Below are 1,153,433 nucleotides of genomic sequence, written 5' to 3' on the forward strand. Positions count from 1 at the left end.
GACATGAATACACAGCAAACAAATTTAACGCAGTAGCATGCATAGGAAATATGTGCCAAGCAGAGACAGGAAATCAACACACAGCCTAGACCTGCCGAGACCTAACAAACCTCTCCCTGTTCCTATAACCTATAACTGACAGCTTCTCTCGTGAACTATAAATTAAGAAGTCTCTCCTTTGGGACGTCTTTGATGTGACAATCAAGGCGTTGGATTGTAGAGAACTTGCCAATAAAAAACACACTACAAAAGAAGGACGTGTTTGCAAGGATAGATATTAAATTTGGTGACATGTTTTACACTTATCAATTATCTCTGGTAAGTCTTAACTTGAGTAATTAACTTTGAAAACAAAAATGTAGAGAATACAAGCAGGATGGCTGCAGGTAATACGTCAGGTATAAGAAAGGGCAAAAAAAGACTAAATGTAAAGAGTAGGATAAGAAAATAAAAAGGGAAAGGAGTATACCAGGGAGGGGCTTCCAAATATATTAAATTACATTTAAAAAAACATTGGGAAGGGTACATTAATTACAAAAGGGGGGGAATGCATTGGGTAATGGGAAAGGTTCAACAGAAGAGGGTCAAACTGGAACGTCTATCAGACAAATTATTTTTTTTATTTTATTTAATAAAAAGGCTATTCTCAAAATTAAATGTGGAATTCCCTTAAAATAAGGTCCTTTGTTTTGCTTAAACAAAATAAATAAAGTGGGATTCAAACATTAATGATTATGAGTTAGTTCACCCACGATTAATCTCAAAGTGATTAGGGAACTTGAAAAAAAACAATGACACCTTTAGTCCACCTTAGACCGCACTGGTCAGCATCTACTGGGCCTTCTGAGAAAAGCAGCGCTAGATTATCCCAAAAAGTTTCCTTCTGAACGTTTGAGCTCTACAGGTATATTGGGAGATGGTAAAAACAAATAATATACAATACAAGCATTTCTCAAAGGAAGGTATGTTTTGCTGTAGCTTGCATAAGTGGTTTGAGTAATTTTGCTACAGATAATTTGAATCCGGTCTTAGAGTGACCGGGAGGCAGGGATGCAATGCTTCTGACCATCTTGGCACGTACAATAGAGGTTCGTTGAGGGTCTTTTCAAACACATCGATTTCGTAATCGCAAAGGTTTTTGGGAGAGAATTCCACAGTTGTCACCGCAAGAATTAGAGGCATTGGAGGCGTCTGCTTGAGGAATGGAGAAAGCTGAAGGGCTCAGATTTGGGAGAGAGCGTCAGTGCTTGGAGGTGTAGGGACATGTCGGTCTAGCTGCTGTTAGGGGATGGATGTTCGCCTTCTGATATCAGTCGGAGCTTCCAGTAGTGTTTGCCACACACCCAGCCAGGCCTTCCATGTGCAGCAGGTTTTGTGGCTTCATTGATCCCTGGATCATATTGTGCTTTCTGTTGTGTGCCTTCAGGATTTCCCTCAAGAACGTTTCACGTGGTTTCCTCATGTGATAGGTCATCAGTGGAAAGAGGCTTCCCAGTTCCCTAGCGGGGCCTTCTCTCCTGTACAGTTCTTTGGTGCTCATAATAAGCCATCGAGGTCTTGTCTTATCAGAAAGGGATCTTCTTTTGTACTGTTCTCCGTCGCGAGGGGTCGCGCATACAGGTGTCTCTTTGGATGTTTTGTTCAGTCATGATGTCACTGGAACTAGGACTTTCGTTTGGTGCATGTCTCAGGAACATCAATTTTCCAGTGTGATGAACTGTGATTTCCCTTGCCTTTGTGTTCTCCGATGCTATCCACTTCTGTCCTGTTAGACGCTCTTTGCTGTCTGCCAGTTAAATGGACTCTTTGGTGAAGTGCAAAGATTACTTAATGGATTAGGTTTTCGTGTAATTCTATGCACTCCGACACTGTTTCCTCTTTGTGCACTTTTTGATGTTTGTTGAGTGTTTCCTTGCGGTTAAAGCTTTCTCCACATTCCGTGCATGTAAACGGTCTCTCTCCCGTGTGAGTTCTTTGGTGACCTATAAAGTGCTGCTTTTGAGTGAAAGTTTTGCCGCAATACAAACATGGGTACGGCCTTTCACCGGTGTGTGTTCTGTGGTGTTTTATGAGACTGGAGCTTTGACTGAAGCATTTCTCACAGACTGTGCAGATGTACGGCTTCTCTCCGGTATGTATCCTCCTGTGGAGGCTCAGACTCGAGCTACGGGCAAAGCTTTTTCCACAATGGGCACATGTATACGGTTTTTCACCAGTGTGATTCCTCTGGTGCTTGAGAAGACCAGAGTTCTGTCTGAAGCTCTTTTCACATTCATTGCATTTATAGGGTTTGTCTTCGATGCTGTCACCTGATTGTCTTGAACGATTTTCATGATCGTCAGCATTTTCCGAGTGCAATGTCTGATGAAGAAGAAACATGGAGAGATCGCTGTATAATACTCCACACTCAGGACACATGTATGACCTCTCTCTTGGGGACGTGCCATGCTGAACTGTAGGAATGATTACTGTGCTCACATTGTTCGTGCCTGGGCTGGGTTTAATAATAATGGTGTCAGCTGGGCTGCCTGGGTCCACAGACGCCATCGCGAGGTTGTAGAAGATCCCATCGTCGTAGCAAGTGAGAACCTCCGCACCGGCGCCTTCAGACCAGGCCTCCCGAGGGTGCGCTGGCTCCGACACATCTTCAACCCGCTCCTCGGTTATAGATTCATTTGTTCCTACAAGAGTAAAAATATTATCTTTAATGCACAGAGTATTAAAGAAATGTGGTGATTAATTCAAGGAATGTGAAGAACTGACGCAAGACTAAATGTAACACTGTGCTGGAGCAGAGTAAAGAAATGAAACAAGGCAGAAACTAACAGTGTGCTGAGGAGAGTAAAGGAACTAAACAAGGGGGAAAGTAATACTGTGCTGGGGTAGATTAAAGAAATGATACGAGCCTGAAAGGAACAGTGTGCTGGGAAGAGTAAAGAAACTGTTCAGCCTTCTACCTCTGACCCCTCATCCCTCTGAAGAACAAAGCCAAGACAGTTCACATCCTATACCCCAACCAATCACTTTTCTAAAAAGCTAGAACACATCTCTTTAGGTCTGCTGCCTCCGACTACTCATCTTTCTAAAGAACTCAGCCCTGATTTTTCAGCCCCTACCTCTGGCCACTCATCCCTCTGAAGAACGAAGCCAAGACTGTTCAACCCGAGACCTCCGACTCCTCACCCCTCTAAAGAACTCAGCCCCGAATGCCCAGTACCACTACTCTTGATCATTCACCTCTCTAAAAATCTTGCCCTAATCATTCAGCCTACTCCTCCAGAACACTCAACTCTCTAAAGATCTAGTCTCTTACTGTTCAGCCCTGCTATCCCAGACTACTCCCTGGTCTAAAGAGCCATGACCTGGAAGCTCAGCCTCTACCCCAGGCTATTCACTGTTCTAAAGAGCTAGACCCTGTGTATGGCTCCGCTACCCCTAAACATGCACTCCTCAAAATATCTAGATCCTGACACTCTGCCTGCTACACTGACCATTCACCACTTCTAAAGAACTAGCTGCTGACAGGTCAACCTTGCTACCCTTAACCATTCACTACTCCAAATAACCAACCACTCAGCTTGCTACCCCTGATTGCTTACCCCTGCACAGAGCGAGGCCCTCGCTGTTCAGCCCTACTTTCCCCAACCACACGCCCCTCAAAAGAACTGGGCCCTGCCTCGTCAGACCTACTACACCTGACCTTTCACTCGTCTAAAGAGCAGACGTATGTGCGGCCCCTCTACCCCCAACTGCTCCTCCCTATAAACAGCTGGGCCCTGACTCTTCTGCCTACTACCCCAACCACTCACCCTTCTGAAGACCTGGACTCCAACTGGTCAGTCCCGCTTCTCCTGACCATGGACTCTACTAAAAAACTAGACTTGGCTGGTCAGCCCGGCACTACGGGCCACTCACCCCTCCAAGTGACGAGGCCCCTTCAGCCCGCCACTCCTGACCAATCTCAAATCTAAAGCAAAGAGAACTTGTCAGCTCCACTGCCGTTAACCACTCTTCCGCCTGCTCCACCGCCCGGCAATAAAACCAAGGTCTGGTCGCCCAGCAGGTGGCCTAATGACATTATTATCCACAAAATTAGTGAAGAATGTACTTCAACTTACTGTAACATGTAAATGGTTACTTGGCTGTAGGATAGCCCTAATGGTTGCTGGTCAAAATTATGAAAATATGTTGCTTTTAAACGTATACATGCAATGGGGTACCCAGGAGGAATATGGTATACAAATTGGACATTTTAAGAATGATATGGATTCATTATGTGAAAAGTATGGTTCGGATATATTTTTGCTGGTGGGAGATTTTAATCACAAATTAAACCAAAGCAGCTAGATATCTGGTATATGGAAATTTTGGAGTCTCGTGATATAAATCAAGCAAAGTTGCCAGAAAGCCTCTGTGCAATCCATGATGTGAAGTTGAGAAATTACCTAGCGACAAAAGGCCTCTTTTCCTTAAACGGTAGGTCAGCCCAACATTGCCCGGCAAAGAAAACTTTTAACCTGGGGACACAAAATTGCCCTATAGATTATGTTTTTATGTTAGGATGGAATTTTGTACTAGTAAAGGGCTTTGAGATCAGCCACATAGAAGGCAGCGACCACAATATAATGGAAATAGAGCTGGTAAATCTCCATCAGACTACCTGCGATAAAGTAATCAACAACAGATGGATTATCCTAGGCGTATAACAACACGGTTAACAGAAGAATATATAGAAAGGTTTACCAGGTTGCAACAAGATATTGATCGAGGATGTGTGAGTGGCTGAATTTGGCTTGGTACGTTGAGAAAATAAACCAAGTGGTACAAAGCCTTCGTGTAGAACTTGGAACAGATGCAAGGGTTATCAAGAGTAAACAAACCACTCCGGCTAGACGAGGAAAGTGGTTCAACACAGACTGCCTACATAAGAAAAGAGAATTAAGGAGAGAAGAGCGTAGCCTGCGTCAAAATTTTGACCAGACCAGGGCAGAAATCCTCGTCAAGCTAAAGAGAGATTACACCATGCTAATTTGTAGCACTAAAAGAGCCCACAAGGAAATCTGTTGGAGGCAATCAAGTCCAAGAACATACGACAGTTCTGGAAACTGATACAATCAGCAACAGGACCCTCGGCTGCCTCAATGAACTGCGTGGTGGAAGAGGGTGCTTGGGAGGAATATTTGCAGGAATTGTATACCCCGGGGAGAGAAATTGAAGAGGAGGTATCATGGGACTGGAGCGGCCTCGTAGAAGGTCTAAAACTGGATTTTTCAGTAGCAAATGTGCTTAACACGATAAGGACCTTGAAACTAACAAGAGCAGCAGGTCCAGATAACTTACCAGCCCTGATAATAAAATCAAAGCCGTCCTGGTGGGCAGAATTCTTCTCGCTTATGTTTTTAGTAATCCTAGAATCTAGGACGATACCAATAAACTGGAAGGGAGCGATAATCAGGCCGATTCATAAGAAAGGAGATGTCTATGCCCCAAAGAATTATAGACTAATTAACTTACTTGATATTGGTGAAAAGATCTGTGCCAAAATAATATTAGGTAAGGTGAAAGTTTGGGCAGTTCAGGGATCAATTGTTCCAGTTGAACAGGGGGGATTTAAAGAAGGACATTCCACCATAGATCACGGCTTTGCCCTATCGGCTTTGGCCCAGAAATCGATAGAGCAAAATGGAAAGCTGTATTGTTGCTTTGTCGACTTTCGGGCAGCTTTTAACTCTGTGGATCGCAATTGCCTCTGGGAAGATTTGAAAAATATGGAATCCCGGATGACATACTGATGATTCTAAAAGAGTTACATGGAGGGAATTGGGCCCAGGTAACTGGAGACACACAAGGGTCATTGACTCATAAGATAACTGTAGGGAATGACCTTAGACAGGGGTGCGTCTTGGCCCCTTTGTTATTTGCAATCTTCTTAGCAGACCTCCCTGCAGTATTAGAAGTAGAAAGAAGTGCAAGCCCTAGAATGAGTGGAAACAAAGTGCCTTGCCTTCTATACGCAGATGATCTTGTGATCCTTGACCAAACAGAGATAGGACTCCAAAGGAAATTAAATGTTTTTAAGAGTTATTGTGATAAAACGTTTTTAACTGTAAATATGGAAAAAACAAAGGTTTTATGCTTTGGGAAGAGAGGTAAGAATTTTAACTGGTTTTTAGGTCAAGATAAATTGGAGGTAGTTAAAGAATATAGATACTTGGGCCTCTGGTTTGATAGCGCGCTAAAATGGAGCACTCACCCGGAGGCTCAAAAAGCGAAAGCCTTCTCGACAGTCTGTGGACTGAAAAAATGTAATAAAGAATTTGGTGATATGTCACATAAACCTCTGTTAAAGGCATTTGAAGCAATGATCGTTCCGCAAGTATTGTACGGGGCAGAAGTTCTTTACCTGAGTGGTAAATGCGGGTAGGATCGTGAAGAAGGAAAGATCTTAAAAATGCAATTGTCATTACCAAGCTGCACAATGATCCAAGCTATCAGAATGGAGTTAGGATTAACAGCATGGAGAGTTCAAATCCAAATGTCTTTGGTAAGATTCTGGAAACGCCAGGACCCAGGTGGTGTGCAAAAGGTCTCACAATGGTGCAGAGAGGAGATTCAATCTAGTAGCCTTAAATGGGCAAAGGATGTATGAGGAAATCTCCAGAAAATAGCAGTGCGCCTTAAGGTGAGACTTTCACAGCAAGCCCTGGAAGTAGATTTCACAAAGAGAATGCTGAGAGAGCAAGGGCAGATATATTCAAAATCATTGGACCTAGAATATATGAAAGTGAAAAAATCAGTCCAGTGGCTAAAAAGCTCATGGGCAAATGAAGCTTGGTTCCCGTACTTGGATATCTTGCCCAATCAAGGGTTAAGATATGAAATTCTAAGGGTCCGAGTTGATATTAATCCTTGGAAGACGGAGGAATAAATAAAGGCAGCATTGATTCAAACAGATGGTATTTGTAAATGTGGGTTAGGAATAAGAAATGACATTTTGCACATATTGCTTGATTGTACTTTGGTTTTAGCTATACGGAAATTGTTTTTACGTCGCTTACTTTTGAAACACGAGGTAAGCTCTCGTGCCCAAGCTGCCTGCCTACTTACGGAAATGCCATCTCTAGACAATGCAATCGCAATGGGAACATCTTTGAAAGCAACAAAAGATCTCGTGAGGGAGGAATGAAAGGAGGGGCCCCGCCCGCGCTCGAACCCTTCAGCACCGCGGGGGAATCCGCGCAGCGCTGAAGGGGTTAAAGGAGGGGCGTTGATTTCAAATGTATTTTAGTGTTCTCCCATTGAAGAGAGTTCCATGGATTTAGATGTTCTTATAAATTTCGTTTAATGAATTATGATTGTATGAGGGTGCCACCTTTCTTCTAAATGTATTTTAATGGTAACTTATTTTGCTATAGAATTTTTATTGTCGCCATTATTTGGATCCCTATTGTGTTTTGTGTATTGTTTAAAGACTATGGTCTAAATAAACAAAGATTTCTCTCTATCACTTGCCCTTGACTGGTTAACCCACTTCCCCTGGTGAACTCCAGAAGTTTAAGAGTTAATATGTCCCAACAGTATCGAACTGTTCTCGATAATAGGGCGAGAAGCAGCTCAGCCTTGAGCATGAGTGTATCATAGGGTCACACAAAGAAACCACAGGACATTGATAATATGTAGCTACCAATGTAGGTGAAGCACGCTTACAAGGAATGACAGTCTGGGCATGATCCATGTAACAAATATCGAATAAGATCGAACTCACCTGCCTCACTCCCTTGGCCATCAGAGTCTAGCTGATCATGGACAACCACTTCTCCCACATCGGAAACTCGGAATAAAATGTCCGGACCAGAAGGACAACCTGCAATGCGTACACAACAAAGGAACTCATTGATAAGGACACGCGCCGGAACAATGACAGATTGGTAGGCACACAGCATCGTCCGAACAGTGATCAGAGTCTGCAGAATGTAAGATCTTACAAAGGCTCTGAGCTCAGGATTACAGATATGCAAACACGCCCTGATGCAAGGCACATACCAGAGACTGATATGTAAAGACTCCCTGATGCAAGGCAAATATCAGACACTAATAAGCAAACACACCCTGATGCAAGGCACATACCGGAGACTGATATACAAACACACGCTGATGAAAGGCACATATGGGAGACTGATATACAAACACATGCTTATGAAAGGCACATATGGGAGACTGATATGCGAACACACCCTGATGCAAGGTACATATGAGAGACTGATATGCAAACACACCCTGATACAAGGCACATACCGGAGACTGATATGTAAAGACACCCTGATGCAAGGCAAATATCGGACACTTTTAAGCAAACACACACTGATGCAAGGTACATATGAGAGACTGATATTCAAACACACCCTGATGCAAGGCACATACCGGGGACTGATATACAAACACACGCTGATGAAAGGCACATATGGGAGACTGATATACAAACACATGCTTATGAAAGGCACATATGGGAGACTGATATGCGAACACACCCTGATGCAAGGTACATATGAGAGACTGATATGCAAACACACCCTGATACAAGGCACATACCGGAGACTGATATGTAAAGACACCCTGATGCAAGGCAAATATCGGACACTTTTAAGCAAACACACACTGATGCAAGGTACATATGAGAGACTGATATTCAAACACACCCTGATGCAAGGCACATTCCGGGGACTGATATACAAACACACGCTGATGAAAGGCACATATGGGAGACTGATATATAAACACACGCTGATGAAAGGCACATATGGGAGACTGATATACAAACACACGCTGATGAAAGGCACATATGGGAGACTGAGATACAAACACACGCTGATGAAAGGCACATATGAGAGACTGATTTACAAACACACGCTGTTGAAAGGCACATATGGGGGACTGATATACAAACACATCCTGATGAAAGGCACATATGAGAGACTGATATGCGAACACACCCTGATGCAAAGTACATATGAGAGACTGATATGCAAACACACCCTGATACAAGGCACATATGGGAGACTGATATGTAAAGACATGCCCTGATGCAAGGCAAATATCGGACACTGATATACAAACACACGCTGATGAAAGGCACATATGGGAGACTGATATGCAAACACACCCTGATTCAAGGCACATATGGGAGACTGATATGTAAAGACACCCTGATGCAAGGCAAATATCGGACAATGATATGCAAACACGCTGATGCAAGGCACATATGGGAGACTGATATGCAAACACATGCTGATGAAAGGCACATATGGGAGACTGATATACAAACACACCCTGATGCAAGGCAAATATGGGAGACTGATATTCAAACGCACCCTGGATGCAAGGCACATATGGGAGACTGATATGCGAACACACCCTGATGCAAGGCACATATGAGAGACTGATATGCAAACACACCCTGATGCAAGGCACATATGGGAGACTGATATGCGAACACACCCTGATGCAAGGCACATATGGGAGACTGATATGCGAACACACCCTGATGCAAGGCACATATGGGAGACTGATATGCGAACACAACCTAATGCAAGGCACATATAGGAGACTGATATGCGAACACACCCTGATGCAAGTTACATATGAGAGACTGATATGCAAACACAACCTGATGCAAGGCACATATAGGAGACTGATATGCGAACACACCCTGAAGCAAGGCACATATGCAATATGGGAGATCGTAAAACACAATGAGCAGTGGCATATGGATACGTGACCAACAAATATGCTACGCATCATACAATGAAATGAGTGAGATCATGAAGACACTGTAAGAAACTGAACACTGAAATGTCAACACGCCCTCAAGTAGAGTACAGTCATGCAATGTGTGGCAATGTAAAAATACACTAAGAAATAAGCTACTGACGCATACCCAACAACACTTGCTATGATGTACATAATATGTTGTGTGAAGTCATAAAGATACACAACGTAATGTGTGAAGTCAATGCAACAGGCTTGCAAACAAACTTCTTGTGTTAAGATAAAAATGTTCCCTGTGTGATGTTACAGATGTGCCGTAAGTAGATTAACCATAGTTGTCACTGGTATCTGATTGAGCACATCAAGCAAGCCTTCCTCAGACACACGATTACTGTATGCATTTTTAAAAAGACAAGCACTGGACTGGGCAAACACTTGCATGCTGTTTGGTATCTGTTGACCTCTGAGTCTTGGTCCCCCACGGACACCTTACCTGCTCGCCGCGCTATTCAGAGTCAAGTACTGAAAGGGTGAACTTAAGCCCCGATTAGGAGTCAGGTGTAGGGAATTTCACTCTACTTGACCACGAGTGGGTCGTTTCTTTCTGGAAGTTGGAACAGCAGATCTGATGATACCTGGTCATTTCACACAGTAAAAAGCACATGAGGCTTTGGCCTCGTCCCCAATATCTATCTGCCCCTCCCTTCCCTACACCCACCTCCTTCCATCTCCAATCGACACAGAAGCCCCAGCACAAAAGAGGTCGGACCCCGTTCAAACAAGGGAATTGTGTCAGGCAGCTTCGCAGAGAGTAGGCAATGGTCTGAGGATGACTGCCTGCCCCAATCCCTCCATGTGCTCCCTACAAGGAAATATTTTTAAAACTGTCACAGTTCCTTTAAAGAATAGGCTGCTTAAAAAGATGAATACATATAGTTTTTAAATGTTTTCTGTTTGGGAAGGCAAAAACAGGGATGGTGCTCCGCTGCCCCTTGCAGGCAATCATGCCAGAGTTTGAACCCAATCACAGAGGGTCGCAAACAACAACCTCTATGATTAAAAGACTTTTGACAGGCCGCTCTGAACTCTCTGCCACAGGCAATTTTGCAATGGGACGTATTAGAGCATAGGTTATATCTCAAAATTACAGACTGATTGCAAAAATGTCAGAGCTCCGTTGGCAGCCACTACTTACAACGTCCATTTATATATCAGGCCGTAAATGAGGAGCTACGGAATAACCTGAAATGAACCTAAGCACCGGAGGCCACAATGACGCACTTCATAAGAATGTGTGTGCCTCTGCTCAGAGCTCGTGGGACTCCCCGAAAGCCACACAGAGGCGGAACCATCAGCATCATAAGAATACGTGTAACTCTACTCAGAGCTCGTGAGACTCCCCGAAAGCCACACTGAGAGGCAGAGCCATCAGCATCATAAGAATGTGTGTGCCTCTGCTCAGAGCACTTGGGACTCCCTGAAAGCCACACTGAGAGGAGGAGCCATCAGCAACGTAATAATATGTGTAACTCTACTCAGAGCTCGTGGGACTCCCCGAAAGCCACACTGAGAGGAGGAGCCATCAGCAACGTAATAATACGAGTAACTCTACTCAGAGCTCGTGGGACTCCCTGAAAGCCACACTGAGAGGAGGAGCCATCAGCAACGTAATAATACGTGTAACTCTACTCCGAGCTCATGGGACTCCCCGAAAGCCACATTGAGAGGCAGAGCCATCAGCAACGTAATAATACGTGTACCTCTGCTCAGAGTTTGTGGGACTCCCTTAAAGCTACATTGAGAGGAGGAGCCATCAGTAAAGTAATAATACGTGAAACTCTACTCAGAGCTCGTGGGACTCCCCGAAAGCCACACAGAGGCGGAACCATCAGCATCATAAGAATACGTGTGCCTCTGCTCAGAGCACGTGGGACTCCCTGAAAGCCACACTGAGAGGCGGAACCATCAGCATCGTAATAATATGTGTACCTCTGCTCAGAGTTTGTGGAACTCGACTCCCCGAAAGCCACACTGAGAAGCGGAACCATCAGCATCATGGCCTACACATATAAACGTGAATAGAAAATGTTGAATCTGAAATCAAACTCCTGGAGACCTAACATAATCAATCCAAAAATGTATTGACAGTCATTAGGTTACCGCGCTGCAAGACAAATACAACAGTATTTTAATACGAACAGCAGGAGTTTGATTCAACACATAAAAATCTAAACGTTATGAGAATTGAACAAGGAGCGTAATGTTCTTGCAAACCTTCGGAAATACAAAAAGGATCCTGTGTGAGAGCCACTAAATGTAAAGAAGCCACACAAATGGCAGTGAGTCAACTTCAGATTTCAAGTATCTTTCATTTTCAATAACTATTAGACAAACATTAATCAATGTGTTTGCGATAAATAATTAAACAGTAAACTCCTGCCAAAATAAGACAAAGATAGATACCTATTAGATAAGCCCATTGCTTTCTCAGACAAAACAAAAGCCATTTTGACCTTGCCCAAGTGGAAAGGCCGCAGCACTAGAGGGGTTTCCTTTTCTGTCCTATAAGTCCTGAAGAGACAACTTGACCACGGTGGTGCTAAACCTATTTCACCAGGCTGGGGAAAGTTATGGGTTCAGTGGCAGATTCTGCAATACAGAAACAAAAGGAAACACCCCTATTTACCAAACAGCAAGCAGGATGGAAAGGTCATAAATAATCTTCTACACACGCCTCATATAGTTTTGCTGACCGAGAGATACAACAGTGACATTTGCATAACGCTTCGCTAAACCCGTCAATGTATCCAATGGTACCCGGATCTGCGGCCATCGCTTCCTGGAATACCTTAGGATGTGATTTCAATGATGATGAGCAGGATTCTGCCACATATAATCAACAAAATAATGATTAAGACACTTCTTGATTCTGAGTCACCTACATTTTGGCACTGGTGGGAAAAACTGGAAGCGACAGATATGATGGTAATCCGAGGATAAACCACCTCCTTGTCTTTGGAAACCCACGCAGGAAAATATCCCCATTAATGCCCGGCCCACCACTGGCACAGTCGTTGTCCTGAGAGGGATTGCCTTCGGGTACCGGGTGGCATGGTCTACCATGATAAGGATGTACCTGTTGCCCATGGCTGTCTTAGCATCCAGTGGCCCCACAAGGTCAATCAGGACCCTTTCAAAAGGGGTCCAACAACTGGAAAAGGTTGGAGAGGAGCTTTGACCTTCCTCCCACTCTTACCGCTTGCCTGGCAAGTTTGGCAAAACCTGCAATGTCCATCTGACGGCCTTCGCATTTGGGGCCAGAAGAAGTGGGTGACAAGCCTGTCAAAGGTCTTGTCCTGCCCCAAATGTACTGCCAATGGCACGTCATAAGCCAGACCCAGTAGGAAGGCTCTGAAGCGCTGGGGTACCACCAGCACACGGGCTGACCCAGTCTCAGCGACCTTAGGCTCTCTGTACAGGAGACCATTCTCCCAGTAGATTCAGTGTGATCCAGACTGATCACCAGCTTCCTGGTTTGCAGCCGCCGCTGCAAACCTTCCAGAGAAGGGCACTCCTTCTGCTCCCTGCAGAATTCTTCCCTGGTGCGACAACCTTTTTGCTGCCAATGGGTCAGCTCAGACAAGTCGTCCAGTTCAGCCACTTTCTCCGAGTAGGTGCTGGGCATCCCTCTCAAGGTCAGTCTCCTCCTGGACTGTGGGAACCTCAGGGCCGGGTTTCCCACGCCCCCTGCCCTTTCTCTTGACAGGAACCTGGGCCACTGTTTCAAGTTCCAGGTCCTTCTGATCACCCTTTCTGGCCACTATTTGACAAGTGGACACGCATGCCCACTCTTGCTATCCAAGTATCTCCAGCTGAGACCTGAGCTCAACATCTTTTCACAAGGACTGCTCCAGGTCATTACCTAGACAATCTACAGGCATGGAAGGGGTCACAACCACCCTCAAGGGACCTGAGGCCCCCCCCCACTCGAAGGGAACCTGCGCCACCATACACTGGCGCTCTGAATTGTCTACATTAATGACTTGGTGGAATGCCCCTGAGACTACCTGCTCCTTAGAGACCAGGTGACACCGGACTGAGCTCACACTGGCTCTAGTATCTCTGAGATCCTCTACCCTTTTCCTATTGATGGTGACCCAGGTGCTATATTTCTTTGTGTTAGGGGGCACCTGGTTTCCTGGGACCATCTCACGGTCCCCTAGTGAGACAAGGGTCATTTCTGTGGGATCCCCACCCTCCTGTGGGTACTCCTCCGCATAAAGCGCTACACTAGCCAACACCTTGGACTGCCCACCGGTGGGTAGCTGTGCCCTTTTGGGACACTTGGGTCCCCCTTCAAGTGAACCGCTTGCTCACAGGCATAGCACTTGCGGGGGTCGGTCTCTGCAAGCTTTCCTGAAGAGACCCCTTGTTTCTTATTTTCAGGGGGGATGGGAACCTTTACCCTGGGTATTAGTTTGGGGCCCTTTAGAGAACTCCGGTGCTTTACCCTTATCTACCCACTTTTCTAATAGGGACCCTGCCCGCCTTTGGCTGAGTCTCCCCCAAAATCTTTCTTGTGGACCCTGGTACTCCCCTAGCGATTCGCCTTCATAGCAAGCTTCCTGTGATCAGTTAGATTACTATCAACCAAGTGCTGGCGCAGCTCTGCAAAACATAGACTAGACAAGTGCTCCCATGCAATAAAATTGTAAAGGCCCTGAAAATCTGTTACCTTCACCCAGCCATCCAGTGACCTGAAAAAGGAATCCACACATTCAACCAAGTGTTTTCCTACTGGACCTAGACGGATCCCTGTACTTCTCAGGAGTGAGACAATACCTGGTGAGAAGGACCTCCTTCATGTCAGTGTAGGCGAGGTTACACCCCTTACCCAAAGCCACTAAAGTGTCATTTGCTTTTTGTGGGAACAGAGTCCACAATCCTGCCCCCAATTCTTCTCATGGACCCCATGGATAGATGCCCCATAACCCTGAAACCACCTTTGTATGTCGTCCCCCTTCTTGAATTCCTTGCCAACATTTTTAGGGATGTGCAAAATCCTGTCTGCCATCCTGATGGGTTGCTACCACCATCTGTGCGGGACCTGTTCCTCTGATCCAGCTCCTTTATCCTGATCTCATGGTCTAACATCATCCTCTTCTCCATTGCCAACTTGAGCTTCATCAGCTCCACTGCAACTCTCCTTGCTTCCCGCCTGTCCTCCGGCTCCTCTGGGGACAAGTCACTGCTGCCTAGTCTGGAGGTTCCCCCTCCCAAAAGCACCTCAACCATCGGAATAGGCTCCTCCGCCTCGACACCAAGATCTCCAGATTGCCCACTGGCGTGTCTGACTGCTACCCAGGCCCTCAGCGACTTTTGTAGCTCCTCTTTCCTGGTGAGGCCCCTGATTTGGACATTGAGGTTCTTGCAGATAGCCTTCAAATCGTTCACGTTGTAGGATTCTAATCTCTCCTCCTCAAAGGCCACTTCCAAGGATGCAACAGATGATGTTCTTAACTCAGGCATGATGCAATAGAAAGTTCAAAACAAGATGGAAAGACAAAAATAGACCAAAAAAGAAAACAATGTGTGGTACGTAACGGTCTGCAATATGGTAGTAGTGTACACCAACCAATCAGTGCAGGTCAAGTGCAAACACAAGTCCTATCCTCACCGCTGCCACCAATGTTAGAAATGGGGGTCTCTAGTGGGCAGGGGTATGCACCTTGACCAAGTAGGGACCCTTCTTCCTAGTCAGGGTAAGGGAGTTACACTACTGAAATAACTCCTTCTCACCCCCTTGGTAGCTTGGCACGATCAGTCAGGCTTATCAAACTGGCAGTGTGTAAAGCATTTGCACATAACCAACAGTAACACAGTGGAAACACTACAAAACGACACCACACTAGATTATAAAAATATCCAATACTTAATATTTTTTAAAACAAGACCTTAACAATAAAAATCCAATATACAGTTACTTAAAAATATGCACTTTGCAAGAATACTTTAAAGGTGCAGTTCCCTGAAGTCTGCAGCTCCGTCTGGTGCCATCGCACTACTGAAACCAATAGAATCCAACTGTTCCATCTGACCGTGTTGGTCGGGGTGTCAGCAGACTCCTACACAGTACATTTTGTGTTGCGTTCGACACACAGGTGCAGGCCGGTCATGGCAACAATCGTGTTTGCGGTATAAAGTGGAGCGGTACAGCGTGTGGTGCCCTCAAGTCGCGTTGGAGGCAGCAGCTCGGTGGCGGTTGTCCAGCGGTGTCAGTGAGACAAGGGCTGCGGTGTGAAGGCGGTGCACGACGTGGTGTTGATAGATCATGGTCCAGGCGACAGAGCCGGTTGTGGGGAGCTGGCGTTGGTTGGTCCAGACGGTGTGTGGGGGGGCATTGCGTCATGAGACATATGAGCCACGATGCGGTCACGGAAGTCGCGGTCAGCATGTAGCCTGCTGAGACTTCAGAACAGGAGGCAAGCTCTATTTCAAGCCCTTGGGGATACTCAGCACAAGTAAAGAAAGTTCAGTCCAGTCCTTTCACTGTCCAAGGCAGAAGCAGCAACTGCAGGCCAGCCCGACACAGCAGCAACGCAGCAAAGGGGCAGCACTCCTCCTGGCATCTCTTTCAGCACTCCTCCTGGCATCTCTTTCAGCACTCCTCCTGGCATCTCTTTCAGCACTTCTTCTTGGCAGGTTCTTGATTTCAGCGAGTTCTAAAGTTCTGGGTTTTGGGCCCCGATATTTGTGCTCAGTTTCTCTTTGTTCCCTCAAGCAGAGAGTGTCTGTGCTCAGTCCAAACCAGTTTGGTTCTTTCTGGCCCAGCTTCCCAGCAGGAGGTGGTGACAGCATTGTCGAAGGCAGGCCAGGCCCATTCAGGAGCAAGGAAATCTCCTCCCACTACTCTAAATGCTGCCTAGGTCTATTCAGCCCAGCCCTGACTCATCCAGGAAAGGCAGGACACACCTCGATCCCCAGTGGCTGTCTGAAGAGAATGCACATCCCCAGCCCTTATCACTCCAAAGCCAGTCAATCCACAAACCCAGCAGAGGCACACAGAATGGCTAAGCAAGAAAATACCTACTTTCTAAAAGTGGTATTTTCAAACACAGAACATAGAAATCATCTTTACTAAAAGGTGCATTTTTTCATTCTGAGTCCAGGCATACTTAACTCCATTTCTCTATCTTATCCCAATGGGACGATATACTCATAAGATGTTATAAATAAACTCCCATTCTACCCTAAGGCACAGATAGCCTTTCCATAGTGAAAGACTAAATACACTGTATTTCACTACCAGGACATGCCACACACCAGTACATGTCCTACCTCTAACATACACAGCACCCTGCCCACAGGGGTACCTTGGGCCTACCTTAGGAGTGACTTATATGTAAGAAAAGGGAATATTAGGGCATGGCAAGTGGGTGCACTTGCCAGGTCGACATGGCAGTTACAAACTGCGTGCAGACCCTGCAGTGGCAGGTCTGAGTTACCTCCTTAGGGCTACTCACGTGGGTGGCACAATCATTGCTGCAGGCCCTCTAGCAGCATTTGATTTACAGGCCCTGGCACACTCAGTGCACTTTACTATGGACTTATTAGTAAATCAAATATGCCAAACATGGAAACACCAATCCATAACACAATTTACAACAGGAGCACTTGCACTTTAACACTGACCAGCAGTGAGCAAGCGGGCAGGGACATTAGACCAGCAAAAACAGAGGCAAACCGTGAGGTCAGAAAGCAAAAAGACAGGGGAAACACGCCAAAAGTTGCCAGGTCTAACAAATACTGTTTAATTAGCTAAAAGATCGGGAAAATCCCTCTTCGTCCCTAGAGGGCCCGGTTATACTCCAGACACAGAGCTGACAATACAGCTGTGAGCCTCTCGGACAGAATGAACCACGATGAACCATCACACATCTGTTTGCTTTGATCCGCTCTTCTGCTTGTACCCTTGTGAACCACACTAGCGTGTTTTACAGTGGTAAGATTGTCTTCTGCGTTACCATCAAACCCAGCTTCCGGGTGATATATCTGTTGCTCTCCTGCAGCCTATTACAAAAGGAACCTCGCACACCTGAATCTATTTATTCCACTTTGTTGTGTACTTGAGATTATCCATTCAGTTTTAACCACCTTTCTCATAGCAACAACCGGAGATGCTATGCCTTGCTTAGCAGCATAGAAGACATGCTCAGTCACCACAATAAATTGTGTAATGTTTGTATGTTAGGCTATAAAAACATACCTACAATATGCAGTGAAAGGTCTCAGCCGTACCTGCACAGGGATTGGCCAAGCTCTCTCTCATCTTTGAGTAGGGATGATCGCGGAAGCAGAGCTCTTCGTCGTTTCTGATTCTAAACAGGACGTGCGGATTCTGGATTCCATGGCCTGCGATTCCAAATGGACAAAACAACGTTAGATTCCATTGTGCCTGATCAAGGAGCCACTGCTGGGGGGGCGGGACCAGAAGATGACGGATGCTTGCGTCGCGGTTATGCTCCTCACCTTCCTCATCTGGATCTCTCTCTTTAATAACCACAATGCTATAAATGGCTATTTTTGAGATGATCACATCAGGCTTTATTTGAAGAGCCGTAAATGTTTTATTGTTTTTTGAGACTCCATGTACTGGAGAATTTTAATGGGTTGACAAAGTATGCAAATGAACTTATTTGAAGGTATAAATCCTGAACTGGATGAAACTAGACTTTGCACCAGTTTTAGGACATATTCCCAGCGGGAGCGGAGCGTACATTGCATGCGCTCCAATCTTTGAACAGGCAGTTGGCTCCACCTTGTAACAGGAGGTGACTGCTCGTGCAAAACTGTGGGGAGGATAATACCACGGGCAGAACCGGTGATATTTCCCATTATGCACACTTAGGGCCAGATGTAGGTAAATGCACTTTTGAGATTCCTTAATAGCGATTTTTAGGGAATCGCTATTAAGGACTTGCAAAATGCTTTGTAGGTAGGAAACGCAATATTTTTTGCGATTCCTTAATTACGAATCGCAAATTGCGATTCGCAATCAAGGAATACCTTCCCATTCATTCCTATGGGCCTAAAGGCCCATAGGAATGAATGGGAATTGCGCACGCAATTTGCGAGTACCCAATAGGTACTCGCAAATTGCGTGCGCAATTTCAAGGGTTCCAGAGGGACACCCTGTTGCACCCCTGAAATGTGCATGTGTGCACATGTGGCGCACATACATGTCCTAAGGTCATGAATGTATGCCACATGGCTCTTTTAAAAAAGAAAAAAAGGGCTTTTTTAAAGGAAATCGCTAATTACCACCAACTTGAAGATGGTGGTAATTAGCGATTCCTTAAGGCTAAATTGCACTTTCATTTGTGCTACTTACATTGCATTTAAGGAATCGCAATTTGCAATTCCTTGAATGCAATCGCTAAATAGGGAATCGCAAATTATGCGATTCCTTATTTTGCGAGGGGCTCATTGTGTGCTACATAGCACACTGCTAATTTGCAATACCAAACGATGAAATTCTGCAAATTTCAGCATTCCCGAGCGCAAATTAGCTTCCTACATCTGGCTATTAGTGCCTAATTTCACCTCCGACGTCTAAATGGCTCTATATACATAATACCTCGCAGCGCGTGCTGGCACGGGGCCGATATCACCCGCACCTCACCACATCTACCAAGATAAAGAGCAACCCACCACTCCTTTGGGAGAGACCCCCTCATCTGGATGCCAGCAACAGCCCAGAGCAGAGGGATCAAACAGGCATCCGGGGCCATCCTTTCTGCTCTGTGCACTTCCACACAAGCCCAAAACTGGACTGTGTGCTTCCCTGTGCATACAGGCCATCCAATACAACGCCCATCTCCCCCTGCCAGTCACACCTGTGATGTTCCTCCAGCGCTGACCACTGGACACACATGCAGCACTCCTGACCCAGGCTTGGCAGATGTGCCCCAGTCTTCATGTCGCCTCTCTAGTGCGGATCAAAAGGTTGGTCAGGCTTTAATTTGTTCTGAGTTTAATTTTGGAGTTAGACATTTTGACCTTTACATTTCAAATGTGTAGCGGTGGAACTCTTCCCGAGGATGCATTCGAATAACAACTTCCAGTCCCTAATGTTATATTAGGCTGAGATGCAGCAGGAGGTGACAATGAAGCCTCCACTCCAAGCAGGTGATTCAGAAATGAAGTCACTTCTTACCCAGGGACACCAAGGCTCGGTGTATCTCCTTCATCACAGCCTCGTACTGCTCCCGCTTCCATCCTTGCAGCTGCTCCCACTCCTTCTCTGATAAATAGATGGCTACATCAGTGAATATCACCGACATCTACAAAATAAAAATATATTCTCAGTACGCACACAGATTTATGAATGCGGTGGTTTAGTTCTGTTCTACCAGGTCAAAATATGTTGAACCAGCCTGACAGCCACAATTTCATCACGCACCAAACTGCAACATAACATGACACAGCACACAATACGGTTCACCTTGAAGGACTCAGCCATCCAACTAAGATGTGTTACAACAAACAAATGATGGACGGAATGCTGACAATGCAGACATTCTCCCCCAGTCAAGAGATCTGGGTTAAATCCATCGTTCTTTTGCCCACTACACCACCCCAGTTTAGACATGGACATATGCAAATCAGTCTTGACCCTGTGCCTCATGGGAACAGTCCAGTCCGAACTGCCAAGCCATGTCTTCCCTGGACCGGAATCAAGCATCCGGTCCAGGGAAAATGATGGATTTAGGCCCAGATCTCTGTACTGGGGTGAATGTATGACATTGTTATGCATTCTGTCCATCAACTGTTTTTTTGCATTTGTCACCCCGAGTGGGAAGGGTATGCCCAGACGTGGGTCCCTTGCTCTCCATGCTACTGGAATGAAGCTATCCTGGCTGAAGAGGGGTGAGACCCCGAAACCGGTCCTAGGATGCTTGTTTCCAGTCCAGTGAGAACCTGGCTTGGCAGTTCGGTCTGGACTGTTCCCATGAGGCACAGGGTCAAGACTGATTTGCAAATGGCTGGGTTCAAACTGGAACAGCATGGTGAGTAAAAAAACGATGGATTTAGGCCCAGATCTCTGTACTGGGGTAAATGTATGACATTGTTCTGCATTCTGTCCATCAACTTTTTTTTGCATCCAACTAGGATGTGGCATTCAGGGTATACCACTCCATTCCTTCATATCACTCTGAGTTCTTTGGTAAAGACTGCAGTGGTGGTACCACTCTGCTGTCATACTAAGGTAAGGAGTACAGAGGTAACATCTCTCTGGTCCCCTGCTATGATGTGGCGTAGAGTGGTAGCACCGCTCTGCCGTCATACTAAGGTACGGAGTGCAGAGGTAACATCTCTCTGGTCATCTACTATGATGTGGTGTAGAGTGGTAGCACCGCTCTGCCTTCTTACTAAGGTAAGGAGTGCAGAGATAAAATCTCTCTGGGAACCTACTATGATGTGTCGTAGAGTGGTAGCACCGCTCTGCCTTCATACTAAGGTACGGAGTGCAGAGGTAACATCTCTGGTCTCTTACTATGGTGTGGCATAGAGTGGTAGCACCGCTCTGCCGTCATACTAAGGTAAGGAGTGCAGAGATAACATCTCTCTGGTCACCTACTATGATGTGTCGTAGAGTGGTAGCACCGCTCTGCCTTCATACTAAGGTAAGGAGTACAGAGGTAACATCTCTCGGGTCTCTTACTATGATGTGGCGTAGAGTGGTAGCACCACTAAACCTTCATACTAAGGTACGGAGTGCAGAGGTAACATCTCTCTGGTCTCTTACTATGATGGGGCGTACAGTGGTAGCACCGCTCTGCCTTCATACTAAGGTAAGGAGGGCAGAGGTAACATCTCTCTGGTCTCTTACTACGATGTGGTGTAGAGTGGTAGCACCGCTCTGACGTCATACTAAGGTATGGAGTGCAGAGGTAACATCACTGCTTTCCTACTATGATGTGGCGTACAGTGGTAGCACCGCTCTGACGTCATACTAAGGTACGGAGTGCAGAGGTAACATCTCTCTGGTCATCTACTATGATGGGGCGTAGAGTGGTAGCACCGCTCTGCCTTCATACTAAGGTAAGGAGAGCAGCGGTAACAACTCTCTGGTCTCTTACTATGATGTGGCGTAGAGTGGTAGCACCGCTATGCCTTCATACTAAGGTAAGGAGTGCAGAGGTAACAACTCTCTGGTCTCTTACTATGATGTGGCGTAGAGTGGTAGCACCGCTCTGCCGTCAAACTAAGGTACGGAGTGCAGAGTTAACATCACTGCTTTTCTACTACTGCTGGCACGAGGCGGATATCACCCACAACTCACCACATCTCCCAGGATAAAGAGCAACCCACCACTCCTTTGGGAGAGACCCCCTCATCTGGATGCCAGCAACAGCCCAGAGCAGAGGGTTCAAACAGGCATCCGGGGCCATCCTTTCTGCTCTGTGCACTTCCACACACGCTCAAAACTGGACTGCGTGCTTCCCTGTGCATACGGGGCCTTCCAATACAACGCCCATCTCCCCCTGCCGTCATACTAAGGTAAGGAGTGCAGAGGTAACATCTCTGTGGTCACCTACTATGATGTGTCGTAGAGTGGTAGCACCGCTCTGCCTTCAAACTAAGGTAAGGAGTGCAGACGTAACATCACTGCTTTCCTACTATTATGTGGCGTAGAGTGGTAGCACCGCTCTGCCGTCATACTAAGGTACGGAGTGCAGAGGTAACATCACTGCTTTCCTACTATGATGTGGCATAGAGTGAGCACCGCTCTGCCGACATACTAAGGTACGGAGTGCAGAGGTAACATCACTGCTTTCCTACTATGATGTGGCATAGAGCGGTAGCACCGCTCTGCCGACATACTAAGGTAAGGAGTGCAGAGGTAACATCTCTCTGGTCTCTTACTATGATGTGGCGTAGAGTGGTAGCACCGCTCTGCCTTCATACTAAGGTACGGAGTGCAGAGGTAACATCTCTCTGGTCATCTACTATGATGTGGCGTAGAGCGGTAGCACTGCTCTGCTATGGTATTATGGAATGATGTTCAGCAGTAATATCAATAACTTTATGTCGCCTTCCTGTTATGCCAGTGAAACAGCCACAGATTTGCAGACCTACATTGATTCTCATGTCTTCCATGTCTGTCTTTTAGTAAAGTTATGGATGAAAACGTGCAGTTCTTGTAATGAGTCGCGGGTTGGTTCATTTTTCTTTGGTAATCATTGAAATCCTGCAGCATGAAGGCTCTTCCTTCTAAAGATTGAACTGACTGGTGAGAGTTGGCTCCTCTTGCCACAATGTGGTGCAGGGCTCCGCTCGAAGGCTGTGAATCTATGCTCAACATCACGCAGTTATATGCGGAGTGCCTCCAGGGAAGTCTTCAAGGTTCTCTCCCACTGGGACACGTCCAGCGTCTGACCATTGTAGTGATCCAGAGAAGAAGGCAAAAGCCTCACTGATGCTGCAGTAAACTTACATAAAGAAGCAGAGGCACAATGGGCCACTGGCCAGAAGCCAGCCCAGAAAAGAGCCCCAACGGATTCACGCAACATAACAACCTTCCTACAGATAACCCACGGAGAGAAACAAGCATTGGCATAGCCAATAGGTCTCGCCTTTGGGACCTTATAAGTGTTTAATTATCCAGTCAAATATCCTTGGTGCAACAACATCAACTGTTGCATGGCTAAACACTTATAAGATCCAAAAGGCGAGACCTATTGGCTATGCCAATGCTTGTTTGTTTTAGGTGGTGTCAGCAGGATCAATTGTTGTTAGGGGGCTTAGGCGATGGAGGAGCAGAGCCTGTGAGGTGGGCTATTGTCAGGGAGCAGGTGGATGGACTAGACGAGGGTAACAGTAGAGCGAGTGGTGATGTCAGTGGCCAGGCGTGGGTATGTGAAGAGAAGGTTATAAGGAGGGGACACTTGGAGTTTTATCAGGGGGATGGGCACTGCCTGCCCTCTCCAATGGTCCCAGGCACCTGCCATGGGTTCTCGGATGCCTCTTGTCCCTGAACAGATTTAGATTTTGTTCCTCTGTGCATCTTTCTGAATAAATAGGGAGCTCAATCTCATCTATACTCTGATAGTAGGAAGGGAAAACTTTTGCTTATACAGAGCTATCAAATGAAGTTGGGTAACCATCTCTTCGTGGGGGCGTTGGCCCCTGCCTGTTAACGACTAAACGTCTGTCTCACAAACGCTGCAACACTTAGCTCACTGCTTCACTTCATCTGTCCCTTCACTAATGTTGACAGAATGATCAGATTCGAAAAGACATATTTTATGATGCTGCATAGAAACTTTTAGGAGTAATGGATCAGTTTTACTTTTCCTTCAAGACCCCTGAATTACAAGGGGCTCCATTCTAAAACGCACTCCCCTGCATAAACATGAATGCTTATCATACTGCCGATAGAGTGTTACACATAAAGCGCTGAAAGCCTCACGTAGAAGCGTTTCAAAACTGTAGGCAAACTCCAGAAAATGACTACGCCCACTGCTGCCAGTAGGAACATGTATTTAGAGCAAAACAACCCCGCACTGTGCAGCTCTGTGCACCCAACCCCCACGCACTTTATCTTACCGCATATCGCACCACCCCCCATGTGATTGAATATAAGCCTAAAGCCCGGATCACATTATGTCAGGAAAGCAGGGCATTGTGAAACATAAGTGAACGCACGCAGAAAATAAAATCGAAAAGCGGCTGCCGTTGCTCAAGGGCAACGTCCCGAGAGTGGTGTGTGCGGCGGCCGCCATTGCGAATCAAATGAAAGTGAAAGTGCACACGGCATGCAGAAAGTGTTGTGTGTCAGCATGTGGTGAAAAGCAATCCCTGTTTAGGTTGGGGCTCCTGCTCCACGATTAACAAAAGATGGCGACACAGATAGCGATCAAAGTCCTTCCTGACGGACTGTTAAACGGATTGCTTGAGGGAATGTTTCCCACAAGGAAACAAATCATGGCAGCTGTCTGCGGTTTCCCACTCCCGGGATTAAGCAAACTACTTTGAAACGCACTATTTTTTATATATAGAACTTTCGTTGTAGTTGTGCGCTTTTGAGCACTTGTGTAACTTTTCATTCCTGTGTCACTAGTGCACACATATCATTTAATTAAGTAACAGTGCTTAGACACATTAGGAATGTGGTATAAAGTGTTATATAAAAGACAAGTTATTGATATTATAAATTGAAACTCAGCCTTTGCTCTCACGTTGTAAGGACTCGGCTGTATCAAATCAGAGCCACATTTCAAATCTATTCTTCGCATTTCCCCAAAAAACACAGAATGAACCGCGAGGCTATATATATAACCCCTGTACAGATCTTGGCCCTCAAAAATTCATTAAACTGTTCATCATTCCACTGTACAATTTCATACCTTTCGTCTTCATAGTAATAGTATTAATGGAATATTTTTACAAATTCTAGAATACTGCAGACCTTGGGATGGTAATGCGCTGTAATTACCTAACAATGGCCCACATGCATCAAAGCAAAAACCGGTCGCAAACGGGCAGATTCTCAGAATCTGCCCCTTTGCGACCGGTATTTTTGCATTTGGAATGCATCATCCCAAATGCAAAAATCGCATTTTAAGTAATATCTAAATTGCGATTACTTAAATTGCCATTGCATTTAAGGAATCACAAATTGAGATTCCTTAAATGCAATGCATTAAAGTAAAAAAACTAGTGATTTCGCTAATAGGGGGAGCAAATTACCATGAAGTTGAACTTCATGGTAATTTGCAAAAACTTTGAAAAATGCACTAAAGCGGATTTTTCAACGTTCCATTTTAAACACACACACGCCCTTGTACTCATATGCAGATTTCAGGGATGCAACAGGGTGTCCTTTTGACACCCTGGCACCCTTAAAATTGCATTCTCAATTTGCGATTCTCAAATTGAGAATCGCAAATTGAGAATGTCTTCCCATTCATTCCTATGGGCCTCTAGGCTCATAGGAATGAATGGGGAGGTATTCCTTAATTGCGACTAGCAATTTGCGAGTCACAATTAAGGAATGTTTAGAAATCGCTATTTTTTTAAGCGATTTCTACATGCATAGCCTTTTGCTATTCCTTATTAGCGAATCCTTATTTTTCGCTAATAAGGAATCGCAAATGGCATTGTTGATGCATGTGCCAGATTGTCAATTTATCAACCTCAGAAGTCGGCGCTCATGCGATTCAACCCGTCCACACCAGATATCAGCAACTAGTGTTGAAGCCACTAAGCAAACTACTTTGAAACGCACATTTTTTTTTATATATATAACTTTCGTTGTGCGCTTTTGAGCACTCGTGTGACTTTTCATTCCTGTGTCACTAGTGCACACGACTCTGCCCTCTGCAGATTTTCTGAAAGAGCACCTGGTGGGTGAGTGGGCGTTAGGAGTGTCAAAGGGCCCATGCGGGAGTGAGGTGGGAGGGCACTCTGGGCATCACTGGAGGTGAGAGAGAGGTGGCAGGGTAATGCGGACGTCAGGAGTGCCAAAGGGCCCGTGCGGGAGTGAGGTGGAAGGGCACTCTGGGCATCACTGGAGGTGAGAGAGAGGTGGCAGGGTAATGCGGACGTCAGGAGTGCCAAAGGGCCCGTGCAGGAGTGAGGTGGGAGGGCACTGTGGACATGACTGGAGGTGGGAGAGAGGTGGCAGGGTAATGCGGGTGTTAGGAGTGCCAAAGGGCCTCTGCAGGAGTGAGGTGGGAGGGCACTGTGGGCATCAGTAGAGGTGGGAATGAGGTGGCAGGGCAATGCGGGTATCAGGAGTGCCAAAGGGCCTGTTTGCGTGCAGGAGGTGGGGTGGCACTGCAGGCATCGCTGGAGGTGGGAGGGCATTGCGGGCATCACTGGAGGTGGGAGGGCACTGCGGGCATTGCTGGAGGTGGGAGGGCATCGCTGGAGGTGGGAGGGCATCGCTGGAGGTGGGAGGGCATCGCTGGAGGTGGGAGGGCACTGCGGGCATCGCTGGAGGTGGGAGGGAGGTAGGGGAGCACTGCGGACATCGGTGGAGGTGGGAGGGAGGTGGGGGGAACTGCAGGCATTGCTGGACGTGGGAAGGAGGTGAGTGGGAGGGCATCGCTGCGCTTTGAGGGTCGCGCTTCTGTGAGCCAGGCAGGGCTCCCAGGCCAGGAAGGCACAAAGGCCTGCGCAGAAGGCAGGCCTGGATCGGGATGAAGCCATCCTATGCCAGGCAGAGCCAGCAGGTTTAATTAGCGTGGGGGCTACCACAGTGCCATCACCGCGAGCCCCGCGCAGAGAACTTGCTCAGTTGCTCATCTCTTTCCTAAGTCCTTGGAAGAGCGGGAGCATGTTCCCCTCGGCACGGTTAGTCATGAGAACGCCAAAGACGCTAAGCTGCCGATGCAAGCTGCTGCCAAGGAAAAAGCTGTTCCTTCATGTCATGGGGGGGGGGGGGGGGACTGTTGGTTCGGCAGACGAGGGGGTCCCAAGTGCCCCTTAAATCCTTTTTCAAGAAGGCTCCACAAACTCCTAATGGGCCAGGAAGAGGCTTCCTTCTCCCGGCGGCAGCACTGTCTGTGACTGACAAATAGGTGAAAGAATGAAGCGGGAGCAGTGGCGCGCAGCCCATGTGCGAGCCCTGTTAGGGAGCCCGCGAGCGATGCGCTTAATGACCTATGACGACGGAGCATCCCGCCAATGGTGCGCGCGCAAGAGCGAGCACCAAGCCATATGTTTTGAATTATCGCGCCCGTGTTTGGGCACGATAATTCAAAACGTATGGCGCCCGTGCAGGTAACCCCAAGCAAAAGGCCACACACGCACAAGTGTGTGGTGAGCTTTTGAAAGCTCCTTACTATAAGTCTTGCCAGAGCAGCACATGCGCTGCTATGAGCTCAACCTAAAAACTGCCTCCCACTCAACATTCTAGTCCCCACAAGAAAAGAAGCTCAAAGACACTCCTTAATATAAAATAACAAGCATTGGCATAGCCAATAGGTCTCACCTTTGGGACCGTGAAAGTGGTTCGTCATGCTGCACATTATCCTGGGTGCTCTGCCGCTGTGCAGAAATAGCGATCAGAGTCACAGTGTGGGACGGCAAAGGAAATGTATACAATGGGAGGGGGCGGGAGCATGGTGAACACGGCGGGAAGGGGGGCAGGAGCAAAGTGGAACACTGGAACCGAAAGTACAGCGGGAGGGAGGCGGGAGCAAGTGCAGACAACGGGAGCAGATGCATAGAATGATTTCCTTTAAAATGCAAGACTAACCCCAATTACCAAAGTCTGACCATGAATCCTGGGGCTAGTGTAGCGTGCTAATCGCCGTAAAGCACTTTAAAGTCTTATCAGGGGTAGTAAGCGCTTTAAACGCAATTTCAAAACAATATGTAAAAGATTTTACTAAACTTCTCACTCAAATAACCTAAGCCTTTCAAAAGCATGTTTTTAACATCACAGAGATTAAAAAACTGCATAAAAGTCTTAAATAAAAAAAAAATAAAAAAAAAAAAAAGATTAAAAAACTGCAAATGCTCCTAGGACTCTTTGCGCACTAATTAGTTCATAAAAGTGAACCACACCTGAGTATAAGTGAGGCCGCTTCTGCTCACCCCCGGCCCTTGCTCGGTCTGTATACATTAGTGGGTCGGCCTAGCTAGAGACCGGGAATGACATCTCCACATCCACCCCATTGGTAAAAGGGAGGCAACCGAGCCCCATCTGCCTACAGAAAGGCTGCTCAGGCCCCCACTGGGCCACTGGTGACCTCTGAACAACACAGACAGCCCAAAAGACTGCCCACAGCTGCAACTCAGATACCGGCCCATCACCCATTGTCCAAGTGCCCACCTCATCAATCCAACCTTGCATTGGTGGCACTGGCAGGGACACCGAGAGGCTCAACCTAGGTGAACAATAAGAAACAGCAAACACGGTAAGATGATGGATGGATCGCTGACATTTTTCAGACACACCCCTAATCATTATTAGACCTCGGTTAAATCCATCAGAGTTCTTTTGTTCACTTCACCAATCCAGTTCAGGCCCAGCCATATGTAAATCAGTCTTGACCCTGTGCCTCATGGGAACAGTCCAGCCCAAACTGCCAAGCCAGGTCCTCTCTGGACCAGAAACAAGCATCGTAGGACTGGGGGTGAGTGTCTGAAGAGTTTCAGTGCTCCCGTCCATCATCTCCTTGTGTTTGCTTTGTTCACCCTAAGTTGGCAGTGTGAGAAGTTGGCCTGGTATATGCTGTTCACTAGTTAAAGTGACCACCTTGTACCATGCCAAGCAACCCTTATGGTGTGGTTGTAAGTCAACCTTTTCGGACTAGCTGACCTAGTGGTAGCGTAGGCTAAGCAGTCTTTGAGGCTAAACTCGTTAAAGCGTGTTAGGCAAGCTGTTTTACCATATGTAACCCCCCTTTATACCAATGAAACGACACCACACAGATATATATTCAAAATATATATGTATTTATTACTCAAAGTATCCCCTAGACTCTTTATGAGCACAGGAGCACAAATCGTTAAACAAGACAGTGTTATAATATACAGAAGTTGCACTTTATATGGATAGGCCCTGGTGGCCGATCAAACCATATACTAAAATAGTGGTATAAGTACCACGAACAGGAAAGGGAAAAGGCCTAGGGCCTCTAGAATCGCTGGGCCTACAAGGAGCTAACTTCAGTTAGTGACCAGGAGGTCCACGGGTCGCGTGTGCAGTGAGGAAAGTTACACGCGTGCTCCCATAGGTTTTCAATGTGTGCGTAAAAGTTCAAAAGTTACTGCTAGAAGGGTCTTCTGGATGGACTACGAATTTAAGATTAAAAAACACAGACACTAGAGATGTTTCTCTACACTTGGGCACCGGAGTGCCAGCTTTACCTCACCCACAGGAAGCGGGTGCATAGGTCTCGAAGTGCGTCGGGTTTCGTCTATCGATTCAATGGAGCCTGATGACAAAGATGCTGCAGGCGGTCGGTCCAGAAGAGATGCGGTGGATCCAAGAGTGGATCGGAGTTGTAGAAGACCTGAAAGCAGAGGGGACAGTGTTCACAGTCACTAGCCAGTGACCGGCGTGGCACCAGGTAGGTACCAGGCGATGTCGGGTGCAAACAGGTGATGAGGTGTAGCTTGTCTCTGCAGCCACGTGGTCCCTGAAGGTCGACGACGTCCAGGAGTCGGTTCACGAGCTGTCCCACGCAGGCTCTCGCTGTCGGCGACTCGAAAGAAGCAAACAAGCCTTGGCAAAGGCAGGAGTCGTGGAAAGAGAAGAAAGCTGATTGTTCTGACCAGCAAGGTCAGAGGGGCTGCTCCTTTGGAGAGCAGCTGGGGCCAGTCTGGAGCAACCAGACCAGCGTCGTTGATTTCAAGTTAGGTCGCCAAAATGGCCCCTAGCCAACGGGCCAGGGACCGGGCAGGCGCGTCGAGAGCAGAGGGGCCCCGCGCAGATCGTGGAGATGCTGGAGGGCTCACCTTTGGTGCAGATGCTGCTCGGGTGTTGGGCTTCTCAGGACCCAAAGCACAACTTGGAGGGAGCCTCTGTTGTCGCGCTTGCAGCTTGTCATCGGTCTTTCAAGATGGCTGGCTCCACGTGTCTCGGTGCCTCCACGAGTTCCTTCCTTTCAGAGAATGTGGATCGGGCGGTGAGAGGTCTGGAGGTCCAGGTCCTGTCGGGCTCTGGGCTCGGGCGGCAGCAAAGCAGACGTCGAATAGCTGGTTGGTGCTTGCGTTAGCAAGATGGTCACTCCCTGACCATAGGGGAGATTTCCTTCTGTTCTCTGTGCAGCAGAGCGTCGAAGTTCCCGTCTTCTTCTTGTGGTTAAGTTGATTCCAGGATGTCTGAGGTCTTAGGACACAGCTCCTACCTTTAAGCGGATTCTAGGGGCCGGACTACCTGCTAGGTCCCTCCCTAAGGGTGGGACCAGGAAGGGGGGTGGTTACACCCCCAATCCTTTGTCCAGCTCACCCCAGGTCCTGGGCTGGTGTGCCCCAGGACCAGTTTGAACTGGCATATGCACCGAGGCTCCTTGTGAGCCTCAGGCATGTCTCATTCCATTCAAGCCCTACCTGACCAATACACAAAATCCTGTCTGGGGTGGTGCACGCACCTCCCCTGGCAGGAAACCCTTTGTCCACGTCTCCCAAGCTGGAAGGACTCCCAGCAGCAGGAGGGCAGACTTGTGTCTGTGGTGGCAGCATCCATTTTGTGGAGCTGAGGCTATGTCTGATTTTACCCGGGTTTCAGGTATTGTACATGTCGTGTCCCTCTAGAAGGGTGGAATACTAACCCCGTCGCCAGAATTGGCGATGGGTTAGTATTCCAATTCGTATGACACCTTACTCGACATGTTTTGATAAAGCCAACCCAAAGATAGCATTTAACCGCGAGGTTCATAATGCACTTAAGAGTATATGGTATGACGATATCTGGAAACGATAGAAGGAAGTTGTTCCGACTACTGCAGACAGGCTCAGCTCATGCCAGAGCACCATCTCGCATGGAACCAAGCACTCTGCCTTCAGGATTGTTAAGGCCTGCCATAGGAGTGACTTATAGGTTAACATGTGTCCCATTTAAGGTTAGGTATAGGTATACTACACCTAAGTAAGAGGTGGTTACACCAACTTACCCCAGCTGAGTGATCAGCCAGTTGTGTCAAATTGCTAGGCCAGGCCTGGGGTGGCATAATACATGCTTCAGCCCCTGGCAGGCCTTAGATACACCAATGCCCTGGGTACCTAGTGTACACTGGTACAGGGGCTCACAGGGTGATCCAATTCCAATTGGTTATGCACCTATAGTGCATAGTGTCAATTTAGTAGAGAGAACAGCAGGCTGGGGGTCTGATTAGCAGGCCCACAGCCTCAATATGTCAAAAACCAGTGAAGCAAAAAGCAAAAATTTGGGGTGACCATAGGATAGCAGACCCTACTCTCCTACAGGCAGGGTATGCCCAGAATGCTTGTTTCCTGTCCACCGGGTCACCCAGCAGAAGCTTATAACACAGTGTGGCAGGGAAAACACTGATGTCCATTTAGGGGTGAACAAACACCCCAAGACATTGTTACCAGACTCAATAACCATTATTTTTTGGGGGGAAGGGGGTCTGGGTGCAAAATAACACCTGGGGTGTTGTAGCAATACATTTCCTTCAGAGCAGTGTGGCCCTGTCCAAGGGTGCTTTTTGATTCCCGGCGGCGGTGTAAGTAAAAGCGCAGCATTTGCCCATCTGTCTCCAATTAACGCGAATGTGAGACGCGGAGCGATAATTGGAAACAGATGGTGGTCGCGCTCGCTCCCGAGGACCCTAGGCCATGGCACAGAGAAGGCGGGACATGCAACCCCACTTTGGGACAATTGCGCACTGTCTTTCTTAGAAAGACGCAAGCAAAGGCCAATAGGGGGAGATAAGTAAAAAAAAGCACACGCACGAGCATGTGTTCAAAGTTTTAAAGCCCTTACTAAAGCCTCGCAGAGCAGCTCATGCGCACTGGCTCAGGCGAGACCTAAAAAACAAAACTTAAACAATAATGAAAAGTACAGGTCAGAAATAATTCTGTAATAAACACACATATTTGTATCTCAAGTGAATAGGAAGTTTTCAAGAACGAGCGCTCCTTCGGACAGAAGCAGTGTCTGCTATCACAAGCGACGCAGACCTCTCTCCCAAACCTGAGAACACATCCATATCAGCCTGGTCTCCCTGCTTGTCACCAGGGCCGGACTGTCCATAGCGGGCACTGGACGTTTCCCCAGTGGGCTGACAGGGTGGAGGCCGGTTTAAGACCCCTGGGGTGCCATTTTTGTTACCAGGGGCCAGTTTTGCAGCATGCTGCAATATCGGCTCACAGCAACAAAAGCGGCACAAAGCTTTAAGCTTTCTGATTGCCCGTCCCCCCCCCCCCCCCCCCCCCCACCACCACCCCCTTTGGGGCCAGCCAAGCTCTTTGCCGGAACCAGTTTCGGTTTCCAGTCCGGCCCTACTTGTCACCCACTCTGACCATTCTTTCCATTGTCCACCACTGTCAGTCCCTGACCCTAACAGCACTGCCACAAACATTGTAGACAAGAACAGGGTAAATAAACTCTGGACTGTCTTTGGAGACATGACCAGTTTTCTTTTTATTTGTACCACATCCCCTCAACCTAAAACTGCACTGCCTCAGACCTTCTCCTTTTACCAAAATCATATTTGAGCTTCTTCTGAACCCCTCCGACCTTAGACTTACAACAGAGGCTGCAACATGGGCAGTCTGCCAGTCACTCAATAACTGCTTCATTCAGGAGGGACTCAGGTCCAAGAGATATTTCCTGCCACTCAATAGCTCAAAATCTTATGGGCAAGCTATTTTTAGGTCTCAGCTCTAGGCGTCACTGTCTCGAAGAGAGGCCTGCTATATGTACTTTGTGGGCTTCAGCCCGCCCATGTGCTTGCTATTTGCTGGCTCCCAGATCGCTCCATTATTCCATATCCCCATTGGTCCATAGCATGCACGTGTCATGCCTCTTCCAGTCTCCCCGAGAGCAGCGGCCAAGTACTTCTATTCATACACAGAAGCCATTTCAGAAAATGTTTTCATTTTTTTTGTTTATTTGGTTTAACAGCACTCTAGACGCTGCTTGTGCTTTTCGCAGCTGCTCACTTTTCACTTTTATGAGCACTTAAACAATTCCAACAAGCTGGCACAATGTTGATGCTCTTATGCCGCATTGATAGCAGTCCGCTGTTTATCTTTCCCCATATTTATATATACAAGGTTTTTGGCGTCTTGAGTTATACTCGCACCACGCCGGCCTTGCCGCACTATGGGAAATGCTGCACAGGTTAGCTTGAGAGACCTTCTGTCTGTTACACTTTTGATGAGTACTACATATATATATGATCACAGTTTGTTACTTAATCTTGTTATAAATGCCGGCAGTCCCTGTCCAGTCACTTTACCTCACACCTCAACGTCTGCGATTCATGCTCCCAGTTCCATCTGCCCCTGCTATGTAACCACTTCTCCAGATGCTGCAGGCGATGCCAACGCTCCCGCTTTACACTTGCAAACAGCTAAAAAGCATTAACATTAACAAAGACAAGAATTGGCATAGCCAATAGGTCTCGTCTTTGGGACCTTATAAGTGTTTAGCAATGCAACAGTTGCATAACTAAATACTTATAAGGTCCCAAAAGCGAGACCTATTGGCTATACCAAGCGGCCGTGCGGCCACGAAAGTGATCGCGATCAAACATCAAAGCGGCGAAAGTGAAAGTAATCGCGGTAAAGCGCGGCGCGCGCGTCCGCGTACATGCACTGTAGCTCTAGGCTGGCCTGGTAGCACTTTTTGGAGCCTTCTCAATAAGTCTCGCCAGACCAGCGCATGCGCTGGGTCAGGCGAGACCTAACAATAGTTCTAGTGTTGCCGAGTCTTACTGGTGTTGCCAAGGCTTGTTTTAAATATTAGCTGCCCCACCATCCCAAAAAACTGTTGATCAACACCATATTACTAGCAAAAAGAAAACACAAATTGGTCACTGATGTACTCCCCTTATAAATGAACCATGTGTTCCTGAGGACAGTCACCACTGACCTGCCGTATTCATAGGAAATTCTTCCTTGGCTTTCCCGCCCGGCAGCCTTAGCCCAGCTCAAATCTATCAGTTGATACAGCTCCATTGGAAGAGTCGTGTATTAACCACAGCATGTTCTTCTGTGCGGTGTTTCACAGCAGGTGAAAGACAGACAAATAAGTCTCTCTATTTCTGAAAAAAGCATTATAATTGACAAAGAATTTCACTCAAACGCTTTACATCGAGGAAAGACAGTGAACACACAGGCCATTTGCAAAGTGTAGATCCTACAAATAAACCTAACTTTACACACCCCTAACCTGTCCTCTTAGAGAACTGACCGATGCTGAGCAAGGCATACGGATCATCTGAGAGGGTGTATATCATGCATCTAGTAAGCAGGTTGACATCCCTGTGGGATATTTGGAATACAGCTGGTGTTCTGCAGACTGCCCATCATTCCCGGTCCCCGAATCAAACCGGTTATCTATCCCAGCTCAGCTTATGCCTCTTGCACAGCTCAGATCAGCTTCCTTGCAGCTTGCAACTGTCACAACATATGCAGCCTACAGACCTAATGCCATGAATGCAAAGCGCAAACAATGTGCAACTCAAGTCTTGCCTAGCCCGAGATGCACAACTCATTCACACTGCACACCTCAAATCTGGGACTGGTGTCCCACACCACACGAGATACACAACTCATTCACACTGCACACCTCACATCTGGGACTGGTGTCCCACACCACAGCTCATATTCTGCTTAACTGAATTATGCAGATTTTACCACCTTCGAATACATGATAACCAGCACAGCAGATTTTACCTAGTTGATATTTGCTGCTTGCTCTCATACTGCACGTCACTGGACAGCACACCCTACTGGCTTTAGAGGTAAGCAAGCAAAGCACGCCCTACCTGGCTTTAGGGGTAAGCAAGCCAAACACACCCTATCTAGCTTAATGGGTAATCAAGCCAATCACACCCTACCTGGCTTTGGAAGTAAGCAAGCCAAGAACACCCTGCCTGGCTTTAGGGGTAAGCAAGCCAAGCACACCCTGCCTGGCTTTAGGGGTAAGCAAGCCAAGCACACCCTGCCTGGCTTTAGGGGTAAGCAAGCCAAGCACACCCTACATGGCTTTATGGGTAAGCAGGCCAAGCACACCCTACCTGGCTTTATAGGTAAGCAGGCCAAGCACACCCTACCACGCTTTAGGGGTAAGCAAGCCAAGCACAACCGACCTGGCTTTAGGGTTAAGCAAGCCAAGCACACCCTGTCTGGCTTTAGGGGTAACCAAGACAGGCAGACCCTGCCTGGATTTAGGGGTAAGCAAGCCAGCAAATGAGTGAGGAGAGCTGAGCCAGGGCTCTGGAATGGACATGAGAACAAAAGCACAAGCCGAACCTTAACTATCATTTATTTTTAAAGTTTTGCATAGCGCGAACATGACCCAAGCGGGTATCAGAGCGCATTACATACGAGATGAGGACAGCATAGGTAAATAGCTGTGGGAGAAAAAGCATAAAAATATATATCAGGAAAACAGTAGTATATTGGCAGGCACACTGAGATCAAGCATATGCCGCGTAGCGTGTTAAGCAGCAAAACAAGATGGAAGACAAGAGGAGTAGTACTGCCTTTCTTTATGTTGCATTAGCTTTGCCTTTGTTAAGGATGCGCTGGCGCATTGAGTGCAGTGATACGCATTCTCCATCGTCATGACTTTCTCCTCTCGCTTGACTTACTCTTATTGTATTATCTATGTGCAGCTAGGTAAACAAACTGAGGTTCAATTGTTGGGCAAAAAAAAATACGATCAATACTTTAAAATTCCTCAAACGCTGTTCGAACACTTGGAAATGTTTCAGTTTAGTAAATCTAGTAAAAGTGAAAGCTTCTCATCATGAACTTGAAAGCGTTCATGAAACCAAGAGACAGTGATGTGAAGGTGGGCCAAGAAACAAGTATCTGCCCTTACATAAGGCCTATATTGTCATTCTAAATAGAGCATTTTGCTCTATGAATCTTTATTCAAAAAAGTTATTTGTTAAGAGCACACCTGGAAGTAAGTGGCCTGAGAGTGCTCTGAAATGTGACCTTGAAGTGATGGGATTCGCCTAATATCACATCATTGTTCAATTGGAACCCGGGCCTTCTGGTTGCACATTGTGCAGTTTAGCTGCTGGATTGACATCTTCTCGGTCCCGCCTACGAATAAAGGGCAGTGCTCTTTATTCCGGTTGATCAGAAGCTAAAGCGGACACCGTTAAACAAATTCACTGATCACACGTTAAATCAAGAGTGTCAAAGTAGATACCTGAGGGCCAGATACATGCTACGTTTTCAGGAAAATAACTATGTAAATGTGTTCCAGTAATATTTATTTACGCACTTTTATCTTACTTAGATATTCTGAAAATATGGACTGGATCTGGAATCCATCGGCTTAATCTGGGCAATCGGATATAAAGTCTTTCTAAAAAAACAAAAACAAAAAAAGCGAAGGGGAGGCCAGGACACTCTTAGTATTTTAACATCACTGGTCTCCTCTAACTTAAAGACCGATTTCAGGAGGTGCTCAGAGTCTGAGTGAAGGCAAATACATACAAAAGAAAAAGAAAAAGGGGTGGCGATCCCATGAACTGCGCTCAACAACTATTGCAGGTCTTCAGTGAGACTCAACGTAAGGTGAAGGGCAGAGCTGGACATTCGGCCTGATGTGGGCGTGTGCTGGGCTTGCTCTCTCAGCTGTACATACCGATATAACATTTACCTTTTTAGGACACCCGCACTAACCCTGATAGGGAACAAAGACACGTTCAAGACATTTCAAGCTATAGCAGTTTTTCCTTGCAGAGCACGGATCTTAGCCATTAGTGTGGTAGTCTTCTCAATCAAGAGGATTATTAAGTCCACTAAAGTTCCCGCCCTGCCAAAAATTGTCTTATCACAGGCGCAGGTCAGCAGAATTTTTGAGGCAGACTAATCCATTTCTAAGGGCCTCCTAGAGTAAATTTTCCACATGCTTCACTCTTACAGATTTCAGAAACCTTTCCATCACCATGCTCACGAAGTATACCACATTGCCCAACACCAAGTACTCTGGGAAACCCTCTCTAGAAATAATATTTTTCAGGAACTTCATCACATTCCTGGATTTACGATCAGACAAATACATGACTTCTGGCCTCTTTGTATTGGTGTCATAATCTACCACAACTACAGCAAAATGCTGGCGTGAAGCTAACAGATTCAAAAGCTCCAACAAAGCAAAACCCACTTACACTCAAATACCCGGCATCAACTCTACAGGCTGTAAAGGGGATGTGCATACCCTCAACATTTTCTCACAGCCAGTAAACAACACACAATCCTTCGCCACCATCTCCACATCCTTGTCCATGCTTGGCCACCAGAAAGAACTGTTGACCCTGCGCATAGTCAATAGTGCACACGTGTCCCTCATGAGCACTGCAAACAGTGACAGACCTCAACTCTCCCAGGGGAACGAACTTGTGAGCTGGCATCAACAAACCATCTTCTACAGACAGCTCAAGTGATAGCTTGACAAAAGCTCCACAGAAACGTACATATGCCTACCACCCTCCTGGGGTATAGGCCATCAACCAGGACTCTCCAACCATCTCCATCCTGGGCTTTTCTTTCAATCTGACTCCAGGTGTAACCCATCTCCTTTCAATCAGCCCCTGAGGGATCGAAACCAGGTGTTTCTTGGCCTTCCTCTTCCTTTTACCTGCAGGGTTTCAGATCGGAGCTTGTCTGGCGGTGTTTGATGTGGGCTTGGGGAAGAGGTGATCTATCCAGCCCCAGCATCTTTACATGATTTCTCCATGAGCAGGGAGCTGTTAAGTCTACTTCCATAGGTCTTTGCTGATGGTGTTTGTCCAGCGGATTTGGAGGATTTTCCACAGAGAGGTATTGATGCTACACACCAAGCTGAAGATTCTTCTCCCTGTCATCCATCCATAATAAACTGCAACAAAACTTCACTCTACCCGCTCTGTTTTGAGTCATGCAGACCGCCATGGTTATGACGGAGGAACCCCTGCTGGCTCGGAGAGAGGGGGGCCTACAGTGTAGGTGCATCAGAACATCCGCTCTATTTCAAGTGGACAGTCTGATGTTTTATTTTCCAATCTGGGGTCACCAACTGAAACACATAGAACAATGACCCTGCACTCTGGGCGAAAACTATTATGGGCGATAGGGTCATACAAGATTTTTTTCAAAAACAATCTCACTTCGCCGTTTATTTATGGAAAAGAAAAAGATTGGATGAGCAGTCAACTGAAATATGGCAGCCACTTATCAAACTTTCAGCGCCTTCAGAGATGCTGCTGTAACGGAGATCTCCACAGAGATGGTAAAGATCTAAAAATACGCTGGGCAGCAGGCCAGTTAGGGTGACAGAGGAAAGGACATCCACCACTCTGACGAACGGCAGTCGACAGCCATAGAATAAACGAGGCCCCAGGGTACTCCCTTTACACACTTGGCTCTTCAACAATAGAGGGGGAAATGACAAGCAGATTTAGACACTCTGGAGATCATAGAATACATGACTCAAATAATTAAACCAAATAAACTCTATGTCCATATATACGGAGGCCTTATATGCATAGTTATGAAACTAGGGCAGTTAAACTAAGAACATAAAAAAAAGGTTATTACACCTCACATGGAGAGAGCAGCTGAAAGAAAGTGATGGCATCTGTGTGCTAACATAATATAATATGGGGTCCTGAAGCAATATTATTCCATTGGTATATGTTGCGAGTCTTCTTTATTGCAGGTTTTATGAAGTGCAAACTCGACCTGAAGGTGCAGAAGTACTTAACATGACACCGGCCACATTACACAAAGACACATTCGTTTTAGTTTTTTCTGGCACAGGGAGATCATGTGATTTGTCCAGAATCACGGGCTGTTGAGACGACACCGAGACTCAAACCTCGTTCCTCAGCTTCCAACTTGGCAGCTTTGGTAGATGCTCAGACGTTGGCAAATCCTGGGTTCACTGAGATCTTCTGGGCAAAGAGTCAAACAGGAAGATCAATATATCAAGCTCTGATCAAACTCCACTGCCTCCTCTTGCTGGCTGCATTATCTTCAGAACCAGCCGCATGCATCAATTACAAAGCCACCAGTCCTCCCCCCGGCTTGTATTGCAGATGAGCTCCCCATCTCTGGGGGTTAAGACATCGCACGCAGCCCCCCTGCCCATGCTTGTCTCATAGACAGGCTCCCCATCTCTGGGGGTTTAGCAATCATCCCCAGCCCCCCTGGTTTGTCTCATAGACAGGCTCCCCATCTCTGGGGGTTTAGCAATCAACCCCAGCCCCCCTGGTTTGTCTCATAGACAGGCTCCCCATCTCTGGGGGCTCAGCCATCACTCCCAGCACCCTGGCTTGCCTCAAAGCCGAGCTACCCATTTCTGGGGTTTAAGCTATCATCACAGCCTCCTTGGCTCATGTTGCACATGAGCTCCCCATCTCCGGGGGCTAAACGATCACCCCAGCTCCCTGGCTTGTGTCCCAGATGAGCTCCACATCTCTGGGGGTTAAGCCATCACAATCAGCCCACCTCGCTTGTCTCGTAGAAGAGCTCTCCATCTGTGGGGGTTAAGCTATCACCCCCAACCCCCTGGCTCGTCTGGCAGATGAGCTCCCCATCTCTGGGGGTTAAACCATCACCCTCAGCCCCCGGGCTTATGTCACAATCGAGCTCCCTATCTCTGGGGGTTTAAGCCATCAACAAATCCCCCCTCGCTTGTCTTGCAGACAAGCTCCCTATCTGTGGGAGTTAAGCCACCACCCCCAATCCCCCTGGCTCGTGTTGTAGATGAGCTCTCCATCTCGCGGGGGGGGGGGGTTAAACCATCACCCCCTGGCTTGTGTCACATATGAGCTCCCTATCTCTGGGGGTTAAGCCATCACATGCTGCCCCTCCTTGCTTGTATCGCTCCGCATTTCAGGGGGATTTAGACCTCACCCCCAGCCACCTGACTTGTTCCCATCAGTAAAGGCAGGATCTGGAGCCACATCCCTGCATCCACCTGGCCCGCCCCAACGCTGCTCCAGTTTAGGAAAGAGTTCCCTCTTTAGAGACACTACTTCACACTACATGAAGTGGCAGTCTACAGCCCTCATGAGGCGTCCGCCCACAGCCCACATGAACCCTCCGTCCACAGCCCACGAAGCGTCCGTCCACAGCCCACGTGAATCGTCCGTCCACAGCCCACATGAACCGTCCGTTCACAGCCCACATGAACCGTCCGTCCGCAGCCCACAGGAACCGTCCGTCCACAGCCCACAGGAACCGTCCGTCCACAGCCCACAGGAACCGTCCGTCCACATTCCACATGAAGCGTCCGTCCACATTCCACATGAAGCGTCCGTCCACATTCCACATGAAGCGTCCGTCCACATTCCACATGAAGCGTCCGTCCACAGCCCATATGAAGCGTCCGTCCACAGCCCACATGAAGCGTCCGTCCAGAGCCCACATGAAGCGTCCGTGAAGCGTCCGTCCACATCCACATGAAGCGTCCGTCCACAGCCCACATGAAGCGTCCGTCCACAGCCCACATGAAGCGTCCGTCCACAGCCCACATGAAGCGTCCGTCCACAGCCCACATGAAGCGTCCGTCCACAGCCCACATGAAGCGTCCGTCCACAGCCCACATGAAGCGTCCGTCCACAGCCCACATGAAGCGTCCGTCCACAGCCCATATGAGGCGTCCGTCCACAGCCCACATGAACCGTCCGTCCACAGCCCACATGAACCCTCCGTCCACAGCTCATATGAGGCGTCCGTCCACAGCCCACATGAACCGTCCGTCCACAGCCACATGAGGCGTCCGTCCACAGCCCACATGAGGCATCCGTCCACAGCCCACATGAAGCGTCCGTCCACAGCCCACATGAAGCATCCGTCCACAGCCCACATGAAGCGTCCGTCCACAGCCCACATAAAGCGTCCGTCCACAGCACACATGAACCATCCGTCCCCAGCCCACATGAACCGTCCGTCCCCAGCCCACATGAACCGTCCGTCCCCAGCCCACATGAACCGTCCGTCCCCAGCCCACATGAACCGTCCGTCCCCAGCCCACATGAACCGTCCGTCCCCAGCCCACATGACTAGTCCGTCCCCAGCCCACATGAACCGTCCGTCCCCAGCCCACATGAAGCGTCCGTCCCCAGCCCACATGAAGCGTCCGTCCACAGCCCACATGAACTGTCCGTCCACAGATCATATGAGGCGTCTGTCCATCCACAGACCACATGAGGCGTCTGTCCACAGCCCACATGAACCGTCCGTCCACAGCCCACATGAACCGTACGTCCACAGCCCCCATGAACCGTCCGTCCACAGCCCCCATGAACCGTCCGTCCACAGCTCATATGAGGCGTCCGTCCACAGCCCACATGAACCGTCCGTCCACAGCCTCATGAACCGTCCGTCCCCAGCCCACATGACTAGTCCGTCCCCAGCCCACATGAACCGTCCGTCCCCAGCCCACATGAAGCGTCCGTCCCCAGCCCACATGAAGCGTCCGTCCCCAGCCCACATGAACTGTCCGTCCACAGATCATATGAGGCGTCTGTCCATCCACAGACCACATGAGGCGTCTGTCCACAGCCCACATGAACCGTCCGTCCACAGCCCACATGAACCGTCCGTCCACAGCCCCCATGAACCGTCCGTCCACAGCCCCCATGAACCGTCCGTCCACAGCTCATATGAGGCGTCCGTCCACAGCCCACATGAACCGTCCGTCCACAGCCTCATGAGGCGTCCGTCCACAGCCCACATGAGGCGTCCGTCCACAGCCCACATGAAGCGTCCGTCCACAGCCCACATGAAGCGTCCGTCCACAGCCCACATGAAGCGTCCGTCTACAGCCCACATGAACCGTCCGTCCCCAGCCCACATGAACCGTCCGCCCCCAGCCCACATGAACCGTCCGCCCCCAGCCCACATGAACCGTCCGTCCCCAGCCCACATGAACCGTTCGTCCCCAGCCCACATGAACCGTCCGTCCACAGATCATATGAGGCGTGTGTCCATCCACAGACCACATGAGGAGTCCGTCAACAGACCACATGAGGAGTCCGTCAACAGACCACATGAGGCGTCCGTCCACAGACCTCATGAGGCGTCCGTCCACAGCCCACATGAGGCGTCGCCCACATGAGGCGTCCATCAACAGCCCACATGAGGCGTTCGTCCACAGCCCACATGAGGCATCCGTCCCCAGCTCCACAGCCCACATGAGATGTCCGTCCCCAGCCCACATGATACGTCCGTCCCCAGCCCACATGAACCCTCCGTCCACAGCCCACATGAGGCGTCTGTCCCCAGCCCACAGGAGGTGTCCGTCCACTGCCCTCATGAGGCATCCGTCCACAGCCCACATGAGGCGTCCGTCCACAGCCCACGAGGCGTCCATCCACAGCCCACATGAACCCTCCGTCCACAGCCCACATGAGGCGTATGTCCCCAGCCCACATGAGGCATCCGTCCACAGCCCAAATGAACCCTCCGTCCACAGCCCACATGAGGCGTCCGTCCCCAGCCCACATGAACTGTCCGTCCACTGCCCACATGAGGCGTCCGTCCACAGCCCACATGAGGCGTCCGTCCACAGCCCACATGAGGCGTCCGTCCACAGCCCACATGAGGCGTCTGTCCACAGCCCACATGAGGCGTCCGTTCACAGCCCACATAAAGCGCGTGCCCCCAGCCCACATGAGGCGTCCGTCCCCAGCCCACATGAGGCGTCCGTCCCCAGCCCACATGAGGCGTCCGTCCCCAGCCCACATGATGCGTCCATCCCCAGCCCACATGAACTGTCCGTCCACAGCCCACATGAGGCGTCCGTCCACAGCCCACATGAGGCGTCCGTCCACAGCCCACGAGGCGTCCGTCCACAGCCCACGAGGCGTCCGTCCACAGCCCACATGAACCCTCCGTCCACATGAACCCTCCGTCCACAGCCCACATGAGGAGTCTGTCCCCAGCCCACATGAGGAGTCCGTCCACAGACCAAATGAACCCTCCGTCCACAGCCCACATGAGGCGTCTGTCCCCAGCCCATATGAGGCGTCCGTCCACAGCCCACATGAGGCGTCCGTCCACAGCTCCACAGCCCACATGAGGCGTCCGCCCCCAGCCCACATGAGGTGTCCGTCCCCAGCCCACATGAACTGTCCGTCCACAGTCCAAATGAACCCTCCGTCCACAGCCCACATGAGGCGTCTGTCCCCAGCCCACATGAGGCATCCGTCGACAGCCCACATGAGGCGTCCGTCCCCAGCTCCACAGCCCATATGAGGTGTCCGTCCCCAGCTCCACAGTCCACATGAGGTGTCCGTCCCCAGCCCACATGAGGTGTCCGTCCCCAGCCCACATGAACTGTCTGTCCACAGCCCACGAGGCGTCTGTCCACAGCCCACAGGAGGCGTCTGTCCACAGCCCACATGAGGCGTCTGTCCACAGCCCACATGAGGCGTCTGTCCACAGCCCACATGAGGCGTCTGTCCACAGCCCACATGAGGCGTCTGTCCACAGCCCACATGAGGCGTCTGTCCACAGCCCACATGAGGCGTCCGTCCACAGCCCACATGAAGCGTCCCTCTACAGCCCACATGAACCGTCCGTCCCCAGCCCACATGAACCGTCCGTCCACAGCCCCCATGAACCGTCCGTCCACAGCTCATATGAGGCGTCCGTCCACAGCCCACATGAACTGTCCGTCCACAGATCATATGAGGCGTGTGTCCATCCACAGACCACATGAGGAGTCCGTCAACAGACCACATGAGGCGTCCGTCCACAGACCACATGAAGCGTCCGTCCACAGCCCACATGAGGCGTCGCCCACATGAGGCGTCCATCCACAGCCCACATGAGGCGTTCGTCGACAGCCCACATGAGGCATCCGTCCCCAGCTCCACAGCCCACATGAGATGTCCGTCCCCAGCCCACATGATACGTCCGTCCCCAGCCCACATGAACCCTCCGTCCACAGCCCACATGAGGCGTCTGTCCCCAGCCCACAGGAGGTGTCCGTCCACAGCCCACATGAGGCATCCGTCCACAGCTCCACAGCCCACATGAGGCGTCCGTCCACAGCCCACATGAGGTGTCCGTCCCCAGCCCACATGAACTGTCCGTCCACTGCCCTCATGAGGCATCCGTCCACAGCCCACATGAGGCGTCCGTCCACAGCCCACGAGGCGTCCATCCACAGCCCACATGAACCCTCCGTCCACAGCCCACATGAGGCGTCTGTCCCCAGCCCACATGAGGCATCCGTCCACAGCCCAAATGAACCCTCCGTCCACAGCCCACATGAGGCGTGCGTCCCCAGCCCACATGAACTGTCCGTCCACTGCCCTCATGAGGCATCCGTCCACAGCCCACATGAGGCGTCCGTCCACAGCCCACATGAGGCGTCCGTCCACAGCCCACATGAGGCGTCCGTCCAAGGCCCACATGAGGCGTCCGTCCAAGGCCCACATGAGGCGTCCGTCCACAGCCCACATGAGGCGTCTGTCCACAGCCCACATGAGGCGTCTGTCCACAGCCCACATGAGGCGTCCGTCCACAGCCCACATAAAGCGCGTGCCCCCAGCCCACATGAGGCGTCCGTCCCCAGCCCACATGAGGCGTCCGTCCCCAGCCCACATGATGCATCCGTCCCCAGCCCACATGAACTGTCCGTCCACAGCCCACATGAGGCGTCCGTCCACAGCCCACATGAGGCGTCCGTCCACAGCCCACATGAGGCGTCCGTCCACAGCCCACATGAGGCGTCCGTCCACAGCCCACATGAACCCTCCGTCCACAGCCCACATGAGGAGTGTAGGAGAGTAGGGTCTGCTATCCTATGGTCACCCCAAATTTTTGCTTTTTGCTTCACTGGTTTTTGACATATTGAGGCTGTGGGCCTGCCAATCAGACCCCCAGCCTGCTGTTCTCTCTAACTAAATTGACACTGTGCACCCTAGGTGCATAACCAATTGGAATTGGATCACCCTGTGAGCCCCTGTACCAGTGTACACTAGGTACCCAGGGCATTGGTGTATCTAAGGCCTACCAGGGGCTGAAGCATGTATTATGCCACCCCTGGACTGGCCTAACAAATTTGACACAACTGACTGATCACTCAGCTGGGGTAAGTTGGTGTAACCACCTCTTACTTAGGTGTAGTATACCTATACCTAACCTTAAATGGAACACATGGTAACCTATCAGCCACTCCTATAGCAGGCCTTGACAATCCTGAAGGCAGAGTGCTTGGTTCAATGTGAGATGGTGCTCTGGCATGAGCTGAGCCTGTCTGCAGTGGTTGGAACCACTTCCTTCTACTGTTTCCAGATATCGTCATACCATATACTCTTAAGTGCATTATGAACCTCGCGGTTAAATGCTATCTTTGGTTTGGCTTTATCAAAACATGTCGAGTAAGGCGTCATACGAATTGGAATACTAACCCCTCGCCAATTCTGGCGACGGGGTTAGCATTCCACCCTTCTAGAGGGACACGACATGTACAGTACCTGAAACCCGGGTAAAATCAGACATAGCCTCAGCTCCACAAAATGGATGCTGCCACCACAGACACAAGTCTGCCCTCTGCTGCTGGGAGTCCTCCCAGCTTGGGAGGTGTGGACAAAGGGTTTCCTGCCAGGGGAGGTGCGTGCACCACCCCAGACAGGATTTTGTGTATTGGTCAGGTAGGGCTTGAAAGAAACCAGACATGCCTGAGGCTCACAAGGAGCCTCGGTGCATATGCCAGTTCAAACCGGTCCTGGGGCACACCAGTCCCGGGCCTGGGGCGAGCTGGACAAAGGATTGGGGGTGTAACCACCCCCCTTCCTGGTCCCACCCTTAGGGAGGGACCTAGCAGGTAGTCCGGCCCCTAGAATCCGCTTAAAGGTAGGAGCTGTGTCCTAAGACTTCAGACATCCTGGAATCAACTTAACTACAAGAAGAAGACGGGAACTTTGACGCTCTGCTGCACAGAGGACTGAAGGAAATCTCCCCTGTGGTCAGGGAGTGACCACCTTGCTAACGCAAGCACCATCCAGCGAATCAACGTCTGCTTTGCCGCCGCCTCCCGCCGGAGCCCGAGCCCAGAGACTGACAAGACCTGGACCTCCAGACCTCTCACCGCCCGATCCACAGTCCCTGAAAAGAAGGAACCCGTGGAGGCACCGAGACACGTGGAGCCAGCCATCTTGAAAAGACAACGACAAGCTGCAAGCGCGACAACCGAGGCTCCCTCCGAGTTGTGCTTTGGGTCCTGAGAAACCCAACACCCGAGCAGCATTTGCACCAAACGTGAGCCCTCCAGCATCTCCACGATCTGCGTGGGGCCCTTCTGCATTTTGCCACTCGACGCGCCTAACCGGTTGCTGGCCCGCTGGCTAGTGGCCATCTTGGCGACGAACTTCAAGAACTACACCGCTAGTCTGGTTGCTCCAGACTGGCCCTTGCTCCCCTCCAAAGGAGCAATCCCTCTGACCTTGCTGGTCAGAACCATCAGCTTATTTCGTTTTCCACAATTGCTTTTGCCAAGGCTTGTTTGCTTCGATCAAGTCGCCGACACCGCCGACAGCGAGAGCCTGCGTGGGACAGCTCGTGAACCGACTCCTGGACGTCGTCGGCCTTCAGGGACCACGTGGCTGCAGAGACAAGCTGCACCTTTCTTCCTGTTTGCACCAGACATCGCCTGGTACCCACCTGGTGCCACGCTGGTCACTGGCTAGTGACTGTGAACACTGTCCCCTCTGCTTACAGGTCTTCTACAACTCCGATCCACTCTTGGATCCACCGCATCTCTTCCGGAGCGACCGCCTGCAGCATCTTTTTCTTCAGGCTCCATTGAACAGATAGAAGAAACCCGACGCACTTCGAGACCTATGCACCCGCTTCCTGTGGGTGAGGTAAAGCTGGCACTCCGGTGCCCAAGTGTAGAGTATCATCTCTAGTGTCTGTGTTTCCAATCTTGAGTTCATAGTCCATCCGGAAGATCCTTTTTGCAGTAACTTTGTAACTTTTACGCACCCATTGAAAACCTATGGGAGCCCGCGTGTGACTATTTGCTCTGCACACGCAACCCGTGGACCTCCTGGTCACTAACTAAAGTTAGCTCCTTGTAGGCCCAGCGATTCTAGAGGCCCTAGGCCCTTTCCCTTTTCTGTTCGTGGTACTTATACCACTATTTTAGTATATGGTTCGAGTGGCCACCAGAGCCTATCCATATAAAGTGCAACTTCTGTGTATTCTAACGTATTCTTGTTTAACGATTTGTACTCCGGTGCTCATAAAGAGTCTAGGGGTTACTTTGAGAAATAAATACATATATATTTTCAATATATATCTGTGTGGTGTCGTTTCATTGGTATAAAAGGGGGTTACATTTGGTAAAACAGCCTGCTTAACACGCTTTAACGAGTTTAGCCTCAAAGACTGCTTAGCCTACGCTACCACTAGGGCAGCTGGTCCGAAAAGGTTGACTTACAACCACACCATAAGGGGTTGCTTGGCATGGTACAAGGTGGTCACTTTAACTAGTGAACATCATATACCAGGCCAACTTCTCACAAGGAGTCTGTCCCCAGCCCACATGAGGAGTCCGACCACAGCCCAAATGAACCCTCCGTCCACAGCCCACATGAGGCATCTGTCCCCAGCCCACATGAGGCGTCCGTCCACAGCCCACATGAGGCGTCCGTCCACAGCCCACATGAGGCGTCCGTCCACAGCTCCACAGCCCACATGAGGCGTCTGTCCACAGCCCACATGAGGCGTCCGTCCCCAGCTCCACAGCCCACATGAGGCGTCCGTCCCCAGCTCCACAGCCCACATGAGGTGTCCGTCCCCAGCTCCACAGCCCACATGAGGTGTCCGTCCCCAGCCCACATGAGGTGTCCGTCCCCAGCCCACATGAGGTGTCCGTCCCCAGCCCACATGAGGTGTCCGTCCCCAGCCCATATGAGGCGTCCGTCCCCAGCCCATATGAGGCGTCCGTCTACAGCCCACATGAGGCGTCTGTCCACAGCCCACATGAGGCGTCTGTCCACAGCCCACATGAGGCGTCTGTCCACAGCCCACATGAGGCGTCCGTCCACAGCCCACATGAGGCGTCTGTCCACAGCCCACATGAGGCGTCTGTCCACAGCCCACATGAGGCGTCTGTCCACAGCCCACATGAGGCGTCTGTCCACAGCCCACATGAGGCGTCTGTCCACAGCCCACATGAGGCGTCCGTCCACAGCCCACATGAGGCGTCCGTCCACAGCTCCACAGCCCACATGAGGCGTCTGTCCACAGCCCACATGAGGCGTCCGTCCCCAGCTCCACAGCCCACATGAGGCGTCCGTCCCCAGCTCCACAGCCCACATGAGGCGTCCGTCCCCAGCTCCACAGCCCACATGAGGTGTCCGTCCCCAGCTCCACAGCCCACATGAGGTGTCCGTCCCCAGCCCACATGAGGTGTCCGTCCCCAGCCCACATGAGGTGTCCGTCCACAGCCCACATGAGGCGTCTGTCCACAGCCCACATGAGGCGTCTGTCCACAGCCCACATGAGGCGTCTGTCCACAGCCCACATGAGGCGTCTGTCCACAGCCCACATGAGGCGTCTGTCCACAGCCCACATGAGGCGTCCGTCCCCAGCTCCACAGCCCACGAGGCGTCTGTCCACTGCCCACATGAGGCGTCCGTCCACAGCCCACATGAGGCGTCCGTCCACTGCCCACATGAGGCCTCCGTCCACTGCCCACATGAGGCATCCGTCCACTGCCCACATGAGGCGTCTGTCCACAGCCCACATGAGGCGTCTGTCCACAGCCCACATGAGGCGTCCGTCCACAGCCCACATGAGGCGTCCGTCCACAGCCCACATGAAGCATCTGTCCCCAGCTCCACAGCCCACATGAGGTGTCCGTCCCCAGCTCCACAGCCCACATGAACTGTCTGTCCACAGCCCACGAGGCGTCTGTCCACAGCCCACATGAGGCGTCTGTCCACAGCCCACATGAGGCGTCTGTCCACAGCCCACATGAGGCGTCTGTCCACAGCCCACATGAGGCGTCTGTCCACAGCCCACATGAGGCGTCTGTCCACAGCCCACATGAGGCGTCTGTCCACAGCCCACATGAGGCGTCTGTCCACAGCCCACATGAGGCGTCTGTCCACAGCCCACATGAGGCGTCTGTCCACAGCCCACATGAGGCGTCTGTCCACAGCCCACATGAGGCGTCCGTCCCCAGCTCCACAGCCCACGAGGCGTCTGTCCACTGCCCATATGAGGCGTCCGTCCACAGCCCACATGAGGCGTCCGTCCACAGCCCACATGAGGCGTTCGTCCACAGCCCACATGAGGAGTCCGTCCACAGCCCACATGAGGAGTCCGTCCACAGCCCACATGAGGAGTCCGTCCACAGCCCACATGAGGCGTCCGTCCACAGCCCACATGAGGCGTCCGTCCACAGCCCACATGAGGCGTCCGTCCACAGCCCACATGAGGCGTCCGTCCACAGCCCACATGAGGTGTCCGTCCACAGCCCACATGAGGCATCTGCCCACATGCGGCGTCCGTCCACTGCCCACATGCGGCGTCCGTCCACTGCCCACATGAGGCCTCCGTCCACTGCCCACATGAGGCATCTGCCCACATGCGGCGTCCATCCACTGCCCACATGAGGCGTCCGTCCACTGCCCACATGCGGCGTCCGTCCACTGCCCACATGCGGCGTCCGTCCACTGCCCACATGCGGCGTCCGTCCACTGCCCACATGAGGCGTCCGTCCACTGCCCACATGAGGCGTCCGTCAACTGCCCACATGAGGCGTCCGTCAACTGCCCACATGAGGCGTCCGTCAACTGCCCACATGAGGCGTCCGTCCACAGTCCACATGTTATGTTATGTTATGTTATCTCATCTTCTATAGCGCACAGCTGCCCCAGCAAAGGGGCGTCCCGGCGCTTTGACTGGCAGAAGGAAAATACATACAGAACAAAGAAAAAACCAGAAAAAAGTAGCATCAGGGCAGTGTATTAAGGTACATGCAGTTTATTAAGGTGCAGGGGGGAAAAGATAGGTTTTAATAGCCCGCCTGAACGTAAGCAAATCATCTAGGGCGCGAATGTGAGCTGGTAATGAGTTCCAAAGCCTAGCCGCTAGATAGCGGAAGGAACGCCCTCCCGCTCTGCAGCGTTTAAACCGTGGAACTGTAGCCAGATTTTGAACCAATGACCTCAAAGAACGAGAGGGGACATAGGGGGTGAGAAGATGCTCTAGGATCAGGGGAGAGGACAGTTTAAGAATCTTTTAGGAAAGACATAGAGTCTTAAACTCAATCCTTTGAGCCATGGGCAGCCAATGGAGTTTCCGGATGATTTCCTTCGCAGAGCAGAACCTAGGTAGGCCCACCAGGGCTCTGGCCGCTGCATTCTGTACGCGCTGCATCCGGATAACTTCCGCCTGATTGGCCCCCCAACAGGAGCGAGCTCGCATAATCAAGCCGCAAGAGTATGGTGGCCTGAATTATCAACTGTCTAGTGGGGGCGTCCAAAAATTTCAGGATTGGCCTGAGCCCACGCAAAATACCAAAACAAGTAGCAGCCACTTTTTTAGTGTGTCCGCAGAAACTGAGGGCGGGGTCTAACCAGACACCCAAGTTTTTAACCTCGGGTACCGGGATGGGAGCTGAACCCAGCTCTGGAGGCCACCACTGAGCACCCCAGAGGTTGCTATGCTTACCAACAATAAGAACCTCCGTTTTCTTGGCATTAAGCTGTAAGCAGTTAGCAGTCATCCAGCCAGCCACTGCTGTCAAACCCTCCCTGAACCTAGGGGCCTCAGAGTCGGAGTCCCCACTGAGTGCAACCGCCAGCTGCGTATCGTCAGCATAAGAAACCATAGTTAGGCCCCACAGCTTGGCGACCGCAGCCAGCGGCTGCACATACAGATTGAACAACGTGGGGCTAAGTGCCGACCCCTGAGGAACTCCCTGCTCGATGAAATAGGGTTTAGACTCAAATGGAGGTGTAGCGACCCGAAATGAGCGACCTGATAGAAATGACCGAAACCATTCAAGTGCTAAATCAGAGACACCTGCTTCTCCCAGACGCTGCAGCAGTATCGCGTGTGAGACCGTGTCAAACGCGGCATTGAGGTCGAGTAACACCAGCACCGCAGTTTGACCGGAGTCGAGCACGGAGCGTAGATGTTCCGTCATAGCAAGGAGAGCAGTCTCTGTGCTATGACCTGCCCGAAATCCATTCTGGCATGAATCCAGGATATTGGCAGTCTGAAGGTGTTTAGTCAGGATTCCATTGGCATGAGCCTCCGCAACCTTCGCGGCCCATGGGAGAAGAGAAATCGGACGATAATTCTCCAATTTGAGAGGGTCCAAGGCGGGTTTCTTCAAGATAGGAGTCACATAGGCTTGTTTCCACTTAGTTGGTACTGTCCCTGAAGAGAACGAAAGATTGATGAGTTGGCGCACGCGGGGACGACATAGAGCAGCCGACTCTCTGAGCTGCGCGGGTCTGAGCGGGTCAGCAGGAGACCCGGATTTTACTGTGGCCGCCAGCCTATCGAACTCTACCTCTGAAATTACAGGAAATGTGGATAGAACCACATTAGTAGTAGAATTAGGCCTCTGGTCCTCACTCTGAGGGATGATACTAGGAAAGGAGCGATAGATAGTATGCACCTTTTCCAGAAAAAAGGTAGCAAGCTCTTCACAGTGGGACACTGAGTATTTCTCAGCTGCAGTGGCTCTTTTAGCAGTCAGGTCTTTGAGAACTTTCAAGATCAGCTTCGTAGGATTAGGACTGCGTTTGAACTCCTGGGAATAGTAGGCCGCACGAGCCCTACATATGGCTCTATGGTAAATTTTGGTTTTAGCCAGGTACTGCGTTTTTTTCTCGGCATCATAGGTTTTATGCCAGTCTCTTTCCGCTTGTTTGCATGATTTTTTCCGGAGCAATAAGGCGCTATCATACCATGGACTGGGTTCTAAAGAACGATATTTACTCCACGTAGCAGGGATCAGAGAGTCAAGTGCCCGGGAGACCCATTCACAAAAGAGATCATAGCCAGACTCAACATCGTTAAAAGGGCCAAGCGGGTGTCCACAGCCCACATGAAACGTCCATCTACAGCCCACATGAGGCGTCTGCCCACATGCGGCGTCTATCCACAGCCCACATGAACCGTCCGTCCACAGCTCACATGAACCGGCCGTCCACAGCCCACATGAACTGTCCGTCCACAGCCCACATGAACCGTCCGTCCACAGCCCACATGAACCGTCCGTCCACAGCCCACATGAACCGTCCGTCCACAGCCCACATGAACCGTCCGTCCACAGCCCACATGAACCGTTCATCCACAGCCCACATGAACCGTCAGTCCACAGCCCACATGAACCGTCCGTCCACAGCCCACATGAACCGTCAGTCCACAGCCCACATGAACCGTCCGTCCTCAGCCCACATGAACCGTCCGTCCACAGCCCACATGAGGCGTCCGTCCACAGCCCACATGAGGCGTCCGTCCACAGCCCACATGAGGCGTCCGTCCACAGCCCACATGAGGCGTCCGTCAACAGCCCACATGAGGCGTCCGTCAACAGCCCACATGAGGCGTCCGTCCACAGCCCACATGAGGCGTCCGTCCACAGCTCCAGAGCCCACATGAGGCGTCCGTCCACAGCCCACATGAGGCATCCGTCCACAGCCCACATGAGGCGCGCGCCCCCAGCCCACGAGGCGTCCGTCCACAGCCCACATGAACCATCCGCCCCCAGCCCACATGAGGCGTCCGTCCACAGCTCCAGAGCCCACATGAGGCGTCTATCCCCAGCCCACATGAGGCGTCTGTCCACAGCCCACATGAGGCGTCCGTCCACCGCCCACATGAGGCGTCCGTCCACCGCCCACATGAGGCGTCCGTCCACCGCCCACATGAGGCGTCCGTCCACAGCATGAGTGTCAAGAACACGAGTATTCGAGCCGACAATCCTAAGTCCCTTCCGTTCTACCGCGTTCTTCGCTGTAGAGACTACAGGTCCCATGAGCCTTTACGCTTCCGGCATGCGCGCGCAGACGCGGAAGGCTTGATAGAGCACTTCCACGCTGGCGTCTTGGCCGATTATTCTTGGGAGTTCGAGAGAGCAGCGCGTTTTGGTTGCAGTCCTCCTTTCTGGTTGGCGAAAGGTCGTTTCGTCTGGAGACGGAACGGCATTGAGAATCCCATTCTGCTTGTTTGTTGAACCTTGCTACTCTGAAGCGGTAGCGGGGGGTAGACGCTCACGAAGTATCCAAAGTCCATTCTCGTGCTTGGTGAGACGCGTGGCTGTTGTGGTAAGGGCGCAGTGCACCACTCTGAATTCTTCCCCCACTACTGCCTGAAATATACCCGATAGACTTCCTAAGTGCTTTAGAAGGTGAACTTTGCCTTTCACGAGCTAATTGGATATAACACGCCTGGTGTTCCTCCTCGTTGGAGAGCCACACGTTTGTAGGCTTGTGCGAGTGGCAGGAATACCGGTGTACGAACACTAAGTGGATATACCACGCCTGGTGTTCCTCCTCGTTGGAGAGCCACACGTTTGTAGACTCGTGCGAGTGGCAGGAATACCGGTGTATGAACGTTGTATAGTTCTTGGGCACTGTAGCCCATATTTGGATTGCTGTGATACCGTGTGGAGTATAACACGGAACACTTGTACCACCTGCATTCCTCTCACGAGGGTGGATTTCATTTTTGCTTCCGTTATTCCTGGTTTTCACGCAAAAGAACTTGAAGTGCACATAAACTGTTCTATTTCTGTTTCTCTATCTGTGGATTGTGGTTGAGTCATGGCGCACTCATACGTCCTCTGAGATTCTGGTATCAAGGTCACTTTTTGGTACGTGTGGAAGAAGCGGGATGTCTGCCTAGTGAGAATAACCAGAGAGTAGGATTGGTGTATGTCTAATAATATCTGTCATCTTTCCCATAGTGAAACACATGTGTTCTTGACCCTAATCCGCCTCGTCCTAGGACCCTCGAGGTTGGGGGTGAACGTCCAAGGTCACAAGCGATGAGATTGTACCTCGTTATTTTCTTTACAGGTAGATAGAGTCCGTAGCAAACACCTCACATACAGCCTAGGAGGGAGAAGTGGTGGGAGGAGGCAGAGTAATCTAACGAGTTGTTATTGTCTCATTTCAGGTCTCCTTCCCTGCTGTCCCCACCCTCTCCTTCCCTCGCTCGATCACTTCAATGTTCTGCGCTATAATAGCTATCAGACTTGGAGCTGTCGAGAGGTGGACCATAACGAGCATCGGTCCGATCCTGAGGAGCCGAGGAACCCGACAGAATAATCGGCCCACGGATTTAGCTCCTCCTGATCGGGTCCTTTACTTTAGTATGGCTACCCTTGAGGATGTGGTGGCCGCCTTACATGTAGTACAACAGGAATTGGCGGCCTCCAGACTAGAGACAGCCTCTTTACAAGCCAAGGTAGAACGTTTACAGAGAAACCCGTTTGATGCAGGGGGGTTTTCAGGATCGCAATCACACCCTATTATGGTAGAAGTTCCCACGCCTATACCCCTAGCACCCCCAGAAAGATATTACGGGGACGCAAATAAGATCCAGGTGTTCCTGACACAAGTTATGCTACATTTTAACTGTAAGGCTAAAGCTTTCGCTACAAACCAAGCTAGGGTAGCGTTCCTCATATCCTACTTAGCAGGAGACGCAGCGTTGTGGGCCGTTCCCTTAGTACAGAGAGACGACCCACTCCTTTATGATTGGGATGGCTTCAGAACGGAGTTTGAGATCTTTGACCGTCGGTCACATACCCTATCGGCCGACCGAGAACTATTAGAATTAAGGCAGGGTAGTAAGGAGTTGGTGGTATACCTTACTACATTTAGGCGTTTAGTTGCAGAAACCAACTGGCCCGAGGAGAAACAGTTTGCCATTTATTATCAAGGGTTGAGAGACGAACTGAAGGACATTATTGCTCAGATCGATCCCCAACCAACCTCCTGTAACGAACTGATCAACCTCACCCTACGACTAGAGCACCGGTTAGGTGATAGGAAAAGCGACACCCGGAGAAAAGAAAGAGTTCCCCTGCGTTATGACAGGGTCCATACAAGAGAGGCACCATCGACTCTCGTCGAACCTATGGAGATAGGAGCAGTAAGAGCTCCATTGACCAGTGAAGAACGAAATATGAGAAGGAAGAACGGGCTGTGCCTCTATTGTGGTAAAAAAGGGCATTTTGTTAGAGATTGCCTCCAACGCCCTCAGACCACCCGGGGCACTGGAGGAAAAGAGGCCAACACCTTCACCAAAAAGGAGTCGAAAACTAGATCGCTCGAGAAAGCAAGGAGGGGAACCCTCGAGCGCTACCTATGTGCCCTCTTTAAATGCGGCAGACATAAAACGATTCTTTTACGTCACCATAGAAATTCAGAGCGGTGAAGAGTGGAAAGAGGCCCAAGCACTAGTGGATTCCGGTGCCACAGGAACCTTCATGGATGAGACAGTGGCCTCACAATTGGGAGTAAGCCTCATGAAAAAGGCCATACCAGAAGCTGTGGTAGCAGTGGACGGACGTGTGCTAGACTCTGGTCCAATATGCTTTGTAGCTAATAAGGTGGAGGTCCGATGCAATCCCAGACACGAAGAAACCCTAGACTTTAACATCATCCGGTCCCCCCAGCATGGTATTATCTTAGGACTTCCATGGCTCCAAAAGCATGATCATCTTATCAGTTGGAAAACAAAAACTATCCACTTCAACTCGGAGTAATGTAACCAACATTGCTTCAGGCCGTTGGCTACACCCTCACAAGCCCTCTCTTCACAGCAGTGGATCGCGACGGCGGCAGAAAAAGACATCATCTTACCAGCTCGTTATGAAGGATTCCGCAATGTCTTTAACGAACTTCAGGCAGAAACCCTGCCGCCTCACAGACAGTATGACTGTCAGATAGATTTGGTAGCAGGGGCCGTGGTACCTTGCGGTCGGATTTACGCACTCACGGAAAGGGAGAATGAGCATCTGCGGCATTACTTGGACAAATACTTGGAGTTGGGTTTTATCCGTCCGTCCAAGTCACCCGCTGCATCGCCCCTGTTTTTCATTCCGAAAGCCAACGGAGAGCTACGCTCCTGCATAGATTATAGGGCATTGAATGACATCACAGTTAAGAATCGCTACCCACTTCCTTTAATCCCAGTGCTATTGGAACAAGTGAAGACAGCAACGATCTACACCAAATTAGACCTCAAAGGAGCATACCACCTTGTAAGGATGCGAGCTGGAGATGAATGGAAGACCGCCTTCAAAACCAGATATGGCCTATACGAATATCTGGTGATGCCCTTCGGCCTTTGTAACGCCCCGGCGGCATTTCCGTTTTTTCTGAATGAGGTGTTGCGGGAATTCATGGACAGATTCGTAGTCGTCTACATAGACAATATTCCGGTGTATTCATCGTCTGAAAAACAACACATCCAACACGTGAGCTCGGTGTTACAGGCTCTACGCCTCAACAACTTATATTGCAAACTCAGCAAATGCGAGTTTCATGTAGATGTTGTGGAATTCTTGGGAGTAATGCTTACTCCTAAAGGGCAGGTGATGGCTGAAAGAAAGGTGCAAGCGGTCAAGGAATGGCCCGAACCACAGAATGTTCGCGACGTGCAATGTTTTTTGGGCTTCGCCAATTTCTACAGGCGCTTCATCCATCATTTTTCCAAAACCGTGACTCCCATTACCAAGTTACTCAGAGAAGGATCTACCTTTCAATGGTCCACAGAAGCCCAACGGGCTTTTGATGACTTAAAAACCGCCTTTGTTACGGCCCCCATTTTGGCACACCCCAACCCAGAAAGACCTTACATCGTGGAAGCCGATTCTTCGGAGGTGGCCATAGGAGCCGTTTTGTCACAAAGGAACGATACTACGGGACAAATACATCCTATTGCATTTATGTCCCAAAAGTTAAACGAGGCAGAAAGAAACTACACTATTGCCGAGAAAGAGCTGCTGGCAATCAAAACAGCGTTTACTGAATGGAGACACTTCTTGCTAGGAGCAAAAGAAAAAGTCACAGTCTATACCGACCATAGGAACTTACAGTTCATGCGCTCAGTTAGGCCTTTAACCCCCAGACAGCTAAGGTGGATGCTTTTTTTTGAAGAATTCGACTTTGTAGTGACATTCCGACCCGGGAAGGACAATAAAAAAGCAGATGCGCTTACCAGGCAAGAATCCATCAGAGAAGAAGATGAGCCCATAGAACATGCTATCATACCCCCTCATAAAGTGGTCTGTGCTATTCAAACGGATGATTTCCTGCAGAAAGTAGCAAAAGGAAGCCAAACATGTAAATGGAGATCGTGGTTCCGGAACCACCCCGAGTGGAAAGAAAAACATGGCCTGTTCACGTATAACCGAGTAATATTGATACCATCAAAAACCTTACAGAAACAAGTATTCCAATGGTGCCATGACATACCTAGTGCAGGGCACAACGGCGTGGTCAAAACTCTGGATCGCATTAGGAGACAGTTTTGGTGGCCTAGTATGCGCAAAGATGTGGCTCTTTGGATAAGAGAATGTGAGACATGTGCTCGCACGAAGACGGATCACTCGAAGCAGCAGGGGTTGCTTCAACCCTTACCTACACCCACAGTGCCGTGGAAATACATTTCTATTGACTTCATTACGGGATTACCCAAAGACCAGGGTTGCGACACTATCATGGTCGTAGTTGATTATCTCACCAAACTGGGGCATTTTGTTGCCTGCAAACAGATCCCCACAGCCGGGCAACTAGCCAAACTATTACTAACACATGTTGTTCGACTACACGGACTGCCCCATCGCATCGTGTCCGACAGGGGGACGCAATTCACTGCCAGATTCTGGAAAGTATGGTGTGCTGCCTTACATATACAAGTAGCCTTGTCCACAAGTTTCCACCCCCAGACAGATGGGCAGACAGAACGGGTTAATCAAACCCTCAAACAGTACCTGAGGGGTTATGTAGATTCCACAACAGAGGCTTGGGTGGATCAATTATGGGTAGCAGAAATAGCCTATAATAGCGCCCTACACAGCTCCACAAAAACAACCCCTTTCTACAACACGTACGGCTTTCACCCTAGGTTCCTTCCCTTTCTTCACCCAGAAGTAGGCAACGACCTTCCCGAGGTACAAGAGAGAGTTAAACACATACAGAAAACCTTAAAAAGATCTCAATCCCACTTGCAAAAGGCGAAAGAACGATGCAAAAGAGAAGCCGACAAGCATCGTCGAGTAGGTCCCCAATGTAAACGAGGTGATATGGTATGGTTGTCCAACAAAGAATATTCACTTCAAAAAACGATCCCTAAATATATTGGGCCATATAAGATCATAAAAGTCCTGAGTCCCGTAACCGTAAAACTTGCTTTACCCTTGTCCTTACACATCCATCCAGTGTTCCATGTATCTCTTCTCAAGCCGTCAGTTACCCCCATAAAAAAGAAGCCAATTCCCATATGGGTAGACAGTGAACAAGAATACGAGATAGCAAAGATCTTGGACACTAAGACAAGAGGAAGGAAGAGATGGTATCTTGTAGCATGGAAGGGGTATGGACCAGAAGACAATTCTTGGGAACCCGCTGCGGCCATACACGCGCCCCGTTTGCTCCTCGCCTTCCACAAACAAAACCCCTGTTAGGAAGCGGCTTAAGAGGGGTGTACTGTCAAGAACACGAGTATTCGAGCCGACAATCCTAAGTCCCTTCCGTTCTACCGCGTTCTTCGCTCTGGAGACTACAGGTCCCATGAGCCTTTACGCTTCCGGCATGCGCGCGCAGACGCGGAAGGCTTGATAGAGCACTTCCGCGCTGGCGTCTTGGCCGATTATTCTTGGGAGTTCGAGAGAGCAGCGCGTTTTGGTTGCAGTCCTCCTTTCTGGTTGGCGAAAGGTCGTTTCGTCTGGAGACGGAACGGCATTGAGAATACCATTCTGCTTGTTTGTTGAACCTTGCTACTCTGAAGCGGTAGCGGGGGGTAGACGCTCACGGAGTATCCAAAGTCCATTCTCGTGCTTGGTGAGCCGTGTGGCTGTTGTGGTAAGGGTGCAGTGCACCACTCTGAATTCTTCCCCCACTACTGCCTGAAATATACCCGATAGACTTCCTAAGTGCTTTAGAAGGTGAACTTTGCCTTTCACGAGCTAATTGGATATAACACGCCTGGTGTTCCTCCTCGCTGGAGAGTCACACGTTTGTAGGCTCGTGCGAGTGGCAGGAATAGATAGAGTCCGTAGCAAACACCTCACATACAGCCTAGGAGGGAGAAGTGGTGGGGGGAGGCAGAGTGTTCTAACGAGTTGTTATTGTCTCATTTCAGGTCTCCTTCCCTGCTGTCCCCACCCTTTCCTTCCCTCGCTCGATCACTTCAATGTTCTGCGCTATAATAGCTATCAGACTTGGAGCTGTCGAGAGGTGGACCATAACGAGCATCGGTCCGATCCTGAGGAGCTGAGGAATCCGACAATAAGGCATCCGTCCACAGCCCACATGAGGCGCGCGCCCCCAGCCCACGAGGCGTCCGTCCACAGCCCACATGAACCATCCGCCCCCAGCCCACATGAGGCGTCCATCCACAGCTCACATGAGGCGTCCATCCACAGCCCACATGAAGCACACGCCCCAGCCCACGAGGCGTCCGTCCACAGCCCACATGAACCGTCCGTCCCCAGCCCACATGAGGCATCCGTCCACAGCTCACAAGAGGCGTCCGTACACAGCCCACATGAGGCGTCCGTACACAGCCCACATGAGGCGTCCGTACACAGCCCACATGAGGCGTCCGTACACAGCCCACATGAGGCGTCCGTACACAGCCCACATGAGGCGTCCGTACACAGCCCACATGAGGCGTCCGTACACAGCCCACATGAGGCGTCCGTACACAGCCCACATGAGGCGTCCGTACACAGCCCACATGAGGCGTCCGTACACAGCCCACATGAGGCGTCCGTCCAATGCCCACGAGGCGCGCCCCCAGCCCAGGCACCGCTTCCATCACCACTGACTCCATGCTGCCCAGCGCCAGAACCCCTGCCCCCCGCACCAGCCAGGAAGTCCGCTTCGACGCCAACACCCTTGTCGCTCTCAACCCAGGAAGGACACACACCTGCTGCAAGGCCGTCTCGAAGCGCACCCACGGTCCCTTCACCTGCCTGAACTGCAGCTTCTCATGCCTCGCAGGAACCATGACACCCGCCACGACGGAACCCAACCAGCTCAGATGCATCCTGATCAACACTCGCTCCGCACGCAAACACGCCGTCGAGCTCTGGGACCTACTCGACACCGCATCCCTGGACGTCGCCTTCCTGACCGAGACCTGAATGAACGAAGCCTCCTCACCAGACATCCCCGACGGCTACAAGATCACCCGCAGAGACCGCACCAACGGGGCCGGAGGAGGAATCGCCATCGTCCACAAAAACACCATCAGGGTCTCAACAAACACCAACGACACCCTCAGCACCACCTAACACATGCACTTCCAAATCCACACGGACCCCAAGACCACCCTAAGAGGCACCCTCGTCTACAGACCGCCAGGACCCCGGCCTCAATTCTGCGACTCCATCGCCGACCTCATCAGCACACAAGCGCTGACCTCCACCGACTACATCCTCCTCGGAGACCTGAACTATCATCTGGAGAACAACAACGACAACAACTCATCCACCCTGATCGACAACCTCGGACTACAACAGCTCGTCACGACGCCGACCCACATCGCTGGTCACACACTTGATGCCATCTTCTCCTCAAGACCCCACGTCACCTTCAGCCACGCCTCCAAACTCACCTGGACAGACCACCACTGCATCCACTTGTCCTTCCGAAAACCCCCCACACACCACCGCACCCTACCGATCCCCCGCCGCTGCTGGGGCAAAGTCACCGAAGAACAACTAAAGACAAGCCTTGCACTCAACCCTCCGACCAACCCCACCAACCCCGATGATGGTGCACTCACCCTCGAACGCTGGATGAACGACTGCGCCAACACCGTAGCCCCGCTGAAATAAACCACCAACAGAGACACCAGCAAAAGAGCCAGCTGGTTCACCCCGGAACTCCTCGCCTCAAAGCGCACCTGCCAGAAAATGGAGAACATATGGCATAGCAACAAGATGCTGGACAGCCGCGCTGCCCACAAAGACACCATCCACAACCACCACCACCTCATCAGGACCGCCAAAAGGACCTCCTTCACAGACCGCCTTGACAACAACGCTCACAACAGCAAGGAGCTCTTCAACATCGTGAAGGAACTCTCCAACCCAAGCTCCTGCACCAACGACATCCCGCCATCGCAAGCCCTATGCGACTCCCTCGCCACCTTCTTTCACCGAAAAATCACCGACATCCATGACAGTTTCAAACCCCAGACAACCCCTGCGGGCCTCGTCGCACCGGACCCACCGCACCCCACCGTCCACGACTCCCTGACAACCTGGGCCAACGTGAGTATCGAGGACACAATCAAGACCATGGGCACAATCCACTCCGGATCCCCGTCTGACCCTCTCCCACACCACATCTTCAACAAAGCCGGCAATTCCATTGCACCCCATCTGCGCAGCATCAACCTCCCCTTCGAGACAGCTACCTTCCCTGAGAACTGGAAGCACGCAGAGATCAACGCCCTACTGAAGAAACCCAAGGCGGATCCGAGCGACCTCAAGAACTTCTGGCCCATCTCCCTGCTTCCGTGCCCAGCAAAGGTCATCGAGAAGATAGTTAACATCCAGCTCACCCGTCACCTCGAAGACAACAACATCCTGGACCCCTCCCAATCAGGATTCCGCAGCAACCACAGCACCGAAACTGCCCTCATCGCCGCCACAGACGACATCAGGATCCTTCTAGACAACGGCGAGACGGCGGCCCTCATCCTCCTGGATCTCTCCGCCGCCTTCGACACCGTCTGCCACCACACACTACGCACGCGCCTCCAAGACGCAGGGATCCGGGAGAAGGCCCTGGACTGGACCACCTCCTTCCTCTCCGGCAGAACTCAGAGAGTCCGCCTCCCCCGTTCCAATCCGAGGCCTCCAAGATCATCTGCGGCGTCCCACAGGGATCCTCCCTCAGCCCGACGCTATTCAACGTCTACATGGCACCACTAGCACGCACCGCCCGACCTCAACATAATCTCCTACGCTGACACGCAGCTGATACTCTCCCTCACCAAGGACCCTCTCACCGCCAAACCCAACCTCCACCAGGGAATGAAGGCCGTCGCCGACTGGATGAAGGAAAGCCGACTTAAGCTGAACTCAGACTAGAAGGAGATCCTCATCCTCGGGTCCAACCCCTCAGCATGGGACGACTCCTGGTGGCCCGCATCACTGGAGACCCCCCCGACCACGCACGCAACCTGGGAGTCATCCTCGACTCGAAACTCACCATGACCAAACAAGTTAACGCAGTATCCTCCACCTGCTTCAACACCCTCCGCAAAATCTACAGATGGATCCCGACAAACACGAGTAAAACAGTCACCCAGGCCCTAGTCAGCAGCAGACTCGACTACGGAAACGCCCTCTACGCCGGAACCCCGTCCAAGCTCATCAGCTAACTACAAAGAATCCAGAACGCCTCTGCACGCCTGATCCTCGACGTCCCGCGCCGCGACCACTTCACCCCCCACCTGAGGAACCTGCACTGGCTCCCTGTCGACAGAGAGATCTCCTTCAAGCTCCTGATCCACGCACACAAGTGTTGTATCTCAATTCCTCAGGTGCATCTTCTCCGTAGCTGCTCAGCCAAGTTAAATGTGATGTGTGCGTGGAATGTTGGAATGCTTGACGACAGAGAGACTGGAATGTTGGTGTGCCTGTTTGTGTGGTGAGAGTGGCAGTTGGAGAGAGTGGGCTGAGCGGCAAAGATGCTGCTCCTGGTGGGTCCTGTAACATACTTCTACTAAACCAACCAATAAACCTTCTACTTCTGTTATACCTACTGGCTACCTCTGATCATCATTGGATTTAACTTATTTACATTACAACAATGGCGACGATCTGGAAGAAACCCTGCGTGCTTTGGCCACAAGACTACAGCAAGTGAGGAAAATTACACATTTTACAGAACTTTATTTTACAAGAAACTACTCAAAGCTAAGCAACTTTAAAAGGAAAGGAAAAGAACGCCCCAAGGTCCCACCAGTGTCCTTCACCATCTGGACAGCCTACCCAGGGCGCTTCACATTCCTCATACTTATGGATTTATACTTCAAAAGAAATTAGATACAGCGTTAATTAATATATGTTTAAGACTGGTTTACTTTCAGAATCCTGCTTTCCGAACCGTGAACTTTAAAAAAAAAGAAAGAAAATGTTCCACGATTTTTAAACTACTGGCTTCAGCAGTGCCTAGCTACGTGTCAAACATGTTGAGAAACTTGATGTTATTTATCTGATGTCAGAAGACACCGTTTATTTTTGCTCTGGCAAGGCTGCGGATATCACCATGGACATTAGTGTGGCATTAGATAATTATTTTACGGTGTTGGAGACAGGCGCTCATTAACTGACTGACGCGATGGGCTACTGGACAAGTGTTACGTGACCAAGTATGGTGCTCTACCTATGTCTTGGGTGAGTTTTTGTCCGTGTTGACTTTCATACTTTGAGCCTGGTCAAGGGTGGACTGTTTAGCAGTGCGCGTTGATGTTCACGATTTGAAAATGTGGCGCGTGGTTTCCTCAGCGCGCTCGAACTCACCTGTGTTCTCCGTGAGGCGAGTCTGCTTCCATGCCTGTCAGAGCTGTTCCTTGACGCCTGTGTGCACAGACGTACTGTGAGCCATCCGGCTTGGCGTCATCAAGCGTGCCGCCATATTGAGTTTCCACAAGAGCCACCTAAGCCATGCTGTTTCCCGGTGTTCATTCAGCGTTGCTCTTTCTGCCAGTTAAGTTTTGTTTTCAAAATACACCAGGACATCGGATTCTGCTGTTTCTTCAAATGCCTGCCTGTTCAGATGCTCGGTGATAATCGAGTAGTGTAGCTTGATGAACTGACGCATTTAAAAAAAAAACTATCTTGCAACGAATGAAGAGAAGAATACTTAAAAAGGGATCTACGGTGACAACGTTATTTATTTTAGTTTATTGTGTTATAATGGACATCGTATGCTATATTACAATGTTAGTGACATCTTACAGTTGTGTGTTGCTCACCCTTCATAATTTTTACATGATTATTACTGTTGATATTTACGACTTTCCTTATTTGTTTTTACTGACTTAGATACTTTCAGGGTATTAGGCATTATCTTCAGGGTATTTGATGTTGGGAGCTGGTCTCCTTACTCTAGTTACATTCTTCAGTGGGGGTAGTGCGCACACCCTTCACACTGATTTCACCCTACATAGTCACGCTTGCATTACTCTCTACATTGTTATCTTTCAGTGATTACTTGCGCAGTGGGCTGTGTACCCATCTTTTGTTAAAAGGCGCAGTGGGCAGTGTACCCACATTTTTCTTTAGAAACTGGTAACGGGCAGTGTACCCACTTTTAGTTTTAATGCGCGATGGGCTGTGTACCCATCTTTTGTTTTAATGCGCAATGGGCAGTGTACCCATCTTAAGTTTAAGGCGCAATGGGCTGTGTACCCATCTTTTGTTTTAATGCGCAATGGGCAGTGTACCCATCTTAAGTTTAAGGCGCAATGGGCAGTGTACCCATCTTTTGTTTTAATGCGCAATGGGCAGTGTACCCATCTTAAGTTTAAGGCGCAATGGGCAGTGTACCCATCTTAAGTTTAAGGCGCAATGGGCAGTGTACCCATACTTTATTTAAAAATGTGTAATGGGCAGTGTACCCATCTTGAGTTTTAATGCGCAATGGGCAGTGTTCCCATCTTTAGTTACAATGCGCAATGGACAGTTTATCCATATTTTTTTTTTTTTTTGAGATCCATAAGGGGCAGTATACCCATCTTTAGTTTTTACGCACAAGGGCACTGCACAATACGCAGTGAAACCTATATGTTCAATATTTTGTGACGCTTTTTCTATCGCCTTGCACCTTTCTCTTACATCAATTTTTCTGCTTTCTCTTACTTCTATATCACACTTTTAATTCCTTTATTTTTCTATTTCTCTTCTCTCTTTACTTTTATGATGCTATAATCGAGTGTTTAACACGCAGGTTTTACATGCAACGTTTTACATGCAATTGTTGAATTATTTCTATTATTTGTTTTCCCAAGGGAAGGGGATGTGCTATATCTTGAAGCTTTTCACACTGTTTCACCCTCCTTTCATTCTAGTCACTTTCTACTACTTATTCACATCTTTCTAACCTGTCACTAGACTTTCATTCTTCCTCTAATGTTTATTGTGCGCAACGATGCAAGTACCATCATTCATACTTTCATGCTACAAGGTTGCAAATTATTGTTGTTTATTCTTGTCCAAAGAAAGGGGATGTGTTGTATCTCAATTCCTCAGGTGCATCTTCTCCGTAGCTGCTCAGCCAAGTTAAATGTGATGTCTGCGTGGAATGTTGGAATGCTTGACGACAGAGAGACTGGAATGTTGGTGTGCCTGTTTGTGTGGTGAGAGTGGCAGTTGGAGAGAGTGGGCTGAGCGGCAAAGATGCTGCTCCTGGTGGGTCCTGTAACATACTTCTACTAAACCAACCAATAAACCTTCTACTTCTGTTATACCTACTGGCTACCTCTGATCATCATTGGATTTAACTTATTTACATTACAACAACAAGGCACTCCACAAAACCGGCCCAGCCTACCTCAACCGCCGACTCTCCTTCTAGGTACCCAACAGGATACTCCGCTCTGCTGACCACGCCCTGGCCACGGTCCCGCGCATTCGTAGAACCACAGCCGGAGGCAGGTCCTTCTCCCACCGCGCCGCCAAGACCTGGAACACCCTCCCCCTCTACCTACGAAAAAACCGAAGACCTAATGACCTTCAGGAGACAACTCAAGACCTGGCTTTTCGACCAGTAGCAGTGGCACCCCCCCCCCCCCCCCAGCACCTTGAAACCCTTATGGGTAAGTAGCGCGCTTTAAAAATTAACTGATTGATTGATTGGGAGCCTGTGCAGGGCTCTGCTGCCTTTGGTTTGGGTTTGTGCTCTAGAAATACCATATACAGACACACAAACACATGGATACAGGAGTGCCTACTTACAATAGTGCATAGATGTTCATGCACACACGTGCATCCACACATAAATGCATACATACATAGGTATGCATAGAAGCTTATAGGATTCCTCCCCGTGGCTTATCCCCCCTCCTCTCTCTCCTTCCAGAATGTACGCTCCTGATTCCTTGAACTCTACACCCCTCGCGCCCGTGCACAGCCGCCCCCTCCCGCTGCCCATGTTCTGACCTTTGACCTCTGACCCTGACAGCCACCGTGCACAGAGCTAGGCCTCCCCCCCCCCACGGCACCTCCCACTGTGGCACAGGACGAGGGAAGGACCCACCTCCAGCGCCGTCTCCAATCCGAAGCACCGCGGCCCGGCCCCGGCTCGTGCGGATGGCTCCAAGCTGCCCAGGGTCACACCGTGTCGCTGTCTGCGCATGCGCGGTAGGGCTGTACAGAATGTACGCACACTGACCACACGCCTATCAGGAAACACTGGTCCGCGCCTGCGCAGTATGCTCGCCATGTCATCAGTGTTACATCTCTGCACGTGCGCAGTGATGCCGGCAAATCTGTGGTGTTATCGGAGTGCGGACGAGCAGTGAGTTTACATTAGTCCCTATCACTGCTCTGCGTCTGCGCAGTGAGCGCACTTTATGAGCGTATCACCTCTCTGTGCATGCGTAGTGCGCTCATCTGATCAGCCGCGTCACCCGTTTGCACATGCGTGGTTAGGCCAGCTGTCTGTCCTGCGCAGTGTGCCCATTTCATCAACCGTGTCTCCCCTCTGCGCCCAGGGCGATGTCCGTCATTCATGCGCATGCGTACTGACCAGTACACTGCCTCCATCTGGTCTGAGGTCCGCAGCAAGTGTGAAGCTCCTGGGGCCGATCGGAGCACTACCGGGAAATGGAAGGAGCAGCAGCGCCACCTGGTGGACACTTCTTGCTACCACACTGGGAGGAATAAAAGCGATGTAGGCAGAACAGACCTGCAACAAGGGGATACATACTGACACCTGCCTGAGACTAGTGCCGCAGCTAGCCATGGGCGTCCGCAGACATTTTTCCAGGGGGGGGGCGAACCTGGCAAATGAAGGGGCGTGGCTAATGTTAATCAATAGGGGCGGGGCTAAAATGGCAGACAATCAGGATCGGGTAATGTTCAGGCCAACCTGAGAAAAACAAGCATTGGCATAGCCAATAGGTCTCGCCTTTGGGACCTTATGACTGACTCACTGACTGAAGAACTTATATAGCGCACTTTTGCCAAGGCGTCTTGGCGCTGGGTAAGTATGATGCCGGCAGTATAAGTATTTAGTTCTGCAGCAGGTACCAAAGGCGAGACCAATTGGCTATGCCAAAGCTTGTTGTCATATCTGGGCATGTTGAGAGGCTAGGGGACTGGGTCTCGATGTCGGGTTGGGAGCACAGCAATGACCTACTCAATTTGAATGTGTAGGTAATACAACCGGAGGGGTGAAACGAAAGGTTCACTACCAGGAATAACAGGAAGGTAGAAAGTTAGGCTGGTTAGAAAGGTAAGGCGGGGTAGAGGCAGGCATGGTGGTGAGGGGAGAAACAGATGCATGCTAAGAGAGCGCTGTGAGGGAGTGAGGCGAAATGGGAAGAGGCACTGAAGGTGGGTCGGGTAAAGACCGTAGTGAGGCAAACAGAAGGGTAGCGAGGGGTGAAGGGTAGACAAAGAAGTGGGGTGTAGAAGAAAAAGATTCAGGAGCAGAGACAGGTAAATCAAAGCTGGAGAGGGGAGAATAACGCAGTCGTAGAATGTGAGGGGGCCAGGTAGAGAGAGGGAGAGGTGTGTCATAGAAAGGTAGATGCAAAAACAACAATTGATGGACAGAATGCAGAACAATGTCATACATTCACTCCAGTACAGAGATCTGGGCCTAAATCCATCGTTTTTTTGCTCACCATGCCATTCCAGTTTGAACCCAGCCATATGCAAATCAGTCTTGACCCTGTGCCCCATGGGAACAGTCCAGCCCGAACTGCCAAGCCAGGTCCTCCCTGGACTGGAAACAAGCATCCTAGGACCGGTTTCGGGCTTTCAGCACTCGTCAGCCAGGATAGCTTGATTCCAGTGGCATGGAGAGCACGGGACTCACGTCTGAGCATACCCTTCCCACTCGGGGTGACAAATGCAAAAACAACAATTGATGGACAGAATGCAGAACAATGTCATACATTCACCCCAGTACAGAGATCTGGGCCTAAATCCATCGTTTTTTTGCTCACCATGCCATTCCAGTTTGAACCCAGCCATATGCAAATCAGTCTTGACCCTGTGCCCCATGGGAACAGTCCAGCCCGAACTGCCAAGCCAGGTCCTCCCTGGACTGGAAACAAGCATCCTAGGACCGGTTTCGGGCTTTCAGCCCTCGTCAGCCAGGATAGCTTGATTCCAGTGGCATGGAGAGCACGGGACTCACGTCTGAGCATACCCTTCCCACTCGGGGTGACAAATGCAAAAACAACAATTGATGGACAGAATGCAGAACAATGTCATACATTCACCCCAGTACAGAGATCTGGGCCTAAATCCATCGTTTTTTTGCTCACCATGCCATTCCAGTTTGAACCCAGCCATATGCAAATCAGTCTTGACCCTGTGCCCCATGGGAACAGTCCAGCCCGAACTGCCAAGCCAGGTCCTCCCTGGACTGGAAACAAGCATCCTAGGACCGGTTTCGGGCTTTCAGCCCTCATCAGCCAGGATAGCTTCATTCCAGTGGCATGGAGAGCACGGGACTCACGTCTGAGCATACCCTTCCCACTCGGGGTGACAAATGCAAAAACAACAATTGATGGACAGAATGCAGAACAATGTCATACATTCACCCCAGTACAGAGATCTGGGCCTAAATCCATCGTTTTTTTGCTCACCATGCCATTCCAGTTTGAACCCAGCCATATGCAAATCAGTCTTGACCCTGTGCCCCATGGGAACAGTCCAGCCCGAACTGCCAAGCCAGGTCCTCCCTGGACTGGAAACAAGCATCCTAGGACCGGTTTCGGGCTTTCAGCCCTCGTCAGCCAGGATAGCTTGATTCCAGTGGCATGGAGAGCACGGGACTCACGTCTGAGCATACCCTTCCCACTCGGGGTGACAAATGCAAAAACAACAATTGATGGACAGAATGCAGAACAATGTCATACATTCACCCCAGTACAGAGATCTGGGCCTAAATCCATCGTTTTTTTGCTCACCATGCCATTCCAGTTTGAACCCAGCCATATGCAAATCAGTCTTGACCCTGTGCCCCATGGGAACAGTCCAGCCCGAACTGCCAAGCCAGGTCCTCCCTGGACTGAAAACAAGCATCCTAGGACCGGTTTCGGGCTTTCAGCCCTCGTCAGCCAGGATAGCTTCATTCCAGTGGCATGGAGAGCACAGGACTCACGTCTGAGCATACCCTTCCCACTCGGGGTGACAAATGCAAAAACAACAATTGATGGACAGAATGCAGAACAATGTCATACATTCACCCCAGTACAGAGATCTGGGCCTAAATCCATCGTTTTTTTGCTCACCATGCCATTCCAGTTTGAACCCAGCCATATGCAAATCAGTCTTGACCCTGTGCCCCATGGGAACAGTCCAGCCCGAACTGCCAAGCCAGGTCCTCCCTGGACTGGAAACAAGCATCCTAGGACCGGTTTCGGGCTTTCAGCCCTCGTCAGCCAGGATAGCTTGATTCCAGTGGCATGGAGAGCACGGGACTCACGTCTGAGCATACCCTTCCCACTCGGGGTGACAAATGCAAAAACAACAATTGATGGACTGGGGGAGAATGTCTGCATTGTCAGCATTCCGTCCATCATTTGTTTGTTGTAACGCTTTTCGCCCCAAGTGGGATGGGTATGCCCAGACGTGGGTCCCGTGCTCACTACGCCACTGGAGTCAAGCTATCCTGGCTGATGACGGCTGATAGCCAGAAACCGGTCCTAGGATGCTTGATTCCGGTCCAGGGAAGACATGGCTTGGCAGTTCGGGCTGGACTGTTCCCATGAGGCACAGGGTCAAGACTGATTTGCATATGGCCATGTCTGAACTGGGGTGGTGTAGTGGGCAAAAGAACGATGGATTTAACCCAGATCTCTTGACTGGGGGAGAATGTCTGCATTGTCAGCATTCCGTCCATCATTTGTTTGTTGTAACGCTTTTCGCCCCAAGTGGGATGGGTATGCCCAGACGTGGGTCCCGTGCTCACTACTAGGCCTGGGCGAAGCACTACGCTACGCTCGCGTAGTTTGCGAAGTTCGCGCTACTTCGCACTACGCGAACTGCACGTAGCACAGTGCGAACACGCGTAGCGTAGTGTTGCGTAGTGCTGCGGTCATTTTTTGCTTGCTCGCGGTCCTCAACGTCAAGTTGGCGACCGCGAGCAAGCAAAATGACATCCTGGCGAGACTTTTTCCTTGTTCGCGATCGCGAGCATGGAAAATAAACCTCCCGGCGAGATTCCTAACGCAAGGAGGTCAGGTTTCTCATTGCGAGGGGTCGCGTATGCTCGCGACCGCTCGCGATGAGAAACTACCAGTTCGCGTTGAGAAAGCTGCAGCTCGAGTAAAAATCTACTCGAGCAGCAGAAAACTACAGCTCGCACTGTGCAAGATGCCATTTTCAATGATTGCACAGTGCCGGTTGCTTGTCCGCACTGTGCAATCATTGAAAACAACATCTTGCACAGTGCGAACATGTTACTACGCAGTTCGCGAAGTGCTACGCGTAGCTCGCGAAGTGCGAACTTCACTTTGCGTAGCTTCGCGAAGCGCTACTTCGCGAACTACGCCCACCCTTACTCACTACGCCACTGGAGTCAAGCTATCCTGGCTGATGACGGCTGATAGCCAGAAACCGGTCCTAGGATGCTTGATTCCGGTCCAGGGAAGACATGGCTTGGCAGTTCGGGCTGGACTGTTCCCATGAGGCACAGGGTCAAGACTGATTTGCATATGGCCATGTCTGAACTGGGGTGGTGTAGTGGGCAAAAGAACGATGGATTTAACCCAGATCTCTTGACTGGGGGAGAATGTCTGCATTGTCAGCATTCCGTCCATCATTTGTTTGTTGTAACGATAGAAAGGTAGAGACAGCTGAGGAAGAGGGAATAATAAAGACTGAGGTAGACAGGTGAGGTAGAGGGGTGCGTTGATATAAAGGAAGTGCAGAGATGTGTCACAGATGTTTCTGAAGAGGAAAAGAAGTCGAGATATTGAGAAAGAAGTAAGGTACAAAAAGAAGTAAAGGGGTGAACAGAGGTAGAAAGAGTGGAAGGGGAGAGAACACGTAGAAGATGAATGGCAGGGTAAAATGAGCGATCAGGCAGTGAGTGTGAGGAGTGGGATACAGAGGCATATGTGGCAGTGAGCATGATGTGCGGGGTACAGAGGGATATGTTGTGGCAGTGCCAACAAGGTGCGGGGTACAGAGGGATATGTTGTGGCAGTTAGCGCAAGGTGTGGGGTACAGAGGGATATGTCATGGCAGTTAGCGCGAGGTGTGGGTTACAGAGGGATATAAGGCAGTGAGCGCAGGCAGGGCCGGCTTTAGTGCTCGTGGCGCCAAGTGCGACAATGCTTTTTGGCACCCCCAATGACCACCTCCACTACAGGTTCTTCATAACCATCCTTTGACAGCGCCCCTCAAGCCTCCGTAACCATTCAGTCTCAGGTGCATTTAATTCATTTTATAGCGCCGCTCCTATCAGTGTAAGGTGTCAGAACACTTTACATCACACAGATTACATAGAGACAATCAATCATAAGTGTGTAAATCAGTGCATAGGAAATGTTACATAAGAGAGAGGACAAGAAGGTGTAGGAGTCACATGTCATCCATACAGGTAGGCAGGATAGTTTAAGAGTGCTTGGTCAGGAGAATCAGAAACCTAGAATTTAAAACCTAGCACCATGGATGGGGGGTTCTCTTTATTAATAAGAATTGATTTCTACCCAAATTAACCCATTTTGCCACATTAGGATAATGAAAAACTGGGGGGAAATCATAACGCCCTAGCCCAGTTTGCATGCATCTTTGATAACAGTTTTTTGCTCACTGTTCCACATTAGGATTTTAACTCATAAAGAGTTATCAACAATATGGTCTCTCTGACAAAAGTGTGACCCACTGACCTATTTACATTACATTATACGCACTTTGTGAGCTGCACGTTCTTTGCAGCAAGCATAGTAACCCTCTGCGCTACCTTAGGATGAGTAGAAACTTCCATTACACAAAACTTTGATCTCTCCCTCCCTCTCTCTCTCTAAGGAAGTGCATTAATCACTGCAGTCATTTAGACATTTTTTATTGGTGGCTGAAAATTTCTAGGAGTCCAGGAAAGAAGCAGGTGCTTTTAAAATCATCATATTAGGGCCCCCTACACGAAGTCAGCAGCCGGTGCGGTGGCACCGGTTGCACCGCCCTCGAGCCGGCCCTGAGCACGAGGAGTGGGGTACAGGGGGATATGAGGCAGTGAGTGTGGGGAGTGGGGTGCAGAGGGATATGAGGTAGTGAAACACAGGGACGTCCTGCCAGACATGATAGGGTGCATACTGGCAGATAGATATGTTATTGACACGAGTCTGTGTACGTTTTAGTGGGATCTGAAATCCGGGCTATGCTGCAACCTCAATTTTAGACTTGGGACAATAATGCATCGACTCCCGGTAGACCTTCATTCAGAAGACCCCTTGCTCTCAAGCTACAGAGTGTTAAAATGAGGTCTTTGTGTCCAGACCTAACCACTCGTGCTTGTGGCGCGCAGCTCAAACTGGCCATTGTCATTCTGTTTGTGATAATCAGCCACAGACAGAATGACAATGGGCGGGAGGGGCTGCGAGGAGGAGTGCGAGGTGCCCATCAAGGAGCTGAGGCCTCTGGCAGGGAACACCTCTGCTCCCTGCAGGGCCCGTAATTACTGACAAAAGGCGTCCGTAAAAGCATGGGTGGCCGCAGGGGGGGCAAGGAGGAGCACTCCAGGGGGGGGAAAGCGCCCCTACTTGCCCCCCCCTGCGGACGCCCATGCAGCTAGCTAAGGAAGGCAGCCACGTCCCATCCAGAAGGGAAAACAGAAGGTGGATAGTCATTTCAGTGTGGGAAGGACGCAAGCGAGCCCCATTCGGCAAAGGCGACTAGAGACGCCTGGGGGTTCCAAGCAGGAGAGAAAATAGAGCAACGGCATGCACTGAGGTGGCAGCAAGGTATGCACCGCAGGGACTGCTATTGCGACACGCAACCGGTGGTGAGGTCAGTGCACGTTGCTCTGAGTACTGGCACAAGCAAATCCAGAAGGTGAGCAAGAAGAAGATGCGCAGAAGGTAGAGCACGAGGGGCAAGCCCATGGTGCCACGAAAACCTTGAGTGCGTCTATGGTGAAAGACAGCGCCGGAACAGGAGCTGCAGAACCCACCGACAGCGATTAGGGTATCGGCAAGAAGGGAACACTGAACACAGCAAGAACGAAGCGCAGCGGCACCTGGTGGCCACAGGTTGTCACAGCAGCAGGAAAAGACAGTAAGACCACCAGAAAGACAAAGGGTGGTTCAGGGACCCAGCACCAAGCAAGCGAGCAACAGCACAGAGACAGCGGCTACTGCTCCAGAAATGCAAGCACTGAAGAGAGTTAGCAGTAAGCGAGTGCATCCAACGAAGCAACCAAAGGGCGCAGTCAGAAGCGCGCTGAAGCACTGACACAGCGAGAGAATGAAAGGAGTGGTTGCACGACCACCAGAAGCCGACCGGCCGATGGTCGCAAGGAGGAAGAAGCCGACCAGCAAGATGGTCGCAAGGAGGAAGAAGCCGACCAGCAAGTGGTCGCAAGGAGGAGGAAGCCGACCACCCAGAGGGTGGCACGGAAGACGCCGACCGGCCGATGGTCGCACGGAGGAAGCCGACCACCCAGATGGTGGCACGGAAGAAGCCGACGACCCAGATGGTCGCACGGAAGAAGCCGACCACCCCGCTGGTGGCACGGAGGAAGCCGACCACCCAGATGGTCGCACAGAAGAAGCCGACCACCCAGATGGTCGCAAGGAGGACGACGCTGACCACCAGTTGGTCGCAAGGAGGATGCAGGCCTACAAGAGGTCGGAGAGCACACTGACCTGCCAAGGGTCAGAGCCAGAGAGAAGAGGAAGTCCGAGGGGATGTCACTGAAGAGGACCCCATGAGAGGTCCACAAAGAGGACCAGGAGGAGAAGGACAAGAGGTCCAGCAACATCAACATCACTCGAAATCAGAAGCAACTACGAGACAGACGGTCGCGACGACCGGTCCAGTCATAGAGTAGAAGGAAGACAGTGTCCTAGTGGCGGGACAAGACCAGAGGGAAACGCGTAGAGTGCACGCTACACGAAGAAGCCTGGTAAGGACGAGCAAGAAGGCAGGAAGACTGGATCACGTCGCAATGAAAGGAAAAGGAAGACAGATCCTGAGTGGCACGACGCCACGACGAAGGAGGAAGAGAAGAGGAAAGGAGAAGAGCACAGATGTGTGCGTGACAGATCAACACAACACACACCGGAAAGGGAGTACCCGAAGAGGGAAGTAAGAAGGTGCATGGACACCCAGACCCAGTACCTGGAAAACAACATCAGCCCCACTGGGAGTATACGTCGATGCGTAAACCCGAAGGTCACCCGGGGACGACAGACACGAGCAGGCCGGTCCGTTGGTAACAACCACCTCTGGGACGTCACGGAAACAAGACCGTGGACATCCAAGGGGCAGAGGCCTCAGGGACACCGGTGGCAGCGGATCCCCAAGACGAGAGATGGACTGTTGAAGCTGGCTCTGGAGCTCCTGGGAGAACAAAGGCAGAGCGCGAAGGACCAAGTGCCAACAGCACCCTTTCAGGCGGAACTTCGGACACGGAAAGAGGACCCGTAGCGACTCCCCCAACGCGAGTGGAGCGACAAGGCGGCGGTCCACCGGTCCAGTGGAAACCTGGCAACAAAGGGCCTCCGGGTCGTCCAGTGAGAGGGGACACCCACGAGAGAGGGGTATCCGTGAGAGGGATATCCTGCAACAGTGAGTCCGGTAAGAAGACAACTACTCAACTACTAGTTGGAGGAAACACCTCTACCAGGGCATACAGCGGAAAGCTGAATAACGATGGTCCACCATCATTCCACCCACACTTCCACCGACGGCGGTACAGGAAAGAGACTGTAAAGCGCACTTCCACGATGTAAGTCCAAAAGAACACATCCGTAGAGCACTCAGACATCGTGCCAAGGAGGCCGAGTGGTCCCGGTTGTCAGAACACCCTCGCCGGCAGTTGACCATCAGCAAAGAGACTACGTGGAAGTCCTGATCACCAATTTATGGTTTATTTGTAACTTGTGTTTACTCCCACAGGTTCGGACTTTCATTTGGTTGAACTTTCATTAAAGTTTGGGAGGGATGTAGTATCCGGCTGGATACAGTCTAGTGTTCCATTGTGCCTGTAACCCACACTGAACACCCACCCACCACAGGCGTCACCAGTCAGGTGACCCTGACAATAAAAGGGGCCGAGCGCACGTGCTCGTGGCCAGTTTACAGTACCAGCCATCCTGTGTCTGCGTCCCTCACTTATCCACATGCGGGCCTGAGGGCCCAATCACCACAGTGGTTAATTTATTACAAAGCCAAGAACAGTTGGACATAAAACCACCTCAAGATGAGGGCGTAGAAATAGATTTGGACTCATACAAAGCCAAACCTGCGGGCGAACTTCCCAGGTCAAACAGGATGACTGGAGAAGCCGCCCCAGGGTCACTGGATGATCATCCAACCACTGTAGGAGTCATTTTTACATCATCAAGCTCTTGAAGCCAGCAGCAGAATGTAGAAACTCGGCCTGATGATTTGAGGATGATGTGCAAATGACTTCCTGATTACTTCACAAGGTGGGTTTGTTCCTGAGGACTAGAAGATGATTTGAAAATGACTTTCTGATGACTTCACAAAACAAGATTGTTCCTAATGATTTGAGGATGAGTACCTGATTACACAAGTTTTCTAATGCGTTCAAATAGGAATGGCAGGACTTATTCCGCAGTGCACTGCTGGGGCCATTAGAGTGAGGTACGTACATTGGGAGTAACTTCTCATAGCAGTTTGTTACATTCAAAGTGCTTTTATTTTCCATCCCTAAAGTAAGTGTGTTTTTTAATTATTTCTATAATTGTAAATTAATATTTTTCATAGTAATTCCACCTACAACCTAGCGCGTGTAAATATATATATATATATATATATATATTTTGTACTTAGATGGTAGACTTGCTTGATTCTACAAAGTATCAACGGCTGTTATTTACATTTCCATTACAGTTAGACTATGCAAGTGGTTCACATTGGATTCACTCACCCACGATAAGGTTATGTGCACCAAGGGTAGATGGACGACCATGGTATTCCCCGTACTCTTTGATACTATATCTTTGGTCGAACTATCTGAACACTGACCCTAGCACTAGATGAATTGGTGAGTTGGACATCTGTTACTATAACGTCAGTGCCTCACACCTGCATAGAGAGTAATACGTACAAAGATACCAGGGACACGTAAACCGGTACTATACCTTGACCCGCATGCACTCCCCCCCACAGGGATGATGCACCTAAGTACTTCACCTATGACACCGCACACGTCGTAGACGAACACATCATGCACTTAAACTCTAGGGCGGGGAAGCATATCTAACATACCCTAAAACCACACTGTAAGAAGAAGAGAAGCATAACACTGAATGAAATACAGTCCATTAAATGCGCACTTTGTTGCTATTCGCACAACAATTTTATGTATATTTTACTGTCTTTCACTGTGTCACGTGGTATGTTTGACCAGAACGACAATATTTAAATGGGATATGACCCAGGATAGGGTCAGGTGATCAAGACCATGGACGTGGCCAAAACGCATCTTGTTTGTCAAGGAAAATAAATTTCTAACCTAATCAAGTGGGCTTCTGGATCTGTTGTTTGCTGTATCCAGTTCGTTACATGTGGAATATTATATATATATATATATTCACAGAAAAAACCATAGGTTTCAGGCACGTTATAGTTAGGAATTAGCATTTAAAAAACCTCAGAAATTCACTGAAAAAACCATAGGTTTCAGGGGTGTTATAGTTAGCTGGACTTTTCACTTGTACAAAACCATTGAAATTCCCCCGTTATAGTTAGTTCAGCTAACTATAACTCGCGCGCCCGCAATGCACTGCTGATGACGTCACATATTACATCACTCATGACATGGTCAGTGACATCACTCATGACATCACTGATGACATCTCAAATGACATCACTGATGACATCACTGATGACATCATCCAGTGAATGTGTGTTTTTCTGAAAATTAAATATGTTTTATATATGTATATTTCAAGGTCGATGGAAGAATAAATGGGTATATAAGTGTCTAAATGGATGATTTGTTTTTGAAAAATTGATTCTGTAACTGACTGATTAAGTGTATCATAGTGAATACATGGCTTAGTGAGTAATGTTTAAATATGTAAATATCTGTATCAGTCTCTCACTTTGTGTATAAGTGGCTGCATGGGTTGGTGAGTAGCTACATGGGTGTCTATATAGGTTATTAATTGTTTTTTTGAGTATCAGTCTGAGTGTCTGCATGGTTCGGTGGGGGGTATTACGTAGTGCATAGGTGCATGAATGAGTGACTCACTGTTTGTATGTGTTGAACACAGCATGTGTGCAGGACTGTATGGGTGGATGAGTGTGTGTATGGGTGTGTTAGTGAGTGAATGACTGTCTCAATAGTGTCTTTATGAGTAACTACATATGTTTTAAACTAGTATATGTGACTATTGGTGTATATATGTGAGTATATGCGAGAGTGAGAGATTGAAAGAGTTCCTGTATGAATAAGTATGTGTTTCTATAAGTGATTGTTTAAAAGACTAAGTATGTGTAAGTTTCCGTAGAAGTAAGTATGGTGGTGTGTGTATAACTGTATATGCAAGTAAATGTATGTTTGATTCTTTATTAGCATGAGTGACTATGTGTGTGAGTAACTCTATGGATGAGTGGCATTGTGTAACAGGATGTATAGGTGTATGAGTACATATGATGAGTGAGTACATGTATGAGTGACTGTATAGGACTGTTGGTGAATGAGTGGATGTGTATGTGGATCTTAGAATTACTGAAGAGGTTGTTGTAACTGGTATTGGTATGTCCATTGTTTTGAAAATTTTAGTCTCTATTTTTGAATGTGTGTATCAAAGGTTATATTAGGGTGAGAGAAGGTCTGCCACTCTATCACAAGGATGATGTCATCAGTGATGTCATCAGTGATGTCATTTGAGATGTCATCAGTGATGTCATGAGTGATGTCACTGACCATGTCATGAGTGATGTAATATGTGACGTCATCAGCAGTGCATTGCGGGCGCGCGAGTTATAGTTAGCTGAACTAACTATAACGGGGGAATTTCAATGGTTTTGTACAAGTGAAAAGTCCAGCTAACTATAACACCCCTGAAACCTATGGTTTTTTCAGTGAATTTCTGAGGTTTTTTAAATGCTAATTCCTAACTATAACGTGCCTGAAACCTATGGTTTTTTCTGTGAATTTCAAAGGTTTTTTAAATGCTAATTTCTAACTATGCCTACAGAGATAGGACATGTGAAGAAAGAAGAAAAAATGCACAGAAAGAAACAAAAGAAGTGCAGAAAGAAGCAACAGAAGTCCTCAAATACGAAGATAAGTGCAGGAAGAAGGATAACGTGCAGAAAGAACAAAAAGAAGAGCAGAAAGAAGCCTTGTTGCAAAATCATCCTGTACCCTCAACTTTTTCAGACGGATACTGGTGGTAACTGAGTCTGACTAACCAGTCCTAGAGCCAGTGCTATGTTAAAAGACACTTAGAATACAGTGAAAACACCTACATACACTAGGGAACATTATGCGTTGGGGTCCCCCTGTGATGAGCATGACCTCCTCTGTAAGCCCCTAGTATATAATAGGGCATGGGGATTAAAACTACCTCTTAAAACAGGCCACAGGGCGTTTTTGCACACGTTAACTCAGGCCCCGTCCCCTCCATTCACCACTGTGTAAACACGCCCTGTGTCCATTTTTAGTTGGGAGATTAAGTTCATTTGAATCCTGAGGGTCCCTAGGGTCCAACTAGCCCACTAGGTACCTCCAGTAAGTGCCACAGAGCTGCGTTGCAGAGAGGTGTAAAAAGTGGCACGGCCTGGACCACCTCTCTGCAATGCAGCTCAGTGGCGCTTACTGGAAGCACTTGGTGGGCTAGTTAGCCCCCAGGGGCCCTCAGTATTGAAGGGAAATTATATCCCCAATTTAAAACGTGCCATAATGCGTGTTTGCACACGTCACCTCAGGCCCCGTCCCCTCCATTCACCACTGTGTAAACGCGCCCTGTGGCTGTTCTAAGTTGAGAGATTAAGTCCCCTTGAATCCTAAGGGTCCCTAGGGTCAAACTAGACCACTAGGTACCTCCAGTAAGCGCCACAGAGCTGCGTTGCAGAGAGGTGTAAAAAGGGGCTTGGCCTCAGAACACCTGGCTGCAGCGCAGCTCCCTGGCGCATACTGGAGATGCCTGTTGGGGGCGCGTTTGCAGAGTGCTGCACGGAGGGGGCATGGCCTCCGGCACGATGCCAGTCTTTTATTTATTTTAGTTTTTTAAGAAGGGGGGCTGTTTGGTTCCCCTTCTTATTCTAATTTATTGGCCCTGATGACCCCATCCCCCAGGGCCGGCCACTGTTTTTTAATTTTTTTAAAAAATATATATTTATAGACACACCTAGGACATGCTGGACAAACCGTACGTACCTATCACCATGACGATTTGCGTGATATTCATTAAAAGGCGACTATGCATGCAATGAATCCACGTGGAATGTATTTACACCACTAGTGAAGCTCTGACATGTCTGATGCCCTACCGTGCCTAATCCTGGTAGACACCCTTGTCGTTTATTTATACAAACATGGGTAGCTATTGACGGGCACATTTAATACACATGCACACCAAGCCATTCAAAGGGGATTCGACAAAAATTTGACCAAAACTATGCAAGAAACCCCCCTCACGGTTAATAAAACACACATCCACTGCCGGATGTGTAATACTTTTTATTTTACTCTCTGGAAAGGGGACGAACATCACTTGAGAGTCACAGCGTGCTCCTGACAGAGCCCAATGCTGTGTTACACCCACCATTGCCTGCCGAGTGCCACACACCTCTGTGTTGTATTCCACTAGCTAGTGCATATGCTATGACACTCTCTAGCCCATGTGCACTGTAACACCACCCCGTGAATATGTCATGCCACACTTGTCTTCGCACGGGTTATATTGCCCCATCTAACGTGCCTTTCTCGATGCCTATGTTATAACGCACAGTGCTATGCCATACATATTACAATCTGGGATCCATATCTTTGTCACAGTGCATATGCAACGTTACACTCCCCAGCACATATTTTATATTACAACTTTAGAGACTAGTTAGGTTACACAACACTGCCCTGTGCATATTACACTCCAAGGCGCATATCGCATAGCACGCGCTAGTGCCTGTGCTATCTCGCGCTCTCCAATGAATTTGTCATTGCGCACAATGTATTGCATATTATATTTCACGCCCAGTTCATCTTATATCACACTTTTTGGTGCATAGTTTATACCATACACTATATCTAGTTTTCATTTTCAATCGTGCTCTCAGGACTATGTTCTATATAACACTGTGTTCACCTACCCTTTTCACGGGCATTACATTTTGCGATAGGGGGTGGAGGGTCAGGGGGTGTTTCTGCCAAGTGAGCCCGGAGTCACAGTCACAAACGTCCTCTTCTTCCTGAATAAAAGTGAGATTATGCTGCATACTTGTTCATATTTTAAGTAGTTCGCACAGACACAATGTTTTAAAAACAATAAAGTTCCTAATACCCGCCTTCTCTGAACAGTTAGCTTGCTGCCCCATCCCCTTCCTCCCTATCCTCTGTTGTGTGAATCCATGGACTAGCCTCCTCCCTCCTGCCATGCATGGTCTGATGTGCTGCCACTGCCCTCAATTTAGTATGATGTACCAGTCCACTCCTCCTGCCCTCCATTGCCCAATTCTATGCCCCATCATTGACCTCCTGCTTAAACTCTGTGCTTAGCTTGCTGCCCCTATTCTCCTTCCCCCTGCCCTCCGATGTCTTTGTGCATGCCCCTGCTCCATCCTTTTTGCCCACCATGTCCCATGGACCTGCCACTCCTATCTACTCTGAGTGTTCTGTTGAGCTGCCACTCCCCTCCCACCTGCCTAGCATTGTCAGATGACTGTAACCTGTCCCTGCCACCTCCACCCTGCCTGTCCACATGCCATGCCCCTATCCTCTTCCTCCTGTCCTACATGGTCCATTGTACTGCCACACCCTTCTGCCCTCCCTGGTCTGTTGTGCTGCAACTGCTCCTCCTGCCTGCCCCGTGTGGTCTGTTGTGAGGTCCCTTCCCCTGAACTTTCTTGTCTGTGCACAGGTCCTGACCCTCCCTTCTATCCTCCATCGTCCTTTGTGCATGCCCCTCCACCCTCCTTCTTGCCGATCATAGCCATTGTGCTGCCACTAACCCTCCCACTTGCCATGCATGGTCTTCTGTGCTGCCATGGCCCCGCCCACCTTCCCTGTGTGGTCAGTTAGCTGCCCCTGACCCCCTCCCACCTTCCCTCCATGGTCTGTGTGTATGCCATCACAGTCTCACTGTTGCTCTTCATGGTGTCTTGCTTCTAGTGCCCATCCTGCCTGACCTCCATGGCTATCTTGCTGCTCCTGCCCTGCCCCCTTGCCCCCAGCCCTACTCCCTCCCTCCTGGCTTGTCTGTTCCATTGTAATGCCCCTGATCCGTCCCTCCTGCCCTTTATGGTCTGTTATGCTGCAGCTTTCTCCCCTGTCTGTCCATTATGGTCAGCTAGCTACCATTGCCTCTTGCCCCTCTGTTCTCTGTTGTCCATGTGCATGGTCCTGTCCCCTCCCTCTTGCTTTCTATGGATTGTTGTGCTGCACTCCCGTCCTGCATGCCCTGTGTGGTGTATTGTGCTGCTGCAAACCCTGATGCCTGCCCTGCAGGGTCAGTTTGGTGCACCTCTCCATGTCCCTCCTGTTCTCTGTTATCCAAGTCCATGTCCCTATCCCATTTCCTTCCATGATCCAATGTACCATACTTGCGAACATTTTGAACTTGGTAAGAGGGAGATTTTGAAAAAAAACTGGGGTATTGATTTTCCCCTTTGAGTTACATTGAAAAAGAGGATATTGTAGACAGGAGACAGATCAAATAAAGCCCATTTGAGCTTAAAAACATTGGACGTTTCCTGGCTGAATCGGGTCTGTTGGCATGTATGGTTGTACTACCATTGCCTCTTCCTTCTGCCCACAATGGTCTATTACATTGCCACAGCCTTGAAGGAGGGTAGATTTTGTATCACAGGGGGCCCCTGGCCCGTTCTGTCCACACCTGAAGCATAAGACCCTTGTCCTTGCCCTGCCAGCTGCATTTGTAGGCCGTATTAAATTGACCAGCGGGTCCTGTGTTGCTATATAATTATCCTGAGACATCCTTACCACTCAGCCAGCATAAAACCCCTGTGTAGGCCCTTCTGTTCAATATGTAGGCCTCTTTGTTAAATTGACCATAGCTCTGCAATTTTAGTGTATAGCAGTCTGAAGGCAGGTCTGCGAGGCCTTCTGATCCAAACTAGTAGCCCCCACCCTACCCGAGTGCTCCGTGCTCGGTATCAAAGTTCAACATCCCCCTGAAGCTGTCGACATACAGTAGGCTGCATCCTGGACTGGTACTTGCTTCCTGGGCAGGTTTCCCGCTTTTAAGGAAGTGGCAACCGCAGAGCGTCAAGTTAGGAGAACTGAGGAGATTTTATACATGAATATATTGAATTCCCGTACAATACCCATTATTTTCTACTTGCTCTATGGAACTTACGATAAGCGATTGGCCTGAGAGACTGACCTTTTCACCCAGTCCATTGTCAGCATTAAGTGGGTAAATGACGAAATGTCTGGTAAAATCTGCAGACGAAGCTTTTGGGTAGCATACGTAGGTAGATGTAGCGTGCAAAGGAGCCCACAAAATGATATAAAAAGGGAGCACCCACAGATATCGACGGACTACCTCGCCGTCTGTATGTAGGTTAACAGGCAGTGCAGGTTTTCCCCAAGAGCTGGGAGCTCTTGTCTTCCTTTGCTTAAAATGTCTTGCTCTGCTTTGCTTGAAGTATCTTATTCTATTTTACCTATATGAAATGTCATGTTATGTTTAACCATTGTTCTCTTTACTTTTGCATTCAAAAGATTTTGTATTGTAATTGCAGGAATGCTTGCTCTAAGAGTAAACGTGAGTGTTCCTAGGTAACATTTTCCTTGGTGTAACTTGTTTCTCATGATGCATTTATAGATGTGTTTTCTCTCTCTCTCTGTCAGTACATTAATTGAGATACAGAGAATATTATGACAGCTGTATGATTATCTGGATTCTGTATTTTGTACTTTATGTCTCTATTCTGCGGTTTCTTTGAAGTTGCATCTTCTCATTAAACTGCCATTGTATTCTGCCTCCAATTCCATGTCTCATATGTCTGTTTTCTTCATTTTTGGAGCAAGCGTTCCTAGGCACCCCGGCTCAAATTAAGGTGCCCCTTTTGTCCCTGACTCACTCTCCTGCTCAGTTCTGTGGTGGCTCCCGGGGATCTGGGGACCGCCCCTAGCTTCCTTGACCCGTAATAGATCTTCCCTCCAACAGCCTCTCTTGCAAGTCCTGTATTGTTGGTTTGTTGCCCCTGCCCCCCTTTCCACTGCCCTCCATAGTCTGTTGTGCTTCCACGGCCCTTCCTGCCTGCTCAGTGTGGTTAAATTGTTGCCTTTGCACCCTCCTACCTGCCTTCAATTTTCAGAGTCCGTGCCCCTGGCCTCTGCCTCTCAACAGTATCCTAATGAACAACTAGATTGCTAACATTCTATATTTATTACAAAAGTGTGGAACGCCTGACATCATCTTGATGTAATCAAAACTGTAATACCTAGAGCATTTCCTTTAGAAATTACATATATGAGAGGGTCTTATTGGCATCAAAATTATGGTTAGTGCTCTAAAAGACTAAAATAAGGACATATTTTCTGAGTTTTCAAATAGCGACAAAGCACTTTTAAATTATTTGTTATCTTTATGTTTTTTTATCCAGTTGACCACTTGATTAAATGTTGCACTTAGGGGAGAGGATGTGGTGTTACTTCCAGAACTGCAGACTTTGCAACTGGGGAACCAGGTTGAAGTTTCTGCTTCAGCTCGACATTCTGTGATTCTGGTCAAATCACTTAGTCTCCCCATGTCTACAACCAAAATGAATTTGTTCTTGTGTGATGTAACCAATGCTCAGGTAAAGCACTCCAATACCTGACAAGTCTGCACTATATAACACTGCAAAAACACAAAATAATAAGTGTTTTGCACACTTCTGTCATTGGGCTATATTTGGGCTACATCTGGGTGATTTTGGGCTACATTTGGGCTCTTTTGTCTCCGGTGGCCATCTTGGGAGATTTATTTGTTATGAAGTTTCCTAATTTCCTCATGTACTGCAGTCTCCTCAGTAGGAAATGCTTTCAGTTTTTTACTTTGATTCCATCATGAAGGTATTCAGATATGTCACACATTTGCCATAAATTCTGAATGTTAGCACTCTAGTTGCTCATTAGATCACTGTAGTAAAACTACTGCACCATGGAAGTCTGCTCCTGGTATTAAAAGTGCATGTTTCAGTCTGCATGTCAGAATTTTTTAATGAAATAGAAGAGGATTTGAGAAGTCACTCAAAATGTGCCCTCATTTTCTTTCTTCAGCATTAATCATAATTTCTATGGCAAAATGAACCTCCTCATTGTGTTCCTTTTTAAATTAAATGTTTTAAGTGTTACCAGTTTATTCCAATCAAGATGGCTTCAGGTGTGCCATACTTTTGTCATAATGAAGACAGTAAGCGCTCTAGTTGTTTTTAAGAACATTCTGGGACATTCTGTCATTGGGCTATACTTGGGCTACATCTGGGTGATATTTGGGCTACATTTGGGCTCTTTTGTCTCTGGTGGCCATCTTGGGAGACTTATTTGTTATGAAGTTTCCTAATTTCCTCATTTACTGCAGTCTCCTCAGTAGGAAATACTTTCAGTTTTTTACTTTGATTCCATCAAGAAGGCATTCAGATGTGTCACACATTTGCCATTAATTCAGAATGTTAGCACTCTTTTTGCTCATTAGATCACTGTAGTAAAGCTACTGCTCACCAGGGAAAACTGCTGCTGGTATTGAAAGTGCATGTTTCAGTCTGCATGTCAGAATTTTTTAATGAAATAGAAGAGGATTTGAGAAGTCACTCAAAATGTGCCCTAATTTTTCATTCTGCAGCACTAATCATACTTTTTATGGAAAAATGAACCCCCTCATTTTGTTCCTTTTTAAATTAAATGTTTTAAGAGTTACCACTTTAATCCAAGCAAGATGGCTTCAGGTGTGCCATACGTTTATCATAAGTAGGACTGTTAGCGCTCTAGTAGTTCTTTGGAACACTCTGGGAAGCTGCAGTAGAACACAAAGGAATCAACTGACAGTCTCTGCCCTTGTTGGATGTACATGTTTTACTGAGAATGTCAGACTTCATTCTCACATGACTGAGAAAGATAATGTGAATTTACAGAAAATAAGCTCTCAGTTTAGCCTATAGATCACCTTCCAAACCTCTGTGGTAAAAGCATGAGAAAATATTTTTCTCTCAATCATGATATCCCAGCAGAAGGCTTTTTCACATGGTGAAATCACCTTAGAACATACCACAATTCCTAAAATGAGTATGGTACCATCAACAAATGATTTACTATGTAACTAAAGTCTTAAAACCTTCTATTAACTGCAATGCTTTTTAATGAGGTGCTATCATGTATATTGGTCCCAAGATGGCTGCCAACACTTCTTGGATGAAGTGCTGACAGCCAATCAGATCTCAGGATGAGATGTGTGGTTAGGCTCCGCCCACATATATATATGCTTTTAAATGCTATTTTCTCAGGAAATACTGAACAGATTTACACCAGACCTGCAAAAGGCACTTCCTTGACCTTATGGCTACCTCTCTGCCAAATTTCAAGTAATTCTGTTCAGCCGTTCGGGCTGTAGCTGTGTCTAAAGGTCCTATGGAAAAATGCATGGGGAAAACGCGTTTTGGGACCCCCCTTTTTTCTCGGCCCCTGCTTGACGAATCCCCCCGAGACTTTCAGGGTAGGAGCGGAGCGTAGCGCCCCACCTATTTTGAAAATTTCGCGAGGATTCGTCGACCGGCGCCAAAGTTATTCCAAATAGAATGTTGCGGATTTCCTATGGAAACAGGGTCCTAACTATATCTACCTACTGGCGACCGCCAGTAGGTAATATATATATATATATATATATATATATATATATATAAATATATTCACTGAAAAAAAACATAGGTTTCAGAGACGTTATAGTTAGAAATTAGCATTTAAAAAACCTTAGAAATTCACAGAAAAAACCATAGGTTTCAGGGGTGTTATAGTTAGCTGTCCATTTCACTAATACAAACCATAGAAATTCCTCCGTTATAGTTAGTTCTGCTAACTGTAACTCACGCGCCCGCAATGCACTGCTGATGATGTCACATATTGCATCCTTCATGACATGGTCAGTGACATCACTGATGACATCTCAAATGACATCACTGATGACATCATCCACTGAATGTGGTTTAGTTTGAAATTTAAATATGTATTATATATGTACCAATCTGTTTTGAAGATTGAGTGGATATATAACTGTCTGGATGGAGGATTTAGTAGCTGTCTGACTGTCATTTTAAATGAGTAATTAAAAGTGTCTCACTTAATACATGGATTAGTAACTAAACTATGTGAATGTGTGCAGCACTGTCTCTGTTGTTGTATAACATGCTGCATCAGTTGGTCACTAACTACATGAGTGTGTATATTAGTTATTGATTAGTTGGGTGAGTATTTGTATGGGGCACTGAGTTTGTGTGTGGTTGGATGGGGTGTGTGTCACTCTATACATAGATGTGTGAATGGTTAATTGACTAGGTGTATGGGTTTAAGAGTGCATGTGGAAACAGTTGTTTGGGTGATTGAGTGTATTTATGTATGTGTTGGTGAGCGAATATATGTTTTAGTTGTACATCTTCAACAAAGTAAAAAAATAAAAGGCATTGTATGTGAGAGTTGGTGTATATAAATAAGTATGTGTAAGAGTCAGTGATTGTGAGAGTAACTATATGAATGAGTGTATAATTGTAATGGTGTTTTTTTAACATATCAACGATGAGTTACTATGTGTTTGAATAAATGAAGTGTTGTTGGATAATTGTGTAAGTGAGTAAATTTAAGTGCGATACATTTTTTTCATGAGTGAGTAGGATGACTGCATAACCGACTAAGATGACTGCTGATGTGTCAATGTCTATATATGTGTATAAGTGCATTTGATAGTGTTCTATTAATTAATGACTGCATGTATAGATGATTCTGTTGTTGAATGGGTAGTTGTGTGTGTAGACTTAGGAATCAGTGAGTGGGTATGTAGTAACTGGTATTGTTGTGTCAATGGTTTCAAATATGGTACTCTGTATTTTACAGTGAGTGATGACAGGTTATACTAGTGTATGAGGAGGTGTATCAGATTGTCAAGTGGATGATGTCATCAGTGATGTCATTTGAGATGTCATCAAATTTATTCTTTTAACCTTTTTATTTTTCCTGAATTAAGTGTGCTGAAAGTTGAGGGTTTTTTACACTGTGTTAGTTTTAAAATTGATTCCGCTTACCAGCACCTGCACTGCAGCCCACACTAGTTCGTGGCACTCGTCCTGCTCAGCCGCCATCCTGGGTCTGGCGCATGAGCATCTGCACCTGGGGACATTAGGAAACACACTATAAGAGCATGCGTGCTGCGCGGACGCGCAGCGGACGCGCGCAGCAGACGCGTGCGGCGGTGCGCGCCGCTGGCACGCCAAAGGTGCGCCTAAGCCAAGCCCATCTGCGCCCGTCCGCGGCCCGGCCGCGGTTAGGACGCGTGGTGCGGCTCTGGAGCCTGCTATGCACAGGGTGTGGAATAGAGAAGAATTATGTTCTATTGGTGAGTCCCTGACTAAATGCCATCATGTGTGGTTGGTAATGGATAACATTGATAAGATCTGTACTTGTTGCAAGTTTGGTTTTAGCTTATTCGGGGACTACCTTAAATCGCCCTTGTGTATCTCTCCTCCCCCTGCGACTTCTCATGTAATTAATGCTGCCCTGATTAATACTCGCTCTATGGTTAAGCATGCTTTGGATATTTTTGAGCTTGTGGTGGACAATCGGTTAGATCTTTTATTTATTACCGAAACGTGGCTTAATGAGTTTTCTGCACCGACTATCTCCCTAGCTATCCCAACGGGCTTTAAAATTGCTAGGATGGACCGTAAAATAGGAAGGGGGGGGGGGGCGGTTGTTTATAGGGAATGTTGGGTTTTTACACAGCTGAATTACCAGGAAGTGGTGGAAAGTAAAGCTCTTGATTTTTCTATCTCTATTTCCCCTGATTTTCTGTTGGGAGGCACACTAATTTATCGGCCCCCTGGGGCGCCCAGTTCATTTCTTAAGATGTTGGATGAAACGGTGGCACAGAGATCTCTAAAATATTCTTACTACATTTTGCTTGGTGATTTTAATATTCACCTTGAAAGTAAGGATTCTCCGGAGACACTTTCCTTCTCAGATTCATTGGACTTCGCCCATCTTACTCAGTGGATCAAATCTCCTACTCACAGTGGAGGGCACACTATAGATGGGATCTGTTCCAATTTCCCTCTACTTGTGTCTGATCCTCTTCCTGTTTTGTGGACAGATCATTTTTTAATTCCTTTTTCCTGGTCCACTCTTTCGTCCCCTGTTCCTCCTAGTGTATTAGCAGGTAGACCGCTTCCCCGTATTGAACCTGAGATATTTCGGTCTATTTTAGATGACACTCGGTCGGGTCTGCCAGGCAACCTTTCCATATCTGTAAATGGATTTACACTATGGCTGTCAGCTGCAGCTGAGAAATTTGTCATCCCTTCCGATCGCAAAAGAGCGAGAAATTCTCCCTCTCAACCCTGGTTTTCTAACGAACTTAAACTACAAAAATCTGTCTGTAAAAAGTTCGAACGGTTGTGGAGACAGGCGTACAGTTCCCTAGCTAAATCAGCTCTTAGAAGGGCTCAGAAAGTTTACTACGCCATGGTAAAGACTGCCAAGGGGGTATATTATGTGGAGCGTATCGCACAATCAAAAAACAACTCCAATCGTGCAGAGTTTCCTGGATCCTAGAGCCGAACATAGGCCCCTTTTAGGCTCAAATGACTGGTGTGAAAAACTCTCAGTTTATTTTGACAATAAAATTAAATCCATTCAGGATGGCTTGATGACCACCAGCCAGCCTCTGGAGTTACAATTATCTCCCATGATGGCTACGGCAATTTCGGTTGGTCCTTCCCTGACCACCTTTTCGGCTGTATCCCTCTCCGACACTCTGGCGATACTTAAGCCGCTGAAGTCAGGTTCCCCCATCGACCCCTGCCGTGCTAGGTTGCTAGCAGCAGTGGCAGAGACAGTGAACCCTGAAATTAATAACATAGTGAATCTGTCGCTTCAGACTGCTTCGGTTCCACCGGAGTGGAAGCAAGCTAAGCTCCTTCCGTTATTAAAAAAAGTCCTCCCTGGATCCAGAATGTCCTGCCAGTTACCGCCCCATTTCCCTCCTTCCGGCTGTGGCTAAGATCTGTGAGAAAGCTGCCCATAAACAACTCTCTGAGTATGCTGAGACTTCTGGGGCCCTCCACCATGCCCAATCAGGTTTTAGAGCTGCTCATAGCACCGAGACAGCTCTGGTTGAGGTAACTGAGGCAATCAGACATTGCCTGGATGCGGGCGGTAAAGCAGCGCTTGTGCTTTTAGATCTTTCGGCTGCATTTGACACCGTGCCACACCAACAACTTTTGGCACGGTTGTCTCAGATTGGTATCTCTGGGCAGGTATGGAAATGGATCGAGTCGTTTCTTGCCAATAGATCACAACAAGTGTGGTTGCCACCTTTTTCTTCGACCCCGCGCTCTTTGGATACAGGGGTCCCGCAGGGCTCCACACTTAGCCCTCTGCTTTTTAATGTTTTTATGACTCCTTTGGTGTATTTAGCTGAGGAGCTGGGTGCGAAAGCTATAGTCTACGCAGATGATACCCAGCTCCTCTTTACTTGGAGTAAAACGGATTTCTCCCCCTCGACTGCCAGGACATGCCTTGCGGAGGTTTTTAGGTGGCTAGCCAGGGCCCAATTAAAGTGTAATGAGGAGAAATCTGAAGTGCTTCTCTATGGGACCTTTCCTCCCAATTTTAGGGAGGAGATTTGGCCTACTGGCTTTCCTCTTCCGAATGCCTCTGGCTGTCCTGCTAAAAATCTCGGGATCTGGTTTGTCCAGGATCTGAGATTTAATACGCAGATCAGCAAGCTTGCAGGGGCATGTTTCGGGATGCTCAAAAAACTTAAGAAGTTTCTGCCATTGCTGCCTAAGGAGGCCAAAGAAATGGTTACACGGGCACTTATTCTGTCTAGGCTGGATTATGCCAATTCATTGCATTTTGGACTTCCGGCCTACCAATTGAAAAAATTGCAGATTGTTCAGAACGCGACGGCTAGAACCTTACTCGGCTTGTCAGTTAGATCTAGTGCTAGCCAGAACCTTCGTACACTCCATTGGCTTCCGGTTGAACAGCGAGTTCGGTTTAAGGCCTTGGTGCTGGTCATGGGGCTCTTTATCAGACTGAGCCTTTCTATCTCAGAAGGCGTTTTATGTTCTATGAACCTCCTCGGCAGCTTCGCTCGAAGGGTCAATGCCTCGCAGCGGTCCCTAGGTTCCGCCTGGTGAGGCTAGGCGGCTGCTCTCTCTCGGTGAAAGCAGCTAGAGATTGGAACACCCTGCCCTTTGAGCTACGAAGCTTGAATAACTCTAGGTTATTTAAAAAACAATTAAAAACCTTACTCTTTTGTTAAATACCATTGGGTAGGATCTTTCGGAGGTTCACAAGCATTCTTTCCTCTCTTGCTATTAGGCATTCGCGCCGGGACACTTTTTTTAGTATCTGTGCGCGTTACAAAATGAGGCTAACATAACATAACATCAGTGATGTCATCAGTGTTGTCACTGACCATGTCATGAATGATGCAATATGTGACATCATCAGCAGTGCATTGCGGGCGCGTGAGTTATAGTTAGCAGAACTAACTATAACGGAGGAATTTCTATGGTTTTGTACGAGTGAAATGGGCAGCTAACTATAACACCCCTGAAACCTATGGTTTTTTCTGTGAATTTCTAAGTTTTTTTAAATGCTAATTTCTAACTATAACATCTCTGAAACCTATGTTTTTTTTCAGTGAATTTCAAAGGTTTTTGTAAATGCTAACTTTTAAGTGTGATAGTAGTTATATCTATTTTTTGTACTGATTTTCTACAGTTTTTTAACTGTTTATTTATAAATATTTTATTCATTAAATAACATATATTTTTCTGAAAATTGCACAAAATTTTTTTTTTTAATTTAAACTGAAATATTGATTAATTTTCTTGTTTTAATTTTTTATTTTAATATATTTATATTATTTTCTTTAAAAAAAAAATCAAATTTTTTCGGAGTCGCGCACTCAAAGTGTAGACATCACGGTGGGTGCACGCATTCTAGCTGCCATTTTAGAAAAGTCATGAAGGATCCGTGTATGGTGTGCGACGGCTGCGTGTTTTTCAATTACATCATATACATTTAATATCACGTGATATGCGCGATTGGTATGTGACCAGTCTGCGACTCCTGCTCCCGCGCATTCGCAACACATGCGCATTGCGGTACAAGATGTTTGCGCGGTTGCGGGTCCCGCGTGACATCATATACGTGCTGGGGCGCGCTGGGTGCGCGACTCCTGCTAAAAAAAAAAATTTTCCAAAATGATATGTATGTGTCTTTAATATACATATTAAGGCAAGAGATTATGTAAGATATTCATCAAAATAATATATTTGTACTTATAATAAACTTATATTATTTTTTAATATATTTTCGCGAAGTCGGGTGCCTGCATCGTGAGTGCAGAAAACCAGGTCAGCAGAGCTGCTGTGGAGCCAGAGAACCAGGTCAGCAGAGCTGCTCTAGAGCCTAAGAACTAGGTCAGCAGAGCTGCTCTAGAGCCAGAGAACCAGGTCAGCAGAGCTGCTGTAGAGCCAGAGAAAAAAAGGTCAGCAGAGCTGCTTTAGAGGGAGAGAACCAGGCCAGCAGAGCTTCTTTAGAGACAGAGAACCAGGTTAGCAGAGCTGCTTTAGAGCCAGAGAACCAGGTCAGCAGAGCTACTCTAGAGCCAGAGAACCAAATCAGCAGAGCTGCTTTAGAGTCGTAGAACCAGGTCAGCAGAGCTGCTTTAGAGCCAGAGAACCTGGTCAGTAGAGCTGCTCTAGAGCCTAAGAACCAGGTCAACAGAGCTGCTTTAGAGCCAGAGAACCAGGTCAGCAGAGCTGCTGTAGAGCCAGAGAAACCAGGTCAGCAGAGCTGCTTTAGAGAGAGAGAACCAGGTCAGAGAACCATGTCAGCAGAACTGCTTCAGAGCCATAGAACTGGGTCAGTGGAGCTGCTTTAGAGCCAGAGAACCAGGTCAGCAGAGCTGTTGTAGAGCCAGAGAACTAGATCAGTAGAGCTGCTCTGTAGCATAAGAACTAGGTCAGCAGAGCTGCTCTAGAGCCAGAGAACCAGGTCAGCAGAGCTGCTTTAGAGAGAGAGAACTAGGTCAGCAGAGCTGCTTTAGAGCCAGAGAACCAGGTCAGCAGAGCTCCTCTAGCTGACACTGACTGACTGTCACTGACTGACTGACACTGACTGATTGACACTGACTGACACAGATTGACTGAGACTGACACTAACTGACACTGATTGACTGACACTGACTGACTGACTGACACTGACTGACACTGATTGACACTGACTGACACTGATTGACTGACACTGACTGACTGACACTGATTGACCGACACTGACTGACACTGATTGACTGACACTAACTGACTGACTGACACTGACTGACTGACACTGACTGACACTGACTGACACTGACTGACTACTCTCTACTCTACTACTGACTCTCTACTACTCTCTACTACTCTCTCTCTACTACTCACTCTCTACTACTCACTCTCTACTACTCTCTACTACTCACTCTCTACTACTCTACTACTCTCTACTACTCACTCTCTACAACTCACTCTCAACTACTCACTCTCTACTACTCTACTACTCACTCTCTACTACTCACTTGCTACTACTCTCTACTACTCACTCTCTACTACTCACGCTCTACTACTCTCTACTACTCACTGTCTACTACTACTCTCTCTACTACTCACTCTCTACTACTTTTTACTATTCACTCTCTACTACTCACTCTCTACTACTGACTCTACTACTTTCTACTACTCTCTACCACTCACTCTCTACTACTCTACAACTCACTCTCTACTACTCACTCGCTACTACTCTCTACTACTCACTACTACACTCTCTACTACTCTCTACTACTACTCTCTACTATTCACTCTCTACTACTCACTCTCTACGACTCTCTACTACTCACTCTACTACTCTCTGCTGCTCTCTACCACTCACTCTCTACTACTCTACTACTCTCTCTCTACTACTCACTCTCTACTACTCTCTCTCTACTACTCTCTACTACTCACTCTCTACTACTCTCTCTCTACTACTCGCTCTCTACTACTCGCTCTCTACTACTCGCTCTCCACTACTCACTCTCTACTACTCGCTCTCTACTACTCACTCTCTACTACTCACTCTCTACTACTCTCTACTACTCTCTTTGCTACTCACTCTCTACTACTCACTCTCTACTACTCTACTACTCTCTACTACTCGCTCTACCACTCACTCTACTACTCTCTCCTACTCTCTACCACTCACTCTCTACTACTCTGCTTCTCACTCTCTACTACTCTCTCTGTACTACTCACTCTCTACTACTCACTCTACTACTCTCTACTACTCCCTCTCTACTACTCACTCTCTACTACTCTCTACTGCTCACTCTCCACTACTCATTCTCTACTACTCGCTCTCAACTACTCTCTACTACTCACTCTACTACTCACTCTCTACTACTCTACTATTCTCTCTACTTCTCACTCTCTACTAGTCTCTCTCTACAACTCACTCTCTACTACACACTCTCTACTACTTGCTCCCTGCTACTCGCTCTCTACTACTATCTAGTACTCTACTACTCACTCTCTACTACTCTACTACTCACTCTCTACTACTCCACTACTCTCTACTACTCCCTCTCTACTACTCACTCTCTACTACTCTACTACTCTTTCTCTACTACTCACTCTCTACTACTCACTCTCTACTACTCTCTACTACTCTCTACTACTCACTCTCTACTACTCTCTCTCTACTACTCTCTACTACTCACTCTCTACTACTCCCTACTACTCACTCTCTACTACTCTCTCTCTACTACTCACTCTGCTACTCACTCTTTACTACTCTCTATTACTTTCTCTCTGCTACTCACTCTCTACTACTCTCTACTACTCACTCTCTACTACTTTCTACTACTCACTCTACTACTCACTCTACTACTCTCTACTACTCACTCTCTGATACTTTCTCTACTACTCTCTACTACTCACTCTCTACTCTCTATTACTCGCTCTCTACTCTCTACCTCTCTACCTCTCTCTACCTCTCTCTCTACTACTCTCTACCTCTCTACCTCTACCTCTCTACCTCTACACCTCTACCTATACACCTCTACCTCTCTACCTCTCTGTACATGCACACATATGCACATATTTATATGCATATATATGCATATGCATTTATATATATGTATGTGTATATTATCTACTGGCGGTCGCCAGTAGATAGTTATAGTTAGGACCGTGTTTCCATAGGAAATCTCAAAATTCTATTTTGAATAACTTTGGCGCCGGTTGACGAATCCTCGCGAAATTTTCAAAACCAATGGGGCGCTCCGCTCAGCTCCTACCCTGAAAGTCTCGGGGGGATTCGTCAAGCTGGGGCCGAGAAAAAAGGGGGGTCCCAAAACGCGTTTTCCCCATGCATTTTCCCATAGGACCTTTAATCAAAGGTACAGCCCGAACAGCTGAACAGAATTACCTGACATTTGGCAAAGAGGTAGTCCTCAGGTCAGGGATGTGCCTTTTGCATATATTGAGTCAATCTGTTCAGTAGTTCCTGAGAAAATTGCAGTTAAAGTACATAAATATCTATAGCCGCGCACCGTGCGTGCCCCGTGCGCGCACGATGTGTGCACCCTAACGTGCGCGAGCGTAATTCTGATTGGTGGTTACATGTCAGTCAACGTTCGAATCAGTCGAAATCAGGAAGTGTCGGCCGCCATTTTGTTTGTTTTGAGTGCGAGAGTGAAAAAGGAAGGTGGCGAACGTGAAAAGGGGGCAGGGTAGAGAGTTCCTGACCCCCTAGCCTTTGTCAGGGGGTCCCTGAAGGACCCAGAAGGCAAAAAAAAAACATTTACATTTTTTTTTTAAAAATCGCGGGGTGCGCGCACAGTGCGCGCACGGTGAACAACCATAAAAAAAGAAAGAAAAAAAAAATTTAATACGTAGTTTATTTTAAAAGAAATATATAAAAAATATAATAATAAATCCATAACTTAGCATTTAAAAAACCGTACAAATTCACTGAAAAAACCATAGGTTTCACATAAGTTATAGTTAGGAATTAGCATTTAAAAAACCTTGCAAATTCACTTAAAAAACCATAGGTTCCACACATGTTATAGTTAGGTGGACATTTCACTCGTAAAAAACCAATGAAATTCCCCCGTTATAGTTAGTTGAGATAACTATAACTCGCACGACCGCCACTCTATCACAAGGATGATGTCAACAGTGATGTCATGAGTGATGCCACTGAACATGTCATGAGTGATGTAATATGTGACATCATGAGCAGAGGATTGCGGGCGCGCGAGTTATAGTTATCTCAACTAACTATAACGGGGGAATTTCATTGTTTTTTTACGAGTGAAATGTCCACCTAACTATAACATGTGTGAAACCTATGGTTTTTTAAGTGATTTATATATATATATTCATTGAAAAAACCATAGGTTTCACACACGTTATAGTTAGGAATTAGCATTTAAAAAACCTTGCAAATTCACTGAAAAAACCATAGGTTTCACACACGTTATAGTTAGCTGGACATTTCTCTCGTAAAAAACCAATGAAATTCCCCCGTTATAGTTAGTACAGCTAACTATAACTTGCGCGACCGCAATCCACTGCTGATGACGTCACATATTACATCACTCATGACATGGTCAGTGACATCACTCATGACATCACTGATGACATCTCAAATGACATCACTGATGATGTCACTGATGATGTCATCCAGTGAACGTTTAATTTGCAAAAATTTTTATAAATATAGAGAAAGGCCTGTTAAAGAATGAGTGGGTGTACAAGTGTGTAAAGGGATGATTTTCTGTGTTGTGTAACTGACTCGACAAGTGAGTCCTTTAACTACATCTTACTTCAGACTAGTGCATAAACTGTATAAATGTTTTGTATGTGTCTGTGTGTTGGTGTATAAGTGGTGGCATGGTTTTGTGAATAGCTATATAAGTGTCTATATGGGTTATTGATTGCTTGTCTCAGTATCTGTATGAGTTCCTACGTGTTTGTGTGGGTAAAGTGTGTGTGAGTGTGCATAGATGAGTGAGTGTGTGATTCTATGACTGGATGTTATTAAAAGTGCATCTCTGAAGGACTGTATGGTTGAGTGAGTGTATGTATGGATGTGTTATGGTTTGAATGTATATCTCAGTGGTACATTTGTGACTAACTAAATATGTAAAAGGCATTATATATGTGTGTAAGAGTATATAAGTGATTAGATGTGAGAGTGTGTGATTGTGACAGTGACTGTATGGATGAATGTGTGCTTGTGTCAATGATTCTAATTGAGCATAAGAATATGATACTATTTTTGTGAGTGAGTGAACTTGAGTGTGTATAAGTGCATAAATGAGTAAATGGCAGTGTGATTATTTGTATGAATGACTAGGTGTGAGAGTACCTCTATGGATGATTGTTAGTGTGTGTGTCTATATAGATATATGTATACATTCATATGATACTTTTTTATGGACTGAATGTAACTATGAGTGACTGTACAGGTGAGTGTGTGGAGGTGAATGAAGACCTAAAAGTTATTTTTTGGGTATGCAGTTATTCGTATTGCATTATTTATGGATTTGAGAATGGAACTGTGTAATTTTCAGTTGGTATATCAAAGGTTTTATAAGGGTGTGAGAAGATGTGGTAATTTATCACATTGATGTCTTCAACAGTGACATCATCAGTGATGTCATTTGAGATGTCATCAGTGATGTCATGAGTGATGTCACTGACCATGTCATGAGTGATGTAATATGTGACGTCATCAGCAGTGGATTGCGGTCGCGCAAGCTATAGTTAGCTGTACTAACTATAACAGGGGAATTTCATTGGTTTTTTACGAGAGAAATGTTCAGCTAACTATAACGTGTGTGAAACCTATGTTTTTTTCGGTGAATTTGCAAGGTTTTTTAAATGCTAATTCCTAACTATAACGTGTGTGAAACCTATGGTTTTTCAGTGAATTTGTATGGTTTTTTAAATGCTAATTTTTGAATTATTAAATTATATATATATTTTTTTTTACTAAAAAAAAAATTCCTATGTATTCATTTATATATTATCTGTATCCTTTTATTTGTTTTTGCTCTTTTTTTTTAACTTTCAATTAGGATAAAGTTAAACAGTTTATTTAATGTTTGCAATGAATTTTTGTCCACTTTTTTTTTTTAATATAAATTCTTGGGGTGCGCGCTCAGAGCGCGCACCTATTACCTTTTCGTACGTTTTTTATGAATACCGTCGTACGTTATTTACGTACGCATACATACGTTTTAGTGCGCGCTGGGAGCCTGCACCCAGTACGCATGCGTACGTACGTATGCGTACGTACTCATGCGTGCGTGCGTCGTACGCGCTCTACGCGGTTCACTTCCGCATACGCTTAAATTACGCGCGTTTACGTTCGCGTATACGCGTGTGCAACGTATGCGCGTTACTTACGCGCATATGACGTATGCATATGCGCTCCTACGCGTTCGCGCATGCGTAATCACAAGGTGCGCGCTCGGAGCTTGCTCAGTGCGCGCACCTCGGGTTATATGCATAATAAAACAACACTTCTAATTGGTTAACATTACTTTCAGTTTCAGATTGTTTCTACACCACACCCAATCCCCTCATGGCAAGTTATGTGATCAAGAATCATCACTTTTGATTGGTTTGAAGTACTTTCAGTTCCAGATTCTTCCCAAACCACACCTACTCCCCTCATTATTAGTTCTGATTCCCTTGGAGAAGGAGCTATTCTGTTGTTGAGAGACAATGGCTGAACAGCAACTATCTTCAGACACTGACCAGGACACTCTTGAGAGACAGAGGAACAGGAAGCAGAAAGACAGCTTTATATGGCAGTTTTTTACTTTCCCAGAGGGACAAAAAAAGGTGAATGCACCGAAAGTTACTTGTACATTGTGTCAAAAAGTCTTATCACGTGGGAATGCTAACAAGAAGTATTCTTTTAGCATACACACAATGACGAGGCATGTTGAGGCAATGCATCCAGTATCTTTTCGTCGAGCTTCTGGAGCAAACCCTCCACCTGCTCAGCCGACGACATCTGCAGCAGCTCAGCCGAGCACATCTTCGGCAGCTCAGGCGAGCACTTCTTCTGCAGTGGTGCCTTCGCCTTCTTCCACACCTCTTGTTGGACCACCTTGTTTGGCGAGGTTGTCCACATGCTGCACTGATTGCGGTCGACTTATTTCTGTGGGTGAGACCAGTCTTGATCTCATTCAGAGAAAATTTGATGCGCATGAGTGCAGTAGGCCATAGATGTTTTTTCTTTTTTTTACATTTTTCTCTTCCTGTTTCCCTACATTAACTCAAGGGCTCTTTTAAGAGCCACTTAAAAACTAAACCCCCAAAAAGTTTTTGGGGATTTATTTATTTCTTTTTTTTTTGGGGGGGTGCGCGCACCCTAGGATGTTTTTAAAAAAATGTTTTTTTTATATTTAATGTACAAAGAGAGGTGAAGAAATGGAAGCATGAAAAGGGGGGATTGAGAAATACAAATATTTTTCACTTATTTTGTAAAAAAAATAATTTATTTTGAAAAAAAAAATTTTTTGTAATTTGCAAGGGAACAGAATTTCGTTTTTTAATTTTACTTTCTAGTTCTGCAAAAAAAGAAAAAAAGTATTAATATTCAATCATACATTTTAAAAAGCATGACATGTTTTTACATATTTTACAAAGCAATTTTTTTAATTTTCACTTAAAATAGTGAAAACAATTGTATTCATCATTTAACAGCGGGCAAAAAAAAAAACAATCTGAAAGATTGTTTAAAAAAAGCCCAAAAACTATCCTCACTAAAATATACCTTGTTAGAAATATTACATATATATTACAAATACTTTTCTAGATGAATAAAAATGTTCTAGATAAACTGTCTTTAAACCTTGTCGCAAAAGCACACATGCCAAAATAATTTCTGTCAAAGGAGTCCACAATTGTTTTTATTACTTTTCCTTTAGGCCAAATAGTAATTTCAAAATCCTTTTTAAGTGATATCTTCAATTATAATCCTTTAAAATTACAAAAAATGCTTTCTTCAGATGCAGTTTTTAGTTTTCAAAATTTAGGTTTCAGAAAAATTAAGTAAGAATTGGGTAAATCATAAGGCAAACGTTGCTTGAAAATCAATTGGGAATCATTACACAGTGTCCAGCCTTTTTCACATTTAAGATAAACTGTGTAATGTCCAAAAGTTACAGTAGGTCCTTCATGAAAAATTATTGCAACTGTAACAAAAGTTTTTCCAGAAATTGATAATTGTTGTCCTATAAACTTCTTTATTAAAGTATCCAATTTTGAACCATCAGCTCTACAACGTTGCATCATTAAAATTACATACTGACCATATTTCTGTAAAAATAACGTGGAAAACATGTCAGATTTACATTCAGAACATTCCATGTTGTGATTGGCATCTTTAACTAATTTACTAAAAGTCACTGATTTACTTTGTGGTAATGGTAAAAATATGAACCTTTCTGAATCAACATTACTACTGCATGTGTTCATACAGTTTTCACAGCAATGTTCCCATTTGTAAGAGACACCAAATAAGTTTTCTACTTCTACTCCTTCATCTTCAAGTACGCTCAGTATATATATTAAGAATTCCTGTGCATCTTGCTGGACATTTTCTTTAAACTGTGTAGATCCAGAACATACATCTAAAAGATTTCTAACATCAGAAGCACTTTCTATTTTAGTTTTATCATTACTTAGCTTCTCATAAAGGAGACTCAGTAGAGAACACAATCTTTTTCCAGGATTTACTATTATCTGTTCTTGCAACTTTTCAAGATAAAATACAACATTCAACACTACATTTGCATAGCAGTTGACACCAGAGCTATTTTCAAAATGGCAACCAACAACCTCTTCAACACTGTCCTTTTTCTTTTTCCTTGCTATCACATCACTGTCCTTTTTTTTTTGTTCTTTTCATCCACATTACAGATATTTTCAATTCTCCTTTTCCGAGAAACAACATGTTTTTCAATCACAGGATACTGACCTAAATGAGGAGCATAGGTTCTTCTTAATCTATTATACTCCTTTACACAGTTTGTATCAGCACTAACTTTTGAGTCATCAAAGTCTATCATAAATAAACCAGATAATGTTTTTACTCGTTACAGAGCAACATATGCCATACCTTCTTTGAACACAGTAGAACCAATGTTTACAAAAGCACTATCTACAGTCAATCCTTGAGACTTGTGAATAGTTACAGCATATGCTAGAGAAAATGGAAACTGCTTTTTACGCACATATAAGTCTTTCACAAGCATGAAACGAACTGAACAACGACAAGTGTCTTTAACTTCTTCTATCTGATCAAATTTTATTTTTAAACATTCAATTCCATCTTTTTTCTGGTAATTAATAAAACCCACAACTCTTCCCATAGCTCCATTCACTAAACCTTTTTCTACATCCAAATTTCTCCTTAAAATCACTCGACAATTCATGCAAACATATAGATTTTTTTCTAATCCAGCTGTTTTGGAAATGTTCTTCTCTAGTGAATCCAATTTATTTTTCAGTTTGCCTGTTAATGTAATTGTAATTCTTTCATGCTGAATTTTGTCCTCTGCTTCCATTTTCTTAATCTCTTCCTTTTCCAATTTCAAAAGTTCCTCATTGAATATTGAGCACTCACGTAGTGTTGGCATGAAGCAGATTACAGTATTTTTTTCAGCAATGTTCTTGTATATTTTTTCTGCAACTATTTCTTCATTTGGAAATAAATTATGTAGCATCCTACTCTGTAATGCTTTTTTGCCAACTTCTGTGAGTAGTCCAATTCTGATATCTTTCAGAATACTTGCATAATCTTCATCGTTTGCTTGTCTCATATTGGTAGTGAGTTCTTTGTACTCAAAGAACTACCAAATATTCGCATTACCAATGCTTCCTAATGACTTCTTCGTGTCTTCATGTGTGACAGTATTAAACACGGGTTGTCCTTTAACTGGAGTGAGCTGTAAAAGATCTCCAAAAACTATGACGTGTTTACCTCCAAATAACACGTCATAGTCTCTCTTAAGAATTTGTTGCATTCTTAAATGCACAAAGGCAAGCATTAAGTTTGATACCATGCTCACCTCATCAATAATGAGAACTTGCATCTTCTTCAACACTCTTGAAACTTCGAAGCATGCTTCTCCAGTTAGCTTGTGGTATTCTATTTTGTTCTCATGCTCCACTGGTAACATTAGCAAGCGATGTAAGGTAATTCCTTTTATGTTATAGGCTGCTAACCCAGTTGGATCAGTTACCACACAAGACAAATTTGAAGCTGTTTTTTTGCTGTAGGTAGCTTCTGATGACTGTTATTAAGAAACTTTTACCAGTTCCAGCTTGTCCACTCACATACATCCTGATTGGTTCAAATGATGTGCATGAGCACTGTTTTTTTCATGTAGTAATCCATGATCAATTTTTTTGGTGACTTCTTCATAAATTTGTTTTTGTTCTTCATTCAGTTGTTGTTCCAGATTTAGTAAGTCTATTGAATCTTCCTTTGCTTGATTCATAGCCGTTTCTACTTCAGTCATGGCTACTGCAGCTTTCATTTTCTACGATTGGTTGTCCTAGGGGATCTTGACTAAGTGTTCCAGAACTTTGGCTGTCTTGAGAACTGTCTCTAGCTACTTCAGCTGCAATTTTTGCTTCCCGTTTCATTTTCTTCATTTAACATTTGGACATAAGTTGTGAAAGTACTGCATTCTATGCTGTCTTTGCTAGCATTAAAAGAATCTTCATAGCTTTGAAATTCTCCCAGTAGTTCGTCCTCTGAACGCCATGGTTTAAACAGCTGTAAAAGAGCCAAGTAGTAAAATTCCTTTTTGTCAGTAGTGTCGCAACTCAGCTTCCTGTGATTTATCAAACTTCCTTTTGTTTGCTTCACCAAACATCCTTCCTCACCAATGACTTTATATTTTCCATTGTTGATATCTTCTGTGGCTTTCAGTGAAAAAATGTAGTTCTGCAGCACTTCATAGAGACACATGTTCTCAAGATGATGACTTCTTTTTGGGTAATATGTGTCCAACATGTTTGTTTTCAAAATATCTGTACTTTCTGGGTCATTCTCGGCCAAATATTCAATTTCTCCAACAGATTTCAGTACCCGATTTCGCATTCCTGCAAGGCCTAAACTGACCCAAATTATTCTTCTGGATTTCGAGTAAAGACTTGCAGATGATAACCTATCTGAGCATTCGTAGGATCCAATTTCTTGATGCAATAACATCTTTAAACTGAAACTGTACAGCTTCTTACTGACAGTCTTCTCGTGAGAAATCTCTTCCCACATTTTCTTCAATTCTGTTTTCTCAGATTTAGTGATGTATGATGTGACATACCGAGCAACAGCAATAAAATTGTCTGCCACATACTGAATATCCATGTTAGCATTCCACATGGTCAAAATGACTGGGTTGTAGTCATTTATAAATTTTGACTCTTCTTTTCTTCTTAGGTTGTATGTATTTTTGGGAGATTTTCTTGTTATAGTATGTCGCACAGCTGACATAAAACTGTTGACTCTTCCTTTTGAAAGAACAGGTCTAGGAAATCCAAATCGACACTTTGTGTAGAATTTATCTTTGGTCTTGTACTTCCGTCGACAGTATTTTCCACACCGATGACTTTGGAAACGTAAAACTTGCTCTTTTAACTTTTTCTCTTCTGTGCTTTTAGGTATAGCACATGTTGCATATTCTTCAATGAAAGATAACACTGCTTCATCAGCATCTGTTCCAAATTTTGGGGCATCCTTGATCCACAACAGCATATGAATATGAGGAGCACCTCTTGCTTGGTACTCTTTTCTCCAAAAGAAATCCACTACTTCTCCTAGAGGTGGATTTTTTTTATTGCAGATGAAGGACATCATAGCCTCAAATCTATGATTGAAATATCTGCAAACATTAACCGGATCCAATGAGCACAGTTCTCCTGCTGTCTTGTATTCAATGTTTTTAATGTTTGAATTTGCCTCTCGTAGAAAATCCAATAAATCATCCCAAGCGTACTCAGCACAGCTTAGGGTTACAAACCATGTAGGAGTTCCTAAATTCCGTAACATGCATTTTAATTCTCCATGGCGTCGGTACCAATATTCATTTGTCCCACGCTGACAAGCCATCAGATTGATCAATTGTGTTTCCAAATGATCATCTCGGTGCTGCACTTTCTCCATAAAATCCTTAGCAGACACATTATGTAGATGTACTCCACTTTTTAAAATTTGATTTACTGCATAAGATAATGCAGACAAGTCGCTTTCAAATAAAAGATTAAACAAATTAGGAATACTTTGACGAAATCTTGAATCTTCAGCATATAGTCTTGTAGTCCGATACTCAGAAGCTGGAATCTGTTCTGGGCGTTCATCGTATCGTCCACCTTTTCCTGTAGGAAACAGCTGAGGAAAACATCGAGCTTCCAAGCTCTTCTCCCATACACTCACGGGAGTTCCTTTTGCTTTCTTCATCTGAAACAGATCAATAGTGTCTCCCATAACTTCTTTTGAATTAAGAGGATGTATGCTAAAATGTTCATAAATTTCTTCTTCTTTTGACTTGTCCACTTTTTCAATTTGTCCAGTTGGTGTTTCTGTGTCTTCTTGTAAATCTTCTTCTTCTTCATCTATATAAATTGATTTATACCATTTATTATTCCTTTTCAAATATAAATTTGCTCTTTGTACTTTCCGTACATCTACCAGCTCCTGCCAAATCTTCTTATTCTTTGTAGGTACACCATTAACCAGAATAACTAATGGTTCGGTTTCCAAAGTATCTGCATCAATAGTTTCCATATTTTTTTTCAAATCCAATGGCAAATACACCACTCTTCCTTTTAAACTTCTCAGTATATCTGAAGGAGGTAATTTACCAGTTTTGGGCTCCATACGTACTATGGTCTGGAACGGATAAACACATTGAATGAGTATAGACTCATATGTATTTAAATCAGAAAGTTTGGCAGGAATAGCATCCAATTCCAAATTATTATGTACAGCTCTGGTCGGCATTCTATTTTCTTCTAACTTATTATAACAGTATTTACAAATACGCTGATCTTCACCCAATTCAAAACAATTTTCCAGAAATATATATGTTGCAAAATCCTTCCACTTATAATTATCTTCATTTTCACTTTTTTTATACAGATCAACATTCCTTGTTTGAATTTTATAATGGCTTCTGCGGCAACAAATACAAGTAATATGTGGTCTTTCATTAGAGATGATAGTAAATTTTGTCATTTCATCCTCAAAATTTTTAGTAATAATGAGTTCTACATTCTGTTCCTCATTTTCCTCATTAACTGTGTCCTTTTCTGCACTTTCTTGTTCTGGACCGAAGTAACAAAACTGAATCTCATCGGTAACCTTCACTACATCTGATACAGATCCACGGAACAGAGCATTATTTAACTCATTTAACTTTACTGCTGGACTTTTAGCAAAATACAATGTTCTCACAAACTTTCTCATTTCAGTATGATGAACAGCCAGCATCCTAAAATGATGAAAAACACTTTTACACACTTTTCTAGATAGACAAGCCAGAGAATGTCCTTGCAAACCAGTATTCTCTCTCACTCTGCATGGATCTAGTGTTTGAAGCACCTTCATCTTCTGTTTTACACTCTTTTTACTATATTCTCTTAGAAAGTCACATAATTTATCAATAGATTCCTGACGCACAGTACAAATACTACTACAGTTCCAAGTGTACACTGGCGCTTTTGGACGTCTCCCCATAGCCTCAGCAGCCATTACTTCTTCCTCATTTCTTGGGACCATTTTCTCTTTTTCCATCTCACAACCATCCTTAACTTCATATGCTCTACCATTGGTGTCAACTGCATGCAACAAACTATTACTTTGAAGATAAATCTCTTCATTAAAAAATGGTTCAGTACTTGAACTGTGCTTCCATTCTCCCAAGAACACTTTACAAAAGTTACTTTTTTCACTTCTCTTTTCCTTTTGCTTTGTGACTTCATTGCATTGACTAATTTATCTAATCTACGCATCCTATTCAAAATTAGAATAAAAAGTTTTCTTTTTATTTCCAAAGCCTTACTTACAATATTTTCTATAAAAAAAAATTTCTTAATAAATTTTGATTTTTTCTTATATTTTTTCACATCCTTTAGCAAATTTAACATCACTCTTCTCTGAAACATTTTTCGACGAATGTTTTTAAAATCTAATTTTCGTGTTAAATCAGTTTTACTTACTTCTGATTGTACATTAGCTTTTGTTTTTTGCTGTTGACTCTGTTGTTGCTTTGTACATAAACCACTGTTTGTTTTACATTTATTTTTGCCATTTTCTGTTTTTTTGAAGATATTTTTAAAGAAAACTTTAGTTTTCTTACCAGTAGAGTTTTTCTTTTTTCCATCACAAGCTTTTCCTCCTATTTTTTTCTCCCAGTTTTGTCCAGATATACTTGTTGTTGCTTTTCTTTCCTCTTTCTTGTCCTTAAAGGCATTTTTTTTTATTTTTTCACTGTTGCTCAGCAATACCTGCAAGAAACTTAAAAAAAATCCTTTTTGTAATTATAATTCATTAAAATATTTTTTAAGCTTTTTATTAATTTCAAATGTTTTACCATTTGCCTCTCATTTGTGATTTACTGATTTGTGCAGAGTGCTAACCACCACAGTTGAAAAAAACAAGCTGCCCCTTTCCTGCAAGTGCAAGTCTTTCAGAACAACTGCAACACACTTTAAATCTCTGCCCACAATTCCTGTGCGCACACAGCCTCATGGTGTGATTCTAGGCAGAAAACAATATTTGATTGGCAATTTAAATGCACATTTACTACTGTGGTAGAGCAAGTGATAATTGCTGTTACAGCCTGACACATTTTCCTTATAGTTTACAGAGACAGAAAAGAGCACATTTCCTAACAGCTACTTCATACCATGAGCATGTGCAACCTGGGTGAGTGATTAGACTAGAGCAAAGAAAATAAGGCCTTGATGATGTTTTTATGTGTTTGCGTTACACACTGCTATCTGAAACATCACACAGAGCTGAGTACTACGCATGGGAGTGTTGGAGAAGCTGCTGCATGTGTGCCAACAGTGTGTTTCTGGAGACTGTGTATTCTCTGGTGCAAGAGAGATGAGCAAGGAGACTGCAGGGATGTATGTAACAGTGCATGTGTGCTAAGGGATAATTTGAGTTTAGAAAACAGGCTGCCCCTTTCCTGGGACTGCAATTCTTTCAGAACAACAACTTCACAAATTAAATCTCTGCCCACAATTCCTGTGCGCACACAGACTCATGCCGTCATTTTAGGCACATAACACAGGCTGCCCCTTTCCTGGGACTGCAATTCTTTCAGAACAACAACTTCACAAATTAAATCTCTGCCCACAATTCCTGTATGCACACAGACTCATGCTGTGTTTTTAGGCACAAAACAGTGTTCCTGGATAGTACCAAATTACTGTTACAGCCTGACACATTTTCCTTATCATTTAGAGAGGCAGAAAACAGCACATGTCCTAACAGCTCCTTGAAACCATGACCATGTGTTACAGGGTGAGTGATTAGACTAGAGCAAAGAAAATGAGGCCTTGATGATGTTTTTATGTGTTTGCGTTACACACTGCTATCTGAAACATCACACAGAGCTGAGTACTACGCATGGGAGTGTTGGAGAAGCTGCTGCGTGTGTGCCAAGAGTGTGTTTCTGGAGACTGTGTATTGTCTGGTGCAAGACAGATGAGCAAAGAGACTTCCAAAACTGCATGAAGACTGCTGGGATGTATGTAACATTGCATGTATGCTAAGGGTTATTTTCAGTTTTGAACATATGGCAACTACCTGTGCCTTTGATATTTTGAAAGGAAAATCTACCCTGTTGGTTTCAAATGTTTTAGCTTTTGCCTCTCATTTGCGATTTAGTGATTTCTGCTGACTGCTAACCACCACATTTGAAGAAAACAAGCTGTCCCTTTCCTACAAGTGCATGTTTTACAGAACAACTGCAACACAAATTACATCTCTGGCCACAATTCCTGTGCGCACACAGCCTCATGGTGTACTTCTAAGCAGAAAACAGAATTTGATTGGCAATTTCAAAGCACATTTACTACTGTGGTAGAGCAAGTGATAATTACTGTTACAGCCTGACACATTTTCCTTGTAGATCACAGAGGCAGAAAAGAGCACATGTCCTAACAGCTACTTCATACCATGAGCATGTGCAATCTGGGTGAGTGACTACACTAGAGCAAAGGAAATGAGCCTTGGTGACGTTGAATGTGTTTGCATTACACAGTGCTATCTGAAACAGCACACAGAGCTGAGTACTACACATGGGAGTGCTGGAGAAGCTGCTGCGTGTGTGCCAAGAGTGTGTTTCTGGAGACTGTGTATTGTCTGGTGCAAGACAGATGAGCAAAGAGACTTCCAAAACTGCATGAAGACTGCTGCGATCTATGTAACAGTGCATGTGTGCTAAGGGTTATTTTCAGTTTTGAACATATGGCAACTACCTGTGCCTTTGCTATTTTGAAAGGAAAATCTACCCTGTTGGTTTCAAATGTTTTAGCTTTTGCCTCTCATTTGCGATTTAGTGATTTCTGCTGACTTCTAACCACCACATTTGAAGAAAACAAGCTGTCCTTTCCTACAAGTGCATGTTTTACAGAACAACTGCAACACAAATTACATCTCTGGCCACAATTCCTGTGCGCACACAGCCTCATGGTGTGCTTCTAAGCAGAAAACAGAATTTGATTGGCAATTTCAAAGCACATTTACTACTGTGGTAGAGCAAGTGATAATTACTGTTACAGCCTGACACATTTTCCTTGTAGATCACAGAGGCAGAAAAGAGCACATGTCCTAACAGCTACTTCATACCATGAGCATGTGCAATCTGGGTGAGTGACTACACTAGAGCAAAGGAAATGAGCCTTGGTGACGTTGAATGTGTTTGCGTTACACAGTGCTATCTGAAACAGCACACAGAGCTGAGTACTACACATGGGAGTGCTGGAGAAGCTGCTGCGTGTGCGCCAAGAGTGTGTTTCTGGAGACTGTGTATTGTCTGGTGCAAGACAGATGAGCAAAGAGACTTCCAAAACTGCATGAAGACTGCTGGGATGTATGTAACAGTGCATGTGTGCTAAGGGTTATTTTCAGTTTTGAACATATGGCAACTACCTGTGCCTTTGCTATTTTGAAAGGAAAATCTACCCTGTTGGTTTCAAATGTTTTAGCTTTTGCCTCTTATTTGCGATTTAGTGATTTCTGCTGACTGCTAACCACCACATTTGAAGAAAACAAGCTGTCCCTTTCCTGCAAGTGCATGTTTTACAGAACAACTGCAACACAAATTACATCTCTGGCCACAATTCCTGTGCGCACACAGCCTCATGGTGTGCTTCTAAGCAGAAAACAGAATTTGATTGGCAATTTCAAAGCACATTTACTACTGTGGTAGAGCAAGTGATAATTACTGTTACAGCCTGACACATTTTCCTTGTAGATCACAGAGGCAGAAAAGAGCACATGTCCTAACAGCTACTTCATACCATGAGCATGTGCAATCTGGAAGAGTGACTACACTAGAGCAAAGGAAATGAGCCTTGGTGATGTTGAATGTGTTTGCGTTACACAGTGCTATCTGAAACAGCACACAGAGCTGAGTACTACACATGGGAGTGTTGGAGAAGCTGCTGCGTGTGTGCCAAGAGTGTGTTTCTGGAGACTGTGTATTGTCTGGTGCAAGACAGATGAGCAAAGAGACTTCCAAAACTTCCAAAACTGCATGAAGACTGCTGGAGGAAGAAATTTGATGCGGCCAGGCGTAAGGACTACTGGACAGCGATGAGAGCCTATAAAGCGGCCCTCCGCCTGGCAAAAGCACAATTTTTTGAGGAGCGAATACAACTTGCCTCAAACTCCTCCAGGGAGACCTTTAAGGTGGTGCAAGAACTGCTAAAAGTTCCTGAGCCAGCAGTCACCCATGACCCTGAGAGGTGTAAGGAGTTGGCCAATTTTTTCCACACTAAAATAGTAAAAATACTAGACTCTTTACCCCAGGTTGCTATATTTCATGGGATTCAAGAAGAACCCCTCCCTGTGGGGATAAAAGAGTGTCCTTTCTCCCTTGACATGTTCGGCCCAGTTTCAGAAAGTGAAACATTAAAAGCTATAGTTTCCATAAAAAGCGGTTCCCCCATGGACCCTGTCCCTTTTAAAATCCTAAAACAAGCGGCAATCGCTGTGGTTGGGCCCATTACGAACTTGATCAACGCCTCTTTCTCTTGTGGTTTGGTGCCACCCACCTGGAAAAAAGCCGTGGTCAAGGCTCTTCTAAAAAAATCTAACCTTGACGCGGCTGAGCTGGCCAATTTTAGGCCCATTTCTCTGTTGCCAGGTCTCAGCAAAATTGCTGAGAAACTTGCTAACCATCGACTGTCCAACTTTCTTGAGTCAAATGGTCTGCTCCGAGACTCGCAGACCGGCTTCCGTCCCGGCCATGGCACCGACACGGCCCTCCTGGCGGTCGTTGAGGAATCGAGGCGCATCTTAGATTCGGGAGGATCAGTGGCAGTGATCCTCCTGGATCTGAGTGCGGCATTCGACACCGTTGACCATCAGGTGTTGACCCAACGGCTGTCAAAGGTGGGTGTGGCAGGTGTCGCCCTGAAATGGCTCTGCTCATTTCTGGAAGACCGTTCCTATCAGGTCTGGGAAGGAAGCAACAAGTCTCCATCTATTTCTCTCCAGTGGGGGGTGCCGCAGGGCTCGTCCCTTAGCCCGACATTATTTAATGTCTATATGGCCCCCCTGGAGGATGTGGTGACCCCTTATAACATCAAAATCATCAGCTATGCTGATGATACTCAGCTGGTGGTCGCCCTTCCTCAACTGGTGGAGAACCCTGACTTGTTGCACTCATGTCTGGCGGACGTCCACACCTGGATGAGCAGTTCAGCCCTGAAGCTGAACGGCTCTAAAACAGAGATCATGCTGCTTGGAAACAAAGCGCCACCACTGTCACCTTCATGTTGGCCAAGCTGTATGGGTGACTTTCCAACCATGAAAGAGGAGATCAAGAGCTTAGGAGTCTGGCTGGAGCAAGATCTTTCCCTTAGAACTCACGCTAAAAGAACTGCGGGAGTCTGTTTTGCCCTGCTGCGGGCTGCGCGGAAAATTTTTCCGCTTCTTCCTTTTCCATCAAGGAAGTTGTTGATTCAGGGTTTGATAACATCTCGCCTTGATTACAGCAACAGTCTGTTTCTGGGCGCCCCTGAATCGACTTTTAACAAGCTTCAGCAGGTGCAAAACGCGGCAGCTAGACTCCTTATGGGTATCCCCCGAACAGAATCCGCCAGACCCGCTCTCAAGGCACTGCACTGGTTACCGGTGCGGGAGAGAGTACAGTTCAAGGCACTGTCCATCGCCCATAAAACATTCCAGGGCGGCGGGCCCCCTCTTTTAGGGAGCTTGGTAGTACCTTATAAAGCGAATAGAGCCCTGAGGTCTGACCAGAGGTGTCTGCTCCAGGTCCCGAGAGTAAAAAGATCACGCACGGGAGGGAGGCGATTCTCTGTGCATACAGCAATGCTCTGGAACTCCCTCCCATTAAAACTCTGCGCTGAGACCTGTACCCTGCGTTTTCGCAGAGGCTTGAAAACACATCTGTTTCCCCTGTGAGTCGCTATCTTTATTCCATGGTCCCACGGTTGATGCACTGTTCATAGCGCCGGGATGCCCCAGGGTAGCTGTGCGCTATATAAGTTTTAATAATAATAATAATAATAATAATGTATGTAACATTGCATGTGGAGAAGTGTGGCTCACTGGTTAGAGTAAGCAGACCTGGAAGCAGAGATCAGCCCCGGACCAGGGTTCAATTCCCGGCTCGGCTGGGTCTTGAGTCCATAAATTGTCCATGGACTCGATAATTCTCGCTCCAGTGCATACTCGATTCATGGGTTCACACTCTGCGACTCTGGGCAATAGCTTGCTTAATCTCCACAATGGCCCCTCGCGGCGGGATGCCTGGCTTTCACCTTGTGGATGCCCTGCTGGGGTATCTCACAGGGGAATACCAGGACGGGTTCCCTAAGCAAGCGCTTAGAGACCGGTTGGTGATTTGCGCTATATAAATATCTGTACATTTACATTTACATGTATGCTAAGGGTTATTTTCAGTTTTGAACATATGGCAACTACCTGTGCCTTTGCTATTTTGAAAGGAAAATCTACCCTGTTGGTTTCAAATGTTTTAGCTTTTGCCTCTCATTTGCGATTTAGTGATTTCTGCTGACTGCTAACCACCACATTTGAAGAAAACAAGCTGTCCCTTTCCTACAAGTGCGTGTTTTACAGAACAACTGCAACACAAATTACATCTCTGGCCACAATTCCTGTGCGCACACAGCCTCATGGTGTACTTCTAAGCAGAAAACAGAATTTGATTGGCAATTTCAAAGCACATTTACTACTGTGGTAGAGCAAGTGATAATTACTGTTACAGCCTGACACATTTTCCTTGTAGATCACAGAGGCAGAAAAGAGCACATGTCCTAACAGCTACTTCATACCATGAGCATGTGCAATCTGGGTGAGTGACTACACTAGAGCAAAGGAAATGAGCCTTGGTGACGTTGAATGTGTTTGCGTTACACAGTGCTATCTGAAACAGCACACAGAGCTGAGTACTACACATGGGAGTGCTGGAGAAGCTGCTGCGTGTGTGCCAAGAGTGTGTTTCTGGAGACTGTGTATTGTCTGGTGCAAGACAGATGAGCAAAGAGACTTCCAAAACTGCATGAAGACTGCTGCGATCTATGTAACAGTGCATGTGTGCTAAGGGTTATTTTCAGTTTTGAACATATGGCAACTACCTGTGCCTTTGCTATTTTGAAAGGAAAATCTACCCTGTTGGTTTCAAATGTTTTAGCTTTAGCCTCTCATTTGCGATTTAGTGATTTCTGCTGACTTCTAACCACCACATTTGAAGAAAACAAGCTGTCCTTTCCTACAAGTGCATGTTTTACAGAACAACTGCAACACAAATTACATCTCTGGCCACAATTCCTGTGCGCACACAGCCTCATGGTGTACTTCTAAGCAGAAAACAGAATTTGATTGGCAATTTCAAAGCACATTTACTACTGTGGTAGAGCAAGTGATAATTACTGTTACAGCCTGACACATTTTCCTTGTAGATCACAGAGGCAGAAAAGAGCACATGTCCTAACAGCTACTTCATACCATGAGCATGTGCAATCTGGGTGAGTGACTACACTAGAGCAAAGGAAATGAGCCTTGGTGACGTTGAATGTGTTTGCATTACACAGTGCTATCTGAAACAGCACACAGAGCTGAGTACTACACATGGGAGTGCTGGAGAAGCTGCTGCGTGTGTGCCAAGAGTGTGTTTCTGGAGACTGTGTATTGTCTGGTGCAAGACAGATGAGCAAAGAGACTTCCAAAACTGCATGAAGACTGCTGGGATGTATGTAACAGTGCATGTGTGCTAAGGGTTATTTTCAGTTTTGAACATATGGCAACTACCTGTGCCTTTGCTATTTTGAAAGGAAAATCTACCCTGTTGGTTTCAAATGTTTTAGCTTTTGCCTCTCATTTGTGATTTAGTGATTTCTGCTGACTTCTAACCACCACATTTGAAGAAAACAAGCTGTCCTTTCCTACAAGTGCATGTTTTACAGAACAACTGCAACACAAATTACATCTCTGGCCACAATTCCTGTGCGCACACAGCCTCATGGTGTACTTCTAAGCAGAAAACAGAATTCGATTGGCAATTTCAAAGCACATTTACTACTGTGGTAGAGCAAGTGATAATTACTGTTACAGCCTGACACATTTTCCTTGTAGATCACAGAGGCAGAAAAGAGCACATGTCCTAACAGCTACTTCATACCATGAGCATGTGCAATCTGGGTGAGTGACTACACTAGAGCAAAGGAAATGAGCCTTGGTGACGTTGAATGTGTTTGCGTTACACAGTGCTATCTGAAACAGCACACAGAGCTGAGTACTACACATGGGAGTGCTGCAGAAGCTGCTGCGTGTGTGCCAAGAGTGTGTTTCTGGAGACTGTGTATTGTCAGGTGCAAGACAGATGAGCAAAGAGACTTCCAAAACTGCATGAAGACTGCTGCGATCTATGTAACAGTGCATGTGTGCTAAGGGTTATTTTCAGTTTTGAACATATGGCAACTACCTGTGCCTTTGCTATTTTGAAAGGAAAATCTACCCTGTTGGTTTCAAATGTTTTAGCTTTTGCCTCTCATTTGTGATTTAGTGATTTCTGCTGACTTCTAACCACCACATTTATGTTTAAAACGTTTTTTATTGAGACAAAACAAACCATGGGGGAGGGGGATAGGAGGCAGGATACATGGAATACAGTCAAGGAAGAAGGGATGCATCTCCAGAGGGTTGGCAATAGGTGGCGCGGTGGCTCAGAGGGAAGAACACAGTAAATGAACGCTAGAATTACAAGCTGTGGAATCCCACGCGCGTACCGGCACCCCAAAGCTGAGCAATAAAATCCCCCCCCATCAACACCTCAACAGAACACAATCCCCCCCCTCCCATCCCCCATCCTCCCAGTAACAAAACAACAACACTCCCCCCTCCCCCCCGTCCTATGGTCCCGCATCAAGGTAGCCCTAACCAGGAAGCCCCGCACCCCCCCCCTCCCCGGGGGTCCCCATCTCACATGTAAGCTAGTCCGCCGGGGTCACCGGCGGCCTCAGCCTGAGAAGCCTAAGATACCTCGGGCAGGTGAGCTCCCGGAATTCAGTGGACAGCAGCGCTAGAAAGGGTTGCCACAGCTCTTCAAATTGGTCTATCTCCCCCGCAACCGTAAGCGACAGCTTCTCCATCCCCAGCACATGCCAGAGCCTATGCAACCAACCGGTGATGGAGGGGACGGTGGATGTGCGCCAGTGAATCAGAATGTTCTGAACCGCAGACCCCAGCGCTATTGCAATCTGCCTACCCCTGCGGGACTTCAGTGGGTACATTAGGTCATTGGGGAGGCCCAGCAGGACATACGCCGGGAGGCGCGGCAGCTCTATCCCAAAGTGCTCATCCACCTCGTCCAGGACTTCCTTCCAATAGGCGGTCAGCACTGGGAAATCCCATAGGATGTGTGTAAGGGTACCTTCCTGCCCGCAGCTCCGCCAGCACCCCTTGTCAGTGTGTCTATGCATTTCATACAGTCTCTCCGGGGTGTAGTACCAGTATGTGGACACCTTAGTGAATGTCTCCGTAAGGCCCGTGTGATATGCAGAGTGCCGCGCCCGATACGCAATTTTGTCCCATTCCTTGTGGCTGAGTGTCCTACCCAATTCCCTGTGCCAACGCTCCCTCCCCGGATTGTAGTAGTGAAACGGCGGGGGTTGTAGGTGTTTGTACAGATCAGTGATCAGTTTAGCGTCGGAGGTCCGAGTAGCTAACCACCGCTCGTACGGTGTAATTGGACGGGCAGCGGTGGCACGCACCTGAGGCTGGAGGACCCAATGCCGAACTTGCATGTAGCGCAATCTGTCCAGCTCCGTCAGGCCGAACTCCTGGCGGAGTTGCTGAAAAGGAACCACGCCTTCCGGGCCATAAATCTGGAAGAGTGCCCTGCAGCCCGCCCGTACCCAGTGGGAGAAAACCCCCGGCTCCATCCCTGGGGAGAAGTCCGGGTTGCCCGTAATGGGCGTGAGCGGCGAAGGGAAGGTGGTGAGGCCCCGGGTCTCGCAGACCGCGTCCCACACACGCAGGGGGACCCGCGTAACAAAGGAAGCGTAAAGATTAGGGGGGCGATGCGTGCGGCGCAAGAATGGAACCTCTTGTAAGGTGCGGCCCGCCACTGCCTGGTCTTGGAAGAGCCAATGTTTGTCGGACTCCCACCTGCTCCACTCCACCAGATAGCGAAGCTGTGCCGCCTGAAAGTACTTACGGAGGTCCGGAATGCCGAGACCCCCCGCTTCCGGAGCGAGCGTGGAGAGGACCCTCTTCATGCGTGGCCTGCGGCCCTGCCAGACAAAACGGGAGATGTCAGCCTGCATTTGTCGGATCCAGCCCACCGGGGGTTGGAGCGGAAGGGCTCGGAAAAGATATAGTATCTGGGGCAGCACCGTCATTTTGACCGCCGCGATTCGCCCCAGCCAGGACAGCAGGCCTTTGTTCCATCGGCCAAGCTCGTCCTTGATCTTCCTGCTGAGGGAGGCATAATTGGCCGTAACCATCTCCGATAATGTAGGCGCCAGCAGAATCCCCAGATACGGCACCGTGGACGAGGACCACTGCATGGGGAAGAGCCGTTGAAGATCCCTCCTGGTTTCCGCAGCCAGGGACACGTCTAATGCCATCGACTTGATCATATTCATTTTGAAGCCGGCCACCCCCGCAAAGGCGTCCATCTCTCGGAGGCAAGCAGGCAGCGACCTCCTAGGGTCGTCCAAAGTCAGCAGGACATCATCCGCGTAGAGACTGACGGTGTGGACGTACTGGCCCATCCGGACCCCGACAGCATCCGGGTTATTACGAATCCTCTGAGCAAACGGCTCCATGTAGAGGGCAAACAGGAGCGGCGAGAGAGGGCAGCCCTGCCGCGTGCCGCGCTCGATGGCAAAGCCACCAGAGCTACACCCGTTTACCCGCACCGACGCTGAAGGATGCTTATAGCAATTAAATACCATGGTGCGGAACTTATCGCCGATTCCCAGTTTTTTGAGGACCCGCTCAAGATACGGCCAGTGAACTCTGTCGAAGGCCTTCTCCGCATCAACGGACAACAACATCCGCTCCCCCGAGATCCTTGAGGCTTTCTCCAGAACATGCGTCACCCTCTTGGTGTTGTCAACCGTCTGTCTACCGGGCACAAAACCAGCCTGGTCCGCCTCCACCAGGTCGGGGAGGTGTGGACCCAGCCTGGATGCGAGAATCCCCGTGTACAACTTGAGGTCGACATTTAGGAGCGAAATGGGCCGGTACGAGCCGCAGAGGGCCCGGTCCTTCCCAGGCTTCGGGATTACCGCGACCGTCGCCCTCAGGAGATCCGGAGGGATGGCTCCCGGTTCGGAGAAAGAGTTAAACAGCCGCGTAAGGACAGGGGCCACGGCCGTGCAAAAAGTCTTGTAGAATAGCGACGTGTACCCGTCCGGGCCCGGGGCCTTGCCATGTTTCAGCCGCGCGATGGCTGAAATCACTTCCTCCACATGGATGTCCCGCTCCAGGTGGTCAGCCTGAGCCGGGTCCAGTACCGGGAGGGTCACCGACTCCAAATAGCTATCGGCATCCCGTGGCGAGGAGGGCTCCTCAGCATACAGCGCCTCGTAGAAGCCGCGGAAAGACTCCGCTACCTCCGCGTCCCCGGAGACAACCCCCCCGTCCGCACCCACCAATTCTTTCACAACGCTGCGCTGTTGCGCGACCCGGAGCCGGTGTGCTAGGAGCTTGCCACATCTGTCCCCCCCAGTGTAATAGGCATGTTTCAAGCGTAAGGCGGCATACTCCGCCCTATCAAGATCCAGAGCCGAGAGGAGCTTCCTCGCTGCCTTCAACTGCCTCCACACCCTCGGCGCTCCCGTACGGCGGTGGACCTGCTCAAGCTCCCGGACTTGAGCTGTCAACTCATCCCTCTTCAGTTGCCGCTCCTTATTCTCGGCTGCAGAGATAGAGATGAATTCCCCCCGTAGGACGGCCTTCAGTGCCGCCCACTGTGTCGCCTGCGAGGTGTCAGTGTTGCTGTTGTGAGTGAGATAGTCCTGTATGACCTCCCCGACGCGTTGTACCACCGATTTTTTGTGTAGAAGTGTGTCCCGGAGGCGCCACACCCCCCGAGAGGGGGAGGCCGCCGGCCACTGGAAAACGCCGGTGACTGGAGAGTGGTCAGACAGGGTCAGGACCCCGATGTCCGCCGCCGTGGCAGCGGCACGCATCGGTCCACTCACCAGGAGGTAGTCCAGCCGTGAGTAGGTGCGGTGTGCGTGCGAGAAGAAAGAGTAGTCCCTATCCGTGGGGTGCAGGGAGCGCCAGAGATCGTGCAAGTCCATGTCCGCAATCCGGGCCTTCCCAGCCTGGGACAGTTCCCCCGTCTGCGGAAAGCGCTGCGCCGATCTGTCCATCCCAGAGTCAAAGACAATGTTGAGGTCTCCGCCCAAGATAATGTGTCGGTCTGGGGAAGCAGTGACATCCACCAGCGCGGAATCTAGGAAGCGCTCTTGGTGCTCGTTTGGGCTATAAACGGAGCCAAGCGTAAATGCTATGCCTCCCAGGCGCATGCGATACGCAAGGAGCCTCCCCTTCTGTTCAGCACACTTATGCAACACCTCCCCCCGAAAGGAGCTCGCTAGGAGAATGGCTACCCCCGCCGTCTTGTTCGCTGCCGAGGAAAAGAACTGGGTGGGGAACTTAGCAGAGCGCATCCTATGGCAGTCTCGGGGCAATAAGTGTGTCTCCTGCAAAAGGCAAATGTCCGCCTGCGTCCCCTCCAGCAACGACAGGATCGCTCTGCGCTTCACCGGGTTATTCAGACCCTGAACATTAAGGGTCACTACCTTTAGGCCCGGCATTCCTCGCAGGGATCGGGAGCGCCATGCAATGGGTAGGGAATCAGCGGGTGGGGCGCGCGGGGCCGCAGCGCGGGGCAAGCCAATACAAAGCGGGCATAGACAACATCGGACGGGACCTTCCCAACCCCAAAACAACCCCCTCCCCCACCCAAAACACAACCTTGGCAACTAGCCATCCCCAAACTCAAACACCCCATAGTCTCAGTCAAGCCCCAAAACGGGCAAGTCCGTAGAAAAGAGCAAAGTGGACGTCCAGCCACTCACCTCCACCCGCTCCCCCCCAACCCCCCCGCCCCGTGCCAAGCATGTTAAGAAGCTAAAGACATCTCCCCCCGGAGTGTGTGTTAGGCCGTCAAGGCCACGCTAGAGGAGCCGGTCGAGTCCCCGGCCGCCGCCCTCAGGGCGTCGGCCCTGTCTGCCCTAATGGTAGGGGAGTCCGGGCGCCCCGCACTGGTCGCCGAGCGCCGCCTCGATGACCTCCGCCGGTTCCGTCCTTCCGAGGACCTCCACGACGGCGTAGCTCCTTCCTCCTCCGCCGCCGTGAGCCCCAGGACACCACAAATGTCTTGCAAGGAGCATAGCTTGTGTAATACTCCGTTCCACCGAAAAATCAAGCGGAAGGGGTGACCCCAAGAGTACGGCGTCTCATGCTCGCGCAAAAAGTCAGTGGCAATCCTAAAGGACCTGCGTTTCTGCAGAGTGATGGCGGAGAGGTCCTGGTAAAGCGCCACCGGCCGATCCCGAAAGGTCAGGGGCTGTTTCTTGCGGGCTTCAGCCATGATACGCTCCTTTAGTGGAAAGTCGGGCAGGAAGGCCAGAATGTCCGGTGGGGGTGCCGATGGCTGGCGCTGACGGCCAACCCTATGCGCCCTGTCGATGCTGATGGGAAAGTCCGCGGCCTCCCCCAGGATCTCTCGGAACAGGGCCCGCAGGTAGCCCCCCAGATCGGACCCCTCATCCGCAGTCGGCACGCCACGCACTCGGATGTTGTTCCTCCGAGATCTGTTCTCAAGGTCCTCAGAGTGGGCCTGGAGCTCCACACACTGTTCCCGGAGGCGAAGAACGTCCTGCTGGAGGTGGACTATCTCCTCCGCTCGCTGTTGGCCCTCCGTCTCCACCGCTTCCACCCGCTCACCTAGGCCCTCCACCTCTCTGCGCACTTCCCGGACCTCGCTGGCCACCTCCCGCTTCAGTGTCTGGAAGTCCTCCCTGAGGGAGCTAAACAATTCCTCCATAAAGGCCCTCGTGACGGGTGGCTCCCCTCCAGTCACATCCGCCGGAGCCCGGGAGGGCCCCGGTGAGGGCTGCGTCCTGTCCCGCAAGTGTTGGGCCCTGCCAAGCATGTCCGGTAGGGTACGGTCCCCTTTCTTCGGGCCACCTCTTCCAGACATCGCTAGCTCCGCAGTCGGGCACCGATCCAGGCGCCCCAGGGATGCTCAGCCGCCGGCAAGCACTCGGCCCGGGTATCCCCCACAAGTGAGGTCGCTGCGTCACAGGTGACAAAATGGCGGCCTAGTCCGGTCACCGTCAGCCGCAAGAGCTAGCGTGAGACAACCAAGGGGGCCGCAGCGGAGGGGTCCCAACAGCTCATCCCTCCGGTAGTCAATCCAGCAATAGCGGGAGGTCGCCTGCAGCCAGCAGCCAGGACTCCAGCGGAGGCCGCCACCACTGCTCCTTCGGGGACAAAATGGCGGCCGGGCGGAGCAGGCCAAAACGACTAGGCCCGGCGACACCCCCGGGGCCTCCGAGGCACCCCGCAGTAAAATAAGTTCCACCACCGGCCCCCGATTGTCACGCACAGGGGGCCAGGTGATCCGACCCCATCAGAGAGTCCGCCGTACCTCGGCTAGGGGTCAGGGCCTCCGCAGTGCAAGGTGTCGCCGTCACCAGTCCGAGTGCCGGGGCACCCGTCCCAAGCCTTCCACACCGTCGGGCCCCTTCCCGCCAGGCTCCATCAGTCACCGTCGAGCGGCGGGCCAGATCCCCTCCAGACCGCAACTTTCAGCACCAGGCCCAGCCGAGGCGCCCGGACAGCTCTCCAATACGCTCCGCCCCTCGGGCTCGCCGCCGTCGTCCCTTGATCTCGGGCGAACTTTTGGGGGGGTTCCCCCGGGGCGATCCGGACCAAAACAGCACCGATGTGTGCCCCTGATGTTCCGCCACGCTCCTCTCCCGCGCTGAGCCTCAGCGGGGGGAGAGAAGCATAAGAAAAGGGCTTTAGCTTGGCCGGGCCGGAGGAGCTACGGGAGGAAGCGTCCGCTCACCCCGCCATCTTGGCCACGCCCCCCTAACCACCACATTTGAAGAAAAAAAGCTGTCCTTTCCTACAAGTGCATGTTTTACAGAACAACTGCAACACAAATTACATCTCTGGCCACAATTCCTGTGCGCACACAGCCTCATGGTGTACTTCTAAGCAGAAAACAGAATTTGATTGGCAATTTCAAAGCACATTTACTACTGTGGTAGAGCAAGTGATAATTACTGTTACAGCCTGACACATTTTCCTTGTAGATCACAGAGGCAGAAAAGAGCACATGTCCTAACAGCTACTTCATACCATGAGCATGTGCAATCTGGGTGAGTGACTACACTAGAGCAAAGGAAATGAGCCTTGGTGACGTTGAATGTGTTTGCATTACACAGTGCTATCTGAAACAGCACACAGAGCTGAGTACTACACATGGGAGTGCTGGAGAAGCTGCTGCGTGTGTGCCAAGAGTGTGTTTCTGGAGACTGTGTATTGTCTGGTGCAAGACAGATGAGCAAAGAGACTTCCAAAACTGCATGAAGACTGCTGGGATGTATGTAACAGTGCATGTGTGCTAAGGGTTATTTTCAGTTTTGAACATATGGCAACTACCTGTGCCTTTGCTATTTTGAAAGGAAAATCTACCCTGTTGGTTTCAAATGTTTTAGCTTTTGCCTCTCATTTGTGATTTAGTGATTTCTGCTGACTTCTAACCACCACATTTGAAGAAAACAAGCTGTCCTTTCCTACAAGTGCATGTTTTACAGAACAACTGCAACACAAATTACATCTCTGGCCACAATTCCTGTGCGCACACAGCCTCATGGTGTACTTCTAAGCAGAAAACAGAATTTGATTGGCAATTTCAAAGCACATTTACTACTGTGGTAGAGCAAGTGATAATTACTGTTACAGCCTGACACATTTTCCTTGTAGATCACAGAGGCAGAAAAGAGCACATGTCCTAACAGCTACTTCATACCATGAGCATGTGCAATCTGGGTGAGTGACTACACTAGAGCAAAGGAAATGAGCCTTGGTGACGTTGAATGTGTTTGCGTTACACAGTGCTATCTGAAACAGCACACAGAGCTGAGTACCACACATGGGAGTGCTGGAGAAGCTGCTGCGTGTGTGCCAAGAGTGTGTTTCTGGAGACTGTGTATTGTCTGGTGCAAGACAGATGAGCAAAGAGACTTCCAAAACTGCATGAAGACTGCTGCGATCTATGTAACAGTGCATGTGTGCTAAGGGTTATTTTCAGTTTTGAACATATGGCAACTACCTGTGCCTTTGCTATTTTGAAAGGAAAATCTACCCTGTTGGTTTCAAATGTTTTAGCTTTTGCCTCTCATTTGTGATTTAGTGATTTCTGCTGACTTCTAACCACCACATTTGAAGAAAACAAGCTGTCCTTTCCTACAAGTGCATGTTTTACAGAACAACTGCAACACAAATTACATCTCTGGCCACAATTCCTGTGCGCACACAGCCTCATGGTGTACTTCTAAGCAGAAAACAGAATTTGATTGGCAATTTCAAAGCACATTTACTACTGTGGTAGAGCAAGTGATAATTACTGTTACAGCCTGACACATTTTCCTTGTAGATCACAGAGGCAGAAAAGAGCACATGTCCTAACAGCTACTTCATACCATGAGCATGTGCAATCTGGGTGAGTGACTACACTAGAGCAAAGGAAATGAGACTTGGTGACGTTGAATGTGTTTGCGTTACACAGTGCTATCTGAAACAGCACACAGAGCTGAGTACTACACATGGGAGTGCTGGAGAAGCTGCTGCGTGTGTGCCAAGAGTGTGTTTCTGGAGACTGTGTATTGTCTGGTGCAAGACAGATGAGCAAAGAGACTTCCAAAACTGCATGAAGACTGCTGGGATGTATGTAACAGTGCATGTGTGCTAAGGGTTATTTTCAGTTTTGAACATATGGCAACTACCTGTGCCTTTGCTATTTTGAAAGGAAAATCTACCCTGTTGGTTTCAAATGTTTTAGCTTTTGCCTCTCATTTGTGATTTAGTGATTTCTGCTGACTTCTAACCACCACATTTGAAGAAAACAAGCTGTCCTTTCCTACAAGTGCATGTTTTACAGAACAACTGCAACACAAATTACATCTCTGGCCACAATTCCTGTGCGCACACAGCCTCATGGTGTACTTCTAAGCAGAAAACAGAATTTGATTGGCAATTTCAAAGCACATTTACTACTGTGGTAGAGCAAGTGATAATTACTGTTACAGCCTGACACATTTTCCTTGTAGATCACAGAGGCAGAAAAGAGCACATGTCCTAACAGCTACTTCATACCATGAGCATGTGCAATCTGGGTGAGTGACTACACTAGAGCAAAGGAAATGAGCCTTGGTGACGTTGAATGTGTTTGCGTTACACAGTGCTATCTGAAACAGCACACAGAGCTGAGTACTACACATGGGAGTGCTGGAGAAGCTGCTGCGTGTGTGCCAAGAGTGTGTTTCTGGAGACTGTGTATTGTCTGGTGCAAGACAGATGAGCAAAGAGACTTCCAAAACTGCATGAAGACTGCTGGGATGTATGTAACAGTGCATGTGTGCTAAGGGTTATTTTCAGTTTTGAACATATGGCAACTACCTGTGCCTTTGCTATTTTGAAAGGAAAATCTACCCTGTTGGTTTCAAATGTTTTAGCTTTTGCCTCTCATTTGTGATTTAGTGATTTCTGCTGACTTCTAACCACCACATTTGAAGAAAAAAAGCTGTCCTTTCCTACAAGTGCATGTTTTACAGAACAACTGCAACACAAATTACATCTCTGGCCACAATTCCTGTGCGCACACAGCCTCATGGTGTACTTCTAAGCAGAAAACAGAATTTGATTGGCAATTTCAAAGCACATTTACTACTGTGGTAGAGCAAGTGATAATTACTGTTACAGCCTGACACATTTTCCTTGTAGATCACAGAGGCAGAAAAGAGCACATGTCCTAACAGCTACTTCATACCATGAGCATGTGCAATCTGGGTGAGTGACTACACTAGAGCAAAGGAAATGAGCCTTGGTGACGTTGAATGTGTTTGCATTACACAGTGCTATCTGAAACAGCACACAGAGCTGAGTACTACACATGGGAGTGCTGGAGAAGCTGCTGCGTGTGTGCCAAGAGTGTGTTTCTGGAGACTGTGTATTGTCTGGTGCAAGACAGATGAGCAAAGAGACTTCCAAAACTGCATGAAGACTGCTGGGATGTATGTAACAGTGCATGTGTGCTAAGGGTTATTTTCAGTTTTGAACATATGGCAACTACCTGTGCCTTTGCTATTTTGAAAGGAAAATCTACCCTGTTGGTTTCAAATGTTTTAGCTTTTGCCTCTCATTTGTGATTTAGTGATTTCTGCTGACTTCTAACCACCACATTTGAAGAAAACAAGCTGTCCTTTCCTACAAGTGCATGTTTTACAGAACAACTGCAACACAAATTACATCTCTGGCCACAATTCCTGTGCGCACACAGCCTCATGGTGTACTTCTAAGCAGAAAACAGAATTTGATTGGCAATTTCAAAGCACATTTACTACTGTGGTAGAGCAAGTGATAATTACTGTTACAGCCTGACACATTTTCCTTGTAGATCACAGAGGCAGAAAAGAGCACATGTCCTAACAGCTACTTCATACCATGAGCATGTGCAATCTGGGTGAGTGACTACACTAGAGCAAAGGAAATGAGCCTTGGTGACGTTGAATGTGTTTGCGTTACACAGTGCTATCTGAAACAGCACACAGAGCTGAGTACCACACATGGGAGTGCTGGAGAAGCTGCTGCGTGTGTGCCAAGAGTGTGTTTCTGGAGACTGTGTATTGTCTGGTGCAAGACAGATGAGCAAAGAGACTTCCAAAACTGCATGAAGACTGCTGCGATCTATGTAACAGTGCATGTGTGCTAAGGGTTATTTTCAGTTTTGAACATATGGCAACTACCTGTGCCTTTGCTATTTTGAAAGGAAAATCTACCCTGTTGGTTTCAAATGTTTTAGCTTTTGCCTCTCATTTGTGATTTAGTGATTTCTGCTGACTTCTAACCACCACATTTGAAGAAAAAAAGCTGTCCTTTCCTACAAGTGCATGTTTTACAGAACAACTGCAACACAAATTACATCTCTGGCCACAATTCCTGTGCGCACACAGCCTCATGGTGTACTCCTAAGCAGAAAACAGAATTTGATTGGCAATTTCAAAGCACATTTACTACTGTGGTAGAGCAAGTGATAATTACTGTTACAGCCTGACACATTTTCCTTGTAGATCACAGAGGCAGAAAAGAGCACATGTCCTAACAGCTACTTCATACCATGAGCATGTGCAATCTGGGTGAGTGACTACACTAGAGCAAAGGAAATGAGCCTTGGTGACGTTGAATGTGTTTGCGTTACACAGTGCTATCTGAAACAGCACACAGAGACTGTGTATTGTCTGGTGCAAGAGAAATGCATGAAGGCTGCGGGGGTGTATGTAACAGTGCATAGTTTCAGCACACCTTTGATTCTGGGGAAGACATACTCCAAAATATCTAACATGTTCAAGACATATACATATCTTCCACAACATAAAATGTCATTCACAACTTTTAATGTAGAACGAAAATCTACCATGCTAATTTCAAATGTGTTGGCATTTGCCTCTCATTTCTTTCAAAGTGATTTCTGCTAAATCCTAACCATCACAGTTAAAAAGAAGCTTTCCTTTTCTTTCAGGTGCAAGTCTTACTTTTCAACAGCAACACAAATTAAATCTCTGTCAACAATTCCTCTCTGCACACAAACTCATGGTTTGATAGTAGGCACAAAATATTATTCCTCATTGTTACCAGTACACCTTAACTTATGGTGAAAACATACTCCATAATATTTTACATATTCAATACAGTTAAATATCTCCCAAAACAGAAAATGTAAATCACAACTTTAAACAAATAATCACAATTCTTTTTTTTATATCTAATTTAACCACAAACACCCCCTCTAAAACTCATAACTCACCTTTAAAATTCGTTAGTTGTGAAAGAAATGTGGCAGTCACACAGCAGTTTATCAGACCAGAATCTCTGAGCTGAACACCTCTCTCCTCTCAGCAGAACCAGTTAATGGCACAGTTTCCCTCTCTTTTTTCACACATATACATGTTAACTCCAAATAACATTCCTTCCCACATTTTTTCAAATGGAATCTCATTTTTTTATTGGTTGTCATTTTCAACCCTTTTCCAACTGAACCCTTCCCCCAACATGACTTCTGCCTGCTGCCATAGCAACAGGTCATGGAACACTGGTGTGTGCAGAGAGGTCAAAAGTTCAGCACACAATGTTTCAAATCCAAAGAGCAAGAGCGCTTGACCTGTCAAACCTCTCAGCAAATCCAAAGTAATGTTCAGTTGCAACACATTTTTCATAACCAATACAAAACATGCTTCTAAAAATGTATACAGACAGCCTAGTTTTAACTTTAAAATAGTTTGAATCAGCCAATCAGTTCTTTTTGTTAAAAAAAAAATGTATGCCTCCTTTTTTCAACTGTCTTTCTTTTCATATTGCCATTCTGCTGAAAGACACATCCTGACTGCATCCAGATCTCCTTGGAAGATGTTCACAGTGTGGATTGTAGGTCACAGCTATGTCTTCTGGAGTGAAAAGTATGCAGTAAAAAGAGGTATGCTGAGAGACCTTGCTTTGCCAAATGTAGACATTAAATGGATTGGTCAGAGAGGGTTAAAGTGGCACCAATTAATGCCTTTGGTGAAAACCTTTCTACATCTCCCACAGCCTAACCTTATTATTGTGCACTGTGGTGGAAATGACCTAGGCACTTTAACTGGGGTAGGTCTGGAAATGCTTGTTAAGGACACCTTTGTGCAATTGATGTCACTTTTTCCACAAACTGCCTTTGTATATTCTAATATATGCCAAAGGCAAAAGTGGAACTGGTGCAACCAACATTGTCCGCAGATTGACAAAGCAAGGAAGCACGTCAACAAATCTATTTCTGCTTTCATCAGAGACTATGGTATGGGTTCTATATACCACAACAACTTGCGTTACAACATGCAAGACATTTATAGAGGAGATGGTGTACACTTCACTGATGAAGGCAACAGAGTCTTCCTCTTGAACTTAAGACTCTGCATCGGTACTTACTTGTAGGTACTACCAAAAAAATTACTCAAAGAACACAAGGGCTCTTTTTAGAGCCACCTAATATCTAAACACTTTACTGTGATTTTTTGTTCTTTTTTTTGTTAAAAGTTTTTTTCGGGTGCGCGCTGGGTGCGCGCACTCGGCGATATTTTTAAAAAAAATATAATTCTTTTTTTTTGCCCTACAAGGTCCTACTGTGACCCCCTGCCAATGCCTAGTGGGTCAATATCTCCCCACTCTGTCCCCTTTACACGTTCTCCCCCTTTGTTTTTTACTACCTCAGACTGCGAGAGACAAAATGGCGTCTGCCGCTTCCTGATTCCCACCGATTCGAATGTTTACTGACATCTAACAACCAATCAGATGTGCGCTCGCGCACGGCAGGGTGCGCGCACAGGGCTTGCTCAGTGCGCGCACGCTGCACGCGTATAGATATATATATTGATTTAAATGCTATTTTCTCAGGAAATACTGAACAGATTTACACCAAACCTGCAAAAGGCACTTCATGGACCTTATGGCTACCTCTTTGCCAAATTTCACATAATTCTGTTCAGCCGTTCGGGCTGTAGCTGCGACTAAATTCCCTATGGAAAAATCCATGGGGAAAACGTGTTTTGGGACTCCCCCTTTTTCTCAGCCCCCGCTTGACGAATCACCCAGAGACTTTCAGGGTAGGAGCTGAGCGCAGCGCTCCATTAGTTTTGAAAATTTTGCGAGGATTCGTCAACCGGTGCCAAAGTTATTCAAAATAGAATTTTGAGATTTCCTATGGATGATTGTGAAATTACTAAGAAATACATTTCAAAACGATGCGCATAATATGTCCCCCATGTGCGCACGGTGTGCGAATCGCATCGTGCGTACATGGCCCATCCCGCGTAACGTGGGCACGCGGTGCGCGCAGCGCACCGCGTGACCACCGTGCGTGCACGGCACTAACTGCGTAAAGTGGGCGCGCGGTGCGCGAAGCGCACCGCGTGCTCACTGTGCACGCACGGTGCGCGAAGCGCACCGTGCGCGCACGGAACGAACTGTGTTAACTGGGCGCGCACGCCACGAACGGCGTAAAGTAACTTAGCATTTAAAAAAATGTACAAATTCACTGAAAAAACCATAGGTTTCACACACGTTATAGTTAGGAATTAGCATTTAAAAAACCTTGCAAATTCACTGAAAAAACCATAGGTTTCACACATGTTATAGTTAGCTGTACATTTCACTCGTGAAAAACCAATGAAATTCCCCCGTTATAGTTAGTGCAGGCAACTATAACTCACGCGACCGCAATCCTCTGCTGATGACATATGTGTCTTTATGAAAAAAAAATATTTGTAATATATGTATAGCTAAAATTTTATGGAAGAAGACATGGGCAAATAAGTGTCTAAATACAGTATTAGCATCAGCAGAGGATTGAGGTCGCGTGAGTTATAGTTGCCTGCACTAACTATAACGGGGGAATTTCATTGGTTTTTTACGAGTGAAATGTACAGCTAACTATAACATGTGTGAAACCTATGGTTTTTTCAGTGAATACATATATGCATACATATGCATGGTATGTACATGAAAGTTTGAAAAACTCTAATACAAGCAAAGCTAAAAAGCCACCTAATTACAAACAGAATTGCTTTAACTTAAACGAGGGCGAGACCTATTGCATTTTCAATGCTTGTTTACTTTGATTCCATCAAGAAGGCATTCAGATGTGTCACGCATTTTCCATAAATTCTAAATGGTAGCACTCTAGCTGCTCATTAGATCACTGTAGTAAAGCTACTGCTCACCAGGGAAGTCTGCTGCTGGTATTCAAAGTGCATGTTTCAGTCTGCATGTCAGAATTTTTAATGAAATGGAAGAGGATTTGAGAAGTCAAAATGTGCCCTAATCTTTCTTTCTGCAGCACTAATCATAATTTCTATGGCAAAATGAAACCCCTCATTTTGTTCCTTTGCAAATTAAATGTTTTAAGTGTTACCACTTTATTCCAATCAAGATGGCATCAGGTGTGCCATACTTTTGTCATAAGTAAGACTGTTAGCGCTCTAGTTGTTCTTTAAAACACTCTGGGACATTCTGTCACTGGGCTATACTTGGGCTACATCTCGGTGATATTTGTGCTACATTTGGGCTCTTTTGTCTCTGGTGGCCATCTTGGGAGATTTATTTGTTATGAAGTTTCCTAATTTCCTCATTTACAACAGTCTCTTCAGTAGGAAATACTTTCAGGTTTTTTACTTTCATTCCATCAAGAAGGCATTCAGATGTGTCACACATCTGCCATAAATTCGGAATGTTAGCACTCTAGTTGCTTATTAGATCACTGTAGTAAAGCTACTGCTCACCGGGGAAGTCTGCTGCTGGTATTGAAAGTGCATGATTCAGTCTGCATGTCAGAATTTTTTAATGAAATAGAAGAGGATTTGAGAAGTCACTCAAAATGTGCCCTAAGAGTACCCACACTTCTTGGAGAAGTGTGGCTCAATGGTTAGAGCGGCAGACCCTGATGCAGAGGTCTGGCCCGGGACCAGGGTTCAATTCCCCGCCTCGGCGGGTCTTGGGCTCAAAATTCCACGGACCTGATAATTCTCGCCTCGGTGCCTATTCTCATCATGGAGTCCCACTCTGCAACTCTGGGCAATAGCTTGCTTAATCTCCACAACGGCCCCCACAACGCTAAAGGATGCCTGGCCTCCACCTTGGGGGTGTGCAGGAGTGAAAGCCTCACAGGGAAAGCCACGATGGGTTCCACAGCGGTATTCGTACAAGCGCCTTGAGACCCTTGCGGGTGTGTAGTGCGCTATACAAGTATCAATTTACAATTTATTTTACACTAATCATAATTTCTATGGCAAAATGAACCTCCTCATTGTGTTCCTTTTAAATTAAACTACTCACTCTCTACTACTCACTCGCTAATACTTTATACTACTCACTCTCTACTACTCTCTTTCTACTACTCTCTACTACTCTCTACTACTACTCTCTACTACTCACTCTCTACTACTCACTCTCTACTACTCTCTACTACTCACTCTACTGCTCTCTACTACTCTCTACCACTCACTCTCTACTACTCTACTACTCACTCTCTACTACTCTCTACTACTCTCTCTCTACTACTCCCTCTCTACTACTCACTCTACTACTCTCTACTACTCACTCTCTACTACTCACTCTCTACTACTCTACTACTCTCTACTACTCTCTACTACTCACTCTCTACTACTCACTCTCAACTACTCACTCTCTACTACTCTCTCTACTACTCACTCTCTACTACTCTCTACTACTCACTCTACTACTCTCTACTACTCTCTATCACTCACTCTCTACTACTCTACTACTCACTCTCTACTATTCTCTCTACTACTCACTCTACTACTCTCTTCTACTCTCTCTCTACTACTCACTGTCTACTACTCTACTACTCTCTCTGCTACTCACTCTCTACTACTCTCTACTACTCACTCTCTACTACTCTACTACGCTCTACTACTCTCTCTACTACTCACTCTCTACTACTCACTCTCTACTACTCTCAACTACTCTCTCTCTACTACACACTCTGTACTACTTGCTCTCTACTACTCACTCTACTACTCACTCTACTACTCACTCTCTACTACTCCCTACTACTCACTCTACTACTCACTCTCTACTACTCTCTACTACTCACTCTCTACTACTCTCTACTAATCACTCTCTACTACTCACTCTGTACTACTCTCTATTGTATTGTATTATATTTGTATCTATACAGCGCAGCTGCGACCCTACGGGTATCCAGGCGCTCTGACAGGACAGGATCACTTGTACTGAGGGGGGGGGGAGGGGGGGGGAATGTCAGGGGTCATCAGGCTGCTGGAAAGAGCCAGGTCTTAAGACTCTTTCTGAATTCCATAAACAAGTTCGTCTGTCTAAGCCCCTGTGGGAGCTCGTTCCACATCTGAGCTCCCACCACACTGAAAGCCCTCCCACCCAACCTTGAGCGTTTAAACCTGGGTTGTGCCAGTAAGCTGGCATTAGAAGATCGCAGCTGCCTTGTGGGGAAATAGCGTGTAAATCTTTCTTGGAGTGGGACCAGGCCCCTCTCATGAAATGCTTTATGAACTAAGCAGAGGGACTTAAAGAGAACCCTTTCTCTGACTGGCAGCCAATGGAGTTCGCGCAGCGCCTGAGAAGAGGAAGAGTCGTACTTGCGATTTAACGCCAGCTTTGCTGCAGCTGACTGAACTCTCTGTAGCCCCTGCAGAAAACTACTCACTCTCTACTACTCTCTACTACTCACTCTCTACTACTCTCTCTCTCTACTACTCACTCTCTACTACTCACTCTCTACTACTCTCTACTACTCACTCTCTACTACTCTCTCTCTACTACTCTCTACTACTCACTCTCTACTACTCTCTACTACTCACTCTCTACTACTCTCTCTCTACTACTCTCTACTACTCGCTCTACTACTCATTCTCTACTACTCATTATCTACTACTCTCTCTCTGCTACTCAGTCTCCACTACTCACTCTCTTCTACTCTCTACTACTCACTCTCTAATACTCACTCTCTACTACTCACTCTCTACTACTCTCTACTACTCACTCTACTACTCACTTTGTACTACTCTCTACTACTCTCTACTTCTCACTCTCTACTACTCTCTACTACTCACTCTCTACTACTCCACTACTCTCTACTAATCACTCTCTACTACTCACTCTGTACTACTCTCTACTACTCACTCTCTACTACTCACTCTACTACTCTCTCCTACTCACTCTCTGCTACTCTCTCTACTACTCTCTACTCTCTATTACTCATCCTCTACTCTCTACCTCTCTACCTCTCTCTACCTCTCTCTCTACTACTCTCTACCTCTCTACCTTTATGTCTCTACCTCTACACCTCTACCTCTCTACCTCTCTCTACACGCACACATATGCACATACATGCATATGCATTTATATATATGTATGTGTATATATATGTACATACATATATAAACATATATATAATCTGCATATCTATATAAATACAAATATAAATGCATGCATACATATACATATATGCATGTTATGTACATGAAAGTTTGAAAAACACTAATAAAAGCAAAGCTAAAAAGCCACCTAATTACAAACAGAATTGCTTTAACTTATACGAGGGCGAGACCTATTGCATTTTCAATGCTTGTTTACTTTGGTTCCATCAAGAAGGCATTCAGATGTGACACATTTTCCATAAATTTTGAATGTTAGCACTCTAGTTCCTCATTAGATCACTGTAGTAAAGCTACTGCTCACCAGGGAAGTCTGCTGCTGGAATTCAAAGTGCATGTTTCAGTCTGGATGTCAGAACTTTTTAATGAAATAGAAGAGGATTTGAGAAGTCAAAATGTGCCCTAATTTTACTTTCTGCAGCACTAATCATAATTTCTATGGCAAAATGAACCCCCTCGTTTTGTTCCTTTGCAAATTAAATGTTTTAAGTGTTACCACTTTATTCCAATCAAAATGGCTTCAGGTGTGCCATACTTTTATCATAAGTAAGACTGTTAGCGCTCTAGTTGTTCTTTAAAACACTCTGGGATTTCTGTCATTGGGCTATACTTGGGCTACATCTCGGTGATATTTGTGCTACATTTGGGCTCTTTTGTCTCTGGTGGCCATCTTGGGAGACTTGTTATGAAGTTTCCTAATTTCCTCATTTACTACAGTCTCCTCAGTAGGCATACTGTCAGGTTTTTACATTGATTCAATGAAGAAGGCATTCAAATGTGTCACACATTTGCCATAAATTCAGAATGTTAGCACTCTAGTTGCTCATTAGACCACTGTAGTAAAGCTACTGCTCACCAGGGAAGTCTGCTGCTGGTATTGAAAGTGCATGTTTCAGTCTGCATGTCAGAATTCTTTAATGAAATAGAAGAGGATTTGAGAAGTCACTCAAAATGTGCCCTAATTGTTCTTTCTGCAGCACTAATCATACATTCTATGGCAAAATGAACCCCCTCATTTTGTTCCTTTTTAAATTAAATGTTTTAAGAGTTACCACTTTATTCCAATCAAGATGGCTTCAGGTGTGCAATACGTTTATCATAAGTAGGAGTGTTAGCGCTCTAGTTGTTCTTTGGAACACTCTGGGAAGCTGCAGTAGAACACAAAGGAATCAACTGACAGTCTCTGCCCTTGTTAGATGTTTTACTGAGAATGTCAGACCTCATTCTCACATGACTAAGAAAGATAATGTGAATTTACAGAAAATATGCTCTCAGTTTACCTTATAGATCACATTCCAAGCCTCTGTGGGAAAAGCATGTGAAAATAGTTTTCTCTCAAACATGATTCATGATATCGCAGCAGAAGGCTTTTTCACATGGTAAAATCACCTTAGAACACACCACAATACCTAAAATGAGTATGGTACCATCAACAAATGATTTATAATGTAACTAAAGTCTTAAAACCTTCTATTAACTGCAATGATTTTTAATGAGGTGCTATCATGTATATTGGTCCCAAGATGGCTGACAACACTTCTTGGATGAAGTGCTGACAGCCAATCAGATCTCACGATGAGATGTGTGGTTAGGCTTCGCCCAGATATATATGTGATTTTACTTTTGATTTTCTCAGGAACTACTGAACGGATTTACACCATTTAAGCAAAAGGCATGACTCTGAACCAAGGTCTTCCTTTCTGCCAACTTTGGTGTAATTTCGTTCAGCATTTCGGGCTGTAGCTGTGTCAACAGGTCCTGGGAAATTTCATGGGGAAAATGTGTTTTGGGACACCCCTTTTTTCTCAGCCCCCGCTTGACGAATCACCACGAAACTTTCAGGATAGGATCGGACCGGAGCTGGCCAAAAGTTTGGAAAATTTCGCGAAGATTCGTCAACCGGCGCCAGACTTATTGGGGATAGAATGTTGCAGATTTCCTATGGAAAATAGGTCCTAACTATAACTACCTACTGGCGACCGCCAGTAGGTAATATATATATATAATTTATATAATAATATATATATAATTTCATTGGTTTTTTACGAGTAAAATGTCCAGCTAACTATAACATGTGTGAAACCTATGGTTTTTTCACTGAATTTCTAAGGTTTTTTAAATGCTAATTCCTAACTATAACGTGTATGAAACCCATGGTTTTTTCACTGAATATATATATATATATATATATATATATATATATATATATATATATATATATATATATATATATATATATATATATATATATATATTCAGTGAAAAAACAATGGGTTATATTTAAATATTTAAACATTACTCACTAAGCCATGTTTTCACTATGATACACTTAATCAGTCAGTTACACAATCAATTTTTCAAAAAAAATCATCCATTTAGACACTTATATACCCATTTATTCTTCCATCGACCTTGAGATGTACATATATAAAACATATTTAATTTTCAGAAAAACACACATTCACTGGATGATGTCATCAGTGATATCATCAGTGATGTCATTTGAGATGTCATCAGTGATGTCATGAGTGATGTCACTGACCATGTCATGAGTGATGTAATATGTGACGTCATCAGCAGTGCATTGCGGGCGCGCGAGTTATAGTTAGCTGAACTAACTATAACGGGGGAATTTCATTGGTTTTTTACGAGTAAAATGTCCAGCTAACTATAACATGTGTGAAACCTATGGTTTTTTTACTGAATTTCTAAGGTTTTTTAAATGCTAATTCCTAACTATAACGTGTATGAAACCCATGGTTTTTTCACTGAATTTCTAAGGTTTTTTAAATGCTAATTCCTAACTATAACGTGTGTGAAACCTATGGTTTTTTCAGTGAATTTGCAAGGTTTTTTAAATGCTAATCCCTAACTATAATGTTTTTAAAACCTTTGGTTTTTTCAGAGAATTTGTATGGTTTTTTATATGCTAAGTTATGTATTTTTAATTAAAGATATATTTTTTTTTAAATAAAATTACTATATATTCATTTATATATTATCTGTATTTTTTTATAAATTATTGTTTTAAAAAATTCAATTTGGATATTTTTTTTTTATTTAATTTTTTAAAATATTTTATGTCCACTTTTTTTTTTTTAATAAATTCTTGGGGTGCGCGCTCTGAGCGCGCACCTAGTACTATTTCGTAAGTTTTTTATGAATTCCGGCGTACGTTATTTACGTACGCAAATATACTTAATGGTGCGCGCTGGGAGCGCGCACCCAGTACGTATGCGTACGTACGTACGCATGCGTCCTACGCCCTCGACGCTGTTTACTTCCGCATACGCTAAAAATATGCGCAATAACGGTCGCGTATACGCGTGTTCAACGTATGCGCGCTAGGTACGCGTATATGACGTATGCACCTGCGCGTTTACGCGTTCGTGCATACGTCATCACGGGGTGCGCGCTCGGAGCTTGCGCAGTGCGCGCACCTCGGGTTTATACATAATAAAACAATATTTCTTATTGGTTATCATTACTTTCAGTTTCTAATTGTTTCAATACCACACCCAATCCCCTCATGGCAAGTCATGTGATCAAGAATCATCACTTTTGATTGGTTTGTAGTACTTTCTGTTCCAGATTCTTCCCAAACCACACCTACTCCCCTCATTATTAGTTCTGATTCCTTTGGAGAAGGAGCTATTCTGTTGTTGAGAGACAATGGCTGAACAGCAACCTACTTCAGACAGTGAACAGGACACTCTTGAGAGGCAGAGGAACAGGAAGCAGAAAGACAGCTTTATATGGCAGTTTTTCACTTTTCCAGAGAATGAGAAAAAGGTAAATGCACCGAAAGTTACATGTGTACTTTGTAAAAAAGTCTTATCTCGTGGGAATCCTAACAAGAAATATTCTTTTAGCATTCACACTATGTTGAGACATGTTTACAAAATGCATCCAGTTTCTTATCGTCGAGCTTCTGGAGAAAACCCTCCACCTGCTCAGCCGACGACATCAGCAGCAGCTCAGCCGAGCACATCTTCGGCAGCTCAGGGGAGCACTTCAGCTGCGATGGTGCCTTCACCTGTTTCTTTACCTCTTGTTGGTCCACCTTGTTTGGCGAGGTTGTCTACACGGTGCACTGATTGCGGTTCTCTTATTTCTGTGGGGGAGATCAGTCTTTATCTCCTTCAGAGAAAATTTGATGCGCATCCGTGCACTAGGCCATAGATGTTTTTTCTTTTTTTGCGTTTTTCTCTTCCTGTTTCCCTCCATTAACTCAAGGGCTCTTTTAAGAGCCACTTATAAACTTAACCAAACAAATTTTTTTTTTAGAAAATTTTTTTGAAATTTTTTTGAGGTGCGCGCACCCTGCGCGCACCCAAGGTTTTTTTTTTTTTTTTTTTTGAGAGACTGCAATTAAAAATTGAAAATGTGATTGTAGAGAAGTAGAAAAAAAGGAACCATGATATTGGTGACTTACCATACCCACTCAAAAAAATATTTTTTCATTTATTTTTCTAAAAAATTGCTTTAAAAATGGTTCTAGTTTTCGTAAATTTTCTATATCAATCTGAAAAAAAAGAAAAAAGTATTAATATTTTTTAAAACATTTTATAATACAGTACACATATTTACATATTTATCAAAAAATATTTTTGCCTTATTTTTGCTGTTTTCAGAATATATTGCATTTCACTATAAATTGTGAAAGCAATTGCATTCATCATTTAACAGCGGGCAAAAAAAAAATAACAATCTCAAAGATTGTATTAAAAAAGCCCAGAATCTCTTCTCACTTAAACTTATCATTACAGAAATGCATAATATTCTAAAAAAATATCATCTAAAAACAATACTTATTTCTTTAAAATACCGTCTGATATTTTTGTTTCAGAAGTATAATCACTCAGCAGAACCAGATAATGGCAAACTTTCCCTCTCTTTTTCCACACATATACATGTAAGTTTCAAATCTCACTGCTTCCCCCTTTTTTTCAAATGTAATCACACATTTCTATTGGTTGAAAACCAACCCTTTTCCAAAAGTACCCTTCCCCCTACTTGACTTCTGCCTAGTTCCCTTCCCCCAACTTGACTTCTGCCTGCTACCATAGCAACAGCTCATGGAACACTGCTGTGTGGAGTTAGGTCAGAAGTTCGCCACACAATGTTTCAATTCCACAGAGCAAGAGTGCTTGACTTTTCAAACCTTACAGCAAATCCATAGTACTGTTCTTTGGTAACACATTTTTCTGTACCAATACAAAACATGCTTCTATTATTTTACACATTTAGCCTAGTTTTTAGTGTAGAATGGTATGAAACAGCCAATCAGTTCTTTTTTTCTATAAAAAAAATATGTATGCCTCCATTTCCAAACTGTCTTTCATTTCTTTTTACCATTCTACTGAATTACACCTCCTGAGTGCATCCAGATCTCCTTTGAAGATGTTCACAGTGTGGGTTGTAGGTCACAGCTATGTCTTCTGGAGTGAAAAGTATGCAGTAAAAAGAGGTAAGCTGAGAGACCTTGCTTTGCCAAATGTAGACATCAAATGGATTGGTCAGAGAGGGTTAAAGTGGCACCAATTAATGCCTTTGGTGAAAACCTTTCTACATCTCCCACAGCCTAACCTTATTATTGTGCACTGTGGTGGTAATGACCTAGGCACTTTAACTGGGGTAGGTTTGGAAATGCTTATTAAGGACACCTTTGTGCAATTGATGTCGCTTTTTCCACAACCTGCCTTTGTATATTCTAACATATGCCAAAGGCAAAAGTGGAACTGGTCCAACCAATTTTGTCCGCAGATTGACAAAGCAAGGAAGCACGTCAACAAATCTATTTCTGCTTTCCTCAGAGACTATGGTATGGGTTCCATTTACCACAACAACTTGCGTTACGACATGCAAGACATTTATAGAAGAGATGGTGTGCACTTCACTGATGAAGGCAACAGAGTCTTCCTCTTGAACCTCAGACTCTGCATCGGTACTTACTTGTAGGTACCAAAAAACAAACAATAAACACAAGGGCTCTTTTTAGAGCCACCTTATATCTAAACACTTAAATGCGATTTTTTTTTAATTTGTTTTATTAAGTTTTTTTTCGGGTGCGCGCTGGGTGCGCGCACTCGGCGATATTTTTTAACAAAATATTAATCTTTTTTTTTGCCCTACAAGGTCCTACTTTGACCCCCTTACAATGCCTACTGGGTCTATTTCTACCCACTCTGCCCCCTTTTCAAGTTCTCCCCCTTTGTTTATCACCCCCTCTTTATGCGATAGACAAAATGGCGGCCGCCGCTTCCTGATTTCCACCGATTCGAATGTTTACTAAGATCTAACAACCAATCAGAATTGCGCTCGCGCACGGCGAGGTGCGCGCACCCAGCGCGCACGGAGCGCGCTTAGATATATATATATTGATTTAAAGGCTATTTTCTCATAATCTACTGAACAGATTTACACCAAACCTACAAAAGGCACTTCCTTGACCTGGGGACTACCTCTCTGCCAAATTTCTAGTAATTCTGTTCAGCCGTTCGGGCTGTAGCCCTGTCTAAAGGTCCTATGGAAAAATGCATGGGAAAAACACGTTTTGGGATCCCCCTTTTATCTCAGCCCCCGCTTGACGAATCCCCCCGAGACTTTCAGGGTAGGAGCGGAGCGTAGCGCCCCACCTATTTTGAGAAATTCGCGAGGATTCGTCGACCGGCGCCAAAGTTATTCAAAATAGAATGTTGCGGATTTCCTATGGAAAAGGGGTCCTAACTATAACTACCTACTGGCGACCGCCAGTAGGTAATATATATATATATAAAATATATGTATATATTATCTACTGGCGGTCGCCAGTAGATAGTTACAGTTAAGACCTTGTTTCCATAGGAAATCCGCAACATTCTATTTGGAATAACTTTGGCGCCGGTTGACGAATCCTCGCAAAATTTTCAAAATAGGTGGGGCGCTCCGCTCCGCTCCTACCCTGAAAGTCTCGGGGTGATTCGTCAAGTGGGGGCCGAGAAAAAATGGGGGTCCCAAAACGCGTTTTCCCCATGCATTTTTCCATAGGACATTTAGTCGAAGGTACAGCCCGAACGGCTGAACAGAATTACTTGAAATTTGGCAGAGAGGTAGTCCTCAGGTCCGGGAAGTGCCTTTTGCAGGTCTGGTGTCAATCTGTTCAGTAGTTCCTGAGAAAATCAAAAGTAAAATCATATACATATGTGGGCGGAGCCTAACCACACATCTCATCCTGAGATCTGATTGGCTGTCAGCACTTCATCCAAGAAGTGTTGTCAGCCATCTTGGGACCAATATACATGATAGCACCTCATTAAAAAGCATTGCATTTAATAGAAGGTTTTAAGACTTTAGTTACATTATAAATCATTTGTTGATGGTACCATACTCATTTTAGGAATTGTGGTATGTTCTAAGGTGATTTCACCATGTGAAAAAGCCTTCTGCTGGGATATCATGATTGAGAGAAAAATATTTTCTCATGCTTTTCCTACAGAGGTTTGGAAGGTGATCTATAAGCTAAACTGAGAGCTTATTTTCTGTAAATTCACATTATCTTTCTCAGTCATGTGAGAATGAAGTCTGAAATTCTCAGTAAAACATGTACATCCAACAAGGGCAGAGACTGTCAGTTGATTCCTTTGTGTTCTACTGCAGCTTCCCAGAGTGTTCCAAAGAACAACTAGAGCGCTAACAGTCCTACTTATGGTAAACGTATGGCACACCTGAAGCCATCTTGCTTGGATTAAAGTGGTAACTCTTAAAACATTTAATTTAAAAAGGAACAAAATGAGGGGGTTCATTTTTCCATAAAAAGTATGATTAGTGCTGCAGAAAGAAAAATTAGGGCACATTTTGAGTGACTTCTCAAATCCTCTTCTATTTCATTAAAAAATTCTGACATGCAGACTGAAACATGCACTTTCAATACCAGCACCAGTTTTCCATGGTGAGCAGTAGCTTTACTACAGTGATCTAATGAGCAAAAAGAGTGCTAACATTCTGAATTTATGGCAAATGTGCGACACATCTGAATGCCTTCTTGATGGAATCAAAGTAAAAAACTGAAAGTATTTCCTACTGAGGAGACTGCAGTAAATGAGGAAATTAGGAAACTTCATAACAAATAAGTCTTCCAAGATGGCCACCAGAGACAAAAGAGCCCAAATGTAGCCCAAATATCACCCAGATGTAGCCCAAGTATAGCCCAATGACAGAATGTCCCAGAGTGTTCTTAAAAACAACTAGAGCGCTTACTGTCTTCATTATGACAAAAGTATGGCACGCGATAAAAAAAGTTATCGCCGCTTTTGCGGCCGTTTTTGGCCGAAAAGCGGCGATAATTTTATCGCCTAATTAGCAAGGCCACGCCAGTAGCTTTACTACAGTGATCTAATGAGCAAAAAGAGTGCTAAAATTCTGAATTTATGGCAAATGTGTGACACATCTGAATACCTTCATGATGCTATCAAAGTAAAAAACTGAAAGCATTTCCTACTGAGGAGACTGCAGTGCATGAGGAAATTAGGAAACTTCATAACAAATAAATCTCCCAAGATGGCCACCGGAGACAAAAGAGCCCAAATGTAGCCCAAAATCACCCAGATGTAGCCCAAATATAGCCCAATGACAGAAGTGTGCAAAACACTTATTATTTTGTGTATTTGCAGTGTTATATAGTGCAGACTTGTCAGGTATTGGAGTGCTTTACATGAGCATTGGTTACATCACTGTGAGAAGTTGGCCTGGTATATGATGTTCACTAGTTAAAGTGACCACCTTGTACCATGCCAAGCAACCCTTATGGTGTGGTTGTAAGTCAACCTTTTCGGACTAGCTGCCCAAGTGGTAGCGTAGGCTAAGCAGTCTTTGAGGCTAAACTCGTTAAAGCGTGTTAAGCAGGCTGTTTTACCAAATGTAACCCCCCTTTATACCAATGAAAGGACACCACACAGATATATATTGAAAATATATATGTATTTATTTCTCAAAGTATCCCCTAGACTCTTTATGAGCACAGGAGCACAAATCGTTAAACAAGACAACGTTATAATATACAGAAGTTGCACTTTATATGGATGGGCCCTGGTGGCCACTCACACCATATTCTAAAATAGTGGTATAAGTACCACGAACAGGAAAGGGAAAAGGCCTAGGGCCTCTAGAATCGCTGGGTCTACAAGGAGCTAACTTCAGTTAGTGACCAGGAGGTCCACGGGTCGCGTGTGCAGTGAGGAAAGTTACACGCGTGCTCCCATAGTTTTTCAATGGGTGCGTAAAAGTTTAAAAGTTACTGCAGAAAGGGTCTTCTGGGTGGACTACGATCTTTAGATTCAAAACACAGACACTAGAGATATTTCTCTACACTTGGGCACCGGAGTGCCAGCTTTACCTCACCCACAGGAAGCAGGTGCATAGGTCTCGAAGTGCGTCGGGTTTCTTCTATCGATTTAATGGAGCCTGATGACAAAGATGCTGCAGGCGGTCGGTCCAGAAGAGCTGCGTTGGATCCAAGGGTGGATTGGAGTTGGAGAAGACCTGAAAGCAGAGGGGACAGTGTTCACAGTCACTAGCCAGTGACCGGCGTGGCACCAGGTAGGTACCAGGCGATGTCGGGTGCAAACAGGTGGTGAAGGGTAGCTTGTCTCCGCAGCCACGTGGTCCCTGAAGGTCGATGACGTCCAGGAGTCGAGTCACAAGCTGTCCCATGCAGGATCTCGCTGTCGGCGACTCGGAAGAAGCAAACAAGCCTTGGCAAAGGCAGGAGTCGTGGAAAGAGAGGAAAGCTGATTGTTCTGACCAGCAAGGTCAGAGGGGCTGCTCTATTGGAGAGCAGCTAGGGCCAGTCTGGAGCAACCAGACTAGCATCTTTGATTTCAAAATAGGTCACCAAAATGGCCACTAGCCAACGGGCCAGGGAAGGGCAGGCGCGTCGAGATGCAAAGTGCAGAGGGGCCCCACGCAGATTGGGCTCACCTTTGGTGCAGATGCTGCTCGGTGGTTGGGCTTCTCGGGACCCAAAGCACAACTTGGAGGGAGCCTCTGTCGCTGGGCTTGCAGCTTGTCGTCGGTCTTTCAAGATGGCTGGCTCCACGTGTCTCGGTGCCTCCACGGGTTCCTTCTTTTCAGGGACTGTGGATCGGGCGGTGAGAGGTCTGGAGGTCCAGGTCTTGTCGGGCTCTGGGCTCGGGCTCCAGCAGGAGGCGGCGGCAAAGCAGACGTTCAATAGCTGGTTGGTGCTTGTGTAAGCAAGATGGTCACTCCCTGACCATAGGGGAGATTTCCTTCAGTCCTCTGTGCAGCAGAGCGTCGAAGTTCCCGTCTTCTTCTTTTGGTTAAGTTGATTCCATGATGTCTGAGGTCTTAGGACACAGCTCCTACCTTTAAGCGGATTCTAGGGGCCGGACTACCTGCTAGGTCCCTCCCTAAGGGTGGGACCAGTAAGGGGGGTGGTTACACCCCCAATTCCTTTGTCCAGCTCGCCCCAGGTCCGGGGCTGGTGTGCCCCAGGACCGGTTTGAACTGGCATATGCACCGAGGCTCCTTGTGAGCCTCAGGCATGTCTAGTTTCTTTCAAGCCCTACCTGACCAATACACAAAATATTGTCTGGGGTGGTGCTCGCACCTCCCCTGGCAGGAAACCCTTTGTCCACGTCTCCCAAGCTGGAAGGACTCCCAGCAGCAGGGGGGCAGACTTGTGTCTGTGGTGGCAGCATCCATTTTGTGGAGATGAGGCTATGTCTGATTTTACCCGGGTTTCAGGTACTGTACATGTTGTGTCCCTCTAGAAGGGTGGAATGCTAACCCCGTCGCCAGAATTGGCGAGGGGTTAGTATTCCAATTCGTATGACACCTTACTCGACATGTTTTGATAAAGCCAAACCAAAGATAGCATTTAACCGCGAGGTTCATAATGCACTTAAGAGTATATGGTATGACGATATCTGGAAACGGTAGAAGGAAGTTGTTCCGACCACTGCAGACAGGCTCAGCTCATTCCAGAGCACCATCTCACAGGGAACCAAGCACTCTGCCTTCAGGATTGTCAAGGCCTGCCATAGGAGTGACTTATAGGTTAACATGTGTCCCATTTGAGGTTAGGTATAGGTATACTACACCTAAGTAAGAGGTGGTTACACCAACTTACCCCAGCTGAGTGATCAGCCAGTTGTGTCAAATTGCTAGGCCAGGACAGGGGTGGCATAATACATGCTTCAGCCCCAGGTAGGCCTTAGATACACCAATGCCCTGGGTACCTAGTGTACACTGGTACAGGGGCTCACAGGGTGATCCAATTCCAATTGGTTATGCACCTAGGGTGCATAGTGTCAATTTAGTTAGAGAGAACAGCAGGCTGGGGGTCTGATTAGCAGGCCCACAGCCTCAATATGTCAAAAACCAGTGAAGCAAAAAGCAAAAATTTGGGTTGACCATAGGATAGCAGACCCTACTCTCCTACACAACCCCCCCACCCCCAACGCAGGGACATTAAACTAGCCTTGACCAGTCTCGTCTTCATGTCCTAAGTGGAAGTACCTGGGAGACCATCTGCATTCCCATGGACTGTACCTGGCCGGTGCTCCACTGTAAAGTCCATCCCCTGTAGGGAAATGGACCACCTAAGCAGTTTGGGGTTTTCACCCTTCATCTGATTTAGCCACAAGAGGGGCTTATGTTCGGTCTGAATCTTGAAGTGAGTGCCAAACAAGTATGGCCTCAGCTTCTTCAGGGCCCACACCACAGCAAAGGCCTCCCTCTCAATAGCTGACCAATTCTTCTCTCTGGGTGTCAACCTTCTGCTAATAAAAGCAATGGGTTGGTTTTGACCATCTACATTAAGTTGTGACAGCACAGCTCCCACACCCAACTCAGAAGCATCTGTTTGGACAATAAACTCTTTGGAGTAGTCAGGACTTTTCAGGATAGGTGCAGAGCACATGGCCTTCTTCAGGTCATCAAATGCCTTTTGACAGCTTACTGTCCACTGAACCTTTTTGGGCATCTTCTTGGATGTCAGATCATTAAGCGGAGTCACAATGGACCCATAGTTCTTAACAAACTTCCTGTAGTACCCAGTCAAGCCCAAGAAAGCTCGAACTTGAGTCTGGGTGGTTGGAGGGGACCAGTCCTTGATGGATTGTATCTTACTCTCCAGTGGTTCAACTTGGCCTCCACCTACAAGGTGGCCCAAATACACAACCTTACTCTGCCCTATCTGGCACTTAGTAGCCTTGATAGTGAGGCCTGCCTTTTGCAGAGCCTCCAGTACCTTCTTCAGGTGGATCAGGTGATCCTCCCAGGTGGAGCTAAAGACAGCAATGTCATCAAGATATGCTGCACAAAAGTCATCCAACCCAGTAAGGACTTGATTCACCAACCTTTGGAAGGTGGCAGGTGCATTCTTCAGACCAAAGGGCATCAACAAAAATTGATAATGCCCACCTGGGGTTGAGAATGCTGTTTTGGCCTTAGACTCCTCAGCTAATCTGATTTGCCAATAGCCAGCTGTCAAGTCAAATGTGCTCAAAAACTTAGCAGAAGCCAGTTTGTCTATGTGCTCATCTGCCCTTGGAATAGGATGTGCATCTGTCCTAGTGACAGCATTGAGTCCTCTGTAATCCACACAGAACCTCATCTCTCTCTTGCCGTCTTTGGTGTGAGGTTTGGGGACCAGAACCACTGGGCTAGCCCAGGGGCTCTCTGAGGGTTCAATGACGCCCAATTCCAGCATTTTGTGTACCTCAGCTTTTATACAGTCCCTGACGTGGTCAGGTTGTCTGTAAAGTTTGTTCTTTACAGGCAGACTGTCACCAGTGTCCACCACATGGGTACACCAGTCAGTTTGACTAGGTATCAGTGAGAACATATGTTGAAATGATTGTAGAACCTGTCTACATTCAATCTGCTGATGATCAGTGAGGTTGCCTCCAATGGTCACTCCTTCAACTGAGCCATCTTCAGGGTTCTGAGACAACAGGTCTGGGAGAGGGTCACTCTCTTCCTCCTGTCCCTCATCTGTAGCCATGAGCAAGTCCATGTCTGCCCTGTCAACATATGCCTTTAACCTGTTAACATGGAGTACCCTGTGGGGACTCCTGGGAGTTCCTAGGTCCACCAAGTAGGTAACCTCTATCTTCTTTTCCAGGATTGTATGGGGTCCAGACCATTTGTCTTGGAGTGCTGCTGGGGCCACTGGCTCCAACGCCCATACCTTCTGTCCTGGCTGAAACTCAACCAAGACAGCCTTTTGGTCATGCCAAGCTTTCTGTAAGGCCTGGCTTGCCTCAAGGTTTTTGGATGCCTTCTCCATATACTCAGCCATCCTGGAGTGGAGACCAAGAACATAGTCCACTATGTCTTGTTTAGGCTTTTTGAGAGGTAACTCCCATCCTTCCTTCACTAAACACAGTGGGCCTCCTACAGGGTGCCCAAACAACAATTCAAAGGGGCTGTAGCCAACCCCCTTTTGTGGGACCTCTCTGTAAGCAAACAGAAGGCAGGGTAGAAGGATGTCCCATCTTCGCCTGAGCATTTCAGGTAAACCTTTGATCATACCCTTTAGGGTCTTGTTGAATCTCTCAACAAGCTCATTGCATTGTGGGTGATAAGGAGTGGTGAACTTGTAGTTGGCACCACATTCCTTCCACATAGCTGTCAAGTATCCTGACATGAAGTTGGTACCTCTGTCAGAAACCACCTCCTTAGGAAACCCCACTCTGGAGAATACTCCTAGCAGGGCCCTGGCCACAACAGGAGCTGTAGTGGTCCTAAGGGGAATTGCCTCTGGATACCTGGTGGCATGATCCACTACCACCAGTATAAATCTGTGCCTAGATGCAGTGGGAGGATCCATGGGACCCACTATATCTATTCCCACTCTTTCAAAGGGGACCCCCACCACAGGTAGTGGTATTAGGGGGGCCTTTGTTGTGCCACCTGATTTGCCACTGGCTTGGCAGGTCACACAGGAGCGACAAAACTCCTTGGTATCTTCATTCATGTGAGGCCAGTGAAAGTGAGGGACAAGTCTGTCCCAAGTCTTGTTCTGGCCTAAGTGTCCTGCTAGAGGAATATCATGGGCCAAGGTAAAAAGGAAGCCCCTAAATTGCAGAGGTATAACCAACCTCCTGGTTGCACCAGGTTTTGGGTCTCTAGCCTCTGAATAAAGGAGCCCATCATCCCAATACACTTTATGGGTACCTTGAGCATTCCCAGCAGCCTCAGCAGCAGCCAGCTGTCTGAGGGGTTCAAGAGAGGGACAGGATAACTGAGCCTGCCCCAAGTCAGCCGTGGAAGGTCCCCCTGTCCCCAGAAACTCAACCTGATCAGGTTCAAGCTCTTCAGGGACAGTTCCTTCAGGGTCCTCTAGATCATCTTCCTGGGAAGGCTGACCTTCACTTGTTGGCAGGGGGGAAGGCACAGCCTTAACCCTCCTGTTCTTCTTGGTAGGTGCTTGGTCCATTGTTCCAGGATCCAAGACCTGAGGTTCAGTGAGGCACTTTTAGGCCTGTGACCTGGTCACAGCAAGTACATGTGGTGATATACCTAACATCTCTGCATGTGTCCTGTACTCCACTTCTGACCATAGAGAACTCTCTAGGTCATTGCCCAACACACATTCTACTGGGAGGTCTGCACTAACCACAACCCTTTTGAGGCCAGTTACCCCTCCCCATGAGAAGTTAACAACTGCCACACTATGTGAAGTAGTGGCATTGCTGGCATTGGTAACCAGGTAGTTCTCACCTGGTATGTACTGTCCAGGGTCCACAAAGCCTGGTGTCACCATAGTGACACTGGCACATGTGTCCCTGTAGGCTTGAGCCACTTTTTCATTAATTAAAGGAGTCTGTCTGTACTTGCCCAGGTTACTGGGGCTCACAGTCAGGGACAAATCCATGTCCCCATCACAGATCAAGACTGCCTGTGTCAGGGTTCTGTCTAAGTCAGAATCTCCTTCAGTTCCCATAGTGATTCCCACTACACCCTTTGTCTGGGGACCAACACTGCTAACAGTAGTACTGGTAGCAGGTGCCTTAGGGGCAACAGTGTTGGGGGCTCCACCCTTCTTACAATCACTAGTCCAGTGAGTTGTATTCTTGCAAGATTTGCACCAGGGTTTCTTTGGACCTTCTTTCTTCTTCCCTTCAGGCTGGGACCCACCCTCGTTAGTACTAGTTTGGGGCCCTGTTGAAGACTTCTGGTCTTTAGGTTTCTGATCTCCACCCTTTTGGTCTGTTTTCTTCTGATCACCCCCTTGGCCCTGGTTCTGGTTCTTTTGCTTAACCCTGGTTCTGACCCATTTGTCTGCCTTCTTTCCCAATTCTTGGGGAGAGGTCAGATCTGAGTCAACCAAGTGTTGATGCAGTTGCTGGTTCTGACAGTTATTTAAAATCTGTTCTCTCATCATCAAATTGTACAATCCTGTATAATCAGATACCTTACTTCCCAGCAACCAACCCTCCAAAGCCTTAGTGGCACATTCAATGTATTCAGACCAGTCCTGAGTCTGTGTCTTCTGGGTGTCTCTGAACATTAACCTGTACTGTTCAGTGGTTAAGCCTAACCCATCAACTAGGACACTCTTCAGGGCTCTGTAGTTTCTGACATCCTCCTCCCTAACAGTGAGGAGTCTATCTCTGCCTCTTCCTTCAAAGGAGAGCCATAAGATTGCTGCCCACTGGTCTTCAGGAACCTGCTGCACTTTGCAGGCTCTCTCAAGAGCAGTCATCCATTTATGGATGTCATCCCCACTTTTGTAGGGGGGCACAACCTTGGACAGGTTCCTATTGTCAAAGACCCTATCTTTGTCCTAAGGGACAATGCTGCCACCCGTGGGTATAGACCCACTCTCTCTAGGTTGCCTAGCCTTACTCAGTTTCTCTTCCATCAGAGCTATTTCTAGCTCCTGTCTCCTGATTCTCCTGCTGAGCTTCCTTCATTCTGGCCTCATGCTCCCTCCTCTGAGGGGTGGTCATCCTTCTCCTGGAGTGACCTTGAGAGCCTCTAGAGGCATGAGAAGCATTAGACTCACCTGAGTGATTCCTTTGCCTCCCAAGCCCTGTGTTAAGTCCACTGGGGAGATCCAATGGGATGATCCCATTGTCAGTCCCCAATAGCCTTAGGTTAGCTGGGCCACATATAACACTTGGCACTGGGCTAGTTCTCCCTTCATCCTCACTACCTTCTGTCTCAGTACCCTTATCACTTTCATCCTCTGTAGTATGCTTCTCATCTAAGGGGTGACTATTGGAAAGGGGTACCTCAGTAGCATCTTCAGAAGGGGGGCCTCCTGTTCCAGTCCCTAAGGGGCCTAACTGGGAGGCTTTCTTGAGAGCTCTCTGATCTTCATCAGCCTGTAAGAGTTCTCTGAGCTCAGCAGAAGTAGGGTTCTTGGGCTGTTTAAGGCCCCTGATATGTGCCAACTGCCTGAGCTCATTTTGATTTAGGGTAGCAAAGAGAGTTGGTGCCCTCTGGGGGTCACTCTCGACCGAGATGGGTACCTTGGACCCCTCTGCCCCCTCCATTGCTCTTAAGTGTGGGTGGATGTGTTGCAATCTACCTACACTTGGGTTTACCTACTAAACCTATCTAGTAGTTGTAGTCAGGGTGTGCTACTCCCTTTGCTCTACAACAACTAAGTTCAGTAGAACTTAAGTATATCTATCTTGTTTTATATGTACCTAAAGGTACCTATGTGATCTTTCAATTGGTAACCAAGAGATTACAATGGTAAAACACAGCAAGCTCAAATCCAACCGCTGCTCACCAATGTGAGAAGTTGGCCTGGTATATGATGCTCACTAGTTAAAGTGATCACCTTGTACCATGCCAAGCAACCCTTATGGTGTGGTTGTAAGTCAACCTTTTCGGACTCGCTGCCCTAGTGGTAGCGTAGGCTAAGCAGTCTTTGAGGCTAAACTCGTTAAAGCGTGTTAAGCAGGCTGTTTTACCAAATGTAACCCCCCTTTATACCAATGAAAAGACACCACACAGATATATATTGAAAATATATATGTATTTATTTCTCAAAGTATCCCCTAGACTCTTTATGAGCACAGGAGCACAAATCGTTAAACAAGACAACGTTATAATATACAGAAGTTGCACTTTATATGGATGGGCCCTGGTGGCCACTCACACCATATACTAAAATAGTGGTATAAGTACCACGAACAGGAGAGGGAAAAGGCCCAGGGCCTCTAGAATCGCTGGGCCTACAAAGAGCTAACTTCAGTTAGTGACCAGGAGGTCCACTGGTCGCGTGTGCAGTGAGGAAAGTTACACGCGTGCTCCCATAAGTTTTCAATGGGTGCGTAAAAGTTTAAAAGTTACCGCAGAAAGGGTCTTCTGGGTGGACTACGATCTTTAGATTCAATACACAGACACTAGAGATATTTCTCTACACTTGGGCACCGGAGTGCCAGCTTTACCTCACCCACAGGAAGTGGGTGCATAGGTCTCGAAGTGTGTCGGGTTTCTTCTATCGATTCAATGGAGCCTGATGACAAAGATGCTGCAGGCGGTCGGTCCAGAAGAGCTGCGTTGGATCCAAGGGTGGATCAGAGTTGGAGAAGACCTGAAAGCAGAGGGGACAGTGTTCACAGTCACTAGCCAGTGACCGGCGTGGCACCAGGTAGGTACCAGGCGATGTCGGGTGCAAACAGGTGGTGAAGGGTAGCTTGTCTCCGCAGCCACGTGGTCCCTGAAGGTCGATGACGTCCAGGAGTCAAGTCACGAGCTGTCCCACGCAGGCTCTCGCTGTCGGCGGTGTCGGCGACTCGAAAGAAGCAAACAAGCATTGGCAAAGGCAGGAGTCGTGGAAAGAGAGGAAAGCTGATTGTTCTGACCAGCAAGGTCAGAGGGGCTGCTCTTTTGGAGAGCAGCTAGGGCCAGTCTGGAGCAACCAGACCAGTGTCGTTGATTTCAAAATAGGTCGCCAAAATGGCCACTAGCCAACGGGCCAGGGACCGGGCAGGCGCGTCGAGATGCAAAGTGCAGAGGGGCCCCACGCAGATCGTGGAGATGCTGGAGGGCTCACCTTTGGTGCAGATGCTGCTCGGTGGTTGGGCTTCTCGGGACCCAAAGCACAACTTGGAGGGAGCCTCTGTCGCTGCGCTTGCAGCTTGTCGTCGGTCTTTCAAGATGGCTGGCTCCACGTGTCTCGGTGCCTCCACGGGTTCCTTCTTTTCAGGGACTGTGGATCGGGCGGTGAGAGGTCTGGAGGTCCAGGTCTTGTCGGGCTTTGGGCTCGGGCTCCGGCAGGAGGCGGCGGCAAAGCAGACGTTCAATAGCTGGTTGGTGCTTGCGTAAGCAAGATGGTCACTCCCTGACCATAGGGGAGATTTCCTTCAGTCCTCTGTGCAGCAGAGCGTCGAAGTTCCCGTCTTCTTCTTTTGGTTAAGTTGATTCCAGGATGTCTGAGGTCTTAGGACACAGCTCCTACCTTTAAGCGGATTTTAGGGGCCGGACTACCTGCTAGGTCCCTCCCTAAGGGTGGGACCAAGAAGGGGGGTGGTTACACCCCCAATTCCTTTGTCCAGCTCGCCCCAGGTCCGGGGCTGGTGTGCCCCAGGACCGGTTTGAACTGGCATATGCACCGAGGCTCCTTGTGAGCCTCAGGCATGTCTGGTTTCTTTCAAGCCCTACCTGACCAATACACAAAATCCTGTCTGGGGTGGTGCTCGCACCTCCCCTGGCAGGAAACCCTTTGTCCACGTCTCCCAAGCTGGAAAGACTCCCAGCAGCAGGAGGGCAGACTTGTGTCTGTGGTGGCAGCATCCATTTTGTGGAGCTGAGGCTATGTCTGATTTTACCCGGGTTTCAGGTACTGTACATGTCGTGTCCCTCTAGAAGGGTGGAATGCTAACCCCGTCACCAGAATTGGCGAGGGGTTAGTATTCCAATTCGTATGACACCTTACTCGACATGTTTTGATAAAGCCAAACCAAAGATAGCATTTAACCGCGAGGTTCATAATGCACTTAAGAGTATATGGTATGACGATATCTGGAAACGGTAGAAGGAAGTTGTTCCGACGACTGCAGACAGGCTCAGCTCATGCCAGAGCACCATCCCACAGGGAACCAAGCACTCTGCCTTCAGGATTGTCAAGGCCTGCCATAGGAGTGACTTATAGGTTAACATGTGTCCCATTTAAGGTTAGGTATAGGTATACTACACCTAAGTAAGAGGTGGTTACACCAGCTTACCCCAGCTGAGTGATCAGCCAGTTGTGTCAAATTGCTAGGCCAGGCCAGGGGTGGCAAAATACATGCTTCAGCCCCAGGTAGGCCTTAGATACACCAATGCCCTGGGTACCTAGTGTACACTGGTACAGGGGCTCACAGGGTGATCCAATTCCAATTGGTTATGCACCTAGGGTGCATAGTGTCAATTTAGTTAGAGAGAACAGCAGGCTGGGGGTCTGATTAGCAGGCCCACAGCCTCAATATGTCAAAAACCAGTGAAGCAAAAAGCAAAAATTTGGGGTGACCATAGGATAGCAGACCCTACTCTCCTACAATCACACAAGAACACATTCATTTTGGTTGTAGACATGGGGAGACTAAGTGATTTGACCAGAATCACAGAATGTCGAGCTGAAGCAGAAACTCCAACCTGGTTCCCCAGTTGGAAAGTCAGCAGTTCTGGAAGTAACACCACATCCTCTCCCCTAAGTGCAACATTTAATCAAGTGGTCAACTGGATAAAAAAACATAAAGATAACAAATAATTTAAAAGTGCTTTGTCGCTATTTGAAAACTCAGAAAATATGTCCTTATTATAGTCTTTTAGAGCACTAACTATAATTTTGATGCCAATAAGACACTCTCATATATGTAATTTCTAAAGGAAATGCTCTAGGTATTACAGTTTTGATTACATCAAGATGACGTCAGGCGTTCCACACTTTTATAATAAATATAGAATGTTAGCAATCTAGTTGTTCATTAGGATACTGTTGAGTGGCAGAGGCCAGGGGCACAGACTCTGAAAATTGAAGGCAGGTAGGAGGGTGCAAAGGCAACAATTTAACCACACTGAGCAGGCAGGAAGGTCCGTGGCAGCACGACAGACTATGGAGGGCAGTGGAAAGGGGGGCAGGGGCAACAAACCAACAATACAGGACTTGCCAGAGAGGCTGTGGCAATGTAATAGACCATTGTGGGCAGAAGGAAGAGGCAATGGTAGTACAACCATACATGCCAACAGACCCGATTCAGCCAGGAAACGTCCAATGTTTTTAAGCTCAAATGGGCTTTATTTCATCTGTCCCCTGTCTACAATGTCCTCTTTTTCAATATAACTCAAAGGGGAAAATCAATACCCCAGTTTTTTTTCAAAATCTCCCTCTTACCAAGTTCAAAATGTTCGCAAGTATGGTACATTGGATCATGGAAGGAAATGGGTTAGGGACATGGACTTGGATAACAGAGGACAGGAGGGACATGGAGAGGTGAACCAAACTGACCCTGCAGGGCAGGCATCAGGGTTTGCAGCAGCACAATACACCACACAGGGCATGTGGGACGGGAGTGCAGCACAACAATCCATAGAAAGCAAGAGGGAGGGGACAGGACCATGCACATGGACAACAGAGAACAGAGGGGCAAGAGGCAATGGTAGCTAGCTGACCATAATGGACAGACAGGAGAGAAAGCTGCAGCATAACAGACCATAAAGGGCAGGAGGGACGGATCAGGGGCATTACAATGGAACAGACAAGCCAGGAGGGAGGGAGTAGGGGTCTGCACATGTTAACAGAGGGCTGGGGGCAAGGGGGCAGGGCAGGAGCAGAAAGATAGCCATGGAGGTCAGGCAGGATGGGCACTAGAATCAAGACACACCATGAAGAGCAACAGTGAGACTGTGATGGCATACACACAGACCATGGAGGGAAGGTGGGAGGGGGTCAGGGGCAGCTAACTGACCACACAGGGAAGGTGGGAGGGGCCATGGCAGCACAGAAGACCATGCATGGCAAGTGGGAGGGTTAGTGGCAGCACAATGGCTATGATGGGCAAGAAGGAGGGTGCAGGGGCATGCACAAAGAACGATGGAGGATAGAAGGGAGGGTCAGGACCTGTGCACAGACAAGAAAGTTCAGGGGAAGGGGCCTCACAACAGACCGCACGGGGCAGGCAGGAGGAGCAGTTGCAGCACAACAGACCAGGGAGGGCAGAAGAGTGTGGCAGTACAATGGAGCATGTGGACAGGAGGAAGAGGATAGGGGCATGGCATGTGGACAGGCAGGGTGGAGGTGGCAGGGACAGGTTACAGTCATCTGACAATGCTAGGCAGGTGGGAGGGGAGTGGCAGCTCAACAGAACACTCAGAGTAGATAGGAGTGGCAGGTCCATGGAACATGGTGGGCAAAAAGGATGGAGCAGGGGCATGCACAAAGACATCGGAGGGCAGGGGTAAGGAGAATAGGGGCAGCAAGCTAAGCACAGAGTTTAAGCAGGAGGTCAATGATGGGACATAGAATTGGGCAATGGAGGGCAGGAGGAGTGGACTGGTACATCATACTAAATTGAGGGCAGCGGCAGCACATCAGACCATGCATGGCAGGAGGGAGGAGGCTAGTCCATGGATTCACACAACAGAGGATAGGGAGGAGGGGTATGGGGCAGCAAGCTAACTGTTCAGAGAAGGCGGGTATTAGGAACTTTATTGTTTTTAAAACGTGTGTCTGTGTGAACTTCTTAAAATATGAACAAGTATGCAGCATAATCTCACTTTTATTCATGAAGAAGAGGACGTTTGTGACTGTGACTCCAGGCTCACTTGGCAGAAACACCCCCTGACCCTCCACCCCCTATCGCAAAATGTAATGCGTGTGAAAAGGGTAGGTGAACACAGTGTTATATAGAACATAGTCCTGAGAGCACGATTGAAAATGAAAACTAGATATAGTGTATGGTATAAACTATGCACCAAAAAGTGTGATATAAGATGAACCGGGCGTGAAATATAATATGCAATACATTGTGCGCAATGACAGATTCATTGCAGAGCGCGAGATAGCACAGGCACTAGCGCGTGCTATGCGATATGCACCTTGGAGTGTAATATGCACAGGGCAGTGTTGTGTAACCTAACTAGTCTCTAAAGTTGTAATATAAAATATGTGCTGGGGAGTGTAACGTTGCATATGCACTGTGACAAAGATATGGATCCCAGATTGTAATATGTATGGCATAGCACTGTGCGTTATAGCATAGGCATCGAGGAAGGCACGTTAGATGGGGCAATATAACCCGTGCGAAGACAAGTGTGGCATGACATATTCACGGGGTGGTGTTACAGTGCACATGGGCTAGAGAGTGTCATAGCATATGCACTAGCTAGTGGAATACAACACAGAGGTGTGTGGCACTCAGCAGGCAATGGTGGGTGTAACACAGCATTGGGCTCTGCCAGGAGCGCGCTGTGACTCTCAAGTGATGTTCGTCCCCTTTCCAGAGAGTAAAATAAAAAGTATTACACATGCGGCAGTGGATGTGTGTTTTATTAATCGCGAGGGGGGTTTCTTGCATAGTTTTGGTCGAATTTTTGTCGAATCCCCTTTGAATGGCTTGGTGTGCTTGTGTATTAAATGTGCCCGTCAATAGCTACCCATGTTTGTATAAATAAACGACAAGGGTGTCTACCGGGATTAGGCACGGTAGGGTATCAGACATGTCAGAGCTTCACTAGTGGTGTAAATACATTCCACGTGGATTCATTGTATGCATAGTCGCCTTTTAATGAATATCACGCAAATCGTCATGGTGATAGGTACGTACGGTTTGTCCAGCATGTCCTAGGTGTGTCTATAAATATATATTTTTTTAAAATAATAAAAAACAGTGGCCGGCCCTGGGGATTGGGGTCAAAAAAATATAATTAGGAGACAGGCCCTGGGGGATGGGGTCATCAGGGCCAATAAATTAGAATAAGAAGGGGAACCACACAGCCCCCCTTCTTAAAAATTTAAATAAATAAAAGACTGGCATCGTGCCGGAGGCGACGCCCCCTCCTTGCAGCACTCTGCAAACGCGCCCCCTGGCGAGTTGTAAGTTGGGGAATTAATTCCTCTTCAATACTGAGGGTCCCTGAGGGCCAACTAGCCCAACAGGCATCTCCAGTATGCCCCAGGGAGCTGCGCTGCAGACAGGTGTTCTGAGGCCAAGCACCTTTTTACACCTCTCTGCAACGCAGCTATGTGGCTTACTGGAGGTACCTAGTGGTCTAGTTTGACCCTAGGGACCCTTAGGATTCAAGGGGACTTAATCTCTCAACTTAGAACAGCCACAGTGCGCGTTTACACAGTGGTGAAGGGAGGGGACGGGGCCTGAGGTGACGTGTGCAAACACGCACTATGGCACGTTTTAAATTGGGGATATAATTTCCCTTCAATACTGAGGGCCCCTGGGGGCTAACTAGCCCACCAAGTGCTTCCAGTAAGCGCCACTGAGCTGCATTGCAGAGAGGTGGTCCAGGCCGTGCCACTTTTTACACCACTCTGCAACGCAGCTCTGTGGCACTTACTGGAGGTACCTAGTGGGCTAGTTGGACCCTAGGGACCGTCAGGATTCAAATGAACTTAATCTCCCAACTAAAAACGGACACAGGGCGTGTTTACACAGTGGTGAAGGGAGGGGACGGGGCCTGAGTTAACGTGTGCAAAAACGCCCTGTGGCCTGTTTTAGAAGGTAGTTTTAATCCCCCTGCCCTATTATATACTAGGGGCTTACAGAGGAGGTCATGCTAATCACAGGGGGAACCCAAAGCATAATGTTCCCTAGTGTATGTAGGTGTTTTCACTGTATTCTAAGTGTCTTTTAACATAGCACTGGCTCTAGGACTGGTTAGTCAGACTCAGTTACCACCAGTATCCGTCTGAAAAAGTTGAGGGTACAGGATGATTTTGCAACAAGGCTTCTTTCTGCTCTTCTTTTTGTTCTTTCTGCACTTTACCCTTCTTCCTGCACTTTTCTTCGTCTTTGAGGACTTCTGTTGCTTCTTTCTGCACTTCTTTTTTTTCTTTCTGTGCATTTTTTCTTCTTTCTTCACATGTCCTATCTCTGTAGGCATAGTTAGAAATTAGCATCTAAAAAACCTCAGAAATTCACTGAAAAAACCATAGGTTTCAGGGGTGTTATAGTTAGCTGGACTTTTCACTTGTACAAAACCATTGAAATTCCCCCGTTATAGTTAGTTCAGCTAACTATAACTCGCGCGCCCGCAATGCACTGCTGATGACGTCACATATTACATCACTCATGACATGGTCAGTGACATCACTGATGACATCTCAAATGACATCACTGATGACATCACTGATGACATCATCCTTGTGATAGAGTGGCAGACCTCCTCTCACCCTAATATAACCTTTGATACACACATTCAAAAATAGAGACTCCAATTTTCAAAACAATGGACATACCAATACCAGTTACAACAACCTCTTCAGTAATTCTAAGATCCACATACACATCCACTCATTCACCAACAGTCCTATACAGTCACTCATACATGTACTCACTCATCATATGTACTCATACACCTATACATCCTGTTACACAATGCCACTCATCCATAGAGTTACTCACACACATAGTCACTCATGCTAATAAAGAATCAAACATACATTTACTTGCATATACAGTTATACACACACCACCACACTTACTTCTACGGAAACTTACACATACTTAGTCTTTTAAACAATCACTTATAGAAACACATACTTATTCATACAGGAACTCTTTCAATCTCTCACTCTCACATATACTCACTTATATACACCAATAGTCACATATACTAGTTTAAAACATATGTAGTTACTCATAAAGACACTATTTAGACAGTCATTCACTCACTAACATACCCATACACACACTCATCCACCCATACAGTCCTGCACACATGCTGTCTTCAACACATACAAACAGTGAGTCACTCATTCATACAACTATGCACTACGTAATACCCCCACCGAACCATGCAGACACTCAGACTGATACTCAAAAAACCAACTAATAACCTATATAGACACCCATGTAGCTACTCACCCACCCATGCAGCCACTTATACACAAAGTGAGAGACTGATACAGATATTTACATATTTAAACATTACTCACTAAGCCATGTATTCACTATGATACACTTAATCAGTCAGTTACACAATCAATTTTTCAAAAACAAATCATCCATTTAGACACTTATATACCCATTTATTCTTCCATCGACCTTGAGATATACATATATAAAACATATTTAATTTTCAGAAAAACACACATTCACTGGATGATGTCATCAGTGATGTCATCAGTGATGTCATGAGTGATGTCACTGACCATGTCATGAGTGATGTAATATGTGACGTCATCAGTAGTGCATTGCGGGCGCGCGAGTTATAGTTAGCTGAACTAACTATAACGGGGGAATTTCAATGGTTTTGTACAAGTGAAAAGTCCAGCTAACTATAATACCCCTGAAACCTATGGTTTTTTCAGTGAATATATATATATATATTCACTGAAAAAACCATAGGTTTCACACACGTTATAGTTAGGAATTAGCATTTAAAAAACCTTGCTAATTCACTGAAAAAACCATAGGTTTCACACATGTTATAGTTAGCTGGAAATTTTACTGATAAAAAACCAATGAAATTCCCCCGTTATAGTTACTGTAAGCAACTATAACTCACGCGACCGTAATCCTCTGCTGATGCTAATACTGTATTTAGACACTTATTTGCCCATGTCTTCTTCCATTAAATTTTAGCTATACATATATTACAAAATTTTTTTTTCCATAAAGACACATATGTTATCAGCAGAGGATTACGGTCGCGTGAGTTATAGTTGCTTACAGTAACTATAACGGGGGAATTTCATTGGTTTTTTATCAGTAAAATTTCCAGCTAACTATAACATGTGTGAAACCTATGTTTTTTTCAGTGAATTAGCAAGGTTTTTTAAATGCTAATTCCTAACTATAACCTGTGTGAAACCTATGGTTTTTTCAGTGAATTTGTACGGTTTTTTAAATGCTAAGTTACTTTACGCCATTCGTGGCGTGCGCGCCCACTTAACACAGTTCGTTCCGTGCGTGCACGGTGCGCTTCGCGCACCGTGCGCGCACAGTGAGCACGCGGTGCGCTTCGCGCACCGCGCGCCCACTTTACGCAGTTAGTGCCCTACACGCAAGGTGGGCACGCAGTGCGCTACGCGCACCGCGTGCCCACGTAACGCACCGTGCGCACATGGAGGACATATTATGCGCTTCCTTGTGATAGGTAATCTGTTACATTTAATTTGTAAGTGATGACAATAATATGCCATGCACAGAGAGTGTGTTTTTTTTTTTATATATTTTTTAGCGTAAGCGCACGGTACGCGTACGGTAAGCCTAATCGGCGAAATTTTCAAAAAAAAAAAATTTACCGTTTTTGGCCTTGGGGGATCTTTGAGGACTCAACTAACATGGCTATGTGCATGGGCGCTGTCTAAACAGCCCCTTTATATGTTTTTTCCCTTTGTTTACAGCCCCTCCCTCACAGTGCGAGAGAGAAAATGGCAGCCGCCGCTTCCTGGTTTCGACCGATTCGAATGTTTACTTAGATGTAACAGCCAATCAGAATCGCGCTCGCGCACGCCACCGTACGCGTACGGTAAGCTTACGGTAAGCGTACCGTAAGCTGGCTCAGATATATATATTGATTTAAAGGCTATTTTCTCAGAATCTACTGAACAGATTTACACCAAACCTACAAAAGGCACTTCCTTGACCTGAGGACTACCTCTCTGCCAAATTTCTAGTAATTCTGTTCAGCCGTTCGGGCTGTAGCCCTGTCTAAAGGTCCTATGGAAAAATGCATGGGAAAAACGCGTTTTGGGACCCCCCTTTTATCTCAGCCCCCGATTGACGAATCCCCCCGAGACTTTCAGGGTAGGAGCGGAGCGTAGCGCCCAACCTATTTTGAGAACATCGCGAGGATTCGTCGACCGGCGCCAAAGTTATTCAAAATAGAATGTTGCGGATTTCCTATGGAAACAGGGTCCTAACTATAACTACCTACTGGCGACCGCCAGTAGGTAATATATATATATATATATATATATATATATATATCTTTCGCTCCAAGTTCCACCTCGGCGTACTCAGCACTCTTGTTGACGGGTGCTGACAAGAATGGAGGTGGATCCATTCATAAAACATCAAGGCTCCAGTGTCAAGACACCCACAGCACTCACGGGGTTCCTTTATCCTTTTATTTAAGCGAGGACGCGTTTCGGCGTTCTGCCTTCATCTGCTCGCATTTAGAAAATAAACAGCATATCTGTGATTGCACTTTAAACTGACAGATGGCTTCCCATTGGACACAGCGGGTAGAAGGAAGGAGGGGATTGGCTGGTCTCAATACCAATAACCTTTCTCCATTCTCGTTGTTTTTTGCAGGACACGTGACTCTGAGGAGTTTGATAACGTTGTTACAGTCAATTTTGCAGTGTCCTGTTACACATTTTTCCTCCCTCACCACTGTCAATCAGTTCAAAGAGTACCTCACTCGTTGTTATGTTGACCCATGTTGGGGAGCCCCTCGTCAAACCTTAGGCTCTATGGCACCCAGCGCAGGGGTTGGTATATATGCAAAAAACAACGAGAATGGAGAAAGGTTATTGGTATTGAGACCAGCCAATCCCCTCCTTCCTTCTACCCGCTGTGTCCAATGGGAAGCCATCTGTCAGTTTAAAGTGCAATCACAGATATGCTGTTTATTTTCTAAATGCGAGCAGATGAAGGCAGAACGCCGAAACGCGTCCTCGCTTAAATAAAAGGATAAAGGAACCCCGTGAGTGCTGTGGGTGTCTTGACACTGGAGCCTTGATGTTTTATGAATGGATCCACCTCCATTCTTGTCAGCACCCGTCAACAAGAGTGCTGGGTACGCCGAGGTGGAACTTGGAGCGAAAGATATTATTGGCGTTTTGCACCACCACATGGGAATCTGAGGCATCAGCGTCGACGGAGTCGCCAGTTATACAAACAGGTGGGGACTTGGATATATACCAACCCCTGCGCTGGGTGCCATAGAGCCTAAGGTTTGACGAGGGGCTCCCCAACATGGGTCAACATAACAACGAGTGAGGTACTCTTTGAACTGATTGACAGTGGTGAGGGAGGAAAAATGTGTAACAGGACACTGCAAAATTGACTGTAACAACGTTATCAAACTCCTCAGAGTCACGTGTCCTGCAAAAAACAACGAGAATGGAGAAAGGTTATTGGTATTGAGACCAGCCAATCCCCTCCTTCCTTCTACCCGCTGTGTCCAATGGGAAGCCATCTGTCAGTTTAAAGTGCAATCACAGATATGCTGTTTATTTTCTAAATGCGAGCAGATGAAGGCAGAACGCCGAAACGCGTCCTCGCTTAAATAAAAGGATAAAGGAACCCCGTGAGTGCTGTGGGTGTCTTGACACTGGAGCCTTGATATATACATATATATATATCTTAATTACCTACTTGCGGTCGCCAGTAGGTAGTTATAGTTAGGACCTATTTTCCATAGGAAATTTGCAACATTCTATTCCCAATAACTTTGGCACCGGTTGACGAATCTTCGGGAAATTTTCAAAACTCGTGGGGCGCTCCGGTCCGCTCCGATCTTAAAAGTTTCGGGGTGATTCGTCAAGTGGGGGCCGAGAAAAAAGGATGGGTCCCAAAACGTGTTTTCCCCATGCAATTTCCCATAGGAAACTTTAGACACAGCTACAGCCCGAACAGCTGAACGGAATTACACCAAATTTGGCAAAAAGGTAGCCCTTGGTTCAGAAAGATCCCTTTTTGTTAAATGGTGTAAATCCATTCAGTAGTTGCTGAGAAAATTAAGATTAAAAAAGTTTCGATATCTATGGCCGCGGAGGATCCGCGCACCCTCCCAATCACGAGCTTCATGCTAATTGGCTGTCAACACTCCAAACCAGGAAGTGTTGGCAGCCATCTTGTTCCTCAGTAGAACCGAGACACAAGAAATCAGTGAAACAAACGCGAAAAAAGAGAAAAGGGGGCAGGGTAGAAACACCCTGACCCCCTAGGCCTGCTTAAGGGGTTCGACAAGGACACCCAGGGCCAAAAAAAACCACCTTTTTAAAAAAAATCAGCAAAATCTTCAGAGGATCCGTGGATCCGGCCGAAAAAAAAACCCGAAGCCCAGGCTTCCGCGCTTTGTTACTATTTAGCCCCCTGGTGGGCCAAGTCCCGGGGGCAATATTTTTATTGTAATGGGGGCCAAGAGGGGGGGAGAAATATGTGCGAGGGTCTCACAGCCCTCCTAGCCCCGGGGACCTCCACCCCCGGGGCTTCTAAAATACATGGGTGGGGGGCTCAAAGGCCCCCCCGAGCCCCGGGGACCGCCACCCCCAGGGCTTGTGTTTTGTTAAAAAATAAAAAAAAAAATAACCTGTGTGAGGGAGCCCCCCACATGCCCCGGGGACCGCCACCACCCCGGGGCTCTAAATATTAAAATTGAGGGGTCCTTTACGGACCCCCCAGCCCCGGGGACCACCACCTCCCTGGGGCTTTGTAATTTTGGGAGGGGGGCCGCGCAGCCCCCCTCCTGGAGCCCTGTCATGGCCCTGGGGACCGCCACCCCCCAGGGCCTGCTCCTGAAGTGTTCTGGGGTGCCCACCCCCGGGACACTGCAGTTTGCTATGGCAGGGCAAGCTCTGCTTTAGTATTTGGAAGAGAGAGCAAGAAATTTGCTCTCTCTTCCAAATACCAAAGCAGATTGCTTTTCCACACAGGGAGCTGCATCTTAGCATCTTAGCAGCTCCCTGTGTGAAAAACCACTGGAGGATCCCCCAGGATGGGGGACCCCCCCACGGTCCCCAACGGAGAGGGCCAGCCCCAGGGGATGGGCTCCATGGGGCTATTAGTGGCCCAGGAGGGGGGCCACGCGCCCCCCTCCCCAATTATAAATTAGTGTAAAAAAAGAAAAGGAAAGGCCGGCCCCGGTGGATGGGGTCCCCGGGGCCAAAAATGGCCTGAGGAGGGGGGCCACGCAGCCCCCTTCCAACAATTTATTACAAATTTAAAAAATGGCCATTCCCCGGGGGATGGGTTCCCCAGGACCAATTATGGCCTTGGGAGGGGGGCCACGTGGCCCCCTTCCAAATTAAAAAAAAAATTATAATAAATTAGAGGTCGGGCCCTGGGGGATGGGGTCCCCAGGGCCAATAAATTAGAAAAAGAAGGGGGCCCACACAACCCCCCTTCTTTAAAAAAAATAAACGGAAAAATGACCAGTATCGCGCTGGAGGCCCCGCCCCCTCCCTGCAGCACTCTGCAAACGCGCCCCCTGGTGCGTTTGGAGATGGGGACCTATTTTCCCTTGAATACTGGGGTCCCTGGAAGCCAACTAGCCCACCAGGAACATCCAGTATGCGCCAGGGAGCTGCGTTGCAGAGAGGTGTTCTGAGGCCATGTCCCTTTTTACACCTTTCTGCAACGCAGCTCTGTGGTGCTTAATGGAGGTACCTGGTGGGCTAGTTGCACCCCAGGGAGACTCAGGATTCAAGGGGAGTTAATCCCCCTACTTAAAACGCGCCACGGGGCACTTCAGGCCCCATCCCCTCTCTTCCCCACTGTGTAAACATGCCCTGTGGCCGTTTTAAGTTGGGAGATTAAGTCCCCTTGAATCCTGAGAGTCCCTAGGGTCAAACTAACCCACTAGGTACCTCCAGTAAGCGCCGTTGCAGAGAGGTGTAGAAAGTGGCACGGCCTGGACCACCTCTCTGCAACGCAGCATCGTTGTGCTTACTGGAAGCACGTGGTGGGCTAGTTAGCCCACAGGGACCCTCAGGATTGAAGAGGAATTATTTCCCCAAATTAAAACACACCACAGGGCGGGTTTGCACACATGTCACCTCAAGCCCCGCCCCCTCCCTTCACTGCCACACACAAAATGGCATCCGACACTTCCTGATTTCGACCGTGTGCATACACGCCCTGTGGCGCATTTTAAGTTAGGGAAATAATTCCCCTTCAATCCTGAGGCCCCCTGGGGGCCAACCAGCCCGCCAGGTGCTTCCAGTAAGCGATATTGCGCTGCGTTGCAGAGAAGTGGTCCAGGCCGTGCCCATTTTTACACCTCTCTGCAACGGCGCTTACTGGAGGTACCTAGTGGGCTAGTTTGACCCTAGGGCAGAGGTCTTCAAACTTTTGTTGGCCGAGCCCCCCCATCTAAACCTTTTTACACGTCGAGCCCCCCCACCACCACCTGATAAAAAAGTTCTGGAAGCTGGTACTCTGCATCATTGATGGCCCTTCCCTTCTGCAGAGCCCAGTTTGTATAGGGCAAATAATATTAAATAAAGTAAGAGTGTTTAGTAAACTGAAGTTTTTGTAGTACATGTGCTTATTATAAAGTTCAAATAAAAAGAAAACAATTAGCACAAAACATTTCATTGCTGATTTATTTTTCACATAAAACACAACATTTAGGATAGATTAGCAAAAACACTCCCAAAACTCAGGTGTGGGAGGGCATGTTTTTCTCCACAGAGACAATGTGTGGATGGATTCTTGCTTCTGCCATCCTTAGGTTGTGCTCCACTTCCCGTCTTGAGCCGTGCCTGGAAACGGGAGTGCTCACAAAGTGTTGTGATTTATTTTTTTCAGTTTTATATAGCGTGAACATGACCCAAAGGTATTGGAGCGCTTTGCAGGAGCATCTTTTACTTTACACAAGCACACATTCATTTTTTGTAAGCACAGGGAGATTTAGTGATTTGCCCAGAATCACAGGATGTTGAGCAGACATCAAGAATTGAACCTGGCTCCCCAACTCCACAGTCTTCAGCTCTGGCTGTTGCGCCACATCCTTGCCCCTATACAAGATATCAGAAAAAGAAGTTCCACAAAACATGCTTTCTGACACAATTAAAAAATCCATGATTATGTGGAGTATGGCCAGGTGTTACCATGTCAGTAGGAGGCTAGCCACAGTTTTCCAAGAAGGCCTAGGGGACATTTACATCATACACATGTGATATAAGTGATTCAAAAGGATATATACATCTTTATTCTCTAGCAGTATCAAGAGTCAATTTGTTCGCATAGTTGGCTTATAAAGAAGATCGCCTTACAAAGCTTCAGAAATAACTGCACAAGAAAACATTTAAATTTGGTTTATGAAAGAAGCGAGGACACATGGTAGGCATACTTGACAATATTTGTTATATTCGGCTTGTGGACTCCGCTCTAGGGATTGGAACATGTTAAACAAGCACCAATGACTTTAATCAAGTCAAATTCATTTTCATAAGTCACTGGTAAATTAAGTGATTTTACCCAGGATCACAAGATGTTGAGCCTATACCAGGACTCGAACCCAGGTCCCCAGAACCAAAGTCAGCAACTATGGCATTAATGCCAAATCCGCTCCTCCTTGAAACATCCAACGTTCCCACTAGTATTGGGACGAAGGGGAACGGAGCGAGGCTTTAAAAAAATAATACAAAAAGCTCTTCACTCTTACCTGCCAGCGAATGGAATCTTCAGGAAGGTTACAGCCGTTGTAAACTCCTTGCAGTGAAACGTACTTTCGACATGGGAAGAAACATGGGACGCAACTAGACCTGAACTTCGAGGGGGTGGGGGGGCAAAGACACCCAGCCAGGGCTGACCCTAACACTGATCGCTTCAGCACATGTTGCAGCAGAAAGCCACGCTTCCGGATTTAGATGTCACATGGATCGAGGAGAGCTCCAGTGGGCAGTCTCCCCTGTGAGTTGTCTCATTTCAATCTCTGCCCTCCCTGCAATGTTTCAACACTCACCTCCACACAGACATAGCTGAAGAGCATGGGTACGTGAGGCAGGACACCACAGTAAGATACTAATAAGGCAACATCTTTCCAAAGACTGTTAGCATGTGTACACATGTCAAAATAATAAAGTGTCAGAAAATATACTGCATTATGCGGCAGACTTTTTTAAAATGCATAATTTAGTCAACACTGCGGCATAATATTGTCCTCCTTTGCTGCATAATTAATTCCAGTGGCCCCACAGCAAGCAGTACATGTTAAAAGTGCTTGTGAATGAAGCAGAGAGACTGTGAAGTTTGTGAACTTAGTTTGGGGTGCGTGCAAATCCTGCATTGCCAATCCCTGGTGAGTTGCAGCTACTACTGCTGAAACAAGGCCAATGGAGGTACCTATGGGTGAGGCAGACTGGACTCAAGGGCAGGGCCGGCCTTTGCACTGGCGGTGCCCTGTGCATTAATGTTTTTAATTGCCCCCTTAATGACCACATCTGCCATGGATTCCCTCACTACCACCCTTTAACAGTGCCCCTCAAGTCTCCATAACCACACTCTCTCTGATGCATTTAATTTGATTTACAGCGCCGCTCATACCAGTGTAGGGTGTCAGAGCACTTTACATCCCACACATTACTCAGAGACAATCAATATATGTGTAAATCACTGTATAGAAAATGTTACATAAGACTAAGGACTACAAGTTGTAGGAGTCACATGACAACCATACTAGTAGGCCATATAGGTTAATAGTGATTGGTCTGGAGAAATACAAGCTAAGAATTTAAAACGTAATACCGTGGTTGGGGGTTCTCTTTAATAATCAGAATTGATTTCTGTCCAAAAGAACACTTTTTGCAACATTGGGATAACCAAAGACTGGGGGGAAAAAACACACAGCCTCATGCATCAACCCAAAATCCAGTCGGTAAAATACCGATTCGGTAATAGCTCCCGGTATTAAGTAAAAAATACCCAATCCCAATGCATCAACCCAAAAGCAGAAATCGCTATTTAAGGAATCCTTAAATAGCGATTCTTTAAATAGGGATTCCTTAAATACCGATTCCTTAAATAGCGATTGCATTTAAGGAATCCCAAAGTGAGATTCCTTAAATGCAATGCATCAAAGTTAAAATATTAGCGATTTCGCTAATAGGGGGAGCAAATTACCATGAAGATGAACTGCATGGTAATTTGCAAAAACTTTGAAAAATGCACTTTTGTGCATTTTTCAAAGTTTCATGTTGCGCACACACATGCCCTTAGAGCATGTGTGTGTGCAACATATGTGCACATATCATTTTCAGGGGTGCAACAGGGTGTCCTTTTGACACCCTGGCACCCTTGAAAGTGCTCCCGCTATTAGCGATTCGGTAATACCGAATCGCTAATACAGACTGGCTTTACATTCATTCCTATGGGCCTCCAAGCCCATAGGAGTGAATGGGTAGGTATTCCTTATTACCGATTCGGTATTACCGATTCGGTAATAAGGAATGTTAAGGAATCGCTATTTGAATAGCGATTCCTACATGCATAGCCTTTTGCTATTCCTTATTAGCGATTCCTTATTTTTCGCTAATAAGGAATCGCAAATGGCATTGTTGATGCATAGGCCCCACAATGCTCTAATTTATATCTTGCAGTTTGTATGCAGCTCTTAGATGACAGTTAATAGCGCACTGTTCTATGTTAGGATTTTAACTTATAAACTGCAAGCAACAAAAGGATTTCTCTGACAAAAGCAGTAGCCCACTGACCTATTTACATTATGTGCACTTTGTGATCTGCATGGTACATGTTCTTTGCAGCAGGCACATTAACCCTCTGTGCTACCTATCCATGAGTCAAAACTTCCACTAGACAAAACTCTGATCTCTCTCTAGGAAGAACATTAAACACCAGAGTCATCATGACATTTTTATTGTTGCCGAAAATTGCTGGAGGCCAGGAAGGAAGCAGCAAGCACTTTTAAAACCTTAATATACTTGCAAACATAATGCCTCCACCCAAAGTCAGCGCCCGGTCACACCGTTTGCACTGCCCTAGAGCTGGCCCTTCTCAAGGGTCCTGTGACCTCAGTGACAGAGTCACTGTTGTTCTTGGCTTTGCTGCTTCATAGGCCTGCCCGCAAGACTGGAGGTGAACTTCAGTATGGATTGTGGTGGACAAACCTTGAAGGTTAACCCAGACTTGCCATTGCTAGGGTCCACCTGCTGGTGCTAAGACACCAGCTCTTCTAAGCAGCCTTCTAAGGCCTAGCATGGGATTGTGCTCTCTCAGGAGAGTCGTCTGGTGGACTGGTTATTAAGGCTGAATCTGGTTCCCCAGTTCCAAATTCAGCATCTCTGGCCATAGTGCCACATCCTTTCCCCCACTGAACACCATACTGCCCCACTGAGAAAAACTCACACTGCCTTCAACTACAACCCAATTGCTGCCGGCTATAAACACCTGGATGAGGCTCAATTTAAATGACGCAATAGACAAGAGCAATATGCGTCCTACAAAAAAAGTAACAACATCCTGGAAAAAGCAAACACTCATAGGGAATGCAAAATTTAGCAAGGCATGTGAAATTTAAGCAGGAACAGCATGGTTACCTTAACGCTTTTACACTCACTATTCAGAAATCAGTGAGTTCTTTTGCCTCAAAAGTTAAAGACAAGACTACAGGGCCCTGAATGAACCCATTTCAATGTCCATTGCTTATATTCTTACGATTCGATACAATAAACTTTATTTCGAATCATAAGTAGAATCATAAAAGTATACACAGATTTAAAAAGATTACATAAAATTGTTTTTAAAAAAACACGTAATATATCTGTAGGACCGGGGGTCACCAGGCCATCTGGGGGGTAACGTGACTTGAGCAGGTAGGCACCCAAAGGCTTACGTGTAAAGTGACCATACAGCACACTCATCCACCGAAACGGGAAACGCACGCAATAACTGACGCCACACAGTATGTTCAATAAAAATCAATCAGTTTTATCTAAATCACATTAGGTCCAAAAGCATTTCATTATGACTCGATTGGCAGTACCTGAATACATTTAAACCTGGTGTGGAACCAAAGCGCGCCACCTGGTGATCCTGGGGAGCGTCAAACACAGCGGTTAAACATAGCGCTGCACATAGCAAATTAATAGCGCTTCAGAGCAGGGCACTTACACATAGCACAGCACATAGCAGATTAATAGCGCTTCTGACCAAGGCATCTAACATAGCGCTGCACATAGCAAATTAATAGCGCTGCTGCACAATTCATTAAGTGTAACTCTGGCATGTAATTAGCGTCCTAACCCTGGCCCAGCTAACCAGGGTGATTCACTGGAGCGCTTAACGTTACATATGATCAGGGCCTTTCAGTGGGCCTTAAACGTGTTCACCCCTCACAGCATCCATCTAGGCCGCGTAGGCTACTATCCGCAACACAGTCGGTATGGTGGGGGGTTAGTCAAATTCTCCTTAGGCCCCGTTCACTCCTTTCATGAGGCACTCACTTCGCCCGGCACCGGGCGGGGAGCTGAGGGGGCCATCGTCGATGTAATTCTCCCTTCTCGGGGTCAATAGAACCCACCGGCTGGTATACGAAACGTCCCCGGGGAGGTGAAGGACTGGGTTATTCTTAAGACCCAGCGGTGCCAGGGAACAACACCTGAAACCTTCGTGGGTTACCTGTTCTGGCGTACTAAACACAGAGACACGGGACACTTCCAGCGACGTCAGAGATCAGCGTTTATTTACTGCAGGGATACAGAGGTCACAAGAAGTACACAACGTGTAGGTTCTCGGAGACGGCTTCAAATTCGTAGAAGTGGATCGGTCCTTTTATACAAGTTTTTGCCATAGCACAGTATGGCGAACAAAGGTTACAACTCAGTTCCCACAATAAACTTCAAAAGGGTCGCGTTCATGTTTCAGGAAGCCGGAACATAAATACAACAGTCTTGCCGGTTCCCAACTGTAAAAACATATTTCCTCCGCAATAAACACATTTCATCCCAACCGTAAACACATTAAGAGGAAGGACGAAAAACAGATGCAAGGAAAGGACAAGGATGCACAACAGGTTAGAAAAGAGTGTTAGGGGCAATAAAGGAAACTTGATAGAGGGGTCAAAGACCTCGTGTCTAATGTATGCATGGCTGAAACAATAGACCGGCGCGGCAAGATGAGCCTTGAGCAGGGCCATCTGCCTCAGTCGTGTCATTTCCCTCATCGGAAAAGTCACCTCAAAGGAACACGTGTCCCTCGTACAAGCTTGAGAGTCCCAGGGTCACGAAGCGGACAAAGCCCGTTCGCTGACTACCTGAGGGCAAGAAACAAAATGGATGCTGTATCTAAAATGGAACCCAAGGGTTCGGATGAACAAAACCAAAAAATGCGACGAACCATACGTGGCTGCATAGCGAAACTGCGTACACCCACTATACTCGTCATTTGCGGTTCGTAGATACCAAACTCATCCATATTCGTCACTACTCAAAAGTGCCGTCCCGTCTCACACGGAACCTCAGACGCTCCTTTTGCCCTCATGTAGGCAAGCACTAGTCAAGATCGGAGTCTATGTCAATATTCATCAGATCGTTCAGCTGCTGCTGGAACATCATTCTATTCATCAACGTCTCCTTGGCCTTATACACGTCGTAGCACATAGGCCACATAGGGCAGGACCACACTGTACACAAAGACAACACGTGAACAGAAACGCTACAACAGCCCCTACGATCATTAGAATCTCCCAACCCCAGGTTGACATCAGGCCCCAAAACCATCCTAGGAGCGTCCAATTACCTTCGTCCACGTGTATGGACTCGGAAATCTTGTGCAACTTCGAGATGGCTTGGTATACAGTTGGAGCATTGTCAGGAATAAAAATGCAACAACTCGAATGGATAATTTTACACACACCCCCTCTATCTGCAAGAACAACGTCTAGAACCATACGGTTCTGCAACGTCATGAGTCTATCCGCCTGTAGTTCAGCTGTTAGATTACCAAGGGCATTTGCAGTAATATTAGCAGTCGACTCAACCACACGGGTCAACTGTCTTAGGTTCCTACTATTAACCATAGGTCCCCAAAACGGCAAGAAACCCTTAAAGAAGTCTCCTGCTTCTTGACCAGCAGTATCCTCTTTGCTAATAACGCCTCTCACAACTCTGGTTTTGTGGTAGTCTGAAGCAACTGTGAAAGTCGGAGGTAAAAGATTCGCAATATAACAGGTACCCGAAAAGTCGCGGGGTAACCATGTATATGCGCGTTCATAACATACAAAATAGGTGCCCTTAGCAGTCAGAAAAACAGGGGAGGAGAGCATCGGTAGAACATACGTATCAGTGCAAGCACTGTTCCCAAGTTGTGCTCTCGGATTTCGACCCAAGCCTTTCAAGCAGAAATTACCAAGGTGCGGTACAATCCATATCGGGGACGAGCTCTTAAGCTGTCTATCACCCACTGACGTACTATACTCAGCCTCGCTCAGATCTTTATAGGCCTGCACTTCTTCATCCGGAATGAGTGATGCATCAAAAACATCTCTATCCAGATCCGCTATTGCTATCGCCAAAGGCTTGTGGTACGGCCCAGGACCAAAATTGACAGATCGTGGCTCTCGACTGGGGTAGGAATCTAGTGCACTACGGAACATAGTTTGGAATGCTCGAGCTGAACCCTGGGAGCTGTAAGGAAGGACCAAGTACGGAATACCCCTATCCATGGTGTGTGGCATTAACCCACATACCCAACAATTGGTAGTATTCACCACCAACTGATGCTGATGTAGGAGTTGAACAAAGGAATTATTCATGAATTCCGCACGTCTAACCTGCTCATGTTGAGGCAAAGGATGAAAGGAATGTGGGGAGACAGTGGTGAGGGAACTTAGGTTAGGAGAAAAGGTAGGTGAAACAGAAGGCAAAAACAACGGTACTCCAAAATACACTCCACCCACCAATAACATAGATACGGTTAGGAACAGTAGAAACACCTGAAACAAAAAACATTTTGTTCGTACAACCCTCCATAGCTCTAATCTCTGTGCCGACACCCTTTCTTCTTCCAACAGCTTAGAGAATGCCATCCTCTACAAACCGTCCGTGACGTACTTGACGCACTTCGTTCTGAGTAGCGATTATCAATCCCCAGGAGTTCCCAGGAATCGACAAAAGTAACCGACCTAACGTCAGAAACCTGCTAAGCAGAAAGGAGTACCCACACGGCCCTACGGTAACCCGGATGGAGAGGTTTCCTCGAAACGTTCAGTTTTATTACAAATCTCTTAGCAGTGGAAAAGCACATACGAACTCAAAAAGAAAGGATGTAATTGTCCATAGTATTCGTAACGTCAAAAAAACAAAAACAAATATACTACTAATTTTTATTAGTCCTTGAACGAAGAAAGTATCGACTTCTTCCAGGTCGAGTTTGCTCTACAAACAATTGTTCAGCTGGCGCAACAGTGTTCGATGAAGTGGACAACGAGTCAGACCTTGGGTTCTCTGCTACTGATGACTCCACATGTGGGTTTGGCAGTGACGAATCCTCCTCCACAAGTTGAGCGTCACTAAACGGCACAAAGTGCAAAGGAGTCTCAGTTTCTGTGGCCGAAATCCCAGTCCTCACCCAACCGTCAGTTGGTAAGGGGATCGGTACCTTCTTTGTGTGGCTGGCATGGACCCAGTTTTTCCGACCCTCCAGTCGAACCGCTGTCCTCGTCGTCAACAAAACTTGAAAGGGTCCGATGAATCTTGGCTCCAAGTTACGCTTCCGACCGAAATTTCGGGTAACAACCCAGTCCCCTGGCCGGAGCTGGTGCCCAGGACCCTCTGTCTGCGCCGGTAGAGCTTCAAGGACCTGTTGATGGATTAACTGTAGTTTAGTGGTCAAATCATGCAGATAATCAATCAACATTGGATACTCAAGACTATCAAAAGCCCTCGGCCTCGGGACACCCCAAATATTTGCAGGGCGACCGAACACAATCTCATATGGGCTAAGCCCTACTCGAGAGTGTACGGTCGCTCTGGTCGATAGGAGAGCCAGAGGCAAGGCATCAGGCCATGACAGTCCAGTCGTAGCTTGGATCTTAGCGAGTTTCAGCTTCAGGGTACCATTGTACCCTTCAACCAAACCCGCTGCCTGAGGATGGTTAGCACTGTGGAATTTCTGTCGAATTCCAAGGCCCTTACACACACTCTGCATCACACTTCCCACAAACTCGCTTCCATTATCCGACCACACAATCCGTGGCATTCCGTACCTAGGAAAGTACTCCTTCAGCAGGATTTTTGCTGTGGACAGGGCAGTATTATCCTTAAGAGGATAGGCCTCAATCCATCTGGAGAACGCGCAAACCACAACCAAAACATACTTCAGGTTATTGCATCTCTCCATATGGATAAAGTCCAACTGGATAACCTCAAAGGGACAATCAGGAGGGGCGAAATGACCAGGCGGAGTGGGGGTGCCCCTTCCGGGATTGTGCATCAAACACACCATACAATTCTTAACCACTCTCTCGGCACACTTAGCAATACCCTCATTCCTCCATACAGGAGACAAGAACTTACATATTCCTTTCGCACTAATATGTGACAACCCATGAGCCATTGTCACAACAGCTAATACATACGCATCTGGTAACATCCACCTCTGACATTCCGTCAGGTCAACCCAACATCCATGCGTATCCAATCTTGCTGTGTTTTCTTTCCACTTGGTCTTTTCAGCTTCAGTGGCCTCGTTCTGAATTGCTTTCACACTCTCAACAGTATTTTCACACATACCAGTCTCCATCGGCCACCTTGCTGAACTCGTGACATACATTCGAGTCGCAAGATTCTTAGCCGTTTCCTTAGCAATCTCATCCGCAAACGCATTACCACGACCAACATCATCCGTCACTTTCCGATGTGCACTACATTTCACGATCGCCACTTGTTTAGGCAATGTAAGTGCATCCAAAAGATCATTCACGAGCTGCCCGTGTTGGATCTTCGTACCATGTGATGTCATAAATCCTCTTTCTCTCCACAATCTTCCAAAATTATGCGCAACACCAAATGCGTACTGACTGTCAGTAAACACATTCACTCGCTTTCCCTTAGACAAAACACACGCTCTTGTCAATGCAATTAATTCTGCCGCTTGTGCTGAATTCTGGTTCAATCTCGCAGTTTCCACAACCGTGCTCAACGTCACCACAGCGTACGCAGTCGTCACATCGCCATTCGACAATTTGAAACACGAGCCATCCACATACAAGGTACCATCGGGATCTGCCAAAGGAGTGTTTTTCAGGTCCACACGACCTTTTGTTTCTTCCTCAGTCCGTAAATAACAATCATGTGGCAGCACATCATCTGATTCCATATTAATCGGCAACAATGTCGCCGGATTCAGTACATTACAACGTTTGATCTGTATATGACTTGCCAAAAGGGTCAGCTCGTACCCAGACAACCTTGCACTTGTCAGATGTTGAGTCTTTGTCCGGTTCAAGAGCGTATCAACTGCATGTGGAACCATCACTATGAGCATATTATCCATGACCAGACCTGCGGATTGTCGAATAGACGCCGCCGCTGCCGCTGTCGCCCTCAAGCAACTCGGCAACGCTCTAGCTACCGGGTCTAAGGTCGAGGAAAAATATGCACACGGACGCTGCTTATCACCAAATTGTTGCGTTAAAACACTCAACGCACAGCCGTCCCTCTCATGGACGTATAATGTGAAAGGCTTACTGTAATCAGGAGTACCTAACACAGGAGCCGAACACAGTGCATCGCGTAGTTCAGAAAAACTTTTCTGACATTCCTCCGTCCAAGGAAAAGGAGTTGAAACGTCCTTGCACGTGAGAGCTACCAATGGCTTCGCTAACAGTGAAAAGTTCGGAATCCACTGTCTGCAGTATGACGTGATACCTAGAAAGGCACGCACATCTCTCTGAGTTGTTGGCACAGGCATTCGAACAATTGCTGCAATTCTTTCAGGGGTCAACCTTCTTCCCGCCTTTGACAATAAGTGACCTAGATAGGTTACTTCTTGACAACAATACTGCAGTTTGGAAGGTGACACCTTATGGTGTAAGGCACAAAGATGCTGTAACAGAGACACTGTAGCGGCTCTACAAAGCTGTTCAGTGTCAGCAGCTACCAACAGATCATCAACGTACTGAATTAAGGCCGCCCCAGCCGGTAACACAAACGTATCAAGTTGACTCTTAAGAGCTTGGCTGTAGATTGATGGACTCTCACAGTAGCCCTGAGGTGCGCGTTTGAACCTGAAGCTGCGACCACCTAATGAGAAACCGAACAAGTCTCTGCTTTCCTCAGCAATCGGAATGCTAAAGAACGCATTCTTCAAATCGATTACCGAGAACCATGATGCAGTGGCTGGAATCAAAGTCAGTAAAGCTGTAATGTCTGGCACCACAGGAAACTGCGGAACAACAATTTTATTCACCTCCCGTAAGTCGATAACTAGACGATACACGGGAGGCTTGGAGGGATCCGTTCGTTTCAGAATAGGCAACACGGGACTATTGCACACATTACCCCGTGTCTCCTCAATAACATCTTTACCGATCAAATCGTAAATGATCGCTAATAGTGCCCGTTCACCATCAAGGGAAATACGATACTGGGGTATGCGCGGCAAGCGCGCACCAACTTTCAATTGAACAACATAAGGTGGTATATCCAGCAGGCCCACGTCGTTGGGACCTGTCGCCCACAAGGAGTCCGGAAGAGATCTCAATTCCGATGGGAGCTTATCGACCGATAAATACATAGGGGAAATCACGCTCTTACCCAACGTAAGCTCCACACCCGTAGGAGAACAGTACAAAGTCGCATGTAACCTTGTCAACAAATCTAAGCCCAAAAGATTCTCACCACAACCAGTAGTCAAAATCAAAGGAGCCTCTAGCTCATGAGACCCAATTGTAAGGGGCAAAGGGCTAGAAACTGGATTGCTAACGGGGGCGCCAGAAAATCCAACGGAAACATTCGTTAAGCCAGACAAAGGTGCGCCAGGGAGTTTCGAATGCATGATGGAACTTTTTGCTGCACCAGTGTCCAACAGAAAAGGCTCAACGACACCCAAAGTGGCTACTGCAACATAAGGCCCTCTCTGATCAACCGGAACTGATACTTCTCCCTTCCTTTGTCTATGGCTGTCCTAGTAGATATCATCCGTATCAACATCACACCCAACATAACAGTCATCCACATGATACTGTGCAGACCGAACGGACGACGGGTCGCGCCTATCGAAACAATTTTGCGAGTCCGCAGACGTTGCAAAGCGTTCAGCCTGATTCTGGGTAACTCCACGACCTCTACCACGGGAAGCCTGTTGAGGGCCACTACGTCCTCCTCGAACCGACACACCATTGTTCCTATCACGGAGAACCGGACAATCAAACTTCAGATGGCCCTCCCCACGACAATATGCGCATTGATTATATCCCAACACAAAGCGAGGTGCGGGAGGGGCATTTCGCGTCTGTGATCTGGAGAACTGTGATTGGGATCGATTTAGCTGCTGTGTATCACTGAAATTCGAACGCGGAGGATAGGCTTGCTGCAATAAGACCTTTGTTTTAAGATCCTTCGATTTCTTATCTGCACGCTCACTTTCCTCCTTTTCTCTATTTTCGTAATATTGGGCCGTAGCCAATATTTGAGCGGTGGTAGAAACAGCCCACGAACTCTCAGAATTCTTCAACTTGTTGCTAAGGTCGGGCAACAAGTTCGATACAAACTTATCGACAAACAGCCGCTGACCACCCTCGGAACCCATGTCCTGACCACTATGAGCAACAAACGCTTCCTCAAATCTCGTAAAGAAATCAGAAACGCTTTCATCCCTCTTTTGCTTGCATGCTGATAATTTGTCCCAATTGACGCGCATCGCTGGCATAAGCGTTTTCATGAGAGTAATTATCCTCTGAGGCAAAGCCACAATAAGCTGTTCAGGCTTAGCCCCACCGACCTGCTGGGCGTCTGCCACCGTAAGGGCAGCCCAGTCACCACCTAACTCGGCTACATGATTCTCGTGACGAATTTTCGCCCAAATCGGCTGAGGCACCACATTGCCAAACAACATGTCGATATCAGCAAGGTTCATAACGGTAGCATCCACCAATTGGGACAGCTCCTTATAATAACCTGCAGGATTCTTACGGGGATCAGGCAAAGATTGCTTCACTTGTAAAACTTCCGATCGTTTCCAAGGGAGGTGTATCCACACTCGCTGGAAACGGCCTGGGACAACAGGGTTAGCATTAGGATCACCTGGCATCCACACTGGGGGAACTTCTCGCATAGGATATTGACCAGGTTGTGCCATCCATTCTGCAGTCTCGTCCTTAAACAACGCACGAGGTTGCACTGTGCATCGAAAGGATAACAAACGTTCTAGAGCCTCTCGAACCTTATCACCTACGATTACACCCGTGGCAAACCGATGCTGTAGCTCGGAAACCTCAGATGGTACATTATCAGCCACATCATCGTCCCACTCCTCCTTCAACGATTTACACAGTTCCTCAAACACAAATCGTTGCGTGGGCACATTAAACTGAGAAAACGTTTCAAACACTATACGTGAGGTGTATTTAACAGGATTACGAATCCATCTACGTGCCGTTTTCACCAACGATTCACGTTCCCTACCATCAGGAAGCTGACTGGGCCTTTGAGCGACATCTGAAAGAGTCGAGCCAAGTATCGGCCCAAAAAGCGGAGAATAAAGAGAAGCAACAGCAGTCAGGAGACGACTACGAACAGAAGGAGAAGAGGAAGAAGATGCAGGCGCAACAACAATAGGGGTGGAAACAGTAGAAGTAGACGCAGCAGCAGGAGCAGCGGGAACGACAGGCTGAGGAGGGACTTGGAAAGGCGCAGTAGGGAGAGAAGCCGGAACAAGAGGATGCACGGTCTGTGGCCCAAGGGGATTCGGGAGAGCGGGAGGAACGGCGGGCTGACCAGAAGCCGCCAAAACAGCGGGTTGAGGAAGAGGTGGACGCACGGGACCCATAACATCGGGAGCATAGGGAGGTGGCGATTTCATCAGATAAGACAAGAGCGAATCCTCCACCGCTTCTTCTCCTGTCTTATCGATATTAGAAGGTAGCACCGGATAACACTTATCCACTGCCATATGGTGAAGCCGAGCACTAACTTCCTGCTCTTTCTCATCTTTGTCTAACTGATACTGTTCTGCATTTCGCATCACCGTAATAACACCTTCTCTCTTATTTTTCTTATTCTGTTTGATTTCTTTCTGCTTGGCCTCTTTCCGCCATAACCGGAAGGAATCAAACATGGCCGGCCTAGCTTTCTTTTTAAACAATTTAGCTTCCAAATTATCTAGAACGGCAGTCTCGAAACTACCATGAGATGGCCAACTAAGGACGCCATCATTTTTAGTGTAGCGGACCCAATATTCATTATATATGATAGGACCCACGCCATGACGACTATAGAGCTCGTAAATCGGAGTTCCAACCGGAGGTATCGGACATGAATCCTCCAGCCGGGAATCCATGCTACAACATTTGAGAAACCCAAACAAAGTACTACGGCCAGGCATCGTGCACACTAACCGAGTATACAAACTTCAAGGGCTATCGAATTACGATGTCCTCGCAAAAATACAAGACCCTCGGTTTTTGGCAATTGCAATCGTCAAATAAAACCCAACAACTAAGAACCACGAATGCTATGGAACCATGCAAACAACAAAGCAACACTGGGAGCGACCCACAAATACTTAACTGAGAGAACAATGGCGTCACCAGGAAGGCCCGTTGATCGTCTCGCCGTACAAAGGACTACGCCAGGCGCCAAAACAGGTCGACAGTCAGGGCATCGGTCCGTCGCAGCCGTCAGGAGGCGGGGATCTTCGTGGGAAAAGACGTCGGGCCACTTTTTTCGACAACTGGATCGATGAAGCGGGGTGCACCTTCCCTCGGAGATTTCACACGAAGTTCCTCACGATCGTCGGGCTTTGGACCGGTACCGTTGAAGTCGCCCCATGTTGGGCGCCAACTGAAGGACTGGGTTATTCTTAAGACCCAGCGGTGCCAGGGAACAACACCTGAAACCTTCGTGGGTTACCTGTTCTGGCGTACTAAACACAGAGACACGGGACACTTCCAGCGACGTCAGAGATCAGCCTTTATTTACTGCAGGGATACAGAGGTCACAAGAAGTACACAACGTGTAGGTTCTCGGAGACTGCTTCAAATTCGTAGAAGTGGATCGGTCCTTTTATACAAGTTTTTGCCATAGCACAGTATGGCGAACAAAGGTTACAACTCAGTTCCCACAATAAACTTCAAAAGGGTCGCGTTCATGTTTCAGGAAGCCGGAACATAATTACAACAGTCTTGCCGGTTCCCAACTGTAAAAACATATTTCCTCCGCAATAAACACATTTCATCCCAACCGTAAACACATTAAGAGGAAGGACGAAAAACAGATGCAAGGAAAGGACAAGGATGCACAACAGGTTAGAAAAGAGTGTTAGGGGCAATAAAGGAAACTTGATAGAGGGGTCAAAGACCTCGTGTCTAATGTATGCATGGCTGAAACAATAGACCGGCGCGGCAAGATGAGCCTTGAGCAGGGCCATCTGCCTCAGTCGTGTCATTTCCCTCATCGGAAAAGTCACCTCAAAGGAACACGTGTCCCTCGTACAAGCTTGAGAGTCCCAGGGTCACGAAGCGGACAAAGCCCGTTCGCTGACTACCTGAGGGCAAGAAACAAAATGGATGCTGTATCTAAAATGGAACCCAAGGGTTCGGATGAACAAAACCAAAAAATGCGACGAACCATACGTGGCTGCATAGCGAAACTGCGTACACCCACTATACTCGTCATTTGCGGTTCGTAGATACCAAACTCATCCATATTCGTCACCACTCAAAAGTGCCGTCCCGTCTCACACGGAACCTCAGAGGGGCGAGTCCCGGGCCTCTCTCCGGCCTTCCGCCCTCCTCCCCAGGGGTTACCTTGGTCTTGGGTGTCGTCGGCTTCCCTGGTCGAGCTGCGGCCAGGCTGGGCTCACTCTCCTTCAGGCCCCTTCTGTCCGCCGCGTGGGTCTCCCGGCGATGTCCGGGTCGATTGGGTCTCACAGGAGCTTGCGGAGAAGCAACGCGGGCCTCGCGGGGGCGCGCCCACAGCCGCCAATGGCAGCGCGGCCTGTGGGGGGCGCGATCGCTGGGACCAATCAGAGTGGCGGGGGCGGCGTCCAGGAGACCGCCCCCGTCATGTGATGTGAGTCTTCGGCCTCCTCGGGAGTTCCTCCGGCCTAACGAGGCCTGTATGGGGTTGCTTGGGCCCAGCAAGGCCTCCACGGGAGTTCGGCGGCCCCCTCCTCGCGGAGGGCCGCCCCAGAAGCGGTGATCGGTGGATCCCCACCGGGGGAGCGGGTTCCGTGCGTGTTGGTGCCAACGGGGCCCCGGACCTGGCAGAGGGCTCCAGGAGGTGAGCTTCGGGGCAGTGCCCCGGCGGAGGGGGGGACCTCGAGGCCCCGGGCTAATTTGGGGGTGCCGCTTTGGTGCCCAGGCTTCCCTCATGTCCCGCGCGGGCAGCGTGCCAGTTACAGGCCGGCCAGGCCAGAGGGGCAGGCCACACGATAGTGGGGCTCCGGTGGAGGATGGGGGGGATCCCAGATGGGGCCAGGAAGCGCGGGAGGGTGTCACAGCGCGGTTACCTGGCTGATCCCCCAGCAGTTCTGTATTGAGTTCTAAAGGTTCTGTTGCAAGTTTCTTTGGTAAGGTTTTATCGTCCTCCTGGCGCTTGATGGATCTGGCACCCTTCGCAGTTCTGTTCCTAGGGGGACGGGGTAGGTTGAGTTGGTGACTAGATCGCTCCTAGTCAGGCTTGGTAGTTTGCCCCTGGGTTCCCCTCCCGCTGGGCCAGATCAGTGGGATAGTTCAGGATCCCTCACTCACTTAAAAGGCAGCACCTAAGCCCTGTCACTTTCAGAGGCATAGGTCTCTGACTAGGCCCTACCGCCTAAACTCCTGCGTAGGTTCCCCCAGGTCTGCGTCGCCCCAACTGACTAAAAAAATGTTCCCTCCCTCTCTTAAGTAGCCCTAGGTCAGGTGACCACCCTCTAAGGCGGCAAAAGTAAAACCCCACCCTTCTTCTAGAAGGTTCCAGCACATTCCAGGAGCTTCCCCACTCTAGGTATAGGACAAAAAAGGCGGGCTGGTGTCGCAACAATGTTGTAGGGTCCCAGCCAGCTCCTGGCAGCTAGGGTGCTACTAGAAAGGCCACTCCGCAGTAGCAGGGGCCTGTGGCAGCCATCTTAGGGGAAGAGAGCACCTGCACCTTAACACTGGTTGGCAATGAAAAGGCGCCCGGAGACCTAAGTCCAACGCAAAAAGAGGGTGGAAAAATGAGGCAAGGGCAAAAATACAGGGAAAGACCACCCTAGGGCTGACAGGTCTAACACGCGTCCCCCCCAGCCGAAAGAGGGGAGAGCTACCCAACCTCTAGGGAGTTCTCATCGCTAAGGCGGAAAAACCGGGAGAGACCGTCAGCATTGGCGTGGTCAACTCCGGGCCGATGTTCCACCCGAAAGTCCATCCCCTGTAGGGAAATGGACCACCTTAACAACTTGGGGTTTTCGCCTCTCATCTGCATGAGCCAGCGAAGGGGGCGGTCGTCCGTCTGAATTAGGAAGTGAGAGCCAAAGAGGTATGGCCTCAGCTTCTTCAGAGCCCAGACCACCGCGAAGGCTTCTCGCTCGATGGTGCTCCATCGTTGTTCCCGAGGGAGGAGTCTTCGGAGATGAAGGCCACAGGTTGGTCTTGGCCTTCGGTGTTGAGTTGCGAGATCACCGCACCTATGCCGTGCTCTGAGGCGTCCGTCTGTACTATAAACTCTTTTCCGAAGTCCGGTGTCGCAAGCACTAGAGCGGTACACATAGCAAGTTTCAGAGTGTCGAATGCCTCCTGGCAAGCAGCCGTCCAGATTACTTTACGTGGCTGCTTATTGGATGTCAATTCTGTCAAGGGGGCTACGATCGTGCCATATCCCTTGACAAACCGGCGGTAATACCCAGTGAGGCCGAGGAAAGCTCGGACCGCAGTTTGGGTCTTGGGGGGCTCCAAGGCCATGATGGTCTCTATTTTGGCCTGGAGGGGTTGCACCTTACATCCGCCCTCCAGGTGTCCCAGGTAAACGACAGATCCCTGACTAATCTGGCACTTGCTGGCCTTGATAGTTAGGCCAGCACGTTGCAGAGCCTGCAGTACCTCCTGGAGGTGCTGCAGATGGTCCTCCCAGGTGCTACTGAAGACAGCTATGTCATCCAGATATGCCGCTGAGAAGGACTCCAGGCTAGATAGCACCTGATTCACCAACCGCTGGAAGTTGGCCGGAGCATTCTTGAGCCCGAAGGGCATCACTCGGAATTGGAAGTGGCCCTCGGGGGTGGAGAACGCTGTTTTCTCCCTCGCTCCATCGGCCATGGCGATTTGCCAGTACCCTGACGTCAAGTCAATGGTGCTGAGGTACTGGGCTGCTCCCAGCCGGTCCACCAGCTCGTCGGCTCGTGGGATGGGGTGAGCATCTGTCTTCGTGACAGAGTTCAACCCCCGGTAGTCCACACAGAACCGAAGTTCTGGTGTGGTGCCCGGTGGAGCCGCTTTCGGCACTAACACCACCGGACTAGCCCACGGGCTGCTGGAAGGTTCGATCACCCCCAGCTCCAGTATTTTCGCTACCTCACTCTGGATGCTGTTTTTCACTCGGTCAGATAGCCGGTAAGACTTGTTCTTCACCGGTGGGCTGTACCCTGTGTCCACATCATGGGTACACAGATGAGTGATTCCAGGCGTGAGGGAGAACAACGAGGCGTACTGCCCCAACACCTAGCGGCAGTCCCTCTGTTGCTCGGGGTCAAGGATGGGGAGAGTATCACGCCCTTCACCGATCCATCCTTCTCCTGGGCCGCCAGAAGGTCAGGAAGAGCCCCATTCTCTTCCTCCTCGCTCCCATCCGTCACCATGAGGAGAGCAAGCTCAGATCACTCATGGTGCGGCTTCAGGTGGTTGACGTGGACCACCCGATGGGGCTGACAGGGGGTCTTCAAGTCAACGACATATGTGGTCTGGCCTCGTCGCTCCACCATTTCGTACGGACCAGTCCACCGGTCCTGGAGGGCACTAAGCTCCTCAGGCTCCATGACCCACACCTTCTCTCCAGCGTCCAACTCTACCGTCCGAGCGTTGCAGTCATACCACTCCTTCATGACGGCCTGGCTAGCCTCTAGATTCTCTGAGGCCGCCTTCCACAGCTTGGCTATCTGGCTGCGGAATGCCAGCATGTAGCTGACAATATCACGGGGAAGCTTCTGCGGAGTCTTCTCCAACCCCTCCTTCACTAGGCTAAGGGGCCCCCTAACGGGATGGCCATAGAGCAGCTCAAAAGGGCTGAACCCGACTCCCTTCTGCGGCACCTCACGGTAGGAGAACAGCAGGCAAGGGAGGAGGACGTCCCACTTACGCCTCAAGTCCTCTGGTAGGCTCCAGATCATTCCTTTCAAGGTTTTGTTGAAGCGCTCTACGAGTCCGTTAGTCTGGGGGTAGTAAGGAGTGGAGAACCGGTAGGTCACCCCACACTCCTTCCACATGGCCTGCATATAGGCCGACATAAAATTCGTGCCCCTGTCTGACACCACGACCTTGGGGAATCCCACTCTGGGAAAAATCCCCAACAGGGCCCACGCCACCACTGGTGCAGTGATGGTCCTCAGAGGAATAGCCTCCGGGTACCGAGTGGCGTGGTCAACTAATACCAGAATGAACCGGTGTCCCGCAGAGGTCGGAGGGTCCAATGGCCCAACAATATCTATTCCGACCCGCTCAAAAGGGGTCCCGACCACCGGGAGCGGTTCCAAAGGGACCTTCAGTTTAGTCCCAGTCTTGCCACTTGCCTGGCAAGACTTACAGGTCTTACAATAGGTGTCAGAGGCAACTCTCATCCTGGGCCAATAAAAATGTCGGACCAACCGCGCAAAGGTTTTGTCCTGGCCCAGGTGTCCGGCTAAGGGAATTTCATGTGCCAACTTCAACAGGAAGGCCCGGTAGCATTGGGGGACCACTAAGGCCCTCGAAGATCCATGCACCGACACCTTAGGCTCACTGTAAAGGAGGCCATCCTCCCAATACACGTGATAGCCGCCCGTCTCCTGATTGGCCGCTTGGGCTTCGGCCTGCCGCCGCATGCCATCAAGCGTGGGGCACTCCCTTTGCGCCTGACAAAATTCTTCCCGGGTAGGCCCTCCTTCCACATGCCAGTCAGCAAGGGTCGGCAAGTCCCCCACGGGAACGACATCTACCTCCACGGACTCCTGGGGTACCTCCGCGGGCTCCCGATCCATCACACGGGGCGTGTCCTCCACCACACTCTCCTCTCCAAACTCGGCTTTGGGTTGGGCCATTATCCCAGGCTCCAACCCGGGTTGAGTTCCATGCCGGGCAGCCATGGACCGCGTGACTACGCAAGTCCACCCTGGTAACCCCAGCATCTCAGTATGGGCTCGAAATTCCACATCTTTCCAGTTGGTATGCTCCAGATCTTTCCCTAGCAAGCACCCCACAGGCAAGGCAGGGCTCACCGCAACTCTCAGCAGGCCTTTGACTCCTCCCCACTCAAAGGGAACTTGAGCCACTGGATAGTGACTCACGCTGCCATCAGCCAATACAGCCGGATGGAACTCCTCAGGGACTACCTGCTCTGGGGACACCAGCCGCCTCACTACGGTGGTCATGCTGGCACCTGTGTCCCTCAGAGCCTCCACCTCCTCCCTGTTAACTCTCACCTTCTGCTGGTATTTAGCAGTGTTCGGGGGTAGGGACACTACTGGGACCATCTCTCTATCCCCGAGTGAAACCAGGGTCAGGCCTCTCCACTCCCCTTCCCTATCTAGGGGCAGCTCCACCCCAAGCGCTACACTAGCCACCACGGGACTTTTCCCGCCCATTGGGGCTGGGGGTCTCTTGCGACACTTAGGATCGCCTTTGTAGTGTCCAATCTCCCCACATTCGTAGCACCTCACAATCCTTGGCTGCTGACTCTTGTCAGGGTAGGTGGGCTTTGGGGAATTGGAATGAGGTGGGGTCCCTACTCCTTTCCCAAACTGCTTAGTTTGTGGGCCTCGCGAGAACTCCACCTTTTTATCTCCCCCCTCTTTCTTCTGGGGAAACCCTGTCCGCCTTTCGAGCCATCTCCCCCGGGGCCCTTGTGGGACACCCGGGTGCTAACCCAAATGTCCGCCTCTTCCGCAAGCTCACAGGGATCAGTTAACTTGCGGTCCACCAGTTGTTGGCGCAGCTCCGGGAAGCACTTATCCAAGAGTTGCTCCCTCAAAAACAGATTATACAAACCTTCGTAATCCTGCACCTCGCTGCCACGCACCCAACCATCTAGTGCCTTACGGGCATAATCAAAAAAATCCACCCAATTCTTTGTGGACAGCTTATGGCTGCCACGGAACTTCTGCCGATACCTTTCAGGGTTGAGGCCACATTTCTTAAGTAACGCCTCTTTCATGGGGGCATACCTGACCTGATCCGCCTTGGCTAAGTACAAAAGGGTGTCCCTGACATTGGGAGGTATGTAGCAATACAGGCAACCCCCCCCATGTTGCTCTCAGGTACCCCATGGGCTGTCACGGCCACCTAGTACGCCTCCAGCCACTTGGCGATGTCATCCCCCACCGTGTAACTGGCAATTACATCCTTTGGCCAATAGAATTTTGGCTCCTGTTGAGCCTTTGGTACGCTGCCACCATTGTCCTTATTGGACGCATTCAACTGGAGAGCACGCAGATCCAACTCTTTCAGCTGCAACTCGTGCGCCAGCTTCTTTTCTTCCATTGCCAATCTCTTGTTTTCCCTTTCTTGTTCTAACTTGGCCAGCTCCCACTTCAACTGCCTCTCCTCCCTCCTGTCCTCATACTCCTCTGGTGATGCGCTCCTCCTAGACCCTGTCCTACTGCTTGCCCCGGACCGTCTCCCTGGTGGCAAATTTTTAGACACATCAACATTGAGCAGGTCTAGCTTCTCCTGCGCGCTCTCCTCCTGAGGTGCACCCTGCCCCTCCTGTCCCCCATCCCTTCTCCCCTCTGGGTGGGCCTCTACCCATGCCCTCAAGGCTGTACGGAGTTCCGGTCCTTTGGCTCTCCGCACCCCAGGCACCACCATCCCCTGCCCGAATTCTCTCAGCTGCCTTACAGTATACCCCTCAAGGTCGGCTAACTGGAACTCCATTGTGACAGGTGGGGACCTAGACATCAAGGAAAAATACTAGGATGCAGGTAACAGTGTTAGGCTAACCAGGATTCTAGACACTCAGTCTAGACAGTGGGAGTCAATTAATGCAGTAATAAAAAAAATCCAGAGCTAAACACAATAGGCGTCTAATTGCGGCGCCCTCCGTCTCACTGGAGGGTGCTGTATAGTCACAGGTCCTTATCCCACCGCTCGCCAACAATGTAGGACCGGGGGTCGCCAGGCCCTCTGGGGGGTAACATGACTCGAGCAGGTAGGCACCCAAAGGCTTACGTGTAAAGTGACCATACAGCACACTCATCCACCGTAACGGGAAACGCACGCAATAACTGACGCCACACAGTATGTTCAATAAAAATCAATCAGTTTCATCTAAATCACATTAGGTCCAAAATCAATTCATTATGACTCGATTGGCAGTACCTGAATACATTTAAACCTGGTGTGGAACCAAAGCGCGCCACCGGGTGATCCTGGGGAGCGTCAAACACAGCAGTTAAACATAGCGCTGCACATAGCAAATTAATAGCGCTTCAGAGCAGGGCACTTACACATAGCACAGCACATAGCAGATTAATAGCGCTTCTGACCATGGCATCTAACATAGCGCTGCACATAGCAAATTAATAGCGCTGCTGCACAAATCATTGTTAGAAATGGCGATTTCCGGTTGGCTGAGGCTTGCGCCAAAGCCAGGCAGAAACCACCAGTCTAGTCAGGGCTGGGGAGTTACACGCCAAAGATAACCCCTGCTCACCCCCTTGGTAGCTTGGCACGAGCAGTCAGGCTTATCTCTGAGGCGATGTGTAAAGCGTTTGCGCGCGCACCCAGCAACAACACCCAAGGCCCACCACAAAGGAAACTCCACACAAGGTATTCTATAAAAATAGCCTTTGTATTATACCCAACACATTAGATAAAAACACACACTCTACAATGTGCCAACAGGCACGGGCAGAATTTACAAGGGATTATATATACAGGGGACAGGGCCACCTGGACCACTGTCCGGAATTAGCACTCTTAGAACATAGGAAATAAAATTACTGTTGCACAAAATTACACCTAGCACACAACCAGTCACTACTGGTATCAGGTAAGTACCACCTACGCAACCCTAACCACCTTTAGGAATACCACGCAGGGAACTAGGACCTTACTAGTACCACCTGTACTAAGGAGAAAACAACCACCTAAGTATCACTCTACCTGTAGGGGTCTAAGCACATAAACACATGATGCATAACATTCAGAGGTGTAAAGCAAAGCACATGACGCATAACCACATTCAGAGGTGCAGGAAAGGTACAATGGCGCAAAAACTCACATTAGCCACTATCTGTGGCAGTCCCTGGGCCAACTGGCCCTGAAGGGGCAAGGACGCCCTGCGTCCAGAAAAGTCAGGGGCAAGGCTGCGCAGGAGGCGCAGTCCAAAGCTCCGAGGGCCCCAACCTAAACGATGCAGCTGCCCACTAAGTGCTGGGCAGCTGGAGAAAGCAAACGTGGGCACCACTGTGCCTGGGAAACAACTCTTGTCGCTCCCGTGGAGCCTCGGGGCTCAAAACAACAACAAAAGCCCCCTAGAGCCTCTGTGGCTCTGTAAACTAATGTGGGGCAGGGTGGGAGTGGCCCGCTGCCATCTGGGGCCACTCAAACGCTGAAGAAATGCCCCGGTAACGTTGGAGCGCTCTGGGCGCTCTGAGCAATCACTGCTTCGTTGGAGCCTCGTGGGCTCGAGTACACGTTGGGGCGGCCCGCTGCCTTCCGGGGCCGCCCGACACCTGCACTGCCCCGGTACCTGCCGGTGGAGCCCTCTCGGGGCTCAAGAAACTACTGAACTGCCCCCTACAGCATTGGAGCCTCGCAGGCTCTCGCTCACACAGGCCCCCCCCCTCAGCCCCACGGGGACTCTTACATCCACGGACGCCTCACCTGGCTTCCAGGATGCTCCCGCGGCCGCGTCGGGCTTCTTGGCAGCGGCCGGCACGGGACGGACACGGAGCCTGCACGGCTCCGTCGGCTCAGCTCTCGCGGTCTCCTCTCGCTCGCCGGAGCACGGGGTGGGCTCCCGTAGACTTCCGGCCTCCGGCCGAGGCCCCGCCCACGTCACCACGAACTCTGCCTGACTTCCTGTCGTCCGGAGCCGGGCTGCAGCGGTGACTTTTGGATCGCGGTAATGTGGGGTGGGCACCCGCTAGGGGGGCAAGAATCCAAACGCGGCAAAGTCCCTGGCGGGGTGGGCACCCGCTAGGGATATTAATTTTCAATAAAGCGGGGTGGGCACCCGCTAACACGCTCGGCAATGTCCCTGGCAGGGTGGGCACCTGCCAGTGGGCGTCGGAATCGGCAAAGACAGGGCAAACGCCGGGTGGGCACCGGCTTCCAAAAATAAAGCGCTCCTAGCGCTATGAAGCCAATGAAAGCGCTCCCAGCGCTACCAGTCGAATAAAAGCGCTCCCAGGCGCTTAGGGCTGCAAAAAGCGCTCCCAGCGCTTTAAGAATGATAATAAAGTTCAGCAACAAATGGTCCTTCAAGAGCAGGGGGGCAAGGCTGGACCCAGAGCCAGCTCACTGGGCCTCCAGGCAGGGAGGTAGTCCAAGTGGCGGTCCTCTGGTCCAGCAGCAGCAGCAGCCCCCCTCAGGTAAGATCCTGGCAGAGAACAGTTTCTGTGGGGACACAGCCCCATTTTTATACATGCAAACCCTTTGTTCTGGGGTCAGGGTGAGGGGGAAAACCAGTCGCAGCTGGTTGGGGAGCACCCTTGATGTGCTCAGCCCCTCACTCTATTCACTGGAAGGGCTAGGGTCGTCAGTCGCACCACAGGGGGCGGGGCCAGCATTGTGTTTGGAAAACCCTGTCCTATTCAGGACCCAGGTGGACTCCTCCCACCCATCTAGCTGCTGATCTCCCCATTCACCACTGGGTGACTCATCCTGACACTGGGGAATCCCTAGCCCGTCACATGACACGACCAGCCAATCACGCGACAGACACACTGCACACAGAAGTGCCCACTTCTAGAAGTGGCACTTCCACACTAGGTACATGCACGCCGCACACATCATCGCGCAGCATTCACTCCCACGAGTCCGCACATACCAAACTCGGGCCTGCACACCCCACGCATCAGGAACTACTAGGGACACATACATTCCCCATGCATTCCTATGGGAGGGCAGGCCTATCTCACCACATGCACTCAGAGCACGCACGCACTTTACCCTGGGACACAGGGAAAGTGCGCAGAGACCAAACAATCACCATACCAAGTCACCAATAAAAAGCCAAAAAGTCCAGGGGTGAACCTGCCAGAAGGGCCAAGTCCAACACAACCCCCTTCCAGCCAAAACGCAGGGCAGACCAATCACCACCGTGATGGACTTCCCTGCTTGGGGCGATAGAACACGGACGCGGGCCCGCAACTGCATGGACACCCTCCGGTTCTACGCCACGGTGAACCCATGGAATTCTTTTTAACACCACTGTCCGGACCAACTGGGCTACCCCACTGGTACTCCCAAGCTGTCCGCGGCCAAGACCAGGCCCTAGGCCACCCAGGTGCCACTGGTCTTTGCCTAACCACAGAGTGGGGGGTAGTAACCCCTGGCACATAGCGGCCATTCTCCACTCTTCCTCTCTGAAAGACAGGACTAGACTGCCACTGGTTCTCCAGCCTAGGGTCTACACCCTCAGGCGGACCAGGAGTCTCAGGGAAAGCTCTCCTCCCCCTACCTCTTCTCCTAGGGTTCCTCCTCCTCTGGCGAGGGGTACACCTAGAACGCCATCCCAACCCAGGGTTTAACCCCTCAGGTTGTACCGGGGGCAGAGGTGGGCTCTCCCACCCTCTGCACCCCCTTCCAGAGCCCTGCTCCCTACCAACTGGGGCGGTACCTCTGGAAGAAGAACTGGTCGGGACGCTGGTTACAGACGTCCCACCCCTCAGGTCAGGCTGATCCCGAACCTGGCCTTCCAACCTCCGGCCTAGAACCTTTGGTGGAATAATTGCCTGGCACTCCAGGACTTCTGGGGATTTCCACTCCATCCCCCTGAGGCTATCAAAGGATACATATGTCGAGCGACTGTCTGTCTGGTGCTGATCTCCCGTCCCCTGTCCACCTGACAGTGCGCGGAGATCCCCCAGAACAGAAGTGGTGCCACCCTGGTCACTACACGGGATCCTAGCCCAACTGGGTAGTCCCTGACCCACAGGCTCTTCCACTGGGGAACTCATCCCCCAATCACTCCTCACACTGGACTCCTGTACCCTCCCTACCGGAGCGGTACTGCCAGACTCTAGAACCACAGGAGCCCTGGTTACAGGTGCTCCAGGTCCTCTACTCACCAGGAGATCTCCCTCAAATGGGCTAACAGGACAGCCTAGGTCCCCGACTTGGTGTTCCCTCATGGAACCATCCAAGTCCTGAGGCAGGGTTTCGTACGTCAGGGGACCCTCGGTCACCCTCTCACTCCTGCTCCACTGAGCCAGGCAGTGAGCCCCTACACCCTCCTCGCTATCCTGGGACCTAGCTGGGCTACACTGAGCCTCTTCCACCACGCTGGGCTGGAAGATACCTGACCCACTACTTTTGGAGTCACTCCCTAATGACTCTAGAGAACCTCTAGCCCTTTCCCAGCGCTCTGCTTCCTCCGCAAGCTCAAGGGGCTCAGACAATCCACACCCCAACAGGTGTTGGCGCAACCCTGGCACACAACAACTGAGCAGGTGTTCTTTGAGAACCAGATTACACAGTATATCAAAATCACTTGCTGTGGAAATCCAATCAAACATTGCATCCTCACATCCATCCACAAACTCCTCCCAAGTCTGGTGAGACAGTTTCCTACTGCCCCTGAATTTCAACCTTAACTCCTCCTCCTGGGGAACAGGTACCAGACTGGGGGAACTGGGACTGGGATTTCCTACACTGGAATCTACATCGCTACTACCACTGGACTCAACCCTCCCTGGGGAGCCCAGAAAATTAAAACTGCGCGCAGGGGATAGTCTACCCTCCAGAGCTACTTTGCCTCTGGTGGAGGCCCTCTCAGCCTCCTCTACCCTCTCCCGCGCCAAGACCCACTCAGTCTCTCGCTGTTGCTTCCTGGCCTCCAGCTGCGCCATAGCCTGAGCATGCTCTAACCTGAGCTTCTCTAACGCCAGCTGGTGCTCCCTTTCTTTCCTCCTATCTTCCCACTCCTCTGGGGACAGGGAAAGGGATGAGGCGCTGCCTCCTACGCTGGACCCAGCACGGGACGCCCTACCTATGGGGTCCTCACTCTCTACTGGCGTCCAGGTATTGTCATCCTCTACCTCCTCTTCTGACTCTTCCTCTGTACAGTACCTTTCTAACTCCTGCCTCTGGCGCCAAGCTAGCTCATAGGGATCACAAGCAGGCTCCATTCTGGCGGACGTTATGGTAACAATTATACAGGGAACCTAGGGGTCTGAGTTTCACACAGGAGCACACAATTCACAAAAAGATTCAGCAAGCTCTCTAACCCAGAGAACTCACACTCACTTGCCTAGTGCCACACACCATTCATCCACACACACAACCCTCCCCTCGGACTGGTAAGGCAGTTTCTACCACCCCTGATTCCTCAACCTGACCACCACGTGACACAGGTACCAACTCTGGGCGCAGGGCGGGGGACAAATGTACAGGACACTATTACGCTGCCACCACTGGATCCCACCCTCTGGTGAATCCAGAAACACAATGCACTAAGGGGGATGATCTACCCTCCCGAGCTAGGGACACCTAACTCACAGTGCACAAAAACACATTTCCAAAGAAATGACAAGTAAAAACAATTTTAAAACAATAATCCCTATACCATGTGATTTATCTAAATGCAGAGTTTTGTAGTGCGGCCAGTTGCTGCTGCGGTACAGCGCAAACGCAAGTCCAAATCCCACCGCTGATCACCAATGTTAGAAATGGCGATTTCCGGTTGGCTGAGGCTTGCGCCAAAGCCAGGCAGAAACCACCAGTCTAGTCAGGGCTGGGGAGTTACACGCCAAAGATAACCCCTGCTCACCCCCTTGGTAGCTTGGCACGAGCAGTCAGGCTTATCTCTGAGGCGATGTGTAAAGCGTTTGCGCGCGCACCCAGCAACAACACCCAAGGCCCACCACAAAGGAAACTCCACACAAGGTATTCTATAAAAATAGCCTTTGTATTATACCCAACACATTAGATAAAAACACACACTCTACAATGTGCCAACAGGCACGGGCAGAATTTACAAGGGATTATATATACAGGGGACAGGGCCACCTGGACCACTGTCCGGAATTAGCACTCTTAGAACATAGGAAATAAAATTACTGTTGCACAAAATTACACCTAGCACACAACCAGTCACTACTGGTATCAGGTAAGTACCACCTACGCAACCCTAACCACCTTTAGGAATACCACGCAGGGAACTAGGACCTTACTAGTACCACCTGTACTAAGGAGAAAACAACCACCTAAGTATCACTCTACCTGTAGGGGTCTAAGCACATAAACACATGATGCATAACATTCAGAGGTGTAAAGCAAAGCACATGACGCATAACCACATTCAGAGGTGCAGGAAAGGTACAATGGCGCAAAAACTCACATTAGCCACTATCTGTGGCAGTCCCTGGGCCAACTGGCCCTGAAGGGGCAAGGACGCCCTGCGTCCAGAAAAGTCAGGGGCAAGGCTGCGCAGGAGGCGCAGTCCAAAGCTCCGAGGGCCCCAACCTAAACGATGCAGCTGCCCACTAAGTGCTGGGCAGCTGGAGAAAGCAAACGTGGGCACCACTGTGCCTGGGAAACAACTCTTGTCGCTCCCGTGGAGCCTCGGGGCTCAAAACAACAACAAAAGCCCCCTAGAGCCTCTGTGGCTCTGTAAACTAATGTGGGGCAGGGTGGGAGTGGCCCGCTGCCATCTGGGGCCACTCAAACGCTGAAGAAATGCCCCGGTAACGTTGGAGCGCTCTGGGCGCTCTGAGCAATCACTGCTTCGTTGGAGCCTCGTGGGCTCGAGTACACGTTGGGGCGGCCCGCTGCCTTCCGGGGCCGCCCGACACCTGCACTGCCCCGGTACCTGCCGGTGGAGCCCTCTCGGGGCTCAAGAAACTACTGAACTGCCCCCTACAGCATTGGAGCCTCGCAGGCTCTCGCTCACACAGGCCCCCCCCCTCAGCCCCACGGGGACTCTTACATCCACGGACGCCTCACCTGGCTTCCAGGATGCTCCCGCGGCCGCGTCGGGCTTCTGGGCAGCGGCCGGCACGGGACGGACACGGAGCCTGCACGGCTCCGTCGGCTCAGCTCTCGCGGTCTCCTCTCGCTCGCCGGAGCACGGGGTGGGCTCCCGTAGACTTCCGGCCTCCGGCCGAGGCCCCGCCCACGTCACCACGAACTCTGCCTGACTTCCTGTCGTCCGGAGCCGGGCTGCAGCGGTGACTTTTGGATCGCGGTAATGTGGGGTGGGCACCCGCTAGGGGGGCAAGAATCCAAACGCGGCAAAGTCCCTGGCGGGGTGGGCACCCGCTAGGGATATTAATTTTCAATAAAGCGGGGTGGGCACCCGCTAACACGCTCGGCAATGTCCCTGGCAGGGTGGGCACCTGCCAGTGGGCGTCGGAATCGGCAAAGACAGGGCAAACGCCGGGTGGGCACCGGCTTCCAAAAATAAAGCGCTCCTAGCGCTATGAAGCCAATGAAAGCGCTCCCAGCGCTACCAGTCGAATAAAAGCGCTCCCAGGCGCTTAGGGCTGCAAAAAGCGCTCCCAGCGCTTTAAGAATGATAATAAAGTTCAGCAACAAATGGTCCTTCAAGAGCAGGGGGGCAAGGCTGGACCCAGAGCCAGCTCACTGGGCCTCCAGGCAGGGAGGTAGTCCAAGTGGCGGTCCTCTGGTCCAGCAGCAGCAGCAGCCCCCCTCAGGTAAGATCCTGGCAGAGAACAGTTTCTGTGGGGACACAGCCCCATTTTTATACATGCAAACCCTTTGTTCTGGGGTCAGGGTGAGGGGGAAAACCAGTCGCAGCTGGTTGGGGAGCACCCTTGATGTGCTCAGCCCCTCACTCTATTCACTGGAAGGGCTAGGGTCGTCAGTCGCACCACAGGGGGCGGGGCCAGCATTGTGTTTGGAAAACCCTGTCCTATTCAGGACCCAGGTGGACTCCTCCCACCCATCTAGCTGCTGATCTCCCCATTCACCACTGGGTGACTCATCCTGACACTGGGGAATCCCTAGCCCGTCACATGACACGACCAGCCAATCACGCGACAGACACACTGCACACAGAAGTGCCCACTTCTAGAAGTGGCACTTCCACACTAGGTACATGCACGCCGCACACATCATCGCGCAGCATTCACTCCCACGAGTCCGCACATACCAAACTCGGGCCTGCACACCCCACGCATCAGGAACTACTAGGGACACATACATTCCCCATGCATTCCTATGGGAGGGCAGGCCTATCTCACCACATGCACTCAGAGCACGCACGCACTTTACCCTGGGACACAGGGAAAGTGCGCAGAGACCAAACAATCACCATACCAAGTCACCAATAAAAAGCCAAAAAGTCCAGGGGTGAACCTGCCAGAAGGGCCAAGTCCAACAATCATTAAGTGTAACTCTGGCATGTAATTAGCGTCCTAACCCTGGCCTATCAAGACCCAGCTAACCAGGGTGATTCACTGGAGCGCTTAACGTTACATATGATCAGGGCCTTTCAGTGGGCCTTAAACGTGTCCACCCCTCACAGCATCCATCTAGGCCGCGTAGGCCACTATCCGCAACACAGTCGGTATGGTGGGGGGGTTAGTCCGATTCTCCTTAGGCCCCGTTCACTCCTTTCATGAGACACTCACTTCGCCCGGCACCGGGCGGGGAGCTGAGGGGGCCATCACCGATTTAATTCTCCCTTCTGGGGGTCAATAGAGCCCACCGGCTGGTATACGAAACGTCCCCGGGGGAGGGGCGAGTCCCGGGCCTCTCTCCGGCCTTCCGCCCTCCTCCCCAGGGGTTACCTTGGTTTTGGGTGTCGTCAGCTTCCCTGGTCGAGCTGCGGCCAGGCTGGTCTCACTCTCCTTCAGGCCCCTTCCGTCCGCCGCGTGGGTCTCCCGGCGATGTCCGGGTCGATCGGGTCTCACAGGAGCTTGCGGAGAAGCAACGCGGGCCTCGCGGGGGCGCGCCCACAGCCGCCAATGGCTGGGACCAATCAGAGCGGCGGGGGCGGCGTCCAGGAGACCGCCCCCGTCATGTGATGTGAGTCTTCGGCCTCCTCGGGAGTTCCTCCGGCCTAACGAGGCCTGTACGGGGTTGCTTGGACCCAGCAAGGCCTCCACGGGAGTTCAGCGGCCCCCTCCTCACGGAGGGCCGCCCCAGAAGCGGTGATCGGTGGATCCCCACCGGGGGAGCGGGTTCAGTGCGTGTTGGTGCCAACGGGGCCCCGGACCTTTCAGAGGGCCCCGGCAGGTGAGCTTCGGTGCAGTGCCCCGGCGGAGGGGGGGGACCTCGAGGCCCCGGGCTAATTTGGGGGTGCCGCTTTGGTGCCCAGGCTTCCCTCGTGTCCCGCGCGGGCAGCGTGCCAGTTACAGGCCGGCCAGGCCAGAGGGGCAGGCCTCACGATAGTGGGGCTCCGGTGGAGGATGGGGGGGATCCCAGATGGGGCCAGGAAGCGCGGGAGGGTGTCACAGCGCGGTTACCTGGCTGATCCCCCAGCAGTTCTGTATTGAGTTCTAAAGGTTCCGTTGCAAGTTTCTTTGGTAAGGTTTTATCGTCCTCCTGGCGCTTGATGGATCTGGCGCCCTTCGCAGTTCTGTTCCTAGGGGGACGGGGGTAGGTTGAGTTGGTGACTAGATCGCTCCTAGTCAGGCTTGGTAGTTTGCCCCTGGGTTCCCCTCCCGCTGGGCCAGATCAGTGGGCTAGTGTAGGATCCCTCACTCACTTAAAAGGCAGCACCTAAGCCCTGTCACTTTCAGAGGCATAGGTCCCTGACTAGGCCCTACCGCCTAAACTCCTGCGTAGGTTCCCCCAGGTCTGCGTCGCCCAAACTGACTAAAACAATGTTCCCTCCCTCTCTTAAGTAGCCCTAGGTCAGGTGACCACCCTCTAAGGCGGCAAAAGTAAAACCCCACCCTTCTTCTAGAAGGTTCCAGCACATTCCAGGAGCTTCCCCACTCTAGGTATAGGACAAAAAAGGCGGGCTGGTGTCGCAACAATGTTGTAGGGTCCCAGCCAGCTCCTGGCAGCTAGGGTGCTAGGCCATTCCTTAAGTATATGACTAATAACTGGAGTAATTTCAGTGCTGCAAAGAGAGTGCATGCTAAATTGATTAGTGCTTAGGTATAGGCAGAGTGATAGGATACGTAGATAGTGCTGGATGGTTGAATGGAGAAGTGCATGGGACAGACAGAAGGATTCCTAGACTACATAGATACTAACTGAGTATTTAAAAGACTGCATCAAAGCTATGTATATGATTAGAGGTCTGCATGCATAGTGCACAGAATATTGTAGCTGTACTAGTATTGGTGTGTCTATGGTTTCGAGAATGTTTGTCTGTATTTTAGGGTGTGAGGAGGTGCATCAGATGATCACATAGATGATGTCATCAGTGATGTCATTTGAGATATCATCAGTGATGTCATCAGTGATGTCAATGACCATGTCATGAGTGATGTAATATGTGACGTTATCAGCAGTGCATTACTTTAATCCAAAAAGCTGGTGGCCATATTGGCCTGGTCACGACGTGAAAATTCAGGAATTGACTGTTTTTTGCCCCCTGCGTCCTCCCTCCCCGCTCCCCGCTTCCCGCCACCGCCGCTAACCCCGCCCCTTTTTGCCTTCTGTACCCTCCCCGCTCCCGCCTCCCAGCTGCTCCGCCCCCCCGCGCACTTGGCCATATATGGCGACCGTGCGACGCAGGTGAGTGTGACCTAGTTCTAGGACACACCCGCGCCGCACCGCCACCAGCTGCTGCGTGTGTCTTACCCGCCTTACTGCCCGCTGCCCAAGCTGCCGCCGCGTGACCACGCCCCCTGCCTTCTAGCAGCGTGGTCCGTGACCGCCTGACCTGCAGTTAAGGGAGAGGATGTGGTGTTACTTCCAGAGCTGCAGACTTTGCAACTGGGGAACCAGGTTGGAGTTTCTGCTTCAGCTCGACATTCTGTGATTCTGGTCAAATCACTTAATCTCCCCATGTCTACAACCAAAATTAATTTGTTCTTGTGTGATGTAACCAATGCTCATGTAAAGCACTCCAATACCTGACAAGTTTGCACTATATAAAACTGCAAAAACACAAAAAATAAAAAAGTGTTTTGCACACTTCTGTCATTGGGCTACATATGGGCTACATCTGGGTGATATTCGTGCTGCATTTGGGCTCTTTTGTCTCTGGTGGCCAACTTGGGAGACTTATTTGTTATGAAGTTTCCTAATTTCCTCATTTACATTAGGAAATAGAAGAGGATTTGAGAAGTCACTCAAAATGTGCCCTACTTTTTCTTTCTTTCAGCACTAATCATAATTTCCATGGCAAAATGACCCCCTCATTGTGTTCCTTTTTAAATTAAATGTTTTGAGTGTTACCAGTTTATTCCAATCAAGATGGCTTCCGGTGTGCCATACTTTTGTCATAAGTAAGACAGTAAGCGCTCTAGTTGTTCTTAAGAACACACAGGGACATTCTGTCATGGGCTATACTTGGGCTAAATCTGGATGATATTTGTGCTACATTTGGGCTCTTTTGTCTCTGGTGGCCATCTTGGGAGACTTATTTGTTATAAAGTTTCCTAATTTCCTCATTTACTGCAGTCTCCTCAGTAGGAAATACTTACAGTTTTTTACTTTGGTTCCATCAAGAAGGCATTCAGATGTGTCACACATTTTCCATAAATTCTGAATGTAGCACTCTAGTTGCTCATTAGATCACTGTAGTAAAGCTTCTGCTCACCAGGGAAGTATGCTGCTGGTATTCAAAGGGCATGTTTCAGTCTGCATGTCAGAATGTTTTTGTCGTGACGTTAGTGGCTATGTGCTCAATAATTCCACTAACCTCGGAAGGAAGCCGTCGGGAGCGATGGAGCGTGGCTTATCCCCCCTCGACCCTGAGGCGCAGACCCCCGCAGAGCGATGGAAACGCTACTGCGTGGAAAAGCCCCTCTGGGAAAAGGGAAGTGGAGAAAATAAGAAAAGGCTGCTGAGTGGTAAGGTCTCTCTGGTCCTGCGTCTGAATTAGGATTCTGCGGAACGGCAGAGGAACCTCTCAGGGAACTATAGAGGGGAGACAAATAACAGAGCGGTAAGGTAGCGCTTCCCACCCCCTCTCTATTCTGGCTCTCCAGGTTATGTACCCGACCTCCACAGCACCAGATACTCACAAGGAACAGTAGCACCACACGCAATGAAGTTCAGGATTACGATTGCAAGGGTTCTATGATGGTGGCTCAAGGGTTGCGCGAGGCAATTGCTCTTCGAGAATGTAGGTGAGAAGACTACCCCACACTGTTGCGTCACAGTCCGGGAATATTCCCTGCTACTGGGTACTTGGAGTTGGTATGGTTCACAAAGGACTGGAATACAGAGGTGAGAATGTCCAGAACTAGGCGTCCTTGAGGAAGGGTACAAACGAGGATGAAAATAGATAAGCGCTGGTCCGAGCACCAACAAGTGTCTCTAGCGCTGGGAATCTGCATGGTACCAAGGTGAACGGGATACAAACAGGGAAACGATTGTCGTGCTCTACTCACGACTCTGGATCCGGAGGGGAGTTCTTGGCGGGACACGTTGGCAGTAATCTCTTTCGGGGTCCGTTGCGGTTAAGAGGCATCCCGCACTGTGCAGTCGGCGTGCTGGTGTTGCCGCTGGAGGTCCTTCGGCTCAAGGCTTCTTCGTAACGTGAGCGTCTCCAGCGGGGAATACCATCCGCTTCAGGTGCAGTGAAGTGATTGTCAAGCCCTGTTCCCTTGAAGAGGAAAGGGCTTTATTACGGTGACAGCGGAACAGCTAGCAACTACTTCCGTGTTGCTGTCCCTGTGCCTACTGGGAAATGTAGTTTATGGCGGTAGCGAACACCCCGGCCTCCCCGTATGCGCCACGCATAACCAACAGCGTGTGGTATCCGCGAGGCACCGGTGGGGGGGTGACGGAGTGTGCGCGCCGGGCCCTGGTCTAAGACTGCGCTAATCGCGACAGAGCCCCCTCGCAAGGACTGCCGTCCCGGCGGTCGCCCTGGCTTTCCGGGATTTCGGGCATGAAATCGTGCAACTAGAAGAGGGCAGTGGAGGTTATTAGCGGGCTCCCAGGTACGGTCTTGCACCCCGTATCCTACCCTATCTATCAAGTATTGCACACGCCCTCTGACTAACCGGGAGTCTAGCACTTCTCGTACTTCATATTCCTCCTGTCCGTCTATTTCAATAGGGACTGGTTGAGAGGGAAGTCTTATGGAACCAGGACAACTTTTAAGTAAAGACACATGAAATACGAGATGTATCTGCCAGGCTTGGGGAAGTGATAGTTTTAGAGCGACTGGGTTAATGACTTCTACCACTTTGTATGGTCCTATGTACTTGGGTGAGAGCTTTCCCCCTCCCTTCAACCGCAGGTTTTTCGAGGACAGCCATACCCAGTCACCCACTTGATACAGATGTTCGGGACTTTTCTTCTTGTCTGCGAAGCTTTTGTGGGCGTCTTGAGCAGTCTGCAACTGTTTCCTTGCTTCTTTTAACACGGTCCGGAGATGCGCATGATGTTCTTGAATCGTAGGATGTTTGGAAACCACAGGCCAGTCAAAGGGAAGCATATTTGGATGAAACCCTGAAAGACAGAAGAAGGGCGAACATCCCAGAGTGGTGTGTTCCGCATTGTTATACGTGAATTCTGCTGTCCAAAGTAAAGGGTACCATTCGGACGAGTTTTGCAGGGTAAAACATCGAAGGTATTGCTTTAAGGATTGATTTAGGCGTTCCGTTTTGCCGTCTGTTTGCGGGTGGTAACTGGTGGATAAACGGGCATCTATCCTCATGGTGGAGCAAAGTGCCTTCCAAAAGCGTGAGGTGAACTGAGTACCCCTGTCCGTGATGAGAACCCTGGGGATTCCATGGGCTCGTACCACATGCTGTAGGAACGTAACTGCTAGCTCTGAGGATGTTGGAAGTCTTTTCAAAGGGACGAAGTGGCCCATTTTTGTTAGGTGGTCTACGATTACTAGTATGGTGGTATAGCCTTCACAGGGGGGCATTTCCACAATAAAGTCCATGGAGACTGTATGCCAGGGGAGAGGAGGAATAGGAATGGGACGTAAGAGTCCTTAGGGTTTTAAATGACTTGCCTTACTTTGAGCACACACTGAACAAGTTCGTAGGTATTCTCGAGTGTCTTTGCACAGCGTGGGCCACCAGAAGAATCTCTCAATGGCAGTGATGGTTTTCTGTTCTCCCAGGTGTCCTCCGAGGGTAGAATCATGAATCCAAGCCAACACTTGTTTTTGGAGGGTAATCAAGGGGACGTACAAGGCATGGTGGTGATATGCTAGGTGTTCGTTGTTTACTCGGTGTTCGGGGTCTTCATCGATCCACTGTTGAATAGTTAAGTCGGTTAGGGCTGACTTGACTTCCTCAAGAAAGTTCTGAGACATGAGTGTGGCTATGGTGTTCTCCGGGAAGGCATTGCTGGGTAAAATGGAGGGGGTCTCCATTGTTTCTTCCGCCAGATGTTCAGTTGTTTCGTCCTTTCTTGACAGGGCGTCTGCCTTACCATTCTGAAGACCTGGCTTAAATTTAATGACAAAGTCATAGTCTGAAAAGAAAAGAGACCATCGGAGTTGTCGTCGTTTTTCTCTCTCTTCTGGGGTCAGCGGACCTCGGAGTCCTCCGATTTGCATGGGTTCTGACCCGTCTGTTCCCTTGGAGCGTTCGTCAACCAACGGTCGGAGTCGAGGTAAGGCAAAACGGGGCTCTCCTCTGCTTTTATCCCCTTTTCTCTCCTGCAACCTGTGGTCTAGTTGCACGGTCAGCTAAATTAGTTCTTCACAAGTTGAGAGAAGCTGGACGACTTGAGAAAGGACGTCCTTCAGTTCTCCCCGAAGTCCCTGATAGAATAAGGAGGTACGCTTTTCTTGGGGCCAAGTTGTTTCCACCAGGAGTCGATTAAAGGTTGTTATATATGTAAGGAGGTCTTGTGATCCTTGCCGGAGTGTCATGAGTTCTCGATCCAGAGAGAGCATGTGGGTTTTTCTATCGAAAAGTTTTCTCAATTCCCCACAGAAGTCTTGGAAACTGTGAAGCACAGGATCATTTTGTTCCATTAAGGGGATGGTCCAGTTTGACGCGTTGCCTCCCATGTAGGACATCATAAACGATGTCTTGGAAGTGTCGTCTTGGAATACTGCTGGTTTGCAGAGAAAATGGAGTCGGCATTGGTGCAAGAAGGTTTCAAATTTTTTCGGATCCCCATAGAAACGTTCTGGGGGGGCTAGAGGAATCTCGGGATTCTGTATCACATGGACGATAGGGATGAGGCCAGGAGCTGGCGCTGTGGCTCCTGGGGTTGAAAAGATACCGGTTCCCGTGGACCCCTCACCTTGGGAGGAAATGGGTGGTGGTAACGTCCAGTCTTTAATATAGGAGCCTCTCCCTGTGGTCATAGGTGTACTGGTTCTTGAGAGCCCTGCTATTTCTCTTCGTAGGGTTCCCATTTCATTCCTGAGCTCTTCGGTCTCTCTACGGGAGGTTTGCACTTCCTGCTGGAGAGCATTAATGCTCTCCAGCAGTGTGGACAAAACCACTGTGGTGTCCATCGCTCTGGCTGGCTCGTTCCGTGGGCTTGACAATCTGTTGTGACATTAGTGGCTATGTGCTCAATAATTCCACTAACCTCGGAAGGAAGCCGTCGGGAGCGATGGAGCGTTGCTTATCCCCCCTCGACCCTGAGGCGCAGACCCCCACAGAGCGATGGAAACGCTACTGCGTGGAAAAGCCCCTCTGGGAAAAGGGAAGTGGAGAAAATAAGAAAAGGCTGCTGAGTGGTAAGGTCTCTCTGGTCCTGCGTCTGAATTAGGATTCTGCGGAACGGCAGAGGAACCTCTCAGGGAACTATAGAGGGGAGACAAATAACAGAGCGATAAGTTAGCGCTTCCCACCCCCTCTCTATTCTGGCTCTCCAGGTTATGTTCCCGACCCCCACAGCACCAGATACTCACAAGGAACAGTAGCAGCACACGCACTGAAGTTCAGGATTACGAATGCAAGGGTTCTATGATGGGGGCTCAAGGGTTGCGCGTGGCAATTGCTCTTCGGGAATGTAGGTGAGAAGACTACCCCACACTGTTGCGTCACAGTCCGGGAATATTCCCTGCTACTGGGTACTTGGAGTTGGTATGGTTCACAAAGGACTGGAATACAGAGGCGAGAATGTCCAGAACTAGGCGTCCTTGAGGAAGGGTACAAACGAGGATGAAAATAGATAAGCGCTGGTCCGAGCACCAACAAGTGTCTCTAGCGCTGGGAATCTGCACGGTAGCAAGGTGAACGGGATACAAACAGGGAAACGATTGTCGTGCTCTACTCACGACTCTGGATCCGGTGGGGAGTTCTTGGCGGGACACGTTGGCAGTAATCTCTTTCGGGGTCCGTTGCGGTAAAGAGACATCCCGCACTGTGCAGTCGGCGTGCTGGTGTTGCCGCTGCAGGTCCTTCGGCTCAAGGCTTCTTCGTAACGTGTGCGTCTCCAGCGGGGAATACCATCCGCTTCAGGTGCAGTGAAGTGATTGTCAAGCCCTGTTCCCTTGAAGAGGGAAGGGCTTTATTACGGTGACAGCGGAACAGCTAGCAACTACTTCCGTGTTGCTGTCCCTGTGCCTACTGGGAAATGTAGTTTATGGCGGTAGCGAACACCCCGGCCTCCCCGTATGCGCCACGCATAACCAACAGCGTGTGGTATCCGCGAGGCACCGGGGGGTGACGGAGTGTGCGCGCCGCGCCCTGGTCTAAGACTGCGCTAATCGCGACAGAGCCCCCTCGCAAGGACTGCCGTCCCGGCGGTTGCCCTGGCTTTCCGGGATTTCGGGCATGAAATCATGCAACTAGAAGAGGGCAGTGGAGGTTATTAGCGGGTTCCCAGGTACGGTCTTCCACCCCGTATCCTACCCTAGACCTAGTTCTAGGACCCCCCCGCGCCGCACGGCCACCAGCTGCTGCGTGTGTCTTCCCCGCCTTACTGCCCGCTGCCCAAGCTGCCACCGCGTGACCACGCCCCCTGCCTTCTAGCGGCGTGGTCCGTGACCGCCTGACCTGCCCCCGTCGTCATTTGTGTTTAGAACTGTATTTAGTGTTGCCTGTTTCCCTGTAATTTGTTTTTGCCTTCTGTATTGACTGTTTTTTGCCCCCTGCGTCCTCCCTCCCCGCTCCCCGCTTCCCGCCACCGCCGCTAACCCCGCCCCTTTTTGCCTTCTGTACCCTCCCCGCTCCCGCCTCCCAGCTGCTCCGCCCCCCCGCGCACTTGGCCATATATGGCGACCGTGCGACGCAGGTGAATGTGACCTAGTTCTAGGACACCCCCACGCCGCACGGCCACCAGCTGCTGCGTGTGTCTTCCCCGCCTTACTGCCCGCTGCCCAAGCTGCCGCCGCGTGACCACGCCCCCTGCCTTCTAGCGGCGTGGTCCGTGACCGCCTGACCTGCCCCCGTCGTCATTTGTGTTTAGAACTGTATTTAGTGTTGCCTGTTTCCCTGTAATTAGTTTTTGCCTTCTTTATTGACTGTTTTTTGCCCCCTGCGTCCTCCCTCCCCGCTCCCCGCTTCCCGCCACCGCCGCTAACCCCGCCCCTTTTTGCCTTCTGTACCCTCCCCGCTCCCGCCTCCCAGCTGCTCCGCCCCCCCGCGCACTTGGCCATATATGGCGACCGTGCGACGCAGGTGAGTGTGACCTAGTTCTAGGACACACCCGCGCCGCACCGCCACCAGCTGCTGCGTGTGTCTTACCCGCCTTACTGCCCGCTGCCCAAGCTGCCGCCACGTGACCACGCCCCCTGCCTTCTAGCGGCGTGGTCCGTGACCGCCTGACCTGCCCCCGTCGTCATTTGTGTTTAGAACTGTATTTAGTGTTGCCTGTTTCCCTGTAATTTGTTTTTGCCTTCTGTATTGACTGTTTTTTGCCCCCTGCGTCCTCCCTCCCCGCTTCCCGCCACCGCCGCTAACCCCGCCCCTTTTTGCCTTCTGTACCCTCCCCGCTCCCGCCTCCCAGCTGCTCCGCCCCCCGCACACTTGGCCATATATGGCGACCGTGCGACGCAGGTGAGTGTGACCTAGTTCTAGGACACCCCCGCGCCGCACGGCCACCAGCTGCTGCGTGTGTCTTCCCCGCCTTACTGCCCGCTGCCCAAGCTGCCGCCGCGTGACCACGCCCCCTGCCTTCTAGCGGCGTGGTCCGTGACCGCCTGACCTGCCCCCGTCGTCATTTGTGTTTAGAACTGTATTTAGTGTTGCCTGTTTCCCTGTAATTTGTTTTTGCCTTCTGTATTGACTGTTTTTTGCCCCCTGCGTCCTCCCTCCCCGCTCCCCGCTTCCCGCCACCGCCGCTAACCCCGCCCCTTTTTGCCTTCTGTACCCTCCCCGCTCCCGCCTCCCAGCTGCTCCGACCCCCGCGCACTTGGCCATATATGGCGACCGTGCGACGCAGGTGAATGTGACCTAGTTCTAGGACACCCCCACGCCACACGGCCACCAGCTGCTGCGTGTGTCTTCCCCGCCTTACTGCCCGCTGCCCAAGCTGCCGCCGCGTGACCACGCCCCCTGCCTTCTAGCGGCGTGGTCCGTGACCGCCTGACCTGCCCCGTCATCATTTGTGTTTAGAACTGTATTTAGTGTTGCCTGTTTCCCTGTAATTAGTTTTTGCCTTCTGTATTGACTGTTTTTTGCCCCCTGCGTCCTCCCTCCCCGCTCCCCGCTTCCCGCCACCGCCGGTAACCCCGCCCCTTTTTGCCTTCTGTACCCTCCCCGCTCCCGCCTCCCAGCTGCTCCGCCCCCCCGCGCACTTGGCCATATATGGCGACCGTGCGACGCAGGTGAGTGTGACCTAGTTCTAGGACACACCCGCGCCGCACCGCCACCAGCTGCTGCGTGTGTCTTACCCGCCTTACTGCCCGCTGCCCAAGCTGCCGCCGCGTGACCACGCCCCCTGCCTTCTAGCGGCGTGGTCCGTGACCGCCTGACCTGCCCCCGTCGTCATTTGTGTTTAGAACTGTATTTAGTGTTGCCTGTTTCCCTGTAATTTGTTTTTGCCTTCTGTATTGACTGTTTTTTGCCCCCTGCGTCCTCCCTCCCCGCTTCCCGCCACCGCCGCTAACCCCGCCCCTTTTTGCCTTCTGTACCCTCCCCGCTCCCGCCTCCCAGCTGCTCCGCCCCCCGCGCACTTGGCCATATATGGCGACCGTGCGACGCAGGTGAGTGTGACCTAGTTCTAGGACACCCCCGCGCCGCACGGCCACCAGCTGCTGCGTGTGTCTTCCCCGCCTTACTGCCCGCTGCCCAAGCTGCCGCCGCGTGACCACGCCCCCTGCCTTCTAGCGGCGTGGTCCGTGACCGCCTGACCTGCCCCCGTCGTCATTTGTGTTTAGAACTGTATTTAGTGTTGCCTGTTTCCCTGTAATTTGTTTTTGCCTTCTGTATTGACTGTTTTTTGCCCCCTGCGTCCTCCCTCCCCGCTCCCCGCTTCCCGCCACCACCGCTAACCCCGCCCCTTTTTGCCTTCTGTACCCTCCCCGCTCCCGCCTCCCAGCTGCTCTGCCCCCCCGCGCACTTCACCATATATGGCGACCGTGCGAACGCGCAGCGGTCACGCGCAGCGGGCGCGCCGATTGTGCGCCGAAGGCGCGCCAAAGGTAAGCCTGTCTGCGCCCGTCCGCGCCTGGACCGCGCCCAGTGCCAGGACCCCGGCCAACCCGCCTGACATACACCGCTGCCACCCTCATCGCACTCAACACCGGCCGAACCCCGGGATGCCACCAAGCCACCCCGAGACGCACCCACGGACCCTTCAGCTGCCTCGCCTGCAAGTTCACCTGCATCCGGACCTGCCCGGCACCAGCACCTGCCAAGCCGAACACCAGCAGCTACCACCTCAAGTGCATCCTGCTCAACACCCGCTCTGTCCGCAGACACGCCATCGAACTCTGGAACCTCCTAGACACCACAGCCCCTGACGTCGCCTTCCTCACGGAGACCTGGATGAATGCCTCTTCAGCGCCCGACATCGCCATCGCCATCCCAGAGGGCCACAAGATCACCCGGAGGGACCGCACCGCCAACCAGATGGGAGGAGGCATCGCCATCATCCACAGGAACACCATCCGTTTCACGACTAGCACCGACAACACCCTAACCACCGCCGAACACCTGCATATCCAGATCCACACCGACCCGAAGACCACCCTCAGAGGCACCCTGATCTACCGACCCCCGGGACCACGCACTCAATTCAGCGAGGACATCGCCGACTTCGTCAGCCCGCATGCCCTCCCCTCCGCTGACTACATCCTCCTGGGGGACCTCCACTTCCACCTGGAGAACAACAACGACCGCAACACCAGCACCCTGCTCGACAACCTCGACAACCTTGGACTCAAGCAACTGGTGAGCACCCCCACCCACCTCGCCGGACACACACTCGACGCCGTCTTCTCATCCAGCAAAGACATCGCCTTCAGCCACGCCACAGAACTCCACTGGACGGACCACAGCTGCGTCCACTTCACCTTCGAAAGAACGACGATCCACCACCACCAGCAACAGGTTGCCCGTAGAAGCTGGAACAAGATCACCGTCGACCAGCTCGCCGCCTCCCTGAGCCAGCACCCTCCTGCCAGCTCAGCGAACCCCAGCCAGGCCGCCGACAACCTCACGAAGTGGATCAGCAACTGCACGGACGAACTCGCCCCTCTGAGGACCCCGCCCAGCAGACCCGGCAGCAAGAAAGCCCCATGGTTCACCGACGAACTCAAGAGCTCCAAGAAGAACTGCCGAGCCCTCGAGAAAGTCTGGAGAAAGGAACCTACACCGGACAACATGACCACCCTCAAGCTCGCCACCCGGAAGCACCACCAACTGATCCGCGCCGCCAAGAAAACTGCATTCAAGGACCGGCTGGACAACAACGCACACAACTGCAAGGAACTCTTCAACATCGTGAAAGAGCTCTCCAACCCCAACGCCGGAAACAACGACATCACCCCATCGCAAGACCTCTGCAACTCCCTCGCCTCCTACTTCCACAACAAGATCGCGGACATACACAACAGCTTCAGCACTCAACCGACGCACGCCACGACCACAGCAACGCCACCCACCACCACCCTCCGAACCTGGACTCCGATCAGCACCGAAGACACCGTCCGCATGATGAACTCCGTCCACTCCGGATCTCCGACCGACCCCTGCCCTCACCACGTCTTCAACAAAGCCGACGCTGTCATCGCACCCCACCTGCGGGACATTATCAACACCTCCTTCAACACCGCCACCTTCCCCGAGAGCTGGAAGCACGCCGAACTCAGCGCTCTACTCAAGAAACCTACAGCAGACCCCACCGAACTCAAGAATTACCACCCCATCTCGCTACTCCCGTTTCCAGCCAAAGTCATCGAGAAGACCGTCAACAAACAGCTGGCCGCCTTCCTCGAGACGAACGAATCCCTCGACCCCTCACAGTCCGGCTTCCGAGCCAACCACAGCACCGAGACCGCCCTCATCGCCGCCACTGACGACATCCGAGCCCTGATGGACAACGGAGAAACAGCGGCCCTCATCCTCTTAGACCTCTCCGCGGCCTTCGACACTGTCTGCCACCGCACCCTAGTGCAGCGCCTCAGCAATGTCGGAATCCAGGAGAAGGCACTGGAATGGATCGTCTCCTTCCTCGACGGAAGAACACAGAGAGTCCCCCTACCACCGTACAAGTCAGAGGCCACCGAAGTCATCTGCGGCGTCCCTCAAGGATCCTCGCTGAGCCCTACCCTCTTCAACGTCTACATGAGCCCCCTCGCGGCCATCGCACGCCAACACAACCTCAACATAATCTCCTACGCCGACGACACCCAGCTGATCCTTTCCCTGACCAACGACCCCGCCACCGCCAGAGCCAACCTGCACGAAGGGATGAAGGATGTAGCCGAGTGGATGACGACCAGCCGCCTGAAACTGAACTCAGACAAGACGGAGGTCCTCATCCTGGGCTCCTCGCCCACCGCCTGGGACGACTCCTGGTGGCCCCCCGCCCTGGGCACCGCACCCAAACCGACGAACCACGCACGCAACCTGGGCTTCATCCTGGACTCCTCCCTCTCCATGACCAGACAAGTCAAAGCCATCTCCTCGTCGTGCTTCAACATCCTGCGCATGCTACGGAAGATCTTCTGGTGGATCCCCACGGAGACCAGGAAGACCGTCACCCAGGCCCTCGTCACCAGCCGACTGGACTACGGCAACGCCCTCTACGCCGGAACCACCGCCAAGCTCCAGAAGAGACTCCAGCGGATCCAGAACACCTCAGCCAGACTCATCCTCGACATCCCACGAAACAGCCACATCTCCGGACACCTGAGAGACCTGCATTGGCTCCCCGTCAACAAAAGAATCACCTTCCGTCTCCTCACCCACGCACACAAAGCCCTACACGATCAAGGCCCGAGCTACCTCAACAACCGAATCAACTTCTACGCTCCCAAACGCCACCTCCGATCAGCCAGCCACGCCCTCGCCGCCGTCCCACGCATCCGTAGAGCGACAACAGGAGGAAGCTCCTTCTCCTACCTGGCCGCCAAGACCTGGAACTCCCTCCCGGCCGACCTGCGCCTGACCCAAGACCACCTCTCCTTCAGGAAGAAGCTCAAGACCTGGCTGTTCGAGCAGTAACGGCACCCCCCCCCTTAGCGCCTTGAGACCCTACGGGTGAGTAGTGCGCTCTATAAATGTCTTTGATTGATTGATTGATTGATCTATCAAGTATTGCACATGCCCTCTGACTAACCGGGAGTCTAGCACTTCTCGTACTTCATATTCCTCCTGTTCGTCTATTTCAATAGGGACTGGTTGAGAGGGAAGTCTCATGGAACCAGGACAACGTTTAAGTAAAGACACATGAATTACGGGATGTATCTGCCAGGCTTGGGGAAGTGATAGTTTTAGAGCGACTGGGTTAATGACTTCTACCACTTTGTATGGTCCTAGGTACTTGAGTGAGAGATTTCCCCCTCCCTTCAACCGCAGGTTTTTCGAGGACAGCCATACCCAGTCACCCACTTGATACAGAGGTTCGGGAATTCTCTTCTTGTCTGCGAAGCGTTTGTGGGCGTCTTGAGCAGTCTGCAACTGTTTCCTTGCTTCTTTTAACACGGTCCGGAGATGGGCATGATGTTCTTGAATCGTAGGATGTTTGGAAACCACAGGCCAGTCAAAGGGAAGCATATTTGGATGAAACCCTGAAAGACAGAAGAAGGGCGAACATCCCAGAGTGGTGTGTTCCGTATTGTTATACGTGAATTCTGCTGTCCAAAGTTTGCCTTCTGTACCCTCCCCGCTCCCGCCTCCCAGCTGCTCCGCCCCCCGCGCACTTGGCCATATATGGCGACCGTGCGACGCAGGTGAGTGTGACCTAGTTCTAGGACACCCCCGCGCCGCACGGCCACCAGCTGCTGCGTGTGTCTTCCCCGCCTTACTGCCCGCTGCCCAAGCTGCCGCCGCATGACCACGCCCCCTGCCTTCTAGCGGCATGGTCCGTGACCGCCTGACCTGCCCCCGTCGTCATTTGTGTTTAGAACTGTATTTAGTGTTGCCTGTTTCCCTGTAATTTGTTTTTGCCTTCTGTATTGACTGTTTTTTGCCCCCTGCGTCCTCCCTCCCCGCTCCCCGCTTCCCGCCACCGCCGCTAACCCCGCCCCTTTTTGCCTTCTGTACCCTCCCCGCTCCCGCCTCCCAGCTGCTCCGCCCCCCCGCGCACTTGGCCATATATGGCGACCGTGCGACGCAGGTGAATGTGACCTAGTTCTAGGACACCCCCACGCCGCACGGCCACCAGCTGCTGCGTGTGTCTTCCCCGCCTTACTGCCCGCTGCCCAAGCTGCCGCCGCATGACCACGCCCCCTGCCTTCTAGCGGCGTGATCCGTGACCGCCTGACCTGCCCCCGTCGTCATTTGTGTTTAGAACTGTATTTAGTGTTGCCTGTTTCCCTGTAATTAGTTTTTGCCTTCTGTATTGACTGTTTTTTGCCCCCTGCGTCCTCCCTCCCCGCTCCCCGCTTCCCGCCACCGCCGCTAACCCCGCCCCTTTTTGCCTTCTGTACCCTCCCCGCTCCCGCCTCCCAGCTGCTCCACCCCAACGCGCACTTGGCCATATATGGCGACCGTGCGACGCAGGTGAGTGTGACCTAGTTCTAGGACACACCCGCGCCGCACCGCCACCAGCTGCTGCTTGTGTCTTACCCGCCTTACTGCCCGCTGCCCAAGCTGCCGCCGCGTGACCACGCCCCCTGCCTTCTAGCGGCGTGGTCCGTGACCGCCTGACCTGCCCCCGTCGTCATTTGTGTTTAGAACTGTATTTAGTGTTGCCTGTTTCCCTGTAATTTGTTTTTGCCTTCTGTATTGACTGTTTTTTGCCCCCTGCGTCCTCCCTCCCCGCTTCCCGCCACCGCCGCTAACCCCGCCCCTTTTTGCCTTCTGTACCCTCCCCGCTCCCGCCTCCCAGCTGCTCCGCCCCCCGCGCACTTGGCCATATATGGCGACCGTGCGACGCAGGTGAGTGTGACCTAGTTCTAGGACACCCCCGTGCCGCACGGCCACCAGCTGCTGCGTGTGTCTTCCCCGCCTTACTGCCCGCTGCCCAAGCTGCCGCCGCGTGACCACGCCCCCTGCCTTCTAGCGGCGTGGTCCGTGACCGCCTGACCTGCCCCCGTCGTCATTTGTGTTTAGAACTGTATTTAGTGTTGCCTGTTTCCCTGTAATTTGTTTTTGCCTTCTGTATTGACTGTTTTTTGCCCCCTGCGTCCTCCCTCCCCGCTCCCCGCTTCCCGCCACCACCGCTAACCCCGCCCCTTTTTGCCTTCTGTACCCTCCCCGCTCCCGCCTCCCAGCTGCTCTGCCCCCCCGCGCACTTCACCATATATGGCGACCGTGCGAACGCGCAGCGGTCACGCGCAGCGGGCGCGCCGATTGTGCGCCGAAGGCGCACCAAAGGTAAGCCTGTCTGCGCCCGTCCGCGCCTGGACCGCGCCCAGTGCCAGGACCCCGGCCAACCCGCCTGACATACACCGCTGCCACCCTCATCGCACTCAACACCGGCCGAACCCCGGGATGCCACCAAGCCACCCCGAGACGCACCCACGGACCCTTCAGCTGCCTCGCCTGCAAGTTCACCTGCATCCGGACCTGCCCGGCACCAGCACCTGCCAAGCCGAACACCAGCAGCTACCACCTCAAGTGCATCCTGCTCAACACCCGCTCCGTCTGCAGACACGCCATCGAACTCTGGAACCTCCTAGACACCACAGCCCCTGACGTCGCCTTCCTCACGGAGACCTGGATGAATGCCTCTTCAGCGCCCGACATCGCCATCGCCATCCCAGAGGGCCACAAGATCACCCGGAGGGACCGCACCGCCAACCAGATGGGAGGAGGCATCGCCATCATCCACAGGAACACCATCCGTTTCACGACTAGCACCGACAACACCCTAACCACCGCCGAACACCTGCATTTCCAGATCCACACCGACCCGAAGACCACCCTCAGAGGCACCCTGATCTACCGACCCCCGGGACCACGCACTCAATTCAGCGAGGACATCGCCGACTTCGTCAGCCCGCATGCCCTCCCCTCCGCTGACTACATCCTCCTGGGGGACCTCCACTTCCACCTGGAGAACAACAACGACCGCAACACCAGCACCCTGCTCGACAACCTCGACAACCTTGGACTCAAGCAACTGGTGAGCACCCCCACCCACCTCGCCGGACACACACTCGACGCCGTCTTCTCATCCAGCAAAGACATCGCCTTCAGCCACGCCACAGAACTCCACTGGATGGACCACAGCTGCGTCCACTTCACCTTCGAAAGAACGACGATCCACCACCACCAGCAACAGGTTGCCCGTAGAAGCTGGAACAAGATCACCGTCGACCAGCTCGCCGCCTCCCTGAGCCAGCACCCTCCTGCCAGCTCAGCGAACCCCAGCCAGGCCGCCGACAACCTCACGAAGTGGATCAGCAACTGCACAGACGAACTCGCCCCTCTGAGGACCCCGCCCAGCAGACCCGGCAGCAAGAAAGCCCCATGGTTCACCGACGAACTCAAGAGCTCCAAGAAGAACTGCCGAGCCCTCGAGAAAGTCTGGAGAAAGGAACCTACACCGGACAACATGACCACCCTCAAGCTCGCCACCCGGAAGCACCACCAACTGATCCGCGCCGCCAAGAAAACTGCATTCAAGGACCGGCTGGACAACAACGCACACAACTGCAAGGAACTCTTCAACATTGTGAAAGAGCTCTCCAACCCCAACGCCGGAAACAACGACATCACCCCATCGCAAGACCTCTGCAACTCCCTCGCCTCCTACTTCCACAACAAGATCGCGGACATACACAACAGCTTCAGCACTCAACCGACGCACGCCACGACCACAGCAACGCCACCCACCACCACCCTCCGAACCTGGACTCCGATCAGCACCGAAGACACCGTCCGCATGATGAACTCCGTCCACTCCGGATCTCCGACCGACCCCTGCCCTCACCACGTCTTCAACAAAGCCGACGCTGTCATCGCACCCCACCTGCGGGACATTATCAACACCTCCTTCAACACCGCCACCTTCCCCGAGAGCTGGAAGCACGCCGAACTCAGCGCTCTACTCAAGAAACCTACAGCAGACCCCACCGAACTCAAGAATTACCACCCCATCTCGCTACTCCCGTTTCCAGCCAAAGTCATCGAGAAGACCGTCAACAAACAGCTGGCCGCCTTCCTCGAGACGAACGAATCCCTCGACCCCTCACAGTCCGGCTTCCGAGCCAACCACAGCACCGAGACCGCCCTCATCGCCGCCACTGACGACATCCGAGCCCTGATGGACAACGGAGAAACAGCGGCCCTCATCCTCTTAGACCTCTCCGCGGCCTTCGACACTGTCTGCCACCGCACCCTAGTGCAGCGCCTCAGCAATGTCAGAATCCAGGAGAAGGCACTGGAATGGATCGTCTCCTTCCTCGACGGAAGAACACAGAGAGTCCCCCTACCACCGTACAAGTCAGAGGCCACCGAAGTCATCTGCGGCGTCCCTCAAGGATCCTCGCTGAGCCCTACCCTCTTCAACGTCTACATGAGCCCCCTCGCGGCCATCGCACGCCAACACAACCTCAACATAATCTCCTACGCCGACGACACCCAGCTGATCCTTTCCCTGACCAACGACCCCGCCACCGCCAGAGCCAACCTGCACGAAGGGATGAAGGATGTAGCCGAGTGGATGACGACCAGCCGCCTGAAACTGAACTCAGACAAGACGGAGGTCCTCATCCTGGGCTCCTCGCCCACCGCCTGGGACGACACCTGGTGGCCCCCCGCCCTGGGCACCGCACCCAAACCGACGAACCACGCACGCAACCTGGGCTTCATCCTGGACTCCTCCCTCTCCATGACCAGACAAGTCAAAGCCGTCTCCTCGTCGTGCTTCAACATCCTGCGCATGCTACGGAAGATCTTCTGGTGGATCCCCACGGAGACCAGGAAGACCGTCACCCAGGCCCTCGTCACCAGCCGACTGGACTACGGCAACGCCCTCTACGCCGGAACCACCGCCAAGCTCCAGAAGAGACTCCAGCGGATCCAGAACACCTCAGCCAGACTCATCCTCGACATCCCACGAAACAGCCACATCTCCGGACACCTGAGAGACCTGCATTGGCTCCCCGTCAACAAAAGAATCACCTTCTGTCTCCTCACCCACGCACACAAAGCCCTACACGATCAAGGCCCGAGCTACCTCAACAACCGAATCAACTTCTACGCTCCCAAACGCCACCTCCGATCAGCCAGCCACGCCCTCGCCGCCGTCCCACGCATCCGTAGAGCGACAACAGGAGGAAGCTCCTTCTCCTACCTGGCCGCCAAGACCTGGAACTCCCTCCCGGCCGACCTGCGCCTGACCCAAGACCACCTCTCCTTCAGGAAGAAGCTCAAGACCTGGCTGTTCGAGCAGTAACGGCACTCCCCCCTTAGCGCCTTGAGACCCTACGGGTGAGTAGTGCGCTCTATAAATGTCTTTGATTGATTGATTGATTGATTGATCTATCAAGTATTGCACATGCCCTCTGACTAACCGGGAGTCTAGCACTTCTCGTACTTCATATTCCTCCTGTTCGTCTATTTCAATAGGGACTGGTTGAGAGGGAAGTCTCATGGAACCAGGACAACGTTTAAGTAAAGACACATGAATTACGGGATGTATCTGCCAGGCTTGGGGAAGTGATAGTTTTAGAGCGACTGGGTTAATGACTTCTACCACTTTGTATGGTCCTAGGTACTTGAGTGAGAGATTTCCCCCTCCCTTCAACCGCAGGTTTTTCGAGGACAGCCATACCCAGTCACCCACTTGATACAGAGGTTCGGGAATTCTCTTCTTGTCTGCGAAGCGTTTGTGGGCGTCTTGAGCAGTCTGCAACTGTTTCCTTGCTTCTTTTAACACGGTCCGGAGATGGGCATGATGTTCTTGAATCGTAGGATGTTTGGAAACCACAGCCCAGTCAAAGGGAAGCATATTTGGATGAAACCCTGAAAGACAGAAGAAGGGCGAACATCCCAGAGTGGTGTGTTCCGCATTGTTATACGTGAATTCTGCTGTCCAAAGTAAAGGGTACCATTCGGACGAGTTTTGCAGGGTAAAACATCGAAGGTATTGCTCTAAGGATTGATTTAGGCATTCCGTTTTGCCGTCTGTTTGCGGGTGGTAACTGGTGGATAAACGGGCATCTATCCTCATGGTGGAGCAAAGTGCCTTCCAAAAGCGTGAGGTGAACTGAGTACCCCTGTCCGTGATGAGAACCCTGGGGATTCCATGGGCTCGTACCACATGCTGTAGGAACGTAACTGCTAGCTCTGAGGATGTTGGAAGTCTTTTCAAAGGGACGAAGTGGCCCATTTTTGTTAGGTGGTCTACGATTACTAGTATGGTGGTATAGCCTTCACAGGGGGGCATTTCCACAATAAAGTCCATGGAGACTGTATGCCAGGGGAGAGGAGGAATAGGAATGGGACGTAAGAGTCCTGCGGGTTTTAAATGACTTGCCTTACTTTGAGCACACACTGAACAAGTTCGTAGGTATTCTCGAGTGTCTTTGCACAGCGTGGGCCACCAGAAGAATCTCTCAATGGCAGTGATGGTTTTCTGTTCTCCCAGGTGTCCTCCGAAGGTGGAATCATGAACCTAAGCCAACACTTGTTTTTGGAGGGTAATCAAGGGGACGTACAAGGCATGAGTGTGGCTATGGTGTTCTCCGGGAAGGCATTGCTGGGTAAAATGGAGGGGGTCTCCATTGTTTCTTCCGCCAGATGTTCAGTTGTTTCGTCCTTTCGTGACAGGGCGTCTGCCTTACCATTCTGAAGACCTGGCTTAAATTTAATGACAAAGTCATAGTCTGAAAAGAAAAGGGACCATCGGAGTTGTCGTCGTTTTTCTCTCTCTTCTGGGGTCAGCGGACCTCGGAGTCCTCCGATTTGCATGGGTTCTGACCCGTCTGTTCCCTTGGAGCGTTCGTCAACCGACGGTCGGAGTCGAGGTAAGGCAAAACGGGGCTCTCCTCTGCTTTTATCCCCTTTTCTCTCCTGCAACCTGTGGTCTAGTTGCACGGTCAGCTAAATTAGTTCTTCACAAGTTGAGGGAAGCTGGACGACTTGAGAAAGGACGTCCTTCAGTTCTCCCCGAAGTCCCTGATAGAATAAGGAGGTACGCTTTTCTTGGGGCCAAGTTGTTTCCACCAGGAGTCGATTAAAGGTTGTTATATATGTAAGGAGGTCTTGTGATCCTTGCCGGAGTGTCATGAGTTCTCGATCCAGAGAGAGCATGTGGGTTTTTCTATGGAAATGTTTTCTCAATTCCCCACAGAAGTCTTGGAAACTGTGAAGCACAGGATCATTTTGTTCTATTAAGGGGATGGTCCAGTTTGACGCGTTGCCTCCCATGTAGGACATCATAAACGACGTCTTGGAAGTGTCGTCTTGGAATACTGCTGGTTTGCAGAGAAAATGGAGTCGGCATTGGTGCAAGAAGGTTTCAAATTTTTTCGGATCCCCATAGAAACGTTCTGGGGGGGCTAGAGGAATCTCAGGATTCTGTATCACATGGACGGTAGGGATGAGGCCAGGAGCTGGCGCTGTGGCTCCTGGGGTTGAAAAGATACCGGTTCCCGTGGGCCCCTCACCTTGGGAGGAAATGGGTGGTGGTAACGTCCAGTCTTTAATATAGGAGCCTCTCCCTGTGGTAATAGGTGTACTGGTTCTTGAGAGCCCTGCTATTTCTCTTCGTAGGGTTCCCATTTCATTCCTGAGCTCTTGGGTCTCTCTACGGGAGGTTTGCACTTCCTGCTGGAGAGCATTAATGCTCTCCAGCAGTGTGGACAAAACCACTGTGGTGTCCATCGCTCAGGCCGGCTCGTTCCGTGGGCTTGACAATCTGTTGTGACGTTAGTGGCTATGTGCTCAATAATTCCACTAACCTCGGAAGGAAGCCGTCGGGAGCGATGGAGCGTGGCTTATCCCCCCTCGACCCTGAGGCGCAGACCCCCACAGAGCGATGGAAACGCTACTGCGTGGAAAAGCCCCTCTGGGAAAAGGGAAGTGGAGAAAATAAGAAAAGGCTGCTGAGTTGTAAGGTCTCGCTGGTCCTGTGTCTGAATTAGGATTCTGCGGAACGGCAGAGGAACCTCTCAGGGAACTATAGAGGGGAGACAAATAACAGAGCGGTAAGTTAGCGCTTCCCACCCCCTCTCTATTCTGGCTCTCCAGGTTATGTTCCCGACCCCCACAGCACCAGATACTCACAAGGAACAGTAGCAGCACACGCAATGAAGTTCAGGATTACGAATGCAAGGGTTCTATGATGGTGGCTCAAGGGTTGCGCGTGGCAATTGCTCTTCGGGAATGTAGGTGAGAAGACTACCCCACACTGTTGCGTCACACTCCGGGAATTTTCCCTGCTACTGGGTACTTGGAGTTGGTATGGTTCACAAAGGACTGGAATACAGAGGCGAGAATGTCCAGAACTAGGCGTCCTTGAGGAAGGGTACAAACGAGAATGAAAATAGATAAGCGCTGGTCCAAGCACCAACAAGTGTCTCTAGCGCTGGGAATCTGCGCAGTAGCAAGGTGAACGGGATACAAACAGGGAATCGATTGTCGTGCTCTACTCACGACTCTGGATCCGGAGGGGAGTTCTTGGGGGGACACGTTGGCAGTAATCTCTTTCGGGGTCCGTTGCGGTAAAGAGACATCCCGCACTGTGCAGTCGGCGTGCTGGTGTTGCCACTGCAGGTCCTTCGGCTCAAGGCTTCTTCATAACGTGTGCGTCTCCAGCGGGGAATACCATCCGCTTCAGGTGCAGTGAAGTGATTGTCAAGCCCTGTTCCCTTGAAGAGGGAAGGGCTTTATTACGGTGACAGCGGAACAGCTAGCAACTACTTCCGGGTTGCTGTCCCTGTGCCTACTGGGAAATGTAGTTTATGGCGGTAGCGAACACCCCGGCCTCCCCGTATGCACCACGCATAACCAACAGCGTGTGGTATCCGCGAGGCACCGGGGGGGTGACGGAGTGTGCGCGCCGCACCCTGGTCTAAGACTGCGCTAATCGCGACAGTTTTAATGAAATAGAAGAGGATTTGAGAAGTCAAAATGTGCCCTAATTTTTCTTTCTGCAGCACTAATCATCATTTCTATGGCAAAATGAACCCCCTCATTTTGTTCCTTTGCAAATTAAATGTTTTAAGTGTTACCACTTTATTCCAATTAAGATGGCTTCAGGTGTGCCATACGTTTGTCATAAGTAAGACTGTTAGTGCTCTAGTTGTTCTTTAGAACACTCTGGGGCATTCTGTCATTGGGCTATACTTGGGCTAGATCTGGGTGATATTTGTGCTACATTTGGGCTCTTTTGTCTCTGGTGGCCATCTTGGGAGAGTTATTTGTTATGAAGTTTCCTCATTTCCTCATTTACTACAGTCTCCTCAGTAGGAAATACTTTCAGTTTTTTACTTTGATTCCATCAAGAAGGCATTCAGATGTGTCACACATTTGCCATCAATTCAGAATGTTAGCACTCTAGTTGCTCATTAGATCACTGTAGTAAAGCTACTGCTCACCAGGGAAGTCTGCTGCTGGTATTGAAAGTGCATGTTTCAGTCTGCATGTCAGAATTTTTTAATGAAATAAAAGAGGATTTGAAAAGTCACTCAAAATGTGCCCTCATTTTTGTTTCTTCAGCACTAATCATACTTTCTATGGCAAAATGAACCCCCTCATTTTGTTTCTTTTTAAATTAAATGTTTTAAGAGTTACCACTTTATTCCAATCAAGATGGCTTCAGGTGTGCAATACGTTTGTCATAAGTAGGACTGTTAGCGCTCTAGTTGTTCTTTAGAACACTATGAGAAGCTGCAGTAGAACACAAAGGAATCAACTGACAGTAAAATAATATTCTTGACTTGGTCCCTTACACAGAGATATATATATTTTCCACAGTTATGGTGGTCAAGAAATGATTGGCGCTGAATTATAATAAAGTGCTTCCAGTTAATTCCTTCATTTTTTCCACAAACATGTAAGTATCTTGGTTTGTGTTTCACCGAGTGGATAATTATTCATCATGTATGAGTAGCAGACCTATAGATTTCCTTCCCGTTTTTTCCTTTTTTCCTTTTTAGAATTTTCTCTATACAAGCATTGATTACTACCATGCTTGCTCCCCTTCCTCTGATCAAAAGTAAGTGTGACGCATAATTAAAACATCTTATGCCCCGGAAGTCTTTAAAAGATTGGCTTATTTCTTTGCTTCTCTTTGGGCTTGCACGTTTTTTATTTTTCTTTGTTCATGTTTTAAACACTAAGCCAATTTCTGGTGTTACTATTAGGTAGTGAGGTAGTCTCTATGGGCCTTATGTAGGTAAATTACATTTACCGATTCTTAAATACCGAATTTTACCGATTCGTTATTTATGAATCGGTAAATGTAATGTAGGTAAAAAAAATACCGATTCGGTAAGTGTCGGTATTTTACAATCGGTATTTACCGATTCGGTAATGGTAACCTGTATCTCATTGATTCCTATGGGCCAGGAGGCCCATAGGAATCAATGGGAAGCCAGTTACCATTACCGAATCGGTAAATACCGAATCGGTAATGGGGGGAGCTCAATCAAGGGTGGCAGGGTGTCACATTGACACCCTGTTGCACCCCTGATTCCTGCATGTGTGCACATGTGGCACACATACATGCCCTGAGGGCATGTGTGTCTGCCACATTGCACACATATAAGGGCCAAATAATGCATTACCAGGGACATTCGTCATTTACCACCAACTTTCAGTTGGTGGTAAATAACGAATCCCCACACCCACCACACACTCCCCCTACATCTCATTTCTGTATTCGGTATTTACCGAATCGGTAAAATTACCGATTCGGTAATTTTACCGATTCGGTAAATTACCGAATACAGAAAAGAACCCCCTACATCTCAAAAGCCTAAATACCGGTCGATAACGGTATATTTACCGAAAATCGGCCGTTACCGACCGATATTGGCCTACCTACATATGGCCCCCAATCTTTATTTGTATACACCTATTTATTTTTTCCTCAATTTTTTCCTTATTTTTCGCAACACCCACTACCCACCCCTTTCACGCTAAGCATAGCATGAAAGAGGGCTTATTTATGAGGCAGCGCCAAGCCACGTTAAGTGGCTTAACTCTGCCTTGTAAATAAGGCAAAGCCCTTATCGCCACCACAACGTCACTAAATGTGATGTTGTGGTGGCAATAGGGGCTTGTACATATGCCCCTATATTCTTTGTCTGTTTGGCAACAAATTGGTGTGATATATGTTGGAATGTGGTTTATTAGTAGGTGTAGGTAAGTATCTATCACTAGTTATTATGCCACAATCATAATATAATATCAATTCAAGTCTCAATAAAATATTACCATGCTCAAACCTTGGTAACTGGCTGCGAGTAGGCCGGATTTACTTATGAGATAGGTGTAGAAAGCATTTAAAAACACCAATACAATAATCAAGTAAGACACAACACACAATAAAAATGCAACACCAATTTATAAAAACAGGAAGTATTTTTATGATTAAGTTGTCACCAAAACAACAAAAAACCAATGTAGGGAAGCGCAGGTGTGAATTTTTAAGGAATGAACACTTTCTAGTGCCTAAAAACAGAAAGTGGAAATTTTGGACATCTGGTTGCGCTAGACCGGGAGAAAGTCCAAGATTCGGGCAGATCGCTATGGCGCGCCATTCGGATACAATGAGCGGTTACGTTTTCACCTTCTGACTTAGTCACTATTTTGGAGCTTTTTCTCTCGATCTTCAGGCCAGGGTTCAACATCGGCAGCTTGACTCAGCACAAGGCTTTTGTGAAATCCTGGAAGTCTTGAGCTATGCAGCTTTCAGCCGGACAAACCTGAAGTACAGGCTGGGTCATGGTTCGACGTCCATGGCTTGACTCTCGACGATGAGTCGATCAACTTACGGAACTTTTTACCAAACTTCTGGATCTTCTTCCAAAGGGTCATTTTGGATTCCAAAGTGTCCACATACCAATCCAAGGGTCTAGAAGCTCTGAGATGGACCAGGGGATGGTGGGACTACATCTTCCTGAATAGATCTGGCCAAATCCTTAAAATCCCCCTTGACACCTTCCAGATGGTTTCTTCTTGCTGGAGCCGATGCAGGTGGAGCTCTTTTAACCTGTTGCTTTCAGGAAGTCCACTCCTTCTCTTCTTGAAGCAAGGCAAAGTTCTTAGGGCTGTACTTCCAAAGTGTTTAGCAGATGCAGTCCCTCAGAGTGCAATCCTCTTGGTGCAGGCCAGGCTTCTGGCTGGGCCGTCCTTCTTCTTGTTATTTCAGGCAGGGATCTGAGTTGCTGGGCAGCTCTCCCATATTTGTCCAATGCTCCTGGGTGACGAGCAGGGGTGTCACCCTGACCAATGGGGTGCAGGGTGACACCCAGAAGTACGACAACTTCCTCCAAAGTGGGGCATATTATTGTCCCAGAAAGCACTGTTTGACAAAATTCAGAATGGAAAAACTCTCCTTGAGGTTAAGATCTGGCTAACCTTACGAGCACTCCCCTTCCAGCCGCTCTGCGAATCTGATTACTGTGGCTCCGGTCTGGCGGGGGGGCAGGATGTGGTGGTGAGCCTGTGTCCTGTCCTAACTGGTATTCCCTCTTTGAAGACCAGTTTGGCTACTCCACCCCACCTTGCCTTTTGCTCTGCATCTGCAGTCATCTTCCCACCGAATATGCTTAGTCTCTATGCTGGCCACTCCACACCTCATCAGAGCAGCCGGACGCAGCCTGTCAAGGGCCGGCCAATCAGGAGAGGCAGCTGGAAGGCTGAATATGAGCAAAGCAGAAAAACAAGTTCTATAACTTATTTTCTGTGATAGTTATAGCAAATCCACACTTGGAAAGTTATTGGATTTATTCTAGCTAGCATTTACATACTTTGAAGTATATTTTTAACTCACTTCTATCAATAGTATTACTTGATTACAGTATTCCCATGTTACCCTATTCAGGCAATGTGCTACAACGGGGAAAACAAAATTGGCAGTTTTTCCCTCACCAGGGCTTATAGAACATATGTTATAATGTCCCTGCTAATAGTTACAAGGCACCCTACCCCTGGGGCACCCGCGGGTGACCTTTGGGGTGACATATCTACAAATGAGGTAGATCACTACTTTAGATGTACATTTAATTCCAAAGCCAAATTTGCTTATAATTTACTTTTAAAAGCAGCCTGCAAAGCAGGGCTGCCTTCAGAATGACAGCAGGCACCACAGCAGTGCACACATAAGTGCCTTAAATATATTGAACCTCTGTACCTGCATACCTTACCATATACTATGTACTTACAGTTAGATTGTCAGTACTAAACATAATTACACCTTATTACCGTGAACTTTTAATCAGAGCACAGGCCCTGGTCTGGATAGCAGAGCCTAGGACACAGTCCGGGCCAGAAAATCAGCGTCTAGCAGTCAAAATGAGGGCAAAAAGTGGAGGGGACCCTGCAAACATGTCCTGGTTTCTCACAGTATAAAACAACTAAATGATTGAATGATAAATGATCAACCTTCCTGTTCTCCTGTTCACTCTCTGACATCTTGTCCCAGAAAGGCACAAGAAGCTGCAACTGAAAAAATCTCTACAGAATTAAGCCTTTTATGAGGCCCCTTGCGGCACTGGAACGTCCCTTTTTTGACGTTTCAGCGCCGCAATGTACCCCGGCATAAATACAAGGCCACATAAAGCTCCTTATGCGGCTGTTCATGGCCTTGTGAATATGCGCCCCTTTCGTGCAGAACACAGCATGAAAGGGACATTCCAGGGGCGCTGCTGTGGGTCTTCCACGCAACACCCCTGGAACCTGAAGTATCCCCAGATTTGAGAGAAATCATAAACCTGTGAATGCGTCAGAATCTAACGCCTCACCAGGGGTGGCATTAGGGGGGCTCAACGATGAGAACTTTTTTAATTTCTCCTCATTTTTTCCTATTTCTATGTGTGCTTCATTCTACAGCACCTATAGAAAGAGGAAAGCACGGAATTGATTGATTTTGTGCAGAAAGGTTTACCTTCCTGCACAAAGTCAATCAGCCCCGCAATGCAGGCACTCTTGCACCATGGTGCAAGGGTGCCTGCATTGGCGCATGGCAGCCCATTGTGCGCCGGGTCTGGGGTAAAGGACAAGAATGCACCGTATCACATAGAAATGGTGCATTCCTGCCCTTTTGTTTGGGCAGCGCAGAAAGATTCCTTGCGGTGCTTCCCTACTCCAAAACCTTATAAATGAGGCCCAAAATATTTTCTCCAAGGAAGGTATGGGCTCTACACTCTAGCTGTATCCCCAGCGGTCTAAGACAATGGCCCAAGGGCCATGGCCCGAAGCTGATGTACATCCTGAGGGTAGGGTGATCTTGGTGTGACTGGAGAGAAGCTGCTTCTTCAAATAGCTCCAGTCTTTTTCTCTGTTAGACACTGCTGATATGTTGAATCTGCACATTGAGAAATCACTTCCTAAAACATGAAATGAAATTGTGAGACTAAGCGCTTGATTATGCCAGGTAAACATACACTTTTGTGTTCGTTTATGATTGTTTGCTATTCACAAAGAGTTTACGAGTAGTGTCTATATGAGTGCGGAGTTTCCGCACACAAATTGATAGGTGTTTTTATGTGCAGAGAATCCGCACTCATAAAGATACTACTTGTAAACCCTTTGTGAATAGCAAACAATCATTAACTTACACGGAAGGGTATTTTACCTTTGTTGATCCGGCCCTCAGTTTATGAGTGCTAGTCAGTACATCTAAGAATGTATTTATTTTCTCAGCCACAGGAGCACAGCCTGCTTGTTCTTTGCAGGCGAGAGATACAGAAGGTCTGATTCTCTTTGCATTACCTCAGAGTACAGGTACTTTACCTGGAGACTCAGAGAGGAGACAAGAAAGGAAAGAGGAATTCAAGCTGGGCACGCTCCTCCTGCTAAATCATCAATGATGCAAGAATGAGGAGATTTATGTTTTTAGCCTGTTTTCCATCAGAGCCTGAGATCAGAGGTTACAAATCTAGTTTAGGTGAGACCAGCCTTGGTGTTCCATGGGAGGGAATCAATGTAAGGGAAGCCCAGCGTTTGAACATTACTGCTCTAACCTTCTAAAAGCTTTGTACTTCCCACTCAATTAGCAGGGTCTTTGCCATAGAGAAGAGACTGTTGTAGATTGTGGGAGTGGAATTAGAAGAAGGGAATTCATTACCCCTCTGCGAGGTGTTACATCTGATGATGAAAGAAGTGTTATATTTGGACCTGTTATGCTTCTGCTGCCTGTTGCAAGCAGGTCTGGGACATAGTTTCTCTGCTCAGAGGAAGCAGTGGAGCTTATGTGTGGCCTGTCAGCCACCAGAGCCCAGACTTGTAAAACCCCAATGGGCAAAGTACCGTTCGAAGTCTGAGAATACAGATAGACAGACCCATGCAGGTTTGTGTGGTGCAGGGCTCTGAAAAGGACAGAGACAGCTGAACTGTGGGTGGGAGGGTGACCTATCCCCACCAAATCTTGGGTGGCTTGTTCTACAAGAGATCAGTGATGGCTGGCCCGTGTTATTTCATCCACCCATGCAAGAGCACCAAAGGACTCTCTTTAAGATGCAGACCAGTTGGCCAGTTGTAAACAGTCTGGCACTGGACTTGCTGCAGATCAGTTTTGGAACTGGAAAGTGACTGACAAAGATGACTTATAGTTACTTTGAAATGGTACCTGGAAAGCGGACTCTGCAGAGGGAGGTGAGGCAGCTGAGTACTTTGGAGAGGAGGGCGGCATGTACTGGCTTAGGTAGACTTGGAAAGACCGGAGAGACTTTGTCTGCTGTAGAGACGCAAGTAAGAGACATCCCCACATGAACTCTGTGAACATTGGAAACTGTGAACTGCTTACAAAAGGCAAGTGACTCTCATCCAGTCCCTCTGGCCCTACTGAAGTCAAGAGGCAGTGCAGAGCTGGGAGTCCTGCTGTGTGCCTAGAAGGAGAAGAAATCTACAGGTGTCACTTATGAGTATAGCGCAGGAACTTTCATTGATTGTGCATGCAGGATCTGGGTAGACCGGAACTGTAACTTTAAAAAGCTACAACTTTGCAGTGGCTGATCCAGTTTTTGTTGTTTTGGTGTTATTTTAATCATAAAACACTTATTCATTTAACTAAAGTGGTTTGGGAAATTTACCAAGAGGCTTCTTGATACAGGTATTGTGCTGGTACTGTGAACACTTAACACACGATCACTGAAACTGCCTTCCCTCTTGTCCTATGCTATTAGCAGGTAGACGAGGCTGTCTTAGAGAAATAGTTTTCGGAGTTATACCATCATTCATATAATCCATCCTAGGAAGCGTTTTTGGAGGCCTTCCGCTTGTCCTGGTACTTGTGGCGGGGATTCTTATTTTAATTTCCCTGCTCTGCAATGGACCTCCCAGTTTAAACTGGAACGGAGATAGCACCGACTGTGCTGCAATGCCGTGAGTGCACGATACACTGCTTCAGCACACCTCGGCTTCGAGAACTGAATTAGCACTGGTTCTTATCATTCAGGCCTGTGTGGCCTCGTGGCGTACAACCTGTATTCAGCTGCCTGCTTTGCAGTCATGAATACGTACTGGATTTCTGTCTTCCATCACAATTGATTGCTCCATTATTCATTGAAGTACTACTGGACCCATTAAAGTCCCATGGGTATAGTTGTCTCCAGCGTATTCCTATGTGGATGAATGCATTCTTCGATCCACCGTGGGATGCTTTTGCTCCTAGTGAACTGGATATCGGCTCTGCGGAAGGCTTACAGGATTTATTCCCTCCCTTGGAGGCTGCTGTGGGAACTGGATGGAACCACTTTTGCTCCATAAACCTGCTTCAAGGTGCACCTCTGGGAACATCATCTGCGGTTGCAAGCAACAGCGATATTGTGACTACTACTCAGAACATATAAACTTTTGGCTTTTCCGTGTGGTAGGAACTATTTGGCCTGTGTTTTAAACAAAATGAATCAAAACTGTGTTTTTCTGCTTTTATTCCAGGCACCATGGCTTCCTGAGTGCTTGGAGTTTCAAAGTATATGATGTAATTTATAAGTATTTTTATTATATTAAAAAAACAACAACTATTTATAAAAACATAGAAATTCACTGAGAAAAACATAGGTTACAGGGATGTTATAGTTAGGCTCAGATTTCACTCATCCAAAAACATAGACATGTAGTAGTTATAGTTACCTGAGCTAAGTATGACTTATGCACCCGCAATGCACTACTTATGACTTCACATATTACATCGCTCATCATCGTCTAAAAAAATGTTTTTTTACCCACTGCGGGCCCTTCTGGGACACCACCACCAGACCTAGGGAATCAGGGTATTCCTACCCTGCCCCCTTTTCTTTATTTTTAACATTATTTTGGGGATTTGACTGAGTTCATCTCCCAGAATGGTTACTAAGGGTGGGCGTAGTTCGCGAAGTAGCACTTCGCGAAGCTACGCAAAGTGAAGTTCGCACTACGCGAGCTACGCGTAGCACTTCGCGAACTGCGTAGTAACATGTTCGCACTGTGCCAGATGTCGTTTTCAATGATTGCACAGTGCGGACAAGCAACCGGCACTGTGCAATCATTGAAAATGGCATCTTGCACAGTGCGAGCTGTAGTTTTCTGCTGCTCGAGTAGATTTTTACTCGAGCGGCAGCTTTCTCAACGCGAACTGGTAGTTTCTCATCGCGAGCGGTCGCGAGAATACGCGACCCCTCGCAATGAGAAACCTGACCTCCTCGCGTTGGGAATCTCGCCGGGAGGTTTATTTTCCATGCTCGCGATCGCGAACAAGGAAAAAGTCTCGCCGGGATGTCATTTTGCTTGCTCGCAGTCGCCAACTTGACGTTGAGGACCGCGAGCAAGCAAAAAATGACCGCAGCACTACGCAACACTACGCTACGCGTGTTCGCACTGTGCTACGTGCAGTTCGCGTAGTGCGAAGTAGCGCGAACTTCGCAAACTACGCGAGCGTAGCGTAGTGCTTCGCCCAGGCCTAATGGTTACCAACACTTCCTGGTTGAAGTATTGGCAGTCAATCAGATTTCAGCACATGGATTGTTGGATCAGCGAAGAATTTGCGTCCCTTGATATACACATTTGGTTTTCAGTTAATATCTCTAAAATTACTGAACGGATTTACACCAAATCTCAAAAAGCGTACCTTTTGGACCAACAGCTAGCTTTCTGTCAAATTTGGTGTCATTCTGTCCAGAGGTTTGGGCTATAGCCGCGTCTATTAACATGGGGAAAAAACTTTTTTCACCCTCCCTTTTCCTCAGCCACCGCTTGATGGATCACCCTTAAATCTTCAGTGCGCACAGAGAATCCCTCGGGCTAATGTTTGTTGTGTAGATTCGTCATACGGTGCCGAAGATATAGGAAAGTCAAAAAACTATTTTTCTATGGTTACATGGTCCTAACTATAACTACCTACTGCCGACTGCCAGTAGTTGTGAAGATTCGTCATACGGTGCCAAAGATATAGGAAAGTCAAAAAACTTTTTTTCTATGGTTACATGGTCCTAACTATAACTACCTACTGGCGACTGCCAGTAGTTGTGAAGATTCATCATACGGTGCCAAAGATATAGAAAAGTCAAAAACCTTTTTTTCTATGATAGCATGGGCCGAACTATAACTACCTACTGGCGACCGCCAGTAGGTAAAACTTATATATATTCACTGAAAAACCAAAGGTTAAAGGGACATTATAGTTAGGTTCAGATTTCACCAGTACAAACCATAGAAATTCAGCAGATATAGTTAGCTGAGCCAACTATAACTTATGCCCACACAAAGCACTGGTTATGATCACACATATTGCATCACTCATTACATGCTCAATGAAGACACTGATGACATCACTGATGACATCTCAAATAACAGCCACTCACATACTTACTCCCTCACCCATACAGCCACTCACACAGCCAATCTGTCACCCATATAGCCAATCACACATTTATGCAGCTGCTTACACAGCCGCTAACTCACCCACACAGCCACTCACATACCCACTCACTCTCCAATGCAGCCACTCAATCACCCATACAGCTTCTCACATACCCACTAAAACATCCATATAACCACTCACACACCCATAGAGCCCTTCAGACATACACTCACACAGATACAACTGCTCAGATGAGACATGTTAGAAATAGTATGATTATTAACTGATACTGAAAGAATAACAATTTAACCTGTTAATATTGGTGAATGCAATGTCAATGTTCGCTATAACATATGTACATATAAAAATGTACACATTATAATGAGAAAGCCGGTAAACGCAATACCAATGACAGCCATGTTATATGTACACACAATAACGAACTCGTACCATTGCTTTTGAATCCATCCAAGATGACCTCCCCATCAACCTGAGTCAGAGATAAGTGGTCTGACAGGCCCTGCAGCCCCATCCCAAGCTTACCAATTGATATGTCACAGGGGGGGTTACACTTAGCCGGAAGACAACTGCGTATACTGGGAAAACCCAGATCAATCCCACAGATAGGCAGCTAAACCATGAAGGTCCAGGAGATTGGCCCCAATAAAACACGTTTGGCCAAGAGCGCGCATTCCCAAAATACCACAAAGTCAGATGCGACATGTAGTTAGGAATACTCAGCCAATCAGAACACAACATGCACACTACATGCAGTGATCACACGCTACCAATGCCGGACATCTGGCCACATACATACTGGCCCACATTGGGTTTCCCCGAAATCAAGAGCCACCTGTGCCATTCTTATCATATGGTTACATTTATGGTTCATGACTAGGCCTGGAGCTACGTGCTCTACAAGAATGTGTTATTGGTTTATTGTACTTCAAGAACTGTATATAATGCTGGCCAAAATCTCAATACATCGAAACAGTATTCAGACATGACTCTGTTGCAGCTCTCCTGGACGCTACATTTAATTAAACCAACTTGTTCCTGTTTTGCCAAACCCCTCTTGTCTTTTCATTTTTTCAAAGTAAAATCATGTCTGAGCAACATTTTAGTGAGCCAGATAGGAGAGATTGGTGTATCGAGCCTGACTGCTGCCGAAAGATGAGGACCCCTGCCTGAATGGATTGCCATCTGCGCAACAAGACCAGCGAGCAGACACCATAACTGATTAAAAGTTCTGCTGAATCTGCGCTGTGGCGGTCTGTCTGGAGGCCGCTGTCATAAGGGTAGGAGACTACATCTGATCCTTAGTCCCAGCATGCATATGGCAAACTGTGACAAGAGGGTAGATTTCTTTTTTACCTAGTCAGCACGCTGGGGAAGGTGAAGGTTGTTTATAGTTTAGTTTTCTTGGATCACTGGGCGTGACAGATGGTACGCATAAGCCGTGGGTGTGATATAGGGTCACTTTTTTATTTTCTCTGCTTGAACCGCTAGGCATGACACAGATGGTATGCATAGGACCTAGGCGTGATTCTGACTTGACTCACTTTTTAATTTTTTTGCTTGGACTGCTGGACATGACACAGATGGTATGCATAGGCCCTGGATGTCATACAGAGACACTTATTTATATTCTCCGCTTAGACCACTAGGCTTTACACAGATGGTACAAATAGGCCCTGGGTGTGATGCAGGGTCACCAACCTGATCCTATTTTTTAATAGAAATGATTTTTCTTTGAGACTATCGGTTTCCTAACACTGACAGTGTCTGAAAGAAGTAAAGAGGTATTTTTTTTTTGCTTGGACAGCTGGGCATCACACAGATGGTACGCATGATCCCTGGGTGTGATATAGGGTGTAATTTAGATGTTAGGGAATAATTCAGACCTTGGTGAATAAGGTGTAGGTTTTGTCTGGCCAGGGAGGACCTAAACTGTCAAGTTGTTCTTTCTTCTTTGTCCCCGAGCCAATACTGACAGACTATCGGGCTCACTTACTTCCGTGTACAGAGCAGAGTACTCCCTGTTTGTCAGACTGTAGGCGCTAGGAGCAGGCTAAGATTTTTGGAACAAAATAATCATTTTTTCTGTCAATCTTTTCTCTTCTATTTTAATGAAGGTTTTCAATGTATACATTGTTGATGTTGTGGTGCTGTTGCATTTTGCAATTGTATTTTATGCTAAAATGTTGTCTCCTGTTAGTAAGTTTACACATCTATGAAATAGTAACCATTTTATCCAACAGGTTAGTATTCCATATTTGCTGTTCTGTTGCTGAAAAGCAATTCATTGTTCTGAACTAACCACTGCACTTTCTTAAAAGTTGTTATTATTTCATTGCATTGTGTTTGTCTACTGTTAAGTCTTTTTATGTGATGCATCTTTTTCCTTAATAGAGCACATAACGAGTAGTTGTTGCCTGCATAACCCCATGTACACAGTTTCCCCATGATCAGAGTAGAATTTGGAATTATTTAAAATGCAAGAAAATCAGAAGTATATAAACTCCTTTAATGGTATCCTAAACTCATCATGGAGTCACTGCTAGACCAAATGCAAACTAGATTCACCCACAGTTCAGGAAGCTAGAAAAACACTGCTGCAAGTGGCACGGATATACCAACATACAAAGTGTACGCATTCCCCTGACCTGAGGGGGAACCTTCGATATCAATCAATCAGGCGTTTATTAAGCGTGACTACTCACCCGTGAGGATCTCAAGGCGCTGGGGGTGGGGGTAGCAGGCTCCAGTGCCTCAGGGGGTGGTCATCGAAAAGTCACGTTTTGAGGTTTCTTATGAAGGTGGGGAGCGCTGCTGTCTGTCTGAGGTGGAGCCTTGGCTGTGAGGAAGGAGAAGGAGCAGCCTCTCGATCTGTTTTTTCTGATGCGTGGGACCACGGCGTAGTGGAGCTGGGCTGATCGCAGGGCTCTTTGGGGTGCTTGGAATTTGAGTCTGCTGTTCATGTATGCTGGTCCGGTGTCATGGAGGGCACTGTGTGCGTGGGTGAGCATTTTGAAGGTGACCCTTGCTTCGACAGGGAGCCAGTGCAGTGTGTGAAGGTGCTGGGAGATATGGCTGTGTTTTGGCAGGTTGAGGACCAGTCTTGCGGCGGCGTTCTGGATGTTCTGTAGCTTGCGGGTGAGGTTTTTGTTTATTCCAGCATAGAGTACGTTGCCGTAATCTAGTCTGCTAGTGACCAAGGCGTGCGTGACAGTTTTCCTGTGTTTAGGGGGGATCCATTTGAACGTCTTACGTAGTACGCGGAGGGTGTGGAAGCAGGAGGACGTGACTGGGTTGATCTGGCGGTCCATTTTGAGCTCGGAGTCCAGGATGATTCCCAGGTTGCGTGCGTGGTCCATGAGGGTGGGAGGGTTTCCGAGGGTGGGAGGCCACCAGGCATTGGGGTTTGGTCCCATGATGAGTACTTCCGTCTTGTTGGTGTTGAGCTGGAGGCAGTTGTTTTTCATCCATTTGGCGACGGCTTCCATGCCTTCTCGGAAGTTGTGTCTGGCAGTGTCGGGTACGTTGGTTAGGGAGAAGATGAGTTGGGTGTTGTCAGGGTATGACACGATGTTGGGTCCGTAGAATCTGATGATAGTGGCGAGCGGTGCCATGTAGACGTTGAAGAGGGTCTGGCTGAGGGAGGATCCCTGCGGGACTCCTCAGGTGATTGACGTAGGGTGAGAAGTGAAAGGGGGGAGTCTGACTCGCTGAGTTCTGCCAGAGAGGAAGGAGTTGATCCAGTCAAGGGCGTCGCCCTGGATCCCTGCGTCGTGAAGTCTGCATATTAGGGTGCAGTGGGAGACTGTGTCGAAGGCCGCTGAGAGGTCGAGGAGGATGAGGGCTGCTGTTTACCCTTTGTCCAGTAGGGTGCGGATGTTATCTGTTGCAGCGAGCACCATCCATCCTTCCAGAACACCACCGAGCACCATTCATTCTTCCAGAACGCCACCGAGCACCATTCATAGTTCCAGAACGCCAACGAGCACCATTCATTCTTCCAGAACACCATCGAGCACCATTCATCCTTCCACAAGGCCACCGAGCACCATTCATCCTTCCACAACGCCACCGAGCACCTTTCATCCTTCCAGAACGCCACCGAGCACCGTCCATCCTTCCAGAACGCCATCGAGCACCATTCATCCTTCCAGAATGCCAACGAGCACCATTCATCCTTCCAGAACATCACTGAGCACCGTTCATCCTTCCAGAACGCCACAGAGCACCATCCATCCTTCCAGAACGCCACCGAGCACCATTCATCCTTCCAGAACGCCATCGAGCACCATTCATCCTTCCAGAAAGCCACCAAACACCATTCATCCTTCCAGAACACCACCAAGCACTATTCATCCTTCCAGAACGCCACCGAGCACCATCCATCCTTCCAGAACACCACCGAGCACCATTCATCCTTCCAGAACACCACCCAGCACCACCGAGCACCATCCATCCTTCCAGAACACCACCGAGCACCGTCCATCCTTCCAGAATGCCACCGAGCACCATTCATACTTCCAGAACGCCACCGCGCACCATTCGTCCTTCCAGAACGCCACCGAGCACCATTCATCCTTCCAGAATGCCACTGAGCACCATTCATCCTTCCAGAACGCCACTGAGCACCATTCATCCTTCCAGAACGCCACTGAGCACCATCCATTCTACCAGAATGCCACCGAGCACCATCCATCCTTCCAGAACGCCACCGAACACCATCCATCCTTCCAGAGCGCCACTGAGCACCATCCATCCTCCCAGAACGCCATCCAGAACGCCACCGAGCACCATTCATCCTTCCAGAACGCCACTGAGCACCATTCATCTTTCCAGAACGCCACCGAGCACCATTCATCCTTCCAGAACGCCACAGAGCACCATCCATCCTTCCAGAACACCACGAGCACCATTCATCCTTCCAGAACGCCACTTAGCACCATTCATCCTTCCAGAACGCCACCCAGCACCATTCATCCTCGAGGCCAGTCAAGAAGAGATGAAGCGCTGGTATGACCAGAATGCTACGCTGGTCGAGTTTCAGCCGGGCCAACAAATCTGGGTCATGGCCCCGGTGAGACCCTGCGCTCTCCAAGATAAATGGACTGGGCCCTTCAAGGTGGTCGAGCGGAAGAGCCAAGTCACCTATCTCATCGATGTGCAGTCCCCGCGGAACCCCCTCCGGGTTCTCCATGTGAACCGCCTCAAGCCCCACTTTGTGCGGACCGAATTGAGTCTACTCCTGGCCACCGACGATGGGGCCGAAGAAGACACCGAGCCCCTCCCAGACCTCCTGGGGGCGAAGGAAGCCGATGGATCCGTGGAGGGGGTGAAACTGTCAACCGCCCTCACAGCCCAACAGACCAACGACTGCCGCCAGCTACTTGGGCAGTTCGCGGATCTCTTCTCCCTGACCCCCGGGGTCACCAGCTGGTGTGTCCATGACGTGGACACCGGAGACAGCCCGCCAGTGAGACATCGGGCCTACCGGGTCCCTGATCGGGTCCGGACCTGCATCCAGACCGAGGTGACAAAGATGCTGGACCTTGGGGTGATTGAACCCTCCGACAGCCCCTGGGCTAGCCCGGTAGTCCTGGTTCCGAAGGCGACTACCCCGGGTGTGGCCCCCGAGTTGAGATTCTGCGTGGACTACCGAGGCCTCAATGCGGTCACCCGAGCAAACGCTCACCCTATCCCCGTGCCGACGAACTCATTGACCGCCTTGGGGCCGCCTGCTACCTCAGCACCTTCGACCTGACCAGTGGGTACTGGCAGATTGCCCTCACCGAGGGAGCCAAGGAGCGCTCCGCCTTCTCCATCCCGGATGGGCACTACCGCTTTAGGGTGATGCCGTTCGGAATGAAAAATGCCCCGGCCACCTTCCAGCGGCTGGTGAACAGGGTCCTGGCCGGACTGGAGGGGTTCAGCGCAGCATACCTTGACGACATAGCGGTCTTCAGCTCCCAGTGGACCGAGCACCTCCAGCACCTCCGTCAAGTCCTGCTGGCTCTACGCCGGGCCGGCCTCACCATCAAAGCTGGCAAATGTCAAATTGGGCACGGCTCCGTGACTTATCTGGGGCACCAAGTGGGGAGTGGGCAGGTCGCCCCCCTCCAGCCGAAGATCGACGCCATCTTGTCCTGGGATCCCCCTACCACCCAAACGGAAGTCCGAGCTTTCCTGGGCCTCACCGGCTACTACTGAAGGTTCAATAAAAACTATGGCAGCATTGCAGGCCCTCTCACAAAGCTAACCTCCAAAAAACACCCCAAGAAAATACACTGGACTCCCGCCTGCCAGAAGGCATTCGACACCCTAAAGGCCGCAATGTGCGCGGCTCCAGTACTCAAAGCACCCGACTACGCCCAGGAGTTTGTGGTCCAGACGGACGCCTCGGAACACGGCATCGGGGCAGTCCTCTCACAATACGACGACAAGGGCATCGATCAGCCCATAGCCTTCATCAGCGGAAGGTTACTGCCCCGAGAACAGCGGTGTAGCACGATTGAACGTGAGACGTTCGCCGTAGTCTGGGCCCTCAAAAAGCTATGGCCCTACCTGTTCGGAACACACTTCCGAGTGCAAACGGACCATCGACCCCTGCGGTGGTTGATGCAGATGCGAGGGGAAAACCCCAAGCTGCTACGCTGGTCCATCTCTCTCCAGGGAATGGATTTCACTGTGGAACATCGCCCCGGGACTGACCACGCCAACGCGGACGGCCTGTCCCGATTCTTCTGCTTCAGCGAGGAGAACTCCCAAGTGGATGGGTAGTTCTCCCCGCCTTTCAGCTGGGGGGGGCACGTGTGAGACCGGCCTCGTGGCGTGGGCCCTCCCGACCAGCAAGTTACACGACAACCACGCCGAACCTCGGGGACACGGCCTCCCGGCCTCCGTGGACCAACATCCCGAGGGCCGACCAGATCCCCAACACGCATGCCCGGCCGAGGGAGAACGAAACCCCCCCAAACCCAGACCAAGAGGCGCCGACTCTGTCACACCTCTGGACTCTTCCCGGGGGAGGTTTCGATCGGCCACCCGGCCCCCGGCGAGCGGGCGCCTCTCCTGCTGGGCGTCTGGGGTCCCTCCCGGACACATCTGAACAGAACAAGGGGCTGAGCGACAGGAAACGCCGACACCTCGCCCCCAGGCACGAGACCCCTCTCCGCGAGGACTCCGGACTTCAAAGAGGAGGGGGAGTATAACAAGGGGTGCTGAAGGGACGAGAGGCAGAAAAGACCTGGACTGACAAGAGCCTGCGGACCTGGTCGCGGCTCGATCGCTCCCCGAACAGAAGAAACGCTATCCGAACTCCGAACCACCTGAGCCCTGCGGACGCTGTCGCGGCTCCCCGAACTCTGAACCATCTGAGCCCTGCTGACGCTGTCGCGGCTCCCCGAACCCTGAACCATCTGAGCCCTGCTGACGCTGTCGCGGCTCCCCGAACTCTGAACCATCTGAGCCCTGCTGACGCTGTCGCGGCTCCCCGAACTCTGAACCATCTGAGCCCTGCTGACGCTGTCGCGGCTCCCCGAACTCTGAACCATCTGAGCCCTGCTGACGCCGTCGCAGCTCCCTGAACTAAGAACCTCCGGTGCCTGCTGAGTGACTTGCGGCCCGCTCCTCCAAGAGAATCGGCCGAGATCGCCGAGAGAAGCAACATCCCCTCAGCTCGAGGATTGAGAGCTGTGCGCCGGACACCTCGCAGAGACACTAATTGAAAGACTGTCCCGCTACCCCTTTTCCCTCATTACAAGATCGCTGCCGCTTGTGGCATTAATTCTGCACCTGCCTGCCGGATCATAAAGATCCCTGACAACTACCGATAAAAGCCTAATACCGACTACTGTATGGTGTCCCTCTATCCGAAGAGAAAGTAGCGCAGCGCGTGCGATCCTAGGTGCGAGACCCTTCCAGGAAGGGCCTCCCTGCTCTTGCTCGGCCTATATCTGGGAAGGGTGGGCCTCAGGGTGGTCAGGAACCCATTCCGCAGCCTCCCCGGGGAACCCCTTCTAACAGCATTACATCCATCAATTGATCCCTTCGCCCTCCCATCCTCTCAGATTTCGATTTACTCTACCATTCTTTCACCCATAGTTTCATCCAGCCATCCTCCTATCCACTCATCTTCACCCACTCATCCATCCCCATCACCCACTCATCCATTCTTTCATCCAGCCATCCTCCTATCCACTCATCTCCACCCACTCATCCATCCCCATCACCCACTCATCCATTCCCATCACCCACTCATCCATTCTTTCATCCAGCCATCCTCCTATCCACTCATCTCCACCCACTCATCCATTCCCATCACCCACTCATCCATCCCCATCACCCACTCACCCATTCTTTCATCCAGCCATCCTCCTATCCACTCATCTCCACCCACTCATCCATCCCCATCACCCACTCATCCATTCTTTCATCCAGCCATCCTCCTATCCACTCATCTCCACCCACTCATCCATCCCCATCACCCACTCATCCATTCTTTCATCCAGCCATCCTCCTATCCACTCATCTCCACCCACTCATCCATCCCCATCACCCACTCATCCATTCTTTCATCCAGCCATCCTCCTGTCCACTCATCTCCACCCACTCATCCATCCCCATCACCCACTCATCCATTCTTTCATCCAGCCATTCTCCTGTCCACTCATCTCCACCCACTCATCCATCCCCATCACCCACTCACCCATTCTTTCATCCAGCCATTCTCCTGTCCACTCATCTCCACCCACTCATCCATCCCCATCACCCACTCATCCATTCTTTCATCCAGCCATCCTCCTATCCACTCATCTCCACCCACTCATCCATCCCCATCACCCACTCATCCATTCTTTCATCCAGCCATCCTCCTATCCACTCATGTCCACCCACTCATCCATCCCCATCACCCACTCATCCATTCTTTCATCCAGCCATCCTCCTATCCACTCATGTCCACCCACTCATCCATCCCCATCACCCACTCATCCATTCTTTCATCCAGCCATCCTCCTATCCATTCATCTCCACCCACTCATCCATCCCCATCACCCACTCATCCATTCCCATCACCCACTCATCCATTCTTTCATCCAGCCATCCTCCTATCCACTCATCTCCACCCACTCATCCATCCCCATCACCCACTCATCCATTCCCATCACCCACTCATCCATTCTTTCATCCAGCCATCCTCCTATCCACTCATGTCCACCCACTCATCCATCCCCATCACCCACTCATCCATTCTTTCATCCAGCCATCCTCCTATCCACTCATGTCCACTGTTAGACGGCGACCTCAGAGGAGCCCGGAAGGGGGTCCTGACTACCCTGAGACCCACCCTCGTAGTATCGTAGCCGGGCACTGGCGGGAGATTCCCCAGGGGGAGGAATCTCGCGGCTAGGATCGTACTTCTGGCACCACACGACACAGAGTAACCACACTGGGTATTCTCAGAAACAATCTTTTATCAATTAGGTTATCACGGCAAAATATGTACAATGTGAGCGCGGGCTCAAGAGTCTCGGAAAGGTAGGGGGTAGCGGGATAGTCTTTGGCAAAAGTTCCGGCAGGGACGTATCCGGCGCACAGCTCACAATCCTCGAGCTGGGGGATACGGGGTCGTAGTCGGGATCCGGCGGGACCGTGAGAGTCTGAGGGAACCGCGAGTCACTCAGCGGGCTCAGGTGCCAGTTCGGAGGAGGGCGATCTTCAAGGAGCCGCGAGTCACTCAGCGGGCTCAGGTACAAGTTCGGAGGTGTTACGGTTTTCCAGGAGCCGCGAGTCACTCAGCAGGCTTAGGCACAAGTTCGGAGGTGTTACGATCTTCCAGGAGCCGCGAGTCACTCAGCAGGCTTAGGCACAAGTTCGGGGGAGTTACGATCTTCCAGGAGCCGCGAGTCACTCAGCAGGCTTAGGCATAAGTTCGGAGGGGTTACGATCTTCCAGGAGCCGCGAGTCACTCAGCAGGCTTTCGCACAGGTTCGGAGGGGTTACGATCTTCCAGGAGCCGCGAGTCACTCAGCAGGCTTTCGTTGTTCCAGCGTCGAATCTGCCGGACAGTCTGCGAGCACCCCTTGTTATAGGTCGACCCCTTCTTTGATGTCCGGACTCTGTGCAGGCAGGGGTCTTGTCACCTGGGGGTCGCTTGTCGGGGTTTCCTGCCATTGTCTTTTGATCCTTTCAGGGCCGGGTCGGGAGGAGTCCCAGACACCCAGCAGGCGTGGAGCCAGCCCTTAGGGAGGCCGGAGGGCCGATCGAAACCCATCGTCCCAGGGGAGTCCAGAGGTGCGATGGAAACTGCTCCTCCCTCTCTCATCCCCGGGAAGCGTGATGTCCTCCAGCCGGAGTGGCGCCTCTAGGCCCGGGTCGCGCTGGGGCCGGGCGGCCATCTTGGTGCATGAAGTGGGCACGCGGGCCCGGGGTGGCCGAAAGGAGAGAGGCCATGGACGAGGATGTCCGGGTCGGGTGCGTGTGTTCTGGGGGGAGGGATCGGCTAGGCCGTGTGCTTGGGGCTGCAGGTACCAGGTTAGGTGGTGCGGGGACAAGTAGAGCCACGCTACGAGGCCGGGTCCAACACGCGTCCCCCCCAGCTGAAAGCCGGAGAGAACTGCCCATCAACTTGGGGGGTTCTCTTCGCTGAGGCGGAAGAACCGGGAGAGGCCGTCAGCGTTGGCGTGGTCCGTACCAGGGCGGTGTTCTACGGTGAAATCCATCCCCTGGAGGGAGATTGACCACCGCAGTAGCTTGGGATTTTCTCCTCGCATCTGCATGAGCCATCGCAAGGGCCGATGGTCAGTTTGGACTCTGAAGTGCGTGCCGAACAGGTAGGGTCGTAGTTTTTTGAGTGCCCAGACCACGGCAAAGGCTTCGCGCTCTATGGTGCTCCACCTCTGCTCTCGGGGCAGCAGCCGCCGGCTGAGGAAGGCGACGGGCTGGTCTAGGCCTTGGTCATTCACTTGGGACAGGACGGCCCCAATGCCATGTTCGGATGCATCGGTCTGGACTATGAACTCCTTGGCATAGTCGGGAGCTTGGAGGACGGGAGCAGTGCACATGGCCTGTTTTAGAGCATCGAAAGCCTCCTGGCAGGCAGCCGTCCACTGCACCTTCTTTGGCTGTCTCTTAGATGTGAGTTCGGTGAGAGGGCCGACAATGCTGCCATACCCCTTGATGAATCTTCGGTAGTAGCCAGTGAGGCCCAGAAAGGCACGGACCTCCGTCTGGGTGATGGGTGGGTCCCAGGCCAGGATGGCGTCGATCTTTGGCTGTAGAGGGGCTACCTGGCCGCTCCCGACCTGGTGCCCCAGGTAGACTACGGAGCCTTGCCCGATCTGGCACTTGCTGGCTTTTACTGTGAGGCCTGCCTGGCGCAGGGCGGTTAGCACCCTCCGGAGGTGCTGGAGGTGCTCACTCCACTCTGAACTGAAGACGGCGATATCGTCTAGATATGCCGCGCTGAACTGTTCCAACCCGGCCAGGACCCTATTCACCAGTCGCTGGAAAGTGGCCGGGGCATTTTTCATCCCGAAGGGCATCACGCGGAAGCGGTAGTGCCCGTCGGGGGTGGAGAAAGCGGACCGCTCCTTGGCCCCTTCGGTGAGCGCAATCTGCCAGTATCCGCAGGTGAGGTCGAAGGTGCTGAGGAACCGGGCTGCCCCTAGTCGGTCAATGAGTTCGTCGGCTCGTGGAATGGGGTGGGCATCGGCCCGGGTAACGTCATTGAGCCCCCGGTAATCCACGCAGAATCGGAGCTCGGGGGCGACACCGGGGGCCGCTGCCTTCGGGACCAGGACCACGGGGCTGGCCCAGGGGCTGTCAGAGGGTTCAATCACCCCCAGGGTCAGCATCTTTGAGACTTCACCTTGAATGCAGGACCGGACCCGGTCAGGAACCCGGTAGGCTCGGTGTCTCACCGGCGGGCTGTCCCCGGTGTCCACGTCATGAACACACCAGTTGGTGACCCGGGGGGTCAGAGAGAAGAGGTCGGCAAATTGTCTGAGGAGCTGGCGGCAGTCCGCTTGTTGCTGGGCAGTGAGGGCTGGGGAGAGGTTCACTCCCTCCACGGAGCCATCCTGCTCCTTGACACACAGGAGGTCCGGGAGGGGATCCGACTCATCTTCGGCCCCGTCATCGGTGGCCAGCAGGAGGCTTAGTTCTGTCCGCACGAAGTGAGGCTTGAGGCGGTTCACGTGCAGGACCCGGAGGGGATCCCGAGGCGACTGGACGTCCACCAAGTATGTAACTGGACTCTTCCGCTCAACCACCTTGTAAGGCCCAGTCCATCGGTCCTGGAGGGCGCCAGGCTTCACGGGGGCCATGACCCACACTTGCTGGCCCGGCTGGAACTCGACCAGAGTGGCATTCTGGTCGTACCAGCGTTTCATCTCTTCTTGACTCGCCTCCAGGTTGGCCTCGGCCAGTTCTCGGAACTTCCTGGTCTGGTTCCGGAGGGCCAGGACGTATTGGAACACATCTCGGGGGGTGGTCTGGGGTGCTGTCTCCCACTCTTCTTTAACCAAACTGAGGGGACCTCGGACGGGGTGCCCATAGAGTAACTCAAACGGGCGGAATCCTAGGGACTTCTGGGGGACCTCTCGATATGCGAACAATAGGCAAGGGAGAAGGACGTCCCACTTACGCCGGAGGGGTTCTTCTAGGCCAGCGATCATCCCTTTCAAAGTCCTATTAAACCTTTCTACTAGGCCGTTTCCTTGGGGGTGATACGGGGTGGTGAACTTATAGGCCACCCCACATTGTTGCCACAGGGACGTCATATACTTTGAGATTGTTGGACCCGGCCTCGTAGCGGGACTCTACTTGTCCCCGCACCACCTAACCTGGCACCTGCAGCCCCAAGCACACGGCCCAGCCGATCCTTCCCCCCAGAACACACGCACCCGACCCGGACATCCTCGTCCATGGCCGCTCTCCTTTCGGCCACCCCGGGCCCGCGTGCCCACTTCATGCACCAAGATGGCCGCCCGGCCCCAGCGCGACCCGGGCCTAGAGGCGCCACTCCGGCTGGAGGACATCACGCTTCCAAGGGATGAGAGAGGGAGGAGCAGTTTCCATCGCACCTCTGGACTCCCCTGGGACGATGGGTTTCGATCGGCCCTCCGGCCTCCCTAAGGGCTGGCTCCACGCCTGCTGGGTGTCTGGGACTCCTCCCGACCCGGCCCTGAAAGGATCAAAAGACAATGGCAGGAAACCCCGACAAGCGACCCCCAGGTGACAAGACCCCTGCCTGCACAGAGACCGGACATCAAAGAGGGGTCGACCTATAACAAGGGGTGCTCGGAGACTGTCCGGCAGATTCGACGCTGGAACAACGAAAGCCTGCTGAGTGACTCGCGGCTCCTGGAAGATCGTAACCCCTCCGAACTTGTGCCTAAGCCTGCTGAGTGACTCGCGGCTCCTGGAAGATCGTAACCCCTCCGAACTTGTGCCTAAGCCTGCTGAGTGACTCGCGGCTCCTGGAAGATCGTAACCCCTCCGAACTTGTGCCTAAGCCTGCTGAGTGACTCGCGGCTCCTGGAAGATCGTAACACCTCCGAACTTGTGCCTAAGCCTGCTGAGTGACTCGCGGCTCCTGGAAGATCGTAACACCTCCGAACTGTGCCTAAGCCTGCTGAGTGACTCGCGGCTCCTGGAAGATCGTAACACCTCCGAACTTGTACCTGAGCCCGCTGAGTGACTCGCGGCTCCTTGAAGATCGCACACCTCCGAACTGGCACCTGAGCCCGCTGAGTGACTCGCGGCTCCATCAGACTCTCACGGTCACGCCGGACCCCGACTACGACCACGTATCCCCCAGCTCGAGGATTGTGAGCTGTGCGCCGGATACCTCCCTGCCTGAACTTTTGCCAAAGACTGTCCCGCTACCCCCTACCTTTCCGAGACTCTTGAGCCCGTGCTCACATTGTACATATTTTGCCGTGATAACCTAATTGATAAAAGATTGTTTTCTGAGAATACCCAGTGTGGTTACTCTGTGTCGTGTGGTGCCAGAAGTACGATCCTAGCCGCGAGATTCCTCCCCCTGGGGAATCTCCCGCCAGTGCCCGGCTACGATACTACGAGGGTGGGTCTCAGGGTAGTCAGGACCCCCTTCCGGGCTCCTCTGAGGTCGCCGTCTAACATTGGTGGCAAGCGACGGGATTCGGGCCCATCACCTAGAGATCGTACCGTGAACAACGGACGCACTACCGACAAGGATGGCAGAAGGAAGCGCCATGAGCCCCGCAGAAACCAACGCCAACAGGGTGTTCCAGGTGGAGCATCTAGAAGAATATACACACAAGGAGCTGAGGCAATTTTGCAAAGAACTTAAAATCGCTACCACTGGTCTCAACACGAAGGAAGATTTGCAGAAAGCACTGAAAACTTGGGTGGAGACCGGGGCCTCCCGCCTGGAAGGCACGGGGGAGCGCCCCGACGAAACTGAGCCTCCCCAAAGTGAAAGCGGCAGCAATCAGGTGCGAGGCGGCATACCAGACGGGGGCTTATCCCCAGAAGAACTCGCGGACAGAGAGAGAAGCCGCAATCATGAACTAGAGCTGGCCAAACTCAAAATTGAGGGCGAATTGAAGCTAGCGGAAAAAAAGCTAGCAGTAGAACAAATGCGTGTACAAGGCGAACTGGAGGAGAAAAAGCTCCAACGGGAGCACGAAGGAAGGAAGCTCCAACTGGAGCATGAACGCAGCTTAAAGGAACTCGAGATCAAGGCCCGAAACGAGGAAGGGAGGCCCCCAGGAAACCGAGATACGGCCTCCCCAGCGGAACAGAAGGTCCACATCCCGAAGGATGTGGTCAAGGAATATTATAAAAACGATGACATTCAGCAATGGTTTCGGGCCTACGAGGTCGCCATGACCTCCCATCGGATCCCGGAGAAGGACTGGGGGGCGGGGTTGTGGGGGCGGTTTCTGAGCGAAGGAAGGGACACCCTGCTCGACCTACCCCTCTCCCTGCAGACCTCCTACAGCCACATGAAAGAGGCTCTACTCACAAGATACGGCCTCACCCCAGAAATGTACCGTCAACGGTTCCGGGACTGCAGGAAGATCCCGGGCACCACATGGGTGGAATATGTAAACTTTTTCAGTCGGGCCTTCGATGGGTGGGTCAAGGGCAGCAAAGTCACCACCCTCGCCGAACTTACTGATCTCATGTTGTGGGAACATCTGGCTGCGAACTGCTTCATAGAACTACGTCAGCATCTGCTGGACAGCAAGCTCACAGATCCCCGGAAGCTGGCTGTGGAGGCCGATCGCTGGACCAACACCCGGGTCTCCCGGGGCATGGTAGGAGAGCACCCCCGAACCAGTCAGGGACCACCCCGCCAGAGAGGAGGAGGGAACCAGGGAGGGCCGAGAGAGTCCCAGCCTAGCCCCCCGAAGACACAACCTCCACCTTTCCCGGCGCCCCCCCCACCAGTGACCGGGCTCCCTGGGAAACGGGGGCACCGGGTGACCGTCACATGTTTCCGTTGCCAGAAACCAGGGCACTACGCCAATGACCCAGAATGCCCCATGGCCGCCCAAGTCCCCCCGACGAGACAGATAGCCAACGTAGCCCTGGGGGAGGAGGTTGAGGAAGCCGAAGAGTGGGAACCCGCAGCGATGGCCCTAGTATCCCTGGGAGATAGGGAGATGGTCCCTGGTAGCCTCCTCCCCTCCAACACCCAGAAGTATGGGCAGCTTGTCAGAATCAATGGCCACCAGGTAGAGGCCCTGCGGGACACCGGGGCCAGTATCACCGGTGTCCTCAAGCACCTAGTCCCCGAAGAGCAGATCCTCCCCAACGTCTTTTGCCCTGTAATATCGGCAGACAATAGAGAGAGTATGTGCCAGGTAGCCCTGGTGCCATTTGAGTGGGGAGGGGTGATAGGCAAACTCAAGGTGGCCGTAAGAACCTCCCAGCCGGTCGACTGCCTTTTAGGGAACGACCTAGAGAGTTCCCCATGGAAGCACGTAGAGCGTAAGGCCCACCTGGGAATGATGGGACTCCCCGAGTGGGTGTGCGCCACCACCCGATCTATGTCCGCCCGACTCACTCCCCAGAGGGAAGTCGCGAGCACCCCGATCGAAGAGACCAGAACAGTCCCCGCCGAGGGTCCTTCCGTTCCCCCATCAGAAGGGTCCGTCGCTAGCGATGAACCCGCACCATCCGACCCCGCCCCGGTCCCTGAGTTAGGGGATCTCCCAGAGTTGGCCCAATGGCGCCACGAGGGCGGACCCACCCGGGAAGAGTTTTGCAGGGAGCAAGCCACTTGTCCTTCCCTGGTCGGGCTGCGGCGCCAAGCCGAGAGCCAAGCCGCAGGCGACCAGACCGGGACGCACCGAATTTATTGGGAGAATAGCATCCTGTACAGTGAGCAGAAGTCGGTGGAGCTGGGGTCCGGGCGGGTACTAGTGGTACCCCTCCGCTTCCGAGACTTCCTCCTGGGTTTAGCCCACGACGTCCCCCTCGCCGGCCACCTGGGACAGGACAAGACGTACAACCGTCTTGTGACCCATTTTTATTGGCCTAAGATGAGAGCAGCGGTAGAGGCCCATTGCAAGTCCTGCCCCACGTGCCAGGCTAGTGGAAAGAGTGGAGGGAAACTCAAGGCTCCCCTCCAACCATTCCCGGTCGTCAGTACCCCCTTCGAACGAGTCGGAATCGACATCGTGGGGCCACTGGACCCCCCCACCTCCCAAGGTCACCGTTTTATCTTGGTCCTAGTGGACCACGCCACCCGCTATCCGGAGGCTATCCCCCTGCGCACCATTACGGCCCCTGTGGTGGGCCGGGCCCTGATGGGGATCTTTTCCAGGGTGGGGTTCCCCCGCGAGGTCGTGAGCGATCGCGGCACTAATTTCATCTCAAAGTATATGACGTCCCTGTGGCAACAATGTGGGGTGGCCTATAAGTTCACCACCCCGTATCACCCCCAAGGGAACGGCCTAGTAGAAAGGTTTAATAGGACTTTGAAAGGGATGATCGCTGGCCTAGAAGAACCCCTCCGGCGTAAGTGGGACGTCCTTCTCCCTTGCCTATTGTTCGCCTATCGAGAGGTCCCCCAGAAGTCCCTAGGATTCAGCCCGTTCGAGTTACTCTATGGGCACCCCGTCCGAGGTCCCCTCAGTTTGGTTAAAGAAGAGTGGGAGACAGCACCCCAGACCACCCCCCGAGATGTGTTCCAATACGTCCTGGCCCTCCGGAACCAGACCAGGAAGTTCCGAGAACTGGCCGAGGCCAACCTGGAGGCGAGTCAAGAAGAGATGAAACGCTGGTACGACCAGAATGCCACTCTGGTCGAGTTCCAGCCGGGCCAGCAAGTGTGGGTCATGGCCCCCGTGAAGCCTGGCGCCCTCCAGGACCGATGGACTGGGCCTTACAAGGTGGTTGAGCGGAAGAGTCCAGTTACATACTTGGTGGACGTCCAGTCGCCTCGGGATCCCCTCCGGGTCCTGCACGTGAACCGCCTCAAGCCTCACTTCGTGCGGACAGAACTAAGCCTCCTGCTGGCCACCGATGACGGGGCCGAAGATGAGTCGGATCCCCTCCCGGACCTCCTGTGTGTCAAGGAGCAGGATGGCTCCGTGGAGGGAGTGAACCTCTCCCCAGCCCTCACTGCCCAGCAACAAGCGGACTGCCGCCAGCTCCTCAGACAATTTGCCGACCTCTTCTCTCTGACCCCCCGGGTCACCAACTGGTGTGTTCATGACGTGGACACCGGGGACAGCCCGCCGGTGAGACACCGAGCCTACCGGGTTCCTGACCGGGTCCGGTCCTGCATTCAAGATGAAGTCTCAAAGATGCTGACCCTGGGGGTGATTGAACCCTCTGACAGCCCCTGGGCCAGCCCCGTGGTCCTGGTCCCGAAGGCAGCGGCCCCCGGTGTCGCCCCCGAGCTCCGATTCTGCGTGGATTACCGGGGGCTCAATGACGTTACCCGGGCCGATGCCCACCCCATTCCACGAGCCGACGAACTCATTGACCGACTAGGGGCCGCCCGGTTCCTCAGCACCTTCGACCTCACCTGTGGATACTGGCAGATTGCGCTCACCGAAGGGGCCAAGGAGCGGTCCGCTTTCTCCACCCCCGACGGGCACTACCGCTTCCGCGTGATGCCCTTCGGGATGAAAAATGCCCCGGCCACTTTCCAGCGACTGGTGAATAGGGTCCTGGCCGGGTTGGAACAGTTCAGCGCGGCATATCTAGACGATATCGCCGTCTTCAGTTCAGAGTGGAGTGAGCACCTCCAGCACCTCCGGAGGGTGCTAACCGCCCTGCGCCAGGCAGGCCTCACAGTAAAAGCCAGCAAGTGCCAGATCGGGCAAGGCTCCGTAGTCTACCTGGGGCACCAGGTCGGGAGCGGCCAGGTAGCCCCCCTACAGCCAAAGATCGACGCCATCCTGGCATGGGACCCACCCATCACCCAGACGGAGGTCCGTGCCTTTCTGGGCCTCACTGGCTACTACCGAAGATTCATCAAGGGGTATGGCAGCATTGTCGGCCCTCTCACCGAACTCACATCTAAAAGACAGCCAAAGAAGGTGCAGTGGACGGCTGCCTGCCAGGAGGCTTTCGATGCTCTAAAAAAGGCCATGTGCACTGCTCCCGTCCTCCAAGCTCCCGACTATGCCAAGGAGTTCATAGTCCAGACCGACGCCTCCGAACATGGCATTGGGACCGTCCTGTCCCAAGTGAATGACCAAGGCCTAGACCAGCCCGTCGCCTTCCTCAGTCGGCGGCTGCTGCCCCGAGAGCAGAGGTGGAGCACCATAGAGCGCGAAGCCTTTGCCGTGGTCTGGGCCCTCAAAAAACTACGACCCTACCTGTTCGGCACGCACTTCCGAGTCCAAACTGACCATCGGCCCTTGCGATGGCTCATGCAGATGCGAGGAGAAAATCCCAAGCTACTGCGGTGGTCAATCTCCCTCCAGGGGATGGATTTCACCGTAGAACACCGCCCTGGTACGGACCACGCCAACGCTGACGGCCTCTCCCGGTTCTTCCGCCTCAGCGAAGAGAACCCCCCAAGTTGATGGGCAGTTCTCTCCGGCTTTCAGCTGGGGGGGACGCGTGTTGGACCCGGCCTCGTAGCGGGACTCTACTTGTCCCCGCACCACCTAACCTGGCACCTGCAGCCCCAAGCACACGGCCCAGCCGATCCTTCCCCCCAGAACACACGCACCCGACCCGGACATCCTCGTCCATGGCCGCTCTCCTTTCGGCCACCCCGGGCCCGCGTGCCCACTTCATGCACCAAGATGGCCGCCCGGCCCCAGCGCGACCCGGGCCTAGAGGCGCCACTCCGGCTGGAGGACATCACGCTTCCAAGGGATGAGAGAGGGAGGAGCAGTTTCCATCGCACCTCTGGACTCCCCTGGGACGATGGGTTTCGATCGGCCCTCCGGCCTCCCTAAGGGCTGGCTCCATGCCTGCTGGGTGTCTGGGACTCCTCCCGACCCGGCCCTGAAAGGATCAAAAGACAATGGCAGGAAACCCCGACAAGCGACCCCCAGGTGACAAAACCCCTGCCTGCACAGAGACCGGACATCAAAGAGGGGTCGACCTAAAACAAGGGGTGCTCGGAGACTGTCCGGCAGATTCGACGCTGGAACAACGAAAGCCTGCTGAGTGACTCGCGGCTCCTGGAAGATCGTAACCCCTCCGAACTTGTGCCTAAGCCTGCTGAGTGACTCGCGGCTCCTGGAAGATCGTAACCCCTCCGAACTTGTGCCTAAGCCTGCTGAGTGACTCGCGGCTCCTGGAAGATCGTAACCCCTCCGAACTTGTGCCTAAGCCTGCTGAGTGACTCGCGGCTCCTGGAAGATCGTAACACCTCCGAACTTGTGCCTAAGTCTGCTGAGTGACTCGCGGCTCCTGGAAGATCGTAACACCTCCGAACTGTGCCTAAGCCTGCTGAGTGACTCGCGGCTCCTGGAAGATCGTAACACCTCCGAACTTGTACCTGAGCCCGCTGAGTGACTCGCGGCTCCTTGAAGATCGCACACCTCCGAACTGGCACCTGAGCCCGCTGAGTGACTCGCGGCTCCATCAGACTCTCACGGTCCCGCCGGACCCCGACTACGACCACGTATCCCCCAGCTCGAGGATTGTGAGCTGTGCGCCGGATACCTCCCTGCCTGAACTTTTGCCAAAGACTGTCCCGCTACCCCCTACCTTTCCGAGACTCTTGAGCCCGTGCTCACATTGTACATATTTTGCCGTGATAACCTAATTGATAAAAGATTGTTTTCTGAGAATACCCAGTGTGGTTACTCTGTGTCGTGTGGTGCCAGAAGTACGATCCTAGCCGCGAGATTCCTCCCCCTGGGGAATCTCCCGCCAGTGCCCGGCTACGATACTACGAGGGTGGGTCTCAGGGTAGTCAGGACCCCCTTCCGGGCTCCTCTGAGGTCGCCGTCTAACAGAGATGAAATTAGTGCCGCGATCGCTTACGACCTCGCGGGGGAACCCCACCCTGGAAAAGATCCCCATCAGGGCCCGGCCCACCACAGGGGCCGTAATGGTGCGCAGGGGGATAGCCTCCGGATAGCGGGTGGCGTGGTCCACTAGGACCAAGATAAAACGGTGGCCTTGGGAGGTGGGGGGGTCCAGTGGCCCCACGATGTCGATCCCGACTCGTTCGAAGGGGGTACTGACGACCGGGAATGGTTGGAGGGGAGCCTTGAGTTTCCCTCCACTCTTTTCACTAGCCTGGCACGTGGGGCAGGACTTGCAATGGGCCTCTACCGCTGCTCTCATCTTAGGCCAATAAAAATGGGTCACAAGACGGTTGTACGTCTTGTCCTGTCCCAGGTGGCCGGCGAGGGGGACGTCGTGGGCTAAACCCAGGAGGAAGTCTCGGAAGCGGAGGGGTACCACTAGTACCCGCCCGGACCCCAGCTCCACCGACTTCTGCTCACTGTACAGGATGCTATTCTCCCAATAAATTCGGTGCGTCCCGGTCTGGTCGCCTGCGGCTTGGCTCTCGGCTTGGCGCCGCAGCCCGACCAGGGAAGGACAAGTGGCTTGCTCCCTGCAAAACTCTTCCCGGGTGGGTCCGCCCTCGTGGCGCCATTGGGCCAACTCGGGTAGATCCCCTAACTCAGGGACCGGGGCGGGGTCGGATGGTGCGGGTTCATCGCTAGCGACGGACCCTTCTGATGGGGGGACGGAAGGACCCTCGGCGGGGACTGTTCTGGTCTCTTCGATCGGGGTGCTCTCGACTTCCCTCGGGGGAGTGAGTCGGGCGGACATAGATCGGGTGGTGGCGCACACCCACTCGGGGAGTCCCATCATTCCCAGGTGGGCCTTACGCTCTACGTGCTTCCATGGGGAACTCTCTAGGTCGTTCCCTAAAAGGCAGTCGACCGGCTGGGAGGTTCTTACGGCCACCCTGAGTTTGCCTATCACCCCTCCCCACTCAAATGGCACCAGGGCTACCTGGCACATACTCTCTCTATTGTCTGCCGATATTACAGGGCAAAAGACGTTGGGGAGGATCTGCTCTTCGGGGACTAGGTGCTTGAGGACACCGGTGATACTGGCCCCGGTGTCTCGCAGGGCCTCTACCTGGTGGCCATTGATTCTGACAAGCTGCCCATACTTCTGGGTGTTGGAGGGGAGGAGGCTACCAGGGACCATCTCCCTATCCCCCAGGGATACTAGGGCCATCGCTGCGGGTTCCCACTCTTCGGCTTCCTCAACCTCCTCCCCCAGGGCTACGTTGGCTATCTGTCTCGTCGGGGGGACTTGGGCGGCCATGGGGCATTCTGGGTCATTGGCGTAGTGCCCTGGTTTCTGGCAACGGAAACATGTGACGGTCACCCGGTGCCCCCGTTTCCCAGGGAGCCCGGTCACTGGTGGGGGGGGCGCCGGGAAAGGTGGAGGTTGTGTCTTCGGGGGGCTAGGCTGGGACTCTCTCGGCCCTCCCTGGTTCCCTCCTCCTCTCTGGCGGGGTGGTCCCTGACTGGTTCGGGGGTACTCTCCTACCATGCCCCGGGAGACCCGGGTGTTGGTCCAGCGATCGGCCTCCACAGCCAGCTTCCGGGGATCTGTGAGCTTGCTGTCCAGCAGATGCTGACGTAGTTCTACGAAGCAGTTCGCAGCTAGATGTTCCCACAACATGAGATCAGTGAGTTCGGCGAGGGTGGTGACTTTGCTGCCTTTGACCCACCCATCGAAGGCCCGACTGAAAAAGTTTACATATTCCACCCAGGTGGTGCCCGGGATCTTCCTGCAGTCCCGGAACCGTTGACGGTACATTTCTGGGGTGAGGCCGTATCTTGTGAGTAGAGCCTCTTTCATGTGGCTGTAGGAGGTCTGCAGGGAGAGGGGTAGGTCGAGCAGGGTGTCCCTTCCTTCGCTCAGAAACCGCCCCCACAACCCCGCCCCCCAGTCCTTCTCCGGGATCCGATGGGAGGTCATGGCGACCTCGTAGGCCCGAAACCATTGCTGAATGTCATCGTTTTTATAATATTCCTTGACCACATCCTTCGGGATGTGGACCTTCTGTTCCGCTGGGGAGGCCGTCTCTCGGTTTCCTGGGGGCCTCCCTTCCTCGTTTCGGGCCTTGAGCTCGAGTTCCTTTAAGCTGCGTTCATGCTCCAGTTGGAGCTTCCTTCCTTCGTGCTCCCGTTGGAGCTTTTTCTCCTCCAGTTCGCCTTGTACACGCATTTGTTCTACTGCTAGCTTTTTTTCCGCTAGCTTCAATTCGCCCTCAATTTTGAGTTTGGCCAGCTCTAGTTCATGATTGCGGCTTCTCTCTCTGTCCGCGAGTTCTTCTGGGGATAAGCCCCCGTCTGGTATGCCGCCTCGCACCTGATTGCTGCCGCTTTCACTTTGGGGAGGCTCAGTTTCGTCGGGGCGCTCCCCCGTGCCTTCCAGGCGGGAGGCCCCGGTCTCCACCCAAGTTTTCAGTGCTTTCTGCAAATCTTCCTTCGTGTTGAGACCAGTGGTAGCGATTTTAAGTTCTTTGCAAAATTGCTTCAGCTCCTTGTGTGTATATTCTTCTAGATGCTCCACCTGGAACACCCTGTTGGCGTTGGTTTCTGCGGGGCTCATGGCGCTTCCTTCTGCCATCCTTGTCGGTAGTGCGTCCGTTGTTCACGGTACGATCTCTAGGTGATGGGCCCGAATCCCGTCGCTTGCCACCAATGTTAGACGGCGACCTCAGAGGAGCCCGGAAGGGGGTCCTGACTACCCTGAGACCCACCCTCGTAGTATCGTAGCCGGGCACTGGCGGGAGATTCCCCAGGGGGAGGAATCTCGCGGCTAGGATCGTACTTCTGGCACCACACGACACAGAGTAACCACACTGGGTATTCTCAGAAACAATCTTTTATCAATTAGGTTATCACGGCAAAATATGTACAATGTGAGCGCGGGCTCAAGAGTCTCGGAAAGGTAGGGGGTAGCGGGATAGTCTTTGGCAAAAGTTCCGGCAGGGACGTATCCGGCGCACAGCTCACAATCCTCGAGCTGGGGGATACGGGGTCGTAGTCGGGATCCGGCGGGACCGTGAGAGTCTGAGGGAACCGCGAGTCACTCAGCCGGCTCAGGTGCCAGTTCGGAGGAGGGCGATCTTCAAGGAGCCGCGAGTCACTCAGCGGGCTCAGGTACAAGTTCGGAGGTGTTACGGTTTTCCAGGAGCCGCGAGTCACTCAGCAGGCTTAGGCACAAGTTCGGAGGTGTTACGATCTTCCAGGAGCCGCGAGTCACTCAGCAGGCTTAGGCACAAGTTCGGGGGAGTTACGATCTTCCAGGAGCCGCGAGTCACTCAGCAGGCTTAGGCATAAGTTCGGAGGGGTTACGATCTTCCAGGAGCCGCGAGTCACTCAGCAGGCTTTCGCACAGGTTCGGAGGGGTTACGATCTTCCAGGAGCCGCGAGTCACTCAGCAGGCTTTCGTTGTTCCAGCGTCGAATCTGCCGGACAGTCTCCGAGCACCCCTTGTTATAGGTCGACCCCTTCTTTGATGTCCGGACTCTGTGCAGGCAGGGGTCTTGTCACCTGGGGGTCGCTTGTCGGGGTTTCCTGCCATTGTCTTTTGATCCTTTCAGGGCCGGGTCGGGAGGAGTCCCAGACACCCAGCAGGCGTGGAGCCAGCCCTTAGGGAGGCCGGAGGGCCGATCGAAACCCATCGTCCCAGGGGAGTCCAGAGGTGCGATGGAAACTGCTCCTCCCTCTCTCATCCCCGGGAAGCGTGATGTCCTCCAGCCGGAGTGGCGCCTCTAGGCCCGGGTCGCGCTGGGGCCGGGCGGCCATCTTGGTGCATGAAGTGGGCACGCGGGCCCGGGGTGGCCGAAAGGAGAGAGGCCATGGACGAGGATGTCCGGGTCGGGTGCGTGTGTTCTGGGGGGAGGGATCGGCTAGGCCGTGTGCTTGGGGCTGCAGGTACCAGGTTAGGTGGTGCGGGGACAAGTAGAGCCACGCTACGAGGCCGGGTCCAACATCCACCCACTCATCCATCCCCATCACCCACTCATCCATTCTTTCATCCAGCCATCCTCCTATCCACTCATGTCCACCCACTCATCCATCCCCATCACCCACTCATCCATTCTTTCATCCAGCCATCCTCCTATCCACTCATGTCCACCCACTCATCCATCCCCATCACCCACTCATCCATTCTTTCATCCAGCCATCCTCCTATCCACTCATCTCCACCCACTCATCCATCCCCATCACCCACTCATCCATTCCCATCACCCACTCATCCATTCTTTCATCCAGCCATCCTCCTATCCACTCATCTCCACCCACTCATCCATCCCCATCACCCACTCATCCATTCCCATCACCCACTCATCCATTCTTTCATCCAGCCATCCTCCTATCCACTCATGTCCACCCACTCATCCATCCCCATCACCCACTCATCCATTCTTTCATCCAGCCATCCTCCTATCCACTCATGTCCACCCACTCATCCATCCCCATCACCCACTCATCCATCCCCATCACCCACTCATCCATTCTTTCATCCAGCCATTCTCCTGTCCACTCATCTCCACCCACTCATCCATCCCCATCACCCACTCACCCATTCTTTCATCCAGCCATCCTCCTATCCACTCATCTCCACCCACTCATCCATCCCCATCACCCACTCATCCATTCTTTCATCCAGCCATCCTCCTATCCATTCATCTCCACCCACTCATCCATCCCCATCACCCACTCATCCATTCTTTCATCCAGCCATCCTCCTATCCACTCATCTCCACCCACTCATCCATCCCCATCACCCACTCATCCATTCTTTCATCCAGCCATCCTCCTGTCCACTCATCTCCACCCACTCATCCATCCCCATCACCCACTCATCCATTCTTTCATCCAGCCATTCTCCTGTCCACTCATCTCCACCCACTCATCCATCCCCATCACCCACTCACCCATTCTTTCATCCAGCCATTCTCCTGTCCACTCATCTCCACCCACTCATCCATCCCCATCACCCACTCATCCATTCTTTCATCCAGCCATCCTCCTATCCACTCATCTCCACCCACTCATCCATCCCCATCACCCACTCATCCATTCTTTCATCCAGCCATCCTCCTATCCACTCATGTCCACCCACTCATCCATCCCCATCACCCACTCATCCATTCTTTCATCCAGCCATCCTCCTATCCACTCATGTCCACCCACTCATCCATCCCCATCACCCACTCATCCATTCTTTCATCCAGCCATCCTCCTATCCACTCATCTCCACCCACTCATCCATCCCCATCACCCACTCATCCATTCCCATCACCCACTCATCCATTCTTTCATCCAGCCATCCTCCTATCCACTCATGTCCACCCACTCATCCATCCCCATCACCCACTCATCCATTCTTTCATCCAGCCATCCTCCTATCCACTCATGTCCACCCACTCATCCATCCCCATCACCCACTCATCCATTCTTCCATCCAGCCATCCTCCTATCCACTCATGTCCACCCACTCATCCATCCCCATCACCCACTCATCCATTCTTTCATCCAGCCATCCTCCTATCCACTCATGTCCACCCACTCATCCATCCCCATCACCCACTCATCCATTCTTTCATCCAGCCATCCTCCTATCCACTCATGTCCACCCACTCATCCATCCCCATCACCCACTCATCCATTCTTTCATCCAGCCATCCTCCTATCCACTCATCTCCACCCACTCATCCATCCCCATCACCCACTCATCCATTCCCATCACCCACTCATCCATTCTTTCATCCAGCCATCCTCCTATCCACTCATCTCCACCCACTCATCCATCCCCATCACCCACTCATCCATTCCCATCACCCACTCATCCATTCTTTCATCCAGCCATCCTCCTATCCACTCATGTCCACCCACTCATCCATCCCCATCACCCACTCATCCATTCTTTCATCCAGCCATCCTCCTATCCACTCATGTCCACCCACTCATCCATCCCCATCACCCACTCATCCATTCTTTCATCCAGCCATCCTCCTATCCACTCATGTCCACCCACTCATCCATCCCCATCACCCACTCATCCATTCTTTCATCCAGCCATCCTCCTATCCACTCATCTCCACCCACTCATCCATCCCCATCACCCACTCATCCATTCCCATCACCCACTCATCCATTCTTTCATCCAGCCATCCTCCTATCCACTCATCTCCACCCACTCATCCATCCCCATCACCCACTCATCCATTCCCATCACCCACTCATCCATTCTTTCATCCAGCCATCCTCCTATCCACTCATGTCCACCCACTCATCCATCCCCATCACCCACTCATCCATCCCCATCACCCACTCATCCATTCTTTCATCCAGCCATTCTCCTGTCCACTCATCTCCACCCACTCATCCATCCCCATCACCCACTGACCCATTCTTTCATCCAGCCATCCTCCTATCCACTCATCTCCACCCACTCATCCATCCCCATCACCCACTCATCCATTCTTTCATCCAGCCATTCTCCTGTCCACTCATCTCCACCCACTCATCCATCCCCATCACCCACTCACCCATTCTTTCATCCAGCCATCCTCCTGTCCTCACCCACCTACCCATCCTTTCACCCATCTAGTCTGTCACCCACCTATGCTTTCACCCACTTGCCCATTCTTCCTCCAACCCACCCATCCACCCACCCTTTTACCCACTCACCCATTATCCTTTTACCCACTCACCCACCGATCCTTTAGCCGCCCATCCATACACACACTCATCCTTCAACCCACCTATTCACTCTTTCAGCAATCCATGCCTCATTCATCAGTATTCCCCTGTTCTATCAACCCCTCGTTCTTCCTCAGAGCGTCAAACTGCAGACAGGAGAGGCCCCTCAAAACTCCAGCACTGTAGCTCCTAAAGCAAGGGTTTCGCGACGCCCGTCTTCGTGAAGTGGTGGAAATCAATGTCAGGGTTGGACAAGATCTCAACTAAGGGCTAGACCTACTCGCCGATAAGTACATGGGGAGGGGGAGGGAGGTTAGGTTGGGTGTGGCGTGAAGATTCTAGTCTTCAAGCATCTCGTGGCGTTGGACAGTCTTTTGACAGACAGTTGAGTAGCATGCGTCTGTGCCTCCTCTGATGCCAAGGAGCTCTGCCAACTATTGATAACAATATATATCTAAAACAAAATAAAACAGTTTTAGTGGTCGATAGTTTTGAAGGTACCTGACACGTCATGCAGTATTAGCATGTAATCTTTGCCCTAAAAACAAGCATTTGCAAAGCAACAGGTCTCGCATTTACGCGAGTTTGGGCTATTGGCATTGTAAATGACAGAGCCTTTTATGTATGTTTCGGTTTTTGGAACATAAATAGAAAGCATTGTCAAGCGCGATGCAGTAATGTGCAATAATGTGGTGCATCGCTAAATACTTATAAGGTCCCAACGGCGAGACCGATTGCACTGCAAATACTTGTTAGTATGGGCACCGGCTCAAGTTAAGCTGCCCACAAAACCTCCCTGCAACATTTGGTGACCCCGAGGTGATTCTGCAGTTCCAGCTGGCAGCACCCCACTGTGCCACGGACGCGGATTGACATTCGTGCCACGGACGCGGATTGACATTCGTGCCCCTTCCTGACGAAGGCAGAGGCAGGCAAGGGTAAGTCTTTTGCCGTGCGTCCTGTGTCTGCCTGAGGCGGGTTGAGGCGCGTGCGGTTTGTCTGTCCGGGGTTTTCAGTTCCTGTCTTAACCGGACTCGCGTTTATAAAAGAACAAACCCCAAAGTTAAGAAAACCCCAAAGTTAAGAAGATCCCAAAGTTAAGAAAATGTGCGCACAGACATTGAGTCAAAGGTTGACGTTAGAAAAGTCGTATGAATTGTGGATTTTGTATATAAATATAAGTGGTTATTTGTGCCTCGACTTGGTTGGTGCCAAGAGAAAGGGAACAAGTTGGTATTTTTACATTTGTTGGTTGATGCCAACATTTTGTGCCCCGTTGGTTGGTGCCAACAATAGAAAGGAAGAAACTGCGTTTGGCATTTCTTCCAAGTATGAGTTGTGCATTTCTGTCCGCTTGGTGCCAACAGAGAAAATAGGCGACTTCCCCGCCCCCCCCCCCTTGATCTGCCAAGCACACGGAAGCCTGTCCTCAAGAGATAAGTTGAGTTAAGTTTCGATGATTTCCTGCTTCTGACCCGGGATGAACAGGAGCAAATAGTATAAGATTTTCGAGCATCGTTTAATTGAGCCTTGAGATAGGAAAGTGTTCTACTGCCCTCAAGTGGTCAGAGTATGCACTTACTGTTTTAAGATTTAAGCACTTAGAGCTGTGAATTGTTTTTTCTTCACTTTAAAGCACATTTATAAAATGTATGAAAATTGCTTTGCATTTTCGGGATTTTGTGTTGCTTGTTAGTGTATACATGTGTGTGCACGGGCTTTTGCATTTTTTATCTGATACAGTCAAACTTTTTGTGATTATTGTTTTGGAAGCCGCTGCCTGGGGCGCCGGCCAACAAAGGCTGATCTATCAGTGAGTCCATCATATCTAGGTGCATATTGAATGTCCCGTTGATTCTTTTGGTTATATCTGCATATACTCATTGTATGAGCGCATTTTGTCATTTTTAAGCTGACTGGCCTTACACCAACTCAGCCACTAAAGGTAAAGGCCCGCTAGGTAGAGCGTTGCTGTGGTCTGTATTACACCAGTCACTAGCCTTACAGACCCCCGCTAGTTATTGATGCTGTGGTCTGTAGTAGTACACCAGCCCCCTCATTAGCACTACAGACGCCACTAGGAAGACGTAAGTGAAAATTTTTTGAGCCACTTAAAAACAACTGGGTGTCAGTCAGTTTTTCAAAACATTGTGTGCGATACAGCGCTGTCACACAAATGAATAGAATACTCAGTTACACAACTAACAAAACTACAGACACCATATATGTACACGTTTCTATGATAACCCCAGGACTAGAGATTCCTGTCGTTCCTGACCCCGAAATCCTCTGCGTAGCAAAGTCCTCTTTGCTTGTTTAGGCAATCACCCCAGTTCCCCCCAGCTCCCCCCAGCTCCCCCAGCTCCCCCCCCAGCTCCCCCAGCTCCCCCCAGCTCCCTCCAGCTCCCCCCAGCTCCCCCCAGCTCCCTCCAGCTCCCCCAGCTCCCTCCAGCTCCCCCCAGATCCCTCCAGCTCCCCCAGCTCCCCCCAGCTCCCCAGCTCCCCAGCTCCCCCCAGCTCCCTCCAGCTCCCTCCAGCTCCCCCCAGCTCCCCCAGCTCCCTCCAGCTCCCCCCAGCTCCCTCCAGCTCCCCCAGCTCCCTCCAGCTCCCCCCAGCTCCCTCCAGCTCCCTCCAGCTCCCCCCAGCTCCCCCCAGCTCCCTCCAGCTCCCTCCAGCTCCCTCCAGCTCCCCCAGCCCCCTCCAGCTCCCCCCAGCTCCCTCCAGCTCCCCCCAGCTCCCTCCAGCTCCCTCCAGCTCCCCCCAGCTCCCTCCAGCTCCCCCAGCTCCCCCAGCTCCCTCCAGCTCCCTCCAGCTCCCCCCAGCTCCCTCCAGCTCCCCCCAGCTCCCCCCAGCTCCCCTCAGCTCACCCCAGCTCACCCCAGCTCTCCCCAGCTCCCTCCAATTCCCTGCCCTTTCTCCAGAAGGTGTTTTCTCCGGCCCAGACAAGCAGGAAATTAAGGAGGCATTCTATCTTGTCATTAAGGAAGCACTAGGAGACGAGCTTGTGCTTGACCACCCCACCTCCTTGACCACTGATGCATAGTGGCGCAGCACAATATATATCTTTTTTATGACCCGACATATATATCATCACTAGCATAAATAGATGAGTCGTAACGAACAGCAAACAGTTGAGATAATTCTACACTTGATAAACAACAGAATAGCAGCAGTACACAACACTGGCACACGGACAGTAACCCCACTACAGCCTCACCAAAGCAATTTGATATCACTAGCGTGGGAAATGCTAAGAGTCACCTTCAGACCAACACCTGAAGTGAGGCTATCTGCAGCCGCACTCATAGAACTGCGTTCCCTAGGGACGGTAAACCCCGTCAGCCCCCAGAGCCAACACCCTCCAGACAATACACAGCCTGGACTTGTGTGGCCACAATATGAATATTTACCCAGCCCCCACTCTGTGGAAGACACACAGGACACACCACTGCAGAACCCTCCAGTGCCCCCGCCCACGATACACACCATTGAAGACTGCTCTACAGAATCCATTCAGGCACTAGAACCAGCACCAAACACCCAGAGCCCGACCTCATCCACCAGCACTCGCCAATAGCACAGTACAGCGGGAAGGGTCCCAAGAAACCATACCATTAGGCTGCGAGCATCACACGTTATTGCCACAAGCACTCCGCGATGCCAACTTGCCTCTGGTTTGTGAGCATCACGCATCACAGCTGCGAGCACATTTCCAACAACACCCCTCCCCAGCAACACACTATCCATTTTTGTGGGCATAGTGACAGACTCACCCAGTAACAGGAGAGCAGCATTGTTACCCCACTGCCCCTAGCACCGACCACCTTCCATAAAGTGGCGATAGGAAATGAGCGCAACGCCACCGCAGCACCTGATACCACAAAACATAGTGTATTTAGTAAACGGACACGTTGTTGGCCTTTCTGAAGCCCCCAACCTCCTTTGTTCAGGTCTCACCCCTGGTTAGTTCTGTCCTTCTGACAGTGTTCTCAGCCCTAGGGATTGACGTGACACACTTACAGCAGGTGAGGCTGACTATAATACCCAGAACTGTTTCCCAGTTAACCCCTTCTAAAGCGACTCTGTGAAATCATAGCTACACCATTACAACACATCATAAATAACTGCACAGCTCAAGAACAACGCATCATGAAGCACTGTAGAGAGCTACACAAGTTCACGCAAAATATGCAGCACCCTTGGGCAAGAGAAGGGACATTCAATAGGGCCATATTAGACCACGCTGCAACATGTCTAGAGGCAAAGCACTCTGGCAGCAAGCTCAAGAAGCACAAAGATGTGCTGGCTCTGTGGAATGTCTTCATGGAAGACGACAAGCCAGCCCCAATACCGACAACACCCCCACCAGCTTACCACACAGGTGGCATGTATACCGAACGAACTATCAAGGTTGACTTAGAGCCCATAACAAATGACAGGGCAGCCGTAGGCCATGCCGATATATCTGTCCCAGGTCCCTAACGTGACCCACGGGACGACAGAGTAGAGCATACCCCAGACCCGTTATCTTTGAGTACCCAAGGCCCAGTGCTGCAGGATGCAGCATCAGGAATGCCAGGTCAGATTGACGCGCTATTCACGATAAAACTCACTCCCGCATCACACTCCCCAGCTCGGCAGTCAGAAGAGGCCCAAGACAGCGATGGGGCCTCTAGTGTATCCCAGCACAGCTCCCATCTGTTGTTTCCCAGGCCTAGCGCTACGGCCCCCACATACTTCGCGGAGGATCATGAACCCCTAAACACAGCACCCAGACACTACGGCCCGTTCCTCACCCCCGAGCAGCAGCAATTCCCTTCAAATCCATGGAGCCAGTATAATGGGCGGCTGCCCCTTAACACTAGTCCCAAGTGAGAGGAAGACCACTCCCCTATGCACCTGCTAACATTCAACGAAGGAAATAGGGATAGCGAACTGCGTCCCTCTGCAGCAGTTACTGAAGCAGATATTGACAGGTGGAGAACAGAGCACGACTTATCTAAAAGAACAGGTAGAATAGCAGAGGACTTGTTATACAAACAGCGCTCACCCAGCCCCGCTGGCACTACAGCGAACATTCGGCGGTTGTCATTAGGAGAAAACCAGCTAAGGGATAAACTCACTGAACCTCTGGGTGGCATGGGTCAACGAACACTCAAGGAATTGGCTGATGCTGTAGGCGCAGCGGCTCAACACCATAGTGGGGTCCCAACCATCCCGGCACCGCAGGTACCATTGATAGACTTACACGAGGAAGCACAAAGTGTAGCCAGACCACAGACCAACATGGCAGCCATCTTACGTGTACCCCAAGATCAGCCAACAGTTGTTCAGAACAGCTCCCAAATGACACCACCCTTGCTCACACCTCAGATATCACCACCAGTAACTGCACCATCCAAGCCTACAACACCACAGCTAGGACGGAATACATTAGACCCCCAAAATGCAGTAGAGTTCAGGTTCAGCACTTCTGCGTAACATTAGACCAAGAAACATGCACAACATTGCTCTCAGCAGGCCATCCCCATCACTGGCTAACAGCCTGACACCAAATGAAATAGTAATACTTGGGGAAGGCTCAGACTTCTATGTCAATCCTTTCTCAGATAATTTGGCAGGTTGGACAGAAGCCAATGCACCTCAAATGAATGTCTGACCTCGCGAGGGGTCATTTGAGCCACAAGACATGGCGACAGCTGAGGAATGTATCCTCTATGGGGCAGGAGATGATGATTGGGACTATGATTATATGGGTCTGGCAGAAATATGCTCATAGACATGACCACACAAGACCCACAGGGGTAACACGCCAGATGCCCCTACTGATTAAAACGTCAATGACCGCCCCATCTATGTCCCCTGGACACAAATGGACAAAGACAATTTGAAGAAACGACTCCTGCCCCTCACAGAGGGCGCTGGGAAGTGGATACAGGCCTTTGAAAAACACACTGCAGGGGCACCATTGGCCATTGGGGATGTAAAGACCTCCCTGATCGGAGAGGATGCTGAAGAGATGTTCACACGCATTGACAAAAGACTTTCCACCACTGATACACTATGTGATGGTAATTCATTGAATAAAATCAGAGCAGCCATCTGGAACCAACTGCCGCCCGAAAGTTTCCCGATGTCCCTGACATTGGGTCTCTGATGTCGCAAACAATGCAACCCAATGAAGACCCAGAGCGGCGCATTTCAAGAATGAAGGAAAAATGGCATCAGGAATTGGGGGAGAGATGCAGTACCACAACGAGGCATACACCGGTTAAGACAGCCCACAGATAACTCTTGTGTGTCCGGTGTTATCGTGCCTAGCAGGTGTTAGAGAGGTCCTGTTGTGCTTGTCGCGATTAACAACAAAACATATAGTTTTATGATTGACACAGGTGCTACCTATTCCTGTATTAAGGAAGGTGCACTGCCGATCTCCAATCACATTGCGGACACACAGGGTTTCTCTGAGGCAATAACAAGGGTTCCCTTTACCAAGCCAATACCAATAGAAATAGGAGGAAAACGTGTGGAGCAGCGTCTGCTATACTCAACACAGTCCCCAGTACATCTCTTGGGCCGTGACCTCATGGCAAAGCTAAACATGACGATCCACTTTGATGAAACTGGCACAATGATTTGTTCAATTCCAGGTACCCCTTTAGCCAGAATGATGGCAGTCACTGTGGACTCCTCCTTCAGAGATCAAACGAGAGCCCGCCCAGTGGATGAGCAAGCATTCTCCACTGCGGTACACATCGTTGTTGCCAACACACCAGAAATGCATGGCCGCACTGTCCAGCTCCCACAAGAGTTTCTCTTTTGTCGTCAATCACAGAACATCCAAAGGCCCGACAAACACATGATCTTAGCTATACATGCTCTTGAAAATACATCCACATATGGAGCATTCCTAGCAATTGAAAACTACGCCCACACGTGGGCCTGTGTTATTTTCATTGAGCCACACCAATTGCTGAGACACATTTCAGATCACCAGCTCTTTGGTGATCCTGAAGATTATGGGAAAACCAAGATTGTCTATCAAAATCCAGTCTCCTTATCAGTGACAATTGAAATTAGAACGCCAACTCCACCCACACCTCTCGACCCCACATGTGATTCAGACTTAGCTCAAGTACCGAGCATCCTTTGGATGACCAGACCAAATGATGTAGGGCTCATTAGATCAGCGGCACCATTCAGAGTGACACTGAAACAGGGCGCCATACTCCCCAGAGTGCGCCAGTACCCCCTGTCCAAGGAAGCAGAAGAGGGAATTGCCCCCACCATACAAGCATTACTTGATCAGGGTGTGATATACCCCTGTGTCTCGCCTTGCCACACCTGTCTATTTCCAGTGCGGAAAGGTAAGACTAATCAATGGAGGCTGATTCATGACCTGCGTCCACTTAATAACATTGTTATACCAGAATTCCCAATCGCCCCTGACCCTTCAGTGATCCTTACCAACATCCCACCTGATACAGAATATTTTTCCGTCATTGACCTGACAAATGCCTTTTTCAGTGTCCCGTTGCACCCAGACAGTCAGTACCTCTTTGCGTTCTCATTCAGAAATGTCCAATTCTCATACCGAAGGTTAGCTCAGGGCTGCGGCGAGTCCCCCAGTGTCTTTAACAGAGATGTCAGGGATGATTTGGCAACCTTCCAGTGTGACAGCACACTGTTACAGTATCTTGATGACATATTGCTCTGCAGCACCACTGAACAGCAGTGCAGGAAGGACACCATAGCATTGCTCACACCGCTAGCACTTAGAGGCTACAAAGTAGACAAAAAGAAGCTTCAATACTGCCAGAAAGAAGTGCAATACCTTGGACAGGTGCTCTCAGCGCCAGGGAGAAGAGTCACCCCAGACAGAATGCAAGCTATACAGGGTGCACCCGAGCCACAGTCAGAGACCTGCAGACATTCCTAGGCTTAGTGAATTATGTCTGACAATGGGTCTTTGATTTTTCCACCATTACTGCCCCCCAGTTAAAAGCTGTTAAAATGGCCATGGACAGACATAATAAAATAGATTGGACACCTGAAATGACCACAGCCTTTGCGCAGTTGAAAAATTAGTTTACAAATGCACCAGTGGTAGGATCGCCCAACTACACCAAAGAGTTCTACTTGTTCACTCACTGTAATGGACAGGTTATGCCAGCAGTGCTCACTCAAGAGTACCCCCTGGGCCACAGACCAATTGCTTACTTCAGTGGCATGTTAGACTCTGTAATGAGGGGTCATTACCCCTGCGAACAAGCACTAGCGGCCGCAGCATTTGCTGTCGGAAAGAGCACCCCCATAGTCATGGGTTCCCCATTGACACAGTCCACAGATCATGCTGTTTTTGCAATAATACAGAAAGCTAAAACTACCCTCACCGCGCAGAGCGTCAGGCTATGAAGTTATATTGTCATTGCCATTTCTGAAGATTGTTAAGTGCCACACAGTGAATCCCACCATGGTCTTTGCCCACCTCATTGCCAGCACAGATGATGATCCCCATGACTGTGCCATGTACTGCCCAGACGAGCCAGGGGCAGCGAAAGAGGACCCGTTGCCGGATAGTACCGTATACCATTGACCAGGACACCGGAGTCAGGTACACAGGCGCTGCAGTGGTTCAAGCTCAACAAAATGACTCCTCTGACTCACTAGACATTGTACAGCAAATAACATTGCTCTCACATTTCTCAGCACAAGCAGCAGAGCTAGTGGCACTGATTGCTGCCTTAAAACTTGGAGCAGATAAACGCATCACTGTATATTCAGGCTCTGCATATGTCACAACAACAACACGCTCTAGCATCTTGCGATGGAAAAGACGTGGGTTTCTCAAATCAGATGGCACACCTGTTATGCACAGACAATTGTTAGAAGAACTCATAGATGCACTCACGCTGCCAGCTGAGGTAGCTGTAGTAAAATGCACAGCGCACACCAATGGCCAAGATTTTGTCTCTAGAGGCAGCGATCTGGCAGATTGGTCAGCTTAAATGGCCGCCAGAGGACCCCAGTCAACGTCACCGCCCACCACAGTACCACCTACGGCTCAGTGTGCTCCCATCTTACTTGCCCAACACGCCCCTTCAGCAGTACAACCAGACACCTTAGTGCAGGTAATAATGCCCCTCATCCACCGCCTTTGGATACCCCTGATTCAGTCCTTCCCTACACCCTTGATAGTACACAGCAATATGATCACATAGCACAGTTGCACCTTAGAGAGATGCAGGAGAGCGCTCCACTTGAAGAAAAAGAGCTATGGAAAAAGGGAGGAGTACAACAGGATGCCTCAGATTTCAATTATATGCTGACAATCACAGGAAAGCCTGTCATGCCACAGGCCTCGTTGCAAGTGGCACTCACTCAGTTACACCTTCCCACACATATCTCTCGTGATAACACGTCCACCACCTTACAGGCTGATTGGTTCATTCCCAATGCTTATGCAACTTTTTGTTCATCAGTGCCTCATTTGTCAGCAATACTCACCCAACCCCAGCATGAAAACAGCTGCATCAACTATACCAAAGCCCCAAGGTCTTTTCAAAGAACTCCACATTGATTATGTAGACATGATTGACAGGTGCCAAAATGATTGATACCTCATTGTGGTGGTTTGCCCATTCTCATGATGGATTGAGGCTGGACCTTGTGTCCACTGTGATGCCAAAGCCGCAGCCACCTTTCTACTCCGCGAGGTTGTTTCACAATGGGGTTTGCCAGACGCCATTCGCTCCGACAACGGAAGCCATTTTTCAAACGCCATTTTTGCCCTGCTCACCACCATGTTAGGAATTAAACACAAACTAACATCAGTCTATCACCCACAAAGAAATGGCGTTTGTCAACGCCTTAACGGCCTACTGAAGGGTACAATAAGTAAGATAAGCGCCACCATTGGAAAGAAATGGCTTTATTGCCTACCCATTGCTCTGTTTTCACTTAGAAACACTCCCAGTTCTGATCACCACCTCACACCTCACCAACTTGTCACTGGCAGATCAGTGAATGTAACAGTTCCTCCCACCAGATCCAAACGAGACTCTGAAAGTTCCACTGAAATTGTTAAAAGTAAATTGTATGACTATTCATGTGCACTAACCCGTGCCTCACAGTTCCTTTCTACTCAGATATCAAAAACGAAGAACAAGAGTCCCCTTTCTGATGAACTTCCACCTATCTGTCCTGGGACACAGATCTTTGTCCGAAAAGCTATTAGGAAGTGGAAGTTTGACGAACCCTTTACAGTCATCAACTCTTCACCCACAGCTGTCCGCATCACTGAGACAAAAGCATGGATACACCGGAGTCACCTCAGGATCGATCCGGCGCCAATCCACAACTAAGTGATGAACAAGAGGAGGGCGTCATCTTTCCATTAACTATCCTAGAACAGGAGGATGGAGCCCGCATGGTGGTCTATGGATTCCGACACAGCCGAGGCACCCCTCGCCCTGGCATTTCATATAGAAAGTTATGCACTTATCTTGTGATATTTTATACAATCTTTAGCATAGCAATTGCAATGTTTGTATGGTTTACAGTCATTTCCATCTGTGTAGATGAGAAGGCTCATGCTATCAATCAGGTCGCGATTGCCAGCACCACTATGCACCCCTGGTTATCTCCTCATTTTTCTGAGAGTTCACACATTAAGAAAAGCACCCTCAAGGGTACAAGAAGAGTAAAATCTTTTGTTCGCACTGCTACCACCCCAGAAATAAAGAGAGCTCAACATCCACAGTCAATCTAGTTAGCAGCTCCCACTCCTATGGGCCCCCCACCCTGACCTTGTCTGCACTCCCTGTTAATTATACAGAATGGGACCAAGTAGTGGATCTCACAGTGATCCCCCGTAGACAGTCCCGCAGAGTTAGACGGGGTAGGCCAAGGTTTGGAGGACCCGTAGACCCAGCCAACGTAAACAGGCCGCATCAGATTTGATCAACGCTCTTCAGGACACGATTGTTTACACATCTGACCAGCATTCCATGCCCGCCTTCCATTCCCCACGTCCTGACCACTCAGCAGGTGATCATGGGTCCCATAACGCTTTGTTAGATAACATGTGGTACAGGCATATGACAGCTGTACCGAAAAAGGTGACGAAGGAGTCGTGTTTTGTGTGCTCACACATTCCCCATGCAGTAGGCGCAGACAAATTGATTTTTCCCAGAGAAATACCACCACCGACTGCCAATTGTCTCCTCCACCTGTTTCTTTGCTGTATACACGGACAGATCCAGCTTCGGTCAGCAGAAATTGACCCCGTGTTTGTAAACACCACAGAATGGGACTATAAAAAACTCCCGCACAGGGTTGTGACTGACGTGTCAGAGTATGAAAGGGGGATGGAGAATATATATATGGGGGTAATACCAACTGACATGATTCCAGTAATACGGCAGTATGAGCGCATTTTTGAGGAATTTGGGTACTCAACCTTTTCCACCCCCCCGCAGTATGCGACAAAAAGGGCACGACCATACCTCCATAATTTCAGAGGATGGAGCACAGATTGGCCAATGCCCTTGCATGTTCAGAACTGTGCTGCTTGTACAGGCCCATATTTATTTCAACAACAAATGGCACAGTCCACACAACCTGACATGTGAGGCAGCTTCCTTAGGAAGACCCTGTATAGTGACAGAGTATGAACAATATGTTGATCTGTACATTGAGACAGAGTGCGAAGAGATTTGGGCACAAGAAACTAGAAGGTATACCTTTGACAAGGGCACAACTTATAAATGGAAAAGAGCGTACAAGCTAAAATCTCCTCTCCTTTGCTTCCTAGGCAATGGTACAATTCCTGTGGGCCGCAAAACCGGATGCAATAACACCATCATTAATTTGGACCTCCAAGACGGCAGCTCTAGCCTCATGGACATCTATTGGGCCTGCGGAGAACGCCTTTATCTCCGGTTGCCTTCCCAGTGGAATGGCCTGTGTACCATGGTCACTATGCATGAACTGCATCCGGTAGTCCCAGCATCCAATATTTCCCACATTCATACCCACCCGATGACAGGTGATGTCACTCCTCTCCACCGGCACCGACGGAGTGCCCAGTATTTTGCCAACTACGCTTTTCCTCAGGAATTTTGCCTCTTCAACGATGCCCAGCTGTTCTTCGGAGACGTGGTCCCCCTGTTTCAGGCGTCAGACAAATCCCAATGGCTGCAGGTGACCGCTACAAACTTATGAAGCTCATTAACAACACCCGAGAGGGGTTCAACGCAATAAAGTAACAAATACGTCCCTTGAGACTTACGGTTCTAGAGCACAGATATGTTCTAGATCAGATGACTGCAATGGAGGGTGGAGTCTGTGCCAAAATTGGGAAATCCTGCTGCACGTTCATACCATTGAACGATGTGGATAATGGGACTCTCTCAAAGGCAATTGAGGAATTGGACAATCTGGGGAAAAAGATGCAAGAGGAGGGAGGTGCCGAAGCAGACGTTTTTCATAACTGGTTTAACTTTAACTGGATGCCTTCAAGGCTGACTGCTATCTTGAAAATTGTTCTACCTATTTGCTGCGTGTTGATGCTTGTGTGTTGCGGTGCACGGATCTTAATAAAGTGTGTCCAAAGATTCAGTACTAAAGTGGTAGGGATGAACAACGCACAGAGAGAAATATACTCAGAAACATACAAGAGAGCAGGGAGTGGGGAGGGACAAGCACTGTTAAAAAATAGTGGAGCTCACCATCCCTGACTCCAACACATCGCAGGTTCCCATTGATGCCCATTACCAGGTGCCTAATGCTCCCCCACTTCCCCCGGGGAGAGACCGAGTACATCCATATGAGACATTGACTACCAGATCTGAGGGAGACTATGTAGAATTGAGAGCCAACCTAGAAAAGGAGTACAAACAGCCCTATTGCAATGATACGCCCTGGGTACCGCAACAAGAAATACAGCCATTCAAATATGCTGTAAGATTGTTGTTCAAAAATGAACAAGAGGAGGGAAATGAGACAGGGTCCTGTGTTACCATATAAAATGCCCTGGGCCATCCTTGCCACGCCAGCCAGCATGAAGCCCTTATATAGGCCCTGCCTGCCTGATCTACAGACCCTTGTTAAATTGACCAGACTTCTGTACCCATTTTTCTGAACACAGCAGGCTCTAAGCCTCTGTGACTGGAAACTCAAGCAGCTTCTCTCTGCGAAGCACCCTGGCCCCCCACCCCACTGTCTTCGTGTGGTTAACTTTCTCTGTGAGACCAACAGTAGTTCCTCTCTCTCACACCTTTCTCACACCACAAGAACACAGAAGTTTTGACCGCAAGACAACAACTGATCATGAGAATACAGAACTTCTCATGAAGTAGGGAAAAGGGAAGTAGGTACTGTGGCAAGTTGGGAGTTGTTTTATTTATCTGTTGTTTATATTATCGCCATCTTCTCGCTTGCCCTATGGAACTTAAGACCTGCACTTAGCTGGGACACTGACCCCTGACCAGGTGAAGTTCCGACTTTTTGTAAATATTGACTTTACTTCTCAAAAACTGTACGCCTGCGGGTATTATTGACGTCAGCATAACTGACCAGTTCCGCATTTAATTTCTGCTTTTAGGGGTATAAGAATGAACCCCCCCGCCAATCTTTGCACTACCACTCTGTCTGATGCCACAGGTCACAGACCGTATGTGTGTGTGTACTCCCCAAGAGCTCTTGATTTTTGTGGGTTTTTCTTTTAAGATACAATTTAGCTTGTCATAGATTATATTTGCCTGTTTGTCATTAAATTGATGTTTTTTTGTTTGAACTTTAAAACTTATATTGCAATTGCTAAGCAGTTTCTCTTATATTAATTGTGTCTTTTTAGCATCACAGCCAAAACCTGGTTTGTATGTAGAGAGAATTCTGTCAGATCAGATCAGAAAAACTTTATTCGATTGTAAGAAAAACAATCATAAAAGTGTACATAAATAAAATACAGCAAATACATGTAAGTCATAAAAACTTGGGTAAGAAAAGCATGATGCCCAAAGGTATACAAGAAAATACATTATAAAATCATCCTTTTTCTAGTAAAATCCACTTTTTTCAAATAAGAAGTGACTGTTGCAACGCAAAGGTAGTTATCCAAACGTTGGATCTCATACAGTGCACGGCGACATTGACGATGTCCAATCATCTTTAGGAAGGGCAAAAATATAATTCGCCTATCATGGATATAAAAACGACAAAATAATACAACATGCATGGTACTTTGAGGAGAGGTTTCATCACAGGGGCATGGGGACAAATCATGAGACCAGTCGTTGATTGTGGGAAAGCTAACCAATCTGTGAAAGATATTAAATCTAAAACGACAGAGTAAAAATCGGTCAAAGTTATTCGGTACATAAGTCAAGTAGGGTTGAATATTAAAAGTAGTTAAAACTAATTCATGTTGAAGGACAGTTGGTTTTAAAACCTCCACAGCACATCTTAAGGATTCTAGGTGTGTCAGGCATTCTTTTTTAAGATCCTTTCTGGAAATAGCTGAGATAGTAAGCGGATTTAAAAAATACTCTAATTTGCCTATATCAGATAGAAAATTACGTACATATCTGAGCCATGGTATCCTCATGTATCCATCTAACTTAATAACATCTGACAAAATATCTCTATTAAGCTTAGGTTCTTCTTTTGACCATACCCTGTGCCATAACAGTACGGGTTCTAGCTTAATAAGGTCAGATATAAAAGAGAGACCCAGTTCTGTGTGACAATTATAACTAGAGGAACTATTAGGAACCGCGAGGATAAATTTCAAAAAGGTATTCTCAACAACCTGGAGCGGGATCGGGTCCACTATCCCCCATATTCCGCTACCATACATAGCGCCAGATAAATATTTAGCTTTATAAATTTTAATTAGCTCTGCGGGGGGTCGAGTACCTAGTTTCCCCGAGAAGGACCTAAGAGCAGCTGTCGAATGTATCATCGCCTGTTTTTTTACAACCAATGCCTCGCCCCAAGAATCCTTCTGCGTAAATAAGATACCAAGGTAGGAAAATTGTTGAGTAAAAACCAGCCGTTGTCCTTCAATAAAAATAGGCTTTTTTGATTTTACATTTCTGCCACAGTGCATGATAAATGTTTTTGCTATGTTTACTTTTAGGCCCAATTCTGACATGAAGAGGGCAAAACTAGCAACCACGCGCTGTAGTCCCAGTTGAGTGCGGGACATCAATACAGCGTCATCCGCATACATTAGTAACGGGATTGGACGGCCAACAACATAGGGGGGATCAAATTTGTTGTTGCACAAGGCTTTCTCCAAACCATTTATATACAAATTAAAAAGGAAAGGGGCCAGGACACAACCTTGCCTGACCCCACTCCTGATTGGAATTTTACCAGTGCATTCCCCTTTTTGGCCATAACGTACAGATGCAGAATCTTCACTATAAAAACATTTAAGAAAATAAATAATATTGTCTTCAACCCCAAGTTGTTCCAATAATATCCACAGTTTGGAATGAATCACACAATCAAAGGCGGCTGAAAGATCAACAAAGGCTACAAACAGATTCTCCCTCCTGGCTCTGGTATATTTCCCCGTTAACATCAGAAAGTTTAAGCCTTGTTCCACAGTTCCTAATCCAGTGCGGAAACCGTATTGTAGGTCATAGAGGATAGAATTGTCATCAGCCCATCGAAGTAGTCGGTCCAGAATTATTCGTCCTGCTATTTTTGTGAATGAATCTAAAAGAGAAATAGGTCTATAACAGGCCGGTTTGTGACGATCCCCTTATTTGTAGATAGGGACAATTATGGACTCCACCCAAGTGGGTAAAAAGCTAGATGCACAGCAGGCATTTAACACCTGAACCAGTAGGGGTGCCCACAATGACATAACTGCCTTAAATACGTCTATGGGCACACCGTCTGGGCCAGGGGCCTTCCCCCCCTTACTTGCTTGAATCGCTTTTTCAACCTCGGGGAGAGAAAACTGCATATCTCTCAAAGATGGATAATCAGAGGGTTTACAGGAGGTGGAATACGTACCGTCCCCCTCGTATACTTTTGAAAAGTGGCCAATCCACTCAACCTCAGAGATTGCGACTTCTAAGGTGGGACATGACTCTTCTCTGAATAGGGGGTTTCTGATGATCTTCCAAAAGCTTGCACTATCATTGCATAGCGACGCCTGGTGCAATGCTTCCCACGTATCCTTTCTTATCTCCTTTTTCCTGTCTTTAATAGCGAGTTTATACTGCAGCCTCAGTTTGCGCACATCTTCTAAACACCTGGGTTGTTTATGAAGTGCCTTCTTTAAGAGAGAGTACGCTTTGGTGCATCTGGAATTAAACCAGCTATTCCTCTGTACTTTGTTATGTCTATGTTGTCGTGCTAAGGAGGATCTAATCTCATTAGATATTGACAGAAAAGATGCCAATATATTATCTGGGGAAGCATCCTCTGTTAGGCATGTAATAAAGTCAGAGGCGCAGATGGTAAACACCTTTTTTAGCGTATGGGATTGATCCACCTTATCCCATTTGAGCGTAAAGCCATTGGTGGAACCAATGGCAAGGTTTTCCCATAATATATCTTTATCAGAGACAATTTTTGGGGCAGACCTCTTTGGGATAAAAATGGAAAAACAAAGTGGGAAGTGGTCGCTTAATGCAATATCGGACACCTCAAAGGTAACAATCGCACGAGCATGCCTATTAGTAATAAGTGCGAAATCTATCGTGGAGGTACAGCTTCGCCCATTAAAAGTTGGTGGAAGGGGAAATGGTGTTGAACACACCTCGTTTATGAAGGCAAATTGACCAATGAATTCATTCAATTGATCACCCAGGCTAGAATGATTAAAATGGGACAAGCTCAAACCATCATCCTCGCTACCTATGCCACATCTATTATCTGCCGTCATATTGCATAAAGTACAATTGAAGTCTCCCACAAGCAGTATAATCAAATTGAAACCAGACAGTATTGATTTCCCTGGGGGGGATATTATTGTATAAATTGGGCAATACTATCGGAGTGTATAAATCCAAAACTATTATTAGAGCCTGGAAATAACAATCTATAACTGGTTCCATAATCTTTAATGTATGTAGCTTATTGGATATATAGGTCGTCAAACCCCCCTTGGCCCTACCATGCTGGGTACCCACCACTGGGGTATGAAATGTTTTGAACCCATTTAGGTGTACCGGGTCCTTGCTCCATGTTTCTTGCAAGCAAATAATATCTTGCAATTTAATGAAGTCTTGCCAAAGTGGGTTGCCAATTTTAGATTTAACACCAGCAATGTTCCAAGAACAAATGCTGCAAGGAAGGGATCCTAGGGGGGGACAAACAGGCCGAGTCATGGTGGAATCTGGCAAGGAAAGTATAAGTCCACTCTCATTTCCCTCCCCAAGTCCTACATCCAAATCTGCCGACCCACCTACATTGTGCTCAGAGTCTGGTGAGCTACATGGTGCCCCCAAATTTCCCTTATTATTATCCATAGGATCACAGCTATCTTCTGCCACAATAGTTAGAATGTTTTGGGAATAATGGGGTTGCTGTCAATCATTACTATCTAGGCCACTTAGAATATCAAAGTGATTAAATGTTGATATATTATATCTTTCCCCTTGGGGGTACCCCAGATTATGCAAATGAGGGCCATAACCCCTCAGTCTTTCCCGTTGTAAAGGGGAATAGAAAAAGTCAAGGGGGACGATATTGACATAATCAGCCACTAAGTGGCCAGTGTAACATTTTTCGAGTATATGGTTGACCAGCAAAGGGGACCGGAAAGATATGATCACACAGTCTCCTCTCAGGGATTTGGCTGACGGACCAAGCCAGCGAACTCTTCTTATCATTTTAAAATTTGAGAAGAGAGCTGTATTCGACCCAAATTTAATACATAAATAATGAAGGGCCTTGTTCCTCAATGTTGACCAATGTTCGAGGGCATTTGGAGGTAGAGATGGAACATTTACTAGTACCACAGTATAGGGACAAGCCTCAGGAGGAAGGTTCAACGTAGGTAAGCTAGATGTAGAAGATGTCTCATTGATGTCTGTAACAGGTCTTACAATAGTGGGACCTACATTATGAGCTGGAATTGGGGGTCCAACGATGTTTATACCATCTGGAGTAGTGTCACTTATACCAGTGGCCTCCTTCTGTGTAGAACCATCAAACCTCTTTGATATTATTGCTGAATTGCCATGGACGGTTAGAGAGGATATTTGGGGTGCCACGGTCGGTAAAGTAGAAGGTGCGTTAACCACTGGGGTATTTGAAGTTCCCACTGCATGAATTTCCATATCATTGACCCTAGATTCAATGTTTGTTAATTTTGTCATGAGCGGTGCAATTAGAGTAGTTAACATGCCCTCCATTTCCCCCCAAAAGTTCTCCTCTAATATCAGATTATTCTTACAGCTATTGGAAGGGGGAGCTAAAGTATTGTTATTACCCATTTTTCTTTTTCCTTGTACCACCTTAGTTTCGCCAACAACTTTACAGGATTTAATAGGTCGCTTCCTTGTGACATTAGTTATTTGCGGCCCTTCCTTGTTACAATGATTTTGCTTGCTCTTCGCCTTCTGGCCTCTAGTTGTCATTTGTGGCACGTCACCACTAATACTAAGCACTGAACTAGTAGTGGAAATTGGACCTAAGGGTGAATCCAGTCCCGTCTGTACTATAGGGTCCTCGTGCAAAGGTGGGGACGTAGGCGGATCATTTGTGGAAAATATGGCCGGAGACAAGGAAAGCCTAGATTGGGTAGACAAGAGGTCTCCAGCAGGCTGCTGCTGGGATGTTAAGCTATCCCTTAATTCTTGTCGTGGTCTTGTTACTGGGAGACCAATAAATTATGGTACTATTAAGGAATCCTGGGACAAAGTAGTATAAATAGATGCATTATTGACAGACAGGGGCGGAGGCAGGCCTGCAGGGAGTGACAGGCGCCTTTCGGTGCTCTCAATGGCGGATGCAACTACCCCAATTGTCTTTTGAAGCATAAGGTCAATAGCTGTCAAAGTTGGTAAAGTAATATTATTTTGCCTTATATCCGGTTGGACAAGTAGAGCCTTGCGTTTCCCCGTGATGACTATCGTCCCAATGCAACAATGACCAACTCAATGCAAACCGACCTTATACGGTGAGTGTATGTAATGCCATCAAAATACACATAACCATTACAACGGTCAAAATCCAAGGGAAATATTAAAAATGAAAGTGTTGGTTAACTGAACCAAGAGATGTGGCCCGGTCCGGCCTCCTACGGCCCCGGACGGCCACAGACGGTCCCGCCCTTGTCCCGGGCTTCTCCCGGCGCCGCCCGCGCGCGGTCCCGCGATGCGGAGGGCGGAGTTGTTTTTAAGGCGCCTTCAGGCGCGAAATGCCCCTTCCGGGATCACAGGCAGAGGGCAAAGGAGCCTGGGAGATGTAGTCTTGGTGTACCCATCTCGGTACTAGCGCCACACACACCACCACCGCGGCGAGAGGGAAAAGAGTCACACAGCCGCCTGCCCTCGCAAACAGCCAGCAGGTAAGGACAGCGCCTCCAACAAGTGTCTGCAAATGTTTCAGGAAACCCCTGTCTTGATCAAAGCTGGGCATTTCATATTGTATTTAGAAATATGTCTTTGAGGGTTTAAACTGTTCACTTCAAATTGCTTTCTGAAGTGTTTTCCTTTTAGTAAGTTCAAATGCTTTCTGAAATTCCATTGAAAGTCATGTAAAATAATGCCTTCTGATAATGTGATTATCTGTGAGAACAAACCGGCTTCCATCTGTTTTCAGTTATCATTTCTTTGAAGCTGTGTCTTCTAATAAATTGGTTGAACCTTTTTGACTTGGTTTCTGTGACTCACGTTTGCTTTCCTCATCTTTAGTATGGGCACCGGCTCAAGTTAAGCTGCCCACAAAACCCTCCCTGCAACAGAATGCGGCCGCCTGTTTTTTTAAACTATTTATTCACTTTATTTTGTTGTTGTTTACAAGCGCCCCATGCCACGCTTTCACCTTTAATGAAGGCCGCGGATGCCATTGAACTGAAAGCGTGGTATGGGGTGCTGTAACAAAAAAAAGCATTTGTTTATCAACATGACAAACAAATGCATTTTTTTGTAAAAGCGGCCCATACCACGCTTTCACTTTAGTGGCGGCCGTGGCCCTTTCCATAGATGCGGCGTGTCTAAAGAAAGGGGCGTGGCCTCTATTAACATGAAAGCGCCGCATGCGGAGCTTGTAAACAAAAAATATTTGCAATGCAATAGTTCTCACATTCGCAAGAATTTAAGCTAGGCTTTTACTACGCCAATAGCTCAAAATCTCGTAAATGTGAGACCTATTGAATTGCATAAGCTTGTTCTCTTTGTGGTGGCCCCAGGATGGTGGGGTCTCCGCCAACGATGCCCAAAGTTCCAGGGAAGCTGCAGGAGTGCACACCTTCCCTCTGGCAGCCTAAGAAACGTTTTTAAAATATAGTGGCCCTGAGACAGCAGGGTCTGGAAATAGATGAGTATCACAGGCCTTGTAAGGATTTGTAACCACTTCCTAGGCTGGAGCATGTGCTTCTCAGCTGGGAGTGCAGCACCCTCTAGGGGCCCAGTCTTTGGCTGCAATTACTGTGGCTAAAGGTGGTGAAGGAAAGGTACATGTGGTACAGCTTCCTCTAGGGGAGAGGTCTATGGCTACATGTGTTTGAGATCACAATCTAATGCTCTCAAGGGGCATTAGATGTACATGTGGTACAACGCCATCTAGGGGTGAAGTGCACGTTTGCATGTGTTTGAGATCACAATGTGATGCTCTCGAGGGGCATTAAATGTACATGTGGTACAACGCCATCTAGGGGTGAAGTGCACGTTTGCATGTGTTTGAGATCACAATGTGATGCTCTCGAGGGGCATTAAATGTACATGTGGTACAACGCCATCTAGGGGCGAAGTGTGTGTTTGCATGTGTTTGAGATCACAATGTGATGCTCTCGAGGGGCATTAAATGTGCATGTGGTACAACGCCATCTAGGGGCGAAGTGTGTGTTTGCATGTGTTTGAGATCACAATGTGATGCTCTCGAGGGGCATTAAATGTGCATGTGGTACAACGCCATCTAGGGGCGAAGTGTGCGTTTGCATGTGTTTGAGATCACAATGTGATGCTCTCGAGGGGTATTTTCTACCATTGCATTTTCAATGCTGCAATTATTTAAAAACACACAGGCACATGAAGTTCATTTTAGTAAATGGTTTATTGGTTGAAATTACGATGTTGACAGCCACTCGTCATCAAAGTACACATGCTTTTGTACATATGCTTTTGTTACCAGTAATAAGTAGGACTGGGTGGAGCTCACCGAGTTAACTCCACCAAATTCCACCGAGTACCGCGAGCGGAGGGATTACAGCTCGGCCATATGGCCGCTGCTAAATTATTCACTCACTGAGTTTTTTATTACAAGTCAGTGGTTACTCTGGAGAGGTCTGTAACAGTAACTGCCCTGTGCCTGTGACAATAGCAGGCCTGTACCCGTGTAACAGTAACTGCCCTGTGTCTGAATAGTAGTAGCGGGCCTGACCCGTGTAACAGTAACTGCCCTGTGCCTGTGAATAGTAGTAGAGGGCCTGTCCCCATGTAACAGTAACTGCCCTGTGCCTGTGAATTGTAGTAGAGGGCCTGCACCCGTGTAACAGTAACTATCCTGTGCTTGTGAATAGTAGTAGAGGGCCTGTACCCATGTAACAGTACCTGCCCCGTTCCCATGAATAGTAGTAGCGGGCCTGTACCCGTGTAACAGTAACTGCTCTGTGCCCTTGAATAGTTGTAGCGTGCCTGTACCTGTGTAACAGTAACGGTCCTGTTCCTATGAATAGTAGTGGCGAGCCTGTAACAGTGTAGCAGTAACTGTCCTGTGCCTGTGAATAGTAGTAGAGGGCCTGTACCCATGTAAAAGTAACTGCCCTGTGCCTGTGAATAGTAGTAGAGGGCATGTACCCGTGTAAAAGTAACTGCCCTGTGCCTGTGAATAGTAGTGGAGGGCCTGTACCCATGTAACAGTAACTGTCCTCTACCCATGAATAGTAGTGGTGGGCCTGTACCCGTGTAACAGTAACTGTACTGTGCCTGTGAATAGTAGTAGCGGGCCTGTACCCGTGTAACAGTAACTGTCCTGTTCCCATGAATAGTAGTAGAGGGCCTGTACCCATGTAACAGCAACTGTCCTGTTCCCATGAATAGTTGTAGAGGGCCTGTACCCATGTAACAGTAACTGTCCTCTTCCCATGAATAGTAGTGGTGGGCCTGTACCCGTGTAACAGTAACTGCCCTGTGCCTGTGAATAATAGTAGCGGGCTAGTACCTGTGTAACAGTAACTGTCCTCTTCCCATGAATAGTAGTAGAGGGCCTGTACCCATATAACAGTAACTGTCCTGTTCCCATGAATAGTTGTAGCGGGCCTGTACCCATGTAACAGTAACTGTCCTGTGCCTGTGAATAGTAGTGGCGGGCCTGTACCTGTGTAACAGTAACTGTCCTGTTCTTATGAATAGTAGTGGCGGGCCTGTACCTGTGTAACAGTAACTGTCCTGTGCCTGTGAATAGAAGTAGCAGGCCTGTACCCGTGTAACAGTAACTGCCCTGTGCCTGTGAATAGTAGTAGCGGGCATGTACCCGTGTAAAAGTAACTGCCCTGTGCCTGTGAATAGTAGTAGAGGGCCTGTACCCGTGTAACAGTAACTGCCCATTGCCTGTGAATAGTAGTGGAGGGCCTGTACCCGTGTAACAGTAACTGCCCTGTGCCCCTGAATAGTAGTAGAGGGCCTGTACCCATGTAACAGCAACTGTCCTGTTCCCATGAATAGTTGTAGAGGGCCTGTACCCATGTAACAGCAACTGTCCTGTTCCCATGAAGAGTTGTAGAGGGCCTGTACCCATGTAACAGTAACAGTCCTCTTCCCATGAATAGTAGTGGTGGGCCTGTACCCGTGTAACAGTAACTGCCCTGTACCTGTGAATAGTAGTAGCGGGCTTGTATCCGTGTAACAGTAACTGTCATGTTCCCATGAATAGTAGTAGAGGGCCTGTACCCATATAACAGTAACTGTCCTGTTCCCATGAATAGTTGTAGCCGGCCTGTACCCGTGTAACAGTAACTGTCCTGTGCCTGTGAATAGTAGTGGCGGGCCTGTACCCGTGTAACAGTAACTGTCCGGTTCCTATGAATAGTAGTGGCAGGCCTGTACCCGTGTAACAGTAACTGTCCTGTGCCTGTGAATAGAAGTAGCAGGCCTGTACCCGTGTAACAGTAACTGCCCTGTGAATAGTAGTAGAGGGCCTGTACCCGTGTAACAGTAACTGCCCTGTGCCCGTGAATAGTAGTAAAGGGCCTGTACCTGTGTAACAGTAACTGCCATGTGCCTGTGAATAGTAGGAGCGGGCCTGTACCCGTGTAACAGTAACTGTCCTGTTCCCATGAATAGTAGTAGAGAGCCTGTATCCATGTAACAGTAACCGTCCTGTTCCCATGAATAGTAGTGGTGGGCCTGTACCCGTGTAACAGTAACTGCCCTGTGCCTGTGAATAGTAGTAGCGTGCCTGTACCTGTGTAACAGTAACTGTCCTGTGCCTGTGAATAGAAATAGCAGGCCTGTACCCGTGTAACAGTAACTGCCCTGTGCCTGTGAATAGTAGTAGAGGGCCTGTACCTGTGTAACAGTAACTGCCCTGTGCCTGTGAATAGTAGTAGAGGGCCTGTACCCGTGTAACAGTAACTGCCCTGTGCCCGTGAATAGTAGTAGAGGGCCTGTACCTGTGTAACAGTAACTGTCCTGTGCCTGTGAATAGTAGTAGAGGGCCTGTACCCATGTAACAGTAACTGCCCTGTGCCTGTGAATAGCAGTAGCGGGCCTGTACCCGTGTAACAGTAACTGCCCTGTGCCTGTGTATAGTAGTAGCGGGCCTGTACCCGTCTAACAGTAACTGCCCTGTGCCTGTAAATAGTAGTAGAGGGCCTGTACCCATGTAACAGTAACTGCCCTAAGCCTGTGAATAGTAGTAGTGGGTCTGTACCCGTGTAACAGTAACTGGCCTGTGCCTGTGAATAGTTGTAGAGGGCATGTACCCGTGTAAAAGTAACTGCCCTGTGCCTGTGAATAGTAGTGGAGGGCATGTACCCATGTAACAGTAACTGTCCTCTACCCATGAATAGTAGTGGTGGGCCTGTACCCGTGTAACAGTAACTGCCCTGTGCCTGTGAATAGTAGTAGCGGGCCTGTACCCGTGTAACAGTAACTGTCCTGTTCCCATGAATAGTAGTAGAGGGCCTGTACCCATGTAACAGCAACTGTCCTGTTCCCATGAATAGTTGTAGAGGGCATGTACCCATGTAACAGTAACTGTCCTCTTCCCATGAATAGTAGTGGTGGGCCTGTACCTGTGTAACAGTAACTGCCCTGTGCCTATGAATAGTAGTAACGGGCTTGTACCCGTGTAACAGTAACTGTCCTCTTCCCATGAATAGTAGTAGAGGGCCTGTACCCATATAACAGTAACTGTCCTGTTCCCATGAATAGTTGTAGTGGGCCTGTACCCATGTAACAGTAACTGTCCTGTGCCTGTGAATAGTAGTGGCGGGCCTGTACCTGTGTAACAGTAACTGTCCGGTTCCTATGAACAGTAGTGGCGGGCCTGTACCTGTGTAACAGTAACTGTCCTGTGCCTGTGAATAGAAGTAGCAGGCCTGTACCCGTGTAACAGTAACTGCCCTGTGCCTGTGAATAGGAGTAGAGGACCTGTACCCGTGTAACAGTAACTGCCCTGTGAATAGTAGTAGAGGGCCTGTACCCGTGTAAGAGTAACTGCCCTGTGCCCGTGAATAGTAGTGGAGGACCTGTACCCGTGTAACAGTAGCTGCCCTGTGCCTGTGAATAGTAATAGCGGGCCTGTACCCGTGTAACAGTAACTGTCCTGTTCCCATGAATAGTAGTAGAGGGCCTGTACCCATGTAATAGTAACTGTCCTGTTACCATGAATGGTAGTGGTGGGCCTGTACCTGTGTAACAGTAACTGCCCTGTGCCTGTGAATAGTAGAAGCGTGCCTGTACCTGTGTAACAGTAACTGTCCTGTGCCTGTGAATAGAAGTAGCGAGCCTGTACCTGTGTAACAGTAACTGCCCTGTGCCTGTGAATAGTAGTAGAGGGCCTATACCTGTGTAACAGTAACTGCCCTGTGCCTGTGAATAGTAGTAGAGGGCCTGTACCCGTGTAACAGTAACTGCCCTGTGCCCCTGAATAGTAGTAGAGGGCCTGTACCTGTGTAACAGTAACTGTCCTGTGCCCGTGAATAGTAGTAGTGGGCCTGTACCCGTATAACAGTAACTGCCCTGTGCCCGTGAATAGTAGTAGCGGGCCTGTACCCGTGTAAAAGAAACTGCCCTGTTCCCATGAATAGTAGTGGCGGGCCTGTACCCGTGTAACAGTAACTGCCCTGTGCCTGTGAATAGTAGTAGAGGGCCTGTACCCGTGTAACAGTAACTGCCCTGTGCCTATGACAGTAGCAGGCCTGTACCCGTGTAACAGTAACTGTCCGGTGCCCGTGAATAGTAGTAAAGGGCATGTACCCATATAACAGTAACTGCCCTGTGCCTGTGAATAGTAGTGGAGGGCCTGTACCCATGTAACAGTCACTGCCCTGTGCCTGTGAATTGTAGTAGAGGGCCTGTACCCGTGTAACAGTAACTATCCTGTGCCTGTGAATAGTAGTAGAGGGCCTCTACCCATGTAACAGTAACTTCCCCGTTCCCAGGAATAGTAGTAGCGAGGCTGTACCCGTGTAACAGTAACTGCTCTGTGCCCCTGAATAGTTGTAGCGGGCCTGTACCTGTGTAACAGTAACTGTCCTGTTCCTATTAATAGTAATGGCGGGCCTGTACCAGTGTAACAGTAACTGGCCTGTGCCTGTGAATAGTAGTAGAGGGCATGTACCCATGTAAAAGTAACTGCCCTGTGCCTGTGAATAGTAGTAGAGGGCCTGTACCCGTGTAACAGTAACTGCCCATTGCCTGTGAATAGTAGTGGAGGGCCTGTACCCGTGTAACAGTAACTGCCCTGTGCCCCTGAGTAGTAGTAGAGGGCCTGTACCCATGGAACAGCAACTGTCCTGTTCCCATGAATAGTTGTAGAGGGCCTGTACCCATGTAACAGCAACTGTCCTGTTCCCATGAAGAGTTGTAGAGGGCCTGTACCCATGTAACAGTAACTGTCCTCTTCCGATGAATAGTAGTGGTGGGCCTGTACCCGTGTAACAGTAACTGCCCTGTACCTGTGAATAGTAGTAGCGGGCTTGTATCCGTGTAACAGTAACTGTCCTGTTCCCATGAATAGTAGTAGAGGGCCTGTACCCATATAACAGTAACTGTACTGTTCCCATGAATAGTTGTAGCGGGCCTGTACCTGTGTAACAGTAACTGTCCTGTGCCTGTGAATAGTAGTGGCGGGCCTGTACCGTGTAACAGTAACTGTCCGGTTCCTATGAATAGTAGTGGCGGGCCTGTACCCGTGTAACAGTAACTGTCCTGTGCCTGTGAATAGAAGTAGCAGGCCTGTAGCCGTGTAACAGTAACTGCCCTGTGAATAGTAGTAGAGGGCCTGTACCCGTGTAACAGTAAATGCCCTGTGCCCGTGAATAGTAGTAGAGGGCCTGTACCTGTGTAACAGTAACTGCCCTGTGCCTGTGAATAGTAGTGGAGGGCCTGTACCCGTGTAACAGTAACTGCCATGTGCCTGTGAATAGTAGGAGCGGGCCTGTACCCGTGTAACTGTAACTGTCCTGTTCCCATGAATAGTAGTAGAGAGCCTGTACCCATGTAACAGTAACCGTCCTGTTCCCATAATTAGTAGTGGTGGGCCTTTACCCGTGTAACAGTAACTGCCCTGTGCCTGTGAATAGTAGTAGCGTGCCTGTACCTGTGTAACAGTAACTGTCCTGTGCCTGTGAAAAGAAGTAGCAGGCCTGTACCCGTGTAACAGTAACTTCCCTGTGCCTGTGAATAGTAGTAGAGGGCCTGTACCCGTGTAACAGTAACTGCCCTGTGCCTGTGAATAGTAGTAGAGGGCCTGTACCCGTGTAACAGTAACTGCCCTGTGCCCGTGAATAGTGGTAGAGGGCCTGTACCTAGGTAACAGTAACTGTCCTGTGCCTGTGAATAGTAGTAGAGGGCCTGTACCCATGTAACAGTAACTGCCCTGTGCCTGTGAATAGCAGTAGCGGGCCTTTACCCGTGTAACGGTAACTGCCCTGTGCCTGTGTATAGTAGTAGCGGGCCTGTACCCGTCTAACAGTAACTGCCCTGTGCCAGTGAATAGTAGTAGAGGGCCTGTACCCATGTAACAGTAACTGCCCTATGCCTGTGAATAGTAGTAGTGGGTCTATACCGTGTAACAGTAACTGCCCTGTGCCTATGACAGTAGCAGGCCTGTACCTGTGGAACAGTAACTGCCCTGTGCCTGTGAATAGTAGTAGAGGGCCTGTACCCGTGTAACAGTAACTGCCCTGTGCCTGTGAATAGTAGTAGGGGGCTTGTACCCATGTAACAGTAACTGCCCTTTGCCTGTCACAGTAGCAGGCCTGTACCCGTGTAACAGTAACTGCCCTGTGCCCGTGAATAGTAGTAGCGGGCCTGTACCCATGTAACAGTAACTGCCCTGTGCCCGTGAATAGTAGTAGAGGGCCTGTACCCCTGTAACAGTAACTGCCCTGTGCCTGTGAATAGTAGTAGAGGGCCTGTACCCGTGTAACAGTAACTGCCCTGTGCCTGTGAATAGTAGTAGCGGGCCTGTACCCGTGTAACAGTAACTGCCCTGTGCCTGTGTATAGTAGTAGCGGGCCTGTACCCGTGTAACAGTAACTGCCCTGTGCCTGTGAATAGTAGTGGAGGGCCTGTAGCCATGTAAAAGTAACTGCCCTGTCCCCGTGACAGTAGCAGGCCTGTACCCTTGTAACAGTAACTGCCCTGTGCCTGTGAATAGTAGTAGAGGGCCTGTACCCGTGTAACAGTAACTGCCCTGTGCCCGTGAATAGTAGTAGAGGGCCTGTACTTGTGTAACAGTAACTGCCCTGTGCCTATGACAGTAGCAGGCCTGTACCCATGTAACAGTAACTGCCCTGTGCCTGTGAATAGCAGTAGAGGGCCTGTACCCGTGTAACAGTAACTGCCCTGTGCCTGTGAATAGTAGTAGAGGGCCTGTACCCGTGTAACAGTAGCTGCCCTGTACCCATGAATAGTAGTAGAGGGCCTGTACCCGTGTAACAGTAACTGCCCTGATCCCATGAATAGTAGTGGCAGGCCTGTACCCGTGTAACAGTAACTGCCCTGTTCCCATGAATAGTAGTGGTGGCCCTGTACCCGTGTAACAGTAACTGCCCTGTGCCTGTGAATAGTTGTAGCGTGTCTGTACCCGTGTAACAGTAACTGCTCTGTGCCTGTGAATAGTAGTAGCGGGCCTGTACCCGTGTAACATTAACTGTCCTGTGCCGATGAATAGTAGTAGCAAGCCTGTACCCATGTAACAGTAACTGCCCTGTGCCTGTGAATAGTAGTAGCGTGCCTGTACCCGTGTAACAGTAACTGCCCTGTGCCTATGAATAGTAGTAGAGGGCCTGTACCTGTGTAACAGTAACTTCTCTGTGCCTGTGAATAGTAGTAGCGTGCCTGTACCCGTGTAACAGTAATTGCTCTGTGCCTGTGAATAGCAGTAGCGGGCCTGTACCCGTGTAATAGTAACTGTCCTGTGCCCATGAATATTAGTTGCGAGCCTGTACCCATGTAACAGTAACTGCCCTGTGCCTGTGAATAGTAGTAGCGTGCCTTTACCCATGTAACAGTAACTGCCCTGTGCCTGTGCATAGTAGTAGAGGGCCTGTACCCGTGTAACAGTAACTGCCCTGTGCCTGTGAATAGTAGTAGAGGGCCTGTACCCATGTAACAGTAACTGCCCTGTGCTTAGTAGTAGTGGGCCTGTACCCGTATAACAGTAACTGCCCTGTGCACGTGAATAGTAGTAGCGGGCCTGTACCCGTGTAAAAGAAACTGCCCTGTTCCCATGAATAGTAGTAGTGTGCCTATACCTGTGTAACAGTAACTGCCCTGTGCCTGTGAATGTTATTAGAGGGCCTGTGCCCGTTTAACAGTAACTGCCCTGTGCCTATGACAGTAGCAGGCCTGTACCGTGTAACAGTAACTTCCCTGTGCCCTTGAATAGTAGTAGAGGGCCTGTACCCGTGTAAAAGTAACTGCCCTGTGCCCGTGAATAGTAGTAGTGGGCCTGTACCCGTGTAACGGTAACTGCCCTGTGCCTATGACAGTAGCATGCCTGTACCCGTGTAACAGTAACTGTCCTGTGCCCGTGAATAGTAGTAGAGGGCCTGTACCCATGTAACAGTAACTGCCCTGTGCCTGTAAATAGTAGTAGAGGGCCTGTACCCATGTAACAGTAACTGCCCTGTGCCTATGACAGTAGCAGGCCTGTACCCGTGGAACAGTAACTGCCCTGTGCCTGTGAATAGTAGTAGAGGGCCTGTACCCGTGTAACAGTAACTGCCCTGTGCCTGTGAATAGTAGTAAGGGGCCTGTACCCATGTAACAGTAACTGCCCTTTGCCTGTCACAGTAGCAGGCCTGTACCCGTGAAACAGTAACTGCCCTGTGCCCGTGAATAGTAGTAGCGGGCCTGTACCCATGTAACAGTAACTGCCCAGTGCCCGTGAATAGTAGTAGAGGGCCTGTACCCCTGTAACAGTAACTGCCCTGTGCTTGTGAATAGTAGTAGAGGGCCTGTACCCGTGTAACAGTAACTGCCCTGTGCCTGTGAATAGTAGTAGCGGGCCTGTACCCGTGTAACAGTAACTGCCCTGTGCCTGTGTATAGTAGTAGCGGGCCTGTACCCGTGTAACAGTAACTGCCCTGTGCCTGTGAATAGTAGTGGAGGGCCTGTAGCCATGTAAAAGTAACTGCCCTGTCCCCGTGACAGTAGCAGGCCTGTACCCTTGTAACAGTAACTGCCCTGTGCCTGTGAATAGTAGTAGAGGGCCTGTACCCGTGTAACAGTAACTGCCCTGTGCCCGTGAATAGTAGTAGAGGGCCTGTACTCGTGTAACAGTAACTGCCCTGTGCCTATGACAGTAGCAGGCCTGTACCCATGTAACAGTAACTGCCCTGTGCCTGTGAATAGCAGTAGAGGGCCTGTACCCGTGTAACAGTAACTGCCCTGTGCCTGTGAATAGTAGTAGAGGGCCTGTACTCGTGTAACAGTAACTGCCCTGTGCCTGTAAATAGTAGTAGAGGGCCTGTACCCATGTAACAGTAACTGCCCTGTGCCTATGACAGTAGCAGGCCTGTACCCGTGGAACAGTAACTGCCCTGTGCCTGTGAATAGTAGTAGAGGGCCTGTACCCGTGTAACAGTAACTGCCCTGTGCCTGTGAATAGTAGTAAGGGGCCTGTACCCATGTAACAGTAACTGCCCTTTGCCTGTCACAGTAGCAGGCCTGTACCCGTGTAACAGTAACTGCCCTGTGCCCGTGAATAGTAGTAGCGGGCCTGTACCCATGTAACAGTAACTGCCCAGTGCCCGTGAATAGTAGTAGAGGGCCTGTACCCCTGTAACAGTAACTGCCCTGTGCTTGTGAATAGTAGTAGAGGGCCTGTACCCGTGTAACAGTAACTGCCCTGTGCCTGTGAATAGTAGTAGCGGGCCTGTACCCGTGTAACAGTAACTGCCCTGTGCCTGTGTATAGTAGTAGCGGGCCTGTACCCGTGTAACAGTAACTGCCCTGTGCCTGTGAATAGTAGTGGAGGGCCTGTAGCCATGTAAAAGTAACTGCCCTGTCCCCGTGACAGTAGCAGGCCTGTACCCTTGTAACAGTAACTGCCCTGTGCCTGTGAATAGTAGTAGAGGGCCTGTACCCGTGTAACAGTAACTGCCCTGTGCCCGTGAATAGTAGTAGAGGGCCTGTACTCGTGTAACAGTAACTGCCCTGTGCCTATGACAGTAGCAGGCCTGTACCCATGTAACAGTAACTGCCCTGTGCCTGTGAATAGCAGTAGAGGGCCTGTACCCGTGTAACAGTAACTGCCCTGTGCCTGTGAATAGTAGTAGAGGGCCTGTACTCGTGTAACAGTAGCTGCCCTGTGCCCGTGAATAGTAGTAGAGGGCCTGTACCCGTGTAACAGTAACTGCCCTGATCCCATGAATAGTAGTGGCAGGCCTGTACCCGTGTAACAGTAACTGCTCTGTTCCCATGAATAGTAGTGGTGGCCCTGTACCCGTGTAACAGTAACTGCCCTGTGCCTGTGAATAGTTGTAGCGTGCCTGTACCCGTGTAACAGTAACTGCTCTGTGCCTGTGAATAGTAGTAGCGGGCCTGTACCCGTGTAACATTAACTGTCCTGTGCCCATGAATAGTAGTAGCGAGCCTGTACCCATGTAACAGTAACTGCCCTGTGCCTGTGAATAGTAGTAGCGTGCCTGTACCCGTGTAACAGTAACTGCCCTGTGCCTATGAATAGTAGTAGAGGGCCTGTACCCGTGTAACAGTAACTGCTCTGTGCCTGTGAATAGTAGTAGCGTGCCTGTACTCGTGTAACAGTAATTGCTCTGTGCCTGTGAATAGTAGTAGCAGGCCTGTACCCGTGTAATAGTAACTGTCCTGTGCCCATGAATAGTAGTAGCGTGCCTGTACCCGTGTAACAGTAACTGCTCTGTGCCTGTGAATAGTAGTAGCGTGCCTGTACTCGTGTAACAGTAATTGCTCTGTGCCTGTGAATAGTAGTAGCAGGCCTGTACCCGTGTAACATTAACTGTCCTGTGCCCATGAATAGTAGTAGCAGGCCTGTACCCATGTAACAGTAACTGCCCTGTGCCTGTGAATAGTAGTAGCGTGCCTGTACCCGTGTAACAGTAACTGCCCTGTGCCTGTGAATAGTAGTAGAGGGCCTGTACCCGTGTAACAGTAACTGCTCTGTGCCTGTGAATAGTAGTAGCGTGCCTGTACTCGTGTAACAGTAATTGCTCTGTGCCTGTGAATAGTAGTAGCAGGCCTGTACCCGTGTAATAGTAACTGTCCTGTGCCCATGAATAGTAGTAGCGTGCCTGTACCCGTGTAACAGTAACTGCTCTGTGCCTGTGAATAGTAGTAGCGTGCCTGTACTCGTGTAACAGTAATTGCTCTGTGCCTGTGAATAGTAGTAGCAGGCCTGTACCCGTGTAACATTAACTGTCCTGTGCCCATGAATAGTAGTAGCAGGCCTGTACCCATGTAACAGTAACTGCCCTGTGCCTGTGAATAGTAGTAGCGTGCCTGTACCCGTGTAACAGTAACTGCCCTGTGCCTGTGAATAGTAGTAGAGGGCCTGTACCCGTGTAACAGTAACTGCTCTGTGCTTGTGAATAGTAGTAGCGTGCCTGTACCCGTGTAACAGTAACTGTCTTGTTTCCATGAATAGTAGTGGCGGGCCTGTACCCCTCTGGTGAGCCTTTGATGCTTTTCTGACTCTGATTGTGAGCAGGGACTCCTTCCTGCATACAGAGAATGCTCCTTTGCTTGTTTGTTCAACACCTGCTCTTTTCCCCATTGCTCCTTCCCTACCACAGTGGAATACTTTCTTTTTTTCTACTACCCAACTGCACCCCGACCTCCACCAAATGTGCGGGCTACCCGGTGATAATTCCACAGAGCACCAGCGTCAGATGGTGTTAGATCAGACACAGAGCCCAGGGCTGCTGTGTCCCACCTTTGGGGTCAGGATGCGGTGTCCAGACAGTTTAATAACATGTGGTGGCAGGATTGGCAGCCCCTGGTGACTGTCTCAGTTTGGGAACATTAAGACACACCCCACGTGTGGCTTCGAAAGACTTGGGGTGTGGGGTAGAGGTGTTTTTATCAGTACACACAGTGAGAGAATGAGCGTTTGTCCTCCATTGATTTATTGAACCTTTACAGCTCTTATAGCGCCTAGGAGACCTAAGAATGGTCACAGAGAGAGTTTCCTAGAGTTTGTTAATGGCGTTGCTGTAATGAAAGGGGGTAAGGCATGGCTATAGAAGAACATGCAAATCATGAGAGTTGGGCCCTAATGACGGTCTGCGCAAACCTCGGGTGCAAATTGCGCATTGCGTCACTACCACTTCTGCAGAGTGTGCAGTTAGCGCTCAGTACAGATGTCCGAGGCTTGGAATGGAGGATTAGGATAACACACTAATCGTGCATGTTTTCCCCATTAACGAGGTGCAAAAATGGCACAAGTGTGACGTGGATAAAATAACGTGTAATTAGGAAACATATTGTAGGAGGCGTCAATAACACTTCACTGGTTGAGACGTGTTGGCCTATTCGTTTACTTTAGAGTTCTGGAAGAACACATTCCCCTCAGCCCCGTGGGGGTGGACCGCCAGTGCAGCATGGCACCATCATCAGAATAGCACTTTTTATAGGGGATGTGATCCCCGTGACAGAAGGTTCATGCATCATTGTACGCGGAGTGAGCTTACATTAGATGCCGGCGTGTGCAACGCCCCGGACCGGGCAAATTTCCACAACTGTTGCACTTGCCCCTTTTTGGCAGGTTCACCCCTAAACTTTTTGCCTTTCCTGTGACCTGGTATTGGTGGACCAATGTAAAGTGCGTGCGCTCTCTGAGTGCGTGTGGTGAGATTGGCCTGCCCTCTCATAGGAATGCATGGGGGATATGTGTGTCCATGGTAATTCCTGGTATGAGAGGAGTGCAGGGTCGAGTTTAGTATGTGCGAACTCGTGAGAATACAAGCTGCGCATGGTGTGCGCAGATTTATGGTGACTGGTGGAGAAGTGCCACTTCTAGAAGTTGGCACTTCTGTGTGCTGTGTGTCTGCCTGCCTGATGTGGAGTGCATGTCTGGCTTGTGATTGACAGGTGCTGGATGGTGTGGGGAATCCCAGGAGCCAGGGTGAGTCTGCCCAGAGCACCTAGCCCCCACCTGACAAAGGAGAGAGGAGCTGAGCAAAACACAGTGCTCTAAAGCTCCCCTATGCCAGTTCTGACTGGTATCCCTAAACCCTGTGCTGTCACACAAAGGGAGTTGCTAATATAAATATAGGGGCTGTGCCCCCATAAAATTGTTCAGTGTTCCTGACGGAGGTGGGGCTTGCTGCTGCTGGGGCCCAGCTCTGCCCCTGAAACCTCTCCTGGACTTTTCCTGAAGGAGCTCTGGCTCCTAGCGCCTGGTGAGCGCTTTATTTCTTTGTCTACAGAGCAGAGCGCTTTCTTTTTTCTGTGGAGGAGTGCTTCTGTTATTCCCTGGCAGCGCTGGGCAGCGATCATCCTCGAGGGAATTCCGACGTAGGGATTCCCCCACTTTTGCTAATTTCATAGTGGGTGCCCACCCCGCGTCATGGCCGCCTTGGATTTGTTGTATTCAGCGGGTGCCCACCCCGTTCATTGGCCGTCACGGCGGGTGCCCACCCCGCCGGTATCTTTATGCAAGGGGGGGCCCACCCCGCGTTTCACTGCCGCGGCCCGAGCAAATAATGGCCGCTGACCCGGAAGCCAGGCAAAGTTTTCCTGCTTCTGGGCGGGACCGGTGGCAGGATCGGAAGAAGTGCAGGCGGAAGAGAGGACGGGAGCCTACCCCACCTCCCCCAACATCACGGCAAAGTCCCGGGTCCCAGGAGGGGGCCCGGGTGAAGAGAGAAGGCGGCCGAGGCCGCCGACCACAGCGCGGGGCTCCCAGGAGTGAAGGGAAGCCCAGCGCCGCGAGAGAAGTGCTGCCGGTCCCATCGAAGCCAAGAGGAGACCGGAGCAGAACAGCATGGAGAGCCCAGTGAGTAGGGGCTCCTACGTTTCGGACGCCGCTCCAGCGAGGCACATTTATTCCTACAAGGGGGCAGATTTGTTTTAAAAGAGCCCCCAGATGTCCAACGCTTGAGTTAAAGTCTCTTTGGGGCAGTTTCTGCAATGGCCAAGGGAGCCCCAAAGGGCCACAGTTCATTGGGGGCAAGTTCTTTTTGGCACATAGCTGTGAAGGAGAGCCCGTCCGCTCCCACGTCGGCCATCTTTGTTTAAAGGCCCGGGGGGGGGGCAGGGGGGGTCCTGAGGGCAAGTGGGGCCCATACTTTTGCTTAGTTGTGGCCATGAATATTTTTAGAGCCCCGTGTGGTGGCTCCAATGTTGGCACATTGCATTAAAGGGCACAGTGGTGCCAGGCCTCATTTTGAGATATACAGCTGCCCAGCCAGTAGTGGGCAGCTGCAACGTTTAGGTTATTCAGTGCTTTGGGGGCATGTACTTTTCAAGTTAGGAGTGAGATGCACTCCTTTTGCCCCCCTTTCCTTCACAGCTGCGCAGCACTTAGTGCCAGCTGCACTGTTTAGGTTTGCGCAATGGCGCAGTTGGATTCAGCTGCTAGGCAGCAACCCTGACATTCTGGACACAGAGCGGTTGAGCCCCTTTGAGATTGCCAGTTGGCCAGGAGGACGGGGAGGTTTGTAGGGTGCCAGGCCCTAATGTAATGAATGCCTCTACTATCGTCTTTTAGGAGACCCTGTGCTAATCTGATTATGTGGTGCTGTTAGACCTGGCACTTTGGTGTGAGTCTCCCTTCCACTTTTTGTCGCTGTGCCTCATGTGTTTTAATGGTTTTGGCCGCTCAGAGCACTGTGCCACTGCCAACCAGTGCCACAGTGCAGGTGCTCCCTATGTAAATTGTATATGTTGGTTGGATTCCATGATTGGCTTATTTGGTTTACTATCAGACCCCAGTGAAGTGCACCAGGAGTGCCAGGGCGTGTAAATACAAATGCCGCTGGTGGGCTTGCAGCACTGGTTGTGCCACCCACAAAAGCGGCCTGGTAAAATGTGTCTAGGTCTGCCACTGCAGAACCTGCATGCAGTCTGGTACTGACATGCTGACTGGGCAAGTGCACACACTTGCCAGTCCCTAAACCTTCCCGTAACTTCATATTAGTCACCCCTCTGGTAGGCCCAAGGGCAGGGTGCATTGTAGGCATAATGTAGGACATGCCCTGATGTGTGTGGCATGTCCTAATAGTGAATTACAACCATGTTCGTTTTTCACTATTGTAAGGCTACCCGGTTCTCATAGGCCAGAATGGGCTGTTAAGATTGTTACATCCTATGATCCTAACAGACCCAGGGAACATGGTAGAAAATCAAGTTTAGTATGCCTGAACTCAGAATAATAAAGTACATCTGTTAACAAGGTTTATTTTAATGTTCTGTGTTCGCAAACACCACTTTTAGTAAGATGGCCTTTGCTTGCTTAACCATTTCAGCCCGCCTCTGCGTGATGTTTATCTGCTGTCTGGCTTCCGTGAGTGACAGGGCCGGGGAAACCCAGATGGGCAGGGCTAGGTAGCCTGGTAGTGAACAGGACGATTGACAGGTAGATGGGTGGGAGGAGTGCACCTGGACTCTGAATAGGACAGTGCTCTGTCACCACAATGCCGGCTCCGCCCCCTGTGTAGCGGCTGATGACTCTGCCCTGCACCCTGAATGAAGAAGCCTGCATCGCGTAAACAAAGTGCTCCAGAACTGGACTGAACTAGGCAAGGGACCCCCTGGCCTGGCCTGGGAGAACAAAAGAAATGTAGTATAAGTGTAGGAGCCCTGCTCCTAAGAAATCAGATCCAGACGAACCTCTGCCTGAGGGGAAGGAACCGGGAAAGCTGTAGGAGGAGTACTGTCCCTGACCTGGGGGATTGGCCTGCAGTGGTTGCCTTGCTGCTGAAGGAGAGTAGAAAGATTGCTGAGAAACTTTGCTTCAACTTGTGCTGTTTAAGGTCTCCAAGGGCTTGTGCTGAGCTTGCCCCCTGAACGAAGTCCCAGGACCAGTGGACTTCACCCCCCTTGAGAACCGCCGTTCTCCCCGTGAAGCTGACGCCGAGAAAAATGTGCGCCTCTCAACTTGGCGTGTACTTGGGCAAGCCTGTGCCCCCCTGCCCGGCCCGAGCAACGCGACTAAAGCCCCTCGAGCTGTAGCTCGCAACGCAAAGGAAGGACTTCGTGACACTTGCTGGTTGCCCCTCTCCGCATCGTACCCCTTTTGCATGCCCCCTACTCGTGCTGAGGGCAGGCTGTGGTGCGTCGAGTGCTTGGCACGCGGCTCCCCACGGAAGTACTGCGTGCTTTGCATAGCGCTGAGAAGAAGTGCGCCGCTCTCAAGGTACGGCTCGAACGCCGCAACGAAGAGCCAACGCACCGTACACCCGCATTGTCCCCCTGAGCAACGCGACTGAGGCCCCCTTTGCGCCGTAGCTCGCACCTCAATTGAAAGGACATCGCGCCGTACACCCGCGCTGGAATTCACCGCATCGTCCATGACGAACTCCTGAAAGATAAAGGTACTGTGCCCCCTTCGCACCGAAAGGTGTACGCATCGCCCGGAGCGTCTGCAAATGCTTGTGAGCCCCGCTCGTGAGCCTCTTACAGTCACACAAACCGCCCGATGCGCACGAAGCACACAGAACTTCTGAAATACGCTTGAACTCAAGAATAGGGGTGGGCGGAATTTGCGAAACCCACTTTCGCAAATTATCGCGAAAATGTTAAAAATTATTGCAAACACGCGGAAATATTGCGAAGATGCAGAAGTTTTTTTCCCGCATGTTCGCGAGATTTTCTGCATGGTTGCGGTTCGCCAACTTACCCATGTGGTTGCTCGCGGGTGCGGCCATCTTGTTTTCAGTTGTCTCGCGGTGCATGATCGCGAGAAGAAAGACGTGATCGCGCGACGCATGACGTCACTGCGGGCGCGAACTGTCGCGAGACAGCGCAAATGGGTAAAAAAAATACAACATCTCATGGAGAACGCGACCGGATCAAGAAAACTTGTTGTGGGCCCGTTTTAACGTTATTGGGTCTTGTGCTAAGTCTGCTTATATATAAAATACTTATTATTGATAAACCCAGTGTGGAGTCCATTTGTGGGGGTATCATTGAATTGTTGTATGTGGTCCCAAATGCTTAACCATTACGCCTAAGAAAACGCCTTGTTTGCTCGCGCAAAGCTACCTAGAGGGTGAGCAGGGGTTATTGTTAGAGTGTAACCCCTTACCCTGACTAGAGGAGAGGATCCCTGCTTGACACAAGTCCCTACCTGTGTCAACCAGAGAACCCGGATTCTAACAGGTGCTAGGAAATGTGATTCATGTAGTATGATTTACGCACCCTGTTTTATACCTCTAAATGTGTTTTTTAGGATTATGAGGTTGTTTTGCATATCATGGTTTATGTTAGTGAGATTATGTTCCACTCTGTGATTTATGCCCCTAATGTGAGTTATACTTAGGAGGTTAGGTTCTAATGCATTTAGACTTGTGAGGTGATTGCATAATGTGTTTATGCTGGTGAGGTGTGCGCAGAATGTAATTAGCACCTAATGTGATACTGTGCATAATGTGGTTTATGTTACAGGCTGATGCCGAGTACAGTGGTTACCAGTAGTTACTGATGGTGTTCTATGGCTATGATAAGTTCTACATCTACTGAGTTCACTATGTGATGATTCTGACAGTGGTCCAGTTTGCCCTGTCAGGTGTAAATAATCCCATGTAAATATAATCTAGTGCCAGGTGGCACCGTGTATAATATGTGTTTACTATTCTAATGTGTTATTAATAATACAAAGGCTATTTTTATATATAACCTTGTGTGGAGTTCCTTTTGTGGTGGGCCTGGGATGTTGTTGCTGGGTGCGGGTGCAAACGCTTTACACATTGCCTCCGGGATAAGCCTGACTGCTCGTGCCAAGCTACCAAGGGGGTGAGCAGGGGTTATCTTTGGCGTTTAACTCCCTCTCCCTGACTAGAACGGTGGTCTCTGCCTGGCTTTGGCGCAAGCCTTAGCCAACCAGAGATCCCAGTTCTAACAACTACCTTTACTGGGACCAGGTGTTGCAAAATGCAACCAGGGATATCTAAGGACATGTGAACCACCCTGCCAAGAAAAGGAATAAAGTAGTCTGAAGTCAACAACAGTTGGGAGTTTTCCAAAGAGTCAACTGAATCTTTCTGAAAACGCAACACAGTGAAAAGATATTGTGCACTTGCATTTTAGCTGCTTAGGCTTCAGACCTCACAGGAACACATCTCACATTCGCTTTGTAGGTACCTACCCCACAGTACGGTTTGGTGTAATGCCTGTAGGATTTTCAGGGTCTTGCCTGCAAAGAAACACCCTCACGTTTTAAACCGAACATGTATTTCTGCCTGGTGGTGTAACGCAAAATGATGCCCCTGGCAGAATGCAATGAGGGGCCCCAGTGTCTCAAAGTTCAACCAGTTAATAAATGGCCTTGGGCCGAACGGGGCCCCCCTAAAGGGGTATCATTCTCCTCTCTTGCGCCCCAAAAGCCTATGTTATGCCCCGGTTAATAATATGTGTTTTAGTATAGCACTCTCTGAAATACTATGCCTTCTCGTTGTGTTGTAGTGATGAAGTGATGTTATTCTCCAATTCAGTGGCACCCGATTTATTCCTCCGCTTGAACGCCTGTGTCTTATTCTTACACTTTTTGCATCACTGCCTGCATAAGCACAGCAACAAACGCCACATCACGTTTGGAGTATTTCTATTGTTTTTAAGACACCCTGCTATACGAAAAGTCATAAGTTTAAACGAAGGAGCTTTCAGCACACAAGCCAATTGTGAAGGAAATTTAGGTGTGAGGGCCAGTAAACTCCACCACGTGGCATAGACAGAATTTGTGCCAAACTCCGCACTCCAAGAAGAGCGCAGAGTGACAAAAACCCTGTGAACTCTACCCACGGAGCGTAATTTGCTGCACAGGTCTAGTAATAAGTGCCTTCAATCCTAGTTTTATTAGATCATTGCATTTGCTCCTAAGATGGTGATTTTTGGCATGTAGTTTGGTGAACCTAACCCCTTTAGGGGGGGTCAGAAATTATTACACAATGTCATCAAAAGTTATTTCCACCAGCCTTATGTTTGATTGTAAATTGATCCATATTATTGAGTAGTGTGTGTGTAAATAATCTACTTTTTCCTTTTTGCAAAAAAAAGCACAGACTGGACAATCCTTTATTGAGCTTTATTATTGTGTATCTGTGAAGGGTGATTTTTATTTTTAGCCCACACCACCTCCCTTGAGTAGGCCTTGTAAATGTAAATTGATACTTGTATAGCACACTACTCACCCGCAAGGGTCTCAAGGCACTTGTACGAATTCCGCTGTGGAACCCATCCTGGCTTTCCCTGTGTGGCGTCCACTCCTGGGCAACCCCAAGGTGGAGGCCAGGCATCCTTAGTGTTGTGGGGGCCGTTGTGGAGATTAAGCAAGCTATTGCCCAGAGTTGCAGAGTGGGATTCCATGATTGGAATGGCACCGAGGCGAGAATTATCAGGTCTGTGGAATTTTTTAGCCCAAGACCCGCCGAGGCGGGGAATTGAACCCTGGTCCCGGGCTAGACCTCTGCATCAGGGTCTGCCGCTCTAATCATTGAGCCACACTTCTCCTTGGACTACTCCGATTCGCTACCCTATGAGAGTCAAGCGCTACAAGGAGGTGTTTGGTTCCCAGTGGTGGACAAATGTGAACCCATTACTAGTGCAGCCCACATAACTGATGACCCGCTTCTTTACAGGTTATAATTGGTTTTAATTGAAAAACGGAATCTGTATACATAAGGATACATTTCAATACAGGATCTCTGTCAACATAGAGATGAGAAGTAAATACATATTAGCTACAACGGTGAACGGGAAGGTCGTCTTTGTTAGAGAAAGGAACATGGTTACCCTCACCTCACAGAAGAATGTAATACTGAGTGTAACTTGAAGATGTAATGCTGAGTTTACCTACACCTGAATCATACCCGTGGTCTTCAGATGATCGCACTTGCATGCAGCGATGATATAACAAAGAGTGCATGGACTGAAGGGTGATGAAAACAAGATTGAAGTCAGTTTTTCCACAGTTTTGTTTATGCCTAGTGCACTGTGACCTTTGGGTAGATCCTAGTGTATTCTGGTGGATGGGAAAACAAAAGATTTCTTTTCTTCTGCTGAAATGCACACTTATCATACATTGGCAACAATTCAAACATTAAACGTTCACCTTCTGAGGCATGTTTACCCCTCGTGGATGCCTGGACCGTGTGGTCCATATGTTTGCACTTAAAGATGGTGAGTCTGTGAGCAAACAGTTCTAAAAGCAAATGGAACTCCAGGGGCTCCACCAGGCCAGCCCTGTGTGCCATGGGTGGGGGCAGAGAGAGCTGCTTGTTTTCACATTGCTTTGTCAGTCGTCCACTTGAACTACATTCCCATAAAATACAGTAACCCACTCTAAGATTAGTACATTTTATTGGTCCTGCTGCTTCCCTGAGGTGTTGCGCATCCTGTCTTAGTGCAGAGGAGGTTACTGGACTCTGGGCCATATGTATAAGAAGCTTGTGTTTCGTTTGCACCACACAAAGTCTACGTGCATGACGCAAGCCTCTGAGTCAAATTCATGAAGCTACGCAAAGCCACTTTGCTCGGCTTTCAATGGCTTAAAAAAACTGGAGTAAGACGACTCAGTGCAAATCGCTGCATTGCCTTACTTTGCGCAAGAGAGGCGTTCCATGGGCGGTGTGGTGGGTGTCCCCACGCAACACCCATGGATTGTGACGCATTCCCAGTTTTACAGGGACTTGTAAATCTGGGAATGCTCCAAAGTCTTGCACCTCCTGAGGTGAGGACTTAACACGGAGAAATATCTTTATTTCTCCTCATTATTTCCTCTTTCTACGTGTGCACACGTAGAAAGAGGAACACACCTCTCAGGATTGTTCCACTTCCTACACAAAAACAATCCTGCATACAACGGAGGCACCCTTGCATGGTGCCAGGGGGCCTGTGTTGGCGCGAGGGTGCCAAAACGGCGCAAGCGCAAGGGGAAAGGACAGGAATGTGCCGCAATGGAGAAATATGGTGCACTCCTGCTGTTTCCCAGTGACGCAGGGCAGCGCAGCACGGTGATCTGCTGCGCTGCTCCACTGTTTCATAAATATGCAACTATGGTGCATATGTTCAAGGAAATGGCGGAGTGAGGCGTTAGCCGTCATGGCTTAATGCCTCACTCCTCCACTTCAGAAACGCAAGGCTGCACCATTTTTACAACGATATGGTGCAGCCTTGCATTTCCCTCTGCGCTGGCGCTACACTTAGCAGTGTAGCGCCAACGCAGGCACCCTTGCACCACAGAGCAATTAAAAACTGAAAAAAACAAATGTAAAACTCTGGAAAGGAGCTGGAGGAGGAATTACTTACAGGACTCTAAATCTATCTATAAGCTATCCTTAAAACATTATCAAGCTCTTTAGGAGCTGGAGGAGGAATTACTCACAGGACTCTAAATCTAACCATAAGCTAGCCTTAAAACATTATCAAGCTCTTTCTAAATTAGCTAGAAAGGAATATGTCTCCTCCACCATCTCCAATGCCCAGAACTGTTTGCGTACCTTGTTGAACATGGTGAAAAAACTTGCCGGCTCTGACACACCGTCAATGCCACCTATCCTTAATGAACAACAGTGCGACAACCTCACTACCTCCTTTGTGGATAAAGTAGAGCAGATATACGCTGCATTACAAACTACTCAGACAGTGGCATCTGTTATGCCACCTCCTATGATTGAGTCTGACTACAGGGCGAAGAGCTCCATTAGACTTGAAACCTGGACACTGTTTGATATGAATTCTTTTAAAAAGATTTTAAATAGCATTGAATCTGGCTCTCCTTGTGACCTCGTCCCTGTATCTGTGCTGCAGCAGCTGGACTCCTCCTCGCTGATGCTCATGATGCGGCTGCATGATGCCTCTATTCGAGAAGCCGTTGTCCCCTCAGACTGGAGCCTGCGATGGTTCTTCCTCTCTTAAAAAAGGTCAGTGCTGATCCAGCTCTGTTATCTAATTTTAGGTCTATTTCTTTGCTTTCTACCTATTCAAAAATTTTGGAAAAACACATTAATCAGCAACTCACTCGTTTTGTTGAATCAACTAACCTTCTACACTCCTCACAGACCGGCTTTAGGGCCGGCTATTCTACTGAGACAACTCTGCTTGGAGTATCAGAGATGCTACGACAGCGACTGGATGCTGGGGACACCGTAGCTCTTATATTGCTCGATTTGAGCGCTGCATTTGATACGGTGTCCCATACCATGTTAATTAAATCTTTGCAATCCTTTGGCATTATTGGCTCAGCACTTGGTTGGCTTTCGTCTTTTCTTGCCAAGTGGACATTTCAAGTCTTCTCATCCAGAGCCACTTCTAAAATGTACCCCTCTTCCTATGGGGTACCCCAGGGCTCTATTTTGAGTCCTCTTTTATTTAATCTGTATATTAAACCGTTGGCAACAATAGCAGAGGAGGCAGGGCTGTGCCTGTTTTCTTATGCTGACGACACCCAGATCATCTTTTCCCTTTCTACGGAAAAGATGTGTGGACCCTCAGTTCTTCAGACTGGTTTAACCGCTTCGGTGCTCATGACGAGCCCAGCTCGTCATGAGGCAAAGTGGAGCTGTGCTCATGACGAGCTGGGCTCGTCATAACCGTCACGGTCCGCCCACGCAAGGTTGATTCCCCGCCTGTGCGGGAGAATCAATCAGTGGGCGGGGTAGTGACGAGCTCAGCTCGTCATGAGCACAGCTCCACTGTGCCTCATGACGAACTGGGCTCGTCACGAGCACAGCGCCACCGCCGCCAACCCCCCCCTCCCACGTCGCGGGAGAATTACCCGCGCGTGGAAGGGGTTAAGAAATATTGCATCGTGGATGTAAGCTAATCTTCTTAAGCTTAACGGCGAAAAAACCGAGGTCCTAATTTTGGGAAAAAATAAAAATCTTTGGGGCCCCCAGCATTGGCCATGCGAAAGGGGTGATCTTCCTCAGCCCTCTGCCTATGTCCGTAATTTGGGAGTCCTTATTGATGATAAATTATCTATGAAGCAGCAGGCTGTAAAGGTGGTTGCCACCTGTTTTACCATCTTAAAATGGTTGAAAAAAAATATTTGGATGCTTCCGGTTTCCACCCAGAAAACCGTAGTCCAGGCGCTTGTGACCTCGAGAATGGACTATGGAAACATTCTTTATCTGGGATCAAATAAGGACGTTACACGGAAACTACAGGTGGTCCAAAATTCTGCTGCCAGGCTGCTATGTCAGCTCTCTAAAAACTCTTCAACTTCCAGTGCCCTGCGTAATCCTCATTGGTTTAAGGTTGAAAACCGTGTGAAGTTTAAGGCCATGAGTTATATGTATAAAATTAAAACTGGTTTCTCTCCGAAATATTTACAAACCCTGGTTCACCCTTACCAGCCTTCTCGTGTGCTTCTCTCGGCCACTCAGGGTAAATTTGTGGTGCTTAGTGTTAAACCTAAAAGAATGGGTGGTTGGTCATTTGCCTGTCTTGGTCCATTGTTTTGGAATTCCCTTCCCATTGCAATTCGTAATGAAACCTCATATTTGATTTTTCATAAACTTTTAAAAACATGGCTATTTAATCAATAATTTTAAACTGCATTTCTGACTTCATTTACCGCTTTTGGTCCCTTGTCAGGTTTAGCGCTGGGAAACCCTTGTTGGGCAGCCGTGCGCTGTATAAAATTAATCTAACGTAACATAACAGAACAGTGTAAGGGTGTCTGCGTGCAGGGGAGGATTGTTTATGTGTACAATGGTGTCCCTTCCTGCACATAAACAATCTTTAAATGCCATTTTGTCACTTCTATGTGTGCTGCTTAATGCAGCACAAATCAAAGTCACAAAATGAATTTTGTTTTAAAAGATTGTTTATGTACAGGAAGGGGTACCTTCCTGTACATAAACAATCCAAGACTTTGGCATTTTCCATGTGTGCTGCACAGGGCAGCACACATGGAAAAAGCAAAAACAAGGAGGAATAATGCATTTCTCCTCCTTCCGCCAACTTAAGAGCAGGTTTTCCCTGGTTTAATTTTGGCGTTGCCTCCTAATTACGCCACCCTTGCAAATAGGGGGCAGCATCAAAATCAATGGATGTTGCGGTGGAAAGCCCACCGCAACACCCATTGCCCACCCCTTTCACACTAACCATAGCATGAAAGGGGGCCTTATTTACAAGGCAGTGTTAAGTCACGTTAAGTGGCTTAACGTTCCCTTGTAAATAAGGCTAAGCTCCTATCGCCACCACAACGTCGATAAAAGTGATGTTGTGGTGGCGATAGGGGCTTGTGAATATGCCCCAGAGTGTCTTTTGCAGGGGTCAACAGAGGAAAGTGAGAAGGAGGTTAATTTCATTCTCAATGACGTTCGGCGGTGGGTGCACATTGTTGGAGGCCATGGCCGTGCTCATGTCCCAGGCGTCCACCGTGCCGATGTTCAGGCCCTGCAGCATCCTGTTCATGATCAGGTACTGAACGTAGCCATTAAAGTCACTGATCTTCTCAAAGTTTTGATCTTGGAAACTGGTGTTCTCAGTCTTGAGGATGATCTTGGTGTCGGGGCTCCTCAGGAGCAGCTCCTGGATGGCTTTGCGGATGTTGATGACGCGGCGGATGAAGATGTGCAAGGGGAAGGGTTTGAAGTGTGTGGCAGCAGTGAAGATGATCACAGTGTGTTTATTTCCGCCCACCTGTGCGATCACTTCCGGGATCGTCGGGTTCTCCAGCACCGAGTAGAAGGCCATGCTGACAAACGGGTCCCCGTGTTTCTGGAACCGGATTTGGATGTTCCGGTCGGGATCGACCTTCAGAAGTTGCTTTTGCCATCCCTCGTCGTACAGGTCAAGATCCTTCAAGGCTGAAATAAAGCAACACATGGGTTAGCAGCATGAACCACATGACAAACTAAGATAGCTGAGGAGTGACAAGCTTTCAACTTAACACAATTCTTTCCAATTATTACGATATGCAAGTGTTCCACTAGGAGCTACCAAATTACTTTTAAGGTTTTGAAGGTGGGTTTTAGTACCAGCTGATTGTCAGAAGTGGGTGGTATCAGCACCCAAGTGTGGTAAACAGGAAGCTATAACTCTGGTACTGCAATCAATCAATCAATCAATCAATCAGATCATTTGTAAAGCGCACTACTTACCCGTGAGGGTCTCAAGGCGCTGGGGGAGGGGGCGGGGTGCTGCTACTGCTCGAAAAGCCAGGTCTTGAGGAGTCACCCGAAGGCCAGCAGGTCCTGGGTCTGTCGTAGGCGGATGGGGAGAGTGTTCCAGGTTTTTGTGTCGAGGTGGGAGAACGATCTGCTGGCGGCGGTCGCTCGACGGATGCGGGGGACGGTGTCGAGGGCACGGTCAGCAGAGCGAAGCTGGCGGTTAGGGGTGTAGAAGGTGAGTCGTTCGTTGAGGTACGCTGGTCTGGTGTTGTGGAGTGCTTTGTGAGCGTGGGTGAGGAGCTTGAAGGTGATTCTCTTGTTGATGGGCAGCCAGTGCATGTCTTTCAGGTGGGATGTGATGTGGCTGTGGCGGGGGATGTCGAGGATGCAGAGGTGTTCTGCATGCGTTGTAGTCGTTTCTGGAGTTTGGCTGAGGTTCCTGCATAGAGAACGTTGCTATAGTCCAGTCTGCTGCTGACGAGGGCCTGGGTGATGGTCCTTCTGGTTCCGGTGGGAATCCATCTGTAGATCTTGCGGAGCATGCGGAGGGTGTTGAAGCAGGAGGAGGAGACGGCGTTTACTTGCTGAGTCATTGATAACGAGGAGTCCAGGATGACTCCCAGGTTGCGTGCGTGGTCAGTGGGCATCGGTGCAGCTCCCAGTGTGGCGGGCCACCGTGAGTCATCCCAGGCGGAGGGGGTGGATCCGATGATGAGGACCTCCATCTTGTCCAAGTTCAGTTTCAGGCGGCTGTTCATCATCCATTCGGCGATGGCCTTCAACCCTTCGTAGAGGTTGGTTTTGGCGGTGGTTGGGGCCTTGGTGAAAGAGAGGATCAGCTGGGTGTCGTCGGCGTAAAAGATGATGTTGAGGTCTTGCGATCGAACGATGCTGGCGAGCGGTGCCATGTAGACGTTGAAGAGTGTCGGGCTGAGGGAAGATCCTTGGGATATGCTGCAGATGATATTGGTGTATTTAGAATAGGGGGAGGCCGGTGAGGAAGGAGGTGGTCCAGTCCAGTGCTTTGTCGCAGATCCCTGCGTTGTGGAGGCGTGTGCGGAGGGTGTGGTGGCAGATGGTGTTGAAGGTGGCCGAGAGGTCCAGGAGGATGAGAGCCACAGCTTCTCCATTGTCCAGCATGGCCCTGATGTCATATGTGGTGGAGATGAGGGCTGTTTTGGTGTAGTGGTTGCTGCGGAATCCAGATTGGGACGGGTCCAGGATGTTGTTCTTTTCGAGGAATGAGGTCAGTTGCCTATTGACAATCTTCTCAATGACTTTCGCTGGGAACGAGAGGGGGGAGATGGGCAGAAAGTTTTTGAGGTCACTTGGATCCACCTTGTGTTTCTTGAGTAGGGCGTTGATCTTGGCGTGCTTCCAGCTCTCCGGGAAGGTGGCGGTCTCGAAGGAGCTGTTGATGATCTTGCGTAGATGGGGTGCGATGGTGGAGATTGCTTTGTTGAAGATGTGGTGCGGGCAGGGGTCTGATGGTGAGCCGGAGTGGATGGTGTTCATGATTTTGATGGTGTCTTTGTCGTTAATGTGGGTCCAGGAGAGCAGGGGGTCGATGTGGCTGGGGGGCGGAGAGTCTGAGGTGTCTGTGTCTGTCAAGGGGGCCTGGTTGCTTAAGCTGTCATGGATGTCTGCGATCGTGCGGTGGACGAAGGTGGCTAGGGAATCGCAGAGGTCTTGTGATGGCTGGATGTCATTGGAGTTGGAGCTGGGGTTGGAGAGTTCCTTGACGATGTTGAAGAGCTCTTTGCTGTTGTGTGCGTTGTTGTCAATGTGCTCTTTGAAGGAGGTCATTTTGGCGGTTCGGATAAGTTGGTGTGGTCTGCGGATGGCGCTCTTGTAGGCTGTGTTGCTGTCCGGTGTCTGTCCATGGTGCCACTTCTTTTCGAGTCTACGGCAGGCCTGCTTGGATGCCTGGAGGTCGGCGGTGAACCAGATGGCTTTTCTGTCGGTGCCTCTGTTTGAGTGTTTCTTGATCGGGGTGAGAGTGTTGGTGCAGTCATTGATCCATTGCCTGAGGTTGAGGGGGCGGAGTCGGTGTCGGTAGTGTCCGCTGGTGGATTTCGGGCGAGGGTGGTGAGGTGACTAGCTGGTCTTCAGTGACTTTGCTCCAGCTGCGGTGGCGGGGGCGTTGTGGGCAGTGGTGGGTGGTAGGCTTCTCGAAGGTGAAGTGGACACAGTGATGGTCGGTCCAGTGGAGTTCGGTGGTGTGGCTGAAGGTGACGTGGTCGATGGCGGAGAAGATGGGGTCGAGTGTGTGTCTGGCAGAGTGGGTGGGAGTCGTGATGAGCTGTTTGAGTCCAAGGTTGGCGAGGATGTCAAGCAGGGTGGTGGAGTTGCTGTTGTTGGTGTTCTCGAGGTGGAAGTTCAGGTCTCCAAGGAGGATATAGTCCGTGGATGCAAGAGCGTGCATGCTGATGAAGTCGGCAATGGAGTCGCTGAACTGCAGCCAGGGGCCGGGTGGTCTGTAGATGAGGGTTCCTCTGAGGGTAGTGTTGGGGTCGGTGTGGATCTGGAAGTGCAGGTGTTCGGCAGCGATAAGTGTGTCATCGGGTGTTTCTGTGAATGATGGCGATTCCTCCTCCTGTTCCGTTGGTGCGGTCCCTGCGGGTGATCTTGTAGCCATCAGGGATGGTTATGTTGATGTCGGGTGCCGAGGAGGGGTTCATCCAGGTCTCCGTCAGGAAGGCAACGTCTGGGGAGGAGGAGTCGAGTAGGTCCCAGAGTTCGATGGCGTGTTTGCGGGCAGAGCGGGTGTTGAGTAGAATGCATCGGAGGCTGTTGCGTCCTACACCGGTGGACGTGGTGGTGGTTTGGAGGCTGGTGTAGCTGCAGTTCCAGCAGGAGAAGGGTCCAAGGGTGTGCTTCGGGGTGGCCCGGAAGCAGGTGTGTGATTGGCCGGTGTTGAGTGCGTGGAGGGTGCTGCCGTTGTCGCAGCGCCGGGTGTCGTGGTGTTTGTGAGGTCCAGAGAGTCTGGCGCTGGGCACGGTCCAGGTGCGGTTGGGCGCTGACGGGCTTGCCTTTCGGCACGCCCGCTGTGCGCGTCCACACAGCGGCCGCCATAAGAAGGGGAGGTGGGAGGGAGGAGCAGCTGGGAGGCGGGAGCGGGACAAATGGGCGTGTGGGGGGTGTGGCCGCAGGGGACGCAGCGGCAGGAAATGGAGAGCGGAAACAGGCAGGAAATGAGAGGCACAATACAATGCTACAACAGAAGAATTACACCAGAAAACCGAAATACAGAAAATAAAAATAGAGGCAGACAGGCAACAACAGAGGCAGACAGGCGGAAGAGGGGACAGGGGGTACAGAAAATGATTACACTAAATAACTGAAATACAGACAATAAAACAGAAGTCAGACAGGCAATAACAGAGGAAGACAGGCAAAGGGGGCACAGGGGGCACACAGATACTTATGGGTCCCCACTGGGCCACCAGGGTTGAGGCGCAGGTGGAAGCCTGCGGATGGAGGACGGCCTCGAACTCACGGCAGCAGCAGCGAGCGGGACACGGGCACCCAGGTGGTGCTGTGCGGCGTGGAGAGCGACCTGCCTGACAACAGGGTCAAGGGTCGCACAACCACTGACCCTCACAAGCCAAGACAGCTACCTCTCTAAGCAAATGAAAAGGAATGCATTCGAAATATTATCTATACTTGTTTTACTCTACTGTTTTTCAAGTCGTTCTGTCCAAATAGCAGCGATTGGTGGGGTGGGATGTGTAGAATTCTATGTGCCTAACCCTAAGATGGCGACAGAGATTGACAATGCCTGGACCTTCCAATGCATCTGCGGAAGGGCCTGAAATCTGGTGTACTGTGCTTGTAGAGCAGCAACTGCTAACTTGCAGCCTTCTGCTGCCTGGGTGTTTCCTGCTCCAGCATTGGTGATGGCAGAGACACCGATGAAGAAGCCTCAGCGGCCCGGCCGAGGCACCGAGACATTGATTCGCCATGTTGTTACTACTGCTATCCGTTTGAGTCCTGGGAACGAAGTGATGGCTTTAGAACCTACACAACATGCCTACATTTTACCAGTGGCTCATCACCTATAATTATTCAGCCCTTGTAGATCTGCTGGATGCTACTAATTGGTTAATATGAAAAAAAAGTATTTTATTGAAGTCTGAAAGTCAACCTCAGATTCTAGGCGAATCATCCTTTGCAGAAGACAGCTAGTTTTAGTTTTTCAAACTTGTCTTCATACACTGAAATAGTTATCAGGTGCCCAACTTTTAAGAATGACTCATCGATGGGGACACCAGGGCGCCGGCGGGTGACTCTGGTGTTGGGTGGCTGGCATCAGTGCAGGGGGCTCATTGGACCCATGGATGAGGCCTCAGGGGTGCCAGACGGACCCATCTTCCATGGTGCTGTGCGCTCCACCCAAGGCATCTACTCCTGGTGCAGGCTGGGTAAACGGAGCCTGTGAATGGAGGAGGGGGAAGCACCTAGAGGCCGAAGGGTGAGGCTCCGACTGGCCGAAAGGGTGATGGGGCCGCGAGGCAAGGGGTGTGGGTGCCAAGAGGCAAGAGGGTCATGAGGCGAAGGGTAAGGGGGCCAGAAGGCCAAAGGGTGGGGGGCAATGAGGCCAGGGGTGAGGGGCCAAGAGGCAAAGGGGTCATGAGGCGAGGGGTGAGTGTGAGAAGGTGGCCTGATATATGCTGTCCACTAGTTCTAGTGGGCACCTTGTATCAGTCCAAACAACCGCTTATGGTGAATTGGTCAAAGACAACCTTTATTGAAAGCTATCCTAGTGGTAGCTATGAAGAGCAGCCTTCAGGCTAAGTCTTGAAGGAATGTAAAGCAGCTTGTTTTACCAGTCTATAATCTCTTGAATGATCAAATGAAAGGACAACCACACCAGGAATATATTTAAAATATATGTATTTAGGTTAACACACACCCCTCTAGTCTCTTTATGAGACTGGAGTTCGAAGTACTTAGTTTACAAGTGAGCAATCATCAGTAATAGCACAAATACACGTTTGGGCCCTAGGGGCGTACCAAACCATATACCAAAATAGTGGTATAAGAACCTCGACTGGGATAGACACAAGGCCTAGAGCATGTAGAATCGCTGGGATCCCAAGGAACCACCCAAGGTAGCGACACAGGGGACCCACGTGGACTGTATGCAGTGTGTAAACACAACAGCGGGTTCCCGTTAGCTTCTATGGGCAATGTCACGGTTGGAAATTTAAAGATTAGGGACACTTCTAATCGAGTCAGGACCAAACCCTTTTTGACTTAAGAAGTTCTAGGGCTAGCACCCATGGGAGCACCATAGTACTAGAGTTATCTCACCCAGGGAAGCCGGGTGCATAGGTGTCTTTTAGTGTCGGGTCGCGTCGTCGATTGCAATGGAAGCCTGCAAAGAACTGCTGCTGCCGTGACGAGGAGAAGTGTCCGAAGAGATCCAAGCCTGGATCTAGGATGTAAGGAACCTGAAAGCAGAGGGGACAGAGTCTGGGTCACTAGCCAGTGACCGAGGGCAGGATGGACCAATGCCCACAGATGTCGGGTGCTTCAGGTGAAATGATGGGTGTCTTGACTCTTCAGCCACGAGGTCCAGGAGGCATCGATGAAGTCCACGAGCAGAATTCGAGCTGTCCCACAAAGTCTATCGAGTGCTGCGGTGTCAGCGACCAGGATGGACCCAACAAGCCTTGGCAACGGCAAGACACAGGAATTCAGGGAAAGGACAGCGGTGCAGACCAGCAAGGTCTGAGGGACTCACCCAGCAAGGGTAAGTCAGGGCACATCCGGAGCAACCAGGAAAGCCAAAGCAGAAAAGAAGTTGAATTTGTGGGGACCTGCTAGCTAACGGGCTAGTGATCGCGAAGGAGCCTCAAGCAATCACACTTGAATCTGGCCCACGGGTCACTCGTGGAGTGGAGGCCAGCAATCCTCGGTGCAGGAGGTGCTCAAGGCTGGGGCTACTAGGAGCCCAAAGCACAACTTCGAGGAGGACCAGGAAGATGCTGATGCTGCAAAAGATCACGGTGTCCAGGGGTCGCGGTTCTACGTCACCCACGATAGCTACGGGCCTCAGCTTTGCTGTGGACTCGGGGTAGCCTCGCGGTATTCTGGAAATCCACCTCTGGTGATGCAAAGACTTCGGTGTCCGGCAGGAGCTTCAGCGATGCAGATCGGTCAGTTGCTTCTTTGGTGCCTGCCAAGCAGGGGAGTCACTCCTTGACCCCAAGGGAGATTTCTTCCATCTTCTAGTCGTGAGAGAAAGTCGAATGTCCAGGATACATGTTGCAGAGTTTCATCCAGGGTAATCTAAAGTCCTAGGGACAAGATTCCTATACTTATACTAAATTTAGGGGATGGACTAACTCTAAGGCCCCACCTATGGGTGGGCTTGGAAAGAGGGGTGGTTACACCCATTTCCTTTATCCAGTTTCACGCCAGAGCAGGGGCAGGTAGCCCCTGCAACCGGTTTGAACTGGACTATGCACAGGGACACCAAGTGTGCCCCCAGTGCATGACTTCAAAGCACCAGAGAGGGCTCCCGCCCAGCCCCAATACACATCTACCTGTCTGGGGAGGTGGTTACACTTCCCTTCAACAGGAAACCTATTGTCCAGGACTCCCCTGCTGGAGTTTCGGTCAGCAGCAGGAGGCCAGACCCGTGTCTGTGGCAGAGGCATCCATTTTGTGATGCCAGGGCTCAGGAAAGTCCTACCGGGTTTAACCAGTGTGAACATGTCTCTTCCTCTAGAAGGGTGGAATGCTACCCCCGCCGCCAGAATTGGCGGGGGGTAGTATTCCAAAGCGTTTAACACCAAACACAACATGTTGTGATGTAGCCATTCCAAAGTTAGCATTTACCGCGAGGTTATAATGCATTTAAGACTATATGGTATGGCTTTATCACAGAACAGCCATAAGGAAGGATTTCCGAAACCTGCAGAGGAGCTCAGCTCATGCTTGGGCACCCTCTCACACAAAACCAAGCACTCTGCCTTTAGGATTGTTAAGGCCTGCCATAGGAGTGACTTATAAGTTTATATGTGTCTGTATATGTATGTGGATATAGGTAGCCTATACCACGGTAGGGGGTGCAAGCACACCCTTACCCAGGCTGCAGTAGCAGACCTGTGGTGCCATTTTGGAGTGCTTCCCAGGGGTGGCATAATACATTCTTCAGCCCTTGGTAGGCCTCTGAGGTACCTATGCCCAAGGTACATAGTATACCATATACTAGGGGCTTATAAGGCACTCCAGAATCCAATTAGATATGTACCTAATGTACGTGCAAACCATTTTAGAGAGGAAGCAGCTAGGCGGTGGTCCTGATTAGCAGGGCCACAGCCAGACTAAGGTCGAAAAACAGTGAAACACCAGCAAAAAGTGGGGGTACCCATGTGAAGCAGATTCTACTCTCATACACAACCCCCCAAACATAGGGACATTAAACTAACCATGACCAGTTGAGTCTTCATGTTCTAAGTGGAAATACCTAGAGAGTGCATCTGCATTGGCATGGTTACTCCCAGGTCTATGTTCCACTGTAAAGTCCATCCCCTGTAGGGAAATGGACTACCTAAGCAGTTTGGGTTTTCACCCTTCATTTGTTTTAGTCATAAGAGGGGCTTATGGTCTGTCTGAACAAGGAAGTGAGTACCAAACAAGTATGGACTTAACTTCTTCAGAGCCCAAACCACAGCAAAGGCCTCCCTCTCAATGGCTGACCAACGTTTCTCTCTAGGGGTCAGCCTTCTGCTTATGAAAGCTACGGGCTGATCATGACCTTCATCATTCAATTGTGACAGTACAACCCCTACCCCCAATTCAGATGCATCTTCTTGGAGTAGTCAGGACTCAGCAGAATGGGAGCAGTGCACATGGCCTGCTTCAGGTCATCAAATACCTTTTGACAGCTAGCTGTCCACTGAACCTTTTTGGGCATCTTTTTAGAAGTTAATTCATTCAAGGGTGTCATTATTGACCCATACCATTTGACATTTGACAAATCTCCTATAGTACCCAGTCAGGCCTAAGAAGGCTCTCACCTGAGTCTGGGTAGTTGGAGCAATCCATTCCATTATGGTCTGGATTTTGCTCTGCAATGGTTGAACCTGGCCTCCTCCTACAAGGTGGCCCAGGTACACAACCTGACTCTAACCTACCTGGCACTTAGTAGCCTTGATAGTGAGGCCTGCCCTTTGCAGGGCCTCCAAAACATTCCTCAGGTGGACCAGGTGATCCTCCCAGGTGGAGTTAAAGACAGCAATATCATCTAGATATGCCGCACTAAAGTCTTCCAGGCCTGTAAGGACTTGATTCACCAACCTTTGGAAAGTGGCAGGTGCATTCTACAAACCAAAGGGCATTACCACAAATTGATAGTGCCCACTAGGGGTAGAAAATGCTGTCTTTGGCTTTGCATCATCAGCTAGTTTGATATGCCAGTAGCCAGCTGTTAGGTCAAATGTGCTTAGAAACTTGGCTGAGGCAAAGTATCTATCAGCTCATCTGCCCTAGGGATGGGATGGGCGTCAGTCCTAGTGACTGCATTGAGACCCCTGTAGTCTTTACAAAACCTCATCTCTCTTTTTCCACCACTGGTCTGAGGTTTTGATACCAGGACTACTGGGCTAGTCCAAGGGCTAACTGAGGGTTCAATCACACCCAGATCCAACATCTTTTGGACTTCTGTCCTTATCCAGTCCCTGACATGGTCAGGTTGCCTGTAGATCTCATTCTTCACAGGCAGATTATCCCCAGTGTCCACATAATGAGTGCACCAGGTGGTCTGACTTGGAGTCAGAGAAAACATATGTCTAAACTGGCAGAGAAGGTTTCTGCAGTCAATTTGCTGCTGGGTATTGAGGCTGCCTGCCAAGGCTACACCATCAACTGACCCATCATCAGGGTTCTGAGAAAGCAGGTCAGGGAGTGGGCCAATCTCTTCCTCCTGTCCTTCATCAGTAGCCATGAGCAAGCCCATGTCTGCCCTTTCAACATATGGTTTTAGTCTGTTGACATGAAGTACCCTGTGGGGACTCCTAGGGGTTCCAAGGTCCACCAAGTAGGTAACCTCCTTTTTCTGCTCCACGATTGTATGGGGGCCACTCCATTTGTCCTGAAGGGCTGCTGGTGCCACAGGCTCCAACACCCACACTTTCTGTCCTGGCTGGTAAACAGCCAGTACAGCCTTTTGGTCATGCCAGGCTTTTTGCAGTTCCTGGCTAGTCTCAAGGTTTTTGTTTGCCTTTTTCATGTACTCAGCCATCCTGGAGCAGAGACCAAGTACATAGCCCACTAGGTCTTGCTTTGGGGGCTTGAGAGGTAACTCCCATCCTTCCTTCACCAAAAACAATGGACCCCTGACAGGGTGACGAAACAAAAGTTCAAATGAGCTGTAGCCAACCCCCTTTTAAAGCACCTCCCTCTATGCAAATAAAAGGCAGGGCAAGAGCAGGTCCCATTTTCACCTAAGCTTCTCTGGGAGTCCTTTGATCATGCCCTTTAAGGTTTGTTGAATCTCTCAACTAAACCATTGCATTGTGGGTGATAGGGTGTGGTGAACTTGTAGTTCACTCCACACTCCTTTCACATTGCAGTTAAGTAACTAGACATGAAGTTTGCACCCCTGTCAGAAACTACCTCCTTAGGAAAGCCTGCTCTTGAGAACACACTTTTTATTGATTTTTATTTTTCTTCGCAGCATATACACACAGAAAATAGCAAGACTGTGTGTTGTACATTATATGACAGTCCAGATAACATATTCTAACAGTTCTCATGCTATACCTTACAAAAGTCCAACGTCTTACGTTATAAGTAATATTATTAACTTCTACTTGCACGATGATGTAACCTTTACTAAGCCAATTTTAGGATATTGTGGTAACATATCAACACGCCTATAACAGTACAGGACTTTGCGCACTCATATATTACTGTCTTACCTGGACATAGTATACTTAAAAACCCCAAAACTGTAGTACACCCAACCCCCACCCTCTGATCTTGCATATGTACATACACCAAAAATGAAGAATTCTCTCCAGAGTCGCTCGCCAGCACTGGCGCAATCATTTTCTGCATTTTCATCACTCTGATTCAGATACCCAGGGTCAGGCCATTCTAATCTATAGGTGTAGTCGTCACCTTAGGCATTCTTGAGATTATTGTCTAAGGGTATGTCCAAAGATCTACATGCCTCCATCATGATGTCCCAGTCCATCGAAATCGGGGTCTTGCGCAATCTCCTGGCCTCTTCCCGCTTCAATGCAGCGCTCTCTGCAACACCCCACCGCGTCAGTTCGCTGTGCCAAGCATGAATAGAAGGTGGCGTCTTCGACTTCCACCGCATGGTGATCGCTCGCACCGCCAAGAAGAGCGCCAAGTTTTCAAATCTATATTGCACTTTATACTTAGAAGTTCCTTTCCGTAATCCAAGGATACAGCTCCCCACCGTAGCACCTATTTCCCTCTTTGTGATTTCCGCTGTGTGTCCACAAATCAAGGCCCAATATCTACCGTTCCGTGGAAAGGACCATATCATGTGTGCTAGGTCTGCTCCCTCTGACTGGCATCGAGGGCAGTGGTGACGTGCCATCGGGTACATCCTGTCGAGCCTATGTGGTGTAAGGTACGCCCTGTGCAGTATCATAATTTGAATATATTTAAATTGCGCGTTCCGTGATACCCTTTTAGGGTGTTCCAACACCTTCTCCCATTCCTTATCCTCAAGCGCCCTGTCCATGTCCCCCTCCCAGGCGGTGCAAAGTGGTGTCAGATCTACTTGTGCATGGGAGCGTAGGCCTACGTATAACCACCTAATGAGATGCCACCTCCTACCCATGTAGTACAATGTTTTGACTATGTCATTAGTGGGGGGCTCTTGTCTCTGCGGGGCCCAGTACTTTCGGACATATTGTAGCAGTGTGGCATGTAAGAGGTATAAATGATCAGGTGCTCCCGTTTCCCGAACAAAATTATTGTGGTCTAGTAACATCCCCTCACCGAAGAGGTCTGCAACTGTAGTGACCGCTACGTCCACCCAGGATGTAAGCCTGCGCATGGACAGCCGTCCGCCCTGTATGGGAATACCAAGCAAAGGAATGTTACCGGCATAGGCCGGGGAGACCCCTGTATACTGCAGCGCCGCCCTCCAACATCGCAACGCCATGTGCAGAAGTGGGGGGAGGCCCCGGGGCATCTTGCTATGCAGCAATAAAAGGGTGTGTAGCGTCCCCTTACTTATATCGCACTCAGTCATCCCTATCTCCTGCAAGTTACGTCCTGCTATCCAAAAGGATAACCACTGCAGTTGACAGGCATAAAAATACACCCTAAAATCAGGTACCCCTAGACCCCCTCCAGCCGTGCTGCGCTGCAGATTCTTTAGGCTAATCCTCTGCCTGCCCGTCCCCCAAATAAGGTCAACCAGCAAGGTGTTCATCAATTTAAAAGTGCTGTTCGGAAGCATAAGTGGAATGATCGTAAAATATAGAGTAGTCACGGAAGGACCAACATTTTGGCAATCGCTGCCCTGCCTGCCACTGGCAACGGAAGGGATGTCCAGAAGTTAATGCTAGGTCGCGCAGGTATAGTATAATATCGTCGGCATATGCCGATAACAGGTGCGTGGTGTCGCCTATTGTGATCCCCAAGTCAGACAGTTCCGCCCTGATCCTTAATGCCAAGGGTTCAAGTGCCAGTATAAAAATAAGCGATGAGAGCGGGCACCCCTGTCTCGTACCCCTATATATTTTATATTCTGCTGAGATATGCCCTCCTGTCCGTGCCCTGGCTGTGGGAGCATTGTATAGGAGTCAGATCAAAGCAATGTACTCTTCCGGAAGCCCAAATCTTGCCAGGGCCCTAAATATGTATTCCCATTTGATGGTGTCGAACGCCTGACGCATGTCTAACGAGATACAGCCCGCATAGTCTGCTCGTATCGGGGCCTCTGCAAGAAGATGGTGCAGTTTTCTAGTGTTCAGGGATGTACTGCGCGCTGGTAAAAATCCCGTCTGGTCTATATGAATCAGTTTGTGTTGTGTTTGCAGGAGTCTGTTGGCCAAAGTATTTTGTACTCCGTCGACAATAATGATAGGGCCAGGGTCCCTGCCCGGTTTCGGGAGTGATATCACTAGCGCCTGCGCTGTAGTGAGGGGCAAAGCTCTCTCCTTCAATGCCTCTTTATATAGGATTTCCATTGGGGTACAAGGAGATCCGCATAAGAGGTATAAAATTCAGCCGGTAGGCCGTCCAACCCAGGGGTTTTGTTGCGGGGGAGGCCCTTAATGGCAGCCCTGATTTAGGACTAAGTTATTGGACCCAGCAATTCTTTCTGAGCCTCCGCCGACAGTTGGGGTCATTGCATTGCGGATAAAAAGTCGTCCATGACCGTACCTACTTCCTCCTCAGGCGCACTGTAAAGTCTAGCGTAATATTGCCTGAAGGCTTCATTAATTTCTCCTTGGGTAGCCGCTATACCTCCCGTGATGTTAGTAACCTCATTAATCACAACATTGGGGGGGTCATCCCGCAGTAGTTTCGCCAGCAACGTCCCCGCGTTGTCTGCTTCTGTGTGGGTCAATTGAGTGTATCTTTGATGGTCAATGACTCGGAGGGACTCCAAGACTTCAGCATGTTTGATTCTAGCTTCCTGCAAGGGGGCACGTTGGGCCTCGTCCTGCACAGCTTCCTGCTATAATCTACTGAGTTTCTCCTCAATGTCTATCAAAGACTTATTTATTTCTTGTCTTGCCCCTACTGTTGCCCCTATGGCCTTCCCACGAACCACTGTTTTAAAGGTGTCCCACTCGATCAGTCTGGAGGACGCTGTATTACTGTTGTCAGCAAAATACTGCCGGATGGTGTCCGACATGGTAGCGTGGAACACTGAATCCTCTAGCATTTGAGGACATAACCGCCATGTTGGCACTGGGGTGGGCACCCTGCCCCATCCAAGCACCACCTCTAATGGACTGTGGTCGGAGAAGGTCTTCGCTAGGTATGTAGTATGCAGAACCTGCATTGCAATAGTAGAGGAACAGTACATCCTATCAATTTGCGTGTGTAATATGTGTACTGGGGAGTAGAAGGAATATTCCCTGTGTGATGGGTGCCTCAACCTCCACACATCGCATAACCCCCAGCCCTCCGCCCATTCACACAATGCATTTGCTTGTTTACAGACCCCCGCCCCATGCAGAGGGGGGTGCGACCTATCCAGCAACACATTCATCACAGCGTTACAACCCCCCCGATGATCCATGGATAGCTTTCCCACCCCACTAGGGCAGTTGACAATCTACATAGGAACTTGTCCTGGTCCGAGTTTGGTGCATATATGGAGCCCAGTACTACCGACTGGCCATCTAAGGTGCCCCTGGCCAGGACGTACCGCCCTTGCTGATCTGTTCTCTGCGCTGCTAGTACGAATGGCACTCCATGCCTGACCCAGATCGTAGCGCCCCGTGCATACCCCGAACATGTGGTTGAGAACACCTGCCCTCTCCATTTCTTATGCAGCTTCCCTACTTCCAACTTAATCAAATGGGACTCTTGCAGGTACACTATCTGCGCCTTGAGCCTTAATAACTGTGCATGCACTCTATGTCGTTTCTGAACTGACCCCAGACCCCTAACATTCCACGTTATAATGGTAAACTTATTCTGTATCTACATCACGTGTCTGGATGTGGCCACCGTATAGGCTGCAGATCTGGTGTAGTGCCGTGCTGTGGTAAATAAAATATTACGCTCTCAGACTTTTTCATATTATCAATAGGATCATGCATAAAGCAAGAGGCTGAGTCTGTGGTATCAGATTCATAAAGGGCTTTATTCCAATAACTCGAGTCAAAGGGAGAATATCACCATCACCAAAAAAGGATCTGGACGGGACTGAAAAGTATTCTCAATATTCTCAAAACATTATTCACAGAGTACAGTATATATACATTTCTCAATTGTACGTAAGCAAAAGAGCAAGAGAGAATGAGATAAGAGCATGTGGGCGTGTAAGTAGGCGTGAAGGTGGGCGTCCATGTGGGCGTCCACTTGATGATAATGGGTAATTTGTCATGTGTGGGTGGATACCTGGAGATGATTTCGCAATGTCAGCAGAAATACTTGGCAGAGATGCGCGCGCAGCAGCATGACGTGTGATTGACGCGCAACTAGAGGGTGGAGGGGACTTGACATTTAGCTCTACATGTGGAGACAAAAAGTCTGGGGGGTCAAGTCAACCTAATCCCAAATCATATCTAACATCCTATGTTTAAAGAACTATGTTATCCACAAGGGAAGGGCTCTCGGACAGAATCTATTCTATACTGACTGTGTGTGCGTGTACAAGCGTCTAAGTGTCTATATGAGATGCAAGAAGCAGAAAACTTTCCATGGCAACTGGGCTATGAATTACTTGCATGAGGACAGGGAGGCAAAGCCCTTTGCTCGAGAGCTAAAGGAAATGTTTACCTAAATCACTAGACAGGAATGCATCGGCTGAAGAGCAAAGTAGATAATTCGAAGGTGAAATACAGCTTCTTGGCAGACAGGCAAAACTGGCCGAGGCAGGCACCGTTAGCTGCACAAGAAATAGGACAAAGTTCATGGATACAGATGCGAGCTCAAGCTGACGCTTGTCAGAGACAGAGAGCAGGGAAAGGCTTTGAGGACAGAATCGGGCCTACTTCGCCTGAACTGTAAAAATGGAGTAACTGAGCCATATAAAGTCGGTGGCCTTTCATACTTAGGAAGCGAATATCCAGCCCATTCATGGCGGATCTGACAGAGGACATGTTGACGGTGGACGCACATGTATTTGCGTCTTCATAACTGGAACTGGAGAGAACATACATGTGTTTGTAACATGCACATAGAACCGTTGGGGTCCAAGATAGGGGACATAACTGATCAGGGAAATCCACATTTCCACATTCCCTCCTTGTCCCCTACTTGCCCGTCAAGAAACATCAATCTTCATTAATCCATCGATTTGCTCATGGAGCATCATTTCTTCTTCTTTCTTCTTCCGTGATCTTGAGCGAAAACCTTGATGTGGAATACACGATGTGGCACACAAACCACAAATCGCTGGTCCACATTGCAGACATAAACAGCAACTGAATAGTATGAGAAGGCCAATACCTAGGAAGGGTAGGACCCTCCATCCAAAGGTAGATAATACACTCCAAAACCAACCGGACCAAGTCCAGGTGCCTGGATTCTGGTGTATCTGGCTTACAATCTTATGAAGGCGAGTTATGGCTTTATATACAGATGGCGAATTTTCTGGTATGAAAAATGCAACAGCTTGATTTGATGACCCTACAAGCTCCGCCCCTATCGGCCAGGATAACGTCAAGGACAAGACTATTTTGAAGCACAACAATCCGCATAGCAGACTGCTCTTCTGTTAAATTGCCTAAGGCGGAAATAGTTTCGTTCACTACTGCTTCAAGGGTTCTGGTTAATCTACGTATCAACTTACTATTGGTAACTGTACCTATATAGGGAAAGAAACCTTTATTGAAATCTACATACTTGTCCCATGCCGTCTCAGTATAATCGACAACTGGGAGATCTCTTCGCTCTCTATTGTGTACTAAATGAACATTTCGATAATAATCAGGAGGAGCTAGGAAAACAGGTGGCAAAAGGAATGCTATGTAACAGGTACCATCCCAGTCTGGTGGTAGACCCATATAGGCAGTCTGACCACATATGAAGTAGGAGTGGCGTGAAGCTCTAAATGAAGATTTGCCTTCATCACTAAATTCTACTGTAATAGTGCATTTGCTATGGCCCATATGTATGGAGCCAACTTTTCTTACACATAATTCACCCTTAACTGGAAATACTGACATGGTGGGCAAAATTGGTGTAGCTTCACATTCAACGTTCAGGATCATGAGGTTAAGTGTAAAATTACCTAATCCATATACTTCATTTCTTAGATCAGTTCCTGTTCTTTTGGGAAGTCCCTCCTTGTTAGGGTAGCAGACTTTAAGCAAAACTAAGTTCAGGTCTCCCCATACCCAGTTATCTTGATAAACTGCGGAATTCGAATCTAGGGAATTAATCAAACTAAACCATGCTCCACAGGAGCCATTGTGTGTGAACGGATAGAGAAAGAGGGGCAAAACTCCCTTATAGTTCTGATAGGGGGGGGGAGTCGGCCACAGACCCAGCAGTCTGTAGCATTGCTAGTCTGATGTGAATGGTGCAACATCTGAATAAAGGTATTGTTGCGTAAGGCAAGTCGATATGATAGCTCATAGGATGGCAGATCACTAAATGTGTGCTTTATGGTATCATTAGTGGAGGAGTGTAAAAGTGAGGCAATAGGAGGAAAAATAGCATGTAGTATTAAGCTGATACATATTATTGTGATGCACATAAGAGATTGAAAAATTACAGTCACTATACATCTATTTGCTTCTTATCTAGCTCTCTTATTTTTGCTTTATGTTATTGTCCAAGATCTTATGCGAGCCAGAACACATGTTCAACCGCTTCACCACCTAGTGGACTTAATTGATCAAACGAGTTCTGACTGAAAATTTAGCTTTGTGGATACTTCTGGGGAGTCTCCTCTAGAAAATGGTGTTCAAAAATCCAAGTTCAAAGTCTTTTTCCTTTGTAAAAGAGTGGTGAAGGTGCAATCATCCTTTCCGCCTTTTGACTTTAACGGCCGTCCCCGTGGTCCAGAGCACTGACTTTGGCGCCTTGCATCCAGGAGCGATGGAGTATTCTTTGACCTGGGTGTTGTCAGGGAAGGCGGCAGCAACCTGCGAACAACAAGAGAGTAGTGCAGACATCAAGGAAGCCAGGTAATCTGTCAGCATGTTACTGTCAACATAAGTAATCTTTTAGGCATTGTAGTGCCCCACATATTTGGTGGTCTACCAAAGACCACTTCATAGGGAGATAAGCCTGTTCTAGAATGAGCTACCATCCAATCTACACCTTTGTCTGCGCAAATTTTTAATGTCCGATTATGTCTTCCTACAAGGCCTGCTGCTTCAGGATGTCGCACACAATGGAATTTCCAGGTATACCCTAACAGAAGGGACACCTGCTTCATTAGTACCAGGACATATTTGTAACCTCTACATCTGTTTATTTGGATATAATCCATTTGGAGCACTTCAAAAGGGTGGTCAGGTGGATGGAATCCACCTTGTTCCATCGGAATGCCTTTACCTGCATTGAATTGGCAACAGATCATACATGTTCTGACCTTTTGTTTCGCTGCTGCACGCAGGTGCTTGTTGAACCATATATTCTGTAAGCTATCTATCATTGCTTTCTCTCCTAAGTGTGCAGGACTATGTGCGGTATTTATAATCACTTGTGGATTTGCCCTTATTCATCCAACCCTGATCAGTCAGCACCCCTCCTTGTTCCGACCATTTCTTTAATTCGTCTAGAGTAGCATGTGTCTGAATGTCTTGTACATCCCTGGAAGGATCCCTAACTGTCATGGCTTTGGACAGTGATAGTATCTGTAACTTTGTCATGTCTAGTGGGGTCTGAGCTGTCTGTTTAGCAGTTCGGTCTGCCAGATCATTGCCTTGGGAAATGGGATCTGTGGCTCTAGTATGTGCTTTACATTTTAGGATAGCTATGGCTGTTAGTAAATGTATCGCTTCCAGAAGGGCTTGAATATGGGGGCCATGCTGTATCTTGGCCCCATGAGAGGTCAAGAAACCTCTTTCTCTCCACAGAATCGGTGTAAATGTTTACTCTCAGGTGCTTAGCTCTTATGCACGCTTGTGTCAGGGCGATGAGCTCTGCTGCTTGTGCTGACAATATGTCTATTCTTTTAGTCTCTATTATTACAGTATCAGTAGTCACTGCATATGCTGCCACTAATTCTCCCGCCCCTGTCCTCATGCATGAGCCGTCAACATATAGTGTTAGGTCGGGGTCTGGGAGTGCAACATCTGTCAAGTCTTGTCTGGGTTTAGTCACGGTATGTATTACTTCAACACAGTCGTGTGGTGAAACGCTTTCTGTACTGGAGGGCAAAAGGGTAGCGGGATTCAGTATGTTGCATCGTCTGATCTCTATGTGTGGTTGAAATAACGTCAGCTCATAATCTGTCAGTCTAGCTACAGTCAGGTGTTGTGTTTGTGTCCGGTTCAAGAGAACCTCTACTGCGTGTGGTACTTGTACTGTCAGAGGGTGGCCCAGCACTATCGAGTCACTTTGTCTTATGGCTAAGGCCATTGCTGCAACTGATTTTTGGCACGCAGGCACAGCCTGTGCTACTGGGTCTAATGTACTAGAAAAATAAGCACAGGGCTCGTGTTTTCCTGCATGATCTTGTGTTAGGACAGATAGTGCTGTTCCATCCCGCTCTGTCACAAAAAGTATAAACGATTTGTTGTAATCAGGGTTTGCTAAAACTGGTGCTTGACATAAAGCTCTCTTTAATTCTTCAAATGCCACAGTGTGTTCTTGAGGACTTTAGTCTTTTTGTGTCTTGGGCTGTGAAAAACCAGAAATCAATTGAATACGTTCCGGTGCCCACAACTAATTCCCCTGAAAGATCACAATAAAACATGAGAAAAAAGGGGAAAGCACCATACCTATTTCCTCGGCTTAATTTCTAAGGGGGCTAATTTCTAAGGGGCTTAATTTCTTAAGGGGCTAGCGGGAAGCGAACCTCCTCAGGGGCCAGCAGAAAGCCAATATTCTCCTCCTCCCCCCCCTTTTTGACAGGAGGAAATCTGAAACAGATTTCACTGCTGTCAAACACTATCAAACCCTGTGTCTATTCAACACTATTAATCCCCGTGTGTAGCTACTGGGCATAAGCAAAATTATAGGAGATACACAGCGTATGTGAAACGGCGAGAAATCCTTCAAATTAATGTACAAACCTCATTGTGTTAGCTCATAAGCTAGCCGAATGACATCTCATATGCAAATGTCCCTAGTACATGAACCTACACCAACCTGAAGTCAATATTAATGCCAGGAGGCCCTAATAGGAATGCTAAATCACCTAAATATTCGGAAAACCAAGTTTAGGAACAGTTGTTAATGTTGATAATTAATAATTTGTCTGCTAAAGAAATCAGTCATTGTGCAATAATTTCCACCTACACAATAAATAGCCTAATTCAAAAACAAGTCAACTTTTGGGGCCACCACTCACAAGAATGAGCTTACTAAAGCAAACTTTAAAAAGGAAATCCTGTCAGATATTTTCTCATTACCCTAAATACCGGGCCTCATATGTCACTCTGTGGTGGCAGTCCTTATTTAAAAAAAAAAACCTTTCAAGAGTTAAAATGCTAGTGCACAGATCATAATTGTTCCTTAATGTCCAATCTGGAAACATATGACCGAGGCTGCCTGTCTATAAGAGAAAGGCAGTCATGTGAAAAATATTTTAGTCTTGCATAGCCTTTTTCTTTTGTTTCATTCATCTCCAATACCAATTAGACACTAACATATATAAATGAGCAGCGATGCGCAATTACAGTACCTTCAGCTCAGAAGCGAACATTCTGGCCTGCTTAATTTGTCAGGTTTATAATCAATAACTGATTTACCTGCCCTATACCCCTCCATCTGACAGTGGGTCATCCCAATGATGACCGTGTCAAGTCTGACACACAGGATCAGCAACAATAATCAAAAAATGAAGAACACACGAACCTGTCACTTTTTTTTTTTTTTTTTTTTTTTATAAAAATGAGCTATGCATCTTTGTACACAATGTACCCTCATGTCCTAGTCGTAGATGCATCTCACATCTTTCCTCACAGACCCATAACCACTGGATCATTTATCCAAAGCAACTGGTGGCAGCTTGTGGCCACAATTCAAAAATGTCTGAATTTGAAAATCGTTTTTATATAGGCACATAGCCCTTAAAATTCCAAGCAAGAGCAACATTTTACTTTCCGGCCAGAAGCAATATAACAATTGCTAAAAAATAAAACAAATATTCTCCATAGACATTTCCTCGGGGCACTTGTTTTGCACGGAATAGAACAAGGGAATCTGTCTCGACTTACATTTCTCAGCTGCCCTGTCTTATCAGAGAAGTTAAAAATAGCCCCTCAGCGCGGCCTGAGCCTGGGCTGCCAGCCATCTTTTATTTGTTTTTCCTACTCCTGGCCCCAAGGCTCTCCAGCTGCAGGCATTACACAGATGCGATGTCAGAGAAGCCTTCTAAGCAGTGACTCTGTCCTGCTCCTCTCACCGGCCCCCACCCACACTGGCTACAAGGTCAGAATCTGACTCAGATTTCTGTATCACAATCTGCTCTTCACGGCCCCCACCTTCTCCTCACTCTGAAGCTGTCAAAGACAAAAAGACTACTCAATTCCATAAAAACTGCAATAATTCGCCGAATTGAAAAATTATTTTTATATACAATTTGCTCTCAGGGGGTCATAATCTTACCGTCTTGACCCAGCACATTGGCTCACTGGACCATCAAGAACACAAACCTGTATTCATGAACAATTTGCAAATTCGAAATACCCACAATTCTTTTTCCAAGCTAAACTTTTCACTAATTATTTTTCGTTAACACTTTGTACATTAGGGTGTCATCAAATCACAGGAGATGCTCCTTCTCTAGCTGCACCCCTCTCAATTTCCTATTGACAACGTAGTCAAATGTTGGACCATGTAAACACCAGCTATGCGCTGTTCATTTGGTGGGTGGCTCAAGAACCTTTGGGCTACTATATCATTATTATATGTATTATAACTGGTCTTTCTACTGGGGCCACTCTTGCTAGGTCATCTGAAAGGACGTGATAAATACCAGCAACGTCAGTATTTCTTTTTCTGTCAGCCTGCGCTCATTTTACCAGCTCAAATTCCTCCTGTAACATCTCATCCTTGGCTTTTCCAGACTCCAGTCCACTCCTCTCTGCTTCGTGAAACACTTACTCTGACCTTCTATGTCACTCCTAGCGCCAAAAACTCAATGGCATCCTTCCAAGCTGGTCTACATTTTCTCTTTCATAAGAGTGTTTCGTTGTCCATCTACTTGTCCTGCTTTTACTCGTACACCTTCCTCAACTAACACGTTTTCTCGGGCTTTGTCTGAATCCTCACTACTTTTCTCTTCTTTTCTGAGCGCTTTCTCTGTGCGTCTACGCAATTCTTTATGCCATAATTCAATGACATATTTTTGTTACTGTCTAGCTGTCCTTTTCCATAACTCTTCTTCTACTTTCATAATGCATTCTGACTTTCTGGTAATTCTTTGGTGTAGTCCACCCATAAATCAAGAAATAGTATGGCGTCTAAGCCATGTTTGTGATACATGAAGTGCCCTGGAGTGTCCCTAGGAGGAATAGGGACTGCTTCCCCAAGCACCCCGTTTCTTGTAGTGATCTGTCTTAATTTTGAAAAGGGCGGCATATTGACAACTGATCTGATACTTAATCTTGAACATACTTAATACAAAAAGCACAACAATGAACAATCATTCATACCACAATATGCAGGACATTTTAACACATTAAACATTAAACATTAAACATTTTAACCTTTAAAAATGACCAACAATGATGACAGTCTGCATAACTAATCACCACGCAGAATTCTTAACAATAACTAGATACTTCGGAATACTTGATATACTGCTAAACAGTACATATACACTGCTAAACAGTGCAGACCGGATTTGTGTACCCAAATCCGTCTTGACCGGCACAACCTATGTGCGCGTCAGCACGCCTCCCCGGCGATGGTACTCACCGAGTAGCTCAAAACGGAAGGCCTCGGAGAATGGACTGGACTCAACGACTGCGGACATCGGACCCTCTGGACATCGGGACTTCGAAAACCTGGTGGGCCTCTGTATACCTCGGACACAGCTCTCTCGCAGGTGGGCTCTGGGTAGGACAATCTGCGTTCCTCACCGCCTCGTATGGATGCCTGGTCGCAGTCTGTCCCCTTTATTGGCCTGAGGGAGTTGGCGGAAAGACCCGCGACGTGCGCGCTTGAAGTCCATCACGGCCATGGAAGGGGGCAAAACTGGACCTTCATCTCCGGCGTGTGGGGAAAGAGACTAAACTATTCGGGCGCCATTATGTGGTAAATAAAATATTACGCTCTCAGACTTTTTCATATTATCAATAGGATCATGCATAAAGCAAGAGGCTGAGTCTGTGGTATCAGATTCATAAAGGGCTTTATTCCAATAACTCGAGTCAAAGGGAGAATATCACCATCACCAAAAAAGGATCTGGACGGGACTGAAAAGTATTCTCAATATTCTCAAAACATTATTCACAGAGTACAGTATATATACATTTCTCAATTGTACGTAAGCAAAAGAGCAAGAGAGAATGAGATAAGAGCATGTGGGCGTGTAAGTAGGCGTGAAGGTGGGCGTCCATGTGGGCGTCCACTTGATGATAATGGGTAATTTGTCATGTGTGGGTGGATACCTGGAGATGATTTCGCAATGTCAGCAGAAATACTTGGCAGAGATGCGCGCGCAGCAGCATGACGTGTGATTGACGCGCAACTAGAGGGTGGAGGGGACTTGACATTTAGCTCTACATGTGGAGACAAAAAGTCTGGGGGGTCAAGTCAACCTAATCCCAAATCATATCTAACATCCTATGTTTAAAGAACTATGTTATCCACAAGGGAAGGGCTCTCGGACAGAATCTATTCTATACTGACTGTGTGTGCGTGTACAAGCGTCTAAGTGTCTATATGAGATGCAAGAAGCAGAAAACTTTCCATGGCAACTGGGCTATGAATTACTTGCATGAGGACAGAGAGGCAAAGCCCTTTGCTCGAGAGCTAAAGGAAATGTTTACCTAAATCACTAGACAGGAATGCATCGGCTGAAGAGCAAAGTAGATAATTCGAAGGTGAAATACAGCTTCTTGGCAGACAGGCAAAACTGGCCGAGGCAGGCACCGTTAGCTGCACAAGAAATAGGACAAAGTTCATGGATACAGATGCGAGCTCAAGCTGACGCTTGTCAGAGACAGAGAGCAGGGAAAGGCTTTGAGGACAGAATCGGGCCTACTTCGCCTGAACTGTAAAAATGGAGTAACTGAGCCATATAAAGTCGGTGGCCTTTCATACTTAGGAAGCGAATATCCAGCCCATTCATGGCGGATCTGACAGAGGACATGTTGACGGTGGACGCACATGTATTTGCGTCTTCATAACTGGAACTGGAGAGAACATACATGTGTTTGTAACATGCACATAGAACCGTTGGGGTCCAAGATAGGGGACATAACTGATCAGGGAAATCCACATTTCCACAGTGCCAACACAATAGAGTGCACTTCGCAGGACCATTACCCTCCCCAACTATTGCCAATACTCGGTCTGGTCGTAAAACTATACTGGACCACCCAACTAAACAGGAAACACAGAAACTCGTATAACATCTATGCAAAGCGTTCGCATATTGGGGTATGTGGCCAAACCTACCCATGCAGCACTTTCTCCTGCTCCGATTTGCCCTGGAATACAAACGGCCCCGGGCCATAATTACAAGTAATACAATGCCTTTATACCACATATATTGGTGAAAAATAAAGGATAACGCAGTCATATACATTACTGTCCAGTTGCAAGATCGGAATACTGTTCACCCAGTTCCAGGAATCAGTCCATCCGCAGTCTGTGGGCTTACTGAGGGGAACAGGGCCACACTCCCATCCGAGTCCGATTTCTGGGTGTCTATTTCAGATGTAGTCTGGTTGCCGATCTGCGCCGTATTCCGGAAGGAGGAAACCGCAAAAAGTGCCGTCGCCTTGTCGCACTGTATCTGTTGAGTCGTCGGCCGGAGATGTGTGTTCCGGTTGCGTAATCGTTTTGAAGCGCGGCATTCCACCACGCGACCACTTTGCATAGTGGATGTCGAGGTCTGAGAGTTAGCCATCGATTGTCTCCCCAGCTCCATCACTTCCAACCATTCCTCCACGTCACCTGGACTCTCAAAAAAATACGTTTTCCGTTCATAAATGATCCTCAACCACACCGGGAAGAGAAGGGCGTAGTGCAGGTTCAGTTCTCGTAGCTTCCTCTTGACCAACAAAAAGGAGGAGCGCTGTTTCTGCACAAGAAGCGTGTAATCTGGGTGCAATGAGACCTTGGTATTCTCAAAATTAATTTGGGGTATCTCTCTTGACTTCTGCAGACAGTGGCGGCTCTCCCATTGGGGCGTGGGGGCGTGGCCCCACTGTTTTCTCACGGTGCGAGAAGGCAGAAACATTAACGGTAAAAACTACCATTTATGTTTCTGCCTTCTAGCATTGCCAGAAAGCAGAAGTGCCTCTGTGCCTGGTTGGGGGCGGGCGGGTGGGCGGTCCTGCTCGAGTCCAGGGGGGAGTGGCTTACCCACTGTTGTGGGTACTGACTGCTTGGTCGGCTCCAGGGCCACAACAGTGTGGGTAAGCCACTCCCCCACTGCCCTCGCGCAGGACCGCCCACGCTCACATTTTCTCTATGCAGAGAATGCCGCAGACCGCGGCCCCCGCAGGGGGCCACTTGGCGGTCGGCGCCTTAGTGGCCCCGGGGCCCCGGTCACCCCTCCCCACTCCCTCCTTCGGGGGGGGGCAGGGACACAGACTGGTGCCCCCCTCCGTGTCAGGGCCGGAAGTGACGCGCAATGCGCGTCACTTCCGGGCCCAGGTGTGAGGGGGAGGCTATTTAGCCTTCCCCCACCCTCATTGGCGACCTCTTTGTCGCCCACCTCGCCTTTTGGTCGGTCGCCTCACCGTCTCGCGTGGATCGTTGTCGCCGTCGCCTTCTCTGCAGAACTACGATATTTGTGGTGAGTTTGCCGGCTTGCCCCCTCGCCCCGGCCCTGTCCCTGGGCAGTACCAGGAGACGGGGCCCTGTGGTCGGAGTACCACGGGCGGGGGGGGGACCGTGCACAGAGCAAGGCTCGTGGGTTAAGATTTTACGGGAACTTGCGATAGTTGGGGGAGGCTGTGTTTGCCGCGTGTTTTCCGCTGCCACGGAAGGCTATCGTGTGAAGGCGGTGGGCGCGAGGAGACGGTGTCGCGATGGCGGGACCCGCAACCCGCCGACCTCCCTCTCCCTAGCTGGCTTCCATCTTAGGGTTTGGACATATGCATGTTTTCACCTCGGCGCAGGGAAGTAATTCATTATAGTTTGTGCCTAGGTTCATGGGTTCTATACTCCCGTAGGCGGCTGGTATGGGACTAACTTACATTGTACGGGGGGTGCTCCCCGTGATATGCCCGCGTCAAGTGCCATATGTGTCGGGGTGCTTGTTCGACTACGGCTACCGACCACTGGGCTGTGCGTCTGGTTCCGGGCGATGCTAACCGTGTCCCGCTGTGCTCTATAGGGCTTTGTCGGACGAGCAGCGTGATATAGGCAGTCTCCCCATGTTGGTCAGTGGAAGTACCTGACCGGGCATGTGTGGATGAGGAAGGCGGACTTAGTGCGCTGAACCGGGGGCTGTGCAGGGTCCGAGAACGCGCACGAATTGGCGGGACGAACGCCCATCACGGCTGTACCTCTGGCGGGGACTGGCAAATCGAAAGTCACGGCAGTTGGGCGGTATTTCGGGCAAATCCCTTAACAGCCCTTGCCAGTGTGGGTAATGTAAAGCGCTATAATATCTGCGAGTGCGCGTTGTACAAGTACGCAAAAATGGTAATTTGGGAAGTACGTTTCCCGCGTTTGGCTACTTCTTGGGGGCACGCAATGTGTAGCGCTCTCGGAGCACCGGGACATCGTGTCCACATCCGTTTCCTGAGCTCCGGCTCCCCGTGCCTGAATGCGTAATGAAAAGCGCGCCAATAATTTACTAGTGCGCGCTATATAAATACGGAGTGAATGAAGAATTACCGCGTTCGCTTCCCGTGAGACAGCAACTTCGGGGCATACTATGTGTAGCGCTCTCGGAGATGTGTACATGGAATAAATAATATTGGAGGGAGGGGGAGATAGGCACTCCTGCCCCCCCCCCTCCCAATTACAACAGCGTTTTAACCAGCAAAGTAATTGAGCACGCGCTTAGGAATCAAACGGGTGGAACGCTATTACGGCCTATTTAAAGTGTTCTGATACCGTCGGGCCTAGCTCGCGCGCGATGCAGCACTACATAGGGGGCGATGGCTAAAATGGGCACCAGAAAAGTACAGTGGTGTGGCGCAGGCGCGCACCTTGTTGCCTGCCAGGTTCAAGGTGGGGGTAGGGGTAGAGGCGAGCAGGGTGTGCATTGTAAAAGTGATATGTATGAACACCTGTTTCTATCCCCACCCCCCCCCCTTTTTTGTTCTTCGCTTCAGTTGCGATATTTATGGTTTGGCTAGTTCTTGTGCTTATGCTGGTTTCTTTTTCAGTACATTCGTCCGTATTCGGTGACTGGAGGATTATTAGGTGGCAACGGAGAAACGCGAGCCAAGCATCCTCCGTATTCGGGTCTTGGACGGGAGTAAGTACGGGCGGGTGGGGGAAGGGGGTACCGTTCGGAGTAGCACTCTGGAGCAACGAATCTGCCTCAAAGGGGGCGACCAGGAGGTTAATTGTCTCTCTTTCCCATTTTGCAGATAAGAGAGAGCAACTGTAAAGAGATGGACAGCCAAGGATTATCCCCCCCCCCTTTTCACAACAGGGACACAGGTTGAGGAGTCTGTGCCGGGCACTTCGGAGGAAGCCCGGATTGCCGCCTTCTTGGAGCTGACAAGGGCCAAGGGTTTAGCTTGGGCAACTGAACTATTGAAAGCCAGTACCCCCCCAGACTCTGGGATATCGATTGACGTTCCGTCTACAGATAAGGATGTGGGGGAGGTTGCGGGCCCGTCGCGGTCGAAAAGAATTTGCCGCCCCACGAGCAAGGACTTTCCGGTTGAACAACCGCCGGCACGAAATAGAGCTGCTCCCCTTCACAGGGCCTCAATGACCCCCCAGGCGGCGGTTGGTTTGGGGACGGGGACGCACAACGTACTGCCTTGCCCTCCCCAGGCGACATTTGCATCAGCAGAGGATCTGGGTAAGCTTTCAGACACTTTAAAAGACTTCATGGCTGAGGTCAGATCCGGTCTGTTGCTTGCCAGGTTACCCCTAGGGGTCGGCCCGTCCGCCCCACCGCCACCGAGTGTGACCCCGGTGCCGGGGGGCTTCACGCAGGTCTGGGGTCAGCAGCCGGCTGCGGTGGAACCTCCTCCGCGGCCCCCCCCCCAGCTGCTGCTGTGGCTGAGAACGCGGCAAGTGCGGTCAATCCCGCAGTAGTGGTTCCCCCGGTGGTACCCATGCCGGCACCAACGCTAGCCGTAGCGCCTAAGCCTCTAGTTACTACGGCCCCGCTAGTGTCGGACCGCTGCTCACTCGCTTGGATGGTCCCTTTAGTGGCCAAAGAGGGGATTTGGCGCAGGGAATTTATCGATATCTTCACCCTTCTCATGCATGGGGCGGAGGGGGTAGATACCAGGAGGATGGGCAACAAGGAAGAGGACAAGAGGGTGCGGTATCATTTATATCCCGCAAAGAATATTGGGACCTGGGGTCAGGCCTTTGCCATCTTTGCGGCAGTAATAGTGGAGAAATTCCCAGACGAAGGGCCAGGTCTCTTCCACTATGCAAGCGTGATTACAGAAGAGGCTGCTAAGGGTGGGGGCATGGGATGGTACCACTACGACTGTGACTTCCGCAGACAGAGAGCAATCTGCCCAGATCTTGAGTGGGACCAGTTGGAGGTCCGTTTATGGGTAAAACACATGGGCAAGCATACTGAGGGGTCAACGACAAAGTCAGGTACAGAGAGTGGTGTAAAGAGCAAGGAGGATAAACAGGAAGGGAAATGGCAGAACAGGAAGTCCTTTCGGGGCGGTCGTGGGGGGGGGTCGCAGGCCTGGCTTTCAGGCACGGTCTTCTGGAACTTGCAGGCTCTTCAATGCAGGGTTCTGCTCCTGGGACAAAACATGCCGCTTCTCACACAATTGCAGTGTGTGCGGGGCACACCATGCCGCCACCGTATGCTCCAAGCGCGACACTCCCGACAAGCCTTCCTCGAGCAAGTAGCCCAGGGGGGGTTCCCCCACCTGCGCTTTGGCCCCCTGCGAACACATCTGCCAGCGTGCATGACCTTGCCCCACATGACCACGTGAAAGGCCCCTCTCCCATCAGCGTAAAGAACCTCCTTAGCGCCCTTCGCGGATACACTAGCAGGGAAGGGTCCCTCATTTCTGAGGGTTTCATAGACGGTTTCCGCATTCCTTATCAAGGCCCCTTAGTGAGCAGGGATGCGGAGAATCAGAAATCAGCTAGGGAACACCCGGAGGTAGTGCGGGATAAAATAGCGAAGGAGGTGTCTTTGGGCAGGGTGGCGGGCCCATTTTCCTCCCCCCACTATGCCCCACTTTGTGATTTCTCCCCTGGGGGTGGTACCAAAAAAGGAGCCAGGGGCTTTCCGACTTATTCACAACCTATCACACCCAGAAGGGGACTCCGTGAATTCCTGGCATGACGAAGGTAGATGCTCAGTGTCTTACTGCTCCCTAGACCTGGCAGTCGACATGATCAGGAGGGCAGGGAAGGGAGCCTGGTTGGCCAAGTCTGATATCGAATCGGCTTTCAGGCTGCTGCCAGTACACCCTGACAGCCAACACCTTCTGGGCTTCAAGTGGGGGGACCAGGTCTTTTACGATAGGTGTATGCCCATGGGTTGCTCGGTGTCTTGTGCGTACTTTGAGGCGTTCAGCTCCTTCCTACAGTGGGCCTTAACAAACAGGTATGGGATTGAGGGAGTGACCCACTACCTGGATGATTTCCTGTTCATCGGGGGAGCTGACTCGCAAGATTGCGCAAGGGCGCTGCAATGTTTCAAGGAATTGGCAGGACACTTGGGCGTACCTTTAGCTCCTGGTAAGACCGAGGGTCCGGCGCAGGTTTTGGTATTCTTGGGCATCGAGTTGGACACGGTGAAGGGCGTGTCCCGACTCCCTGCGGATAAGGTACAGGCCTTGCGTCAGGAGATCTGCGATCTACTGGGTAGGGACAAGGCTACTCTGGGTGAAATCCAATGCCTGCTAGGGACTCTGAATTTTGCGGTAAAGGTCATACCCATGGGGAGGGTCTTTGCCCGCAGGTTAGCAAGGGCGACCGCTGGCATAAAAAAGAAACATCACTGGGTCAAGCTGGGGACAGGTTTGAAACAGGATCTGGTTGTGTGGAGCGAATTCCTAGCCCGCTTTAATGGGACGGTAATTTGGAAGCAGCCCTGGATTGACAGTCAGGAACTTTGTCTTTTCACAGATGCCTCAGGCAGGGAAGGTTTCGGGGCTATCTTGGGTGAGGCATGGTGCGCTCAGGGATGGCCCAATGTTTGGCGCAGGCGTAGGATCACCAAAAATGTTACTGTTCTGGAGCTCTTCCCGATTGTTGTTGCACTACACCTATGGCCGGCGGCGTTGTCGGACAGAAAGGTGGTATTCTGGTCTGACAACATGGCGGTCGTCCAGGCAATCAACAACCAGTCCACCAGGTGCCGGATGGTGCTGTGCTTACTAAGGGAGTTGGTCCGGGCTTGCCTGCGCATCAATGTAGAGTTTAAAGCCAGGCACATTGAGGGTATTCAAAATGTGGCAGCTGACGCTCTTTCTCGTTTTCAGTGGCTCCGATTCAGGGAGGCCTGGCCGCGGGCGAGAGCGCAGATGACCCCATTCCCGGACCATCTATGGAGGATCCTGCAGTGGGACTGAGCCTGAAGGCGATGGGAGAAAGAGCTCTGGCCCCAGGTACCAGGAAGCGTTACAGCGCCCACATGGCAACATTCAGAGCAACTTCTGTAGCGCTGGGCACTTCAGGGGCTGCATTGGTGTCCCAGGTCCGAGCATTTCTGGTGTGGGCTAGGGGACAGGGGAAAAGCCGTTCATGGGTAGGCAGTCACTTGGCGGCCGTAAGCCACGACACCAGGTTGTCTGGCGGGGCGGATCCCACTAACTCCTATCCCATCCGGGCCGCCTTGAAGGGTTGGGCTAGGGAGGAGCCCAGGGCCCCTGATAATCGAGCCCCCATTGATTTCCAAATTCTGAAAGGCATGCTAGGGGCCCTCGAGCTAGTTACCTACTCTCATTACGAGGCCACGCTGTTTTCAGCCACATTCTGCTTAGCATTTTTCGGGGCCTTCAGAGTCAGCGAGTTAGTGGCTAGGTCCAAGGTCGACTGTTCAGGGGATGCGCTGGCAATTTCAGATGTGTCTATCGCCGGATCACTGACCATTCATTTACGCAAGTCCAAAATTGATCAGGCGGGGCGGGGGATCAGGGTGGTTCTTCAGCCCCTAGGTGACCCCAGGTTCTGCCCAGTACAATGGGTAAAGGCGCTTCTGGAGTACAGACCCCCCGGCCCTGGTTATCTTCTGATGCATTCGAATGGTACCCCCGTAACTAGATACCAGTTCGAGCAGGTAATCAGGGCCAGTCTGGCCAGGGCGGGGCTCGCCCGGCCGGACAGAAAGTACTCCAGCCACTCCTTCCGCATTGGCGCAGCCACCGCCGCTCACCTGGCGGGATTAGAGGCCGCACAGGTGAAGAAATTAGGGAGTTGGGAATCTGATTGTTATAATAGATATGTTCGCCCGTGAGGCAGGCTTTAGTTAATGTGTTTGGCAATGTTTATAGTGTGTATCGTTGGAATCACCCTTTCTGATTAAAATAACTTGTGTGTACACCATGTCTCCTCTTTATTAGGACGAGTGGTGTGGGTGATCGGGCATTCATTTGTCGCCCGGGCTGCCCAATGGGCGTCGCACCGGAATTGGATGCGGCACTTCTCTCAGACCCAAGTGGAATGGATGGGGGTGCCGGGGATGAGATGGTTCGAACTCAGGAATATGATCGAGCAGAGACTAAGAGCACACGGATCCTCCTTGCCCCACCTGTTGGTGATCCACCTGGGTGGGAACGACCTTGTTACCCTAGGGAGACGATTGCTGCTATTAGCCATGAAAAGAGACTTAGGGGAAATCTGCAAGCCTCTGGGCGAGTGTGAGATCGTGTGGTCTGAGATCATCCCCCGCAGGTCCTGGTGGGGGGCTAAATCCTTAGAAGCGGTAGAGCACTCCAGGAGGCGCATTAATGGAGCAATGCGTAAGTTCACGTCCCAAAGGGGTTTGGGCTTTCTTCGCCATGAGATGATTCGGGGGAATGTAAAGGGGTACTTCGACTTAGATGGAGTACACCTCTCCCAAATAAAAATGGACCTGTTTTTATTAGATTTAAGCGAAGCATTGGTGAACAGAGGGTGCAGGTAAGAGCTAGGTTGGTGGGGGGCCCTGGCTGCGACGGTTAGCCGTCCTCCAGGGCTGTGGCGGAGTTACAGGGCGATCTGGAAGCAGGCCGGTACAAAGGGTACCTCTGCGCGGCACCACGTGGTGTCTGAGCCAAAACGAGGAGCCTCCAGAGAGGTCCCGGAAGCCGGTCGGCGCCCCGCTAGGCCTGCGGGCGGTTGTGGGCCTGAACAACCGGGGGCTTGCTATGCGACGCTCCGCCCCGAGAGGGGGGGTGTGAGTAGAATTTCAACGGCACGTGATCGTAAAAAGAATCACTTGGGGGGCAGCACTTGCGGGTCGTTCCCGTGCTGCCCGGCTCATCAGGCGGGCAGGTGAAGTAGATGGCCGCCTGCCCTTGGATCGCCCGTAAGATAACCCACCTATTACATATCCTGGAATTATGTAATAAACCTGCAGCATTTGTTACCCACTTACAACTGTTTCTTGTGTTTTCATTGGGTAACCTAATTTTGGGGAGGGGGGAAAGCGGGGTGCCCCTGGGGGTACTATGCCGCTGACCGCGGCCCCCGCAGGGGGCCACTCGGCGGTCGGCGCCTTAGTGGCCCCGGGGCCCCGGTCACCCCTCCCCACTCCCTCCTTCGGGGGGGGGGGCAGGGACACAGACTGGTGCCCCCCTCCGTGTCAGGGCCGGAAGTGACGCGCAATGCGCGTCACTTCCGGGCCCAGGTGTGAGGGGGAGGCTATTTAGCCTTCCCCCACCCTCATTGGCGACCTCTTTGTCGCCCACCTCGCCTTTTCCCTCCCTACCGCTTACCCGGCGTAGGCGTGGTTGGGTGGGGTTTTTCTGAGCGTTGTAATGTTTTTCTTTTCGTTGCAGGCGGAGTTACAGGGCGATCTGGAAGCAGGCCGGTACAAAGGGTACCTCTGCGCGGCACCACGTGGTGCCTGAGCCAAAACGAGGAGCCTCCAGAGAGGTCCCGGAAGCCGGTCGGCGCCCCGCTAGGCCTGCGGGCGGTTGTGGGCCTGAACAACCGGGGGCTTGCTATGCGACGCTCCGCCCCGAGAGGGGGGGTGTGAGTAGAATTTCAACGGCACGTGATCGTAAAAAGAATCACTTGGGGGGCAGCACTTGCGGGTCGTTCCCGTGCTGCCCGGCTCATCAGGCGGGCAGGTGAAGTAGATGGCCGCCTGCCCTTGGATCGCCCGTAAGATAACCAACCTATTACATATCCTGGAATTATGTAATAAACCTGCAGCATTTGTTACCCACTTACAACTGTTTCTTGTGTTTTCATTGGGTAACCTAATTTTGGGGAGGGGGGAAAGCGGGGTGCCCCTGGGGGTACTAAATGTCCCGGCTGGGGCGCTCTCCTGCTGCGCCTGTCAATCACAACGCTGCCATTGCAGCGTTGTGATTGACTTGCGATGGGGAGGGAAGCTGCCTGCTGGCTACTTTCTGTTCCTGCAGCAGGAACACGTGGACCCAGCTGCCGCTGCACCAGTACAGCGTGACCGGCCAGGAGCTGAGGCGTGAGGTACCCAACACTCAGGCACGCATGTATTATTTGAATTGTTATCATTATTCCCCACCCGCGACCCCCCACCCCCTCCCTCGAGCATGCCGGCCCCGCTGTGGACACCGGAAGTCCCCGTGAGGGCTCTGCAGCTTTGCCTCTACCAGGGGCTGCAGAGCAGGAGTTAGTCAGTTGGGCAGACACTGGGGAGGGAGCGGCGGCGAGGAGCATTCTCGACCGGCCGGGAACTTTGGGAACTTGCGTGAGAAAGTGTTTTATTGACGTGATTTATTGATTGACTGTAAAGGCCAAATATACGGACTATGTTGGCAGGTCACTGGGGTCTGGCTGGGCGTGCATTACTGGGCAGTTGATTGTCAGTCAAACCCCATTCACACACGTCACTGTGCTCTCCTTAGCGCGACAGACTCTTCTCTTCTTGTTTAGTAAGTTTGGTAGAATGTTTAGGGGTTTTTTTTGTATTAAGACGACAACTCAGTACAAAAATTATTTTTTTTACCGTACGAGTTACAAACTAAAATTTGAAAAGCAGACATGAAAGTCCAGCTATTCCTCCCCGGTTGACCCTCTGCGTCACATACTGAGGGCTCCGTTGGCAGCACGGTGTTCATGCGAGTTAGAATGATCCAGCGAACCTCTCCACCCCCCCCCCCAATTATTGAATTGGCTAGAAACAACGTGGAGTTTTGTTTGTCCCATTGTACACTTCTAGTCGGAATTCAGTAACGGCCCAGCGCATGCGTCCTTCGTGAATTTTGACAAATCGATTATTTATTATTTCAAAATATATAACTACTTGAAATCTAGCCATTTCAATACATATATGCTAGTGCGCAATATCAATAAATGCTCGACTCTTGATCCATATGATAGGAAACACATCTGGATATTTTTCTGTGATGTGCTCTAGAAGTTACGCTGCCCACCTCAGAATCTATAAACATGTGTTTAATAGTTCAGGAGCATCCGTACCACAGCCACATCTTGCTTTCAGTACCTCGGTCGCAACTGGACCCACACACCATACTGCTCTATCTGCAGGCTTAGACGCCCTGCTACAATAACAATCCTCTCTGTAAAGTGCGTCGCTGCTCTTAGGTGCGAGGAACATGTTGCGCTCAACATGAAGTAGTTACTCAGGGGCAGATTTATAATAACTGGCGCATCCCTGCATATCAGCAGGGATGCGCCAGTTATTGTGCGCCACAGCTCCGCCACCATGGATGCGCCGCATTTACAATGCGGCGCACCATGGGGCAAAAACGGCACAGATGCGTGACGCATCTGTGCCGTAAAAGTGGCGCATTGCTGGAGTTGCGTCGCTAGCGCGACGCAGCTCCAGCAATGCTTTGGGGGGACCTATCTTCACAATGCTGCGTCAATCCTTATGCCTGCTTCAAGCAGGCGCATGGCCTTAAAAGTGACTGAGTGAAATCTTGTAGATTTCACTCAGCCACTTTTAGGAGACGTTCCTGCGCCGGAACGACCCCCCCCTTGCTCCAGAACGCCTACATGTGGCGCAGGGCCTTACAACGTGACGCATCTGCCAGATGCGTCACGTTGTAAATACCCAGCAGCATGGCGCAGGATTTGCGCCGCCGCTGCGTCACAAAAGTGACGCAACGGCGGCGTAAATGAGGCGCAAGAGGCTCATCAATCTGCCGCTTTGTCTTTTGGGTTCTCGGTAGAGGATAGGCAGCTGTTGATCTGCTTTCTGCAAATGTGTATGTTTGTGTGTGTTTTGGCAGTGTATGTGTGTGTGTGTGTTAGTATATATATGTATATATATATATTGAGTATTATATGAATGATCGAATCCCACGTCTGGTTAACTTTTCCACATGTAAAAAAAACGTTATTGATGTAAATGCTACACTTTCCCAATTGCTTTATTAACATTCTTGCTTTGGGAAATATCCTTGAAAATGCACGATTTGCCCGCTCTTTTTTCAAAATTTTCTCCAGCCCTCTTGATACATTATGCTCGGCCGCCACAGTGTGCCGCCCGCTACTTTTACGCCACTACTTACAGATGTCACCAGCCGCCACTGTCTGCAGCAGCGTGTCCCGGTCTCTGTAGTTTAACAGATTAATTATAAGTGGCCTCGGTGGGGCTCCCGGTTTTGGACGGCCCTTGGGGATCCTGTTTACCCGTTCAATGCAGAAATGGTCAGAAAGGCCCTCCGAAGTTACATGCTCCTTGAGCCACCCCTCCATATAGCGGGCCGCGTCGGCCCCCTCACTTCTCTCCGGCAGACCTATGACACGGATGTTGTTCCTCCACGCTCTTCCTTCCTCATCCTCCATGCGGTCCATGAGGGTGGCTACCTGGGACTGGAGTTGTTTGATATCAGCTGTGTTTTGGATTTGCTGGGGGGACAAGGCCTGTAGTTCCACTGCATGATCTTTTACCTTGTCTGCAAGTTTGGCGTGATCCGACCAGAGCAACGACAGACCAGACGTTAGATCGCCGATTTGCACCTCTATGGCCTTCCTAGAGTCCCGCACATCTTGTAAAATCAAATCCAGCTTGTCCGACAGCTCCTCTGCGTTGGTAGGTGGGATGCAGCTGGCTTGCTGGTAGCCGCCCGACGATAACGCGGTCTCCGGGACATGGTCGGTTCCAGCCACATCTTCAAATTGTTTGCCCTTCACTCGCCCCATCACAGCGCGTGAAGCCACCCTGCTCTCTGTGGTCGAGGCGGAGCGACAGTGTGGCACTCCCCAACTCCATGGGGGAAGCAACCATACTTTTTGGCAGGCCCCACTGCACCGTGATCCCAGCTGACTGCACTAAGCACAGTCCGTTGCGCCCTCCACCAAGTACCGGTCTGTAGGCCACCAGTCCGTACCACCGTATGCAGTGCCCCAAATGATAGCCTTCTGCCACAGCCGCAATGTGCCGTCTAGACATGCAGGTCCGATTCCACAGCAGGGGGACAGGGAAGTGGGGGCGCTCCAGGTGACACACATTGTAGCAGCACTCCAGGATCTGCACCAATGTTCGTTATGCCCACGCCACCAGTAGTGCGCAGCGCCAAGTAGCCAGGTACACCGTCGACCACAGGCTCGTCTTAATGCACTGACACAGGCGGGCACACGAGCAGACAGCTGCAGCACTGGTCGGGGGGAAGGAGCCCGCAGCTCTCCGTAGGATTCTCCCCCTCCGGGTGCGCTGGTGGTGGCACTCACCTACGTCCTCCCAGTGTCTCTTGGGCTCGCCCCCTTGGTTTCGCGGTCTCGTGTGGGCCGCGCTAAATCCCCAGCGCTAGCGTAACTGCGCCCCGGGACTTGCGCTCCAGGCCAGCCCACCAAAGCCACGCCGCTGGAGTATTTTCTTTGGCCTTGGTGCAGTCACTAGTCCAGTGAGTTTTCTGTTTACAGATTTTGCACCAAGGTTTCTTTTGGCCTTTACCCTTTCCTGACCATGAATCCCCACCTGAAGAAGATTTTTGGGGATCTTGAGAAGACTTCTGGTCTTTACCTTTGTCCCCACCCTTGTCAGAGTTTTTGGAATCTTTCTTCTTTGGGTCACCACCTTGGTTCTGTACCTTCTGCCTCACGCTGGTTCTGACCAATTTGTCTGCCTTTTTCCCAATTCTTGGGGAGAGGTCAGATCAGAGTCTACCAGGAACTGGTGCAACAGCTGATTTTGACAGTTATTAAGAATCTGCTCCCTCATTATCAGATTGTACAATCCTTTGAAGTCACACACTTTACTGCCCAATAACCAACCTTCCTGAGCCTTAGCAGCACAGTCAACAAAGTCAACCCAGTCTTGATGTTGTGCTTTTTGGGTGTCTCTGAACTTTAACCTGTATTGTTCAGTGGTTAAGCCAAACCCATCTATCAGAGCACTTTTCAAGACTTTGTAATCATCAGCATCCTCTTCTCTTACAGTGAGGAGCTTATCTCTACCTTTGTCTGCAAAGGAGAGCCATAAGATCGCTGCCCACTGACCTTGAGGGACCTTCTGTACATTACAGGCCCTCTCCAAGGCAGTTATCCATTTGTGGATGTCATCCCCACTCTGGTAGGGAGGGACAATCTTACTTAGGTTTCTGTGGTCATAAGACCTCTCCCTATCTCTAGGGAAATTGCTGCCACCAAGGGACTCTAGTACCTCCATTTTACTAGCTCTGTAGAGCTCTAGGGCTTCCCTATCTCAGGCCATCTGCTGCTTTCTGAGGTTGGACTTGTCTTGCTCATACTTCAGCAGTCTCTCTCTCCTCTCCTGAGAGGTTTCCCTCCCTCTGTGAGAAGAGAAAGAGGTCCCTATAGAGGAGTTAGACTGGATAGATCCCCTTGACAGAGATCTATCCCTTCGAGCCCTGTTGTCAGGTCTATCTGGAGGAATAAAGGAAGGAGCATTATTGTCATCCTCCTCATCTTCATCCAGGAGATCTGGGTTCAGCAGAGTCTGGTCATTGTCACCAGTCTGGTCAGCATCAGAGGTAGGGTCAGGGGAGTTTCCCCTCCTAGGCCCACCCTCAGGTGCTGCCCCACCCACACTATCTATCCCATCAGGCCCACTAGGCCCTGTGATATCATACAGCTTAAGTATCTTTATGAGATGCTAGGTGGATGGACTTTTGCCTATCTTCAGCTTCCTAATGGAACATAAGGCCCTAAGCTGAGCAAAGGAGAGATCCTCATATTTATAGGGAAGGAGCTCACTGGTTCCTGGTAGGGACCCACTGGTTCCTGGCTGGTTAGACATTACTAATGTGGTGTGGTGTATTGCACTACCTACACCAGTGTGGCCTACTAATCTCTCTTGAGTTGTAGAAAGGGTGTGGTATCCCTAGACACACAACTCTAAGCTCAGTAGAACTTACAGTAGCTAAACTTGATATTATATGTACCTCAGGTACCTTTAGTGGTTTTCAGTTGATCAATTCAATTGAGATTATCTGGTAAAACAATAGCAAGCTGGAATCCCACACGCTGCACACCAATGTGAGAAGGTGACCTGATAAATGCTGTCCACTAGTTCTAGTGGGCACCTTGTATCAGTCCAAACAACCCCTTATGGTGAATTGGTCAAAGACAATCTTTATTGAAAGCTATCCTAGTGGTAGCTATGGAGAGCAGCCTTCAGGCTAAGTCTTGAAGGAATGTAAAGCAGCTTGTTTTACCAGTCTATAATATCTTGAATGATCAAATGAAAGGACAACCACACCAGGTATATATTTAAAATACATGTATTTAGGTTAACACACACCCCTCTAGTCTCTTTATGAGACTGGAGTTCGAAGTACTTAGTTGACAAGTGAGCAATCATCAGTAATAGTACAAATACACGTTTGGGCCCTAGGGTCGTACCAAACCATATACCAAAAAAGTGATATAAGAACCATGACTGGGATAGACACAAGGCCTAGAGCCTGTAGAATCGCTGGGACCCCAAGGAACCACTCAAGGTAGTGACTCAGGGGACCCACGGGGACTGTATGCAGTGTGTAAACACAACCACGGGTTCCCGTTAGCTTCTATGGGCAATGTCCTGTTTGGAAATTTAAAGATTAGGGACACTTCTAATCGAGTCAGGACCAAACACTTTTGGACTTAAGAAGTTCTAGGGCTAGCACCCACGGGAGCACCAGAGTGCTTGAGTTACCTCACCCAGGGAAGCCGCGTGCATACGTGTCTTTTGGTGTCGGGTCGCGTCGTCGATTGTAATGGAGGCCTGCAAAGAACTGCTGCTGCCGTGAAGAGGAAAAGTGTTCGAAGAGATCCAAGCCTGGATCTAGGATGTTAGGAACCTGAAAGCAGAGGGGACAGAGTCTGGGTCACTAGCCAGTGACTGAGGGCAGGATGGACCAATGCCCTCAGATGTCGGGTGCTTCAGGTGAGTTGATGGGTGTCTTGACTCTTCAGCCACGAGGTCCAGGAGGCATCGACGAAGTCCACGAGCCGTATTCGAGCTGTCCCACAAAGTCTGTCGAGTGCTGCGGTGTCGGGGACCAGGATGGACCCAACAAGCCTTGGCAACGGCAAGTCACAATAATTCAGAGAAAGGACTGCGGTGCACACCAGCAAGGTCTGAGGGACTCACCCAACGAGGGTAAGTCAGGGGACGTCTGTGTGAGAAGGTGGCCTGATATATGCTGTCCACTAGTTCTAGTGGGCACCTTGTATCAGTCCAAACAACCCCTTATGGTGATAGGTTAAAGATAACCTTTATTGAAAGCTATCCTAGTGGTAGCTATGGAGAGCAGCCTTCAGGCTAAGTCTTGAAGGAATGTAAAGCCGCTTGTTTTACCAGTCTATAATGTCTTGAATGATCAAATGAAAGGACAACCACACCAGGTATATATTCAAAATATATGTATTTAAGATAAAACACACCCCTCTAGTCTCTTTATGAGACTAGAGTTCTAAGTACTTAGTTTACAAGTAAGCAAGCATCTAAAAGCACAAATACACGTTTGGACCCTAGGGGCGTACCAAACCATATACCAAAAAAGTGGTATAAGAACCACGACTGGAATAGGCACTAGGCCTATTGCCTCTAGAATCGCTGGGACCCCAAGGAAGCACCCAAGGTAGTGACACAGGGGACCCACGGGGACTGTATGCAGTGTGAAAACACAACCGCGGTTTCCTATTATCTTCTATGGGCAATGTCGCGGATGGAATGTTAAAGATTATGGACACTTCTAATCCAGTCAGGGCTAAACCCTTTTGAAGTTCTAGGGCTAGCACCCACGAGAGCACCGGAGTACTCGAGTTACCTCACTTAGGGAAGCCGGGTGCATAGGTGTCTTTTGATGTTGGGTCGGGCCTTCGATTCCAATGGGAGCCTGCAAAGAACTGCTGCTGCCGTGAAGAAGAGAAGTGTCCGAAGAGATCCAAGCCTGAATCGGGGATGTAAGGAACCTGAAAGCAGAGGGGACAGAGTCTGGGTCACTTGCCAGTGACCTAGGGCAGGATGGACCAATGCCCGCAGATGTCGGGTGCTTCAGGTGAGTTGATGGGTGTCTTGACTCTTCAGCCACGAGGTCCAGGAGGTGTTGACGAAGTCCACGAGCCGGATTCGAGCTGTCCCACGAAGTTTGTCGAGTGCTGCAGTGTCGGCGACAAGAATGGACCCAACCAGCCTTGGCAACGGCAAGTCACTGGAATTCAGAGAAAGTACTGCGGTGTAGACCAGCAAGGTCTGAGGGACTCACCCAGCGAAGGTAAGTGAAGGCACGTCTGGAGCAACCAGGTAAGCCCAATCAGAAAAGGAGTCGCCTTCGTGGGGACCTGCTAGCCAACGAGCTAGTGATTGTGAAGGAGCCTCGAGCGGTCGCAATTGAAGCTGGCCCACGGGTCACTCGTGGAGTGGAGGCTAACAATCTTCGGTGCAGGAGATGCTCAAGGCTGGGGCTACTCAGAGCCCAAAGCACAACTTCAAGGAGGACCAGGAAGATAGTGCTGCTGCAAACGTTTACGGTGTCCAGGGGCACGGTTTCACGTCACCCACGATAGCCACGGTAATCAGGGTAGCCTCGGGGAAGTCTGGTAATCTATCTCTGTGGATGCAGAGACTCCAGCGTCCGGCGGGAGCTTCAGAATTGTAGACCGGTCAGTTGCTTCTTTGGTACCTGCCAAGCAGGGGAGTCACTCCTTGACCCCAAGGGAGATTTCTTCAGTCTTCTAGTCAGGTTAGAACGTTGAAGGTCCAGGATGTACGTTGCAGAGTTTCGTCCAGGGTAATCTAAAGTCCTAGGGACTGGATTCCTATACTTATAGTAAGTTTAGGGGATGGACTAACTCTAAAGCTTCACCTATGGGTGGGCCAGGAAAGAGGGGTGGCTACACCCATTTCCTTTGTCCAGTTTCGCGCCAGAGCAGGGGCAGGTAGCCCCTGCCGCCGGTTTGAACTGGACTATGCACAGGGACACCAAGTGTGCCCCCAGTGCAGGACTTCAAAGCACCAGAGAGTGCTCCCGCCCAGCCCCAATACATATCAGCCTGTCTGGGGAGGTGGTTACACCTCCCCCCAACAGGAAACCTGTTGTCCAGGCCTCCCCTGCCAGAGTTTCGGTCAGCAGCAGGAGGCCAGACCCGTGTCTGTGGCAGAGGCATCCATTTTGTGATGCCAGGGCTCAGGAAAGTCCTACCGGGGTTAGCCAGTGTGAACATGTCTCTCCCTCTAGAAGGGTGGAATGCTACCCCCGCCGCCAGAATTGGCGGGGGGTAGTATTCCAAAGCGTTTGACACCAAACAGGACATGTTTTGATGCAGCCATCCCAAAGTTAGCATTTACCACAAGGTTATAATGCACTTAAGAGTATATGGTATGGTTGTATCACAGAACAGCCATAAGGAAGTATTTCCGAAAGCTGCAGAAGGGCTCAGCTCATGCTTGGGCACCCTCTCACATAAAACCAAGCACTCTGCCTTCAGGATTGTCAAGGCCTGCCATAGGAGTAGCTTATAGGTTTATATGTGTCTATATAGGGTAGTGATATAGGTAGCCTATACCACAGTAAGGGGTGCAAGCACACCCTTACCCAGGCTGCAGTGGCAGACCTGTGGTGCCATTTTGGAGTCCTTCCCAGGTGTGGCATAATACATGCTTCAGCCCCTGGTAGGCCTCTGAGGTACCTATGCCCTAGGTACATAGTATACCATCTACTAGGGGCTTATAAGGCACTCCAGAATCCAATTAGATATGTACCTTATGTACATGCAAACCATTTTAGAGAGGAAGCAGCTAGGCTAGGGTCCGGATTAGCAGGGCCACAGCCAGACTAAGGTAAAAAACACAGTGAAACACCAGCAAAATGTGGGGGTACCCATGTGAAGCAGATCCTACTCTCCTACAGTGAGGACCCGCGAGGGGTGAGGGGGCCAAGTGCCGAGGGGTGAGAGAGCCAAGAGGACAAAGGGTGGGGAGCCATAGGGCCCAAGGGTGAGGGGGCCAAGAGGCGAGTGTGAGGGGGCCAAGAGGTGAGGGGACCAGGAGGCAAGGAGTGAGCAGGTCATGAGGCGAGGGGGCCAAGAGGCCAAAGGGTGAGGGGACCAAGGAGACAAAGGGTGAGGGGTGAGGGGGTCATGAGGTGAGAGGGCCAAGGTCTGAGGGGGCCAAGAGGCCAAAGGGTGAGGGGACCAAGAGGACGAAGGGTGGGTGGCCTGGAGGGCGAAGGGTGGGGAGCCATTAGGCCGAAGGGTGAGGGGGTCTGGAGGCTGAAATGTGAGGGGGCCTGGAGGCCGAAGGGTGAGGGGGCCTGGAGGACAAAGGGTGGGGAGCCATGAGGCTAAACGGTGAGGGGACCAAGAGGACGAAGAGTGAGGGGGCCTGGAGGCCGAAGGGTGAGGGGGCCTGGAGCCTGAAGGGTGGGGAGCCTTGAGGCCGAAGGGTGAGGGGAGAAAGAGGACGAAGGGTGAGGGGGCCTGGAGGACGAAGGGTGGGGAGCCATGAGGCCGAAGGGTGAGGGGACCAAGAGGGCAAAGGGTGAGGGGGCCTGGAGGCCAAAGGGTGGGGAGCCATGAGGCCGAAGGGTGAGGTGGCCTGGATGCCAAAGGGTGGGGGGCCAAGAGGATGAAGCGTGGGGAGCCAAGAGGACGAAGGGTGAGGGGGCCAAGAGGACAAAGGATGAGGGGGCCTGGAGGCTGAAGGGTGAGGGGGCCCGGAGGCCGAAGGGTGGAGAGCCATGAGGCCAAAGGGTGGGAGGACCAAGGGGACGAAGGGTGAGGGGGCCAAGAGACCAAAGGTTGAGGGGTCCATGAGGTGAGGGTCCAAGGGATGAGGAGGCCAGGAGGCGAGGAGTGAGGGGGCCAAGAGGTGAGGGGACCAAGGGTTGAGGGGTCTAAGGGGTGAGGGGCCAAGAGGCGAGGGGTGAGGAGGCCAAGAGGTGAGGGAGCCAAGAGGTGAGTGGTGAAGGGGCCATGAGGCGAGGGGGCCAAGAGGTTAGGGGTGAGGGAACCAAGAAGTGACCAGTGAGGGGGCCAAGTTGTGAGGGGGCCAGAGATGAGGGGGCCAATGGGTGAGGGGGCCAAGAGGTGAGGGGGTGAGGGGCTCAAGAGGCCTAAGGATGAGGGGTCCATGAGGTGAGGGTCCAAGGGATGAGGAGGCCAGGAGGCGAGGAGTGAGGGGGCCAAGAGGTGAGGGGCAAGGGCGCCAAGAGATGAGGGGTGAGGATCCCCTACAACTAGTCCTTGAAAGCAGCAAGGGAAGGGCACAGAAGCCAACTCTCCAGAAAGGAAGTGAGGTACTGAGGTAAGTGAACCAGAAACAGTTCCAAACCTCTGTTGGCTACGTGGCCTCCTACATATATGGGGTTGATGTAGGAGAGTAGGATCTGCTTCACATGGGTACCCCCACTTTTTGCTGTTGCTTTTCTGTTTTTCGACCTTAGTCTGGCTGTGGCCCTGCTAATCAGGAGGACCACAGCCTAGCTGCTTCCTCTCTAAAATGGTTTCCATGTACATTAGGTACACATCTAATTGGATTCTGGAGTGCCTTATAAGCCCCTAGTATATGGTATGCTATGTACCTAGGGCATAGGTACCTCAGAGGCCTACCAGGGGCTGAAGCATGTATTATACCACCCTTGGGAGGCACTCCGAAATGGCACCACAGGTCTGCTACTGCAGCCTGGGTAAGGGTGTGCTTGCACTCCTTACAGTGGTATAGGCTACCTATATCCACATATATATACAGACACATGTAAACCTATAAGTCACTCCTATGGAAGGCCTTAACAATCCTGAAGGCAGAGTGCTTGGTTTTGTGTGAGAGGGTACCCAAGCATGAGCTGAGCCCCTCTGCAGCTTTCGGAAATACTTCCTTAAAGCTGTTCTGTGATACAGCCATACCATATACTCTTAAGTGCATTATAACCTTGCGGTAAATGCTAACTTTGGAATGGCTGCATCAAAAGATGTTGTGTTTGGTGTCAAATGCTTTGGAACACTACCCCCCCACGCCAATTCTGGCGGCGGGATAGCATTCCACACTTCTAGAGGGAGAGACATGTTCACACTGGTCAAACCCGGTAGGACTTTCCTGAGCCCTGGCATCACAAAATGGATGCCTCTGCCACAGACACGGGTCTGGCCTCCTGCTGCTGACCGAAACTCTGGCAGGGGAGGCCTGGAAAATAGGTTTCCTGTCCCAGGGAGGTGTGACCACCTCCCCAGACAGGCAGATGTGTATGGGGCTGGGCGGGAGCACTCTCTGGTGCTTTGAAGTCCTGCACTGGGGGCACACTTGGAGTCCCTGTGCATAGTCCAGTTCAAACCGGTTGCAGGGACTCCCTGACCATGCTCTGGCGCAAAACTGGACAAAGGAAATGGGTGTAACCACCCCTCTTTCCAAGCCCACCTATAGGTGGGGTGTGAGAGGGGACCGATCCCAAGTTGTCGCTTACCCGGAGTGGTCCGCCATGTACACGGGACTACGGGACCTGTGGGAGCCTCTGCACGACCTCGGAGGTCCATCGCGACATCCGCGGAAAGGATAACATTCCCCCCTTGTCCTCTGCCTCCACAGGAACGTGACATTGGCGCCGAGGGCGCGGAGGAAGGAGGGATTAACCCCGGAAGCAATGCAGTCCCGGAAGTAAAAAGGGCCGGAACCCGCATGTTAGACGGACCGGGAGGGTCGGCCGAGGACAAGGGGAGAGGTCTCCGGGGAGAGCCGTCCCCAGCAATCGTACAGACGAGTAACTTCCCCCCCACAGATGTACACCACAAAAGATTAGGCTTTAACGTTCTTTATAAGCAGATTCTTAAGGTACGATGGAATGGTACAAGGAGGTCTGGACTCAGGGGTCCCCTCGATTCTTAGTCTCTGGGTTTGGGAAAGGGGGTAGCGGGACAGTCTGGTTACCAATCTGGTAGATGCGATGGTGGATAGCTCACAATCCTCGAGCTCGGTGTTCTAGCTTGGACGGGCCGCGGCAGCGCCAGCAGGTCCCGGTGAAGGTGGTCGTTACACGGTCCGCGGCAGCGCCAGCAGGTCCCGATGAAGGTGGTCGTTACACGGTCCGCGGCAGCGCCAGCAGGTCCCGATGAAGGTGGTCGTTACACGGTCCGCGGCAGCGCCAGCAGGTCCCGATGAAGGTGGTCGTTACACGGTCCGCGGCAGCGCCAGCAGGTCCCGATGAAGGTGGTCATTACACGGTCCGCGGCAGCGCCAGCAGGTCCCGATGAAGATGGTGGTTACAAGGGACCGCGGCAGCGCCAGCAGGTCCCGACGAGGATGGAGGATGCAGAAGGCCGCGGCAGCGCCAGCAGGCAGGACGATAGTTCACAAGGCAGGGCTACGGCAGCGCCGGTAGTCCGTCAAGGATGAGTTCTTCTCGGTGTCTCTCGACTCCAGGATACAACTGCCTCCCTGCTCTGGAGCTGCCCTAGTTATAGGTCTGGCGCCCTTTGATGTCCGGACCCTCGCACTTGGAGGTCGGGGGGTCCGGGATGAGGGAGTCCAGACACCCAGCAGGAGGTGGAGCCAGCGCCCGGGGGAGCTGGAGGGCGATCGGCACCTGGCGGGGGAGAGCCATTGACACTCCTTTCTCTCACCGACCTGCCAAGTGGTCCGTTCACCTCCGGGGTGGATGGTGGTGCCAGGATGGCGGGGCCTGGCCAGGCCCAGGGTTAGGGTCGAGCTGAGTCCACGCGGCCTCGTGGTGTAGTGTCCAAGATGGCGGCTGGTCTGGACGGGGGAGCCGGTAGTGTGTCGGCCCCATGATTCATAGATGTTCGAGGGCAGGAGTTCCGTCTGGGGACGGGTTGCGGGTTGGTCCTGTGGGTCACACCTGGAGGGCCGGGGCTTGGGCCGTGTCATGCGGGGAGGGAGCAAGCCCTTCATGTGGCCTGTCCAACATGCGTCCCCCCCAGCTGAAGGCGGGGAGAGTCACCCATCCTCTTGGGGACTTTCCTCGTCGAGGCGGAAAAAGCGTGACAGGCCATCTGCGTTGGCGTGGTCTTGGCCCGGCCTATGTTCCACAGTGAAGTCCATCCCCTGCAGGGAGATGGACCAGCGCAATAGTTTGGGGTTTTCCCCCCGCATCTGCATTAGCCACTGCAGGGGTCGATGATCTGTCTGCACCCGGAAGTGGGTACCGAAGAGATAGGGCCCGAGCTTTTTGAGGGCCCACACCACTGCGAAGGCCTCCCTCTCGATTGTGCTCCAGCGCTGTTCTCGGGCCAGGAGGCGTCTGCTAAGGAAAGCCACCGGGTGGTCCAGTCCCTCGGGGTTCAGCTGGGAGAGGACTGCCCCGATGCCATGGTCGGAGGCATCCGTTTGCACAATAAACTCTCGACTGTAATCGGGGGCCTGGAGCACAGGGGCAGTGCACAGGGCGGCTTTCAGCTTTTCGAAGGCCGCTTGACAGTCGGGGGTCCAGTTAACCTTCTTCGGTTGATTTTTGGAGGTGAGTCCCGTGAGGGGCCCCACAATGCTGCCATAGTCCCTCACGAACCGCCGGTAGTAGCCGGTGAGCCCCAGGAAGGCTCGGACCTCGGTCTGCGTGACTGGGGGCTGCCAGGACTGGATGGCAGCGATTTTGAGTTGCAGAGGGGCCACCAGACCGCTTCCCACCTGGTGCCCGAGGTAGGTCACGGATCCCTGACCAATTTGGCACTTGCCGGCCTTGATTGTGAGGCCGGCCCGCTGGAGGGCCTGCAGGACCTCTCGGAGGTGGTGGAGGTGGTCGGACCAGTGGCGGCTGTACACAGCGATATTGTCCAGGTAGGCGGCGCTGAACTCCTCGAGCCCCGCCAAGACCTGGTTCACTAGTCGCTGAAAAGTAGCTGGGGCGTTCTTCATGCCGAAGGGCATGACCTTGAAGTGGTAGTGGCCATCGGGGGTAGAAAAGGCGGAACGTTCTTGGGCCCGGGGTGTGAGGCCGATCTGCCAGTAGCCCGCTGTCAGGTCGAAGATGCTGAGGTAGCGGGCAGCCCCCAGGCGGTCGATCAACTCATCCGCTCGGGGGATGGGATGGGCGTCGGTCCTGGTGACAGCATTCAAGCCCCGATAGTCGACGCAGAATCGGAGTTCAGGAGTGGTGCCGGGGGCAGCAGCTTTGGGGACTAGCACGACCGGGCTGGCCCAGGGGCTATCCGAGGGCTCGATGACCCCGAGCGCGAGCATCTTGGATACTTCTTCTTGGATGCAGGCCCGTACCCGATCTGGTACGCGGTAGGCCCGGTGCCTGACAGGGGGACTGTCCCCAGTGTCTACGTCGTGCAAGCACCAGGGGGTGACCCCTGGGGTAAGGGAGAACAAGGTAGAAAACTGTAGCAGGAGGTCCCGGCAGCCTTGGCGCTGCTCTGGGGTAAGGGCATCGGAAAGCCGGACCCCGTCCACGGAACCATCTTTCTCCTGAGTCGTCAGGAGATCCGGGAGAGGCTCGGAGTCTTCTTCTGCCCCACTGTCTGTAGCCATCAGGAGGCTGAGCTCTGAGCGCACAAAGTGGGGCTTGAGTCTGTTGGTGTGGAGGACCCGGAGGGGGTTCCGGGGAGATTCCATATCGATGAGATAGGTGACGGGGCTCTTGCGTTCAACCACTTTGAAGGGCCCCGTCCACTTGTCCTGCAAGGCACATGGTTCGGTAGGGGACATCACCCACACTTGCTGGCCAGGTTCAAATTCGATGGAGGAGGCATTTTGGTCGTACCATTTTTTCATGTCCTCCTGACTGGCCTCAAGGTTTGCCTTGGCCATTTCCCTGAACCTCCGGGTCTGGTTGCGTAGTGTCAGGAGGTACTTGAAGACGTCTGGAGGGGTCTTTAGGGGGGCCATCTCCCAACCTTCTTTGACTAGGCTGAGGGGCCCCCGCACAGGGTGCCCGTACAAGAGTTCGAACGGGCTAAAGCCGAGGGACTTCTGGGGAACTTCCCGATAGGCGAAGTGGAGGCACGGAAGTAGTACATCCCACTGGCGACGGAGGGGCTCTTCCAACCCCCCAATCATTCCTTTGAGCGTGCGGTTGAACCGCTCGACTAGTCCGTTTCCTTGAGGGTGATAGGGGGTCGTGAATCGGTAGGTGACCCCGCACTGTTGCCAGAGGGACTTCATATATTTCGAGATAAAGTTTGTGCCTCTGTCGCTGACGACTTCGCGGGGGAAGCCCACCCGGGAGAAGATCCCCATTAAGGCCCGGCCGACCACCGGGGCTGTTACAGTTCGCAGGGGCACAGCCTCGGGGTAGCGGGTGGCGTGGTCCACCAGTACCAGGATGAACCGATGTCCTTGTGTTGTACGGGGGTCCAGGGGCCCCACAATGTCTATTCCCACCCTCTCGAACGGGGTGGTGACAACTGGGAAGGGCTGCAGAGGTGCTTTGAGTTTGCGGCCGCTCTTCCCGCTGGCCTGGCACGTGGGGCAGGACCGGCAGTGGTTGAGGACGTCGTTTCTCATCTTCGGCCAGAAAAAGTGTGTCACCAGGCGACTGTAGGTTTTGTCCTGGCCCAGGTGTCCAGCCAGAGGGACATCGTGGGCCAAACTTAGCAGGAAGTCTCTAAAACGGAGGGGCACGACCAACACTCGACTGGCCCCTAACTCCGCGATTCTCTGTTCACTGTAGAGTAGGTCGTTGTCCCAATAGATCCAATGGGCTCCGGTGGTGTCCCCTGCGCTTTGGGCGAGGGCTTGCTGGCGGAGTCCCTCGAGGGAGGGACAGGTCTTTTGCTCTTGCCGGAACTGTTCCTGGGTGGGCCCCCCTTCTTGACGCCACTGAGCCAGGTCGGGAAGGTCCTGGGGCTGGGCGACCCCTTCGGGGGTTGGCTCTGGGGGGTCGGTATAGTCGGTGTCCTCTACTGGAGCGATCGGGGGAGGAGGTGCTGGCCATTCTGGTTCTTCTGGTCGGGGGATGGTACGGGCGGCCATGGACCGGGTGGTTACGCACGCCCAGTCCGGGAGGCCCAACATCCCCAAATGCTCTCTTCTTTCGACGGCGGCCCACGGGGAACTCTCAAGATCATTCCCCAGGAGACAGTCCACGGGGGCATCATCCCGGACCGTCACCTTCAACATGCCGGAGACTCCTCCCCATTCGAAGGGGACGCAGGCCATCCGACATAGACTTTCGGAATTGTCGGCCGAACGGACGGGGCAGAGAATGTTCGGCAGGATCTGTTCTGGTTTTACCAGGTGACAGCGGACGGCCGTCACACTGGCCCCTGTGTCACGTAGTGCTTCGGCCCGGCGCCCATTAATGTTCACCCACTGGCCATATTTTCTGGTGTTGGCGGGTAGGGGAGCCCGCGGGACCATGTCTCTTCCCCCTAGGCACGCTAGAACCATGGCGGCCGGTTCCCACTCTTGCTGTGCCTGCTCATATTCTTCTTGTTCTTCGGAGATTTGTTCTCCCCCCAGGGCGGCGGCAGCTACCTGGCGGGGTTTTGGCGTTTAGTTCTGCGGGCAGTTCGGGTCATTGGCGTAGTGGCCGACTCGCTGGCATCGGTGACACGTGACGTTGGCTCGGAACCCCGGGCGCATCGGGGGGTTGCCCCGGCCGGACGGTGGCGGGGTGCTGGCCGCGGGAGTGGCCGGGATGGGGTCTCTCCCTCGCCCCTGGCCTCCTCCTCCTCCTCGGGGACGGTGCTGACCTTGGTGGTTCCGGTTCTGCTCGTGGGGCCCTCTCCGGCCCACTCGGGTGCTTTCCCACCGGTCAGCTTCGGCGGCGAGTTGCCGTGGGTCAGTTAATTTACTGTCGAGGAGGTGCTGCCTGAGCTCGACGAAGCAGTTGTTAGAGAGGTGCTCCCACACCATGAGATTAAAAAGTTGCTCGTAAGTCGTTACGTGGCTTCCCTTGATCCAACCCTCGAAGGCTCGGCTGAAATAGTTGACGTATTCCACCCAAGTTGTACCCGGGATCCGGGTGCAGTCTCGAAACCTCTGGCGGTACATTTCGGGCGTGAGCCCATATCGGGTGAGGAGGGCAGCCTTCATGTGGTCATAGGATGACATCTGATGGTCTGGGAGCTGTAGCAGGGCATCACGGCCTTCGTTGACGAACCTCCCCCATAGGCCGGCTCCCCAGTCACTTCGATCGATCCGGTGGGAGGTCATGGCGATCTCGTAGGCCTTGAACCACTGTTGTATGTCGTCCTCTCGGACATACTCTCGAACGACATCCTTGGGGATGTGGACTTTGTTTTCTGTCGCTCCCGGAGTGCGTGGTCGCTCGGGCACCTCCGGTTCTTTGTTCTGCTTCCTTAGGTCTATTTCTGCCAGTTTGCGCTCGTGTTCGTACGCTAGTCTTTTTTCTTCGAGCTCTCTCTGCCTCTGTTTTTCTTCCCGTTCTTCTCGGAGCCGCAGATGCTCTAGGTTCAGTTTTTGCTCGGCTAATTTTAATTCACCGTCCATTTTGAGTCGTGCCATTTCTAACTCATGTAGTCTGTTTTTTTCTCTTTCTTGGATCTCTTCCTGTGAGAGGCCCGTTCCTCGCTCCTCGGGAGCCGTGGCGATCCTCTCTGATGCTGCACTGTTTTGGTCTGGGGATCTGGTGACCCCGGTTTCTGCCCACGACTCAATGGCGTGCTTGAAATCGTCTTTGGTACTCAGGCCGGTGGTAGCAATGCCTAGTTCCATGCAGAATTGTTTTAATTCACGATGGCTGTACTCTTCCAATTTTTCCATCTGGAATTTCTCGGTGGATCCGCTCTCTTTGGTTGGCATTGTGGTTTTGTTGTGGGGTGAGCTACTCTCTGTACGATTACGCGTTGATTCGGATCGCGCCGCTGGCCACCAATGTTAGACGGACCGGGAGGGTCGGCCGAGGACAAGGGGAGAGGTCTCCGGGGAGAGCCGTCCCCAGCGATCGTACAGACGAGTAACTTCCCCCCCACAGATGTACACCACACAAGATTAGGCTTTAACGTTCTTTATAAGCAGATTCTTAAGGTACGATGGAATGGTACAAGGAGGTCTGGACTCAGGGGTCCCCTCGATTCTTAGTCTCTGGGTTTGGGAAAGGGGGTAGCGGGACAGTCTGGTTACCAATCTGGTAGATGCGATGGTGGATAGCTCACAATCCTCGAGCTCGGTGTTCTAGCTTGGACGGGCCGCGGCAGCGCCAGCAGGTCCCGGTGAAGGTGGTCGTTACACGGTCCGCGGCAGCGCCAGCAGGTCCCGATGAAGGTGGTCGTTACACAGTCCGCGGCAGCACCAGCAGGTCCCGATGAAGGTGGTCGTTACACGGTCCGCGGCAGCGCCAGCAGGTCCCGATGAAGGTGGTCGTTACACGGTCCGCGGCAGCGCCAGCAGGTCCCGATGAAGGTGGTCGTTACACGGTCCGCGGCAGCGCCAGCAGGTCCCGATGAAGATGGTGGTTACAAGGGACCGCGGCAGCGCCAGCAGGTCCCGACGAGGATGGAGGATGCAGAAGGCCGCGGCAGCGCCAGCAGGCAGGACGATAGTTCACAAGGCAGGGCTACGGCAGCGCCGGTAGTCCGTCAAGGATGAGTTCTTCTCGGTGTCTCTCGACTCCAGGATACAACTGCCTCCCTGCTCTAGAGCTGCCCTAGTTATAGGGCTGGCGCCCTTTGATGTCCGGACCCTCGCACTTGGAGGTCGGGGGGCCCGGGATGAGGGAGTCCAGACACCCAGCAGGAGGTGGAGCCAGCGCCCGGGGGAGCTGGAGGGCGATCGGCACCTGGCGGGGGAGAGCCATTGACACTCCTTTCTCTCACCGACCTGCCAAGTGGTCCGTTCACCTCCGGGGTGGATGGTGGTGCCAGGATGGCGGGGCCTGGCCAGGCCCAGGGTTAGGGTCGAGCTGAGTCCACGCGGCCTCGTGGTGTAGTGTCCAAGATGGCGGCTGGTCCAGACGGGGGAGCCGGTAGTGTGTCGGCCCCATGATTCATAGATGTTCGAGGGCAGGAGTTCCGTCTGGGGACGGGTTGCGGGTTGGTCCTGTGGGTCACATCTGGAGGGCCGGGGCTTGGGCCGTGTCATGCGGGGAGGGAGCAAGCCCTTCATGTGGCCTGTCCAACACCGCAGAGAGGGGTGTGAAGCAGACGGAGTGCGGGGAGAGCCGGGAAGCGGAGAAGAAGCAGCAAAAGAAGACGGTGGCGTAGAAGACGACGGAAAGAAGACGGAAGGCGAGGAATACAGAGAAGAGGACGAGAAGTGGTACGAAGATTGGTGGTCCCCACCGGAGGAGGCTGGAGAGCGGCCGCAACTCAGGATAGTTGCGGCGGAGCCGGTGAGTAACCACGAACAGGGGAAAGAGGGTATTGGGAGGCAGGAGGTGACCTACCGGGAGTGAAGGGAGGGGCTTGAATTCAGACACGGGGATTTTCTTTCTGCATGTGCCCCTTTCCGCCCGCCTTTTGTTTCGGTTGGGATCTTTTTGGATGGGGAGGAGGGGAGGAGGAACAGCGGGGGCTTAAGACTGACTGGATCGTACAGTCGACCTCGAGAAACAAAAACACCCTACCCTGACCCCCTCTCCATTACCCGGTACCCCACTATTGACACCTCCCTAGAAATAGGGTTTCACACATTCAACCACAGGTGGTGCCGTGACGGTTATATAAGCCCTAGGGCTTATTAGTACGAAGGTGACTGACGGCTCCTTATTTTCCCCTCTCTTATGAGCCTCCGTGGGAAACCCTTCGGCCCAGGAGAAAAACAGCCGGAAGAGAATTCCGAAGATGAACTCCGGAAAGCAGAGGAGCCCGGGGAGAAAGCCGACAGCCCTACAAAGACTTCAACCGGTCCACACCCTATCATCTCAAATAACACACATCGAGTATCACACTACATACAGCCTCCTCGTCTGATTATCCGGCCTGCGCTCCCACAGGGGGCCTTAGAGTTAGTCCATCCGCTAAACTTACTATAAGTATAGCAATACAGTCCATAGGACTTTAGATTACCCTGGACGAAACTCTGCAACATATATCCTGGACCTTCGACTTTCTATCACGACTAGAAGACGGAAGAAATCTCCCTTGGGGTCAAGGAGTGACTCCCCTGCTTGGCAGACACCAAAGAAGCAACTGACTGGTTTGCATCGCTGAAGATCCCGCCAGATGCCGAAGTCTTTGCATCACCTGAGGAAAATTTCCAGACTTCTCCGAGGCTACCCTGACTCCACAGCAAAGCTGAGGCCCGTGGCTATCGTGGGTGACGTGGAACCGTGACCCCTGGACACCGTGATCTTTTGCAGCAACAGCATCTTCCTGGGATTCTTCGAAGTTGTGCTTTGGGCTCCTAGTAGCCCCAGCCTTGTGCACCTCCTGCACCGAAGATTGCTGGACTCAACTCCATGAGTGACACGTGATCCAGTTTCAAGTGCGACCGCTTGAGGCTCCTTCGTGATCACTAGCCCATTGGCTAGCAGGTCCCCACGAAGGGAACTCCTTTTCTGTTTGGGCTTTTCTGGTTGCCCCAGATGTGCCCTGACTTACCCTTGATGGATGAGTCCCTCAGACCTTGCTGGTCTGCACCTCAGTCCTTTCTCTGAATTCCTGTGACTTGCCATTGCCAAGGCTTGTTGGGTCCATTCTGGTCGCCGACATCGCAGCACTTGACAGACTTCGTGGCACAGCTCGAATGCAGCTCATGGACTTTGTTGATGCTTCCTTGACTTTGTGGCTGAAGAGTCAAGACACCCATCAACTCACCTGAAGCACCCGAAATCTGTTGGTATTGGTCCATCCTGCCCTCGGTCACTGGCTAGTGACCCAGACTTTGTCCCCTCTGCTTCCAGGTTCCTTTCATCCCAGATCCTGGCTTGCATCTCTTCAGACACTTCTCCTCTTCACGGCAGCAGCAGTTCTTTGCAGGCTTCCATTGAAATCGACGACGCGACCTGACACCAAAAGACACCTATGCACCCGGCTTCCCTGGGTGAGGTAACTTGAGTACTCTGGTGCTCCTGTGGGTGTTGGCCCTAGAACTTCTTAAGTCCAAAAGGGTTTGGTCCTGACTCAATTAGAAGTGTCCCTAATCTTTAAATGTCCAACTGCGACATTGCCCATAGAAGATAACGGGAACCAGCGGTTGTGTTTACACACGGCATACAGTACCCGTGGGTCCCCTGTGTCACTACCTTGGGTGGGTCCTTGGGGTCCCAGCGATTCTACAGGCTCTAGGCCTTGTGTCTAGTTCAGTCGTGGTTCTTATACCACTTTGTTGGTATATGGTTTGGTACGACCCTAGGGCCCAAACGTGTATTTGTGCTATTACTGTTGATTGCTCACTTGTAACTTCAGTACTTTGAACTCCAGTCTCATAAAGAGAGTAGAGTAGTGTGTTTTATCTTAATACGTATATTTTAAATATATACCTGTTGTGGTTGTCCTTTCGTTTGATCATTCAAGAGATTATAGACTGGTAAAACAAGCTGCTTTACATTCCTTCAAGACTTAGCCTGAAGGCTGCTCTCCATAGCTACCACTAGGATAGCTTTCAATAAAGGTTGTCTTTAACCTATCACCATAAGGGATTGTTTGGACTGATACAAGGTGCCCACTTGAACTAGTGGACAGCATATATCAGGCCACCTTCTCACAGTTGATAAGAGGGGTGTCTTGTGAAATGCGAAACAAAGTAATTGTCAGCCGGGGAGGGAGGGTGGTTGCCACTCCTATGTTTATGTTTTTCCAACAATGGGTGCCGCTATAACCACCCCGGCCCACAGGCCCAAGATTACAAAGTCTTCACAGGTAGGGGAGTCTCTGTGGGCATCATGTATTTGTACTGACCAGTCTGGTCCCAGCACAGCCTTCCCTGACCTCCCATCATCTTCCTGGGAGAAGGCAAAATCAGCATTCAGTAAAAGAAATACATACATTTCTGAGAGAGAAAACACTGCCTGGACAAAAGCATCTAGTTATCGTAGTGTGCCATCAGCTCTACCTCACCCCACCCTCCAAGAATGGACCTTCCTGACCACAGAGAGTCCGAGCCTGGGAAGGAAGGGCTTGCAGGTCAGGGAGCTTGCAGCAGTGCCTGGTTCCTGTGTTTCCAAGGACAAAGACAATCACTGTATCAAGGACGGCCTGGAGGCACCTGAGAAGTGATGTGGCGCTGGCACTAATGAACTATGGTGCACACCTACTTTTGAGAGTATCGGTGAAGTACTTCATCCACTGGATCAGGGTGGAGTCTCCAATGAGGCGCAGGGACTTCCCCCGCAGGCAGCCATTGATCTCGTCCTGTGAGGTGAACCTCCTCATGCTGCAGGAGACGGGGTACCATACATTCTGGTGGAAGTAACCTCCGGGGAACTGCAGCGGTGCCCCAGTCTTACACTGATCCTTCACAGGGGCGCTGTCATCTGCAAAGTGAAGAGACAGTTCTGGGTAACTGAGAACTGGTCAGGAGACTGTACAGAAACCTAGGCAGAGACAGGGATTAGTAGATGTAACTCACAAAAAGTACGTCTCGAGGAACTAGGAATGAAGGGTGGCTGTTCGCAAGCTTATTGCAGTCTGTGTGTCGAACCGAGTTTTCCAAATAATATGCAGGGAAGAACATCTTTTAGGACAAGAACGCTCACTCAGAGGTGACATGCTTCAGCATTGAGTTCCTGCCTCACACCAAGGCTGCAAGGTCATTGGTGTGGGCTACAACTCTCCGAGACTGAAGAGGAGCTGAGGTGTTTTGAAAGGAACTCCTCTGAAAAGTATAAACAAGAGGGCAAGTGTAGAGCAGAGTGCAATTAAGTGTAGGTTTCAAAATAAATCTGTATATACAGTATATAGATGACCGATGGACCCACAACAAACCAGGGCCATGCCATATCTAACAGACTACTGAAACTTGATGGCCAGTATATTTTTATATATATTTTTCTTTCCTGTGCAGAGTGACTACTTAATTGGTCCTGAAGAATGCCCCTGAACTACGAGTGAGGTCACTAAAGGGAAGAAACATGTTGACCTACTGTAGGGGTGTATTTGTTGATAACCCCTAGTTCTTTCGGTTTTTAATCCTGTCCCAGGAGACCGTTGTAACGCCCTGAACGTCTCAGGATCATTTAACAGACACGATAATGAGGACGCAACCACTTGTGAAGGGTTAGTTATTTTAATGAAGGCAAATATATAATACAAAGAATAAACAAAAGTTATAGTCACTGGAATCCTCCAGGCTAAGTACGTTACCAGCCTACCGCACGGATGGTCCTAACCGTCCTCTGCATATACGCCGATCCCGGCGTATGCCAACAGAGGGCAGAAATGAAATGGCCGACAATGCCAATCGGTAGGCTGTGAGGGGCACAAAGAGTGTTGGGGAGAATCGAGGAGTCAGGGAAACACCCAGCCGGGGTCTCTACCTGAAGGGAGCAGCCGCTCAACCTCTTCCTCAGACTGCACCGGGACGCGGAGTCACCTCCTGGTGATGCGTCACCGATACCCCAATCAAAAGCAAGAAGACTGAACCGAGAGCAGCCGCTCGATCGATCCTGTGGACTTCCGAGTCTGTAACGCGGCAAACACCTCCTGGTGTGCGTTACAGCTGGCAGTCCCTGTATCTCTGGTCGGGCTGGGAGTTACGACTCCAACCAGCAAAAGCGCCACTGCGCTTTGACTCAGCCGAGTCAAAAAGCGAAGCTCAATGGTTGACCGGTAGAGCTTCCGGGTCCTTCACAGGTGACGATGGGGCAAGACACGGCCCAGGGAGTAACGACTCGACCTACCTCCGTTCTTGCCTTACTGGAGCACCACTCCGGAACACTGCTCTTCACGAAGCAGGTACGTCGGTGTAAACACAATATCCGACAGCGTTGTACCTCCCGGTTCCTCCCTTTATAGGGCGTCTTTTCCTTGAGTTATGTAACAGCTCTCCTGTTTACATAAGGGCGTGTTTTCCTTGAGGTATGTAACAGCTCTCCTGTTTACATAACCTCTCAACCGCTAAGCATCCTGGGAGATGTAGTCCGTTTTCGCTGGTTACCGTTTTCTTCCCCTCGCATGACAGGAATTCTTGACAACCGCTGAATAAAGGTCCTTAGGCCTTCTGTAGACAGTTTTATTTTTCAACTCACACCTAATTGGACTCTGCCCCTCACTAGCGCCCTCGTTTACCCTTTTAACATGAGTTCCCTTCAAAACTCCTCAACTCGTCTTCAGTCTCGGAGATTTGTAGCCCACAGCAATGACCTTGTGGCCTTGGTGTGAGGAGGGAGCCCAATGATGAAGCATGTCACCTCCGGGTGAGTGAGGGTTCCTTTTTATCAAAGAGGTTCTTCACTACATATTAGTTGGAACACTCGGTTCACCACCCAGACTGCAATAAGCTTGCGAACAGTCGCCCTTCATTCCTAGTTCCTCGAGACGTACTGTTTGTGAGTTACATATATAGATGGGACATAGTACGTCCTCTGACTCAGAGCCTCTCCCACTGGTGTGTTTATGATACAAGGAAAAGTAGACGCAGGGAACGAATGGAAACCTGTACAGACAGCCACGGAGAAACACGGGTCAGAGTACAGAGAGCACAGACACGGGTCTGTACAGAACCAGAAGAGATACAGCACAATGCAGACACAGCACAGACACAGGTCTGTACAGAACGAGAAGAGACACAGAACAATGTAGACACAGCAGAGGCACAGGTCTGTATAGAGCAGGAAGAGACACAGAACAATGTAGACACAGCACAGACACAGGTCTGTACAGAGCAGGAAGAGACATGGAACTGAGTGGAGAGAGCACAGACACGGGTGTGTACAGAACCAGAAGAGACACAGAACAATGTAGACACAGCAGAGGCACAGGTCTGTATAGAGCAGGAAGAGACACAGAACAATGTAGACACAGCACAGACACAGGTCTGTACAGAACCAGAAGAGACACAGAACAATGTAGACACAGCAGAGGCACAGGTCTGTATAGAGCAGGAAGAGACACAGAACAATGTAGACACAGCACAGACACAGGTCTGTACAGATCAGGAAGAGACATGGAACCGAGTGGACAGGGCACAGATATGGATCTGTACAGAGCAAGAAGAGACAAAGAACAGTTTAGACACAGCACAGACACAGGTCTATACAGAGCAAGAGGAGACATGGAGCCGAGTGGACAGGGCACAGACATGGATCTGTACAGAGCAAGAAGAGACAAAGAACAGTTTAGACACAGCAAGGGCACGGGTCTATACAGAGCAAGAGGAGACATGGAGCCGAGTGGACAGGGCACAGACATGGATCTGTACAGAGCAAGAAGAGACAAAGAACAGTTTAGACACAGCAAGGGCACGGGTCTATACAGAGCAAGAGGAGACATGGAGCCGAGTGGACAGGGCACAGACATGGATCTGTACAGAGCAAGAAGAGACAAAGAACAGTTTAGACACAGCAAGGGCACGGGTCTATACAGAGCAAGAGGAGACATGGAGCCGAGTGGACAGGGCACAGACATGGATCTGTACAGAGCAAGAAGAGACAAAGAACAGTTTAGACACAGCACAGACACAGGTCTATACAGAGCAAGAGGAGACATGGAGCAGAGTAGGCACAGCACAGACTCAGACCTCTACAGAGCAAGAAGAGACATAGAACAGTGTAGACAGGGCACAGACACAGGTCTGTACAGAACCAGAAGAGACACGGAACAGAGTAGACACAGCACAGACTCAGATCGTTTCAGAGCAAGAAGAGACATGGAACAATGCATGTAGGGCACAGAAACGTTTCTGTACAGAGCCAGAAGAGACACTAACAGTAAGTATCAACTCTATTGTTCACTCATTGACTTCTGTAATCCCCCTCTGTGTCCCTCACTCCTGTCTCACATTAAAGCTATGTATCATTCCTTCATGTTCACTCATTTACTACAGTAATCCCCTATGTCCCTCACTCCCTCCTCACACTAACAGTAAATATCACCCCCCTCCTGAAACGCCCACCAGCAAGTGTAGAGCTCTTAGACTCACTTGTGCACCTCAGAACATCCAGGTCCTGCAGGCCATGGGGGATCTCGTCTCGGATGTGAGAGCTGGAAGAGAAGCAGAGAGAGGTGATAGGCTGAGAGTCAGGCATGAATAGGAACACGGGCAGATACACGGATGCTCGTGACAGATACATGGATGCTGAAGTCAGGAAAGTCCAGCCTGGCCTTCCCCTGTCACTGTTCCCCATCCCCAGCTCTGACTCTGCACACGACTCCAATCCTGCTCATTAGTTACTCAAATAATGTATCTCATCACACGTCTAGAGAATCACTGATTTGTTTAAAAAAACACCAGAGTTAGCTGAACTGACATCCTATGCACTTGGCACTCACTGTCCTATAGTGTTGTGTTGTTGCAGGGATTCAGCCCAAGACAGAACTATGCGTAGGATTATGGGACTTTAGTAAGTAGGGGCTGAGCCATCCGCCACCTTAGTACCCACGAGCCCACGACCGACTAGCTATAGTGTCTCACTTGCTCTCCTACTCACTCACCGAGGCACAAGTGATTAGACACCCCAGAACACAGCACTCTCAGAGCGCCCAGGAATCACGGTAACAAGACACACCCTTTCGCTCACACTCTTGTACTTGTACACAATACGATCTGACAAAGACACGGAACAGTTTAAAATATTTATTTTAACTAACGTGCCCTAACATGCACTATACGTGCTACAACAAGCAAGAAAATGCATAATACAAATACAGTCAGCATAGCAGCGAGTCCACAAATCATGAAGGGAGATGTCATCATGAAAAGACCATAGAGAAAAGACTGTAGAGCCTGACCTCCCTCCCTTTGCTACGGAGCAGTATTATTATATGTTAGAATATCTCTCGGCTTTGTCAGCAGACCCCCTACCTTCCCCTATAGATGGTAGATCTACATCATAGATGCTCTCGCTCTTCTTCCTGGGAAGGTGCCTCTCCAACTGTGTGCTCCCTCTGCATACATCCCCATAATTTCAAAGTACGAGTTTCTAACAAGTGCATTGGTATGTTTTGTGTAGGTGCTAGGGCCTGACCAGAACAGAATAACAAGGGGCATTGTTTATCGACCTTGCACACTGTGTTCAGACTAAACTTGAGGAACAGGGAGAGAATGAACACAGCAGACAGTTCTCATGTGAAAGGCACTAACAAAGTCGCTTGCAGAAATAAAGCCATGTAGTAACATGCGCAAAGCTGCATAATGGCTGCAGGGCTCATGCTAACTTAGTGATGTCGACAATGTCCCCAAAGGCCACGTGACAGTGTGAGTCTGTGATGACGGAACCCTTGTGGATCCTGACGGACTCCATAGAACTGTGATGTAAGTTTTAGAACGATGTGACTGTTGGACTTGGCCCTTCTGGCAGGTTCACCCCTGAACTTTTTGCTTTTTATTGGTGACTTGGTGTGGTGATTTGTTTGGTTTCTGCGCACTTTCCCTGTGTCCCAGGGTAAAGTGCGTGCACACTCTGAGTGCATGTGGTGAGATAGGCCTGCCCTCCCATAGGAATGCATGGGGAATGTATGTGTCCCTAGTAGTTCCTGATGCGTGGGGTGTGCAGGCCCGAGTTTGGTATGTGCGGACTCGTGGGAGTGAATGCTGCGCGATGATGTGTGCGGCGTGCATGTACCTAGTGTGGAAGTGCCACTTCTAGAGGTGGGCACTTCGGTGTGCAGTGTGTCTGTCGCGGGATTGGCTGGTCATGTCATGTGACGGGCTAGGGATTCCCCAGAGTCAGGATGAGTCACCCAGTGGTGAATGGGGAGATCAGCAGCTAGATGGGTGGGAGGAGTACACCTGGGTCCTGAATAGGACAGGGTTTTCCACACACAATGCTGGCCCCGCCCCCTGTGGTGCGACTGACGACCCTAGCCCTGCCAGTGAATAGAGTGAGGGGCTGAGCACATCAAGGGTGCTCCCCAACCAGCTGCGACTGGTTTTCCCCCTCACCCTGAACCCAGAACAAAGGGGTTTGCTGTATAAAAATGGGGCTGTGTCCCCACAGAAACTGTTCTCTGCCAGGATCTTACCTGAGGGGGGCTGCTGCTGCTGCTGGACCAGAGGACCGCCACCTGGACTACCTCCCTGCCTGGAGGCCCAGTGAGCTGGCTCTGGGTCCAGCCTTGCCCCCCACCACTGCCCTGCTGCATGCAGGGAAGAACTTGCTGGACTTTGTGGTGCTTTTTATGCTTTAGCGCTGAGAGCGCTTTCACTTTTGATCCCTAGCGCTAGGAGCGCTTTATTTCTCAAAGCCGGTGCCCACCCGGCGTTTGCCCCGTCTGTACAGATTCGGATGTCCCCTGGCAGGTGCCCACCCTGCCTGGGACATTGCCGCCCATATCGAGTGCCCACCTCGATTGATTGCATTTTTTATTGGCTAGCAGGTGCCCACCCTGCATCTGTGCCGTTTTGTTTGGCAGATTTATAATTCGAGGGAGCCCACCCCTCATCGCCGCTTTGGGGACGAAGAAAATCACCACCGCAGGCCCGGAGTCTCCTCGGCGTCATCTCTCTGCCGCGCTGGGATTGGCCCAGCGGGAGAGAGTGCTTCCCCGTATCAGGAGGCTCGACCGAGGGAGCTGCACGGTGATTGGAGGGAGCTCACGCCCCCTCGTGCTCTTCCCCGAGGCCACTGCAGAAGTGGAAGTTCGGCAGCGGCAGCCTCAGCGCGATCCGGGGCGAGGGTGGGTAGCGTGGCGGAGCCCTCCCCGCGACACGGCCTGGAGCCTCGCCAGTTCACGGTAAGTGAATCCGGCTGGGGGGATAACGAAATCGAAGCACCACTCCGGCGCCTCCCTCCCGAGCAGCCCCGCCTGACAGGGCCTGCTCCAACACCCGAGACGTACCGGAGCAACCCTGTTGGTACAGGTCACCCCCAAACCAAGGCCCGAGTTTTCTCCTTGGGGTCCCGGCCACATTCCTTCCAGAGCGGCCCCACTTGGCAGCGGGCCGCTCCAACGAGGCCCGCCTCCCCGTGACAAAAGAGGCATTATTACTGCTGAGTCCCCTGAGTGGGACTCCAACGACGAGGCACGTTGTTCTCGAGCCACGGAGGCTCTAGGGGGCATTTCGCATTCTTTCTCGAGCCTAGAGGGCTCCAACGTTACGGGGCATTATTGTTTTAGAGCCCAGAGAGGCTCCAAGAGCGACAGATTTGTGTTGAAGGGCACAGTGGTGCCCATGCCCCTTTCTACAGCTGCCCAGCACTTAGTGGGCAGCTGCACCGTTTAGGTTGTGGCCCTCTGCCTTGGTTTGCGCAGCCTGCGCCGGCGCGCCCTGACTCTGCGGGACACAGGGCGTCCCTGCCCCTGCAAGGCCAGTTGGCCTAGGGACTGCCACAGTGGTGGCTAATGTGAGTTTTTGCGCTGTTGTTCCTAAACTGCACCGCTGAATGTATTTTTATGCGTCATGTGCCTTGTTTTACACCTCTGAATGTTATGCATCATGTGTTTATGTGTTTAGACCCCTCCAGGTATTGTGATACTTAGGTGGTTGTTTTTCTCCTAGTACAGGTGGTGCTAGTGAGGTCCTGATTCCCTGCGCAATATTTTCCTAAGGTGGTTAGGGTTGCATAGGTGGTACTTACCTGATACCAGTAGTTACTGGTTGTGTGCTACATATGTTATTTTTTACTACAGTATTATTCCTATGTTCTAAAAAGTGCTAATTCCTGACAGTGGTCCAGGTGGCCCTGTCCCCTGTATATATAATCCCTTGTAAATTCTGCCCGTGCCTGTTGGCACATTGTAGAGTGTGTGTTTTTATCTAATGTGTTGTGTATAATACAAAGGCTATTTTTATAGAATACCTTGTGTGGAGTTTCCTTTGTGGTGGGCCTTGGGTGTTGTTGCTGGGTGCGCGCGCAAACGCTTTACACATCGCCTCAGGGATAAGCCTGTCTGCTCGTGCCAAGCTACCAAGGGGTTGAGCAGGGGTTATCTTTGGCGTGTAACTTCCTTGCCCTGACTAGAGTGGTGGTTTCTGCCTGACTTTGGCGCAAGCCTTAGCCAACCAGAAATCGCCATTTCTAACAGTGACGTGAATGCAGGGTTAGAATGCTGAGTTTGCGGTTACATGCAGAAGAATATATGTTGGAAGGCGGACCCCGAGGAGTCGGCGAGACCACCAAGGGGGGGGGGCCCTCACACTGCACGAAGTAGCCGAGCGCTGCCGAGAAGTCTCCTGAGAGATCCTTCTCCTATCACGTACTAGCACAGTAACACCACCACACAGGACTCATGGAGGTTGTCTTTACGACAAGCAATTCTTTATCAGCAATAAAAGGTTTACGAGTTCAATATTTACACGAAGGGATCGAGGGATCCACCAAAAGTCTCAATGTCTCTTTGGAAGGGTAGGGGTAGCGGGACAGTTTTTGGCGGGAATGCGGTACGAGGGTACCTGGGGCCCAGTTCTTATCCTCAAGCTGGAGGACCTCCGATCTCGGAGGGGTCGAGCCGCGACGGCGTCAGCAGGGCTCTGGCGTACAGTTCGTGGAGAGCCGCGATTCAATCAGCAGGGCTCTCAAGATGGTCTTCTGCTCAGCTCGAGCCGCGACGTCGTCAGCAGGGCTCCGAGGAAGGTTTCAGCGAGGTTGGGCCGCGACGGCGTCAGCAGGGCTCCGATGTTCCAGGTGGTTCAGATTGTTCACAAGAGGGAGCCGCGACGCAGTCAGCAGTGCTCGTGATGGTTCCGACAAGAGTTCTTCTCCGTAGGGTCAGCCGCGATTCAATCAGCAGGGCTCTCGATTCCGGGATACAACTGCCGATCTGTGGTGGGGTCGCCCCAGATATAGGTCTGGAGCCCTTTGATGTCCGGACCTATGCGCCCGGGAGGGCGGAGTGGCCGGGTGGGGGTGGCCAGACGCCCAGCAGGAGAGGCGCCAGGCCCAAGGGAGTTGCCGGGCGATCACACCTCGAGAGGGGAGGACAGTTGGGGGTCCCATCGATACCGTCCTCCGCCGGGGGCGATGAATGGTTCCTGCGGCACCCCCTGGCCAGTTCGTGGTGCCTCGATGTCGGGGCTTCGCTGGGGTCGAGGCCGGGTTGAGCGGGGTCGCGCTGGCTGGTGCACAGTGTGACGTAGATGCCAACAAGATGGCGGAGCCACGAGGAGTGGCCCGTGACGGCCGGGGCGGGGAACGGGCACAATCCAGGGGGTTAAGGACCACGCCACGAGGCCGGGTCCAACAATATAGACATGTTATACTAAGCTCCATGTGTGGCATAGTGATTGGTGAGTACCCAGACTGGGTAGGACGCTACAACTGGCGATGAGATAGGCGATAAGTAACCCCAAGATCGACAGTGCTCTCCCAGAAAGTTTGCCGTGGTCCAGTAAACTGCTCGTGTGTGCCACGTGTGCCTCCGTCGAAGTGCGGAATTGACATTTGGCATATGTGAAGTCAAAGTGCAGACCCAGTCTGTGTAAAGCATTTGACAATAACAAAAAGCTTTGTTGAGAAGTTTACATATCTTTGACTGAAAAAGTGCTGGAAAGGTCACAAAGAGAGGTACTGCGCTACTACGCAACTTAAAGATATACATCATGCGGAGTGATAACGCTATCGGTGGATGCAACCAGGTATTGAAAGAGCAGCATATTGCAAGATAACACTGTGAACAGAAGTGCTGCAAGGCAGATGTCAACCAATTATCAGACAGCACAAAGAGACGTCTAAAGACAAAGTGATACAGATACAAGAAGCAGTCATCTGCTGACCAGTGCTGATTAAAGAGAGTCATCATGTCACAGCACTAGAGGGAGTGACCCCAGGGCAAGAACCTGGGGCTGTGCATGCAGAGATGCCCATACCTGGAGCGGCACACCAACAAAGCTGCCGGATGGCGGCTCAGAACAACTCCAAAAGTCTCCTGTATGCAAAGGACTCCAAGGGATTCCAAGCTGGAGGTTCAGGTTCCACAGACTGTCCAGGATGGCCCTGTGGCCAGCAGGTCACAGGGCATTAAAGTAGGTATGGATGAAGCAGGCCTAGAGGACAGCAGACAGTGTCTGAGAGAACTCCCCCTTCAGTGCCAGCCAATCTCGTAAAGGGTTTCAATGCTGCTGCCTTCTTGAAACCACCATTTGATACCACCAGAAAAGCAGAATATTTGCTACAGATGGACTGCCAGGATAGAGACATTTGATGATTTATTTGATGCCGTAGAAGGAGCGGATAACAGAAAGATTATTAAGCACCTTAAGAATGTTACTGGTGAAGGTGTAAAAGAAGTCCTAAAGAAAATGCTGCGACATGACGAAATTACATACAGTCAAATCAAACAAACCTTGAAACTCAAGTTCAATCCAATGCCAAATGTAGATACGAAAGGTACACCTTCAGTCAAGAATGACAGAAAGCTGGGGAGACTATTGACGAATTTATTAAAAGACTGGATATGCTCAACAAACACTAAGTTCAGTCAGTTTAATGATGAGGAAGCTATACTCCTCAGAGTGATTGACGGATGCTTGTCAGATTCATTCAGACGACAAATGCTGAGAGAAACTCTTAGGGTCTCATTTATGAGAAGTGACGCATCGCTGCGTGAAAGCAGCGATGCGTCACTTCTCAGTGCGCCCTCCTTGCAAAATGATGGATGCGTCATATTTACTGTATGACGCATCATGTCGCAAGGAGTTACAGATACGTCAGTATTTCTGACGTATCTGTAGATGCAAAAGGGACGCATTGCTGGAGTGTGTCACAGAAGTGATGCAACTCCAGCAATGTGTCCTTTCACATAGGGCAAGCCCCATGTGAAAGGGCCTGCGTCAGTCGTATGCCTGCCAAGAGGCAGGAGTAAGATATTGATGCACTTGCGTCCTAGAAGTGGCGCAGTGAAATCTCATAGATTTCACTGTGTCACTTCTACGAGGCATACTTGCATGGGAAAGCCCACCCTGCATACATTATACCTGGTGCAGGTATAATGTAGTGTAGCGGTTTACAAAGTGACGTCATCTTGCTTAGATGCATCACTTTGTAAATAGGGCGCAACAGGGGGCATCTTTTACGCCGCTGATGCGTCACAAAACGTGACGCAACGGAAGCGCAAAACTGTTGCAAGGCCTCATGAATAAGGCCCTTAGTCAGGAGCGAGTTGTTATGGCTACCAGAGTTAAAGCGTGTGCTGATCAACATGCTGCAGACATGGAGGCCGGAGGTGTCCAGAGTGAGTCAGTCAAGAACGTGAAAAGTAAGCCAAAACACAAGACAGAGGGACGCAAAGTGATTACTTCTCCGAACAAAAAGTTGTGCTTCATATGTGGATTTTCGTTTCAACACAAAGTTAAATATCCCGTCACTGGGCAGATCTGCAAAGACTGTGTAGAAGAGAACCATTTTGTAAGAGTCTGCAAGCTGAAGGTAAAAGCAAGTGCGTCGCGGCACAAAGACAAAATGGCCGCCCAAAAGTTCCAGAAGTGACGTTTGATTTATGCCCACAAGGCCCAAGCAACCCCATCAGCTGAGGCAAATCAACATCAAACGAAGTAGATCGGCGTCTAAATCTTCATCAAACAGTTTTTCATTATCAATGCCACGTGAAAGTGAAGAAGATGGTTGTGCCATGTCGATGTTTACCTCATAGATACGTGTGCATTTTGACTGGCCGCATGTCAGAAAAAATACTGCTGGTTCAAGAAAAGTCAACACGACCAAGCACCAAAGTCATTCAAACATTGTCAGAAAATCACACAAAAATTAAACGGTTGTACAATACCTTTTATTATTGACAGTGGTGTGTTGATAAACATTATGCCTGAGGAGCAATATAATGAACTAGCTGCGTTGCCCCTACTTACTCCATTGAAAACTAAAGTGTATACATGGGCTGCATTGACGCCACTGAAAGTCAAGGTTCATTTGCAGCAATGATAAAATACAAGAAAACAAAAGTTCAAGCACCTATTCATGTACATCAAGGTACAGCATCTAGTATCTGTTTACTCAGCTTCAGCACAGCTGCTGATATGGGACTGATATCAGTGAATTATAACTGGAATGCTCATCACGAAAACAGTCAATTCCCTTCATTGTTTCATGGGTTGGAAAACTCAAGACTGTGAAAGTCCAATTACACATTAATGAGGACGTCCGTACTATTGCTCAAAGACACAGACGAATTGACTTTCACTTACAGGAAGCTGTTGAAAAGAACTTGACTCCTTACTAAAACATTATATCATTGAGCGTTCCACTGGTTGAGCTCCATGGGTTTCTCCTATAGTGATAGTACCAATAAAGGACAGTGAAGGAGCTGTACGCATCTGCATGGATATGCGTGAAGTGAACAAGAAAATCGAAACAGAACAATATTCAGGTCTGCACAATGCCAACATAGCACAATTGAATGGTGCGGTGGTCTTCTCTCGTCTTGATCTGAATAAAGGATATCATCAGTTGGAACTCGAGGTGAACTGCAGGTATGTTACTACTTTTTGTACACATATTGGTCCATTCCAGTATAAAAGACTGAGTTTTGGTGTGTCATCAGCTTCCGAGCTGTTTTAAGATGTCATTCGACGTATCATACAGCCTGTAATGAATGTTTTTAATTATAGTTAGAACATATTGGTTTTTGGAGGTACACAGCGAGAGCGCAATACATGTATGTTATTTCATCGCTGATGCAGGTTTATATTTGAATGCTGAGAAACGTAAGTTCCATTAGACAAAATTAAAATTCTTTGTCCGTATCTTTTCTGATGTAGGTAGGACACCCGATCCTTCTAAAGTGCAAGTGCTGTCAACTACCAGTCCCCTACAAGATGTTTCCATGTTATGTTAATTTTTTGTCATGGCCAGCTATTGCTCTAGATACATACAAGACTTTGCCACTGTCAGGGCGCCATTAGGAGACGTGACAAAAATAATGTTTCTTTTCTGTGGTCACATGAATGGGAGCAAAGCTTCCAGAAAATCAAATAAGCTATTGAAAACACCACTGACATGGTATACTGAGATCCGAAGCTTCACATTGAGATGGTTGTTGACGCTAGCCCTGTCGGGTTAGGCTCCATCCTTGCACAGCACAGTAGACACCCAAGTGCTCAAAGACATATTGTGGCATATACGAGCCGAAGTTTGTCCCAAACTGAACACGCCTATTCACAACCTGAGAGCCAAAGCTTGGCAGTGGTGCGGGCTTGAGGACATTTCCACGTATTCTTGTGTGGGAATCCCTTCACGCTTGTGACAGATCATCAAGCATTGTACACCATTTTTGGAAATCCAAAGGCAAAGATGCCTCCTCACATTGAACTCTGGGGTCTTAGACTGAAAGAATACAACTACACCGTCGTGTATCGTCCAGGGAAATATCAAAACCCGGCCTACTATGTCTCCAGAGTGCCTCCACAGTGTCCTGGCAATCCTTCCAAGACAGCTGAAGCATACCTCAGTTTTATTATGAAATCAAGCACTCCAGCTGCTATTTCGTTGTATCAAATTGTCACAGCCACGAGTCAAGATAGTGACATGCTAAAACTGTAAAGGCATTATTACAAATCAGGCATGGTACCAGCACTCTCGACCTCTTACCAGTGACAGCAAGTGCCAGAAGTTTAAAAATGTCAAAGATGAACTGTCCATTACTCAGAAAGGCACAATTCTAAGAGGTTTGAGAATTATCATTCAGGAGAGTTTGCAACAACACATAATCAAAGTAGCCCCTGAAGAACATCGTGGAATTATTACCACCAAATGAGCTCCCCATTTCTTTTCCTCTTTTTTCATTTATTAGTTGAGTGTGAAATTGAAAAAAATTAAATACATGAGAATGAATTAAATCTTTTTGAATGGCAAGTATAGGATCTCTCCTCCGCCAGGGGTAAATCAGGGCAAAGTTGCGCACTAAAGTACGCAGAAACCTGATTCATTTTGTCTCGTTCTGTGGTTTGCTAAAACGAGAAGAACCTAACGATGTTTTTGGAAAAAAATAAAAATCCCCCTGATTAATAGAGGTATCGACTTTTCTTTTGCAAAGTTATATAAGGATTCCAGGATCTGAGGCAAATCCTCAAAAGGGCCATTAAATCTTACAATATTATATGCCTGACATAAAATCCTGCTTCTTAGCCAAACCCACCTATCATTCGGATCTCTATGTACCTTGAGGATCTCGAATTGCACTTCTTTGCCCACCTGAACGGCCAACCCCCTAATTTCTGCATTAGAAGACGTGTAGAAAGTTTGATGCACAAAACCTGGAACTTTTAGAGGGGGGCTCCATTCTTTAAGTGCGTCTCCTAAGGAGTATTATATTTGCTTGAACAAATTTGTAGCAGGTGAGCATAGCCCAAGATTTCACCCTGTTGCTAAAACCATCCACATTTCATGAAATCCTTCCTAACTACCTAGGGAGCATAGTATGTGTTAGACCTGGCATAGCTTGGCGTGATTACCCCTGACTTTTTGCCTTTGCCTCCTGTGAAGTTAGATGCTGTAGGTACTTCCCACTGCTAATCAGTGTGCATGTACAGATGTTCCCTGTATAAATTGTAGTGGTGATTGGTTGTCTCTGATTGGCATGTTTGCCTTACTAGCAAGATCCCTAAGTGATGTGCACTGTGTGGGCCAGAGCTAGTACGAAATAAATGCGCAGAGAGGGAACACAGGTCTTCAGTGTAGGGCCTGCGTGCATTATGCTAAATTAGCAAGTCCTGACAAGTGCTACCACTTGTCAGGACGTACTTTCCCTTTTGCATACACATGGGGCACCCCTAGGCCGGGTGCACTGTAGGTAAAAGGCAGGACCTGTGCCAGTGTGAGTGCTAGGCCCAGACAGTAGGAAATACTCCACTTTATTTTCCCTGGTGAAAGGCCATCCTGCCCATAGGACAGAATGGGGAGGCTGGGGGTAGTATTGTTAGCCTAGTTTCCCGAGAATTGTAAATGGAACAGTGAAGTTTTGTGTGTCTGAACCCACAGCGTCATAACGCATCTTTTTGGGTAGATGGTTTTGTCGCTGTGTGTCCAGAAGCCGCTGTTTGAGAAAATGGCTGAGTTTGTGCTTTAGACCTTTTTGTGCGTCTCAGCAGAATGTGAATTGCCTGCCTGGATCTGAGGGAGGTCGTGCCCCAGGGGGAGGGGTGGAAACGGCGCCAGCCTTCCCTGCACCTGGAGCGGGGAGAAGGAGAGGCTTTGCGAGGTGAAGAGGCCTGGTTTAGAGCCATAAAACAATAGATCCATCTCCCTCTGAGTGATTAAAGATCCAGGCCCCCAGTATCAAAGGGAGGACGTGACACTGGGGGAGGGAGATACGCAAGACTGATCTAGGGAGGGGTCGGGGACCCCTGAGCACATGGAAACTTCAAAGACAATAAGGGGTATAACTAGAAGAACTGTAACCCCAAGACCTTGGTTATGTTGATGATGTTGTCGAGAACGGTCTCTGTATCATTCAGAGAAGAGCTGGGAGCGCTTTGAAGACGCCGTGGACTGGCCGAGTCTCTGGCGGCTTTGACCTGTCTACGATTGGGAAGAAAATCTCTGCCTCAGGAAGAGTTGCTGAATAGGCTGCGGGAGACACTTGACCCTTGCTTCATGATTTGGGGCTTGTGGGAAGTTTGCAGCTCTTGACCGAGGGAAGACTGAAGGGGCGCTGCAGTGGGTCGTGCCCCCCCTTCTTCCTGAGCAGAACTTTGCTGTGTGCTGTGTCCTGTACCCCAAGGGCCCGAGCTGGCTCCGTGTTCAGAAACACAGGAACATAAAAGTTTCCAGGAAGTCTCAAGTGGCGCGGTGGTGAGACCGTGTCGTGGCAGCCTGAGACCTCCGAAGGGGTGCCTAAGGTGATCGTGGGCACCCCGCTTGGTGCAGCTTCAGGTGTTGGAGCGCCTGTGGATTGTGGGCATCGTGAAAGAGAGCCAATATTCAGGACGCACAGGGGGTGCGTGTCACAGTGCACTCAAGGAGCTAGTGAAGAGTGCCGGGACATCGTGGGCAATAAGAAGGAGTGAGTCTCTGACACGCGGGTCGGAGAGTGGTGGTGCAGTCAGGGCGTTAGTGGAGAGCGCCTGGTACTTCGTGTGCACCCGGAGGAGAGGTGAGACTCAGACGCGCAGTGTGCATGCCATGATGCGACCAGGGCGTTAGTGGAGAGCGCCTGGGTCATTGTGTGCACCAAGAAACAAGGTTGGTCTCTGGCACGCAGGGTGCGTGTGGGGGTGCAGTTGCGGCACTAGAAGAGAGTGCCTGAAGATCGTGTGCACCAGGACATGGAGCGAGACTCGGACGCGCAGGGTGTGTGTCAAGGTGCCAGCCGAGGCATAGTGAGGTGCGCCTGGTCATCGGAGGCCGGAGGAGGAGTGAGTCTCAGACGCACCGGGGGTGCGTGTCGAAGGTACCATCGGAGGTGTTGGTGAGGAGTACCGGGGAGCGAAGAAGTCCTAACAGTGCTGGAGAGGAGGGCCAAGTGATCGGGCCCTCGAAGGCAATGTGGGGTGGCACCAGCGCGGTTTGGAAGGCTTAGTGGAAGGAGTCGGACGTGGCAGTATAGGGGCCATGGCCCAGAGTGTAACTTGGGTGACAGCTTCTGAAAACAGTCGTATACACTTTGCAGATTTGCTGCTAACGAAGGATTGAACTATTGGACAACATCTGACACTAGTGGTGCTTAACGAACTCAGGGGTTAGTGCACCACACACTACGTTATTGTTATAATCCTATATGTATTTGGTAGTTGGTATATCCCTACACCCCTTCCCCAAACCAGTAAGTGGTATGTTCCGTGGGAGCTCACCTTAGAATGTTCAGGTGAGCTCCAGTCAGTCTGAGAGCGGATGGTCATTAATAAAGACGCTTAACTTCAACTGGCGTGTATTATTTGAAACTACAACACTGGCGACGGACTGCGAAGGGGGCAGGTGGCCATCTCCCCTCTGGTTACACTCTCAAGGAAGACTGAATTTACAAGAAGTACCATCGCAGGAAGCGGTCGAATCGGTCGAGGGCAAGCACTGTGAGGGTCAGCGCGCCACCTTCCAACTTGCTGTACATCCACAAGCTCGTGGAGTTGGAGTATCTACTGCCCTGTGGCTTGACCTTTGTGAGGAACCGGCCGCTCCGTGGACAACGTGACGTGGATGACACATTCCTCGGTGCCTTAGAATCCCCGATGTACAAAGGACTAATACTGTGAGTGCACTTACCTGATCCCGATGATCTGGTCTGATCCAGGGTGTCAGTGAGGAGGCAGTCTCTTTCCTCCTGGAGTGTGTCAGTGAAGTGCTACATGACCAGCGGTTCCAGCTGACTGGCATGTGAAGTGTGCTGCGGGTTGCTGAAGTGATTCCCCAATCGGACGGATCGGCGCGACGCGCTGCCAGAGAGCCTTGGACGGCGGTGTTGCCCAGGATCCAGTTGGCATCGTCCGTTGAGGTGATTGGAGGAAGAATGGCTGTCTGTCTACTCTTCGTGAGGTGATTCCCCAATCGGACGGATCGGCGACGCGCTGCCAGAGAGCCTTGGAAGGCGGTGTTGCCCAGGACCTGGTTTGCATCGTCCGTGAGGTGATTTTAGGGATATTGGCTGCCTGTCTACTCTTCGGTGACGGCGGGAGGAGCGCCTTGCAGGCAGCCTCGTCCTCGGATTTCCAGCGAGCGGACGTCCTGTGAAGAGGATCCTCCCTCAGGCGCCGGCGCGCCAGCCGCGAAGGACCGGTTCCTGTCAGTTCCTGTCAGCGCTGCCGGGATCCTGCCGCGTCAGCTGTTCTTCCCGTTTTCAGCGGTTTCTTGTATTTGGTGGTGTTAGAGGCAGTGGCAACGGCGCATTTTAAATCCTGTTCGTCTTGGAGACTGGGTGAGTGCACAAAGTCGCTGTGGCAAAGAGTTGTACTCTGCTAGTGCATAATTGATCTTTTAACCAGAGCAGTAAGCTAGCAGGCTTCCAGGCAGGTGAGCTCCCACAGGCATTTTTAGTAGAGAGCCTCTCCTGAAATTGTCCGAACTCGATTTTTGCATCTGGGGCTCAGTCAGCTTGGCCAATATGGGAACACCGGGCATGAGTCAACCCCCATCCTTTTTGAATGACTGTGGGGACCCAGATATCCACTGGAAGGACTGGGCCAAACTGTTTGAGTCGTATCTCATTGCCATGGGAGGTGAGAGGTTTTCAGCCCTGAGAAAACAGCATTTATTACTGCACAATCTGGGTGTACATGGTCGCAAGGTTTACGAGACTCTTCCGGAACCTGAGCTGGAGGATGATGAGGGCATTGATGTTTTTGAGGTGACACTGATGAAACTGGAGTCACATTTTGGGGATAAGGTCAACGTTGTGTTGGAAAGACACAAATTTTTCACCAGAGTTCAAGGGAAGTGTGAGTCGATTAGTAATTACATTGCAGCGCTAAGGGGTCTAACGCAGTTGTGTGAATTTGGAGATTTGAATGATTCCCTCATACGCGACCAACTCGTCAGGTGCACAAACAATAGCAGGATTCAGGAAAAACTGTTAGCTAAAAATCCCACTTTGAAAGATGCGGTGGCCATTGCGCAATCTGTTGAACATACGGCGAAGTGCGTAAAGGAAATAAGAGTTAAAGAAGATGTAGTGGCACAAGTACAGGTGGAAGAGCAAAGTGAAGGTGTATGTAAGGTGTCTGACAAGTGGAACACGAAGGAAACTCATGCCACAAAATTTAGTAGAGAGGGGCATACTGCAAAATGTTATAGATGTGGTAGCAGTAACCATCTTGCTAATAACCCTGTGTGCACTGCCAGAGGTGTCATGTGTAAGAAATGCAACAGGAGGGGACACCTAGCTAGAGTGTGCAGAGAGGGGTTTAATAACACGGTGAATACGGTTAGTGGTGGTGAGGAATCTCATGCAAAATATGTATTCCAAGTGAGGAGTATGGCGGTGGGGGGAAAACATGATTACCCTAAATGTATTGTGATGTTCAATAACAAACCCCTGGAAGTGTATGCAGATTCCTGTTCCTCTTTCACGTTAGTGAATGTGCGTGATTTTGAAGAGTCATTGGGGGGGTCAAGAGAGATTTTAGAGACTCCCGACATTAAACCTGAAGGGTACACGAGAGATCCCATACCCCTGGTGGGCATGATGTATAGCAACATTGATTTCAAAGGAAGATCCACGAAGGGGAGTGTGTACATTGTTGAGCATGGGGCTAATCTTCTGGGGTGGCAGCACCAAAGAGAATTGGGGATCAGGTTAGATCCTAATGGTGAGAATCAAGTGAGTATGGTTGAGAGAGGTAGCAATGGAAGAAGTCTACAGACGAGGTTTCCCAAACTTTTTACCGAGAAATTGGGTAAACTACGTGAGTTCCAGCATAAAATAAAAATCAGACTTGGGGCCAAACCCGTGGTACACAAGACCAGGTCAGTACCTTTTCATTTGAGAGAAACACTTAAGGAAGAGCTAGATAAACTCTGTGACATTGGGGTCATACAACCTGTTGAGGCCACCGAATGGCTTGCGCCCCTAGTTTTAGCTTCCAAGGGTGATGGGAAAGGCATTCGCCTATGTGTGGATTTACGCTCCTTAAATGAAAATATTTGGGTGGAGAGATTTCCTCTCCCCAACATAAATGAGATGATAAGCACCATGGGCAAGGCATGTTATTTTTCTCTTATCGATCTGTCTAGGGCTTATCACCAAGTAGAGCTGCATCCCGAGTCAAGACCGTTGACGGCATTCACGTCACCGTTTGGGGCGTTTATGTTTGTGAGAATGCCTTTTGGTCTCGCCTCTGCAGCCTCAGTATTTCAGAAAATAATGCAGCAGGTACTGAGAGGGGTAGAGAACACACTGTGTTTCCAAGACGACATCCTGATGTATGGGGACACAGAGGATGCACATGACGCCACCCTTCATGCAGTGTGTCAAAGACTAAGTGAGGCAGGGTTAACTGTACAGCTGGACAAGTGCAGGATAAAGGTGACATCTGTAGACTACCTGGGGCACACCATCACCAAAGAGGGGTTCAGGCCCAAGCATAGTTTAATGCAGGCAGTCAGTGAAGCCCCACACCCAACCAATAAGGAGGAGCTTAAATCCTTTTTGGGTTTAGTGGAGTACATGTCCAAATTTGTCAGGAATTTTGCTGATTTATGTGTGGGCCTTCGTGGGCTACTGAAGAAAAATACAGCTTTTGTGTGGGAAGAAGAACATAGTAGGATGTTTGAAGAGATAAAGAGGTGCATATTGGAATCTCCGGCATTGGGGTCTTTTGATCCCAAAAAGAGAACCATATTGACCACTGATGCCTCCAGCAAAGGGTTGGGTGCCATGTTGTCCCAAAAAGGTGACGGGGAGGAAAGAGTGATAGCGTTTGCCTCCCGAACCTTGTGTGAAGCAGAACGTAATTACTCGGTCATTGAGAGGGAGGCATTAGCATGTTTTTGGGCGGTAATTCACTTCAAGTTCTTTTTGTGGGGTAACAAGTTTACCATTCACACAGACCACAAACCACTTACATTCATGTTTTCCCCCAAACAAGCACAAAATATGTCCCCTAGGATAAGCAAGTGGGTGCTAGGGCTGGAAAATTTTAGTTTCAAAATGGAGTACTTACCGGGACCAGAGAATGTGATTGCAGATTGCTTGTCAAGGTTACCGGTCAAAGGCAATCACAATGAGGAAGTGTTAGATGTACCCATTTGCGCGGTGCATCTCCCCTCGCTGACTGATACAGAATGGAATAAGTGCATGGAGGAAGACAAGGCCATGGGTATGTTAAAAGAACTCATTATCAAGGGTTGGCCTGACAAGTTATCGGAGGTCCCTGACATGATTAAAGATTTCTGGGAAGTCAGATTTGAACTGTCCATCATAGCTGGCCGCTTACAGAGGGGGGAGAAAATTGTCCCACCGGAAGGGCTGAGAAAAAGGGTCATAGATCTGGCCCATGAAGGGCATCTGGGCAGGAGCCTTACCAAGAACAAAGTGAGGAGTTGCTTTTGGTTCCCCAGAATGGATTCGGAGGTGGAGAGAGCAGTAAAGGAGTGTGTCAGTTGTGCGAGAAGTGACAAGAGCAAAATTATCCACTGTGCTCCTTTGGCCCCTATCAATGCACCTATGACTCCATGGACTAAACTAGCTATGGACATTGTGGGTCCTATGGACATACTGGGGACACAGAAAAGATTTATGTTTGTGTTAGTGGACTACACTTCCCATTGGGTGAATTTTAAATTCACGGCGTCCACCACAACTTCCAATCTCATTGCATTCCTGAAAAACATCTTTGTGTATGAAGGCATACCTGCTACCCTGGTAACGGACAATGGAGTGCAGTTCGTCTCTGATAACATGAGAGAGTTTTTGGAAGAACTAAATATAAAGCATGAAAGAACTGCTCTCTATTGTCCAAAAGCCAATGGGCTAGTGGAGAGGGTAAACCGGATGATCAAGGAGCAAATACAACTGGCCACCACCAATGGGTTGAATGTTGAAGAAGAGTTGAGAGAAGCCTTATGGGCATATCACACCACGCCCAATGGGGCAACAGGAATATCCCCGTTTGTGTTTCTCAGAGGAAGGGAACCCAGCACCAAGATGAACCCAAGGTGGTTGGGGGGAGGAAAAAGAGTTGTACCAGACCTAGGTCGTGTGGAGAGACGTCTAGAGTCTCATCAACAGAAGTACAAAGCTTGGTACGATGGGAAACATGGAGCTAAAGAGGTAGAGATAAAACCCAACTCCCAAGTGTGGGTCAAGAAACCGGGTAGGGTGCAACCGGGAACGAGCAAGTTTGGAGCACCACAAACAGTGGTAAGCACAAGTAACAGTGTTGTTCGCCTGGACAATGGACAGACATGGAGCAAAGACAGAGTTGTAAACACTGAATGATCTACGTGTTTCCAAATGTTTTATCCCTTCAAAGGGAGATGTGTTATAATCTTATATGTATTTGGTAGTTGGTATATCCCTACACCCCTTCCCCAAACCAGTAAGTTGTATGTTCCGTGGGAGCTCACCTTAGAATGTTCAGGTGAGCTCCAGTCAGTCTGAGAGCGGATGGTCATTAATAAAGACGCTTAACTTCAACTGGCGTGTATTATTTGAAACTACAACAGTTATGTTTCTCTTGCGGGATACAGGATCATAGCGTAGCGCACTGCATTGGTTATTTACTGCACTGTACTGAATTGCACTGCGACGCATTGCATTATTCCTTCCTTGCACAGGGCATGCTGGTGGTGATACGCATTGCATTGTATTCCTATCGCACTGTACGTAATTGCAGCGGGAAGCATTGCTGTACTCCTTCCTTGCGCAGGGCATGCTGGTGGTGATACGCATTGCATTGTATTCCTATCGCACTGTACGTAATTGCAGCGGGAAGCATTGCTGTATTCCTTCCTTGCCCAGGGCATGCTGGTGGTGATACGCATTGCATTGTATTCCTATCGCACTGCAAGTAATTGCAGCGGGAAGCATTGCTGTATTTCTTCCTTGAACAGGGCATGCTGGTGGCGATCTGGGTTGCATTATCTTGTGTTGACTCAGTACATGATCGTGACGCTACACATTGCATTGTTTCACTGTGGCATGGTACAGGAACCCATCGTTAAGTAGGGCAGTATTCCTTTTATTTTGCAACGTGTTTGATTCTAGTGATATGACATACCTAACCTGATGAGAACGGTTAAAAGTCAGCGTAACTATTGGTTAGAAGCGGTGGCTGGGGATTAGGACAGCCCAACCCACCGGAAACAATATTATCCATTCTGTATATGTTGGATTTGTATTGTGTGGTCGTTTCATATATCTTTCTATATAAAGTATACTCGTTTTATAAAAACTCGTGTGGAGTCCATTTGTGGTGACATCATTGAGATTTCTGTGGGCGTGGTTGCACATACTGAACAATCGTGCTTTGGAGATAAGCCTGGCTGCTCGTGTCAAGCTACTAAGAGGGTGAGCAGGGCTCTCTCGGACTGTGTCCTTTCTTGGCCTAACGTGGAAGGGGGTGGTCGAGTCGCGCACTTGACAACAACGGTGCGTTCAGTATCTCTGGCTTCTAACAGTATGTTTTGTATTTTCCACCCCATTTTGGATCTCCAATTGAATCTAATTATTGTGCTGCCATTCTTTTTTTTAGCACACACACTACCCCATCCCACTTCACCCCACCCTCTACCCCTACACCTAACCATCCCACCTTCTCCTCCACTAGTGCAGTTCACCCCTGATAGCCTCACTCACCGTAGAACTCAAACAGAGGCTGCCTTTGTTCTCCCCTCCCCCCTCTCCCCTTTAGCAAGTGCCCTGAAACAGCAGCCAAAAACCATCTTCCTTGGCTAGCGGCTGCTTTGTAAAGAATCCTTGACGATGGGACAGATTTTCCTGTTAACTAATAAGTGTTTGTTACTTTAGGCACATCTTTTCAGGGGCTCCTGGCACGGCTCACAGGTGGCAGGGCAGACACACGGAGGAAGACGGGGGGCGTGGGCTACAATAAAAAAAAAAAATAACACTTACCTTGCCGACGCCGCGTCCTGCATCTCTGCTCCTGCATCTGGAGCTGGGGTAGAGGTTGAGATATGAGTGGCATATTTTGGTCCTGATGTACAATCTGCTCCAGAGGGGATCATTTCCTCTAATCGTGCTTCGTCTTGGATCAATAGAAGTTTCTCAAAAATAGCCAAAATTTGGGGGACCTCTTGCTGATTGGGTGACGAGCCCTGTTTGTCATTTTGAAGACATACCGAGTCAGATGAAATCTCAGTCGAACTGCTGCTGAGTGTTTGGGCTGCTGAGGTTCTTTGAGCCCAGTTGGCACTTTGACGGATTATAGCTGTTCTCTGGGTCTGTAGCCTTGGAGCTTCCCCCATTGATAGGTTCTAACAAACTATAGCAATTTTTGACAACTTTAATTTGGCTGTGGTGTGCCTTCTCCCTGCTATCTCCAGCAGCGTACGCCTCTTCATTGACCCAAATATGCCCAGGAGGGGGCCTAAACGATTGCTTCATCACCAACTCAATTTACTGCTTCCTAATGCCTTCGTCACGCAGTACTTCACAAGCTCCTCTTTCCGCTAGGTTCCAATTCAAGTTGCACTTCTACAGCCCACAACATCCACCATATTAATAGTAACTGGTCTTGCTGGATTGGAGATATGATTTTGTTACATTTTTAAATAGCGCCAGATACTGGAATCAATTTGAAAATTTCAAGGAATCTAGGGAATCCCTGGGCAGCCTATATAGCTCATGGGATTGCTAAACAGCCGCAAGCTGCACCTGCACATAGTCAGGCCACCTCCGCAGCAGCTCAGACAGTCACTGTGCTCCGGAGGGTACCTAAAGCAGCCCTCTCGAGCTGCCGATTCTGAGGTGATGCCCTACTGTCATGGTTCCAGCCGGGGGTGTTCCAGGGCAGGAATCCTACTTCTGATTTTCGGAGCACACACCGCTTTCAGGTCAGTGGTCTAGTGCTCACGAGAACCATGGAAGCACTTGACCTGAGGACGTGTATCGACTATAGAGCTATAAATACTATAACCATCAAGAATCGCTACCCTCTGCCTCTCATCTCCAACCTTCTAGCTCAAGTAAAGAACGCCTCCATTTATACCAAACTCGATCTACGAGGAGCGTACCATCTCGTCAGGGTCCGGGAAGGCGATGAATGGAAGACCGCCTTTCAGATGAAATACGGTTTATTCGAATACCGGGTCATGCCCTTTGAGCTCTGCAACGCTCCAGCTGCCTTTCAATACTTCATAGACGAGGTCTTACGGGACTACTTGGATCTGTTCTGCGTCGTCTACATCGACAACATCCTGATTTTCTCTGACACTGTCCCCGAACACGTCAACCACGTCCGTGTGGTTCTAACACAACTACAACGGCACGGCCTGTACGTAAAACTGGAGAAGAGCGTGTTCCACACCACTATGGTAGAGTTTCTCGGGCACATCATAACCCCTGAAGTGGTCAAAATGGATGCCCAAAAGGTCAAAGCAGTCCTTCAATGGCCTTTGCCTTGTTCCGCTAAACAGGTCCAGAGATTCCTGGGGTTTGCCAACTACTACAGGCGCTTCATTACTGGGTTCTCTGGTATCGTTACCCCCATCACCAGCTTACTACGTAAAGGAGTAACGTTCTCCTGGAACCCTGAAGCCGAAAAAGCATTCCAAGACCTGAAGGAAAGATTCTCCAGCGACCCCGTCCTTCGGCATCCCGACCCAGGACAGCCCTTCATCGTGGAGGCGGATGCATCACAGAACGCACTAGGAGGGGTCTTGTCACAACACAGCGCCGAAACAGCACTTCTGCATCCCGTGGCCTTCTTTTCCCAAAAACTCCTGCCGGTGGAGCGTAACTATCAGACCGCGAACTCCTCACCATTAAGGCTGCCTTTGACGAATGGCGCCATTACCTCAAGGACGCACGATACCCGGTGACCATATACACCGACCACAGGAACCTACAATTCCTTCGCTCAGCTAGAGCCCTCACTTCCAAACAACTAAGGTGGACCCTGTTCTTCAATGAATACAACTTCCACATCACCTATCGCCCTGGGAGAGAAAACGCCAAGGCAGACGCCTTATCCAGGTTGGACGAAGCCGAAGACAACGTACCAAAGGCCGAACCCCCGACCATCCTCCCTGGACAATGCTTCCAAGGGGTGGTCTTCTCCTCCACCTTCTTCACCCAGCTGCGCGACGATCTATGACAACAAAAAGCAGAAGAATGGATCGGGGACCTAGACGGAATCACCGTACGGGATGGCTTCCTGTTCAAGGGAGACCTGTATTTCCTTCCGCTCGACAGTCACCAACAACAAGCCTTATTCATGTGCCATGATCATCCGTTGTCCATCCATCCAGGATTCCACAGAACCATGGACCTCTTGCACAGAAATTTCTGGTGGCCTTCCATGGATACCACAGTCCGCTCCTACCTACAACGTTGTACAATCTGTAATCAAGGGAAAACCCGTTCTAGTCCCCCAATTGGACTCTTGAATCCGATTCCTGTCCCTCCTTGCCCCTGGCATACGGTGTCCATGAACTACGTAGTTGAGCTACCAAGGACAAAAACCGGCCATTCCACTGTCCTCACCATCGTGGATCACCGCACGAAAATGGCACACTTTGTTCCCCTGAAAAAGTTACCATCAGCACTCGAACTAGCCTTGATCTTCGCACAACATGTGATCCGGTTACACGGCATGCCCTCCATTCTAATCACGGAAAGGGGCTCCCAATTCATATCCAGGTTCTGGGGTGAGGTATGCAGAAACATGGGCATGGAAACCCGTCTCTCCACAGCATACCACCCACAAATGGACGGACAGGCGGAACGAACAAACAAAACCATGGAACAATACCTCCGTTGTTTGCTGTTATCCATAGAGCAAGAATGGTCAGAAGCCTTCTGGATGGTGGAATACGCATACAATAACAGTAAACATGCATCAACTGGTATGTCGCCTTTCTTCTGTCTACAAGGACTGCACCCACGATCAGAACCATGGGAAAAGACTCCGTCCCGTCACATCCCTACCGTCCAAGAGTACCATACCCTGTTACATACCATATGGCAAGAAGCATGGTTCGAGCTCGCCAAGGCCAAAGAAAACCAAAAACACTACGCCAATGCTCACAGACAAAAAGAACCCGAGTACAAAGTAGGGGACAAGGTATGGGTATCCATAAAGAACCTCAATGTGCATGGTCCTAAGAAGTTACTGCCACGGTACGTAGGCCCATTTCCCATCGAGAAGGTCATCAACCGAGTGGCAATGAAACTCACTCTACCCCAACAGATGAAGATACACCCAGTATTCCATGTCTCCCTCCTACGTCCCGTCGATTCAGGCACTCGCATTACCGGCCCTCCTCCTCCTATCCTCACAGACGAACATGAGGAACATGAGGTGAGGGCCATGCTTGATTCCCGAAGAACTAGAGGGCGGCTCTATTATTTAGTAGACTGGAAAGGGTATGGACCTGAGGAACGTTCCTGGGAACCACTGTCCCATGTTCGTCGTGCCCCTCTGTGCGTATGTGCCTTTCATGCCCAATACCCGCGCAAAACCTCGCCCTGCTACCCCAGTGTAGGGTGGGGGAGGGGAGGTCTTGGGAGGGGGTACTGTCATAGTTCCAGCCGGGGGTGTTCCAGGGCAGGAGTCCTACTTCCGGTTTTCGGAGCACACACCGCTTTCAGGTCAGCGGTCTAGTGCTCACGAGAACCATGGAAGCACTTCTGGGTGAGGCCGCATTTAACCACGGCAGCCGCTCCCGTCAGTGCTTCCAGTACTGACGTGTTGCTGCTTGGCTGCCTGCTTCCTCAGATTGCCTCTCCACCTCCGGACCCCTTGGGAAGAAGAACCACGAACCTCCTACGACCTACAAACATCCTACGCTCCCGTCGCAGATATTTGCCATGTCACGCAGGAAGCGTGGACACGGGTTAACTTTGCTCCTTCACCGTGCCGGTACCTCCTCCCAAGACCTCCCCTCCAAGACCGGACCTATTGGAGAAACTTGGAAAAATAGGATATGTGGTCTCCCATATCAATAAAATTCTAGAACCCTAAGGAGTACATATCACCAAAAAACAAATGGCTGAGGCAAATCCCTGCAACCCTGTCATCACACTTTTCAGAACCCAACTGGCATAGAATCTGGCAATCCCCTTTTCAATCACAAACTACCCGCTCGATTGGCCAATCAAGACTTTGGACTATTGGGGGTGTGGCTAGGCGCCCGACGAGTATGGCAGCGCCTCGGTGAGGCTCCCGTAACCGGCTCGGCAAATCGCGTCTGGTCATCATCTACCGCTAAGACGCTCAGCAAAATGTAAGTCGGAAGAGCTGCTCATCTTAAAAGGATTACACAGGATGTTTTTTTCGCTACAGTTCCGGCATATTTTGGCAGGTAATTGCTCGGCTGCTAGGCAGTTTAGTAGCGGCCGCCATTTCGCTGCTTTCTAATGCGATGCAGACGTCTGCCTTCCTTCACAAGCGGCTGCTTGTTCTCTACATGTGTTTTCTCTCACTCATGAAATTCATAATTAATTAAAGACTGCTCCTGACAACCAGTACTGCGGGGAAGCACTAGTTTCTTCAGGTCATACGCCTTGCATCCTGAGGAGTTCTTAGTGCGACCGCCATTTTGTTAGTTTAGGGCATACAGGAAAACGATCTTTTGAACTTTATTATGGTGTACATTTGTTTTCATTATTCATCACCAGCATGCTCCTCTACATAATGTCACACCATCAACATTACCTCTATGCTTCGTGTGACTAAAAGAACAGGAATATTCTGGAATTTGCCTGCTTTCACTGACTTTAATAACTGTAAGGACACCTAATGTTAAGTTAATTGCCCAGCTGTGAAGCCTCTTTCACAGCGGTCGTCGATTTGTCAGCGCATAGCGAGTTGCAACCATTTCTCTCCTTACCACAGAGGCAAATAACATATGAAATGTACTTTTTGGTGTATGTGTCTTACAACAAGATTTGTGCATGCTCCTTTAAGACTTGTAATAATAAAACTGAAAAGCGGTGAAACTCCCTCATTTTACCTCATCTTGATGAACAGTGTGGCACTAAGGGTGTAGCCGCTATTTTGTGGAGCAATCTTGATAACTAAGAGTGCGGATTCCTTTACATATAAAGCGGTTGCCATTTCATCATTATTCCCTCTATGCTTTCTCTCTCTGCGGCTAGAGAACAGGAGCATTCCGAAGTTTGCTTGCTTTTGCCATAATTGTTGTCATTGCAGTCCTGGACATCAAAGAATTTTTAACTTTCTGTGGAGTGTAACTTAATATAATAGTTTCGCGGGCTGCATAACCTTATTTCAAGTGTTGCTTCTCACAATTTACTGATTCTTGGTCTGATGACTCGGCTGCCACATATTCCCTCTCTGCGGTGTAATGGGAAGGACGAAAGGTACTTTTTGCAACATTTCTAAGTCAAAACGTTCTTTTGTCAAAAACTCAAAGATTTTCTCAGAATTTTCTAGACTTGAAGACTCAGGCCTGCTTATGTCAGATAGTAATAACGCAATAATGGATCCTACACCAGCATTGCCAAAAAAGCCTTACGTTAAACGCCTGAAACAAGATCCACCGTCACAGCCCAAATTGTCTTCTACAGTATCAATGGAACTCTTACTACAGAAGATAAGAGCTCTTAGACCCTTTGTCGAAGAAACAAATTCCAAACTTAAAATTCTTTCAGACAACTGGTCACAACTTGACACTAGACTCACAGCTGTTGAACATAATGTTTCCTCCCTCATTGATAGCACCAAGTGTGTTACGTCCTTGCAATCCCAGGTATCGTCTCTCCAAAAGCAACAACATGCGTATTTATGGCTTGAAGGAGGGGTCAGAGGGCGCAGACCCTATTGGCTTTTTTAAATCTTTCCTTCCTAAAATTCTTCACCTACCAGAAGATACCATGATGAATATAAAACGCGCTCATAGGCTAAGTCGAGCTCCTTCTGACACTTCTTCCACACAACGTCCAAGAGGAGTCATCCTATACTTTGTTGAATATACTGACTTATTGAGGGTACTGTCAGCCGCTAAAACCATCCAGCGAATTTCTTGGTCCGGCTCCACATTGTTCTTTGCACAGGACTTTTCCAGGGCCACAGCAGCCAGACGTTAAGCTTTCCTTAATATGAGACCTGACCTCCGCTCCATGGGGGCAACATATGGTTTGTATCATCCATGTCTATTTTAAGTTACGTATAATAATAAAACACCATCATATGAGGATCCTGTACGTCTACAAAGATTCAACAATTCCCACGCTACGGCTCATATTGATTCCTCAGGACCTTCCTCTTCTCGCATTACTTGACTTTCACGTCCTTCTTATATGGGGGATCATTGTTGCTGCAATTAATAGTTTACTGTTGTTATTCTTATGTATGCATTGTTAGCTTACTTATACTAGCTCACTAGGTTATTGCTGTTTATAATAATTTATCTCTAGTTTATCTCACTGTAGGAAATGGGACCCCCGGCCGGCCAGGGCTTGCGCCACAGCCAGTCAGAGACCACCACTCCTATGAAAGGTCGACCCCTGCTCGCCCTCTAGGTAACGCGGCGCGGGCAGCCAGGCCTATCTCGGAGGACATGTGAAGCATTTGCGCACGCACCCACCAACAACAACCTCTCGGGCCTCCCACAAAAGGAACTCCACACCAAGTATATATACGAAAAATAATATCTGTATTAAGCAGAACACATAGGAACACACATCGTACAAGGTGCCAGAGGCACAGGTAGGGGCTGCGGGGAAGAAGGTACAGCACAGGGCCAAGGGACCACGGCCAGGAATCGCACAGGGGACATCTGGTATTCAGGGGGGGGAAATACGACAAGGTATACAACAACAGGAGCACCCGTAGCGGTGCAACACAGACTACTAGTAGGGATCACATTAGACTCAGTCCATAGTAGTCCACAGGCCAGCGGGCCTTTCTGGGGCAAGGTGCCCAAGTGTCTCGAGGTTCATGGCAGAAAGCCCGGGGCAAAGCTAAACGTCGCGGTGGCCCACTAAGTGCTGGGCCACTGAGGGACCTCGTGGGGCCTTGTCGGCCCTGGGAAAAAGGGGGCCAACGGGTGGAGCCCCTCGGCTCTGGGGGTAATGGCACGGTGGAGCCTCTCGGGGCTCTGGGGGCACTGGTCATAGGTGGAGCCTCGCCGGGCTCTGGGGGCAATGGCCACGGGTGGAGCCTCGCAGGGCTCAGAACATTGGGGGGGGGGCACGCGGAGTCCCTCTCGGGGGACTCGGTTTCGTGAGAGGCCTCCCGGGCCTCGGGGCACAACCGGAGATTCACTCGAGGGGGGGCGGACGCCGACAACGCGTCCCGACGCCCCTCCTCCCTGTGGCTCGCCGCAGCACTCACCGGTTTTGGTGCGCCGGTCTCCCTTGCTGCGCCAGCCTTTTCCTCGTGCTCCGGGGCTCTCTCTCTCTCTCGGGAGCCCCGGGGGAGGTCAGCAGCTTCACGGGGGTATTGCAGGGGCGCGGAGTGAGCTCCCGCCGCTCCTGCTACGTCGTTTTCCTTCGGCCGGCCTCTCCTCCTTCTCCCGGGCCGGCAGCCAATCACGGCGCGGCCTGGGGGATGACGCCAGTGGGGAATCCCGGGCCGGCAGCCAATACCAGCGCGGCCCGGGGATGACGTCACTAGGGTCCCGGGCGGCGGCGGTGAACTCGGTGAGAAATCGACGAGGAGTGGGCTCCCTCGTAAGGCACACGGGCAGGGAATAAAGCGAGGTAGGCACTCGCTGGGGGGTATCGAACACTGGGAGCACGGGGCAGACGCCGGGTGAGCACCGGCTTGTTGGATGTAGCGCTACCAGCGCTTGTGCAGGAGGGAAGGACCCCAAAGTGGTAGGGAGCAGCGCTTCCAGGTGCTGGGCAGGAGGGACAGCGCTCCCCCAGCGCTAGATGCAGATTACAAAAGTCCGTCGGTAGTCCAGGACCTCAGGGGGGGCCCAGCAGCGCCAAAGAGGGGAAAGGGCCACCTCAGTCCAGGAGTAGGGCAGGGCCCAGGGAGGCACGCCACCCCTGAGCCCCAGCAGCAGCAGCTCCAGGTAGATTCAAGTTGGAGAACAAGAACAAGTCCAGAGTGTCACAGCACCCTTTTTATACACACATTCTTGGCCTGAAGGGGCAGGCAGGGGGAGAACCAGCTGGAACTGGTTATGGGGAAGTCTTTACACTGGCCAGGCTAGGAACATCAGCCGCACCCCAGGGGGTGGAGCCAGCAGTGTCTGGGGAAAACCCAGCCTCATTCATGACACTCAAACCAGACGGTCAATCCACAAGCAGACCCAGGCTCACTCCTCCCCTCACATCAGTATGCTAAACACTCCATTCACCACCGGGCAGACCCTCCCAGATCCTGGGAGTCAGGCTCACCAGCCAGCCCCGGCCAATCATACGCCAGGCACATATTCCACAATTATGCCATTTTCCAAAAGGGGGACTTCTACACTAGACACACTCATACCTCATATACCGTTGCGCAGCGTTCAACCTCCCGAGTTCATCCATACCAGACTTGACCCTGCACACCCTACGCATCGGGAACTACTGAGGACTCATCCATTCCCCATGTATTCCTATGGAAGGGGAGGTCGCTCTCTCCTCACACTCACTCAGAGGGGGAATCACCATCCCCAGGTTACATATAGCATAAAAACTTCAGGGGCGGACCTGCCAGATGGGCCAGGTCCAACACATGCCCCTCCCAGCCCAAAGGCAGGGTAGACCAATCACTACCGTGATGGACTTCCCTGCTTGCAGGGCGATAGAACATGGACGTGGCCCGCGCTACCGAGCCACCCTCCAGTTCAACGCCTACCTGGACCGATAGACACACACAGGCTAAAAATGTAAAAAAAATGAAAAACAATAAAGACATAGGCCCAACCAGGCTACCCTACTGGTACGCCTTAGTTATCTGTGACTAGGACCAGGCCCTGGGCTACCCAGATACCACTGGTCCCTGCTAATCCGGAGGGGGGGGTGGTAACCCCGGGCCCACAATGGCCCTTCTCCACTCCCTTTCTCAGGGTAGCCACGCCTACCACTGTTCCTTCCACCTAGGGTCCGCACCCTCAGGCTTGCCAGAGATCACGGGCAAGAATGCCCCACCCTACCTCTACTTCTGAGGTTCCGCGTCCCCCCAGGAGAAACACCCTCAGAACACACCTTCCTATCAGTTTTGGAACTTCCTCCCTCCACTGGTCTTCCACCTGGGAACTAAGCGTTCAGCTCTCCCCAAGGCAAGCCGCGGCAGCGCCAGCGGTCTTCCTTGTCCAGGATACAACTTAACATAAATTCAATAAAACGAGCCGCGGCAGCACTAGCCGGTCTCAAGGTTCAGTTCTCCCCAAGGCAAGCCGCGGCCGAGCCAGCAGGTCTTCCTTGTCCGGGATACAACTACCATAACTTTCACAAAACGAGCCGCGGCAGCGCCAGCAGGTCTCAAGGTTCAGCTCTCCCCAAGGCAAGCCGCGGCCGAGCCAGCAGGTCTTCCTTGTCCAGGATACAACTAAACATAAATTCAATAAAACGAGCCGCGGCAGCGCCAGCAGGTCTCAAGGTTCAGCTCTCCCCAAGGCAAGCCGCGGCCGAGCCAGCAGGTCTTCCTTGTCCAGGATACAACTAAACATAAATTCAGCCAGGGCGACACCTGACGCCTAAACCATATTCAGCGGGGTACGGGGGGACACCTGACGCATCAGACACATTCAGCGGTGCACGGAACACATGATGCCTCCAACACATTCAGCGGGGTAAGGAAGGACCCTGACGCATCAGACACATTCAGCGGTGCACGGAACACATGATGCCTCCAATACATTCAGCGGGGTAACGTAAATTCAGCCAGGGCGACACCTGACACCTAAACCATATTCAGCGGGGTACGGGGGGGACACCTGACGCATCAGACACATTCAGCGGTGCACGGAACACATGATGCCTCCAACACATTCAGCGGGGTAAGGAAGGACCCTGACGCATCAGACACATTCAGCGGTGCACGGAACACATGATGCCTCCAATACATTCAGCGGGGTAACGTAAATTCAGCCAGGGCGACACCTGACGCCTAAACCATGTTCAGCGGGGTACGGGGGGGACACCTGACTCGAACACATCTTTCACAGAGCGGACATTGACGTAAACTCCTAAAGCAATAATCTCCTCTCCTTGCGACCATGTACAGTCCGGAGTTTTGCAGGGAGGCCAGTTATCGTTGAGGTACTGCGCAAACACAAGTCCGGATCCCACCGCTGCCACCAGTGTAGGAAATGGGACCCCCGGCCGGCCAGGGCTTGCGCCACAGCCAGTCAGAGACCACCACTCCTATGAAAGGTCGACCCCTGCTCGCCCTCTAGGTAACGCGGCGCGGGCAGCCAGGCCTATCTCGGAGGACATGTGAAGCATTTGCGCACGCACCCACCAACAACAACCTCTCGGGCCTCCCACAAAAGGAACTCCACACCAAGTATATATACGAAAAATAATATCTGTATTAAGCAGAACACATAGGAACACACATCGTACAAGGTGCCAGAGGCACAGGTAGGGGCTGCGGGGAAGAAGGTACAGCACAGGGCCAAGGGACCACGGCCAGGAATCGCACAGGGGACATCTGGTATTCAGGGGGGGGAAATAGGACAAGGTATACAACAACAGGAGCACCCGTAGCGGTGCAACACAGACTACTAGTAGGGATCACATTAGACTCAGTCCATAGTAGTCCACAGGCCAGCGGGCCTTTCTGGGGCAAGGTGCCCAAGTGTCTCGAGGTTCATGGCAGAAAGCCCGGGGCAAAGCTAAACGTCGCGGTGGCCCACTAAGTGCTGGGCCACTGAGGGACCTCGTGGGGCCTTGTCGGCCCTGGGAAAAAGGGGGCCAACGGGTGGAGCCCCTCGGCTCTGGGGGTAATGGCACGGTGGAGCCTCTCGGGGCTCTGGGGGCACTGGTCATAGGTGGAGCCTCGCCGGGCTCTGGGGGCAATGGCCACGGGTGGAGCCTCGCAGGGCTCAGAACATTGGGGGGGGGCACGCGGAGTCCCTCTCGGGGGACTCGGTTTCGTGAGAGGCCTCCCGGGCCTCGGGGCACAACCGGAGATTCACTCGAGGGGGGGCGGACGCCGACAACGCGTCCCGACGCCCCTCCTCCCTGTGGCTCGCCGCAGCACTCACCGGTTTTGGTGCGCCGGTCTCCCTTGCTGCGCCAGCCTTTTCCTCGTGCTCCGGGGCTCTCTCTCTCTCTCGGGAGCCCCGGGGGAGGTCAGCAGCTTCACGGGGGTATTGCAGGGGCGCGGAGTGAGCTCCCGCCGCTCCTGCTACGTCGTTTTCCTTCGGCCGGCCTCTCCTCCTTCTCCCGGGCCGGCAGCCAATCACGGCGCGGCCTGGGGGATGACGCCAGTGGGGAATCCCGGGCCGGCAGCCAATACCAGCGCGGCCCGGGGATGACGTCACTAGGGTCCCGGGCGGCGGCGGTGAACTCGGTGAGAAATCGACGAGGAGTGGGCTCCCTCGTAAGGCACACGGGCAGGGAATAAAGCGAGGTAGGCACTCGCTGGGGGGTATCGAACACTGGGAGCACGGGGCAGACGCCGGGTGAGCACCGGCTTGTTGGATGTAGCGCTACCAGCGCTTGTGCAGGAGGGAAGGACCCCAAAGTGGTAGGGAGCAGGGAGCAGCGCTTCCAGGTGCTGGGCAGGAGGGACAGCGCTCCCCCAGCGCTAGATGCAGATTACAAAATTCCGTCGGTAGTCCAGGACCTCAGGGGGGGCCCAGCAGCGCCAAAGAGGGGAAAGGGCCACCTCAGTCCAGGAGTAGGGCAGGGCCCAGGGAGGCACGCCACCCCTGAGCCCCAGCAGCAGCAGCTCCAGGTAGATTCAAGTTGGAGAACAAGAACAAGTCCAGAGTGTCACAGCACCCTTTTTATACACACATTCTTGGCCTGAAGGGGCAGGCAGGGGGAGAACCAGCTGGAACTGGTTATGGGGAAGTCTTTACACTGGCCAGGCTAGGAACATCAGCCGCACCCCAGGGGGTGGAGCCAGCAGTGTCTGGGGAAAACCCAGCCTCATTCATGACACTCAAACCAGACGGTCAATCCACAAGCAGACCCAGGCTCACTCCTCCCCTCACATCAGTATGCTAAACACTCCATTCACCACCGGGCAGACCCTCCCAGATCCTGGGAGTCAGGCTCACCAGCCAGCCCCGGCCAATCATACGCCAGGCACATATTCCACAATTATGCCATTTTCCAAAAGGGGGACTTCTACACTAGACACACTCATACCTCATATACCGTTGCGCAGCGTTCAACCTCCCGAGTTCATCCATACCAGACTTGACCCTGCACTAGGCCTGGGCGAAGCACTACGCTACGCTCGCGTAGTTTGCGAAGTTCGCGCTACTTCGCGCTACGCGAACTGCACGTAGCACAGTGCGAACACGCGTAGCGTAGTGTTGCGTAGTGCTGCGGTCATTTTTTGCTTGCTCGCGGTCCTCAACGTCAAGTTGGCGACCGCGAGCAAGCAAAATGACATCCTGGCGAGACTTTTTCCTTGTTCGCGATCGCGAGCATGGAAAATAAACCTCCCGGCGAGATTCCCAACGCGAGAAGGTCAGGTTTCTCATTGCGAGGGGTCGCGTATGCTCGCGACCGCTCGCGATGAGAAACTACCAGTTCGCGTTGAGAAAGCTGCAGCTCGAGGAAAAATCTACTCGAGCAGCAGAAAACTACAGCTCGCACTGTGCAAGATGCCATTTTCAATGATTGCACAGTGCCGGTTGCTTGTCCGCACTGTGCAATCATTGAAAACAACATCTTGCACAGTGCGAACATGTTACTTCGCAGTTCGCGAAGTGCTACGCGTAGCTCGCGTAGTGCGAACTTCACTTTGCGTAGCTTCGCGAAGTGCTACTTCGCGAACTACGCCCACCCTTACCCTGCACACCCTACGCATCGGGAACTACTGAGGACTCATCCATTCCCCATGTATTCCTATGGAAGGGGAGGTCGCTCTCTCCTCACACTCACTCAGAGGGGGAATCACCATCCCCAGGTTACATATAGCATAAAAACTTCAGGGGCGGACCTGCCAGATGGGCCAGGTCCAACACTCACCTATTCATCATTCACTTCATGTTCATTTTATATTTTGTTGGTAGTTATATCATTCTTTGCTTTTTTCAGTTATGTTACTTTATGGCGTGATGTCATCCCGGTCCGGTTCAGCCATCCCTAGACGGTCCGTCTACTTCATGTGGTTCTTCCCACCCTCACATCCTTGTTTCGTTTTTGTAGGTATGTTATGTGTATTGTTTTTTGTTCTGTGTTTGGTTTTTTTATTCCTTTTTTCTGTCTTCTTCTCATGGGGTCTTCAATACTCTTACTTCTTTTTTCATCTCTAAATTGTTCTTTTTTTCTCACAGATTGCATCTAATTCTTTCTCTCTTTCGATCCTTCTGTTACCTATGCCCCTTATCTATCTCTCTTGGTTCTGCTCTACCTATGTTTCTTCTATGGAATCTCTCATCTTCAGTTTTTACACTCCTTTGGCTCAGGATTATTTGGCACGCTTATTTTCTTCTTCTCGTTTCTCTTACTCTTACCGTGCCGCTTTCTGAATTGGACTGTCATTTTCTCTCGTTATCCCTATTCCTTTTTGATATTTTATGTCATTGAAATTAGTTTCATGGAACATTAGGGGATTAAATTCTCCCATAAAGAGGCAGAGGGTTTTAACTTATTTGGCCAGGTTAGGTGCTGATATAGTCTTTCTACAAGAGACTCACCTCACGGAAACAGAATCCCTGAAATTAAAAAGAGGATGGGTGGGGGAAGTTTATTTTTCTCAAGGCGATGGTAAACGTAATGGAGTTGCAATATTGTGCTGTAAGTCTCTCCCAGTTACACTTATATCACAAGAATCAGATGTAGATGGTAGATGGCTCCATGTTAAATTATTATTAAGAGATGTTCCAGTTTCTTTCCTTAATGTCTACGCTCCTACTGGAGGTGATGCCTCTGTTTGGCCCGCACTGGCTAAACAATTGTCTACCTGTATGGCAGACAATTTTATACTGGCCGGAGACTGTAATCAAGTGTTGGACCCCTTCATTCACAGAAACTCTAAAGTATCTTTTGTCCCCAATAAACCACATAAATCCTTTATTCATACCATTACTCAGCACAAACTCCTTGATGCTTGGCGCCTTTGCAATCCGACTACTAACGAATATACCTTTTATTCCCCAGCTCATCAAACTCAATCTAGAATTGATTAAAAATGTGTCTCCAATAACATTTTACAGTCCCTTACATATGCCGAAATTGGCCCTATCCTTTTATTTGACCATGCACCTGTTTCAATTGGCTTCGATATACTGCCTAAAATTAATGCCCCAAAGAGATGGCGTTTTAACAACACGCTTCTCTTAGATCTGAAGTTCACTACTTCTTTCACTTAATTTTTTAATGATTATTTCGAGATGAATCAAACCGAGTCCTTGTCACCCTTGACTATTTGGGATGCTTTTAAAGCCTCAGCAAGAGACTTCATTATTAATTTTGTTGCAAATAAACAAAAATGGCACGTAAGAGTACCAGGGATCTCCTCCAAGACATTAAGAAACTGGAAGACTCATATTATGTTTCTAATTCGAAAGAATGTTTAACGTCTCTTCTAAATGCCAAATTGCAATTTAATAAGAAGTCAAACAGAGGATGCCTAACTTTATTTGTTGAAATCCAGCGCAAAATTCTATGGTGGTAAAAATAAAGCAGGGAAAATACTAGCTAACTATTTAAAAATTAGGCACAACAAATTAAACATTGAATCTGTTTATAATGACCATAATGTCTTAAAACTCAAAGATGACGAAATTACAAATCTTGTTATGCATCGGAAACTCAACCTAAGGACCACACTTTATCACAGTTTTTCTCAGACATTCAAAAATCCCAACACAACCCTCCGGATATGCCTCCCTTAAAATCAGACCTCACTCAACAAGAACTTTTAAAACCTCTTCAAAACCTGAAAAAAGACAAAGCACCTGGTCCGGACGGTTTTGCCGTCGCATTTTATCTCAATTTTTCCAATCTTTTAATACCCAAGTTGCACTCTCTGATACACTTATTTTGTTCCTCAAATAACTCCTCTGGTTCCCTTTCAGAAGCTCACATATGTCTTATCCCCAAAGAGGGTAAAGACTCTAGGGGGCATATCAGCAACAACCGGCGATAATTATCGCTAAGCGCAATTAGCGCTAGGATAATTATCGCCGGCTAACGTGGATCTTTATCGCTGAGATAGAGTGCTATTAGCAACGCTTATCTCAAAAGCGATAAAAATCCTAGCGCTAACTGCCTAACGTAAGATTATCGCTGGAAACCCAGGGATAATCTCAGGAAATGTGGCGTTGGCTTGTTGATAGGGCCTCACAAACTTAGCCATGCTATCCACCTTCCATAGGATATCATGGCTAAGTCAGTCCTGAAGCAGGCGTAAGGAAAGTAGCGATAACAGGGGTTATCGCTACTCTTCTTGCCGCTATGCTTCATAGCGTGGGGCTTGATGATAGGAGAAATGTCGCTTAGCGACATTTCTCCTGTCATGTTAGGTCAGGAACGCCCACTTTGCATCTCATTAGAGATGCAAAGCTGGGCGTTAAGATTTTGTGCGCTAAAGCAAGGTTTCAGGCGTTAGCGTGACCTTGCTAATTAGGCAATAAAATTATTGCAAAGGCGGCGATAATTTTCCATCGCCGCCTTGTAGATATGCCCCTAAATACTGTAAAAATTACAGACCCATTTCCCTGGTCAACATTGATTACAAGATTTTTTCTAAAGCTCTAGCCATATGCTTGGATTCGTACTTACCGCTTCTGTTAAGGAAAGAACAATATGGTTTGTCAAGAGGCGATTTATAACAGATAACACTATGCTTTTCTTTAATGTTCTATCCAAATCATCTCACTTAAATCACTCTTTGGCAGCCATCACGTTGGATACCGAAAAGGCTTTTGATAGAGTTGAATGGAAGTACTTATTTTATACTCTTAAATGGTTTGGCTTTGGCCCTAATTTTTTTAACTCAATATCTCTTCTTTACTCCAACCTCCAAGCTGCTGTAAGCGCCAATGGTTTGATCTCCCCATTTTTCAACTTAGGTAGAGGAGTACGTCAAGGATGTCCTCTTTCTCCCTTTTTGTTCAATTAGGCCCTGGAACCATTTTATCTAAATTCCGTCAAAATCCAAACATACATGGATTTCAAACGTCAAATGCCCATATTAAACTGGCAGCCTATGCCGATGATATCTTGCTTTTCTTGTCAAAACCGGACAACTCAATTCCGGCTTTTTTAGCAGAAGTAAAGTCTTACTCTCTCATTTCCGGATACAAATTGAATAATGATAAGTGTGAAATACTGCCCTTGACAAAATATAATTTTAGTTCAGATTTTTTAGCCTTTAAATTCTCCTGGAGCCCAAATCATATTAAATATTTAGATTTACACTTTACGCCCTCAATTTCTGGCACGGTGGTATTATGTATGAATAAGTGTACCCAAAAGATTTCGGAATTAACCTATTAGTGGCACCCCTTTTATTTGTCCTGGTGGGGCCGCTTAGACACTATAAAAATGATGTTGTCGCCCATAGTCTTATACACTATCTCTAACATCCCTGTCCCAATTTCTACTAAGTTATTTAAGAAAACTAACTCCATTTTATCCTCCTTTTTGTGGAGTAACAAGAAACCTCGAATGTCCATATCTAAATTAATACGCCCTAAAACAGAAGGTGGAGTCAATTTTCCAGATTTCCAGGCCTATCAAAAAGCTTTCCTTCTACGTCAAGTTTCCTTTTGGTTACTTGACTCTACGGATAATTGCCCTCTATGGACCTCTTAGAGTCTCTTTTTTTTTCTTGCTACTCATTTCGAGAATACCTTTCATTTTCACGTAAGCCACAATCTGTCTCCACTCCAATAATAAAACATACTTCTAAACTTCTTGTTTTACCTTCTCCTACTCACATTACCATGGATTCCTTCCTAAATTCAATAATCTGGCACAATGTCAACCTGACGATCCGCAATAAACCTTTCTACTGGAAAACTTGACGACAAAGAGGTTTAATATGGATCCATCAATTATTTTTGTCTTTTGCTACACTTAGCCGTTTATTTCACTTACCAGCTTCCTTTATCCACAAATACAACAAACTTAAAACCACTGTATTGGAAACATATACTCACCTCCTCAAGGCACAAGACACTCCTACCAACCCAGAACCTTCTCCAATTCTTCATATATTATTACGAACCACACCCAAAGCTTCTACTATTTATAGCCATTTGCAAGGCAATGACTTGGTTAGACAAAAGACTAAAACGGAGGAAGCATGGGTACGCGACTTTACTACATGCTGGCCATTATCACTTTGGAAAGTCATATCGACCGAGATTCGTAAATCCTCCAGAGCAGCAAATACCACACAAACACTATTTTTTGTTTATAACAGACTCCATTTTACGCCAGCCACCTTACACAAAAGATTCCCAACTACACCTGACACTTGTTGAACCTGTTCATTTCCTAATGCGGATCTATTTCAAATGTTATTTTCATGTTCGCATGTACACACTTTTTGGAAACAAGTATGGTCTCAAATCAACTTAATTTTTGCAACTGAATTTTCTTTTTCTTTCCTTCGTGTTTTCTTGTGCAGCCTCTCTTCTATCTGGGACGATGTATGGCTCAATGTCAATATCATTAACTTACTAATAGCGATTGCCTTTCAGCAAATTACTATTAACTGGAAATTTCTTATAAGGCCTGGCGGTTCGCTGTTTGTCATAACCACAGGTTAGATACTGTCTTTGTTTATCCTATTAATTTGGCAACGAAACGTCTTGCTTTGTGGTCACCTGTCACAACATATATTGATGCTAGTGCCAAACGATATTCTATGTTACAACCCTCTCAGCAGGAAGTTCTTAAACCTCCCTGATTCTCCTAAGGTTCCAAAAGTTTCTTTTGTGTATCCCAGTGATATTTATGTCTCCATTATTCTGTTTTCTCTCCTTTTCAAATTGATATTTACAGTCTGATGCATATACTTTCATTATTAGCGCAGGCGATGTTTACTTGTACTGTATTTTACTGCTATTAACTTGTTTTTAAAGTTTGTGCAGGTCTCTTACCTTATTGCGGTTTCAGAGGTGGGCTGCCAGGGCGGGTTGGTGTATTTGCGGGCTCTTAGCAGCAGCGGGCGCCATCTTTGATCGGGCTGCCTTCCTTCCCAGCCCTGCCCCTCCTCCACCGCCCCGCCCCTACTTAATCGTGCAGCATGTGTCAGCGCAGCGGACGAGCGCAGCGGGCGCGACGTAGGTGCGCCGGAGTTGCGCCAGAGTTAAGCCCGTCTGCGGCCGACCGGGGCTAGGGGCACGAAAGGCTACCTGTCTACTTACGTACTCGACAGCACTACTACTCTCTTATTGGGTCCCTGGAGCGGTTGACCCTCTGATCAGTACCCACCTGAGACAGCTTGATTTATACTCTTCCCCACCTCACTGTCCTCCCATTATCAGTCCACTCTTAGTTCCTTTATCCAATACACCATCCTGTACCATCTTGCCCCCATCAGCCCCCCCAGCACCAACTTGCAATACCTCAGCAATACTCCTAAACACCAGGTCCGCGGTTAGTCATCAATACGAGCTATTTGACTATATTGACACCCATAACCCAGACCTCATATTCTTAACTGAGACCTGGTTCAAGGCTGACTCCCTACCCAATGTATTAGCCGCGTTGCCTCCATCATACTCTGCCATTCGAGCAGATCGGCCTGAGGGCAAGCGGGGTGGCGGAGTAGCCTTAATAGCCCGGACCGACTTCTGCTTCCAGATTCTCCCCTCCCTACCCATTCCTGAGGTAGATTACCTTGTAGCTCGTTCAACCTTCCATCAGGTACCATTCACTTTTGTCTTAATTTACCGTCCTCCCCAGCCTACCCCATCCTTTCTTCCTAGCATCCAGGCTCTCTTAGCCACCCTGGTGGTTAACAATTCATCGGTACTAGTGCTAGGGGACCTAAACTTTTGGCCCAATGAACCTGCTGAGAGCCCTCAATCCAAAGAATTTACAGACTTTATGATTTCTTTAAACTTCTCACTGCTCACTCATGGCTCCACACATACCCACGGTCACATGTTGGATCAAATCTGGGCATTAAACATTCCATCCACATCCCCCATAATTTCCCCGTGTTCTTGGTCCGACCATTCTATCATTTCCTTTTCCCTTGCACTGACCGCGTTGGTCAAACCTCCACTTCCTAAAAACATTTGGGTCAGGAAATGGGGAAAAACGGACATGCCCTCCTTTTGTTCAACCCTGGCCAAAACCGCTCCCGACCTTATAGACCTCACTGCTACCTCGCAACTGGCCGCCATTGACAATTGGCTGACTTTGGCGGGCGACGAATTCGCCCCCATGAGGCGACTCACTGTTAAGCGGGCCCATGCAGCCAATCGATGGTTCACTTTAGAGCTAAAAGAACAGAAACTAGCAGCTAGAAGAGCCGAGCGAGCCTGGAGGAAAAACTATAGCCCAGAGCTAAAGACAATATATTTGTCTGTTTTAAAAACTTATAAAACGGGCATTCTGGCGGCTAAAACTGAATTCTATACCAGCAGGATTATGGCAGCTGAGTCTCGCTCAAAGGAAATCTTTACCGCGGTCCATGAACTAGCATTATCCAGTAGAACCACGGCTACCATTCCCCCCTCTCAGTCCCTCTGTAACTCGCTCAATGAGTTTTTTATTGACAAAGTAGTCAAAATTAAACTTAACATTCCCCCACCCTCCCTCACATTTGTCAATCCTTCCCCTCCGCCCACTGTCCCCAAACTCAATCTCATTCCACCACTAACTGAGGACACTTTCTTTCCATTACTTCACCGAGTCAAATCTGGTTCTCCCTTAGATTTTGCCCCCGCCCATATCCTTAGGGAAATCTACTTAACCTCCCCCACTCCCCCTCTGACCCTCCTCAATGACTCGTTAAAGAAAGGAAATGTTCCTGGCATACACAAATCAGCGGTTGTAATACCTATTATTAAAAAATCTGACGCTGATCCTTCCTCCCCCTCCAACTACCGTCCCATATCCCTACTGCCTTACCTAGCAAAAATTCTGGAAACTCACGTCACAACCACCCTAAGCACTCACGTCGAAATCAATCATTGTCTTTCCCCTCGTCAAGCCGGCTTTCGCCCATTGCACTCCACCGAGAAAGTGGTGATCTCGGTAATGGACGCGCTACGTGAAGGCATTGACACCAACCTTCCGCAAGCCTTGATTTTATTAGATCTGTCCGCCGCCTTTGACACGGTGGATCATTCCATTCTCCTCAATCGTGTCAGGGCGGCGGGCATAGAAGGTCCTGCCTTCTCGTGGATTGAGTCCTTCCTCACAGGGAGGGCCCAAGCCGTCCATCTGGCCAATTTCACCGCGGACTTTCGTAAGGTGGAATGCGGAGTCCCTCAAGGCTCATCACTTTCCCCACTTCTATTTAATTTATACATCCACCCCCTCATTTTTTCGTTACAGCAGATGGAGGTCACGGTGTTTAACTACGCCGATGATCTCCAGCTAATCTTTAATCTTTCTAATTCCCCTTCATCTGCCTCCAATGTTCAGACTGTAATGACATTCATTCAGGACTGGATGAACTGCAACCACCTCAAACTCAATCCGGACAAGACTGAGCTAGTCCTGACCGGAGGTGGTTGCAGTCCATGGACCTCTGCCCACTGGCCCTTGTCACTTGGTGTTCCCCCTCTTCCTGTCCCTAAGGTCAAAACTCTTGGGATTTTTCTTAACACACAACTCTCTATCCACTCACATGTTGGTTCAGTGGTTTCTGCTTGTTTCTTTTCACTAAGACTAATTAGGAAAGTATCCCGCTTTTTCTCCCTTACTGCTTTAAAAATTATTGTGCTGGCCATGGTACTGTCGCGAGTTGATTATGGTAACATCATTTACAATGGAGCTCCAGCATATGCGTTCCATCGCTTGCAGCTCATTCAGAATCAAGCGGCTCGTTTGATTTATTGCTTACCCAAATACCATCGTGCCACTCCCCTGCTTAAAGCCTTGCATTGGCTCCCGGTGAATGAGCGTGCCCTTTTTAAACTCGGTTGCCTCACTTTTCAGGCCAGATCGGGTACAGCCCCCGAGTTTATTTGCGCCGCCATAAAACCGTACCTCCCAGGTCGCGAACTCCGCTCTGCCCACATGGCTCTTCTGACCACTCCTCGCTTCAAGAAAAAGAAATCTGGCGGAGCGAAATTTGCTGTTCTCGCCCCGCTTTTCTGGAACTCTCTCCCTGCTGCTCTCCGAACTTCTCCTTCATATATACAGTTTCGGAAAGATCTTAAAACCCTGTTATTTGAGCAAGCTTACACTGTCTAGCCCTACTGCCGACCGCTACTGCATCACTTAAAGCGCCATGAAACCGCATGGTATACGTGCGCTCAATAAATGTTTTTAAATTCAAATTTAAATTCAAATAATATGCTTCAAATGTATTGATGTTAATTTATTATTGAATATTCTACGCAGACACCTTACTATCTTTCAATAAAACAGTTTTTTTGAACTTAAAAAGACTGGACTGTTCACACATCCCATTGGTCCCCCTCCAGACTACATAAACTAGGGATAAGAGAGACCAACATATGCTGGTGATGCAAAGAGGCTCCCGGTTCTTTACCTGTAAGATGGTCCAACCATAGCTCAAGATTCAACAGCCAATTGACAACATATTCAACGTCCACTTCACGCCATCTTTGCTCACCGCAGCTATCGGCAAAACAGCGCATTACCCACACATTGCTCTATCACAGCAAGATTACCTCCTTCTCGACCTCGTGCTTGCCCCTCGGCACCAAAGCGATTCTAACAGAATCAACCACAGAACACTCTTATGGGAATTGGTGGAACACTCTTTACGCCACCAGAGGGGTCGACAATATCATATACAGAAAATAACACAAGACCAATGCCTGGAGAGGCCTCAGGACCTTGTTGATCTTGTTCTCCAGAAACTTGACCCCCCCATAAATACAACTATCTTAATCACCAATGCTGTGCCTTCGAGACCTGCTCCTTCTGTATCACACACAGTGTTAACGACAACACAAGGGATGACACTGGCCTCCCCCGCCCTCCCCCCTGCCCTCTACCCCTCTCTCATATTTCTTCTATTCATGCTCCTGCACAAATGACCTTCTCTCTTTACAATTACAACTACTTTCCGATTTATAATCTAGAATCTACTTTACAATAACTACCTTGATAACATTCTTGCAAGTACAATAGCCTCAATGTAGTACAGGGCTGACTTGTCATTAGGCCTGTTTCTACCTGCGCAAAACTCTACGAATGCATGCCGACTGTCCTGATCATCAGGCCTCCATGGAAGGGTGTGAGAGGCTGGCTCCCTATATGATTTACACCTATGTAAGTTGACACCTTTCACTGATCCCTACAACCCTTTTGGTGATTTGGGAGGTCTTAGACAACCGTAGGAAGCTCTCTATGTGGTATCTGTGGAGTGAAGTCTTCAGGCTTAGTCCAGAAGGAGTGTAAAGCAGCTTGTTTCACCAGAGCATAATCTTTTAGGTATAGAATAAATGAAAAAGAACCACACAGTGTATTTAAAAGAATATGTATTTATTATAAGACACTCATTAACTCATACAAATATCTCCTAGCCGGAGATATACACAGTGCACACAGTACTTTGTAATAGAAACAGGTAAGTAGCACAGAATACACAGTGGTCCCCAGGGGGAGACCAAACCATATACTAAAATAGTGGTATGCGAACCACGACTCGAGTCAAGACAATACTCGAAGGACGTAGAAGTGCCGGGGACCCAAGGAACCACCCAAGGTGAGGAGCCCCACGGAGGTCATGGGCAGTGTAGGAAGACGACCTCGTTCTCCAAACAAACCAACGTGTAAGTCGTGGTTGTAATTTTAAAGAAGAAGAACCCTTCTCAATGGACCCTGAAGAAACCCTGTGGAAGACAGCAGATGTAAACCCATTTCCATCCTGCAGTACTCAAACAATACCTGGAAACTCACACAAGCTCTCAACACAGTCAAAGAAAACCTCAAGAAAAAATATACTACACAAAAGGCTTGAGAACAGATGCAAAAAATCGGAATAAACAGGCCAAGGCAGGTAAAACTTAATTAGCTAAATCAGGTGAAAAACGGCGATGGAGTACGTTCACTGCCAAGGATGCAGTCCGCCTGCCGCATTTGGGAGGATGGACTTATGGGTTAATCATGGTGGAGACTACTTTGTCTCTGCTGTGATTAACCCTTTCTGATGGCCCTGGGGACCAAGGGCTATTGGAGAAATTACTACATGTCTGACCACCCAATTTGGATGAGCGGACATGTAGTCACTTTTTTTGCTGTTCTTTACCGCCAGGTAAAAGTTGGCAGTAGGGAACAGTAACATTATTTTAACGCCCCCCTGCCATGGGAGAAGCCTCTGATGGAGAGGGAAGCATTACTTTCTTCTTTTTGAAAAGAAAAAAAGATTCCTGTTTGTTACAGGTCTGTCCATCTGACGCAACCCTCCAGCACACAGGAAAATATATTGACAGTAATGGCTGTGACCGCGATTCCTGCAACTGCCTTCATGAATGACCACCTTCTAGGTGGTCATTTATAAAGTTGGTGGGCAGTGTAGTCTCGGCCGGGTGGACATTAAGTCGTCTGCCAGGCCAATGGTGACTGCTCTGTCTGCCAATAATTGTATCGGGACCTAAAACTCTAAGGAAAGTCAATATAAAAATAATCTGGGCCACGCAACAAAGTAAAGAAAACGAGAACTGGCTAGAACTCCACAAGGCACGTCCTAGCAACAAGACTTCTGGTGTTTGATCAAACGATTTCAAAGAAGCCCAGAGGAATCACAGGCAATATTGTGGAGCATCATTCGTGGATATTACACATCCCATTTTTGGACTCGAGAGACACACTAGATCCACCTCTAGTGCTCCTTTCCTTGTCTCTGCAGTCCGGAGACACACTAGACCCACCTCTAGAGCTCCTTTCCTCATCTTTGTACTCTGGAGACACACTAGACCCAAGTCTAGAGCTCCATTCCTCGTCTCTGCACTCTGGAAACACACTAGATCCACCTCTAGAGCTCTTTCCTCGTCTTTGCACTCCGGAGACACACTTGATCAAACTCTAGAGGTCCTTTCATCATCTTTCCACTCCGGAGACACTCTAGATCCACCTCTAGAGCTCCTTCTCTCGTCTCTACACTCTGGAGACAAACTGAATCCGCCTCTAGAGCTCCTTTCCTCGTCTCTGCACTCCGGAGAAACACTAGATTCACCTCTAGAGTGGATGACACCTGCCACTGGCAAGGTGGAGGGACACCTGCCACTGGCGGGGTGGAGGGATACCTGCCACTGGCGAGGTGAAGGGACACGCGAGGTGGATGACACCTGCCACTGGCAAAGTGGAGGGACACCTGTCACTGGCGGGGTGGATGACACCTGCCACTGGCTGTGTGAATGACACCTGCCACTGGTGAGGGGGACGGACATCTGCCACTGATGAGGTGGATGACACCTGCCACTGGCAAGGTGGATGACACCTGCCACTGATGAGGTGGATGACATCTGCCACTGGCTAGGTGGATGACACCTGTCACTGATGGGGTGGATGACACCTGCCACTAGCAAGGTGGATGACACCTGCCACTGGCAGGGTCAAGGGACACACAAGGTGAATGACAGCTGCCACTGGCGAGGTGGAGGGATACCTGCCACTGGCAGGGTCAAGGGACACACAAGGTGGATGACACTTGCCACTGGCGAGGTGGAGGGACACCTGTCACTGGCGGGGTGGAGGGACACCTACCGCTGGCAGGGTCAAGGGACACACAAGTTGAATGACAGCTGCCACTGGCGAGGCAGATGACACCTGCCACTGGCGAGGTGGAGGGACACCTGCCACTGGTGGGGTGGAGGGACACGTGAGGTGGATGACAACTGCCACTGGCGAGGTGGATGACACCTGCCACTGGCGAGGTGGATGACACCTGCCACTGGCAGGGTCAAGGGACACACAAGGTGAATGACAGCTGCCACTGATGAGGTGGATGACACCTGCCACTGGTGAGCTGGAGGGACACCTGTCACTGTCGAGGTGGAGGGACACCTGCCACTGGCAAGGTGAATGACAGCTGCCACTGATGCGGTGGATGACACCGGCCACTGGTGAGGTGGACGGACACCTGCCACTGGCGGGGTGGAGAGACACGCGAGGCGGATATCACCTGCCACTGGCGAGGCAGAGGGACACCTGTCACTGGCGGGCTGGATGACCCGAAGTTTGAGAAAAAAGTCTCATTTTCTGGCAGGTATATACTGGTTCCTCTGTACTTTGTCTGCGAGTCACCGACGATTTGAACGCTTTATGGCCGTTATAATCCTTTATCTAAGATAGTAAGCATGGTCAGTATTGCTCAAAATTACTCGTGAGCATCTTCCATGCCAAAGACTTAATTGGAGTCTTAGAAACCAGACGGATCTAAGAACAGAAGTCCTGCAAGGCATGAAACTTAAGTCTGAGCTAGAGGGATGGAGGGTGGGGGGTGTTAAAGAAGGCACGGACAACGGAGGGAGGGCGAGGTTGTACAGAAGGCACCAAAGCACGTCATGCCTGCAGTAAGAGAAACTCAATAGAGAAAATAGTGCTTAAAGACTAAATGACAGGTACCGTGTAATAACCGAAGTAAAAGGGCCAGTTGCCATGGGAGGTGACAAATGAAGAGGAGGCGATATTAAGGAGGGACTAACAAGCCTATTTACGAATCAGAAGTCAGCATTTAGGAAGGACAATGACACAAGCCAATGGCAAATATGAGCAGAGAGTGGGTGGGGCTTCTGTTCTCTCCTCCACTACAACAAGCCTCGCAGAGCAGCGCTCGACCACAAAAGGGCTCACGGCACATGGGAGGCACACAGGGAAAAAGAAAAAGCCCCTAGAAATACTAGGGCGTTTGGCTCCAGGCACGCACTGTCCATCTTCAGCATTTGAAGGCCCTGCAGCCGCAGCTTCTCTCGCTCATCTTTGCCTTTGGGAACAGCTGGCCGACACTGCAAATCCAACCCTGAGCCTGATGTTCCACCCTGGCCTAAGGGGCTGAAGCATTCCCAAACAAAGTGACATAATTTTAAACATTGCCCAAATCCAAGTTCTCCTCATCCTCTTGGACTGCCTGGCGACGCCTCAAAGTCCTAAATAAGGCTTGAGTCTGGGGGACCAAACAAGGCCTCGCTCTGAAGCCCGAGCTCCTCAAATACTTCTTTTCACTGGGAAGAGCAGACACTGAGACTTTCAAGAGGTTAATTTGGAAAGAAATCCCTGCAACTCGTATAACAATGCCTGAGCAACTGCACAAAAAGACCCACTTTCAACGCTCGCAGCAGAATCCCTCTGGGTCCAGCCTACAACAAAAAGGCAGCTTAAACTGCTGGATAAACAGGTAAGGCGCCTCCCATTCTCCAATGACAAGGAATCATTCTGCGGCAGGAGTCATTCTCAGACGTCCATTAACATGTGCAAGCATTTGAGGCACCAGGCTTATATGACAGAGAACCACAGGTGGGAATATAAAACCAGGCTGCTGCAACGACCAAAGTGGCTCCCCAAACCATTGACAAGATTGCGTCGCCTCTGCAGCAACCAGGAGGAATCACTAGCCACATTCTATGCACGTGCACTTTTCTGCTACGTGAATGCCACTTCTGCCTGGGCAACATCTTTAATCAATTTGGAGCCATTTCGTAATGTTCTGTTTGCAGGGTCTTTGCCCAGCCGCCACTGTGACGCGCATAAAGGTTATGAAGACAACTCTCTGGCTTCTAGACTCTACGTGACAGCTCGATGGTAAACCCGGGCATGACCCTGACAACACCCTTTCAAGAACTAATCAAAGCCTGCGATTCCCTGAAGGTGAACTCATGGTGTACATTTTGATCTTTTATTATTAATGTTTTTCTTCAATCTGATAATTGATCACCCAACCCCGCACAAATGCACTTTCTCATCTCATACAACAGGTACTTGAATTCTCTTGGTTTTTATTGATCTTTTATGTAGGTTTTAGTAACTGAAGTAAACATATGCTCATACAGTGAGGTTGCACAACTACCCCATATGACACACCCCATGTCCTCACATTGATGACTAGCGGTGGGGTCCAGAACTTGTGTCTAGCAGTACCATACAGGTGTTGAACCCTGAGATCACTGAGAATCCACCAAGTGGACACCTACCAAATAGGCTCTTGGGCCTCCCAAGCAGTTGCTGAGTAGTTGTTGACATCAAAAGGATTGTTCCACAGGATTGCAATAACTTTTCAAAAAGTTGAGAAACGTTTAGAAAAAGTTCTGGCAAAGTTCCTAAAAATGTCAAAAGTTTGAAAAAGTTTCAAGAAGTCTTGACAGTTTCACAAGCCACTTTTTCAGCTAGGAAACATGGAGATCAACATGGCCAGCCTGTCCTCACTCTAGAGAGATGAGCTGAGGACCTTTTGTGAGGACATGAAGATCAACATGGGAGCTAAGGCCATGACAAATGAGTTGATCAGGGCCCTCAAAGCTTGGGAAGAGGCCCACAGACTAACTCCACTGCCGGAGAAGGAATTCCGTAAGGTAGCAGAAAAAAGATAATGTGGAGGATAATACCAGCAGTATCATGGAGGGGGAATGTGGGAACTGGCCACCCTACACCGGACCAACGGTGGCTTCCTGCTCTGGTCCATCACTAGCCAGCAGTCCCTGCAAGACAGCATGGCAGCATTGGACCTGGAAGATAGAGCCATAGCCCTGGCTGAGGGAAGACTGGTCCTGGAAGAGAGAAAGCCAGACTGGGCCTAGAGCCCACAGATGATGGTATGAGCAGAGGAGCAACTAGAGGTGCTGATTGGGGGGCCCCTGATGTCAGACTGTCCACAGCGATTGTCCATAGTTATGTCTAGGGGATGACCTAGACAAGTGGCTGGCCTCTTGAGAGGGCTCTTAGGATGAGAAGGGTTGGTACACAACACGGGGAACACTTATATGTGAGTTAGTACTGGTAGTTAGTAGGGACAGACAGCTCACACTCGATCATGAGATAGCAGAGTCCTGACCACACATGAAGGCACCTACCTGTGAGCAGTCCAAAGGGGTTGGGCAGTGTAGTGATGGGAGATTGCCCCTACAGATACCAACGAGTACACAAAGGCAACCTTAGTGCCCACAGGTGGGGAGAGAATTGAACCTTAGGCTCACTGGCCTCCAAATATGGAGAAATACCAAAAGTGGCCTGTAATCAGTGAGGTGAAGGCTTTGAGGGATACAGGTGCCAGTGTAACCATGGTGATGACCAGACCAGATCCTACTAGAGGAAGTGCATGAGATTTTCAATGCTAACAATGTCACAAAGTCACGACCAGTTGCTGTTGTTGACTTTGAGTGGGGAAGAGTTACTGGCCCAAAGAAAGTTGCTGTGTCCCCTGCCATCCCAGTAGAGTGTCTATTAAGCAATGATCTGGAAATCTCTGCTTGGGTAGCGGATTAAAGAAGAACCCATGCAGCTTGGTTTGTGTATCTACCTGAGCATAAGAGGCCCAGGGGGAGAGCCGAGGGTCCTGGAGCCTGAAACACTGGCCCAGGCCTCGAGAGCCAGGTAAAGCGGGAGGAAGGATCGCAACTGACTTTCTAAAAGTCCACAGGGCAAGAAGGTGACCAACCCTCAGACGGAAGGCCTGGCACCTCAAGAGGGCACTGCTGCCCTAGCAGACTTCCCAGACTTAGCAAAGCTCCAGGAGCAGGAGGTCCCTTCAGAGAGGACCTCGGCCAAGGACAAAAGGACATGCCCCACTCTAGAAGACCTGCAACAGTTATCTGGCAGGAGGACCTTGTGTACAGCGAGGCAAGGGAGCCCAAACCAGGGCACCAGAAGAATGGTGGTCCCTCAACAGTACATGGGATTCCTCCTTAATTTGGCCCATGATATCCCCTACCTGGGGCAGACAAAGACCTGGGAGAGCCTGGCCTATCACTTTTACTGGCCCCAGATGTTGGAGAAAGTCAAGTAGTTTTGTCGCCACTGTGCCACCTGCCAGGCCAGTGGCAAGACAGGGAGCACGCAAAAGGCTCCCCTGATACCTATTCCAGTGGTGGGGGTCTCCCTTTGAGAGGGTCGGGATTGTCATTGGTGGCCCAGGAACAGGAACAGGTTTATCTTGGTGGTAGTGGACTATGCCACCAAATATTCCCTGCACGGCAGCCACTGCGCCTGTAGTGGCTAGAGCCCTTCTGGGTATCTTCACCAGGGTTGATTTCCGTAAGGAGGTAATGTCAGATAGAAGCCCAAGTTTAATGTTTGTCAATCTGAAGGCAATGCGGGAAAAGTGTGGTGTTACTTACAGGTACACCAACCCCTATTCTACTCAAGTAGTTGAAACATTCAACAAGACCAAGAAAACATCTGAAATTCTAGAAAGCACATGAAGAAATTACCCGTGGAAGAGTGGCTTCTCCAAGTTGGTGAGATAGGAATCATGGTAACATCAAAGGAATAACTCTAGATGACGGACAGTGCTTACCTGTCGAAGAGCGGTTTCTCCAGGTCGGTGAGGTAGGAGTGTCTCGTGAAAGAGCTGGCCACATGGGTCATAGAGCTGCAAGACATCTGTGGAGGTTTGATGCAGTAGAAGGGATACTCATCCTTCTTCTCCATGTATTCACACACTTCCTCTGTGGTCTGTAGGTCATACCCACACGTAGTATCAATGCTCTGCGTTGGACTGCTGAACTTCGCCCTGTGACTCACATACTCAAATCCAGCATTTCTTCCCCTCCACAGAGCGGCCACAGCTTCGCTGGGGTGGATGAGAAGCAGGGAGATCTTCACCTTCCCCACCCAAAATAAAGTAAAGTGCACCTGGTATGATCCATTGCGGAAGTCTGTGATCCTCCCAGAAGCTGCAGCCCCGAGATCTGGTGAGTAGATTCTGGCTCGAAGGAAGTCACCTCCATATTTCTTCCGGGTGCCCAAGTAGTCAAACATGTCGAGCTGCACTGTTAGGCTGTCCCCAACGCAGTGTCTGTCTTTGGGGTTCAAGATGGACACCCGGCTCTTCCCAACACACGTCGTGTTGTCCATGTGCGTGAAGGATACCTTGGGCACCATTTGGTCTATCTCTCTGATGATGTGCTGTATCAGTTCTTCTGTTTCATTAGATGGTCCCTTCCTCTGTGAGGGCTCCTTCAGCGACACAAAGTGTTTGAGGAAGTCCATTGTCACAACCTTTGACCTTTCTTCCTTGGCATCTACTGAGCTCTCTACCAGAGAAGCAGGAGCTGCAGCTTTTGGGCAAAAGTATCCAAATATGTGAAGCTGTCAAAAAAACAAAAAATAAGGCACATTATCAGAGAGCATCTTGGGAGTGAGCCTCGCCACCAACACAGAAACACGCCATACCCACTTGTATGTAGAAAAGATTAGCTTACATGTATCTTTATGGGCAGGGTTATCACACATGAAGAGAGACAGGTTTAGGGCGCGTGTATATTTGCAAACATGGTTAGGGCACTTGTATATACCGAGGCAGGGCTAGGGAACATGTGTTTAGAGATAGGATTACAGCACACGTATGTTTAGAAACAGAGTTAGGAAACATGTATGTTTAGAGAAAGGTTTTGGACACTTCTTCATGTAGATGCCATTTTATGACACGTGCATTTAGAAAGAAGGTGAGGGCACATATATGGAGTGAGATAAGATTAGGGCACCTGTAAGTGTAAAGGCTTGGGTAGAGTCAGGACTAGGATTCATATGCAGTGGCAGACAGTCTTAGGACATGTGCTTTAGAGAAAGGCCTAGGGGCACATGTGTATTTAGAAAGATTGGGACACAAGTGTGTTTAGAGACAGCTTGTGGCAGATGTATGTTTACAAACAAGGTGAGGGCACTTTTAAATACCAGTTTAGGGCACATATACATTCATAAACAGAGTTAGGAAACATATGTTTAGAGACAAAAATACAATGCATATAACATGAGAGATAGGGTTAGGGCACATGTGTTTGGAAACATGATTAGGGCACATGTGTATTTATTGAAGGGATTAGGGCACATTTAGCTTTGAAAACTGTGTTAAAAAACATGTTTTTCTACAGACAGGGGTATGCTCACAGACAGGGTTAGATGACGTATTTTGAGTCATGTATGTTTAGGACTGGATTGAAGTGTGTGTGTGTTGACAGACATGATTTGTGCACAGGTATGTATAGAGGAAGCCTCAGCTGTTTAGATTGGACACTTTTCTATCACCCCAAGCAGCTCAAAGCATGTTCAATGCTCTTGAGTCATGGGACTGCAGAGAGTTCGTCCAGACTTGCGGCTTCGGAATGAGCATGCGTGTAACGGTCTAGAGCTCCCGTGGTCCATATCCAGAACCATATATTAGGGTCTCAGATTATTCTACTCCTCAGGCCTTTACAAGATGGACTGCAGTCGAGGGAGTGCTTTGCTGTACTTTCAGTAAATATTTTCACAATTTAGTCCTGGTTCTTACAAGTTGGTCCACAGTACTACAAGACTAGAGTTCGGAACCACATAATGCAACGCCAGCTGCCTTCTGGGCAAAATAAACACTATATTCAGCAGGCTGATTTAAAACATCACACTGAAACCAACATTTTAACAACCTGGACAACGATGCACTTTCAATTAAAGTAGTACATATTGACTAAATGAACACATATAATGCAAAAAAGGGATACCTAAAAGAAAAAGATTTGAAGTCTGCATCCCTATACCTATTTTTAAAGAAAGAAAATTGTTAGTAAAGGGCCTATAGTTATATGCAGCATAAGGTTACTGTGCATGCACATTGGGTGGGTAGACGGCAAAGAGTGCGTGCTCTGTAGGCTAGTGTGGTCATACATGTGGAAAGTTTGGGGTGCAAGCAATACTCTGTTAAACAAGGTAAAGGCTGAGCCCTCCCGATGTGCGTTGCAGAGGCATGTTTGAAAGTAGGTTGTGGCATAAAGCCAAAGTCTGTGAAAACAAATGTATGAGAAAAGCCAACGCTTCTGTTCACAATAGATGACCCCCCGATGCATGTCAGGGCATGTGTCTATGCTCACTGAATATATACAGCGCTATAGACTATGTAACGAGGCCACTTAGATAACAATAGGCTGCAGCTGAGAGCTGGTCACATCCCACAGGTAGCAGGAAGACTTTTTCACCACTGTGAACTGCTTTAAAAACCCTGTTTTAAACCATTTAATTTTCTTTTAAACTAAGCCTCACATAGCGCTTTGAATCACTTTTAAACAAGCCTCATTCTCACCTGCTCTCCCGCCTTGGTCCAGCGCGGCTGTGTGCCGATTGTTTGGAGGGTGTGGCAAAGCAGAGGGCAGTTACCCACACCTGGTTTTCTAAGAGGAGGGGGTGGAGCGGAGGGGGAGTTTCACCGAGCAACACCCTACTTAACTCTGATGTGCCAGCGGACGCGCAGCGGACGCGCTGCAGATAACGATAAGCTGCAGCTGGGAGCTGGTCACATCCCACAGGTAGCTGGAAGAGTTTTTCACCACTGTGATCTGCTTTAAAAATCCTGTTTTAAACTATTGCATTTTATTTTAAACTAAGTCTCACATAGCGCTTTGAATCGCTTTTAAACAAGCCTCATTCTTACCTGCCCTCCCGCCTTGGTCCAGCGCGGCTGTGTGCCGATTGTTTGGAGGGTGTGGCAAAGCAGAGGGCAATTACCCACACCTGGTTTTCTAAGAGGAGGGGGTGGAGCGGAGGAGGAGTTTCACCGAGCAACACCCTACTTAACTCCGATGTGCCAGTTGACACGACGCTGGCACGCCAAAGGCAAGCCATCTGCTCCCGTCCGCGCCCGTCCGCGCCCGACCGGACTCAGGGGCCAGGACCCCTGGCTGTGGGTTACCCCATCATGATGTTAAATACACAGCGAATGTGCTAAAGAGCCTGATGCCACCCATTATGGAGGCTTCTAAACACAACGTACACGGAGAAAGGAGGAACTCTCCTGCGACAATTGCAGCAAGGACTTCACCTCAATAATAATGAATGCTCAACAGAGAGGAGGACTGCCCTTCCTCCTGCTGAACGGTAGATCCCTAACTGAACATAAACGTGAAATCCACGATGTACTGGAGGAAAAAAAACAGACGCCATGTTTTTGACTGAAACCTGGCTCAATGACAGCTCTACCCCAGATATCCTAGATGCCCTACCGGAAGGCTACGGGATAGCAAAACAGGACCGGGTGTGACAAAGGGGGGAGGGTGGGGATTGCTATACTCTATAAATCAACGATAAAATGCGACATTAAAGAAACAGACCGTGACGAATGTGAGGGGATCTTTTTCACGCTTTCAATTGCAGGTAACAATACCATAGCTGGTTTCCTGATTTACCTTCCTCCAGGGCCAGAAACACAATTAATAACCAGCCTAGGTGAAAAAATCATACACACAGCCATACGTCACAGCAAACTCCTCGTTGTACAGGACCTTAATATACACTTTGATGAAACTACTAGACCAGAGGCACAGACTTTGTGTAAAGACCTCATGATCTTCAAACTTGTCCAAAAAGTTAACGCACCTACACATCAAGCAGGACACATTTTAGATCCTATTTTCACTGACATAACTGACATGGAAGTGGGAGTATCTTGGCCAACCCCATGGTCCGATCACCACATAATCCCGTTTCAGATCCCACACACAAACCCACGAGTCAGCTTACCCAAAAAGTCAGTAACCCGTAGGAAGGGGGAGAAGTTTAATCGTGACTCGTTCACTCAGGCACTACGAAAAAATGATCTGGAGCTGGACAAGGATATTAACCTAGCCAACGGCAAGTGGGATCATGGATAACCGGAGCGCTGAATGAAATAGCGCCCTGGACGACCGAAAATACAAGAAGGGGGAGCATCTCAGCTCCACGGTTCAATGACACCTTAATGAAGGCCAAGCAAAAGTGCAAACAGTTGGATCGCAGGTGGCGGAAGAACTACTGCGCAAACATTAAAGGAGAATATAAACAACAACAAAAAACATACTACGCACCGACAAAGAAAACTCATTGTGAGGTCTATACCAGGAAAATTGAAATGGCCAAAAACTCCTCAAAAGAGATGTTTGCCGTTTTAAAATGCAGCAGATAGGTTAACAGAGCCCCCCTCCACATCGGAGGAATCCTGCAATAGAATTGCCGACTTCTTTGCAGAGAAAGTGACAAAGATCTATGATACTTTCCCTAGAGAAGCACGTCAGGCCACTAGCTCCAAAGACACTACATCTACAGTAGTCCAAGTTGCAAACCTAGAGGAATTTATAATGCCAGAGCCAGATGTAATAAGGAAACTAGCAAACGGAATCAAATCAGGTTCACCTAGGTACCCAGCCCGTCCCAAAATCTTATTACAAGGAGCAAAGTGTAATGTACCTTTCATATCAGAACTAATCTGCTCTTTCCAATCGGGAGAAGTGCCCTATGAATGGAAGCACGCTATGGTCCGCTCATTAAGGAAAAAACTTCAAATAGATTATGAGGTACTAGATAATCTACGCCCCATCTCGCTCCTACCTTTCTTTGCTAAAATCGCAGAAAAAATAGTTAACACTCAGGTCGCAAAACGCAGCGATAGTAATGACCTACTACACTGCTCACAGTCAGGTTTCCGTGCTGCACATTCCACTGAAACCGCTCTGCTCCTGGCCACAGAATCTCTAAGACAACGGGCCGACGAAGGACACACAGCTGCACTGATCCTGCTGGACCTCAGTGCGGCATTTGATTCAGTCTCCCATGGCCGCCTCCTACAGAGATTAGAATCTTGTGGAATCAGGGGTATGCCTCTGAGCCGGATGAAATGCTTCCTGGCGGAAAGGGGTTTCCAGGTTACCCAAGACACATTCACTTCCAAGAGATCTCCCTATTACAAGGAGTTCCCCAGGGGTCAATACTGAGCCTCACTTTGTTCAACCTAAATATGGGACCCCTCGCCAGTATAGTGGAAGGGCACAAAGTGTCCATTGTATCCTACGCTGACGAGACTCCGCTTATCGTCACACTATCGCAAAACCCAGAACATAATGCACATCAATTTTCCCAATGTATGGAGGAAGTAACAGCATGGATGGCAGACCACTGCTTAAAACGTAATGGCAGTAAGACAGAAGTGATGGTAATGGGAAGAGCGCCTTCTATCCGGACATCAGCTTGGTGGCCGGAAGCACGTGGCCAGCTCCCAACCCCTAAAACCGAAGTCAAGAACCTTGGAGTATGGCTTGACCCCAACCTGACATATGAAAATCAAATCCGAAAAATAACAGGCAAATGTTTCGGAATGCTGAAAACCCTACAGAAAGTCATTGACCTGCTACCGGTTCAAGCCAGAAAAACTATAATACATGCAGTGGTCACCTCTCAGATTGACTACAGCAATGTTCTATACCTATGTGTAGCTAAAAAAAGGCTAATGAAGCTGCAATCAGTCCAAAACGCCACTGCCCGGCTAGTGCTGAATCTACCTAGAAGATCGTCTAACACATAGGCCCTGGCCAAATTGCGTTGGTTGCCAGTGGGCAAGAGGATCCTGTTCAAGGCAATGTGCTTCTGCCATAGTATCCTAGACAATAAAGGCCCAAGTTATCTACAAGACATGAGTACACCTTACACCCACAACAGAAGCCTAAGATCTGAAGGAAAATCACTGGTAATAGTACCCAGATTTAGGAAGGCCAGGCTAGGAGGCTGCTCTTTCAAATACCTGGCAGCAAAACATTGGAATTCACTACCAACGGATCTGAGGAAAGAGCCGTGTGAAGCTGCCTTTAGGAAAAGGCAGAAAACTTGGCTTTTTCCCAACTATAAACCAGAATAAACCTTGAAACATGAGAGCTAGGGCTCACCTACCTATCTCGTGTCATTTCTGAGATTCTGCTCAGCGCGGGGACACACCGTTGGTGTACCCAGGCGCTCTACAAATGCTGCTGCGGAAGATGGCGATGATGACTTATAAGGTGTGGGTGGGTATTCTAGACATAACTGTAGAGTTTCAGGCATTGTAGATTGTTGGATAATGTAGACTGTAGGCGTGATCCACTTGGAGATGGGTTAAACGGCACTGGGGTCAGCAGTGATAACACAAATCAGGGCGAAGGTTAAATATGCCCCAATCATAGTCTCTCATTCACCAGTTTAGTTCATGCTAGTTACGCCAAGCTGTCTGACAAATGGTAAGTTTGACCTAAAATGCCAAGTCATGTAATGCCTCCGACGCAGCTTATTTTGTCTTCAGGCCTGACGTCAAAACTCATTATTTCACCGTCCCCTCTATTAAACGGTCCTCGTGTCTCGCTACACCACTGAACATGCACCTTACGTACATGTCTTTAGTGTTGTGTTCTGTGGAGCATGGAGTGGTCAATTCTTTCTCGGCTGCTGCATCATCACCACAAGGTTTTCAAGCAGCGCTTCTTTAACATACACCAGGAGGCGCACTGCTGTTTGTTCCTTCTTTCCTTGGAGAAGGAACACTCTCGGTCATCTTCTTCTGTTGCTATCTTCCAGCTGATCAGAGAGTGGACACCAATGTGAGCAGAATGTTTCTTTCTGACCAAGGAATTGCTGCGATTTGTAATGCAGAGTTTCGGCCAACTTCCACCAATCGTCACGTGGCATAATGTTTTTCATGTGATGCTCCCAAAATGTGTACTGGCGAGCGCGAGCAAGATTTGGTGCCCCTAATGTGATTTTCAAACACGGGCGGTATGAGTGGGTACAAGCGGTCGCAGTCAGAGGGATGCTTTGTGAGTGGTGGGCCGTGGCTCAAGTATATTTCCTGCTTGAGCGGCAGCAAAATTAACTCGAATGGCCGCATGTGCTTGCGCACCCCAAGGTGTCATTCGTATTGATTTTGCAGCGCTGCTTGTGCTACCAGCACTAAATTGCAGTGCAAGAAGTGCTCCTGCCTCATAATGTTTGCCTCAGCAGAAAAACAGCTTCGATTGTTTCTCTTAAGTGTTATCCAAGGTTGAGTTCCACTGCCTTAATGAATAGATCGTTCTGTCTTTTGCACATCTTTCCTCTGAGTAAGCCCTGCTCCCACCCTAGAGAGATGAGCACGGGCAAAGTAACCTTGAAACCAAGATAACATGTATCCTTTTTCAGTATGGTAGCTGGCTTTTCTGTACTCCCTTTGTTTGTTAGTGCCCAGGATGGAAAATTCAATTCTGGGTGGAGTTTTAGAGGTGTTTGGAAATGCATATTTTGTGTTACTGTGTGGACAGGGGTCAGTCCCTCAGCAGCTGTCTAAGGAGGCTGGTCAGACTGGACTCCGCTCGAGCGAATACTAATACATTAAATTGGTTTGTGTTCTCTACTGTCTGACCGACTCTTCATTTGTGTGGAAGGCTGAGAAGTGGTCGCGAGTTACCTGGGGGGCCCCAATCGTGTCACTTCCTTCAGTTGGTGCCCAAACAGGGTGAGTGACCCTTCTTTACCTGTGAACGGGTGAGGAGGACGGGCTGCGTCTGGCCGGATGGGCGGATCGGGGATCCTTGTATGATAGAGCTTAGTACTTGCATCTGCCCCATCTGTCTGATCGGACAGTGTCTCGACCAGTGGTCATCCCGGCTGGGGTCCTGAAAGGTGAAACCCTTGGATCTGACCGTTTGGTCCGAAGAGTCGGCAGTGGAGAATAACTTTGTTTTACCTGTGTGCATTAGGTGAGTTTTTTTGGTTTTCTTTGTGGCTATGATACCACTTTGATTTGAGTTTGGTACGGTCTGAGAACATCTTTGGACAAGCGCTTGAATTTCTTTGGGTCCTTTGTGAACATGGTGTTGTTCTGATTTAGATTTGGTGAGGTCTGTGGACCAATTTTGGGAAGGTATTTGGAAATATCTGCTTGGCATAGGTAGAGAAAGCTTTTTGTTTCAAGATGCCAAGTGTCAGTGAATTATTTTGTGTGAGCTGTTGTTGCTGTTCTAGGGATGCTCGATTGGAAGAGAGTCAGCCTGCATCTCCAGAAGGCACTCCAAACTGCGACATGTACGTTAAGCATGGCCTTGGCCCTATTATGTTTAGTAGGTTATGGCACAAATATACGAGGGACAACGCTGAGCTGCAGTGGCCATTGACGGGCACTTTTGATGAACAAACGCATAATTTCCTGCAGGATAAATTGTTTGCGAAGAGATTTAGACAGTCCATGTTTGAATCCCTTAGAACATGGCAAAAGGAAGCTAAACAGAGACAAATGAAAGCAGAAAAGGAGGCTAGGAAAAGAAGGATGCAGACGGTGACTCTGAAAGCTGTTGCACATGATAAGGAAAAAACTGATAAGGAGATAGAGTGTGCAGACAGGAGATTTTTATTGCAATGTGAAAAGTCTGATGTGGCTCGAGAGGACAATGATGCGTTTGTGGAGGAGTTGTTGGACGCCCAACCTCCGCCTCCATATGCCCCGCAGAGGACATACCCTGCGGTGCCACAGCCCCAGTTGTCTGTTTCTTCTGCTGCTCTTTCTGTCTCTTCTGTTACTGACCCTGCTGCGTTGGCTGCCGTGCTTCCTGCAGTTTCCGTGGCTTCGCCTTCTGCGCCTGCGATGATTGATGGTCTCCCTGCTACTCCCATTGTGTAAGGGCCACTTTTCTCCCTAGCCCTCACCCCCACGACACGACTATTGGTGACCTTAGTGCCTATCCCTTCCGTCACCACTCCCTCCCTTGTTGTCAGACCTCCACAAGGTGCCTTGACAATAATGAGCACATTGCAAGACAAAAGTCATGGCCCAAGAGAAAGAATAATGACAAGGACCAACAGTTGGACTAAGCTGAACCAAAAAAGGCACTCTAAGATGGCCGCCGCCTTCGAATAGGTGGCGGTCTAGTTTATTTCCCCACAGGTGTTCTGAGGCTTTGTGAAGCGCGTGCGCTGAGTCAAACGCGCACTTCACTGAAGATTCAACCGAGTATGCACGTTCAGGAAAGGCTCCACAGAACTTTAGTACCAGAGAAATAATTTGTCGGGAATTCGTCCGGATATCGTCCGCTAGTCCCGTCGGGAGTAGTTTAGGTCAGCGCAAAAGATTTTCCAGCTTCGTACCTGGTGTTTCTTCCTCATTATTCTCATCAAAGGAAGAAGGAGACCTGGCGGCTAGAAGTTCACTCGAAGTTATCCAGAGGAAAGAAAAGCAGAGAACAAATAGGCTAAGTGAAAATACAGTTGAATAAAGATAGAATATTTCGTAAGCATAATGTAAATAGAAAGACTTGCACTAAGTTAAGAGGCTTAGCCAGATACTTACCCATAAGACGTATTCGACCGTTTCCTCTGCTAATAAGAGGAAAGTTTATCGAACCTGAGACAAAATGTTAGACGATGTATAAGATCAAAGATTTATCACAGATACTTTCCAGTACAGAGTTGCACAGCAATACCCTACAAGAAAGTAAGAGGAGAGTTACATTTTAAAACACCTGACAGTTAGAACAAGATTACTTAGAAGAATAGAAGCACCACTCAATAAGTAAGTGAAGTAAAGGCCATTCAAATTTACTTACCCAAGGTGAGGTAGGAGGTAGAAGGGGCTAAAAGTATTATTTGTTTGATAGGTGAATCGGTCTGGTGTTTAAACAAGAAAACAAGAGCAAGCAACACAACGAAGATAGAGGAGAGGCACAGTACTTGAAAACTTGGGTAGGCATAGACTCTAGGAGAGAAAGGAAAGAGCAAATAAAAGTAGAATAAGTGATTAATTAATCTTGTTTGCTATTTAGATTCTCTCAGACAATATTCAGTCTGCAGTTCGGAAGAAGAAGCAGGCGAAGGAGAGAAGACGAGTTTCAGGACCAGTCTCTTCTTGGTATATTATTTTATCCACTCCCCCTTCCCTCCAGAGGGTAGTCTTGGAATCTAGATATCTTACTGGATCTCCGGAGTGCCTTTGAGGGGGAGTTGGGAACCAGCATCTCTGTTCCTGTGTAAGACTCAAGTAAGAATTTCTCTGCATCTTGACAGAGTAAAGTGCCCGTGTTTTAAACAACTTGCACCCGGACAGAGATGGCTGAAGGAATAAACTTGCAGACCTTAGGAACGGTTTTAGAGACTATACAGAAGGAGTTGGTGGCAGTAAGAGAGGAAAATCAGAGTCTTAGAGAAGAGGTAGTAAACTCAAGGAAAGAAACTGTGGAATTGGCTCAGAGATTAAGGCAACCATTTAGTACAAGACAAGAAACATTAGATCCCCCTGTTGAAGGCCCAAGCAGAATAGCAACACAAGTAATTCATTCTTTGTCCCAAGTTATACCGTTAACCCCCCAGAGCGATTTAGTGGGGACCCACAAAAGGCGCAGATATTCATCACTCAGTGCTCTTTACACTTCATGTGTCGCCCTTCAATTTTCCCAGATGCGCAGTCAAGGGTGGCCTTTGTGTTGTCATATTTGAGTGGAGATGCGGCGTCTTGGTCCATGCCTCTGGTTTCCCGTGATGACCCTCTATTGCAAAATTACGAAGCATTCAAGCAAGAATTTCTTCGGATTTTTGACAGGCGAAGAATCTCTCAAGCAGTTGATAATGAATTACTTAATTTAAGGCAGGGAAACCGAGACCTTGTGGCATATTTAGCACAGTTTAACAAATTGGTAGTGGAAACTGACTGGCCCGAGAGTAAAAGAGCTGCAGTTTTTTACAGAGGGCTGAGAGACGAACTCAAAGACGTGCTGGCACAGATACCAAATTGACCCACGGAAATCTCAGAGTTGGTAGATCTGGTCTTAGAGATAGACTTCCGTCAAGGTGAAAGAAAAGGAGAAAAAAAGAAGAGATTTTAAACCAACGATTCCCAGATTTGATAGGGTTCGGTCAGAAGGCACCAGAATTACAGATGGGCAGATGGGTTCGGAACCCATGCAAATAGGAACGATAAGAGGTCCTTTAACAAGAGAGGAAAAGGAGAAGAGGAGATCAGGCAATTTATGTATGTACTGTGGCTCCAGTGGCCATTTCGTGAGAGGATGTCCAAAGAAACCAAAGACTTCCTTTAAGCCGAAGGAAAACTTGCAGCACCACCTGTAGCGGGAGTTGGACCGGTGGATGCTAATCAAAAATCAACTCCACAGGAACATCAAGTAGCGAATACCCTGCAGTCATTGGCCCCGCACTTGGTTTTATCCATGGTAATTAAGTTTCGACAAATAACCTTGACAGAGGTTTCAGTAATGATAGATTCTGGAGCCACCGGAAACTTTTGCGATTTAAAATTTGCAGCCAAGGTGGTTTTGCGAGCAATACTGAAACCTAAGAGTGAACCAGTCCGGGCAGTAGACGGAACAAACCTCTCCTCCGGACCCATAGTGAGCCACACAGAGCAGGTGCAACTCGTGTCTAGTGATGGCCACGAAGAAGTAATTCAATTCAACTTAATTGACGCACCCCAGTTTCAGCTCATCTTAGGTCTGCCCTGGCTTACTGAACACAACCCAACCATTAATTGGAGCTCCAGGACAATAGTAATGGATTCGGAGTATTGCAAGAAGAACTGTTTTGAAGCGAAGGAAAAATCTAATGAATGTAATCCTGCTCATTCGTTGTGTACGACTGGAGTATCAGAGTCCGTCGTCAATTCCCAAGAAATTCCACACGAATATCGAGATTTTGAAGATGTTTTCAATGAAACAGAGGTAGAACAATTGCCACCCCATCGAGTGTATGATTGTAAGATAGATCTTGAACCGGGCTCTAGTCTGCCTTGCAGTCGAGTGTATGCCCTAACAGAAAAGGAACATCATCATTTAAAGGAATACTTGGACAAATACCTAGCAAATGGTTTTATCCGGCCATCACAGTCTCCAGTATCTTCCCCTCTATTTTTTGTGCCGAAGAAGGAAGGCGATTTGAGGACCTGTATTGATTATCGTGCGATCAATAAGATTACCAAGAAAAATCGTTACCCGCTTCCACTCATTTCGATTCTTTTGGATCAGGTGAAAGGAGCACAGATATATACCAAACTCGATCTTAGAGGAGCTTACCACCTTGTTCGAATGCGCGAAGGAGATGAGTGGAAGACAGCTTTCAGAACGAAATTTGGACTATTCGAATATAAAGTCATGCCGTATGGTCTATGCAATGCTTCAGCTGCCTTCCAACATTTTATAAATGACATACTCCATGAATATATAGATCAATGCGCGATTGTGTACATTGATGATATTCTGATTTATTCTTCCAACAAAAATAAGCATCGAGGGGAAGTCAGAGGAGTCTTACAGAAGCTCAGAGAAAACAAGCTGTTTGTGAAACTTGAAAAATGTGCATTCAATGTCTCACAGGTGGAGTTCTTAGGTTTTGTCCTTTCTCCAACTGGGATAAACATGGATGAACTAAAAATAAAGGCTGTGGTTGAGTGGAAGTCCCCTGAAAATGTTAAGGAGGTCCAGAGTTTTATAGGGTTCGCAAATTTCTACAGAAGGTTTATCAGCGAATTCTCACGGAAAATACTTCCCCTTACACGATTACTCAGGAAAGGAATCCACTTTGAATGGACTGAGGAAACTGAAGATGCCTTTAAATCTCTGAAGAAAGACTTCACCACTGCTCCAATACTCTTACATGCAGATCCTTCGGAACCATTTTACGTTGAAACCGATGCCTCTGATCTAGCAGTCGGAGGAGTGTTACTCCAGCGGCACAAAGTAACTGGTCAGTTGCATCCAGTCGCCTATAGGTCAAGAAAACTGACACCTGCTGAAGTGAATTACACTATTACGGAGAAGGAGTTATTGGCCATTAAAGACACCTTCAAAGAATGGCGACACTATCTCATGGGAGCTCAACATCTAGTAACAGTTTTCACTGATCACTGGAATTTAAAATTACTGAAATCAGCTAGAACGCTGTCTCCCAGACAACTTCGATGGTCGTTGTACTTTGCTGATTATGACTTTAGAATCACTTACAGGCCTGGGGCTCAAAATGGGAAGGCTGATGCCCTCTCCTGATTAGGAACTAGCAATCAGAAGAGTCAAACAGAAAATCAAACTATAATTCCAAGTGCGAAAATCATCGGTGCCACCACCTCAGTAGACCTGAAGGAACAAATAACCAAAATCATGAGTCCAGAAGAGATGCAAGATTGGGTCAAAGGAGAAGCTGGGAGGGAAATTCAACATCAGCTACCTTACTATAAGGGGGCCTTGTACTTGCCCACCGAAGAATTACAAAATCAAGCTTTGTACGAGTGTCACGATGCTCCTTTGGCAGGACACAAGGGAGAAGCCAAGACAGAAGAATTGATTAAAAGACATTATTGGTGGCCTCACATGACCAGAGACATTGAAAAGTACGTTAAGACCTGTGAAATCTGCGCTCAGGGAAAATCTGAACGGCAGGCTCCTAAGGGATTGTTACAACCTCTGCCTACACCACCCTTCCCATGGCACACGGTCACGCTAGACCTAATAGTAGATTTACCTCTTAGTCAAGGTTTTAACACAATTCTAGTGGTAGTAGACGCATTTTCCAAAATGGCACATTTCATGGCTCTAAAAGGGGTTCCCACTGCTAAGCAGCTAGCTAGACACTTCAGTACACAGATAGTGAAGATTCACAGAATCCCAAAGGTTGTCATTTCAGACAGGGGTACACAATTTGTGTCTCGTTTTTTGAAGGCCTTCCTGGAAGGTCTGGGGATAGAAGCCAGATATTCAACCAGCTACCACCCCGAGACAGATGGACAAATGGAGAGGGTGAACCAAGAGTTAGAGCAGTATCTAAGGTTGTTCCTTTTAAAAGAAGATGGTGAGTGGTCAGATTATTTATGGGCAGCCGAGTTTGCACACAATAACGCCAAAAATGTCTCCACAGGCTATTCCCCATTTTACCTGAACTATGGCCGACACCCAAATTCCACAATAAGACAAACTGATCTATCTGTCCCAGCAGCAAAAGATTTAGGGCCTCATGTAGGTAGCCAAATACCGGTCGGTAACGGCCGATTTTCGGTAAATATGCCGTTACCGACCGGTATTCAGACAAGTGAGATGTAGGAGTCCAAAAACCACTTTTCGGTAAATATGAGGCGGTAAATACCGATTCATATTTACCGAATTCCAAAATACCGAATCAGATTTACCGAATACATAATTAACGATTCGGTAAACATGAAGTGGTAAATATGAAGTGGTAAAAATTAAAATGACATGTAGGAGCACTCGGGAATTAAGAAATCCAGGAAAATCGGTAAATAAGAGTCGGTAATTAACACGGATTGAAAGCAGGTGGTAACCATCAACAATGCATATAAGCAATCCCAAAATGCAACAGCGTGGACAACATGGCCGCTATGTACGTCATTGCAAGGCGCCTACGTCTACAGGCAGCAGGACTGAGGGTGTGGCGACGGGAGGAACAAATCTACAGACAGCGCATCACACTATTCCAGCTGACTGATGCAGAGATACATGAGAGGTACAGGCTAGACCCCGAAACCATCATGGACTTAATCAGGGACCTACACCCACTCCTGGACCATCCAATAAGAAGGGCGCACGCCATACCCCCACATGTGCAGGTGCTCTGCAGCCTACATCTGTTGGCATCCGGCAGTTATCAGGTGGTGATAGCTGCGGTGGGTGGGGTATCCCAGAGTTGCCTGTCCCGTTTCTTCAGGAAGTTCCTGGATGCCATGATGCAGAGAATGCACCACTACATAAGCTTCCCAAACACACAGGCTGCACTGCAGAAAACAAAAACTGACTTTTATCACATGGCACAGTTCCCCCATGTCATCGGCTGTATTGATGGTACACACATCCCAATCTGTCCACCAGCTGATACAGAGCACATCTACAGGAACAGGAAGTCCACCCACTCCATCAATGTGCAGGTGATCTGTGATGCAGGGAACATCATCACAGATATTGTTGCAAAGTTTCCTGGGAGCACCCACGACTCTTACATCTTCCAGAATAGTGGGATCTACACACGACTGAGTGCCGGAGAATTCGGAGAGGGATACCTGCTAGGTAAGTAACAGTGACGCCCCTTGAAACCTGCAAATCATAGTGTATAGAGGCATGTTACTGATGTCACCCTTTTACTCATCTAGGCGACAGTGCATATGCATGCCGGTCATTCATCCTCACTCCCTACCTACACCCAGCAACCCAGAGTGAGAGACGATACAACGTGGCACACAAAACAACACGCAATGTGGTGGAGCGCACGTTTGGACTACTGAAGAGCAGGTTCCGCTGCCTGCACAAGAGCGGAGGCGCACGCCAGTACAAACCCATCACCTGCTGCAAGATTATTGCCACTTGTGCAATGCTGCACAACCTTGCCACGAAAAAAGGTACAGATGTGGAACTAACATATTTTGAGGACAACGAGGATGAGTCAGGCCAGCCAGAGGGCAACGCAGCTAGAGTGCCAACTGCAATCGATGCGAGAGAAAGACGGGCAGAGATCACATGCAACTATTTCTGAGTAAGTAAGGGGACACAGCGAGTTGTGAGAAGTCCTGACGTAGTTTTAATGTGGCACCACGCCATGAACACATGAACAGGCCAATCTGGCAATATACCATCTATACAAGGAGTATGTCCAGGGTTACGTCACCCAATGGGAAGTGGCTAAGCAGGGCTACATCAATGTTTGCGCATACGCGCTGCAGTGGTGGATTGCACGGCCTGTGCATCCTCACTAGAGCCAACCCCAAGCCGCCTGCTGCTCCTGCGTGCTTCTGGGACGGGGGGTGTGATGCTGCTGCTGGTGTCGATGCTCTCCGCAGCATCCCCTGCAGCAGTTGTCGACGCCTGACTAGTCAATAGCACCCCTAGTGCACTTGTCACCTGCACCATCCCCCGAGACAGGTCGCTGCAGCACTGTGTTAGGCCCTCCTGCATCGTCACAGAGCGCCGGCACAGTAGAGAAGTGGCCGTTGCCAGACGGTTGAGTGCCCTGCTGGTAGTGTCCCTTCTCTGGCGTTCCCGGCGCCGTGCTTCGATGTCAGCATCTAATTTGCTGCACAACTGCTGGATTGACTGGGACATGTCCCGAATGCCCGCAGCCATGCCGCTAATGTTATTGTCCATGTTGACTAATGTTGTCTTCATCACCCGCATGTGCCTCTGGAATGACATGACTGCCTTTGATTGCAGGCGCTGTTGTTTCAACATTTGGCCCTCGAGCCCCAAGAAGACACCATGGCCGTCAGTGGGTGCTGGTGGACTCTGGACACGCGACCTGCGGCGCCCTCTTGCTTCCGTCTGTGCTGCCTGTGAGGTGTGGGGCACAGTGGCATGGCTCCCTTCCTGGGGCCTGGTGCGGTCTTCTGGGCCCATGCTGTCGTCTGACGAGGTGTCTAAGGCTCGTAGCCTGGCTGCTGGACGCCTCCTCATTCTCACACCTGCAAGCGGAGATGTGGCCGGTGATTCGAACATGAGTGGCGATGCTGGCTCTGGTGGTGGTGATGCTGGCTCTCGGTGAGGTGATGCTGGCTCTGTGTGCGGCGAGGCTGGCTGTGTTGGTGGTGCGGCTGCCAGTGGGCCTGCTCCCTGGTCTGAACTTGTGCTGGCTAGAGGTGATATTTGTGGCCGGTGTGCCGTCTCTCCTGCAGCATGCCCTGTCCTGCATGATGTCACATTTGTGGACAGAAATACAACATTGGCTCAGTGTCCCCGAAGGGCTGCATTGCAAGCGTCACAATAAATCATTTCACATTCCAATATGTCCTCTGTCTCCTTGTGCCTCGAGTGCGTGACATGCCTTGTTGCCCTGTAACATTTCCGTCATGGTTAGTGTTGCCCTGACTACATCTCCCGGAATGCATTGCCTGTCTGCACTGACACGTGTGGACTGCAGTGTGATTCTCGTTTCACAATGGGGGATGTGGGATAGGGGTAGGGGGGGCTACATTGCTGTGCTTTCGTCTTACCTTGGTGTGTTGCGGCTCTGGCAGAGCTGTCGGCGTCCCCAAGACCCACGACGCTCTCTTGCTCGATTGTGGCCGCCACCAGCTCCTCCAGTTCGGTGAGGGCAGGTGCCCTGTTGGTTCCACCTCCGGTCTGGCTGGCCTCCTTCTGGATGTCGCCCATCTTCCTCTTGGTTACAATCCTCAGGTCATACCAGCGCTTTTTGAGGACCTCAATGTCCCTGTGGGTCACTCCCACAGCATTGACCTGCGCCTGGATGGCCAGCCATATGTTGCGCTTTTCAGCCTCAGGCACTTGCAGGGATTGCCTTCCAAACAGCTTCTGGTGCTGCTTCACCACCTCCTCCACCAGCACCTGGAGTTCCTTGGGGCTAAATTTCAGCTTCCTCCTCCTTTCCCCTCCGTCTTTCTGTGTTCTCTGGCTGGACATGCTGTTCGTTTACCCGCTCGCACATGCAACGGCTCCCTGCCTCTCCTCTGCACTCCAAGCCTCTCCAGGGTCGGCTAATTATGTACACCTGCCTGGGTGTGGCCACTTCGGCTAATTATGTACACCTGCCTGGGTGTGGGCACTTCCTGGTTGGGTGGGCTGTCGTTGCACTGGATTAGCTGTTTCGTCAAGTCATGTGATTTTATTTACCGAATCCGTACATACCGATTCGGTATTTTCCGATTCGGTAAATACCACCTCGGTATTTTCCGATTCGGTAAATACCACCTCGGTATTTTCCGATTCGGTAAATACCACCTCGGTATTTACCGATTCGGTGAATTCCGATTCGTGATTACCGAATGTTACCGAATCGGTAACTGTTACCGAATTTTTACCTACATATAACTTACCGATTCTAATTTACCGATTCGGTACGGCTCGGTATTTAAGAACCGGTAAAATTTATTTACCTACATGAGGCCCTTAGTATCTTACATAAAACTAGTCCACCAAACAGCTATTCAAAACTTAGAACAGGCCAAAAACAAATATAAGACTTATGCAGATAAAAGGAGATGAGAGGGCCCTCTCTTAGAGAAAGGGGACAGTGTTTGGTTAAGCACAAAGAACCTTAGGTTAAAAGGTAACAGAAAATTTCAACCCAGATTTATTGGGCCCTATCTGATAGAAGAAAAGATGTCTCAAGTTACTTATCGGTTAAGGCTACCAACCAAGCTGAAAATTCATCCAGTCTTTCATGTTTCCTTGTTGAAAAAAACACCACCAGAACTGCGGAAAAACCTGGCTCCAAAACCCATCCATTTAGAATCTGGAGTTGAGTTTGAAGTAAAAGAAATTCTCGATTCAAAGGAGACTAACGGAAGGTTGTACTACTTGGTGGATTGGAAGGGCTATGGACCAGAGGAGCGATCTTGGGAATTGGAATCAGATGTTCATGCTCCAAGATTGGTGAAATCTTTTCACCAAAAATTCCCTATGAAGCCAAGATTGAGAGGACCTCCTTTGTTGGAGGGTACTGTCAGACCTCCACAAGGTGCCTTGACAATAATGAGCACACTGCAATACAAAAGTCATGGCCCAAGAGAAAGAATAATGACAAGGACCAATAGTTGGACTAAGCTGAACCGAAAAAGGCACTCTAAGATGGCCGCCGCCTTCGAATCGGCGGCGGTCTAGTTTATTTCCCCACAGGTGTTCTGAGGCTATGTGAAGCGCGCGCGCTGAGTCAAACGCGCACTTCACTGAAGATTTAACCGAGTATGCACGTTCAGGAAAGGCTCCACAGAACTTTAGTACCAGTGAAATAATTTGTCGGGAATTCGTCCGGATATCGTCCGCTAGTCCCGTCGGGAGTAGTTTAGGTCAGCGCAAAAGATTTTCCAGCTTCGTACCTGGTGTTTCTTCCTCATTATTCTCATCAAAGGAAGAAGGAGACCTGGCGGCTAGAAGTTCACTCGAAGTTATCCAAAGGAAAGAAAAGCAGAGAACAAATAAGCTAAGTGAAAATACAGTTGAATAAAGATAGAATATTTCGTAAGCATAATGTAAATAGAAAGACTTGCACTAAGTTAAGAGGCTCAGACAGATACTTACTCACAAGACGTATTCGACCGTTTCCTCTGCTAATAAGAGGAAAGTTTATCGAACCTGAGACAAAATGTTAGACGATGTATAAGGTCAAAGATTTATAACAGATACTTTCCAGTACAGAGTTGCACAGCAATACCCTACAAGAAAGTAAGAGGAGAGTTACATTTTAAAACACCTGACAGTTAGAACAAGATTACTTAGACGAATAGAAGCACCACTCAAGAAGTAAGTGAAGTAAAGGCCATTCAAATTTACTTACCCAAGGTGAGGTAGGAGGTAGAAGGGGCTAAAAGTATTATTTGTTTGATAGGTGAATCAGTCTGGTGTTTAAACAAGAAAACAAGAGCAAGCAACACAACGAAGATAGAGGAGAGGCACAGTACTTGAAAACTTGGGTAGGCATAGACTCTAGGAGAGAAAGGAAAGAGTGAATAAAAGTAGAATAAGTAATTAATTAATCTTGTTTGCTATTTAGATTCTCTCAGACAATATTCAGTCTGCAGTTTGAAAGAAGAAGCAGGCGAAGGAGAGAAGACGAGTTTCAGGACCAGTCTCTTCTTGGTTTATTATTTTATCCACTCCCCCTTCCCCCCAGAGGGTAGTCTTGGAATCTAGATATCTTACTGGATCTCCGGAGTGCCTTTGAGGGGGAGTTGGGAACCAGTATCTCTGTTTCTGTGTAAGACTCAAGTAAGAATTTCTCTGCATCTTGACACTTGTCCTTCATTCCCCATCGGCACACCTGTACGGGGAGCGGGGGACAGGGGCTGGGTGGCTGCTAGCGAGCGACTGGGGCAGGCGTTGATAAGATCAGATGTGGGAGAGGAAGAGAAAAAGGCAGTGGCCAATCAGGTGGCCCAGTGGACTTGTAACCTCATTAACAGTGTGTAGGATGTGTGAGAAGTAATGAAAGACTATGAGCCTTTTGTCCAGCAGCATGCCCTTCCGCATATATCGGCTACTTTGATTGGGCTTTGGGAACAATGTTTTAATGAGGCACCATGTCTATGTAGCTGACATGGCGCCGAGTCAGGTGTTTAGTAATGTTGCGGCGATGGTTGCCTACTTGATAAGAGTCCGAAGATAGTGCCTCAGGTTCCGATGAGGGAGGTGCATCACACATATCATCTCAAAATACAAGAGCAACAAGATCAGCATGATATCGTTATCAGAACAAAGCTGATGCCGCTGTGAGCCCACCACGGAGCTGCACGACAAGAGTCATCGCCCCCACCAGCCCGGGCCGCCGTAGCCGCGTGCTGCTTCCGCTGAGAGCCCGCCTGTCCCCAAGTGCCCGAATCATTGTGAGTGTACGTTGCAGACCACTGCAGTCAAGAGTTGTGGTCGTTGGGAGTCCACCTGTCACCGTCTCCGCTTCTTCGAGAAGCTGCGTGCTGTGTCCCAGTGTAACGGCAGGTATCTGGTGCACAACGGGTCACGTAGACCCATGCCTTGAACTCAGTCAGTGCCACATTCTGGTGAATACGTTATTGCCTTTTTAAGTCCATACTGATTTACGTGCATTGTGACTTGTTAAAACGCTTTCAGAGTCTTGTGTTACACCTCAGATAAAGATACTATTTTTCTATACCTACTTGAGTTGTGTCCTTTTGTGGTGTCGTTACTGCCTTATTGTGCATGGTCATAAATGCTTCACACACTGCCTCTGAGATAGGCCTAACTGCTTGTGCTACGTTACCACCGGGTTGAGCAGGGGTTATAAAAAGGGGGGTAGCCCACTTGCCCTGACTTAGGAAGAAGGGTCCCTATTTGGACATTGGCGCCAGCCATTGCCAACTAGAGACCCCCATTTATAACAGGTATTGTTTCTTTCACCTGTTCAAAATGTCGGGGGTCACTGGTGATTGAATGTATCACATAGGGCAAGCTGAAAGTGTGCGTGAGAGAGCTTTAGCGAGAGCCGGTGTCTGTGAGGGTGAAACTGTGTGTGAGAGAGGGAGGGGTGTCTGAAAGTATGAGCAACAGAAATGTGTGTGTGAGTATAAATTGGGAGCGTGCATTTGAGAGAAAATGTGTGCATGAGAATGTATTTGATAAACAACTTAAGAAGCCTCATATTTCAGTCCCTTTAAAAGCTCAGTTTGCTCTAAGAGAGACCTGAAGGTTTCTGAAATGTGTCAGCCCGTTTCTCAGTTATTCCACACCCAAGGTTAGAAGCCCCCACTATCAATCTAGGACAAGGATAGAAGCCCCCACTATCAATCTAGGAGAAGGTTAGAAGCCCCCACTATCAATCTAGGAGAAGGTTAGAAGCCCCCACTATCAATCTAGGAGACCCCAAATAAATCTTCTATGAATTTTCCAATATAAAGTTGGCAAGTGATGGGAAGAGATCGATTGCAGCGGCACAGGAGGGGGCCGAGGACTCCATTTTAAAGAAATTGGGGGCATATTATCAAGACAGGCGATAATGGGCTTGATAATATGCTCTATGGAATTCCCATTGAAGCCCATGTTAGATGTGAAGGGGGATTTACTAAGCTCTTGCGCCGTATTTGCGTCACAAAAGTGATGCAAAATGACGCAAAATCTTTTTTTTGTAATTTACTTCCCAGCACTGGAAATAATGTTACTTTGCGCCATGGGGGCGTGTCAAGAGGGGCGCAGGGGCGTTCCCGTGCAACCACCGAAGGTTTCTCACCCTAAACCCAATATACTTAAAACAGTTTACGGGCACAATCACCCTTGATGCAAAGTAAATACAGTAAAAAGTATCCAGGGAAACAAATTTCATTTATATTCAAAATCATATTTATGTGCAAAATCATTTTCAACTGAAAACAACACCAATAGTGTAAAGTAACCCCAGTTGTGGAGGTATTATTCCTGACAGCTGGAGGTGCTCAATACGCCATCCCATTTAAAACAGACTCGGCATGCTCACCCAGTTTTCTCGCGCTAAACCCACTCTACTGCGCTGATGGATGCTGAGTTAAAATATTTCTCACCGTTGTTATTGCATGATTTGGAATCCTGGTTGCACGACAATGGAAGACTCCCTCAATCCGGCTTATTAAGGGGCCAAGGCACTTTAACCCATCGAATGACCCTGAACATAATTAGGAATAGAGCAAAAGCGACTGGGACACCTCTCTTCTTGATATGTGCTTTGTTGATTTTAAGGCAGCTTTTAATTGTGTCCCTGGGGACAAACTATGGATCAAGCTTCAGTGACGGGCCGTCCCACCGAACATTTTATGAATAATTCTCAGTGACTCAAATACTTGGGTCAAGATTAAAATTGGAGATGGCTCGTGCGTATCGGAAGGTGCAAACAGCAACTGGCGTAAAACAGGGCTGTGTCCTTGCCCCAATCTTTTTCATTTATGTGAGAAGTTGGCCTGGCATATGCTGGTCACTAGTTATAGTGGCCACCTTGCACCAGTCCAATTCGACTCTTATGGTAGATAGGTTTAAGACAACCTTTTATGGTTTAAATGTTTTTATTGAATATCAGCCAAAAGGACTTGCATCGGGACGCAAGTACACATTGCTATGATATAACTACCATCCGAGTCATTGTCATGCTTCATATAATCCAAGTGTGCTTAGCTGAATAATCATTTAATCAAACACAACTTTCAAATGTAAAAACCCCCCCCAAAAAACCAGACTCCAAACCCCCCCCCCAATCCAACGAACTCCATCCCCCCCGCCCCCCTCCCTGGCTCCGTGTCTTCCCTGGGGCCCCGCCAAATTTTAATGCCCATCTCCCTCCAGGATCTCCGCGATACGTAACAGTCTCAGATACCGGGGACTCGTGACTTCCCTAAATTCAGAGGCTAAGAGCGACAAGAAGGGCTTCCATAACTCCCCGTATCTGTCCCCTTCCCCTGCCATGGTTAGTGCTAACTTTTCCATTCCCAGGACATACCACAAACGGTGCTGCCATCCCGTGAAGGTCGGTAATTGGGGTGTACGCCAGTGCGTATGTTTTGTATAGCAGATCCTAGCGCGATGGCCATCAGCCTGCCTCTACGTGAACGCAATGGATAGGTCAGAGGGTTGGGCAGTCCTAAAATTACATAAGCTGGGAAACGCGGTATCTCCGTCTCAAAGTGGTTGTCCACTTCATCAAGCACCAGCTTCCAGTAAGATTGGAGATATGTGCAGTCCCACAGTACATGCGTTAGACTGCCCACTTGGCCACAACCCCTCCAGCATGTCGCCTCCCGAGAGTGGTCCATCGCATGTAAGCGTTCCGGGGTGTAATACCAGTATGTCACAATCTTCGTGAGAGTCTCCGTGAGCCCCATGTGGTATGCCGAGTGTCGCGCTCTGTAATAGTTGCCCTCCCATTCTTTATGACTCAGTGTTCTTCCCAATTCTCTTTCCCACCGGTTTCTGCTAGAATTATATGTGTGTTTGTATTTGACCTGCAATTGTTTATAGAGATCGTAAACAAGATGTTTGTCTGATGTGCGTGTGATAAGCCATCGCTCGTAGGGGAAGAGGCGCCTCTCTGCCCCGGAGCGAACCTGTGCTTGGAGCGCCCAGTGTCTCACTTGCATATACCGCAACCTCTCTGTATCCGGCAGCCCAAAATCTCTCTGCATCTAAACGAACGAGTGTACCCCCTCCCCCTCTCCGTAAACATGACACAGGGACCGGCAACCCGCTGTCCTCCAGCTCGCAAAGGCGGCGTCCTCTAGTCCAGGGGTGAAGTCGGGGTTGCCTATCAGCGGGGTAAGCGGAGACGGGAACGATGTGAGTTCATGTGTGAGATTAGTGGCGTCCCAAACTTCAAGAGGGACCCGGGTAATATAGGAGGCATACAGGTTAGGAGGCCGGTGTACTTTACGTAAGAAAGGAATGTCCTGCAAAGGTCGCGCAGCTACCACCTGATCTTGAAATAGCCAATGTTTCTCGGATTCCCATCTGCTCCACTCCACTAGATATCTCAGTTGGGCTGCTTGAAAGTAGAACCCTAGATCTGGGACTCCAAGTCCACCCGCTTCCGGTGCTAATACCACCAGCGTCCGCCGCATTCGCGGCTTCCTCCCGTTCCAGATAAACCGGGACAGATCCGACTGCATCGTTTGAATCCAACCCACTGGCGGACGGAGATGTATAGTGCGAAAGAGGTAGAGAATCTGTGGAAGAATGGTCATTTTAACCGCTGCGACCCTACACAACCACGAGAGGGGATAGTGCCGCCATCTGTCGAGTTCCCGGTGGATCCTGTCACGTAACAGCGTATTGTTCTTTGAACCACTTTAGAGAGCTATGGGGCCAATTGAATCCCTAGATACGGTATCGTGTCTGCCGTCCAACGGATGGGGAGCCGGGTTTGCAAATGATCTTGGGTGGGCTGCGATAGCGATAAGTCTAGGGCTAAGGATTTCCCTGCATTCACCTTAAACCTGGCAGCTTGCGCGAAAACCTCCAATTCTGCACAGCACGCTGGGAGAGCGGACCTCGGATCAGATAATGATTTTAATACGTCATCCGCGTATTGACTGATTGTGTGGACGAAGCCCCCAAACCGTATTCCCGTGATCTCTGGGTTTTGTTGCAACCTCTGAGCCAGTGGTTCCAAATAAAGGGCAAAGAGGAGGGGGGATAACGGACACCCCTGCCTCGTGCCCCTCTCAATGTGGAATCGAGAAGATGTGTAACCGTTCACTCTGACAGTGGCTGTGGGGAATCTATAACAGTTAAAGATATGTGTGCGGAATCGGTCGCCTATTCCTGCCTTCTCCAGTACCTGTTCCAGAAATGGCCAATGTACTCGGTCGAACGCCTTTTCGGCGTCAATGGCCAGCATCATAAATTCCCCCGAGACCCGAGTAGCCTTTTCAATAAGATGCAAAATCTGCTTCGTATTGTCTTTCGTTTGCCGCTCAAGGATGAAGCCCGCCTGGTCCGGGTCCATGAGGCCTGGCATAAGGGGGTCAAGGCGGGCGGCCAGTATCCCTGTATATAGTTTAAGGTCTATGTTAAGGAGTGATATCGGGCGGTAAGATCCACATTGCGATCCATCTTTTCCTGGTTTGGGAATTACTGCTATCGAAGCCTCCAAGTAGCAAAGGAATTGAACAGCCTGGTAAGAATCGGGGCCAACAGGGAACAAAATTTCTTATAAAAAATAGCGGGAAAGCTGTCTGGACCAGGGGCTTTTCCCAGTTTGAGCCGAGAAATGGCAGACGCTACCTCCTCCATTTGAATGCTTCTTTCTAGATGTTCGGCCTGCGCCGGGGACAGAGCCGGCAGTGTGACAGAGTCTAGGAGAGCCATCCCCTCAGAGCGGGCCAGCGGGGCCTCCATGTACAAAGTCGCATACAAATCTCGGAATGCCTCTGCGATATCCCTATCCTCCGTTGCTTCCGTGCCATCTTCCCGAGAGATCAATTTAACCCCCTGTCTCTGACGAACCTCTCTGAGCTTATGGGCCAAAAGACACCCACACCTGTCCCCACCCGCATAGTAGGCATAGTAGGCATGTCACAGCCTCAATGCCGCAAACTCTGCCCTGTCTTGGTCGAGTGCCGCTAACTGTTGGCGAACCACTTTGAGTTGCCGCCATAATCTCGGGGCTCCCGTCTGCTGGTTCCAATTCCCGTACCTGTTGTGTAAGCTCTTCCCGTTTGCATCCGCGCTCCCTATTGTCCGCCACCGAGTGTAGTCGTGGCCTCTGTGAGTGCAGAATGTAAAAATCGCTCAGGTCCCTCATTCGGGGCATATATGGAGCTAATAGTAAACGGCACCCCTCCGAGGGCAAAGCGATAAGTTAATAAGCGCCCCCTGATCTCGGCAACCTTAGGCAGGACCTCCCCCCGAAACCGTTGTGCCACTAGAATCGCCACCCCTGCTGTTTTAGTAGACCAGGAGGAGAAGAACTGGGTGGGAAATCTCCTAGACCTAAGGCGATGGCAATCGCGCGCTAATAAGTGGGTTTCCTGCAGGAGGCAAAGATCTGCGTGGGAATTTTCTAAGTATGATAGGACATCCCTACGTTGACATCCCTACGTTTAACTGGGTTGTTAAGACCCCGGACATTCAGGGTCAGTACCTTAAGCGTGGTGGGTGGCATGATGTGTGTCACATGGGGGACGCTGCAACTGTAAAGCATCGTGTATTGCGGCTCCGAAATTTCCGGTTTGTTAACGAATCATGGACACGGGGGCGCAAGGGGTCGCCCTAGCCCTAAAGGAAAGACGGACGTGGAGCCCTAACTCCCCTCCCTCACCCACCTCAACAGGCCCCATCAAAAAAACCAAAATACCATAAGAACTGGAAACATATAGTCCATCACTCATCTGTGACTGGTGAAGAGTCCTTGGGGTGTGTCCACCAACAGTGGAAAGAAGCCCCCTCCCGCCAAAGGTCTGGATGTAAGAAAAAAAGTCTCTCAGGTACCTTGCGTGTCCGGGTCAGCCACTATTAGAACCCGAAAGATCCGTTGACACAGCTTCCAACGCCGATAGTCGGCCTTTTGTAATCTCCGCAGCTGGTGGTTTCTTGAGACGGCGTCTGCACCCCTGTTGACGCCATCGAGGCCCAGCGTTCTCCGCACCTGACGCGGAGGCCCCCTCACCTCCTTCTTCCTCCGGGAGGGTCCCCCCAGCAGCCTGCTGGCCTCAGACAGAGAACGCAATTGGTACAGCTTGTCATCTTTACGAAACACCAAGCGGAAGGGGTGACCCCAGCTGTAGGGAATGTTATTGTGCTGGAGGTGCGTCGTGATGGGTTTGAATAGGCGCCTTTTTTGTAGAGTGAGAGCGGACAGGTCCTGGTACAGCACCGGTTTGTGATCACGAAATTGTAAGGGGTGCAGACGACGTGCTTTTTGCATTTTCAACTCCTTAGTGCAGTAGTCCTGCACGCACACTAGAATGTCTGACAGAGGGCCCGACGGCGCTCTAGGGAGACCCACTCTATGCGCCCGATCTATCTCCAAGTTCGTGTCCAGAGGTGGTTCTAGGATGTGGTTGAATAGCTCCCTCACATAGGTGAAAAGATCCTTCGAATTGTCGTCCGCTTTCACGACCCTGATTCGGATGTCATGGCGACGGGAGCGATTCTCGAGGTCCTCAAGGTGGACCTGAAGATCCACCTGTTGATCGTGCAGTCTAATGATCTCCTGCTGTAGATTTGCTATTTCCTCATCCCTTCCATCGCTCTTGCCCTCGGGCGCGCCGCTCTCCAAGCCAGGCCGGTGGTGCCTCCTCCGGCGCCCTCCACAGGTCGTCCGCCGTGCAGCAGGGGGATCTGGCAAGCACCGTGTAGCGTCTGATTCAGAGGCGCCGCTCCCGCACCCGGTTCCCAATGTTCACAGGGGTCTTCCTCACCTTAGCGCGTTCACTGGCCCGCGAGCTCCCCCTACGGGCCACAGTCTCAGGCGAGTCCCCGGTCTCGGCGGTTTGGGACCTTTTGGTCCCAGGTTAGTCTTTGCCCAACAGAGTCTTTCTGGGGGAGGTCCCTACTCACTGGTAATGGGGATCCCTTAGTGTGTTGATGAATTCTCACTTGGCTAGGGCTACTAGACTGGGTGCCCCTAATCTCCTGATGGGGGGGTTCTTCTGGACAGGGGGCCCTGTGGGGCCCACTGACCTTCCTGACCTCTGCAGCCCTGGGCTGACTGAGGCAGTGTAGAGAGGGGCAGACTGGGTACCACCTTGGAAGGGTCACCTGCCATCAGAGGTGTTGCCAGGCCAGGCCTGACTACCTCTGGGGCAGTTCCTTCACTAGGGGTAGGATCAATTCCCTGAGGAGGCTGACTGTCAGAGGCTGTAGTCCACTTGCACGGGAGCAGAAGGACGTTAGCTCCCAATGCCCCTTCTAGGTGTTCCCACAAAGCGCTATTTCATTGTTCGCGCAATGCCTGAAACCCCACAGGGGGAAAGGGGAATGGGACAGAGAAGAGACTGCTCACACCGTCTGCTTCTTGCTTCAGCGTCAGGCGTCTGCTGTTGGTTCTTCTTGTAATTGGTATTGCTGTAAAAACTGCGTGAATTACTTTACTGCTTGAACTCCTCCAAAACCCCTCCCCCTACTTGCCCTCTGTAACTCTACCTACCCTGAAGTGGTGTGAACTTAGCTCCTCTTCTTATTTTGGGTGGTGTGATTCTTGACCCTGGTTTCTCTGTAACGATATTATTTTGATTAATACTAATTCTCGAACTATTGCCCCTAGTCCCTTTGGTATGTGTATAACTACCGGTTCTATTCCTCACCTCCTTAGGCCAAGTTGATTTTTATACAGCTGTTTAATTTCTAAGGTTGTTGGAATCTTCTTATTAGTCTTTGTCCTGACTTAGCATCTCCTTCTCTTATTTAAGGTTGGCTCTCTGCTAGTGTTTAGCCCTTAGATGTCCTAAATTGGTAACGTGTCAAAACACTCCTTCTTGCTGGTATTGCTCTTGCCCAATACTCTTTTGTCTCTTCACACTATGGTACTTGAACTTCCTTTAAGATTGAATAAGCAAACATTTAAGCTCAAGAGTCTTCTTAAAAAATTGGTCTGTGCACTCGCTAGTACATTGCTGGAGAATGAATACGGAACAGTCTTACTGTAGTCTGGTGCTTCTCTGCTAGAAGCCGAAGTATCACTGAAACTGCGTAGGTCTTCGTAGTTACAATTGCTGAGGAAAATTCTAGTGCGTACAGTCCTCACAGGTCAGGTGAAGTGCGCCTCAGAACGCGCTTGACACCTGCTCGACAATGATTGCGCCGCAGAACTAGAACGCGCCACGTAGTTTCCTACCGCGGTCAATTGGACCGCCATCTTGGAAACTGCCTGTGACTCTTTTCTCGGTTCTGTGTCTCAGCTTACGCTTTAAAGCTAATACACTCACAGAGAGTCTTGACTTGGGCATCTTGTTGGTAATCCTGACAGTACCCTCCCTCAAAGTAGCTCCTCTCGGCTTGGGTTTGTCTGGAAATTTCTTATGAAACTCGTCTATTAATCTTGGAGCATGAACATCTGTGGACAACTCCCACGATCTCTCTTCGGGTCCAAAACCCTTCCAGTCCAGAAGGTAATACAAGTGTCCCCTCCGAATCTTGGCATCTAACACTTGCTTCACTTCAAACTCCTCTCCTTGTTCGGTCTGAATTGGCCTTGGTGGTTGATTTATGCGCACCTCATTTGATGCCTTCTTTAATAAGGAAATATGAAACACTGGATGAACAGATAACCCTGTTGGTAGCTTCAATCGATAAGTCAAGGCACTCTGCTTTTCCTCAATGGGATATGGGCCGATAAACCTAGGTTGAAACTTCCGATTTCCTTTTAATCTTAGATTCTTAGTGTTCAACCAAACCTTATCACCCTCTCGTAACTCTGGTTCCTTTCTCCTCTTCTTGTCTGCATAATGCTTGTAATTCTCCTTAGCTATGGTTACATTTTTAATGGCCGAACTATGTACCCTAGTCATGTGTTCCACTAAGTCTGTAACTGCTGGGACATTTGCTTCTTGAAAATTTAAAGATTGGTTGGGATGTCTACCTGTGTTCAAATAAAAAGGTGAATAGCCTGTGGATACATTTTTTGCATTATTATGTGCGAACTCAGCCGCCCACAAATATTCTGGCCATTCCCCTTCTTGATCTAACAGACATAATCTAAGGTATTGTTCCAGTTCTTGATTTGCTCTCTCAGTTTGGCCATCTGTTTCTGGGTGATAACTAGTTGTGTACCTAGATTCGATGTTCAACCTCTCAGTAAATGATCTCCAAAAATGGGAAAGAAATTGGGAGCCCCTGTCAGAGATTAAAACTTTGGGTATCCCATGAGCTCGAACTATATTCTGACTGAATACTTGAGCTAATGTCTTGGCAGTGGGTATTCCCTTCAAGGGTTTAAAATGTGCAATTTTAGAAAAAGAATCTACACAAACTAGTATTGTATCAAAACCTTGCTTAGATGGTAATTCTACAATTAGGTCTAAGGTGACTGTGTGCCATGGGTAAGGTGGAGTAGGCAAAGGCTGCAAATACCCCTGTGGAGCTCGTCTCTCCGGTTTTCCCCTTGCGCAAGTCTAACATGTGGCTACATAATGATGTATATCCTTGATCATATTTGGCCACCAGAATCTTCTTCGGATCAGATCTTCTGTTTTCGATATTCCTTTATGACCTGCTAATACATTATCATGACATTCCTGTAAGGCCTTTTGTTGCATCTCCAGGGTGGGCAGATATAGGGCTCCTTTGTGATACAGTAACCCCTCTTTTACTTCTCGATTGGAATCTTCTTTTAACCAATCTGCTACTTCTTCTGGGGTCATTACATTCTGATTTTCTTCTTCAGAGAATTCTTTTAAAACTGCACCAATCACTCGCTCTGCAGGTATTATTTCTTGACTCATGATCTCCTCTGGATTTTCTTCTGAACCCAATCTTCATAAGGCATCTGCCTTACCATTTTGTGATCCAGGCCGATAAGTGATGATGAAATCATAGTCTGCGAAATATAAGGACCATCGCAATTGCCTGGGTGTTAAAGTTCTAGCAGATTTTTAAAACTTCAAATTTCGATGATCTGTATAGACAGTGACTACATGTCTGGCGCCCATCAAGTAGTGCCTCCAATCCTTAAAGGCGTCTTTTATTGCCAATAATTCCTTTTCCGTTATGGTATAATTGACCTCAGCCGAGGTCAACTTTCGTGATCGAAAGGCCACTGGATGCAATTGCCTGTTTCTTGTGTCTTTGTGATAGTACCCCATCTAAGGCAAAGTTAGAGGCGTCTGTTTCCACATAGAATGGTTCAGAGGGATCTGGATGAAGCAAAATTGGTGCAGATGTGAAGTCTTTTTTCAATAGCATGAAGGCCTCCTCTGCCTCCTTTGACCACTCAAAACTCACCCCCTTCTTTAACATCTTGGTTATTGGAATCAGTTTCTTAGAGAAGTCTTGAATGAATCTTCGATAGAAGTTGGCAAAACCGATAAAACTTTGTATTTCCTTCACCGATTTCGGGGATTCCCAATCCATTACTGCTCTTATCCTGTTTTCATCCATGGTGATTCCTTCAGGGGAGAGCACAAAGCCTAGGAATTCCACAGAGGAAACCTTGAAGGCGCATTTCTCCAATTTAGCATATAGTTTGTTCTCCCGTAACTTTTGTAGCACCTTCTTCACCTGCTCTTCATGCTCCTCCACCGTGTTTGAATAAACCAATATATCATCTAAGTACACTATGACTGTTTGATCTATGAACTCTTTTAACACATCATTTATGAAGTGTTGGAATGCTGCAGGAGCATTACACAGTCCATAGGGCATCACTTGGTATTCATATAGCCCATGTTTTGTTCGGAAGGCGGTTTTCCATTCATCACCTTTTCGTATGCGCACTAGTTGATAAGCCCCCCTTAAATCCAATTTGGTATAGACTTGTGCTCCCTTTACTTGATCCAATAGGACAGAGATTAAGGGTAAGGGGTACCTGTTCTTAACTGTGATCCGATTGATGGCTCGATAGTCAATACAAGTTCTCAATTCCCCATTCTTTTTGGGGATGAAAAAAAATGGCGAAGAGACTGGGGACTGAGATGGTCGTATGAAACCATTTTTGAGATATTTTTCCAAGTATTCCTTCAGGTGAGCGTCCTCTCGCTCTGTTAGAGCATAAATTCTACTGCACGGAAGGTTTGTGCCAGGCTCCAATTCAATTTTACAATCGTAGTCCCTATGTGGAGGGAGTCTGTCGGCTTCTACCTCACTAAAGACATCTTGGAATTCAGAATACTCCTCAGGCAATTTGGTAGTTGTTATAACACAGATCGTTGCCTCTTTCTCGCTTAGAAAGGACGCAGGGGAATTCGTGGATTCCCCCGAACATTTCTTATAACAATTCTCCTCACAATATTTTGATCTCCGTTACAACAAACAAATGATGGACGGAATGCTGACAATGCATACATTCTCCCCCAGTCAAGAGATCTGGGTTAAATCCATCGTTCTTTTGCCCACTACACCACCCCAGTTCAGACATGGCCATATGCAAATCAGTCTTGACCCTGTGCCTCATGGGAACAGTCCAGCCCGAACTGCCAAGCCATGTCTTCCCTGGACAAGAATCAAGCATCCTAGGACCGGTTTCTGGCTATCAGCCGTCATCAGCCAGGATAGCTTGACTCCAGTGGCGTAGTGAGCACGGGTCCCACGTCTGGGAATACCCATCCCACTTAGGGCGAAAAGCGTTACAACAAACAAATGATGGACGGAATGCTGACAATGCATACATTCTCCCCCAGTCAAGAGATCTGGGTTAAATCCATCGTTCTTTTGCCCACTACACCACCCCAGTTCAGACATGGCCATATGCAAATCAGTCTTGACCCTGTGCCTCATGGGAACAGTCCAGCCCGAACTGCCAAGCCATGTCTTCCCTGGACAAGAATCAAGCATCCTAGGACCGGTTTCTGGCTATCAGCCGTCATCAGCCAGGATAGCTTGACTCCAATGGCGTAGTGAGCACGGGTCCCACGTCTGGGAATACCCATCCCACTTAGGGCAAAAAGCGTTACAACAAACAAATGATGGACGGAATGCTGACAATGCATACATTCTCCCCCAGTCAAGAGATCTGGGTTAAATCCATCGTTCTTTTGCCCACTACACCACCCCAGTTCAGACATGGCCATATGCAAATCAGTCTTGACCCTGTGCCTCATGGGAACAGTCCAGCCCGAACTGCCAAGCCATGTCTTCCCTGGACAAGAATCAAGCATCCTAGGACCGGTTTCTGGCTATCAGCCGTCATCAGCCAGGATAGCTTGACTCCAGTGGCGTAGTGAGCACGGGTCCCACGTCTGGGAATACCCATCCCACTTAGGGCGAAAAGCGTTACAACAAACAAATGATGGACGGAATGCTGACAATGCATACATTCTCCCCCAGTCAAGAGATCTGGGTTAAATCCATCGTTCTTTTGCCCACTACACCACCCCAGTTCAGACATGGCCATATGCAAATCAGTCTTGACCCTGTGCCTCATGGGAACAGTCCAGCCCGAACTGCCAAGCCATATCTTGCCTGGACAAGAATCAAGCATCCTAGGACCGGTTTCTGGCTATCAGCCGTCATCAGCCAGGATAGCTTGACTCCATGGGGCACAGGGTCAAGACTGATTTGCATATGGCTGGGTTCAAACTGGAATGGCATGGTGAGCAAAAAAACGATGGATTTAGGCCCAGATCTCTGTACTGGGGTGAATGTATGACATTGTTCTGCATTCTGTCCATCTATTGTTGTTTTTAATATTTTGATCTCAGCACTATGGTTCGGGCCCCCCAGTCTATTGCCGGATTATGCTCGGTGAGCCATGGCAAGCCCAAGATTAACTGAAACTGTGGAGCATCAATCAAATTAAACTGCAATGTTTCCAGGTGACCTTCGTCTGACTCCAACTCAACGGGTTCTGTATGACTCACAATGGGGCCAGACGAAAGGTTGGTACCATCTACCGCGCGAACTGCTTCACTGCGCTCCTTCTTGATGGCTCTCAACCCGATCCCTTCGGCAAACTTCAAATCGCTAAAATTGCCAGTAGCTCCTGAGTCCACCATCACGGCTACTTGAGTTAAAGTCTTCTCTTGGAATCGCATGGTCATCATTATAACTAAATGTGGGGATGCAGACTGTAAGGTATTAGCCAAAGTATGTGACTCTGGAGTTGTTTCTTCTTTTGCAGCCACCCGTCCAACTCCATTTACTGGTGGTGCAAGGCGTTTTCCGCCGGTGATTGCTTAGGTTTCTTAGGACAGTTTCGAACAAAGTGCCCGCTGCCTCCACAATAAAGATACAGTTTATTTGTTCTTCTTCGTTCCTTTTCCTACTTTGTGAGGGGACCTCGAATTGTTCCAATTTGCATTGGTTCTCCTCCCCGACCCGAATCTTGGAACACTGGAGCGAAATTCCTTCCTTTTCTCACCTCTTCTCTCATTTTGACGAAAGTCTATTTCCAGCACTAAATCTATTAGTGCCGAAATGTCCGAGGGTCTATTTGGTACTTGAGCCAATGCGTCTTTTAACTCATCTTTTAAACCTCGGTAGAACACTGCTGCCCTCTTGTTTTCTGGCCACTCCGTCTCCACCACCAGTTTATTGAACTGCGCCAAATAGGAAATTAGATCACGATTCCCCTGCTTCATTTCCAGCAACTCGTTGTCTGTTGCCTGCGTGGCTTTTCGTCTGTCAAAAATTCTTAGGAACTCTTTTTTGAATTCATCTAGATTATACAAAATGGAGTCATTTCTGGACACCATGGGCATTGACCAAGAAGCTGCATCACCACTTAGGTATGAAAGTATAAATGCCACTTGAGACTGCGCATCTGGGAAAAGTGCTAGGCGACACATAAAATGAAGGGTACACTGAGTCAAGAAAACTTGAGCTTTCTGGGGATCCCCATTAAAACGTTCTGGAGGGGCTAAGGGAATCACAGGTGATAATGAATGAATTACTTGAGTTGTAATTTTAGGCTGAGAGGTTGAAGCTTCACTTGAATATCCTTCTTGAGAAGTGGGAAATTTTACACTAGGAGCTGACAGGAAATTATTCATTTTAAAAGTCAAGTCAACGGTTTCCTTTCTAAGCTCACTATTCTCCTCTCTCACTGATATTAATTCCCTCTGAATTCCTTCTAGAACCTCCCCCAACTTTTTGAGGTCAAGTCCCTCAGCCATTCTGCTCAGGTGCGATTAAAAAACGTGGGCACTTCACTCTGTCAGAGGCTGTGTTCCACTTGCACGGGAGCAGAAGGACGCTAGCTCCCAATGCCCCTTCTAGGTGTTCCCACAAAGCGCTATTTCATTGTTCGCGCAATGCCTGAAACCCCAGAGGGGGAAAGGGGAATGGGACAGAGAAGAGACTGCTCACACCGTCTGCTTCTTGCTTCAGCGTCAGGCGTCTGCTGTTGGTTCTTCTTGTAATTGGTATTGCTGTAAAAAATGTGTTAATTACTTTACTGCTTGAACTCCTCCAAAACCCCTCCCCCTACTTGCCCTCTGTAACTCTACCTACCCTGAAGTGGTGTGAACTTAGCTCCTCTTCTTATTTTGGGTGGTGTGATTCTTGACCCTGGTTTCTCTGTAACGATATTATTTTGATTAATACTAATTCTCAAACTATTGTCCCTAGTCCCTTTGGTATGTGTATAACTACCGGTTCTATTCCTCACCTCCTTAGGCCAAGTTGATTTTTATACAGCTGTTTAATTTCTAAGGTTGTTGGAATCTTCTTATTAGTCTTTGTCCTGACTTAGCATCTCCTTCTCTTATTTAAGGTTAGTGCTAGTGTTTAGCCCTTAGCTGTCCTAAATTGGTAACGTGTCAAAATACTCCTTCTTGCTGGTATTGCTCAATACTTTTTTGTCTCTTCACCCTATGGTACTTGAACTTCCTTTAAGATTGAATAAGCAAACATTTAAGCTCAAGCGTCTTCTTGAAAAATTGGTCTGTGCACTCGCTAGTACATTGCTGGAGAATGAATACGGAACAGTCTTACTGTAGTCTGGTGCTTCTCTGCTAGAAGCCGAAGTATCACTGAAACTGCGTAGGTCTTCGTAGTTACCATTGCTGAGGAAAATTCTAGTGCGTACTGTCCTCCTCACAGGTCAGGTGAAGTGCGCCTCAGAACGCGCTTGACACCTGCTCGACAATGATTGCACCGCAGAACTAGAACGCGCCACGTAGTTTCCTACCGCGGTCAATTGGACCGCCATCTTGGAAACTGCCTGTGACTCTTTTCTCGGTTCTGTGTCTCAGCTTGCGCTTTAAAGCTAATACACTCACAGAGAGTCTTGACTTGGGCATCTTGTTGGTAATCCTGACACTGACCCTTACCTAAAGTGTGGGGGGATGAAGACTATTCTTCAACCCCTGTGCTCTCCTTTGGAGGAAAGTGGGCCATTCTTTCAGGCTCCATCACTCCAAACATTTTCTGGGTGATGGCTGTATCCATCACAGCCCCACTAGCCTTTTCAGGTATGCCCAGCATTCTCATATGGGCTTGGTGTTCAACTTCAGGCCAGGCTGAAATTTCCAGATCATTGCCCATTAGGCAATCTGCAGGCAAGTTTGGGGACACTGCCCCTCTCTTTGGGCCTGTGACCCCTCCCCAGCTAGGATTGACTATGGCCATGGGTTGATCTGTGCTGACACCATCTATGTTGGTCACCTGATAACTAAAGTCAGGTAAAAGCTGCTGAGGGGGAACTAGTTTCCCTGTCACCGTGGTGACACTAGCCCCAGTGTCCCTATAGGCCACAGCTTTCTGACCATTGATTATGGGCGCCAGTCTGTACCTGCCCAAAAAATTGGGACCTATGGTAAAAGTGGCAAATCCCATGCCACCATCAAAGACTAAGGAGGCCTGTGAGGGGACCTGTCTAAACTAGGACCCACCTCTGTTCCCCATGAGAATGCACCTACCTTTTTGGGAACATTACTACCACCTGGGGGATTACTACTAGTAGTACCAGGGGGAATGGTAGTGTTTGTGGGAGGAACATTTTCTTTATTGCCAATCCTGGGGCAACTGGGATCAGTTTTCCAGTGCCCAGGTTTTTTACCGACATGGCAATATGGTTTCTTTTCAGGAGAGGAAGGAGTTTGGGACCCACCCCCAGAAGAGGACTTTTGGGGCCCTGTAGCGGATTTATCTTTAGATTTATCCCCACCTTTCTCTTGGGGCTTGGTAGAATTTTTCTTCTGGTCACCCCCCTGATTCTTAGGCCTTATCCTGGTTCTGACCCATTTGTCTGCCTTCTTTTCCAATTCTTGGGGAGAGGTCAGATCAGAGTCCACCAGGTACTGGTGTAAAAGCTGGTTTTGACAATTATTAAGGATCTGCTTCCTCATAATCAAATAGTACAATCCTTGAAAGTCATGCACTTTGCTGCCATGTATCCAACCTTCCAGAGCCTTAGCAGAACAATGAACAAAGTCTACCCAGTCTTGAGTCTGAGCTTTTTGGGTGTCTCTGAACTTCAACCTATACTGTTCAGTGGTTAGGCCAAACCCATCAATCAGAGCACTCTTCGAGACCTTGTAATTGTCAGCATCCTATTCTCTAACAGTGAGGAGCTTGTCTCTACCTTTGTCTGCAAAGGAGAGCAACAAGATTGCTGCCCACTGCTCCTGGGGGACCCTCTGTACTTTACAGGCCTTTTCCAAGGCAGTTATCCATTTGTGGATGTCATCCCCACTCTGGTAGGGAGGGACAATCTTACTTAGGTTTCTATGGTCATAAGACCTCTCCCTATCTCTAGGGATGTTGCTGCCACCAATGGACTCTAGTCCCTCCTTTTTACTAGCTCTGTAGAGCTCCAGGGCTTCCCTATCTAGGGCCATCTGCTGCTTTCTGAGGTTGAATTTATCTTGCTCATACTTCAGCAGTCTCTCTTTCCTCTCCTGGGAGGTTTTCCTCCCTCTGTGAGAAGAAATAGAGGTCCCTGTAGATGTGGTAGAATGGACAGACTCCCTTGAGAGAGATCTATTCCTTCCAACCCTACTTTCAACTATTCCTGGAGGGACAAAGAGGAGAGCATTGTGCTCTTCCTCATCATCCTCATCCAGGGGAGCTGGGTTGTCCAGATCCTGATCATTGTCATCAGTCTGGTCAGCAGCAGAGGTTGGTCCAGGGGGAGTTCCACCCCTAGGTCCACCCTCAACTGCTGCCCCACCCACTCTGCCTACCCCTTCAGGCCCACTAGTCCCTGAGAGATCATCCAGCCTGAGTATCTGCAAGAGATGCTGGGTGGTTGGGCTTTTGCCTGTCTTCAGCTTCCTAATGGAACATAAGGCCCTAAGCTGAGCAAAGGAGAGATCCTCATACTTATAGGGAAGAAGCCCACTTGCTTCTGTCAGGAACCTACTGGTTCCTGGCTGATTAGACATTACTAGTGTGATGTGGTGTATTGCACTACCTACACTCGAGTAGCCTGCTAAACTCTCTTGAGTGGTAGAAAGGGTGTGCTATCCCTTAACACACAACTCTAAGTTCAGTAGAACTTACTGTAGCTAAACTTGATATTATATGTACCGTAGGTACCTTTAGTGGTTTTCAGTTGATCAATTCAATTGAGATTATCTGGTAAAACAATAGCACGCTGGAATCCCACACGCTGCACACCAATGTGAGAAGTTGGCCTGATATATGCTGTCCACTAGTTAAAGTGGGCACCCTGTATCAGTCCAAACAGCCCCTTATGGTGATAGGTTAAAGACAACCTTTATTGAAAGCTATCCTAGTGGTAGCTATGGAGAGCAGCCTTCAGGCTAAGTCTTGAAGGAATGTAAAGCAGCTTGTTTTACCAGTCTATAATCTCTTGAATGACCAAATGAAAGGACAACCACACCAGGTATATATTCAAAATATATATATTTAAGATAAAGCACAAAGCTCTAGTCTCTTTATGAGGCAGGAGTTCGAAGTACTTAAGTTACAAGTCAGTATTCAACAGTAAAAGAACAAACACATGTTTGGGCCCTAGGGGCGTACCAAACCATATACCAATAAAGTGGTATAAGAACCATGACTGAACTAGACACAAGGCCTAGAGCCTGTAGAAGTGCTTGGACCACAAGAAACCAATCAAGGTAGTGACACAAAGAACCCACGGGGGACGCGTGCAGTGTGAGAACACAGCCGCGAATCGCCGTTAACTTCTATGGGGAAAGTCGCGGTTGGAAATTAAGAGTTTAAGGACACTTAGAGGATGACTACAAGCAAACCCTTTTGGACATAGAGGTGTCTAAGGCCAACATCCACGGGAGCACCGGAGTACTCGAGTTACCTCACCCAGGGAAGCCGGGTGCATAGGTGTCTTTTGGTGTCGGGTCGCGGCGCTGTTTTCAATGGCAGGTGGCAAAGAAGTGCTGCTGCCGTGAAGAGGAGAAGTGTCCAAAGAGATCAAAGCCTGGATAGAGAATGGAAGGAACCTGAAAGCAGAGGGGACAGAGTCTGGGTCACTTACCAGTGACCATGGGCACGATAGTCCAATGCCCACAGACGTCGGGAGCTTCAGGTGAGTTAACGGGTGTCTTGACTCTTCAGCCACGAGGTCCAGGAGGCGTTGACGACAACCAGGAGCTGGATTCGAGCTGTCCCACAACGTCTGTCGAGTGCTGCGGTATCGGCGACCAGAATGGACCCAACAAGCCTTGGCAACAGCAAGTCAAGTGAAAATAGAAGAAAGACGTCAGTGCAGACCAGCAAGGTCTGGGGGACTCACCCAGCAAGGGTAAGTCAGGGCACGTCTGGAGCAACCAGGAAAGCCCAAGCAGAAAAGGAGTTACCTTTGTGGGGACCCACTAGCCAACGGGCTAGCGATCGCGAAGAAGCCTCGAGCGGTCGCACTGGAAACTGGCCCACGGGTCACTCATGGAGAGGAGGCCAGAGATCTTCAGTGTAGTCAGTGCCCAAAGCACAACTTCGAGGAGGACCAGGAAGATGATATACCTGCAAAAGTTCACGGTTTCCAGGGGTCATGGTTCCACATCACCCACGATAGCCACGGGCCTCAGCTTTGTTATGGACTCAGGGTAGCCTTGGGGAAGTCTGGAAATCCACCTCTGGGGATGCAAAGACTTCGGCGTCCGGCGGGAGCTTCAGTGATGCAGACTGGTTTGTTGCTTCTTTGGAGCCTGCCAAGCAGGGGAGTCACTCCTTGACCTAGTCGAAATAGAAAGTCGAAGGTCTAGGATGTATGTTGCAGAGTTTCGTCCAGGGTAATCTAAAGTCTCAAGGACTGGGTTCCCATACTTATACTAAGTTTGGGGGTTGGACATACTCTAGGGACCCACCTATGGGAGGGTTTGGAAAGAGGGGTGGTTACACCCATTTCCTTCGCCCCTGCAACTTGTTTGAACTGGACTATGCACAGGGACACCAAGTGTGCCCCCAGTGCAGGACTTCAAAGCACCATAGAGTGCTCCTGCCCAGCCCCAATACACATCTGACTGTCTGGGGAGGTGGTTACACCACCCTGGGACAGGAAACCTATTGTCCAGGCCTCCCCTGCTGGAGTTTCGGTCAGCAGCAGGAGGCCAGACCCGTGTCTGTGGCAGAGGCATCCATTTTGTAATGCTAGGACTGTAGAAAGTCCTACCGGGTTAGACCAGTGTGAACATGTCTCTCCCTCTAGAAGGGTAGAATGGCGGGGGGTAGTATTCCAAATCGTTTGACACCAAACACGACATGTTTCCGTGCAGCCATCCCAAAGTTAGAATTTACCGTGAGGTTATAATCGACTTAAGAGTTTATGGTCAGGCTGCACCACAAACAGCATCAGAGGAGGTACTCCGAACGCTGCAGAGGTGCTCTGCTCATGCAGGGGCACCCTCTCACATAAAAACCAAGCACTCTGCCTTCAGGATTGTTAAGGCCTGCCATAGGAGTGATTTATAGGGTTTATATGTGTGTGCAATGCTAGTCATATAGGTAGCCTATACCAAAGTAAGGGGTGCAAGCACCACCTTACCCAGGCTGCCGTAGCAGACCTGTGGTGCCATAATACATGCTTCAGCCCCTGGGTAACCTATGCCCTAGGTACACAGTATACCATATACTGGGGGCTTATAAGGCACTCCAGAATCCACTTAGATATGTACCTAATGTACATGGAAACCATTTTGGAGAGTTAGCAGCTAGGCTGTGGTTCTGATTAGCAGGGCCACAGCCAGACTAAAGTCGAAAAACAGTGACACACCAGCAAAAAGTGGGGGTACCCATGTAAAGCAGATCCTACTCTCCTACAGCTATTACTTTCAGAATTTTGTCAATTTGCGCCATCTGTTTTTGCATTTGGGCCGCAGCATCTTCTGAGTCAGAAATACGCCGTTCCGCTTCCTTGATTTGTTCATCGTGCTTGTCCACTTTCAACACCAGGACATCCAGGCGACTATTCATATTGTCCATTTTGCCTGACAGTGAGGAGAGACTCTGTTGCATCGCCAGGAATAATGTTTTGACCTCGTCATCTTGAGTAGGAGATTGTGACTGAGATGGGCCTTCCAGACTCTGCACTGGCTTTTTTTGTACTTGAGCGAGTGACTGTCCTTTTTGAATCAAACACAAGATTAGACGGCCGCCCCTCTAGCTTCCCCATCGTAGAGCTCCGAGATGAAAGGTGCACTACGTCTGGAAACGTTGTTTAGATTTTGCCCGGGGTGTGAGGTGCAATGGCTGGTAGCAGGTACAGCCAGGGTGCGGGCTAGCAAAAGCACCTCCATAGTTCAGCAGTCCGCCCAAGTAATGAGAGATAGTCTAACTGGCGCCTTGGGTCACCACAAGAGAAATTTACATTTGCAGCAACTCAGCACGGCACCGTGAACTGGGGCAGAGTTCCAGCAACACAAAGAATGGTTAATAGGGGCCTTGTCAAGAATGGAGGGCAGTTTGGAAACCTGGCGGATGAGCCCTCTGTCAGTTTGTGCAGCCTTCCCTTTTGTCGTGGCAGTGCACAATGTCGTGCCGCATATAGTATGTACCGTCTCCGTGGTGTACTGTCTTCAGGAACCCAGTGCGTGACTAAGTGGGATGATGGTAAGTATCTAGCGCTGCATTTCCACTTCGGCCTATGCAAGACCCCCTTCTAATCCTGCTGGCGCTGCAATGGAGGCTTTAGCACGTTCTTGGGGCTGAGGTGCAGTCACTGCATCTATCAGCAGCGTGCAGCAGTGTCCCTCCAAGCGACATCCCCCATGCCACCAGCCGTGTCCGAGAGACAGAGAGCTCCCCGCAGCACCCCATCTGCAAAATGGCAGCGTGCGGGCTATGTGGTGCTGCAGCAGCTATGGTAAATGTCGGCAAGCTCATGCAGTGCTCTATCAGCTCCGAGCTGGAGACGTGTCTGCAACTGTTTATTCCGAGGCTTAAGGGTGGGAGTCCTGCGCTTTAATACTTGCCACATGTGCGTCTGTGTCGGCTCTCGTCTCCTAATGCCTGTGCGCTCACCCACCTTCGGTAGCCGTGCTCTTCAGACCGGTATAACTGACTCCGTGGTGTGAAAGTAGAGGTGCAAGATGGCTCCCGGTGATCCCAGACTTCACGGGGACTCGCAGCGTTTTTGGCGCCAAGCCGCCTCCCAAGTCGCGGCCTAGAACCTCGTGTGGAGCCGGGAGCTCGTGTAGTGGCACCCGCTTCACTCAGCACCACCCCACTCTCCACCAGTCTTCCGCTGCAGCATTTACTGTGCCCCATGAGAGGTTACCAGGGTTCGACAGAGCTGGAATTCGCACCGGAGGCAGCGGGCACCTTAATTCATCAGTGTCAGGCTTTGTGGTCACTTTCCTCTGTGATAACTAGGATAATTGCAATATGTTGAAGCCGAGCTACCGGAGCCTCACTGAGGAGCGGCCATAGGGGTGACTGGTAGGTTTATATGTGCAGTGTTAGGGTGAGATATAGTGAACCTATATCTCAGTAAGCGGTGCATGCACCACCTCACTCAGGCTGCAGTAGCAGGCCTGTGGTGTCATTTTGGAAGGCTGCCCTGGGTACAAAGTATACCATATACCAGGGACTTATAAGGGTATCCCAGAATCCAATCTGGAGTGTACCTAAGGTACATGTAATCAATTTAGAGAGGAAGCAGCTAGGCTGGGGTCTTGGATAGCAGGGCCCCAGACAGACTAAAGTAAAAAAACTGAAACATCAGCAAAAGGTGGGGGCACCCATGTGAAGCAGATCCTACTCTCCTACAGTGGAGATCTGTCCAGAAGCAAAATCACACATATTCAAAAGCACGTTTGGGTGCAAAACCGCAGTGAGTGCAGCATCCACAGGAGCACAGGCGTGCAGCATCCACAGGAGCACAGGCGTGCAGCATCCACAGGAGCACAGGCGTGCCTTTACTTCAGCACCAGCACCAGGTGCTTGCTTATCCTCCATACTCTGCAACGGGATGCTGCCGTACCTTCATAAGTGCAGTACCTACAGGAGCGCAGGCATGCAGCATCTACAGGAGCGCAGGCGTGTCCCTCCACCATGAGTGTGGCATCTACAGGAGCGCAGGCGTTCAGCATTTCAGCAGGAGCGCAGGCATGCAGCTTCTACAGGAGCGCAGGCGTGTCCCTCCGACAGCGCTCCAGCTGTTTGCTTCATCCTCCACACTCTGCGATGGGATACTGTTGTACCACTATTAGTGCAGCTTCTACAGGACAGCAACCGTGCAGCATCTATAGGACACAGGTGTGCAGCGTCTACTGGAGCACAGGCATAACTCTACTACACCACCAGCTGCCTGCTTCACCGTATTCCCCTCAATTTAAGGGGTCACACCCGGTAGATCTCTTTAACCCTTAAAGGAAATAATATGTATCTCACCTGTAAGATAACGCCTCTTTTTGTGCGGTCACTCCCACATTTTTTGACTGGTCGTACTGGTTTTTCTGCTATCAGAGATCCCTGAGGCCCGCTAATCAGACCGTGGTGCCAGCGAGCTCACCCTAAAATGTGTATGTTACCTTGATTATACCCAATTTGCATGGGGTAACCTACCTGCTAGCTCCTAATATATGGTACCCAAGGCAAGTAAACTAGAGAGAGTCATCCCAGGAATTTCAGCCCTGGTTGACCATCTCTGGATGGGCACAGGTTAAACGAGTTTCCCTGCCGCCATTGCAGACTGGAAGAGCAGTTTTATTCTGCTGGCCTGACTTTTCCATTAAAGCAATCGCAACAAGCATTTGCAATGCAATAGGTCTCGCATTTACGCGGGTTTAAGCTATTGGCATTGTATATGACAATGCTTTTTATTTATGTTTTGAAAACCAAAACATAAATAAAGGGCATTGTCATGTACAATGCCAATAGCTCAAACTGCATAAATGCGAGACCTATTGCATTGCAAATGCTTGTTTTTAACGCACCTGAATCTCTGTCGTAGTACACCACGTGGCGACCCCTATTGTTGTGTCCTTGTTCTATATAAAGAATTGCAAGCTTTACAGTAATAAACGGAGACCGTTCCCAGAGACTTCTCCCAGCGCAGTATCTATTCAAGGACATCACAACTGTCTCAGGCTAGTGTGTACAATGCATCTACTAGAATGCTCGTATAAACTGTCAGAGTGACTAAGTCCAATGTAATACTACTATGAGAGGATCCTCAAATGTATTCTGTAGTAAAATATTCCTTCTTGCATCTCCCTCATTGGTGGATATTCTGAGAAGCATGCACTTGTGTAGAAATGTACGAAGACAATTGTCCAAAGTCCTATATAAGGATGTGCTTTTCACTGCATTCCGAACCCCTATTTCCCACCTTCAGAGGGCGGATCTATGCTGTATTTCATATAGACTTTTACCGAGTTCTTTGTACTTACGATTTGTAAGCTGTGCCTCTAAAGTTTTTGATGGCATATTTCCATTAGTTTGCCTATTATTTCTTATACAAACCTTAAAAACTTCAACTTTTGTCTGTCATTCTTACTGAGCATGTTTCAGTACTGAACACTGAACTTGTTTTAAATGTGTTAGAGACGGGTCCAATTGGTGAGCACCAAAGTCTGTATTGGAACTACAATGCTCCCAGGCCTAACCATTGGCGTGCAATTGACATTATCCTTTAAGAGGGGGCTGTAGGTTGACACAAGCCAGGACCGCACTGAACCTGCATTTGTAGCTGATGCAGCATTGAATTTATAGCCCAATACCATGGTTCTGCCTTTTCATAGCAGGGTGATCCGAAGTCTAACATTGAGACATTTGTAAAGGTCCCATGTGCATCTTGCCTCAGTCTGCGCTAGTATCTTAAGTTTGCTGCTTTCTGTACTAAGGATTGGTCTGGTAGCTGGAATTCTGGACAGATTTTCTTGGCTGGATGAGCAAGGCAATGGAAACAATGTTCGGAGGAGATCACTTTGCATTTTATTCACCTGGGTAGTAAATTGACCTGGGTGTGCTTCCAGTCCTCAATTAGGGTTGGCCGGAACTTTGCCACCGTGATTTCTAACAATAGTTGTATAGAGGTGCTGGCTAACTTCTTTGGTGGCTTACGGAATAATAACCTTAACGGCGCTGTTTTATTTTCCAGAGAAGCAAGATGTGCGTTGATAGAACCTTGTGTGGAAATTGGATCCCAATGTGTTTATTTATTCTAAGATTTTCCTGTCAAGTTTCCACACATAAGATACATTTGTAGTGCTTGCAAGTGTGACCCCTTTCGCCTTGTCCTGGTTGATCACTAACTAGTCCATGCTACAGTGTCCCCCAAGGTGATCAATGTGTTTTTGGAAACTAAACCTGGTTTGATCTAACATAACTCTGTCTGCTGCATATTGCATAATATGTAGAGATTCATTGTTTAGCGTGGGTGGCCAAGCTCACAGATTATTTAGGGATGCACCGATGTCTGCTACATATGAACAATAAAGGCGCCAAGAAGAAGACTTGTTTTAGGCCCTTGTTGATATAGATTTTAGCCGGTAACGTAACGTTGTCTTCCAATTTTACCCAAATCCAGCCCCTTTCCCAATAGAAACCCTCTGTCTTTGCTATCAAACACCTCCTTAAAGTCAATGAAGCATGCAAAGAATCTCCATTGGTTTTCATGCTTGTGTGGATTTGTAGGGCTCGGTCCACTTTATTGTCAGTTGTTGTGCAGGCTGCTATAAAACTAGTCTGGAACCCTGGAATCATGCTTTTAGTCGTAATCCTGGTCCACGGCTCTTTTGTCAATACGGCAGCGTAGTATTGAGAATCAACGTCTGTTTGTTTTCAGGCTCACACATTGGGCCTTTCTTCTAAAAATGTGTACATGTCCTGGACAGGGGGATCTCACAGACTCCTCCCACCAGGGGTGACAGCTGCTCTCAGAACCCCTCTACTCCACCAAAAGGCAGATCTCAGTTAGGTGGAGAGTCACTGTCCTTCCCGTCGGGGGAGGCAGAGTGTGATGACGCACGTGAAGCGTGTTTGGAAGCGACTGGTCCATGTTACTCACTATGGATCTGAAGTGCTACAGACTGGCTGGCATTTGCCACACCCCCACTTCCATTGGGGGGAAGTTTCAGCACAATGTTGGTGGCCACCCATCATCATCACCAGCAGGATGCCTGCCACCCTGTATGGATTAGGCACCTTGGACTTCAGGTCAGCCACTTCCCTTCTTCATCACCCTATCTCTTCATTTCTTGACTCTACAATACAGGGCAGAGTGGAAATATGCCAACTACTTTCTATTGTCTCCGTAACAAATCTACTTCCATTTAGTACTCCTGCAATAGTAGCTTTAGCTCAAAGAAAATAAAATATTGATACAGTAGCAGAAGATTCAAGACTGCTGCAAATCATTTTGGAAGCGAAGACATTTGGGTGTATTTTAGATTTTACAACTTCAATCAAATCGATGCGTTGTGATGGAAGCTGAATGTGAAGTGCTGATGTCATAAGACGTGTTGGTCAGGGCTCTGCCTCCACCAGACCATCGGAGCAAAGATGGGCGCGACCTTAAACTCCCCTTGACCCTGAAGAAGAGAATGCATTGAACGAGGGCGGAAGTGACAGTGACCGTGTCCTATAGGCAGTGCCACTGGAATTAGGCGAGTGTGTGGCCACGGTGATGTTCTCATACTTAAAGATTTGCCGCATTTGCCACATAATTCATCACCTGCGGCATAACCTGCAGAGTTTAACAAAAAAATGCTTTTAGCTGGAGAGGTTCACAAGTTACTAATAATTCAGAGAAAAGTGTTGCCTCGCAGTGGAAGGCCCTTTGCAAATCTGGACCGGTCACCTTTCTGTTGCTTATTGTAATTGTATTGTATTTATATACCTGCTATATTTGGATGTTCAGTTGGTACTAACGAGGTGCAAACAATGCCCAAACAGTGTTAGAAAGTTTAAAAAATGACAGAATTCTGAAGTAATACTATTGCACAATGTGCCACATTATGCCGCATACTTTGCCTTTTCTTGTTGCATAATTTACTCAACCCTGCCGCATGGTTTAGCCCTCGCCTGTTGCATAATTCAAACAGCCCTGGCTAGAGGCTCTGCTTTCGTTGAAGTGGGACCTTTTGCGCCTGGATCATGTCTCAGTCTAAAATGGCTTCGTTCTCTCCACGGAAATGCCAGATCTCGAGATCCGCGGAACATGCCTCTCTCGAGCTGCATTCATTAGGCACTGTCCCTTTTTTGTTCTTGCAGTTTTATATAGCGAGGTAATTGTATGCACAATGGGGCACTTTGGGTATTCCCAGTGAAATACGTAGCAAAATGGACTGCTGTGGTTTCCGCGGCAGAACACGGCTGTATACATGTATTTTTTCGCATTCCTTGAAGATCACGGAACAATTCCGCCGCCGTTCAATCTCATTTAAACCTGTCTACTCCCAAGAGAGAGCCCCGGATTGCAAGGGAGCGTCGCAGCCTGGCGGTTATTTGCTGTCGAGAAGTCTCCGCCAAGGCCCCCGAAACCAGTCAACAAGCAGCGCCCGAGCCGGGAGATATCTTGCTGCAGGGCAGCCGGGTTTAAGTGCCTTTGCCAGCATGTATTTTGTAGTTTCTTCGCGGCGACGGCCCCTCTCCCTGACGAGAGTAATATATATGCCATACGGAGCGGGGTCATTCCAATCGCATCCTGTCTTGCATCCGATGTGAAGGCCGATAAAAAAAATAAAACAACACTGAAGGCTGGCAATTTCCTTCAGAGCTCTCCTGCAGCTGAATTCATAATATATATATATATATAGGCAGTGATGGTGGTTTTGATGGCAAGAAAATAAACAAGCCATAAGCATGGTTAAACATATCCGAAAAAGTGTATCGTTTAATTTCTTTTGTTTTTCGTAACATGGTGTTGTTGTTCATTTCACATCAGTCTTGTTTTAGGCTGTAGTTAAAGTGATCGGAGACGCGATCAAGCAAGCAGAAAGGAAACTGATTAGAAGGGAGGGGGTAGTGTGAAAACAGCGGGGAGAGAAGGGAGGGTGTAATAAAAAACAAAGGAGCCAAAGCTATAGAGAAGGGAGGGGGGAGTGGGAGCAGCTGTGCACGTGCATGTGACACATGCACTCAAGGTTTAGGCCAGCCAAAACCGTGGGTAGCACTTTGAAAAACCCACATATAATATGTCTCTTCGAGCCTTTGGCTCGCGAGACCTAAAAACCAGACCTCCACCTGCAACATGTGCAAGTCAACCCTACGGCAGGCCTACCTAGCCCAAAGGCAAATTGCATCATATTTTATGGGCAGAATATGTATTTTGCATGTTCTGACAGTAAAAAATCTGTTGTTTTTACTGTGGAAAGACTTGGCTTCCCCGTTAGCGAGTACGGGGTTAAACGCTGCCCCCCCCCCCTCATCTCTGGAGCACAACCGAAGCAGGAGACTCCAAGGGTCAGTCGGCTGACCCCCTGTTCGCAGCCCGGGGCCACAACAGTGGAAGAAGCCTGCTGGAGAAAATTGGTAGCCCCAAGTCTTCACATGGCGGCCAATGGCGGCTGTTTAGCATCAGAGGCCAGGACCTGATTGTGGCAAAGTGGAAATATTATGCGGTATGCCTGGGAGGCCTTTCCATGTAATATTAAAACAGTACCCAAACGTGGACCGCACATTCACACTAGCGACCCTTCGCTCAGTCCTGGTAGAGTGGCAAAGAGCAGACGGGCTCACTAAGAGGAACAGGTGTAAAGCATTTTACTGTACCAACATCGACGATAAGTAAGTGATACGACTCATAAGAAATCCGACACCAATTTGAAAAATTAGAGCTTATTTTATGTATGAATGAAGTATGTACAGTTCCTATAACGGGAGATGTGGAATTTACAGCAGCAATAAAATTGATATTTTGCAGAGCTGTCAAACTTAAGTCAATGGGAGAAATACAAGGTGACGCTCGGTCACTTGCGGGGTGATTGAAACTGGACCCACTTGGAGATAAGGTCTTGCGGGTCCCTAGACCAAGCTTCAACAGTCAGAACAATTTTACCTCGCCCAGTGAGTCTTGGCTGACCTTGGTACTGAACGGGAGCCGCTGGAGTCGTCAAAAAGCAGGACTTACCAAAACAATACTTTCAGGCTGAGTTGATAGGAGCCCCTTGGAGGTGAAGCTTGGGGGGGGCCCTGGGCCAGGAAGCACCATACAGAACAGCTCTGCCTAGCTCAGGCGTCTCGGGTGCAGAGGTGCGCCTGGCTATCCATGGTGCTGAATGGGACTCCGGGACCTGGGTTTAACAAGCGTGCCAATGAAGCCATCTTTGAGGTGCAAGAGTCCAACAATTGCGCCACAGAAGTAGGGGGGTCGATGCCAGATGATCCCTCTGCGTGGGGCATCGCGTGAAGCAAGTAATACTCAGCAAGACCGCCAAGAAGCCTTGTTCCTGGCAAGGGTCATGATGAGGTCACTCTTCTTCCAGAGGTCCAGAGAATGCTGTAGGCTGAGATTCGCTCAGGCTCAGAACTACACTTCCCAGGAGGCACCTGGCTGCTTACTTTTGGGCTAGTCCAGGACAGAGCCCAGTGGTCGGTCCTTTTTTGGATCATGGAAGTGTGGTTTTTGCCTGCCGACTGCAGGGGACTAATACCTCCAGCCCTGTGTAGTCCTGATGAGTTCTTTGGCTTGCAGAGAGGTTCGACCGGCCTTCTGGCTCTTGACCAGTCATAGTCAGGCAGGTGAAGGGGGGCTGCCACGGGTGCAGACTTTGCATCTTCTCTTTGTGGGGTCCTGCCTTCTGCTGACACGGGTCTCTTCTTTGTCGTTTTTAAGAGCAGATCTGGGGTTCTGGTGTAAGGGGTGCCTCTTCAATCCTAGACTTAGGGGATGTTTAGTGGTCAGAGGGCTAGGAACCAATGGGCTACTAGTTTTGCAGCTAATCCGCCCCTGAGGTGACAGCATCCAGCGGGTTTATGTCAACAAACTACCCAGAACCCACTATTTTTGGGACTATTCGAGATGGCACTCGCCATCCTGGACTGTACCGACTCATTAGCCCACCCTAGAATTGTAAGTAGCCTTTGGGGGCAGTACACAACCTGCAAACCTAATTTCCCGTCTGCTTGCAGACATGAATACCTGGGGGTACGGGGGTGGGTCTTTGTCTCTACTGGGAGACAATTCACTTATATCAGATGCGGCAGTCTATTTTTATAAATTGGTGTAGAATTTCTTGAGTGTCTTGTCGACTTCTGCAATTGTTTTGGTGTTGTTTAAAGGCCTTACAGAAGTTCTTCTGCGTAAACCTGGCTGCTCAGGCCCACAGTTACCCTGGGTCGAGCTGAGGGTTTAACAAATGAAACCTGCTGCCCTAAAGGGGCGGGTGAGTGTATCCCACTCGGAGGACGCACAGCCACACAGGATACACCCCGCTTCCCTACAGCGCCCTCTTCGGGGAGCAGCCATGTGTCTCGGGATCTGTTCTCTAGGGAGTTATGTTACATTAGAAGGAGAGTGTGGGGAGACTGACAACCCCTGTCAGAGGCTCTGTCGACTGCAGGGGTCATAGGTGGAGGTTCAAAGTGGATGGCTTTTTACAATACCTGGTTCTTTGTTGTGCATTATTTGTCTTTAAAGCATATGGGTCCGAAGAACAGTAATTGTTATGAAGATCTGAGCAGTAAGAGTCGCGCCTGAGAGAGGCCTGAACGTGGCTCCTCGCCCCTCCCTGCTCTGGTAATCCCATATCCCTCCTCGTGTGGAGAGCCTGCTGCCACCGATCCAGCTGCCTGGTGGTTTCCCAAACTCAGCTGTATCGCTCCAAACCATGAAGGTTCCCCGCAGACCTGATGTGGGAGCTGGGTCTGGTCACTCGCCAGGTCTCGTCAGCACCCAGCGCAGCTGTCACTCCCTTACCTGTTTGTGGCCTCTCCTTGCACCCCATGGAGAGGGGAGGGGCACTCTGGATCAGCTCACAGTTTGCTAACAATGCTTCCTTGCAAGCCAGATCTGCGCCAGGCAAGATGGCCTCGCAGCTGAGATCACAGCGGGCAGACCAGAGGAAAGGGGATCTTATTTATGTGAAGAATGTCACCATGGAGTTTGAAGGTCAAACACAGCAATGGAGCCTTTTCTGGCCTGACCATGTTACCGCTTCGCTCATTTCCTTCTCACTTCGCCTCGTACATGCATCCGCCAGTGCATTAATGGGCTGACGTTGGCCAGATTTAGAAGGAGCCGATTTTGTAGCCGGAGGGCGACCCAATGCCCCGCTCGGTGCTTGTTTTTGTGGTTCTTGGCCTGAGGGTTTGGTGACAACCAGTGCTGTCTGTTGCAGACATAAAATTGGCAAATTAAACACAATTCAGGACGTCACATTACTGGGAAGAGAGATGCCATTCAGCTGCATGTTAAGGGTACAAGACCACCCAGGGTAATGGTTCAGTTTACAAAAGTGGCCGGTGTATGTGGCCCTCGCAGGAGGGGCAGCGAGAGGCGCTGCATGAGTGGCAGGTGGCCGCGACATTCTGACCATCACATTTGACACTTCGGTGGCCACCACTTGGAGAACCGTATCAGTTTCAGCAGATGAAGGACAGAATGAGAAGGCGGAAGGGACAGAGTGAGAGACCCCCGTTCCTATCACCTCTCATGAATGTGTCAGATGAAAGTTGCCTCCTCACATCTCAACTGGTCGGACACGCGGAGCTGCCGCGGGCCCACCCATGCCTGTCCCGTCTAGGGCAAGTGTGCACCAGAAATGTTAGCATGCGTCCACCGCGGGGGCACACGTATGTGACCACACTGCAAGCAGTGTCCTGGAAGGCTCTGACCACCAGCCCCTACCTGAAGGACTCTTTGATGGACACCAAAACTCATCAGAATAATTCCGCCGGCGACCAGGACCAGGACCATCTTATACCGCATCTTCGTTGTTGTTAACATCTTCATGTCCCTGTGGAGGAGAAGAGGAGACAGAAAAGAAGACATTACCTACAGGCCTCGCCTGGTAAGCAGCGAACCCATCCACACAATAGTTGCATTCATTGTGTTACTGAAATGTGATGATCAAGGGTTGCATTTCCAGAGAAGGCTTCCAGCAGGCGCCTGAGCAAGGGCCGGTCCAGGCATGTGCAGATGAGGGGCATTGAGAAGGAGGAAAGTGCCCTGCATGGCTCTGGGGAGTGTTCGCCCCCACCATAGGGCACATAGTGTGAGTGTGTGTGTGGGAGGGTGTGTGGGGGGAGGTGTGTATATGTGCGTGTGTGTCTCTGTCTATCCTTGTGGGGACTTGAGTGCACAGTGGGAACATGAACCCAGGTCCCCACCAGGTAATGTCTTCTAAAGATGTTCCAATTGGTATTACTTGTTTTTAAATGGCCTAGTGGGGACCTGTGTTTCATTAAGTGTGTTCATATTTTGCTCAGGTCTGCCCCTGCAGACAGGAGGCGGTACTGCAGTCTTAAACACACTTTGCACACTTGGCTTATCGGAAACACACACTAGCAGCAGAAAGGACAGACATTTAAATGGAAAGATCCATCATTTGTGTTTATCTAAATACTTTTCATGCAAATTAACCTTTCTCTATTTATTGAATAAAACGTTATCTATATGAAGTTATTGGCGCTTTTGTTATGCATGAAGTGCATTGCGTATCTGTGGCAGCCCATCCTCAGCTCTTACAACAAGTTTCTTTTCAAGACACATAGTACTGGCATTTCTACTGGGAAGGGTTTTATTTAACAGGCAGCAGTAGAAACCTTAAGTACTTAAATGCGATTACAACCAGGCCAAAAATACATACCTTCTTTGTAATTACATTATTTTGTTTCCTTTTGATGCAAATTTGTGTTCATGGTCTAAACTATCAAAAGAACTTCAGATATTTCACAAAAAACATTTTCAAAACATTATTTATTTAATAGTCACCATTCTCACAGCAGCAAAGAAATCAACAGGACACTCAGAAATCTGAAGAATCCCAAACACATTGTCTCTTTTTAGGTTTCGCCTGTATAAAACCTTTTTAGGTCGAGTCTAGCAGTGCGCATGCCCTGCTCTGCGAGGCATGGTGTATTCACTACATGGGCTTCAAGCCGGCCCATCCATGGTCATTGGTTGTTCCGGGTGCTTTTATAAATTCCCTACTTTTGAATGATAAGTCGTGCCCATTTGCCCCTCATTTTGGTCTGTCGTTCCTTCTAGAACGACTGGCCCTGTTACAGGACTCTTTCGCTTCTGTCCATATCAGTTTTTTTCCTGCACTATTTTTTCCAATTGCCTGCCTCGTGTCCTAGAAATGTTGCAATCGCAGGCAGCTGACCAGTGTTACTGCTTTCCCCTCCCACCCACCGTTTCTCCATGTGTTCTCTCCTTCGCACCTTCGTTTTCAGTTAGGATCTACAGAGTCTGGGTCACTGGCGATCGAGTTGAGCAGTCACAAAGCTAGAATGTTACAAATGTGACTTTACTCGCCAGCTCCCTTTCACCCAAACTTTCTGTTAGACGGACCGACGGACCGGGAGGGTCGGCCGAGGTCAGGGGGAGAGGTCTCCGGGGAGAGCCGTCTCCAGCGATCGTACAGACAAATAACTTCCCCCCCACAGACAGATACCACACAAGGATAAGATTTAGCGTTCTTTATATGCACTTCTTAAGGTACGATGAAATAGTACAAGGAGGTCTGGACTCAGGGGTCCCCTCGATTTAGGTCTCTCAGGATAGGGAAAGGGGTAGCGGGACAGTCTGTTTACCAGTCAGGTAGTTCGGATGATAAGATGATTAGCTCACAATCCTCGAGCTTGGTGGTTTAGCTGGTACGGGCCGCGGCAGCGCCAGCAGGTCCCGGTAGAGATGGTCGGTACACGGTCCGCGGCAGCGCCAGCAGGTCCCGGTGAAGATGGTCGATGTACGGTCCGCGGCAGCGCCAGCAGGTCCCGGTGAGGATGGTCGTTACAACGGGCCGCGGCAGCGCCAGCAGGTCCCGACGAGGATGGATGTTGCAGAAGGCCGCGGCAGCGCCAGCAGGCAGGACGATAGTTCGCAAGATAGGGCTATGGCAGCGCCAGTAGTCCGTCAAGGCTGAGTTCTCTCGGTGTTTCTCGACTCCAGGATACAACTGCCTTCCTGCTCCGGAGCTGCTCCAGTTATAGGGCAGGCTCCCTTTGATGTCCGGACCCTCGCACTTGGAGGTCGGAGGGTCCGGGATGAAGGTGTCCAGACACCCAGCAGGGGGTGGAGCCAGCGCCTGGGGGAGCTGGAGGCGATCGGCACCTGGCGGGGGAAGAGCTCTTGACGCTTCGTTCTCCCATTGACCTGCCAAGTGGTCCGCTCACCTCCTGGGTGGATGGTGGTGCCGGGATGTCGGGGCCGGCCAGGCCCAGGGTTAGGGTCGGGGGGAGGCCACGCGGCCTCGTGGTGCAGGGCCCAATATGGCGGCTTGACCCGGCCGGGGAAGCCGGTGGGGCTGGGGCCCGTGATGCATGGAGGTCCGAGGGCAGAAGTTCCGTCGGGAGACGGGGTGCGGGTGCTTTTCGTGGGTCACGCCTGGCGGGCCGGAGCTTGGGCCCTGTCATGCGGGGAGGGAGCAAGCCCTTCGTGTGGCCTGTCTAACACTTTCATTTTTAGCATTAAATATGTTTCACTCGCTTGGAAATCTGTTTCTGTAAACAGGGCTGTAATTCTTGTTTTTTATCCGGTCACAAATGTGGCAGCTGCGTCTCTGGTCCCGTCGGTAATTCCTAATTCTTAGTCCTCTAAACAGTGTTGCAGGTGCTTCTGTGGTCCTGTTGGTAATTCCTAATTCTTAGTCCTCTAAACAGTGTTGCAGGTGCTTCTGTGGTCCTGTTGGTAATTCCTCATTCTTAGTCCTCTAGACAGTGCTGCAGGTGCATCTTTGTCCCCAGTGGTAATTCCTCATTCTAAACCCTTTACACAGCGCTGCAGCTGCGTCTCTGGTCCCAGTGGTAATTCCTCATTCTAAGTCCCCTAGACAGTGTTGCAGCTGCTTCTGTGGTCCTGTTGGTAATTCCTCATTCTAAGTCCTCCAGACGGTGCTGCAGCTGCGTCTCTCTTCATACATCCACTAAACTCCAAACCAAAGCTCATAGATCAATGGCCAATGTCTCTAACTCCGCGAGACCTGTGGCTTGGTAAATGCTTGTTTAAGGAAGTTTTGAATTTGAAATAGTACCTTAGTAAGACAAGTACATAATAACTATACAATGTGAAATATTCTTCTCGAGGCCTGTTTTGCTAATAACACAACATGGTTAATAACACAAAAACATGTTTGCAATGTTTCTCTGCGTTGCACCAATTAGCAAAAAGTAGGTGGTAAAAGCCTGCTGAAATGTGAGGGGGGGCTAGTTTAAAAGAGGGCGGGGCACAAATGGGCCCCCATTCTTTGTGTCCATTTGTGTACTTAAGTTGAAAAGACACTGAGCGCTGTTGACTCATAAATAGTAGTGAAAGGAGTTCCATCTTAATAACTTGTGCTTCGACGCACAAGTCTGCCGTTTTAGGCACTGTAAAACAAACAGCTGATCTGTTATCCAATGTCATGAATAAAAACCTTAGAACAATGGAAGACTAAATCCGTCTCGCTGGACCTCAAACACACGGCCTCGGACTGCCGCATATCTCAGCAGCGACCATTTAACTCACTGAGCTATCCTGCCAAAAATGTGTGGTTTCATCTTTTCTTCCTAAAAGATCTGGCAAACCTTGCAATTGTACTGCAGTCAGAGAGGCGCAGGGCAGAAGCACCTGACGCCACGGTCTCATAATATGGACCCCTGAGGGGGAAACAGCATCCTTAAAGGGGGAGTTACCGCCAGAATCGGTGTCAACGCATCCGATGAAAACACAGACTCGTCCAGTCTGGGCTGCTTGCTGTGGGTTGAGATTGTTCCTGGACATAGTACATTATTAGCAACACACCCCACCCACACAACCACAGTGCATGCATGCTAAGTACATGTTTTTTTTTTTTTACAGAGGTTTATATAGCACAAACTTGACCCGGTTTCGGGTATAAGAGCTCTTTACATGAGCACCAGTTTCGTTACATTAGGACACATTCATTAGGTCTCGCTGAGCCCCAGCGCTTGCGCTGGCTCGGAGAGACATTTTGTATTTGGGATTTTTAAAGTGCTGCCTGTAGCCTAAAGCTTGAGTGCACGCGAGCGTGCACGCGCGCATCCGCCAATCACTGCTGCGCACGCACCACTCGCGTGCTTGCCACACAGCGCGCCCCGTCCTAGCGATCGCAATCACTTTGATCGCGATCGCTATTACTTTCGCTTTCACGGCTGCGCGGCCGTTACTTTCACGGCCGCGCGGCCATTGCTTGTGTTTTTTACGTTGTACTCCACTGCTTAGTGTCTCCACCTACAACGGGCTGCGACGGGTTAAACTCCACATGTACAGAAAATAAAACATAGGTTAGGGAAGGCGACTTTGAAAGCCAGCTTAAAAGAGCCAGCTTGAAATCTCAGCTGATTTGTGCATCTGAAAATAAGACTTGAGATGTTTAAAGCACCTGTAGCCCACGCAAGACACTCACCTGTCCGTGTGCAGCGGGTCTCTGCTCAGCACCTGCACGTACCCCCAAGCCAGCCAGTTCATCACACCTAACTGGGGGTCGCAGAGCTACACGCACACCAGTTACACACCCACAGGGACAGGAGATCTACACCCGCACAGCATAGCTGTGTGTACCCACTGCATCAGACACAGAGCAAACACACAGGGGCAAGAGATCTGCACCTCACACATCCACAGGGGCAACAATTACGCACCCATTTACATCAATGCAAAAGCACACTTGTACTCAACACACACAGCAAACGTGTCCTCTCCACAAACACATTCTCACGTTCGGCGGATGTTTGCTCCTCTTCATCGGAGTCACGTGGTGGGCCAGTAAATGTGTACCCTCCAACAGTACACCCTCACCGCAGCAGACCACCGCCAGCATACACACACCAATGGCAGATCAGGCCATACTCTGCCATCACACACCCACGGACAGAGAATCCCTGCTGGCCGTCAGCACAAGAACCACAGACAGGACAGTGGTGCTCACCACAAACACATACCAACGGGCCGCAAATCAGTCAATACTCACTGCCGTCCCACATCCATGGGGCAACATACATGTGTTAACCAGCGTATGCACACAGGTAGGAGACATTTGCTCCCCTGAAACGCATAACAATAGCCAGCAGATTAGCCAATACCCACCGCCATCCATCCACGGGAAAACATAACTGTGTTCACCACCAGCACAGAAACACAGGCAAAGGTCCGCTGCTGACCACCAACAGTGAGCAACGGCATAGTATATTGTGCTTATTGCTACAATACCCACGGGAATCATGTCTGAACTCCCCACCAACACACACACGGGCAAGATGACCTGTGCTCACCAGTAAATCACACAACCAAGGCTAAAAACTTGGTCTCACCACAACATAGACAGGGAGCAGACAATCCGTGCTCACCTCAAAAATACACTTAGAACGAGAATATCGTAACAAATAAAACACAACCGCGGGGTGACGCTTCCTCCTGGCAATTACATTTACGATTAAATGTACAGCTGTTCATCTGATAGGGTGATTTTATCTCCTGCATAAAATTATAATGCACCCCCACTTGAGCCAGGGGGCGCTGCCTTCCAGACGGCTGTTGTGAATCGGACTCTCATCATATATACTTTCTGCCGCCTGTATTTTCAGGTTCGTGCATTCAGAGTAGGAGATCTGTGGATTCCAAAGCTCGCTTCGCTCAACAACGCAAATTTGTCTGGAGTAAATTAAACTCAACTACATATACGGAAGGCCCATTTTTTATTATAACTAATGTTGTTAAATGTATACGTAGATGTAAATAAGAAAGTGAGTAAACAGCGGTGTTTTGAAGACGAAATGAGTGAGAAACTCAAAGAATTTGTAGACAAAAAATGATATTCAGTTTGGCTAACTCTGTGCATGCAGCTTAATCTCTTATCAGGGTGTGAGTAGGAAAAAAACGACGCAGACAGATTGCTAGAAAGTTTATGATTTCTAATTTTTATATTCATTGTAATGTCCACTAGTGTAATTTTGTTTATCTTTTTGGTGCTTTGTTGGTTTCTGTCGAAGTCTAAAGTAACAAAGAATGGGATTTACTAAATTTGGTGATTTTATGGATTACCAAGTTTTATATAAATATTAGAAACATCAGTGGTTAAAAGTAGGTGGCCAAAGAACGCCTGCTTTGTAAATGTCACAAGTACTCCAAGATGGCACTGGGGAACAATAAGATACACGTAACGTATTGCATTTTTATCCCATAGCTGAGTTTAGAAAGGCTTGAAAAATGTGGTTTTTTTCCAGCCAAGAATGAATATGTTCACTGAAAGCAGGTCTCTGTATACTGTAGCATTTTTGATTATCTGTACTCTGTGATAAAATAGGAAAATGTGTTAATTTGTTTAACCAGGGGTGCAGTTCTAGGGAAGATCGTTTTGTATTTAAATTTTTATTCGGTGTACACTCTCTGGAGGAGGGCAGGGGTGTGGTACCCCTTGTGTGAATTGCTGAATGACTTAATTGGTCCCCTCAAATTAAACAGTATTTTGCTCATTAAAGGGGCATACAGTGTAAAGAAAACAAGCATTTGCAATGCAATAGGTCTTGCATTTACGCTAGTTTGAGCTATTAACATTGTAAATGAAAATACCTTTTTTTTGTTTGTTTTCGTTTTTTAAAACGTAAGTAAAAGGCATTGTCATTTATAATGCCAATAGCTCAAACTCGCGTAAATGCAAGACCTATTGCATTGCAAATGCTTGTTTTTGTTAGTCATGGGGAGATTAAGTGATTTGGCCAGAATCCCAGGATGTTCAGCATCATTGCCGAGATTCGAGCCCAGTTCCCCAGATTCGAGTTTGACCGCCCTAGCCATTAGGCCAACTCCTCTCCCCTAAATAAATACACAACACAACTTTTGTTTGGGAAAATATTGCTGCAGGTTTATTCCGTACAAAAGTATGCAATATGGTGGGTTAGCTTACGGGCGACCCAAGGGTTGGCAGCTGTACCAACCTATGCTGCCGTGCCCGCCTGATGAGCCACGCACTGTGGAGAACCCAATCAGCGCTACACCTTATGGGGTGATCCTCTTTCCGGATCACGTGACACATTGGTCCCTTATTACTCACGCCCCTTTCAGGGCGGAGCGTAGCAAGGCAAGCCCACCGTTGTTCAGGCCCACAACCGTCCGTAGGACTAACGGGACTACGATGCAGTTTTCCAGGAACCTGCTATGAGGTTCCTGGGATTTGGCTCTGGCACCCCTATTGTGCCGCGCAGAGGTACCCTTAATGTACCCGTCTGCTTTCACAAAAGAAAACATTACAACATTCTATGCCTCCTGCCTGTCACCGCCACGCCGGGTAAGCGGTAGGGTGGGAGACGGCGTGTCTGGCGCAACAGAGGAAGCCCTGATGGCGGGGTAAGCATATATACCCCCATTCCTCGGCGCGCCGGAAGTGACGCGCCTAGTGCGCCACAGGCAAGGATGGGGGACTCCTCCCTGAGTCCCGTAATTCAATTGGGGTGGGTTAGTGCCCAAATGGCACTAAAGGGCCACCCTTTTAGGGTGGCCCCCTGTGTGGGCCGCGGGCAGCTGCAAACCTGTGGATAAAATCAACTGTGCAGTTTTACCACAACGGTTGGAATTCGGATTCGGGTTTTCAGTGCAGTGCCATGTCGGAATGTAAATTAAATCTGAGGTTGGCAGGGCCTCTGAACACACTTTATAAGGGCAGGAAGCAATCCTTTTAAAGTCCCTCGCGCAGCCTGGCCCCCATTTCTAAGGTGGTGTTAAACATTCTGTACGTCTATTTTCAGTAGGTTATGTAAACACACATGGATCGTGGATGTATCATCACTCGCTGCGGGGTGCACAGATACCCGACTCACCGCCGTGAAAAGATGCCGCCAGAAATGCATCGTTTACATTATTTTACACCTGCCGGGTGTTTCCTGCAGGAGGCTGTTTTTGCCGTTTTCCCATTTTAATCCCTTTGGTTTCAATCAATCAATGAAATGATCTTTATTCGGATATGTTAAAAACATCCATAAAAGTACATAAAAGTTATTTCATACATTCTCATACAAAAGTGCAAAGTCAATGTGCAAATATGCAAAGGATACTTCTAAAGGCTAACAGGCCAAATCCATTTTGTTCACATCAGAAGCTCAATAAAATACATCTTTAAAATATATAAAAAGATCATCCCAATGAATAGTAAAAAAAAAATAAAACATATATTCGACACATATTGTCATACACCTAATGGGCAGAAATGCAACATACAAATAATAAACAAGCTATCAGGCCACATTCATTACAATATGTAAACAGCCGTTATACAAGTATGTAAGATAATAGACATAATTCAAATCGTATTCATTGAGGCACGGGAGCGGACAGCAGTTTAGAGAAAGTGACTGACTCTATAAATTACATCCTCATTGCTTAGTGTCCGCAAAATTCAAAAGGCCTCTTTGAAATCTGTCAGGGCATTGACTTTAAAATAGGGAATGAGAAAATATTTAGTATATTTTTTATAAAAGCCGCAAAACAATGTAAAATGCATCAAACTTTGCTTACCGCCTTGGTTACATGGGCAGGGTAAGTTTCTTAAATTATAGGAGTAACCTAGGGGGAAACAGAGTAAGTTTACCACGCTCCCGTCCCTAAATCTAAACAACAGGCTCCTGTTCCATCTGCCCAGTACCTTACACAAATAACCTTGGGGTTTGTTAGGTGGCCTAGTACAATGTTCTTGTATGTGTAGGTACCCAAGGATGGCTGGCTTTCTAAATTCAATATTTTCTCTATTCGTTCGATACAAATCAAATAAGGCCCTTTTCACTATGAGCTTATGTGATGGGTTTATTGTGTCAGGTGCTGAGAAAAGATGCCCCATTTCTACACTTACTAGGCTCGTCTGTACCGCTTTAAGCCAAGGAATGTAATTTACCCGCTCACATTTTAAGCAGTCTAAGATTATGTCGCGGGTCAATGAGGCAGCTTGGTTACGCCAGATTTTTAACCAAAATAAAGCGGGTCTTGATTTTATGAAATCCTCTATGTAGGGGAGGTTCAGTTCTCTGTGGCATACGTATGACGGAGCCGAAAGGACCCCCCCAGTACCTTCCTACAGAATTTATTTTCTTCTACCTGAATATTGGTGCAGCTCAAGTATCCCCACACCTCGGCGCCATAAGTTCCTGTAGGGACGCACTGGGTTTTATAAATTTGTAGTAGTGATGAGGTGACCTCGGCGTGCCTTGGTTGGCGTAAGGTGATTAAAGAATTAATGGCTTTACCCAGTTTGTTCCTCCCTCTGGCAACATGTGGTTGCCAGGATCCAAAATCAGGGAACAGCAAGCCCAAATAAGGGAAAGTGCAAGTGCTGTCTAGGATATTATTCCCTGCCATTATATGTCGAATTTTATGTTTCTTTGGCCCACAAGACATTATATAAGATTTTTTAAAATTTGTACATAAGTCAAGGTCGGCCATAAAAGAAACAAAGCCTGAAATTAAGGTGCGGAGTGCATTAGGTGTACGGCCTATGAGTACCGCATCGTCGGCATAAAGAAGTACGGGTAAAGAATTGCCATTGACGAGCGGGACATCAGTAGTTAGTTTGTCTAGTGATGAACTTAATTCATTTATATATAAAATAAAAAGTAGGGGAGCCAGGACACAACCCTGTCTTACACCCCTACCAATTAAAATCTCGTCCGAAACCTCACCATCATTATAAATACAAACACGAGCCTTTAAATCTCTGTGTAGGTAAGCCAAAAATTGGACCAGAGATTCATCTAAACCATAGCTCAGCAAAGCTGTCCATAGACGAGATCGGTTGACAAAGTCAAAAGCAGAGCTTAAATCCATGAAACCTAGGTAAAGTGGGGATTTTTTTGCTATAATATATTTATCTAAAACTAGGTTTAGGTTCAAGCACTGCTCAACCGTCCCTACGTTATTTCTAAAGCCTAGCTGGCAAGGGTGTAAGATTTTGTTTTCCTCGGCCCAAGTGCTAATCTTATTGAAAATGACCCTGCCCAAAATCTTCAGTGTATTATCAATCAGTGATATTGGGCGTGATATTTGGTTTCCTCCTAGAGCCGCAGCCACAGGTGACAAACGCGCCGAGGGTCACGTTTCTTCACCTGCAGGGCCCGCCCTACATTCATCATAACACAAAGCAGGTGAGACACGATCACATTCCTCCTGCACCCCCAGGCATTGGTAGACTCTTAGAAGCAGCGGGTCTCTGCCCTCTGTGCCAAAGGTCACAGGGCACAGTGCGTCATGGACACTTTTGGCCTGGGCTGCAGGGCTCGCCCTACCTTCGGCATAGCGCAAAGCAGGTGAGAAACGATCACATTACATATGCATTCCACCCCCCCCCCCTCCCCCGTACCTCTCCTGAGACCCCAGGCATCGGCAGGCTCTCGTGTCCTCTGTGCCACAGGGCACGGGGCACAGTGCGTCATGGACACTTTTGGCCTGGGCTGCAGGGCTCGCCCTACCTTCGGCATAGCGCAAAGCAGGTGAGAAACGATCACATTACATATGCATTCCACCCCCCCCCCCTCCCCCGTACCTCTCCTGAGACCCCAGGCATCGGCAGGCTCTCGTGTCCTCTGTGCCACAGGGCACGGGGCACAGTGTGCGTCATGGACACCTCTGGCCTGGGCTGCAGGGCCCGCCCTACCTTCATTATAGCGCAAAGCAGGTGAGACACGATCACATTACATATGCATGCCCCCCCTCCCCCCAGACCTCTCCGGAGCACCCAAGCATTGGTAGACTCTTAGAAGCAGCGGGTCTCTGTCCTCTGTGCCACAGGGCACAGTGCGCGTCATGGACACCTCTGACCTGGGCTGCAGGGCTCGCCCTCCCTTCATCATAACACATGCATGCCCCCCCCTCCCCCCCGGACCTCTCAAGCGTCCCCAGGCATCGGCAGGCTCTCCTGTCCTCTGTGCCACAGGGCACGGGGCACAGTGTGCGTCATGGACACGTCTCCCTTCTGCCATTTGCATCGGCGGGAGCGGGAGCCGCAAACTTTGCATGAATTTTCCAGAAACGCTGAGAGGAGAAAGGAAGCTGAACTCCCTTCAGAGCATGTCTCTCAAGCAACCACCAGGCGCTCACCTTTTATTTAACATTAAGTCTCTGGTGCATGACATATGGACATAAGACAAGGCCTTGTGATTAACAATCCGAATGAGAAAAAATACTTTAGCCACATAAAGCAAACCTGCGGGAGCACCGCGCGCCCCTGTCTCAACAGCATCTTCTCTGCAAAAGTCGATCTTTGTGCTGTTTTTTCCACGTGCAGAACACCGAGGATGGGGCGGGGGTGTTAGAAAGCGCTGCACCGTGTTTTAGTGGAACTCCGCATTACACAGACTCTGATGCAAGGTTTCCAGCGAGAGACACAGATATAAAAATGAACATTTCCTCTGATAAAACCCAGGGTTGTGTCCGGGCCTGGTGTGTGCGGCGGGTTAGAAGGTTTTTGTTTAAGAAGAGAATATAGTGTGATGTGGGTATTAATGTAAGTTCCTTCCCCTGACGGAGAGAGAGGCGCTCTGCATCCGAGGGCTGCTGCTCTGTGAATGGCTGACATTAGAGATGTGCTCACGCGTGAGGCGTGACAGATTTGCAAGCAGAGAGATCACACAGCTGCCATTTCATTTAAATGTGAATATAGTGTGATGTGGGTATGAATTTAAGCTCCTTCCCCTGATAGGGTGACCAACTGGCATTGGTGCAAATTCAGGACGGTGAGTGTAAAAATTCAGGACAAAGGGTCAAAATTCATAACACACATTCAGGACAGGAGGTCAAAATTCAGGACAAAACTTCAGGACAATAGGTAAGACAGACACATCAGAAGAGGTCGCGCAATAGTATATAAGTAAGCCCAGCCATATCCAAACATATTCAACCATTTGCAAACCTACCCATCATGAATCCTTCCATCTATCATTTCACTCATCCATCCCTTCATCCATCCTTTCACTCATCTATCCATTATCCATCCATCCATCCACCCTTTCACCCTATCCATCTGTACACTCATCCATCCACTCTTCTACGCATCCATCCATTCACTCATCCATCCAGCCATTTACCCTTTCACCCTCTCAGCCATCCATCCATCCTTTCACTTACTGATCCATCCATCCACCCAGTCACTCATCCTTCCACCCATCCACCCTTTCAGTCATCCATCCATACATCCTCCCTTTCTCTCTCCATCGACCCTTTCACTTAGCCATCCTTCCTTCCATAGACCCACCCATCCATCCATCCATCTACTAATCCACTCATGAATCCATCCATTGACCCTATCACTCATCCATCCTTTCTCTCATCCATTTATCCTTTCACTCCTTCACTCATCTATTCATCCTTTTGTCCATCTACCCTCCCTTTCACTCACTCGTCCAGCCTTACATCCACCCTTTCACTCATCCATTCACCCTTGCACTTATCAATTCATCAATCCATCCATCATTTCACTCATCCATCCACCCACTCACTCAAAATCCACCTTTTCACTCATCCATCCTTTCACACATCCATCCTTTCACTCATCCATCCACCCTTTTACCCATCCAGCTACCCTTCCACCCATACATCCAGCTATTTATCTTTTCTCTCATCCATCCTTCCACTCACTCATCAATCCATCCACCCTCTCTCATTATCCATCTCTTCAATCTTTCATTCATCCATTCACCCTTTCACTAATTCATCCACCCATCAGCTATTACTGGGGGGGGGGGGTGGTAGGAGCCATCACAGGACTGGGACAGAAGCCACCCAGGGCGGAGACAGGATCCACCACAGGGGGGACAGAAGCCATCACAGGGGGGGGGGGGGGCAGGAGCCACCACACGGGGGGGACAGGAGCCATCACATGGGGGGGGGGGCAGGAGCCACAACATGGGGGGGACAGGAGCCATCACATGGGGGGGCAGGAGCCACCACATGGGGGGGCAGTAGCCATCACTGGGGGAGAGGGGGCAGGAGCCATCACAGGAGGGGGAACAGGATCCACCAGGGTGGGCACAGGGGTGGGCATGCAATATTCTAGTATCATCTTGGTCTCTTCCATGGTGGGGTAGGGCTCCTCACCCCCTCCTGGACAAGACCAGGAGACGACAGGCTCTCTTTCTAAAATGTTAGTTTTGCCACCCCCCACTGTGATGTACAGTACTTAAAGGAGATACTTCAGGAGAACTGATTTAACTGATTGTCCTCCATACTTTGTTAATCAGTGTGGGTGCGATTGTGCCATTTCTTTATTTTATTACATTATAGACTGCATGTTTGAAGAATTGAGGTTTGCTTACAATTTAGTGACAGTAATTAAGCTCTGTGAAGAGAACCACGTGCTGTCTGGTGTAATCAGGGCCGGTTCTAGGATGTTTGGGGCCTTGGGCAGGAAGGGAATGTGTGAGGCCCCTCTAAATTGCAGACACATGACGCATTCAGGGCTGTTTGCATCTGAATAGATGCCCCTGCTCCTGAAGCTGCAGCCCCTCCCTCAGTCACGTTCAAGCACCTCTTAGCAGCTCAAGGGCGGAAGGTGTGAGGGTTGCCATCCCGCGGTGCCTCTCCAATGCTGCTGGGATCTGAGCTTTCAAGCACCTCTTAGCAGCTCATCAAGGGCGGAAGGTGTGAGGGTGGCCATCCCGCTGTGCCTCTCCAATGCTGCTGGGATCTGAGCTTTCAAGCACCTCTTAGCAGCTCATCAAGGGCGGAAGGTGTGAGGGTGGCCATCCCGCTGCGCCTCTCCAATGCTGCTGGGATCTGAGCTTTCAAGCACCTCTTAGCAGCTCATCAAGGGCGGAAGGTGTGAGGGTGGCCATCCCGCTGTGCCTCTCCAATGCTGCTGGGATCTGAGCTTTGGTGCTGCATCGGAGTCCATACATGCCAACATTTCAACTTCGATAAGAGGGATAAATATGCATGGGTGGAAAGACCTGAATAACGCGTAACACTAAACGGGTCAGGCGTAACCCAAAATGGATTGCAGGCAGTGGTGGCTGGTGACATTTGAAAGTAGTGGGATGTAAACATCTGTGAGAGTGCACCGCGGCGAGCGAGCGCAGCGAGCGAGCCCTGAACAACTTAAGAGGGGTTCGGGGGGGGGGGGGGGTTTCCCCTCGAGATTTTTTTTAAAAAAAAGAGTGGGTAAATGGTGCATTTTAAAGCAAATTTGAGAAGCGAGAAGGTTAATAAAGCAATTGTGAAAGTGCAGTTATTACATTAATAAAGGGATGTCATATAACAAAAATGTAGATAGAAATATTTCTGAAGCTAGGCCCTGTCAGTGCCACGCACCTCTGAGCAATATACACGCCGTATGCCAGCAGGGCCTAGCGTCAGAAACATTTCTATCGTTATGTGTTTGAAGCCCCCAGCACAGTACGGAATCCACCCTGTTAGCGGTGTCCGAAGAACTTAAATTGACCCTTGATCAAGGTGGAGCAGCTGCAATGCTGCTCCTAGACCTAAGCGCAGCCTTTGACACTGTCGACTATGGCCTGCTGGCTAACAGACTCCGAGAAGTCGATATTCAGGGATATGCCCTGTACTGGTTGGGGTCCTTCCTGGAGGGGAGGTTCTTCCAGGTTATGGAAGCTGGCCTCTTTTGTGACATTAAGCCCCTCAGGTGCGGTGTGCCAGAGGGCTCATTACTTAGCCCCACGTTGTTTAATATCTATATGCGCCCGCTGGCGGACATAGTTCAAGGATGTGGCATCTCAGTGATGTCATACGCTGACGACACCCAAATGGTGTTGTCTATTGACTCCGGGACCAATGGCGAGTCAAGCCAGCTGGAGCCCTGTCTTGAACAGGTGGTTAAATGGATCACAGGGAGCAGTCTAAAAGTAAACGGGGACAAAACCGAACTGATGGTCCTTGGCAACGCAGGGGTACGCTGCCTAGGGAGCGCTCCAGTCCCGAGTACGGCTATTAAACATCTCGGCTTCTGGATGGATAAGGAGCGCACCATGGAGACCCCGGCAAGGGAGGTGGCAGGTACTTGCTTTGGGCTGTTAAGAATGCTATGGAAAATCCTTGACCTAAAACGGTCATACACTCCCTGGTTACGTCCCGCCTGGACTATGGTAACGCGCTCCTTTTAGGCGCTCCCAAGTATGTCATCAATAGGATACAGCTAGTCCAAGATGCAGGGGCCAGACTGCTGTGTCAGATCCCAATGAAGGTTATCAGTGAAGAAGCATCGCAGAAAGCTACATTGGCTCCTGATTGAGGCGAGAATCAAGTTTAAAGCACTTTGCCTGACCCATAGAGCCATAAACAACACAGGGCCAGGCAAGATGAGAAATCTGGTAGGCCTGTACCTCCCTAAGAGAAGCCTGAGGTCAGGCTCTTAGCGACTGTTAAAAACCACTAGAATAAAATGGGCCAGATGGGGGGGAGGAGCTTTTTCCTCCTTGCTCCCCAACTATGGAACTCTCTTCCTAGAGAGATAAGATTCACAGCATCAGAATCCACCTTCAGGAAAAGACTAAAAACCTGGTTGTTCAATGAGTCCGATTAACCTCCTTTTCTCTCGCTTCTCCGTGTTCATGCTTACCGTTGGGAGGCCTTTGGGTAGCCATGCGCTCTACAAATCCTAAAAACATAAAAACAAGAGCTTTCAGGACCGCTCCCACAAAGACTTTGGATTCATGGCCCGGCAGTCGGAGCACGACTTCGGGTCATGGTCGCGCTCCAGACACTAAAGGCATACGAGGTAGAGGTCCATGTCCAACATCAGGCGGTTACAGGCCTCGCACGGTTTAAACCCGGTCCGACGATGGGACATCCCTCGTACACCAGGAGTCGAAGACTCAAAATGTAGACAAAAAGTCGAGAAAAAGTTAGTCAAAAAGTAACTAAGGGGTAGCTCTCTCCAGACCTGTGCTAGGCTGGTGCAGAAAAAAAAATAACTGACGTCAGCGCACAGGGGCGGCGTCAATGTAGACACCGCAACGTCATCCCGGTAAACACGATACCGACGACGGACGCGGAGTCGACAGACGCCACCTACCGACGCGCAGGGATACTGCTAAGAGAAAAAATCTCTGGATCCAGTCTGACGCCTGGGGGTAATTCTAAGGTAAGGAATCTATATCTAATGGTCTCTTTCAGATATATACGCCAATACATCTAAAAGAAAAGATAGTGACAAAAACAAGGAGGTAATGAAGATGGCATCACATTCCAAAGAGGTGCTCTTCCCCACATGATACACTAGTTGTGTTCTTATTGTAATTGGCTCAATATTTGTGACCGTCTGTAGCAGAAAAGTACAAATCTGCACACCTGGAAGATAAGTTGGTGATAAAGATGTGGTTGGCGAGCACATTAGATCAGATACACATTTTCACACAGTGCAGTAATATATTTGCGTTCACCAGTTCTGAACATCTGGTGGCACAAAATGTACTAGACTGTGTGCACCCCTGGGAGGGGAGCTGGTAAAGATGAGAGGGTGGTAAAGGTGAGAGGGTGGTAAAGGTGAGAGGGTGGTAAAGGTGAGAGGGTGGTAAAGGTGAGAGGGTGGTAAAGATGAGAGGGTGGTAAAGGTGAGAGGGTGGTAAAGATGAGAGGGTGGTAAAGATGAGAGGGTGGTAAAGGTGAGAGGGTGGTAAAGGTGAGAGGGTGGTAAAGGTGAGAGGGTGGTAAAGATGAGAGGGTGGTAAAGGTGAGAGGGTGGTAAAGGTGAGAGGGTGGTAAAGATGAGAGGGTGGTAAAGGTGAGAGGGTGGTAAAGATGAGAGGGTGGTAAAGATGAGAGGGTGGTAAAGGTGAGAGGGTGGTAAAGATGAGAGGGTGGTAAAGATGAGAGGGTGGTAAAGATGAGAGGGTGGTAAAGGTGAGAGGGTGGTAAAGATGAGAGGGTGGTAAAGATGAGAAGGTGGTAAAGATGAGAGGGTGGTAAAGATGAGAGGGTGGTAAAGGTGAGAGGGTGGTAAAGGTGAGAGGGTGGTAAAGGTGAGAGGGTGGTAAAGGTGAGAGGGTGGTAAAGATGAGAGGGTGGTAAAGGTGAGAGGGTGGTAACGGTGAGAGGGTGGTAAAGATGAGAGGGTGGTAAAGGTGAGAGGGTGGTAAAGGTGAGAGGGTGGTAAAGATGAGAGGTTGGTAAAGCTGAGAGGGTGGTAAAGCTGCGAGGGTGGTAGCAAATTGCTGCAGAGACAAAATGGTTCTTACAAAGCAGATGTGTTATTTGTCAACAGTTTCAACCTTAGTGACATTAAGGAATCTGAACGGACAGGTGTCATGGTTCAGGGCCAGAACAATGGACACGACAGACAGCATGGATAGCAAAGGGAATCCTGTTACAGGACAGACAGAGGACAGCAAGGGTGGAGACAAGCTCCCCCAGATGTAGAAGAACAAATGTGATGGAGAGGGATCTAAATCATAAAGGGCAGGTGTAATACACATCTAGCTCTGTCATAAAGGGCAGGTGTAATGGACATCTAGCTCTGTCATAAAGGGCAGGTGTAATGCACATCTAGCTCTGTCATAAAGGGCAGGTGTAATGCACATCTAGCTCTGTCATAAAGGGCAGGTGTAATGCACATCTAGCTCTGTCATAAAGGGCAGGTGTAATGCACATCTAGCTCTGTCATAAAGGGCAGGTGTAATACACATCTAGCTCTGTCATAAAGGGCAGGTGTAATGCACATCTAGCTCTGTCATAAAGGGCAGGTGTAATACACATCTAGCTCTGTCATAAAGGGCAGGTGTAATACACATCTAGCTCTGTCATAAAGGGCAGGTGTAATGCACATCTAGCTCTGTCATAAAGGGCAGGTGTAATGCACATCTAGCTCTGTCATAAAGGGCAGGTGTAATGCACATCTAGCTCTGTCATAAAGGGCAGGTGTAATACACATCTAGCTCTGTCATAAAGGGCAGGTGTAATACACATCTAGCTCTGTCATAAAGGGCAGGTGTAATGCACATCTAGCTCTGTCATAAAGGGCAGGTGTAATACACATCTAGCTCTGTCATAAAGGGCAGGTGTAATACACATCTAGCTCTGTCATAAAGGGCAGGTGTAATGCACATCTAGCTCTGTCATAAAGGGCAGGTGTAATACACATCTAGCTCTGTCATAAAGGGCAGGTGTAATGCACATCTAGCTCTGTCATAAAGGGCAGGTGTAATACACATCTAGCTCTGTCATAAAGGGCAGGTGTAATGCACATCTAGCTCTGTCATAAAGGGCAGGTGTAATACACATCTAGCTCTGTCATAAAGGGCAGGTGTAATACACATCTAGCTCTGTCATAAAGGGCAGGTGTAATACACATCTAGCTCTGTCATAAAGGGCAGGTGTAATGCACATCTAGCTCTGTCATAAAGGGCAGGTGTAATACACATCTAGCTCTGTCATAAAGGGCAGGTGTAATACACATCTAGCTCTGTCATAAAGGGCAGGTGTAATACACATCTAGCTCTGTGTCTTCTGTCATCAACATTAGTGAATGTTCATAACCCCACACAGCGATACCCGACGAAGAAGGGTGCATATGGAATGGCTACAGAATCACATTACTGGATGCTGTTAAGCATAGTGCCAATATCGGCAACCGTTATCATATCATACATCAGTACATAATCATAATAAAACACACGACACTGAATGTAAGTGGAGAAATATTGCTGCAGGTTTATTAGCATAATAAATATGCAAAACGGTGGGTTATCTTACGGGCGATCCCAGGGCAGGCCAGCCCCATGGCGCCTGCCCGTCTGATAAGCCTAGGGTCACCATGGCAGCGCCAATTGGTGACCACCAAATGTTGGGAGGGTCCACCCCTCCCATCCGTGGACCTCCAGTCCACATGCTTCACCACGCCCCCCCGTGATGGGTGGGCGGAGCATACATGGCAGCCCCCGGTTGCTCAGACCCACAACCGCCTGTCGGTAGCGGGGCGCCGTAGGTCTTCCAGTGGACACGCTAAAAGATCCCTGGGTATCCTGGCTTAGCACCACACGGTGCTGCTGCATGCTATACCCCTTGGTATGTGCAGACCCTGGATCGCCCTGTAACTCCTCCTGCAACACAAAAGTGAAAGTTGTTAGAAAAACCTTCCCCCCCCTTCTTGTCCCTCCTGATGCCGGGTAAGCGGATGGGCGGGTAAGGCAAAACGAGCGGACAAGAGGGCGAGGAGGGGGCGGGGACCGAATATGTACCCCCCTCATGGCTCCTCCCCGCCGGAAGCAGCTACCTGACTGGGGTCTCCCTAGGTCAAGCCCAGGGACAAGACCTCCCACCCCTGTGCCTTCCTGTGGCACTAAGGCGGCCGCCCTCAAGGGGGCGGGCCGCTGCGCAACCCCCACCCCGGGCAGCCTTACATAGTGCCAATATCGGCAACCGTTATCATATCATACATCAGTACATAATCATAATAAAACACACGACACTGAATGTAAGTGGAGAAATATTGCTGCAGGTTTATTAGCATAATAAATATGCAAAAACGGTGGGTTATCTTACGGGCGATCCCAGGGCAGGCCAGCCCCATGGCGCCTGCCCGTCTGATAAGCCTAGGGTCACCATGGCAGCGCCAATTGGTGACCACCAAATGTTGGGAGGGTCCACCCCTCCCATCCGTGGACCTCCAGTCCACATGCTTCACCACGCCCCCCCGTGATGGGTGGGCGGAGCATACATGGCAGCCCCCGGTTGCTCAGACCCACAACCGCCTGTCGGTAGCGGGGCGCCGTAGGTCTTCCAGTGGACACGCTAAAAGATCCCTGGGTATCCTGGCTTAGCACCACACGGTGCTGCTGCATGCTATACCCCTTGGTATGTGCAGACCCTGGATCGCCCTGTAACTCCTCCACAGCCCTGGGAGTGGCCACCGTCACTACCAGGGCCCCCCACCAAGGTAGACCTATTTCCTTACAACCTGCTGCAGCCAAAGCTTCCCCTAGGCCCGGTAGGACCAGTCTATTCGCAACCCGCAGCTGCCAAGGCTTCACCAAGGTCAAGTAAAATTAAATTCATGCCTAGCGTAGGTAGCCTATTACTAACAGCCTGCTGCAGCCAAAGCTTCCCCTAGGTCCTGTAGGAAAAGACCGTGCCTAAACTAGGGAGGTGCACCCCATCTCCCTCCCGGCACCCTGTGGACTTGGCGTGTATACGACCATGCCTGATGAAGCCAAGACCTCTTTGCTCTGCGCAACCGCGCATGGCTCCTGGTAGGCCATCATACCTACAGCATACTGATACCGGGCATCTCCCAGGTCCAGTCAAAACAAGTCTACGCCCAACCGGGCCGGCGGCCAGCGTGCACCAACAGGACAGGTTCCCCCAACCTTTCTAAACAGTCCTTTTAAACTTTCCCATGGATTTGACTGAAATGACCTACACCAAACTAAACGATGGTCCAAGGTTGCCTTTGCATGGCTATAGAGCAAACCCTTTGACAAGACACTCCTGCCTGGCAGTGCCCATGCGGGAGGTGGTAGGAGATGACAAGCCCGCCTTGCTTCCTCTTTCACTCCGTTGTAGTACGCCCATCGCATTCCATCAGTCCCCATCAACTGAAAGCCTTGCCCTCCCAAAATTTGCTAGTATACCAGGGAGGGACAGGTCAGGGTGACCACAGAGGAGAGAAACTTGTGAAATGCTTCTCTAATTGAATACTGAGAAAGCCAAATGTTCTCCTGCGGAATAGAGCCCAAAAGTGTTACCCCGGTGTTTCCCTCGATCATATGGACCATACGCCCCTGTTGGAAGGCCACTTCCACAACCTGCATAGCTACCAGCCAGTGCTGAAGGGCGGGAGAAGTTACCCGGTACTAATACTTGCATCAAAGGTTCCTGTTTCATCGAAATCAAGGGAGGGCTACCAAGTGAGCAACCAAGCTCCGCCCTAGTATCCAGAGGTCCAACCCAAGCCCCTCCACGTTCTGCCGCTTCACCTGCCTGTTAACCGGCCTATAACCCCTGCATGGCCATGCCTGAGCTAAAATACCTCTGAACAGCATGACAACAGGCTAACCACCAGCCTTGCGTTCTGAATGTTTCTGACACTGCCAAGCAACATGCGCATAACTAGAGCAACTGGCACCGTGCCATAAAAGTATCACTTCAGCCTTCTATGACACAAACGTGCCCTTGTGGCGATCCGAGTAGTGCTCCCTTCAAGCCAGCAGCCCTACCCAGGCAACCCGCACCCTCTTGGCACTGGCACACCCCCGCCCCAGCTGCCCTAGAGTGCCTGGTCGTGTGTAGCCACAACCTGTGTTACCTCACTACCGTTAAATCGGGGTATGAAGACACATCTAACTCTACTGTTGAGTGCCCGTTGCACCATCACAAGTATGCCTTTGCCTGCTCAGAGTCTGGCTGTAAAGTTGGAAGATATTGACACCCCAGCCCAGCGCGAAAAAGGCAGCTCTACAGTAACTGGTGGTATAGACTGTCCCCGTACCCAGATGGAACAGGACGCAATTCCCTTGCTCCTGTTGCGCACGAACCCAAAACCAATTGCTCACCATGATGGTTCAATGCCTTCCTGCTGCTAAACATTCCCTAGCCGGATGTAGACAAATCTAAGTTCTGCAAAGGCTCTACTTCGCAGCCTGTACCATTCTGCCCGTGCCGAGAAGACCTTTGTCATGCTGCCTGGCCTAACCAATCTTGCCCTGTTCTAGAAGCGCCCGCTTCGGCCTTAGAGCAAAAAATTCGCCAGTAACCCCAACTGGCCCTGATGCGAGACAAACCGAGCCAAGGCACAACAGTGAGTGTACTAACTAATAGCAGGTCTAACAGCGTCAACAGGCATCCTCCGCTTACAATGGGTGTGATGGAGTAAGGGTGTCCATCGAGCATCAAGATGACAGCTCCCCTTCTGCCCGACCGTGGTGGGAACCACTCCTGATATTCTAGTACACATGGTCCCTGTTCACCTGTCACTGCCTGATGTACGTGACCTAGGTACATGGTCCCCTTGCATGGCGGCATGCCGTTGAGACCACCATTCCTTCCCTGATAAGTGCCACTATCTGCCTACACTGGTTGCGGTAGCATGCAAGTCTACCACATGTAGTATGGTGATCCAAGACTGTTGTCTACTTCCCCAACTGCGATATTAACATTTAGTTAATTTCCCTGATTTCGGAATTTACGTCAGGTGAACCCTTGATATCACACACAGAAAAAGTACCCAACCCGCCAGCCTTTTGCTGATAAATTTCAGACAAAAGCAGCATACCGGTGTGTGTCAAAACCCACTTACTGGGACTCATTTATCGACCACAGCGAGGGAATTAACTGCGTGTGCCTGCTGAGCTCTGACCTTGTGACTGAGGTCAAACAACCTCCTGCCCGTGCATGCCAATTGGATATAGCCCGTAAATTGCTGTTGTGCTGTGCGAGATGACGGGCTGTCGCTAGGAGCTCCCTCTCTTGATACCTGTGGTAACTCACCCTAATACCCCGGAGCTGTGGCCAGCCAGGACTGTGGCTATGTCGCTGACAGCGTTACGCTGTTGTAACAGATACTGATCTGTCGATAAATGCTTACCTAAACATCCATGTATCTCCGACTGTAGGCCCCTTACAGGGGAGACGTTAAAACCTTTCCTTTCCTATAACTTGCTGTCAACTTAGAGTTTACTTCACTATGCATTCATCAATGAGGCTAACAGGCATGTCCTCTTGAAAGTGCCTCCGTTCAGGCATGGTACGGCCCGGTCAACCACACTACTAGCCAAACTTCCTAAAGTTTTACACTCCCATGCCCTTTCAGTGTAAATATTATTTGAATCAAAATGCCCCTGGTGCCTACGGGCCCCGTGCCCATCCCGATGAAGTATGTGCAGTACCAACAGTGAGAGCCGAAGTCAAAACTGGTGAGCCCAGGCAGAGTCAGGCAAATCATTGCTTCCCCAGGTCTATTTAAAACATCTTGAGCTACCAAATCGGTAAGTCACCGCCATTGCGTGACAGTTGCCAATTCCAACCAATAAAAGGTGCTACATGTGACGGCGAAGTGAAAATGAAGGCAACTGATACATTAGTACAGGATATATACAGTGTGCAATACATCAGATAGTCGTAACCATCAGCACAATAATTTAGAATAGAGGCACCGGAGACTAAACAGTTCCTTCATAATGAAAGTGGTTAAGACATAATGGTAGACGTCTAAATCCCAAGAGCATCCGGCCAGCTTCCACGTGCAAGTAGAAAAGGCTGTGCATCAAGTTTGCCAGGAGGTCAATTGATTCACTAAAGGCCCTAAAGGGGACAGTACGAGGCCATGTTTTGCATTTAATTAAGTTCCACTTTCAGCTCTATGCAGCTCTTGCTGCGTATTGACAGAGTTCCTTCCCTACTTCTTTCTTCACTGTCCCAGTAGTAAGGATTTTATGGGAGTTTGTACAAATTCTTACTCTCCCGCAATGAGCTATGTAAACGAATGCCTTCCAACTCAAAGCCCCTGCATATAGCTGCAGTTCGCCGTTTCCCTCCCCTGGAAGGGAAGCAATGAGTCATGGACACTTAACTGTAGACATTTGAGGGGCATAGTCATGTTCACGAATCCCCAATCGTCTACCCCTTCATATATTTTGGCAAGCTACCCTCTCATGAACTTCTAACTATGTCTAATCATATACCACACCGCGTTTCATAATGTGTTGAGCTGTGACGCAAGGGTACAATTGACCAATGAGCGTTCCACTATTCAATCATGCACGACCTGCAGTGCTCCTCAATACTACAATTGTTAGGGAGAGCTTCCTAAAGTCCTGGCCCCGTGGCCATCCGCGCCACAGGGGCCCTGTCGGCCTGGTACTGCCCAGGGACAGGGCCGGGGCGGAGTGGGTGCGCAAGACTCACCAAAATCTGGAGACCCGACGACGACCAATTCGAAAAGACGGGAGCTGCACCTCTTTGAAAGGTTGAGAAGATTGTTGTCTGTTTACATAGTGCGAAATCAACCTGATGTATTGGAGCGCTTTATACGAGCACCGTATTTTCCTTACGCATTCAGGCATGGGGAGCTTAAATGATTGGCCGGAATAACAGGATGTGGACGCGACCCGAGATGATTGAGCACTGGTACCAGCCCGTCGGGTTCACAAATAGCGTATATTTTTTCAAAGGGGCACTTCTTCCTCCTGGCAGAGGGTAGCTGGTCCCAGGCAGCATAGGGCCCGGGTGAGCTATGGTGCCCCAAGGGGCCCCAGTGCTAGACACACACTCCTGTCACTGGCCTCAGACTTTCCACCGAGGGAGGTGATATCTCCAAAGCCAGACATGGAACCGCTTGAATACGAAAGCGTCCCGCGGTATGGAGCACCTTACAAGAGCGTCGTATTCCCTCACAATGGGCACTGGGAGAGCGCCTTCATGTGCATTGCATCCCCATTGCCCCAGGCCTTGGGAGCTCCGTACCGCGTGCGAACGCGAAATCGACACACAGGGCACCGGTGCTCGATCTCATATTACCCGAGATCTGACCCGCGAATGCGAACGCGGCCCCGCGGCTCGATACCACCGACTCGCGACCGCTCACGGCCGCTAGTTCCGCGCAAAACACCTAATCATGCAGCCGCATGTGTCACCGTTGCCTCGATGGCGCTAACTCGGCCCGTGATGGCAATAACATCTTCGTTATTGGAGATTGAGGTTAAGGTATTGATGGCCTTCACATGAGTGCCGCATTTTCTCTCCCGTGTAGGCACTGAAAGCTTCGCCCCAAGGCAATCTTGTGAACTGGAGTTTCTTGGAGCAACAACCCGCGAGCAATGCCCGCACTGGCATCGTGAGACGCATATATGGGGGCAGCCACGATTACCTATTGGCATATGGATGTAGCGCGCCATCGGCCCACAGGTATTGGAGCGCTATACCTGAGTGCCCTATTTTCCTACCCCATGCAGGCACTAAGCGCGTCATTCGGAATACAATAGAATGAGAGCACATACATATTGTTCGGCACCAATTAAGTGATTTGCACAGAATCAAAGGCTGTTCCAACGTCATTGCCGAGACTCGAACGCCGGTTAGGCTAACTCTCCTCCCCTGGGAACCGGACGCGATCCCGCGGGCCGGAACGGATTACCCTAGATCCGCCCCCAACTATCAGGTAGCCACGGCTACCCCTTGGCCCCGCCCACCTCAGCCCCCACACAACAACGTACGGGGGGTGCGCCCACTACACGCGCCCCCCTCCCGACCTCGTAGCCGTTGGGAAGTGGGCCCTGTCGCATGAAGCTGGGAGGTGTCGCGTATGACAGTAGTCGAGAATTCCTGGTACCGGGCCTGTTCCCGCTCATCTCGTGAACTCGACCCGAGGGTATTGGAGGCTTTACACGAGCCCCGTATTTACATTGCACATTCCGGCTTTACACGAGCCCCGTATTTACATTGCACAATCAGGCACAGTCCATATGCAAATAGCGTGAACTCGACCCGCGGGCATTGGAGGCTTTACATGACCCCCGTATTTACATTGCAACCTTCTCCAAGGCCAGCACCCCCAAGGCCCGCTCTGGGCCTGGGTAGCCCGCAGGGAAGCCCGTGAACAAATGGGAGCTAACCGAAACCCCCCAAGGTGGCCCACCACAGCCAAGCCACACCGCCCTGATGCAACTCCCCGAAGGTGAGGAACGGGCGAGAGGAGGGTGGATGCACTCACCGTGCAAACAAAGCTCGGCAGCTCCCCCCCACAACAACGCAACACAGCCAGCCCTCCGCGCACGGCCATCACCCCCGCCCGTGGTACGCCGACCACAGGGCCCCGTCTCCTGGTACTGCCCAGGGACAGGGCCGGGGCGAGAGTAAGGATACCGGCAAGACTCACCACTGAGGCTGGACGGAGAGGGAGGAAGCGTGCACACGAAAACGAAACAATCATTATAAGCGCCGAGGGGGGTCGAAAGGCGACACTGCAGGCCTCCGATTGGTGCTGAGCATTGCCCTCTGACACAAACGCTGCCCCCCACAACGTAGAAGGGGGTTGATGCACCACGCAGCCAACACGCTCCGCTGCGCACCCTGCCTGAAGATAGACATGATATGCGAAGCGGAGAGGCCAGGAAACGAAATTGAGGCCGCCAGCCTGCACCGCATGCATTATCACGCCCAAGTTGACCCAAAGAGTGGGGGTAGCCTGATGGAGCTCGGGCTCCCTGCCTCGGGACTACAATACCCAGAGATCGCCACCCGTGGCACCCGAGGAGGCGGTCCTACATGGCAGCAAGCCCGGTCGGCATGGCTGGCCCGCAAGATGGAGACTATGAGGAGTGGGGATGGACTGGAGCGCGCCTCAACACAAGGTGGTGGCGCGCGGCGAGGGGGGGGGCGCTCACCTCTGTGCGCGACTGACTAACGAGAAAGGCGAGGGGGGGGGGATGTTTGAGGCTGCATCCTAGATTCGACTCTTGGTGCACCGGTATAGTCCACTGCTAGCGCGACTCGACCCCCGGGAGGCACGCAATCCAAGCCGGGTAGGAAGTCATGGCCTCCCCCGACAACCTGCTCATGCGGTCCCCACAATACATGCCACGCCAGGAGATGGCTGCACCGGTTGCTCACACAATATTTCAGGAGTCCCCCCACATCCCCCCGGCTGGCCACCAGTACTGCCCACAGGACGGATGGGACTCGCCTACTAGCATAGCATAGAGGACCCCGCTGACCCTCCCCGCAACTGCGATCGCGGTTGTGCCCCCCACCCCTGAGATCCTCGACAATCGCCGTGGAAGCGGGTGGCGGGAAGGCATGCTGGGGGGGTAAAGTACCCCGGGGACGACATTGCGACCTCGGCAGCTGCCGCAGGCCTGGCTGCCCACTCCCCCTCCTAACGTGACAGACTTGTTAGACCTGGGCCCCCAGAGCCCGCGAGGCAGGGGACCCCGCAAGCCAAACCTCCGGAAAAGCGGGAGAGGCCCCGTTCCCTCCGGAGCTGCCTCTGCCGGTGGGCGAAGGAGAGAAGGGGGGCACACGAACCCAGCTGCCCCCCACCTTCCCCAAGGCCAGCACCCCCAAGGCCCGCTCTGGGCCTGGGTAGCCCGCAGGGATGCCCGTAAACAAATGGGAGCTGACCGAACCCCCCCAAGGTGGCCCACCACAGCAAAGCCACACCGCCCTGATGCAACTCCCCGAAGGTGAGGAACGGGCGAGAGGAGGGTGGATGCACTCACCGTGCAAACAAAGATCGGCAGCTCCCCCCCACAACAACGCAACACAGCCAGCCCCCCGCGCACGGCCCTCACCCCCGCCCGTGGTACACCGACCACAGGGCCCCGTCTCCTGGTACTGCCCAGGGACAGGGCCGGGGCGAGAGTAAGGTAACCGGCAAGACTCACCACTGAGGCTGGAAGGAGGTTGAGCGCGCACTACGACGAGACCACGACGGCGGGCTGCGGCCTCAACCCAAGGCAAAACGAGCGGACAAGAGGGCGAGGAGGGGGCGGGGACCGAATATGTACCCCCCTCATGGCTCCTCCCCGCCGGAAGCAGCTACCTGACTGGGGTCTCCCTAGGTCAAGCCCAGGGACAAGACCTCCCACCCCTGTGCCTTCCTGTGGCACTAAGGCGGCCGCCCTCAAGGGGGCGGGCCGCTGCGCAACCCCCACCCCGGGCAGCCTTACAGAAGGTGGAAGCTATCAAAGTACCGATGAATCACTGACGCTATACAGGAAGATGGCTGGGCCACGCACTAGCGATGGCGCAGACATTTTGGTCGAGGAGAGAAGTTGGGATTAATCTACAATTTTCCAGGTTCGCTCTGTGCAATTCAGCTACCAGATGGGTACTATCTTTAGCATCAAAGATTAATGCTTTGTCCTTAATTCTTGGAAGGGGAGATTAGAGCCTGTGCAACAGGCAATCAGCATTTTATTTTCAGCAGCTGCACAATAGATTGTGCTAGTGCAACAAAATCAGCCCCTAACTCCTATTTGTGGTTCGTGCCGTGTAAAACTGCCAAAAATAACATGTTGATATATGTCACAGACCATAATCTCCCCCTCCAAGAATTAAGGACAAAGCAATGATCCCGATTGTCTAGTTGCACGCGGTGCAGTTCAGCCAGTAGATAGGTACTTACCTCAGATATTAAAGAACGTTGCTTTCTTAGAGGGGAGAGCTGAGCCAGGACTGTGGCTTGGCTTTTAGGGCTCGTGCACGAGCTGAGCAGTGAGAATGTTTGCTATGCACATCAGACAACAAACATCACGTAAAATATGACAACATCTCTTCACAATTCAAAAAAGTGAATTTCTCTAACATGTTTATCATTAAAACGTCACATTACAGCCCTGTACTAAGAAATACTTACAAGCGATAGTTTTGAGGCACAAACAATTAGTGAACTAAGAGGCAAGTCACGTGTCATGTAAAACCTGTAAACTGCTCAAATTATTATGGTCTATTAAACCAAGCACAATCGGTTTTTTTTCATAACTGATATTCTGAACTCACATATTTGAAAGTTATTTCATATGCGATCTTGAAGAAAAATGAGTTTTGGTGAAATAAAGTATTTGCCTAAGATCACACAATTTAAACGGCAAAGCCACATTTTACAAATCAGCCCTAAATATGTATCTATTTGTCTTTACTTATGTTAATGCTTTGGTTTTACCTTTTTGTTCATTTTTCATGTAGCATGAACTGACCCAAAGGTACTGGAGCGCCTTCCATAAGCATCAGTTATATTACACAATGTCACCATTCATTGTTTATAGGCATGAGGAAATTAAGTGATTTGCCCAGAATCACAGGGTGTTGCGCCAATGCTGGGACTTGAAACTGGTTCCCCAGTTCCAGAGTCAGCAACTCTGGCCCTAACACCACATCTGGAGTATAGGGAGAATCAGCAGTTCATTGTTGGCGCCAACAAAAACAGAGTTCTAAACTCTGATTTCGTAAGCACTATGTGAAACGGCCCAAAAAAAAAGTTGATTCCTGTCACATGCTCTAATTCCCCCTCCAAAAATTGAGGACAAAGAGTCAAGCTTTAATGTCAGAGGTAATTCTTGAAGAGGGAGATTAGAGTGTGAATGAGATTGGCATCAACATTTTTATTTTCATACTTTTACAAAGTTAAAAAAAACACAGAGTTAGAAACCTTGGTTGAAACACATTTTTTCTCCTAGGGGCTGTTGATGGGTTTCACTTGTTTTTCTTTTTTTCTTACCTTAACTGTGTCAGGAGCACAGAAAAACGCTATGGCAGGCAGAGTGCGACAATATTGCAGGAGCAGGTTTCTGGCAGTGCCTACTTCGAGTCACAGGAAACCAATCCCTAGTGCCTGCTGCAGCCCACCAAGGAATACATTTACACAGGACGTAGGCAGGCAAAGGTTCTTTCCGGAGTCCTCGGTCCTGGGCCTGCCCAACTCACATTTAAGCCAATAGCTTTAGGGAGGCTCAGGTTATAATGTATTGGCAACTACAGGAGGCGAGGGAGGAAGGGCAGAGAGCAGAGGTCATTTCTGATCTCAATTTAGCTCTAAATTATCTCAAACTGATCGTTCGGCAATCCGCATGGAATCGGGCTTATCGATCCAAGAATCGGGAGGCGGGAGACTAGCTATCAAATCGGTAGTCTCCCACCTGAATCGGGAGGGTTGGCATGTATGGGAGTCTGTTACACCCGACCTCAACAGCATCGGAGTCTGTTACACCCGACCTCAACAGCATCAGAGTCTGTTACACCCGACCTCAACAGCATCGGAGTCTGTTACACCCGACCTCAACAGCATCGGAGTCTGTTACACCCGACCTCAACAGCATCGGAGTCTGTTACACCGGACCTCAACAGCATCGGAGTCTGTTACACCCGACCTCAACTGCATCGGAGTCTGTTACACCCGACCTCAGCAGCATCGCAGTCTGTTACACCCGACCTCAGCAGCATCGGAGTCTGTTACACCGGACCTCAACAGCATCGGAGTCTGTTACACAGGAACTCAACAGCATCAGAGTCTGTTACACCCGACCTCAGCAGCATCGGAGTCTGTTACACCCGACCTCAACAGTAGGCCTGGGCTAAAATTCCGTTCCGCTCGCGGAAAATGCAATAATTTGACATTTTCGCGTTCCGCAGCGAGCGCGAAAATGTCAAAATTTCCGCAATCCGCATTTTACCAGAAATATTTTGCTTGCTCGCGCTGTAAAATAATACATTCTCGCGTGCGCGTGATCGCCTTACCCGAATCCCCGCGTTCGCTGACAAGTTTTCCCAATCCGGTCGCGTTCTCCACGAGATGTTGGATTGTTGGTAGCCATTTGCGCTGTCTCGCGACAGTTCGCGCCCGCAGTAACGTCATTCGTCACGCGATCACGTCTTTCTTCTCGCGATCATGCACCGCGAAACAAGTGAAAACAAGATGGCTGCGCCCGCGAGCAACCGCATGGGTAAGTTGGCGAGCTGCGACCACGCAGAAAATATCGCGAACGGGCGGGAAAAAAACGTCCGCATCTTCGCAATATTTCCGCGTGTTTGCGGAGATTTTTAACATTTTCGTGATAGTTTGCGAAAGTGAATTTCGCAAATTCCGCCCACCCCTACTCAACAGCATCGGAGTTTGTTACACCGGACCTCAACAGCATCGGAGTCTGTTACACCCGACCTCAGCAGCATCGGAGTCTGTTACACCCGACCTCAGCAGCATCGGAGTCTGTTACACCCCACCTCAGCAGCATCGGAGTCTGTTACACCGGACCTCAACAGCATCGGAGTCTGTTACACCCGACCTCAACAGCATCGTAGTCTGTTACACCGGACCTCAACAGCATCGGAGTCTGTTACACCCGTCCTCAGCAGCATCGGAGTCTGTTACACCCCACCTCAGCAGCATCGGAGTCTGTTACAGCGACCTCAACAGCACCGGAGTCTGTTACACCCGACCTCAGCAGCATCGGAGTCTGTTACACCCGACCTCAGGGAGAAGCCTGCAGAGTGGTACAAGATTGTTGAGCGTTTCGTTAAGATTTCGAAGGTGTTGTGGATAGATTTGAACACCTTATTCGATATCGTGGTTCCGGGAGATCTGTGGAGCGCATGTAAAATTGCTGTTGATTGGCCGGACTATGAGCCTGATAGGAACATGGTTACGAATGGTCCGTCGCCAGCTGTGATGAGGCTGTACGATGAAGTTATTACCTGGTTGAAATCGAAGGTTTCACCCCAAGACATCGATTGGGTGAAGATAGACAGGACAGTGCAGGAGCCAAAGGAGACAGTACATGAATTCTATGAGAGACTTTTGAAGGCTTTTAAGCAGTACAGTGGGTTAGATGAGCTGGAAACGAAGGACATGGGACAGTTTGTGTCTAAGTTCGTGCTGGGTTTGAAGCCCGAGGTCAGTCTTATGATACAGCAGCATTTGATCTGTTGGCAGAATAAGCCCGTAGACGAGATCTTGCGGTACGCCAGGTACTGCACGGATGAGATTGAGTCAAAGCACAAGAAGATGAAGGATAACCTATTGCTCATTCAGATGCAAGCTGCTCAGGGACCGCCGAATGGGGGTCCAGTGGGGCGAAGACAGGGAAATTATCAGACAGGGAATCAGAATATGCAGGGTCAGGGAAGGCCGAGACCCGTAGACCCTAGGACAGGCATAGATGTAGCGATCTTGAAGAAGACGACTGCTTGTCACCAGTGTCACCAGGTGGGACACTGGAGGCGCGAGTGTCCCTTGAACCCCTATAATCAGCCGCAGATGGAGGGAGGAATGGGTCAGGTCCCTGGGGCGGAACAGGTACAGACGGTGACTGTACCGAGAACGATGCAAGGGGGGACAGGCGTCTCGCAGGTGGGGGTTCCCCAGCCACCCAGGATGCAGAACATACAGCAGGGAGCTCGGACTTATTTGCAGATGCCCATGTTCGAAGTGGAAGAGGAGAGGGATGCAGATTTGCTGGCGCAGTTAAGTTTGGGTCAGGACGATGATTGCCTACTCAGGGCCATACTAGAAGTAGATCAGAAGGGACCCTTTGTGGAAGCAGAACTCGATGGACGCCCTACTACCTTTTTGGTAGATACGGGGGCTACCAGGTCAACCATAAGATCAGCGGTAGTTCCGGGGGTAGCCCTTTCTGGAGAAAGCATACAAGTGGTTGGAGTGGCGAATAAGAGACTAGTTAGCCCCTTGACAGAACCGATTCCCGTCAGGATAGGAAACTTTAGGGATCGACATCAGTTCGTGGTGTGCGATTCTAGTCCTGTTTGTCTGTTGGGAAGAGATTTATTGTGTAAGCTCAATTGCACAATTTACTGTACCCCGAGGGGAGTAGAGGTACAGACAAGAGATGACGACGCGACCTTTAAGGTTGCAAATCAGCAGGTGTGCGTGGAAGTGTACCCGGCTCTGACAGTGGAGGAGCTTCCACAGGACTTGAGGGAGTCAGTAGCGACCGATGTATGGGATCTAAGCGGAGAGGAGATCGGCTTAGTTAGGGGAGTGGAACCAGTGAAGATACAGGTTAAGCCAAATGCGGAATTCCCGAGAACCCCTCAGTATAAACTGTCGCCTGAGACGATTGCTGGGATCAAACCTGTGATTGAGTCTATGATTAGGCAGGGAATACTGGTGGAGATCATGGGTAGTCCATGTAATTCACCCATTATGGGACTGCAGAAACCGAGTGGGAAGTTCAGGATAGTGCAAGACCTGCGGAAAATAAACGACATAGTTGTTCCATGTTGTCCAGTGGTACCGAATCCATCTGTGATACTGTTCCAGATTCCATGCGAAGCTGGATGGTTCACAGTGATTGACTTGTGTCAGGCATTCTTTTCGATTCCTCTACATGAAGAGAGTAGATTTCTTTTTGCATTTAGGCTAGAGAATCGTATATTAACGTGGTGTCGTATCCCACAGGGGTATACGGAGAGCCCATCGATTTTCAATCAGCTCTTAAAGAAGAATCTGGAAGGTCTTGTGTTGCCGAAAAACTCTGTTTTAGTGCAATACATTGACGACCTGCTTGTCGCGTCAGAGACAGAAGACGCTTGCAGGATCGATACCATTGCGTTGTTGAATTTCCTGGGAGAGAACGGTCACAAGGTGTCTCCAAATAAACTGCAATACTGTTTACCTGAGGTACAGTATTTGGGGCACAGAATTGAGAAGGGTAAAAGGAAGGTGTCTCCCGATCGCATTGATGCGATTCTGAGAATGCCAGTTCCCTCGACGCAGAGGGAAGTTAGAATGTTTTTGGGAATGGTGGGCTATTGCCGCCAGTGGATCCCAAACTTTTCCTTTGAAGCGAAGCCTTTACAGCGGCTGACGCGAAAGGATGTAAATGATCCAGTACCATGGGACGACGACTGTTTGAAATCATTTCTGAGGCTGAGAGAAGCCTTATGTAGCGCTCCTGCGTTGGGAATGCCGGATTATAACAAGGCATTTGCATTGTTCTGCTGCGAAAGAGAAGGTTGCGCATTAGCAGTGTTAACCCAGAATCATGGAGGTGTCCGTAGACCAGTTGCTTATTTCTCAGCTACTCTAGATCCAGTAGCTTCTGCGTTGCCCGGATGTCTCAGATCCGTTGCGGCAACAGGTGTCAGCATCGAGAGATGTGAGAGCATTGTGATGGGTCATCCACTTATTGTACATGTGCCACATTCTGTTGAATTGTTGATGACCAGGACTAAAACACAGCACCTCACGAATAATAGGCTGACTCGTTATGAGCAAGTTATTCTTGCAGCCGATAATGTGACATTGAAGAGGTGTGCTGTTTTAAATCCTGCTACATTGTTACCTGTTCTAAAAATAGATGATAATGAAGATTGTGAGGACCATGATTGTCTCGACGTTACGGAACTATGCACCAAACCGAGACCTGACATTGTCGATGAACCGCTCCCAGTGTCAGATGAGATTTTCTTTGTGGACGGCTCATGTTTAAGAGACAGTGTCGGTCGATTGAGAGCAGCGTTTGCTGTATGCACCATCACGGGTGTGGTTGAAGCCGCTTGTTTAGAAGGAGTACACTCCGCGCAGGTGGCTGAGCTCATTGCTCTGACTCGTGCCTGTTTGGCAGCTGAGAAGATCCGTGTAACGATTTACACAGACAGCCAGTACGGGTTTGGTGTGGTTCACGATTTCGGACAACTATGGTCTCAGAGAGGGTTTATGACGTCTTCAGGTTCTCCCATAAGAAATGGTGATCATGTGCGGAAACTGTTAAAGGCATTGCAAGGTCCTGATGAAATAGCCGTTGTTAAATGTGCAGCACACACGAAGGGAAGCGACTTTGTCTCGCTGGGAAATAACTATGCAGATGAAGTAGCTCGATTTTGCGCAGAGCAGGGATGCAACTTTACTGAGACCCACATTGAGGAAACTGGGGAAGAGGTGGTGTACGGTCAGATGTTAGCAATGGCTGACACATGGGAGGAACTGAAGCAGCTTCAGGAAGGGGTCTCGGATCAGGAACGGGACAGCTGGATACGAGCAGGATGTGAGAAGGGAGATGTGGATATATGGGTTTCGAATGATGGACGAGCAGTGTTGCCGGAAAGTTTGTTGAATCCCATGGCGAGGTTGATACATGGTGCTGTACATCTGGGTAGAGATGCCATGATGAGAGTGTTTCAGCAGACTTGGTACAATCCGAAGTTTCGTGCTGTGGCTGAAACTGTGTGTCAGAGATGTGTCACTTGTCAACAGATGAATGTAGGGAAAAGAACTGCTGTGACATTGAGCCACATAGGGAGGTCAGGGGGACCTTTCAATAGGATGCAGTTGGATTTTGTCGAAATGCCGAAGTGTAATGGGTTGAGGTACATATTAGTGATAGTATGTGTCTTTTCCAGGTGGGTGGAGGCATATCCTACACGCAGATGCGACACACTCACCGTAGCGAAACTATTATTGAGAGAACTCATTCCTAGGTACGGGTTCCCGACGTCCTTTGAATCGGACAGAGGAACTCATTTCCACAGCGAAGTTATGAAATTGCTTTGTGCTGCTTTGAATATAGATCAGAAGTTACACTGTAGCTATAGACCAGAAGCTTCAGGGATAGTGGAGCAGGTGAATGGAACTCTGAAGGCTCGGATGGCGAAAGTGTGTTCGTCTACGTCTCTGAAATGGCCTGATGCATTACCTTTGGTCCTTATGAGCCTTCGAAGTGTGCCTGATAGAAGAACTGGGTTGTCACCCCATGAAATCCTCATGGGAAGAGCGATGCGTTTGCCTGCAATACCTGCTACTGCTCTGATAAATATCACTGATGATATGATCCTGGACTATTGTAAAGGCCTTGCTGACGTGGTCCGTTCTGTGTCTCAGCAGGTGCAGACAGCAACGGTTCCAGCTGCGAGTGACAGGTGCCACGACTTGGACCCAGGCGATTGGGTCCTAGTCCGAAAGCACGTGAGGAAGAGTTGTTTGGATGCTAGGTGGCGTGGCCCTTTCCAAGTAATCCTTGTTACGAACACTGCTGTCAAGTGCGGAGGTTTACCGAACTGGGTGCATGCTTCTCATACCCGCAGAGTTCCAGCACCCTTGGAAGATACAGCCCCTCTCGAGAACCAAGATCCCAGTGAGCCGACAGAGCCACCTGAGAGGGCCAGTCAAGCTGTAAGGGTTGCTGAAGCGGCTGATGGTGCACTGAATCGAGTTGGGAAAGGACGTGAAGAAAGTACTGACCCAGAAACCGGCGAAGGAGCAAGAGGTGCAGTGGGTAGTACAGAATCAAGTTCTGCCGAAGAAGAGGAAGTCAGTGCACAGGGTATCGGAGAGAAGACCGGAGGTGCCACCGAAGCAGAAAGGGTTTGGCCCGCAAAGCAGAACCGGGTAAACCTGAGGTTGGCCCCAGACACAGACCTTGCACCAGTATCGGAAGAACCGGAGGAAGAATCAGGAGACGAGGAAAATCCTCAAGGTGGTGTGAGGAGGTCCAAGAGAACTCGAGTGCCAAGTCGGAAGTACGCTTCACCAGAGTGGGCATACCAAGTGACTGATGCCAGGGTTACCGAGCACGGGAAGATTGAGGTCGATGACATTGGTCAACAGTGTCCCGCTCCAGAGGGTGGAAGTGTTGCTGAAAGTTCCGGGATTGGAGATCGAAGGGATTCTGACGATTCATATCCCAAGTCCGCCATTCCTGAGTGCCATACGAGGTATGATCTTGGACAATTTAGAGTTCCCGACGTTCACAGCATTGCCAGATCCACAAGAACTGATTATCCTTAAGCTCGAAATATTGCAGGGAGTCCTGGAGCTGTTGGGACCGGCGCTTATGTTAGATTGATTTGAGAAAGGTTGCAAGCAGAGAAGAAGATTACCTAGAGCCGAGTGGAAGAAGAACAAAATTAGGGATTTTTCCGTTGTAGAACGAAGAAAAGTTAGGGAGGTTTGCCTAAGTTCACGAAAGAGACATTAATGAGAAAGAGACTTATCCTTTCAGAGACTGTACTGGACATTGAGCATATTCCGAAGATGGCAGATCCTGTAAACCCACATCGTAGGGCTAAGCTGATAATAGGCACATTGATAGGAGTTGTAGTAGTCACCATATTTGCGGTAGTGATCAGTTCATACATGGTGGCTCACAGGCAAGAGGGGAAGGTTCAGGGAGCACCCACACCTATTACCCCAGGGCAGAGTGGTGTCAGTATTAGAGAACAGGAATTATCGGAGTTGAGAGATGTTCGCAGACTTCACATGGATTTGTCAAAGGGTGATTTTAAGCTTAACGCGTATGCAAGGTTGCTGTATGAGTATGTTGATGCGATGGATGTGAAGGATTGTTATGTGTGCATGCAGTTGCCTGCTTCAGTGGATGAGGGTATCAAGTATCATCATCTCCCATTGACTTATGGGATTTCTTGTAGTATATTGCTCAGTTTATTTTATGACAGGAGACAGTTCGAGTATTTTTTCTCAAATTTTGACACGGTACTTCCCGAGGTGCCAGCAATCAAGCATTTGAATAGATATGATCTGGATAAGAAAGAGGACAGACTCCTGAAATATTTTAAACCGACTGTGAAACTGGATACGGCGCATGCTCACAGGAATAACCTGACATGTGCGTTATCTGAGATAGAGAAGAAATTCATAGACCAAGTAGAGGACAGGTATAGAAAGTTGACCGAGACACGACACACCGGAGATAGCCCAGTAGATTGGACGGACGAGGAAAGAGCTCACAGATCCAAGGGAAGTTATGGACCAATAGCGTTAGATGAGGCACAGAGAGGGAATTTGTGTATTGCACGGCCTCAATCCAAGACGGAGAAGGTCGCAGTAGGACATAGCATTTGTTCTCAGACTTTTACAATGGAAGCTTATGCTAAGAATTTTATGCAAGGTCCAGTAGAAGTAATCCCGACAGTGTATTATGTTTGTGGGACGAATGCTTATGTCAGACTACCCGACAATTGGTATGGAGTATGTTATTTGGCTATCATATTCCCGAAGATTTATCACACAAGGGACTTGGAGTTGTTAGAGACGAAGCGACCACCTAGGAGACGTAGGGCTACAAATGCCGGTGCAGTGATTGGGGACATATACGGAGCAATGATACCTAGTATGGGTGTGGTGTTGAATGACGTGAAGATCCGAAGGTTGGCGACTGTAGTTGATGAGTTGTCTATGAATACGGCGAGATCTTTGTTGTTGGTGGCTGGAGAGATGTTGTCGATCCGGAATATGGTTTTGCAGAATCGCCTTGCTTTAGACGTATTATTAGCAAAAGAAGGCGGAGTCTGCAAATTATTGAAGGTTCAGGAATGCTGCACATATATTCCAGACAACTCGAAGGAGATAGGGAAGTACATAGACAACATCACGACTATTCACAAGGAGATTATGGATCTGACGGAGGTGAATGTGTGGGAGAAGATTGGATTAGGAGTTGGAAGAGTGGGAACTTGGTTTGCGAATCTGGGAAGGGGATTTCTGGGTTCAGTGTTGAAGCCAATTATTATTGCTGTGGTTTGCGTGATTTGTTTGTGGGGATGCGTGAAGGCATGGAAGTGGTATCAAGGAGGCAAGGTTGAAAGAGCTCTAAAGGCAAACGAGAAGAGGATGGCGAAGCTCCAGGAGCAGCAATACGAGAGTCTTAAAAGAATGGAGGGAGTTCGGCATGGCAATGTTATGACTAGCGCGGTTTAAATCAGTTCTGAAGAAGGAAATGTAATGGTGTGATGACGGATGTCATCAAAGGGGGGAACTGATGTAGCGTTTAAAAGTTTGAAAATTGTAGGGGTGCGTTATATTCACTGTTAGTCGGCACCCGCATATAACCAAATGTGTACTCAGGGATTTCGTGTGCAATGTATTACAACTGTATAACCTATATCGATTTTAAGTAGAAGTGCTAGCTATGTACAAGCACATGGTAAACGTATTAGAGAAATGTATAGTGTTTAGCTACGGGAAATGCAATGTGGTGTTAGAAATGTGTACCCCAGACTTCGTGTCTGTAGTTTGTTTAGTTTGACCACACATGAAAGAAAGACGTAAATGTCAATACTGTGATTTAAAACTGCTTGTGTAACCGAAGTAGTGGCCAGAATTCGCATATATCGTTGAGGCGAAAGGCCTGGTATTTTCTTATGTTGGCCAGGGCAATAGGCCAAAAGGGATTTGTCTCAGTAGAGGTTTTCAGGCTGTAGTAAATTGCAACTTAAAAGATGTGAAGAATGTCTGCTTTGCATGATCTCACCCCAGGTGCAAGGACAGTTGCTCGTTAGTAGAGAAGCTCTTTGTTCGTAATTTGAATTATGTAGAGAAAGCCAGACATGGGAGTGTATTGGAATGTGCCAATCGTAACTCCTAGTGCGGATGGCGTCTGGGACTCAAGGCCAAGCGATGGACGATGGAACTGGACAGCGCTCTGTGGAAAAGTACTGAAAGACGACCCCGGAAGAAGAGGAGGCGCAAAGGGCGTGTTCTGAGACTTGGGGTACTGTATTAGGGACAGCGCCCCGAGGGTGGAGGCAGAGCAGAGGGGGGTAGCCCAAAGCAGAGGACGGCTAGGCGAAGGGTAGAGGGGGCAACTTAGACCAAGCTCTCTAAGTGAAGACTTCTTAGGAAGTTTCGCTCTGACACCTTTTATCTGATGAGGGTCTCAAGGGATTGCTATGTAGGGATGTCACCTAGTGCAGAGTAGGGACAGAGATGGTATGGTTCAGTGTCCCTAGTATCGACATTTGCTTGGTAGTGTTCTACCTCATGCTTTTAGAGATTGTACTTTTAGTTATTTTTAGCCGTATGCGGATTCTTCGTAGAGTAGCATTCGTTCTAGTGCCTATGTACTTGTTGTGCCTCGTGTTGAGGACTTTGTATCTTCAAATCTTTATGTTGATAATAAAAACCAGAGAGCCAAGAGATTAAGTCTCGGGTCCTTGATTATGGCAAATTGCAGACTGTAATTGTGATAACGGTAATTTTCCCTCCATGCTATTAGGCAAGTAAAAAGTTCCATTTGACCAGAGTGGGTTCCAGTAGATAATTGCGAGATACTGAAAATAGGCCGGAGCAGCAGCATTGGAGTCTGTTACACCGGACCTCACCAGCATTGGAGTCTGTTACACCCAACCTCAGCAGCATCGGAGTCAAGAAGGGAGGTGGGTGGAAGCTGTGCCGGCTTTAGGGTGGTGCGATCGGTGCCCGGTTAAAATTACGGACAAATGGCGTCCGTTAAAGAATCCTTCACGGACAATGGACAGACGGCCGAAATTACGGACTGTCCGTGAAATTTACGTACGGTTGGTCACCCTATCCCCTAATGGGGAGAGAGGCGCTTTGCATCCGAGGGCAGCTGCTCTGTGAATGGCTGACACTAGAGATGTGCTCACGCGTGAGGCGTGACAGATATGCTCAGAGGGATCACGGATCTATCATGCAGTGTGAATATAGGATGATGTGTCTATGAATATAAGCTCCTTCCCCTGACGGGGAGAGAGGCGCTTTGCATCCGAGGGCAGCTGCTCTGTGAATGGCTGACACTAGAGATGTGCTCACGCGTGAGGCGTGACAGATATGCTCAGAGGGATCACGGATCGTAGTGATGGCTGTGACAATCTATCACGCAGTGTTTCTAGTGCACCTTATGAATATGTCGACGTTACATTGGTGTTGAGTCCACTGGCCAGAGTGCTGTCCTGAGGGGGTCCTTTGGCGCTTGGGGGCCCCCCGCACTGCGAGGGCTGCGGGGCCTGTGTTACACCCCTGGTTTAGTCTGAACTAAAGGGACGCTCGCCCCTGCCCCGCACAGGGAGCCACAGCGGACAGGCTGTTTGTCACACAGCTGCCATTTCATTTCCATGTGAATGTTGGTGCATTGAGCCCCTGAGGCCACTCGTTACGGCCCCTTTTATGGGAAAAACCTCAGAATAAGTGTTAATTATTCCAATAGACACATTCTGCAGCCTCAGGGTCAGGTTTTTGGGGTGGTCTTTCTTCATTCTTTCACTTTACCTTATGGCATGAATTGTTAAAGCCCTTGCAGTGTCATGATTGGTGAAAGAGACCTTGCAATTCTATTAAACAGACATGAGTCATTATGACGTAAAACATAGTTGCGATGCACTGACAATTAAAAAAGAAACCAGCAGTCTCCAATAGGCAGTGTGGTTCAAGTCCTAGGCCAACCCGCCGGTCGGCATCTCACATCCTCTAACTTTTTTTGAGAAGCGATCCGTAAACCTGACCAAGGCACAGTTGAGGGCACTGTTCGGAGGGTCGAAGCCGGCCAGCGCTGCTCTTCTGCAGGATCCAACGTCCTTTGCAATCCAACCCCTTCGCCATAAGGTTCTTCGATCTTCTACAAGATTAGGGCGCAAGCATAGGACATGAATGATGTCTTCCCTATGATGGCCACAGAGCCGACACATTTCCTCAACCCCCTGTCTTTTCCATTTCGGGAGATGGCAGGTCATAGAAAAGACCCCCATTCTCAGCCTCAGGAACTGGAGCTTAATAAGTGAATTGAAAGTGGTCGTTAAATAGCTCCGAGGTTTCAGCTGTAAGTAGGTTCGTAGGGTCATCCATCCGTGGCTCCGTGCCGAGAGGCTGGCCCTGTCTTCTACTGAAGAGAGTCGTTGCGCGCTGAGTTTTGCTAGCCTCTTGAATTCGTTTTGCTTACATTTAGGATCCAGAGGTTGCTCAGGCCAAGAGAGCTAAGGCCGCGGGACAGGTAGTGGTGCCCCGCCGGTCATCGACTTGTGTTCAGCTGGGTCCATAGACAGTGGGCCAGACTGCCTTCCTTAGCCACCCTGAGCTTAAGGCAGCTTATTAAGAAAGTCCCAATACGGCCCAATGACTGCCTGCAGATGCCACATTCCAACCTGATTTGTGCCGATGACGTGTAGAAGGGTAGCTTGAAGATTGTTCTATAGATTTTCAGAACCTCGCACCCATAACTGAGGGTACGGATGACCTTCGCCTGGGCCGCCTGGAGGGTTGGGGCAAATGTTGGCCCATTTAATTTTTTGTGTATGGAGCTAGGTGTGAAAGACAACGCAATTCCTTCTTTTTTAGCTCTCCCAGCTGGTTTGAGTATCTGTTGTTATTAAAGAAAACACCCAGATACTTCCAGCCTCTGGTTGCTTCAATTCTTTACTGATTTAGGAACCATGCCCGATTTTTGGGTCCAGATGAGCGGACCGCAAGGATTTTGGTTTTCTTGTTATTTATCTGTGGCCCATTCCTGTTAGAATCTATGGCAGTCGCATCCAGGAGGCGTTGTAAGACTATCTTAGTATGACCAAGAAGGACCAAGTCATCGGCATACAGTAGATTGAATAGGCGGAGGCTGCCCAGTTTGGGTGGATGCGAGTCGACTAGATCGAGGGCTGCTGAAAGGTCAGAGAGGAATAGATGAAAACGCGTAGGAGCAAGGACACAATCCTGCTAAGGCCATGCGTTGTTGGAAGTGGTCGCTATAGTCGTGATGTGTCCCCGATTTTAATCCTGACCCATGTATCATAGTGCAGGAGCTGCAGAGCCCCAAGTAGGCTATTTAGAATGACAGCTTCTTCCTTTTGACCCTGTCAAAGGCCGATTTATAGTCGATGAACCCCATATATATGGGGCTATGACTTGATTCCGCCTGGTCAATCAAGAAAGAGAGTGTGATAAGATTGACCGTTGTGCCGGTGTTGCTTATCAATCCAGTTTAATTTGGTGGAATAATTGAACTTGCATCGGCCCATGATTGTAAGGAGTTCAGCAGCATACCAGCGGAATACTTTGCTTCATCGTCGATTAAGGCGACCAAGCGATAACACCCTGGAGATGTTTTATCGGCGCCTTTGAAAATCGGAGCGAGGATCGATCCTCGCCATGAAGCCGGGATGGTGCATTTTTCTAAGATGGAAAGGTAAAACAGGGCTAGCCGAGTGGCCCAAAAGGCTGGATCCTCCTTGAAGAGGGCTGGTGGAATGCTGCCTGGGCCGGTGGCCCCGTCCTTGCGCCCCTTTTCAATCTGCTTTTGTATCGTTGTCGCTGTGAAGGAGTGCCTGAGATCTGACTTGTCGTAGAACGTAAATTGAGCCTCCAGGACCATGCTGCCCTCAATGTCCTTGGTCTGGCTACAATTCTGATCAGACTTTGGGGGATGGTTAAAATGATTATGTAAACAGAGGTACCACTCTGACTCTAGGATATTAAACAAAGCAAGTTTGGGGTCCTGCCCCCAAGGCTATTTATTGTGCTCCAGAACCTCGCGGAATTACTGCACTTTAAATCGAATTGTAATTTCACCCAGAAGATGTTCTAGGAGTTCCTTCGATCTCCTCGTTTGGCCACCTTCAGATGTCTATGTGCCTCTCTTAGTTTAGTTCTAATAGTTGGATACATTGGCACCGTTTTCAATTTCCTCCACCGCCGATTCATGCTTCGTTTAGCGACCCGTATTGCAGGAGTCAGTTGAAGTTTTTCTGGGATGCAATAATTGTCTCACCCAACACCAGGAGCTCATAATCATGTTGTTTGTGAAAAGTTATCAGTTTTGTGTGTCACTTGGTATATTTATGGAGGCTACAGATTGGTAGGGACTCTCGCAGTATTATGAATTTTATTATGAGTAAGAAAATTAGAATTTGATATTCTCTTTGTCAAAAAAATGCAAACTGCTAACAGTTCATCATGCAATTGTGTCTTTTAGTTGGGCATATACGGTAATAATAAGCACTGGCATAGCCATCATATTGGGGGTGGCCAGGCAAGATGGCCAACAGCAGCGTCAGTTGCAGGCTCCACAGAACCCTATGCCATCCTCTGGCATCCTATGTTCCCGCCACATAATCCAGCGTGGGCTCCACGAGAAAACCCTCAGTGGAAGCCTGGGCGACCACTGGGCTACCAGCCACTGCACCAAAGTGACCAATGACCCAAGGTGAGCAGAGAGGCCTGGGGCGAGTGGCCACAACAGGATGGCGGCTGCTCTTGGTTGGTGAGACTGACCCGACGAGAGTCTGTGGTGGATTTAGAGTTACAGAGCGCAGATCCTGCTGCGATGAGGGGGAGGGTGGATCCCCTGTGTGGTGGCGGCTGCAGCGCACCATGTCAAGGTGGACTGGCAATGCAGGTAGTGGTGGTGACCAGGAAATGGCCTGGCACGGACTGTGAGCGATGGCAGCTGGAACCAAGGAGCTGTCCCGTAGCAAAGATGGGTGCCATGCTTGAATGGGTGGAGCAGAGCCGCGAGGTAGGCTTGGACCATCTGATGTTGGGAGAAGAGGCTGGGAAGCCCATAAGCAGAGGTCTGGGGGCCAGCCTCCTCTGCTGGCTGCACGCCTGCTAGGAGAGGCCTCAGCGCTGACTGTGGGAGGCAGTGGCAGGCCGAAGAAGCTGTCCCCTCATATAGACTGCCCTTAATTTGAGCAGGTGCAGAGCGACGAGAAGGGCTTGCTCCTTCTGAAGAGGTGATTGGGAACGGGGAAGCCAGTCAGCTGAAGGACTGTCTGGTGAGTCCGCCTCCTCACATGGCCAGTTGGCTGAGTCGCTCAGAACTGAACTGGGAAAGGCCTTCTATCTAGGAGGCAATTGCCATTGAGGATGTGCGGACACAGCAGAAGGGGAGCAGAACTGCACACACATCATGGTGTGCAACAACAAAGCCAAAAGCATGCAACAGGCGTAGATAGACAAGTTTACCAGGGCCATTATGTTGGCCACATGATGGGTGGACGATAGGGAAATTCTGCCCTCAGAGACACCCGAGCCCATGGGGACACACATTCTCGTCACCATAGAAAGTCCAGGCAAAAGTTTGAACCAAAATAGACTCCATCTCCATGGAAGTCAACCTGTTGCGAACAGAGTTACAAGGGGTCAATCAAGGGGCCCAAGATTTTGAGAAGAAAGTGCTGCACCTGACGACGGAAGAGCAGGAGCTGAGCGACGCGGTCCAGGTATTGCCGTACGAGGTGAAACAATTTGATGACCGACTGGAGGATGCAGTGGACCGGTCCCAGAGATGCAATCTGTGGCTTCTGGGTTTCTAGAAAGGCAGGATGGTGAGAACCTCGAGACATTCCTGAGAAGTGGCTTGGGAGTACTCTCGGTCTCTGGCTGCGATCGATGCCGTGCAGCGCGAAGAGCTCACAAAGCTTAACAGGCAGGCACTGGGACTTACTCTCGCAGACTGCAGGGAGATCAGGCAGAGGCCCTAGAAGCGGAATTGACCAGAGAGGCGACAGAGAGCCATTCAAGATATGCCCAGGGATGAGTCACCGTGAGCGGATGGTCTACCACCAGAGTTCTACCAGTCATCTGGTGATTCGCTTTAGGATCACCTGCTGAGGGTCTTCCAGGAGGTGAATACCCCGCGCTTACAAGAGAACCAGGGTGATCTTTATACCTCCAGGAGCACCGCTATGAACATCCGAAGACTCACGCATGTCATGCATGGGCGCAGGGTTCGGATGTCGAGCGTGTACTGATCGCCTTGAATGCTCATGGCAGCCCATTATGCGGCGGCCCATGGGAAAAGGGCAGGAATGTGGCGTACCTTATAGATATGGTTCATTCCTGCCCTGTTCTTTTGATGCAGGGCAGCGCAGCAAGACTCCTTGCGGCGGTGCTCTGCGCCAAACTTCCTAAACCCGATCCTGTTTAATGTCTATGTTCAGCCGCGGGCTGTGCTGGCCAAAGCTTGTAATATCTCTCTGGTGTCATACCAAGGACTGTGGCGTCCCTCAGGGATCGGCATTGAGTCCGACCCTGTTTAATGTCTATGTTCGGCCTCTGGCTGTGCTGGCCAAAGCTCGTAATATCTCTCTGGTGTCATACCAAGGACTGTGGCGTCCCTCAGGGATCGGCATTGAGTCCGACCCTGTTTAATGTCTATGTTTGGCCGCTGGCTGTGCGAGCCAAAGCTCGTAATATCTCTCTGGTAACATATGCAGAAGGAGCTTCTGCTCCTAGGCCCTCCCTCTCCCGTATCCCTCTCCTCTCTGTGGCCCAGTGTTCTGGGTTCCCCTCCCACCCCCAAGGACAGTGTCAAAAGCCTGGGGGTGTGGCTGGATAATAAACTCTCCTTCTCTACTCAGGCCAAAAAACTGTCTTCCACCTGTTTTGGCCTACTTAGGATCTTGAGGAAGGTTCTCCCGCTACTCCCCCTCGAGGCTAAAAAGGTGGCGATGCAAGGCCTCATCCAGTCTCGCCTGGACTCGAACAATGCCTTATATATAGGGGCACCGGAGATAACCCTCCGAAAACTGCAGGTCGTTCAAAACTGTGCAGCCCGCACATTGCTGGAAATCTCGCGCACTCAGTCAGCCAGACCTGCTCTGAAAACTCTCCATTGGTTGCCAGTGAGGCAGAGAGTCACCTTTAAGGCACTGTGCTTGGCGCACCACGCCTTTTGGAAAACAGCTCCAGCCATCAACTCCGACCTTATCATTCCTTACCAACCTAACAGGAACCTTCGGTCGACGGATGCGTTCCTTGTTGTTGTTCCCAGAGTGAAGCGAGCCAGGTCGGGGGGCAGGCTGTTCTCCTTGAACACCGCTAAACTCTGGAATGCCCTCCCCATCTCACTCCGATCCAATCCTGACCTCCTCTCATTTCGCAAAAATGTAAAGACCCATTTGTTTGCCAAATCCGACTCCTCCTAGACTGCCTCTAGATCACTCCCTACTTCTACTCAGCGCTTGGACGCTTTCGGGCAGCAATCGCGCTTAACAAGTACTTTTACAATTACAATTACAATTTACACTCAGTTCGTATTATCCTTTACAGAGAACACTAGCTCGGACGCCGCCAAATTCCAGGAGGACCTGAACACCACAGAAGTCTGGATGGAGGAGAATTGCCTCCAGCTGAATTCTTCAAAATCTGAGATCCTCCTACTAGGTAGAGACTTTCATCTCTGGGGCGACAAGTGGTGGCCGCCAAAGCTGGGCACCCCTCCTGTGCCAAAAACCGTTGTGAAAAATCTCGGCTTTCGGTTCGACAACGCTCTTTCCTTTGAGGACCTCGCTAAGTTCATGGCAGGGACCTGCTTCGGCTTACTGCATGGCCTCAAACCCACACTTGGTCTGTTTGACTCCCACACCCGCCAGCTGGTCACCCAAAGCTACAGTGGTGGCCAAGCTGCACTGCTACAATAGTCTAATGCTCGGCTCAAACAAATCTATGATCAATAGGTTACAGCGCACCATGAACGCAGCAGCCCGTACACTGTTCACCATGCCTAAGTATAGTTCAGCCTATGCTCTGTTGCAATGCCTTCAATGGCTGCCCGTAGAGCAAAGAATCCAGTTCAAAGCACTATGCATCACACAAAAAATCCTTGCAGACATAGGCCTGGTGATTCTGCGCAATATTTGTCACCCCTACATCCCAGCCCACGCTCTTCGCTCTTCGCTCTGCCGACCTACATCTGGCGAGCTTGCCACGGTTCTGAAGATTCCGAGCTTGCACCAACTCTCTGGAATTCTCTGCCACTCTTTATCAGAAACACGCCTAATCTCCTGCCCTTTCGAAGGGCAGTGAAGACCTGACTTTTCAAAAGATCTGCTTCTCCTCGTCAGCCTCTTCTCCAGCATTTTAGCGCTGGAACATCCCGTTGCCAGGACAGCCATGCGCTCTACAAATTATATAACACATCATAACATAAATGAGGCCCAGAGTGGGGAACTAGGCAGGTTTACCCCGTCTCCCCACCCTTGTTTTCTCTGGCAATAGAAACGCTAGCCAGACACCTAGGAAATGTGCTGAGGTTGTGGGGTATCCACGTGGGAGACGTAGAGCATGTAATCTCATTGTATGCGGATAATGTGCTGTTGTATCTACGACAACCGGGGGTATCAGTGCCCCACTTGGGACTATGTTAACTAGGGTAAGTCTCTTGTATTCCCCCTTGCTGGGCTACGAAACAGACCACACAAGTACCTCCTTGCTATAATGGGTTGAGATGTGAGTCTGAGAGATTCTGCAACCTGAGGATACAAGTGGCTCACGAGTAGGGTCCTGGTAGGCCTGTAGGTCTCCTTAGTCTGTTGGTGGCAGGAAGAGTCATTGTAGCAAAGATGGTGTTAGAAAGGTTAGACGGACCGGGAGGGTCGGCCGAGGTCAGGGGGAGAGGTCTCCGGGGAGAGCCGTCTCCAGCGATCGTACAGACAAGTAACTTCCCCCCCACAGACAGATACCACACAAGGATAAGATTCAGCGTTCTTTATAAGCACTTCTTAAGGTACGGTTGAATGGTACAAGGAGGTCTGGACTCAGGGGTCCCCTCGATTCAAGTCTCTCAAAGTAGGGAAGGGGGTAGCGGGACAGTCTGTTTACCAGTCAGGTAGTTCGGATGAGATGATGATTAGCTCACAATCCTCGAGCTTGGTGGTTTAGCTGGTACGGGCCACGGCAGCGCCAGCAGGTCCCGGTCGAGATGGTCGGTACACGGTCCGCGGCAGCGCCAGCAGGTCCCGGAAAGATGGTCGATGTACGGTCCGCGGCAGCGCCAGCAGGTCCCGGTGAGGATGGTCGTTACAACGGGCCGCGGCAGCGCCAGCAGGTCCCGACGAGGATAGATGTTGCAGAAGGCCGCGGCAGCGCCAGCAGGCAGGACGAGGGTTCGCAGGATAGGGCTACGGCAGCGCCAGTAGTCCGTCAAGGCTGAGTTCTCTCGGTGTCTCTCGACTCCAGGATACAACTGCCTTCCTGCTCCGGAGTTGCCCAGTTATAGGGCAGGCGCCCTTTGATGTCCGGACCCTCGCACTTGGAGGTCGGAGGGCCCGGGATGAAGGTGTCCAGACACCCAGCAGGGGGTGGAGCCAGCGCCTGGGGGAGCAGGAGGCGATCGGCACCTGGCGGGGGAAGAGCTCTTGACGCTTCGTTCTCCCATTGACCTGCCAAGTGGTCCGCTCACCTCCTGGGTGGATGGTGGTGCCGGGATGTCGGGGCCGGCCAGGCCCGGGGTTAGGGTCGGGGCGAGGCCACGCGGCCTCGTGGTGCAGGGCCCAAGATGGCGGCTTGACCCGGCCTGGGAAGCCGGTGGGGCTGGGGCCCGTGATGAGTAGAGGTTCGAGGGCAGAAGATCCGTCGGGAGACGGGGTGCAGGTGCTTTTCGTGGGTTATGCCTGGCGGGCCGGAGCTCGGGCCCTGTCGTGCGGGGAGGGAGCAAGCCCTTTGTGTGGCCTGTCCAACATGCGCCCCCCCCAGCTGAAGGCGGGGAGAGTCACCCATCTCCTTGGGGACTCTCTTCGTCGAGGCGGAAAAAGCGGTACAGGCCATCCGCGTTGGCGTGGTCTTGGCCTGGTCGGTGCTCCACGGTGAAGTCCATTCCCTGCAGGGAAATGGACCAGCGCAAGAGTTTTGGGTTCTCCCCCCGCATCTGCATCAGCCACTGCAGGGGTCGATGGTCGGTTTGTACCCGGAAGTGGGTACCGAAGAGATAGGGCCGGAGCTTTTTGAGGGCCCACACCACTGCGAAGGCCTCCCTCTCGATGGTGCTCCAGCGCTGTTCTCGGGCCAGGAGATGTCGACTGATGAAGGCCACCGGCTGGTCATGACCTTCGGGGTTTAACTGAGAAAGAACGGCTCCGATGCCGTGGTCGGAGGCGTCGGTCTGTACCACGAATTCCCGACTGTAATCGGGGGCCTGGAGCACAGGGGCGGTGCACAGGGCGGCCTTCAGCTTCTCGAAGGCCGCTTGACAATCGGGGGTCCAGTTAATCCGCTTCGGTTGGTTCTTGGACGTGAGACCCGTGAGGGGCCCCACGATGCTGTCGTAGTCCTTCACGAACCGCCGGTAGTAGCCGGTGAGCCCCAAGAAGGCTCGGACCTCGGTCTGGGTGACGGGGGGCTGCCAGGACTGGATGGCAGCAATCTTAAGTTGCAGCGGGGACACCAGCCCGCTTCCCACTTGGTGCCCAAGGTAGGTCACGGACCCTTGGCCAATTTGGCACTTGCCGGCCTTAATTGTGAGGCCGGCCCGCTGGAGGGCCGGTAGGACCTCTTGGAGGTGACGGAGGTGGTCGGACCAGTGGCGGCTGTATACAGCGATATCGTCCAGGTAGGCAGCGCTGAACTCTTCGAGCCCTGCCAAGACCTGGTTCACGAGGCGTTGAAACGTGGCGGGGGCATTCTTCATGCCGAAGGGCATGACCTTGAATTGGTAGTGGCCATCGGGGGTAGAGAAGGCTGACCGTTCCTGAGCCCTGGGTGTGAGGCCGATCTGCCAGTAGCCCGCTGTTAGGTCGAAGATACTAAGGTAGCGGGCGGCCCCCAGCCGGTCGATCAGCTCGTCTGCTCGGGGAATCGGATGAGCGTCGGTCCGGGTGACAGCGTTCAAGCCCCGGTAGTCGACGCAGAATCTCAGTTCAGGTGCGGTGCCGGGGGCAGCGGCTTTGGGAACCAATACAACCGGGCTGGCCCAGGGACTGTCCGAGGGCTCGATGACCCCGATTGTGAGCATCTTGGCCACTTCCTCCTGTATGCAGGCCCGTACCCGATCTGGTACGCGGTAGGCCCGGTGTCGGACAGGGGGACTGTCCCCGGTGTCCACGTCGTGCAAACACCAAGGGGTGACCCCGGGGGTGAGGGAGAACAGGGCAGCGAACTGCAGCAGGAGGTTCCGGCAGCCCTGGCGTTGCTCCGAAGTGAGGGCGTCAGAGAGCCGGACCCCGTCCACGGAGCCGTCATTCTCCTGAGTCTTCAGGAGATCCGGGAGGGGTTCGGAGTCTTCCTCTGCACCACTGTCCGTAGCCATCAGGAGGCTGAGTTCTGAGCGCACAAAGTGTGGTTTGAGTCGGTTGGTGTGGAGGACCCGAAGGGGGTTCCGGGAGGTCCCCATGTCGATGAGGTAAGTGACGGGGCTTTTGCGCTCGACCACTTTGAAGGGCCCCGTCCACTTATCTTGCAAGGCACATGGTTCGGTGGGGGACATCACCCATACTTGTTGACCAGGCTCGAACTCAACGGAGGAGGCATTGTGATCATACCACCTCTTCATGTCCTCCTGGCTGGCCTCGAGGTTCGCCTTGGCCATCTCCCTGAAGCGCCGGGTCTGATTGCGTAGGGCCAGGATGTATTTGAAGACGTCTGGAGGGGTCTTTAGGGGGGCCATCTCCCAACCTTCCTTGACTAGGCTGAGGGGCCCTCGCACAGGGTGCCCGTACAGGAGTTCGAAAGGGCTAAAGCCGAGGGACTTCTGGGGGACTTCTCGGTAGGCGAAGAGGAGGCACGGGAGTAGTACATCCCACTGGCGACGGAGGGGCTCTTCCAATCCCCCAATCATCCCCTTGAGAGTGCGGTTAAAACGCTCCACTAGTCCGTTCCCTTGGGGGTGATAAGGGGTCGTGAATCTGTAGGTGACCCCGCATTGTTGCCAGAGGGACTTCATGTGTTTGGAGATAAAGTTCGTGCCTCGGTCGCTGACGACTTCTCGGGGGAAGCCTACCCGGGAGAAGATCCCCATTAGGGCCCGGCCAACCACCGGAGCTGTCACGGTCCGTAGGGGCACCGCCTCGGGGTAGCGGGTGGCATGGTCCACCAGTACTAAGATGAACCTGTGTCCTTGTGCCGTGCGGGGGTCCAGAGGCCCCACAATGTCTATCCCCACCCTCTCGAACGGGGTGGTGACCACCGGGAAGGGTTGCAGAGGGGCTTTCAGCTTCCGACCACTCTTCCCGCTGGCTTGGCATGTGGGGCAAGATCGGCAGTGGTTCAGGACGTCGTTCCTCATTTTCGGCCAGAAAAAGTGGGTCACTAGGCGGCTGTACGTTTTGTCCTGGCCCAGGTGTCCAGCCAGGGGGACATCGTGGGCCAGGTCGAGCAGAAAGTCTCTGAAGCGGAGAGGTACCACCAGTACTCGACCGGCCCCCAGCTCGGCGATTCTTTGCTCGCTGTAGAGCAGGTCGTTATCCCAGTAGACCCAGTGAGTTCCGGTGGAGTCCCCTGCGTTCTGGGCGCTGGCTTGTTGGCGGAGTCCCTCGAGGGAGGGACAGGTCTTTTGTTCCTGGCGGAACTGTTCTTGGGTGGGCCCCCCTTCTTGACACCACTGAGCCAGGTCAGGAAGGTCCTGGGGTTGCGCGTCCCCTTCGGTCGTCGGGTCTGGGAGGCTGGCCTCATCGTTGTCTTCTACTGGGGCGACCGGGGGCGGAGGTGCTGGCCATTCCGGTTCTTCTGATCGGGGGACGGCACGGGCGGCCATGGACCGGGTGGTTATGCAGGCCCAGTCCGGGAGGCCCAGCATTCCTAGGTGCTCTCTTCTCTCAACGGTGGCCCACGGGGAACTCTCGAGGTCATTCCCCAGGAGGCAGTCCACGGGGGCATCGTCCCGGACCGTCACCTTCAACAGGCCGGAGACCCCTCCCCATTCGAATGGGACGCAGGCCATTTGACACATACTCTCAGAGTTGTCTGCCGAGCGGACGGGGCAGAGAATGTTCGGCAGGATCTGTTCGGGCTTCACCAGGTGACAGCGGACGGCCGTCACACTGGCGCCTGTGTCACGCAAGGCCTCGGCTCGCTGTCCATTAATGGTCACCCACTGACCGTATTTCCTGGTGTTAGCGGGTAGGGGAGCCCGCGGGACCATGTCTCTTCCCCCTAAGCACGCCAGGACCATGGCGGCCGGTTCCCACTCTTGCTGGGCCGGCTCATACTCTTCTGGTTCCTCCGATAATTGCTCTTCCCCCAGGGCGGCGGCAGCTACCTGGCGGGGCTTGGGTGTTTGGTTCTGCGGGCAGCTCGGGTCATTGGCGGAGTGGCCGACTCGCTGGCATCGGTGGCACGTGACGTTGGCTCGGAACCCAGGACGCAACGGGGGGTTGCCCCGGCCGGCCGGAGGCGGGGTGCTGGCCACGGGTGTTGCTGGCAAGGCGTCTCTCCCTCGCCCCTGGCCCCCTCCTCCTCCCCGAGGACGGTGCTGGCCTTGGTTGCTTCTGTTCTGCTCGTGTGGCCCTTTCCGGCCCACTCGGGTGCTTTCCCATCGGTCAGCTTCGGCGGCGAGCTGCCGGGGGTCAGTCAGCTTACTGTCGAGGAGGTGCTGCCTGAGCTCGACGAAACAGTTGTTCGACAGGTGCTCCCATACCATAAGGTTAAAGAGTTGTTCGTAGGTGGTGACATGGCTCCCCTTGATCCAACCCTCGAAGGCACGGCTGAAATAGTTCACGTATTCTACCCAAGTTGTACCTGGGATCCGGGTGCAATCTCTGAACCTCTGGCGGTACATCTCGGGTGTGAGGCCGTAGCGGGTGAGGAGGGCAGCCTTCATGTGGTCGTAGGACGACATTTGGTGATCTGGGAGCTGCAGCAGGGCATCGCGACCCTCGTTGACGAACCTCCCCCATAGTCCGGCTCCCCAATCGCTCCGGTCGATCCGGTGGGAGGTCATGGCGATCTCGTAGGCTTTAAACCACTGTTGTATGTCGTCTTCTCGGACATACTCGCGGACAACATCCTTGGGGATGTGGACTTTTTTCTCGGTTGGCCCCGGGGTGTGCGGTCGCTCAGGCACCCCCAGTTCTTTACTCTGTTTCCGAAGTTCTATTTCCGCCAGTTGGCGCTCGTGTTCGAGTGTTATTCTCTTTTCCTCCAGCTCTCTCTGTCTCTGCTTTTCTTCTCGTTCTTCTCGGAGCCGCATGTGCTCTAGGTTGAGTTTCTGTTCGGCTAACTTGAGTTCCCCATCCATCTTGAGTCGTGCCATTTCCAACTCGTGCAATCTGGTTCTTTCTCTCTCTCGGATCTCCTCCTGCGAGAGGCCCGTTCCCCGCTCCTCGGGAGCCGTGGCGTTCCCCTCTGGTGCGACACTGTTTTGGTCGGAGGGTCCGGCGATCCCAGTTTCCGTCCACGACTCAAGGGCGTGCTTTAGATCCTCTTTGGTACTCAGGCCGGTGGTAGCAATGCCAAGTTCTATGCAGAATTGTTTCAGTTCGCGGTGGCTGTATTCTTCTAACTTATCCATTTGGAATTTCTCAGTGGAACCGCTATCTTTGGCTGACATCGTGGTTTTGTCGTGGGGTGAGCTACTCTCTGTACGATTACGCGTTGATTCGGATCGCGCCGCTGGCCACCAATGTTAGAAAGGTTAGACGGACCGGGAGGGTCGGCCGAGGTCAGGGGGAGAGGTCTCCGGGGAGAGCCGTCTCCAGCGATCGTACAGACAAGTAACTTCCCCCCCACAGACAGATACCACACAAGGATAAGATTCAGCGTTCTTTATAAGCACTTCTTAAGGTACGGTTGAATGGTACAAGGAGGTCTGGACTCAGGGGTCCCCTCGATTCAAGTCTCTCAAAGTAGGGAAGGGGGTAGCGGGACAGTCTGTTTACCAGTCAGGTAGTTCGGATGAGATGATGATTAGCTCACAATCCTCGAGCTTGGTGGTTTAGCTGGTACGGGCCGCGGCAGCGCCAGCAGGTCCCGGTCGAGATGGTCGGTACACGGTCCGCGGCAGCGCCAGCAGGTCCCGGAAAGATGGTCGATGTACGGTCCGCGGCAGCGCCAGCAGGTCCCGGTGAGGATGGTCGTTACAACGGGCCGCGGCAGCGCCAGCAGGTCCCGACGAGGATAGATGTTGCAGAAGGCCGCGGCAGCGCCAGCAGGCAGGACGAGGGTTCGCAGGATAGGGCTACGGCAGCGCCAGTAGTCCGTCAAGGCTGAGTTCTCTCGGTGTCTCTCGACTCCAGGATACAACTGCCTTCCTGCTCCGGAGTTGCCCAGTTATAGGGCAGGCGCCCTTTGATGTCCGGACCCTCGCACTTGGAGGTCGGAGGGCCCGGGATGAAGGTGTCCAGACACCCAGCAGGGGGTGGAGCCAGCGCCTGGGGGAGCTGGAGGCGATCGGCACCTGGCGGGGGAAGAGCTCTTGACGCTTCGTTCTCCCATTGACCTGCCAAGTGGTCCGCTCACCTCCTGGGTGGATGGTGGTGCCGGGATGTCGGGGCCGGCCAGGCCCGGGGTTAGGGTCGGGGCGAGGCCACGCGGCCTCGTGGTGCAGGGCCCAAGATGGTGGCTTGACCCGGCCGGGGAAGCCGGTGGGGCTGGGGCCCGTGATGAGTAGAGGTCCGAGGGCAGAAGATCCGTCGGGAGACGGGGTGCAGGTGCTTTTCGTGGGTTATGCCTGGCGGGCCGGAGCTCGGGCCCTGTCGTGCGGGGAGGGAGCAAGCCCTTCGTGTGGCCTGTCCAACAGATGGTATTGTTACCATAATGCTTAGATGTACCGCAAAGCGCACGGTGTCCTAAACCCAGAGCCACATTAAAAAAACTGGACAGTTAGTCGGTCTCCTTCATGTGGACTTGAACAAGAAGCTGAATCGGCTTGGGCATTTTAAAAATTTGATGTGGCAGAGGAGGGAATGTGACTCCCCAACCCGGAGCTGTATCATTTGGTGGTTAGGACTCCTAACTTTAGTACTACTAAACTGAGAAAAATCCTAACTTTAAGACTTTCGGTATTCACAGAAGGCATTTAGGAGTCCTAAAGTTAGGACTCCTAACTTCTGTGAATACCGAAATGAGTAAGTGCCTTCTGTGAATACCAAAATGGTAGTAAGTTTAGGAGTTTGTCTTAAGTTAGTTCTGTGAATCGGGCCCAGAGTGAGGTGCAGTGCAGAGTGAGGTGCAGAGTGAGGTGCAGAGTGAGGTGCAGAGTGAGGTGCAGTGCAGAGTGAGGTGCAGTGCAGAGTGAGGTGCAGAGTGAGGTGCAGTGAAGAGGGAGGTGCATAGTGAGGTGCAGAGTGAGGTGCAGAGTGAGGTGCAGTGAAGAGTGAGGTGCAGAGTGAGGTGCAGAGTGAGGTGCAGAGTGAGGTGTAGTGCAGAGTGAGGTGCAATAAAGAGTGAGGTGCAGAGTGAGGTGCAGTGAAGAGTGAAGAGCAGTAAAGGGTGAGGTGCAGTGAAGAGTGAGGTGCAGAGTGAGGTCCAGAGTGAGGTGCAGTGAAGAGTGAGGTGCAGAGTGAGGTGCAGAGTGAGGTGCAGTGCAGATTGAGGTCCAGTGAAGAGTGAGGTGCAGAGTGAGGTGCAGAGTGAGGTGCAGTGAAGAGTGAGGTGCAGAGTGAGGTGCAGTGAAGAGTGAAGAGCAGCGAAGAGTGGGGTGCAGTGAAGAGTGAGGTGCAGAGTGAGGTGCAGAGTGAGATGTAGTGCAGATTGAGGTCCAGTGAAGAGTGAGGTGCAGAGTGAGGTGCAGAGTGAGGTGCGTTGAAGAGTGAGGTGCAGAGTGAGGTGCGGTGAAGAGTGAGGTGCAGAGTGAGGTGCAGAGTGAGGTGCAGTGCAGAGTGAGGTCCAGTGAAGAGTGGGGTGCAGAGTGAGGTGCAGAGTGAGGTGCGGTGAAGAGTGAGGTGCAGAGTGAAGTGCAGAGTGAGGTGCGCTGAAGAGTGAGGTGCAAAGTGAGGTGCAGAGAGGTGCAGAGTGAGGTGCAGTGCAGAGTGAGGTGCAGAGTGAGGTGCAGAGTGAGGTGCGGTGAAGAGTGAGGTGCATAGTGAGGTGCAGAGTGAGGTGCAGAGTGAGGTGCGGTGAAGAGTGAGGTGCAGAGTGAGGTGCAGAGTGAGGTGCAGAGTGAGGTGCAGTGCAGAGTGAGGTCTAGTGAAGAGTGAGGTGCAGAGTGAGGTGCGGTGAAGAGTGAGGTGCAGAGTGAGGTGCGATGAAGAGTGAGGTGCAGAGTGAGGTGCAGAGTGAGGTGCAGGGTGAGGTCCAGTGAAGAGTGAGGTGCAGAGTGAGGTGCAGAGTGAGGTGCAGTGAAGAGTGAGGTGCAGAATGAGGTGCAGAGGGAGGTGCGGTGAAGAGTGAGGTGCAAAGTGAGGTGCAGAGTGAGGTGCAGAGTGAGGTGCAGTGCAGAGTGAGGTGCAGAGTGAGGTGCAGTGCAGAGTGAGGTACAGTGAAGAGTGAGGTGCAGAGTGAGGTGCAGAGTGACGTGCAGAGTGAGGTGTAGAGTGAGGTGCAGAGTGAGGTGCAGTGCAGAGTGAGGTGCAGTGAAGAGTGAGGTGCAGTGCAGAGTGAGGTGCAGTGTGAGGTGCAGTGAAGAGTGAAGTGCAGTGAAGAGTGAGGTGCAGAGTGAGGTGCAGTGAAGAGTGAGGTGCAGAGTGAGGTGCAGAGTGAGGTGCAGTGAAGAGTGAGGTGCAGTGAAGAGTGAGGTGCAGAGTGAGGTGCAGTGAAGAGTGAGGTGCAGTGAAGAGTGAGGTGCAGAGTGAGGTGCAGTGAAGAGTGAGGTGCAGAGTGAGGTGCAGAGTGAGGTGCAGTGCAGAGTGAGGTGCAGTGAAGAGTGAGGTGCAGAGTGAGGTGCAGTGAAGAGTGAGGTGCAAAGTGAGGTGCAGTGAAGAGTGAGGTGCAGAGTGAGGTGCAGTGAAGAGTGAGGTGCAGTGATGCAGTCTGAGTACTGCAGACTGAACCATTACAGAAGGTCCTGGGGAGAGACATTCTTCAGAGACTTCTGAATGGTAGGAAACAGAGAAAGAGGACAATGTGCTCCGCAGTTTTGGAGTTGTCATCTATCATGATCTTTCTCTGTTGTGACATGTGGACTCAGCGGCCAGGGTAGGATCAGGGCCAAGGAGTGATGACCAGAGACTGAGGGACAGATGTACAAGCCCTTAGAACACTTTTGCGCCACCGTTGCATCACTTTCGCGATGCAGCGGCAGCGTAAAAATGCGGCCCATTAACACAGTGATGCGTCTCGGGAGATGTGTCACCTTGTAAAGCCCTGCGTGACATTATACCTGTGTCAGGTGTAATGTATGCGGGGTGGGCGTTCCTACGTAAGAAAACCTCGTAAAAGTGACACCGTGATATCTATGAGATTTCACTGCACCACTTCTAGGACGCCACTGCGTCAAAACATGGTGCCTGCTTGGAGCACGCGTAGGGAGTGACGCAGCACAATGAGGATGGTCCTCCCCATGCATTGCTGGAATTGCGTCGTGCTTGCGACACAACTCCAGCAATGCGTGACTTTTGCCCAACAGATGCATCAGAATTTCTGACGCATCTGTCGATCCTTGAGCCATGGTGTTCCGTATTATAAATACGGCGCTCCATAGTGGCGCAAGGGTTTCTCAGGGTGGTGCAGGGAAACTGACGCATCTCTACAGATGTGTTGCTTCCTTATTAATCTGCCCCTGAGTGCGAGACGATCCTTTGTAGAAACCAGCATGACCCCGCTGTGTCTTTGCGGATTTTGATGGCGCTGCAGGACGTCCATTCAGTTATTAGCAACACGCAATCTTTAACTTTGACAAATCCTTTGATGACTGCGTCATCAGGGGAAAACAAATGTGGGTATACTCAACATATCCTAAGGAACAAAGTCTAAGGGAAGGGAAGAGCCGAGCACGTGGATGGACCATTATGTTGAAAGGTGTGGGGCCCTTGGACTATCTTTGATGGACTCCATCACTCCCACGACTGATATGCATATGGCTCGGTCCATTCTGAGGTGCATGCTGGGTTAAAGAAGGATGGTATGGGGTGCTACCCCGAGGGGTCACCAGTGGGTGGACAAATGGCAAACATCCCTCCCTGACCTTGAGCGCCTGATTTCTGAGCATACATTAGAGAGGCATTATATACATTAAGTGCCTTGGTGAGGGGGCAGGGGCAGAGCAGAACACTCTGGGGGCACTGGGTCAAGACGGGGGCTGCATTGATTAATGATCAAAGGGAAGGAAAGGTCTCCCACAGAATGAAAAAGAGTTTGTTGAGTTTAGGATGTATAGAAGGAGGTATAGAAGGATGTATAGAAGGAGGTATAGAAGGAGGTATAGAAGGATGTATAGAAGGAGGTATATAAGGATGTATAGAAGGTTGTATAGAAGGAGGTATAGAAGGAGGTATAGAAGGAGGTATAGAAGAATGTATAGAAGAATGTATAGAAGGAGGTATAGAAGGATGTATAGAAGGAGGTATAGAAAGAGGTATAGAAGGATGTATAGAAGGAGGTATAGAAGGGGGTATAGAAGGATGTATAGAAGGAGGTATAGAAGGATGTATAGAAGGATGTATAGAAGGAGGTATAGAAGGAGGTATAGAAGGATGTATAGAAGGAGGTATAGAAGGATGTATAGAAGGAGGTATAGAAGGATGTATAGAAGGAGGTATAGAAGGGGGTATAGAAGGGGGTATAGAAGGATGTATAGAAGGAGGTATAGAAGGATGTATAGAAGGAGGTATAGAAAGAGGTATAGAAGGATGTATAGAAGGAGGTATAGAAGGGGGTATAGAAGGATGTATAGAAGGAGGTATAGAAGGATGTATAGAAGGATGTATAGAAGGAGGTATAGAAGGAGGTATAGAAGGATGTATAGAAGGAGGTATAGAAGGATGTATAGAAGAATGTATAGAAGAATGTATAGAAGGAGGTATAGAAGGATGTATAGAAGGAGCTATAGAAAGAGGTATAGAAGGATGTATAGAAGGAGGTATAGAAGGGGGTATAGAAGGATGTATAGAAGTAGGTATAGAAGGATGTATAGAAGGATGTATAGAAGGAGGTATAGAAGGAGGTATAGAGGGAGGTATAGAAGGAGGTATAGAAGGAGGTATAGAAGGAGGTATAGAAGGATGTATAGAAGAATGTATAGAAGGAGGTATAGAAGGAGGTATAGAAGGAGGTATAGAAGGAGGTATAGAAGAAATAGCTGAAGGAGTTCTTGGTTGTTTAGGTGATGAATAGACTTGGAATTGTTTTTTGATTTTCCTCACGATGCATTGAAGGAGAGCACTAATGAGGGTTTGGGAGGGCTGTTGAAATGTATGGATCAAGTCCCGGGGGGGGGGGGGCATGCTTTGGAGATTCTACTGGAGAAATAGGCTGCCTTGGCTTCTCATGACTTCTTCTTGTAAGTTTCTGTTGTAATCTACACTTGGTACGCCCTGCCCACCCCCCTGCCCTCCTCCCCCTTGGTTGGTGCCAGGCAAGAATGCATGAACATCTCACAGCTGCCTCCAGCTGACTGGAACCTGTGATGGTGTGAAGATGGAATAAAGAAGAGTCTTCTGATTACTACGTGCACCTCGTCTTTGTAACAGTTTCCTTCCCTAAGTTTTAGTTTGGTGGAGTCAGTTTAATTATCTCTCCTTAAATCTCTAACTTCTCAGAATGAACTTTCTTTCTAAGTGTGGTCCTACCAGGGGGCAGAGGGGTTAATTGCATTAGTTAGAGACATTAGGTACCTGCATTAGTTGCAGATAGGGACAATACCGCCCCCTCCTGGTCATACCTCCAAACAACAATGTTGGAGAACATAACAGTAAATGTGAACATAACGGTCACTGTGGGGAATGTAGCGGTAAATGTGGAGAACCTAATGGTATGTGTGGAGAACATGAGGGTCAATGTGAATATGACTGTAAATGTGGAGAACATAACATTAAATGTGTAGAATATCACTGTGAATAGATAGGGGTGAGAGCTGCACAGAATAGAAAGGAAGCCAGTGAGGGATAGGTAGTTTGTGTATGAAGTGGTAAACTCTATGTAGAGGAGCAGAAGGAGTGTGAGAGAAAGAAGGGGAGAGCAGGCCACAGACGCATAAAGAGGGAGCACCTGTGTACGCAGAAGACACCCCAAGAAGAGAAGCTGAGCATGGGTTTGAGGTACGGCAACCTGGAAAAGGCACAGGAAAGAAACTGCTGGAACACTTGAAGTGAACCACATGAGAGAGACAGGAAGAGTGAGTGAGAGAGCGAGAGAGAGGGGTGGGAGAGAGTAAGAGAGAGAGAGAGAAAGAGAAAGAGAGAGGGAGGGAGGGAGAGTAAGAGAATGTAAAGAAGGAAGCATGTGTGAGCAGGCGGTATAGAGAGGAGAGGGGGTGTGAGGGAGGGATGAGAGAGGCCAGTGGGATTGTAAGATGAGAGGGGGTAGTGGCAGTGAGAGGGGCAGTGGTTGTGTGGGAGAGAGATAATAGGGTTGGTGAAAGTGAGTGGGAAAGATGGGTTGTATTGGAATTGTTGGTTGTGGAATTGTGTGGCGTGGAATTGTGTGGTATGGTGTGGAGTTGAAATATGTGGCGTGGTGTGTTGAGGCATTATGTGGATAGCAATTAAATGGTATTAAGTGTACTAGATCTATGTAGAGTCAAAATGTGTATTAAGGAGTTTATTATGTGGAATGGTATTGTGTCTTGTGGAGTGGCATCTCGTAGAGTTGAATTATGTGGTGTGCTGTTGAATGTCGTGGCCTGATGTGAAAATCTGTGGTGTGGATTGTGGGTATGTGGTGTGTTGTGGAATTGTGTTGTGCATTTGAAATATATTGTTTTAAGTGGAATTATGTGGTGTGTATTGGAAATGTTTGGAGTTCAATCGTGTTGCCTGGAACTATGAGGGGATGAGTGAAAGTATGCTTATTGGAAGTATGTGTCATGGTGTGGAGAGCATTTATGCGGATTGCTGGAATGTGACATGCAGTGCATTTATGTGGGGTGGATTTATGTTGTATTGAGTAGGGTGCAATTATGTGGAGTTTGAATTTGCTGCACTGAGTGGTATTATGTGGAATGTAGTTATGTTGTGTGGTGTAGAATTTTGTGGCATTGAATTGTTAGGTGTTGTATGGAGTTATGTGGGATGGTTTGGAGTGGTATTATGTGGCATGGTGTGGAGTAGTATTATATATGGTTTGGAATTATGTGGCTTGTTGGGAAGTTTATTGTTGTGCAATCCCAATAGGTCTTGCTTTTTTTAGAGAGATAGAGCTATTGGCATTGTAAATGAAAATGTCTTTTACCAATGTTCTATGGATTAGAGTGGATGTATGTCGTGTGAAGTGGAATTATGTGGGTTGGTATTGTTAGTTGTGGGATTGTGTAGTGTGGAGTGGATGTGTACAGTGGAATTATGTGGCATGGTGTGCAGTGGAATTATGTGGATAGTAATTATGTAGTTTTGAGTGTACTGAAATTATGTGAGCTGGGATTTTGTGTTGGAAAGACTGGAAGGGCTGGGGCAGTGTTAGTAGAATGGCAAAGCTTGCTTGACGTGCAACTCACTCCCACTGTAAAAGCTGAAAACTGTTGTGCCTTTTATTAAAAGTAAAAGATCCATGTTACTGCGTTGGATGTACTGGATGGGCTGGGACAGTGTCAGTGGCACGCTTAAAGTGCAGTTTACTGGAAAGTGCAAAAAATATGGTGGCTTTTAGAACTAAGGGGCATATTATCAAGCACGGTGTTGAAATTATCGCCGCTTTAGCGGCAGAAAACTGCCGCTAAAACGGCGATAATCGGCTTGATAATATGCTCTATGAAATTCCAATTGAAGCCCATGTTAGATGTGAAGGGCGTCTAACATGTGCTTCAATTGGAATTGCATGGAGCATATTATCAAGCCCATTATCGCCGTTTTAGCGGCAGATTTCTGGCGCTAAAGCGGCGATAATGTTATCGCCTGGCTTGATAATATGCCCCAACATATGCTAAAGTTTGTGCCTGCACACAGAGCACACATAAGGAGGGCTGCACAGTTTGTAATCAGTAGTTGCACATAATCTAGCTCTTAATGCAAACAGTAAGGTCTAAACACAGCTGTTTGCTGCCATTCACAAACCATAAAGTGCCACAAGGCCACGTGACACTCGTAAGGTGCATTGTTGAAGGCAAACGATCGGGCTTTAATGGAATAACACTTTGAAAGTACTCGATGTGTTTGTGTGAGCTCCACACCACAAAACATGATCTCCGGCACGTGTCAAAAGTACATTCTAATCATCAGCAAGTGATGCTGTGGCGAAGTTGTGAAAGTGCCGCCCTTTGTAATCACACCTTCCTGTCTGGCACAGGCCCTCTTGCAAAGGAATTCCCAAAGATGCTGTTATCCTTGACGAATGACTTAAATTGACATTTATTTCATTGATGTATCTCCTGCTTTTTAGGAACAGACCTAGGGGCATATCAGCAACGAGGCGATAGAAAATTATCGCCGCTTTTGCGTCCGTTTTCGGACGAAAAGCGGCGATAATTTTAGCGCCTAATCAGCAAGGTCACGCTAGCGCGTGAAACCTTGCATTAGCGCCTGTTTTTTGAACGCCCATCTTTGCATCTCTAATGAGATGCAAAGTGGGCGTTCCTGCCCAGAATAATGGGAGAAATGTCGCTAAGCGACATTTCTCCTATTATCAAGCCTCACACAAAGCAGCAGAGCGACAAGAAAAGTAGCGATAATCCCTGTTATCGCCACTTTCCTTATGCCTGCTTTGAAACTGACTTAGCCATGAAATCCTATGGAAAGAGGATATCATGGCTAAGTATGGGGCATATCAACAAGGGCTTTATCTCTGCTTTTTTGGCTTTAAAAGTCAAAAAAGCAGAGATAAAACTAGCACCCTATCAACAACAGGGTGCTAACATGCAAATTTGCATGTTAGCACCCTTTTACTCTACGCTTCCCCTTGCATCTCTAATGAGATGCAAAGGGGGCGTTCCAGAGTAAAATAATAGGAGAAATGTCGCTAAGCGACATTTCTCCTATTATCAAGAATGTCGCTAACCCTGTTAGAGACAAAAAAAGCAGAGCTAACCACGGTTAACGCTGCTTTTTTACGTCTGGTATTTTTCAGACTTAGCCATGATATCCTATGGAAGGAAGATATCATGGCTAAGTTTGCCTGTCCCTATCAACAAGGTAACGTGAGATTATCGCTGGGTTTCCAGCGATAATCTCACGTTAGCCTGTTAGCGTGAGGATTTTTATCACTATTGAGATAAGCGTTGCTAATAGCACGCTATCTCAGCGATAAAAATTCACGCTAGCCGGCGATAATTATCCTAGCGCTAAGAGCGCTGAGCGATAATTATCGCCGGTTGTTGTTGATATGCCCCGTAGTGAGGCCCTATCAGCAAGTTTTCGCCAAAAGTTGTGCGATTATCGCTGGATTTCCAGCAAAAATCGCACATTTGGCAGCTTGCGATCTGAATTTTATCGCTTTGGAGATAAGCGTCGCTGATAGCACGCTATCTCTGCTATAAAATTCAGCGCTAGCCGGCGATAATTATCCTCACGCTAAGAGCGCTTAGCGATAATTATCGCCGGCCCTTGCTGATATGCCCCCTATTTCGTTTGTTTGCACACACACAATATTATTGTAGGAAAGCGCATGATAAGATCTGAGCAGACGAGGGAGCGCCACGGCTGACCCTCTGCACATCTCACTGTGATGAGCACAGGCTGAGGCCTTCAACCCGTGTGCCAAGGGCTATTCTTGGCTCACTTCCTTGTAGGGCTGGGCGTGTGAAAGGGGCGTGGCTTCCCCTTCTTATCTATACTATCATTGCAAGCGTTACCCTGAAGCTACCGATCACAACTGGAAAGAAAAGAGAGGAAAGAAACAGCGCCGGGATTCCTGCTCACTGGGGCTGCAGCGTGAGTCAGGAACACAAGCCTCCTCCTCACGGAATGGAAGGTGTTTCCGCCCAAGTGCACCGTGTGAAACACTGTGCACAGGACGCCCTCTGCGCGACTCTGGCTGGAGGGCCTTTGGTGGCGGCTAGCAGTCATGTTTTATCGTGAGCACACAGGCACGCCTCTGCCTTCAATGATGTCATTCGCTTCTGCCTTCAATGACGTCAGTCGTCTCTGCCTTCAATGCCATCAGTCGCCTCTGCCTTCAATGACGTCAGTCGCCTCTGCCTTCAATGACGTCAGTCGCCTCTGTCTCCTCTCCCTTCAATGACGTCAGTCGCCTCTGCCTTCAATGACGTCAGGCCTCTGCCTTCAATGATGTCAGTCGCCTCTGCCTCCTTCAATGACGTCAGGCCTCTGCCTTCAATGACGTCAGGCCTCTGCCTTCAATGAGGTCAGTCGCCTCCGCCTTCAATGACGTCCGGCCTCTGCCTTCAATGACATCAGTCGCCTCCGTCTTGTCTCTGCCTTCAATGACGTCAGTCAGTTAGCGGGGACCCAGCAACCCCCTAGTCGCACCACGGCACGGGATCCAAGCTTCCCGCAAGTTTAATTTATGGTTATGATATAGAATGTCTTATTCGGAGGGGCCCAGTGCGGTCATGCCATTGTCTATTATTCGATGACTGGAATTTGGGCCACGTCCAGTGCAAGCAGGGTGGGACTAGTGCATAACAGGTACATGTAACATGTAAGTCTCTGTGGTGGGGCGAATAAGGGATGCTTGGTCTGCACGCAGGGGCAGGCGATTTCTTTGTGGGCTTAGCTCTGCAGGCTACCTTGCGCCCTGGTTTTAACAGACTAGGATATGCAGTGAAATGTGTGGCAGGCATGCGCCTAGAGATGGGTCTTCCGAGACATCTATACCTGGTTTAGTTCCTGGCTATGGAGTGGCGGCGTGACACTCTGGTGTTGGAGGTGGTCATCCGGCTGGCAGGCCTTCTAGATGTAGGTTTCTAGCTCGGGCATGTCCAAGTAAGTGTTCAGGTGCCAGAAGTCAGCCCTGGGATACAATTTCAGGCCTGTGGAGCGGCAGAAATGTAAGGGGCTTGTGTTGGACCTCTTGTTTAGAGCGGGTAGGCGGCACCCACCAGTTCCTTGTTTTGGCTGCCAGGGTTTGCCCTTCCAGTGAGAAGTGGTTTAGGGCCATGGAAGAGATCTTGTGGGTCCGCAACCAAGCCAGCGCAACATGGGTTAGGTTCAGAGACAGAGATGGCCACTGATTATCAGAAAGTGGCAGTGTTAGACGGACCGGGAGGGTCGGCCGAGGACAAGGGGAGAGGTCTCCGGGGAGAGCCGTCTCCAGCGATCGTACAGATAAATAACTTCCCCCCCACAGACAGACACCACACCAGGAGAAGATTTAGCGTTCTTTATAGGCAATTTCTTAAGGTACGATGAAAAGGTACAGGGAGGTCTGGACTCAGGGGTCCCCTCGATTCAAGTTTCTCAGGATGGGGAAAAGGGGGTAGCGGGACAGTCTGGTTACCAGTCTGGTAGTTGAGGTGATATGGTGGATAGCTCACAATCCTCGAGCTCAGGGTTTTCGCTTGGACGGGCCGCGGCAGCGCCAGCAGGTCCCGGTGAAGAGGGTCGAAACACGGTCCGCGGCAGCGCCAGCAGGTCCCGGTGAAGATGGTCGAAACACGGTCCGCGGCAGCGCCAGCAGGTCCCGGTGAAGATGGTCGAAACACGGTCCGCGGCAGCGCCAGCAGGTCCCGGTGAAGATGGTCCATACACGGTCCGCGGCAGCGCCAGCAGGTCCCGGTGAAGATGGTTGTTACAACGGACCGCGGCAGCGCCAGCAGGTCCCGATGAGGATGGATGTTGCAGAAGGCCGCGGCAGCGCCAGCAGGCAGGTCGATAGTTCCCAAGGCAGGGCTACGGCAGCGCCAGTAGTCCGTCAAGGCTGAGTTCTCTCGGTGTCTCTCGACTCCAGGATACAACTGCCTTCCTGCCCCGGAGCTGCCCTAGTTATAGGACTGGCGCCCTTTGATGTCCGGACCCTCGCACTTGGAGGTCGGAGGGTCCGGGATGAAGGTGTCCAGACGCCCAGCAGGGGGTGGAGCCAGCGCCTGGGGGAGCTGGAGGCGATCGGCACCTGGCGGGGGAGAGCCCTTGACGCTTCGTTCTCCTATTGACCTGCCAAGTGGTCCGTTCACCTCCTGGGTGGATGGTGGTGCCGGGATGTCGGGGCCGGCCAGGCCCAGGGTTAGGGTCGGGTGGAGGCCACGCGGCCTCGTGGCGCAGGGCCCAAGATGGCGGCTTGATCCGGCCAGGGGAGCCGGTGGTGGTTCGGTCCCGTGATACATGGAGGTCCGGGGGCAGGAGTTCCGTCGGGAGACGGGGTGCGGGTGATTCTTGTGGGTAACACCTGGCGGGCCGGGGCTTGGGCCCTGTCATGCGGGGAGGGAGCAAGCCCTTCGTGTGGCCTGTCCAACATGCGTCCCCCCCAGCTGAAGGCGGGGAGAGTCACCCATCTTCCTGGGGACTCTCCTCGTCGAGGCGGAAAAAGCGTGACAGGCCATCTGCGTTGCCGTGGTCTTGGCCCGGTCGATGTTCCACGGTGAAGTCCATTCCCTGCAGGGAGATGGACCAGCGCAATAGTTTTGGGTTCTCCCCCCGCATCTGCATCAGCCACTGCAGGGGTCGATGGTCGGTTTGTACCCGGAAGTGGGTACCGAAGAGATAGGGCCGGAGCTTTTTGAGGGCCCACACCACTGCGAAGGCCTCCCTCTCGATCGTGCTCCAGCGCTGTTCTCGGGCCAGGAGACGTCTGCTGATGAAGGCCACCGGCTGGTCATGACCCTCGGGGTTCAGCTGGGAAAGAACCGCTCCGATGCCGTGGTCGGAGGCGTCTGTCTGTACAATGAATTCCCGACTGTAATCGGGGGCCTGGAGCACAGGGGCGGTGCACAGGACGGCCTTCAGCTTTTCAAAGGCCGCTTGACAGTCGGGGATCCAGTTAATCCGCTTCGGCTGGTTTTTGGACGTGAGACCCGTGAGGGGCCCCACAATGCTGCCGTAGTCCCTCACGAACCGCCGGTAGTAGCCGGTGAGCCCCAAGAAGGCTCGGACGTCGGTCTGGGTGACGGGGGGCTGCCAGGACTGGATGGCAGCAATTTTAAGTTGCAGCGGGGCCACCAGCCCGCTTCCCACCTGGTGCCCGAGGTAGGTCACGGACCCTTGACCAATTTGGCATTTGCCGGCCTTAATCCTGAGGCCGGCCCGCTGGAGGGCCTGCAGGACCTCTTGGAGGTGGAGGAGGTGGTCGGACCAGTGGCGGCTGTACACAGCGATATCGTCCAGGTAGGCGGCGCTGAACTCTTCGAGCCCCGCCAAGACCTGGTTCACTAGACGTTGAAACGTAGCGGGGGCATTCTTCATGCCGAAGGGCATGACCTTGAAGTGGTAGTGGCCATCGGGGGTAGAGAAGGCGGACCGTTCCTGGGCCCGGGGTGTGAGACCGATCTGCCAGTAGCCCGCTGTTAGGTCGAAGATGCTGAGGTAGCGGGCGGCCCCCAGCCGGTCGATCAATTCATCCGCTCGGGGGATAGGATGAGCGTCGGTCCGGGTGACAGCGTTCAAGCCCCGGTAGTCGACGCAGAATCTCAGTTCAGGAGTGGTGCCGGGGGCAGCGGCTTTGGGGACCAGTACAACCGGGCTGGCCCAGGGGCTGTCCGAGGGCTCGATGACCCCGATCGTGAGCATTTTGGCTACTTCCTCTTGGATGCAGGCCCGTACCCGATCTGGCACGCGGTAGGCCCGGTGTCGGATAGGGGGACTGTCCCCGGTATCCACGTCGTGCAAGCACCAAGGGGTGATCCCGGGGGTGAGGGAGAACAGTGTAGCGAACCGCAGCAGGAGGTCCCGGCAGCCCTGGCGTTGCTCTGGGGTGAGGGCATCGGAGAGCCGGACCCCGTCCACGGAACCGTCGTTCTCCTGAGTCTTCAGGAGATCCGGGAGGGGCTCGGAGTCTTCCTCCGCCCCACTGTCCGTAGCCATCAGGAGGCTGAGTTCTGAGCGCACAAAGTGCGGTTTGAGTCTGTTGGTGTGGAGGACCCGAAGGGGTTCCGGGGGGTCCCCATGTCGATGAGGTAAGTGGCGGGGCTTTTGCGCTCGACCACTTTGAAGGGCCCCGTCCACTTATCTTGCAAGGCACATGGTTCGGTGGGGGACATCACCCACACTTGTTGACCAGGTTCGAACTCGACGGAGGAGGCATTTTGATCGTACCATTTTTTCATGTCCTCCTGACTGGCCTCGAGGTTCGCCTTGGCCATCTCCCTGAAGCGCCGGGTCTAATTGCGTAGGGCCAGGAGGTACTTGAAGACGTCTGGAGGGGTCTTTAGGGGGGCCATCTCCCAACCTTCTTTGACTAGGCTGAGGGGCCCTTGCACAGGGTGCCCGTACAGGAGTTCGAAAGGGCTAAAGCCGAGGGACTTCTGGGGAACTTCTCGATAGGCGAAGAGGAGGCACGGGAGTAGTACATCCCACTGGCGACGGAGGGGCTCTTCCAATCCCCCAATCATCCCCTTGAGGGTGCGGTTGAATCGCTCCACTAGTCCGTTCCCTTGGGGGTGATAGGGGGTCGTGAATCGGTAGGTGACCCCGCACTGTTGCCAGAGGGACTTCATATATTTTGAGATAAAGTTTGTGCCTCGGTCGCTGACGACTTCTCGGGGGAAGCCCACCCGGGAGAAGATCCCTATTAGGGCCCGGCCAACCACCGGAGCTGTTACAGTTCGTAGGGGCACCGCCTCGGGGTAGCGGGTGGCGTGGTCCACCAGTACTAGGATGAACCTATGTCCTTGTGCCGTGCGGGGGTCCAGGGGCCCCACAATGTCTATCCCTACCCTCTCGAACGGGGTGGTGACCACTGGGAAGGGTTGCAGAGGGGCTTTTAGCTTACGGCCGCTCTTCCCACTGGCCTGGCACGTGGGGCAGGACCGGCAGTGGTTAAGGACGTCGTTCCGCATCTTCGGCCAGAAAAAGTGGGTCACTAGGCGACTGTAGGTTTTGTCCTGGCCCAGGTGTCCAGCCAGGGGGACATCGTGGGCCAGAGTTAGTAGGAAGTCTCTGAAGCGGAGAGGTACCACCAGCACTCGACTGGCCCCTATCTCCACGATTCTTTGTTCGCTGTATAGCAGGTCGTTATCCCAATAGACCCAATGAGTTCCGGTGGAGTCCCCTGCGCTCTGGGCGCTGGCTTGCTGGCGGAGTCCCTCGAGGGAAGGGCAGGTCTTTTGCTCCTGGCGGAATTGTTCTTGGGTGGGCCCCCCTTCTTGACACCACTGAGCCAGGCCGGGAAGGTCCGGGGGTTGAGCGACCCCTTCGGCCGTTGGTTCTGGGGGGTCGGCACCGTCGTTGTCCTCTACTGGTGCGACCGGGGGCGGAGGTGCTGGCCATTCTGGTTCTTCTGGTCGGGGGACGGCACGGGCGGCCATGGACCGGGTGGTTATGCAGGCCTAGTCCGGGAGGCCCAGCGTCCCCAGTTGCTCTCTTCTTTCGACGGCGGCCCACGGGGAACTCTCAAGGTCATTCCCCAGGAGGCAGTCCACGGGGGCATCATCCCGGACCGTCACCTTCAACAGGCCGGAGACCCCTCCCCATTCGAAGGGGACGCAGGCCATTTGACACAGACTTTCGGAATTGTCGGCTGAGCGGACAGGGCAGAGAATGTTCGGCAGGATCTGTTCGGGCTTCACCAGGTGACAGCGGACAGCCGTCACACTGGCGCCTGTGTCACGTAAGGCTTCGGCCCGACTCCCATTAATGGTCACCCACTGGCCATATTTCCGGGTGTTGGCGGGTAGGGGAGCCCGCGGGACCATGTCTTTTACCCCTAGGCACGCTAGAACCATGGCGGCCGGTTCCCACTCTTGCTGGGCCGGCTCATATTCTTCCTGTTCCTCGGATATTCGTTCTTCCCCCAGGGCGGCGGCAGCTACCTGGCGGGGCTTTGGTGTTTGGTTCTGCGGGCAGCTCGGGTCATTGGCATAGTGGCCGACTCGCTGGCATCGGTGGCACGTGACGTTGGCTCGGAACCCGGGTCGCATCGGAGGGTTGCCCCGGCCGGCCGGGGGCAGGGTGCTGGCCGCGGGTGTGGCCGGGATGGTGTCTCTCCCTCGCCCCTGGCCTCCTCCTCCTCCCCGAGGACGGTGCTGACCTTGGTTGTTTCGGTTTTGCTCGTGTGGTCCTCTCCGGCCCACTCGGGTGCTTTCCCATCGGTCAGCTTCGGCGGCGAGTTGCCGTGGGTCCGTCAATTTACTGTCGAGGAGGTGCTGCCTGAGCTCGAAGAAGCAGTTGTTCGACAGGTGCTCCCATACCATAAGATTAAAGAGTTGCTCGTAGGTCGTTACGTGGCTTCCCTTGATCCAACCCTCGAAGGCTCGGCTGAAATAGTTGACGTATTCCACCCAAGTTGTACCCGGGATCCGGGTGCAGTCTCTGAACCTCTGGCGGTACATCTCGGGTGTGAGTCCGTAGCGGGTGAGGAGGGCAGCCTTCATGTGGTCGTAGGATGACATCTGGTGATCTGGGAGCTGCAGTAGGGCATCGCGGCCTTCGTTGACGAACCTCCCCCATAGGCCGGCTCCCCAATCACTCCGGTCGATCCGGTGGGAGGTCATGGCGATCTCGTAGGCTTTGAACCACTGTTGTATGTCGTCCTCTCGGACATACTCTCGGACAACATCCTTGGGGATGTGGACTTTTTTCTCGGTTGCTCCCGGGGTGTGCGGTCGCTCAGGCACCCCCGGTTCTTTATTCTGTTTCCGAAGTTCTATTTCCGCCAGTTTGCGCTCGTGTTCGAGTGTCATTCTTTTTTCCTCGAGCTCTCTCTGTCTCTGTTTTTCTTCCCGTTCTTCTCGGAGCCGCAGATGTTCTAGGTTTAGTTTTTGCTCGGCTAACTTTAGTTCCCCGTCCATCTTGAGTCGTGCCATTTCCAACTCATGTAATCGGGTTCTTTCCCTTTCTTGGATCTCCTCCTGCGAGAGGCCCGTTCCCCGCTCCTCAGGAGCCATGGCGTTCCCCTCTGGTGCGACACTGTTTTGGTCGGAGGATCCGGCGACCCCGGTTTCTGCCCACGACTCAAGGGCGCGCTTCAAATCGTCTTTGGTACTCAGGCCGGTGGTAGCAATGCCTAGTTCCATGCAGAATTGTTTAAGTTCGCGGTGGCTATATTCTTCCAACTTATCCATTTGGAACTTTTCAGTGGAACCGCTATCTTTGGCTGACATCGTGGTTTTGTCGTGGGGTGAGCTACTCTCTGTACGATTACGCGTTGATTCGGATCGCGCCGCTGGCCACCAATGTTAGACGGACCGGGAGGGTCGGCCGAGGACAAGGGGAGAGGTCTCCGGGGAGAGCCGTCTCCAGCGATCGTACAGATAAATAACTTCCCCCCCACAGACAGACACCACACCAGGAGAAGATTTAGCGTTCTTTATAGGCAATTTCTTAAGGTACGATGAAAAGGTACAGGGAGGTCTGGACTCAGGGGTCCCCTCGATTCAAGTTTCTCAGGATGGGGAAAAGGGGGTAGCGGGACAGTCTGGTTACCAGTCTGGTAGTTGAGGTGATATGGTGGATAGCTCACAATCCTCGAGCTCGGTGTTCTCGCTTGGACGGGCCGCGGCAGCGCCAGCAGGTCCCGGTGAAGATGGTCGAAACACGGTCCGCGGCAGCGCCAGCAGGTCCCGGTGAAGATGGTCGAAACACGGTCCGCGGCAGCGCCAGCAGGTCCCGGTGAAGATGGTCGAAACACGGTCCGCGGCAGCGCCAGCAGGTCGCGGTGAAGATGGTCGATACACGGTCCGCGGCAGCGCCAGCAGGTCCCGGTGAAGATGGTTGTTACAACGGACCGCGGCAGCGCCAGCAGGTCCCGATGAGGATGGATGTTGCAGAAGGCCGCGGCAGCGCCAGCAGGCAGGTCGATAGTTCCCAAGGCAGGGCTACGGCAGCGCCAGTAGTCCGTCAAGGCTGAGTTCTCTCGGTGTCTCTCGACTCCAGGATACAACTGCCTTCCTGCCCCGGAGCTGCCCTAGTTATAGGACTGGCGCCCTTTGATGTCCGGACCCTCGCACTTGGAGGTCGGAGGGTCCGGGATGAAGGTGTCCAGACGCCCAGCAGGGGGTGGAGCCAGCGCCTGGGGGAGCTGGAGGCGATCGGCACCTGGCGGGGGAGAGCCCTTGACGCTTCGTTCTCCCATTGACCTGCCAAGTGGTCCGTTCGCCTCCTGGGTGGATGGTGGTGCCGGGATGTCGGGGCCGGCAAGGCCCAGGGTTAGGGTCGGGTGGAGGCCACGCGGCCTCGTGGCGCAGGGCCCAAGATGGCGGCTTGATCCGGCCGGGGGAGCCGGTGGTGGTTCGGTCCCGTGATACATGGAGGTCCGGGGGCAGGAGTTCCGTCGGGAGACGGGGTGCGGGTGATTCTTGTGGGTAACACCTGGCGGGCCGGGGCTTGGGCCCTGTCATGCGGGGAGGGAGCAAGCCCTTCGTGTGGCCTGTCCAACAGGCAGGGCTATTCGGAACCAATGTAAAGGGACACAGATAGAGTTCTTGCAGGACTATCTTGTCTGGGTTATGCAGGAGTGTTGGACAGGCCACATGAAGGGCTTGCTCCCTCCCCGCATGACAGGGCCCAAGCCCCGGTCCTCCAGGTGTTACCCACAGAAACAACCCGCACCCCGTCTCCAGACGGAACTCCTGCCCCCGGACATCTCTGTATCATGGGGCCGAACTACTACCGGCTCCCTCGCCCGGACCGGCCGCCATCTTGGACACTGCACCACGAGGCCGCGTGGCCTCAGCTCGACCCTAACCCTGGGCCTGGCCAGGCCCCGACATCCCGGCACCACCATCCACCCAGGAGGTGAACGGACCACTTGGCAGGTCGATGGGAGAAAGAAGTGTCAATGGCTCTCCCCCGCCAGGTGCCGATCGCCCTCCAGCTTCCCCGGGCGCTGGCTCCACCCCCCTGCTGGGTGTCTGGACTCCCTCATCCCGGACCTCCCGACCTCCAAGTGCGAGGGTCCGGACATCAAAGGGCGCCAGACCTATAACTAGGACAGCTCCAGAGCAGGAAGGCAGTTGTATCCTGGAGTCGAGAGACACCGAGAAGAACTCATCCTTGACGGACTACCGGCGCTGCCGTAGCCCTGCCTTGTGAACTATCGTCCTGCCTGCTGGCGCTGCCGCGGCCTTCTACATCCTCCATCCTCGTCGGGACCTGCTGGCGCTGCCGCGGACCGTTGCAACTACCACCTTTGTCGGGACCTGCTGGCGCTGCCGCGGACCGTTGTAACCACCACCTTTTTCGTGACCTGCTGGCGCTGCCGCGGACCGTTGTAACCACCACCTTTGTCGGGACCTGCTGGCGCTGCCGCGGACCGTTGTAACCACCACCTTCTTCGGGACCTGCTGGCGCTGCCGCGGACCGTGTAACGACCACCTTTACCGGGACCTGCTGGCGCTGCCGCGGCCCGTCCAGCTAGAACACCGAGCTCGAGGATTGTGAGCTATCCATCATCGCATCTACCAGATTGGTAACCAGACTGTCCCGCTACCCCCTTTCCCAACCAAGAGACTAGAATCGAGGGGACCCCTGAGTCCAGACCTCCTTGTACCATTCTATCGTACCTAAGAGACCGCTTATAAAGAACGTTAAACCTTATCCTTGTGTGGTGTACATCTGTGGGGGGGAAGTTTCTCGTCTGTACGATCGCTGGAGACGGCTCTCCCCGGAGACCTCTCCCCTTGTCCTCGGCCGACCCTCCCGGTCCGTCTAACATTGGTGGCCAGCGGCGCGATCCGAATCAACGCGTAATCGTACAGAGAGTAGCTCACCCCACGACAAAACCACAATGTCAACCAAAGAGAGCGGATCCACCGAGAAATTCCAGATGGAAAAATTGGAAGAGTACAGCCATCGTGAATTGAAACAATTCTGCATGGAACTAGGCATTGCTACCACCGGCCTGAGTACCAAAGACGATTTCAAGCACGCCATTGAGTCGTGGGCAGAAACCGGGGCCGCCAGATCCCCGGACCAAAACATTGCAGCATCAGAGAGGAACACCACGGCTCCCGGGGAGCGAGGAACGGGCCTCTCGCAGGAAGAGATCCAAGAGAGAGAAAAAAACAGACTACATGAGTTAGAAATGGCACGGCTCAAAATGGACGGTGAACTAAAATTAGCCGAGCAAAAACTGAACCTAGAACATCTGCGGCTCCGAGAAGAACGGGAAGAAAAACAGAGGCAGAGAGAGCTCGAAGAAAAGAGATTAGCATACGAACACGAGCGCAAACTGGCAGAAATAGACCTACGGAAGCAGAACAAAGAACCGGAGGTGCCCGAGCGACCGCGCACCCCGGGAGCGACAGAAAAGAAAGTCCACATCCCCAAGGATGTCGTTCGAGAGTATGTCCGAGAGGACGACATACAACAGTGGTTCAAGGCCTACGAGATCGCCATGACCTCCCACCGGATCGATCGAAGTGACTGGGGAGCCGGTCTATGGGGGAGGTTCATCAACGAAGGCCGCGATGCCCTGCTACAGCTCCCAGACCATCAGATGTCATCCTATGACCACATGAAGGCGGCCCTCCTCACCCGATATGGGCTCACACCCGAAATGTACCGCCAGAGGTTTCGAGACTGCACCCGGATCCCGGGTACAACTTGGGTGGAATATGTCAACTATTTCAGCCGAGCCTTCGAGGGTTGGATCAAGGGAAGCCACGTAACGACCTACGAGCAACTTTTTAATCTCATGGTGTGGGAGCACCTCTCTAACAACTGCTTCGTCGAGCTCAGGCAGCACCTCCTCGAAAGTAAATTGACTGACACAAGGCAACTCGCCGCCGAAGCTGACCGGTGGAAAAGCACCCGAGTGGGCCAGAGAGGGCCACACGAACAGAACCGGAACAACCAAGGTCAACACCGTCCCCGAGGATGAGGAGGAGGCCAGGGACGAGGAAGAGACACCATCCCGGCCGCTCCCGCTGCCAGCACCCCGCCCCCGGCCAGCCGGGGCAACCCCCCGATGCGCCCGGGGTTCCGAGCCAACGTCACGTGTCACCGATGCCAGCGAGTCGGCCACTACCCCAATGACCCGAACTGTCCACAGAACCAAACTCCGAGACCCCGCCAGGTAGCTGCCGCCGCCCTGGGGGGAGAACAAATCTCCGAAGAACAGGAAGAATACGAGCAGGCACAACAAGAGTGGGAACCGGCCGCCATGGTTCTAGCGTGCCTAGGGGGAAGAGACATGGTCCCGCGGGCTCCCCTACCCGCCAACACCAGAAAATATAGCCAGTGGGTGAACATTAATGGGCGCCGGGCCGAAGCACTACGTGACACGGGGGCCAGTGTGACGGCCGTCCGCTGTCACCTGGTAAAACCAGAGCAGATCCTGCCGAACATTCTCTGCCCCGTCCGTTCAGCCGCCAATTGAGAGAGTCTATGTCGGATGGCCTGCGTCCCCTTCGAATGGGGAGGAGTCTCCGGCATGTTGAAGGTGACGGTCCGGGATGATGCCCCCGTGGACTGTCTCCTGGGGAATGATCTTGAGAGTTCCCCGTGGGCCGCCGTAGAAAGAAGAGAACACCTGGGGATGTTGGGCCTCCCGGACTGGGCGTGCGTAACCACCCGGTCCATGGCCGCCCGTGCCATCCCCCGACCAGAAGAACCAGAATGGCCTGCACCTCCTCCCCCGATCGCTCCGGTAGAGGACACCGACTATACCGACCCCCCAGAGCAAACCCCCGAAGGGGTCGCTCAGCCCCAGGACCTTCCCGACCTGGCTCAGTGGCGTCAAGAAGGGGGGCCCACCCAGGAACAGTTCCGTCAAGAACAGAAGACCTGTCCCTCCCTCGAGGGACTCCGCCAGCAAGCCCTCGCCCAAAGCGCAGGGGACACCACCGGAGCCCATTGGATCTATTGGGACAACGACCTATTGTACTGCGAACAGAGAATCGCGGAGTTAGGGGCCAGTCGAGTGCTGGTGGTGCCCCTCCGTTTTAGAGACTTCCTGTTAAAGTTGGCCCACGATGTCCCTCTGGCTGGACACCTGGGCCAGGACAAAACCTACAGTCACCTGGTGACCCACTTTTTCTAGCCAAAGATGAGAAACGACGTCCTCAACCACTGCCGGTCCTGCCCCACGTGCCAGGCCAGCGGGAAGAGCGGCCGCAAACTCAAAGCACCTCTGCAACCCTTCCCAGTTGTCACCACCCCGTTCGAGAGGGTGGGAATAGACATTGTGGGGCCCCTGGACATCCGTACAGCACAAGGACATCGGTTCATACTGGTACTGGTGGACCACGCCACCCGCTACCCCGAGGCTGTGCCCCTGCGAACTGTAACAGCCCCGGTGGTCGGCCGGGCCTTAATGGGGATCTTCTCCCGGGTGGGCTTCCCCCGAGAAGTCGTCAGCGACAGGGGCACAAACTTTATTTTGAAGTATATGAAGTCCCTCTGGCAACAGTGCGGGGTCACCTACCGATTCACGACCCCCTATCACCCTCAAGGAAACGGACTAGTCGAGCGATTCAACCGCACGCTCAAGGGAATGATTGGGGGATTGGAAGAGCCCCTCCGTCGCCAGTGGGATGTACTACTTCCGTGCCTCCTCTTCGCCTATCGAGAAGTTCCCCAGAAGTCCCTCGGCTTTAGCCCTTTCGAACTCTTGTACGGGCACCCTGTGCGAGGGCCCCTCAGCCTAGTCAAAGAAGGTTGGGAGATGGCCCCCCTAAAGACCCCTCCAGACGTCTTCAAGTACCTCCTGACCCTACGCAATCAGACCAGGCGATTCAGAGAAATGGCAAAAGCGATTCTTGAGGCCAGTCAGGAGGACATGAAAAAATGGTACGATCAAAATGCCTCCTCCATCGAATTCGAACCTGGCCAACAAGTGTGGGTGATGTCCCCCACCGAACCATGTGCCTTGCAGGACAAGTGGACGGGGCCCTTCAAAGTGGTCGAACGCAAGAGCCCCGTCACCTATCTCATCGATATGGAATCTCCCCGGAACCCCCTACGGGTCCTCCACACCAACAGACTCAAACCCCACTTTGTGCGCTCGGAGCTCAGCCTCCTGATGGCTACAGACAGTGGAGCGGAAGAAGACTCCGAGCCTCTCCCTGATCTCCTGAAGACTCGGGAGAAAGATGGTTCCGTGGACGGGGTCCGGCTCTCCGATGCCCTCACCCCGGAACAGCGCCAAGGCTGCCGGGACCTCCTGCTGCAGTTTGCTACCTTGTTTTCCCTCACCCCAGGGGTCACCCCCTGGTGCTTGCACGACGTGGACACTGGGGACAGTCCCCCTATCAGACACAGGGCCTACCGCGTACCAGATCGGGTGCGGGCCTGCATCCAAGAGGAGGTATCAAAGATGCTCACGCTCGGGGTCATCGAGCCCTCGGACGGCCCCTGGGCCCCAAAGCTGCTACCCCCGGCACTACTCCTGAGCTCCGATTCTGCGTCGACTATCGGGGCTTGAATGCTGTCACCAGAACCGACGCTCATCCCATCCCCCGAGCGGATGAATTGATCGACCGCATGGGGGCTGCCCGCTACCTCAGCATCTTCGACCTGACAGCGGGCTACTGGCAGATCGGTCTCACACCCCGGGCCCAAGAACGGTCCGCCTTTTCTACCCCCGATGGCCACTACCACTTCAAAGTCATGCCCTTCGGCATGAAGAATGCCCCAGCTACTTTTCAGCGACTAGTGAACCAGGTCTTGGCGGGGCTCGAGGAGTTCAGCGCCGCCTACCTGGACGATATCGCTGTGTACAGCCGCCACTGGTCCGACCACCTCCACCACCTCCGAGAGGTCCTGCAGGCCCTCCAGCGGGCCGGCCTCACAATCAAGGCCGGCAAGTGCCAAATTGGTCAGGGATCCGTGACCTACCTTGGACACCAGGTGGGAAGCGGTCTGGTGGCCCCTCTGCAACTCAAAATCGCTGCCATCCAGTCCTGGCAGCCCCCAGTCACACAGACCGAGGTCCGAGCCTTCTTGGGGCTCACCGGCTACTACCGGCGGTTGTGAGGGACTATGGCAGCATTGTGGGGCCCCTCACGGGACTCACATCCAAAAACCACCCGAAGAAGATCAACTGGACCCCAGACTGTCAAGCGGCCTTCGAGAAGCTGAAAGCCGCCATGTGCACTGCCCCTGTGCTCCAGGCCCCCGACTACAGTCGGGAATTCATTGTGCAAACAGATGCCTCCGACCATGGCATCGGGGCGGTCCTCCCCCAGCTGAACTCCGAGGGACTTGACCAACCGGTGGCCTTCATCAGCAGACGCCTCCTGGCTAGGGGTGGGCGGAATTTGCGGAATTAACCTCCGCAAATTATCGCGAGATTGCAGAAAATCTCCGCAAACACGCCGGAAATATCGCGAAGATGCGGAAGTTTTTTGCCGCCTGTTCGCGGTATTTTTTGCGTGTTCGCGGGTCGCCAACTTACCCATGCGGTCGCTCATGGGCGCGGCCATCTTGTTTTCACTTGTCCCGCCCTCTGGCGTTGTTTACTTCCTGTTCCGGGTCGCGCAATGCATGTTCGCGGTCGATATTTCCTGTTCGCGATCGCTTTTACTTGATCGCGTTGCTTTTTGCTTGCTCAGGGAGAAAATATCGCGCGAACTTGCCCACGTGGTCGCAACGGGCGCGGCCATCTTGTTTTCCACTCTATTGCATGGTTCTGGGGCCTGATTTTCAATCCTCCCTAAATCTTTTCAATCCTTTGTTTATAGCCACTTTTTTCGGATCTTTATTACTTATTATTTCTCTAACTATTTTCCTGCCTCTATATTTTTGGTTTTTGTGTACCTTTTTTTTTGTTTTTTAGCTACTTTTTCTCTTTGTATTGCCTGCTATTTATTTCCTTTACTCCTTTATTTATTTTACCTTTTCTTTCCCGCCCCGTCCCCAGAACCATGTCCAAGGGCAGGGCTGTTCGCCGGCGCAGCCAGAGCCGCGACCGCCTTCCTTGCGGAAGGCGGCGCCCACAAGGGGTGCATGCACGGGCCTTATTTGGGGAGGCGGAGTTGGCTGCACTAATTTTCTTTGTGCAGCGCCACCTCCCCTCAACCCTGGCAGCAGGTGGCAGGCCTGGGTCCGGGTACGGCCTCCGGGAGCGTCGGCAGCGGTGGGGGAAGGTGCGCCGGGCAGTGTCTCGCATCTCTGGGGTCCGGCGCACCCAGGCACAGCTGACGCACCGGTGGTCCGACATCCTGGACCGTGAGCAGGACCTGCTGGACCTGCTAGGAGTGGAGGTCCCGGGGCTTGGTGAGTACCTATTTAATTATTACAACTTTGTGTCTGTTCTTCTGCTCTATGTTATATATTGCGAATATCTTTTTTTCCTTCCAACCAGATAGAATGTTGCTGCTTGCAATACATTCCAGGTTAATAATGTTTAAAAGTCTTCTGTGATTATGACACAGGTGCTCTTCTGCGCTACTACTAATCTTACTTGTTTGCAGCTTTGCGTTTGCGCTTGCTTAGCGTGATTCTTTACGAGTTTATTTTAGAGAAATTAAGTTACGTAATGCTACAGTGACTCATGTCCACTCCTTACTTTGTCCTGTCACTAATAGATAGGGGCGGATTGATACATAGGTTTAGGTACTTTGTATGAGCTTCTAATTGGTTAGTGGTATGCGTGATGCCCCCTCACTCAGTTACGTGACGTGCTGCTAGTACGCCAGTCTTTAGAACCTTTCTAGTTTGTTCAATGAGTGGAGGTAGGCTTTGCAGTTACTTAGCAGTAGCAGATGAGCATCAATCAAACCAAAATTGTGTATATACAAAAAATGTAGTCATGTTAATGTGTCCTCCATGATTGGATCATACACATTGTTGAGGAATACAGTCGAAATGCATACTTAATGTACAATTGGCATGCCTGGAATAGGTGGGCTAGGTTGGGTGGTAGGTTGTACTAATACTTAGGCTTACTTGTAACTTAGTTTTCTGGAATCAGAATGGAAGAATGGATTACTGTTGATAAATAGTAACTTAAGTAGTCGAACTGCGAATCCCCCGATATTACATGTTGACCAGATGAGATCGGTCAATGTAGTTATTGCAATTGTTTAGATAAGTGTTTTTTGACCGTTGTTGAAAAAAATTGTATTTGCTTAAGTTGACACCATCCATCAATGTTTGTCTTTCTTATATCTTTCCTGTTCATCAGCACCCAGGGGCAGACGGGCAGGGACTGGGCAGTCGGCGGGACAGGAACACCACGAGGAGGACACCGCTGAGGGCTCCTCTGCTGGCCCCAGTAAGTCTTCTTGTTTTTAATAATATTTCTTATTCCATAACTTTTACTGCCCCATTTCTCCCGAACTATAGTGTGTTTCCAAATGCTATTTTTTTACCACCAATTATCCTTCGATCTGTACGGTTTCAAAAAGCTTATCCCTGCCTCCGCTACGATGACTGAGTACTACTACATACTATCAGTCTGTCTGTCTGTACTGTAGTAGCTAGTCTTGCCCAGTGGCACTCTTTGTGAAAGGTTGTAATATAAAACTCATATTCACCAGTAGCTCGTACAATCCGTTGGGTCGTTGTCTTGTACTACTTTTTACTCTTGTTGATGTTTAGGCTTTGAAAATTCACAGCAACAGCCCTACCAGATTTCTTAATATTTTGATATGATACCCTATAGGACATACAACTGTTGTAGGGATCTTGCACATACATTTGCACCAGAAAATAGGATGTTGGTGATGGTAGGTTGGACCTTCCTTGCACACCTCAATCAGAAATTCCGCACCCACCACAATTCCACTGCTTGACTATAGTACTGTCTTGTCATACCTATTAGGTCTCGGAACCCTCCCCCCAAGACAACCAACAAGTAGACAACCCAGAACATTAACACACCCAACCTCTGTCGTGGAAGCAATTCACATGCACACCCTTACTTTAATTTGCTCAATCGTGTAAGTTAGTCCACTCCACACCAAATACCACGAAGTCTATGTAAGTTTAAAATTTTTATTTCAATTTGAGAAGGTCTGTACACTGTTATCTTAGCAGCACCAACCGGCAAATCAATAACATTAAAACAAAATACATTGTTACACTAATACAGTTGGGAATTAAATCATGATAACTGAAGTGGTGGAAGGCAGCACCACCATCCCATAGCAATTTAGTTTATATACATTTATAAATGAAGATGTGAGTGAAGGGACCCCTCACCTCAGAAGAACCTAGTACTGGTAGTTGGTGCATCGTTCAGAAGCTCTGGTTCGTAGAAGCGAATCTTGCGTCTGTAATGCGAAAAAAGAAATGGTGTGCGTTAGTATATTGCAACTTGCAAGCATTTCTCAGCCGTGCCAAAAAGTGTAGCATCTATGGATAAGCAATATGGACTAACAGTAACAGTAGTACACCAGTTCTTCCTAAAAAAGTGGCTGGTTAATGTTTGTTGACCGCCTGTACGCAGCGCGTAGACTAGACAGTAGCAGTGTGAGGCAGGTCATGTGGGCTCAAAGGTGTCTTAAGAAGCTGCAAGGTAAAGGTAACGTCACATGTGCATGGCTAGGGCTAATCAAGCAAATGCTACAATGATCATATAACTTAGTGTCTACTCTACTACTACCTGATTTGTACTAGTGATTTATGTTAGTATTAACTCATTTTTCAACCTTGCTACTGATCAATAGGGGGGAGGTGTATATGTTGCCTAATAAATGTGTAATGTTTTCTAGGCGCACTACCGACCACCATTGCTGGGGCCAGCGAAGGCGACGCCGAGGGCGAGGATGCGGCAGTTGCAGATAGCAACGGAGGGGGAGTGGCAGCACCAGTGGCAGGCGGTGGTAAGTTAGATTCATAATCTTTAACTATTGTTGAACTTGACAGCACACTCACTGCAAAGGTGTACTGTATGTCTATGTATACTGTAAAGTTGTGAATTAGGGCCCCATTAGGATGGTGGGCGTATTGCCCCCGCCGGGCTGGCTGGAATTCACTGCCGTCACAGCAGGGGCAAACCTCCCGCCATCCCTGTAGAAAATATTCAGACATGTCTAGGCGGAAAAGGGTTCAATATGGCGGTGGTGTCTCTCTCACCACACCGGCAGCCATATAATCTGCATTTTGGAATGCCTTTGCGTGGCGGCATTACCGTCCGCCACGGAAAGGCATGCACACATTGCAGAGTATGCTTGGGGGCCCCCATGGAGGGTACCTACCGATGCTATGGTACCCCCCGACTTTCAAAGCAAAACGTGACAGGCTCCGTGCGAGGCCCGTCATGTTGTGCTTGGAAAAGCAGCACAACATTTTAGCATTGCTTTCAGCAAAGCCAACCAGAATTTAAAATTAAAATAACAGGGTGCGCCCGCCACTGTGCCGGGCGCATCATCCTAATTAATTGTCCCCACGGGACCCCCACCCTTTTTAGCAGTCGGATGGCGGGCGGACAAAGTCCGCCCGCTATCCGATGTCGTAAGTAAGTATGAGTTCTTGGGGACGTTTGAAGAGTGAACTAGAAGACTAGAATTCCCTTTAATTGGTATAGGACTAGGAGCCAGAGTATTGAGTAACCAATGGCCTCATCTATCTGATTTCAACTCCGCTTTGAAAGTTTTATAGAGAAGAGCACCTGGTGCACTGTTCAACTAAAAAGTGTAAGACAGGTGGAAGGAAGAAGGACGGGCGACATTTAAAATGTTATGTACTACTGTGCTTTATTTTATAGTGCTACTCTACCATGCCACTATGTGTATAAATAATTACCTTGTCCTACTGTTTTATTAAGACTATATTTTACAATTGTCGTGTTTTTTTCTTTTTGATACACAGCTACTCCGAAAATCAACCGCAAGGAGTTGGCCGCCAAGGCACGGCGCCGGAAGCTGGAGGCAATCCAGCAGGAATACCGGCGGCTGGTGGTCCTAGCCGAGGAGGAGGAGGAGAGTGCAGCAGCAATTGAAGCCTCCTCCAGTGCCCCGGGCCCCAGCCACCGCCCTCCAGCGGTACGGCGCCACCGTCTGGCGGCTGCCCGCCGCCACCGTGCCATCTCCGGTGCCCCCCCCCACTGTGGTTGCAACTGCCGCGGCCTTAGACGCCGCGTCGCCCATTTAGAGGACCAGATTCGTGTCCTCCTCCAGTCCCGCCCCACCAGTTAGTCCCTGTCACTGCCCCTTTTTTAATTCCTGTTTGTTTCCTCACTCGTTTGGGCGTTCTCTATTTCTATGGACAGTCGTTGGGGTTAGGGAGGGGGGTGGGTCAGCTTTTGTGGGTTTAGTTTATTTGTTAGGGTCAATTAAATATATTTTTCTATGTTACATGCAATGTTGTTAATGTTTTGTAGGTGGGGTAACTGTTTTACATCACACTGTTTCTTTGCTGGTGCATGGCCGCCCATAGCGTGTGTTTGATTTCAATAATTTGCTGACTGTATAAGACACAAACAGATAGATGCGACACACCTCACTCATTGACTGGTCCTACTATGCATTCTTTGGAGTGGTGTTTGAAACTGACATCATTGACATGTCCATTATTGATTCTGCCTCCCCCAAACTTCTCTCTTACCGGTGCTTGATGTTTATGTCCAACTGTGGCACAGCACTGGCTGCATGGTGAAGATGGTTTCCTTTTTCATACATGCCATGATTGGGGTGGTGGTGGTAGTATAGTAGTAGTATACACTGGCAGGGTAGCAGCATTTCCAAAAAAAGAAAAGGAGATAGTCAATCGCCTTTGAGAGACTGTTAGAGGAGTAGTTGAATGAAGTACATCACAGAATTTACCGAGCAACAATTATATGTTCAAATATTTGACAAAAAAAATGAATGCTGGATATTATGAGGATAGCCTACTAGACAGAGTTACAAACTATAGTTTTGTCGACTTGGCTATGCCTACAGTCTAACAGTTAGTGCTGTATATGAGGAATGACAACAAACAAATCAAATCAATGCCGGCAATTCATGCTGAGGTATATGTTCCTTTGTTAAATAAAATAACCTGTGAAATATCCTACTCATGGGTGGGCAAGCAGAAGAAGATCATCGCTCTGCATTGAAATTGAAGTAGTGTTGCTTTCACCACATCCGCCCCAGCAAGTGTGTGATTAAGTATTGGTGTACTTTTAATTTAGTTACACCTCGACAATAAGTCACACAGCCCGGGGGAAGAGGGTTAGGGTCCGTTGATTGGATGGGAAGGGGGATTTTGGGAAAGGTTTGACATAGAAAAACAGTATGCATACATAGACAAACAAACGACAATCATTGAAGACTACCATACCATATCCATTCCATATGTTAAGGTATAAAAAAGGAAATGCATGCATGATGAGACCCGGATTACATACACTTCTATTTCTTGTTCTGTTCCGGCCTTAAAACTTTAACAGATAGCAAATAGAAATTTTAAATATTGGTAGTGAAGAATCGTAAACACAGAGAAAACGTAATGATGATTGATAATAACAACTCCAAGAACACACTGTTGTAAAGAATGTATACAAGATATTAATCAAATTTTTTAAAAGAAGTGAAAAGTGGATACTGTTACTGTCTTATCCTGGTCAAAAATGTGGACTGGTTTTTTGCATCTCGGCATTCCTCTTGCTCCTCTCGTCCATCAATCTAGGGTGTGTCGCCTCACCACTCGCCACTGCCCGGCTGGAATAAAAAGGTGATTGATTGGTAAGGTAATTAATATGCATTGTAATGTTTTACAAAGTTTTGGACAAGGCCCGGCCTGTAATTTTAGATTGAAAACCAAAGGGGATATTCAGAAAGAAAGTGAAAACAAATGCACAAGTGATGGTGTAGTGCAACAAGAACACTTTCCGAGGTGGCATGTATGCATATGCATCATCTCTACTGTAGTCTGTTTCCAGCATAGACCTTCAACAGTAACAGGAGAGATCAGGCCCACAGTGCTTACCATTAGCACATCCTACGTTACCACTTTAGAGTCCTTTTTTTTTTCTCTCAAAGAGTTGGACAAACGCAAAGCACATTATCCATTCCAGACATAGCATTTTACAGTTAAAGTTAGTAAAATCAATGCACTGCAGTCATCCCACCGCTACACTCTATTCAACTTCTACACAGACATTTGGGTGTGCTGTGGTTGTGGTTCACGTGTTTACCTTTAGGCTTTTCCGTTTTATGCCACTCATGAAACATCCTCCTGACTTCATCATCAGCTCTGATACTTCTACTGACTGAAGATCGGCCTGCAGTACAAGTGTAATTTTTAGAACACAACAAGAGTAGAAATATAAATATTACTGACTTGAGTCATTCTTTATTGTGTACAGAAAGATAGATTAACACTAGTACACTTTGACATCATTCACTTTGTGCACAACAAACAACGCCAACACAAAGATCAATAGCTCAGAGTCAGGTGTCCAATGCATGCCATTAATTATCATCATTTATTACCTGTTACTTCTCATCTTAAGTTAACGGGCCGTCTCTTTCGCCATCATCATGACGGACGGTGCTGTTTAAGTCACAGTCATTTGCATTGCGCAGCAGATTGAGTGAGTGCCCTTCCTGTATTGAATTAAAAGCAATGTATCACCAAGATGCAGGAGAGAAGTACACATTTCTTGTTTGCCAGAAGAGGAAAATTAGTAATTACTAGTGTGTTCTGTAGAAAGTTGATTAGTGGCAGTGCACAATTACATCAATTCATGCGAAACACACCACAAAATCTACATCATTCAGTCTGCTATTCTGCGGCCAATGCATGGCATCAATCATTACCTGTTGCATCTCATCTCGTTAACGCTGCAGGCCGTCTCTTTCGCCATCATCATGATGGACGGTGCTGTTAAGTCACAGTCATTTGCATTGCGCAGCAGATTGAGTGAGTGCCCTTCCTGTATTGAATTAAAAGCAATGTATCACCAAGATGCAGGAGAGAAGTACACATTTCTTGTTTGCCAGAAGAGGAAAATTAGTAATTACTAGTGTGTTCTGTAGAAAGTTGATTAGTGGCAGTGCACAATTACATCAATTCATGCGAAACACACCACAAAATCTACATCATTCAGTCTGCTATTCTGCGGCCAATGCATGGCATCAATCATTACCTGTTGCATCTCATCTCGTTAACGCTGCAGGCCGTCTCTTTCGCCATCATCATGATGGACGGTGCTGTTAAGTCACAGTCATTTGCATTGCGCAGCAGATTGAGTGAGTGCCCTTCCTGTATTGAATTAAAAGCAATGTATCACCAAGATGCAGGAGAGAAGTACACATTTCTTGTTTGCCAGAAGAGGAAAATTAGTAATTACTAGTGTGTTCTGTAGAAAGTTGATTAGTGGCAGTGCACAATTACATCAATTCATTCATGCGCAACACACACAACAAAATCTACATCACTCAGTCTGCTTTTCTGCGGACAATGCATGGCATCAATCATTACCTGTTGCATCTTATTTTCAGTTAATGGCCAGTCTCTCTCGGCTCTGAAGGAGGATAGCTATAGAAGTCATCAGATTCATGGTCCACTTGTTTTGGAAGGACGAGGAAAGTTTGAATTTGTTGTTACCATCATCCAATCATCATTCATGAGGGAAATGGAATTGACCAGGAGATGCAGTATGATCGAGCGGAGGAGCTGGATTCTGAGGACTGTAGTGTCAAATGGCAGACACCTGAAACTTGTATCTTAAATTAGAAGATTAGAAGACGGTGATAATGCATTGGTTGCGATTCACAAGTTTATAACCGGAACAACAGACACAAACAAAGGGGGAAAAAAGGGAGGAAGACAGTAAGTGCGAGCCTAATTGTCAGGGAAGTATAGCTCGTCCTCAAACTCTGGGGGATCTTCCAGTAGTAGGTAATCATCTGACACAATACTACCGTCACCTGAGCCGCTGTCCTCATCTTCCTCTGTTGATTCATGCATTGTGTAATTCGGTGGTATGAAGTGCTGATTCATTTTGATCATTGTTAACCTCTCCACGTTTTTGGGAGATAGACTGGTCCTTCTCAAGGTTACAATGGAACCAGCAGCACTGAAAACACGTTCGGAAGAGACACTTGCGACAGGGCAAGCCAGATAGCTTATCGCCAGCCTGCTGAGCTGTGGCCATTCAGACCTTTTCCTATACCAATACTGCACTGGGTTTTGATCAACGTACACCTCTGTTGGATCGTCCAGATAGGCCTGGACCATCCGCTCAATGTTCAGGGTTGCTGCTGGTAAGCTTTTGTGCTGTTTTTTCTGTGCATCAGCACTGTGCTTACGGCCCATCTTTACATACCAATCTGATAATGATTGTACTCGGCCGAATGATCCAGTTATTGTTTTTGTAGTCGATGGTGATGGTGAGTGTTGCGATTGTGAGCCAACCGCACTGCCCTCAGCCGACGAAGTTGCACTTGATTCTGCATGGCCTGCTTCAGTATCAGTACTTGTTGTGGGTTGATGTGGCGGGCTTTTAATTAGCAGCCCTTCGTTTTCAAACTTGATGGCTGCTTCAGCTATACAACTTTTGTAGCGGGCAACATCAGTGTCGGAAAAAGAACGGAATAGTCCTAATTTTGCACGTGGATCCAGAATTGTGGCACAAATGTAATGGTCTTGTGACAAAATTTTATTTTGTATCCTTACATTTTCTGATAAGCGCCTGGATAAGCTCTCCACCAAGTCATGGGCTTGCCTTCTGTCCTCTACACCTTTGTAGGATTCAGACACATTATTCAGCTCATGCTCTAGCATTTGCAACAATGGGATCGCTTGGCCCATTGTACAGTCCTCCTTGCTGACTTCACGTGTGAAGACCTCAAAAGGAGACAGCATCTCAGTCAGGCATTGAATTAGGGTCCATTGCTCCCTCTGAAGGGTCATGCCTTTAACACTAGCATCACTGCCTTTGTACCAGACATAATCATTGAGTGACCTGTGCTGTTCGTACAGACGATCAAGCATGTAATACGTTGAGTTCCAACGTGTTGCCACCTCCTGGATGAGTGCCTTGACTGGCACCCTACGCTCACGTTGGAAGATCCTCAGCTGCTTCCGAGCTTTAAAAGAATGGCTGAAATGAGTGCATATTCTTCGGCAGATGGACAGTAAATTGCTTACTATGGGTTCTTTTTTCAGAAAGTCTTGCACTATAATGTTTATGCAGTGTGCCAAACACGGAACCCTGAAATAGGAACCAAGTTCCATGGCCTTAAGTACATTACTGCCATTGTCTGTGGCAACAAAACCAATACCAAGCCCTCTGGGCTGCAGCCATTCCAAAACCTTGGTGCGAAACTCTTCTAAAATGTTTTCAGCCGTATGAGATTTCTCCATGGCGAACATGGCTACAGTTGCATGTTTCCGAGTACCTTCAAAAATCGCAGCTGTGTCAACAACACCTCGTGCAGATAGTAGATCTTTAACCCCCACAAAAGAGATCCAGTGTGCAGTGATACACATGTAATCTGTGGCTTGGCAACTGGTCCACATGTCTGTTGTCAGGTGGATATTGTGCACAGCACTCTTCTGCAAAGCTTGTCCAACCAATTCCAGCACATCATGATGTAGTGCCGGAACAGCAATTCTTGCGAAATAGGACCGGCTTGGAACTTTCCATTTCGGGCAGATGGCAGACACAAATTCAAGGAAACCCACCCCTTCCACAAATGAAAAAGGAAGAAGGTCCAGCGCTAACATTTTAGCCAGCTTCGCATTGTACAATCGTGCCGTTGGGTGGTTGCGTTGGAACTGCCCCTCCAACCTAAACATGCTGTCAATGGTAGGCTGGCTTACTTTCCTTAGTGGTGCCATTAACCCACTAAGGCTCAACGACACAGATTGTCTCATTGAGGTACTCGCCGCCGGTCGCCTTGGTGTCTCACCCACACTCTGAGTATGGCTCTTACTGCGGTGCCACTCTGATGTTACTGAGGAGGATGTGGGCGTTACCACTGCAGTGACTGCACTACTGGAGACAGGGCTAGAAATGCCTCCCTGTTCTTCACCTGCCACCACAATAATATCGCTCCCTGATTCCTGACCAACTTCAAAGGGTTTAGTTTTCCTACTTTCTTTTAACTTAAGTAGGTGATCCTCCCACACAATAGTGTGGTGTGTTCTGAGATGACTTGCTTGTCCTCCGGTACCATAGTTTGTACCAAGCTTACCACGCCGAACACCTTGCCGACAAATTGCGCATATAGCAACGTTCTCCTCCTTGGCGCTAACAGAAAAGAAGTCCCAAACTGGGGAGGAGAACTTTCTGGCACTGCTGGATGTGCCACTTTCAACACCAGATGAACTTGAGGGGGTCCTTGAAAATATGTGACCCTGTCCACCTACACTGTGACTTTTACTACCACTTCCTACTGAGGTGGTTGAGCTGGATGTAGGTCCCTGCCGGGCCTTGGAAAATATGGCAGCTGGAGGTAGTGGTGGTGTAACCTGTGTTGGTGAGATCCGTGCTGCATCCCGCTCAGTAGCAGCCTTTCTGGATAGGGTTAGAATGTCGGTCTCCAATCCCTTTGGGGCGGGAGTAATGTGCGTGATGACTGGCTCGTCTTCATCAACATCATCACCCCCCTCTTCTACATCTACCTCCATAACTCTAAGTTTTTCTGGGACCTTCCTTTTCAGAAGCAATGTCTTGTGGCGTACTTCACTCTCAGACTGAGCTGGTGGGACCCAAGTGTCATCACGATCATCAGAAGCGGGGCTTGAAGAAGAAGATGATGGACTAAGCCTCCTTTTCCTTGCTGGTGGTCTGGAAGACAATAGATGTTCTGGAACAGTGGTTTGACTTCGCTCCGCTTTGTCTGCAGGAAGCTCGATTTCCTGAAATGCCCCTACGTCAGGAGCAACAACTACTATGGTGGGCTGTTGTGGCGGCTGCTGCTGTTCTGGTTGCGGCGGCTGCTGCTGCTGGTCTGGTTGCGGCGGCTGCTGCTGCTGGTCTGGTTGCGGCGGCTGCTGCTGCTGGTCTGGTTGCGGCGGCTGCTGCTGCTGTTCTGGTTGCGGCGGCTGCTGCTGCTGTTCTGGTTGCGCCGGCTGCTGCTGCTGTTCTGGTTGCGCCGGCTGCTGCTGCTGTTCTGGTTGCGCCGGCTGCTGCTGCTGTTCTGGTTGCGCCGGCTGCTGCTGCTGTTCTGGTTGCGCCGGCTGCTGCTGCTGTTCTGGTTGCGCCGGCTGCACACTGATCTGCTGAGTTTGCGCCTGCGTTGAACTTGATTGTGTACTACTTTGCGGTAATGACATTTCTTCAACACCGCTGCCCGTTAGTAGACTGGCTACCTCTGCGACAGTAAAGCCCTTGGGCCTAGGTTGGTGGGGTTGCTGGACCGCTGTGCTGCTCCCAGCTTGGTTCCCGGACAACGCTTTGGTGCCAAAAAAAACCTTGGCCGGCACACCACCAGTCGTGGTTAATGGCACTTCCTTTTTCTGTTCCTTCTTCTCACCAGCAACTTTCTTGGTACTGGACCTGGTACCTTTCTTTGGGGCCATCTTATTCCGACGTCAGGCAGGAGGCAGATGCACAACAAGTTCTGGTCACACGTGGGCGTGATGCGCAGCAGGACTTCTGTCTGGCTGGCAGTACAACGGGTAGCCAGGTGATGCCGATGACACCTCCTACTCTGTCTTTTGTGCACCTAAAAGCAAAGAAGACAGGAGAAGAACATCAGTGAAATGTTGCATTTGTTTTTGTGGTTCAGTTACTTAGTACTGTACTAGTGCAAACAAAAGATAGTCTAGCCATTTATGAATTTTTTTTAACTAGAGCTATGTTATACTACTAGTACTGTGTACAGCCACACTACACTCTCAGGAAGGTGATGTCTAAAAATTCAACAGATCACATAGAAAACACTTGATCAATAAAGCTGTGGCTACCTGCTCTGGTAGCAGTGGATGAAAGCAGGCCTGCTGGCAGACAAGGCCAGGCAAGCTTGCAGGCCTAGGCCTCAAAATGGCCACCAGCCACATGTCCAGGCCCAACAACATCAGCAAGGCCACCCCAAAAAACACACTTCCCCAACTCAATCCAATGCCATCCATGCCCAAAATGATGTCTAAAATCAACAGAACACACAGAAAACAGTAGATTACTAAAGCTGTGGCTACCTGCTCTGGTAGCAGTGGATGAAAGCAGGCCTGTTGGCAGACAAGGCCAGGCAAGCTTGCAGGCCTAGGCCTCAAAATGGCCACCAGCCACATGGCGAGCCCCAACAGCATCAGCAAGGCCACCCCAAAAAACACACTTCCCCAACTCAATCCAATGCCATCCATGCCCAAAATGATGTCTAAAATCAACAGAACACACAGAAAACAGTAGATTACTAAAGCTGTGGCTACCTGCTCTGGTAGCAGTGGATGAAAGCAGGCCTGTTGGCAGACAAGGCCAGGCAAGCTTGCAGGCCTAGGCCTCAAAATGGCCACCAGCCACATGGAGAGCCCCAACAGCATCAGCAAGGCCACCCCAAAATACACACTTCCCCAACTCAATCCAATGCCATCCATGCCCAAAATGATGTCTAAAATCAACAGAACACACAGAAAACAGTAGATTACTAAAGCTGTGGCTACCTGCTCTGGTAGTAGTGGATGAAAGCAGGCCTGCTGGCAGACAAGGCCAGGCAAGCTTGCAGGCCTAGGCCTCAAAATGGCCACCAGCCACATGGCGAGCCCCAACAGCATCAGCAAGGCCACCCCAAAATACACACTTCCCCAACTCAATCCAATGGCATCCATGCCCAAAATGATGTCTAAAATCAACAGAACACACAGAAAACAGTAGATTACTAAAGCTGTGGCTACCTGCTCTGGTAGCAGTGGATGAAAGCAGGCCTGCTGGCAGACAAGGGCAGGCAAGCTTGCAGGCCTAGGCCTCAAAATGGCCACCAGCCACATGGAGAGCCCCAACAACATCAGCAAGGCCACCCCAAAATACACACTTCCCCAACTCAATCCAATGGCATCCATGCCCAAAATGATGTCTAAAATCAACAGAACACACAGAAAACAGTAGATTACTAAAGCTGTGGCTACCTGCTCTGGTAGCAGTGGATGAAAGCAGGCCTGCTGGCAGACAAGGCCAGGCAAGCTTGCAGGCCTAGGCCTCAAAATGGCCACCAGCCACATGGCGAGCCCCAACAACATCAGCAAGGCCACCCCAAAATACACACTTCCCCAACTCAATCCAATGCCATCCATGCCCAAAATGATGTCTAAAATCAACAGAACACACAGAAAACAGTAGATTACTAAAGCTGTGGCTACCTGCTCTGGTAGCAGTGGATGAAAGCAGGCCTGCTGGCAGACAAGGCCAGGCAAGCTTGCAGGCCTAGGCCTCAAAATGGCCACCAGCCACATGGCGAGCCCCAACAACATCAGCAAGGCCACCCCAAAATACACACTTCCCCAACTCAATCCAATGGCATCCATGCCCAAAATGATGTCTAAAATCAACAGAACACACAGAAAACAGTAGATTACTAAAGCTGTGGCTACCTGCTCTGGTAGCAGTGGATGAAAGCAGGCCTGCTGGCAGACAAGGCCAGGCAAGCTTGCAGGCCTAGGCCTCAAAATGGCCACCAGCCACATGGCGAGCCCCAACAACATCAGCAAGGCCACCCCAAAATACACACTTCCCCAACTCAATCCAATGCCATCCATGCCCAAAATGATGTCTAAAATCAACAGAACACACAGAAAACAGTAGATTACTAAAGCTGTGGCTACCTGCTCTGGTAGCAGTGGATGAAAGCAGGCCTGCTGGCAGACAAGGCCAGGCAAGCTTGCAGGCCTAGGCCTCAAAATGGCCACCAGCCACATGGAGAGCCCCAACAACATCAGCAAGGCCACCCCAAAATACACACTTCCCCAACTCAATCCAATGCCATCCATGCCCTAAATGTGATTGAAAATGAAATATATTCAAAAAACAAAAGGAACAGTTGCTTCATCATGCACACACACACCCATGAGGCCATGCCCATGGCTAGCTCGGGCCTACTACTACAACCCACAAAATTAAAATAAATTAAAAAAAAAAAAAAGGAATGATGATAATTAATTATCAAAAATAAATTGTAGTTACACAACAACTGCAATGCCCACAATCAAACACAACAACCACTTACTTGTAAAATATCCTATTCCAAAAATCCTGAAATCCAATTGCAATGATGCAGCAGACAAAAAGAGAGATCTTTCCAGCTCCAAATCCAAAGGCAGAATGAGCAGGAGATGGACAAAGCACTGGGAGGAGCCTGCTGGACAGGAACAGGAAGTTGGAGAATCTGTGTCACTTCCTCCCTCTCTCCACTTTGTAAAAAAAAAATGAATCCTGGAGTCCTTGCACAAAAAAGGAAAGCCAAATGTGAATGTAAGGAGTTCTTTTCATCCAAAATCAGTATTTGCAGATGGTTTCATGCTGCTAGAGCCGATATTCCTCTCCAAATTGTAAATTTTACATTGTTGAGTTCTCCAGCTTCACATTACTTCCGCCGGCGTGTCGAAAACGATATGATCGCGTTCTCTTCTTTGTCCCTGTCGCGTTGGATATGACGTGTTCGCGGTCTATTTCTCCTGTTCGCGTTCGATTTCATGTGCCCGCGTCCTCATTCTCTGGCTCGCGATGTAGAATGACATGTTCGAGATCTCAATCTTCTCATACTCGCGCGGTGCATGATCGCGAGAAGAAATACCTGATCGCGCGACAAATGACGTGATCGCGTGAAAAATGACTTGAATGCGGCCGCGAACTCTCGCGAGACAGCGCAAAATGGCTACCAAAATCCAACATCTCGTGGAGAACGCGACCGGGTCAAGAAAACTTGTCGGAGAACGCAGGGATTCAGGTAAGGCGATCGCGCGCGCGCGAGAATGTATTGTTTTACAGCGCGAGCAAGAAAAAAATTATCGCTAAGCTGCGGAATGCGGAAATTTTGACATTTTCGCGCTTTCCGCGGAACGCGAGAATGCCAAAATATCGCAACTTCCGCGAACGGAACGGAATTTTGGCCCAGGCCTACTCCTGGCCCGAGAACAGCGCTGGAGCACCATCGAGAGGGAGGCCTTCGCAGTGGTGTGGGCCCTCAAAAAGCTCCGGCCCTACCTCTTCGGTACCCACTTCCGGGTGCAAACAGATCATCGACCCCTGCAGTGGCTATTGCAGATGCGGGGGGAAAACCCCAAACTATTGCGTTGGTCCATCTCCCTGCAGGGGATGGACTTCACTGTGGAACATCGACCGGGCCAAGACCACGCCAACGCAGATGGCCTGTCACGCTTTTTCCGCCTCGACGAGGAGAGTCCCCTAGAGGATGGGTGACTCTCCCCGCCTTCAGCTGGGGGGGACGCATATTGGACAGGCCACATGAAGGGCTTGCTCCCTCCCCGCATGACAGGGCCCAAGCCCCGGCCCTCCAGGTGTTACCCACAGAAACAACCCGCACCCCGTCTCCAGACGGAACTCCTGCCCCCGGACATCTCTGTATCATGGGGCCGAACTACTACCGGCTCCCTCGCCCGGACCGGCCGCCATCTTGGACACTGCACCACGAGGCCGCGTGGCCTCAGCTCGACCCTAACCCTGGGCCTGGCCAGGCCCCGACATCCCGGCACCACCATCCACCCAGGAGGTGAACGGACCACTTGGCAGGTCGATGGGAGAAAGAAGTGTCAATGGCTCTCCCCCGCCAGGTGCCGATCGCCCTCCAGCTTCCCCGGGCGCTGGCTCCACCCCCCTGCTGGGTGTCTGGACTCCCTCATCCCGGACCTCCCGACCTCCAAGTGCGAGGGTCCGGACATCAAAGGGCGCCAGACCTATAACTAGGACAGCTCCAGAGCAGGAAGGCAGTTGTATCCTGGAGTCGAGAGACACCGAGAAGAACTCATCCTTGACGGACTACCGGCGCTGCCGTAGCCCTGCCTTGTGAACTATCGTCCTGCCTGCTGGCGCTGCCGCGGCCTTCTACATCCTCCATCCTCGTCGGGACCTGCTGGCGCTGCCGCGGACCGTTGCAACTACCACCTTTGTCGGGACCTGCGGGCGCTGCCGCGGACCGTTGTAACCACCACCTTTGTCGGGACCTGCTGGCGCTGCCGCGGACCGTTGTAACCACCACCTTTGTCGGGACCTGCTGGCGCTGCCACGGACCGTTGTAACCCCCACCTTCTTCGGGACCTGCTGGCGCTGCCGCGGACCGTGTAACGACCACCTTCACCGGGACCTGCTGGCGCTGCCACGGCCCGTCCAGCTAGAACACCGAGCTCGAGGATTGTGAGCTATCCATCATCGCATCTACCAGATTGGTAACCAGACTGTCCCGCTACCCCCTTTCCCAACCAAGAGACTAGAATCGAGGGGACCCCTGAGTCCAGACCTCCTTGTACCATTCTATCGTACCTAAGAGACCGCTTATAAAGAACGTTAAACCTTATCCTTGTGTGGTGTACATCTGTGGGGGGGAAGTTACTCGTCTGTATGATCGCTGGAGACGGCTCTCCCCGGAGACCTCTCCCCTTGTCCTCGGCCGACCCTCCCGGTCCGTCTAACAAGGAGGAACTGCTAAAACAGCCTGGGTTTTTCATGTTCCAGGCATTGTGCCCGTGCACACTCATAATTTTTCCAGCTAGGGGGCGCAGCACACATTTGCAGATAATAGGAGCAGTTAGTACCGGTGCATCTAAGCTCAAGTTAATTAAAGGGGCTTTTAACTCTGCATTTCACTTGCTGCGCTTCTAAGACAGGGGTTTGAATGTGAGGCGAGGTCCCCGGATAAGTTCTGCTTGCATTTTAGTTTTAACAATGGGACTGGTGCTTCCAATCTCTGGAGAAAGAGAAGAAAATGTAAATGTAAAGAAGTAGCAGTGTATGAACGGGGCGCACTTAGAGTAAAGTCGCAAATATGAAGCACATACATCGCAATCCTGAAGGGGATGCAGACGTGTCAGGTCAGGACCAGGTGGAAGCAGATTTTGGGGTCAGCTTGGTTTGCCTCTAAGGTGCGGTTTTCGGAGCTGACGGCCCTTTTTAAACTCTGCTTGTGGCAGCCGATGTCTCGGGCATCTTGCCGCTCCGGGATCATCCAATGGCTTCAACTCAGAGACATTTAGGTAGGTCTAGGGTTCATTGCGGGTCGTATGATGTTTCCATGACCACTCCTGGCCACTAGCGCTGATCCTAGTGGGGACGGTCACTATGTATATATGGTCTTTTGGTTTTCGAGAGACACGTACGCCCTCTGTATTCTAACTGGAGCGTTAACAGAGGTGTGGAATGATGGGGTTCCTTAAGTTGGCGAGTGGGTGCAGGTTAGCAGGCCTCCTCTTGTCAGGGTTTGAGGTGTCGGTTAGATCGAGGATGAATAGACTCTATCCTGTCGGCTGGGGTGTGAGATTGCCATTCCCAATAGGGTGCGGGTGCCCTAATATTGTTGGAATAGAGGATCAGTTGTATAGAATGGTGTGCAGTGCTCAAAAAAGGGGGTTTGCAACCTAGCATTTCTTCAAGTTTCCAGGACCAACGGTCTGGGGGGAGGGCCTTCCGGGCATCCTGTGAGTAGGGGTCTCAGGCATGCGCTGGAACAGCTGGCCTTAGAGGCTGCGACACAGACTAGGGGGGGTGTCTCCCCTCCCAAAAATGTCGGCCATACACCTGGGAGGCATTGACTTCACTTTCCTGGGTAGGAGAGCAATCAGGGCAAGCCATGGAGACCTCGCCCAAGAGGGTTAACAGCGCCATGTGCAAATTCACCAAGCAAAGGGGGCTTGGCTTCATCCAACAAGGGTTACTGCACGCTAAGTCCATAGGGTGTTTGATGAAGATGGGATACACCTGTCCATAGTGGGAATGGACCTGTTCTTGCTTGATCTGGGGAAGGCCTTGGAATAAGCAGGGTGTAGGTAACTAGACCTATTGTGGTGGGGGGCCCTGGGGTGACTGAGGCCACACCCAGTGCTGTGGCGGAGTTACATGGCGATCCAGAGGCTGTAAGGTACAGAGGGGTACCCTCTGCATGAGCACCACAAGAGTGCAAAGACCAAATATCCCCAGGGAGGTCCTCGCGTTGGACCCTGGAGGAGCGACGGTGCCCTGTTAGTCCTACGTGCGGTTGTGGACCTGAGGAACTGGGGGTTGCCAGCAACGCTCTGCCCCCTTTCTGGGGGGCGTGAGTAAGGGGGTGGACTGGCGGTCCACCGGAGGGAGGGGCTATCCCCTCCCCCAAATCTGGCAAACACCGGTTGGCTAGGGCCACAGTGTAATTCAGCTCATCAGGTAGGCAGGCAGCGAGGGGCTGCCTGCCCTGGGATTGCCCATAAGATAACCCACCATGTTGGCATATTTGTTATGCAAATGAACCTGCAGAAATTTTCTCCACACAGAAGGTGTCTTGTCTGTTTATTTCTCCAGTATATTGCTGTTGGAGGGATGGGAGTGTTGCCGATATTGGCACTATGCAGGGCTACCCCGGGCCTTCGAAGGGGGCCCTCCTAAGAGGGCGGCCCCCCTTAGTGCCACACGATGGCACACAAGTCAGCCGCACAGTGTTTTGGGACCCTCAAGGGTCCACATGCCTGCGTCACTTCCGGGCAAGAGGGGGGCGGAGGGTGAGGTAATTATACCTCGCCCGCCCACTGGTCACCCTCGTTGTTCTGCTGCCCTGACGCCGTTTCCCTCCCCACCCCTTACCCGGTGTTCAGGCGGGAGAGGTGTGCTTATCTAACTTATTATTTTTTGTTACAGGGCGATCCAAAGTCTTCAAGGTACAGAGGGGTACCCTCTGCACGAGTACAACAAGAGTGCAAAGGCCAAATATCCCCAGGGAGGTCCTCGTGTTGGACCCTGGAGGAGCGACGGCGCCCCGTTAGTCCTATGGGCAGTTGTGCACCTGAGCAACCGGGGGTTACCTGCAATGCTCTGCCCCCTTTCTGGGGGGTGTGAGTAAGGGGGTGGACTGGTGGTCCACTAGAGGGAGGGGCTATCCCTTCCCTCAAAGCTGGTAAACACCGGTTGGCTAGGGCCACAGTGTAATTCGGCTCATCAGGCAGGCAGGTGGCGAGGGGCTGCCTGCCCTGGGATTGCCCATAAGATAACCCACCATGTTGGCATATTTGTTATGCAAATAAACCTGCAGCAATTTTCTCCACAAAGAAGGTGTCGTGTCTGTTTATTTCTCCAGGATATTGCTGTGGGAGGAGTGGGGAGTGTTGCCGATATTGGCACTAAGCAGTTAAACCTAAGAGCAGCTGAGAGAGGAAAAGGCTGATGTCTTTACATATCCACACCTGTCACCAAGCACCAGGGTGAGGGCGTGCTGCCAAGCCTCACAGACCAGTGGAGGATGGTATTTAATTGTTTATTAAGGAGTTTTGCACTGGACTGCATTCACCCTGCAAGGGAAGTTCACACCCCAACAGAAGTATTTATTGTTATGTTAGCATTTGTATGCGCCACCAATATTACCAATATTATAAAAATACTGAGAGAACTACTGAAAAAACCAAGCTGCCAACTTGTGAACTGCGGCAGTGGGCTTGAGTCTTGGCGCCGGCTTTCCCCGTGAGTCCGTTGTTGTTGTTATTTCCATTGTTATAGGTATCATCATCATCATCGTCGTCATCGTCGCCATCATCATCGTCATCATTATCGCCGTCATCGTCGTCATCATCATCATCATCATCATCATTATCGGCGTCGTCATCGTCGCAATCATCATCGTCGTCGTCGTCATCATCATCATCATCAATATCGTCGTCGTCATCATCGTCGTCGTCATCATCATCTTCATCATCGTCATCGTCATCATCATTGTCATCATCGTCATCATCTATGCAGCAAGTCACGAACATAGGTGACCCCGGTGCCTTCTTTAGCGTTGTCCCTACTTATACCTCCCTTGGTATCTGCTGTACAACAGGCTCGTCTGCGAGGAGCGCAGAGAGGGGGATGGACGTCTATGAAGCCTTTATTGTGGGCAGCCGACGGGCTGGGTGTTCTGACGTCATACCGTCACTGTGTCAAATTCAGACCACATCTGTGTGCTATACAAATACCTGTAAGACTACATCTGTGCGCTATAGAATACATGCAAGACTACATCTGTGCGCTATACGAATACCTGTAAGACCACATCTGTGCGCTATATGAATACGTGTAAGACCACATCTGTGCACTACACGAATATGTGTAAGACCACATCTGTGCGCTATAGAATACGTGTAAGACCGTATCTGTGTGCTAAACGAATACGTGTAAGACCACATCTGTGCGCTACACGAATATGTGTAAGACCACATCTGTGCGCTACACGAATACCTGTAAGACTACATCTGTGTGCTATTGAATACATGCACGACTACATCTGTGCGCTATACAAATACGTGTAAGACCACATCTGTGCGCCCTACGAATACATGTAAGACCACATATGTGCGCTACACGAATACGTGTAAGACCACATCAGTGCGCTACACAAATACGTGTAAGACCACATCTGTCTCTACACGAATACGTGTTAGACCACATCTGTGTGCTACACGAATACATGTAACACCAAATCTGTGCACTATAGAATACGAGTAAGACCACATCCGTGCGCTACACGAATACATGTAAGACAACATCTGTGCGCTATACGAATACGTTAAGACCACATCTGTGTGCTACACGAATACGTGTTAGACCACATTTGCGCACTACATGAATACGTGTAAGACCACATCTGTGCGCTATAGAATAGGTGTAAGAACACATCTGTATGCTACACGAATATGTGTAAGACCACATCTGTGCGCTACACAAATATGGGTAGGATCACATGTGTGCGCTATAGAATATGTGCAAAACCACATCTGTGCGCTATAAGAATACGTGTAAGACCACATCAGTGCGTGACATGAATACATGTGAGACCACATCTGTGTGCTACACGAATACGTGTAAGACCACATCTGTGCGCTATAGAATACGTACGAAACCACATCTGTGCGCTATACAAATACATGTAAGACCACATCTGTGCGCTATACGAATACATGTTAGACCACATCTGTGTGTTACACGAATACGTGTAAGACCACATCTGTGCGCTATAGAATACGTGCAAGACTACATCTGTGCACTATACGAATGCGTGTAAGACCACATCTGTGTGCTACACAAATACGTATAAGACCACATCTGTGTGCTACAGGAATACGTGTAAGACTAAATCTGTGCACTATATGAATACGTGTCCTAAGAGACACCTCTGCATGCTGAGATGCAAGCAGCACTATTGTGTCCGGCTGCCTTCAAGCCATGGCCATCACCGCTTATGTCCATCTGCTTATTCTGTGTGTTGGAGCCACAATGTTTGTAAACAGATGAAATCCGGTAAAAGGACGGCAGCCCTTGAGTCTACACTGGTGCTTTTCTTCGACCTGTCAGCCAGTGCCACAGGTCCTGGGAGGCTGCACTTGACCCCACTGTTTCAAATCTGACAGGGCTACAGTGGGCACCAGTACCAGCCCCATGATGCCCCTAACATGTGGTAAACAGCCTTCTGCAAAATAGTTCGGACATGATGCAGTAAAAAATGCATCTTCTATAGCGAGTAACCCTCTCAGCTGAGTGCACAGAGTCTGCCTTTCATTCCAAGTCAGAAAGAGAGAAAATAGATTGAAGAACTCTAAGTCAGGGCCGCTTCCTGACTGAGAGCACTGTGCAATAAGTGTGAGAGCACCGGCACCCACATCCCGTCTTTCGTAATCAGGGCCCAAAACAAGTCAAACAATGGTACATGCGAACATGAATGAAAGTCACCATGTAGTCATGAATTCCATTGTCTGTCTCTTTCTAAAATATGCCTTAATGCCCCAGACCAACTCATGTAACAACAACAGCGGAGATATACACCGGGGAAGGAACTTTCAGTTGAAACAGCAAGGGGAGGAGGAACAGCTGGCAGACAAGGAACTGAATGCTAGAAGAACAGAACAGACACGAAGCACAGCAGTGTGTAACAGAAAGTGGGTGTAACTAAAGAACAAAACAGAATGACAAGCAGCGAAGTGGGGTGGCTTGGGGGCTTCGGGGTGGCAAGTGGCGACCTGGCTGAGGTGGTGGAGGCAGGGAAGCAATGTTGAGGGAGGGGGTTGGAGAGACGGGTGAAGGTGCTGCTCAGGGGCAGGAACAACTTACTGCACAGAACAGAGCTTGAAACAGCACGACTGAAAGAACTAAAAGAGTCCCTGAAAAACAGCCCATAAAGGAGAAAGCGTACATATACAGGACGTTATGCACTGGTGCCTGGAAGGATACAAATGCCAAGAAGGCGGGAGAAAAAATAAGAGTTGCCCAGTAGCAATGAAGCATTTTTGAAGGACAGACAAAGGAAGGACTGACAGTGCATAGGCGGTATGTAAAGTCTCAGAAGAGATTACAGCATGTCTTGTAGAGACAGCGCATGTGCTGCCTAGGCTTGACCTAAAAATTGAGTTCAAGAGCTATAGCCTCCCCCCACTGGCTCCCACTTGCTGAGAGGATTCAGTTCAAGTCCCTATGTATGGTCCACAAGATTATTTCTTCCAAGGGCCCACCAATCTCACATTCCATCATTTCCCCCTACTGTCCCAGTAGAGCCCTGCGCTCTGGAAATAAGCGCATGGTAGTAGTCCCTTAGGTCTAAGAGTGGTGGAAGACGTTTCTCCTTCATCGCCTCCAAGCACTGGAATTCTCTTCCAAACTACATTAATCTGGAGGGCGACTATATGTCCTTCCATAGACAGCTTAAAACTTTCTTGTTCCCGACCTCTTAATGCTTGTCATTTGTGTAGGTTCTGTTCCTAAGCGCTAGGAGGCTTTATGGTAGCCATGCGCTCTACAAGTGCCAATTCATTCATTCATGCATTGATTTAAGTTTACATAAACATAAAAATATTTAGGTGGAACCTGCGGCAGCAGTGGTGCCTCTTAGGGATGCTAGGGACCAGTAAAAGTTGATGATATGTCAGGGATAAGCAGTAGAACCAGAGAGGCACGTATAGATGCAGCAAGGCAAGTCACAGATTAGGTCAATTGCTACTAGTTTCCCTCTGAGGCGGAAGCCGGAGGTTTCATTGTGCTCCCTTGCACCTCGCATGTATATTTGTATGGCAAAAACGATTGTGACAAATTATTGTTTTTAAGGACTGTGAATATTTTAAACTGCTTCGTTTTTATGAAATTGTCTCTTTGAGACCAGATCACCTTGCCTAGTATCGAACTGCCCTCACTTAGCGCCGCTGTAGGCAGGCGCAGGGAAGCTGGGAATAGAACTTGGCCGCCATCTTGCTTTGGGAAGGCTGGCCGAGAGCTCGGCGCCCCTCCCGCCCTCCCAGTGTATTTAAACCTCGTTCTTGCAGAAACGCAGGTAATTGCTACTAGTTTCCCTCTGAGGCGGAAGCCGGAGGTTTCATTGTGCTCCCTTGCACCTCGCATGTATATTTGTATGGCAAAAACGATTGTGACAAATTATTGTTTTTAAGGACTGTGAATATTTTAAACTGCTTCGTTTTTATGAAATTGTCTCTTTGAGACCAGATCACCTTGCCTAGTATCGAACTGCCCTCACTTAGCGCCGCTGTAGGCAGGCGCAGGGAAGCTGGGAATCGAACTTGGCCGCCATCTTGCTTTGGGAAGGCTGGCCGAGAGCTCGGCGCCCCTCCCACCCTCCTCACGCCCCGCCCAAATTATGTACATAAGCAAAACCATCGCCCGTCCGCGCAGCGGGCGGGCGCAGCGGGCGCGCTGGCGGCGCGCCGAAGGCGCGCCAAAGGCGGGCCCGTCTGCGCCCGTCCGCGCCGGGACCGGGCCCAGGGCCACGACCCCTGTTTCTCGCATTTCTTACTCTCGCAGCGAGCTTAGGGAGCTGTGCCCCTCATACGCTCCACTATGCACCAAATTTGTTGTCATGCCCACATTATCGGCATCTCATGCACGGTGCCCTCACTGCAATTCTTCGCCCTTGCTCGTTACCCCCCCGCCGCATAGCAAAAGTCGAGCTACGGAGGTAGACACACATATTTCCATGGCTCTTGTTAATGCGCGATCACTGAGCAAGCACTGCCAGGACATAGCCGATCTGATTAGCGATTTTAATTTAGATGTACTTTATATTACAGAAACATGGTCTGACGAAGCTTCTGCGCCTGACTATGTTACGGCAGTTCCTCCAGGCTACAGTGCCTATCGGCACGATAGGCCCAAGGGAAAAGGTGGTGGAATAGCCATTATTGTAAGAGACCAATACCAAACCCGTTGTGTACCTATACCCATTAAAGCATGCGAAGCCATGCATTTTGACATCAAAATGGCCCCCACGTTCAATTTTAAGGGAACTTTGGTATACAGACCCCCTGGCACCAGATCTGCGTTTCTCACAAATCTTACCAATATCACTGAATCTATAGCAACAGAAGTATCCACCACATTACTAGGTGATTTTAATTTTCACCTAGAGCTTCTCAGTGACAGGGACACCACAACCCTCATATCTGATCTTGACTTGATGGGCCTTAAACAGCTGGTGACTACCCCTACCCACCAGGCAGGCCACACGCTGGATGGAATTTTCACAAATGTGGAAGGACTGTCCGTCACCTCTGTTCTCCCTATGACCTGGACAGATCATTCTGTCATTTTTAGTGAACTTACCATCAAAGGCCCGCAGAGGAAAACAGTGAACCCTGCAACAGAAGGCACATTTAGAGTTTGGAAGGATATTGACCCTAACGATTTAATGTCGCTTCTCAATGCGTCAACCCCGGAACTATCCACCGATCCAGCGACCGCTACCAATCAATTCCAAAAATGGCTGGGTGAAGCTTCTACTCAGTTGGCACCTACCAAATCAATTTCTAAAAACAGAAACACCCCTAAAGCTCAGTGGTACACGAAAGAATTAAAAGACCAAAAACAACTCACCAGGAACAAGGAACGACAATGGCGTAGAAGTTATGACACTGAAAGCAAGGACATTTATTAGAAAGCCCTTGCTACTTATAAATTAATGATTATAACTGCCAAAAAGGATTATTACACTCGCCATATAGAAGCTGCTAAAAATTCTAGCAAACAGCTTTATAATGTTGCAAAAACCCTTGCGGGAAATGCTCCAGATCTCAATCCACCCCCTTCACAAACATTATGTGATGCCTTGTCAGACTTTTTCTTCACTAAAGTCAATGATATCTATCAAGCATTTAATCTGGATCAGGCTCATGGTAGTGCTTCCACCTCTTTGATCACCTCTTTGATTAATCCAACTAGTACTACCATGACCTCTTTTAATGCCCTCACCACTGATCAAGTTATGAGCATTTTTAACACGATTAAAGCAGGATCAGCCTTGGATCCTTGCCCCTCTGCTGTATTAGCCACAGTACCAGATACAGTCGTCCCTATCATAACCTCCCTCTGTAACATTATTCTAGCATCCGGTACCTACCCTGACTCCCTGAAAAACACACTCATTAAACCTCTGCTTAAAAAACCTGGGCTAGATAAAAGTGAACTTAAGAACTACCGTCCCATTGCTAGTCTCCCTTTTCTAGCAAAGGTCATAGAAAAGGCTATGAACCAGCAGTTATCAGCCTATATCGAGAACAACCACCTGCTGGATGATACCCAGTTCGGCTTCCGCAAATACCACGGCACGGAAACCGCCCTCATCAAAGCAGCTGACGACATAAGAATCATTCGTGACCAAGGAGGTACTGCTGTATTAGTCCTCCTTGACTTGTCGGCTGCTTTCGACACGGTTGACCACAAGATCTTGGTCGACCGTGTCGAGAGGATGGGCATTCAGTCCACCGCCAGAGACCTTCTGGCCTCGTTCCTGACCAACAGAACTCAGGCGGTTACAATGGGTTCCTTCCAGTCGGCCGACCTGTCGTTACCGTGTGGGGTCCCACAAGGCTCATCCCTGAGCCCGACACTATTTAATATATATGTGTCGGACCTTGCTAGTGTCATCAAAGCATACGGGATGGGCCTGACCTCATACGCAGACGACACTCAGTTGGTTCTGGCCATAAAGGGAGACGGACAGGAAATGGCGGAGAGATTTCAAGATGGGATGATTGCCATAGGTGAGTGGATGGCAAGAAATTGCCTGAAACTCAATTCCGAGAAAACGGAGGTGGTTATCTTCGGCAATCTCTCCCCAGCCTGGTCGGCAACTTGGTGGCCAGCGGCCATGGGCACTCCTCCCTGCCCCACGGCCAAGGTTAGAAACTTGGGTGTCACTTTTGACAACCAGCTCAACTTTATGGCCCATGCGAATAAGGTGGCTGCCAATGCTCACTTTAAGTTGAGAATGGTAGGAAAAATCACTCCTTACTTGCCAGAATCAGCAGCAAAAACACTGGTTTCCTCACTAGTGTTGTCATCTTTGGATTACTGTAACGGTCTGCTGCTCAATGCCCAGAACAGAGTCATAAAAAAACTACAGACAGTGCAGAATGCCGCCGCCCGAGTGCTCTCAAAAAAACCCAGATTTGCTCCCATCTCGGACACGCTTAAACAATACCACTGGTTGTCCATTCACAACCGGGTCAAATTTAAAGCGCTGTGTATTGTCTTTAAATCGCTCCAGGAACTAGGACCCAGATTCCTTAGAGAGCAACTGATCCTCTACAACCCCCCGAGAATGCTCAGATCCACCTCTCTTAAGCAACTGGTGATACAACGCAGTCGAACAACCTCCTGGGGCGATCGCCGCTTTTCAACTGCGGCCCCTAAACTCTGGAACACTCTGCCTATCCACATAAGAACTAGTCCCACTCTCCTTCAGTTCAGAAAAAACCTGAAAACTTGGCTGTTCAATCAGTGATTTCCATCTCCGCATTTCTGTTCCAGGGCGAAACCTCTATGCAATTTCAGCGCCGAGACGCCTAAGGGTAATTGTACGCGCTCTATAAATGGCATTAAATAAATAAATAAATAAATAAATAAATGCTGCTGGGGTTCGGCCAGGCCAGTAGGGTTGCAGAAGAGTTATTCGCCTGTGATAATGGAAATGTCTTCTGTTCTCAAAGTTCTAATAAAAGTCCACTGGCATTGAGATGCTGACGCAACCCGAGATCTCTTTTGAAATTCACTGGCATGTACAATTAGTTTGAAGAGCCCTGGCAAGGCAAACATAGCTGTATATGTACTTAAAATGAACGTACACTGCAAATCGAGCTCTCCCAATACAGATCTTTTTGTTTGAAACAGGAGGGGTTGGTGTAGAGTCAGTCTCGTACCAAGTAACAGTCCATTGTTGAGCTCATTTACAGGCTGGTAGGGCTAGGGTGGAGTCAGCCACACGTAAATCTGGCCACAAGGTGGACAGAAACATGGCGCCTAGTATTTTCCCAATATTTTACACCATTTTCCCCTGGCTGCCCCCAGTGTATGGACGCGGAGGAAACCACCGTAAAGTGCCCTAGAGACCCGAAGACCCCAAGAGAGGGAGAGACATGAATCAGCTTACTTAAAGCATTCGATGGCTTCTTCACGATTATTAACACCGTCTCGTTTTTAGGTTGAGCTTCAGCGCGCATGCGCTGTCTGCATGACCTGCTGCAATTGCTCTATAGGGAGTGTAATTCTGCCTTCTGGTTCAATTGGTTCACTCCTGCATCACTTGTATTTCTTGGCTTCTTTTTGCTTCTTATTGGTGAAACTCTCAGTACTTCACTTCTGTTTTTATAATTTGGGAGCACCAGCCAACTACAGGTTCCTTATGCTGGAGTTGTTTATGTGTTTCTTTTCGGACTATTTGTTTTGTTTGGCAGCTGCTCTTCACGTAATGGCAGAGCCGAGTCACGAGCTATGGCTTCACTGCACAGATGGGCACCTTCCTACCGCAAAGTTATAGCCGAGCGCCGCTGAGAAGCCCCCCTCGGGGAGGTCTTTCTCCTATGATCGTACTAGGCCCAGTAACACCACCACACAGGACTCAATATCAGTTGCGTAACTTGGTTCTTTATCAGTAGTAATACGTTCAATATTTACAGTGGGATCGAGGGATCCTATAAGAGTCTCAATGTCCTTGGAGGGATAGGGTAGCGGGACAGTCTTAGTACCAGCCAGGTACGGGAGGGCTCTGCGCCAGACCTTGAGTGCTGGTCTCAGAGCGGCTCGGACGTGGAGAGCCGCGACGGCGTCAGTAGGGCTCGGGTGGTAGTTCCGCTTGGGTCGAGCCGCGACACAGTCAGCAGGGCTCACGTGGTAGGTCCGCTTCGGTCGAGCCGCGACGAGGTCAGCTGGGCTCTGATGGTAATGTTCAACAAGGTCGGGCCGCGACAGTGCCAGCAGGGCCCCAAAGGTTCGTGAAGGTCTTTAAGCACGGGGGAGCCGCGACGTCGTCAGCAGGGCTCAAATGGTGGGTTCAGGGTGATTCTTCTTCCGTAGGGTCAGCCGCGATCCGATCAGCAGGGCTCTTGACTCCAGGATACAACTGCTGTCCTGTTGTCGGGTCGCCCCAGATATAGGACGGGAGCCCTTTGATGTCCGGACCCTTGCGCCCGGAGGGGGCGGAGAGGCCGAGTAGGGAGCGGCCAGACGCCCAGCAGGAGAGGTGCCAGGCCCCAGAGAGCTGTGGGGCGATCGCACCTAGGTGTGGAAGGACGGTTGGGGGTCCCATCGATACTGCCCTCCGCCGGGAGTGGGAAGGGCTCACGTGGTATCCCCCGGCCAGGGGTTGGCGTCTCGATGTCGGGCCTCGCTGGGACCGAGGCCGGGTAGAGCAGGGTCACGCAGGTGGTCACGTGGAGTGACGTATAATCCAAAATGGAGGAGCCCCGATGTGCGGCTTAGCGCGGGGAAACAGGACCACGCCACGAGGCCGGCTCCCACATGCGTCCCCCCCAGCTGAAGGCAGGGAGAGTCACACATCTCCTTGGGGGTTCTCCTCGCCGAGGCGGAAGAATCGGGACAGGCCGTCAGCATTGGCGTGGTCGTTGCCGGGCCGGTGTTCTACAGTGAAGTCCATCCCTTGCAGCGAGATGGACCAGCGTAACAGCTTGGGGTTCTCGCCCCGCATTTGCATGAGCCACCGCAAGGGCCGGTGGTCAGTCTGGACCCTGAAGTGGCTGCCGAAAAGGTAGGGCCGGAGCTTCTTGAGAGCCCATACCACAGCGAAGGCCTCCCGCTCGATGGTGCTCCACCTCTGTTCTCGCTGCAGTAGTCGGCGGCTGATAAAGGCCACTGGTCGGTCGAGGCCCTTGGCGTCCAGCTGGGAGAGGACCGCTCCGACCCCGTACTCCGATGCATCGGTCTGGACTACAAATTCCTTGCTGTAGTCGGGGGCCTGTAGCACAGGGGCAGCGCACATGGCCGCCTTGAGAGCATCAAACGCGGTCTGACAGCGGGGCGTCCAGTGCACCGCCTTGGGCTGTTTCTTTGAAGTGAGTTCCGTAAGGGGGCCCACAATGCTGCCATAATCCTTGATGAATCGTCGGTAGTAGCCTGTGAGGCCTAGGAAGGCCCGGACAGCGGTTTGGGTTGCGGGGGGCTCCCACGCCTGGATGGCGTCGACTTTTAACTGGAGGGGCGCCACCTGGCCACTCCCCACCTGGTGGCCCAGATAGGTCACAGATCCTTGACCGATCTGGCATTTACTGGCCTTAATGGTGAGCCCGGCTCTTTGGAGAGCGGCCAGGACTTCCCCAAGGTGTCCTAGGTGCGCGGCCCAGTGGTCGCTGAAGACAGCAATGTCATCGAGGTAGGCCGCGCTGAAGGCTTCTAGTCCGGCCAGGACCTTGTTTACTAGCCTCTGAAAGGTCGCTGGGGCGTTCTTCATACCGAAGGGCATTACCCGAAAGTGGTAGTGCCCATCGGGGGTGGAGAAGGCTGATCGTTCTTGGGCGCCGGGAGTGAGCTTGATCTGCCAGTACCCAGCGGTGAGATCAAAGGTGCTTAGGTAGCGGGCGGCCCCTAAGCGATCGATCAGCTCGTCGGCTCGTGGCAAGGGGTGGGCATCGGTCTTGGTGACGGAGTTCAGGCCCCGGTAGTCGACACAAAATCTGAGTTCAGGGGCCGTGCCGGGGGCGGCGGCCTTCGGCACCAAGACTACCGGGCTGGCCCACGGACTGTCGGAAGGCTCGATGACTCCGAGGGCGAGCATCTTGGCGACCTCGGTCTTTATGCAGGCTCGGACTCGGTCAGGTACTCTATAAGCACGGTGTCGTACAGGGGGGCTGTCCCACGTGTCCACGTCGTGGACGCACCAGGGGGTCACCCCGGGCGTGAGAGAGAAGAGGGCAGCGAAGGGTTGCAGCAGCTTCTGGCAATCATGGCGCTGTTCTGGTGTCAGGGTGGCGGAGAGGCAGACGCCCTCCAAGGAGCCGTCTTGGCCCGAGGACCCCAGGAGGTCTGGTAGGGGCTCGGAGTCACTTTCGCCCCCATCGTCGGTAGCCAGCAGTAGGCTTAGTTCAGTTCGGGCAAAGTGGGGCTTGAGCCGGTTGGCGTGCAGGACCCGGAGGGGGTTCCTCGGGGACTCCATGTCGACCAGGTAGGTGACGGGGCTCTTCCTCTCAACTACCTTGAAGGTCCCGTTCCACTTGTCCTGCAGGGCGCAGGGGTCCACGGGTGACATGACCCAGACTTGCTGGCCCGGCTCGAACTCGATGGCTGAGGCATTTTCGTCATACCAGCGTTTCATGTCTTCTTGGCTAGCTTCGAGGTTGGCTTCTGCCAGGGCCCGGAACTTCGGAGTTTGGTTCCGCAGGGTCAGAAGGTACCGGTAGACGTCGGGGGGGCATCTTGGACGTTCGCCTCCCAGCCCTCCTTGACCAGGCTGAGGGGCCCTCGGACGGGGTGCCCATACAACAGTTCGAAGGGGCTGAAGCCCAGGGATTTCTGTGGTACCTCCCGATAGGCGAACAGGAGGCAGGGCAGCAGGACATCCCATCTCCTCCTTAGGGGCTCTTCCAGGCCCTTGATCATCCCCTTCAGGGTTCGGTTGAACCGCTCGACCAGTCCGTTCCCCTGGGGGTGGTAAGGGGTGGTGAATTTATATGTGACCCCACATTGTTGCCAGAGGGATCTCATGTACTTCAAAATAAAGTTCGTACCCCTGTCGCTCACCACTTCTCGGGGGAACCCCACCCTGGAGAAGATGCCCATCAGGGCCCGGCCCACCACTGGAGCTGTCACAGTTCGGAGGGGGACGGCCTCTGGATACCGGGTGGCGTGGTCGACCAGTACCAGGATGAAGCGGTGCCCCAGGGCGGTTCAGGGGTCGAGAGGCCCCACGATGTGGATTCCCACTCGTTCAAACGGGGTGTGGACGGATGGAAATGGTTGGAGGGGGGCTTTCACTCGTCCCCCAGTCTTCCCGCTAGCTTGGCTGGTCGGGCAGGACCGGCAGTGCTGGTCCACGTCTCTTCTCATTCGGGGCCAATAGAAATGGGTCACGAGGCGGCTGTAAGTCTTGTCCCGCCCGAGATGTCCTGCGAGGGGCACGTCATGTGCCAGGTTCAGGAGGAACTCTCGAAATCGGACGTGGACCACCAGCACCCGGCCGGCCCCTAGTTCGGCGACTTTCTGCTCGCTATACAATAAGTCATTGTCCCAACTGACCCAGTGGGTTCCCGTGGGGTCCCCCGCAGCCTGAGCGGCCGCTTGCTGTCGGGCCCCCTCGAGGGACGGGCAGACCTTCTGCTCTTGCTGGAATTGTTCGCGGGTGGGGCCCCCGTCGTGGCGCCACTGGGCCAGCTCGGGGATCTCGCTGAGGGGGGCGGCCTCGTTGGGAGAAAGTTCGGATGGCCCGGCCTCCTCATCAGGTTCCTCCATGCCGGAGGAGGTGGATAGTTCGGGCCCGTCGGCTTGTCGGGGGCCGTGGCAGCGGCTGGTTGGGCGGTCATGGACCGAGTGGTGGCGCAAGCCCACTCGGGTAGTCCTAGCATCCCCAGATGCTCTCGGCGTTCCACCTGTGCCCAGGGTGAGCTCTCTAGGTCGTTCCCCAGGAGGCAGTCCACCGGGGCGTCGTCGCGGACAGTTACTTTTAGGGTGCCGGACACTCCTCCCCACTCGAAGGGGATCCTGGCCATCCGGCACATGCTCTCGGTGTTGTCCGCGGTCCGGACAGGGCATAAGACATGCGGCAGGATTTGCTCAGGGGTCACCAGATGGCAGCGGACAGCGGTCACACTGGCCCCAGTGTCCCGGAGGGCCTTGGCCCGTCGCCCGTTGATGGTGACCCACTGTTGGTACTTCTGGGTGTTGCTGGGGATGGCGGCTCGGGGCACCATTTCTCGGGAGCCCAGGCATACAAGCGACATGGCAGCTGGTTCCCACTCGGGGGACCCGTCGTCGTGGTTTTCCTCCTCGTCTTCTCCCTCCCCCAAGGCTGCGGCGGCTATTTGTCGGGGAGGGGGCCCAGCGGTCCCGTTCCGTCGGTTCACGGGGCATGCCGGGTCACTTGCATAGTGGCCGGTCTGCTGACAGCCGAAGCAGGTCACTGTCGGTCGTGGTCCAGGCCGTGCGATAGGGGTTCCCCTTCGGCCCTGGGTCGGGGAAGTGTGGTTGGTTGCTTGACCTCGTGGCGGGCTTCTGGGTGGCCCGGCTGGGTTTTCTCGACTGCGGTGGGACCCCCCTCCTCCGCCTCGCTGGCGGGGAGGTCCCGTGGTACTCCGTGTGTAGTCCCCCACGGGGTTCCGGGGGACCCGGGTGTTGACCCATCGGTCCACTTCGGCGGCGAGTTTCCGGGGCTCGGTCAGTTTACTGTCCAGGAGGTGTTGCCTTAGTTCCACAAAGCAGTTGTTGGCGAGGTGCTCCTAGACAATGAGGTCGAACAGTTCATTTTATGAGGTGACCTTGCTTCCTTTTATCCATCCTTCCAACGCTCGGCTGAAGAAGTCCACGTATTCGACCCATGTGGTACCGGGGAGCTTCTTGCAGTCCCGGAAGCGTTGCCGGTACACCTCGGCTGATAGTCCGTAGCGTGTGAGTAGGGCTTCTTTCATGTGGTCGTATGAGGTCATCACCGCATCGGGGAGTTGCAGCAGGGTATCCCGGCCCTCGCTGAGGAACCTCCCCCATAGGCCGGCACCCCAATCCTTCCGGGGTACCCGATGGGAGGTCATGGCTACTTCATACGCTCGGAACCATTGCTTGATGTCGTCATTTTTATAGTACTCCTTGACGACATCCTTGGGGATGTGAACCTTTGGCTCGGTCAGGGGCAGAGCGTCCCGGGCTCCGGGGTTGCTGGTCTCCCCTGTTTTAGCATTTAGTTCAAGTTCTTTAAGGCTCCTCTCGTGCTCGAGGGTTAGCCGTCTCTCCTCTAGTTCCCGATGCCTTTTCTTTTCCTCGATTTCCTCTTGCAGCCGTAGTTGCTCCAAGGCTATCTTCTTCTCCGCCAGTAGGAGCTCACCGTCCAGCCGGAGTCGGGCGAGGTCCATTTCGTGTGTCCGGACCCTTTCCCGTTCTCGTATTTCTTCGTGGGAAAGGCTGGTGTCTGGGACGGTTCGCTCCCCATCTGTCGGGGTCGTGGTCGGCAGGTTTCCGTCCCGGGCCGAGGTCCCTTCGGCTCGGGGTGGAGGGGTCTCGGGTTCTGCCCAGGCTTTCAGGGCTTTCTGCATTTCCTCCTTGGTGCCCAATCCTGTGGTTGGGATCCCTTTGTCCTTGCAGAATTGTTTGAGTTCTTTGTGGGTGTATTCTTCCAGTTTTTCCAACTGGAAGGTTGCGGCCACGGTTGCTTCTTGGCCATCCATGGTTCCCTTTTTCTTTTCCCGTCTGGTCAGGTAGTGGGTGCGTTACTTGCCTGTACGATTGCGTCTGGCTCGGATCCCGTCACTGGCCACCAAATGTTGGAGGGAGGTCCACCGGGTAGTCGGGGAGACTATTCCGGGGCACCTTCCTACCGCAAAGTTATAGCCGAGCGCCGCTGAGAAGCCCCCCTCGGGGAGGTCTTTCTCCTATGATCGTACTAGGCCCAGTAACACCACCACACAGGACTCAATATCAGTTGCGTGACTTGGTTCTTTATCAGTAGTAATACGTTCAATATTTACAGTGGGATCGAGGGATCCTATAAGAGTCTCAATGTCCTTGGAGGGATAGGGTAGCGGGACAGTCTTAGTACCAGCCAGGTACGGGAGGGCTCTGCGCCAGACCTTGAGTGCTGGTCTCAGAGCGGCTCGGACGTGGAGAGCCGCGACGGCGTCAGTAGGGCTCGGGTGGTAGTTCCGCTTGGGTCGAGCCGCGACACAGTCAGCAGGGCTCCGGTGGTAGGTCCGCTTCGGTCGAGCCGCGACGAGGTCAGCTGGGCTCTGATGGTAATGTTCAACAAGGTCGGGCCGCGACAGTGCCAGCAGGGCCCCAAAGGTTCGTGAAGGTCTTTAAGCACGGGGGAGCCGCGACGTCGTCAGCAGGGCTCAAATGGTGGGTTCAGGGTGATTCTTCTTCCGTAGGGTCAGCCGCGATCCGATCAGCAGGGCTCTTGACTCCAGGATACAACTGCTGTCCTGTTGTCGGGTCGCCCCAGATATAGGACGGGAGCCCTTTGATGTCCGGACCCTTGCGCCCGGAGGGGGAGGAGAGGCCGAGTAGGGAGCGGCCAGACGCCCAGCAGGAGAGGTGCCAGGCCCCAGAGAGCTGTGGGGCGATCGCACCTAGGTGTGGAAGGACGGTTGGGGGTCCCATCGATACTGCCCTCCGCCGGGAGTGGGAAGGGCTCACGTGGTATCCCCCGGCCAGGGGTTGGCGTCTCGATGTCGGGCCTCGCTGGGACCGAGGCCGGGTAGAGCAGGGTCACGCAGGTGGTCACGTGGAGTGACGTATAATCCAAAATGGAGGAGCCCCGATGTGCATGGGACCTCGTGCGGCTTAGCGCGGGGAAACAGGACCACGCCACGAGGCCGGCTCCCACATCCGGCATCTGCAATGGGAATTGACATAGGGAAGTCAAAGGTGTTGCAGAAACCATATAGAATTTTTTGATAAGTGTTGGACCCGGCCTCGTAGAATGGCCCTACGTGCCCCCGCACCACCGAAACCTGGTACCTGCAGCCCAAGCACACGGCCCAGCCGACCCTCCCCACCAGGACACACGCACCGACCCGGACATCCCCGTCCATGGCCTCTCTCCTTTCGGCCAACCCGGGCCCGCGTGCCCACTTCATGCACCAAGATGGCCGCCCGGCCCCAGCGCGACCCGGGCCTAGAGGCGCCACTCCGGCTGGAGGACATCACGCTTCCAGGGGATGAGAGAGGGAGGAGCAGTTTCTATCGCACCTCTGAACTCCCCTGGGACGATGGGTTTCGATCGGCCCTCCGGCCTCCCTGAGGGCTGGCTCCGTGCCTGCTGGGTGTCTGGGACTCCTCCCGACCCGGCCCTGAAAGGATCAAAAGACAATAGCAGGAAATCCCGACAAGCGACCCCCAGGTGACAAGACCCCTGCCTGCACAGACTCCGGACATCAAAGAGGGGTCGACCTATAACAAGGGGTGCTCTGGGTCTGTCCGGCAGATTCGACGCTGGAACAACGAGAGCCTGCCGACGTGGTCGCGGCTCCTGGAACTTGGACCCTCCTGAGCCCTGCTGAGTGACTCGCGGCTCCCTGAAGATCGCAAGACCTCCGAACTTGTACCTGAGCCTGCTGAGTGACTCGCGGCTCCCTGAAGATCGTAAGACCTCCGAACTTGTACCTGAGCCTGCTGAGTGACTTGCGGCTCCCTGAAGATCGTAAGACCTCCGAACTTGTGCCTGAGCCTGCTGAGTGACTCGCGGCTCCTTGAAACTCGTAAGACCTCCGAACCTGCACCTGAGCCCGCTGAGTGACTCGCGGCTCCAACAGACTCTCACGGTCCCGCCGGACCCCGACTACAACAACGTATCCCCCAGCTCGAGGATTGTGAGCTGTGCGCCGGATACGTCCCTGCCTTGAACCTTTACCAGAGACTGTCCCGCTACCCCCTACCCCTTCCGAGACTCATTGAGCCCGTGCTCACCTTGTACCTATTTGCAGTGATAACCTACTTGATAAAGATTGATTTCTAAGAATACCCGGTGTGGTCACTCTGTGTCGTGTGGTGCCAGAAGTACGATCCTAGATACGAGATTCCTCCCCCTGGGGAGTCTCCCGCCAGTGCCCGGCTACGATACTTCGAGGGTGGGTCTCAGGGTAATCAGGACCCATTCCAGGCTCCTCTGGGGTCGCCGTCTAACATTGGTGGCAAACGACGGGATTCGGGCCCATCACCTAGAGATCGTACCGTGAACGACGGAAGCACTACCGACAAAGATGGCAGAAGGAAGCACCGTGAGCCCCGCAGAAACCAACGCCAACAGGGTTGTTAGACGGACCGGGAGGGTCGGCCGAGGACAAGGGGAGAGGTCTCCGGGGAGAGCCGTCTCCAGCGATCGTACAGACGAATAACTTCCCCCCCACAGACGTACACCACGCAAGGATAGGCTTTAACGTTCTTTATAAGCAGTTTAAGGTACGATGAAGTGATACAAGGAGGTCAGGACTCAGGGGTCCCCTCGATTCTAGTCTCTGGGTTTGGGAAAGGGGGTAGCGGGACAGTCTGGTTACCAATCTGGTAGATGCGATGATGGATAGCGCACAATCCTCGAGCTCGGTGTTCTAGCTTGGACGGGCCGCGGCAGCGCCAGCAGGTCCCGGTGAAGGTGGTCGTTACACGGTCCGCGGCAGCGCCAGCAGGTCCCAATGAAGGTGGTCGTTACACGGTCCGCGGCAGCGCCAGCAGGTCCCAATGAAGGTGGTCGTTACACGGTCCGCGGCAGCGCCAGCAGGTCCCAATGAAGATGGTGGTTACTGTGGAAATGTGGATTTTTCTGACCAGTTGTGTCCCCTATCTTAGACCCCAACGGTTCCATGTATATGTTACAAGTACATGTATGTTCCCTCCAGTTCTAGTTATGAAGACGCAAACACATGTGCGTCCACCGTCAACATGTCCTCTTTCAGATCCGCCATGAATGGGCCGGATATTCGATTCCTAAGTACAAAAGGCCACCGACTTTATATGGCTCAGTTACTCCATTTTGCAGTTCAGGCGAGTAGGCCCTGAATGCTACCATCAAGCCTTTCCCTGCTTTCTACCTCTGATAGCTCCAGTCTGAGCTCGCATCTGTATCCATGAACTTTGTCCCACTCCCTGCGCGGCTAACGGTGCCTGACTCGGCCTGTCTGCTTGCCTGCCAAAAACTGTATTTCACCTTCAAGATTATCTGCTCCGCTCCTCATCCGATGCATTCCTGTCTAGTAGTTTAAGTAAACATTTCTTCCAGCTACTGAGCAAAGGGCCCGGCTTCTCTGTCTTCATGCAAGTAATTCATGGCCCTGTTACCATGGAAGATTTCTGCCCCTCGCATCTCATGTAGACACTTAGACGCTTGTGCACGCACTCACAGTCAGTATAGAATAGATTTTGTCCGAGAGCCCTTCCCTTGTGGATAACATAGTTCTTTAAACATAGGATGTTAGATATGATTTGGGATTAGGTTGACTTGACCCCCCAGACTTTTTGTCTCCACATGTAGAGCTAAATGTCAAGTCCCCTTCACCCCCTAGTTGCACGTCAATCACATGTCATGCTGCTGCGCGCGCATCTCTGCCAAGTATTTCTGCTGACATTGTGAAATTCTTTTATGGAACCACCCATTGTGACATCATACTTAATGATGTTTTTTTGTTACGCCCAGTTACGCCTCTTTTAGTTACGCATGTATGGTTTTATCTCTGTTATCAATTGTTACGCCTCCTGCATCTGTTTCACTGTAATGCCTTTTCTATAAAAACGATTACTTGTCAATAATGTATTGCTCTTCACTTCCTGAACCCCCGTGGTGATGGAATCTGAAGTCCACAATTCGAATTGTTCATTGGAATAAAGCCCATTCCGAACCTCTAATACCACGGATTCTGCCTCTTATTTTACTGAGCTATTTTTAATAACTTTTCGCATCAAATTAAGTACCGGTAATTAAATTATTTACCACATGATTGGTGCCCGAATAGGGACACTTTCTCATCTCACGCGCCGGAGGTGCGTTGCAGGCCCGGTCTCCTGCCACAGCTGGACGGACAACAACGCGTACCAGCAGGATTTCCTGTATCTCCCTCCGGTCAAGCGGGGGCGACTGAGGCTGCGATCAACACCCAGACGAGGCGGTGAGAAGTGCGAAGTATCCCGACCAGAGCATAGCTGAGAGAGCAAGATCCGAGGTATACAGAGTCCCACCAGGTTCCGAAGTCCCGAAGTTCCGAAGTTCCGAGTCGAGTCCAGTCCGGTCCAGTTCAGTTCAGTTCCGTTCCGAGGCCTTCTGTTCCGAGCTACCCGGTGAGTACCATTGCCGGGGAGGCGTTCTGACGTGCACATAGGTTGTGCCGGTCAAGACGGGTTTGGGTACACAAATCCGGTCTGCACTGTTTCAGCAGTGTATCTGTACTGTTTAGCAGTATATCTAGTATGTCAAGTATGCTAAGTAACTAGTTCCCTAATGGCCATCGTTATTGTTCGTTAACTGTTAAACGCTAAATGTTAAATGTTTAAATGTTTTAGATACGTTCTGCATATTGTGGTGTGAATGACTGTTCATTATTGTGTTTTATTGTATTAAGTGTGTTAAAAAATCAGGTATCAGATCAGTTCTCAATATGCCGCTCTTTTCGAAATTAAGACAGATCAAAACTAGAAAAGGGGTACTCGAAGAAGCTGTTCCCATTCCTCCTAGGGACACTCCAGGGTACTTCATGTATCACAAACATGGCTTAGACGCCATATTATTTCTTGATTTATGGGTAGACTACACCAAGGAATTACCAGAAAATCAGAGGTGGCCCGCAGCTGGGACCTGGGATGCAGAGTGCATCATGAAAGTAGAGGAAGGGTTATGGAAAAGGAAAGCTAGACAGTCACAGAAAGACGCCGTTGAGTTATGGCGTAAAGAATCCCATAGACGTACAGAAAAAGCACTCAGACAGGAAGTGAAAAGTAAGGAGAATTCAAATAAAGTCCGAGAAAATCTCTTTAATTGAAGAAGGAACACGAGTAAAATCAGAACAAGTAGACAGACAAAGAAATGCCCTTATGAATGGTATGTATCCCCTTCTGGCCGAAGGGTTACCTAAGGCTACTCCGGAAATACCAAAAGACTTGCCACCCCCATTGTTTCCAATAAAAGTACACCCAAAAGGGCATCCCAGAACCGCAGAAGATGTTTTCCTTTCCTCATATTTAGACGACGCAGCTCCCGAGTATGCTAACCCCGCACCACATAGACCGTCTGCCGGGGGGGTTCAACGCCAAGACCCTGTGTCTGTACCTCTGCAACAACAAATTCCGACACAAGTTCCGGCAAGCACATCTGTTTCTACATCTGTTCCTACAGCCGTTTCTACAGCTGTACCCCCACCTATGGTTGCTATATCACGTTCAACGAATCCTTTCGCGCCCAGAACCCCAGACGGTGCTACCGGGGGTGCAACAAACATCTTTTCCACGCCACCCAGAACAAATAAACTTACCTTTCAAGAATTAGCACATCAACGTACGCCCAAACTCGTAACTCCCCACATACTTAAGGAACTTCTTGTAGATTGTAGATATGACCCTGTGCCCGGCAAAGAAGACGAAATGCTCCTGGCATCATTACGTCTCCGACGAGCTGCAATATATTTAGGGAAGCTACCAGGAATGACTACACATTTAGATAATATATATCATTTTGTCCAGTCAGGGCGAGATTCTGAAAGTATTAACAGAGCCATGGAGTATCAGAAAGTGGAAATACAGGGGGAACTGTTACGTTTCCTCATAAATTGTGTGATCAGAAATCAAGACCGGCCTGGGGTAAACCCGGAAGCAATGCAAATTCTTACCAAATGGAGCCAGAATATATCAGAGGGGAGACATGATAGACTATTAAGTATAGTAGCCATGTGCCGAAAGATCCGCAAAGAAATAGAACGAATACACGAAGAAAGATTAGCGGTAGACCAGCCTGAACAAAACGAGGAGGAGGAAGAATTAGAATTACCCGCAGGGCAGTCAGAAACCATAGCCTATGTAGGTAGAGGAAGATCTTGTAATAATACTAGGTGCTTTACTGATTCGATACGTCCGATACGTCCAGATAATAACAGGAATTTCCAAACACCTATAATACATATAAGGTCCCCCGAACATTCGTTCCAAGCCGCTGACAAATTACTCCGAGAACGAAGGGGTTATCATATACTCGATTCTATGGATGAACAAGAATTAGCCAGGTCAGCCGTTCACTGGGTTGACAGTCCCGGAAAATATGGTGATGATACACTAGCACACACGTTTTTGAACCTCACCCCAGATGAACAGCGCTTAGCTGGGATCTACATGATTCAACAACTCCTTATATTATATAAAAGCCAACACTCCGATCCTGGTCCCTTACCTGATATATTGACTGAATTACTCACGAATAGATGGAGAGGTTCAGGTACTGAGTTAATTAGAGAAATACTAGAATCCAGAAAGCAGTACATTCTTTTTGTATGCCCAGAACATGTCTCACTGCCCATCAAGGAAAGAACGACGTATTATATGGATAGACAGAATCCTTTACGAGAAGTACACCCAATAAAAGGTGATGACAATGAGTTTAAACGTGTATTTGTATACACACCCATATCTAAAATGGAACTATTAGAAATGAAGAAAGTGGTACCCAGTCATGACAAAGATCCAGCGGGTTTCCACCGAGAAATTAAAGACATGTTGCTCATGGGAGAGTATACCTATCCCGACATTATGAAAATATTAAAGGTATTAATGCCTGCTGGCATTTATGAAAAACTCAAGGAAAAAGATTGGGAGGTGGGAGACCAAAAGATAGATTGGACAGCATTAGAAACTGAAGAAAGAGCCCGAGGTCCAGGTTTAGGGCTTGGGGAAAAGACTAAAATATTACCAGGTTTACTAGTACAGGTACTGCCACGTTTATTAACTACGAAAAAGGAAGACTGGGGTGCAATCTCAGCCTGTAAACAAAAGCAAGATGAAGACACTAGTGATTTCTATGCCCGATTCGAAAAATGTTTTGGTATAAATAGTGGAATAAAAGCAAGTAGCGAATCGTATCCACATCTGTTTGTGACAAAATTAGTTGAAAATTCCCTGCCCCAAGTTAAGAATAGAGTATTGAAATTCGAGAGTACCTGGCAAGGTAACACTCCGTCACAAATGTTACAAATGCTACAGTACCACCACAATAGAATTAGAGAGGAACAAGAACATGAACAAAGACGAATGAAAGACACGAAAATGAAAATGCTTGTCTCCCAGACAGTTCCAGCAGACGGTCATAAAAAGGGTATGACACAGTCCAGTGATTCAGCAGGTTCTGTAAAAAGGACATGCAACTATTGTAAACAGCCAGGTCATTACATACACGATTGTCCAGTCTTGAAACATAATATCGCCACAGGTATTACAAAAGAAAGACCACGGCCACTTAGACAGGATCAGAACCAACAAGGAGACCCGCAGCATGCACAGTCCATGCCAGCTCCGCAACAGTCCATGCAGTCCATGCCAGCTCCACCACCGCAGCCTATTGCTGCCACACAAACAACGACACGACAAATGTACCAGACCGCACAGTATGACTATCCTGATTATCAACGATACGCATGAAACAGCCTAGAGAGGGAAGTTGACTTACCCCTTATCGAGGTCCCTGTAGATCAAGAAGGACCTTATGTGCACAGTGAATTATTAGGCCAAGATAGAAAATTTTTACTTGATACAGGGGCAAGCCGAACAACCATAAAACGTAGTGAAGTTCCAGGGGCACCCCTCTCAGGCTCACAGAATATTTCCCTTGGTTTTTCAGGAAAACCTATTGTTAATGAAGTATCACAGCCTCTTCCACTTACGATTGGACCCTTGACACGAACTACAGATTTATTGCTTACTAAATCATGTCCGGAAAACCTGTTAGGTATAAAAACATTGAAAGCTCTAGGAGCTATAATATGCTGTTCTCCGGAAGGAGTAAGATTGTTTTTACGTGATTTCAAAGGGCACTATGTGTCTCGAGACATGGATCACCGATTGCAGAATTTACCTATACATTTATGGGCACAAGGCCCTACAGATGTTGGTTGCATGAACATTACACCATATCGAGTCACACTAAAGGTAGGAGTGGTACTACCACGAATACGACAATACAAGTTACCACCAGATGCTGTAGTGGCCTTACTGCAAATCATTGACGAGCTTATTGCCCAAGGAGTGGTTGTGGAAACCGACTCCAATGTATGTAATTCCCCGATAATTCCGATTCTTAAACGAACTGATCCAAAGGCCCCGCCAGTATATCGATTAGTTATTGATCTGCGCGAGCTAAACAAATGCATTGTGCCACAATTCCCTGTGGTTCCAGACATCTCGTCATTACTGACAGCCATTGATTCCAAAGCAACGTTCTTTACTGTAATAGATCTCAAGAATGCCTTTTTCAGCGTCCCAATAGATCCGGAAAGCCAATACTTGTTCGGATTTAGTTTAAATGGACGAAGTTTTAAATTCACACGCGCACCTCAAGGATTTACAGAAAGCCCCAGCATCTATAGCCAAGCATTGAAACGAGAACTTGACAGTATACACATGCCAGTCAACACTGCCCTGCTTCAATATGTCGATGATCTGCTGATCACCGCCCGAAGCGAACCTGAATGTGAAAAAGCATCACTGATGGTTTTACAATTTCTAGCCGAAAAGGGGCACAAGGTATCCCCTTCTAAGCTGCAATTCTGTGTCCAGCGAGTTGTTTACCTCGGACACTCGCTGTCCAAGGAGGGAAGGCAGCTTACACCTGATCGCATTCAGTTAATTGCTAACATGCCAATACCCAAGACACAAAAGGAGGTGCGGGCTTTTATAGGCCTCACTTCATATTGTAGGCAGTGGATCCCTCAATATGCATTTTTAGCAAAACCACTCATTCAGTTGACAACACAGGAGGCGGCCACATCGACTGTCCTCCCTTGGACTCAGGAACCCACACAAGCTTTTGAAAGCTTAAAGACAGCTCTATGTCAAGCACCTGTTTTAGCGACACCATGTTACAATAAACATTTTACACTCTTTGTTACAGAACGCGAAGGTACTGCCTTGTCAGTACTCACTCAGGAACAAGCAGGATCACGCAAACCATGTGCCTATTTCTCTAGTACATTAGATCCCGTAGCCCAGGCTTTGCCTGCGTGCCTGAAATCAGTGGCAGCGACAGCTTTAGCAATCAGACAAAGCGATGCCATAGTGTTAGGACATCCATTGACAGTACAAGTACCACATGCAGTAGAGGTTCTTGTGAATCGAACGCAAACACAACACTTGACCATAGCAAGACTTACAGGTTATGAATTAACATTGTTTCAGCCACATATAGAAATCAGACGCTGTAATACATTGAATCCTGCCACACTTTTACCCGTAAGCGGAACAGACCCACTAGCCCATGATTGTATTGAAGTTATTACTATCACGACGAAACCCAGACAAGACTTGACAGATGTCCCATTGTCAGATCCAGACCTGACGTTGTATGTAGATGGTTCATGTATGAGAACAAGTACAGGAGAGTTAGTGGCCGCGTATGCAGTCACAACAGACACTGAAGTCATCGAAACAAACTGTATAAACACCTTGTCAGCTCAAGCAGCAGAACTCACTGCTCTGACACAAGCCTGTATTCAAGCCACAAATAAGAAAGTCAACATATACACTGACTCACGTTATGCATTCGGAGTTGTACATGACTTCGGCGTGCTGTGGCGAGAGAGAGGTTATTTAACTTCTCACGGTGCCCACATTCAGCACGGATCCCTCATTCATGCTCTGTTAGACGCAATTCATTTACCCACTGCTATATCGATTATGAAATGCAAAGCTCATACGAAAGTTACTGATATCATTTCTCAAGGCAATGATCTAGCTGACAGAACAGCTAAACAGACTGCTCAAACTCACACATCTGACATGACAAAGACAATAGTTCCGACACCAACACATTGCATGACGGTTAAGGATCCCGCTCTTGACGTAGTTGACATACAGACACATGCTACACCAGATGAAATAAAGAAATGGACTGAATTAGGAGGGATTCAAACAGACCAAGGATGGATGACGAAGGAAAAATCTGTATGGTTTCTTCCTGACTCTATGGTCCAAGTTATCATTAACACGATACATAGTCCAGCGCATCTAGGAGAGAAAGCTATGCTAGACAGCATTCAACACATTTGGTTCAACAAACATTTACGAGCAGCTGCTAAACAAAAAGTTCGTACCTGTATGATATGTTGTCAGTTTAACCCAGGTAAAAGCATTCCCGTAGAACAGGGTGGATTTCAGCCTCCTGATCACCCTTTTGAAGTCCTCCAGATGGATTACATCCAGATGGAACGATGTCGAGGATTCAAATATGTTCTTGTAGTTGTCTGTGCTCTTTCCCGTTGGACCGAAGCCTACCCAGTTTCAGATTACACTGCCCCGACTACTGCCAAACAGTTAGTTCGAGAATTCTTCCCACGGTACGGTTTACCACGTGTTATCTACTCAGATAACGGCCAGCCGTTCTCATCCGAACGGATGAAACACGTTTCACTTTTGTTAGGCTATCAGTGGAAGTTTCACTGTGTCCGACACCCCGAGGCAGCAGGTCTCGTGGAACGACATAATCAAACTCTGAAAATTAGATTGTCAAAAATATGTAGAGAAAAAGGTGTTGATTGGGTAGTAGCCTTACCAGTTGCACTCTTTTACATGAGAATGGTAGCGCATTCTCGAACAGGGCTATCCCCTTATGAGGTGATCTTTGGAAGACCACCAAATATGTGGGGGACGCCTATACCCCGTAAAATAACTGATGTTGACTGTAATATGCTGACAGATTACCTGGCTTCCTTGATGTCTGCACTACAATCTTGTCGTTCACAGGTAGCTGCAGCCTTTCCTGACAACACCGAGGTGAAACCCCATGACGTAGTTCCCGGGGACCTGGTGTTAGTGAGAAATTTTGACCGGAAGACTCAGCTGGATCCTAGGTGGAAATCGCCTCAACTAGTACTGCTTACCACGAGGACAGCCGTGAAGATCGAAGGTCGCAAGGGCTGGTTGCATTCAAGTCATATCAAGAAATTTCATGGACTACCGTCAGATGTAAACGTCACACCTTGTGTGTCTTCACCTATTGACTCAAAGCTCCCTTTGGTTGAACCAAGTAGTAAGGAACTATACAAATTAAAATTACGGTCTAGTAAGTCAGACAATTTGATTGTTTAAGTCCTCTCCAAGGTGAATCGGTTGAATTTGTCTCTGACATGTATCCCTTAGACCTGAATAGAGAAAGAAACCGAAAATTGCAGTTGAAAAAACATGCGTACTGTAAATCACTGCGTAGTCATTGCACAGTGACGTTATTAATTTTGTTTTTCTTAAGTCTTATAATAATCGCTACAAGTATATTGTTGCACATATATTGTCCTATTCCTAAACATGTTTACAATGTTACTGCTGAACATTCTTTTAGTGAATTACCCCCGCATGAGTTGTCGTATAGATTTGCGCTGCGCAATAACACTTTTATTAGTATGTTACATCATTCCCATCAGACTAGTAATGCTACAAATTGTTGGATATGTGGCCGACTCCCCCCCTATCAGAACTATAAGGGAATTCTGCCCCTCTTTCCATATCCGTTTACACACAATGGCTCCTGTGGAGCATGGTTTAGTTTAATCAATTCCTTAGATTCAAACTCAGCAGTTTATCATGACAATTGGGTATGGGGAAACCTGAATCTAGTTTTACTCAAAGTCTGCTACCCTGATAAGGAGGGTCATCCCAAAAGAACAGGAACTGATCTAGAAAATGAAGTGTATGGATTAGGTAATTTTACGCTTAATCTCATGATCCTGAATGTTGAATCCGAAGCTGCACCAAGCTTGCCCGCTATGTCAGTATTTTCAGTTAAAGGTGAATTATGTGTAAGAAAGAATGGTTCAATACATATGGGCCATAGTAAATGCACCACTGTGATAGAATTTAGTGATCAAGGCAAATCTACATTTAGAGCTTCTCGCCATTCCTACTTCGTATGTGGTCAGACTGCATATATACGTCTGCCTCTAGATTGGGATGGTACCTGTTACATTGCATTCCTCTTGCCACCTGTTTTTCTAGCCCCTCCTGATTATCACAGAAATACTTATTTAGTACACAGTAGAGAACGGAGAGATCTCCCAATTGTCGATTACACTGAGACGGCATGGGAAAAGTATACAGATTTTAATAAAGGCCTCTTTCCCTATATAGGTACTGTTACCAATAGTAAGCTGATACGTAGATTAACTAGGACTCTTGAAGCCGTAGTGAATGAAACTATTTCCGCCTTAGGCAACTTGACAGAGGAGCAGTCTGCGATGAGGATTGTTGTTCTTCAAAATCGTCTTGTCCTTGACGTCATCCTGGCCGATAGGGGCGGAGCTTGTAGGGTCATCGGATCAAGCTGCTGCGTATTTATCCCAGAAAATTCGCCATCTGTATATAAAGCTATCACTCGCCTTCATAAGATCGTAAACCAGATACACCAGAATCCAGGCACTTGATCTTGGTCCGGGTGGATTTGGAGCGTATTGTCAGCCTGGGGATGGAGGGTTCTATCCTTCCTAGGTATTGGCTTACTCATACTATTCAGTTGCTGCTTATGCCTGCAATGTGGACCAGCGATTTGTGGTCTGTGTGCCACATCGTGTATTCCACATCAAGGTTTTCACTCAAGATCCCGAAAGAAGAAAGAAGAACAAATGATGCTATATGAACAGATCAATGGATTAATGAAGATTGATATCTCCTAAGGGTTAGTAGGGGACAAGGAGGGAATGTGGAAATGTGGATTTTTCTGACCAGTTGTGTCCCCTATCTTAGACCCCAACGGTTCCATGTATATGTTACAAGTACATGTATGTTCCCTCCAGTTCTAGTTATGAAGACGCAAACACATGTGCGTCCACCGTCAACATGTCCCCTTTCAGATCCGCCATGAATGGGCCGGATATTCGATTCCTAAGTACAAAAGGCCACCGACTTTATATGGCTCAGTTACTCCATTTTGCAGTTCACGCGAGTAGGCCCTGAATGCTACCATCAAGCCTTTCCCTGCTTTCTACCTCTGATAGCTCCAGTCTGAGCTCGCATCTGTATCCATGAACTTTGTCCCACTCCCTGCGCGGCTAACGGTGCCTGACTCGGCCTGTCTGCTTGCCTGCCAAAAACTGTATTTCACCTTCAAGATTATCTGCTCCGCTCCTCATCCGATGCATTCCTGTCTAGTAGTTTAAGTAAACATTTCTTCCAGCTACTGAGCAAAGGGCCCGGCTTCTCTGTCTTCATGCAAGTAATTCATGGCCCTGTTACCATGGAAGATTTCTGCCCCTCGCATCTCATGTAGACACTTAGACGCTTGTGCACGCACTCACAGTCAGTATAGAATAGATTTTGTCCGAGAGCCCTTCCCTTGTGGATAACATAGTTCTTTAAACATAGGATGTTAGATATGATTTGGGATTAGGTTGACTTGACCCCCCAGACTTTTTGTCTCCACATGTAGAGCTAAATGTCAAGTCCCCTTCACCCCCTAGTTGCACGTCAATCACACGTCATGCTGCTGCGCGCGCATCTCTGCCAAGTATTTCTGCTGACATTGTGAAATTCTTTTATGGAACCACCCATTGTGACATCATACTTAATGACGTTTTTTTGTTACGCCCAGTTACGCCTCTTTTAGTTACGCATGTATGGTTTTATCTCTGTTATCAATTGTTACGCCTCCTGCATCTGTTTCACTGTAATGCCTTTTCTATAAAAACGATTACTTGTCAATAATGTATTGCTCTTCACTTCCTGAACCCCCGTGGTGATGGAATCTGAAGTCCACAATTCGAATTGTTCATTGGAATAAAGCCCATTCCGAACCTCTAATACCACGGATTCTGCCTCTTATTTTACTGAGCTATTTTTAATAACTTTTCGCATCAAATTAAGTACCGGTAATTAAATTATTTACCACAGCGCCAGCAGGTCCCGACGAGGATGAAGGATGCAGAAGGCCGCGGCAGCGCCAGCAGGCAGGACGACAGTTCACAAGGCAGGGCTACGGCAGCGCCGGTAGTCCGTCAAGGATGAGTTCTTCTCGGTGTCTCTCGACTCCAGGATACAACTGCCTTCCTGTTCTGGAGCTGCCCTAGTTATAGGTCTGGCGCCCTTTGATGTCCGGACCCTCTCACTTGGAGGTCGGGAGGTCCGGGATGAGGGAGTCCAGACACCCAGCAGGGGGTGGATCCAGCGCCTGGGGGAGCTGGAGGGCGAGCGGCACCTGGCGGGGGAGAGCCATCGATACTTCCTTTCTCCCATCGACCTGCCAAGTGGTCCGTTCACCTCCTGGGTGGATGATGGTGCCGGGATGGCGGGGCCTGGCCAGGCCTAGGGTTAGGGTCGAGCTGAGGCCACGCGGCCTCGTGGTGCAGTGTCCAAGATGGCGGCTGGTCCGGCCGGGGGAGCCGGGAGTGGGTCGGCCCCATGATACATAGATGTCCGGGGGCAGGAGTACCGTCTGGAGACGGGGTGCGGGTGGTTTCGGCGGGTCACACCTGGAGGGCCGGGGCTTGGGCCTTGTCATGCGGGGAGGGAGCAAGCCCCTCATGTGGCCTGTCCAACATGCGTCCCCCCCAGCTGAAGGCGGGGAGAGTCACCCATCCTCTTGGGGACTTTCCTCGTCGAGGCGGAAAAAGCGTGACAGGCCATCTGCGTTGGCGTGGTCTTGGCCCGGTCGATGTTCCACAGTGAAGTCCATCCCCTGCAGGGAGATGGACCAGCACAATAGTTTGGGGTTTTCCCCCCGCATCTGCATTAGCCACTGCAGGGGTCGATGATCTGTCTGCACCCGGAAGTGGGTACCGAAGAGATAGGGCCGGAGCTATTTGAGGGCCCACACCACTGCGAAGGCCTCCCTCTCGATTGTGCTCCAGCGCTGTTCTCGGGCCAGGAGGCGTCGGCTGATGAAGGCCACCGGGTGGTCCAGTCCCTCGGGGTTCAGTTGGGAGAGGACCGCCCCGATGCCATGGTCGGAGGCATCCGTTTGCACAATGAATTCCCGACTGTAATCGGGGGCCTGGAGCACAGGGGCAGTGCACAGGGCGGCTTTCAGCTTCTCGAAGGCCGCTTGACAGTCGGGGGTCCAGTTAACCTTCTTCGGTTGGTTCTTGGAGGTGAGTCCCGTGAGGGGCCCCACAATGCTGCCATAGTCCTTCACGAACCGCCGGTAGTAGCCGGTGAGCTCCAAGAAGGCTCGGACCTCGGTCTGCGTGACGGGTGGCTGCCAGGACTGGATGGCAGCGATTTTGAGTTGCAGAGGGGCCACCAGCCCGCTTCCCACCTGGTGTCCGAGGTAGGTCACGGATCCCTGACCAATTTGGCACTTGCCGGCCTTGATTGTGAGGCCGGCCCGCTGGAGGGCCTGCAGGACCTCTCGGAGGTGTTGGATGTGGTCGGACCAGTGGCGGCTGTACACAGCGATATCGTCCAGGTAGGCGGCGCTGAACTCCTCGAGCCCCGCCAGGACCTGGTTCACTAGTCGCTGAAAAGTAGCTGGGGCATTCTTCATGCCGAAGGGCATGACCTTGAAGTGGTAGTGGCCATCGGGGGTAGAAAAGGCGGAACGTTCTTGGGCCCGGGGTGTGAGACCGATCTGCCAGTAGCCCGCTGTCAGGTCGAAGATGCTGAGGTAGCGGGCAGCCCCCATGCGGTCGATTAGTTCATCCGCTCGGGGGATGGGATGAGCGTCGGTTCTGGTGACAGCATTCAAGCCCCGATAGTCGACGCAGAATCGGAGCTCAGGAGTGGTGCCAGGGGCAGCAGCTGTCACGAAGGTTAGTGATGACGGACAGAGTTAGACACCACTAACCGTTTTAACCGCAGCCAGCAGGAACGATGATGTGTTGAGAATCCTCCCAGCTCTCCGAAATGATAAGCCCCACAGTGCTATTAATGCAGCTATGGAACCCAGCACCCCGGGGAAGAAGGGAAGGGGATAAAATAAGAAAGGTCACTGCCTGGGGAACGTCTGGCTTGAGGCTGCTCTGTGCTTGGGTCCGGGTAATGGGAGCACCCTACAGAAGGGAAGAGAAGAATGAACACAAGCATAAAACCACTATACTGTCTTTCATTCACCCTTCATGCTCTTCCCCCTCCCTCGGTTGTCACCACGGCACTTACAAACTCCAGACAGTAACAGCTTGTAATCCTCTCTCCGAAATCCCACAAAGGAAAAGGAAAGCAGTCCACTCTCCACTGGGAACTCCTATTCCCTGGCAAAAGTCAGTGTCCTCGAAGAAAGCTGTTAGTTGCACAGCAGGGTCAATGAGGACGAGGGGGAAACCGCCCCAGCTCTGGGCACGAAAGTCTGTACCAACTGGGCAGGGGAAGCAGGAGAACGAGGGAAAAGAGAGGAGGAGCAAGAAGCGGAGGAGAATGGGTGTTTCTGGAAGCCTCCGCTAAACGAGTCTCTGTCTGAGGGAATACGGGCTTTCCGGGACCTCAGAGCGGGAAATGACAACTATCGCTGGATATCACGAAGAAAACAGTTGTCTACGAGGACGTCATTGCACACTCTCAGAGAGCAAGTACTTGCGTGTGCGCGGTAAAGGATTCTCCGCAGCCCTCGGTGATCGGCGAGTCAGGAGCGATGTCTCAGGCACGTCGCGTCGGAGTACCGAGAGGTAACTCGAGGAAATTGCAGTGGCGGTGATTCTGGATTCCTCCGCGGGAAGGAAAGCGTCCGCCACGTCTCAGGAAAGCAAAACGATTGTCAAGCACCTTCTTCCTGTATAGGAGGTGCTTATGAGGTCGTTTGAATCTGTGGCTGCCAATCAACTGGGAGAAGTCCCGTCCCTTGGCATTCTGGGAGTTGTAGTGCCGCGGCCCCTTTCTCCATTCATTCTCGTGCATTCGTACCTGAAAGGGAGTGCGGGGGTGGTTACTCACTAGGCTGATGATAGGGATGTGTGGAATCGTGACAGAACCCCTCCTGAAGGAACGCCGTCTCGGCGGTCGTCCAGGTTTTCCTGGATTGTTTTCGTGGAATTGTTCTATTAACTCGGGGCAATGGAGATTCTGCTCTGGTTCCCATGTTCTGTCCTCCACCCCAAATCCTTTCCAATCTACTAGATATTGTACCCGTCCCCGAATCAATCGGGAATCCAATAACCTGTTTACTTCATATTCCTCCTGCCCATCTACAACAATTGGAGGGGGTTGATCTAGAACTCGGATGTTGGGTGCACAGGGTTGGAGAAGGGAGACATGGAAAACTGGGTGTATTCGCCAAGAAGGGGGCAATGCCAATCTTACTGCTACAGGGTTGATGACTTCTTCAATACTGTATGGGCCTATGTATTTGGGTTTTAATTTGTCGATGCCTTTCAAATGTATGTGTTTTGTAGCTAGCCAGACCTTATCCCCAATTTTATATTCAGGTTCTTTGGTTCTTTTCCTGTCTGCAAATCGTTTGTGAGCTGCTTGGGCCTTCCTTAGGTTGTTCTTTGCCTCTATGAGGATTGCCCGGAGATGAGCATGGTGTTCTTGGATGCTTGGAAGGGGCGATTCTATGGGCCACTCGAAAGGGAGCATGTTTGGATGGTGTCCAAATAAGCAAAAGAACGGAGAGCATCCCAATGTAGAGTGATCGGTATTATTATATGAGAATTCCGCTGTCCATAAGAGCTCTACCCACTCCGTGGCATTCTGCATGGTAAAACAGCGAAAATACTGCTCTAAAGTTTGGTTTAAGCGCTCAGTCTTGCCGTCTGTTTGGGGGTGGTAACTGGTCGAAAGTTTGGCTTCTACATTCATCGACGCGCAGATCGCTTTCCAGAAGCGGGAGGTGAACTGTGTTCCTCGGTCTGTTATGATCGCACTGGGAAGTCCATGGGCTCGTACTACATTTTGGAGCATCAATTTAGCCACTTCGGAAGACGTAGGGAGCTTTTCCAGGGGGATAAAGTGTCCCATTTTGGTCAGGTGGTCCACAATCACTAGTATCGTCGTATATCCCTGACAAGGGGGCATTTCCACGATAAAATCCATAGATATGGTATGCCATGGGCGTGGAGGAATCGGGATGGGTCGTAACTGTCCTGTGGGTTTCGCATGCACTGCCTTGCCCTGAGCACATACTGCACAGGTTTTTACGTAGTCTTGAGTATCCGCTTTTAACGTTGGCCACCAGAAGGAACGTTCTATCCCTTTTATTGTTTTCTGTATTCCCATATGACCTCCCAAGACCGTATCATGAGCCCATGACATCACTTGTTCTTGTAATTCTGTCGTGGGGATATACAGAGCGTGTTGAACAAACAGCAGACCGTCATTTTCCGACCTCGTCTCTGGGGCATCCGCTAACCAGGCTTGAGCGTCTATCTTGGTCAGGGATGCCTGAATTTCGTGCAGGAATCGGTCTGCTGTGATTACTGCAATGGTGGATGTCTCCACTACTCCATCTCCCAAAATAAACGGTGTTTCCGTGATTGCTTCCTCTAAGTCCACCTCCTCGATAGGAAGACGGGAGAGGACGTCCGCTTTTCCGTTTTGGGGTCCAGGCCGGTATTTTATAATGAAATCATAGTCTGAGAAGAAAAGAGTCCATCTTAATTGGCGAGGGGTTAGGGCTTTCGCTGTCTTTAAAAAGAGCAGGTTTCGATGGTCTGTATAGATTTTCGAACGTATGGTGAGCCCCCAATAGATAGTGTCGCCACTCTTCACAGGCCCTTTTTATTGCCAATAGTTCTTTATCCGATATGGAAAAGTTGATTTCGCTAGGATTCAGTTTCTTTGAATAGTAGGGCACCGGGTGTAGTTGCCCTGTCTTGGGATGTCTTTGGGACAAAACGCCTCCAATAGCGTATTGTGATGCATCTGTTTCCACTATAAAGGGAATTTGAGGGTCTGGATGGCGCAAGATGGGAGCTTGGGTGAATTTCTCTTTCAGACATCGGAATGAGCGTTCTGCCGCCTCATCCCAGACAAAAGGAGCGTTCTTTTTCAGGAGATGTGAGATGGGTTGGATAATCTTTGAAAAGTCTTGAATAAAACGCCGATAATAATTTGCAAAGCCTAGGAAGCTTTGTACTGCCTTGATGTTTTGTGGTGTTTTCCACTGTATGATAGCGTTGACCTTGCTCGTATCCATTTTGAATCCCTGAGCATTGATTACATAGCCCAAGAAGGCGACCTCTTGTACGTGGAAGAGACATTTTTCCAATTTTGCATACAAGGAATGCTGACGGAGCCGATCCAGAACTGCCGTAACGTGGGTAATGTGTTCTTGGAGTGTGGTGGAATACACGAGAAGATCGTCTATATAGACCATACAGAAAATGTCCAGATATCCTCTCAATACTTCGTCCATGAAGTATTGGAACGCCGCTGGGGCGTTACAGAGCCCGAAGGGCATCACCCTGTATTCAAACAGGCCGAACTTTGTTCGGAAAGCGGTCTTCCACTCGTCTCCGCTTTTTACCCTCACTAGGTGGTACGCTCCACGAAGGTCGAGTTTGGTAAAATAACGTGCCCCTTTTATTTGGTCTAGGAGTACCGGTATCAAGGGTAATGGATAACGGTTTTTCACCGTAACGCGGTTTAGCGCACGATAATCTATACACGTGCGAAGTTCGTCGCAATCCTTCTTAGGTATAAAGAAGAGGGGAGACGATGCAGGAGAGGATGAATGTGTAATGAAACCAGAGGCTAGATTCTCTTCCAAGTACTTCTGTAAATAGTGGGTTTCATCCTCCGTCAATGCGTACACCCTACTGCATGGAATATCCGCTCCCGGAATCAGCTCAATGCGGCAGTCGTAGACTCGATGTGGAGGGAGTCGTGTCGCAGATTGTTTATCAAAGAGGGATTTGTAGTCCGCGTATTCTTCTGGTAGCAGGGTTGCGTTAACACAGGTTTCTGGGGTGCTTGCGCTCCACACTAGCCTTGCCTTGGTGGTCTCGACTGAGCCGACGGGGAATTTGTCAAGCGTGCAATGTTCTTTACAATATTGTGAGTTCATAGTAACTGTGCGGGCTGCCCACCGGACTTCAGGATCATGCAGAGTTAGCCAGGGCATGCCCAAAATGAGACAGAATTGCGGTGCATCAATGAGGTCGAACTGGATGCATTCTAGATGGTTCTCCCCGAATTGCATTAGTAAGGGTGGTGTATGTGAGGTAACTGGTCCTGAGGTTAACACGGAGCCATCGACAGCCTTTACACATTCAGGTTTCTCTTTTCTCACGCTGGTTATTCCTATTTTCTGAGCGTGGCGATATCCATATAGTTCCCGGTGGCCCCGGAATCCAATAAGGCGTCGGTGTTCAGGGGTGAACCACTGATTATCCATATGGATACAGATACATTTATGTGAGCCACAGCAGGTTGTAGGGTATTGGCTATGAGGGAGGAGATCTGGGTTCTTCTTCCGCCCGGTCCAGCGATCTCAATCTGGGTCGAGCTCTTTAGTTTTCCGCCGTCTCTTTTGTGCCCCCCACTGCAGGGCTTCTTGGAGGTAGGCTCTTTTCGGGAAGCTGTGCTCGAGCTCTACATTCTCGAATGAAGTGGCCTCCCTTCCCACAGTATAAACATAATTTCATCCTTCTCCGTTTCTCTCTCTCTTCAACGGAGAGAGGTCCTCGTATTCCTCCGATCTGCATTGGTTCCACTCCTTCCGAAGTCTTGGGTCTTGTGTCGGTAGCCTCTTTTGGTTTGGAGTACCAGAGGCGAGAATCCCCCCGTGTCTTATCTCCTTTGCGTTCTTGTAACCGGTGGTCTAATTGCACGGCTAATTCTATCATCTCCTCACACGTCGGAGGTAATTGAACTACTTGAGACAGTACATCTTTCAATTCCCCTCTCAGGCCCTGGTAGAACAAGGAGGTGCGTTTTTCAGGCGGCCAGTCGGTTTCTACCACCAGACGGTTGAATGAGGTGATGTAGGTAAGCAAATCTTGTGTTCCTTGCTTTAACGTGATTAGCTCACGGTCCAAGGTTAACATGTGTGTCTTGCGATCAAAGAGTTTCCGTAATTCAAGGCAGAATTCAGGGAACCGATGCAATACTGGATCGTTTCTCTCCATCAATGGGATGGTCCAGCTAGCGGCGTTTCCTCCCATATAGGACATCATGAATGCCGTTTTTGCAGTATCGTCCTGAAAGACAGCGGGTTTACACAAGAAGTGCAGCCTGCACTGATTTAAAAAAGTCTCAAACTTCTTTGGTTCGCCATAGAACCTTTCAGGGGGTGCCAAAGGGATACTGGGATTCTGAATCACATGAACTGTAGGTCTTGAATCACTCGACTGTAAGGGGCTCGAAGACATGGTGAAAAACCCCCCACCTGCCTGTTCCTCTCTGGCTGGAGGATGTGCGGTAGCCCCTGGAGGGGGGAGGGTTGCCTCTCTAATGTAAGGACCTCTCCTTGTTATACCTGCCACCTCTCTACGCAAGGTCCCCATTTCTTTTCTGATGTCTTGATTTTCTAAACGCGTAGTGTGCACCTCTACCTGTAGCGCATTTAGGCTCTCAAGTAAAGAGGACAACACTACGTTTGTGTCCATCGTTCAGGCTGGTCGTATTTCGTGGGCTTGACAATCTGTCACAAAGGTTAGTGATGACGGACAGAGTTAGACACCACTAACCGTTTTAACCGCAGCCAGCAGGAACGATGATGTGTTGAGAATCCTCCCAGCTCTCCGAAATGATAAGCCCCACAGTGCTATTAACGCAGCTATGGAACCCAGCACCCCGGGGAAGAAGGGAAGGGGATAAAATAAGAAAGGTCCCTGCCTGGGGAACGTCTGGCTTGAGGCTGCTCTGTGCTTGGGTCCGGGTAATGGGAGCACCCTACAGAAGGGAAGAGAAGAATGAACACAAGCATAAAACCACTATACTGTCTTTCATTCACCCTTCATGCTCTTCCCCCTCCCTCGGTTGTCACCACGGCACTTACAAACTCCAGACAGTAACAGCTTGTAATCCTCTCTCCGAAATCCCACAAAGGAAAAGGAAAGCAGTCCACTCTCCACTGGGAACTCCTATTCCCTGGCAAAAGTCAGTGTCCTCGAAGAAAGCTGTTAGTTGCACAGCAGGGTCAATGAGGACGAGGGGGAAACCGCCCCAGCTCTGGGCACGAAAGTCTGTACCAACTGGGCAGGGGAAGCAGGAGAACGAGGGAAAAGAGAGGAGGAGCAAGAAGCGGAGGAGAATGGGTGTTTCTGGAAGCCTCCGCTAAACGAGTCTCTGTCTGAGGGAATACGGGCTTTCCGGGACCTCAGAGCGGGAAATGACAACTATCGCTGGATATCACGAAGAAAACAGTTGTCTACGAGGACGTCATTGCACACTCTCAGAGAGCAAGTACTTGCGTGTGCGCGGTAAAGGATTCTCCGCAGCCCTCGGTGATCGGCGAGTCAGGAGCGATGTCTCAGGCACGTCGCGTCGGAGTACCGAGAGGTAACTCGAGGAAATTGCAGTGGCGGTGATTCTGGATTCCTCCGCGGGAAGGAAAGCGTCCGCCACGTCTCAGGAAAGCAAAACGATTGTCAAGCACCTTCTTCCTGTATAGGAGGTGCTTATGAGGTCGTTTGAATCTGTGGCTGCCAATCAACTGGGAGAAGTCCCGTCCCTTGGCATTCTGGGAGTTGTAGTGCCGCGGCCCCTTTCTCCATTCATTCTCGTGCATTCGTACCTGAAAGGGAGTGCGGGGGTGGTTACTCACTAGGCTGATGATAGGGATGTGTGGAATCGTGACAGCAGCTTTGGGGACCAGCACGACCGGGCTGGCCCAGGGGCTATCCGAGGGCTCGATGACCCCGAGCGTGAGCATCTTGGCTACTTCTTCTTGGATGCAGGCCCGCACTCGATCCGGTACGCGGTAGGCCCGGTGTCTGACAGGGGGACTGTCCCCAGTGTCCACGTCGTGCAAGCACCAGGGGGTGATCCCTGGGGTAAGGGAAAATAAGGTAGAAAACTGCAGCAGGAGGTCCCGGCAGCCTTGGCGCTGCTCTGGGGTGAGGGCATCGGAGAGCCGGACCCCGTCCACGGAACCATCTTTCTCCTGAGTCGTCAGGAGATCCGGGAGAGGCTCGGAGTCTTCTTCTGCTCCACTGTCTGTAGCCATCAAGAGGCTGAGCTCTGAGCGCACAAAGTGGGGCTTGAGTCTGTTGGTGTGGAGGACCCGGAGGGGGTTCCGGGGAGATTCCATATCGATGAGATAGGTGACGGGACTCTTGCGTTTGACCACTTTGAAGGGTCCCGTCCATTTGTCCTGCAAGGCACATGGTTCGGTGGGGGACATCACCCACACTTGCTGGCCAGGTTCGAATTCGATGGAGGAGGCATTTCGGTCGTACCATTTTTTCATGTCCTCCTGACTGGCCTCAAGGTTCGTTTTGGCCATTTCCCTGAACCGCCGGGTCTGGTTACGTAGTGCCAGGAGGTACTTGAAGACGTCTGGAGGGGTCTTTAGGGGGGCCATCTCCCAACCTTCTTTGACTAGGCTGAGGGGCCCTCGCACAGGGTGCCCGTACAAGAGTTTGAACGGGCTAAAGCCGAGGGACTTCTGGGGAACTTCCCGATAGGCGAAGAGGAGGCACGGAAGTAGTACATCCCACTGGCGACAGAGGGGCTCTTCCAACCCCCCAATCATTCCCTTGAGCGTGCGGTTGAACCGCTCGACTAGTCCGTTTCCTTGGGGGTGATAGGGGGTCGTGAATCGGTAGGTGACCCCGCACTGTTGCCAGAGGGACTTCATGTATTTCGAGATAAAGTTTGTGCCTCGGTCGCTGACGACTTCTCGGGGGAAGCCCACCCGGGAGAAGATCCCCATTAAGGCCCGGCCGACCACCGGGGCTGTTACAGTTCGCAGGGGCACAGCCTCGGGGTAGCGGGTGGCGTGGTCCACTAGTACCAGGATGAACCGATGTCCTTGTGCTGTACGGGGGTCCAGGGGCCCCACAATGTCTATTCCCACCCTCTCGAACGGGGTGGTAACAACTGGGAAGGGCTGCAGAGGTGCTTTAAGTTTGCGGCTGCTCTTCCCGCTGGCCTGGCACGTGGGGCAGGACCGGCAGTGGTTGAGGACGTCGTTTCTCATCTTCGGCTAGAAAAAGTGTGTCACCAGGCGACTGTAGGTTTTGTCCTGGCCCAGGTGTCCAGCCAGAGGGACATCGTGGGCCAAATTTAGCAAGAAGTCTCTAAAACGGAGGGGCACGACCAACACTCGACTGGCCCCTAACTCCGCGATTCTCTGTTCACTGTATAGTAGGTCGTTGCGTGGCTCCCCTTAATCCAACCCTCAAAGGCTCGGCTGAAATAGTTGACATATTCCACCCAAGTTGTACCCGGGATCCGGGTGCAGTCTCGAAACCTCTGGCGGTACATTTCGGGCGTGAGCCCATATCGGGTGAGGAGGGCAGCCTTCATGTGGTCATAGGATGACATCTGATGGTCTGGGAGCTGTAGCAGGGCATCACGGCCTTCGTTGACGAACCTCCCCCATAGGCCGGCTCCCCAGTCACTTCGATCGATCCGGTGGGAGGTCATGGCGATCTCGTAGGCCTTGAACCACTGTTGTATGTCGTCCTCTCGGACATACTCTCGAACGACATCCTTGGGGATGTGGACTTTCTTTTCTGTCGCTCCCGGGGTGCGCGGTCGCTCGGGCACCTCCGGTTTTTTGTTCTGCTTCCGTAGGTCTATTTCTGCCAGTTTGCGCTCGTGTTCATACGCTAGTCTCTTTTCTTCGAGCTCTCTCTGCCTCTGTTTTTCTTCCCGTTCTTCTCGGAGCCGCAGATGTTCTAGGTTCAGTTTTTGCTCGGCTAATTTTAGTTCACCGTCCATTTTGAGCCGTGCCATTTCTAACTCGTGCAGTCGGTTTTTCTCTCTCTCTTGGATCTCTTCCTGCGAGAGGCCCGTTCCTCGCTCCTCAAGAGCCGTGGCGATCCTCTCTGCTGCTGTACTGTTTCGGTCTGGGGATCTGGTGACCCCGGTTTCTGCCCACGACTCAATGGCGTGCTTGAAATCGTCTTTGGTACTCAGGCCGGTGGTAGCAATGCCTAGTTCCATGCAGAATTGTTTCAACTCACGATGGCTGTACTCTTCCAATTTATCCATCTGGAATTTCTCGGTGGATCCGCTCTCTTTGGTTGACATTGTGGTTTTGTCGTGGGGTGAGCTACTCTCTGTACGATTACGCGTTGATTCGGATCGCGCCGCTGGCCACCAATGTTAGACGGACCGGGAGGGTCGGCCGAGGACAAGGGGAGAGGTCTCCGGGGAGAGCCGTCTCCAGCGATCGTACAGACGAATAACTTCCCCCCCACAGACGTACACCATGCAAGGATAGGCTTTAACGTTCTTTATAAGCAGTTTAAGGTACGATGGAGTGATACAAGGAGGTCTGGACTCAGGGGTCCCCTCGATTCTAGTCTCTGGGTTTGGGAAAGGGGGTAGCCGGACAGTCTGGTTACCAATCTGGTAGATGCGATGATGGATAGCTCACAATCCTCGAGCTCGGTGTTCTAGCTTGGACGGGCCGCGGCAGCGCCAGCAGGTCCCGGTGAAGGTGGTCGTTACACGGTCCGCGGCAGCGCCAGCAGGTCCCAATGAAGGTGGTCAATACACGGTCCGCGGCAGCGCCAGCAGGTCCCGATGAAGATGGTGGTTACAACGGTCCGCGGCAGCGCCAGCAGGTCCCGACGAGGATGAAGGATGCAGAAGGCCGCGGCAGCGCCAGCAGGCAGGACGACAGTTCACAAGGCAGGGCTACGGCAGCGCCGGTAGTCCGTCAAGGATGAGTTCTTCTCGGTGTCTCTCGACTCCAGGATACAACTGCCTTCCTGTTCTGGAGCTGCCCTAGTTATAGGTCTGGCGCCCTTTGATGTCCGGACCCTCGCACTTGGAGGTCGGGAGGTCCGGGATGAGGGAGTCCAGACACCCAGCAGGGGGTGGAGCCAGCGCCTGGGGGAGCTGGAGGGTGAGCGGCACCTGGCGGGGGAGAGCCATCGATACTTCCTTTCTCCCATCGACCTGCCAAGTGGTCCGTTCACCTCCTGGGTGGATGGTGGTGCCGGGATGGCGGGGCCTGGCCAGGCCTAGGGTTAGGGTCGAGCTGAGGCCACGCGGCCTCGTGGTGCAGTGTCCAAGATGGCGGCTGGTCCGGCCGGGGGAGCCGGGAGTGGGTCGGCCCCATGATACATAGATGTCCGGGGGCAGGAGTACCATCTGGAGACGGGGTGCGGGTGGTTTCGGCGGGTCACACCTGGAGGGCCGGGGCTTGGGCCTTGTCATGCGGGGAGGGAGCAAGCCCCTCATGTGGCCTGTCCAACAAGGGTGTTCCAGGTGGAGCATCTAGAAGAATATACACACAAAGAGCTAAAGCAATTTTGCAAAGAACTTAAAATCGCTACCACTGGTCTCAACATTAAAGAAGATTTGCAGAAAGCACTGAAAACTTGGGTGGAGACCGGGGCCTCCCGCCCGGAAGGCACGAGGGAGCGCCCCGACGAAGCCGAACCCCCCCAGAGTGAAAGCAGCAGCAATCAGGTGCGAGGCATCGTACCAGACGGGGGCCTATCCCCGGAAGAGCTCGCGGACAGAGAGAGAAGTCGCAATCATGAACTCGAGTTAGCCAAACTCAAAATCGAGGGCGAATTAAAGTTAGCGGAAAAAAAGCTAGCAGTAGAGCAAATGCGTGTACAAGGCGAACTACAAGAAAAGAAGCTCCAACGGGAGCACGAAGGAAGGAAGCTCCAACTGGAGCACGAACGCAGCTTGAAGGAACTCGAGCACAAGGCCAGAAACGAGGAAGGGAGGCCCCCGGGAAACCGAGAGACGGCCTCCCCAGCGGAACAGAAGGTCCACATCCCCAAGGATGTGGTCAAGGAATATTATAAAAACGATGACATTCAGCAATGGTTCAGGGCCTACGAGGTCGCCATGACCTCCCATCGGATCCCACAGAAGGACTGGGGGGCGGGGTTGTGGGGGCGGTTCCTGAGCGAAGGAAGGGACACCCTGCTCGACCTACCCCTCTCCCTGCAGACCTCCTACAGCCACATGAAAGAGGCTCTACTCACAAGATACGGCCTCACCCCAGAAATGTACCGTCAGCGATTCCGGGACTGCAGGAAGATCCCGGGCACCACCTGGGTGGAGTATGTAAACTTTTTCAGTCGGGCCTTCGATGGGTGGATCAAGGGCAGCAAAGTCACCACCCTTGCCGAACTCACTGACCTCATGTGGGAACACCTGGCTGCGAACTGCTTCATAGAACTACGTCAGCATCTGCTTGACAGCAAGCTCACAGATCCCCGTAAGCTGGCTGTGGAGGCCGACCGCTGGACCAACACCCGGGTCTCCCGGGGCATGGTAGGAGAGTACCCCCGAGCCAGTCAGGGACCACCCCGCCAGAGAGGGGGAGGGAACCAGGGAGGGCCGAGAGAGTCCCAGCCTAGCCCCCCGAAGACACAACCTCCACCTTTCCCGGCGCCCCCCCCACCAGTGACAGGGCCCCCTGGGAGACGGGGACACCGGGTGACCGTCACATGTTTCCGTTGCCAGAAACCCGGGCACTACGCCAATGACCCAGAGTGCCCCATGGCCACCCAAGTCTCCCCTACCACCCCTGCGAGACAGATAGCCAACGTAGCCCTGAGGTTGAGGAAGCCGAGGAGTGGGAACCCGCAGCAATGGCCCTAGTATCCCTGGGAGATAGGGAGATGATCCCTGGTAGCCTCCTACCCTCCAACACACAGAAATACGGGCAGCTCGTCAAGATCAATGGCCACCAAGTAGAGGCCCTGCGGGACACCGGGGCCAGTATCACCGGTGTCCTCAGGCACCTAGTCCCCGAGGAGCAAATCCTCCCCAACGTCTTTTGCCCCGTAATATCCGCAGACAATAGAGAAAGTATGTGTCAGGTAGCTCTGGTGCCGTTTGAGTGGGGAGGGGTGATAGGTAAACTCAAGGTGGCCGTAAGAACCTCCCAGCCGGTCGACTGCCTCTTAGGGAACGACCTGGACAGTTCTCCCTGGAAGCACGTCGAGCGCAAGGCCCACCTAGGAATGATGGGACTACCCGAGTGGGTGTGCGCCACCACCCGATCTATGTCAGCCCGACTCACTCCCCGGAGAGAAGTCGAAAGCACCCCGATCGAAGAGACCAGAACAGTCCCCGCCGAGGGTCTTCCCGTCCCCCCATCAGAAGGGTCCGTCGCCCGCGACGAACCCGCACCATCCGACCCCGCCCCGGTCCCCGAGTTGGGAGATCTACCCGAGTTGGCCCAGTGGCACCCGGGAAGAATTTTGCCGGGAGCAAGCCACTTGTCCTTCCCTGGTCGGGCTGCGGCGCCAGGCCGAGGGCCAAGCCGCAGGTGACCAGACCGGGACGCACCGAATCTATTGGGAAAACAACATCTTGTACAGTGAGCAGAAGTCGGTGGAGCTGGGATCCGGACGGGTATTGGTGGTACCCCTCCGCTTCCGAGACTTCCTCCTGGGCTTAGCCCACGACGTCCCCCTCGCCGGCCACCTGGGTCAGGACAAGACCTACAGCCGTCTCGTGACCCATTTTTACTGGCCTAGAATGAGAGCAGCGGTAGAAGCCCACTGCAAGTCCTGCGCCACGTGCCAGGCTAGTGGGAAGAGTGGGGGGAAGCGCAAGGCTCCCCTCCAACCCTTCCCGGTCGTCAGTACCCCTTTTGAACGAGTCGGAATCGACGTCGTGGGACCACTGGACCCCCCCACCTCCCAAGGTCACCGTTTCATCTTGGTCCTAGTGGACCACGCCACCCGCTATCCTGAGGCTATTCCCCTACGCACCATTACGGCCCCCGTGGTGGGCCAGGCCCTGATGGGGATCTTTTCCAGGGTGGGTTTTCCCCGCGAGGTCGTGAGCGATCGCGGCACTAATTTTATCTCAAAATATATGACGTCCCTTTGGCAACAATGTGGGGTGTCCTATAAGTTCACCACCCCGTACCATCCCCAAGGGAACGGCCTAGTAGAAAGGTTTAATAGGACTTTGAAAGGGATGATCGCTGGCCTAGAAGAGCCCCTCCGGCGTAAGTGGGACGTCCTGCTCCCCTGCTTCTTGTTCGCTTACCGGGAGGTCCCCCAGAAGTCCTTAGGGTTCAGCCCGTTTGAATTACTCTATGGACACCCCGTCCGAGGTCCCCTCAGTCTAGTTAAGGAAGGGTGGGAGGCAGCACCCCAGACCACCCCCCGAGATGTGTTCCAATACGTCCTGGCCCTCCGGAACCAGACCAGGAAGTTCCGAGAACTGGCCGAGGCCAACCTGGAGGCAAGTCAAGAAGAGATGAAGCGCTGGTACGACCAGAATGCCACTCTGGTCGAGTTCCAGCCGGGCCAGCAGGTGTGGGTCATGGCCCCCGTGAAGCCTGGCGCCCTCCAGGACCGATGGACTGGGCCCTACAAAGTGGTTGAGAGGAAGAGTCAAGTCACATACTTGGTGGACGTCCAGTCGCCTCGGGATCCCCTCCGGGTCCTGCACGTGAACCGCCTCAAGCCTCACTTCGTGCGGACAGAACTGAGCCTCCTGCTGGCCACCGATGACGGGGCCGAAGATGAGTCGGATCCCCTCCCGGACTTCCTGTGTGTCAAGGAGCAGGATGGCTCCGTGGAAGGAGTGAACCTCTCCCCAGCCCTCACTGCCCAGCAACAAAGGGACTGCCGCCAGCTCCTAAGAAAATTTTCCGACCTCTTCTCCCTGACCCCCCGGGTCACCAACTGGTGTGTTCACGATGTGGACACCGGGGACAGCCCGCCGGTGAGACACCGAGCCTACCGGGTTCCTGACCGGGTCCGGTCCTGCATTCAAGCTGAAGTCTCGAAGATGTTGACCCTGGGGGTGATCGAGCCCTCTGACAGTCCCTGGGCCAGCCCCGTGGTCCTGGTCCCGAAGGCAGCGGCCCCCGGTGTCGCCCCCGAGCTCCGATTCTGCGTGGACTACCGGGGGCTCAATGACGTTACCCGAGCCGATGCCCACCCCATTCCACGAGCCGACGAACTCATTGACCGACTAGGGGCAGCCCGGTTCCTCAGCACCTTCGACCTCACCTGCGGATACTGGCAGATTGCGCTCACCGAAGGGGCCAAGGAGCGGTCTGCTTTCTCCACCCCCGATGGGCACTACCGCTTCCGCGTAATGCCCTTCGGGATGAAAAATGCCCCGGCCACTTTCCAGCAACTGGTGAATAGGGTCCTGGCCGGGCTAGAGCAGTTCAGCGCGGCATATCTGGACGACATCGCTGTTTTCAGTTCAGAATGGAGTGAGCACCTCCAGCACCTCCGGAGGGTGCTAACCGCCCTGCGCCAGGCAGGCCTCACAGTAAAAGCCAGCAAGTGCCAGATCGGGCAAGGATCCGTAGTCTACCTGGGGCACCAGGTCAGGAGCGGCCAGGTCGCCCCTCTACAGCCAAAGATCGACGCCATCCTGGCCTGGGAACCACCCATCACCCAAACGGAGGTCCGAGCCTTTCTGGGACTCACTGGCTACTACCGAAGATTCATTCGGGGGTATGGCAGCCTTGTCGGCCCTCTCACAGAACTCACGTCTAAAAGACAGCCAAAGAAAGTGCAGTGGATGGCTGCCTGCCAGGAAGCTTTCGATGCCCTAAAAAAGGCCATGTGTACTGCCCCCGTCCTCCAGGCTCCCGACTACGCCAAGGAGTTCATAGTCCAGACCGATGCCTCCGAGCATGGCATTGGGGCCGTCCTGTCCCAAGTGAATGACCAAGGCCTAGACCAGCCCGTCGCCTTCCTCAGTCGGCGACTGTTGCCCTGAGAACAGAGATGGAGCACCATAGAGCGCAAAGCCTTTGCCGTGGTCTGGGCACTCAAAAAGCTACGACCCTACCTGTTCGGCACCCATTTCAGGGTCCAAACTGACCATCAGCCCTTGCGATGGCTCATGCAGATGCGAGGAGAAAACCCCAAGCTACTGCGGTGGTCAATCTCCCTCCAGGGGATGGATTTCACCGTAGAACACCGCCCTGGTACGGACCACGCCAACGCTGACGGCCTCTCCCGGTTCTTCCGCCTCAGTGAAGAGAACCCCCCAAGATGATGGGCAGTTCTCTCCGGCTTTCAGCTGGGGGGGACGCGTGTTGGACCCGGCCTCGTAGAATGGCCCTACGTGCCCCCGCACCACCGAAACCTGGTACCTGCAGCCCAAGCACACGGCCCAGCCGACCCTCCCCACCAGGACACACGCACCGACCCGGACATCCCCGTCCATGGCCTCTCTCCTTTCGGCCACCCCGGGCCCGCGTGCCCACTTCATGCACCAAGATGGCCGCCCGGCCCCAGCGCGACCCGGGCCTAGAGGCGCCACTCCGGCTGGAGGACATCACGCTTCCAGGGGATGAGAGAGGGAGGAGCAGTTTCTATCGCACCTCTGAACTCCCCTGGGACGATGGGTTTCGATCGGCCCTCCGGCCTCCCTGAGGGCTGGCTCCGTGCCTGCTGGGTGTCTGGGACTCCTCCCGACCCGGCCCTGAAAGGATCAAAAGACAATAGCAGGAAATCCCGACAAGCGACCCCCAGGTGACAAGACCCCTGCCTGCACAGACTCCGGACATCAAAGAGGGGTCGACCTATAACAAGGGGTGCTCTGGGTCTGTCCGGCAGATTCGACGCTGGAACAACGAGAGCCTGCCGACGTGGTCGCGGCTCCTGGAACTTGGACCCTCCTGAGCCCTGCTAAGTGACTCGCGGCTCCCTGAAGATCGTAAGACCTCCGAACTTGTACCTGAGCCTGCTGAGTGACTCGCGGCTCCCTGAAGATCGTAAGACCTCCGAACTTGTACCTGAGCCTGCTGAGTGACTCGCGGCTCCCTGAAACTCGTAAGACCTCCGAACCTGCACCTGAGCCCGCTGAGGGACTCGCGGCTCCAACAGACTCTCACGGTCCCGCCGGACCCCGACTACAACAACGTATCCCCCAGCTCGAGGATTGTGAGCTGTGCGCCGGATACGTCCCTGCCTTGAACCTTTACCAGAGACTGTCCCGCTACCCCCTACCCCTTCCGAGACTCATTGAGCCCGTGCTCACCTTGTACCTATTTGCAGTGATAACCTACTTGATAAAGATTGATTTCTAAGAATACCCGGTGTGGTCACTCTGTGTCGTGTGGTGCCAGAAGTACGATCCTAGATACGAGATTCCTCCCCCTGGGGAGTCTCCCGCCAGTGCCCGGCTACGATACTTCGAGGGTGGGTCTCAGGGTAATCAGGACCCCTTCCGGGCTCCTCTGAGGTCGCCGTCTAACAATAAGGATTTGGAAAATATGAATGTGTCTGGAAGAAAATTACAGATCAGGGAGTTGTTACAAAAATGGGGAGATTTTGAAAGATGGAAAGTTAGGTGAACAAAGAAAAAGAAAGATGCACAGGTAAATCGAACGACATCTGAATATGCCATGAGGGAAACAGAAAAGGCTGAAAGGTTGTATCCGATGAGGGAAGTACCCGGAGGGGGTTACGTACATGTATCATGGAGTAGACAGGATATTTTGTCATTTACAAATGATTTCCCAAAATTGAGAGAGAAACCAGTGGAGTGGTACAGACAAGTTGAGAGGTTTGTGAAAGTTTCAAAGGTTTTATTAAAAGATCTGGATTGTCTGTTTGACATAGTAGTACCTGCGGATTTGTGGACAGGGTGTAAAACTACTATAGATTGGCCTAGTTAGGAATATCCAAGAGATTCAAAGACAGGAGATGTAATGAAAAAATGTCATCAAGTGATCACTTTCCTGAAAAGTGAAATTCCCCCGAAAGAAACTGATTGGGTAAAAATAGACAGAACAAACCAAGAGAAAAATGAGTCTGTGCATGCCTACTACGAACGTCTTTTACAGGTATTCAAACAGTATAGTGGGGTTGAAAGTTTAGAAAAAAAGGACATGATTCATCTTGTGTATCGATTTGTGTCTGGGCTGAAATTGGATATATCTCAAATGATTAAACAGCACATGCTGTGAGAAGTTGGCCTGATATGTAGTGCTCACTATTCTAGTGATCACTGTGTATCATTCCAAACGAACCTTATTGATGATTGGTTGTAAGTCAACCTTGTATACCAGCTATCCTAGTAGCGTGGATACGAGCAGTCTTAGGCTAAACTCTAGAGGGCGTGTTAAGCCAGCTGTTTACCATCACATATACCCCTTGAACACCAAGTGAAAGGACACCACACAAGTTGTTATGAAAATAAAGGATATTTATTTATAACAAGACTACCCTGGCTCTTTATGAGTCAGGGAGCTAAGCACAATACAAAACTCTTAGGAAAATACTTCTGGTTGCACAATTTACACAAATGCCCGAGGGCACGAAACCATTACACTGCAAGTGGAAGTGAAGAGGTTAGAAAGTCTAATGTAACTGATTCCGGAGTGATCCGATCAGTGGGACTAAACGAAAAAGGAACTGGACACTTGTAAAGCGAACCTGCGATGGAGCACCGAAATGCTCGAGTTACCTAGCCCAGAGGCTGCGGCTGTGGAAGGTTCGGCAAGATGTCGGAAGTCCTCGTTGTAGTCTCAGGAGCCTGAAAGAAGAGTTGCTGGCAGGCGACCAGTGTCGATGTTCAGCGAGATCCAAGCCTGGATCGGTGATGAAGGAAACCTGAAAGCAGAGGGGACTCAGTTCTCAACCGCTAGCCAGCGATCGTGTGGGTACCAGGAGGGTTCCGGCTGAAGTCACCTCGACCAGGTGAGTGGATGACGTCGGACTCGGCTGTTCCTCGGCCCAGGAGGCGCGGCGGCGACCAGGATGGAGGGCGAGCTGTCCCACGAAGGTGTCTGCTGTCGATGATGCTGGGCCCAGGAATGGGGCAGCGGATCTTGGCAGTGGCAAACCCACGTGGTGGAGTCAAGATGGCGTCTGGAGTGGACCAGGAGGGTCCGTGGTACTCCTCTGTTGAAGGGGAGCAAGAGCCAGTCTGGAGCAACCAGACTAGTGATGAAACAATCGTGGTGCGTCGTGAAGAGGGCCACAAGCCGGTCGGCAAGTGGTCGAACAACGCGGTGAACAGCAAGGAGCGGAAGGGCCCCCACGCAGATCTCGTGGATGCTGGGGAGGCAGACTTCGGTGCTGGAGCTGCTCAGGGTTAAGGCTTCTCAAACCCTAGGTGCACTCACTCGAGGGTCCCTCGGTGGGCGTGCTAGATAAGCGTCGTGCAGGTTCTGAAGATGGCCGGTCCCGCAAGTCTCGTCACACCTACGGCTCTCAGCTGGGCTGATGAGGTAGGTAAAAGGTCAGAGATGGCAGGGAACTCGGGTCTCGTCGAGCTGGGCAGTCTTGATCCGTGGGAGAGACTTACAGCAAACCGCAAGCGCTTAGGTGGTGCCTGCTGGTGCAGGGTGGCTAATCCTTAGCCACAAGGGAGAGTCTTCAGAAATAGTCAAGAGTTCCTTTCGTGGAAAGTAGTTCAAGATTCAGAATTATCCGATTATCCAATTTGGGAAGGGGACTCGCTCCTACCTTTATTCTAAGAAAAGGGGCTGGCCCGTGACTAGGTTCTACCTATGGGTGGAGCCAGGAGGGGGGTGGTTACACCCCTATCCTTTGTCCGGCTTCGCCCCAGCTCAGGGGCTGGCGTGCCCCCGAAACTGGTTTGAGCCGGGCTATGCACAGTGAGCACCGGGGTGCCACTTGCAGTCACCTTCCTTTCAGCCCTGCCTACCTGGGATACACAAACCCTGTCTGGGATGGTGCTAACACCGCCCTCGACAGGAAACCCTTTGTCCAAGCTCCCTTCGCTGGAAGGTCTCCCAGCAGCAGGAGGTCAGACTTGTGTCTGGTGGCAGCATCCATTTTGTGATGCTGAGGCTTGAGTCAACTTTAACCGGGGTTCAAGGTTACTTCCATGTCGTGCCCCTCTAAAAGGGGGGAATGCTAACCCCGTCGCCAGAACTGGCGAGGGGTTCGTATTCCAATTCGTATGACACCTTACTCGACATGTGTAGGTGATGCGATGCCAAAGTTAGCAGATAACCGCGAGGATTATAATGCATTTAAAAGTAGTTGGCCCGTGTCACCATGGAACGGCTATTAGGACTTGGTTCCGCAAGCCGTCGACGGGCTCAGCTCACGCCAGAGCACCGTCCCACATGATTCCCTGCACTCTGCCTTCAGGACTGATAAGGCCTGCCATAGGAGTGACTGATAGGAATCCATGTGTCCATCTTAGGGTTAGGTGTAGGAATACTACACCTATAGCAACGGGTGATTACACCACGTTGCCCCAGCTGTCGTGCAGCCAGTTGTGTCAGATTTGGGCGGCCATTCCAGGGGTGGCATAATACATGCTGCAGCCCCTGGTAGGCCCTGGGTACACCGATGCCCTGTATACCTGGGGTATGCTGAGACAGGGACTGACAGGGCGGCCCAGTTCCAATTGGTGGATGCACCTAATGTACATGTGTGTTCATTTCGAGAGAGAACAGCTAGGCTGTGGGTCTGATTGGCAGGCCCACAGCCGGGGAAAGTCGTAAACCAATGAAGCAAAAGCAAAAATCTGGGTGATCATAGGATTGCAGACCCTACTCTCCTACATGACCCCTCCCCAAACTTTGGGACGATAAGCTAACCTTGACCAGGTGAGTCTTCTTGCTCTAAGTGGAAATACCTGGAGAGCCCATCTGCATTGCCATGATCAGTGCCAGGTCTATGCTCCACTGTGAAGTCCATCCCCTGTAGGGAAATGGACCACCTAAGTAGTTTGGGGTTTTCACCCTTTATTTGATTTAGCCACAAGAGGGGCTTATGGTCGGTCTGAATCTTGAAGTGAGTGCCAAACAAGTATGGCCTCAACTTCTTCAGGGCCCAAACCACAGCAAAGGCCTCCCTCTCAATAGCTGACCAATTCTTCTCTCTGGGGGTCAGCCTCCTGCTAATAAAAGCTATGGGCTGGTCATGACCATCAAAATTCAGTTGAGATAGAACAGCTCCCACACCCAGCTCCGAAGCGTCTGTTTGGACAATGAATGGTCTGGAGTAGTCTGGACTCTTTAGGATAGGTGCTGTGCACATGGCCTGCTTTAGGTCATCGAATGCCTTCTGACAGCTTGCTGTCCACTGAACTTTTTTTGGCATCTTTTTACTTGTCAGGTCGTTTAGCGGGGTCACAATGGATCCATAATTTCTGACAAATTTCCGGTAATAACCAGTCAGGCCCAAGAAAGCTCGAACCTGAGTCTGGGTGGTTGGAGGAGCCCAGTCCTGGATGGCCTGTATTTTGCTCTCCAATGGTTGAACCTGGCCTCCACCTACAAGGTGGCCCAGGTATACAACCTGTGTCTGCCCTATCTGGCACTTAGTGGCCTTGATAGTGAGGCCTGCCTTTTGCAGGGCCTCTAACACTTTCCTCAGGTGGACCAGGTGATCCTCCCAGGTGGAGCTAAAGACAGCGATATCGTCCAGATACGCCGCGCCGAAGTCGTCCAACCCAGTGAGAACTCGATTCACCAGCCTTTGGAAGGTGGCAGGTGCATTTTTCAAACCAAAGGGCATTACCACGAACTGATAATGCCCACCCGGGGTAGAAAATGCTGTTTTGGGCTTGGCCTCCTCAGCTAACCTGATTTGCCAATACCCAGCTGTCAGGTCAAACGTACTTAAGTAGCTGGCCGAAGCCAACCGGTCGATAAGTTCGTCTGCTCTTGGTATTGGGTGGGCGTCAGTCTTAGTGACTGCATTGAGACCTCTGTAGTCCACGCAAAACCTCATCTCTTTCTTACCGCCCTGGGTGTGAGGTTTCAGCACGAGAACTACGGGACTAGCCCAGGGGCTGTCCGAGGGTTCAATGACTCCCAGCTCCAACATTTTCTGCACCTCCGTCTTGATGCAGTCTCTGACATGATCAGGTTAGTTTAGTTTAGTTTTTAAATTTATATTGCGCAACAGCTACCCAAAAAGGGTTTCCCGGCGCAACGGATCACATTTGGACACTGGAATGGGAGAGTGGTAAAACGATTATCTGTTAAAAAGCCAGGTTTTTAAAGACTTTCGGAATTTAGAATAATTCGTCTCATTCCGGAGTGATGTGGGTAAAGAGTTCCAGGATAAAGGGCCGAGGTAAGAAAAGGATCTGCCTCCCCTCCGAGCTAATTTGAACTTTGGGATGACGAACCTTGCTTGGGTGGCAGAGCGGAGATTACGGGCGGGAAAATAGGGGCTGACCAAGGATTGAAGATAACTAGGTGCGCAACAAGATTTTATTTTATGCATGTAGCTCAGCGCCTTGAACTTTATGCGATTTTCGATTTTAAGCCAATGCAACTTGCGTCGATAAGATGTAATGGAGGCGGTTTTCGGGACTCCACACAGGAGTCTGACTGCCGCGTTTTGTACCGTCTGTAGTCTTTGGACTATGGATTTGTTGGCGCCAAAATAAAGAATGTTTCCATAGTCAAGCCTGGATGTGATAAGAGCATTGACTACGGTCTTCCTTGTAGATTCTGGTAGCATCCAACAGATTTTTTTTAACCATTTAAGAATGGTGAAGCAAGTCGCTGCGACTTTGACGGATTGGGGGTGCATACTGAGTGAGTCGTCAATCGTGATACCCAGGTTTCGGACTTGGGGAGAGGGAGAAGGAAGGATACCCATTTCACAAGGCCAGTGTTGGGGGTTCCAGAGATCCTTGTTTTTTCCTAGTACCAATATTTCCGTTTTCTCACCGTTTAGTTTGAGAAAATTTGCTTGCATCCAGGAAGCTATTTTACTCAGTCCAATTCTGAGGGTAGAAGGCACATTAGTTTTGTGTGAGGAGAGGGAAAAAATGATTTGTGAATCGTCTGCATAAGAAAAAAGAGACAGCCCAGAACTCTCAGCTACCTCGGCCAGTGGTTTTACGTAGAGATTGAATAACAAGGGGCTGAGAATAGACCCCTGTGGCACCCCATGAGCAAACGAGTGGACTTCTGAGCAAGCTGAGTGTGAGAAAACTTGGAAGGTGCGATTTGATAGGAAAGCAGTCAGCCAATTTAAGGCGGGTCCGATTATACCCAGTGATTTGAGTGTCTTTATTAACACAGTGTGAGACACCGTGTCAAAGGCGGCGCTCAGATCAAGTAGGATGAGCGCGACTGTGTCCCCGTTGTCCAGATGGTGACGTAAGTTTTCAGTGACCCCAAGTAGAGTGGTTTCGGTGGAAAAACCTGTTCTGAAGCCTGACTGAGAGGGGTGAAGTAGTCCGTGAGTAGTCACATACTGGGTGAGATGCGAATGGATGTGTCTCTCCAGAATCTTGGAAAAGATCGGGAGCAGGGATATAGGACGGTAATTACTTGATACATCTGGGTCAACATTAGTTTTTTTAAGAAGGGGGTGGATCATAGCATGTTTCCATGTAGATGGAATAGATGCTTCTTGTAGTGAAGCATTTAGGAGGTCCATTATCACAAGTAGAGGGGAAGCACTTAGTTGTTTTAAGACTGAGACAGGCAATGGGTCATGTGGAGATCCTGATTTAATGTTGTTCATGAGTCTAGTTAAACTTTCCAAGGTAAGTAAAGGCCAGGTTTCCAGTGAATGGTCAGGGGGATCCGGTATCTCAGATGTAATTAAGAGTGAATTCGAAGAGACGAGAGGAGGCTGGGATGTTATGACAGTGGAAGGATTTTTGGCCTGTTTCAGCACAATGTCTTGATATATTGTGTCAACTTTCTGAATAAAAAAGGTGGCCAAAGCATCACATTTAGGTTTAGTTAGTGCAGGAGGTTGTGCTAGAGTTTGGGAGCCTGCGAGTTCCTTAACGGTGTTAAAAAGAGTCTTGGAACAATTCGTTGCATTCGCGATGGTGATGTAAACAAAGTCTGCTCGAGCAAGTTTGCAGAGTTTGTGATAGTTTTTTAAGGCACTTTTGTAGTCAGATTTAGATGAGGAAGTGTAGTTCTTTCTCCATTTTCTCTCCAATATTTTACAGTTTGTTTTTTCCGTTTTCAATGATTCAGTGAACCATGGGGCTGGCGGTCGGTGATTTGCAATAGGTTGCCGATAGATTTGACTCTGTACGGGCAGACTGTCCCCAGTGTCGACCTCATGGGTACACCAATTGGTATGACTGGGCGTCAGAGAGAACATATGTCGAAAGGATTGAAGAACCTGTTTACAATCCTTTTTTTGATGTCCAGAGAGGCTGCCACAAAAGACAACACCATCTACTGACCCATCGTCAGGGTTCTGAGAGAGCAGGTCCGGGAGAGGGTCACTCTCCTCCTCCTGTCCCTCATCTGTGGCCATGAGCAAGCCCATGCCCTCCCTGTCGACATATGCCTTGAGCCTGTTTACATGGAGCACCCTGTGGGGGCTCCGGGGAGTTCCCAGGTCTACCAAGTAGGTGACCTCTCCCTTTTGCTCAATGATTGTGTGGGGCCCAGACCATTTGTCTTTGAGTGCTGCTGGGGCCACTGGCTCCAGCACCCACACCTTCTGTCCAGGCTGGTACACAGTCAGGACAGCCTTTTGGTCGTGCCAAGCTTTCTGTAATTCTTGGCTCGCCTCAAGGTTTTTAGATGCCTTTTCCATGTACTCCGCCATCCGCGAGCGGAGACCGAGTACATAGTCCACAATGTTCGATGCCGGCTTTCTGAGAGGTCTCTCCCATCCTTCCTTTACCAAACAAAGGGGTCCCCTTACAGGATGTCCGAACAGAAGCTCAAAAGGGCTGTAGCCAACCCCCTTCTGCGGGACCTCTCTGTAGGCGAACAAGAGGCAGGGTATCAGGACATCCCATCTCCGCCGAAGCTTTTCAGGTAGTCCGTGAATCATCCCTTTTAGAGTCCTGTTGAATCTCTCAACAAGCCCATTGCATTGTGGGTGATAGGGTGCGGTGAACTTGTAGTTGACACCACACTCCTTCCACATTGCAGTCAGATATCCCGACATGAAGTTTGCACCTCTGTCTGAGACGACCTCCTTAGGGAAGCCCACTCTGAAGAACACTCCAAGTAGGGCCCGTGCCACCACAGGTGCTGTGGTGGTCCTAAGTGGAATAGCTTCAGGATACCTAGTGGCGTGGTCCACCACCACCAGTATAAACTTGTGCCCTGATGCTGTCTGGGGTTCCATTGGTCCGACAATGTCGATCCCCACTCGTTCAAAGGGTACCCCCACCACCGGTAGTGGTATGAGGGGGGCCTTTGTTGTGCCCCCTGACATACCACTGGCTTGGCAAGTGACACAGGAGCGGCAAAACTCCTTCGTATCTTCGGACATGTGGGGCCAGTGAAAGTGTGGAACAATTCTGTCCCAAGTCTTATTCTGGCCTAAGTGACCTGCAAGGGGAATCTCGTGGGCCAAGGTAAGAAGGAAACCTCTCAGAGACAAGGGGATGACCAGCCTCCTGGTCGCACCAGGTTTGGGGTCTCTTGCCTCGGAGTACAGGAGTCCATCGTCCCAGTACACTTTGTGGGTACCTGTGGCGTTCCCTGCAGCCTCAGCAGCAGCCTGCTGTCTGAGGGTTTCAAGGGAGGGGCAGTCTAACTGTGCCTTTCCCAGGTCTTCCCTGGAGGGTCCCCCTGAGCCCAGAAACTCAACCTGACCAGGTTCAAGCTCTTTCGGCTCAGTTTCCCTCAGTTCTTTAAGGTCAGCCTCCTCAGAGACTTGATCCACGACCTGGGGCAAGGGGGAAGGCGAAGCCTTACCCTTACTGCTCCTCTTCTTGGAAGGTGTCTGGTCCGTTCTTCCAGGATCCAGCACCTGTTCAGTGGGGCACCTTTTGGCCTGTGACCTGGTCACAGCAAGGACATGTGCTGGCAAGTCTAACATTTCCATGTGAGTCCTCTGCTCCACTTCTGACCATTGTGACGTTTCCAAATCATTGCCCAACAGACATTCTACGGGGAGGTCTGAACTAACCACAACCTTTTTCGGGCCACTTACCCCTCCCCAGGAGAAATCAACAACTGCCATACTGTGATTGGTAGTGACGTTGCTGGCATTGGTCACTAGGTAACTGGTACCTAGCATGATCTGTCCAGGGTCCACAAAGTTAGGCGTCACCATGGTGACACTGGCACAAGTGTCCCTGTAGGCCTGAGCCACTTTTCCATTAATCAAAGGTGTCTGTCTGTATTTGCCCAAAGTATTGGGACTGGCATCAGGGGACATATCCATATCCCCTGTACAGACAAGGACGGCCTGAGTGAGCGTGCCGACTAAGTCGTCACTCCCCTCGGTTCCCAAGGTTAACCCAACTAATGCCTTGGGAGGCGCACTACCACTGCTGACTGTACTAGGGGGTGCAGGTGCCTTAGGGGCTGCAGTGGTAGGAGTTTGCCCTCCTTTCTTGGTGCACTCACTAAACCAGTGAGTCTTACTTTTACGGTATTGGCACCACCTTTTTGACTGGCCTTCTTGAGTCTTCTTCTTCTGTGAAGCCTGACCCCCACCCTCTTTGGTTTGTTGGGGACCTGTCGAAGACTTCTGGTCATTTTGTTCGTTCTTGTTACTACCCTTTTGGTCTGCTTTCTTCTGACCACCCTGGTTCTGGTTCTGGTTCTGCTTGACCCTTGTTCTGACCCATCTGTCTGCCTTCTTTCCCAATTCTTGGGGAGAGGTCAGATCCGAGTCGACAAGGTGCTGATGCCACAATTGGTTCTGACAGTTGTTTAAAATCTGTTCTCGCATGATAAGATTGTACAATCCTGTGTAATCAGTAACCTTGCTACCCAGCAACCAGCCTTCCAAAGCCTTAGTGGCACAATCGACAAAGTCAGTCCAATCCTGAGACTGAATTTTCTGGGTGTCCCGGAACAGCACCCGGTACTGTTCCGTGGTTAAGCCGAACCCATCAATCAGTGTGTTCTTCAGGACTTGGTAGTTGTTAGCATCCTCAGCTCTAGTAGTGAGGAGCTTGTCCCTTCCTTTACCTTCAAAGGAAAGCCACAGTATAGCTGCCCACTGACTTGGGGGGACGCACTGGACAGTGCAGGCCCTCTCCAAGGCAGTTATCCACTTGTGGATGTCGTCCCCTTGTTTAAAGGGGGGCACTATTTTACTCAGGTGTCTAGTGTGTATACCCCTGTCTTTCTCTCTATTGAGAATGCTGCCACCAGTGGGGTCTAACCCATTCTGCTCTCGGGCCAGGGCAAGTCTTTCTTTGGCGAGGGCAAGTTCTTCCCGCTCGATCCTCAGATTGACTTCCCTCATCTTCGCTTCATGCTCCCTTCTCTGAGGGGACGTCATTCCTCTCTGAGAAGATGCCTGAGAGACATGTGTATGAACCGATCTGCCAGAGCCTCTGGAGAGAGACCTAGCTCGTCCGTTCCCAAGGTTAGGCCTGCTTGAGCGTGGGCCCGGGGCTCCCCCAGTTCCATTCTCATGCCTGCTTAAGTTGGTCCTTGTAAGCCTGCCGACTACCACCGGACCTTTGTCTGCTTCGTCTCCTGATAACTCCTCCTCGTCCTCCTCCTCTGTGTGGAGGTCGAGGTCGGGGTCACCGAGGGTTCCCTCTAAGGGAGGCATGTTCCCATCAGCACTGGGGGGACCTGTATTAGAGGACCTCCTAGCATCGTACGCCTCTAAGAGACCTATCAGAATTGCGATGGTAGGGTTAGAACCCTGGTTTAGCTTCCTGGAGGCACACAGTTGTCTCATCTCCTTGAAGCTAAGAGCTGCATATCGTGACACGACCTGTGGAGGGTCACTGACCACTAAGGGAGTCTGCGAAGACTCTCCGTGGACCGACATGCTTTTCTAGTGAGGTGTAAGTGATGCACCTACCTACACTATGTGTTTACCTACTGATCCCTTGCTAAGAGTTGTAGTCAGGGTGTGCTAAGCCCTGTTACACTACAACAGCCGGTTCAGTAGAACTCGGAGTATTCTAAGTTAAGTTATATGTACCTGGGTACTTATGCGATCTTTCACTTCGATATTCTTAGGATACGTGTGTGGTAAACCAACAGCAAGCTCAAATCCCAACCGCTGCTCACCAATGTGAGAAGTTGGCCTGATATGTAGTGCTCACTATTCTAGTGATCACTGTGTATCATTCCAAACGACCCTTATTGATGATTGGTTGTAAGTCAACCTTGTAGACCAGCTATCCTAGTAGCGTGGATACGAGCAGTCTTAGGCTAAACTCTAGAGGGCATGTTAAGCCAGCTGTTTACCATCACATATACCCCTTGAACACCAAGTGAAAGGACACCACACAAGTTGTTATGAAAATAAAGGATATTTATTTATAACAAGACTACCCTGGCTCTTTATGAGTCAGGGAGCTAAGCACAATACAAAACTCTTAGGAAAATACTTCTGGTTGCACAATTTACACAAATGCCCGAGGGCACGAAACCATTACACTGCAAGTGGAAGGGGAGAGGTTAGAAAGTCTAATGTAACTGATTCCGGAGTGATCCGATCAGTGGGACTAAACGAAAAAGGAACTGGACACTTGTAAAGCGAACCTGCGATGGAGCACCGAAATGCTCGAGTTACCTAGCCCAGAGGCTGCGGCTGTGGAAGGTTCGGCAAGATGTCGGAAGTCCTCGTTGTAGTCTCAGGAGCCTGAAAGAAGAGTTGCTGGCAGACGACCAGTGTCGATGTTCAGCGAGATCCAAGCCTGGATCGGTGATGAAGGAAACCTGAAAGCAGAGGGGACTCAGTTCTCAACCGCTAGCCAGCGATCGTGTGGGTACCAGGAGGGTACCGGCTGAAGTCACCTCGACCAGGTGAGTGGATGACGTCGGACTCGGCTGTTCCTCGGCCCAGGAGGCGCGGCGGCGACCAGGATGGAGGGCGAGCTGTCCCACGAAGGTGTCTGCTGTCGATGATGCTGGGCCCAGGAATGGGGCAGAGGATCTTGGCAGTGGCAAACCCACGCGGTGGAGTCAAGATGGCGTCTGGAGTGGACCAGGAGGGTCCGTGGTACTCCTCTGTTGAAGGGGAGCAAGAGCCAGTCTGGAGCAACCAGACTAGTGATGAAACAATCGTGGTGCGTCGTGAAGAGGGCCACAAGCCGGTCGGCAAGTGGTCGAACAACGCGGTGAACAGCAAGGAGCGGAAGGGCCCCCACGCAGATCTCGTGGATGCTGGGGAGGCAGACTTCGGTGCTGGAGCTGCTCAGGGTTAAGGCTTCTCAAACCCTAGGTGCACTCACTCGAGGGTCCCTCGGTGGGCGTGCTAGATAAGCGTCGTGCAGGTTCTGAAGATGGCCGGTCCCGCAAGTCTCGTCACACCTACGGCTCTCAGCTGGGCTGATGAGGTAGGTAAAAGGTCAGAGATGGCAGGGAACTCGGGTCTCGTCGAGCTGGGCAGTCTTGATCCGTGGGAGAGACTTACAGCAAACCGCAAGCGCTTAGGTGGTGCCTGCTGGTGCAGGGTGGCTACTCCTTAGCCACAAGGGAGAGTCTTCAGAAATAGTCAAGAGTTCCTTTCGTGGAAAGTAGTTCAAGATTCAGAATTATCCGATTATCCAATTTGGGAAGGGGACTCGCTCCTACCTTTATTCTAAGAAAAGAGGCTGGCCCGTGACTAGGTTCTACCTATGGGTGGAGCCAGGAGGGGGGTGGTTACACCCCTATCCTTTGTCCGGCTTCGCCCCAGCTCAGGGGCTGGCGTGCCCCCGAAACTGGTTTGAGCCGGGCTATGCACAGTGAGCACCGGGGTGCCACTTGCAGTCACCTTCCTTTCAGCCCTGCCTACCTGGGATACACAAACCCTGTCTGGGATGGTGCTAACACCGCCCTCGACAGGAAACCCTTTGTCCAAGCTCCCTTCGCTGGAAGGTCTCCCAGCAGCAGGAGGTCAGACTTGTGTCTGGTGGCAGCATCCATTTTGTGATGCTGAGGCTTGAGTCAACTTTAACCGGGGTTCAAGGTTACTTCCATGTCATGCCCCTCTAAAAGGGGGGAATGCTAACCCCGTCACCAGAACTGGCGAGGGGTTCGTATTCCAATTCGTATGACACCTTACTCGACATGTGTAGGTGATGCGATGCCAAAGTTAGCAGATAACCGCGAGGATTATAATGCATTTAAAAGTAGTTGGCCCGCGTCACCATGGAACGGCTATTAGGACTTGGTTCCGCAAGCCGTCGACGGGCTCAGCTCGCGCCAGAGCACCGTCCCACATGATTCCCTGCACTCTGCCTTCAGGACTGATAAGGCCTGCCATAGGAGTGACTGATAGGAATCCATGTGTCCATCTTAGGGTTAGGTGTAGGAATACTACACCTATAGCAACGGGTGATTACACCACGTTGCCCCAGCTGTCGTGCAGCCAGTTGTGTCAGATTTGGGCGGCCATTCCAGGGGTGGCATAATACATGCTGCAGCCCCTGGTAGGCCCTGGGTACACCGATGCCCTGGATACCTGGGGTATGCTGAGACAGGGACTGACAAGGCGGCCCAGTTCCAATTGGTGGATGCACCTAATGTACATGTGTGTTAATTTCGAGAGGGAACAGCTAGGCTGTGGGTCTGATTGGCAGGCCCACAGCCGGGGAAAGTCGTAAACCAATGAAGCAAAAGCAAAAATCTGGGTGATCATAGGATTGCAGACCCTACTCTCTTACAGTCTCAAGTAAAATTCACTGAACAGCACGAGCTTCAATTGAATAAACAGTCAGAAACTCAAGGAAGAATGCAAGGTCAAGATGAAAATAATGGGAGTAAGCCACGGGAAAGATTGAACAGGGAAGAAGCAAAGAAAAGGTTTCCCTGTCACGGATGCGGGAAGTTGGGGCATTGGAAGAACGAGTGTAAAATCGTACAAGTTAATAATGGCCCAAATCAAAATTTAAATCCACAGATGCAGACTGAGGTGTTAATGAGTCAACCGCAACAGGGTATAGATCTTCATAGTCAATTGTCACCTGCCCCTAAGTCAAATTTCGTGAGTCAAGCCAAGTACAGTGTGGACGCCGGATTTCCTTAAGGAAGTGGTAAGAAAATTTTTGTAACATCACGGTTTCTTTTGTAGGACCCACTGATTGATTATGAGCAGGAATGATGGTGCCTAAGGGGGGAGGAAGGGGAGTGCATACTTGGCGCATCCCTACCGGTAGATCAGTAAGGTCCATACGTAGAAGGTAAAGTGGACGGAAATGATATCACTTTCTTGTTGGATACTGGTCTACTGTGAGAACAGCAGACATTCCTAACCTGCCTCTCTCGGGTGAAGCCATCCAAGTAGAAGGTGTTTCGAACAAAATAATTAGAACCCCAATCACAGAACCAATGGAGGTGTGAATTGGAAATTTGAAAGAAATTCATAGGTTTGTGGTCTGTGAATTAAGCCCTGTAAACTTGCTTGGAAGAGACCTGTTGTGCAAAATGAATTGCACTATATTTTGCAGACCGGATGGTGTTGCAACTAGGGGTGGGCGGAATTTGCGGAATTAACCTTCGCAAATTATCGCGAGAATGTTTAAAATTATCGCAAACAAGCAGAAATATCGCGAAGATGCGGAAGTTTTTTTCCGGCATGTTCGCGAGATTTTCTGCATGGTTGCGGGTCGCCAACTTACCCATGTGGTTGCTTGCGGGCGCGGCCATCTTGTTTTGAGTTGTTCTCGCGGTGCATGATCGCGAGAAGAAAGACGTGATCGCGCGACGCATGACGTCACTGCGGGCGCGAACTGTCGCGAGACAGCGCAAATGGCTAAAAACAATACAACATCTCATGGAGAACGCGACCGGATCAAGAAAACTTGTCGGCGAACGCAGGGATTCAGGTAAGGCGATCGCGCGCGCGCGAGAATGTATCATTTTACAGCGCGAGCAAGAAACAAATTATCGCCAAGCTGCGGAAACCGGAATTTTTGACATTTTCGCGCTCTCCGCGGAACGCAAAAATGTCAAATTATCGCAATTTCCGCGAACGGAACGAAATTTTTGCCCAGGCCTAGTTGCAACACAAACCCCAGATGAAGATGGAGTTTACAAGTTCATGTTATCTAAACAGAGAACAGAAGTAAATGAGCTATATTCAATTATGACCAAAAATGAATTACCTGCCGAAGTCAAACTTACTGTAAATGCAGAGATATGGGATTTTACTGGAAAAGAAATAGGATTGATGGCAAATGTGAATCCTGTAAAAGTGACAGTGAAAGAAGGTGCTGTTTATCCCAATACTCGACAATTCAAAATGAGTCCAGAAGTAAATGCAGGCGTTGCAGCAGAGATTGAGCGATTAGTCGAACAAGTCATCCTGAAAGAAATAATGAGTAGCCCTTGTAACTCACCCATAATTGGTATTAAGAAACCGAACGGGAAGTAGAGGGTGGTTCAAGATCTTAGGAAAATTAACAAGATTGTTGTACCATGCTGCCCAGTAGTGCCAAATCCAGCTGTGATTTTTTATCAGATATCATGGAAAGCAGATGTTTCACAGTGATCGATTTATGTCATGCATTCTTTTCCATTCCACTGCATCCAGATAGCAAGTTTTTATTTTCGTTTAAATTCGAAGAGCATATTTATGTGTGGAATCATGTGCCTCAAGGGTACACAGAAAGTCCTTCAATCTTTAATCAGATTCTCAAAAGAAGCCTTGAATCTCTTGTATTGCCCTGAGAGTCAGTCCTGGTGCAATATATCGACGACCTGTTGGTAGCGTCGAACACTCGAGATAACTGTGTCACTGATTAAATTGCATTGCTAAATCACTTGGCAAAAGGTGGACACAAAGTGTCCCCCGAGAAACTTCAGTTTTGTAAGAACTCAGTCAAATACTCAGGACATCAAATAGAAAGAGGAATTAGAAGAGTGACCTCTGACAGAATCAGAATATTAAGACAAATGCATTTGCCTCGAACCCAAAAAGAGATAAGAATGTTTCTTGGGGTTGTAGGATATTGTAGACAATGGATTGTAGGATTTGCTTTACTAGCTAAACCCCTGATACAGATGACCAGAAAGAGAGCGAAGGACCCCATAGAATGGGATGATGAAAGCATGGGATCATTTAGAAAGTTACAAGATTGTTTGTTTGGAGCACCTGTTTTAGGCATGCCCGACTATTCAAAAGAATGTGCGTTATTCTGCTATGATCTGGGTAATTGTGCACTTTCAGTCCTGACCCAAAGACATGGATTAATGCAAAGACCAGTGCCATATTTTCCTGCTACCCTAGATCCTGTGGCCTGTGCATTACCAGGTTGCCTGAAAGCTGTAACTGCAACCTGTGTTAGCATGGAGCAGAGTGAGTCAATTGTGATGGGACACCCTGTCAAGGTGTACGTTCCCCACGTAGTTGTGGTTTTGCTGACCAGAACCCGTACGCAGTACCTCACTCCCAGTAGGCTAACAAAATATGAGAGAATAATACTGGGGGCTGAAAACGTGACTATAGTGAGGTTTACTGTTCCTAATCCAGCCACTTTACTACCTGATCCCTCCCATGGGATAGGAGAGGGAAGAGGAGTTGGCCTAACGGCTAGGGTGCTCGATCTCGGACCTGGGGAACTGGGTTCGAGCCTCGGTAACGATGCTGAACATGTGTGATTTTGGGCAAATCACTTAATCTCCCAGTGCCTAACAAAAAAATATGAATGTGTGTCCTAATGTAACGTAACTGGTGCTATGTAAAGCGCTCTGATACCTGATTGGATTCGGGTCAAGTTTGCGCTATATAAAACTCTACAAAAAAATAAAAATAGAAGAAGTGAAAGATGAGGTTGAACATGAATGTCTTGACATGACAGAACTTAGCACCAAACCACGTCCTGGCATACAAGAGGAACCCTTGAAAAATGCAGATCATGAGCTATTTGTAGATGGCTCATGCATGCGACACGAGGAGGGAGGATTGAGCGCTGCTTACACTGTGTGTACATTAACTGTAATAATCGAAGCATCCTATTTACCAGAAGTCAAATCTGCACAAATTGCTGAATTGATCGCCTTAATTAATTAAGGCATGCAAAATTGGGACAAATTGGAGAGTAACCATATTTACTGACAGCCAATATGGTTATTGGGTTGTGCATGTTTTTGGCCAGCTATGGATACAGAGGGAGTTCCTGACTTCCTCACGAACTAAGTCAGGAACTCCCATTAAACATGGAAATTTTGTGAGAGAATTAATTGAGGCAATTCAATTACTGATAGAGGTGGCCGTGGTCAAGTGTGCTGCTCACCAACCAGGAGAAGACTATGTGACAGCCAGTAACCGATATGCTGACCAGGTTGCCCAACACTGTGCAAGGCATAAAATTGCCCTAAACAAGAAAATCGAAACTTGTGGAATCAGCTGCCAACTTATGTTACTTGCAGGAGTGGGAACCTGGGAGGAGGTGAAAGATCTGCAGGATGCAGTAGAAATAAGAGAAAAAGAAGAGTGGGTAAAAATAGGATGTCAAAGAAGGGCAGAAGATGGTGTGTGGGTTTGTTATGATGGCAGACCAGTAATGCCAGACAGTGTGCTTGGACCTATGGCTAGAATGTATCATGGAGACACACATGTGGGCAGAGATGCTATGATTCGACTTTTCAGACAAGATTGGTTTAACGCAAAATTCAGGAATGTAGCGTAGAGTCTTTGCCAAAGATGCTTAACATGTCAACAAATGAATCCTGGCAGGAAAACCGTGGTTAGTATGGGAAAGATTGGAAAGGCAGAAGGTCCCTTTGTAAGACTTCAATTAGACTTCATTCAGCTGCCTGCTTGTCGAGGGTTGAAATATGTACTTGTCATAGTTTGTTTATTTCCAAAGTGGGTGGAAGCATACCCGACCCTAAGAAGTGACAGCTTGACAGTGGCCAGACTTTTATTAAGATAACTCATCCCTAGATTTGGTTTTCCAGTAACGATTGAATCAGATAGAGGGTCTCATTTTAATAATGAAATAATTTGACTAATTTGCGAAGCATTCAAAGTCAAACAGAAATTGCACTGCGCTTACCGTCCCGAGGCTTCTGGAGTGGTAGAACAATTGAATGGCACAATCAAGTCAAGACCGGAAAGGTGTGTGCGTCCACCCCACTGGAATGTCCTGATGCTTTACCTCTGGTTCTGATGGCACTCAGAAGTATTCCAGACAGAAATACTGGATTGAGTCCCCATGAAATACTCATGGGAAGAGCCATGAGACAAGCGTGTGTACCAGGACACAGGCTGTTGAATATAACTGATGACGTGGTTTTGGAGTATTCCAAAGAGGTGGCTGACAGAGTGCGTTATATCTCTCATCAGGTTGGGGAAGACGCAGTCAACAGGCAGCTGAACCGAGCACATGATCTGAATCCCGGTGACTGGGTATTTGTGAAGAATCACACTCAAGAGTTGTGATGTCTGCTTCCAGCCTGCTGCTCAGCCAGTGATGTGTGTAGAATGTTAGTATCAGTGGTGATGTCATGGAGTGTTGGATGCGTGGGTGAGCGAGTCAGTTGAGTGTAGGGCTGAGCAGCAAGGAGGCTACTCCTGCTGGGGTTTGTTACTTCATCACCTAATAAACTACCTGAAGATACCAATAGTACCAGACAATCTTCAATTACCACATTGGCGACTGTTGGAGGGAGGACCACCGGGGAGTCGGGGAGACTCGTCCGGCACCCTTCCTACCACACAGTTATAGCCGAGCGCCGCTGAGAAGCCCCCTTCGGGGAGGACTTTCTCCTATAATCGTACTAGGCCCAGTAACACCACCACACAGGACTCAATATCAGTTGCTTGATTTCGTTCTTTATCAGAAGTAGCACATTTCAATATTTACAGTGGGATCGAGGGATCCAGTAAGAGTCTCAATGTCTGTTAGAGGGATAGGGTAGAGGGACAGTCTTAGTACCAACCAGGTACGGGAGGCTCTGCGCCAGACCTTGGGTGCTGGTCTCAGGGCGGCTCGGACGTGGGGAGCCTCGACGGCGTCTGCAAGGCTCGGGTGGTAGTTCCGCTTGGGTCGAGCCGCGACACAGTCAGCAGGGCTCCGGTGGTAGGTCCGCTTCGGTCGAGCCGCGACGAGGTCAGCTGGGCTCTGATAATGAGGTTCGACAAGGTCAGGCCGCGACAGCGTCAGCAGGGCCCCAAAGGTTCGTGAAGGTCTTCAAGCACGGGGGAGCCGCGACGTCGTCAGCAGGGCTCAGAGTGTGGGTTCAGGATGAGTCTTCTTCCGTAGGGTCAGCCGCGATCCGATCAGCAGGGCTCTTGACTCCGGGATACAACTACTGTACTGTTGTTGGGTTGCCCCAGATATAGGACTGGAGCCCTTTGATGTCCGGACCCTTGCGCCCGGAGGGGGCGGAGAGGCCGGTTGGGGAGCGGCCAGACGCCCAGCAGGAGAGGCGCCAGGCCCCAGAGAGCTGTGAGGTGATCGCACCTAGGTGTGGAAAGACGGTTGGGGGTCCCATCGATACTACCCGCCGCCGGGAGTGGGAAGGGTTCACGTGGTATCCCCCGGGCCAGGGGTTGGCGCCTCAATGTCAGGCCTCGCTGGGACAGAAGCCGGGTGAAGCAGGGTCACGCAGGTGGTCACGTGGGGTGACGTATAATCCAAAATGGGGGAGCCCCGAGGTGCATGGGACCTCGTGCGGCTTAGCGAGGGGGAACAGGACCACGCCACGAGGCCGGCTCCCACATGCGTCCCCCCCAGCTGAAGGCAGGGAGAGTCACCCATCTCCTTGGGGGTTATCCTAGCCGAGGCGGAAGAATCGGGACAGGCCGTCAGCATTGGCGTGGTCGTTGCCGGGCCGATGTTCCACAGTGAAGTCCATCCCTTGCAGCGAGATGGACCAACGCAACAGCTTGGGGTTCTCGCCCCGCATTTGCATGAGCCACCGCAAGGGCCGGTGGTCAGTTTGGACCCTGAAGTGGGTGCCGAAAAGGTAGGGCCGGAGCTCCTTGAGTGCCCATACCATGGCAAAGGCCTCCCGCTCGATGGTGCTCCACCTCTGTTCTCGCGGCAGCAGTCGGCGGCTGATGAAGGCCACAGGCCGGTCGAGGCCCTTGGCGTCCATCTGGGAGAGGACTGCCCCTACCCCGTACTCCGAGGCATCGGTCTGGACTACAAATTCCTTGCTGTAGTCAGGGGCCTGTAGCACAGGGGCAGCGCACATGGCCGCCTTGAGAGTCTCAAAAGCGGTCTGACAGCGGGGCGTCCAGTGCACCGCCTTGAGCTGTTTCTTGGAAGTGAGCTCCGTAAGGGGCCCTACAATGCTGCCATAATCCTTGATGAATCGTCGGTAGTAGCCTGTGAGGCCTAGGAAGGCCCGGACAGTGGTCTGGGTTGCGGGGGGCTCCCACGCCTGGATGGCGTCGACCTTTAACTGGAGGGGCGCCACCTGGCCACTCCCCACCTGGTGGCCCAGATAGGTGACCGATCCTTGACCTATCTGGCATTTACTGGCCTTAATAGTGAGCCTGGCCCTTTGGAGAGCGGCCAGGACTTCTCTGAGGTGTCCTAGGTGCGCGGCCCAGTGATCGCTGAAGACCGCAATGTCATCGAGGTAGGCCGCGCTGAAGGCTTCTAGTCCGGCCAGGAAATGTTCACTAGCCTCTGAAAGGTCGGTGTTCTTCATACCGAAGGGCATTACCCGAAAGTGGTAGTGCCCATCAGGGGTGGAAAAGGCGGATCGTTCCTGGGCGCCGGGAGTGAGCTTGATCTGCCAGTACCCTGCGGTGAGATCGAAGGTGCTCAGGTAGCGGGCGGCCCCCAAGCGATCGATCAGCTCGTCGGCTCATGGCAAGGGGTGGGCATCGGTCTTCGTGACTGCGTTCAGGCCCCGGTAGTCGACACAAAATCTGAGTTCTGGGGCAGCGCCGGGGGCGGCGGCCTTTGGCACCAAGACTACCGGGCTGGCCCACGGGCTGTCGGAAGGCTCGATGACTCCGAGAGCGAGCATCTTGGCGACCTCGGTCTGTATGCAGGCTCGGACTCGGTCAGGTACTCTGTAGGCGCGGTGTCGCACAGGGGGGCTATCCCCAGTGTCCAAGTCGTGGACGCACCAGGGGGTCACCCCGGGCATGAGGGAGAAGAGGGCAGCGAAGGGTTGCAGCAGCTTCCGGCAGTCATGGCGCTGTTGTGGTGTCAAGGTGGCGGAGAGGTGGACGCCCTCCAAGGAGCCGTCTTGGCCTGAGGACCCCAGGAGGTCCGGTAGGGGATCGGAGTCACTTTCGCCCCCATCGTCGGTAGCCAGCAGCAGGCTCAGTTCAGTTCGGGCCAAGTGGGGCTTGAGGCGGTTGGCGTGCAGGACCCGGAGGGGGTTCCTCGGGGACTCCATGTCGACCAGGTACGTGACGGGGCTCTTCTTCTCAATTACCTTGAAGGGCCCGGTCCACTTGTCCTTCAGGGCGCAGGGGTCCACGGGTGACATAACCCAGACTTGCTGGCCCGGCTCGAACTCGATGGTTGAGGCATTTTCGTCGTACCAGCGTTTCATGTCTTCTTGGCTGGCTTCGAGGTTGGCTTCTGCCAGGGCCCGGAACTTCCGAGTTTGGTTCCGCAGGGTCAGAAGGTACCGGTAGACGTTGGGAGGGGCATCTTGGACTTGCGCCTCCCAGCCCTCTTTGACCAGGCTGAGGGGCCCTCGGACGGGGTGCCCATACAATAGTTCGAAGGGGCTGAAGCCCAGGGATTTCTGTGGTACCTCCCGATAGGCGAACAGGAGGCAGGGCAGCAGGACATCCCATCTCCTCCTCAGGGGCTCTTCCAGGCCCTTGATCATCCCCTTCAGGGTCCTGTTGAACCGCTCAACCAGTCCATTCCCCTGGGGGTGATAAGGGGTGGTGAATTTATAGGTGACCCCACATTGTTGCCAGAGGGATGTCATGTACTTTGAAATAAAGTTCGTACCCCTGTCGCTCACTACTTCTCGGGGGAACCCCACCCTGGAGAAGATACCCATCAGGGCCCGGCCCACCACTGGAGCTGTCACCGTGCGGAGTGGGATGGCCTCGGGGTATCGGGTGGCGTGGTCGACTAGTACCAGGATGAAGCGGTGTCCCAGGGCGGTTCGGGGGTCGAGGGGCCCCACGATGTCGATCCCCACTCGTTCAAACGGGGTGTTGACGGTTGGGAATGGTTGTAGGGGGGCTATCACTCGACCCCCAGTCTTCCCGCTAGCTTGGCAGGTCGGGCAGGACCGGCAGTGATGGTCCACGTTTCTTCTCATTCGGGGCCAATAGAAATGGGTCACTAGGCGGCTGTAGGTCTTGTCCCGCCCGAGGTGTCCGGTGAGGGGCACGTCATGTGCCAGGTTCAGGAGGAACTCTCGAAATCGGAGGGGGACCACCAACACCCGGCCGGTCCCTAGTTCGGCGACTTTCTGCTTACTGTACAATAAGCCATTGTCCCAATAGACCCAGTGGGTTCCCGTGGGGTCCCCTCCAGCCTGTGCGGCCGCTTGCTGTCGGGCCCCCTCGAGGGACGGGCAGACCTTCTGCTCTTGCTGAAATTGTTCGCGGGTGGGGCCCCCGTCGTGGCCCCACTGGGCCAGCCGGGGATCTCGCTGAGGGAGGCGGCCTCGTCGGGAGAAGGTTCGGCTGGCCCGGCCTCCTCGTCAGGTTCCTCCGTGCCGGAGGAGGGTGATAGTTCGGGGCCCGTCAGCTTGTCGGGGGCCGTGGCAGTGGCTGGTTGGGCATTCATTGACCGGGTGGTGGCGCAGGCCCACTCGGGCAGTCCTAGCATCCCCAGATGCTCTCGACGTTCCACCTGGGCCCAGGGGGAGCTCTCCAGGTCATTCCCCAGGAGGCAGTCTACTGGGGCGTCGTCGCGGACAGTCACTTTTAGGGTGCCGGACACTCCTCCCCACTCGAAGGGGATCCTGGCCATCCGGCACATGCTCTCGGTGTTGTCCGCGGTCCGGACAGGGCATAGGACATGCGGCAGGATTTGTTCGGGGGTCACTAGGTGGCAGCGGACGGCGGTCACACTGGCCCCAGTGTCCCGGAGGGCCTCGGCCCGTCGTCCGTTTATGGTGACCCATTGTTGGTACTTCTGGGTGTTGCTTGGGATGGCAGCTCGGGGCACAATTTCTCGGGAGCCCAGGCATACAAGCGACATGGCAGCTGGTTCCCACTCGGGGGACCCGTCGTCGTGGTTCCCCTCCTCGTCTTCTCCCTCCCCCAGGGCGGCGGCGGCTATCTGCCGGGGAGGGGGCCCAGCGGTCCCGTTCCGTCGGTTCGCGGGGCAGGCCGGGTCGCTCGCATAGTGGCCGGTCTGCTGGCAGCCGAAGCAGGTCACTGTTGGTCGTTGTCCAGGCCGTGCGATAGGGGCCCCCCTTCAGCCCAGGGTCGGGGACGTGTGGTTGGTGGCTTGGCCTCGTGGCGGGCTTCTGGGCGGCCCGGCCGGGAATTCTCGACTGCGGTGAGACCCCCCTCCTCCGCCTCGCTGGCGGGGGGGTCCCGTGGTACTCCGTTGGTAGTCCCCCACTGGGTTCCGGGGGACCCGGGTGTTGACCCATCGGTCTGCTTCGGCGGCGAGCTTCCGGGGCTCGGTCAGTTTACTGTCCAGGAGGTGTTGCCTTAGTTCACCAAAGCAGTTGTTGGCAAGGTGCTCCCAGACAATGAGGTCGAACAGTTCATTGTATGAGGTGACCTTGCTTCCTTTATCCATCCTTCTAGTGCTCGGCTGAAGAAGTCCATGTATTCGAATCACGTGGTACCGGGGAGCTTCTTGCAGTCCCGGAAGCGCTGCCGGTACATCTCGGCTGATAGCCCGTAGCGTGTGAGTAGGGCTTCTTTCATGTGGTCGTATGAAGTCATCACCGCGTCGGGGAGTTGCAGCAGGGTATCCCGGCCCTCGCTGAGGAACCTTCCCCATAGGCCGGCACCCCAATCCTTCCGGGGTACCCGATGGGAGGTCAGGGCTACTTCGTATGCTCGGAACCATTGCTGGATGTCGTCATTTTTATAGTACTCCTTGACGACATCCTTGGGGATGTGAACCTTTGGTTCGGTCAGTGGCAGAGCGTCCCGGGCTCCGGGGGTGCTGGTCTCCCCCGTTTTAGATTTTAGTTCAAGTTCCTTGAGGCTCCTCTCGTGCTCGAGGGTTAGCCGTCTCTTCTCTAGTTCCCGATGCCGCTTCTTTTCCTCGATTTCCTCTTGCAGCCGTAGTTGTTCCAAGGCTATTTTCTTCTCCGCCAGTAGGAGCTCACCGTCCAGCCGGAGTCGGGCGAGGTCCATTTCGTGTGTTCGGACCCTCTCCCGTTCTCGCATTTCTTCGTGGGAAAGGCTGGTTTCTGGGACGGTTCGCCCCCCGTCTGTCGGGGTTGGGGTCGGCAGGTTTCCGTCCCGGGCCGAGGTCCCTTCGGCTCGGGGCGGAGTGGTCTCGGGTTCTGTCCAGGCTTTCAGGGCTTTCTGCATTTCTTCCTTGGTGCCCAACCCTGTGGTTGGGATCCCTTTGTCCTTGCAGAATTGTTTCAGTTCTTTATGGGTGTATTCTTCCAACCTTTCCGGCTGGAAGGTTGCAGCCACGGTTGCCTCTTGGCCTTCCATGGTTCCCTTTTCTTTTTCCGTCTGGTTAGGTAGTGGGTGCGTTACTCGCCTGTACGATTGCGTCTGGCTCGGATCCTGTCGCTGGCCACCAAATGTTGGAGGGAGGACCACCGGGGAGTCGGGGAGACTCGTCCGGCACCCTTCCTACCGCACAGTTATAGCCGAGCGCCGCTGAGAAGCCCCCTTCGGGGAGGACTTTCTCCTATAATCGTACTAGGCCCAGTAACACGACCACACAGGACTCAATATCAGTTGCTTGATTTCGTTCTTTATCAGAAGTAGCACGTTTCAATATTTACAGTGGGATCGAGGGATCCAGTAAGAGTCTCAATGTCTGTTAGAGGGATAGGGTAGCGGGACAGTCTTAGTACCAACCAGGTACGGGAGGCTCTGCGCCAGACCTTGGGTGCTGGTCTCGGGGCGGCTCGGACGTGGGGAGCCGCGACGGCGTCTGCAAGGCTCGGGTGGTAGTTCCGCTTTGGTCGAGCCGCGACACAGTCAGCAGGGCTCCGGTGGTAGGTCCGCTTCGGTCGAGCCGCGAAGAGGTCAGCTGGGCTCTGATAATGAGGTTCGACAAGGTCAGGCCGCGACAGCGTCAGCAGGGCCCCAAAGGTTCGTGAAGGTCTTCAAGCACGGGGGAGCCGCGACGTCGTCAGCAGGGCTCAGAGTGTGGGTTCAGGATGAGTCTTCTTCCGTAGGGTCAGCCGCGATCCGATCAGCAGGGCTCTTGACTCCGGGATACAACTACTGTCCTGTTGTTGGGTTGCCCCAGATATAGGACTGGAGCCCTTTGATGTCCGGACCCTTGCACCCGGAGGGGGTGGAGAGGCCGGTTGGGGAGCGTCCAGACTCCCAGCAGGAGAGGCGCCAGGCCCCAGAGAGCTGTGTGGTGATCGCACCTAGGTGTGGAAAGACGGTTGGGGGTCCCATCGATACTGCCCGCCGCCGGGAGTGGGAAGGGTTGACGTGGTATCCCCCGGGCCAGGGGTTGTCGCCTCGATGTCGGGCCTCGCTGGGACAGAGGCCGGGTGAAGCAGGGTCACGCAGGTGGTCACATGGGGTGACGTATAATCCAAAATGGGGGAGCCCCGAGGTGCATGGGACCTCGTGCGGCTTAGCGAGGGGGAACAGGACCACGCCACGAGGCCGGCTCCCACAGCGACGATTAAGGAAGAACCTACATATGATTACTAAAGGACTGTTGAAGTTTAAAACAACTCCAAGGTACGAGTTTTATAACTACAAGATACGGATTTTAAGTTTACTGGCACTCTGTGAACCCCAAGAGTGACCTCCCATCGGTCGCCCTTAACTCCTGCTGTGCCAGTTCCTGCCTGTATGCCAGCCACTGCGACTCTTGTCGCCCTCAACTCCAGTGTGCCAGCCCTGCTTCATTTCCCTGTCCAGTGCCTGCCTCAGCTGCTATTGAAGATACCCACCCTGCCTGCCACTCTCTCGTCTTCTTCATACTACAGGCTTGTGAGTACCCGTCTACACTTTTCAGGCATGGAATGCCTCTCTACTTCTTGCTTCCCGGCTGAGTACTCCATCGGAGTAACGTGTCTTTTTTTTTTTTCTGCCCCTGCATGCCACCCCGTCTTGCTCGTCCATCACAGAGTGACACACAGTGTTTTTTAACCTGCAAGGATTTGGGGCCTCTATTTTTCTCTACGCTGCCTCCCTCTTCTTAACGCCTGCCCCAGCTTTAGGCATTTCATTTAAAAGCCCTGCGAACTTCAAAAGCAGTTCCGCCTGACATTGTGAGCAGACTGTCACTGTTATTCAATCTAGGTTGCTTCCAGGCACCTCACCAGATTCAACTCTGCCCTGCTCCAGTCTTCAAAGTCAAGACCTCCACATGTCAGGGACAGCGCTTCTTTAAACTGGCATAATTTCACAATTTCACATTATTAGGAGCGTCTGTGAGAGTTGCCTGCTTTAGCAGCTGTTCTCTTTTTCCACTTTTCAACCACTTTACTTTGTGTGGTTCGAGAAATTGGCGGTGAGTTTTTTAATTTAATTTACTCTTGTTTCATCTATGATGCGCTCCTCAATGGCAGTTCAACTGACTTCCTCACATTTTTAAAATATTGCTCGAACTCACACAAAGCCCCCTCGCGCTCCCACCGTCATCTCTGCTGCCCAGTTACTCCTTCCTCCGTTCCCTATGACGTCTCCTACATTCAGAACTGCATTTCTCTCTCTGCACACCCAGCATGCACTAACGTGCCTGGAGCAACTCGGCGCGCCGTCGTGCTGCGTGCCTCCATCTTGCCTGGCACGACCGGAGCACTTTTACCTCCTAGGTTGCTGCCATTGCCTGCCAACCACGCTTTAAAGCTATTGACAACCTCGTAACTTCGTTCTCAAGCTCTTCCATCCTTTTGCTGAGTGCCAACGCTGAGGTATTTTCCAGCTTGTGATCATTATTTTAATTCGTCAGTCTCACAGCCAGTTGGTTGGATCACATTTTCAATCGTCAAAGCACCGTGAGTACGGCAATTGCAGTTTCATTGACTAAGAAACAGTGCCTCCTAGCGGTTGTTTTTAATCACAGCACCTCTACTAGGAATTTCAAGTTCACTCGTTTTTTAAACCACAAATTCACTTTCTCCAGTGTTTAATCTCGTAAATGTTCCTACCAAGGTACTTTTACTTTCCTTTTCATCGTTTTTCACCAGAACTTATCACAGTTCTTCAGCAGTTTCCACAGACCACGGTGACCACTTCATTTATTTTATTTTATTATTTTCTTAGGTCATTTACACACTTCATTTTAGCAGAGTGTCACTAAGTTCTAATGTGCCATGCCCTGTACATCTTGCTGTGCTACATTTCATCCATGCTCAAAATGTGTACTTTATGGTGTTTTTACAGGTATATTTATTATTATATTTTATTTCTCTGCACATTGCATTATAAGTTTATTGTATGTGCATGTCTGTTCATCACATCATTTCTGGTACATCCACTTCTAATGCCCATGTTGCCTTTTACATTTTTACCTCGTGCTTTGTGGGTACCTCCCACACCTTCCACTCAACCTGAGGGAAATGTTACCTTCATGTGGTCTTCCTCCACATCCGTCTCACATTTTCATGTAGCACATCGTGCCGTGTTCCCCTTCCGCACAACTTTCACCCCAACTTTCTTTGGGGATTTTCATTGTTCAAGGTAACTTTACATTACAGTGCTTCTTTAGCAACCTCTTGTAGGAGAATGTCCATTGTTTCTATTGTAGTATTTGTTGCAACATTACGTACAAATTCCATGTAGAATTTCTTATTGAGATTTACGAGCTGTATTGCTCTCATTTCCCGTGACTCTTCAGGTCACTTGCACTGTTGTACATTATGGTACGTTACTGTGCCATTTTACGTGATTGTTTTTTAACCCCTTGCATGCTCCTGACGGAACCACTCCGTCATGAGCCACGGGCGCCGTGTGCTCATGACGGAGTGGTTCCGTCATGCTGCGGCCGTTGGCAGCCGCTCCGCCCACGCGGCGCTGTTTCCCCGCCTGTGCGGGCGATCAGCGCAAGTGGGTGGAGTCATGACGGAACCACACCGTCATGAGCACAGCTCGCCCGTGACTCATGACGGCGTGGTTCCGTCATGAGCATGGCGGCGCCGCGCTCACCCCAAACCCCCCCAGCGCTGCAGCGGAATTCGCGCCGCAGCGAAGGGGTTAAGTCACTTACACTGTTCCCTTACAGTGCCTTCCCGTAGTGCATATGTTACAATGCCTCCTAGCTGTACAATTTGTATTGCCAGTGCATATTATTTTACAGTTACAGAAACGTTATAGTATTTTTTTTTCTTCCCAAGCTGCTGCTGGAGAGTTGTCTTTGTTCTGTTTCTTACAATTTATATTTACAGTACTTTACGTTAAACTATAGTACTTTATTTAGATATCCCCTGTTCTTGAGATCTGTGACAGTCTGTATTTTCATTTTACATGGTACCTGTATGTTGTCTTTACATTTTATTACTGTCTTGAGTCACATTATTATTCTCAGGGGTATTTGCTTCATCCTAATGAGTTTCCTTACACATCTCTTATTCATTTTGAGTGTTTTTCTTGTCTTCATCGTGTACTATATGTTTTTTCTATTGCTGTTTCTGCTTGCCATCCCCACATTGGTCTGGCCAACTGGTGTTTTGGTGATGAATTGGAGTTATTTTTGCTGAGCTTTTGTTGTCTTTCTTTACCTTGTTTATATATCCTTACTTTGTTTGTATCTGTGGGTTATTCCTGTTATTCCTGCTTTTCTTTGTCTACGATGCATGTCTTCATCTTCCATAATTTGGTGCTTTGTGTTCTCCGTGCATGTCTGCCTATTATTACGGTATGTTCTTATTTGTGATGCCTAATGTTATTTACATGCTTATTCCTTGTATCTCCATTGTCATTTTGTTATTATGCTCTCTCGATGTATCTTCCTTCCTGTTGTTATTAAAGGGGGAAGATATGTGGTGTCTGCTTCCAGCCTGCTGCTCAGCCAGTGATGTGTGTGGAATGTTAGTATTAGTGATGATGTCATGGAGTGTTGGATGCGTGGGTGAGAGAGTCAGTTGAGTGTAGGGCTGAGCAGCACGGAGGCAGCTCCTGCTGGGGTTTGTTACTTCATCACCTAATAAACTACCTGAAGACACCACTTGTACCAGACAATCTTCAATTACCACAAGAATCGTGCCTGGCACCAAGGTGGGATAAACCGCATCAAGTTATATTGACTACTTCAACAGCTGTAAAGTGCGCAGGATTGCCTAATTGGATCCATGCAAGTCATACCAAAAGGGTACCAGCTCCTGAAGAAGAAGAGTTTCAATTTAAACAATAATTTGAAGTTGCTGAAGGTTGTGCAGCTGAAGAACTTCCTATAGAAGATTCTGCGGTAGCTGCCCAAGAACAACCAAGCACTTATCAGGACGACTGGATCCCAGTGGTGGACATACCTGAAGTACTTGTAAGAACTAGGAGCCAAACACAGTTAGACAGGAAAAGAGTAAGGACCAGTCAGGTGTAGAAGAACTCGCTTAGGAGAGTAGGGGAACGACTATTAGGGAACCTGAACAGGAACAGTTAAGGAAAGAACAATATACTCAGACAGAAGAAAACCAAAGCCACATTCCTGAGTCTGAGGAGGGACAGATAGGGTTTAGAGAAAATGTTCATCCAGAAGAAGGGAAAGAGGTAAAAAGACCGGATAGGTATAGAAACACAAGTTCAGGATTCAGAAGAAAAACCAGACATTACCGATCCTGAACAGGGTCAGATTGAGGTAGATGAACATATCCAGGCAGAACAGGCCAGAACAATAAGCCCTGGACAAGGTCAGATAGAGAGAAAATCTGAAGACGAAGATGATCAAATTGTGCCCGAAATAAAGGAAAATACAAGAAGTCTTGAAGAACCTGGCAGTGCAGTGAAATTTAAGAAAAGTCTAAAAGGTGATAATTGACCAAGAATTATCAAAAGACTAAAATACCGTCTTAAGACAATCAGTGAAGCAAAGTATCCAGTCAACACCAAAACAACGGAGTCAAAGGTTGAAGACATTGAAAAACAAGTTCAAGGGTCCTGAGTGGACATATGTTATTCTTGAAGATTTTGAAAACCTCGACTTAAATGAAGAAAGTGATGAAGAACTGAATGTTGAATGAATCAATGAAGAAGTGAGACCGACTAGAAAGAGAGAAGATGCTTAAGGTGTTATCTCATCCCAAGTTCTGCATTAATGAAAAGACAAATCTTCTTGTCCAAAATGTCTGACAATAAAGTTGTTGTAAAACCAAAACAAAGCTGTATAAAGAAGTGTTGTAGGATCTGTATATGTAGCTTAATATCAGTTCTTATAATATGGGTAATATTAGCAATAGCTGTTCCTCATTTGATGGTTACAAACAAACAGAATAGTACTAATGCACATACAGAGGTAGCAAACATTAAAGGAGATAGAGTAGACTTAGAAACACCAGATGAGTTAGATTTACACCATATAGTGGATAAAACCGAAACTGATTTGAATGTATTTACAAACCTATTAGAACATTATGTAGAAACAATGGAAGTTAGTGATTGTTATGTTTGCATGAAAGTGCCAAACTCAGTAGTTGAAGGGGTAACTTATCATCATTTACCATTGACATATGGTATTTCATGTAGTGTACTAGCTAGTTTATTATATAGGACTGGAAAGCTGCAGTATTATTATTCAAATGTAGATGTAATATTTTCAGAAGTCCCTATGCGAAAGAGCATGAACCCTGTCCTTATTACTAGAGACTCACAATTCATGGGTGAATATTTCTTAACAATGAAGGTAATAGATATAGATGATGCACACAAACGCAACCTAACATGTAAGTTACATGAAGAAGAAAATATATTTTTGAACTTAGTAGAACAAAGGAAACAGGATTTCCAAGGAAGGGCCTCTGAACCGAAACCTCAGATACCTAAATGGGCTGAGAAGGAAGATCTTTTGGCAACTGGCAAGACTCATGCTGCTATGTCTCTGGATTTTGAAAAGAAAGGGAAAATCTGTCTCCATAGACTTAGAACAGAATATAACAATTGCATTTATTGGTTCCAGTGAATGTGAACATAACTTCTTAGTTATAGGGGGTTGGGGACTAAAAGGAGGAACTGATCCAGTATTTCCTGGAATTTATTATATTTGTGGGAACAAAGACTATTTTAGGTTGCCTGATCACTGGTACGGGAGTTGCTATTTCGGAATAGTATTGCCTAAAGTTTATCATGTTAAAAGAATCATCGGAAGCAATAATGACAGTAATGGACTAATCCGACATAAAAGAGCTAGTTTTTCTGAAATAGTAGGTGATATTTTTGGTGCATTGATACCTTCAGTGGGGGTTCTGCTGAATTCTCAAAAAATCTGTCAATTATCAACAGTAGTTGATCGGTTATCTACTGACACTGCTGGAGGATTATTATTAATCAATACAGAATTAGTTGCTGTTAGATCTATGGTTTTGCAAAATCGACTTGCCCTTGATATCTTATTAGCAAAAGAAGGTGGAGTCTGTAAAATATTGAAAGCACAACACTGTTGCACATATATACCTGACAAAAGTATAAAAATATTACACATTTTGAAGAAGAAATAAAACCAATGGAGGTTGACAGTGTATGGAAGAAGATAACAAATAGTTTTTCCACCATTAGTAGTTGGTTTTCTAACATAGGTAAGAGTATCTTAGGTCAAATATTATTACCGATCATGGACTTAACTTCTGTTAGTTCTGATGATAATGTGTTGCCACAAATGAAGTGGAAAAAGATAAAGGTACGAAGTAAATGAGATGTGTAGGAAAAGAAAATTAGATGAAATACGACTTGAAGAATTGAAGGGAAATATCTACAAAAGAATGAAAGGATCACAAAGAAGGATAAAGAAAGGGATACAAGATTTGAAGAAATTTAAATGGTAGAATGCTAAAGTTGGCATCTGATTTCGTAGAAGCTAGTGATGGTATAAAATGCCATCAGAGAGGGGATTGATGGAGCAAGGTTTCGTATATAAAGAAACTTGCTCGTATGCAGGTCTCTCAAAATAACCTGTCACATTATAATCAACATGTTTGTGAGTACTAATTTTGCACTACACTTTACATATTGTATCTAGGGGACGCTTTTCTATGTATTCTACTAACAAGTAACCTGAGTGTCTTTAAAATGGCTGCCAAAAACACGGGAACTCTTCTGCGCATGCGTCTACTGCATCCACATAGTATGAGGTCTCCTGTCGCTTGGTGGGAAATCTTTGCAGCTGTGCAATAGCTTTTAACATGGATGCACGAAACCCTCGCATTAACGCACATGCTGTGCTTAAACTAACCTATGCAAGTTTTACTAAGCCATTAATGCAAAAGATATATTAAGTAAATGGGGTTAGAGTAGAAGTAAGCGGTATATAGTGAATTCATTTAATTTTGTATTCTAACATGTTCTTCTCTGACTTTATTATTAGCTCGTATTTGGGCCTTGGAGGCTGACCAACGTCCCTGTCCCCTTGCAGCAACCATGCATGCGTGATACCTCCTTGTTCAGAGACCAATAAAGACATTGAATGGCTGCCAACCCATGTGCCCAGCAAGGACATGGGAAGATCAACTCCTGACCCTACGAGCGGAAGAAGAAGATTCATTGTATTGCAGATTTATCGATCCACACATGAAATGCTTGTGGGAATAGAGCTTGTGGGTATTAAAATTAAGGGGCGGGGATTTGACAATAGAACTAAAGAAAGTTATTACACTTAGTATGGTCCTCACGCCACTGCCTGGCCCAATCAAATTGAGGGTGTACATAGAATTGAAACATTTGGAGGTGGATCATACACTCAAATTGGTATAACAGAGGTAAGTTTTAGTCAGTTAGACACACTTGACCCACTTGATGATGATGCTATGCTGAGATGCTGCCCGATTTTGCTGCAATCTGATTGAAGAATCCAACACTAGGTAAAGATCGCGGAACAACCGAGGAGGCACATCTAGGAAGGGGTCCGGATGAGCCCGAGTCGGAGAGAGTAGCACCAGAGAGGGGTGTAACGCTGGCGTTACACTAGAAGAGATCACCTTCCCGGTCCTGAACCTGTCCTGAATCCTTGATACTCTGACGTCTAGGTCCTCACACCATTCTAGGTCAATATAGCTTTGTGCGGTTAGGTTACGTATTTGCTCTCTATTGTTTCTCTCCTCAGGTACTGTCATCACAAGAATTTATTTGATGTGAATTGAAGTATAATCTAACTGTACTACTTTTACCTGATGGAGGATTGTGGTGAAGCTACTTGTATTTTGATTTGACTCACAAAATTATTAATTCAGATAAACCTTTAAAACTCCTTCTGAGTCTGTGGTTCTTTGAATAAAAGTTGAATGTATTATTATTATTTCTATTATCATTTCCTCCCTATTCTAATCTACTACTAGATCTTCCGACAACGTGCCTTTACTTAGGAGACAGTGTTGGTGCAAAGGTTCTCTAAGGTAAATCAAACTTGATGACCAATGGATATTTGCTAGCTCATTGATTGCATGAATGTATACGGGCCCAAATAAGAGTTGTGTGTATGTATGTGTAGAGTGGGTAAACTCCGCTGCATCAGTGGTCTCAGTGAGCCGTCCGGGGGCCTCCGGGCTAGTGTAAATGGAATGAGTTGGTGAGATGTTGCAGCTCAAATAACTGTAATCTCAATAAAAGTTGTCTCACTCCATGTCATCGATGCATGTTTCCAGAGCTGCACTGTCCTCTTCCGTCCCATTGCATTATGGGTGCTGTAGTCTGGTCAACAGTAAGGCACAGGTCTGAAACACTGCTCTGGTGGCGCGAGTCAAGTCTTGGGGAGGTAGCATGAGTGTGTTTTTAGAACTGTAGTTGGAGGGAGAGACGTAAGACCCCAGTCGTCCTTCAGGAAGAGGCATCAGATTTCGGGGTCACTGGGGAGGATGCTTTAGTCCCAAGGCACATCACTCTAAGTCACAAAAGACAGACTGCTTGTTAGAAAAGGTAGACGGACCGGGAGGGTCGGCCGGGGTCAGGAGGAGAGGTCTCCGGGGAGAGCCGTCTCCAGCGATCGTACAGACAAGTAACTTCCCCCCCACAGACAGATATCACACACGGATAAGGTTCAGTGTTCTTTATAAGCACTTATTTAAGGTACGGTTGAATGGTACAAGGAGGTCTGGACTCAGGGGTCCCCTCGATTAGAGTCTCGCAAGGTAGGGAAGGGGGTAGCGGGACAGTCTATTTACCAATCAGGTAGTTCGGATGAGATGATGATGAGCTCACAATCCTCGAGCTTGGTGGTTAGGTGGTACGGGCCGCGGCAGCGCCAGCAGGTCCCGGTGTGGATGGTCGATACAACGGGCCGCGGCAGCGCCAGCAGGTCCCCGGAAGATATACGGTCCGCGGCAGCGCCAGCAGGTCCCGGTAAGGATGGTCGTTACAACGGGCCGCGGCAGCGCCAGCAGGTCCCAGGAAAATGACTGTTGCAGAAGGCCGCGGCAGCGCCAGCAGGTCCCGGTGAGGATGGTCGTTACAACGGGCCGCGGCAGCGCCAGCAGGTCCCAGGAAAATGACTGTTGCAGAAGGCCGCGGCAGCGCCAGCAGGTCCCGGTGAGGATGGTCGTTACAACGGGCCGCGGCAGCGCCAGCAGGTCCCAGGAAGATGAATGTTGCAGAAGGCCGCGGCAGCGCCAGCAGGCAGGACGATGGTTCACAAGAGCGGGCTACGGCAGCGCCAGTAGACCGTCAAGGTTGAGTTCACTCGGTGTCTCTCGACTCCAGGATACAACTGCCTTCCTGCTCCGGAGCTGCCTCAGTTATAGGGCTGGTGCCCTTTGATGTCCGGACCCGCGCACTTGGAGGTCGGAGGGTCCGGGATGAAGGTGTCCAGACACCCAGCAGGGGGTGGAGCCAGTGCCTGGGGGAGCTGGGGGCGATCGGCACCTGGCGGGGGAGAGCCCTTGACACTTCGTTCTCCCATTGACCTGCCAAGTGGTCCGCTCACCTCCTGGGTGGATGGTGGTGCCGGGATGTCGGGGCCGGCCAGGCCCGGGGTTAGGGTCGAGGGGAGGCCATGCGGCCGCGTGGTGCAGGGCCCAAGATGGCGGCTTGACCCGGCCGGGGAAGCCGGTGGGGCTGGACCCCGTGATGAGTAGGGGTCCGAGGGCAGAGGGTCCGTCGGGAGACGGAGTACAGGTGCTTGTCGCGGGGATATGCCCGGTGGGCCGGAGTTCGGGCCCTGTCGAGCGGGGAGGGAGCAAGCCGTCTGTGAGGCCTGTCCAACATGCGTCCCCCCCAGCTGAAGGCGGGGAGAGTCACCCATCTCCTTGGGGACTCTCTTCGTCGAGGCGGAAAAAGCGGGACAGGCCATCCGCGTTGGCGTGGTCTTGGCCTGGTCGGTGCTCCACGGTGAAGTCCATTCCCTGCAGGGAAATGGACCAGCGCAAGAGTTTTGGGTTCTCCCCCCGCATCTGCATCAGCCATTGCAGGGGTCGATGGTCGGTTTGTACCCGGAAGTGGGTACCGAAGAGATAGGGTCGGAGCTTTTTGAGGGCCCACACTACTGCAAATGCCTCCCTCTCGATGGTGCTCCAACGCTGTTCTCGGGCCAGGAGACGTCGACTGATGAAGGCTACCGGCTGGTCATGACCTTCGGGGTTCAACTGAGAGAGGACGGCTCCGATGCCGTGGTCGGAGGCGTCGGTCTGCACCACAAATTCCCGACTGTAATCGGGGGCCTGGAGCACCGGGGCGGTGCACAGGGCGGCCTTCAGCTCCTCGAAGGCCGCTTGACAATCAGGAGTCCAGTTGACCCGCTTCGGTTGGTTCTTGGATGTGAGACCCGTGAGGTGCCCCACGATGCTGCCGTAGTCCTTCACGAACCGCCGGTAGTAGCCGGTGAGCCCCAAGAAGGCTCGGACCTCGGTCTGGGTGACGGGGGGCTGCCAGGACTGGATGGCAGCAATCTTAAGTTGTAGTGGGGCCACCAGCCCGCTCCCCACTTGGTGCCCAAGGTAGGTCACAGACCCTTGGCCAATCTGGCACTTGCCGGCCTTAATGGTGAGGCCGGCCCGCTGGAGGGCTTGTAGGACCTCTTGGAGGTGACGGAGGTGGTCGGACCAGTGGCGGCTGTATACAGCGATATCGTCCAGGTAGGCAGCGCTGAATTCTTCAAGCCCCGCCAAGACCTGGTTCACAAGGCGTTGAAACGTGGCGGTGGCATTCTTCATGCCAAAGGGCATGACCTTAAATTGATAGTGGCCATCGGGGGTAGAGAAGGCTGACCGTTCCTGAGCCCTGGGTGTGAGGCCGATCTGCCAGTAGCCCGCCGTTAGGTCGAAGATACTAAGGTAGCGGGCGGCCCCCAGCCGGTCGATCAGCTCGTCTGCTCGGGGGATGGGATGAGCGTCGGTCCGGGTGACAGCATCCAAGCCCCGGTAGTCGACGCAGAATCTCAGTTCAGGGGCGGAGCCGGGGGCAGCGGCCTTGGGAACTAATACGACCGGACTGGCCCAGGGACTGTCCGAGGGCTCGATGACCCCGATCGTGAGCATCTTGGCCACTTCCTCCTGTATGCAGGCCCGTACCCGATCTGGTACGCGGTAGGCCCGGTGCCGGACAGGGGGACTGTCCCCGGTGTCTACGTCGTGCAAACACCAGGGGGTGACCCCGGGGGTGAGGGAGAACAGGGCAGCGAACTGCAGCAGGAGGTCCCGGCAGTCCTGGCGTTGCTCCGAAGTGAGGGCGTCAGAGAGCCGGACCCCGTCCACGGAGCCGTCCTTCTCCTGAGTCTTCAGGAGATCCGGGAGGGGCTCGGAGTCTTCTTCTGTGCCACTGTCTGTAGCCATCAAGAGGCTTAGTTCGGAGCGCACAAAGTGTGGTTTGAGCCGGTTAGTGTGGAGGACCCGAAGGGGGTTCCGGGAGGACCCCATGTCGATGAGGTAAGTGACGGGGCTTTTGCGCTCGACCACTTTGAAGGGCCCCGTCCACTTATCTTGCAGGGCACATGGTTCGGTGGGGGACATCACCCATACTTGCTGCCCAGGCTCGAATTCAACGGAGGAGGCATTGTGATCATACCACCTCTTCATGTCCTCCTGGCTGGCCTCGAGGTTCGCCTTGGCCATCTCCCTGAAGCGCCGGGTCTGGTTTCGTAAGGCCAGGATGTATTTGAAGACGTCTGGAGGGGTCGTTAGGGGGGCCATCTCCCAACCTTCCTTGACTAGGCTGAGGGGCCCTCGCACAGGGTGCCCGTATAGGAGTTCGAAGGGGCTAAAACCGAGGGACTTCTGGGGAACTTCCCGGTAGGCGAAGAGGAGGCACGGGAGCAGTACATCCCACTGGCGACGGAGAGGCTCTTCCAATCCCCCAATCATCCCTTTGAGAGTGCGGTTAAAACGCTCCACTAGTCCGTTCCCTTGGGGGTGATAGGGGGTCGTGAATCTGTAGGTGACCCCGCATTGTTGCCAGAGGGACTTCATGTATTTGGATATGAAATTCGTACCTCGGTCGCTGACGACTTCTCGGGGGAAGCCTACCCGGGAGAAGATCCCCATCAGGGCCCGGCCAACCACCGGAGCGGTCACTGTCCGTAGGGGCACCGCCTCGGGGTAGCGGGTGGCATGGTCCACTAGTACCAAGATGAACCTGTGTCCTTGTGCCGTGCGGGGGTCCAGAGGTCCCACAATGTCTATCCCCACCCTCTCGAACGGGGTGGTGACCACAGGGAAGGGTTGTAGAGGGGCCTTCAGCTTCCGGCCACTCTTCCCGCTGGCTTGGCATGTGGGGCAAGATCGGCAGTGGTTCAGGACGTCATTCCTCATTTTCGGCCGGAAAAAGTGGGTCACCAGGGGACTGTACGTTTTGTCCTGGCCCAGGTGTCCAGCCAGGGGGACATCGTGGGCCAGGTTGAGCAGAAAGTCTCGGAAGCGGAGCGGTACCACCAGAACTCGACCGGCCCCCAGCTCGGCGATTCTTTGCTCGCTGTAGAGCAGGTCGTTATCCCAGTAGACCCAGTGGGTTCCGGTGGTGTCCCCGGCGTTTTGGGTGCTGGCTTGTTGGCGGAGTCCCTCGAGGGAGGGACAGGTCTTTTGTTCCTGGCGGAACTGTTCTTGGGTGGGCCCCCCTTCTTGCCGCCACTGAGCCAGATCCGGAAGGTCCTGGTGTTGCGCGTCTTCTTCGGTAGTCGGGTCCGGGAGGTCGGACTCGCCGTTGTCCTCTACGGGGGCAACCGGGGGCGGAGGTGCTGGCCATTCGGTTTCTTCTGATCGGGGGGCGGCACGGGCGGCCATGGATCGGGTGGTTATGCAGGCCCAGTCCGGGAGGCCCAGCATCCCCAAGTGCTCTCTTCTCTCGACGGTGGCCCACGGGGAACTCTCGAGGTCATTCCCCAGGAGGCAGTCCACGGGGGCATCGTCCCGGACCGTCACCTTCAGTAGGCCGGAGACCCCTCCCCATTCAAACGGGACGCAGGCCATCTTACACATGCTCTCAGAGTTATCTGCCGAGCGGACGGGGCAGAGAATGTTCGGCAGGATCTGCTCGGGCTTCACCAGGTGACAGCGGACGGCCGTCACGCTGGCGCCGGTGTCACGCAAGGCCTCGGCTCTCTGTCCATTAATGGTCACCCACTGACCGTATTTTCTGGTGTTGGCGGGTAGGGGAGCCCGCGGAACCATGTCTCTTCCCCCTAAGCATGCCAGGACCATGGCGGCCGGTTCCCACCCTTGCTGGGCCGGCTCATACTCTTCGGGTCCCTCCGATGATTGCTCTTCCCCTAGGGCAGCGGCAGCTACCTGGCGGGGCTTGGGTGTTTGGTTTAGCGGGCAGTTCGGATCATTGGCGTAGTGGCCTAGTCGCTGGCACCGGTGGCACGTGACGTTGGCTCGGTACCCAGGCCGCAACGGGGGGTTGCCCCGGCCGGCCGGAGGCGGGGTGCTGGCCACGGGTGTTGCTGGTAAGGCGTCTCTCCCTCGCCCCTGGCCCCCTCCTCCTCCCCGAGGACGGTGCTGGCCTTGGTTGCTTCTGTTCTGGTCGTGTGGCCCTTTCCGGCCCACTCGGGTGCTTTCCCACCGGTCAGCTTCGGCGGCGAGCTGCCGGGGGTCAGTCAGCTTACTGTCGAGTAGGTGCTGCCTGAGCTCGACGAAACAGTTGTTTGACAGGTGCTCCCATACCATAAGGTTGAAGAGTTGTTCGTAGGTGGTGACCTGACTTCCCTTGATCCAACCCTCGAAGGCCCGACTGAAATAGTTCACGTATTCTACCCAAGTTGTACCTGGGATCCGGGTGCAATCTCTGAACCTCTGGCGGTACATCTCGGGCGTGAGGCCGTAGCGGGTGAGGAGGGCAGCCTTCATGTGGTCGTAGGACGACATTTGGTGATCGGGGAGCTGCAGCAGGGCATCGCGACCCTCGTTGATAAATCTCCCCCAAAGTCCGGCTCCCCAATCACTCCGGTCGATCCGGTGGGAGGTCATTGCGATCTCATAGGCTTTAAACCACTGTTGTATGTCGTCTTCTCGGACATACTCGCGGACCACATCCTTGGGGATGTGAACTTTTTTCTCAATTGGCCCCGGGGTGTGTGGTCGCTCAGGCACCCCCAGTTCCTTATTCTGTTTGCGCAGTTCTATTTCCGCCAGTCGGCGCTCGTGCTCGAGCATTATTTTTTTCTCTTCCAGCTCTCTCTGTCTCTGCTTTTCTTCTCGTTCCTCTCGAAGCCGCATATGCTCGAGGTTGAGTTTCTGTTCAGCTAACTTGAGTTCCCCATCCATCTTGAGTCGTGCCATCTCTAATTCGTGTAATCTGACTCTGTCTCTTTCTCGTATCTCCTCCTGCGAGAGGCCCGTTCCCCGCTCCTCGGGAGCCGTGGCGTTCCCCTCTGGTGTGATGCTGTTTTGGTCTGGTGTGACGCTGCTTTGGTCGGAGGGTCCTGCGACCCCAGTTTCTGTCCATGACTCAAGAGCGCGCTTTAGATCATCCTTGGTACTCAGGCCGGTGGTAGCAATGCCAAGTTCTATGCAAAATTGTCTCAGTTCGCGGTGGTTGTATTCTTCTAATTTCTCCATTTGGAACTTCTCGGTGGAGCTGCTATCTTTGGTCGACATCGTGCTTTGTCGTGGGGTGAGCTACTCTCTGTACGATTACGCGTTGATTCGGATCGCGCCGCTGGCCACCAATGTTAGAAAAGGTAGACGGACCGGGAGGGTCGGCCGGGGTCAGGAGGAGAGGTCTCCGGGGAGAGCCGTCTCCAGCGATCGTACAGACAAGTAACTTCCCCCCCACAGACAGATATCACACACGGATAAGGTTCAGTGTTCTTTATAAGCACTTATTTAAGGTACGGTTGAATGGTACAAGGAGGTCTGGACTCAGGGGTCCCCTCGATTAGAGTCTCGCAAGGTAGGGAAGGGGGTAGCGGGACAGTCTATTTACCAATCAGGTAGTTCGGATGAGATGATGATGAGCTCACAATCCTCGAGCTTGGTGGTTAGGTGGTACGGGCCGCGGCAGCGCCAGCAGGTCCCGGTGTGGATGGTCGATACAACGGGCCGCGGCAGCGCCAGCAGGTCCCCGGAAGATATACGGTCCGCGGCAGCGCCAGCAGGTCCCGGTGAGGATGGTCGTTACAACGGGCCGCGGCAGCGCCAGCAGGTCCCAGGAAAATGACTGTTGCAGAAGGCCGCGGCAGCGCCAGCAGGTCCCGGTGAGGATGGTCGTTACAACGGGCCGCGGCAGCGCCAGCAGGTCCCAGGAAGATGAATGTTGCAGAAGGCCGCGGCAGCGCCAGCAGGCAGGACGATGGTTCACAAGAGCGGGCTACGGCAGCGCCAGTAGACCGTCAAGGTTGAGTTCACTCGGTATCTCTCGACTCCAGGATACAACTGCCTTCCTGCTCCGGAGCTGCCTCAGTTATAGGGCTGGTGCCCTTTGATGTCCGGACCCGCGCACTTGGAGGTCGGAGGGTCCGGGATGAAGGTGTCCAGACACCCAGCAGGGGGTGGAGCCAGTGCCTGGGGGAGCTGGGGGCGATCGGCACCTGGCGGGGGAGAGCCCTTGACACTTCGTTCTCCCATTGACCTGCCAAGTGGTCCGCTCACCTCCTGGGTGGATGGTGGTGCCGGGATGTCGGGGCCGGCCAGGCCCGGGGTTAGGGTCGAGGGGAGGCCATGCGGCCGCGTGGTGCAGGGCCCAAGATGGCGGCTTGACCCGGCCGGGGAAGCCGGTGGGGCTGGACCCCGTGATGAGTAGGGGTCCGAGGGCAGAGGGTCCGTCGGGAGACGGAGTACAGGTGCTTGTCGCGGGGATATGCCAGGTGGGCCGGAGTTCGGGCCCTGTCGAGCGGGGAGGGAGCAAGCCGTCTGTGAGGCCTGTCCAACACTGCTCCTGTCCGCTTTTAGAATTATCGAGTGCCTCTCAGGAGGGACACGTTGTCCCTTTTCTTTGGGCACTGCGCTCCACGTCCCAGGAGGAGGCTGGGGACAGGTATATCTGTCCTGCTCACAAGGAGCCTCGGAGAGAAGAGAGTGTACCATTGGGTGCAGTGATAACTACCGTCCTCTGACAAGTCCCACTTTTAGTCCATATTAAAGCTGTCCCAGAATCCTCTGGGGGCCTTACTGCTGCCCTTTGCTCACTCAGCAGCCCGTGCCAAGCTGCTTATGACTCCCCCTCTGACGGTCGCGTTATTCCTTCTTTGCAGTCACATAACAGGGACAAACAGGGTCGCGTGGTGTGAGTTGCTATTGGGAACAGTGACCTGTGTCCCCTGCCTGTCCGGCCCATGTTATTTTTTCCCTGCACGTCACACAGGCCAGTACGGAAGCCCCTAGTCAACAAGATAAGCGGGCAGGATAAATCCCTAAAGCAGAGATTAGTGTCTGTGTGCCCTGCAGACCTTGTGAGTGCATCCTGGTCACATAGCTACATAGTCCCATGTCCTTCTTTCTGAAACAGCTTAGTGACCTCATGTGTCTGCTGCATTGATCTGTTTGTATCCTAGACACCTGTGCGCTTCTCCTCGAGTCCCTCCATGATGACCTCACACCTGTGTGCTTCTGCCCGAGTCCCTCCATGATGACCTCACACCTGTACGTTTCTCCCCGAGTCCCTCCACGATGACCTCAATCCTGTGCGCTTCTCCCAGAGTCCCCCAATGATGACCTCACGCGTGTGTGTTCTCCCGAGTCCCTCCACGATGACCTCACACCTGTGTGCTTCTGCCCGAGTCCCTCCATGATGACCTCACACCTGTGTGCTTCTGCCCGAGTCCCTCCATGATGACCTCACACCTGTACGTTTCTCCCCGAGTCCCTCCACGATGACCTCAATCCTGTGCGCTTCTCCCAGAGTCCCCCAATGATGACCTCACGCGTGTGTGTTCTCCCGAGTCCCTCCACGATGACTTCAACCCTGTGCGCTTCTCCCTGAGTCCCTCCACGATGACCTCACACCTGCACGCTTCTCCCTGAGTCCCTCCACGATGACCTCACACCCATGCCCTTCTCCCCGAGTCCCTCCACGATGACCTCACACCTGTGCGCTTCTCCCTGAGTCCCTCCACGATGACCTCACACCTGTGTGCTTCCGCCCAAGTCCCTCCATGATGACCTCACACCTGCGCGCTTCTCCCCGAGTCCCTCCACGATGACCTCACACCTGTGCGCTTCTCCCGAGTCCCTCCACGATGACCTCAACCCTGTGTGCCTCTCCCTGAGTCCCTCCACGATGACCTCACACCTGCGCACTTTTTCCTGAGTCCCTCCACGATGACCTCACACCTGCGCGCTTCTCCCTGAGTCCCGCCACGATGACCTCACACCCATGCGCTTCTCCCCGAGTCTCTCCACGATGACCTCACACCTGTGCGCTTCTCCCCGAGTCCCTCCATGATGACCTCACACCTGTACGTTCCTCCCCGAGTCCCTCCACGATGACCTCAATCCTGTGCGCTTCTCCCTGAGTCCCTCCATGATTACCTCACACGTGTGTGTGTTTCTCCTCCCAAGCTCCACACTTCTCTCTCTCTCTCACCCATTTGTTTTTCTCCTTAATCCCCACTGTGCTTCACATGGCTCTCTCTAGGTGTTGTTTGTTTACCTCACCTGAGCCTTTGATGGTGCTTTCTCCCACCCACACCCTCCATTTTGCTTCCCACACCCACTGAGTTGCGTACCCTACTCGTGCTCTCCATGTTGCTTACCCCACCTGCACCTTCTGTGTTGCTTTTGCTGCCCCCATGTTGCTTCCACCCCTCAGTTGTTTTCGCCCCTTTGCTCCTGCCAAGTTGATTCCACCACCCTCATGTTGCTTCCACCACCCTCATGTTGCTTCCACCACCCTCATGTTGCTTCCACCACCCCCATGTTGCTTCCTCCACCCCCATGTTGCTTCCACCACCCTCATGTTGCTTCCACCACCCCCATGTTGCTTCCTCCACCCTCATGTTGCTTCCACCACCCTCATGTTGCTTCCACCACCCCCATGTTGCTTCCTCCACCCCCATGTTGCTTCCACCACCCCCATGTTGCTTCCTCCACCCCCATGTTGCTTCCTCCACCCTCATGTTGCTTCCACCACCCTCATGTTGCTTCCACCACCCCCATGTTGCTTCCTCCACCCTCATGTTGCTTCCACCACCCTCATGTTGCTTCCACCACCCCCATGTTGCTTCCTCCACCCTCATGTTGCTTCCACTACCCCCATGTTGCTTCCACCACCCTCATGTTGCTTCCGCCATGCTCATAATGCTTCCCCCACCCTCGTTGTGTAAAAAAAAACGCCTTCATGCTTATTTTCTATTTATTTGCTGATATAACCCGTGTGGTTCGCTCTCCTTCAAAACTATGTGGATGTCCGTCATGGTTTTTATTTCTTATTTAGCCATGCTGCACTGCATCGGAGCTGCCATACATCGTGGCTAAACCCATTGACAAAGCCAATAGCCAATGCACACAGGTAATCCTCCTCTTCATCACTGTACTCTCTCTCTCTCTCTCCCTCCCTTCCTCTCCCAATCCAGCATCTGAAAAGAATAAATACTCTTAGGGAAATTCAAGATGAAGTGAAAAGTTAAAAAGGCTGCATTTCTGCCAGAGAACCTCAAAGGATTTTAGAGTCGGTCTTTGTTGAGAAATCGATCAGCCTTTTTGCCAGTAAACTTAAGGACTACAATATAGGGGACAGAAGAGACCTGTTTCTATTTATGTTTTATTTCAGACTGCATGAGCCAATGTGTAGTAATTGTACAGCTCTTCAGTGCCCGGCAGCACAGCACCCTGAATAATGTGCTGCATGGCTAAACACTTATATGGTCCTAAAGCAAGGCCTATTGGCTATGCCAATGCTTGTTAGAGATCCTGCCGCAACCACCTTGTCACATGATTCTGAGATGGTGCATTAACTCCACAGCTTCTGTCTGCTCCTCAATCAAGGGCTGTAGGAGGCACTTTCGCAAAGTGCCCCCTTGTCACGTCTGAACCCTCAGCCAGGCCAAACGTTTAGCCAAAAGAACTGTGCATTATGGGACTTGAAGTCTGATTTTTACCGGACAGGCTAAAATGGCTAGAACGAAAAGTGCCTGTGCTGAAAAGCCAGGAATGTCAGAAGCTTTCCCTCACTGTCACTGGGCAGCTCTGGGAGGGACAGCTCTGGGGGGGGTGCTGCTCTGGGGGGATGCCGCTTTGGGAGGGGGCTAAGGGAGGGGCAGCTGTGGGAGAGGGGCTTAGGGAGGAGCAGCTGTGTGAAGGGGATGTGGGAGGGGGGTTATGGGAGGGGCAGCTGTGAGAGGGACAGTTGTGGTAGGGGGCTATGAGAGGGGGCTGTGGGAGGGGGCTGTGGAAGGGGCAGCTATGGGAGGGGCAGCTGTGGGAGGGGGCTGTGTGAGGTCTAGTTGTGGGAGGGGGATGTGGGAGGAGGGTTATGGGAGGGGCAGCTGTGGGAGGGGTGTGAGACGTTGGCCTGGCATATGCTGTCCACTAGTTCTAGTGGGCACCTTGCACCAGTCCAAACAACCCCTCATGGTGAATGGCTAAAGACAACCTTTATTGAAGGCTATCCTAGTGGTAGCTATGGAGAGCAGCCAGTTCATAAACGACAGTAAATAGAACAATATACAATGGGCCCTAAGGTGCACCAAACCATATATTAAGAAAGTGGTATAAGAACCACGACTTGACTAGACACAGTGACTAGAGTATGTAGAATCGCTGGGACCCCATGGAACCACCCAAGGTAGTGACACAAGAGACCCACGGGGGACGTGTGCGGTGTGAGAACACAGCCGCGAGCCCCGTACTATTCTAGGGGAAAGTCGCGGTTGGAATTTTATGAGTTAAGGACACTTAGGAGAGGACTTTGAGCAAACCCCTTTAGACTTGGGGGGTTCTAGGGCCAACACCCACGGGAGCACCGTAGTACTCGAGTTACCTAACCCAGGGAAGCCGGGTGCATAGGTGTCAAATGGTGTGGGGAATCGTCGTTGATTTCAATGGCGATCTGCTGCAAAGTGCTGCTGCCGGGAAGGAGAAGAGTGCCCAGTGTGATCCAAGCCTGGATCAAAGATCAGAAGAACCTGAAAGCAGAGGGGCCAGAGTCTGGATCACTTGTCAGTAACCAGGGGCACGATAGACGAATGCCCACCGATGTCGGGTGTTTCAGGTGCAAAGAGGTGAAGCTTGACTCTGCAGCCACTAGGACCAGGAGGCATCGAGGATGACCAGGAGCTGGATTCAAGCTGTCCCACGAAGGATGTCGAGTGCTGCGGTGTCGGTGCCCGGATTGAACCCAACAAGCCTTGGCAACAGCAACCCACGCAGGAAGAGAAAAGATGCTTCGGTGCAAACCAGCAAGGTCCTGGAGACTCCCCAAGCAATGGAGAGTCAGGGCACGTCTGGAGCAACCAGGTAAGCCCAATTAGAAGTAAAGTTGCCTTCACAGAGACCCAGCAGTCGACGGACTAGGGATCGCAAAGGGACCTCGAGAGAAAACACAAAGGGCCAGCTAACGGAACACTTGTGGTGTGTAGGCGGGCAATCTTTAGTGCAAATGCTGCTCGGGGTCAGGGCTACAAGTAACACAAAGCTCAGCTGCAGGAGTTGCTGGAAGGCTGATGCTTCTTCAAATGGTCGGGTGTCCAGGGGTTTGGGTTACACGGTCTTCCACGAGGGATACAGGCCTCAGAATTGCTGAGTGCACAGATCATCCTCAGAGACCACGGAAACCCACCTCCTGTGTTGCAAAATTCTTCAGAGTCTGGCGGTAGCTTCGGAGATGCAAACCGGACAGATGCGTTGTGGGTGCCTGCCTTGCAGGGGAGTAACTCCTTTACTCCAAGTGAGATTCTTCAGTCATCTAGTTCAGTGTAGATCGTCCGAATTCCAGGATTCAGTATCAGCATTTCGTCCAGGTGTAATCTAAAGTCCTGTAGTCAGAGGTTTCTTTCTTATACCCAAGGAAGGGGTTGGACAAACTCTAAGGACCAACCTATGAGAGGGTCAGGAAAGAGGGGTGGCTACACCCATTTCCTTTGTCCAGTTTCACGCCAGAGCTGGGGCTGGTAGCCCCTGCAACCGGTTTGAGCTGGACTATGCACAGGGACACCAAATGTGCCCCAGTGCTGAACTTCAAAGCACTCTTGGAGGACACCCACCCAGCCCCAATACACTAAAGCCTGTCTGGGAGGTGGTGACATGTCCCTGTGACAGGAAACCTATTGTCCAGGCCCCCCCTGCCAGAGTTTTGTCCAGCAGCAGGAGGGCAGACTTGTGTCTGTGTCTGGCAGCATCCATTTTGTGATGCAGGGGCTCTGCTAGCTGGTACTGGGTATACCGGTGCTGTCATGTCTCTCCCTTTAGAAGGGTGGGATCATACTCCCACCCCAGTTACTGGTGTGTGGGTATGATTCCAAGGTGTTTGACACCAAACATGACATGTTTCCGTGCAGCCATCCCAAAGTTAGCACTTACTGTTGGGTTATAATGCACTTAAGAGTACATGGTTTGGTTGCATCACAAACAACCACGGAATAGAGGTTGCGAAGGCTGCAGAGGGGCTCTACTCATGCATGGGCACCCTCTCATATAAAACCCAGCACCCTGCCTTCAGGATTAGTAAGGCCTGCCATAGGGGTGACTGATAGGTTTATATGTGCAGTGATATGGAGAGATATAGTGAACCTATATCTCAGTAAGGGGTGCATGCACCACCTTACCCAGGCTGTGAAGGGGGCTGTGGGAGGGGCAGCTGTGGGAGGGGCAGCTGTGGGAGGGGTCTGTGGGAGGGTTAGCTGTGGGAGGGGCAGCTGTGGGAGGAAGTTGTGAGAGTGGCAGCTGTGGGAGGGGGATGTGTGAGGGGGGTTATGGGAGGGGCAGCTGTGAGAGGGCCAGCTGTGGGAGGTGCAGCTGTTGGAGGGGGCTATGAGAGGGGGCTGTGAGAGGGGGCTGTGGGAGGGTGCTGTGGGAGGGGCAGCTGTGGGAGGGTGCTGTGAGGGGCAGCTGTGGGAGGGGGGATGTGTGAGGGGGGTTATGAGAGGGGCAGCTGTGGGAGGGCCAGCTGTGGGAGGGGCAGCTGTGGGAGGGCCAGCTGTGGGAGGGGGCTGTGGGAGGAGGCTGTTGGAGGGGGCTATGAGAGGTGACTGAGAGGGGCAGCTGTGGGAGGGTGCTGTGGGAGGGGTAGCTGTGGGAGGGGAAGCCCCACGGAGGGGCAGCTGTGGGAGGGTGTTGTGGGAGGGGTAGCTGTGGGAGGGTGCTGTGGGAGGGGCAGCTGTGGGAGGGGGCTATGAGAGGGGGCTGTGGGAGGGGGCTGTGGGAGGGGCAGCTGTGGGGGGGCAGCTGTGGGAGGGGTAGCTGTGGGAGGGCCAGCTGTGGGAGGGGGCTGTGGGAGGGGTAGCTGTGGGAGGGGCAGCTGTGGGAGGGGCAGCTGTGGGAGGGTGCTGTGGGAGGGGGCAGCTGTGGGTAGAACACATTATTGTTGTTATTGTCCATTTCAACGTTAAACCTATCTCCACCAACTCCCTCTACAAATTACGGGGACAGCATTTTCAGGAAGGTTTTAAGACACTGAAGCTTAGACAGCATCAACAGCGAACAAACGCGCGTCCTCACCAAACACACAAAAGCACATTCTCCGTAATGGCATTACAGACCTCTCTCTCTGATTCATCGAGCAGGTCAAAAAATGAAATAGTAACATAATAAGCCCTGCTCACAAAGGAGGTAAAGCACATAGAAGTAGCACATAGCCCTAAATGACGATTGGTCAGGGTAAAACTGACGGCCAGATGCTAAGTGAACAATATGTTGCATCCTGGGACTGGTGCTGCACTTGAACAGGGTACATTTGGTGAAAATCCCAGCATGCAAAGCGTGCACACCTGGGGCATTAGCTCAATTTACTGTCTCCAAAGTATGAACATGGATGGGTAATGCCGATAGGTTTGGTAAATCGCAGAGCTGCAGACCTCAAGCCATTACTAGAGGTCCCTGTCGAGGCCGAAGTAACTGCAGAAAAGCTATGATAAGGCTCTGATGTAGCGCTTAATTTTTGAAAATTGTAGGGGTGCATCATATTCACCGTTAGTTGGCACCCGCATATAATGAGTGTATCTTTAGTTATTTCTGTTTGAACGTGTTAGGAAATGTTTTAGCTACATCGTCATGTAAAAGCGTTAGAGGACGTGACAATGTATAATAGATGGATTTAGCAAAATGCATAACGATAAGTTTCTGTTTAGTGCAATGTATTAGACTAAACGTGTAACTCGATTGAATTAATTCATGTATGTCATTTATCCACGTATGTGAAAGTAAAAGCACTAATGTTAGAATGTAATTTAATAGTGTGTTTAACCTAGTAGAGGCCCGAAGTCACATATATCGTTAAGGAGAAAGGCCTGATATTTCTTATGTTAGCTGAATGCGGTAGGCCGCAAGTGATTTATCCTAGTAAAGGTTTCGGGCTGCAGTAAATTGCAAAGTTAAAAGATGCAAAGTATTTCTCCATCACATGATCTCACCGCAGGTGCAAGGACAGTTGGTTCGTTAGTAAAAGGGTCTTTGTCTAACAGTTGAATTATGGAGAAAGCCAGACATGGGAGTGCATTGGAATGTGCCAATCGCAACTCCTCAGGCCGACGGTGTCTAGGACTCAAGGCCAAGCTGATGGATGATGGAAGATGGACGGAGCCGAATGAAAAATCACTGGAAGAAGACCTGGTCGAGGAGGTGTGCCAGAGGGCGTGTTCTATGTTTTAGGGTTTCGTATTAGGGACAGCGCCCCGAGGGTTGAGCAGTTGAGAGTAGGACAGCCCGAGCAGAAAGAGAGTAGCCCAGAGCAGAGAGAAGAGATAGGCGAGGAGCTAGAAGGAGTGTTTAGATCAAGCTCTCCAAGTGAAGACTTCTTAGGAAGTTCACTTCTGACACCTTTTCATGATTTCTTGGGTCTTCAGGGAATGGTAAGCAGGGACGTCATCCAGCATAGAGTAGGGACAGAAATGCTTTGGTTTAATGATTCCTAATATCGACATTAGGTTGGTAGTTATCTACCTCATGCTTTTAGAAGCTGTACTTTTGTTCATATTTAGTCGTATGCGGATTCTTCATAGAGTGGCATTTGTATTAGTACCCATTTACCTGTTGAGCCTTGTGCTAAGGTGCTTGTATCTGCAGATGTTCTTTCTGATAATAAAATCCCGATAGAAATAGCAATTGGCTTCCGAGTCTTCCATTATGTCAAATTGCGGGAAGTATTCTTTGATAATTGTATTTGCTCCCTCCACGCTATTAGGCAAGTAAAAAGGTTCAGTCGACCAGAGTGGGTTCTTGAGATAAATGGATACAAGAAAATTGGGCCCCAGCAGCTCCAGGCCCTCCGAGCGTTACTAGAGGGCCCCATGGAGCCGGGTGGAGCAGATTGAATCCCCTCCTAGCGGCAGGACCTCGAGTCATTACTAGAGGTCCCTGTCGAGGCAGAAGTAACTGCAGAATAACCATTGAAAGGTCCTGGCCATTCAAACGTTAGCAGATGGCCCCATAGAGCGGGGTGCAATAGATTGAACCCCCTCCCAGCTGCAGTGCATCCAGGTGTTGCTAGGTGTCTTTCTTGAGTGACATGCAAGTGCGTTAAGTGAGCTGTGTGAAGTACCAGGCCTCTTACAGAAGGCAGACGGGTCGCGGTAGGACTCACAAGAAGGTGGGCTGCATTAAAACATGAAACTGGGAAACTTAGATTCCGACATCAATGTCATTGCACCGCTCGCATTGGCAACAGTTAAACAGCCAGGGGAGATTGTTGACAGAACCGTATAATATTTAAATGCATATCTAAGAATGATGATCACATTGCAATTAAACAAAGGCATTCATTGCTTTAGGCCACATGTTTATAGCCTCACTGGAAGCAGGCTGTCAGAGTGAGGACAGTCACCATCTTATAGTGATGGACCGTCCTACTGGGCTTTCTGCCAAATGACCACTTGCGTGAGCACGTTAAAGGGTGATTTCAAAAGGGCATAGGACAGGTGATGGCAGTGGCAAAGCAAACCTGTGCAGTGTTCCACTGAGTAACTCATATGGCCTGGGAAGATTGTGAGCAGAACAGCACAGCAGTCAACAGCACATGGGAAATTCCTTTAGGGGGTGATGGTAGAGCTCAGGCATGCACGCTGTCTCTGGCCACTGCACTGCGGAGGCTTGGGTTCGCCCTCATGGTCATAGGATCAAACCCCTTAGGGTTCACTCAGCCTTTCATCTGTTTGCGGTCGTTAAAGTGACTATCATTGAGTGGGTATCAATAAACGTCTGTTATTCAGCGCCAACATGCCTGCAGGTGTACCCACCAGACTTTTAGCCAAATGACCACTTGCTCAAGAAGGATAAATGGTGATTTCAAAGGGCATAGGACAGGTATGGCAACGCACAACTGTCAGTCTATGCTGAGTAAATATGTTTCGCATCATTAATTGCAATGTTACTAGAAGGTAATCTGAAACTAGGCAGGTCTTCGATTCTGGTAGAGGGCAATTAATTCCAGGGATATACCAATCAAACCAGGAATTGAGCATTTTAATGTATCAATTTGTGTTGCAGGTGGAGTTACAGGGTGATCCAGAGGCTGACTAGTACATAGAGGTACCCTCGTCAGGAGCAGAATAGGGGTGCTCTATCCCAAACATCCTGTGATTCTGGGCAAATCACTAAATCTCTCCCAGTGATAAGTTGCGCTATATAAATCTGCAGCAAGATGAAAAAGCAGAAAGAGGCAAAACCTTTTGAAAGAATAGGTCCAACAAAGCTTATGTTAACTAGGTCTGGGCGTAGTTTGCGGAGTTTTGCTACGTGGAACTCCGCAAAGTTACAAAGAAACTCTGCGAAGTTCAGCGAGTGATGGAGTGCAGTGCGAACTGCAGTTTGTGCTGGTATTTCTACTGCTCGGGTAGAAATTCTACCCGAGCGGGAGCTCGCGCTCGCGAACTTACTGTTCGCGATAGCAAACTTACTGTTTGCCATCGCGAGAGGGGAAAAAACTCCGCTGCACATCACGAAGCGGAGTTTTCTGCACTCCGCGAGCTCCGCGGGGTGCGGAGTTCAGAAAACTCTGCAAGCTCCGTGAACGGAGCAAAGTTCACTGCCCAGGCCTAATTGTTGGAGGGAGGACCACCGGGGAGTGGGGGGACTACTCCGGGCCACCTTCCTACCGCAAAGTTATAGCCGAGCGCCGCCGAGAAGCCTCCTAGGAGCGGTCCTTCTCCAGTGATCGTACTAGGCCCAGTAACACCACCACACAGGACTCCGTATCAGTTGCTTATCTTGGTACTTTATCAATGGTAGCACATTCAATATATGTACAGTGGGATCGAGTGATCCAGAAAGAGTCTCAATGTCTTTGGAGGGATAGGGTAGCGGGACAGTCTTAGTACCAGCCTGGTACGGGGAGGTTCTGCGCCAGACCTTGCGTGCTGGTCTCAAAGCAGCTCGGACAGGGGGAAACGCGACGGTGTCTGCAGGGCTCGGGTGGTAGTTCCGCTTGGGTCGAGCCGCGACACAGTTAGCAGGGCTCCGGTGGTAGGTCCGCTTCGGTCGAGCCGCGACGAGGTCAGCTGGGCTCTGATGGTACGTTCCACAAGGTCGGGCCGCGACAGCGTCAGCAGGGCTCCAAAGGTTCGTGAAGGTCTTTTAAGCACGATGGAGCCGCGACGTCGTCAGCAGGGCTCAGAGTGTGGTTTCAGGAAGAGTCTTTCTCCGTAGGGTCAGCCGCGATCCGATCAGCAGGGCTCTTGACTCCGGGATACAACTGCCGTCTGGTTGCCGGGTCACCCCAGATATAGGTCTGGAGCCCTTTGATGTCCGGACCCTTGCGCCCGGGGGGGGGGGGCGGAGAGGCCGGTTCGGGAGCGGCCAGACACCCAGCAGGAGAGGCGCCAGGCCCAAGAGAGCTGTGGGCGATCGCACCTAGGTGTGGAAGGACGGTTGGGGGTCCCATCGATACTGCCCTCCGCCGGGAGTGGGGAAGTGTTCCCCCTGGCCAGGGGTTGGCACCCTGATGTCGGGCCTCGTGGAACCGAGGCCGGGTGGAGCGGGGTCACGTAGGGGGTTACGTAGAGTCACGTACAATCCAAAATGGAGGAGCCCCGAGGTGCATGGGACCTCGTGCGGCTTAGCGAGGGGGAACAGGACCACGCCACGAGGCCGGCTCCAACACGCATCCCCCCCAGATGAAGGCAGGGAGAGTCACCCATCTCCTTGGGGGTTCTCCTCGCCGAGGCGGAAGAATCTGGACAGGCCGTCGGCATTGGCGTGGTCGTTGCCGGGCCGGTGCTCCACGGTGAAGTCCATCCCTTGCAGCGAGATGGACCATCGTAACAACTTGGGGTTCTCGCCCCGCATTTGCATTAGCCACCGCAAGGGCCGGTGGTCAGTTTGGACTCTGAAGTGGGTGCCGAAAAGGTAGGGCCGGAGCTTCTTGAGAGCCCATACCACAGCGAAGGCTTCCCGCTCGATGGTGCTCCACCTCTGTTCTCGTGGCAACAGTCGGCGGCTGATGAAGGCCACAGGTCGGTCGAGGCCCTCGGTGTCCATCTGGGAGAGGACCACCCCGACCCCGTACTCCGAGGCATCGGTCTGGACCACAAATTCCTTGCTGTAGTCAGGGGCCTGTAGCACAGGGGCAGCACACATGGCCGCCTTGAGAGCTTCAAAAGCGGTCTGACAGCGGGGCGTCCAGTGCACCGCTTTGGGCTGTTTCTTGGAAGTGAGCTCCGTGAGAGGCCCCACAATACTGCCATAATCCTTAATAAATTGCCTTAGTAGCCTGTGAGGCCTAAGAAGGCCCGGACAGCGGTTTGGGTTGCGGGGGGCTCCCACGCCTGGATGGCATCGACCTTCAACTGGAGGGGCGCCACCTGGCCACTCCCCACCTGGTGGCCCAGATAGGTCACAGATCCTTGACCGATCTGGCACTTGCTGGCCTTAATCGTGAGCCCGGCCCTTTGGAGAGCGGCCAGGACTTCTCCGAGGTGTCCTAGGTGCGCGGCCCAGTGGTTGCTGAAGACGGCAATGTCGTCGAGGTAGGCCGCGCTGAAAGCTTCTAGCCCGGCCAGGACCTTGTTCACCAGTCTCTGGAAGGTCGCTGGGGTGTTCTTCATACCGAAAGGCATCACCCGAAAGTGGTAGTGGCCATCGGGGGTGGAAAAGGCGGATCGCTCCTGGGCGCCGGGGGTGAGCTTGATCTGCCAGTACCCAGCGGTGAGATCAAAGGTGCTTAGGTAGCGGGCGGCCCCTAAGCGATCGATCAGCTCGTCTGCCCGGGGCAGGGGGTGGGCATCGGTCTTGGTGACTGCGTTCAGGCCCCGATAGTCTACACAAAATCTGAGTTCCGTGGGGGTGCCGGGGGCGGCGGCCTTCGGCACCAAGACCACAGGGCTGGCCCACGGGCTGTCGGATGGCTCAATGACTCCGTGGGCGAGCATCTTGGAGACCTCGGTCTGTATGCAGGCTTGGACTCTGTCGGGTACTCTGTAAGCGCGGTGTCGCACAGGGGGGCTGTCCCCGGTGTCCACGTCGTGGACGCACCAGGGGGTCACCCCGGGCGTGAGAGAGAAGAGGGCAGCGAAGGGTTGCAGCAGCTTCAGGCAGTCATGGCGCTGTTCTGGTGTCAGGGTGGCGGAGAGGTGGACGCCCTCCAAGGAGCCGTCTTGGCCCGAAGATCCCAGGAGGTCTGGTAGGGGCTCGGGGTCGCTTTCGCCCCCATCGTCGGTAGCCAGCAGCAGGCTTAGTTCAGTTCGGGCAAAGTGGGGCTTGAGCCGGTTGGCGTGTAGGACCCGGAGAGGGTTCCTCGGGGACTCCATGTCGACCAGGTAGGTGACGGGGCTCTTCCTCTCAACCACCTTGAAGGGCCCGGTCCACTTGTCCTGCAGGGCGCAGGGGTCCACGGGCGACATGACCCAGACTTGCTGGCCCGGCTCGAACTCGATGGTCGAGGCATTTTCGTAATACCAGCGTTTCATGTCTTCTCGGCTGGCTTCGAGGTTGGCTTCTGCCAGGGCCCGGATCTTCCTAGTCTGGTTCCGCAGGGTCAGGAGGTACCGGTAGACGTCGGGGGGAAGCATCTTGGACGTTCGCCTCCCAGCCCTCTTTGACCAGGCTGAGGGGCCCTCGGACGGGGTGCCCATACAACAGTTCGAAGGGGCTGAAGCCCAGGGATTTCTGTGGTACCTCTCGATAGGCGAACAGGAGGCAGGGCAGCAGGACGTCCCATCTCCTCCTCAGGGGCTCTTCCAGGCCCTTGATCATCCCCTTCAAGGTTCTGTTGAACCGCTCGACCAGTCCGTTCCCCTGGGGGTGGTAAGGGGTGGTGAATTTGTAGGTGACCCCACATTGTTGCCAGAGGAATCTCATGTACTTCGAAATAAAGTTCGTACCCCTGTCGCTCACCACTTTTCGGGGGAACCCCACCCTGGAGAAGATACCCATCAGGGCCCGGCCCACCACTGGAGCTGTCACCGTGCGGAGTGGGATGACCTTGGGGTATCGGGTGGCGTGGTCGACCAGTACCAGGATGAAGCGGTGTCCCAGGGCGGTTCGGGGGTCGAGGGGCCCCACGATGTCGATCCCTACTCGTTCGAACGGGGTGTGGACGGCTGGAAACGGTTGGAGGGGGGCCTTGACTCGACCCCCAGTCTTTCAGCTAGCCTGGCAGGTCTGGCAGGACCGGCAGTGGTGGTCCACGTCTCTCCGCATTCGGGGCCAATAGAAATGGGTAACTAGGCGGCTGTAAGTTTTGTCTCGCCCGAGGTGTCCGGCGAGGGGCACGTCATGTGCCAGGTTCAGGAGGAACTTTCGGAATCGGAGGGGAACCACCAAAACCCGTCCAGCTCCCAGTTCGGCGACTTTCTGCTCGCTATACAACAAGTCATTGTCCCAATAGATCCAGTGGGTTCCCGTGGGGTCCCCCGAGGCCTGGGCGGCCGCTTGCTGTCAGGCCCCCTCGAGGGACGGGCAGGCCTTCTGCTCTTGCTGGAATTGTTCGCGGGTGGGGCCCCCGTCGTGGCGCCACTGGGCCAGCTCGGGGATCTCGCTGAGGGAGGCGGCCTCGTCGGGGGAAAGTTCGGATGGCCCGGCCTCATCGTCAGGCTCCTCCGTGCCGGAGGAGGGTGGCAGTTCTTGACCCGTAGGCTCATCGGGGGCCGCGGCAGCGGCTGGTTGGGCGGTCATGGACCGGGTGGTGGCGCAGGCCCACTCGGGCAGCCCTAGCATCCCCAGATGCTCTTGGCGCTCCACCTGGGCCCAGGGGGAGCTCTCTAGGTCGTTCCCCAGGAGGCAGTCCACTGGGGCGTCGTCGCGGACAGTTACTTTTAGGGTGCCTGACACCCCTCCCCACTCGAAGGGGATCCTGGCCATCCGGCACATGCTTTCGGTGTTGTCCGCGGTCCGGACAGGGCATAGGACATGAGGCAGGATTTGTTTGGGGGTCACCAGGTGGCAGCGGACAGCGGTCACACTGGCCCCAGTGTCCCGGAGGGCTTCGGCCCGTTGTCCATTGATGGTGACCCACTGCTGGTACTTCTGGGTGTTGCTTGGGATGGCAGCTCGTGGCACCAGTTCTCGGGAGCACAGGCATTCGAGTGACATGGCAGCTGGTTCCCACTCGGGGGGCCCGTCCTCGCGGTTTTCCTCCTCTTCCTCTCCTTCCCCCAGGGCTGTGGCGGCTATTTGTCGGGGAGGGGGCCCAGCGGTCCCGTTCCGTCGGTTCACGGGGCAGGCCGGGTCGCTCGCATAGTGGCCTGTCTGTTGGCAGCCGAAGCAGGTCACTGTTGGTCGGGGTCCAGGCCTGGCGATGGGGGTCCCCCTTCGGACCAGAGTCGGGGACGTGTGGTTGGCGGCTTGGCCTCGTGGCGGGCTTCTGGGCGGCCCGGCCGGGAATTCTTGACTGCGGTGGGACCCCCCTCCTCCGCCCCGCTGGCGAGGAGGTCCCATGGTACTCCGTTGGTAGTCCCCCACGGGGTTCCGGGGGACCCGGGTGTTGACCCATTGGTTGGCTTCGGCGGCGAGCTTCCAGGGCTCGGTCAGCTTACTGTCCAGGAGGTGTTTCCTTAGTACAACAAAGCAGTTGTTGACGAGGTGCTCCCAGACAATGAGGTCGAACAGTTCGTTGTACGAGGTGACCTTGCTCCCTTTTATCCACCCTTGAAAGGCCCGGCTGAAGAAGTCCACGTATTCGACCCATGTGGTACCGGGGAGCTTCTTGCAGTCCCGGAAGCGCTGCCGGTACATCTCGGCTGATAGTCCGTAGCGTGTGAGTAGGGCTTCTTTCATGTGGTCGTATGATGTCATCACCGCGTCGGGGAGTTGCAGCAGGGTATCCCGGCCCTCGCTGAGGAACCTCCCCCATAGGCCGGCACCCCAATCCTTCCGGGGTACCCGATGGGAGGTCATGGCGACCTCGTACGCTCGGAACCACTGCTGGATGTTGTCGTTTTTGTAGTATTCTTTGACGACATCCTTGGGGATATGAACCTTTGGCTCGGTCAGTGGCAGAGCGTCCCGGGCCCCGGGGGTGCTGGTCTCCCCCGTTTTGGATTTCAGTTCGAGTTCCTTGAGGCCCCTCTCGTGCTCGAGAGTTAGCCGTTTCTCTTCTAGTTCTCGATGCTGTTTCTTTTCTTCGATTTCCTCCTGCAGCCGTAGTTGCTCCAAGGCTTGTTTCTTCTCCGCCAGCAGGAGTTCACCGTCCAGCCGGAGTCGTGCGAGGTCCATTTCGTGTGTTCGGACCCTCTCCCGTTCTTGCATTTCTTCGTGGGATAGGCCGGCTTCCGGGATGCTTCGCCCCCCATCTGTCGGGGTTATGGTCGGTGGCGGGTTTCCGTCCCGGGCCCAGGTCCCTTCGGCTCGGGGTGGAGTGGTCTCGGATTCTGCCCAGGCTTTCAGGGCTTTCTGCATTTCTTCCTTGGTGCCCAATCCTGTGGTTGGGATCCCTTTGTCCTTGCAGAATTGTTTCAGTTCTTTGTGGGTGTATTCTTCCAGCCTTTCCGGCTGGAAGGTTGCGGCCACGGTAGCTTCTTGGCCGTCCATGGTTCCCTTCTTTCCGTCTGGTTAGGTAGTGGGTGCGTTACTTGCCTGTACGATCGCGTCTGGCTCGGATCCCGTCGCTGGCCACCAAATGTTGGAGGGAGGACCACCGGGGAGTCGGGGGGACTACTCCGGGCCACCTTCCTACCGCAAAGTTATAGCCGAGCGCCGCCGAGAAGCCTCCTAGGAGAGGTCCTTCTCCGGTGATCGTACTAGGCCCAGTAACACCACCACACAGGACTCCGTATCAGTTGCTTATCTTGGTACTTTATCAATGGTAGCACATTCAATATATGTACAGTTAGATCGAGTGATCCAGAAAGAGTCTCAATGTCTTTGGAGGGATAGGGTAGCGGGACAGTCTTAGTACCAGCCTGGTATGGGGAGGCTCTGCGCCAGACCTTGCGTGCTGGTCTCAAAGCAGCTCGGACGGGGGGAGCCGCGACGGTGTCTGCAGGGCTCGGGTGGTAGTTCCGCTTGGGTAGAGCCGCGACACAGTCAGCAGGGCTCCGGTGGTAGATCCGCTTCGGTCGAGCCGCGACGAGGTCAGCTGGGCTCTGATGGTACGTTCCACAAGGTCGGGCCGCGATAGCGTCAGCAGGGCCCCAAAGGTTCGTGAAGGTCTTTTAAGCACGATGGAGCCGCGACGTCGTCAGCAGGGCTCAGAGTGTGGTTTCAGGAAGAGTCTTTCTCCGTAGGGTCAGCCACGATCCGATCAGCAGGGCTCTTGACTCCGGGATACAACTGCCGTCTGGTTGCCGGGTCGCCCCAGATATAGGTCTGGAGCCCTTTGATGTCCGGACCCTTGCCCCCGGGGGGGGGCGGAGAGGCCGGGTCGGGAGCGGCCAGACGCCCAGCAGGAGAGGCGCCAGGCCCAAGAGAGCTGTGGGCGATCGCAGCTAGGTGTGGAAGGACGGTTGGGGGTCCCATCGATACTGCCCTCCGCCGGGAGTGGGGAAGTGTTCACGTGGTATCCCCCTGGCCAGGGGTTGGTGCCCTGATGTCGGGCCTCGCTGGAACCGAGGCCGGGTGGAGCGGGGTCACGTAGGGGGTTACGTAGAGTCACGTACAATCCAAAATGGAGGAGCCCCGAGGTGCATGGGACCTCGTGCGGCTTAGCGAGGGGGAACAGGACCACGCCACGAGGCCGGCTCCAACACTAATGTTAACAGTATTCATGCAAGAGGGGCACCTTCCTGCATGAAAACAATCCAGGAGGTGTTTTCCTCCTTTTATGTGTGCTGATAGAAGGAGGAGTAAAGGAGGAGAAATAAGAAATAAAGATATTTCTCCTTGTTATGTCTCCCCTGGAGAGGCGTAAGATTTTGACTTGGCATCCCCAAGTTTACAAGACCTTGTAAATCTGGGAATGCACCAAAACCCATGAGAGTTGCGCAGGAGTACGCACCACATCACAAATGGAAAGCCTCCCTTGTGCAGAGTAAGGTGCTGCAGTGATTTGCGCTGTGTAACCTTACTCAAGATTTATAATGCCACTCAAAGTCAAGCAATGTGGCTTTGCGTAGCTTCATAAATCTGACACGGATCCTTGTGTCAGGCATGTACCACATTGCGTGGTGCAAACGTGAAGCAGTTCTCTCATAAATATGTCCCTTAGTCCTATGTGTAACTCAGCTGGAAGTGCCAAAACCGCAGTAACATCCCCCATCCTCACCTGGTGCAACTCAGGGGATATTATAATTATTTAACAAAGAAGGGGTCGTTTAGAGGGGTCGAGAGCATATCGCCTCAGCACGGACTTTGGTGCAGGCAAAGTCAGCAAGTGCTTTCACCATTTAAGCCTGTCCAGGGGTGATCACACTCCTAGCGTGAGACAGAACGCTAGTGGAGCGCACACTTGAAGCGAGACACAACATGGGTGGAGCACACAGCTGAACTGAGACAGAACAATAGTGCAGCGCACACCTGAAACAAGACAGAACACGAGTGGAACGCACACCTGCAGTGAGACAGAAAACAAGTGGTGCACACACACGAAGCGAGACAGAACACGAGTGGAGCACACACCTGAAGCGAGACAGAACACGAGTGGAGCACACACCTGAAGCGAGACAGAACACGAGTGGAGCACACACCTGAAGCGAGACAGAACACGAGTGGAGCACACACCTGAAGTGAGACAGAACACGAGTGGACCACACACCTGAAGCGAGACAGAACACGAGTGGAGCACACACCTGAAGCGAGACAGAACACGAGTGCCGTGCTCACCTGAAGCAAGACAGAACACTAGCGCAGCGTACACCTGGAGCGAAACAGAACACGAGTGCAGTGCACACCTGAAGCGAGAAAGAACTCAAGTGTAGAACATACCTGAAGCAAGAAAGAACACTAGTCCAGCACACACCTTAAGTGAGACAGGACGCAAGTGGAGCACACACCTGAAGCAAGACAAAACAGGAGTGGAGCGCACACCTGAAGCGAGAGAGGAAACGAGTGGAGCGCACACCTGAATTGAGACAGAACACAAGTGCAACACCCACCTGAAGTGAGACAAAACACAACTGCAGCGCACACCTGAAGCAAGACAGGATGCAAGTGGAGGGCACACCTGAAGCAAGGCAGAACACAAGTAGAGAGCACACCTGAAATGAGACACAACACTAGTGCAGTGCACACCTGAAGTGAGACAGGACATGAGTGGAGTACACACCTGAAACGAGACAGGGCGTAAGTGGAGCGTACACCTGAAGCGAGACAGGACGTGAGTGGAGTGCACACTAAAGCAAGACAGGACAGGAGTGGAGTGCACACCTGAAGCAAGACAGGACACAAATGGAGCGCACACCTGAAGAGAGGCAGAACACAAGTAGAGAGCACACATGAAATGAGACAGAACACCAGTGCAGTGCACACCTGAAGTGAGACAGAATACAAGTGCAGTGCACACCTGGAGAGAGACAGAACAATGGTGCAGCGCACACCTGAAGCGAGACAGGACACAAGTGTAGCACACACCTGAAGCAAGACAGGACATGAGTGGAGTGCACACTTGAAGCGAGAAAGGACGTGAGTGGAGCGCACACCTGAAGAGAGAAAGGACACGAGTAGAGCAGACACCTGAAGTGAGACAGGACACAAATGGAGCACACACCTGAAGCAATACAGGATATGAGTGGAGCTCATACCTGAAGTAAGATAGGGCACAAGTGGAGCTCACACTTGAAGCGAGACAGGGCACAAGTGGAGTGCGCAACTGATGTCAGACAGAACATGAGTGGAGCTCACATCCAAAGCGAGACAGATTACGAGTGGAGCACACACTAGAAAAGAGACAGGTCATGAGTGAAGCGCACACCTGAAGTGAGACAAGACACGAGTGGAGCGCACACCTGAAGTGAGACAGGACACAAGTGGTACACAGACTTAAATAGATACTGAACAGGACATGAGTGCAGCTTGACGGGAGATGAGTGGAGCGCAAACCTGAAGCAAGACAGCACATGAGTGGAACGCACGCCTGAAGTGAGACAGAACACTAGTGCAGCGTACACCTGAAACAAGACAGAACACGAGTGGAACGCACACCTGAAGCGTGACAGAAAACAAGTGGTGCACACAACCGAAGCGAGACAGAACACGAGTGGAGCGCACACCTGAAGTGAGACAGAATGCGAGTGGAGCACACACCTGAAGCGAGACAGAACACGAGTGCAGTGCACACCTGAAGCGAGACATTCTAGGGCCAACACCCACGGGAGCACCGGAGTACTCGAGTTACCTCACCCAGGGAAGCCGGGTGCATAGCTGTCAAATGGTGTCGGTCGTGTCGCTGTTTTCAATGGAAGCTGCTCAGGAAGTGCTGCTGCCGTGAAGAGGAGAAGTGTCCGGAGCGATCCAAGCCTGGATCTAGGATGGAAGGAACCTGAAAGCAGAGGGGGACAGAGTCTGGGTCACTTACCAGTGACCAAGGGCACGATAGACCAATGCCCACAGATGTCGGGTGCTTCAGGTGTGTTGACGGGTGTCTTGGCTCTTCAGCCACGAGGGCCAGGAGGCGCCGATGACCACCAGGATCTGGATTCGACCTGTCCCACGAAGTTTGTGGAGTGCTGAGGTGTCTGCGACCAGATTGGACCTAACAAACCTTGGCAACGGGAAGTCACTAGGAATCAGAGAAAGGACGTCGGTGCAGACCAGCAAGGTCTCGGGGACTCACCCAGTGAGGGTAACTCAGGGCACGTGTGGAGCAAACAGGAAAGCCCAATCAGAAAAGGAGTTGAATTCGTGGGGACCCACTAGCCAACAGGCTAGCGATCGCAAAGGAGCCTCGAGCAGTCACACTGGAAACTGGCCCACGGGTCACTCGTGGAGTGGAGGCCAGAAATCTTCGGTGCAGGAGATGCTCAAGGCTGGAGCAGCATAACTTCGAAGAAGACAAGGAAGATGATGGATCAGCAAAACATCACCGTGTCCAGGGGTCACGGTTCCATGTCACCCACAATAGCCACGGGCCTCAGCTTTGCTGTGGACTCAGGGTAGCCCCGGGGAAGTCTGGAAATCCACCTCTGGTGATGCAAAGACTTCGGCGTCCGGCGGGAGCTTCAGCGATGCAGACCGGTCAGTTGCTTCTTTAGTGCCTGCCAAGCAGGGGAGTCACTCCTTGACCCCAAGGGAGATTTCTTCAGTTTTCTAGTCAGGATAGGTCGAAGGTCCAGGATATATGTTGCAGAGTTTCGTCCCGGGTAATCTAAAGTCGCAAGGACTGGGTTCCCATACTTATACAAAGTTTGGGGTTGGACATACTCTAGGGACCCACCTATGGGAGGGTTTGGAAAGAGGGGGGGTTACACCCATTTCCTTTGTCCAGTTTCACGCCAGAGTAGGGGCAGGTAGCCCCTGCAACTGGTTTGAACTGGACTATGCACAGGGACACCAAGTGTGCCCCCAGTGCAGGACTTCAAAGCATCAGAGAGTGCTCCCGCCCAGCCCCAATACACATCTGCCTGTCTGGGGAGGTGGTTACACCTCCCTGGGACAGGAAACCTTTTGCCCAGGCCTCCCCTGCCTGCTGGAGTTTCAGTCAGCAGCAGGAGGCCAGACGCGTGTCTGCAGCATCTATTTTGTGATGCCTGGGCTGTAGAAAGTCTTTACCGGGATAGACCAGTGTGAACATGTCTCTCCCCCTAGAAGGGTGGAATGCTACCCCCGCCACCAGAACTGGCGGGGGGGGGGGGTAGTATTCCAAAGCGTTTGACACCAAACACGACAGGTTTTGATGCAGCCAGTCCAAAGTTAGCATTTTGTCGCGAGGTTATAATGCACTTAAGAGTATATGGTCAGGCTGCACCACAAACAGCATCAGAGGAGGTAATCTGAACGCTGCAGAGGTGCTCTGCTCATGCAGGGGCACCCTCTCACATAAAAGCCAAGCACTCTGCCTTCAGGATTGTCAAGGCCTGCCATAGGAGTGACTTATAGGTTTTATATGTGTGTGCAATGGTAGTGATATAGGTAGCCTTTACCACTGTAAGGGGTGCAAGCACACCCTTACCCAGGCTGCAAGTAGCAGACCTGCGGTGCCATTTTGGAGTTCTTCCCAGGGGTGGCATAATACAGGCTTCAGCCCCTGGTAGGCCTCTGAGGTACCTATGCTCTAGGTACATAGTATACCATATACTAGGGGCTTATAAGGCACTCCAGAATCCAATTAGAAATGTACCTAATGTACATGGAAACCATTTTAGAGAGGAAGCAGCTAGGCTGTGGTCCTGATTAGCAGGGCCACAGCCAGACTAAGGTCGAAAAACAGTGAAACACCAGCAAAAAGTGGGGGTACCCATGTGAAGCAGGTCCTACTCTCCTACACACACCTGAAGCAAGAAAGAACACTAGTCCAGCACATAACCTAAGCGAGACAGGACGCAAGTGGAGCGCACACCTGAAGCGAGACAGGAAACGAATGGAGCGCACACCTGAAGCGAGGCAGAACACAAGTAGAGAACACACCGGAAATGAGAGAAAACACTAGTGCAGCGCACAACTGAAGTGAGACAGATGCAAGTGAAGCACAAACCTGAAGCGAGACAGGACACAAATGGAGCACACAGCTGAAGTGAGACAGGACACGAGTGCAGCACACACCTGAAGCGAGACAGAACACGAGTGCAGCACACAGCTGAAGTGAGACAGGACACGAGTGCAGCACACAGCTGAAGTGAGACAGGACACAAATGGAGCACACACCTGAAGCAATACAGGATAAGAGTGCAGCACACAGCTGAAGTGACACAGAACATGAGTGGAGCTCACATCCGAAGCTAGATTACGAGTGGAGCGCACACCTGAGGTGAGACAGGACACAAGTGGTACACACACTTAAATAGATACTGAACAGGACATGAGTGCAGCGTGAAGCGAGACAGAATGTGAATGGAGCGCACAAATGAAGTGAGACAGGACAAAAGTTCAGCACACACCTGAAGCGAGATAAGACATGAGTGGAGTGCACACCTGAAGCAAGACAGAACGTGAGTTGAGAGCACACCTGAATTGAGACAGAACATGAGTGGAGTGCACACCTGAAGTGAGACAGAACACGAGTGGAGCGTACACCTGAAGCGAGACAGGGCATGATCAGAGAGCAAACCGGAAGCGAGACATGGCAAAAGTGGAGCACACATCTGAAGCGAGACAGAACTCAAGTGTAGCGCACACTTGAAGCAAGAAAGAACACTAGTCCAGCACACACCCGAAGCGAGACAGGGCGCAAGTGGAGCACACCTGAAATGAGACAGAACTCAAGTAGAGAGCACACCTGAAATGAGACACAACACAAGTGCAACACCCACCTGAAGTGAGACAGAATACGAGTGCAGCGCACACCTGGAGTGAGACAGAACACTAGTGCAGTGCACACCTGAAGCGAGACAGGTCATGAGTGGAGTGCACACCAGAAGTGAGACAGAACATGAGTGGAGCGCACACCTGAAGCGAGACAAGATGTGAGTGGAGAGCACACTGGAAATGAGACATGACACACGTGGAGCACACATCTGAAGTGGGACAGAACACGCGTGGAGCACACACCTGAAGCAAGACAGGTACCAAGTGGAATGCACACCTGAAGTGAAACAGGAAACGAGTGAGAAAGGTGTTAGTTGACTGCACTAAAGCAAGACAGGTTGTGAGTGGAGCACACACCTGAAGCGAGACAGGACACGAGTGCAGCGCACATCTGAAGCGAGACAGAACACGAGTGCAGCACACAGCTGAAGCGAGACAGGACACGAGTGCAGCACACAGCTGAAGCGAGACAGGACACGAGTGCAGCGCACACCTGAAGTGAGACAGGACACGAGTGCAGCACACAGCTGAAGTGAGACAGGACACAAGTGCAGCACACAACTGAAGCGAGACAGGACACGAGTGCAGTGCACACCTGAAGTGAGACAGGACACAAGTGCAGCACACAGCTGAAGCGAGACAGGACACGAGTGCAGCACACAGCTGAAGCGAGACAGGACACGAGTGCAGTGCACAGCTGAAGTGAGACAGGACACAAGTGCAGCACACAACTGAAGCGAGACAGGACACGAGTGCAGTGCACACCTGAAGTGAGACAGGACACAAGTGCAGCACACAGCTGAAGCAAGACAGGACACAAGTGCAGCACACAGCTGACGTCAGACAGAACACGAGTGGAGCTCATACCTGAAGCGAGACAGGACACGAGTGCAGCGCACACCTGAAGCGAGACAGAACACGAGTGCAGCGCACAGCTGAAGCGAGACAGGACACAAGTGCAGCACACAGCTGAAGCGAGACAGTACACGAGTGCAGCACACAACTGAAGCGAGACAGGACACGAGTGCAGCACACAGCTGAAGCGAGACAGGACACAAGTGCAGTGCACACCTGAAGTGAGACAGGACACGAGTGCAGCACACAGCTGAAGCGAGACAGGACTCGAGTGCAGAACACGAGTGGAGCTCATACCTGAAGCGAGACAGGACACAAGTGCAGTGCACACCTGAAGCGAGACAGAACATGAGTGCAGCACACAGCAGAAACAAGACAGGACACGAGTGTAGTGCACACCTGAAGTGAGACAGGACACGAGTGCAGCACACAGCTGAAGCGAGACAGGACATGAGTGCAGCACACAGCTGAAGCGAGAAAGGACACGAGTGCAGCACACAACTGAAGCAAGACAGGACACGAGTGCAGCACACAGCTGAAGCGAGACAGGACACAAGTGCAGTGCACACCTGAAGTGAGACAGGACACGAGTGCAGCACACAGCTGAAGTGAGACAGGACACAAGAGCAGCACACAGCTGAAGCGAGACAGGACATGAGGGCAGTGCACACCTGAACTGAGACAGGACACGAGTGCAGCACACAGCTGAAGCGAGACAGGACTCGAGTGCAGCACACACCTGAAGGTCACTTTTGGTCACGTGAGCGGAGCAGAGCGGAGCACAGAGCAGAGCAGCAGCGGAATGGAGGAGAGCTGCCGCGAGCTGGGACTGAACCGCGGAACGGAGGAGAGCTGCCGCGAGCTGGGACTGAACCGCGGTACCGGATCTGAGCCATGAGAGCCACGAGAGTGGAGCGGAGCGTGGAGTAGAGCGGTAGCGGCAGCGGAGCAGGGGAGAGCTGCCGCGAGCTGGGACTGAGCCGCGGTACTGGGACTGAGCTGTGAGAGCGTGTGTCTTCGCCGACAAACACCGGCAAGTACACCCGACGCCAGAGCTGAGCTGAGCTGAAATCTGCAGTAACTGCGTGTGCCCTCTATTGCCGGTACCGTAGGTGGTGGCTGGGTGCAGCGGTTGCCACGGACAGTTGTCTGGCGGCGGGGAGTGGCAGTCGGGTGGTCCTATCCCACAGCTTGTACCCCCCCCCCCCCCCGCAGGAAGAGCTTTCTGCAGCGTGAAGACAGCACGTTGTTTCAAATCAGTAAAAAACTTTACCACAGAGCCTCACAGAGTCCCTCGTTGCTGCATTCTGGACCTGTTTACCTGGTCCTGTGGACCTATTGACCTGTGGACCTGTTAATGATAATTACCAGCTATTTACCAAGCTACAGTGTGCTGTACCACTGTCTAATGCTTTATGCTGTAGTGGGAAAATAACCACTAATTTGCTGATAACCTCTAAGGTGAGACCGAGCACTCGGGTCTCAACAGAGTGAAACGCAGAACGGCGGCGGCCGCAGCGGCGAATACGGCCTGACAAGCTAAAGGCCTGCCGTCGACCAGCGGTGCAGAGGAGATCAGGGAACAGTCTGAGGCGGACTAGAGTGTGAGCAGAGGACCAGAGACGCCAACGGAGCCCCAGCACCGGAGTGGCTAGAGGCGTCGGTGAGGAGCCTCGGGAATCGGGGGACTCAGAGGAAGGAGGCGGTCAGCTCGAGTGGAGGCCTCCGGCAGTGAGACGGTGAGAGGGGTGCCTGGGTTTCGGGGAAGGGGTGGTGGTGATTTGAGCGGTCAGCGCTGCCATTCCCCGCCCCAGTGCCCCCCCAAAACGCCCTGCGCCCTCGATAGAGAGTCCATCCAACAATTTGTCTTGCGCCAAGAGGGATTCTGACGCCTCCTCACAGCCCGCACTTCGCCTCGTAACACGTGGGGAAGCCCAAAATAACCACCCCCCTGGGAAGGCGGAATAATCTACCGCCCCAGGATAAGGATATGGCTTTTAAGAAACTGAGGTCGCGAAACATTTTTATGAAACGAATGGGAACTGAAGAGGCAACCAGGAAGTCCTCCAATAAAGCGGTGAAAAGTGGACGGATAACAAGAACTCCCGCAATAACTAATCATTTTTCCACACTTACCACCAAAGACCAAACAGAAAGTCAACTGCAAAATAAAGGAACTAAACCCGAATTTAAGGAGGGTGGTAAAGACATATCGGGAGTATTACACGACCAATCAAGTGAACAAAACCTAACAAACCCTGAATTTGACCCAGAACAAAATTCTGGCCCTTCTGTTATAGAGGAATCCCCTCTGGAATCAGACTTATCTGGTCTAATTACTCCGAGTCTATTAAACATCCAACGCAGTACTGATTGTAACAACTTATGCCCAGAAACAATTGTAAAGGAGGACGATAAGAAGCTCGAACCGCAAATAAGGCCAGAGGAGATACTTACTAGTACACTCCAAAAATCCCCAAACCGAATAGTTGAACTCGAATACTCACCAGACCTTTACATGTTTAAATCCTCCAGCATAACTAATCACACAACACTCCTGTGTCCAAATCACTCTTTATCTTGCAAGAAATTTTAGAATCAGTCCTCTCACTCTTAGGCCATATTCTGGAGAATTCAGACCAAACCCTTGACGCTCAAATAGGAATATTAAAATTCCTAGTAGAAGAAAAAAGAAAAAAAGATCACTCCGAGTCAACAAAAACACAAGAAAAGCCAGTAAACTCTCAAGAGGCAACAGGTAATAATAATAATATCACCAACATGCTGCAAGTTCAGGAAAAAAGCGACACCGGTACTCAAACGAAAGGTACTCAATCGAAAGGAAGACCAAATAAGGTCACCCAGAATAACCACCAGGAACCAACTATATATTCCCTAAAGAAACTCTTCAGAGAAGATACAATTGACGCTCACAACCTATGTCCTATTTTCACAAACACCAAAAATAAATCATCAACGCCCGGTTCGGTGAACGACCAAGGAAAGAAGGCAAACATCATCCTCGACGGTGAACAAGTGGGAGGCACACAAGAAATCAAGAAGAACCAAGAAGGATCTAGGAAGAAAAGAGGAAAACCGCAACGTAGAATTAAAAAGAAGAAAGCGCGTAGACTCAAATTCCAGAAAGTAATAACTCCCCCCGCATCCCAGTACGAGCATGAAGAAAGTACAAAAACACCTACTCCCACAAAGGGAATACACCGAAACGTGGCGGAAAACACAGACAATAAAATTCCTTGACAATATATCACTTTAAATCCAAGAGCTGAAGAATTTCACCTCAATCTAACAACTACAGGGTCAAGGGAGCGCTTTAAAGGGCCAGTTGATTACGACAAAAAAGCCCCTTTAGGGGAAGAAACATCGTCAAAACTTTTACAAATGATAGAGCTTTTTCCCACAGACAGCATTCCCCTAAATCGAGGCAGAATAGTCAACCTTCTTCAATGCATAACTCCGTTACAAACCCTAACAAGAAAAGAGATCGACTTAGTAATATTCCCAAACAAAGAAAACACCAAAATAGCGGTGGTAGCATTTCGGTCACCGGTGTTACCAGGGATCATCCTAAGAGAACAAGAGACCTTACAAAAATGTGGCTATGATCTGGTCCCTACACAGGAAACCACAGTCAACCACCCGAAAAAATTGTCCAAAGGACCCTTACGGGAAAACCCCCAAACTCAATACAAAACTCCCTACAGCATTGAAGACTCAGAAACAAACTCAAATTCAGACCAAAATTTAAGGATCTCAGTAAAGAACGGAGAAAGAGAAGTTTGGAGCCATGATGCAGAAGCAAAGGAAGAAGCAAACTCGTTCCAGTCATGGTCATGGATTTCAGAGGCACTTAACGGTAGGAAAAATGCGAAGCACCCGACTCAACCCGTTTAGCAACGGCCTTTCGATGATATCCTGGAATATGGCAGGGAAAACCACAGAAAAAATGACGGAAGTCCTAAAAAATCGACCGGACATACTGGCATTACAGGAAACTTGGTCCATAAAAACTTTTTACCAGGACGGATATTCCGTTTATGACACCCCTGCGCAGGAAGCTAAACGGGGACACGCAAAGGGAGGGATAGCTATCCTACTAAGCGAAGAGTATCTCTGGGCTCAAGAGATCGTTGACACCAATTCTAAGCAATTCCAGTGTATAAAAATCAGGTTGGAGATTCACTCCTCAGACCCCCAAAAAGGTTTATTTCTCTTCAATGTATATGTCCCTCCCGGACCAAAGAACGATGTCCAATTCGAGGAAACCTTTGAAATTATTCAACAAATAATCGAAGCTCAATCTTACCCGCCATTCCTGATAATGGGTGATCTCAACGGAAAAATATCAAACAACGAAATCTCCAACTGGGCGAACTGGTACAAAGATGAAGTTCTAGAAATACCGGTGCCGACATTCCCGACTAGAAGTAGGGATGATAAAAGGGGGAAAATGCTATTAGCGTCACTTCCAATACTAAATGGAATTATTTTGATTGGGAACGTGGAAGGTGACATTCCAGCATCACATACCTGACGGGGAAATAGTACCCTCTCAATCCTAGATTATATGATCAGCAGTATGGAGTTATTTGAGTCCGCCTCACATCTCCGCATCTACTTCACAGAAGAGAGTGACCACGCAATCCTGCTATTACATACGCAATGGAAGATAAGCACCTGCTCTCCTAGTCAAATCATGTATAAACATAGCACTGTGGAGGCAAAAACAAACCAAAGGAGGCTCTACTGGAATTCATCTATGTTAGATAAAATAACTACTCTAATCGATACAAATCATCTCCTAACTAAAGAATTCTCCGCTGATGTAATAACAAACTTTGAATCCATTATCAAGAACTTAAAGCAATTTTTTCGAAACAAATTGCAACAAGTCGCACCAGTAACGAATAAAAACAAAAATAAAACCTCAAATTCCGTAACTACAAAAAGATTAAATAAACTTATCAGAGCGCAATATGTGGACCGCTCAATCATAAGACAGGCAGAAATTAACAAACTGAAAAATCAACTTAAACGAGAAAAGTGTCGCTTAAAAAGAATAACACAGGACAAAAACTGGGTCGATCTACAAATTGCGGCACAACAGTGCAACCAACGATCATACTGGTCATTAATTGCAAAGGAAACCGGAACAAAAAAGGCCCTGCATCCCATTCCAGTTCCACCTCAAGAATGGGAAATCTACCTGACAGCTTTGTACAGAGCAAACACGAGTAACGAAGAGGCTGTAAATCCTGGGAATAACAGCGAAGGTAACAACAATATGATCGGAACCGCCTCCCCGTTCTCAATAGAAATGCACATCCGAAATGCGAGATCCACAGGAGCCTCCGGCCCAGACCAAATTCCAATCAAGGTCTTTCAGGCAGATCCTAAGGGTTGGAGTAAGATGCTCTCTCCCCTCTTTAACTTCATCTTCAAAACAGGATCAGTGCCAAAATCCTGGAAGGGGAGTATCATAATACCGATCTTCAAAAAAGGGTCAAGACATCAGGCTGGCAACTATCGCCAAATAGCATTACTAGATGCCACGGGGAAAATCTTTGCCGCCGAAGTGTTGGACCAACTTAAAAAATGGGCATTTTCTCAGGATCTAATCCCCTTATATCAGGCCGGCTTCAGGCCTAACCATTCGGTTATCGATAACATCGCGACACTACAAACAATCCTCGACAAATACGTTGTAGGAAAATCCCAACCAGTATACACAGCATTCATCGATTTCTCTACCGCATTTGATTGAGTAGACAGACCATCACTCTGGAAAAAACTGAGGGAGTTAAAAATCCCTGAACAATTATTACAAATTATAATTACACTGCATTCGCACACGTGGTGTCAAGTGCAAATGGGGAGTGAAAAGGGCCTGGCCAATATAATTCCAACAGCAAATGGTCTTAAACAGGGGTGTCTCTTAGCCCCCTTGTTATTTTCACTATATCTTAGTGATTTGCCTCAGCACTTGCAACAAACGCCAAGTCTGCCTCCAAAGATCGCAGCCCATAATATTCACGCCCTCTTATATGCAGACGATATCGTAATGTTAGATCTTACGCCATTTGGCCTGCAAAGACTTCTAGACACTCTGAACAAATATAGCCAGGAAAACTTCTTAATCCCGTATCTCACCAAAACAAAAATAGTCTCCTTCTCAGGAAGAAAAAGAAGCACCAAATTTTGTTGGAGACTCGGCGCTGGAACAATAGAAGAGACAGAGGAATACACATACCTGGGTAGGATTTTTACTAAGACATTAAAAAACAATTTACAGGTTAATAACCTGACTTGGAAATCCGAGGTGCATGCCGGAGCCCTTCAAAGACTATACGTGGCTTCAGGCAACAGACATTTTTCATCCCTTCTCAAAGTATATAGTACAAAGATACCTCCAGTTTTATCATTTGCTTTGGAATATATTCGAATAAAACAGTGGTCATTCCTGGAAAAAAAAGAAGGGAAGATACTGAGGAAAATGCTGAAGGTATCACATTCCACCCCGGTGCAAGCTCTTCGCCTCGAATTCTCTATCATGAGCTCCTATTCAAGAGCTATCGCAAACGTCATTAGGTGGGCATATAATCTGCTGCACGCAAAGGCTGGAACTCTCCGTTCACTACTTAAAATCGAGACCTTTGACTGTGACGCTCCAAAACAAGTATTCTTCAGCAACATGTCCACTGTATTTAAACTAGCTGAGATTAATGTTAACCTGTTGCTCACGTGGACTCCGTCACAATTGAAACTCTTTTTAAAATGTTTCACCCCCAGACTCAGTTATGACCTTGATTTTTCACACTGTGCGAAATTGACTCTGTATAAAAGTTTCACGGAAACAATCGCACCTAAGCAAGTGCAACAATACACATACTTCAATCTCTCGCACGGAGCAAGGAGATCAATTATCCTGTTACGGCTCGGCATTTTACCAGTGCTAACCACAACATCAAGATGGCACCCAAACGGATCTTCATTATGTAACTTCTGCCACGGAGGGGAGCAGGATGTAGAACATCTGTTATTCATATGCCCTAACCCAAAAGTAGTGGCAGCTAGGACAAAACATCTGTATCCTATATACATTAACTGCCGTATCACCACCGTAAAGGATTTGATCACAGTATGCAAATTTCCTCCTAATGAACTAGTTTGTTATAACTTTTATACATTTTTAAAACCTTTTTTTAGCTTTGTATTAATATGAAATTCTAAAAGTATATGTAACTGAATTTTATCGTATAAAATTTGTGGTCCTCAGTAGAGTACCAAAACAAATAAAATAAACTGAAACTGAAACTGAACACACCTGAAGTGAGACAGAACACGAGTGGAGCTCATACCTGAAGTGAGACAGGACACGAGTGCAGCGCACACCTGAAGCGAGAAAGAACACGAGTGCAGCACAGAGCTGAAGCGAGACAGGACACGAGTGCAGCGCACACCTGAGGCGAGAAAGAACACGAGTGCAGCACAGAGCTGAAGCGAGACAGGACACGAGTGCAGCGCACACCTGAAGCGAGAAAGAACACGAGTGCAGTGCACAGCTGAAGCGAGACAGAACACGAGTGCAGCACACAACTGAAGCGAGACAGGACACGAGTGCAGCACACAACTGAAGTGAGACAGGACACGAGTGCAGCGCACAGCTGAAGCGAGAAAGAACACGAGTGCAGCACAGAGCTGAAGCGAGACAGGACACGAGTGCAGCGCACACCTGAAGCGAGAAAGAACACGAGTGCAGTGCACAGCTGAAGCGAGACAGAACACGAGTGCAGCACACAACTGAAGCGAGACAGGACACGAGTGCAGCACACAACTGAAGTGAGACAGGACACGAGTGCAGCACACAGCTGAAGCGAGACAGGACACGAGTGCAGCGCACAGCTGAAGCGAGACAGGACACGAGTGCAGCGCACACCTGAAGCGAGACAGAACACGAGTGCAGTACAGAGTTGAAGCGAGACAGGACACGAGTGCAGCACACAGCTGAAGCGAGACAGGACACGAGTGGAGCTCATACCTGAAGCGAGACAGGGCACACGTGGTTAGCTCATTTGTCAGATGTGAAAAGCACAAATGGTACAAATTAATCGTGAGGTAGATGCCATCGAGGGGGGTTAATGAAATGGGCATGAAGCGTTAACTGCCCTTTTGGCAAAGCAGTAGTCAGCACCTCAGTGACTGTCCTGCAAACGAAAGAGCACATTCACCATATGGGGCACATTGGCATTGAATGAAACGTGTTCATTGTTTCTCACATCAATGCTACTCATTATATCAACCTCAGAAGGATGAAAGCATCAGTGGTCCTAGTAAGATTTGAACCAGTGGCTATGAAGTCAAACATAGGTTTCTGCAGTGGGTGTATTTGTCCTCCGGGCCACAAGACCCAGCAAAGCTGACAAATAGAGCATTAAAGTAGGCGATAGAGGGCTTTGGAATGCGTGATACACGAAGACCACAAGATGGAGAGACAGGTATATACGTGCATTACCCCGCATACCACACAGGAGGCTTATCTGAATCTATGAGGGAGGCAATGCCTAAACCCCACAGGCTTGTAAGCATACAACAACTACCGCAGGTGCACACAGATAATAACCTGTTTGGCAGGGCACTTGCCATAGGTTGATGAAATCGTTGGGACCGGGATGGTGCACAGTCATGTCCTCTGCCCTGCATTTCCAACTTCAGTTGTTTGATCCCAGCCTCATGCTAATCGAGGGTGTGCGTGAAGGCCTAGGCCGGCCTCCTTTATGAGACTGGTGCTATCAATCAATCAATCATCGGCATTTGTATAGCGCGCTACTCACCCGTAAGGGTCTCAAGGCGCTGAGGGGGAGGGGGGGGGCTACTGCTCAAATAGCCAGGTCTTGAGTTGTTTCCTGAAGGAGAGATGGTCCTGGGTCTGCCGAAGGTGGGTGGGAAAGGAGTTCCATGTCTTGGCTGCCAGGTAGGAGAAGGATCTTCCTCCGATGGTGGATTTCCGAAATCGTGGGACGGAGGCGAGGGCGAGGTTGGCGGAACGGAGCTGGCGGGTGGGTGTGTAGAATGTGAGGTGGCTGTTGAGGTACTTTGGGCCCGTGTCGTGGAGAGCCTTGTGTGCGTGGGTGAGGAGTCTGAACATGATCCTTTTGTTAACGGGAAGCCAGTGCAGGTCTTTCAGGTGGCCGGAGATTTGGCTTCGGCGCGGGATGTCTAGGATGAGTCGTGCTGAGGCATTCTGAATGCGCTGGAGTCTTTTCTGGAGTTTGGCAGTGGTTCCGGCGTAGAGGGTGTTCCCGTAGTCCAGGAGGCTGGTGACGAGGGCCTGGGTGACCGTCTTCCTTGTTTTGGTGGGGATCCAACGGAAGATCTTACGGAGCGTATGCAGGGTGTTGAAGCACGATGATGAGACGGCGTTCACTTGCTTGGTCATCGTGAGTGAGGAGTCCAGGATGAAGCCCAGGTTGCGTGCGTGGTCCGTTGGTTTGGGTGCGCTGCCCAGGGCAGGGGGCCACCAGGAGTCGTCCCAGGCGGACGGAGAAGGTCCGAGGATGAGGACTTCCGTCTTGTCTGAGTTCAGTTTCAGGCGGCTGTTCTTCATCCACTCGGCGACGTCTTTCATCCCTTCGTGTAGGCTGGTTCTGGCGGTGGCAGGGTCGTTGGTGAGGGAGAGGATCAGCTGGGTGTCGTCGGCGTAGGTGAGGATGTTGAGGTTGTGTTGGCGTGCGATGGCTGCGAGGGGGCTCATGTAGACGTTGAAGAGGATCGGGCTGAGTGATGATCCTTGTGGTACGCCGCAGATGACTTCGGTGGCCTTGGATCTGATCAGGGGGAGGCGGACTCTCTGGGTTCTTCCGGCGAGGAATGAGATGATCCACCCCAGTGCCTTCTCTTGGATTCCGATGTTGCTGAGGCGCTGTATTAGGGTGCGGTGGCAGACGGTGTTGAATGCTGCGGAGAGGTCCAGGAGGATGAGGGCTGCTGTTTCCCCGTTGTTGAGCAGGGATCTGATGTCGTCGGTGGCTGCGATGAGGGCGGTCTCAGTGCTGTGGTTGGCTCGGAAGCCGGACTGCGAGTGGTCGAGGGATCCAGTCGTCTCGAGGAAGGCGGCAAGCTGTCTGTTGACGGTCTTCTCGATGACTTTGGCAGGAAAAGGGAGAAGCGAGATGGGGCGGGGTAAGCAGTCAAAATATCGAAAATAAAATTTCGACCTACACTAATATCGAGTTTTAAATATCGAAGGGACAGAATATCGATGTCAATAATATCTAGGGACAGAATATCGACCCTAAGGTAAGTATTTTTATATCGATGTTAGTAATATCGAAGTTAGTAATATCGGTATCAAATATATCGATGTTACTAATATTGATGTTACTAATATCGATATTTATATTATTGTTATGTATTTTATTATGTATTTAATATGCATGTGTTATATGTTTTTTGTTAAGTGTTTTACTGGTTTAAAAAAATATGTATACAATTTTTATATGTTAATAATGGTTTTTTAAGTCAATTTTGTGTTTTAGTACTGTAGCGGGTTGTGGGTTTATAGGGGAATAGGGTGGGAAGTAATTTAATTATATGAAATTAATTATACATTTTTAGGAATTATAAATTAATTTTAATTAATTTTTGCGTTTAAGTTCTGTAGCGGGTTGTGGGTTTATAGTGGAATAGGGTGGGAAGTAATTTAATTGTAATTAAGTAATAATTTATTTTCATTTATTGGTATTGATATTTATATTATTGTTAATTAAGTATTAATTGGTAATTAATTTTTATTAATTGGTAATTCGTTTTTATTAATTGATTAATTGATAATTATGTTAAGTGTATTATTTTATTATTGGAGTGTGTTGTGCGTTTATAGGGGAATAGTCTTGGAAGTAATTGAAATTTTATTAAGTAATTATTAAATTTGTTGTTGGGTGTTGATAATTAATTATTTGGACATTAATTATTAATTGGTAAATATTTTAAATTATAAAAATTTGGTTATGAAAAATAATTTGTTGTTGATCAATCATTAATTGTGAATTAAATATGAGTAAATATTATGTATTGATATTTCTAATTAATATATTAATAAGAAATTATTAATTGGTAATTAATGTTTCATTATTATTTTGTGGTATAATTTTTGTTAATTGTTCAATATTTTTAATTGGTAATTACTTTTTAATAATTCATATGTTTTTGGTTATGAAAAATATGTTATTGTTTAATATTTATTATTTGGTAATTAATATTTATTAATTATTATTTATTTGCATTTATTATTAATTTATTGTTAATTAATTATGAATTGGTAGTTTTGTTTGTAATCATAATTTATTGGTATTTGTAAATAATTTTGAGTTATTTAATAATTAAATCACAAATTATTTTAAATAATTATTTTATTTATAAGTATGTTATTTTTAACTTCTACGCTGTCCGACACTTTCCCTACTGTTGCACTCTCTGGAGTTGGAATAGTAATTTTTATCCCTACGCTATCCAGCACTTTCTCTACTGTTGCACTCTCTGGAGTTGGAATAGTAATTTTGACCCTTACGCTATCCAACTCTTTCCCTACTGTTGCACTCTGTGGAGTTGGAATAGTAATTTTTACCCCTACGCTATCCAACACTTTCCCTACTGTTGCACTCTCTGGAGTGGGAATAGTAATTTTTACCCCTTCGCTATCCAACATTTTCCCTACTGTTGCACTCTCTGAAGTTGGAATAGTAATTTTTACCCCTACACTATCCAACACTTTCCCTACTGTTGCACTCTCTGGAGTGGGAATAGTAATTTTTATCCCTACGCTATCCAGCACTTTCTGTACTGTTGCACTCTCTGGAGTTGGAATAGTAATTTTGACCCTTACGCTATCCAACACTTTCCCTACTGTTGCACTCTGTGGAGTTGGAATAGTAGTTTTTACCCCTACGCTATCCAACACTTTCCCTACTGTTGCACTCCCTGGAGTGGGAATAGTAATTTTTACCCCTTCGCTATCCAACACTTTCCCTACTGGTGCACTCTCTGGAGTTGGAATAGTAATTTTTACCCCTACGCTATCCAACACTTTCCCTACTGTTGCACTCTCTGGAGTGGGAATAGTAATTTTTACCCCTACGCTATCCAACACTTTCCCTACTGTTGCACTCTCTGGAGTTGGAATAGTAATTTTGACCCCTACGCTATCCAACACTTTCCCTAATGTTGCACTCTCTGGAGTGGGAATAGTAATTTTTACCCCTACGCTATCCAACACTTTCTCTACTGTTGCACTCTCTGGAGTTGGAATAGTAATTTTTACCCCTACGCTATCCAACACTTTCCCTATTGTTGCACTCTCTGGAGTTGGAATAGTAATTTTGACCCTTACGCTATCCAACACTTTCCCTACTGTTGCACTCTGTGGAGTTGGAATAGTAGTTTTTACCCCTACGCTATCCAACACTTTCCCTACTGTTGCACTCCCTGGAGTGGGAATAGTAATTTTTACCCCTTCGCTATCCAACACTTTCCCTACTGGTGCACTCTCTGGAGTTGGAATAGTAATTTTTACCCCTACGCTATCCAACACTTTCCCTACTGTTGCACTCTCTGGAGTGGGAATAGTAATTTTTACCCCTACGCTATCCAACACTTTCCCTACTGTTGCACTCTCTGGAGTTGGAATAGTAATTTTGACCCCTACGCTATCCAACACTTTCCCTAATGTTGCACTCTCTGGAGTGGGAATAGTAATTTTTACCCCTACGCTATCCAACACTTTCTCTACTGTTGCACTCTCTGGAGTTGGAATAGTAATTTTTACCCCTACGCTATCCAACACTTTCCCTATTGTTGCACTGTCTGGAGTGGGAATTGTAATTTTTACCCCTACGCTATCCAACACTTTCCCTACTGTTGCACTCTCTGGAGTTGGAATAGTAATTTTGACTCCTACGCTATCCAACACTTTCCCTAATGTTGCACTCTCTGGAGTGGGAATAGTAATTTTTACCCCTCCGCTATCCAACACTTTCCCTATTGTTGCACTGTCTTGAGTGGGAATTGTAATTTTTACCCCTACGCTATCCAACACTTTCCCTACTGTTGCACTCTCTGGAGTTGGAATATTAATTTTTACCCCTACGCTATCCAACACTTTCCCTAATGTTGCACTCTCTGGAGAGGGAATAGTCATTTTTACCCCTACGCTATCCAACACTTTCTCTACTGTTGCACTCTCTGGAGTTGGAATAATAATTTTTACCCCTACGCTATCCAACATTTTCCTTACTGTTGTTTTTTTTGGAGCTGGAGTAGTAGTTTTATTGTCTGTGCTATTTAATATTTTTTGTATTATTTTAGCTAATGTAATATATAATTAATTTTAAGAATATTCAAATTAAATGTAATTTTTTTAATGTGTATATATAATTATTTAATTTTTATTCATGTTATTGTTTTATGTGTATGATGTATTTGTGATTTATAATAATTTTTAATAACTTATAAGTTATTAAAACAATTATTAAAACAGATTAAGTAAGTATATATTATATATTATATGTATATGTTTAGTTAATGTTTTATTAAATTATATATATTTTTTATTAATTTTAAACATTATAAAATATATTTGATTATGTTTATTTTATTTATAAGTATTATTTGGTTTATGTAAAATATTGTGTTTTAACTAAAAAATATCCTATATTTTTAAAAACGATATTTTTGACATTCTATATTTTATTTTCGATATTTTTGTACTTACCATGTTGTAGATAGGATGTCGATATTCTTGACATCGATATTTTTGCTCCGATATTTATGTAGGTCGATTTTTTGACCTTCGATATTTTGTCAGTGATCCATGGGGCGGAAGTTCTTGAGGTCGGTGGGGTCCGCTGTTGGTTTCTTCAGGAGGGCGCTGAGCTCGGCGTGCTTCCAACTCTCCGGGAAGGTGGCGGTGTTGAAGGAGGCGTTGATGATGTCCCAGAGTTGGGGTGTGATGATGGAGTCGGCTTTGTTGAAGACGTGGTGGGGGCAGGGGTCGGTTGGGGATCCGGAGTGGATGGTGTTCATCGTGCGGGTGGTGTCTTCGGTGCTGACCTGGGTCCAGGCGGAGAGTGTGGTGGTGGGGGGTGCAGGTTCGGTGGCTGGGTGCGTGGTTGGTGCACCGAAGCTGTTGTGTATTTCGGCGATCTTGCTGTGGAAGAACGAGGCGAGTGAGTCGCAGAGGTCTTGCGAGGGAGTGATGTCCTTGTTTCCGGCGATGGGGTAGGAGAGCTCTTTGACGATGCTGAAGAGTTCTTTGCTGTTGTGGGCGTTGGTGTCCAGTCGTTCTTTGAATTCTGTCTTCTTGGTGGTGCGAATCAGCTGGTGGTGTTCGCGGGTGGTGTGTTTGAGGGCAGTCATGTTGTCAGTGGTCTGGTCGAGGCGCCAGGCTTTCTCGAGGGTGCGGCAGTTCTTCTTGGAGTTCTTCAGTTCGTCGGTGAACCAGGAGGCTATTTTGCTGCCGTGTCTGCTCAGGGGGATCTTTAGTGGTGCGAGGACGTCTGCGCAGTTGGTGATCCACTGGGTGAGGTTGCTGGCTGCTTCGTTGGGGTCCGTTGTGCTGGCGGGAGGGTTCTGGCTGAGGGAGGTGGTGAGCTGGTCGGCGGTGATCTTGTTCCAGTTCCTGCGGGGAACCTGATGCGGGTGGTGGTGGGTCGTGGGTTTTCTAAAGCTGAAGTGGACGCAGCTGTGGTCAGTCCAATGAAGTCCGGTGGAGTGGCTGAAGGAGATGTGCTTGCTGGAGGAGAAGACTGGGTATACGTGTCCTTGACTTGTGGCTCACTGTTGTCCTGCTCCCAGGCTCACGCATATGGCGTGGTGATGGCAGCAGACTTGTGTTGTAGTGATCACAGCATGCTCAGGTCCTGCCACCTGCGTCGCAGAAGTGGAACCTACTGGCGCCCTCGTGTGAATCTCCTCTGCTAAAGAGGGACCCACAACCCTAGCCCAGAGATTGCGAAGATGTATTGTGAGCAGGAACGGAGTTACACACTGCATGAGTAAACTAGACACACAGGCCTGTGGGGTCCATTCTGGAAACCCCTGGCCTCGTTATGTGCACTACATGAGGTGGGGTGCTTTCACAAAGTGTGAAAGTGTTTTCCTGACAGTCCTGGGGTTGAAGGGAGGGAACCCAGACCCAGACATGTAAGTGAGCGAAAAGGACACTGACTCCCTGGGGATACGTCTTCCTGTACCTGCCATTTGGGGGATGGTACCAGGGAAGGGTGGCACTGCAATTTCTGTTGCTTCTGTTGTTGTTGTTAATTCCAGAATAGAATTGTTATGGGTTACAGGTGGCCAGATGGCTGTTGTAGAGCAAGTTCCTGTTATTTACAGTAAATATATAGAATGAAATCTCTGTATTTGTAGTTAAATACTACAGGTGAGAACGGTCGTTTAAATGGGTGTTGGAAGCCGGAGTCCCAGTCCTGCACTCCTGTCACCAAATGCGAGACCCGGGATGTGAGGAGGTGGCCTGGCATATGCTGTCCACTAGTTCTAGTGGGCACCTTGTGTCAGTCCAAACAGCCCCTTATGGTGATAGGCTAAAGACAACCTTTATTGAAAGCTATCCTAGTGGTAGCTATGGAGAGCAGCCTTCAGGCTAAGTCTTGAAGGAATGTAAAGCAGCTTGTTTTACCAGTCTATAATCTCTTGAATGACCAAATGAAAGGACAACCACACCAGGTATATATTTAAAATATGTGTTTATTACTAAACACGCTCTACTAACCTCTTTATGAGACTAGAGCACAAGATACACAATATTAAAGCACTAGAACGACAGTAAATAGCACAATACACAGTGGGCTCCAGGTGGAGACCAAACCATATATTAAGAAAGTGGTATAACAACCATGACTTGACTAGACACAGTGCCTAGAGCACGTAGAATCGCTGGGACCACAAAGAACCACCCAAGGTAGTGCCACAGGGGACCCACGGGGACGCGTGCAGTGTCAGAAGACAGCCGCGAGCTACGTACAATCCTATGGGAAAGTCACGGTTGGAATTTTAAAGATTAAGGACACTTAGGAGAGGACTTTGAGCAAACCCTTCCAAACTTAGAAGGTTCTAAGGCCAGCACCCATGTGAGCACCGGAGTACTCGTGTTACCTAACCCAGGGAAGCCGGGTGCATAGGTGTCAAATGGTGTCGGGAATCTTCGTTGTTTTCAATGGTGTGATGCTGCAAAGTACTGCTGCCGTGAAGAGGAAAAGTGTCTGGTGTGAGCCAAGCCTGGATCGTAGCTGGGAAGAACCTGAAAGCAGAGGGGACCAAGTCTGGGTCACTTCAGGGTGACCAGGGGCTCAGTAGATGAATGCCCACCGATGTCAGGTGTTTCAGGTGAGATGGGGTGAAGCTGCAGCCACGGGGACCAGCAGATGTCGACAATGACCAAAGTCCACAGGCGAGCTGTCCCATGAAGGATGTCGAGTGCTGGGGGGTTAGTGTCTGGATTGGAGACCAACAAGCATTGGCAACTGCAACCCACACGGTCAGAGAAAAGATGCTTCAGTGTGGTCCAGCAAGGTCCTGGGGACTCCCCAAGCAATGGAGAGCCAGGGCACGTCTGAAGCAAGCAGGTGAGCCCACTGAAAGTTAAAGTACCCTTCTCAGGGATCCACAGGTTGATGGACCAGGGATCGCAAAGGTTTCTCGAGAGGAAACACAAACTACCTGCCCACGGAACACTCGTGGAGTGTAGGCCAGTAATCTTCGGTGGAATCACTGCTCGGGGACGGGACTACAAGTAGCTCAAAGCACAGCCTCAGGGATTGCCATAAAGCATATGCTGCTGCAAATGTGCACAGTGTCCAGGGGTTAGGGTTGCATGGTTCCCACGAGGGCTGTGGGTCTCAGGTTTTCTGAGAGCACTGGTCGGCCTCGGGGAAGCTTAGGAACTCACCTCCTATGTTGCAAAATCTTCAGAGTCCTTCAGGAGCTGCGTAGATGCAAACCTGTCAGATGCGTCTTTGGTGCCTGCCTAGCAGGGGAGTAACTCCTTTACTTCAAGGGAGATTCTTCGGTCATCCAACGAAGTATAGATAGTTTAAGTACTTGGTTTCTGTAGCAGAGTTTCATCCAGGTAAATCTAAAGTCCTGTAGTCAGGGGTTCCTACTTTATACCCAAGAAAAGAGTGGGACAAACTCTGGGGACCCGCCTATGGGAGGGTCAGGACAGAGGGGTGGCTACACCCATGTCCTTTGTCCAGTTTTGCGCCAGAGTAGGGGCTGAGTGCCCCTGCAACCGGTTTGAGCTGGACTATGCACAGGGACACCAAATGTGCCCCCAGGGCAGACATCAAAGCACTCTCAGAGTGCACCCACCCAGCCCCAATAAACTAAAGCCTGTCTGGGAGGTGGTCACACCTCCCTGTGACAGGAAACCTATTGTCCAGTCATTCCCTGCCGGAGTTTCATCCAGCAGCAGGAGGGCAGACTCGTGTCTGTGGCTGGCAGCATCCATTTTGTGATGCCAGGGTCTGTAAAGCTGATACCGGGTGTACCGGTGCTGTCATATTTCCCCCTCTGGTAGGGTCGATTCATACCTTCCACACCAGTTACTGGTGTGGAAGTATGATTCCAAGGTGTTTGACACCAAACCCAACATGTTTCCATGCAGCCATTAGCATTTACCGCAAGGCTATAATGCACTTAAGAGTATATGGTTTGGCTGCATCACAAACAACCCCAGAATAGAGGTTCCGAAGGCTGCAGAGGGGCTCTGCTCATGCAGGTGCACCCTCTCACATACAACCCAGCACCCTGCCTTCAGGATTGATAAGGCCTGCCATAGGGGCGACTGATAGGTTTATATATGCAGTGATGTGGAGTAGATATAGTGAACCTATATCTAAGTAAGGGGTGCATACACCACCTTACACAGGCTGCTGTAGCAGACCTGTTGTGTCATTTTGAATGGTCTCCCAGGGGTGGCACAATACATGCTGCAGCCCCTGAGAGGCCTCTGGGGTACCTATGCCATAGGTACATAGTATACCATATACTAGGGACTTATAAGGGTACCCCAGAATCCAATCTGGAGTGTACCTAAAGTACATCTACAACAAATTAAGGGAGAAAGCAGATAGACTGGGGTCCTCATTAGCATGATCCCAGTCAAACTAAGTTGAAAACCAGCAAAACACCAGGCTAGAAGTTGGGGTAACTATGCAGTCAGATTCCTCCTTCCTACACGGGACTCCTCACTTAACATTAGGCCAAGTAAGGACATCGTTTGAGATAGCCCTGCTCACCCCCTTAGTAGTTTGGCACGAGCAGCCAGGCCTATCTCCAAGGCACGAGTGTACAGTATGTGCAACCACACTCACAGCAACCCACTGGTGACACCACAAATGGACTCCACACAAGTTTGATAAAACAAGTACAAACTTTATATAAAAAGATATACGATCAGACCACACGATACAAAAGCCAGCATATGATAAAGGGTAATATTCCTTCCGGCTGGCTTGTAGGTTCAAATCCCAACCACCGCTTTCAAAATACTATGCTGGTCGTAATGCTAGAATCACACACGTTGCAATGGACAATCAATAGTGCACTGGGTAACGATACAATCCTGTGCTGGGCAAAGGAGAAATAATACAATGCATAACGATACACCCCGGTACCTTACAAGGGGAGAAATAATGCAATGCGTACCGCTACAATCATGTACTGTGCAATGAAGGAATAATGCAATGCGTACCGCTACAATCATGTACTGTGTAATGAAGGAATAATGCAACGCGTGCCGCTACAATCATGTACTGTGCAATGAAGGAATAATGCAATGCGTCACACCCCAATCACTTACTTTGCAAAGAAGGAATAATGCAATGCGGGCTGCTACAATCATGTACTTTGCAATGGAGAAATAATGCAATGCGTAGCGCTACAATCGTGTACTTTGTTATGCAGAAATAATGTCAGGCGTCATAAGACAGTCCGGCAGTTCGTTAGCAGCAATATTGGCAATTGGTATTACGACAATCAGCCTCTTCGATAACAGTTGCCCCCCCACATGTATCAACAATGACATAAAGTACAGCTTCTCACTCTGGCCCCATTACTGCCACTCCGTTGGTCAGTACAGGCCACAATCTGAGCTGAACCAAAGGCTCACATCGAAGAAGGACTGAGAGGCCGAGAGAGTGTCCCACGGAGCCCGCACCCACCCAGGTAGTGAGCCACGTTACCTGGGGGCGCGACCCCACTCTCTTCTCCTCCTTCAGAGAACTGGGCCTTCCATGCAGAACTTTCTCAATGGGCCTCAGTGGCTCAGCCTGGCAGCTCAGCTCCTCCAAGGCAGCCGGTACGGGCCACGACTGTTAGGAAGGTCTCAGGTGGCCGCAGGGCACACGTACCCCACACCTCTGAGATTACATACTCCGGGTGCACGTTCACCACAACATCCTCCGGTTCTCCTCTGGCACGAAGCCACACAAACAATGCTGATGGGACTTCATGTCGACTTCGAGTGCACGTTCACCAGGCACTCCTTCCTGCAGTCTCAGATGGCACCAAGACAAGCACACCGCGCTGCAGAGACTCACTTTCTTCTGGTGCAGCCAATCACCTCCACAGTCCCAGGTTGCATCAAAGCACGCACACTGCTTCACTGACACTTACTCCAACTCTGGTGCCCCGCTATCCAGGCACTCTTCACCAACGCCTTCAGCCATACCCCGACATGCTCACTGTGTCCAAGCCTCACTTCTCCTCCGATGCACTCGATGACCAGGCGTTCTTCACCAGCGCCTCTGGTGCACCCTGATATGCACCCTGAGCGTCCAAGACTCACTCCACTTCCGATGCACATGTTGAACAGGTGCTCCTCACCAATGCCTCCTGTGCACCACGACATGCACCCTTCACCTCCGATGCACACGCTGACCAGGCGCTCTTCACCAATGGCTGCGGTGCACCACAACACACACCCTGCGCGTCCGAGTCTCACTTCACCTCTGATGCACACACTGACCAGGTGGTCTTCACCAAAGCCTGCGGTGCACCACGACACGCATCCAGCGCGTCCGAAACTCAGTTCACCTTCGATGCACACGTTGACTAGGTGCTCTTCACCAATGCCTCCTGTGCAGCATGACACGCACCCAGCGCATCTGAGTCTCACTACTCCTCAGTGTGTCCAAGATCACAGGGCACACCTTCCGAGGGTCTCAAGCTGCCACAACACGTGCCCACCACATCCCTTGAAACTTCTGCTGAAACTTTTATGTTCCTGTGTTTCCAAACAGGGAGCCAGCTCACCTCGGGCCCTTGGTGTAACAAGACACAGCACAAAGCCCAGTCTTCTTCAAGCAGGGGGACCCAGCGCACAAAGCACAGTCCCAACAGCCTCTTCCTTGGTAAAACAGCAAACTGCAGACCAGCCACAGATCACGAAGCAAGGGTCGGTCCTTCCTGGGAGTCTCTTCAGTTGTTCCTTCCCTAGCAGAGGTTCCTCTTGACCACGAAATGGGTCCAAGAATTTTCAGTCTCAATCCATTTCTATTTCAACGTTCAGGGGTCTCAGCTCTCATAGTTATACCCCTTCATGTCTTTGAAGTTCTTTGTGCTCAGGGGTCCCTCACCTCTGCCTAAATCAGTTCTGGGTGTCTCCCTCCCAGTGTCACCTTTCTCCCTTTGATACTGGGGGTCTGGATCCTTAATCACTCTGCAGGAGACGGGTCAATTGTTTTATAGCCGCAACCCAGGCCTCTTCACCTCCCGGGCTTCTCCTCCGCCTACTCTCCAGATACAGGTCAGCCTGGTGCCATCTCAACCCCTCCCTGGGTCAAGACCTCCCCCAGCTCCTCTCACCTCTCAGATCCAGACAGTCAATCCACATACAGCAGAGACACACAGAAATGCCTAAAGCACAAAACTCAGCCACTTTCTAAAAGAGTGGTTTCTGAACACACAGTGACACAACCACTTTCATAGAAAGATGTGTTATGACACTGTGAGTTCATACATGCTAAACTTCACCTCTCCATTATAAACTGAGAGGAAACTAGGCTAACAAACACAACACCCAGCCTCCCCCATTCTGTCCTATGGGCAGGATGGCCTTTCATCAGTGAAACATGAAATGGAGTGTTTTTCACTCTCAGGACATATCACACACCTCAGTATATGTCCTGCCTTTTGCTTACACTGCACCCTGCCCAGGGGTTACCCGGGACCTACCACAGGGGTGCCCACTCTGTACGCAAAAGGGAAAGTCAGGCCTGACAAGTGGTTGCACTTGTCAGGACAACATGCTAACGTAGCAAACTGTGCGCAGGCCCTACACTGCAGGCCTGAGTTCCCTTCTCCATACACCTTTGCATTACTAGCCCTGGCACACACAGTGCACATAACTAGGGACTTTACTAGTAAGGCAAACATACCAATCATGGCCAACCAATTACCATTACACTTTACACAGGGAACACTGGTACTTTGACACTGATCAGCAGTGGCAAAGTACCCAGAGCATCTAAATTTGCAACTCTATGTTAGGAAAACGGTCTAGGGTGAAAGCAAAAAGTTTAGGGAACTTTAGCCAAAAAGTTGAAGTCCTAAAAGGGGGTTCAGCTCTTTGTCTTTCTTTCCAATCAGTGTCAGGTGTAGATGTTGAAAGTTGTGTGTGCAAATTGCTCACACCTCTTCCAGCCTCTATTGTGGGCTCTCCAGCTTAGAGGCAACACTGCATCATTCAAGAAAAAGATTGAGGTTATATTTATGGCATTAGTGGTGCAGGGGAAGCGCAGCGAGTCACCGTGCTGCGCTGCATCACAGGGAAAGGGCAGCAATGCCTGTATTTATCCAATATGGTGCATTCCTGTCCTTTCCCCCTGTACTGGCACCATTTTGGAAAACTAGTGCCGACGCAGGCACCCTTGCACCATGGTGCACGTGTGCCTGTGCTGTGTGCAGGAAGGTTTTTATGCAGGAAGGGGCAACTTCCTGCACAAAGCAATCCTTAGAGGCTTTTTCCTCTCTCGATGTGTGCTGCAGAATGGAGCACGTGTAGGAAAAGGACAATATTTTCCCGCCGGTTCTCCCGCCCAAAGTGGGGACCAGAACCAGTGGGGACCAATTGCTGGAAGCAGCAAGTGGCCTGGGGAAGCTCACAAAGGCGGCAAGCCTTTGAAGCTTCCCCTTCGTGAACCCTGCCCATCCTGGGGAAGGAGGCTTAGCACCTCGTCCCAGGATGTGCATTGTTTCAGGCCCCAGAGAGCAGCAGCTCTCAACCCGGGGTCCAGAAACATGTCTGGTGGTGGCAGCTGAAAGCAGCCACTCAGCCTGGACACTAGGGTTATGCCATTTTTCAGGGGGCATCTCAAAGATGCACTCTGAGTGCATTTTTCATTACAACCCACACTGGCGTCAATGTGGGTTTAATGTGCTGAGAAGTTTGATACCAAACTTCTCAGTTTTAGTAAAGCCATTATGGTACTCTGGAGTTCGTAATAACAAACTCTCAGCACCATATACTCTTAATGGCAGCACTGCACTTACAGCGTCTAAGAATTGGCTTAGATACTGTAGGGGTACAGGGCTCATGTACCTGTACCCTCACCACTGGTATAGAGCTCCCAGCTAGAGGGGTGTTTGATCAATGGCAGGGCAGTGGGTTGTGGGCATGGCACACAGGGATGTGTGCCATGTCGACTCTTCACTTTGTTCTGCAACAAAACACGCAGCCTGCAAAGGCAGAGTGTGAGTGTAAAGGTACAGGGCCTCTAAGGGTGGCACAATAAGTGCTTCAGCCCTTAGAAGCCTTCCCTGGTCACAGTGCCCTGGGTACCTGTGGTACCATTTACCAGGGAGTGACCTGTGGCCAGAGATGCCAATTGAGGTTAGTTTTCAATGCAGTTTTAGGGAAAGAGAGTGTGCCCTGGGTACCTGATTGGCAGGAGCCCAGGGCACACTCAGTCAAAGCACATCAGTAGTTCAACAAAAAGTGGGGGATCCATGCAGAAAGAGGGCGCTATCTCACACATATTCCCAGGTGTACCAGTTCCAGTAAATCTGAATATGTGTAAAAAACCATGGGAGTTGTTTCTGATGAGAATGTACGAAAGAATTCGTTTTTGTCAGTCTAACAAAAAGAATGAGCCACTTATGATGTTTTCAGCTGATTTGACTCCTGTAATTCTTGCTGCCAAATGTGCTGTCTTTTTGAAATCATGTTTTGTGAAATACATCACGGCTAAAAAAAAACTCCGCTGCACATGATGACTTCCCCCACAATCTAGGACAAGTGCAAAAGTAGAGAGTTAATCACTGCAATGAATAGGATTGGTGAATCAACGAGCTATAATGACATATTATGGAGCAGGAACTTGTTCGCAGCTCATGCTGTAAAATCTTGTAAATCCGACGGCACACCACTTCCAAGTCACTTCACCAGGAAAGGATTTACAACTGCAGCTCTTGATAATCTGGATTTTGAAGACCGCTCTTCTTTGTCTGGAACATCGAGCACACCTGATACCGTCAGGGTGCTTTCTCAAGACTGTACCACTGAAGTAGCTTCTAGAAAACAAGCTGTGTCAGCTACAAGCAGAAACAAACAAAGCTGCAAACGTGTAACCTAACTGCCTTGGTAATGTGTGAAAAATAACTGCAAGCCATCAACACTTCCCGGTCTACCAGAAAGTTTCAAAGAAGCTGAGGACATGGATCTTCCTCTACCTGATGCTGCGGTCCGCAAAGTTGAGTTTACTGAATTTGACATATCATATCGCTTACTCAATGAGGACTGAAGGATAAAGAAAAGCCACTTCCTCCGTGGGTTGAAATTCATGCTCTGATCTCCCAGAATACCGTCCCGCTGAAGAAGGTCGGCTTTTTACCAGTAATACCATCTCAGTCGCAAACAGTATACACAGCTCTAAAAAAATTCCAAACTGTGCCTGCTCATCTTGAAGACCAGTCTATCCTGCCAATTTCAGCGATTAATGTTTTTCTTGTATTGTAGCCGACATTTTTATGAGTAATCCAGTAGAATTTGAAGATCTTTATCCAATTATGGGCGTCTTCCACATGACAAAAGGAGCTTGCAGGAAGTTATCTCAGTGGAGGTGGCATAGACGATGCACTTATTGAGGTTGAAATATCTGGAAGCAAAACTGCCCAGTCAGTATTTAGTGAAACTCATAATGTTCATTTGTTACAAGGTTTGGTCATCATATCTGAGGCTAAAGAAAATTTTTGTTTGGAATGCTTTCTGGAACAAGGATGACAAATTAGGTTTTGCATATCTTATCTCAGAAGTGAACAAGGCACAGGGCGCACTTCATTCAAAAGACATAATGCAAAGCCGGGCAATGCTCGATGCACTCAGTTCAAAATCATAAAGCCTGAAAACCAAGTTCGTAGAGTTTGTCAATTAATGTGAAGACAAATAAGAACGTTGGGGAAATGTTTTACACATGATAGCTCTAGTGAAAACTTGGTTCATACTGATTGGGAAGGTGATTGGGATCTGCACGTGACGACTGTGGAGGCACTTCTCACTGTGTTTCATGAATTCGATTCCATAAATTACCTAAGATATGAGTCTTGGCATTTGGGAAGAGGGAAGAAGCTAGAGGTGGAAAAACCATACCTCTACACAAAATTCATCCAAAGACATTTTTTGAGAAAATACCACATTTTGTGGTGAAAGAGAGAGCGGAAAGGTTCAATGCCGTTGCTCCAGATATGAAACTGGAACAGATGATCCAGAGATCACCGAAAAGCTCCAGGGGAATTGCTGGCCAGAGACTAAAAGTGAATATGTTGCTAAATAGTAGATAGTTTACCATGAAGTGTTTCAATTTGCAGTGTTTTCAGAGAGATGGCAAATTCAAAATGAATGTACCATCCTGAAACTGTTCCTCATCACAAAATTGTGGGAAAGCGAGGGGAACAATTTAATAAACTTGTTGATAGCCATCTTCATTTCATGCAGCAGCAAGGAACCCCCTTGGAAATGAGTGAGCCTGTGCAACTACACAACTTCGTGACCAAACAATGTGGCTAACGATATAAAGACATGTCTATTAGATGTCCAGGAACATGGATTGAAACTATATGCAGAATTGCGTTAAAAGAGAAAAAGCTGTTTGACTTAATCACTAAAGCTAAAAAAACTACTTTTGCAAGCACATAAAGAGATGGATGTAACAAAAGAAAGGGGTGAATTTATCAAGGACATTCTGCCGCATGATCTTGTTCCAACAAATGCATTATTTGAAGGAGGTGCTGTAACCAAACCAGTGAAGCACAAACTGGCACAAGAGCTCGAAAAAGACTTTCACATGAAGAATTTCAATTAGAAAAGGAGCCTTCGTTGAAAACTGCTGTTGTTGTGGACTATATGTCACAATTGTGAATGGCCAAGATTTAATCCATGCAAAACTTTAGAGAGGTCTTTCAGACAGTTCTACAGATCTCATAGTCAGTGTGCATCTTGCAAGAACTGCACATGGGCTTTGACAGTTATCCTGAACTATCTGTCAAAGAATATGAGAGAATCAGACAAATGTCTATGAGTGGAACAACTGACCACACCTGCATCAAAGATTCAACACCTACACTTGTGCTGTGAGTAGGTGGTCTGATATATGCTGTCCACTAGTACTAGTGGGCACCTTGTATCAGTCCAAACAACCCCTTATGGTGATTGGTAAAAGACAACCTTTATTGAAAGCTATCCTAGTGGTAGCTATGGAGAGCAGCCTTCAGGCTAAGTCTTGAAGGAATGCAAAGCAGCTTGTTTTACCAGTCTATAATCTCTTGAATGATCAAATGAAGAGACAACCACACCAGGTATATATTTAAAATATATGTATTTAAGATAAAACACACCCCTCTAGTCTCTTTATGAGACTGGAGGTCGATGTACTTTCTTTACAAGTTAGCAATTATCAGTAATAGCACAAATACACATTTGGGCCCTAGGGGCGTACCAAACCATATACCAAAAAAGTGGTATAGGAACCACGACTGAGCTAGACACAAGGGGAAGACCTTGAGGCAAGATGGCGGCCGAGGGTTCGGCCGTGTGAGCTGGCGCCTCTCCTTTGGCTCAATCACCCTTATAATTTGTTTTCTGAAAGACTGAGATTCCCCTTACCTTTCCCTAAACTGGGGAAAGTAATGGCATGCTAAGGCTGAACCTCCGTTGTACACCGGAATCCGGACCATGTAGTGTCTTCTGGCGTCCTGCCGCTTCGTATTTGGCGGTGTTTCGGTACTCTGCTCTCGCTCCTGGTGTGTCTGCCCGCGGGAGGTACTGGCCTGGAAGTGTGGCTCCGAAGGCGAAGACGGCCGCGGCGGCCGCAACAAGGGCGCGATCCGCAGCAGCGGCTGCTGTTTCTACTTCTGGCAATAATCCCGGGGTCCCGATCAGTGCGGGAGGCCCGCCGAACGTGGTGCGGAGCAGCAGAAATGCCGCTACGGAAGGAGGCACTATCCGCAATGGTTCTTACTCTAAAGGAGCCGGCAAGGGTAAACATACAGTGCCGGCTCTTTTCAAAAATTTAACTTCAAAGACTAAGCCTCCCTTCGAGCATGGAACAGCTGAGGCAGCCGGGGCAGCTGAACAAGTATCGGCAGAACCGCAAGTATTGGGGCACTTATCTTAAATTTTATCTGGTTCCCCCTCGGTGGATAACACCTTTATAGGTCAAGAGGATTCAGTGGCAGAGCAACAGGGGGTAAATGACAATGTTATAAATAAAGATGCAATAGGAAATGGCCATCTGGTTTAAACATTTCAGTGAATGGAACTATGGGTGATGTAGTGCAGAGTATTGAGAACTCCTCAAGCTCTGGGCTCTCTCTCCCTACCTCCGATGTTCTGGCCTTAAAGGCAATTAACCCTCCAACTCGCTACGTTTCTGATGGCAATGAATCTTGCAAGGAGCCTGAGGGGGATAAATTATTTTCTTTATCGGAGCATACTGGCTCTTCGCTGGATGAAGAGGACGAGCATGACCCTGAATGGACTGATGATGGCAGCGAAGCTGGAGATTGGCGGCTGAATGAGGCTCTCAACGAGGAGCTAACCTCTTGCCGCCTTGGCACGGTACGTAAAATAAATGGGCCAAGCTCTCTGGATCCTGAAGCTTCTGTACTAGCGCCCGGCCACAGACCTTTTATGCAGCACGGTCCAGGCGGTGGCAGAGTGCCTGGCTCCTCAATCTCCTTCAATCAGCCTGATCTGCCTTTGGGAGAAATTACACTCGCGTTAATCTATCAGTCGATGATGGTGCATCGGGAGGAGGCAAGGCAGGAAAATATTCGCACCCAGGGGGTCTGTCGAAGAGTTCAGAATTCTATTCGCAGAGTTGCCAAAACTTGTACTGACATTGCTACTAGAATTGAAATGGCCGAGGAGAGGATTTCAAATCGAGAGGATGCCTTAGCAGCACAGAAGTGTGTAACGGATTTGATGGGTGCTCAGAAAGACGACATTCTCTGGAAATTAACTGACTTATAAAATCGAGCCAGAAGAAATAACCTCAGGTTCCTAGGAGTACCTGAGGGCCGGGAAGGCGGAGATACTAAGCAATTCGTTGTTGAATTGTTTTCTGAGGCCTTCCCGGAAGTAAAGGAGTGAGATTGGCAGCTGGAGGTGCTGCGTGCCCATCGTTCTCCGTTAAAACTGCGGCAAAAGTCTGGAATTTCTGGGGACAAACCTCGTGCAATATTGATATGCCTCAATAACTGTCTGGCAAGAGAGAAGATTTATGATCTAGCGAGGCCTGATAGAAAGAGGAGGGGGAAAGATTGCGATTTTTTTGTGCGGCCGGATTTTTGGCCCACTACAGTAGAGCGGAGGTGGCAGCTCCGACAGCTGATATCCCTTTTTCAGGCAAAGGGCGCACAAGCTTTTCTGCTTTTCCCGTCCAAACTGAAAATTATTTATCAGGGGCAGACAAGATTTTGCCTGTCTGAAATTCAGGCTAAGGAATATCTGGGCACCACATAGTTACGGTTCACCTCTGGTGCTCTCTCTCTGCTTTTTTGGGGAGGTGTCTCAGCCTAATAGTCTTATGAGAGTCTGGGGGCCGGAGTGACGATAGACAAGTGTGACTCACCTGGGTGTATATCTTGGGTTTTCCACCAAGAAAAAGGGTGAAAGAAACATCAATACTGTCTCTTTTCATTATGGGACATGAACGCATGTGAGGGTAATTGTCTCCAGTCCCGACTTAATATTATCACTGAGGGGTGAGGGAAGTCAGGGGAGAATGTCCAACAAGCTCTCATCACTAGGACTTAGGTCCTGTTGCCATATAAGGGTGTTGTTAGGGGTGGGTGGGTGAAGGGGGAGGGTTGTATTGGGGGGTTGGGAATGGGAGGGGGGCTCGAGGGGGGTTATGGGCACATTGGTACTGGAAAGATGCTGTAGTGATGGCTTCAGTTTTCGATATATGTCTTTGTATATTGGTTATTTTGTCTGTAAATTTGGAAAAAGTGCAGTTCAGGTGGAAACGTTACTTTAGACTCCATGGGGCAGGATAGACTTATTTTTAGTTCATGGTACATATGCGGTCTTAACGATTCTAAAAAACGAGCGTTATTTTCCAAAATTGTGCATGCTGTGCATGTCGATGTATTATGTATACAGGAGACACACATACCCTGGGGGAGGCGTGATTGTTTGAAGTTGCCAGGGTTCGATTTAATAGCGTCCTCCAAACAGACTTCTATGATCAGAGGAGTGGCTATTCTTATGAAGCGCGGGATAGGGGTCAGTAAAAAATCTCGAGAGGACAAAATGGGCAGATGGATTATAGCTGAGATCTTAGTAGGTCAAAGATCACTAACCATCTGCACAATTTATGGCTCCAACGGTGATGATCCGGAAGTATTTTAATTTCTAAATGTAGAATTAGCTACTTGGCCCTATCCACTTTTTATCAGTGGGGATCTGAATATTAATTTACTTAGTGACTTTAATTTGGCAGCTGATCGTAATTATAGTGGCAGGAAACCTAAAGTGTTCAAGGCAATTCAGGCCTTAGCACGAGAGCATGGGGTGACGGACCTGTGGCATCAACACAATAAAATGGATGATGGGTACACATATTATTCAGCCCCTCATAATAAATTGGTCAGGCTTGACTATTTTCTTGTTTCAGATCAGCTTGCTGAAGTTTCTTCTATCCATGCCTCTCCTAGGATCTTATCTGATCATAATTCATTAATTGTTGAATGCTCTTGCCCCGAAATAGGAAGCCTCCCAGGCAGTGGTCTTTCGAAAGGAAGCTTCTGCTTGATGAGGCTTACCAGGCACACATAAGAAAATGGCTAACAGAATTCCTTAATATCAACAGGGTGGTGTGAGACGCCTTAAAGGCCGCAGTTCGTGGAGAGACTAAAAGCTCCTCTTCATTCCGGTGGAAGCAAGGGCAAGCGCAATTTAAGGGTCGTTTGGAGGAGCTTAGATTAGCAGAATCAGAACTAGCCTCTATAATTAAGAATGCTTGTGATGTAGAGCACTCCCAGCAGGCTGTCGCTATAATAAAATTTAAACTTTTGGAGTCTTTTGGCCTGGACCTGGCTGCTAAGTACCTTCAATATCATACGATGATGTTTGAATTTGGTGAAAATTCTGGAAGGGTACTGGCGAAGAGGCTCCATCAGAAAAGTGTACAGAGTCGTGTCACGAGAATTCAGGAAGAAAACGGTACGGTTCAGGATACCCAGGAAGGAGTGAATGGAGTATTTCAAGAATATTATGCAGAGCTCTATTCGGAAGATATTGAGAGTGCTCAGGTAGAGGCAGCGATTGAGGCCTTCTTATTGGGCCAAGACACTATGAAGATATCATCAGAACAGAATGAAATATTATCGGCCCCTATTTCATGGGAGGAGGTGGTGCTAGCGGTCAAAGCTTTGGCCAATGGCAAGGCCACAGGCCCAGACGCGGTGCCCTTTGAGTTCTATAAGATTTTCTTAGCAGAGATTCGGCACGATCTCCTTGCTGTCTTTAGTGCTGCTCAGAAAGGTACGGTTCCTGACTCATGGCGGCGGACTACGATTGTCCTGTTTAAAAAAAAAGGAAAGCCAGAGTTGAGCCCGTCATCTTTTCGGCCAATTTCCCTTATTAACAGTGATTCCAAAATATTTTCTAAAATATTAGCCTCTAGACTTGTCGAGGTAATAGTCCCATTAGTATCTCTGCGGCAACATGGATTTATTCCAGGCCGTGACACAGCAGACCATGTTCGGCGTATTATTGCCTTATTGGATTGGGCCCAGGCCACGGCCTCTCCCCTCGGGGTGATCCTGTCGGACGCTGAGAAGGCGTTCGACAGGGTCTCCTGGGGGTTCTTGTGGGCTGTGCTTAGGTGGAAGGGTTTTAACACTGAATTCATTCAAGCTATCCAGGCATTGTATACCTCTCCGGAGGCAGCACTTCGTATTTCGGTTCAGGAAACCGGTTATTTTAATATTAGTAGGGGCACTCGACAGGGGTGTCCGTGCTCACCCCTATTGCTTGCCTTATATATCGATACGTTTTTGAGTAAAATTGAAGGGGATAGGAGCATAGTGCCCATAAGAGTTGGGGCCACAGAGTATCGGGCCTTGGCCTATGCAGACGATATCATCGTGTTAACATCGGACGTTTCCTCTGCACTTCGGGTACTTAAGGTGTCTGCTGCGCAGTTTGGCTTAGTGTCTGGGTATAAGTTAAATGTGGCTAAGACCCAGGTTGTTCAAACACCAGATATGCCACACTCTGGGACCCCAGTGGTCAGTGAAGCAACGTATCTTGGGGTAAGAATCTCAGCGGCAGTTGATACAATTCCGGATTTAAATATTCTTCCGGTAACAGATGCAGTAAATACCAAATTAGAACGATTGTATCATCTACACTTGTCTCCTTATGGCCGTTGCAGTGTTCTTAAAATGCTTATACTGCCAAAGTTCCTATATCTCTTTAGGACAATTCCTTTAGTATTGTCGCAAAGTAGTTTGGCAAAGGCAGACAGGATCTGCTATAGGTTTTTGTGGGGGTATAGGCGCTCTCGTAGGGCTGTCAAGTGGATGTGTCTTCCTCGGAATCGAGGCGGGTGGGCGGTATCCAATCTGGTGTTATATTATTGGTCGGCAATGGTACAGGCTTTCGGAGTGCCGCTTCTAGGCGACAGATTTGAAGTTCCGTTATGTAACCGCCCTACTATTTTTGAGATTGGCCTAGGTACTGCGGTTAAGGTTATCTTGGTCGAAATCCTAGAGCCGAGTTATTTTAAAAGGACTAGATTTAAGGTATATAATGCTATGTTCCTAATCTGGCAGAAAATTCGGCGGAAATTTTCCATTTATCAGCTTAATGTATATACCCCATTCAAAGCATCCCGACTTCTTTCACCCCTTATTTTTCAAGATCAGGTAATGTATAGATGGCAAGTACAAGGACTGCGGGTTATAGGAGACTTGGTGGGGAATGGTCAACTATTACCTTTCTTATCTTTGAAGGATAAATTTCAGTTGTATACTCACGATTTCTTTTAATATCTCCAGGTTAGAAGTGTTTTGTTTAAACATCTTGATGGAATTCCCTCACTATTTGATAAAATAGCTATATTTGAACTTATTCAAAAGAAAGCTAGAATAGGAATGATATCTCGGTATGTACTTTCCAGTCTACCGGATGATTTGAGTGCACAAGGATTAAGGTGGGCGGACAAATTGGAGAAGACCGGTATGGATCTAAATCCGGCCGTGGAGTTTGCTAGCGAAGTTTTGTTCTCTGGCAGTCTCCGGACCCAAAGCTATATGTCAATGTTCGATCTCCATTACACACCCGCAAGAATTGCAAAATGGGGTAGCAGAAAAGGGGATCATTGCTCAAGGTGTGGGTTATATGCAGCAAATACAAGTCATATGTTTTATTTTTGTCCAAATTTGACTGATTTTATATTAGACATAGAACGTTTTATCAACTCTACGCTCAAGATTCAGTGTACCTTGACACCTGAGATGGTGATAATGGGCTATGACGGGGCAGCATCATCGGGTAATTCATGGTACACTTCTGCGTTTCTGTTTATGATTCGGTTGTGTATAACCTCACAATGGACCCACGGGGACTGTATGCAGTGTGTAAACACAACCGTGGGTTCCCGTTATCTTCTATGGGCAATGTCGCGGTTGGATATTTAAAGATTAGGGACACTTCTAATTGAGTCAGGACCAAACCCTTTTGGACTTAAGAAGTTCTATGGGTAGCACCCATGGGAGCACCGGAGTACTCGAGTTCCCTCACCCAGGGAAGCCGGGTGCAAAGGTGTCTTTTGGTGTCGGGTCGAGTCGTCGATTGCAATGGAAGCCTGAAAAGAACTGCTGCTGCCGTGAGGAGGAGAAGTGTGCAGAGAGATCCAAGCCTGGATCTAGGATGTAAGGAACCTGAAAGCAGAGGGGACAGAGTCTGGGTCACCAGTCAGTGACCGAGGACAGGATGGACCAATGCCCACAGATGTTGAGTGCTTAGATGAGTTCATGGGTGTCTTGACTCTTCAGCCACGAGGTCCAGGAGGCGTTGAAGAAGTCCACGAGCCGGATTCGCGCTGTCCCTCAAAGTCTGTCAAATGCTGTGGTGTCGGTGACCAGAATGGACCCAACAAGCCTTGGCAATGACAAGTCACTGGAATTCAGAGAAAGGACTGCGGTGCAGACCAGAAAGATCTGACGGACTCACCCAGCAAGGGTAAGTCAGGGCACATCTGGAGCAACCAGGGAAGCCCCAGCAGAAGAGAAGTTGCCTTCGTGGGAACCTGCTAGCCAATGGGCTAGTGATCGCGAAAGAGCCTTAAGCCGTCGCACTTGAAACTGGCCCACAGGTCACTGGTGGAGTGGAGGCCAGCAATCTTCAGTGCAGGAGGTGCTCAAGGCTGGGGCTACTCAGAGCCCAAAGCACAACTTCGAGGAGAAACAGGAAGATAGAGTTGCTACAAAAGTTCATGGTGTCCAGGGATCACAGTTCCACGTCACCCACAATAGCCACGGGCCTCAGCTTTGTTGTGGACTCAAGGTAGCCTGGGGGAAGTCTTGAAATCCACCTCTGGTGATGCAAAGACTTTGGCGTTCGGCGGGATCTTCAGCAATGCAGACCGGTCAGTTGCTTCTTTGGTGCCTGCCAAGCAGGGGAGTCACTCCTTGACCCCAAGGGAGATGTCTTCAGTCTTCTAGTCAGGATAGAACGTCGAAGGTTCAGGATTTATGTTTCAGAGTTTTGTCCAGGGTAGTCTAAAGTCATAATGACTGGGTTCCCATACTTATACTAAGTTTCGGGGTTGGACATACTCCAGGGACCCACCTATGGGAGGGTTTGGAAAGAGGGGTGGTTACACCCATTTCCTTTGTTAAGTTTCGCGCCAGAGCTGGGGCAGGTAGCCTCTACAACCGGTTTGAACTGGACTATGCACAGGGGCACCAAGTGTGCCCCCAGTGCAGCACTTCAAAGCACCAGAGAGTGCTCCCACCCAGCCCCAATACAGATCTGCCTGTCTGAGGAGGTGGTTACACCTCCCTTCGACAGGAAACCTATTGTCCAGGCCTCCCCTGCCGGAGTTTCGGTCAGCAGCAGGAGGCCAGACCCATGTCTCTGGCAGAGGCATTCATTTTGTGATTCCAGGGCTCAGGAAAGTCCTACCGAGTTTGACCAGTGTGAACATGTATCTCCCTCTAGAAGGGTGGATTGCTACCCCTGCCGCCAGAACTGGCGGGGGGTAGTATTCCTAAAGCGTTTGACATCAAACACGACATGTTTTGATGCATCCTTTCCAAAGTTAGCATTTACCGCGAGGTTATAATGCACTTAAGAGTATATGGTATGGCTGTATCACAGAACAGCCATAAAGAAGGATTTCTGAAAGCTTCAGAGGTGCTCAGCTCATGCTTGGGCACCCTCTCACACAAAACCAAGCACTCTGCCTACAGTATTGTCAAGGCCTGCCATAGGAGTGACTTATCGGTTTATATGTGTCTGTATATATAGGTGGATATAGGTAGCCTATACCACTGTAAGGGGTGCAAGCACACCCTTACCCACGCTGCAGTAGCAGACCTGTGGTGCCATTTTGGGGCGCTTCCCGGGGGTGGCATAATACATGCTGCAGCCCCTGGTAGGCCTCTGAGGTACCTATGCCCTAGGTACATAGTATACCATATACTAAGGGCTTATAAGGCCCTCCAGACTCCAATTAGAAATGTACCTAATGTACAGGGAAACCATTTTAGAGAGGAAGCAGCTAGGCTGGGGCCGTGAATAGCAGGATCCCAGTCCAACTAAGTCATAAACCAGCAAAACACCAGGAAAAAAGTGGGGGCACCATATAGTCAGATTCCACCTTCCTAGATGTCCAACTTGATAAATTCTGGTCATCAACATCAAACAAGATACACTTGGAGATGTGAACGCAGCGAAACATCGCTGATGCTTCAGTGAACATTGAAGTGGAACGATGGCCAATGAGGAGTTGGTAACAAATTGTTCAAGAACTTAACAGCAAATGAAAGGAGCCGACCCTCGTGCTGCGCCGCACGCTGAGAGGGCTGTTTGAAATGGTTCCGATCGAGTCATTGCACTGTCAAATGACACAGATGCTATTTTTGTGCTACTTATATTTGCTGTAATGTTCATAAGTCAATGATTGTCTGAGTTATGGATTTGCTATGGAACAGGCGAGAAAAGACACTTAATCCGGCTTCAGATTCGGTACAAGAAACTTGACCCAGAGATGCCCGTGTTCTTTTCAAGGTACGTATTCTTGTGGGTGATCACACTGTGAGTAACATTGGAACAAAGCTTGGAGCTCTAACTACTGAACCTGTAAAGATTCTAAAAGGATGTGCTGAGACAGAAGAAGAATGTGACTTTAAAGATCTAGAAAAATACCTTATGCATGTGTGGAAAATGAGTTCTGTCTGTCACACATTTGACGATCTTCGGAACAGTGAGTTCCAGAGAGCAGTCCCACTAAGTGACCTTGTACCGACATCCTATTCTGTGCGTGGACACATTAAAGGAGCGTTCTACTGGATAAGAAGATGTGTACATGTTTTGGATCATGCGTGTGAATTTGATTGAGATGATATTGATGGGGTGCTAAACCCTACAACATTTCTAAAGCCTCTACCCACAGAACCTACATGTACTTTCAAAGCCTGTGCTATAAAAAGATGTCCGTCGTTATGCTCTTCTCAAATGTTCAACATTTTGTAAATGTGTAACGAGCGTTTGCAAAACAAATAAAGTGAACTATGAAAATGTGTCTAAACCAGGAGTAATAAACATTTTTTTTCATGTTCAGGTCATAAGCATTGTTTGATGTGTATATATTGGGATTAAAAACCATTATTATTTGTTTCATTTCTATATATGACTACTTGACCCCAAAAACCTATGTTTTGACACCAAAATGAAGTATATAGGTCTCATGGTTTTGTAAATAATACATCATCACTGCAACACATCAGCCATTTTTAAAATGTCGTCCAGAAACATTTGGCCCGGATTAGCAATGTCTACCTAAGCTGAATTACTGCCCTAACGATCCCAAAACACAAAACAGAAATAAAAAACTCTGGGCAACAATTCTTTTTATGGAAGTATATCAGGGGGCCGGGGTTACAATCCCTGCCAGGCTGACTGAGATCTAGGAATTCCAGGTAATGTGCGTGCGTGCTGCCGCATTTTGCACAACATGCAGTTTCCGGGTACCTTCCTTTGAGACCCCAGGTCGAATGAATCCAAACGAGAGAGAGTGAGAGCCTGAACCCCCACCCGTCTCCAGGTCTGGGGGAGCAGGGGCAGAATCTTGCGCAGTATCCGCATCAATCCAAAACAAGTGCCCGAGATTTTGGTGGCATGGGCTTCCATTGACAAGGTATCTTCCAGCCACATCATGAAGCTGGAGGTAGGGGTGGGGTGGCGAGGCGAGTAGGCCACCCAGGCCTTGTTGGATAGAGGGGTTGTTCCCAAGAATAATGAATTCAGTTTTAGTTCCGTTGAGCTTAAGACAAGACGTGTTTGTCCAGCTGCTACCTGCTCCAGGCAAGGTCCAAGGGTGGATGTTAAAGGATCCGAGTCTGGGGTAAGAAAGAAAACCAGCTGGGTGTCATCCATGTAGGAGACGATGAAGATCCCATAGGGAGCTCTAAAATCCACCAGTGGTTGCAGATATATGTTGAATGACGTAGTACTAAGTGAGACCCCTGCAGGACCCCACATGAGACAGGCAAGATTTCCATTGAGCAATCTTTGTCACAGACCTGAAAGGTTTGTTCCTTTAATAAGGAACCCACCCAATCCAGGGCTTTCCTTGCAACTCCGGCCTTACCAACCCTTTCCAGAAGTGTAGGGTGCTGAACGGTATCAAAGGGCACACTGCGATCCCAGAGCACAACGGCACATGACACAACATAAATTACACAAAAGAACAGACCGAATCAAAAATCAAGAGGGGCGTGGTCCGCATCTCAAGATGGTGGTCCCCTTCTCTGTTGTCTCTCGAGGCATCACCCAAAGTCCCCTGTCGCCCTGCTCTAGATCAGAGCGCAACAGCTGCAGACGCCATAACTCTCCTACCCACAGTTTATTTATTTGAAATGTTTAATACAGCATGAATAAGACCCATGGCGGTATCAGAGCGCTTTACAATTGAGCGATAAAGAGAAGGCATATAGATCACACAACAGGATAATCAAAAGGAACAGGAGGAGAAGGCCAACAGAACAAAGACTAATCATAAACACTCGAGGAGTGTACAAAGGGTGAGGGAGATGTGTCAGAGCGGGCCTGGAGATTAGCGGAGCAGGAATAAGCAAAGGACATTACAATTGTCTCAGAGGAGGAAGCTAAGGGAGCTAGCAACAAAGAAAATACAAAAAGTACAAAAGTAAGTAACTCTCTGAAACCCACAAATCCATATGCACTAATAGAAGTCCGCTAATAAACAAGGGTGGGGAGGGAGTCTTAAAGTGCTTGTTCGGCGGGGGGGTTCTAGGGCAAGAATTTATTCATCAATAGCGCTTTAAGATCCTTTTTGAAAGATGTTGAGGGGTTTGTCCTGATTTCGGGGTGCAGGGAGTTTCAAAGTCTGGGCGATACCCGAGAAAGCTTGATCAAGAGTTTTCTTTTAATGGAGTTTCTGCGGCTTCAGGAGGAGGGTGTTGGCACTTTTAGAGGATCTGGAACCACCAGATAGCACAAGGTTTTGTGCGAGCTCTATAGGGGTGTCGGAGTGTAAGGCTTCATGGGTCATGCAAGCAATCTTCAGTTGTATCCTTTCTTTATATGGGAGCCAGTTTAGGGATTTCAGCTCCGGCTTGATATGGTGTTTTTTTAGAGGCTGTGATGAGTCTAGCAGCAGTGTTAGGAGAGGCCCTTAGTCAAGCCATCTTAGATGTAGGGAGGCCACAGAGGGTTGCGCTTCCATAGTTCAACTTGGAGATCACTAGCGATTGAACAGCAGATTTGAAGTCATTGGGGGAGGCGGGAGAAAAGATTTATTTTCCTTAAGATACTCATTTGGAAGTTTGCACCTTTGATGAGAGCACTGGTGTGCGCCTGCATGTTCAAGCTCGTATCTGCGTTACGCCCGGTAGACTCGTGGAGTAAATGGTGCGTGCGATGCAGTTTAGAGCAGTTTGCTGATTCGGCCGTTCTTTAGGGTTGAAACTCCTCTTGCTGTTGTGCACTTACAGATGCCACGTTAGGTTAGCAATATGTGGCTAACTCCGTTTGTATTCACGTTATGCAACCCACTGAGTTATCCTCGCAACATGTAAGCATTAGTTAGCTGGTGTGACTCCATTTTCTATTTCGCAATCACTAGAAGACTGCTTGGGCTGTGTTCGTGCTAGACCTTATTTTCCAATCCGCTTGCTTCAGTAGCACACTCTATTTCGTTCTTGTTTTCCTCTCCTGTTCAAGGCTGTAACCCGACTTGCTAATGAACTGATGTTCTGTCCTTGCAGTCCATTCTCAATGTGTAGCTCTGCTCCCACGTTAGGACATGCTGAGACGCCGCACAGTGGCCTTGGGCTACTGATAGTGCACCCATCTGGCAGGTGTTAGCTCATCTCTCTGTACCTCCTTTGTTCATGCCCAGCTGAAGCCGGTAACTTTCCATTAGAGGCGTGGCCGAAGTCTCCAGATGGGTTTATTATGTATTAGCGTACCCTGGGGCGTCAGTCCCCTCGGCAGACATCTTAGGGTGAAGGCCTACCTGTCATCCTCTGCAGAGTATATGCAGAATAAAGTGCGTTTGTATTCTTTACTGTCTGACCGACTCTTCATTTGGGGGAAGGCATAGCAGGTGGTTGTAAATGACCCGTGTGGCCCTAGAGGGTCCCGTCCTTCAATTCTTTGATGGCTGGTGACTGTTTGGGCGGGGTGTTTAAGAGGAATTCCATTTTAAGAGTGTTTAGTTCAAGGTGATTGAGAGTCAGCCAGTTTTGTGGACGCATTTCTCTATGAGCTTCTCCAGGGTTGAAATGTTGGAGATTGGGCGGAAGTTGTATAGGTCAGTGTGATCTGCCATAGGTTCTGTCAGAATAGAGGTTACCTGTCCAGCCTTTAGACAGCCTGGGCTAGAGCCTTGAAGCAGTGAGGCATTGACTATCTCGGCCCGTAGTGGGAGTATGGCTGGTTTAATCTCGTTGAAGAAATGTAATGGCAACAGGTTACTAAAGTGGTTGATGGTCTCAATGATGTAAGAGTTTTTAGAATGTTTTCATCCAAGGTTTTGAGTAAGCTCCAAGAGGCATTGTTCTTGGGGGTGGTAACTGGAGAGAGTGGAGGCACCAAAGACTAAGGAGGGTGGGGCTGAAAGGTGGTAAGATCGGCAGGTGCTCAATTGCAGTCTGCATATCATGTTCCATCTTGTTGTCTTTTCAATGAAGAAGGTAGCAGAATCTTCTAAATTTAGCTGTGGCCCGGGTTCACGAAGGGGAGAGATTGAGTTGGATGTTTGATTGAAGTTTAACAATTTCAAATAATCTGTTGGGTCGATTTTTAGCTTGCTCACGTTAATTTCTGAAGTGGTGAGAGTCAGAGATTCTAATGCGTTTGTTATAGATGTTCCTTAACGATCTCAGATGTTTGAGCTGTTCAAGGGTCAGCGAAGATCTCCACAATCTCCTGCTAGTCTCAGATTTCTTATTTCAGCATTTAGACTACCATTGACCCAGCGTTAGGAGACCTTGGAAGACACTCTTTTTATCTGTAAAGGAGAAATTATGTCTAAAATGCTTGTCATGGATCGATTGAAGTGTTCAGTGAGGCCATGGACATCCGAGGGTTCTCAGACCATCCAGATTCATGTTTCGCAGGCTTCTTTGCCAGTGGTTGTTTTTTTTTTTAGATCTCACAGATTCTGTGATAAGGAAGGTGATGCAGTGGTGGTCTGTCCAGTCACAAGGCACAATAGATTCAAGTTGAATGGAGTTGGCAATGATTAGGTCTCAGGCTGCTCCCTTGACGTGAGTAGGGCGATTGCATATTTGGGTTAGATTGAGGTCCATAAGGAAGGGTTTAGGCTGTTTACTAAAGGGTCATTCATGTCATTCCAGTGGAGATAAAACTCTCCGAGGAAGATCTGAGTGCCATGAGGATCCGCATTAGTTTAGAAAATTTCCATAATCTGTTCGATGAAGTAAAGGTTGTCTCGTGGAGGATGGTAGAGCACGTAGGGTTTGCATACTTGCCTATTGTTACATGCAGCCTCGATGCGTAGGTATTCGCATGATGAGAGAGTAGCAGGTTTTAGTTGTTTGACTACAAGATTGTGACGGTATATACAAGTGATAACCCCACCTTGCCCACTAGATCTGTCCAATCTAATAATGTCATAACTAGGAGGGACTAGTAAGTCGAGGATAGCTGCAGAGGAGTCATTTAGCCAGGCTTTGGGCAGCATTAAGACATCAGGATCATGTTCGAGGATGAGGGCAGCAATATCGGCTGCATGTATTACTGCAGATCTGCAGTTTTTGAAGCATGCATTTAAGCTTAGGACTGCTGTCAGCCAGAGTTGTTTTTGTGGTGGTGAGTCGTGTGAGGTTGTTCTCATTTAAGGATCTGGGATTAACCATGAGTTCTCTGTGTGGGTAGCTTTGAGTGTCTCGATTTGACACTTATTGCATGTGTTGATGGCATACGTTGGGACAAAGGAGCATAGGAGGGAGTAAATATCCCTGTCAGACAGTGAATTATTTAGTCTAATAAGTTGAGAGGGGTCATTGGGGAGGGTTGATGTTTTCAATTAGGTGTGAGGAGAGGTCAAGAATGGTGAGAACACAGTGAATGAGTGAAGAGCTGGAGGCCTGGTATGGTATGATAGTTAGTGGGATGGGTGTGATTATAACTATTTTTTTTCAAAGATCTCCTTAGTCACCCGTTATTGGCCAGCTCAGCGGTGAGGAATAAAAGGCTTTGAACATCTGCCTTGATTTGTTGAATGACTAGGATGATCTCGCCGAGTGTGGATCCAAGTGAGGTGTTGATGTGGGAATCCGAGACTTGAAGCCGGGAGTCAGGTGGGGGGGAGTCTTAATGAAGATAATGCTGGAAAAATGCAATACGGTCTAAGCTATGGGGCAATGTATTGAGGGTAGAAGTCTTAGGTAGGCGAGCACTTACATGAGGCCTCGTGTAGCGTGGAGGAGCAGGGATAAGAGCATAGGTGCCAAGCAGATGCTCCAAGTGAAAAAGCAAATGCGAGTGGGGGTAGGTGGCCCAGGTTGGGAGTCTGTGAACCCCGATTAGCACAGATACCTGCCATGGAAGGCCCAAGTGGTGAAGCATGTGTGTTTGGTTATTTGCTACTCCCCTGACTTGAGCCATGGGTGGCAGCAGTAAGGGATGCATGGAATATTACGGTCTGCCTCGGGAGCAGAGGGCCTGAATCCCAGGGGCCCGAGGCAGGCGATGGCATAAGGGGAGACAGACTCACACATGAGCACAGCTGGTGGGGAGATGAAGGAAGTGTCTGCGATGCCGAGTCGGTGAGGGTGAATAAGGAATAGAAGCGAAACCTAGACATGGGTGCGGGGAAGTGATACAACCGCCTGGGGTGGACTGTGACCCCAACTCCTTCCTTTATCCCCCAACGGGACAAAAACTCTGGAACCAAACCCCCTTCTCCCATTTCAGATGCCAGGTAGCACATAGAAGGCAGTGAAAGATATGGCATGTGACCTCCCGTGGAGAGTGACTGGCTGAGACACAGTGCTGGCCCACTGCCAGCAGAGCCTGGAGAGACAATCAGTACACAGAGAAGGGAGACCGTGGGCGGTAGGAGCTCAGCAAGGGCATAGAGGAGGGGTATTCAATGCCCTGAGGCACCAACATCTGGAAGCGGGACTGGCTGAGACACAGTGGTGGCCCACTGCCAGCAGCGCCTGGAGAGACAATCAGTACACGGAGAAGGGAGACCGTGGGCGGTATGAGCTCAACAAGAACATAAGAGGAGGGGTATTCAATGCCCTGAGGCACCAACATCTGGAGGCGGGACTGGCTTGCTGCACTTTCCTCTCATATGCGAAGGCAGATGCAGACAGTGCCCCGTGTACAAGAAAGCGACGCAAACACTAATAACAAAATATTATCTAATTGAAGTACCACAAAGGCTGAAACAAGACACATAATCTAAAGGTCTAAAGGTTCACCCCTGGGTGGCAACATCCCTAACAGTGCAGCTGAGACACCTTCTCTGATGGGAAACCAACGCGGTCCAGGGTCTTAACAGGAAAACGTGGATACATTTACTAAAGCATTGACACCAGGCGGCCACTACCAGAAGAACAGAGCCCCAAGTGCCTACTACAAGTGACTCCCAAATGGACAGAGTGGCATCGACAGCGGCTGTTATACTGGCGAGACACACCTCTAAGCAGGCCCTGCCAACTCAAATACGGAAAGTTGGTTTGGAGGTATTTCTAGTAAGACAGTATAGGAGGGATGTGGTTGACTCAGATGTATTCCACAAACCTCAACTTGAAGACACTGGGAAAGAACTTAAGTCAAACATCCAGCAAGTGAAACCGGCTTACACGGACCTGGAGGTCGATGCCAAAGATGCTAGAGGATAGATAGAGGAACACTACAATCTCATGCAAGGAGGGGACCAATGCGTCTAAGGCATGTAACACGCCAAGCAAGGTGCAGAGATTGAGACGCTGCTGCAGGTAAAGGAAGCAGCGCATGGCGGGAGGAACGCCGGACACCTCTGGATGTGTGCCCAGCCCTGACTATCCTGACAGTGGGGAGCTGCCAGGTCGGGAATTAGGGGCTTTCGGCCGCGACGAAGGGTGGAGGCGGATTAATGCCCCAAAACCTGTGGTCTAAGGGTCCTGTTGGTAAATGGCTTGGTGGGCTGAATAGGGTAAGCAGATCTGAGGTATGCCTCCACAGCTGTAGAACCCCCACCTTCACCTCGAAACCCACGAGCACCAGCTGCAGCGTCCTTCAGGCCTCATCCCTCAGCCCCGCCCTATTCAACACCTGTGAGAAGTTGGCCTGGTATATGCCGTCCACGAGTTCTAGTGGGCTCCCTGTATCAGTCCAAACAACCCCTTATGGTGAATGGTTACAGACAACCTTTATTGAAAGCTATCCTAGTGGTAGCTGTGGAGAGAAGCCTTCAGGCTAAGTCTTGAAGGAGTGTAAAGCAGCTTGTTTTACCAGTCTATAATCTCTTGAATGATCAAATGAAAGGACAACCACACCAGGTATATATTCAAAATATATGTATTTAAGGTTAAACACACCCCTCTAGTCTCTATATGAGACTGGAGTTCGAAGTACTTAAATTACAAGTTAGCAATCAACAGTAATAGCACAAATACACATTTGGGCCCTAGGGGCGTACCAAATCATATACCCAAAAAGTGGTATAAGAACCACGACTGGGATAGACACGAGGCCTAGAGCCTGTAGAATCGCTGGGACCCCAAGGAACCAGCCAAGGTAGTGACACAGGGGACCCACGGGAACTGTATGCAGTGTGTGATCATAACCGCCAGTTCCCGTTAGCTTCTATGGGTAATGTCGCGGTTGGAATTTTAAAGATTAGGGACACTTAGAATCGATTCAGGACCAAACCCTTTTGGACTTAAGAAGTTCTAGGGCTAGCACCCACGGGCGCACTGGAGTACTCGAGTTACCTCACCCAGGGAAGCCGGGTGCATAGGTGTCTTTTGGTGTCGGTTCGCGTAGTCGATTGCAATGGAAGCCTGCAAAGAACTGCTGCTGCCGTGAAGAGGAGAAGTGTCCGAAGGGATCCAAGGCTGGATATAGGATGTAAGGAACCTGAAAGCAGAGAGGACAGAGTCTGGGTCACTAGCCAGTGACCTAGGGCAGGATGGACCAATGCCCACAGATGTTGGGTGCTTCAGGTGAGTTCACAGGTGTCTTGACTCTTCAGCCATGAGGTCCAGGAGGCGTCGACGAAGTCCACGAGCTGGATTCGAGCTGTCCCACAAAGTCTGTCGAGTGCTGCGGTGTCGGCGACCAGAAAGGACCCAACAAGCCTTGGCAACGGCAAGTCTCGGGAAATCAGAGAAAGGTCTGCGGTACAGACCAGCAAGGTCTGAGGGACTCACCCAGCGAGGGTAAATCGGGGCACATCTGGAGCAACCAGGAAAGCCCAAGCAGCCACCATAACACAGAGTAGGTGTCCAAGCCCTTCAGCCATCAGACGCTGCAGCTAACACATAGAGGAGGCTGTCCATGCAGGCAAATTCACCCATCACCAGCTGCAGCCATCACACAGAGGAGGCTGTCCATCCGGACACGATCAGCCATCATCGGCTGCAGCCATCACAGAGAGGAGGCTGTCCGTGCAGACACCTTCAGCCATCACTTCCCACAGCCATCACACAGAGGAGGCTGTTGTGCAGACAGTCCGGACACCTTCAGCCATCACCGGTGGTAGCCATCACACAGAGGAAGTGTCCAACCCCTTCAGCCATCACAGGCCACATCCATTGCACAAAGGAGGTTGTCCATTCGTACACCTTCACCCATCACTGGCCGCAGCTATCACACAAAGGAGGCTGTCCATGCGGACACCTTCAGCCATTACCAGCCGTGGCCATCACACAGCAGGCTGTTCATGCGGACACCTTTACCCAACACCGGTAACAGCCATCACACAAAGCAGGCAATCCATGCAGACACCTTCAGCCATCACTGGCTGCAGCCATCACACAGAGAAGGCTTTCCATGTGGACACCTTCAGCCATCACTGACCACAGTCATCACACAGAGGAGGCTGTCCATGCGGACACTTTCAGCCATCACTGGCTGCAGCCATCACACAGAGAAGGCTGTGCATGTGGACACCTTCAGCCATCACTGGCCGCAGCCATCACACAGAGAAGGCTGTCTGTGTGGACACCATCAGCCATCACCGGCGGCAGCCATCACACAGAGGAGGTGTCCAAGCCCTTCAGCCATCACAGGCTGCATCCATCAGACAGAGGAGGCTGTCCATGCGGACACCTTTGCCCATCACCGGTGGCAGCCATCACACAGAGGAGGCTATCCATGAGTACACCTTTGGCAATATATACCTAGTGTTTGTACCAACGTTCTCCTCTCAATAAATCCACACAGATGCCAGTGTGTGATTTATTCTACCATGTACCCAGAGGGCACCTCAGAGGTGCCCCCTGAAAACCTACTGAACATGGTGTGGTCTCACTCAGACCGGCTGTAGGCAGGCAGCCAGCCACCCCCAGAAATGTTTCTGGACCCCTGGATGGAGAACCCCTGCTCTCTTGGACCAGAAACAATGCACTTCCTGGGTAGAGGCATCACACCTCCTCCGGCAGGATTCTCTATGGGAGAAGAGCAAAGGCGTGCCGCCTTTGTAATGCAACCCCCAGCCTCTGCTGCTAGCAGCAGATGGCAGCCCCAGGTTTACACCCCCACTTTGGGAGGGAAACTGGCTGGAAAACTCAAGAGAATAGGAGGTGTGCCCACCTCTGCCAACTCCACCCCTAAGGTGTGGGAGGACTGGTGAAGCACATCTATCAATTCCTGCAATTTTGAAAAGAGGGGGACCCTTCCAATCAGGGCTAGGTCTATGTCCCCTCCCACAAGGGGGTGACATAATAGAGGGTGTAGTCACCCCAGGTCAGGTGCCCATTGGCCCTACCTGCCCCTAAATCTAGTATTTAGTTGGCTACCCCAGACCTAGAAACTAGATCTGTGGCGACCTAAGAAGCAAGAAGACAACCCTGCAGAGAAGACTAAAGATGACAACTGCCCTGGCCCCAGCCCTACCAGACCGGTTCCGGCTTCTGTGAATCTGCGACCGGTCTTGCAGGAAGTGACCTCTGAAAACCCTGGAAGGACTGCTGCCTTAGAAAAAGACTCCAATCTCCCGTGGACAGCGTCTGGAAGATACCATTTCCAAGGGCTCCGGACCCAGCTGGAACCAATATCCCTGCCCACTCTGCACACGACACTCGCCACCCGAGTCTGAGTGGCTGACCAGTTCAGTGACGTCTCCCCAGCAATCCTGATCTCATTTCATTGGCTAACCTCTCTCGATCTCCACGGCGGCGCCTGCAGGGTCAATCGAAAGGCTCCCCCCAACCGCAACCTGCTCTGTAAAGATGGCTGCGATGTCCAAAGGCACTCCTGTCCCCGAAGCCCCTGGGCCTTGGTGAGCTGACCCGATGGTGCCCCTATGACCCCTACATCTCTACTTACCCCTGCTGTTGTTGGTCTCGCTCTTGCAACCTCCGGTGCCACGCCTGCAGCCTGTTTGCCAAAAGAAGAATTCCAATTGAAAGGCATTTGGCGCCTGATGTAGAAATGGCCCCTGTGCCTGGCCGCCCCTGTGCCTGCCGCCCCTGTGCCTCTGGTGATGCATGTTGGTGCTGTTTTGTACCCCCTCTGTGCTTAACCTAACCCCTAACATAACCCCCAAAACTTGGCCCGGCAACCGATCTACTTACCTGCCAGCAGTGTGGCTCCAGGCACCCCTGTCTCTGTTGGAAAGCATTGGGCCGAATTCCGATTTTTATCTCTGCACCTGGCCGCTCCTGTGCATTTTTGGTACTCACCTGACCCTTGCCCCTTGCTGACTTTCGGTCCTGAAGACTGGAATTGTACGTGCATTACTTACCTGTTTAATAGTGAGATTATTTTCCCCATAGGATTACACTGAACTGTGCAAAAAAGTTTATAAGTATCGATTTTTCAAAGTGAAAAGTATTTTTGTTTAAAAACATACTTACGTTAGTGTGAAGACCTTGGTCTTAATATAAAGTACAAAGTGTATTTTTCTAAAATGGGTCTCTAGCTCCTTCTTGAATCGTTTGTCCATTATTGATTACTGTTGTGCAATAAATGTCTTACCCTCCGCTATGTTAGGCCTGAAGCTGCTCGCCCACACGACTACGAATGGAGCACTACACTGAGCCCTCTACACTTTCAGGGAACCCCTGCACTCTGTGCACAGTATAACCACATAGTGGTGATACCATATACAGAGAAAACTTCCTACAGTTGTGAAGCTCGGGAGCAAACTTTCCACACAAGAAATTACAAAAAGTTCACACTGCCAATGCTTGTTTTAATGCATGACATGAGTAATTGAGAGAAAAGAGTTTGTGTTTGGATTCAAGTATATTTTGTGATGGACTGGATTACTCTGAAAAAATGTTTAAACCATAGCTGAAAGCAGGAAAAAAAGAAAACGGGCCGATTCACAGAACTAACTTAAGACAAAATCCTAAACTTATTACTTTTGGTATTCACAGAAGTTAGGATTTTGTTTTAAGTTTGTCTTAAGACAAACTTAAGACTTAAGACAGACTTAAGACAGACATAAGATAAACTTAAGACAGACTTAAGACAGACTTAAGACAGACTTAAGACAGGCTTAAGACAGACTTAAGACAGGCTTAAGACAGACTTAAGACAGACTTAAGATAAACTTAAGACAGACTTAAGACAGACTTAAGATAGACTTAAGACAGGCTTAAGACAGACTTAAGACAGGCTTAAGACAAACTTAAGACAGACTTAAGACAGACTTAAGACAAACTTAAGATAAACTTGAGACAAAATCCTAACGTAAGTCTGTCTTAAGTCTGTCTTGAGTCTGTTTTAAGTCTGTCTTAAGTTTGTCTTAAGTCTGTCTTAAGTCTGTCTTAAGACAAAATCCTAACTTCTGTGAATACCAAAAGTAATACGTTTAGGATTTTGTCTTAAGTTAGTTCTGTGAATCGGGCCCAACGTGCCTGCTGGTCGCCAGCAGCCTCCTCTCATCCAAAGCAGGAACCAGGAAACACACAGACTCCCAGACTCCCCGGCCAATCACAACGCTGCTGAGCAGCACTGTGCTTGGTCTGAACGCCGTGGTTTGGTGCTCAGAGAGGGACTGGGGAGGCTGTTCATGTCCAGCTGGTAGAGAACATGCAAAGTGCAGGCGACAGTCTGGGCGGCCCCAGACGACGGGTCAAACAGTCATGCGCACTTAAGGGTCAGCAGCTACCACTCCTCCTCCCTCTGGGTCTTGGGAGCCCCACCCCACCCTATGGCTGCATTCTGTTACATATATTTCTTTTCCTTTGCGCTGCTTTACAGTAGTGGGGCAACGCTCCTCCGCCTCAGCAGAACTTGACAGCTGTAAATAAAGACTTTGACTGTCAGATCACCATAGCGCCAAACCTGCTATTGAGAGCGACACGCCCCTGCACAGAATGTTTAACCGTGAGTTATGGCCCGCGCCCAGGGAAGGGAGCGTTGCTGTTGAGTCATAAATGTAGTCCTGCCGGAGTGTGGAGAGCAAACTTTACCCTACACAATGCTACACAATCTGGTCTTCCATATTAGAAAGTGACCTTCCCATTTGAGACTACTGACTCCGCCTTCTTTAGGTTTAGAACTGTCAATCAACAAATAAAAGCTCAGAAGCGGCAATTTCAAGTGCTTGGAATTTCAATGCCACTGTCTAAAATTCAAACCAGCTTTACCCTCCTCTTAATTTCCGTTCTACAGACTCCAGCAGACAGCAGTCACCAGGGTCACAATGTATGACTTCCCAACAACAAAAACAGGAATTTCAAGAGATTTTGGTTGCAACCATACACCGGTTTGGACAAATGCCAGCCACCTTCCCAAGCATTCATACAAATGAACTCTCTTAGCTTTCCAAGAGTCGTCTCCCTGCAATATTTATGTGTCGGCACGCGAAATGAAGAGCGCTTTTATCCCGCGCTCAAGACGGCGCAGCGCTGTCAGATGAATACAATCCTGGCACTGAAGACATATCAATGCACAATGAAATATTGATTAGTTTAAAGAAAGCGGCATGTAAACCAGGAGCCGAGGAGCCGCCTGTGACCAGAGCCCGGGGTGCATGGTGTGTACTGTTATCATGCTTGTGAGGATGTAGGAAGCTGGCTCTGTATATACTATACCAAAGTGAGGTATAGTGAGAGCAGGGTCCAGTGGATACCTGTGGGAAGTTGGCTCTGTATATACTATACTAAAGTGAGGTACAGTGTGCACAGAGTCCAGGGGATCCCTGTGGGAAGCTGGCTCTGTATATACTATACCAAAGTGAGGTACAGTGTGCGCAGAGGCCAGGGGATCCCTGTGGGAAGCTGGCTCTGTATATACTATACCAAAGTGAGGTAGAGTGTGCGCAGAGTCCAGGGGATCCCTGTGGGAAGCTGGCTCTGTATTTACTCTACCAAAGTGAGGTATAGTGTGCGCAGAGTCCAGGGGATCCCTGTGGGAAGCTGGCTCTGTATATACTATACCAAAGTGAGGTACAGTGTGCACAGAGGCCAGGGGATCCCTGTGGGAAGCTGGCTCTGTATATACTCTACCAAAGTGAGGTATAGTGTGCACAGAGTCCAGGGGATCCCTGTGGGAAGTTGGCTCTGTATATACTATACCAAAGTGAGGCACTGTGTGCACAGAGTCCAGGGGATCCCTGTGGGAAGCTGGCTCTGTATATACTATACCAAAGTGAGGTACAGTGTGCACAGAGTCCAGGGGATCCCTGTGGGAAGCTGGCTCTGTATATACTCTACCAAAGTGAGGTATAGTGTGCACAAAGTCCAGGGGATCCCTGTGGGAAGCTGGCTCTGTATATACTCTACCAAAGTGAGGCACTGTGTGCACAGAGTCCAGGGAATCCCTGTGGGAAGCTGGCTCTGTATATACTATACCAAAGTGAGGTATAGTGTGCGCAGAGTCCAGGGGATCCCTGTGGGAAGCTGGCTCTGTATATACTATACCAAAGTGAGGTACAGTGTGCGCAGAGTCCAGGGGATCCCTGTGGGAAGCTGGCTCTGTATATACCATACCAAAGTGAGGTATAGTGTGCGCAGAGTCCAGGGGATCCCTGTGGGAAGCTGGCTCTGCATATACTATACCAAAGTGAGGCACTGTGTGCACAGAGTCCATGGGATCCCTGTGGGAAGCTGGCTCTGTATATACCATACCAAAGTGAGGTATAGTGTGCGCAGAGTCCAGGGGATCCCTGTGGGAAGCTGGCTCTGTATATACTATACCAAAGTGAGGCACTGTGTGCACAGAGTCCAGGGGATCCCTGTGGGAAGCTGGCTCTGTATATACTATACTAAAGTGAGGTACAGTGTGCACAGAGTCCAGGGGATCCCTGTGGGAAGCTGGCTCTGTATATACTATACCAAAGTGAGGTACAGTGTGCGCAGAGGCCAGGGGATCCCAGTGGGAAGCTGGCTCTGTATATACTCTACCAAAGTGAGGTACAGTGTGCACAGAGTCCAGGGGATCCCTGTGGGAAGCTGACTCTGTATATACTATACTAAAGTGAGGTACAGTGTGCACAGAGTCCAGGGGATCCCTGTGGGAAGCTGGCTCTGTATATACTATACCAAAGTGAGGTATAGTGAGAGCAGGGTCCAGTGGATACCTGTGGGAAGTTGGCTCTGTATATACTATACCAAAGTGAGGTACAGTGTGCGCAGAGGCCAGGGGATCCCTGTGGGAAGCTGGCTCTGTATATACTCTACCAAAGTGAGGTACAGTGTGCACAGAGTCCAGGGGATCCCTGTGGGAAGCTGGCTCTGTATATACTATACTAAAGTGAGGTACAGTGTGCACAGAGTCCAGGGGATCCCTGTGGGAAGCTGGCTCTGTATATACTATACCAAAGTGAGGTATAGTGAGAGCAGGGTCCAGTGGATACCTGTGGGAAGTTGGCTCTGTATATACTATACCAAAGTGAGGTACAGTGTGCGCAGAGTCCAGGGGATCCCTGTGGGAAGCTGGCTCTGTATATACTTTACCAAAGTGAGGTATAGTGTGCGCAGAGTCCAGGGGATCCCTGTGGGAAGCTGGCTCTGTATATACTATACCAAAGTGAGGTATAGTGTGCGCAGAGTTCAGGGGATCCCTGTGGGAAGCTGGCTCTGTATATACTCTACCAAAGTGAGGTACAGTGTGCGCAGAGTCCAGGGGATCCCTGTGGGAAGCTGGCTCTGTATATACTCTACCAAAGTGAGGTACAGTGTGCACAGAGTCCAGGGGATCCCTGTGGGAAGCTGGCTCTGTATATACTATACCAAAGTGAGGTATAGTGTGCGCAGAGTCCAGGGGATCCCTGTGGGAAGCTGGCTCTGTATATACTATACCAAAGTGAGGTATAGTGTGCGCAGAGTCCAGGGGATCCCTGTGGGAAGCTGGCTCTGTATATACTATACCAAAGTGAGGTACAGTGTGCGCAGAGTCCAGGGGATCCCTGTGGGAAGCTGGCTCTGTATATACTATACTAAAGTGAGGTACAGTGTGCGCAGAGTCCAGGGGATCCCTGTGGGAAGCTGGCTCTGTATATACTCTACCAAAGTGAGGTACAGTGTGCGCAAAGTCCAGGGGATCCCTGTGGGAAGCTGGCTCTGTATATACTATACTAAAGTGAGGTACAGTGTGCACAGAGGCCAGGGGATCCCTGTGGGAAGCTGGCTCTGTATATACTCTACCAAAGTGAGGTACAGTGTGCCCAGAGTCCAGGGGATCCCTGTGGGAAGCCGGCTCTGTATTTACTCTACCAAAGTGAGGTATAGTGTGCGCAGAGGCCAGGGGATCCCTGTGGGAAGCTGGCTCTGTATATACTCTACCAAAGTGAGGTACAGTGTGCACAGAGGCCAGGGGATCCCTGTGGGAAGCTGGCTCTGTATATACTATACCAAAGTGAGGTATAGTGAGAGCAGGGTCCAGTGGATACCTGTGGGAAGTTGGCTCTGTATATACTATACCAAAGTGAGGTACAGTGTGCGCAGAGGCCAGGGGATCCCTGTGGGAAGCTGGCTCTGTATATACTCTACCAAAGTGAGGTACAGTGTGCACAGAGTCCAGGGGATCCCTGTGGGAAGCTGGCTCTGTATATACCATACCAAAGTGAGGTACAGTGTGCACAGAGTCCAGGGGATCCCTGTGGGAAGCTGGCTCTGTATATACTCTACCAAAGTGAGGTACAGTGTGCGCAGAGGCCAGGGGATCCCTGTGGGAAGCTGGCTCTGTATATACTCTACCAAAGTGAGGTACAGTGTGCACAGAGGCCAGGGGATCCCTGTGGGAAGCTGGCTCTGTATATACTATACCAAAGTGAGGCACTGTGTGCACAGAGTCCAGGGGATCCCTGTGGGAAGCTGGCTCTGTATATACTATACTAAAGTGAGGTACAGTGTGCACAGAGTCCAGGGGATCCCTGTGGGAAGCTGGCTCTGTATATACTATACCAAAGTGAGGTATAGTGTGCGCAGAGTCCAGGGGATCCCTGTGGGAAGCTGGCTCTGTATATACTATACCAAAGTGAGGTATAGTGTGCGCAGAGTTCAGGGGATCCCTGTGGGAAGCTGGCTCTGTATATACTATACCAAAGTGAGGTACAGTGTGCACAGAGTCCAGGGGATCCCTGTGGGAAGCTGGCTCTGTATATACTCTACCAAAGTGAGGTACAGTGTGCGCAGAGGCCAGGGGATCCCTGTGGGAAGCTGGCTCTGTATATACTCTACCAAAGTGAGGTACAGTGTGCACAGAGGCCAGGGGATCCCTGTGGGAAGCTGGCTCTGTATATACTCTACCAAAGTGAGGTATAGCGTGCGCAGAGTCCAGGGGATCCCTGTGGGAAGCTGGCTCTGTATATACTATACCAAAGTGAGGTACAGTGTGCACAGAGTCCAGGGGATCCCTGTGGGAAGCTGGCTCTGTATATACTCTACCAAAGTGAGGTACAGTGTGAACAGAGTACAGGGGATCCCTGTGGGAAGCTGGCTCTGTATATACTATACCAAAGTGAGGTACAGTGTGCACAGAGGCCAGGGGATCCCTGTGGGAAGCTGGCTCTGTATATACCATACCAAAGTGAGGTACAGTGTGCGCAGGGTCCAGTGGATACCTGTGGGAAGTTGGCTCTGTATATACCATACCAAAGTGAGGTACAGTGTGCACAGAGTCCAGGGGATCCCTGTGGGAAGCTGGCTCTGTATATACTCTACCAAAGTGAGGTACAGTGTGCACAGAGGCCAGGGGATCCCTGTGGGAAGCTGGCTCTGTATATACTCTACCAAAGTGAGGTACAGTGTGCACAGAGTCCAGGGGATCCCTGTGGGAAGCTGGCTCTGTATATACTATACCAAAGTGAGGCACTGTGTGCACAGAGTCCAGGGGATCCCTGTGGGAAGCTGGCTCTGTATATACCATACCAAAGTGAGGTATAGTGTGCGCAGAGGCCAGGGGATCCCTGTGGGAAGCTGGCTCTGTATATACTCTACCAAAGTGAGGTACAGTGTGCACAGAGTCCAGGGGATCCCTGTGGGAAGTTGGCTCTGTATATACCATACCAAAGTGAGGTACAGTGTGCACAGAGTCCAGGGGATCCCTGTGGGAAGCTGGCTCTGTATATACTCTACCAAAGTGAGGTATAGTGTGCGCAGAGTCCAGGGGATCCCTGTGGGAAGCTGGCTCTGTATATACTCTACCAAAGTGAGGTACAGTGTGCACAGAGGCCAGGGGATCCCTGTGGGAAGCTGGCTCTGTATATACTCTACCAAAGTGAGGTACAGTGTGCACAGAGTCCAGGGGATCCCTGTGGGAAGCTGGCTCTGTATATACTCTACCAAAGTGAGGTATAGTGTGCGCAGAGTCCAGGGGATCCCTGTGGGAAGCTGGCTCTGTATATACTCTACCAAAGTGAGGTACAGTGTGCACAGAGGCCAGGGGATCCCTGTGGGAAGCTGGCTCTGTATATACCATACCAAAGTGAGGTATAGTGTGCGCAGAGTCCAGGGGATCCCTGTGGGAAGCTGGCTCTGCATATACTATACCAAAGTGAGGCACTGTGTGCACAGAGTCCATGGGATCCCTGTGGGAATCTGGCTCTGTATATACCATACCAAAGTGAGGTATAGTGTGCGCAGAGTCCAGGGGATCCCTGTGGGAAGCTGGCTCTGTATATACTATACCAAAGTGAGGTACAGTGTGCACAGAGTCCAGGGGATCCCTGTGGGAAGCTGGCTCTGTATATACTCTACCAAAGTGAGGTACAGTGTGCCCAGAGTTCAGGGGATCCCTGTGGGAAGCTGGCTCTGTATATACTATACTAAAGTGAGGTACAGTGTGCACAGAGTCCAGGGGATCCCTGTAGGAAGCTGGCTCTGTATATACTATACCAAAGTGAGGTATAGTGAGAGCAGGGTCCAGTGGATACCTGTGGGAAGTTGGCTCTGTATATACTATACTAAAGTGAGGTACAGTGTGCACAGAGTCCAGGGGATCCCTGTGGGAAGCTGGCTCTGTATATACTATACCAAAGTGAGGTATAGTGAGAGCAGGGTCCAGTGGATACCTGTGGGAAGTTGGCTCTGTATATACTATACTAAAGTGAGGTACAGTGTGCGCAGAGGCCAGGGGATCCCTGTGGGAAGCTGGCTCTGTATATACTCTACCAAAGTGAGGTACAGTGTGCACAGAGTCCAGGGGATCCCTGTGGGAAGCTGGCTCTGTATATACTATACCAAAGTGAGGTACAGTGTGCCCAGAGTCCAGGGGATCCCTGTGGGAAGCCGGCTCTGTATATACTATACCAAAGTGAGGTACAGTGTGCGCAGAGTCCAGGGGATCCCTGTGGGAAGCTGGCTCTGTATATACTATACCAAAGTGAGGTACAGTGTGCCCAGAGTCCAGGGGATCCCTGTGGGAAGCCGGCTCTGTATATACTATACCAAAGTGAGGTACAGTGTGCGCAGAGTCCAGGGGATCCCTGTGGGAAGCTGGCTCTGTATATACTCTACCAAAGTGAGGTACAGAGTGCACAGAGTCCAGGGGATCCCTGTGGGAAGCTGGCTCTGTATATACTATACCAAAGTGAGGTACAGTGTGCGCAGAGGCCAGGGGATCCCTGTGGGAAGCTGGCTCTGTATATACTCTACCAAAGTGAGGTATAGTGTGCACAGCGTCCAGGGGGATACCTGTGGGAAGCCGGCTCTGTATATACTCTACCAAAGTGAGGTACAGTGTGCACAGAGGCCAGGGGATCCCTGTGGGAAGTTGGCTCTGTATATACCATACCAAAGTGAGGTATAGTGTGCGCAGAGTCCAGGGGATCCCTGTGGGAAGCTGGCTCTGTATATACTATACCAAAGTGAGGTATAGTGTGCGCAGAGTCCAGGGGATCCCTGTGGGAAGCTGGCTCTGTATTTACTCTACCAAAGTGAGGTATAGTGTGCACAGAGTCCAGGGGATCCCTGTGGGAAGCTGGCTCTGTATATACTCTACCAAAGTGAGGTATAGTGAGAGCAGAGTCCAGGGGATCCCTGTGGGAAGCTGGCTCTGTATATACTATACCAAAGTGAGGTACAGTGTGCGCAGAGTCCAGGGGATCCCTGTGGGAAGCTGGCTCTGTATATACCATACCAAAGTGAGGTACAGTGTGCACAGAGTCCATGGGATCCCTGTGGGAAGCTGGCTCTGTATATACTCTACCAAAGTGAGGTACAGTGTGCACAGAGGCCAGGGGATCCCTGTGGGAAGTTGGCTCTGTATATACCATACCAAAGTGAGGTATAGTGTGCGCAGAGTCCAGGGGATCCCTGTGGGAAGCGGGCTCTGTATATACTATACCAAAGTGAGGCACTGTGTGCACAGAGTCCATGGGATCCCTGTGGGAAGCTGGCTCTGTATATACCATACCAAAGTGAGGTATAGTGTGCGCAGAGGCCAGGGGATCCCTGTGGGAAGCTGGCTCTGTATTTACTCTACCAAAGTGAGGTACAGTGTGCACAGAGTCCAGGGGATCCCTGTGGGAAGCTGGCTCTGTATATACTATACCAAAGTGAGGTACAGTGTGCACAGAGGCCAGGGGATCCCTGTGGGAAGCTGGCTCTGTATATACTCTACCAAAGTGAGGTACAGTGTGCACAGAGTCCAGGGGATCCCTGTGGGAAGCTGGCTCTGTATATACTCTACCAAAGTGAGGTACAGTGTGCGCAGAGTCCAGGGGATCCCTGTGGGAAGCTGGCTCTGTATATACTATACCAAAGTGAGGTACAGTGTGCGCAGCGGCCAGGGGATCCCTGTGGGAAGCTGGCTCTGTATATACTATACCAAAGTGAGGTACAGTGTGCGCAGCGGCCAGGGGATCCCTGTGGGAAGCTGGCTCTGTATATACTATACCAAAGTGAGGTACAATGTGCGCAGAGGCCAGGGGATCCCTGTGGGAAGCTGGCTCTGTATATACTATACCAAAGTGAGGTACAGTGTGCACAGAGGCCAGGGGATCCCTGTGGGAAGCTGGCTCTGTATATACTATACCAAAGTGAGGTACAGTGTGCACAGAGGCCAGGGGATCCCTGTGGGAAGCTGGCTCTGTATATACTATACCAAAGTGAGGTATAGTGAGAGCAGGGTCCAGTGGATACCTGTGGGAAGTTGGCTCTGTATATACTATACCAAAGTGAGGTACAGTGTGCGCAGAGGCCAGGGGATCCCTGTGGGAAGCTGGCTCTGTATATACCATACCAAAGTGAGGTACAGTGTGCACAGAGTCCAGGGGATCCCTGTGGGAAGCTGGCTCTGTATATACCATACCAAAGTGAGGTACAGTGTGCACAGAGTCCAGGGGATCCCTGTGGGAAGCTGGCTCTGTATATACTCTACCAAAGTGAGGCACTGTGTGCGCAGAGTCCAGGGGATCCCTGTGGGAAGCTGGCTCTGTATATACTCTACCAAAGTGAGGTATAGTGTGCGCAGAGTCCAGGGGATCCCTGTGGGAAGCTGGCTCTGTATATACTCTACCAAAGTGAGGTATAGTGTGCACAGAGGCCAGTGGAACTCCCCAGAGGTGGGCAGGGGTAAAGTTAGATATCCCCCTACTCTCTATTTGTGGTAGTGTGGTCGAGCAGTAAGGTAACATCAGAGGACAGTGTTAAGCATTTGATGTACACACTCAGTCAGCAAATGAATTCACACACTCATGGACTGAACCAGACCAATTGTTTTTGTACAAAAATATTCTTTTAGGTTATTTTATTTTCTAGACCCAAGCAAGCCTGGCACTGGTAAGTGATAAATACTTTACAGTAGTGATGCAGTTTGTAAACACTTTGAATTGAAGTTGTATGTGCACTTTGTTTTGACTTGCAGTATGGTTTCAGAGAAATGCAATGCTTTGTAAATACAGTACATAGACTTAAATGGGCTTTTCAGTAAAATTACAGGTAAGTTACTTTTGAGATTACTTTTCTTGCTCAGAACAGTATACTTGGATACTACTCTGGGACATTTCCTGCAAACAGGTAAGTAAAATCGTTTTTGTTAGATTAGGCAATTTTAAAGAATTTCTTTAGGTTTTCAAACTCCACACATAGAAACTTTTCCAAGAAAACCAGTCAATGTTATACTATGGAGGAAAATCGTGTTATCAGTTTTAAGGTAAATATTTGGTAGTGGGAGTTGAGGTTCTGGGGGTAGACTCAGGGGTCCCCCAGGGTCAAGGATGCACTCTAGTTACACCCTCAGCGGCACTTGGGCGGCCGGGTGCAGAGTGCTGAGGCCCAATGGTACCCAATAGGGATAGGGGGGATCCGGTTGGTGGCTGCTGACAAGCAGGCCACTTTGTTGTGGGAGCAATTTAGCTCAGGGTGAATAGGTAAACAAAGTAACACCAAAGGTGCACCCTCTGCGGCATCAGGGCGGCCGGGTGCAGGGTGCTGTTTCAACGTAGGGCGCCCTATTGGTTTTAAAGGGGAACCTCCTATTTGCAAAGGCACTGCAGACTTGGGGACGAAGGTCTTCTGGGTGCGACCACCACTTCAAGGGGTAAGTTGGGAAGTTAGGGGTTGGTTAGGTACCGTCGGTTTGGGCACCCAAGGCCGTGGGATGTCGGGGGCAGGGGTGCCTTTTGGGGTCGGATCTTCTTGGGGGGACCTTCCGGATTTAGTCTGTGGCCTCAGCTGGAGGCTTGAGGCAGGTCAGGGGTCACCGGATCTCGGGTCAGGATCATCAGGGTGACCTCCTCGTGGTATTTGCCCGCTCGGGCCGTGGACGGCGGGTGCAGAGTGGGTCGATTTGCAGTGTCCGGCCAGAGCCAGAGGTTGCAGATGAACAAATCCGGTGTTCACAGGAGACAAAGTCTTTGGGGTTCAAGGCAGGCAGGTCCTGCGGGGTCTTTAAGGTTGCTGGCTGCAGGACAAACTAGGATTTCGCAGGAGCAGGTTCAAGGTGGAGTCAGGCTGGTAGGGCTGGGGCCAAGTCAGTGGGAATCTTCCTCTTGTTAGCTGCTGCACGGCTGTTCGGTCCTTTTTCTTCTTCTTGTATGAAGAAGAAAGGTTCAGGGGTGCCCATCAATACTAGATTTAGGGGTGTTACGGGTAGGTAAAATGCAGGGACCAATTGGTCTCTTCCTTGGGGTGGGTACACCCCCTATTATGCCACCCTCCAGTTGGAGGGGGGCATGAGCCTGTCCCTGGTTGGTTGAGTCCCCCATCTTCAAGATGGTGTGGACTGAGAGTTGTGCTTCACCTCACCTCCCCCACCTGAGGTGTGGAGTTGGCAGAGGTGAGCACACCTCTCATCCTCACTTGTTTTTCATGCCGGTTCTCCCACCCAAAGTGGGGGCCAGAACCAGTGGGGACCAATTGCTGGAAGCAGCAAGTGGCCTGGGGAAGCTCACAAAGGCGGCAAGCCTTTGAAGCTTCACCTTCATGAACCCTGCCCATACTGGGGAAGGAGGCTTGGCACCTCGTCCCAGGATGTGCATTGTTTCAGGCCCCAGAGAGCAGCAGGCTCTTGACCCAGGGGTCCAGAAACATGTTTGTTGGTGGCAGCCTAGGCAGCCACTCAGCCTGGACACTAGTAGTAGGTCGTTTTTCAGGGGGCATCTCAAAGATGCCCTCTGTGTGCATTTTTTATTAAATCCCACACTGGCATCAGTGTGGGTTTAATGTGCTGAGAAGTTTGATACCAAACTTCTCAGTTTTCAGTGTAGCCGTTATGGTGCTGTGAAGTTCGTAACAACAAACTCCCAGCACCATATACTCTTAATGGTAGCACTGCACTTACAATGTCTAAGAATGGACTTTGACACTGTAGGGGTACAGGGCTCATGCGCCTATACCCTCACCACTGGTATAGTGCACCCAGCTAGAGGGGTGGCTGACCCATGCCAGGGCAGTGGGTTGTGGGCATGGCACACAGGGATGTGTGTCATGTCGACTCTTTACTTTGTTCTGCACCAAGGCACGCAGCCTGCAAAGGCAGTGTGTGAGTGTCAGGGTACAGGGCCTCCAAGGGTGGCACAATAAGTGCTGCAGCCCTGAGAGGCCTTCTCTGGTCACAGTGCCCTGGGTACCTGTGGTACCATTTACCAGGGGCTGACCTGTGACCAGAGATGCCAATTGGGTTTAGGCTTCGATGCACTTTTAGGGAAAGAGAGTGTGTCCTGGGTACCTGATTGGCAGGGACCCAGGGCACATCAAGTCAAAGTGCATCACAAATCTACCCAAAAGTGGGGGGGGGGACTGCAACAGAAACCCACTTTCCTACAGAGGACACATCAGCCTCTTGTATATTATTGTATGTTGTGCATGTACATGAGGGTGTGTCAGACAGCTAAAGCTCTCTCTAGCTAGACATAAAAATGTGTTTTCCACCTCTCACAACTCTCTTGTATAAACCAGCATGCGTTTCTAAGCCGCATTTAGCTTCCTGCGAGGGCAGGGGCCGCTGCATTCCTCATAGAACTTCCCCACTCAGTGCATGTTGCGTTCTGATATTTTCAAATCATCAATCTTCTTGTTTATTGAAAGTTTTAGGTTGATCTTGGTCTGATCTTATCATGCAGGCCCTTATCACCAGCGGGCTGGACTATGGGTACTCGCTCTACGTAGGAGCCACTGCACGCCTCCCGAAGAGACTACAGACAATACAGAACTCAGCAGCCAGACTCATCCTCAACCACCCCAGACGCACCAATATCACACCCACCTCAGGAAACGACACTGGCTCTCGATCCAGAAGAGAAGCCTGTTAAAGATGCATAAACAATTGAATATAACAGTGGAACGTTCTAACTGCCGGCACCTAACCTGTTATCCCTCCATCAATCTTGCCCCTTCTGTATTAGCAGGGGTCTGTGTGCACACTGAATAGCACCCACTGTGGCAATGCTTGTTCCCTCAGGAACCTAGCGATTCAGAAGAAAAGCACAGGTGCGCCACACAACAGAACTTAATCACAAAGGACAGTTATAAAGTCCATATCAAACAAAGATGCTCTTCAACTTTTTCTTTTATTCCAATTTCATTTCCAGTAGGTAAAACATAGAGTCAAATTCTTATGACTCAACACACAGTACAGCTGACGAGTTACGTCCTAGTGCAGGACTTCTTCAGGGCTCTAGATGATGGTAGGGTCAAACACATCCATAAGCCGTAGAATCATAGGATTCCTTGCTGATGGGCTGTTTTCCAATCCTGTGTATTATTGTATCCAAAATCGGAGCCGTCTATATCTAAACCGCGACCAAATGATGGCTAAAAGGCGCATCCACAGTAGGGATGTCCAGCACCGTCATGCTAAATTGCGATGGTGCTCAGAGCAAATCTTGTGGTAGTATATCTTCAAAGTAGCGCGTACGGGCCTAGATGTAAGAACAGTCACACCACTTGATAAGGGATAGACTTGTACAATAATGGTCTCCACTAGACCTAAAGTACATCCAAACAGCGGAGACGTCACATTGCAAGTAACTCATAGGTTGAAAAGATGCCAAATAAGCAGGAAACCAACAGCCAAGATAAGACTGTTGTGGTCAACGGAAGTGCTGTGGGACGTAGCAAAAACAGAGTGCCGGGCCCATTAAAGATGCTGACTTGAGCCCTCAAGGCCCTGCACAACGAAGGACCAGCATACATCAACAAACGCATGACCTTCCAACAACCGACCAGACACCTGCGATCCGCCTCCCTCTTACTCACAGACACCCCCCAGATCTGCCGAAGCAACAGAAGAGGACGCTCCTTCTTGCACCCAGCGGCCAAGGCTTGGAACAACCCCCCCTCGCTGCACCTCAGGGCTGCCCCTTCACTGCAGCAATTCAGAAAAGAACAAACAACCACACAGCAGCAAACAGCTCCTGCATCTTCAGACCTTCACGGGTGATTTGCCGTGCTGTACAATGTTTGATTGATCCCCATTGCTAAAGAAACGCACACTGGCAGCATTAAACTGAAAAGTAGATCGCAATTCAAAAGTAATCACGAAGAGCGAGCGATAGAAAGCACTGCTCGTGCTCACGAGGATCCTTGCAGAGAAATCAAGCGCGGTGCTCAAAGGTGGAGACTTTTACGGAAATATTGGCAGGTGCGCGAGCACGAGAAAGCCTCACATCTGTGTTCTTATTCATTAAGACAATTGAAAGTCTCACACACAAAATGTGCCTGTGCTGCAACTTCTTTATTTCACATTTTTTGTAAGAAATGTAAAGAATGTGGAGTTACAGACCACAGCTCTCTCATGAAGCAGACAGAGCAAACCAGAAATGAAACGCACCGAGCGCGGTTCGAGCCCCCGCGCCGGCTCCAGTATATCCTGCACCGAGCGTGGTTCTAGTCCCCGCGCCGGCTCTAGTATAACCTGCACCGAGCGCGGTTCGAGCCCCCACGCTGGCTCTAGTATATCCTGCACCTAGCGCGGTTCGAGTCCCCGCGCCGGCTCCAGTATATCCTGCACCGAGCGCGGTTCGAGTCCCCGCGCCGGCTCCAGTATATCCTGCACCGAGCGCGGTTCGAGTCCCCGCGCCGGCTCCAGTATATCCTGCACCATGAACGGTTCGAGCCCCCGCGCCTGCTCCAGTATATCCTGCACCGAGCGCGGTTCGAGCCCCCGCGCCGGCTACAGTATATCCTGCACCGAGCGCGGTTCGAGCCCCCGCGTCGGCTCTAGTATATCCTGCACCGAGCGTGGTTCGAGTCCCCGCGCCGGCTCTAGTATATCCTGCACCGAGCGCGGTTCGAGCCCCCACGCTGGGTCTAGTATAACCTGCACCGAGCGCGGTTCGAGCCCCCACGCTGGCTCTAGTAATCCTGCACCGAGCGCGGTTCGAGTCCCCGCGCCGGCTCCAGTATATCCTGCACCGAGCGCGGTTCGAGTCCCCACGCCAGCTCTAGTATATCCTGCACCGAGCGCGGTTCGAGTCCCAGCGCCGGCTCTAGTATATCCTGCACCGAGCGCGGTTCGAGCCCCCACGCCGGCTCCAGAATATCCTGCACCGAGCGCGGTTCGAGTCCCCACACCGGCTCTAGTATATCCTGCACCGAGCGCGGTTCGAGTCCCCGCGCCGGCTCTAGTATATCCTGCACCGAGCGCGGTTCGAGCCCCCACGCTGGCTCTAGTATAACCTGCACCGAGCGCGGTTCGAGCCCCCACGCTGGCTCTAGTATATCCTGCGCCGAGCGCGGTTCGAGTCCCCGCGCCGGCTTCAGTATATCCTGCACCATGAACGGTTCGAGCCCCCGCGCCGGCTCCAGTATATCCTGCACCGAGCGCGGTTCGAGTCCCCGCGCCGGCTCCAGTATATCCTGCACCATGAACGGTTCGAGCCCCCGCGCCGGCTCCAGTATATCCTGCACCGAGCGCGGTTCGAGCCCCCGCGCCGGCTCCAGTATATCCTGCACCGAGCGCGGTTCGAGCCCCCGCGCCGGCTCTAGTATATCCTGCACCGAGCGCGGTTTGAGTCCCCGCGCCAGCTCTAGTATATCCTGCACCGAGCGCGGTTCGAGTCCCCACGCTGGCTCTAGTATAACCTGCACCGAGCGCGGTTCGAGCCCCCACGCTGGCTCTAGTATATCCTGCACCGAGCGCGGTTCGAGTCCCCGCGCCAGCTCCAGTATATCCTGCACCGAGCGCGGTTCGAGTCCCCACGCCGGCTCTAGTATATCCTGCACCGAGCGCGGTTCGAGTCCCCGCGCCGGCTCTAGTATATCCTGCACCGAGCGCGGTTCAAGCCCCCACGCCGGCTCCAGTATATCCTGCACCAAGCGCGGTTCGAGTCCCCACGCCGGCTCTAGTATATCCTGCACCGAGCGCGGTTCGAGTCCCGCGCCGGCTCTAGTATATCCTGCACCGAGCGCGGTTCGAGCCCCCACGCTGGCTCTAGTATAACCTGCACCGAGCGCGGTTCGAGCCCCCACGCTGGCTCTAGTATATCCTGCACCGAGCGCGGTTCGAGTCCCCGCGCCGGCTCCAGTATATCCTGCACCATGAACGGTTCGAGCCCCCGCGCCGGCTCCAGTATATCCTGCACCGAGCGCGGTTCGAGTCCCCGCGCAGGCTCTAGTATAACCTGCACCGAGCGCGGTTCGAGTCCCCGCGCCGGCTCCAGTATAACCTGCATAATGAACGGTTCGAGTCCTCGCGCCGGCTCCAGCATAACCTACACCATGAACGGTTCGAGCCCCCGCGCCGGCTCTAGTATATCCTGCACCGAGCGCGGTTCGAGCCCCCACGCCGGCTCTAGTATATCCTGCACCGAGCGCGGTTCGAGTCCCCACGCCGGCTGTAGTATATCCTGCACCGAGCGCGGTTCGAGTCCCCACGCCGGCTCTAGTATATCCTGCACCGAGGGCGGTTCGAGTCCCCACGCCGGCTCTAGTATAACCTGCACCGAGCGTGGTTCGAGCCCCCACGCTGGCTCTAGTATATCCTGCACCGAGCGCGGTTCGAGTCCCCGCGCCGGCTCCAGTATATCCTGCACCATGAACGGTTCGAGCCCCCGCGCCGGCTCCAGTATATCCTGCACCGAGCGCGGTTCGAGTCCCCGCGCCGGCTCTAGTATAACCTGCACAGAGCGCGGTTCGAGCCCCCACGCTGGCTCTAGTATATCCTGCACCGAGCGCGGTTCGAGTCCCCGCGCCGGCTCCAGTATATCCTGCACCATGAACGGTTCGAGCCCCCGCGCCGTCTCCAGTATATCCTGCACCGAGCGCGGTTCGAGTCCCCGCGCAGGCTCTAGTATAACCTGCACTGAGCGCGGTTCGAGTCCCCGCGCCGGCTCCAGTATAACCTGCATAATGAACGGTTCGAGTCCTCGCGCCGGCTCCTGTATAACCTACACCATGAACGGTTCGAGCCCCCGCGCCGGCTCTAGTATATCCTGCACCGAGCGCGGTTCGAGCCCCCACGCCGGCTCTAGTATATCCTGCACCGAGCGCGGTTCGAGTCCTCACGCCGGCTCTAGTATATCCTGCACCGAGCGCGGTTCGAGCCCCCACGCCGGCTCTAGTATATCCTGCGATTCAGGGAAAAGTGTCCAACATCCCGGGGCCGCATTGTACAACACATGCAGAGCATCCTCCTTCATTGCGCTGGGCGCACCTTTTAAAGAGCAATCCAGGAAAACGCCTCATGTCACGGTTAATGCGCTGCCGCCAGGGCAGCAGTGAACTCGCACTGCCCTGGGGACAGCGCATTCATGTGAAATACAGAGCTGATGCTTTGAAGCCGCTCCATGTTTTCACAGGCCAGGTGGTAACCTGCACTTTTAAAGGGGATGAGAGATCGCATTGCAGGCGGTGCAGTCAGTGACGGCACCCACCTGCAAGGGGAAGTCTGGACGCTCCATGGGACCCCCTTACCCTCCTCCAGAGGACCGCCATCGGGGGGCACACTGACAGTGCCCACCTTTTAGGTGGTGCACTGTCAGTGAGCCTCCTCAGAGCTTGTTTGCCTCTGTGCCCACGTCTGTTTAGGCCCAGATCTCTGTACTGGGTGAGTGTATGACATTGTTCTGCATTCTGCCCATCAATTGTTGTTTTTGCATTTGTCACCCCGAGAGGGACGGGTATGCCCAGACGTGGGTCCCGTGCTCTCCATGCCACTGGAGTCAAGCTATCCTGGCTGATGAAGGGTGAAACGCCGAAACCGTCCTAGGATGCTTGTTTCCAGTCCAGGGAGGCCCTAGCCTGGCAGTTCGGGCTGGACTGTTCCCATTGGGTGCAGGGTCAAGACTGATTTGCATATGGCTAGGTTTAAACTGGAATGGCATGGTGAGCAAAAAAACTATAGATTTAGGCCCAGATCTCTGTACTGGGGTGAATGTATGACATTGTTCTGCATTCTGTCCATCAACTATTGTTGTTGCACGTCTATTTAATGGCGCAGGAATACAGACAAAGGTTTTCCCTCATTTGCATGGGGCATGCCCCCATGCAAATGAGGGAATGCCCTTTTGGAAAAAAACTGGTGCTGTATGTGCGCCCCTGCATTCAGTATTACAGAAGGGGCTACACAAGTGTCTGGGGCCCCTTGCGTAATACCAAAGTGCCCCGGAGCTATGCAAAGTGGGGGCAAATGCCTGTTGCGCCCCGGGGGAACTTTGTGTAAAACAGCCCCAAGTGCCTAAAAATACCTGACCTTGTGTAATGTGCTCATGTAATGTGTGCCAATACCTTTGGGTATATGAAAAAGGTACGTTAGCACAGAGACTGTGAAGCGAAGGCAAATAATTGCAGCTTAGAGGGAAAAGAGGTATCTATCAACATGTATCATTTTGTCTTGTGCGGCACAAACAAGATGAGAAAAGGACTGTTAGAATAAAAAAAAATCGCTGTGTTGCTTATGCATTGTTCTATGTAAGGTAGCATTCGCCACACCATTTTGAACCATGATCGAAACTAATCTTCCCCTTCTATCAAACGCAGCTTTTGGTGACTCTAATTTCTCCAAGATTTGGCCTTGTTGTTTCTCTGTGTACACTGTTCTTATTAGCGCATACCTTCCCACTAGATAGAGGCCTTCTCCCACAGAACGACCTTGAGCAGGAGATAGTGTGTGCCCGGCCTCAGGATAGAAACTTATCCTTCTGTAATTCTTTCTGTAGCTGCATCTGCCTGGAAAATTCTGAATTGTACCTCATGTATCACCATGTTTGCTGATGTCAGTCCATCTGCAGCATCCATAGAGACTGGGCAGACTGGGCTCCGCTCGAGTGTATCTGAATAAATATATTGTTTTGTATTCTCTACTGTCTGACCGACTCTTCAGTTGTATGGAAGGCTGAGAGGCGGTCACTTCCTTCAGTTGTTGCCCAAACAGGGACCCCATCGGGTGAGTGACCCATCCCCTCCTGAGGACGGGTAGGGAGGTCGAAGCCATCTTCGGGTCGGACTGACGGATCAGGGATCCCTGCACGAGAGAGTTCCTGTACTCCCAGCTGCCCTTTCTTTCCAGCCGGAAGGTGTCTCGCCCAGTGGTCATTAACTCACCAACCTTCTGGTTTTTCAATCTACCAGGGGCACCGCACTATTAAAATATTTCCTTTGGATACCCCTAGGTATTTCTATTCACTCACTCCTGCACACACTCCACTGCCATTTATCTGGATCCACCCCACACACCCGCAGTCACCTAACGGCTTTTCTCTTTAAAAGATTTCCGCGAAAGTGACCCTTCTGGGGACCGTCGGGCATTGCAGCACCGGCCTGATGATGAAGCATAACATCCTTCGGGGTGTGTGAGGGCAATTAAGAGGCAAGACTTGGCCCTCCCCTTTGGGACTGGATCCTTGATACCAGGGATAAATCTCTGCCTCTCTCTTTTTCATTCTTCTCTCGCTTTCTATTCTACTCTTAATCTCTCAAACAATACGATCGCGAAGGAGCCTCGAGCGGTCACACTTGAAACTGGCCCATGGGTCACTCATAGAGTTTGAGGCCAGCAATCTTCAGTGCAGGAGGTGCTCAAGGCTGGAGCTACCTCAGAGCCCAAAGCACAACGTCGAGGAGGTCCAGAAGATACAGGCGCCTAGCTAGGGGGGGGCGGTGGGGGCAGACCGCCCCAGGCGGCACTATATTTAGGGCGGCGGCGGCCTTTTAATTTATTTAGGGACACAGTGTCACTAAATAAATTATAAAGTCCGCCGCGGCCGGGAAAGCAGCGCGCACTAACCTGTAGTGCTATGAGTGCGCCACCATGATGACCGTTAATCTGTCTGCCCGCGGCGCCGCCCATCCCAGCCTGCTCCAGGGCCGTCAATCTTGGAGAGCGCGCGCCAGCGCTACCAATGACGGCCCTGGGCTACATTTTTGCCCGGCCCTCGCGATGAGAACGTAGCGGTGACGCGTCACGCGCTTCAACACTACGCACTCTCGTGAGGACCTTGTGGCCTGGGGCAGTCTGCTGAGCCTGCTGCGTGGATAATTCGTTTTAGTGCAGACTGCAGTAGTAGGTAAGAGAATGTGTTTCTTTTCTTTTTTAAAATATGCGCAGGTCCAGCAGGACACGTACTTCGTGTGCGCTTCATTTAAACAGTTTTTATCATTATCATGGCCGATGCAGGACAACAATAAGATAATAAAAGATGCCCCAATAACGCTGGTGATTAATGATTCGCTTGAGACCAATTATTTGTCTGTCAGTAGTTTTTAAATGCAGATGGACTGTATTTTATGTGGAAGCTCAGTGGGTTGTTGCCTTTGCCACAGAGATCCTTGTGTTACTTGCAGTTCAGAAGTTACAATCCTAACATAGGACAGTGACCAATGAACTGAGTCTGTCACCAAAGAGCTGCATACAAACGTGAATGGTATAGATATGTTTTGTGATATAGTTAGAACTTCCTCAGTCTTTCATCATTCTAATGTTGCTAAAATGAGTATGTTTGGGCAGAGATACATTGTTATCAGTAAAGCTGACCCCCATGGAATACTCTTTTAAATCCTAAGGTTGTGTTTCCCCCGACCAAACCCTCTCAAAATATACTGGCCACCAGTATGGATGACACGGACCTACTTTGAAATACAGTGCGGCAAAGGCTACCGGTAATGCTATTAGGTTTTTGCAGCAATCAGGAGTGTGTGCAGTTGAAATAGCATACACATAAAGCAACACTTTGAGTGTTTTGCTGCGAATAATCTTTTATTGGGGAGGTTTTTAGAGACCTTTCATAACAAATCACACTTTTGCTTCCCTCCTCGGCATGTTTAATTCCATTTTGCTAACATTACAACGAAATCATTGTATCTGTAGAAATGAAACAAGATGAAAGAGGGTGTGGATGAATTCAAATGTGAGCGCTTTGCAGAGACAAGAAAAGACAAACAGGGGCATATTTATCAAGGTTTTGCGTCGTCGAAAGGGCAAAAAACGGCGTCACAAAACCTAAATGAGATTTATCTAGTCCCGTAAGGCCACCTTGGTTTGAGGAATCTAGAGTAACACAAGGCAGCGCAATCGCTGCCTTGCGTTAATCTGCAGCAGGGAGGCATGCCTCAGGTGGAGTGTAGGTGTTCCAGCACATTTAACCATGGATTCTGACACATTCCCAGATTCACCAAGATTAGTAGACCTGGGAATGTATCAGAATTGTACGCCTCCCCACCAGAGGCACAACGGGGAGAAATATCTTTATTTATGGTTGTTGTGTCCTCTTTCTAAGTATGCAGCAGATTCCTACACCTTGTAATCCTCATTGGCTTATGTGACATTCCCTGTAGACTGATTTACATACTTGTATGATTCATTGTCTCTGTATAATGTGTTCGTGGTGTAAAGTACAGACACACTACACTGATATGAGTAGCGCTAAACGACAAATGCATATGAGAGAGGGGCTACGGAGCGATGAGGGGCACAGGTGGAGGGTGGCAGTGAGGTAATCTGAGGAGGAGGTAGTTGGAGGGGCTGTGGAGCGATGAGGTGCACTGGTGGAGGGTGACTGCAGGGCTCGAGTCGGGGTACCAGGCAGGTGGATGGCGTCCCCTCACTTATTTTCGCGGGAGCTCGATTACTGGAGCCACACATTTACTCTATGGCCTCTCTGGGGCGAGATCGGAGATTATTCAGAACGCTGCTCACGCGCTGGCTTTTCTGATGCAATGGCATCTAAGGAGTAAGCGAGGGGAGGCAATGAGTCTGATGCAGAGTCTGGGGTCAGGTGGAGGTAGTCATGAAGAGGGATTCTCCCTGAAGGCTCGCACAGAGGGAGCCTGTAAGGGAGTGCGTTGCAGAGTCCGTGGTCAGGTGGAGGTAGTAATGAAGAGGGATCCTCCATGAAGGCTCGAACAGAGGGAGCCTGTAAGGGAGTGCGTTGCAGAGTCTGGGGTCAGGTGGAGGTAGTAATGAAGAGGGATCCTCCATGAAGGCTCGAACAGATGGAGCCCGAGTAGTATCACTTGCCTGATACTCCCACCTCAGAAACCTCCTCTTCCCATCAAAGGAACATTACATGGAAAGTGATAATATTTAGAAAGAGATTTGGAAAAGAGTGAGTTTTACTGGTCCTATTTTTCTGGTTTCTTCTGAATATTCAAGGAGTGCCGCAGCGCCGGAACAGTTTGTCCCGGGTCTTGGATAGAGTTGAACAAGTTCCCATGGCCCCCACAACTGTGTTTAAGGATTGTGATCATAATGTGTCGCCCCTCCCTGTATTTTAGCTTTGGGCCCCCAGGCAGGCTGTGCACCATGTGTGTGCTGAGGCTGCTGTGAAGGAGAGATGCACTATTACAAGCTGGTGTTGGGTACCCAGAGCACCCGTCTTTTCATTCCCAGGGAGTTGGTTGCTGCTGCTTGGAAGTAATGGCAGGGAGCGACCCCTGGATGTTGCCTTTGGGCCACCAGAGTGGGCTTTGTATCCGGTCTGTGTGGGCAAGGTGGAGCTGACTGACCCCTTTGTACTGCGTTTAGTTTTAAGGGCACACAGTGAGTCATTCCCTGTGAATAATTAATTTGCTGTTTTTGAAAGATAAAGAATCACAGGCTTCGATACTGTTAAGTTGGTTTTGGGTCCACAGAGCACATCACGTTCGTGCAGGTCCCCACTGCTTTAATGGGGGGGGGACCATGATGAATGGTCATTTAATGTCAGCTGTAGATGAAGGTTACATGAACAGTGTCATGAATGTGCATGTTTGCATTGTGTTGAGGGGATTACCAGGTAATTGTTCACACAGCTCTCTGATGGATGTCACATGCAGTTTTTCTGAGTCCCCAGATAGATCATGCAGTCTGTGTGTTCTCTTTTGTACTGCCAGTCACCGGTGTTTTCAACTGTGTAGCCTTGGACCGTGTCATGTATGTGCATGTAACTTGCATGATCAAAGTAACTATTAGCGGCGATACTACGTGTCTCTCGGACCTCTTTGAAGTGCATGCCCCCCCCGGGGGGGGGGCGGCGGCAATCTGAGGGATAGCCACGGGCGCCACAAGCTCTAGCTACGCCACTGAGAAGATAGTGTTGCTGCAAAAGTTCACGGTGTCCAGAGGTCACGGTTCCACGTCACCCACGATAGCCACGGGCCTCAGCTTTGCTGTGGACTCAGGGTAGCCTCGGAGAAGTCTGGAAATCCACCTCTGGTGATTCAAAGACTTTGGCGTCCGGCTGGAGCTTCGGCGATGCAGACCAGTCAGTTGCTTCTTTGGTGCCTGCCAAGCAGGGGAGTCCCTCCTTGACCCCAAGGGAGATTTCTTCCATCTTCTAGTCGAAATAGAAAGTTGAAGGTCCAGGATATATGTTGCAGAGTTTTGTCCAGGGTAATCTAAAGTCTCAAGGACTGGGTTCCCATACTTATACTAAGTTTGGGGGTTGGACATACTCTAGGGACCCACCGATGGGAGGGTTTGGAAAGAGGGGTGGTTACACCCATTTCCTTTGTCCAGTTTCACACCAGAGCAGGGACATGTAGGGCCTGCAACCGGTTTGAACTGGACTATGCACAGGGACACCAAATGTCCCCCAGTGCAGGACTTCAAAGCACCAGATTGCTCCCGCCCAGCCCCAATACACATCAGCCTGTCTGGCGAGGTGGTTACACCTCCCTTCGACAGGAAACCTATTGTCCAGGCTTCCCCTGCCACAGTTTCGGTCAGCAGCAGGAGGCCAGACCCGTGTCTGTGGCAGAGGCATCCATTTTGTGATGCCAGGGCTCAGGAAAGTCCTACCCGGTTTAGCCAGTGTGAACATGTCTCTCCCTCTAGAAGGGTGGAATGCTACCCCCGCCGCCAGAACTGGTGGGGTAGTATTCCAAGATGTTTTACACCAAACACGACATGTTTTGATGCAGCCATTCCAAAGTTAACATTTACCGCGAGGTTATATTGCACTTTAGAGTATATGGTATGTCTGTATCACAGAACAGCCATAAGGAAGGATTTCCGAATGCTGCAGAGGGGCTCAGCTCATGCTTGGGTACCCTCTCACACAAAACCAAGAACTCTGCCTTCAGGATTGTCAAGGCCTGCCATAGGAGTGACTTATAGGTTTATATGTGTCTGTATATATATGTGGATATAGGTAGCCTATACCACTGTAAGGGGTGCAAGCACACCCTTACCCAGGCTGCAGTAGCAGACCTGCGGTGCCATTTTGGAGTGCTTCCCAGGAGTGGCATAATACATGCTGCAGACCCTGGTAGGCCTCTCAGGTACCTATGCCCTAGGTACATAGTATACCATATACTAGGGGTTTATAAGGCCCTCCAGAATCCAATTAGATATGTACCTAATGTACATGGAAACCATTTTAGAGAGGAAGCAGCTAGGCTGAGGTCCTGATTAGCAGGGCCACAGCCAGACTAAGGTCGAAAAACAGTGAAACACCAGCAAAAAGTGGGGGTACCCATGTGAAGCAGATCCTACTCTTCTACAGTCATCCTGACTGGAGTCTTTAACGGCGAAACCCTTGGATCTGACTGTTTGGTCTAAAGAGTCGGCAGTGGAGAATACATTTGTTTGACCTGCATACATCAGGTGAGTTAGTTTTGGTTTTTTGTGGATATGGTACCATTTTGAATTGTATTTGGTACGGTCTGAGGACCGATTTTGTGTGAAAAGTATTTGCAAATACTTTACCAGGCATAAGTAGGGAATTTGTTTTCCTTTGAGAATGCCTGGAATAAGTAAACTGGTTTCTTTGTGCTGCTGTTGTTGTTCTGCTGATGCTCGACTGGAGGAAAGTCAGCCAGCGCCTCCTGAAGGCACTCCGAATTTTGATATGTTTGTGAAGCATGGTCTTGGCCCTATTATGTTTAGTACTCTATGGCACAAATATACGAGGGACAATGCCAAGTTGCAGTGGCCTTTGACGGGCACTTTTGATGAACAAAAGATCAAGTATTTACAAGAACAGTTGTTGAGAATCAGAAGTAGACAGTCTATGTTTGATTCTCTTAGAACGTTGCAAAAAGCAGCCAAAGAGAGGCGAATGAAGGCAGAGAAAGAGGCCCGGAATGGGAGAATGCAGGCGTTGACTCAGAAAACCGTAGCATATGACAGAGAAGAGCAGGAGAAGAATATTGAATGTGAAGAAAGCAGGTTTTGATTACAGATTAATAAATGTTATGTGGCCCAAGAAGAAAATTATACTTTTGTGGAAGAATTGATAGAGACTCGACCCGCACCTCCATATGCCCCGCAGAGGATATATCCCGCTATTCCCTCACAGTCCCAGCCACCCGCTCCTTCTGCCTCTGCTGTTTCTGATCCTGCTACTGTTGATCAGACGGCTTTGGCCACGGTACCTCCTGTCCTTTCTCTGTCCTCGCCGTCTGTAGCAACTGGGACTGTTGGCACCCCCCTCACGCCCATCGTCTCTGCATCTTTCTCCCCAGCTTTTTCTCCTGTGACGCAGCCCTCAGCATCGCTGATACCCATCACTCCGGTTTCCTCTCCTTCCCTGGTTTTTTATCTCCGGGTTTCTTTGAGTGATGTGACACCAGTGCGCGGGTTTGGAGACAGAGACTGGACAAAGTTTAAAGAGCGCATGGGTCCTTATGTGCGATCTGAAATGGGAGCTGCAGAGAAAAGGTAGTGGCTAACCAGGCTGCACAGTGGGCCAAAACCCCATTTAGAGTGTGGAAGACGTGTGGAGTGTGATGAAATATGTATGAGCCCTTACGCATATGTCTGCTACTCTGATCAGTCTTTGGGAGCAGTGTTTCAAAGATGCGGCACCACAGATTTTATATGATATTAAAGATCGTGTGTATGTCAGTAATATGGAGCCTGACCACGTTTTTAGCAGTATTACGACATTGATTGCTACTCGAGAAGAGCCCCACTTCGGTATCTCAGTTTCCGATGCGAGAGGTTTATCCTATATATCACCCGAAATATCAGAGCTAACAGATCCACACGGTGTTGTCAATAGATCAGGAGTGGCGGCCCGTTTCCAAGAACAATGGGTTTATACTCCATGTGAAAGGAGTGAAGTTTTGGCTCTTAAGACTCAGTTACCTGATCCTAGGAAGAATCCTGCTGCATATTATACAGAGTTGACAGAAGCTGCCTCTTCAACAGTGATGACACTTGCAGATATTGAAATGTTCTTTTGTTTACGGGTTTCCGGTTGATATTTGGAGGCAAGTGCATGCACAAGATCATGTTGCCGAATTCGGTGGAACATGGGAAAAAACTAAAATATGGGATCAGGAGCGGAAGCCCGGCGATAACCCTAAGGCAAAGATACTTGCTTTGTCAGGCCGCATTATCACGTATACGCATTCTCTTATTCTACCGACGAAGGTTGATTGGGATAAGTTAATGACTTGCCGCCAGAAGAAAGATGAAAGTGAGTCTGATTTTCCCCCCGGTTTGAAGATGTGTTTCTGGGTTACAGTGGGCGGATTTGTCTCATGAGGGAGGTGTCCGGTTGTTTGTTAATAGATTTGTTTCTGATCTGCTTCCTGAGATTGCGACTCGATTGCAGGCTTCCGAAAGCGCCTAGTCCACATCTTCCCCTACTGTTATTTTGAATATGGTGCAGTATTACGAGCATAGGGAAAATGAGGATAAGGAAAGGACAGAGAAGAAGCAGAAGGATTTGAAGAGAAAGGCGTTATTGCAGCAGGCCTTTAGAGGGAATGGTCGAGGATGAGGTGGTTTGGCCCGACAGCTTCCATGCTCCTGGGTCTGAATCAGTGTGCGTACTGTAAAGAGGAGGGACACTGGCATAGTGAGTGTCCTGCGCTTTTGCAGAAGGTGGCGGTCCCTAGAGGACAAGGTTTTCATAGAAGGTATCGTGGAGCTGGGGTGACAGGCAGGGCTCAGAACGCTGCAGCCTCCCAGAGTTGTTGTAATAATAATTACTTTAATGACCCTCGGGATGGACAGTACTATCACAATGATTATGATATGGATGAAGTGATAGGAATGTCTTACAGCTAGGACAGCCAGGGACAGAGTGGGGGACCAGTTCCGAAGCCTTTAGACCAGCGTGGTCCTTATGTAACAGCGGAACTGCAAGGTTCGACCAAGGAATGTTTAGTGGACACAAGTGTGACAAAAAGTTCTGTTTCTCAAAATGCGGTCCGTGGGGTGGTTCTGTCCGGCAATAATAATGTTTTGGTAGGTTTTTCTGGTGTACCGGTTGTGAGCCTCATTTCAAGACCCCTTGCGCTGACTATCCGTCCTTTCACTGTGGATTCGCCATTTTTGCTGACATCTAACTGTGGTGAGAATTTGATAGGTTTGGATTCGTTAAAGAAACTGCATGCTACGATTTATTGTTCCCTGGCGGGTGTCTACATGACAGTGGGTCCAGATGGGCGCTAAACAGTGCCTGTCCAAAGATGCGCCCCTTCCTGTTGAATTTAAAGATGTGTCACTCACTCTGTGTGCAACAGGCGACACAGACGTGGGACCGTTGCAGCTATTGCCTGTTTCAATACGCGTTAAGGAAGGTGCTATTTTACCTCATATTCAGTATTCTCGCTCGATATTGCAGTAGTTGTTAAGGAAGCGTACACCCTCAGCCTGTGTAAGGAGAACATAGTGGACTGCGAAAGTGCTTCATTTTAAATTAGGTTAACCCACAATTTTATGTTATGGGTAAACGCAAGGCTGTGGATGGGGCCCTAAGGGCTCCGAAGGGGGGAAAAAAGCGCCATCTAGAAGGATAAATGATGACGTCCTCACCCGAATTGACTCATTATTTTTTTATTTTTATTTTTTTTTTTGAAACCGTTTATTGCAGTTTATAAAAGTTACAGGTATGGGCCTACAACCGCCCGGCCGGCCGCTAGAGCATCAGAAGCATATTACATACAAACAGTAAAAGTCTCTCAGCGGTGCACAGTAGGAAAGCAGGAGTGATCAATGGTGCAGGCCTCACAGCTCCATGCCCACAGTACGGTTCCATTTCTTAAGGCAAAACAACATCAAAAACCACAACCGCAAGGCAACCCGTGATCCAAAGTGGCAACATGTGCTCCATAAGTGGGGGATCCAAACCAGCAGCAAAACTCTGAAGAGGGGGACGGGAGTAGATCAGGGACTGGGGGACCGCGCGCCCGCGGCCGAGGGAGAGGGGCCAGCTAGGGAGACGGAGCAGGCGAGGCAGCCGGCAGCAGTGGTGGCTCACAAATACCCCCGCGGTAGGCATTCCAGGGGCCCCAGAGTTTCATCCACGCCCCAGGCTTACCCCTCGCCACATACACCACCTTTTCACGAAACATACACCAATCCATATGCTCTTTCCAGGCCGACACCGCAGGGGGCCTCTGGGATCCCCACAATTGAGCAATATCACGTTTCGCTATCATGTATCCCAGAGTCACCCACCGCGTCTGCGGGACTGAGTAGTCATTCGGTTCCCATACATTCAGCAGGCACCTCCTCGCTTCAGGCAGCAGCGCGACACGCGTAACCACACGCAGGACCTCATGCACACCACGCCAGAATCGCTCCACCTTCGGGCACTCCCACAGTATATGCATGAAAGTCGCCAACGCACCACAGCCACGCTTACACTTTCCGTCACCAGCAAAACCCATACGCAGAAGCCTTGGCCCCGTCACATAGACCCGGTGAAGGATCTTGAGCTGGACGAAACGAAGGCGAGCCGGGATGGCCACCTCTTTCGGAGAGGCCACCGCGGAAATCCAATCCTCGTCGTCCAGCTCCAGCCCGTCGGCAACCCAAGCCTCGCAGAGACTAGTCAGCAGGCACGATCTATCGTTAATCAGTTTCTTGTATATGAGGGAGATCGTGCTGTCCGGGACATGGCCATCTAGCACTCTGTCCTCCAGGGGGGAAGACTCCGGAATGGATGCGACATCCGGGAAGACGGAGCCCAGCGCATGGCGGACCTGTAGGTACCGAAAGTACTCACTGCCCTGCAGCTGAAACTCCGCCTGCAGCGTCTCAAAAGTTTTGAATCCCCCCCTCGTCCAGAGATCCCCCACAGTGCTGATTCCGATCGTGTCCCACTTCTCGAAGCCCTTCGATGTCCACAGGGAGCCCAACCTCTCAGATGCATACAGCGGAGACGCCCGGGTCAAACGGTCCTTCCACCCCATAGCTGCATTAGCCGCGTGCCAGACACGCACCATGACACGCGTCGGTCCCGTCAGACGGGAGTCGGGCGCGCCAGAGTAGAGCGCTCGATTATAATCGCCACCGGGCAGGAGCATCTTGTCCATCTCAAATGCTGGGTTCAGGGCGGGCCCGTAAAGGCCATGATTAATTGCAGCTAGTTGGGAGGCCCAGTAATACCGTTTGATGTCCGGGAGGGCGACCCCTCCATCGTACCACGGGAGCGTCAATTTAGCCAGAGCAATACGCGGCCTCCCGTCCCAGAACAGGCGCCGCTGGAGGCCCTCCACCTCACGAAAGTAGCGTGCCGGGACCAAGTCCATGGTATTCTGGAGGGCGTAAAGGAAGCGCGGCAGGGACATCATTTTAAACAAGGCCGCTCGGCCGAGTGGCGAGAGTGGGAGACGCCGCCAGCGCACCACGTCCTCCTTCTAACGCTGGAGGGGGGGCAGCAAATTCCGCTCATAGCGGGCCTCCGGGTCAAGAGTGATATATATACCCAGGTACCGGAAACCCTGGGAGGCAATCTGGATCGGACAGTCCCGTGGGAGGACCGGAGCCTCCCCGGAAAGCACATAGACACAGGATTTCGCCCAGTTAATGACCAGGCCTGAGTTGCGACCGAAGGAGCGCAAAACATCAACCAGGACGATCAGTGATTTGCGCGGGGAGGCGAGATACAAAAGGATATCGTCAGCATAGAGGGACACACGGTCCTCATGCTCGGGGGTCCAGCGGAGACCACGGATGGAAGGGTGCCACCGCAGCCACTCCGCCAGGGGCTCCAGGGCCAGGGCGAACAGGAGAGGCGACAGGGGACAACCCTGTCGCGTGCCCCGCCCCAGCGCGAATGGGGCCGATACTCGCCCATTCACCACCACCTGCGCCAACGGGCCCGAGTATAGCAATTTGACCCAGCTGATGAAACCCGGGCCAAACCCAAACTTCGCCAGCATCGCCCAAATATATGGCCATTCAAGCGTATCAAACGCCATGGTGGCGTCCAAGGACGCCAAGATGGCCGGCTCCCGCACAAATGGGACACGCGCGAGCACCCCGTGCAAGCGCCGCAGATTAAGCGCCGTGTTGCGGTGTGGTATAAAGCCCGATTGGTCTTGGTGGACCAAATCGCCCACCACGCCAACCAACCGGTTGGCCAACACCTTGGCGAGGATTTTGGGCTCCGCGTTCAAGAGCGAAATCGGCCTATAAGATGTGACCCGGTCACGGGGCTTCCCCTCCTTGTGGATCACCACAATTGTGGCCAGACGCTGGTCCGGCGGGAGGGAGCCCTGCGAGTGGGCCGCGAGGAACATCGCGCGCAGGTGGGGCGCCAACACATCCGGGCGTAGCTTATATAGCTCAATGGGAATACCATTGGGGCCCATGGCCTTGCCGGATGCAACCGAGCGAATAGCCGAGGCAATTTCGTCCGAGGTGGGAGGGACGTCCAGCGAATCCCTGTCCTCCACCGTCAGGGAGGGCAGTGCGATGTCCCGAAGCAAGGCATGGGAGTCCTCCTCCGAACAGGGAGAAACAGGGGAGTAGACTTCGCGGAAATAATCCGCGAAGCAGGAGACAATGGCTTCCGGCTCAGTGACACACGCACCATCCACACTCTCAATCAAAGGCACCACGCGACTCGCTCTCTCCCTCTTATCCAACCACACAATCAATTTGCCAGCCTTGTCACCCACATCATACAATCGCCCCTGCTGCTCTCTACCGAGGCCCCTGGCCGCCTCCGTGACGAGGGCCCGATAGGCCGCCTGCTTTAAATGCAAAACATGCAACTTGGCGTCTGTTACCCCGCTCCCCAGGTCACCCTCCAGTTCTGCAATCTCGGCCTCAACCCGGGTCACCTCCTCCCGCTCGCGCCGCCGGGCATTGGAAATAAAGGAGAGGGCCTCCCCTCTAAGAACCACCTTGAAAGCCTCCCACAGGGAGATGGCAGATGGGACCGACCCCACATTCTCATCAAAATAGCGCTGTAAGGATTTGATCAAGTCGGCACGAATGGTGGGGTCGCGCAAATACCATGCATTGATCGGGGCCACCCTGCCATCCCCCCTCGGGAAGACATCGAAATGCAACAACAATGGGGAGTGGTCTGAGATACCCCGTGCCAAATGGCGCACCTCCCCCACCCTCCCCGCATGGGCCGCCGGGACAAGGATGTAATCAAGCCGCGAAAGGCTACCATGGGCCCCCGAGTGGAAGGTGTACTGTTGCAATACGGGATGCTTTAAGCGCCAACAATCCACCAGGCCCAGCGTGTCTAAAAAGCCAGGCAGCCACGCCTGTGCCCGGGGGAGGTCCCTAGGGGGATGGCGATCCATAGACCCAGAGGCAACCGCATTAAAGTCCCCTCCAACCACCAACAGGCCACTCGGAAGTTCCAGAAGGAGGCGCCCCAGGTCCGCAAATGTAGTGGCTTGTAACCCTGGCGGGACGTACACTGATACAAAGATAAACACTCTACCCTCCATTCGTCCCACCAGAACAGTGTAGCGTCCCCTCTCATCATGGCGCACCTCATCAATCTCCAACGGGAGCGAGTTCTTAACCATAATACCCACCCCCCGCGAGCCCGAAGTGAAGCCGGAGTGGGCCGCCAAACGATATCCCCTCCGATTCATTGCATGAAAGGTGTTACCTATAAGGTGCGTCTCCTGCAGGAAGACAACATCTGGGAAAATACGTTTTAAATACTGCAGGACCACACCACGCTTAATCCTATCCCCCAGGCCGTTAACATTCCATGACAACACAGTCAAATCCCTACCCCCCATCATACGTCGAAACAATCGGTCGTCCCCCACCGAGCATTCTAAAAACAACAAAACAGTTGCAGGTTTGCCTTGCGGTACTAACAAACAACACACCCCCCCCACCCCCCGGTCCCAACAAAACTCCCCCCTCCCTGCACCCCTGCATGAGCCCAGACAGCCCCCCCAAAGTGCAGTGTGCCTGTCGCCCCATAGCTAAGTACTAACTAGTCCCCCAGAGGAGGAGGGAAGCCCCCAGCAGACCCCACACGACCTCCATGGGAGGGTAACATACAAAAGCAATATATGGTAAGGGAACAACGTCCAGAGCAAGGCCTATACAGTCACCCCTCAATTCTGATCCGGCGGGCCCTCCTCGCCAGCCGCGCCCCCCCCGCCCCCCCGGCCCCGATCTCCAGGCAAAGTGTCCAACCAGTCCCCAGCCGCCTCGGGCCGGTCGAAGAAGTGCGTACGACCATCCACCTCCACCCGCAGCTTAGCCGGAAAGAGCATTGAGTACTTGAGGTTTAGGTCCCTTAGACGACGTTTAATACCAAGAAAGCTCTGTCGCTGCTTCTGGACCGCCGGGGTAAAGTCTGGGTAGAAGTGTACATCCATGTTGTCCAGCTTGACCGGTCCCTGTTGCCTGGAGGTCTGGAGGATGGCATCTCTGTCCCGAAAATTAAAAATCCGGGCAACAAGAGGCCGCGGCGGGGCACCGGTCTTAGGGCGGCCCCCGGGGACCCGGTGGGCACGCTCCACCGCAAAAAGCTTACTCAGCCCCCGGGGCTGGAGATGGGTCAGGATCAATTCTTCCACGAAGAGATCCGCCGCCTCCGCCTCGCGTCCCTCCGGCACACCAATAATACGGACATTATTCCTCCGGGCCCGACCCTCGGAATCCTCAAGTCGCCGGTCCATCAGGGCGCTCGCCTGGCCAAGCCGGCGCACCTCCTTCTGGAGGGCCACCACGTCAGTCGTGAGGCTCGTTGTGGTGTGGGTCAGGGAGTCGACTCGGTCGTTCGTTTTTGACAAGTCCGCCCTCACAAGGCCCACATCCACCAGGACCGAGTCAATTTTTTGCGCCAAGGTATCGAAACGCTGGTCCACTGAGGCCTTCATCTCAGCGATGGCGCCCATGACGTCCCGGAGGGTTAGATCCACCGGATGGGCAGATGCCTCCGTCGGGCCCGCCGGGGATGACCGCGATGTCTCCGGAGAACCCTTCTGGAGCGTGTAGCGGTCCATACTATTGGCCTGGTGCGCCGTGCCACGGCGGGTCGTCTTCACCTTCGCCCGGTCGCCATCTTGTTTGGTGGACATGCTGGCCCTTCCACCGTCGTGCCAAGATCTCCAAACGGGTCGCCACACCAAATCACGGGTGTCAGGGGGGGGGGCGGGGGCGACCACCGAGCCGCGGGTCAACCCACCGCCAGCGGGTCAGCTGGGCACCTGGACAAGGCCACACCACCGCACCCCGCTCCGCAGCCCGACCCCGCCAGAGAGCAAGGAGGGCGCAAAAGCGAAAGTGAAAGTGCGGGGTACGCGAGTCGCCCAGCCCCGCTCGCCGCTGTTATTCACTTTGTCCCCGGATCGCCCCACTACTCCAATCCGGGGGGCCGGCGAGGAGAAGGCCGCAACCTTCGGTCGATGCTCCCACCGGTGTTCGGGGTCCGATTCGAGCCCAAAAAACGGGTGGCGCCTCAGCTCGGGTTCCCCGACACAGTCCCCTCAACAAGGACAGGATATCGCCAGGATTAATTCAGGAGGTCGCGGAGGTCCTCGGGAGCCTCGCACCTACGCGGCCATCTTGGTTGCGCGCTAGGCTCCTCCTCCCCGAATTGACTCATTATTGACTGAATGTACTGACGTTATTTCCAAACCTGTGCTACCCAACACAAATTCAATGGTTCACCATAGTTCCCTGCCTAAGCGAATCCATAAAATGTTTGAAAATCCACTTTTGAAATCGCAATTGCCAGCACCAGCACCAGAGGAGGTTGAGACCAGCAACTCATGCCAACCGTTCCAGTTCATCTATAACTAACGAGTCTCTAATGGTAGAATGGAGCAACAGGTATTCTGTACTTGCCATCCCTGACCCTGAACTAGAGAACTGTGCTGTGCCAGGGAGTGGCCATCTTAACATTGAGACCCTGGTTATGCTGCGGAATATGATGGAAATCATCTCAGGGTTAAAACAAGTTAAAATCCTCATTGATATTGTTGGAGATGGTGCGGGGGAAGAGTAATAGCCACATGTGTCATGGTAGGAGAGAGGAGGCGGCGTAGAAAGTGCCGAGACTAACCCTCTTTCTGAATCCCTACGCCAGTATTGTCCCCCTTTTGACAGAGGTGTTCAGTCCATCCCTGCTCCACCTGTGAGACTACACGGTGGGGAAAGATCTGTTGGCCGGACACCTCCTTCACACCAGAACATGGGCTTCTATGGGAATTCTCTGTGGCATATTATCAAGCCCATTATCGCCGTTTTAGGGGCAGTTTTCTGCCGATAAAGCGGAGATAATTTTAACGCCAGACCTTGATAATATGCCCAGAAATGGGTATACATCTTTTTATGTTGACGCAAGTAAGAGCCCGAAGGGAAGACCCTCAGGGGGATTGGGTATTTGGGTTAAGACTTTGCTGCGATGTACTATTAGCACTCTGCAGTGTAGCTCAAAGGATATCCGCACCCTTAGACTTTTGTTTCCCTCTGGTTTGTCTATACAATTAATTAATGTTTACAATAGGGTAGAGGGCAGAAATAATGAAACACAAACTATCTACCAACTTGAGCAACAGTTCTTGACCCCGAGATCAAGAGTTTTAATATTGATGGCAGGCGATCTCAACACAACGTTTGAGCCTATAGCAGCTGGCCGCATGATTTAACCACTGACCTGAACAACCAATGAGGAATACCCAACTTAGATTTGCCCAAAGTAAGATGGACACCTAAAGCAGGCCAGCTTTTGGAACTCACCCTTGAGTATGATCTTACAGTCCCTAATTGCAGGTGCACCTCAGACATCAGGACAAATCTACCTTCAACAGACCCGGTCATTGGAGCAGAAGTGACTACTTCTTAGCCCAAGTCGAGTTATGGCCTGCTATCGTGGACATGGAGGTGATCGACCGTTTAAATATTGTTCACAATGTTCTCAGTCTATCACTTAGTATCAAGGGAACACCACATCTTGAGAACAGGGGCTATAGTGATATTGGTGAACTTCAGCCTGCAAATAACCTAAGAACCATTAAATGGGGTTGGGTATCTAAACATCTCGCGCCATTGACCGTCATTAAAGGATTTGTCAAGGCTGAATTTGACCACTTATTTACACTCCCCACCACGATGAGAAACGACATGTTTTTACATACACATGAGAAGCTCGGGGAGACGATGAGAGATGTCCTGGGTTAAAAAAGACACCGGAAGAATCTCTGCCACAAAACGGAGTCCTGGCGCAATAATGCCCGTAGAGTGGTGAACGGCGAGCTGGACTCGCCATAGACCCCGCCCGCTAATACAACGGCCGGCACAGGGCGGGGAAAGGGGCGGGCACGGAGTCCTGGCACAATAATGCCCGTAGAGTGGTGAACGGCGAGCTTCTGGATGTAATCAATTCTAAATCATAGGTCCAGATTACGAAACCTAGGAGTCGCTATTGGGCGGTACTTAAAAACGCAAAAAGGGAGTGGGAAGAATCGTTACGGTCAGATTGGATGATGCCTTGGTAAAGAGGGACACGAGGGACTTCTGGAAAAGTGTAGTTGTTATGTCCAGGGGTAAGAAACCTGTACTCGACTTTTGTATCCAACCAGAGTGGTGGGTTGCCCACTTCAGCCACCTATACACAGATAACTCTAGGTTGCTTAACGATAGAGAGGCTGCAGCTGTGAGTGGGGGACAATTTGAGTCTAATGACCTGCAATTTACACTCAGAAGTAGCAATTAGCTCCAGTATTTCTGGTTGTGCCCAGGACACGATAGGATACCTAGTGACCTATGCAAAGAAGATCTTAAAGTATGGGAACCATACATCAACTTCCTCTCTAATAGTATTATCTCAGGTATGGAAATGCCCCACTCGTCGAAGTTGGCAGAGATAGTGACTGTTTTCAAGAAGGGGGATCCTGCTCTTCTGCTGAACTATTGGCCAATCAGCCTTATCGACTCATTACAAAGATTTTCTGTAAACAGGTCCTTGCCCGCCTTCAAGAGTGGATTAGAGAGGAGAATATTATTTCAGAGTGGCAGGCTGGTTTTATGGAACATGTAAGCACCCTGGACCAAATTTTCCGTTTTAGGTGCATTTTCTGGAGGGAAGTCACTATCCGCAAGGGCAAACTATATGTTGCCTTTGTGGATTTACGTGCCGCTTTTTTTTTTTTTTTTTTAAATATCTTTATTGAGTTTTTTCAAAATACAAAAAAACGCCCCAAACTCACCCCCCACCCTCCCCTGTCAGACAGGAATACATACAAATCCTTGATTCGTCATACGTTATAACCTTATCTGTTAACTTATTACAAAATCCAATCAATGACACTTTCTATAACTGTTACATACATCACTCTTAGGAAGCATACCCCGTTGAGCATTATCGAGACTAAGGAATAGTCTTCCGTCGGTTACAGGCTATCGTGGGACTGACACCAGTCTAGTAGGGGGGACCAGATCTTCACCCCCCCTCTACGCTGTTTCCTACCCTTCCGTCTATAGATGGCAACTTCCATATTGGAAATTGCTAACAGCCTAGCTGGCCACTGCTGGAAGGAGGGGGCCACGGGATCCAGCCATGTTGAGGCAATGCAAATTCTTAAAACTGCCACAGCAATAAGGATAAGTTCATGACCGACCCTTGCATTACTGGGATCGGCCGCCCCTAATAAGATAGCATCACTAGACAGTACTATTTCAATTTGAAGCACATCGGTCAGGAATCTCTCTATCTCTTTCTATAATGGTGTTAGTTCGACACATGTGGAAAAAATATGTATGCTGTCGGCGGTAAATAGCTTACATCCTGGGCAGCAGGTCCCCTCACCGCTCCCCCACTTAGCAATTTTATGAGGCGTATAAAATAAAAAAAAACAAGTTTTAAAAAACTGTGCTTGTAATTTCGTTGACATGAGAATAGATTGAGACATGAAGTATGCATAATTAAACTCATCATTAGACGTTCCTACTTTTTCCTGCCACTTCTGTGCAATTTTCTCCGTATTGTCAGGAAATACCGCATTAATGAGAGAATATATTTCCCCAATAGTGCTTGTTTTAATGTGAATTAATTTCTCCACAATACCCACTTTCTCAAATTGTGCCCTCCCCCCCACCTTTCTTGACAAAAAATCTCTGATTTGAAGATATTTGCAAAAATCCTGCCAGTTCAGCTCAAAATCTTTTTTAAGTTCTTCAAAAGATTGAATTCCTGTAGTGGAAAGGAGGCAGCCTATCTGAACAATTCCTGCCTCCTTCCATTTATTTATACAGCTATCTGTGAAAATGTCCGGGAGGATTGGGTTATCACTTAAGGGGGTATAAAATGATATTCGCCCGATACCAAGCATTCTTCTTACCGATTTCAGTACCTTAAACCCACTACAAAGCGGTTTATGTCTGACTTTCTTGTGGTAGCAGTCATGTAGATGACGCCATAGGTATCCTCTACTCTCACTACCTAGGACCAGTTGGAAGATAGATGGTGTATTGTCCCCTGGTCCACCCGCCCCCTCCACGTCCTGTATAAACTCTCTACTACATAATAGCATAGAAGCCCAATAATATGCTTTTAAGTTTGGCAGCGCTAACCCTCCCCTATCTTTAGAGAGGGTGACGAAATTATATGCCCGCCAAGGTTGCGAGTACACCCAAATAAAGCTAGAAAACATACGCTCTACTGATTTAAACCATTGAGCTGAAAATAAAGGCAAATTGCACTAAATAGATATAGAATTTTAGGAAAAAACACCATCTTCACAACATTAACTCTGCCAATGATAGAAAGATGCAAGTTATCTAGGCGTTGGAGATCTAACTGCATTTTGTCTATCATTGGTTTTAGATTTAGAGTAACCATATTAGCCAGTTTAGATGAAATACAAACTCCCAAATATGTAGCCTTTTCTATTACACGGATGTCATCCATATTAGCACTGTTGTTCAATACTATCTGTGTTTTCCCTTGATTCAGTGCGTATCGGGAAACTAATCCGAAGTTGTCAGCCTCACTTTCAATGGCTATCATGGCCTTATTAGGATCGGAAGTTACCACAGCGATATCATCTGCATAAACTAGGGATTTGGTGGGATAATCCTGTGAGCAAATATGTTTTATTTCCCTGTTTCCCTCAATTCTACGAATGACAAATAAAAGTGGTGAGCATTGGCAACCCTGTCGTGTTCCGCGTGATATTGTAAATTCTTTAGTTAAAATCCAATTCACCATTACTGCCGCTATGGGATTAATATACATTTTTTGCACTGCCTGGATATACACGTCCTTGATTCCGACCCTAGCCATGGCAGCCCACAGATATTGCCAGGAGACACTATTGAATGCCTTCTCGGCGTCCAGGAGAGCCAATGCCATAGGGTCTCCCGCAACCTCCATACAGACAGTGTGATCACTCTCTGAATATGATTTATAGTGTATCTCCCTGGCACAAAACCGTGTTGGCGCTTGGCTATTACTTTATGGATGATGGGTGCAATTCTATTGGCCAGGATTCTTGAATAGGTCTTTGAGTCGGCATTAATGAGAGTAATTGGTCGGTATGAGCCTATTTGTTCAGGAGGCTTGTTTATTTTTGGAAAAATAACTATCTTAGCCCGAGACCCAGAGCTTGGGGGCGGGCCACCTTTAAAAATATGTATAATGAGATCTGTGAAGATAACACTAATTTGATCCAAAAAGGTGACATAGAATTCAGATGGGATACAGTCCATTCCTGTCGCTTTCCCTTTTGCCAAACTTTTAATTGTCGTTAAAACTTCTTCCATGTCCGGTGTATCCTCTAAGATTGCTTGGTCCACTTCATCACATTTTTCATTCTCTACCTTATCTAAATACCTTTCGATATCTAATAGGTCACCCCCTACCTCCGCAGTGTATAAGTCCCGGTAAAACCGCCAGAAGGCACCTCTTATCAGTTCAGGGTCATTTATTTGGCCTAACAGAGGATCACATATCTCTCATATCAGATTTGCAGAGGTCTGTTGCCTTGTGTGTACGGCCGGTTGGTGACCTATTTGTTCATTCATCTTGTAAACCATTTCCTTCTGTGTCAGTAAGAGTGTTGGTAATTGCTGCCTTAGCAATGGAAACCTGGCTTTGTATTTTTGCCAGTTCCTCTCCCCCACTGTTTCCTGTTGTCACCCTTACCAATTCCTCTTCGGCCAACCTTAAATTCTCCTGAAGTAGCTTCATAGATTCCCAAGCCAGTTTATTGGCTTTTAATGAGAATTTCAGTGTTTCCCTCCGAACTCCTGCTTTTAAGGTATCCCAAACAACTTCAATTGACATACTCCCTAGATTATCTGCTGAAAAGTTTGGGATCCACTCTCTCATGTGTGCACAATATTGAACATCTAAAAGCAGGGATTTCTCGAAGGTCCAGGACCTTGATGGTAGGTTACCCATATTTATTTGTAAAGTGCAAATTAATGGGTTGTGATCTGATAGGACACGTGGCAGCTTCTCCAATTGGCAATTCGATTTCAATGAGTTAAAGATAAGTATGTAATCAATTCTCAAATGAGTGAGATGGGGATTAGACAAAAATATATACCCTTGATCATTGGGTTTTAAAGTCTGCCAACCATCCACTAGCCCATGTGTCTGACACATAGTTTTCAAGGCCCTAAAGACTTTAGGTTTACGGCCAGCATATTGCCAGTCGTCTTTCAGAGACCAGTCATTAGGAAGGTTAATATTAAAATCCCCGTGTGAGACCGGCCTCGTGGCGTGGGCCCTCCCGACCAGCAAGTTACACGACAACCACGCCGAACCTCGTGGACACGGCCTTCCGGCTCCCGTGGACCAACATCCCGAGGGCCGACCAGATCCCCAACACGCATGCCTGGCCGAGGGAGAGCGAACCCCCCAACCCAGACCAGACCGAGAGGTGCCGACCCGGTCACACCTCTGGTCTCTTCCCCGAGGGAGGTTTCGATCGACCACCAGGCCCCCGGTGAGCGGGCGCCTCGCCTGCTGGGCGTCTGGAGTCCCTCCCGGACACACCTGAACAGATCAAAGGGCCGAGCGACGGGAAAACCCCGACACACCGCCCCCAGGCACCAGACCCCTCTCTGCGAGGGCTGCGGACGTCAAAGAGGAGGGGAAGTATAACAAGGGGTGCTGAAGGGACGGGAGGCAGAGAAGACCTGGACTGACGAGAGCCTGCGGACTTGGTCGCGGCTCGATCGCTCCCCGAACCGAAGAACGCTACCCGAACCATCTGAGCCCTGCTGACGCTGTCGCGGCTCCCCGAACTCTGAACCATCCGAGCCCTGCTGACGCTGTCGCGGCTCCCCGAACTCTGAACCACCTGAGCCCTGCTGACGCTGTCGCGGCTCCCCGATCTCTGAACCATCTGAGCCCTGCGGACGCTGTCGCGGCTCCCCAAACTCTGAACCATCTGAGCCCTGCTGACGCCGTCGCGGCTCCCTGACCTAAGAACCTCCGGTGCCTGCTGAGTGACTCGCGGCCCGCTCCTCCAAGAGAATCGGCAGAGATCGCCGAGAGAAGCAACATCCCCTCAGCTCGAGGATTGAGAGCTGGGCGCCGGATATCTCGCAGAGACACTGATTGAAAGACTGTCCCGCTACCCCTTACCCCTCATCACCAAATCGCTGCCGCTTGTGGCATTAATTCTGCACCTGCCTGCCGGATCATAAAGCTCCCAAATAATCATCGATAAAAGTATATTCGCTTACAACGAATCACTGTGTGGTGTCCCTCTATCTGAAGAAGAGAGTAGGCGCAGCGTGTGCGATCCTAGGTACGAGACCCTTCCAGGAAGGGCCTCCCTGTTCTTGCTCGGCCTAGCTCTGGGAAAGGTGGGCCTCAGGGTGGTCAGGAACACATTCCGCAGTCTCCCCGGGGAACGCCTTCCAACATTTGGTGGCAGGCGATGGGATCCGAGCCAACACCTAGAGATCGTACAGTAGACGGCGTACGCACTACCAAGAAGAATGGAAGGAGAAACCTCCCTAGGTGCCGCAGGCACCAACCCGAGCACGGCATTCCAAAAGGACCAGTTAGAATATTATACGCACTGAGAACTGAAACAATTTTGCAAAGACTTTGGAATCGCTACCACCGGACTAAGCACGAAAGAGGACTTCCAGGGGGCATTAAAAACATGGGTCGAGGCGGAAACTCCCCGGACACAAACAGAAGGAGAACCCCCCAACGAACCACGAAGCAACCCGGGGAGGAACGGCACCCCCGAGAGAGGCCTATCCCCAGAGGAACTAGCGGACCGAGAAAGAGATCGCCACCACGAACTAGAACTAGCAAGATTTAAAATCGAAGGAGAGCTAAAACTGGCTGAGAAAAAACTGGCGGTGGAACAGTTACGCCTACAAGGAGAACTAGAGGAAAAGAAACTACAGAGAGAGCACGACGAAAAGAAACTCCAACTAGAGCACGAACGAAGCCTAAAAGAAATCGAGCTCAAGGCTAGGAAGGAGGGGGCCCAACCCTCGGGAACACAACCCATCTCCTCCACCGTGGAACCAAAGGTCCACATCCCCAAAGATGTGGTAAAAGAATACTATAAGAACGACAATATTCAGCAATGGTTCAAGGCCTACGAAGTTGCCATGACCTCCCACCGAGTCCCACAGAAAGACTGGGGGGCTGGGCTGTGGGGCCGGTTCCTGAGCGAGGGAAGAGATACCCTGCTGGACCTGCCCTCCACCGTGATGAACTCCTATAGTCACATGAAAGAGGCTCTAGTAGCCAGGTATGGGCTCACCCCTGAAATGTACTGGCAACGGTTTCGAGACTGTAAAAAGATACCCGGTACCACCTGGGTGGAGTACGTGAACTTCTACAGCCGGGCCTTGGACGGGTGGATCAAGGGCAGCAAGGTCTCCACCTTTGAGGAGCTGTTCGACCTAATCGCATGGGAACACTTGGCCGCTAATTGCTTCGTAGAGCTACGCCAGCACCTCCTGGACAGCAAGCTCACAGACCCTCGAAAACTGGCCGTCGAGGCTGACCGATGGGTGAACACCCGGGCCTCCCGGGGCCCCGTGGGAGACTACGGTCGCCACAGTCAGGGACCCCCCCGCCAGAGGGGCGGAGGGAATCAAGGCCGGCAACGGGAGCTCCCGGGGGGACCCCCGCTCAGCCCCCCCAGAGGACCATCTCCGCCCATTCCAGCTCCACCTCCGGCCAGCACCGGGCCACCAGGGAGGCCGGGGCCCCGAGTAAGGATCACCTGTTTCCGCTGCCAACAGACCGGACACTATGCCAGCGACCCTCAATGTCCCCTGTACCAGCGAACCGCCACCACAACCCCGCCGGCTCGACAAATGGCCTCCGTAGCCCTGGGGGAAGAGATAGAAGACCACGAGGAATGGGAACCAGCCGCCATGGCCTTGGTCTCCCTAGGGGATCGGGAGATGGTCCCCGGAACGTCCCTGCCCGCCAATACGAAGAAGTACTGACAGCAGGTGACGGTCAACGGTCACCGCATCGAGGGCCTCCGGGACATAGGGGCGAGTGTCATGGTGGTCCATTGTCACCTGATCTCCGAGGATCAGATCCTGCCTGGCGCCTTTTGCCCCGTTATATCCTCAGACAATTCCGAGAGCCTCTGCCGGATGGCCCTAGTCCCCTTCGAGTGGGGGGGAGTCACCGGCAAGTTAAAGGTGGCGGTCCGAACCTCCCAGCCCGTGGACTGCCTCCTGGGCAACGACCTCGAGAACTCCCCGTGGGGACAAGTGGAACGGAGAGCCCATCTCGAGATGATGGGCCTACCCGAATGGGTATGCGCCACCACGCGCTCCATGACTCTCAGGGCGCCTCCCTCCGAGGGGGAAGAGGCCCGGCCGCTGGACACCGCCACCACCCCCGAGATCCCGAGTACACCACCAGAGGCCAACGACCCCCTTCTGGATGAGCCAACCGCTCCCGATGAAGGGTCAGTGCCTTCCGACCCCGAAACCCTGACCCACCTCGAAGACTTGCCAGAGCTGGCCCAGTGGCCCTGCGAAGGGGGCCCCTCCCGTGAAGAGTTCTGCCAAGAACAATCCACCTGCCCGTCCCTCATCGGACCCCGACAACAGGCCGAGGCCCAAGCAGCAGGCGACCAGACTGGCACCCACTGGATATACTGGGAGGACGGCCTCCTGTACAGCGAACAGAAGTCGGCCGAGTTGGGATCGGCCCGGGTACTGGTGGTACCCCTACGCTTCCGAAGTCTCCTCCTGGGCCTGGCCCATGATGTACCTTTGGCCGGACACTTAGGCCAAGATAAGACCTACCAACGACTCGTCACCCACTTCTATTGGCCCAAGATGCGAGCAAATGTGGAGGCCCACTGCAAGTCCTGCCCCACGTGCCAGGCCAGCGGAAAGAGTGGGGGCAAGCGCAAGGCTCCGCTACAACCCTTCCCCGTCGTCAGTACCCCCTTTGAGCGGGTAGGAATTGACATTGTGGGGCCGCTGGACCCCAAGACCGCCCAGGGCCACCGGTTCATCCTCGTCCTAGTGGATCATGCCACCCGTTACCCCGAAGCCATCCCTCTCCGCACCGTGACGGCCCCCGTGGTAGGCCGGGCCTTGATGGGGATCTTCTCCCGCATGGGGTTCCCCCGCGAAGTCGTGAGTGACCGGGGCACGAACTTTATCTCCCGATATATGAAGTCCCTCTGGCAGCAGTGCGGAGTATCGTACAAATTCACCACCCCATACCACCCCCAAGGAAACGGACTAGTCGAGCGCTTTAACAAAACGCTGAAAGGGATGATCATGGGCCTCGAGGAACCCCTACGCCGGAGGTGGGACGTCCTCCTCCCATGTCTCCTGTTCGCCTACCGGGAGGTCCCCCAAAAATCCCTGGGATTCAGCCCATTCGAACTACTATATGGGCACCCCGTCCGAGGGCCCCTGAGCCTGGTCAAGGAGGGGTGGGAAACAACGCCCCGGGGGACCCCCCCGGATGTGGTCCGATACATCTTGGCACTCCGTAACCAGACCCGGAAATTCAGAGAACTCGCAGAAGCAAACCTCGAAGCCAGTCAGGAAGAAATGAAGCGCTGGTATGACCAGAATGCCACGCTGGTCGAGTTCCAGCCGGGCCAACAAGTCTGGGTCATGGCCCCGGTGAGACCCTGCGCTCTCCAAGATAAATGGACTAGGCCCTTCAAGGTGGTCGAGAGGAAGAGCCAAGTCACATATCTCATCGATATGCAGTCCCCGAGGAACCCCCTCCGGGTTCTCCACGTGAACCGCCTCAAACCTCACTTTGTACGGACCGAATTAAGTTTACTCCTGGCCACCGACGATGGGGCCGAAGAAGACACTGAGCCCCTTCCAGACCCCCTGGGGGCGAAAGAAACCGATGGATCCGTGGAGGGAGTGAGGCTGTCAACCGCCCTCACAGCCCAACAGACCGACGACTGCCGCCGGCTACTGGGGCAGTTTGCGGATCTCTTCTCCCTGACCCCCGGGGTCACCAACTGGTGTGTCCACGACGTGAACACCGGAGACAGCCCGCCAGTGAGACATCGGGCCTACCGGGTCCCTGATCGAGTCCGAACCTGCATCCAGACCGAGGTGGCAAAGATGTTAGCCCTCGTGGTGATCGAACCCTCCGACAGCCCCTGGGCCAGCCCGGTAGTCCTGGTTCCGAAAGCAACGACCCCAGGTGTTGCCCCTGAGCTGAGGTTTTGCGTGGACTACCGAGGCCTCAATGCGGTCACCCGAGCAGACGCTCACCCTATCCCCCATGCCGACGAACTCATTGATCGCCTTGGGGCCGCTCGCTACCTCAGCACCTTCGACCTGACCAGTGGGTACTGGCAGATTGCCCTCACCGAGGGAGCCAAGGAGCGCTCCGCCTTCTCCATCCCGGATGGGCACTACCGCTTTAGGGTGATGCCGTTCGGAATGAAGAATGTCCCGGCCACCTTCCAGCGGCTGGTGAACAGGGTCCTGTCCGGACTAGAGGGGTTCAGCGCAGCATACCTCGGCGACATAGCGGTCTTCAGCTCCCAATGGGCCGAGCACCTCCAGCACCTCCGTCAAGTCCTGCTGGCTCTGCGCCGGGCCAGCCTCACCATCAAAGCTAGCAAATGTCAAATTGGGCACGGCTCCGTAACCTATCTGGGGCACCAGGTGGGAAGTGGGCAGGTCGCCCCCCTCCAGCCGAAGATTGACGCCATCTTGTCCTGGGAACCCCCTGCAACCCAAACGGAAGTCCGAGCCTTCCTGGGCCTCACCGGCTACTACCGAAGGTTTATTAAGAACTATGGCAGCATCGCAGGCCCCCTCACAGAACTAACCTCCAAGAAACACCCGAAGAAGGTACACTGGACTCCCTCCTGCCAGAAGGCGTTCGACACCCTAAAGGACGCAATGAGCGCGGCACCAGTACTCAAGGCACCCGACTACGCCCGGGAGTTTGTAGTCCAGACGGACGCCTCGGAACACAGCATCGGGGCAGTCCTCTCTCAGTTCGACGACCAGGGCATAGATCGACCCATCGCCTTCATCAGCCGAAGGTTACTGCCCTGGGAACAGCGGTGGAGCACAATTGAACGAGAGACGTTCGCAGTAGTATGGGCCCTCAAAAAGCTACGGCCCTACCTGTTCGGAACACACTTCCGGGTACAAACAGATCATCGACCCCTGCGGTGGTTGATGCAGATGCGAGGAGAAAACCCCAAGCTGCTACGCTGGTCCATCTCTCTCCAGGGGATGGATTTCACTGTGGAACATCGCCCCGGGACGGACCACGCCAACGCGGACGGCCTGTCCCGATTCTTCCGCTTCAGCGAGGAGAACTCCCAAGTGGATGGGTAGTTCTCCCCGCCTTTCAGCTGGGGGGGGCACGTGTGAGACCGGCCTCGTGGCGTGGGCCCTCCCGACCAGCAAGTTACACGACAACCACGCCGAACCTCGTGGACACGGCCTTCCGGCTCCCGTGGACCAACATCCCGAGGGCCGACCAGATCCCCAACACGCATGCCTGGCCGAGGGAGAGCGAACCCCCCAACCCAGACCAGACCGAGAGGCGCCGACCCGGTCACACCTCTGGTCTCTTCCCCGAGGGAGGTTTCGATCGACCACCAGGCCCCCGGTGAGCGGGCACCTCGCCTGCTGGGCGTCTGGAGTCCCTCCCGGACACACCTGAACAGATCAAAGGGCCGAGCGACGGGAAAACCCCGACACACCTCCCCCAGGCACCAGACCCCTCTCTGCGAGGGCTCCGGACTTCAAAGAGGAGGGGAAGTATAACAAGGGGTGCTGAAGGGACGGGAGGCAGAGAAGACCTGGACTGACGAGAGCCTGCGGACTTGGTCGCGGCTCGATCGCTCCCCGAACCGAAGAACGCTACCCGAACCATCTCAGCCCTACTGACGCAGTCGCGGCTCCCCGAACTCTGAACCATCCGAGCGCTGCTGATGCTGTCGCGGCTCCCCGAACTCTGTACCACCTGAGCCCTGCTGACGCTGTCGTGGCTCCCCGAACTCTGAACCATCTGAGCCCTGCGGACGCTGTCGCGGCTCCCCGAACTCTGAACCGTCTGAGCCCTGCTGACGCCGTCGCGGCGCCCTGACCTAAGAACCTCCAGTGCCTGCTGAGTGACTCGCGGCCCGCTCCTCCAAGAGAATCGGCAGAGATCACCGAGAGAAGCAACATCCCCTCAGCTCGAGGATTGAGAGCTGGGCGCCGGATATCTCGCAGAGACACTGATTGAAAGACTGTCCCGCTACCCCTTACCCCTCATCACCAAATCGCTGCCGCTTGTGGCATTAATTCTGCACCTGCCTGCCGGATCATAAAGATCCCAAATAATCATCGATAAAAGTATATTCTCTTACAACGAATCACTGTGTGGTGTCCCTCTATCCGAAGAAGAGAGTAGGCACAGCGTGTGCGATCCTAGGTACGAGACCCTTCCAGGAAGGGCCTCCCTGTTCTTGCTCGGCCTAGCTCTGGGAAAGGTGGGCCTCAGGGTGGTCAGGAACACATTCCGCAGTCTCCCCGGGGAACGCCTTCCAACACCCCGCAAATCATTTAGGGAAGTGGTCAGTGCGTAAGTTCATTTGAAATCTCATCAGTGTTGCTTCCATATATTGCACAAAGTGTAAACTTTTGCCCCCTCCCATATTGACATTCGATGACTGCCGCTTTTGATATATTACCAAGAGCAAAACTGTGGGATGTCCTAGAAAACATGGGAGTGCCAGCCCCTCCTCTTAACATTCTAATAAGACTTGAGGCTAATACTCAGGCACAAATAAGCTGGGATGAAAATGGGGCCCTAACAGAAGTGATTCACATTGACAGGGGAGTTAGGCAGGGATGTGTTTGGCACCCACCCTGTTTACCCTCTTTATCAACGATGTCATTGGATGTTTGAGCAGGGATGGTTGTGATGCTCCAAAAATAGGGGCCCCTGCTCTCCTATCTGCGGATGATACTCTGCTCATATCCAAGACACCACAGGGGCTCCAGCAGCTGCTGGATGATTTTCAGGAATTCTGTTCGGGACGGGGGCTGGAGCTAAACAGCTTCAAAACAAAATGTATGCTCGTTTCATCCAACCTGAAGACCAAATGTAAGAAACAATAGTATGTGGGCGGTGAATCACTAGAATTAGTGACAGAGTTTGATTATCTGGGTATCAAGCTCACTCAGAATATGAGTTGGGCCCCACAATTGGCTAAAGCACAGTTAACCCAGACATATTAAACAGCAAGCATTGTGAAAATTCAAAAGAGACCCACATCTAGAAAGCTGGCTCCAGCATTAGAAATCTACAACACTAAAGCCCTAGGCGCGACCTTATATGGTTCAGAGCTCTGGGGTTGTTCCAACTGTAATAATTTTCTAACCATTGAACAGAAATTTTTTAGATCTCTAGTGAATCTTCCGGTGTCTACTTCGATGAGTCCTCTCTATTTAAATCTTGGACAGAAGAGGGTCTCACATAAAATTGGTCTACGGATACTCATGTTCTTGCTCCGGTTGTGGACCACTACAGCTCTCGCCTCTTATAGAGTGGGCTTCCGTGAGCTAATGACAGTAACTTGTGTGGACAAAGTTCCCTGGATGCTCACAGTTAAGAATTTGTTAGTTGAGTTAGGGCTGGCTGCTTACTGGAGAGACCCAGAAACCCTTAGCCGGACAAACAAATCTAGTCTTAAAGCTGAGTATTGGGGTTTTATCGAAACTGACCTGATAATGAATTGTAAGGGATCACTTTCGATTGATTTTATGAATTTTTGAACAGACTGTGCTATTTGAGCCCACATTGGATGAAATCGAACCTCCATTAGCGAGGAAACTGTACCTACAGTTCAGGTATGGTTGTCTACCCCTAAGTCACTTCAGAAGTAACTGGTGTAAAGTAGGGGAGAGTGCTAAAGAATGTTGCCCCTGCTGCCAAGGGATCACTGAGTCATCTGAACATGTTCTATTCTTTTGCCCCTTATACTCCCGATCCCGACTTAAATGGATTGCCCCCATTTGTAGAAATCTGGGAGTAAGGAGACATAAGGAGGCGTATAGAATAATGAAGACAAATACAACGCGTATTCTGTAAAGCAAAGTTCCTAACGGCTGCATGGATCAGGCGCAGTAAGTACCCTTCTGAAAACCTTTAGGGTGTAGCTCTTATGACGCACCACATTATGAGGCCCTTTAAAGTTCTTTAGAGTTTTTTATCGTTTTTTATCGTGGCTCGTGTCCTATTTTATTAGCACACAGATTTTTTATATTTTATAATTCCTTTTTTTTTTTAAAAATGAAAATCTCAAGTCAAGGTTCTTTTCTTAAGTATTAACTAGGAGGCATGCTGTTCGACTTATATTGTTGTGATTGTAAATGGGCTGTGAATGTCTATTTATAATGTTATGGCCTATTTTTCTTTTAAAAAGAACGTAGTCTTAAACTTATCTAATCGTTTCTTTTAGGTACACCGAAATGAAGTTCGTAATTGTAAATAATGATATAATTTTTACAATCATGCTGCTATTATAGGGAACTCTTTTCTTTTTTGCACAAACACTGACGCACTTTGACTGATCTATCTTCATGTGATTGTAAATAGGCTGTGAATGTTTATTTATATTGAAATGTATTATTTGTATTGTGCGTTTGTAATAGTCTTGTTATATGGTGTACTTTTATGATCCTCAAAGATCAAAATAAATTCTTTTTGATTGGTGTATCGATTTGTGTTTGACTTGCGTGAAGTTAATAAAATAGTGATTCCCCAGTTTCTGGTGGTCCCTGACATCACCACTCTTTTGACAATGATTCCTTCTTCTGCTAAATCCTTTTCTGTCATTGATTTGAAAAATGCGTACTTCAGTATTCCTATTTATCCTGATAGCATATATCTGTTTGGGTTCACCATAGCTGGTAGATGTTTTAGATTCTGTTGTGCTCCTCAAGGCTATACAGAGAGTCCGAGTATCTATAGTCAGTCATTGAAAGGTCAGTTGTTTTCTTTGTTGCTCCCACAGGTAATGTATTGCTTCAGTATGTCGATGACTTGCTCATCGCTTCAGATACAGAACAAGGTTGCAGAAACAGTATGGTTAAATTGTTTTGCATTTAGCTCAGCATGGCCATAAAGTATCCCTTTCAAAATGTTAGTATTGTCAATAGAAGGTCACCTACTTAGGTCACCTACTGTCAAAGGAGAGTAGGAGATTGACCCCGGAGCGCATTAGTACCATTGTTCAAATATCAGTTCCACAAACCAAGAAAGATGTGCGTGCTTTTGTAAGTATTACTTCCTACTGTCGTCAGTGGATACCTAACTATTACCTACTAATTAACACAAAGGAAGTGCATGTGCCTTTACCTTGGACATCTGAATGTCAGCAGTCTTTTGAGCAGCTAAAAACTGCGCTTTGTTCAGATCCAGTGCTTGGTACTCCTAACTACGCCACATCCTTTATATTATATATTCATGAGGTGGCTGGTTGCACGCTTTCTGTTTTAACACAAAAATTTGGAGATAAGCAACGGCTGTGTGCTTATTCCTCTGCTCTGCTTGATCCCGTTGCACGAGCCCTCCCAAGCTGTCTAAGAGCGGTCACGGCCGTGGCTGTCTCGATAAAACAATCGACTGGACTCGTACTTGATACTGACCTCACAGTCATGGTACCCCATGCTGTGGATACACTTTTGAATAAGACAAAGACACAGCACCTCACCAGTGCACGTCTGACAAGTTATGAATGAACGCTGTTCGCCAAACATATTACGATCAGAAGATGTGCCACTGTGAACCCAGCTATGTTACTACCCCTCCCTTCTGAGAAGGATGAGATTGATAAACATGATTCTGTCTTCCGTTTGGAAGAAGAGACGGAAGGAGGGGTAGACTTAACTGATGTTCCCTTATCTGACCCTCAAGGGGAACTATATGTCAATGGCTCTTGCTTAAATGAACAGATGGCACTACAACTGTTGCATACGCTATTAATACGCTGCGTAGGGTATTTGAGACATCACGAGTTCCCTATTAGTCGGCCCAAGCTCCAGAGCTCGTAGACCTAATACGAGCCTGCAAATTGAGTGCGGGACTGGTTGTCAATATTTATACTGACAGTCAGTACGCCTTTAGAGTCGCGCACAACTTCCGGCAACTCTGGGCCGAGAGGGGGTTTCTTACTTCGCATGGTGCCAAGATACAACATGGGCACCTTATATTGAGGCTGTTCTCTGCTTTGGCACTACCTAAGAAATTGGCCATAGTGAACTGTAGCGCCCACCGGAAAGTCACTAACAATGTAGGTAAGGGGAATGCTTTTGCAGATCAGACAGCTAAGGAAACAGTCCGGACTAAAATGAAAAGAATGTTTGTAGCAGACCCCGCTAGGTGGATGCCTGAAGTCACCATGTTTGACGATACACTTGAGAATGTGAAGGAGATACAAAGTGAGGCCACAGCAGAAGAATTAGCAATGTGGCAGGGAAGAACAGCACAGTTGAACGACGAGGGATGTTGGATTGATAGGTCAGGGAAGCAGAGATGGATGTTGGCAGATGCATATGTTCTTCCTGTAGTCATGATGGCTCATAGCCCAGCCCATATTAGTGCTAAGGGTATTTGCCAGTTGTTAGACTCTGTATGGCAGAATGATAATATATCAAAAAACAGCTGCACATTTAGTGAGGTACTGCATGGTGTGCACAATCCTGGAAAGGGTACCCCTGCACCACCTGGTAATTTTGCACCACCCACTTTCCCTTTTGAGGTCATCCAGATGGACTGTATGGAATTAGAGAGGTGCAATAATGTGAGTATGTTTTGGTGGTTGTGTGTGCATTCAGTAAGTGGGTTGGGGCTTATCCCACTGAATATAGTACAGCCAAAGGTACTCCTAAAGGAGTTCTTTCCTCGTTTCGGCTTGCCCCGTTTGATCTGGAGTGATAACGGAAGTCATTTTAATGTCAATGTCATTCAGTTCATTTGTTATGGTTTGCACATAAAGCAGAAATGTCATGCTGCAAACCACCCACAGTAAGCAGGTTTTGTTGAGAAGTACATCAGGCTCCTCTTCAGCTAAAAAAGGCATATGACACCAGTGTAACAAGAGGGCGGCCAGATGCAACCCTCCCACAGCTCACACCCACTCCTGAAGACCCCACTACCTCCTTCTCCCCATCAGCCCGCCCCGCCCCCTGCCATAGAAATGAATGGAGTTCTATGAACTCCTCCTGGGGCCATTGTGTAAGTGCCGAAAAGCAACCTTATCCATAGCATTGTAACTTTGGCATAGCCTCTGCCAGGATGTCACTTCTGCAGCTTGTGCCTGCAGGGCCAAGAAGACCTCGCCCGGCAGACAGATGCGCAGCAGGACATCTGCAGTGTATCACCGCTGCCCCATTAAAAGTAAGAGAGCAACCAGCAAGCAGCACTCTCTTTTCAGCTGCTTCACAATTTTTATTTCTCTTTTTGCCACTCTCCTCAGGGTGGTAGGGCCACACCCCTTGTGCCCATCAACACCAGCCGCCCCTGAACGCTGTGCATGTTTGGGTTTTGCACCCATAATAAAAGCGACAAGCCTCATATTGCTGCTGGCTGGAAGGCCAGGAGTGGCTCATGGTATTGTGACATAGTGTTACTTAGCAAAAGCTTGACATGAAAAAGAAAAATTATTTTCTGACTTCCTACCTTTTTCTTGCAAGCACATTATGGTTAAACAGCTGAGTGGGTCAGATGGCAGAGATAACTTTCCAAACGGAAATATCAGTATGTCAGGGCTTAGGGTAAAATATTAGCACTCCTTGGAAAAACAAACCAGCCTGCTGAGAGGAGCAATGCGAGCAACAGTAGCAGCAGGAGCAGCAGCGTTCATAGCAGCGCCAGGAGTAGCAGCAGGAGCAGCAGCGCCAGGAGTAGCAGTAGGAGCAGCAGGACCAGCAGGAGCACCAGCGGGACCTGCAGCAGCAGGAGCCGCAAGAGCAGGACCAGCAGCACCACCAGCTGGACCTTCAGCAGCAGGACCAGCAGCAGGAGTGGCAGGAGGAGCAGCAACAGCTGGAGCAGCAGGAGCAGGAGGGGCAGCAAGAACTGGAGCAGCAGGACCAGCAGCAGGACCAGCAGCACCAGTTGGAACAGCAGCATGACCAGCTGGAGTAGAAGCAGGAGCAGGACCAGCAGCAGAAGGACCAGTAGCAGCAGGACCAGCAGGAGTGGCAGGAGCAGCAAAAGCAGGAGCAACAGGAGCAGCAGGACAGGCAAGAGCTGGAACAGCAGGAGCAGCAGGAGCAGCAGCAGCAGGACCTGCAGGAGCAGCAGCAGGTCCAGCAGCACCAATGGGAACAGCAGCATGACCAGCAGCAGGACGAGATGCAGGAGCAGCAGCAGCATGACCACCATGACTAGCAGCAAGAGCAGCAGTAGGACCAGCAGGACCAGCAGCAGGAGCAGCAGCAACCATAGCAGCAGGAGGAGCAGCACCAGGAGTAGCAGCGGGAGAACCAGCAGCACCAGCAGAAGCAGCAGCAAGAGCAGGAGCAGCAACAGGAACAGCAGCAGGAGCAGCAGGGGTGGCATCAGGAGCAACAGCAGGAGCAGCAGCAAAAACAGAAACAGCAGGAACAGCAGACCAACAGGAACAGCAGCAGGAGCAGCAAGAGCAGGAGCAAGAGCAGAATAGCAGCAGGAGCACCAGCAGCAGGAGCATCAGCAACAGGACTAGCAGAAGCAGCAGGACCATCAGGAGCAGTAGCAGGTACAGTAGCAGGAGCAGCAGCAGGAGCAACAGCATCAGGACAGCAGAAGCAGAAGGAACAGCAGCAGGACCATCAGGAGCAGCAGCAGGAAGAGCAGTAGGGGCAGCACCAGGAAAAGCAGCAGGGGTAGCAGCAAGAGCAGCAGCAGCAGGAGCATCAGAAGGAGCAACAGCAGAAGGACTAGCAGAAGCAAGCACAATAACAGCAGGACCAGCAGGAGCAGCAAAAGGAAGAGCAGCAGGAGCATCAGCAGGAAGAGCAACAGGGGCAGCAGCAAGAGCAGTAGCAGGAGCAACAGCAGCAGGGCCAGCAGAAGCACGAGCAATAACAGCAGGACCAGCAGGAGCAGCAATAGGAAGAGCAGCAGGAGCAGCAGCAGGAAGAGCAGCAGGAGCAGCAGCAAGAGCAGGAGCAGTAGCAGGAGCAACAGCAGCAGGGACAGCAGTAACAGCAGCAGAAGCAGGAGCAACAACAGCAGGGCCAGCAGGATCAGGAACAGCAGCAGGAGCAACAGCAGCCAGACCAGCAGGGGCAGCAGCAGGGGCAGCAGCTGGAGCAGCAGGAGCACCAGCAGGACCAGCAGGACAAACAGGAGGAGCAGCAAGAGCAGCAGCAGGACTAGCATGAGCAGCAGCAGGTCCAGCAACACCAACGGGAAGAGCAGCATGACCAGCAGCAGGAGCAGCAGGAGGAGAAGCAGGAGCAGCAGGACCAGCAGCAGGACCAGCAGCAAGAGCAGCAGTAGGACCAGCAGGACCAGCAGGACCAGCAGCAAGAGCAGCAGCAACCATAGCAACAGCAGTAGCAGCACCAGGAATAGCAGAAAGAGCAGCAGCAGCAAGAGCAGGAGCAGCAGGGGCAGCAACAGGAACAGCAGCAGGAGCAGCAGGAGTGGCCTCGGGAGCAGCAGCAGGAAACGTAGAAGTGGCAGCAAGAACAGAAGCAGGAGGAACAGCAGAACAGCAGGAACAGCAGCAGGAGCAGCAGTAGCAAGGGCAGGAGCAAGAGCAGAATAGCAACAGGAGCACCAGCAGCAGCGAGGGCAGCAGCAGCAACAGCAGGAGCAACAGCAACAGGGCTAGCAGAAGCAGCAGCAGAAAGAGTAGCATGGGCAGCAGCAAGAGCAGCAGCAGCAGGAGCAACAGTAGAAGGACCAGCAGAAGCAAGAGCAATAAGAGCAGGATAAGTAGGAGCAGCAAGAGGAAGAGCAGCAGGGGCAGCAGCTAGAGGAGGAGCAACAGCAGCAGGACCAGCAGGAGCAGCAGCAGGAGCAACAGTAGCCAGACCAGCAGGAGAAGCAGCAGAAGCAGCAGCAGGACCAGCAGCACCAGGACCAATAGAAGTAGCAGCAGCACCAGCAGGAGGTGCAGAAGGAGCAGCAGGCGTAGCAGCAGCAGCAGCAGGTGCAGCAGCAGGAACAGCAGCTGGGCCTCTCTCCAGAGACACTGATAAGAGAAAAGCTGGAGTCCACCTTCGGCACTGTCTGTGAGGAATGGGTAGAAGCGCCTGCAACACCCCGTGGGCGGCCCAGCCTTCAGCAGGTGCAGCACGTGCTGCCCACGAGGGCCGCCATTGGCCAGAAGGAGCAGCAGGAGGCGCAGCAGGACCAGCAGGAGGAGCAACAGCACAAGTAGGTCCAGCAGGAGGAGTAGCAGGCAGACCAGCAGGAACAGCAGCAGGAGGAGCAGCTGATCCAGAAGCAGCAGGACCAGCAGCAGGAGGAGCAGCTGATCCAGAAGCAGCAGGACCAGCATGAGGAGAATCAGGATGAGCAGCAGCAGGAGCAGCCACTGGGCATGTCTCCAGAGACACTGAGAAGAGAGAAGCTGGAGCCCACCCTTGGGTCGGTCAGTGTGGCATGGGTAGAAGCGCCTGCAACACCCCGTGGTTGGCCCAGCCTTCAGCAGGGGCAGCACGTGCTGCCCACGAGGGCAGCCACTGGCCAGAAGGAGCAGCAGCAGGACCAGCAGCTGGGTTTCTCTCCAGAGACACTGAGAAGAGAGAAGCTGGAGCCCACCCTTGGGTCGGTGAGTGTGGCATGGGTAGAAGCGCCTGCAACACCCCGTGGTTGGCCCAGCCTTCAGCAGGGGCAGCACGTGCTGCCCACGAGGGCCGCCACTGGCCAGAAGGAGCAGCAGCAGGACCAGCAGCTGGGTTTCTCTCCAGAGACACTGAGAAGAGAGAAGCTGGAGCCCACCCTTGGGTCGGTGAGTGTGGCATGGGTAGAAGCGCCTGCAACACCCCGTGGTTGGCCCAGCCTTCAGCAGGGGCAGCACGTGCTGCCCACGAGGGCCGCCACTGGCCAGAAGGACCTTGGCTGCGTCTACAGTTTTGATTTGTCTTTGTAAAAAGATTGTTTTTATACATTTGGGGTGAGTGTAATGTTGGATAGAAACACAAATCATGAACCTGGCGCTGACCCCGTTTTTGCAAAAGAAGCAGAGACTCTGTTGTGTGTCTTCCGCATACACACTCCCGTGTTATTTGCCCACGGAAGCTGCCTGTCTGAAATTCAAATTAAATACCTAATTTTTTGCATATAAATGTGTCCTCCGATATTGCTGAGGAGCCCTGTGGACGGCAAGTGGTCGCAAACACTGCCTCCACGTATGCTGTTCTCAGGCCGGTTGGAAGGCCTGCGCCCCAATACCACCTCTCAGGCATGTCTTCTAATGCCCCAATGAGGTGCAACCTACCACCTCCTGCCTGGTGGAACAACTTCAAAGCTACAAAGGGGTCTATTGAGCAAAATCAAGTATGTGACTGCTTCTCTCGACCAACCCCATGAGCATCAACGGACTCGAGGAGCCGCCAGGCCAGCGACAACGGATCTAGAAATCCTAAAACCAGGGCATTGCCCCAGCAGACCCAGCTCTGGGCCTAAAACACAACACCCACAAAAAGAAATCAAAAGAAAATAAGAAAAAAATACACCACCCAAAATTTAAAATATTAATGCTATAAAATGGATTATGATATATAAATATTAGAACATAATATATTGAAGGAAAATAAACATTATTTAACACAATTAATTTATTTACATAATCAATAATAAATATAGCTAATTAACAGGTAAAACAATTAATTACCATTTTTGTAAATTATCTAATAAATAATTAATAAACAAAATATTTCACATAATTATTAATCAAGCTAACAAATTAAATGCTAATGCATCTGGCAAAGACCTCTCCTTATGAAGGGTCAAAAACCTGGGTTGTTATAGGAACTTGGTCACCAATGCTTTCATTATAAATTGGGGTTTGAAACATTATCTCCTGGGCTAAACTCTCACGGCCTAATGTACGTAAGCTTAACTCCACATGTTGCCATGCTGGCCTTGAACATCCATAGGGGCCACCTCAATAAAAGGGGTGACACGTGTGTATTCCAGAAGTGTCAGCCTACATCAGCGTGTGAAGCTCAGCACAACCTCTGCCTGTTGTGACCAGGACGGGGCTGAAGTGAGCCAGTCTCCAGCTGGGGGAGGGGACGCCACTCAGGAGAACCAAGACCACTGTCCCTGAAGCCTGGAGCCCCAGGATCTGCCTCCCAACACTGGAGGGTCCTGTGAGGAGGAGGAGAGCACCTGGAGGGAGCGAGTTCCAGCGAGGGTCCTGTCAAGCGATCCTTGAAGCAGATTGTGAGGCTGTGTCTGTGTTGGGGACCCTGTGAGGAGGAGAGCGCCTGGAGGGAGCGAGTTCCAGCGAGGGTCCTGTCAAGCGATCCTTGAAGCAGATTGTGAGGCTGTGTCTGTGTTGGGGACCCTGTGAGGAGGAGAGCGCCTGCAGGGAGCAAGGTCTAGTGAGGGTCCTGTCAAGCGATCCTTGAAGCAGATTGTGAGGCTGTGTCTGTGCTGGGGACCCTGTGAGGAGGAGAGCGCATGGAGGGAGCGAGGTCCAGTGAGGGTCCTGTCAAGCGATCCTTGAAGCAGATTGTGAGGCTGTGTCTGTGTTGGGGACCCTGTGAGGAGGAGAGCGCCTGCAGGGAGCAAGGTCCAGTGAGGGTCCTGTCAAGCGATCCTTGAAGCAGATTGTGAGGCTGTGTCTGTGCTGGGGACCCTGTGAGGAGGAGAGCGCCTGCAGGGAGCAAGGTCTAGTGAGGATCCTGTCAAGCGATCCTTGAAGCAGATTGTGAGGATGTGTCTGTGCTGGGGACCCTGTGAGGAGGAGAGCGCCTGCAGGGAGCAAGGTCCAGTGAGGGTCCTGTCAAGCGATCCTTGAAGCAGATTGTGAGGATGTGTCTGTGCTGGGGACCCTGTGAGGAGGAGAGCGCCTGCAGGGAGCAAGGTCCAGCGAGGGTCCTGTCAAGCGATCCTTGAAGCAGATTGTGAGGCTGTGTCTGTGCTGGGGACCCTGTGAGGAGGAGAGCGCCTGCAGGGAGCAAGGTCCAGTGAGGGTCCTGTCAAGCGATCCTTGAAGCAGATTGTGAGGCTGTGTCTGTGTTGGGGACCCTGTGAGGAGGAGAGCGCCTGGAGGGAGCGAGGTCCAGTGAGGGTCCTGTCAAGCGATCCTTGAAGCAGATTGTGAGGCTGTGTCTGTGCTGGGGACCCTGTGAGGAGGAGAGCGCCTGCAGGGAGCAAGGTCCAGTGAGGGTCCTGTCAAGCGATCCTTGAAGCAGATTGTGAGGCTGTGTCTGTGTTGGGGACCGTTGCACCGATCGGGATGTCTGCCCGAGTGCCGCTGTCGTGACCCTCGATGCCAGGAGGGGACAAGGGTAAAAAACAGGGGCGTCGATATGGCTCAGCGTATGCTAGAGCAGCATAGCGGGTTGTGACCCACAGGAGAAGAGCACCATTTTCAACATCCAAAACCAGGAGCCCCTTAGAGCAGCCGCAGAACTTGGGAGGGCTTACCACACGACTGGAGGAGCGGCGTGGATGGCAGCCTCCTGGCCACAGCAGTCAGACCTCTGCTCCCTGCATGACCACTGACTCACTCTCGCTTGCAGCTGCCGAACTGCAGCTGCAAGCGAGAGCAGGTAAGACTGTCAAGCCATCGAGCCGCTGGGCTCTGCGAGAATTTGCCATAAAAGCACTTTTGCGTTCGGACACTTTGGGGCATATTCTCAAGAACGTGTGATAACTACTGCAAAATTACCTTAACGCAACTCTTCACATCGCAGTCTATCACAGGAAAATAATGCCGTGTTAACGTGGCATTCCCAACACGGCAGTACCATGCGATAGTCTCATGATAACGCATCAAATGAATGCATTAAAATCAACACGATGCTGCAAAAACGCGAAACACAAACACAAAAATAGTAGCGCTGACACCAATCGCGATAAAAAAATCAGCAAAAACCAGTCACAGGCCTGCAATACTCACGTGTCATGCGGGAAAATGCACTATAAAAATAGAAAAAACCCATGCAAACAAAAGCCAAACAACAGCAAAGCACAATGGAGGTAACCGGAGCAAGTACAGAGGACAACCAGAACCCCACAAGCCCCCCGGAGGACCAGCCTGGTACCTCGGGTTCAGGGAAGGGCAAGGACAAGAAGAGTAGGAAGAAGCGGTTCAGTCCGCAGGAAAACAGAATCCTGATAACGGAGGTGGTGGAACACCATCAACTACTGTTCGTCACCTCAACTGTGTCACTGGCAACTAAAAATGGAATATGGCAGACCATCGTGGACAAGGTGAATGTAGTCGGAGTGCTGAAGAGGACAATGTAAGAGGTTAAGAGGCGCTGGAATGATGTGAAGCGCAAAACCAAGCTGAAACTCGCAACCAACCGGAAGGCAGCAATGCAGACTGGAGGTGGGAGTCCAGCGCCACAAGAGGAGCTGGACGAGATGAATGAAATGATGTCCACAGTCATCAGTGGGGACACAGTGGCAGGAGTTGGGGGCCCGGACACTGCTCAACATGACCGGACACAACAGCAACAGGGTGAGTAACGACCAGGGACCGGGGGGACGGGAGGAGATGGGCCAATGGCACACATGCACAATTAAGCATAGCACATCTGCGGACAAACCATGCCCCAGACCCCCAACCACCACCAAGAGACCAATGCACCCAAGTATGCAACACCTCAGCACTGCATAAGCACAGAAGCCAGAGACACACTGCATGTAAGGGATAAGGGGCAGCAAAATCAGAGCTGCAGGGGCGACTCTCCCAAAATACAGCACACACACATTACATGCAGAGCACATCAACATTGACAACGATGTGGTAAAAACCGCAAAACGTCCACAACAGAACGGAGGACACAACTGGTGCCGCATGTGCGTAGAAACTGGCCAATCACATTTGGCATTGAAGGGAAATGTGAGTTGACAATGTACAAGTGCAAACACACATCCGTGATGTTGACGGAATATCCACTGTCCCGCATCAAATAGGCAGCTACCCCCAAACAGTCACAGTGTACACTGTCATGCAGTCTGAATATAAACATGTACAATGCGTCAACATACATGTGAACACAATGTTAAACTGCATCTCCCCTTCACATTGCAGGGGGAAATCCAACACCTCCTGCAGAGCAGGCTGGACCTCCCTTCTCTGATGACGAAGAGGACCACCACAGCTTCGACTCTGACGCCCTCCAACAGCTCGTGGAAAGCCTCCGCAGCCCATTTCCAGGAGTAGGGCAGCCCAGCTGCTACGAGGAGAACCACCCCCTGCACAGAACACACAGCAGGCAGCACCCACCACCATGGCTGCCTCCCATGACCCCCACAACGAACACATGGCCTGCCAAGTGTTTGGGTGCCTGGAGAAGCTGGCTGAACAGGTGCAGGTGGGGTTCGACCGGATGGCAGCCTAACTAGACGTCATACATGGGTGTCTAAGTCCCATCAGGGACCACTCACAGTCCCTAACGGACACCCACAGTCCGCTCCATGCTCTCCAACGAACAATGGCTGACATTGCTAGAGTCCTGACTCTGCGACAAGAATGACTGTCTAGTCAGAGTGCCTCCAGCGATCTCGCACGGGAGTTGAGACGCATGCGGAGGATCATGGAGAACATGGAGTGGACGAAGGCGGAAAGAGCGGCTGCCATGGCTGCACACCAGCGAGAGGTAGCTGGGTCCCGTAATGCCTATAATAGACCCTCCTCATGGCATTGCTGCCATAAGGCCTGGCACTGATGCATGCTGCTGCTACCACCCCATCCACATCTCCAGCCCCTGATTTGTTAGTGTCACACAGCGCGGCAGACATTCCACCTCTGACCCCTGAGGTGTCACTGCCACACAGTGCTGAAGACAGAACACCACCACCCACATTTGAGGCAAATGCAAAAGCAGAGGACGAAGATGCGGATGAATCTCCCTTAGTGGTCAGAAGGACGCAGTAGCATTCATCTACGCCATGTGGCCGGTTTCTGCTTGGTTCTGTCCTCTGAATCATCACCTTCCACCATCCCCCGATGCACTCTGCGACACTCACCTTGGACCTCGACATGGACTGCCATATTCTGTTTGGTCACCAATCACACAGCTATCAGACTGTGGACTGAACTCCTCCTCTTCTGATGTACTTGTCATTCCCTTAAGGACTCTGGCTTTGTAAGTGGGGTTTGCATGGCCCTGTACTGCTCCAGCTTCAACACTCCACTGAATGTGCAATAAACCTTCATTTTCACACAGATGTGTCATGTCTATGATCTTTCAAGTGTGGTAGTATGGATAAATGTGATTACCCCTTACGTCCATGTTGCTCATGTTGTGGAACTTGGGTCACAGGGTGACACATTGCTGATTGCCACCCTGGTGGTGCCGACACTATAACAGAGACACATCCATTAGTTACTTCCTTGTCCAGCCCAGGATGGAACCACGCACAGAGCCCTGGGGTCATTGTTCACACCCTTACGCTGGACTGGCATATGCCAGGACAGCCCACTCCATTTACACTCACAGGGGGGGACACCGCTACATGTCCCAGGTCTTCCCTGTAGGGATTTGCTGCACACAGGTCTAGTTGTCAGCATGCCACAGCCCCTCCTCACGGCTGGTTTATACCCACACCACACCCATCCAGTACAGGCATCACAGTACATGTAACGCTGCCAATGAAAAGGGCCTGGTGCACGTGCTGGACGCCATTTCCACTCTCTAACTGGGTGTCTCCATGTGGTTATCATTTATGCATGAGGGCCTAGGGCCCTGCCACCTCACATTGCCCAGTGCCCAGTGCCGGGGTTGACATGATGGTGTCCGCACCACGGGACTCAATCATAAAGGGTCCATGGCTAGCGGTGCACAGACTTGGTGGCAACGGAAACACTGCGGCAGGCACAAGCACAATGCCAAGGGACGGTGTCTTGCTGTGCACTTTGGTAGGGGCACCTAAAGTGATGAGCGGGTGTGCAGCCTGCAATGATACGCAGTCCTGGCGGGCCGGACTGTTAAGTATTAGTGTGAGCCCTGCTGGACCGCAGTGTAGGCCTGAGCCAGCGGATAGTGCGGGCCTCCCGCCACGTGGCGTTACCTCGCGGTTCACAGAGTTAGTGGCACCTATAGGGCTGAGCAGGTGTGCAGCCTGCGATGATGCCCTGTGCACTGATATGGTCTCTGCTGTTGCGAAACAAAGACCCAGAATCAAGTGTGTGACCTGGTGGCCCCCGGTGCGGGGCTGCATGATGTGGAGGGTGCCATGGTCACAGGCCCCGGGCTTGGAGCTGCAACCGGCATGTGGTGAGCCCTCTTGGAGACACGCCAGTGGGGGAAGGTGAGCAGTGAGGCATGTTTGCGCAGGGGTGGGCAATTACCACTGGGCGGCGGGAGGGGCTGGGGCAGGTTTCTGAGCTTTTTTACAGCTGTGAGTCTTTGTACGGCTTGCACCAACCTCCCCCTGAGAGACCTTGGACTACTCGACCTGCGCTACGACAGAGTCAAGCATTCAGGGCAAGGTACATGAAAGACCACAGCCCCACGGTTGGGCCTCACGGCTCTTGCTTGCCCCATGGCTCTCTATAAGGGGTTCTGACAGTATGTGTGGCCTTGGCTGGTTTGTAGAGGTGCATGGCTGCTTCTCACTGCCTCCCAGGCCAACAGCCAGTTCTTTTCTCCCACTCTCTCTTCCAGCAAACTTTGGATGGATGCCCTTCTTCTTATAGGTCAGCCTGTTTCTTTGAGTTTAAGAACTGTCAGTCCACAGTGAATTAGTTTTAGTTTTCATTTTGTTTTATGGGGTCTCTGGGTGGTTTAATGGTTTACTGACTGCGGTATATATGTAATCAGAGAAAACAGAAGAGGGCATGAATGGAAGGGGTGGGTTCACTCACCTGTGGAATCTTCCTGTTACAACTGTGAACGTTTGAGGCACATATACACCACAGATGCTCAACTTCCCATCCCCACCCACCGTTCAGACTCCGGCCCATCTCATTGATGCCACAGGCTGTTGCTGTGCCCTCCAAACCTCTGATTCCCTGCCTTCCTGCTCTCTTGCAGAGCTCTAGGTGTAGATCACAGTTTGAGTTGGTGTTTTCTGTAGTGTCATGTGAGTTTGTAATGACGAAACCTTTGTGGTTCCTGATGGACTGTGACGCCAGCATTAGAGTGTAGTGAAGTGAATGCAGGTTTAGAATGTGGAGTTAGTAGTTACACGCAGAAGAATAGAGACGTCTTATACTAAGCTCCGTGTGTAGCGTGGTGATTGATGAGTACCCGGACGGTTACACGTAGAAGAATAGAGATGTCTTATACTAAGCTCCGTGTGTGGCATGGTGATTGGCGAGTACCTGGACGATTACACACAGAAGAATAGAGACGTCTTATACTAAGCTCCGTGTGGGGCGTGGTGATTGGCGAGTGCCCGGACAGTTACACGCAGAAGAATAGATACGTCTTATACTAAGCTCCGTGTGTGGCGTGGTGATTGGCGAGTGCCAGGACGGTTACATGCAGAAGAATAAACACGCCTTATACTAAGCCCTGTGTGTGGCATGGTGATTGGCGAGTACCCGGGTGGTTACACACAGAAGAATAAAGACGTCCTATGCTAAGATCCATGTGTGGCATGGCGATTGGCGAGTACCAGGGCGGTTACACACAGAAGAATAGAGATATCTTGTACTAAGGTCCGTGTGTGGCATAGTGATTGGTGAGTACCAGGGCAGTTACACACAGAAGAATAGAGACATCTTATGCTAAGCTCCGTGTGTGGCGTGGTGATTGGCGAGTACCAGGGCAATTCCACACAGAATAGAGACGTCTTATACTGAGCTCAATGTGTGGCGTGGTGATTGGCGAGTACCAGGGCAGTTACACGCAAAAGAATAGAGACGTCTTATGCTGAGCTCCCTGTGTGGCGTGGTAATTGGTGAGTACAAGGGCAGTTACACACAAAAGAATAGAGACGTCTTATACTAAGCTCCGTGTATGGCGTGGTGATTGGCGAGTACTCGGACGGTTAAACGCAGAAGAATAAAGACGTCTTATACTAAGCTCCGTGTGTGGCGCGGTGATTGGCGAGTACCCAGATGGGTACACGCAGAAAAATAGAGACGTCTTGTGCTAAGCTTCATGTGTGGCGTAGTGATTGGCGAATACCAGGGCAGTTATACGCAGAAGAATAGAGACGTCTTATACTAAGCTCCGTGTGTGGCGCTGTGATTGGCGAGTACCCGGGCGGTTACAAGCAGAAGAATAGAGATGTCTTGTGTTTCGCTCCATGTGTGGCGTGGTGATTGGCGAATACCAGGGCAGTTACACGCAGAAGAATAGAGACGTCTTATACTAAGCTCCGTGTGTGGCATAGTGATTGGCGAGTACCCGGGCGGTTACACACAGAAGAATAGAGACGTCTTATACTAAGCTCAGTGTGGGGCGTGGTGATTGGCGAGTACCCGGGCAGTTACACACAGAAGAATAGAGACGTCTTATACTAAGCTCCATGTGTGGCGTGGTGATTGGCGAGTACCCAGACGGTTACACGCAGAAGAATAAAGATACCTTATAATAAGCTCCATGTGTGGCTTGGTGATTGGCGAGTTCCCAGACGGTTACATGCAGAAGAATAAAGACGCCTTATACTAAGCTCCGTGTGTGGCGTGATGATTGGTGAGTACCCGGGTGGTTACATGCAGAAGAATAAAGATGTCCTATGCTAAGCTCTGTGTGTGGCGTGGTGATTGGCGAGTACCAGGGCGGTTACACACAGAAGAATAGAGACATCTTATGCTAAGCTCCGTGTATGGTGTGATGATTGGCGAGTACCCAGACGGGTACACGCAGAAGAATAGAGACATCTTATACTAAGCTCCATGTGGTGCGTGGCGATTGGCGAGTACCCGGGCAGTTACACACAGAAGAATAGAGACATATTGTGCTAGGCTCCATGTGTGGCGTGGTGATTAGCGAGTACCAGGGCAGTTACACACAGAAGAATAAAGACGTCTTATACTAAGCTCCGTGTGTCGCGTGGTGATTGGAGAGTACCAGGGCAGTTACCCACAGAAGAATAGAGACGTCTTATGCTAAGCTCCGTGTGTGGTGTGGTGATTGGCGAATACCCGGCGGTTACACGCAGAATAATTGAGCCGTCTTATACTAAGCTCCGTGTGTGGTGTTGTGATTGGTGGGTATCCGGACTGGGGAGGACGCTACAGATTGCTCATTATCCATCACCCTGGGTCCCGCATCTGACACGCATGCTTGCTTGTTGAGTTGTTCCGTTCACCCCAATTTACTGGGAACAGAATTGCTAAGTAAACTGCATTAGTTGTGTATTGTACCCAAGATGGGGATTACCTTGGAGGTGCTCAAGGAGAAGGATGTGTTACCAATGTGAATAAGATTCCAGCTCTAGGACTCCCCTGACACGCCCAGCACCACACCCTTTCAGAGAACTGATCCACACCCCAGCAGTGGCCCCCCTCCATACGGCCCCTGCAGGTAGGAGGTGTCTTTGACAGTGTCCCAATCATGACTCATGTGAACCTCATTAAGGGCCAGATGGTCACAAATTGTGACCAACGAGGAATATTGGGAAACAGCTTCTGTACTAATTGGTTGGTTACGTGACTATGAATCGTGGTGGGTCACAATCGACCTTCATCAGCAACATACATGAGGTAGATCACAAACTGTGACTCGCTGTGATTAGGGGTAGTTAATACATTGTAAAACGCCATTTAGCAGTCGTAAAACCTGAAATGTACTGAGTCCCAGGGATTGTGATGGCCCAATGGCTTCGTGACACCTGTGCTTCCTGAGGTCTATGACAGAACCTGCCCTGTTGTCTCCAGCTTGTGTGATCGAAAGATGTCTTTGTCTCTACTTCTAGCTCTTTGATGCCCCTCATTAGTCATCGCGAAGCTTGGGTGGCCTGCCCTCACCGTGCACATGCGTGACTTGTTACTCGCCTCTGGGTCCCTGCAGCAAACCAGCTAGAAAGGACACAAGGCATCCACAGGCAGCCCTTAGCACCGCCTCCCATGCACCATATCTGCTGGTGAAGACTGCAAGGCCCTTATGAGTATGCAAGCCGCGCCACCTACCTTCTGCCACACAAACACCTGCTCCTGCAGGTAACACACACTCCTGCTCCTCCAGGTAACACACACTCCTGCTCCTCCAGGTAACACGCACTCCTGCTCCTCCAGGTAACACACACTCCTGCTCCTCCAGGTAACACACACTCCTGCTCCTCCAGGTAACACACACTCCTGCTCCTCCAGGTAACACACACTCCTGCTCCTCCAGGTAACACACACTCCTGCTCCTGCAGGTAACACACACTCCTGCTCCTGCAGGTAACACACACTCCTGCTCCTCCAGGCACACACAAGCCTGCTCCTCCAGGTAACACACACTCCTGCTCCTCCAGGTAACACACACTCCTGCTCCTCCAGGTAACACACACTCCTGCTCCTCCAGGTAACACACACTCCTGCTCCTGCAGGTAACACACACTCCTGCTCCTCCAGGCACACACACTCCTGCTCCTGCAGGTAACACACACTCCTGCTCCTCCAGGCACACACAAGCCTGCTCCTCCAGGTAACACACACTCCTGCTCCTCCAGGTAACACACACTCCTGCTCCTGCAGGTAACACACACTCCTGCTCCTGCAGGTAACACACACTCCTGCTCCTGCAGGTAACACACACTCCTGCTCCTGCAGGTAACACACACTCCTGCTCCTCCAGGTAACACACACTCCTGCTCCTCCAGGTAACACACACTCCTGCTCCTCCAGGCACACACAAGCCTGCTCCTCCAGGTAACACACACTCCTGCTCCTCCAGGTAACACACACTCCTGCTCCTGCAGGTAACACACACTCCTGCTCCTGCAGGTAACACACACTCCTGCAGGTAACACACACTCCTGCTCCTCCAGGTAACACACACTCCTGCTCCTCCAGGTAACACACACTCCTGCTCCTCCAGGCACACACAAGCCTGCTCCTCCAGGTAACACACACTCCTGCTCCTCCAGGTAACACACACTCCTGCTCCTCCAGGTAACACACACTCCTGCTCCTGCAGGTAACACACACTCCTGCTCCTCCAGGCACACACACTCCTGCTCCTGCAGGTAACACACACTCCTGCTCCTCCAGGTAACACACACTCCTGCTCCTCCAGGTAACACACACTCCTGCTCCTCCAGGCACACACAAGCCTGCTCCTCCAGGTAACACACACTCCTGCTCCTCCAGGTAACACACACTCCTGCTCCTCCAGGTAACACACACTCCTGCTCCTCCAGGTAACACACACTCCTGCTCCTCCAGGTAACACACACTCCTGCTCCTCCAGGTAACACACACTCCTGCTCCTCCAGGTAACACACACAAGCCTGCTCCTCCAGGTAACACACACTCCTGCTCCTCCAGGTAACACACACTCCTGCTCCTCCAGGTAACACACACTCCTGCTCCTCCAGGTAACACACACTCCTGCTCCTCCAGGTAACACACACTCCTGCTCCTCCAGGCACACACAAGCCTGCTCTGTCGGAGAGTAGGATCTGCTTCTTATAGGTACTCCCACTTTTTGCTGATGTTTCACTGTTTTTCGACTTTAGTCTGGCTGGGGCCCTGCTAATCAGGACCCCAGCCTAGCTGCTTCCTCTCTAAATTGATTACCAGTACTTTAGGTACACACCAGATTCGATTCTGGGGTACCCTTATAAGTCCCTAGTATATGGTATACTATGTACCCGGGGCATATGTACCCCAGAGGCCTACCAGGGGCTGCAGCATGTATTGTGCCACCCCTGGGAAGCCTTCCAAAATGACACCACAGGTCTGCTACTGCATCCTGGGTAAGTGGTGTATGTACCCCATATTGAGATATAGGTTACCTTTATCTCTCCATATCACCGCATATGTAAACCTATCATTCACCCCTATGGCAGGCCTTAACAATCCTGAAGTCAGGGTGCTGGGTTATATGTGAGAGGGTGCCCATGCATGAGCAGAGCCCCTCTGCAGTTTTCGGATCCTTTATTCCAGGGTTGTTTGTAATGCAGCCAAACCATATACTTTTAAGTGCATTATAACCTCGCGGTAAATACTAACCTTGGACTGGCTGCATGGAAACATGTCGTGTTTGGTGTCGAACACCTTGGAATCATACCTCCACACCAGTAACTGGTGTGGGAGGTATGATTCCACCCTACTAGAGGTAGAAACATGGCACCACCGGTATACCCGGTACCAGCTTAACAGAACCCTGGCATCACAAAATGGATGCTGCCAGCCACAGACACAAGTCTGCCCTCCTGCTGCTGAAAGAAACTCCGGCAGGGCAGACCTGGACAATAGGTTTCCTGTTACAGGGAGGTGTGTCCACCTCCCAGACAGGCTTTAGTGTACTGGGGCTGGGTGGGTGAACTCAAATAGTGCTTTGATGTCTGCACTGGGGGCACATTTGGTGTCCCTGTGCAAAGTCCAGCTCAAACCAGTTGCAGGGGCACTGAGCCCCTGCTCTGGCATGAAACTGGACAAAGGACATGGGTGTAGCCACCCCTCTGTCCTGACCCTTCCATAGGTGGGTCCCTAGAGTTTGTCCCACCCCTTCCTTGGGTATAAAGTAGGAACCCCTGGTTACAGGACTTTAGATTTACCTGGACAAAACACTGATACATAATCCCGGAACTTCGACGATCTACAAGGCACTAGATGACTGAAGAATCTCCCTTGGAGTAAAGGAGTTACTCCCCTGTGAGGCAGGCACCTAAGACGCATCTGACCGGTTTGCATCTCCGAAGCTCCCGCCGGACTCCGAAGAATTTGCAGCCCAGGAGGTGGGTTCCCAGGCTTCCCAGAGGCCGGCCCGTGCTCTCAGCCACCCTCAGACCCGTAGCCCTCGTGGGGACCGTGGAACCAGAAACCCTGGACACTGTGCACATTAGCAGCAGCATATATTTTTTGGCAATCCCAGAGGCTGTGCTTTGGGCTTCTTGTAGTCCAATCCCTGAGCAGTGTTTCCACCTAAAATTACTGGCGGACACTCACCGAGTGTCCCGTCGGCTGGTATTGTGTGATTCCTCTTGAGGTCCATTCGCGATCCATGTTCCATCGACTGGTGGGTCCCTGTGAAAGCAACTCTAACTTTGATTGGGCTTACCTGGTTGCTCCAGATGTGCCCTGACTCTCCATCACTTGGGGAGACTCCTGGACCTTGCTGGTCCTCACCGAAGCATCTTTCCTCTGACCACGTGGGTTGCAGTTGCCAAGGCTTGTTGGTGTTCAATCCAGACACAGATCCCCCCGCACTCAACATCCTTCGTGGGACATTTCACCCCCGGACTTTGGTCATCCTCAACATCTCCTGGTCCCGTTGGCTGCAGAGTCAAGCTTCACCTCTTCGCACCTGAAACACCCGACATCGGTGGGCATTAGTCTACCGTGCCCCTGGTCACTGGCAAGTGACCCAGACTCTGTCCCCTCTGCTTTCAGGTTCTTCACATCTTCGATCCAGGCTTGGATCACACCGGACAATTTTCTTCTTCACGACAGCAGTACTTTGCAGCAACTCTCCATTGGAAACAACGAAGATTCCCGACACCATTTGACACCTATGCACCCAGCTTCCCTGGGTGAGGTAACACGAGTACTCCGGTGCTCCCGTGGGTGCTGGCCTTCGAACCTTCTAAGTCTAAAAGGGTTGCTCAAAGTCCTCTCCTAAGTGTCCTTAAACTTTAAAATTCCAACCACGACTTTCCCATAGGATTGTACAGAGCTCGTGGCTGTGTTCTCACACTGGACACGTCCCCCTTGGGTCCCCTGTGTCACTGCCTTGAGTGGTTCCTTGGGGTCCCAGCGATTCTACGTGCTCTAGGCACTGTGTCTAGTCAAGTTGTGGTTCTTATACCACTTTCTTACTATATGGTTTGGTCTCCCCCTGGGGCCCAGTGTATATTGTACTATTTACTGTCGTTTTAGAACTGTATTATTGTGTATCTTGGACTCTAATCTCATAAAGAGATCAGTAGTGAGAGTTTAGAAATAAATACATATATTTTATATATACCTTGTGTGGTTCTCCTTTCATTTGGTCATTCAAGAGGCTTTAATCTGGTAAATCAAGCTGCTTTACACTCCTTCAAGACTTAGCCTGAAGGCTGCTCTCCATAGCTACCACTAGGATAGCTTTCAATAAAGGTTGTCTTTAAACCTATTCATCAATAAGGGTTGTTTGGACTGGTGCAAGGTGCCCACTAGAACTAGTGGACAGCATATACCAGGCCAACTTCTCACATTGATGTGCAGTGGTTTGATTGAAGCTTGCTATTGCTTTACCAGTTAATCTCTTTGAGTGACTAACTGAAAACCACTATAGGTACATAGGTACATATAAATCAAGTTTAGAATAAAGTAAGTTCTACTGAACTTAGAGTTGGGTTAACAAAGGGACCAGCACATCCCGTTTCCCCAATTTAAGAGAGTTTAGTAGCTTCCACTAGGTTAGGTAGGTGAATGCACCACACAAACTCTAATATGTTTTCAAGGCCTGAAGCCAAAGGCTACTTGCCATCCAAGTATGACCATCTCACATTCAAAGAATTGAGAAACATGTGTACATCTAGGAAGTTGAAGACAGGGAGAAGTGCTAGCACTCAACGCCTCATAGAGGCTTTGATTTTAGATGACCTCAGAAAGACCCCAGGGTCTGATGAGGCAGGCAGGTTGAGTGGGACAGCAGAAGAGGAAAGGCCAAGAGGTGACAACGCCTACGACCTGGACTCTGATGCTGGCCAGGAGGATCAAGATGATCCTGACCTGGAAAGTCCAATCCATCCTGAAGGTGAGGGAGAAGGCCTCAGTGGCCCTCTCTATACCCCACCTGGAAGGGTTGGTGTTGTGCCAAGAAGATCAAGATCTCCTTCTCTGGAGTCTAATCATTCTGGTACATCTGTTGGTACCTCTGTCTCTCATAGGACCTCTGCTCCTCAGAAAAGGGAGTCCTCTTATGAGAGAAAATGCAGGCTGCTTGAGTTTGAGAAAGCTAAGCTTGGGATCAAGAGAGAGCTGTTGGCATTAGATAGGAAATCCCTAGAGCTCCATGGAGCTTCACAAAGATGGGGGCTAGAGGCCGATGGTGGCAGCAACAGTGTCCCTAGAGGTAGAGAACATACTCATGACCATAGGATCCTGAACAAGATTGTCCCTCCCTACCAGAGTGGGGATGACATCCACAAATGGATAAATGCACTAGAGAGGGCCTGTAAAGTACAGAGGGTCCCTCAGGAGCAGTGGGCAGCAATCTTGTGGCTCTCCTTTGCTGACAAAGGTATAGACACACTCCTCACTGTTAGAGAAGAGGATGCTGACAATTACAAAGTCTTGAAGAGTGCTCTGATTGATGGGTTTGGCTTAACCACTGAACAGTACAGGTTGAAGTTCAGAGACACCCAAAAGGCACAGACTCAAGACTGGGTTGACTTGTGCTACTAAGGCTCTGGACGGCTGGTTACTTGGCAGTAAAGTGTGTGATTTTAAAGGATTGTACAATTTGATCATGAGGGAGCAGATCCTTAATAACTGTCAAAATCAGCTGTTGCATCAGTACCTGGTGGACTCTGATCTGACCTCTCCCAAATAATTGGGCCAGAAGGCAGTAAAATGTGTCAGAACGAGGGTGAGGCAGAAGGTTCAGAACCAAGGTGGTAACTCCAAGAAGCAGGATTCCAAAAACTCTGATAAGGGTGGGAAGAAGGGTAAAGAACAGAGGTCTCCACAAGGGCCCCACATATCTGCATCTGGTGGGGAGTCCCAATCTAACAAAGGAAAAGGCCAAAAGAAACCATGGTGTAAAATCTGTAAGCAGAAAACCCATTGGACAAGTGGCTGTACAAAGTCCACAGACTCAACTCCAGCCACCATTGCCCCTAAGGCGACTGTTCCCCCTAGTTCAGCTCCAAGTGTTGGTGCACAGAATAAGGGTGTAGTAGGGTTAACCCTGAGATCTAAGGTGGACTCTGGCCTAGTCAGAGTTCCTACTCAGGCTGTACTGATCTGTGATGGAGGCATGGACATGTCCTCCTTTGTCAGTCCCAGAAATCTGGGCCAATACAGACAGCAGCCTTTGATAAATGGAAAAGAGGCCTTGGCAATAAGGGATAGAGGAACAAGTGTCACAATGGTGACAAAAGATCTCGTGGCTCCTGAGCAAATCATACTTTGTGAGATGTACCAAATGACCAATGCTAGCAATATCAGGACAGACCATTCCTTGCAGTTGTTAATTTCACCTGGGGAGGGGTAACTGGCCCTAAGAAGGTTGTCGTAAGTGCAGACTTCCCTGGTAAATGCTTGCTTGGCAATGATTTAGAAACTTCAGCTTGGTCTGAAGTGGAGCTCAGGACTCATGCAGAAATGTTGGGAATCCCTGCAGATGTGTTTGCTATGACCAGGTCACAGGCAGAAATGTCTAAAGCTGAACAGGCCCTGGATCCTGGAAGAATGGACCAGGCGCCTTCCAAGAAAAGGAGCAGTAGGGGTAAGGCAGTGTCTTTCCCCTGACTCAGAATCCAGACCAGTCTCTTGAGGGAGATGATCTTAGTCCTGAAGAAGGTACTGTCCCAGATGAGCTCGAGCCTGATCAGGTTGAGTTCTTGGGGACAGGGGGCCCCTCCAGGGCAGATCTGAGCCAGGAGCAGCTGAGCTGCCCTTCTCTTGAACCCTTCAGACAGCAGGCTGCTGATGAGGCTGCTGGGAATGCTAGTGGAACCCATAGGATCTATTGGGATGATGGACTCCTATACTCAGAGAGTAGAGACATCAAGCCTGGAGCCATCAGGAGGTTGGTTATACCTCTGAGGTTTAGGGGCATCCTAATAACACCTCCCCATGATATTCCCTTAGCAGGTCACGTAGGCCAAAACAAGACTTGGGACAGAATTGTCCCTCACTTTCATTGGCCTCACATGTCTGAAGACACCAAGGGGTTTTGTCGCTCCTGTGTCACCTGTCAAGCCAGTGGTAAGGCAGGTGGTACAACAAAGGCCCCCCTGATACCACTACCTGTGTTGGGGGTTCCCTTTGAGAATGTTGGGATTGACATAGTTGGTCCCATGGATCCTCAGACAGCATCTGGGCACAAATGTATACTGGTGGTGGTGGACCATGCCACTAGGTACCCAGAAGGCATTCCCCTTAGGACCACTACAGCTCCTGTGGTAGCAAGGGCTCTACTTGGAATCTTTTTCAGAGTGGGTTTCCATAAGGAGGTAGTATCAGACAGAGATGCAAACTTTATGTCTAGTTACCTAACTGCTTTGTGGAAGGAGTGTGGAGTAAATTACAAATGTACCACCCCTTATCACCCACAATGCAATGGGTTAGTTGAAAGGTTCAACAAAACCCTCAAGGGCATGATCAAAGGTCTCCCAGAAAAGCTTAGGCGCAGATGGGACATACTTTTGCCTTGCCTTCTCTTTGCCTACAGAGAGGTTCCAAAGAAGGTGGTTGGTTACAGCCCATTTGAGCTTCTGTTTGGATATCAAGTTAGGGGTCCATTGTGTCTAGTGAAGGAGGGATGGGAGTTACCACTCAAACCCCCTGAACAGGATATTGTGGACTATGTATTTGGTCTCCGCTCCAGGATGGCTGAGTACATGAGGAAGGCAACTAAAACCCTTGAGGCTAGCCAAGAATTACAAAAGGCCTGGCATGACCAAAAAGCTGTGCTGACTGTTTACCAGCCAGGGCAGAAAGTTTGGTTCTAATCAGCCTCAACCCTCTCCTTTTGTGTGTTTATTGTTTCTTGGGCTGCCAGCACTAACATTTTGGGTTTAAACATTCTTAACTATGGATTATGATGATAAACGTGAAGAACTCTTAGAAGACCTATTCAATGACAGACCGTCGTCAAAGGCACCACAAAAAGGTGCTTGTACAGATAAAAATGAGGGCCTGAAAAGTAAATTTATGAGATTGGAGAAACTAAAGAAGGCAGAATTAGGCAAATGGTGGGATGGAGCCACTCTCAAAAAATACATTGAGAATAAACGTATCCCCAGAGGACACAGAATCCTTATCTTCCCTAACTTCGAGGATCTGGATCCAGATCTTTTAAAAGATTGGGAGGAGGGATTGTATGAAGCATCTTATAAAATGATGGGGACGTTAATCACCAATGCTGAGAGGAAGGTCACTAAGATTAAAGAGGAAATTAGAGTGTTAGAACTAGAGATCAATGAGAGCAATCTGAAGGAAACAATACAGAAAAACATGATAATTTTAAAGAAAGAGATAAGTAATTATCAACAGTATCTAAAAGAAAAGAAACATAAGAAGATCTTGAGAGATGAGGGAGATTATAGAAGGGGACGCATTTTCACATATGCGAGAAAATATGATGACTTACCTCAGAAATCACAACAGACAGAAAGAAACTCTGATGAAAAACCATGCAGTGTTTCTTCAAGTAACACTTCGATTTCCTCTATGGGAAGTGATCCCGGAGAAGGAACTAGCAATACATCCAATGCAGACCCACCCTCTGTTTTTTTACAAGAGGTACGGAGGTACAGATTGGGAAACAGGGTAAGACCACCAAACGAAGATGCAGACGAAGGGGTGGCAAGAAACACAAGGTCAGGAGTGAGAGCCAGGGAACAAAACCTAGGCAACAAGAAATAGTGATGGACACTGATAATGAGGTACACACTGATTCTGATATGTTGTCAATTGTAAATCTGTCTAAAAGAGCTTTGTCACCCCAGGAAGAACTTGTTTTGAGCAAGGGATTGAATTACTGTCCCACAAGTAAATGTGATTTTGTAAACCTGCACACCGATTTATTTAAATTTCTACGCAAGGTAAAGATTAAAAAATATTTTGATGATCATCCATCTGTTTACTGCACTCCTTCATTAATGTCCAATGATATCAATGTACCATCTATTGCAGACTTACACCATACACATTTACTTGCAACATTATATGACGAGGAGGAGGTTGGGGACGTGAGACAGATGGCTAACCATCTAAACATTACACAGGATTATACAATTGACAGTGGCTTACGATGTAGTTCCAAATTCATACCACCACAAATGAGGAATTCTGCCATTGATGAAAGATCTCTATGCACTAGAGGACTCATACTATAGCAAACGTAGGTGTGCATTCTCAAAAAATCTCAGTAAGGCAGAGAGTGAGTTATTACTATCCCTGAAAAATTACAAGGAGTTGGTTATAAAAGAGGCAGATAAAGGTGGAAATATCGTCCTTATGAACCGAATAGACTACCTCCAAGAAATAGAAAGACAACTCAATGACATCAACTGTTATGATAAACTGAAAACGAATCCTTTGCCCAGGATAGAAGGAAACATCAATGCACACTTATGGGATTGGCATGAATCCAGTCTACTAACGGATCTGGAATATAAATTCTTACAGCCACACCACTCTCGGTCACCCTGTATTTACGTCCTACCCAAAATCCATAAAGGGGGCCCTTTTCCACCAGGGCGCCCCATCATCTCTGGAAATGGAGGACCGACTGAGAATATCGCTAAATATGTAGATAACTTTCTTCAACCCATTGTGAAGAATCTCCCCTCCTATCTTAGAGATAGCTCTGACCTTCTGTGCAAACTTGAAGATTTTAAGTGGGACCAGGACAACTTACACTTTGTTACAATGGATGTAGAGAGCCTCTACACCTGTATTCATATTAGGGAAGGAATGAGAGCCCTTAAACACTTTCTCTTTAGGAGAGGCGCGCAACATCTAGAACACACGGACATGCTCTTGGACATGGCAGAGATGATCTTAACACATAATGCTTTTCTACACAATGGAGAATGGTTCCTACAGCGACGTGGGACTGCGATGGGCTCCAGATTTGCTCCTTCCTATGCCAACCTCTTTATGGGGCTGTACGAGGTGGAGCATGTCTGGGGCCCGGGCGCCCAAACCTGGGTTAATAATGTAATCTTCTATGCCCGTTATATCGATGATATTATCATGATATGGCATGGCACAATTGAACAGTTAAAGGGGTATCACATTTACCTTAACGCAAACAGCTTTAATGTAAAGTTTACTATCCAGCACTCTGAAACAAACATAGAGGGCCCGATTCACAGAACAAACTTAAGACTAAATCCTAAACTTAGTACCAATCTGGTATTCACAGAATGCACCTAGTACTTCTGGTATTCACAGAATGAACTTACTACTTTTGCGATTCACAAAATGAACTTAGGACTTTTGCTATTCACAGAATCCATTTACGACCACTAAACTTACGTCCGCACCCGGGCCGGATTTTCCGCCACCGGAGCGGAGTTTCCGGGCCCGGAGCGGGAAGTCCGCATGCGGGCCGGAAAGTCCGCTTTAAGGCCGGAATACCCGCTCTCGGGCCGGAAACTCCGCTCTCGGGCCGGAAATTCCGCTCTCGGGCCGGAACATCAGAATTGGGACCAGACTACATTACTGTTGCCATTGATCATTTGAGCCAAGGGGAAACACCTGTTCAAGTCCCTACCATCCCCCACCATGCATCAGCTGACGCACTCCAGCCAATCCCAGCCAACAGCTCCAGTTAGCCATCATGTTGCTAGTGCCTACCATCCCCCACCATGATCCAGCTGAAGCCAATTAACACAGATTGACCAGCAGCAAAAAACATTTAAAAGCAGCACACAGTGAAGGCACCGGTTTGGCCACACGCAGTTTGGATTTCCAAGCAGAGACCGGCCAAGAAAATGGAGCTCATGAAGAGAAAGCGGAACTTTACAGCAGAGGAGACCACCATGCTTGTGGAGTTCATTGTGAGGCACCATAAACGCCTCTATGGACTCACACCCTACTGCACCAGTGGGAGCCAGAAGGCAGCCCTGTGGCAGCAATTAGCCACTGCTGTCACAGCATTGGGGGAGGACAGGCGCACTGTGCAGGACGTCAAAAAGAAATGGCAGGATGAGCGGCTGAGGGTAAAGGATAAATACTCCAGGATGGAATTACAACAGATCCTCCCAGCCGCACACTCTGGACCACGCATCCGCCTCACCACACAGGAGGAGGACATCCTGACGACCATACACCCCCACTTGGTCCATGGGCTGCCTGTCAGTGACGTCCGCTACGTGGTACCAGGTAAGTGGGATGAAAAGTGAAAGTGCATGAATAGAAGGTCTGTGTTGCACTGTCAGTGTGAATAAGGAAGTAGTCCAAAGTGTATTAATTAATCCGTAAGTCACAGACTCCTGTGTCACCCTCTGTATGTAGCACTACAAGTCCCACAATCCTTAGGGATGGAAATGGCAAATCCCTCCTCCACTCCTGAAAACATGGCCACTGTCCAGTTGCATTAATACACCAGCATGCTAAGTAGCAATTGACAAATTACAGCAGAGATGCCCCAGTAACAATGCCACACCCAATCCAACTCTTGTGCAACCGCGGATGCGTCACATTGACAATGCGGTGCACTGTGGCGCTGGGATAGACAGATGGGTGTCGCAACTGATGGCATCAGGGGGATGCTCTGCTGGAGTAGTGTCGCAAGTGTGACGCAACTCCAACTATGTCCATGGACCGCCTACACCTAACGCTCAGAGCAACTCATTACAGGTGCCTCAAGCTGGTTTAAGTTTGCATGGCAACACCCTATTAAAAGTGACTATGTGAAATGCCGTCAATTACAATGCATCACTTGTACGAGGCATAACCAAATAAACACACACCCTGCCAAATCACAGCTGATGCATGTTTAATGTTGCGCAGGCCCGCACACCGTGAGGCATCAACATAGATGCATAACATTGGGAATAAGTCTGAAGCCCTAATTTTCATCTCTACTGCTGTACTCAGAATCTTAATCTCAGCAGCTTGGAAAGATACACAGGCCCCAACATTTCAAATGTGGTTATCCAGATTTCTAGGTATACATAATGTGGAGGCGGCTCTGTATCAACTTAAGGGGAAAAAATCAAGAGAATTGGGGTTGAAGATTTGGGCACCAGTGGCTGCCTGGCGCACTAGTAGATTGTCATAATCTTACTGATTTTCAGAATATAGCTATGTCTGTCTTCTAATATATATATCTTCATTAGCTATACGTTCCTTCTCGCTCTCTTTCTTCCTCTGATTGTGGCAGATGGCTCTTTGTTTTACTATATGTATCTCAACTTCAATATCAACATCGACGCCACATCATTCTATGATTTACAACCTCCAATCTCAATTAGACACTAGAAATGTAATTCGTCAACCGACTTCTACATGCCTTGTTCTTGCTTCATCCATATTTTTTTATTATTTTTTTTTGTGGCTATTTTTGTAATTTGCTTATACCTCATTCAGCTTTCTTATTTAGTCAAAATGTATTCATATTGTATTGCTATAGTGTAACATGAATCCTCAATAAAAAATTTTTTTTAAAAAAAATAATAATAAAAAGAAAAAAAAAAAGGGAATAAGTCCAAATGTGTCACCTGTATTACCCCACCGCTGTGACACAGAAGTGACGCAACTGCGGTGTTAATGTATTACAAGGGGCGTGAAAACATGCCACTAAATCTCTATGAAGTAAATCACCCCGTGCAAGCTGAAAGCACAAAGCAGAAGGTGAGAGAACCATCTGGTCCAAAAGTCAGACACCTATTCTGTTGTAAATTTCCCACCCTGCCACGCCACTACGACCCCAATGCACCACTGCTCCTACCTGCCCAGTCAGCAGCAGTACTGCAAAACACTGTTAGCATGCAGAAGAAATGGGGAAATCACAGAAATGTTCCACCAGCACATATTCCAGGTGTTTAGTTTTCTCTCTTCTCACCCATTGACACATTCAGCCAGAGCACAGACAACTGCCGTAGCGGAGGTCCCTGCATCTACTGGGAGGCATCGCCACCGTACACCCTCACCGACTGGTAAGTCAAAGTGGCCAGGAGATGGTCAAAATGCATACATTGCCAGGAGTGACCGAGGGACATGTAGTGCCCACATATGAAAGTCAACCACAGATGTACAAATAGCTGCATTACTATTGGAGTAGTCAATGGACATCCACCTTCAGATAATTATAATTGTGAACAGCTGAAGACAAAATATTACATGTCTTGGCTCATCAAACCTTCGTAATTGCGGAACATGACATGTTTTCCTGCAACAGCCCCAGACCTGGGAATCCAATCCTGTTATCGAGTGCCACAACTACTCAAAAGGGTGCCCCCACGATGTTGTAATGGTGTCTGTAGACGTAAGCAATCAAAGTAATTGACTGAAATATGGCAATGATGAACAAGTTAGATCCCAGGGTCATTAGTATTGACAATGCATACACTGTCCAAATTTGAATGTGTCCAATATAGATCAAATGCCCAGTCCACACAGCTGGTCATGTACCGCTTACATTGTCTGGCTTCTGTGTTGGCCATCAACAAAACACGATAGTGGACCGCACATCAGGATCCGTAGACATGTCATTGTGATATAGGTTGCATCCAGGTAGTGGGCCCATTCGAAGTCATGTGGGAGCAATCGTGATATTACGTATAACACACTTCAGCGACGCTGGTGCCCACAACTGCTTGTGCTCATCCTTTGTGCCAGAAATCTAGTGCATCACATGTGGCTGCCGGAATGTTAAGTAGCAAAACACACTTTTCATTGTAGGTACAACGAGGTCCTCCCAGAATCAAAGACACACACTGACTTCTGCTACAAGGTTGGCTGTGACATCTGTTCAGGGCCCACACACTGTTCCAGTGCTGGGCCAAGGGAGGGGAACCCAAGAATATATCAGGCTGACTGCTCAAGAAATGTGCCTTTCACGTCCGCCGTATGTTGCATGTGTATTACAACACTGTTGTCCTGCACCACAATATGCTCACATATGGCATTTGAACCCATGCAAGATCAGACCCTGGTGGCTAATGAAAGGATGACACAAAATGTATGCCAAGTGAGTGCAGAATGGACATTCAATAGTACCATGAGTCATATGAAGTGACCAAAACACAACCGGCTTGCAATTCAATGATAGGAAACACCACGATGAAATTGCATGGCTGAGGCCAACACTTATGCCAGTAGTGTACCTTTGAGATGAATGTAGGGGCTGCTAAGGTGAATCTTCATGTAGTTACACCTGCTAAATGACTAGGCTGAAGAGCAACACGCTAATCCAGTGCAGGCAGAAGGCATCAAAGCCTTTCAGCCTATCCGCAATGTTGCATTCTGCTTGCCTCCTCTCCTACTGTATTCACATGTATAGGTTAGTGTTTGACAAAAGAGGTTTGGATGTCTGCTGTACAAGACACCAATCGTCGTCAGCTAAGTAGTACCATGATCTGGGAAATAGAGTACGCAAAGAGAGGACACTCAAAGGACGGACGTAAGACATCTGTGTTGTCTCATACAAATATGTGTGACTTCATGCGTGGGGAAGCACAAATGAGCAACATCATGTCCCTGACAATTGTAAATCTCACACATGAAACCCTTTCTGACTTGACAACAAACAACATGAGACTCTGGAAATATGTAAGTCTGAATGGCAAAGGTGATAGCAGTGTAATGGGGAGGAATCGGGGTCATTTATCCCTTCCTATCAGTAATCTTCTCATACATGTGTGTCTGTTGATGTGTCATCTGATTGATGTCACTGCTGTGTGGAGGGAACGGCTGGCAACTGCTGGATGTGAGCAGGTGCCCAAATGTAAAGTTCAGGAGCTAAACATGCTGCACATAGTTCTGGATTACCCACAAATGGTCATTGAGAATGACATGTTGGCTCAGAGCTACCATCTCTTGTTGCAAAATATAGACCTGTATGTCTTATCACAGCTGCTGGCCGGATTCCACCCCAGCAGCATGCACCATCCCGGGGACTGTATGACATCCAACCCTCGCGCGGCCGTCCTTCAGGTAATTCTAGCATGAGGTGTCTGTTGATGTGTGTGGACGTGGGTGAAGGGACGACCGTGACACCAACCGTAGGGTTTAAGGAAGGTTTTATTTTTATGGTTCTGACAGGCTTTTTAACCAACGTCTTTCGAGTCCTGAAAGTTAGTCTCTCCCGGGCAAAGGTACTGGAGTCCGTGGCGCTGTTCGTCTATAGGCGTTTTCCCCAGGAAGTGGCGTTCTTCTTCGGGCGTCGGGAATCTCTCCACATGTAAGAAAGAAGACCAACAGGACGGAAAGCCGTTAGGTCACAGTCCTCTACAGGGTTTGCACCAAGGGGGCCCAGGGAGTGTGTGGTTTACACCCGGTGTGACTATTCGTATCTCCAGTGCACAGTGCAAGAGGGGTACGGTAAGAAAAGGTAGGAGGAGGGTAAGGGGGATGGAGTGGAAGGTTGTGGAGGAAAGAATTATATACAGCTGCGCACTATACGCTATCGTTACGCTTTCCTAGCCAAGCCGCCAAACGCCTCCGTACCTGTTTCAGCCACACTCCTCCCTCGGGAGTGTGGCACGGCGGTCCGCAGGGTCGTTGGCCTCCTGGCTCGCCTTGTGGTTCAGCTTCTCCTCCAGCTCCTCTGGAGGCTCCTTCTTCGGTCCTTCCGGTTTCTACTTCCAACGTGCTCCGCTTCTCCGTCTCCTCGCGTTCCGCCTCCCTCCTCGCGGTGTTTCCACACCCTGTGTACAGGACTTCCCCTGTTTTAACCAATCCAGAGCCAGGGACGTCACAGAGGCTCGGGGCTTCACCCTCGTATGCCGACGCCCACTTAAAGGGCCCGCTGTCTTCGTATTCGCTAGCAGTCTCGTTTCCGTGTACCCACTCGTGATCCTGTGGAGAAGCCGGAAATGACAGATCAGAAGAGGTCGGACTCCACCATTCCCGCCGGGTAAGGTCGCCAGTTTTACATTCCTCCCCCCCTGGATTCTCCCGATCGGGGAGAATGGGCATTCTGGAGAGAAAGTCAGCGTTCCCATTGTCAACTCCCTTCTGATGCACAACCTCGAAGGCAAACGGTTGCAGGAAGAGAAACCAGCGAAGTATTCTAGCGTTCTGGGACCTGTTTCGGTGCATCCACTGGAGGGGAGCGTGATCTGAATACAAGGTGAAAGATTTACCCTCCAGGTAATACCTCAGTTTGTCAATGGCCCACCTGATGGCGAGGCACTCCTTTTCCACCGTGGGGTACTTCTGTTCCCTTGGATGGAGCTTTCTGCTGACATAGAGCACAGGATGTTCGACGCCGTCATCCCCTTCCTGTGAAAGCACAGCTCCTATGCCGGTGTCAGAGGCATCAGTCGCCAGTGAAAAGGGCTTCTCAAAGTTAGGCGGGATGAGCACCGGACTGGTGGTAAGGGCCTTTTTTAGTGTTTGGAACGCCCTGAGGGCACCGTCTGATGGTGGGCTTGGCAGTACGTTTTTGACGTGTTTCTGCGAAAGGTCTGTTAAGGGACTAGAAAGATCTGCAAAGTTTTTTATAAACCTTCTATAGTACCCTATAAGACCTAGAAAGGCTCGTAACTGTTTCTTTGTAGTTGGGAACGGAGTTCCCGTTATGGCTTTGATCTTTTCCTCCTGGGGTGCTATGACTCCTTCCCCTAACATGAAACCCAGGTATTTCACCTTTGGGTATGCCGCTCTTGATTTTTTTGCATTCACATGGAGTCCGGCTGCCTGTAGTGCGGTTAATATATTGGACACATGTATCAGATGTTCTTTCCAGGATGAACTAAAGATTACGATATCATCCAGATACACCGAACTGTATGAGGTGTGTTTTGCCAGCACTCTGTCCATTAACCGCTGAAAGGTAGCAGGGGCTCCATGGAGTCCAAATGGCAAGACAGTAAACTCAAAGAGCCCATCTTCTGTTGCAAATGCCATTTTGTGGCAATCCTCCTCCCTGAGTGGTACCTGCCAATAGCCCTTGGTCAAGTCTAGAGTGTTAATGTAACGGGCATCCCCGATCCTCTCTATTAGTTCGTCCACACGGGGTATTGGAAATGCATCAAAAGAGGACACGGCATTAAGGGCTCTGAAGTCCATGCAAAAACGGGTAGACCCGTCAGGTTTAGGGACCATAACTATAGGTGAGGACCAATTACTTTTAGAGGGTCTGATCACCCCTAGGCGAAGCATGTCCTGTACCTCTTTTCGTACATCAGCCCTTTTTGCAGCTGGAATGCGATAAGGCCTTTGCTTTACTATTTGACCCTCTTTTGTTCTTATCTGATGCTCTGTCAAATGGGTGCACCCCGGTGTGTCTGAGAAAATAGGGGAGAAGGGCAGGAGAGTCGACCTTAGCTCTTCTTTCTCTACTTCTGTTAACTCGGGGTTCACTGGTAACTGACTCAAGGTGGACCCACTCTTTTCTTCCGGTAGAGTGAAGTTGGCCTGACGTGGACACGGTCCAATCCATTTTTTAAGCAGGTTGATATGGAAAGTTTGCCTCCTATTCTGGGACATTTGTAAACTGTATGTCGTACGACCATACGTTTCCATAACTCTATAGGGACCTTTCCACTCACTTCGAAATTTTTGTGTTGAGGAAGGAAGCAGTACTAGAGCCCAGTCCCCTTTTTCTAGGGTCCTCCACTTCTTTCCTTTGTCGTAGCATTGTTTTTGAGCAACTTGAGCTTTCTCTAAGTTTGAATATGCCAGGTCTCTCAATTTACCTAACCGAGATCTCAATTGCTGGGTATAGTCTAACAAACTTCTCTGCTCTGCAGCCCCTTCTGTTTCCCATGATTCCCTTGTGATTTCCAACAAAGATCGGGGTTGGCGGCCATAGAGCAATTCGAAGGGTGAAAATCCCAAACTACTCTGTACCTGAGATCTTATGACATACAACGCTAGAGGTAAGACTCTGTCCCAATCCTTATTTTCGGAAGTCAGTAGTTTTTTCAAGGTGGTTTTTAGGGTTCTATTGTACCTCTCCACGAGGCCGTCCGTTTGCGGATGATATGCGGACGTTCGGATGTGATGGAGATCGAGCGTTTTACACACTTCTTTCATCATCCGTGAAACAAAGGGTGTTCCCTGGTCCGTTAGAATTTCACGTGGGAACCCTACTCTTGAAAACAGCTCTACCAACTTGTCCGCTACGTTCTTAGTAGTCAGGGTACTGAGCGCAAAGGCTTCTGGGAACCTAGTGTTGTAATCCACCACAACAAGAGCGTATGTGTGGCCACGGGATGTACGAGGTAGTGGACCAATCAGGTCCATCCCTACTCTATCCCAGGGATTGCCTATAATGGGCATAGGCTGTAGAGGTACTGCTGGTGGACGTGTTAGATTCTTTTTTTGGCACACCTCGCACTGCTTGCAATATGCGTCAGTTTCCTTATATATTCCTGGCCAATAAAAGAGACGTAGAATATTCTGTGTAGTTTTTTCACTACCGCTATGCCCAGCAGTAAGGTGGGTGTGAGCATAGAAGAGAATCTGGTCCCTGAACTCCTGGGGAACTACCAGTTGGGTAGGTTCTCCCTCCTTACTTTCTCTGTAAAGCAGATCATTTTCTTTTCTGAACCTAGGGTAGTTCTTGTTGGTGTTGGTCTGTGCTACGTGTGCTGCTTCCCAGGCGTTTAACAGAGAGGGATCATTGACTTGTGCGAATTTAAACCCTTTATCTAACACCCATGGGTCTGCCGACAGGTAGGCTTCTACAGAGTTTTCTTTCAACTCTCTTTTAAACAAGGATAGGAAGTCTGGGTTATCTACTCCAAGTATTAACTCTTCGGGCAAAGACCTCACGACCCCCACCTTTACTGAACAGGGACCTCTACCTATAGGGTGTAGAGTAATTCTGGCCATGGGGTAGGGTTTGACATCCCCATGGACGCACCTAATTAGTACAGTCCCTTCCTGGCCTATCTGTTCGGGATGTAAGAGTCGCTCCTGAATTACTGATTGTCGACAACCCGAGTCTAGTAAGGCTTTCACTAACTTCTGATTGACTCGTACCCTTACGTAAAAGGAGGGGCCCATTTCTGAAGAGTACATGACCGCCCTTGGGATGTATCCGACCTCCATGGGTTCTTCTGAGGGTTTCCTTTGGGGGCACATCCGGGCTATGTGACCCCACTCCCCACACTCAAAACACTGCGGTCCTCTCGTAGGGGGGCCGTCATACTTGAACTGCCGTGTTTTAACAGGTTCAGGCATAGTCTTTTTTTTCTCTGGTTTGGTTGTCGATGTTATAGCTTTGGTACTTTTCTCACTCTCCCAGGGGAAAGACCGGGGTGCTGCTCGATTATAGTTGGCTGCCATTTCTATGGCCTGGGCTGCCGTTAGTCCGGGGTGTTGTCTTAGCAATCTCTGTGTCCCATATGGTAAGACCTCCATGAACTGCTCCAGTATAATACTGGTCATGACCTCTTCCGTACTCCGGATATCTGGCCGGAGCCATTTCTCGGCCGCCATTTTTACTCGTAGATACATGGTCTTTGGGTTCTCACCCGGTATTCCCTTCTCTTTTCGAAACCGCAAACGGTATGCTTCCGCATCCATGCCTAGGTGATCTAAAATCACCGCTTTTATCTCGGCATACGATGATGTTCCTGAATGATTTGCCACTTGATAGGCAGTTTGTGCCTCTCCCGAGAGTAAAGGCGCCAAAAAGAAAGGCCATTTTTCTTCCGGCCACCCACATGCCCTGGCGGCCCGTTCAAAGTTTAACAGAAACGCGTCCGGGTCTTCCCCATTCACATATTTTTGTAAGGCTACCCCTGACGGGTGTGGCCCTATTGGTCGCCGGTCTGTGGCGGTTGTCGAGAGGGGAGTTTGTACAACTTTTTGGATGGCGTCCAACTGTTGGGTCATAGACATTTTGAATAAGTCCCGGTCAGCGTCAGCTGTAGTTATCTGTTGACCTATTGCCCATTCTAATTTTTGTTGTCCATTAATAAGCGTTTGGATCACTTGTTCCATTGCCATGGTCGTTTGGGAAGGAGAGGATCCCACTTCTGACACCAGTGTGGACATGGGTGAAGGGACGACCGTGACACCAACCGTAGGGTTTAAGGAAGGTTTTATTTTTATGGTTCTGACAGGCTTTTTAACCAACGTCTTTCGAGTCCTGAAAGTTAGTCTCTCCCGGGCAAAGGTACTGGAGTCCGTGGCGCTGTTCGTCTATAGGCGTTTTCCCCAGGAAGTGGCGTTCTTCTTCGGGCGTCGGGAATCTCTCCACATGTAAGAAAGAAGACCAACAGGACGGAAAGCCGTTAGGTCACAGTCCTCTACAGGGTTTGCACCAAGGGGGCCCAGGGAGTGTGTGGTTTACACCCGGTGTGACTATTCGTATCTCCAGTGCACAGTGCAAGAGGGGTACGGTAAGAAAAGGTAGGAGGAGGGTAAGGGGGATGGAGTGGAAGGTTGTGGAGGAAAGAATTATATACAGCTGCGCACTACACGCTATCGTTACGCTTTCCTAGCCAAGCCGCCAAACGCCTCCGTACCTGTGTCAGCCACACTCCTCCCTCGGGAGTGTGGCACGGCGGTCCGCAGGGTCGTTGGCCTCCTGGCTCGCCTTGTGGTTCAGCTTCTCCTCCAGCTCCTCTGGAGGCTCCTTCTTCGGTCCTTCCGGTTTCTACTTCCAACGTACTCCGCTTCTCCGTCTCCTCGCGTTCCGCCTCCCTCCTCGCGGTGTTTCCACACCCTGTGTACAGGACTTCCCCTGTTTTAACCAATCCAGAGCCAGGGACGTCACAGAGGGTCGGGGCTTCACCCTCGTATGCCGACGCCCACTTAAAGGGCCCGCTGTCTTCGTATTCGCTAGCAGTCTCGTTTCCGTGTACCCACTCGTGATCCTGTGGAGAAGCCGGAAATGACAGATCAGAAGAGGTCGGACTCCACCATTCCCGCCGGGTAAGGTCGCCAGTTTTACATGTGTCATCTGATTGATGTCACTGCTGTGTGGAGGGAACGGCTGGCAACTGCTGCATGTGAGCAGGTGCCTAAATGTAAAGTTCAGGAGCTAAACATGCTGCACACCGTTCTGGATTACCCACAAATGGTCATTGAGAATGACATGTTGGCTCAGAGCTACCATCTCTTGTTGCAAAATATAGACCTGTATGTCTTATCACAGATGCTGACCGGATTACACCCCAGCAGCGTGCACCATCCCGGGGACTGTATGACATCCAACCCTCGCTCAGCCGTCCTCCAGGTAATTCTAGCATGAGGTGTGTCACTGGCTTCGACTCCAAAGCCATGACAGAGATCCTGATTCCCCTCTGCATGTAATCAGCAGTTGTGTACAAAGTGAAATACAAATCAGGAGTGTCATGTGCCTGTCTGACAATTGGTGATGCAGATAATTGAGAATGTTGTCACTTCCCTCTACAGCTGCTGGTTCAGGGACAGCTAGGCCCGTGGGGAGACAGGTCCAGCAGGTGACACTAGGGGGGAACACCAAGGGACAGAGAGTTGTGGCTGGAGCTGGTGAGTTTGCCTGTATCTGTGTAACACCTCAGTGCTATGGTGTGAGCTGTCATTTGTGGTGGTACCCTACACAGGTCACATGATCCTCATCTGTTGATGCAAAGTACAGTTGATACAAACCCTTGTTTTGCACCACATGTCATACAAGGTCAATCCCTAATACGGTTGCAACCTCTGTTCCAGGGGATGCTGATGACGAGGATGACAGGCCTATGACCAGTGCGGGCCGACGTGGAATCAGAGGGGAGAATCCCCTGATCCTCCAAGCTGTCATGTCGGCTGCAAGCACTGCTCAGGAGGAGGAGGAAGAATATCCTGAGGACCTCTGCTTGGTGGATGATGAGGACTACATGTCTGACGATGAAGATGGCAATGCGCGATATCGTGCCAGACTGGCTAAATCGGTCAGGGCATCAACTCCTCTGCCAAGCAACGTCCCTCCGCCTCCTCCCAGGCATACCATGGCCTGTCCCCAGACTCAAGCAAACCAGCCACAGCACACACGCATCACAACACAGACATCACTCCCTCACAGTCCTCACGTCCAGGACCAACATGGTGGTTCCCCTACCCACTCTTCCCTAGACAGTGTATCCCTGCCAGCCTCTCCACCATCTGGGGGTAGTACCAGCCCTGTTGTGCTGCTGGAATCCCCTGGGCACCATTCACCTGCCCACAGGCTGACACCTCCCACCCCACCCCCTGCCGTAGGACCTGCACATCCCATCCATGGCAGACAGCTGCAGAGAGGGCCTGCACCTGGCTGTGATGACCAGTGGGAGCAGGACTTCTTCCAACAGCAGAGCGATGTGAGGCAGGACATTAGTGCCATAGGGGCTACCCTGTCCACCATGTCGGACTCCCTGCAGGACATGGTCCACTTCCCTCAGGCGGTGGAGAGGCTGAGCCAAGTGTTGGATAGGATGGATAGGACTTGGCAGGACATGTCCAGAAATATGCGAGACATGCTATCCATACAGAGGGAAGAGAGTGCAAGACACCATGCCTTGGCCATGAAGATGATGGAGGGCATTTTGAGAGTGAGCCAACCTTTCCCTTCACAGTCAACGCAGGGAGGGGAGCCATCATATCTGCCCACAGGACAGCACATCCCCACACCTGTACCAACTGCACACCAACACAGCGAAGGGAGACATCCACACCAGCGGGCTGAACTGGCACTCCCAACACCACCCCCTGTACAGTCACTCCTGCCACCTGCACAACCATCCCCACCTGTACAGTCACTCCCGCCACCTGCACAACCATCCCCACCTGTACAGTCACTACCGCCACCTGCACAACCACCACCAACACCACCACCTGTACAGTCACACCCGCCACCTGCACAACCACCACCAACACCACCACCTGTACAGTCACACCCGCCACCTGCACAACCACCACCAACACCACCTGTACAGTCACACCCGCCACCTGCACAACCACCACCACCACCACCTGTACAGTCACACCCGCCACCTGCACAACCACCACCAACACCACCTGTACAGTCACACCCGCCACCTGCACAACCACCACCACCACCACCTGTACTGTCACACCCGCCACCTGCACAACCACCACCACCACCTGTACAGCCATCAAGTGTGCAAACACCATCTGCCACAGCACATGTGGATGACCCTGGACAGTCCCTTGGACAGTACCCACCTCCACGTAGGCGGCGAGCCAGACCTGAGCACTCGGAGCGGTCATCCCCCCCCAAATTGCGGCGTCGCACTCACCAGTGACAGGAACCCGGGACAATGTGATCACGTGTTTGTGTGTGCACCAAATAAACACCTACCAAAACTAATCATCTGTTGTGTATCATGTCCTGTGTAACGTTGCAGGTGGCCTGGAGATGTGAGAAGGTATGTGTGTGTGTGACACAGTTACAAGTGTGACCCATCGTTGCAACCAGCCATTATGTGCATAGCAGATGACCCACCAAATATGTGTCCATATTCAGAACCAGACATTCAGAATGAAGTTAAACAAGTGGAAGTTATGAGTATTCCAAATTGTATTTTGAGAAGGTACATAAGAACAACCGTCCGTTTGGAAGGGAGAAAGGAAAACAAATGAAGATCTTAATGCAGAGGGAGATGTGAACCTGGATTGGGGTGGGGCAAAAAAAATATAACACGTCAGGGAGCGTCAGGGAAAACAGTCTATTTACAAGGGGAAAATGAAATAGTTGTTCACGTCTAAAGTCAAGTGTCCTTCTGGTCATCCTCTAGGACCACAATGTCCAGATCCTCAGAGTCCGATGCAGGCACACGTCTGGCGGGTGCAGGAAGAGGCACCACTTGGGTTCGTGCCACACGAGGAGTACGGGGGGAAACAGTGTGGGGCAATGGACAGGGGGAGACATTGACAGTGGTATGGGAAGGGATTGGGGAGACAACAGACGACATGGCTGCGGGCAGTGAATTGATGGCAGTGGTGAGGGTGGCCATACATCGGAGCATGTCCTCTCGCATCATGCGTACCTCCATACACACTTGTAGCGCGATGCGAGCGGACATGTCTGGCTGACCCTCACACATCCACATCAGGTCCACTGGCACAGCCACAGGAGGAACAACACCGGGAGGGGCCTGGGGGGAAGAGGAGGGATGTGGTGCCTGAGGTCCGGAGCCAATGATGTTGGGGAGCTGGCGGCTACGATGAGGGGGACTGGTTGCAGGGGATGCAGCTGGGTCCCCCGATGGAATGGGGAACTCTAGAGGTAGGGAGGGGCTGATGGCAGGCCCAGATTGTTTGTTGGCCTGCCCCGAGGACACCTTTTCAGGGACCACAGGTGAAGAATCCTGAGGAGAGTTGCTCTCCAAAACCTCATGGTCCGAGGTGTCGTGTTCACCCCCCCCCCCATTCAATGTCTGCAGCCTCCACCCGGGATGTGGCACCAGCATCAGGGTGTCCCTTGTCAGTCTGGGTGGGCGCAATCCCCTTGCCTCTCAATGTTGAGGGTCCCTCCTCATCCTCCTCTTCCTCGCTGGTGGAAAGAGGGTGTAGCCGCCGCCGCACTGGTGGCCTCTTGCTCCGGACCTGGTCCTGCTGCCCTTCTGTTCCGCCAGCTGTGCCTGCTGAAATGTAAGCAAAATCCGAATGTTATGTTTGTGTCATGCAGGACGAGACACATTCATAGGATCCAAGGTCAGACTTATTTTCCTCTGATCACACTCAATAGTTGTCAGTGTCTATGAGCTGACATTACGTGTATGTTCACCGTCAGTTCCTGGATTGAGTCTGACATGGCCATCTCACGTGGATGTGTGTGGCTTACACGACTGTATTGGCCAACCCTCAACCTGGCATTCTGGGGATCTGTGTGTCCTGCCACAGCTACATGTGCAGGTTCCACAAGCAGTCCACCAATGGAGAACATGAAGTCCCGAATCTCAGATTATGGCCATTCATAGGGAGTCGCAGCTGTTGAAGGTCTGGACAAGTGTCATCTGCTTTGTAGCATTGTATGGGACACGACAATTGGCGAAAGTGGGTCACACATGCACTGAGGCTCTGGCCTATTTCTGTAGCTAAATTGTGAGTCTAGCCTTTGGCTGTCCCCACACATGTACTGACAATCCAGTGGCACATATTGGCTTTGGTGACTGATTGGTAATGCTGTACACCGCTGAACACTGGGGGAATTTAGTGACAGCTACCTGTACATGTGAAATGTGAAACAGGCCACTGAGGCTGAGACGTCTGTCAGTGAACACCCCTTGTAAATTTAGAAGCGCTTAAGAGTGATGAAAGGATGTCAAAGTCTGTCTTGACTCCATGCCACATGATGTTTTGTCACAATTGGAACCCACACTCTAAAAATGCTATGCAAGTCATAGCATCCAATACCCTTTGGCCTGCCATGCGCACACAGGACAGTGTCTGTACCATTGCTCATCCAATGCACACATGATTTCCTAGTGCCAATTGTAGTGGTGCGGGAAGAGCTGATTTCAGTCCAAATGCACAAATATGGCTCATTTAGCCAGTTGTCATGGCGAGACTCCAACTCCCAAAATGCACTCTGCCCTGTACAGTCCATATGCCACAGTGTGCCTTTTTAAGCTTGGTTACTGCTGCATGGACACGGAATCTGTGAATGGAGGCATCGGACACACAATGGTACAGCACTGTTTCACTCACATCATACTCCCAGACACATTTAGCATATGATGCACTTACCATGTCCCTGCTGCTCCTGCTCCTCCAGCTGAGCATGGAGGGTCGGCCAAGCTGATCGCAGGACCCTCCTGTACAGTGGGGATAGGCGAGGACGATGCACATGGTGCTGGGAAGACTGGCCCACCAGCTCCTCAGCCTTGTGCCGGGCCCACCGTTTTAGGTCCTCCCAGCGCTTGCGGCATGCCCTCGCACTCCTGGTGTGGACTCCCACTGCTCTGCAGCGCTCGGCGATGTTGGTCCACAGCCTGGCCCGGGCTGCATTGCTCAGCTGGTGTTCAGGGTCCCCATATAGCTGAGAAAATTTGGCCAGCACCCCCTCAGCCAAGATGTCCAACTCACTTTCAGTGAAAGGGGGTGCCTTCTCTTCGTAACCCTCAGCCATTATGGGGAGAATGAGAAGGATGAGAGCAGCAGGATGTCAGAGGATCTGTCTGTGATAGAGGATGACTCAGAATGAACACAAAATGGCAGCAAACTATTTCCTGTGATGTATTTCCTGCCTCCCACTTCCTGTAAAACATTTCCTGAATGAAATTATGTGTTCCGGGTCATTTTCGGAGTTTACGGCCCGTAAACGCAGTTTCCGGTTCCGGAGCGGGAGGTCCGCACACGGGCCGTACGCCGCGTAATCGGCGTTTCCGCACACGGGCCGTACGCTCCGTAATCGGAGCTTCCGCTTTTTGGCCGCAAATTCCGAAAATGACCCAGAACACATTCTTCCATACAGGAAATGTTTGACAGGGAGTGGGAGGCAGCAAATACATCACAGGAAGTAGTTGCCTGCCATTTTGTAGTCATCCAGATCCATCCACAATCTGGGATCACATCTACTGCCATCCTGCTGTTCTGTTGTGGATAAAAAAGTAAAGACAGTGCATGTGAGAATTAATTAAATGTGACAAGAGGGTGAAGTGACCATTTCAAGACATGTCTGCAGTTTCTGTTTCAGTTTCTCATGCTTTGCATTATGGTACATGTAGTCCATATTAGGTGCTCATTTGCAGAGTTGTGTGATGTGTTCCAGAACATTGTGTTTGAGAAGTGTGGATATATCACAAACACAGGGGGGCAGAGTTACGGCTACGGACGCATCTCTGCTAATCAGCAGAGATGCGTCAGAAGAGTTGCGATGCATCTGCCCACCCGTGCGCCAACACAGATGCGCGGCATTGAAATTTCGGTGCACCGTGCAGCTCGGATGTGCAGATGCGTGACGCATCCCCCGTTGGAAAGGCGGCGCATTGCTGGAGTTGCGTCGCATGCACAACGCAGCTCCAGCAAGGCTCGGGGGTGCCCTATCCCTATGATGCTGCGTCAATCCTTACGCCTGCTTCAAGCAGGCGCAGGGTTTTGACGCAGCATGGCCTTAAAAGTGACTGAGTGAAATATTGTAGATTTTTAGGAGGCGTTTCTGCGCACGGAAGGACCCCCCCCTGCACCAGAACGCCAACATGTGGCGCAGGCCTTTACAACGTGACGCATCTCCCAGATGCTTCATATAGTACATTCCCCGCAGCATGGGGCTGGCTTTGCACCACCGCAGCGTCACAAAAGTGACGCAACGGCAGCGTGAAAGGGCCGCAAGTCCCACATTAATCTGCCCCATGGTGTCTGATTGACCCATTGCATCACTCACGTCGTGGGCGCATCATTTGTGGGGGAGTAACATCTGTTGATGGCACAGGGCCGACAATGCTATGGTTATGGCCTTTTCTGATTAAGAGACCCATCCTCATGAGGTCCGGCTGTGTCTCTCAGTACATGTATCATCTTGCATCTGTGGCTATAGATTCTTTCGGGACATCCACTACACTGATCGCTGACATGGGCACATGTGCTGATGCAGGCTCAACGTTTTGACTACTGTCAAGAGCTGTGATTAACATGCAGTTAGGGTGGCTTGCAAAGTAGCCTCAGGGAGGAATTTATTGACACAGTCGTGTATATCCAAGTTTCATCATTGGCAACAGACAGCAATCCACATTTGGTCCATTCCACTACAGGTTGCTCATGTGAAGAACGTGGCAACAAGCTGCTCACGGACTTGCATGCCCTGACCTCGGTTATGTGCCATGGCCCGGTTTCCCAGATTCATAGGTAGCCGAGGTTCCAGCGGTATCTGTAAGCCATGCGTTAAGGCAATGTTGTGCAAGACACAACAGGCTAATATGATCTTGCACACTACTTCTGGGGAGTACTGCAGCACCCCCCCTGTACGGTCGAGACATCTGAATCGCGACTTCAACAGACCAAAAGTGCGCTCTATGATGGCTCGAGTCCTTATGTGTGCCCTATTGTACCTACGCTGTGGTACAGTGTCTGCACGCCTGTAAGGGGTGAGGAGATGTGGGGTAAGTGCATACCCAGCATCACCTGAGTAGAGGGGAAAGGGCAGTTGGTTAGATTTCCCTCTTTGACTTGCACAGGACATGATCTATACTGTATTACATGCATTGTCAGGTGGGCCCTGTATCTAGCTTTATGAATCTTAAAGTACTATGGTTAATTTTGGGGGGCATTCAGACATTTCAAAAACACATAATCCTCCTTTCGAACGCTTGGTACTTACCCAGTAGCCACATGTTGCCAAATTCTCCCGCAGCTATCCGCCGGGCAAGAGGTGACATGCGGAATATGAAGCTGTCATGGGTACTGCCGGGGAACACCGCATGCACATCAATGAACCTCCCACTGGCATCACAGACAGCTTGCACGTTGATGGAATGCCATCGGTGTCTATTGCAGAAGATGTGTGCAATGTGGCAGGGTGGCTGAAGGGCCACATGGGTACAGTCAATTGCACCCAGCACACGTGGAAATTGTGCAATGCGAAAGAAATCTCGTACTGCCCTTTGTCTCAGGGCCAGTGTCGGTGGCATATGTATGTGGAGGTGGGATCTTGCAGTGATGCATCGCAGTACCTGATGCAGGCACCGCGACTGGCTCGCCTGGGATATGCCCACATGGTCACTGGAGACCCTTTGGAATGAGCCAGTGGCGAAGAAATGGAGCGCTGATAGGATCTTGAGGTATGCTGGTATTGCATGTGAGCAGCAGGTCACGGAGTCAAGTTCCTGCTCCCACTCACATACCATTTCCAAGATGATTTCTGGAGGGAAACGGTACCTGGCCCTTATATCTTGACTGGACATTCCAAATAAGTTGATCCTCTGTCTGAAGATCCTCTCTGCTCTCATGATTGTATGACATAATTTCGAAAGACAAAAATTCGACCTACAAAAATATCGCAACAAAAATATCGTGGTCAAGAATATCGACATCCTATCTACAACATTGTAAGTACAAAAATATCGATAATTTAATATCGATATCAAAAATATCGTAATTCAAAAATATCGTTTTTTTTTTAGTTTAAAAATATATGTAAAATAAACCAAATAATACTTATAAATCAAACAAACATAATTAAATATATTGTATAATATGTAAAATTTATAATAAATATATATAATTAAATGAAACTTTAATTAAACATATATATAATATATAATATATACACTTACTTAATAATTACTTTTAATAATAATTTCTGTAACATATAAAGTATTAAATATTTATTTAAATTACCAATACATCTATACACATAAAACAATAACATTAATAAATATTAAATAATTACATATAGCAAATAATAATCAATAATTTTAATTTGAATACTTTTTATTATTAATTATATATTACAATAGCTAAAATATTACAAAACATATTTAATATCAGACACAATAAAACTACTAGTCCAACTTCAACAAAAACAACAGTAAGGAAAATATTGGATAGCGTAAGGGGTAAAAATATCTATTCCAACTCCCGAGAGTGCAACAGTAGGGAAAACATTGGATAGCGTAGGAGTAAAAATTACTATTCCAACTCCAAAGAGTGCAACAGTAGGGAAAGCGTTGGATAGCGTAGGGGTAAAAATTACTATTCCAACTCCAGAGAGTGCAATAGTAGGGAAAGTGTTGGATAGCGTAATGGTAAAAATTACTATTCCCACTCCAGAGAGTGCAATAGTAGGGAAAGTGTTGGATAGCGTAAGGGTAAAAATTACTATTCCCACTCCAGACAGTGCAACAGTAGGGAAAACGTTGGATAGCGTAGGGGTACAAATAACTATTCCAACTCCAAAGAGTGCAACAGTAGGGAAAACGTTGGATAGCGTAGGGGTAAAAATTACTATTCCAACTCCAGAGAGTGCAATAGTAGGGAAAGTGTTGGATAGCATAAGCGTAAAATTTACTATTCCCACTCCAGAGAGTGCAATAGTAGGGAAAGTGTTGGATAGCGTAAGGGTAACATTTACTATTCCCACTCCAGAGAGTGCAACAGTATAGAAAACGTTGGATAGCGTAGGGGTAAAAATAACTATTCCAACTCCAAAGAGTGCAACAGTAGGGAAAACATTGGATAGCGTAGGGGTAAAAATTACTATTCCAACTCCAGAGAGTGCAATAGTAGGGAAAGTGTTGGATAGCGTAAGGGTAAAATTTACTATTCCCACTCCAGAGAATGCAATAGTAGGGAAAGTGTTGGATAGCGTAAGGGTAAAAATTACTATTCCAACTCCAGAGAGTGCAATAGTAGGGAAAGTGTTGGATAGCGTAAGGGTAAAATTCACTATTCCCACTCCAGACAGTGCAACAGTAGAGAAAAGGTTGGATAGCGTAGGGGTAAAAATTACTATTCCAACTCAAAAGAGTGCAACAGTAGGGAAAGCGCTGGATAGCGTAGGGGTAAAAATTACTATTCCAACTCCAGAGAGTGCAACAGTAGGGAAAGCGCTGGATAGCGTAGGGGTAAAAATTACTATTCCCACTCCAGAGAGTGCAACAGTATAGAAAACGTTGGATAGCGTAGGGGTAAAAATAACTATTCCAACTCCAAAGACTGCAACAGTAGGGAAAACATTGGATAGCGTAGGGGTAAAAATTACTATTCCAACTCCAGAGAGTGCAATAGTAGGGAAAGTGTTGGATAGCGTAAGGGTAAAATTTACTATTCCCACTCCAGAGAATGCAATAGTAGGGAAAGTGTTGGATAGCGTAAGGGTAAAAATTACTAATCCAACTCCAGAGAGTGCAATAGTAGGGAAAGTGTTGGATAGCGTAAGGGTAAAATTCACTATTCCCACTCCAGACAGTGCAACAGTAGAGAAAAGGTTGGATAGCGTAGGGGTAAAAATTACTATTCCAACTCCAAAGAGTGCAACAGTAGGGAAAGCGCTGGATAGCGTAGGGGTAAAAATTACTATTCCAACTCCAGAGAGTGCAACAGTAGGGAAAGCGCTGGATAGCGTAGGGGTAAAAATTACTATTCCCACTCCAGATAGTAAAACAGTTGGGAAAGCACTAGATAGCATAGTGATTCTATTAACATTATAACCAAATCAATAATTTCTTATAAAAAAATTGCATGTTAACAATGTTTAAAAAAAAAAAATATTATTAAATACCAATTATGTAAAATAAATATTTAAATAAATAAATTTAAATTACATCCCACACTATTCCCCCTTTAACACACAACACACTACACATAAAAATTAACATAATTAATTTAATTATGAATTAATCACTTAATAAAATTAAATCACCAATTAATTACTAATTAACAATTAATTAATTAACTATAACAATAAATAAATATTATTAATAAACTAATTATAATTTATATAATTAACCAAATAATAAAGTAATTTTACAATTAATAATTAATTAAAAATTAATTAATCTATTAATCAAATTAATTACCAATTATTAATTGATTACCAATTTATTAATCATAAATACCAATGAAACAATACATATTAATTCATTAATTATAATTACATTACTTCCCACCCTATTCCCCTATAAACCCACAACCCACTACACATTAAAATTCACATAATTAATTTAATTATCAATTAATCACTTAATAAAATTAAATCACCAATTAATTACTAATTAACAATTAATTAATTAACAATAAATAAATATTAATAATAAACTAATTATAATGTATATAATTAACCAATTAATAAAATAATTGTACAATTAATAATTAATTAACAATTAATTAATCATAAATACCAATTAAACAATACATATTAATTCATTAATTATAATTAAATTACTTCCCACCCTATTCCCCTATAAACCCACAACCCGCTCTGATACTAAAACGCTAAATTAAATGTAAAATAATTATAAATCTCTAAACATTTATTTTTAAATGTATTAAAATACATTACAATAATCTTTAACATACAAATAAAATACATATTAAATGACATTACACTAAATAAATATCGATATTATTGACATCGAAATTTTTACTTACGATATTACTTACATCGATATTGATTACTTCGATATTATTAACTTCGATATTACTTACCTTGGGATCGATATTCTGTCCATCGATATTCTTGACTTCGATATTCTGTACCTACGATATTAAAAACACGATATTATTGTAGGTCGAAATTTAAAAGTCGATATTTTGGCTAAACACCGGCTCTCATCCTCCTCCTCCTCCTCAAGTGGTTTTGCTGCATTGCAAGGGGCAGTGCAACAAACACATTCAGTGACATGTTGAAAGGGTTTGTGTGTGTCTGCTCTGCAGTTATACGTGGTGCCGAGCTAGGATTGGCTGGAGTGCGTCAGCTGATGCATGGTGGGGGATGATAGGGACTTGAACAGGTGTTTCCCCTTGGCTCAAATGATCAATGGCAACAGTAATGTAGTCTGGTCCCAATTCTGATGTTCCGGCCCGAGAGCGGAATTTCCGGCCCGAGAGCGGAGTTTCCGGCCCGAGAGCGGGTATTCCGGCCTTAAAGCGGACTTTCCGGCCCGCATGCGGACTTCCCGCTCCGGGCCCGGAAACTCCGCTCCGGTGGCGGAAAATCCGGCCCGGGTGCGGACGTAAGTTTAGTGGTCGTAAATGGATTCTGTGAATAGCAAAAGTCCTAAGTTCATTTTGTGAATCGCAAAAGTAGTAAGTTCATTCTGTGAATACCAGAAGTACTAGGTGCATTCTGTGAATACCAGATTGGTACTAAGTTTAGGATTAAGTCTTAAGTTTGTTCTGTGAATCGGGCCCAGAGTTTCTAGACTTAAAACTGTTTGTCATGGATGGAAACATACACAGTGACATATATAGGAAGAGAACTGCCTGTAACAGCTATTTGCACGCTACTAGCGCGCATCCACGATCCACCATAGAAGCCATTCCATATGGTGAAATGGTTCGCGCAAGACGCAATTGCAGTCTGGAAACTGACTTTAAAAGTAACATCAATAAAATCAAGAGTAGATTTAGACAGAGAGGTTACAACCAGGCATGTTTAAATAAGGCTGAAAAGAGGGCCATGACCCTCAAAAGGAAGGAGCTATTAGCTGCGAAAGGCACAAATAAACTAACTAAAGAGAGAAATGAATCTGGAATACTTTTCATTACAGAATACAATGCTCAGAGTCATCTTGTATACAATATCTTAAAGAAAAATTGGCACCTTTTCTCTAAAGATAGTCAGATAAGCACGATCATGTCTAAGCGACCGAGAGTTGTTTATCGTAGAAGCAAAACCCTAAAAGAAGTCCTGAGTCCAAGTTACATCAGGGACCCACAGACACCTACACATACATGGTTGCCAGACAAACCTCTGGGCTTCCATATCTGTGGTAATTGCTGCATATGCCAGTTTGGCATTAATAGGAATAAGAAATTCAGCAACAACTCACGAGAATACACAACAAATTGCTTCATTAACTGCAATACTGACTTTACGGTGTATATGATTATATGTGCCTGCCAGAAAAAATACATTGGGAGTAGTATACGCAGTTTGAAACTGCGTATCCAAGAACATGCAAGAGCTATAAAGAATGGCAATGATAAATATCCAGTTTCCATACATGTTCAATGTGAACACCCCAATGATAAAAACTTCAAATTCATTGGCATCGGTCATGTCAAGATGCCAGAACGTGGAGGGGATAGGCAATTGATCTTGCGACAACGAGAGGCGTCATGGATATGTCGTCTTAGAACTGTGCAGTTTGGCCTTAATATCAATGATGAGATGCATCATTTCCTATGATTTTACTGGGGAAGGGAGTTATCCACATATGATATTATTATGTCATGCCACACGTTTATTGAACTTGATCTGTCTATAGATGACTGCAACAGCACACTGATTATCCACTTCATCCAATCTCGTTGAATCTTTGGTTCAATCGAGTATACGAATTATTAGCCACTACATAAAGATATGTCTTGACAATGAACTAGCACAGTACTGATTTTAATACTGATTACCGACATATTGATACACTGATTATCTAAAGATATTTGACGTGCATACCAATCCTGTCAAAACTTTGCTCACATTTCAACTTATGCATATCAATTATTAATAAATATGGATATATATTCTAATAGGAACAAATAAGTCATACACTGTCCTAAATGGATTCGCCATGGCTTTAATATTCACGGTATTGTATTTACTGATGCCATGCCAACAATATACTTATTCGCGAGTTATTGAACTCGCATAACTTGTCATTATATTTCTGGAATGGCGTTTTTAATAGGGTGGCTTTCCTTCACCTGTTTATTAAGATATATGGCCTTAACATAATAGACCATTTCGCCACTCTAAGATGGCCGCACCAGTAGCCCCGATACCTTTGACAAAATGCACGGCGTTGTACTCACTGATACCAGCAATATACTTATTTGCGAGTTATCGAACTCGGATAACTTGTCATTATATATTTGGAATGGCGTTTCTAATAGGGTGACTTGCTTTTACTTGTTTATTAAGATATATGGCTCGAACATAATAGACTATTTCACCACTTTAAGATGGCCGCACCAGTAGCCCCGATACCTTTGACAAAATGCACCGGATGCCATGTAAGGCACGTGACATGGTTAACACTAGGTGCTGGAGTAAAATTGTCATAAAACGAAATGAAAGAAACTAAACAAGTAACTATAAAAAGAAAACGCATATATTTGTTATGCTATTCAGGATATTTTAATTAGCGTTCATCCATTACTTGAATGCATGTGATGATATTCACAATACACGGGATCTTTACATCGTTCCAAGATGGCCGTCAGTGTTGCACCAGCACTTTTGACAAACACTCTAAATGATGTACAGGGCACGTGACACTGACATCATCGGGCGCCGTATTTAAAAAGCCGAGACTAATACGCATACGGCTTCGCTGAAATCATGACCTGAGTTGGTGGTTACCAGACTGTCACAAGTAAGTTAAATAGATAGAAAAGCCTTGTCTAACTTAAATGTAATATGGGTTTGGTACAACTGCAGTTCTAAATGAGGAGCACTTGGTTGTCATATTGATTTTTCACAGTTTAACTAGCGCACTCGTTTAAATAGATGTACGCGCTTCATCTCTATTTTTAATAGACGCAACTAACTTCGCGAGTACTTTACACCTACACGGAATAGGTGGGGCATGAATACTAGCAGGAGGTACGATCCTCATAATCAGTTCCCACTCTTGTGACTCTCCGCTACACGCGATTATAGTTTACTCCGCATATATATGAATAGATGATGAGATTGTTTAACACATGCTAACATGACCACATTTGGAGCGAAGTCCCTTAATTGGTGTTATTAGATTCACATAGGCGGATATTTACACAGCATCTGCCTCTTTAATTAATTATATATAAAGCGAAGACTCTCAATTAGCATCACGATGATGTATACACTCATGGGAGACGAAATGCGTTATTAGACGTTTATTCTTTAACAAAGTAAATGCATTTTTGTCTGTGCTATCTTGTTAAATTAATGAGATAATAGAAAAATATCTCTTTATTAGTCGTGAAATTTATCTGTTTCACTGTCATCTCTCCAAAGATAAATCTGGCAATATTATAAGCCCCAAATGTAACTACAGTACTGATCCATTTTTAAAACATGTTATATATTATAGCTTTTAAAATGGAATGTATGTTTTAAATATTTATTCTCAGTAATGGAACTACGTGATTATGTAGTACGGTTTTATTCTTTAAAAAGTTTAGGCCATCAATAAATGGACAATATAACTGATTAAAATGGGCAAGCAAAAATCATTTTGATATGTAGAGGCAAGACGTCACTAAGTATAAGATTAGGAACGTAACAATTATTGAATGAATATTTAAAGGTTGTATAAATACATTTATTATAGAATACTTTATGACCAAGACAAAACCTGCATCTTGAAAACCATATCCAAAAGAACGGCGAGACTGAAAAGAAGTACACTCACCATATTATTGAGGTATGCGAATTAGATATGACTTTAGAGGATGACATGTAATAGCGATGATAATGTGTATTCCTGATCTGCATTTGATTAACTTATATGAAATGAAGCGGTTCAGAAGCAAAATGCAGATAGAATGTATTCAGATTTATCGAACTATGCAACATATAGTTAGCCTGCCCTGCATGATTTCAGCGGTATATACCACAATTTGAGCATAGAATATTGGCAATGAAGATGTGACATTGGATGAAAATAACACTGTGTACCTTTTAATGAAGTTAGATGTACCGAAATAGCCTTTGAATGTGTTTTATAAATAAGCATGATAACCAGTTATGAAATCAACAATGTAGAGAATAGTTATTACTGAGAATCATCAAGACTGATATTTTCTCTTGCCTTTCATAGGCTAGGCCCTCCATCTGTGCATGTAAAATGCTCTGTGAAAGATATGGTCAATGTCGAACTATAAAAAAATGTTATGTTTTGGTTTTGTAAAGGAATCAAAAAATTATTCTTAAACTATGTCCAAAGATGCTAGCAGTGAATTTTAAAAATCTTTGGTGTATGCTCTTTTGATAGCCCTGAAGAAGTCTCATGGGAGACGAAACGCGTTGGCTATGACTATGAAAATATGAAATATGACATGGAAGAAATCTTCACTCAAAATCAATAAAGAAGAAAATCTCAACATGTTATATGTGTCGTATGCTTTATCAGGAGTTTATTTGTCACTTTGAAAAGATATAAAAGTGTATAGATACTTGGAGACCTTACGAAAGTATACAGTGCTGAACCTCCTGTGTATTCAGAAAGTATGGGTGTTGGAGCCTGTGGCCCCAGCAGCCCTCCAAGACAAGTGGAGTGGCCCCCATACCACACTTGAGCAGAAGGGAGAGGTTACCTACCTGGTGGACCTCGGAAATCCCAGTAGCCCCCACAGCGAACTCCATTTCAATAGGCTCAAGCCATATGTTGACAGGGCTGACATGGGCTTGCTCATGGCTACTGATGAGGGACAGGAGGAAGAAAGTGACCCACACCCTGACCTGCTCTCTCGAACCCTGATGATGGATAAGTAGATGGTGTAGCCTTGGCAGGCAGCCTCACTGTCCAGCAGCAAACAGATTGCAGAAAAGTTCTCAGTCAGTTTAGACATATGTTTTCAGTGACTCCAAGTCAGACTACCTGGTGCACTCATGAAGTGGACACTGGGGACAGGCTGCCTGTTAAAAATAAGATTTACAGGCAACCTGACCACGTCAGGGACTGTATCAGGGCTGAAGTCCAGAAGATGTTGGAATTGGGAGTCATTCCATACCAGTGGTGGAAAGAGAGATGAGGTTTTGTGTGGACTACAGGGGTCTCAATGCAGTCACTAGGACTGATGCCCATCCAATCCTTAGGGCAGATGAGCTAATAGATACTTTGGCCTCAGCCAAGTTTCTGAGAACATTTGATCTAACAGCTGGCTACTGGCAGATCAGACTAGCTGATGATGCAAAGCCAAAGACAGCATTTTCTACCCCTATTGGCACTACCAATTTTTGGTGATACCCTTTGGTTTGAAGAATGCACCTGCCACTTTTCAAAGGTTGGTGAACAAAATCCTTACAGGCCTCGAAGCCTATAGTGCAGCATATCTAGATGATATTGCTGTCTTTAGCTCCACCTGGGAGGATCACCTGGTCCACCTGAGAAATGTTTTAGAGGCCGGCAAAAAGCAGGCCTAACTATCAAGGCCACTAAGTGCCAGATAGGGCAGAGTCAGGTTGTGTACCTGGTCCACCTTCTGGGTGGAGGTCCGGTTCAACCATTGCAGAGCAAAATCTAGACCATCATGGACTGGGTTGCTCCAACCACCCAGACTCAGGCCAGAGCTTTCTTGGGCCTGACTGGGTACTATAGAAGATTTGTCAAAGGTTATGGATCCATAGTGACCCCTTTGAATGACTTAACTTCTAAGAAAATGGCCAAGAAAGTTCAGTGGACAGTGAGCTGTCAAAAGGCATTTGATGACCTGAAGCAGGCCATGTGCACTGCTCCCATTCTGCAAAGTCCTAACTACTTCAAATAATTTATTGTTTAAACCAATGCATCTGAATTGGGGGTTGGGGCTGTGTTATCACAATTGAATGATGAGGGTCAGGATCAGCCATTATCTTTTATTAGCAGAAGGTTGACCCCCAGAGAGAAACGTTGGTCAGCTATTGAGAGGAAGGCCTTAGCTGTGGTTTGGGCTCTGAAGAAGTTGAGACCATACTTGTTTGGTACTCACGTCATTGCTCAGACAGACCAAAAGCCGCTCTAATGGCTAAAATAGATGAAGGGAGAAAACCCCAAACTTTTGAGGTGATCCATTTCCCTACAGGGGATGGACTGTACAGTGGAACATGGACCTGGGAGTAACCATGCCAATGCAGATGGTCTCTCCAGATATTTCCACTTAGAGTCAAGGTTAGTTTAATGTCCTTAAGTTTGGGTAGTAGAGTCGGATATGCTTCTTATAGTTACCCCCACTTTTTGCTGATGTTTCACTATTTTTCGACTTTAGTCTGGCTGGGGCACTGCTATCCAGGACCCCAGCCTAGCTGCTTCCTCTCTAAATTGATTACCAGTACTTTAGGTATACTCCAGATTGGATTCTGGGGTGCCCTTATAAGTCCCTAGTATATGGTATAGTATGCACCCGGGGCATAGGTACCCCAGAGGCCTACCAGGGGCTACAGCATGTATTGTGCCATCCCTGGGAAGCCATTTAAAATGACACCACAGGTCACCCCTTACTGAGATATAGGTTACCTATATCTCTCCATATCACTGCACATGTAAACCTATCAGTCACCCTCTATGGCAGGCTTTAACAATCCTGAAGGCAGGGTGCTGGGTTTCATGTGAGAGGGTGCCCATGCATGCGCAGAGCCCCTCTGCAGCTTTCAGAACCTTTATTCCGGGGTTGTTTGTGATGCAGCCAAACCATATACTCTTAAGTGCATTATAACCTTGCGGTAAATGCTAACTTTGGAATGGTTGCATGGAAGCATGTTGTGTTTGGTGTCAAACACCTTGGAATCATACCTCCACATTAGTAACTGGTGTGGGAGGTATGATTCCACCCTACTAGAGAGAGAAAAATGGCACCACCGGTATACCTGGTACCGGCTTAACCGAACCATGGCATCACAAAGTGGATGCTGCCAGGCAGAGACACGAGTCTGCCCTCCTGCTGCTGGACGAAACTCTGGCAGGTGAGGCCTGAACAATAGGTTTCCTGTCAAAGGGAGGTGTGACCACCTCCCAGACAGGCTTTAGTGTATTGGGGCTGGGTGGGTGCACTACAAGAGTGCTTTGATGTTTGCACTGTGGGCACATTTGGTGTCCCTGTGCATAGTCCAGCTAAAACCAGTTGCAGAGGCACTTAACGGCTGCTCTGGTGCGAAACTGGACAAAGGACATGGGTGTAGCCACTCCTCTGTCCTGACCCTCCCATAGGTGGGTCCCCAGAGTTTGTCCCACCCCTTCCTTGGGAATAAAGTAGGAATCCCTGGCTACAGGACTTTAGATTTACCTGAACGAAACTCTGATACTGATGTTCTCCTCCGGGTACACACAAGCCTGCTCCTCCAGGCACACTCAAGCCGGCGCCTCCGGGCACACACAAGGATGCACCTCCAGGTACACACAAGCCTGCTCCTCCAGGTAACACATACACCTGCTCCTCCAGGCACACACAAGCCTGCTCCTCCAGGCACACACAAGACTGCTTCTCCAGGCACACACAAGCCTTTATCTCTGGGTAACTCACATGACTACTCCTTCAGGCACACACACGCCTGCTCCTCCAGGCGCACGAAAGCCTGCTCCCCCAGGTGCACATAAGCCTCTTCCCGTAGGTACACACAAGCCTGCTCCTCCAGGTAACACACATGCCTGCTCCTCCAGGCGCACACAAGCCTGCTCCTCCAGTTAACCCACATGCCTGCTCCTCCAGGCACACACAAGCCAGCACCTACGGGTACATTCACAAGCCTGCTCCTCGAAGTAAACAACCTGATCCCCCAGGCCCACACAAACCTGCTTCTCCGGGTAAACACAAGCTTGCTCTTCCAGACACACACAAGCCTGCGCCTCCAGGTACACACAAGCATACTCCTCTGGGTACACACCAACCTGGTCCTCCAGGTAACCCACAAGCCTGCTCCTCCAAGCACACACAAGCCTGCTCCTCCAGGCACACACAAGCCTGCTCCTCCAGGTGCATACAAGCCTGATCCTTCAGGTGCACACAAGCCTGCTCTTCCGGGTGCACACAAGCCTGCTCCTCCGGGTACACCCAAGCCTGCTCCTCCACGTACACACATGCCTGCTCCTCCAGGTGCACACAAGACTGCTCCTCCAGGTACACACAAGCCTGCCTCTCCAGGTAACCCACATGCCTGCTCCTCCAGGTGCACACAGGCCTGCTCTTCAAGGTCACCTACACGCCTGCTATTCCAGGTACCCACACACCTGCTTCTCAAGGTACCCACACACCTGCTCCTCCAGGTAACACACATGCCTGCTGTGAGAAGTTGGCCTGGTACACGCTGTCCACTAATTATAGTGGGCACCTTGTACCAGTCCAAACAACCCCTTATGGTGAATAGGTTAAAGAGAACCTTTACTGAAAGCTATCCTAGTCGTAGCTATGGAGAGCAGCCTTCAGGCTAAGTCTTGAAGGAATGTAAAGCAGCTTGTTTTACCAGTCTATAATCTCTTGAATGACCAAATGAAAGGACAACCACACCAGGTATATATTTAAAATATATGTATTTAAGATAAAACACACCCCTCTAGTCTCTTTATGAGGCTGGAGTTCGAAGTACTTAATTTACAAGTAATCAATCATCAGTAATAGCACAAATACACGTTTGGGCCCTAGAGGCATACCAAACCATATACCAATAAAGTGGTATAAGAACCACGACTGAACTAGACACAAGGCCTAGAGCCTGTAGAATCGCTGGGACCCCAAGGCTTCTATGGGCAATGTCGCGGTAGGAAATTTAGAGATTAGGGACACTTAGAAATGAGACAGGACCAAACCCTTTTGGGCTTAGGAAGCTCTAGGGCTAGCACCCACGAGAGCACCGAAGTACTCGTGTTACCTCACCCAGGGAAGCCAGGTGCATAGGTGTCTTTTGGTGTCGGGTCGCGTTGTCGATTTCAAAGGAAGCTGGCGAAGAAGTGCTGCTGCCGTGAATAGGAGGAGTGTCCGAAGTGACCCAAGCCTGGATCTAGGATGGAAGGAGCCTGAAAGCAGAGGGAACAGAGACTGGGTCACTTACCAGTGACCAAAGGCATGATAGACCAATGCCCACAGATGTCGGGTGCTTCAGGTGAGTTGCGGGTGTCTTGACTCTTCAGCCACGAGGTCCAGGAGGCGCCGATGACAACTAGGAGCTGGATTCGAGTTTTCCCACAAAGTTTGTCAAGTGCTGCAGTGCGGGCGACCAGATTGGACCCAACAAGCCTTGGCAACGGCAAGTCACTGGGAATCAGAGAAAGGATGGCGGTGCAGACCAGCAAGGTCTGGGAGACTCCCCCAGCAATGGTAAGTCGGGGCACGTCTGGAGCAACAAGGAAATTCCAATCAGAAGAGGAGTTGCATTCGTGGGGACCTCCTAGCCAACAGGCTAGCGATCGCGAAGGAGCCTCGAGCAGTCGCACTGGAAACTGGCCCACGGGTCACTCGTGGAGTGGAGGCCAGAAATCTTCAGTACTGGAGATGCTCAAGGCTGGGGCTACTCGGAGCCCAAAGCACAACTTTGAGGAAGACCAAGAAGATGATGATCCTGCAAAAGTTCGCGATGTCCAGGGGTCACGGTTCCACATCACCCACGATAGCCACGGGCCTCAGCTTTGCTGTGGACTCAGGGTAGCTTATGGGAAGTCTGGAAATCCACCTCTGGTGATGCAAAGACTTCGGCGTCCGGCAGGAGCTTCAGCGATGCAGACAGGTCAGTTGCTTCTTTGGTGCCTGCCAAGCAGGGGAGTCACTCCTTGACCCCAAGGGAGATTTCTTCAGTCTTCTAAGCAAAGTAGAACGTTGAAGGTCCAGGATATTTATTGCAGAGTATCGTCCAGGGTAATCTAAAGTCGCAAGGACTGGGTTCCCATACTTATACAAAGTTTGGGGGTTGGACATACTCTAGGGACCCACCTATGGGAGGGTATGGTAAGAGGCGTGGTTACACCCATTTCCTTTGTCCAATTTCACACCAGAGCAGGGGCAGGTACCCCTTGCAACTGGTTTGAACTGGACTATGCACAGGGACACCAAGTGTGCCCCCAGTGCAGAACTTCAAAGCACCAGAGAGTGCTCCCGCCCAGCCCCAATACACATCTGCCTGTCTGGGGAGGTGGTTACACCTCCCTAGGACAGGAAACCTATTGTCCAGGCCTCCCCTGCCGGAGTTTCGGTCAGCAGCAGGAGGCCAGAACCGTAGTCTTCTTTATATAAACTACAACACTGTCTGTGGCAGAGGCATCCATTTTGTGATGCCAGGGCTGTAGAAAGTCCTACAGGGTCAGACCAGTGTGAACATGTCTCTCCCTCTAGAAGGTTGGAATGCTACCCCCACCACCAGAACTGGCGGGGGGGGGGGTAGTATTCCTAAGCGTTTGACACCTAACACAACATGTTTCCGTGCAGCCATCCAAAAGTTAGCATTTACCGCGAGGTTATAATGCACTTAAGAGTATATGGTCAGGCTGCACCACAAACAGCATCAGATGAGGTACTCTGAACGCTGCAGAGAGGCTCTGCTCACGCAGGGGCACCTTCTCACATAAAAACCAAGCACTCTGCCTTCAGGATTGTTAAGGGCTGCCATAGGAGTGACTTATAGGTTTTATATGTGTGTGCAATGATAGTGATTTGGTAGCCTATACCATTGTAAGGGGTGCAAGCACCACCTTACCCAGGCTGCCGTAGCAGACCTGTGGTGCCATTTTGGAGTGCTTCCCAGGGGTGGCATAATGCATGCTTCAGCCCCTGGTAGGCCTCTGAGGTACCTTTGCCCTAGGTACGTAGTATACCATATACTAGGGGCTTATAAGGCACTCCAGAATCCAATTAGAAATGTACCTAATGTACATGGAAACCATTTTAGAGAGGAAGCAGCTAGGCTGGGGTCCTGATTAGCAGGGCCACAGCCAGACTAAAGTCGAAAAACAGTGAACCACCAGCAAAAGGTGGGGGGTACCCATGTGAAGCAGATCCTACTCTCCTACACAACACCCCCCCAAATGCAGGGACATTAAACTAACCTTGACCAGTTGAGTCTTCATGTTCTAAGTGGAAATACTTAGAGAGTCCATCTGCATTGGCATGTTTACTCCCAGGTCTATGTTCCACTGTAAAGTCCATCCCCTGTAGGGAAATGGACCACCTAAGCAGTTTGGGGGTTTCACCCTTCATTTGTTTTAGCCATAAGAAGGGGTTATGGTCTGTCTGAACTAGGAAGTGAGTACCAAACAAGTATGGCCTCAACTTCTTCAGAGCCCAAACCACAGCAAGGCCTCCCTCTCAATGGCTGACCAACGTTTCTCTCTGGGGGTCAGCCTTCTGCTTATGAAAGCTACTGGCTGATCCTGACCTTCATCATTCAATTGTGACAGTATAGCCCCTACCCCCAATTCAGATGCATCAGTTTGAACAATAAACTTCTTGAAGTAGTCAGGACTCTGCAGAATGGGAGCAGTGCACATGGCCTGCTTCAGGTCATCAAATGCCTTTTGACAGCTAGCTGTCCACTGAAACTTTTTGAGCAGTTAAGTCATTCAGGGGTGACACTATTGATCCATACCCCATGACAAATCTCCTATAGTAGCCAGTCAGGCCTAAGAAAGCTCTCACCTGAGTCTGGATAGTTGGAGCAACCCAGTCCATGATGGTCTGGATTTTGCTCTGCAGTGGTTGAACCTGGCCTCCACCTCCAAGGTGGCCCAGGTACACAACCTGACTCTGCCCTATCTGGCACTTAGTAGCCTTGATAGTTAGGCCTGCTTTCTGCAGGGCCTCCAAAACATTCCTCAGGTGGACCAGGTGATCCTCCCAGGTGGAGCTAAAGACAGCAATATCTTCTAGATATGCTGCACTATAGTCTTCCAGGCCTGTAAGGACTTGATTCACCAATCTTTGGAAAGTGGCAGTTGCATTCTTCAAACCAAAGGGCATTACCACAAACTGATAGTGCCCACTAGGGGTAGAAAATGCTGTCGTTGGCTTTGCATCATCAGCTAGTCTGATCTGCCAATAGCCAGCTGTCAGGTCAAATGTGCTTAGAAACTTGGCTGAGGCCAAAGTATCTATGAGCTTATCTGCCCTGGGGATGGAATGGGCATCAGTCCTAGTGACTGCATTGAGACCCCTGTAGTCTACACAAAAGCTAATTTCTCTCTTGCCATCTGTGGTGTGAGGTTTAGGTACCAGGACTACTGGACTAGACCAAGGGCTAACTGAGGGTTCAATCACTCCCAAATCCAACATCTTTTGGACTTCTGTCCTCATACAGTCCCTGACATGGTCAGGTTTCCTGTAGATCTTATTATTCACAGGTAGACTGTCCCCAGTGTCCACTTCATGAGTGCACCAGGTGGTCTGACTTGGAACCAGAGAAAACATATGTCTGAACTGGCTGAGAAGGTTTCTGCAGTCAGTTTGTTGCTGGGCAGTGAAGCTGCCTGCCAAGGCTACACCATCAACTGACCCATCACCAGGGTTCTGAAAAAGCAGGTCAGGGAGTGGGTCACTCTCTTCCTCCTGTCATTCATCAGTAGCCATGAGCAAGCCCATGTCTGCCCTGTCAACATATGGTTTAAGTCTGTTGACATGATGTACCCTATGGGGACTCCTAGGGGTTCCAAGGTCTACCAGGTAGGTAACCTCCCCTTTCTGCTCAACAATTGTATGGGGGCCACTCCATTTGTCCTGGGGGGCTGCTGGGGCAACAGGCTCCAACACCCACACTTTCTGTCCTGACTGGTTAACAGTCAGTACAGCCTTTTGGTCATGCCAGGTTTTTTGCAGTTCCTGGCTAGCCTCAAGGTTTGTGGTTGCCTTTATCATATACTCAGCCATCCTGGAGCGGAGACCAAGTACATAGTCCACTATGTCTTGCTTTGGGGGCTTGAGAGGTAACTCCCATCCTTCCTTCACCAAACACAATGGACCCCTGACAGGGAGACCAAACAAAAGTTCAAAAGGGCTATAGCCAGCCCCCTTTTGAGGCACCTCCCTGTATGCAAATAAATGGCAGGGCAAGAGTAGGTCCCATTTTCACCTAAGCTTCTCTGGGAGTCCTTTAATCATGCCCTTTAACGTTTTGTTGAACCTTTCAACTAAACCATTGCATTGTGGGTGATTGGTTGTGGTGAATTTGTAGTTCACTCCACACTCCTTCCACATAGCATTCAAGTCACTAGACATGAAGTCTGCATCCCTGTCGGGTACTACCTCCTTAGGAAAGCCTACTCTTGAGAATACACTCAAGAGAGCTCTTTCCACCACAGGTGCTGTAGTGGTCCTTAGGGGAATTGCCTCTGGGTGCCTGGTTGCATGATCCACCACCACCAGTATAAATCTGTGCCCAGATGCTGTTTGGGGATCCATGGGACCAACAATGTAAATCCTTACAATTTCAAAGGGCACCCCCACCACAGGTAGTGGTATCAGGGGGGCCTTTGTAGTGCCACCTGCTTTGCCACTGGCTTGGCAGGTCACACAGGAGCGACAAAACTCCTTAGTGTCTTCAGACATGTGGGGCCAGTGAAAGTGAGGGACAATTCTGTCCCAAGTCTTGTTCTGGCCCAGGTGTCCTGCTAGGAGAATATCATGGGCTAATGTCTGTGGGAGCCGGCCTCGTGGCATGGTCCTGTTTCCCCGCGCTAAGCCGCACGAGGTCCCATGCACATCGGGGCTCCTCCATTTTGGATTATACGTCACTCCACGTGACCACCTACATGACCCTGCTCTACCCGGCCTCGGTCCCCGCGAGGCCCGACATCAAGACGCCAACCCCTGGCCCGGGGGATACCACGTGAGCCCTTCCCACTCCCGGCGGAGGGCAGTATCGATGGGACCCCCAACCGTCCTTCCACACCTAGGCATGATCGCCCCACAGCTCTCTGGGGCCTGGCGCCTCTCCTGCTGGGCGTCTGGCCGCTCCCTACCCGGCCTCTCCGCCCCCTCCGGGCGCAAGGGTCCGGACATCAAAGGGCTCCCGTCCTATATCTGGGGCGACCCGACAACAGGACAGTAGTTGTATCCTGGAGTCAAGAGCCCTGCTGATCGGATCGCGGCTGACCCTACGGAAGAAGACTCACCCTGAATCCACCACTTGAGCCCTGCTGACGACGTCGCGGCTCCACCATGCTTAAAGACCTTCATGAACCTTTGGGGCCCTGCTGACGCTGTCGCGGCCCGACCTTGTTGAACATTACCATCAGAGCCCAGCTGACCTCGTCGCGGCTCGACCAAAGCGGACCTATCATCGGAGCCCTGCTGACTGTGTCGCGGCTCGACCTAAGCGGAACTGCCACCCAAGCCCTGCAGACGCCGTCGCGGCTCCCCACGTCCGAGCCGCTCTGAGACCAGCACTCAAGGTCTGGCGCAGAGCCCTCCAGTACCTGGTTGGTACTAAGACTGTCCCGCTACCCTATCCTTCTAACGGACATTGAGACTCTGATAGGATCCCTCGATCCCCCTGTAAATATTGAACGTATTACTGCTGATAAAGAACCAAGTCACGTAACTGATATTGAGTCCTGTGTGGTGGTGTTACTGGGCCTAGTACGATCATAGGAGAAAGACCTCCCCGAGGGGGCTTCTCAGCGGCACTCGGCTATAACTTTGCGATAGGAAGGTGCCCCGGAATAGTCTCCCCGACTACCCGGTGGGCCTCCCTCCAACATTTGGTGGCCAGCGACGGTATCCGAGCCAGACGCAATCGTGCAGGCAAGTAACGCACCCACTACCTGACCAGACGGGAAAAGAAAAAGGGAACCATGGATGGCCAAGAAGCAACCGTGGCCGCAACCTTCCAGTTGGAGAAACTGGAGGAATACACCCACAAAGAACTCAAACAATTCTGCAAGGACAAAGGGATCCCAACCACAGGATTGGGCACCAAGGAGGAAATGCAGAAAGCCCTGAAAGCCTGGGCAGAACCCGAGACCCCTCCACCCCGAGCCGAAGGGACCTCGGCCCGGGACGGAAACCTGCCGACCACGACCCCGACAGAGGGGGAGCGAACCGTCCCAGACACCAGCCTTTCCCACGAAGAAATACGAGAACGGGAAAGGGTCCGGACACACGAAATGGACCTCGCCCGACTCCGGGTGGACGGTGAGCTCCTACTGGCGGAGAAGAAGATAGCCTTGGAGCAACTACGGCTGCAAGAGGAAATCGAGGAAAAGAAAAGGCATCAGGAACTAGAGGAGAGACGGCTAACCCTCGAGCACGAGAGGAGCCTTAAAGAACTCGAACTAAAAGCTAAAACTGGGGAGACCAGCAACCCCGGAGCCCGGGACGCCCTGCCCCTGACCGAGCCAAAGGTTCACATCCCCAAGGATGTCGTCAAGGAGTACTATAAAAATGACGACATCCAGCAATGGTTCCGAGCGTACGAAGTAGCCATGACCTCCCATCGGGTACCCCGGAAGGATTGGGGTGCCGGCCTATGGGGGAGGTTCCTCAGCGAGGGCCAGGATACCCTGCTGCAACTCCCCAACGCGGTGATGACCTCATACGACCACATGAAAGAAGCCCTACTCACACGCTACGGACTATCAGCCGAGATGTACCGGCAACGCTTCCGGGACTGCAAGAAGCTCCCCGGTACCACATGGGTCGAATACGTGGACTTCTTCAGCCGAGCGTTGGAAGGTTGGATAAAAGGAAGCAAGGTCACCTCATATAATGAACTGTTCGACCTCATTGTCTGGGAGCACCTCGCCAACAACGGCTTTGTGGAACTAAGGCAACACCTCCTGGACAGTAAACTGACCGAGCCCCGGAAGCTCGCCGCCGAAGCGGACCGATGGGTCAACACCCGGGTCCCCCGGAACCCCGTGGGGGACTACACACGGAGTACCACGGGACCTCCCCGCCAGCGAGGTGGAGGGGGGGGGTCCCACCGCAGTCGAGAATTACCCGCCGGGCCGCCCAGAAGCCCGCCACGAGGTCAAGCAACCAACCACACTTCCCCGACCCAGGGCCGAAGGGGGACCCCTATCACGCGGCCTGGACCACGACCGACAGTGACCTGCTTCGGCTGTCAGCAGACCGGCCACTATGCAAGTGACCCGGCATGCCCCGTGAACCGACGGAACGGGACCGCTGGGCCCCCTCCCCGACAAATAGCCACCGCAGCCTTGGGGGAGGGAGAAGACGAGGAGGAAAACCACGACGACGGGTCCCCCGAGTGGGAACCAGCTGCCATGTCGCTTGTATGCCTGGGCTCCCGAGAAATGGTGCCCCGAGCCGCCATCCCCAGCAACACCCAGAAGTACCAACAGTTGGTCACCATCAACGGGCGACGGGTCGAGGCCCTCTGGGACACTGGGGCCAGTGTGACCGCTGTCCGCTGCCATCTGGTGACCCCCGAACAAATCCTGCCGCATGTCCTATGCCCTGTCCGGACCGCAGACAACACCGAGAGCATGTGCCGGATGGCCAGAATCCCCTTCGAGTGGGGAGGAGTGTCCGGCACCCTAAAAGTAACCGTCCGCGACGACGCCCCGGTGGACTGCCTCCTGGGGAACGACCTAGAGAGCTCGCCCTGGGCACAGGTGGAACGCCGAGAGCATCTGGGGATGCTAGGACTACCCGAGTGGGCCTGCGCCACCACTCGGTCCATGACCGCCCAACCAGCCGCTGCCACGGCCCCCGACAAGCCGACGGGCCCCGAACTATCAACTTTCTCCGGCACGGAGGAACCTGACGAGGAGGCCGGGCCATCCGAACTTTCTCCCAACGAGGCCGCCCCCTTCAGCGAGATCCCCGAGCTGGCCCAGTGGCGCCACGACGGGGGCCCCACCCGCGAACAATTCCAGCAAGAGCAGAAGGTCTGCTCGTCCTTCGAGGGGGCCCGACAGCAAGCGGCCGCCCAGGCTGCGGGGGACCCCACGGGAACCCACTGGGTCTATTGGGACAATGACTTATTGTATAGCGAGCAGAAAGTCACCGAACTAGGGGCCGGCCGGGTGCTGGTGGTCCCCCTCCGATTTCGAGAGTTCCTCCTGAACCTGGCACATGACGTGCCCCTCGCCGGACATCTCGGGCGGGACAAGACTTACAGCCGCCTCGTGACCCATTTCTATTGGCCCCGAATGAGACGAGACGTGGACCAGCACTGTTGGTCCTGCCCGACCTGCCAAGCTAGCGGGAAGACTGGGGGACGAGTGAAAGCCCCCCTACAACCATTTCCAGCCGTCCACACCCCGTTCGAACGAGTGGGAATCGACATCGTGGGGCCCCTCGACCCCCGAACCGCCCTGGGGCACCGCTTCATCCTGGTACTGGTCGACCACGCCACCCGGTACCCGGAGGCCGTCCCCCTCCGAACTGTGACAGCTCCAGTGGTGGGCCGGGCCCTGATGGGCATCTTCTCCAGGGTGGGGTTCCCCCGAGAAGTGGTGAGCGACAGGGGTACGAACTTTATCTCGAAGTACATGAGATCCCTCTGGCAACAATGTGGGGTCACCTATTGTTAGAAATGAGGGGGCTTTGGTTGACGCAGGTGTGAACCCACAACAAGCAGGGACCCTTTACTTCTTGTCAGGGCGAAGGATGACTCCCCAGAATAACCCCTGCTCACCCTCTAGGTGCGTGGCGCGAGCAGTCTAGGCTAAGTCTCAGGCGTACACGGTTAAGCAAATGCAATTACACATACAGTAAACCCCCTGCATGCACCACAAATGGACACCAATCCGGTAGTATATAAAAATAAGCTTTTATGTAGTTTCAGCAGAGTTAAATACAAGGCCCAGTAACGTTGAACTTGATGGGGCCACAATTCTTAGGAATACGGTAAAGTTCTCTTTGTACGAAAAGTTCTTTAGGCGGGCACAAGGTGACTGTAGGCCTCAGCACACTCCGGCTGAAGCGGCGACCGGGAAGCACACGGCAGATGACAGGGAAATCAGAACGTTGCGGACCCTGGATCCGAGGTGAGTTCGTGGTCGGAGTGGTAAGTACAGTACCTTGTCTCTTGACGCAAAGGTGGGTGCGGGATTTCAGCGGCTCTTCGGCAGAAGGGCGAGGCGGCGTCCGAGGCTCCCACACTTCACGATGGGTGTCTGATCTTCAGGCTCACGACAAGAGCGGGTGTTGCAGGTGGCGGGTGAACAAAGCGGGGCAGCCGGGCACGCAGATGCGTCCGGGCCGTCCGAGGCTTGGAGATGCTCACAACGCCGATTCCGGCGGGAGGGTGAAGGTGCACAGCGAGCCTCCAGCGAGCGAGGTGACAGGGGCAGCCCAGCACAGCGTAGGGGGAGCGGCTCCGATCGAGCGAGGCTCTTCCCAAGGCGGGGGCGGCTAAGCCGTCCTGGTCACGGCTCAGGGAGGGACTGCGGCACGAGGGTCACAGCTCCGGCGAGGGATAGGACACCACGGTCTAGCAGCAGGCGAGTGAAGATCAGGTAGAGCCCAATGGTCCTGGGGCTCAGTTCAGGGGGCAAGCTCAGTTCCAAGCCCTTGGAGATCGTTTTGGAAAAGCACAAGTCTTGAAAGTAAAAATAAAGCAAAGTCTTCAGCAACAGTTTCTCTTCTCCCCTTTGGCAGCAAGGTCACCACTGCAGGCCAATCCCCCAGGATAGGGACAGTCTTCCTCCTACAGCTTTCCCGGTGCCTCCTCCTCAGGCAGAGATTCTTCTTGGTCAAAAGCGGATCTAGTTTCTTAGGAGCAGGGCTCCTCCATTTATACCACAAATCTTTTGTTCTCCCAGGCCAGGGGGGCCCTGGCCTAGTTCAGTCCGGTTTCTGAGCACTTTGTTTTCGTGATGCAGGCTCCTTCTTTCAGAGTGCAGGGCAGAGTCATCAGACGCTCCACAGGGGGTGGAGCCGGCATCGAGGTAGCGGAGCACCGTCCTATTCAGAGCCTAGGAGCACTCCTCCCACCCATCTACCTGTTGATCGTCTTATCCATACCAGGCTACCTAGCCCTGCCCATCTGGGTTCCCCCAGCCCTGTCACTCACACCAGCCAGACATCAGATACACATCACGCAGAGGCGGCTGAAATGGTTAGGCAAGCAAAGGCCAACTTTCTAAAAGTGACATTTGCAAACCCGGAATATTAAAATAAACCTTGCGAAAAGATGTACCTTATCATTCCGAGTTCAGGCATACTAAACTCGATCTCCTACCATGTTCCCTGGGTCGGTTAGGATCATAGGGTGTAATAATCCAGGCCGCCCATACTGGCCTATGAGAACAGGGTAGCCTTACAGTAGTGAACGACAAAATGGCGGTCATTCACTACCAGGACATGCCACGCATCTAGGCTTGTCCTACCTCAGGCTCACAATGCACCCTGCCCGTGGGCCTACCAGAGGGGTGACTAACATGCAGCTAAGGGAAGGTTTCGGGGACCGGCAAGTGTGGGCACTTGTCGGTCGGCGCGTCAGTACCAGACTGCACGCAGGTTCTGCAGTGGCAGACCTTAGACATCTTTTACCGGCCGCTTCTGTGGGTGGCACAACCCGTGCTGCAAGCCCACCAGCGGTGTTTGCATTTACATGCCCTGGCGCTCCTGGCGCACTTTACTGGGGTCTGATAGTAAATCAAACAATCCAATCATGGAATCCAACCAACACATACAATTTACAAAGGGAGCACTCGCACCGCGACACTGGTTGGCAGTGGCACAGCGCGCTGAGTGGCCTACACCATAAAATCCCATGAGGCACAGCGACAAAAAGAGGGAGGGAGACTCACGCCAAGGTGCCAGGTCTAACACGTGTCCCCTCCAGCTGAAAGGTGGGGAGAACTACCCTACCCCAGGGAGTTCCTCACCACTAAGGCGGAAAAATCTGGACAGACCGTCAGCATTGGCGTGATCTGTACCAGGGCGATGTTCCACCGTGAAATCCATCCCCTGTAGGGAAATGGACCACCTCAACAGCTTTGGATTCTCACCCCTCATATGCATCAACCATCTGAGGGGCCTGTGGTCCGTCTGAACCCGGAAGTGAGACCCAAACAAGTAGGGTCTTAGCTTCTTCAGCGCCCAGACCACAGCAAATGCCTCACGCTCAATGGCACTCCATCTCTGTTCCCGTGGAAGTAACCTCCTGCTAATAAAGGCTACGGGTTGATCTAGGCCCTCCTCATTAATCTGTGAAAGAACAGCCCCCACACCATGCTCTGAAGCGTCTGTCTGAACGATAAACTCTTTGGAGAAGTTGGGAGCCAAGAGCACGGGCGCCGTGCACATAGCAGTTTTCAAGGCCTCAAAAGCTCTCTGACAGGTGTCAGTCCAGATCACCTTCCCGGGCTGCTTCTTCGAAGTCAGCGCTGTCAAGGGGGCAACCATGTTGCCATACCCCTTGATAAACCTCCTGTAGTACCCGGTGAGACCGAGGAAGGCTCTCACCTCCGTCTGGGTTTTGGGCGCCTCCCAATTCAGGATGGTTTCTATCTTGGGCTGAAGGGGTGCCACCTGGCCACTCCCAACTTGGTGTCCCAAGTACACCACGGAACCCTGCCCGATCTGGCACTTACTCGCCTTGATCGTGAGGCCTGCCTTCCGCAGCGCCATCAACACTTCCCAGAGGTGTCGCAAGTGTTCCTCCCACGTGGAGCTGAACACGGCGATGTCATCCAGGTAGGCTGCACTGAACGAATCCAGCCCAGCCAACACCTGGTTGACCAATCTCTGGAAGGTGGCAGGGGCATTCTTCATCCCAAATGGCATAACCCGGAACTGGTAGTGCCCATCTGGGGTGGAAAATGCTGACCTCTCTTTGGCCCCCTCGGTCAAGGCGATCTGCCAATACCCAGACGTTAGATCAAACGTGCTGAGGTAGTTGGCAGCCCCTAGCCGATCGATGAGCTCATCAGCTCTGGGGATGGGGTGTGCGTCAGTCCTAGTGACTGAATTGAGTCCTCTGTAGTCCACACAGAACCGGAGTTCGGGTGTGGCTCCCGGCGCTGCAGCCTTTGGGACCAAGACCACGGGGCTGGCCCAAGGACTGCTAGAAGACTCAATGACCCCGAGTGCAAACATCTTGGAGACCTCCTCCTTGATGCATGTCCTCACCCTGTCAGTCACCCTGTAGGCCTTGTGCCGTACAGGAGGGCTATCCCCAGTGTCCACATCATGGACGCACCAATCAGTGACACCAGGGACCAGGGAAAACAGATCAGAAAATTGTCCCAGCAACTGGCGACAATCATTCTGTTGCTCAGGGGTCAGGGTGGAAGAGAGGATGACACCATCCACTGACCCATCTTGCTCCTTGGCTGACAGGAGGTCCGGAAGAGGTTCTGTCTCCTCTTCCATCCCCGCATCTGTTGCCAAGAGCATGCCCACTTGGGACCTCTCCAAGTGGGGCTTGAGGCGGTTGACATGTAGGACCCGTAAGGGGTTCCTGGGAGTCTTCAGGTCCACCACGTAGGTAACAGGACTCTTGCGCTCCACCACCTCAAAGGGACCGGTCCACTTATCCTGGAGCGCACATGGCTCCACGGGGGCCAAGACCCATACTTTCTGCCCAGGCTGAAGCTCTACCAGAGTGGCATTCTGGTCGTACCACCGCTTCATCTCCTCCTGGCTGGCTTCCAGATTTGCCTCAGCAAGTTGCCTGAAACGCCTAGTCTGATTCCTGAAGGCCAGCATGTAGCTATATACATTCTGGGGAGGTTTCCTGGGAGATTGCTCCCAGCCTTCCTTGACCAGACTTAGAGGTCCTCTGACGGGGTGACCATACAGAAGCTCAAAGGGACTGAACCCCAGAGACTTCTGTGGCACCTCACGGTAAGCGAAGAGAAGGCATGGTAAGAGGACGTCCCACTTGCGCCTCATGGGTCCTTCTAGGCCCATTATCATGCCTTTGAGGGTTCGGTTGAATCTCTCAACCAACCCGTTTCCTTGGGGGTGGTAAGGTGTGGTGAACTTGTAGGTTACACCACACTCTTGCCAAAGAGATTTCATGTACTTGGACATGAAATTGGTACCTCGGTCAGACACTACCTCTAGAGGGAATCCCACTCGGGAGAAAATTCCCATCAGTGCACGTCCCACCACGGGGGCCGTCACTGTCCTCAGAGGAATGGCTTCCGGGTACCGGGTGGCATGGTTCACCAGGACCAGGATGAACCTATTGCCCATCGCTGTCTTGGGGTCCAGTGGCCCTACAATGTCAATCCCCACTCGCTGGAATGGAGTACCGACCACAGGGAATGGCTGGAGTGGAGCCTTCTGCTTCCTCCCACTCTTTCCACTTGCCTGGCAAGTCTGGCATGTCCTGCAGTGAGTATCCGAACTCCTGCGCATTTGAGGCCAATAAAAGTGGGTGACAAGCCTTTCAAAGGTCTTGTCCTGCCCCAAATGCCCTGCCAATGGCACATCGTGAGCCAGCCCCAGTAGGAAGGCTCTGAAGTCCTGGGGTACCACCAGCGCACGGGCTGACCCAGGCTCAGCAACCTTAGGCTCTGTATACAGGAGGTCGTTCTCCCAGTAAATGAAATGCGATCCTGACTGATCACCTGCGGCCTGGGCTGCAGCCTGCTGCCGCATACCCACGAGAGAAGGGCACTCCTTCTGTGCCTTACAAAAGTCCTCCCTGGTGGGACCCCCTTCCTGCTGCCAATGGGTCAGCTCCGGTAGGTCCCCCAGTTCAGCTATCTGTTCCCCTGTAGGCTCCAGGGCATCCCCCTCAAGGTCTGCTTCCTCCTGGACCGTGGGAACTTCAGGGGCCGGCTTCCCGCGCCCCTTGCCCCTTCTCTCTGAGGCCGGCTCCTGGGCCTCCCTCTCAGGCTCCAGGACCTCTCGAGTACCTTTACTGGCTGCCATGGACCGTGTGGTGACACACGCCCAATCCGGCATACCCAACATCTCCAGGTGAGCACTCCGCTCCACCTGAGCCCAAGGTGAGCTCTCCAAATCGTTCCCTAACAAACAGTCTACAGGCATGGCGGGCCTCACAGCTACCTGAAGAGTACCAGAGACCCCCCCCCCACTCGACGGGAACCTGAGCCACCTTGCAGTGCCTCTCTGTGTTGTCAGCGGCAACAACGGGATAGAATGCATTGGGGACCACCTGCTCCTGAGACACCAGGTGACACCTGACAGCTGTCACACTGGCTCCTGTATCTCTAAGAGCTTCCACCCTATGGCCATTTATGGTCACCCACTGCCTGTACTTCTTAGTGTTCTCGGGCAGCTGGGTTGGAGGGACCACTTCACGGTCTCCTAGCGAGACCAGGGACATCTCTGCGGGACCCCACCCACCTTGGACATCCCTCTCCTCCCCCAAGGCTACACTAGTCACCTGCCGGGGTGGAGCACCAGTGGGTGCTGGTTTACCAAACATCGGACACTTCACATCAGAGGCAAAATGCCCCAAATTGTTACACCTGTAACATCTTACGGGCCCCTTCTGAACAGGAGGACCTGTCGGGGCCCCGGTCGGTTTCTGGGGTGGGGGAGGCTGAGAACCCTTCCCTTGGTTCCCTTGGGGATTATTTTGGGGCCCTTTTTGGAACTGCTTCTGTTTACCCCTGTCCCCCCCACTCTTCTGCTGGGGACCCTGCCCACCTTTGGCGGAATCTCCCACGGTACCCTTGTGGACCCTGGTACTGACCCAGCGGTCCGCCTCCTCAGCAAGCTTCCTCGGGTTAGTCAGCTTACTATCGATCAGGTGCTGGCGCAGCTCAGGAAAACAATTACTGGACAAGTGCTCCCATGCCATTAGATCAAGAAGCCCTTGATAATCATTCACCTTACTACCCTTTACCCAACCATCCAGCGCTCTGCAAAAGAAAGTCACATACTCCACATACGTACTATTGGGAATCTTAGTGCAACCCCTGAACCTCTGTCTATATAACTCAGGGGTCAACCCATACCTAGCCATCAATGCTTCCTTCATATGGGGATAGGAATTACGAACATCAACAGGCAAATCTAACAGTGTGTCCCGCCCCTCACTCAGGAACCTTCCCCACAACCCCGCTCCCCAATCTTTCTCAGGGACCCGGTGGGAAGACATGGCTACCTCGTAGGCTCTGAACCACTGCCCGATGTCGTCATTCCGGAAGAACTCCTTCACTACATCCTTAGGAATATAAACTCTTGGTTCCGCCGATCCTGGCGGTGTGCTGCCACCAGAGGGATTAAGCTCCAAACTTTTGGCTTTCAGCTCCAGCTCCCTCAGCTTCATGTCATGCTCTAATTGTAGTTTCTTTTCTTCCATGGCTAATCTTTGTTTTTCCATATCCATCTGCCCATGAAGTTTTGCCATTTCCACCTCGTGTGCCCGGGTTGCTGCCCTGTCCGCCAACTCTTCTGGCGACAGGCCTCTGCCGAACTCATGGACACTTTCTGGGGGAATCACTTCCACCTGATTCTCTGGTGCCTTTGACTCGTACCAGGCCCTCAGCGCCTTTACGAATTGCTCCTTCCTTTTCAATCCAGTTTGGGCAATCCTGAACTTGGAGCAAAGACCTTTCAAGTCTTCATTGGTACGATCTGTAAGTGCGCCTTCTTCCCAATCTACGTCTTCGAATCCAGAGATTATGGAAGCCGCCCTTCCGGCAGAGTGTGAACCAGGCATGGCTCCAACAACGGAGATTCTTGGCAAAACAAAAACAAATGCTAGCCTTGTGGCTGTGTTACTGGTCTGCTCTCACTACGTGGTGATCAGTGATTCACTATACGCAAACCACAAATGCAAATCCGTAAATCCTCACCGCTGCCACCAATGTTAGAAATGAGGGGGCTCTGGTTGACGCAGGTGTGAACCCACAACAAGCAGGGACCCTTTACTTCTTGTCAGGGCGAAGGATGACTCCCCAGAATAACCCCTGCTCACCCTCTAGGTGCGTGGCGCGAGCAGTCTAGGCTAAGTCTCAGGCGTACACGGTTAAGCAAATGCAATTACACATACAGTAAACCCCCTGCATGCACCACAAATGGACACCAATCCGGTAGTATATAAAAATAAGCTTTTATGTAGTTTCAGCAGAGTTAAATACAAGGCCCAGTAACGTTGAACTTGATGGGGCCACAATTCTTAGGAATACGGTAAAGTTCTCTTTGTACGAAAAGTTCTTTAGGCGGGCACAAGGTGACTGTAGGCCTCAGCACACTCCGGCTGAAGCGGCGACCGGGAAGCACACGGCAGATGACAGGGAAATCAGAACGTTGCGGACCCTGGATCCGAGGTGAGTTCGTGGTCGGAGTGGTAAGTACAGTACCTTGTCTCTTGACGCAAAGGTGGGTGCGGGATTTCAGCGGCTCTTCGGCAGAAGGGCGAGGCGGCGTCCGAGGCTCCCACACTTCACGATGGGTGTCTGATCTTCAGGCTCACGACAAGAGCGGGTGTTGCAGGTGGCGGGTGAACAAAGCGGGGCAGCCGGGCACGCAGATGCGTCCGGGCCGTCCGAGGCTTGGAGATGCTCACAACGCCGATTCCGGCGGGAGGGTGAAGGTGCACAGCGAGCCTCCAGCGAGCGAGGTGACAGGGGCAGCCCAGCACAGCGTAGGGGGAGCGGCTCCGATCGAGCGAGGCTCTTCCCAAGGCGGGGGCGGCTAAGCCGTCCTGGTCACGGCTCAGGGAGGGACTGCGGCACGAGGGTCACAGCTCCGGCGAGGGATAGGACACCACGGTCTAGCAGCAGGCGAGTGAAGATCAGGTAGAGCCCAATGGTCCTGGGGCTCAGTTCAGGGGGCAAGCTCAGTTCCAAGCCCTTGGAGATCGTTTTGGAAAAGCACAAGTCTTGAAAGTAAAAATAAAGCAAAGTCTTCAGCAACAGTTTCTCTTCTCCCCTTTGGCAGCAAGGTCACCACTGCAGGCCAATCCCCCAGGATAGGGACAGTCTTCCTCCTACAGCTTTCCCGGTGCCTCCTCCTCAGGCAGAGATTCTTCTTGGTCAAAAGCGGATCTAGTTTCTTAGGAGCAGGGCTCCTCCATTTATACCACAAATCTTTTGTTCTCCCAGGCCAGGGGGGCCCTAGCCTAGTTCAGTCCGGTTTCTGAGCACTTTGTTTTCGTGATGCAGGCTCCTTCTTTCAGAGTGCAGGGCAGAGTCATCAGACGCTCCACAGGGGGTGGAGCCGGCATCGAGGTAGCGGAGCACCGTCCTATTCAGAGCCTAGGAGCACTCCTCCCACCCATCTACCTGTTGATCGTCTTATCCATACCAGGCTACCTAGCCCTGCCCATCTGGGTTCCCCCAGCCCTGTCACTCACACCAGCCAGACATCAGATACACATCACGCAGAGGCGGCTGAAATGGTTAGGCAAGCAAAGGCCAACTTTCTAAAAGTGACATTTGCAAACCCGGAATATTAAAATAAACCTTGCGAAAAGATGTACCTTATCATTCCGAGTTCAGGCATACTAAACTCGATCTCCTACCATGTTCCCTGGGTCGGTTAGGATCATAGGGTGTAATAATCCAGGCCGCCCATACTGGCCTATGAGTAGGGGTGGGCGGAATTTGCGGAATTAACCTTCGCAAATTATCGCGAGAATGTTTAAAATTATCGCAAACAAGCAGAAATATCGCGAAGATGCGGAAGTTTTTTTCCGGCATGTTCGCGAGATTTTCTGCATGGTTGCGGGTCGCCAACTTACCCATGTGGTTGCTTGCGGGCGCGGCCATCTTGTTTTGAGTTGTTCTCGCGGTGCATGATCGCGAGAAGAAAGACGTGATCGCGCGACGCATGACGTCACTGCGGGCGCGAACTGTCGCGAGACAGCGCAAATGGCTAAAAACAATACAACATCTCATGGAGAACGCGACCGGATCAAGAAAACTTGTCGGCGAACGCAGGGATTCAGGTAAGGCGATCGCGCGCGCGCGAGAATGTATCATTTTACAGCGCGAGCAAGAAACAAATTATCGCCAAGCTGCGGAAACCGGAATTTTTGACATTTTCGCGCTCTCCGCGGAACGCAAAAATGTCAAATTATCGCAATTTCCGCGAACGGAACGAAATTTTTGCCCAGGCCTACCTATGAGAACAGGGTAGCCTTACAGTAGTGAACGACAAAATGGCGGTCATTCACTACCAGGACATGCCACGCATCTAGGCTTGTCCTACCTCAGGCTCACAATGCACCCTGCCCGTGGGCCTACCAGAGGGGTGACTAACATGCAGCTAAGGGAAGGTTTCGGGGACCGGCAAGTGTGGGCACTTGTCGGTCGGCGCGTCAGTACCAGACTGCACGCAGGTTCTGCAGTGGCAGACCTTAGACATCTTTTACCGGCCGCTTCTGTGGGTGGCACAACCCGTGCTGCAAGCCCACCAGCGGTGTTTGCATTTACATGCCCTGGCGCTCCTGGCGCACTTTACTGGGGTCTGATAGTAAATCAAACAATCCAATCATGGAATCCAACCAACACATACAATTTACAAAGGGAGCACTCGCACCGCGACACTGGTTGGCAGTGGCACAGCGCGCTGAGTGGCCAACACCATAAAATCCCATGAGGCACAGCGACAAAAAGAGGGAGGGAGACTCACGCCAAGGTGCCAGGTCTAACACCTATAAATTCACCACCCCTTACCACCCCCAGGGGAACGGACTGGTCGAGCGGTTCAACCGAACCCTGAAGGGGATGATCAAGGGCCTGGAAGAGCCCCTCAGGAGGAGATGGGATGTCCTGCTGCCCTGCCTCCTATTCGCCTATCGGGAGGTACCACAGAAGTCCCTGGGCTTCAGCCCCTTCGAACTATTGTATGGGCACCCCGTCCGAGGGCCCCTCAGCCTGGTCAAGGAGGGCTGGGAGGCGAACGTCCAAAATGCCCCCCCCCGACGTCTACCGGTAGCTCCTGACCCTGCGGAACCAGACTCGGAAGTTCCGGGCCCTGGCAGAAGCCAACCTCGAAGCCAGTCAAGAAGACATGAAACGCTGGTATGACGAAAATGCCTCAGCCATCGAGTTCGAGCCGGGCCAACAAGTCTGGGTCATGTCACCCGTGGACCCCTGCGCCCTGCAGGACAAGTGGACCTGGCCCTTCAAGGTAGTGGAGAGGAAGAGCCCTGTCACCTACCTAGTCGACATGGAGTCCCCGAGGAACCCCCTCCGGTCCTACACGCCAACTGGCTCAAGCCCCACTTTGCCCGAACTGAACTAAGCCTACTGCTGGCTACCGACGATGGGGGTGAAAGTGACTCCGAGCCCCTACCAGACCTCCTGGGGTCCTCGGGCCAAGACGGCTCCTTGGAGGGCGTCCGCCTCTCCACCACCCTGACACCAGAACAGCGCCATGATTGCCAGAAGCTGCTGCAACCCTTCGCTGCCCTCTTCTCTCTCACGCCCGGGGTGACCCCCTGGTGCGTCCACGACGTGGACACGGGGGACAGCCCCCCTGTACGGCACCGCGCTTATAGGGTGCCTGACCGAGTCCGAGCCTGCATAAAGACCGAGGTCGCCAAGATGCTCGCCCTCGGAGTCATCGAGCCTTCCGACAGTCCGTGGGCCAGCCCGGTAGTCTTGGTGCCGAAGGCCGCCGCCCCCGGCACGGCCCCCGAACTCAGATTTTGTGTCGACTACCGGGGCCTGAACGCAGTCACCCAGACCGATGCTCACCCCTTGCCACGAGCCGACGAGCTGATCGATCGTTTAGGGGCCGCCCGCTACCTAAGCACCTTTGATCTCACCGCTGGGTACTGGCAGATCAAGCTCACTCCCGGCGCCCAAGAACGATCAGCCTTCTCTACCCCCGATGGCCACTACCACTTTCGGGTAATGCCCTTCGGCATGAAGAACGCCCCAGCGACCTTTCAGAGGCTAGTAAACAAGGTCCTGGCCGGACTAGACGCCTTCAGCGCGGCGTACCTCGATGACATTGCTGTCTTCAGCGACCACTGGGTCGCGCACCTAGGACACCTTGGGGAAGTCCTGGCCGCTCTCCAAAGAGCCGGGCTCACCATTAAGGCCAGTAAATGCCAGATCGGTCAAGGATCTGTGACCTATCTGGGCCACCAGGTGGGGAGTGGCCAGGTGGCGCCCCTCCAGTTAAAAGTCGGCGCCATCCAGGCGTGGGAGCCCCCCGCAACCCAAACCGCTGTCCGGGCCTTACTAGGCTTCACAGGCTACTACCGACGATTCATCAAGGATTATGGCAGCATTGTGGGCCCCCTTACGGAACTCACTTCAAAGAAACAGCCCAAGGCGGTGCACTGGACGCCCCGCTGTCAGACCGCATTTGATGCTCTCAAGGCGGCCATGTGCGCTGCCCCTGTGCTACAGGCCCCCGTCTACAGCAGGGAATTTGTAGTCCAGACCGATGCATCGGAGTACGGGGTCGGGGCGGTCCTCTCCCAGCTGGACGCCAAGGGCCTCGACCGACCGGTGGCCTTTATCAGCCGCCGACTGCTGCCGCGAGAACAGAGGTGGAGCACCATCGAGCGGGAGGCCTTCGCTGTGGTATGGGCTCTCAAGAAGCTCCGGCCCTACCTTTTCGGCACCCACTTCAGGGTCCAGACTGACCACCGGCCCTTGCGGTGGCTCATGCAAATGCGGGGCGAGAACCCCAAGCTGTTACGCTGGTCCATCTCGCTGCAAGGGATGGACTTCACTGTAGAACACCGGCCCGGCAACGACCACGCCAATGCTGACGGCCTGTCCCGATTCTTCCGCCTCGGCGAGGAGAACCCCCAAGGAGATGGGTGACTCTCCCTGCCTTCAGCTGGGGGGGACGCGTGTGGGAGCCGGCCTCGTGGCGTGGACCTGTTTCCCCGCGCTAAGCCGCACGAGGTCCCATGCACATCGGGGCTCCTCCATTTGGATTATACGTCACTCCACGTGACCACCTGCATGACCCTGCTCTACCCGGCCTCGGCCCGACATCGAGACGCCAACCCCTGGCCCGGGGGATACCACGTGAGCCCTTCCCACTCCCGGCGGAGGGCAGTATCGATGGGACCCCCAACCGTCCTTCCACACCTAGGCGTGATCGCCCCACAGCTCTCTGGGGCCTGGCGCCTCTCCTGCTGGGCGTCTGGCCGCTCCCTACCCGGCCTCTCCGCCCCCTCCAGGCGCAAGGGTCCGGACATCAAAGGGCTCCCGTCCTATATCTGGAGCGACCCGACAACAGGACAGTAGTTGTATCCTGGAGTCAAGAGCCCTGCTGATCGGATCGCGGCTGACCCTACGGAAGAAGACTCACCCTGAACCCACCACTTGAGCCCTGCTGACGACGTCGCGGCTCCACCGTGCTTAAAGACCTTCATGAACCTTTGGGGCCCTGCTGACGCTGTCGCGGCCCGACCTTGTTGAACATTACCTTCAGAGCCCAGCTGACCTTGTCGCGGCTCGACCGAAGCGGACCTACCATCGGAGCCCTGCTGACTGTGTCGCGGCTCGACCTAAGCGGAACTGCCACCCAAGCCCTGCAGACGCCGTCGCGGCTCCCCACGTCCGAGCCGCTCTGAGACCAGCACTCAAGGTCTGGCGCAGAGCCCTCCAGTACCTGGTTGGTACTAAGACTGTGCCGCTACCCTATCCTTCTAACGGACATTGAGACTCTGATAGGATCCCTCGATCCCCCTGTAAATATTGAACGTATTACTGCTGATAAAGAACCAAGTCACGTAACTGATATTGAGTCCTGTGTGGTGGTGTTACTGGGCCTAGTACGATCATAGGAGAAAGACCTCCCCGAGGGGGCTTCTCAGCGGCGCTCGGCTATAACTTTGCGGTAGGAAGGTGCCCCGGAATAGTCTCCCCGACTACCCGGTGGGCCTCCCTCCAACAATGTCAATAGGAAACCCCTAAACTTCAGAGGTATAACCAACCTCCTGGATGCACCAGGCTTAGGGTCTCTACTCTCTGAGTAAAGAAGTCCATCATCTCAATAAACTTTATGGGTGCCACTAGCATTCCCAGCAGCCTCATCAGCATCTTGCTTTTTAAGGGGTTCAAGAGAGGGGCAGGTTTTCTGCTCCTGACTCAGATCAGACCTGGGAGGCCCCCCTGTCCCCAAGAACTCAACCTGGTCAGGTTCAAGCTCCTCTGGGATAGTTCCTTCTTCAATCTCAAGATCATCTCCCTAAGGAGACTGATAAGCATTCTGAGTCAGATGGGAAGGTTCTGCCTTAACCCTACTGCTCCTCCTCTTGTGAGGCACCTGGTCCATTTTTCCAGAATGCAGGGCCTGTCCAGCTTTAGACATTTTGGACTGTGACCTAGTCGCAGCAAAGACATGAGCAGGGATCCCTAACATTTCTGCATGTGTCCTGAGCGGATGTACGCTGTTGCAACCTGAGTTTTTACAGCGCGTACCGTTACATCGCGGTCGTTACAACGACTGCGATGTTACCACGCCATGCCTTTACAACGCAAGTCTTTACATCGACTTGCACTAGATGGCGTGCTAACATTAGAAAAGCGTAATTTACTATTCCAACTCCAGTCCACTTAACAGTAGGGAAGGTGTTGGGATAGTAAACTACACTATTTGTAATGTTAGCACGCCATCTAGCGCAAGTCGATGTAAAGACTTGCGTTGTAATGGCTTGGCGTGGTAACATGCAGTCATTGTAACGATTGCGATGTAACTGCATCGCGGTGTACTAACCGCGATGTTAAGGATGTTCCCCGTCCTGAGCTCCACTTCAGGCCAAGCTGAAGTCTCTAGATCATTGCCAAGCAAGCACTGTACTGGTAGGTCTGCACTTGCCACAACCTTCTTTAAGGCCAGTTACTCCTCCCCAGGAGAAGTTAACAACTGCCAGAGAATGGTCTGTTCTGACATTGCTAGCATTGGTCACTTGGTACATTTCACCAAGTGTAATCTCCCCAGGATCCACAAGATCTTTTGTCACCATTCTGACACTTGCTCCTGTGTCCCTGAATGCCCAAGACTTCACTCCATTAATTAAAGGCTGCTGTCTGTATTTGACCAGATTACTGGGACTCACAAAGGTGGACATATCTATGCCCCCATCACAGACAAGCACAGCCTGAGTTGGAACTCTGACTAGGCCAGAGTCCATCTCAGTACCCAGGGTCAACCCTAATACACCCTTATTCTGGACATTGCCACCACCTATTGTAGCTGTACTAGGGGGAACAGTTGCCTTAGGGGCAATGGTGGCTGGAGTAGAATCTTTGGACTTGGTGCAGTCACTAGTCCAGTGAGTTTTCTGTTTACAGATTTTGCACCAAGGTTTCGTTTCAATCAATCAATCAATCCATTTATCCATTTATAGAGCGCGCTGGTGGTTCTGCGAATCCGTGGGACGGTGGCGTGGGTGAGGCTGGTGGAGCGGAGCTGGCGGGTGGGAGTGTAGAACGAGAGGCGGTTGTTTAGGTATTCAGGGCCCATGTTGTGGAGTGCCTTGTGTGCGTGGGTGAGGTGCCTGAACGTGATCCTCTTGCTGACGGGGAGCCAGTGCAGGTTTCTCAGGTGGGAGGATATGTGGTTGTGGCGAGGGATGTCAAGGATGAGTCGTGCGGAGGCGTTCTGTATGAGTTGTAGTCGTTTCTGGAGTTTGGCGGTGGTTACAGCGTATAGGGCATTTCCGTAGTCCAGTCGGCTGGTGACGAGGGCCTGGGTGACGGTCTTTCTGGTTTCGGTGGGGATCCACCTGAAGATCTTTCGGAGCATGCGCAGGGTGTTAAAGCAAGAGGACGAGACGGCATTGACTTGCTTGGTCATCGTGAGGGAGGAGTCCAGGATGAATCCCAGGTTGCGGGCGTGGTCCGAGTGTGTCGACGCGGAGCCCAGCGTTGAGGGCCACCAGGAGTCATCCCAGGCGGAAGGGGATTGTCCGAGGATGAGGAGCTCCGTCTTGTCTGAGTTCAGCTTCAGGCGGCTGAGCTTCATCCATTCTGCGACGTCTTTCATTCCTTCTTGGAGGTTAGTTTTGGCGGTGGCTGGGTCTTTGGTGAGAGAGAGTATCAGCTGGGTGTCGTCGGCGTAGGAGATGACGTTGATATTGTGTTTGCGTGCAATGGTGGCGAGGGGGCTCATGTAGATATTGAAGAGGGTTGGGGTGAGCGAGGAGCCTTGGGGTACGCCACAGATGATCTCGGTGGCTGCTGAGCGGAAGGGAGGGAGGCGGACTCTCTGGGTTCTGTCTGAGAGGAACAAGGTGATCCAGTCCAGGGCCTTTCCTTGGATCCCAGTGTTGAAGAGGCGGGTTATTAGGGTGCGATGGCATACGGTATCAAAGGCTGCCGAGAGGTCCAGGAGGATGAGAACGGTTGTTTCTCCGTTGTCCATCATGGTCCTGATGTAGTCGGTGGCTGCGATGAGGGCGGTCTCGGTGCAGTGGTTGGCTCGAAATCCGGACTGGGACGGGTCGAGCGAGTTGTTTGTCTCGAGGAATGCATTCAGCTGTTTATTGACGGTCTTCTCGATGACTTTCGCCAGGAAGGGAAGAAGAGAGATGGGGTGGAAGTTTTTGAGGTCTTTGGGGTCCGCTGTGGGTTTCTTCAGAAGGGCGTTGATTTCTGCGTGTTTCCAGCTCTCAGGGAAGGTGGCTGACGTGAAGGAGTTGTTAATGACGTTCCGGAGGTGGGGTGCGATGATGATGTCGGCTTTGTTGAAGATATGATGGGGGCATGGATCCGAGGGGGAGCCGGAGTGGATAGTGTTCACGTGAGTGCTGTCTTCAGTGCTGATGGGGGTCCAGGCACGTAGGGTGGTGGTCGGGGTCGTTGGTTCGGTGACTGGAGGCGGAGTCTGGGGTCCGAAGCTGTTGTGTATATCTGCGATCTTGCGGTGGAAGAACATGGCGAGGGAGTTGCAGAGGTCTTGTGTCGGTATGATGTCGTTGTTGCTGGGGTTGTAGAGCTCTTTGACGATGCTGAAGAGTTTCTTGCTGTTGTGGGTGTTGCTGTCTAGCCGTTTTTTTAAAGATGACCTTTTGGTGGTGTGGATCAGCTGGTAGTGTTTGCGCGTGGCGTTCTTGAGGGCTGTCATGTTTTCTGTTGTCCATTCGTGGCGCCAAGTTTTTTCGAGGGTTCGGCAGGATTTCTTTGAATCTTTGAGGGCGTCTGTGAACCATGAGGTTTTCCTGTAGCCTGTCTTGCTTGGGGGGGGTTCTTCAGTGGGGCAAGGTCGTTTGTGCAGTTGGTGATCCACTGTGCGAGGTTGTGGGCTGCTTCGTTGGTGTCAGCGGTGTTGGCTGGCGGGTTCTGGCTTAGCGATGAGAGGAGCTGGTCTGTGGTGATTTTGCTCCAGCATCTGCGGGGGATCTGTTGCGTGCGGTGGTGGGATGTATTCTTATTGAAGGTGAAGTGGATGCATCTGTGGTCGGTCCAGTGTAGTACGGTGGAGTGGCTGAAGGAGATGTGGTTGCTGGCGGAGAAGATGGGGTCGAGCGTGTGGCCGGCGAGGTGGGTGGGGGTGTTCACCAGTTGTTTGAGTCCGAAGTTGGCGAGGTTGTCGAGCAGGGTGAAGGTGTTGTTGTCGCTGTTTTTCTCCAAGAGCAAGTTCAGGTCCCCTAGGAGGATGTATTCTGTTGAGGCTAGGGCATGCGGGCTGATGAAGTCGACGATGGTTTTGCTGAATTGTGTGCGTGGGCCCGGGGGTCTGTAGATGAGTGTTCCTCTAAGGATGGTCTTGGGGTCGGTGTGAATCTGGAAGTGTAGGTGTTCGGCGGCGGAGAGTGTCATGATGTTGATGGTGTTCCTGTAGACGATGGCGATTCCTCCTCCGGTTTGGTTGACGCGGTCCTTCCGGGTGATTTTGTATCCATCCGGGATGGCTATGGCGATGTCGGGGGGCCGAGGAAGCGTTCATCCAGGTTTCCGTGAGGAAGGCGACGTCTGGAGCTGTTGTGTCGAGGAGGTCCCAGAGTTCGACGGCGTGTTTGTGGACGGAGCGGGTGTTGAGGGGGATGCACTTGAGGTGGTTGTTGTTGTTGTTGCTGCTGTGTTTGGTGGGCGGGGGGAAGGTTCGAAGGCAGGTGAATTTGCAGGCTTGGCAGGTGAAGAGTCCGTGGGTTCGCTTCGGGGTGGCTTGGTGGCAGGCGGGTGGTCGTCCGGTGTTGAGTGCGTTGAGGTCGGCGGTGTCGTATCTCAGTCGGGTACTCTGGGTGCGGCGGGGGGCAGGGGTTCTGGCGCTGGGCATGGTCCAGGCACGGACAGGCACAGACGGGCTTGCCTTAGGCGCGCCCGCTGCGCGGCCTCCATATGAGGGGCTGTGGGAGGGAGGAGCAGCTGGGAGGAAGGAGCGGGGTGGCGAATGGGACAGCGGGGGGCGGGCCGCAGGGACGCAGCGGTGGGAAAGGTGGCACGGAGGGAAAACGGGGGAGGGGGGCAGAGAGGCACACCAATGGGAGACAAAGCGGAAACAGGGGGCACACAAATGCAAAAACGGGGGAGAGGGGGCACAAGGGCACAGAAAAACGAAGGCAGACAACTGTGAGCAGGGGGCACAGAAATGAAAAAACGGGGGAGAGGGGGCACAAGGGCACAGAGAACGAGGGCAGACAACTGTGAGCAGGGGGCACAGGAGGACTTACTCAGGCAGCATGCAGCGGCGACAGCACTAGTGGGGCCGCGTCACAGGAGGACCGTGTAGCGGCTGGGGGGACGACCTACCTGCTGGCAGGGTCAAAGGTCGCTCCCTTCAGCACTGCACGGCCTCCATATGAGGGGCTGTGGGCGGGAGGAGCAGCTGGGAGGCGGGAGCGGGGTGGCGAATGGGACAGCGGGGGCCGGGGCCGCAGGGACGCTGCGGCGGGAAAGGTGGCACGGAGGGGAAACGGGAGAGGGGGGCAGAGAGGCACACCAATGGGAGACAAAGCGGAAAAAGGGGGCACAGAAATGCAAAAACGGGGGAGAGGGGGCACAAGGGCACAGAAAAACGAGGGCAGACAAATGTGAGCAGGGGGCACAGAAGGACTTACTCAGGCAGCATGCAGCGGCGACAGCACGAGTGGGGCCGCGTCACAGGAGGACCGTGTAGCGGCTGTGGGGGCGACCTACCTGCTGGCAGGGTCTAAGGCCTTTGGCCTTTTCCCTTGTTAGACTGTGACTCCCCATTAGAAGAAGATTTTTGGTGCCCTTGAGAAGACTTCTGGTCTTAACCCTTGTCCCCACTCTTGTCAGAGTTCTTAGAATCCTGATTCTTTGGGTCACCACCTTGGTTCTCTACCTTATGCCTCACCCTGGTTCTGACCCATTTGTCTGCCTTCTTTCCCAATTCTTGGGGAGAGGTCAGAGTCTACCAGGTACTGGTGCAACAGCTGATTTTGACAGTTATTAAGAATCTGCTCCCTCATTATCAGATTGTACAATCCTATGAAGTCACACACTTTACTGCCCAATAACCAACCTTCCAGAGCCTTAGCAGCACTGTTAGACCTGGCACCTTGGCGTGAGTTTCCCTTCCACTTTTTGATGGTGTGCCTCGATTGTTTTGCTGGTGTTGTCCACTCAGGGCACTGCGCCACGGCTAATCCGTGCCGCAGGGCAAGTGCTCCCTAGGTAAAGTGTACAACAGCCGTCTGGTGAAGTGCGGGTGTGTGGGCCTGATTATTGTAGATACAAAAAGTGAATTAAAACAGGGTCGAAAGTACCAGTATGGGAAATCAATTGCGGACCACAACAGTGCTTGGTGGACTCAGACTCGGTGGCTCGGGTAGGTCCAGAGACAGAGCGTGAGCGGGGCAGACTTTAGACCTACTTTTAGAGGTCCTTCGCCTCACGCTGAGTCCACCAAGCACTGTTGTGGTCCGCAGTCCTACTGAATAGGGTAGCACCAGACCTTGACAGGTATTTTAGAAATAAGTTTTTGTTCACATGACTCATTGTGACTAGGAGACCAATATCTTATATAGTCCCCTCTTATCATTGTAGATAGTTTTATAGGTCCTGACGAATCGCGAGCGCACGAGCTCAGTGCGAGAAACATGTTGACCACCAATCCCATGCACTCTAATTAGAGACATTACACTCTACCGAGCGCCACATACACTTTTTAATCAGGGAAGGAGACTGTTAGACCTGGCACCTTGGCGTGAGTCTCCCTCCCTCTTTTTGTCGCTGTGCCTCATGTGATTTTATGGTGTTGGCCGCTCAGCGCGCTGTGCCACTGCCAACCAGTGTCGCGGTGCGAGTGCTCCCTTTGTAAATTGTATATGTTGGTTGGATTCCATGATTGGATTGTTTGATTTACTGTCAGACCCCAGTAAAGTGCGCCAGGAGCGCCAGGGCATGTAAAGGCAAACGCCGCTGGTGGGCTTGCAGCACGGGTTGTGCCAGCCACGGAAGCGGCCGGTAAAATACGTCTAAGGTCTGCCATCGCAGAACCTGCGTGCAGTCTGGTACTGACGCGCCGACCGACAAGTGCCCACACTTGCCGGTCCCCGAAACCTTCCCTTAGCTGCATGTTAGTCACCCCTCTGGTAGGCCCACGGGCAGGGTGCATTGTGAGCCTGAGGTAGGACAAGCCTAGATGCGTGGCATGTCCTGGTAGTGAACGACCGCCATTTTGTTGTTCACTACTGTAAGGCTACCCTGTTCTCACAGGCCAGTATGGGCGGCCTGGATTATTACACCCTATGATCCTAACCGACCCAGGGAACATGGTAGGAGATCGAGTTTAGTATGCCTGAACTCGGAATAATAAGGTACATCTTTTCGCAAGGTTTATTTTAATATTCCGGGTTTGCAAATGTCACTTTTAGAAAGTTGGCCTTTGCTTGCCTAACCATTTCAGCCGCCTCTGCGTGATGTGTATCTGATGTCTGGCTGGTGTGAGTGACAGGGCTGGGGGGAACCCAGATGGGCAGGGCTAGGTAGCCTGGTATGAATAGGACGATCAACAGGTAGATGGGTGGGAGGAGTGCTCCTAGGCTCTGAATAGGACAGTGCTCCGCTACCTCGATGCCGGCTCCACCCCCTGTGGAGCGTCTGATGACTCTGCCCTGCACTCTGAAAGAAGAAGCCTGCATCACGTAAACAAAGTGCTCAGAAACCGGACTGAACTAGGCAAGGGCCCCCCTGGCCTGGGAGAACAAAAGATTTGTGGTATAAATGGAGGAGCCCTGCTCCTAAGAAACTAGATCCGCTTTTGACCAAGAAGAATCTCTGCCTGAGGAGGAGGCACCGGGAAAGCTGTAAGAGGAAGACTGTCCCTATCCTGGGGGATTGGCCTGCAGTGGTGACCTTGCTGCCAAAGGGGAGAAGAGAAACTGTTGCTGAAGACTTTGCTTTATTTTTACTTTCAAGACTTGTGCTTTTCCAAAACGATCTCCAAGGGCTTGGAACTGAGCTTGCCCCCTGAACTGAGCCCCAGGACCATTGGGCTCTACCTGATCTTCACTCGCCTGCTGCTAGACCGTGGTGTCCTTTCCCTCGCCGGAGCTCTGACCCTCGTGCCGCAGTCCCTCCCTGAGCCGTGACCAGGACTGCTTAGCCGCCCCCGCCTTGGGAAGAGCCTCGCTCGATCGGATCCGCTCCCCCTACGCTGTGCTGGGCTGCCCCTGTCACCTCGCTCGCTGGAGGCTCGCTGGGCACCTTCACCCTCCCGCCGGAATCGGCGTTTGTGAGCATCTCCAAGCCTCGGACGGCCCGGACGTACCTGCGTGCCCGGCTGCCCCGCTTTGTTCACCCGCCACCTGCAACACCCCGCTCTGGTCGTGAGCCTGAAGGTCAGACACCCATCGTGAAGTGTGGGAGCCCCGGACGCCGCCTCGCTCTTCTGTGGAAGAGCCGCTGACATCCCGCACCCACCTTCGCGACAAGAAACAAGGTACTGTACTTACGAACTCGACCGCGAGCTCGCATCGGATCCAGGGTCCGCAACGTTCTGATTTCCCTGTCATCTGCCGTGTGCTTCCCGGTCGCCGCTTCAGCACGGAGTGCGCTGAGGCCTACAGTCACCTTGTGCCCGCCTAAAGAACTTTCCGTACAAAGAGAACTTTACCGTATTCCTAAGAATTGTGGCCCCATCAGTTCAACGTTACTGGGCCTTGTATTTAACTCTGCTGAAACTACATAAAAGCTTATTTTTATATACCACCGGATTGGTGTCCATTTGTGGTGCATGCAAGGGGTTTACTGTATGTGTAATTGCATTTGCTTAACCGTGTACGCCTGAGACTTAGCCTAGACTGCTCGCGCCACGCACCTAGAGGGTGAGCAGGGGTTATTCTTGGGAGTCATCCTTCGCCCTGACAAGAAGTAAAGGGTCCCTGCTTGTTGTGGGTTCACACCTGCGTCAACCAGAGGCCCCTCATTTCTAACATTGGTGGCAGCGGTGAGGATTTACGGATTTGCATTTGTGGTTTGCGTATAGTGAATCACTGATCACCACGTAGTGAGAGCAGACCAGTAACACAGCCACAAGGCTAGCATTTGTTTTTGTTTTGCCAAGAATCTCCGTTGTTAGAGCCATGCCTGGTTCACTTTCCGCCGGAAGGGCGGCTTCCATAATCTCTGGATTTGAAGACGTAGATTGGGAGGAAGACGCACTTCAGAATCGTACCAATGAGGAATTGAAAGGTTTGTGCTCCAAGTTCAGGATTGCCCAAACTGGATTAAATAACAAAGCCCAATTCGTGAAGGCGCTGAGGGCCTGGTATGAGTCAAAGGCACCAGAGAATCAGGTGGAAGTGGTTCCACCAGAATGTGTCCATGAGTTTGGCAGATGCCTGTCGCCAGAAGAGTTGGCAGACAGGGCAGCAACCCGGGCACACGAGGTGGAAATGGCAAAACTACATGGGCAGATGGATATGGAAAAACAAAGATTGGCCATGGAAGAAAAGAAACTACAATTAGAGCATGACATGAAGCTGAGGGAGCTGGAGCTGAAAGCAAAAAGTTTGGAGCTTAATCCCTCTGGTGGCAGCACACCGCCAGCACCGGCGGAACCAAGAGTTTATATTCCCAAGGATGTAGTGAAGGAGTTCTTCAGGAATGACGACATCGGGCAGTGGTTCAGAGCCTACGAGGTAGCCATGTCTTCCCACCGGGTCCCTGAGAAAGATTGGGGAGCGGGGTTGTGGGGAAGGTTCCTGAGTGAAGGGCGGGACACACTGTTAGATTTACCTGTTGATGTTCGTAATTCCTATTCCCATATGAAGGAAGCATTGATGGCTAGGTATGGGTTGACCCCTGAGTTATATAGACAGAGGTTCAGGGGTTGCACTAAGATTCCCAATAGTACGTATGTGGAGTATGTGACTTTCTTTTGCAGAGCGCTGGATGGTTGGGTGAAGGGTAGTAAGGTGAATGATTATCAAGGGCTTCTCGATCTAATGGCATGGGAGCACTTGGCCAGTAATTGTTTTCCTGAGCTACGCCAGCACCTGATCGATAGTAAGCTGACTAACCCGGGGAAGCTTGCTGAGGAGGCGGACCGCTGGGTCAGTACCAGGGTCCACAAGGGTACCGTGGGAGATTCCGCCAAAGGTGGGCAGGGTCCCCAGCAGAAGAGTGGGGGGGACAGGGGTAAACAGAAGCAGTTCCAAAAAGGGCCCCAAAATAATCCCCAAGGGAACCAAGGGAAGGGTTCTCAGCCTCCCCCACCCCAGAAACCGACCGGGGCCCCGGCAGGTCCTCCTGTTCAGAAGGGGCCCGTAAGATGTTACAGGTGTAACAATTTGGGGCATTTTGCCTCTGATGTGAAGTGTCCGATGTTTGGTAAACCAGCACCCACTGGTGCTCCACCCCGGCAGGTGACTAGTGTAGCCTTGGGGGAGGAGAGGGATGTCCAAGGTGGGTGGGGTCCCGCAGAGATGTCCCTAGTCTTGCTAGGAGACCGTGAAGTGGTCCCTCCAACCCAGCTGCCTGAGAACACTAAGAAGTACAGGCAGTGGGTGACCATAAATGGCCATAGGGTGGAAGCTCTTAGAGATACAGGAGCCAGTGTGACAGCTGTCAGGTGTCACCTGGTGTCTCAGGAGCAGGTGGTCCCCAATGCATTCTATCCCGTTGTTGCCGCTGACAACACAGAGAGGCACTGCAAGGTGGCTCAGGTTCCCTTCAAGTGTGGGGGGGTCTCTGGTACTCTTCAGGTAGCTGTGAGGCCCGCCATGCCTGTAGACTGTTTGTTAGGGAACGATTTGGAGAGCTCACCTTGGGCTAAGGTGGAGCGGAGTGCTCACCTGGAGATGTTGGGTATGCCAGATTGGGCGTGTGTCACCACACGGTCCATGGCAGCCAGTAGAGGTACTCAAGAGGTCCTGGAGCCTGAGAGGGAGGCCCAGGAACCGGCCTCAGAGAGAAGGAGCAAGGGGCGCGGGAAGCCGGCCCCTGAAGTTCCCACGGTCCAGGAGGAAGCAGACCTTGAGGGGGATGCCCTGGAGCCTACAGGGGAACAAATAGCTGAACTGGGAGACCTGCCGGAGCTGACCCATTGGCAGCAGGAAGGGGGTCCCACCAGGGAGGACTTTTGTAAGGCACAGAAGGAGTGCCCTTCTCTCGTGGGTATGCGGCAGCAGGCTGCAGACCAGGCCGCAGGTGATCAGTCAGGATCACATTTCATTTACTGGGAGAACGACCTCCTATATACAGAGCCTAAGGTTGCTGAGCCTGGGTCAGCCCGTGCGCTGGTGGTACCCCAGGACTTCAGAGCCTTCCTACTGGGGCTGGCTCACGATGTGCCATTGGCAGGGCATTTGGGGCAGGACAAGACCTTTGAAAGGCTTGTCACCCACTTTTATTGGCCTCAAATGCGCAGGAGTTCGGATACTCACTGCAGGACATGCCAGACTTGCCAGGCAAGTGGAAAGAGTGGGAGGAAGCAGAAGGCTCCACTCCAGCCATTCCCTGTGGTCGGTACTCCATTCCAGCGAGTGGGGATTGACATTGTAGGGCCACTGGACCCCAAGACAGCGATGGGCAATAGGTTCATCCTGGTCCTGGTGGACCATGCCACCCGGTACCCGGAAGCCATTCCTCTGAGGACAGTGACGGCCCCCGTGGTGGGACGTGCACTGATGGGAATTTTCTCCCGAGTGGGATTCCCTCTAGAGGTGGTGTCTGACCGAGGTACCAATTTCATGTCCAAGTACATGAAATCTCTTTGGCAAGAGTGTGGTGTAACCTACAAGTTCACCACACCTTACCACCCCCAAGGAAACGGGTTGGTTGAGAGATTCAACCGAACCCTCAAAGGCATGATAATGGGCCTAGAAGGACCCATGAGGCGCAAGTGGGACGTCCTCTTACCATGCCTTCTCTTCGCTTACCGTGAGGTGCCACAGAAGTCTCTGGGGTTCAGTCCCTTTGAGCTTCTGTATGGTCACCCCGTCAGAGGACCTCTAAGTCTGGTCAAGGAAGGCTGGGAGCAATCTCCCAGGAAACCTCCCCAGAATGTATATAGCTACATGCTGGCCTTCAGGAATCAGACTAGGCGTTTCAGGCAACTTGCTGAGGCAAATCTGGAAGCCAGCCAGGAGGAGATGAAGCGGTGGTACGACCAGAATGCCACTCTGGTAGAGCTTCAGCCTGGGCAGAAAGTATGGGTCTTGGCCCCCGTGGAGCCATGTGCGCTCCAGGATAAGTGGACCGGTCCCTTTGAGGTGGTGGAGCGCAAGAGTCCTGTTACCTACGTGGTGGACCTGAAGACTCCCAGGAACCCCTTACGGGTCCTACATGTCAACCGCCTCAAGCCCCACTTGGAGAGGTCCCAAGTGGGCATGCTCTTGGCAACAGATGCGGGGATGGAAGAGGAGACAGAACCTCTTCCAGACCTCCTGTCCGCCAAGGAGCAAGATGGGTCAGTGGATGGTGTCATCCTCTCTTCCACCCTGACCACTGAGCAACAGAATGATTGTCGCCAGTTGCTGGGACAATTTTCTGATCTGTTTTCCCTGGTCCCTGGTGTCACTGATTGGTGCGTCCATGATGTGGACACTGGGGATAGCCCTCCTGTACGGCACAAGGCCTACAGGGTGACTGACAGGGTGAGGACCTGCATCAAGGAGGAGGTCTCCAAGATGTTTGCACTCGGGGTCATTGAGTCTTCTAGCAGTCCTTGGGCCAGCCCCGTGGTCTTGGTCCCAAAGGCTGCAGCGCCGGGAGCCACACCCGAACTCCGGTTCTGTGTGGACTACAGAGGACTCAATTCAGTCACTAGGACTGACGCACACCCCATCCCCAGAGCTGATGAGCTCATCGATCGGCTAGGGGCTGCCAACTACCTCAGCACGTTTGATCTAACGTCTGGGTATTGGCAGATCGCCTTGACCGAGGGGGCCAAAGAGAGGTCAGCATTTTCCACCCCAGATGGGCACTACCAGTTCCGGGTTATGCCATTTGGGATGAAGAATGCCCCTGCCACCTTCCAGATATTGGTCAACCAGGTGTTGGCTGGGCTGGATTCGTTCAGTGCAGCCTACCTGGATGACATCGCCGTGTTCAGCTCCGCGTGGGAGGAACACTTGCGTCACCTCTGGGAAGTGTTGATGGCGCTGCGGAAGGCAGGCCTCACGATCAAGGCGAGTAAGTGCCAGATCGGGCAGGGTTCCGTGGTGTACTTGGGACACCAAGTTGGGAGTGGCCAGGTGGCACCCCTTCAGCCCAAGATAGAAACCAACCTGAATTGGGAGGCGCCCAAAACCCAGACAGAGGTGAGAGCCTTCCTAGGTCTCACCGGGTACTACAGGAGGTTTGTCAAGGGGTATGGCAACCTGGTTGCCCCCTTGACAGCGCTGACTTCGAAGAAGCAGCCCAGGAAGGTGATCTGGACTGACACCTGTCAGAGAGCTTTTGAGGCCTTGAAGACTGCTATGTGCACGGCGCCCGTGCTCTTGGCTCCCAACTTCTCTAAAGAGTTTATCGTTCAGACAGACGCTTCAGAGCATGGTGTGGGGGCTGTTCTTTCACAGATTAATGAGGAGGGCCTAGATCAACCCGTAGCCTTTCTTAGCAGGAGGTTACTTCCACGGGAACAGAGGTGGAGTGCTATTGAGCGTGAGGCATTTGCTGTGGTCTGGGCGCTGAAGAAGCTAAGACCCTACTTGTTTGGGTCTCACTTCCGGGTTCAGACGGACCACAGGCCCCTCAGATGGTTGATGCATATGAGGGGTGAGAATCCAAAGCTGTTGAGGTGGTCCATTTCCCTACAGGGGATGGATTTCACGGTGGAACATCGCCCTGGTACGGATCACGCCAATGCTGACGGTCTGTCCAGATTTTTCCGCCTTAGTGATGAGGAACTCCCTGGGGTAGGGTAGTTCCCCCCACTTTTCAGCTGGAGGGGACACGTGTTAGACCTGGCACCTTGGCGTGAGTCTCCCTCCCTCTTTTTGTCGCTGTGCCTCATGTGATTTTATGGTGTTGGCCGCTCAGCGCGCTGTGCCACTGCCAGCCAGTGTCGCGGTGCGAGTGCTCCCTTTGTAAATTGTATATGTTGGTTGGATTCCATGATTGGATTGTTTGATTTACTGTCAGACCCCAGTAAAGTGCGCCAGGAGCGCCAGGGCATGTAAAGGCAAACGCCGCTGGTGGGCTTGCAGCACGGGTTGTGCCACCCACGGAAGCGGCCGGTAAAATACGTCTAAGGTCTGCCATCGCAGAACCTGCGTGCAGTCTGGTACTGACGCGCCGACCGACAAGTGCCCACACATGCCGGTCCCCGAAACCTTCCCTTAGCTGCATGTTAGTCACCCCTCTGGTAGGCCCACGGGCAGGGTGCATTGTGAGCCTGAGGTAGGACAAGCCTAGATGCGTGGCATGTCCTGGTAGTGAACGACCGCCATTTTGTTGTTCACTACTGTAAGGCTACCCTGTTCTCATAGGCCAGTATGGGCGGCCTGAATTATTACACCCTATGATCCTAACCGACCCAGGGAACATGGTAGGAGATCGAGTTTAGTATGCCTGAACTCGGAATAATAAGGTACATCTTTTCGCAAGGTTTATTTTAATATTCCGGGTTTGCAAATGTAACTTTTAGAAAGTTGGCCTTTGCTTGCCTAACCATTTCAGCCGCCTCTGCGTGATGTGTATCTGATGTCTGGCTGGTGTGAGTGACAGGGCTTGGGGGAACCCAGATGGGCAGGGCTAGGTAGCCTGGTATGAATAGGACGATCGACAGGTAGATGGGTGGGAGGAGTGCTCCTAGGCTCTGAATAGGACAGTGCTCCGCTAGCTCGATGCCGGCTCCACCCCCTGTGGAGCGTCTGATGACTCTGCCCTGCACTCTGAAAGAAGAAGCCTGCATCACGTAAACAAAGTGCTCAGAAACCGGACTGAACTAGGCAAGGGCCCCCCTGGCCTGGGAGAACAAAAGATTTGTGGTATAAATGGAGGAGCCCTGCTCCTAAGAAACTAGATCCGCTTTTGACCATGAAGAATCTCTGCCTGAGGAGGAGGCACCGGGAAAGCTGTAGGAGGAAGACTGTCCCTATCCTGGGGGATTGGCCTGCAGTGGTGACCTTGCTGCCAAAGGGGAGAAGAGAAACTGTTGCTGAAGACTTTGCTTTATTTTTACTTTCAAGACTTGTGCTTTTCCAAAACGATCTCCAAGGGCTTGGAACTGAGCTTGCCCCCTGAACTGAGCCCCAGGACCATTGGGCTCTACCTGATCTTCACTCGCCTGCTGCTAGACCGTGGTGTCCTTTCCCTCGCCGGAGCTGTGACCCTCGTGCCGCAGTCCCTCCCTGAGCCGTGACCAGGACTGCTTAGCCGCCTCCGCCTTGGGAAGAGCCTCGCTCGATCGGAGCCGCTCCCCCTACGCTGTGCTGGGCTGCCCCTGTCACCTCGCTCGCTGGAGGCTCGCTGGGCACCTTCACCCTCCCGCCGGAATCGGCGTTTGTGAGCATCTCCAAGCCTCGGACGGCCCGGACGTACCTGCGTGCCCGGCTGCCCCGCTTTGTTCACCCGCCACCTGCAACACCCCGCTCTGGTCGTGAGCCTGAAGGTCAGACACCCATCGTGAAGTGTGGGAGCCCCGGACGCCGCCTCGCTCTTCTGTGGAAGAGCCGCTGACATCCCGCACCCACCTTCGCGACAAGAAACAAGGTACTGTACTTACGAACTCGACCGCGAGCTCGCATCGGATCCAGGGTCCGCAACGTTCTGATTTCCCTGTCATCTGCAGTGTGCTTCCCGGTCGCCGCTTCAGCACGGAGTGCGCTGAGGCCTACAGTCACCTTGTGCCCGCCTAAAGAACTTTCCGTACAAAGAGAACTTTACCGTATTCCTAAGAATTGTGGCCCCATCAGTTCATCGTGACTGGGCCTTGTATTTAACTCTGCTGAAACTACATAAAAGCTTATTTTTATATACTACCGGATTGGTGTCCATTTGTGGTGCATGCAAGGGGTTTACTGTATGTGTAATTGCATTTGCTTAACCGTGTACGCCTGAGACTTAGCCTAGACTGCTCGCGCCACGCACCTAGAGGGTGAGCAGGGGTTATTCTTGGGAGTCATCCTTCGCCCTGACAAGAAGTTAAGGGTCCCTGCTTGTTGTGGGTTCACACCTGCGTCAACCAGAGCCCCCTCATTTCTAACAGAGACCTTTAGAATACATTGATTTCCCATACTGGTACTTTCGACCCTGTTTTAATTCACTTTTTGTATCTACAATAATCAGGCCCACACACCCGCACTTCACCAGACGGCTGTTGGATTAAAAGAACTCCGATAAAGTGCCCCTTTTAGGGAGCCCGTTAGGCATTGCACCGCCGGCCCGACGAGGAGCAGCCCAGATGATGAAGCATGACACCTGAAAGGGTGTGTGAGGGCATTAATATCCAACAAAAGGATTACCCACTTTACACATAATGTACATGCAGTCCTTTTAGGCTCTCTTATCGATTCACCTCCACTCCTCTCTTTTCTCTGAGGAACTACTGGTAACATTCTTCTTGAGAGTCTCATTGTTGGGGCACTTTACCAGTCTGGACCTCCCACTCACCTTTTGTGAGCGGAAAACGCCCCTCTGATCCCTCTTATTTGATACCTGTGTGTGTGTTCTGCCTAGCAACAGTAAGGAGCAGGGTGGGGGGATCCCCAGAGACAGGTTGGCTGCCAGGTGGTGGGCCGGGAGAGGACACCAGGATGGGTGGGAGGAGTACACCTTGACTCTTGAATAGACCTGTGCTCTGCCACCACAAAGCCGGCGCCGCCCCCTGTGGGGCGGCTGATGTCTCTGCCCTGCTGCTGAAAGGAAAGAGCAGAGTCACCATAACAAAGTGCTCCAGAACTGGACTGAGCCAGGCCTAGGCCCCCTGGCGCTAAAGAACAAAAGAATCATGGTATAAAAGTAGGAGCCTGGCTCCTAAGAAATCAGAATCCTGTTTTACCACAAAGAACCTCTGCCCGACTGGAAGGAGAAGGAGACGCTGGAGGAGCTGGCCTGCTGCTTGCCTTGCTGAGAAAGGAGAGGAAGAGACTACTGAAAAAGACTTTGCTGCTTTGTGCTTTAAACATTCTCCAAGGGCTTGATCTGAGCTTGCCCCCTGAACTGAACCCCAGGACCAGTGGGTTCTCTGTGCTTTTGCTCGTCCTCCGATTCGAGCCGTGTGGGCATCCCGCTGGAAAAAAGACTGCGCCCCTCATCGCCCCTCCTAGGGCCGTGACACTCAGGAGCTCGCCTGCCGCAACCCCGTGAGAGCCCCGCTCCGTCCGGAACCGCTCTCTGTCCCCGGGCTAAGCCGCCTGCACCCCTGTCACCGCCTGCCACTGGAGCGCGCTGAACGCGCTATCACCCCTCCCGCCGGAAGCCGTCCGACGACTGTGATCTACGCCGGGTCATCCAGCTGCACTGACTGTGCCCTGTGACCCTGCTTCGCTATCCCCGGACATCTCAGGCCGCGCCGCCCCCGCTGTGGAGACCCCCCTGCACCGCCGTGCTGAGGGTCGCTGGCCGCGCCTGCCTACCTGCCCACACCCGTTGATCGAGGACCCAAGACCACTTCTCAAGCTGAGAGTCGCACCGACCTGTGCCGACTCTCCACCTCACGAAAGAAGTTCCAGTATCGGGCTCGGGGCCCGCAACGCCTTATTTCCCCGTTCGCAGGAGCCGATCTCTGTGAGTACTGGAACTACAAGTAACATTTGCGAGAGACTACAAAGTATCCATTTGAAACTACGAACAAAGAACATTTGCCTGCTTTATAACCTGGTGGCCTAGCGAAAACGTTATTGGTCTTGTGATAAGTCTGCTGAGATATATATACTTATTTTTACATAAAGAAGCGTATTTTTATATATATCCAAGTCTGGTGTCCGTTTCTGGGGGGATTGATGTATTTACTGTGTGTGTGATTGTAAGTGCTTAACCAACAACGCCTGAGGAATCGCCTTGGCTGCTCACGCCACGCACCTAGAGGGTGAGCAAGGGTCATTCGCAAGGGGTTATCCTGCACCCTGACGTGGAGCAGAGGGTTCCTGCTTGACACAAGGGCAACCTTGCGCCAACCAGAGATCCCCGACTCTAACATTGTTGGCAGCGGCTGGGATTTCGGATTTGCACTTGTAATTTGCATACAGTGAATTATTAATCACCAGATAGTGAGAGCAGACCAAATAACGCAGCCACAGGTTTTTGTTTGTTGAACTTTGTGGAGACATCTGCCATTACTGCAACCATGCCTAGCTCACTCTCCGCTGGAAGAGCACTCTCTGTGATTTCTGGAATAGATGAGGTGGATTGGGAGAGACTGGAAGGCTACACGATGGAGCAATTGAAAGGCTACAGTGTAAAATTCAGAGTCCCCCATGCTGGATTCAAGAGGAAGACCCAGTACACCAAGGCGTTGAGAGCCTGGAAGGAGTCACGAGACCCACGGAATGCGGGGGACATCGTTCCACCCGACAACCTTGAGGAGCCCAGCAGAGTCCGGTCGCCAGAGGAGCTGGCAGACAGGGCAGCAGACAGGGCGCATGCAATGGAGATGGCAAAGTTAGCAGGACAAATGGAAATGGAAAAGCAGAAGTTGGCCCTGGAGGCACAACAACGCCAAATGGATCATGATATCAGATTGAAGGAGTTGGAGCTGAAGGCGAAAAGTTTGGACACCGCTCCTTCTGGTGGCAGCACTCCACCGGTGCAGGTAGAGTCCAAGGTGTACATCCCCAAAGATGTAGTAAAGGAGTATTTTAGAAAGGATGACATAGGGCAGTGGTTTAGAGCCTACGAGGTGGCCATGTCTTCACACCGGGTCCCTGAGAAAGACTGGGGAGCGGGGTTGTGGGGAAGGTTCCTTGCTGAAGGGCGTGACACACTGTTAGATTTACCCTTAGATCTCCAAACCTCATACCCCCATATGAAGGAAGCTTTAATGACCAGGTATGGGTTAACTCCGGAGCTATATAGACAGCGGTTCAGGGAGACTAAGAAGATCCCTGAGAGTACGTATGTGGAGTATGTGACCTTTTTCTGCAGAGCACTGGATGGTTGGGTGAAGGGTAGCAAAGTGAATGATTATCAAGGGCTGCTTGATTTAATTGCATGGGAGCACTTGTCCAGTCAATGTTTTCCTGAGCTACGCCAGCACCTGATTGATAGCAAGCTGTCCAACCCGAGGAAGCTTGCTGAGGAGGCGGACCGCTGGCTCAGCACCAGGGTCCACAAGGGTCAAGTGGGAGACTCCGCCAAAGGTGGGCAGGGTCCCCAGCAGAAGAGTGGGGGGGACAGGGGTAAACAGAAGGGGTTCCAAAAAGGCCCCCAAAGTAATTCCCAAGGGAACCAGCAGAAGGGTTCTCAGCCTCCCCCACCCCCGCAGCAGAACGGGGCCCCGACAGGTAGACCTGTTCCAAAGGGGCCCTTCAATTGTTATAGGTGTGGTGACCCGGGTCACATTGCCTCTGATCCTAAGTGTCGCCTGTTTGGTAAGACCGCACCCACTGGTGCTCCACCCCGGCAAGTAGCTAGTGTTAACTTTGGGGAGGAGGTAGCAGTCCAGGAGGGTGGGGGTCCCGGGCAGATGACCCTAGTCTCGCTAGGAGACAGTGAGATGGTCCCCGAAACTTACTTGCCCTCTAACACTAAGAAATATGGGCAAGTAGTGACCATCAATGGAAAGAAGGTTGAGGATCTTAGAGATACAGGAGCCAGCGTGACCTCGGTGAGGCAACACCTGGTGTCTCAAGAGCAGATTGTACCCAATGCCTACTGTAGGGTTGTCAATGCTGACAACATAGAGAGTCGTTGTCCAATGGCTCAAGTTCCCTTTGAGTGGGGGGAGGTCTCTGGTACTCTACAAGTCGCTGTGAGAACTGACATGCCTGTAGACTGTCTGCTAGGGAACGACCTGGAGAGCTCCCCTTGGGAAAAGGTGGAGAAGACCACGCATCTGAGGATGGTGGGTCTACCCGACTGGGCGTGCGTGACCACCCGGTCCATGGCAGCCAGTAGGGGTGTTGAGAGGGTCCTGGAGCCTGAGGGAGAGGTCCAGGAACCGGCCTTAGGGAGAAGGCGCAGGAGGCACGGGAAACCGGCCCCCGAAGTTCCCACGGCCCAGGAGGAAGTAGACCCTGAGGGGGATGCTCTGGAGCCTACCGGGGAACAGATTGCCGAACTGGGAGACTTGCCTGAGCTGACCCATTGGCAGCAAGAAGGAGGTCCCTCCAGGGAGGAATTCTGCAGGGAGCAGAAAGAATGCCCTTCTCTCGTGGGTATGCGGCAGCAGGCTGCAGACCAGGCCAATGGTGTTCAGGCCAAAACACACTACGTGTACTGGGAGAGTGACCTCCTGTATTCCGAGCCTAAGGCTGCTGAACCTGGGTCAGCCCGTGTGCTGGTGGTACCCCAGAAGTTCAGAACCTTCCTACTGGGGCTGGCTCATGATGTGCCGTTAGCAGAACATTTGGGGATGGACAAGACCTATGACAGGCTTGTCACCCACTTTTACTGGCCCCAAATGCACAAGAATTCAGATTCCTACTGCAGAACCTGTCAGACTTGCCAGACAAGTGGTAAGAGCGGAGGGAAGCACAAGGCTCCTCTGCAACCTTTCCCTGTGGTCGGTACGCCATTCCAACGAGTGGGTATTGATATTGTGGGGCCTCTGGACCCCAAGACAGCCCTGGGCAACAGGTTCATCCTGGGCTTGGTGGACCATGCCACCCGGTACCCTGAAGCCATCCCTCTGAGGACAGTGACGGCCCCCGTGGTGGGACGGGCACTGATGGGAATTTTCTCCCGAGTGGGATTCCCTCTAGAGGTGGTGAGCGACAGGGGGACCAATTTCATATCCACATATATGAAATCCCTGTGGAAGGAGTGTGGGGTAACTTACAAGTTCACCACTCCTTACCACCCCCAAGGAAATGGGTTGGTTGAGAGATTCAACCGAACCCTCAAAGGCATGATCATGGGCCTGGATGGTCCAATGAGGCGTAAGTGGGACGTCCTCTTGCCATGCCTGCTCTTCGCTTACCGAGAGGTGCCACAGAAGTCTCTAGGATTCAGCCCCTTTGAGCTCCTGTATGGTCACCCGGTAAGAGGACCTCTGAGTTTGGTAAAGGAAGGCTGGGAGCAATCTCCCAGGAAACCTCCCCAGAATGTATACAGTTACATGCTGGCCTTCCGAAACCAGACTTGGCGTTTCAGGCAACTTGCTGAGGCAAATCTGGAAGCCAGCCAGGAGGAGATGAAGCGGTGATACGACCGGAATGCCACTCTGGTAGAGCTTCAACCTGGACAAAAGGTGTGGGTCTTGGCCCCAGTGGAGCCTTGTGCACTTCAGGATAAGTGGACAGGTCCATTTGAGGTTGTGGAGCGCAAAAATCCTATCACCTACTTGGTGGACATGCAGTCTCCCAGGAACCCTTTGAGGGTCCTACATGTTAACCGCCTTAAGCCCCACTTAGAGAGGACCGAAGTGGGCATGCTGCTGGCCACTGATGATGGAATGGAAGAGGAGACCGAGCCTCTTCCTGACCTCTTAGTGGCCTCTGAGAAAGATGGGTCAGTGGATGGAGTTAACCTCTCACCCACCCTGACGCCCGAACAACAGGAGGACTGCCGCCACTTGCTGGGGCAGTTTTCCGACAGATTCTCCCTGGTTCCTGGTGTCACAGATTGGTGCGTCCATGATGTGGACACAGGAGACAGCTTACCTGTGAAGCACAAGGCTTACAGGGTAACTGACAGGGTCAGAGCTTGCATCAAGGAGGAGGTCTCCAAAATGCCTGCGCTAGGGGTGGTTGAGTCCTCCAGCAGTCCTTGGTCCAGCCCCGTGGTCTTGGTCCCCAAGGCTGCTGCGCCGGGAGCCACGCCTGAACTCCGGTTCTGTGTGGACTACAGAGGACTCAATTCAGTGACGAAGACTGACGCGCACCCCATCCCCAGAGCTGATAAGCTCATTGATCGGCTGGGGGCTGCCCGGTTCCTCAGCACGTTTGATTTAACGTCTGGGTACTGGCAGATCGCCTTGACCGATGGGGCCAAAGAGAGGTCAGCATTCTCTACACCAGATGGGCACTTCCAGTTCCGAGTCATGCCATTTGGGATGAAGAATGCCCCTGCCACCTTTCAGAGGTTGGTCAACCAGGTACTGGTTGGGCTGGATGCGTTCAGTGCCACCTACCTGGATGACATCGCAGTGTTCAGTGCCACCTGGCCCGAACACCTGCGCCACCTCTGGGAAGTGTTGATGGCTCTGAGCCGAGCAGGCCTCACGATCAAGGCAAGCAAGTGCCAGATCGGGCAGGGTTCCGTGGTGTACTTGGGACACCAAGTGGGGAGTGGCAAGGTGGCACCCTTGCAACCCAAAATTGAGACCATCCTGGCTTGGGAACCCCCAAAGACGCAGACCGCAGTGAGGGCCTTCCTGGGGCTCACTGGGTACTACAGGAGGTTTGTCAAGGGCTATGGAACGATTGTTGCCCCCTTGACAGAGCTGACTTCCAAGAAGCAGCCCAGGAACGTGATTTGGGCTGACACCTGTCAGAAAGCTTTCGACACCCTGAAGACTGCCATGTGCACGGCGCCCGTGCTCTTGGCCCCTGACTTCTCCAAGGAATTCCTAGTGCAGACAGACGCTTCAGAGCATGGTGTAGGGGCTGTTCTCTCACAGATGACTGAGGAGGGCTGGGACCAACCCGTAGCCTTCATCAGTAGGAGGTTACTTCCACGGGAAAGTAGGTGGAGTGCAATTGAGCGAGAAGCATTTGCTGTGGTCTGGGCGCTGAAGAAGCTAAGACCCTACTTGTTTGGGTCTCACTTCCGGGTTCAGACGGACCACAGGCCCCTCAGATGGTTGATGCAAATGAGGGGTGAGAACCCGAAGCTGTTGAGGTGGTCCATCTCCCTACAGGGTATGGACTTTACGGTGGAACACCGTCCTGGTACAGATCACGCCAACGCTGACGGTCTGTCCAGGTATTTCCGCCTTAGTGACGAGGAACCCCCTGGGCAAGGGTAGTTCTCCCCACATTTCAGCTGGAGGGGACACGTGTTAGACCTGGCACCTTGGCGTGAGTTTCCCTTCCACTTTTTGATGGTGTGCCTCGATTGTTTTGCTGGTGTTGTCCGCTCAGGGCACTGCGCCACGGCTAATCCGTGCCGCAGTGCAAGTGCTCCCTAGGTAAAGTGTACCTGTAATTGATGTTCATGATTGGTTTATTGGATTCACTGTCAGTCCCCAGTAAAGGGCACCAGGGGTGCCAGGGCTTGTGAATGCCAATGCTGCTGGTGGGCTTGCAGCGCTGGTTGCGCCACCCACAGAAAGCGGCCTTGTAAAATGTGTCTAGGGTCCGCCACCGCAGACCCTGTGCGCGGTCCGGGACCGTCGCGCTGACTGCGCAAGTGCCCCCACTTGCCAGTCCCTAAACCTTCCCTTACCTACATATTAGCCACCCCTCTGGTAGGCCCAAGGGCAGGGTGCATTGTAGGCATAAGGTAGGACATGCCCTGGTATGTGTGGCATGTCTTAGTAGTGAACTACAGCCCTTTCCGTTTTTCACTATTGAAGGCTGCCAGCTCTCCATAGGCCAGAATGGGCTGCTGGGATCACGCCAACGCTGTGACCCCAGTGGACTCAGAGCGCATGGTAGAGTGTCAAGTTTAGTATGCCTGAACTCAGAATAATAAAATACTTCTTGTAGTCAAGTTTATTTTAATATCCTGGGTTTGTAAATACTACTTTTAGAAAGTTAGTATTTACTGACCTGACCATCTCAGTCCGCCTCTGCTGTGTGTGTGTGTTCTGCCTAGCAACAGTAAGGAGCAGGGTGGGGGGATCCCCAGAGACAGGTTGGCTGCCAGGTGGTGGGCCGGGAGAGGACACCAGGATGGGTGGGAGGAGTACACCTTGACTCTTGAATAGACCTGTGCTCTGCCACCACAAAGCCGGCGCCGCCCCCTGTGGGGCGGCTGATGTCTCTGCCCTGCTGCTGAAAGGAAAGAGCAGAGTCACCATAACAAAGTGATCCAGAACTGGACTGAGCCAGGCCTAGGCCCCCTGGCGCTAAAGAACAAAAGAATCATGGTATAAAAGTAGGAGCCTGGCTCCTAAGAAATCAGAATCCTGTTTTACCACAAAGAACCTCTGCCCGACTGGAAGGAGAAGGAGACGCTGGAGGAGCTGGCCTGCTGCTTGCCTTGCTGAGAAAGGAGAGGAAGAGACTACTGAAAAGACTTTGCTGCTTTGTGCTTTAAACAATCTCCAAGGGCTTGATCTGAGCTTGCCCCCTGAACTGAACCCCAGGACTAGTGGGTTCTCTGTGCTTTTGCTCGTCCTCCGATTCGAGCCGTGTGGGCATCCCGCTGGAAAAAAGACTGCGCCCCTCATCGCCCCTCCTAGGGCCGTGACACTCAGGAGCTCGCCTGCCGCAACCCCGTGAGAGCCCCGCTCCGTCCGGAGCCGCTCTCTGTCCCCGGGCTAGGCCGCCTGCACCCCTGTCACCGCCTGCCACTGGAGTGCGCTGAACGCGCTATCACCCCTCCCGCCGGAAGCCGTCCGACGACTGTGATCTACGCCGGGTCATCCAGCTGCACTGACTGTGCCCTGTGACCCCGCTTCGCTATCCCCGGACATCTCAGGCCGCGCCGCCCCCGCTGTGGAGACCCCCCTGCACCGCCGTGCTGAGGGTCGCTGGCCGCGCCTGCCTACCTGCCCACACCCGCTGATCGAGGACCCAAGACCACTTCTCAAGCTGAGAGTCGCACCGACCTGTGCCGACTCTCCACCTCACGAAAGAAGTTCCAGTATCGGGCTCGGGGCCCGCAACGCCTTATTTCCCCGTTCGCAGGAGCCGATCTCTGTGAGTACTGGAACTACAAGTAACATTTGCGAGAGACTACAAAGTATCCATTTGAAACTACGAACAAAGAACATTTGCCTGCTTTATAACCTGGTGGCCTAGCGAAAACGTTATTGGTCTTGTGATAAGTCTGCTGAGATATATATACTTATTTTTACATAAAGAAGCGTATTTTTATATATATCCAAGTCTGGTGTCCGTTTCTGGGGGGATTGATGTATTTACTGTGTGTGTGATTGTAAGTGCTTAACCAACAACGCCTGAGGAATCGCCTTGGCTGCTCACGCCACGCACCTAGAGGGTGAGCAAGGGTCATTCGCAAGGGGTTATCCTGCGCCCTGACGTGGAGGAGAGGGTTCCTGCTTGACACAAGGGCAACCTTGCGCCAACCAGAGATCCCCGACTCTAACAAGCACAGTCAACAACGTCAACCCAGTCTTGAGTTTGTGCTTTTTGGGTATCTCTGAACTTTAATCTGTATTGCTCAGTGGTTAGGCCAAACCCATCTATCAGTGCACTTTTCACGACCTGGTAATCATCAGCATCCTCTTCTCTTACAGTGAGGAGCTTATCTCTACCTTTGTCTGCAAAGGAGAGCCATAAGATTGCTGCCCACTGACCTTGATTGACCTTCTGTACTTTACAGGCCCTCTCCAAGGCAGTTATCCAGTTGTGGATGTCATCCCTACTCTGGTAGGGAGGGACAATCTTACTTAGGTTTCTATGGTCGTAAGACCTCTCCCCATCTCTAGGGAAATTGCTGCCACCAAGGGACTCTAGTACCTCCTTTTTACTAGCTCTGTAGAGCTCCAGGGCTTCTCTATCTAGGGCCATATGCTGCTTTCTGAGGTTGAACGTATCTTGCTCATATTTCAGCAGTCTCTCTCTCCTCTCCTGGGAGGTTTCCCTCCCTCTATGAGAAGAAACAGAGGTCCCTACAGATGAGGTAGACTGGACAGATCTCCTTGAGAGAGATCTATCCCTTCTAACCCTAGTTTCAACTATTCCTGGAAGAACAAAGAGGGGAGCATTGTTGTCATCCTCCTCATCCTCATCCAGGGCGAGCTGGGTTCACCAGATCCTGATCATTGTCATCAGTCTGGTCAGCATTAGAGGTGGGGTCAGGGGAGTTTCCACCCCTAGGCCTACCCTCAGCTGCTGCCCACCCACTCTGCCTACCCCTTCAGACCCACTAGGTCCTGGGAGATCATCCAGCTTGAGTATCTTTGTGAGATGCTGGGTGGTTGGGCTTTTGCGTGGCTTCAGCTTCCTAATGGAACATAAGGCCCTAAGCTGTGCAAAGGAGAGATCTTCATATCTATAGGGGAGAAGCTCACTGGCTTCTGGCAGGGACCCACTGGTTCCTGGCTGATTAGACATTACTAATGTGTTGTGGTGTATTGCACTACCTACACTATTGTGGCCTACTAAACTCTCTTGAGTTGTAGAAAGGTTGTGTTATCCCTTAACACACAACTCTAAGTTCAGTAGAACTTACTGTATACTAAACTTTTTATTATATGTACCTAAGGTACCTTTAGTGGTTTTCAGTTGATCAATTCAATTGAGATTATCTGGTAAAACAATAGCAAGCTGGAATCCCACACGCCGCACATTAATGTGAGAAGTTGGCCTGGTATATGCTATCCACTAATTATAGTGGGCACCTTGTACCAGTCCAAACAACCCCTTATGGTGAATTGGTCAAAGACAATCTTTATTGAAAGCTATCCCAGTGGTAGCTATGGAGCGCAGCCTTCAGGCTAAGTCTTGAAGGAATATAAAGCAGCTTGTTTTACCAGTCTATAATCTCTTGAATGACCAAATGAAAGGGCAACCACACCAGGTATATATTTAGAATATATGTATTTAAGATAAAACACACCCCTCTAGTCTGTTTATGAGACTGGAGTTCGAATTCCTTAATTTACAAGTTATCAATCAACAGTAATAGCACAAATACACGTTTGGGCCCTGGGGCGTACCAAACCATGTACCAATAAAGTGGTATAAGAAACACAACTGAACTAAACACAAGGTCTAAAGCCTGTAGAATCACTGGGACCCCAAGGAACCACCCAAGGTAGTGACACAGGGGACCCACGGGGGCCGTGTGTGAACACAGCCGCGGGTTCCCATTAGCTTCTATGGGAAATGTCTCAGTTGGAAATTTAAAGTTTAGGGACAATTAGAAATGAGTCGGGACCAAACCCTTTTGGAATTAGGAAGTTCTAGGGCTAGCGCCCACGGGAGCACCGGAGTACTCGTGTTACCTCACCCAGGGAAGCCGGGTGCATAGGTATCTTTTGATGTCGGGTCGTGTCGTCGATTTCAATGGAAGCTGGCGAAGAAGTGCTGCTGCCGTAAAGAGGAGAAGTGTCTGAAGCGATCCAACCCTGGATCTAGGATGGAAGGAACCTGAAAGCAGAGGGGACAGAGTCTGGGTCACTTACCAGTGACCAAGGGCACGATAGACCAATGCCCACCGATGTTGGGTGCTTCAAGTGAGTTGATGGGTATCTTGATTCTTCAGCAAAGAGGTCCAGGAGGCGCAGATGATGCCCAGGAGCTGGATTTGAGCTGTCCTACAAAGTTTGACGAGTGCTGCAGTGTCGGTGACCAGATTGGACCCAACAAGCCTAGGTAACGGCAAGTCACTGGGAATCAGAGAAAGGACGGCGGTGCAGACCAGCAAGGTCTGGGTGACTCACCCAGCGAGGGTAAGTCGGGGTACATCTGGAGCAACCAGGAAAGCCCAATCAGAAGAGGAGTTGCCTTCGTGGGGACCTACTAGCCAACGGGCTAGCGATCGCGAAGGAGCCTCAAGCGGTCGCACTGCAAACTGGCCCACGGGTCACTCGTGGAGTGGAGGCCAGAAATCTTTGGTGCTGGAGATGCACAAGGCTGGGGCTTCTCGGATCCCAAAGCACAACTTTGAGGAAGACCAGGAAGATGATAATGCTGCAAAAGTTCATGGTGCCCAGGGGCCACAGTTCCACGTCACCCACGATAGGCACGGGCCTCAGCTTTGCTGTGGACTCAGGGTAGCCTCGGGGAACTCTGGAAATCTACCTCTGGTGATGCAAAGACTTCGGCGTCCGGCGGGAGTTTCAGCGATGCAGACCAGTCAGTTGCTTCTTTGGTGCCTGCCAAGCAGGGTAGTCACTCCTTGACCCCAAGGGTTTTTTTTTCAGTCTTCTAGTTAAAGTAGAATGTCGGAGGTCCAGGATATATATTGCAGAGTTTCGTCCATGGTGATCTAAAGTCGCAAGGACTGGGTTTCAATACTTATACAAAGTTTGGGGGTTGGACATACTCTAGGGACCCACCTATGGGAGGGTTTGGAAAGAGGGGTGGTTACACCCATTTCCTTTGTCCAGTTTCGCACCAGAGCAGGGGCAGGTAGCCCCTGCAACCGGTTTGAACTAGACTATGCACAGGGACACCAAGTGTGCTCCCAGTGCAGGACTTCAAAGCACCAGAGAGTGCTCCCGCCCAGACCCAACACACATCTGCCTGTCTGGGGAAGTGGTTACACCTCCCTGGGACAGGAAACCTATTGTCCAGGCCTTCCCTGCCGGAGTTTCGGTCAGCAGCAGGAGGCCAGACCCGTGTCTGTGGCAGAGGCATCCATTTTGTGATGCCAGAGCTGTAGAAAGGCCTACCGGGTTAGACCAGTGTGAACATGTCTCTCCCTCTAGAAGGGTGGAATGCTACCTCCGCCGCCAGAACTGGCGGGGGGGGGTAGTATTCCAAAGCGTTTGACACCAAACACGACATGTTTTAGTGCAGCCATCCCAAAGTTAGCATTTACTGCGAGTTTATAATGCCCTTAAGAGTATATGGTCAGGCTGCACCACAAACAGTAACTCCGAACGCTGCAGACGGGCTCTGCTCATGCAGGGGCACCCTCTCACATAAAAACCAAGCAAACTGCCTTCAGGATTGTTAAGGCCTGCCATAGGATTGACTTATAGGTTTTATATGTGTGTGCAATGATAGTGATATAGGTAGCCTATACCACTGTAAGGGCTGCAAGCACCACCTTACCCAGGCTCCCGTAGTAGACCTGTGGTGCCATTTTGGAGTGCTTCCCAGGGGTGGCATAATACATGCTTGTTAGAAATGAGGGGGATCTGGTTGACGCAGGTGTGTACCCACAACAAGCAGGGACCCTTTACTTCTTGTCAGGGCGAAGGATGACTCCCCAGAATAACCCCTGCTCACCCTCTAGGTGCGTGGCGCGAGCAGTCTAGGCTAAGTCTCAGGCGTACACGGTTAAGCAAATGCAATTACACATACAGTAAACCCCTTGCATGCACCACAAATGGACACCAATCAGGTAGTATATAAAAATAAGCTTTTATGTAGTTTCAGCAAAGTTAAATACAAGGCCCAGTAACGTTGAACTGATGGGGCCACAATTCTTAGGAATACGGTAAAGTTCTCTTGGTACGGAAAGTTCTTTAGGCGGTCACAAGGTGACTGTAGGCCTGAGCACACTCCAGGCTGAGGCGGCGACTGGGAAGCCCACGGCAGATGACAGGGAAATCAGAACGTTGCGGACCCTGGATCCGATGCGAGCTCGCGGTCGAGTTCGTAAGTACAGTACCTTGTTTCTTGTCGCGAAGGTGGGTGCGGGATGTCAGCGGCTCTTCCACAGAAGGGCGAGGCGGCGTCCGGGGCTCCCACACTTCACGATGGGTGTCTGATCTTCAGGCTCACGACCAGAGCGGGGTGTTGCAGGTGGCGGGTGAACAAAGCGGGGCAGCCGGGCACGCAGATGCGTCCGGGCCGTCCGAGGCTTGGAGATGCTCACAAACGCCGATTCCGGCGGAAGGGTGAAGGTGCACAGCGAGCCTCCAGCGAGCGAGGTGACAGGGGCAGCCCAGCACAGCGTAGGGGGAGCGGCTCCGATCGAGCGAGGCTCTTCCCAAGGCGGGGGCGGCTAAGCAGTCCTGGTCACGGCTCAGGGAGGGACTGCGGCACGAGGGTCACAGCTCCGGCGAGGGAAAGGACACCACGGTCTAGCAGCAGGCGAGTGAAGATCAGGTAGAGCCCAATGGTCCTGGGGCTCAGTTCAGGGGGCAAGCTCAGTTCCAAGCCCTTGGAGATCGTTTTGGAAAAGCACAAGTCTTGAAAGTAAAACTAAAGCAAAGTCTTCAGCAACAGTTTCTCTTCTCCCCTTTGGCAGCGAGGTCACCACTGCAGGCCAATCCCCCAGGATAGGGACAGTCTTCCTCCTACAGCTTTCCTGGTGCCTCCTCCTCAGGCAGAGATTCTTCTTGGTCAAAAGCGGATCTAGTTTCTTAGGAGCAGGGCTCCTCCATTTATACCACAAATCTTTTGTTCTCCCAGGCCAGGGGGGCCCTTGCCTAGTTCAGTCCGGTTTCTGAGCACTTTGTTTACGTGATGCAGGCTTCTTCTTTCAGAGTGCAGGGCAGAGTCATCAGACGCTCCACAGGGGGTGGAGCCGGCATCGAGGTAGCGGAGCACTGTCCTATTCAGAGCCTAGGAGCACTCCTCCCACCCATCTACCTGTCGATCGTCCTATTCATACCAGGCTACCTAGCCCTGCCCATCTGGGTTCCCCCAGCCCTGTCACTCACACCAGCCAGACATCAGATACACATCACGCAGAGGCGGCTGAAATGGTTAGGCAAGCAAAGGCCAACTTTCTAAAAGTGACATTTGCAAACCCGGAATATTAAAATAAACCTTGCGAAAAGATGTACCTTATCATTCCGAGTTCAGGCATACTAAACTCGATCTCCTACCATGTTCCCTGGGTCGGTTAGGATCATAGGGTGTAATAATCCAGGCCGCCCATACTGGCCTATGAGAACAGGGTAGCCTTACAGTAGTGAACAACAAAATGGCGGTCATTCACTACCAGGACATGCCACGCATCTAGGCTTGTCCTACCTCAGGCTTACAATGCACCCTGCCCGTGGGCCTACCAGAGGGGTGACTAACATGCAGCTAAGGGAAGGTTTCGGGGACCGGCAAGTGTGGGCACTTGTCGGTCGGCGCGTCAGTACCAGACTGCACGCAGGTTCTGCGATGGCAGACCTTAGACGTATTTTACCGGCCGCTTCCGTGGGTGGCACAACCCGTGCTGCAAGCCCACCAGCGGCGTTTGCATTTACATGCCCTGGCGCTCCTGGCGCACTTTACTGGGGTCTGATAGTAAATCAAACAATCCAATCATGGGATCCAACCAACATATACAATTTACAAAGGGAGCACTCGCACCGCGACACTGGTTGGCAGTGGCACAGCGCGCTGAGCGGCCAACACCATAAAATCACATGAGGCACAGCGACAAAAAGAGGGAGGGAGACTCACGCCAAGGTGCCAGGTCTAACAATGCTTCAGCCCCTGGTAGGCCTCTGAGGTACCTATGCCCTAGGTACATAGTATACCATATACTAGGGGCTTATAACCCACTCCAGAATCCAATTAGAAATGTACCTAATGTACATGGAAACCATTTTAGAGAGGAAGCAGCTAGGCTGGGGTCCTGATTAACAGGGCCACATCCAGACTAAGGTCGAAAAACAGTGAACCACCAGCAAAAAGTGGGGGTACCCATGTGAAGCAGATCCTACTCTACTACACCTGCTCCTCTAGGTGCACACAAGCCTGCTCCTCCAGGTAACCCACATGCCTGCTCCTCCGGGTAACCCAAATCCCTGCTCCTCCAGGTAATACACACAACTATTCCTGCAGTGCACACAAGCCTGCTCCTCCGAGCACACAAAAATCTGCTCCTCCAGGCACACACAAGCCTACTCCTCCAGGTAACCAACATGCCTGCTCCTCCAGGTACACACAAGCCTGCTCCTCCAGGTGCACACAAGCCTGCTCCACCGGGAACACCCAAGCCTGCTCCTCCAGGTAACCCACACGTCTACTCCTCCAGGTACACACAAGCCTGCTCCTCCAGGCACATGCAATCCTGCTCCTCCGGGTAACCCACACGCCTACTCCTCCAGGTACACACAGGGCTTCTCCTCCAGGTACACACAAACCTCCTCCTCCAGGCACACACAAGCCTGCTCCTCCAGTTACACACAAGCCTGCTACTCCAGTCACACACAAGCCTGCTCCTCCAGTTACACACAAGCCTGTTCCTCCAGGCACACACAAGCCTGCTCCTCCAGGTGCACACAAGCCTAATCCTCCAGGTGCACACAAGCCTGCTCCTCCAGGTACACACAAACCTGCTCCTCCAGTCAACCCACATGCCTGCCCCTCCAGGTGCACACAGGCCTTCTCTTCCAGGTCACCCACATTCATGCTCCTCCAGGTACCCACACACCTGCTCCTCCAGGTAACACACATGCCTGCTCCTCTAGGTGCACGCAAGTCTGCTCCTACAGGTACACACAAGCCTGCTCCTCCAGGTAACCCACACGCCTGCTCCTCCAGGTAACCGACACGCCTGCTCCTCCAGGTAACCCAAATGCCTGCTCCTCCAGGTAACACACATGCCTGCTCCTGCAGTACACACAAGCCTGCTCCTCTGGGCACACACAAGCCTGCTCCTCCAGGCAACCAACATGCCTGCTCCTCCAGGTACACACATGTCTGCTCCTCCAGGTGCACAAAAACCTGCTCCTCTAGGTGCACACAAGCCTGCTCTGCCAGGAACATCCAAGCCTGCTCCTCCAGTTAACCCACAGGCCTACCCCTCCAGGTACACACAAGCCTGCTCCTCCAGGCACACACAATCCTGCTCCTCCGGGTAACCTACACGCCTACTCCTCCAGGTACACACAAGCCTGCTCCTCCAGGTAACCCACATGCCTACTCCTCCAGGTACACACAGGGCTTCTCCTCCAGGTGCACACGTGCCTGCTGCTCCAGGCACACACAAGGCTGCTCCTCCAGGTACACACAATCCTGCTTCTCCAGTCACACACAAACCTGCTCCTCCAGGCAACACACGTGCATGCTCCTCCAGGTGCACACAAGCCTGCTCCTCCAGATACGCACAAACCTGCTCCTCCAGATACACACAAACCTGCTCCTCCAGGTACACACAAGCCTGCTCCTCCAGGTGCACACAAGTCTGCTCCTCCAGGTAACACATGCATTCTCCTCCAGGCACACACAAGCCTGCTCCTCCAGGCACACACAAGGCTGCTCCTCCAGGTACACACAAGTATGCTCCTATAGGTAACACACAAGCATGCTCCTCCAGGCACACACAGGCCTACTCCTCCAGGCACAGACAAGCCTGCTCCTCCGGGTACACACAAACCTCCTCCTCCTCCGGGTACACACAAGCCTGCTCCTCCGGGTGCACACAAGCCTGCTCCAGCGGGTACATACAAGTCTGCTCTTCCAGGTAACCCACTCGCCTGCTCCTGCAGGTAACACACACCCCTGCTCCTCCAGGTAACACACATGCCTGCTCCTCCAGGTAACCCACATGCCTGCTCCTTCAGGTACACACAAGCCTGCTCCTCCAGGTAACCCACACACCTGCTCCTCCAGGTAACCCACACGACTGCTCCTCCAGGTAACAAACACGCCTGCTCTTCCAGATTCACATAGGCCTGCTCCGCCAGGTAACACACGCCTGCCCCTCCAGGTGCACACAAGCCTGCTTCTCCAGGCACACACAAGCCTGCTCTTTCAGACACACAAGCCTGCTCCTCCGGGCACACACAAGCCTGGTCCTGCAGGTACACACAAACATGCTCCGTTAGGTACTCACAAGGCTGCTCTTCCAGGTACACACAAGCCTTCTCCTCCAGGTAACCCACATGCCTGCTCCTCCAGGTGCACACAGGCCTGCTCTTCCAGGTCACCCACACGCCTCCTCCTCCAGGTACCCACACAAGCCTGCTCCTCCAGGTGCACACAAGCCTGATCCTCCGGGTGCACACAAGCCTACTCTTCCGGGTGCACACAAGCCTGCTCCTCCGGGTACACCCAAGCCTGCTCCTCCAGGTACGCACATGCCTGCTCCTCCAGTTGCACACACGCATGCTCCTCCAGGTACCCACACACCTGCTCCTCCAGGTAACACACATGCCTACTCCTCTAGGTGCACACAAGCCTGCTCCTTCAGGTACTCACAAGGCTGCTCTTCCAGGTACACAAAAGCCTTCTCCTCCAGGTAACCCACATGCCTGCTCCTCCAGGTGCACACATGCCTGCTCTTCCAGGTCACCCACATGCCTGCTCCTCTAGGTACCCACACAAGGCTGCTCCTCCAGGTGCACACAAGCCTGCTCTTCCGGGTGCACACAAGCCTGCTCTTCCGGGTGCACGCAAGCCTGCTCCTCCGGGTACACCCAAGCCTGCTCCTCCAGGTACGCAAAAGCCTGCTCCTCCAGGTACACACATGCCTGCTCCTCCAGGTAACCCACATGCCTGCTCCTCCAGGTGCACACTGGCCTGCTCTTCCAGGTCACCCACACGCCTGCTCCTCCAGGTACTCACACACCTGCTCCTCCAGGTACCCACACACCTGCTCCTCTAGGTGCACACAAGCCTGTTCCTCTAGGAGCACACAAGCCTGCTCCTCCAGGTACACACAAGCCTGCTCCTCCAGGTAACCCACACGCCTGCATCTCCAGGTAACCCAAATGCCTGCTCCTCCAGGTAACACACACGCCTGTTCCTGCAGTACACACAAGCCTGCTCCTCCGGGCACACACAAGCCTGCTCCTCCAGGCACACATAAGCCTACTCCTCCAGGTAACCAACATGCCTGCTCCTCCAGGTGCGCACAAGCCTGCTCCTCTAGGTGCACACAAGCCTGCTCCACCGGGAACACCCATTCCTGCTCCTCCAAGTAACCCACACGCCTACCCCTCCCGGTACACACAAGCCTGTTCCTCCAGGCACAAGCAAACCTGCTCCTCCGGGTAACCTACATGCCTACTCCTCCAGGTACACACAAGCCTGCTCCTCCAGGTAACACACACGCCTAATCCTCCAGGTACACACAAGCCTGCTCCTCCAGGTAACCCACACGCCTAATCCTCCAGGTACACACAGGGCTTCTCCTCCAGGTGCACACAAGCCTGCTCCTCCAGGCACACACAAGGCTGCTCCTCCAGGTACACACAATCCTGCTCCTCCTGGAACACACAAGCCTACTCCTTCAGGTACACACACGCCGGCTCCTGCAGTCACACACAAGCCTGCTCCTCCAGGCAACACACATGCATGCTCCTCCAGATGCACACAAGCCTGCTCCTCCAGATACACACAAGCCTGCTCCTCCAGGCACACACAAGCCTGCTCCTCCAGGTGCACACAAGCCTGCTCCTCCAGGTAACACACGCCTGCTCCTCCAGACACACACAAGCCTGCTCGTCCAGGCACACACAAGGCTGCTCCTCCAGGTACACAGAAGCATGCTCCTCCGGGTACACACAAACTCTTCCTCCCCCGGGTACACACAAGCCTGCTCCTCCGGGTACACACAAGCCTGCTCCATCGGGTACACACAAGCCTGCTCCTCCAGGTAACCCACATGCCTGCTCCTGCAGGTACCTACACACCTGCTCCTCCAGGTAACCCGCACGCCTGCTCCTCCATGGAACACACATGCCTGCTCCTCCAAGTGCACATAAGCCTGCTCCTCCGGGTACACACAAGCCTGCTCCTCCAGGCACACTCAATCCTGCTCCTCCAGGTAACCCACACACCTGCTCCTGCAGGTTACACACATGCCTGCTCCTCCAGGTAACCCACACACCTGCTCCTCCAGGTTACACACAAGCCTGCTCCTCCAGGTAACCCACACACCTGCTCCTCCAGGTAACCCACACGACTGCTCCTCCAGGTAACAAACATGCCTGCTCCTCCAGATTCACATATGCCTGCTCCTCCAGGTAACACACACCTGCTCCTCCAGATACACACAAGCCTGCTCCTCCAGGTGCACACAAGCCTGCTCCTCCAGGTAACACACGCCTGCTCCTCCAGACACACACAAGCCTGCTCCTCCAGGCACACACAAGGCTGCTCCTCCAGGTACACACAAGCATGCTCCTCCAGGTAACACACAAGCATGCTCCTCCAGGCACACACAAGCCTACTCCTCCAGGCACACACAAGCCTGCTCCTCCGGGAACACACAAACCTCCTCCTCCCCAGGGTACACACAAGCCTGCTCCTCCGGGTACACACAAGGCTGCTCCAGCGGGTACACACAAGCCTGCTCCTCCAGGTAACCCACACGCCTGCTCCTCCATGGAACACACATGCCTGCTCCTCCAAGTGCACATAAGCCTGCTCCTCCGGGTACACACAAGCCTGCTCCTCCAGGCACACTCAATCCTGCTCCTCCAGGTAACCCACACACCTGCTCCTCCAAGTTACACACATGCCTGCTCCTCCAGGTAACCCACACACTTGCTCCTCCAGGTTACACACAAGCCTGCTCCTCCAGGTAACCCACACACCTGCTCCTCCAGGTAACCCACACAACTGCTCCTCCAGGTAGCAAACATGCCTGCTCCTCCAGATTCACATATGCCTGCTCCTCCAGGTAACACACACCTGCCCCTCCAGGTGCACACAAGCCTGCTCCTCTAGGCACACACAAGCCTGCTCTTTCAGACGCACAAGCCTGCTCCTCCGGGCATACACAAGCGTGGTCCAGCAGGTACACACAAGCCTGCTCCTTCAGGTACTCACAAGCCTGCGCCTCCAGGTAACCCACAATACTGCTCCTCCAGGTACCTGTAGGAGAGTAGGAACTGCTACTTATAGTTACCCCCGCTTTTTGCTGATGATTCACTGTTTTTTTTACTTTAGTCTGGCTAGGGCCCCAGCCTTGCTGCTTCCTCTCTAAATTGATTACCAGTACTTTAGTTACACTTCATATTGGATTCTGGGGTACCCTTATAAGTCCCGAGTATATGGTATATTATGTACCCAGGGAATAGGTTTCATGTGAGAGGGTGCCCATGCATGAGCAGAGCCACTCTGCAGCTTTCGGAACCTTTATTCCAGGGTTGTTTGTGATGCAGCCAAACCATATACTCTTAAGTGCATTATAACCTCGCGGTAAATGCTAACTTTGGAATGGCTGCATGGAAACATGTCGTGTTTGGTGTCATACACCTTGGAATCATACCTCCACACCAGTAACTGGTGTGGGAGGCATGATTCCACCCTTCTAGAGGGAGAAACATGGCACCACCGGTATACCCGGTACCAGCTTAACAGAAACCTTGCATCACAAAATGGATGCTGCCAGCCACAGACACGAGTCTGCCCTCCTGCTGCTGAACGAAACTCCGGCAAGGGAAGACTGGACAATAGGTTTCCTGTCACAGGGAGGTATGACCCCCTCCCAGACAGGCTTTAGTGTATTGGGGTTGGGTGGGTGCACTCCAAGTGTGCTTTCATGTTTGCACTGGGGGCACATTTGGTGTCCCTGTGCATAGTCCAGCTCAAACCGATTGCAGGGGCACTCAGTCCCTGCTCTGGCATGAAACTTGACAAAGGACATGGGTGTAGCCACCCCTCTGTCCTGACTCTCCCATAGGTGGGTCCCCAGAGTTTCTCCCACCCCTTCCTTGGGAATAAAGTAGGAACCCCTGGCTACAAGACTTTAGATTTACCTGGATGAAACTCCGATACATAATCCCGGAACTTCAATGATCTACAAGGCGCTGGATCACTGAAGAATCTCCCTTGGAGTAAAGGAGTTACTCTCCTGCAAGGCAGGAACCTAAGACGCATCTGACCGGTTTGCATCTCCGAAGCTCCCGCCAGACTCTGAAGACTTTGCAACACAGGAGGTGGGTTCCCAGACTTCACAGAGGCAGACCCGTGCTCTCAGCAACTCTGAGACCAGTTGCCCTCGTGGGGACCGTAGAACCGGAACCCCTGGACACCGTGCACATTTGCAGCAGCATATGCTTTTTGGCAATCCCTGAGGCTGTGCTTTGGGCTACCTGTAGTCCAAGCCCCGAGCAGTGTCTCAAAAGAAGATCACTGGCCTACATTCACCGAGTGTCCCGTGGGCTGGCATTGTGGGATTCCTCTCAAGGTCCTTTTGCGGTCCCTGGTCCGTCGACTGGTGGGTCCCTGTGAAGGCAACTCTAACTTTGATAGGGCTTACCTGGTTGTTACAGATGTACCCTGACTCTACATTGCTTGGGGAGTCCCCTCGACCTTGCTGGTCCTCACCAAAGCATCTTTTCTCTGACCGCGTGGGTTGCAGTTGCCAAGGCTTGTTGGTGTTCAGTCCGGACACTGACCCCCCGAGACTCGACATCCATTGTGGGACAGCTCTCTCCAGACTTTGGGCATCCTCAACATCTCCTGGTCCCCGTGGCTGCAGAGTCAAGCTTCACCTCTTCGCATCTGAAGCACCCGACATCGGTCGGCATTTGTCTATCGTGCCCCTGGTCACTGGCAAGTGACCCAGACTCTGTCCCCTCTGCTTTCAGGTTCTTCACATCTTCAATCCAAGCTTGGATCACACCGGGCACTTTTCTTCTTCACTGCAGCAGCACTTTGCAGCAACTCGCCATTGGAAACGACGAAGATTCCCAACACCATTGTTGGACAGGCCACACGAAGGGCTTGCTCCCTCCCCGCACGACAGGGCCCGAACTCCGGCCCGCTAGGCATAACCCACGAAAAGCACCTGCACCCCGTCTCCCGACGGATCTTCTGCCCTCGGACCTCTACTCATCACGGGCCCCAGCCCCACCGGCTTCCCCGGCCGGGTCAAGCCGCCACCTTGGGCCCTGCACCACGAGGCCGCGTGGCCTCGGCCCGACCCTAACCCCGGGCCTGGCCGGCCCCGACATCCCGGCACCACCATCCACCCAGGAGGTGAGCGGACCACTTTGCAGGTCAATGGGAGAACGAAGCGTCAAGAGCTCTTCCCCCGCCAGGTGCCGATCGCCTCCAGCTCCCCCAAGCGCTGGCTCCACCCCCTGCTGGGTGTCTGGACACCTTCATCCCGGGCCCTCCGACCTCCAAGTGCGAGGGTCCGGACATCAAAGGGCGCCTGCCCTATAACTGGGGCAACTCCGGAGCAGGAAGGCAGTTGTATCCTGGAGTCGAGAGACACCGAGAGAACTCAGCCTTGACAGACTACTGGCGCTGCCGTAGCCCTATCCTGCGAACTATCGTCCTGCCTGCTGGCGCTGCCGCGGCCTTCTGCAACATCTATCCTCGTCGGGACCTGCTGGCGCTGCCGCGGCCCGTTGTAACGACCATCCTCACCGGGACCTGCTGGCGCTGCCGCGGACCGTACATCGACCATCTTTCCGGGACCTGCTGGCGCTGCCGCGGACCGTGTACCGACCATCTCGACCGGGACCTGCTGGCGCTGCCGCGGCCTGTACCAGCTAAACCACCAAGCTCGAGGATTGTGAGCTAATCATCACCTCATCCGAACTACCTGACTGGTAAACAGACTGTCCCGCTACCCCCTTCCCTACTTTGAGAGACTTGAATCGAGGGGACCCCTGAGTCCAGACCTCCTTGTACCATTCAACCGTACCCTAAGAAGTGCTTATAAAGAACGCTGAATCTTATCCTTGTGTGGTATCTGTCTGTGGGGGGGGAAGTTACTTGTCTGTACGATCGCTGGAGACGGCTCTCCCCGGAGACCTCTCCCCCTGACCTCGGCCGACCCTCCCGGTCCGTCTAACCTTTCTAACATTGGTGGCCAGCGGCGCGATCCGAATCAACGCGTAATCGTACAGAGAGTAGCTCACCCCACGACAAAACCACGATGTCAGCCAAAGATAGCGGTTCCACTGAGAAATACCAAATGGATAAGTTAGAAGAATACAGCCACCGCGAACTGAAGCAATTCTGCATAGAACTTGGCATTGCTACCACCGGCCTGAGTACCAAAGAGGATCTAAAGCACGCCCTTGAGTCGTGGACGGAAACTGGGATCGCCGGACCCTCCGACCAAAACAGTGTCGCACCAGAGGGGAACGCCACGGCTCCCGAGGAGCGGGGAACGGGCCTCTCGCAGGAGGAGATCCGAGAGAGAGAAAGAACCAGATTGCACGAGTTGGAAATGGCACGACTCAAGATGGATGGGGAACTCAAGTTAGCCGAACAGAAACTCAACCTAGAGCACATGCGGCTCCGAGAAGAACGAGAAGAAAAGCAGAGACAGAGAGAGCTGGAGGAAAAGAGAATAACACTCGAACACGAGCGCCAACTGGCGGAAATAGAACTTCGGAAACAGAGTAAAGAACTGGGGGTGCCTGAGCGACCGCACACCCCGGGGCCAACCGAGAAAAAAGTCCACATCCCCAAGGATGTTGTCCGCGAGTATGTCCGAGAAGACGACATACAACAGTGGTTTAAAGCCTACGAGATCGCCATGACCTCCCACCGGATCGACCGGAGCGATTGGGGAGCCGGACTATGGGGGAGGTTCGTCAACGAGGGTCGCGATGCCCTGCTGCAGCTCCCAGATCACCAAATGTCGTCCTACGACCACATGAAGGCTGCCCTCCTCACCCGCTATGGCCTCACACCCGAGATGTACCGCCAGAGGTTCAGAGATTGCACCCGGATCCCAGGTACAACTTGGGTAGAATACGTGAACTATTTCAGCCGTGCCTTCGAGGGTTGGATCAAGGGGAGCCATGTCACCACCTACGAACAACTCTTTAACCTTATGGTATGGGAGCACCTGTCGAACAACTGTTTCGTCGAGCTCAGGCAGCACCTCCTCGACAGTAAGCTGACTGACCCCCGGCAGCTCGCCGCCGAAGCTGACCGATGGGAAAGCACCCGAGTGGGCCGGAAAGGGCCACACGAGCAGAACAGAAGCAACCAAGGCCAGCACCGTCCTCGGGGAGGAGGAGGGGGCCAGGGGCGAGGAAGAGACGCCTTGCCAGCAACACCCGTGGCCAGCACCCCGCCTCCGGCCGGCCGGGGCAACCCCCCGTTGCGTCCTGGGTTCCGAGCCAACGTCACGTGCCACCGATGCCAGCGAGTCGGCCACTACGCCAATGACCCGAGCTGTCCGCAAAACCAAACACCCAAGCCCCGCCAGGTAGCTGCCGCCGCCCTGGGGGAAGAGCGATTATCGGAGGAACCAGAAGAGTATGAGCCGGCCCAGCAAGAGTGGGAACCGGCCGCCATGGTCCTGGCGTGCTTAGGGGGAAGAGACATGGTCCCGCGGGCTCCCCTACCCGCTAACACCAGGAAATACGGTCAGTGGGTGACCATTAATGGACAGCGAGCCGAGGCCTTGCGTGACACAGGCGCCAGTGTGACGGCCGTCCGCTGTCACCTGGTGAAGCCCGAACAGATCCTGCCGAACATTCTCTGCCCCGTCCGCTCGGCAGACAACTCTGAGAGTATGTGTCAAATGGCCTGCGTCCCATTCGAATGGGGAGGGGTCTCCGGCCTGTTGAAGGTGACGGTCCGGGACGATGCCCCCGTGGACTGCCTCCTGGGGAATGACCTCGAGAGTTCCCCGTGGGCCACCGTTGAGAGAAGAGAGCACCTAGGGATGCTGGGCCTCCCGGACTGGGCCTGCATAACCACCCGGTCCATGGCCGCCCGTGCCGTCCCCCGATCAGAAGAACCGGAATGGCCAGCACCTCCGCCCCCGGTCGCCCCCGTAGAAGACAACGATGAGGCCAGCCTCCCAGACCCGACGACCGAAGGGGACGCGCAACCCCAGGACCTTCCTGACCTGGCTCAGTGGTGTCAAGCAGGGGGGCCCACCCGAGAACAGTTCCGCCAGGAACAAAAGACCTGTCCCTCCCTCGAGGGACTCCGCCAACAAGCCAGCGCCCAGAACGCAGGGGACTCCACCGGAACTCACTGGGTCTACTGGGATAACGACCTGCTCTACAGCGAGCAAAGAATCGCCGAGCTGGGGGCCGGTCGAGTACTGGTGGTACCTCTCCGCTTCAGAGACTTTCTGCTCGACCTGGCCCACGATGTCCCCCTGGCTGGACACCTGGGCCAGGACAAAACGTACAGCCGCCTAGTGACCCACTTTTTCTGGCCGAAAATGAGGAACGACGTCCTGAACCACTGCCGATCTTGCCCCACATGCCAAGCCAGCGGGAAGAGTGGGCGGAAGCTGAAAGCCCCTCTGCAACCCTTCCCTGTGGTCACCACCCCGTTCGAGAGGGTGGGGATAGACATTGTGGGGCCTCTGGACCCCCGCACGGCACAAGGACACAGGTTCATCTTAGTACTGGTGGACCATGCCACCCGCTACCCCGAGGCGGTGCCCCTACGGACCGTGACAGCTCCGGTGGTTGGCCGGGCCCTAATGGGGATCTTCTCCCGGGTAGGCTTCCCCCGAGAAGTCGTCAGCGACCGAGGCACGAACTTTATCTCCAAATACATGAAGTCCCCCTGGCAACAATGCGGGGTCACCTACAGATTCACGACCCCTTATCACCCCCAAGGGAACGGACTAGTGGAGCGTTTTAACCGCACCCTCAAGGGGATGATTGGGGGATTGGAAGAGCCCCTCCGTCGCCAGTGGGATGTACTACTCCCGTGCCTCCTCTTCGCCTACCGAGAAGTCCCCCAGAAGTCCCTCGGCTTTAGCCCTTTCGAACTCCTGTACGGGCACCCTGTGCGAGGGCCCCTCAGCCTAGTCAAGGAAGGTTGGGAGATGGCCCCCCTAAAGACCCCTCCAGACGGCTTCAAATACATCCTGGCCCTACGCAATCAGACCCGGCGCTTCAGGGAGATGGCCAAGGCGAACCTCGAGGCCAGCCAGGAGGACATGAAGAGGTGGTATGATCACAATGCCTCCTCCGTTGAGTTCGAGCCTGGTCAACAAGTATGGGTGATGTCCCCCACCGAACCATGTGCCTTGCAAGATAAGTGGACGGGCCCTTCAAAGTGGTCGAGCGCAAAAGCCCCGTCACTTACCTCATCGACATGGGGACCTCCCGGAACCCCCTTCGGGTCCTCCACACCAACCGACTCAAACCACACTTTGTGCGCTCAGAACTCAGCCTCCTGATGGCTACGGACAGTGGTGCAGAGGAAGACTCCGAACCCCTCCCGGATCTCCTGAAGACTCAGGAGAATGACGGCTCCGTGGACGGGGTCCGGCTCTCTGACGCCCTCACTTCGGAGCAACGCCAGGGCTGCCGGAACCTCCTGCTGCAGTTCGCTGCCCTGTTCTCCCTCACCCCCGGGGTCACCCCTTGGTGTTTGCACGATGTGGACACCGGGGACAGTCCCCCTGTCCGCCACCGGGCCTACCGCGTACCAGATCGGGTACGGGCCTGCATACAGGAGGAAGTAGCCAAGATGCTCACAATCGGGGTCATCGAGCCCTCGGACAGTCCCTGGGCCAGCCCGGTTGTATTGGTTCCCAAAGCCGCTGCCCCCGGCACCGCACCTGAACTAAGATTCTGCGTCGACTACCGGGGCTTGAACGCTGTCACCCGGACCGACGCTCATCCGATTCCCCGAGCAGACGAGCTGATCGACCGGCTGGGGGTCGCCCGCTACCTTAGTATCTTCGACCTAACAGCGGGCTACTGGCAGATCGGCCTCACACCCAGGGCTCAGGAACGGTCAGCCTTCTCTACCCCCGATGGCCACTACCAATTCAAGGTCATGCCCTTCGGCATGAAGAATGCCCCCGCCACGTTTCAACGCCTCGTGAACCAGGTCTTGGCAGGGCTCGAAGAGTTCAGCGCTGCCTACCTGGACGATATCGCTGTATACAGCCGCCACTGGTCCGACCACCTCCGTCACCTCCAAGAGGTCCTACAGGCCCTCCAGCGGGCCGGCCTCACAATTAAGGCCGGCAAGTGCCAAATTGGCCAAGGGTCCGTGACCTACCTTGGGCACCAAGTGGGAAGCGGGCTGGTGGCCCCGCTGCAACTTAAGATTGCTGCCATCCAGTCCTGGCAGCCCCCCGTCACCCAGACCGAGGTCCGAGCCTTCTTGGGGCTCACCGGCTACTACCGGCGGTTCGTGAAGGACTACGGCAGCATCGTGGGGCCCCTCACGGGTCTCACGTCCAAGAACCAACCGAAGCGGATTAACTGGACCCCCGATTGTCAAGCGGCCTTCGAGAAGCTGAAGGCCGCCCTGTGCACCGCCCCTGTGCTCCAGGCCCCCGATTACAGTCGGGAATTCGTGGTACAGACCGACGCCTCCGACCACGGCATCGGAGCCGTTCTTTCTCAGTTAAACCCCGAAGGTCATGACCAGCCGGTGGCCGTCATCAGTCGACGTCTCCTGGCCCGAGAACAGCGCTGGAGCACCATCGAGAGGGAGGCCTTCGCAGTGGTGTGGGCCCTCAAAAAGCTCCGGCCCTATCTCTTCGGTACCCACTTCCGGGTACAAACCGACCATCGACCCCTGCAGTGGCTGATGCAGATGCGGGGGGAGAACCCAAAACTCTTGCGCTGGTCCATTTCCCTGCAGGGAATGGACTTCACCGTGGAGCACCGACCAGGCCAAGACCACGCCAACGCGGATGGCCTGTCCCGCTTTTTCCGCCTTGACGAAGAGAGTCCCCAAGGAGATGGGTGACTCTCCCCGCCTTCAGCTGGGGGGGACGCATGTTGGACAGGCCACACGAAGGGCTTGCTCCCTCCCCGCACGACAGGGCCCGAGCTCCGGCCCGCCAGGCATAACCCACGAAAAGCACCTGCACCCCGTCTCCCGACGGATCTTCTGCCCTCGGACCTCTACTCATCACGGGCCCCAGCCCCACCGGCTTCCCCGGCCGGGTCAAGCCGCCATCTTGGGCCCTGCACCACGAGGCCGCGTGGCCTCGGCCCGACCCTAACCCCGGGCCTGGCCGGCCCCGACATCCCGGCACCACCATCCACCCAGGAGGTGAGCGGACCACTTGGCAGGTCAATGGGAGAATGAAGCGTCAAGAGCTCTTCCCCCGCCAGGTGCCGATCGCCTCCAGCTCCCCCAAGCGCTGGCTCCACCCCCTGCTGGGTGTCTGGACACCTTCATCCCGGGCCCTCCGACCTCCAAGTGCGAGGGTCCGGACATCAAAGGGCGCCTGCCCTATAACTGGGGCAACTCCGGAGCAGGAAGGCAGTTGTATCCTGGAGTCGAGAGACACCGAGAGAACTCAGCCTTGACAGACTACTGGCGCTGCCGTAGCCCTATCCTGCGAACTATTGTCCTGCCTGCTGGCGCTGCCGCGGCCTTCTGCAACATCTATCCTCGTCGGGACCTGCTGGCGCTGCCGCGGCCCGTTGTAACGACCATCCTCACCGGGACCTGCTGGCGCTGCCGCGGACCGTACATCGACCATCTTTCCGGGACCTGCTGGCGCTGCCGCGGACCGTGTACCGACCATCTCGACCGGGACCTGCTGGCGCTGCCGCGGCCCGTACCAGCTAAACCACCAAGCTCGAGGATTGTGAGCTAATCATCACCTCATCCGAACTACCTGACTGGTAAACAGACTGTCCCGCTACCCCCTTCCCTACTTTGAGAGACTTGAATCGAGGGGACCCCTGAGTCCAGACCTCCTTGTACCATTCAACCGTACCCTAAGAAGTGCTTATAAAGAACGCTGAATCTTATCCTTGTGTGGTATCTGTCTGTGGGGGGGGGGAAGTTACTTGTCTGTACGATCGCTGGAGACGGCTCTCCCCGGAGACCTCTCCCCCTGACCTCGGCCGACCCTCCCGGTCCGTCTAACCTTTGACACCTATGCACCCGGCTTCCCTGGGTGAGGTAACACGAGTACTCCGGTGCTCCCGTGGGTGCTGGCCTTAGAACCTTCTAAGTCTAAAAGGGTTTGCGTAAAGTCCTCTCCTAAGTATCCTTAAACTTTAAAATTCCAACCGCGACTTTATCATAGGATTGTACAGAGCTCGTGGCTGTGTTCTCACACTGCACGCGTCCCCCGTGGGTCCCCTGTGTCACTGCCTTGAGTGGTTCCTTGGGGTCCCAGCGATTTGACGTCCTCTAGGCACTTTGTCTAGTCAAGTTGTGGTTCTTATACCACTTTCTTAATATATGGTTTGGTCTCCCCCTGGGGCCCAGTGTATATTGTACTATTTACTGTCGTTTTAGAACTGTATTATTGTGTATATTGGACTCTAATCTAATAAAGAGATTAGTAGTGAGTGTTTAGACATAAATACATATATTTTATATATACTGTTAGAAATGAGGGGGCTCTGGTTGACGCAGGTGTGAACCCACAACAAGCAGGGACCCTTTACTTCTTGTCAGGGCGAAGGATGACTCCCCAGAATAACCCCTGCTCACCCTCTAGGTGCGTGGCGCGAGCAGTCTAGGCTAAGTCTCAGGCGTACACGGTTAAGCAAATGCAATTACACATACAGTAAACCCCCTGCATGCACCACAAATGGACACCAATCCGGTAGTATATAAAAATAAGCTTTTATGTAGTTTCAGCAGAGTTAAATACAAGGCCCAGTAACGTTGAACTTGATGGGGCCACAATTCTTAGGAATACGGTAAAGTTCTCTTTGTACGAAAAGTTCTTTAGGCGGGCACAAGGTGACTGTAGGCCTCAGCACACTCCGGCTGAAGCGGCGACCGTGAAGCACACGGCAGATGACAGGGAAATCAGAACGTTGCGGACCCTGGATCCGATGTGAGTTCGTGGTCGGAGTTGTAAGTACAGTACCTTGTCTCTTGACGCAAAGGTGGGTGCGGGATTTCAGCGGCTCTTCGGCAGAAGAGCGAGGCGGCGTCCGGGCTCCCACACTTCACGATGGGTGTCTGATCTTCAGGCTCACGACAAGAGCGGGTGTTGCAGGTGGCGGGTGAACAAAGCGGGGCAGCCGGGCACGCAGATGCGTCCGGGCCGTCCGAGGCTTGGAGATGCTCACAAACGCCGATTCCGGCGGGAGGGTGAAGGTGCACAGCGAGCCTCCAGCGAGCGAGGTGACAGGGCAGCCCAACACAGCGTAGGGGGAGCGGCTCCGATCGAGCGAGGCTCTTCCCAAGGCGGGGGCGGCTAAGCAGTCCTGGTCACGGCTCAGGGAGGGACTGCGGCACGAGGGTCACAGCTCCGGCGAGGGAAAGGACACCACGGTCTAGCAGCAGGCGAGTGAAGATCAGGTAGAGCCCAATGGTCCTGGGGCTCCGTTCAGGGGGCAAGCTCAGTTCCAAGCCCTTGGAGATCGTTTTGGGAAAAGCACAAGTCTTGAAAGTAGAAATAAAGCAAAGTTTTCAGCAACAGTTTCTCTTCTCCCCTTTGGCAGCAAGGTCACCACTGTAGGCCAATCCCCCAGGATAGGGACAGTCTTCCTCCTACAGCTTTCCCGGTGCCTCCTCCTCAGGCAGAGATTCTTCTTGGTCAAAAGCGGATCTAGTTTCTTAGGAGCAGGGCTCCTCCATTTATACCACAAATCTTTTGTTCTCCCAGGCCAGGGGGGCCCTTGCCTAGTTCAGTCCGGTTTCTGAGCACTTTGTTTTCGTGATGCAGGCTTCTTCTTTCAGAGTGCAGGGCAGAGTCATCAGACGCTCCACAGGGGGTGGAGCCGGCATCGAGGTAGCGGAGCACTGTCCTATTCAGAGCCTAGGAGCACTCCTCCCACCCATCTACCTGTCGATCGTCCTATTCATACCAGGCTACCTAGCCCTGCCCATCTGGGTTCCCCCAGCCCTGTCACTCACACCAGCCAGACATCAGATACACATCACGCAGAGGCGGCTGAAATAGTTAGGCAAGCAAAGGCCAACTTTCTAAAAGTGACATTTGCAAACCCGGAAGATTAAAATAAACCTTGCGAAAAGATGTACCTTAACATTCCGAGTTCAGGCATACTAAACTCGATCTCCTACCATGTTCCCTGGGTCGTTAGGATCATAGGGTGTAATAATCCAGGCCGCCCATACTGGCCTATGAGAACAGGGTAGCCTTACAGTAGTGAACAACAAAATGGCGGTCATTCACTACCAGGACATGCCACGTATCTAGGCTTGTCCTACCTCAGGCTCACAATGCACCCTGCCCGTGGGCCTACCAGAGGGGTGACTAACATGCAGCTAAGGGAAGGTTTCGGGGACCGGCAAGTGTGGGCACTTGTCGGTCGGCGCGTCAGTACCAGACTGCACGCAGGCTCTGCAGTGGCAGACCTTAGGCATATTTTACCGGCCGCTTCTGTGGGTGGCACAACCCGTGCTGCAAGCCCACCAGCGGTGTTTGCATTTACATGCCCTGGCGCTCCGGGCGCACTTTACTGGGGTCTGATAGTAAATCAAACAATCCAATCATGGAATCCAACCAACATATATAATTTACAAAGGGAGCACTCGCACCGCGACACTGGTTGGCAGTGGCACAGCGCGCTGAGCGGTCAACACCATAAAATCACATGAGGCACAGCGACAAAAAGAGGGAGGGAGACTCACGCCAAGGTGCCAGGTCTAACACGTGTCCCCTCCAGCTGAAAGGTGGGGAGAACTACCCTACCCCAGGGAGTTCCTCACCACTAAGGCGGAAAAATCTGGACAGACCATCAGCATTGGCGTGATCTGTACCAGGGCGATGTTCCACCGTGAAATCCATCCCCTGTAGGGAAATGGACCACCTCAACAGCTTTGGATTCTCACCCCTCATATGCATCAACCATCTGAGGGGCCTGTGGTCCGTCTGAACCCGGAAGTGAGACCCAAACAAGTAGGGTCTTAGCTTCTTCAGCGCCCAGACCACAGCAAATGCCTCACGCTCAATAGCACTCCATCTCTGTTCCCGTGGAAGTAACCTCCTGCTAATAAAGGCTACGGGTTGATCTAGGCCCTCCTCATTAATCTGTGAAAGAACAGCCCCCACACCATGCTCTGAAGCGTCTGTCTGAACGATAAACTCTTTGGAGAAGTTGGGAGCCAAGAGCACGGGCGCCGTGCACATAGCAGTTTTCAAGGCCTCAAAAGCTCTCTGACAGGTGTCAGTCCAGATCACCTTCCTGGGCTGCTTCTTCGAAGTCAGCGCTGTCAAGGGGGCAACCATGTTGCCATACCCCTTGACAAACCTCCTGTAGTACCCGGTGAGACCTAGGAAGGCTCTCACCTCCGTCTGGGTTTTGGGCGCCTCCCAATTCAGGATGGTTTCTATCTTGGGCTGAAGGGGTGCCACCTGGCCACTCCCAACTTGGTGTCCCAAGTACACCACGGAACCCTGCCCGATCTGGCACTTACTCGCCTTGATCGTGAGGCCTGCCTTCCGCAGCGCCATCAACACTTCCCAGAGGTGTCGCAAGTGTTCCTCCCACGTGGAGCTGAACACGGCGATGTCATCCAGGTAGGCTGCACTGAACGAATCCAGCCCAGCCAACACCTGGTTGACCAATCTCTGGAAGGTGGCAGGGGCATTCTTCATCCCAAATGGCATAACCCGGAACTGGTAGTGCCCATCTGGGGTGGAAAATGCTGACCTCTCTTTGGCCCCCTCGGTCAAGGCGATCTGCCAATACCCAGACGTTAGATCAAACGTGCTGAGGTAGTTGGCAGCCCCTAGCCGATCGATGAGCTCATCAGCTCTGGGGATGGGGTGTGCGTCAGTCCTAGTGACTGAATTGAGTCCTCTGTAGTCCACACAGAACCGGAGTTCGGGTGTGGCTCCCGGCGCTGCAGCCTTTGGGACCAAGACCACGGGGCTGGCCCAAGGACTGCTAGAAGACTCAATGACCCCGAGTGCAAACATCTTGGAGACCTCCTCCTTGATGCATGTCCTCACCCTGTCAGTCACCCTGTAGGCCTTGTGCCGTACAGGAGGGCTATCCCCAGTGTCCACATCATGGACGCACCAATCAGTGACACCAGGGACCAGGGAAAACAGATCAGAAAATTGGCCCAGCAACTGGCGACAATCATTCTGTTGCTCAGGGGTCAGGGTGGAAGAGAGGATGACACCATCCACTGACCCATCTTGCTCCTTGGCTGACAGGAGGTCCGGAAGAGGTTCTGTCTCCTCTTCCATCCCCGCATCTGTTGCCAAGAGCATGCCCACTTGGGACCTCTCCAAGTGGGGCTTGAGGCGGTTGACATGTAGGACCCGTAAGGGGTTCCTGGGAGTCTTCAGGTCCACCACGTAGGTAACAGGACTCTTGCGCTCCACCACCTCAAAGGGACCGGTCCACTTATCCTGGAGCGCACATGGCTCCACGGGGGCCAAGACCCATACTTTCTGCCCAGGCTGAAGCTCTACCAGAGTGGCATTCTGGTCGTACCACCGCTTCATCTCCTCCTGGCTGGCTTCCAGATTTGCCTCAGCAAGTTGCCTGAAACGCCTAGTCTGATTCCTGAAGGCCAGCATGTAGCTATATACATTCTGGGGAGGTTTCCTGGGAGATTGCTCCCAGCCTTCCTTGACCAGACTTAGAGGTCCTCTGACGGGGTGACCATACAGGAGCTCAAAGGGACTGAACCCCAGAGACTTCTGTGGCACCTCACGGTAAGCGAAGAGAAGGCATGGTAAGAGGACGTCCCACTTGCGCCTCATGGGTCCTTCTAGGCCCATTATCATGCCTTTGAGGGTTCGGTTGAATCTCTCAACCAACCCGTTTCCTTGGGGGTGGTAAGGTGTGGTGAACTTGTAGGTTACACCACACTCTTGCCAAAGAGATTTCATGTACTTGGACATGAAATTGGTACCTCGGTCAGACACCACCTCTAGAGGGAACCCCACTCGGGAGAAAATTCCCATCAGTGCACGTCCCACCACGGGGGCCGTCACTGTCCTCAGAGGAATGGCTTCCGGGTACCGGGTGGCATGGTCCACCAGGACCAGGATGAACCTATTGCCCATCGCTGTCTTGGGGTCCAGTGGCCCTACAATGTCAATCCCCACTCGCTGGAACGGGGTACCGACCACAGGGAATGGCTGGAGTGGAGCCTTCTGCTTCCTCCCACTCTTTCCACTTGCCTGGCAAGTCTGGCATGTCCTGCAGTGAGTATTTGAACTCCTGCGCATTTGAGGCCAATAAAAGTGGGTGACAAGCCTTTCGAAGGTCTTGTCCTGCCCCAAATGCCCTGCCAATGGCACATCGTGAGCCAGCCCCAGTAGGAAGGCTCTGAAGTCCTGGGGTACCACCAGCGCACGGGCTGACCCAGGCTCAGCAACCTTAGGCTCTGTATACAGGAGGTCGTTCTCCCAGTAAATGAAATGCGATCCTGACTGATCACCTGCGGCCTGGGCTGCAGCCTGCTGCCGCATACCCACGAGAGAAGGGCACTCCTTCTGTGCCTTACAAAAGTCCTCCCTGGTGGGACCCCCTTCCTGCTGCCAATGGGTCAGCTCCGGTAGGTCTCCCAGTTCAGCTATCTGTTCCCCTGTAGGCTCCAGGGCATCCCCCTCAAGGTCTGCTTCCTCCTGGACCGTGGGAACTTCAGGGGCCGGCTTCCCGCGCCCCTTGCCCCTTCTCTCTGAGGCCGGTTCCTGGGCCTCCCTCTCAGGCTCCAGGACCTCTCGAGTACCTTTACTGGCTGCCATGGACCGTGTGGTGACACACGCCCAATCCGGCATACCCAACATCTCCAGGTGAGCACTCCGCTCCACCTGGGCCCAAGGTGAGCTCTCCAAATCGTTCCCTAACAAACAGTCTACAGGCATGGCGGGCCTCACAGCTACCTGAAGAGTACCAGAGACCCCCCCCCACTCGAAGGGAACCTGAGCCACCTTGCAGTGTCTCTCCGTGTTGTCAGCGGCAACAACGGGATAGAATGCATTGGGGACCACCTGCTCCTGAGACACCAGGTGACACCTGACAGCGGTCACACTGGCTCCTGTATCTCGAAGAGCTTCCACCCTATGGCCATTTATGGTCACCCACTGCCTGTACTTCTTAGTGTTCTCAGGCAGCTGGGTTGGAGGGACCACTTCACGGTCTCCTAGCGAGACCAGGGACATCTCTGCGGGACCCCACCCACCTTGGACATCCCTCTCCTCCCCCAAGGCTACACTAGTCACCTGCCGGGGTGGAGCACCAGTGGGTGCTGGTTTACCAAACATCGGACACTTCACATCAGAGGCAAAATGCCCCAAATTGTTACACCTGTAACATCTTACGGGCCCCTTCTGAACAGGAGGACCTGTCGGGGCCCCGGTCGGTTTCTGGGGTGGGGGAGGCTGAGAACCCTTCCCTTGGTTCCCTTGGGGATTATTTTGGGGCCCTTTTTGGAACTGCTTCTGTTTACCCCTGTCCCCCCCACTCTTCTGCTGGGGACCCTGCCCACCTTTGGCGGAATCTCCCACGGTACCCTTGTGGACCCTGGTACTGACCCAGCGGTCCGCCTCCTCAGCAAGCTTCCTCGGGTTAGTCAGCTTACTATCGATCAGGTGCTGGCGCAGCTCAGGAAAACAATTACTGGACAAGTGCTCCCATGCCACTAGATCAAGAAGCCCTTGATAATCATTCACCTTACTACCCTTTACCCAACCATCCAGCGCTCTGCAAAAGAAAGTCACATACTCCACATACGTACTATTGGGAATCTTAGTGCAACCCCTGAACCTCTGTCTATATAACTCAGGGGTCAACCCATACCTAGCCATCAAGGCTTCCTTCATATGGGGATAGGAATTACGAACATCAACAGGCAAATCTAACAGTGTGTCCCGCCCCTCACTCAGGAACCTTCCCCACAACCCCGCTCCCCAATCTTTCTCAGGGACCCGGTGGGAAGACATGGCTACCTCGTAGGCTCGGAACCACTGCCCGATGTCGTCATTCCGGAAGAACTCCTTCACTACATCCTTAGGAATATAAACTCTTGGTTCCGCCGATCCTGGCGGTGTGCTGCCACCAGAGGGATTAAGCTCCAAACTTTTGGCTTTCAGCTCCAGCTCCCTCAGCTTCATGTCATGCTCTAATTGTAGTTTCTTTTCTTCCATGGCTAATCTTTGTTTTTCCATATCCATCTGCCCATGAAGTTTTGCCATTTCCACCTCGTGTGCCCGGGTTGCTGCCCTGTCCGCCAACTCCTCTGGCGACAGGCCTCTGCCGAACTCATGGACACTTTCTGGGGGAATCACTTCCACCTGATTCTCTGGTGCCTTTGACTCGTACCAGGCCCTCAGCGCCTTTACGAATTGGGCCTTGTTTTTTAATCCAGTTTGGGCAATCCTGAACTTGGAGCAAAGACCTTTCAAGTCTTCATTGGTACGATCATGAAGTGCGCCTTCCTCCCAATCTACGTCCTCAAATCCAGAGATTATGGAAGCCGCCCTTCCGGCAGAGTGTGAACCAGGCATGGCTCCAACAACGGAGATTCTTGGCAAAACAAAAACAAATGCTAGCCTTGTGGCTGTGTTACTGGTCTGCTCTTACTACGTGGCGATCAGTGATTCACTATACGCAAACCACAAATGCAAATCCGTAAATCCTCACCGCTGCCACCAATGTTAGAAATGAGGGGGCTCTGGTTGACGCAGGTGTGAACCCACAACAAGCAGGGACCCTTTACTTCTTGTCAGGGCGAAGGATGACTCCCCAGAATAACCCCTGCTCACCCTCTAGGTGCGTGGCGCGAGCAGTCTAGGCTAAGTCTCAGGCGTACACGGTTAAGCAAATGCAATTACACATACAGTAAACCCCCTGCATGCACCACAAATGGACACCAATCCGGTAGTATATAAAAATAAGCTTTTATGTAGTTTCAGCAGAGTTAAATACAAGGCCCAGTAACGTTGAACTTGATGGGGCCACAATTCTTAGGAATACGGTAAAGTTCTCTTTGTACGAAAAGTTCTTTAGGCGGGCACAAGGTGACTGTAGGCCTCAGCACACTCCGGCTGAAGCGGCGACCGTGAAGCACACGGCAGATGACAGGGAAATCAGAACGTTGCGGACCCTGGATCCGATGTGAGTTCGTGGTCGGAGTTGTAAGTACAGTACCTTGTCTCTTGACGCAAAGGTGGGTGCGGGATTTCAGCGGCTCTTCGGCAGAAGAGCGAGGCGGCGTCCGGGCTCCCACACTTCACGATGGGTGTCTGATCTTCAGGCTCACGACAAGAGCGGGTGTTGCAGGTGGCGGGTGAACAAAGCGGGGCAGCCGGGCACGCAGATGCGTCCGGGCCGTCCGAGGCTTGGAGATGCTCACAAACGCCGATTCCGGCGGGAGGGTGAAGGTGCACAGCGAGCCTCCAGCGAGCGAGGTGACAGGGCAGCCCAACACAGCGTAGGGGGAGCGGCTCCGATCGAGCGAGGCTCTTCCCAAGGCGGGGGCGGCTAAGCAGTCCTGGTCACGGCTCAGGGAGGGACTGCGGCACGAGGGTCACAGCTCCGGCGAGGGAAAGGACACCACGGTCTAGCAGCAGGCGAGTGAAGATCAGGTAGAGCCCAATGGTCCTGGGGCTCCGTTCAGGGGGCAAGCTCAGTTCCAAGCCCTTGGAGATCGTTTTGGGAAAAGCACAAGTCTTGAAAGTAGAAATAAAGCAAAGTTTTCAGCAACAGTTTCTCTTCTCCCCTTTGGCAGCAAGGTCACCACTGTAGGCCAATCCCCCAGGATAGGGACAGTCTTCCTCCTACAGCTTTCCCGGTGCCTCCTCCTCAGGCAGAGATTCTTCTTGGTCAAAAGCGGATCTAGTTTCTTAGGAGCAGGGCTCCTCCATTTATACCACAAATCTTTTGTTCTCCCAGGCCAGGGGGGCCCTTGCCTAGTTCAGTCCGGTTTCTGAGCACTTTGTTTTCGTGATGCAGGCTTCTTCTTTCAGAGTGCAGGGCAGAGTCATCAGACGCTCCACAGGGGGTGGAGCCGGCATCGAGGTAGCGGAGCACTGTCCTATTCAGAGCCTAGGAGCACTCCTCCCACCCATCTACCTGTCGATCGTCCTATTCATACCAGGCTACCTAGCCCTGCCCATCTGGGTTCCCCCAGCCCTGTCACTCACACCAGCCAGACATCAGATACACATCACGCAGAGGCGGCTGAAATAGTTAGGCAAGCAAAGGCCAACTTTCTAAAAGTGACATTTGCAAACCCGGAAGATTAAAATAAACCTTGCGAAAAGATGTACCTTAACATTCCGAGTTCAGGCATACTAAACTCGATCTCCTACCATGTTCCCTGGGTCGGTTAGGATCATAGGGTGTAATAATCCAGGCCGCCCATACTGGCCTATGAGAACAGGGTAGCCTTACAGTAGTGAACAACAAAATGGCGGTCATTCACTACCAGGACATGCCACGTATCTAGGCTTGTCCTACCTCAGGCTCACAATGCACCCTGCCCGTGGGCCTACCAGAGGGGTGACTAACATGCAGCTAAGGGAAGGTTTCGGGGACCGGCAAGTGTGGGCACTTGTCGGTCGGCGCGTCAGTACCAGACTGCACGCAGGCTCTGCAGTGGCAGACCTTAGGCATATTTTACCGGCCGCTTCTGTGGGTGGCACAACCCGTGCTGCAAGCCCACCAGCGGTGTTTGCATTTACATGCCCTGGCGCTCCGGGCGCACTTTACTGGGGTCTGATAGTAAATCAAACAATCCAATCATGGAATCCAACCAACATATATAATTTACAAAGGGAGCACTCGCACCGCGACACTGGTTGGCAGTGGCACAGCGCGCTGAGCGGTCAACACCATAAAATCACATGAGGCACAGCGACAAAAAGAGGGAGGGAGACTCACGCCAAGGTGCCAGGTCTAACATATACCTTGTGTGGTTCTACTCTCATTTGGTCATTCAAGAGGTTAGAATCTGGTAAATCAAGCTGCTTTACACTCCATCAAGACTTAGCCTGAAGGCTGCTCTCCATAGATACCACTAGGATAGCTTTCAATAAAGGTTGTCTTAAACCCAATCATCGATATGGGTTGTTTGGACTGGTGCAAGGTGCCCACTATAACTAGTGGACAGCATATACCAGGCCAACTTCTCACATTGGTGTGTAGCGGTTGGATTGAAGCTTGCTATTGCTTTACCAGATAATCTCTTTGAGTGACTAACTGAAAACCACTATAGGTACATAGGTACATATAAATCAAGTTTAGAATAAAGTAAGTTCTACTGAACTTAGAGTTGGGTTAGCAAAGGGACCAGCACACCCCTTTTACCCAACTCAAGAGAGTTTAGTCGCTCCCACAAGGTTAGGTCGGTGACTGCACCACACAAACTCTAGTATGTCTTCAAGGCCTGAAGCCAGAGGCTACTTGCCATCTAAGTATGACCATCTCACATACCAAGAATTGAGAAACATGTGTACATCTAGGAAGTTGAAGACAGGGAGAAGTGTTAGCACTCATTGCCTCATCGAGGCTTTGCTTTTAGATGACCTCAGAAAGACCCCAGAGTCTGATGAGGCAGGCAGGTTGGGTGGGACAGCAGAAGAGGAAAGGCCAAGAGGTGACAACACCTATGACCAGGACTCTGAAGCTGACCAGGAGGATCAAGATGATTCTAACCTGGAAAACCCAATACATCCTGGAGGTGAGGGAGAGGGCCTCAGTGGCCCTCTCTATACCCCACCTGGAAGGGTTGGTGGTGTGCCAAGAAGATCAAGATCTCCTTCTCTGGAGTCTAATCATGCTGGTACATCTGTAGGTACCTCTGCCTCTCATAGGACCTCTGCTCCTCAGAAAAGGGAGTTCACGTATGAGAGGAAATGCATACTGCTTGAGTTTGAGAAAGCTAAGCTTGGGATCAAGAGAGAGCTGTTGGCATTAGATAGGAAATCCCTAGAGCTCCATGGAGCTTCACAAAGATGGGGGCTAGAGCCCGATGGTGGCAGCAACAGTGTCCCTGGAGGTAGAGAACATACTCATGACCATAGGATCCTGAACAAGATTGTCCCTCCCTACCAGAGTGGGGATGACATCCACAAATATATAAATGCACTAGAGAGGGCCTGTAAAGTACAGAGGGTCCCTCAGGAGCAGTGGGCAGCAATCTTGTGGCTCTCCTTTGCTGACAAAGGTATAGACACACTCCTCACTGCAAGAGAAAAGGATGCTGACAATTACAAAGTCTTGAAGAGTGCACTGATTGATGGGTTTGGCTTAACCACTGAACAGTACAGGTCGAAGTTCAGAGACACCCAAAAGGCACAGACTCAAGACTGGGTTGACTTTGTAGATTGTGCTACTAAGGCTCTGGAAGGTTGTTTACTTGCCAGTAAAGTGTGTGATTTTAAAGGATTGTAGAATTTGATTATGAGGGAGCAGATCCTTAATAATTATCAGAATCAGCTGTTGCATCAGAACCTGGTGGACTCTGATCTGACCTCTCCCCAAGAATTGGGAAAGAAGGCAGACAAATGGGTCAGAACCAAGGTGAGGCAGAAGGTTCAGAACCAAGGTGGAGACTCCAAGAAGCAGGATTCCAAAAACTCTGATAAGGGTGGGGACAAGGGTAAAGACCAGAAGTCTTCTCACGGGCCCAAAAAATCTGCACCTGGTGGGGAGTCACAACCCAACAAAGGGAAAGGCCAAAAGAAACCATGGTGTAAAATCTGTAAACAGAAAACCCATTGGACAAGTGATTGTACCAAGTCCAAGGACTCAACTCCAGCCACCATTGCCCCTAAGGCAACTGTTCCCCCAGTGCAGTACAATTGGTGGTACTCATAATAAGGGTGTAGTAGGGTTAACCCTGGGATCTGAGGTGGACTCTGGCCTGGTCAGAGTTCCTACTCAGGCTGTTCTGATCTGTGATGGAGGCATGGACATGTCCTCCTTTGTCAGTCCCAGTAATCTGGGCAAATACAGACAGCAGCCTTTGATAAATGGAAAAGAGGCCTTGACATTCAGGGACACAGGAGCCAGTGTCACAATGGTGACAACAGATCTTGTGGATCCTGGGCAGATTATACTTGGTGAGATGTACCAAGTGACCAATGCTAGCAATGTCAGAACAGACCATTCCTTGGCAGTTGTTAATTTCACCTGGGGAGGGGTAACTGGTCCTAAGAAGGTTGTGGTAAATGCAGACCTCCCTGTTAAATGCTTGCTTGGCAATGATTTAGAAACTTCAGCTTGGTCTGAAGTGGAGCTCAGGACTCATGCAGAAATGTTGGGGATCCCTGCAGATGTGTTTGCTATGACCAGGTCACAGGCAGAAATGTCTAAAGCTGAACAGGCCCTGGATTCTGGAAGAATGGACCAGGCGCCTTCCAAGAAAAGGAGCAGTAGGGTTAAGGCAGTGTCTTTCCCCTGACTCAGAATCCAGACCAGTCTCTTGAGGGAGCTGATCTTAGTCCTGAAGAAGGAACTGTCCTAAATGAGCTTGAGCCTGACCAGGTTGAGTTCTTGGGGACAGGGGCCCTTCCAGGGCAGATCTGAACCAGGAGCAGCAAAGCTGCCCCTCTCTTGAAACCCTCAGACAGCAGGCTGCTGCTGAGGCTGCTGGGAGTGCCAGTGGATCCCATAGGATCTATTGGGATGATGGACTCCTATACTCAGAGAGTAGAGACCCCAAGCCTGGTGCATCCAGGAGGTTGGTTATACCTCTGAAGTTTAGGGGTTCCCTATTAACACTAGCCCATGATATTCCCTTAGTGTGAGAAGTTGACCTGGTATATGCTGTCCACTAGTTCTAGTGGGCACCCTGTACCAGTCCAGACAACCCCTTATGGTGATAGGTTAAAGACAACCTTTATTGAAAGCTATCCTAGTGGTAGCTATGGAGAGCAGCCTTCAGGCTAAGTCTTGAAGGAATGTAAAGCAGCTTGTTTTACCAGTCTATAATCTCTTGAATAGCTAAATGAAAGGCAACCACACCAGGTATATATATGTGTATTTATTGCTAAACACACCCTCCTAGTCTCTTTATGAGGCTATAGGTCAAAACACATAAGTTACACTTCAAAAAGAACAGTAAAAAAGCACAAATACACTTCAGGCCCTAGGGGCGAGCCAAAACATATACTAAAATAGTACCACAACTTAACTAGACACAAGGCCTAGAGCCTGTAGAGTCGCTGGGACCCCAAGGAACCACCCAAGGTAGTGACAAAGGATGTCGAGTGCTGCAGAGTCGGTGCCCGGATTGGACACAACATGCCTTGATCAAGTCGGCGATCGCGAGCATGGAAAATAAACCTCCCGGCGAGATTCCCAACGCAAGGAGGTCAGGTTTCTCATTGCAAGGGGTCGCGTATGCTCGCGACCGCTCGCAATGAGAAACTACCAGTTCGCGTTGAGAAAGCTGCCGCTCGAGTAAAAATCTACTCGAGCAGCAGAAAACTACAGCTCGCACTGTGCAAGATGCCATTTTCAATGATTGCACAGTGCCGGTTGCTTGTCCGCACTGTGCAATCATTGAAAACAACATCTTGCACAGTGCGAACATGTTACTACGCAGTTCGCGAAGTGCTACGCGTAGCTCACGTAGTGCGAACTTCACTTTGCGTAGCTTCGCGAAGTGCTACTTCGCGAACTACGCCCACCCTTACTCATGAGGGCCGTGGGTATCAGCTTAGCTGGGGACTCGGGTCAGCATCTTAGATGTCTGGAAATCCTCTTCCAGGGCTGCAAATACTATGGAGTCCGGCGGGAGCTTCGGAGGTGCAGACCGGCAAAATGCTTCATTGGTGCCTACCAAGCAGGGGAGTCACTCCTTGACCCCAAGGGAGATTTCTTCAGTCCTCTAGTCTTTAGTAGAGCGTCGAAGTTCCAGGGATATCTAAAGTTCTGGTTACAGAGGTTCCTTCCTTATACCTAAGGAAGGGGTTGGATTAGCTCTAGGGACCCACCTATGCTGGTACATTGACTTCTTGTTTATCCTTGAAGTTCTGCTTTAGGCTCCGAGTAGCCCCAGTCTTGAGCACTGACTGCACTGTAGATCTCTAGCCTCCACTCCACGAGTGACCCGGTTTGAACTGGACTATGCACAGGGACACCAAATGTGCCCCCAGTGCAGACTTCAAACACTCTGAGAGTGCACCCACCCAGCCCCAATACACTAAAGCCTGTCTGGTAGGTGGTCACACCTCCCTGTGACAGGAAACCTATTGTCAAGCCTTCCCCTGCTTGAGCTCAGCTCAGCAGCAGGAGGGCAGACTCGTGTCTGTGGCTGGCAGCATCCATTTTGAGAAGCCCAGGTCGAGAAAGCTGGTACAGGGTGTACTGGTTTTTCACTTAAGTCCCTCTAGAAGGGTTGAATCATACCTCCCCCGCCAGTTACTGGCGAAGAGGTATGATTCCAAGGTATTTGACATCAAAAACAACATGTTTCTAAGCAACTGTTTTAAAGTTAGCATTTACCACATGGTTATAATGCACTTAAATATATATGGTTGGCTGCATCACAGACAACCCCGGAAAATAGGTTCCAAAGACTGCAGAGGGGCTCTGCTCAAGCAGGGCCACCCTCTCACATAAAACCCAGCAACCTGCCTTCAGGATTGGTAAGGCCTGCCATAGGGGTGACTGATAGCTTTATATGTGTAGTGATTTAGAATAGATATAGGTAACCTATATCTAAGTAAGGGGTGCATGCACCACCTTACACAGGCTGCAGTAGCAGACCTGTGGTGTCAGTTTGAATGGCCTCCCAGGGGTGGCACAATACATGCTTCTGCCCACGGGAGCCCTTTGGGGTACCTATGCTCTGTTACCTGGAGTAGCAGGCTTGTGTGCGCCTGGAGGAGCAGGCATGTGTGTTACCTGGAGGAGCAGGCTTGTGTGCACCTGGAGGAGCAGGCTTGTGTGCACCCGCAGGAGAAGGCTTGTGTGTACCCGGAGGAGCAGGCTTGTGTGTACCCGGAGGAGCAGACTTGTGTGCACCTAGAGGAACAGGCTTGTGTGTACCTGGAGAAGCAGGCTTGTGTGTACCCAGAGGAGCAGGCTTGTGTGTACATGGAGAAGCAGGCTTGTGTGTACCTGGAGAAGCAGGCTTGTGTGTACCCAGGGGAGCAGGCTTGTGTGTACCTGGAGAAGCAGGCTTGTGTGTACCTGGAGAAGCAGGCTTGTGTGCAAATGGAGGAGAAGGCTTGTGTGTGCCTGGAGGAGCAGGCTTGTGTGCACCTGGAGGAGCAGGCTGTGTCAATGGAGGAGTATGCTAGTGTGTACCTGGAGAAGCAGGCTTGTGTGTGTGAGAAGGTGGCCTGATATATGCTGTCCACTAGTTCTAGTGGGCACCTTGTATCAGTCCAAACAACCCCTTATGGTGATAGGTTAAAGACAACCTTACATGAAAGCTATCCTAGTGGTAGCTATGGAGAGCAGCCTTCAGGCTAAGTCTTGAAGGAGTGTAAAGCAGCTTATTTTACCAGTCTATAATCTCTTGAATGATCAAATGAAAGGACAACCACAATAGGTATATATTCAAAATATATGTATTTAAGATAAAACACACCCCTCTAGTCTCTTTATGAGACTGGAGTTCGAAGTAGTTAATTTACAAGATAGCAATCATCAGTGTAGGAAGGTGGATATCTGACTATGGTTACCCCCAACTTTTTGCCTAGTGTCTAGCTGGTTTTTCGACTTAGTTGGCCTGAGATCCTGCCATTCAGGGTCTCAGGCTGTCTGCTCTCTCTTTAAAATGGACTCCATGTACCCTAGGTACATAACCAATTGGTAAGGATCACCTTATTGGACCCTGTACAGTGTACCTTAGGTACCCAGGGCATAGGTGTACCCTAGGCCTCCCAGGGGCTGCAGCATGTATTATGCCACCCCTGGTCTGGCCTTCCAATCAGACACAACTGGCTGATCACTCAGCTGGGGCAAGGTCGTGTAATCACCCCTTGCTTAGATATAGTATATCTATGTTGGACCCGGCCTCGTGGCGTGGTCCCTAACCCTATGGATTGTGCCCGTTCCCCGCCCCGGCCTTCACGGGCCACCCGTCTGAACTGCACCAAGGCCCTTCACCCGGAGCTGCACGCGGTCGCATCCTCCTCGTGGCTCCGCCATCTTGTTGGCATCCACGTCACACTATGCACCAGCCAGCGCGTCCCTGCTCAACCCGGCCTCGACCCCAGCGAAGCCCCGACATCCAGGCACCACGAACTGGCCAGGGGGCGCCGCAGGGACCAATTATCGCCCCCGGCGGAGGACAGTATCGATGGGACCCCCAACTGTCCTCCCATCCCTAGGTGTGATCGGCCTGCAACTCTCTTGGGCCTGGCGCCACTCCTGCTGGGCGTCTGGCCACCTCCACCCGGCCTCTCCGCCCCCCTCGGGCGCCTGGGTCCGGACATCAAAGGGCTCCAGTCCTATATCTGGGGTGACCCCGCCACAGATCGGCAGTTGTATCCCGGAATCGAGAGCCCTGCTGATTGAATCGCGGCTGACCCTACGGAGAAGAACTTTTGTCGGAACCATCACGAGCCCTGCGGACTGCGTCGCGGCTCCTTCTTGTGAACATTTTGAAGCCACTCGGAACATCGGAGCCCTGCTGACGCTGTCGCGGCCCACCCTCGCTGAAACCTTCCTCGGAGCCCTGCTGATGACGTCGCGGCTCGAGCTGAGCAGAAAACACCTTGAGAGCCCTGCTGATCGAATCGCGGCTCTCCCTGAACTGTACGCCGGAGCCCTGCTGACACCGTCGCGGCTCGACCTCTCCGAGGTCGGAGGCCCTCCAGCTTGAGAAGAAGAACTGGGCCCCAGGTACCCTCGTACCGCATCCCTGCCAAAGACTGTCCCGCTACCCCTACCCTTCCAAAGAGACATTGAGACTTTTGGTGGATCCCTCGATCCCTTCGTGTAAATATTGACCTCGTAACCTTCTTATTGATGATAAAGCATTTCTTGTCTTGAGACAACCTCCTTGAGTCCTGTGTGGTGGTGTTACTGTGCTAGTACGTGATCGGAGAAGGATCTCCCAGGAGACTTCTCGGCAGCGCTCGGCTACTTCATACAGTGGGAGGGCCCCCCTTGGTGGTCTCGCCGATTCCTCGGGGTCCGCCTTCCAACATTTGGTGGCCAGCGACGGGATCCGAGCCGAACGCAATACGTACCAGCCAGTACCCACTAGCTACCCATCCGAACGAACAGCATCATGAGCAGCCAGGAAAACAACGCGACAATGGAGTTCCAGCCCGAACGGCTGGAGGAATATACGCACAAAGAATTAAAGCAGTTCTGCAAGGACAAAGGCATTTCAACCACCGGCCTAGGTACCAAAGAGGAGATGCAGAAGGCTCTAAGGGCATGGTGGGAGGCCGGGGCAGGCCCCTCCCAGGAAGAAGGTCCCCTGCCCCTGACTGAGACCACAGCAACCGCACTGACTTCGGCAACTGGAGGAAGAAAGAGCCTGGAAACCGGCCTCTCCGAAGACGAAATACGAGAGCGGGAGAAGGTCCGGAGCCACGAGCTAGAGCTCGCACGACTGCGGCTGGACGGCGAACTCCAGCTGGCAGAAAAGAAACTGGCCCTAGAACAGCTAAGGCTTCAAGAGGAGATCGAGGAGAAGAGACGACACCGGGAGTTGGAGGAGAAGAAACTGACTCTTGAGCACGAGCGCAGTCTCAAGGAGCTCGAGATCAAGGCCAAGAACGGAGGGACCAACACCCCCAGTACTAGAGACACTCTACCGCCTTCCGAGACCAAGGTACATATCCCGAAAGAGGTCGTCAAGGAGTATTACAAGAATGACGACATCCAGCAATGGTTCAAGGCCTACGAGGTGGCCATGACCTCTCATCGGGTGCCCCAAAAAGACTGGGGCGCGGGCCTGTGGGGGCGGTTCCTGAGTGAGGGTCGAGACACGCTGCTCCAGCTGCCGGAGGAGGTGATGACCTCCTAGGATCACATGAAGGAGGCCCTACTCACCTGCTACGGGCTCACCGCGGAAATGTACCGCCAGCGGTTCAGAGACTGCAAGAAAATCCCGGGCACCACCTGGGTGGAATATGTGGACTTTTTTAGTCGGGCCCTAGAAGGGTGGATCAAAGGGAACAAAGTCACGACCTACGGGCAGTTGGTCGACCTCATCGTGTGGGAGCACCTCTCCAACAATTGCTTTGTGGAACTGAGACAGCACCTCCTCGACAGCAAAATGACCGACCCACGAAAACTCGCCGTCGAGGCCGATCGATGGGTCAATTCCCGGGTCCCCCGGAACTCAATGGGGGAGTACCTGAGGAACCCCACCGGACCCCCCCGCCAGCGCGGTGGAGGGGGAGGGCCGAACAGGAACCGAGAACCTCCCGCCGGGGCCCCCAGGAGCCCCCCTCGAGGGCCACCGCAGCAACAACTCTCCCCGAGCCTAGCCCGAAGGGGGGCGCCCCCGGCCAGACCCGGACCACGGCCACCAGTGACCTGCTACGGCTGCCAACAGACCGGACACTATGCCAGCGATCCGGTCTGCCCCCTGAACCGAAGAAACGGGGCCGGCGGGCCCCCGCCCCGACAGCTGGCCGCCGCCGCCCTGGGAGAAGGAGAAGAGGAAGAGGAGGCCCTCGACCGAGGAAACACTGAGTGGGAGCCTGCAGCCATGTCCCTAGTCTGCCTGGGTAGCCGAGAAATGGTACCCTGCACCCCCATCCCAAGCAACACCCAGAAGTACCGGCAGCAGGTCACGGTCAATGGACAACGGGCCGAAGCCCTTCGTGACACAGGCGCCAGTATCACCGCTGTCCGCTGCCACCTGGTGACCCCTGAACAGATTCTACCGAATGTCCTGTGCCCCGTACGGACGGCCGACAACAGTGAAAGCCTGTGCCAGATGGCCCTGGTCCCCTTCGAGTGGGGAGGGGTGACGGGCCTGCTGAAAGTGACGGTGCGCGACGACGCCTCTGTCGACTGTCTCCTGGGGAACGACTTGGAAAGTTCCCCCTGGGCTCAAGTGGAGCGACGGGAGCACCTCCGGATGTTGGGACTGGCTGACTGGGCCTGCGCCATCACCCGGTCCATGACCGCCCGGGCCTCCAGCTCATCCTCGACCTCCGGGGCCGCCCCAGCCGAGGGGCTCACACCCCCTACCACCAGAAGCGAGGAGGAGGCGGACACCGACCCTGGACCCAGCGAATCCTCCCCCGAAGAGATGGCGTCCCCGAGCGCCCTACCAGAACTGACACAATGGCGACATGAAGGGGCCCCCACCCGAGAGCAGTTCCAGCAAGAACAGCAGTCCTGCCCCTCTCTCGAAGGGATCCGACAACAGGCGACCGCGCAAGCCAACGGTGACCGGACCGGCGCCCACTGGGTCTACTGGGCCGAGGGCCTGTTGTACAGCGAACAGAAAGTGGCAGAACTCGGGGCCGGCCGCGTGTTGGTGGTCCCCCTCCGCTTCCGGGAGTTCCTTCTCAACCTGGCACATGATGTGCCCCTCGCCGGACACTTGGGGCAAGACAAAACGTACAGCCGTCTGGTGACCCACTTCTACTGGCCCCGGATGCGGAAAGACGTGGACAACCACTGCCGGTCCTGCCCGACCTGCCAAGCCAGCGGGAAGACGGGGGGTCGGGTCAAGGCCCCCCTCCAGCCCTTTCCAGCCGTCAGCACCCCGTTCGAACGGGTCGGAATCGATATTGTGGGGCCCCTGGATCCCCAAACCGCCCTGGGCCACCGCTTCATCCTGGTCCTCGTGGACCACGCCACCAGGTACCCGGAGGCGGTCCCGCTCAGAACTATAACGGCCCCTGTGGTAGGCCGGGCCTTGATGGGGATCTTTTCCCGAGTGGGATTTCCCCGCGAAGTGGTGAGCGACCGCGGCACGAACTTTATCTCCAGGTACATGCGGTCCCTGTGGCAACAGTGCGGGGTCATATACAAGTTCACGACCCCCTATCACCCTCAGGGGAACGGACTGGTTGAGCGGTTCAACCGAACATTAAAAGGGATGATCCAGGGCCTGGAAGAGCCCCTCAGGCGGAGATGGGATGTTCTGCTGCCGTGCCTCCTGTTTGCCTATCGGGAGGTCCCGCAGAAATCCCTGGGGTTCAGCCCGTTCAAGCTATTGTACGGACACCCGGTCCGCGGACCGCTCAGCCTGGTCAAGGAGGGTTGGGAAATGAAGCCCCAAGGCGCCCCTCCTGACGTCTACCAATACCTCCTGACTCTCCGGAACCAGACCCGCAAGTTCCGAGCCATGGCCGAAGCCAACCTCGAGGCCAGCCAGGAGGACATGAAGCGGTGGTACGATCGGAACTCCTCTACCGTAGAATTCGAGCCCGGACAGAAAGTATGGGTCATGGCCCCGGTCGAACCCGGCGCCCTCCAGGACAAGTGGACCGGGCCCTTCAAGGTAGTGGAGAAGAAAAGTCCCGTCACCTACCTGGTCGACCTAGAGTCCCCCCGGAACCCCCTCCGGGTCTTACCTGCGAACCGGCTAAAACCCCACTTTGCCCGGACCGAACTGAGCCTGCTGCTGGCGACCGACGAGGGGGGCGAGGACGACTCCGAACCCCTGCCCGACCTCTTGCAGTCCAACATTCAGGACGGATCGATCGAAGGGGTCCAACTCGCCTCTTCCCTGACTCCAGAACAGCGCCATGACTGCCAGCGACTGCTGCGGGACTACGCAGCCCTCTTCTCCCTCACCCCGGGGGTGACCCACTGGTGCGTCCACGACGTCGACACCGGGGAGAGCCCCCCCGTGCGACACAGAGCCTACCGGGTGCCTGACCGAGTGCGGGCCTGCATCCAGGCCGAAGTAACGAAGATGCTGACCCTGGGGGTCATCGAACCCTCCGACAGCCCGTGGGCCAGCCCTGTCGTCCTGGTGCCCAAGGCCGCAGCTCCCGGCCACCCCCCAGAGTTGCGATTCTGCGTGGACTACCGAGCCCTGAATGCTGTAACCAAGACCGACGCCCACCCGATACCCCGGGCCGATGAACTCATCGACCGCCTGGGGGCCGCTCGCTACTTGAGCACGCTGGACCTCACCGCCGGGTACTGGCAAATCCAGCTCACCCCCGGCGCCCAAGAAAGATCCGCCTTTTCGACCCCGGATGGCCATTACCACTTTCGGGTAATGCCCTTCGGAATGAAGAACGCCCCGGCCACCTTCCAGAGACTGGTGAACAAGGTTTTGGCCGGGCTTGAGGCCTTCAGCGCGGCCTACCTAGATGATATTGCCATATACAGCAACCACTGGGCAGAGCACCTCCTTCACCTGAAAGCCGTCCTGGCCGCCCTCCAGCGGGCCGGGCTCACAATCAAGGCCAGCAAATGCCAAGTCGGCCACGGATCCGTGACCTACCTGGGCCATCAAGTGGGGAGCGGGCAGGTGGCCCCCCTCCAAGCAAAGATAGATGCCATCCAGTCCTGGGAACCCCCCACTACCCAGACCGCTGTCCGGGCGTTCCTGGGCCTCACCGGATACTACCGGCGGTTTATCCGGGACTATGGGAGCATTGTTGGCCCCCTCACAGAGTTAACGTCCAAAACGCAGCCCAAGAAGGTGCACTGGACACCCCGCTGCCAAACAGCCTTTGACACCTTAAAGTCAGCCATGTGCACTGCTCCGGTGCTGCAAGCACCGGACTACCAGAAAGAGTTCGTGGTACAGACGGACGCCTCCGAGTATGGGATCGGGGCTGTCCTATACCAAGCCGATGAAAAGGGGCTCGACCGACCAGTGGCCTTCATCAGCCGACGACTACTGCCCCGAGAGCAACGCTGGAGCACTATTGAGCGTGAGGCCTTCGCTGTGGTGTGGGCCCTCAAGAAGCTCCGGCCCTACCTCTTTGGCACCCACTTCCGGGTCCAGACCGACCACCGGCCCTTGCGGTGGTTAATGCAAATGCGGGGCGAGAACCCCAAGCTACTGCGGTGGTCCATCTCGCTACAAGGGATGGACTTTGACGTCGAACACCGGCCCGGCAATGACCACGCCAACGCCGACGGCCTGTCCCGCTTCTTCCGCCTTGACGAGGAGAATCCCCAAGGAGATGGGTGACTCTCCATGCCTTCGGCTGGGGGGGACGCCTGTTGGACCCGGCCTCGTGGCGTGGTCCCTAACCCTATGGATTGTGCCCGTTCCCCGCCCCGGCCTTCACGGGCCACCCGTCTGAACTGCACCAAGGCCCTTCACCCGGAGCTGCACGCGGTCGCATCCTCCTCGTGGCTCCGCCATCTTGTTGGCATCCACGTCACACTATGCACCAGCCAGCGCGTCCCTGCTCAACCCGGCCTCGACCCCAGCGAAGCCCCGACATCCAGGCACCACGAACTGGCCAGGGGGCGCCGCAGGGACCATTCATCGCCCCCGGCGGAGGACAGTATCGATGGGACCCCCAACTGTCCTCCCATCCCTAGGTGTGATCGGCCTGCAACTCTCTTGGGCCTGGCGCAACTCCTGCTGGGCGTCTGGCCACCTCCACCCGGCCTCTCCGCCCCCCTCGGGCGCCTGGGTCCGGACATCAAAGGGCTCCAGTCCTATATCTGGGGTGACCCCGCCACAGATCGGCAGTTGTATCCCAGAATCGAGAGCCCTGCTGATTGAATCGCGGCTGACCCTACGGAGAAGAACTTTTGTCGGAACCATCACGAGCCCTGCGGACTGCGTCGCGGCTCCTTCTTGTGAACATTTTGAAGCCACTCGGAACATCGGAGCCCTGCTGACGCTGTCGCGGCCCACCCTCGCTGAAACCTTCCTCGGAGCCCTGCTGACGACGTCGCGGCTCGAGCTGAGCAGAAAACACCTTGAGAGCCCTGCTGATCGAATCGCGGCTCTCCCTGAACTGTACGCCGGAGCCCTGCTGACACCGTCACGGCTCGACCCCTCCGAGGTCGGAGGCCCTCCAGCTTGAGAAGAAGAACTGGGCCCCAGGTACCCTCATACCGCATCCCTGCCAAAGACTGTCCCGCTACCCCTACCCTTCCAAAGAGACATTGAGACTTTTGGTGGATCCCTCGATCCCTTCGTGTAAATATTGACCTCGTAACCTTCTTATTGATGATAAAGCATTTCTTGTCTTGAGACAACCTCCTTGAGTCCTGTGTGGTGGTGTTACTGTGCTAGTACGTGATCGGAGAAGGATCTCCCAGGAGACTTCTCGGCAGCGCTCGGCTACTTCATACAGTGGGAGGGCCCCCCTTGGTGGTCTCGCCGACTCCTCGGGGTCCGCCTTCCAACAATCTATATCTACCTTATATATAGACACATGTGTACCTAACAGCCACTCCTATGGCAGGCCTTAACAATCCTGGAGGCAGAGTGCTTGGTAACATGTGAGATGGTGCTCTAGCATGAGCTGAGCCTGTCTGCAGCTTTCGGAACCATGTCCTTATAGCTGTTCTATGATATAACCTACCATATACTCTTAAAGTGCCTTATAATCTTAAACGGTTATGGTAACTATGGTTTGGCTTTATCAAAACATGTCGTGTAAGGTGTCTAACACTTTGGAATAATACCCCCATACCATTTCTGGTGATGAGGATATTATTCCTCCCTTCTAGAGGGAGAGACATGTTAAAATCCTACTTTGCTGTTTAACTCTAACCAAAGCCTCAGCATCACAAAATGGATGCTGCTGCCACAGACACAAGTCTGACCTCCTGCTGCTGGGAGTGATCCCAGCCAGGGAGGCCTGGACAATAGGTTTCCTGCTTGGGGAGGTGCTAGCACCTCCCCAGACAGCCTTTAGTGTATTGGGGCAGGGTGGGCTGAAAGGAATGAGACATGCCTGGGGCACACAAGGTGTTCCTTGCATAGTCCAGTTCAAACCGGCGCTGGGGCACTCCAGCCCCAGCTCTGGCGCGAAACTGGACAAAGGGAAGTGGGTGTAACCACCCCCTCCCAGGTCCCACCCATAAGGCGTGACCTAGCAGGTATCCCAGCCCCCCAGATTAGTATAAGAGTGGGAGTTGGGCCTCAAGACTTTAGATTATCCTGAATGTTAGAAATGAGGGGGCTCTGGTTGACGCAGGTGTGAACCCACAACAAGCAGGGACCCTTTACTTCTTGTCAGGGCGAAGGATGACTCCCCAGAATAACCCCTGCTCACCCTCTAGGTGCGTGGCGCGAGCAGTCTAGGCTAAGTCTCAGGCGTACACGGTTAAGCAAATGCAATTACACATACAGTAAACCCCCTGCATGCACCACAAATGGACACCAATCCGGTAGTATATAAAAATAAGCTTTTATGTAGTTTCAGCAGATTTAAATACAAGGCCCAGTAACGTTGAACTGATGGGGCCACAATTCTTAGGAATACGGTAAAGTTCTCTTTGTACAGAAAGTTCTTTAGGCGGGCACAAGGTGACTGTAGGCCTCAGCACACTCTAGGCTGAGGTGGCGACTTGGAAGCCCACGGCAGATGACAGGGAAATCAGAACGTTGCGGACCCTGGATCCGATGCGAGCTCGCGGTCGAGTTCGTAAGTACAGTACCTTGTTTCTTGTCGCGAAGGTGGGCGCGGGATGTCAGCGGCTCTTCCACAGAAGAGCGAGGCGGCGTCCGGGGCTCCCACACTTCACGATGGGTGTCTGATCTTCAGGCTCACGACCAGAGCGGGGTGTTGCAGGTGGCGGGTGAACAAAGCGGGGCAGCCGGGCACGCAGATACGTCCGGGCCGTCCGAGGCTTGGAGATGCTCACAAGCGCCGATTCCGGCGGGAGGGTGAAGGTGCACAGCGAGCCTCCAGCGAGCGAGGTGACAGGGGCAGCCCAGCACAGCGTAGGGGGAGCGGCTCCGATCGAGCGAGGCTCTTCCCAAGGCGGGGGCGGCTAAGCAGTCCTGGTCACGGCTCAGGGAGGGACTGCGGCACGAGGGTCACAGCTCCGGCGAGGGAAAGGACACCACGGTCTAGCAGCAGGCGAGTGAAGATCAGGTAGAGCCCAATGGTCCCGGGGCTCAGTTCAGGGGGCAAGCTCAGTTCCAAGCCCTTGGAGATCGTTTTGGAAAAGCACAAGTCTTGAAAGTAAAAATAAAGCAAAGTCTTCAGCAACAGTTTCTCTTCTCCCCTTTGGCGGCGAGGTCACCACTGCAGGCCAATCCCCCAGGATAGGGACAGTCTTCCTCCTACAGCTTTCCCGGTGCCTCCTCCTCAGGCAGAGATTCTTCTTGGTCAAAAGCGGATCTAGTTTCTTAGGAGCAGGGCTCCTCCATTTATACCACAAATCTTTTGTTCTCCCAGGCCAGGGGGGCCCTTGCCTAGTTCAGTCCGGTTTCTGAGCACTTTGTTTACGTGATGCAGGCTTCTTCTTTCAGAGTGCAGGGCAGGGTCATCAGACGCTCCACAGGGGGTGGAGCCAGCCTCGAGGTAGCGGAGCACTGTCCTATTCAGAACCTAGGAGCACTCCTCCCACCCATCTACCTGTCGATCGTCCTATTCATACCAGGCTACCTAGCCCTGCCCATCTGGGTTCCCCCAGCCCTGCCACTCACACCAGCCAGACATCAGATACACATCACGCAGAGGCGGCTGAAATGGTTAGGCAAGCAAAGGCCAACTTTCTAAAAGTGGCATTTGCAAACCCGGAATATTAAAATAACCCTTGCGAAAAGATGTACCTTAACATTCCGAGTTCAGGCATACTAAACTCGATCTCCTACCATGTTCCCTGGGTCGGTTAGGATCATAGGGTGTAATAATCCAGGCCGCCCATACTGGCCTATGAGAACAGGGTAGCCTTACAGTAGTGAACAACAAAAATGGCGGTCATTCACTACCAGGACATGCCACGCATCTAGGCTTATCCTACCTCAGGCTCACAATGCACCCTGCCCGTGGGCCTACCAGAGGGGTGACTAACATGCAGCTAAGGGAAGGTTTCAGGGACCGGCAAGTGTGGGCACTTGTCGGTCGGCGCGTCAGTACCAGACTGCACGCAGGCTCTGCGATGGCAGACCTTAGACGTATTTTACCGGCCGCTTCTGTGGGTGGCACAACCCGTGCTGCAGGCCCACCAGCGGCGTTTGCCTTTACATGCCCTGGCGCTCCTGGCGCACTTTACTGGGGTCTGATAGTAAATCAAACAATCCAATCATAGAATCCAACCAACATATACAATTTACAAAGGGAGCACTCGCACCGCGACACTGGTTGGCAGTGGCACAGCGCGCTGAGCGGCCAACACCATGAAATCACATGAGGCACAGCGACAAAAAGAGGGAGGGAGACTCATGCCAAGGTGCCAGGTCTAACACGTGTCCCCTCCAGCTGAAAAGTGGGGGGAACTACCCTACCCCAGGGAGTTCCTCATCACTAAGGCGGAAAAATCTGGACAGACCGTCAGCATTGGCGTGATCCGTACCAGGGCGATGTTCCACCGTGAAATCCATCCCCTGTAGGGAAATGGACCACCTCAACAGCTTTGGATTCTCACCCCTCATATGCATCAACCATCTGAGGGGCCTGTGGTCCGTCTGAACCCGGAAGTGAGACCCAAACAAGTAGGGTCTTAGCTTCTTCAGCGCCCAGACCACAGCAAATGCCTCACGCTCAATAGCACTCCACCTCTGTTCCCGTGGAAGTAACCTCCTGCTAAGAAAGGCTACGGGTTGATCTAGGCCCTCCTCATTAATCTGTGAAAGAACGGCCCCCACACCATGCTCTGAAGCGTCTGTCTGAACGATAAACTCTTTGGAGAAGTTGGGAGCCAAGAGCACGGGCGCCGTGCACATAGCAGTCTTCAAGGCCTCAAAAGCTCTCTGACAGGTGTCAGTCCAGATCACCTTCCTGGGCTGCTTCTTCGAAGTCAGCGCTGTCAAGGGGGCAACCAGGTTGCCATACCCCTTGACAAACCTCCTGTAGTACCCGGTGAGACCTAGGAAGGCTCTCACCTCTGTCTGGGTTTTGGGCGCCTCCCAATTCAGGATGGTTTCTATCTTGGGCTGAAGGGGTGCCACCTGGCCACTCCCAACTTGGTGTCCCAAGTACACCACGGAACCCTGCCCGATCTGGCACTTACTCGCCTTGATCGTGAGGCCTGCCTTCCGCAGCGCCATCAACACTTCCCAGAGGTGACGCAAGTGTTCCTCCCACGTGGAGCTGAACACGGCGATGTCATCCAGGTAGGCTGCACTGAACGAATCCAGCCCAGCCAACACCTGGTTGACCAATCTCTGGAAGGTGGCAGGGGCATTCTTCATCCCAAATGGCATAACCCGGAACTGGTAGTGCCCATCTGGGGTGGAAAATGCTGACCTCTCTTTGGCCCCCTCGGTCAAGGCGATCTGCCAATACCCAGACGTTAGATCAAACGTGCTGAGGTAGTTGGCAGCCCCTAGCCGATCGATGAGCTCATCAGCTCTGGGGATGGGGTGTGCGTCAGTCCTAGTGACTGAATTGAGTCCTCTGTAGTCCACACAGAACCGGAGTTCGGGTGTGGCTCCCGGCGCTGCAGCCTTTGGGACCAAGACCACGGGGCTGGCCCAAGGACTGCTAGAAGACTCAATGACCCCGAGTGCAAACATCTTGGAGACCTCCTCCTTGATGCATGTCCTCACCCTGTCAGTCACCCTGTAGGCCTTGTGCTGCACAGGTGGGCTATCCCCAGTGTCCACATCATGGACGCACCAATCAGTGACACCAGGGACCAGGGAAAACAGATCAGAAAATTGTCCCAGTAACTGGCGACAATCATTCTGTTGCTCAGGGGTCAGGGTGGAAGAGAGGATGACACCATCCACTGACCCATCTTGCTCCTTGGCTGACAGGAGGTCCGGAAGAGGTTCTGTCTCCTCTTCCATCCCCGCATCTGTTGCCAAGAGCATGCCCACTTGGGACCTCTCCAAGTGGGGCTTGAGGCGGTTGACATGTAGGACCCGTAAGGGGTTCCTGGGAGTCTTCAGGTCCACCACGTAGGTAACAGGACTCTTGCGCTCCACCACCTCAAAGGGACCGGTCCACTTATCCTGGAGCGCACATGGCTCCACGGGGGCCAAGACCCATACTTTCTGCCCAGGCTGAAGCTCTACCAGAGTGGCATTCTGGTCGTACCACCGCTTCATCTCCTCCTGGCTGGCTTCCAGATTTGCCTCAGCAAGTTGCCTGAAACGCCTAGTCTGATTCCTGAAGGCCAGCATGTAGCTATATACATTCTGGGGAGGTTTCCTGGGAGATTGCTCCCAGCCTTCCTTGACCAGACTTAGAGGTCCTCTGACGGGGTGACCATACAGAAGCTCAAAGGGACTGAACCCCAGAGACTTCTGTGGCACCTCACGGTAAGCGAAGAGAAGGCATGGTAAGAGGACGTCCCACTTGCGCCTCATGGGTCCTTCTAGGCCCATTATCATGCCTTTGAGGGTTCGGTTGAATCTCTCAACCAACCCGTTTCCTTGGGGGTAGTAAGGTGTGGTGAACTTGTAGGTTACACCACACTCTTGCCAAAGAGATTTCATGTACTTGGACATGAAATTGGTACCTCGGTCAGACACCACCTCTAGAGGGAATCCCACTCGGGAGAAAATTCCCATCAGTGCACGTCCCACCACGGGGGCCGTCACTGTCCTCAGAGGAATGGCTTCCGGGTACCGGGTGGCATGGTCCACCAGGACCAGGATGAACCTATTGCCCATCGCTGTCTTGGGGTCCACTGGCCCTACAATGTCAATCCCCACTCGCTGGAATGGAGTACCGACCACAGGGAATGGCTGGAGTGGAGCCTTCTGCTTCCTCCCACTCTTTCCACTTGCCTGGCAAGTCTGGCATGTCCTGCAGTGAGTATCCGAACTCCTGCGCATTTGAGGCCAATAAAAGTGGGTGACAAGCCTTTCAAAGGTCTTGTCCTGCCCCAAAAGCACTGCCAATGGCACATCGTGAGCCAGCCCCAGTAGGAAGGCTCTGAAGTCCTGGGGTACCACCAGCGCACGGGCTGACCCAGGCTCAGCAACCTTAGGCTCTGTATACAGGAGGTCGTTCTCCCAGTAAATGAAATGTGATCCTGACTGATCACCTGCGGCCTGGGCTGCAGCCTGCTGCCGCATACCCACGAGAGAAGGGCACTCCTTCTGTGCCTTACAAAAGTCCTCCCTGGTGGGACCCCCTTCCTGCTGCCAATGGGTCAGCTCCGGTAGGTCTCCCAGTTCAGCTATCTGTTCCCCTGTAGGCTCCAGGGCATCCCCCTCAAGGTCTGCTTCCTCCTGGACTGTGGGAACTTCAGGGGCCGGCTTCCCGCGCCCCTTGCCCCTTCTCTCTGAGGCCGGCTCCTGGGCCTCCCTCTCAGGCTCCAGGACCTCTCGAGTACCTTTACTGGCTGCCATGGACCGTGTGGTGACACACGCCCAATCCGGCATACCCAACATCTCCAGGTGAGCACTCCGCTCCACCTGAGCCCAAGGTGAGCTCTCCAAATCGTTCCCTAACAAACAGTCTACAGGCATGGCGGGCCTCACAGCTACCTGAAGAGTACTAGAGACCCCCCCCACTCGAAGGGAACCTGAGCCACCTTGCAGTGTCTCTCTGTGTTGTCAGCGGCAACAACGGGATAGAATGCATTGGGGACCACCTGCTCCTGAGACACCAGGTGACACCTGACAGCTGTCACACTGGCTCCTGTATCTCTAAGAGCTTCCACCCTATGGCCATTTATGGTCACCCACTGCCTGTACTTCTTAGTGTTCTCAGGCAGCTGGGTTGGAGGGACCACTTCACGGTCTCCTAGCGAGACCAGGGACATCTCTGCGGGACCCCACCCACCTTGGACATCCCTCTCCTCCCCCAAGGCTACACTAGTCACCTGCCGGGGTGGAGCACCAGTGGGTGCGGGTTTACCAAACATCGGACACTTCACATCAGAGGCAAAATGCCCCAAATTGTTACACCTGTAACATCTTACGGGCCCCTTCTGAACAGGAGGACCTGTCGGGGCCCCGGCCGGTTTCTGGGGTGGGGGAGGCTGAGAACCCTTCCCTTGGTTCCCTTGGGGATTATTTTGGGGCCCTTTTTGGAACTGCTTCTGTTTACCCCTGTCCCCCCCACTCTTCTGCTGGGGACCCTGCCCACCTTTGGCGGAATCTCCCACGGTACCCTTGTGGACCCTGGTACTGACCCAGCGGTCCGCCTCCTCAGCAAGCTTCCTCGGGTTAGTCAGCTTACTATCGATCAGGTGCTGGCGTAGCTCAGGAAAACAATTACTGGACAAGTGCTCCCATGCCATTAGATCAAGCAGCCCTTGATAATCATTCACCTTACTACCCTTCACCCAACCATCCAGCGCTCTGCAAAAGAAAGTCACATACTCCACATACGTACTATTGGGAATCTTAGTGCAACCCCTGAACCTCTGTCTATATAACTCAGGGGTCAACCCATACCTAGCCATCAATGCTTCCTTCATATGGGAATAAGAATTACGAACATCAACAGGTAAATCTAACAGTGTGTCCCGCCCCTCACTCAGGAACCTTCCCCACAACCCCGCTCCCCAATCTTTCTCAGGGACCCGGTGGGAAGACATGGCTACCTCGTAGGCTCGGAACCACTGCCCGATGTCGTCATTCCTGAAGAACTCCTTCACTACATCCTTAGGAATATAAACTCTTGGTTCCGCCGATCCTGGCGGTGTGCTGCCACCAGAGGGATTAAGCTCCAAACTTTTTGCTTTTAGCTCCAGCTCCCTCAGCTTCATGTCATGCTCTAATTGTAGTTTCTTTTCTTCCATGGCTAATCTTTGTTTTTCCATATCCATCTGCCCATGGAGTTTTGCCATTTCCACCTCGTGTGCCCGGGTTGCTGCCCTGTCCGCCAACTCCTCTGGCGACAGGCATCTGCCGAACTCATGGACACTTTCTGGGGGAATCACTTCCACCTGATTCTCTGGTGCCTTTGACTCATACCAGGCCCTCAGCGCCTTCACGAGTTGGGCCTTGTTTTTTAATCCAGTTTGGGCGATCCTGAACTTGGAGCACAAACCTTTCAAGTCTTCATTGGTACGATCCATAAGCGCGCCTTCTTCCCAATCTACGTCCTCAAATCCAGAGATTATGGAAGCCGCCCTTCCGGCGGAAAGTGAACCAGGCATGGCTCTAACAACGGAGATTCTTGGCAAAACAAAAAACAAATGCTAGCCTTGTGGCTGTGTTACTGGTCTGCTCTTACTACGTGGCGATCAGTGATTCACTATACGTAAACCACAAATGCAAATCCGTAAATCCCACCGCTGCCACCAATGTTAGAAATGAGGGGGCTCTGGTTGACGCAGGTGTGAACCCACAACAAGCAGGGACCCTTTACTTCTTGTCAGGGCGAAGGATGACTCCCCAGAATAACCCCTGCTCACCCTCTAGGTGCGTGGCGCGAGCAGTCTAGGCTAAGTCTCAGGCGTACACGGTTAAGCAAATGCAATTACACATACAGTAAACCCCCTGCATGCACCACAAATGGACACCAATCCGGTAGTATATAAAAATAAGATTTTATGTAGTTTCAGCAGATTTAAATACAAGGCCCAGTAACGTTGAACTGATGGGGCCACAATTCTTAGGAATACGGTAAAGTTCTCTTTGTACGGAAAGTTCTTTAGGCGGGCACAAGGTGACTGTAGGCCTCAGCACACTCTAGGCTGAGGTGGCGACTTGGAAGCCCACGGCAGATGACAGGGAAATCAGAACGTTGCGGACCCTGGATCCGATGCGAGCTCGCGGTCGAGTTCGTAAGTACAGTACCTTGTTTCTTGTCGCGAAGGTGGGCGCGGGATGTCAGCGGCTCTTCCACAGAAGAGCGAGGCGGCGTCCGGGGCTCCCACACTTCACGATGGGTGTCTGATCTTCAGGCTCACGACCAGAGCGGGGTGTTGCAGGTGGCGGGTGAACAAAGCGGGGCAGCCGGGCACGCAGATACGTCCGGGCCGTCCGAGGCTTGGAGATGCTCACAAGCGCCGATTCCGGCGAGAGGGTGAAGGTGCACAGCGAGCCTCCAGCGAGCGAGGTGACAGGGGCAGCCCAGCACAGCGTAGGGGGAGCGGCTCCGATCGAGCGAGGCTCTTCCCAAGGCGGGGGCGGCTAAGCAGTCCTGGTCACGGCTCAGGGAGGGACTGCGGCACGAGGGTCACAGCTCCGGCGAGGGAAAGGACACCACGGTCTAGCAGCAGGCGAGTGAAGATCAGGTAGAGCCCAATGGTCCCGGGGCTCAGTTCAGGGGGCAAGCTCAGTTCCAAGCCCTTGGAGATCGTTTTGGAAAAGCACAAGTCTTGAAAGTAAAAATAAAGCAAAGTCTTCAGCAACAGTTTCTCTTCTACCCTTTGGCGGCGAGGTCACCACTGCAGGCCAATCCCCCAGGATAGGGACAGTCTTCCTCCTACAGCTTTCCCGGTGCCTCCTCCTCAGGCAGAGATTCTTCTTGGTCAAAAGCGGATCTAGTTTCTTAGGAGCAGGGCTCCTCCATTTATACCACAAATCTTTTGTTCTCCCAGGCCAGGGGGGCCCTTGCCTAGTTCAGTCCGGTTTCTGAGCACTTTGTTTACGTGATGCAGGCTTCTTCTTTCAGAGTGCAGGGCAGAGTCATCAGACGCTCCACAGGGGGTGGAGCCAGCCTCGAGGTAGCGGAGCACTGTCCTATTCAGAACCTAGGAGCACTCCTCCCACCCATCTACCTGTCGATCGTCCTATTCATACCAGGCTACCTAGCCCTGCCCATCTGGGTTCCCCCAGCCCTGCCACTCACACCAGCCAGACATCAGATACACATCACGCAGAGGCGGCTGAAATGGTTAGGCAAGCAAAGGCCAACTTTCTAAAAGTGGCATTTGCAAACCCGGAATATTAAAATAACCCTTGCGAAAAGATGTACCTTAACATTCCGAGTTCAGGCATACTAAACTCGATCTCCTACCATGTTCCCTGGGTCGGTTAGGATCATAGGGTGTAATAATCCAGGCCGCCCATACTGGCCTATGAGAACAGGGTAGCCTTACAGTAGTGAACAACAAAAATGGCGGTCATTCACTACCAGGACATGCCACGCATCTAGGCTTGTCCTACCTCAGGCTCACAATGCACCCTGCCCGTGGGCCTACCAGAGGGGTGACTAACATGCAGCTAAGGGAAGGTTTCAGGGACCGGCAAGTGTGGGCACTTGTCGGTCGGCGCGTCAGTACCAGACTGCATGCAGGCTCTGCGATGGCAGACCTTAGACGTATTTTACCGGCCGCTTCTGTGGGTGGCACAACCCGTGCTGCAGGCCCACCAGCGGCGTTTGCCTTTACATGCCCTGGCGCTCCTGGCGCACTTTACTGGGGTCTGATAGTAAATCAAACAATCCAATCATGGAATCCAACCAACATATACAATTTACAAAGGGAGCACTCGCAACCGCGACACTGGTTGGCAGTGGCACAGCGCGCTGAGCGGCCAACACCATGAAATCACATGAGGCACAGCGACAAAAAGAGGGAGGGAGACTCACGCCAAGGTGCCAGGTCTAACACTGAACCTGCAACTGAACAGAAACTCTGGACCTTCGACATTCGACGAAAGAAGAAGACTGAAGAATCTCCCTTGTGGCCAAGGAGTGGCTACCCTGTGCCAACAGGCACCATCAAGAGACTACCCTTTGCTTTGCCCACGTTCTACGAGGAACCGACTGCAGAGCCCGACCAGAGCCTTGACTTCCAGACTTCTCCGACCCTGATCCACATCTACAGCAGAGCTGAGATCCGTGGAGGCGACGAGCGACGTGGGACCGGCTACCTGGGAAAAGTGGCTAGTATCTTCAAGCGCAGCTTCTGAGGCACCCTCGAAGTTGTGCACCGGGGATTGAGAAGCCCCACCCCCAAGCACCATCTGCACCGAAGATCAGCCCCCCACACTCCACGAGTCCTGCGTGGGCCCCTTCAGCATTTTCCTGCTTGCCGCGTCTGTCCGGTTGCTTGCCCGCTGGCTAGTGGCCTTGGTGACGACGCAACCTGTAATCTTCACCGCTGGTTTGGCTCCTCCAGACTGGCTCCTGCTTCGTTGAAAAAGAGAAGCACCCCAGACCTTCCTGGTCTGCACCAGAAGCAAGTCCTTCATTCTGCGTGGGTTCCGCTTGCCAAGGCTTGGTGAGTCCTAGTCCAACTTCGACGCCGCCGACAGCAAGAGCCTTCGTGGGACAGCTCGCCTCCTGGTCCTGGTCGTCCTCGACGCTTCCTGGTCCTCCTGGCTGCAGCGACAAGCTTCACCTTCACCTGCAAATCTTCACGACATCGTCTGGTTCCTTCCTGGTTCCACGTGGTCACTGGCTAGTGACCTTGACTCTGTCCCTTCTGCTTGCAGGTCTCCTCTCTTCTTGATCCCAGCCTTGGGATCCACCGGACACTCTTCACTGACTGCCTGTCAGCATCTTTCTTCAGGCATCCATAGGAGTCGACGACGAAACCCGACGCAACTTCAACCCTATGCACCCGCAGCCTGTGGGCTAGGTAACTTGGGTACTCCGGTGCTCATCAGGATAGTGACTATCCTAGTGTCTAAGTTTCAAGTCTCAACTTCCTAGCTACTCCGGAAGTGTCCTAAATCTATCTATTGCTAAACTGTACTATTGCTAGTGACTTTTACGCATTACGAGTGAGTGTTTCCACTCTGCATACGAATCCCGTGGGCCTCCCACTTCCTAACCTTTGGTAGTATAGTGTAGCCCCAGCGATTCCCTAGGCCTAGGCCTATTCTATTTCCGTGACAGTGGTCCTTATACCACTTACTTAGTATATGGTTTGCGTGGCCCCTAGGGCCTAACTGTATTACTTACCTGTGTGACTTAATGTATGCTTAAATAAGACTGTGTTGTACTTACCTCTAATCTCATAAAGAGTGCTGAGGGTTTGCTTAGAATAAATACACTTTATTTTATATATATATCTGTTGTGGTGTCCTTTCATTTGGTATTCAAGGGATTATATATGGTATCACAGCTGGCTTCCCATGCCATTCAGAGTTTAGCCTAAGACTGCTCTTGTCCATGCTACCACTAGGATAGCTGGTCTATAAGGTTGACTTTACAACCAATCACCATAAGGGTATTTGGACTGATATAAGGTGTACACTATAACTAGTGACATCATACATCAGGCCAACTTCTCACAATCAGTAATAGCACAAATACACGTTTGGGACCTAGGGGCGTACCCATATACCAAAAAAGTGGTATAAGAACCACGACTGAACTAGACACAAGGCCTAGAGCCTGTAGAATCGCTGGGACCCCAAGGAACCACCCAAGGTAGTGACACAGGGGACCCACGGGGACTGTGTGCAGTGTGTAAACACAACCGCGGGTCCCTGTTAGCTTATATGGGCAATGTCACGGTTGGAAATTTATAGATTAGGGACACTTAGAATCGAGTCAGGACCAAACCCTTTTGGACTTAGGAAGGTCTAGGGCTAGCACCCACGGGAGCACCGGAGTACTCGTGTCACCTCACCCAGGGAAGCGTGCATAGGTGTCTTTTGGTGTCGGGTTGCGTCGTCAATTTCAATGGAAGCTGGCGAAGAACTGCTGCTGCCGTGAAGAGGAGAAGTGTCCGAAGCGATCCAAGCCTGGATCTAGGATGGAAGGAATCTGAAAGCAGAGGGGACAGAGTCTGGGTCACTAGCCAGTGACCGAGGGCAGGATGGACCAATGCCCACAGATGGTGGGTGCTTCAGGTGAGTTGATGGGTGTCTTGACTCTTCAGCCACGAGGTCCAGGAGGCGCCGGATTCGAGCTGTTCCACAAAGTCTGTCGAGTGCTGCAGTGTCGGCGACCAGATTGGACCCAACAAGCCTTGGCAACGGCAAGTCTTGTGGAAAGAGAAGATGGACGTCGGTGCAGACCAGCAAGGTCTGAGGGACTCACCCAGCGAGGGTAAGTTGGGGCACGTCTGGAGCAACCAGGAAAGCCCAATTAGAAGAGGAGTTGCCTTTGTGGGGACCTGCTAGCCAATGGGCTAGTGATCGCGGACAAGCCTCAAGCGGTCTCACTTGAAACTGGCCCACGGGTCGCTTGTGGAGTGGGGGCCAGCAACCTTCGGTGCAGGAGGTGCTCAAGGCTGGGGCTACTCGGAGCCCAAAGCTCAACTTCGAGGAGGACCAGGAAGGTAGTGTTCCTGCAAAAGTTCACGGTGTCCAAGGGTCACGGTTCCACGTCACCCAAGATAGCCACGGGCCTCAGCTTTGCTGTGGACTCAGGGTAGCCTTGGGGAAGTCTGGAAACCCATCTCTGGTGATGCAAAGACTTTGGCGTCCGGCGGGAGCTTCAGCGATGCAGACCGGTCAGTTGCTTCTTTGGTGCCTGCCAAGCAGGGGAGTCACTCCTTGACCCCAAGGGAGATCTCTTCAGTCTTCTAGTCAGGATAAAAGGTCGAAGGTCCAGGATAGATGTTGCAGAGTTTCATCCAGGGTAATCTAAAGTCGAAAGGACTGGGTTCCCATAATTATACTAAGTTTGGGGGTTGGACATACTCTAGGGACTCACCTATTGGAGGGTTTGGAAAGAGGGGCGGTTACGCCCATTTCCTTTGTCCAGTTTCGTGCCAGAGCAGGGGCAGGTAGCCCCTGCAACCGGTTTGAACTGGACTATTCACAGGGACACCAAGTGTGCCCCCAGTGCAGGACTTCAAAGCACCAGAGAGTGCTCCCGCCCAGCCCAAATACACATCTGCCTGTCTGGGGAGGTGGTTACACCTCCCTTGGACAGGAAACCTATTTTCCAGGCCTCCCCTGCCATAGTTTCAGTCAGCAGCAGGAGGCCAGACCCGTGTCTGTGGCAGAGGCATCCATTTTGTGATGCCAGGGCTCAAGAAAGTCCTACCGGGTTAGACCAGTATGAACATGTCTCTCCCTCTAGAAGGGTGGAATGCTACCCCCGCCGCCAGAACTGGCGGGTGGGGTAGTATTCCAAAGCGTTTGACACCAAACATGACATGTTTCCATGCAGCCATCCCAAAGTTAGCATTTACCGCGAGGTTATAATGCACTTAAGAGTATATGGTCAGGCTGCACCACAAACAGCATCAGAGGAGGTACTCCGAAAGCTGCAGTGGGGCTCTGCTCATGCAGGGGCACCCTCTCACATAAAAACCAAGCACTCTGCCTTCAGGATTGTTAAGGCCTGCCATAGGAGTGACTTATAGGTTTTATATGTGTGTGCAATGATAGTGATATAGGTAGCCTATACCACTGTAAGGGGTGCAAGCACACCCTTACCCAGGCTGCAGTAGCAGACGTGTGGTGCCATTTTGGAATGCTTCCCAGGGGTGGCATAATACAAGCTTCAGTCCCTGGTAGGCCTCTGAGGTACCTATGCACTAGGTACATATTATACCATATACTAGAGGCTTATAAGGCACTCCAGAATCCTATTAGATATGTACCTAATGTACATGCAAACCATTTTAGAGAGGAAGCAGCTAGGCTGTGGTCCTGATTAGCAGGGCCACAGCCAGACTAAGGTCGAAAAACAGTGAACCACCAGCAAAAAGTGGGGGTACCCATGTGAAGCAGATCCTACTCTCCTACAAGGTGCACCCCCTCACACCATCCATAGATGAACACATGTGTCCTAGAGACAGGGGCAGGTGCACCCCCTCACACCATCCACAGAGGCACACATGTGTCCTAGAGACAGGGGCGGATATACCCCCCTCACACCATCCACAGGGGCACACGTGTGTGTTGGAGACACCCCACAGCTGCACCCCTCTTCTCAAAGTATCCACAGTGGCACATGTGACCTGGAGCCAGGGGCAGCTGCACCCCTCATCTCACACCATCCACAGGGGCACACATGTGTGCGGGATACACCCCAAAGCTGCACCCCCCTCTCATACCATCCACAGAGGCACACATGTATCCTTCAGACAGGGGCAGGTGCACCCCCCTGACTCCAGCCATAGAGTCACACATGTGTCCTAGAGACAGGGGCAGGTGCACCCTCTCACACCATCCACAGGGGCACACATGTGTCCTAGAGACAGGGGTAGGTGCACCCCCTCACACCATCCACAGATGTACACGTGTGTCCTACAGACAGGGGCAGGTGCACCCCCCTGGCACCATCCACAGAGGCACATGTGTCCTACAGGCAGGAGCAGGTGTATTCCCCCTCGCACCATCCACAGAAGCACATGTGTCCTAGATACAGGGGCAGGTGCACCCCCTCACACCATCCACAGGGGCACACATGTGTCCTAGAGACAGGTGCAGGTGCACCCCTCCTCACTCCATCCACAGGGGAACATTAGTGTCCTGGAAACAGAGGAAGCTGCATCCCTCCTCTCACACCATCCACAGAGGCACACATGTATCCTTCAGACAGGGGCAGGTGCACCCCCCTCGCACCATCCACAGAGGCACATGTGTCCTACAGGCAGGGGCAGGTGTATTCCCCCTCGCACCATCCACAGAGGCACACGTGTCCTAGAGGAAGGGGCAGATGCACCCGCTCACACCATCCACAGGGGCACACGAGTGTGTTGGAGACACCCCACAGCTGTACCCCTCTTCTCATAGTATCCACAGGGGCACATGTGACCTGGAGACAGGGACAGCTGCACCCCTCATCTCACACCCTCCACAGGGGCTCAAGTGTGTCCTGGAGACACCCCACAGCAGCACCCCTTCTCATAACATCCAAAGGGGCACACGTGTGTCCTGGAGACACACCACAGCTGCACCCCCCTCATGCCATCCGCAGGGGCACATGTGTGTGCTGGAGACACCCTACAGCTGCACCCCTCTTCTCATAGTGTCCACTGGGGCACATGTGTGTGCTGGAGACACCCCACAGCTGCACCCGTCCTCTCACACCATCCACAGGGGCACACGTTTTTGCTGGAGACACCCCACAGCTGCACCCCTCCTCTCATACCATCAACAGAGGCACACATGTGTGCTGGAGACACCCCACAGCAGCACCCCTCCTCATACCATCCTCAGGGCCACAAGTGTGTGCTTGAGACACCCCACAGCTTCATCCCTCTTCTCATAGAATCCACAGGGGTAAACGTGCGTCCTAGAGACACCCCACAGCTGCACACGTCTTCTCATAGTATCCACAGGGGCACTTGTGTGTACTGGAGACACCCCACAGCTGCACCCCTCCTCTCACACCATCCACAGGGGCACATGTGTGTGCTGGGGACACCCCACAGCTGAACCCCTCTTCTCATAGTATCCACAGGGCACACATGTGTGCTGGAGACTCCCCACAGCTGCACCCCTCTTCTCATAGCATCTACAGGGGCACACATGTGTGCTGGAGACACCCCACAGCTGCACCCCCTCCTCATACCATCCACAGGGGCACATGTGTTTACTGGAGACACACCACAGCTGCACCCCTCTTCTCAGAGCATCTACAGGGGCACACGTGTGTGCTGGAGACTCCCCACAGCTGCACCCCTCTTCTCATAGCATCCACAGGGGCACACGTGTCCTGGAGACACCTGTTGGACAGGCCACACGAAGGGCTTGCTCCCTCCCCGCATGACAGGGCCCAAGTCTAACAACACCCCACTGCTGCACCCCTCCTCTCATACCATTCACAGGGCACACGTGTGTGCTGGTGTCAGGGGTCACCTCTTTAGGCTATCACACCAGCTCTGCCCAGGTTTCCTCCCTGCTTGAAACGCCGCTGGAAAGGAGGGCATGAATGTGCTGAGGGGCTGGTAGGGCTGGGTGGTCCAGCACCACGTGCCTCGAAGAGTACCGGTACACAAGGGGAGAACATTAAAAAGTGCCAGATCTTCATACCGGTGGGTATCGGTCCATTTAAAGCTCGGGTCACATGTGACTCTTGCACCACAGACACCTGGTACACTATCACCTCCTGACCCCAGACCTGCCCTCACACTTCAAGGCAGACCGAGTCTGCAACCACAGACCAGGCCTCCCCGCCCGGGCTTACCCCTAAACAAGCACAGCCTGCGTCACTGGACTGGGGCCCCTGCCGGAGAGCAGGCCCTTTATATAAGACCTGGGGCCCCTGTGCTGCCTGTGAGCTCCTCGGGTCAACCCCAGCCATCTGCCTCTCTGCTCCTGATCTCAGCCTTTCTGAACTGTGCCTGCTCCTCATTTCAGCCTTTCCAAGCTGTGCCTTATCCCGATCTCAGCCTGCCTGAGCTGTGCCTGCTCCCGATCTCACCCTGGCTGAGCTGTGCCTGCTCCCGATCCCAGCCTCTCTGAGCTGTGCCTGCTCTTGATCTTAGCCTGTCTGAGCTGTGCCTGCTCCCGATCTCAACCTGCCTGAGCTGTGCCTGCTCCCGATCTCACCCTGGCTGAGCTGTGCCTGCTCCCGATCTCACCCTGGCTGAGCTGTGCCTCCTCCCGATCTCACCCTGGCTGAGCTGTGCCTGCTCCCGATCTCACCCTGGCTGAGCTGTGCCTCCTCCCGATCTCACCCTGGCTGAGCTGTGCCTGCTCCCGATCTCAGCCTCTCTGAGCTGTGCCTGCTCTTGATCTTAGGCTCTCTGAGCTGTGCCTGCTCTTGATCTCAGCCTCTCTGAGCTGTGCCTGCTCCCGATCTCACCCTTGTTGAGCTGTGCCTGCTCCCGATCTCACCCTTGTTGAGCTGTGCCTGCTCCCGATCTCACCCTGGCTGAGCTGTGCCTGCTCCCGATCTCACCCTGGCTGAGCTGTGCCTCCTCCCGATCTCAACCTGCATGAGCCGTGCCTGCTCCCGATCTCAGCCTCTCTGAGCTGTGTCTGCTCTTGATCTTAGTCTCTCTGAGCTGTGCCTGCTCTTGATCTTAGCCTGTCTGATCTATGCCTGCTCCCGATCTCAACCTGCCTGAGCTGTGCCTGCTCCCGATCTCACCCTGGCTGAGCTGTGCCTGCTCCCGATCTCACCCTGGCTGAGCTGTGCCTGCTCCCGATCTCAGCCTCTCTGAGTTGTCTCGGCTTCTGCTCGCAGCCTCGATGCGCACTCTTGCACAGATGTGTTAATAGCGTCGGTTCCACCAGAGAAAACAGTCAACTATTAAAATGAAATACATTTTACCTTATCTGTTAATCAGCTTCTCCCTTAATGCAGCGGGCAGTCGTCAACTCCAAACAGTTCTTGGAGGGGGGCGAGGGGGGCTCTCTGCTCTCTTTTCCACTGGCGCTGCCTGCTCGAATGAGCCTTTGCTCAGGATCACACGTTGCTTCAGAGTCTTGCTGAGGTCACGGTCTGCTTCGGACAGTATTAGGGTCTCAGGGTGTTTCTAAGATGTGGTCTAAGGGTCCTGGGGTCACGCCCGCCTCGAAGAGTCCTTACTTATGGGCGGACACGGCGTAAGGCTGTCGTTGCTGAGGGTCACACAGTGAGCCCTGCAGATCCTCACTTTCTGTCTGTGCAATCCTCGCTCAGGGTCACACGCTGCTTCAGTCCTTCCGGAGGGGAGGGACACTCCCTGCACAGTAATGCCCTCGCTCAGGGTCAACCGCTCATTATCCCGAAGCAATCTCTCTGCTCAGGGTCACACGCTGCTTCAGTCCCTGAGCACTCTCTCTGCTCAGGGTCACACGCTGCTTCAGACCCTGAGCACTCTCTCTGCTCAGGGTCACACGATGCTTCAGTCCCTGAGCACTCTCTCTGCTCAGGGTCACACGCTGCTTCAGTCCCTGAGCACTCTCTCTGCTCAGGGTCACACGCTGCTTCAGTCCCTGAGCACTCTCTCTTCTCAGGGTCACACGCTGCTTCAGTTCCTGAGCACTCTCTCTGCTCAGGGTCACACACTGCTTCAGACCCTGAGCACTCTCTCTGCTCAGGGTCACACGCTGCTTCAGTCCCTGAGCACTCTCTCTGCTCAGGGTCACACGCTGCTTCAGTCCCTGAGCACTCTCTCTGCTCAGGGTCACACGCTGCTTCAGTCCCTGAGCACTCTCTCTGCTCAGGGTCACACGCTGCTTCAGTCCCTGAGCACTCTCTCTGCTCAGGGTCACACGCTGCTTCAGTCCCTGAGCACTCTCTCTGCTCAGGGTCACACGCTGCTTCAGTCCCTGAGCACTCTCTCTTCTCAGGGTCACACGCTGCTTCAGTTCCTGAGCACTCTCTCTGCTCAGGGTCACACACTGCTTCGATCCTTTAATGGGAGGGGGAGGGGCACCCTCTGCTCAGGGTCAAAACCTGTTGCAATCCTTTGGGGGGGCACTGTCTGCTCGGGGTCACACACGGATCCTTGCTGGTGGTCACGCGCTGTCTGAACAGTCCTTGCTCAGGGTCACACACCGCTTCGGACAGTTGCCGCACAGGTTCACCTGCACCACTGGCGCTAGGAAGAGAAGCTTCAACCGAGAGCGGCTCCAACCCCGCCCCCCCGCCCCTCCCAGACAGCGAGCGAGGGCGAGGAGAGGCTGAAAGTGTTACCTGATCCACTTGGAGGAGGCCACGCGGGGAGCCCAGGGTGCAAACCACCCTCAGAGAGAGGAGCACAGGGTGCAAACCATCCTTGGGGAGAGGAGCACAGGGTGCAAACCACCCTCAGAGAGACGATCACAGGGTGGGCCACCCTCAGAGAGAGGATCACAGGGTGCAAACCACCCTCAGAGAGAGGATCAGAGGGTGCAAACCACCCTCAGAGAGAGGAGCACAGGGTGCAAACCATCCTTGGGGAGAGGAGCACAGGGTGCAAACCACCCTCAGAGAGACGATCACAGGGTGGGCCACCCACAGAGAGAGGATCACAGGGTGCAAACCACCCTCAGAGAGAGGATCAGAGGGTGCAAACCACCCTCAGAGAGAGGAGCACAGGGTGGTCTACCCTCAGAGAGAAGATCACAGGGTGCAAACCACCGTCAGAGAAAGGAGCACAGGGTGGTCCACCCTCGGAGAGAGGATCACAGGGTGCAAACCACCCTCAAAGAGACGATCACAGGGTGGGCCACCCTCAGAGAGAGGATCACAGGGTGCAAACCACCCTCAGAGAGAGGATCACAGGGTGCAAACCACCCTCAGAGAGAGGAGCACAGTATGGTCCACCCTCAGAGAGAGGATCACAGGGTGCAAACAACCCTCGGGGAGAGGAGCACAGGGTGCAAACCACCCTCAGAGAGAGTAGCAAAGGGTGAGCCACCCTCAGAGAGAGGATCACAGGATGCAAACCACCCTCAGAGAGAGGATCAAAGGGTGGTTGTTAGAAATGGGATCTCTTGTTGGCTAGGGCTTGCGCCAAAGCCAGGCAGAGACCACCACTCCAAGTCAGGGCTGAGGAGTTACACGCCTTGGTAGCTTGGCACGAGCAATCAGGCTTATCCCAGAGGCAATGTGTAAAGCGTTTGCGCGCGCACAAAGCAACAACATCCTAGGACCACCACAAAGGAAACTCCACACAAGGTTATATATAAAAAAATAGCCTTTGTATTATAATAAACACATTAGATGATAATCACATAACTTACACTGTGCCAACTGACACTGGGCAGAATTTTACAGGGGACTATTTACACAAGACAGGGCCACATGGACTACTGTCAGAATTAGCACAAATCACCAATTGTAAATGTAGAACATATACCAACTGTAACACAAATTATAACTGTAGAGCACAACCAGTAACTACTGGCGCAATAATGACTTCAGCATTATCACAATAGAATCAGGTATAAAACCTATCCTGTATACGTCACAGGGGCATAACACATTATGCAGTTTCTCATAAGTCTAACGCATTAGACCTAACCACCTACGTATACCTACACTAGGGGCGTATATCGCACAGGGAAGTATTATCTCCCTAACATCAACCTAAACAGGTAAAACAAACTCCTATGCAGAAATCATATCTAGAGGTATAAAACACAGGGGGCCTTATGTAGGTGGGCTGGCATTTACCACTTCATAAATACCGAATCATACCGATTCGGTATTTATGAAGTGGTAAATGCTATGTAGGTAATTGGTCGGTAAATATTACCGATTCGGAAAAATTCGGTAATTACCGAATCGGTATTTACCGATTCGGTAATGAGGCATACCTTCCCATTGATGGGAAGGTATGCCACATTACCGATTCGGTAAATACCGATTCGGTAATGGGGGAGCACATGCAAGGGTGGCAGGGTGTCACATTGACACCCTGTTGCACCCCTGATTCTGCCATGTGTGCACATGTGGCACACATACATGCCCTGAGGGCATGTGTGTCTGCCACATTGCACACATCTACAGGCAAAATAATGCATTTACACACATATTCGTCATTTACCACCAACTATTAGTTGGTGGTAAATAACGAATCCCCACACACACCACACAGTCCCCCTACATCTCATTTCTGTATATGGAATTTACCGAATCGGTAAAATTACCGAATCGGTAATTTTACCGAATCGGTAATTTTACCGATTCGGTAAATTCCGAATACAGAAATTCTCCCCCTACATCTCAAAAGCCGAAATACCGGTCGGTAACGGTATAATTACCGAAAATCAGCCGTTACCGACCGGTATTTGGCTACCTACATGAGGCCCAGGGTGCGCAAAACATACTACACACAGTACATTCTCTAACACCATAAGCATCAACACAGGGTGCGCAAAACATACTACACACAGTACATTCTCTAACACCATAAGCATCAACACAGGGTGCGCACAACATACTACACACGGTACATTTTCTAACACCATAAGCATTAACCCAGGGTGCGCAAAACATACTACACACAGTACATTCCCTAACACCATAAGCATTAAACCTCAATAGTACTTCAATCACATTAGGGTCCAGGTTGCTCCAGAACCTAAACGTAGCAGCTGCCCACTACTTGCTGGGCAGCTGGGGACAAGAACAGGGCCTAAACGCTGCAGCTGGAACTAAGTGCTGCGCAGCTGTGGAAGTCAAATATTTGGAAACCAATGGGCCCCGCGTTGAAGCCATCTGGCTCAGAAAGCAAACATGTCCCCAGGGAGCGCACAGGCTCCTGAAATCATTATGCGCAAGCTAGAGAAAGAGCTGGCCCCCCAAGAACAGTGGAGCGCACTGGCGCTGTTAATGAATGATATGTGCAGTTGTTGGAGCCACGGAGGCTCTATAACATGCCCCCAAACGTTGCAGCTGACCCCTGCAAAGTGGGGCAGCTGGAGAACACTGGCCAATATGGGGCAGCACGGGCCCTCGGGACCCCCACAGGGCCCATTTAAACAAAGTTGGCCAAACGGTGGAGCCACCTAGGCTCTATAACCAAAGACATGCCCCCTTTGTTGGAGCCAACTCGGCTCTGAACCAATGTGGCCCATATTGGAGTGGCCCGCTCACTGGCGGGACCACTCAGTACTATCTGTGAACACCGTGCCGTGACCGGCACTAACAATGTGCCCAGCCTCCCCCGTAGCCGTCTCAACTCACCGGTTCTTGATGGGGGGAGGACTTCTCTCTTCTGCTGGCACCACGGGCTCCCCTTTCAGGCGGTGGCATTCTTCGCTCAGGCGGAGGTCATGGCGGGGCTCTCTCACCTCATGAGAGCCCCGTCCTCTTGACGCGCCGGTCTTCACCTGGTCCCCCATCTCGGGACCGGGACTTTGCAGGAGGAGCCTGCAAGGCTCCGGGACTTCCTCTTCCCACGTATGGCCGCACTTCCGCTTCCGTCCAGCGGCCCGCCCACAACCAGGCGGGCCGCGGACTCGGCGGCTGTTAGAATCGGGGTTCTCTGGTTGGCACAGGTAGGTAATTGTGACAAGCAGGGAACCTTTCCTCTAGTCAGGGTAAGGGGTTACACTACTAAAACAACCCCTGCTCACCCTCTAGGTAGCTTGGCACGAGCAGACAAGGCTTATCTCAGAGCGTTATAGGTTAAGCATTTGTGAACACATACAGTAACCTAGTGACAACACTACAAATGGACACCACACAGGTATTTATATTAAAAATAAGGATTCTTTATATAGGATTATCACAAGACCATTAAACGATTAAAAATACACAATACGGTTGCTTAGTTGGTAGAAGATTGCTTAGTTTCTCTTAAGTTCTTCAATGTACCTTAGATGCGACACGCAGGGCAACAAAAGTGTTGCAGCGATGCAGATGCGTTGAAGTTCTTGGTGCAAAAGAAATAAAGACGGGATCTTCCAGATGCGTTACGCTTCTCCGATGTTGCGAGAAGGCTCGACTCGATGCGTCAGCTACAGCGACGTCACTCTTGACGAGATGCGACGACAGCGGCCTTGGCAGCGGCACTCTTCTCCGACGTTGCGAGACGCTTCCGCTCGATGCGATGCTGCAGCGGCGACACCCCTTCTGCGAGATGCGACGACAGCGGTGTTAGAAAAGGTAGACGGACCGGGAGGGTCGGCCGGGGTCAGGAGGAGAGGTCTCCGGGGAGAGCCGTCTCCAGCGATCGTACAGACAAGTAACTTCCCCCCCACAGACAAATACCACACACGGATAAGGTTCAGTGATCTTTATAGGCACTTATTTAAGGTACGGTGAAATGGTACAAGGAGGTCTGGACTCAGGGGTCCCCTCGATTAGAGTCTCGCAAGGTAGGGAAGGGGGTAGCGGGACAGTCTATTTACCAATCAGGTAATTCGGATGAGATGGTGATGAGCTCACAATCCTCGAGCTTTGGTGGTTAGGTGGCATGGGCCGCGGCAGCGCCAGCAGGTCCCGGTGCGGATGGTCGTTACAACGGGCCGCGGCAGCGCCAGCAGGTCCCGGGAAGATGACTGTTGCAGAAGGCCGCGGCAGCGCCAGCAGGTCCCGGTGAGGATGGTCGTTACAACGGGCCGCGGCAGCGCCAGCAGGTCCCAGGAAGATGACTGTTGCAGAAGGCCGCGGCAGCGCCAGCAGGTCCCGGTGAGGATGGTCGTTACAACGGGCCGCGGCAGCGCCAGCAGGTCCCAGGAAGATGACTGTTGCAGAAGGCCGCGGCAGCGCCAGCAGGCAGGACGATGGTTCACAAGAGCGGGCTACGGCAGCGCCAGTAGACCGTCAGGGTTGAGTTCACTCGGTGTCTCTCGACTCCAGGATACAACTGCCTTCCTGCTCCGGAGCTGCCTCAGTTATAGGGCTGGTGCCCTTTGATGTCCGGACCCTCGCACTTGGAGGTCGGAGGGTCCGGGATGAAGGTGTCCAGACACCCAGCAGGGGGTGGAGCCAGTGCCTGGGGGAGCTGGGAGCGATCGGCACCTGGCGGGGGAGAGCCCTTGACGCTTCGGTCTCCCATTGACCTGCCAAGTGGTCCGCTCACCTCCTGGGTGGATAGTGGTGCCGGGATGTCGGGGCCGGCCAGGCCCGGGGTTAGGGTCGAGGGGAGGCCATGCGGCCGCGTGGTACAGGGTCCAAGATGGCGGCTTGACCCGGCCGGGAAAGCCGGTGGGGCTGGACCCCGTGATGAGTAGGGGTCCGAGGGCAGAGGGTCCGTCGGGGGACGGGGTACAGGTGCTTGTCGCGGGGTTATGCCAGGTGGCCCGGAGTCCGGGCCTTGTCGAGCGGGGAGGGCGCGAGCCGTCTGTGAGGCCTGTCCAACATGCGTCCCCCCCAGCTGAAGGCGGGGAGAGTCACCCATCTCCTTGGGGACTCTCTTCGTCGAGGCGGAAAAAGCGGGACAGGCCATCCGCGTTGGCGTGGTCTTGGCCCGGTCGGTGCTCCACGGTGAAGTCCATTCCCTGCAGGGAAATGGACCAGCGCAAGAGTTTTGGGTTCTCCCCCCGCATCTGCATCAGCCATTGCAGGGGTCGATGGTCGGTCTGTACCCGGAAGTGGGTACCGAAGAGATAGGGCCGGAGCTTTTTGAGGGCCCACACTACCGCGAATGCTTCCCTCTCGATGGTGCTCCAACGCTGTTCTCGGGCCAGGAGACGTCGACTGATGAAGGCCACCGGCTGGTCATGACCTTCGGGGTTCAACTGAGAGAGGACGGCTCCGATGCCGTGGTCGGAGGCGTCGGTCTGCACCACAAACTCCCGACTGTAATCGGGGGCCTGGAGCACCGGGGCGGTGCACAGGGCGGCCTTCAGCTCCTCGAAGGCCGCTTGACAGTCAGGAGTCCAATTGATCCGCTTTGGCTGGTTCTTGGATGTGAGACCCGTGAGGGGCCCCACGATGCTGCCGTAGTCCTTCACGAACCGCCGGTAGTAGCCGGTGAGCCCCAAGAAGGCTCGGACCTCGGTCTGGGTGACGGGGGGCTGCCAGGACTGGATGGCAGCAATCTTAAGTTGTAGTGGGGCCACCAGCCCGCTCCCCACTTGGTGCCCAAGGTAGGTCACAGATCCTTGGCCAATCTGGCACTTGCCGGCCTTAATGGTGAGGCCGGCCCGCTGGAGGGCTTGTAGGACCTCTTGGAGGTGACAGAGGTGGTCGGACCAGTGGCGGCTGTATACAGCGATATCGTCCAGGTAGGCAGCGCTGAATTCTTCAAGCCCCGCCAAGACCTGGTTCACAAGGCGTTGGAACGTGGCGGGGGCATTCTTCATGCCAAAGGGCATGACCTTAAATTGATAGTGGCCATCGGGGGTGGAGAAGGCTGACCGCTCCTGAGCCCTGGGTGTGAGGCCGATTTGCCAGTAGCCCGCCGTTAGGTCGAAGATACTAAGGTAGCGGGCGGCCCCCAGCCGGTCGATCAGCTCGTCTGCTCGGGGGATGGGATGAGCGTCGGTCCGGGTGACAGCGTTCAAGCCCCGGTAGTCGACGCAGAATCTCAGTTCAGGTGCGGTGCCGGGCGCAGCGGCTTTGGGAACTAGTACGACCGGACTGGCCCAGGGACTGTCCGAGGGCTCGATGACCCCGATCGTGAGCATCTTGGCCACTTCCTCCTGTATGCAGGCCCGTACCCGATCTGGTACGCGGTAGGCCCGGTGCCGGACAGGGGGACTGTCCCCGGTGTCTACGTCGTGCAAACACCAGGGGGTGACCCCGGGGATGAGGGAGAACAGGGCAGCGAACTGCAGCAGGAGGTCCCGGCAGTCCTGTCGTTGCTCCGAAGTGAGGGCGTCAGAGAGCCGGACCCCGTCCACGGAGCCGTCCTTCTCTTGAGTCTTCAGGAGATCCGGGAGGGGCTCGGAGTCTTCTTCTGTGCCACTGTCCGTAGCCATCAAGAGGCTTAGTTCGGAGCGCACAAAGTGCGGTTTGAGCCGGTTGGTGTGGAGGACCCGAAGGGGGTTCCGGGAGGTCCCCATGTCGATGAGGTAAGTGACGGGGCTTTTGCGCTCGACCACTTTGAAGGGCCCCGTCCACTTATCTTGCAGGGCACACGGTTCGGTGGGGGACATCACCCATACTTGCTGCCCAGGCTCGAATTCCACGGAGGAGGCATTGTGGTCATACCACCTCTTCATGTCCTCCTGGCTGGCCTCGAGGTTCGCCTTGGCCATCTCCCTGAAGCGCCGGGTTTGGTTTCGTAAGGCCAGGATGTATTTGAAGACGTCTGGAGGGGTCGTTAGGGGGGGCAACTCCCAGCCCTCCTTCACTAGGCTGAGGGGCCCTCGCACAGGGTGTCCGTATAGGAGTTCAAAGGGGCTAAAGCCGAGGGACTTCTGGGGTACTTCCCGGTAGGCGAAGAGGAGGCACGGGAGCAGTACATCCCACTGGCGACGGAGAGGCTCTTCCAATCCCCCAATCATCCCTTTGAGAGTGCGGTTGAACCGCTCCACTAGTCCGTTCCCTTGGGGGTGATAGGGGGTCGTGAATCTGTATGTGACCCCGCATTGTTGCCAGAGGGACTTCATGTATTTCGATATGAAGTTCGTACCTCGGTCGCTGACGACTTCTCGGGGGAAGCCTACCCGGGAGAAGATCCCCATCAGGGCCCGGCCAACCACTGGAGCGGTCACGGTCCGTAGGGGCACCGCCTCGGGATAGCGGGTGGCATGGTCCACTAGTACCAAGATGAACCTGTGTCCTTGTGCCGTGCGGGGGTCCAGCGGTCCCACAATGTCTATCCCCACCCTCTCGAACGGGGTGGTGACCACCGGGAAGGGTTGTAGAGGGGCCTTAAGCTTCCGGCCACTCTTCCCGCTGGCTTGGCATGTGGGGCACGATCGGCAGTGGTTCAGGACGTCATTCCTCATTTTTGGCCAGAAAAAGTGGGTCACCAGTCGACTGTACGTTTTATCTTGGCCCAGGTGCCCAGCCAGGGGGACATCGTGGGCTAGGTTGAGCAGAAAGTCTCGGAAGCGGAGCGGTACCACCAGAACTCGACTGGCCCCCAGCTCGGCGATTCTTTGCTCGCTGTAGAGCAGGTCGTTATCCCAGTAGACCCAGTGGGTTCCGGTGGTGTCCCCGGCGGCTTGGGTGCTGGCTTGTTGGCGGAGTCCCTCGAGGGAGGGACAGGTCTTTTGTTCCTGGCGGAACTGTTCTTGGGTGGGCCCCCCTTCTTGCCGCCACTGAGCCAGATCCGGAAGGTCCTGGGGTTGCGCGTCTTCTTCGGTGGTCTGGTCCGGGAGGTCGGACTCGCCGTTGTCCTCTACGGGGGCAACCGGGGGCGGAGGTGCCGGCCATTCGGTTTCTTCTGATCGGGGGGCGGCACGGCTGGCCATGGATCGGGTGGTTATGCAGGCCCAGTCCGGGAGGCCCAGCATCCCCAAGTGCTCTCTTCTCTCGACGGTGGCCCACGGGGAACTCTCGAGGTCATTCCTAAGGAGGCAGTCCACGGGGGCATCGTCCCGGACCGTCACTTTCAGTAGGCCGGAGACCCCTCCCCATTCAAACGGGACGCAGGCCATCTTACACATGCTCTCAGAGTTATCTGCCGAGCGGACGGGGCAGAGAATGTTCGGCAGGATCTGCTCGGGCTTCACCAGGTGACAGCGGACGGCCGTCACGCTGGCGCCGGTGTCACGCAAGGCCTCGGCTCTCTGTCCATTAATGGTCACCCACTGACCGTATTTTCTGGTGTTGGCGGGTAGGGGAGCCCGCGGAACCATGTCTCTTCCCCCTAAGCATGCCAGGACCATGGCGGCCGGTTCCCACCCTTGCTGGTCCGGCTCACACTCCTCGGGTCCCTCCGACGACTGCTCCTCCCCCAGGGCAGCGGCAGCTACCTGGCGGGGCTTGGGCGTTTGGTTCAGCGGGCAGTTCGGATCGTTGGCGTAGTGGCCTAGTCGCTGGCACCGGTGGCACGTGACGTTGGCTCGGTACCCAGGCCGCAACGGGGGGTTGCCCCGGCCGGCCGGCGGCGGGGTGCTGGCCACGGTTGTTGCTGGTAAGGCGTCTCTCCCTCGCCCCTGGCCTCCTCCTCCTCCCCGAGGACGGTGCTGGCCTTGGTTGCTTCTGTTCTGGTCGTGTGGCCCTTTCCGGCCCACTCGGGTGCTTTCCCACCGGTCAGCTTCGGCGGCGAGCTGCCGGGGGTCAGTCAGCTTACTGTCGAGTAGGTGCTGCCTGAGCTCGACGAAACAGTTGTTTGACAGGTGTTCCCATACCATAAGGTTGAAGAGTTGTTCGTAGGTGGTGACCTGACTTCCCTTGATCCAACCCTCGAAGGCCCGGCTGAAATAGTTCACGTATTCCACCCAAGTTGTACCTGGGATCCGGGTGCAATCCCTGAACCTCTGGCGGTACATCTCGGGCGTGAGGCCGTAGCGGGTGAGGAGGGCAGCCTTCATGTGGTCGTAGGACGACATTTGGTGATCGGGGAGCTGCAGCAGGGCATCGCGACCTTCGTTGATAAATCTCCCCCACAGTCCGGCTCCCCAATCACTCCGGTCGATCCGGTGGGAGGTCATTGCGATCTCATAGGCCTTAAACCACTGTTGTATGTCGTCTTCTCGGACATACTCGCGGACCACATCCTTGGGGATGTGAACTTTTTTCTCAGTTGGTCCCGGGGTGTGTGGTCTTTCAGGCACCCCCAAGTCCTTATTCTGTTTGCGCAGTTCTATTTCTGCCAATTGGCGCTCGTGCTCGAGCGTTATTTTTTTCTCTTCCAGCTCTCTCTGTCTCTGTTTTTCTTCTCGTTCCTCTCGAATCCGCATATGCTCGAGGTTGAGTTTCTGCTCAGCTAACTTGAGCTCCCCATCCATCTTGAGTCGTGCCATTTCTAATTCGTGCAGTCTGACTCTGTCTCTTTCTCGTATCTCCTCCGGTGAGAGGCCCGTTCCCCGCTCCTCGGGAGTCGTGGCGTTCCCCTCTGGTGTAACGCTGTTTTGGTCTGGTGTGACGCTGCTTTGGTCGGAGGGTCTTGCGACCCCAGTTTCTGTCCACGACTCAAGGGCGCGCTTTAGATCATCCTTGGTACTCAGGCCGGTGGTAGCAATGCCAAGTTCTATGCAAAATTGTCTCAGTTCGCGGTGGTTGTATTCTTCTAGTTTCTCCATTTGGAACTTCTCGGTGGAGCTGCTATCTTTGGTCGACATCGTGCTTTGTCGTGGGGTGAGCTACTCTCTGTACGATTACGCGTTGATTCGGATCGCGCCGCTGGCCACCAATGTTAGAAAAGGTAGACGGACCGGGAGGGTCGGCCGGGGTCAGGAGGAGAGGTCTCTGGGGAGAGCCGTCTCCAGCGATCGTACAGACAAGTAACTTCCCCCCCACAGACAAATACCACACACGGATAAGGTTCAGTGATCTTTATAGGCACTTATTTAAGGTACGGTGAAATGGTACAAGGAGGTCTGGACTCAGGGGTCCCCTCGATTAGAGTCTCGCAAGGTAGGGAAGGGGGTAGCGGGACAGTCTATTTACCAATCAGGTAATTCGGATGAGATGGTGATGAGCTCACAATCCTCGAGCTTTGGTGGTTAGGTGGCATGGGCCGCGGCAGCGCCAGCAGGTCCCGGTGCGGATGGTCGTTACAACGGGCCGCGGCAGCGCCAGCAGGTCCCGGGAAGATGACTGTTGCAGAAGGCCGCGGCAGCGCCAGCAGGTCCCGGTGAGGATGGTCGTTACAACGGGCCGCGGCAGCGCCAGCAGGTCCCAGGAAGATGACTGTTGCAGAAGGCCGCGGCAGCGCCAGCAGGTCCCGGTGAGGATGGTCGTTACAACGGGCCGCGGCAGCGCCAGCAGGTCCCAGGAAGATGACTGTTGCAGAAGGCCGCGGCAGCGCCAGCAGGCAGGACGATGGTTCACAAGAGCGGGCTACGGCAGCGCCAGTAGACCGTCAGGGTTGAGTTCACTCGGTGTCTCTCGACTCCAGGATACAACTGCCTTCCTGCTCCGGAGCTGCCTCAGTTATAGGGCTGGTGCCCTTTGATGTCCGGACCCTCGCACTTGGAGGTCGGAGGGTCCGGGATGAAGGTGTCCAGACACCCAGCAGGGGGTGGAGCCAGTGCCTGGGGGAGCTGGGAGCGATCGGCACCTGGTGGGGGAGAGCCCTTGACGCTTCGGTCTCCCATTGACCTGCCAAGTGGTCCGCTCACCTCCTGGGTGGATAGTGGTGCCGGGATGTCGGGGCCGGCCAGGCCCGGGGTTAGGGTCGAGGGGAGGCCATGCGGCCGCGTGGTACAGGGTCCAAGATGGCGGCTTGACCCGGCCGGGAAAGCCGGTGGGGCTGGACCCCGTGATGAGTAGGGGTCCGAGGGCAGAGGGTCCGTCGGGGGACGGGGTACAGGTGCTTGTCGCGGGGTTATGCCAGGTGGCCCGGAGTCCGGGCCTTGTCGAGCGGGGAGGGCGCGAGCCGTCTGTGAGGCCTGTCCAACAAGCGGCTCCGACGGCGGCACGCTTCTCCGTGGATGCGAGGCGCTTTTCTGGATGCGGTGCAATGTGACAACCACGATGGCTGCGATGGCGACATGCTTCCTCCTCGATGCGAGACTCTTCTCTTGATGCAGTGCAATGCGACAGCTACGATGGCTGCGATGGCGACACGCTTCTTCGGCGTTGCGAGACACTTCCGGAATGATGCGAGATGCTTCCGCTCGATGCGAGGCTGCAGCGGCAACACTCTCTGCGAGATGCGACGACAGCGGCTCCGACGGCGGCACGCTTCTCTTCCTTGCGTCACGCTTCCAGCTCCTTGCGGCACGCAGTCTCTCAGAAGGCCAAACAACAGCAGCAGGCACTTCCAAAAGACTCTGGGGAGCTGGGGGCGAAGTCCACTGGTCCTGGGACTTCGTTCAGGGGCAAGCTCAGTTCAAGCCCTTGGAGATCTTAAACAGCACAAGTTGAAGCAAAGTCTTTGTAGTCTTTCTCCTCTCCTTCAGCAGCAAGGCAACCACTGCAGGCCAATCCCCCAGGTCAGGGACAGTACTCCTCCTACAGCTTTCCCAGTTCCTTCTCCTCTGGCAGAGGTTCTTCTTGTTTCAGCAGGATCTAATTTCTTGGGAGCAGGGTCCCAATACTTATACCCCTAATTGCTTTGTTCCTCTGGGGTTGAGGGGCCTTTGCCCAGACCAAACCAGTTCTTGAGCACTCTGTTGACATGACTCTGCCTTTCTAATCAGGGTGCAGGGCAGAGACATCAGCCGCTCCGCAGGAGGTGGAGCCAGCATTGTGGTAGCAGAGCACAACCCTATTCAGAGCCCAGTTGCACTCCTCCCACCCATCTGACTGCCAATCTTCCTATTCACCACCAGGCTGCCTAGCCCTGCCCCTCTGGGTTTCCCCAGCCCTGTCACTCACAGAAACCAGACAGCAGATACACATCATAGCAGAGGCGGGCTGAAATGGTCAAGCAAGCAAATACCAACTTTCTAAAAGTGGTATTTGCAAACACAGAATATTAAAATAAACTTTACTAAAATATGTATTTTATTATTCCGAGTTCAGGCATACTAAACTCGAATTTTTACCATGTTCCCTGGGTCTGTTAGGATCATAGAATGTAACAATTCTAACAGCCCATTCTGGCCTATGAGAACAGGTAGCCTTACAATAGTGAAAAACGAAAATGGCTGTAATTCACTATTAGGACATGCCACACACATCAGGGCTTGTCCTACTTTATGCTTACAATGCACCCTGCCCTTGGGCCTACCAGAGGGGTGTCTGATATGAAGTTAAGGGAAGGTTTAGGGCCTGGCAAGTGGGTGTACTTGCCCAGTCAGCATGGCAGTACTAGACTGCACACAGGCTCTGCAATGGCAGACCTTAGACACATTTTACCGGCCGCTTCTGTGGGTGGCACAACCAGTGCTGCAAGCCCACCAGCAGCATTTGTATTTACAAGCCCTGGCACTCCTGGTGCACTTTACTGGGGACTGACAGTAAACCAAATAGGCCAATCATGGAATCCAACCAACATATACAATTTACACAGGGAGCACTTGCACTGTGGCACTGGTTGGCAGTCGCACAGCGCTCTGAGCAGCTAACACCAGCAAAACACATGAGGCACAGCGACAAAAAAGTGGAAGGGAGACTCACGCCAAGGTGCCAGGTCTAACAGCGGCAATCTTTGAATGCGGCTCGGGCCGTGGCGGGGAAACGTGGGGTGGGCACCCGATTTGATTACCAGGTGAAAAGCGCCACGAGGGGTAGGCTCCCTCCAAATTTGGCGATAAAGCAGGGTGGGCTCCTGCTAGTTAAAGGGCAATGAGGGGTGGGCTCCCTCAATACGCAACCAACAAAATAAATAAATAGCAAGCGGGGTGGGCACCCGCTCAAGGACACTATGCGGGGAATCCCTACGCTGGGGATTCCCTCCAAGGAAATCGCAGCCCAGCACTGCCAGGAGGAAACAGAAGAAGTCCTTTAGGAAGTAAGGGGCAAGGACAGTCTCCCAGCCATCCTCAGGCCAGGCAGGAGGGTCTAAAAGAAGTCCTCCAGCATCCAGGGCATCCAGGGGCTGGGCAGGGCCCAGGGAGTCAAGCCTTCCCCTGAGCCCCAGCAGCAGCACGCCCCTGGTAGGTTCTAGTCCAAGAACAAGAACATTTTCATGGGGTCACAGCCCCTCTTTTATACACAGAATCCTTTGTCTCCAAAGGTGCAGGGAAGGGGCGAACCAGATACAACTGGTTTTGGAGCACTCTGTTGTGCTCAGCCCCTCTCCCTATTCACAGGACAGGCCAGGGACATCAGACGCACCACAGGGGGTGGAGCCAGCATTGTGGAGGGAAAGCCCAGCCCTATTCCGGTCCCAGGTGTACTCCTCCCTGCCATTAACATGCAGCTCTCTCCACTCACCACCGGGGCAGACCCATCCTGACTCCTGGGGCCAGGCACACCAGCCAATCACAAGCCAGACAGTCACTGCACATTTATTACACAGACATGCCAGCTTCTAGAAGTGGCACTTCTACACTAGACACCGTAACGCCGCACACATCATCGCGCAGCATTCAATCTCACGAGTTCGCACATACCAAACTCGACCCTGCACTCCTCTCACATCAGGACTTAACACGGTCACTCAGATCCCCCATGCATTCCCATGGGAGGGGAGGTCAGTCTCACTAAAACATACACAGAGCACACACGCTTTCCACTGGGACACAGTGTAAAAGCGCCTAGAGGCCTAAAACAACTAGTACAACATAGGAAAAAGGCCAGGATAAATGCAAAAAGTTCTAGGGGTGAACTTGCCAGAAGGGCCAAGTCCAACAGTGGTCCACCCTCAGAGAGAGGATCACAGCTTCAAACCACCCTCGGGGAGAGGAGCACAGGGCGCAAACCATCCTCAGAGAGAGGAGTACAGGGTGCAAACCACCCTTGGGGAGAGGAGCACAGGATGCACCATGCAAACCAACCTCAGAAAGACGAGCACAGGGTGCCAACCACCCTCGGGGAGAGGAGCACAGGGTGCAAACCACCATCAGGGAACAACAGAGCAGCAAAGGATGCAAACAAACCTCAGAGAGAGCAGCATAGGGTGCAAACCGCCCTCAGATAGAGGAGTTCCGAGTGCAAACCATCCTCAGAGAGAGGAGCTCAGGGTGCAAACCAACCTCAGAGAGAAGCACAGGGTGCAAACCAACCTCAGGGATTGAAGCTCAGGGTGCAAACCACTCGCAGAGAGAGCAGCACAGGGTGCAAAGCACCCTCAGAAAGAGGAGCTCAGGGTGCAAAGCACCCTCAGGGAGAGAAGCACAGGTGAACACCACACTCAGAGAGAGAAGCTCAGGGTGCAAACCACCCTCAGAGAGAGGAGCACAGTAGAGAGAGGATGATAGGGTGCAAACCACCCTCAGCGAGAGGAGCTCAGGGTGCAAACCACCTTCAGAGAACAACAGAGGAGCAAAGGGTGCAAACCACCCTCAGGGAGCAACAAAGGAGCACAGGGTGCGAGCAACAAAGGAGCAGAGGGTGCAAACCACCCTCAGAGAACAACAGAGCAACACAGTGTGCAAACCACCCTCAGAGAGAGGATGCCAGGGTGCAAACCACCCTCAGAGAGAGGAGCACAGGATGCAAAGTGTGCAAACCACCATCAGAGAGAGAAGCTCAGGGTGCAAACCACCCACAGAGTGAGGAGCACAGGGTGCAAACCACCCTCAGAGAGAGGAGCACATGGTGCAAACCACCATCAGGGAACAACAGAGCAGCACAGGATGCAAACCAACCTCAGAGAGAGCAGCATAGGGTGCAAACCGCCCTCAGAGAGAGGAGTTCTGGGTGCAAACCACAGTCAGAGAGAGGAGCTCAGGGTGCAAACCATCCTCAGAGAACAAAGAGAAGCAGCAAATGGTGAAAATAACCATCAGGGAGAAGAGCACAGGGTGCAAACCACCCTCAGAGAGAGGAGCATATGGTGCAAACCACCATCAGGGAACAACAGAGCAGCACAGGATGCAAACCAACCTCAGAGAGAGCAGCATAGGGTGCAAACCGCCCCCAGAGAGAGGAGTTCTGGGTGCAAACCACAGTCAGAGAGAGGAGCTCAGGGTGCAAACCATCCTCAGAGAACAAAGAGAAGCAGCAAATGGTGAAAATAACCATCAGGGAGAAGAGCTCAGGGTGCAAACCATCCTCAGAGAACAAAGAGAAGCAGCAAATGTTGAAAATAACCATCAGGGAGAAGAGCTCAGGGTGCAAACCACTCTCAGAGAGAAGCACAGGGTGCAAACCAACCTCAGGGACAGAAGCTCAGGGTGCAAACTACCTGAAGAGAGAGGGGCACCCTCAGAGAGAGAAGCTCAGGGTGCAAACCACCCTCAGAGAGAGGAGCACAGGGTGCAAACCACCCTCAGAGAGAGGATGACAGGGTGCAAACCACCCTCAGAGAGAGCAGCACAGGGTGCAAACCACCCTCGGAGAGAGGATGACATGGTGCAAACCACCCTCAGAGAGAGGAGCACAGGGTGCAAAGAGTGCAAACCACCCTCAGAGATAGAAGCTCAGGGTGCAAACCACCCGCAGAGAGAGGAGCACAGGGTGCAAACCACCCTCAGAAAGAGGAGCTCAGGGTGCAAACCACCCTCAGAGAAAGGAGCACAGGGTTCAAACCACCCACAGAGCACACCAGAGCATCAAAGGGTGCAAATCACCCTCAGAGAGAGGAGCTCAGGGTGCAAAATCACCCTTAGAAAACACCAGAGCAGCAAAAGTGACAATCACCCTTAGAGACCACCAGAGCAGCGAAGAATGGAAATTACCCTCAACGAACTCCATAGGAGCAAAGAGTGTTCCCCACCCTCAGAGAACACTGAGCAGCACAGGGTGAAAACACCTTCAAAGAACACCAGAGCAACACTGGTTGCAACTAACCTCAGCGAGAAGAGCACAGGGTGCAAACCACCATCAGAGACAGTAGCACAGGGTTCAAAGCAAACTCAGAAAACACCAGAGCAGCACAAGGTGAAACCACACTCAGAGAGAGGAGCTCAGTGAGCAAACCACCAGCAGAGAGCCCCGGAACAGCAAAGGGTGCAAATCACCCTCAGAGAGAGGAGCACAGGGTGCAAACCACCCTCGGAGAGAGGAGATCAGGGTGCATGCCACCCTCAGAGAACCCCAGAGCAGCAAAACGTGCAAATCACCCTCAGAGAGCAACAAAGAAGCACAGGGTGCGAGCAACAAAGGAGCACAGGGTGAAAACCACCCTCAGAGAACAACAGAGCAACACAGGGTGCAAACCACCCTCAGAGAGAGGAGCACAGGGTGCAAAGGGTGCAAAAACAACAGTTGATGGACAGAATGCAGAACAATGTCATACATTCACCCCAGTACAGAGATCTGGGCCTGAATCCATGTGCAAAAGGTTGTGTATTTCACGTTGTTGTTTATGTGTTACTTCCTTGTTTCCCTCATTACAGAAATATTAACACTGAAGTCACCTTCTATATTGGACAGACTCAGCTACAGGTGTCCTTTTTTGTTACAGTTATAGAGGCGGCCCTTATGCTCGGTAATCATTCGTGCATGTATGCAGGTAGTTATCATTGTTGTGGTCATTTCAGGTCTCCCTCCCTGCAGTTCCCTTCCTTTCTTTCCCTCACTTGATCCACCCACTGACCGGTGCCATAACGGCCATCAAGGCTTGGGTATATCAAGAGGTGGACCATTTTGAGCAACAAACCGAGCCGGGGGACTGAACGATCTGACACTCGCAGAGTCCTGTAGACAGGCGTTCCTTTCTTATACCCAAGGAAGGGGTTGGACAAACTCTAGGGACACATCTATGGGAGGGTCAGGAAAGAGGGGTGGCTACACCCATTTCCTTTGTCCAGTTTCGCACCAAAGCAGGAGCAAATGGCTCCTGCAACCGGTTTAAACTGGACTATGCACAGGGACACCAAATGTGCCCCCAGTGCAGAACTTCAAAGCACTCTAGGAGTGCACCCACCCAGCCCCAATACACTAAATCCTGTCTGGGAGGGGGTCACACCTCCCTGTCACAGGAAACCTATTGTCAAGCCTTCCCCTGCTTGAGCTCAGCTCAGCAGCAGGAGGGCAGACTCGTGTCTGTGGCTGGCAGCATCCATTTTGTGATGCCCAGGTCGAGAAAGCTGGAACCGGGTGTTTCACATAAGTCCTTCTAGAAGGGTGGAATCATACCTCCCCTGCCAGTTACTGGTGGGGAGGTATGATTCCAAGGTGTTTGACACCAAACACGACATGTTTCTAAGCGGGCGTTTTAAAGTTAGCATTTACCGCGAGGTTATCATTATGCACTTAAATCTATATGGTTGGCTGCATCACAGACAGCCCTGGAAAAAAGGTTTTGCAGGCTGCAGAGGGGCTCTCCTCATGCAGGGGCACCCTCTCACACAAAACCCAGCAACCTATCTTCAGGATTCTCAAGGCCTGCCATAGGGGTGACTGAGAGGTTTATATGGGCAGTGATTTAGAATAGATATAGGTAACCTATATCTAAGTAAGGGGTGCATGCACCACCTTACACAGGCTGCAGTAGCAGACCTGTGGTGCCATTTTGAATGGTCTCTCAAGGGTGGCATAATACATGCTGCAGCCCAATGGGAGACCTCTGGGGTGCCTATGCCCTGGGTACATGGTGTACCATATGCTAGGGACTGATAAGGGTACCCCAGTATCCAATCATGAAGTCAATTTAGAGGAGAAAGCAGATAGACTGCGTCCTGAATAGCAGGATCCCAGTCAGTCTAAGTCGTAAACAGTGAAACATCAGTAAAAAGTGGGGGTAACCATAAGAAGAAGATCCGACTCTCCTACACAACCCCCCAAAACCTAGGGACATTAAACTGACCTTGACCAGTCGAGTCTTCATGTTCTAAGTGGAAATATCTGGAGAGTCGATCTGCATTGGCATGGTTACTTCCAGGTCTATGTTCCACTGTATAGCCCATCCCCTGTAGGGAAATGGACCACCTCAAAAGTTAGGGGTTTTCACCCTTCATCTGTTTTAGCCATAAGAGGGGCTTATGGTCTGTCTGAACACTGAAGTGAGTGCCAAACAAGTATGGCCTCAACTTCTTCAAGGCCTGAACCACAGCAAAGGCCTCCCTCTCAATGGCTGACCAACATTTCTCTCTCGGGGTCAGCCTTCTGCTAAGAAAAGCTACTGGCTGATCCCGACCCTCTTCATTCATTTGTGATAACACAGCCCCAAACCCCAACTCAGATGCATCAGTTTAAACAGTGAATTGTTTGGAATAGTCAGGACTTTGCAGAATGGGAGCAGTGCACGTGGCCTGCTTCAGGTCATCAAATGTCTTATGACAGCTAGCTGTCCACTGAACTTTCTTAGGCATTCTTTTGGAAGTTAAGTCATTCAAAGGGGTCACTATGGATCCATAACCTTTGACAAATCTTCTGTGGTACCCAGTCAGGCCCAAGAAAGCTCTGACCTGAGTCTGGGTAGTTGGAGCAACCCGGTCCATGATGGTCTGGATTTTGCTCTGCAATGGTTGAACCTGACCTCCACCCAAAAGGTTGCCCAGGTACACAACCTGACTCTGCCCTTTCTGGCACTTGGTGGCCTTGATAGTGAGGCCTGCTTTCTGCAGGGCCTCCAAAACATTTCTCAGGTGGACCCGGTGATCCTCCCAGGTGGAGCTAAAGACAGCAATATCATCTAGATATGCTGCACTATAGGCTTCCAGGCCTGTAAGGACTTTGTTCACCAACCTTTGAAAAGTGGCAGGTGCATTCTTCAAATCAAAGGGCATCACCACAAATTGGTAGTGCCCCCTAGGGGTTGAAAACGCTGTGTTTGGCTTTGCATCCTCGCTAATCTGATTTGCCAGTAGCCAGCTGTCAGGTCAAATGTGCTCAGAAACTTGGCTGAGGACAAAGTATCTATAAGCTCATCTGCCTTAGGGATTGGATGGGCATCAGTCCTAGTGACTGCATTGAGACCCCTGTAGTCAACACAAACCTCATCTCTCTCTTGCCATTCTGGGTGTTAGGTTTTGGTACCAAGACTACTGGACTAGCCCAAGGTCTGTCTGAGGGCTCAATTACTCCCAAATCCAACATTTTCTGGACTTCTGTCCTTATACAGTCCCTGACATGATAAGTGTTGGACAGGCCTCACAGACGGCTCGCGCCCTCCCCGCTCGACAAGGCCCGGGCTCCGGGCCACCTGGCATAACCCCGCGACAAGCACCTGCACCCCGTCCCCCGACGGACCCTCTGCCCTCGGACCCCTACTCATCACGGGGTCCGGCCCCACCGGCTTCCCCGGCCGGGTCCAGCCGCCATCTTGGACCCTGTACCACGCGGCCGCCTGGCCTCCCCTCGACCCTAACCCCGGGCCTGGCCGGCCCCGACATCCCGGCACCACTATCCACCCAGGAGGTGAGCGGACCACTTGGCAGGTCAATGGGAGACCGAAGTGTCAAGGGCTCTCCCCCGCCAGGTGCCGATCGCTCCCAGCTCCCCCGGGCACTGGCTCCACCCCCTGCTGGGTGTCTGGACACCTTCATCCCGGACCCTCCGACCTCCAAGTGCGAGGGTCCGGACATCAAAGGGCACCAGCCCTATAACTGAGGCAGCTCCGGAGCAGGAAGGCAGTTGTATCCTGGAGTCGAGAGACACCGAGTGAACTCAACCCTGACGGTCTACTGGCGCTGCCGTAGCCCGCTCTTGTGAACCATCGTCCTGCCTGCTGGCGCTGCCGCGGCCTTCTGCAACAAGCATCTTCCTGGGACCTGCTGGCGCTGCCGCGGCCCGTTGTACTGACCATCCTCACCGGGACCTGCTGGCGCTGCCGCGGCCTTCTGCAACAATCATCTTCCTGGGACCTGCTGGCGCTGCCGCGGCCCGTTGTACTGACCATCCTCACCGGGACCTGCTGGCGCTGCCGCGGCCCTCTGCAACCATCATCTGCCTGGGACCTGCTGGCGCTGCCGCGGCCCGTTGTATCGACCATCCGCACCGGGACCTGCTGGCGCTGCCGCGGCCCATACCACCTCATCACCAAAGCTCGAGGATTGTGAGCTCATGATCATCGCATCCAAGTTACCTGATTGGTAAATAGACTGTCCCGCTACCCCCTTCCCTACCTTGCGAGACTCTAATCGAGGGGACCCCTGAGTCCAGACCTCCTTGTACCATTTCACCGTACCTTAACCAAGTGCCTATAAAGATCACTGAACCTTATCCGTGTGTGGTATTTGTCTGTGGGGGGGAAGTTACTTGTCTGTACGATCGCTGGAGACGGCTCTCCCCGGAGACCTCTCCTCCTGACCCCGGCCGACCCTCCCGGTCCGTCTACCTTTTCTAACATTGGTGGCCAGCGGCGCGATCCGAATCAACGCGTAATCGTACAGAGAGTAGCTCACCCCACGACAAAGCACGATGTCGACCAAAGATAGCAGCTCCACCGAGAAGTTCCAAATGGAGAAACTAGACGAATACAACCACCGCGAACTGAGACAATTTTGTATAGAACTTGGCATTGCTACCACCGGCCTGAGTACCAAGGATGATCTAAAGCGCGCCCTTGAGTCGTGGACAGAAACGGGGGTCGCAAGACCCTCCGACCAAAACAGCGTTACACCAGAGGGGAACGCCACGACTCCCGAGGAGCGGGGAACGGGCCTCTCACCGGAGGAGATACGAGAAAGAGACAGAGTCAGACTGCACGAATTAGAGATGGCACGACTCAAGATGGATGGGGAGCTCAAGTTAGCTGAACAAAAACTCAACCTCGAGCATATGCGGATTCGAGAGGAACGAGAAGAAAAACAGAGGCAGAGAGAGCTGGAAGAGAAAAAGATAACGCTCGAGCACGAGCGCCAATTGGCAGAAATAGAACTGCGCAAACAGCATAAGGACTTGGGGGTGCCTGAAAGACCACACACCCCGGGACCAACTGAGAAAAAAGTGCACATCCCCAAGGATGTGGTCCGCGAGTATGTCCGAGAAGACGACATACAACAGTGGTTTAAGGCCTATGAGATCGCAATGACCTCCCACCGGATCGACCGGAGTGATTGGGGAGCCGGACTTTGGGGGAGATTTATCAACGAGGGTCGCGATGCCCTGCTGCAGCTCCCCGATCACCAAATGTCGTCCTACGACCACATGAAGGCTGCCCTCCTCACCCGCTACGGCCTCACACCCGAGATGTACCGCCAGAGGTTCAGGGATTGCACCCGGATCCCAGGTACAACTTGGGTGGAATACGTGAACTATTTCAGCCGGGCCTTCGAGGGGTGGATCAAGGGAAGTCAGGTCACCACATACGAACAACTCTTCAACCTTATGGTATGGGAACACCTGTCAAACAACTGTTTCGTCGAGCTCAGGCAGCACCTGCTCGACAGTAAGCTGACTGACCCCCGGCAGCTCGCCGCCGAAGCTGACCGGTGGGAAAGCACCCGAGTGGGCCGGAAAGGGCCACACGACCAGAACAGAAGCAACCAAGGCCAGCACCGTCCTCGGGGAGGAGGAGGAGGCCAGGGGCGTGGGAGAGACGCCTTACCAGCAACAACCGTGGCCAGCACCCCGCCGCCGGCCGGCCGGGGCAACCCCCCGTTGCGGCCTGGGTACCGAGCCAACGTCACGTGCCACCGGTGCCAGCGACTAGGCCACTACGCCAACGATCCGAGCTGCCCGCTGAACCAAACGCCCAAGCCCCGCCAGGTAGCTGCCGCTGCCCTGGGGGAGGAGCAGTTGTCGGAGGGACCCGAGGAGTGTGAGCCGGATCAGCAAGGGTGGGAACCGGCCGCCATGGTCCTGGCATGCTTAGGGGGAAGAGACATGGTTCCGCGGGCTCCCCTACCCGCCAACACCAGAAAATACGGTCAGTGGGTGACCATTAATGGACAGAGAGCTGAGGCCTTGCGCGACACCGGCGCCAGCGTGACGGCCGTCCGCTGTCACCTGGTGAAGCCCGAGCAGATCCTGCCGAACATTCTCTGCCCCGTCCGCTCGGCAGATAACTCCGAAAGCATGTGTAAGATGGCCTGCGTCCCGTTTGAATTGGGAGGGGTCTCCGGCCTACTGAAAGTGACGGTCCGGGACGATGCCCCCGTGGACTGCCTCCTGGGGAATGACCTCGAGAGTTCCCCGTGGGCCACCGTCGAGAGGAGAGAGCACCTGGGGATGCTGGGCCTCCCGGACTGGGCCTGCATAACCACCCGATCCATGGCCGGCCGGGCCGCCCCCCGATCAGAAGACACCGAATGGCCGGCACCTCCGCCCCCGGTTGCCCCCGTAGAGGACAACGGCGAGTCCGACCTCCCAGACCAGGCCCCCGAAGAAAACGCGCAACCCCAGGACCTTCCGGATCTGGCTCAGTGGCGGCAAGAAGGGGGGCCCACCCAAGAACAGTTCCGCCAGGAGCAAAAGACCTGTCCCTCCCTCGAGGGACTTCGCCAACAAGCCAGCACCCAAGCCGCCGGGGACACCACCGGAACCCACTGGGTCTACTGGGATAACGACCTGCTCTACAGCGAGCAAAGAATCGCCGAGCTGGGGGCCAGTCGAGTTCTGGTGGTACCGCTCCGCTTCCGAGACTTTCTGCTCAACCTAGCCCACGATGTCCCCCTGGCTGGGCACCTGGGCCAAGATAAAACGTACAGTCGACTGGTGACCCACTTTTTCTGGCCAAAAATGAGGAATGACGTCCTGAACCACTGCCGATCGTGCCCCACATGCCAAGCAAGCGGGAAGAGTGGCCGGAAGCTTAAGGCTCCTCTACAACCCTTCCCGGTGGTCACCACCCCGTTCGAGAGGGTGGGGATAGACATTGTGGGACCGCTGGATCCTCGCACGGCACAAGGACACAGGTTCATCTTGGTACTAGTGGACCATGCCACCCGCTATCCCGAGGCGGTGCCCCTACGGACCGTGACCGCTCCAGTGGTTGGCCGGGCCCTGATGGGGATCTTCTCCCGGGTAGGCTTCCCCCGAGAAGTCGTCAGCGACCGAGGTACGAACTTCATATCGAAGTACATGAAGTCCCTCTGGCAACAATGCGGGGTCACATACAGATTCACGACCCCCTATCACCCCCAAGGAAACGGACTAGTGGAGCGGTTCAACCGCACTCTCAAAGGGATGATTGGGGGATTGGAAGAGCCCCTCCGTCGCCAGTGGGATGTACTGCTCCCGTGCCTCCTCTTCGCCTACCGGGAAGTACCCCAGAAGTCCCTCGGCTTTAGCCCCTTTGAACTCCTATACGGACACCCTGTGCGAGGGCCCCTCAGCCTAGTGAAGGAGGGCTGGGAGCTGGCCCCCCTAACGACCCCTCCAGACGTCTTCAAATACCTCCTGGCCTTACGAAACCAGACCCGGCGCTTCAGGGAGATGGCCAAGGCGAACCTCGAGGCCAGCCAGGAGGACATGAAGAGGTGGTATGACCACAATGCCTCCTCCGTGGAATTCGAGCCGGGGCAGCAAGTATGGGTGATGTCCCCCACCGAACCGTGTGCCCTGCAAGATAAGTGGACGGGGCCCTTCAAAGTGGTCGAGCGCAAAAGCCCCGTCACTTACCTCATCGACATGGGGACCTCCCGGAACCCCCTTCGGGTCCTCCACACCAACCGGCTCAAACCGCACTTTGTGCGCTCCGAACTAAGCCTCTTGATGGCTACGGACAGTGGCACAGAAGAAGACTCCGAGCCCCTCCCGGATCTCCTGAAGACTCAAGAGAAGGACGGCTCCGTGGACGGGGTCCGGCTCTCTGACGCCCTCACTACGGAGCAGCGACAGGACTGCCGGGACCTCCTGCTGCAGTTCGCTGCCCTGTTCTCCCTCACCCCCGGGGTCACCCCCTGGTGTTTGCACGACGTAGACACCGGGGACAGTCCCCCTGTCCGGCACCGGGCCTACCGCGTACCAGATCGGGTACGGGCCTGCATACAGGAGGAGGTGGCCAAGATGCTCACGATCGGGGTCATCGAGCCCTCGGACAGTCCCTGGGCCAGTCCGGTCGTACTAGTTCCCAAAGCCGCTGCCCCCGGCACCGCACCTGAACTGAGATTCTGCGTCGACTACCGGGGCTTGAACGCTGTCACCCGGACCGACGCTCACCCCATCCCCCGAGCAGACGAGCTGATCGACCGGCTGGGGGCCGCCCGCTACCTTAGTATCTTCGACCTAGCGGCGGGCTACTGGCAAATCGGCCTCACACCCAGGGCTCAGGAACGGTCAGCCTTCTCCACCCCCGATGGCCACTATCAATTTAAGGTCATGCCCTTTGGCATGAAGAATGCCCCCGCCACGTTCCAACGCCTTGTGAACCAGGTCTTGGCGGGGCTTGAAGAATTCAGCGCTGCCTACCTGGACGATATCGCTGTGTACAGCCGCCACTGGTCCGACCACCTCCGTCACCTCCAAGAGGTCCTACAAGCCCTCCAGCGGGCCGGCCTCACCATTAAGGCCGGCAAGTGCCAGATTGGCCAAGGGTCCGTGACCTACCTTGGGCACCAAGTGGGGAGCGGGCTGGTGGCCCCACTACAACTTAAGATTGCTGCCATCCAGTCCTGGCAGCCCCCCGTCACCCAGACCGAGGTCCGAGCCTTCTTGGGGCTCACCGGCTACTACCGGCGGTTCGTGAAGGACTACGGCAGCATCGTGGGGCCCCTCACGGGTCCCACATCCAAGAACCAGCCAAAGCGGATCAATTGGACTCCTGACTGTCAAGCGGCCTTCGAGGAGCTGAAGGCCGCCCTGTGCACCGCCCCGGTGCTCCAGGCCCCCGATTACAGTCGGGAGTTTGTGGTGCAGACCGACGCCTCCGACCACGGCATCGGAGCCGTCCTCTCTCAGCTGAACCCCGAAGGTCATGACCAGCCGGTGGCCTTCATCAGTCGACGTCTCCTGGCCCGAGAACAGCGTTGGAGCACCATCGAGAGGGAAGCATTTGCAGTGGTGTGGGCCCTCAAAAAGCTCCGGCCCTATCTCTTCGGTACCCACTTCCGGGTACAGACCGACCATCGACCCCTGCAATGGCTGATGCAGATGCGGGGGGAGAACCCAAAACTCTTGCGCTGATCCATTTCCCTGCAGGGAATGGACTTCACCGTGGAGCACCGACCGGGCCAAGACCACGCCAACGCGGATGGCCTGTCCCGCTTTTTCCGCCTCGACGAAGAGAGTCCCCAAGGGGATGGGTGACTCTCCCCGCCTTCAGCTGGGGGGGACGCATGTTGGACAGGCCTCACAGACGGCTCGCGCCCTCCCCGCTCGACAAGGCCCGGGCTCCGGGCCACCTGGCATAACCCCGCGACAAGCACCTGCACCCCGTCCCCCGACGGACCCTCTGCCCTCGGACCCCTACTCATCACGGGGTCCGGCCCCACCGGCTTCCCCGGCCGGGTCCAGCCGCCATCTTGGACCCTGTACCACGCGGCCGCCTGGCCTCCCCTCGACCCTAACCCCGGGCCTGGCCGGCCCCGACATCCCGGCACCACTATCCACCCAGGAGGTGAGCGGACCACTTGGCAGGTCAATGGGAGACCGAAGTGTCAAGGGCTCTCCCCCGCCAGGTGCCGATCGCTCCCAGCTCCCCCGGGCACTGGCTCCACCCCCTGCTGGGTGTCTGGACACCTTCATCCCGGACCCTCCGACCTCCAAGTGCGAGGGTCCGGACATCAAAGGGCACCAGCCCTATAACTGAGGCAGCTCCGGAGCAGGAAGGCAGTTGTATCCTGGAGTCGAGAGACACCGAGTGAACTCAACCCTGACGGTCTACTGGCGCTGCCGTAGCCCGCTCTTGTGAACCATCGTCCTGCCTGCTGGCGCTGCCGCGGCCTTCTGTAACAAGCATCTTCCTGGGACCTGCTGGCGCTGCCGCGGCCCGTTGTACTGACCATCCTCACCGGGACCTGCTGGCGCTGCCGCGGCCTTCTGCAACAATCATCTTCCTGGGACCTGCTGGCGCTGCCGCGGCCCGTTGTACTGACCATCCTCACCGGGACCTGCTGGCGCTGCCGCGGCCCTCTGCAACCATCATCTGCCTGGGACCTGCTGGCGCTGCCGCGGCCCGTTGTATCGACCATCCGCACCGGGACCTGCTGGCGCTGCCGCGGCCCATACCACCTCATCACCAAAGCTCGAGGATTGTGAGCTCATGATCATCGCATCCAAGTTACCTGATTGGTAAATAGACTGTCCCGCTACCCCCTTCCCTACCTTGCGAGACTCTAATCGAGGGGACCCCTGAGTCCAGACCTCCTTGTACCATTTCACCGTACCTTAACCAAGTGCCTATAAAGATCACTGAACCTTATCCGTGTGTGGTATTTGTCTGTGGGGGGGAAGTTACTTGTCTGTACGATCGCTGGAGACGGCTCTCCCCGGAGACCTCTCCTCCTGACCCCGGCCGACCCTCCCGGTCCGTCTACCTTTTCTAACAATAAGGTTGCCTGTAAATCTTATTATTCACAGGTAAACTGTCCCCAGTGTCCACTTCATGAGTGCACCAGGTAGTCTGACTTGGAGTCAGTGAGAATATATGTCTGAACTGCTTCAGGACTCTCCTGCAATCAGTTTTCTGCTGGTCAGTGAGGCTTCCTGCCAAGGCTACACCATCAACTGACCCATCATCAGGGTTCTGTGAGAGCAGGTCAGGGAGTGGATCACTCTCTTCCTCCTGTCCCCCATCAGTAGCCATGAGCAAGCCCATGTCTGCCCTGTCAACATATGGTTTGAGCCTGTTCACATGGAACACCCTATGGGGGCTCCTGGGAGTTCCAAGGTCCACCAGGTAGGTAACCTCTCCCTTCTGCTCACTGATTGTATGAGGGCCACTCCACTTGTTTTGCAGGGCTGCTGGGGCCTAACTGCATGTCCAAACAGAAGTTCAAAAGGGTTGTAACCAATCCCCATCTGAGGAACCTCTCTGTAGGCAAAGAGAAGGCAGGGCAAAAGGATGTCCTATCTACGCCTGAGCTTTTCAGGGAGACCTTTAATCATGCCCTTGATGGTTTTGTTGAATCGTTCAACCAACCCATTGCATTGTGGGTGATAAGGGGTGGTAAATGTGTGATTTACTCCACACTCCTTCCACATAGCAGTCAAGTAACTATACATAAAGGTTGCACCTCTGTCTGTTACTTCCTCCTTAGGAAAACCCACCCTGGAAATGATTCCCAGGAGGGCTCTAGCCACAACAGGAGCTGTGGTAGTCCTAAGTGGAATTACATCTGGATACCTAGTGGCATGGTCCACTACCACTAGTATGAATCTGTGCCCAGATGCAGTTTGAGGATCAATGGGACCAACAATGTCAATCCCAACCATCTCAAAGGGAACTCCCACTACTGGTAGTGGTATCAGGGGGGCCTTTGTGGTACCACCCGCCTTACCACTGGCTTGACAAGTGATACAGGAGCGACAAAACTCCTTTGTGTTCTCTGACATATGTGGCCAATGACCGTGAGGAACAAGTCTGTCCCAGGTCTTGTTTTGGCCTAGGTGTCCTGCTAATGGGATATCATGTGCCAGTGTCAATAGGAAGTCCCTAAACTTCAGAGGTATAACTAACCTCCTGGTAGAACCAGGCTTGGGGTCTCTACTCTCTGAGTATAAGAGTCCATCAACCCAATACATCCTATGGGTTCCACTAGCATTCCCAGCAGCCTCAGCAGCAGCTTGCTGTCTGAGGGGTTCAAGAGAGGGGCAGCTCAGCTACTCCTGGCTCAGATCTGCCCTGGAAGGGCCCCCCGTCCCCAAGAACTCAACCTGAACAGGTTCAAGTTCCTCTGAGACAGTTCCTTCTTCAGGACTAAGATCATCTCCCTCAAGAGATGGATCTGTACTCTGTCAGGGAGGACGACACTGCCTTACCCCTACTGCTCCTTCTCTTGGAAGGCACCTGGTCCATTATTCCAGGATCCAGGGCCTGTTCAGTGGAAGGCATTTTTGCCTGTGACCTGGTCACAGCAAACACATATGCAGGGATGCCCAGCATTTCTGCATGTGTCCTGAGTTCCACTTCATCCCAAGCTGAAGTTTACAAATCATTGCCCAATAAGCATTCAACAGGGAGGTCTGCACTTACCAAAACCTTCTTAGGGCCAGTTACCCCTCCCCAGGTGAAATCCACAACTGCCAAGGAATGGTCTGTCTTGACATTGGTGAGATGACCAATGCAAGCAAGTATGATTTGTTCAGGGGCACAAGATCTTTTGTCACCATTATGACACTTGCACCTGTGTCCCTGAATGCCAAGGCCTCCGAACCACTGATCAAAGTCTGCTGTCTGTATTTGCCCAGATTACTGGAACTGACAAATAAGGAGACTATATCCATGCCTCCATCACAGACTAACACAGCCTGAGTTGGAACTCTGACTAGGCCGGAGTCCATCTCAGAACCCAGGGTTAACCCCACTACACCCTTATTCTGTGTACCACCACTTTGAGCTGAACTAGGGGGGAACAGTTGCCTTAGGGGCAGTGGATTTTGAACAATAATTTGTCCAATGGGTCTTCTGTTTACAGATAGGACACCAAGGTTTCCTTTTGCCTTTATTCTTGTTTGATTGTGACTCCCTCCCAGATGAAGACTTTTGGGGCCCTTGGGAAGACTTTTGGTCTTTACCCTTCTCCCCACCCTTATCTGAGGATTTAGAATCTTGCTTCTTAGAGTCACCCCCTTGGTTCTGGGCTTTCTGCTTCACCCTGGTTCTGACCCATTTGTCTGCCTTCTTTCCCAATTCTTGGGGAGAGGTCAGATCAGAGTCCACCAGGTACTGGTGCAACAGCTGATTCTGACAATTATTAAGGATCTGCTTCCTCATAATTAAATTGCACAATCCTATAAAATCACACACTTTACTGCCAAGTAACCAGCCTCCCAGAGCCTTAGTAGCACAATCTACAAAGTCAACCCAGTCTTGAGTCTGTGCCTTTTGGGTATCTCTGAACTTACTCCTGTACTGTTCAGTGGTTAGGCCAAACCCATCAATCAGTGCACTCTTCAAGACTTTGTAATTGTTAGCATCTTCTTCTCTTACAGTGAGGAGATTGTCTCTTCCTTTGTAAGCAAAGGAGAGCAATAAGATTGCTGCCCACTGCTCCTGAAGGACCCTCTGTACTTTACAGGCCCTCTCTAGTGCAGTTATCCATTTGTGGATGTCATCCCCACTCTGGTAGGGAGGGGCTATCTTGTTCAGGTTCCTATGATCATGAATACACTTTCTAGTTCTAGGGACACTGTTGCTACCACCAGGGGGCTCTAGCCCCCACCTTCGGAAGCTCTCTGGAGCTCTAGGGATTCCCTGTCTAAGGCCAATTGATCCTTTTTAAACCTGAGCTTAGCTCTTTCATACTCCAGAAACTGGCACTACTTATCATAAGAGGATTCCCTTTTATGAGAAGCAGAAGTCCCTACAGAAGTACCTGAATTATTAGATTCCTCAGAAGGAGATCTTGATCTTCTAGGTAAACTGTGTACTCTCCCTGGTGGAGTAAAGAGAGGGCCACTGGGGCCTTCTCCATCACCTAAAGGAAGAGTTGGAGTTTCCAGGTTGGAATCGTTTTGATCCTCCTGGCCAGGGTTAGAGTCCATGTCAAAGAAGTGTTCACTTCCTGGTCTGTCCTCACCTCCTGTCCCACCCACTCTTTCTACTTCATCAGACCCTGGGTCTTTCTGAGGTCATCTAAGAGCAACATCTCTATGAGACGTTGGGGTCTTGCACTGCTCCCTGTCCTCAGCTTCCTAGATGTGCACATATTTCTCAATTCCTGTAATGAGAGATAATCATACCTAGTTGGCAGAGAGCCACTGTCTTCTCGTCCAGAAGACATACTAGTGTTATGTGGTGTAGGCACCTACCTAACCTAGTGGGAACTAAACTCTCTTGATTTGGAGAAAGGGTGTGCTAGACTCTTGACTACCCAACTCCAAGTTTAGTAGAACTTACTTATTCTAGTCTTGATGTAATATATGTACCTAATACCTATAGTGGTTTTCAGATAATCACTCAACAAGATTTATCTGGTAAAACAATAGCAAGCTTGAATCCCAACCGCTGCACACCAATGTGAGAAGTTGGCCTGGTATATGCTGTCCACTAATTAAAGTGGGCACCTTGTACTAGTCCAAACAACCCTTATTGATGATTAGGTTAAAGACAACCTTTATAGAAAGCTATCCTAGTGGTAGCTGTGGAGAGCAGCCTTCAGGCTAAGTCTCGAAGGAATGTAAAGCAGATCATAACCTCCTGAATGACCAAATGAAAGGAGAACCACACAAGAGATATATAAAATATATGTATTTATTACTAAACACTCTCTACTAACCTCTTTATGAGATTAGAGTACAAGATACACAATACTGAATTAATAGAACGATAGTCAATAGCACAATACACAGCTGGCTCCAGGGGGAGACCGAACCATATACAAAAAAAATGGTATAACAACAACGACTTACCTAGACACAGTGCCTAGAGGACGTAGAATCACTGTGACCCCAAGGAACATCCCAAAGAAGTGACACAGGGGACCCACGGAGGACTTGTGCAGTTTGAGAACACAGACGCAAGCTCCGTACAACTCTATGGGAAAGTCGTGGTTGGAAAATTACAGTTTAAGGACACTTTAGAGAGGACTTCAAGCAAACCCTTTGGAACATAGAAGGTTCTAAGGCCAGCTTCCTTGTGAGTGCCGAGGTACCCGTGTTACCTATCCCAGAGTAGCCGGGTGCATAGAGGACAAGTGGTGTCGGAAACCCCTCGTCGTTTTCAATGGCGTGATGCGACAAAGTGCTGCTGCCGGGAAGATGAAAAGTGTCCGGTGGAATCCAAGTCTGGATCCGAGGTGAGAAGAACCTGAAAGCAGAGGGGACAGAGTCTGGGTCACTTCAGGGTGACCAGTGGCTCAGTAGATTAATGCCCACCGATGTTGGGTGCTTCAGGTGAGAAGATTGGATGCTTGACTCTGCAGCCACGGGGACCAGGAGATGTCGCCGACGCTTTCCTCTGGCCTTTGGTTCAGAGTACTGACACGTATCTTAAAGATACCAAGGCAGTCCTACAGCTTCTTGAAGACCTCACGTTTGATCCTGAACAACATCTCCTACTTGGATTAGATGTCGAAAGCTTATACACTAGCTTGCCACATGATGAAACCCTGGATATTATAGAAGAAGTACTTTTCTCCACCACCTGGAACTATCATACACCAAGGAATATGGTCATGGAGTGCATCACACTAGCCGTCAAGAAAAACTTCTTTCTGTACCAAGGGGTGCACTATTTACAAAAACACGGGACCAGCATGGTGAGTACATTCGCACCGATCCTAGCTGGTCTCTACGTACACCACCTGGAATCCCAAAAGATACTTCATCAGCACAACCCATTCCATGAGAACATTATTCTATGGAAGTGTTACATTGACGACGTTCTGGTCATTTGGAAGGGTGACTCCGAATCGGTTACCAGCTTTATGACACGGCTCAATGAACAGAACACCTTTCTGAAGTTTACCCACACATCATCCAACAAAAACTTGGTGTTTCTCGACCTAAACATCTATTCAGATGGTGGAAAACTAAAAACAAGCACACATTTTAAACCAACGGCGAAGAATTGTCTATTATTGTATAATAGCTTCCACCCAAGACACCTCCGGGACAATCTCCCGTATGGTCAATTCCTCCGCTTGCGGAGGAACTGTTCTGAACTAACAGACTTCAGAAGACAAGCCAAGGACTTAGAGAAGAAACTACTGGAACGCAACTACCCTGAACCCATTGTGAAGAGAGGATTCAAACGGGCAAGGAATAATAACAGAGACTCCCTTTTAGAAGATCACACATCGAAAGAGCAAGAAACTAGACCCATTTGTGTGACCACTTTCAACACTAATAGCAACACTCACTCCAACCAAGTTTCAAAAATAGTGAACAAGAACTGGAAAATCCTCAACTGCGGGGGCCTCGACTTCCCCAACCCCATGTTCTCTCACAAAGGAGGTAGAAACCTCAGGGACATTCTGGTCCACACCAGACCGCGTACAATACCTGAAAGGAATCTCACTATCACGACTCTACCACCAATCCAAGGCCACCATCCTTGTGGCCTTTGTAGCACATGCAACCTAACCAAGAAAAGCACCAGCATCACCTTCTTTAACGGAACTACCCAGGAACAAAGGAAGTTCACAAATTGTATCAGCAGGACCGTGATATATCTGATCACGTGTCCTTGCAGAAGGAATACGTCGGAATGACCACGAGACAAGTTAAGATACGTATTGGCGAACATAGGAGCAATGTACGCTGTAGGAAGAGTACGTCCAAGATGGCTAATCACTTCCTAACTATGAACCACAGTGTTGATGATCTAAAATGGACAGTTATAGAACAACTAAACTGAGAGAATGGCCTTTTTGAGAAAGAGCAACGATGGGTGTTCCGTCTAGGTACCCATCTAACAGGCCTCAACGATGATATACCCTGGTCACAACTCACGTAGAGCCAGTGCTATTTATCAATGAGGACATCAGACCTGGTCTCCTTTCTTTTAAAACTGACCAGTACATTTTTGGTCATTTGATTGATCCTAACTTTGACCTTTTGATCTCCTTACACAAGGGTGCACGGCACCGAGCATGACATTGACGATGGTCACGTACATTTTTTATAATTTTTTCAACTCTTTCAATAATTTTTTTTTTTTAAACCGGGGTCCTATTACCCTTGTGAACTCAATCGCCTGTTGCACTAAGTGTACATGGTGTTTTATTGGGTTTGCAACCCCTCTCTTAATTAGCATTCTCCAATCGGTCAGGGCACTCATTACCTGCCAGCGCCATATGTGACACTTACTACTGTGGACATTATTTTTCCACCTTGGGTAATATTGCGGCTCCATTTTTTAACCGGAGGGTGTCCTAGATACACCTAGTTAATACCGCTATCTCTTCCAAACAGATAGTCTTTCCAGACGCACTTCCGGCGGCCCGTAAAAAAACACAGGTAAGCGCTCTAGTCTTAAACGCTAGCTCGAAACCGGAAGTGCCTTTACATCATGACCCCGGGTGATTGCCAGATAGGATCAAGGTGAAACCGCTTCCCGGTTTTCACCATTTACCGCTCATATAAATAGAGTGCACTGAGAAGTCTCCCCCAGCACAGCGGAACCGCGGGATGGAGCCACATTGAGCTAGGGACTACCGAAGGGCACGTAAGTACGGCACAGCCGTCTCCGGGAACAGACACCTTTTTCATTTCCAACAACCCAGAAGGCAAATGACTCTCTCTCAAGCCATGTGTATTCCTTGGCTACGATATATTAAATCTAAGATGGAGACTCTTGGCTGCTTAGAATTATTTGAGAGACCATGTGAGCTGTCTAAATTGGAAATAAAAGACTTAAAGTCTCAGTTCATGTGTAGGGCAAAGTTGCTGAGAGAAGGCGAGGAAGTGTGTAAACCGTCTGTTAGGAGATTTGTCATGTTAAGTATGGGCAATGAGATTCAGCCATACTTGACCTATATAAACAACCCTTTCCATTTGTTCTTATTGATTAGGTTTAAACATGGCATGTTACCTTGGCTCCTAGCACACCCGAAGGGCTTTTTTAAAGAGGGCACTTTGGGCCCCTGTCCCTGTGATAACGCCTCCGAACAAAATACGCTGCATATGATTTTTTACTGTAAATTTTACACTCTGTTACGTAAGAAATTTATTTGCCCCATTTTTAAGAACTGTCACTTTGACCAAGTAAGGCCCGCCTTGGTATTTCTGCAAATGCTGGGCTCTCCTTTTGTCTGTTTCGGAGTTGCAAGCTATCTTTCGGGGGCAATTAGAAGTAGAAATCGAATGTAGTTTAATATATTTTAGCTCTATTTTTTAGCATGTTTGACAGTCCGAGACCGGGCCTTTTTATCTCTTTCTTTTGAAATCATGAAATAGTTTTATAAATTTTGGCCTGTCTTACTTTTTAATGTCCACATTCGCCATTTATTTGTTCAAACATATTTTTATGTATATTTGTGCACTGTGTATTGTTTGAAATTCCTTTGTTAACTATTTTTACATGTAACTATTTGCAAATGAAATTTTGTGTATGCTTTGATGGTTTTAATTATTAACCGAATAAAGCTATTGTTGACTGACTGACTGACTGACTCTCTCTCTCTTTTTTCCATCAATACCAAGTGACCTCGTCCTATCCACCCGTTCTTGAGGTTTATGAGACATTGCTTTCTCATATATATAAGTATGTATCAGACTATACGCCACTTTTTTCTATTTTCTCCGAATGTGCTCACCACATAAGAATATTACAATAGAGTGTGTGTTTTCCGTTTTTTGTGTGTTGGTCTTGTATTGTCTTCTTTTTCCCTAACAGGTCACAGCACCTCTTTTACGTTAAAGGATTATGGTTATACAACACTATAAGTCACACTGTGGCGCACTCCTTAGTTTTTGCAGGTACTACGTATTTCGCTTACTGGGGACACTCAGCTACCATATTTCTTCTTTTTCTCCTTTTTTTCAGAAACTGATTAAGGCATACCATTGGGTATTGTATAAAAATGCTTTCCTGACTGGATTTTCATTCTCTAGAATCACATAATTACCAGTCTCTATTTTGAGTAAACATAGTAAATATAGGAGGGATCTTTATTTTGTCCTGACGAAGATGCCTTGCCGCATCGAAACATGTTGACTCATTAGGAGTATCCGCACATTACGCAGGACATTTCCACACCACCTTTTTAACAGCACCAGCCTCCCTTGACCTATTAAAGTTTGTATGTCTAAGAGGCCAGGTCCTTTTTGAAACTCACTCACCTACATTCACCCCAGACCCTCCCTCTTGCATCACACATAGCACTACATCATCAGTGCTCCCGCGTAGTCGCAGATCGTAGCACGCCCCGTCCCGCAGCCATTTTGGTGTGTGAGGGGTATTTAAACAAACACAGTGAGCGTCCAACCACTGTGGGATACACACTTTTCACTACCCATGATATCTGACCCCAGTAAATAACCCCCCCCAGCCCCTGAGGTGGATTCCTTTGTTTTTGTAACTGATGTCGACGATGACCCAGGTCCGGAGAGGAGCTGTCCCACGGAGGATGTCAAGTACTGGGGGGTCAGTGTCTGGATCGAACATTAACAAGCCTTGGCAACGGCAACCCAAGCGGGTAGAGGAAACACGTTATGATGAGGACCAGCAAGGTCCTAGGGATTCTCCATGCAATGGACAGTCAGGGCACGTCTGGAGCAACCAGGGAAGCCCACAGAAAGTCAAGTTTACCTTCACAGGGACCCACAGGCCAACGGACCAGGGATCTCAAAGGGACCTCGAGCTGAATCACGAAATACTAGCCCACGGAACACTCTTGGAGTGTAGGCCGGAAATCTTCAGTGGAAATACTGCTCGGGGTCAAGACTACACGTAGAATTGATGAGAGGTCAGATCAACCTCAGGGGCACTCGGGAACCCAGAAACCAAGTACTTCGATGGTCTACACTTCACTGGACGACAGAAGAATCTCCGTTGGAGTAAAGGAGTTACTCTCCTGCAGCAGCAGACACCTTAACACATCTGAACAGTTTGCATCTCCTGAGCTCCTGAGGACTCCAAAGATTTCTGAAACACAGTAGGTGGGTTCCCGGGCATCTCTGAGGTCGATCTGCTCTCTCAACAATTCTGAGACCAGTATCCCTCGTGGGGACCGTGCAACCCGAACCCCTGTGCACCTTGTACTTTTGCAGCTGCATATGCTTTTTGGTGATCCCTGAGGCTGTGCATTGGGCTATTGTGTAGTCCTGACCCCAAGCAGTATTTTCACTGAAGATTTCCAACCTCCACTCCACAAGTGCTCCATGGGCTGGTACTTCGTGATTCAGCTCGAGGTCCCTTCCCGATCCCTGGTCCGTTGTCCTGTGGGTCCTAGCGAGTGTCACTTTGAATTTCCTTGGGCTTCCCTGGTTGCTCCAGGCATGACCTGACTCCCCATAGCTTGGAGAGTCCCCAGGACCTTGCTGGTCCTCACCGTAACTTGTTTCCTCTGCCCGCGTGGGTGGCCTTTGGCCAGGCTTGTTGGTGTTCAGTCCAGACACTGATCCCTCAGCACTCGTCATCCTTCGTGAGACAGCTCACCTCCGGACTCTGTTCATCTTCGACGTCTCCTGGTCCCCGTGGCTGCAAAGTCAAGCATCCTATCTTCACATCTGAAGCACTGGACATCGGTGGGTATTCGCCTACCGAGCCCCTGGTCACCCTGAAGTGACCCAGACTCTGTCCCCTCTGCTTTCAGGTTCTTCTCACCTCGGATCCAGGCTTGGAATCCACCGGACACTTTCACCTTCCCAGCAGCAGCACTTCTTCACATCACGCCATTGAAAACGACGAGGGTTTCCAACACCACTTGACCCCTATGCACCCGGCTCCTCTGGGATAGGCAACACGGGTACCTCGGCACTCACAAGGGTGCTGGCCTTAAACCCTTCTATGTTCCAAAAGGTTTGCTTGAAGTCCTCTCCGAAGTGTCCTGAAACTGTAATTTTCCAACCGCGACTTTCCCATAGAGTTGCACGGAGCTTGTGTCCTTGTTCCCACACTGCGCCTGCCCTCCGTGGGCTCCCTGTGTCACTCCATTGGTTGGTTCCATTTTTTAGTATATGCTTCGGTCTCCCCTGGAGCCCGCTGAGTATTGTGCTATTTACTGTTGTTCTTTTGATTAACTATTGTGTGCCTGGTGCTCTAATCTCATAAAGAGTTTAGTAGAGAGTGTTTAGTAATAAATACATATATTTTATATAACACTTGTGTGGCTCTCCTTTCATTTGATCATTAATGAGGTTCTGATCTGGTAAAACAAGCTGCTTTACATTCCTTCGAGACTTAGCCTGAAGGCTGCTCTCCACAGCTACCACTAGGATAGCTTTCATAAAGGTTGTCTTTAACTGAATCACCATAAGGGTCATTTGGACTGGTACAGGGTGCCCACTTTAATTAGTGGAAAGCATATACCAGGCCAACTTCTCACACCTAGAATCTGAACTCACGGGTGTTCTGGGTTGAGAGGTGCCACACAACCCCCTGAACCTCCTCTAGGGGGTCAAGGACGGCCTAGATGGATTCAGGGCAGACAAGCTCTTCCTAGGTACCGCCCCCATGGTGGCTAAATGAGATATTGCTGTGGCATGGAGACAGCCTTTTGCCCCAAGCATCTCTAGATGGCGCAGGGGCGTAGACTGGTGTGCAGCGCAGGAGAAGCCTTTATTTGAAGCTAGGGGATGTCCAGCCAAACACTCAAAAGTCTGGGGCAAGTGGTTGAACAAATTGTCCTAAAGGGGTTTTCTGTTTCTTCTCAGACTCAGTTTGTATATGATAATGCGTTAAGAAAGGAGAGTCATGTATGTTTGCGCATAAAAATATCAATGACTTGCCAATGTGCCAATTTGCTAATGCTTATTAGTGCTGTAATGTTCTTAATGTTCATTCAAAAATCAATAAAATTGACTATAAAAAAAAGATGCTTGTCTTTATATTTTCAGATGTCTTTAATTAAAGATCTTTAAGGCTTCTTAGCCAACACGTGTTTCGTCATATAGTCCAGCAGTATGTAGTCTACCAAAATAAACATGGATGATGATGGGAGTAATCTATAAACTGTGATGCTGTACATAGTCTACAACAGGTTAAGTCTCGAAGTCTCAATTCCTCACAGTGTATAGTCTGTAGCAAGGTAAGTATTCAGTGCGAGGAAATCCCTTCATTAATACAGAAACAGCCTTGGATTACAACAGTACGTGGTCTACCAAGAAAGGTAGGGATGATAATGGGCGTACTCCATAAGCCGTGATGATGGCATGGCGTAAGCCAGCCAGTGCTTCAGTTCATTTGGACGTCGGTACGGGCTCACCCCAAGGAAGTGTTGAAGATCACAAATATAACAAAAGAGATTATAAAACTAAACAGGTTGATTGCATGGCAGCACCTTGCCAATCACAGGATTACTCCTATAAGGGGGTCTCAAACACCAACTGTACCAGTATGTTTTATAGCGATAACATAAACGATTGGGGGCTTTGCTTGTTCTTTCTTCCCCCACTGATATATGGACGCGCAGAGAAGCAGTTTCACATGGGTTTCCACAAGGTTCTATTCACTTTTTTGAAATTCACACAAGTTACCGAAGTCACCTTTTCAATAATTTGAAAAGTAAAGTGTTCTTACAACTATTGCATACACGAACAAGTACCTGTTTATATATTCCCTTAGCTCTGATGAAGTAGCGTGGTAATCCCCTGAAACAGCGACGAAACACGTGTTGGCTAAGAAGGCTGAAAGTTCTTGAATTAAAGACATCTGAAAATATAAAGACAAGCATCTTTGTGATATTTTATGTAACTTTATTGATTTACTTTTGAACGTGTGCAGAGGATTTGTATGTATAGTAGAGTTGTCTGCTGGCCACACACGTGGGGATCTGGTGGTTTTTCCCTACCTTATGCACCGTGCCAGATTACCTGCCTTAACTGATTTGTACTTGTGATAGACCTTAGAGTGCCATTGGCCTATTGCTGACCAGCGACTGTATAACTATGAAAAAATAAAAGAGCTCCTCTTGAATGTGGGTGCCCTCTCCAGATCTGAGGTCGTGCGCCAGTTGCATGCTCTTAATGCTCTACCGACAATTATAAAAGCTAATTTAAGAGTGGTGGCAGAGACATTATTCAGAGACGTTCCTGTCGGTGAACGAATAGCCATATTTCATCCTCCACATCTGTGACCGCATGGAAATATAAAGAAGATACATAGGAGGTATTAAAGGTTTTTTCTTTTACAGAGTTTTATATAGCGCGAACTTGACACCAGTTGGGTATCAGAGCACTTTACATAGCACCAGTTGCGTTACATGAGGACACATTCATATTTGTTAGGCACAGGGAGATTAATTGATTTGCCCAGAATCACAGGATGTTTAGCGTCATTGCCGAGACTCGAACCCCGTCTCCCAGATTCAAGTTCGACCTCCCTAGTCGCTAGGCCAACTCCTCTCCCAGTCTCCTGCAAATACTATTTTTGTATTCCTGTGTATAGATCTAGGACCTCTACCAAGAGAGATAAAACTGGAGACTCATTATGAGCCACGGCGGATCTTACGAAACATTTATAAATGCAGTCGAATGCCGGAGGGTTGAGGAACAATAATCCCCATTGGATCAGGACAGTCTGCCTGCAGTGAGGTATGGGAGCTCAAAAGATCCTTCTTAATTAAAATGAATAGGCCACCAAGAGCCCTCCCTGGTTTCTCTGGGGGTGTCGCTTCCGCACTAAATGTTGTGAACCCATTTATAAACACTTGCTCTGTGGCCCATGTCTCTTGGAACATGCAAATGTCGCAACCACCAATGTATGACGTCCATGAAAGTCGACCAGCCTCAGATTGGTTCCAGCCAAAGTCCAGGCTCGCATGATGGTACCTGCGTGAGGATCTCCGCCATTCTTATGATCGACTACGTGTGGGATACAAGGAGCTGTATTCAACCAAACGCCTTTGCAGCCACTGCGATTAAATGCTTTAACAGCAACACTGATAGTAATGCGAGACGGTCACTCTTAGCGCCAGCAGGAGGCCACAGTCCCCACCCCCCCACAATAGCATGGGAGAGGGGGGATTCCTCCTGAAGGGTCCCCAAGTAGAAGGGGGGTGGGCTGGTGCCTTGCTGGCACTAGAGGCCCACTGATAGTAATGCGAGGCGGTCACTCTATAACAGAGCATGAACCAATGACATCGCGAGAGCTCAGTCAATCGACTGCATTTAGATTGGAAACATCGCAAGCACAGAGGGGTGATTTCTAGATTAGTGGTGCACATTAGCTCCCACAGTTGTACTAATGGACGCGTTTAGTGTACTTCAGACATATTCCCCCAATTTCAGTTCACAATTCAAAATTAATGTTTTTCAGTCAATTGATTAGAGCATATTCAAAGTATAACCATAAACAGAGATATCAGATGAGCTCCTTCTCACATAAATAATATCAGATCTAATCACAGAGACAAGTTTTATTTAAAGTTTTTTTATTAGAAACAATCGTTGTTGATCACAGCAATGTGCCTACAACCCTGACCGAGCCGGCGGCGTGAATACATACAATGACACCAGGGCATCGAATAGGTCGGCACACAGCAAGTCGCCTACAACCTCTTCGGACAATTTTGCTTTATCCTGAGCAAATAGGTGAATGTGGTTGTCAATGCATGAGTGTGCTCAAAGGATCCTGGGTTCAATCTAGGTACCTAGCTGATAGAGGTCGTTCCTCTGGAATTCACTACAGAATTGACAGGCATTAGTTGTGTTGGTATGTTCAAAGCAGGCCTGTTCGCTGAGTTTCGCTCCGCGTAACTCTGTGAAATGACAAAAAAACTCAGCTGAGTTTTGCAAGTGGCTGAGTGCAGTGCGAACTGCCGTTCACGCTGATCTTTCTGCCGCTTGGGTAGAAATTCTACCCGAGCGGCACCTCATGCTCGTCAACTTACCACTAGTGAGTGCGAGCGCGGAAAACACTCAGCTGCTCTACACGGAGAGGAGTTTTCTGCATTCCACGAGCTCCACAGAGCTCGGAGTGCAGACAACTCCATGAACGGAGAAGAGTACCCCGCCCAGGCAAGTCCAAAGGACATTTATTCAGTAGTTGATATGCTGGTACACTCGGGATGTTCTGCGTGTGTATGTTCCTCCTGCCAACATGATCTCTCTGACCCAAATTATAATCAGGGGAGGATGTGTTGCGGTTTGCTGACCAGTGGACTGTTTGATTTACAGTTCGATGAGCGCAGGGAACGGGCCCTCAGAGGGGATGTCAAATTAAGAACTCTTTTGGTGAAGCTATTGTTCTCCCCCAACCGAGGTGGATACTCAGTGACTGACTGACCCGGCCTCTGATCCAGCACTGGGTGTTTAGGTGGGAAAGCTACCTTGTATTAGATCTCAGTCCTGTATGACTGGGTCCCGAGGCCCCGCACTGTACACACATCCACAACAGGATTGAGGCTGTAAAATGGTGGCTTGATTCACTAGAGAAATAAATAGACCCTTGAGATGAGCGAGGGTATGACTGAGTGCTAGTGAATCTTTGGCTCCCACAGGCTTTTGAAGAATAACATTGTCCGTTCGGACTGAACTGTTTGTATAGGGAGGTTCATACGAAAGAGGACTGGTCGCTGCTCCAATGGGAGCTGGAGACGCAAACCTACTAGAGCAGGGAACAATGGAGACAATAGTTACTACAGGAGACAAGGGCTGTGCCCCTGGGACAGGGGGCTGCTGAGGGCTGAATCCAAGCAGGCGCTTAGTGCCAATGTCGGCACAATCCCCAGCCCTCCCACAGCATAACATGTAATAACTCAGACACAACACATTTTGGTGGAGAAACTTGCTGCAGGTTTATTAACATAACAATATGTCAACATGGTGGGTTAACTTACGGGCAATCCCAGGGCAGGCAGCCCCTCGCCGCCTGCTCACCTGATGAGCCATAAAACCCGGTGGCCGCGACCAACCGGTGTTTGTCCTTTTGGGGGAGGGGATAGCCCTTCCCTCCGGTGGACCGGTAATGTTATTTACTCACACCCCTCCCAGCTAAGAGGGGCGGAGCGTTGCAGGCAACACCCGGTTGCTCAGGTGCACAACCGCCCGTAGGACAAACGGGGCGCCGTCGCTCCTCCAGGATCCCACGCGAGGACCTCCCTGGGGATAATTGGCTTTAGCACACTTGTTGCGCTCCTGCATAGGGTACCCATCTGTACCTTACAGCCTTTGGATCGCCCTGTAACTCCGCCTGCAACACAAAATAAAAGGGGTTTAGTTGAACCCACCCCCTGCCCGTGCGCCGGGAAAGCGGTGGGGAGGGAAAACAGCGTCCGGGCAGACCAGTAGGAGGGGCACCATCGGTCAGCCAAAGAGGCCGTCGGACGGCGGGAAAGGTTTAAATACCTTTCCCCCACCCCCCCCCCCCTCCTACCGAATGTGACGCTGCACCGAGTGAACCCGCCAGGGTCCCCCGACCACTACACTGCTGGCGACAGTGCCATCCTGTGGCACTAAGGCTGGCCGTCCTCTTAGGAGGGCCCCCTGCATGAGCCCGGGGCAGCCAGGCAGTAGGCTCAGGATGCCCCGGACCACCAGGAGTGGCCATGGCTGGTTCAGTCGAAGCTTTGGCGTCAATGTCAGAAACGGATGAGGAGTTCGCTTTCTTAAACATATCTGGCGCCCGTTGTCGATTTCACATTGGGTTTAGGGCCGTTTGCATTTGAAGGTGACTCCACCCCCTCAATGACTGCAAGCCAATGGCAGCTCAGATGTGCTCTCTGGAGACGTTTGTGGTTTCTGTGCATTGGTCACTGATTTCACTATTTCCCCAGCTTTCTGTTTGCCCATGGTCAAAGAAAGTTCCAGTCAGCCGAGTAAATGATAAAAAGAGCCAAAATAAAACAAAGAGAGGCTACTTAATCCAGGAAACCAAATCCAGAGAAACAAACGGAAGAAAGTGAGTTCGGCCCAGCCTCTTCTGGGGGATGATGGGCGAAGACGGGCCCATCGGGGTGCAACCCACATGCGTCCCATGCTGCGGGACTGCACCGCGCTTTTGGCCCCTCCTTCCTGCCCGAGGTACTCTGGGGGTCCGAGTCCCACCCCAGCTACAGGGTGCGATGACATTGACACAGCAACCCCAGTGACCCAATATATATGCTTTCCAAATACTCTATAATTTTTGTAGCAGACCAAATGAATGCTTTACTGGGTAGGACAGTTTCCGAATGTGATTGGCTCAATCAATCAGACATTTATAGAGCACGGCAAATCACCCATGAGGATCTCGAGGTGCTGGAGGTGTTTGATGCTGCGTGGAGGTGTTGATGGCACTCATTTTGCCATATGTCCCCACTCTGAAAATTAATTAATTCATTTAAACTCCAGGTAGTGTGTTGCTCGGATAGGAATTTACCTTAAAAAAGTGAAAAGACAAAAGTTGTTTGCAAAACAGGAACACGTTGGCTTAATTACACGCAGCAGCCGGGAGAGTATCGAAAGAGTCTCAATGTACATACGTTGTGGCCGACCACATATACAGTTCGTAAGGTACAATAAAACAATCTCACATTCTTAGAATAGCATTCTAGTCATAAACAGCAAATACAATCATCTGATGAGGGGTCACAGATGGCTCTCGACCTTGGGAGAGCTAGTGTAGGCCTGTGTTTGTGTGTCAAAATGTCCGGCATGGGGAGCGCATGATCACCACTTGTGGTGTGCTTGCTGTGTCCTGATTGGCTGAGTGTTCCTAACTTTTTATGTGGTGATAGAGCAAGGTTTCGCATAAAAAGAAAGTTGCTCGTATGCAATCCTCTCGAATAAACCTGTAGCATTATAATCAACCTGTCTGTGAGTACTAACAGCGCACCACATTTTACATTTGTATCCAGGAGAAGCTTTCCTATGTGCTTCGCTAATGAATAACCCGAGTGTCCTAAAAATGTCCGCTAAAACGCAGGAACTCTTCTGCGCATGCGTCTACTACATCTACGTAGTATGACGTTTTTGGTCGCTTGGGAAGAAATCTTTGCAGCTGCGCAATAGCTTTGAATTTAGCTGCTTTAAAGTAATGCACATGCTGTTCTGAAACTAACCTATGCAAGTTTTACTAAGCCATTAATGCAAAAGATTTATTAAGTAAATGGAGTTAGAGTAGAAGTAAGTGGTATACAGTGAATTTATTTAATTTTGTATTCTAACATGTTCTTCTCTGACTTTATTAATAGTTCGTATTTGGGCCTTGGAGGGTGCCCACGTCTCTGTTTCCTTGTGGCTTCTACGCATGCGCAAACGTCTGCTTATCTTGAACAAGTGCAAATGCCTTGTGCCCTTGGATACAGACACCAACTTGCATCCAAGAAAGAACCAGAAGTGAAAGGTCGTACAATAGGGCACATAAGACAACGCGATAAACACAAAACTTACATTTGGAATTCTCAAGTCTCGATTCAGATGTCTCCACAAACCTGGTGGAGCACTGCTTTACTGACTCGAGAAATGTTGTGAATTATCTCCACATGTGCTGTTCTCCACAACATCGCCATGAGGAAGGGTCTGCACATCAGCATTGAGCTGGATTCAAACTCAGACAAGGAACTACCACCACTACCGATACAGCAGAACCTGGCACTTGCAGCACAGGGTCGAGCTCGATACAAAGACATTACCAGCAACTAATATTAAGGTACGAACGACCATCACATCTCAGAAATAGACAAAAAATATGAATATGATTGATTGATTGATTGACAGTAATGTTTTGTGCATGACTGAAAGATCACCTTTTATTCAAGTTGCAACAATGTGCATCTTGAATGTACATCAACTGTATCCATAGAGGATGCACTGTTATTTCAACAAAGTATATAAACACAAACATAACACAGTAGCCTCATGAATCTGAGTGTGTACAAAATTCAATTTTGACAGCCTCTGTCGTTGGTTGCCTTCTTAGCAGGACTAGACTATGGAGGAGGGGTGAGTCTGTTCCTGCTGTGTTTCAGCATGCCCGCCTGGTACAGCTGCCTTTTGGCACAGATGTGGCACTGAGGATAGAGCCATCTTTACTCTCAGGTGGCATCAAAATGTTAGAGACAGACAGGTTGTGTGTCTGTATATTCTCCGGAGCTGTGGTCACTTGGACCAGCCCACGTTGAACATCTTGACAGCAGTTCCCCATGTTGTTTTGTATATTGACAGTTCTCCTGGTAAGAATGGTTGCGGCTACTGCCAATTGATTGATTTATCGAGTGAAGGCATCATAGCTACTTCTCCGTGGCAGCGATCCAATGGTCTTGTCCTTTCAGCAATTGCAGCATTGGACACAACATGATTTGCCGTTGCCTCTTAACTGTGTTTACATGTTTGGCTTGCAGGTGCTGTACCCTAAAAATTGATTTCTCAAGGCCACCAAACAATTGAGAACTGTCTGACATCATCATTGTGAACTGTTCTTTGTGCCACTCTATGTTGTCTGTGTGTCCTGCGCACAGATGCAGTTGTGTTGCTGCCTTTTGTTTGCTCCTCATCACTTTCCTCAAAGGCTGGTAGTGGTGACACGTTTGCTCTCCTCATATTTGGGGGAGGAGTGGTGGGCATGGGAGTTGCAATCGTGCTGTCCTCCATTTCCACGTGTGTGAACAGCTTCGTCAGCATCAATAGTTTCAGACACAGCCTAGGTGTGATTTGTGGGAATGTATGTTTATGGTTATTGTAAATAAATGGTCAATGTTTATTCACAATACTGATGTAAACTGGTCAGACTGGACTCCACTGCAGTGTACTTTGTGAATAAACTAGTTTGCTTGTATTCTCTACTGCGTCATCGTCTCTTCCTTCTTGGAAGGCTAGGGGAGGTCGAGAGTGACCCAGGTGGCCCTAGTTGGGTCACTTCCTTCAGTTGGCGCCCGAACAGAGCCTCCACCAGGTGACCCATCCCGCCCGTAATCGAAGATCCCCATATGATAGAGCTTGATTCTCGCGGCTGCCCCGCCTGTCTGATCGGGTGGCTCCTCATCTAGTGGTCATCCCGGCTTGGGTCCTGAAAAGGCGAAACCCTTGGATCTGACCGTTTGGTCTGAAGAGTCGGCAGTTGAGAATGATCTTGTTTGACCTGTGTGCACCACGTGAGTTCATCTTGAATTCTTGGTAAGTGCAGAGCCGTCTTGATTAGCTTGGTGATACGGAGCGTTTTTGAACATTCTGCCAGGCCACTTGTTGAAATTGGTTTATTCTTGAAAAGGCCTGGGGCTAGAGCCTATCATGTCTTGGTGCAGTCTAAGGACTGTCTTGTCTTGGTGCAGTCTAAGGACAGTGCCTGGCAGAGCTCTTGTGTTTGTGTGTGTGTTTTTATTGTGTGCGTGCACGTTGATTGAGTGAATAGGTGAATATGTCTGATTCTAGGATGCCTTGTTGGAGTAAAGTGTGGTGTTTGGGGTGCCGCTGTTCCTCTTCTGCACCCACTTGCCAGTCCCTAAACCTTCCCTTTTCTACATATTAGTCACCCCTAAGGTATGCCCAAGGGCAGGGTGCATTGTATGTAAAAGGTAAGACATGCCCTGATGGGTGTGACATGTCCTGATAGTGAACTACAGCCAATTTCGTGGTTCACTATTGCAAGGCTACCTGTTCCCATAGTCCAGAATGGGCAGTTTGATTATAATATCTTATAATCCTAACTGACTCAGGGAACTAGGTAGAAATTCGAGTTAGGTACGCCTGAACTCAGAATGATAAAATACATCTATTAGTGAAGTTGGTTTTAACATTCTTTGTTTGAAAATACCACTTTTAGAAAGTAGGCATTTTCTGTTAGGTTGTGTATTCTATGTCTGGTTTGTGAGTGACAGGGACTGGGGTGGCTCCAGGAGACGGTGAGTTAACACAAGGCTGAATAGACCTATCTGCATGAGGAGTGGAGGGAGGAGTAGCACATGGACCTGAATAGGGCTGTGCCTGCCTTCCACAATGCTGGCTCCACCTCCTGTGGTGCATCTGATGACCCTGGACCACACTGACAAAGGAAAGAAGGAGTCCTGTAAACAAAGTGCTCCAGGACTGCACAGAACTGGTTTGGACTAGGTACAGACACTCTCTGCCTTCAGAGACAAAGGATGTTGGTGTATAAAAGGGGGGACCCAGACCCCAGAATTTTAGATCACTTCTGGGAATCAAGATGACCCTTTGCCAAGGAGTAGAACCAAGGAAGCTGAAGGAGGAGACTGCCCCTGTGCTGTGCTGTTGGGGTTTGTAGGATAGTAGGATCTGCTTCTTATAGCTACCCCCACTTTTTGCTGATGGTTCACTGTTTTTCGAATATAGTCTGGCTGGGGCCCTGCTAACCAGGACCCCAGCCTAGCTGCTTTCTCTCTAAATTGATTACCATTACTTTAGGTACACTCCAGATTGGATTCTGGGGTACTCTTATTAGTCCTTAGTATATGGTATACTGTGTACCCAGGGCATAGGTACCCCAGAAGCCTACCAGAGGCTGCAGCATGTATTATGCCTCCCTTGGGGTCAAGGAGTGACTCCCCTGCTTGGCAGGCAACAAAGAAGCAACTGACCAGTCTGCAATTCTGAAGCTCCCGCCGGACGCCAATGTCTCTGCATCCCCAGAGGTGGATTTCCAGACTTCCCCAAGGCTACCCTGAGTCCACAGCAAAGGTGAGGCCCGTGGCTTTCGTGGGTTATGTGGAACCGTGACCCCTGGACACCGTGAACTTTTGCAGCAACAGTATCTTCCTGGTCCTCCTCGAAGTTTTGCTTTGGGCTCCGAGTAGCCCCAGCCTTGAGCACCTCCTGCACCAAAGATTGTTGGCCTCCACTCCACGAGTGACCCGTGGGCCAGCTTAAAGTGCGATTGCTTGAGTCTCCTTCGCAATCACTAGCCCATTGGCTAGCAGGTCCCCACGAAAGCGACCCCTTTTCTGATTGGGCTTACCTGGTTGATCCAGATGTGCCCCGACTTACCCTTGCTGGGTGAGTCCCTCAGACCTTGCTGGTCTGCACCGCAGTCCTTTCTCTGATTTCCAGTGACTTGCCGTTGCCAAGGCTTGTTGGGTCCTTTCTGGTCGCCGACACCGCAGCACTCGACAGACTTTGTGGTACAGCTCGAATCCTGCTCGTGGACTTCGTAGACACCTCCTGAACCTCGTGGCTGAAGAGTCAAGACACCCATCAACTCACATGAAGCACCCGACATCTGTGGGCATTGGTCCATCCTGCCCTAGGCCACTGGCAAGTGACCCAGACTCTGTCCCCTCTGCTTTCAGGTTCCTTACATCCTAGATCCAGGCTTGGATCTCTTCGGACACTTCTCCTCTTCACGGCAGCAGCAGTTCTTTGCAGGGTTCCATTGAAATCGATGACGTGACCCGACACCAAAAGACACCTATGCACCTGGCTTCCCTGGGTGAGGTAACTCGAGTACTCTGGTGCTCTCGTGGGTACTAGCCCTTGAACTTCTTAAGTCCAAAAGGGTTTGGTCCAGACTCGATTAGAAGTGTCCCTAGTCTTTAAATTTCCAACCGCAACATTCCCCATAGAAGGTTATAGGAACCCGCGGTTGTGTTTTCACACTGCATACGGCTCCCGTCCGTCCCCTGTGTCACTACCTTGGGTAGTTCCTTGGGGTCCCAGCAATTCTAGAGGCAATAGGCCTAGTGCCTATTCCATTCGTGGTTCTTATACCACTTTTTTGGTATATAGTTTGGTACGCCCCTAGGGCCCAAACGTGTATTTGTGCTATTACTGATGATTGCTAACTTGTAACTAAAGTACTTCGAACTCCAGTCTCATAAAGAAACTAGAGGGGTGTGTGTTAACCTAAATACATACATTTTAAATATATACCTGGTGTGGTTGTCCTTTCATTTGATCATTCAAGAGATTATAGACTGGTAAAACAAGCTGCTTTACATTCCTTCAAGACTTAGCCTGAAGGCTGCTCTCCATAGCTACCACTAGGATAGCTTTCAATAAAGGTTGTCTTTAACCATTCACCATAAGGGGTTGTTTGGACTGATACAAGGTGCCCACTAGAACTAGTGGACAGCATATATCAGGCCACCTTCTCACACAGACTGGAGCCCATAATCAATTGTCAGAAAGCTTTGGCCTATAGGGACACAGGGGCTAGTGTCACCATGGTGACACGGTAACTAGTCCCCCCTCAGCAGCGTTTACCTGATTTCAGTTATCAGGTGACCAACATAGATGGTGTCAGCACAGATCACCCCATGGCCATAGTCAATCTCAGCTGGGGGGGGTCACAGGCCCAAAGAGAGTGGCAGTGTCCCCAAACGTGCCTGTAGATTGCCTAATGGGCAATGTTCTGGAAATTTCAGCCTGGGCTGAAGTTGAACACCAAGCCCATCTGAGAATGCTGGGCATACCTGAAAAGGCTAGTGGGGCTGTGATGGCCACAGCACAAATTCAGAAACATTTGAGAGTGATGGAGCCTGAAATAATGGCCCACTCTCCTCCACAAGAGAGCACAAGGGTTGAAGATAAGTCTTCTTCCCCCCAGACAGTAGGTAAGGGTCAGCCTCCTCAGGGAACCGACCCTACCGCTTGTGAAGGAACTGCCCCAGAGGTAGTCAGGCCTGGCCTGGCAACACCCCTGATGGCAGTGGAACCTCCCAAGGTGGTACCCAGTCTGAAGCAGATAACCTGCCCTCTCTACCCTGCCTCAGACAGCCCAGGGCTGTGGAGGTCAGTGGACCCCAAAGGGGCCCCTGTCCAGAGGACCCCCCCCCATTAGCAGATTAGGGGCCCCCAGGCTAGTAGCCCTAGCCAGGTGAAAATTCCTCAACCCACTGAGGGATCCCCTTTACCATTGTGTAGGGACCTTCCCCAGATGGACTCTGTTGGGCAAGGGCAAACCTGGGACCAAAAGGTTCCAAACCTGCTCATCCCCTCCAGAGTTCCACCCAAAGGGACCCAACCCCCAGCTGTATGCAGCCAGAGGTTGACCCTTAGAGCAAAGTACGACTTGGTCATTGAAAGTAAGGCATCCATGGTGACAAGTGATCCGAGGAAGCTGAGGCCAACTTTATTAGGGCCTCACTTCTCAACTCAGCCACCTCACCAGCCTTCTACTTTGCCAACACACACCACAGGTAGTAATTCCCCATGGTGGAAATCCTCTAATACCCATAAGGTGAGGAATAGCTTAGTGGACCATAAGAAAGGGGGCAACCATGCTAGTGCAGGTGCTTCCTTATATGGCCACATAGTAAATAAAGGCTCAACTGGCCAAGGTTAGTGAAAAGACGTACAGGCCGGTAGAAATTCAATGTAGATATTTATTAGGTCATGCAGAGAGCCACCCCAAGCACCACCAAAGTACTGTAGGCAACTGTCACTCTACACATTCCAAACAGGCTAAAGATAACATTCCAAATTACATCACAGAATGTGAGCGCGCTAGAAACCAGAGCACATCACCACACCTCCCCCCTTTAACAAGATAAAACCAAAAGAAGAAAAGAAAAGAAAAGAAAGAAGAAGCAAAAAGAGTAAAGAAGCAAAGAAAAGAAACAAGAGCATAAAATTCAACAAAAACACAAATTGAATGGACTCAAACATAATCTTGCAATTTACGTGGTCTTGAACAAATCCTAGAACTTTTCCTAACACTATCTTCACTCATTGAACTTGGTTTAACTTTGACAACCTCATGAGACATGCAAGGATCTTTCGCAACACGCGAAGTACTCCACCAATTCCCATTGGACAGTTTAACTGCATTTTTACGCATATCAACAATTTGTAGCGAATCAAGGAATTTAGAAAAACCTTTTTTCACTGAGACTGGATTTTTGATTCTAACCCAGTCTCCTACACAAAGCTTATGCATACTTCTTGTGTTGGGGAATTTGTAAGACTTGAAAGAAACTTCATTCGAGGTTTTCCTAGCATTCTCCCACACACACCTCATGTCACAACCAAGATGGAACGATTTTACCATCCAAAAGGGGTAGACTTGAGAAGAGGCTTTTCTCCCTCCCATCATTTCAAAGGGTGAAAAATTGGTTGACACATGGGGTGAAGTACGATAAGACCACACCAAGGGCCCGATTCACAGAACAAACTTAAGACAAAATCCTAAACTTAGTACCATTTTGGTATTCACAGAATGCACTTACTACTTCTGGTATTCACAGAATGAACTTACTACTTTTGTGATTCACAGAATAAACTTACTACTTTTGCTATTCACAGAATGGATTTACGACTCCTAACTTTACGTCCGCACTCGGGCCGGAAATTCCGGCCCGGGGGCGGAGCTTCCGGCCCGGAGGCGGGGCTTCCGGGCCGGAGGCGGAGCTTCCGGCCCGGAGGTGGAGATCCGCCACTGGCCGGAATCCCCACCTCCGGGCCGGAAGCTCCGCCTCCGGCCCGGAAGCCCCGCCTCCGGGCTGGAAGCTCCGCCCCCGGGCCGGAATTTCCAGCCCGAGTGCGGACATAAAGTTAGGAGTCGTAAATCCATTCTGTGAATAGCAAAAGTAGTAAGTTTATTCTGTGAATCGCAAAAGTAGTAAGTTCATTCTGTGAATACCAGAAGTAGTAAGTGCATTCTGTGAATACCAAAATGGTACTAAGTTTAGGATTTTGTCTTAAGTTTGTTCTGTGAATCGGGCCCCAAATCTTTTACAGCTTGAAAAACACAAGATCTGGATCTAAATGCCGCTTGAACACATTCCACAACAACTCTATTGAACCTTTCAGTCTTCCCATTACTCTGTGGATGATAAAGCGGTGTTCTTGTGTGCTTGATGTTGCAAGAATTTAAAAATGAAGTCATTTCATGGGAGACAAATTGCATGCCGTTATCAGTAAGAATTTCCTCTGGATAACCTTCCCTGCGAAAAATAGAATCTAAACAATTGATGACACTTTTAGAGTCAGGTATCGAAATAGGTTCAACCTCAACCCACCTTGATAAGTGGTCAATGAGAACTAAAAAATATTTCGAGTTTGAAGGAAGAATGTGAAAAGGCCCAAGAAAGTCCATGCCCAGTTTTTGCCAAGCTCTGCTAGGAGATTGCACAGGGGAATCAACTGCACCTTCAAGTATCAAAACTTTGTCACTCGAGTTGCATCGTGAACACTGCTTCACTATCTCATCAATTTGACTGTCCATTCTGGGCCACCAAAAATCATCCCTGACTTTCCTCTTCGTAATGGTTGCAACAAGATGACCTGAATGTGCAGCGAGAATGATCTTCTCTCGGTAACAGGACGGTGAAATAAGTTTATCCCCTCTAACAACCTTTCCATCCTCTACCGATAATTCATCCTTAACTTTCCAGTACATCTGAAGATCAAGTGGAAGACACTTTTCCCTTGGCCAACCTTTCTTGATCAATGAGATGACTTCCCTGAGAATAGCATCTTCGTTGATTTTCGTGACCCAGTCAACTTCTGCAAAGGACAGATTGTCCTGATTGATGACGGCAATAAAACACTCTTCTACCTCAGTTTCCCATTCTTGCTCATCTGTTTCAGGAACAGGAAGTCTCGATAGGCAATCTGCTCTGCAGTTTTTTCCTCCAGGAATATATTCCACATTAAAGCTGTACTCCAATAATTTTGTAGACAAACGAGCCAGACGGGCTGTTGTGCGCTTGATTTTTCTTCCTGAGAGAATGTCAACCAAGGGGCGATGGTCCGTTCTGAGAATGAAAGATCTACCCCACACATACTGTTTAAATTTTTCGATGCTCCATACGCAAGCAAGAAGTTCCTTTTCGATTACCGAATATTTTTTTTCAACAGGATGGAGCGTCCTGGATGCAAATCCAACAGTATCCTCTTTCCCATTGGAGCGTTGAGAAAGAACAGCACCCAACCCATACTCAGAAGCATCTACGGTGACAATCGGTAATTTACCCTCAACGAAAGCTTGTAAAGCAGGAGCTTGCACTATATAATTTTTGATGGATTGAAAACGTTTTTCACACTCTTCAGACCATCTAAAAGTCGATCCTTTCTTTAACAATTCCCTAAAACACTCTGTTGTCTTCGCAAAATCCTTCATAAATTTGGAGTAAAATTCACATAATCCAAGAAAGGACATGAGTTGTTCTTTATTTTGAGGAGGAGGCGCATCAATTATACTTTTTATGAGACCCGGTCTGGGTCTGATGCCATGTTCGGAGATAACATGTCCCAGATATTCAATTTCTTTAACTTTTAACGTGCACTTGTCTTTTTGTAAAGTGACTCCTCTATTCGCTAGAACACTAAACACTTGGTCAAGTACAGAATCGTGCTCAGCTTCACTTTGAGTGAAAATTAAAATATCATCCTGAAAAACAACAACATTAGGGTTATGTTCAAACATTTCAGTCATTAGTCTCTGGAATATGGCAGCAGCAGAAGCAAGTCCAAAGGGAAGTCGACAAAATTGAAATACCCCGTCTGGAGTGACAAAAGCTGTGAAGTGTCGGGACTGAGGATGTAGTTCAACTTGATGGTAGGCTGCCTTAATATCAAGTTTGGTGTACCATGAGGAGGAACCTACTTTGGCAATAAGATCTTCAATTCGTGGTAAAGGAAATCCATCAACCCAAATGGCTTCATTAAGACTCCTCAAGTCAACACACATCCTCAAGTCCCCAGACCTCTTCTTGGCTAAAACGATAGGTGAAAGCCATAGAGTAGATTCCACTTTTTCAATAATACCTTGGCTACACAATGATTCTAGGTGTTTTGACAGATCACCTCTAATTGATAACGAAACGTTCCTAAGTTTATGCTTGATGGGAGGCACATTTTCTTTTACCTTGATGAAATGTTGGAAATTTGTAATTTTCCCTAGACGGTCTTCAAAAATGGTACTGTATTTTTGTTCCCAGTAAGAAACAGGTCGAGAATCAGATAAGGAATTAACACTCTTATTAGGAAAGGAGTGATCAGCGTCAATAAAAACTGGATTTGCTAGTCCGGGTTTAATAATGAGCCCAAACTCGGCTTGGTGAATAAGGCCCAGAACATTAATCCCACGCCTGGCTACATATACTTTTCCCTTAATTGATTTCCCAAATACACTTATGGTCGCCCAGAAATACCCAATCAAGTCTATCCTACTGCCTTCGAAAGCTACTGTGAGAATGTCAGGAGGCAGTAAGCTCTTAGTGGACTTAAATTTCATGTACTTCTCATGAGAAATGATCGTTATACGAGCTCCAGTGTCTACCAGAAGTTGGATAAGGTTACCATCAATTGTGACATCAACTTCAGGGTCAGGAATGTGTGATGTAGTGTCCTTTTCTAAGCAACTCTTGACAACAACGACATACTCTTGATTAGTGATATCATCAGGGCATGGTTCTTCCAATTGTTCATTAGAATCATTAAGGACACAACTCACACCTCTTCTGTTCCCACTCATACAAACATTTGCAAAGTGGCCCATTTTGCCACATTGACCACATTGTTGACCCAAAGCAGGACAGTTTCTAAAAGATGAAACATGCATATTAGACCCACATCTATAACAATTTACTCTGTAGTTGTATTGTTTATTAGTTGTAAAAGTTCTTCCACCTCTATACGATCTCAAATTTCTTCCTCCCCTTGATATGGCAAACCCTTTAGAAGGGCTAGAAGAAAAAGGAACAAAAGGAGGAGATTTGCTTGACACAGCACCAGAAATAGTGACATTTGACAGAGCAGATTCAAGTTGTTTGGCATCATCCATTGATCTTTCGATTTTCTTTGCAATATCCACGGCTTCATCCAAAGTAGGATCTTTACAGGCGAGTAATCTCTGTTGTATTTTTTTGCAAAGACACCGCGCAACAAGTTGATCTCTAACAAGTTGGGATGTGAAATTTTCGAATTCACACTTTGCGGCTAAAACTTTTAGTGCAGTAATAAACGTATTTATGCTTTCATTAGGTTTTTGTGTTTTAGTGAAGAAATTGTACCTGTGAACAACAATGTTTTTAGTTTTTGTAAAATACTTGTCTAACTGTAAAACTGCAGTTTCAAATTCATCAGATTTTTTTTTCTTTCTGGTCTATATCTTTGACCATCAATAGCTCCTAAATATGCCTTGAACTTCCATTCAAGTTGTGGTTCTCCAGGTTCTTGTAGAAAAGGCACGGGTGGTGTAACACTTTGCATTTTAGAAACTAGGCAAAAATGGATTGCGTTGAATAATTGAAGAGCGAAACCACTAAAAAAAAATGACGCGACAAAATAGTACAAGCTTGTTGTAAATGAATGTTCAATCCGGAATAAAACAAACCACAAGATGGCAATGTAGGTTTAACTTTCTTCCAATCTTGGTAAAAATCATGTGAGTCAGTGTAAATGGAACTGACAGGCAACAGCAAAATGTATTTTAAAAAAATGGACTTTCTAAAGCATGTGAGTATATTTCCCACAATATTTCCTCTTTGGGTGTATATTTTGAATATATTTCCACAATATTTCCTCTTTGTGTGTATATATCGTATCGTTTCTTAGCAAGCTAGTGGATGCTAGTTATATTGAGATTGCCGACTGACACCCAACAGCTGCGCGTGTCAGCGTGAGATGCTGACCATGCGGACTGTACAATCTTTGCGAAGCGTTCCCGTGTGTTCCGTTGTTATGACAACGAAAAGTTTGCTGCCTGCCAGTGACGTATGACGGCTGTGCACATCAGCGTAATGCGTAGTGCGTTGCGTTCCAGCTGATCGTGAAGAAAAGATTCCCCGGCGTCTCGAGATCAGGTACAAAAACAAACCTCTCGAGCTGGTGCGCGCGTTAAACTCTTCTTTTTCTTTTAAAAGTCTGCGACCCTTCTTATTATTTTAAAGTTCACACAAAAACTCCCGAGTTCGAAGTCACTCGGTGTTTTAAAAAAAACGGGCACGGCTCTCTGCACATCACCACAGTTAGCCTTATCTCCTTTCGTTTGGGGGGGGGGGGTTATGTAGGAAGGTGGAATCTGACTATATGGTTGCCCCCACTTTTTTCCTGGTGTTTTGCTGGTTTATGACTTAGTTGGAATAGGATCCTGCTATTCAGGGTCCCATTCTATCTGCTTTCTTTGTAAAATGGTTTCCATGTACATTAGGTACATATCTAATTGGATTCTGGAGTGCCTTATAAGCCCCTAGTATATGGTATAATATGTATCTAGGGCATAGGTACCTCAGCGGCCTACCAGGGCCTAAAGCCTGTATTATGCCACCCCTGGGAAGCACTCCAAAAGGATACCATAGGTCTGCTACTGCAGCCTGGGTAAGGTGGTGCTTGCACCCCTTACTGTGGTATAGGCTACCTATATCACTACCATTGCACACACATATAAAAACCTATAAGTCACTCCTATGGCAGGCCTTAACAATCCTGAAGGCAGAGTGCTTGTTTTTATGTAAGATGGTGCCCCTGCATGAGCAGAGCCCCTCTGCAGCGTTCTGAGTACCTCCTCTGATGCTGTTTGTGGTGCAGCCTGACCATATACTCTTAAGTGCATTATAACCTCGCGGTAAATGCTAACTTTGGACTGGCTGCACGGAAATATGTCGTGTTTGGTGTCAAATGCTTTGGAATACTACCCCCTGCCAGTTCTGGCAGCGTGGGTAGAATTCCACCCTTCTAGATGGAGAGACACGTTCACACTGGTCTAACCCGGTATACATTTCTACAGCCCTGGCATCACAAAATGGATGCCTCTGCCACAGACACGGGTCTGGCCTCCTGCTACTAACCGAAACTCTGGCAGGGGAGGCCTGGACAAAAGGTTTCCTGTCCCAGTGAGGTGTAACCACCTCCTCAGACAAGCAGATGTGTATTGGGGCTGGGCGGGAGCACTCTCTGGTGCTTTGAAGTCCTGCACTGAGAGCACACTTGGTGTCCCTGTGCATAGTCCAGTTCAAACCGGTTGCAGGGGCTACCTGCCCCTGCTCTGGCGCAAAACTGGACAAAGGAAATGGGTGTAACCACCCCTCTTTCCAAACCCTCCCATAGGTGGGTCCCTAGAGTATGTCCAACCCCCAAACTTTGTATAAGTATGGGAACCCAGTCCTTGCGACTTTAGATTACCCTGGATGAAACTCTGCAATATATATCCTGGACCTTCGACGTTCTACTTTAACTAGAAGACTGAAGAAATCTCCCTTGGGGTCAAGGAGTGACTCCCCTGCTTGGCAGGCACCAAAGAAGCAACTGACCGGTCTGCATCGCTGAAGCTCCCGTCGGACACCGAAGTCTTTGCATCACCAGAGGTGGATTTCCAGACTTCCCTGAGGCTACCCTGAGTCCACAGTAAAGCTGTGGCCCGTGGCTAACGTGGGTGACGTGGAACCTTGACCCCTGGGCACCATGAACTTTTGCAGCAACATCATCTTCCTGGTCTTCCTCAAAGTTGTGCTTTGGTCTCCGAGTAGCCCCATCCTTGAGCACCTCCTGCACCAAAGATTTCTGGCCTCCGCTCCACGAGTGACCCGTGGGCCAGTTTCCAGTGCGACCGCTCAAGGCTCCTTCGCGATCGCTAGCCTGTTGGCTAGTAGGTCCCCACAAAGGCAACTCCTCTTCTGATTGGGCTTTCCTGGTTGCTCCAGAAATGCCCTGACTTACCCATGCTGGCTGAGTCCCCCAGACCTTGCTGGTCTGCACCGCCGTCCTTTCTCTGATTCCAAGTGACTTGTTTTTGCTAAGGCTTGTTGGGTCCAATCTGGTCGCTGAAACCGCATCACTCTGCAGACTTTGTGGGACAGCTCGAATCCAGCTCCTGCTTGTCATCGGTGCCTCCAGGACCTCGTGGCTGAAGAGTCAAGACATCCGCCAACTCACCTGAAGCACCCGACAGCTGTGGGCATTGGTCTATCGTGCCCTTGGTCACTGGTAAGTGACCCAGACTCTGTCCCCTCTGCTTTCAGGCTCCTTCCATCCTAGATCCAGGCTTGGATCACTTCGGACACTTCTCCTCTTCACTGCAGCAGCACTTCTTCGCCAGCTTCCATTGAAATCGACGACGCAACATGACACTAAAAGACACCTAGGCACCCGGCATCCCTGGGTGAGGTAACACAAGTACTCTGATGCTCCCGTGGGTGCTTCCTTCCTAAGTACAAAAGGGTTTGGTCCTGACTAATTTCTAAGTGTCCCTAATCTTTAAATTTCCAACCGCGACATTGCCCATAGAAGCTAACGGGAACCCGCAGCTGTGTTCCCACACTGCACCCGGCCCCCGTGGGTCCCCTGTGTTACTACCTTGGGTGGTTCCTTGGGGTCCCAGCAATTCAACAGGCTCTAGGCCTTGTGTCTAATTCAGTCGTGGTTCTTATACCACTTTATTGGGTACGCCCCTGGGGCCCAAACGTGTATTTGTGCTCATGGAGGCACTGCTGTTAGATGACCTCAGAAAGACCCCAGGGTCTGATGAGGCAGGCAAGTTGGGTGGGGCAGCAGAAAAGGAAAGGCCAAGAGGTGACAACACCTATGACCAGGACTCTGAAGCTGACCAGGAGGATCAAGATGATTCTAACCTGGAAAATCCAATCCATCCTGAAGGTGAGGGAGAAGGCCTCAGTGGCCCTCTCTATACCCCACCTGGAAGGGTTGGTGGTGTGCCAAGAAGATCAAGATCTCCTTCACTGGAGTCTAATCATTCTGGTGCATCTGGAGGGACCTCTGTCTCTCATAGGACCATTTTCCCCAAGAAGAGGGAGTCCTCTTATGAGAGAAAATGCAGACTGATCCAGTTTGAAGAAGCTAAGCTTAGGATAACGATGGAACAGTTAGCATTGGATAGGAAATCCCTGGAGCTCCAAAGAGCTTCACATAGATGGGGGCTAGAGCCCCATGGTGGCAGCAACAGTGTCCCTAGAGGTAGAGATCATACTCATTACCATAGGAACCTGAACAAGATTGTCCTTCCCTAACAGAGTGGGGATGACCTCCACAAATGGATAACTGCACTGGAAAGGGCCTGTAAAGAACAGAGGGTCCCTCAGGAGCTGTGGGCAGCAGTCTTGTGGCTCTCCTTTGCAAACAAATGTAGAGACAAGCTCCTCACTGTAAGAGAAGAGTGTTAGAACTGGGGGTCTCTAGTTGGCAGAGGTAGGTACCTTTGACCAAACAGGGACCCTTGCGTCTAGTCTGGGTAAGGGGGTACACTCCTAAAATAATCCCTGCTCACCCCCTTGGTAGCTTGGCACGAGTAGACAGGCTTATCTCAGAGGCAGTGTGTAAAGAATTTGTGAACACATACAGTAATCCAGTGACAACACTACAGATGAACACCACAAAGGTTTTATATAAAAAATAGGTATTCTTTATATAGACTTATCACAAGACCACAAATGACAAAAATTCACAATACTGTACTTTAAAATTTGTAGAAATAGCTTAGTTCTCTTAAGATGGTAAATGCATCACTTTAAGTTCAATGTACATTTGGTTGCGTAACGCTATACAACGAAAGTGTTGCAGGGAAGGTGATGCGTCGGTTCCTTACACACAAGAACGGTGATGCATCGGGTCCCTACTAATGCGTTGGGGATGCGTCGGTTCTTCTCGGCGTAGGGAGGTGATGCGTCGGTTTCTTACTGCGCTTTTGTGGCGGTGCAACCAGCAGCGCCGTGATGCGATGAAGATCCACTGCAATGAAACAAAAATAGCATCTTCTTCTTGATGCGATACGATGCGTGCACGCACGGCGGCCGTGCGGCGACTCAACGATTCTTCTGAGCCGCGACAGGCCCTGCGGCACGCTTCTCCGTTGATGCGATGGCATCTGATGCGATGGCGACACTCTTCTCCGGTGATGCTAGACGCTTCGGGGATGCGATGCGACAGCAGCAGCGGCGACTCCCTGATCCAGTGATGCGACGACAGCAACTGCAGCAGCGACATGCTTCTCCGATGATGCGACGGCGTCTGATGCAACGGCGACACTCTTCTCCGGCGATGCAAGGTGCTTCTGCGAAGCGAAGCGGCAGTGGCAACACCCTTCTCCAGTGATGCGACGACAGCGGCTGCGGCGGCGACACGCTTCTTCTTCGTGAGTCGCGCTTCCAGCTCCTTGCGACACACAGTCCCCCAAAAGGCCCAACACTAAAGCAGGCACTTCAAAAGGACTCTTGGAGAGCTGGTGGGTGAAGTCTGTTTTCCTTGAGACTTCAGCAGGAGGCAAGCTCAATCTCAAGCCCTTGGAGATCCTTCACAAGTTGATTTGAAAGTAGCACAAAGTCCTTTCTCCTTTCTTTGGCAGTCGGGCAACCACTGCAGGCCAGTCCCCCAAACAGCACTCAGCTAGGGATAGTCTCTTCCTCAGTTTCTCTGGTTCCTCTCCTCAGCAAAGGTTCTTCTTGTTTCCCAAAGTGATCTAAAGTTCTGGGGTCTGGGTCCCCTCTTTTATAATCATATTCTCTTTATTCCCTGAATGCAGAGAGGCCTTTGCTTAGTCCAAACCAGTTCTGGTCAGTCCTGGAGCACTTTGTTGACAAGACTCCTTCTTTCCTTTGACAGTGTAGGCCAGGGACATCAGACGCACCACAGGAGGTGGAGCCAGCATTGTGGAGGGAAGGCACAGCCCTATTCAGGTCACAGGAGCAACTCCTCCCACTCATCTACATGCAGATCTCTCTATTCAGCCCTGTGCTGACTCACCCTGTCTCCTGGAATCCCCCAGCCCCTGTCACTCAAATTCCAGACAAGGAATACACAACCAAGCAGAGGCAAGCTTGGATGGTTAGACAAGAAAATACCTAATTTCTAAAAGTGGTATTTTCAAACACAGAATGTTAAAACCAACTTCACTAAAAGATGTTTTTTATCATTCTGAGTTCAGGCATAATAAACAAGAATTTTTACCATGTTCCCTGGGTCAGTTAGGATCATAAGATGTTATAATCAAACTGCCCATTCTGGCCTATGGGGAACAGGTAGCCATGCAGTAGTGAAAACACAAAAATGGCTGCAATTCACTACTAGGACATGCCACACACATCAGGGCATGTCCTACCTTTTAGTTACAATGCACCCTGCCCTCGGCCCTACTATAGGGGTGTCTGATATGAAGAAAAGGGAAGGTTTAGGGACTGGCATGTGGGTGCACAGTCAATATGGCAGTACCAGACTACACACAGGCTCTGCAATGGCAGACCCGAGACACACTTTTACAGGTTGCTTCTGTGTGTGGCACAACCAGTGCTGCAAGCCCACCAGCAGCATTTTTTGACAAGCCCTGGACACCCATGGTGCACTGTAATAGGGTCTGACAAGTAAACTAAACCAGCCAAACATGGAGTCACTAATCCATTCATCAATTTACCATAGGGAGAGCATATGCACTTTAGCACTGATCAGCAGTGGTAATGTGCCCAAAGTCATAAAACAGCAAACAGGTCAGAAAAAATACCGGAGGAAGGCAAAAAGTTCAGGGATGACCCTGCAAAAAGGGCCAAGTCCAACAAAGAGAATGCAGACAATTACCAAGTCTTGAAGAGTCTACTGATAGATGGGTTTGGCCTAACCACTGAACAATACAGGTTGAAATTCAGAGATACCCAAAAGGCACAGGGCCCGATTCACAGAACAAACTTAAGACTAAATCCTAAACTTAGTACCAATCTGGTATTCACAGAATGCACCTAGTACTTCTGGTATTCACAGAATGAACTTACTACTTTTGCGATTCACAAAATGAACTTAGGACTTTTGCTATTCACAGAATCCATTTACGACCACTAAACTTACGTCCGCACCCGGGCCGGATTTTCCGCCCCCGGAGCGGAGTTTCCGGGCCCGGAGCGGGAAGTCCGCATGCGGGCCGGAAAGTCCGCTTTAAGGGCGGAATACCCGCTCTTGGGCCGGAAACTCCGCTCTCGGGCCGGAAATTCCGCTCTCGGGCCGGAACATCAGAATTGGGACCAGACTACATTACTGTTGCCATTGATCATTTGAGCCAAGGGGAAACACCTGTTCAAGTCCCTACCATCCCCCACCATGCATCAGCTGACGCACTCCAGCCAATCCTAGCTCGGCAGCACGTATAACTGCAGAGCAGACACACACAAACCCTTTCAACATGTCACTGAATGTGTTTATTGCACTGCCCCTTGCCATGCAGCAAAACCACTTGAGGAGGAGGAGGAGGAGAGCCAGAGCAGAGAGGATCTTCAGACAGAGGATCAACTTATTTGGAATGTCCAGTCAAGATATAAGGGCCAGGTACCGTTTCCCTCCAGAAATCATCTTGGAAATGGTATGTGAGTGGGAGCAGGAACTTGACTCCGTGACCTGCTGCTCACATGCAATACCAGCATACCTCAAGATCCTATCAGCGCTCCATTTCTTCGCCACTGGCTCATTCCAAAGGGTCTCCAGTGACCATGTGGGCATATCCCAGGCGAGCCAGTCGCGATGCCTGCATCAGGTACTGCGATGCATCACTGCAAGATCCCACCTCCACATACATATGCCACCGACACTGGCCCTGAGACAAAGGGCAGCACGAGATTTCTTTCGCATTGCACAATTTCCACGTGTGCTGGGTGCAATTGACTGTACCCATGTGGCCCTGCAGCCACCCCGCCACATTGCACACATCTTCTGCAATAGACACCGATGGCATTCCATCAACGTGCAAGCTGTCTGTGATTCCAGAGGGAGGTTCATTGATGTGCATGCGGTGTTCCCCGGCAGTACCCATGACAGCTTCATATTCCGCATGTCACCTCTTGCCCGGCGGATAGCTGCGGGAGAATTTGGCAACATGTGGCTACTGGGTAAGTACCAAGCGTTAGAAAGGAGGATTATGTGTTTTTGAAATGTCTGAATGCCCCCCAAAATTAACCATAGTACTTTAAGATTCATAAAGCTAGATACAGGGCCCACCTGACAATGCATGTAATACAGTATAGATCATGTCCTGTGCAAGTCAAAGAGGGAAATCTAACCAACTGCCCTTTCCCCTCTACTCAGGTGACGCTGGGTATGCACTTACCCCACATCTCCTCACCCCTTACAGGCGTGCAGACACTGTACCACAGCGTAGGTACAATAGGGCACACATACGGACTCGAGCCATCATAGAGCGCACTTTTGGTCTGTTGAAGTCGCGATTCAGATGTCTCGACCGTACAGGGGGGGTGCTGCAGTACTCCCCAGAAGTAGTGTGCAAGATCATATTAGCCTGTTGTGTCTTGCACAACATTGCCTTAACGCATGGCTTACAGATACCGCTGGAACCTCGGCTACCTATGAATCTGGGAAACCGGGCCATGGCACATAACCGAGGTCAGGGCATGCAAGTCCGTGAGCAGCTTGTTGCCACGTTCTTCACATGAGCAACCTGTAGTGGAATGGACCAAATGTGGATTGCTGTCTGTTGCCAATGATGAAACTTGGATATACACGACTGTGTCAATAAATTCCTTCCTGAGGCTACTTTGCAAGCCACACTAACTGCATGTTAATCACAGCTCTTGACAGTAGTCAAAACGTTGAGCCTGCATCAGCACATGTGCCCATGTCAGCGATCAGTATAGTGGATGTCCCGAAAGAATCTATAGCCACAGATGCAAGATGATACATGTACTGAGAGACACAGCCGGACCTCATGAGGATGGGTCTCTTAATCAGAAAAGGCCATAACCATAGCATTGTGGGCCCTGTGCCATCAACAGATGTTACTCCCCCACAAATGATGCGCCCACGACGTGAGTGATGCAATGGGTCAATCAGACGCCATGGGGCAGATTAATGTGGGACTTGCGGCCCTTTCACGCTGCCGTTGCGTCACTTTTGTGACGCTGCGGTGGTGCAAAGCCAGCCCCATGGTGCGGGGAATGTACTATATGAAGCATCTGGGAGATGCGTCACATTGTAAAGGCCTGCGCCACATGTAGGCGTTCTGGTGCAGGGGGGGGGGGGCCTTCCGTGCGCAGAAACGCCTCCTAAAAATCTACAATATTTCACTCAGTCACTTTTAAGGCCATGCTGCGTCAAAACCCTGCGCCTGCTTGAAGCAGGCGTAAGGATTGACGCAGCATCATAGGGATAGGGCACCCCCGAGCCTTGCTGGAGCTGCGTTGTGCATGCGACGCAACTCCAGCAATGCGCCGCCTTTCCAACGGGGGATGCGTCACGCATCTGCACATCCGAGCTGCACGGTGCACCGAAATTTCAATGCCGTGCATCTGTGTTGGCGCACGGGTGGGCAGATGCTTCGCAACTCTTCTGACGCATCTCTGCTGATTAGCAGAGATGCGTCCGTAGCCGTAACTCTGCCCCCCTGTGTTTGTGATATATCCACACTTCTCAAACACAATGTTCTGGAACACATCACACAACTCTGCAAATGAGCACCTAATATGGACTACATGTACTATAATGCAAAGCATGAGAAACTGAAACAGAAACTGCAGACATGTCTTGAAATGGTCACTTCACCCTCTTGTCACATTTAATTAATTCTCACATGCACTGTCTTTACTTTTTTATCCACAACAGAACAGCAGGATGGCAGTAGATGTGATCCCAGATTGTGGATGGATCTGGATGACTACAAAATGACAGGCAACTACTTCCTGTGATGTATTTGCTGCCTCCCACTCCCTGTCAAACATTTCCTGTATGGAAGAATGTGTTCCGGGTCATTTTCGGAATTTGCGGCCAAAAAGCGGAAGCTCCGATTACGGAGCGTACGGCCCGTGTGCGGAAACGCCGATTACGCGGCGTACGGCCCGTGTGCGGACCTCCCGCTCCGGAACCGGAAACGGGCCGTAAACTCCGAAAATGACCCGGAACACATAATTTCATTCAGGAAATGTTTTACAGGAAGTGGGAGGCAGGAAATACATCACAGGAAATAGTTTGCTGCCATTTTGTGTTCATTCTGAGTCATCCTCTATCACAGACAGATCCTCTGACATCCTGCTGCTCTCATCCTTCTTATTATCCCCATAATGGCTGAGGGTTACAAAGAGAAGGCACCCCCTTTCAGTGAAAGTGAGTTGGACATCTTGGCTGAGGGGGTGCTGGCCACATTTTCTCAGCTATATGGGGACCCTGAACACCAGCTGAGCAATGCAGCCCGGGCCAGGCTGTGGGCCAACATCGCCGAGCGCTGCAGTGCAGTGGGAGTCCACACCAGGAGTGCGAGGGTATGCCGCAAGCGCTGGGAGGACCTAAAACGGTGGGCCCGGCACAAGGCTGAGGAGCTGGTGGGCCAGTCTTCCCAGCACCATGTGCATCGTCCTCGCCTATCCCCACTGTACAGGAGGGTCCTGCGATCAGCTTGGCCGACCCTCCATGCTCAGCTGGAGGAGCATGAGCAGCAGGGACATGGTAAGTGCATCATATGCTAAATGTGTCTGGGAGTATGATGTGAGTGAAACAGTGCTGTACCATTGTGTGTCCGATGCCTCCATTCACAGATTCCGTGTCCATGCAGCAGTAACCAAGCTTAAAAAGGCACACTGTGGCATATGGACTGTACAGGGCAGAGTGCATTTTGGGAGTTGGAGTCTCGCCATGACAACTGGCTAAATGAGCCATATTTGTGCATTTGGACAGAAATCAGCTCTTCCCGCACCACTACAATTGGCACTAGGAAATCATGTGTGCATTGGATGAGCAATGGTACAGACACTGTCCTGTGTGCGCATGGCAGGCCAAAGGGTATTGGATGCTATGACTTGCATAGCATTTTTAGAGTGTGGGGGCCAATTGTGACATAACATCATGTGCCATGGAGTCAAGACAGACTTTGACATCCTTTCATCACTCTTAAGCGCTTCTAAATTTACAAGGGGTGTTCACTGACAGACGTCTCAGCCTCAGTGGCCTGTTTCACATTTCACATGTACAGGTAGCTGTCACTAAATTCCCCCAGTGTTCAGCGGTGTACAGCATTACCATAACAGTCACCAAAGCCAATATGTGCCACTGGATTGTCAGTACATGTGTGGGGACAGCCAAAGGCTAGACTCACAATTTAGCTACAGAAATAGGCCAGAGCCTCAGTGTATGTGTGACCCACATTCGCCACTTGTCGTGTCCCATACAATGCTACAAAGCAGATGACACTTGTCCAGACCTTCAATAGCTGCGACTCCCTATGAATGGCCATAATCTGAGATTCGGGACTTCATGTTCTCCATTGGTGGACTGCTTGTGGAACCTGCACATGTAGCTGTGGCAGGACACACAGATCCCCAGAATGCCAGGTTGAGGGTTGGCCAATACAGTCGTCTAAGCCACACACATCCACGTGAGATGGCCATGTCAGACTCAATCCAGGAACTGACGGTGAACATACACGTAATGTCAGCTCATAGACACTGACAACTATTGAGTGTGATCAGAGGAAAATAAGTCTGACCTTGGATCCTATGAATATGTCTCGTCCTGCATGACACAAACATAACATTCAGATTTTGCTTACATTTCAGCAGGCACAGCTGGCGGAACAGAAGGGCAGCAGGACCTGGTCCGGAGCAAGAGGCCACCAGTGCGGCGGCTACACCCACTTTCCACCAGCGAGGAAGAGGAGGATGAGGAGGGACCCTCAACATCAAGAGGCAAGGGGATTGCGCCCAGCCAGACTGACAAGGGACACCCTGATGCTGGTGCCACATCCCGGGTGGAGGCTGCAGACATTGAATGGGGGGGGTGAACACGACACCTCGGACCATGAGGTGTTGGAGAGCAACTCTCCGCAGGATTCTTCACCTGTGGTCCCTGAAAAGGTGTCCTCGGGGCAGGCCAACAAACAATCTGGGCCTGCCATCAGCCCCTCCCTACCTCTAGAGTTCCCCATTCCATCGGGGGACCCAGCTGCATCCCCTGCAACCAGTCCCCCTCATCGTAGCCGCCAGCTCCCCAACATCATTGGCTCCGGACCTCAGGCACCACATCCCTCCTCTTCCCCCCAGGCCCCTCCCGGTGTTGTTCCTCCTGTGGCTGTGCCAATGGACCTGATGTGGATGTGTGAGGGTCAGCCAGACATGTCCGCTCGCATCGCGCTACAAGTGTGTATGGAGGTACGCATGATGCGAGAGGACATGCTCCGATGTATGGCCACCCTCACCACCGCCATCAATTCACTGCCCGCAGCCATGTCATCTGTTGTCTCCCCAATCCCTTCCCATACCACTGTCAATGTCTCCCCCTGTCCATTGCCCCACACTGTTTCCCCCCGTACTCCTCGTGTGGCACGAACCCAAGTGGTGCCTGTTCCTGCACCCGCCAGACGTGTGCCTGCATCGGACTCTGAGGATCTGGACATTGTGGTCCTAGAGGATGACCAGAAGGACACTTGACTTTAGACGTGAACAACTATTTCATTTTCCCCTTGTAAATAGACTGTTTTCCCTGACGCTCCCTGACGTGTTATATTTTTTTTGCTCCACCCCAATCCAGGTTCCCATCTCCCTCTGCATTAAGATCTTCATTTGTTTTCCTTTCTCCCTTCCAAACGGACGGTTGTTCTTATGTACCTTCTCAAAATACAATTTGGAATACTCATAACTTCCATTTGTTTAACTTCATTCTGAATGTCTGGTTCTGAATATGGACACATATTTGGTGGGTCATCTGCTATGCACATAATGGCTGGTTGCAACGATGGGTCACACTTGTAACTGTGTCACACACACACATACCTTCTCACATCTCCAGGCCACCTGCAACGTTACACAGGACATGATACACAACAGATGATTAGTTTTGGTAGGTGTTTATTTGGTGCACACACAAACACGTGATCACATTGTCCCGGGTTCCTGTCACTGGTGAGTGCGACGCCGCAATTTGGGGGGGGATGACCGCTCCGAGTGCTCAGGTCTGGCTCGCCGCCTACGTGGAGGTGGGTACTGTCCAAGGGACTGTCCAGGGTCATCCACATATGCAGATGGTGTTTGCACACTTGATGGCTGTACAGGTGGTGGTGGTGGTTGTGCAGGTGGCGGGTGTGACTGTACAGGTGGTGGTGGTGGTGGTTGTGCAGGTGGCGGGTGTGACTGTACAGGTGGTGGTGGTGGTGGTTGTGCAGGTGGCGGGAGTGACTGTACAGGTGGGGATGGTTGTGCAGGTGGCGGGAGTGACTGTACAGGTGGGGATGGTTGTGCAGGTGGCAGGAGTGACTGTACACTACTGGCATAAGTGTTGGCCTCAGCCATGCAATTTCATCGTGGTGTTTCCTATCATTGAATTGCAAGCCGGTTGTGTTTTGGTCACTTCATATGACTCATGGTACTATTGAATGTCCATTCTGCACTCACTTGGCATACATTTTGTGTCATCCTTTCATTAGCCACCAGGGTCTGATCTTGCATGGGTTCAAATGCCATATGTGAGCATATTGTGATGCAGGACAACAGTGTTGTAATACACATGCAACATACGGCGGACGTGAAAGGCACATTTCTTGAGCAGTCAGCCTGATATATTCTTGGGTTCCCCTCCCTTGGCCCAGCACCGGAACAGTGTGTGGGCCCTGAACAGATGTCACAGCCAACCTTGTAGCAGAAGTCAGTATGTGTCTTTGATTCTGGGAGGACCTCGTTGTACCTACAATGATAAGTGTGTTTTGCTACTTTACATTCCTGCAGCCACATGTGATGCACTAGATTTCTGGCACAAAGGATGAGCACAAGCAGTTGTGGGCACCAGCGTTGCATTAGTGTGTTATAAGTAATATCATGATTGCTCCCACATTACTTCGAATGGGCCCACTACCTGGATGCAACCTATATCACAATGACATGTCTACGGATCCTGATGTGAGGTCCACTATCGTGTTTTGTTGATGGCCAACACAGAAGCCAGACAATGTAAGTGGTACATGACCAGCTGTGTGGACTGGGCATTTGATCTATATTGGAAACATTCAAAGTTGGACAGTGTATGCATTGTCAATACTAATGACCCTGGGATCTCACTTGTTCATCATTGCCATATTTCAGTCAATTACTTTGATTGATTACGTCTACAGACACCATTACAACATAGTGGGGGCACCCTTTTGAGTAGTTGTGGCGCTCGATAACAGGATTGGATTCCCAGGTCTGGGGCTGTTGCAGGAAAACATGTCATGTTCCGCAATTACGAAGGTTTGATGAGCCAAGACATGTAATATATTGTCTTCAGCTGTTCACAATTATAATTATCTAAAGGTGGATGTCCATTGACTACTCCAATAGTAATGCAGCTATTTGTACATCTCTGGTTGACTTTCATATGTGGGCACTACATGTCCCTCGGTCACTCCTGGTAATGCATGCATTTTGACCATCTCCTGGCCACTTTGACTTACCAGTCGGTGAGGGTGTACGGTGGCGATGCCCCCAGTAGATGCAGGGACCTCCGCTACGGCAGTTGTCTGTGCTCTGGCTGAATGTGTCAATGGGTGAGAAGAGAGAAAACTAAACATCTGGAATATGTGCTGGTGGAACATTTCTGTGATTTCCCCATTTCTTCTGCATGCTAACAGTGTTTTGCAGTACTGCTGCTGACTGGGCAGGTAGGAGCAGTGGTGCATTGGGGTCGTAGTGGCGTGGCAGGGTGGGAAATTTACAACAGAATAGGTGTCTGACTTTTGGACCAGATGGTTCTCTCACCTTCTGCTTTGTGCTTTCAGCTTGCACGGGGTGATTTACTTCATAGAGATTTAGTGGCATGTTTCCACGCCCCTTGTAATACATTAACACCGCAGTTGCGTCACTTCTGTGTCACAGCGGTGGGGTAATACAGGTGACACATTTGGACTTATTCCCATATTTTTTTTTTTTTTTTTTTTAATTTTTATTGAGGATTCATGTTACACTATAGCAATACAATATGAATACATTTTGACTAAATAAGAAAGCTGAATGAGGTATAAGCAAATTACAAAAATAGCCAAAAAAAAAAAAAAAAATTAAAATATGGATAAAGCAAGAACAAGGCATGTAGAAGTCGGTTGACGAATTACATTTCTAGTGTCTAATTGAGATTGGAGGTTGTAAATCATAGAATGATGTGGCGTCGATGTTGATATTGAAGTTAAGATACATATAGTAAAACAAAGAGCCATCTGCCACAATCAGAGGAAGAAAGAGAGCGAGAAGGAACGTATAGCTAATGAAGATATAAATATTAGAAGACAGACGTAGCTATATTCTGAAAATCAGTAAGATTATGACAATCTACTAGTGCGCCAGGCAGCCACTGGTGCCCAAATCTTCAACCCCAATTCTCTTGATTTTTTCCCCTTAAGTTGATACAGAGCCGCCTCCACATTATGTATACCTAGAAATCTGGATAACCACATTTGAAATGTTGGGGCCTGTGTATCTTTCCAAGCTGCTGAGATTAAGATTCTGAGTACAGCAGTAGAGATGAAAATTAGGGCTTCAGACTTATTCCCAATGTTATGCATTTATGTTGATGCCTCACGGTGTGCGGGCCTGCGCAACATTAAACATGCATCAGCTGTGATTTGGCAGGGTGTGTGTTTATTTGGTTATGCCTCGTACAAGTGATGCATTGTAATTGACGGCATTTCACGTAGTCACTTTTCATAGGGTGTTGCCATGCAAACTTAAACCAGCTTGAGGCACCTGTAATGAGTTGCCCTGAGCGTTAGGTGTAGGCGGTCCATGGACATAGTTGGAGTTGCGTCACACTTGCGACACTACTCCAGCAGAGCATCCCCCTGATGCCATCAGTTGCGACACCCATCTGTCTAACCCAGCGCCACAGTGCACCGCATTGTCAATGTGACGTATCCGCGGTTGCACAAGAGTTGGATTGGGTGTGGCATTTTTACTGGCGCATCTCTGCTGATATTTGTCAATTGCTACTTAGCGGGCTGGTGTATTACTGCAACTGGACAGTGCCCATGTTTTCTGGAGTGGGGGAGGGATTTGCCATTTCCATCCCTAAGGATTGTGGGACTTGTAGTGCTACATACAGAGGGTGACACAGGAGTCTGTGACTTACGGATTAATTAATACACTTTGGACTACTTCCTTATTCACACTGACAGTGCAACACAGACCTTCTATTCATGCACTTTCACTTTTCATCCCACTTACCTGGTACCACGTAGCGGACGTCACTGACAGGCAGCCCATGGACCAAGTGGGGGTGTATGGTCGTCAGGATGTCCTCCTCCTGTGTGGTGAGGCGGATGCGTGGTCCAGAGTGTGCGGCTGGGAGGATCTGTTGTAATTCCATCCTGGAGTATTTATCCTTTACCCTCAGCCGCTCATCCTGCCATTTCTTTTTGACGTCCTGCACAGTGCGCCTGTCCTCCCCCAATGCTGTGACAGCAGTGGCTAATTGCTGCCACAGGGCTGCCTTCTGGCTCCCACTGGTGCAGTAGGGTGTGAGTCCATAGAGGCGTTTATGGTGCCTCACAATGAACTCCACAAGCATGGTGGTCTCCTCTGCTGTAAAGTTCCGCTTTCTCTTCATGAGCTCCATTTTCTTGGCCGGTCTCTGCTTGGAAATACAAACTGCGTGTGGCCAAACCGGTGCCTTCACTGTGTGCTGCTTTTAAATGTTTTTTGCTGCTGGTCAATCTGTGTTAATTGGCTTCAGCTGGATCATGGTGGGGGATGGTAGGCACTAGCAACATGATGGCTAACTGGAGCTGTTGGCTGGGATTGGCTGGAGTGCGTCAGCTGATGCATGGTGGGGGATGGTAGGCACTTGAACAGGTGTTTCCCCTTGGCTCAAATGATCAATGGCAACAGTAATGTAGTCTGGTCCCAATTCTGATGTTCCGGCCCGAGAGCGGAATTTCCGGCCCGAGAGCGGAGTTTCCGGCCCGAGAGCGGGTATTCCGCCCTTAAAGCGGACTTTCCGGCCCGCATGCGGACTTCCCGCTCCGGGCCCGGAAACTCCGCTCCGGGGGCGGAAAATCCGGCCCGGGTGCGGACGTAAGTTTAGTGGTCGTAAATGGATTCTGTGAATAGCAAAAGTCCTAAGTTCATTTTGTGAATAGCAAAAGTAGTAAGTTCATTCTGTGAATACCAGAAGTACTAGGTGCATTCTGTGAATACCAGATTGGTACTAAGTTTAGGATTTAGTCTTAAGTTTGTTCTGTGAATCGGGCCCACAGACTCAAGACTGGGTTGACTTTGTAGATTGTGCTACTAAGGCTCTGGAGGGCTGGTTACTTGGCAGTAAAGTGTGTGATTTTAAAGGATTATACAATTTGATTATGAGGGAGCAGATTCTTAATAATTGTCAAAATCAGCTGTTGCATAAGTACCTGGTGGACTCTGATCTGACCTTTCCCCAAGAATTGGGTCAGAAGGCAGACAAAGGGGTCAGAACCAGGGTGAGCCGGAAGGTTCAGAACCAAGGTGATGATTCCAAGAAGCAGGATTCCAAAAGCTCTGACAAGGGTGGGGACAAGGGTAAAGACTAGAAGTCTTCTCTAGGGCCCCAAAAATCTGCATCTTGTGGGGAGTCACAATCTAACAAAGGAAAAGGCCAATAGAAACCATGGTGTAAAATCTATAAACAGAAAACCCATTGGACAAGTGATTGTGCCAAGTCCAAAGACTCAACTCCAGCCACCATTGCCCCTAAGGCAACTGTTCCCCCTAGTTCAGCTCCAAGTGGTGGTACTTAGAATAAGGGCGTAGTAGGGTTAACCCTGGGTTCTGAGGTAGACTCTGGCCTAGTCAGAGTTCCAACTCAGGCTGCACTGATCTGTGATGGAGGCATGGATATGTCCTCCTTTCTGAGTCCCAGTAATCTGGGCAAATACAGACAACAGCCTTTAATCAATGGAAAAGAGGCTTTGACATTCAGGGACACAGGAGCAAGTGTCACAATGGAGACAAAAGATCTTGTGGCTCCTGAGAAGATCATACTTGGTGAAATGTACCAAGTGACCAATGCTAGCAATGTCAGGACAGACCTTTTCTTGGCAGTTGTTAATTTCTCCTGGGGAGGGGTAACTGGCCCTAAGAAAGTTGTGGTAAGTGCAGACCTCCCTGTTGAATGCTTGCTTGATAATGATTTGGAAACATCAGCTAGGGCTAAAGTGGAGCTCAGGACTCATGCAGAAATGTTGGGAATCCCTGCACATGTGCTTGCTGTGACCAGGTCACAGTAAAAAATGTCAAAAGCTGAACAGGCCCTGGATCCTGGAAGAATGGACTAGGTGCCTCCCAAGTAAAGGAGTAGCAGGGGTAAGGCAGTGTCTTCCCCCTGCCTCAGGAAACAGATCAGTCTCTTGAGGGAGATGATCTCAGGCCTGAAGAAGGGACTGTCCCAGATGAGCGTGAACCTGATCAGGTTGGGTTCTTGGGGACAGGGGGCCCTTCCAGGGCAGATCTGAGCCAAGAGCAGCTGAGCTGTCCTTCTCTTGACCCCTCAAGAAGCAAGCTGCTGATGAGGCTGCTGGGAATGCTATTGGAACCCATAAGATATTTTGGGATGATGGACTCCTGTACTCAGAAAGTAGAGACCCCAAGCCTGGTACCTCCAGGAGGTTGGTTATACATAGTTGGTCCCATGGATCCTCAAACGGCATCTGGACACAGATTAATACTGGTGGTGGTGGGTCATGCCACTAGGCACCCAGAAGCCATTCCCCTTAGGACCACTACAGCTCCTGTGGTGAAAAGGGCCCTACTTGGAATTTTTTCCAGAGTGGGTTTCCCTAAGGAGGTAATATCAGACAGGGATGCAAACTTCATGTCTAGTTACTTGACAGCAATGTGGAAGGAGCGTGGAGTAAATTACAAATTTACCACCCCTTATCACCCACAATGCAATGGGTTAGTTGAAAGGTAAAGGTCTCCCAGAAAAAGCTTAGGCATAGATGGGACATACTTTTGCCCTGCCTTCTATTGGCCTACAGAGAGGTTCCACAGAAGGGTTTTTTACAGCCCATTTGAGCTTCTGTTTAGACATCCCGTTAGGGGTCCATTGTGTCTGGTGAAGGAGGGATAGGAGTTACCTCTCAAACCCCCTAAACAGGATATTGTGGACTATGTACTTGGTCTCCGCTCCAGGATGGCCGAATACATGAAGAAGGCAACTAAAAACCTTGAGGCTAGCCAGGAATTACAAAAGGCCTGGCATGACCAAAAGGCTGTGCTAACTTTTTACCAGCCAGGGCAGGAAGTATGGGTGTTGGAACCTGTGACCCCGGCAGCCCTCCAAGATAAGTGGAGTGGTCCCCATACAATACTTGAACAGAAGGGAGAGGTCTCCTACCTGGTGGACCTAGGAACTTCCAGGAGCCCCCATAGGGTGCTCCATGTCAACAGGCTCAAGCCATATGTCGACAGGGCTGACATGGGCTTGCTCATGGCAACTGATGAGGACAGGAGGAAGAGAGTGACCCACTCCCTGACCTGCTCTCTCAGAACCCTGGTGATGGATCAGTAGATGGTGTAGCCTTGGCAGGCAGCCTCACTGTCCAGCAACAAACTGAATGCAGAAAAGTTCTCAGCCAGTTTAGACATATGTTTTCACTGACTCCAATTCAGACTACCTGGTGCACTCATGAAGTGGACACTGGGGACAGTCTGCCTGTTAAAAATAAGATTTACAGGCATCCTGATCATGTCAGGGACTGTATCAGGGCTGAAGTCCGGAAGATGTTGGAATTGGGAGTCATTGAACCCTCAGATAGCCCTTGGGCTAGTCCAGTAGTCCTAGTGCCCAAATCTCACAATAAAGATGGCAAGAGAGAAATTAGGTTTTGTGTAGACTACAGGGGTCTCAATGCAGTCACTAGGACTGATGCCCATCTAATCCCAAGGGCAGATGAACTTATAGATACTTTGGCCTCAGCCAAGTTTCTGAGCACAATTGACTTGACAGCTGGCTACTGGCAGATCAGACTAGATGGTGATGCAAAGCCAAAGACACCATTTTCTACTCCTAGTGGGCATTATCAATTTGTGGTGATGCCCTTTCGTTTGAAGAATGCACCTGCCACTTTCCAAAGTTTGGTGACTAAAGTCCTTACAGGCCTGGAAGCCTATAGTGCAGCATATCTAGATGATATTGCTGTCTTTAGCTCCACCTGGGAGGATCACCTGGTCCACCTGAGGAATGTTTTGAAGGCCCTGCAAAAAGCAGGCCTCACTATCAAGGCCACTAAGTGCCAGATAGGGCAGAGTCAGGTTGTGTACCTGGGCCACCTTGTGGGTGGAGGCCAGGTTCAACCATTGCAGAGCAAAATCCAGACCATAATGGACTAAGTTGCTCCAACCACCCTGACTCAGGTCAGAGCTTTCTTGGGCCTGACTGGGTACTATAGAAGATTTGTAAAAGGTTATGGATCCATAGTGACTCCCTTGAATGACCTAACTTCTATGAAAAAGCCCAAGAAAGTTCAGTGGACAGCCAGCTGTCAAAAGGCATTTGATGACCTAAAGCAGGCCATGTGCACTGCTCCCATACTGCAAAGTCCTAAGTACTCCAAAGAATTCATTCATACTTGTTTGGCACTCACTTCATTGTTCAGACAGACCATATTCCCCTCTTATGGCTAAAACAGATGAAGGGTGAACACCCCAAACTTCTCAGGAGGTCCATTTCCCTACAGGGGATGGACTATACAGTGGAACATAGACCTGGGAGTAACCATGCCAATGCAGATGGACTCCCCAGATATTTTCACTTAGAACATGAAGACTCAACTGGTCAAGGTTAGTTTAATGTCCCTGTGTTTGGGGAGGGGTTGTGTAGGAGAGTAGGATCTACTTCTTATAGTTACCCCCACTTTTTGCTGATGTTTCACTTTTTTTTAACTTTACCCTGGCTGGGGCCCTGCTAACAAGGACCCCAGCCTCGCTGCTTCCTCTCTAAATTCATTACCAGTACTTTAGGTACACTCCAGATTGGATTCTGGGGTACCCTTATAAGTCCCTAGTATGTGGTATCCTATGTACCCAGGGCATTGGTACCCCAGAGGCCTACCAGGGGCTGCAGCATGTATTATGCCACCCCTGGGAAGCCTTCCAAAATTACACCACAGGACTGCCACTGCAGCCGGGGTAAGGTGTTGCATGTATCCCTTACTGAGATATAGGTTCACTATATCTCTCCATATCTCTGCACATATAAACCTATCAGACACCCCTATGGCAGGCCTTACTAATCCTGAAGGCAGGGTGCTGGGTTTTATGTGAGAAGGTGCCAATGCATGAGCAGAGCCCCTCTGCAGCCTTCAGAACCTCTATTCGGGGTTGTTTGTGATGCACGGAAACATGTTGTGTTTGGTGTCAAACACCTTGGAATCATACCCCCACACCAGTAACTAGTGTGGGAGTATGATCCCACCCTACTAGAGGGAGAGACATGACAGCACCGGTATACCCGGTACCATCTAACAGAGCCCTGGCATCACAAAATGGATGCTGCCAGCCACAGACACGAATCTGCCCTCCTGCTGCTGGATGAAACTCTGGCAGGGGAGGCCTGGACAATAGGTGTCCTGTCACAGGGAGGTGTCACCACCTCCCAGACAGACTTTAGTGTATTGGGGCTGGGTGGGTGCACTCCAAGAGTGCTTTGAAGTCTGCACTGGGGGCACATTTGGTGTCCCTGTGCATAGTCCAGCTCAAATCGGTTGCAGGGGCTACCAGCCCCTGCTCTGGCGTAAAACCGGACAAAGGAAATGGGTGTAGCCACCCCTCATTCCTGACCCTCCCATAGGTGGGTCCGTAGAGTTTGTCCCACCCCTTCCTTGGGTATAAGATATGAACCCCTGACAACAGGTCTATAGATTACACCTGGATGAAACTCTGATGCTGAATCCTGGAACTTCGACGATCTACATTGAACTAGAGGCCTGAAGAATATTCCTTGGAGTAAAGGAGCTACTCCCCTGCAAGGCAGGCACCAAAGACGCATCTGACCGGTTTGCATCTCCGAAGCTCCCGCCGGACTCCTTAGAATTTGACAACACAGGAGGTGGGTTTTCCTGCTCTCTGAGGTCGATCTGTGCACTAAGCAATTCTGAGGCCTGTATGCCTTGTCGAAGACCGTGTAACCCGAATTCCTGGACACCGCAACCATTTGCAGAAGCATCAGCTTTCCAATGACTCATGCAGCTAAGTTTTAGGTTACTTGTAGCCCTGACCCTGAGCAGCATTTGCACTGAAGTTTGCCCGCCTACACTCCACGAGTGTTCCATAAGCTGGCCCTTTGTGTTTTCTCTCGAGGTCCCTTCGCGATCCCTAGTCCATCGACTGGTGGGTCCCTTTGAAGGCAACTCTAACTTTCCTTAGGCTTACCTGATTGCTCCAGACGTGCCCTGACTCTCCACCACATGGGGAGTCCCCAGGACCTTGCTGGTCCGCACCGAAGCATCTTTTCTCTTCCTGAGTAGGTTGCTGTTGCCAAGGCTTGTTGGTTCCAATCCGGGCACCGACACGGCAGCACTTGACATGCTTTGTGGCACAGCTTGAATCCAGCTCCTGGTTGTCGTCGAGGCCTCCTGGTCCTCGTGGCTGCAGAGTCAAGCTTCACCTCTTTGCACCTGAATCACCCGACATCGGTGGGCATTCGTCTATCGTGCCCCTGGCCATTGGCAAGTGACCCAGACTCTGTCCCCTCTGCTTTCAGGTTCTTCTGATCTTCGATCCAGACTTGGATCACACCGGACACTTTTCTCCTTCCCGGCAGCAGCACTTTGCAGCACATCACCATTGAAATCAACGACGATTCCCGACACCATTCGACACCTATGCACCCGGCTTCCCTGGGTGAGGTAACTTGAGTACTCCAGTGCTCCCGTGGGTGCTGGCCCTAGAACCCCCTAAGTCTAAAGGGGTTTGCTCATAGTTCTCCCCTAAGTGTCCTTAACTTCTAAAATTCCAACCGCGACTTATCCCATAGAATAGTATTGGGCTTGTGGCTGCACACGTCACCCGTGGGTCTCCTGTGTCACTACCTTAGTGGTTCCTTGGGGTCCCAGCGATTCTACGTGCTCTAGGCACTGTGTCTAGTCAAGTCGTGGTTCTTTTACCACTTTCTTAATATATGGTTTGGTCCGCCCCTAGGGCCCATTGTATATTGTGCTATTTACTCTCATTTTAGAACTGTATTACTGTGTATCTTGGACTCTACTCTTATAAAGAGATTAGTAGTGAGTGTTTAGAAATAAATACATATATTTTATATATATCTTGTGTGGTTCACCCTTCATTCAGTAATTTCAGAGTTTATAATATGGTAAACCAAGCTGCTTTACACTCCTTCAAGACTTAGCCTGAAGGCTGTTCTCCACAGCTACCACTAGGATAGCTTTCAATAAAGGTTGTCTTTAACCTATCATCAATAAGGGTTGTTTGGACTGGTGCAAGGTGCCCACTATATCTAGTGGACAGCATATGCCAGGCCAACTTCTCACAGGGTTGGCCTGCAGTGGGTACTTTATTGCCAAGGAAAGGAGAAAAGGAACTTTGTGTGTACTTTTTAAATCTTGAAGAAGAATCTCCAAGTGCTTCAACTGTGCTTGCCTCCTGGCTGAAGTCTCAAGGATACAAGACTTCACCACCAGCTCCACTGAATTTCCTTGCTGTGGAATTCTGCCTGCAGAGAGGTGCCTAGTGTTGTTTGGGCCCTCTGAGAAGTCTGTGAGTCGCTGGGAGCTGGAAGCATGACGCAACGAGGAGAAGCGTGTCGCTGCTGCAGCAGTTGCCGTCGCATCGCCGAAGAAGCGTGCTGACGCTGCAGCTGTTCGTCATCACATCATCGACGATTTGCGTTGCATCACCGGAGAAGCATCTTGCCACCGCAAAGGTCACCGTTGCATCACTGGAGAAGCGTGTCGCAGGGCCTGTCGCGGCTCAGAATTTACCGAGTTCGCTGCACGGCCGTCCGGCGTGCACGCATCACATCGAACGTTGTCGCATCACATCACACTGGATCACAGTAAGAAACCGATGCATCACCTCCCCTGAAGCAAGGAACCAACACATCACCTTCCCTGCGACCCTTTTGTTTGTATTGCGTGACACATCCAAGGTACTTTGAGAGTAAAGTGTCGCATATACTATCTACATTGAACTAAGCTTTTTCTACCATTTTAGAGACTATTTTTGATTTTTAAAAATACTATTTATAAAGTTGTGTGCGGTGGGTTGCAGAGAAAGTGGTGTGGGTTGGTGGGGTGTGGTGGAGAGGTGAAACGTATGAGGTAGTGCAGTTATATATAAATTGTAAAGGAGTGTGTAAATAATTAAATAAATACTTGCTGTATGTTCTATGGCACAACTTGTCATCCTAGTGCTCATCAGTCGTGCTCCATCACGTTGCAGCACTGGGTCTGGAAGCTGTTAGTGGAAGTTTTGCAATTGTATGGTATTATTTTAACATAGTGAAGAAATGTGAAAAATAATTGAATCTATTTTTTGTTTTTTCAGAAAATTATTTTGTTTGGATTGAAATTTGGAAATGCCTAGAAGAAGTGAAAAAAAAGAAAAGAAAAGAAAAATATATATTTAATGAAAATGAAAGATCTTGAAGTAGAAAAAAATGCGAGTAGAAACTGTTTGTTCGAGTAAAAGCAAAAGACAATTTTTGAAAAAAATATTATGAACATTTAAGGATAAAAACATCACACAAAGCAAAAAGAAGAATTTTTCAAGTAAGGTGAAGCAGAGTTCAATTTCAAATATGAGGGAAAGGAAAGATGATAAAGAAATAGTATCTGATACTCGGAGACAAAAACAATTTCAAGAAATTCGTCAGAGACTTTTTCGATCTAGAGTGATTCAGAATTTATTGAAAACATGCTGCAAATATAAAAGAAGAATGTTCCAATTTAAAGAGAAGCAGCGTATTGAAAGTATAGTGGATACAGCTTTTAATTTGAAACAGAAGTTGTTCATTTTGATTTTAAAGAGATTGAAAGTATTGGATAAAATAGCGAAAGTATTGAAAGACAAAAGTAGAAAAAAAAGACTTGTGAACAGAACCAACTTTTGTAACATCTTTAGTGGACATTGGAGACATACTTCCAGTACTGAGCCTTTTTTTAATGAGGAAAGTTACTTTCGGGAAAATAGTTTATCATTTGCAGTTGATACTGGAGGTCGTTGCTACGAAGTTCAGGATGGTGTTCCTCTTCCAAAGGAGGAAATGGTTGGTAAAAGTGCAGAAGAGTTAATAGCTGAAGAAGTGCAAGGGAAACGTCCACGAGCTCCTGTGTATAAGTGGAGTTGTAGTAGCATTTGTAGTATTCGAATCCATTGATAAAATGCGAAATTTGCTACGAGAATATACTCAGAAAAGTATAAAACAGAACATTGTGGTGCCGATTCGGATCCTGGAAAAATTTCCCCCGTCCGAATAGAATCTGGACTTTTTTCCGTCCGAATCGTACAAGTAGCGTACAAACTGCCAAGTACGATTCGCATGGGAAAAACTCCATACGAATCACATCAGGAAAATTTCCCCACACGTCCTCGGGTCGGAAAATGTGTCCGACACATCCCCGGACGATTTACCGTACGAATCGGAAAAAAGAAGTCCGACCGCGCAAGTACTATTACTCCCGTCCTTTCGATTTCACAACTGTATGGAAAAAACACCGTACGGACCGAACTCCCATAGCAACCATGGAGACACGTGCCCGCATACGCGCCAAACACCCCACCACAGACCCCGCATGTACGCGCAAAACGCCCCCTGGCCGCGGATGTACGCGCCGAACCCCCACCAGTGTATGCATGGAGCGTACCCCCACCCATGTATGCATGGAGCGTACCAACTCCCCACCCGTGTATGTACGGACCGTACTCCCACCCGTGTATGTACGGACCATACCCCCACCCCACCCGTGTATGTACGGACCGTACCCCCACCCCACCCGTGTATGTACGGACTGTACCCCCACCCGTGTATGTATGGACCGCACCCACACCCCACCCGTGTACGTATGGACCGTACCCCCACCCCACCTGTGTATGTACGGACCGTACCCCCAACCGTGTATGCATGGAGCGTACCAACTCCCCACCCGCGTATGTACGGACCGTACCCCCACCCGTGTATGCATGGAGCATACCAACTCCCCACCCGTGTATGTACGGACCGTACCCCCACCCGTGTATGAATGGAGCGTACCAACACCCCACCAGTGTATGTACGGACCATACCCCCCACTCGTGACCGTACCCCCACCCGTGTATGAATGGAGCGTACCAACACCCCACCAGTGTATGTACGGACCGTACCCCCCACCCGTGTATGTACGGACCGTACCCCCACCCCACCAGTGTATGTACGGACCGTACCCCCACCCGTGTATGCATGCAGCATACCTACTCCCCACCCGTGTATGTACGGACCGTACCCCCACCCCACCAGTGTATGTACGGACCGTACCCCCACCCGTGTATGCATGGAGCGTACCAACACCCCACCAGTGTATGTACGGAGCGTACCAACACCCCACCAGTGTATGTACGGACCGTACCCCCACCCCACCAGTGTATGTACGGACCGTACCCCCACCCCACCAGTGTATGTACGGACCATACCCCCACCCCACCAGTGTATGTATGGACCGTACTCCCACCCGTGTATGCATGGAGCGTACCTACTCCCCACCCGTGTATGTACGGACCGTAACCCCACCCCACCAGTGTATGTACGGACCGTACCCCCACCCGTGTATGCATGGAGCGTACCAACCCCCCACCTGTGTATGTACGGGCCCTACACCCAGCCCCCCCTGTATGTATGGTGCAAAACACCACCACCGATGGACGGTGCGGACCAACACCCTGCCCGTGTTAGTACGCACCCTACCCCAGGCCTACACACCAGCACCCTCACCCAACATCGGGCATGTACGAGTCGTACTAAGCCATAGCAAAGGACACCACTGTACAACAACATGGCACATGTACGCACCGTACAGACGCAAAAAATACTCCTACTGAACCAGGACAAACCAAAAAAACACAAGGAGAGTCAATTCGAGGCACACAAGACCACAAAACATATCCAACAAGGCCAAATACATCCTATACACTGACCTGCAACTGACAAACAGATAAACAGAGGCCCAAACCACTACCACTCCTTATAACACACCCACCCAAAGTTCAAACACAGCCACACCCACAAATGGACCAATAAAAAGGCCCAACACACACAAACCATGATCCTTTGCAACAGATCCACTGCTGCCAGACCCCAGAGACAACGCACTGCACCATACTTCAACCATCAATACACCTTATACTTGCACTCCTTCACACAACCACCATCACAAACACATCCTCATCACATTCACACACCCACACACCCACAACCATCCACCCCCACACCCCCACAACCATCCACACCCACACCCCACACCATGCCCTCCAACAAGAATCCAAAGTTCACAAAGGACGAGCTGGAGGCCCTTGTCGACGAAATCATCAGAGTCGAGCCACAGCTCTTTGGAACATTGGTCAGACGGACCAGCATATCCGAAAAATCTGCCATGTGGGAGAGGATAGTCAATTCCTTGAATGCTGTTGGGGCCACCAGAAGGACCAGGCATGAGTGCCAAGCCAGGTGGTACGATCTGCGGAGGAAGGTCCGCCGCAAAATGACGGACGACCACAACCAGGCCAACATCACTGGAGGAGGTCCGGCCCGCAGACTGGTACACTACCATCCCTGGGAGGAGAAGGTAATGGCCACGCTGCCGCCGTTGGGAGTAGACGGACTAGAAGGAGTCCGAGAGCCTGGTGAGTACACAAACAACTCACCTCACATGGGGGGAACGCCATATACAACCCAAATACCAATCATGCACGCAACCCCCCCAAAGCCAGCACCGGACACAACCACACTCCAAAAACACACACAAGCCACTAGCGTCTCCATGCCCCATGCCCCAAGCAAGGCCATGCCAAGTCACAGGCCACACAAAACACCAACACAAGACAGGATGTCCCCGATGCCGGAAGGGTGGGCCTCAAAACTAACATAGAACAACTCTGAAGCACACAACAATGCCCTCAGCCCATATGGCTAAGGGCACAGCCATATAAACAGTGTGTCCCCACACAGTACTGTTTTGCCTGCTAATGGTGGCCGCGTTGCAGGACGACATGGTTATGAAGGCACAATTTGCACATAACAGCAGCTAATGAAGACGCAGCACACTGAAAGAGTGTCAGCACACACCGCCACAGCAGCAGCGCAGACTCAGACACTCCGCCCAATGGGTGCCGGCAGATAAGAAACAAACCCACATGAACAAGCCAATGGCCTTTGCAAGACCTGCAAACTGTGTGTGCCCAGGAAGCTGGGCTGAGGTGACAGAGGGTGACAGACAGAGGGAGGGAGAGGGGGAGAGAGAGGGACAGAGACAGAGGTGGACACAGGGAGACAGACAGAGGGAGGAAGGAGGCTGACAGAGGGAGGGAGAAGGGGAGACGGACAGAGGGAGGAGGCTGATAGAGGGAGGGAGAAAGGGAGATAGAGGGAGACGGACAGAGGGAGGAGGCTGACAGAGGGAGGGAGAAAGGGAGATAGAGGGAGACGGACAGAGGGAGGAGGCTGACAGAGGGAGGGAGAAAGGGAGATAGAGGGAGACGGACAGAGGGAGGAGGCTGACAGAGGGAGGGAGAAAGGGAGATGGACAGAGGGAGGAGGCTGACAGAGGGAGGGAGAAAGGGAGACGGACAGAGGGAGGAGGCTGACAGAGGGAGGGAGAAAGGGAGATAGAGGGAGACGGACAGAGGGAGGAGGCTGACAGAGGGAGGGAGAAAGGGAGACGGACAGAGGGAGGAGGCTGACAGAGGGAGGGAGAAAGGGAGAGGGACAGAGGGAGGAGGCTGACAGAGGGAGGGAGAAAGGGAGACGGACAGAGGGAGGAGGCTGACAGAGGGAGGGAGAAAGGGAGATAGAGGGAGACGGACAGAGGGAGGAGGCTGTCAGAGGGAGGGAGAAAGGGAGACGGACAGAGGGAGGAGGCTGACAGAGGGAGGGAGAAAGGGAGACAGACAGAGGGAGGAGGCTGACAGAGGGAGGGAGAAAGGGAGATAGAGGGAGACGGACAGAGGGAGGAGGCTGACAGAGGGAGGGAGAAAGGGAGACAGAGGGAGACGCACAGAGGAAGGAGGCTGACAGAGGAAGGGAGAAAGGGAGATAGAGGGAGACGCACAGAGGGAGGAGGCTGACAGAGGGAGGGAGAAAGGGAGATAGTGGGAGACGGACAGAGGAGGAGGCTGACAGAGGGAGGGAGAAAGGGAGACGCACAGAGGGAGGAGGCTGACAGAGGGAGGGAGAAAGGGAGACAGAGGGAGACGCACAGAGGGAGGAGGCTGACAGAGGGCGGGAGAAAGGGAGATAGAGGGAGATGGACAGAGGGAGGAGGCTGACAGAGGGAGGGAGAAAGGGAGACGGACAGAGGGAGGAGGCTGACAGAGGGAGGGAGAAAGGGAGATGGACAGAGGGAGGAGGCTGACAGAGGGAGGGAGAAAGGGAGACGGACAGAGGGAGGAGGCTGACAGAGGGAGGGAGAAAGGGAGACGGATAGAAGGAGGAGGCTGACAGAGGGAGGGAGAAAGGGAGACGGACAGAGGGAGGAGGCTGACAGAGGGAGGGAGAAAGGGAGATGGACAGAGGGAGGAGGCTGACAGAGGGAGGGAGAAAGGGAGACAGAGGGAGACCAAATCACCCTTGGGTGGTGTGGCCATGTCCGCTCGTCAGCAGGTGGACTGTGTGCATGTAGACAAGGTTTGGCAGTGCGTGAATTCCCCCCTTCAACCTTTGATGAACACTGGGCCATGTGTCAATCTGTGCACGAGTACATCCGTGCTGCAGGCCCAAACAGAACCTTACACCCAGTATACCCACCCACTGTGTTTGTCAGAACCCTGTCACAAATTGTTAAGTTACCTACCTGCATTCTCAAATAGCATGGAAAAAACAACATTTGGCCACGTACAGTGCAACACGTAAGGCGGCTCTGCATGGCTTGCTACGCCCGCTCACTACACTGCTGACTTCCCAGTATAAGAATTGGCTTGGTAGTTTGGTTTGCCCTGTTCCCATCATGCACTGGGACAGGTACAGACTAATTTGCATGTAGCCAGGTTCTGAGCTGGGATGGTGCAGTGAGCTAAAAAACGGTGATGGATTAAAACCATGATCTCTTGACTTGGTAAGAGTATTCTGCATCATTCAGAAACTCTGTCCATCACCACCCCCTTTTTCCCAAATCGTTTTTAACCACACTCAGTGTGGGAGGGTATGCTCAGACGTGAGTCCCTTGCTCATTGCACCATCAGGATTCAGGCAAGCCGGGCCGACGAAGGCTGTGATGCCAGAAACCGGTCCCCGGAAGCTTGTTTCCTTCCCAGTATAAGAATTGGCTTGGTAGTTTGGTTTGCCCTGTTCCCATCATGCACTGGGACAGGTACAGACTAATTTGCATGTAGCCAGGTTCTGAGCTGGGATGGTGCAGTGAGCTAAAAAACGGTGATGGATTAAAACCATGATCTCTTGACTTGGTAAGAGTATTCTGCATCATTCAGAAACTCTGTCCATCACCACCCCCTTTTTCCCAAATTGTGTTCACAAAAGATGCATCAACTAAGATTGTGTCACACATAGGTAAAGTGTCGAAAGCTGTGGCCAAGGGACATACCCATGCACAAGTGCACTGTGAGAGGAATGCTAGCCAAATCCAACCACCCAGAGGAACTGTGCCAAATCAAAAATGAATGAAACATGGATGTCGCATGTAACACAATTAACACTGTCTCTCTCACACACAGGTCAACGTTGTCGATCGCCCCCCAACACTGGGGGGGAAGACTCACAGGACCAGGCTCTGCGTGAAGAGGACCCCACCGGCAGCGACGACTCTCACCACTCCGTGGATGACCCAGACCAACCTGTCCCCTCTGGTGTCCAACCACCTGCAGCACCTGCGTCAGGTACAACTGTGCCAACCACCACCCCCATTCCTGCCACATCCCAGGAGACACCCAGGAGCCCTGCCCGCACACAACAACACAGCCAGTCTGTCCAGGACGGACAAGGTTCTCCGGGCACCCAGGAGGAGGCAGGCGACACCGCAAATGCCATCCCTCAGGGGTCCCGGAGACCCGATGTGCCCACAACGGCAGGCCAGGCGCAAGTGGGCAGGGGTGGTGGGAGTGGAGGACGGCGGAGGTGCGAACCTGTCCAGTTGGCTCAGGACCCGGCTATGTCACACGTCAGAAACATCCTGGACGCATACCGGCGTGACTCCAGAGGCATCGACCAGGTAGTGGGGACCCTCAATGAGATGAAGACCCTGCAGGTCGAGCATCATGCCAGGATGGAGGCAAGACTGGCAGAGCTCCTGGCGGTGCACAGGGACGTGAGCCAATCACTCCGTCAGATCACCAAAAGCCTGGCAAACCCTCCCTGTGCCACCAGGCGTAGAGCAGCACCAGAAACAGGGAGGGAGGAGGAGGAGGATTCATCTGACGGAGCGTCCCTAGCATCGTCAAGGCCTGCTTCTGAGGGTCCCCGCAGGGAGGTGGGTCGTCCACGAAAAAGACCGTGAGAGTCAGCGGAACATCACCATCTCCCAGGTCACCTGGCCTGGCACCTGGCCCTCTGGCCCAACAGCAGCACAACAGCAAAGGACATTCTCTGCCACATGGCCTTGCTGGTCACTGTCTGACCAATGTTGACAAAGACTGTGGCACAGACTCTGATGACTTTCAATGGCAAGGACACCAACTCCCCCTGTGAACTTTGGATTCTACACTCCCGCCAAGCACCTCTTGTCACCCCCCCAAACACGTACCCCAGCACTAATAAAATTCATCACAATCACAAGATGATGCCGTCATTTTGCATTATTCCACTTCATGTGTGTGTTGTAAAGTCAAACCATGCCTGATTTCTGAAGTAACTCCAAACATCCATACCCTGGGGTCTGAGTCTGGCACAGGACACACATGGGTCACAATGTACCATTCAAGACAGACATGGAGCACCATACTCACCCGTGATGGGCCCAACCAGCTGAGGGGGTGCCCGCACAACTGTGCCTACAGACCTATTTAGAAGAGCAACAGTCATGCGCAGAGGTCAGGGATCATGTGGAGTGTCCTGGGGTGGGAGTCCCAGGTATGTGTAGACACGTGGCAGAACCATGTCCTGCATGCTTGAGTCAGGTGGATGTGGAGAATGGTGGGCCAGCCAAGGTTGGATGCATGGAGATGGCACAATTGGGTGTTGGATCACAGTGCCACAAGGTTGTGTTGTGCTTGTGGGCTGCATCCTGAGTGTGTGCGTGGATTGAGAAGGTCATCCTGCAGCTGGCAGTGATCCACTCCCCCCATCTCTGTTTGACATTGATGTGGCCTGGTCGCCGGATGTAGTAGCAGAGCTGTGCAGATGCACCCTGGATGTGGAAAAGTATCATGGGATTTCTAACGCACATGTCCGTAGAGTGCAGGGTAGGATTAGACACGGATGTCGTAGTTGACCTGGGGGATGGTCTCCCTCTTGCCTTGAGGTGGATGGAACTGGGGATCTTGTGCATAATGCAGAGTGTGCTGCCGCATGAGGCACAGATGCTGCTGATCAGCATAGCACATGTCAGCAAGCAATCCATGATGAACACCAGCTCGTTTGCGTGGACACTGGGTGCCTTTGCTGCAGGGCCTGCAGCAGCATGCGCCATGTCAAAGAAACAATGCCACAAGTAGCACACAAAGACAAGGATCTCAGGAAGGAACTATGCAAAAGGTGTATGTCAAGGAAGGAATGTCTGGTTCAACATGGCACACACACACACAATGGATTCACATGCAGCACAGTGGCCGTCCTGGAGACTGACATGCCACAATACCTACAAAGCCATGGACATCATGCACAATACAGAATCTAATCCCTGACAAACAGCTTGCATCTTCCTACTCTACACATAGACTCATATGCACCATCTCTGAGAACAATGCCAGACATGCCGCATGCACAGTGGCAACAGACCACTATTGACAGAGATGAGGCACCTTGGAGGCAGAGGGACACCTTTATTACTCATGTGTGTCGGAATGCTAATGCAACTCTGTCAACACATACACAGGTGTGAGGAGGCGGCCTCCGTAGCCGGGATGCCCTTTCCATCGTCCCCTGAACAGAAAGAGAATGAGACGAAAAGGCCGGGAAGGAAAGAGTTAATCCTTTCCCCTACCTCTTGTGTGCAGGGAGGAGCCCCGCCCAGACCCGACGAGAACCAATGGCATGCCCAGGAATGGGGAACTGACGAGTACGAAAGAGACCCGGAAGACCAGCGAGGGGGTGTGGAAGCGGAGGAGCAGGGAGAATCGCCACGCCAGGAGGAAGAGAGGAGCGGAGAGGAGCCCGTACCCGTCGATCCCGGAGAGGAAGAACCGAGGCCAACCGTCGACCCGGAGAACACTCCTGAAGCCGAGGAAGCCGAGACCTGGTCCGAAGAGTGGTGGACGCCCCAGGTGGACGCTGATGAGCCGCCGCAGCTCTGGAGAGTTGCGGCCACCGCGGTACGTGACACGGGAAGGGGGGGTGGTATAAGTGGAGTCCCGCTAGGGGACTAGCGGGTAGTACTGTTGTTGCATAGGTAAAGCGATCTACCCTCTGTCATCTCACCATAGTCTGAGGAAAGGTATACAGCGCTACTCAACAACTTAGTCTAACCTGCACGGTGCCTTTAGGAACGTAAACCTTCCGACAATCAGTCAAGCTATTCTGGGTTACTGTAGACCGACCCCTACCCTCGCAACTCGTTTGGTATCCTGTTGAATATACCTCGTTCCCACATCCCCATCCTTCACGCAATCGCTATACCTGCCTCTGTTTGTCGCGCTGCACAACGGGTGTTATTTGGGTTATTTTGGTTGGTGCTGTCACTGGTGGAGGGTTCATATCGGAAAGCCTGAACAGGGATCTTACCGCCTTCTCTCCCTCTTTCTTTCCGAGGAAACCTGGGGAAGACACCCGACCTCGTCAGGGATCCATCACCTGGGGAAGACGGCGAAAACGATTCCCGGATATAGAAGACCATCCAGTCATCCTGAACCTGTTTTAGAATTACTCTTATCACAAAACTAATAAACCTTGACACCATTGATCCTCGAATTCGGCCTCCTCGCTTTTCCTTTCGACCCTCCCTCTTACAACAGGTCATGTGGATGAATACGTGGGACTAACACTGGCACCCCCCTTACCACCACAGATGCTGGAAATCCATGGCACTGGCACACAAGTGACGGGTTACAGCTAAACACCCCCTGCTGCTCACGGAGAGGCTGCTATACACCATTGAGCCCCTAATGGGGAATTCACACACCATGTCAACCCGGTGCAACCCGTATGTTTCCGAGGGCAGTGTTACACACATTGATGGCTCCATCACAATCCACAATCCCATTACAGATGACTGTCACCAAGTCTGACCATCAATTCAGGTGAATTCTGCTCCATGTCATGTGCCCCATGGTGATTCTACATGTATGTAAAGTATCCAAACATGAACAGGAGCAGTGCACACACATTCAAAACAAATACCACTCCCAAAAAGCCGTGCTGCATCCCTTACCCGAAGGAGATTTTCGAACTTGTCCGTGCATGTAACGCTGATTCAGCACATGTTGCTGTGTTCATGAGGAATAGCAGGAGCACAACAATGCCACCAGCAGACAGCATGCGCAAGTACCTGTGGATCGGAGACACACCAGAAGTCAGCCAAAAGAAGCACATCCGCGTGCATGTGCATGTACTCGACACGTATTAGGTTGTCAACATGCTAGGTGACAATGATGACTCTGGAAATACATTCTTCTATTGCACCATCACTCGAGTGACACATCCAAACACACCTCTGACTCACTTGGAAGACATGCAGATGGACACACACATTGCAACACTTGCCACACACAGCCCAATGCGTGCACACTCAGACACTGGAACTCACCACTAAGCAAAGAAGTTGCGTATGAGCCGACTCCGCATGTCCTCTACCGCCTCCATCTCCTCCACATCACTTGCCTCGTGACCAAGCCCTTCATCCTCCACGGGTGGATGGTCCTGCTCATCTGGATCCAGGATGAGTGGCACAGCTTTTTTCACTGCCATGTTGTGCAGCATGCAGCACACGAGGAATATCTTGCAGACCTTCACCGGTGCATATGGGAGTGCGCCACCGGTCTTGTGGAGGCAACGGAATCGGCTCTTCAGGAGGCCAAACGTCCTCTCTATCACTCGCCTGGTCCGCCCATGGGCGTTGTTGTAGCGGTGATCGGCAGCCGTGCTGGGGTTGCGTAGAGGCGTGATCAGCCATGGCATGTTGGGATAGCCAGCGTCCCCTACATGGAAACATCATGGACAAGAGTGGGTCAGGAGAAGCAGTAAGACAGGAAGATGACGTTAAATACAGGACTGCCAAAGTATACCCACCAACAATACATGCTCGTTCGTTGCGCAGCTGCAGCATCATTTCAGGCACCCTGCTACGCCTCATGATGTATTAATGTGAAAAAAGTGAACACCGGGCACAGTGTGTATTGCACAATAGTCGCAAATCAACTCCCAATTGGACAAGAAATATTTCAAATTACATAAACATGATTACGCATGCCTGACAAACATGAATCTCAATTCAGTAAGAACAAACAAATTGATATGTTTATAATATGTCTTTTTTTAATTAATTCAAAAAGTTTTTCTTAAAATTTTTTCATTTTCAATCTTTTTTTCTTTATTTTTAAAACGGAATAAATTCTTTTCTTAATCAACAATTACATTCATGGATACCAATAAATTGAATTGTAGTTTGAACATGATTAATTTTTCATAATAAATTTACAGTGCATGCCTATATTGCTACAATTATTTCTAACTTATTGGACTGTGGTTAATCCTCACTAATCCTAGAAGGGTCAATAATTAACAACAAAGTAGTGCAAAATTATTTCTTTCATCAGATTTCATATTCTATGAATATAATTCAACATTTTAAACCATCACTTGACGCTTGGTTTTATAGGTGATATGTTGACATATAGGCGGTCGAATGACACAACGCGTTTCGGCTAGGCCTTCGTCAGGAACCCGCTCTGAATTTACACCTCTTGTCAGTAATCGTTCACGTTCTTAACTTCAATTTGTCCGTACGTTTCAAGTTGTGTTGTTCCACTTGACATTAATGTGAATCATGATGTTTTGGGACGGTACTCAGGACGTCGATATGGCTCTCAATATGAAATGTATTACACCTAGGGTGGCCAGTTATATCCTATCTTCATAGGAGCAGTTGGATCTAGGGGCTTAGTTCGTTTTATGTTGTTATTTACCCCAGGTGACTCTTTTTGATTTTATCGTATTTAGTGATCAAATCTGTTCTTCTCTGGCAATGGTCTATTCCATCCTCCTGTTTCTCTCACAGTTGTACGCATTCATTGGATTCAGCGGATACGCCTCATGATGTACGCATCGTGTGCTGATCCTGGAAAACGAGCACAGACATGTGAAATCACCATGTTGGCAAGACACACCGCAAGGGCATTAATGGAGTGGTAATGCTTGCGGTTACGGAAGGCTACCTCCTGTGCCTGTGGTGGTACCAAAGCCACATGTGTTCCATCTATGGACCCAATGAAATGGGGCATCCCTCCCAGGGCATAGAACTCACACTTGACAGCTGTCAACTGCTCAGGAGTTGGGAGTCTAATGAACTCATCCAGGTGCTCCAACATGGCTTCTAAAAAATCATGCAGAACACGGCTGAACATGGTTTGGGACATGCCACCGACATGGGCAATGGTATGTTGAAAGGTATCCGTGGCCAAGAAATGTAGGGCTGCCATCACCTTCATCTTGGGTGTCAGTGCAGTAGGATAGCTGTGTAGCGGTTGGAGGTGTGGTGCCAGCCGTGTCGTCAGGTCCTCAATCAAGCGTTGGGGGAAGCGGTAGCGGCGTATACAGTCATTTTCCCACATGTCAGCCAAGTCCGGAATTGGTCGAAGGAGAGGCGGAGCCCTGCAGTGAATTAAAAGGTACAACGAAGAGTGAGTACAGTACACCACCAATGTCAATGTACAGAGCACATGCTCAACAGGCAATACACATATGCTACATACAGAGTCAGGTCTGTGCAATATGCCCTGGACACGTATGCCAGGCATGTGACACTCCTACCAAGAGCCAGCTACAAACGTTGATTCTCAACCTCAATATGCCATGCCATGAAACTAGCTGTGGGCCAGTGTAAGTGAGCAGGCAGACGCATTACAGGAGTTACAGACATCCAAATATGTGCAGAAGAAGGATGTTTATTGTACAGACAGGTTGCGGAACACTAGAGGCACAGGTGACATGTCAAAGAATAAGGACAGACCACACACCTTGCCATGAAGGATTACTTGTCAAGACTGATCACACATACATTGAGAGTATGCAGATATGTCCTTGTTTTGGAACTCCGTGTCGATGCATACATACACACCTAACGTCGGATTACACATGTGTGCTGGTGTGCGTAACAGTGTGCCATGCCCATCTACACACAGACACATGTTGGTTGCAGCAACTGCAGATGCATTTGACCAAACACCTACAGCAAACCTATGGGAACATATGACACACACATGACATAGCTACAGCGTGCAACGCAGGCATTCACTTGTCAGGGGTAACATTCCGTGTACCTGGCATCAGGGGACATTTGTGGGTGTCGGTGACTGTGCCATGCCAGTGACGCATGGCCCACCGAGTCAGTGCTACATGCACACATGTCAAAGGAGTGAAGGGGATGTATGGCACATAGGGCACCATCACACGTGACATGTGTATACAGCTCATCATACTGTAATTAGCTTCACACCTCAGGAGTATGGTGCCACATCACAGCCTGACCCACCTGTGCCCGACACATGTAGTACTGCACAGACAATGCCTTGATGTCCAGCCTTGGCCATGTATGACAGCTCAATTCATTCCTGTGTGCCGCCTGTCACCACTGTCAGGTGTGAATCCCACCGTACATACGCTCCGAGGGCGTGTGTGGGGTCCCTATCACTATGGTGGTGCTGGCGTATGCGTACGCCATAGTGATACGGACCGTACACGCGTGAGTAGGGTCCCTATCACTATGGTGGTGCTGGCGTATGCGTACGCCATAGTGATACGGACCGTACATGCATGTGTAGGGTCCCTATCACTATGGTGGTGCTGGCGTATGCGTACGCCATAGTGATAGGGACCGACCCTACACACGCGTGTGTACGGTCCGGACTACTATGGCGTACACGTACGCGAGCACCCCCATAGTGATAGGGACCGTACACATGCGTGTGTACGGTCCGGACTACTATGGCGTACACGTACGCGAGCACCCCCATAGTGATAGGGACCGACCCTACACACGCGTGTGTACGGTCCCTATCACTATGGGGGTGCTCGCGTACGTGTACGCCATAGTAGTCCGGACCGTACACACGCTTGTGTAGGGCCGGTCCCTATCACTATGGCGTACGCATACGCCAGCACCACCATAGTGATGGGGACCGTACACACGCGTGTACGGTCCGTTGCAATGCATTTGGGGTGCCCTAGGGCTGTGGAACGCACCGTACCTGTGTTGTGACATAGGATTGACATAGGGGACACATGAGGGACAAGTATAGGGGCCTAAATGCATGCTGGTTGTCATGGAGACCGAGTTTCAGGTTTGAATTTTGCATCATGTGGCCAGCAAAAGTCGGTTGGAGACAATATACTTTGTTGCAATGTGGTTGTTGACATTACATCATGCTCAATTTTAAAACCATGCAAAGCCTGTCACTGGGGTAGTTTTAAAATGATTAGAGGACACGTAGGATGCAAATGTGACTGAGACAATCACTCTGTACTCCTGTAAATGAAACAGGCCAGCTAGGAAGATATAAGGCAGCCAGGTCCCTTGAGAGAGCACTTGCCTGCACATCCTTTCATTCCACAGCACTGCTGCTGCTTGTCATTCCTCCGGCACCATGTCCAGGTCTGTGGAGAGGACCCAGCCATTCACCATGGAGGAGAATATGGCGTTGGTGGATGTGATCCTCCCACAGTACACCATGCTGTATGGTCGACCAGGGGAGCAGGTGAGTGCAGACTCCACTAGCTTAAACTGTGCCCCTTTTTGTGACTGTGACTTCTGGCATTGTGTCCAGGTGTGACAGACATGCAGGGTTCTTCATAGTGGTTCCCAGGGGGGGGGGAAGGGCTCATGTCTCCCATGCAGAGCATGCTGTAGTTCCTGTGTGCACAACGCACTAGCATGATGCTTACTGTGACGATCACTGCATGGTGCATGCCGCTTTCGGACTGCCTAATTCTCCTGGAAATGTTGCTTCTACAGTCCTGATGTGAGTCTGTGCTCCCCCCAGGGTGACAGGTGCCAGGACCCACAGATGTGTGTCTGTTCAGTATACCTGTGGTGAGAGTGTCCAAATGATGTGGTCGTCCCTTGGACATTGGTGTGTGTGTGTGAGTCCCCTGTCATGTGGGTGTGTGCATATGTGGAGTGTTGCACCCCAGCTGCATGTGGGATGGATACACCCTGCCCATCTGATGTGAGCAGGGAGCTGTGCTGGATGTCTGCCGTGCTGAGACAGCCCCACATCTGTGACACCCCCAGTCTAGTGGCACATGTGCAGAGTGAGGTTTGTAGCGGCAGTTGCCAATGCCAGGTGATTGTTCAGTGCCTGTGTGTGTCTGTGTACTCTGCTGAGGTAGCGTAAGTGGGCTGGGGCATGTGACTGCTTAGGGGTACTGTTCAGATTCCTGTTGTAGCTTGGGATGCACAGTGTGAGCCTGCATCATTGATTATGTTGCACCCCTCATGCCACCTGTGTACTTTCAATGGCACCTACTGCATTTGCCCATTCCCAGGAGGATGATGTCACTATGACAAAGGTGCAATGAGTTGGCTGCATACTATGGCCAGTTCTAACATGCATGATTTGTAATATGTGTGTCTCTGTATCATTGATAAGGTGGATTGATGTATTGTCACTTTTGCATCCTCACAGGTAGGCGTCTGTGCCAAGGGGGAGATCTGGATGCAAGCCGTCAGTGCCGTGAGGAGGACGGATGGTCGGAAGCGGCACCTAGCCCAGGTGAGGAAACGCTGGCAGGACATCCGGTGCTGGACGCGGAGGATCGCACGGGTCCTGCTGGGGGACTCACCTGTGAGCCAGGAAAACCGTGGGCGCTGGCATCTGACCCACATCCAGAAGCGTGTGCTGGCGGTGGTCTTCCCTGACTTGGATAGGCGCCTAGCGGAGAAGTAGCAGCAGGAAGGGGGTAGGTACATGTGTGTTTGTTGTGTATGACCAGCTTTTGGAAGTGCGCAGTTGCATGGATACACTGCCAGGGTTTAAATGTGCAGTGCATATCCTGTTCCCCAAAGTAAAGCGGTGCTGTTCTCCCTCCCTTCCCCTCCTTGCCATGTGTTCCCTGGTCTGTGTGTAGTCACTCTTGCACAAGGTCATCTAGGCTGGCAGTTACTCCAAGTGTCCAATGCTTGCAGCATCATGTGTGGGGGTGGTGTGTAACAGGTTTTGGGACCTTGCCTGTGCCCTGGCCAGTTCTGTCATTGTGGGGTCCATGTTAGTTGGCACTGATGCTGAGTCCCGACATGGGAGTGTGTGTTTCATGTGTACTGCCTTACTGCCTGCATGTCGAATGTTGTGCCCTCTGACATGATGTGCTTGAGTGTGAGATATGCATAGTGCAGGGATGGTGGCTTGTGTTCCAGTCATATCCATCCAGGGCCATGGAGTAGTGTGGCCACTACAGTCCCCTGGGGCACCTTTTCCCAGGTATCATGTGTGTCATCAGACAATGTGGACATTCTCTGTGTCTTCAGCATAGTTTGGGCCCTGTGGCATAGTACCCTGGCCTCATTTGTATTCACGTATACTGTGCTACATGTGTCCACTGTACAGGGTGACCTAATTTAGCTGGTGCATACTCACAGGGGCCAGTGCCTGTGTGTCTTGGTACAACTATCTGATGATGGTTGTTTGTCAGTGATATATGTGGACAGGCGCACGCACCAGGGGTAGTTTGTGTGCGATCAGGATTAATTGCAGGCCATGTGTTTTCATCCCAGACTAAGAGGTGTAAGTACTTCCTCTGTCTCAATCACATTGTCTCAGGTAGGGGGGGGGGGGGTTGGTGCGGGCAAGGCCTACATGTCCAAACCTGAAGTCTCCTTGCTCGGTCTGGCCAGTGTGTGATGGTTGTGTGGCCAAACACTCAAGGTGCAGTGCCCCAGTCATGTTGGCCATGGTTTTCAGTATTACCTTTGCAGCATGTCCCAAGAGTTGATAGACATGGTTCCTGCTCATCCCTTTCTTGGCTACGCTGTGTGTCGCTGATGCTGTGCTAGATTGTCCCCAGAGCCTGGCTCCTCTGTACAATTGATATCAAGTTATTTGCTATTGCGTCATGCTCACCATATTTTAATAGTGGCATGGTGGGCCAACAAACTGTGTGTTGCAGGGACTACATATGTACCTTGTATTGTAGATGTTACTCTTGTTGCTTTTCAGGCTATGCACTGTGACCTATGTAGAGTTGACTCATGTGACATATGTATACAGGTGTCTGATTTATCCTGTCTCTTCACCTTGCCCACAGCATCGTCGGGGAACTAGGAGGGAGACACTGGCACGGACCGTGAGGAGGAAGCGAGCACCAGTGCCAGCAGTGCTGAGTTGGCTGGCACATCGAGTGGCACTGAGGCCGACGGAAGTGCAGCGGAGGACCTGTCCAGTCAAACCACCACCGACTATGACGCAGACGGGTCCGAGGCTGAGCACTCCGAGGGGGTGGAGGCTGCTCCCACAGCTGACACCAGCACTCCATCACTACCCGCCCCCTCCGTTCCGATCACCGGCCTCCCACTTGCTCGTGTCCCTTCCCTCCGTGCTAGGTCACCACGTGTCTCCTTCTTGCCAGGCACCGCACCCCCCGCCCCTGTCTCCACTGCTGCCACCAATGCCGAGTCTGTGTACATCCTGCGGCAGTTGCAGGTTGGTCAGACTGCGATGCTTAATGTCCTCCATGGCCACAGCCGAGTGCTCAACCAGATGGAGGCATACTTGGAGGGCATTTCAGCTGCACAGTCTGACCAACGCAACTTGTTGAGGTCCATAGACTTGACACTGACTGCAGCAGTGGGCCTCCTGCTGCGCTCCGTCCCCCCACCCCTGAACCATCCACACTTCCCACTCCCATGCCTGTCCAAAGCACACCCAGACGTCCCCATGCACGCACACCACCAGACACAGGCACCACACCACCAGGGAAGGCAAAGCGCACACCTCCTGGCACGCACACACAGGGTGAAGTAGGCACACCCACTGGGTCAGGGGGGAAACAGAAGACACGCAGCCAGAGTGGGAGTCCACATTCCTCACGACCACCACCCTCCAAATCCACTCCCCTCACCTCTCCTGGACAGGATTCCTCCAAAGACTCCTTCATGGCCGCTCTGTCCCTGAGCCCCAAAGTGACACCACCCCGCAAGCGGTCAAAGGAGTCCCCGGTCAGGGTGGTTGAGTCCCCCCCCTGTCCACACCTTCCCCCGGTAGCGCTGCGACCCATCCCTGTGACCCCCCCCCCTCCTTGGGGCCTGTGGTTCCTTCGGGTGCAGGGGAGACGCTGGGCGACCTGGCAGTAGTGTGCAGCGCCGTGCTCGAATCCACCTTTGGCGCTGCCCCACCCCCTGTGTTGGAGTCGTCCGTCCCTGCACCCACAACACCTACCCTTGCCCCTCCTGTCCCTGCGGTGCCTGGTCCTTCCCCCCCACATGATGCCCCCCCCCATGGATGACAAGGTAGTCTGAACTGTGCAGGCAAGCTAGGGGACACGCATCCCAATGTGTCCCCCACCTGGATTGGAACTATGGACTGCCCTATGGGCCTTGTGCATATGGAACTCTTCATACAATTCATTTTAGAACATTGCTGAATAAAGCGATTTTATTTCCTTTGGCACACTACTGCTTTTCTGGCATTGCTGTTGGTGGTGCTGCTCCATGCTTTGGGGTGGCGATAATGTGTTAGGTGTCTGGGATATGTTGTAGTGTGCTGTTTGTGGGGTGGACCCTGTTATCTGTGTGCCATCACACGGTATTTGCTATCAAACTTTGCTCATGTAAGCTGTTACTGCATGGTGACATTGTCCCAAGGTGTGTACCTTCCTCTGTGGACCCTGACATCTTCCCTGCAGGGTGTTGTGAAGACATTTGTGCAGTGCTGTGTCTACATTTGCTGGGTGTGTGACGGACCCCTTCAACTTTGGCCATGCATGCTGGCCAAGGTCTCCACCTGCATCATTTGTGTCATCCTTGGGGGTCACTGTACTTGTGACTGGAGTATATTGACAGGACTTCATGTGTACATGTTCCCTTTTCCGCACTATGCATGTGTGTACTCCCAGCCTCGCACACATGTGTTTCGTGTTCTGCTGGGTCTTTGAGCACCTGACTGACAATTGTGGCCATTGTATCTGTGTGTACTCAACCCCTTTCTTTCCATGGGCACAGCTGGGTGGACTCTGCACCCACCCCTCCTGTGTCTGGGCACTGCTGGGAGGACTCTGCACACACCCCTCCTGTGTCTGGGCACTGCTGGGAGGACTCTGCACACATCCCTCCTATGTCTGGGCACTGCTGGGAGTGATAGGCACACACCCCTCCTGTGTCTGGGCACTGCTGGGAAGACTCTGCACACACCCCTCCTGTGTCTGGGCACTGCTGGGAGGACTCTGCACACACCCCTCCTATGTCTGGGCACTGCTGGGAGTGATAGCCACACACCCCTCCTATGTCTGGGCACTGCTGGGAGGACTCTGCACACACCCCTCCTATGTCTGGGCACTGCTGGGAGTGATAGGCACACACCCCTCCTATGTCTGGGCACTGCTGGGAGGACTCTGCACACACCCCTCCTGTGTCTGGGCACTGCTGGGAGTGATAGGCACACACCCCTCCTGTGTCTGGGCACTGCTGGGAGTGATAGGCACACACCCCTCCTATGTCTGGGCACTGCTGGGAGGACTCTGCACACACCCCTCCTGTGTCTGGGCACTGCTGGGAGGACTCTGCACACACCCCTCCTGTGTCTGGGCACTGCTGGGAGGACTCTGCACACACCCCTCCTGTGTCTGGGCACTGCTGGGAGGACTCTGCACACACCCTCCTGTGTCTGGGCACTGCTGGGAGGACTCTGCACACACCCCTCCTGTGTCTGGGCACTGCTGGGAGTGATAGGCACACACCCCTCCTGTGTCTGGGCACTGCTGGGAGTGATAGGCACACACCCCTCCTATGTCTGGGCACTGCTGGGAGGACTCTGCACACACCCCTCCTATGTCTGGGCACTGCTGGGAGGACTCTGCACACACCCCTCCTGTGTCTGGGCACTGCTGGGAGGACTCTGCACACACCCCTCCTGTGTCTGGGCACTGCAGGGAGGACTCCTCACACACCCCTCCTATGTCTGGGCACTGCTGGGAGTGATAGGCACACACCCCTCCTGTGTCTGGGCACTGCTGGGAGGACTCTGCACACACCCCTCCTATGTCTGGGCACTGCTGGGAGGACTCTGCACACACCCCTCCTGTGTCTGGGCACTGCTGGGAGGACTCTGCACACACCCCTCCTGTGTCTGGGCACTGCTGGGAGGACTCTGCACACACCCCTCCTATGTTTGGGCACTGCTGGGAGTGATAGGCACACACCCCTCCTGTGTCTGGGCACTGCTGGGAGGACTCTGCACACAACCCTCCTGTGTCTGGGCACTGCTGGGAGGACTCTGCACACACCCTTCCTGTGTCTGGGCACTGCTGGGAGGACTCTGCACACACCCCTCCTGTGTCTGGGCACTGCTGGGAGGACTCTGCACTCACCCCTCCTATGTCTGGGCACTGCTGGGAGTGATAGGCATACACCCCTCCTATGTCTGGGCACTGCTGGGAGGACACTGCACACACCCCTCCTGTGTCTGGGCACTGCTGGGAGGATTCTGCACACACCCCTCCTATGTCTGGGCACTGCTGGGAGTGATAGGCACACACCCCTCCTATGTCTGGGCACTGCTGGGAGGACTCTGCACACACCCCTCCTGTGTCTGGGCACTGCTGGGAGTGATAGGCACACACCCCTACTGTGTCTGGGCACTGCTGGGAGTGATAGGCACACACCCCTCCTGTGTCTGGGCACTGCTGGAAGTGATAGGCACACACCCCTCCTATGTCTGGGCACTGCTGGGAGGACTCTGCAGACACCCCTCCTGTGTCTGGGCACTGCTGGGAGTGATAGGCACACACCCCTCCTGTGTCTGGGCACTGCTGGGAGGACTCTGCACACACCCCTCCTATGTCTGGGCATGTACGGTTGGGACATACACGGGTGTGGGTACGCTCCACTCATACACGGATGTGGGTGCGCTCCATTCATACACAGGTGTGGGTACGCTCCGTACATACACTGGTGGGGTGTGGGTACGCTCCATTCATACACGGGTGTGGGTACGCTCCGTACATACACTGGTGGGGTGTGGGTACGGTCCATTCATACACGGGTGTGGGTGCGCTCCATTCATACATGGGTGTGGGTACGCTCCGTACATACACTGGTGGGGTGTGGGTACGCTCCATTCATACACGGGTGGGGGTATGCTCCATTCATACACGGGTGTGGGTGTGCTCCATTCATACACGGGTGTGGGTACGCTCCGTACATACACTGGTGGGGTGTGGGTACGCTCCATTCATACACGGGTGGGGTACGCTCCGTACATTCCCGTACCCACGATTTGCAGGCCTGGATACGTACCGTACCTAGGCCTTAAGAGCGTGGGTACGAGTCGTACCACGCCCACCACTACGTCACCCAACAATGGCGGTACGGCCCGTACCCACGTTCTAATGGCCTGGGTACGGGCCGTACCAGCATTGTTGGGGTGATGTGGGGGTATGCGTGGTACGACCCGTACCAACGCTCTGAGGGCCTGGGTACGGTGCAGACCCCCAATGGGGTGCCGTAGGGGTACGCACCGTACCCAGCCCTTCAGAGCATGGGTACGGGTCGTACCACGCGTACCCCTACATCACCCCAACAATGCTGGTACGGCCCGTCCCCAGGCCTTTAGTATGTGGGTACGGGCCGTGCCGCCATTGTTGGGGTGACGTAGTGGTGGGCGTGGTACGGCCCGTACCCACGCTCTTAAGGCCTGGGTACGGTACGTACCGGTATTGTTGTGTTGCCGGTTCGCGTCAACATCCACTTCCGTTGTGGCGGACGCTTGCGTTGCTGGACACGCCCCCACCCCCTCGAGGTGACCAGGTCCTGCAGGTCAGGTATGTCCAGGGCATGTGTAATTGTTGACTTGTGTGGGGGTTATGTGTCCTGCCCCCCCCTTTGCCCCTGGGTATTATTCTGACCTTCTGCGGTGTCTGCGTCGGTGCCTGTAGAGCAGGTAGACTGCTATGAGGGCTGGGATGACACGTAGGTTCGGGTTCATGGCTGTCCGTCGCGTACAGGTGCTCCTTGTGCGCGTCGTCCTGATTTCCCGGCAGTTTTTGGCAGCCGGAAATTATAATCCGTGCGGGGTGACGTCGGTGCGGATCGTACTTCCTGGTTCGTGAACCGCAGCCTGAATGCGTCCCGACGTCACGTCGGAGCATTACTGGATCACATTCGTATGTATATTTTCGTCGGTCGATGTTTTTTACGATTCGTACGGACATGGTGTTTCCGTGGGAATCGTACTTCCATGTTTGTAATGTGTATTTCCCGGGTACGAGTCGGGTGGAGAAAACGCTCCGACCGACGGTTCGTATCCGGTTTCTCCAGGATCCGAATCGGCACCTGTGTTGTTGCAAGGACTAGATCCATGTAATGTAAGAAAATATACTGAGAAGCATGGGCATTCTCTGGCTTGTCTTTCAAAAAAAGTTTGTAAAAGTGTTTTTCATCACTTGAGGATGTTAGCAGTACACCATTCAGAAATGCAGAACTTTGTAAAGAAACTGTACTATGTAAAAAGTCCTGCATTAATTTTAAGTGAACTGAATGGAAGTCTTTTATATGGTTCTTTATCAGATGTTCAAAAAAAGTGTGATGATATTGAAATGCGATATTTTGGTTCAGAAGAGCAGTCAATAGAAAGTGAAAGTTTGCCAATTACAGATGTTGGAGGAGATGGGAAAGTGATTAGCACTGATCAGTTTGAAGAAGAAATTGGAAAGTTTAATGAAGTGTGCTCTGAAATACCAAACTATGTTTGTATTTGTTGTTGTCATACTCATTATAAAAGTCAAAGTAGCAATGTTGATTTGTATTTGAAAAGTGAAAAGGAGAACAATGGTAAGTGGGAAGAATTTGCAACTTACTTGTTTGTTGAAGATCGATTTGAGTTAGGACTCCACAGCAGTGTACATTGTGAATAAACTAGTTTGCTTGTATTCTCTACTGCGTCATCAACTCTTCATTCTTGGAAGGCAAGAGGAGGTCATGAGTGACCCGGGCGGCCCTAGTTGGGTAACTTCCTTCACAGCTCAGTGAGGACTCTTCCCATCCCAGGCACCGTACAGAGTTTATATCGAGGTTCAAGAGGGGCGGCTTAGTGAGGGCTCTTCCAATCCCAGGCACTGGGCAGAGTATATATCGAGGTTCAAGAGGGACGGCTCAGTGAGGACTCTTCCCATCCCAGGCACTAGACAGAGTTTATATTGAGGGTCAAGAGGGGCAGCTCAGTGAGGGCACTTCCTATCCCATGCACTTGAGAGAGTTTATATCGAGGTTCAAGAGGGGCGGCTTAGTGAGTGCTCTTCCAATCCCAGGCACTGGGCAGAGTATATATCGAGGTTCAAGAGGGACGGCTCAGTGAGGACTCTTCCCATCCCAGGCACTAGACAGAGTTTATATCGAGGTTCAAGATGGGCAGCTCGGTGAGGGGTCTTCCCATCCCAGGCACTAGAGAGAGTTTATATTGAGGGTCAAGAGGGGCAGCTCAGTGAGGGCACTTCCTATCCCAAGCACTTGAGAGAGGTTATATCGAGGTTCAAGAGGGGCGGCTCAGTGAGGGCTCTTCCCATCCCTGGCACCGGAGAGAGTTTATATCGAGGTTCAAGAGGGGCAGCTCAGTCAGGGCTCTTCCCATCCCTGGCACCAGACAGATTTTGTATCGAGGTTCACGAGGGGCAGCTCGGTGTGGGGTCTTCCCATCCTTGGCACCAGACAGAGTTTATATCGAGGTTCAAGAGACGCGGCTCAGTGAGGGATCTTCCTATCCTAGGCACCGTACAGAGTTTATATTGAGGTTCAAGAGGGGCGGCTTAGTGAGGGCTCTTCCAATCCCAGGCACTGGGCAGAGTATATATCGAGGTTCAAGAGGGACGGCTCAGTGAGGACTCTTCCCATCCCAGGCACTAGACAGAGTTTATATCGAGGTTCAAGATGGGCAGCTCGGTGAGGGGTCTTCTCATCCCTGGCACCAGACAGAGTTTATATTGAGGTTCAAGAGGGGCGGCTCAAAGAGGGCTGTCCATATCCCAGGCACAAGACAGAGTTTATATCGAGGTTCAAGAGGGGCAGCTCGGTGAGGGGTCTTCCCATCCCTGGCATCAGACAGAGTTTATATAGGGGTTCAAGAGGGGCAGCTCGGTGAGGGTTCTTCCCATCCCTTGCACCAGACAGAGTTTATATCGAGGTTCAAGGAGGGCAGCTCAGTGAGGGCTCTTCGCATCCCTGGCACCAGACAGAGTTTATATCGAGGTTCAAGAGGGGCGGCTCATTGAGGGCTCTTCCCATCCCTGGCACCAGACAGAGTTTATATCGAGGTTCAAGAGGGACGGCTCAGTGGGGGCTCGTCCTGATACCAGGCACTAGAGAGAGTTTATATCGAGGTTCAAGAGGGGCAGCTCAGTGAGGGCTCTTCCCATCCCTGGCACCAGACGGAGTTTACATCGAGGTTCAAGAGGGGCAGCTCAGTGAGGGCTCTAATCATCCCAGGCCTGGGCAGAGTTTATATCGAGGTTCAAGAGGGGCAGCTCAGTGAGGGGTCTTCCCATTTCTGGCACCAGAAAGAGTTTATATTGAGGTTCAAGGGGGGCAGCTCAGTGAGTGGTCTTCACATCCCAGGCACTAGAGAGAGTTTATATCGAGGTTCAAGCGGGGCGGCTCAGTGAGGGGTCTTTGCACCTCCGTGATGAGAGGATGCATTGGACATATGCTTAATCCAATGGGGGGCCCTTTCGTGTTCCCCTGAATCCTCCGTTAAGGGGTCTGCCTTGACTGCAGACTTCTTTATGTAAGTTCAGGTTTCAAGCAGCTCAGTTTACCCTCTCCTAGGCGCTTTGCGACTCGCGCTTAGAGATTTATATGCCTGTCTCAGCTCTGGCCATCTTCAGTTTTATGGTATTACACACGTCCTGCCACTTCCGGTGGAGGGACGTCACTTGAAGGTGCTTTGTTTATTCTTTGAGTGCCTTCAAGGTACCACCATTAATTATGTGCGTTTAACGGGTTCACACAACCTGTCCCCCGCCAATCACTGCAGTCTCAGGGCCCAGAGTTAGTAACAGATGCGAGCTTTAAATAAGGTGGATGGATGGAAATTATTGGGGCCCTTTGGGCGGCTCTCCAGGGGCAAACTCCCGGCGGACCCAACATTCTCTACTTTTGAGCTCCTCGGCGACAGATGATTGACCCCTTTATTCTAGTGTGAGAAGTTGGCCTGGCATATACTGGTCACTAGTCATAGTGGCCACCTTGCACCAGTCCAATTCGACTCTTATGGTAGATAGGTTTAAGACAACCTTTTAAAGAAAGCTATCCTAGTGGTAGCTGTGGAGAGCAGCCTTCAGGCTAAGTCTCTGAGGAAGGTAAAGCAGCTTATTTTACCTTATAATCTCTTGAATTACCAAATGAATGGGCACCACACAGGTACATATATCAAATAAATATGTATTTATTACTAGGCACACTCTACTAATCTCTTTATGAGATTAGAAGCCAGGTACACATTCAAATGTCAACGTTTCACAATAAATTAAGCACACATATGGCTGGAGCCCTAGGGGCGTACCAGACCATATACTAAAAAAATGGGTTAACAATGTCGACTTGCAAAATGACAAGGCCTAGGGCCTGGGGAATCGCTGGGGCTTCACTACTGCAGTGTTAGCAGGTAAGTAACAAGCTCACGGGAGACGCGTGCAGTGTGTGAACACAGCCGCGGGATCCCTATTGATTATAATGGTGCAAGTCGCGGTTTGATTTTTAAAGTTTTAGGGTACTTCGAGGAAGTCTACAAGCAAGCCACTTACAAGGTAAGTACTTTGAGGGCCAACACTAGGGCACGGAGTGCATGAGTTACCTCACCCAGGGAAGCCGGGTGCATAGGTGTCTTTTGGTGTCGGGTCGCGTCGCTGTTTTCTATTGAGACCAAAGAAGACTTGCTGCTTGCGTCGACTGAAGAAGTGTCCGTGGAATCCAAGGGTGGATTCCAGATGCAGAAGACCTGAAAATTGAAGGGACAGTGTTCAAAGTTACTTGCCAGTGACCGGCGGCCAGCAAGATGGATGACCACAGATGTCGCATGATTTCAGGTCATCGATGGTGTTTTGACTGTTCGCTCACGAGGTCCAGGAAGGATCGACGATGACCAGCAGCTGGATTCGGATAGGCCCATTGTCTGCAGCTGATGGCGGTGTCGGCAACCGGATTGGATCCAACAAGCCTTGGCAACTGCAAGTCTCATGTAAACTGAAGAAAGTCGATGGTGCAGACCAGCAAGATCTGAGGGACTCCCCCAGCAAGGGTGAGTGAGGGCAGGCCTGGAGCAACTAGAGGAGCCCTTTGAGTTGTTAAGAAAGCCTTTGGGGCACCCACTAGCCAACGGGCAAGTGATCGCAAAGACGCCTCTTCAGGAAATGCTTCACAGGAGCTCACGGTCATTTGGGATGGGGTAGGCCTCTGATTTTCACATCAAAACCTGCTGGAGGCTTGGGCCACAAATGGTCCAAAGCACAAGTTTGTAGAATGTTGCAAAGGGATTGCACTCGACAATAGTGCACGGTCCCCGGGTATTGCTGTTCAATCAATCAATCAATCATGGAATTTGTATAGCGCACTACTCACCCGTAGGGTCTCAAGGCGCTGGGGGGGGGGGGGGGGGAACGTTACTGCTCGAACAGCCAGGTCTTGAGTTGCTTCCTGAAGGCGAGGTGGTCCTGGGTGGTCCGGAGGTTGATGGGGAGGGAGTTCCATGTCTTGGCAGCCAGGTAGGAGAAGGATCTTCCTCCGGCGGTGGTTCTGCGGATGCGTGGAACGGCGGCGAGGGCGAGGCTGGCGGAGCGGAGCTGGCGGGTGGGCGTGTGGAAGGTCAGGCGGGTGTTGATGAGCTTGGGGCCCAGGTCGTGGAGGGCCTTGTGTGCGTGGGTGAGGTGTCTGAACGTGATCCTCTTGCTGACAGGAAGCCAGTGCAGGTCTCTCAGGTGTCCGGAGATGTGGCTGTGCAGGGGGATGTCCAGGACGAGTCGTGCTGAGGCGTTCTGGATTCGTTGGAGTTTCCTCTGGAGTTTGGCTGTGGTGCCGGCGTAGAGGGTGTTTCCGTAGTCCAGCCGGCTGGTGACGAGTGCCTGGGTGACTGTCTTCCTAGTCTCGGTGGGGATCCACTGGAAGATCTTTCGAAGCATGCGCAAGGTGTTGCTGCCGTGTCCGCTGGGAGGGTTCTTCAGTGGTGCGAGGACGTCAGCGCAGTTGGTGATCCACTGTGTGAGGTAGTTGGCGGCTTCGTTGGGGTCCGTTGAGCTGGCGGGGGGGTTCTGGCTGAGGGAGGCGGTAAGCTGCTCGTCGGTGATATTGTTCCAGCTCCTGCGAGGGGCCTGTTGTGTGCGGTGGTGAGTCGTAGTCCTTCTGAAGCTGAAGTGGACGCAGCTGTGGTCGGTCCACTGGAGTTTGGTGGAGTGGCTGAAGGCGACGTACTTGCTGGATGAGAAGATTGAGTCGAGCGTGTGGCCGGCGTAGTGGGTGGGGATGGTAACCAGTTGCTTGAGTCCGAGGTTGGCAAGGTTGTCCAGCAGGGTGGCGGTGTTGTGGTCCTTGCTGTTCTCCAGGTGGAAGTTGAGGTCCCCCAGGAGGATGTAGTCGGTGGAGTTGATGGCGTGCGGGCTGCGAAGTCTGTTATGTCTTCGCTGAATCGTGTGCGTGGTCCCGGTGGTCTGTAGATGAAGGTGCCTCTGAGCGTTGTCTTGGGGTCGATGTGTATCTGGAAGTGAAGGTGTTCGGCGGAGGTGAAGGGGTCATCCGAGTTGGTCGTGATGCGGATGGTGTTCTTGTGGATGATGGCGATGCCACCTCCCGTCTGGTTGATGCGGTCCCTCCTGGTGATCTTGTAGCCGTCTGGGATGGCGATGGCGACGTCGGGTGCTGAGGAGGCGTTCGTCCAGGTTTCCGTCAGGAAGGCAATGTCTGGTGCTGTCGAGTCGAGGAGGTTCCAGAGTTCGACGGCATGCCTGTGGACGGAGCGGGTGTTGAGCAGGATGCACATCAGATGGTTGTTGCTGGGGCTCGGTTTGGCTGGTGCGGTGCGGGTTCAGAGGCAGGTGAAGCGGCAGGTTTGGCAGGTGAAGGGTCCGTGGGTGCGTTTCGGGGTGGCTCGGTAGCAGGCGGTGTTTCTGCCGGCGTTGAGTGCGTGGAGGGTTGTGGTGTCGTAGGTGAGTCGGGTGCGCTGGTGTCGGCGAGGGCCAGGGGGTCTGGCATTGGGCGCGGTCCAGGCGCGGACGGGCGCAGACGGGCTTGCCTTAGGCCCGCCTTCGGTGCGCCTGCGGCGCGCCCGCTGCGCGCGTCCGCTGCGCAGTCTCCATATAAGGGGGAGAGGGAGGGAGGAGTAGCTGGGAGGTGGGAGCGGGGAGCGGGGAGGCCAATGGGAGAGGAGGGGGCGGGGCCGCAGTGGTCAGCGGTGGGAAAAACGGCGGGAGAAACCGGCGAGGGACACGGGGTGAGGGGGGGATACAGAAGAGAAGGGGAGAGAGGGGGCACAAGGGGAACAAGGCTGGGAGCTGGGAGCAAGAAAAGGGGGTACAGAAGAGAAGGGTTAGGGGTACAGCAGAGCGGCAGGAACCACAGAGGAGCAGTCAGCCAGCGGGGGTGACCGGGCAGTAGCAGGCAGCTGACACGGGTGCAGGAGCAGCAGGGTCACAGACACACAGGGGTCTGCGTGGTGGTGAGGGGAGCGACCTGCCTGGTGACAGGGTCAAGGGTCGCTCTCACCACCGCGGCGCGGCCTCCATATAAGGGGGAGAGGGAGGGAGGAGTAGCTGGGAGGTGGGAGCGGGGAGGTCAATGGGAGAGGAGGGGGCGGGGCCGCAGTGGTCAGCGGCAGGAAAAAACGGGAAAAACAGCGGGAGAAACCGGCGAGGGACACGGGGGAGGGGGGGATACAGAAGAGAAGGGGAGAGAGGGGGCACAAGGGGAACAAGGCTGGGAGCTGGAAGCAAGAAAAGGGGGTACAGAAGAGAAGGGTTAGGGGTACAGCAGAGAGGCAGGAACCACAGAGGAGCAGTCAGCCAGCGGGGGTGACCGGGCAGCAGCAGGCAGCTGACACGGGTGCAGGAGCAGCAGGGTCACAGACACACAGGAGGCTGCGTGGCGGTGAGGGGAGCGACCTGCCTGGTGACAGGGTCAAGGGTCGCTCTCACCACCGCTGCGCGGCCTCCATATAAGGGTGAGAGGGAGGGAGGAGTAGCTGGGAGGTGGGAGCGGGGAGGCCAATGGGAGAGGAGGGGGCGGGGCCGCAGTGGTCAGCGGCGGGAAAAAATGGGAAAAACGGCCGGAGAAACCGGCGAGGGACACGGGGGAGGGGGGGATACAGAAGAGAAGGGGAGAGAGGGGGCACAAGGGGAACAAGGCTGGGACCTGGGAGCAAGAAAAGGGGGTACAGAAGAGAAGGGTTAGGGTTACAGCAGAGAGGCAGGAACCACAGAGGAGCAGTCAGCCAGCGGGGGTGACCGGGCAGCAGCAGGCAGCTGACACGGGTGCAGGAGCAGCAGGGTCACAGACACACAGGGGGCTGCGTGGCGGTGAGGGGAGCGACCTGCCTGGTGACAGGGTCAAGGGTCGCTCATGGGCACCACTCGCCACAGCTCTGCTGGGGACTCACAATGGCCATCGAGAAGTCAGGAAATCCACTTCTTGGGCAGCAGGGACTTTGAACTCCGGCGGGAGTGGGAAAGTTTGCAACCAATGATTAAGGTTTTTGGTGCCTGCCAAGCAGGGGAGTCACTCCTTGACTCCAAGGGAGATTCTTCTGTCTTCCAAAGGTAGTGGAACGTCGAAGGGCCAGGATTCTTATTTGTAGAGCGTCGTCCAGGGTTATCTGCTTTGCAATGGCATGGTTTGCTATCTTATAGTGAAGATAGGGGAGGGACTAGCTCTATGACCACTCCTCTAGGAGGGTCAGGGTAGGGGGTGGTTACACCCACTTCCCTTTGTCCAGTTTCATGCCAGAGCAGGGGTAGGTAGCCCCTGAGCTGGTTTGAGCTGGCATATACACAGAGGAGCCTACTGCTCCCCCTGTGCAGGACTTCAAAGCACTCTAGGAGTGCACCCACCCAGCCCCAATACACTAAATCCTGTCTGGAAGGTGGTGACACCTCCCTGTGACAGGATGCCTATTGTTGGGCTTCCTCCACTGCGAGTTTCAGTCAGCAGCAGGAGGGCAGCCCAGTGTCTATGCTGGTGGCATCCATTTTGTGATGCCAGGGCTCTATAGGATTTCTGTCGTTTTACATGTTGTCCCCTCTAGAAGGGTGGGATCATGCTCCCACATCATGGACTGATGTGGGGGTATGATTCCAAGTTGTTTGACACCAAACACGACATGTTTTGATGCAGTCATTCCAAAGTTAGCATTTTAATGCACTTAAGAGTATATGGTTTAACCGCATCCACAAACAGCCATAGAGAATAGACTCTGGTAGCTGCAGAGGGGCCCTGCTCATGCAGAGGCACCCCCTCACATTGTAAACCACGCACCCTGCCCTCAGGATTGATAGGGCCTGTGTTGGACCCGGCCTCGTGGCGTGGTCCTGGCCCCCTTTTCAGGCCGACCGGGGACCCCTTCACCCTTCGGGTTCCCCCCTGGATTGTACACATCTACCCGCACCAGCCAACGTGACCCGGCCAATCCCCCGATCCCGGAGGAGGGGAGTTTCGATGGGACCCCCAACCGTCCCCCAACGCCTGGGTGCGATCGCTCTCCGGCCTCCCTGGGCACTGGTGCCTCTCCCGCTGGGCGTCTGGCCTCTCCCAGCTCGGCCTCTCCGCCCCCCCCGGACGCAAGGGTCCGGACATCAAAGGGCTCCAGACCTATATCTGGGGCGAACCCGCACCAGGACAGTAGTTGTATCCTGGAGTCGAGAGCCCTGCTGATCGGATCGCGGCTGACCCTACGGAAAAGACTCTTGCCTGGAACTGTACCTCGAGCCCTGCTGACTGCGTCGCGGCTCCACCTCGCTGAGAATAAGATCCTCACGGAAACCTCGGGGCCCTGCTGACGCCGTCGCGGCCCTACCTCGCTGAACTACCATCGGAGCCCTGCTGACCTCGTCGCGGCTCGACCTAGTGAACTATCCTCGGAGCCCTGCTGACCTCGTCACGGCTCGACCTAGTGGAACTACCATCGGAGCCCTGCTGACATCGTCGCGGCTCGAGCTAGCTGAACTGACCCTCCGAGCCCTGCTGACTCCGTCGCGGGTCGACCTCTTTGAGCCACCCTTGTGTCCGGCACCCGACACTCTGCCTCCCGGAGTCCCTCCCAGCTTGTGGCTTAATACCTGGGCGCAGGGTACCCCCGTACCAGGCTGATACTGAGACTGTCCCGCTACCCCTTCCCCACAAAGACGTCGAGACTCTTTTCGGATCCCTCGATCCACCTGTACATATTGCCAAAGAAACCTACGATAATCACCGATAAAGATATATGAAAACTGATACCAGTGTTGAGTCCTGTGTGGTGGTGTTACTGGGCTAGTACGATTATAGGGGAAGGACCTCCCCTAGGAGGCTTCTCAGCGGCGCTCGGCTACTTCCTTGCAGTAAGGAGGCCCACTGGGTGGTCCCGCCGACTCCCCAGAGGTCCGCCTTCCAACAGCCTGCCATAGGGGTGGCTGATAGACTTATATGTGTGTGTATGGTGAGATATAGGAACCTATACCTCAGTGAGGAGTGCTAACACTGCCTCACCCAGGCTGCTGTAGCAGGCCTGTGGTGTCAGATTGAGAATGCTTCCCAGGGGTGGCATAATACATGCTGCAGCCCCTGGAAGGCCTGTGAAGTACCAATGCCCTTGGTACCTAAGGTACCATATACTAGGTACTCATAAGGCACCACAGTATCCAATCACTAGTGCATCTAATATGCACACTGTTGGACTTGGCCCTTCTGGCAGGTTCACCCCCGAGACTTTTCGCTTCCTATTGATGACTTGGAGTAATGGATTTTGGTTTCTGCGCACTTTACCGCTGTGTCTCAGGGTAAAGTGCGTGCGTGTGTTGAGGTTGGCCTGCCCTCCCATAGGAATGCATGGGGGAATGTATGTGTCCCGGTAGTTCCTGAGGCGTGGGGTGTGCAGGCCCGTGTTTGGTATGTGCGGACTCGTGGGAGTGAATGCTGCGCGTTGATGTGTGCGGCGTGCATGTACCTGGTGTGGAAGTGCCACTTCTAGAAGGGGGCACTTCAGTGTGCAGTCTGAAATGTGTGGCTTGTCTGGTGATTGGCTGGTGAGGTCAGGTGACGGACTAGGGAATTCCCCAGAGTCAGGAGGAGTCACCCAGTGGTGAATGGGGAGTTAGCATGTAGATGGCTGGGGAGGAGTGTACCTGGGTCCTGAATAGGACAGGGCTCCCCCACACAATGCTGGCGCCGGCCCCTGTGGTGCGTCTAATGACCCTAGCCCTGCCAGTGAATAGAGTGAGGGGCTGAGCACATCAAGGGTGCTCCCCAACCAGCTGCGACTGGTTTTCCCCCTCACCCTGAACCCAGAACAAAGGATTTGACTGTATAAAAATGGGGCTGTGTCCCCACAGAAGTGTTCTCTTCCAGGATCCACTTGAGGGGGGGGCCTGCTGCTGCTGGGCGCCGGGAGAGACCGCCACTAGGGACTGCCTCCCTACTGGAGGGCCCTGTGAGCTGGCTCTGGGCCCAGCCTTTGCCCCCCTGCTCTTTGCAGACTTTTTGGTGGCTGGACGTTGCTAATAGCGCCTGGGAGCGCTTTCTGGACTTTATAGCGCTGGGCGCGCTGTTTGGGCTTTTCTAGCGCTGTGAGCGCTTTGTTTCAAGGAGCCGGTGCCCACCCGGCGTTTGCCCCGTTTCTGCCGATTCTAGGGTCTCCTGGCAGGTGCCCACCCTGCCAGGGACATTGCCGTGGACATCGGCAGGTGCCCACCCCGCTTATTTGCGTATTTCGAGGGAGCCTACCCCTCTTACGGCCGGAATAATCACCGCTGCAGCCCGGGCTGAAACAGGAAGTCAGGCAGCGCTGACCGGGACACCCAGAACAGGAAGTAGGAGGGCGGGAGCCTATCCCGCCTCCTTCCAGGGACTTGCGCTGATCTGGAAGCCCCGAAACCGGCAGGAGCCTACCCTGCGCCCCGGGGCCCTGAGGAGAAGGGACGCCGCGAGTGAAGTGCCCCCGTCGAGAGGAGGACCGGGAGCCCACCCCGTCTCCGTGTGCTGTCTGCCTCTGAGCCGGTGAGTACGGCTCAGCTGGGGTGACTGGGGGTGTGGTGGGACGCATCATCCGGGGCCGTCCTCGTGTGGACATCGAGCACTGCAGGCGCAGTGCTCCTTCATCCCTCCCGCTGCCCCGCCTGACAGGGGGCAGCGGCAACGCTTGACGGACCGAGTTGCTGAGCGCGTGGCGCTCCAACGGGCCAACAGTGTGTCCGGAGCCCCGTGTGGCTCCCGCGAAGGGGAGCATGAGTGTCTAGAGCGCTAGACGCTCCAACGTGGGGGGAGATTGTCGTTTCTGAGCGCGTGGCGCTCCAACGGGTCCACAGTGTGCCTTGAGCCCGTGTGGCTCTAACGTGGTGGCAGTATTTTACTGAGTCCGGTGAGACTCCCACGAGTGGCCCAGTAGTTGTTTAGAGCCACGAAGGCTCTAGAGGGCACATTTTTTATGGCCAGAGCCCAGAGAGGGCTCCAGAGGCACGCAGAGTGCCTGAAGTTCGTTTTCCAGCTGCCCAGCACTTAGTGGGCAGCTGCCACGTTTAGGCATTCTGGTTCTAGTCTGCGCAGCTGGCGCAGCCTGACTTTGTTGAACGCAGGGCGTCCTAGCCCCTTCCAGGCCAGTTGGCCCAGGGACTGCCACAGGTGGTGGCTCATGTAGAGTCTTGCGCAATTGGTACTTTTACACCTCTGAATGTTTTCATGCATCCTGTGTTTCCTTTGCTCTGCACCTCTGAATGTTTTCCTGCATCATGTGTAACGTTCTCTTACCCCTACAGGTATTGTGATACGTAGGTGGTTGTTGCTTTCTCCTAGTACAGGTGGTGCTAGTGAGGTTCTAGTTCCCTGCGTGACAGTCTCCTAAGATAGTTAGGGTTACGTAGGAGGTACTTCCCCGATACCAGTGAGTACTGGTTGTGTGCTATACAGTTTATTTTTGTGCTACAGTGATTTTATATATTTATGTGCTAACTATCCAAAAGTGCTATTTTCTGACAGTGGTCCAGTTGGCCCTGTCTTGTACATAATCCCTTGTAAATTCTGCCCGTGCCTGTTGGCACATTGTAAAGTGTGTGTTTTTATCTAATGTGTTGTGTATAATACAGAGGTTATTTTTATAGAATACCTTGTGTGGAGTTTCCTTTGTGGTGGGCCTTGGGTGTTGTTGCTGGGTGCGCGCGCAAACGCTTTACACATCGCCTCAGAGATAAGCCTGACTGCTCGTGCCAAGCTACCAAGGGGGTGAGCAGGGGTTATCTTTGGCGTGTAACTTCCTTGCCCTGACGAGACTGGTGGTTTCTGCCTGACTTTGGCGCAAGCCTTAGCCAACCGGAAATCGCCAGGTCTAACATTGGTGTTCAGCGGTGGGATTTGGACTTGCGTTTGCGCTGTACCGCAGCAGCGACTGGCTACACCACAAAACTCTGCATTAAATAAATCACATTTTAGGGATTATTGTTTTTGAAGTTCCTTTATTTCTTCTCCTGAAGGTATCATTGTGTTAGTGTGTCCAGTACATTTGTCCCCCGCCCTGCGCCCAGAGTTTGGTACCTGTGTCACGTGGTGGTCAGGTTGAGGGATCAGGGGTGGTAGAAACTGCCTTACCAGTCCGAGGGGAGGGTTGTGTGTGGATGGTGTGTGGGGCACTAGACAGTGAGTGTGAGTTCTCCAGGATAGAGAGCTCACTGAAACCTTTTGTGAATTGTGTACTCCTGTGTAGCTCCAACCCCCAGGTTCCTTGTGTTAAACTCTTCCCAGGAACGTCCGCCAAAATGGAGCCTGCTTTTAACTTCTGTAGTCTGTTCAGGTACAGTAGGTTGGAGCTGGTAGGGTTCTGTGGGGAGAGGGACATAGAGGTGGGTGAGTCAGATACCCAGTCCAAACTGAGGGACAACCTGATCCTTTGGCAAAAGGAGGAGTGGGAGCGAGAGCGCAGCGAGGAAGATAGGGCCCGGGCCGCACGCCGAGAGGGTGGTGGGTCTGAGGGGAGCCCTGAGGAATCTGAAGAGGAGGAGGATTACCTGACAGGGACGCCAGTAGAGAGTGAAGACCCCATAGATAGGGAGTCCCTTGCTGGGTCCAGTGTCAGGAGCAGCACCCCATCCCTTTCCCTGTCCCCAGAGGAGTGGGTAGATAGGAGGGAAGAGAGGGAGCATCAGCTGGCCATGGAGAAGCTCAGGTTAGAGCATGCCTGGGGGATGGCGCAGCTGACTATGGAAGAGAAAAAGCTGGAGACCGAGAGGGTCGTAGCGCAGGAGAGGATAGAGGAGGCTGAGAGGGCCTTCGCCAGGGAGAAATCAGCACTGGAGAGTAGACTATCCCCTGCGCGCAGTCTTAGGTTTCTGGGCTCCCCAGGGAGGGTTGAGTCCAGTGGTGGCAGCGAGATAGATTTCAGTATAGGAAGTCCCAGTTCCCCCAGTCTGGTACCTGTTCCCCAGGAGGAGGAGTTAAGGTTGAAATTCAGGGGCAGGAGGAAGCTGTCTCACCAGGCCTGGGGCGAGTTTTTGGGTGAATGTGAGGAGGCACTAGACGATTGGGCAGGATGTTGCCCGGAACTCAGTTATTCCACCATGTATGGTCTGGTTGTCAAAGAGCAGATGCTCAGGAGTTGTTGTCCCGAGTTGCGCCAACACCTGTTGGGGTGTGGATGGTCTACGCCACTTGAGCTGGCGGAGGAAGCAGAGCGCTGGGAAAGCGTTAACAGGTATCTAGAATCATTGGGGAGAAACTCCAAGAGTAGTGGGTCAGGTATCTTCCAGCCCAGCGTGGTGGAAGAGGCTCGGAGTAGCCCAGCTAGGTCCCACAGTAGTGAGAGGGGTGTAGGGGCTTACGGCCTGGCTCAGTGGAGCGGGAGTAAGTGGGTGACTTCGAGTCCCCAGAGGCCCGAAACCCTGTCTCAAAACATGGATGGTTTCTTCAGGGAACACCAGGTTGGGGGCCTAGGCTGTCCTGTGAGCCCATTTGAGGAGGATCACCTAGTGAGTAGAGGACCGGGAGCGCCTGTAAACAGGGCTCCTGTGGTTCTAGTGTCTGGCAGTACCGCTCCAGTAGGGAGGGTACAGAAGTCCGGCGAGAGGAGTGGCATGGGGCTGTGTTCCCCGGTGGAGGAGCCAGTGGGTCAGGGACCAGCCGGTAGGGCTGAGTCTCCTAGAAGTGACCATGGCGACTACACGTCTGGCCTGGGGGATCTTCGCGCACTGTCAGGTGGACAGGGGACGGGAGATCTGCGCCAGGCAGACGGTCATGCAACATATGGGGCATATGTTACTCTCGGGGGGATGGTGTGTAAATCCCCAGAAGTCCTGGAGTGCCAGGCAATTATTCCACCGAAGGTTTTAGACCAGAGGTTGGGAGGCCAGGTTCAGGAGCAGCCTGACCTGAAGGGTCTGACTACTGTAAACAGTGTCCTGACCGGTTCGTCTTCCAGAGGGACCGCCCCAGTTGGTAGGGAGCAGGACTCTGGAAGGGGGTGCAGAGGGTGGGAGAGCCCACCTCTGACCCCGGTGCAACCTGAGGGGTTAAACCCTAGGTTGGGAGATCAGTTCTCAGGGAGGGGTCCTGAGCTGGTTGGTGAGTTATGTTACGGGGTCGCCTCTCAGAGGAAGAGAGGACGGAACCCTAGGAGAAGAGGTAGGGGGAGGAGAGCCTCACCCGTGACTTTTGGTCAGCCTGAGGGTACGGACCCTAGGCCGGAGGATCAGTGGCAGTTTGGAACTGCCCTGATGAGGGGTAGAGTGGAAAATGGTCACTATGTGCCAGGGGTTACTACCCCCCACTCTGTAGTTAGGCAAGGACCAGTGGCGCCTAGGTGGTCTAGGGCCTGGTCCTGGCCACGGACAGCTGAGGAGTACCAGGGGGGTAGCCCAGTTGGTCCGCCGAGTTTTTTCAGAGGAAACCCTGTGAGTCCAGGGTGGCGTAAAACCGGAGAGTGTCCCTGCCGTTGCGGGCCTGCGTCCGTGTTGTATCGCCCCAAGCAGGGAAGACCATCACGGTGGTGATTGGTCTACCCTGCGTTTTGGCTGGAAGGGGGTCGTGTTGGACTTGGCCCTTCTGGCAGGTTCACCCCCGAGACTTTTCGCTTCCTATTGATGACTTGGAGTAATGGATTTTGGTTTCTGCGCACTTTACCGCTGTGTCTCAGGGTAAAGTGCGTGCGTGTGTTGAGGTTGGCCTGCCCTCCCATAGGAATGCATGGGGGAATGTATGTGTCCCGGTAGTTCCTGAGGCGTGGGGTGTGCAGGCCCGTGTTTGGTATGTGCGGACTCGTGGGAGTGAATGCTGCGCGTTGATGTGTGCGGCGTGCATGTACCTGGTGTGGAAGTGCCACTTCTAGAAGTGGGCACTTCAGTGTGCAGTCTGAAATGTGTGGCTTGTCTGGTGATTGGCTGGTGAGGTCAGGTGACGGACTAGGGAATTCCCCAGAGTCAGGAGGAGTCACACAGTGGTGAATGGGGAGTTAGCATGTAGATGGCTGGGGAGGAGTATACCTGGGTCCTGAATAGGACAGGGCTCCCCCACACAATGCTGGCGCCGGCCCCTGTGGTGCGTCTAATGACCCTAGCCCTGCCAGTGAATCGAGTGAGGGGCTGAGCACATCAAGGGTGCTCCCCAACCAGCTGCGACTGGTTTTCCCCCTCACCCTGAACCCAGAACAAAGGATTTGACTGTATAAAAATGGGGCTGTGTCCCCACAGAAGTGTTCTCTTCCAGGATCCACTTGAGGGGGGGGCCTGCTGCTGCTGGGCGCCGGGAGAGACCGCCACTAGGGACTGCCTCCCTACTGGAGGGCCCTGTGAGCTGGCTCTGGGCCCAGCCTTTGCCCCCCTGCTCTTTGCAGACTTTTTGGTGGCTGGACGTTGCTAATAGCGCCTGGGAGCGCTTTCTGGACTTTATAGCGCTGGGCGCGCTGTTTGGGCTTTTCTAGCGCTGTGAGCGCTTTGTTTCAAGGAGCCGGTGCCCACCCGGCGTTTGCCCCGTTTCTGCCGATTCTAGGGTCTCCTGGCAGGTGCCCACCCTGCCAGGGACATTGCCGTGGACATCGGCGGGTGCCCACCCCGCTTATTTGCGTATTTCGAGGGAGCCTACCCCTCTTACGGCCAGAATAATCACCGCTGCAGCCCGGGCTGAAACAGGAAGTCAGGCAGCGCTGACCGGGACACCCAGAACAGGAAGTAGGAGGGCGGGAGCCTACCCCGCCTCCTTCCAGGGACTTGCGCTGATCTGGAAGCCCCGGAGCCGGCAGGAGCCTACCCTGCGCCCCGGGGCCCTGAGGAGAAGGGACGCCGCGAGTGAAGTGCCCCCGTCGAGAGGAGGACCGGGAGCCCACCCCGTCTCCGTGTGCTGTCTGCCTCTGAGCCGGTGAGTACGGCTCAGCTGGGGTGACTGGGGGTGTGGTGGGACCCATCATCCGGGGCCGTCCTCGTGTGGACATCGAGCACTGCAGGCGCAGTGCTCCTTCATCCCTCCCGCTGCCCCGCCTGACAGGGGGCAGCGGCAACGCTTGACGGACCGAGTTGCTGAGCGCGTGGCGCTCCAACGGGCCAACAGTGTGTCCGGAGCCCCGTGTGGCTCCCGCGAAGGGGAGCATGAGTGTCTAGAGCGCTAGACGCTCCAACGTGGGGGGAGATTGTCGTTTCTGAGCGCGTGGCGCTCCAACGGGTCCACAGTGTGCCTTGAGCCCGTGTGGCTCTAACGTGGTGGCAGTATTTTACTGAGTCCGGTGAGACTCCCACGAGTGGCCCAGTAGTTGTTTAGAGCCACGAAGGCTCTAGAGGGCACATTTTTTATGGCCAGAGCCCAGAGAGGGCTCCAGAGGCACGCAGAGTGCCTGAAGTTCGTTTTCCAGCTGCCCAGCACTTAGTGGGCAGCTGCCACGTTTAGGTGGGGGACCATTCTGGTTCTAGTCTGCGCAGCTGGCGCAGCCTGACTTTGTTGAACGCAGGGCGTCCTAGCCCCTTCCAGGCCAGTTGGCCCAGGGACTGCCACAGGTGGTGGCTCATGTAGAGTCTTGCGCAATTGGTACTTTTACACCTCTGAATGTTTTCATGCATCCTGTGTGTTGGACTTGGCCCTTCTGGCAGGTTCACCCCTGAACTTTTTGCCTTTTATTGGTGACTTGGTGTGGTGATTTTCTTGGTTTCTGCACACTTTCCCTGTGTCCCAGGATAAAGTGCGTGCGTGCTCTGAGTGCATGTGGTGAGATAGGCCTGCCCTCCCATAGGAATGCATGGGGAATGTATGTGTCCCTAGTAGTTCCTGATGCGTGGGGTGTGCAGGCCCGAGTTTGGTATGTGCGGACTCGTGGGAGTGAATGCTGCGCGATGATGTGTGCGGCGTGCATGTACCTAGTGTGGAAGTGCCACTTCTAGAAGTGGGCACTTCTGTGTGCAGTGTGTCTGTCGCGTGATTGGCTGGTCATGTCATGTGACGGGCTAGGGATTCCCCAGAGTCAGGATGAGTCACCCAGTGGTGAATGGGGAGATCAGCAGCTAGATGGGTGGGAGGAGTACACCTGGGTCCTGAATAGGACAGGGTTTTCCACACACAATGCTGGCCCCGCCCCCTGTGGTGCGACTGACGACCCTAGCCCTGCCAATGAATAGAGTGAGGGGCTGAGCACATCAAGGGTGCTCCCCAACCAGCTGCGACTGGTTTTCCCCCTCACCCTGAACCCAGACAAAGGGATTTGGTGTATAAAAAGGGGCTGTGTCCCCTTACAAAATGTTCTTGTTCTGTCTTGAATCTACCAGGGGCGTGCTGCTGCTGGGGCCCAGGGGAAGGCTTGCCTCCCTGGGCCCTGCCCAGCCCCTGGATGCCCTGGTTATTGGAGGACTGTACTTATAGCGCCTGGTGAGCGCTTTATTGCTGGTTCTCTTTTTGGATCCTGACAGGGGGGGGGTTGCTGCTGGAGGGGCCCAGGAGGGACCGCCATGGGGGCTACCTCCCTGCTGGAGGGCCCTGTGTGCTGGCCCCTGGGCCCTACCTTGCCCCCTGGATGCCCTCGGGACCTTGGGGACCTTTTTGCTGGTCCTTTTGCTTTACCAAGGCTTGTTAGCCTGCCAAGCGCCCTGGGAGCGCGTGGGCCTCGCAGAACGGCGCTGCACGACGAGCGAGGAGGGAATCCCCAGCCCAGGGATTCCCCCATGGTATGTGCCTTGCGGGTGCCCACCCCGCGAATTTGATTGCTTAGGGTGCACAGGTGCCCACCCTGCGTCTTCATTTTTTTATTGCCTAATTAATGCAGGTGCCCACCCCGCGCTTTAGCCTCTTTAATCGATTTCCTGATCTCGCGGGTGCCCACCCCGCATGGCCGCCTGTTGTCTTGTGCCTTCGCGGGTGCCCACCCCGCATCTGAGCCGTGATGGAGTCACCGCCGCGGCCCGAGCCGCGCATTGGATTCCCTCCGGGCCGCTACCCAGCGCGACCCGGAAGGCAGGGACTCCGTGGGCGGGGCTTCCGGGTCGAGGGAAGCCCCACGAGAGGAGAGTCCGCGCCGGCATTCAGTAAGAAGACGGAGAGGACGGGAGCCTACCCCGCCTCCCCGAGTGCCCCTGCAGAGTCCCGGGTCCCAGGAGGGGGCCCGGGTAAAGTAGAAGACGCCGCAGAGGGGAGACGCCGCCTCCCAGGCAAACGGTGAGTGCGGGCGTCCCCCTCCTCTGCTACGTGCAGAGTATTCTTTATTACAGAGCCAAGAAGGCTCCAACGAAGGGCCCATGTATGTTGGTTTTGAGCGCCAGGGCGCTCCAACGGGGGTTATACTTTGGGTAAGGGCCCCAGTGTGGGTCCCCCCCCCGGCCAGTGGTGCCCATGCTGCCACACCTCGGGGGCATGTTTATTTAAAGCGCCAGGGTGCTCCAATGCAGGGCACAGTTGGTTTCCGAGCCTGCGTGGCTCCAACGTTCTGAGGCAAATTAATTGTTTCTCGAGCCCAGAGAGGCTCCCACGCTAGGGGGACATGGTTGTTTCTTTAGAGCCTCTGTGGCTCCAACGCTAGGGGGACATGTCGTTCTAGAGCCTAGGTGGCTCCAACGTCTGTGACATCATTTGAAGGGCCATTGAGAGCCCATGCCTTATTTGCCTTCCCCAGCTGCGCAGCACTTAGTGCCAGCTGCAGCGTTTAGGCCCTGTGCTTGTCCCCAGCTGCCCAGCAAGTAGTGGGCAGCTGCTACGTTTAGGTTCTGGCGCAACCTGGACTCTGATGTGATTTTGGTGCTAGGAAATGTACGGTGTAGTATGTTTTGCGCACCCTGTGTTCATGCTTTTGGTGCTAGGAAATGTACTGCATATAGCATGTTTTGCGCACCCTGTGTTGTGTACCTCTAAATGTGGTTAGTTCTGCCAGGAGGTTGTTTTACCTTGTTTAGGTTGATGGTAGGGAGAATGTACTTCCCTGTGTTATGTACGCCCCTAGTGTAGGTATACTTAGGTGGCTAGGTCTAATACGTTAGACCAATGAGAATTGCATAATGTGATTTATGCCCCTGTGATAGATACAGGATAGGTTTTATACCTGATGCTAGTGTGATGACGCTGAGGTCATTATTGCGCCAGTAGAGACTGGTTGTGCTCTACAGTTACTTTGTGTTATGTTCTACGTTTACTATTGGTGATTTGTGCTATGTTCTAAGTGCTAATTCCTGACAGTGGTCCATGTGGCCCTGTCCCCTGTACATATAATCCCTTGTAAATTCTGCCCGTGCCTGGTGGCACATTGTAGAGTGTGTGTTGTTATCTAATGTGTTGTGTATAATACAAAGGCTATTTTTATAGAATACCTTGTGTGGAGTTTCCTTTGTGGTGGGCCTTGGGTGTTGTTGCTGGGTGCGCGCGCAAACGCTTTACACATCGCCTCAGAGATAAGCCTGACTGCTCGTGCCAAGCTACCAAGGGGGTGAGCAGGGGTTATCTTTGGCGTATAACTTCCTTGCCCTGACTAGAGTGGTGGTTTCTGTCTGGCTCTGGCGCAAGCCTCAGCCAACTAGAAATACCATTTCTAACATTGGTGATCAGCGGTGGGATTTGGACTTGCGTTTGCGCTGTACCGCAGCGGCAACTGGCCGCACTACAAAACTCTGCATTTAGATAAATCACATGGTATAGGGATTATTGTTCTAAGTTTGTTTTTAAGTGTCATTTCTTTGGAATTGTGTTTCTTGTGCACTGTGAGTTAGGTGTCCCTAGCTCGGGAGGGTAGATCATCCCCCTTAGTGCATTGTGTTTATTGGATTCACCAGAGGGTGGGATCCAGTGGTGGCAGCAGATGTGTGTCCAGTGCATGTATTCCCATTCCCAGTTCCCGGGGTAGTGGTACCTGTGTCACGTGGTGGTCAGGTTGAGAAATCAGGGGCGGTAGAAACTGTCTTACCAGTCTTGGGAGGGGTTTGGGGATGAATGTGTAATGCGCTGGATGAATGCGGATGTCCCATTCCCAGTTCCCAGAGTAATAGTACCTGTGTCACGTGGTGGTCAGGTTGAGAAATCAGGGGCGGTAGAAACTGTCTTACTAGTCTGGGGGGTGTGTGTATGTGGATGAATGGTGTGAGTTCTCTGAAATAAGGAGCTTGCTGGTTGATTGGGTGTGAGTTCTCTGGGATAGGGAACTTGCATTGGGGAGTGATTCCAAAAGTAGTGGCTGAGGTGTCTTCCAGCCCAGCGTGGTGGAAGAGGTTCAGAGTAGCCCAGCTAGGTCTCGGTGTAGGGGCTCACGGCCTGTCTCTGCGGAGAAGGAGTGGGTGGGACTGCGTGTCTCCAGGTGCCCGAAACCCAGTGTCAGGGCCTGGATGGTTTCTTTAGGGAACATCAGGTCGGGGGCCTAGGCTGTACCAATAGGTCGCTTGAGGAGGATCTCCCAGTGTCTAGAGGACGTGGAGCGTCTGTAATCAGAGCTCCAGTAGTCCTGGTGTCTGGCGGTACCGCTCCAGTTGGGAGGGTGCGGAAGTCCAGAGGGAGGGGTGAGAGGGGGAGGGATTCCCCAGTGGGAACCAGTAGGTCAGGGACCAGCCGGGAGGGCTGTGTCGCCACTGAGTGACCGTGGTGTCGCCACTTCTGTCCTGGGGGGTCTGCACGCACTGTCAGATGGACAGGAGGTAGTGAGATCAGCGCCAGGCAGACTGTCACACGACCCATTAGTTATGTGTCACCCTCGTAAAGTCCTGGTTCGCCAGGCATCTGACCAAAGGGTACGTCCCTCGGTTGGGGAGCCAGTAGTCGGTGTTTCCGGATCTGGACGTAAGGGCAGCTGTAGTCCTGAGGGCAGGTGGGGCTCATCTTAGGTGAAGAGACCCTGCTCTACAGTGGAAGGGGGTGCAGAGGGAGGGAGTCCTCGCCTCTGACCCCTTGGATCCCAGGTGGTAGACCAGTTGGTGGAGAGAGGTCCTAAACTGGTGGGAGAGTTGTGTTCTGGTGGGTGCTTCCCTGGGAGGGTGCGGAACCCCAGAAGTAGAGGTAGGGTGGGGCATTCTTGCCCGTGACCTCTGGTCAGCCTGAGGGTGCGGACCCTAGGTTGAAGGATCAGTGGTAGTTGGGAACTACACTGAGAGGGAGAGTGGAGAATGGCTTGTATGCCAGGGGTTACTACCCCCCACTCTGGGTTTGGCAAGGACCAGTGGTATCTGGATGGCCTAGGGCCTGGTCCTGGCCGTGGACAACTAGGTAGTACCAGTGGGGTAGCCTAGTTGGGCCTGAGTTCTTTTCGGTTGTGTTTTTTTCAGATGGAACCATGTTGATTGAGAATGGCGTAGAACCGGAGAGTGTCCCTGCAGTGCGGGCCTGCGTCCGTGTTCTATCGCCCCAAGCAGGGAAGTCCATCACGGTGGTGATTGGTCTGCCCTGCGTTTTGGCTGGAAGGGGGTTGTGTTGGACTTGGCCCTTCTGGCAGGTTCACCCCTGAACTTTTTGCCTTTTATTGGTGACTTGGTGTGGTGATTTTCTTGGTTTCTGCACACTTTCCCTGTGTCCCAGGATAAAGTGCGTGCGTGCTCTGAGTGCATGTGGTGAGATAGGCCTGCCCTCCCATAGGAATGCATGGGGAATGTATGTGTCCCTAGTAGTTCCTGATGCGTGGGGTGTGCAGGCCCGAGTTTGGTATGTGCGGACTCGTGGGAGTGAATGCTGCGCGATGATGTGTGCGGCGTGCATGTACCTAGTGTGGAAGTGCCACTTCTAGAAGTGGGCACTTCTGTGTGCAGTGTGTCTGTCGCGTGATTGGCTGGTCATGTCATGTGACGGGCTAGGGATTCCCCAGAGTCAGGATGAGTCACCCAGTGGTGAATGGGGAGATCAGCAGCTAGATGGGTGGGAGGAGTACACCTGGGTCCTGAATAGGACAGGGTTTTCCACACACAATGCTGGCCCCGCCCCCTGTGGTGCGACTGACGACCCTAGCCCTGCCAATGAATAGAGTGAGGGGCTGAGCACATCAAGGGTGCTCCCCAACCAGCTGCGACTGGTTTTCCCCCTCACCCTGAACCCAGACAAAGGGATTTGGTGTATAAAAAGGGGCTGTGTCCCCTTACAAAATGTTCTTGTTCTGTCTTGAATCTACCAGGGGCGTGCTGCTGCTGGGGCCCAGGGGAAGGCTTGCCTCCCTGGGCCCTGCCCAGCCCCTGGATGCCCTGGTTATTGGAGGACTGTACTTATAGCGCCTGGTGAGCGCTTTATTGCTGGTTCTCTTTTTGGATCCTGACAGGGGGGGGGTTGCTGCTGGAGGGGCCCAGGAGGGACCGCCATGGGGGCTACCTCCCTGCTGGAGGGCCCTGTGTGCTGGCCCCTGGGCCCTACCTTGCCCCCTGGATGCCCTCGGGACCTTGGGGACCTTTTTGCTGGTCCTTTTGCTTTACCAAGGCTTGTTAGCCTGCCAAGCGCCCTGGGAGCGCGTGGGCCTCGCAGAACGGCGCTGCACGACGAGCGAGGAGGGAATCCCCAGCCCAGGGATTCCCCCATGGTATGTGCCTTGCGGGTGCCCACCCCGCGAATTTGATTGCTTAGGGTGCACAGGTGCCCACCCTGCGTCTTCATTTTTTTATTGCCTAATTAATGCAGGTGCCCACCCCGCGCTTTAGCCTCTTTAATCGATTTCCTGATCTCGCGGGTGCCCACCCCGCATGGCCGCCTGTTGTCTTGTGCCTTCGCGGGTGCCCACCCCGCATCTGAGCCGTGATGGAGTCACCGCCGCGGCCCGAGCCGCGCATTGGATTCCCTCCGGGCCGCTACCCAGCGCGACCCGGAAGGCAGGGACTCCGTGGGCGGGGCTTCCGGGTCGAGGGAAGCCCCACGAGAGGAGAGTCCGCGCCGGCATTCAGTAAGAAGACGGAGAGGACGGGAGCCTACCCCGCCTCCCCGAGTGCCCCTGCAGAGTCCCGGGTACCAGGAGGGGGCCCGGGTAAAGTAGAAGACGCCGCAGAGGGGAGACGCCGCCTCCCAGGCAAACGGTGAGTGCGGGCGTCCCCCTCCTCTGCTACGTGCAGAGTATTCTTTATTACAGAGCCAAGAAGGCTCCAACGAAGGGCCCATGTATGTTGGTTTTGAGCGCCAGGGCGCTCCAACGGGGGTTATACTTTGGGTAAGGGCCCGAGTGTGGGTTCCCCCCCCCGGCCAGTGGTGCCCATGCTGCCACACCTCGGGGGCATGTTTATTTAAAGCGCCAGGGTGCTCCAATGCAGGGCACAGTTGGTTTCCGAGCCTGCGTGGCTCCAACGTTCTGAGGCAAATTAATTGTTTCTCGAGCCCAGAGAGGCTCCCACGCTAGGGGGACATGGTTGTTTCTTTAGAGCCTCTGTGGCTCCAACGCTAGGGGGACATGTCGTTCTAGAGCCTAGGTGGCTCCAACGTCTGTGACATCATTTGAAGGGCCATTGAGAGCCCATGCCTTATTTGCCTTCCCCAGCTGTGCAGCACTTAGTGCCAGCTGCAGCGTTTAGGCCCTGTGCTTGTCCCCAGCTGCCCAGCAAGTAGTGGGCAGCTGCTACGTTTAGGTTCTGGCGCAACCTGGACTCTGATGTGATTTTGGTGCTAGGAAATGTACGGTGTAGTATGTTTTGCGCACCCTGTGTTCATGCTTTTGGTGCTAGGAAATGTACTGCATATAGCATGTTTTGCGCACCCTGTGTTGTGTACCTCTAAATGTGGTTAGTTCTGCCAGGAGGTTGTTTTACCTTGTTTAGGTTGATGGTAGGGAGAATGTACTTCCCTGTGTTATGTACGCCCCTAGTGTAGGTATACTTAGGTGGCTAGGTCTAATACGTTAGACCAATGAGAATTGCATAATGTGATTTATGCCCCTGTGATAGATACAGGATAGGTTTTATACCTGATGCTAGTGTGATGACGCTGAGGTCATTATTGCGCCAGTAGAGACTGGTTGTGCTCTACAGTTACTTTGTGTTATGTTCTACGTTTACTATTGGTGATTTGTGCTATGTTCTAAGTGCTAATTCCTGACAGTGGTCCATGTGGCCCTGTCCCCTGTACATATAATCCCTTGTAAATTCTGCCCGTGCCTGGTGGCACATTGTAGAGTGTGTGTTGTTATCTAATGTGTTGTGTATAATACAAAGGCTATTTTTATAGAATACCTTGTGTGGAGTTTCCTTTGTGGTGGGCCTTGGGTGTTGTTGCTGGGTGCGCGCGCAAACGCTTTACACATCGCCTCAGAGATAAGCCTGACTGCTCGTGCCAAGCTACCAAGGGGGTGAGCAGGGGTTATCTTTGGCGTATAACTTCCTTGCCCTGACTAGAGTGGTGGTTTCTGTCTGGCTCTGGCGCAAGCCTCAGCCAACTAGAAATACCATTTCTAACACTGTGTTTCCTTTGCTCTGCACCTCTGAATGTTTTCCTGCATCATGTGTAACGTTCTCTTACCCCTACAGGTATTGTGATACGTAGGTGGTTGTTGCTTTCTCCTAGTACAGGTGGTGCTAGTGAGGTTCTAGTTCCCTGCGTGACAGTCTCCTAAGATAGTTAGGGTTACGTAGGAGGTACTTCCCCGATACCAGTGAGTACTGGTTGTGTGCTATACAGTTTATTTTTGTGCTACAGTGATTTTATATATTTATGTGCTAACTATCCAAAAGTGCTATTTTCTGACAGTGGTCCAGTTGGCCCTGTCTTGTACATAATCCCTTGTAAATTCTGCCCGTGCCTGTTGGCACATTGTAAAGTGTGTGTTTTTATCTAATGTGTTGTGTATAATACAGAGGTTATTTTTATAGAATACCTTGTGTGGAGTTTCCTTTGTGGTGGGCCTTGGGTGTTGTTGCTGGGTGCGCGCGCAAACGCTTTACACATCGCCTCAGAGATAAGCCTGACTGCTCGTGCCAAGCTACCAAGGGGGTGAGCAGGGGTTATCTTTGGCGTGTAACTTCCTTGCCCTGACGAGACTGGTGGTTTCTGCCTGACTTTGGCGCAAGCCTTAGCCAACCGGAAATCGCCAGGTCTAACACACACCAAGTCGTTTAGAGAGATCAGTGAGACTGGGGCCCTGATTAGCAGGGACCCAGCCAGACTACAGCCAGAAACCAGTGTTAACATAAAAAAAAAAAGTGGGGGCAACATAAGTGCAGATCCTACTCTCCTACGTCTAGTTAATGGCCTCCTTGGTGGCAGCTGTTTTTGTTGTTTTTTTGCAGCTCATTAGCCAGAGATATATAGGTGTGGGGGAGGAATTATGTGACGTCATTGTTGTTTTTCAGGGCGTTGTGGCTGCTTCTCAGTGTCTCTCGCCCTTGGGGCCCCGGTGGGCGCCCCCTGCCCTTGGGACGTGGAGTAGGGTCGCTGTAGGGCGGCTCCTCTAGAGTGTATGACCCTTGGTATGTCCCTCACTGGAGCGTTAACCAGAAAGGATTCTAGATGAGTTATATATATATTGATGGTCTCAGGGGTGAAATAGTTTCTTTTAGGAACGCCTGGGGTATTTCTGTTTTATTGACAGGATGCGACACTTATCTGATGGCGGGGAGCAGGTTTGGCGAGCGGAGCGTGTGTGAACTGTACACTCAGATGCCAGGCTCCCCTGGGGCAGAGGACCTGTTCACAGGAGTGACCGGCCTGACCCGACCCCCTCAACCGAGGCAGGCTCAGCTATTCTAGGCGGGACCCACACTGCAGACTTTACGGCGGTGGGACACACGAAGCACTTCTGGCCACGAGTCTGACCGCCAAGCCCTCGGCTTTACTGTCATTCCTGCTCGAGCAGTGGCCTGTAGCCACCGCAAAAGCTAGCCAGGCTATAAACAAAGACACGTTTGAAAGCTCTTTTACAACCACCACGGGGTTAGCTTTCTGAAAGATTGTTGCATTTCACATGCCATTTATTATTTAATTTATTTATTTCGAAAGACCGTGGTTTTCTTGAATTATTTATACTCTCTTGTGAAGTGTTTCCATTCTTGAGGAAGTTGCACCATCAGGCAAACGCTTGCACTGACCATTAATTTAAAAAATGTAGCTGCATCGACTAAATACCGCGGCTGCTTCTGCAAACGTGAGTGCGTTGCTATTTTATTTATTTATTTATTTAGTTGATGAGTTTTATATAGCGCTGACCGGTGGGTATCGGAGCGCTTTACATCAGTTACAGAGCACAAAATACAATGATGCGGAAACTCCAGTAATACATATACTGATAGGTCACAACAATGCTACAGTTCCTTAACAAATAACACCTCTGTGCTGAGTCTCTGCTGAAGATGTTATGATGTCGGGGGGCTACTATGACCACCCTGGAGTCCCTCTGGGTGGGGTAACGGGCCTGGAGTCCCTCTGGTTGGGGTGGGGACCAGCCTGGAGTCCCTCCGGTTGGGGTGACCAGCCTGGAGTCCTCTGGGTGGGGTGACCGGCCTGGAGTCCCTCTGGTTGGGGTGACCGGCCTGGAGTCCCTCTGGTTGGGGTGACTGGCCTGGAGTCCTCTGGTTGCGGTGACCTGCCCTGAGTCCCTCTGGTTGGGGTGACCGGCCTGGAGTCCCTCTGGTTAGGGTGACTGTACTGGAGTCCTCTGGGTGGGGTGATCGGCCTGGAGTCCCTCTGGTTGCAGTGGCTGGCCTGGAGTCCCTCTGGTTGGGGTGACCGGCCTGGAGTCCCTCTGGTTACGGTGACCGGCCTGGAGTCCCTCTGGGTGGGGTGACCGACCTGGAGTCATTCTGGTTGGGGTGACTGCCCTGGAGTCCCTCGGGGTGGGGTGACCGGCATGGAATTCCTCCGGTTGGGGTGACCGGCCTGGAGTCCCTCTGGTTGGGGAGACTGGCCTGGAATCCCTCTGGTTAGGGTAACCTGCCTGGAGTCCCTCTGGTTGGGGTGACCAGCCTGGAGTCCCTCTGGTTGGGGTGACCGGCCTGATTCTCTCTGGGTGGGGTGACCGACCTAGAGTCCCTCTGGGTGGGGTGACTGGCCTAGAGTCCCTCGGGGTAGGGTGACCGGCCTGGAATACCTCTGGTTGGGGTGACCAGCCTGGAGTCCCTCTGGTTAGGGTGACTGTCCTGGAGTCCCTCTGATAATAGTGACCTACCTGGAGTCCCTCTGGTTGGGGTAACCGGCCTGGAGTCCCTCTGGTTGGGGTGACCTGCTTGGAGTCCCTCTGGTTGCAGTGACCAGCCTGGAGTCCCTTTGGTTGGGGTGACCGGCCTGGAGTCCTCTGGGTGGGGTGACCGGCCTGGAGTCCCTGTGGTTGGGGTGATCGGCGTGGAATCCCTCTGGTTGCAGTGACCGGCTTGGAGTCCCTCTGGTTGAGGTGACTGGCCTGGAGTCCTCTGGTTGCGGTGACCTGCCCTGAATCCCTCTGGTTAGGGTAACCTGCCTGGAATCCTGAGGTTGGGTGACCTGCCCTGAGTCTCTCTGGTTGGGGTGACCGGCCTGGAGTCCCTCTGATAATAGTTACCTACCTGGAGTCCCTCTGGTTGGGGTAACCGGCATGGAGTCCCTCTGGTTGGGGTGACCTGCTTGGAGTCCCTCTGGTTGCAGTGACCAGCCTGGAGTCCCTCTGGGTGGGGTGACTGGCCTGGAGTCCTCAGGTTGGGGTGACCGGCCTGGTGTCCCTCTGGTTGCAGTGACCGGCCTGTAGTCCCTCTGGTTGGGGTGACCGGCCTGGAGTCCTCTGGTTGGGGTGATCGGCCTGGAGTCCCTCTGGTTGCAGTGGCTGGCCTGGAGTCCCTCTGGTTGGGATGAACGGTCTGGAGTCCTCTGGTTGGGGTGACCGGCCTGAAGTCCCTCTGGTTACGGTGACCGGCCTGGAGTCCCTCTGGGTGGGGTGACCAACCTGGAGTCATTCTGGTTGGGGTGACTGCCCGGGAGTCCCTCGGGGTGGGGTGACCGGCATGGAATTCCTCCGGTTGGGGTGACCGGCCTGGAGTCCCTCTGGTTGGGGTGACCGGCCTGGAGTCCCTCTGGTTGGGGAGACCGGCCTGGAATCCCTCTGGTTAGGGTAACCTGCCTGGAGTCCCTCTGGTTGGGGTGACCGACTTGGAGTCCCTCTGGTTGGGGTGACCAGCCTGGAGTCCCTCTGGTTGGGGTGACCGGCCTGGATTCTCTCTGGGTGGGGTGACCGACCTGGAGTCCCTCTGGGTGGGGTGACTGGCCTAGAGTCCCTCGGGGTAGGGTGACCGGCCTGGAATACCTCTGGTTGGGGTGACCAGCCTGGAGTCCCTCTGGTTGGAGTGACCGGCCTGGAGTCCCTCTGGTTGTGGTGACTGGCCTGGAGTCCCTCTGGTTGGGGTGACCGGCCTGGAGTCCCTGTGGTTGCGGTTCGCGGCTGGAGTCCCTCTGGTTGGGGTGACCGGCCTGGAGTCCCTCTGGTTGGGGTGACCGGCCTGGAATTCCTCTTGTTGGGGTTTGCGGCCTGGAATCCCTCTGGTTGGTGTGACCTGCCTGGAGTCCCTCTGGTTGGGGTGACCGGCTTGGAGTTAACCCGGAGTCCCTCAGGGGCTGTCTGAGAAGAGTGCTTGGGGGCAAGACACTACTTCCAACTTTGCTGCTCTTTTTTAGGTCGAGCCTAGCGCAGCGCGCATGCGGTGCACTGCTCAACTTTATGTAAGGGCTTTCAGAAAGCTCAACACACGCTCGCACACGCTCGAGCGTGTGCTTTTGGTTTTGTCCCAGGCTATTGGCGCTTGCGTGCGTCTTTTTAACAAAGACAGCACGCAATTGGCCAAAGGCTGTTTTTGTCCCACCCATGTTTATGCCCACAGCCTAATGCTTGCGGTTACGTGCAGCAGCAGCATATGTTTCCAATTAACATGCCCAGACGCGAGCGTGATAATTGGAAACATATTCTGCTGCTCGCAACCGCGTGCGCACACCAGCAGCTCCCGCATCTCGTTTTTAAATGGTTTTGGGAAGATCAGCTGCAGTGAATTTCCTAAAAGGTTTCTCTTCCCACTTACGTTAGCCTGTTGAGAATGGTGAATTGGCCACAGTTGCAGCTCTAAGTGCCGCAAGAAGAGCGCTACCGTAGCTCGCTGTGCCGTAGGACTTGAGCTGCACCTAACTGCTGAAACCCCACGTGGTCAATGCTTTTGGGGTTGCGTGTTCTCTTTTACAGAAGGGGGGACACACTAGCAGTTAATGGGCGGGGCCAAAACTGATTTGCATGTGGCTAGTTTTTGTAGTGGCACAGGGTGCAAACAAGCATCGGCAAAATCTGCTCTTGCTTTGCTAATGCTTTTCGGTTGGCAGTAGCTTTTAATATTGTCCGCATTTGCAAAGCCAGTATCGGCGACAGGCATTTGGAAGTTTCAGTCCTATTCTTTCAAGGTGTCTGCACCTTGCATGACACATCATTGCAGTTAATTTGAAAGCATATAAAAACAGTATAAGCATGTCTGGTTTCGGCTATCGATTGGCTTTGTAAGTATGAGCGCAATTTTATAGATTTAAAAAAAAATATTGCTTTTCATGTGCTGTGCTAGCGCAGTTTTAAAAGAATCCTTACTGGCAAAGCCAATGTTGGTGGCAGAGTGATGGTGGAGAAAGAGAAGACTGGGGGAGCTGAAACAGAGGGGACGCCGAGCTGCGCAGAGATTGGTGTGGGAGGGTGACAAGAGAAACTAGGTAGCAGAGCCAGTGAAAGAGCACACACGCACACTCGAAGTACAGACCGGGCATCGAGAATTAAAAGCAAACTATGAACTCCACTGGAGTCTTGTATCAAAAATGAGAGCAAAGAGGCAGGCGCGCCATCCAGTGAAGAGCAAAGAACTGAGGGGAAGTCATCACCAAGGGGCGACCCAAAGCCCTCTCTAGCTGATGTTCAGGCAATGCTGTCTGTAACAAGGTGGCAACAACTGGGAACTGGAAGGTGGTTCTGAGTGTTTACCCAGTGGCTGGGAATGAATCAAGTGTCCTTCGATTACACACTGCAGTCAACAGTGGTTGCATCATTTTGTGGGAGGTGTTGATTCTGCTGTGGGAGATACTGCCCCAAACCAGGCGCCGTTGCTGGTCCAGGCAGTACAGCTGAACGTGCGGAACTGCAGAGGAAGATGGGAGAATTGAGGGCTGTGTCATGTTCTTCGCCTTCCCACTGCAGCCCACACGTGCTGCCCTCCCACTGCGGTGGCAGAACAAACTGTCACTGAGGGGTTTGTGAGCCATGGTTTCATGAACAGGATTTTCTTAAAGGAAATGTTCAAATGTTCCCTGCGCTCCTTTTGCTAAGCTGCACGCGCCTCCCACCAGCACAGCATTGTACGACCGACCAGGGGGCATCCTTGAAGGGTCCGTGCTCTCGATGTGGCTGTGTTGATGCTGCTGACGGATTGCAAAAACTCAAATGTTGCCATGGAAACCACTGCATCACAACCTATCTGCAACATTCCACTTACTCCAGCAAAATACATCACCTGGGGGCATATTTGCAACAGGCAGCGATAATTATCGCTGACCTTGTATTCCGCATTTTTTTCCATCGCTGGAATATTTCGCCAGGCTAGCGTTGTATTAACAATGCTTAGCGCCATGGCGATGTATATTCCAGCGATAGCGCCCTTTTCCATGGAACATCGCTGGTTTTCCAGCGATGTTCCAAGTAAAACGGCGATATGCTTGATGATACGACCCTGTGATCGTATCACATGAATCCACCTCCCATGTTAGGTATGCCTTACTCGGGAATTTAACAGACGTTAAATTCCTGCGTTAAGGCATACTTAGAGCGATTAAAATAATCGCTTCCCCGCATTGTAAATATCGCTAAACTGCCTTCGCGATATTTACCCATGTTGTTTCCACAGACACGCCTACTCTGCATCTCATTAGCGATGCGAAGTTAGGCATGCTGGAAACGAGAGCAAAATCAGCAAAACACGCGCTAGCGTGTCTTTGCTGATAAGGCGATAAAATTATCGCCGCTTTTCGGCCGAAAACAGCCGCAAAAGCGGCGATAATTTTCTATCGCCGCATTGTCAATATGCCCCCTGGTTTGTGAGAGATTTCGCATCCGAATTTTTTTCAATGTACTTTATCAGAAATGTAATAGTGGGACTGGCACAAAAATCGTCTGTTTATGCACACAGCTAGTTCGTCTTCTTGCCCGTGTCTGCCACTGAAATAAAGTATCACAGCACGAGGCGCGCTCGCTGCTTTGTCATTGCATCTCGTCACCCGAACCACAATCTACTGTATCCTTACACAGGGCACAAGTCTTAAACAAAGAAATGGGGTGGACTAACTAGGGGGCATATTATCGAGGAAGAGCGGTAAACATCGCTAAGCACACTTAGCGCATTTTTGTTTATCGCTGTCTATCGCTGATTTTCATCGTCGTGTTAGCGGCGTATTATCAACGCTTTGAGAACTGGTGATGTAATTCCAGCGCTAGATGGTGAGAAACAGAAACAGCACCTGAAATCCAGCGATGATTATGGAGATGCTAGCGGATAGGGGAGGGTGGTCTTAACATGGCGATCCACCTTCCATCAGCATAGCTAAGTAGAAGAAAAAGCAGACGTAAACTTCATGCGATAACCGCGGTTAGCGTGTTTTTTTACATCGCTGAGGCCGCATTGTTAATAGTGCGAAGGTTTGTCTGTCACAGAAATCATGCAGACATTGTGAGGAACGCCCATTTTGCATGTCATTAGCGATAATAATTGCTGACATGTAAAATGGAGAGAAAACAGCTACAGAATCAAGGAAACACGCATTAGCGTGTCCTTGAAAATAGTGAGATGTTTATTTCACCGCTTTTCTGATGAAATCGGCCGCTAGAGCGGCGAAAATGAGCTTGTAAATATGCCCCCTAGTTGGGCAGCATGCAAGTGACATCACTGCACGCGACCTCACTGTGCGCATGACATCACACATGACATCACACATGGCATCACAGGAACTTATATCATAGAAAGTGGCTTTACAAGCCACGCTTTTACAGGAAGTGGCATCCCAAGAAGTGACATCGGATCTAAAGCCCTCACATATATGTTTAGCAGGTCTATCATGTACGTTTGAGCGCATTGCGCGGATAATAGCACTGTGACTTCTACACCTTGCAATCCCCCAGTTTTATGTAACACGTCCTGTAAATTCATGAACAAACTTATAGAATTTATTGTACATGTAATTTGCATGTGTTGATGTAAAGCGCTCTGACCCCCTGCGTTGAGATGAGTCGGGCTATACAAGAACAAGCATTGGCATAGCCAATAGGCCTCGCCTTTGGGACCTTATTAGTATTTAGTTGTGCAGCAGGTCCCAAAGGCGAGACCTATTGGCTATGCCAATGCTTGTTGTTCTCTTGGGAGCCCTCCAGAGCCAGGTAAGTCTTATTGGAGTGACAAGGGAAACTTTTATGCCAGCCTTTTCTCTCAGATAAGGCACACTCCGCGGCACCCGTTTCACATGTGACCGCGTGGGCTGTTTGCTTACACTGCAAACGGAATTATGAGTCCTTTGCTAATGCCTGCTCGATACATCATGTTTCCAGAGGGTCACATTCTTCTGCTGTCAGGGGCAGATATTTTTTAACTAAAAAGCTATTTCCGTTTTGCCAGCTGTAGACTTCTTGCAAATAATTCAGTAACAGCAGCATAAAAATATGATTGCACACAGCATCGCCTCCAACCAAACGGCTGCAATTCTGTAAAGTTCTTTGATCAGCGTTGACTCATCAAGTACAATGACTGAGGTGGGACTGAGCTCCTGTGAGTCTCTTTGATATTGGAACTAAGCCAATCATTTGCCATAGTCAGGTCAGCCCTGAGCACCGCTGCTGTCCTGCATGCAGTCCTTGCTGGAGGAACAGGTCCAGGGCGGACCCTGTACCTGGATCGCAGCCGGACCCTGTACCTGGAGAGCAGCCGGACCCCGTACCTGGAGCGCAGCTGGAGCCTGTACCTGGAGAGCAGCCGGACCCCGTACCTGGAGCGCAGCTGGAGCCTGTACCTGGAGAGCAGCCGGACCCCGTACCTGGAGAGCAGCCGGACCCCGTACCTGGAGCGCAGCTGGAGCCTGTACCTGGAGAGCAGCCGGACCCTGTACCTGGAGCGCAGCCGGACCCTGTACCAGGAGAGCAGCCGGATCCCGTACCTGGAGTGCAGCTGGACCCTGTACCAGGAGAGCAGCCGGATCCCGTACCTGGAGCGCAGCTGGAGCCTGTACCTGGAGAGCAGCCGGACCCCGTACCTGGAGAGCAGCCGGACCCTGTACCTGGAGAGCAGCCGGACCCTGTACCTGGAGCGCAGCCGGACCCTGTACCAGGAGAGCAGCCGGACCCTGTACCAGGAGCGCAGCCGGACCCTGTACCAGGAGAGCAGCCGGACCCTGTACCAGGAGCGCAGCCGGACCCTGTACCAGGAGAGCAGCCGGACCCCGTACCTGGAGAGCAGCCGGACCCTGTACCTGGAGAGCAGCCGGACCCCGTACCTGGAGAGCAGCCGGACCCCGTACCTGGAGAGCAGCCGGACCCTGTACCTGGAGCGCAGCCGGACCCCGTACCTGGAGTGCAGCTGAACCCTGTACCTGGAGCGCAGCCGGACCCTGTACCTGGAGAGCAGCCGGACCCTGTACCTGGAGAGCAGCCGGACCCCGTACCTGGAGAGCAGCCGGACCCTGTACCTGGAGCGCAGCCGGACCCTGTACCTGGAGAGCAGCCGGACCCCGTACCTGGAGAGCAGCCGGACCCTGTACCAGGAGAGCAGCCGGATCCCGTACCTAGAGCACAGCCGGACCCGGTACCTGGCGTGCAGCCGGACCCCGTACTTGGAGTGCAGCCGGTCCGGACACTGTACCTGGAGCACAGCCGGACCCCGTACCTGGAGCACAGCAGGACCCCGTACCTGGAGCACAGCTGGACCCCGTACCTGGAGCACAGCCGGACCCTGTACCTGGAGAGCAGCCGGATCCCGTACCTAGAGCACAGCCGGACCCGGTACCTGGAGTGCAGCTGGACCCCGTACTTGGAGCGCAGCCGGACCAGACCCTGCACCTGGAGTACAGCTGGACCCCGTACCTGGAGAGCAGCCGGACCCCGTACCTGGAATGCAGCTGGACCCCGTACCTGGAGCACAGCCGGACCCCATACCTAGAGCACAGCCGGACCCCGTACCTGGAGTGCAGCCGGACCCCGTACTTGGAGCACAGCCGGACCGGACCCTGTACCTGGAGCACAGCCGGACCCCGTACCTGGAGAGCAACCGGACCCCATACCTGGAGTGCAGCTGGACCCCGTACCTGGAGCACAGCCGGACCCCATACCTGGAGAGCAGCCGGACCCCGTACTTAGAGCACAGCCGTACCCGGTACCTGGCGTGCAGCCGGACCCCGTACTTGGAGTGCAGCCGGTCCGGACACTGTACCTGGAGCACAGCCGGACCCCGTACCTGGAGCACAGCTGGACCCCGTACCTGGAGCACAGCCAGACCGCATACCTGGAGCACAGATGGACCCCATGCCTAGAACGCAGCTTGACCCCGTACCTGGAGTTCAGCTGGACCCCGTACTTGAAGCGCAGCCGGACTGGACCCTGTACCTGGAGAACAGCCGGACCCCGTACCTGGAGCACAGCCAGACCCCATACCTGGAGCGAAGCTGGACCCCATACCTAGAGTGCAGCTTGACCCCGTACCTGGAGTGCAGCTGGACCCGGTACTTAGAGAGCAGCCGGACCGGACCCTGTACCTGGAGCACAGCCATACCCCATACCTGGAGCACAGCCAGACTCCGTACCTGGAGCGAAGCTGGACCCCATACCTAGAGTGCAGCTTGACCCCGTACCTGGAGTGCAGCTGGACCCGGTACTTAGAGAGCAGCCGGACCGGACCCTGTACCTGGAGCACAGCCATACCCCATACCTGGAGCACAGCCAGACTCCGTACATGGAGAGCAGCCGGACCCCATACCTAGAGCGCAGGGAGACCCCGTACCTGGAGCGCAGCCGGACCCTGTACCTGGAGAGCAGCCGGACCCCGTACCTGGAGAGCAGCCGGACCCTGTACCTGGAGCACAGCCGGACCCTGGCCTGTACCTGGAGTGCAGCCGTGCCCCGTTCCTGGAGTGCAGCCGGGGCCCATACCTGGAGCGCAGCCGAACCCCGTACCTGGAGTGCAGCTGGACCTCGTACCTGGAGCGCAGATGGACCCCGTACCTGGAGTGCAGCCGGGGCCCGTACCTGGAGCACAGCCAGAACCCCTACCTGGAGTTCAGCCAGACCCTGTACCTGGAGTGCAGGCAGACCCCGTACCAGGAGTGCAGCTGGGGCCCGTTCCTGGCACGCAGCCGGTCCCTGTACCTGGAGCGCAGCTGGACCCCGTACCTGGAGCGCAGCATTACGTTACATGAGGCAATAGTGACAATTGTGCAAGTATCAGGAGCAAACAAAATACAAGAGGTAGCAAACGATACGTTTCAAAAGGAAAAAGTGACGTGTGCAGGTTACAAGAGCATACAAAGTACACAGAGGTAAAAAGTTGCAATAAATGGCAGACACTCAAAACACTAAAACAAAAGTTACGTTACATAAGGCAATGGTGGCTGTTGTGCATGTATCAAAAGCAAACAAAATGCAAGAGGTAGCAAACGATACGTTACAAAAGGAAAGGTGACGTGTGCATGTTACAAAAGAGTACAAAGTACAAGTAGTGGTATAATACTGCACTAAATGGCAGACACTCAAAACACAAAATCACACTGGGAAGGCAATTCTATAGGCATGGAGAACAGAATTTCCTATAATGGAAGGACTTCCTTCAGAAAATAGAGGGCGAGAATTAAATTTGGAAGTGTCTTTGAAGGAGGAGAGCTTTGAGGTCAGTTTTGAAGGCCTGGGAAGAGGTGGTGGTCCGGAGCTGAGGTGGAAGTGAGTTCCAGATTTTCACCGCGTTGCCTGAAAAGGATTGGGCCATCGATCTTTCCTTCTTGAAAGTGGGAGGTTCAAGCAATCCATTTTCAGCGTTACGTGATCTGAAGCCTCCAGAGATTTTCAGTTTATTCGCCAGGTAGCGAGGGGAGGAGGAGTGCAAGGCTTTGTGGGTGATACAGGTAGTATTCTTTGGAGAGGGCGAGGGGTTGGAGACAGGTCATGCCTTGGGATGTAGTATTCTTTGTAGAGGGCGAGGGGTTGGAGACAGGTCATGCCTTGGGATGTAGTATTCTTTGGAGAGGGCGAGGGGTTGGAGACAGGTCATGCCTTTGGATGTAGTATTCTTTGGAGAGGGTGAAGGGTTGGAGACAGGTCATACCTTGGGATGTAGTTTTCTTTGGAGAGGGCGAGGGGTTGGAGACAGGTCATGCCTTGGGATGTAGTTTTCTTTGGAGAGGGCGAAGGGTTGGAGACAGGTCATGCCTTGGGATGTAGTATTCTTTGGAGAGGGTGAAGGGTTGGAGACAGGTCATGCCTTGGGATGTAGTTTTCTTTGGAGAGGGCGAGGGGTTGGAGACAGGTCATGCCTTGGGATGTAGTATTCTTTGTAGAGGGCGAGGGGTTGGAGACAGGTCATGCCTTGGGATGTAGTTTTCTTTGGAGAGGGCATATTCTTTGGAGAGGGCGAGGGGTTGGAGACAGGTCATGTCTTGGGATATAGTATTCTTTGGAGAGGGCGAGGGGTTGGAGACAGGTCATGCCTTGGGATGTAGTATTCTTTGTAGAGGGCGAGGGGTTGGAGACAGGTCATGCCTTGGGATGTAGTATTCTTTGGAGAGGGCGAGGGGTTGGAGACAGGTCATGCCTTGGGATGTAGTATTCTTTGGAGAGGGTGAAGGGTTGGAGACAGGTCATACCTTGGGATGTAGTTTTCTTTGGAGAGGGCATATTCTTTGGAGAGGGCGAGGGGTTGGAGACAGGTCATGCCTTGGGATGTAGTTTTCTTTGGAGAGGGCGAGGGGTTGGAGACAGGTCATGCCTTGGGATGTAGTTTTCTTTGGAGAGGGCGAGGGGTTGGAGACAGATCATGCCTTGGGATGTAGTTTTCTTTGAAGAGGGGCGAGGGGTTGTAGACAGGTCATGCCTTGGGATGTAGTTTTCTTTGAAGAGGGGCGAGGGGTTTGAGACAGGTCATGCCTTGGGATGTAGTTTTCTTTGGAGAGGGCGAGGGGTTGGAGACAGGTCATGCCTTGGGATGTAGTTTTCTTTGAAGAGGGGCGAGGGGTTGGAGATAGGTCATGCTTTGGGATGTAGTTTTCTTTGGAGAGGGCGAGGGGTTGGAGACAGGTCATGCCTTGGGATGTAGTATTCTTTGGAGAGGGTGAGGGGTTGGAGACAGGTCATGCCTTGGGATGTAGTATTCTTTGGATAGGGCGAGGGGTTGGAGACAGGTCATGCCTTGGGATATAGTATTCTTTGAAGAGGGGCACATTCAACTCTTTCTGAAATGAAGAAGCTTTGGTGCACCTCGGATGGACAGGGAGATGTTTTTCCAGATCCTAGGCGCACAGATGTCTTGTTTTTCTTTCTCCGCTTTATTGTTAAACAGTTGTTGACCTTAGTGCTTTTGTTGTTTGAACTGCAGGTGTCTTCCCTTTCCATTAACGCCTGAGGTTTGCTCGTCCACTAGAAAGGCTGATCATGACATTTGTGGATGGAAGGATTGATATGTCTACTGTGGATTTCTGAATATCCATGGAAACAATTCCAGCCCCACCTTACGCATGCTACAAGGTCTCTTGTATACAAACTTATCAATAACAAAGCATCATTTTAGATTCTCATCTCCGCCATCTTCTTCCACTAATTAGCAATAAAACCTATAATGATGTACCAATGTTAGAACAACTTACTGCTCTTTAGAGTGCTGAGGAAGGCCTATGTTGAGGACGAAACACCATTGATGCTTTTATGTTGAACAAGCAAGGACCATTAAATATGTAAAGAAAATAAAACACTCCTGTCTCCATTGCAGCGGTTGGCAACAGCTCTGTCCATCAGGCGAGGACCTTCTGGGTCATGGTAGGGTTTCTCAGCGCCCTTTATTCATATTTGTGTACTTGCGTCAAAGTGTGATGCTGTGCGTCTTGACACAACCACTGCTGCTCCCTTGTTTCCTGAGCTGTCGCTTTGTACTTGTAGATTTTCAATAGATGCCACTTCAAACTCAAAGGGCCACGTGTGGCTCCAGTATCTTCAGGTGTTTTGTATTCATGGCTTTTCTTGGTGTTCACTACCAGGTGCCCCTGTGTGTGGCGACGCCGCCAGCAGCCAGTACCCGGTTTGCCTCTTAGGTTCAATGCTCAGGGTTCGGGGGTCGAGGCATGGTCAGACATTTTGTCGATCTGGTATGACAACATAGATCTCTGCCCATGGAGTGCACATTTGTTGGCATGGAGAGCACGATGGGGCAGTTGGGATGTGGGGAGGTGGGGGGGGGGGTCAGGGCTGCATCCGAGTCCATCATCTGGAAAGGCTCCCTGAATTCCTTAAGCCCAGCATGCTGCCGTAAACGTCCCCTCCATGGCAGGCCAAGGGCCACGTGTCACTGGTGCCTGTTTTGAGCTCACAGCGCAAAGAATGCTGGGATTTGGACTTTCATTTGTCTGGCTAAAAGTATGCGCGTGGGCGGGAATCTATTCAACAAAATGCCTGTTAACCATACATGCATGTTTTAAGTTGGCTTGTGGGCGACCTTTCCATGTTTGAAGTGTACTAATGAATGCTATTGGATCACCCCCAGGTCTACTGTATAACAATGTAAGTGGCAGTTTTAAAATCAAAACAAAACAGTTATGGCCGTGTTTAAAGGCACAATTAAGAAATGACCCTTTCTTCTGCAACGCAAGAGTCTTGAAAGACCTTAAATAGTTCCTGTGCCCCTGATGTGCTTGTGCAAGGCCTCTAACCAGCTTCATTTCCTTTATTAATATGACCTTGGTGGCAACATTAAAAACAAGGCGTAGGATTCTTCCATAGGAACATGCAGCCCAGGCTGCCACGACGAGGCTCCACCTAGCCAAAGGGAAACCAAACGAGCAGTGATTGGCACAAAAGCAACTACTAAAAAAAGAAAAGTTGTTCCAAAGTGGAGATAAAGAAGCCAAGCGTAAGTACACTGTACTTTACCGGCGCTCCTCAGCCTTCAAAGAAAGTGAGGTATCGGCACTGGGAACAAGACAGGAAGCAGCAAACGCTGGAGTGTACCAATGGTAAGAAGAAGGTGGGAATACAGTCATGTTATGAGAACATCAGGTCTTGCAGACAGCGCATGCGCACTGTAGGCTCGACCTAAAAAAAGGGAAGACACAGGCACGTGGCACCTTTTCAACAGAGCACGGATCGCCCTTGATCTGTTCACACAAACACAATTGTAATCTTTTCTGCTGTCCAAGACCCCTGCCCATTCTTTCCATCCCCCCACAACCCCTATCCCAGGAATGACACCACCTTCTAGACCTGCTGAGGTTAAGGCACCTCATTTGCACAATGTAAAATTGCAGTGATCGGATGGGGGGGTGACACAGAAGGAGCAGGTGAGCTGACTATAATGGATCCTTTCATATGGAAGCGGGCCCTAGGTTTTCCGCCCACACTGCCCATGCCTAGCGCCGGCCCTGTCTCCGCCATTACCTCAAACCGCGCTCCACCTAATAATCTACCTAGCCAAAAGTCCATCTCATCCCCCAACCTGATGCACGTTTCCACTCTACCTCTTGATCAACCCCACAGAAATTCTCTAGATCCCCCTGCATGCTAAACAATGGGTGATCCGCAGTCAAAAACAGCCTCAAGATCGAGGGAATGCAACGGCCACATCTTGCTCAATGATTCCTCGTCTAATGTTCTGCCCCTCCTTTTGTCACCCCATGTACATTTTAAGAAGGTGACTGTGTCGACAGCCAAGGGGAAGGCCTAGCAATCATTCACAGGAACTCTCTCAAGTGGAGGCTACCCCTGTTATCCTGATTTCAATCATTTGAATGTTTGTCTCTGGAAATCTCTCCTCATGCAGGCAGCAACCTCAGGATGAACGTTGTAGGACTGAGTTACAGGCTGAGAGGGGATGATACTCGTCTCAGGCAGCAACCACAAATCTTTATTAGGGTTGATTCACAGGCAAACCCCATATTAGCCTGTGCTCAACCCTCTGGTAGCTTGGCACACAAAGCAGTCAGGCTTAACTTAGAGGCAATGTGTAAAGAATGTGTGCAGCACTTCAAACAGTAATAAAGTGCCACAAAACACAAGAAAATTCTACACCAATTTAGAAAAATAGGAAACATTTTAATAAATAACTCAAGAACAAAACAACAAAAATCCAACCAGTGGGACTGGAGATTTGCAAGTTTAAAGGTGTAAGTGAAAATAGCACCAAGAAGTACAAAGCACCATCTCTTGGTGTCTGGTCGCGCAGACCGGGTGAAAAGCACAAGTTCAGGCTGACTGCGATGGAGTATGGGCTGGCTATAGGGACCCATTTGGGCCCGCTGAACAAGAGTACCTTAAATACTGGTTGCGGAGCAATGTGAAGTCCGTGCCTTGAGTTGTACTGAGCAGCTTTGACAAACCGTCGACATGGAGCTTGAAACACAAGGTCCTGTGCCAAGAAGCATAGCACAGCAAAGTCAGTGACCCTCGACAGGAGCGATGCGTCGGCACTGAGGTGAGATGCTTTGCGCTGGGCTGGTGATGGTGAACCTGCTAGGGCTTCTGAGAATTTGCGCCGAGATGCACTGTGCTGAATCGAGCTGGGGCGGTTGCCAAATCAAGATGCATTGTGCTGGGTCGGGCTGGTGGCCTCACTGAGGAGATGTAAAGTCCTTTGTCGGAGCTGCGGGGTACTGGGCCAGTTGTCAACATTGAGATGCATCGTGCTGGATCAGGCTTGCCGATCTGTCCAGGCGCTGCACAGTCCTGCGTTGAAGATGCATGGTGCAGAGAAGCCTGTTGCGTCCCTGTGGCTTGAGAACAGGAGGTCAGCCAAATGACCCTTGGAGATCTTGGAGTCATAGGACAGCTCACAGCAGATGAGTCCTTGTGCATCAACAGCAGTACTGGGCAGCAGAGCAGTCCTTCACAGCTAAACAGGTCAGCAGGGCAGACTTCACAGCAGGGTAGTCCTTCCTGGTAGAGTCCACAGATCCAGAAGTGATCTTAAGAGGTGGAGTCTGACGTCCAATATTTATACCTTGTGCCCGCTTTGAAGTAGGGGAAACTTCTAGAGGTTTTCACACCCTGGATGTGCTTGGAATTTCCTGCATCCATTTTCTAGCCCCAGATTTTTTGGGGTTACAATAAACTTGTGTCAAACCCCTTTGTGAGAGTGCTCAGCAGAGCCTTTGTGATGTGAAAGTATGTTAGGTGACAGCTCCTCTCCCTCATTGACTCAGAGTGGTTCATCCTGCCAACACCTAGCTTCCCTTTGTCTCACTGTGTGGAAGTAATACACAAAGACCAGCTGGCAGCTTCACCTAGTCATGCGGCCCAGGAACGGGCTGCCGGCACAAAATGGTTGAGAAAGGTAAATGCCAGATTTCTAAAAGAGGCATTCATTGTTAGACCTGGTACCATTGGCGTGGGTCTCCCTTCCATTTTGTCTGATTGCCTCCTCTGTTTTTGATATGTTTTGCTGGTTTAGATGCTTTGGGCACTGTGCCACTGCTATTTAGTGCCACAGTGCAATTGCTCCTTATGTTAAATTGATGTATTGATTAGTGACTCCATGATTGGGTTATTTGGTTTACTTGTCAGACGCTAGTACAGTGCACCATATGTGCCCAGGGCGTGTAACTCAAATGCTGCTGGCGGGCTTGCAGCACTGGTTGTGCCACCCACAGAAGCAGCTTGTAAAGTGTGTCTCAGGCCTGCCATTGCAGAACCTGTGTGCAGTCTCTGACTGCCATGTCGACTTGGCAAGTGCACCCACTTGCCAGTCCCTAAACCTTCCCCTATCTTCATATCAGACACCCCTAAGGAAGGCCCAAGGGCAAGATGCATTGTAAGTATAAGGTAGGACGTGCCCCGGTGTGTGTGACACGTCCTAATAGTGAATTACAGCCATTTCCGTTTTTCACTATTACAAGGCTACCTGTTCCTCATAGGCCAGAATGGCAGTTTGATTTTTACATCCTATAATCCTAACTGACCCAGGGAACATGGAAAAATTTGAGTTTAGTATGCCTGAATGATAAAATGCATCTTTTAGTGAAGTTGGTTTTAACATTCTGTGTTTGAAAATACCACTTTTAGAAAGTAGGTATTTTTTTGTCTAACCATCCAAATAGAGAGATCTGCATGTAGATGGGTGAGAGGAGCTGCATCTGGGACCTGAATAGGGCTGTGCCTTCCCTCCACAATGCTGGCCCCACCTCCTGTGGTGCGTCTGATGTCCCTGGCCTACACTGTGAAAGGAAAGAAGGAGTCCTGTAAACAAAGTGCTCCAGGACTGCACAGAACTGGTTTGGACTAGGCAAAAGCCTCTCTGCCTTCCGAGAACAAAGAGAATAGTAGTATAAATACGGGGACCCAGGACCCCAAGACTTTAGATCACTTCTGAAACAACAAGACGGACCTCTGCCAAGGAGAAGAACCAAAGGAAGCTGTAGGAGTTGTACTGCCCCCCCTGCCAGTGTGCTGTGTTGATGGGTTGGCCTACAGTGGCGTCTTCAGTGCCAAGGAGAGGAGAAGGAACTTTCAAAGGACTTGCAGAATATTACTCCAAGGGCTTGAACCTGTGCTTGCCTCCTGCTGAAGTCTCAGGGACAAAAGACTTCACCACCAGCTCCCCTCTGAATTTCCTTGCTGGGAATACTATCTGCAGAAGCCTGCGTGTCGCTGGGAGCTAGAAGCGTGACGCAACAAGAAGAAACATGTCGCCGCCGCAGCTGTTGTTGTCACATCGCCGGAGAAGTGTGCCGCCGCCGCATCTCCCGAGAAGCATGTCTTCATCGCAGCTGTCTGCCGTCGCATCACCGGAGAAGCATGTCGCCACCGTAAGGATCGCCGTCGCTTCACCGGAGAAACGTGTCGCAGGACCTGTCGCGGCTCCAAAGTACAGAGTTCGCCGCACTGCTGCCAGGGCATGCACGCATCATTTTCACATTGTCGCATCAAGGGTGCCATCTTATCGCATCGCACCGGATTGTCACATCCCATCGAGGCGCAATCTTACCGCATCGCAACCGGGCCGCAGTACGAGAATCTACGCATTACCTCCTCTCCGGTAAGGCTCAAGACACATCCCCTACTCTGCGCAAGCATTGAGGCGCGAAGCATCATCTCCCCCGAAGCATGGAACCGACGCATCTCCAACACTGCAAGCCTTTTGTTTATTTTGTGTTACGCATCCAGGTACTTTTGTGAGAACTTTGTCGCATTTACCATCAACTTGAACTAAGTTAATTCTACCATCTTTAAGTCAATTTTGAGTACAGTATTGTGGATTTTTGTTGTTTGTGGTCTTGTGTTAAGTCTATATAAAGAATACTTATTTTCATAAATATATGTGTGGTGTCCATCTGTAGTGTTTTCACTGTATTGCTGTATGGGTTCACAAATGCTTAACACACTGCCTCTGAAATAAGCCTGTCTGCTTGTGCCAACCTACCAAGGGGGTGAGCAGGGGTTATCCTGTAGTGTAATCCGCTTTCCCTGACTTAGAAGCAAGGGTCTCTATTTGGTCAAAGGTACCTACCTCTGCCAACTAGAGACCCCCAGTTCTAACAGGCAGTTTCTGAATAGTGATTAAAATCTGAGTTGACCATAAAAGAGGGTGTTTAATTGAAATTTCATAAACACCAAACTCGATCTGTCGCACTGCTCCAAATTGAAAGTTAGCAGTTAATATATGTATTAAGGTAACCCAATAGTATCCTATGGCAGAGGTAGGCCTTGCAATAGAAAAAACAAATGTAAGAGTTTTTCACTACCTGGACAAGCAAAACCTAATAAGGACATGCCCCTCTTTTTAAATACACTGCACTCTAACGTCTGGACTGTTAAGGGCCTAGCTCGGGGGTGATACATATATCATACCATATATATTTATATATATATATATATATTTATACTTGGAAGGTCTGGGCCTGGCAAAAGGTTTATTTTGCCAATTCAAAATGACTGTCTAAAAACTGCACACACAGGCTGCAATGGTTGGCCTACGACATGGGTAAGGGCTACTTAAGTGGGTGGCACAATGAGTGCTGCAGGCCCACTAGTAGATTTAATTTACAGCACAGGGACATGTAGTGCCACCTTACTAGGGACGTGCAAGTAACTTAAATATGCCAATTGGGTGTGAACTAAGTTCACTATGTTTAAAGGAGAGAACACAAGCACTTTAGCACTTTTTAGCAGCCATAAAGTGCGCAGGACCCTAAAGACCACCAAAAACGGGTTCTGAAAATAGGAGGGTGAAGGCAAACATTTGGGGATGACCCTGCAGAGAAGACCAAGTCCAACATACGTCATCTATCATCCACCCAGACAAACACCTCAATTGAAGAGTGTGTCGAATTCCACACAGACCAACTAATCAGTTTGGACAACATCATCTTTCTTGGCAACTTTAACCCTCATTGGGGCTCAGAAGAAAATACTTCTTTAGATAAGTTTGCTTCTTTCTTTGTTGATAATGACCACCTCCAACACTGCCAGAACCCCAGGCACACCCGGACACCCAGGGCTCTACCTGGATCTGATCATCTCCAGATCTCCACTCCTAGTGGCCAGTGACCCCATCCCGATAGACTGGTCCGACCACTTACAGATCCATCCCAGTGTCTTTCTCAAACATTAAACCTTGTGGTCAACCAAAGAAAGAAAATATGTAGTCCAGAGACACTAGCAGCATGGATACTGACACCATGGCTAACCTTGCACTATCTAACGTAACTCCAATAGTTGCCCGAATCAACATAAATATGGCTAAGGACATTTTCAACTCTTATGTATCCACACCAGTTAAAGCGCACACTTTGCAAACCCAACCCTTCCAGCCTGTGCTTCTCAAAAGTGCTCCGTGAAAACAAGAGAAGCAATAGAAAGCTGAAAAAAGAATGGAGGCATGCTCCCCCAGAGTCCACGTTGTCCAAGCTCTGCTCACCCAGAAAACACCATAAAAACACAGCTAAAAACCAACTGAAACAACTATTTGAGGCTCTCAAACAAGCCAATAACCACTCCTCCCTCCCACCCACCCAAGCCGTCTGAAGCCCTTTGCAACACCTTTGTGGAGTTCTTTGACAAAAAAAAGACCTTAACATCCCCCTTTCTCCCCATCAGATTCCACTACATATCTGAGGAGATCCTACCTTGCAAGGCACTATAGCCGTGGCCCTCTTTGTCCCCAATCTCTGAACCAGAGCTACTACGAACTTTGAGCCCTCAAACGACCTTTGTGAGGATGTTCTGGGTTCGATCACCAAACCTTAGCCAAAGAGCCTCTCCCCATGAGGTCTAGCCTGATCAAGTCCTCTCTCAAACAGGGCACGTTCCCCGACCATCTAAAATGGGACAAATCACGCCTATCCTAAAAAACAATCATTGGGTCCCCATGACCTCAACAACTACTGACCTGTCTCTACTCTGTCTCTCCTAGGTAAGGTGATCGAAAGCAATCTAGCAACCTAACTGTGGTCTCAAATCCAGGCAAGCAACCTCCAGGCCCCTCTTTAGTCTGGCTTCCATCAGGGCCACGTCACAGAGTCCGCCATCCTGCAGATCGCGCACAACGCCCTCCACATTCTGGACACCGGCAGATCTTGTCTTCTTGCGCTCCTCGATCTCTCTGCGACCAGGATTTGTTAAACACCTAGGGGCAGATTTATGTTGCCCGGCGCATCCCTGCAAATCAGCAAGGATGCGCCAGGAATGATGCGTCACGCAAGTTTACCCTTGCGCCACACATGATGCGCCGCATTTACAATGCAGCGCATTATGGCGCAGGAATAAACAGATGCGTGACGCATCCGATGGCGTAAGGTTGGCGCAGTGCTTCAGTTGCGTCGCAAGCGCGACGCAACTCCAGCACTGTTCCAACCTACCCTATCCCTAACATGATGCGTCAAGCCTTACGCCTGCTTCAAGCAGGCGCAGGGTTTTGGCGCATCAGCGTTGGGAAAGTGACTCAGTCAAATCTTATAGATAAGTCACTTTTCAGGGGCGTTCCTGCGACGGAACGCCCCCCCCTCCGTCGACACGCCCACGTGAAACCTGACGCAAGTTTTACGTGGTGCAGGGCTTTACATCGTGACGCATCTCCATAGATGCGTCACGATGTAAATATGGCGCAACGTGGCGCAGGGTTTACACCGCCGCTGCGTCACAAAAGTGACGCAACGGCGGCGTAAAAGTGGCGCATCTCCGATATAGATCTGCCCCCTAGAGAGGCAAGGGAGCATTTATTGTATTCACTCTATCACAAACTGATGGCACACGCTTGGAGACTGAAGCCAGACCAGTTAGGTACACTAATGGTTTATTTCTAGAACCAAGCAGGATTCAGCACAGGTAAGTAGGATATGCTTCAAATGCAAAACTTTACAAGAAAATGCAATTGTTGTGGAAACTGGAATCAGTACAGGTTTGTATTTGCTTTTAAAAAGGTTCAGAATACATTGAAATTACTTTGGATTACTTTTGTGTTACTTTTCTGTTACTTTGACTACTCGGGTGATATGCCTAGATATCACACCATGGATCTTACAAAACACAGGCAAGTATGACAGTTTTGGGTTCAAAGCAAAGTTAATTTGGTTTCACATTTTTTTTTCTTCCAGTTTTTCTTTTTTTAAATTATTTTTTTTTAAAATTGTATACAATCACAAAAGCAGTAGCGTGGTTAACCACGGCTGTCAGAAAACCTTAGTACATTACTATTCTTAGGCGGTTACCCCCTTGCTGGCTAGATTTTTGATAGAGATGTAAGTGCAGGGTGAGCGGATAGAAATGTTTCAAGCCAAAAATGTATATCTCTCTATATGCCTGTCCTATCCTCTTTCTTTTCTAACTTTTCTTTGGTTTCAATTTAGAAGTCAGTTCAACACTTCAAACTTTTTAGGAGAAAAATAATAACATGGATTCCTATGGAAGGAAAGAATGTTATCTGTTTGCAGGTAAAGCCTGCAAGAACATCTGTTTGGGTTAGAACCGAGGTTACCCAAGGTTTAAGGAGGCACTCAACTCGCACAACCAGCGGCACTAGGGTGGCCAGGTGCAGAGTGCAGGTGCCCAATGCTAGCCAATGGGGATAGGGGGCCTTTGGTCAACATCTGCTCACAAGCATGCCACTTGATTGTAGGAGCAAAGCTCCTGGGATTAAGATCAGCACTGCTGGGGTAAATAATCAGCTTAGGAGCTGCACCACCAGCAGCACAGAGGCGGCCGGATGCAGGGTGCCAAGGACACGACAAGAGCGCTGTTGTTTCCAAAGGAGATCTCCGGTTTTGAAGATGTGCTGCAGACTCGAGCAAGGAGGTTTCCTGAGGATGACCCCCGATGAGAGAGGTAAGTTGGGTTGTTGAGGGATGCCTGGACAATGTCTATTTGGCCACCAAAGGCTGTGGGGTGTCGGGTGCATGGGTGTCTTTAGACGTTAGGTGTTCTTACCGGCTCTGGCCTGGGAGACCACTCAATTTGAGGCTGCAGGCGTCAGGTAAGGGATTGAGGCAGGTCAGAGATCACCAGATCCCAGGTCAGGATTGCTGGGGTGACCTCCTTGTGTTGTTCGGCCACTCGAACTCGGGCCGTGGGCGTCGGGTGCAGACTGGTGCACAACCACAAATCCGGCTGGATCAGGAGTCGGTATAGAAGTCTTTGGTTTGAGAAGATCCAGTGCTCACAGGAGACAGAGTCGTTTTGGTGAAGGAAGGGCAGGTCCTCTGGGCTCTGGGTGCTGTTGGCTGCTGGACACACCAGGGTTTTGCTGGTTGCAGGTCGAAGTCGAAACAGGCCGGTAGGGCTGTGGCCAAAGCAGCTGGTGTCCTTTTCTTTCTCGCTCAGCACGGCTCTTTGGTCCTTCTTCTTCTCAAATCTGAGGAGGAAAAGTTCAGGGGTGTTACAGGGATGTGCAGATTGGGACTCATGGGTACCTATCTTGGGGTGAGTACACCCATTATTATGCCACCCTCCAGTAGGAGGGGGCATGAACCTCTTCCTAATTGGTTGTGTCCCCTCATCTTCAATATGAATGGGACTGAGATGTGTGCTTCACCACGCCTCCCCTGCCTGAGGGGTGGGGTTGGCAAAGGTGGACACACCTCTCTTCCTGACTAGGTTTTCCCGCCACTACTGCTGCCCAAAGTGGGGGTCAGAACCGGTAGGGGCCAGTTGCTGGGGGCAGCAAAAAGCAGGGACAGCTTCCAAAGGCAGCAGGCCATTGAAGCTTCCCCTTTGTTGACCCAGCCCATCCTGGGGGAAGAGGCAGGGCACCTCTGCCCAGGATGGGCTTTTGTTTCTGGACCCAGAGTGCTGAGGCTCCATACCCAGGGGTCCAGAAACCTGCCTGGTGGTGGCAAATGCCGAGCAGCCATTCAAGAACCATACCAGGGCTGGTCGATTTTCGGGGGGCATCTCTGAGATGCCCTCTGAGTGCATTTTACATTATTCCCACATTGGCATCAGTGTGGGTTTAATGTGCTGAACAGTTTGCTACCAAAAAGTTTTAATAAAGCCATTATGGAGCTGTGGAGTTCGTAATGACCAGCTCCCAGACCATATACACTTTATGGCTTTACTACATTTACAATGCCTGAGAATGGACTTAGACATTGTAGGGGCACCGTGCGCATGCCTCTGTACTCTCACCTGTAGTCTAGTGCACCCTGCTAGAGGAGTGGCTCACCTAGGCCACGGGCAGTGGGTTGCAGGCATAGCACACAGGTTTGTGTGCCATGTCAACATTTCAATTTGCTCTGCACCAGAACACGCAGCTGGCAATGGCAGTGTGTGTGTGAAGGTGCGGGGCCTCTGAGGGTGGCACAATAGGAGCTGCAGCCCTTAGTGGCCTTCCCTGGTCACAGTGCCCTTGGTACCATGGTACCTTTTACAAGGGGCTTACCTGTGGCCAGAAAGTTGCCAATTGTGGGTACAGAGGAACAGTTTTGGGAAAGAACACAGGCCCTGGGAACCAGATTGGCAGGGACCCAGGGGACACATCAAGTCAAAGTGCGTCAAATGTCAGGCAAAAAGTGGGGGATAACCATGCACAAAGGGGCACTTTCCTACAACGAATAACTCTCAAGTTGTAAAAATCAGGAATGTGGTCCCGAGGTCAGTTTGCCTACAGCAAGGCATCCATCAAGGCCCAATTCTTTCTTCAACCTCTATAAGGAACCCCTCCGTACAATCCTCAGGAACTCTGGCTTACTTTTTCATCAATACATTAACATCACCTAAATATATTTCAAATTCCCTTACCCCGATGACAGCACCCTCTTATCAATCATCCTAAAAAAGATCCAATCTTCACTGACAAAAAACCACCTCAAACATGAGCCGGTGAAAACAGAATTCCTACTTATGTCCACAAAGAAACCCAACCTACTGACGCAACCCTTTGACACAAGACGGATGTCATTCCTTCCAAACCTGGAAGGCCACCCTTCCATCATTCAGAGCAGTAAAGGTCTGGGTATCATCCTTGACAGGCATCTCAACCTCCGGAACCATACGTCATTCGTGGCCAAGAGCATGCGTCTCCAGTTAAGGATAGTCTCGGGAATCAGGCACCTCATCACTGAACATGACCTAAAGTCTGTCATCCAGGGCCTTGTCCTCGCCAGACTCCACTACAGTATCACCCTTTTATTAGAGATAGACATGGCTGCTAAGATAAGTACAAATAGATAGGGTTGCTAAGATGGATGGATGGATAGATAGATGGATGGATGGATAGATAGATAGATAGATAGATAGATAGATAGATAGATAGATAGATAGATAGATAGATAGATAGATAGATAGATAGATAGATAGATAGATAGATAGATAGACAGACAGACAGACAGACAGACAGACAGACAGACAGACAGACAGACAGACAGACAGACAGACAGACAGACAGACAGACAGGCAGGCAGGCAGACAGACAGGCAGGCAGGCAGACAGACAGACAGACAGACAGACAGACAGACAGACAGACAGACAGACAGACAGACAGACAGACAGACAGACAGACAGACAGATAGATAGATAGATAGATAGATAGATAGATAGATAGATAGATAGATAGATAGATAGATAGATAGATAGATAGATAGATAGATAGATAGATAGATAGATAGATAGATAGATAGATAGATAGATAGATAGATAGATAGACAGACAGATGGATGAACAACTGGTTGATAAACAAGTTAGTAGACAGGTAGATAGATACATAGACAGACAGGTAGATAGATAGGCAGATTAATAGACAGACAGATCAGACTAGTACATAGATAGGCAGACAAACAGACAGATAGATAGGGTTGTAGAGATAGACAGATACAGATACAGATAGATAGGGTCGCTAACAAAGATATAAATAAGGCTGCGTAGATAGATTGGCAGTCTGACAGGCAGGCCGATAGAGCTGCAAATATAGGCAGATAGATGAAGAAACTCGCTGCGGGACTCCGTGTCCCAGGATTCATTGGGACCCTGGAGGCAGCCTCTGATACCATGCACACCTGCTGCCTGTTTCACAGGGTGTAGCTGATGCAGCGCGGAATGCAAAATCCCTCCCTTCGTCACAGATCATAGATCACAAACAATACTACATACGCTGGTGGGGCCCATAACACCAACATACACCCATCGAATAACCTGTTTCAAAAGAGGTGATTGTTCCACTCGCTGTAATGGGAGAGAGTACTCACATAACCCTCTTCATAAAGATCTAAACTTCACCTTTAGTGCTCCTCCCATGAACGGGCCATGGATCTACTAGCTGCAGGTTGGAGTGATAACAAATCTATACATCATTTACATAAATACATTTCCTCAATTAATAACGACCCAACACAGTTCTTGTAATGAATATTACATTTTATCTAAATAATTGAAATTCGAGTCTGTTTTAATCAAGCAAAATAGATCATCATAGTTACCTATTCTGGCTAAAAGTCGCCCTCTAAGTCAAAATCTTGGTCATCGGTTCATACTGTCAGAGTCTTAGGAAACAGCTGTCCTGCAGTGTCACCGTCCTCTCCGTCAGCATAACGTCAGGAAATCAAAAATCTTCTGAAGGGTCTCGACCTAGCAACCTCTCTAGTCTACCATTTTTATAGTAAAATTTACATTCCAAAGTGTAACAAATGATATTTTGAACAAATCTCATTGGTCCGTTGGGGAAAGTTCGACTTCTTTCCCATACATATAATGTGTCTTTAGATATAGTTCCAATCCACGCAATAGTATCTTTTCATTGTTTCTTTCAGAGCAGCTGGCCGAAAGCCCGGTGTAACCTTGGTTGGCACAGTTGAGTCGGGGTCGTACAGAGGCCGCGGCAGCTGATGGCAACGCATGCACACTTCACCCATGAATGCTCATAATGGAGTCATTTTCGTCTAATAGGGACGTCGGCCATTTTGTGGCCACCAAATGGTAAACTTAAGCAAAGAAACACAAAAATGTAATTAATACATAGAAATGACTAATAATCTTTTATCCCCTTACTAATATCCATATGTGTGTGTATTTATCTAGCAGAAGCAACACTTAATGCGGGTTATATGCACATTAATAAAGCACAAATCACAGATACATCACAAAAGCAACATATAATCATGCAATTTCTGATTGTCTATTATTAATATGCATACAAAAATTAGTTTACGTCATCAATTAGGCCATGCAAATGCAATTCCCACGTGTATTTCTTATATTAGTAATGTTGGTCAATTCACACAACAAACAATTAGTACAATTACTATTAATTAATTAATCTTATTAATCTAAACATGCAAAATGGAGAGGGTATACGATTTTTAAAGAAAACCCCACTCCTGCAATCCCCCCTTTGGTGATTTTATCACCACCACAACACTAAATTGATTCACCCTTTTACGGAAATTGAAATGTATTCTTGCTCTTAATTATAGTTCAGTTTCTTCTTCATCTCTTTTTGCCTTTTTATACAAACTTTCTTTCCACTCTTCTAAAGTTATCTCTGTTAAGTCTCCATCTGGATCCTTCTTTCTTTTTAGTTTTTCTCGTTTTATTTTTTTCTTTGTTTTCATGTTTTTACAACACATACATCCTAATCTTAATATTAGTAACACGAAAATCACACAAGTTAATGGGAATAATATTTTACCTATAACTGTACTACCTATTTTCACTAAGAAATTTTTAATAGCAGCAATTTTCTTCCCAATCTTTTCCCAAACACCTTCAACCTCCAGTGGTACAATTTCGTCATGCAATTCAGTAATATTTTTAATGTAAACTTTCAGATCTTTGCTTTCGTCTGGAATGTAAGTGCAACAATGTTGAACTTTCAGCATTCCACAGACTCCACCCTCTTTTGCCAATAAAATATCAAGAGCAAGTCGATTTTGCATTAACATAGCATGCATGGCAACCATTTCAGTATTAACCAATAAAAATCCTCCAGCGGTGCTTTTTGAAAAGCGATCCTCTACTGTTGATAATCTTCTAATATAGTTCGCATTCAGAGATATTCCCACTGCTGGTATCAATGCTCCAAAAATATCACCTACAATTTCTGCCCAAGATTCTCTTTTACTACGTGTTAATTGATTACCTAACCTATGTACACCATCTTTACCTCTGTCCATGTGAAAGATTTTTTGAAAGACCAGGCCTACGTAACATGTGCCATACCAATGGTCTGGCAAACGATAATATGCCCTGTTCCCACAGATAAAATAAAGTCCAGGAAAAACTGGATCTCTTCCACCTTTAAATCCCCATCCACCTATGATTCGGTATGTATCATGGCACTCACTATTCCCTACAAAATGATTATCGTACGCCGTTTGATTCCTTCTTATACACAGTTTCCCTTTCTGAGGCCAATCTAGAGCTAAAGTTGGATTAGACTCTCCCTTCATATGTTTTTCCATTTCTACATCCCAGACTGTTTTCTCCCCTTTTCCTTCAGATCCCTTTCTTCTCATTTTCAATTTCCTTTCCTCGACCATGTCCAGGAATGTCTTTTCTTTATTCTTCAAACTGCATGTCAAATTATTTTTAAATATATATTCTAATGTTAGTTCCTTAGTTACTAAGAACAATTCACCTAATACCTTAGCAGGTCACACTTTGTTTAGTTTATTATTAGCAGGTACTTGCGAAAAACTGTTATCTACATCTGAAAAATAATATTCTAATTTTCCTGTCTCATAAAATAAGCTTGCTATCACACTACATGCTATTCCATACGTTGCTGGAAGGTGATGATAAGTCACTCCCTCTGACACAGAAGCAGGTAACTGCATACATAGGTAGCAATCCCTTACGTCCACGGTCTTTACATATTCATACAATAACTTTGAAACACATTATTTGAAAAATCATTAATAGACCTATCCTTATGTAAATAATTATTATCTATTCTAGTCGGAACTACTTTTGGAATCTTCTTTGTGTTAGTAATGTTTTCAGTGTGTCCTTCTAATGTATCTATAGTGACCTTAAAAGAGATTAATAGTGCAAGTATGCTCCATAGAAGCATTAATAATCCTGTACAACAACAACACATTTTACACCATCTCTTCATGAATGTACATCTACTTTTATTATTATCTATGTTAGCCATCTCGTTAATTTGGACTGTGTCTTTTGACTTAGCCTCTTTTATTTTGCAACTAGTTCTCTAATCTTAGACCTCTAAGGCCCTACTTCGTTCTACCAGTATCTATCGTTTTATTCAATTGTTACTTCTTCATCAGTAGTTTTCTAGATTTTCTCAGTTTGGCATTTCGTCGTTTTTCACTTCTTTCAGTTCATCCAAATACAGAATTTCCTGATCTTCCGTTTCTTCTTCTCCGATGTCGGATAAGATAACTCTCAGAATTCCTGCTTCTTCCTCTTCTTCAACCACTTTCAGTACAGCCTCCTCTGGATTTCCTTGACTATCTGCCTCTTCTTCCGTTTCAGGCAGTGCCACGTACGTCCATTCCGGTGACTTATACTTCTGGTTGGGTTTCCTTGTTCTTTTTCCCTCTTCTTGATTAGTCTCTTCTTCTTTTGATTTTTCTTGGCTTGTCACTTCATTCAACTGATCTGCTCTCGGTGATCTCAGTCGTGTCAGCCGATATCTCAATCTCTTTATTTTGTTTGGCCACACTTCATCTTTTTTGACTCTTCTCTGTTTATTTTCTTTATTGTTCTTTTCCTCTCTCCAAGCTCTTTTTCTTAGAACTCGTCCTTCTGGTATCTCATTTTCACTCTCTTCAGATTCTGTCTCAACTTGCCTTTTCTTTTCGACAACTTCTTTTTCCACCACTGTTTTCCCTACTTCTGTCCCTCCTCGGGTCTCCGACACGCAATCTTCCTGCTGGCTACTTGTCCCTTCACCTAGCTGGATGTTGCAGTTCCCTGCACCTCCTCGGGGGTCTTCCGCAATCTGTCCCTCTCTCTCTGTACCTGTCCCTGTTTCACTTTGAACTATTATTTCGGGTGGAATTTCTCTTGGTCTTTCATCTGAAACATCCTTCTCTCGAATTTCTTTTACTGCTTCTTCGTTGTCTTTTCCTTTTTTCTTTCTGTGTTCTTTTCTGGGACCTTGTCTCCCTTGTTCTTCTTCAGGATCTGAACTGATATCAGAAATCTGCAATCGTCTTCTCAGAGAGATACTTCTGGGGACTAATATTTGATCAGGTTCTTTTTCCCCCCTTTCAGGATTTTCTTGTGTTCTTGGCTCTTCGTTATCTGATTCAGTACTTGACTCTGATTCGTCATAGTACTCTTTTCCTTTGCCGTCAACGGGATTTGGTGTCCTCAAAGTATGGCTGCCATGGATCCAATTTTTCACTCCAGCACACTTCACAGCTGTTGTTGTGGTCAGAATGACTTGTCTCGGTTTTCCCCACCTCGGGACCAAACAGTTTCTTCTTCTGTGGACTTTTATTCTTACCCAGTCTCCTGGGCTCAGATCATGGGCTGGCTTCTTTTCAAGGGTGGTGGCATCCGCTCCAACCTGATGAAACACAGAATGAACTGTGTCAGCCAGGCCTTTACAGTATTCCAACACCATGTCACCAGTTATAGTCATCAGCTTGTTGACTGGAATGTAAACATGCCTCATCGCTCGTCCCATGACTATTTCATGAGGACTTAACCCTGTAGTTCTGTCTGGTGTTGCTCTAATGGTCATTAAAACAAGAGGCAAGACATCAGGCCATTTAATACCAGTGGCTAAACACATTTTCCCAAATCTGTTTTTGATTGTACCATTCATCTGTTCAACCACACCAGAAGCCTCTGGTCGGTAGGCACAATGTAATTTCTGTTGTACATTCAATGTTTCACAAATCAATTTTACAATCTCGTTATGAAAATGTCCTCCTCTGTCTGATTCAAGAGAACCCAAACCTGGGGATTAATTCTCTCAAGAGTAGCTTTGCCACTGTCATCCTATCATTTCTTCTTGTTGGGAATGCTTCCACCCACCTGGAGAACAGGCAAACTATGACCAGGACATACCTCAGTCTGTTACATGGAGGCAATTCAATGAAGTCAACCTGCATTCTGGTAAAAGGTCCTCCTTCCCGGCCTATGGTTCCTAGACTCACCACTGTCTTTCTCCCAGGATTGTATTGCTGACATATTAGGCATCTCTGACACAGGCTTTCTGCTACAAGTCTGAATTTTGGATTGTACCAGGTCTGCTTAAAAGACCTTATCATGGCGTCTCTCCCTATGTGTCCCTGGCCATGATACATCCGTGCCATGGTAGACATCATGCTATCAGGCATCACTGGTCTTCCATCTCGATAGACCCACACACGGTCCTTCTCTCTTGGTGCACACCCTGCTTTTATCCATTGTTTCATTTCCTCATCTCCTGACTCTTCCTGCAATTGTCTCACTTCTTCCCAAGTTCCTACTGTGTTAGTAAACATTACTGAGCAAGAAGACATTTCTCTCTCCTTAGCCCGATTGACCGAATTCTGGTTCTGTGCACAATACTGTGCCATATCATTCGCATACCTGTTTCCAGTAGTAATGTAATCACTACCCTGACCATGTGCAGCACATTTTACCACAGCCAATTGTTTAGGCAGCTGTATCTCCTCGATCAACTTTCCAACCACTTCAGCATTCTTTATAGGGGTGCCACTTGAGGTCAGGAAACCTCTTTGCAGCTAAAGCTGGCCGAAATCATGGACGACCCCGAAGCCATACTGGCTGTCAGTTATCACAGTCACTCTCACACTTTTCCCAATTTTGCATGCTTTGGTCAAAGCAACAAGTTCAGCTACTTGGGCTGACCTCACTCCTTTCAAATAAGATGCTTCCATTACTGCTGCAACCGTGCATACTGCATATGCTGCGCTTAGCACTCCTTCATCTGTTCTCAAACATGACCCATCAACAAACTACACAAAATCCCTCTCAGGCAGAGGTCCATCTTTTATATCTGGTCGTGGCTTTGTGCAATACTCAAGCACATCTAAACAATCATGATCTGCTTCATCTCTCACTTCCACATTCTCAGCATCTGGTAACAACGTTGCTGGATTCACATTCACACATCTTGCAAGGATCACATTCGTTGCACCTAATATGACCTTCTCATACTTAGTCAGCCGACTATGTGTCATATACTGAGTACGACTCCTTGTTAAAAGAATCGCCACATCATGAGGTACAAACACTTTCAATGGATACCCCATCACAATACCTTCATTCTGCTCCAAACTTCGACATGTTGCAGCCACTGCTTTCAGACACCCAGGTAAAGCTGCAGCCACTGGGTCAAGCATTGAGGAAAAATATGCAATTGGTCTCCTCAACCATCCATGCTTCTGGATCAACACAGAGAGTGCACATCCATTTCTCTCACTGCAATACAACTCAAACTATTTCTCATAGTCAGGCATGCCAAGTGCTGGTGCTTCACACAAACCCTCTTTCAATCGTTTGAATGCAGCCAATTCTTCCTTGTTTAATTCAAGGGGATCTTTTACATCACTCCTTGTTAGTCGTACCAAGGGTTTTGAAATCAGGGAAAAGTTGCTAATCTGCTGATGGCAGTACCCCACCATTCCCAGAAACATTCTCACCTCTCTTTGGGTCATGGGGGCTCTCATTCCTTTTATAATTCTGATTCTGTCTATTGTTATTTTTCTCAGTCCTTTCTCAATTTTATGTCCCAAATATTGTACTTCTTTCTTACAATACTGTAATTTTGCTGGTGACACTTTCAATCCTCCATCTGCCAAATGATTCAGTAGTGCTATTGTGTCTACCTCGCAAGCTTCACGTGTTTTCGACGCCACCAAAAGGTCGTCGATATACTGCACTAGTACTGAACTTTCAGGCATTTGCAGACTTTCCAAAGATTTCTTCAACATTTGATTAAATATTGAGGGGCTCTCTGTATACCCCTGTGGGATTCGGCACCATGCCAAAACCCGCTCTCCAAAACGAAATGCAAAAATTGGCTGACTGTCGTGGTGCAATGGGATAGAGAAGAATGCATGACATAAATCAATCACTGTATACAATTCCGCATCATGGGGAATCTGGTACAGAATTACTGATGGGTTTGGCACAATAGGACAGCATGATACCACAATTTTGTTTACCTTTCTCAAATCTTGCACTATCCTGAATTTCCCATTAGGCTTTTTCAGTCCCATTATCGGTGAATTACATGGACTACTCATAATCTCTCTCAAAATTCCTTGCTTGATCATTTTCTCAATTATTGGAGTAACCCCTTCAATTATCTCCGGTGTCAATCTGTACTGAGGGACATTTGGATAGCGTATTCCTTCCTTCACAGTTATTCTGACTGGATTTATGTTTCTCATTAACCCTACATCTTCCCCAGTAAAATCCCACACTTCTGCCTTCACTGACTGTTTTAGTTCTTTAGGTAATTCATCAGGGCTGAATATTGCATAAGTCTCAGTTACCTCATTTTCTCTGTTAGCTATAGTCATTTTATACAACACATCCTTATCTGGTGTTTCAAATGCTATTCCATCTGGGGTACAGAATATAGTGCAATTCATCTTGCACAACAGGTCCATATCTAATAAATTCACTGGACTGGTGTCACACACAACAAAGCGGTGCATCTCTGTAAATTTCCCTATACTAACTTTCACTGGTTCTGTCAAAAACATTTTTAACTGTCTGTTGGACACACCAACCACTTGGATTGTTTCATCCGAAAGAGGAAGATTCTTAACATCAGCTGATCTTACAGTTGATCGAGTAGCTCCAGTATCCACTAGGAAAGTAATAATTTCATCATTAACCCTCCCATCTACAAATGGTCCTGTCTGGTCTACTTCTAGAGTTGCGCCAAGTACGCACTCTTCTTGCTCCTTTTGGCACCGTCAATCGCTTTCCCTTGAGTCACTCTCATCGCGTTGCAGCCAATACTGTGAAACGGCGCGCGCGCCGCGGTTTATTTACCTGTTCTTCATTGTAGAATCCCGATTCATTACTATACTTCTCAGTGTTTCTGCTTTGCTGGAAAGGTGGTTTTGGCACCTGATTCTGTGAAGTAACCACCTGCTGCTGTTGCTGCAGTTGACTACTCACCTCATTCTGCACCTGCAGATTCAATGATGCATTTTCATTATTAGTATTTGGAGGGTATTTACACTCGGATTTCCAATGCCCTAACCTACCGCAATTATGGCATGGAAACTTCTTTTTAGCTTCTTCTATATTACCTTTCCCTTTTCATGGGCCATATCTTGGTTTGATTCCTGGGTTATTTGCTTGTTCGACCAACTGAGCTTCCTGCCTTTCAGCTACCTTTACTTGTCCCCACATTGCCTTCTCTTTTAATTTTCGCTGTTTAGCCTCAATTTCATCACTGAAATATTTAGCATGTCTCAGTACTTCATCTATGTTCTTATTCTGCCAATCAACCGTATGCTGCTTTGTCATGTCACCAATTTCTGGGCGTAAACCATATACGAATCTGTATACGAAATGACTCAAATCCTTATCACTCAGGTTCTTATCTCCACTGAACTGCTTAAAAGCTTGTATTAGTCTCTCATAGTAAGCATGTACTGATTCCTTTGCTTCCTGATGTGTTCGATCAATTTTTACCCAATCTGTCTCTTTAGGGGGCACTTTGTTTTTCAAAAATACCATAACCTGTTCATACTTCTTCATTACCTCAGGGTCCGGAGCTCCTGTCTTAGGATCCCTAGGGTACTCTTGAGTTGGCCAGTTGATCATCAACTTGCACTCTGTCCACAAATCTGCCGGTACTATTATATCAAACAGACTATTCAAATCTATCCACAGTACCTTTGACAATTTTACAAATCTGTCTACCTGCCTGTACCACTCGACGGGCTTTTCGCATAGTCGAGGAAAATCATTTGTAAATGACAAAATGTCCTGTCTTGTCCATGGGACATGTACGTATCCTCCTCCTGGGATCTCCCTCATTGGGTATTCAGTCACTACCTGTCCTGTATGAGGCATCATTACGTTTTCTATACCATTTACTTCTCCATTTATCCACATCTCCCCATTTTCTCAATACAATGATTATGTTCTTAATCTGACCTATCTGTCCTGTGGTGTTCAGATTTTCAATGTCTTTTTCAGTAAAATCAACTCGATAGGGTTTCTGTAAGGCTTTTACCGTATCAATATCTATACCCATTTCATTCGCAACTTCTCCTAGTCTTTCATGCAGATTCCTCGCTCTCCATGTCACACTTTTGCACAGGAATAACAGCTCCTCATCCTGATAAAACTTTTATTTTTCTACCGGAATAGTCCCTACAATCAATTCTTCCAATACCATCCGTAATTTAGCCACATCTATTGACTGGGAGTCTTTATCTTGTCTCTGCAACCCTTTTAACCATTCACTCAGTTCTTCCACAGATGGTCCTACCGGGTTCTCTACGCTACTCTGTTCTGGATTTCTCTGGGGTTCCAACAAAGTTTCTACTGTCATTCTACTCCTTTCAGCATAATTCTGATTTATAAAGGGATTATTTGAAACATGTGGTTCAAACATATTTACTGTCTGTCCCCATGGATTCTCCATTTGACTTCGTTCTGGACTCTCGCCCACATATTGTTCCGGTATGATACCGTTAAACAATGTTCGCTATCCTTTTGCTTCTCAAAAATGGGCATTACTGGACCTATAGTCACTGGAACTGTTACAGCTTCTAGATTCTTGGTTAATTCTCTTATTTTCTCTGTTAATTCTAGAGTTGTTTTGGCCAATTCCGCTGAATTTTCACTATCTATTTTATTCTCCGATCTCTTTTCTACCTCTCTCAGTCTTGATAATTCGTAATGTTTCTCTCATTGGGGCATTTGGTGTCAACATTTCTGGTTCTGGTCGGTACGGTGGTGGATTTTTATAAAACACATCATCCAACACATCATCATCCGAATCATTTGCTCCGTAACTTCTTGATTCTACATTATTCCTTTTTTCCACACATTTTCTTCCTTCCTTCTCTCCTACCGCTCTTACAGGAAACATACCCTCAGTCATTCTTGCATTCCTCCATCTTTTCATTCGATCATCATGCGTTTCATGTCCATATGACCTGCCAAACAAATATCTGTAACTGCTACCATTTCTTTGCTTTTCTCGCTCATGTGCTTCGTCTTCCCACTCTGTCAATGCCTCAAACTGCGTCGGTCTAGGTCTTGGTTCTAAGTACATCATCTTCTGGCGCAAATTACTTAAAACAGCCAAATTAAAGGAACCATGTTCTGGAAATGCCAGGACTCCATCGTCCTTGGTATATTTTACCCAATTATCCAACCAAATACAAGTATGATATCCATATTTCGCAATCATTAAAGCTGTGGGGGTTTTCGGTGGAGGAATTAACTGTCCTTCCCTAGTTTTGACCTGTTTATTTTTCTTGAACCACCTTTTAACTTTACCAAACCAGGACTTCTTTTCCCTATCTGGTGGCTGGTAATACATTTTCTTGGTTTCTGTGTATCGCTAGTCTCTTACAACGGTACCGCTATTCTGTCCACTCACAGCGCGGCTTTACACTAACGCACCAATCAAGAGCGTCTACGTCACTTTCACAGTCCTCTAATCCCAGCGCGACTTATACTAACGCACCAATGAAGAGCGTTTACGTCACCCTGTACTTCTCCAATCCCAGCGCGGCTTTACACTAACGCACCAATCCGGAGCTTTCTACACTTCTGACCCACTGTCCAATCCCAGCGCGGTCGTTTGACGTCAGCAGCCGCTGCGGCTGCTCTGCTACTGTCTACCCCTCCTTTACAAGACCGCTCCGTGAACTTTTACTGCAACTTTTTACAATTCTATTAGTAACAACACTAAAATATCTCCATTGTCTAAAAATAGCAATAGACCTTTCTTTCTCACGAGAATTCCGTCTTTCCCGAGAGCAGCGCTTACCTCTGCCCTACTACGGAACCGTTACTTCCGTTGATAAAGTAGCACATCCCTCTACTTCACTTTTATAGCAAGCATTAGCTAATTGTTTCTCTGGCATTTTAGAAATAAACCTAAAGTTTTGCAATCAACCCGAATGCCTTTACATTCACACTCATTCACACAAGAAAAATGTAGTACATACGCACAGAATCCTGTCTTTCCCGAGAACAGCGAACAGTCTGTCCTACTACAGAATTATGACACCCGTTAACAAAGCAGCGCTTCCCTCTACTTTGTCCTTCTAACAAGCTCAGAGAACACCTGCTACCTTTTCAGTGATAAGCGTTATCAGTATGCCAATTGGTTTCCAGGTACTTAAAGACCAAAATTTCACAGGTAACCTTCTCTTTCATACACACTTCTCTCACACCGAGAATATTTCTAATGGCAACACATGACGATGCCGCCAAATCGAACCCAGACAATGCACCGTGTAACTTCACTTGTCACACGTTTCCCCTGTGTACCTACAGGGCAACAACAATTCCGTCTTTCCCGAGAACAGCGCTTACCTCTGCTCTGCTACGGAATTGTTACAAACTTCCGACTTCCTACATCCCAGAAGCCGTGCTAACAGCATATAACTCAACGTAACTCAACATATAGTGTTAGTACATAAATCAATACCAATCAATAATCAATAAGCTATTTACAAGCAATGACCAGTAAACCAAAAACAGTAGTAAACCATATCTCTGCTACCAAGAAAAACTGATGCAGCGCGGAATGCAAAATCCCTCTCTTCGTCACAGGTCATAGATCACAAACAATACTACATACGCTGGTGGGGCCCATAACACCAACATACACCCATCGAATAACCTGTTTCAAAAGAGGTGATTGTTCCACTCGCTGTAATGGGAGAGAGTACTCACATAACCCTCTTCATAAAGATCTAAACTTCACCTTTAGTGCTCCTCCCATGAACGGGCCATGGATCTACTAGCTGCAGGTTGGAGTGATAACAAATCTATACATCATTTACATAAATACATTTCCTCAATTAATAACGACCCAACACAGTTCTTGTAATGAATATTACATTTTATCTAAATAATTGAAATTCGAGTCTGTTTTAATCAAGCAAAATAGATCATCATAGTTACCTATTCTGGCTAAAAGTCGCCCTCTAAGTCAAAATCTTGGTCATCGGTTCATACTGTCAGAGTCTTAGGAAACAGCTGTCCTGCAGTGTCACCGTCCTCTCCGTCAGCATAACGTCAGGAAATCAAAAATCTTCTGAAGGGTCTCGACCTAGCAACCTCTCTAGTCTACCATTTTTATAGTAAAATTTACATTCCAAAGTGTAACAAATGATATTTCGAACAAATCTCATTGGTCCGTTGGGGAAAGTTCGACTTCTTTCCCATACATATAATGTGTCTTTAGATATAGTTCCAATCCACGCAATAGTATCTTTTCATTGTTTCTTTCAGAGCAGCTGGCCGAAAGCCCGGTGTAACCTTGGTTGGCACAGTTGAGTCGGGGTCGTACAGAGGCCGCGGCAGCTGATGGCAACGCATGCACACTTGACCCATGAATGCTCATAATGGAGTCATTTTCGTCTAATAGGGACGTCGGCCATTTTGTGGCCACCAAATGGTAAACTTAAGCAAAGAAACACAAAAATGTAATTAATACATAGAAATGACTAATAATCTGTTATCCCCTTACTAATACCCATATGTGTGTGTATTTATCTAGCAGAAGCAACACTTAATGCAGGTTATATTCACATTAATAAAGCACAAATCACAGATACATCACAAAAGCAACATTTAATCATGCAATTTCTGATTGTCTATTATTAATATGCATACGAAAATTAGTTTACGTCATCAATTAGGCCATGCAAATGCAATTCCCACGTGTATTTCTTATATTAGTAATGTTGGTCAATTCACACAGCAAACAATTAGTACAATTACTATTAATTAATTAATCTTATTAATCTAAACATGCAAAATGGAGAGGGTATACGAGTTTTAAAGAAAACCCCACTCCAGCATAGCGCTATAAAGAGCTTTGCTAGGACCCGCTGCTCAGGCTGTTCCGGGGCAAAGCCAGGCCAGGGAAGGGCCCGTCCTGCGTCCGTCAGGGCCAGGAAGTGGCAGGGCAGGGCCACCCCCCATCGTCCTCCTATAAAGGTACTGTTTCACTACTTTGAGGGTGTGTCTACTTTTCTATTTTAATTCTGTGGCTTATTCTGGGCTGAGCCTTAATGGGTAAGAGAAAAGATGCGGAAAATGTGTCCGGCAAAAGAAATAAACGCACCAGGACAACGGTTGTCAATCAAGTGGACGCGACCCAATGTAATACGACATTGACACAGTGGCGTAATACAGGCTCCTGCATCCCCGTGGTGCAGGGGGGTTGCCCAAGCTCCAGGAGGCCCCTCATCACAGTATTCTAACAGGAGAGCTCCCAATCGAGTCCCGTACCTTGCAGGGAGTCCCCTCAGCACAGTATTCTGGCAGGAGAGCTCCCAATTTAGTCCCGTACCTTGCAGGGAGGACCTGTCAGGATCCCTAGCTTAAGTCCCAAAGAGGTTCGCGATCAGAAAGACTCTTGCGGGGCCACAGGGTTCACAGGGTCGAAAACCAGGCATCAGTGGTCGAGTTGGTGGCATATCCGCAACTCCAAGATGGCCGCTAAGGTGCTGGGGTCTGTGGTCTAGTTGATTTGCAAATCTAGAGTGGGCTGATGTGACGCGGGCACACCTGAAGTATTGCGCACTTCACTAACGTGTTTTCTCAGAGGAGGTTGATAATTAGAGCGCCCATAGTGTTTTGAAGTTTAAAACCCCTAGAGTCCGAAGTATTGAGAGCCTTAACCTTAGCGACCTTTCCCTAGTCACAGAACCGCAATAAATATTTAGCTAAAGAAAGAAGAAGCACTCGGAGTTCCGTGCAGAAGAAAATACCGGAGCCGTGCTCGGAGCTTCATTTCTCTTCACGCCGGAGCCGAGCAGTGATTCATTTGGCACCTGAAAAGAAATGGAAAAAAAAGAGCTAAGTGACTTACAGAGAGAGTTTAAGGAATTGTAAATGATGACAAGTAAATGTTAAAGACTACGATATCGTGAGAGCAGGTAAACTTACCGTTGACAGCAGTTGTAAAATACACTGGAACCTGTAAAGAAAGTAATAGAAGATTAACGACTTTTGTGAGCAAGTTTTAAGAGGCACAAAATAAAAAAAAGCTGTTTAAAGAGTGAGAAATACGACTTGTGGAGAAAACTTACCAGAGTCATATCTGTGCAGAGAATTCCTGTGGAGAGAAAGCGAACAGTAAAATATTAAGAGCATAAGGAAACAACTTAAGTAGACAATCGCTATGTGTAAAGAAATACAGACGAGGTTAAAAGAAGTTAGCCAATAAAACCACACCTGGTAGGTTACAGAGTAGAGAAGTCATATAATAAGAGCTAAGGAATAGAATTGGTGATTAATCTATGTAAATGTTTTACAGATGTTAAAAGACACATTCTAACAAGAAAAAAGGTTACATCAGGCCAAGAAGAGAGGCAAGGTGTTTAAGGATCTTGGGTAGGTAGCTAATCACAAGAAATAATAAGGAATGAGAAGTAGGATAGAGTAGAGAAGGGAAAACATATAAATGTTGTGTGTTTAGTTTTCCTAGGAGACTTCGGTAGGCTGATCAAAGGCTGAAGAAGATCCCCAGACAGAAAACCAGAAGGTTCAGGACCGGTCTCTTCTTATTGTTTGTTATTTTATCCACTTTTCCCCCTTCCCCCTCACTGATCAGTTAGCGCCAAGTATTCTTTCTGGAGCTGAATGGTTGGTAGTGGGAGTTGGGAAGTTATCGACTTCTGTTCCTGTGCAAGACTACAGAAACCAGCGAGAAGCTGAAGGTGAGCTCTGACAGAGTGAAGTGCCCACGTCCTAAATCTTGCACCCGAACAGAAAAATGGTTGAGGGAATAAATTTGCAGACCTTAAGGTCGGTCCTAGAGGCAATACAAAAGGAAATGGTAGCGGTTAAAGAAGAGAATCAAAGTCTAAGGCAGGAGGTCATGAATTCAAGGAAAGAGACGGCAGAACTAGCACAGAGAATAAGGCAACCGTACTCTGCTGGAAGGGAGGGTCCAACCACATCTATGGGAGACACAAATAAGCTAACAACACAAGTTATACATTTCTTGTCACCAGTTATACCTTTGGCAGCACCCGAGAGATTCAGTGGGGACCCACAAAAAGCGCAGGTGTTTATCACGCAATGCTCACTTCATTTCATGTGTCGCCCTTCTATCTTCCCTGATGCGCAATCTAAGGTAGCCTTTATTTTGTCGTACTTAAGCGGAGATGCGGCGGCATGGTCTATGCCGATAGTCTCACGAGATGATCCATTATTGCAGAATTTTGACGAGTTCAAGAAAGAATTTCTGAGAATCTTTGACCGAAGACGGATCTCTCAAGCAGTGGATAATGAACTATTGGAGCTGAAGCAGGGAAATAGAGACTTAGTGGCTTACCTGGCCCAGTTCAATAAACTTATAATGGAAACTGATTGGCCAGAAAGTAAGAGGACAGCAATTTTCTATCGAGGCCTGCGCGATGAACTAAAAGACGGTTTGGCTCAGATACCGAACCGTCCAACTGAAATTTCCGCCCTTATAGACCTGGTTTTAGAATTGGATTTCCGGCAAGGGGAGCGGAGAGGAGAGAAAAAGCGAGAGTTCAGAGGTACAGTTCCACGTTTCGACAGAGCAAAGACGGAAGCTTGGAAGGGCTCAGAAAGTTCCTCTGGATCAGAACCAATGCAAATAGGAACTATTCGGGGTCCACTTACAAAAGGAGAAAAAGCGAAAAGACGAGTCAGCAACTTATGTATGTACTGTAGTTCTAGTGGGCATTTTGTGAGGAATTGTCCAAAGAAGCCAAAGGGTTCACTTAAGCCGAAGGAAAACTCGCAGCACCACCTGTAGAAGGAGTTGTGCAGGTGGATGTGAATCATAAATCAACTCCCCAGGAACATCGGTTGGCGAATACCTTGCAGTCATCTTCACCGCATTTGATTCTATCCATGACAATACGATTCCGTCAAGAAACAATGAATGGAGTAGCGGTTATGGTGGACTCAGGAGCCACGGGCAATTTCTGCAACCTGAAATTCGCGGCAAAGATTGGGTTGCAAGCAATCGCCAAGGCAAAAAGTGAACCAGTTAGAGCAATTGATGGTACCAATCTATCATCAGGGCCAATAATAAGTCACACTGAATTGGTAGAGTTGATTCGAGAAGATGGGCATAGAGAAGCTATTCACTTTAATTTAATCGATGCCCCTCAGTTTCAACTCATTTTGGGGCTTCCATGGCTTACTGAGCATAATCCCTCTATAAATTGGAATGACAGGACAATCGAAATGAATTCAGCGTATTGTAGAGAGAACTGTTTTGGAACTTTAACCCCTTGAGTGCCCCGCCCTTTCCCCGCCCTGTGCCGGCCGTTACATTAGCGGGCGGGGCTCATGACGAGATAGTCTCGTCATGGGCACAGCGCAACCGCGGCCCATGACGAGACCATCTCGTCATGGGCACTCAAGGGGTTAAAGGAAATGAGAAAACAGAACCCGGCTCACGCCTTATGTTAGGCAGAAGTCTCAGTGTGCGTAATCAATACGCAATCAATACCAGCGGAATATCAAGATTTCGAAGATGTTTTCAACTTACAGGAAGCTGAGCAATTGCCGCCTCACCGTGTTTACGATTGCAAGATAGACCTGGAACCAGGGGCGAATTTGCCTTGCAGTCTGGTGTGCGCCTTGACAGAACAAGAGAATCATCACCTGAGAGAGTATATTGACAAGTATTTGGCTAATGGATTTATACGTCCTTCCCAATCCCCTATGTCCTCGCCACTATTTTTCGTGCCTAAGAAGGAGCAGAGCGAGCTGAGGATGTGTATCGACTATAGAGCCATCAATCTAATAACAAAAAAGAACAGATATCCTCTTCCTCTTATCTCCGTCTTGTTGGACCAAATCAAGGGAGCGCAGATATTTACGAAGTTGGACTTAAGAGGAGCGTATCACCTTATTCGAGTGAGAGAGGGAGATGAGTGGAAGACGGCCTTCAGGACTCGTTTGGGGCTGTTTGAATACCAAGTGATGCCCTACGGGTTGTGTAATGCTCCTGCAGCGTTCCAGCACTTTATAAATGATGTACTCAGTGAATTCATTGATCAATGCGCTATTGTGTATATTGATGACATACTGATTTATTCAGTAGATACACAGGAGCACCAGACACAAGTTCGAGGAGTCCTACAGAAACTTCGAGAGAACAGATTATTTGTCAAGTTGGAAAAATGTGCTTTTGGAGTGTTAGACCCGGCCCTCGTAACATAGTCAGACCTGACCCCTGCACCTCACACCAGCCCCAAGCCCCTGGCCTGGCCGATCCTTCCCACCAGAACACACACACCCGACCCGGACTTCCCCCGTCCGTAGGCCTCCCTCCTTCGGCCACCCCGGGCCCGCGTGCCCACTTCATGCACCAAGATGGCCGCCCGGCCCCAGCGCGACCCTAGCCTACAGGCGCCACTCCGGCTGGAGGACATCGTGCTCCCCTTGAGATGAGAAAGGGAGGAGCAGTTTCCATCACACCTCTGCGCTTCCCTGGGAAGGTGGGTTTCGATCGACCCGCCGGCCTCCCCGAGGGCTGGCTCCACGCCTGCTGGGTGTCTGGGGCTCCTCCCGACCCGGCCCTGAAAGGATCAAAGGACAATGGCAGGAAACCCCCAACAAGCGACCCCCAGGTGACAAGACCCATGCCTGCACAGACTCCGGACATCAAAGAGGAGTCGCCCTATAACAAGGGGTGCCCTGGGACTGTCCGGCAGATTCGCCTTGGAAACACCTGAGCCCTGCTGAGTGACTCGCGGCTCCCTGAAAGATCGTAAGACCTCCGAACTTGTGCTTGAGCCCTGCTGAGTGACTCGCGGCTCCCTGAAGATCGTAAGACCTCCGAACATGTGCTTTAGCCCTGCTGAGTGACTCGCGGCTCCCTGAAGATCGTAAGACCTCCGAACTTGTACTCGAGCCTGCTGAGTATCTCGCAGCGCCCCCAGACTCCCTTGGTCCCGCCGGACCCCGAGACGATAAGCGTATCCCCCAGCTCGAGGATTGTGAGCTGTGCGCCGGATACGCTCCTGCATTTGATCCATTCCCCCAAAGACTGTCCCGCTACCTCCAAACCCCCCTCCAAGACTTTGTGAGCCCACGCTCTACTTGTATATATATTGCCTTGCTGATCATAAAGATCTTACCACTCCGATCTGATAAAGATTTGCTCTTAGAACTCTCGGTGTGGTGTCTCTTTGTCGTGTGGTGCCGAGTGTACGATCCTAGATACGAGATTCCTCCCCTGAGGAGTCTCCCGCCAGTGCCCGGCTACGATACCTCGAGGGTTGGTCTCAGGACAGTCAGGGCCCCCTCCGGGCCCCTCTGAGGTCACCTTCTAACATTGGTGGCAAGCGACGGGATTCGGGCCCATAATCTAGAGATCGTACCGTGAACGGCTGATGCACTACCGACAAAGATGGCAGAAGGAAACGCCGTGGTTCTCGTAGAAGACAACGCCAGTACCGTGTTCCAGGTGGAACAGCTGGAAGAGTACACTCACAGGGAACTAAAGTAATTCTGTAAGGAACTCAGAATCGCTACCACTGGTCTCAACACCAAAGAAGATATGCAAAAGGCACTGAAAGCTTGGGTGGATTCGGGAGCCCCCCGCCCAGAAGGAGCGGTGGAGCCCCACGACGAAGCAGGACCCTCCCAAGGAGAACGCAGCAGCAACCAGGTGCGAGGCTTCGTACCAGATGGGGGCCTATCCCCGGAGGAACTCGCAGACAGAGAAAAAAGTCGCCATCACGAGCTCGAATTAGCCAAACTCAAAATCGAGGGCGAGTTGAAATTAGCCGAGAAAAAGCTAGCAGTAGAACAGTTGCGAGTACAAGGAGAACTGGAAGAGAAGAAACTCCAACGAGAACACGAGGGAAGGAGACTTCAACTAGAACATGAACGCAGTTTGAAGGAAATAGAACTGAAAGCAAGAAGCGAAGAAGCGCGGCCCCCGGGGAACCGAGAGGCGGCCGCCCCGACGGAACAGAAGGTCCACATCCCCAAGGATGTGGTCAAGGAATATTACAAGAATGATGACATTCAGCAGTGGTTTCGGGCCTACGAGGTCGCCATGACCTCCCATCGGGTCCCGCAGAAGGATTGGGGGGCTGGGTTATGGGGACGGTTCCTGAGTGAAGGAAGAGACACCCTGCTCGACCTACCCACCTCCATGCAGACCTCATATGAACACATGAAAGCGGCCCTCCTCACAAGGTACAGCCTCACCCCGGAGATGTACCGCCAGCGGTTCCGGGACTGCCGGAAGATCCCGGGTACCACCTGGGTGGAATATGTGAATTTCTTCAGCCGTGCCTTCGATGGGTGGATCAAGGGCAGCAAGGTAACCACCCTGGAAGAACTAACTGACCTTATGTTATGGGAACACCTGGCTGCCAACTGCTTTGTGGAACTACGCCAGCATCTGCTCGACAGCAAGCTCACGGACCCGAGAAAGCTGGCTGTCGAGGCGGATCGCTGGACCAACACCCGGGTCTCCCGGGGCCCTGTAGGAGAGTACCCCCGAGCCAGTCAGGGACCACCCCGCCAGAGAGGGGGGGAAACCAGGGAGGGCAGAGAGAGCCCCAGACTAGTCCCCCGAAGTCCCAACCTCCGCCTTTCCCGGCACCCCCACCAGCTGTATCCGGCCCCCCCTGAGACGGGGGCACCGGGTAACCATCACTTGTTTCCGTTGCCAGAAGCCCGGGCATTACGCCAACGACCCTGAATGCCCCATGGCCCCACGTACCAACCAGGCAGCACCCCCCGCTAGACAGATAGCCAAAGTAGCCCTGGGGGAGGAGGTTGAGGAGGCCGAGGAGTGGGAACCCGCCGCTATGGCCCTAGTGTCCTTAGGAGATAGAGAGATGGTCCCTGGGAGCCTCCTGCCCTCTAACACAAAGAAATATGGGCAGCTCGTCACGATCAATGGCCACCAAGTAGAAGCCCTCCGTGACACCGGGGCCAGCATCACCGGTGTCCTCAGCCATTTAGTCCACGAGGACCAGGTCCTCCCCAACGTATTTTGCCCTGTCATTTCAGCCGACAAGACAGAAAGCCTATGTAAGGTAGCCCTGGTGCCTTTCGAGTGGGGAGGGGTGGTCGGTAAACTGAAGGTCGCAGTGAGAACATCCCAGCCCGTCGACTGTCTCCTGGGGAACGACCTGGAAAGTTCCCCCTGGGGGCAAGTTGAGCGCAAGACCCACCTAGGGATGATTGGCCTCCCTGAGTGGGTGTGCGCCACCACTCGATCCATGGCGGCTCGACTGACCCCCCTGAGGGACATCGACGACGCCCCGACCCCTGAAGATGGGATGGTCCCGGCCGAGGGCCCCCACATCCCTCCACCGGAAGAGTCGCTCGCCAGTGACGAACCGCCGCCTTCCGACTCCACCCCAGACACCGAGTTAGGCGATCTGCCCGAATTAACACAGTGGCGCCACGAAGGGGGCCCCTCCCGAGAGGAGTTCTGCCGAGAGCAGGCTACCTGTCCCTCCCTGGTCGGGCCCCGGCAACAGGCAGAGGCCCAGGCCGCAGGCGACCAGACGGGGACGCACCGGGTCTATTGGGAGAATGACCTTCTGTACAGCGAACAGAAGTCGGTGGAGCTAGGGTCCGGCCGAGTGCTGGTGGTACCACTATGCTTCCGAGACCTCCTCCTGGGCTTGGCCCACGACGTTCCCCTCGCAGGCCACTTGGGTCAGGACAAAACATACAGTCGCCTCTTGACTCACTTCTACTGGCCCAGAATGAAAGCGGATGTAGAAGCCCACTGTAAGTCCTGTCCCACGTGCCAGGCCAGTGGGAAGAGTGGAGGGAAGCTCAAGGCTCCCCTCCAGCCCTTCCCTGTCGTCAGTACCCCTTTTAAGTTTAAAACGGTTTTTATTGAGGCAAAACAAACCATGGGGGGGGGGGGATAGGAGGCAGGGTACAAGGAATACAGTCAAAGAAGAAGGGATGCATCTCCAGAGGGTTGGCAATAGGAGGCGCGGTGGCTTAGAGGGGAGAACACAGTAAATGAAGCTAGAATTACAGGCTGTGGAGTCCCACGCGCGTATCCGACACCCCCTAGCGGAGCAAGAACATCCCCCCCCATCAGCACTGCAACAGAACACAATCCCCCTCCTCCCATCCCCCATCCCCCCAGTAACAAAACAACAACACTCCCCCCTCCCCCCCGTCCTATGGTCCCGCATCAAAGTAGCCCTAACCAGGAGGCCCCGCACCCCCTCCCCCCCCGGGGGTCCCCATCTCACATGTAAACTAATCCGCCGGGGTCACCGGCGGCCGCAGCCTGAGAAGTCTAAGGTACCTCGGGCAGGTGAGCTCCCGGAATTCAGTGGACAGCAGCGCTAGAAAGGGTTGCCAGAGCTCTTCAAATTGGTCTATCTCCCCCGCAGCCGTAAGCGACAGCTTCTCCATCCCCAGCACATGCCAGAGCCTATGCAACCAACCGGTGATGGAGGGGACGGTGGATGTGCGCCAGTGGATCAGAATGTTCTGAACCGCAGACCCCAGCGCTATTGCAATCTGCCTACCCCTGCGGGACTTCAGTGGGTACATTAGGTCATTGGGGAGGCCCAGCAGGACATACGCCGGGAGGCGCGGTAGCTCTATCCCAAAGTGCTCATCCACCTCGTCCAAGACTTCTTTCCAGTAGGCGGTCAGCACTGGGCAATCCCATAGAATGTGTGTAAGGGTACCTTCCTGCCCGCAGCTCCGCCAGCACCCCTTGTCAGTGTGTTTATGCATTTCATACAGTCTCTCCGGGGTGTAGTACCAGTATGTCGACACCTTAGTGAATGTCTCCGTAAGGCCCGTGTGATATGCGGAGTGCCGAGCCCGATACGCAATTTTGTCCCATTCCTTGTGGCTGAGTGTCCTACCCAATTCCCTGTGCCAACGCTCCCTCCCCGGGTTGTAGTAGTGAAACGGCGGGGGTTGTAGGTGTTTGTACAGATCAGTGATCAGTTTAGCGTCGGAAGTCCGAGTAGCCAACCACTGCTCGTACGGTGTGATTGGACGGGCAGCGGCGGCACGCACCTGAGGCTGGAGGGCCCAATGCCGAACTTGCATGTAGCGCAATCTGTCCAGCTCCGTCAAGCCGAACTCCTGGCGGAGTTGCTGAAAAGGAACCACTCCCTCCGGGCCATAGATCTGGAAGAGTGCCCTGCAGCCTGCCTGCACCCAGTGGGAGAAAACCCCCGGCTCCATCCCTGGGGAGAAGTCCGGGTTGCCCGCAATGGGCGTGAGCGGCGAAGGGAAGGTGGTAAGGCCCCGGGCCTCACAGACCGCATCCCACACACGCAGGGGAACCCGCGTAACAAAGGAAGCGTAAAGATTGGGGGGGCGGTGCGCGCGGCGCAGGAATGGTACCTCTTGTAAGGTGCGGCCCGCCACCGCTTGGTCCTGGAAGAGCCAATGTTTATCGGACTCCCACCTGCTCCACTCCACCAGATAGCGAAGCTGTGCCGCCTGAAAGTACTTACGGAGGTCCGGAATGCCGAGACCCCCCGCTTCCGGAGCAAGCGTGGAGAGGACCCTCTTCATGCGGGGCCTACGGCCCTGCCAGACAAAGCGGGAGATGTCAGCCTGCATCTGTCGGATCCAGCCCACCGGGGGCTGGAGCGGAAGGGCTCGGAAAAGATATAATATCTGGGGCAGCACCGTCATTTTGACCGCTGCGATTCGCCCCAGCCAGGACAGCAGGCCTTTGTTCCATCGGCCAAGCTCGTCCTTGATCTTCCTGCTGAGGGAGGCATAATTGGCCGTAACCATCTCCGATAATGTAGGCGCCAACAGAATCCCCAGGTACGGCACCGTGGACGAGGACCACTGCATGGGGAAGAGCCGTTGAAGAACCCTCCTGGTTTCCGCAGCCAGGGACACGTCTAATGCCATCGACTTGCTCATATTCATTTTGAAGCCGGCCACCCCCGCAAAGGCGTCCAACTCTCGGAGGCACGCAGGCAGCGACCTCCCAGGGTCGTCCAAAGTCAACAGGACATCATCCGCGTAGAGACTGACGGTGTGGACGTACTGGCCCATCCGGACCCCGACAGCATCCGGGTTATCACGAATCCTCTGAGCAAACGGCTCCATGTAAAGGGCAAACAGGAGCGGCGAGAGAGGGCAGCCCTGCCGCGTGCCACGCTCGATGGCAAAGCCACCAGAGCTACACCCGTTTACCCGCACCGACGCTGAAGGATGCTTATAGCAATTAAATACCATGGTGCGGAACTTATCACCGATTCCCAGTTTTTGGAGGACCCGCTCAAGATACGGCCAGTGAACTCTGTCGAAGGCCTTCTCCGCATCAACGGACAACAACATCCGTTCCCCCGAGATCCTCGAGGCCTTCTCCAGAACATGCGTCACCCTCTTGGTGTTGTCAACCGTCTGTCTTCCGGGCACAAAACCAGCCTGGTCCGCCTCCACCAGGTCGGGGAGGTGTGGACCCAGCCTGGATGCGAGAATCCCCGTGTACAACTTGAGGTCGACATTTAGGAGCGAAATGGGCCGGTACGAGCCACAGAGGGCCCGGTCCTTCCCGGGCTTCGGGATTACCGCGACCGTCGCCCTCAGGAGATCCGGAGGGATGGCTCCCGGTTCGGAGAAAGAGTTAAACAGCCGCGTAAGGACAGGGGCCACGGCCGTGCAAAAAGTCTTGTAGAATAGCGACGTGTACCCGTCCGGGCCCGGGGCCTTGCCATGTTTCAGCCGCGCGATAGCCGAAATCACTTCCTCCACATGGATGTCCCGCTCCAGGTGGTCAGCCTGAGCCGGGTCCAGTACCGGGAGGGTCACCGACTCCAAATAGCTATCGGCATCCCGTGGCGAGGAGGGCTCCTCAGCATACAGCGCTTCGTAGAAGCCGCGGAAAGTCTCCGCTACCTCCGCGTCCCCGGAGACAACCCCCCCGTCCGCACCTACCAGTTCTTTCACAACGCTGCGCTGTTGTGCGACCCGGAGCCGGTGTGCCAGGAGCTTGCCACATCTGTCCCCCCCGGTGTAGTAGGCATGTTTCAAGCGTAAGGCGGCGTACTCCGCCCTATCAAGATCCAGAGCCGAGAGGAGCTTCCTCGCTGCCTTCAGCTGCCTCCACACCCTCGGCGCTCCCGTACGGCGGTGGACCTGCTCAAGCTCCCGGACTTGAGCTGTCAGCTCATCCCTCTTCAGTTACCGCTCCTTATTCTCGGCTGCAGAGATAGAGATGAATTCCCCCCGGAGGACGGCCTTCAGTGCCGCCCACTGTGTCGCCTGCGAGGTGTCAGTGTTGCTGTTGTGGGTGAGATAGTCCTGTATGACCTCCCGGACGCGTTGTACCACCGATTTTTTGTGTAGAGGTGTGTCCCGGAGGCGCCACACCCCCCGAGAGGGGGAGGCCGCCGGCCACCGGAAAACACCAGTGACTGGAGAGTGGTCAGACAGGGTTAGGACCCCGATGTCCGCCGCCGTGGCGGCGGCACGCATCGGTCCACTCACCAGGAGGTAGTCTAGCCGTGAGTAGGTGCGGTGTGCGTGCGAGAAGAAAGAGTAGTCCCTATCCGTGGGGTGCAGGGAGCGCCAGAGATCGTGCAAGTCCAGTTCCGCAATCCGGGCCTTCCCAGCCTGGGACAGTTCCCCCGTCTGCGGAAAGCGCTGCGCTGATCTGTCCATCCCAGAGTCAAAGACAATGTTGAGGTCTCCGCCCAAGATAATGTGTCGGTCTGGGGAAGCAGTGACATCCACCAGCGCGGAGTCTAGGAAGCGCTCTTGATGCTCGTTTGGGCTATAAACGGAGCCAACCGTAAATGCTATGCCTCCCAGGCGCATGCGATACGCAAGGAGCCTCCCCTTCTGTTCAGCACACTTATGCAACACCTCCCCCCGAAAGGAGCTCGCTAGGAGAATGGCCACCCCCGCCGTCTTGTTCGCTGCCGAGGAAAAGAACTGGGTGGGGAACTTGGCAGAGCGCATCCTATGGCAGTCCCGGGGCAATAAGTGTGTCTCCTGCAAAAGGCAAATGTCCGCTTGCGTCCCCTCCAGCAACGACAGGATCGCTCTGCGCTTCACCGGGTTATTCAGACCCTGAACATTAAGGGTCACTACCTTTAGGCCCGGCATTCCTCGCAGGGATCGGGAGCGCCATGCAATGGGTAGGGAATCAGCGGGTGGGGCGCGCGGGGCCGCAGCGCGGGACAAGCCAAAACAAAGCGGGCATAGACAACATAGGACGGGACCTTCCCAACCCCCAAACAACCCCCTCCCCCACCCAAAACACAACCTCGGCAACTGGCCAACCCCAAACACAAACACCCCATAGTCTCAGTCAAGCCCCAAAACGGGCAAGTCCGTAGAAAAGAGCAAAGTGGACGTCCAGCCACTCACCTCCGCCCGCTCCCCCCCCACCCCCCCGCCCTGTGCCAAGCATGTCAAGAAGCTAAAGACATCTCCCCCCGGAGTGTATGTTAGGCCGTCAAGGCCACGCTAGAGGAGCCAGTCGAGCCCCCGGCCGCCGCCCTCAGGGCGTCGGCTCTGTCCGCCCTAATGGTAGGGGAGTCCGGGCGCCCTGCACTGGTCGTTGAGCGCCGCCTCGCTGACCTCCGCCGATTCCGTCCTTCCGAGGACCTCCACGACGGCGTAGCTCCCTCTTCCTCCGCTGCCGTGATCCCCAGGACACCACAAATGTCTTGCAAGGAGCGTAGCTGGTGTAATACTCCGTTCCACCGAAAAATCAAGCGGAAGGGGTGACCCCAAGAGTACGGCGTCTCATGCTCTCGCAAAAAGTCAGTGGCAATCCTAAAGGACCTGCGTTTCTGCAGAGTGATGGCGGAGAGGTCCTGGTAAAGCGCCACCGGCCGATCCCGAAAGGTCAGGGGCTGTTTCCTGCGGGCTTCAGCCATGATACGCTCCTTTAGTGGAAAGTCGGGCAGGAAGGCCAGAATGTCCGGTGGGGGTGCCGATGGCTGGCGCTGACGGCCAACCCTATGCGCCCTGTCGATGCTGATGGGAAAGTCCGCGGCCTCCCCCAGGATCTCTCGGAACAGGGCCCGCAGGTAGCCCCCCAGATCGGACCCCTCATCCGCAGTCGGCACGCCACGCACTCGGATGTTGTTCCTCCGAGATCTGTTCTCAAGGTCCTCAGAGTGGGCCTGGAGCTCCACACACTGTTCCCGGAGGCGTAGAACGTCCTGCTGGAGGTGGACTATCTCCTCCGCTCGCTGTTGACCCTCCGTCTCCGCCGCTTCCACGCGCTCACCTAGGCCCTCCACCTCTCTACGCACTTCTCGGACCTCGCTGGCCACCTCCCGCTTCAGTGTCTGAAAGTCCTCCCTGAGGGAGCTAAACAGTTCCTCCATAAAGGCCCTCGTGACGGGTGGCTCCCCTCCAGTCACATCCGCCGGAGCCCGGGAGGGCCCCGGTGAGGGCTGTGTCATGTCCCGCAAGTGCTGGGCCCTGCCAAGCATGTCCGGCAGAGTATGGTCCCCTTTCTTCGGGCCTCCTTTTCCAGACATCGCCAGCTCCGCAGTCGGGCACCGGTCCAGGCGCCCCAGGGATGCTCAGCCGCCGGCAAGCACTCGGCCCGGGTACCCCCCACAAGTGAGGTCGCTGCGTCACAGGTGACAAAATGGCGGCCTAGTCCGGTCACCGTCAGCCGCAAAAGCTAGCGTGGGACAACCAAGGGGGCCGCAGCGGGGGGGTCCCAACAGCTCATCCCTCCGGTAGTCAATCCAGCAATAGCGGGAGGTCGCCCGCGGCCAGCAGCCAGGACTCCAGCGAAGGCCGCCACCACTGCTCCTCCGGTGACAAAATGGCGGCCGGGCGGAGCAAGCCAAAACGACTAGGCCCGGCGACACCCCCGGGGCCTCCGAGGCACCCCACAGTAGAATAAGTTCCACCACCGGCCCCCGCTTGTCACGCACAGGGGCCCAGATGGTCCAACTCTATCAGAGAGTCCGCTGTACCTCGGCTAGGGGTCAGGGCCTCCGCAGTGCGAGGTTGTCGCCGTCACCAGTCCGAGTGCCGGGGCTCCCGTCCCCAGCCTTCCACCCCTTCGGGCCCCTTCCCGCAAGGCTCCTTCAATCACCGTCGAACGGCGGGTCGGATCCCTTCCAGATCGTAGCTTCCAGCACCAGGCCCAGCCAGATTTCAGCACCAGGCCCAGCCGAGGCGCCCGGACAGCTCTCCAGTGCGCTCCGCCCCTCGGGCTCGCCGTCGTCGTTCCTTGATCTCGATCGAACTTTTGGGGGGGTTCCCCCGGGGCGATCCGGACCGAAACAGCACCGATGTGTGCCCCTGATGTTCCGCCACGCTCCTCTCCCGCGCTGAGCCTCAGCGGGGGAGAAAAGCTGAAGAAAAGGGCTCTAGCTTGGCCGGGCCGGAGGAGCTACGGGAGGAAGCGTCCGCTCACCCCGCCATCTTGGCCACGCCCTGTCAGTACCCCTTTTGAGCGGGTCGGGATCGACATTGTAGGACCTCTGGACCCCCCAACTTCCCAGGGGCACCGGTTCATCCTCGTCCTGGTGGACCATGCCACTCGTTACCCTGAGGCCATCCCCCTGCGCACCGTCACGGCCCCCGTGGTGGGCCGGGCGCTGATGGGGATCTTCTCTCGCATGGGTTTTCCCCGCGAGGTTGTGAGCGATCGCGGTACCAACTTTATCTCCCGATACATGAGGTCCTTATGGCAACAGTGCGGGGTGTCCTACAAGTTCACCACCCCGTACCACCCCCAAGGAAACGGCCTGGTAGAGCGGTTTAACCGGACTCTGAAGGGGATGATCGCGGGCCTGGAAGAGCCCCTCCGGCGTAAGTGGGACCTCCTGCTCCCCTGCCTTCTATTCGCATACCGAGAAGTTCCCCAGAAATCCTTGGGTTTCAGCCCCTTCGAGCTACTCTACGGGCACCCCGTCAGGGGGCCCCTCAGCCTGGTCAAAGAAGAGTGGGAGGCGGCGCCCCGAGGCACCCCCCGAGACGTGTTCCGTTACGTCCTGACCCTCCGCAATCAGACTAGGAGGTTCCGGGAAATGGCAGAGGCCAATCTGGAGGCGAGTCAGGAGGAGATGAAGCGCTGGTACGACCAGAATGCCGCGCTAGTCGAGTTTCAGCCGGGCCAGCTGGTGTGGGTCATGGCCCCCGTGAAACCCTGCGCTCTCCAGGATAAATGGACCGGGCCCTTCAAAGTAGTTGAGCGAAAGAGCCCGGTCACGTACTTGGTAGACGTCCAGTCACCCCGGGACCCCCTCCGGGTCCTCCACGTGAACCGCCTCAAGCCCCACTTTGTGCGGACAGAGCTGAGCCTCCTACTGGCCACTGATGACGGGTCCGAAGAAGAGTCGGATCCTCTCCCTGATCTTCTATGCACCAAGGAGAAGGACGGCTCCGTAGAAGGAGTGAATCTCTCCCCGTCTCTCACTCCCCAGCAACGTGAGGATTGCCGCCAGCTCCTAGGGCAGTTTCCGGACCTTTTCTCCCTGGTCCCCAAGGTCACCGACTGGTGTGTCCATGATGTGGATACCGGGGACAGCCCACCAGTGAGACACCGAGCCTACCGTGTCCCCGATCGGGTCCGGTCCTGTATCCAAGCCGAAGTCTCGAAAATGTTGACCCTAGGCGTAATCGAACCCTCAGACAGCCCCTGGGCCAGCCCCGTGGTCCTGGTCCCAAAAGCAGCCGCCCCCGGGGTCGCCCCGGAACTCCGCTTTTGCGTGGACTACCGGGGACTCAATGAGGTCACCCGAGCTGATGCCCACCCCATTCCCCGAGCCGACGAGCTCATTGACCGGCTCGGAGCTGCACGGTTCCTCAGCACCTTCGATCTCACCTGCGGCTACTGGCAAATTGCGCTCACAGAGGGAGCCAAGGAGCGGTCCGCCTTCTCCACCCCGGATGGGCACTATCGCTTTCGCGTAATGCCCTTCGGGATGAAAAATGCCCCGGCCACCTTCCAGCGACTGGTAAATAGAGTCCTGGCCGGGCTGGAAAAATTCAGTGCTGCATATCTCGACGATATCGCAGTTTTTAGTTCCGAATGGAGCGAGCACCTCCAACACCTCCGGAGGGTGCTAACCGCCCTACGCCAGGCGGGCCTCACCGTGAAAGCCAGCAAATGCCAGATTGGGCAAGGTTCGGTAACCTACCTGGGGCACCAGGTCGGAAGCGGGCAAGTCGCTCCTCTACAGCCCAAAATCGACGCCATCCTAGCCTGGGAACCTCCCACTACCCAAACAGAGGTCCGAGCCTTTCTGGGCCTCACGGGCTACTATCGGAGATTCATCTGGAATTACGGCAGCCTGGTCGGTCCCCTCACGGGGCTCACATCCAAGAAGCAGCCCAAGAAGGTACAGTGGTCCCCTGCCTGCCAAGAGGCGTTCAATGCCCTGAAAACGGCCATGTGTACGGCCCCCGTCCTGCAGGCCCCCGACTACTCCAAAGAGTTTGTGGTACAAACTGATGCCTCCGAGCATGGCATCGGGGCCGTCCTCTCCCAAGTAAATGACCAGGGTCTGGACCAGCCCGTGGCCTTCCTCAGCCGAAGGCTGTTGCCCCGGGAACAGAGATGGAGTACCATCGAACGCGAGGCGTTCGCAGTAGTCTGGGCCCTCAAGAAACTACGCCCTTACCTGTTCGGCACCCATTTCAGGGTCCAGACCGACCATCGCCCCTTGCGATGGCTCATGCAGATGCGAGGAGAAAACCCCAAGCTTCTGCGGTGGTCAATCTCCCTCCAGGGGATGGATTTCACCGTGGAACATCGCCCTGGCACGGACCACGCCAACGCCGATGGCCTCTCCCGATTCTTCCGCCTCAGCGAAGAGAACCCCCAAGAAGATGGGTAGTTCTCTCCGGCTTTCAGCTGGGGGGGACGCGTGTTAGACTCGGCCCTCGTAACATAGTCAGACCTGACCCCTGCACCTCACACCAGCCCCGAGCCCCTGGCCTGGCCGATCCTTCCCACCAGAACACACACACCCGACCCGGACTTCCCCCGTCCGTAGGCCTCCCTCCTTCGGCCACCCCGGGCCCGCGTGCCCACTTCATGCACCAAGAGGGCCGCCCGGCCCCAGCGCGACCCTAGCCTACAGGCGCCACTCCGGCTGGAGGACATCGCGCTCCCCTTGAGATGAGAAAGGGAGGAGCAGTTTCCATCACACCTCTGCGCTTCCCTGGGAAGGTGGGTTTCGATCGACCCGCCGGCCTCCCCGAGGGCTGGCTCCACGCCTGCTGGGTATCTGGGGCTCCTCCCGACCCGGCCCTGAAAGGATCAAAGGACAATGGCAGGAAACCCCCAACAAGCGACCCCCAGGTGACAAGACCCATGCCTGCACAGACTCCGGACATCAAAGAGGAGTCGCCCTATAACAAGGGGTGCCCTGGGACTGTCCGGCAGATTCGCCTTGGAAACACCTGAGCCCTGCTGAGTGACTCGCGGCTCCCTGAAAGATCGTAAGACCTCTGAACTTGTGCTTGAGCCCTGCTGAGTGACTCGCGGCTCCCTGAAGATCGTAAGAACTCCGAACTTGTGCTTGAGCCCTGCTGAGTGACTCGCGGCTCCCTGAAGATCGTAAGACCTCCGAACTTGTGCTTTAGCCCTGCTGAGTGACTCGCGGCTCCCTGAAGATCGTAAGACCTCCGAACTTGTACTCGAGCCTACTGAGTATCTCGCAGCGCCCCCAGACTCCCTTGGTCCCGCCGGACCCCACGACAACAAGCGTATCCCCCAGCTCGAGGATAGTGAGCTGTGCACCGGATACGCTCCTGCATTTGATCCATTCCCCCAAAGACTGTCCCGCTACCTCCAAACCCCCCTCCAAGACTTTGTGAGCCCACGCTCTACTTGTATATATATTGCCTTGCTGATCATAAAGATCTTACCACTCCGATCTGATAAAGATTTGCTCTTAAGAACTCTCGGTGTGGTGTCTCTTTGTCGTGTGGTGCCGAGTGTACGATCCTAGATACGAGGTTCCTCCCCTGAGGAGTCTCCCGCCAGTGCCCGGCTACGATACCTCGAGGGTTGGTCTCAGGACAGTCAGGGCCCCCTCCGGGCCCCTCTGAGGTCACCTTCTAACATGGAGTTTCGCAGGTGGAATATCTGGGCTTCGTGATCTCGCCAACAGGACTTCATATGGACAGACGGAAGATTCAGGCAGTTCTTGAATGGAAGTCACCTACCAGTGTCAAAGAAGTCCAAGCGTTTATTGGATTTGCAAACTTTTATCGGAGATTTATTGGAGAATTTTCTTGACGAATCATACCCTTGACGCGATTACTGAAGAAAGGGACACGATTCGAATGGTCTGAAGAAGCAGAGCAAGCCTTTAAGGAATTGAAGTGTGAGTTCACCACTGCGCCCATCCTCCTTCATGCCGATCCGATTTAGCCCTTTTATGTTGAGACGGATGCCTCTGATTTTGCGGTTGGTGGAGTACTTTCCCAAAGGAATAAAGAAACCGGCCAATTACATCCAGTGGCCTATCGATCTAGAAAGTTGACGCCAGCTGAAATTAACTATACAATTACGGAAAAAGAATTGTCGGCAATAAAAGACGCTTTCAAGGAGTGGAGACATTATCTTATGGGAGCTCACCATGTGGTAACAGTTTACACGGACCATCGCAATCTAAAATTCCTGAAGTCCGCCAGAACTCTGACACCTCGCCAACTTCGTTGGTCACTGTATTTTGTTGATTATGATTTTGTGATAACTTACCGGCCGAGTACGCAAAATGGAAAGGCGGATGCCTTGTCCAGAATGGGAACCGGAGAAGAAAAGAATCCAATCAGTGCTCAAGCGATCATACCAGATACTAAAATTATCTGTGCCACAGATATTCTGAATTTCAAGGAGCAGGTGATCCAAGCTTTGACCCCCGAAGAAATGCTGGATTGGGTTCAACACGAGCATGGAAGAGAAGTTCGAGATGAAATACCTTACAAAGAAGGTGCATTGTATTTGCCAACTACAGCGTTGCAGAAGCAAGCCTTGCGGGAATGTCATGATCATCTGTTGGCTGGGCACAAGGGAGAGTTCAAGACGGCAGATTTAATCAAAAGAAAATATTGGTGGCCACAAATGAATAAGGATATAGAACAATATGTGAAAACCTGTGAGATATGCGCTCAGGGGAAATCAGAACGGCACGCCCCCGGGGGCTGTTGCAACCCCTGCCCATTCCTCCCCATCCTTGGCAAACAATCACCTTAGACTTAATTACAGATTTACCATCATGTCATGGAATAAACACAATTCTAGTAGTAGTAGATGCATACATGAAAATGACACATTTTTTGGCCTTAAAAGGAATTCCTACTGCGAAACAGTTAGCAAGTAATTTTAGTACACAGAGTGTAAGGTTGCACGGAATACCCAAGGTCATAATATCGGACCGGGAAACTCAATTTGTCTCACATTTCTGGAAAGCTTTTATGAAAGGGTTACGAGTAGAAACTCGGTATTCCACCAGTTTCCATCCGGAAACGGATGGGCAAACAGAAAGAGTGAACCAGGAATTGGAGCAATATCTACGATTGTTCTCCTTGAAACAGGATGGGGAATGGCCTGACTACTTGTGGACAGCAGAATGTGCTCACAACAACGCGAAGAATGTGTCCACTGGGTACTCTCCGTTGTATTTAAATTACGGGAGACATCCAAATTCCACAGTACAAGATGTTGAGCTTTCAGTCCCAGCTGTTAAGGACTTGGTGTCTCATTTAAGTTCAGTACATGAATTAGCATCAAAGAACCTAGAACAGGCTAAGGAAAAGTATAAGATGTACGCAGACAAGAAAAGAAAGAACCCCCCCCCTTTAGAAATAGGAGACGAAGTCTGGTTGAATACTAAAAATCTAAGATTAAAAGGGAACCGAAAATTCCAACTCCGATTCATTGGTTCTTACCCCATTGCAGAGCAGATTAACCCAGTGACTTATAAGTTGACTTTGCCCTCCAAATTCAAAATTCACCCAGTGTTTCACGTTTCTCTATTGAAGAAAGCAGTTCCAAATCTGAGAAAAGAATCAATTCCACACCCAATTCAGCGAGACACAGGAGTGGAGTTTGAGGTAAAAGAGATTCTAGACTCAAAACTAGTTAGAGGAAAACTGTATTATCTAGTTGATTGGAAAGGCTACGGTCCAGAGGAGCGGTCTTGGGAACTAGATTCGGATGTACATGCTCCTAGATTAATAAAACTTTTTTATCAGCGCTATCCAACCAAATCCAGAGTGGGAGGACCATCTTTGGTGGGGGGTACTGTCAGGATCCCTAGCTTAAGTCCCAAAGAGGTTTGCGATCAGATAGACTCTTGCGGGGCCACAGGGTTCACAGGGTCGAAAACCAGGCATCAGTGGTCGAGTTGGTGGCATGTCCGCAACTCCAAGATGGCCGCTAAGGTGCAGGGGTCTGTGGTCTAGTTGATTTGCAAATCTAGAGTGGGCTGATGTGACGCGCGCACACCTGAAGTATTGCGCACTTCACTAACGTGTTTTCTCAGAGGAGGTTGATAATTAGAGCGCCCATAGTGTTTTGAAGTTTAAAACCCCTAGAGTCCGAAGTATTGAGAGCCTTAACCTTAGCGACCTTTCCCTAGTCACAGAACCGCAATAAATATTTAGTTAAAGAAAGAAGAAGCACTCGGAGTTCCGTGCAGAAGAAAATACCGGAGCCGTGCTCGGAGCTTCATTTCTCTTCACGTCGGAGCCGAGCAGGGATTCATTTGGCACCTGAAAAGAAACGGGAAAAAAAGAGCTAAGTGACTTACAGAGAGAGTTTAAGGAATTGTAAATGATGGCAAGTAAATGTTAAAGACTACGATATCGTGAGAGCAGGTAAACTTACCGTTGACAGCAGTTGTAAAATACACTGGAACCTGTAAAGAAAGTAAGAGAAGATTAACGACTTTTGTGAGCAAGTTTTAAGAGGCACAAAATAAAAAAAAACAGTTTAAAGAGTGAGAAATACGACTTGTGGAGAAAACTTACCAGAGTCATATCTGTGCAGAGAATTCGGGAAACATCCTTTACCACGCAACCATTACAACGCGGTATGGTTACATCGTGGTTTTTACAACGAAAGTCGTTACACCGACTTGCACTGGAGGGCGCTCTAGACTAAGGAATAGTGTGAATTACTATTCCAACACCTTCCCTACTGTACATAGACTGGAGTTGGAATGGTAATTCACACTATTCCTAAATCCAGCGCCCTCCAACGCAAGTCGATGTAACGACTTGCGTTGTCAAAACCGCGATATAACATACCGCGTTGTGATGGTACGCGTTGTATCATCATACATCGGAGAATTCCTGTGGAGAGAAAGCGAACAGTAAAATATTAAGAGCATAAGGAAACAACTTAAGTAGACAATCGCTATATGTAAAAAAATACCGACGAGGTTAAAAGAAGTTAGCCAATAAAACCACACCTGGTAGGTTACAGAGTAGAGAAGTCATATAATAAGAGCTAAGGAATAGAATTGGTGATTAATCTATGTAAATGTTTTACAGATGTTAAAAGACACATTCTAACAAGAAAAAAGGTTACATCAGGCCAAGAAGAGAGGCAAGGTGTTTAAGGATCTTGGGTAGGTAGCTAATCACAAGAAATAATAAGGAATGAGAAGTAGGATAGAGTAGAGAAGGGAAAACATATAATTGTTGTGTGTTTAGTTTTCCTAGGAGACTTCGGTAGGCTGATCAAAGGCTGAAGAAGATCCCCAGACTGAAAACCAGAGGGTTCAGGACCGGTCTCTTATTATTGTTTGTTATTTTATCCACTTTTCCCCCTTCCCCCTCACTGATCAGTTAGCGCCAAGCATTCTTTCTGGAGCTGAATGGTTGCTAGTGGGAGTTGGGAAGTTAGCGACTTCTGTTCCTGTGCAACACTACAGAAACCAGCGAGAAGCTGAAGGTGAGCTCTGACAGGACCCCTCAGCACAGTATTGTGGCAGAAGAACTCCCACTCGAGTCCCGTACCTTGCAAGGAGGCCCCTCAGCACTGTATTATGTCAAGAGAGCTCACAATCGAGTCCCGTACCTTGCAGGCAGGACTCCTCAGCACAGTATTCTGGCAGGAGAGCTCCCAATCGAGTCCCGTACCTTGCAGGGAGGTCCCTCAGCACAGTATTCTGGCAGGAGAACTCCCAATCGAGTCCCGTACCTTAAGCAAAGACCCCTCAGCACAGTATTCTGGCAGGAGAGCTCCCAATCGAGTCCTGTACTTTGCAGGGAGGCCCCTCAGCACAGTATTCTGGCGGGAGACCTACCAATCGAGTCCTGTACTTTGCAGGGAGGACCCCTCAGCACAGTATTCTGGCAGGAGAGCTCCCAATCGAGTCCCGTACCTTGCAGAGAGGCCCCTCAGCACAGTATTATGGCAAGAGAGCTCACAATCGAGTCCTGTACCTTGCACGGAGGACCTCTCAGCACAGTATTCTGGCAGGAGAGCTCCCAATCGAGTCCCGTACCTTGCAGGGATGTCCCTCAGCACAGTATTCTGGCAGGAGAACTCCCAATCGAGTCCCTTACCTTACGGGAGGTCCCTCAGCACAGTATTCTGGCAGGAGACCTCCCAATCAAGTCCTGTACTTTGCAGGGAGGACCCCTCAGCACAGTATTCTGGTGGGAGAGCTCCCAATCGAGTCCCGCTCCTTGCAGGGAGGTCCCTCAGCACAGTATTCTGGCAGGAGAGCTCCCAATCGAGTCCCGTACCTTGTAGGGAGGACCCCTCAGCACAGTATTCTGGCAGGAGAGCTCCCAATCGAGTCCTGTACCTTGCAGGGAGGACCCCTCAGCACAGTTTTCTGGCAGGAGAGCTCCCAATCGAGTCCTGTACCTTGTAGGGAGGACCCCTCAGCACAGTATTCTGGCAGGAGAGCTTCCAATCGAGTCCTGTACCTTGCAGGGAGGACCCCTCAGCACAGTATTCTGGCAGGAGAGCTCCCAATCGAGTCCCGCTCCTTGCAGGGAGGCCCCTCAGCACAGTATTCTGGCAGGAGAGCTCCCAATCGAGTCCCGTACCTTGCAGGGAGGTCCCTCAGCACAGTATTCTGGCAGGAGAGCTCCCAATCGAGTCCCGTACCTTGCAGGGAGGCCCCTCAGCACAGTATTCTTGCAGGAGAGCTCCCAATCGAGTCCCGTACCTTGCAGGGAGGCCCCTCAGCACAGTATTATGGCAAGAGAGCTCACAATCGAGTCCTGTACCTTGCACGGAGGACCTCTCAGCACAGTATTTTGAGAGGAGAGCTCCCAATCGAGTCCCGTACCTTGCAGGGAGGTCCCTCAGCACAGTATTCTGGCAGGAGAACTCCCCAAAATCAAGTCCCGTACCTTACGGGAGGTCCCTCAGCACAGTATTCTGGCAGGAGACCTCCCAATCGAGAACTGTACTTTGCAGGGAGGACCCCTCAGCACAGTATTCTGGCGGGAGAGCTCCCAATAGAGTCCCGCTCCTTGCAGGGAGGTCCCTCAGCACAGTATTCTGGCAGGAGAGCTCCCAATCGAGTCCCGTACCTTGCAGGGAGGACCCCTCAGCACAGTATTCTGGCAGGAGAGCTCCCAATCGAGTCCCGTACCTTGCAGGGAGGACCCCTCAGCACAGTATTCTGGCAGGAGAGCTCCCAATCGAGTCCTGTACCTTGTAGGGAGGACCCCTCAGCACAGTATTCTGGCAGGAGAGCTCCCAATCGAGTCCTGTACCTTGCAGGGAGGACCCCTCAGCACAGTGTTCTGGCAGGAGAGCTCCCAATCGAGTCCCGTACCTTGCAGGGAGGTCCCTCAGCACAGTATTCTGGCAGGAGAGCTCCCAATCGAGTCCCGTACCTTGCAGGGAGGCCCCTCAGCACAGTATTCTTGCAGGAGAGCTCCCAATCGAGTCCCGTACCTTGCAGGGAGGCCCCTCAGCACAGTATTATGGCAAGAGAGCTCACAATCGAGTCCTGTACCTTGCACGGAGGACCTCTCAGCACAGTATTTTGAGAGGAGAGCTCCCAATCGAGTCCCGTACCTTGCAGGGAGGTCCCTCAGCACAGTATTCTGGCAGGAGAACTCCCAATCAAGTCCCGTACCTTACGGGAGGTCCCTCAGCACAGTATTCTGGCAGGAGACCTCCCAATCGAGAACTGTACTTTGCAGGGAGGACCCCTCAGCACAGTATTCTGGCGGGAGAGCTCCCAATAGAGTCCCGCTCCTTGCAGGGAGGTCCCTCAGCACAGTATTCTGGCAGGAGAGCTCCCAATCGAGCCCCGTACCTTGCAGGGAGGACCCCTCAGCACAGTATTCTGGCAGGAGAGCTCCCAATCGAGTCCCGTACCTTGCAGGGAGGACCCCTCAGCACAGTATTCTGGCAGGAGAGCTCCCAATCGAGTCCTGTACCTTGTAGGGAGGACCCCTCAGCACAGTATTCTGGCAGGAGAGCTCCCAATCGAGTCCTGTACCTTGCAGGGAGGACCCCTCAGCACAGTGTTCTGGCAGGAGAGCTCCCAATCGAGTCCCGCTCCTTGCAGGGAGGCCCCTCAGCACAGTATTCTGGCAGGAGACCTCCCAATCGAGTCCTGTACTTTGCAGGGAGGACCCCTCAGCACAGTATTCTGGCAGGAGAGCTCCCAATCGAGTCCTGTACCTTGCGGGGAGGACCTCTCAGCACAGTATTCTGGCAGGAGAGCTCACAATCGAGTCCCGTACCTTGCAGGGAGGCCCCTCAGCACAGTATTATGGCAAGAGAGCTCACAATCGAGTCCCGTACCTTGCAGGGAGGACCCCTCAGCACAGTATTCTGGCAGGAGAGCTCCCAATCGAGTCCCGTACTTTGCAGGGAGGACCCCTCAGCACAGTATTCTGGCAGGAGAGCTCCCAATCGAGTCCCGTACCTTGCAGGGAGGTCCCTCAGCACAGTATTCTGGCAGGAGAACTCCCAATCGAGTCCCATACCTTAAGGGAGGTCCCTCAGCACAGTATTCTGGCAGGAGAGCACCCAATCGAGTCCCGTACCTTAAGGGAGGTCCCTCAGCACAGTATTCTGGCAGGAAACCTCCCAATCAAGTTCTATACTTTGCAGGGAGGACCTCTCAGCACAGTATTCTGGCGGGAGAGCTCCCAATCGAGTCCCGCTCCTTGCAGGGAGGTCCCTCAGCACAGTATTCTGGCAGGAGACCTCCCAATCGAGTCCTGTACTTTGCAGGGAGGACCCCTCAGCACAGTATTCTGGCAGGAGAGCTCCCAATCGAGTCCCGCTCCTTGCAGGGAGGTCCCTCAGCACAGTATTCTGGCAGGAGAGCTCCCAATCGAGTCCCGTACCTTGCAGGGAGGACCCCTTAGCACAGTATTCTGGCAGGAGAGCTCCCAATCGAGTCCTGTACCTTGCAGGGAGGACCCCTCAGCACAGTATTCTGGCAGGAGAGCTCCCAATCGAGTCCTGTCCCTTGCAGGGAGGACCCCTCAGCACAATATTCTGGCAGTAGAGCTCGCAATCGAGTCCTGTACCTTGCAGGGAGGACCCCTCAGCACAGTATTCTGGCAGGAGAGCTCCCAATCGAGTCCTGTACTTTGCAGGAAGGACCCCTCAGCACAGTATTCTGGCAGGAGAGCTCCCAATCGAGTCCTGTACCTTGCAGGGAGGACCTCTTAGCACAGTATTCTGGCAGGAGAGCTCCCAATCGAGTCCCGTACCTTGCAGGGAGGACCCCTCAGCACAGTATTCTGGCTGGAGAGCTCCCAATCGAGTCCCGTACCTTGCAGGGAGGACCCCTCAGCACAGTATTCTGGCAGTAGAGCTCCCAATCGAGTCCTGTACCTTGCAGAGAGGACCTCTCAGCACAGTATTCTGGCAGGAGAGCTCCCAATCGAGTCCCGTACCTTGCAGGGAGGTCCCTCAGCACAGTATTCTAGCAGGAGAGCTCCCAATCGAGTCCTGTACTTTGCAGGGAGGACCCCTCAGCACAGTATTCTGGCAGGAGAGCTCCCAATCGAGTCCCGCTCCTTGCAGGCAGGTCCCTCAGCACAGTATTCTGGCAGGAGAGCTCCCAATCGAGTCCCGTACCTTGCAGGGAGGACCCCTCAGCACAGTATTCTGGCAGGAGAGCTCCCAATCGAATCCCGACCCTTGCAGGGAGGACCCCTCAGCACAGTATTCTGGCAGGAGAGCTCCCAATCGAGTCCTGTCCCTTGCACGGAGGACCCCTCAGCACAGTATTCTGGCAGGAGAGCTCCCAATCGAGTCCTGTACCTTGCAGGGAGGACCCCTCAGCACAGTATTCTGGCAGGAGAGCTCCCAATCGAGTCCTGTACTTTGCAGGGAGGACCCCTCAGCACAGTATTCTGTCAAGAGAGCTCCCAATCGAGTCCTGTACCTTGTAGGGAGGACCTCTCAGCACAGTATTCTGGCAGGAGAGCTCCCAATCGAGTCCCGTACCTTGCAGGGAGGACCCCTCAGCACAGTATTCTGGCTGGAGAGCTGCCAATCAAGTCCCATACCTTGCAGGGAGGACCCCTCAGCACAGTATTCTGGCAGGAGAGCTCCAAATCGAGTCCTGTACCTTGCAGGGAGGACCTCTCAGCACAGTATTCTGGCAGGAGAGCTCCCAATCGAGTCCCATACCTTGCAGGGAGGTCCCTCAGCACAGTATTCTGGCAGGAGAGCTCCCAATCGAGTCCCGTACCTTGCAGGGAGGTCCCTCAGCACAGTATTCTGGCAGGAGAGCTCCCAATTGAGTCCCGTACCTTAAGGGAGGTCCCTCAGCAGAGTATTCTGGCAGGAGAGCTCCCAATCGAGTCCCGTACCTTGCAGGGAGGTCCCTCAGCACAGTATTCTGGCAGTAGAGCTCCCAATCGAGTCCCGCTCCTTGCAGGGAGGTCCCTCAGCACAGTATTCTGGCAGGAGAGCTCCCAATCGAGTCCCGTACCTTGCAGGGAGGACCCCTCAGCACAGTATTCTGGCAGGAGAGCTTCCAATCGAGTCCTGTACCTTGCAGGGAGGACCCCTCAGCACAGTATTCTGGCAGGAGAGCTCCCAATCGAGTCCTGTCCCTTGCAGGGAGGACCCCTCAGCACAATATTCTGGCAGGAGAGCTCGCAATCGAGTCCTGTACCTTGCAGGGAGGACCCCTCAGCACAGTATTCTGGCAGGAGAGCTCCCAATCGAGTCCTGTACTTTGCAGGAAGGACCCCTCAGCACAGTATTCTGGCTGGAGAGCTCCCAATCGAGTCCTGTACCTTGCAGGGAGGACCTCTTAGCACAGTATTCTGGCAGGAGAGCTCCCAATTGAGTCCCGTACCTTGCAGGGAGGACCCCTCAGCACAGTATTCTGGCTGGAGAGCTCCCAATCGAGTCCCGTACCTTGCAGGGAGGACCCCTCAGCACAGTATTCTGGCAGGAGAGCTCCCAATCGAGTCCTGTACCTTGCAGAGAAGACCTCTCAGCACAGTATTCTGGCAGGAGAGCTCCCAATCGAGTCCCGTACCTTGCAGGGAGGTCCCTCAGCACAGTATTCTAGCAGGAGAGCTCCCAATCGAGTCCTGTACTTTGCAGGGAGGACCCCTCAGCACAGTATTCTGGCAGGAGAGCTCCCAATCGAGTCCCGCTCCTTGCAGGCAGGTCCCTCAGCACAGTATTCTGGCAGGAGAGTTCCCAATCGAGTCCCGTACCTTGCAGGGAGGACCCCTCAGCACAGTATTCTGGCAGGAGAGCTCCCAATCGAATCCCGAACCTTGCAGGGAGGACCCCTCAGCACAGTATTCTGGCAGGAGAGCTCCCAATCGAGTCCTGTCCCTTGCAGGGAGGACCCCTCAGCACAGTATTCTGGCAGGAGAGCTCCCAATCGAGTCCTGTACCTTGCAGGGAGGACCCCTCAGCACAGTATTCTGGCAGGAGAGCTCCCAATCGAGTCCTGTACTTTGCAGGGAGGACCCCTCAGCACAATATTCTGTCAGGAGAGCTCCCAATCGAGTCCTGTACCTTGTAGGGAGGACCTCTCAGCACAGTATTCTGGCAGGAGAGCTCCCAATTGAGTCCCGTACCTTGCAGGGAGGACCCCTCAGCACAGTATTCTGGCTGGAGAGTTCCCAATCAAGTCCCGTACCTTGCAGGGAGGACCCCTCAGCACAGTATTCTGGCAGGAGAGCTCCAAATCGAGTCCTGTACCTTGCAGGGAGGACCTCTCAGCACAGTATTCTGGCAGGAGAGCTCCCAATCGAGTCCCATACCTTGCAGGGAGGTCCCTCAGCACAGTATTCTGGCAGGAGAGCTCCCAATCGAGTCCCGTACCTTGCAGGGAGGTCCCTCAGCACAGTATTCTGGCAGGAGAGCTCCCAATTGAGTCCCGTACCTTAAGGGAGGTCCCTCAGCAGAGTATTCTGGCAGGAGAGCTCCCAATCGAGTCCCGTACCTTGCAGGGAGGTCCCTCAGCACAGTATTCTGGCAGGAGAGCTCCCAATCGAGTCCTGTACCTTGCAGGGAGGACCTCTCAGCACAGTATTCTGGTGGGAGGGCTCCCAATCGAGTCCCGTACCTTGCAGGGAGACCCCTCAGCACAGTATTCTGTCAGGAGAGCTCCCAATCGAGTCCCGTACTTTGCAGGGAGGACCCCTCAAGTTTCGTTACGCCAGCGCATTGACTCTGATCGAGGAGCTTGAGTCTCTTTTGGAAATCGATAAAGCCAGAGGCCACAACAAGAGGGAAGTGGCTAGTAGGATTGGTCCCATATTTGGTGCCAAAATAAACAAGCATTTGCAATGCAATAGGTCTTGATTTCTGAAAGCTAGAGCGCTCAGTGTTGAAAATGAGAATGTTTTTTTACTTTTGCTTTATATGCAGGGGGGCCTGTGTTACGCCCCTGCTGTAAGGGGGGTGGGGCGGATAGTAAATTTAAGGTTTAATACGTAACCTTGGATCAGACCAAAAAATGCTAAGATGAGTTGGAAAGTGTGCGCAGAGGAGGGAGCTCCAGGGACAGCGCTCAGGTTTAAGTGTGTCTGCTGCCTCGTGTACAGGTGTGTTACCCAAGGATACCAGGGTCATCGATACAGCAACACATGATTGGATAGCGACGGTTTTAAACATCTTACACCATAAAACATGATTTTTCTTACGAGTTCAAAGTAAACTGATCAGCTGTGTCACGTGGGAGAGGCAAAGCCACATACGAGCAAGAACATAGCTGGTCACAGTGACCGACCACCCACCGAGCTGTGGCTTCCAAGCCCCTGATGTGGGGGCTATGCCATACACTGCTTCGACGCCATCCAGCATTCCTCTTGGATCTACTCTGCAGACAGGGGCCCACGGGGGTGGGGTCACTGACGACGGCCAGCCGCTTTCCATCGATGTCACAGCTGAGTTTTCCATGAATAAATGTAAATAAAGACTGAAGCACATCTGAGGCTGAGCCCTGCGGAACCCCCGAGTTTCTATCGCCTGCCTGAAGAGATTGCTGTGTTGTGGAAGGGATGGAAACAACTACATAATATGGCACCCGTCGCCCAGGGCCAGCGCATTGAAACCGCACCCCTACAGAGGAGACAGAACAGAGGCCAGCCTGAGCTCGGACACCTACTTCTACTGACCAGACACTACAGCCCAGCTGTGCGGCGTCCTGGGTCTGGAAAGTGTCTGCGCCACGCACCCCTGAATTTCATTCAAGCACCGTCTTTTCTTCCTAATTTGAAAACCTCAATAAGCCACAGAAACCACGGACCTGTAACTAGCTCCAGAAAGTGTCAGCTCTAAAGATCAGGTGTGCGGATTTCTGACTATAGTTTGGAAAACAGATGTCATCCAGAGAGGCCATTTATAGCCAGGGGCATAGTATCGTCATTGGCATCCTTTTCCACCCCTCCAACATAACATACATTCCAATAAATAAACACACAACACCATTTTTTCTTACTTGGATGAAAACTGCTGCAGGTTTATTACATACACCGTTATGTAATAGGTGGGTTATCTTATGGGCGATCCAAGGGCAGGCAACCATCTGGGCCGCCTGCCCGCCTGATGAGCCAAGCAGCACTGGGGTGAACCCCATCTGTGCTGCCCCTTCGGTGATCCCATGACACTTGGTCCCATATTACTCACGCCCCTTTCAAGGCAGGGCATAGCAAGACAAACCCCCGGTTGTTCAGGCCCACAACCACCCAAAGGACTAGCAGGGCACCAACACGGTTTCCAGGACCCTCCCATGAGGCTCCTGGGCTCTGGCACCCCCTATGGTGCTGTGCAGAGTTACCCTTCGGTACCGGCCTCCTTCCAGATCGCCTGTAACTCTGCCACAGCTCTGGAGGCGGCCACCGTCGCCGCCAGAGCCCCCCACCAAAACAGCTATAGTCTTACCAGCAACCTCTCCAGTCTAGAGCCTCATGCAAATCTAGATGGAAGAGAACCATCCCTGCTGATTATAGATGACCCAATCTATATCCCAGTAGCCCTTGACGTTAGCTTGGATCAGCTAGTGTCTGATGAAACAAAAGGCCCTTTTGGCCTGTGAAGTTGTACCAAGAACTATTCACCCCATGCAGGGAAGTTCCACTGAGTCACATGACTCAGCCCCGTGCCAACTCTGGGCGGGACGGTTTCAGACACCCTGGCTCACAATGCCCCACCTATTTGCTGATCCCTTCTAGCACCGTGTGTCTGGACACATGGGTCTCCCATCTCTGGGACAGCAGCTCACTTGTTAGGAGACCGCTCCTACCCCCGCTTGCCTACTTAGGCTAATAGGGCGATAAGGATTATACTTAACCTTGGCACAGTCCCTTTACTTTGCTAAATCATGGCGCACAGGTATGTCCGTAACTAGGCGTATGAGACAATGAGCAAGGCTCCCTCCAGCACTTGCCCTGCATCCCTTATTCCTTATGGGAATTTCACCCGCTCAGTTCCCTCTGGTGAAGCCCCCTAGGCATACCCGCTCAGAGAATCTGTCTGATTCGATACAGGGCGCCCTGTCTGTAATATGGTGCCTAACAGTTGTTATGGGAGATGCCACACACCGCCTAGGTCATGGGAACCTTAAGGAGCACACCACTGTCCCCCGGGCGTACCTCTGAATGGAACTGGCTCAACCCAGCTGTAACTCCAGAGACACACATATCTTAAACCTCTTTACTGGGTTTTTCCACTTTGCACCCTTCTGGTTGCAGCTCTGTGAATTTATGTAGCGCGCATGCCCCCGGGGCACGATGTCGCTGAATAGCCAGTGTATGTTACCCACTCGCTGATTCTTATCTATCGCTAACTGCCCTTACTTGGATTGAAGGATTGCTGGATGCTACATAAGGACTGTAGACTTAATGCTCCAACCCAGTTCGACCCCAGAACTTGGGGACAACCAAAGTAGTGACCATGCCTTTCATGTTACATCTACCCCAGCGCTTGACTATCAATGTGTTAGGGACCCCAGTCACAAAAGATGCCCCTTCTATTGTCTGGTTCTAGCCCGCAGAAGGATAACCCCGGGAACAGACAAGTCTGTGGAACCAGAGGGGAAAGTTATGTGCAAATACCTGCCCTTTCCTGAATATTGGGAATGCCAACTGGCCTATAATACCCTATAGCCATTTGGCTCTAACACAGTGTTTACCAAACTCTTATGCACCGCAGCACACTTGTTAGGTGACAACTACCACAACCCGCCTGCTGCCCTGGCCAAAGCGCGGGTGAATACGTCTTCAATGAAGCGACCTGTAACCTGCCGTTTGCAGAGGGCACATTTTAGCTGCATCGACCAGAGCTAGCAAGAAGCGACTAGTTGACGAGCCCCACTCCCACACAACTAAAATTAAACATAGTCCCATTAGGGGCCTGAGGCATTTCCTTCGCCCTCAGTGGGGCCACCGTGACTGCTATGACAGAGCTCACACCTTCACATGTATCTGTTTCCCTTGTGCTACAGGCGCCTTATTGTTGATTGTTAGAAGTGGGAATCTCTGGTTGATCCAGGTAGGGACTTGGGTCAAGCAGGGATCCTCTCTTCCAGTCAGGGTAAGGGGTTACACTCTAACAATAACCCCTGCTCACCCTCTAGGTAGCTTGGCGCGAGCAGACAAGGCTTATCTCAGGGCGCAATGGTTAAGCATTTGTGACCACATACAGTAATTCAATGATACCCCCACAAATGGACTCCACACTGGTTTTATCAAAAATAATTACTTTTATATAATAGGACTTAGCACAAGACACAATAACGATAAACGGGCCCACAATACAATTTGTAATAAGCAGTTCTTGGTTTTAAGCGTATTTCGTCAGTTCTGTGCGCTTCGCGCTCTTCGTACGGTTCGTACGGGCTTTGAAAGAAGCTTATGAGCGGGCTCACAAGCATTTGCAGACGCTCCAGGCGAGGCGTACTCCTAAGGTGGTTATGGACGGGGCTCACAGACGCCCCCGACGCTCCGGTGCGAAGCGTACTCCTACGGTGCTCACGAGCGGGGCTCACACATGCTACAGGTGCTCCAGTGCGGAGCATACACCATACGGTGCGAAGTGGACACAGCAACTTGATAGATACAATTAGTACAGTTAAAAGCAGAATTAAATTGATACAGAAAGCCTTTTTACACGAATCAACCAAGTCCACTTTAAAAATTTAGACACACCACAAACCACCAAAGTGGATGTGTCGGACAATAAAATACGTAGGGCCACAGTGTGATAGCGAGTTCCCAACAGTCTACAAAGTGGTTTGAGCCAACGCCTCCTGGGTGAACAATTGTCAGGGCATTCAAAAAAAATATGTGCCACCGTCTCGACCCGCGTGGAACAAAGGGCACAAAAGGGGGAGGGCTGGGGGGACGATTTCCACCGGGATATCAGGTCACCTACAGGTAGAATCCCTACTCTAAATGTAAAATATAAAGCCCTGTCAAATGAAATGGTAATCATGTCGAGATAGGGTTCGTAAGCCACCACGTCTTTAATCCTCAAAAAAGCTGCAGTTGACTTACATAGGCGTGGATCGACAGTGAGTTTGGAAGAAACCCAATCCCAATACAATTTCTTTAGAGTGGCTTTAGGTGGGGCAGATCGAGTAACCCAAGCTTCACCTAGGCCCAACTCCCCCAGAAGGTGTTTAACGTCCCTCAACCATTTAATCCTATACCAGCCCCCCATTGCCATCACCTCGGACAGTCCCTCCGCATAGGAGGCTTATTCGGGCAACCTCCACAAGCGGGCCCACAGGAGCAGGGGACGAAGTCGTGCTTGGTCCGCAATTGATCTGCAGCCTAGATCCAGCAACACTGGAACTGTGGGTGTGCTCAAAGGGAGAGCCATCAAATCTTTCAAGAATTTGCTCTCCGATTTTGCAAGTACATCGAGATTGCTTGTACCCCACAACTCCGCCCCGTACAAGGCAGCACTAACCCCTCTAGCTTTATAAATCTCCACAGCTGGGGCAATAGATTGTTTAGTGGAAGAACGATGTTCCCTAAGCAACACACCGCCCACCCTTTTGTGGTTAAGGAGCATCTTGTGGATGTGCGGAGTCCAACTCAGAGAGTCGCTAAGCCGGATTCCCAGGTAGTCAAACTCTGATACCCTCTCCAGGTGAGCAGAGTTCAAGACCGGGGGGCGCCCCAGTTTCCTAGGAGGATTCATGATCAAATATTTGGTCTTGCCAACATTGATCACCAATCCCCTAAGGGAACAAAACTCCTGGTAGCGGTTAAGAAATTTTTGGAGGCCCTGGGGGGTCTTTGCGATGAGGAGGGTATCATCTGCAAAGAGCAGTGTGGGGATCCGAGTGCCCGCCAGGGAGGGTGCATCTGCAGGTTCTTGTAGCAGATACTCAACCACACCATTCACATAGAGAGAGAATAGGGTGGGAGCTAACACACATCCCTGGCGGACGCCCCTACTTACTGGAATTCTGTCAGTTTTCTCCCCATTCTTACCCCACCGCACCTGCGCATAATGGCCTGTGTGTAGTTTTATCAGGAGCGATAGGATATAAGGGGGCAACCCCACGCCCTGCAAGACCCTCCACAGTTCCTCCCTAGGTACCAGGTCAAAGGCAGTCTTAAGGTCAATAAAGGCCAGATAGAGACTGCCCTTGCCCAGTACCACCACCTTCCAATGCAGGAGCGCCAGTCTGAAGGATTGCTCGATGGTCCCGGTTTCAGAGCGGAAACCAGCCTGGAAATCTGACAGGATGTTGTTATCATCCACCCATTGGAGGATCCTCCCCAGAATCACCTTCCCTGCCACCTTTTGGGATGAATCGATAAGGCTTATGGGCCTATAGTTGGCGGGGTTGTCCCGACATCCCTTCTTGAATATCGGGACAACCTCCGCCCCTTTCCAGGATTCAGGTACAGATGCTCCCCCCATAATAGCATTCAGTAGAGTGGAAACCAACTTCCCCCATTTCTTAGGATTGGCACGTAACAAGTCACCGGGTATCCCGTCAGGCCCAGCAGCTTTTAGGGGGACCAGGGACTTGATTACGACCTCCACTTCTCTGACAGTAAAGGCATCGGCCTCAGTGTCCCTTGCCTCGTCCACCAGAGCAAAGGAGTCGTTAAGGACCCCCTCAGAAGGGGTATAAAGGGACAGGAAGTGGCTAAACCAGTTCTGAGCTGGGATATTACATGTCAGCAGTGTGCCAACAGGCCTATCCCTGGTTCTTACCAAACTCCAAAATCCCCAAGCATTCCTGCCCAAGATTGCAGCCAAGAGGTCCGCCCAGAACTTCTCCTCCCACTCTCTTTTTGCTACCTTTAAGGTCTGGGAGTAATGTTTCCTTGCGAGCCTATTTGCAACCTGAGATTTAGATTTGACAGCCCCTACCAGCGCTTTTTTCTTGTCTCTGCATTTTTTTGTAAACCAACCCTGCGCTTTGGGCAGCATCTTCCTGTTGTTAGCACGAGGAGCCATGCTAGGGAGAATAAACAGGTTGCTCAGCGCCCTAGTTAAGTCGCAGAAGGTCAGCGTGACCTCCTCAGACAATCGGGGCAGCGACTCCAGTTTGCACTGTTCTGCAGCCAGGAGTGCCCCTATATCTGCCACTTTCTCTTCGGACATGATAAGCTTAGCCCACTTCAGCCGTCTACCACAATTAGATGGAAAAAAATTGTGGGGGTTTGGAGCTATATAAGATGATGTTTCCCCCTTATCGGTTAGCCACTGGGGAAAGAGGGCAAGTGAGAGGAGATTATGGTCACTCTCAGTTGTCGGTATAATCTCCATATCCTTCAGGATGCTCCATAGACTTACGTCAAGAAGAATATACTCTATTCTTGACGTATAATTCAGCCTATTAAAAGTATGGGCTCCCACTAAGTCAGACTTTGACCTCCCATTAACAGCCCTAAGGTCAAATTCCATGTTAAGGGAATTAATCTGTACCGCCACTTGGGTCCACCTCTTGATGGGGGTCAGCGCTAGGGCAGGAATCCCCCTCCTGGAGTGCTCCTCACCGCTTCCCAATGTATCGTCGAAGCCCAGAGGCTCGAACGTACAATTCAGGTCTCCCGCCACCAAGATGCGAGATTTATTGGGGCGCTGCCTGAGCAAACCTTCTAATAGGGATATTGTGGCTGATTGTATACCACCCTTCGTGCCTCTGGCGTAGATGTTAAAAATGTCCAGGAGCAGGCCACCCCATGCACCCTTTATTGTAATATTGAGGAGATCGGGAGAGTTGGTGGGGTGCTGAACCACCTGACAATCGAGAGAGACAGCAACCCATATGAGGAGACCACCCGAAGGGCGTCCCTTCCCTAGTACAGGGGGGACAGCGGGAACAAAATAAGTTGAATATCCTACCTTGTGACAGGGCTCCCTGCACCATGTTTCTAGAAAAATGCAAATAGAGTAACCCTCCACAAGGGTGTTCCAGTCAGGTAGTCCCAGCTTCCTCGAGATACCCGCAACGTTCCAGCTTAAAATCTTAAGGTCTGGATCCGCCACAACCGGCTCCCTGCGGGGCTCGGTGCTTAGTGCCCCCTCCGTCTGATCTATAGAACTTAATCTGCTTCCCCCACTTAGTCTTCCTGCAAACAGGTTAATATCCTGTGCTAGGTTAATGGCTTCGTCTAACTGAGAAGGAAGAATAGCATTGCTTTTACCCAACTCGTTTAGCCCAGGGACATCACTTGTGCTTGGGACCCTGATGGCCACCCTATGGCAAGTGTTGGTTCAATATCCCGACGGCCTCCCATGAGACCCGGGCCAGGCTGCCGGTTGGTAAAATTGAGAGATGACAGGGTTCTCGGGATAAATAGGGTTATTGCTCCAACCCCCACCCAAATGTAAACCATTATGATTTGCTGCAGTCCTGGGGTAAAAATAAGTTAAATCTACTACACCAATGCTTGCTCCCCCAATTACATGCTTTAGATTGCAACTAGTTTGTGCAACCCTATTGTCTTTAAAGTTTACCACCACACAATCTCCTTCTAGGTGCTTGCGACCATAACCCACCCACCCTACCCTTCTCACTCCTAGGATCAACCCATCTAGACCCCTAGGAAGAGGTCTATTGGTCTTTAACCAGTGCAGGGTTTTATTTTTTAAAGCCTGGTGGGATTATAATAATCATCCTTCAAGGTGGGTACGTTAGTAAGTATGGCGACATACGGGTGGCACTCGGGGGGCAAATTCACCGGTGGAAAAGTTGGAGCCACTTTGGGGGAAGATTCTTCTGGCTGGGTTACTCTGGGGAGGTTAGTACAAGTTCTGGTCGCTGTATTAAAAGCGGTAGGTGAGGCCTGCATGGATGCGGGGAACACCCGGGTGCCACTATCCCCTCCCTGTCCATCCTCCCTGATTCTGGAGTGCAATTTAATAAGGGTTTTTAGAGAGAAGAAATTATCCAAGGTTGCCTGTTCAAATCTATCCAACCTCTCTCCCAGCCCTTTTACTCTCTCTACAATCGGGGACAGTAGTGTTATCATCAGTTCTTCAATTTGTATAATTGTTACAGAATCATTGGGTGGGGCTAAATGACAATCTGATGTTAGATCTACACATGCTTCCTCAACCATATGACCTGAATGATCACCCCCCTTTTCCATCCCGGGGTTATTCGTGCCCAACCCCTCACCCGCTTTAGTTCCTATTCCCTTGGCACCGTGCTTCCTTGGTCCCTTATAAAGTTTTGGGAAGCTGCCTTTACGCGGGATAGCAATCCTTTTCCTTTTAGTATGAGTTACATTCTTAAAATTAGGATTTTTCTTAGTTTAGTAGTTAGGACTCCTAAACTGAGAAAAATCCTAATTTTAAGACTTTCGGTATTCACAGAAGGCATTTAGGAGTCCTAAAGTTAGGACTCCTAACTTCTGTGAATACCGAAATGAGTAGGTGCCTTCTGTGAATACGAAAATGGTAGTAAGTTTAGGATTTTGTCTTAAGTTAGTTCTGTGAATCGGGCCCACTGTGTTTATGTTTCATGCAATATTTATAATAAAAAGTCTTTTTGATCAAAACAAGGCCTAACATAAGAAATGGGAGGGCGTCGGAGATTATTTGCAGTAATATTGGTGAGCTGCTGCTGTTACAATATTGAATACACACATAACTATCCCTGAATATTAGATGTAAACACATTTAGGGCCTTATTTATGAGAAGTGATGCATCGCTGTGTGAAAACGGATGTATCACTTCTTAGTGCGCCCTCCTTGCGACATGATGGATGCGTCATATTTACTGTATGATGCATGATGTCGCAAGGAGTTACAGATACGTCAGTATTTCTGACATATCTGTAGACGCAAAAGTGATGCATTGCTGGGGTGTGTCTGAAAATAAATGCAACTCCAGCAATGTGTCCTTTCACATGAGGCAATCCCCATGTGAAAGGGCCTGCATCAGTCTTACGGCTGCTGTGAGGCAGGTGTAAGATATTGACACAATGGCGTCCTAGAAGTGGCGCACTGAGTTCTAATAGATTTCAATGCGCCACTTCTATGAGGCTTTTTGTGGGGTAACACCCACCCTGCATACATTATACCTGGTGCAGATATAATGTGGTGCAGGGGTTTACAAAGTAACGCATCTGCCTAGATGCGTCACTTTGTACATAGGGCGCAACATGGCACATTTTTTATGCTGCCAGTGCGTCACAAAAAGTGACGCACTGCCGGGATAAAAGTGAAGCAAGGCCTCATAAGTAAGGCCCTTAGAATTTGGACGAGTGTTCCTTTGAACTGTCAGGGACCTAATGAAATGAGAAGTGTATTTAATATAGCGCACGGCTACTCAGACTAGAGTATCCTGGCGCATGACAGCGGAAGGAAAACGTGTGTAAAAGGCACCAGTTATTAAAAAGCCAGGTTTTTAAGTTCTTTCCGAAAGAGAGTAGGTATGTGGTTAGTCTCAGACTCGGAGTCGATTCCACAATTTTGCGCCTAGAAAGCAGAGGGATCTGCCTCCAGTGTGGGCATAGCATATTTTAGGCACAATGGCCAGGTTGGCATTGGAAGATCTTAGGGGTCTAGATGTTGTGTAGCGCTTAATGCGCTTATTTAGGTAGCCGGCTCCTAAGCTGTGGAAAGCTTTAAAGAAGATGGTCATCGCTTTGAAGCCAATCCGTTCTTTTATGCGGAGCCAGTGTAGAGACTTAAGAATAGGGTTTATACTAGATCTGGGTTTTGGTCTCAGGATGGCTACGTTTTGTACCACTTGTAGGCGCTGGATAAAGGATTTGGGAAGACCGAGGTACAAGCGGTTGACAGTCAACCTTTGATGCCACCAGACCCTGCACCACAATCTTTCTGCTCTCAAGCGGTAACCGTGGCAGGAATTTTTTTTAGTATCCCGAGTATGCCAAAGCAAACACCAGTTAGATTTTGGATTTGAAAGCGCATGGAGTGTGTCTTGTCTATGACAATTCCTACGTTTTTGACTTTCTCCTTTTCCGCGGGCAGGGGCGGCAGATCTTTTGGCCACCAAGAGCTCCAGTCAGGTGTTTCTGGATTACCAAAGAAAACAACTTCAGTTTTGTCAGGATTGCACTTCAGCTGATTGATCTGAAGCCAGTTAAAAACCTTTGTGAGGCAAGACCTCATCATTGCCCCGTCAAAGTCTGTTTCTTTTTCACATGTAAAAATCAGCAGAGTGTCATCAGCGTAGGAAACAATTTTGGCGCCCTCTTCCTCTACCAGAAATGCAAGGGGGGATAGCTATATATTAAAAAGGGTAGGACCAGGATTGGAGCCCTTAGGTACACCTACAATCATGCCGGAACCGGGGATGAGAAAGGGGGAGCCAGATGTCCTGAGATCTATTTGCCAAGAAGGATGACATCCATGTTAAGGCAGGAGAGCCAGACAATGCTTTGGAGAAGTGTCAGTGACTCTTCAAGCTGAAACTCAGGGAAAGCTAGTAAAGATGGAGGATCCAAGAGGTGAAATTAATTATTAGAACAAAGCTAGTGATGGCTTATTGGATCACGGAGATCTTTTTGTGGAAGAACTGAGCTATTTGCTTAGACCATTCTTCCGTGCATGGCCCTTCCTTTGTGCCGGCTTTCGGGGTGGTAAAGGATTTAACTGTGCTAAAGATTCTTACTCTTATTTTGGGCGTTTTCTATCTTGGTTTGAATTAAGTTTTTCTTGGCTGCCTTCACGAGAATGTAATGAGCTTTTAAGTTGTCTTTGTACACCTTCCTGTCCTCAGGTAGATAGGATTTATGCCATTTCCGTTCTGTTTTTCTACAATTTCTTTTGCTAGATCTGAGGGAATCATTAAACCTTAGAGCTGGTGGGGCTGTCCTCTTTGAGGAGCGGGAAACAACCGGTACCACTGCACCAATGTTGGTTCGGAGCCATGAATCCTCGACGCTGGGTATTACTGCGTATATTGCCATTCGGCCTATACCCACAAATACAATCACTCGTGCGCAGACTTCTGCAGAGCGTGCATTAGGAACGATTGCCATGGCCTTGCCGATGATCTCCAAAGGTGCCCGCAGTGACGGCTGTTTTGTCGTTCTACGGAGTGTTTAGAGCGTCATCGGGCATTAGCCGGGGCGGGGAAGGTGAGCTGTCTCAGCAAAAAGTTGTGTGATTCATGCGGTCTCTATGGCCCCGAAGGTCATGAATGTGAAGGCCTTGAATGCGGTGTCTGTAAAGCCCGGTTGCTTTCATTTGATTCACATCTCTGCTTTATGAGCAGACTCAAACCGCTAACCAAAACAAATGATTATATATTTTACGATATGGAGTGCCGTCAGGAAAATATCATTCACGAGCCAAATTATATTTTTGCCAGACATATTAATGGCGAGCCTACTTGGGAGTTTTCAGGTCCTACATCCGTCAATGATTTTATCAACACATTCATTGCACACCGATTTCAAAACTATAGTTTTCTTGCACATTTCTGTAAAGAATATGACTGCTATTTTGTTGTGAAAGTTCCAGTGCTTGAAAAGGTGGCGATGTCACTGTTCACTCAGGGTGGAAAACTCATGTGCATTACAACCAAAGTACTCAATATCAGGTTTATAGACTCTATAAACTTTCTGCCCGTGAAACTCAGTAAACCTCCACAGGCTATGGGTTTCCAAGAGTCCAAAGGGCATTTCCTACATTACTTTAACACTTTGCAGAACCAGAACTACGTTGGTGCTATGCCCTCTGCAGAATTTTATGGTGTAAACTATATGTCACCCTCTGAGAAAACAGAATTTGTGTCCTGGTATGAATCGAGCAAAGATCAGGTGTTTGATTTCCAGAAGGAGCTGTCTCATTACTGCCAACAAGATGTGAACATTTAAGAGAGGCGCGTATCCGCTTTAGAGAAGGCGTCATTGCCAGGTCTAGCAAGCAAATCTTGGTCAACCCGGGTCAGGCCGATGAGTATGCCTATGTTGACTTCATCGACCCCTTTCAGTACATCACTTTAGCTTCAGTCTGCTTGGCGATGTTCAGATTTTGTTTTTTAAAACCTTACACATTTGCGTTGCTACCTCGTGATAATTATCACAGACAGCAAAAGAGATTCTCAACACCCGCTATTCAATGGCTGATGTCTTTGGAATACAGTGAAAAAATGACCATCCGTCCCGCTTTGAGAGGAGGGGAGCTTAAAACGGGGTCCTCGTTTTTAGATGGTTATGCCTATATTGACGGGTCCCTACTGCCTTTGAATTTAATGGTTGCTTTTTTCACGGCTGTCCAATTTGTTACGCAGGTAACGATTTTAACAAGATGACCGGTTGTACATATGGTCAGTTGCTTAACCGCACAACTGTTAAACAGGAGATTTTAAAAAGACGAGGCTTCAGTGTCAGAAGTATTTGGGAACACGTGTGGAGAGAGCAGTTAACATGTAATCTAGATCTGCAGACTTTTATCAAGGATTGTGAGTTACCCGAGCCCTTGAAACCGCGTGATTCGCTCTACAGAGGACGAACCAACGCCGTTATTCTTTATCGAAAGGCCGCTGGTGATGAAAAAATGTTTTACTATGATTTTACCAGCTTTCACCCCTTTGTAAATAAGACAAAAGGCTACCCTGTAGGACATCCTAAGATCCTTTATAAAGATTTGGGCGCCCCTCAAAGGTATTTCAGTCTAATGAGATGTAGAATTCAACCGCCTAGAGGACTTTTTTTCCTGGTGCTTCCTTACAGATTTGAGGGCAAACTACTATTTACCCTGTGCCGCTCCTGCACAGAAGCCAGACAGACCTCCCGGTGTGATCACTCTGATGCTGAACGTGCTCTGACCGGCACCTAGTGCACTGTAGAAGTGAATGTAGCTCTGAAAAAAGGCTATGTGATTGATCGCATTTATGAGATATGGCATTCTAAAAATGTTTCTCGTGATCTGTTTACCGACTACATCAATTTGCACCTTAGAGACAAGCAAGAAGCTTCGGGTTACCCCAGTGGTGTACCGATAATGCGGAGAAACGGAAGTACCAGAGGTAATATTTTCAGAAAGAGGGTATTCGATTGCGCTCTAATAAAATTCATGTGAACCCCACTAAAAGACAGATTGCTAAACTGTTTCTCAACTCTCTATGGGGAATACTGGGGCAGAGAGAAGACCGCTCAGAAACTACTCTAGTGACAGAGCCGGATGAATTTGATCAGTACTTTTTTACTACCAACTGCGAGGTGTCATCTTGCGAGTTCATAGATGATGATACCGCTTGTGTGTCTTGGCGGTATACCAAAGAACATTACCCTCCTTCATGCAACGCTAACATTTTTCTTACCAGTTTCACCACCGCTTACGCTAGATTAGAGTTGTACAAGCTCCTGGAGTTGCTTCAAGACCGCTGTCTTTACCACGACACAGGCTCTGTGATTTTCGTGAACAAAGAGGGTGACACTCTGGAGGAACTCACTAGCGAAACACCTTCCGATGAACACATCACAGAGTTTGTTTCCGCCGGCCCCAAAACCTACGGTTACCGCTTATCAGGCAGTAAAATCTGCTTGAAGGTGAAGGGGATCACCCTCAATGTTCAGAGCCACGAAAAAGTAAATTTTCAAAACTTAAAAGAGCTGGTCACTCGATATGCCAAGCACACGAAAGAGGTGAATGTGTTCCAGAAGATGAAAGCTTAGTAGTGCAGCACTCCTGCATTGTAAGAATTAAAAAACGTTGGGATATTGAGGCACGCCCGCTTCGCAAAACGTTGAGGGTTGGATATGATAAGCGCATTCTCAAAGATGGCTATTAAACCCTGCCCTACGGCTTTTAAGAGTCATCCAGCCTCTGTGTAAACACTGGGCTAGAGAGAAAAGGACTTTCTACTTTGGTGTTTATAGTTTATTAGAGGTTGTTTAAAGTATGGATATTAGATTGCAACATCCGTTCTCCTGCATCCTCGCAGGTCCTTCCAATTCTGGTAAAAGTTACTTTGTAAAAAAACTTTTGGAAAATGCGCATCAAATGATGACCCAGCCACCCACCAACATAGTGTGGGCCTATTCCTGTTGGCAGCGGCTCTATCAAGATCTCTCGCTAAAGCTTCCACACCTCAAATTTGCCGAGGGGCTCCCCGCCACCCTAAATGATGACATTTTATTTCCACCCTCTAGTGTTAATCTATTAATTGTAGATGATCTAATGGCCTCTGCTTGTGACAGCGGTGAAATTGAAAAAGCTTTTACTCAGTGTGTTCACCATCGTGATCTTAGCATTTTATACATTGTGCAAAACGTGTTCTGCCAAGGTAAGAGCTCACGAACCATCGCTCTGAACACCAAGTACATGGTGCTTTTCAAAAACCCCAGAGACAAGCTTCAAATAACGACTCTAGCCAGACAGATGTACCCGGGTCGCTCTAGTTTCTTTCTAGAAGCCTTTCAGGAAGCCACTCAGAGCCCCTATGGGTATCTTTTTGTAGATTTAAACGCCGGCACGCTGGAGGATTACAGATTAAGGACTGGGATTTTCCCACCGTATCTTCCTGTTGCTTATACCCTAAAAAAGTCCTACCCGGCTATAAAAAGAAGATAAATAAAAAGCAGCGCCCCAGTTTAGAGCTCCAACACACTCATGGCCATGTCCAGCCGGATAGCGCGCAATCTAGCTCTTTTAAGACTGTTGGTCTCATCATCCCCACAACAAAGAAAAGCTCTTCTATGCTCGGCGTCTGACGATTTAGTAGCAGCGATATCGGAGATAGCCCTAAATATCTTGAAGGGCAATGTCCCTCTGAGTCCTCAGCAGATCCGAGTGCTTAAAAAGAAAAGTCATCTTGTTAAAAAACCGAGCAATAAAAGGATCTCTATTAAAACTAAAAAAGTCTCGTCAAGCAGTCTGGGGGCTTCATAGGGTCGGTGCCAGGCATTGCTATCCCACTTCTCTCAGGCCTGCTGCGCCGCCGGTGATGGCGCACATTGAACAAATGTATCTCGTTCCTAAACATCAGCTAGACAGAATGCGGAGTCCCCCAAGCACCGATACCGACATTAGAAAATCAGCCACGGATCTGTTAGACACTGAGATGCATGAAATTCTTCATCGTAGTGATTTACCGGTGCACAAAAAAGCAAAGCTTTATACCGCTATCCTTCAAAAGTATCTGAACTTTGTCCATCATGGTAAAATGGAAAAAGAATGCCTGACTTTATTCTTGCCTGAAAGTCAAGAGCCACCAGTTTCGCCGGTCAGAGAGCCAGATTCACCTGCCTTTAATCTAGTTAATGAAATTCTTGACAACGTTAACCCCCAGCACAAAAAGAAAGCCGAATTAAAATTCATCAAAATAAAGACAGCACTCCCTCCAAAAAAAAAAAACACTTCGCGAGATTGCCATGATTTATAATAGAGACCTATGCTTTTTACTGGGTAACTAAATATTGTTTTATGTAAATACCTCATTTGTATCACAACATATAGTTTTGTATGATTTTATGCCTGGTGACCATACAATGTATTATTGGTTGCTGCTAATATTCTTTGGTTCTTGATTTTTATGAAACTTCCGCTGATTTGGTATCTGTCGTTGATACTGTGATTTATATGCCGCGGTACATAATGTATTCACTATAAGCTTAAATATGTAATTTTCTAGATTTTATAAATGTATTATCGTTATTCGTTATTATTACCGGTTACCAAAAAGAAGATGTGATTCCTTTTTATGTAACTTCCCCAGATTTGATGTCTACTGTGATTTATATGTCTTGAGGAATAATGTATTTAAGAACTACCGCTGTTGTCAGGTATATGTAGTTCCAGATAATGAAACTGTAATTACATAAAATGTGATTTTCTGTTATGTAAAACATGATTTCAATTACATTGTAAATATTGCCCCAAAATAAAACTTCTCCGAGCTTTGATTTAACATTTAATAAAAGCAATTTGATCTAAAACGCGTTATTATTCTTTTCAATAATGTGATGATATGAAATGTATAAAATATCATTGTAATTCATAGCTACAACCCATATATCCGATTACTGAGCCCCCATAAACAAGCCTAAAACAAGACATGCCCGGACGTGCTTGGTCGTTTTATACGATTTTGATTTCATCGATGTATTATTTTATGAGCCTTGATTCACAAATCCTAACTTATCGTTTTATACGCTTTTTGATTTCATCGCCGTATCATTTTATAAGCCTTGATTCACACATCCTAACTTATCGTTTTATACGCTTTTTGATTTCATCGCAGTATCATTTTATAAGCCTTGATTCACACATCCTAACTTATCATTTTATATGCTTTTTGATTTCATCGCAGTATCATTTAATAAGTCATGATTCACAAAATAACGACCTATAAAACAATAAAATGCTATAATCTTATCAATACATTATAAGGACCGATTAAAATCAGATTAAAATCAGATTTGGAACGAGTCCAATATAGACACACGGACCAAAGGGGCGTGGTCAAAGGGGCGTGGCCACCTGTCAAAATATATATAGTGACGAGTAGTATACAACCTATACTACTCGCATCTAATGGGAGAGTACCAGCACTTTTCAAAAGCAAACAGGTACTGTGTGGGCACCTGCACTAATGCACTTGCATTCAGAGGACCCCTATGAGTGTGCAGAGCCTGTTGTGTGTGGCAGGGCTTTAAGAGGGGCGGGTCCTGCACTGGCAGTTCTTAAAAGCAGGTGTTGAGACAGGTCCCAATGGCGCTCTCCATTTTTGCCCTTGCCCTCAGGTGGTGTCACATGACCCATAGGGACATTGTCGTTTGTCGCTAGTTTAGCATGAGCACATTGCAGCTTGTCTGCTGCTCTGCGCACGTTACTTTTGCTTTGATTTCAAAAACTGCTTTCACATGAGAACTCATCATTGTGTTCACTCTCTGCATGTTCCTGGGATTTGGACTGAACATTGTGTGCAAGGTCGAACAATGTTGGACCCGGCCTCATAGAATGGCCCTCCGTGCCCCCGCACCACTGAAACCTGGTACCTGCAGCCCAAACACATGGCCTAGCCGATCCTTCCCACCAGAACACCCGCACCCGACCCGGACATCCTCGTCCATGGCCTCTCTCCTTTCGGCCACCCCGGGCCCGCGTGCCCACTTCATGCACCAAGATGGCCGCCCGGCCCCAGCGCGACCCTGGCCTAGAGGCGCCACTCCGGCTGGAGGACATCACGCTTCCAGGGGATGAGAGAGGGAGGAGCAGTTTCTATCGCACCTCTGAACTCCCCTGGGACGATGGGTTTCGATCGGCCCTCCGGCCTCCCTGCGGGCTGGCTCCGTGCCTGCTGGGTGTCTGGGACTCCTCCCGACCCGGCCCTGAAAGGGATCAAAAGACAATAGCAGGAAATCCCGACAAGCGACCCCCAGGTGACAAGACCCCTGCCTGCACAGACTCCGGACATCAAAGAGGGGTCGACCTATAACAAGGGGTGCTCTGGGTCTGTCCGGTAGATTCGACGCTGGAACAACGAGAGCCTGCCGACGTGGTCGTGGCTCCTGGAACCGATCCAACCTAAGCCTGCTGAGTGACTCGCGGCTCCCTGAAGATCGTAAGACCTCCGAACTTGTGCCTAAGCCTGCTGAGTGACTCGCGGCTCCTTGAAGATCGTAAGACCTCCGAACTTGTGCCGAAGCCTGCTGAGTGACTCGCGGCTCCTTGAAGATCGTAAGACCTCCGAACCTGTGCCTGAGCCCGCTGAGAGACTCGCGGCTCCCCCAGACTCTCACGGTCCCGCCGGGCCCCGACTACCTGCAACGTATCCCCCAGCTCGAGGATTGTGAGCTGTGCGCCGGATACGTCCCTGCCTTGAACCTTTACCAGAGACTGTCCCGCTACCCCCTACCTTTCCGAGACTCTTGAGCCCGTGCTCACCTTGTACATATTTGCAGTGATAACCTACTTGATAAAGATTGTTTTCTGAGAATACCCGGTGTGGTCACTCTGTGTCGTGTGGTGCCAGAAGTACGATCCTAGTTACGAGATTCCTCCCCCTGGGGAGTCTCCCGCCAGTGCCCGGCTACGATACTTCGAGGGTGGGTCTCAGGGTAGTCAGGACCCCTTCCAGGCTCCTCTGAGGTCGCCGTCTAACATTGGTGGCAAGCGACGGGATTCGGGCCCATCACCTAGAGATCGTACCGTGAACAACGGACGCACTACGGACAAAGATGGCAGAAGGAAGCGCCATGAGCCCCGCAGAAACCAACGCCAACAGGGTGTTCCAGGTGGAGCATCTAGAAGAATATACACACAAGGAGCTAAAGCAAATTTGCAAAGAACTTAAAATCGCTACCACTGGTCTCAACACTAAGGAAGATTTGCAGAAAGCACTGAAAACTTGGGTGGAGACCGGGGCCTCCCGCCCGGAAGGCACGGGGGAGCGCCCCGACGAAACCGAACCCCCCCAAAGTGAAAGCAGCAGCAATCAGGTGCGAGGCATTGTACCAGACGGGGGCTTATCCCCGGAAAAACTCGCGGACAGAGACAGAAGCCGCAATCATGAACTGGAGTTAGCCAAACTCAAAATCGAGGGCGAATTGAAGTTAGCGGAAAAAAGCTAGCAGTAGAACAAATGCGTGTACAAGGCGAACTGGAAGAAAAGAAGCTCCAACGGGAGCACGAAGGAAGGAAGCTCCAACTGGAGCACGAACGCAGCTTAAAGGAACTCGAGCTCAAGGCCCGAAACGAGGAAGGGAGGCCCCCGGGAAACCGAGAGACGGCCTCCCCAGCGGAACAGAAGGTCCACATCCCCAAGGATGTGGTCAAGGAATATTATAAAAACGATGACATTCAGCAATGGTTTCGGGCCTACGAGGTCGCCATGACCTCCCATCGGATCCCGCAGAAGGACTGGGGGGCGGGGTTGTGGGGGCGGTTTCCGAGCGAAGGAAGGGACACCCTGCTCGACCTACCCCTCTCCCTGCAGACCTCCTACAGCCACATGAAAGAGGCTCTACTCACAAGAGACGGCCTCACCCCAGAAATGTACCGTCAACGGTTCCGGGACTGCAGGAAGATCCCGGGCACCACATGGGTGGAATATGTAAACTTTTTCAGTCGAGCCTTCGATGGGTGGATCAAGGGCAGCAAAGTCACCACCCTTGCCGAACTCACTGATCTCATGTTGTGGGAACATCTGGCTGCGAACTGCTTCATAGAACTACGTCAGCATCTGCTGGACAGCAAGCTCACAGATCCCCGGAAGCTGGCTGTGGAGGCCGACCGCTGGACCAACACCCGGGTCTCCCGGGGCATGGTAGGAGAGTACCCCCGAACCAGTCAGGGACCACCCCGCCAGAGAGGAAGAGGGAACCAGGGAGGGCCGAGAGAGTCCCAGCCTAGCCCCCCGAAGACACAACCTCCACCTTTCCCGGCGCCCCCTCCACCAGTGACCGGGCCCCCTGGGAAACGGGGACACCGGGTGACCGTCACATGTTTCCGTTGCCAGAAACCCGGGCACTACGCCAATGACCCAGAGTGCCCCATGGCCGCCCAAGTCCCCCCGACGAGACAGATAGCCAACGTAGCCCTGGGGGAGGAGGTTGAGGAAGCCGAGGAGTGGGAACCCGCAGCGATGGCCCTAGTATCCCTGGGAGATAGGGAGATGATCCCTGGTAGCCTCCTACCCTCCAACACCCAGAAATATGGGCAGCTCGTCAAAATCAATGGCCACCAGGTAGAGGCCCTGCGAGACACCGGGGCCAGTATCACCGGTGTCCTCAGGCACCTAGTCCCCGAAGAGCAGATCCTCCCCAACGTCTTTTGCCCCGTAATATCCGCAGACAATAGAGAGAGTATGTGTCAGGTAGCCCTGGTGCCATTTGAGTGGGGAGGGGTGATAGGTAAACTCAAGGTGGCCGTAAGAACCTCCCAGCCGGTCGACTGCCTTTTAGGGAACGACCTGGAGAGTTCTCCCTGGAAGCACGTAGAGCGCAAGGCCCACCTCGGAATGATGGGACTCCCCGAGTGGGTGTGCGCCACCACCCGATCTATGTCAGCCCGACTCACTCCCCGGAGAGAAGTCGAGAGCACCCCGATCGAAGAGACCAGCACAGTCCCCGCCGAGGGTCCCCCCGTCCCCCCAGCAGAAGGGTCCGTCCGCGACGAACCCGCACCATCCGACCCCACCCCGGTCCCCGAGTTGGGGGATCTACCCGAGTTGGCCCATTGGCGCCACGAGGGCGGGCCCACCCGGGAAGAATTTTGCCGGGAGCAAGCCACTTGTCCTTCCCTGGTCGGGCTGCGGCGCCAGGCCGAGGGCCAAGCCGCAGGTGACCGGACCGGGACGCACCGAATCTTTTGGGAGAATGGCATCCTGTACAGTGAGCAGAAGTCGGTGGAGCTGGGATCCGGACGGGTACTGGTGGTACCCCTCCGCTTCTGAGATTTCCTCCTGGGCTTAGCCCACGACGTCCCCCTCGCCGGCCACCTGGGTCAGGACAAGACCTACAGCCGTCTTGTGACCCATTTTTATTGGCCTAAGATGAGAGCAGCGGTAGAGGCCCATTGCAAGTCCTGCCCCACGTGCCAGGCTAGTGGGAAGAGTGGGGGGAAGCGCAAGGCTCCCCTCCAACCCTTCCCGGTCGTCAGTACCCCCTTCGAACGAGTCGGAATCGACATCGTGGGACCACTGGACCCCCCCACCTCCCAAGGTCACCGTTTCATCTTGGTCCTAGTGGACCACGCCACCCGCTATCCGGAGGCTATTCCCCTGCGCACCATTACGGCCCCTGTGGTGGGCCAGGCCCTGATGGGGATCTTTTCCAGGGTGGGTTTTCCCCGCGAGGTCGTGAGCGATCGCGGCACTAATTTTATCTCAAGGTATATGACGTCCCTGTGGCAACAATGTGGAGTGTCCTATAAGTTCACCACCCCGTACCATCCCCAAGGGAACGGCCTAGTAGAAAGGTTTAATAGGACTTTGAAAGGGATGATCGCTGGCCTAGAAGAGCCCCTCCGGCGTAAGTGGGACGTCCTGCTCCCTTGCCTCTTGTTCGCTTACCGGGAGGTCCCCCAGAAGTCCCTAGGATTCAGCCCGTTTTAATTACTCTATGGGCACCCCGTCCGAGGTCCCATCAGTTTGGTTAAGGAAAAGTGGGAGGCAGCACCCCAGACCACCCCCCGAGATGTGTTCCAATATGTCCTGGCCCTCCGGAACCAGACCAGGAAGTTCCGAGAACTGGCCGAGGCCAACCTGGAGGCGAGTCAAGAAGAAATGAAGCGCTGGTACGACCAGAATGCCACTCTGGTCGAGTTCCATCCGGGCCAGCAGGTGTGGGTCATGGCCCCCGTGAAGCCTGGCGCCCTCCAGGACCGATGGACTGGGCCTTACAAAGTGGTTGAGCGGAAGAGTCAAGTCACATACTTGGTGGACGTCCAGTCGCCTCGGGATCCCCTCCGGGTCCTGCACGTGAACCGCCTCAAGCCTCACTTTGTGCTGACAGAACTGAGCCTCCTGCTGGCCACCGATGACGGGGCCGAAGATGAGTCGGATCCCCTCCCGGACCTCCTGTGTGTCAAGGAGCAGGATGGCTCCGTGGAGGGAGTGAACCTCTCCCCAGCCCTCACTGCCCAGCAACAAGCGGACTGCCGCCAGCTCCTAAGACAATTTGCCGACCTCTTCTCTCTGACCCCCCGGGTCACCAACTGGTGTGTTCATGACGTGGACACCGGGGACAGCCCGCCGGTGAGACACCGAGCCTACCGGGTTCCTGACCGGGTCCGGTCCTGCATTCAAGATGAAGTCTCGAAGATGCTGACCCTGGGGGTGATCGAGCCCTCTGACAGTCCCTGGGCCAGCCCCGTGGTCCTGGTCCCGAAGGCAGCGGCCCCCGGTGTCGCCCCCGAGCTCCGATTCTGCGTGGATTACCGGGGGCTCAACGATGTTACCCGAGCCGATGCCCACCCCATCCCACGAGCAGAGGAACTCATTGACCTGCTAGGGGCAGCCCGGTTCCTCAGCACTTTCGACCTCACCTGCGGATACTGGCAGATTGCGCTCACCGAAGGGGCCAAGGAGCGGTCCGCTTTCTCCACCCCTGACGGGCACTACCGCTTCCGCGTAATGCCCTTCGGGATGAAAAATGCCCCGGCCACTTTCCAGCGACTGGTGAATAGGGTCCTGGCCGGGTTGGAACAGTTCAGCGCGGCATATCTCGACGATATCGCTGTCTTCAGTTCAGAGTGGAGTGAGCACCTCCAGCACCTCCGGAGGGTGCTAACCGCCCTGCGCCAGGCAGGCCTCACAGTAAAAGCCAGCAAGTGCCAGATCGGGCAAGGATCCGTAGTCTACCTGGGGCACCAGGTCGGGAGCGGCCAGGTCGCCCCTCTACAGCCAAAGATCGACGCCATCCTGGCCTGGGAACCACCCATCACCCAGACGGAGGTCCGAGCCTTTCTGGGACTCACGGGCTACTACCGAAGATTCATTCGGGGGTATGGCAGCCTTGTCGGCCCTCTCACCGAACTCACATCTAAAAGACAGCCAAAGAAGGTGCAGTGGACGGCTGCCTGCCAGGAAGCTTTCGATGCTCTAAAAAAGGCCATGTGCACTGCTCCCGTCCTCCAGGCTCCCGACTATGCCAAGGAGTTCATAGTCCAGACGATGCCTCCGAGCATGGCATTGGGGCCGTCCTGTCCCAAGTGAATTACCAAGGCCTAGACCAGCCCGTCGCCTTCCTCAGTCGGCGGCTGTTGCCCCGAGAACAGAGGTGGAGCACCATAGAGCGCGAAGCCTTTGCCGTGGTCTGGGCACTCAAAAAGCTACGACCCTACCTGTTCGGCACGCATTTCAGAGTCCAAACTGACCATCGGCCCTTGCGATGGCTCATGCAGATGCGAGGAGAAAACCCCAAGCTACTGTGGTGGTCAATCTCCCTCCAGGGGATGGATTTCACCGTAGAACACCGCCCTGGTACGGACCACGCCAACGCTGACGGCCTCTCCCGGTTCTTCCGCCTCAGTGAAGAGAACCCCCCAAGATGATGGGCAGTTCTCTCCGGCTTTCAGCTGGGGGGGACGCGTGTTGGACCCGGCCTCATAGAATGGCCCTCCGTGCCCCCGCACCACCGAAACCTGGTACCTGCATCCCAAACACACGGCCTAGCCGATCCTTCCCACCAGAACACCTGCACCCGACCCGGACATCCTCGTCCATGGCCTCTCTCCTTTCGGCCACCCCGGGCCCGCGTGCCCACTTCATGCACCAAGATGGCCGCCCGGCCCCAGCGCGACCCTGGCCTAGAGGCGCCACTCCGGCTGGAGGACATCACGCTTCCAGGGGATGAGAGAGGGAGGAGCAGTTTCTATCGCACCTCTGAACTCCCCTGGGACGATGGGTTTCGATCGGCCCTCCGGCCTCCCTGCGGGCTGGCTCCGTGCCTGCTGGGTGTCTGGGACTCCTCCCGACCCGGCCCTGAAAGGGATCAAAAGACAATAGCAGGAAATCCCGACAAGCGACCCCCAGGTGACAAGACCCCTGCCTGCACAGACTCCGGACATCAAAGAGGGGTCGACCTATAACAAGGGGTGCTCTGGGTCTGTCCGGTAGATTCGACGCTGGAACAACGAGAGCCTGCCGACGTGGTCGTGGCTCCTGGAACCGATCCAACCTAAGCCTGCTGAGTGACTCGCGGCTCCCTGAAGATCGTAAGACCTCCGAACTTGTGCCTAAGCCTGCTGAGTGACTAGCGGCTCCTTGAAGATCGTAAGACCTCCGAACTTGTGCCGAAGCCTGCTGAGTGACTCGCGGCTCCTTGAAGATCGTAAGACCTCCGAACCTGTGCCTGAGCCCGCTGAGTGACTCGCGGCTCCCCCAGACTCTCACGGTCCCGCCGGGCCCCGACTACCTGCAACGTATCCCCCAGCTCGAGGATTGTGAGCTGTGCGCCGGATACGTTCCTGCCTTGAACCTTTACCAGAGACTGTCCCGCTACCCCCTACCTTTCCGAGACTCTTGAGCCCGTGCTCACCTTGTACATATTTGCAGTGATAACCTACTTGATAAAGATTGTTTTCTGAGAATACCCGGTGTGGTCACTCTGTGTCGTGTGGTGCCAGAAGTACGATCCTAGTTACGAGATTCCTCCCCCTGGGGAGTCTCCCGCCAGTGCCCGGCTACGATACTTCGAGGGTGGGTCTCAGGGTAGTCAGGACCCCTTCCAGGCTCCTCTGAGGTCGCCGTCTAACAAACAACAATGCCACTCGTTATTTTGTTCTAGCCAGACCTTAGCCCTTTGACAAAACATACCGATGCCGCTGTTGTTTGTACAGCGTACTTGGGTTTTTAGTGCGGTGCACGAGTAGGTGCGACACACTTGGAGAGGGACCTTCCCAGGGAGAAGAGAGAGACAGCGCTTATGATGGAGATCTACCATCTATAGGCGAAGGTAGGAGGTCTTCTGACAAAAAATCTAGAGATCTTTTAGTAAATAATAACACTGTTTCTCACCAAGGGGAGGGAGGGTAGGCTCCACTGGCTTTTCATGATGACATCTCCCTCCGTAATTTATGGGCTAGCTGGTGTGCTAACTTCCTGCTTCTTGTGGCTTGTTTACTGCACCTTAGGGCACGTTGGTTAAAATAAATATTTTGAACTATTTTGTGTCTCTGTCAGATCTTATTGTGGGGGAGTATAAGAGTGCGAGCGAAAGAGTGTGTCTTGTTAGCGCGATTCCTGAGAGATCTGGGAGTGTTGTGTTCTGGGATGTCTAATCATTTGCTTCTCTGTGAGTGAGTAGAAGAGCGAGTGAGGCATTGTAGGTAGTCGGTCCTGGGCTCGTGGGCGCTAAGGTGGTAGGAAGAACCAGTCCCTATTCACCAAGGTCCCATAATCCTGTGCATAGTTCTGTGTTTGTGCAGAATCCCTGCAACATGGGGCCACCAACATTTGGTCTGGTACTTATTCGCGAGACCCCTGAGAAGCGCTTGTGCTTGTCAATAACACCCTCTCACCGATTATGGAGACGCCCATGATTTGAGGGTTTA

General features: G+C 50.8%; 2 protein-coding genes across 6 annotated transcripts; both read right to left on the minus strand.

Annotated features, from left to right (window-relative positions):
• Positions 1 to 255: 255 nt before the first annotated feature.
• Positions 256 to 67,265, minus strand: LOC146822568 (zinc finger protein 783-like). Of its 5 annotated transcripts, XM_085613674.1 has the most exons (7): positions 66,939 to 67,158; positions 66,234 to 66,386; positions 34,352 to 34,523; positions 19,982 to 20,108; positions 18,064 to 18,177; positions 7,766 to 7,864; positions 256 to 2,681 (listed from the first exon to the last, which is right to left on the minus strand). In XM_085613674.1, exons 4-7 carry the CDS (start codon positions 20,106 to 20,108, stop codon positions 1,828 to 1,830), a joined length of 1,194 nt encoding a protein of 397 aa, XP_085469800.1. In that variant the 5' UTR covers positions 34,352 to 34,523; positions 66,234 to 66,386; positions 66,939 to 67,158; the 3' UTR covers positions 256 to 1,827. The 5 variants fall into 5 exon arrangements, with proteins under 5 accessions (XP_085469800.1, XP_085469799.1, XP_085469802.1 ...); XM_085613673.1 differs by lacking the exon at positions 66,234 to 66,386 and having other exon boundaries at positions 66,939 to 67,265; XM_085613676.1 differs by lacking the exon at positions 66,234 to 66,386 and having other exon boundaries at positions 34,352 to 34,471.
• Positions 67,266 to 294,790: 227,525 nt separating this feature from the next.
• On the minus strand, positions 294,791 to 933,851 carry LOC146822569 (NXPE family member 4-like). Its single transcript, XM_085613677.1, has 6 exons — positions 932,616 to 933,851; positions 460,808 to 460,916; positions 408,666 to 409,459; positions 359,430 to 359,491; positions 355,606 to 355,824; positions 294,791 to 300,529 (listed from the first exon to the last, which is right to left on the minus strand). Exons 2-6 carry the CDS (start codon positions 460,910 to 460,912, stop codon positions 299,994 to 299,996), a joined length of 1,716 nt encoding a protein of 571 aa, XP_085469803.1. The 5' UTR covers positions 460,913 to 460,916; positions 932,616 to 933,851; the 3' UTR covers positions 294,791 to 299,993.
• Between the last annotated feature and the right edge of the window lie 219,582 nt (positions 933,852 to 1,153,433).

This window comes from Triturus cristatus, chromosome 6 (genome assembly GCF_964204655.1).
Source record: "Triturus cristatus chromosome 6, aTriCri1.1, whole genome shotgun sequence".
In the NCBI taxonomy this organism is placed as follows: Eukaryota; Metazoa; Chordata; class Amphibia; order Caudata; family Salamandridae; genus Triturus; species Triturus cristatus.

Excerpts from the sequence above, each read along its gene's own strand:
- LOC146822568 (XM_085613671.1), bottom strand. The coding sequence starts at position 67,124 with ATGGCGAGCATACTGCGCAGGCGCGGACCAGTGTTTCCTGATAGGCGT. Across the intron at positions 20,109-66,233 it reads AAGGAGAGTCGGCGGTTGAG|ATGTCGGTGATATTCACTGA; the intron begins GTAGGCTGGGCC and ends TTTATTTTGTAG. Across the intron at positions 7,865-18,063 it reads CTTGGCCAATCCCTGTGCAG|GTTGTCCTTCTGGTCCGGAC; the intron begins GTACGGCTGAGA and ends TACGCATTGCAG.
- LOC146822569 (XM_085613677.1), bottom strand. The coding sequence starts at position 460,912 with ATGAAGATGTTAACAACAACGAAGATGCGGTATAAGATGGTCCTGGTC. Across the intron at positions 409,460-460,807 it reads TCCATCAAAGAGTCCTTCAG|CTTCACATATTTGGATACTT; the intron begins GTAGGGGCTGGT and ends TTTTTTTGACAG. Across the intron at positions 355,825-359,429 it reads GGATGTTCTGAGGTGCACAA|ATGACAGCGCCCCTGTGAAG; the intron begins GTGAGTCTAAGA and ends TTCACTTTGCAG.